Source organism: Pleurodeles waltl, chromosome 6 (genome assembly GCF_031143425.1).
Source record: "Pleurodeles waltl isolate 20211129_DDA chromosome 6, aPleWal1.hap1.20221129, whole genome shotgun sequence".
Lineage (NCBI taxonomy): Eukaryota > Metazoa > Chordata > Amphibia > Caudata > Salamandridae > Pleurodeles > Pleurodeles waltl.
Window position 1 is genome coordinate 1,567,403,241 of NC_090445.1, and position 1,138,272 is coordinate 1,568,541,512.

The 1,138,272-nt window shown below is 44.9% G+C and overlaps 1 protein-coding gene across 7 annotated transcripts; it reads left to right on the top strand.

Annotated features, from left to right (window-relative positions):
• Positions 1–94,567: 94,567 nt before the first annotated feature.
• Positions 94,568–899,829, top strand: RGS3 (regulator of G protein signaling 3). 7 transcript variants are annotated; one of them, XM_069241286.1, is made up of 25 exons: positions 94,656–94,768; positions 212,479–212,685; positions 216,715–216,857; positions 326,030–326,080; positions 339,124–339,182; positions 349,409–349,503; positions 362,821–362,889; positions 366,851–366,911; positions 382,385–382,475; positions 402,595–402,662; positions 460,554–460,635; positions 482,162–482,267; positions 497,147–497,483; positions 516,181–516,220; positions 585,327–585,517; positions 617,997–618,080; positions 634,009–634,120; positions 635,241–635,284; positions 666,350–666,472; positions 770,734–771,429; positions 852,940–853,016; positions 891,856–891,957; positions 892,841–892,902; positions 896,278–896,444; positions 898,445–899,829. In XM_069241286.1, exons 3-25 carry the CDS (start codon positions 216,716–216,718, stop codon positions 898,628–898,630), a joined length of 3,045 nt encoding a protein of 1,014 aa, XP_069097387.1. In that variant the 5' UTR covers positions 94,656–94,768; positions 212,479–212,685; position 216,715; the 3' UTR covers positions 898,631–899,829. The 7 variants fall into 7 exon arrangements, with proteins under 7 accessions (XP_069097386.1, XP_069097387.1, XP_069097385.1 ...); XM_069241285.1 differs by lacking the exon at positions 212,479–212,685 and having other exon boundaries at positions 94,568–94,768; XM_069241284.1 differs by lacking the exons at positions 94,656–94,768; positions 212,479–212,685; positions 216,715–216,857 and adding an exon at positions 304,971–305,450.
• The last annotated feature ends 238,443 nt before the right edge of the window (positions 899,830–1,138,272 follow it).

Below are 1,138,272 nucleotides of genomic sequence, written 5' to 3' on the forward strand. Positions count from 1 at the left end.
TTTCCAAGCAAACAGTCTACAGGGATATTTGAGGAGACCACCACCTGTTTCAGGCCATTGACCCCTACCCACTCTAAAGTTACCATAGCCATGGGATGTACTTTAGTCTGATTGTCAGCGTTGGTGACTGGATAAGTTTGTCCAGCCAGGTATTGACCAGGGGAAACCAGTCTCTCTGTCACCATGGTGACACTGGCACCTGTATCCCTCAGGCCTTCTACACTTGTCCCATTAATTAAGAGTTGATGCCTGTATTTTTGCATATTAGGGGGCCAGGCAGCCAGTGTGGCTAAGTCCACCCCACCCTCAGAGACTAATGTAGCTTCAGTGTGAACCCTGATTTGCTCTGGGCACACTGTTGATCCCACCTGGAGACTGGCTATTCCAGTGTTAGCTGGAGTAGAGTTTGAATTGGAACCTTTCTTGGGACAGGCCTTGTCTCCAGTTTGGTGTCCCTGCTGATTACAGCTACGACACCAGGCCTTTTTGGGATCAACGTTTTAACCCTTGTACCCAAAATTGGATTGTGAAGAGGCTTTGGACCCTCCCTCCTAAGCAGGTTTTTGGGGCCCTGTAGAAGACTCTTTACTTTTTCCCTTGGATGTCTCAACACTCTTCCCCTGGGGAGTCTTTGTGACCTCTTTCTTTTGGTCACCCCCTGTGTAAGTCTTGGTCATCCTAGTCTTGACCCAATGGTCCGCCTTCTTTCCCAATTCTTGGGGAGAAATTGGTCCTAGGTCTACCAGATGCTGATGCAGTTTATCACTGAAACAATTAATTAACAGGTGTTCTTTCACAAATAAATTGTACAGCCCATCATAATCATTTACACCACTGCCATGAATCCAACCATCCAGTGTTTTAACTGAGTAGTCAACAAAATCAACCCAGGTCTGGCTCGAGGATTTTTGAGCCCCCCTGAACCTAATCCTGTACTCCTCAGTTGAGAATCCAAAGCCCTCAATCAGGGTAGCCTTCATGAGGTCATAGGATTCTGCATCTTTTCCAGAGAGTGTGAGGAGTCTATCCCTACACTTTCCAGTGAACATTTCCCAAAGGAGAGCACCCCAGTGAGATCTGTTTACTTTTCTGGTTGTACAAGCCCTCTCAAAAGCTGTGAACCATTTGGTGATATCATCACCATCTTCATATTTAGTTACAATCCCTTTAGGGATTTTCAACATGTCAGGAGAATCTCTGACCCTATTTATGTTGCTGCCACCATTGATGGGACATAGGCCCATCTCTTGTCTTTCTCTTTCTCTTTTTTCTGTCTTTCCAAAGCCAATCTTTTGGCCAACCTGGCTAGCAAGAGGTCATCTTCATTGAGGCTTTCCTCAATGCTTCCAGAGTTGCTGGACTCTCCTGTGAGAGAAGCAGCATCTCTGACTATCACATTTGGAGTCAGGGTTGGAGGAACCCTGGTCTCCCTATCTAGGGTTGGAGGTGGGAGTTCCTCCAACTCACTAGTGTCCCCCTCTGTGAGGCCATCATCAGAGGGGTTGTTTTTAGCAAACTCTGCCAAAAGCTCCTGGAGCCGGCGGTAAAAAATTTAGAATTACGACCGTGGCGATAACCGCCAACAAAGACAGCCACTTTAACACTCCGACTGCCACGGCGGTACAAACAAACAGCTCGGCGGAAACCGCCAACAGACAGGCAGAGGACAATGTACCACCCACACTATTATGACAGGCCAATCCGCCACCTTTTCCGGGGCGGATTCACCGCTGATAAAAACACGTCGGAAACAGGCATTTCGAATGAAAAACGCTCACCTCTACACACTCCACGAGGAAGGAGGAAACCATGGAGCCGGAACTCCATATTCTTCCTGCGATAGTCTTCCTGCTCCTGTACCAGGAGCACGAACGCCGGCGGCGAGGACCACGGTGAGTACTGCACCTACGACACAGGGGAGGGGGGAGGCAAAAAACAGGGACACACACACACGCAACACCCCCACCCCCCCCACCCACACCAACTACAACACACACACCAATGCATATCTATACATTACAGTTACACCCCCCAACCCCCCCGGAAGAATGCAAAGACAAAAGGAAATGAGTGTAACCATTGTAATATATCAAAAGTCAGTAAGCAAAAATATACATATATACACTAGTAACAAACAAAATATACACCACGTTTAATAGTCCAGGTATTGCACCATTTATAGTCTGTGGACCACTGTGCCCAAAATGCATGGGCGAGGCCCACACACGATACCAGATCAAAACAGAGAGAACACTGCTGGGGCATCAGATAGAAATACAACAGGCACCTCAGGGGGAAGGGAAGGGGGGGCACCTCAGCCGGATGAGTGGACGACGCCAGATCCACGTGGGGCCTCCATGCCCATTGATGTATCCTGGGCAGTGCAAAGCCACAGTCTCTCAAGTCTCTCCAGTGGGTGGTTTGCCCACTGTACCATCCAGGGGAGTGCAAAGCCACAGTCTCACAAGTCTCTACAGTGGGTGGTTTGCCCACTGTACCATCCTGGGGAGTGCAAAGCCACAGTCTCACAAGTCTCTACAGTGGGTGGTTTGCCCACTGTACCATCCTGGGGAGTGCAAAGCCACAGTCTCTCAAGTCTCTCCAGTGGGTGGTTTGCCCACTGCTGCATCCTGGGGAGTGCAAAACCACAGTCTCACAAGTCTCTACAGTGGGTGGTTTGCCCACTGTACCATCCTGGGGAGTGCAAAGCCAGAGTCTCACAAGTCTCCACAGGCAGTGGTTTGCCCACTGTACCATCCTGGGGAGTGCAAAGCCACAGTCTCTCAAGTCTCTCCAGTGGGTGGTTTGCCCACTGCTACATCCTGGGGAGTGCAAAGCCACAGTCTCACAAGTCTCTACAGTGGGTGGTTTGCCCACTGTACCATCCTGGGGAGTGCAAAGCCACAGTCTCTCAAGTGGATAACAGTCTCCACTGGTTCTGGAGGGGACTTGGTGCCCAGAGTGCTTCATCCTGTGCAGGACAGAGATAGTGGATGCATGTCTCCACTGGTTCTGGAGGGGGACTGGTACCAAGAGTGCATCACTCACCCCGTGACGGTCCCTGTTGTGTCAGTGCCCGTGCCGCTCATGGGCTAGCGGTGCTTGACTTAGCGGTGGCTGCCCTGTTCAGCGGTGCTTGACTTTGCGGTCCTTGCCCTGTTCAGCGGTGCTTGCCCTGTTCAGCGGTGCTTGACTTGGCGGTCCTTTCCCTGTTCAGCGGTGCTTGCCCTGTTCAGCGGTGCTCGACTTGGCGCTCCTTGCCCTGTTCAGCTGTGCTTGACTTGGCGGTCCTTGCCCTGTTCAGCGGTGCTTGCCATGTTCAGCGGTGCTTGACTTGGCGGTCCTTGCCCTGTTCAGCGGTGCTTGCCCTGTTCAGCGGTGCTTGACTTGGCGGTCCTTGCCCTGTTCAGCTGTGCTTGACTTGGCGGTCCTTGCCCTGTTCAGCGGTGCTTGACTTGGAAGTCCTTGCCCTGTTTAGCGGTTCTTGCCCTGTTCAGCGGTGCTTGACTTGGCGGTGCTTGCCCTGTTCATCGGTGCTTGCCCTGTTCAGCGGTGCTTGACTTGGCGGTCCTTGCCCTGTTCAGCGGTGCTTGCCCTGTTCAGCGGTGCTTGACTTGGCGGTCCTTGCCCTGTTCAGCGATGCTTGACTTGGCGGAACTTGCCCTGTTCAGCGGTGCTTGCCCTGTTCAGCAGTGCTTGCCCTGTTCAGCGGTGCTTGACTTGGCGGTCCTTGCCCTGTTCAGCGGTGCTTGACTTGGCGGTCCTTGCCCTGTTCAGCGGTGCTTGACTTGGCGGTCCTTGCCCTGTTCAGCGGTGCTTGCCCTGTTCAGCGGTGCTTGACTTGGCGGTCCTTCATTGCCCAGCTGGGCTGGCGGTCCTTCATTGGTCAGCTGGGCTGTGGCTGGGGGGCCCTCCTGGGCAGCTGGGCTGTGGCTGGCGGGCCCTCCTGGGCAGCTGGGCTGTGGCTGGCGGGGTCCTCCTGGGCAGCTGGGCTGTGGCTGGCGGGGTCCACCTGGCCAGCTAGGCTGTGGCTGGCGGGGTCCTCCTGGGCAGCTGGGCTGGGGCTGGCGGTGGCCTCCTGGCCAGCGACGATGGGGCTGGCGATGGCGTCCTGGGCAGCGACGATGGGGCTGGCGGTGGCCTCCTGGCCAGCGGGGATGATGGCGGTCTTCTCCGCCGTGCTGCTCCTCCCAGACTTGCCGGGTTTCTTCTGCCCCTTCCCCACCTCGGGAGGAGTCACAGCTGAGTCCACACTCCCCCCGGGACCCCTGTGAGCGGCTTGGGTGGCTGGAGTCTTCCCCCTCTCCCGCCGGGCACTGGCCAACTTCTGGTGCTTCACAGGGGGGGGACTGGCTGTGCTGTGGCTCCGTGACACACTGGCTGGCCTTGTGGCCGGTGCACTCCACATACCTGTGACAACAGGCACCACTGGTCCCGGAGATTTTGTGGCTGAGGTGCTTGTTGCTTGTACGGGACCTATGAGTTGGACGGAGGGGGGGGTGGTGGGAAATAGGTTAAGGGTGGACAGGAAAAGTTGTTTGGAGACACTGGGACGGGTAGCTGGAGGGGGTTTGGGAGTGGAGGAAGAGGTGGTGGTTGTAGGAGGTGTACGTTTTGTGGCTTTGGGTGCAGGTGCATGAGCTGGAGGCTGTTATGAGGTGGATGTATGTTGGGTGGGTGTGTGCCTGCATTTGTGTATCTTGGGAGGGGGCGTCACAGACACACTGGGAGAGGACACAGGGGACGTGTGAATGGTAGTGGGGGTGGTAAGTGCACGTGAGCGGGGTGTGGTGGTGGGTGTGCTGGTGCGGGACGTAGTGGCTGTAGTGTTAGTGCATGCAGGTGTGAGTGTACACGAGACTGGGAGGGAGGAGGGAGATGAGGAGGAGGGGTACACAGTGGAGGCAGTGGATGTTGGTGTGTCTGTATGTGTGTGATGCTTGCGTGAGTGCCTGTGGGATGTGTGGTGCTTATGTTGGCCAGAGCTTCCCTTGTGTGGTGAGGTGTGTGCAGGCTGGTCTGATGGTGTGCTTGGGATAGGCAGAGGTACAGGGGATTGGGTCTGGGTGGAGGAAGTTGGAGGGGGGAGGCTAGACATAGGGACAATGGCTGCCATCAGTGCTGAGGCCAGAGTTTGAAAGGTTCGATGAAGGGCCGCCTGACCAGAATGAATGCCCTCCAGGAATGCATTGGTTTGTTGCAACTCCCTTTCTACACCCTGGATGGCATTCAAAATGGTGCACTGCCCAACAGTGAGGGACCTGAGGAGGTCAATGGCCTCCTCACTGAGGGCAGCAGAGGTGACAGGGACAGGGGCTGAGGTGCCTGGGGCGAAGGTGATGCCCGCCCTCCTGGGTGAGCGGGCACGGGGCGAAGGCTGAGGGGCTGCTGGGAAGGCGGTGCTGGTAGGGGGGGCACAGATGTTGCCACCACCACAAGGGAGCTCCCATCGGAGGACGAGTCCATGTCGCTGGTTTCAGCTCCTGTCCCCGCCGTGGTGCTCCTCTCGCCCTCGGTCCCACTGGTGTATTCAGAGTCCATAGTGTGGCCCTCCATGGCCATGTGGGATGCAGCTCCCTCGTGCTCCGGTGCCACTGCTCCTCCGCCTGATGATGCTAATGCACACAAGAACAGGGAGACCGCAAAAAAAGGGTGGGGGAAACAGAAGAAAGACATGTTGAGTGCATGGCTTACCGCTACCGTTGGCGGACAAGACAGACACAGCAGCCCCCTGCACTACGTCGCGCTGTTGGACTCTACAGTGCAATTCCTGGGAAATGGCCTACAAGGCTATGGACGACATCTGCACACATAGATGACACAGGGGCATGAATAGCTGTACTTGGCACTCTACAGAGGTGGGGTGGGGAGCCACAGGGCCATGCCTTACAAAGGGGCTTAGCCTACGGAACTCGCCCTGGCCTAGGGAAACCCACAGCCCTCCTCCCCCACCCAGACCCCTCCACTGCGCGCAAAGTAAGCTGAATGAGAGTGTACTCACCCCCTTGTGTCTGCTGTGATGCCCTCAAGCGCCCATCCAACTCCGGGTAGGCCACTGCCAGGATCCGGAACATCAGGGGGGTCATGGTTCGACAGGCACCCCTCCCACGTTGGGAGGCCATCCCCAGCTGAGCCTCCGCCGTCTTCTTGCTCCAGTGGCGAATGTCCTCCCATCTTTTCCGGCAGTGGGTGCTCCGTCTGTGGTGGACCCCCAGAGTCTGGACGTCCTTGGCGATGGCACGCCAAATATCCTTCTTCTGGTGGGCACTGACCTACATGAAATGTACAGGGATAGAAGAGAAGTCATTACCAACTGCGCCGTCAAAGTGAGTGGCCCCCATCCCTACCCTTGCCATGTGGCACATGCATCCACCATCTTTCATGCACTCAGAACCCTGCCCCCTTCCTTCTTACAACCAGCCCTCTCCACACAGGCATAGCCCATACAACATGCTCCCTGTGTACTTACCTGTTGGTCTGGAGGACCGTAGAGTAGCGTGTACTGGGGGAGGACCCCATCGACGAGCTTCTCCAACTCCTACGATGTGAAGGCAGGGGCCCTTTCCCCAGACGCACAAGCCATTGTATCTTCCAGACCGAGGTCACAGCAGCACTTGCAGTGTAGGTCCTCTCCTGTCGAAGATCAGGTATTGAGTGATTCAACAGATAGAAAATGGCGGTCACGTCCGCGGCGGTCACGTCTGCGGCAGTGCGTACCATCACCTCCGGCGCACATCGTCATTGGCTCCTGGGACCCCTAGGGTCCAATGTTAACCAATGCAGCACTGCACTGCGGTCTTCGACCGCCTACCGCTATGGTGTACAACGCCAGCGCAGTTACCTCACATCCCATTGTCCCTCTTTAGAGGTCAGGCAGCCACCATTTCAGGGGCCCACATGGCCTAATTACCAACTGCGTCACACATACCTAGGCCTACTCTCAACACACATTCAGGCCAGATTTTGTGTATGAATGGTGTTCTGTGTAGATTGTGGGTACATACCTCTGAGTTGTTTGACTCTGTGCTCGCTGTTGTCCTTCATAGGCACCGTCCGCTGGGACATGTGAGGAGATGGCGGAATCCTCCGGTGTACCGACCGCTGGTGGACCTGTCGAAAATGGAGGAAAGAAATTTGATTATCACCTACAGGTTTGACCGTGCCACAATCCAGGAACTGTGTACCCAGTTGGAGCCTGACCTGATGTCAGCAATCCGCCATCCCACAGGAATCCCCTCTCAAGTGCAGGTGCTATCAGTGCTCCATTTCCTTGCAAGTGGGTCTTTTCAAACAACTGTGGCCATGGCATCAGGGATGTCCCAGCCTATGTTTTCCAATGTATTGTCCAGAGTGTTGTCTGCCCTGCTGAAACACATGCGGAGCTACATCGTTTTCCCTCAGGTGGAGGATTTGCCTACAGTGAAAGGTGACTTCTATGCCCTTGGACATATCCCCAACATCATAGGTGCCATTGATGGGAGCCATGTGGCTTTGGTCCCCCCCCACAGGAGTGAAAAGGTGTACAGGAACCGGAAGAGTTATCATTCCATGAATGTACAGATGGTATGTTTGGCCGACCAGTACATCTCTCATGTGAATGCCATGTTCCCTGGCTCCGTGCATGACACCTACATCATGCGGAATAGCAGCATCCCTTATGTGATGGGTCAACTCCAGAGGCACCGTGTGTGGCTATTAGGTGACTCTGGTTACCCCAACCTGTCATGGCTCTGACCCCAGTGAGGAATCCCAGGACAAGGGCCGAGGAACGCTACAATGAGGCACATGGGCAGACTAGGAGGGTGATTGAACGCACCTTCGGCCTCCTGAAGGCCAGGTTCCGGTGCCTCTATATGACAGGTGGATCCCTATTCTACTCACCAAAGAAGGTGTGCCAGATCATCGTGGCCTGCTGTATGCTTCATAACTTGGCTTTGCGACAACAGGTGCCTTTTCTGCAGGAGGATGGTCCAGATGGTGGTGTTGTGGTAGATGTGGAGCCTGTGGACAGTGATGAGGAGGAAGCAGAGGAATAAGACATGGACAACAGGGACTCAGTCATCCAGCAATATTTCCAGTGAAACACAGGTGAGAATACATTCCTGCCTACTACATGTACTTTTACACTTCTACCTGTATCCTGTCTGTCAATTTCACCCAGTGTATGGTCACTGAGTTGTCACTTTCCCTTATGGTTTCACAGGTGTGGGTCCCAACGTGTGTCATCTGCTTAGATTCCTCATGGACTAGAGCTGTGTGACATAGGTATGTTGACATTACTATTTCCCGAAAATGTTGTCACTGTAATTGCAAATACACTATTTCGAAATCACAGACAGACTCCAGATCTTTTGGTGCTTTAGGTGTGTTTATTTACATACAAAATACTGGAGGGGGAAGTTAAATGGTGAGGGGTGATGGCGGAGGAGTGTCCATGGCAGAGTCTAGTCTATTAGTCTCACATGTGCATTTCCCATATGGGCATAGGAAGTGGAGCTGGGGCAGTTTCAATATGGACAGGGTGACAAAGTGGGACAGTGGGATGACAATCAGGGTGGTCTCATTTCTTGGCGGGGTCTTGGCATCGTGCTCTGTCCTATTCCTGGATCTCAGGGACCGTTTGCGGGGTGGTTCTCCGTCTGCAGGGGGTGGGGTGCTGGTGTGGTGGTCCTGTGGCAATGCCTCCTGTCCACTAGCGCCGGCGGAGGTGGTGGGCAGTTCATCGTCCATGCTAGTGTCAGGGGCCCCTTGTAGTGCCACAGTGTCCCTCCTGGTGTTGAGTATTTCCTTCAGCACCCCTACGATGGTGACCAGGGCGGAGCTGATGGTTCTGAGTTCCTCCCTGAACCCCAAATACTGTTCCTCCTGCATGCGCTGGGTCTCCTGAAACTTGGCCAGTAGCGTTGCCATCGTCTCCTGGGAGTGGTGGTATGCTCCCATGATGGAGGAGAGGGCCTCGTGGTGAGTGGGTTCCCTTGGCCTGTCCGCCCCCTGTTGCACAGCAGCCCTCCCAGTTCCCCTGTGTTCCTGTGCCTCCGTCCCCTGGACCGTGTGCCCACTGCCACTGCCCCTAGGTCTCTGTTGTTGTTGTGGTGGTGGGTTATCCTGGGTTCCCTGTAGTGGTGGACACACAGCTGATTGACGTGTCCTGGGGATGGAGGTATGGGCCCGCTGGGTGAGTGCTGTGCTGGTGTTACCAGAGGGGGGAAGGTCTGTGGTGGCCTGTGCCTGTGTGAGGGGAACCGACTGTCCCGAGGCCCCAGATGGTCCGGGCTGGTCATCTAGATCCAGTTGGACAGAGCTGCTGTCATCACTGTGGGCCTCTTCTGTGGGTGGAGTGGAGATGTCTGGACCCTCCTGTCTGGTGACGTTGGGTAGTGGTCCTGCAGGGGTGGAAAGGCATGATTATTTCATCTGTGTGTGTCATGGTGTGCAATGGGTGGATGAGCGTGTACCCCAGTGCTTGCATTCCTGTGTGGGAGCTTGTGTGATGATGGCTTAGGGGGGTGTCTGGGTATGTGCAGTGGGCATGCTTTAGTGATGGGTGTCCATGCGTTGGTGTTGCATGCAGGGCTTGGTTTTGGGATGGGTGGTTTGTGATATTGGTACATTTGTGAGGAGTTAGAGTGATAGGGGTGGGTGCGAGGGTGGGGGTATGTGATAGCATGCAGGTAGGGTGGGGGATATGGTAGTTAAAGGTCTGACTTACCGGAGTCCATTCCTCCACCGACTCCTGCGAGGCCCTCAGGATGCAGAATCGCCAAGACCTGCTCCTCCCATGTTGTTAGTTGTGGGTGAGGAGGTGGGGGTCCGCCGCCAGTCCGCTGAACCACCTGGTGGTGTCTTGAGACCACGGAACGCACCTTCCCCCGTAGGTCGTTCCACCTCTTCCTGATGTCCTCCCGATTTCTTGGGTGTTGTTCCACTGCGTTGACCCTGTCGACTATTGTTCACCATAGCCCCATCTTCCATGCAATTGAGGTGTGCTGCACCTGGGATCCAAATAGCTGTGGCTCTACCCGGACGATTTCCTCCACCATGACCCTGAGCTCCTCCTCTGAAAACCTGGGGTGTCTTTGCCGTGCCATGGGGTGGTGTAGGTGATGTGTGGGGTGGTGTGTGTGGTGATAAGTGTGATGATATGTAGTGGTGTGTGGTGTTTTGTGCGTGGAAGTTGTGTGGATGATGGTGTTGTGTGCCTGTGGATACTAGTTTGTGGATGGTGGTGTCTCTCTCTGGCCTTCTCTCTGTAATATTGGTCGTAGGGGTTTGTGGGTGATGTGGGTGTGTGTTTTATATTGTAATGGGTGTGTGGGAGTGGTGTGTGTATCAGGTGTGTGTATTTGGAATTGTCCAATGTGGCGGTGTTTTGTAGAAGTGTGTGTATTTTGAGCGCAGCGGTGTGTACCGCCAATGGAATACCGTGGTTGAAAGACCACCGCGTGGATTCATGGGTCGTGATAGTGTGGGCGTATTTCTGTTGGCGTGACGGTGGAGGTTTTTATTTCACCAGTTTATCACTGACCTTTGGTGTGGCGGACTTGTGTGGGTGTCTGAATTTTGTCGGATTCCGAGATGTGGGTCATAATAGCTGTGGCGGAATTCCGCGGCCGCGGCGGTGTGTTGGCGGTCTTCTGCACGGCGGTAAGCGGCTTTTACCGCCAATGTTGTAATGACCGCCTATGTTTCTAAAAGTTGGAAAACTTTTTAAGAATCTAAAACTATCTCTAGAACTTAATTCAAACTTTTACAAAACTTTTAAACTCTAAAAGAAATGCTAACAGGGACTAACACAAGGCCCTAGCAGAACTTTTAAAAATTTAGAAAAATAGCTCAAATTTCAAAAATCTGTTTCTAATGACAATTTGGGGAATTTAGTTGTGTGATCAGGTATTGGCTGAGTAGTCCAGAAAATGCAAAGTCTTGTACCCCACCAATGTAGGAAGTTGGCTTTGTATGTACTATTTCAATGTAAGAAATAGCATGCACAGAGTCAAGGGTTCCCCTTAGAGGTAAGATAGTGGCAAAAAGAGAAAATTCTAATGCTCTATTTTGTGGTAGTGTGGTCGAGCAGTAGGCTTATCATAGGGTAGTGTTAAGCATTTGTTGTACACACACAGGCAATAAATGAGGAACACACACTCAAAGACAATTCCTGGCCAATAGGTTTTTGTATAGAAAAATATATTTTCTTAGTTTATTTTAAGAACCACAGGTTCAAGATTTACAAGTATTACTTTAAATGAAAGGTACTTCACTCGGGTATCATAGGAACTTTGAATCAGCAAAATAGCATGTACAGTTGTGACAAAAATGGCAATAAGCTATTTTAAAACTAGACAGTGCAATTTTCAACAGTTCCTGGGGAGGTAAGTGTTTGTTAGTTTTGCAGGTAACTAAACCATCTACAGGGTTCAAAGTTGGGTCCAAGGTAGCCCATCGTTGGGGGTTCAGGGCAACCCCAAAGTTACCACACCAGCAGCTCAGGGCCGGTCAGGTTCAGAGGTCAAAGTGGTGCCCAAAACGCATAGGCTTCAATGGAGAAGGGGGTGCTCCGGTTCCAGTCTGCCAGCAGGTAGGTACCCGCGTCTTCGGAGGGCAGACCAGGGGTGTTTTGTAGGGCACCGGGGGGGACACAAGTCAGCACAGAAAATACACCCTCAGCGGCACGGGGCGGCCGGGTGCAGAGTGCAAACAGGCGTCGCGTTTGCAATGGAGTTCAATGGGAGACCCAGGGGTCTCTTCAGCGAAGCAGGCAGGCAAGGGGGGGGCTCCTCGGGGTAGCCACCACATGGGAAAGGGAGAGGGCCACCTGGGGGTTGCTTCTGCATTGGAGGTCGGATCCCTCAGGTCCTGGGGGCTGCGGGTGCAGTGTCTTTACCAGGCGTCGGGTTCTTAGAAGCAGACAGTCGCAGTCAGGGGGAGTCTCTGGATTCCCACTGCAGGCGTCGCTGGGGGGGCTCAGGGGGATCAACTCTGGCTACTCACAGGGTGGCAGTCGCCAGCGAGTCCTCCCTGTAGTGTTGTTTCTCCGCATGTCGAGCCGGGGGCGTCGGGTGCAGAGTGCAAATTCTCACGCTTCCGGCGGGAAACGTGTTGTCTTTCAAAGTTGCTTCTTTGTTGCAAAGATGTTTCTTCTTTGGAGCAGAGCCGCTGTCCTCAGGAGTTCTTGGTCCTTTTAGATGCAGGGTAGTCCTCTGAGGCTTCAGAGGTCGCTGGACCCTGTGGAACACGTCGCTGTTGCAGTTTTTCTCGAAGTGGGGAGACAGGCCGGGAGGGCTGGGGCCAAAGCAGTTGGTGTCTCCGTCTTCTCTGCAGGGCTTCAGGTCAGCAGTCCTTCTTCGTCTTCAGGTTGCAGGAATCTATCTTGCTAGGTTCTGGGAGCCCCTAAATACTCAATTTAGGGGTGTGTTTAGGTCTGGGGGGTTAGTAGCCAATGGCTACTAGCCCTGAGGGTGGCTACACCCTCTTAGTGCCTCCTCCCTGAGGGGAGGGGGGCACATCCCTAATCCTATTGGGGGAATCCTCCATCTGCAAGATGGAGGATTTCTAAAAGTTAGAGTCACCTCAGCTCAGGACACCTTAGGGGTTGTCCTGACTGGCCAGTGACTCCTCCTTGTTTTTCTCATTATCTCCTCCGGCCTTGTCGCCAAAAGTGGGGCCGTGACCAGAGGGGGCGGGCATCTCCACTAGCTGGAGTGCCCTGGGGCGCTGTAACAAAAGGGGTGAGCCTTTGAGGCTCACCGCCAGGTGTTACAGTTCCTGCAGGGGGAGGTTAGAAGCACCTCCACCCAGTACAGGCTTTGTTACTAGCCACAGAGTGACAAAGACACTCTCCCCATGTGGCCAGCAACATGTCTGGTGTGTGGCAGGCTGGTAAAACTAGTCAGCCCACACTGGAAGCCGGGTATGTTTTCAGGGGGCATCTCTGAGATGCCCTCTGGGGTGTATTTCACAATAAAATGTACACTGGCATCAGTGTGCATTTATTGCGCTGAGAAGTTTGATACCAAACTTCCCAGTTTTCAGTGTAGCCATTATGGTGCTGTGGAGTTCGTGTATGACAGACTCCCTGACCATATACTCTTATGGCTACCCTGCACTTACAATGTCTAAGGTTTTGCTTAGACACTGTAGGGGCATAGTGCTCATGCACCTATGCCCTCACCTATGGTATAGTGCACCCTGCCTTAGGGCTGTAAGGCCTGCTAGAGGGGTGACTTATCTATGCCATAGGCAGTGTGAGGTTGGCATGGCACCCTGAGGGGAGTGCCATGTCGACTTAGTCATTTTCTCCCCACCAGCACACACAAGCTGGCAAGCAGTGTGTCTGTGCTGAGTGAGGGGTCCCCAGGGTGGCATAAGACATGCTGCAGCCCTTAGAGACCTTCCCTGGCATCAGGGCTCTTTGTACCGGGGGTACCAGTTACAAGGGACTTACCTGGATGCCAGGGTGTGCCAATTGTGGAAACAAAGGTACAGGTTAGGGAAAGAACACTGGTGCTGGGGCCTGGTTAGCAGGCCTCAGCACACTTTCAAATCATAACTTGGCATCAGCAAAGGCAAAACGTCAGGGGGTAACCATGCCAAGGAGGCATTTCCTTACAATACTTGTATAAGGGACAGTGGGCAATATTTACGCCTTATGCTTGCCTCATGAGATATCCCATTTTGGAGGGAGAAAATGATTACTCAGCATTGGCTGACCTAGCCAATCTCCAATTAGAGAGCTTCTGAAAAAGAGGATCACAGAATAGAGCCCAAGATGACCTGCCACACAAATCAGCAGTCATTGTAAGACAGAAAGTCAAGTATTATCAGATAGCTTGAACATGCTGGAGAGTGAATTATGGATGTATAAAACTCACCATTATGTTCTAATTGCATTTCAGCCAGTTAAGATGGAGAAAAGTAATATGTTTCCAGCTATGTCTCTAACAGTTGACTAATAACAGGAAAGGAACCAAAGCTTCAGACCTTGATGTGTTCAGATTGCAACAGATTCTTCGAGGCATCAAGCCAGCTTAGTTGAAGTGACCAAATCTGAAATTGGTAGATCACAGAGACAATTATGTTCTTGTTTTGTGTTTTCAGGATAGGTTGTTGTGCCATGCATTGTATTGTTTGTATTTGTTACATTCTTATTCAGTCTTAAATTGCATTACAGTTGCGTTATTATGTTCTGTGTTGAACCTGGCCCCTTCTACAGGATCCTCCTCCAGACATTTTGCCTTCCTCCTCCTAGTTCATTCTGTTGGCCTTAGGACTATGAGCACTTTGTCACTGCTAACCAGTGTTAAAGTGCAAGTGGTCACTCCTTAAAACATGGTAATATTGGCTTATCCACAATTGATACATTTAAGACCCTAGTAAAGTGCACTTCATGTGCACAGGGCCTGTAAATTAAATGCTGCTAGTGGACCTGCAGCATTGATTGTGTCTCCCACTTATGTAGCCATTTAAACATGTGTGAGGACTACCACTGCAGGGTCTGTGTGTGTTTACCAGGCCCAAATCTTTCTCTTTAATGCATATAAGTCACCCCAAGTTTAGCCCATGACAGCTTGGAGGGCAGGGTGCAATGAACTCAAATAGTCCGATATGTACTTTTTAGTTTTACATGTCCTGGAAGTGAAAAACTCTAAAATTCATTTTTCACTACTGCAAGGCCTATCTCTCCCATAGGATAACATTGGTGTTGCCTTATTACATCTCATAAGTGTAACTTCCAAATGGGAAGAGATGACCCCTTCATGTTTGGTGTCTCTGCAATCACAATTTAAAATCCTAACTTATGATGGCAGATTTTCAATTGCAATTCTGAAAATGCCACTTTCCAACAGTTGGCGTTTTCTTGCCTTAGTCATTTGGTGCGTGCAGCCTGTCTCTGGTCACATGAAGGAGTGTGGTTGGCAGTTGGGTTTTATGTTTCCTCCTAGACAACCACACACAATGGGATATTAGGGGTGACTTAATGGAACAAAGTCTCACTTACACATGAATAGGCTGTGTGCTATCCACATACACAGGGCTTAACAACTCTGTGTTGTCACTCCAGCCAACTTGGAGAGTGGGCAGGGGAGAAAGAGGATTCTATGCCCTCCAAAGCCACTGTCTAGAAGCTTCTCCCACCTTCCAGAGCACCTAAGTGAAAATTCAGGACCTCAGACATCACCACTTCAGTACACTTCTGGACCTGTAGATATTCTGCAAGGAGGATGAACTGCTGTGCTGCTGAAGGTCTGCCACTCTGCTGGACTGCTGTATTGCTGGACTCCTACTGTGCTGTGCTGACATGTGCCTGCTGCCATCTTGCCTAGGAGTGAGAAAGATTGGACCTGCAACTCTCCACCCCCAAACCCAGAGTGACTAGAAGGGCTAGTTGCCTGGCCTCCTGATCTGAAGACTTAGGGACATAAAAGACTTCCAATCACTTTGTGTTTACATCTGAGCTTACCAAGTGGTGCCTTCCCAGTCCTGGTCACTTGGAAGTGGACCTGAGGTGTGTGCTCCAGTGGAACTGACACATCCTCTGCTGTGGGAGCTGAACCGACACATCACTGCTGTTGTGTGAATCACAACCGGTGCATCCTCTACTCCTTGGGTTGGAACCGCAGCAACAGACTCACATCGCCTTCAGAACCACCATTGCACAAAGCGTTCCCTGGCAGAAGGTCCCAGCATCTCTTGTCAACCGCTGCCTCGACGATGAGTCGCCCCTCTGCATCGCCGCTACTGTGTGAATCAGAACAAACACATTGCCTTGACTGCGTCACGCAATCTCGATGCCAATTGGTCTTTGCATCGCAAGCCTCGTCGCCAGGAGCCTCAATTTGGATAAATCAGGACCTCGCACCACAGCTTCAATGCATCTCGGAACCGACACATCACCTTGGCTGTGCAACGCATCTTTGTTTTGGATCCATGCAACCCTCTGCAACTAGGATTTAGGGTACTTTGGTTCAGTGGACCTAAATGGGTCGCTATAGCTGGGCTGCCCTCCATCCTGGTCGGCCTGAACGTTTGATTTGGTCCCGGTCCAGTGTGACCAAATATCCCTGGTTGGCTCTTCTTGCTTCTAAGAGCTGTTTTACTGATTATTCTTTAAAAATTAATGACTCAAGTTCTATCTATTTGTCGTTTTGGTCTTGTTTTATTTATGAACTTAAGTTCTATGTTTCTATCCTGGTGTGGGATCCTTTTTGTGAGGCATTTTCACAGCTTTTTTTTTTTTTGATAAACAACTTTTATTGTTTAAACAGAGCAAATGCAGGACATTTGACACAAAATATACAACGAATTCCGCTTCCATAATTTCTTGATCATCATCAGGGAAATATCATGATAACTGGACATCCTTGCAGACCTTTATCTTGTAGCAAGGGACATCGCCCCACCTACCCCCAACATTCCCAACAACCGCCCCCATGCCTTTCCATGTTTCCGGGGACAGCCTCTCGCTTCATACTCCAGCTTTTCTTGCCCCGCACCCAAGTTCCCCATAAGCAGCTTGGCTTCGAGAGGGCTGAATTCCGGCAGAGAGCCCATAGTCAGCAAGTGCTTTGTCAAGGCATGCTGCAACTGTAGGTACTTAAAGAACTGGGCTTGGTCAACTGGAAGTCCGTCTGCAGCTCCTGGAATAATTTCAGTGCATTACCCCTCCACACGTCCCCCACCGATGATATACCCAACAGATCCCACCCCGCAAACCTCTCCAAAGCTGCTGTCTCTCTCAGCCACATCCCATTCCATAACGGGGTTTGAAGGATGATTACCACATTCCATCGGGTGAGCCACAGAGCAGCGCGCCAAGCTAGGAAGACCGTCCGGGTTACCGCTGCCATGTCTCGGGGGAGGGGAGAACCATATAACCCATCCTGAATACTCGGGAATCCCAGTATTTCCAGTTCCACCCGATATGCCAGGTCTGCCCATCCCCCGTTAAACCAGTCATGGATCACCAGCAGCTGGGTCGCCAGATAATATAGGTAAGGATCTGAGGCTCCCAAGCCACCATCATATACTCCTCTCCGACAGTGTTGTGCTGCTACTCGATGCCTGGCGCCCTTCCATAAAACAATGTGGTGGCGCTCTCTAATGCTCTAAACCAAGAGTGCGGGATCGGAAAGGGGAAGTTCTGAAAAACATTGAGGAGCATAGGCAAAACCAACATCTTGTCCAGGGCCACACGGCCCATCACGTTTCGGGGCAATGCCTGCCACCTCTGAAGGTCCGTCTTTACAGGAACCAAGAGCGGGTCTATATTTTTAGCCCAAGTCAACTCTTGCAGAAGGGTCACCTAAACACCCAGGTATTTAAAGCTGAGCCTACGTAAAGGTATCATATCTTGCCAATCAAAGCAGTCACGCGTGATAGCTAGAAGGACCAACATCGACTTGGTGGGGTTCATCGTGAGGCCCAACATCTGCCGATAGCAGCGTAACAGGTGGAGACTTCTTGGGCCCAATATGCTAGGCTCCACCAAGTAGAGCAGCACATTGTCAGCATACAAAGCTATCCTGTCTTCCCAGGAGGGCCCCCAGTGCCATCCGCGATAAATCGGGTCCACCCGGATCATCTGGGCCAACGGCTCAATCGCTAAGGCAAATAAGAGGGTGGCAGGGAGCAACCTTGCCGCGTGCCCCGTCGAACCTCAAACTCTGAGGATAATACCCCATGTACCAGTACTCGCACAGAACGGTTAGCGTACAGCACTCGCCTTCGAAGCACTGAAAACAGAAACCCCCAATCCACCGAATCAAATGCTTTTTCAAAATCTACAAACAGAAGAGCGAGGTCTCGGGGTAGTTGATGGCGCTCGGCCAAAGCCACATGCAGTCGGCAGATACAATGATGGGTGCTAAGAGTTGCCATAAAGCCACACTGGTCGGAGTGCACCAGCTGCGGCAAGACAGTCTTGAGGCGAGCCTCAATAATCGTAGCAAAAATCTTAACTTCACTATTAATCAGTGATATCGGCCTGTAATCTGCACAATGGAGCGAGGGAGGATGGGTTTTCGGGAGCACCACAATAGTGGCCACATCCAGTTCCTCCGGGAAGGACCCCCGCTGCTCCACCTCCGTGAAAAGTGCTATAAGGTGCGGCATGAAGTCTTCTTTAAACGCTTTATAGTACTCTGCGGGGAAGCCATCGGACCCGGTGTTTTCCCTGTCCCCACTGCAGAAATAGCCACTCCAAGTTCCTCAACACCAATTGGCTCGTCCAGTGTCTGCGCCTCTCCTCTCGGCAACCGTGGAAGAGGAACATCATCTAGCAATCAGTCAACTTAATCCGTCTCCAGCAGCGCCGACACTTGATACAATGCCTGATAGTAGCGAGCGAAGGCTTCTGCGATGTCCACATGATTTGCTACCCGGCTCCCCCGTCCATCATCTATTTTGGGGATGACCCTGGAGGACAGATGTTGAGAAACCAGCCAACACAGCAGCTTCCCAGTTTTAAATCCTTGCAAAAGTCGCCCTCCAGAGGTGCTTTGTGGCCACCCAAGACTGAGTTCTAATCTCCTCACGCACTAATAGAACCTGACGAACCGCTCCCTCAGTGGGGCTCGTATTATACTCTTTTCACTGTTTTACTGCTTGACTTGTTGCACAAATACTTTACACACTGCATTCAAGTTAAGCCAGACTGCCCTGTGCCTAGCTACCCGAGGGTTGGACATAGTTTAATCTGGGGTTTGCTTCTGCCTTACCCAGACTAGGATTATGGTTGCTGTTTGACCAGGGCTCACTCCCAGTCAAACCAGTAAGCCAATTTCTAACATCCTGCTATTATAACGTGGAAATGTGTTGTATTGTTAGTATATCTCTGCATCAACTACTGGGCTATTTACAATCAAACAGCAGTGCTCAAAATTGCTTTGTAAGCTGGCTCATAGTTGCTACTTTCTGGCTTACTTTGTTAGTAGCAGACAGAATGCATTTTAAGGTAGCCTATAAGGTTATGGCACTTATTGGTTAGTTGCTTATATAGCAAGTGTCAAACTAAAATACAGGGAACAGAACTGAGCTATGGCAAGTATTTACTACAGAAGTATCTGTGTAATCTTATGGACAGAGTTTTGAATCATCATAAAACAACTTGAAGGTGTAATGTCCATGCTGGCCAGAACTGCCCTATAGCCAGCAGGTCACAGGCTTTAGCATGAGAACCTTTTCTCAGTGGTTGAATGCATTGCTGCTGTTTCTTGAGTAACATGTAAATCATGATTTTCCAATTTTAATAAAATAGGTCAGTGGGTATTCACTAGCTGCAAACATCAATGCAATGATTTGTCTTTATTTTAGACCCAACATTGGGAATAAACATAGATCAATTTGTAGCAGAGTATTTACCAAGAGTATCATTTTCAAAAAGGATTTTCTTACGAACAGGTAAATCCAGAAAACAGCGTTTGACAGATCAAACTCTCTTTCCAAGCTTCACAATTAATCCATTACTCGGACCAAAGTGACTTAGGCCCTCAATATGACCCCGCCCGCCAAGATCTGACTGCCGTGCGGCCGCCAATGCGGCCACACCCCCGCCACAGTCATTAGGAGATACCCGCTGGGCCGGCGGGTGGAAACCTGGTTTCCGCCCGCCGGCCCAGCGGGGATCTCGGCCGCAACATAGGAGCCAGCTCCAAATGGAGCCGACGGTGTTGCGGCCGTGCGAGGGGTGCAGTTGCACCCGTCGCGCTTTTCACTGTCTGCATAGCAGACAGTGAAAAGCGGCATGGGGCCCTGTCAGGGGGCCCCTGCACTGCCCATGCCACTTGCATAGGCAGTGCAGGGGCCCCCAGGGGCCCCGTGACTCCCCATACCGCCAGCCTTTTCCTGGCGGTTTAAACCGCCAGGAAAAGGCTGGCGGTAGGGGGACTCGTAATCCCCTGGGCAGCGCTGCTAGCAACGCTGCCCTGGCGGATTACTACCGCCGGGGCCACTGAGGCGGGAAACCGCCGGCCCCGGCGGTGCGACCGCGGCACTTCCGCCGCGGTCGTAATGTCCAGGGAAGCACCGCCAGCCTGTTGGCGGTGCTTCCGTCATTTCAGCCCTGGCGGTCCTGTACCGCCAGTGTTGAAATGACTCCCTTAGTCATAATGTGCGTTTGGGCACTGTATACCTATTTCAGTCGAAGAGCAAATTACCTATTAATTTGTTTAAATGTGTACTGAATTGTAATTGGTTTGGAAAACAATTGGCTAAGTTAAATCAGGATCTGCTAATTCTTCGCCGTCCCATTCCAACAGCCCAGTTTGTTTTAGCAGGCAATTTAATATGAAAATGTCTCTTCTTACTTTTAATGACTGTTTACTTTGTTTTGTTTTGCTATGAAATCCCATTGATCTCGTGACTGGCAGTTAAACCTTCTTGTAAAGGAAGGCAGATGGCATCAACTTATTTAATTTAATGAATCCAAATTGTTGTTTTTGAGTGAAAACCCAGCGGCTGCCACCTTTACATATGGTAGGGATAAAAACCCAATAGATTATGGGCCTGATTCTGACCCTGGCGGTAAAAACCGCCAGGGCCGTGGTCCGCGGGAGCACCGCCAACAGGCTGGCGGTGCTCCTTTGGGCATTCTGACCGCGGCGGTACAGCCGCGGCCAGAAACGGAAAGTCGGCGGTGTACCGCCGACTTTCCGCTGCCCAGGGGAATCCTCCATGGCGGCGCAGCTTGCTGCTCCGCCATGGGGATTCCGACACCCATACCGCCATCCTGTTCCTGGCGGTTTCGGCCGCCAGGAACAGGATGGCGGTATGGGGTGTCGTGGGGCCCCTGGGGGCCCCTGCAGTGCCCATGCCAATGGCATGGGCACTGCAGGGGCCCCCGTAAGAGGGCCCCACTTAGAATTTCAGTGTCTGCTTAGCAGACACTGAAATTCGCGACAGGTGCTACTGCACCCGTCGCACCCCTTCCACTCCGCCGGCTCCATTCGGAGCCGGCTTCCTCGTGGAAGGGTGTTTCCCGCTGGGCTGGCGGGCGGCCTTTTGGCGGTCGCCCGCCAGCCCAGTGGGAAACCCAGAATGACCGCCGCGGTCTTTTGACCGTGTTACGGTCTTCTGGCGGTTCCCGCTTACCTTGCCAGGGATTAAGGCTCTCATTATGAACACGGCGGTAAACACCATCGACTGCTGTGGCGAAGAGTGCGGTGAACAGAAACCCACCATAAAAAGAAAAAATCAGAATCCGACAAAAATCTCTCTGCCACCAGTCACCGCCAGGACCTTGTCAGTGGAAATGCTGGACCTCCCACCCGCCACCGTCGAGCACACAAACACCCGCCCTCCAAATAATGAAGCTCAAATCACCGCGGCAGTCAGTGGAAGCCGATCGACCATTGGCTGTACAGACCACCACGGGCGGCAACTGGAACCAAAAGTAAGAAATGCATACATTGGCAAGTTTGAAACCCACACACCTGACACACATCCACAACACTATTAAACACTCACAGACATACTCCACAATCCTTTGCAACTAAATTAGGCCAACTAATAGGCAGAACCCCAGAAGCAGAGACCGAACGCCACAATACACGATACATACACCCAACCACACAAGAGCACCCTCACCTAGATCCACACAAGACACCATTTACAACACTCACCATGGCACCCCCCAAACACCCACGCTTCACAGAACAGGACCTAAGGACCATGGTGGACGAGATCCTGAAGGTGGAGCCACAATTATTCAGGGCACAGGTCCAGCACACACACATCGCCAAGAAGATGGAGTTATGGCGGACAATAGTCTACAAAGTCAATGCAGTGGGACACCATCCATGCACCAGGGTCGACATTCGCAAGAGATGAAACAACCAGCGTGGGAAGGTCAGGTCCATGGCATCCAGGCACCACATTGCAGTCCAGAAGACTGGGGGGAAAACCACCCGACTACACTGACTGGGAGGAAAAGGTACTGGCCATTCTGCACCCTGAGGGGCTCACTGGACTCACTGGAGGGATGTACTCGGGTAAGTCATCTACAATTGCCCCATATCCATCACACCTGGAATGCATGCACCACCTCACCCCTCCAACTACCACCAGGACCACAACCCCACCAAGGCCACTATCACTACACCCAGTCACCCTGCATGCCCACAAACCCACTAACAGGCCCACATCCCTCCCCCTGTGCACCGCTACCCACCCCTGCAAGGAATCACAATGGCCTACAGCACCCACAATGCACCTCCACATCCTAAGCAAAAAGCAATGCAAACCTCACAAAGGCACCCTGCATGGCTCCAAAGTTTAAAACCTGCACAAAACACCCCAGCCCAGTGCCCCCTATCCGATCATGCAACTATAACAGGCATGTCCATTCCCCCAACAGGCACCACCACCCATGCCTCCATGACGGACAGGACAAGGAGTGGCAGTGCCCTACATGTAGACGGAGGCACCACCCAGGACACTGGAGAGGGAACTCTGGACAGTGATGAACACCCTGGCCCCTCACGCAGTCCTGGACTGTCACCATCCAGCAGCCCCACCCAGAACACCACTGACACCCCTACCACCCAGCCAACAACATCAGCCCAGGGCAACCGTCCCACACCTGTATATCCAGGCCACAGACTGGTGGAACACATGGACAGAGGCCACAGTCACCCCATACCAACAGGTAGGAAGACGATGGCCCCAGTACAAGTGTTACCGCCAGACCTGTGCAGGGGACACAGGCACAGAGGGCTAGGCCCAGTGGGAGGGCATCAGTGGCTCAGGGAGGAGGCCACATGATGGATGCTGCAGCCCAGGATGTTATCTCTGAGTTCCTGGGAGCATATCACCATACCCAGGACAGATTGGCCCAGATAGTATCTACCCTGGAGCAGAGTCAAAGGATGCAGCTAGCACACCACCAACAGGCCATGGAGCAGTGGAAACTGCACAATGCCACAATGGCCAGCATAGCAGGTGCGCTGCTGCACCTTGTCCCAACACAGCCTGAGGCCCACACAGACCAGGAAGCCCCTACTATAGGCCAGGATACAGACTGGACAACAACAGCATCAGCAGCAACTGCACATGTACCACCCTCTCAGGACATACAGGGGACATCCATCTCAACCCGTACCGGCCAACATCAGGCACCCAAACGGACCCTCAGGCCCGGATATGGCACAGGAACACCTGCAAAGACCAAGGCCCCCTCAAAGAAGTGACTCTGGCAAGAACTGTGCTCCAAGTGTCCCACTGAATCAATGACCAAACCGTGTGAAAACTACAACAAACTCTTGTAAACATTGATGGACCTACCACTACTGCCAACAAATGCTGTGACCTTGTTGCCATATTGTACAACCACCAGTAGCCCAGTCCCATCACTGTAATCCACACAATTTAATCCCTGCACCAAATAAAACACCATTTCACCTGTGACAATGTCCCCTGTCATTAAGTTTAAACAAAGTGAAGTATGGATGCAACTGTATGATAACTCATTTATTATTATCTGAGTAGCATGAAATGCAGCACATGCATTACATGTTGTTGTGCCTACAGATGTGTTGAACTACTATACTTTATTGCAACCTGTCCTATGCAGACCTGGCCACAGTGGCAATGAGTATTGACCCAACACCCCCCTAGATGACAAGGCACACTGACATTATGCTGCACAGACAGCAATATCATCCAATTGTCCCACAAAGTTACTGGAAGTAGAGTTTTATCCGTTGGGTCCTGGTATTTACATCTTCCCCCTCCTCATCATCACCATCACTCTCATCCCCTCTCTGAGGAAGCTGGTCTGGATATACAGCACCCTCCTCCTCCAAGAGGGGGATTGAATTTCTCACAGCCACGTTGTGCAGCATGCAGCAGGCCACCACTATTCTACACACCTTTTCAGGCCCATAGGCCAGTGAACCGCCAGAGATATGTAGGCAACAAAATCTAGCCTTCAGGATCCCTATTGTGCGCTCTATCAACCTCCTAGTACGTCCATGGGCCTCATTGTAATTCCTCTCTGCATCTTTTCCTGGATTCCTCACTGGTGTCAGGAGCCAACGCAGTTTGGGATAGCCCGAATCACCTAGAAAATGGTGCAAAACAGGACTGTCATTGACAACCCTCTGTGGCAATAAGTGACAGAAACACCTACCTATGATCGACCTTCTGTCCTCTTGTAGTTGTTCCATCTTTTGTGGCACACTACTGTTCCAAATGATTCATGGACTGATCCAGGGAACATGGCATTCACATGTGAGATGTACTGGTCTGCAGTACACACCAATTGAATGTTCATGGAATGACAGTTCTTCCTGTTTCTGTACACCTGTTGGGGGGATGATAGCTATGTGGGTGCCATCGATGGCACCTATCACACGGGGTATGTTGGCAAAGGCATAGAAGTCTGACTTGATGGCAGGGAGGTCAGCACTTTGGGGAAACCGCACACAGGGCTGCAGGTGTCGTACAAATGCATTCAGGAATCTGGACAGTATAATGCTAAACATTGGCTGTGAAAAACCTGCACCCATGCCCACTGTCAATTGAAATGAGCCAGTGGCCAGGAAATGGAGTGCAGAGAGTACCTGCACTTCAGTAGGGATGGCATGCTGATTACGATTAGCCGGTCTCAGTGCTGGATCCAGTAATACACAAAGTTCATGAATAGTTGCACGAGTGAGTCTATAATTAATAATGATGTGACGCTCCACCATGGTCTGCAAATCAACAAGTGGTCTGTACACTGATGGGGCCCTCCCTTGCCACCAGGGTCTGTACCTAGGAGGAGTTGAAAACACGTGTGAGGAACACACATACATCTGCACACATTGTTTCTCATTCAGCACTGCTGGCATTATTGTCGACGACACAAATGCTTAGTGTGTGTGACATAACAGCAACACGATCACAATGATATATCAGGACTGGTCAGGTGAGGTAATGGATATTGTTACATGCCTATGGGTGTTTAGGGGACAATAAGGCCTGCATTGTGCTGAAGAGGGTTTTACAACTGCGTAATTAAGGCCAAAATGTCTGCCCCCTGTAATCCAGAAGTGTTGCGGTGGAAGTGACCTCAAACCGCTAGCGATTGACATAATAGCGTAAGGGGATGTTTACCGCCATGCGCAAAATCAATGGTTAACATGGTTGTTAATGGGCATTCTTGGCGTATCATAATCGCCGCCAGCAGTGACGGTGCACACCGCTGCGGTGCGTACGCAAACTCGTCACCCCAACTTCACTTGACTCCCTGATCTCGTGCATGCAGGTACTCCACTGAGTGTACAGCTGTGTCCTGCCTCTGGTCATGGAAATGGAACGTGTTGCAGGGGAAAGGGCCCCTGCCTACACCTACTAGGAATTGGAGATGCTCGTGGATGGGGTCCTGCCCCTGTACGGCAAGCTCTACGGTCGGCCAGAGGTACGGGTGAGTAGGAGGATCGGGGTGCATGGATGTGTGTAGTGGTGATTGTTGACTGCATACATGTGTGCACTTGGGACACTGTATGGTCCAGGGTTCCTGACATGCTGAGTGTGTGTGTGCTGTTAGGCTGTTTGAAATGTCCGTCCCATAGTGGACGTATAGCCAGCTGTATATGATTGGCCAGTGTCTGACCTCAGTGTTACTTTTCTGTGTGTCCCTTATAGGTAAGCGCTCACCAGAAGAGGAGACTTTGGCATGCCATTGGCAAGAAGGTGCGGACATTGGGGGTCTACAACCGGTGGAGCACCCACTGCAGGAAGAGTCGGGAGGACCTGCGGTGCTGGGCGAGGAAGATCTGTGAGGCCAGCTGGGGAAGTCCTCCCAACGAAGACGGGGTTCCCATCGGGCACTGACTCCCCTTATGCAACGCATCTTGGCGGTGGCATACCCGGACCTGGATGGGCGCTTGAAGGCTGCGCAGCAGTCACAAGGGGGTGAGTACATATACCATATTTTGGCCCCTTGATGGATGTGTGTGTGTGTGTTCGTATTCATGCTGTCTGGTGGCAGGGACTGTGACTAATGTCCATCTACATAATGGCCCCTGTGGGGAGTAGGGGTGTTTGGGTCAAGTCTGCAGTACGTCAGGTCCTTAAGTTAGTTGGGGAATGGCTGTAGTGAAGGGTTCTGGCCACTAGTTAGGGGCATAGCCATGTGTATAGCAGTGGGTGCTGCCTGTTGGAATATTTTCTGGGTGGGTGTATGTGTGAACCACTTATGTACCTCCATTCAGCTATTTACAAGTGTCTCTCCTGTTTTGTCTCCCCATCCTTGTTCTCTTGTGTTGTCTGTGTACATCAGCATCATCTGGCGAAAGGGAGATGAGGCACCGGCGAGTGGGGAGGCAGCGGCCCACGGATCCTCGGAGGCAGAGTTGTCCGATGCCAAGGGTACCAGTTGGTTGGAGGGCGAGGGGAGTACCACGTGGGAGGCAACTACACTGGAGGTAGTGACTCCGATACCTCCTCCGATGGGAGATCCCTGCCGGTGGCGAACCCTAGTGGGCCCACCCCTACTGTGTCATCTTCCGCCACCCCCCATACCATCACCACCCTCCCAGCTGCTCCACACCGAGTTGCCCGTGCCCGCTCACCCAGAAGGGTGGGCGTCTCCTTCGCCCCAGGCACCTCCTCCCCACCCCGGTCAGCCCTGCTGCCCTCATGGAGGAGGCTATTGACCTCCTGAGAACCATCTCTGTAGGGCAGACAACCATCGTCAATGCCATCCAGGGGCTAGTATCAGAGGTGCAGAAGACCAATGCCTATCTGGATGGCATTCACGGTGCTGTGTCTGGCCTACAGAGATCTTTTCAGGCTCTGGCCTCCTCTTGGATGGCAGCCAGTGTCCCTGGTCATTTCGTCCCCCCTCAAACCACCTCCACCCCTTCCAGCACCCCACTCCCTTCACCCGTCCAAAGCACACATTCTGACACGCAGGCACACAGCTCAACACACAAGAAGCACACTTCAAAACACAAGCACCACACCTCCCACCACAAGCATACACACCGCCAACATACACATGCACACACACCAACATCCACTTTCCCCAGTGTGTCCACCTCTTCCGCCTCCCTGTCTGTCCCTTGTTCATGCACACCCACAGGCCCTGCACCCTCATTCAATGTTGCTGACCCTATTCCTGCAGTCACCACAATAGCACACATCCATTCATGCACCCCAGACACCACACCTGAACTCACCACAATGACTTTAGTTGACACATGCAGCACACTCACCAGACTTGCAGACGCCCAGACAACGTACATTTACACTGCCAGCCTGTCTTGTCCCACTGTGTCCACCCCCTCCTCCCAAGACACTCAAACGCACCAAAACACCCACCCATCACACATCCACAACACCTCAGCATACTGTCCAGTCACCTGCACCCACATCACGCACACCTACACCTGTCACGACCACACCCTCTACCTCCACTCTCAGGCCTTCCTCTAGGTCCACCCCAATTGCACCTAAGAAACTTTTCCCATCCCGTGTTGACCTATTTGAACCCACTGGCCCACCCCGTCTCGTCCCTAAATATGCTCACCTCCATGCCCTGTCCACTCCTCCCATGTCACAGCCCGCCCCTGTCCGCCCTTCCCATTCACGTGCTACCTCCCCTGTGAGGAATAGATCCTGTGCTGTCCCAGGAACATCTGCCGCACCCCAGGCCAAGTCTGCTCCACCAGCTGCTGAGACTAAACCTAAGCCCCTCCACCTTCCAAACGGAAATCTAAGCCCCCCTCCTCCCAGTCGTAAATCTCTATCCCCATCACCCCTACCCCTGTTCCCTGAGGTGCCTGGATGCCCCAGTGTTGCCCCTCTGAGGTGGAGTACCATTGCACTTGTGGGAGTCAAGTTGTGGCCATTGTGGCCCATCGGAGTTCTTTTATTATGGACTGGCCATTGGCCTTCTATGCACTTCTGTTGCTCTTTGAGCTGAATAAAAGTTAATGTGTGGCATGTGTTGTTTGAGGCACACTCTGGATCCGTGGTCTCCTGTTTCATTGTTTGGGGGTGTTGAGCACATGTGTGCACTTTGGGCAGGTTGGATTTGACTCTCTCTCCATGTCTGCTTCGGCGTGTTATGTGAGCCTCCGGTGAGTGTTTCATTATATTTGGTTAGTTTCCGTCTGGCTTTGCGCAGCAGAGGTTCCCGCCCCGAAACTGATGGCGGTCTAGTGTTTCATTATTTGATAGGTGGGTAGGGTCTTTCTGTCGGCCTGTAGGCGGGCTCTGCCGTCGTTGTCGGCACTCCTCTGCTGGAGGTGAGTGGTTTTCAGGATGCCTGTGTTTCAGTTGGTTTATTACTTGGCAGTTCGGACTGCACATCTGTTGGCGGTTGTTACCGCCACCGCCTGCCTTGTGGTGTTTACCACCGTGTTCATAATGAGGGCCTACGTCTTCAATCAACATTTTAACCTAAACCGAGAAACAAAATACGATAAGGGGCTCAAGTACAGAGGAGAAATCACAAGAACTAGGTTTGTATATTAGAGAGAGGAAGCATTGGGATTAAGTGTTACATACAGATGATTAATGATGTGCAAGTACTCCTAGAAAATGACCACTCCACAAAAAGATCTACAGGGAGGCAGCAAAGTGGGTAGGTGATGCGGAATGTCAGGCTCGCCGAAGGAAAATAAATAGGCTGAGGAACAAAGTGCATAAAATAAGAAATTTTAACTGAGAGGCTCAGGTACCTGAATCAGTTTGGGTCATGTTTTTTTCCAACTTTTATACAAGTCAAGACACCGAAGGTTAAATGGATCATGTCTATCAAGCAGACCAAACTGCCTCACCTGGTGGGATAAGTATGCCCAGACATGGGTCCCGTGCACACAGTGATACTAGAATCAAGTTATACCTTGCTGATGAGCTCTAACTAGGGTAAAACTGTTCCTTGGTGGCTTGTGTTCTGGTTCATGGAGAACCTGGCTTGGCAGTTTGGGCTGGACAGTTGCTATTGGAGGAGGATCAAGACTGATTTGCATATGCCTGGGACCAAACTGATAGATAGATAATCTTCATTTGCATCACTATTTAAAATCTTAGCAAAAAGCATAAACAGCACGCAAAACAAAAACACCTATAAGATTTAGACAGACATAAAATCAAAGTACACCCTAAAATGCATGTTATAAACCCTGGAAGAGATGCCTTTAAACTGACGTATATATACATTTGATCATTAAAATGATTTTGGGCATTTGTACATTATGGCCGTCATTACAACACTGGCGGTAATTGTTAAAGCGGCGCTAATAACGCCAACAGGCCGGCGGAAAAAAAAATTAATCACGACCATAGCGGAAACCACTAACACAGACAGCCACTTTAACACTCTGACCGCCACAGCGGTAGAAACAAACACAGCGGCGGTAACCGCCAACAGATAAGCGGAAGACAATGTACCGCCCACTGTATTACAAGGCACCAATCCGCCACCTTTTCCGAGGCGGTACCAACGCCATCAAAAGCACGACGGAAACAGTCTTTGAAACGGAAACCACTCACCTCTCGACACCCTGCGAGGAACCAGGACGCCATGGAGCCCAAGTTACAGGTTCTACCAATGTTGGTTTACCTCCTCTTCTACCAGAGGCAGCAAAGACGGCGGCGACGACCACAGTGAGTACTGCACCTAGCACACAGGGGAGGGGGCAGGAAAAAGAGAGTGACACACACATGCAACACGCAACACCTCCACCCCCAGCCCCACCCTCACCCACAACACCATACACACAAATACATGCAGCAAGATTACATATACACCCCATAACCCTCTGGAAGAACGCAAGGACAAAAGGAGATGATTGTAACTAGAGTAATCATCGAAAAATCAGATATGGAAACAGGTCTGTAACAGATCATTATATACAAATATGTACAGCAACTACACAAGTCGGGATAGTGTTCCATTCATTGTCCGTGGACCAGTGGTCCCAAAATGCATGGGCGAACCCCACATATGATACCTGCCTCTATACAGAGAGAACACTGTTGGGGCATCAGGTCGAAAATAAACAGGCACCTCAGGGGGAAGGAGAGGGGGCACCTCAGCCAGATGAAGGGACGACGCCACTGCTCCACGAGGGGGCTCCATGCCCACAGATTGGTCCTGGGGAGTGCAAAGCCACAGTCTCTCAAGTCTCTCAAGTCTCTCAAGTGGGTGGGTTGCCCACTGATTGCTCCTGGGGAGTGCAAAGCCACAGTCTCTCAAGTGGGTGGGTTGCCCACTGATTGATCCTGGGGAGTGCAAAGCCACAGTCTCTCAAGTGGGTGGGTTGCCCACTGATTGGTCCTGGGGAGTGCAAAGCCACAGTCTCTCAAGTCTCTCAAGTGGGTGGGTTGTCCACTGATTGGTCCTGGGGAGTGCAAAGCCACAGTCTCTCAAGTCTCTCAAGTGGGTGGGTTGCCCACTGATTGCTCCTGGGGAGTGCAAAGCCACAGTCTCTCTAGTGGATGCTTCTCTCCACTGATTCTGGAGGGGGCTTAGTGCCCAGAGTGCTTCATCCTGCCAAGGACTTGGGTAGTGGATGTATCTCTCCACTGGTTCTGGAGGGTGCTTTGTGCCCAGAGTGCTTCATCCTGCCAAGGACTGGGGTAGTGAATGTATCTCTCCACTGGTTCTGGAAGGGGCTTAGTGCCCAGAGTGCTTCATCCTGCCAAGGGGTAGTGGATGTATCTCTCCACTGGTTCTGGTGCGGGCTTTGTGCCCAGAGTGTTTCATCCTACCAAGGACTCGGGTAGTGGATGTATCTCTCCACTGGTTCTGGAGGGGGCTTAGTGCCCAGAGTGCTTCATCCTGCCAAGGACTGGGGTAGTGGATGTATTTCTCCACTGGTTCTGGGGGGGGCATGGTGCCCAGAGTGCTGCACATGCTGTGTGGCAGTTCCCATTCCCTCACCTGGGTGTGTGTGCCACGAGATTTCCTGGAAACAGGTAGCATGATACTCCATGGAGCCAGAGACACGCTCAACCCTGCTGCGACTTTGCCTGCAAAATGCTGGTACTAACAGTGCTGGTTGTGGTGCCTCATGTAGTCTGTGGAGAGGCCTCGGACGGCTGCCTACTGGGGATGATGCAGGGGACTGTTGCTGAGGCAGCAGACGTGCAGTTGGCGGTGCAGGTGACGGTGGTTGCGGTGGTGTCCACCGCCGTACAGGTTGCTGTTCTGTTTGGCAGAAGGAATGACACCAGTCCCCCACCCTGAGGCTCCGTGCCCTGAGTTGACTTCCCTTTAGCCTTGTATCCCTTCCCCACCTTGGAAGTCGCTGCTGGGACCTTGGAACTGTCCTCTTTTGTCTTGGAGGAGGCCTTGAAGGGTGTTTGGTGTGGCTTTTCCCTACGGCATGTGGGCCCCTTCTTCACCTTGGCAGGTGGCGGAATAGGGTGATCCTTGGCCTCGCTAGGTGGCACACTGGCAGCCCTGATGGGTGCCGCCCGCGATGTTACTGGACTTGCAGGGACCACAGTGCTGGAGAATTTGGTGGCTGAGGTGCTGGGCTGAGATTGTGACATCCTAGCCCTAGGGGAAGGACGGGGGAGGTGTAGGGAAGAGGTCAATGTCAGCCAGGAAAAGTTTTTTAGACACACTGGGATGGGAAGATGGAGGGGGTTTGGGAGTGGAGGAAGAGGTAGTGGTTGTAGGAGGTGCACGTCTGCTGAGTTTGGGTGAGGGTGTATGGGCTGGAGGCTGTTATGAGGTAGATGGCTGTTGAGTGGGTGTGTGCCTGCGTTTGCGTAGTTTGGGAGGAGGGCTCACAGACACACGGGGAGAGGACACAGGGGACGTGTGAAGGGTAGTGGGGGTGGTGATTGCACGTGAGCGGTGTGTGGTTATGGGCGTGCTGGTGATGGAGGTAGTGGCTGAGGATGTAGTGCATGCAGGTGTGAGTGGAGACGAGACTGGGAGGGAGGAGGAGGATGTGGAGGAGGGGGACACAGTGGAGGCAGTGGATGTTGGCGTGTCTGCATGGTGATGGTGCTTGCGTGAGTGCCTGTGGGATGTGTGGTGCTTCTGTTTGTCATGTCCACTCTTGTGTGTTGATGAGTGTGCATGCTGGTCTGATGGTATGCTTGGGATAGGCTGAGGTACAGGGGATTGGGTCTAGGTAGTGGACGTTGGAGGGGGAGGCTGGATACAGAGACAATGGCTGCCATCAGTGCTGAGGCCAGAGCCTGAAATGCTCTCTGTTGGGCTGCCACGCCAGAATGAATGCCCTCCAGGTATGCATTTGTTTGCTGCAAATGCCTCTCGACACCCTGGATGGCATTCAAAATGGTTGATTGCCCAACAGTGAGGGATCTCAGGAGGTCAATAGCCTCCTCACTGAGGGCAGCAGGGGCTGACTGGGGCAGGGCCTGAGGTGCCTGGGGCGAAGGAGATGCCCACTCTCCTGTGTGAGCGGGCACGGGAAACATGCTGAGGGGCTGCCGGGCGGGCGGTGCTGGTAGGGGGGGTGGCGGCTGTACCTGTTGATGTGGTGGGCACAGAGGTGCACGCCACCGCAAGGGAGCTCCCATCAGAGGAGGAGTCACTGTCGCTGGTGTCTCCTCCTGTCCCCGTCGTGGAGTTTCAGACTCCGTAAATTCACCCTCCAGGGCCATGTGGGTTGCAGCTCCCTCCTGCTCCGGTGCCAATGCCCCTCCGCCAGATGATGCTAATGCACACAAGGACAGGGTGACAAAACAAAAAGGGGGAAAAGACAGAAGAGACACATGGTCAATGCCTGCAACACCACTACCGTTGGCAGACACAACACACAGGGCTCAGCCCTATGCACTAGCCCATGCACTAACAGTTCAGGGGAAAAGCACATGCCCATGGGGGACTCTGCCTAGACCCATTTGATGCACACCTGGAACCTGGAACCCACAGGAGCCTGACTAGGTGTAGAGGGCCACTACCACTTTTGGGTTTGGAGTGCCACTGAGCCTGCCAAACAATGGATCTACCCTGGTGCGTTTGCCGTGGCCTAGGGGAACCCACAGCCCACTTCCCCCACCCAGAAACCTCAGAAAGCGCGCAGAGTCAGCTGAATGAGACTGTACTCACCCCCTTGTAGCTGCTGTGATGCCCTCAAGCGCCCTCCAACTCAGGATATACCACTGTCAGGATCCGGTACATCAGGGGGATCATGGTGTGACGGGCACCTCTTCCACGTTGGGAGGCCATTCCCAGCTGAACCTCCGCTGTCTTCTTGGTCCTGCGCCGCAGGTCCTCCCATCTTTTGCGGCAGTGGGTGCTCCGTCTATGGTAGACCCCCAGGGTCTGCACTTCCTTGGCAATGGCATGCCAAATACCCTTCTTCTGGTGGGCGCTGACCTAGAGGAAAAGTGAAGTAAGAATGGATGTTACTCCCCCGTCCGGTTCTTCTTATTCATTGGCCACAAACCTCCCACCCTGGCCCAGAAAAACATACACTCAGCATCCTCACATGCTGGCCTCTGCCCACCCTGTATCTTCCATCCACGCCAACCCATACATTCATGTGCCATGCATCATGCTCACAGTGTACTCACCTGTTTGTCTAGAGGACCGTAGAGTAGCGTGTACTGGGGGAGGACCCCAGCCATCAGCTTGTCCAACTCCTCCGCGTAAAGGCAGGAGCCCTTTCCCCAGACACTGTAGCCATTGTTGCTTCCAGACTCAGGGCCCAGCAGCACTTGCAGTGTAGGTCCTCTCCTGTTGAAGGTCAGGTATCAAGTGAGTGAACAGATAGAAAATGGCGGTCACGTCTGCAGGGGTGCATACCGTCACCGCCGGCGTACATCGTCATTGGCTCCTGGAACCCATAAGGGCCAATGATAACCTATGCTGATTTGCGCCGCGGTCTTCGACCGCCTACCGCGATGCTGCACAACGCCAGCGCAGTTACCTCATTTCCCCTTGTCCCTCCTTACTGGTCAGGCAGCTGCCATTTCAGGGGGGCACATGGCAGGGCAACTAACTGCATCACAGCACTTTTGGCCAGGAATACGGACAGACAGCGCCACACATCGATTACATCACGATTGTTCTAAACACCCTTGTGAAACCTATGTGGTGTATGACCCTCTGCTCACCCTTCTCCTCAATAGGGCACTTCCGCTGGGGCAGGTGATGAGATGGTGTCATCCTCCGGTATACAGACCACTGGTGGACCTGTTGACAATGGAAGACAGACAAATCATTATCACCTACAGACTTGATCGTGCCATAATCCATGAACTGTGTGCCCAGTTGGAGCCAGACCTGATGTCAGCTATCCACCATCCCACAGGAATCCCCCCTCTAGTGCAGGTCCTGTCAGTACTCCATTTCCTGGCCAGTGGGTCCTTTCAAACAACAGTGGCCATGGCATCAGGGATGTCACAGCCAATGTTCTCAACCATGTTGTCCAGAGTGTTGTCTGCCCTGCTGAAACACATGCGCAGCTACATCGTTTTCCCTCAGGTGGAGGATTTGCCCACAGTGAAAAGTGACTTCTATGCCCTGGGACATATCCCCAACATCATTGGTTCCATTGATAGTACACATGTGGCATTTGCCCCCCCACGCAGGAATGAACAGGTGTACAGAAACCGCAAAAGCTACCATTCTATGAATGTGCAGATGGTGTGTTTGGCAGACCAGTACATCTCCCATGTGAATGCCAAGTATCCTGGCTCAGTGCATGACGCTTACATTTTGAGGAATAGCAGCATCCCTTATGTGATAGGGCAACTCCAGAGGCACCGGGTGTGCCTAATAGGTGAGCCCAAGGTCCCAACACAGTTTACATAGGTGTCTAGGTATGGGGGAGTCCCTAAGGGTTGGTGTAGGTCTAACAGTTGTCCCTCGATATTTGCGGGTGACTCTGGTTACCCCAACCTGTCATGGCTACTGACCCCAGTGAGGAATGCCAGGACAAGGGCAGAGGAATGCTACAGTGAGGCACATGGGCGAACTAGGAGGATAATAGAGCGCACCTTCGGCCTCCTGAAGGCCAGATTCCGGTGCCTCCATCTGACAGGTAGCTCCCTATACTACTCACCGAAGAAGGTGTGCCAGATCATCTTGGAATGCTGTATGTTCCACAACCTGGCTTTGCGACGCCAGGTGCCTTTTCTGCAGGAGGATGGGCCTGATGGTGGTCTTGTGGCAGCTGTGGAGCCTGTCGACAGTGAAGAAGAGGAGGCAGAAGAAGAAGACATAGACAACCGAAACAACATCATCATGCAATACTTCCAGTGAGACACAGGTTAGAGACTGGCACTGCTCATATCATAATACTGTTGGACATTGCCTGAATCTGCCTTTTTACCTCTGTGTATGGACCCTGACATGTCACTTTGGCTTTCTATTTCACAGATCTGGGTCCCACTTTCTGCCTTCTGATATATTTACTGATGCCCAACAACTGTCGAACATTGGTATATGAACATGAATATTGACACTGCTATATTTCTGAGAGGTTGCAATTACACATTTGTGAAAGTACAGACTGACTCCAGATGGATTTGTGATTCAAGGGTGTTTATTTCTGTGCTAATAAGTGGAGGGGGCTGTGCAATGGGCTGGGGTGATGGTGGAGGAATGTCCATGGTAGAGTCCAGTCTCTTGGTATCACAGGTGCATTGTCCAAGGGGGCATAGGAAGTGGAGTAATGGCAGTTCAAAGTTGTCAGGGTGACATAGTGGGGCAAAAGGGTGACAAACAGGAGAGTCTTATTTCCTGGCGGGGGTCTTGGCAATGTTCTCTATCTTGTTCCTGGATCTCAGGGGCCATTTGTGGGCTGGTTCTCCTTCTGCAGGGGGTGGGCTGCTGGTGGCCTGTTGGTCCTGTGGCAGGACCTCCTGTCCACTAGCGCCGGCAGAGGTGGAGGGCTGTTGATCGTTCAGGCTAGTGTCAGGGCCCGTTTGTGTGCCACTGTGTCCCTCATGGTGTTGGCCATGTCTGCCAGCACCCCTGCAATGGTGACCAGGGTGGTGTTGATGGACTTCAAGTCCTCCCTAATCCCCAGGTAGTGTTCCTCCTGCAACCGCTGGGTCTCCTGAAACATGGCCAGTACCGTGCCCATGGTCTCCTGGGAATGATGGTATGCTCCCATGATGTTGGAGAGTGCCTTGTGGAGAGTGGGTTCCCTGGGCCTGTCCTCCCCCTGTCGCACAGCAGTCCTCCCAGTTTCCCTGTTATCCTGTGCCTCTGTCCCCTGAACTGTGTGCCCACTGACCCCAGGTCCCTGATTGTCTTGGGTTGGTGGGTTTGCCTGGGGTCCTTGTAGTGGTGGACACACTGCTGATTGACGCGTCCTGGGGACAGAGGGATGGCCCGCTGGGTGGGTGCTGTGGTGGTGTTTCCTGAGGGGGGAGGTTCAGTGGTGGTTTGTGACTGTGGCAGGGGAACTGACTGTCCAGAGGGCCCTGATGGGCCGGGCTGGTCATCTTGATCCAGGCGTGCAGAGCTGCTGTCATCACTGTGGGCCTCTTCTGTGGGGGACTGGATATGTCTGGCACCTCCTGTCCAGTGACGTTGGGTATGGGTCCTGTTGGGGTGTAAATGCATAGTTATTGTATCTGTTTGTGCCATCTTGTGCAATGGGTGAGTTACCCTCTACTCCTGTGCTTGCATTATTGTGTGTTTGCCCTTGTGTGATTAGTGATTTTGGAGTCTGGGTGGGTATCTGTACTGGACATGCTTTGGTGAAGGGGGTCCAAGCATGGGTGTTGCATGCAGGGCTTGGTATTGGGATAGGTGGGTTGTGATGGTGGGGCATATGTGAGGTGTTGGAGTGATGAGGGTGAGGGTGACGGTGGGGGTATGTGATGGCATGCAGGTGGGGTGGGGGATGTAGTAGTAAAGATTTGCCTTAGCAGAGTCCAGTCCTCCTGCTACTCCTGCGAGGCCCTCAGGATGCATGATTGCTAAGACTTGCTCCTCCCATGTTGTTAGTTGTTAGTTGTGGGGGAGGAGGTGGGGGTCCACCGCCAGTCCTCTGTACTGCTACCTGGTGTCTGTATACCACAAACACACCTTCCCCTGTAGGTCGTTCCACCTCTTCCTGATGTCATCACGTGTTCTGGGGTGCTGTCCCACTGCGTTGACCCTGTCGACAATTCTCCGCCATAGCTCCATCTTCCTAGCAATGGCAGTCTGCTGCACCTGTGATCTGAAAAGCTGTGGCTTTACCCTGATGATTTCCTCTACCATGACCCTGAGCTCCTCCTCAGAAAACCTGGGGTGTCTTTGAGGTGCCATAATGTGGTGTGGGTGATGTGTGAGATGCTGTTTGTTGTGCTGTGTGATGTGTTGTGTTGGTGTGTGTTCTTTGAGGTGTGTGGATGTTGTATGAGTGATGGTGTTGTGTGCCTGTGGATGCTGGTGTTGTGTTTGCTATTCTCCCTTTCTGTGCATCTTCAAAAGAATGTCGTTGTAGGGGGTTGTGGGTAATGTGGGTGTGTGTTTTATAGTGGTGTGGGTGGTGTGTGTATGTGTATCAGGTGTGTGTATTTTGAATTGTCCAATGTGGTTGTGTTTTGTAAATGTGTGTGCATTTTGAGCGTGGCGGTGTGTACCGTCAATGGATTACCGCGGTTGAAAGACCACTGCGTTGATTAGTGGGTCGTGATAGTGTGAGCGTATTCCTGTTGGCATGACGGTGTAGGTTTTTGTATCCCCAGTTTATCACTGACCTTTGGTGTGGCGGACTTGTGTGGGTGTCTGTATTGTGGCGGATTACGAGATGTGGGTCGTAATACCTGTAGCGGGTTTCCCCCGCGCCCACGGTATGTTGGCAGCCGTCAGCACGGCGATAAGTGGGATTTACCACCACGGTTGTAATGAGGGCCTATATCTGTCTGATGCTCTGGTGGTTATTCACAGTAATAAAATACTTTTGTACTGATGTGTGAATTAAAATCTTAATGCTAAATATAAAATCATTATTAAAAAAATAAATTTCTATCCGCCCTTTTCTATGATGTGCATTATTAATTATCAAAGTGACAGTTAATACTAAAAGGTTAGAGCAGCGATACACAATTCTAATACTCCAGGTAGCCGTACATAGAATACATCACAGTAATAGTGTCCTTGATTCTGAGTGGAACCAATTTTTCACCACAAAGTTAGTTCCTGTTGGCCGATTTAAGTCGGGTTACTCTCATGCAGCAGCAGTGTTTTTGCTGCTATGTTTAGGAACTTTACATAACTGCAATTATCCAATGGCTTATAGCATGCAATTACTGCTTGCCAGCATATACACACTCTCTGATGATTAAAGAACGTTTTTAACAGCCTCTTTTAACAACCTCTTTCTTTCTTTCAGTATTACTGGGCAGATACAAGTCAAATGGATAATATTTTCTTCCCCCTCTGTACACATTCTACAGAGAGTAGTCTTTATGTCCTGGATCCATGGCATTGTGTGGGAGAGACCTGGAGGGATCCGAAACCACAACCTCATAAAATCAGTTTTAAGATGTTTGTCCCATCCCGTCTCTAAAGAGTGTATTGTTTTGAGAGTTTTACATTCATTTATTATCGCCCAAGCATGAGATATGTGTACAACGATCGCTTTATCTGTTAGTAATGAGATTTTTTTCATGTGATCGTTGATTGCTTTTTAAAAAGATTCCAGGGGCAAGGGCATTTCCCATAGTGGGCGGACCTTCAAATCATCAACTGCCGCTTCTAGATACTGCCGTGCGTTTGCATTTATTTGTAAGTCTTGCCAGAGACCTTGACATAATTGATTTGATTCATATGACTTTATTCTTTTCCATACTTTAATATATGCCCCTTTCCTCGCAATCATTTGATTAACTAGGCCAAACTCTAGCCTTATATGAGCTGGCGAGGCATTGCGGGGAAGACGGAAGAGCGACTTGTATGTTTTGGAAGGAATTAGGCTCAAACTTTAAGCATCCCGCAGCAAGTGATACTTGTTAATAATTTTGCAGCTATCTCTTTTAGTAATGATAGATCACTTGGTCTGTTTACCTACCTCTGTAATGTATGGAACGTGAGGAGCAATGTTTTTCCCTTTCTCAGCAAGTCATTTTTATGTTGTTGGAAGGAGCCGCTTTCATCAAATAGCACTCCCAGGTCTTTGTATGATTTGACCTCTTCCAATTGTTGGCCTTGTTGGTACCATTTGTGCTTTTTCTGTAACCTATCATTTACTACCATGATCATAGTTTTCTTTTCATTGATTGTCATGTCGTTGACTGTCAAGTAGTATAATATTTTATCAATGAGGCGTTGTAGGCCAACTTTAGTTTAACTTGAAGGAATCACATCATCTGCATAGAGGAGGTTTGACATATGCTTATTACCAGGCTTTGGGGGATGCGCATTTACTTCATCCAATGCTTGCATCAGATCGGCCAGAAATAGATTAAATAGATACGGTGCTAGGATGCATCCTTGCTCCAAACCCTGTGAGAATTTGATTTTCCTGGAAAGGAAAGAGCCGTCCCCTATTTTCACCCTCCCAGAAGTATCTGAATACATCATCTGTATTGCTTTTAAAAGGCAGGGGAGATTCCAAGGCATTCCAATTTTTGCCATAGTATATTTTGTTATACGCAATCGAACACCGGCTGAAAGGCCACAAAACACAAGTAAATTGGTTGTTTACTTGATTTATGTTTAGCGATTAGTACTGACAGTGCAAGTATGTTAGTCATCATTCCTGGTCCTCGGACGAATCTCGTTTGACTTAGAGGAATGATGCGTTTTCCTTCCTCCCAACCTGAGAGTTCGCCTGGGAGTAGACCTGAAAAGAGTTTTGCCTCAGTGTCTTGTAACGTGATTAGGCAATAGTTCTCTAGTAGATGCCAATCCAGCATTTTTCTGTTAGAGCTGAGGTTGTAATTTGTATTCGGGTCTTGTTCAGGTTTCAAAAATTCATTTTTTTTTTTTTGCTCAGAAATAATACTTTTACCCGGAATTATTATTTTTGGTTATTTTCTCTTCCCAGATCAACCTCTTGCAATTTTTATTTATAAGTTTCAGTTTGGCTGTGAACTCTGGATTTCCTGGCCGCCTCCGTATTAATCTCAGGATTCTATTCCGGTTCCTCTTTAGGATGCAACATGATGCCAATATTTTAACCTTGTTTAAACTTGTAGCTGGAGTTGTGATTGATGGTTTTTTTATGTTAATTTCCAATGGGCAAGTGGCCAACAGCTTTTCTGTCAAAATTGTCCACTGCACTATTGGGTCATTGTAACCGAATGAGAAACATAAGGCTGTAGGCGATGATCTCAATAGAGTCTACTGTATTTTTGCATTTTCAGTCCAGCACAGCTTCCTGAAATTTGTTGTTACTATCCTCCCCACCCTCCCCAGACGGAAATTCACTTTTTGATGAGGGTCGCATCTGGCTTTTATCTCGAGAATTTGTTGCCCATGGTCACTTTCGCTTGTTCCTTTAATCTTGAATGGTGTGATTTGATGAAATATAGATAGGCTTACTAATGTAAAATCAATTCTTGAGTGTGAGCCTGCTGCTTGATATGTCCATGCCGGTGGAGAAACTTGTTGCTACCTACTGTTAACGACTCTTAGACCGAAGGCTTCTAAATCTTTCACTAACGCTGATGCCCTTATATCTTTGGGGCTGTTGCCGTTGGGGCCAATGTACTGATTAGGAATTGCCCGCAGGCGGTCCTCTTGTAGTAGATTTTCTCCTTTTGAGAATGGTCAAAGCAAACTCATATTAAAATCACCGGATAGTATAAAGTTTACAGGGGTTGTGTTCTGTGATACCTCTAACAGTGTGTTGATCAGAGTGGTGATCATTAATTTTCTTGCTCCCGGATCTGGATGGATGTAGATGTTTACTATCAAAAGGGAGCTAAAGGCCCTCTTGCACCAAATGCTCTATTTTACAGTTAGTCTGAAATAGCCCACGAAGCAGTCCAATACAAACGGCTGTAGTACCCATGTTTCCTGTAACAGAATGATATTGAAGTCCTTTGTAAAGATTTCCAAATAATTGTTTAGCCTTTTGGTGTGCACACTGTTTATATTCCACAAACACAATTTTAATTTATCCTTTGGTTGGTTAGCAGCAGTTGTTAGTGAAAGCTGTATATTAAATTGTCAGGGATGTCCAGCCCCATGTAAAGCCAGCCTAGATTAACTTGTGTTACACTGTGGGTTCGGACCTGAAAATGTGCTGCAGGAAATGGGGGTGCCGTTTTGCCTATTGGATTTTTAAGTATTGAATATAATTGTTTTTTTCGCTCGAGCTACGTTCTTGTAGCATGAACGGAACTGGGTATAATGTTGAGCGGGGTGTGTTAATTTTAATTTGCCATTTACAAAAACACTCTTTTTCCTGGAGAACCTTATTGGCTAAACCAGTGGAAGCCCAGGTCACTAAGGTGGACTCTTGACATTATTGTCTGTTGGGGGCAAAAATTCAATATAGTTTAGGTCCTCCGAAGTGACCTTTCCCAGGTATGGGATTGCTTCAAAAGCTGCAACATATTGCAGCGATTCTGGATATCTTGTATTCCCCTTGAGTGATATTCTGGAGTAAATGTTGTTTGGCTACTCTCGTTTGGAGAATCGAATACGATGGGCATATTGCCTCACATTGGTTTCTCACGGTCTTTACTGACTGATTCAGGTGCCATAAATGTCTTCAATGGTCTTATCACTTTGTCAGAATCAGCCGGCATAAGTGTCCCTTAGAGTTCTACCCTATGGATCATAGGTTCATGAAAAACCCCTGTCTTCTCCGTGGTGCTCGCTTGGGATAGTTTGTCCCACAGGAGAGCTGGGGCCACAGGAAGTAATGGCCATAATTCAGTTGGATCTTCATACTCTTCCGATGAGGAACCAATTTCTGAATTTTTCCATGCTTTATTATCAAAAAAGGGATACAACTTATTCCTTATTGCAGATTCCTCACAAACTTGTTTTGGATCCTGCATGGGCTTTTCATTACTCCCAGTTATATTATCAATACTATTGAATCTACAAGGAAAGTCTATAGCTGTCTTTTTTGGTTTGTTCCTAGACTTCAGCTGTTTTTTCTTCTGTCTTTTGGTCATTGGTATCACTGGGGTTTGGGTCTCAGACACCTGCAAGTTGTTGGGTAAACTCCCCCCAGATTTAGTACCCTGTTCAACACTCTCGTCTTTCTTCATCTTCTGATATCTAAATTTGCTTTTAGGTCTCCTATTAAGGTGATCATAACCTCTGGAAAGGTTGCTAGTTTATTGATCACTGGAGTACAAATGCATTTGGTATTCAATGTCACCCCTTATTTTTGCACGCAAATTATTAGATTGTTTAGATCAGCTAGTTTATGTTCAATACCAGCCACATAATTTGCCATCATCTTTAACAGGTCGACCTGGGTATCTATTCTGTTTGATTGACAGAACAAAGCTTCTTATGTCAATTGTGATGTTCTAAACAGAATGTCCCAAATTGCACCAGCCTCTTTTCAGGCTGCACTTAGTGAACCTTGCTCCAGTGAGGAGCCCACTTTTTTTTCAATGGCATTATTACTTCCTAATCCGGGTTCCACTTGATTCTCAATATCCACTTTGGTGTGTTCATTTGGGGTACTATTCTGATTATTAGTTAAAGACGGGGTATTCTAAAGTTGTATATTCCTTTCCTCAGGTAAACACTTGTCAGTTAGCCACTCTATACTTGCGGTAGTAGGGCTATGAGAACCTGTATCATTGGTTCTTATACCTGCTTGAGTTTTAGCAATAGATTGCGAAGATCTTAGGCTATCTCTACTATTTGGCTGTTGATGTTCCTTTTGTCCTTCAAATGAATTTTGTTCAAGAATGTTTTTGTTTTTTGATAATTTTTACATTAACCTCAATTGGTTGTTAGGCAATGGGTCTCAGTATTAACATTGATGAATTTTGAGGTGATAGTGAACTGGAGGAAATTTGTGGTGATAGTGATTTCAACGAAAATAGTTCCAAGTCATTTATTGACCCCCAATGTGCAATTTCTGTCAGCTCTTTTACTGCTTTGGCTCCTGCAATATCAATCTCTTTGCAGGGCTCAGTATTAACACGTTGGTCATCTAACAAGTAATTGATATTTACTATAGGAGAAATTGGCTCTGGTAGGGCCCCTGTGTTCTCGGATATAGCAAGCATAGGCCCTACTGGATACTTTAAAAAGTCCAATTTTTGCGGAATTGTTGACGACTTCTCAAACATTTGATATACTGGAGATATTAGCATCCGGGTCCTCCTGCTGGCTTAACTTTACAGTTTTTTAATGCTGTCGTGGCTTACAGTTTTTATTTTTCCTTGTAGGAGGGAATGGCACCCTTTCACGACCAGATCTCATACTCTCCCGCTTCCCCTACCACTTGCCAGATAGATCTCTAATACTCTGGTTGTATTACTCCAATCACGCCAGTGTTAACTCTGGCCGTTATAGTTTGCCCTTGTTCTTGCTGGAAGGTCGAAGTAGGCTTAAAGAGGGGTATGGAGAAAGAGAACCAGAATGTGCACAAGCCGCACTGGCCTACTGCCGACCGCTTCTGTGCATCACTGGCGCTTACAGCTTAGTGCTTCCTGGAGTCCGTGTGGCTGTATGTGGTGTTCCGTATGGGGTGATGGTTAGGCTGCAGTGCCACCTTCTCCTGGAGAACTCCTCAGGAGGGCACAAGTGCACTAGCTATCTGCCCACGTCCTCCTTCAGATCCTTGATGACTTAACCATCTTTTTCCTTTTTAACAATATTTTTAACAATCTTTCAAAACTTTCTAAAAATCCTTATTCTTAGTGGGCATAGTGTGCCTCTTGTTCCCCTAGAGCGCCGCCTCACCCCTTGCACCTACCTAGGGGGGGCACAAGCATGCTCTATCTCGGGATCTTGGGGTGGAGATATCATGTTGGTGCCCTCTGATAATAATACCCCTCTCGAAAATTTAAGGCAGGGTAGTGTGTGGGCGTGGCTGGCTTGCAGCAAGAGCAAGCCGCACCGGCCTAGTGCTGGCCGCTTCAGCTCCTTCAATAGACACCGTGGATGCTAAGCCTGTAATGCACCCCACCTCAAACCATACAAACCTCCTCACCTCTCGTCTCACCGCAGGCCTCTCGTTTGCCTGTAACCACCTGTAAACGGCTCATAAGCCCCACTGATCCTCATAGGGTCCAAAGCCTCTGGAGTGGGACAGGTGCTGCAGCGGCTGCAACCTGCTATCCCGCTGATCGGCTAAAACCTGCCAACTGGAGGAAGTGACAGCGGTATGTTGGTAACGGCAGCAGTGACCAGAGGTGACAGCGAGCTCCGGGAGCGTCCCTCTCCGCTCCTCTGTTCCTGCTTCTCTGCTCTGTTCTACCTCTAGTGGAGGATACGCATGTACGACACTGCAGATTCAGCCCAAACTGAGGTGGCAAGGTGTGCAAAATACCGATGGACCAGGATGCAGGCTGAGTGATTTTTTTATTATCCTTTAGTCTGTCTGCCTAAGTGGGTCAGGTATGCCCAGCCATGGGTCCCGTACACTCTGTCTCACTGGAATCAAGCTATACCTGCCTGATAAGCCCTAATTAAGTTGATACCGGTCCTGGGTTGCTTGATTTTTGGTTCCAGGATACCCTTGTTGCTGCCTGACAGATGTCCAGGACTGGGACTCCACGTACTAACGCAGTGGTCGCAGCTTTGGCTCTGGTAGAAGGAGCCCAAAAGCCCTCAGATGGTTGTTTCTTGGCCAATGCGTAGTAGATTTTGATGCAGAGAATGACCCATTGGAAGATAGTTGGTTTCTGTACCAGCCAACATTTCTTCATACCAGAATAGCCCACAAAGAGTTGGTCGTCCACCCGGAACTCTTTGCGGTCAAGTTAAAACAATACTCTTTTTGGGTCTATACGGTGGAGTCGTTCCACTTCTGTGGAGGGATGTGGAGGAGTGCAGAATCTGGGCAAGGTGACAGATTGCTCCACATGAAAAGGTGTCACCACTTTCAGGAGGAAAGAGGTCCTAGTGCGAAGCACCAGTTTGTCTGGAAACAGAGTCAAGTAGGGAGGCTTGGATGACAAAGCCTGCAGCTCACTCACTCTCTGGGCAGATGGTATTGCCACGAGAAATGCTGTTTTGAGCATGAGCAGCCGGAGTGGAAATTTGTGTAGAGGATCGAAAGGAGCACACATTAAAAATGTAAGAACCAAATTAAGGTCCAACTGAGGTGTAATGAAAGGCAAAGTGGGGAACATATGTACAAGACCTTTGAGGAATCTATTTACGTGAGGGGACTTAAATAAGGAGGGTTGGTCAGGCAGCCGGAAGAAGGGAGACAGAGTGGAACGGTAGCCCTTCAGAGTACCCAAAGTAGGACAAGGGTAAGGATAAAAAGGACATCGGAGAGAGAAGCAGAAAGCGGGTTGCAAGATTTAGCTGTACAATATAATACAAATTTGTTCCATCAGCAGGCATACACTGTCTTGGTAGAGGAATGCCTGACTGCCAGAATTACATTACAGACTCCAGGAAGAAGGGTGAAAGCTGTCAACTGTCGCTACTCAATCTGCATGCAAGAAGGTGGAGGGTTGATAGGCTCGGGTGAAGGACTCTCCACTGGTGTTAATGCAGAAGATCCTCCTGAAGGGGCAGCCTGATCAGAGGATTGATGCTCATGTACAGAAGCTCAGGATACCAGAGTCTCTGTGCCTAGTCTGGATCCACAAGGATGACCCAGGCGCAGTCATTTCTGATATTCTTGAGAACTCTAGGCAGGAGTGATATGGGCAGAAAGGTATACAGGAGGCCTGAGCTCCACTCAAGATGAAAAGCGTCTACAAGCGATAGCTGCCTTGGAAATTGCAGTATGCAAAACTGCTGAATTGCACATTCTGTTTAGAGGGAAACAGATCTAACCAAGGTTCTCCCTACTGCTGAAAGAGACCTTGCACCACCTCCAGATGGAGATGCCACTTGTGATCCCCACAGGCATAGGCAGATGAGTTTGTCCACTCTGTTGTTGAGAAGCGCCTGCCAGATGTTGAACCACCAGGGATATGCCCTGGTGTTCCAGCCATGTCCAGAGATGCAGGGCCTCTTGACAAAGGGTCCACAACCCCACCCTGCCCTGTTTGTTGCAGTACCACATGGCAGTGGTGTTGTCTGTGAACATCTACACTAGCCTTCCCTTGATGGAAGATAAGAAGGCTTACAATGCCAGTCGGATCACTTGAAATTCCAGCAAGTTGATGTGAAGTCAGGATTCTGCAGGAAGCCAGAGTCCTCTGATCTCCACCTGTCCCGGATGGCCGCTCCATCCTAGGAGTGACGCATCTGTCACTACAGTGAGATCTGGTGGGGAAGGGAGAGGGTTCTAACTCAATTGCAGTTCATTAGCCACTACAGAAGGTCTTTTGTAGTTCCCTCTGAGATCTGGACCATGTCGGAGAGATTGCCCTGATGCTGCACCTACTGGAACCTCAGATCACACTGCAGAGCCCAAATATGCCATCTGGCATGTGTCACAGCAGGATGCAGAAGGTCATGAGGGAGTAGTTGTTGTCACCAAAATCCGGTACAGAGGCTGAAACATTGGTATCATAGCCTGAATATCCTGGACTTGCTGCTCGGGAGGGTAAGCTCAAAATTGCGCTGTGTCCAGAACATCTCTAATGAAAGGGAGCAGCTGAGATGGCAAGTTTTTTAGTGAACCCCAGTGAATGCAAAAGGTTCGCCATAGTCTGGAGGTGGGAGGCGACAGCCTGGGGTGAGCCTGCCTTCAACAGCCAGTCGTCGAGATAGGGAAAGACTGAATCCTCTGATCTCCGCAGATAAGCTGCAACCTCTGACATCACTTTGATAAACATCCAAGGGGCGCAGGTAATGCCAAAGGACAACAAAGTGAACTGAAAGTGCTCATGGCCTACCATAAACCGCAGGTAACGTCTGTGGGCAGGCAAGATGGAAATTTAGGAGTAAATATCCTGCTAGTCCAACGCTACCATCCAGTCTCCTACGTCATGGGCAGACAAGGCCCGAGCCAATGTGAGCATCTTGAACTTCTCCTTCTTGAGGAAGAGGTTGAGGGTTCACAGATTTAAGTTATGCCGGAGACCTTTGTTCTTTTTGGATATCAGAAAGTAGCGAGAATAACAACCACTGCCTACTTCTGACATCGGAATCCTCTCTTTGGTCACCTTGGCCAAAAAAGCCATGACTTCCTTGCGGAGCAAAGACAAATGTTTCTCCGTCAGCTGATCATGAGATTGAGGAATAGGGGGAAGGGAGGATTCGAAGGAGGAAATGATCTCTAAGACCTACCTGTCCAATGTTATGGACTGCCAATGGTGGAGATGATGGCTGATTCTGCCACCAACTGGACGTCCATGATCTTGTACGGCAAAAGTAGGAGGCCTTAGGGGCTGTGGCTGCTGGATGTAGCAGACCTCTGGCTACATGACCATCTGGGTCGGTATGAACTGCGCTGTAGCCCGCAAGACCTTAAGCGGTTCCAGCGCAGAGTCTGCCTTGTCTCCAAAGAGACGTTTGCCATCAAACGGCATGTCCATAAGGGAAACCTGGACATCCCCTGAAAAACCAGCTGTTCTCAGTTAGTTGTGGCATCGAAGTGCCACAGTTGAGGAAACTATTCTGCCCAGCGGGTCAGTCATGTCTAAACCACACCTGTTGGTGAACTTCGTTGCATCTCTCTTGTGCTTAACCGCTTGAGAGAGAATGGCCCTGCCCTCCTCTGGGACCTGTGGAAGCACTTGCGCAACCGTGTCTCTAGACTGTGGGATTAGCAGCCCAATAAGCAGTGGTGTTCACTGACCGAAATGCAAGGCTAATGGAAGAAAACATCTTCTTTTCCAAGCTATACAGCCTATTGGATTCCCTGTCCCATGGGGCGGCAGGGAACGCGCCATGGGAGGTAGAGGCTTGGACTACAAAGCTCTAAAGGGAGGCATGTTAGATGAGGAATTTTGGGTCCCTAGGTATGAGGTGGTGGCAGTGGGTGATTGTCCTATTCACAGGAGCCCCTGTGCTGAGCTTGGACCAGGTTCCCAGTAGGACATTTGTCAGTGCTTCATTAAAAGTGAGAAGGGGTTTTGGAAGCTCTAAGCTGTAGCACTCCCGTCAAGATGTTTGTCTTGACTGCCACCTACCGCAACTCAATGTCCCGGACCTCAACCACCCTCATCACCACCATAGCATACGTTGCTCCCTCCTTCGTAGACTTGGTAGGGGCAGAAGGCATGCCTGCATCTGGAGACATATCCAGTCTGCTGGCATCACCCAGTTCCTCACACCAGTCCATGCTTTAGCCTTCTAATTGGTAGTCAAATGGGTCCATTGACCCCTCCTACTCTTCCCTAAGTCCTAACCCTTCAGAATAGGGCTCAGGCACCAACCTAGGAAACATGGGTCCTGTTTGCGCCGGCATTAGCATCAGCCGACTCCATTTAGGAACTGTGTCAGATTCGGGGATCCAAATGAGGCTGGTGCCGCCAGTGGGTGCTGGAGGTGCAAGAAGATTTGGCATCACGACTGGTGTCTGGGAAGGTCGTGTTGGCACAGCCGGCACCGGTTCAGATCCGTGATCGGATACACTGGGTCCCATCGGAGCAGGGGCTGAAGCCACCACCGCAGAACCTGATGGGGCCCCCTATTCTATTCTATTGGTTCCTATATAGCGCATGGCTACCTGAGGGCCTCCCAGCTCTGGGACTGGAACCAAACAAAGGAATAAAGCCAGGTTTTAACAGCCTTGCGAAGAGACACTTTGTTGGACAACAGACACATTTCTAACAGAAGAGAATTCCAGAGTCTAGGGGCTTGATAGGAAGAACAACCGCCCAACCCAAAGGGCTCGTTTCACCTTTGGCACTTGCATCAGGAGGGCCGTTGAGGATCTGAGTGCTCTACCTGGGATATACGGGACGGGCAACGATTTCAATAGAGTGGGACCAGAGTTTTGATAGGACCTGTGCAAGTTGCAAAGTGCTTTAAGTTGAATCCACTGTTCAATTGGCAGCCAGTGGAGATCTTTCAAAGCCCGCCTAGCAGATTGCCTCTTTGGGAAATTCATTAGAAGTTGAGCAGCCACATTCTGAATTGTTTAAAGCCTTTTCAACACAAATTGGGGCGAGTTGAGATGGAGGCCATTACCATAATCCAGATGAGAGATAACCAAATCCTGGACAATAAACCTTTTGCTAAAAAAGGCAGTAAATTCAAAACCTTTCTTAGGAGTCTTAAAACGGCAAAATGGGTGACAGACAATTTGTTGACATGGTGCACCATAGTCAGGTTGGAATCCAGCCAGACCCCCAAACTCTTTATTGCTTCTTTGGGAGGAGAGAAACTTATCAAACAATCTAAGGGAAGGACAGAGGTCATCCTGCTGACATTATTGATAAGCACCCTGACCTCGGTCTTATCTTCATTGAGCTTAAGCTTACAATTGTCCAACCAGCTGGCCACTTCCTGTAGGCAGGGGGACATACTGAGAATGTCAGAGCTAGAATCATGAGTGATCGAAATCACCAGCTGGGTGTCATCTGCATATGAGACCAGAGATAACCCAAAAGAGTAAACAATTTCAGCCAGAGGGAGCATATATGGATTGAAAAGAGTGGGGCTCAAAGAGCAGCCCTGTGGCACCCCACAGCTCGAAGGAAGGTTGTCAGAATACCAGGACTAGTAAAGCACCTGAAAGGTCCTGTTCTCCAGGAATGAAAAAAGCAATTTCAAGGCTTGGCCTTCGATATCCCCTTCAGAAATCCTTTGAATCAGTGTGGAATGATCGACCGTATCGAAGGCCGCACTTAGATCTAATAACACAATTGCTGTCATGCCTTCTTGGTCCAAGATGGTTTTTAGTTTCTCAATGACTGCCAGCAAGGTTGTTTCCGTGCTGTGTTTAGGTCTGAACCGCATTTGGGAAGGGTGCAAATTTCATTGGACTCCAGGAAGGCAGAGATATGATTGTTGACATGTTTCCCAAGACGTTTGACCAGGCCAGGAAGGGGTGATATAGGCCTGTAGTTACTGAGACAAAGTGAATCAAGTCCTGATTTTTTTAACAAAGGTTTCATGATTGCATGTTTCCATAGAGGTGTGACTTCTCCACTGGAAAGGGAGAGATTCAGCAGCTCAAGCAAAGTTGATGCAATACAGTCCCATTACTGATGAATTACATAGAGAGGAGCAGGGTTGAGAGGGGAGCCTGATTTTATTTCGGCTAGTTGATCCTTCAGCATATTCCTCGTAAGCTTGGGGAATGTTGTAGGCTGCTCCCAATGGTGGGAACCGCAAGGGTTTTTTGCCTTGAAAGTGCATTTGATACCCAAAGCAAGGTAGAAATAAGAAAAGATATCGATAACTTTTCTTCAAAAGAATACAGCCAGCCTGTTACTAAACTCAGGGGAGTCTTCTGAAACCTTGTCATCAACATTTGGCTTGGTGATGACCATCAGTATACAGAATATCGCCCTGTGTGAGTTCACTGAATATTCAATTTTCATAGAGAAATATGTTGATTGAGCAGATTTTATAGCAGCATGATAGTGTCTGATGGCCCCCCTATACTTCAGTTTACTTGCCTCATCATACCTTTTCCTCCATCTCACCAGCCGTTTACACTCCTTTTTTTAAGGCAGAGTGGCAGGAATCAAACCAGGGGGACTTCTTTTCCTTTTGTGTAGCCTTCACCCTAGTTACGGGCAGGACCAGATCCAACAGATCCAAAGAGGTTGGCACCCAGTCATTGAAACGGTGAATGGAAGGGCCAATAGGGCCAATTAGATCAGGTTTGGTGGACTATAGGGCAGCTGACCAAGCTACCAGATTGAGCTTGGACAAATGGCTTTCCCATCTCACACCAGATGACAGCATAGGTGGGGCTGATGGAAGTGCCAAAGAGAACGGGAATAGAACATGACCAAACCAGGATAGAGGGATTGGCAACTGTATTTCCAGCTTGCTAAACACCAGGTCTAGCGTGTGGCCTTTTTCATGGATGGCTCCTGTTACTAGTTTCTTTATTTGTAAGGAGGCTAAATACGATACCAGACATTTGGCGGCCCCTTTATCAGACACATCTAGATGTAGATTAAAATCTCCCAGTAAAGTGAAATTTTCCCTGTTTACTGCTAAGTCAGCAACCAAGTTAGAGAAGTTTTGTAAGAATTGTGAATAATGGCCAGGTGGCCTATACAACATAACACCTGACAAGGTGACGGTGGGTGTCAATGTCAAAGTAAAAGTGAGACTTTCACAGTTTGCTCCCTCAAGGTGGGAAAAAGAGCCTCTTAAAGTGTCTCTAGAGAGCCCCTCTAACTTTGTGGTCCCTGCAAGCACACTGGAGGAGTTGGCCTGCTCAAATATGGAGCTTATGGCCTCCTAAAATTGTTTTACCTGAGCAGGGGTTGCTCCGGCTCCCAGGAAGCAGGAGGCGCGATGTCGAAATTGGCGATGACCCTGCAGAACCATGCCTCGATTGCCGATGTTCCGTCATCACGTTGGTCGACAGACAAGGAGAAGTCGAAGCAAACTTCAACTTCTTGCACTTCTTATGCCTCTTTCCCCAATCTCCCAATGACTTGGAGTGGGAAGAAGAGGACTTGGGGCTCCTGGAGTGGTACCAAGATCTAGGAGTCACATGATGTGGAGTCGCCTGCAGGACCACTAGCAGCTTTAGAGACTGCTCCCTCAAAGCCTTCAGTGTCATGACCTGGCAGTCTGACCATGACTTGGAGTCATAGTTGTGCTAGAGACACCACAGACACAAGGTGTTGGTCTGTAACCAACATGGTACAAAAACAGCGCCACGCGGTTTAAACCCTGTCTTCTGTGAAGACATCCTCAACACACCAGGAGGAAAAATTTCCTAAAAAACAAAGTCGATAAAATGTCAAAGAAAAGCCTGTCCAAAAATTACCTGGAGTAGCTCTTCTCCAAATCAGCGCTAACTGGCACAGAAAGAAAAGAACTGATGTCAGAGTGCCAACGTGGCGCCTATGTAGGTGACATGGATGTCACTTCCAGCGCAGACGATGCAGACGTCGATTTGTGTAGCCGATCAATGCCACCTACTGGCATGCACGCTGTAATGCTCACAAAGAAACCTTCTGGATCCAGTCTGAATCCTGGGACACTCAAAGGTAAATAATCTGTGGCTGGAAGTCTCTAATGAGATTAATTCAAGCATTCTCTCCATCATTATTTTTGAAGCGGCCAAAATGATTACCATTAGCTGAAATTATTTGAAGCATTCCATTTAGCATTTTTTTGTATATTTTAGTGATCAACATATCAGTCTTCTAAAGGGCATTCATACTAAGTAAAACAATTGTGTACCTTTTCGATGTGCCCGTGATGTTTTTGCATAGCCACACTGCACTGCATATCTGTACTTGCTATTTGCAAATAACACAATGTTTCTTATCCAAAATTTAAGATGAAGTGCAGTTTCTACATGTGGGGGCTGAGAAAGCTAATCTTTACTTAGTTACAATTGTACCTAGAGGAAGAAACGTATTGAAAACTGATTGTTTTTCTTTGACTTCCACATCGGGAACACAGATTAAGGGAGATGCGGAGACTGCCTCGAATAACATAAGAAGAGTTTGGAACCTTTGCTTCAAAACAAATAAATTATTAGAGAGGCATGCGCCACAGGTATAAGGTGGGGCATGACAACAGAGCAGAGGTAGGACCATGCCCGGACCAAAGGCTACTGGGCCATAGGAGGATGGAGAGGTATGTGGAAATGAAAGAGACGGAGAGAGGTCAACCTGTGGAACTGAGGGACAAAATAATATTAGGAAGGAGAGAAGCAGAGAAGATTGCAGAATGAGACGCGATGCATAGAGGGAGCAGAGACGTAGTACAGTGATAGCCTGAGAAGGGAATCCAGAGGAGATTGTGTAGGAAACAGAGCAGACCCCAGTGAGGGAGATGTGCCATATACCATTTCACCAAACGAATTTGTGGTGAGAGATCAAGAGTCCCCATCGAACGTGGTCTCTGAAGAGGGTTGTAGTTTAAGTCAAGTACCAACTTGATGTGGAGAAAAAGGACAGCATAAAAAGCATGGAAATTAAACACAGATTGCTGGGATAAGAGTAGCATTCTAAGCACTGGGAAATGTAGTGGAAAAGACAACTCCTGAGTATCACAGGTTAATTTTTTCTGTTTTGCACTTGTGGCTCTGGCACAGGAGGGTGAAGGGCAAACTTTAAAGGCAGTGAAGGCAACAACTTGGTGTTTGACCTACACATGACAAATGATCAAGTTTCATGGTATTGGTTTTTCATTGTTTTCTTTCAGGGGTGAAGATAAAGTTATCGGTGATTTTGATGTACTTACTTAGAGAGGGAATTGCAGGAACTTTACCTTGATTTCTTTATGGGATGTCTTGAAAAACAGACTGGGTTGACCTTTAAAATGTGCTGTACTGAGACTTCTATGGAGGCGGCTGCCTGAAACATAGGAGAGGAAGGCATGCCTGATGGAGGAAATCTCATCTTCCTCTTAAATATATAACCAATTGTGTCTAAAGCACTATCTTGAATCGCTGGGACTGTAAAGCGGTTCCAAGGCCTACGTGGGATTGCCTTCTGCTGACCCACAAGGAAATAGGGGTTCAGGTCAATTCTAGAGGATCTTACTTGAATCTATACCTTCTCTTCTATCGCTGGAGGATATATAACACCATGTAGAAAAAAATGCACTGCATCAATCTGGAAGAAAGCAAGAAGCTCAGTGAAAAATAGGCATGTATCCCCAGTTCAGGTAATAGTCCTGGAGAGTGAAAAAGGTCCTAAGGACTTGGGAGATTGAGCTGATGATAGGAAAACCCAGAAGCAAGTTCCATCTGGACTTTTGGCTGTGGAACTGAACTGGAGCTGCTGGGACCCTTCCTACACCTTGAACCTTTAGCCTATTGATCCAAAAACACTCTCCCAAACGTTCAGAGGTGTTTGCTGCACCACGGTAAATGGAAAAGAACATTTTCTTAAAGTCAGGACTTACAAATATTCCATCCCTTGAGGAAAGGAGCAGGCTGCCAAGCCTGTTAGAAACTTATATCACATCAAGAGAGTGAGAGAAAAGGGCCTCTAGTTACGTTCTCCCACGTAAAACTGATACACACAAAATGGTAAGTAGGTAACTAAGATATACTGGGTATACTATAAGGTATTTTTAACAGACTTTATTCTGGATCCCTGCTTCTATGCAGTAAGATATTTTATGTAAGAAATCCCAACTATCGTTTAGTCTGCCCTGGTGGTATCATCCTACCAGCACATAGGCAGTAAGTGAGGCACACACTCATTAAAGAAATGTCACATCAATTTATAAAAATAATGCACACTTTTTTATATATTTGATACCAAGCTCATCAGAATCAGGTGAGTACTTTTCACGTCATGATTTTTTACAGTTTTCAAAAGTTGACAGTGCAATTTTTGGAGCGATAATGTTAACCCGTGGGGGGAAAACATATACTCCATACTGGTACTTAGCAGCGACTTACAGGACCAATCTTCTGGAGTTAAGGTAAGTATAGGGAAACATCCAAAGCAGCACCAACAGGTCACTTCAGGATGCAGTGGGGCGTCCGGGAGCATAGGTGCTTTTCAACATCGGGTGCCTATTCTTATCCTATGGGAGACAAACATGTACTGCATTCAGGCACTTAGCGACAACCTGCAGGACTGTTCTTCTAGGGTTAAGGTAAGTATGGGGCAAGATCCAAAGCAGCTGCAACAGTTCATTTTGGGAGGCATGGAGGCGTCTGGTTGCAGAGGTGCTTTTCAGCCTCTGTGCCCTAATGCTATCCTATGGGAACAAAACAGATACTGCATGCAGGCACTCAGCAACAACGTACAGGACTGTACTTCTGGACTTGAGGTGAGTATGGGGCAAGGTCCAAGCCACACCAACAGTTCACCTTGGGGGGCTCTGGGGCATCCGGGTGCAGGGGTGTGTTACGGCATTGGGTGTCTTATTCACTTCAATGAGAAATGGTCCAGTCACAAAGCTGCTGCAAGCTGGGACTGCAAAGTCAGTCCGGGGGAACCCACACGTGGGCTTGACCTTTGAGGTCCTCAGGCACATGGAAACACCGTTGGTCCACTCCTCCTCGGGCTGTGGGGCTCGGTGCAGTGGTGTCTTTGGCATTGCATCTGGTGCTGGAGATCGGAGGGGGTCTGCGGAAACAGGCTGCAGAAGCCGTCTGGAGGTCCACAGTGGGTGAACTCAAGGTAGGCTTCATCTCGGTCTTCAGCATCAGGTTTTTGGCAGTCCCAGTCCTCATAGTTCTTTCTTTGGTGCCTGCAGATGCAGGGAAGCAGCACCTCTGTTCCAAGGGAGTTTTTCTTGGTGATTTGTGAAGCTCTAGCAGCTTGCCTAGGTTCTTTGCAGCTGCAGTGGCAAGAGAGATCAGTTGCTCCTCGAGGGTCAGGTGCAGTAGGCAGGCTGGAAGGGTTGGCGCCAAGTCAGTCTCGCTCCTCGGTTCTCAGGTTCAGCTGGCTTCTTGTCCACTCCTTCCTTTTTGTCCAGCAAAGATATTAGTATTCGGTATCAGAGGGTCCCCTAAATAGTCAATTTAGGGGGCATTAGAGAGAGTGAAGGATAGTAGCTAGTGGGCTACTTACCCTTGGGGTCCCTACACCCCTGGATGACCCCCTCCTGTAGGAAGTGGGCATAACCCTGTCCCAGAGTTTCTAAATCTACCTACACCAAGATGGAAGATTTCTAAATGTTGTGTCCACATCAGGTAGCTCACCTTCGGGGTGGGATTGACCTGAGGGTTGGACACATCTCTCTACATTCTAAGTTTCCCACCTGTCTGGGTTCCAAATGGGCCATCGGGCAGTGGGGGTCGTCGCTCTCCTTTGAGTGATGCTAGATCTGCATGCCAGGGGCGGTGGCTTCTTTGAAGCTGCTGGCCTTGGAATGGAGGTTCACCAGTCATCCTGTTGGGTGGGATGTGTAGACACCTCCCCCAGTGCAGGCCTTGTTTATGACTGTCCGAGAGCAAAGCCTCTCACCCTTTATGGGATCAGACTCATATCTGGTGGTGGCAAGTTGGCTAAAACTGGTCAGTCCACACACGGGTAGGTTTTCAGGGGACACCTCAAAGGTGATCTCTGGGTGCATGCATTAATAAATCTGTCACTGGAATCAACAAGGGTTTATTAATACTACATGTTTGATACAACACATCCCATTTTTCAGTGCAGCCATCATGTAGCTTGGGAACTCATAATGACCAGTGTCCAGCACATGTATTTAAAATGGCTTCACTGTTCACTTACTATGTCTAAGACTCAACAAAGACACAGTAGGGGCATATCTACTCTTGCAAATATGCCCACACATGTAATATAATACACCTTGCCTTAGTTCTGTAAGGCCTGATGTAGGGGTGACATACAAATATTACACGCAGGGTTTAGGGGACATGGCACAAAGTCTGTGTGCCATGTTGTGTTGTCATTTTTAGGAAGCACCTTGTCAGACAGCCGGCAATGACAGTTTGCACTAGGTTGGTGCTAGGCCCCTTAGAGTGGCACAAGCTGTGAGGTAACTCTTAGGTCCCCTCTTCAGTACCCATGCCCTAGGTACCAGGGGTACCAGTTACTATGGACTTACAGAGATGATAAAGGGCCTGCTAAAAGGCCAGGCCACATGGGGATAAAGTGACCAGGTAGCTTGGTATGGGGAAGTAACACAGCCACTGTAGACCTGGTTAGCAACAACCTAGTGCACTTCAGTCAAATGTGCATCAAAATCCAGGCAACAAGTGTGTGTGGCGGGGAGGGGTATTGCAACCAGAACCCAGCTTCCTGCACACCTCCATGAATATTTTAAGCATTGAGGTAAAACTCTGAGCCAGGATGAATCAGCAACTCTTTCCTAGCTGGTTGCTGTAAAACTTGTTTAGGGGGTCTTCCAAAACATGTTATTGGGGTGAACCACCAAACTTCTATCAGACTGCACTCCATATTTGGTCAGTTGCAGTGATTGTCTAGGTCATGGTCAAACACTCCTCCCATTGATTGTTTTGAGTTCCCATTTTTTTGATTCGTCCATCTGATTTTCTTTATTTTTAAATTATTGTAATTGTTACATGTCTACATATAAATCCAATCTGCTATGGAAATTTTAACTCTTTTATGTCTTAACTGTAATGTTGTTTTACTGTATAAATAATAAGAATCAGATAGTTTTTGGCTTAGTTGGAGGTCAGCCACAGGTCGTAAAAAGCCTGAGGGCCTGATTTAGAACTCAGTGGAGACTCCGTCCACCAAAACTGTTGTGACAGAATAACCAGTCCGCCGAGTTCTAAATCAGGCCCTGAATTATTTGTCCTACATAGCTTAACAATCCAGTTTTCTACAAATGTTAGTCCATCAAACTTGGGACACTGATCATGATGAGCCCTGCATGTCCCTAGCTAGTATGCTGGACTTCAGCAGTGACTATAAATTGTTGCACGCTAGGGTCACTCATACGGTTTATGACAGTGCAGGATTTCAGATATGAAATTACATACTAAATGGTGCAGAATCATGCAAACCATAAATTACTATTTTCACACACTAGCTTCTTTAGCTAAACCAGGGTCCTCCTACACGTCTTCACTCTATAAAGAGTACTATCTGGATTGCTTAATTCGTGAGGCAATAAACCAGAGACAATTTACCAACTCTGAGTTGCACACAGTCTTTGGTTTGTGATATATAAGGTCTTAAACAGTGCCCGGAAGTAGCACAAGTTACAGTTAGCTCAGTAAACTACAACTGGTGAATTTTAGTGCTATTTTGCGTTTAGCACATGACGTTATGACTGACATTTTCACCTAACTATAACGTCACCTTAACATTTTTTTTATTTTTTTTCAGTGACAATTTATATAAACTCAGTGGCTGCCAACACTGGGTAGTTATAGCTAGGTCTGCGTTTCCATAGGCACTGCCTTTTTTGTTTAGCTAATAATTTCAGTGCTGTTTGAATAACCTTAATGAAACATTCCAAAAAAGTACTATTTTTTGCTTAATTTCTTCAAGGTAAGTTGCGGAGTGATCTGTCAAGTGCATGCTGAGAAAAAGGGGGGGCTCGGAAAAGCAAAATCCCCATGCATTTTTCATAGGCTTTTTTTTTTAACAGCGCTACCAGAAAAACTGCTGAAAATAATTACACCAGATGTGGCAGGGAGCTATAGCTTGGTCCAGAAAGCCTGGTTTTGTACTTTGGTTCAAATCCAATCAGTAGTGAGAAATTAACCTACCAAAATATTTGTATATCTGGCCAGTAGCGTTTGAGGGACTCTAGCTCAAGTTAAAAAAATAAAGAGGTCTGGTTGGTTTAGGAGCCTTTTTTCCCTTAGGCCACCTCACTCATTTCCGGAGTGAGCACTTTGATTGGCTGACCGCAACATGAAAGGAAATGTTCTGGTAGCCATTACAGGACACTGGGGACTTAGTACCCTGTCCTGAAAATAGTGGAGAAAAAAAGATGAGGAGGCAGGGTTGGTATACCCTGTCCTCCTATCCCTTGTGTAATGGGCACATAGGGACCCCCTTGGGGCCAAACTTATTCCATTTTGTCCGTGATCCTGCAAAATAAAAAACAAAAGCAAAATGGCGTTCACCATTTTTAATATAAATAGTGGACGCCATTTTGTTTTTGTTTGAAAATAATTTTGTTTTTTAATATAAATAATATGACCCTGGGATGGGCCAGGGCCCAGAGGGGTAAAAAACATATAGTTACTTTGGGAGGGGCATGCTTTGGCCACCCTCTCCGAGCCAATTATGACCACAGTAGCCTGCCATTTTATACAAGAGGGAGGCGCATTCCCCCACTCATTTATCCTCTAGAGGCCCTGGAGACCCATTCCTCCAGGCCTTTATGGTTTTCAAACGGGAAGGGGGCAAGTCCCCTCCCCCCCATAGCCTCTAGATTTCCCTGGGGATCCCATCTACCAAGATTGTATTATAATAAAAGGCGCATAGCCCCCTCTCTGAGCTTGGTCATGCCCTGGGGACCCTATTCCCCGAGGGCCAATTTTCTTTATCAAGGGGAAGGGGGCCGCACCAACCTTCTCTCAAGTTTGGGTATTAGTCCTAGGGACCCTACTCCCTGGGTTTCAATACTTCACAATATGCCGGGTAACAAACCCTCAGAAAACTGTGGCTCCCTGCCCAGAAAAGTGCAGGTATACCCTGCCCACAGTCTCCCACGCAGGGAACTTAATTTCCCAGGGGCTGATACACAGCCCCTCTCCCCTTTTAAAACAAAATCGTCCCAGGGACCAGGGAAAATGTTGCCCCGACGAGGAGGGAAGCAAAGTAAAAATGCCAGCTCTGGCTATCACAGTTTATCGTGCTGGCTGGGGCCACGGGGCCTTGGGGCTTTCCCACAGCCCCCAAAGAATAAATGGTGGACTCCATTTTGTTGTTCATTAAACATAATTTTGTTTTTTAATATAAATATTATGACCCCTGGGGTGTGCTAGGGCCCAGAGGGGTAAACAAATATCAGTATTCGGGGGGGCATACATTGGGTCCCCCTCACCGAGCCCATTAGGCCCCAGTGGTCGGCCATTTTATACAAGGTTGGGGCAGCCCCCCTCCCTGAGCCTCTAAAGGCTTTGGAGACCCCATCCACCAGGGCTTTATGGTTTCTGAAAAGGAGTAGGGCATGCATACCCCTCCCTGAACTTCTAGATGACCCTGGGGACCCTATCTCCCAAGATTGTATCATAATAAAAGGTGCACGGCCCCCTCCCCAAGCCTGGTTAGGCTCTGAAGATCCTATTCCCCGGGGCCAAGTTTGTCTATAAAGGGAAAGGGGGCCGTGCCTCCCCTCCCTTGTTTGGGTATTGGTCCTAGGGACGGTATACCCTGGGCTTCAATACTTCACAGTATCCTGGGGCACCGGAGAGACTAAGAGCCATGTTTGTTTAATTTTTTTGTTAAATGTCTGAGGTGGTCATTCCGAGTGTGGCGGTAACCTGACAGCCACGCTGGCGGTGCTGTAATGACCGCCGCCAGAGCGGCAGTGCAGACTGCTATTTAACAATTAAGGCTGTGAACCCAACGCAACACAGACAACTCACCGCCAGCACCGCCAGCACCGACGAGCAGCATCTGGTGGCGAAAGCCAACTCCATACAGGCGGAAGCCAATGTCCCACCCACCATATTCCGAGTCAACACGCCGCCAGGATATCCGTGCGGGCTGGCCGCTCCGTAAAACCTGGCGGAAACAGAAAGTACAAAAGGAGACACCCACCTCCAGGCATAGAGGCGCCTCCGCGGCCGCCATGGCAAACAAACTGCTAGTCTTCCCAGCGTTGTATCTCGCCATACACCTTCAGTGCCACTAACAACGACAAAGACAACAACCGTAAGTACGCCTAGCACAGAGGGGAGGAAATGGCAGTGATACACTCCCACACATAACACACATACCTCGCACAGACAGCGAAGGCCACACCCAAGCACAAACAATATAGTCAATGCCAAGTACCCAATACACACACAAAGCCAAGCAGGTGTGTGCCAAACATTCAGCACAACGCACACCAACACCACCAACACACACCATAACCACACAACAACTAGACCACAAACATCTCAATGCAGGCATAGACAGGCACGTTGTGCGACACCTCACAAACACCATGAACTGTATGTAGCAATGACACACAATCAATAGCAGTGAACACACATCCAAACAATGACGCAGGTGACACAACACGTACAACCAACAATCAAGGAAATCCACACATGCAGCGCCATACACACGGACGCACACAACACCCCATAAAATCCCACAAGCAAGCAGTCACACACATTACAACATGCCCATGGCATAACCCATCCAGCCAGCGAATGCAACAACACAGACACAACCCATACACAGACCTCACACACCGTTGCACACAGATGTCACACCACCATGTAAAAGGAAACCAGGGCAAGCATCTCAACTTGACAACCACAGCAATGTGCGCAGTTGTATTCCACAACAAATTATAAAAATAAACTATATACAACATGTGCCAATGGCAAGTCCAATGTCCAGAAATGCAGGACACATTGTCCATAAATCATGGCCCCAACTTGACTCCTGACAGCAAATAGGCCTCCACTGTTAGGGGCATCAATGGGACAGGTAGGCACCTCAGGGGTGTGGGGGTGGTGGGGGAGGCTTGGATGTGGAAGAGGCACGTTTCGGTTTGGGTTTAGGAGGGGTGACTTTGGCACTGGGAGGGGTGGATATTTTGCTGGGTCGAGGAGTAGGGGAAACACCTGAGGGGGCATCCGAGGAATGGGAGGTGGAAGGACCTGAGAGGGGCAGGGGGACACAGCGTTTACGGGGAACACGGAGTGGGAGAGCAGTAGGGAAGAGGTCAAGGGTGGCAAGGAAAACTTTCTTAGGTACAGAGAGCGGTCACATGATTGAGGATTGGGAGTGGAGGTAGATGGAGTGCTCGTTTGACATGTTGGTGTGCTGTACCTGGATGCAGGTGTGTGCAATGTGTGCATGTGTGTGGTGGCTGAATGTTGAGTGGGTGAGTGGGTGCATGTGAATTCATTGGGAGGAGGGGGGCAGAGATGCAGAGAGAGGGAATGGGAGGTGTGTGAGTGAATGTTGCGGTGGTGTGTGCAAGTGAGGTGGATGTGCTGCAGGTGGCAGAGACGGTAGTTGTGGTGAGTGTGGAAGTGGTGTGTGGCGTGTGTGTCTTTGAGTCTGCTGTTGTGGTGATTGAGGGTTTGACAGGAATGGTAGCAGGACCAGTGTGTGATGATGCAGTGCTGGCAGGTGTGAGTGGAGATGTGACTGTAAGGGAGGAGGTGGTGGGGGAAGTGTCTGTTGCTGTGTCTGGAAATGTGTGTTGTTTGTATGCATGCCTGTGTGTATGTTTGTGATGCCTATGACTGTCTTTGCGCACCTTGTCTGTTGTAGTGTGTGTATGCTGATATGTAGTTGTGCCTTGGACGGGTGTAGGGAGAGGGGTTGTGGATTGGGATCAGGTAGCTGGAGGGGGGACGGAAAATGAAGGGACACTGGCTGCCATTAACGAGGAGGCCAGAGCCTGAAACAATCTCTGTAGGCCAGACAAGGCACCGTGAATGCCTTCCAGGAACCCATTGGACTGCTTCATCTGGGATGCCAGTCCCCGGATGGCATTCACGACTGTTGTCTGCCCCACAGAGATGGACCTCAGGAGGTCAATAGCCTCCTCACTGAGGGCAGCAGGGCTAACTGGGGCAAGGGCAGAGGTGCCTGCAGCGAAAGAGTCGCCCACCCTCCTGGGTGAGCGGGAACGGGCAACTGGGTGGGGTGCTACAGGGAGAGCGGTGCTGGTAAGGGGGTGGCAGACAAGGATGGTGCTGGGGTGGTCCCAGATGGATCCGCCACCGTCAGGGAGCCGCCATCCGAGGAAGAATCTGTATCAGATGTGTTGGTAGCTCCAGTCTCCTCCATGGTGCTCCCCTCGCCCTCTGTCCCACTGGTCCCCTCAGCTTCACTGGTGTCAGCCTCCTGGGTCCTGTGGGCTGCTGCATCCCCACTCGCTGGTGCCCTTCCTCCTTCGCAACTTGAGGCTAATGCACACATAGACAGAGGTGGAGAGAGAGAAGGCGGGTGGGAGAAACAGAAAAGGAGGAAATGATGATAACCCCCACATCCACTTTACATACAAACAATACAGATTACAGCCCCTGCCAGGGAAACAAGAGACCATTTAGCAATTATTTACTATTGAGTCATGCATGCAATACCCAAATTCACCTCAACCCTGCAGCCTAAACACCTGAATGAAGACCACTACATGGCTATCAACTAATTTGGAAGACCAATACTCCTGTTTGTACTCTTCACTTTCGAATATAGTCCCCTTAGCCTGTGGTATTCCATTATCGTCGGGATAACAGACTTGATTAAGGACGGTATTCAGATCTCCCCATGGCCACCCATTCTTACATATCCGAGCATCTCCTTCAGGGCATGCGGAATTGGAGGTATTGTACGCTGTTATTAAGGCAAACCAAGCCTCACAGGTACCATTATATGAAAATGGAAAAGGTACCAGTCGCATCCCTCCGTCATTCTGATGAGGGGGAATCTGTCCGCATATCCAGCAATCGGTAGTATTGGCAACCTGATGAGTATAGTGCAACATCCGTACAAAGGAGTTATTTTGCATAGCTAATCTGTGGGCCCGTTCATGAGGTGTAAGATTATAATAGGTATGTTCTTGTGTACTGTTGGGTAGGAACATAGGGAGTTGACTAGATGGAACAATTAAGTGTAAAACCCAACCTAAACACATTGCTGCTGCCAGAGACAACATTAACACCATTATACAAAAATTTATTTCCGCACACATTTTCTTTCTGTATTTGTCTCTCAACATTTTCTGTTTCACTCGTCATTTTTTGTCAGGTACACTTCTCAGAGCCCCTGCCGTTTCACCAACAAGTAGAGCTTGTTTGGACTTAATTGACCTGGGCTCGAGTAGAGGACCTGAGTTTAGATCTGTAAGTCTGCTGGAGACTTTCTTCTGCGGGTAATGTCAATTGTTCTGCGTTCTGTTGTGTCTGAAGTGGCGATGTCTGTCCACTTTTTTCCTTGGGAAAATGTTTCTTACAATGACTGGCATGGAGCCATCCCTTACGACCTTCGACTTTTACAGCTGTCCTGGTAACCAGTAGAACGAGCGTCGGTTCCTTCCATCGAGGCTCAAGAGGTGTTGTTCGATCAAAATTGCAAATATAAACCCAATCGCCTGGTTTGATCTGGTGCTCTTTGGGCTCAGTATTATCAGGAAATGCGGCTGCAACCTGTGAACGACAAGATTGAAGTGCAGACATCAAGGAAGCCAGGTAATCAGTCAATACAGGTATTTCAATATCTGTTATAGACTTAGCTCGAGGTATCCCCCATATGTTAGGTGGTCTTCCAAAAACTATCTCGTAGGGTGCTAATCCTATCCTGGAATGGGGAACCATTCTCATATAGAACAGTGCGACAGGTAAAGCAGTTATCCAATCAATTTTCTTATCCGCACATATTTTTGACAATTTATTTTTTAAAGTCTGGTTATGTCGCTCAACCAGGCCTGCTGCCTGTGGATGACGCACACAGTGAAATTTCCACTGGTATCCCAACAGGAGCGATATCTTTTTCATTAATTCAGACAAGAATGGTTGACCATTATCAGAATATATAACTCAGGGCAGACCGAACCTAGGGAAATACTCCTTAATCAATTGTTTGGCTGTAGTGCTGGCAGTATAGTCAGGTACAGGATAAGCTTCGGTCCATCGTGTTAATGTACATACTACTACGAGTACATAGTTCTGTCCTCTGCACCTTTCCATTTGTATATAGTCCATCTGTATAACTTCAAAAGGGTGCTCAGGAGGATGAAATCCTCCTGCTCCTACTGCTGTGCCTTTTCCAATATTATACTGACAACATATCATACATGTTTGGACTCTTTGTTTGGCTGCTGCCCTAAGATGTTTATGGTCCCATATATGTTGTATTGCGTCTAGCATAGCTTTTTCCCCAAGGTGGGCTGGTCCATGTATTGTCTCTATAATAATCTGCACCATGGCATCGGGAAGATACCATACTGCTTTATGTGATGTCATCCATCCTTGATCAGTTAGTATCCCTCCTTCCTCTTTCCATTTTTCTTTTTCCTCATTTGTGGCGTGACTCTGTATGTCTTGGATGTCCATAGTTATATCTCGTGCGACCTGCATATGCATAAATTCGGGACCGTGATGCAGCGTACTCTCTACGTCTTTCTGTGTCATGTCTTGAGCTGTTTGATCTGCTAATGCATTTCCTAAAATAACATGATCTGTTCCCTTTGTGTGTGCTTTGCATGTTATTATAGCTATTTGTTCTGGTAGATGTATATCATCTAACAATTGTGTTATCAAGTCTGCATGTTGTATTTTTGATCCATGCGATGTCATGAATCCTCTTTCTCTCCATAATGTTCCAAAATTGTGTACTAATCCGAAAGCGTACTGTGAATCAGTATAAATATTTATTTATTTTCCTTTACCCAATCGACAGGCCCTGCTCAATGCTATCAACTTGGCCGCTTGTGCTGAGAGAATAGGTATCTGTTTGCTTTCTAAAATTTGAGTATTTGTAGTAACAGCATAGGCGGCCCTTATCTCCCCCTTTTCTGTACTTTTACAAGAACCATCCACGTAAATATTTTCTTCTGCATCTGGTAATGGAGTGTCTTTTAAATCTGTTTGTGGTTTTGTCACTTGTTCAATCACTTCCATACAATCATGTACCTCTTCTATGTTCTCGTGAATGGGTAAGAGTGTAGCGGGGTTCAGGGTATTGCATCTTAAAATCTGTATGTGAGGTTGAAAAAGTGTCAGTTCATACCCTGACAGTCTTGCTATTGTTAGATGTTGCATCTGTGTTCTGTTAAGTAATAGTTCTACTGCATGGGGAACTCGTACTATCAAAGGGTGTCCCAATACTATAGCATCGCTTTGTCTAATAGCTTGAGCTGTTGCTGCTACAGCCTTCAGACATGCGGGAAGAGCTTGTGCTACAGGATCTAAGGTGGATGAAAAATATCCACATGGTCTTTGTTTTCCAGCTTGCTCTTGTGTCAGGACCGATAGAGCGGTCCCATTCTTTTCAGTGACGAATAGTGTAAAATCTTTATGATAATCAGGGGTGGCCAACACCGGGGCCTGACACATCGCCTCTTTCAATGTTTTGAAAGCGAGCATGTGTTCCTCTGTCCAGGGAAGCTGGGGTGACGTGCTGGCTTCTAATGTCGTCAATTTTACAAGTGGTTTTGATATTAATGCAAATTGGGGTATCCATTGTCTGCAGTAGGACGTTAGTCCTATGAATTCGCGTACCTGTCTCTGTGTTTTTGGCTGTGGTATATTTTGTATCAATTGTATTCTCTCCTTTGTTAGCTGTCTTCCCTCCTTTGACAGCAAGTGCCCTAAGTAGGTCACTTGCTGTTGGCAAAATTGCAATTTCTTTGGCGACACTTTGTGGCCATTTTCAGCCAAGAATGTTAATACCAATAATGAAGCTTCGACACATGACTGTTCAGATCTGGCCGTAATGAGTATATCATCGACATACTGCAGAAGAGCTGTCTGATCAGGCATTTGTATGGTGTCTAGCTGTCTTTTTAGTGCTTGGCTATAGATGCTCGGGCTGTCAGTAAATCCTTGAGGAGCTCGGGTAAACCGGAAACTCCTTCCGGATAATGAGAACCCAAACAAATATTGACTGTCTTCATGTATTGGTACACTGAAGAACGCGTTTTTGAGATCGATAATGGTAAAATGTGTGGCTTCACAATCAATTGTTGTTAAAAGGGTAGATATGTCTGGTACGACAGGATGTTGTGCCACAACACATTTATTTAATTCCCGTAAGTCTACCACAAGTCTATAGTTGGTATTTTCTCCTTGTTGTACTTTCTTTGCCACAGGTAATACGGGTGAATTCACGGTATTTGATGGTACTCCGATCACCACTCCACTAGTGATGAGGTCCTCTATAATGGAAATAAGGTCTTTCTCAGCTTGTGGAGGCATTTTATATTGACGGAGTCGTGGTAGTATGGCTCCCTCCTTTAAAATGATCTTGTGGGGCGTAATGACCATCCGCCCGACCGATGTGGGACTGGTGGCCCACAACTCGGCTGGGAGGTGGGCCAATCAAGGATCTAAATCTCTGACTGTATAATGGCCCTTGAAGTCTCGAAGGAACAGACACACATCCTGGGGGAAGCACACTATTATGGCTCCTAATTCTTTCAATTGTTATATTCCTAATAGATTCTCGGGGCAAGCATCAGTCAAGAGAAGATCTGTCGTAGTGGTAAGGGGGCTAATTTGTAAGGGTAGTGGCTCTGATGTATTACTTGTAATGGGTTGACCAGAGAAACCCAGCGAAATATTTTTATTCCCAGAGAGTGAAGCTTGCGGGAGCTCGTTATGATCTATCGTTGTCTTACTTGCCCCTGTATCCAATAGGAATTTCTTGTCTTGTCCCAGGAGGTGAACGTCTACATATGGACCAGTTTGGTCCACAGGTATAGGAATAAGGGGCAATTTATCCTCAACCCCCCCTGGGCAGCCTCATAAAAAACTGGGGAAATCGGCATATCCAGTATTTTCATCAGATATGTACATTTGCGTTGTGTTTGGTATTCCCTGATTCTGTTCTTGGGGCCTTCCTTCTTGAGGTCTGTACTGATCTCGAGGAACATGTATTCTGGATGTAGTTTTCCCAGTGGCCACATTATGTTTTAGAACTGGGCACGTAACGTTCCCTTGTAAATCTTTAACATAATGTCCTGTTTTTTTACAATAGTTACAAACACCTTTAGAATTATTAACAATTCTTTGTACCTCAGGTTGTGGCCCTGATTTGGGCATCACTGTTTGTGCCACCAGTGCTCTCAACTTAGTCTCCTTTACCCTAACCTTTTCGCTTTCTTCTTCCCCCCTTATCCTGTTTTGGTGGTATTGTAATATTCGTAGGACTTGGGAGGGACTTTGTGCTTGCCAGGAGCTCTCTACCTTCTGAACTCTTTCCCTTAACTTCGGGAGGCTGTTTTCCACCAATTTGGACACAAAAAGATGTGCATATGAATCACTTTCTAATTTAAGACCACTATTGGCAGTGAAACATTTCTCTAATCTTGTATAATAATCCCCTATATCTTCACCTGGCTTTTGTTTACAGGCGGAGATAGCATCCCAATCCTCTTTCCTTGTGGTAGGAAGTTGGGGCAACACTTTAAGAATGAGGGTCGGTGCTAATTTCACATCATCTGGTATGTCGGCTCCAGCTGCCCTGGCGTTGTCATTTGTCTCTAAGGCGGCCCAACTTAAATTAGCGTTATCCACTAACCAGTCTTGTCCCCTTAATTTCTCATAAATACCTGGGGGCAGCAAATTTTTTTGTATAATTGTTAGATCTGTTAAGGTATATATTCCCATAGTAAGGACGTCTGTGAGTTCCTTAAAAAACCCAACAGGATCCTTAGAGTGAGGTGGTACCATTTCTTTCATTTTCATTATTTCTAATTTAGTAAGAGGTGTATACACAAAAACTTTCTGCAATTCATTTGCGGCGTTTACTCTAGGATGGACCTCTCTGAGAGGGTATTGTCAATACATTTCTTTCTCCCCGTAATCAGTATGGCGGGCCCGTAGGAGTGTCCTAGCCACTTCATCATGATATTCCTGTCGTGCATCTAAAAATATGTTAAGGAAGTGTGCAGGATCTTGCAAGAAGGCCAAGGAGGTACATTTGGATAACAAGTCTTCAAGGACAGATTGATGGGGTCTGAAAACTCTATTCAGTGTCATCAGGTGCTGTATCATGTACAGACTTGCTAACCTACGCTGGGTGAGGGGTAAACTAGAGTATAACTGGGCTATAATGTCCGAATTATAAATCTTCGGTTGTGAAGTCCATAGGGTAGCAGTACGGACCAGTTCTTGTTCCTCGGCTGTCAATGGCGGTTCTTGTTCAAAGAACCAGTCTAGAGCTTCCTCAGTTTCCTCATATAATTCTTCCCTACTGGGAGGTTCTGGGAACGCGAGTAGGGGAGCAAACCTATCCCCTAGGGGTGGTACACATCGTACAGGGTGCTGTTTACTGATTTTCCTCTCGGGAGTTACTGTTCCTTCTTTAAATTTATGTCTATGTTCCCTCATGAGATCTAATAATTTGTTAAATTTGGAATCCACTCCTTCTCCCTTATCCCCCCTTTCCTCTTCCTCCGCCACCTCTTCCATTAAATCTTCTAATTTCGCCGGATTTCTTAATCTCTTAAATTGGAAGTATCGAGCAAATAGATATAACATGAAGGTATATATATACATTTGTTGTTTTCTGTTTCTTCCTTTCAGAACATCTTGGTAGGGAGTAGAGTCGCCCCCTCTTAACATGAATTCTAGCATACCATTGATATTATTTTGTACAGCGGGGATCTTTTCTATTTTTTTCCAAATGGCAACTAGTCTTTTTCCCTCATCCCCTAAGGCGGGGTATATCGTGGATAAGGGACCGTGTGGACACTGTCCTTCTGGTTCTCCCCCTCCCGCTTCGTCCTTCTTATCCTTTTCTGCTATAGAGAGGAATCTCGCGGCTTCGGAGAGATCCTCAACAGTTTCAGGAAAAACCTATGGTGGTAGATTATGTACAGGTAAGAGTGGTCGTGTATTGGTAGAATATGGGGGTGGCACATCTAATAAGTCTATAAGCGCCGAATCATCAGGGGGCATAGGTGCACTGGGAAGGAGAGGATTCTTTTTTGATTTATCGGGGGAAGGAATTTTCACAACTTGGCAGTACGGGGTATAAACCTGTAACATTTCCTTGACTTTCTCTTATCATCCGCTCGAGAACTACCTCCTTTCCTTTCTCTAGTAGTTCCTCCTGTCCATTTTTTCCTGACATTCTCTGGGCTTTCTCAACTTTTCCTTGAGCTTTCTCTTGCCTCCGTTGGGCTTCTTTCCTCCACCATTCTATGGCCTCTAACTGGCCCTGTCTTGCTTTTCTCCTGAACAACTGTTCCTCTACTTTGAGGACATTTTCTATATCAAAAGTCCCCATACTTGGCCATTTGAATCGTTCCGCTAATTGACTGGTATATTCTACCCATAGGTCCAAGAATACAATGGCGGGCATACCATGTTTGTTATACATGAACCTGGCTGGAGTGTCCTTGGGAGGGAGTGCAATCGCCCTCTCTAACAATTTTTTCTCTTTTGCCCGATACTTGAATTTAGTAAATAATGACATTCTTAATGTATATCTGTACCGTTTCTGTTTAAACAGAAAACGTCTTGATACTTTTCAGCAGTACTCACCGAAAAGCAAACTCGTTATTCTTCGATCGAATCCAGACGCTGCGCGTTTTGAGGGGTCTCAGACATCTCGGACTCCTCTTCTCCTCGTTGTCGCACTCGGGTATGGACTTTCCGCGTCTCTCACCGCCTCATGTGTATGCCGGGCGCTGGTCCGCCCCTGGGTCTCCGAGGGAGTTCAGCGGGAAATCCCCACCAGGTGCACCTAAAGTCCGTCGCGAGAGAGAGTAGGGGAAAAACCCGCAACCGGCAAAACCGGCGCGTGTAGAGAAGGGAAAGTCCCTATTCGGGCACCAAAATGTGGTAAATAATTTAAAATACCTCTGAATTTGCCTTGTAAGTTAAATAATAAAAAAAAAAAGGAAAGAGACGGGGTCCGAGATGTAGAGAATAATCGGGATTTATTCAATAACTCGAGTTAAGGGAGAGCTCCTTCACCAAGCGGGTTAGGGAGTAGTCTGTCTTACTTCGCGCAGCATAGAGCTTTTATACATTTTTCTACTACATGCAAACAAATGGCAGAGGTTCAATCATTTTCCACTAGTTAGGTATAAAAACATTTGTATGCCTCAGGGGAGAGGAGTGGGTGATTGCTTACAAACAAAAAATGTGCAAACAGTTGAAGCGTATAATAGTGTATAGTAAATGGCAGGTATGACCTTCTTCCAATTGCAGGTTATTCCGTGGAAATTAGTTTTTCTCAAAATTGGCTTAACCACAGGTATGTGGCCAGTCTGGTATTCGGCCTTAGGCATATTACACGATGCAGCTGCTTTCAAGCTACATCTTTTTCTGCCTATTTCCTCTGCGACGGGGTGTTTAAAACACTCACAAAATGGATGCCATATTCAATATGGTTGTCCTGATGTCAAATAAACAGTGGTTGCACAAAGGGTGAGAAACTATTTTTCCACAGGTCCATTGATGTAGCAAGTGAAGCAATTGCAATGTTCATGTAACAAGCCTGTCATTACCCATATACAGTTAAAAAATGACCACCTTGTACTACAACAGTACACGCAGAGATAGGGGATGCAGCCAGTGACATGATAGCATACTTGAGCGACCCATACCTACAGGTGCGCATGTGTCACAGTACCACCACTTCTTTTCCTGCATGGCTCAACATAGCTAATGTGTCACACTCCTACATAATTGGTGTGACAACCAGGACTGTACATTCCCTAAATCTCATTTGACCACGTAAATCCCAAGTCCAGTAAGGGTCACAGTACACAGCCATGCAAAAGTCACCTAACAGTCAGTACTTACTCCCTTGTGGCTGCTGTGCTGCCTTCAAGCGCCCATCCAACTCTGGGTAGGCCACCTCCAGTATGCGGGCAATTAGGGGGGTCAGGGTCCGACGGGCACCCCTCCCATGCTGGGAGGCTGTCCCCAGCTGGGCCTTTGCGGTCTTCTGGGCCCAGCGTCTCAGGTCCTCCCACCGCTTCCTGCAGTGGGTGCTCCACTGGCTATGGACCCCCGGGTCCGCACTTCCTTGGCGATGGCTTTCCACAACACTTTTTTCTGGTGGGTGCTGACCTGCATGGGAAACATTCCAAAAATGGGGGACATGATGTTAATTATAACAATACAGCAGTAACCTTTGGCGACACACAACAAACATGGACCATGCATACTGACAATATCCCACACATATCATGTGCATGCTAAACACCTGATCAGTCATGACATGTCAATGTGCACCCACATACATCGTCAAACACCACCCGACATGTGGGACAAAGGACTTGTACTGACCTGTTGCCCTCGAGCACAGTACAACCACCCATACAGGGGTATGCCCCCTTCCAGCAGTTCCTCCGTAGTGAAGGCTGGGGCCCTATCTCCTACAGTGCGTGCCATTGTTGCTCCAAGATACAGGACACAGCAGCAGGCGAAGTGGCGGTCTGTCTTGCCCGAAAGCCATGAGTCAAGTGAGCTGAGCTGACCCATACAAAATGGCAGTTATGAGCACAGCGGTCATGACCGTCACCGCCGGTGGTGATCGTCATTGGTCCCAGTGTCCCATAGATGTCAATGTTAACCAATGGGGAGTTTCATGGCAGTTCAGACCGCCTTCCGCCATGACGACTTCCACCAGCAAAACGAGGTCACTTCCAGCTGTCCAATGCATGCCAGACAGGCGGATGCCATATTAGTTTGTTACATGACTGTCCTGGGTCCACACTGCGTAATGACCTGCATGTCGTAACAAACAGATACATCATGTCACACATTGTGGATAATGACACATGTAGTGAGTGTCTGGTGACATCTCCACACTTGTCACTACTATTGTCAGCATTTATGATCAGTATAGTGGAACACATGTAAGGTGTACGTATACATGTCCTGTATATGTCCATTGCCACAGGGATCATGTGGCATCGTCTGGTTAGGAATGGTGTGTGGAGTAATGTGTCTTCCCACAACATGACAGTCAACTTGCATGAATAAAACTTTGTGACTGTTGTATGTCATACTTGGTGCCCTACATTGTGAGAGGTTGCCAGATTGTGTCCCCGCCCAGATATCGCCACAATGAGGTGATGAGGAATGCACTAGTCTACCAGCCACTCGTAGATCTTGATACCATGGAAGAGCACCACATCTTCCTGACCTATCGACTGAACAGTTTGTGCATCAGGGAACTGGTTGCCCAGTTTAAGCCAGACCTCCTGCTGGGTATGAGAAAAACCCTTACGCCATTCTTCCAACAGTCCAGGTGCTGTCAGTCCTGCATTTTACATATCAAATGTTCCACATGTAATTGGGGCCATTGATGAGACTCACATTGTCCTGGCTCCTCCGAGGACTAATGAACAGGTCTACAGAAACAAGAAGCGTACATATTTGCTCAATGTACAGGTGGTGTGTCTTGCAGACGAGTACTTAACACATGTGAACACTAAATTCCCAGGATCAGATCATGAGTCCGGCATGCTGAGGAACAGCACTGTCCCTGCAATTATGTCACAGCTATAGGGAGAAAGGGCCTGACTCATAGGTATGTGTACTGCCCTCCATGTCAGACGTCCGTACCCCTCATGACACAGTCAGCACTCTGCCTAGCATTGTTACCTATAGTCATGTTCCCTTTTCCACAAGGGTGACTCCGGATACCCCAAACTGCCTTGGCTTCTGACACCTGTGAGACATCCAACTACAGGAGGGGAGAACAAGTACAATGAGGCACATGGCCAGACGAGTGATTGAGCGGACTTTCGGTCTCTTGAAAGCTAGATTTTGTTGCCTTCATGTGTCTGGTGGTGCCCTACAGTACCTACCAGGGAAAGTTTGCAAGATCATTGTTGCATGCTGCATGCTCCATAATCTGGCCCTCAGACAGCACATCACACTGTTGGAGGAGGGGGACATTGATGCTGGAGCAGTGTTTGGGGCCAGTGACGCTGATGCTGAAGGGGAGGCAGATGAGGATGAGGCACATGACAACAGGACTGACATGATTCATCACTACTTTCAATGATGTACAGGTATGTGTGAATTGTATGTCATCTGCACATGGAAGATGTATTGTTGAAGCCAGTCTGTAGCCAGTGTTTGCATGTATCAAGGTGTGTGTGGGGACTAGAGCCTTCAATCTTGGTTTCCAAACTTGAAGGGTAGTTGTCTTACCATGAGGGGTAACAGAAATGCACTGCTGCTAAGTACATGTGTGGAATGCTAGTGCCATTGCGGTACAGCCTTATAGTTGTAACAAAGGTTTAGGGTCCTCAGTCTGCTTGTTTGGGGATATGTTAGGAGGACTTGTCAGTCTTGTCCTGCTGCGTAGGCATGTCATGCTGCACTGTCAGCTGCTGTGTGGCAAGTACCTGTTCCTGACTACTCAGGGATGTGAACAGCAGAGGATGTTACCTATGTTACAACTTTCCTGTCCCACACGTGTGTGAGTACCTATGCAGGCCCTTACATTGTGGTATCATAGCTGCTGGGCTAGTCATCCTGTGTATGTGTTCAAATGCTGTGGATGTATTCCTTGGTTCACATGCCTTACAACATTGTGCCTGATTACATTTCATTTTCCTTCTTCAGGTCACATCTCTGTCTGCAAGCTGATTTCTGTATTGTCTGTTACTGTCGTTGATACTGGATATCATTACATTTTGGATGTACTTACACACCCGCTGGAGTGTCCCACTACATCTGTTACTTCAACATTGTTGTGGTGCCAACATGTGTATATATTTGCTGCTTGGAAATAGGATTGCCACTACAATGAAGAGACATGCACCATGACTTGTGTGAATTTGTGTTTATAAAGTGTATGACATCACAGTCCAGAGGAGTGGGGTAAAGGTGTGGGTGCTGAGCAGAGTGGGTGGAACACCTGTTTGTCTCACAGGTCCTGTATCCATTTGCCCGGTATGCTGTGTACTTGGTATTGGACTGCCAACAGGGTGTAGCAGTGGCACACAAGGGTGACAGTTCAGAAGAAGGATCACTTCCTGGTGGGGGGATAGGTCTTAGCCTCAGGTCCTGCAGGATGTCTGGATGGGCAGCCTTTTTTGTGTGGGGGGGTCCCTCAGCTGCAAGGGTAGGGGTGCTGGTGGCCTGTGGGTCCTTCTGCTGGGCCTCAATTCCAGTAGCAGGTGCTGATGTTGTTGGCCGTGGTATTGCCTGACTACAGGATGGGGCCTGTTGGTGGGTTGAGGATGTCCATAGGATATTGTTCAATTCCTTGGACCCCCCTAATCTGGAGATTGCCTGCCACTGCTGCATGGCCTCCTGGTGATATTCCCCCTGCAGGCTTTGTATGTCCTGCAAGGTGGTGAGTATCTGGCCCATCTTGTTGTGGGGTTGCTGGTAGACTCCCAAGACTCTGGAGACGGCCTCCTGGCCGGTCGTGTCCTGTACCAGCCTCGTCCCTTGGTCCATGATTGCCCTCCCACTGGCCCTTTTCCCCTGTGCCTGTGCCCCTGGTGCAGTGAGCCCCCTTCCACTGACACCAGGACCGTCATTGTCTTCGGTTTGCATCACTGACTCCTGCCCCTGTCCTGTGGGGCACACTGTTGTTTGATGTGACCTTGGGACACAGGTGTAGCAAGTTGGGCTCTGCTGTGTATTGGCTGCCACAGTGGAGGTAGTTTCAGTTGTGGGCAGGGTGAGGCTGGTGGACTGACCACTCATGCCTGATGGGCCAGGTTCATCGTCCATATCCTGACTTCCAGGGGAGTCCTCTCCTATTGGACCTGCTTTCAGGCCTGGGCATTCTGTCACTGGGCTCCTCTGCTGTGTGGCAGTACTCGAGAGACCTGTGGAATGAGAGGTACTGTGTCAGATTATGGTATTGTAGCAGTGACACACATGATCGTATGCCATCTTTAACTGAATTTGCAGAGCAGTAATGGCATTGACAGTTACCAGTCTACTGCTTGTGTTACCCTCAGTGGAATGTTGTAATGGGCCTATTTTGGAGGATAGTTAATGTTTGTCATGCTACTGTCATTGCCATGTACTGATGTGCATTCCTTAAACGTATTGGTGATGGGGAGTTACGTGGTTTAACGTACCATTTGGTGAGATGGGATGTGGATGTAGCAGTCATGCAAGGGTAGGGAGTGTTGCATTGTGGTAGATGTGGTACTAGCTGCAGTGTGAGTTATCCATGCATTAGGCAGCCTGTGAGGGAATGATGTCAGTAGGGTGCTGTGGCATGCAAGAGTGGGTATTGGGTCCATGGTGGGTTTGTGCACGTTAGGGTGGTGTGAGGGTAGTGGGGGTACATGCTGTGCACGGGGAGTACAGTAGACTTACCAGTGTGCAGTTCACTAGGTATTCCTGTCAGCCCTTCTGGATGTAGAATGGCCAAGACCTTCTCCTCCCACAGTGACATTTCTGGAGGAGCCGGTGGGGGCCCACCACCTATCCTCATAACGCCGATTTGGTGCCTGGAAGCCATGGCCCATACCTTCCCCCTAAGGTCATTCGATCTATTCCTAATGTCCTCCCTTGTGCGTGGCTGGTTCCCCACTGCATTCACCCTGTAGACTATCCACTATCATAAGTCTTTCTCCCTGGTTATGGATGTCTGCTGGACCTGTGCTCCGAACAGTTGCGGCTCCACTCTGACGATTTCATCAACCATTACCCTCAGCTTCTCTTCTGTGAATCGTGGGCTTTGTGGTGGTGCCCTGGTGGTTGTGTTGTGGGTGGGGTGTATGTAGTGCAGGGATTCTGGGTGTGCAGTTTGTTGATGTGAGTTTGTGTAGTGGTGTGTTGCTCTGTGGTGTTTGTGTGCAGTGCTGTGCTGTGCTGTGTGATGCGTGTTCAGTGTGATGGTGCCTGTGGTATCTAGTGCCTCCTTTCAATGTGCTCTTGCCTCAATCTGTCAAAGTTTCTGGTTGCAAATGGTTCTGAGTATGTGTGGGGGTGTGTTTTGTAGTGCTGTGGACAAGTGTGTGTATGTGTCTCAGGTGTTGGGTAATGGTATTGTCCAATGTGGTGCAGTGTTCTGGTGGTGGTGCCTTTTTTTCACGCGGCAGTTCAGACCGCCAATGGATTGCTGCTGTGTTTGGACTGCAGTGCTGATTTGTGAATTGTTATTTGGCAGGTGGGATATTCTCGGCGCGGCAGTGCTGGTGGTGCAGCCGTCTCCTTCACGCCATCGTTTCGGCCGACGATGTAGTTTTTTGGGTGTATTTTAGGAGGTATTGTGTAGGTGACTCGTAATGCGTTGGTCTTCACTCCGCCATCACTGGTGGTCTTTCGATGGCCGCTTGCACAGCGGTCTTCGGTGATGACTGGCAAACTCTGAATGACCACCTGAGTCTTTCTTTGAACACTTTTAGTCCACAGAATGCAATCATAAAAACTATGTTAAAAGAAGAGACTCACCGGCATGTTGATTTTATTTTTTTAATTATAAAAGTTAATAAACATTTTTATAATAGTCACTGTTATTAACCATTCAATTGGATGAATTACTAAAAATACACATTTGAGTCAAAGCATTGGTGATGTTTGGGCAAAGGTGACAAATGTCTGAGTGCAGCTAGGACCTGCACCCATCCCTCGTCGCTCACTTCCAAAGGCCATGCACAGGGTGGGGTCGCTTGCCTTCGGCCAACTCCACACCAAGCAAGGCCTTTGGCCATGCGCAGCAAGGGGCTGGCTTTACGTATGGTAGTAAAATATTATTAATTTATATTAAATTAAACATTAGAAATTCACTGAAAGAAACAAAGATGAAAGAGACGTTATAGTTAGATGAAAATTTCAATGACAACGTACTGTTTTAAAATTTAAAAATAGCAAAATTCACCAGCTAATTTATCTTTAGTAACTATAACTTGTACCACAAAATAACTGTAACTTATGCTCTTGTGAAGCACAGCTAAATAAACCATATATTGCATCACTCAGGACATGTTCTATCGCATTATAGATAACATCTCTGGAACATTTGAAATGAAATCACGAATGACAATTCTGTGCATGACGGGACATGCGTTATGGCTACTTTAGGGCATTATTTATAGTTACTAGAGATAAGTATAATTTATCTTTTAGTTTAAAATGTCATGTTGTCACTGAACTTTATACCTAACTATAACATCACATAGATTTTTTTAGTAAAATAAATAAACATATATATATATATATATATATATATATACAGGCACACACACACCGTGGTGGTTGCCACTGTGTAGTTATAGTTAGGTCAGAGTTTCCATTGTTTGTTAATAGATTGGTGCCATTTGATAAATCTTTCCAAAACTTTCCATAATAAGTTTGTCCACTTCAGCTCCTGTCTGGAAAGTTTCAGGACTCAAGAAAAAAGAGGGGGGGTGTTTTCCCCATGCAGTTTCCCATAGAGAATTTTTAGAAACAAATCCAGAAAATACGGCTAAACAGGGTTGCACCAGATTTAGCAGAAAGCTAGGTCTTACTCGGAAACTATGCTTTTTGTGATTGGGTTTAGATCTGTTCAGCTATTTTTGAGAAATTAAACGTAACAAATTGAGGTGACTGGACAGTTGGTCCCGAAGGAGACCAGCATGACTCACAGGATGGAGTTGAACACAGGTCTTCCACTGAGGAACAACTTGAGGTTATGGAGGAGGAAGCTAACGGTGAAACATTAGAAGGGATTGCGAAACCGAGAAATCAAAATAAAGAGGAATACATTCCAGCACCAATAGCAGGAAGAAGATGCAAAGGTAAAAATAGGCCAGGAAGCAGCAGACTCCAAATATGTGGCCTATAAGATAGCAGCAAGCTGAGCACTTCTGGCTGCAAGAACCAGAGGTGTGCAGCTGAAGAGGTGATCAGGATGTTTGTAACACAGTTAATACAAGCTCTGGTACTTAACTGAGCTTTGCTGGCATTGGCCACACAGTCCCTCCAACCATAAAATGAGTCCCCAGGTGCAAGATGGTTGGGGATTGCAAAGTGTCTACCAAAATCACAGGACCATCCAAGCACACCCCATGGTTCAGCAGTTATAAGTTGGCTTCAACAATGAAATCTATAGCTGGCAGCAGGTGGGGGGAGAGACCCTTACAGTGGTGATAGTGAGAACCTTTTAGGCCCCTAGCAGCACAGCACACTCCTTACAGAAAGCAGACAAGCTCATGGGTCAAGTAACAGAATTGAGCCACAGCAGATCATTGGGATATGGGTACTACACCTACACAGAACACACTTGTAGGAAATGGAGTTACTGGTTGAGGGAGTTGAAACCCTCCTCAAGCAGCAACGACAATTCTTGTCAGGGTGAAACACAATCAAGCCCCAAATTAATCTGTATTCAACCTTCTTTTAGCCTGGCACAAAAGCAGTCAGGCTTAGCTTAAAGGCAATGTGAAAAGTATTTAAGCAGCACTGTAATCAGTAAGAAAGTGAAAACACAATAGAAGAAAAAAACCACACCTATTAAGAAAAACAGTAAACGTTACTAAATTATTTGACACCAAAACGACAAAAATCTGATTAGTAGAACCAGAGATAGTTAATTTTAAGAAATTAGGTATAAATAGTGCTGAGTAGCACAAAGCACCATCTGGAGTAATCTGGTTGTGCCAGACTGAGATAAAGTCACAATTTCAGGCTGACCACAACGGAGTGCGGCCCGGGTACAGAGATCTAGTTAGGCCCGCTGATCAAAGTACCTTAAATCCTGGTTGCAGAGTGTTGCAAGATCCCATGTTGAGGATGCATCGTGCAGCGGCGGGAAAAAGAGCTCCGAGGCTCTGATGAGAGGCCCTGCATCGAGGATGAATCACGCAGCAGCGGCTATGATAAGCTGTGGGGCTCTGATGCGAGATCCTGAGTCGAGGGTGCGTTGCACCTGTCCTGAGGAGATGCAGGCCTGCGATGCAAGGTCCTGGGTACAGGATGGACTGTGCAGTTGTGGTTCAGAGGAGCTGCAAGGTCCTGCATCTAGGATGTGTTGCTTAGCAGCAGTTCCGTTGCAGAGCTGTGAGGCGATGCATCACGTCGGTTTTGTTAGGATCAAACTTGGCAGGCAGAGCACCTTTCAAGCCCACTTCCAAGGATCTAGGACTGGGGTGGCACCACTTGGGGGAATGTCTCACAGCAGGAAGAGTCCAGGTGAAGTGTTCAAGGTGGTTGGAGCCTTTTCTGTCTCTGAGGCTCTAATCAGGAGCAAGCCAACTAGCCCTTGGTGTCACTCTGGTGGTCCTTGATTCAAGATGCAGATCATGTCCTTCTCACTCAGGCAGCATGGCAGCAGAATAGCAGGGGTGTACAGAAGCAGCAGAGCAGCACAACAGTCCGTTTTTTGAGTTTCCATTGGTTCAGAAGTGTACTAAAGTGTTGGGTTTGAGGGTCCACTACTTATACTTGGTGCCCACATTGAAGTGGAAGAAGTTTCTACAGCCCTCCCCTACAGAGGTGCCTGGAATTTCCTGCCTTCCTGCCCTGGTCCCATCTTTTCTGGGGGCTCAAAAGATTAGTGTGAAATACTTTGTGAGTGTGCAGAGGAAGGGTCTTTGTGATGTGCAAGAGTGGTACGTGACAGCTCCTCCCCTTCTCTCTCACAGAGATGGCCGATCCTGCCAACACCTACTCTCCTGTGTCTGGGAGTAATACACAAAGACCAACTGCCAACTACACCTAGTCATGTCACCGAGGATACAGGCTACAGGAATCAAATGGTTTGGACAAGAAAATGCCACATTTCTACCACTAGAGTTTTAAACTACAATTCTTTTGAAATCAAACTTGGCATTCCTAGCTGCTCTCAAATAAAGGTATCACTTATCAAATGTAAAAGGGTAACCCAATGTTAACCTATGGGAGAGGCAGGCTTTGCAGTAGTGAAAAACAAATGTAAGAATTTTTTTTTACTACCAGGACATGTTAATCTGAAAAGTACATGTCCAACTTTTTAAACACACTGCACCCTGCCCTATGGGCTGCTTGGGGGTCTACCCTAAGAGAGACTTATATGTATTAAAATGGAAGGTTTATGCCTGGCAAAAAGGTTTATTTTGCGTGGATGAAATGGTAGATTAAATTGCATAGAAAGGCTGAAGTGGCAGGCCTGTGACATGTTTTAAAAGGCTACTTAAGTGACACAACCAGTGCTGAAGGCCAACTCGTAGCAGGCCGTGGGTACCTGTATTGCCACTTTACAAGGGACTTACAAGTAAATTAAATGTGCCAATTGGATGTAAGCCCATTTCACCATGTTTAAATGAGAGAGCACAAGTATTTTAGCACTGGTTAGCAGTGATAATGTGTGCAGAGTCCTAAATGGCAACAAAAACAGTTCAGAAAACTGGGGAGTTTAAAGCAAAAAGTTTAGAGATTACTCTGCGAGATGGCCAATTCCAACAATGCTCCTACAGTCTGTCCGAGAGGCATTTATGGACCCCACAGTACTGTGTCAACCTTCTATGTTAATGAAGTTCATTGTGTTGGCCAGTTTAATTCCACTCTCTGTAAAGGAGGGGATACAGTGGAATGAAAATGAATTTATTGACATATTTTCATTTATGGAAATTCAGGTGGATGGTTTTGATTTACAAATGATAAGAATGAAGAGGAAGAGAGGAAGAAAGAAAAAAAGAGGGTCAGGAAGGAGAGAAGTATTGCCAACTAGTTAGAAGCATTTAGTGTGGTGGTGTGGATCACAGTGGAAGAAACCTTGCACAGTACAGCCAACCTGTGGTTGTAGGAGTCAAAAGGTTTATATGTTGCAAAGACCTTTCAGAGGGGATGCATGGTTACAATATGACCAAGCCTTCAGATAAAAAATGCAGATGTGGTCCAGTATGGAATTCCAGTATGGAATAGGTCCTGGAGAATGTTTCAGGTTATGTCATAAGATGGTGAAAGCAAGGTATGGAGGGAACAAACCAGGGCAACCCACTTACCAAAACAGTATTAAAAAATGGATTGGTTATTTTTAAAAAATTAAGCAGAATTAGCACAAAACCATTTTTTTTAGGCTTAGGGCTGGCACTGTTTTGCTGCCTGTTGCAGTTTCTGTGCCCACCAAGATATTTATTTTTTAAAAAAAAATACAAACATCATAATAGTGAAGCAACAGAATAGCAGGTGGGTGGAGTTGTTAACAGATGGAAGACCAACAGGAAGACGGAGAGGGACAGTGGAGTAGCATGAGACGATAAGGGAGGAGACTTTTTAAAAAAAAGCTAATAAAAGCTGGGCATAGTGGTGGAATCAACTGATGAGCTGAGTAGGGGAAGAACAGAGCAACAGGGAGCATGCAGGAGTTGAAAAGTGCAAGGGCCAGGAAACATGCACTCCCATTAAGGCCTGAAATAAAAAGAAAAACTAGTTCCTTCAAAATTAGCAGTGAAAGGACACCAGTCATCCATTCAGAACACAAAGAAGAAAGTAGCAGTGGCACACTTTGCTAGAGTTGAGTTTGGTTGTGACCCATGAAAAACTCCTTACCTTACAGAAGCACTCAAGGGAGAGAGACTAGAGGGGTCAAAGTAAGATGAAAGTCTCTTAAAACTTTTGACTGACTGGTGGTGCTGCTAGGAGCAACTGAGATGCAGGAGATGAGTGCTTCCAGCTGAAGGATGTCCAATGAGGAATGAATGTTGGTGAAATTGACGTTCTAGAAGTCTATGACAGGCCAGTGAGGCAAAAGATTGGTTGGTCCATTCCTTCTCCACCGCTCTCCCTGTTCAGAAAAAGGGTCAGGTGGAAAAGATGTTTCATAAAAAGATGCCTTTAATGGCTAACAAGCGAAAAAGAGTGTGGTGGTTATCAAGAAATAGAAACAGCACTGACAGCTGAAAGGCTGCCTGGTAGCTGGCTAACAACTAAGCGCTGTTGACCCAACAATCAGGGTGGGGTACTCACAGAGACTGACATACCTTAAGCAACATAATACTCTGTGAAAGTGAAGAACTATTGCTAAACCCTTGTACCTGTTGTCATCTTAAGGGTTTTTGGGGTGCCGGGCAAGAGATACTTTGGGGCCCCGGTATGGAATACATTTGAATTTTATTACCAATTTCCTGATAACTCAAGCATGCATGACACCAAACAATACTAAATTATGGCCCTCATTACAACCCTGGCGGTCGGTGGTAAAGCAGCGGTAAAACCGGCAACATGCTGGCGGTTAAAAAAATGGAATTATGACCATGGCGGAAAACACCAACATAGACAGCCACTTTAACACTCCGACCACCACGGCGGTACAAACAAACAGCATGGTGGTCACTGCCAACAGACAGGCGGAAGACAATGTACCGCCCACACTATTATGACAGGCCAATCCACCACCTTTTCTGGGGCGGATTCAACGCGAACAAAAACACGGCGGAAACAGGACTTGGAAGGGAAAACACTCACCTCTACACACCCCACGAGGAACCAGGGCGCCATGGAGCCTGAACTCCAAATACTCCCTGCGATTGTCTTCCTGCTCCTCTACCAGGAGCATGACCGACGGCGGCGACGACCACGGTGAGTACAGCACCTACGACTCAGGGGAGGGGGGAGGGAAAAGTGAGTGACACACACACGCAACACCCCCACCCCCAACAACACACACGCCAATACATGCTGAAACTACATTTACACCCCCTGAACCCCCCTGGAAGAACGCAAGGATAAAAGGAAATGATTGTAACCATTGTAATCAATAAACATCCATTAGTCAAAAATTGATATACACTATAAACAAATATGTACACCAAGAATTTAAGTCCAGGTACTGCACCTATATAGTCCGTGGACCACTGGGCCTAAAATGCATGGGCGAGGCCCACACAAGATACCCGATCGAAACGGAGAGAACACTGCAGGGGCATCAGATCGAAATAAAACAGGCACCTCAGGGAGAAGGGAAGGGGGGGCACCTCAGCTGGATGAGTGCACGACGCCAGCCCCACGAGAGGGCTCCATGCCCATTGATGTATCCTGGGGAGTGCAAAGCCACAGTCTCTCAAGTCTCTCCAGTGGGTGGGTTGCCCACTGCTTTATCCTGGGGAGTGCAAAGCCTCAGTCTCTCAAGTCGCTCCAGTGGGTGGTTTGCCCACTGCTTTATCCTGGGGAGTGCAAAGCCACAGTCTCTCAAGTGGATGCCTTTCTCCACTGGTTCTGGAGGGGGCTTTGTGCCCCGAGTGCTTCATCCTGCCAAGGACTGAGGTAGTGGATGCCTTTCTCCACTGGTTCTGAAGGGGGCTTTGTGCCCAGAGTGCTTCATCCTGCGAAGGACAGAGGTAGTGGATGCATCTCTCCACTGGTTCTGGAGGAGGCTTTCTGCCCAGAGTGCTTCATCCTGCCAAGGACTGAGGTAGTGGATGTGATACTCCACTGACAGTGGGGCAACATGGAAGCTGCCCAGGCCCCTGTAACTGCCCACCATCCACGTACGGATGACCACTGGGGATGGCAGCCATGTCTGGTGGTGTCACTGGCTCAGGTTGTCGGGGGCCGCTGGCGGGGCTGGCGGCGGTGTCATTAGCGGCGGTGCTTGCGGCAGTCATTGTTGCGGCGGTGCTCGCGGCGGTCATTGTGGCGGCAGTGCTGGTGGCGGCCTCACTGACTGCGGTGCTGGTGGCTGGCTCACTGACTGCCATGCTGGTGGTTGGCTCACTGACTGCCATGCTGGTGGCGGGCTCTCTGACCGCGGTGCTGGCGGCGGTGTCAGTAGCGGCGGTGCTGGTGGCGGTCTCACTGACTGCGGTGCTGGCGGCAGTGTCAGTAGCGGCGGTGCTGGTGGCGGGCTCACTGATTGCGGTGCTGGCGGCAGTGTCAGTAGCGGTTGTGATCGTGGTGGGCTCACTGACTGCGGTGCTGCTGAAGGGCTCTGTATCTGGGCTGCTGGCGGCGGTGTCCTTGGCGGCAGTGCATGTGGCGGTGCCGGTGGCGGTCTTGTCCGCCGTGCTGTTTGGTGGCGACATTGACTTGCCTTTCTGCTTCAGGCCCTTCCCCACCTTGGATGCTGGCGCAGCTGTCTTGCCACTCCCCACACTTGTCTTGGCTGAGCCCTTGGTGGCAGGTGTTTTGGCCTTCTCCCTCCAGGATGTGGGCAACTTTTTCTGTTTTGGAGATGGGGGAATGTCCTTGGCCTCATTCCTTGGGACACTGGCAGCCCTGTTGCTTGGCGCACTCCAAAAACCGGGTATTACTGGCACCACTGTGTCCGGTGATGTGGTAGCTGAGGTGCTGGGTTGGGACCTGGAAAGGCGGGGCCCTAGGGGACGGACGGACGGGGGTGTAGGGAAGAGGTCAACATTTAAGAGGAAACGTTTTTTTGACACACTGGGACGGGTAGATGGAGGGGGTTTGGGAGTGGAGGAAGAGGTAGTGGTTGTAGGAGGTGTTCGTTTGCTGACTTTGGGTGAAGGTGCATGGGCTGGAGGCTGTAGTGAGGTGGATGGCTGTTTGGTGGGTGTGTGACTGCATTTGTACACTGGGGATGTGTGAATGGTAGTGGGGTTGGTGAGTGCACGTGAGCGGTGTGTGGTGATGGGTGTGCTGGTGATGGAGGTAGTGGCTGAAGATGTAGTGCATGCAGGTGTGAGTGGACACGTGACAGGGAGGGAGGAGGGAGACGTGAGGGAGACGTGGAGGAGTGGGACACAGTAGAGGCAGTGGATGTTGGTATGTGTGCATGGGTATGATGCTTATGTGAGTGCTTGTGGGATGTGTGGTGCTTATGTTTGCCAGAGCCACCCTTGTGTGTTGAGGTGTGTGCATGCTGGTCTGATAGGCTGAGGTACTGGGGATTGGGTCTGGGTGGAGGAAGTTGGAGTGGGGAGGCTGGACACAGGGACAACATCTGCCATCAGTGCAGAGGCCAGAGCCTGAAATGCTCGCTGTTGGGCTGCCTGGCCAGAATGAATGCCCTCCAGGTATGCATTTGTCTGTTGCAACTGCCTCTCTACACCCTGGATGGCATTCAGAATGGTAGACTGCCCAACAGTGAGGGATCTCAGGAGGTCAATAGCCTCCTCACTGAGGGCAGCAGGGTTGACTGGGGCAGGGCCTGAGGTGCCTGGGGCGAAGGAGATGCCCACCCTCCTGGGTGAGCAGACACGGGACACACGCTGAGGGGCTGCTGGGAGGGCAGTGCTGGTAGGGGGGGGGGTGGTGGCTGTACCTGTAAATGCACAGAGGGGCCTGCCACCGCAAGGGAGCTCCCATCAGAGGAAGAGTCGTTGTCGCTGGTCTCAGCTCCTGTCCCCGCCGTGGAGCTACCACCGCCCTCTGTCCCACTGGTGACTTCAGACTCCTTTGTCTGGCGCTCCAGGGCCATGTGGGATGCAGCTCCCTCCTGCTCCGGTGGCACAGCTCCTCCACCTGATGATGCTAATGCACACAAGAACAGGGAGACCACAAAAAGGGGGGGGGGGGGGGAGAAAGAAGAAAGACATGTTCAGTGCATACAATACCACTACCGTCGCGGACACTACAGACACAGCAGCCCCCTGCACTACGCCATGCATTTGGAGTTCCCTAATTAATCACAGGGACATGGGGTACAAGGCCTATGCCCGATTGCTGCACACATGGAAGTCACAGGAGCCTGACTAGGTGTAGATGGCTCTTATCACTGGTGGGGATGGGGTGCCACTTAGCCTGCCTCACAAAGGTTCCTTGCCTACAAAGCTCGCCCTAGCCTAAGGGAACCCACTGCCCACCTCCCCTACCCAGACACCTTCAATGCGCGCAGAGTCAGCTGAATGAGAGTGTACTCACCCCCTTGAGGCTGCTGTGATGCCCTCAAGCGCCCATACAACTCCGGATAAGCCACCGCCAGGATCCGGAACATCAGGGGGGTCATGGTGCGACGGACACCCCTCCCACGTTGGGAGGCCATCCCCAGCTAGGCCTCCGCCGTCTTCTTGCTCCAGCGGCGAAGGGCCTCCCATCTTATACGCCAGTGGGTGCTCCTTCTGTGGTGGACCCCCAAGGTCCGGACGTCCTTGGCGATGGCACGCCAAATATCCTTCTTCTGGTGGGCGCTGACCTAGAGGAATAGTACAGGGGAAAATGTAACACTTTTACCATCGGGACCGCCACAGTCATTGCCCCACATTCCCACCCTTGCCCTGACGCACATACACTCACCGTCCGATCATGCAGGCCTCATCTCCACCCCCCATATCTTCCATCCACACCACTCCAAACAGGCATTGCCCATACAGCATGCTCACAGTGTACTCACCTGTTTGTCTGGAGGACCATAGAGTAGCGTGTACTGGGGGAGGACCCCATCCACCACTAGTTTATCCAACTCCTCCGATGTGAAGGCAGGGGCCCTTTCCCCAGACACATGAGCCATTGTCGCTTCCAGACTGAGGTCACAGCAGCACTTGCAGTGTAGGTCCTCTCCTGTCGAAGATCAGGTATCAAGTGAGTGAACAGAAACCACCGGCGTACATAGTCATTGGCTCCTGGAACCCATAGGGTCCAATGTTAACCAATGCAGGATTGCGCCGCGGTCTTCGACCGCCTACCGCGACGGTGTATGTCCCACATTACAGGTCAGGCAACCGCCATTTCAGGTGGCCACATGCCATTATTTTTTAATGCGTCACACATATATATAGGCCTTGCATATACACAGAGACAGGCACATAGCGTATTGACAAATGTGTGCAATACAATTGTTTTTTTCCTATCTCAGTGTTGGCTGACTCTGTGCTCGCTGTTCTCATCCACTAGGCACGTCCGCTGAGGCAGGTGAGGAGATGGCGGCATCCTCCAGTGTACAGACCACTGGTGGACCTGTCGACAATGGAAGTGCGATATGTAATAGTCACGTACAGACTAGATCGTGCCACAATCCAGGAACTGTGTGCCCAGTTGGAGCCAGACCTGATGTCAGCTATCCGCCATCCCACAGGAATCCCCCCTTTAGTGCAGGTCCTGTCAGTACTTCATTTCCTGGCAAGTGAGTCTTTTCAAACAACAGTGGCCATTGCATCAGGGATGTCCTAGCCTATGTTCTTCAACTTGTTGTCCAGAGTGTTGTCTGCCCTGCTGAAACACATGTGCAGCTACATTGTGTTCCCTCAGGTGGAGGATTTGCCTACAGTGAAAGGTGACTTCAATGCCCTAGGACATATCCCCAACATCAAAGGTGCCATTGATCGTACACATGTGGCCTTGGTACCCCCGCCGCAGGAGTGAACAGGTGTACAGAAACTGGAAGAGCTACCATTCTGTGTTTGGCAGACCAGTACATCTCCCCTGTGAACGCCAAGTTTCCTGGCTCAGTGCATGACGCTTACATTCTGCGGAATAGCAGCATCCCTTATGTGATGGGGCAACTCCAAAGGTACCGTGTGTGGCTATTAGGTGAGGACAAGGACCCTATACCGTCTGAATAGTTGTCTGGGGTTGTCCCTAAGGGTTAGTGTGTGTCTAACAGTTGTCTCTCGACATTTGCAGGTGACTCTGGGTACCCCAACCTGTCATGGCTACTGACCCCAGTGAGACATCCCAGAACAAGGGCAGAGGAATGCTACAATGAGGCACATGGGCGAACTAGGAGGATTATTGAAAGAACCTTTGGCCTCCTGAAGGCCTGGTTCAGGTGCCTCCATATGACAGGTGGTTCCCTATACTACTCACCAAAGAAGGTGTGCCAGATCATCGTGGCCTGCTGTATGCTGCACAACTTGGCTTTGCGACAACAGGTGCCTTTTATGCAGGAGGGTGGTCCAGAAGGAGGTCTTGTGGCAGCTGTGAAGCTTGTGGACAGTGAAGAAGAGGAGGCAGAAGAAGAGGACATAGACAACAGAAACACTGTGATCCAGCAATACTTCCAGTGAGACACAGGTAAGAAGACATCACTGCCTCCTACATCTGATAAAATTGTTGATGGACTTGAGTTCCTCCCTGAACCCCAAATACTGTTCCTCCTGCAGCCGCTGGGTCTCCTGAAACTTGGCCAGTACCGTTGCCTTCATCTCCTGGGAATGATGGTACGCTCCCATGATGTTGGAGAGGGCCTCGTGGAGAGTGGGTTCCCTGGGCCTGTCCTCCCCTTTGCACAGCAGACCTCCCAGTTCCCCGGTTTTCCTGGGCCTCTGTCCCCTGAACCATGTGCCCACTGCCACTGCCCCCAGGTCCCTGCTGTTCTTGGGGTGGTGGGTTTGCCTGGTGTCCCTGTAGTGGTGGACACACTGCTGCTTGATGTTTCCTGGGGACAGAGGTATCGGCCCGCTGGGTGGGTGCTGTGGTGGTGTTTCCTGAGGGGGGAGGCTCTGTGGTGGCCTGTGATTGTGTCAGGGGAACCGACTGCCCCTAGGTCCCAGATGGGCCGAGCTGGTCATCTAGATCCAGTTGGACAGAGCTGCTGTCATCACTGTGGGCCTCTTCTGTGGAGGAGTGGACATGTCTGGAACCTCCTGTCTAGTGACGTTGAGTAGGGGTCCTGCAGGGGTGTAAAGGCATGATTATTGCATCTGTGTGTGCAATGGGTGGGTGACTCTGTACCCCAGTGATTACATTCTTGTGTAGGACCTTGTGTGATAATTGTTTTGGGGTCAGTGTGGGTATCTGTAGTGGACATGCATTGGTGATGGGTGTCCATGCTCTGTTGTTGCATGCAGGGCTTGGTGTTGGGATGTGTGGTTTGTGATAGTGGGACATATGTGAGGAGTTGGAGTGATGGGGGTGAGGGTGGGGGTATGTGATAGCATGCAGGTATGGTGGGGTATATGGTAGTTAAATATTTGACTTACCAGAGTCCATTCCTCCAGCTACTCCTGCGAGGCCCTCAGGATGCAGTATAGCCAAGACCTGCTCCTCCCATGTTGTTAGTTGCGGGGGAGAAGGTTGGGGTCCGCCGCCAGTCCTCTGAACCGCAATGTGGTGTCTTGAGACCACGGAAAGCACCTTCCCCCGTAGGTCGTTCCACCTCTTCCTGATGTCATCCTGTGTTCTTGGGTGCTGTCTCACTGTGTTGACCCTGTCCACGATTCTGCACCATAGCTCCATCTTCCTAGCTATGGAGGTGTGCTGCACATGTGATCCGAATAGCTGTGGCTCTACCCGGATGATTTCCTCCACCATGACCCTGAGCTCCTCCTCAGAAAACCTGGGGTGTCTTTGCGGTGCCATGGGGTGGTGTGGGTGATGTATGAGGTGGTGTGTGTTGTGATGTGTGGGGTGATGTTTAGGGGGGTGTGTTGTTTTATGCGTGGATGGGTATGAGTGATGATGTTGTGTGTCTCTGTATGCTGGTGTGGTCTTTGCTTTTCTGTCTCTCTGCTTCTTCCAAATTTTTCATTGTAAGGGTTTGTGGGTAATGTGGGTGTGTGTTTTATATTGTATTGGGTGTGTGGGAGTGGTGTGTGTATGTGTATCAGGTGTGTGTATTTCGATTTGTTCAATGTGGTTGTGTTTTGTAAATGTGTGTGTATTTTGAGCGCGGCGGTGTGTACCGCCAATGGAATACCGCGGTTGAAAGACCGCCGTGTGGATTCGTGAGACGTGATAGTGTGGGCGTATTCCTGTTGGCGTGGCGGTGTCGGTTTTGTTATCACCAGTTTATCACTGACCTTTGGTGTGGCGGACTTGTGTGGGTGTCTAGATTTTGGCGGATTCCGAGCTGTGGGTCGTAATAGCTGTGGCGGAATTCCGCGGCCACGGCGGTGTGTTGGCGGTCTTCTGCACGGCTGTAAGCGGGATTTACTGCCAATGTTGTAATGGGGGCCTATATGTTGAATTTTAACAGGGTCTCAAGACATATTTGAAAGATTTCTTGCCCAGGACAATGGGTACAGATTTAGAAGTAAGTATATAGAGAGAGGGTGTAGTGTTGGGGGCCCTAGGCCCTCAAGCTACTGAAATAACAGATGCAGACACATTAGCATGGTACTTAGAACTGGTCCTGGGCACGTGCACCCAGCCCCTTTTATTGGCAGGGTAACCTGACTGGTGACGCCTGTGTTGGGTGGGAGTGGGATGTGCATGTAAGACCAGCCCTCAGCAGAGTGGCTGGCAGAAACACTAGAATGTGTCCAGCAGGACACCACATCCCTCCCAAACTTTATTGAGGAACAAAATACCAAAGTCCAACTTGTGGGAGAGGAACAAAGACACAAAATATATACACAGAGTCTCTTCAGGCGGTCTGCCTGAGCTGGGCGTGGAACAGGTGCAGCTGGGCACTCTGCATCACAGCACGCCTCCGTTGTTCAACCAGACTGTGCTGGACACGAACAGCAGTGCTGATGACATCCAGATACTTCAGTCGCTTGTCCAAGACCTCATAGTTTGCTGGATATTATCGGTCCGGTTCCGCCTGAGCTCACGTTGTCTAAGTCTATTTACAGTTTCTGATGCAGGTGCATCTGGAGCAGTGGGGAGCCCACTGTACACAGTTCGGGATGGCATTCTGGCCCTGGAGATTGTCTACCTCCTAAGACTGCAGATGACATGACGGCCTGGTGCACCTTGGAGTCCAGCGGCAGTCTTCCCTCTCATGCCAAACCTCCGTCAAACAGGAGTCTCCTCAAGGCCCTTTGGCGGGCTGCCACGGGACTGTGTGGACTGTGCCGGCCTATTGCAGGCCCAGCAGAGACTTCGCAGAGGAACAGCCCACAGGACCACATCCAAGCCTCCTATGGAGCAACAAGGGTGGTTGATGCAGGGTCAGCTTGCTCAAGCCATTGGGATTCAGGTGGTCTAGCCATAGTGCAAAGTCTTCAAGTGACCAGTCTCAATATAAGACCTCCGTGCTTCCTGATGCCTGACGTGGAGCTGTCTCAGATGCATTCTCTCTCAGCAGGATTCCTCTCTCACAGGAATTCATTGGAGGCCCTTGCCCCTGGATTGCCCCAGGACTGCGTGGGCTGTGCCGGCCAACGTAGGTCACGCCAAAGGAGTCGCTCTGAACTCCTAACAGGGCCACGTCCAAGTCTTGTGCAACCCCAAGGGTGGATGGTCCAAATGATCTAGTCTGCTCTCACTGGCAGGTGTCTGGTTCACGGGGCTCATGGCAGGTGTTCAGATGGTAAGTTTCTACGTTGCCAGACATGCCTTGTCAGCTTCGGTTTTTGTTACTGACTGGCTCCACTCAGTGGTGCTGTGCTCCTTCGGTGGTTGGGCGATACACCTCATCATGATGATGATGACGTTTTTCATCCTTCTGCAGATCAAACAGGTGGCGGTGTCTTCGTCGGTGGAAGGATCACTTGATGGACATCGTGACCACTGGCGGGTCTTGTGTGGCCTGTGCAGTTGGCAACAGGGATGCCATCGCAGCCAAGCAGCCGGTGACAGGACAATCACACTGAGAAGCGTGGGGTCCACCTGCGTAGCTGTCTTCAGTGACGTCTGCTCACCCCGGTGACTGTCTTGTGCTGATGGATACCTTCTCATCTGCTCGCACGAGTCCTCAGTTGTGTCATTCTACTTCCTTCCGCTTGCACACCTGTGATGGAGTTGATCTGTGGTGTAACCGGTCTTTCGCACTCCTCTCTTCTTCTCCTCATTTCTTGTTGTGGCATTGTGCCACGCTCTCTTCTCTTTTTCCTCCTTGGTGTGGCGTTGTGCCACAGGTCGCATGTTGCATCACATGGACCTTGCGCTGCACCTCTGCCGGTGCATCTTCCTCTTTGTCCTCGATGTGGCCTCGTGCCACAGGCCGCATGCTGCGTCACATGGACCTATCACTGCACCTCCGCTGGTGCATGTTGCTCTTCGTCGCAGCCTCTTGCAGGCTGAGTCCTGCGGGCAGGACTTGATCCGCTCATCTGGCAGACCTCTCCCGATCTGGTCCGTTCCCGGATCCTCTTGGTGGACCTCTCCCTGGCAGGAGGGTCACCGCTCTCTTCACTCGAGGGCGCCACTCTTGCGCCTCGAGGCTGCGCTGTTGCGGCGTTCACTCCTGCCTCCATCTGTTTTGGCAGGGTCGGTCACTTCTGATGACCTGCTCACTGATGGGCCAACGGTGGCCATCTTCTGTCGTTGTGTGGCCGGCTGACACGGCCTCCTATCCTATGCGTTAGGTCACGCTCTCAGGTGCTCTCTCCATCTTCGCAGGCTTTGCCCGTGTCGTCACGTTCTCTGGCGCAGCTCTCTGTGCACCTGTGACATAGTTTTTTTTTTTCTTCTGGGCGTCCTTTGTTAATGCCTGCCATGTCCCTTTCTTGTCCTGTGGTGATGTCCATCACTGCTGGGGCATGTGGCGTTCTTTCAGCGGTGGCAGCGGACAGCTGCCAGGGGCTGCGCAGGCCATGCGTGCTCTCTTCGTGCCTCACGTGGCACTTACGTCCATTCCTCACCGTTGCAGCTTGGCTGGGACAGCTGCAGTCTTCTCCTTCTTTGTGCAGCGTTGTACGCGTAGCTTCCATCTTCTGCGCCGTTTCTGTCTTCTGCGCCGTTTCCATCTGCAGGCGTGCTGTTGGTCTGGTACGGTCACTCTCTGGGGTGTTGCTGTAGAGTTTTCTTCAATACAGCTTGTTTCCCTGGTAAAGCAGAAACAAGGGTGCAGTACCTACTTTGGCCACTAGTGCACTTTTTTTTTTTAGCTGGAGAGACAGTCTTTCCTCCTACTGGGCATCCTTTGTCCAAAACAGATGCTGGTGAGGAGCCATGCTTTCAGAAGGAGTTCCTCAGGCTGGAGGGGGCTGCAGGAGCTGCAGGTAAGTTTTAATTACATTTTTTCCACTTTTCTTTGTGTATTTTCTGTTTTCTTTGTTCTGTTATAATATTTAGTTTTTTTTATTTTCCTGTACATCCTCGTTGTGAAAGGCAAGCAAACGGAACGGAGTTCAGTGAGGGTGGGGGCGGTTCCGGGCACTTAATTCTTCTTTTAGGTGCGTGTCAGCACCTACGATTTTCATCCACACATTTTTTTCGACATTAGACAGTCTGGTGGGAAGGGGTTTAAAAACTTTGCAATGCTCAGTGAAGGGGGCGGGGACGGCCCATAGGCACTTCTTCTTGCGGCCACAGCAGGCCATCTCGCAGCCTTTTCAGCATTATTGCGGGGGGCGGCAGCCCTGGGCATTTCTTTTGTTCTTGTGGTGCATGGCAGCACTATTTTCTTAATGCCCGGCCACAGCAGCATGTCACACGCTGCGGGCCGCATTACCTTCTTGGGGGCGGGGGCGACCGGCCCCGGCCATTGTTTTTTTTTCTTTTGTATTGTATGGTGTGCGACAGCACCATTTCCTCCTGCTGCCACAGCAGCCTTCATTCACGCTGCGGGTCATTTCTGCTGCTAACTGGGGCAGGGGAGGAGGCCTTGGGCATTCCTGCTTTGCTTTGGTGGGCAGGAGCACCATCACGACTCCTTGTCCCAGCCGCAGCAGCCTTCCCTGACACTGTGGGCCATGTCACGGCCTTCCAAAGCCATACCAGTAATCTTGCTTGGGTGCAGGGGGGGCAATCTTGGGCACTTTGCGGATCATCTCGGTCTACGCTGCGACCGCAGCTATTCTGGCAGTGCTGCGGGCTGCTAAACCACATGGTGTGTGCCTGCTTGGGGAGGGGGCATATGGGCGCTTTTAAGCGCGGACCCACCTGCCTTCCTGCACTCTCCTTTCCCCGTCACCTATGCTGCTCGTACTCCAAATGGCAGCAGGTGTCTCCATTTTCACCTCCTTGCTGTTTCGGCGGCTTGGCGCCCTGTCTGTGCAGACAGCTGCAGCCGGTTCACACGTGGGGCAGACCCACTCGTCGCCACAATGTAGTGTTGGGGGCCCTAGGCCCTCATGCTACTGAAATCACAGACACATTAGCATGGTAGTTGGAACTGGCCCTGGGCACGTTCGCCCGGCCCCTTTTATTGGCAGGGTCACCTGACTGGTGACGCCTGTGTTGGGTGGGTTTGGGGTGTGCATGTAAGACCAGCCCTCAGCAGAGTGGCTGGCAGAAACACTAGAACGTGTCCAGAAGGACACTACAGAGAGAGTTTTAGATGTAGAAATGGAATAGAGAGGTGAACTAGAGAGAAATGTTAGTTTCGCAAGGGGGCCTAGGAAGGTGGGGTCCTGTTCAATTTGCAATCCATAAATGTCGAATTAAAATACACAAACGAAATAAACATAAGAATTGTATTTTGCCCAGCCAGCGAGGTGACCTGGTTTTAATTTAAAAAAAATAGTAACATAGGGCCAGTTTACTCCAAGTGTCAATAAATACAACAGAAAAATGGGATGTAGGTCGAGTGGCTCGAATGCCTTGATTATGGCCACCTACCTAAATTGACAGACCCCGCAGACATTCCCCACCCCCAATCCCTTAAACCACACTTCGCCCTAAAGCGTAAATTCTCATCCACGGCCGGGTTCCCTACACAGGGCGGGATCTATGGAGAGAGGGGCTGGGCTTGAAGCCCGCGGCTCTGTCCTGTCAGTGATCCCTCCTCTCCAGTGGGAGTCCAGCCCAGGCTTCCTTCTGATTGCCCCGGCTTGGAGGCTCCTGTACTACCCTCTGGACTCGGTGAGCAGCGGCTCCGCACAGTTCAGGATTTCACCCCTGCGCCACAGGTGAGCTGCTCGCCTCTGTCATTCTCTCGCGCCTGTCGGTGCGGCGAGCTTGCGACACCCTCAGGTCCCCGCGTGCTACCCGCGAGGTGCGGCTCACGTGCGGGGGCTCCTCCTCAGAAGTGCGCCCTCCCTCTGTGTGTGTGGTCCCGGCGACGCTCCATCCAGAATGGTCTATTGGTTCTTTGGATTTTTAAATACTGGTAGTTTCTGAATTTTCCGTTAAAGCCGATCAGTCTGGATGAGTGTTTTTCAGAGTTCTCACAGAAAACACGTCTTTTTCGTTATTATTTAATTACACGCATGAGATATGAGTGTCGGATCTTTAAGACGAGGGTGTAAAAGGAGCCTCCAGTCTCCACACTCATTACCTGTCAGCATTTTAAATTCTCGAAGCGGTTGATTTGATGATTAAAAAATGGATTTTCATTCGCCAGCCCTCTGCCTTCCGTTGGCGTCCGGGCAGTGGATGAGAGAGGTATGGAAAACGTTACGATCGTGCAGAGCGCGTTTAGTTTCAGCCTCGTAGAGGATTCCACTCGGTGAGCTACCCTGTGTGCCTCACAGTGCACATTGCCAACCCTCGGGTGTTGCGCTCCATCTTGGCGTTCTTCGGACCTTTGCCTGCAACTCCCGTTTCAGCCATTTACCCCCGACCCAAGGCAGAGCCTGTAAGAGTGTCCGCTGTTGCATCATTTGAAGCTTCCTTAATTAAAATATCATTTTAAACCAGAACTAGATTGATAATTTTTTGCCAATGAGACCGATTTCGCTCAACGATGTTCATCAATCACGGACGCGATTTCGCCATTTTCGTCCAGAGCAGTGTGGATACCATTCAAGTTAATCACACTAGAATTTACAGGGGTTCTGGGGCCACTTGGGTTTATCCTCTTCCCAAGGAATAACAATGACACAATCTTAAGTCCTACACAGATTGATATGCTCAAAATTTCTTCTCGAAATACCTATGCAACCAATACATTGTGTAAAAAGTAGATGGCAAGGAGTGTCCATTCTCTTAACTCCGTGTCAGTTAATACTTTTTATGGCATTCTCGTTTCTTGCTTAACACAAACACAAAACAAATAATAAAGTCAGGCTCATAATTCACCTATCTGATATTTTTGATGCTGTCGAAACGCTGCCATGGCAACAAGGGACACACACAGCCAACCTTTCCCTTCAGTGCCCCCCCCAATCGCCTTCCCAAAATGTAGGTTAGTGTACCCACCCCACCTCTACCCATTGGCATGTCTCGACCACAAACACTCCTACCAACCGTTTAACTCCACTGACTGAGTCTTTCTTGCAGGAAACTTCAAAACTGCGTGACGCATTTTGGTCCAATCAGATCACACTGCATCTGAATGTTGTTACTCAGAGCATACAGGGGCTTTCTTCTTATGTTTTGCAGGTCCAAAGGCTGATCTAGGCACTGCAGTACCACAGCTGTTTTCGGTAAAGCTCCCTCTTTACTGTCACCCACGCACATCTTACAGCAGCGAGCAAAATGCAGAACATGTATACCAGAGCAAACATATTCTGTTCTCTTCACTTGTGGACGTTTTGAGACTACTGAAGCCTGATGATTTAGTGCGTTAGGAAATCAGAGAAACACACCCTTTAAAGAGCTGTAGAAAAGATACTGTCAATAGTTCGTCCACACTGCCCTAAATATTGTGTATTGATTTGCTTTAAAATGAACCCCCCCCCCATCAAAGAATATTCAGAAGATGTGCTTAGTCAGCGGCATACATGCTATTGTTTAGTGCCTTGTATATAATCCTATTTTCTTATTTATGATTTTTGTGTCCTTACATTCTTACCCAGCAGTTTGCACGGTTAATTGGCCCATTTGTTTTGTTTTTAATCATCAAATTCCTAGACAAGCCTTGGGCTATTTGCTGTGTGTGTTTTGGCTGAACTCCTTCACCTACTTCTTAAAAGGTCACATTTCTTGAACCAGAGGGTAGGAAAATGCAGAAGTTAATTGCAGTCAAAATTCTACACACTTGGGTGGAAATGTTATGCTGCACTCGCCTCAGGTTAATGTTTTTTTTCCAAGACTTGGATATTTCTTCTTGTTACTCAGCTTTCTTGTGGACCGCAACATTAATTTCCATGAACTGCACTTCCATAGCATGTGTCTGTAGGAATACAGAACCTCATACATTTTGCGATTGCAGTGTGTGATGGAATATAGACAACGAAAGTGCTCCTTCCCAGGAGAAGCTTGTGGTGCTTTCAGTGTAGCTCTTAAGGAAGAATGAACAACCCTCCTACCACAGAAAAACCCTGATTTTCTTGTGACTTTCACTTAAGTGTGGTCCAGGTGTCAGCAAATTCAGGAGAGCACACTGACTGTCACCACTTCATAATTTCCCACTCATTTGAAGGATAGGTGCCATTAACAAACTAATCTCCACCCTGTGTTTAAAAGAGTAGCAGATTGCCATTACCACACTATCCCCTCTTGGATGATGGCTACAGGGGGGAAGGGGTGCCACTTCCTACACCATATACCCCTCAGCTAGATATAAGAGGGGGTGAATCAACTCTCACGTCTCCTTCTTTCACCCAGTAGGAGGCAAGTATAACAAGCTTTACTTCCACACTTACCCCATTCTGCAGTGTTTGCCTTTCCCAAACCATTGTTCACTCGGCAACAGGGCCAGAGCTACGTAGAACAATTTGAAGGTTCCGGGTGCTGATGATACTTCTCTAGATTTTGACTTTTCTCTTTTCTGAACGAATTTTGCAAGTTTTTAAGTTTTGTGCATCCATGATGAACAGGGTAGCCAGGAGGATCCTGGCTTGGGATTGTTGTCAGGTCTATCATGCCATGTTTTTAGTGCCAATGACTGGCACTGGCTAGGCATTACCCTTGCATTGGTAGGCCACCTCCTGGGTGACTGGGGCATCATGGTATTCAGTGGACGAGCAGAGGGATACATTGTTTCTGGTTAAAATGCAGGTCTTGAAAGTGGTGTTACTAGGGTATTGGGCCTAGCAATGGATTCACCTCACTCTGGCAGTGTTTTCCCTTGCTGGATATAAGAGCATATATTTCATCCATGAGCTGATGTCAGTAAAATCTGATGTTATCCCAATCATTCCTCCCAAGGCAAGGTCTGTATCTGTGTTTAAACCACAGTGGATGGCTAGTAAGTAATGTTTTCTACTACTAGTTAATTAATGTATGGATCGTTCCCCAAGGGAGAAAAAAGGGGAAGAGAAAGAGCGAATGTAGCAGACACTGTTTTGTCTCTGGCCTGGCAAAGCCCGCTAGTAGGTAGGTCAGGAGAATCACAGGCTGTGAAGCTTACATCTAACACATGGGAGAGTTTCCTAGATCAAATGCCTAATACAAAGGCACAAGGAAATCAAATGCATGGCAAATGTAATATACATTTAATGGGCTTCTGGATAAAGACTTGGATATCAATATCGACAATACAGTTCGCTAAAGCTTGTGAAATAAGTCTCAAAGAAGTTAGAGCTCAACTACCTACAAACAGTAAATGAGAACAGAATGAATGAAAATGCCTTCCAAAATACATTTATATGTTCTAAACCTCTTTAGGTGGTTCTGAATGGCATAGGTTTTTTTTTTGTTTTCGGGGGGGAAGGTCGTTCCCCTTGCATCTAAAAAATTGTAGCAGAACAATACCCTTATACTTCATGGACCAGTTGTGTTGAAAATGTGCTCTTCAGTTTCAGGGGAGGCATTCTTAGTTTTGTTATTGCAGGCATCCGAAGCATGCATTTAGCATTTTTATCCTTACGGTTTTTCTCAAGTTGTTTGGGAAAATTAACAAACTTCTTGATCAAATGGTAATTTGGTGTGGGCTGAAAGAAGTCCTTTAGTTTTAGATATTATGCTCTTGCAGTCTCAGTATCAAATTAAACCTGAGCAACATCCGTCTCCATTGCAGTCTCAGTATCATATTAAACATGAACAGCATCCGCCTCCATACCTCATCCCACTGCCTCTCCACCGAAGCACCTCTTGGTTGGTTCATATTATTCATGTTTCCATGTAAAGCTCTCCAAAACGTATGTGGTGATACAGCGCTAAATAAAACTTTTAAATAAATTCTAGGAATAGCTGCGTTAAGTCCAGAGCTGCTGACTTTGGAACTGGGGAGCAAGATTAGTCTAGATGTTAGCTCAACAACTGTGATTCTGGGCAGATAACCTAACCTCCACGTTGATTAAGTGGCGCTCATGTAAAGCGCTCTAATAGCTACGGGTCGAGTTTGTGCTATGTAAAACAAAAAAGGAATCCCTCGGAATCGCACCAGTTTGGGAAGGAGTGGGGCATAAGCTTTTATTCCCAGCAAGAAAAGCTGTTGTCATCCTCCGATGTAAGCCTTATACAAGTTGGCTCATTTCGTAAGTCTGGAACACCAGTATGGGGCAAGGACTTTCATATGTTACTGCATTTGTTTTTATTCAGTGTGACTTACGCCCCCTACTGTACCACCGGGAATGGTTTGTACAACAAAACATATGAAAATGCAGTAATAATTACATGAAGGCTCCTGGTTCTCTCCTGTCTGTGGTGCATCCTTTAAGCCGCCGCCTCTCCCAGGATCCCAAGCAGTCTGTACTTCTATTGTATGCACGTGTTTCTTCAAGTGAATTATTCCGTGGTTAACCTACCTCTTATGCTCTAGACGATAAGTTAATTAATGCCCTGCTTTCTACTGAAACAACGGCGTCAAATTGACTTCACTCAGATAAAAAGTTATCTTTTAACTTGTCTTCACTGGAAAAGTGACCGCATGCATATCTTTGCTCTGAGACTGTAGTTGCTCCATTCTTTAACTATATCCCAGGCTAACTACTCTTTATTTTATTGCCTTTTGTAGGGAGGAACTAGCACTGAAGTGTGTATGTGCGCTGTACAGTTTTACAAAAAATGTCAGAAAAGAATATTGAATTAAGGCTTTTTATCAGATATGAGATTCACAGAGCTAATGCGTTTGATATAGTACGTTATTTTGTGTAGTGCTCATGCAGAACCAAGATTGACTGAAAGTGTTGGTCCTTAGTTATAACTATGAATACTAGGGGACATAATCAAACTTACTGTTGGATATGTTATGTTGACGACACATGGCACAGTTGGCATCACCATACAGGGGAATAGGTGCTTATAGGCACGAGATTGTACTGGAGAGGCATGTATTCATTTATTTTATTCATTGCATTTTTATAGTGGTTTTAAAAGCTAGTGTAATTGCCTTATGTAGCGCTTTGAGAACTGACACTAGCTCCTATGAGCATGCTGAATGCAACTGTATAAAACTCTCAGGTGCTCTGTGACTGAACCCAGAAAGCACAAATGTGACAGTCTTAAAAAGTCTAAAATTTGTGGGCAGTAAATATGTAGGAATTATTCTTTTATTTTTGCTGTAAATGATATTGATTTGTACAGTAGAAAATGTTTGTTTGTATTTAATTGCATAGACAAGTGGTTCCCAACCTTTTGACTTTTGTGGACACCTACATTATCAATACTGGAACCCGGGGACCCCCCACTGAATCCTTATTGGAATCCAGGGACCCATCACTGAGTCATTACTGAAAGCTGGGCACCTAATCTATTAATATTATTTAATTTTCTAAGCAGTCGCGGACCCCCTTTGGAGGCTTTTACGGACCCTCAGGGGTCCCCGGACAACAGGTTGGGAACCACTGGTGTAGCCCTTAAAGTTTGGGCCACATGGATGGTGGGGGATTTTCCTGGGTGGTAGCTACAATGTGGGCCACTTATGGTTCCCTGATATTAGGTGCGGTGGCAAACCTCAAAATAGCTTTTTTTGGTCCCATTTTGTTTCTAATTATGCCTGTCAGATGAAGGTTCCGGCAAAAGGCCTCATCAATTGAGGGGGAAAAAATCCACACCACTCAGAACTTCTTCTGGGAACATCCTGAGCATATGGAATGCTCCCCCATTCACATAAAAAGGCGGCCTCCTTCAAAAATCTTCATATCCCTCCTCAAAGACCTGCTACTTGAGAAGCACTTGTCCCTGCCAGTTTGAAGCCCGCCCTCCAACTGAACCATATGTTCTTTTACTCACCTACTAAGTTGTTTACATTTATTGAATTATTCACTTAAACACCTAACTCTTGATGAAGCATGACAACCTTGAACAACCTCACCACCTTTCCACACGTCTAGTCACTAAAACTTCACACTACTAGTCCCTTACCATGACCTTTCTTGACAGTCGTGCATTATGCAAAGCGTTGTAGCTGTACTCCGATTATTTACAACCCAGTCCTTCATTACTTATAAGTTCTATTTGTATGACTGGGTGACGGTGCAAGTAATCAGAGTACAGGCACAAAAACACCACAATACATAGAAAAAGAAAGTAAAATAACACTTTGCATAGGGCTCGACAGGAGTTAGGTATGAAGGTGAATAATTGAATAACTGGACGCAACTTAGTAAGGGTCTAAAAGAACATGTAGTTCAGCTGGAGTATGGGTTCACATAACTCACTGTTTATTAGTGTCCTTTTGCTAGTTAATGCACAAGTACCTAATTCTTATAGATGTGTACGGTAGAACCTCCCAAATGCACCGCTCCCCAACCTCCACATTATTGTGCTGATACCTTCTGTGCTTCTCTGACAAGCGCTATGTTAAAGATAATGCTTTGCTTTGTTTTGTCTTCATTCATCGCATGATTGACTTCTGTCTTTTGTTTTCAAATCCAGCGAAAAGCCATCTAGCTGAAGTCTGCCCTGTACGAACTAACACAATTGAAAAATAAAAAGATCTGGCTCGCTTCTTTGCTTGCTCAATTACAGCATTTTCCATGGCTGCGTTTGGTTCCCATTCCGGCTGTGCTCGATAATCGAGCTGTTTGTTTATTTTGGCTTGGTGCGTTGTTGGCTGGAATTGTCGGTTGTGGTAGGGAGGCCGGTAATAGCTCCTGAGCAGGTATGCCTTGCAGCTCGTAAACAGAGACATTATTTTTCTCCCACGTATTTGTTTTGTTGCCCACACGTTCTGTGGAAGAGCAGTTGAAACTGTCCGGGCCTAGCTGATTTGAATTTGCCGCCATAGGCTCAGTAGCATTTTGGCGCTGGTTTTAACTGCTCGAGAGCAGGACCTACGTTTGACATCTGTGTGGGGGGGAAAAGGAAGGTTGTGGGTTGAGGAGGGGCTGAGGGGTTTGGGCAGCATCCCTTGGTGGTTGAGGCCCTGTCTTGGGCTTTGAGTCCTGTGAGTATTTTTTTTGTACCTCGTGACTGGAATGTTTTAATATAGTTATTGAGGTGACTTCCAGTTGTGTAATTTCCCCTGAGTATCAGGATAGAATGGCCGTATTTAGGGCAGCCACTTACAGCTCTGGAGGTTTGCTTTCTAAACATTTGTGCTTATCTTGGTGAAGCAAGGTTTGGCAGCAAGATGTGGAAATGAAGGAACATATAATGAGGCAAGAAAACGCACGTTCTGTGGCCTCATCTGTCACGTGCTGTGGCAGTTTTATTCCACTGTTTCTTCATTTTAATACATTTTTATAGACTGAGCAAAAGTAGGGATCTACTAGGAGTTTATCATCTGAATACAGCAGTCATCTATTGCAACATGATCAGGTAAGTTTTGCAAATGGTCTGCCACAGCACAGCACGGCGTGTAGCATTTGAGTTAGAAAAACATTTTTGTTGTAAATCAGGAAATTATGCCAGAGATGATCAATTATGTGGTAAGATGTTAAATCCATAATTGTGCCAAAAATACCGTGGCAACAAAATTACATGGCTCCAGTTATCCCGAGCTTAGCTTTATATGAGCAAAAAAAGATTTACGGTACTAAACTGCGTATTGCTTTTAAAAACATTGGAATAAGTGGTCCTTTATATGCTGCGCTTAGGATAGTGGAAAATATGCCAAGGTAGTTGCCTTTCATTGTTTTATATTTAGGGTATAAGAGTCGAAAAGGAATCTAATCAAGATGGCTCTGCAAATTGCAAGGAAAAATCCAAAATGGAATGTTTGAGTGTTAAAAAATTTTGCCTGGCCATTGTCAACGTGGAAGCTCATTGGAAAAGAAAGACTGGCAACTGTGTTTTTAGGGTAAGGATTGGTAAGGTATATAACCAAATTTCTTAGCGGCGTGGGGAAAGTATTTTCCTTGTGGAGAAAAGTTAAATAGACTTCTTCACTTCGCAAACCTGTATAGTTCTCCATCTAGTGGAAAATCCCACTAAGTATATATTTAACAGTGGTAGTGATCCTGTAAATGTGTACCTGTTGTAGTTCTCCCATATGATGGCCAAGGGTTGTAAGTGCCTGCTGGTTACCTACTGCTGCATAAGATGAAACCAACAGGAATCAATGTGTGACTTCATAAGGCAAGGCGTTATAAATTGTGCCTTGGCTGTTGTGTTTATATTTTCCACGAGATTACCATCTTGAGCAGACAACGATGCATAATATGGCTATTAGAAATGTTATCACTTTGGCACAACAAGGCATCATTACATTTGTAGCAATAGGTAGTTGTAAAGAGAGACTTTGGAACATAGATCCTTATGTTTGAATCCTTTTTTCCCTTTTTGACCATGCACTGGGGTAATGACTGTCTTCATTTCCCTCAGTTCCATCATTAGCCAGAAATCTGGCGCACCGATATGTGATTAAGTTGACTTTGTGCACTACTACAATAAATAATCTTTTGTGAGAGGATGGTTTGGCTGCATTTTGTTCTGTGTTTTTATTTAAGCACAAAACACAATGAAGTCTGTTTTTCCAAAGACAAATGAAACCAAACAATTGAGAGAAGGATTTTGATAGTAATGGTGTCATTTAAGGTAAAAATAGCGAATTTTTGTTTTTGCCCATGTCGTAATACAAAAGATTGACTCATCTTTTTTTTGAGGTATCGTCAACAGCCAGCTTTCAACTATCTGTTGTTGAAAGACCATATCCGAACAGTGGTCTTTGTTTACCATTGGTTGTTGGTGGAAACGGACTTTCTGCAGGCTCACCCCAAACATTTTGCCTTCCTCCTTCTCTTTTTCTGACCTCACTTTTTCTGGCTTTAGGATTCTGCACACTTTACCACTGCTAATAAGTGCTAAAGTGCATATGCTCTCTCCTTAGTACATGGTGACATTGGCTCATAAACAAAAAGAGGGCCTAAGTGGTGGGAGATTTTTAAGAAAGAGAAAAGATGGTCCTGTGCATGATACTCCATATAGATCATAAAAACCACTAAATGCACAGTTCCACAAAAAAGATAATGAAATCTAAACCCAATATGGGAAAGGAAAAGCAGGTCCCTGTGAATATCCTAAATATGGAACAAGATCCCTCACTCATCAATTGGTGACATGCTTAATCATCGGGCTTTGCTCCTCGTCAGGCCAGCGCTGCAATGCCCGACGGGCACCTCAAGGGGGCTCTTTGCCAGAGATCTTTCATTAAGGATATTTGCCGGTGTGTGAGTGCAATTATGTGGGGAATGCTAAAAGGAGATGCTGTTAAAAATGACTAGAGGGAAAAATCACAATAGAACAATTTATTGAAAAAAAAAAAAAGAAAAAGTCTCTGTCATGATTAAAAACGAGGAGTAAGGGGAAAATAGGATAATGTCTATTGTACCCTATTCACATACGGTAACCACAAACTCTACCTTCTGGGGACGTGGTGAAGGCAGGATCAGGAGTCCCTATACTGCCATAAAGTAGGTCAACATGTTTCTTGCTCAAGTAGTCAATAAAGATCTGGTGCAAAACATTGTGTTTTGGCTTTCTCCTTCCTAGTGCACTTGGCATAAGTTTTGTACTGTGCCTTATGGTTTTCTGTTTTCCTTGCAGGTTCCTGTATATACAGTTATTTTAGTCCATTAGTGGAGTGAGGATTAGGTAGGTTGTTTAAGGTCCTGATGAATCGCACCAGATCTTTATTGACTATTACAGATAGATCAGTAATATTCTGGTCTGATAACATGGCAGTGGTGGAGGCCATTAACAGACAAAGGGAAACCTGCAGGATGGTGCTCCGTCTACTGAAACACCTGGTTTCAATGTGTTTGAAACTGGATATTACCTCTCGTGCACAATATGTCCCTGGGGTTCATAACAAAGCAGCTGATGCTTTATCTCGCTCCCCTCCCCTCTGCACAGAATGGCTCCAAAACCTACACTGCCAGCCGGATCGGTGAACAATCCCAGAGTTGGACTAGGAACTGGACGAAGAGGCCAAATGACTGCCCCATTAAAATCCTTTAAAAAGGAAGCCCAGATTTTTAAATCCTCTCTAACTTCCAGTGACAGTCTGGTGTGATAATGCTTCTCAGTCAAACCCGCCATTGCCCTAGCGATAGACCTGGAAAAGGGGCGAGCCATGGGGATAATCCGCAAGGCAAAATTCAGTTGACCTACCAGAACTTGCAGCTGAATTGGAGTGATCTTCTTTTGTGTCAGTACAGAGCTAATGGAATTCTCAAAAGCCAGCAATTTATACGAGGGTAGGCGACACTCACCTGCCACTGAATCTGTCTCAATCACCAGAAATGTAAGGTAAGTTGTGGGGCCCTCAGTTTTGTTTGGTGCTAGTGGAACACCAAATTCTTCAAACATGGAAGTCAAAGCCTGTAGGGCCCACTGGCACCTAGCAGACCACGGATGACCCAGTACCAAGAAATCATCCAAGTAGTGTATCACTTCTTTGTGTCCTGTGCTGTTGGTGAAGATCCAGTGCAACAAGTAGCTAAACTGTTCAAAGTAACTGCAGGACACACTACAACCCATTGGCATGCATTTATCATAGAAATAAGACCCTCCAAATTGAAATCCTAATAAATGGTAATCATCCGGGTGTACTGGAAGGAGCTGAAAAGCCGGTTCAGTGTCAGTCTTTGCCAGAAATGCCCCATGACCTAAGTTGCGCAACTTCACCAGAGCCTGGTCCACAGTTGCATATCGGACTGAGCATAGTTGTGGGTCAGTTGCTTTGTTCACAGAAGACCCCCGCAGAGCTGAGAGGTTATCTATCAACCTGAACTGGCCAGGCTCTTTTTTTGGAACCATCCCAAAAGGAGAACAGGCACAAGTTTTGGCTGGAGGAGAGGAAAAGGGGCCCGCTAACCTGCCTAACAACATTTCCTTCTCTACCTTCTTTGCAACCACCCCAGGATTTCTCAGGGCTGATAGTACATTTTTGCAATACGGAATAGAAGGGACTTGTAAGGCAGGGATCCTGAAACCAAAGGAGAAGCCATTATGTAGGTGGTCTGCAGAGTCTTTGTTGGGATAGGGCTGTAACCATGGGAGAAAAGCGTTAATCTGTATGGGTGATGGCAAAGTTGAGTTAGCTAGAGGGCTTACTACCTTCCTTAACCTTTTCCTTGGATTTCTTAATGCACTTGAACTCTTGGTGGGAAGGGTGCCGGCAGAAGGAGCAGGTATGTCTGAATTTGCAAAACCCTGGTGGGCAAGAACATACTTTTCTAGTGAATGCCCTCCACAAACCTTTTTTATCACTGGAATATTGTGTGCTAAAGGGCTGCTTCCCAGGCAATTTGCTATTCGCGCATTCTAGCATACATTCACATCGGTTTGGTCCCAACCTATTTCTGGGTCTTCCACCTTGGCCCACCTGAAGTCCCTATCATATTCCATCCAAGAATTACCCCCATACATATGGTGCGCTCTCAAAATCTTATTAGCATAGAAAATCATTGATATTGCTAAGTCAGGCTTCTTCTCCAGCATGACCGACATATAAACATTGAAGCCAAACAACCATTTTGTTATGTTCTCTTCCACTCTGGGTTTCTTATCACTAGAGGATGATGCCTTCCCATCCTTATCTTTCACTTCTATCTCCCTTCTTTTAGCTCTAATGAGGGAAAAAATGTAAACAAAATCTCCTTCCCAAATCTTTTCTTTTACCTCTGGCCCAACATGAGCTGCGAGCTTACCTGGTTGGCATAATAGCGTGTCTTGCCAGGCTCCCGTTGCCGCAGTACCACCCCCATATGCATTATTGCTGCTCTCGGTGATCTTTACTTTGTCTATGCTGTTGGGGGTAAGAGACTGCACACCCGGTGCCGGAATGACACTCGGACCTGCAGTCCCAGAAGGCCCTGTTTAGCACTGCGCGCTGCCGCAGTTGCCTCAACCTGGCGTTTGAGATCTGCCACTGAATTCTTTAAAGTGTCATTTGTGGCCCATGGAGCAGTAGGTGAAACAGGGGTAGATTGAGTATCAAGGCTAGACAACAGCTGTGCCACCGTCAGCAGTGCTAGCGTGGTCGCATCCTGTGCAGGTACCTGGGCAGTGGAACTGCCCTGCCCTTGCAATGCCGGGCGAGGGACAATTGGTGCTGCGGTCTGGACTGGTGCTGCGGTCTGGACTACTGTATTGCAGGTGGGACAGTTAAGGTTGACAATGTCTGCCGAATGTCTGTTAGGATTACCAAAACCCCTAACTCGGGTGTGGGTACTGCTCTTTGCTCCACTTGGGGGACCTCTGGAGTGGTGCATAAAGATACAGCTAATGTATCTGTCATAGGGGACTGCGCAGGAAGGTGGGGTTGATGTCTGGGCAGCAGCTGGCTGCTGTGTTTGGAGCCTGTCTCTTCTGCGCTTCACAGGGGGGGAATGCTACACAAGGGGGCACATGTGAGCACCTAGGGCGGTCACTCTCTGCACAATTGTTATCCCCGTCGGATGCAGAGTTATTGCTGTCCGAATCCCCATTGCCCAATTTGGCCAACACTAATTTCAACAGCTGTGACAATTCAGGGTCCCTGCCCTTCCTCTTACCAACCTTATTGCGGTTTCAAGCCATAAACCTTAAATTGCAATAAAAATTGCCACAATTCAGGATAACGTATGACTTCTAAATGCGCAAAGATAATATACAACACAGTATTACTAGAGTCGCAATATACATTTATTTTCTATCCTTATACACAAAATAATAATAAACAATTACAAGGCGTTCATACCACTATTACAACCTCTACCCTCAATGAGCCCACTTACCTTGATATGATGAGCGTTTCTGGCCCAGACCAGGCTGACGTTCCGTGGATAGAAAACCCCGGCGTCACCCAGATAGGTCAGGAAGGCCTAGCAGTACCTAAGATCTGCGGGGTAGCACTCAAATGAATTAAGGGTACGAGGGAGCAAGGGCCTGGGTACCTGGGTGAAGAGTACTTGGTCAAACACTAGCAAAGAAAGCTAGATAGGCTGGCAATCAGTGCAAGTCAAATTCCCCCTTAGGCTCGATAAACTGCAGAGTTAACAAAAGAAAAGGGGCCCAGAAAAAAAAAAAAAACTTTAAGGAAAATTATCCCTAGTACATTCGGTAAAGTTTTCAATAAACAATAACCGCGCCTCGGTTAAAACTCATCGGGTACGATACTAGCGTGGGTAAATTAAATTAACCTAGCCGTAGGCACGAATTCTTGAAGTGCAGGGAGAACGACCTGATATGGAGCGCGCTCTCCGACAAGTGCACTGTGCAAACCTCTGGCCTGCAGGAGTGGGAAAAGAGATCTGGTTTCAGAGGGGAAGGGGCCGCTGACCTGGTACAGCACGTATCAAGTGAGCCCGGTATGTAGCGCACCCCCAACAGCTGGGGGGTGCCGAGCGGGACAAAAAGAAGCAGCGTGTCAGGGAGGGTGCCGGGTATGCTGGAGGACGCTCCGGCCTGCAGCACCAAGCATCAGGAGGAGGAAAAAGGGGAAGATCCGGCAATCCTTAGTCCTTCGACGATGTCCCAGATGCCTGATGGCCCTCCGCTGATGACGCTGGTCCCAGGTGCTCGCGACCGCCGCAACAAAAGGTCGAGCATTTTCTTTAGGGGGGGGGGCATTAAATAGACCCCCCTCCAGTGTGCGGGGGCCGGGCCCGGGAGTGACGTGCTCCCGTGTGCCCCAAGGATATTACTACCGCCCCCACACCTCGCGAGGTGCGAAGGCGGAAGTGCCTACTGCCAGCCTGATGCACAGCTAGTGCACGAGGTTTGGGCCACGGCGGCCCCAAGTACTGGGGGACGCTCTACCATTAGCGTTGTAAACTCCTAATCCGACTTTTCTTGCCACATAAATTGAAAATTAAAAGTAAAACAGTTTTACATAAACGAGCTAATTCACAGCGCTTCGGCCGCCATGAGCATCAGCGTGAAGAGACACATGAAAGGAAAAATAAGTTCTCTGCAGTAAAACTTATAGGCAAAAGCGCAATTAGCCATGTAACAAGGGTGATGGTCAAGGCGGTAACAAAACCTCCCCAAGAAGGGTCAAAGGTAAACTATTTACCAATGTCACCAAAGATTTTTGAAGGGCAAGCTGATGAACGAATGGTGGGCTTGGTTAAAGGCCCAGATACATACCAACACTTCGGAAAAGCAGTGCTTGTGCGCTGCTATGATTAACCTAAAAAACACAGTGGCACCCAGCGTTATGCTGTATAACACATGCACAAACCGTCATGGCACTGGGCTGCCATCGCATGACGCATACACACTTAGATTCGCCATAGGGCTTTAAAAAAAAATTTTTTCAATACTGTAAAACATTTTGTTGCTACACAACAGCAGCAAAAAACATTGCTAAAGGTTAGAGGTTGAAATGCGAGACCTACTACTTTGTCACTGGTTATTTGTTCTCTTGACAGTTGAGCTATCTTTGTTGTAACTTTGAGGAGGTATCAACCAGAAAGAGCGTTTTTTTTTTTGTGTCCTCGCCTTTATCAACGTAAAGTAAGTAGGCCTCCCAGAGTTGGATTGTCCTTGGATGTTTCCAGACAGGCCCTATCTTCTGAAGAACCTGTTGCACTGTATTGTATTTATTTTATTTAAAAAGCACACACTTATCTCCTGGACTCCTCATGTGTAACTGACATTTGCCTTGTCCCGCAGGACTTCCAGAGGCATTGCTAGCTTCTATACCTGTCTCCAATTTACCCACCGCTGACCCCTCCCACCCCTCCTAGCCTCCCACACCCACAAATCGTCTGCGCGGGATGGCCCATTTCTGAATGCAGGGGGACCCCTGAATGCTAAGTAACAATGCTCAGCATCTGGTATTCATTGCTTGAAGGAGGTGCCTGCCCGTCTCTTTCCCCAGCCAGCCCCTTCCATTGAGAATATCGTGTTTCCCCTGCAGGGAGCTGTCTGTTCAGATCAATGGTTAACAAGCCCCCCTGGGAGGAAAGAGGCTTTCATGCGTTTAATCAAGGCTCGGCCTTTCTGGGGCGAAACAGTGCTCTGGAGAAGTTGAGCAGACACCTCTTCACACAAGCTTTCAATCACAGCGATAAAAGGTTGCCGGCCCATGGGTTTGTGCAAGGAAAAGATGTCCCATCGACTTTCAGATAGTTACGTTTTCAACTGTGAAGTTTGCAATCAAAATGCACATGATAAATGTGTTAACTTTGTTTAGTAAGACGATATATATCTTCGTGGTTAATTAAATAGATGTTATTGATACTAGCTCGATGATGCATTGGAACATTTATATTGGGTTTACTACACGAATGTGGGTGTTGGAATGCTCGCCTACATTGCCATTACATTTGTTTAGATCGTATGTGGTTAGTGTTTTCATGTCGTGTGTTGATGTATAGTGCCCATTTAGCTCGTAGGCAACAAAGTACTTTACGTTATGTGGAGTGTTGGGAAACATTAACGTGCGGATTACACAATATTTGTTACCTTTCACACACTTAGGTACCACATTTTTTGTATACGCAGGGAGATTAAGCAATTACCTCCCAGAATTGCATGGTGTAAGCCAGGAACCCAGGGCCACATGTACATATATTTTTAATTGCGATTCGCTAATTGCGAATCACAATTCCAAATGTAAGAAACTCCATTGAGTTTCTTTTGCGATTCCCGGTGGATCGCAAATAGACCTACCTCATTAATATGAGGTAGGTCGCAATTTGCGAGCTATCGGGAATCGCAAAAATCACAGGGATGGTGGCCTGCTGGTGTCAGCAGATCACCATGTCTGTGATTACTTTTAAAGAAAGCAATCTTTTAAATTTTTTTTTTTAAAAATGCAGCCCGTTTTCTTTAAAGGAAAACAGGCTGCGTTTAAAAAGGAAAAAAATGAAACCCTTCAGTTTAATTTTTTTAAGAGTAGGCAGTGTTCTGTGTGACCGCTGCCTGCTCTTAAAAAACATTTTGCATGCAATCACAAAGGAGATGGGGTCCCTTAGGGACGCTTCTTCTTTGCGAATGGGCTAGCACCTATTTGAAATTGATGCTAACTGCGATTGTTTTGCGACTGCATTAACGGTCACAAAACAATCATACTTACCATTTAGATTCGGTATTAGGAAGGGACGCCCTGGACACGCCCCTTCCTAATACCGAATTGCAAAACCCAAATTGCCATTTGGTAACATGTTACCGAATCTCAGTTTGGGCTTTGTACATCCCAAAAAGCATTTTTCTATTTGCCAAAGGCGCTGATTCTGCGAATCGGCTCGTTTACGACTAGAAAAATGCTTTGTGCATGTGGACCCTAGTTCCCAAAGTTAGCAGCTGTAGCCAGTAGGTCACACCCTCTCTCATTGATGCTTTACTTTGTGTTGTCACGGCAAAGTCTGTTGACCGCTGTAATTAGTATGCTTTATCCATTTTTAGGCTCCGCCTGCATGAGCATATGTTAGCCTGTGAGACTCTTGTATTCACTAATGGGCTTGGGACCTACCCATGGCTTACCATTTGTTGGTATCATTATAGCTCTTCTTTGCTACCTCCTAATTGAGCAGCGCTTGCCTTGCGTCGCTTCCTTTTCTTTCTGTGTCACACAAACAATTTATGTTTTTATTAGTGCCCCTCTGCTGGTCATCCGCTGCTTGCATTGTTATTCAGGTACTATATCTTCTAGAAAAAAAAAGTGTTTTGACATGGTGAATGCTATCTGCATCCTAGCATTTTTTTACCTTCTCCCACCATCTCATTGTTTCTTCAGGCCTTTAAAATTTGTTCTTATCAAGTCACATTTGCCTTGCATTTAGAAGTCAGATGCTAGGCCCTGTCTTCCGTGGGTGCTAGGTGTTTACTTTTCTTTGTGACTTCAAAGTGAGAGGATTTATCTGACAATTTTGCTGGATACTGGGGGTAGGAAAGGATTTTTTTTTTTTTTAATACAATTTTTTTCTAGCACAGATCAACATTTAAATATATATAAAACTGGAAATAATTCAGAATATAACAGAATTAGGAAGACGCAGAGGAAGCACATTTTTTTTGTAATTCTTAAGTTTGATGGAAGAAAATATTTTAATAAGTTTAAAATAAATCAATACACTGGGTGATGCCATTTCCACATATTGTTTGTGCACTGCATAGTTCTCTCAGTAAAACTGTAATTGTGCAGAGGTAATGGTTATTTCATTTGAAAATGTGTTTGTAATGGCAGTGTGCTACCACACCATGCATACTCCATTCTGCGCCACTCCACTCAGTAACACTCCACTGTACTTTATACCACTTCACTCTAGCCCAGTCTACGCCACTCTACAAAACTGACACTCCACTCAACGCCACTTCAGTCTACATCACTCCACTCAATGCCAGTCCACTCTAGAACACTCCACTCTATGCAATTGTACACCATTGGATGCCACTCTACTTGAAGCCACTCTACTCTGGGCCCATGTACTTCCCTCCACTCTCACCACTCAATGTCGCTCTATACCACTGTACTATACAACACTTTACTCCACTCTGCTCTACGTCCCTCAACTATATGCCCCTCCACTCCACTCGGTGCTTTTCTACGCCGCGCCCTACCACTGTGTGCCCCACCACTGTACACCCCCAATCTATGCTCTGCCACTCTCCCACTGTACACCATGCCACTCTTTCACTGTACTCCATGCCACTCTACCTCTCTATGCTCTCCCTCTCTACCACTCTACATCCTGCCTTTCTACCACTCTATGCCCTGCCGCTGTATCTCTCTATGTCGAGCGCTATACACCCCGCTGCTCTATGCCCTGCCACTCTACCGATCTACACACATGCCGTTCTACGCCCCGGCATTCTATCGCTCTACACCCTGCCATTTTACTCTACAGCACCCCACTCTACACTATTCCCTTTGCATCAGTTTACTCCTGTATATGCTCCTCCACACTGTCCTTCTATTCAATGCCCCTCCAATTGAATGCCTTTCCAGTCTGACACTCCACAATGCTCTACACTATTCCACTCTGTATTCTTCCACTTGATGCCCCTCCAATCTGCAACACTCTACATCACTCTATGCCGGTCCACTTTACAATGCTCGATGCCCCTCCACCCCAATCCACCTGTCCCTCCACTTGATGTCCCTCCAATCTATGACATTCCATGACACGCCAAACCATTTCGTTCCACTTCACTCTACTTCACTGTACCGCGGGGCACTCTTTGCTCACTCCCAGATACCCTACAACACTAACGTTTAGCCATGCTGAACAGCAACTTGGCTAAAACACAATGGCAAACCCAATAGCTCTTGCTTAGGGGAGACTTACTGGCTTTGTTTCTTTGGGGATTATATGATATTATGAAAAAGAATAATTTTTTTGCAGGCTGTGTGTTGATGTATCTTTAATTTGCGACGTCAGACGCCTGTATCCCAAAAGATAAGTGGCTGATGCCTCATGCAGTCAAATTGTCCTTTTAGAACTGTACCTTGAACGTTGATTCTGGAGCAAATAGGTACGGAACAAAGCTGGTTGACCCTTTAGCCAAGTATGCAGTCCCTTTTCCATCCACAGCCAAAACAATGAACAAATGTCTAACAGAGACACTGTGAATGGTTGGGCCTTAAAGACTGGGATTATCTTGGTTTGCTGAAAACATAATAAGTTTCCCACCACTCCTAGGCCATCAAACCTGTATCAGTATCTATTTAAGATTTAGTTAACAGCTGGTGTAACTGCGGGGTACCCCTAAAATATTACATCCCAATAGATACCTCAATATCTCTTTCACAGGTGGGTAGGTTAGAATGGTGTTAAACCTAATTTTCATGAGGCAATGTGTCCTAAAATAAGGTGCAAATAAGCTTATCAAAAATACAGTCAATTAAAACAGGACTGCTCCAATTAGGCAATCCACCTCTGGCTAGTGTATTTACTTCTGTGCACCATAGTGCAAATGCTAGCAACCCAAATTAAATGCACAAAACATGAAAGGAAACGTATTAATTCATAGAAAAATTATCTGTGTGAATGCGGCGCCTCACAAATCACACTACCCTGCAGACAAGTTAAACAACATTCGCCCAATCTTGGATTATGCCAAATCTGATTACTTCATTAATGAACCAACCTCTTTTTTTGTTTTCAACACATACATCATAATCACCACAATCAAACTATCACTTGAACCAACAATCAGCCCATAACCAAAAATCTCAATGCAGCGTAACAGTTCATCACTCAACACAGACCACAGTCTTAACTATACATGCCTCAATGCATCAGTAGCACTAAGCACTCTTTGAATCTGGGTAAACATTCCACCTGCTAAAACTCAGTCCTTTGCTCAGCAACACACAGAGCAGTGCAATTCCAGGAAATAATCCAACAGAGAGTGGACTTGGTGAATGAAGACAGAAGCAATCCTAGGGACAGGGCAAAAGTAAACCTCTCAAGGCACCCCTTAACTCAAAACTATCCTCTGCTCCCAAACTTTTATGGCCACCCTGGTCAAACAGCAACCACAATCCTTGTTGGGGTGAGTTACAAACCAACCCTGAATTAACCTGTACTTAACCCTCTGGCATTTTGGCACAAAGCAGTCACGCTTAATTTAGAGGCAATGTGTAAAATATTTGTGCAACACTTCAACCAGTAATAAAGTAATCATACCGCACAAAAAGTAACGCACACCAGATTAGAGAAATAGAGTAATTTTAATAAAACAAGACCAAAACAACAAAAATCCAACCAGTAAAACTGGCGATATGGAACTTTAAAGATTTCAGTCAAAACAGCACCAAAACGCCTAAAATGCCAGCTGTAGATATCTCGTTATGCCGGACTGGGACAAAGTCACAAGTTCACTCTGAGCATGATGGAGCATGGGCCAGCTAGTGGGACCCAGTTAGGCCTGTTGAACAAAGTACCTTAAATCCTGGTTTGCAGAGTGTTGCAAGGGTCCACATTGAAGATGTTGCTCAGCCTAAGTGTTGCATCAGTTCCGAGGAGCTGTGAGGCTGTGATGCACGGGCCTGCATCATCGTCGAGGATCCCGTCAAGGAGGCATGCAAGGCCTTGTGTCGAAGATGCATTGAGCAGCTGCAGTTTCAAGTAGGCTTGCGATGCAATGCTGGTCTTTGCCATTGGAAAGACCCACTCAGTGGTATGATGTTGGTTCTGCGGGGTCTGCAGAGGCTGGCAGAACACCTTAGGCCTACTTCCAAGAGTCCAGTACCAGGGTGACACCACTTGGCAGGGTAGGCTCACAGACAGCAAATTTCAGGTGTTAAGGTTGTTGGAACCTTTTTGTTCCTGAGGCAAAAGTCGAGGGACTAGCCAAATAGCCCTTGGAGTAAATATAGGGACCTGGATTCAACAGATGCAGGTCCAGTCCGTCACACCCAGGCAAGAGGGCAGCTGGTCAGCACAACAGGGTACAGCAGAGTAGCATTCCTTCCTGCCAGAGTATCCACAGGTCCAGGAATGTACTGAGGAGTTGTCTAAGGTCCAATATTTATACCCAGTTCTGTCTTTGATGAGGGAGAAGCTTCTAGAGGCATGTCTTTAAAGTGCACAGATGCTCTGCCTTCTTTGCCCTGGATCCAGACTAACTGCAGGGGGTATGCAGTCCTTTGTGTGAAGGCAAGACACAAGCCTATTCAAGTGTCCAGCTCCTCCCCCAAATCCTACCAGTGATGGCCCATCCAGGAACACCTATGCTCTCTGTTGTGTGGCTGTCTAGGAGAAATACACAAAGCTCAACTGTCAACGCCACCAGTTATGTGACCTAGAGACAGGCTTCAGGCACCAAAGGCTTAAGGCTGAAAAATGCCAACTTTCTTAAAGTGTCATTTTCAAAATTGTAATTTAAAATTAGACTTCACCATAAGTTAGGATTTTTCATTACAATTCCAGAGACCCCAAACATGAATTAGTTACCTGTTCCTATATTAATTTAGCTGCTTATTCAATTTAATAAGGTAACTCCAATGTTATTCTGTGCGAGAGGTAGGCCTTGAAGTAGTGAAAAACGAATTTAGGAGTTTGTCCCTACCAGGACATGTAAAACTGAAAAGAACATGTCCTACTTGTTAAATACATTTTACCCTGCCTTCTAGACTGTCCAGGACATAACCAACGGGTGACGTGTGTGTGTGTATGTGTGTGTATATATATATATATATATATATATATATATTTTAAAAAAAGGAGCGTTTGTGCTTGGCAAAAAGGGTTTTTCCCAGGTTGAAATGGCAGATCAAAACTATATACATAGGCTGCAATGGCGGGCCTGAGGCATTTTTAAAATGCTACTTAAGTTGGTGGCACAATTGGTGCTACAGGCCTTACTAGTGGCATTTCATTTGCAGGTCCTGGGGACAGGTAGTGCCACTTTACTTGGAACTTCAGAGTAAATTAAATAGGCCAGTTGGGGATAAGCCACTTCTACCGTGTTTTAAGGAGAGAGCATAAGCACTTTAGCACTGTTTAGCAGTGGTAAAGTGAGCAGAATAAATAATGTTCTAGCTTTCGTAACGGAAAGTTTCAATTTTATTAAGGACACGGAGGGGAGGGTTATGCTTCCTATTTTCGCCTTTTATTAAACAGCAGCCATATGAGAAACAAAAACTACAAATTCCATGAACATTAGGGATAAAAACAAAAGTCAACAGCCAATCAGAATGTTCCTTTGCATGTTATAGGACTCTGTCACCACATCCTCTTCCTCTTTCTTCGAGCGACGAGCAGATGGAGGATATCCACTAGTCCTGCTTGCCCCTGATGTTATCCATAACAAAAAAAAAAAATTGAATCTGTAAGTACATGCCACATTACAAACTGACAATGAAAGAACAATAGCAATAATAAACACTAACACAGTACACATGCAACAGGTGTAATGTTTCAAATGAATGAAGTAATTAACACTATTACAGAGGTCGCCTACTGGGTGGGCAAAGCCGATGCCCGACTCCGGGCGGGATAATCCTTGCCTCTGTGTCCTTGATAGAATTGAAACTTTCCATTACGAAAGCTAGGAAATTGTGTTTTCTGTGTCTGGACCAGAGGCGAGGATTATGCTAGTTCAAAGCTTTTCCACCACCAAAGATGCCATAGAATGAAGCTGTTTAAAGTAAAAGGTCTTAAAGACAGAATCTGAAGACCAATCCGCTGCATTCATTATATCTTCTAATCTAGCTCCCAAAGAACAAGCCTTGGAAGCCATTGCTCCCCCTAGCGGAATGGGGCCCAAACTTGCGCATGTCTATCTCAGCCTCTTGCATGACCACTTCACCCATCCTGCGATCGTCGGTGAAGAGACTGCTTTATGAGGCTTGGTAACAATAAGTTGCCACTCCCCAGGGGGTCGCATCTCTTCTGCCATGGATTCATGAGACTTCAAGCATTTCACCACACACAATTTTGGGGAATATGATCTGGGAATGCCTGATAGGAAATTATCCTAGAATCAGTTTTCGTTCTTCTAGAAAGGAAAAAGGTCACTCCCTCAGGGGTAAAGAACCGATCATTGTCATCCAAGGCTCTAACATCGTAAACGTGTTTACAAGAGATGAGGGTCAACAAGGATGCTAGTTTGGATGGCAGCTGCTTATGAGAGAGATATTGTTTATTGACCAAGAGAGAAAAAGGTCGAGCAAAAAGTTCACATCCCAAAAAGATGAATACTACTGAGCAGGGGGGATAGAAAATCGAATCCTGCAAAGGAGTCTACGGGCTATTGGGTGTTCCCCCACCGGGTGACAATCTACTGGGCCATGACCTGCAGATTGAAAACAAATAATCGTCCTGTAGGCCATACCTTCTTCCACTAAGGAAGCTAGAAAGTTCAGGATATTCACAATAGAAAGTCCCTGCGGGATCCAAGTCTCGTTGACAACACCAACCCAACTATCTGTGCCAGGCTGATTGATATCACCTAAAACTGTTGTCTGCCCACAATTTGGTGAGGAGATCCGGAGCCTGTTGCGAAAGGCACGAGACATGCCAACGTCCTTGGTAATCCTCCACGCCGTAAGGCTGAGGGACCCGTTCAGGATCAGGTGATGGGAATTCCCAGCTGGGTCCCGAAGCAGAAGAGTAAAACAGGTAGACAGATTGGAGAATCCCAAGAAAGTTCCATCTGAACCGAAAACCACATGTGAGATCTCCAGAAGGGTGTGACAAATACCACCTCTGCCTTGTTGACGATGCACCTGGGTTAACATTCTCATGATCGAGAACAGGGGAGGGGTAGCCCTTCTCTGGGCCCCCAATTCTGTTGGAAAGCATCTGTTGCCAGGGCCAGCGGATCTGGTCTCCAGCTGAAAAACCTGCTCAGTTGATGGTCCAGCCTAGATGCAAAGAGGTTGATCGAGAAAGGACCCCATCTAGAGCTCAGTGCTTGGAAGACCTTGAGATCCAATTTCCAGAGTCTGAAAGCCTTCAGGTATCGGGACTGCCAGTCTTGTCACCCTGTCGTCGGACCCCGGGAGGTTCATTGCCATCACCAAAAGTTTGCGCTCCAGGCAATACTCCACAAAACTGTTGGCTAGGTCTGCCAGCAACTTGGAATGCGTCCACCTCCCAGGTGGCTGATGTAGTGCACCGCTGCTACATTGTCCATCTTGAGAAGGACTGTACACTGGAACTGATCCTTCGTCCAGCATTTGACTGCAAATGAGCCAGTCAGAAGTTCCAAACAGTTGATATGGAGAGTGTTCTCTAGTTCTGACCATTTCCTGCCAGTGGACAAATCCCCACTGTGTGCACCCCAACGTACTCTGCTGGTATCTGACTCTGCGATCAGGTCCGGTTGGCAACCAAAGATAGCTTGACCGTTCCATGCTTTCATATTTGCCAGCCACCAGCTCTGCTCTAGCTTTCTCTGACAACAGCACCCGTTGCGAGTCCGCGAGGCCCTTCCAAAGGTGAGACGTCTTGAGCCACTGAAGCGTCTGATAATGGAGGGGGCCTGGAAAGACGGCTTGGATGGAGGAGGCCAGAAGACCGACCACTGGCGCAATCTGCCTGAGGGAAGTCTCCCATTTGTCCAGGACTTGAGTCAGCTAATAGCATATCTTGGCTACATTCCTGGAAGGAAGACTTAGTATGGCCTGAACGGAGTTGATCACAAATCCCAAGAAAACAAGGGAGTGTGTCGGAGCTAGAACTGACTTGATTCTGTTCATAAGAAACGCCAAAGACTGAAGCAGGGATGTTGCCCATTGCAGATGTACCCAAAGGGTTCGCTGATCCTGGTTCATCAAGAGGAAATGGTCCAGGTAGACTATGAGCCGGATTCCCTGGGTTCTGAGAGATTCTACCACTCTACAGAGCAGGTTGGTGAAACACCACGGGCGGATGCTAGCCCAAAGTAAAGATTTGCGAACTCGTAGGTAACCTGCCGCCACTGGAACTGGAGAAAGCAGCAGTGAGGAGGGAAAATAGGAACTGTTAAGTAGGCATCCTTAGGGTCGAGCCGCATCAGCCAATCGTTCGGGAGAAGGAGGTTGTGGAGTAGATGGATACCGTCCATTTTGAAATGGCAGAAAACCACCCATTCGTTGAATGGCTAGAGATTGATAACCAGATGCTTGCCGCCATACTGCTTGTCTACTAGGACCAGGTTGTTGAGGAAACCCGGAGGGTGGGGAGAAGAAGGTACCACAGACCATTTGTCCAGCATCTCCCGCACCGAAGTTCGGGAGGAGCCTGGTATTGAACCGGGCAGTCGTAAATCCCTACCCTTGAACTGTCAGCAATACCCAGGCGTCTGATTTGAGTCTGCCAATTGGGAAGGAACTGTCCCAACCTGCACCCCAGTTGCACTGTTGCAAAGGGGATTACACTCACCCTGGAAGCACCTCTGAAGCCTCGCTGCCTGGGGTATCCCCGGTGAGATAGAAACCTCCAAATTTGGATTGGTCCTGGTACTGGGGGAGGGAAGGGGCTAGGCCCCTGGAAAAGGCTTGTTGTCCATGGCTAGCCGAGCGCCTCCTGCCACGACCTGCTCCGGCAAAAACTTGGGGAGTGAATATCTTTTTAATTGATGATTGGGCCTTATCGAGTGAGGTAAAAGTGGCTACAAATTTACTAAGTTCTTTGATAAAGTGTTTGCCAAAGAGACCCTCTTGAGCCAACAGGCCTGCTTCTGAAGTCACCAGGCCCCCAAATTAAGGATCTATTTTGATAAAGAGGGTCTGCCTCTGCGCTGTGGAAATAGGAGCTGAGTGCAGGGCCTGAAGAGGAATCAGCGGAACCAGCTGGCTCGATGGCCGCTTGGTCTAGGAGGACGCACTTGAGGAGAGTAAAAGTGTCCAAATCGAAGCTGGCGCGCTTCCTTGAGGGCATCAAGGTCTTGGGTCTGCCCAATGGAAGCGTACATGATATAGCAAAAGTGTCTGTCAATAGGGAGGTAGTTAATGGCAGCCTCCTCCTCTGTATAAGAATCATGATTTCTTGTATGCTGGGAGATATTTTATGGGGCAAAGCCACAATATTGACTTGGGGGTCCAACGGCACCTGATAGGCAGGGTGGTGGACACTGCTGCCCTTCTATTAGCAAGGTATGATAATTACAAGTATTGCGCAGTGGCTGTCCTCTGTCGGGGTCTTGCCAACTGCCTCAACTCAAGCCTGGGTAGTGTCCTCTCGTAATAGGGCGCTATTGCGCACAGAACTGAGGTAAAACCTCAAGTGTCAAACCACGTGAGGCATCAGCTTCTCTTATAGAGCCCGGGGTGGGGGTGGCGCATCACCACTGCGCACACAAGACATTCAGCTGAGGCACCGGCAGAGAGCCCCACGTAGAAGCAAACACGCTTCTGTGGGAGGATCCTGAGAGGGAACACAAGGTTAAAACCACTTATTAAAGCACAATGCAGAAAGAAACCAAGGCACTTATCTGAAGGCTGCGAGGATCAGTGAAGGAAGAGGATTTGGTGAGACAGTCCTATAACATGCGAAGGGACATTCTGATTGGCTGTTGACTTTTGTTTTTATCCCTGATGGTCATGGGATTAGTAGTTGTTGTTTCTGATATAGCTGCTGTTGAATGAAAGGCGAAGAAAGGAAGCATAATCCTGGTCTCTTGTCCTGACATAGAATTCTAAAGCCAGCAAAAATTAAGTCCTCAAACAGGAGGGTTGAAGGCAGAATCCAACCATAATCTGTGTCCATTTAATGAAGCAAAGTGTTTCTTTCCCCACATCTTCTAAGTCAGGATTTCTAGATTTCTCATTTATCACCCATTTAACTATTAATTTCTAGAATGCAAGAACATATTCTGCAGATCTGGCCCTAATAATGTACCTAGGGAATCCTTGATAATATGAAGATCATTAGCCCATTGGCCTATGTCCTTTTCCAGTGAATAAGATTTAATTAATTGCCTCGAGGAGCCATCAGCGGACTCTGAGAAGAAAGCCCAATAATTAAGAATCTTCTGCTTATACTTAAATGATATATTGGTGAGGCCCAATTCCTTCCTCCGAGCACTGTTCACTGAGCCTCTAGGCGAGCCAAACCATTTTTCCAAATATTCATTTTTGTGATCTTCATCCGAGCTATATTCCTCACAATCAAGATCTCCCACACAACCATACAAAAGTAAATTTACTATTTTGCAGTAGTGGGTGGATTGGGGACAGTGTTAAACCTTAATTTCCTGAGGCAGTGTGTCCCAAGTTAAAGTGCAAATCCTATTAAAAATAGTCAATTGAAAAAGGACAGGTAAATAAGTAAGTTCTAGGATGGAACTAGAAAATTCAAAAGGTATGCAAGAAAAATCCAAGAGGTACAATACAGGATACATTAGAAAGCAGATGCTTATAATCATAGCCATAAATGGCATCAGCACATAAAAATGACAATCAGAGGAAATACTAAGCCCCCAAAGTGCAGCAAAATCAGAAAGAAATGGGACAGCATCCTTATTAGCATTCAAAGATCATCATAGGAGATCTGGTTCACCCCCAACGTTGATAATTTATATAAAAAAATCTCTTCATAGAAACAAATAGTGCAAAAGAAATACAATTTCAGCAAATGAGAAATCTGAATTAATAAACGCCCCTTACCACCTAAGCACTATCGTGCTATATAATATTGGTTTAGCCCACATCAGACCTAATGTCAGACAGACAAGTTACAAAACAATAGTAAACTAGAATGAATGAATGTAGTACCAAGTGGGAGGGCGCTGAAGCAAAGTAATAATGCTGACCCCTCGCTACATAGTTGTCTTTGAGAGCAGTGTCAGTCAGAAAGAAACAAACTTGGCTTGCTTAACTGCGTTCAGAAGAAATAATAAACAGTAAATGTGACATCCGTTTTGAACAAGATGACGTAGAGGCCTAGTGAGGCCTTGTTTGCATAAACCAAATAAATTCATTTTAACTGGTCATCTCAAAATTGTTTCAAATGCAGTAACATCATGGCAGTATATACATGTGAATTTGAGAACAGATGATTATTCTGCACATAAATAACATACAATGCTAATCACATAAAACTACCACATCTTCCTCCTCTGATTTATTCATAATCATCAAAGCCCTCAACTTTTTATAATACAGTCAACATTTCTTTCTGCTGCTTGTGTTTCAATCCTTCCAACATCTTGTGTTGATTATATAATCTATCTCTGGCATCTTCCTTTGGACGAAGCTCTTTTCTCCTTACACTTGTATTTTAAAAGATTCAAAGAAGAGGAACAGAACAGTTGCACAAATCAACACAATATTCACAGGTGTTAGTGTAGCCCTTAACATACACCTTTGCAAACTACTGATAAATTCAGCAACCTTACTAAAACTCTTTCCAGTCTCGCCACCCAGGAACCTAGTGCTTCCCAAATGCCATACTCTTCAAATGCTTTGACTTCATGAGAAATATTAGTTAAATTAGCAACAGATTCCCCTACAGACGTACTGCAGTCAGGATGAGTGTCACTCTCGCACCTACAAAACCTTGTAAACACTGCCTTCCTTAGAGTGAAGGATATTTAGTGCTAAGCGGTTTTGCATAATCGTAGCACGCATAGCAAATAATTTACTATTTATTTACGTTTTGGGTGCAGGTGCATGGGCTGGATGCTGGATGCTGTTGTGAGGTGGATGGCTGTTGGGTGTCTGAGTGCTTGCGTTTGTGTACTTTGGGAGGAGGGGGCACAGACACAGTGGGAGAGGACACAGGATGTGTGCATGGATGTAGGGGTGGTGACTGCCAGTGAGGGGCATGTAGTGATAGACGTGATGGTGGTAGTGGATTAGGATGTTGTGCATGCAGGTGTGAGTGTAGGTGCAACTGGGAGGGAGGTGGACAAGGAGGAGGAGGGGGACGCAGTGAAGGCAGTGGATGTTGGTATGTCTGATTCTGGATGGTGTTTGTGTGAGTGCCTGTGGGATGATATGTGGTGCTTGTGTTTGCCTGAACCACTCCTGTGTGTTGTCCTGTGTACATGCTGGTCTGCCTGTGTGCTTGGGATAGGTTGGGTTTGAGGGGGAATGGTATTGGGTAGAGGAAGTTGGAGGGGGAGGCAAGAAACTGGGAAAATGGTTGCCATCAGAGAGGAGGCCAGAGCCTGGATTGATCTCTGTTGGGCTGCCATGCCAGAGTGCATGCCCTCCAGGAATGCATTTGTTTGATACAAATGGGCTGCCAGCCCCTTGATGACTTTCACAATGGTTGACTGCCCTACAGAGATGGATCGCAGGAGGTCAATAGCCTCCTCACTCAGGGCAGCAGGGCTAACTGGGGCAGAGCCTGAGGTGCCTGGGGTGTAGAAGATGCCCACCCTCTTCGGTGAGCGGGCATGGGAAACAGGCTGAGGGGCTACTGGGAGGGCGGTGCTGGTACGGGGGTGGCGGCTGTACCAGTAGTTGGGGTGGGCACAGAGCTGTCTGCCACCACCAGGGAGCTTCCATTGGAGGAGGTATCGCTGTCCAAACAGTCCCCTCCTGTCTCCGTCGTGGTGCTCCCCTTGCCCTCTGTCCCACTGGTGCCCTCACTGTCAGTGGATTCGGCCTCCTGGGCCATGTGGTATGCACCTCCCTCCGCCATAGGTGCCTCAGCTTCTCTGCCAGATGATGCTAATGCACAGAAGGACAGAGTGACAATACAAAACAAGCATTTGCAATGCAACGGGTGCCGCGTTTGCTCGTGTTAGAGCTGATAGCGTTGTAAACTCCTAACCCGACTTTTCACCTATCGGCAAAAGTGCATTTATGTACGTAACCCGAAAAAGTGCAATTAACTGTGTAAAGCGCTTGACTTCTGCCAAGCGAAATCGCGCTAGGAAAATAGAGAAAAAGCAGTCCACGAGCTGGACAGAAAACAGCAAGCCTCGCATGTTTTCTGTACTTGGTCGCTGCGCTCGAGGAGGGCTAGCCACCGGAAAAGGCATGACGTATGCATGCCTTCGACTAATGAAAGCAAGCAGATTTTAATAGGCAAGCCCACGAACCAATGAAAAACACTGACGTGACGTCGACAGGGCTCCGAGCCCTTTTCTAATACCCAAAGCGTCTTGCGAGCGCATGCAACGCAGGCTCGACCCTAAAAAGGGGGAAGAGACAAAGGATATACACTTGGTCAATGCCTGCTCCAACACCACCGTTGTGACAAATTCCCCCCCCCCCCCCAAGCTAGCCTAGGCTACCAGTCACAATGCTAGTCACCAGGCCATGGACAGTAATACCTAACGCCAATAGCAGCATACCTGAGACCCACAGACCCCTGCCCAGTAGTGGATGCCTACTAGGTTGGTTGGAGGTGGTTCACATCATACCCTACCCAACATGGGACCTACCCTGCAATGTTTGGCTTGGCCTAGGGACACCCACAGGCCCACATCCCCCACCCGGAGACCACCACACGCGCAGGTAGTATATTGGGAAACTGTACTTACCCCCTCTTGGCTGCTGTGATGCCCTCAAGCGCTCATCCAGCTCCGGATAGGCCACTGCCAGTATGCAGGCCATCGGTGGGGGTCAGGGTCGTCGTTGGGAGGCCATCCCCAGCTGGGCCTCCGCCGTCTTCCTTGCCCCGCGTCTCAGGTCCTCCCACCATTTGCGACTGTGGGTGCTCCACCTGCCATAGACCCCTAGGGTCCGCACGTCCTTGGCGATTGCACGCCATATACCCTTTTTCTGATGGGTGCTGACCTGCAGAAATATACACATAGCAAAAGGTATCAGTCGGACCGTCCAGCCTGTTACACTCATGTCCCCTCATAGCCCTCCCATCCCCTTACGTACAGACAATGCCCACCATACATGCAGCACGCAGCCCAGGGCCCTTCCACCAATCCCCTCCCCTACACGAGGACCTCACACACAACACTGTGCATTCATGCCCCATGCATCGTGCTTACAGTGTACTCACCTGTTGATCTGTAGACCCATACAGCATTTGGTACTGGGGTAGGACCCCATCCACCAGTCTCTCCAACTCCAGACACAGGTCACAGCAGCACTTGCAGTGTAGGTCCTCTCCTGTTGAAGGTCAGGTAGCAACTCGGTGAACAGATAGAAAATGGCAGTCACGTCTGTGGCTGTGCGTACTGTCACCACTGGCGTACATCACCATTGGCCACTGTAACCCATAGGGCCCAATGAGATCCAATGAGGAGTTGCACAGCAGTTTTCTACCGCCTCCCGCAACGGCACATAATGTCAGCAGAATTACCTCATTTCCACCTATCCCTCCATAAAGGACATGCGGACGCGATTTCAAAGTGGGGGGGTGGGAAGCCATGGCACCTAACTGCGTCACAGTACACATAGGCACCATTTGGGCATATACAACAATATTGTGTTACAGTCACAACATGCTATGCAGTGTAGTGTTTGGAAATATCAAATACTGACCAGATACTCACCGTTTGCCCCCTAGATTGCAACCGCTGCGGATGAATAGGAGATGGAGACCTCCCACCCATGTACAGGCCCCTGGTGGACTAGGCAACAATGGAGGACAGGCATATTATCCTCACATATAGACTGGACAGGGCCACAGACACAGACCTGTGTGCCCAATTGGAACCTGACCTGATATCTGCTATCCTTCAGCCCACTGGGATCCCCCCCCTATTGTGCAAGTCCTATCTGTGCTCCATTTCCTGGCAAGTGGCTCCTCCCAAGTGACAGTGGGCTTGGCAGCAGGAATGTCTCAGCCAATGTTCTCAATAGTGCTGACCAGAGTATTGTCTGCCCTGATTAAACACATGCGCAGCTACATCGTTTTCCCCCAGGTGGAGGATTTGGCCACAGTGAAAGCTGAGTTCTATGCTATGGGACATATCCCCAACATTATTGGGGTGATTGATGGTACACGTATTGCATTTGTCCGCCCCCCCCTGATATGGACAGGTGTTCAGAAATGGAAAGAGCTTTCACTCCATGAATGTGCAGATAGTGTGCCTGGTGGACCAGTACATATCCCATGTCAATGCAAACTATCCTGGGTCTGTCCATGATGCCTTTATCCTGAGGAATAGCAGCATCCCATATGTAATGGCTCAACTCCAGAGGCACCGTTGTGGCTAATAGGTGAGCCTGGTTCCCACCCAGCAGGTGTTAGTGTATGGGTATGGTGTGGGCCCTAAGGGTTAGTGTGGGTCTAACAGTTGTCCCTCGATATTTGCAGGTGACTCTGCTTACCCCAACCTCTTATGGCTACTGACCCCTGTGAGGAATCCCAGGACAAGGACGGAGGAACGTTACAATGAGGCACATGGGCGAAAAAGAAGAATAATAGAAAGGACATTCGGTCTCCTGAAGGCCAGGTTTCGTTGACTCCATCTAATAGTTGGATCCGTGTACTACTCACCCAAGAAGGTGTGCCAGATCATCGTGGCATGCTGTATGTTCCACAACCTTGCCTTACGTCGCCAGGTGCCTTTTCTGCAGGAGGATGAGGCTGGAGATGGGGTGTGGCAGCAGTGGACCCTGTGGACAGTGAAGATGAGGAGGCAGAGGATGAGGACAGAAGTGCTATTATAAGACAGTACTTCCAACGACACACAGGTAAGACACTGTAATTACACTTTACATTGACAGTTTTGAATTTGACATTGTCACTGGCAGGCTGATTTACTAACTTCTATGGCCACTTACTGTACCCTTCGGCATCTCTATTTTCAGATATTTGTGTCCCACTATCACTCCTGGTGTGTTGACTGCAGCCAACTACAGGTCATTCCTATGTATACAATACTGTACAGTTATATTGCAGTGTTTAAAGCTTGTTAATTGAATACATGGTTAAATGATTTGACAGACTCCATACTTATATTTATTCAAATGGTTTTTATTTAAGTGCTACTGGTTAGAGAGGGATGTGCAATGGGCTGGGGTGATGATGGAGGAAAGTCCAGGATAGAGTCCAGTCTATTTTTATCACAGGTGCATTGTCCAAGGGGGCATAGAAAGGGGAGCAATGGCAGTTCAAGGTGGACAGGGTGACTGAGTGGGACACAAAGGTGACATTCAGGAGAGTCTTATTTCCTGGCGGGGGTCTTGGCAATGTTCTCTGGCTTTTGCCTGGATCGCAGGGACTGTTTGCGGGGTGGTTCTCCTTCTGCATGGGGTGGGGTTGGTGGCCTGTTGTTCCTGTGGCGGGGCCTCCTGTCCACAAGCGGCAGCGGAGGTGGAAAGCTGTTCATCTGTTTGGCTAGTGTCAGGGGCCCGGTGGTGTACCACTGCCTCCCTCATGGTGTTGGCCATGTCTGCCAGCACCCCTGCAATGGTGACCAGGGTGGTGTTAATGTTCTTCAACTCCTCACCTGATCCCCAGGTACTGTCCCTCCTGCAGCCGCTGGGTCTTCTGCAACTTGTCCAGTATCTGGTCTATCATCTCCTGGGAATGGTAGTATGCTCCCAGGATGTTGGTGAGTTCCTCCTGGAGAGTCGGTTCCCTGGGCCTCTCCCCCTGTCGTCCAGCAGTCCTCCCAGCTTCCCTGTTGTCCTATGCCTCTGTCCCCTGAACTGTGTGCCCACTGCCACTGACCTCAGGTCCCTGATCGTCCTGTGTTTGTGGGGTGGCCTGGGGTCCCTGTAGTGGTGGTCACACTGCCGAGGGACGTGTCCTGGGGACAGAGGTATGGGCCCGCTGGTTGGGTACTGTGCTGGTGTTTCCTAAGGGGGGAGGCTCTATGGTGGTATGGGACTGTGCTTGGGGTTACCGACTGTCTGGAGATCTCTGATTGGCCAGGTTGGTTATCCAGATCCAGGCTTCCAGAGCTGCTGTCATCACTGTGGGCCTCTTCTGGGGGTGGAGTGGAAGTTGCTGGCACCTCCTCTCTGGTGACGTTGGGTGGGTGACCTGTGGGGATGTAAATGCAGTGTTATTGTTTCTGTGTGTGTCATCTTGTGCATGAGTGTGTTGCCCTGTATGGTTGTTATTGCCCGTCAGCTTTACCTTGTGTGAGTAGTGATTTTGTGGGCTAGATGATTCTCTCTAATGTGCATGCTTTAGAGGTGGGTGTCAATGCATGTCTGTGAGGGGTGTCCATGCATTGGTGTTGCATGCAGGGCTTGGTATTGGGATGAGTGGGTTATGATGGTGGGAGGGTGTGACGTGGTGGAGTGATGGGAGTGAGGGTAAGGGTGGGGGTTGGTGATGGCATGCAAGTAGGGGGGTAATAGTAATAGAGATTTGACTTACCAGCGTCCAGTCCTCCTCCTACTCCTGCCAGGCCCTCAGGATGCATGATTGCCAGGACTTGCTCCTCCCATGTTAGTTGTGGTGGAGGAGGTGGGGGTCCACCGCCGGTCCTGTGTACAGCTATTTGGTGTCTTGCTGCTGTGGAACACATCTTCCCCCGTAGGTCGTTCCACCTCTTCCTGATGTCATCCCTGGTTCGGGGGTGCTGTCCAATGGCGTTGACCCTGTCCATGATTCTCCGCCATAGCTCCATCTTCCTTGCAATGCACGTCTACTGCACCTTTGATCTGAATAGCTGTGGCTTTACCCAGATGATTTCCTCCCCCATGACCCTTAGCTCCTCCTCGGAGAACTTGGGGTGTTGTTGTGGTGCCATGGGTGTGGTGTGAGTGAGGGTGTGTGGGGTGCTGTGTTGGGGTCTGTGATGTGGGGTGCGTGGATGGTGTATAAGGTGATGGTGGTGTGTCTCTGTGGTCTGGTCTGTGGTTTTGCTATCTCACTTGTCGCACTTGTTTGTAATGGTAAAGGGTTGTGGGTAGTGTGTGTGTTTTATGGTGTGTGGGTGTGGTGTGTGAATGTGTGTAGTTTTAATTGTCCGTTGTGGTGGTGTTTTTTAGGTGGTGTATATTTTGAGCGCGGCGGTATGTACTGCGGTGATTCATGGGTTATAATGCTGTGGGCGTAGTTCTGTTGGCGTAACGGTGTGGGTTTTGGTACCGCCAGTTTATCACTGACCTTTGGGCTGGCGGACTTGTGTGTGTGGATGTATAATGACGGATTGCTATGTGTGGGACATAATATGGGTGGCGGTAATCCACTGTGGTGGCGGTATGTTGGCGGTAAGTGGAATTTACTGCTAATGTCGTAATGAGGGCCATAGTCTCTCACCACAGATGTTAGGCTAACAAGGTTTCTAAGATAGTGCCGGATCATCTGCATACAATATTAGTGTGCAGCGTTTGTGGTAGAGAAGTGTGTGCTCAGTAATCTTTGCCGCTAATGGTTCAAGAGCCAGAGTAAATAGGATGAGTGATTGGGAACAACCCTGACTGGTTTCTCTGGAAATTGCCAGGGCCTGAGTGGCGATATTGATAAATCGAACACGAGCAGACTGGCCAGTGTAGAGTAATTGAATGCAGTCGACGAAGGGGTAGGGCATTACATGAAAGGTTGGTAAAAATATAATTCGATTCCAGACTCAAATGCTTTGGTGGTGTCTAGAAAAACTGCAACGGCATCTGAGTCAGGATCTAGTTAATTGAGTAGTGTAAATAATGTGCGCAGACTGGGGGACATGGAGGACCAGGGATGAAACGTGATTGATCTGATCTGACCAAGTCTGGTAATCACAGCGTGAGGTGATTTTCGATTAGCTTGGCTAAAATTTTGGCATCACAGTTAACCAATTATAGCGGCTTGTAGGACTTGCATTTGTGAGGTGGTTTATCTGGTTTAAGTAGTGTTATAATTAATGCCTCATTCATAGATAGAGGTAATATTTTCTGTGAGCAGACGTCTTTGTATATTTCTAACAAATGTGGGGCCAGTATGTCTATGTATCATGTGTAGAATTCAGCTGGGAAACCATGAGGCCCTGGGGCCTTAATATGGTACCTTGTATTTTATCAAGCTCAAACAGTTGCATTTAGAATGTTCCACATTCTTCGCCCAGCCAAGCTATGGCAGTGTTTTCGAGGTAATCATTCACCTGTGCTGAGGAGCATGTGAATTCTGAGATGTAGAGAATAGTGTGGTAAATGGTGAATTTGTCTAGTATCTGATTGTTACGCCAGAAGGGACATCCAGCGGTCTCCTCAATTTCTATAACATCACTGGGAGCCCATGGATGACTAAGCATTACTGCCAGTGATTTTTCAGGACGCTCGCCTTTTCCAAAGGAGTGAGCCCTAGCATAGTTGCCTTGAAACTTCTGCTCCCTGTCCACTGTCATTAGATTCTGAAGGTGTATTGGTTATCTGCTTAACTATCTACAAACTCTCACTCCCTATCTGCTCGCTCTCTAACCTTTTAGTGTCACATTCCAGGTGGCCCAAGTTATATCCAAGTGCCTTTGCACTCCATATTACTTGGTAGTATAGAGTCGTCTATGGGGAGGCCTATGTTTCCAGGCATCTAACAGTTTGTGTATTATACAATACAACCTGTTGGCTGTGTCATACCTGACTCTAGAGGTGGTTGGGAATCTGTCCAGATGTCCTTACAAGATGCAGTTAAAATCTCCACCCCAAATTAATGATTGTGTGTTAGTGGAGACCCCTATAATATGGTGTAAAAATTGGAACTGTCTGTGCTTGGGTAGTAGCAGTTCACCACAGTGACAATTGTGGTCCCCAGGTGGCTGCAGAGGAGTTCATATCCACCTTGGGGATCTGTCATGGACTCCAGCAGGTGAAATTAGATGCCCATTTTAATCAATATGATGACACCTCAGACATATGAACAGACAACGCAATTTTCGGCCCATCTTCTGGCATAGTGGATGGGAGACTTGTGAGCCAGGTATGTCTCATGCAGTAAGGCTACATTAACGTGATGCCTGTCCAGAAATGCTAACACCTGGCGAGTTTTACGAGGGTGGTTAAGATTCCTTACTTCCACGTCAAGGCAACTGGGCGTTGCTATGTTAGGACTTACTTGTTTATTAAGGTGCGAATGGTGTATACCTCGGGATAGTAATGGAATGCCCCCACCCTGTAACCAATAATGGTGAACAGTCTTAACAAGAACACATAAAAACATTAATACAGAGATCAGATGGGGTGTAAACAGTGGGGGCAGACCAGTGGCTGGCCGTTAACCCTTTGTTGAGGTCGAGAGAGGGATATAGTGGGAAACCTCCTTTCCAAGAATTTGGGAGTGGGGAACCTTTTTACCACGGTAATAAAGGAAGTTGTTATCTTTGTGCAACAGATGTGATGAAAGATGGCCACCAAACCTTTTTGAGCAGTGAATACTCAAGAGTGGTAGTTTCTGTGGGATCAAGTGTTAGCAGAGCTCTCAATCTGAGTCACTCTGGATAGACCATCAGTGAGTTGTATAGTTTGGGCCTTTCGTGCTGGGGCTCTCCTGCATTTGTTTCTGCCTGGTGGGATTTTAGAAGACGTGGTGTTTACCTCAATATGTGATAACGAGTTGGGCGATATACAGTATGGTGTATGGGATGCTCTCCTTTATCGATTGTTCTTTTGATGGCCGAGCATTTCCTGTGTGCCTTCTGCAGAAATCTGGGAAAGCAAGATTGCGTAGATATTAAAGGATAGCTCGCACCACTCTCGGGCCTGTCTGAGAGACTTGTCTCAATCCCTGAAATTAATAAGGTTCACTATAAGTGGTCTGGCCTAGGCCCCAGAGTGTGGGGAAAGGGAGTCTTGTCGCAAGAGACCTGTGTGCTCTTTATACCACTAGCAGGCATGAGAAGGCATCTTGATCAAACATTCTCAACATTTGCTCCACATTCTTCCTGAGTTTGCAGATTCTGGCACACCTAGTATAAAAAAAATTATTTTGACTGGATCTTGGCCCTAAATCTTCATTTTTCACCACAATGGCATGTAGGACTTCCTCCATGCTGTGCAGAGTGTTGCATTTGCTATCAAGGATGTTCTTTGTCTGGGAGATTCTCTGCTCTGCCTCTTTCAGCCACCTGTAATGTTGATCCATCTTATGCAAAATAGAGTCCATTCCAGCACCAAGGATTTCAAATTTCTGTTCAATGGAGCACAGATTTTCCTGCATTGTTCACTGCAGTGCCTGCACCTCCTCCTCTACTTTCTCTCCAGCATTGAAGTGTGTTCTGAAGGGCCCTTGCCATCTCCAAGCACTTTGGGTCCCTTTTTTGTGTCGAATGACAATTTAGATTGCAGAAAGTCTGCTTTCCCCATTTTAAATATGTAGAGGCTACCTACACCCTTTTCTCTCGTAAGTGTTCACAATTCTCTGCAGTACAGTCTCTGTCTGATAGCAGTTGGTGCAGCAGAGGATTAAGCAGGTTTCACAGAGCTGTGAGCACTGTGATAGCGCTGTTTAAGTATGAATGTTGTTTTGACCGTCAAATACTCTTTAAGATGCAGTGGGCGCAGGTCTTGTATTTTTTAAGATGTTCACACCCATTTCCTCAGTTGTGACTCACTGTTTGCCAGTAAGTACCAGGAACCTGCTTTTAAGGCCCCTCTCAGGTCATAGCGTATCCCTGAGCAACTCAACGGTCGTCCTCGATCAGGAGGTATGCTGTGACTTGCTGCCTTAAATGGAGGCTGTAAGTGAGGCCAAAGTCATCGTTCAGACCCCACTATTCCCCCAAGCCTCACCTCTTGGGCCTTCCTATGGCACAGGAGGTACAAGTAGGTAGAGCAATTTTCTACACAGCCTAGTAGGGAAGTCAGATCTCTCCAAAAGTTCAGGCTGGTATGTAGTGTAGAGCAGCAAGCGCTCTAGGTCTTGCTGCTTTCTAACTCGACAATCCTCTTTGCATAGGATGCCACCCCAGCAGAAGCCCCTATGGTGTTGTGGTTTCTCTAGGGAGTGGGTCCTGTTTGAAGGACAGGCATGGATTTGTCATAGGCCGGTCAGCGCAGATGCGCTTGACAAGTTGGCAGTGCTTTCCCTGGAACAGAGGACCAACTCCACGTGGGGCGGGAGGTTCAGTCGAGCAGACTTACAGGCAGCCCTCTTGTAGGTTCCTCAATTTACTCAATGTGGTCTGTATTGGAGTCAACATAAACTATTGAATTTGTATTTCAGCAGTTCTCATGCACTGTTCTGATTATTGCACTGTGATTTGTTCAATTAATTTCACAATTACATTTTCAAGGGCACAATATTTTGCACTTTGGTCAGCATACTTCTTACTCATTGTAACTATGTTGTCTCCAGTCTTAATGCGCTGTACATCTGACCACTGCAGTTTCTCTAGGTTGTTGTATTACTTCCAAGAGATCAATAAAAAGGAACCATTCCTGATTGAGTGGAATGATATTTGTGTTTTGACCACTGACTCCACGTTGCACTTAGCCTAGCAGCACACCGTCACATTAGTGACCACCAGCTTCATTTTGCCTATTGACTTTATTTTAACATTAGCCACCGCCACGTTAAAAGCTGCAAGTAGTTTTCCACGTTGTCATGTTCTGCTTTTTTTCGTGTTCTTTCTCACTAAGGGCTGAGGCTGATAAGAATGTACTAGGATGGTAGGGAACAGTTTTGTTTTGAAGGGGCACCCTGGGATTTTGGTCAAGTCCTGAGGTGTTCTTTTCAAAGCTGGCCTAAAGTAATCAGCATTTTTTCAATAATAAACGTATGTTGTTTGTTCAAAGTATAAGAGGCTGAGACCAGATGGACTGTGGTGTGAGTGATTCAGATCTCAGACATGCTCAGGACACTGAGGTGTCATCCTTCCCGTGAGGATAATTGCTCTCGCTCTCTCCACGATCGATTCTGAGATCTGGCGATCTGATGCTGATAGAAGGGAGATGAAGCAGATGTGCCCTTTCCGCATGGTGATGCATATTTTTTAATTCATTATTTGCTTTGCATTATAATATAGATACGTATATTTGCTGTGTATATTGCAGTGGAGAATCATTTGTACATATTTTCATTTCATTGCTCTGACCATTTTTAAAAGTGTGCTTTCAGCATGCTGACCTTCCCTTACAAACCTTGCGAAGTGAATTAATAAATGTCTTCTTTAGACTAAGAAGCGCATTCCAGAGATTTTTGTCAGTGCATGAGTGTTTGAGCTCGGTCATTAGTGAAGCAAATCATTGGGGTACCGGAAGATGTCCTAAAACCCCTTTGTGACCATAGCTGCTGAAAATCATGTACCACTCCAAATCTGTACTGTCTGTCTGCATTAATTGTCATGCTCCATTAATCTGCTTGTCAGAGCAACTAACTGCCACTTGCGCCACAGTTAACTCAGGTATGTATGATGCTTCAATGATTTCAGAAATGGAACATACTACATAAGCAGCTTCGAATGATCATTTGTTGTCTCGCAAACAAGAACCATCTACAAACCAGGTCAGATCAGCCATTTCCAGAAGAACATCTTTGATATATGGTCTTGGCTTGATGAACAATTCTGTCACTTTAATGCAATCATGAACGTAATCCTCATCCTTATCATCTTTGCCTGAAATAGGTAGCAGTATTGGCAGGGTTCAAGAAATTGCACTTTCTAATCTAAGGGTTTTCAGTTGCTAATATTGCTTGTTTGTATCTAGGGAGGTGGCTGTTTATCATTTGCTGAGTTCTGGTGTGAGTTGTCGACATTTCAACTGAATGATGGACAAACACAAAGTGTATCACTCATGATGATCCCTTCACTTTGCTCAATTGCAAGGCAAGCAGCTGCATCTGTCTTCAGACAATCAAGAAGAACTACAACTACTGCTGTAACACATAGTGAAATAAGCAACAGACCTCAACACTCCTCCATGTTCTTGGGTAGGCATTGACCATGAGCACCCACTCTCTCATGACAAATAACGAAAAATTCCTCATCCTAATCCGGGATTCCGAAGGCAGGTGCAGTGGATACAGTTTCTCTTAATTCTTGGAAGGCATTTATGCGTTCATCAAAAGGTACCTGAATTTCTTGATATCACAGAGTTAGCATTAGCAAAGGCTTTGCAGTCAGAGAATTGTTCTGAGTCCATTGACAATAGTAGCCAACTATTCCCAGGAACATCCTCACCTCCCAATGGGTGGTTGGAGGATTCATCCTCAGGATTGCAGAAGCCTGTTCTTTTTAGACTTTCCTTATCTTTATTATAATTGTATGACCAAGGTAAATCACTTTGTTTTTACAATACTCTATATTTGTGGTAGAGATGTCAGTGAGATGATTCAGGTGTGCAATTGTAATTAGTTTGCACTCTTCTTTTGTTCTTGGTGCCACTAACAAGTCATCAGTCTACTGGACAAAGACTGAGTTAAAGTGCAGCTGCAGTCTTTCCAAATCTTTCTTTATTATCTGACTAAAAAATGAAGGAGTTCAAGTATACTCATGTGGGATTCAAGACAAGACAAGGCAAGATTCTTACTCTGGAACCGAAAGGCAAAAAAAAAAAACAACAATGACTATATTGATGGAAAGGAATGGAAAAGAACGCTTGGTATAAGTCATTGAGTGTATACCATTCTGTATTTCCATGAATCTGACACAAAATTACTGCAGAATTTGGTACCGCCAGGCAATGCGGGATTACAGTTATCTAAGATCCTGCACCAACCTCCACTTACCACTCATTTTTAAATGCCCATCACAAAAGAACCAAGAATCCAGTGCATAACCAAAAATCTCACATGATGTGCAACAGCTCATCCCTCAGCACAGAGTGCACTCTCAACTACACAAGCATCTGTGGCACTCTGAGCACTATCAATATCGGGAATGTCTACCTACCTACCTATACTCAGAATCCTTTGCTCAGGAACAGCACTGCAGTTGTGCAATCCTCGGTTTTAGCAAATAATCCAAATGAGAAGACTCTGGAATGTAGACAGAATGCCAGTCTAGAAACAGGGCAAACATATGCCTCTAAAGGCACCCCTTATCTCTAAACTCAACCTCTGTCAAAATTTTGAGATGGAGGGTACCCTAAAATCTACACTCCATAGACATCCCAGTAGCCTGTCCACATGTGGGTGGATCGGGGATGGTGTTCAACCTTAATTTCATGACACAGTGTGTCCCTAGATATGATGCAAATCAGAATATCAAAAATAGCCAATTAAGGAAGGACAGATTCAATAAGGGAGTTCCAGGGCGGAAGTAGAAAATGTAATAGATGTATTACAAAAATTCAGAAAGTTCAATACAGTATAATTAGAAGGCAGATGCTTAAAATAATTGCCATAAAGGCTATCCGTTCAAAAGAAAGACAAAATTAGAGGAGAATGCTAAGCCCATAAAGTGCAGCAGAAACTGCAAGCTATCGAACGGCATCCCTAGTAGTATCAAAAGATTGATTGGAGTTCTGGCTCACCCTAAATTCAAAGGTTTATATAGTAACTATCTGCATAGCAATACATAGAAACTGCAGATTCATCATGTTATGAGCAAAACAAAAATATTTTCTGCAAATCAAAACATTGAATTAATAAATGTCACACAGCCTTACCACCTAAGCACTATGACCAGTGCTGAATATATAATCATCCCCCTCTGACCTAATGTCATCTGGGGATGACAGACTAAACAAGTTACTAAAACAACAGTACACCATTATGAATGAATACAATACTGCATGCAAGGCAAAGGACTTTGAGGAAACGTAACAATACTGAGCCCATACTAGTGAGCTTTTTTCGAGAACAGTGTCAACTGGAAATACAAATGACTTGTTTGACTGCGCGCAGCAGAAATAAACAGTTAATGTGACATCCATTTTGAACAAGATAGCTTGAGGCGTAGCTCAGGCTTAGATAGCATAAGGTAAATATATGCACTTTAACAGGTTGCATCAAAATTGTTTCAAATGCAATAGCATCAGTTCAGTATATGCATGTGAATCTGAGAGCAGATCACAAATCTGCACGTTGTTAATAATGTACAGTTTTAAGTATTACATAAAAACTTTTACCCAAGTGCTTTGCCATACATATCACATGATGCCGGGCTATGTGCTTTTCATAATTTTAAAAGTAAAAACAGCCCAATGTAATATGTATTGGACCTTGCTTTCTGGAGACAAGCAGGAAGTATTTGAAACTAGTCTTTATCCAGGTTGGTAGCAAACAGTAAAAGAAACTTTAGAGTGTAGCTGTGCTTGCCCCACTAGTCATATTTGTTCATTTGATAAGTTAAATGTGTGGGTGTTGCTTGATAATTCTCTGATTACTTATTGATCATAATTGCAAAGAGTTATTCTCTTCCACCTCACAGTTCTTGTGTGTGCAGGTGATTCAGGTTGAGAAAGAAGGCAAGGGCATAAGTTGTTTGAATTTAGACCTAACACATTAGCTCCTATCGTTGTAATCTGAAAGTTCTCTTTGTGATATGCAAGCACTCGCTCAAAGCCTTCGTAAGACAGTTAGAGAGATGCGGGTGCTTCTCAGTCACTTCTGCGGCAGTATGAAGTCAATATGGAGCTGTACCCCGCCACTTAGCAGCATACTGGAGCACTGCTCAAGAAAGGTTTTGAAATTGAATCTGCTGCTTGGGGAGTATTTTAAGGTGGTTAGAAGTATCCATCAGAAATATGAATTAGTCAGAGACCTGCTTCCTGGATCCTGAAATCCCAGTGTGTCCGTAATCGAGGCAGTCAACCAGGACATATTGTTTGTGGTTAAGGATAAGTTGTCATATTTATTTTGTCCAAGGGGCAAGCAAGCCCAACCCCCTACAGCACAGGCCCTTTGACAGTTTACAGTACTACAGGGAAGGGCATTGTCTACATTTAAGGCAATGTTTGTGCCCATATATTAATGCTGTTCGAACTTTTATTTATGGTTCATTAATGCAAAGCCTTTAGTATGAGGGTGAGCGCTGTAAGAAATGTTATAAGCTTAGACCGCACTACTGACACTGGTTCCAGTGTAAAAATGTGTACACTTTTGCAACCATTAACAATATAAGGCTACGTATAATGTTCCCAGAATGCTCTCTGATTACATGCAAATATTTGCAGACGCTAGTAAGCCAGAGCAACGATTCTTTGCTTTCAAAATAAAGTGGCCACAAAAAAAATGCAGCTAGGAAAAGAATCGTTTTGCTGAACTACTGTAAAATTTTAGGTACCATTTCTTTGATGCATCATTTATCAAAGTGTGTTGATGCATACTAGTATTTCGAAAAAATATTTATATTGGAAAATTGATGTAACCAGTTTCAACAAGATTATAGGAACACGAAAATAAACGAGCATGGCCAAAGTTAATAGGTATCACTTCAGTTGTCAGCCTTTTGGTTTTGTCAGTGTGTGTCTTGTTTTGACACAGTTTTTGTAAAACTTTTTTGCTGGGGGTGCTACTGAGCTAACAAACTCTGGCAAAAAGAAAAATTCCTTTTTGGTGTCAAAAAGCTCACATTGTCACAATAGTTCCTGGCATTCAACAAAACTACTTTGTATGCTCCTTGTAAAAGTGCAGAAATCGATCACTCACAGTGAAGTCCGCTGGTAGAATTTTAATAAAAATTAATTAAAAAAGGTATTGGTTAATGCCAGACTTAGTAAGGGGCCCAATTCTTTAAAAAAGTCACAAGAGTGCACCTATGGTATATGTCCTTTCATTTATGCAGATTTACGGCTTTCATGAACTCACAAGAATTTACAGAAGTAGGTCAGGATATCATATTCCTAGAAAATATTTGTAAACTGCATTTTAGCATGATCAAATATGCCTGTGTAGATTTGCTCATGTGAAAACCTGCTTAGTATATGCAAGTTCACTTTCGCTCCAACCACTTTTTTTTCCCAACCCTGGAAGAAGTTTTACTTCTTGTCAGGAGTACATTTCTAGCCTTTTTCAGTATGGGAAAAGATTAGAGAAGACGTGGTCAAAATCCCTGAAACATGCCGGTTAGTAGGTTTGCAGACTCAGAAGGGCATTTCAGTCCTGGAACTATTGTTTACTGCTACCTCCAGCATGTAGATATGTGGAAAGGTGGCAAAAATAAGGGAATTGCTCGTATTGAAACCCTACTACAATATGAGTCCCATCAGAATCAGAGAGACTGTCATCAGAGCTATGATGAGATGGCTGCCATATTTTGTTGCCGCACTAAAGGGACAAGTGGATTTTTTTAATGGAACAAGTACATTTTTGAAGCAACCTGTCCCAGGGGCAAGTAGACATTTTTATTAAATTACACACCCCTGACCACACAGGTTTTGGAGTAAACCGCTGTAGATCTAAAGTGGTGATTGACTGATAACAATTTGTCCTGCGGCAAGCCACTCTCCTAATCCCCCCCAGAGCTGCTGATGGAAGCAGCCTACAGGAGCTGGTGACCATTCATCTGCTCTGAAGGCCATCATGCTGGTCATCAAAGGGCTGCAGGTACAAGTTCTCACAGACAACACTAATGCTGTGTGGTATTGCTACAAGTAGGACAGAGTGAGGTCTGTGGCTTTGTATTACTGGGGGAGTCTGGAGTGGCAGGGAATCTTTCTGGTCGTCGGCCACATGGCAGGGACTTTGAATGCCAGTGTAGATGAATTGAGCAGAAGTTGTGTGGCAGATCATGAGTATCGTCTACATCCCAAGGTGGTGCAGTGGGATGGGAAACGACTTGACTAGATCTTTTTGCCACCACGAAGAACATGCAGTGTCAACAATTTTGTGCCTTGGAATTTCCACAGGAACAATAATTAAAGTGATGAATTCCGGCTGGAATGGATCGAAGGACTTTTGTACGCCTTCCGGCCGCAAACCTTCCTGCCCTGAGTTAAGAAGAAAATCAAAAACAACCAAGCCCAAGTTACTCAAGTGGCCCCATATTGGGCCTTTAGAGTTTGCTATCCAGAACTCTTGAGCATGACTGCCTGTCCTCCAGTCAGGCTACCATTAGAGGAGGACCTTCTCTCTGCAACAGGGCAGAATCTTACATCCGAATATTTGCAGTTTACCTCTCTATAAGTGAAGGTTGAGTGGTGGCACTTAACTGTTTTTGATTTGTCACCTGAAGTTGTGGATGTTATCCTTGCCACCAGATATCCCACCACTAAATCCATTTGACATGCTGGTATACATTTCTAACCTGGTGTGGTACTTGCAACACTGACTGCATACAAAGCTGTCAGATATCCCTTTGTATAATTTGTCTTTTGTCCAATAAGACCTTGCCGTGGGCACTGTAAAAGATTCTTTGTCTGCCCCTTCGCCCTCTCTGTGTTTGCCGGACCAACAGTCCTTGTGGAAATTGATTTGTTGTGATGTTACTAAAGGTTTGGCTCACATTAAAAGCTTGTGATGAACAGTGGCACTTTAACTTAGTGTTAATATTCCTCAGATGACCACCATCTAAGCTTATGCATAAATGCTGGCTGCCTTTCTTGACCTTGAAGACTATCTTCTTCATTACGTTTATTTCAGCTTGTAGCATGAGTGAACTGCAGGCACAGTCAGTGCAACTTCTCTGCACCATGTTTTCGGATACAAGTTGGTGGTGAAGCCTCAGGCGGCCTTCGTACCTTAAGATTTGACTCCCACATTGGGCAGTGCATCACTTTACCAGCGTTCTTTGTTTCCCTTTACCCCTCGAAGGAGGAAGAGAGGTCCAAGAGGTTGGATCCCAGAAAGGCTTTCAGCTTTTATGTAGATGCTATCAAGGATCATCAAGTGTAGAAGTAACTTTTTCGTGGGGTTTTCTGGAGAAAAGAAAGTGAAGGCTATTCAGAAGAGGACGATGTTGAGGCACGTAGTTCTCTGCATTACGATTTGTTAAACATTAGCCCATTTGCCAAGAAGCAGCCTCCAGAAGGTCTGATACCCTGATCCAATAAACCACGGCTAAGGCTGCTACCATTGTATTGACACGAGGAGTGCCTATTGTTAATATCTGCCAGGCTGTGACTTGGGCATTGCTGCATATGTCCACAAAGCCTTGACAGCCAGGTCCGACGAGGAAGACACTTAGCCAGCTCAGTTCTGCAAGACGTTTTGGTCTGAGCTCACTCTTCAGACTCTTCGCATGGGATAAGAGCTGCCAGTGTCTTGAAGTCTGTTGAGTTTTAGATGTAGGCGAGCAGCTTTCACACAATTGATTGCACCTGTGTACTTACAGTGTATGAATTTAGGTGTGGCTTTGCTGGTGGTAGGAATAGGGACATAATGTGTTTATGATTTAAGGAATTCATTAATTTTACTACTGACTGTATCTTTCCCCTTCAGGATATCATTGATGATCCCAATGACAAGATTGTTTGGCTTTGAAACTGTAGCTACTACCAGCATAGAGGTACAGCCTAAATAAAGTAGTCTTTGTAGGATTACCAGTTAGGTACTGATGAAATACCACGGATGATTGAGTTCATCTGAAGGCCGGAAACATGCTCACCGTTCTGGAGTAAGAAGAAGATATTCTAATGGCAGCATCCTCGTACGCTGTCTTTGCAATGTTGTACAGGATAGTTTTTTATTACTATATTAAACATACATACTTCGAATTCAAAATATGACACAATTTTACTACCATCTATTCCAGACCCTAGTTATCCCAATCAATACATAACACGAAGGCTCTCCCGAGCTGACATGGAGCCTGCTAGGTACCACAATCGATGCTGGCGATGGAGCAACCCTGATGACGAAACATGCCACTATTATTGGATGAGGGATTGCTTCAATTTTTATACTAATGATTTCCATCAGCCTACAAAGCAACTTCAACAGACCGGCCGGTTTGGACCTGCACCTCCTCTGAGGCCCGGGGTTGCCCCCAGAATAATCTCAGGCTTACATCCCTGCATGGATCCGTGGGCTCAGTTTTTAACCTCGGCTGCATGCATTGACGGCCTGAGGTACAGCCCGCGTGTGGGCGTCATTTATTATTGCCAGCACCCCACCCACCCCGGGACACCATTTCTTCCTGCGCTTTCCCCCTCCGCTCCCCCTTTGATTGAGGAGTGTCAGGCAGTAAGGGGTGAAAGCACTGGGAGGGAACACCTGACGAGCCCCCAGCCTGGAGCCCTTGGATCCTTACATCAGACCACAGCGTCATGACTTCCTCAGGTGAGAGAGGCAAAAAGGCAGCACAGCCTGGTATTGGGGACTGCGGAGCACTAACGGCACGCTCTTAATCGTGGACAGGGGGTGCCCAGCATCTGTCAGGGGCTACTCCCCCCCCCCCCCCTCCCCCACCTGCACCAGTAGTAGTTCAAATACCCCCCTACTGGAAGATGGCCCACCTTTACAGGGGGACCCAGAGGCCCGAACAGAGGCATAAAGGGCCCTGGATGAGGACAGCGATGTAGCCTTTATTGAGGGAATGTGACCCATCGGCCTCAACCCATTCGACACCAAAAGGTCAGGAGAGGAGACACACCTGATTGGGGTCATCGGGCACCCTGGACTGCCCTCTTTCCATCTGCTTGGTGACCCCCATTCCCTGCAGGGGAGTGTTTGCCTATGCTGCAATTTTCAGGATAACACATGACCCTACCTTCCTCCACACCCCAAACCTTGTCACAAGACGGATGATGATAGCCGCAATAAGGTCACAGATCACGGAGAAGTGACTGAGACCTCCGGGGGTGATGTGTATAGTCTGCCATATACGGCCCCCCTCCTCCCCCCAGGACACTGGTCCCATGCCCAGAGTGTAGAGGTGGATCCTGAGGATTGGGATACGATCCCTCGATCTGCAACTCTAAGTGGTTCCGCGAGGATGCACAAAATCTCACCGCTTCACTGCACGTTGTCGAGGAGGAGTCCCCGAGGCAGCCTGATTCTCCCTCTCCTTGGCGATGCCCAATGGCAAGGCGGCGGGGAAACACACCCGCCAATTACTGTTCTCAGAAGCCATCTCCCAACCTCACCCCATGGTCTCACCTAAAACTCCTGCGGCTTCCGGCTCCATGGCCTCTGCAACTGATGCACGCTCAGACACTGTCACGAAGCGCATTCTCCATGAAATTGCAGCAATGGGCCCCGCCTGGATGCCATGGACTCAAAGATCACGGACTTCTCTACGGCCTCTCGTTCAGTCCGGTCTGACATCGCCAGCTTTCACAATAAGGTCACAAACCTAGACTATTGCCTTACAGAAGTTGAAGGCCAACTTGCAGTGCTGCCGGAGTGTGATTCAGGTTTACAATTCCTTCATGCTAAACTTACGGACCTGGAGGACTGGAGCCGAAGGGACAATGTTCTTTTTTTCGGCATACCGGAACGCAAGGAGGGCACAGATGTCGGAGCCTATCTCCGGGATCTCCTACCAGAGCTCCCAGGCCTTGCCTTCTCCCTGGCACTGGATTTCCAATGGGCCCACAGAATTGTCCCCATTCATAAAGCAGACTCAGGGAAGCCTCACCCCATCATCGCATGTTTCCTCTGCCACGATCAGGCATGTCAGGTTATCACGGCGGCCAGATCACATGGTCCGTATAAACTGGAGGGGAATGATATCCAAATGGCCGCAAACTTTTCCCACTAAACCAGTGAGAAGCGAAGAGCGTTTCTGGCTCTTCGGCCATAACTAAGAGACATGAATATCAAATTTGGCCTCTTCGAACCAGCTCGCATGTGGATCATGCAGGATGGCAGATATAGAGACTTCTTCGAGCCAGCAGACCTCAGTTCCTTTTTGGATGCTGTTGCCACGCAACCCATGGACCATACATCCATACATTCGCAATCAAACCCTCCTTTCTCGGAAGGCCCTTCTACGCACTCTGACCCCAACAGGCATGATGCCAATTCAGCGAAGCAGAAAAGGGGCAGGACTTATAATCGCCCACAGAGATCACAGGAAGGCAGAGAACATGCCCTTCAAGTTGTGACTGCTCTTACCCAAGACCTGAACAGAGACCAATCCCGTTCTCCCTTGAAACCGTCACCTCCTGCTGATTGACTGATACATGTATTGGGAGTTAATTGCAACAGCTGAGGTTCCCTGCATGGACGCTTAGAATGCACACTTGTCTGACGGCTAAGTATCCTGCACCTTTCTATCGGCTGCTGTCACTTTAGCCGATGACATAGATGTTGTTGTTCTTATTCTTGTACACATGGTAGACACAATGAGAGAGACTCACAATCTAATTGGCTGCTAATCTAATTGTATTACAGTCTTGAATCTGTTCTCGCGTGGAGTAGCCCCTCACAGCCCTCTTACCAGTTAGTGCTACTGTAACCCTTCCGAGTGTTGCTCCTAATGGCGCACACCCTCCTTCAGCGGGTGCCTGGGCAGAGGAGGAGTGGGAAGGGCCAATGCCGAATCTGACGCTGATGTTGAAATATTGAACTCCATGTCGACGCCAAGGGCGCAACCAGCGGTACTGGCACTCACGGTCCTTGGCAGGTGGGACTCACTCCACTCTAATTGTATCTCTGTCTCCAAAGCTATCTCCCCAGACGGCCCCCATATCCCCAAGTCGGACCAGAAGCAAGGAGATCCATAAGGATGCATTCCCCATTTCACTTTTTCATTTCACACCCTAGCCTACTAACAGAGGAATATAACCCCCCCCCCCTCTTTTTCTCTTTGTTCGCCGTGGTGGTCGCCCCTCCCCTCCTCCCACTCCCTTGCACATTCCCCTCCTCTCCTTGATCATCTCAGCTGTAGAGGCTTGCATTGTTAAACCCCTGTCTATGTTTGCGGGCCCCCTTTCGCCTCCCCGTGCACGTGCCTGGCTTGCGGACTACGCAGGTTTTGACCCACAGTTACACAGCACTTATATTATGTGAGGTGCTTACCTCCGTTCCCAAACTATCCCAGATCCATTCCATTGTACAATAGTTGTATTCCTCCCCTTCTTCTTTGTCCTCCTCCTCTCTTTCGGCCCTTATTTCTTCCTCTCTACCCTATTCAGTTTTATCTTTCACATCTTTTTCGCATCTTACTCTTTCTGCTTTTCCCCTCTTTCCCCACTCTTGGTTTGGTCCGGCCTCTTCCTTAAACCGACCAGGGGTTCTCACACCCCCACCAGCACTCTCCTGTACTTTGACTTTTTCTTTGACTCTCCTTTAACACACATCGCTCTCGGCTGCATCAGCGTAGTGAGGGACAACGGCGTCCACCGAATTAACACGCCTGACCCTGGCATGGGATGTTCCCTTCCGCTAACGGTTCTCTCCTGGAACGTTCATGGTCTTACACACTTCATCAAGAGAAAGAAAGTTCTGTCCTATTTGCAATCCAAAAGTGCAGATATTGCCCTATAGCAAGAAACGCCTCTTTCCCCACAGGAATCGGAGAAACTCTGCAGGGACTGGGTGGGTCGAATGCTCTATAGCGGAATCATGTCGGCTCGGAGAACCCGACACCAGGAGAAAATGCGGGGTGGCGATCCTTATCTGCTGGTACTTGCAATTCAAGGTACTTAAGACATGGACCAACCTGGAAGTAAGTGTGTGTGTGTCCCTGTGTGTGTGTCCCTGTGTGTGTGTCCCTGTGTGTGTGTCCCTGTGTGTGTGTGTGTGTGTCCCTGTGTGTGTGTGTGTGTCCCTGTGTGTGTGTGTGTCCATGCCCTTACGGGCTCCAAACGTCTCTGCTTCCTCTCTGTCGCTTCTTAACGGAGATTGGGGCCTCGCAATATCTTCTTGGCGGTGACTGGAACCTGGCATGCGATGCTGTGCTCGATGGCACGGGCAGTCTGAACGTGGGTAACAATGTGGACAGGGACATAGGCTCGGATCAGGGATTGGTGGATCATTGGCGTCTCTCCCATCTGCTTGATCGCGAGTACACCTATGTCTCACGGTTCATGGTACACAATCTAGACTAGATTACTTCCTCGTTACTCATACCCTGGTCCCACGGATCAAGGAATCCCAAATATTGGCGGCAGCACTATCGGACCACTCTCTGGTGCTACTGGACCTGGGTTTAGCTACCCTGGATGCAAACCGTGGCATCTGAACGCATCACGATGTCGCACACCACAAGGGAAAAAACAACTCCGCTCCCATGTTGCCAATTATTTGTGCAACAATAAAGGTTCAGTCTCTTCTCCGCAGACCTTATGGGCAGCGGTGAAACAACGGTCAGAGGGCAGCTCATGAGAGACGCTGCCATCTCCAGCGCTCAGAGACGTTCCTGTCAGCAAGCCTTATAATAACAAATAGCAACATATACCAGCGAATACACTGCAACTCCATCCGCCGTAGTCTCAAAGGTCAAGATGGAATTGAATGCTCTCTATACCTCCCAGGCGGAATATGCATTGCAGCAGATGAAAGGGCGACACTACGAACACTGGGAAAAGGCAGGACGATTACTGGCTGCCCATCTTTGCCAACGAGGAGCAGCGCTGGCCATACCAGCCATCTGTGATCCTGATGATACGGTTCTTACTCACCCCCAGGACATCGTTAACGCATTCGGTAGATTCTATCAGACCTTATATGCTCCTGAAGCGGAAGAAGTTCTTGATAAATTGTCTGCATTCTTCGAAAAAAGCATGTGTTCCCAGCCTTACGAGGGAAGGCAGGGAACTCCTAGAAGGAGCAATAAGTAACACAGAGATTGAGCAGGCTGTAGCTAAACTCCCCTATCATGAGGCCCCAGGCGACAACGGATTCTCAGCAGAATTCTATAAATGGACTGGAGCAGAGTCAGTGGACTTCTTGTATGACGCTTATCATGGAGCGGACCACATGGGTTCGCCGAGTACTATTTCCAATAGGGCGTCAAAAGCAGTCTTACCTAAACCAGGGAAAGACCCTCTCTTAAGTGCCAGCTACCGCCCATCTCCCTCCTCAATGGAGATATAAAGATACTGGTAGGTATACTGGCGACCAGCTTCAAGAAGGTAATACCATCCTTTATTCACCATACACAAGTGGGTTTCGTACCATGACCGCTTCTCCGGGGACTACCTTTGCACTCTGTCGCATGCTCTATAGGCTGCCCGAAATTCACGGGAGGAGGCCCCCGCCCTATCCCTTGATGCAGAAAAGGCATTTCATAGAATAGAATGGTGGTAACTTTTTGAAACCCTGAAGCAATTCGGGTTAGGGACTGGATTCATCAACAAGGTCTGCTTTTTATGACTCACCAATGGCACAAGTTAATTGCAGGGGATTCCTTTCTGATGCTTTCCTGATTAGGAGAGGTACTCGGCAAGGCTGCCCCCTGTCCCCACTGCTCTTTCTATTAGCTGTGGAACCCTTGGCTGCTCTCATCCTTAAATCAAATCACATCTCTAGTGTATCAATCCCTGGTGGTTGCTCCACCATCTACTTATATGCTTATGACATAGTGTTAATGCTCACAGACCTCACCTACTAGCTTCCAGCACTGTGGTCGATCCTTGTCGAATTTGAAGCGCTTCAGGGTACAAAATAAATTGGGATAAAAGAGAAGTGCACCCTATGTCCCCCGTGACAGTCTGCGCTGCCGTACAGGACTTCCTGGTTCAATGGAAACAGTCCTGTTTTAAATACCTAGGTAAGTTCCTCAATAAGGGACAGGAACGCATGGTGACAGACTACCTAGACTCACTACTTATCAATATGAAGAGGGATTTTGACAAGTGGTCCCACTTTGGCCTCTCTTTGTGGGGGAGAGTGCAGGCGGACCGCATGGTGACACTACCATGGTTTCTGTATGTTCTGGGAATGTTACCCTTGCACATCCCCCTGCCTATACTTACAGAGGTGGATAGGCAAATATGTGCATTTGTATGGGGGTCAATGCACCACAGGTTATCCAAGGCCACACTCTTAGTGCATTGTGAGTGCGGCCTGATGGGCTTGCCCTCGGTAGGACATTACACCTTAGCGTTACATCTCTCACAGCTTGTCTTTCTGCTCCTGGAAGTTCCGGACCCACCGTTGTGGGTTAAAACAGAATGCACGATTTCACACTCCCTATCTGGCCTCAATATGCTTTACAGTGTAGGAGCTACCCTGCCCAGACCCACTAACCCCATGATCCAAGCCATGCTAAATTCCTTGAGAAGAGCACACTGCTTGGTTGGAGTGGATCCACTGATCCATGAGCATGCCCCCATATGGGATAATGTGGTCCTGTTAATAGGGGGGGGAAACGATCAATTGGGAGGGTTGGTGGAGCAAGGACCTTTTACGTATTGGGTGACTTTTGGCCACCGGGAACCTGAAACCATTTGTGGCCCATCGGGAAGAATTTGCCTTGCCCGGCCATTACTTGTGGCGATTTCTCCAGCTTCAGCACTGTCTCCACGGCCGCATGGGAGTTTGCCCGTGGGTGCTTCACCGCTCCCCAGTACTCTACTACCTTGAAACCTGGGGTCCTTTTGGGGAGTAGTATCGGGCATGCATATCATAATAAACAGTCATCTATTCTCCTTATCCCTTCTAGAAGCGCTCAAAATTAAGTGGCAGGCATATCTACAACAGGATTATGAGCTAGACGACTAGGCTGACCTTTTGGGGGCAAGAGATCAGGGTCCTCGTGAGGCTTGCCTGAAGTTCTGCTTCTTCAAAACATTGCTTGAATGGTACTGGACGCCCCAGAAACTTAGAACTGCAGGGCTTCTACACCATGCACCCTGTTGGCGTTGTCCCCACCCTGATGCGACTTGTTACATATACTCAATGACTGCCTGACTGTCCAACCTTACTGGAAGGCAGTGGGGAACACATTAAGGGACGTTTTGCCATTACCGCCCTCCCTTACCTGCCTCCTTCTCCTCCTACATGATACAGGTGATATCCAAGGTCTTTCCTGCCCGAAATTGCGACTCCTGCATACTGCGTTTGCAACGGCCAAACTCTGCATCCTTTGACAGACATTCTTCATGGGAAGGGATTGTTGTAGCGCACTGGTGTCTGCCATGTACAAATCCCCCACCCATGAGTGACTTATATACAGCCTACAAGACAGAGGTATTCCTCCAGACCTGGGCTCCTTTTTTGAATACCCTGGACTTTCGAGTATCCGCATGATTCCCCAACAAGGGGTATAGTCACAACCCCCAAATCAGAATGTGCTTACCCCCCCTCCCTTCCTTTCATCTAGGCCTGAAAGTGCTCCCTGCCTCCTCTTTCCCCTCCTACATCCACAATGTCCTTGCACCCGGACCATTCAGTTAACTCCTGTCCCCTTCCCCCCACACCCCACACCCCTCCCGGTCCGTGCTGGTGTTGATGTAATTCGTGTTGTTCGTATTATTGTTATTGTTAGTATTGTTATTCTGGTTCTTATTATTTTCTTTCCCATTTTTATGGACTCTTATCTTGATATTTTTCTAGTTGTCATTGTTATTTTTAGCCTCTTTACTACAGTCTTTTTCACTTATCACTGATCTGGTTAGTCCCCACCCCCCTTTCTTTATTCTTTTTCTATTCTTAGGTGTCCTCTTTATCTCCCCTCACTCTCCTTCTGTCTTTCCCTTATCATTTTCTCACATGCCACCTTATCTCTCTCTCCACTATTGTCTTCAAGTCCTTTTAGCCTGCTTTGTTGCATCCCACCTACTCTTGCTTATTTCCCTTCCTGTTCCCACACTTTCAATGTCCATCTACCTATATCCGTGCTCTGCACATGGCCTTTCTCACCCACTAGCCTGAGGACTGGAGTCCTATCACTGACCGTAACCTCTATCTAGACTCTCCCGCTGCTATCTTCTTGCCCCCCCCCCCTTTTTTATAAAAAAACAACCTTTCCTGTTGTACTGCTGCATGTCTTGGCCTGTGGATACCACGGTGGATGAAGTTCATCTAGCGCCTCCTCGATAGGCTCCCTCCTCACCTGGATCCTCCTTACAATTGTCCTTTAGGGCCGTGGCTGGGACAACAGATGAATACACTAAGATAGTCCTTGCCGCTATACATGATACCAAGATCGTAACTATGATCATGTCCAGGACTGTATACTCATGTTTTTGTATAAATGTTTGATTTCTTGGATGTTTTTTCCTATTTGTATATTGGTGGGAATGCTTATTCTGTTGTAAGGCTTTGTAACGTCTTTCATGACTCCTAAATAAAGAATTTCAAAACAAACAAAAAAGGCACCATGATGGGTAAGTAGTTATACTGTACTAGTTGGAGTATAATACCCACAAGAACCTGACCGTTACATAGCATGTATTTATTGTAATTTGGGAGTACAACTTTTTGCATTCTTTAAATGTTCATCTCATTCACCTTTTGTAGTATATGTTGCTTCCTCAAGGCTGGAATACTTGGGCCTGCCTAGATATATATTGAGCAGGCTCCATCTGATTAAAGACACTGTGGCCCGCCTGCTTCTTGTCATGTTTCAGTGGATTAAAAGCGAACTTTCAAAGCACTGTTCTTAGAGCACTGGGATGGTCATAGTTAGGTTCCACCTCTCTCTTCAAAGTAAATTCATCCCCTACATCTCTTCAGTCTCTTCTTCAAGTCTCTTGACACAAATCTCATGATATAAACGAGCCCCCCTTGTCTGCCACCACATTTTCTTTCCTATTTTGAGGCTTTTCTGTGAAACGACCTGCCCCTCAAGCTTAGTCTGTTTCAATCATTTACCCTTTTACAAGTCCTTAAAGACCTGGTTTCCTCACTTTTTGAGCTTTACAAGAGGATTTTAATTGAAGATCTGGATAGATGATACCTGACTGGGATTATACTGCTCAAAAACTAGGTTCCTGTACTTTGGTTCTAAACACAATTTTCTGCATGTATATCTCCGATGTCAGTATTTGTCTCTTGAGAGAAATAAACCACCCACCCCTAGAAAAGCTAAGCCCCTTGGTTTTTAGGTCGAGCATCTATTTGGGCTTTTAACCACGCCCGTCACTATTGCTGGTTTATGGGCTTGCCCTTCAAAAATCCTCTGTCATTGGTAAATGCTTTACGTTTGTCCCTCAGTCAGGCGATTTGGTTAGCACCTTGGCCATCGACCCCGTTACATGGATAATTGCACTTTGGCCGTCACGTTTGACTGCAAGCCATTTTTGTTTTTTCTTTTGTGTGTGTCCTTCACGCTCATGGCGTGGCATTTTGAATTGACTTGCTTATGGGAAACTGTTTTACTTTTTATTTTCAATTTGTGGCAAGAAAAGTCCGGTTAAGAGTTTACAACGCTAATCGAGCAAATGCGAAACCAATTGCATTGGAAATTCTTGTTGGTCTAGTTCTCTATATGGAGTCTCGAGTTAGAGATGCGCTCTTAGTCACTCCCCTTTGCCTTGAACTACTTCACAGTAGGAACTCATTTCTTAACAAGCATTACCTAGCTGTCGTCCTCTGACAGACCGTGGGGCCAATAACAGATTATTTCAACCCTCTACATCAGACACTCTATCATCTCTTGAGTGCGTTACTTGGTTAAGTCTGCCATGAAGATTTTGTTAAGAGACCGCATTAGCCATCTCCACCGAAACCCAGTTTCTTACAGGATCAAATGTGATCTTCCAACACTGGCGATCTGTGCCAGCGCTAACTCGTGTCCAAACAGCAAAACCTCTATATACTATTCTTATAGATCCTTCCACCCATGTGGCCCACTTTATTATATGTATGCATATGTGCTTGCATACCAGTTACCCGGGATGGGTTTCTGCTTCTGTTTTTGTCTGTATGCACGAGTGCATGCAAGTTTGTTGATGTGTGCCTAAATATCTTTGGCTGTTGGTCTGCCTACATTGGGCCTGTATATTTCTTTCGCTTTTTCATTTTGGCGCCCTTTTATCTCTTAACTCGGCCAGTGATTCTCCATTGTTTCAGTGGACTTAAACACTCCACTCCCCACCTCAAATGGAATTTGTCTGAGTGGCCAAAGCTTAGACTGCCTTTTTCCCAGGCTATATACCTATCCAATCCACCATGGGCGTAGGAAGTGTGGGGGACGCGGGGGACGTATCCCCCCCAGATTTTGGAGGGTGGGGGACACGGGGGACGAAGGTGGGGGGGACAAAATAATTTCCCCTATTACATCTATTATTCAGAGGGCCTTTAGCGCACAAAAGCGCTACTTATACTAACCTTGTAGGGACCATCCTCCAATCTAATGGTAACAGAATGAAGGTGAGTCAGGAGGCCCCCTGTGCCCTCTGCCGTTTTGTTTGTCCTGTTCACAGCTGTGGGCATTAAGGGTGCTCATAAGAACAAAGGGCACGAGGAGGAGAAGAGTTTTGGATGATTACTGTCTGCATCACCTGCGCCTTGAAGAGGGGCACTGCAGAAGGCCTTTAAGAGGAGCTGCAGAATAATGAGGAAGATCTAAAGAGGAAACAGAGTCCCACTCAGCCTGGTGCCTGCAGGCTAGAAAGGAGACTGTGAAACACAGTATTTGTATTTGCCTAAGATCACACCAGTTGGTGAAACAGTAAAGTCGAAATTGGGCCCAGATTTTACCCTTTCCCACAACAATTTAGGTTTTAGAAGGGTATATTTTTCTAAGATTTATGCTTAATGCTTTTTTATGTAGGTAATGAAGGGCTTGATCATAGCGTGGCTAACAGGGAGAAGCCATATTTCATTTTGGCCCGTGTGCTACTCTACGTCACTGCAATCTATGCTGTACCACTCCACTCTACACTACGCCACTGCAATCTATGCTATTCTACTCTAACCATTGTACACTACACCCCTGCACTCTGCCAGTGCACTCTTCACCACTTTACTCAAAACCAATGCACTCTATGCCACTGCACTCTATGCCAATCTACTCTGCACCACAGCACTCTATTCCACTGCTTTCAATGCCACTGTACTCTGCGCCACAGCACTCTAGGCGACTGCACTCTATGCCACTCTACAATACACCACTGTACTCTGCGACCCTCTAATCTGCAACATTACACTCTGCCACTGAACTCCACACCACTCTACTCTGCACCACTGCATTCAATGCCACTGTACTCTGTCCCAATGCACTCTTTTCTGCACCACTGCACTCTAATCTACTCTACTCTACACCACTCCACTGTAGGCATTTCACTCTACTTTGAAATCATCTCCTCTATGCCACTGCAATCTACGCAATTCCACTCTTTGCTATGCCAGTCTAATCTACCCTGCACCACTCCAATGTACCCTGCGCCACTCCAATCTGCTCTGCACTGCTCTATGCTACTGCACTCTACATCACTATGCTCCACTCTGCAACAATCTACTCTTCACCACTATACTGTACTCTGCAGCAATCTACTCTATGCCACAGCACTCTATGCAACTCTATTCTACTCTGCACCACTGTACTCTAAGCCACTCTTCTCTGCATCACTCTACATCACTGCACTCTACACCAATGCATTCTATGTCACTCTACACCACTGCCCTTTATGACACTCTGCTATGCAACACTGCACTCTGCCACTGAACTATACTCCTCTCTACTCTGCACCACGGCACTCTACTCTGCACCGCTCAACTATATGCCACTCTACTGCACTCTACACCAATGTACTATATGCCACTACACTCTATGCCACTCTACTCTGCATCACTGCACTCTGCACCAGTCTACTCTACCTTGCACCACTCCACTCTACCATGCACTGCATCACTCTATGACACATCACTCTGAACCACTGCAATCTATGCTGTGCCACTCCACGCTGCTCCCCTCTACTCTTCACCACTCTACACTACTGCACTGTATGCTAAACCAGTGCAGTCTTCGTCAATGCACTCTACACCACTTTACTCAAAACCAACGCACTCTATACCACCACACTCTACACCAATCTACTTTGCACCACTGTACTCTATGCCACTTCACTCTAGACCACCCAACTCCACTCTATGACACTTCACTCTGATATTACACTCCATGATACTAGACTCTGACACTCTTTCATTAAACTCTAACACTTTCTCCACTCTGTAACTCCCTACACAACTCCCAATACGCCACTCCATTCCACTTTACTCCACTCTATGCCACTCCACACCACTCTATGCCACTTCAATCTACGATACTCTACTCAACGCCACTGCACAACCCTCTATGCCACTCCACTATACAACAATGTACTGTGCTCAACAGCACTCTACCCAACTTTCTCTATGCAAGTTCACGTTACTTTACTTCACTCTACTCCAGTTCACTCATATTTATGCCTTTCCACTCTACGACACTCTGCCACTCCACTCTATGACGCTCTATTACACTGTGACACTACTCCACTCTACTACTACTTTATGGCATTGGCGCTTGATTAGAGATTCAGATCTCCATTGATTGTCTTGTCACTGATATGAGACGTGAGTCAGATTTATCTTGGCCGTTTTGGTTACAAGCACTCTGTAACCCTTTTAACTCAAGCTTAACGAAGGCTTAGGATGATCCTGATACTTGTCTAGGGGATCGAAATATCGTCGGCCAAAGTACCTTGACTTGAATTTGTGATATTGTACATAAGTTGGCATAAGCATAGGTACTATGAGCTAATGACTTCTTGATTCACTATTTGAGTCATTCATGTAAAAGTCGGTGTATAAAAGCTTGTAAACCATTATTGTGGATGCTAACCTTGTAGGAAAGTAGCCTCTTTCTAGCTTGGTTACCCCCACATTAGGCCTGTTTGCCAGTGTGTTTGAGTGTGTCTACTGGGATCCTGCTAATCAGGACCCCAACAGTTATGCTCTCTCCCTTAAATTATGGTTGTTGCATACTGGTAACTCAGTATTTCACCCAAGATTGGCATACTGGTGCCCCCTTATAAGTCCCTATTATATGGTACTTGGGTACCCAGAGCATTGGGGTTCCAGGAGATCCATATGAGCTGCAGCATTTCTTTTGCCATAGGGTGCCCATGCAAAGGCTTCTGCAGGACTGCCATTGCAGCCTGCGTGAAAAGGTGCATGCACCCTTTCACTGCCAGTTACACTGCACCAGGTCACTTATAAGTCACCCCTATAGCAAGCCCTCCAGCCCTGAGGGCAGGGTGCAGAGTACCTGTGTGTGAGGGCACCCCTGCACTAGCAGAGGTGCCCCCACGACCTCCAGGACCATTTTCCCAGACTTAAGGAGTGTGGGGATGCCATTTTACACGTGTACTGGAAATAGGTCACTCCCTATTCCCAGCTACATAATGGTAACTCCGAACATAGGTATGTTTGGTAGCAAACATGTTGGAATCATACCCCAAGGCTTTTGCAAGCATTGGTTGTATGATTTCATGCACTCTGGGGGCTCCTTAGAGGACCCCCAGTATTACCATTCCAGCCTTCTGAGTTTTTCCAGGCAGCCCCAGCTGCTGCCACCTCTCAGACAGGTTTCTGCCCTCCTGTTGCTTGAGAAGCTCAAGCCCAGGAAGGTAGAACAAAGGATTTCCTTTGGGGGAGGGGTGTTACACCCTCTCCCTTTGGAAATAGGTTTGGAAAGGGGTAGCTTCCTTCCCCAGGCCACTGGAAATGCTTTGAAGGGCACATTTGGTGCCCTCCTTACATAATCCAGTCTACACCAGTTCAGGTACCCACAGTCACTGCTCTGGCACGAAACTGGACAAAGGAAAGGGGAGTGACCACCCACCTGCCCATCACCACCCCAGGTGTGGTGCTCAGAGCTCCTCCAGAGGGTCCCTGGGTTTTGCCACCTTGGATTCCAAGTTGTCAGCAAACTCTGGGAGCATCTGAGTGGCCATTGCCAGCAGGTGGTGTCAGAGCCGTCCCCTGATAGGTGCTTACCTGTTTAGCTGACCAATCCCCCTTTCAGGGCTATTTAGGGTCTCTCCTTTGGGAGGATCTTCAAATTCAGATTGCAAGACTCCAGCAGGAATCCTCTGCATCCTTTACTTCACCTTCTCACCGAAGAAACTGCATCTGGACCCTCCAGGAACTAAACTGCAACAACGAAGCAAAGACAACTTCTGCAACATTGTAACTTCAGCTCCTGCCAGCAACTGCAGCTGTTTCACGGTCGTGCATCCTCAGAGGACAGCCTGTCTTCAGTCTGCACCAGAAGAATGAACAAATTTCCCTTGGAGTGAAGGAGTCACTCCCCTGCTTCAGCAGGCACCTCTCTGCTATGATGACCCTCTGCATGGGTCCCCTCTCCTGACGAGTTGCATGGATCCTGCATCACGGGTGGTAGACTGAAGTGGTCCCGATGGTCCTGACATCCTACTGTCCAACTTTGGTGGAGGTAAGAGCTTGCCTTTTCACGCAAGACAGTACCCCGTGCACCACGTGTTTTTCAGTTGCCAAGGCATGTGGCATCCTTCAAGGAAATTCTTTGTGCACAATGTAGCTCTGGCCCCCAGCACTCCTTCCTGAGATGCACAGCTTCCTGAGTGGTTCTCTGGTGGCGTGGGATCCTTTGTTTTTGTGCTGCGTGGGCCTCCTTTTGCAACTCCTTTGTCCCCGTGCTGGGGGACTCCTGTGTGTGCTGGCTGGTATTCTGTGGGCTCTCTGAGTTGCTGAGAGCCCCCTCTGACTCCTCCTCCTGGGTAGAGTCCACCAGGTCCCTCCTGGTCCCGGGCAGTGCCATTTTCCACTAACCATGAGCTTTGCCTGTGCCAAGGCTTGTTGGTGGAATCCAGCGATGAAAACCAGACTGCAATCATCCATCCGGTGTGGGATATCATCTGCACCAACCCGCATCCATCTTCTTGGGTGCAGTACTGACTGTTGTTCTTCACCAGTGGTTCTTCTTTTGCACCTTGATTCGGGTTAGCGGGGGCTCCTGTCCTCCCTGGACTCTTCTGTGCTTCTTGGACTTAGTCCCATTCTTCCACAGGTCTTTAGGTCAAGGAATCCACCCTTTGTGTCTTGAAGTATCTTCTGGTTCTTGCATTATCTTCTTTCTCGTGTTCTTGTGTGTTCTGGGAAAGTTACTGTGATTTACTCCTGCTTTCCTGGGCTCTGAGGTGGGTTCTATTACTTACCTTTGGTATTTTCTAATACTCCCGGCGCCCCTCTACACACCACACTTGCCTAGGTGGGAAACCGACATTCGCATTCCACTTTCTTAGTACATAGTTTGTGTTTCCCCTAGGCCCATTTCTAACCATTGTGATTTTCACTAATTGCACTGTTTTCTGTTTTTATTGCTATTGCTGCATACTAGTGTATATAATTGGTGTATTACTTACCTCCTAAGGGAGTATAGTCTCTATGGTATTTTTGGCATTTGTGTCACTAAAATAAAGTACCTTTATTTTTGTAACACTGAGTATTTTCTTTCATGTGTGTGAGTACTGTGTGACTACAGTGGTATTGCATGAGCTTTGCATGTCTCCTAGATGAGCCTTGGCTACAGCCACCCCTAGAGAGCCTGGCGTCTAGGCACTGCCTACATTTCACTAATAAGGGCTAACTGGATGTGGTATAAGGTGTAAGTACCATAGGTACCACTACAAACCAGGACAGCCTCCTCCAAACCACTGTACTATATAGGTTACTTTTTAAATTTTTCGTGTAATTGGCGACATTGGGTCATCCAGATAACTTGTGTAATGCCCGAATACCAGTCCTTCTCAATTTCCCCTGTTGATGTTTTCCCACTACATTTGATCTTTTATATTTTGATTGAATAAATGCATAAAACATTCCATTTGCATACTACTTTAATATCATTGTTTATGGGAGTGGTGTTGCATTTTTTTCCATGGACCCCTGTTCCTTCAAAGTTAAGTTTACTGCTCCATTCTAGGACACTCTACTTACTCCATGATACTATGCCACACCAGTCGATGACACATCATTCTCCTTTATGCCATTTACTTTGAGCCATGCTGAATAGTAGTCTCACTAGTGTACAGCATGGCTAAAACACATTGGCAAAGGCAATAGAACTTACATGGGCGAGACCTATTGGCTTTGCCACTGCTTGTTTATAAGGTATGCACTTTAAGGTGACTTGCAATATCCTTATGTACACAGGGGGTATTTTACCCCATATAATACATGGTCACACCACCAACTTTCCCACAAACCACTTAAAACCTTAGTGCATAGGTTCTGTCATTCCAAGCTATTAAAGTAGAGCAGAAGAAAGAAAAGCAACATTCAATTTTTTGCTTTAAACAGCTTTATTAAATATGCTCCTTGACCCGATCTGCCTTTTACCTTGGCTGCTAGCTCTGGCAGAAGGCATTGTAATGTCAGAACTCGACTGTAATAACCCTATCATAGTCATTTTCTGATGTCTTATCTTTATAATCAGTGAATGTCTTTTCTTTACACGCTGTGACTTGGTGCATCACAAACAGTTGTTTCTAAATAAATTAGTGACTGCAGTTTATACATAGATTAGAGAATCCATGTTTATATAGACTGTAACTCCAAGAGTTTCTTCAATTGAAATGCTTCTAGTTATGACTGATGTGGAGCTGAGCTTCCCAAGATCACACACAGGAGTAGAAGTGTTATTAGAACTATGGTTTCCGAGCACAGTTTACAACTATTGTACCTAATCACTTTTGATCTCTCCAGTGCGGTTCCAATTGGCATGAGGCGAAGGGCATGATGGGTGTGGGGCGCAAAGGGTATGTTCTTCCTTTTTACCCTCCTACCTTGATTTGCTTGGTGCATGAAGATGCAAGGTTAATCAACATGTTATTTTCACATTTGAGCTAATTACTTTGTGAATATAAATAACAATAAAAGATACTTTCAGACTGTGTAAACATGCCTTCCTTTCTCCCTATTTCACTTCCAATATATATGACTGTGTATATTTATCGGAGCCTGCAGTTCGTAAACAACGAGCGATTTGTATAGGGTTGATTGAAAGTCCCCAAGGCTGTCCCTGTCCCCCCCAGAAATTTATTGTCTCCTACGCCCCTGCAATCCACAACCATCTGTCTACCTACAAGTCCATTTCTCCTTCCCCACATAGGTTTGGCTGTTGTCTATACCTGTGTGTTCTTTCTATCTGTGTAGATAGACGCATGTTGGTCGGTACGGAGATACATGTACTGTGTGCACCTATAGGTGCTATGTCTTTTGAAGTGCCTGGGTACTTATCTACCCCATCTTTGTGCACTGAACTGGATGTTTTGCATGTGATCCTTGAAGATGAACCCTAACATGCCTTAACCAAGGCTTTCTCGTGGTATGCATACGTATAGACACATTTCTCCCCTCTGCCTCTCATTCCCTGTTGTAGAATCTCCGAGGCGAATCTCCTATTGAGATTTGAAGTGGAAGGCTCGGATGTATCTTATGCTTGGCACCCGTAGGCTGATGGTCCTGCATAGAGTTTGAAACACCAACCTGGCGAACAATGCCCAGGTGTCCTTGTTGACTCTTTACTTCAAGCTGTTACTTTCCGAGCGGGAGGTGCGCCTTGTTTTCCCGCTCACCCCAGAATGCGAGGAATGTTGCCGGCTCCAGCCCCCTCTGCAGGTGTGAGCTCTCTTTGTGCTGGGGGCTCTGGGCTGAGTTATGCACGTGCGCTCTCTCTCCACGCCGCGAAGAGTTCCTCAGTCTGGACCTGTTAGATGGTTTGGGGAGATAAAAGATGGAATTTTCACAGCACTAAATACTTGCATTTTTAGTCTGATTAACAATCGAATTCTGCACTTCATAATGCGGAATGAAGCACCATCAGGCTTGGTGCACTATCCATCATTAAATTCTTTACAACGAATGCTTAACAATGAAACAATCTTTACCACGACTGTTCAAGAACACATTTTTTTACCATGAGTGTGCCTTTACCACGGATGTAATTACAAATAATTTCGTTGTAAAGGCTTGAATGGTAAATGCATACTCGTGATAAAAATGTGTTTGTAAATATTTTGTACGCAAGTTTAAGTGTTTACGTGTGTGTGTGTGTGTGTGTGTGTGTGTGTATATATATATGTAGTAGGGTTTAAGGGCGGGTACAAATTTTAGGGTTTAGGGTGGTTATTGTTTTTTGGGTAGCAAAAGTATTTTCAGGATTTAGGGTGGGCATAGGTTTTGGGATGGCAAGGGTATTTTCAGGGTTTAGGTTGGGTATGGTTTTTTGGGTGGCAAGGGGAATTTTAGGGGTAGGGGAGGGTATGGGTTTCTGGGTGGCATGGGGAGTTTTAGGGTATATGGTATGTATGGGTTTTGGGGTGGCAAGGCATTTTTAAGGTTTAGGGTGGGTATGGGTTTTTGGGTGCCAAGGGTATTTTTAGGAGTCAAGGCGAGTAAAGGTTTTTGAGTGGCAAGGGAATTTTTTGAGTTTTGGGTTGGTATGGGTTTTTGAGTTAACTGTAATTTTAAGGTTTAGGGTTGGGTGGATTTTTGGGTGATAAGGGTATTTTTAGGGTATAGGTTTTGGGATGTCAAGGGTATTTTTACAGGTTGTGGGTTAATAGGGTGATTATATATAGGTTTAAACTAACCTGTGAATTTTTTTAATTTTTTTTTAATTTTTTTATTTTTTACCTCGATTATGCCTTCACCATGCATGCTTTTACAACGGAAATGTAAGTATTTTGAGTATGTATAAACCCATTATACACACACACACACACACACACACATGTATTTATATATGTATGTGTATATTAAAAAAGGGTTTATACTTGCCTGTAAAATACTTACATTTTCGTGATTAAGGCATTCTCGTAAAAAAAAATACATCGTCAAGACATTTGATATAAAGTCTGTTGTGGTTCCAATGTCTTTGCAGAGGCATTTGTTGTAAATGCCATGGGGATTCTGTCATACATCTGTCTCCTTCTTGCTGTTTGAACTGAGACCTGAACTTATCGTCCTGTTTCGCTTTCTGAAGCATTTTGGTATTGCCTCTCTTTAGTGCGTGAGAAGCATTGTTGGTTAGACTGCACCTGTAATCCTTTAAGAGTTTGGCGCCAGAACTAAGCACTTTTTTGGTCTTGATCACAGACGGCTTTTAGATGTAAGTTGTCTACACTTGCAATATTTGAAGTGTTTTTGTCAGCCCATTGTTTATCATTGGGTGGCTTTCTTCTCACTCGCATTGTACCATAGGATTACAGATGCTGGGGTACTCCATCAGTGGGAGGAGAGTACCGAAGGATGTAGCACCTCATGAAAGATAGGAAACAGGATTACAGCCTGTGCCCCCTAATAACTCTCTGTGGTATGATGTTATGCATCTGTTGAAAAAAGCCCTTTCTGCAGGGTTATCCCCAAACATTTTGCTTCTGACCGCCTGTTTTGACTCTGTGCTGAATTTAGATTTTGCTGGCTTTAGGACTCAGGGCACTTTACCACTGCTGACCAATGCTAAAGTGGAAGTGTTCTCTGTCTAAATGTTATTTGTGATTGGTTTATCCATGATTGGCATATTTGATTTGCTAGTATGCCCCTAGTATAGTGCACCATGTGTGCCCAGGGCCTGTAAATGAAATATACTAGCAGGCCTGAAGCACTGATTGTGCCATCCACACGAGGAGCCCTGTAAATATGTCTCAGACTTGCCACTGCAAAGTCTGTGTGGATGGTTTTAAACTGCCTTTTCGACCTGGAAAGTGCACCCACTTGCCAGGCCTAAACCTTCCCTTTTACTACATGAAAGCCACCCCTAAGGTAGGCCCAGGGCAGCCCCATGTGCAGGGTGCTGTGTATTTAAAAGGTAGGACATGTACAAGTGTGTTTTACATGTCCTGATACTGAAATACTGCCATATTCGTTTTTCACTGTTGCAAGGGCTATCTCTCCCGTAGGTTCACATGGGGGATTGCCTTCAGATATCTTTTAAGTGTAATTTCCCATTGGGAGCAGGTGGAGCTGTAGAGTTTGGGGTCTCTGAACTCACAATTTAAAAATAATTTTTTTTCGTGAAGTGGGTTTTTAAAAGTGGCCATTTTTTTGCTTAACCATTCTGTGCCTCTGCTTGTCTGTGGGCTAGACGTCTGGGTCAGGATGACAGTTGGGTTGTTTGTGAGTTCACTCTCCACAGTCACACAAAGGACGCTGAGGTGTCCCCTGCATATCCTGATGGGTGTTCCTTAGCTACAGTTGTGGGAGGAGCCGATACTTGCACCTGAAAACAGTCTCCAAACCCCTGGAGTGTGTTTGGGGCCAGGGCAGTAAATGCAGGATCTTGTGCACTACAAAGACTTTTCTTTGACATTTGCCTACTTGAGAGGTAGAAATGGGTCTAAGTACCAGACCTCTGACCCCACAAAGTTAGAATCCTCCTGGACTGAGAACATTCTGCCAGGAAGAAGAGCTGGATGCTGTAGGAGGGACTGCCACTCTGCCACTTTGCTGTGCTGGCCTTCTTCTTGCTGTTTCTGTCCTTGCGTGAAAGGACTGGACTTCGCTTTCTACATCTGCTTCCAAAGGTTCTCCAAGAGCTCGGACTGAGCTTACCTACTGTTAAGAAGTCTCAGGGGCATCAAAGACCTTATGTGCCAGCCCTTGGGCTCTCTTGCAGAGAGTCCTGGCTTGCCAAGTGGTGCCAAATCCAGTTCCTGGGCCCTTGGGGGTGAGTTCTGGTGCAACAGAGAAGAAACCAAGCACATCAACTCCAGAGGAACTGGCACCGCTGCTGGACTTTATGCCGCTGCCTGCAATGGAGCCGTGGTCCCCACCGAGCGCAACGACCACGAGTGACACCACCACCGCGGCGTAGAAGTCCAGCCACAGCGTCAATCCAGAGTGCTGTGTCACCGATGTCCGTGGCACCCGGCTCTGACTCTGCGCAGCAGCTGTGGCCCCATGGTGTGATAGTGACACCGAAGTCTACGCCTCATTTCTTGATCTGCTGGATTCATTGACGTTGCATTGTAAGGAACAGACGCCTCGACACTGATGCCGCATCACCTCCCCTGCAACTCTAAGGAACAGAAGCCTCACCTTCCCTTCTTAACAATAAGAGACCAATACCTCACCTCTCTGGTAGCAGTAAGAAACCGACACCGCACCAGCTCCAGTGACGCCTCAGCTCCCTGACATTGTGCAAAATCTTTGTTTCCTCATTGTTTTCCAAGATACTGTACCTGGGGTCCCTGCGACTCGATGACCGGCCCGCACTACCTCGGGAGTGGTGTCAGACTGTTGGGAACTATTCCCTCAAGATGCCCCGATAGCCCGAGTTGGAGCTATTGTGTTTCTAAGCACTATATTTAAAAATTCATATCTTTACTTGTGAAAGTTAAATGTTTGTCGTTTTGGTCCTGTTTTACTCAGATAAATATTGGCTATTTTCCAAAACTTTTATGGAGTACTTTTGTGGTGTTTTCACTGTGTTACTGTGTATGTGTACAAATACTTAACACGTTGCCTCTTAGATAAGCCTGACTGCTCGTGCCAAGCTACCAAGAGGGTGAGCAGGGGTTATCTTAGCTGTGTGGCTCCCTTACCCTGGCTAGAGCGAGGGTCCCTATTTGCACAGGGTGAAGACCACTGCCAACTAGAGACCCAATTTCTAACAGCAGCGGTTAAGTACTTTTTTTATTCCAAAAAGATGAGCACTAGGTGGATGATACGTTATTGTGTCTGTTGGTTGCTTATTGAATTTGGAGCTCTTGTCATCCATATTACCTCCACAATAACTTTTTGACTGCCCGCCTGCACTACCATGAGAGTCCAGCACAGAAAGGATGTACTTTGCCCAATTGTCAGAGCCTGGAAACCAGGACACCAGTGGCAAATAACTCCAATCAGCAGAGTCTAAGCTCAGCAGCCTCTGCATGCCCAGTGACCCCTGAATGGGATGAGAACTTGTAACCTTCAACAACTCACCTCTGGGAGCTACTTTTTTCTTTTTCTTTGAGCACTACATGGGAGTGCATGTATTTTCTTCGTCTCGTCCCGTCTGCTGCTGTCTTCCTCGCGTACCTGCCCCTAGTTATCTCGGTGTTGTGCACCACCCATCTCAGCTTTTCTGTAAAAACAGAGCAACAGGTATATTTTTACTGACGTTTGAGTAAAGGACACACTGAGTTAAGTTTCTTTTCCTTCATTCCATGAAAAAAGACATTGACAAGACGTTTTCTGTGCTAAAATCACCATCTTTTCAGCTTTCTAACAGGAGGTTGTGAGAATGTAATATATTAATTGGCATACTTCTGTGAGTGGTGGTCAATATTTCTTTATTTTTTGGCTGCCTGTGTTTTCAGTTGTGGCTTATTTCCGAGTTCACTTAAGTTATTTTTCCAGGTTTGTCAAGAGTCCATCAATCAAGAACCCCATTGTATTAAAGAAAATAGCGGATTATAAATGGGGAAAACAGAGCAACCCGCAGCAATATTTACATTTGTATGTTTTTTTTTTTTTTTTTTTTTTATATTGAGGGACAACCACCAAAAGTAATGTACCTCTCCATATCCTAGAATCATATGGTTTTAGAGAGCTGTATCTTACATACATTTCTTGTGCCAGAACAAACAGAAATTGATCATGAGGGAAAACTGTGCATTTTTTAATTGGAATTTGAGGAGAGACCTTTTGAGGACATCCTGGGAAATTTGTAATATTTAAGTTAGTTGACTGTGATAATGTTTTTGTTGACACAATAGTAACTCTAAGATTTTCCAAAAATCAAATGATAACTGCAGATGTCTACAGCCCTCCATTGCTACAGAGCACTGTTAGTATGCATGTATTGATTGACAAAGTACATATGAAAAGTATGGATCAAAGTAGTACTGATTTTTAGTCCTCAGAGTAGTAGTTTTCAGAACATTTGTGCCACAGGTTAACTGCCATTTGCGGTCCAAAGTGTCTGGCACCCTGAGAACTCGGTGACTCCCACATATGTCTTACAGACAGCTATTTGTGTCATTAATCATAGCTCTATTGTCTACAATGCATGGTGGGGTTTGAGTTGGCTTCTTGCTTGTGATTGGATGACTTTCTTGTCTATCTCAGTTCTGGCCTCCTCATTTAATGGTTTTCGTACCTGTTCCTGTGTTTATCCTGCAGCTGGTGCATGTTTTGTGTATACTGATTCTGATTGGATGACTTGTATTCTCCCACTGCCTATTTAAGAAGACTATTTTTGTATGTGTCTTTCAGGAGTACTTTACTTGTTCACTTCCCTGTACCCCATGGCTTTATTTATTTACTTTTTTAGGTCGAGTGTGCAAGTGCTTTGACCTTTTGGAAGTATTGTGGGCTTTTAATCATACCCGTAATTTCATTCATTTGTGAACTTGCCTTTCAAAAATCCCTCGATGTAATTGCTTTATGTTTGTCCCTCCTTGGGCGGTTTTGTTACTGCTTTGCAGACTGACCCTGTTACATGGATAATAGCACGATTGCCGATATACTTCAGCATGGGTGAACTATTTTTTTTCTTCTTTTGTCTCTCCCCCTTCGTGCTCCATGGAAGTCACTGCCCACGCAGCGCGAACAGCTCCAGCATCGCAAACTCCATCGGCGGTTTTGAAGCGCTGGTCACATTGTTCACACTGTTACCTAATCAGAGTTGGTTCTTTTGGCTCTCTCGTTCACGCTCCATAGCGTTCCCGAGAACGCTTATAATTGATAAATGTTTTACTTAAAAACATAGAAATCTGCAACACGACTCTCCCGGCACAGCAGGAGAGACAATACTGCGATATTCACTACACTCGGGAAACGTTGCCCCATAATGCTTTGCAAGCATTCTTTTTTAAAACATTGTTGCCCATAACTCACCCTGTGGTGGTCCTAGGCCAAAAAGTTCAGCACAACACACTTTCTGTTTAGGTCATCTTTCGGTCTCCACACTAGTTAACGCGACCCAAAAATAACCACCCCTCCCACCATTCAGTCCCTTTTGAAGCTCTCTTATGGCTGGAACTTTAGTTTTACAGCTTGGAATAGTTTTTGTTCTAAGGTCTTTAGTATTGCAGTAGGCCTGAAAATGTGCACTGTGTCCTCTAGGGGCTGAATATATGGGTGCACTACATTACTTTGTGCCATTCTATTTTCATGTGGTTATGCCCTCTAGGGGCTAATTTTATGGTTCCATGACCATGTTTCTTACAAATGATATTTTTATTGTGGTGTCCTTTAAGGGCTGTTATGAGCATTACAGTCAACATACTACTATTTTTGCTGCACTCAGTCAACCCATAATGCTTTGCAGGGCATTCTTTTACAAAACATTTTTGCTCATAACTCATCCTAGGACAATGGGGCCACCTTCAAAACGTTCACTGCAACCTGTTCTTTCTGTCTAGATCATCTCTGGGACCCCTCACTAGGTCAATCAATCAGTTTTTGTTAAGCGCGGCTACTCACCCGTGAGGGTCTCAAGGCGCTTGGGGAAGGGGGGGAAGGAGAGGGCGGGCCTAACAGAAGAGCCACATCTTGAGGTTCTGCCTGAAGATGGTGAGCGACTGGCTTTGTCTGAGGTGCAGGGCGAGATTGTTCCAGCTCTTTGTTGCAATGTAGGTGAAGGATCGTCCTCCTGCGGTGGTTTTGCGGATGCAAGGGATGGTGGCCAGTACTATCTGGGCGGAGCGCAGGGATCTGGCGTTAGTGGGGACCCCTAAAATAATAATCCCTCCCTCTATTCAGTGTCTTTTTAACCTCTCTCGTGACTGAAACTTTTGTTTTACAACAGAATAATTTGTGTTTTAAGGGTCTTGTTTGTAATATCATTGCAGTAGGCCTGTTTGCCTTGAAAAATGTGTAATGCACTATGCCTTCTAAGGGCTAAATATATGGTTAGACTGCAATGCTTTCAGTCATTTTCTTTTCATGTGGTTATGGCCTTCAAGGGCTAACTATACGGTAACATGACCATGTTTCTTTACACATGCTATTTCAATTGTGGTGTCCTCTAGGGGCTGTTCTCAGCATTATAGTCTTATGCCAAATGTTTTTCTGATAAAGATTTTTATTGGGTTTATATGATAGTTGTATATGGTTATTAATCTCTCCTTTTTGCAGTAATGACCATGATGCAGGCTAAATTAACATCCTTATTACATTATGACTGTTCTAACACTCTTGACATGTTTGGGTGACCCTTCTAGTTTATTTATCTTGCTACTTCTTCATGGATGTCTTGTTTTGGGAATTGTGTTAGCCAGCCAGCAACTCCGATGGTGGGGTGGTGAAAGTTGTATTTTATCGGAATTAGCATGGCAGATTCATATTAGGATAGTAAATTGCAACATTTTCTTTTTTTGCTGCAGATAGAGGAAGAAGGTAAATTGAAGTGTTTTAGTTATATGCAGGGCCACAGGAATTATGTGTCAGAAAAAGTCCAAATTATGAGTTGACCAATTTATGTGGCAAGAAAAGTCCAGTTATGAATTTACAACGCCAATGGCTCTAACTCAAGCAAATGCGATACACATTGCAGTGCAAATGCTTTTTATTTTCTAAGGCCAGGCAGCAGTAGGCTGCTACTGGGCTGCTCTTCTCTAGCCATTTGTTTCTGCCCTATCACCATTCTCCACCACATGTATTTATTTTTGCATCATTTTTCCCTATGGCCTTGTAGCTGCACAATGTTACTAGGACCCTAACTTCAGCATTGCATCCCTGTGCATACTTTTTTTCCTTAATTTCGATCCAGATCTTTTCTAGGCTCTTCTAAATCTTGCAAGTCACCTTCAAAGAGTACTATTCAGAGCTTTTTCCAGTCTGCCTTCAGGGGCTGTAATTCTGTAGGCAGACGATAGAAATTTACCAATGGAAGTTTCTGAACTTTCGTGACCTAGGTAGTAAAATGCATTTTTGTGCATAAACGAGATCCAGCCGTTTTATGTTGTAAATGGTTGAGGAATTTGCCGCCGAGCTTCTTAAAAAGAGTTTTCTGGCAAGGAATAAATCAATTGGCACTTGTAGACTTATTTTTGTGTCTCTCTGGAAGTGTTAATCTGGTTTTCTCTTGTAGCGTGTTGTTGAGAACATTTTACAGTTCCACTTCTTTGCATCAATTGTCACACTTTTTTTTCCCTCTGTTGCCTACTAAGGCCTTCCATAGTCCATCTTTTTGCACGGGAGTGTTCAGGTGCACGTGCCTACCTGGTCCCGAGCAAGAATAAATATGTATGTGAACATCCTCCCAAGAAGTGAATAACAGCCCCTTGACCCTAAACCATTTCTCAGTAGATTTATTGGAAAGCCAGAGGTTCTAAAACTCTAATGAAGAATGGGGTATAATGGGCATTTAGTATCTGTAGGCACAGCTATGTAAGTGCGCTGAGAGGCACTAATTACATTGATCGGGTGTTGTCTGGACATGGGGGCGAACCCTTCATCAGCATGGCTGTCCATAGCTGAAGAGAAAGTGAAGTAGAATGTATGATTTCAGAAGTCTGTTTACAAAAACTTTTTTCCAATTTGTTAATTATCTATTAAGGGTGCAAAGATGTAGGACTAAACTTAAATTGGGCATATGTAATTGCAAGATTTTGCTTTTGTTTATGACTGCGTGGTTAACAGTGAGGTGGGTAATACATATGTTTGATGGCTTAGAGCAGAGCGACACTCGCTTTGCAGTCTCCTTTGCTGCTGCCTCCCACCAGTGAGCTGGGCCACAGGCGCCAAGATTAGTGATTGAATCTGGAGTCTGCACTTGAAATGGCACCCACACGCTCTGCATGTATCAAGGCTTCATCTAGGAGGTGGCAAAGGTTGTGAAGCTCCGATCATGCTTGAAACCAGTAATGGGGCAGTCTCAACCCCATAGGTTCTAGATCTTCTAATTTTTTTTAAAATTATTTTTATCTCCCCTATTATCCTATATGTAAATAAAATCCACGCTTTTTTTCTAAAACATTACTCAGCAGGGGTGTGGAATTTTATAAAATATTTACTAGTACATGGGACAGTTTGCTTCATAAATCTACTTGTCCTGTAAAAAAAAATCCACTTGTCCCTTTGGTGCCATGTAATGTGGCGACAAATGATGCCCCCAATCTCATTATATAAAAGCTCTGATAATAGATTTTCTGATTATGCCAGCGCTCATACTATAGTAGGGCTTGAATACTAGCAATTTCCTTATTGTGGCACCTTTCGGCAGATCTGCATCCTGAAGCTGGAGATAGCAATAGTTCTAGTGTTGAAATGCCCTGTTGAGTCTGTGCAAAACTACTAACGTGCATGTTTTAGGGGTCTTCACTAGCTCTTCTCTAATATTTTCCCACACAGAGAAAGTTTGCAAATTTACTCCTGACAAGGGCAGAAGTAAAATTTCCTCCAGAGTTGGGAAAAAGTGGTCGGAAGGAAAGTGAACTTGTAAACTCTGAACAGATTTTCACATGAGCAAATCCACACATGCATATTTGTTTGTGCTAAAATGCAGCTCACAAATATTTTCTAGGAGTACGATTTCCTGGCCTACTTCTGTCAAATACAGGTGAATTCATGAAAGCTGGAAATCTGCACTAAAGCAAGGACGTATACTTTGTTTTCATTTCAGTGATTTTTTTTATTTAAGATTTGGGCCCCTAATTGGTTATCCAAGACCTTTTGTTTGTTCATGAAATTCTAGCTCTCTATTTGTTTGCTTCAGTGTGAGCTACAGCATTCTACACTTTCACAGGGAGCATTTTTACTCATTAAGTAGTTTTGTTCAGTACCCTGAACTACAGTGCTAAGGTGTGCTTTTTCTTTTGTGTGCTCACCCTAATAATGACTTTGCAATAATGAACCATAGATACAAGTTCGAACAGCATTAACATATGGGCACAAATGTAACCTTAACAGCAGACAATCCTCTTCCCTAATCCATAATGTGGTACTGTAAACTGCCAGCCAAAGGATTTGTGCTGCAGGGGATTGGGAGGCTACTTGTTCCAGGGACAAAAAACATGAAAACTTGTTGCCCTTGACCTCAAACAATATGTCCTGGGCATCCGGCTAGGAATTCCACACCCCTGCCTATATTTAGAGCTGTATCTTAATACACCTTTAATTGACATATGGGCAAGTGGCGTAGACAGAATAAACACCAAAACAGAAAGTCATAGTACCTACAGTACTGAGATACAACCCCAAACAGAAGCACACTCAAGGATTCAATGCATTGCAAAACGTTTATGTTTGGGCAGGTGTGACTTGGAGAAGGGGGGTGCACTAGTTTGGTTTTACAAAGACTGAACATGCTGTGAAATGGTGTATTCCTAGGTTTTGCCTTAAACTGTGCCCTCAGGGCAGCACTCTCCCCAACGCAAAATTACTACTTTTCTACCCTTTCTTAAAATTGGTGATTTTTTTTTAATTTCCCCCCAAATCATCAAGGACTGTATTAAAATAGTAAATAGGACTCTGGGGATTTTTTGGAAATGTTGCACTTTTCCAGGATATTACACAACTGGCGTTACTCAGTATCTGACAGTCCACAATTAGCAGTGAAAAGCACCATGAGATTATTCAGAAACCCTTAAACCTGATTCAGGCCGAACCAGGAGTTCTCCGTTCCAGTTCCGGGGTTATGAGGTGTAAGGGTTTTGAAAGACATCTGGTATTATTTCCTCTTCCACCTTTCAGGAAAAAGCTGGCAAAATACAGGAAAAAAATGCTTAGCAAAAAAGCAGGACATGCTGAAAACCCCAATAGCAACGGTTCCACATGTTAAGCAGCATTCATGGGGGGGGGGGGGGGGGGGGAGAAAACACGTGTGTGGTGCTTTAATACTGCTTCCTTTTTTGCTGGGGAATTGGAAATGAGTCCCAAAGAGCCCGAAAGAAGGTATTTAAAAGCGGAATGAGGCCCTATTAAAAAGTGGGTAGCCTATAATTTTGGTGAATACACTAACAAGTTGACATAGGAGCACGCTTGCAAAGTAAGATAAAATAGTCGTGACTCGAACCATGGGGCAGAGAAACAAGAACATAACCGTTTCTTATGAACAATACCATCATACCCCATCCATCTACTGCACGCCAAGAATCTACATCCTGAGATACCTTATGTTGGCACGAATCCATGGCAGTGCAACCCGCAGCGCTACACAATAAATGTGTAAGGTAAACAACATTTTCTTTGTACACTGTTGTGCTGTGGCCAGTGACTGCACCACAGGAGCTTTATTCCTTTCCATTGGTCAGTTGAGCAATAACTCCTTCTCAAATTTCGCAATTCTGTATCTAGACTTTGAGACCAGTTGGGGAGTTGGACAGACTCACGACCACAAACACACACGGACACACACTGTGCCCACCTCACTTCATGTTTCCGGTCCTGGAGGTTTGTGGTACATCTTAATGCGTTCTGGGTGTTGCAGTTCCGGTTTGCTTCAGCCGAACTAAAATGACTCCTAGCAATGATTTCAACATGAAAAAAACAGGATTGGAAATACGTTGTCTTGACTTCAGTTGGAATCTTCAGGAACGCAGCACATCTCATGCTTGCCTCTCAGCGTTTCTTGGAAGCCTCCCGTGGACCACGGGAAAACAAGCCTCCGAGATTAACTAGCAAGAGGATCCATGTCGCCACCTCAGCTTCCTTTTACCCCTGCCTTGACAATGTTACCTCGCCCATGTCTTTATGTTGTCTGGGTTCCTTGATGCTAACCTTGAATATGTCCCTATCCCTTTTCCTACAACGTTTCTTTACCTTTAACTTATACATTACCATACCAGGAAACCGTTTCCCTCACAGTAATACTAACCCTAAACCCGATTTTATCGTGTTATGTCAGCTCGCCCTCTTTTTTTCCCAACTGTACAAAATGTGTTATATTAAATAGACTGCCAGGCTGACGCCCCGTGGCTATATTAGGGATGATGCTCCCCGAGGATGACGAGAAGCTCAATTTGGTTTCTGTTTAGCAAGCTGCTGCGACTGTGGCTGTTGAAATGGTGACATAGCTCTGTGAAGCATCTGCCAGCAGCAACCTTGTCTTTTTCCTCTTTGCTCTTCTGATCAGGGAGAGCCAGCTTTGGTGAGGATGCAGAAGGGAGTCGACTGTTTCCCATTTCTCAACTGGTGATGCTTAAGGAGTCATGTACAAGTATGTGGCTGCTTTGGCCATGAGACAGGTTGGAGAATGGTCCTGTTTGTGGAACTAAGGGTGCAACTCAGGTCTCACTCAGGTGGTTTCCCATGTTTTGCTGGAGTTGTTACAGGGATCTAGCAGAGAGCAGAAAAGGCCCTGCCACAAGTGAAGTTGGGAGAAACCAGCCATACCCCTCCATTCCTCCCTTAGAACCGAAAGTTGTACTTGGGGTTGGAGATAAAATGCCTGCTTCGATAAGAGTCAACCATTGGTCCCTCAGTTTCTCCTCTAGCAATGCATTCTATTACTCTCAGTCCCGTCCCTCCGCCTAGGGTTAGGGGGGTTCAAAAGTATCAGCACCCTCATTAGAAAGATCCAAGTTGAGTCACCAGGCTGGGCACTGTTGAGAGTGAAGAGTAAATGAGGGCAGAGGGGACCTTAAGAGATAAAGTAAGGTGGGCATCAGCACTGAAAGGGTGGGGGGCTTTGTCTCAGGTAGGTGAGCAGGTTGGGGATGTAGAGAGGTAGGTTATCGGTCGGTATTCATTCCCGGTCGTTGAAGGATTAGGGGCACTAGGTTGAAAGGGATGCGTGACATCATGAAGATTAGAGAGGGGTGCACATAAGCTTTAAGATGCCGAGTTAACTGCTCCTAAATGTTATGCATATTTGCGATGTTGTCTGCCTGCACACAACCGTGCAAACTGGTAAAATGCGTTTTAATGGGGGCATGCAGCAAAATAGCTATGTGTAACATGCTATCATTGTGCAGAAAATGGCAAAGGCTTTCATAAAAGGCAAATACGGAGATTGTAAATGCTCGTGTGCGTTTTGTGGTAGCTATAAAAAGACCTTGCACCATTTTAACAGCAATTTTTTACCCAGTATATGAAGTTTCGCATAAAAGTGCGAGAAATACGGAATCATTTTGGGTTGGTTGTCTGTTGATTAACAGGTCCTTTGAACTGACCTCACCTTTTAAAATAGATATACTATATTTGTTTAAACTGATTTGCTAAACCCTCACACTATCTGCCATCCTCTTAAGAGTGATAAGGCAGGAAACAGATCAGATTAGGCATGTTTGTTCAAACGTGGTTGCAGCCTGTCTGAGGCTCACGAGAACATAATGTTGGGATTATGGCAGACAGGTTTACTGATAACAAGGTGGCTGTCCATGGGCTCTGAGGCATGCTGTTGTTAAGAAGTATCTGAAAGAGAAGAAAGAAAAATCTACGCACAGTATTGGGCCAAAAGATCAAGAACAAATTGGGCCTTAATAAAGAAATCACAAAAATTCTTTAGGGGAGAAAGGGTACCTGAAATTTGCCCTGGATATGTGGTTGTACTCAAAGGTTGGGATTGTTATAATAGTTGTTAGATTTAAGATAATAATTGATTGTCAGGAAGGATAATGATATTAAAGGCACTAGTGTGATGTACAGTTCTGTTGAGGAAAGTGCTTGCAAAATAAGTTGTTGGGAGATATTCGGCCTAAACTCCAGCATATTAAACAAAATTATTAAATTATTCAAAATATAATGGGCAACAAAATATTCTCTGTAAATAATGTAACAAATGAAAATTGTTTTAAAACATTTCCACCAGTGGAGTGTGCGACTCGGCATCCTTGGCGTGAACTCGCCTGATTATTTTTATTTTTATTTTTTGTGATTTTTTTTTTTTACCTGCTGACCTCATTTTTGCTGTCTTTAGGACTCTGGGTACTTTTACCACTGCTAACTAGTGCTAAAGTGGATGTGCTCTGTACTTAAAATATGGTAACATTGGCTTATCCAAAATTGGCATATTTAATTTACTTAAAAGTCCCTAATAAAGGGCACTACACGTGGCAAGGGCATGTAAATTAAGTGCTACTAGTGGGCCTGCAGCACTTGATTGCGCCACCCACTTCAGTAGTCCCTTTAAACATGTCTCGGACCTGCCATTGCAGAGCCGGTTTGCAGTTTTGAACTGCCATGTCGACCTGGGAAGTTAACCCTTTTGACAGGCCCAATCCTTCCTTTTTAATACATAATAGTCACCCCCAAGGTAGGCCAGGGACAGCCCAGTGGGCAGGGTGCAGTGTATTTAAAACACTGCACATGTACATTTTAGTTTTGCATGTTCAGGTAGTGAAAAACTCTTCCACTACTGCAAGGCCTATCTCTCCTGTTGGTGAACATTGGGATTACCTTATTACATTTTATAAGTGTAATTTTCAATCGGGAAGAGTGGGCCCCCCAAGTTTGGTGTCACTGGATTCTCAATTTACAATCACAACTTATGGTGATGTCAGATTTTAAATTGTAATTCTGAAAATGCCATTTTTAGAAAGTCTGCGTTTTCTTATCTTAAAAATCTAGTGCCTTATGCCTTATGCCTGTCTCTGATTTACACATCTAGGTGGGTGACAGCTAGGCTCTTGTGCATTCCCTCCAGACTGCAACACACAAAGGGAGCTTGGGTGTTACTGATGGGCTATTAACATCCTGATGGCCCTCCTAGGCAAGATGGGGGAGGGGCTGACACATCTGAATGGGGTGTGTCCTGATCCCACATAAAGGACTGCCTAACCCTCTGTAGCGAGTCTGCAGGAAGGGTTGAGACTATGTGCACTTCAAAGGCCTCTGTTTGAAGTCTCCTCCACTACAAAGGCACCACTGGGTATAATAACTTGACCTGTGACCTTACCAACTGAGTACACTTCTGGACCTGAGGATATTCTGCCAGGACTGCTGTACTGCTAAAGGCACTGTCACTCTGCTGGACTCCTGCTCTGCTGTGCCTGCCCTGCTGCCTTCACTGCCTGGGAGTGAGAAGGATTGGACCTGCACCTTAATATCTCCAGAACCAAAGTGACTAAGTGCTTGCTGGCTAGCCTCCTGTTCAGAAGTCTCAGGGACATCAAAGACTTCTCTTCATCCTGCAAGAGCGCCTGGACTTTGCTTGCTGCGAATCTTGAAATGCCAAGTGGTGCCAGTCCAGTCATGGGCCCTTTGAAGTGGGTATAAAGTGCTGCAACTGTCAGAATCTGCTCATTGACCCCATTGTGTTGATTGGAAGCAAGGCATTGCCTGCTCAGAGGACGTTGCATCCGACTGTGCGGCTTAACGACGATGCATCACCTAACTGTAGGAAGCGACTGCATCTCGATTTGCATGGCTCGGAACTGATGCATCGCCTAAATCAAGCAAGATTGACGCATCACCTCCTCTGCTTCATGAATCGGGCCCTCTTGACATTGTAACAAGGTACTTTTTCAGTGGGATAAGGTTGATCCCTGTAACCAACCTGCACTCCATCACGGTCAGCCTGACTTTTCTGATTTGATCTGGTCAAGCACGAGCAGATAGTCCCAGTTGGCGATTTATGCTTTTAAGCACTACAACTAAGTTCATTCTTTAATAGTCATATCTCAACTTCTAAGTATTTAGTAGTTGTTTCTTTTGTCATTTTGGTATTGTTTTGTTCAGTAAATAAAGCTCTTTTTTTCTAACCTGGTGTGGATTGTTTGTCTGGTGTTTTCACTGTTTCACTGTTTTACTGTTTTAAATGTTACAAAAATACTTTACACATAGCCTCCTAAATTAAGCCTTCCTGCTCCGTGCCAAGCTGCCAGAAGTTGAGCACACGTTAGTTTATGGTGTGTAACTGACTTGCCCTGACTAGGATTGTCATCCCTATCTGGACAGCATCCAAACTTTGCCACCCAGAGACCTAATTTCTAACATGGGGGTACTTACCTTTCACTGAAATTATTTATGCCACATTGAGTGTTTCCATAATTCAATTGTATTCGCCTGGACTCTATTGCATTTGTTTGTAGGGAGAGGCGGGGAGTGGGGTAGAATAAGGAAGGCAAAATACGAGCAGTTTAAGAGATATGAAAAAAATGTAGGAACATCATACAGTTAGTGTAAAAGTACCTGTATATAAGTAATATGTGAATGTTTTGGCAATTTGCTAAACACTAATTAATGGAAACTGATAACCAGCCAAGGCCTGATTTGACCTCAAATGACATTGATTGCTTTCATTAGGGATTGCTTTAAGATCAGAGCAGGAGATGAAGTTTTATTGGAAGATTGGAATGTTGGGAGCTCCATTGGAGACAGTGCTCTGGGCTTTTACTGGCTGGTAAAAGCCTGGAGCGTCAAAACTCCACTGTTCTTTGTTCACAGCAACAGCCGTGAACAAAGCCCTCACGAAGACTGAGGGGATTTTAATCCTTTGGGGCCCTTGAGGACTTTGTTTTATTTATTAGAACATTCTGCCCTCTAGTGGCAGAATGTTCTAATAGCCTTATAGCCCTTCATAACTGGGCTATACCGGCAATTAAAGTCCCTGGCCTTTGGCTCTGGCCTTTAATGCAGGAGCAGGCCTTTAATGGCAGGTAGGGCCCGCTACAGTGGGCTCTAAGGCTAGAGGACACATTCTGTATGATGTACTAGACACGGGCAAGAAGTAAATACACTTGATGACATCATTCCAAAAATTGATCTGCGTGTCACATGGACATTGCTCTTGCAATCACATAAACCTTCCCCAGATTGGGTTTGCAATGCAACTTTGTCTAACAAAGATTACACAGTGTCTATGTCCGTTCCTCCTGTATAGGAAGCATAAGTGCATCTAAGCAGTGAAGTGTTTAATTTGTATGTCTGTAGTTGCATTTTTATAAACATGTACATTTAAATCATTAAAGAGATTTGTGTAACAAGTAGTTTTGCCAAATCAAATATTTTAATAACCTTTATATTAAAAAGAAAGAGGGCATAGATAAAGTTTTGTAACTCACACTGAAAAGGATTGTGTGTGGAGCTGTAAGGAACTTAAGTTAATCTGGTTTCTGTCCGAGATGAGGAGGGATAGAACCCCAAACTCTTGGTATTGTAGAAGTCTACTTCAAAAACAAGTGTACCTGCTCAGCCATAGAGACAGAAGGTTTTAGAAGCCTTGTCTGCTGGTAACATTGGAAGGCTGTGGTAAGCTGTCTGTGCTTGGCCATGGATTGCATTGTGGGTTAGATATGAAATAAACCTTGAACTCTGTACATTCTTTCACTGTGACTCGTACAAAGATGTCCATGCAGGGCCTACTTGCTTTGAATAGTTGGGATTCAAGGGGAGATATCTGGTATTGTTAGCCTTTTTAAATCTACATTTCAGAGCCGTTAGGCCTGTGACAATATCAGTACAGTAGTCAAACCTGCATACAAGAGGTACTGGTAAAATTGCTGTTTCTATGGTAGTTGTTGAAGTGGTAAACCCCACTCGAGGCCTTTGGTTGATGAAAACAAACTTGGAAACTAGTTTTACTTGGAACTGAATCAGACAGACCTGATTCTTCCGAATAAGAGGTGAGCTGAAGAGGTGAGTCCATGGCAATGGGAAGTAAGACGGAGGATAAAGATGATCTTGGTGTTGTATTAATATATGCTTTTTTTGTATAACGTTGCTACACGTTTCTCTAGCACCCCTCGTTTGCGAGGGAGGCTGCACACAGGTTGTCTGAAGCTGAGGACAACTCCCGGAAGTATACTTTACCAGCTCAAGTGTTTTGTTTTATATGCTCATTCAATAAAATGATGTTTTACATTGTAGTCCTTGAGTTGTTGGACTGCAGTACTTGTTGTATTTGAGTTTTGAACTTGAGGTGCAAACTAGGAGGTTGTTTGTGGGATTTAGTTCTTGAGACCAGCAGGGAGGTTGCTGATGGGGAGATTGCTTTTTATGGCAAGAGGGCAAGGCATTTGGGAGTTCAGCATGTGTATTGTCTACAAGGGAGCCTGAGCATGAGAGAGAAAGGGGCTTGCTAACGAGGAAGGTTTTTTTTTTTTCCTTACTGAGAGCCTGCTTTAGAGATCAGCCCCTCTATTCTGAAATGACTTCTACCGATGGGGTCTTTAATGAGTGGCTAGCCAAGAAGAAGCTCTCCAATATTTGCTGGACAGTAGTGTTTTAATAACTTCTTAGTGGAAAGAGGTATGTTCGAAAAGACACCAGTGGATCAGTAACTGTTTTAAAACAGATGTGAATATGTACTTGGAGCCAATTTATTCTCCTGAAAAGTCAATTTTTATTTTTGGCAGTTTTATTAGCACCAACTGGATCCGACGGTATTGGAGCACTTTACATGAGCACAAGTTAAATTACACATGGACACATTCACTTTTTTCTTTTAAAGCACAAGGAGATAAGGGGTTTGCCCAGAATCACAGGATGTTGAGCCAACGACGAGACCAGAACCCGGTTCCCCAGTTCCAAACTCAACAGCTTTGGCTGTAGTGTCAGCATATGTACAGTAGAGGTCCTTTGAGCCATGGAAAAAATAACAGCAGAATAAAATAAATGCAGCATTCAAATTACACGTTAAAAAGAGGGGTCTTTTTTTTTTTCTTAAATATAAGGAGAGTACAGTGTAGCCGAGGATCTGGAATAAAACTATTAAATGTTTTAGCAGTTGCAGCTGAGAATGTTCAATCACCAAATGTGGTGATTTTCAGGTCCCAGCCTGTCTGGTTTGCTTAAGACTTCTTGGTGACTTTCAGAAAATTGACCTAGGAATGCATTCGGACAGTCTTTCCATTGTGGTTTGTAACACGTTTTCTTGCTTCCCATTTGCTGGGTTTGTTTTAAGCTCTCAATGTTCGATTCGTCCAGCACAGTGAGAAATCGGTGTATTTCTTTTCTGTCAACAAGCCTTAAATCTTGTTATCTGTAACGTTTGCTGGGCATTCAAAGACTGAGGTCAAATGTCAAGCTGTGTTTCTGTAGGAGCCTGGTTATTTTGTTTTGCTTTCTGCTGACTTCAATATGATCAGCCTTTAAAGGAAAGAGGAATGCAGCCTTTTGCCACAAGCCTGCTTGTGCCTATTTTTGTTTTTTTAAGACATAGTCATCTCATAAAGTATCTTTTTCCTCATCTGCACATAACATTTGCACTTTTTTTGCACAATTCTTCTTTGAGTCCATTTAATTTGTGAAACTGCCTTTTTAGAAACAATGTACAACGCAGCTTTTCAGTCTCAGCGACAAGCTTAACAAATGGTGATCTTCGGCAATTTACGCTGTTTATGGTCCACTTACTGTTAAGCACAGCCACATTGTAACACAATTTAACGGTGCTTGGCTTTTACTTTGATGTGTAAAGTGTATGCTTTGATATCTGTGGCAACACGTTTTGGTGGGCCGGATACCTTTAAAGACACTTTTATGAAAGAATTTGTGTTTCTTTACCTACAAAATAATTATGTATTCCATCTGCAACTTTGCCTTTTTCAGAACACATTTATTACTGGATGTAAGCGATTTCCACATGTTTCCTTGCAGGTACTAAGACCATGATTTGTATGGTGCAGCAGGTGCAGTGACTAGCACTGAGCATCAATTATTGCTATAGGTTATCTCTAAGCAAGCAGTCACAAGCACTATTATCTTGCAGGAACTAGGGCCATGATTTGGATGGTGTAGCAGGTGCAGTGGCACAGGGGCCGATTGCTCTGGGAAACCCACCAAGCATAGATTATTGCTATTGCTATATGCTGCCACTGAAAAAGCAGTCACAAGTGCAGTTACCTTGCAGGAACTGGGTACTTCGATTTGAATGGTGCAGCAAGTGCAGTGGCACAGAGATCAAAATCTCTAGGAAACCCACTGAGCACAGATTATTGCTATGTTACCATTAAACAAGCAGCCGCAACCTCAGTTACCTTGCAGGTACTAGGGAGCCACGAGGTGAGTGATGCATACTAAATGAGCAGACAGGAGTGCCTTTTTTTGTTTGTTTTTGGTAACCATTGCACCCAAAGTAACACATAGCCTAAAGCATCACTTTAGTAAAATCTGTAACCCATTGGACTTTTCTGCAGACCTACAACTTATGTGACATTCAGCGTATTTATATGTCACATTTTGACAGCTTTGTATGGCCCTAAAATGCTTCTGGATCTGGACATAGTAGTACCTTTGGAAGGGCATTCACCATTCCATAACTTTAGCGCTTCAGCGCTATATAAATACTTTTAACTTACCTTATGACATTTCATTCCAAGCATTAGCAAAGCCCATTGGTCTGGCCTATGCAAGATCTTTTGACTTTGTCAATGTTTTTTTTAGCCATATTATACAGCAGTGTTGGCTTCTGTGCAGCATAAGTAAAAATAAAAAAGTGGTATAATGCGGAGAACGCTGGCTGTGTCATGCAGCTTTTTTTTTTACATAACTTTCAACTATTCCAACATATCTAAAAAAAAATATATATATATATATATGTGTGTGTGTGTGTGTGTATATATATATATATTAGCAAACCAATGAATCTCACATAGGCAAGAACCATTGGCTTTGCCAATGCTTGTTGTTTTTGGAATGTTAAACACAAGTGTATCACTAGGGTACTTGAAAACATTGTACCAGGGGCCAAAAAGTATGGTCTGTGATGTTGCTGATGGCCACATTATTGTAGCAGACGTGTGTGTGGTGCAGAGGGGGGAAAGGGCGGGGGGTTCATTAGAAGTTGGTTGTAGTGTTCGCCAAGCATGTGTGTGGTGTGCACAGTAAATAGTGCTGTTGATTTGAGGGTTTCACTCAATACTGCCCTTTGAAATTAAGCCTCTACTCTCTAGGAAGATCATATGAATCCCTGTTTCCCCACTTGACCAAACTCTATGATCCTAGGCAATTGTTTTATTTCACTTTGCCTTCTTTTTGCTCAGTATCATGTATGAGAAGTGAGAAGTGCACCTCAAAATACATGAGTTCAAGATGTGCCCTGTACAAAACCTTTTGTGTTTGATTTAATGAACGTTCATGTTATTCCACCTATAATAAAAGCCCAGGCCGTATAGCGAGCACACTTGCCTCTTGGTTAACTAATAGCATTCTTGTCAGAGTGGGGAAGGCATACATGTTTCTAACATCATACTTGAGAACTATCACTTTAAATACATACCTGCCAATACAGTTACATAATTGGATGCACTAAAATGAAACCTCTACATGATATTGAAAAACAGTTTTCGGAATTTGGAAGACTATCCTATTTGTACGATTGTTACATAGTCTTTTTAAAATGAAGATGTTTCTGTATGTGGTGAAGGACATCTTCTTTGCTTTTCCTTTTAATTTAGTAAACAGCTAAATTAATACTTGTCCGTTTTACTGCATTCTGAAGGTCAGTGCTAAGACAAGTCAACAGCAGCCCTGGGGCCGCATGTAGAGGTCAGGAGGGCCGCACTTTGAGTATCCCTGGTGTATCAGATCAGTGTAATGTATGGTTTGAGGTATGTAGCTCACTTTATCCGCGGGTCAATTGAACATATAAAAGGATGTATTATTAGGAGATCTTTTTCCTGACTAAAAGGCAGTTTTTGCCTTCATTATAGGATTACTAAAATTGTGGCATGCCGATAACCAGTTACAAGCCTGACTGCTGCATTCTGGACAAGTTGGGGCAATTTATTGGGTAGATTAAATTATAAATAGTTTTCATACTCAAGGGGAGTTTGTGTAAGGGCGAGTGTGTCATTAGTATGGTGTTCTGGATTGATCAAAGGGAGGCATTTCCTTATATGTTTCAAGTGAAAAAAGCAGAACTTTGCCGCTCTGCAGTTATAGGTCTCTAAATACTGCTCTGAATCAGTGTAGATGACAAACTACCGTGGGTGCAGCATAGTCAATAAGGTTGGAAGGGCGTGGGGCTGAGATTGTCCATCAAGCAATGAGGTGTATGCATCTAAGAAGGATAGGGCTTGCTGGTGCTATTGCATGGGGATAATGCTGGTAGGTTTGGGTATGTGGATATTTGTTAGAGATAAGATCCTCATAAGGAGTGGTGCCTGAATGACCATCAGGAAAATCTTCACAACTCCAACTGCCTTTCCCAACGGTAATACACAGAACACCATTTCCAAACATTCCATATTCTACATTCTACCCCAATGTTCTACCAATTCTCCCTCCCCCCCCACAATTCAATATACAATAAAAGAGAGAAATAAAAGAATACAATCTCATTATTTGCTACAAGGTATAACTGATATAATCATTTCAGCCTTCTATGACCCAGGATAAACAGTTATCTGACTTGGTAATCGTCAAAATGTACAGGTACTTTCCCCACTCTTGTACTGCGCTACACATTCATTCAACCATCATTGTTCTCACATTCGCACCAGATCACCACCACTTCCAATTCACAATACATCCACATCCTGTGCTACATCGTTCCCCATCAAATAACCACTACCATCAGTCAAGTACCATTAGGCATACAATTAGGCTCGGTATCGCCTTCCTTCACCCAACATAAACTCACACGATGTCAATTCCACACCTTCCCATCTTCAAGTTCAATAGCACTTGCTAAAACTTTAATCCCCTTCAAATGTTCAGACCAACACAGTGCCCCTTCTCCAACAAAACCCAGTTTTCTTGCACGCACATATTGACCTACCTCCACAACAGGCAATTTTTTAATGAGAATTCCTTCCAATCCTGGATTGTTCCTGTAACCCTTCCACTCTCTTCCTCATACCTTTGTCTTCTTCCACACCAAATAATTGATCATGCTTTCTCCTCAACCACCACAGCACCAACTTTTTAGAAGGTTGCCTTCCTCGTAATAACTCAAAAGGCATTTTGCCCACCACAGAATTAGGTGTGGCTCTGTAGGATAACAATCTTTCCTGAATAGATTTTTTTGCAGGGCAAACCTGATCTTAAAGCTAAATGGATGGTTTTCTTTACTACTTTATTAAAATGTTCCACTTAGGCATTTCCTTCAGGTTGGTACAATGATGCTTTCATATGTTTAACACTGAAGTTCCTAAAAAACAATTGCATTTTCTGAGACCTGAGTTGCATGCTGTTTTCCTAAACCACAGTTTCAGGGATGTCTTCCCATGAAAAGGCGTCCTCATGGAATTCTGTGACCACATCTGTGGTCACATTACTCCCCATACTTACCTCTGGCCGCTTAGAATAGTAATCAATAAGTACTATGGCTTAAGTTTCCTTAGAAGATAAGGTAGAAAAAGGTGCCATGAAATCTATGGACCGTTTGCTCAAAGAACCATCCGTCAATTCCACCATTGTTAAAGGTATACTCAGAGGTTTAGCCACCTTATCGCTTGCACTACATGCTCCACAATTCATTACCCAATGGCCAGCCATAGCATCCAACCATGGCCACCAAAGGTTTTCCTTAAATTTTCCTCCTTGTGCTAGACATTCCTCCATGCTCCTCATGTCCAAGTTTAATAATACTCTCCTGCACTCCATATAGTGGTACGATCCTGTCCCCTCTCAACACTATTCCCTTGCACACAGAAAGTTCCTCCTTGATCTTCCAAAATGCATTGCTTTCTCCTCGCATTTGCCCTTTTTTAACGGTTTTCAGTGTCACGTCCTTTTCCTTTTTGGTCATCTTCCTTTGGAAAACTGCAGATGCACTTGCAAGCCCAAATGGCATTCTTTTTTATTGGAACATACCTTCTGGAGTTATAAAAGTTGTACAGTGCTTGGATTTCTCATCTAACTGAATCTGATTTTATGCACTTGTGAGATCTATCGTAGAAAATATAGTTGCATTGACATTGTTAACACTTGTAAATTAGGCAGAGGAAATGTGTCCACTTAGGTTGCCTCAATCAAGCACCTCAAGTTTACAGTCTTAAATCTCAATTGGACTTAAGAGAAATTACAATAGGTGATAGCCAATCAGAACATTCAACAGATTCAATAATACGTTTTTCCCACAAGTCCTTCAACATTCCCTTTAATTTCTCACTGTAGTTGTAATGGCACATTTCTCAATCTTTGTCTGATTGACACAACTTTCAAATAGGCATATTCTGTGTATATTTTGTTCATTGCAACATCCTGGATGGAGTACACTGGCGGACTGACACAAGGATCAATTTTCAAACCAAGTTCCATTATGTGTGGCCAACCTGAAACCAAGGCCCCATAAACTTTGCATTGGTATTTCCATGAACCAAATTCAAGATCTGACCGCACAAATTCCTGCCTGGGTATCTTATGTCCCGAATAGCTACCTTATTTGTCATCAGGCTCAAATAATCCCTTGCCAGGCCATAAACTGTCAAACATGTCCTTGCCCATAATGATATACCAAGCACATGAATCCACCCTCGTTTCAATTAGTACTCCATCAATGCTGATCAGACAACTAGTCAATTTTGTGGCTTTCTTACTCACACACTTTTTCATCTTGTACACTTAACATTACTACCGGCAAATTTGCATCCTCATCCTTAACATCTTCCATAATTTGATTTACACGTATTCACATTTTTACACACCCTGCTAAAATGGCCCTTCTTTTGGCATGTACTACATTCCTTGTTTGACGCTGCGCATCCTTTAGAATTAGCCAAATGGCTAACTGAACCACACCTAAAGCACAATAACCCCTTACTAGATGCACGTCCTGTTTCATTAGTTTTGGTATTCACAGTTCTCCCTTTAATTTTGATATCCTTTCCTCCACCAACCACACACACCCTAATTTCTTATTGTTTGTATACATTTTTCCGATATATTTGTACATCTAGCCACATCAACTGACACCTTAATTGGCATTTCCCCACACAACTATAGATTTTCTTTAATGTTTTAAGATTTAGTTTTCATGAAAATGTGATCTGTCAGTACCTGGTTGCAAGCAGAGCCCATCATCGATCAACCCCATGTGAACCAATTGCTTGGATATGTTACAGCCTGTGCAGGAATTCGAAATGAATGTGCTGCTGTCTGTAGTTGGGTGAGAGGACTGCAGTGTGCTCACATCAACACGACCATGGTGCGTCTGTGATGGGAGGGTTAATGTTTAAGTCCAAGGCTGTGTGAGCCACCAGAGTGTGCACGGGCGTCTTGCCATGCATCTCATTTTACAATCGGGTGACTAACCTGGGAGTGGAGGTGTTAGTCAGCATGTGTTCAAGTGCATGGAGCCTGGGTGGTGGCGTGAGGAACATGTCCTGTAACACGCATCCGGTAGCACAGAGCTGGTGGTAGAGAGGGACGTCTAGTGCTGTGGGGTGGGAATGCTTGTCTGCCACATATTGGGGTAGAAGTTGACCTTCAGACTCTGTCTGCAAATGTACGAATGCCATGCCTGTAGGCTCTTGCTCTAGGGTCATCATCCTGCAGCGGCGACAGCATGGGGTTGGGGGGTTGGGTAGTTGGAGCATAAATGCAAAGTAGCTGGGAGCGATGCTGCATGCTGTTCCACGCCCATCGAATGCACTCCGCTGGGTCAATTTCATTATGGCTTTTAGGTCTGATAGGGAGTTGGAGCCAGAGGACAAGGCGCCACCTCTTCGGTCTCCACTGGCATATGGGGCTGAAAGTGTGTTGAAGTATTGGGCTTGGGCACAAAGTGTGTATAGCGTCATGTTGGTAGGTTGAGACCCCCCCGTGTAAACAGCAGAGTGAGTAGCTCCCTTGTTGTTGATGGCTGTTTTCCGGCCAAGACCAGGGCCATCAGGTTGGAGTGCAATCGCTGAAGAAAATGTGTGGTGAGTAGGATTGGGAGGTTAAGAAAGAGATGCAAGAAATTGGGTAAGAACCATTTGTGCAGTAGCGATCAGCCTCATTACAGACCGAGGCAGTCGAGTCCAGGTCGGGCTCCGCTACTTCAACCACATAATGGCCCTGCCATAGTTGGCCCTCCATGGTTCATCCATGTCGCGGCTGAGCCAAATATACAGGTAGCTCACTTGTTCAGTGGCCCATTGCAGCAGATTTTCTGATTTGAACCCCTGCATGAAGGGAAATAGTATAGATTTCGCCTAATTCATGTGGATGGACAAATGTGTACCAAATCTGACTTGTTCACGAATGACTGGGGCTAGGCTTGTTTGAGGTTATCAGGCGTACAGCTTGACATTGTCCGTGTACATGGACACCAACATCATTTGGGCTGTAAAATTGAGTCCCCTGAGAGCATGGTGCTAACATTGCTGGACAGACAGCAGCTCCATTGCCACAACAAATAGGACCAGGGATAAGGGGCATCCCTGTTGGGTTCCGTGTGTGATAGGAAATGGGTTGAGATCATCCCATTGAGCTGACGTTGGACTGTGAGGGTGGCGCATAGGAACTGAACTAGGCACACGAAACGGGCTGAAACCAAGGTGCAAGAGTAAGCAGAATGAGTAGAGCAAATCCATCCAAAGAGTCAAATGCATTTGTGGCATTGAGTAGAGCAGCGGTGGCGGCGAGCAGAGGATCTATAGCTTGCATGAGGGTGAACATTATGCGAAGATTGTGTGCCATGGACCAGCCCTTCACAAAACCCGACTGGTCTGTATGGACAATGTCGGTCAGCAGAGTGAGGTGACGGTTTGCAAGGACCTTGATGAATATTTTATAATCAACATTTGCTATTGGAAGCAGCAGGTACAAATCACAACAAATAGCAGGCTTGTCCGGTTTGAGCATCATGACTATCACTGCTTCACGGAGAGATGGTGACGTCTCAGCAGAGAGTCCTCATACATTGCCAGGAGATGCCGGGCCAAATGAGATGAGTTTTTTTGTGAAAGGAGGTAGTAAGCCCATCTAGTCCAGGCACTTTATCACTGGGAATGCGCTGTATAACCTAGACCACTTCCTCAACCATAAACGTGGAATCCAGATTCGTTCCAGGTTACGTCTGGTAGTGGTCATCGCATTGCAAATGATGAGCAGCATGCTGTGGTACAGGAGAGCCAAGCAATGTCCCATCAGTTGCATGAGGCAGTAACTCTGTGGAGCCTTGCCAGGTGTGATATGTGGCGGTAGAAAACCAAGGATCACAAACAAAGTAAACAAAGCCACTTCCCAACCACTTCAACCCCAGATCTTGGTTGAGAGCTCCCATCCCAGAAAGGGAATCATCCAGTGAGGTATCAAAGAGCCAGGCGATCTCCCCAGTCTGGAAAGAGGTGGGTGGCAGATGGGGTGTGGGTGCTTCCGAGCTGAAGTCGGTGTGGACACAAACAAAATATAGAAAGAATCAGAAAAGAAACCGAGCAGATTGGAGGTGTCCGTCACATGGGCAGGGCCTTGGATTGTATGGCAGCGGCAGTTTAAGTGTTGTTGTAGAGACAGCACTCACCACCAGGGGCACAGCGATGCTGGCGGCACCATAAGACGTTATTCATTTTCACTGAGGTGGCCTTTGTTGTGATGAGTAGGTGATGCTTGAGGAGTTACTTTCTGGATCGAAAACTTTCTGGAAAATGTCAGTGTGCCTTTGGCATTGGTCAGTAGTGAAACTTCCCATTGTGATGTATCCGCAGCTTGGCAGGGTAGAGTAAGGGGTAGGCAATCTCCCCCTTCTAAGATAGTTGTTTGGTCAGGATGTACTTGTGTTGGTCCAGGTGCACTGCCAGTGTAAAATCGGGATAGAAGGAGACATTATTGCCCTGATATTTGAAGGAGGCACACTCATGAACTAGGCGGGGGACCACATCATGATCTCGGTAATTGAGAAGTCTAGCAGCTAAAGGTCTACCCGGAGCACTGGGAGGGGAACGCAGACTGAATGAACTGCGGGCTCGTTCCACGATAAAGACAGCTGAAAGAGCATCCTCAAACAGCGATTGATACATTTCCTCTAGGAAGTATTCAGTTTTGTCGATTGCTGTGGATTCTGGAATCTCAATGATGCTGAGATTATTGTGCTTCTAAGTCTTCATTTTTGAGTTTGATAACACTGAGGACTTTGTCCATGCGGAGCAGGTGTTTACAGGCTGCTGTCTGAGTGTCTTCCGCATCAGATGCCTGGGCTTCAGGGTGATCTAGCTGGTCCTCGTGCTGATCCACTTGCTCTTTCAAGCGGTCAGCTTGGCTAGTGAGAAGGCCAATTTTAGCATCAGTAGCAAGCAGACTATTCTTGACGTCCACCAATATCTCTTTCAGGTCTGGGTCTTGCATAGAAGTGCCCTGGGATCTCTCAAGGTGGGTCTCCTGTGGCTATCTCCAACTTGGAGTGTCGCGTCTGCCACTTCCCTCCAGTTTTGACTGGTGTGCTTTCAGTTTCTCCATGGCTCGCAGTCCAGCATGGCAGGCAGTTGCAGGATAGAGTCTCTCTCCATTGGTTTTGCCCTCTGGGAATTAGGGGAACATGTAGATCTGCTTGCCAGGGCCCCCACCAAAGAGCTCACTGCGCCAAACAGAGATGCGCCCAAGGACCCCGCTCTTAGGCTGTCAACAAGTTGGAGTGCAGAGGGATATAGGAGCTTCACTGATGACCAGCAGCACCGTTAGGCCCCGCCACACCCCAGTGTTGGCAGACTCTCAGCTTGGGGGCACAAGCAGGCCAATGTTGTGGGGAGGATCGAGTAGGGAAGGCCCAAGTATAGACACTTCAAAATTGAGCGGAGCCCTGATAATCGGGGCCCAAGGTGGGTGAGCGAGTTCTTCGCCCCAAGGTCAGTAAGCGCCAAGCGCCCCGCTCAGTCACGCCGTGGGGCTAATGGTTGCAGGGGCTGCACCCACCGTGCTCAGCTGATAGGACGCTTCCTTGATGGACAGTAGTTAGGATGGGCCTTGTATCCAGGTTTTGGGGGCAGGGTGAGGACTTGCCCCTCCAGGGCCACAGGGCCCACATGCAGCACCAGTGAGCTCAGCCACAGTCTTTTTAGCCTCCACTCTCTCTCAAGCTGCCTTCACAGCCCACGTCCTAGGCCAAAAAAGGGCCTGTCCCATGCAGGTCATGTCTGATCAGAGCGCTTCCAACGCAGCTCCAGCCTGATAATATCATCTGGGGCCAAGAACCCCCACTGAAGTGCGTTGGTGCAGGCCCACTCTTTCGCTGGGCTATGGTGTTGAGTATAGCTCTGACGGCTCCAGCTGCCCACTCTCAGCACTGTCAGTCACTACCTGAAGGCCTGATGCGCCCCCAATAGTAGCATATGCAGCTTCACTTTGTTTGGGGCAGGCACACAGTGCGAAGGGAGCCAGTATCGAGCCCAGACACCGCAGATAAGTGCCAGATTAAGACATCGGCCGGCAGAGACCTGCTAAGCAGTGGTTATCTTGCTACCGGGCTCTGTAGGTCCTCAAACGCTCCCCCCCCCCATCATCATTCCATTCCCCTGCCCCCCCCCCCCACCACCACCACCAAGGCATAATTTTTCAGTGAATGAAGTCATCTCATAACTCGCCATAGTCCCTAAAAGTGGTATGGCACCACCAATAATTAAGTCATATTGTAACTAAAATACTTTGGGACTCCTTTTTTCAATGCACCATTTCATGGATCTCAAAATAAGAAATTGACAAAAAAAATCCAGCAGCTATTCTTCTTGTAAGCTTCCACCTAAATATTATCACATAAAACACACATAATAAATAGTTTTACGAATTTCACACCAAATTTTTGGGAACTGATATACAATAGCAATATTTTCCAAGAGAAGGGCACTTCGAGGTAGTTGTTGATGAGGACAGAGCAGGGTTTGCCGCAGGCACCACCCAATTTAATACCAAACTGAGTGTGTCCTTTTCCTTGGATAAAATAGTGTAAGAGTTAACTAGTAAACCAATATCCAGTAGATGTGTCATGTTATGATTAAAGTTTGAGAAAAATCTGTTGATGTCCTGGTCTGTTTCCATGTTGTAATCTAATGTTATTTCAGGGGGAAAGGAAGCAGGAGAATTAAGATTGGCTTCTGCAAGTTTAAATGAGCTCCGACATCATATTGTGGTAGCGTTTTTCTTCTTTTTCATCTTATTATCTTTTTATCATTTTTAGATTGAATAGAAACAAAAAATTGTCAGACCATGCTAGAGGAGTTGGCTGACTCATAGTATAATTCAGGAAAGATGAAATGAAAAGATGATGTCCTGCTTATTGTGTAAGGTCCTTATTTATTGTGAGGTTTACGATTTCTGAGAAAATGAGCCCAGTGCAATTTTACCCACCATTGAGATCTCCACGAATAATAGTATGATTATTTTTCAAGGTATAATTGCCTGTGTCTTCCACTAGCATGGACATAATCAGTTTCAGGTTGGGCAGGTCTAGAAATGTGAAGTTCAGCGTGATGCATCCGGACAACTAAACCAACTACTGTTGAGGCTGGAAGGCCTCAACCAAGATGACTGGATGACGTGAAGAGGAAAAATACTGGGCTGCTAAGGAGATAAGATGTTGACCGACTGCCAAGCAAATCGTTTACAAAGTGTTTGTACTTATGGTTGGAAAACAAAGATAAATATTACGAGCTAAAAATATTTTCCTCTTTTCTGAGTGCTGAGTTCTAGAACCGTCATATATTTTTAGAAGGCTAAGATGTCGCACTGGAATAGGTCAATTCTTTTCCCAGTCACAGCACTAGCAATGGTAGCCGTAGTAGACTAGGTCCTTCTCATTATGTGCAGATAATAGTTATACTTTTTCTCCAACATATTAACATGGTGTTCCATTGATATTGTTGGTTTTAATGTTATTTACAATATTTTTTATTTTGAGGGGCCTACGGATTGCACAACTCTCCGTTCGGAAGGCCTTGGGTTGTGGAGAAAGTGATCAAGTACTAATGTAAGCCTACAACCAATAACTCCATCTTATTTCCATTTATGGCTGGCAGGTTTTCATATATGCCTTTAAACCATGCTAATGTCCAACTGCTAGTGTTTTTGCTTCATTTTTATTGCTGCACAAAAAGCCAATAAACAGCTGACTATCTTTGGCACAATTGTTGAATTTAACCCCAGTCTGATCATAGCACACATAATAGATTTTAATAAACATTGAATATATGACGTAACATGGGGAAGCCCACTTCTTTGCCTTGCTTTTGATTTGATTACTTTTATCCCTACATTCAGGAAACTGTTTTGCTTTCAGCATTATGGGACTACGTGTTTTCTTGTTCTCTCCTCTTGATTGTGTGCCGCTTTCTCCTTCAGATCCCTGTGCTCCATGTTGCACTTCCAGATCAGCTCTTGCCTTCCCTGCCCTTCCGAGCACAGTGTTTTTTTTTTTTTTGTTCCTTTTCCTATTTCTTAATCCTACCCCGGTTTCCAGTGCTGTTCCATTATTAAGTTGCCGCTCCCTGCTCACTATTGGGTTGACGTCTTCCTCCCATCCCCATTGCTGCCTCACCCGTCGACATCCCTTTTTTAAAGTGTGTTTGTAGGAGGGCTCAACAGCAGGAAATTTCAACTGGGGCGCTCAGCTTTCCAAATGCTCAATTGAGCCTCTTTGTATTTTTTTTCTAATTTACCTCTTCATAATGGACATCTGCCATTTTGTGTTTTGGAATGGTAAATGAATAAAAGAAGCAACCACGTCATGAAGTGTGTGCGCACATGTCATCACACTAGTGCATTAACATGCCTCCATGCGCCTGCTTGGTGACGCGTGCATAAATCATTGTGCTGTGTGGGTGTCTTTTTTTTTTTTTTTTTTTTTTTTTTTTTTAATTCTGGTCAGCATCAGCGATAACGATTTGGCATAGCCAAAAAGTAAGAGCTGGTGGCTTTGCTAGTGCTTGTCATTGTGGTTGATGGTTGGAAGCAAATAACGTTGCTTTGTTTGGTTGAGCAGAAGGATCTAACAAATACTGTTTGTGTACCCATGCCATGTCAGATGTTTTAAGGCATAGCCTGAGTGGAAAATTGCCCAGGGCCCCACCTCCCAAGGGACCCCTGGGAAAGTGAACCCTCTGCCTTTTAAACCTTTGTGTAGTGTAAACGTCCCTTCCCTCTTTGCCCATCTATCTCTGCCAGTCTGCCCAGTCATCCCAGGTATTTTTGAGGTACCTGCAATGCATGTTTCAACTGATTTTTGTGACCCTGTTAACGTTTAACATATTTAATATTTGGAATCTAGCAGACTTGGATTAGCATGAATTGGGTAATAAAATTGAAACGTGTTCAGTACAGGGTCCCCCAAATGTCCTGCCGTGGGCCCCCAAAATCTTTAAGGTGAGACGGTACCATGTACATGAGAAGAAAACACGTTCCATGTGAGCAGCTTACTACACAGCACCCTTCCAGAACTTGCACATTTCTAGGTGTGAAGAGATATTAAATAGTCGACTTTTTGTATCCCCAGGAGTTTTCTATCAGCTGGGCATACTCCTGAGAAGTGATGGGTTTCTTTTTTTGTCGAATTCACGGCAGAGTGGGTCTCGCGTTGAGACTGGTTTTCCACCAACGCCCCGTCCCTTCCAGTAAACGGTTGCCAGGGAAGGCCTTTTTCTTTTGAAACATCGGCATCTGGATCTCGCCTGTAACCCTTATAAACGGTTGCCTCAGCGTCTGCTTTTGTACAGAGCCCTTGGAATGTCTCTGCAAACAAGTGGCGGGACGGTATATTTTTGTAACCTTAGTGGAATGCATGCGGTGTATTCCCTGATGTGTAGAATTACTCGGGGAGTGGGAACAGGCGAACATTGGGATAAACTGTGTTTTTCAACACCAACTCTAAGCTGCCCCTGCCGCCCAACCTCCCTCACATAAATATTACCGCTGGAGCAATAAACTGAGACAGCTCCTTTGTACGTGGATTGGTGCATGGCTTGAATTTCTGACTTTAGTCGAGACAAGACTGAAATTGCATTCCAAGGTTTGCCACTAATGTGAATGTTATTACGAAGCTCAGTAATTTGGTTTGGTAAGAGGGTTGTGGTTCCACTAGTTAACAAGCATTTGCAATGCAATGAGTCTCACGTTTGCTAGAGCTAAAGCTACTAGCGTTGTAAACTCCTCAACTGGACTTTTCTTGACACATAACCTGAAAATTCAAAGTAAAACAGTTTCATATAAGCAAGCCGACGGCCATCATGAGCACAAAGCAGACACACAAAAGGGAACAGAAGTTCGCTCGGAGTGAAACGTATCAGCAAAAGTGCAATTATCCATGTAACAGACACAAGTGCAATTATCCACATAACAGGGTCGATGTCATGCAAAGCGCTCGACTACTGGCCAGCGAGATTGCGCTGCCTATGAAATAAAGAGAAAAAGTAGTCCAGAAAGCATACAGAAAACATGGAGCCTTGTATGTTTTGAGTAGTTGGCTGGTGTGCTCAAGGTGGGATAAACCCTGGAAAAGGTTTGACGTATGCATGTCTTTCACTAATTAAATCAAGCAAATTTTAAAAGGCAAGCCCACAAATCAACTAAACTGATGGGCGTGACATGGGCATGGTTAGAAGCCCACAGAGCGATTACACCAGGGACATAGCGCTTTGCGCGCTCGACCCTAAAAAAAACGACTTAATCAAAAAAAACTTGTCTTATAGTTTCACAACCTAAGTCTATTTTGAATGAGCAGTCTTGGAATTGCGCTCAACGCAGTGTAATTGCTGAGATTGTGTTAAGAAAACATTTTGAAGCGGTCAAGTCCCCTTTTTGGTCCAACAGTCGTCGTGTGCTAGAGAATGTGAACTTCCGGTAACAACCAAGTAAAGTCTGTGTGATTTTTTTAAAACAGTTATACCTTGTGGTCTCGGGTTAGGGTGCGAGGGGAAAGGCGGGACATGCATAACATTGTGGGGCTTCATGCAGTTTTAATATATTAACTGATTTGTTGGATTAAAAAAAGTTGTCTGGGCTCAAGACTTGGCTTTCTAGTGCCAACCACCACTCCTCTCCTGCCAGTAAGGCAATTTGGGAGAGTGTGTCCTCGGATTAGGATGTTGGAATGCACAGTGGGAGAGGGTCACAAGATGCCCAGTATTATAATTCTTACATATAAGAATGGGTGAGGGTGTGGAATTAGTGGGTGATGGGGCAGGACAGAAGGATGCCTGGTGTATTTTGGGTATGTTTGGGAATAGTGAGTTTCGAAATTACGGAGGAGGAGCAAGGTGGCAAGGCTATTTAGTGGATTTGGGGTATGGGAGGGTACTTGTCAAGACCAGTTATCTATGCGGGAGTAGAAAAGTACCACTTCCTGCCCAGACCCTAGGGCTGCAGCCATGACCTGCAAAATACAGCGAATTACACTATGGCGTTGGGGAGATGTATATGGTCTGGGGCACCGGGGAGTAGATCCTGTGAAGACAGAATGACGCTGTCACAACCAGTCCTTCATTGAATGAAGGTTACACATCTGTGACTTATGTTACAAGGGTCTTTCCTCCTACCTGAAAGATTCGCTGCATTGACCTGCAGCTGAGCACGTGCCTTCATGGGAGGCCGACACCTTTTACGATAATAATTGGCTTTCATTGATGCTTTCTCTTTTCACAGTAAAAGCATGAGTAGAACCAAAATGCACATTTCTTTCATTCATTACAACAAACTAAGTTTCTCTGCCTTCAGACAAGATTGTGCACACGTTGAATTACCTCTTCTCCTGCTGTGCGTAGACAAAACATCAAGACTGTTCTCTAAAGTTCTCTAGTGATAGTTTTTATCCAGCAAAGCCGGCATTCACGTTCACCAAGTGTGCAATGAAAGATTGTTCCTGGGCAAACATATCAAGGGAGAGTTTTCAAGAATAAAGTGGAGTAACATATCAAAAGAGTTTTCAAGAATAAAGTGGGTTGGTTACCCATCCAAAGTATTTGTATATTAGGCTGGGATTCCGCAATGTTGCTCCTAGACTCCAGACATTATGGCGCTTCTGGATGCTGCTGCTCGCTCATTGCTAAGTGCTTTGACCCATGATTACTGCCTGGGCTTGTCATCTATTTATAATATAGATAGACCATGCCTAGAGCAACACAAAATCGCTTGAGAATTGGAGTGAAGGACTGACATTCACCAGACAATGCACGTCTGGCCCAAAATGAAGGCTGCATGCTGGGCCTTTCGGACGTCTTCTGTGACTGTTCTTTAGCACCATGGGCTGCTTCTGCATTACTGCAATTCAGGCCCCCTGTGATGTCAGATTGGGGTGTCTGTCTCTCCTAATGATGGTGGTGGGGGATGAGTGAGTGGACATTGACTCCATTCTTTCCATTAAAATTAGGGGGCTAGTGATGAAGGTGGTTAGACTATGTTGCATGTAGCTCTTCCATGCCTCATCTGCCCATGTGCAGCAGATATATGGTATTAGCTCAGGGGGGAGAGAGTTTAGGCGGGCATACCTAACGTAAACGTGTGGAGGGGCAGTTGTCAATAACACCTTTTTTTCTACCTATGGGTTCCAAGAAATATTTAGCTACTTTGTCTTGGTCTGTTTGATGTAATTTGGAATACTTTGGTGGAAAACAGCTTCTTTTTTGACAGCTGCCCAATAATTATGTACACTGTTAACAGTAGAACATTGGCAGCTCCACTGAGAAAATTGGAATGAAACAGGACCTATAATGGGTTGTACGTGCCTTCTAATCCAACATTCCAATGTTTGTCTTTGTGTTTCATGTCACTTAGAATTTGTGCCATCAGTGGGTGGAATGTTCTAGCTGGTTTTCAATTCTTTTGCATCAGGCTGTACCAGTCTTTATATAGCCTGGTTCTCCGCGGACAGGCCTTCATCTTTGTTTATCAACCATAAGTTGAGGACTGAGCATTTAAGAACCCGTATATCTCTCTGCATGTAGCTTCAATGCTATGCTGGCTATTCAAGGCCCTGTACCAGAGTTACAGTACTGATCCTTAGGTGATGGCCTGTGTTGAGGGAGGGGGTTTTCAACAGCTGCTACAACCCGAATTAACAAGCCTCAAATGCTATAAAATTTTCCTCCCACTAAGGTTGGATGTTTTGAGAAACAGGCAAACCTAGGAATGCTGAAGCAGAAGGTCTGTAGCGGTCGTTATTGACCGGAGCCACTCCATTGTTACCAGAGATGCTCCCTGCGTTCAAGTGATATAATATTAAATATTTTATTGGTTATTTTACTAACTGTCCAAGTGTAGCATGCTTCACACAGTGAAACAGCTGCTTTAAAGGTTTTTCAGTTATTTTACATGCATCAGCTATTGCCTGTGTTGAGAAGAAGGTACCCATTAAGAAGGTATCAAAACTTAATTCAGGTGGCAGTGCAAGTGCAGGAAGTGTGCCGTTCCTACAGAGTTACCCCAGATTTTTCTCCTACTGGATCCTATATGTTGGTTGTAGAATGTTGTTCATTTTACCCCTGCTAACCAGTGATGGTGCCTGTTCTCTCCTTTCAACATATTGAAATTGGCATACCACATAATTGGCATATTTAACTTACTTAAGTCCAAAGTATATGGTACAAAGTGTATCCAGGGCCCGTAAGTTGAATGTTACTAGTGGACTGCAGCACCCATTGTGCCACCCACTATAGTGACAATGCAGACTTAACTGCAGGTTTACCATTTGTAGCCTAGCAGTTGCAGTTTTAAATTGCAAATTCGTCCTATCAAATTAAACGATTTTGACAGGTCAAAACCTTCCTTTTAAATATTTATAAGTTACTCCTATGCTCCTCCAAGGGCTCAAATGCTGGTTTGCAGCTAACCGTGGAGGTCCATTACCGCTAAGGCTTGTCTGACCAAGTCTGGCAAAGGTCGTTGTCCGTATTGGTGTCTATGTGGTGAACAAGGCCCAGAAAATTCTGCAATGTATAGGCAGGAACACTCACCAGCCAAGATGGAAGCCATCCAACATCAGGTAAACTTTAGGCCTAGCTGCCTCTGTGGTAGAGAGAATCTGAGAGGGGCCTGGGCAAAACCACCACGCTTGCTTGGGACTGTCATTCAGAAAGCCATCCTAAGACTTTGAATTTAGAGATTAAATGTACGTTCTTTTCCTGAAAATCATAAGAACTCTGAGAAGTCTGCAACTGAGCCTGTCCTGTCCTAGAACCTAACTTTTGGGGTGTTAGCAGCAAGGGTTCCCGACTTCCAAGCAAAGGAAGTACGCAGCAAAGAGTTTAGTACCTCAAGCTTAGTGCGGTTTAATACAGCCCTGTATAGTGGAACAGTTGAATTGTGTAGTAATTAATTTTTTCTGGGAGATTAAATGTACGTTCTTTTCCTAAAAGTTAAGCACTGGGTTGGACATTATATCACTGTCTGTTGTTTGACTTTTGAGATCTTGCCACCACACGACTTCTTTGAGAAGCCTGTGACTGCTTTGCCTTGGTATCCTGAGATTTAAATGTGTACTGGTGTGTACTTAGGACATTTTTCAGAGCAATAGTTGGGAATTATAGTAGGAGGGACTTGGTAACAACCTGAGTCTGACCGGTTGGGGCCCAGTAGCAATTTCCTGCTGCATGGCTCCTCTAACATCCCACCTTAAAATCTTCTTATGAACCAAATCTAATACTCTGCATGCTATAAAAAAGGACACAAATGTTACCTCTCACATGGTGGAGGTACTTCCATAATAGCTTTCACTAAAATCTCTTTGGGTTTCACTGTCCATGTGATTCCTCATACATTGTTAATCTCTCCCAGTCATTCCACTGCCTGCAAAAATTCTTAACTTTGCCTCATGTATCTTCCAATACTTGCCATACACCAAGATGATGTGGAAGAAAGTTATGTTGGTTACTCCCTTAAAGGGTTGCTGCATCGCTCTTTGGAACACAGCTGAAGCAGACGCTAACCCAAATGCATACCTTGTAACCTAAATGCCCTTTTCTGAGTTATACATGATGTGAAAGGTCTGGAGTCCTCATGGAGTGAGATCTGATAGTGTGTTGAAGACAAGTCCGCGTAGAAACCTATGTGTTAACATTTCATAGATTTCTTTTTAGTTTTTTTGGCAGTGGATTCCTATCCATGCAGATAATCTCAATAAGATCACACAGCTCCACTCACATCCATAACTTACCTGGCGCCACAGGAGCTAAACACTCCAAGACCTCTGTTCCTTCAAATATTCTATAATTGCGCAACCAAGCTCAGACTCAACTCCTCCCTCCGTACACGGGGCACTTGCCTCACTTTTTGCACTTTCAGTACAGCTTCATTTTAAAGGATTATTCGGTTCAGACACCTTTAGTATTTCAATTTCTACACCAAACACCTTGTAAAATTACCTTGTCACCTCAGATAGGACACTTTAATATTGTGTCTCATTTTTCAAACAATTTACTGATTTCACATAGAGCACTTGATTGGGATGGTTGGGATCCAGAGTGTTGTCTGTTTTTACCAACCCAGAAGACACACTCTTTCCTTTCCTTCATACACACTTGTTTACATATTATTGTCATTTGTGATAAGCTCCTACCTAGTTCCAGAATTGGCCATCATTGTTACAGTGATGCCGCCAGCCTTTAATCACCAAACAGAACATCATACTCTCCATCCATATCATTTAATTGAAGCACAAACGCGTCATCCTCACCTTCTTTGTTAAGAACGCAGTTAATTGCCTTGCTGGATTTTTCCTGTAAATTAAGGCGTTCCGTTGGCCTCCTTGTAGGGAAAATATATAGCCCCACCATGACTATTTCAAACTGGTCTAACATTGAACTCCTTGTACAGGAAGACAAGCATGTTCCCTGATTGAGAGAAGAATTCAAACTTCGATTAATGTAGAACTTTGGTTGCCATGGTGGGAAGAAGTCTACAGCAACCAAAGATGTATTAATGCTGTCCCTTCAAGCCACTTACTTGTACATTGTCTAGGCTTGGAGGATTCCTGACACGTTGGTGTTGGGTGGATGGATTGCCAGGGACCAAATGGTTCCTGGCAGACGCTCTTGCTCAGGGGGAAGAGCAAATCTACACTCTTGGGACATATTATTGCTGTGACTTATGGTAGATGAGGAGCTACCCCTGGCCCCTGCAAGACTCTGACACAGCAAAGTCAATTGAAGAGCTCTTTAACGCAGTGGTTAAAATGCCCCCACCCCATCTGAAGGGGGTAACAGCCTTTCAGCTCTCTCCCGCACACTAAAACATCTTATCCCACGGCAAGCAAGAGGACATTTGATTATTTTGGGTTTTGGTTTTACATTTGGGCCATGACAGCTTGGCTAACTCTCAAAATCGCCCCACTTGGAATGGTGAGGGCTGCACTTTATGGACTTTGGGACGATGCCATGTAGAAAAATCCACAGGACCTCGACACATCTGAAAACTAAACATCTGGGTGATTCCAGGGTGGTGTGTCACATGCACCTGCAACATTTTCTTACCCACAATGCCCTGCAAACCTCCAACTTTGCTGGAAATCACACGTTTTTCCACATTTTTGTGATGGAACCTTCCGGAATCTGCAGGAACCCACAAAATTCCTACCACCCAGCATTGTCTCGTCTATACCGATAAAAATTCTGCTGCACTTTTGGACCCGCTTTGGTTCCCCCTCAATTTCAACATGTTTTTGGCTCTTCCCTATTACAAGCACTTGGCCCACCTACACAAGTGAGGTATCATTTTTACCAGGAGACTGAGGGGAAAGTTGATTGGTATGAAATTTGCCCCGGTGTGGTGTTTCCACACAGAAATGTGGGGAAAATATGATTATTATTATTTTGTTTTTAGCTAAATTTGAGTTTTCCTGAGGATTCGGAGTAAGAAAACATTGGGGGATCCACGCAAGTCACACCTCCCTGGACTCCCTCAGATGTCTAGTTTTCAGAAATGTCTCAGTTTGGTAGGTTTCCCTAGATGGCTGCTGAGCCCAAGACCAAAAACAGGTAGTTTTGTATTTGATAATTTTGATGTGTCCAGATAGTGTTTTGGGGCATTTCCTTTCACAGGCAGTATGCCTACCCACAAAAGTGAGGCACCATTTTTATCGGGAGCACTGGGTGGAGGGAAATTTGTGGCTCCTCTCAGATTCCAGAACTTTTTGTCACCGAAATGTGAGGAAAAAGTGTTTGTTTTTTTTAGCCAACTTTTGAGTTGGGTAACAGCCCCACAAGTCACCCCATCTTGGATTCCTCTAGTCTTGTTTTAAAAAATGTGCAGGTTTGGTAGGTTTCCTTAGGTGCCGGCTGAGCTAGAGGACAAAATCTACAGCTGGACACTTTGCAAAAAACATGTGAGATTTCAATGTAAAAAATGTGATGTGTCCATGTTGTGTTTCCTGCCACGCGCATTAAGCCTACCTACGCAAGTGAGGTATCATTTTTATCAGAAGACTTAGGGGAACACAGAATAGCAAAACAAGTGTTAGTGCCTCTTGTCTTTCCCTGCATTTTTTCCTTCGAAATGTAAGACAGTGTGTAAAAAAGACTTTTATTTGAGAAATGCCCTGTAATTCACATGCTAGTATGGGCACCCCAGAATTCAGAGATGTGCAAATAACCACTGCTCCTGCTTCCACTGCTTCTCAACACCTTATCTTGTGTTCATTTTGGAAATACAAACGTTTTCTTGATACCTATTTCTCACTTTTTATATTTCACCAAATTAATTGCTGTATGCCCAGTATACAATGAAAACCTGTTGCAAGGTTCATCTCCTTTATTAGCTCTGGGTACCTAGAGTTCTTGAACCTACAAGCTCTATATATCGGCACAACCAGAAGAGTCTAGCAGACGTAATGGTATATTGCTTTTGAAAATATGACCTCCCCTGAAAAAGTTACAGAGTAAAACGTGGAGAAAAATGTCTGTTTCTTTTTTTTACCTCAATTTCTATATCTTTTTATTTCAGCTGTTATTTTCTGTAGGAAACACTTGTAGGATCTACACAAATTACCCCTTGCTGAATTCAGAATGTTGTGTACTTTTCAGAAATGTTTAGATTTTTGGGATCCAGCATTGGTTTCACACCCATTTCTGTCACTAACTGGAAGGAGGCTGAAAGCACAAAAATTAGTAAAAATTGGATATGTCCCAATAAAATGCCAAAATTGTGTTGAGAAATGTGGTTTTCTGATTCAAGTCTGCGAGTTCCTGAAAGCTGGGAAGATGATGATTTTAGCACTGCAAACCCTTTGTTGATGCAATTTTCAGGGAAAAAAACACAAGCCTTCTTCTCCAGCCCTTTTTTCCCATTTCTTTTTTAAAAAAATGAAATTTTCGCTGTACTTTGGCTAATTTCTTGGTCTCCTCCAGGGGAACCCACAAACTCTGGGTACCTCTAGAATCCCTAGGATGTTGGAAAAAAGGACGCAAATTTGGAGTGGATAGCTTATGTGGACAAAAAGTTATGAGTTCCTAAGCGCGAACTTCCCCAAATAGCCTAAAAAAATGCTTGGCACCGGAGGGGGAAAGGACTGGCAGCGAAGGGGTTAACTGAGTTTGCTTCTGAAAATAAAATGTTTACTTTTCCCAGCCAACTTTCTTGCTACTGTTCAATTGCTCCCACCATGATAGGGTGTATATTATTGAATAGCATCACAAAATGATGTACTTGATTCCTTCTCTTGCCCTTCTGAAGACTGCACATCTTACTGCTAACTGCCTCATCATTGATTGCTGCACATAGGATCACATCACCCCATCTTTTAAAAAAAAATGTATATTTTCATTTTAAATGTAACCACTATTAAACAACTTACATCGCTCACTTGTTGTCATAATTATTTCTCAGTTTATCATTTAAATATGTGAAGCTTCCAACCTAAGAACGAGTAACTATCCGAGATTGCAGTCCTCATCTCTCCCATCTTTATAGATCCACTAGCTCTGTTCCTACTAGGCAACATTAAATTCAAAACGAATTACATCATTTTCAAACTCTTCATAACCTGAAGTCCAGGTTCCCTTGTCAAATTATGCGCACAATTTCTTGAATGATGTACCTGTCACTAAACACTGGGCTATCTATGGATGTCAGTTGCTCGTATTCAGGATTAGTTTCAGCTACGCCTGACGTGCAGTTAGAAGTTCCGTAAAAAGTTCACAAAAACAACGCTTCTCGAGTGAAATGGAGTTTGCCGTTACCTCTCACGATATTTTCATGCAAACTCATACCTCTTCTGAGTCTTGCACTATACTGGCAGAAGAATGGTTTGTGTGCAAGATGATTCTCAGTGAAATATGTTCTGTGCAAATCTTTGGGCAAAAATAAGGCAAAATTGGTTAATATGAAATTTTGAGGATTTGCCAGTGTTATTCAGTTTTAACTTGGAACTTTAAATCTACCTCTGAAGGGAGGGAGGTCAGAGTAGTTTCCATTCTCTGCCTTCTCCTCGCCCTTCGTCAGCAATTAGGACACTGTTCAGGGGTTACGATTGGGAGAAGGGTCTTTCCTGTGATATTGTCATCATCATCGGTGTGCCATTGGGTGTCAAAGGGGTGCATTATATCACTTCCGCTTCCTTTGGCATTTTGGGAAATGAGTGTCCATTGCCCTGTTCCACCCTTCAATACTGAATGGATATGCAGACTACTTTTTTCGACAATTGCAGAGTACTCCTGGTTGCATCCTCTCCTAGTAACTCTCACCTTTCCCCTGTAATCTGTCCCCTCTTCCCTTTCAGGGTCTGACACAATTTGAACTTCGCGCTTTACCTTACCCTCGATCATTTGTGTTTTATCTGGCACAGCATGCCTGTTGGTTAACCTCTCTCTTTAGTTCTTAATGTAAACTCCTGCCATTCATCCTCTCTGGCTGTGTAGCATTCCCACATAAAATGCTGTTCTGCCATTGGGGCCCAAGATTACACTTCAAGAATAGCAGATTGGAGAATGGAAAGGATAACGCAATGTATTTTTTAAAAATAAATTAATCATTTTTTTTGGGCACAACAATATGCCACAGTTTGTGGTACCTTCAGCTCAATCTTTTGCTACAGCGGGAGCACCTCATTTGCCCCAGAAGTTACGTGGCCTTCCACCAACCCTATCTATGCACACAAAACCAGGTAATGCCCACAGAGGAAGAACGACCCCAAACCTAGTAGAGTTTAACCCCCATATCACATAACAAAATAAAAGACTAAAGAGACCTGTGGTAGTGTCGTAGTTTGGACACTTGCTCTAGGCAAGACTGCTGGTTAAAGGATGACAGTACTTTTGCTTGTAGGCGACTATGCCTATCCTACAACAAGTCGCAACTGTTGTCCCAATCTTACTCCCTCACTAGCAGCACCTCAGCCGAAACACAGTAGTAAAAGGTGATTTGTGGCAGCCTTTACGCATGGACTCGAAAATAAGACATCTCAGGGAATGTTGTGGTTAAACAGAGATTACCCCTTTCTCACAGATATATCATGTCTCATACAAACACAGGCAATGACAAAGATGCAGTAAAGTTTCAAATAGTTTTTATTTAACACAACTGCAGTTTGCGATATGTTGCATGTGCTGCAATGATTAGGATAATGAATAATGCAAGAAACAGAATTGTAAAGACGAGAGTCATTATTACAAAGACCCCCACCATCTTGCAATGCATGTAGAAGACACACGAGATGTAATATTCCCTAATAGCCTAATGCGATAGGCCTAACCTCCTACCTAAAGGAGAGCTGGGTTTGCTAAACCTAATCTGCCAATGCCATGTCCATGAGAGGAGCCCCCAACCCTCGTTACCTTGGAATGAGGTCTCTATCTCAGACTCCGCAGGGACACGAAGACTGGGTCAGCGTCAAGACGACGTGTAGCATCGGTATCAGCGATGGTGGCGATGCCCTCTGGTCGGAATCCCTCTGATTATCTGTCTAAAGTGTGATGTATTTATACAGATCTACCAGGACCCCTGACGTAGGTGTGTTCCCAAACAATAAATAGCAGACATGCTTGGGACAGCAATTATTATAAACGATCCCTCGAAAGTATAGAAAGGGAAAATCCCTAAGTGTGAACACCTACTGTTTGTTTGTCTTTATTGCTTGATCTTGACGCCTTAGCGCGGTGGCACTGATAATGCAAAGCTTAACAAGTGGCCTAACTATAAACAAGGCATCCATCTTAGATGAATTAAATAATTAAATGGGCTAAGACAGAGCAAGCTAAGTAGGTTAAAAGTCAGTAGGTGACGGGGGCACGAGTCTGCAAGCCAAAGGCTAAGCTGACTCCTGTTATCCCATTAAAACAAACTAGGATTCACTACAGTAGTAGAGACACTGCGCATAGTTAATCATTACAAATTATATATATATATATATATATATATATATATATACATATATATATATATATATATATATATATGTACAACATAAGCTGTCAATTTGACACACTGGGAAGAAATTGTTGCATTGCGCAGATGGGCCTGAAGAGGGCCCCAAATGACGTTAGGTCTTGCGGATGCAAACAGAGGAGAGGCACAGTTCTCTGCTTCTCCGTTATAGGTAGTGAGGTCTGTCAACCAATAATTCAGCTTAGGGATAGGTGCTTTAATCCATGACATCGCCAATAACAACATAAAGGCAGTGAGTTTCCTAATACACCTGGGTATTTTTAGTGCATTTCAAAACAGTGTCAGGGTTGGTCTTTGAAGACATTGGTGTTGACTGCAATAACTTCTGCATATTGGTTTGGACCATTTATGGCCATCTTAGTTCAGCCACTTTTCTTCCTGCACAAGTTGGTCCTGTATCTGCCCAGCCTTCTTCCCTAAAGTGTTTCTACCCTTGATATGGCCCAATCTATCCCTCTTTCAACTTTCTTTACTCCCCTTTCATACAAGCAAGGAGTAGGACCAACTCCATAGACTCCTTTCCAGGCCTGTGGTTTCATGTTATGTCAACTACACTCGACAGGACAGGGTGGATGATTGGCTCTTTGTTGACTTTGGTGGTGCCAAGAAAGTCAAGTCTGTGATCTAACTCATTATTTCAAATTGGGACATTCTGTGGATCAATATCTGCTATGCCTTGGTCAAGTATGACACTCTCCAAGGGCATACGTCCCCTTTGCACAAGAGCCATGACATTCCAGTGGCTGATAATTGCTGTGTGACCACATGAACGTTTCTGCTTAGAGCCCAAGCATCTGATGATGAATACTTTTCCAGGACAGTGCTGCATGATTGATGGCACTACTTATTCCAACCTCCTTGAGGCCATTGCTTTGGAAACCATTCCTTGGAACTATGAGAAACTTTGGAAATGTGAGAAATCCTCAGGAAGCTGTAACTGTCAGAATTAAAACTTACTTTCCTTTGTTACCGATGTTCATGGTGGATACTTAATCTTCTTGTAGATTCCTTACCACTGTTAGACCTGTCAGCCTTCCCTGAAACATTTTGACTGCTTGTCTCTATCTTGTTTGGATTTTGGCTATGTTGGCCTTAGCACTCTGTGCACTTTACCACTGCTAATCAGTGCTAAAGTGCATGTGCCCACTCCCCTAAACATGGCTCGATTGACATATACCTGTTTGGCATATTTAATTTACATGCAAGTTCCTTGTAGAGTGGTATACCATATACCCAGGGCCTGTAAATTAAATGCTACCAGTGGGCCTGCAGCGCTTATTGTGCCACCCACTTACGTAGCACCTTAAAACTTGTCCCTGGCCTGCCATTGCAGCCTGAAGGCGGTGTCCCACTGCCATGTTGACTTGGCATTTAAAACCCCTTGTCAAACCGTAAACTTCATTATATATATTACCCCTAAGGTAGCCCCTAGGTAGCCCATAGGGCAGGGTGCTGTGTAATTAAAAGGTAAGACGTGTACCTTTTTTAGTTTTACATGTCCCAGTGGTGAAAAACTCCTAAATTTGTTTTCCAGCTACTGAGAGGCCTACTTCTCCCATAGGGTAATATTGGGGAGTCTTTATTAAAATGTAATTTGTTGTAATTCCTAAACCATAGGTGGTAGATATACCATGTGTGATGTCTATGAACTTGTAATAATAAACCCTCTTTAATGGTAAATTCTGATTTATTATTGTAAGTTTGAAAATGCTACTTTTTAAAAGTTGCCATTTTCATGCTCCCCTTAGCCCCTCCGTGCCTGTAACCTGCCTTTGATCACATCACTGGGCGTAACTGACAGTTGGGACTTGGTGAATTCACCCCATACAGTCACGCAATAGGGAGATAAGCAGAGCCTGAATAGGCTATTAACTGACTTGATGGGGGAGTGGTTCAGAGCTAAGCTCAGCCCCACTTACAAATGAATAGGCTGGAGTCTGCCACCACGCAATAGGCTTAACGGCCCTGTATGGTCAGGGCAGTCAGCTAGGAACCAGGGGAGGCAGGAAATTCTTGGAACTTCAGAGAACCCTTCTGAAAACGTCTCCCAAACGTCTAGGAGCAGGGCACCAAGCTATAAAAATAGGGCTCTTATACCTGCTCCTCAGTTCACTACTGAACCTGCGGAAGGACTCAGAGGCCTGCCTGCTGCTGTGCACTCTGCCAAACTGCTGCTGTACCTGGATGGACTGCTTTGCTGCCTGAAGCCTGCTTGAAACTGAGTCCAGCCATGCTGTAGAGCCCTGCATCATCACCTGCACCAAGGACTTCAGAAAGGCTTGTTTAGCCGGTCTCCTGTTGAGAGCCACAGGGAATTAACAGGCTCCCACCATCTTAAATCTGCACCTAGACCCATCCTGAGTGAGTCTTGCACCCCCAAGTGATCTACATCCACTGTTGGACCCTTGATTGTGGTGCTAAAGGTTCCCAGGTGGCCATTTTCTAAAACTGTGGACTTGCTATTTTGAACCTTAACCTTTTAAAATTCAGAACCCTGGTTCTACTAATTGGATTTTCGTAGTATTGGTGTTGGATAATTTACTAAACTTTTCTCTATTTTTCTAAATTGGTTTAGGATTTAATTCTGTTGTATTTTCACTGTGTTGCTGTTTGTGTACTGCATAAATACTGAACAAATTGCCTCCAAGTTTAACCAGACTGCTTTTTGTGCCAGGCTAACCAAGGTTAAGCACCGTTAAATCAGTGACTTTTTGTGGTTCACCCTGCAAGGGATTGTGGCTGTTGATTGACCATGGCTCACACCCCAGTTAACCACCAAGTCAATTTCTCATACTACTTTAACTCTTCCCTTGATGTGCCAGTGGCAAACATAAGATGCCAGGGTATGCAAACTTGTTACTTGTTATTATCTGTGTTATTCATAATCTCTTCGTTCTCCACATTGCTCTCTGAGCATGGAAAAAAATGATCAGGAAGTGATGTCAGCTTACATTTTAGTGCCCTTTATACATTCATTAAACACATACTGTAACATGCCGGTCGGTGGAGTTGCAGTTGGAGCATTGCCACCAGGTGGTGCTGTGGAAAACTAATTGTGGGAGGTCTGAATTCTGGGCCTTTTTCCAGTGCAAATTCTCCCCAGTTTTACTTTGGTAAATGGGCCTTTGGAAAACCGGAAGCTAATTTTGTATGCACATTTATGATGTGTAAAAGTACTGAGTTATTCGGTATGTTGAACACTCCCGTTCACACCCTAATGGTTATTTTAGGTAACTCTGCCCTAAATAGAAGTGGTAATCATCCACCAACTCTGTGTTAGATTATTATTAGCATATGATGCTTGAGCGCGGCTGTATGACTAAATAACATACTTATAGTTGACGCTGTGGCCTAGTTATAGGAGTATACATACCCCTGAAAGTCACTTACTACCTTCGTACTGACACATTGTTGTAGCATCAGCCCTGCAGCTACAAGACTGTAGCACCCATCTGGACCTCGCCCTTGATGCCAAACGCTTCACGCACGCTACATGCATTGTCTGGGTTGGCCTTGTGTACAAAACCATTGCAGAGCTTCCTGTTCACATCAGTGGCTTTAACGTGCCAGCACGGAGAGCTTTTGTCTGCCAGTCCTGTTTACCAAACTGGAGCTAAGCACTGCCCCGTTTCAACCTCTGATTAAAGTAACCTGAGTAACGGTGGGCTCTAAACGCACACTGAAACACTTTCATCTTCAATTGGATCAGCGTCATCGACTAACAATTTAAAGAATGAAAACAAGATGTCCTAAATTAGACTCCTACAATTGTGTTTTGGCTCTTCCAAGAAAGAAAGCGACCAATTACAGATGATGCCGAGTACAGTAGCTCGTTTGTTTGGTGCTCAAAAACAGAAACACACCCTTCCTTTCAGAGAAATCTGCATTGTCTACCCGTTCCAAAATGCACTTTCAACTACTTTTCTGGTTTCTTAAAAGCCTTTATGGCAAGACCCCAAAATGCATTGCGAAGAGAATCATAAATACATACCTGGTGGACCGCTTCTGTCTACCTCAGCCCTTAAAAAAGGTTTTGCAAATGTATAATTGTACAGATTCGATGGAAAAATTGTGTAGGTGAACTGTGACTGTTCACATGAGCTAACCTTGGAACTGAAATCTGGAACTGAAATCAAACCGAATCTACTTGAATTTAGATATACAAATATTGTTTTATTTTACTCTTAGTTCACTATTTATTTTTATGGTGTGCATGCAGCCTACTATTTATCGTCCACGAACTGTATTGGATACTTGTCTATTATTTATTATATAGGAATCGAACACGTTCAAGTGGACCTCGTTGGAAGGCAATTGGGACGTGTTTTCAGTCAATAACAGCTATCTATTTTTCTTCGACCCTCCACATTATTCTTTTTTCCAAAGAACTGTCTAAGTTGGACCAGCACTTTATTCTTCTCAAACCTTGCTTATCAACCAAACTTTCACTTCAAGCCTCGGCGCAGTGTGAATTAAAAAAAAGACGATGTAACCGTCATCCATTAAGGAGGGAAAAGCGAAGAATTGGGGCATGACTGTTCCATCTTTGTTTCGTGCAGTGACGTTTTAGGCTGCAGAAGTGAACAATAGAACGAACCCCGGGGCAAAAAGTTAAAGGAAGTTGCACAGGGCCTTCTAGGCAAAAAGAGCATCCATTTTTTTGTGTACTGCCCATATGCACCTTGATATATAAGCAGGATGCAGTGACAATTTTTTCATGCTAACTGATGGTTCTGTATTGGAATTGGAGGCCCTCTTTACCACTGAGAGCCAAAGCATTTCTGGCATTTAAGCATGCGCTGCTTTTCCGACGTGTTGGTATCTATGTGGGCTTTTAACCACGGCCACGTACGGCCATCGCTATCACTTGTTCATGGGGTTGCCTTTCAAAAATCCTTTATCATTGGTAAATGCTTCACATTTGTCCCTCCTTGGGGCAGTTTTGTTACTGCCTTGTGGGCCGACCCTGTTACTTGGATAATTGCACGTTTGCAGATACGTTTGATTGTGAGCGAACTTTAGTCCTTTTGTCTCTCTCCTTTGTGCTCATGGCGGCTGTGGTGCTTTGAATCGGCTCGCTTATGTCAACTGTTGTCCTTTTCATTTTCAGTTTGTGTGGCAAGAAAAGTCCAGTTAGGAATTTACAATGCTAATAGCTCTAATTCGAGCAAACGCCAGACCCATTGCATTGCAAATGATTGTTTTCTATGTTGAATTAGCTCCCTGGCCGAACTGCTTGATAGGTCCTCAAGGGCAGGCTGCAACCTACTGGCAACAGGCAGGACCTCGTCTCTCTCTGGAGCAGAAGGGAGCTTGCCTGGTTATTTCATTGAGGCTGTAGTGTATCATCATCTGTGCTGTCTTTGGTCTCTGTCCTGTATTCCCATGCTACTCCATAGCCTTTTCCTCCTCTCCCTAAAAGCCTTGCTTCGCCATACTGATGTAATCTCGGTTTTAGTGTTGTCCCTCAGCAGTCATCAATATGTGACACTTTATCCCTTATGTTAATCAAAGTACTAATGGTTTGAATGTAGAAATTGCACTGACAGTCTTTATTAAAATGCATTTGTTTATAATATAGAGTTAGACATAGGTGGTATTTGAATTGAATCAAATTTTAGCAAGATTAAATCGATATTAACATGTGATTTAGACTATAAACTAACAGAATGTATTGAAACAATATTACATTTCTAATAATGAACTAAAAATGAGTGCAAAAATGGAAGAAGTGTAGTTCCCCATTATATTTATTGAAATGCACTATTTTTCCTGTTTCAAATGAATGTAACACACACATTAATGAAGTATTGTTGAATTCATAAGTTTGCATATTAAATGTATTTATTAATACATTTTCATTGAATGTATTGCTATAATTCTATTGCGTTAGTCTAAGTGAGGCCTGTTAAGCTTGCATTTCATGACTGTGCAGGAAATGCTGATTCATTCCTTAACGTGAGCTTTCTTTCAGACTTCGTTCCCATGAGAAGGCAAACTTTTGTAATAGACCCCTATTGTTTTAGATGTAGAGAGCAGGGTGATAATGTCTTTGAATGTAGTACATCATGGAACATGGACTGCCATTGTATACAATTGCTTCACACTTGTGTGGAGCCACACAGGTGTAAGATGTTCCCATGACAGAACTGGGAAGATTTATTGATGTTGCAGTTTGGAGTCTTGGGATTTATTTCTGTTGGATGATGCCCTTTCAACGTAAAATGGGCTGTCACCTTTGGCAAGTTAGAATGCCGTATTAACTTTGATAGATCGATGACTGGTTGGACTTTGTTCAGATGCTTTCCAGATCAACAGATTCTCAGACCCCTGCTGATAAGAACCCTGTATGCTGTGGCTCTTGGAGAGGTATCTTCCCCTCTGCCTTTGCCCCATTGGTATACCACGCTGAGGCTTAGAGATTTTCTCCTTAGCACTTGTAGAAGACCAGAATCGAGCTTCTGTCATTCTGACGCTTTCTCTTTTTACCTATTTGTTTTGCCCACCTTAGCTATTAGCTTGCAGTCCGAGATTCTTTGTCCAAATTCTTTTTTGTTGTTTTTGAACTTTTTGTTTTCTGCCCCCATGTTTTTTGCTCCACACATGTTTATGCCCAATTTGGCCAACTGTAGGGTTACCCCTGTCCCCAGCTAAATTTTGACTCTGCTAAATTGAATTGACTAATAATGATTAATCCAGAGCAACACTTGATTTCTGTATGTCAAATATTTTTGTAGATGATATGTATTCTTCTTCTTGAATGATTAGTTTTGTGAATGTTAGTCTGCCTGTATTTATTTCCCCTCCTTGAACAATCCTTGGTGATGATGTATGTTTATAACCTTGTCTTGTGAATTGTCTACATGACTTTTAGCTCAAGTTTGTAATAAATGCCTTTACTCTCTTGCTGACTGGAGGTTTCCTTTCATGGCCACATTGGTCATGGTGTGTAACTTAATTGGGCTTGTATTGAAATTGTATTAGTGGTTCTACCACACCCTGTCATAGGGTCCAAAGATCCATCAGCCTTGAAGGACATTGATTCCTGGAAGGATGAAGATGCTCCAGCACTACCCAACCTTGTGTTGCAGTGTGCATAACCCATGTCCTCCTCCTTTCTCTCCCAGTTGAGCAGGCAGCACCATTCACCACCTTACCCATCATCCACAACCCAGCACCCGAAAGGCCAGCCTTCTGTCTCACTTCTGTGGGTTTTTAATGGTCTCTGCCTTGTGTGATCAGCTGAAGGGCCCAGCGGTTCTGGATTAAGCTTGAGCCCTTGTGTGGCATTAGAAATCACCTGGGCTTGCCACTTGATATCAGTGTTCTGCCAGAGCTACAGCTTATCCATTCTGGGATTCCAAATCTGATCTGCAGATAGAATTGGAATGTTTCTGACTAAACGTGCTATAGCCATATCATCTGCAGCATGATTTCTGAATTCCATCAGCTGCTGCATGATCGCAGTCCCTTTAGAAGTCTTTCATTGGTTCAGTTATCCCAACGGAACACAATTGTGAACTATCTTCTGTGCAACTTCTTCTGTCTGATTCATGTGAGCCGGTGCTATCTGCTGCATGGCTGTCTGATCATAGCAAAGTACGAAGTAAAGCCTGCAAGGCCAGCCACTAGGGCACTTGCCTTGTGATCGCATATCTGCCATTCTGCAGCTCTTCCCACACTAAGTAGACACTACATGCCAATCCTGTCTCTCTTCCCTCCTCTGTGTACCAAGACTAATTCTAAGTGTCAGTGCTCACTCACCGCCAAGGCCCACTCACCATAATCATAAACCAGATTCCACCAACTGTAGGTAGTTATCCAGGGTCACTTAGCTAATTTCCCAACTTATTTAGCAACAAAAAGCGATATAAAGCCTGCCTCCATGCCATCAATATGGAGGCTTTGACTATATTTGATCACCTACGGTTCCATCTACCACTGATTTCCTGTTCTCAGAAACATAAGTGTGAACCCAAACCTTAATACTTGCTTGCCAAATCAATCACCTAGGTGTAGTTACAAGAGGCCTCTAAATGTCTGGTACCTGGATAGAAACTGCGATAGCCCTCCTTACTGTAAACATCTACTCCAGTGACATGACAATGATTTATGCCAATCAAAACTTTTCTAGCTTACACAACAAGAATTTTCAATTCTATTAAGGACACAGAGGCGAGGATTATGCTATCTCTTTCTTTATTGTCAACACACAGCAGCCAATAAAAACTCAAACTAAATTTCCCATGAGACCACAACCTCGATATGACCCCCAATCAGGGCCTATCATCCCATAAATGTTACGTAATCCTCAACGTCCGTCCTCTTTCTTTGCTGCTGTAACACAGAGCTATGTACTTTTCATTTCCCCTAACCACTTGTGTTTAATAATGCAAATCTTTGTTGTGGTTCAGCGTGGCCTTGTTGCTTGAGGCGCTTTTTAGTTTCTGCGTTACGGCATTACTGTTGTTAATTTGACAGCTTGAAACATGCTGTTTGCCAAGATTTAGTGATTTGTCTTTTTTCTTTCATAGATTCCCTCGCGCGCGTGCATGCTGTGTTAAGTGTATGCCCCACCGGTGAGGAGAGATTTGGAAGGCGGCGCGGCTTCCCTGAACAGTCCGCTTTCACTTGTTGCACAGAAGCGTAGGACTCTGAGTGAGCGCGATTCAACGGGTGAAGACGGTTTTTCCCCCTGGGCTCAGCACGCCTTCTGATCTATGCCCAGAGGGGCTATAAAAGTACGTCAGAGCTTGCTCTAGTGAAACTTTCCGGTGCCTTCCTCCTCTTACTTTGATTTTACCGGCAAGCGCATTTGTTATTAGTGGCAGCTGGGTTTTTCCCCCCCAGTATTGATATTTGTGCATCTGGGACCTCTAGTTATTATACTGACTGTGCACAGAGTATCATGGTCCAACAATATATAGATGATGACCAGTATAGGGTATATGATGCTGGTCCCTATGACCAGCACATGGAAGAGCCCCTTGTGGAGGCCTTAGACCTCCACGTTCAGGACTCAGCTAATAAAGCTTTAGTGAAAGCACTGCATCCTTTTGCACAACCTATATTCAAGTTTGGTGTTAGGCGCTTTGAGGCAGGCTCGGGGAACCCCACCCCGGTAGAGGTCAATGTAAATAAGCCTGGCCGGTCATCTCGTGACCCTTTAAATCAGACTGTTAACACGGTCCTGAGTGATCACGAATATGGGGCTTTCAAAAGTCGTAAAACTCCCTCCGTCCAAACTAGTCAGCACTCTTCTGTGTGGGCCTATTCTTTCTCTAATAACCTACTATTGGTAGAAAATGTATTACAATTCTGAAATGGCCTGAAAGCACCGTTTTTAGGTAGCACATCTAACATTGTAAAGTGTCTGTCTCCCTAGCACACAGACACAAAATCTTCCCTCTTAGCATTGGTTATTGCAGGCCTAAAACATATCTTTGCCACCCACAAGTATGCCAGTATCTGCCACAATAACCATGGCTTGTGGTGAAGGCATTACCATTTTGACACCCTTGGTTAGGAGACCACATGGAAGAATTTGTCAGATCCCCAATCTGAATATGCCTAGCCCCAGTTTGCCACAAGCAAACCTGCTTCCCCGGACTGTCCCACAACTATTAACTGTTACCTGGAGGTAAATAAAGCTACCACTCCAACACCTTCGATATCGCTAAGTGTTTTCTCGTGTATGCCCCCCACAACATAGTACACTAGGACAGTTAACATGTATTAAAGCCTTCCCACCACTGCATAATGGATTGGCCTGATGACGCAACCTACTCCTCTCCAGCAGAGTGCTATGTATATACATGCCACAACCAATGACAGGCTCGGTGCCGCACTTAGTGCGATTGACAATATGTGGTGCATTCAGGCCTGTGTTGTCACTTGCACTGTATGTGTGACGCATGGCCTTCCATGCTTCAAAACCAGAGGTGAATTTCATGTAGAAGAAACTGCAACTGAACTGGTCATTGGAAGCTAAGTAATGTAAAAAGTATTGAATGTTGCTGCTGTGTATGAGTGCGTGTGTTTTGGTGTCTGTGACTATCTGAGTGTGATTGGGAGTGTATGAATGTGCCCGCTGCCCACCCATGGTACAATGCTGGCCCTGACATTCTGGTGACATTTCATGGCACATTGTAGACATCCATGGCATGATGGTGCCTCCCTGCTAAAATGATGGCAGTATCACAAATGGTAACGATGGTAACTCGTGACATATTTTGGGCATCTATAGTGTGATAGTTGACACCCTTGGCATGGTGATTCTAACCAGTGGGAGAATGCTGGCTCTGGTATAACGGTAGTAATTCCTGGCACATTTTGGATACCTATTGCAAGTTAATGACCGCCTTAGGTATAAATATTGTGCCCAAAAGTTATGGAGGTAATACTTGGCAGATTGTGGTTTTATGGCCTCAAATTGTGACACATAGGCATGCTAAACAGAATCTGTCCACATGTGGCACTTTAACATGTAAGTGTAAATTGGTGTTTGTGCACCAGTCCTTTACCTGCTAGAAATGTAAGGTTGGTAGCCAAATCTCATATTTCAGGAAAGAAAGGTATGTTTTCCTTTGTGATAAATTAATGTATTTGCCAAATTTTGGAATTGAGTTTGATGGTAAAATGTTGTTGTTTTTCTCATACCAGGCAAGATGATACATGATGACAAAATGATAGCATACTCTATTTAAATCTGATATTTGACTCGCTTGATAACCACTACCCCTCTCTGATGCCCTCGTCAGAAAGATTGGTGTGACCCATCTGCTGTTCAAAACTTGTGCATCTACACTGCTGTATGAGCTTGTGAAATCTGTTTAGAGTGACTTAGTACTGTCTGAGATGTTGATATGTGTGTAATTTATACTCATCTCTGCTCCTGTGATAACACAATTGGGAATCTAAATCGAAGGACAGCATAGAAAAGACTTTAGATGGAATATAGAAGTGTAGATTGGACTATAGCTGGATGATATGGTACATGTTGGACACCTGAAATTGTATTATACGAACTGCCCGTACAAGTTAAGGTTTGTAAGATCTTTTAGAAATTCTGGTGAAAATGCTCCATTTTGACACTGTTACCAAATCTTTATTGAGGTGAAAGGGCCAGTCTTTCTTAGCACACCGTGAAAGTACTGGAATATATCATGAGTTTCCTTTCAGATCCCGTAACACTATTAGCACATCGTGTGAGCACTGTTTGACACTTTTAGATTTTTAATCGTTTGGTGTAGAACTGCCCCTTCCCCAACCCTTATTTCTTGAGGGCTTTTGGACGCCGTCTTGATGGTTCGCCTTACTCAATCTATGTGATGCAGTGTCTATGAATAATTTTTATTAAAAGTTCTGCGATGAAACGCCTCTCCAGAATTCTGTACTGACCAGTAGCGGTTAAGGAGATCAGTAGGGTGCCTCATTTATGTTTTTTAGCTCTTGCACTTGAGTCCACTCTAAGGACTTCCTAACCCATCAAAGGAATTGATGGTTAAGTGACTGCTGCCTTTACCTGATGACCCACAGCTCCTTCGTCGGTCTCAAGTGCAGTTTACTGTTATATTTGTTAATTATAATTTCACTTAATATGAACACATACAACAATAGAATGAGTATGAATAAGAATATGAACAAATATTTAAAAGTACAGTAAATAAAGGAGAGATGAAATAAACATATTTTCTTTTTTTATCTATTGTACATGTTTTATTATATTCATTATCTTCCATGATCCCACTTTTATAGGAAAAAATGATTTTGTTGTATCAATATGTTGGCTCGTGCCAAATTCATCCTCGATTCCACTACATTTATTATTCACTAGGTTAAAGGGCTCATATGATGCATCAGTGAATTATTTTCAAATGCACTGCTGATGGTTATTACGTGGTTGTAGTTCCTTGCCAAAGAACACTTCCCCATTTCAGCCATTTTGAAAGACCTTGTCTAAATAAGCATTTATTATTTCAGTCCTATTCATCCCCCAGGCAGGGTCCCTGTGCAGTCTAGAAATGTCTGGGCGCAATTGCCTGTTCTGTTTGCCGAATTACCTTCATTATCAAATGGTGCGAGTCATTTTTATACCTGACTAGTAGACAATTTTTGTTGATTTTTGTATCTGTTTTAAAATTATTTCTGCTGTGTTTTAATAACATTATTGCTGTTCCTCATTACAGTGGTGTACTGACTTATTGCTGTATTTGTGGAGTGGAGAAGTTGGCCAGGAGTAGGCAGAGTACTGTACAAACAAACTCTACTAGAAAGGGGCAATACGAAAAGAATAGCCAGGCATAAAGGGGGAACTTGGAGATCCTTTAATAGGAGATGGTCTGCAATAGGATTTGGGAAAAGTTGATAGCAGTAGTTGTGGGGGACCACCTCGTGCCTTCTTTCTAGGGATCTAATGAACAAATGCTGTCATCCCAGATTTCAAATCCGTATGAAACTCGGTGTTAAAGTTTGAATTTGGTGAGACTGATGTAGCCTTTGCATCTTCAATGGTCAATAAGAACGTCAGTTTCAATTAAGTACTAGTAAATAAACTCAAAACTCAAAACGGTGCAGGTGAACGTATTTTGGAAATAAATCTTAAGAAATGTGTTATTTGAATGGATTACATTTTGTAAAATTTTGTAAAATGTTACCTGCTGTACCTCGGACTAAGATCTAACAAATTCTTCTCCCTAGCAGCATGCAGTTGAAAAAGCTGCTGTTGCCTTTTATTTAAGTTAATTATCTCTTCTGTATTTTTCTTGTAGGATGGATCAGGAGCGATATCGCTCTCATCGGGCGCATTCTTCAAAAGTCAAGGTTGCAGTTGTGCACACGTCTCTGAGGAAGCAACAAGGATCCCACTTGCGCAAAAGGAAAAAGGTTGATCATGCCAGGGTCAAAGGGAAAGGTAGGGCCTGTATTTAATGTAAACCCTGAAATCTATAGCATTGTAGTGTTCACACTGCGAACGAGTGTGATCGCAAAGGGAACTGCCAATTTCTTGGGCCAAAGGTATTCCATATTTCCAGTAATGTGTTCCTTCAAGAAATTTCTGCATGCGATTTTATTTTCCAGGTATGTTTGTTTTCTTGTGTTTGTGTCTTCAAGAAACAGGGCAGGCTTTACGTTACTGACCTCATTCACAGACCCTGTCATTCAAAAATCTCCTCAAATTACATTTATTTATTTTGGAAAATGATGGATGCAAATGTACGCTAGTTTTGATCAGACTCTGAGTACGTACAAGTAAAGACTACATGAATAATCACATTTTCTTCAAGAATAATCAGTTCACTGTACAAGCCTTGTCCATCGGTCTTGATCAGAGATTTAAAATATTTTAACATTGGCCTTCACAGGCCTCCAAGGGCAAATTTCCCAAAGGAAGTGAGATTTGTGCATGGTTGTGTATACTTGGGCTGACCTATTTTGAAAATGGCGGTTTGTATACTGTACACATCACTTCCTTGCAAGTAATTGCTCTCAGCATCTCAGAAAAAAAGCAATGCGAAAATTAGCACGTTATTCCTTTCTAGATGTTTTTATTAAATTGTATTTCATATTTAAAAAGTTATGTTTATCCTGTATCTTAACTGGAAGGCGATTTATGTTAAATTAGAAACTCCAAAAATAGGAGCTAGTCTGAAAATGTTTGTTTTTAACAACCTACATTTTTAACCACACCCCAAAAACATTTTTTTTATCTGACTAAAACGATTTCACCTTAGTAATTATAAGGAGCTTGAGGCAAAGTATAAAAGTCCAACATGGTATCTTTTTGGCACAAGTAGCTCGTCATTTTGAGACATAGCAGGAGCTGTCATCAGTGCGGTGGGAGAGGACAGTGAAAATATACAAGGATTTGATGCCAGGTTCCAGTTTGAGAACCATCATTGGGGTAATATCGATGTCACAGGCTTTAACTTTGGATGACTGCTGAAAACTGGACAGTAGTCAGTCATAGCCCAGAAGTTAACCAGCAGAAATGACGTCGGACAGCTGACTTTGTTGAAAAGACTCTTAAAGGTGATATTTCCATGCTAATCCTTTGTATTTTCTGCTTCCCGTTTCTCCTTTGCTTCCAACCATAGCTTTTCCTCGAATCCTAAAGCACAAGTAAGAATGTTCCACCTCCTGGCAGTTGGCGACAGGAGTGCCCTTGTTGGTGCCAGTTGGTGATTTTAAATTTGGTGTGCACGCGTCTTCAGTAGCATGCCTACTGAACACTGATCCGCTGCGGAGGTGACAGCTTTCAGCACCATCATCCCCCCACTAACCATTTATGTAAGGGCTGGCCACTCTGTGTATGGTAGTCATCTGTGTTCCCCGCACCCTTACTGTCTGGAGCACAGTATCTGCTTTACTTAAGACTCACGCTTCCCATCTGCTTTGAAGATCGGCAAGGGGAAAAGATGGAGCTTCTGCTTTTGAGGGAAGCTTCCTTTTGCAGCCATCTTTATAACTGGCATTGTTGTGCATATGTATTCCTCTGTACTTGGTGGAGGTTTGGTCTTTGTGTTGCCTTTCATGCAGGCGTAGCCCTGTAAAGGGAACATCGATTGCCCTGTTGAATATTATTTAAAAAAAATCCTTCTAACGTAAACTCCTTCCAGCCAATGCACAGCGTTAGAATTGCTGAATGTTTTGAAAATGAACAGTAAAGATATTGTGCATATTAAATGTGTCTGCCTACCTTGTACATACTTAAAGGGAAAGGCGTTTTAGCACCATCCTACCAAAGGAAAATCTATCACAGGAAATACAGCATTTTATGCAAACTTTTTTTACTAACCTCTGAACCGACACTACCAGCATTTAAGTAACAGGCACGTCTGGATTTTTATAGCATGTAGTGAGTCCTATAATACAATGAAGTGTAAATATAGCTAAATTTTTTAAGCTATATTTAGTTTTATTGTTAAATTATTGTGCACTAAACATGCTTGCTTTCAATCAAGGGTTGCTGTTACCAACAAAACGAAGATGATTAAACACAGCCATTTAATTATTGTGTCCACACATCGATCCTACTGTAGGAGCAGTGGATAAACCAAATATTATGTAGAGCCCGGCCACCTCCCCCCCCGCACTACCTTTAAACCTACCATCAATGAGCTGCTTTACAAAGTGTGTGTCTGCAATGGCGAGTCGCGGATTAAGCGCCTGCTGCACAGTTCAGCAAGCAACATGAGCTAAACTGGAAGCAAGGAAAGATGTTTTACGAATAGTATGTGCACTACAGTGGCTCAATGGGTTGAACGACTGCTGTGCATGTCAGTGTGCAAAAGCTAAAACACAGAATGAGGGTCCCTCAGGTCTGCCTCCTTCGTTCATCTTTCCAGTAGTTAAAATAAAAAAGAAATAACACAGCAAAATATCTCTTCAAAAAGCTAATAAAAATAAAATCACGCATAGCAGAACATTTAGAGAAGCACACGCAATACCATTTGGTACATTTCAAAACAATTAGAAAGTGTCTGCTAGAGCAGATTGTTGGGTCGGAGTGCCTGCTGCACAGTTCTCTGTGCAGTGTCAACCGAATTAGAAGTAAATACCAGATGCTTTACAAAGAGTGCGTGTGCTATGGCTGGACACCCTTGATGCTAGTCTGGCCCCAAGGATCCCTCACTGGATCCAGTGCCATTGGCAAGACAGAGACCTTACTCTGCACCGGCTCCAGTGCCAACACCCCTGATTCCCTTAGGCGGCTCCATCCTCAATGTCATACCAACTCTGACATTTAGACAGATGGGTGTCGTCTGGCACTGAACAAGGACATTCTCCCCGAAGTGGAGCCAGTGCCTTATTTAATGGATAGGGCTGGAGAGGAAGATGTTTAGCGGAGGTGGTCTTTGGACCCTTATGAAGAGAACTCCGTTGAGGCGGACAGCTGGGGTGAGGAACTGGGTGAGGTCAGTTGGTTAGACACTTCACCCGACACTTACAATAGTGACATCGATAATCGTGGCTGTGTGTGAATGGTGCGCACTTCCCAAATTTTTTGCTATTTATAATACAAAGTTCATGATGAGAAAAGTCTGTTCCTGAAGAGGGGGAGTGCTCAAGCGGTTATACACCCAGCCACAGGGTGTAGAAGCTGTCACCTAGGAAAGGTCACAGTCCATGTGTGAAAATAGAAAAACCACGGCACATCGCAGGATCCTAGTGAAATCCATTTATTTCTTTGTGGTGTTTCAGGAGACAAATATCCTGATCCAATAAGTCACACTAGGTAAATTGTTTGAAGATCCATACAGATTTCGTGGTTATAAGGAAACAGCCGACACGTGTTTCGTCATCGTTGACTTTTTCAAGGCTGTGGAAAATGGAATGTATCAATCACAAGGCTTGTTGGTAAATTATAGACAGATTAAGTTCTAGTGTGAACTGTGCATAAACTTAAAATTTAGTGAGTTGAAAAGAGAGACCCCGTGTCGTTGATTATTGAAATTTGGATATAGCCCATAAAAGAACAGGGGGCAGGTACCTCATATTGGTATCCATACCAGGTGGGGCGTCCCCATAGTGAAATAATAATTACGTCTGAGAAGAGAAGAAAAGATTACAGTGCAGTTATAACCAGAGGCGCCACCGAAAGGAGAGAGCGTAAAAAAATGCATGCATCCCAAAAGAAAAAGGGATGTTGTGTTGATTGCCCAAAAGCTAATGCTTCTTACCCCCGTTGCGTGTGGAGATATGCTTATGTGTGTCCAGCCATCATGCAGAACTGGATAAAATATGGACATACCTCCTGAGATATGGAAGTAATGGATCTATTAGAAGGCTCCGATGTTCTAGGATGTTAGAAGACGCATACGTTTTGGCATAAATAATGGGAAAGTCCAAAGACCGTGATAAGTCTAGACTATAAAGGAAGAAAAATTAGCCAAATGTGAAAAACGATCAGGGGAGAGAGAGCCATATCGAGAAAAAGTTGTATCATGATTGATGGACATCACTCTAAAAACGATGTTTAAACGTCATGGGCCATGCGGTGAGAGTAATTTTGTGTGTCGCAGATGAGAGATAATAATGTAAGTTATAACCCCCCCCCCAAAAAAAAAACATGAATTTGTTGTTCTACCATTAGTAAGAGACTCGGAAGTGAGCTATGGCAAATATGGGGAAACCGGGATGATTGGCAGCCTCAGTGAGGCGTAGTACATGTAACAAAATGCTGTGTGTCCAGAAACTACGAGCACGTTAAATAATAACAAAAGTGTGTAGGAGACTTATGTTTATCTTGTATATAAGTATAATACTACGATACGATACCGTTTAGGACGGGTCGAACCAAGCGGGGAATGAAACTAGCGCCCTGGCTCCTGGCCGACTGCATATTAAAGGAGTCAAACGGCAAAAATGTACGGCGGCCACTAGATCTACTAGTGCGACGTCCATAAGTGGCAGCGTCCGTGAGTAGTACAGAAAAGGGCCCCCTTACCTACAGCAGGACTGGCGATCATTACTCCTGGGTGCGGCGTTGCAACTGAGGCTTATACCGGCACGCAGCTATTTAAAATAAAATAAGAATGGGAATGGAAAGCGGACTCTGAATCGAAATATGGAGTCCGTCATCTTGAAAGGGTGCGAGGACACACGGAGCAAGTAAAAGTGAACGAGAAAGGAAAGAGGTGTATTGTAACCAAGGTGAATCGAGAAACCCATCATGCAAGTATGCACTGGAGCACACTGCGGAGAAAAGAGACGATATGTGCTCACAAATTCATGCACTTGTACAAGCGGATATGCACATTTTGTAGGTTTTGTTGTTAAAATTGTAAGGAAGAAAAAAAGAAAAATACGTTCAAGCATTTCGACATTATACACAAGGAAATGCATATTATACAGACTCATTTAACAATTAAATAGGAAACAAATACCTTGATCCTAAAAGTCACATTAGGTAAGTTGTTTGTAGATTTAATACAGTTTTCATGGGTATAAGGAAACTGCCAGGAAACACCAAAATCATGCCACCAGGTATGGCGCGTGGCACACTGTTAGCAAAAAAAATCACAGAATATGCAAATGACAAAATTCATTATAATGGTGACATGTGTAAGCCCAATACAATATTGCTAAGTAGGTGGATTACGGAAAGACATGCAAGTCTTTGTCAGAATTTAGCCCTTCCTCCACTGTACGTAGTTTGATTATCCACCTGCTTTCAAGTTGTCTCAAAAGGAGAGTCTTGTTGCCACCCCTTATACATCTGCCCAGAGTGGCAATACCATGTGTTTGTATGTCTAGTCTCTCTTGTGATGGATGTTCTGAGTTGTAGTGGACTGCAAACGGGTAATCTCTGTTGTTTTTAGTCGCCCGGATATGCTCTTGCAATCTTTCTTTGAATGGTCTGATTGTGCTACCGACATATACTTTTTTACATAGGCATATGATACAGTATACAATGAACTTGGTGTTACAGTTCCTAAATTGCTTGATAGTATGTATCATTTTTGTGTTGTCGCAGAAATTTTTCGTTTTATCTAAGGTATATTCACACACATTGCAGTGACCGCATTTATAAAACCCCGATGGCGGGAGGGTAACCAGCTATCATTCATTTCCTTTGGTAAAAAGCTGTGACATAATTTGTCTCTCAAAGTGCGGCCTCTGCGATGGATCATGTCCGGTCTGTCTTTGAGATTTTTCTTGAGGGTCTCGTCACCCGACACTGCCTGGTTTCCCCTCCTACCGTGGCTATGGAGGAGGGAGCCTGTTTTGCTATGGTGGTGCGCAGGGCACCTGAGATCCTGGACCTTAACTTACCCTCTGTGGCAGTCAAAACTGTCAGCTGGGAGTTTCCCCCTCAGAACCATTAATCCCATTTAATGAAGCCCCAGCAGATGTCCTTCTTGGGGCATGGTCCAAGCCCTATCAATAGGACGACTGCCCACCACCATAGCTCCGATCCCGGAGATTCCAGTTTACTTACCTAGCACCTCACCCTAGAGAGCTTGGTGGTGCAAGCCTTCTCATCCTGCATTCATCCTGGCACTACTTCTTCACTGGATAGGGAATCTAAGAAGTTGGACACCTTTGGTAAGAGAATGTTCTCTTCCACCAGCCTGGCATTGAGGCTGGTGAACACTGTGTGCCTATTGGGCTGTTATTCACATACAGGTTGTAGGAAAGTACCCTCTTTCTTGGCATGGTTAACCCCGTTTTCTGCCTGTTGTCAGTGTGTTTGACTGTGTTTACTGAGAGCCTGCTAACCTGGACCAAAGTAGTTTTGCTCTCTCCTTTAAATTGTACCTTTTTCTTCCCACAATTGGCATACTAGTCTCCCCCCCCCCACCCCAATATATGTCCCTAGTATATGGTACCTAGGTACCCAGGGCATTGGGGATCCAGGGGATCCCTATGGGCTGCAGCAGTTTTTCTGCCATCCATAGGGAGCCCATGCAAAGGCTTCTGCAGGCCTGCCATTGCAGTTTGCGTGCACCCGTTATCTCTACAGGTCACTGCACCAGGTCCTCTCAGCCCAGAGGACAGGGTGCAGGTACCTGTGTGTGAGAGCACCCCTGCACTAGCAGAGGTGACCCCCCCCCCCCACTCCAGATACATTTTCCTGGACTTTGTGAGGTCGGGGACGTCATTTTACGTGTGCACTGGACACCTGTGTCCATCTACATAATGGTAATTCCAAACGTGGGCATGTTTGGTATCAAACATGTCAGAATCATACCTCAATACTGTTGCAAGTTTTGGCAGTACAATTCCATGCACTACGGGGCTCCTCAGAGGACCCCCAGCATTGCTAACCTCAGTCTTACAGGGTTTTCTGAGCAGCTCAGCTGCTGCCACCCCGCAGACAGGTTTCTGTTTCCTGCTGCTTGATCTGATCCAGCCCAGGAAGTAGAACAAAGGATTTCCTTTGAGAGAGGGAGGTAATACCCTCTCCCTTTGGAAATAGGTGTGGCTGGCTTGGGAGGGGTAGCCTCCCCAAGCCACTGGTATGCTTTGAAGGGCACATTTGGTGCCCTCCGTGCATAAACCAGTCTACACCGGTTCAGGGACCCCCCAGCCCCTGCTCTGGCTTGCAACTGACAATGGAAAGGGAAGTGACCACTCCCCTGTCCATCACCACCACTGGGGTGGTGCCCAGAGCTCCTCAGAGGGTCCCTGGGTTCTGCCATCTTGTTTCCAAGGTTGGAACTCAACTCAGTCTTCAGGGGTGCAGTGCTGACCTTCCTGTGTTCACCGGTAACCAACTCCTGCATCTTCAGTGTGGTGGGTAGGGACTCGCCCCTACTGGACTCTGTTGTTCTTTCTAGACTTGGTCCCTTCTCTCCACAGGTCTTCCTTCACCGGAATCCAGTGCTGGGGTCTTGAAGTCTCTTCTGGGTCTTGTATTTCTTCTCTTTTCTTCCTCTTGGGTGGTTTGGGGAAAGTCCAGTGATCTACTCCTGCTTTCCTGGTTGCCTGGGGGGGGGGTGCAACGGGGGTACTGTGTTACTGATCTTGGTGGTTTTATAGTATTCCCAGCTCCCCTCTACACATTTTACTTACCTAGGTGGGGGTACCTTATTCACATTCAATTTTTTTAAGTATATGGTTTGTGTTCCTCCTAGGGTCACTATTGGTTGTTGCTGTTTGCACTGTTTTCTAGCCACACCCACACCCTCCAAGACACAACAGCAAGCAGGCTTCCCAGCCTTTGTGTCGCCAAGGGTACGGGTCCCACAGACCATGTAGGACAGGCAGTCAGCCGTTAGGTCAGTTCAGAGGCGCTTTTCGTCTCGAGTGGAGCTCCACCTCCTGTACGTCTTTCCGCTAATACCACTCCTGCCCAGAGTTCTCTGGAAGATGAGGAACGATTGGGCCCAAGTCATCCTTGCGGCTCCAGATTAGGCATGGAGAGTCTGGTATTCCGAGCTGTGGAGCATGACACAAGTCCTCCAGTCAGGCTGCCTCTTCAGGAGGATCTCCTGTCGCAGCAACAGGGCAGGTTTCTGCACTCACACCTGGGCATCCCCACCACTGAGTGGATATTGAGCAGTGACATTTGACAGCTTTCAACCTTCCTCCCAAAGTCTGTGATGTTATTCTGGAAGCCAGACGTCTTTCCACCAAGACTGTATGCACCTGCCGTTGGGAAAAGCTTGTATATTGACTCCTTATATGCATCTCTCTCACAAGTTCTTTTGTTATCACTCACTCTCTTGAGCCTAGCAGGACTCTGCTTTGGGAACAGTTAAAGGTTACATGTCTGTCATCTCTGCATTTTTGTTGTTGCTTGACGAACCTTCTCTTTTTAAGTCATTGGTTGTGGCTAGGGTTTTTTTCATCCCTTCACTGCCAGGCCTTTTCCCCCTCAGGTGGCAAGCCTTTTTTTGGCTGTTTGGGGCAGTTCGCGCATAGGCCCTCATAACGTTTTTGTCCACATAAGCTAACCACGCCAAATTTGCGTCCTTTTTTCCAACATCCTAGGGAATCTAGTGGTACCCAGACTTTGTGGGTTCCCCTGAAGGAGATTAGAAATTCGCCAAAATACAGCGAAAATTTATTTTTTTTTAAAAAATGGGAAAAAGGGCTGCAGAAGAAGGCATGTTTTTCCCTGAAAATGGCACCAACAAAGGGTTTGCGGTGCTAAAATCACCATCTTCCCAGCTTTCAGGCACAGGAAGACTTGAATCAGGAAACCCCATTTTTCAACACAATTTTGGCATTTTACTGGGACATACCCCATTTTTACTATTTTTTGCGCTTTCAGCCTCCTTCCAGTTAGTGACAGAAATGGGTGTGAAAGCAATGCTGGATCTCAGAAAGCTAAACATTTCTGAAAAGTAGACAAAATTCTGAATTCAGAAAAGGGTAAATTGTGTAGATCCTACAAGGGTTTCCTACAGAAAATAACAGTAGTAAAAAAACTAAAATTTTTCTCCACGTTTTACTCTGTAACTTGTTCCTGAGATGTCAGATTTTTTAAAGCAATATACTGTTACATCTGCTGGACTCTTCTGCTTGCGGGATGTATAGGGCTTGTAGGTTTATCAAGAACCCTAGGTACCCAGAGGCAATAAATAAGCTGCACCTTGCAATGAGTTTCATTTTATACCGGGTGTGCAGCAAGTCATTTGCTGAAATATAAAGAGTGAAAAATAGGAATCAAGAAAACCTTTGTATTTTCAAAATGGGCTCAAGATAAGGTGTTGAGAAGCAGTGGTTATTTGCACATCTCTGAATTTCGGGGTGCCCATACTAGCATATGAATTACAGGAAAGGAACAGATGTCAGAGCACTCATGATATCATAATTAGAAGTTACTAATGTATCCAGTCTTCTTTGTAAATCGATCACAAATTCGTGTTTATCTCAGAGTCCAGTTTTATTCATAATGTTCAAATATCCTCCATAAGTACAGCTAAATGAATTACAGGGAATTTCTCAAATAGACGTCTTTTTTACACACTGTCTTACATTTGGAAGGAAAAAATGTAGAGAAAGACCAGGGGCAATAACACTTGTTTTGCTATTCTGTGTTCCCCCAAGTCTCCCGATAAAAATGGTACCTCACTTGCGTGGGTGGGCCTAATGCTCGCGACAGGAAACGCAACATGGACACATCACATTTTTACATTGAAATTTGATGTGTTTTTTGCAAAGTGCCTAGCTGTAGATTTGACCTCAAGCTCAGCCAGCACCTAGGGAAACCTACCAAACCTGCACATTTTTTTAAACTAAACACCTAGGGGAATCCAAGATGGGGTGACTTGTGGAGCTCTCACAAGGTTCTGTTACCCAGAATCCTTTGCAAACCTCAGAATTTGGCCCAAAAACACTTTTTCCTCACATTTTGGTGACGGATAGTTCTGGAATCTGAGAAGAGCCACACATTTCCTTCCACCCAGCATTCCCCCAAGTCTCCCGATAAAAATGGTACCGCACTTGTGTGGGTAGGCCTAGTGCCCGCGAAAGGAAATGCCCCAAAACACTATCTGGACACATCAAAATTATCAAATACAAAACTACCTGTTTTTGCAGGGGTGGGGGCACCCGCGTTTTTGGTCCTGGGCTCAACAGCCATCTAGGGAAACCTACCAAACCCAGACATTTATGAAAACTAGACACCCGAGGGATTCCAGGGAGGTGTGACTTGCATGGATCCCCCAATGTTTTCTTACCCAAAATCCTCAGCGAACCTCAAATTTAGCTAAAACAAATGGAATTTTTCCCCATTTCTGTGTGGGATCACTGCACCGGGACAAATTTCCTACCACCCAACGTTCCCCTCAGTCTCCCAGTAAAAATGATACCTCACTTGGGTAGGTGTGCCAAGTGCCTGTGACAGGGAAGAGCCAAAATCACATTGAAATTGAGGGGGAACCCAAGCGGGTCCAAAAGGGCAGTTTAAAAAAAAATAACATTTTTAGGCTGACAGGTGCAGCAGAATTTTTATTGGTATAGATGAGACAATGCTGGGTAGTAGGAATTTTGTGGATTCCTACAGATTCCGGAAGGTTCCATCACAAAAATGTGGGGAAAATGTGTGATTTCCAGCAAAGCTAGAGGTTTGCAGGGCATTGTGGGTAAGAAAATGGTGCGGGGTGCATGTGAAGCACATCACCCTGGAATCACCCAGATGTTTAGTTTTGAGATGTGTCAAGGTTTTGTGGATTTTTCTAAATGGCAGCATCCCATAGTCCTAAAAGTGCAGCCCTCAGCGTTCCAGGTAGGACGATTTTGAGAGTTAGCCAAGCTCTCATAGCCCAAATGTAAAACCAGAACCCAAAATAATCAAATGTCCTCTTGCTTGCCGTGGGATAAGATGTTTTAGTGTGCGGGGGAGAGCTGAAAGACTGTTACCCCATTCAGTGGATCTGGGGGCATTACCAGGCTCCTTGGGGGTAGATCGGCCTTCCGAAAAGGAGGACGCCGGAGGGGCGGAGGTGTAAGGGGAAGCGATTCCCCTTCCATCCCTGCAGTGGGGGTGCTGAGGCGAGGCTCATGGGGGGAGCGCTAGCACCCTCTCCACCCCCTCCCACTCCCACCCCCATGAGCCAGTCCAAGGATGTTATGGTTACGTCCTTGGTGCCTCTGCGCCGCAGCCAAGGACGTAACCATCTCGCAGGGAATTGTCCTGTGTATTATGATCTGCTATGCACTGACCAAAAAACATCCCCATGAGGGCTTGCAGGCTCATTCTACCAGAGCCAAGACTACGACCACTGCATTGGCATGCTGCGTTCCTCTCCTGGATATGTCCGGAAGCGATGTGGACATCCCATCACACGTTCACAAAACATTACTATCTGGACAGTCAGGGTCCGTCATGATGAGCACTTAGCACGTTTGGTTCTACAGGACTTTTTTGTTTAATCGGATTTGCAGACCCATCTCTGGAGAGTAATAGCTTGGGTATTTATTCCGAAGTATGCAATCTCCAGCTAGAGGTTTGTCCCGTGAACAAGTTACGTACCTTCGTAACGCTTTATCTGGTTGAGACTATCTAGCCGCAGATTCCTACTGACCCTCCCCGCTCTACGTACCGGTTCAGGTATAAGGGACACCCCTTTCAGTGCCTTATGTAGGTGGATAAGAGTTTATTGTTTAGTTACTTAAAAACATAACAATATAGAAAATTTTATACAATACGTTTGCAACCTACAATAGCAACCATATTCATTTACACAAACTCCTATTACAATTTATCTTCTCCCACTTAATACATTTAAAAACACAATATGATAACTCGTTCGAGCAGTTCATTACCCCATAACTTTTCATTCACTTCATAAAGACACAACGCATCCTATTTTTACATAAAAACATTTCTTAATGTCATTCGATATCTGTAACAAAAAGCCTTAGACATAAGATTTTAAATACTTAAAACTGATCCCCTTCGAGGTTTTCGTCTTCATCCTCCAATAATTACCAAATGTAGCAAATAGCTAAGGAATTGACCCATTTTAGCATACAGTAGTTGAACTCTGTAGATTCCTAGTCCCTAGCGTGCAAACATGGATGTCAAACGATAGCCACCCAATCACAGTCGACCGTAACCCTTATTGATAAGGTGCAAATTCCTACAAAGTGCAGTGAGCATTCAAGTTAAAAATGGCTTTGTACATAAGGTTTTAAAAAAACAACAGTTGAGCTCTAGAGTTTTATTGTCCCTAGCGTGCAAACACAGGTAACCTCCCAAACAGTCAACCAATAAGGTGCAAATATCAACAAGGTCCCTCGAGCATGAAAGTGAACTACTTTGTCAGGGTATAGTGAACCTATTCAGAGCTTTGACGGCTGCCTTAAAACATTTAAACATCTTACGGATAACTGCGGACAGACCCCACTTAAGCATGCAACAACTGCGCTCAGACACTTTATAAACCCTAGCATTCAAAACACAGGAACCAACGAGAAGACTCTCCATTCTGTCAAATCCTTACACATGCACATTATGTGCGTTAGCGATTCCAGTTTATACTCGCATAATATACAGTGCGAATTGAGATTTTCCTAGCCTTGGTGTCTGAAAGGCTAGATTTTATTAAAGACACGGAGGCGAGTATTATGCAGTCTTTTCTTGCTTTAATTACGAACAGCAGCCAAGCAAGAACTACAGTATCCAGAAACAAAAGAACTACAAAATGACCTCATAGTGTAGTAACCAATGGGATATCACAATGCACTACTAATATCTTAACTGCGAACAACAAGTCCTCTTTTCTTGATGCGAACTAAAGAGGAGAAGTAACCAAAACAATCACATAGAACATAAAAACCAAAGTCATAAAGTCCATGCAACTATCTCGAAGATGACGGAGACCGAAGGACGACTGGAAGGTATAGTCGATGTCGCACAAATCCAAGCTTGGTAAGAGACGTTGGTGTGTATCACCCTGAGCCAACACCGGAAGAGGGAGTTGGTACTGAAAGAGAGAAACAGGGCGGGTTAAATCGTGGTGGGATAATACTCGCCTCCGTGTCTTTAATAAAATCTAGCCTTTCAGACACCAAGGCTAGGAAAATCTCAATTTTATTACAAGACCGGAGGCTCCTATTATGCATGTTCAAAGCATTGCAATCACAGAATCTGAGACATGAGAAATCGGTTTACAATAAAAAGTTCTAAACGTATTTTCATTCGACCAGTCTGCAGATCTGAGAATATCCTGTAAAGAGGAACCTGCCCAAAAAGCACGAGAGGCCATAGCCCCCCTGGCCGAATGGGCACCAAAGGCACTAATATCAATGCCAGCAAGGGACATAACCCATTTAACCCAACGAGCCAGGGTAGGGGAAGACACAGGAAGGTGAGGTTTCTGAAAGGAAATAAGTAGTTGGGATGAAGAGGATGATCTCAAATCTGCAGTACGGGTTACATAAGTTTTTAAGCAATTTGCAACACATATATTGGGTTGAGAGGGAAAATATGGATAATTAATACTAGACAAGTTAGTTTTCGTACGTTTTTTGATCTGAAACGAAACACCTAGGGGAGAAAAGAAAAAGGAAGTAACATCCAGTGCTCTAACATCTGAGATCCGCTTGATAGAAACTAAACATAAAAGGATGGTTAACTTAGCCGAAAGCTGTTTGAGAGATAATAATTCATTATCAGGCCACGAGGTAAGAAAACGCAACACCAGAGTAACATCCCACATAACATTATATTTAGGAGACGGTGTATTAACATATCTTACTCCCTTTAACAATTGACAGACCAGGGGATGCTCTCCAACTGGCCTACCATCAACTCTTTGATGTTCCGCAGAAATGGCAGATCTATACAAATTAATAGTGCGATAAGCCTTACCTTGAGAAGCCAAAGAAGCCAAAAAATTTATAATTAATACTACATTCGCTGAAAAGGGATCTGAATTCCTGTCCAGGCACCAGCTGCACCAAAGGGACCAAGCTGACTTATAGGCCCTGGAAGTTCCCGGGGCTCTGGCCTGCTGGATAAATTTAACAGCGTCCTCCGAAATTCCTGGGACTCCCCAGGACGACCCGAAACTTTCCAAGCTATGAGGAACAGGGATCCGTCGAGAATCAACTGATGTTGATGGCCCTGAGGATTCAAGAGGAGATCGGGAAATTGGGGCAGCCAAAGAGGCGGAGCGATCGCCAGCTCTAATAGAGTCGGATACCACGGTTGGGTCTGCCAGAAAGGAGTTACAATCACCAGAATAGACCGTTGCCTGCGCACCTGAGCGAGGACTCTGGGGATGAGAAGGAAAGGGGGAAAAGCATATAGAAGGGAAGTCGGCCAAATCTGAAGAAAGGCATCTGTGGCCAGGGCTTGTGGATCTGGCCTCCAACTGAAATATGAAGGAAGGTGAGAATTGAGGCGAGAAGCAAACAGATCTATAGACATTTCTCCAAAGACAAAAGAAAGGTGACTGAACACTGAAGGGTGCAGTTGCCAATCGCTGGAATCGTGAAGGTGTCTGGAATACCAATCCGCTACTGTATTGAATCTGCCTGGCAGGAAAACCGCCTTGACTGAAATCCGACGAGGCAGACAATATTCCCAAAGATGTTTTGCCAGAGAGGAGAGTATCTTTGACCTGGTACCTCCTAGGTGATTGATGTATCTGACCTGAATGATGAATTGGGACTGTGAGATAGGCGTCTTGCAGATCCAGTCTGATTAGCCAATCTCGGTGAAGCAGAATGTCCCTGAGATGGAGAATAGTCTCCATCTTGAAGTGACGATAGATTATAAAATTGTTGAAAGCCTTGAGATTCAACACCAGACGAAATTTGTGATTCTTCTTCTGAACTAGAAAGATGGTGCTGAGGAAGCCCGAAGAGTCGAATTGAACAGGCTCTATTGCGCACTTGGCCAGGAGAGATTGGATTTCGACGCGCAAAAGCTCGTTTTGCTCTTGGGAAAAAACTAGGGGTATAGGGACGCGACTCTGAACTGGCATCTGATAGAATTCTAACTGGTACCCTTGAACAGATTGAATCACCCAGGGATCTGAGGTGAGAGAACGCCATGAATCGAGACACAGAGCTAATCTGCCCCCTACAGGAGGAAGGCCAGAAGCGGAAATACTTACCGGAGGTTTGGTCTCCCCTGCTGGAGTAACCTCTGGACCGGTAGCCTCTTGAACGACGGGGATAGAACTTTGGTTTGTATCCTGAATAGGATTCAGGTTGAGATTGCTGGTTGAAGGAGTCTCTGTTGGAATATTGATTCCTGATGGAGCGGCCGGCAAAGCGACTCCTGCCTTTGCCGGCCCTGGCAAAAACCCGAGACGAAAAAATGTTCTTCATCGAAAGCTGGGCCTTATCCAGAGAGGCAAAGGTGGACACATATTTGCCCAAATCTTTAATAAAAGAATCTCCAAATAACAGGCCTTTGGCCAAAGGACCCTCATCTTTTGAGGCCAGAGAAGTTAATTTGGGATCGATCTTTAAAAGCAGACTCTTCCTCCTTTCAATCGAAAGTTGAGTGTTGGCGTTCCCCAGCATACAAATAGCACGTTGCGCCCAGTTTGAAAGGACCTCCGGATCAATAGGGTTACTATCCATTTTTGCTTCTTCCGCCAAATCAAAAATTCTGGTGAGAGGGCCCACCAAATCAAGAAGCTTGTCCTGGCAACCCGACCAGGCTCTATCCACGCCCTTTTTGGGATCCTTGCCGAATTTTGAGAAGAACATCAGCATGTTAGGATCAATTACCGGAGTTGCTGTTATATTATCCGGAAGAGAGGGACGAGGACACTCTGACTTGAGTTTATTACGAGCGGCTTTATCCAGAGGGTGACGTAAAAAGAAAGAAACATAATCCGCCACATGCTCTGATGGGTACCACTCCTTTGAATTTGGATGGACCATGAAGGAGGGATCAAATAAGGGTTCACCAGCATGGTCGACTAAATCGTGAGACACTAGGTGTACGTCACCACCGTCAGGAGGAGAAATTCTACGCCTTTTCTCCAGAGGCCCATAAGAAACTGGATCTTCTGATCCGTCCACATCGCCCTCATGGCTGGAAACATTATCATCGTCATCCGTGTCTCTTAACTGCGAAATATATAAAGGAGAAGGAGGGGGACCCGATTTATAGACCTCTCGGGTGGAAGGACCAGAGGAAACGCCTTTGGACGTCATTGGGAGAGTGGTCGCACGTTTCCTGCTCTTATTAAAAGGCAATTTGGAAGAAGACATCATCTTTGAAACCGAGGCTTCAAAATTTTTGGTAACCTCAGACATGGAAACTGAGACTGCCTGCTGTACAGAGTCCCTTATGAAGGACTTCAAACTCTCCTGAAACACCTGGGAATCCTCTTCCCCAGCCATAATGTAAAAACCCACTGGTCACCAAAGGGTTAATTTTTTGAGGAAAAAGAAAAAGAAAAAGGAGTGTCTGAAGGGGCGGGACCGAGCCAAGGGAGGCGGTTCAATGCAGTCGAAGTCGACTGACAGACGAGGGCAGGAGTTGAGAATGCCAAACGAGGCAAAGTGAGCCAATTATGCTCAAATAGCAAGCAAACCCGGTCGGAAATAAAGACGCGACGCGAGTATCAGCTGACAAGGTATGCCGGCCCAAAGAATGTGAGGAATGCTACGCGTGCGCTGAAAGGAATGCGCCGCGCTCGAGCGCGCGTCCTCAACGGCCGAAGACGGCCGTTGAGAGACGCTGTGTCGGAAGGACAGAAAAAAGGACGCGCGTTCCCTTATAATAACCGCGCGCTAAACACACAAGTTTCACAATGCAATAGTAATAACAGTAAGCACAATAAACAACCGAGCAAGTAATGTAGGTACTTATCTTGACTGCGAGCAGCAAGAAAAGAGGACTTGTTGTTCGCAGTTAAGATATTAGTAGTGCATTGTGATATCCCATTGGTTACTACACTATGAGGTCATTTTGTAGTTCTTTTGTTTCTGGATACTGTAGTTCTTGCTTGGCTGCTGTTCGTAATTAAAGCAAGAAAAGACTGCATAATAGGAGCCTCCGGTCTTGTAATAAAATCTGCTGTATGCTTCAGGTAGCCGTATTTGTAGGCTTCTAAGCGTATGATTCCACATCTCAATCTGATTAATTCTTTTTTCCACCCCAAGTTCCCAGGGCTAGATGGATAAGGTGTCCTCCCAGGAGACTGATAAAAGGTGCTACCTAAATGGGCATGCACCTTTGTAGCCAGCTCGATTCGATCTTCTTCTGTGGATCTCATCCTTGTGGCTTTTGTTAGCAACTTTGCTTGTTGCCCTAAGGGAAGATTTAAACTAATATTTTCATTGACTCCCACAGCAGAAGTAGATTTGCTGGCATATTCCATCCAGACCGACTTGCTACTCTACATACTTAACCAGATCCAATTTCTCAACGATCCAGGAGGAGCTGCCTTTAGCTTTAAGTAATTTAAAATCTGGTTTCCTTCTTGATTGCTTGCTTATTTAAATTGACTTCTAATCATAATTGAGAGGACAGTGATGCATCCAGGAGCTGCAATAATTGTTTATAGCACTGACACTGTGCTTTGTTTAGCCAGATGGTGAGCCTGCCTTTAAAGATCAGCAAGCCATATGCTAATGTTGGGATAAGCTTTGCTTCTATAACTCTGCAGATTGCAGTCAGATCTGTGCCTGACATTTGTGTCAAGAGTTTCTGAAAACTACAGGGAGTGCAGAATTATTAGGCAAGTTGTATTTTTGAGGATTAATTTTATTATTGAACAACAACCATGTTCTCAATGAACCCAAAAAACTCATTAATATCAAAGCTGAATATTTTTGGAAGTAGTTTTTAGTTTGTTTTTAGTTTTAGCTATGTTAGGGGGATATCTGTGTGTGCAGGTGACTATCACTGTGCATAATTATTAGGCAACTTAACAAAAAAAAATATATACCCATTTCAATTATTTATTATTACCAGTGAAACCAATATAACATCTCAACATTCACAAATATACATTTCTGACATTCAAAAACAAAACAAAAACAAATCAGTGACCAATATAGCCACCTTTCTTTGCAAGGACACTCAAAAGCCTGCCATCCATGGATTCTGTCAGTGTTTTGATCTGTTCACCATCAACATTGCGTGCAGCAGCAACCACAGCCTCCCAGACACTGTTCAGAGAGGTGTACTGTTTTCCCTCCTTGTAAATTTCACATTTGATGATGGACCACAGGTTCTCAATGGGGTTCAGATCAGGTGAACAAGGAGGCCATGTCATTAGATTTCCTTCTTTTATACCCTTTCTTGCCAGCCACGCTGTGGAGTACTTGGACGCGTGTGATGGAGCATTGTCCTGCATGAAAATCATGTTTTTCTTGAAGGATGCAGACTTCTTCCTGTACCACTGCTTGAAGAAGGTGTCTTCCAGGAACTGGCAGTAGGACTGGGAGTTGAGCTTGACTCCATCCTCAATCCGAAAAGGCCCCACAAGCTCATCTTTGATGATACCAGCCCAAACCAGTACTCCACCTCCACCTTGCTGGCGTCTGAGTCGGACTGGAGCTCTCTGCCCTTTACCAATCCAGCCACGGGCCCATCCATCTGGCCCATCAAGACTCACTCTCATTTCATCAGTCCATAAAACCTTAGAAAAATCAGTCTTGAGATATTTCTTGGCCCAGTCTTGACGTTTCAGCTTGTGTGTCTTGTTCAGTGGTGGTCGTCTTTCAGCCTTTCTTACCTTGGCCATGTCTCTGAGTATTGCACACCTTGTGCTTTTGGGCACTCCAGTGATGTTGCAGCTCTGAAATATGGCCAAACTGGTGGCAAGTGGCATCGTGGCAGCTGCACGCTTGACTTTTCTCAGTTCATGGGCAGTTATTTTGCGCCTTGGTTTTTCCACACGCTTCTTGCGACCCTGTTGACTATTTTGAATGAAACGCTTGATTGTTCGATGATCACGCTTCAGAAGCTTTGCAATTTTAAGAGTGCTGCATCCCTCTGCAAGATATCTCACTATTTTTGACTTTTCTGAGCCTGTCAAGTCCTTCTTTTGACCCATTTTGCCAAAGGAAAGGAAGTTGCCTAATAATTATGCACACCTGATACAGGGTGTTGATGTCATTAGACCACACCCCTTCTCATTACAGAGATGCACATCACCTAATATGCTTAATTGGTAGTAGGCTTTCGAGCCTATACAGCTTGGAGTAAGACAACATGCATAAAGAGGATGATGTGGTCAAAATACTCATTTGCCTAATAATTCTGCACTCCCTGTAATGGACATAGCTACCGCCATTCCTTTAATGAAATCACGTTGAACATAGTGTGTACCTCACACGTTGAATAGACACATAAGTATTTAAAGCTGGAAACCAGCTCAGTTTTGGCCTGTTCCAATACAAAGTTACATTTCCTGACTTTCTTTCTCCCAAAACACACCATTTTAGTCTTGGAAGCATTAATGGAAATCATATTATACCTGCAGTTATGTGACTAGGCATGCAACAGTTGTTCCATGCCAACTGCAGTATGATCAAAAAGAATAGTATTGTCAGCATACTGTAAGCATTGCAGATGTATCCCTGCTAACTTAGGTGGGATAGCATTGACCTGCTAGAGCACTGTTAAGGTCTGCCAAATATAGATTAAATAACAAGGAAGCCAAACTACAGCCCTTTTTTCAATCCCTGAATGGTCCAGATCTTTTGTTTCACTCTATTATCCGAAACCTTAACTCTAACCCAGGTTTTAACATGCAAACTCATTATTGCTTGCAGCAGTGCGGAAGGAATACCCCAGTTGTAGAGCTTTTACCCTTGCCTTGCCCTGTCCACTTTATCGAAAGCTGTCATATAATCCATAAAAGCGGAGTACAGAGCTGGAGCCTGCTTTTGATTCGCTGCCTCGGTCAGTGTGGAGAGGATCACCAAGTTATCCTCTGAACTGCTCCCCTGTCTATACGCTGTCTCAGTGTTCGGGATGAGTGCGTTGGAAGTAGCCCATTTTTCCAATTCAACATTAAGTAATTTTGCATAACATTTCCCGTCTACATCAAGAAGGACTATTAATCGAAAGTTTGCTGGCTGATCAGGCGAGCCCTTTTTGTGAATTGGACATAATATTGAACTTTACCAACTATCGGGAACATCACTTGTAATAAAACATTAATTATATAATGGGCAAAAAAGATGTTTTCATGCCTCCTGGCCGACTTTTTATAGCCTGGCTTGCAGCCCTGCGGGGGTGCCTGCAGCGTGTAAGGAGGATATCGCTAGTCGCACTGTGTTGTTGTTAATCAATTTACTGTCCCCCTTTCTCCTCAGTGTGTGACTCCGATCCTGGCTTCTATGTCTCTTCCAGCTGACTAGCCGTCAGAAAGGTTTGCAACTTATTGCATCCAGTTGCCGGCTGAGACAGAATGCTGAACTCCCAGGCTGGCTCCACTGGACCTCTACTGCACAAGTCTCCAAAGTTTACTCATGTTCTTTTGCTTTAATGCATCATGTAGCTCCACCCAATGTTTTCCTTTTTCTGCTGTGTCAAGACCAGTACTTTAGCTTCATAGGTCTTTCTTATTTGACGTACCTCCTCTATAAGAGCGCTTGAATTACTAACCCTCCGAGCTTTTCTCAAGCGGTTAGTCTTCTGTTGTTTGAGCATTCTAAGTTCAGTACATGATTGCTTAAGCAAAGGGGCCTAGCGTGGGCCCAATGAAATTGTGGGTGAAGCAAATGTCAAAAAGGTCCATTGCTAGGGGGATTCAGGGCCTGAATTTCTTCCACACCACTGGTCAGTTCCCATCTTGGGTGCACTCCTGGCATGAAATGTCATGAAAGTAACAAACATCAGGGGACCACACATGCCACTTCCAGCGTAGCCGATGCTGAACGAAATGCCACCTAGTGGTGCGCAGGAGTGCTGTTCAGATGTTCTGGATCCAGTCTGATGCCTGGGGATATTCAAAGGTAAGGCCTGCAGCTAGATAGAATCTCTACCTGGTAAGGCATTACTGACGGTAAGTAAGTTGCCCTAAATGTCTTGTAATGAAAGGTGCGCTTTAAAAAAAAAAAAAAAAAAAAAAATGATATCCCCATTGTTTTTTTTTTTTTTTTTTTTTTATAGCTCTGTTTTTATTGAGTTTAGAAAACATAATACAAAATAAATACAGTGCAGTGCTGATCAATGCGAGATATGGCAGTATCATTAAGCCACAGTATCGGAGGACATCATTGACATGAATCCAAGTCAAGGGACAATAGCAACCACTGCAGCAGAATTTCCTTCCAACACCCCCCACCCTCCGCTTAGGATCCTCATGGAACAAGTCATTACACACATGGTATAGAACAGAAACATAACCTCACCATAGTCGGTCGTCACCTGTCAGATCAATTCAAGGCATACTCCCACACCACTCATCATCCGTGCTTCCTGCAGAACTTAATTCCTCCACTCCAGTGAACCGTTCCAATAGTGCACCCCAGGCAGCCACATCCATCAGTGCCCCCTCATCCCTGCGTGTCAGCCGCATAGGTTGTTCCTCAGCTGCACCCCATTCCATTACATCTCAAATCCAGCAGGGGATCGAGGGACTCCAGGCACTCATCCAGCCGATAGTCACCTTGCGCCTGGGCAGCACCAGCTTTGTGAGCTTATGTGGGATCTTCGCACTACACCCAAAAAGCAGGTCAATGGCGTTGTTTCCAGCCCCAATCCCGTGACCACCTCAATTCCCCCCACGACCTCCTGCCAGACGTTGTGTACCATTCTGCAGGACCAAGCCAAATGCAGGAAGGAGACACCAAAAGCACCACAGTTGGAACATCCCGCCCTTCGTCCCAGGTCAATCTTATTGAGTTGGCTAGGTATGAGGTATGTACGAAATTGAAGTGTAATAGTTTAAACCTAATTTTTGCATGACACCGTGCGCACTAACGACAATGCCATTTCCAAGTCAGCTTCCTCTGTGTGGTCCCCCAGTTCATGCTCCCACACCCTACGCGCCACCCTCGTCGCGCCCGGCTGATCATCCCAGAGGGCCCTGTAGAAACGGGTGATCAAGTGAGTCTCCTCGCCCCAATTGAGCAGTCCATTCAGCACAACCGAGGTCTGAGGGGCCACCGGAGAACAACACCAGATCTCATGAACCACACTCTCCATTTTTGCATATTGTAAAAACTGCCCAGGGCCTAGGCCAACCGAATCCTGAGCCTTGAAGAAGGAAATGAACTCACCATTGGGGTATAAGTCTCCTACCAGTTCACAACCTCCTAGCCTCCAACCCTCCATGGATATCAGTCTGTCCATGTCCCCAAAGGGTGCTAAATCCCATATCCTCAACTCTTGTCAAATGGGGCCTGTTGCAGCGCAGTCTTGACAGCCTGCTCCCAGATCCAAGCAGTGGTCTTGACCAAATATGGGAATGCTGATTCCGACCGACCACCCAACATCAATAGATGCACCAACATCCGCCCGCCCAGTATTCCTGCAAACAGTCTCTTCTCCCAATTGTCCTATTCCATCATCCGCTTTGCAGCATGTTGCAGATGGGCTGCGTAATAGTAATGTTGAATATTTGGAATCGCCAACCCTCTCTCCTTGAGATCCTTTTGTAACACAGGCAACGCCACCCTACTATGGTGGCAGCCCACACCAAGGAAATCAGCAAACTATCCAGGAAACAGGGAGTTCTGAACCAAGTAAAGGCACCGTGGCAGGAACATCATCTTTGCTACAGCTGCCCTCCTCATTGCAGAGAAAGGTAATCTGTTCCAGAACGAGACCGAATGCTCCAGGCCGGTAACCACCCGTTCTACGTTATGTTTCTCGTGTGCCGTCACAGTGTGAGTGACCCAAATGCCAAGATAACGGAAGCTCTCAATCTCCCACCTAAGTCCTACCCTCGGCAAATCATCCTGAGGAACACCGTAAAGTGACCCCAAGGGAAACAGGAGTGACTTTTTCTTGTTCCGCTTAAGACCAGACACAGCTCCGAAGGCACCCAACAGTTGCAGCAACAAAGGCACCTAGACAATTGGCTCCCGAAGATACACCAGCGCATCCTCTGCATAAAAGGAAACATGTGAGTAGTCTGCCCCACTCGAATACCCCACAGTCCCAGCTCCTCCCGGAGCCAGATTGCAAATGGCTCAACAGCCAGGGCAAAGAGGAGCTGCAAGAGTGGGTATCCCTGCCTGGTTCCCCTGCCAATCTCCCAGGAGTCTGTTAGTTCTCCTCCCACCCGAACGCGTGCGTAGGGAGCAGCATACAACAGCTTCACCCATGTGCAAAAATATGGGCCAAACCCTATGCCCTGCAGCACCTCCAGAAGATAGCCCCATTCCACCGTGTCAAATGCCTTTTCCACGTCTAAGGACTCAAGCGCCAAGTCATCCTCCTTACCCTCAGTTTCATGCAAGACATGTGCCAAGCGACGCAAGTTATAGGTCGTTCTGTGACCAGGGATAAAGCCGCACTGATCTTCGTGCACCAAGCTCCAAATCACCCCACTAAGCCGAGTAGCCAGAATCTTACAGAGTATCTTTACATCCCTGTTCAGCATAGTAAGTGGGTGATAGGAAGAGGGGTCACTAGGATCCCTCCAGGCTTAAGCATCACGCACACAATGCCCTGACACTTGGTTTCTGGCAATATGCCTCAGGTTCGGGCCTCCTCAATCACCTCCAGGAGCTTCTCCCGCAGGAGGAGAGAGATTGGTTTGTACATCCCAACCGGGAAGCCATCACCATCCGGAGACCTAGACTTGGTCATTGCACCCACTGTCTCGCTCACCTCCCCCACAGTAATCGCAGCCTCAAACATCCCTACTCTCCGGTTCCAAATGCGGGAGCTGCATCCGCTGCAGAAACTCCCCCAGGCCATCCTCTGGGATTGACGCACCAACTCTTGATACCCTCTGCAAATGTTCCACCAATACCTGAAGGATTTCACCCCTAGTGTTCCTGACATGCACAGTGCGAGGCGCCTCCACCTCTCGTTTTAGGATCCACGACAATAGTTTGCCAGATGTATTCCCCTCCAAGTGCAGGCTCTGCCTGTATGCTCTGAGTGTTACCCTACTCAGGGTATCCCAACAATTGTTAACCACTTTGTACAACCTGATTTCCTCCCTGTCAGCCACTTTCGTGGTCGGAAGCTGGTGCTGCAGAACCGCTAACTTTTCCTCCGCACTCGTGAGTTTCTGTTCCATCTGTCTACGTATCCCACAAGCGGTACCTATACAGACCTCCCGCACCACAGCTTTTAAAGCCTCCCATTCCATGCCCCTTGACGTCATTGTGTTCCAGTTCAATTCTATGTAACCATTAATGGCTTCCCCCACCTTATCCTGACACCCCTCATCTGTCAGAAAGTCCGGAGGCATACGCCAACTGCGTACTGATCCAGTATTATCAGCTCCCCACTGCAATTGCATCAACAGCGGTGCATGATCAGATAAGAAACTTCCCATGTTGTGTGACATTCAGCACCTGTGAGCTGTTCAATCCGCCCAGGAGAAACCGATCTAGCCGGCTAACTGTATTGTGTGTTTTTGAATCACAGGTGAACTCCTTGCCCTCCTGGTGCAGTTCCCTCCATCCATCCCATAACCCTAGATTACTCATAACTTCCAAGAGATTTTAGCATCAATGATTTAGTCCCTAACTTGGGCGGGAACTATCCTTTCCCCCTTTCAACATACAGTTAAAATCACCGGCCCACCCAATACGCTCGTCCACACTGTCTCCCAAGATCTCAGGTATTTTGGCTTAAAAGGAGTGATATCTGTGTTGGGTGCATAAGTATTAAGGATAGTGATGGGTGCCCCATCCGAGGTTCCCTCCACAAGTACGTATATACCCTCGACATCTACTTCACTGTACGCGTGGGTAAATGGGACCCCCGGAGCCACCCATATGGTCACGCCCCTTGCATAAGAGAAGCAGGAGGTGGAGAACCTCTGACCCCATAATTTCTTGAATAGTTTTTGTGCTTCCTCCTCATTCATGTGCGTTTCCTGAACGCAGGCGATATGAACCTTTGTGTCTCCTCAGAAATAAGTGTACTCTATATTGTGTGGTGTACCTCTTCAACCCCCTGACATTCCACATAAGTACATTAATTTGTTGACCCATGTCAAAGTCTAGCCTCCAACCCTCCCTCTATAACTCCATTCCTCACCTCCCCTCCACCCGGGAAAGGACAAGGGAGCACAAATTGCCCCTCTCACATACCTGCCTGCACTGCTAGAATGAACTCCAAATGTAGATAAACTGCACCAACCATACAACCCAACCCCCCTACCCCCCACCCCAGATAACCAGTAAAACAAGCACAACAAACCGTACTGTAGATCCATGCTATAGATGCTGCCAGGACAACAGCCTAATCCCCAACTACCCAGTTGTGAAGACCTACCACAGCCGTGGAGTAACCACCCCCCACCCTGGCTTCTACAAACTATTGCCTGAAAACCAATCCAACATGACTCAATGTTTTTATAGCCCCCCTTCCCCACTGTCCAATACAACCCAAGTTTAGATAGCGCCCCTTCAAAACCCTGAGCATTGCTCCCACTCCGACACAGGCCCCCCGATAGAGGGCATGACAGCCAGTTCCAGGTGTCAGTAACCTAGTCAGACCTTTGCGGATACCTTCTTCCGCTCCCCGTTCCAGCTCCCCACTCGATCAATCCCCCGATCCAGCAGTCACCTCCGCCATTGTCCCATCCTGTTGTATCTCAATTCTATGGACAGAGTCTGCAGCCACAGTACCCTCCAGCTGGCTTCCCCCACGGGTTCTCCAGTCCTTCTGTCCGCTCCAGAAGCCTGATGAGCCGCTCCACCTGTCCTCTCCGATCTGCCCGGAGTGACCTTGTCCCACATCTCCAGCCAGCTCCATACCTCCTCCGGATGCTTGAAGAAGTGGGACCTGCAGCCGGAGTGTACCTTTAGGCGTGCAAGATACAGGAGCATATATCTGATGTTCATGGCCCGGAGCTTCGCTTTCACCTCCAGGAACCCCTTTCGGGAGCTCTGCACCTTGTTCGTGTAATCAGGATAGATGGACATTTTTCCGTTCTCAAATACTGCCCTGTGAGACTCACGGGCCACCCGCAGAACACAGTCTCTGTCTTTATAATTCAAAAGATGGGCAATGATAGCTCTCGGAGGTGCACTGGGCCGGGGCGGCGCAATGAGGGCCGTATGAGCACCCTCCACCATGAACACTCTGGACAGGCCAGCCGGCTGTAGAATGTCCTTAATCCAATTCTCCACAAAAGTTTCAGCCGCGAACCCCTCCGCACCCTCCAGGAATCCCAACAGTCTGATATTATTATGTTGGGACCTGCCCCCTGCATCCTCTAATCTTGCCTCCAGCCTTCCAACCGTGGAGGTAGCTTGTACCATCTGTTTACGCAAGGACCCCACCTCTGTTTGCAGCTCCACAATAGAGACCTCCGCCACCTTGAACTTGTCCGAGACCTTCCTGAGATCCGCCCGAAGGAGGTTTACCTCAACTTCCACCGTTTCTATCTTGGCTTCAAGGGCCACCCTCGAACCCTGTATTGCCGCAAGAATCTCAGCTTGCGATGGCTCCTCAGTGTTCATTGCCACACTCAGGCCATCTCCAGCCACCCCCAATCTGGTCTGGCGCTGCAGTAGGGGCACCGGAGTGGTATATTGCTCCATGGTGTTCCCTTGCGAGGCTTCCGTCAGCCGATGTCGCCCCATTCCAGAGCAGTCCTGGAACCAAACTATATCTCCTTCTTGATTAGCCCAGTAGAGTGGCAAAAGTGCCCGAAGTTCGCAGGATCAAAGGCTCGGAATTCACTTCCCCAGCCTCGGGACACCGCCATGCACCACTTCCCAGTAGGCAGCCCCGGACTAGGGAGGTCCAAGCACCCCTGTGGGCTCCCTTCAGCAAGCCCGACACCCTCGGTCTCAGGGGGCCCACAACCAGGCCCCAGGCTACCACCTGGAGACCTTTTCCTCCACGTTTGGTTCCGAGGCTGTTCCTCACCAAGCTGTGTCTCAAGTTGTTCGGCCGCCCTCAGCTGCTGCCTCCAGTTGCCCATCTCAAGGGCTACTTGATCCCTCGCGCCCCTGGCAGACCACCAGCCCGACCAGGCCCGCCCGACAGCGCGGGCCCAAGTTGTTCAGTATCTTCGCTCAGGCACCTGACAGGCAGCCTCAAGCCCACCACAGGTTGCCGGACGATTCAAGGCCTCATGGCGGGAGAACACAACCCCCAACAGGGAGCGCAAAGCAGGGGACAGGCCGTTGCACGCGGCCCAGGGAGGTGCCTTTTGAGCTCAAAGGTTAGAACCTCAAAAATAGGGCTGTCATGCCGACACACTTGGGGTGCCGTCCCACAATGCTAGAGGGTGCCAATCGCAACAGGCACCACAGGATCAAGGACGGATTTAGCCGGGATAGCGGGAGCTCACTCGGAGTGTGTCCCACCGGCCATCTTGCTTGGCCACGTCCCACCCCCCATTGTGTTTTTAAAACACTTGTCAGTTTTTGGCTTACTCTCGTGTCCATTGCATGGGCCGCTGGAAAATATTTTGTGTGCTAAAAAATGCCTGATAAAACTGTTATATATTTTACACAAGTATAATTCTAGAGTCTCTCTAGGAACCGCTGTAAGATATTGCAAAGTCATATTTTAAAAAGTGCATAAAATGGTATACTTATGCAGTCTGATTCTTGATATAACTGCTGCTTTGAGAAGTGTCTGTGGTCTAAAATGTGTTTGCATGAATAGTAAGACGTTTAAATATAAAGAAGGAATTTGTATTTCCATGTTGCTTTAATTACATTTAAAAATTGAAGGGTGTTTTTCAAAGCCCAAGACAAAACGCTTTCCTTAGTCCATTAATTGGCCATTTATTCTGTCCGGTAAAGACTTTCACATAATTACCATTTTGATAATACTCTCCTACAGCTGTCAGCCCGTGCAATGTGTAAATTCTATGTCAGGACCTGAGGCGAGGATTATGCATAACTTTCTTCACTTTATTAAACAGCAGATTTAAAGTAATAATACAAAAAAAAACTCTATGAAAAACTACATGTCCCATGAGGCTCTGGGTATCAGAGTCCAATCAGAATCCAGACCAGCATATATATAAGCATATGATGTCGCTCCGTTCTGTCTTTCTTCACTGCTCGTCTGCTCGTCAGTTAAGTGACGTGTTTTTCCTTATTCTTGAAATGCTTTTATATTTATGCTAATTTAAGCGCTAATATTGTTTTTCTTATAATAGTGCAGTAGGCTTCTGCCCGAGCGCTTGTTTATTATTTTCTTCACAGGTCCAACGAGGGTGCTTGCGCGCCACTCGACGACAGCATTTGAGGCAGCTTCTTTAGAGTGCTCCAGCTGACTGCTGTGCACATTTTGGGGGAAGACTGACAGGAAATTCTTTGAATTCATGGCAGTTGCTTCGTTAACCTTGAACCAACCCTCGCTCAATACACCGTATATATTTGAAGCAATAGCACCACCTAGTGGTGTTTTTTTCATAAAATGTGAACTTTAAAGTTACTGACTATATTTTATTAGGAGCACCAGCGAGGGGGGCTACTCATATTAAACTTGGGTGAATAAATAGTTTTAAAAGAAATTCTTTCCACATTCTAATAATAATCTAAGAAAAAAAAAAATGTTTTTGTATTTTAATCAAAATATTTTTTATTTTCTTTGTGCTCCTAACCTCATACTTTCCGGATGTCGAACAGGAGTGGCCTCCTCAACGTCTTCGCCTAGAGGTGAATCAAGCGCTTTCTGTTGCTATTGTGAATGTGTTAGCACCTCTTTGGGGACAGGTTGACAAGCTTGCTAAGAGCATTCCCGTGGTTTTTAGTGACCCTACACAATTTAAAATAATCTAAAACATGCCCTACTGGCCTTAAATCAGGGGGAAAAAAGGCCACTAAGCGTGACGCAGGGCACCTGGAAGGTTTTGATAAGCTTATAGAGACCTTCCAAAAGAGTGTGCGCACGCTTAATCATCTGCCCTACCGGAAGGAAGACCAACCCAGGGAAACGAGCGACTTAATCGCAAAAAATGCAGACCCTTTCTTTGGGGTCCCCCTTGGAGTGGAGGGTACATCGGATGCCGAAAATTCCTCAGAAGAGGAATATGAGATAAATAGACCCAGGCGTCCTAGTTCTGTTTCCCCAGATTCTATAGAAGAAGAATCTGACCTGTTTAATCCATCAGAAATGTATTACCCCAGATCCTCAGAATGGGTTCCTGAACCTAAGGTGGCTGATTAGGTCGCTAATATTTGCCAGCCTCTGGGGAAAAAAAAGTAAGGGCTTAACTTTGTGCGGAATGTCCCAGACCTTCCCTTCCTGGCAAGGTTGCCGCCACTCCTGACATTGACCCAAAAAGATGTACCTTTTTCAGTAAGTACATTAAAGATCCAAAAAAGGGAATTGATAAATCTTGGAGGGGTTGTCAGGCTAAACTCCTAGATGTGGTTGGTCCTCTCACTCAAATTATACAATTAGTGGAACAGGCAAAACACACCGGAACTCCATTATCGGTGGATATCGTAGCTGGTATTTGCACAAAGAGCCATTTGCCTCCTTGGGAATGCAAACTGTGCTCTGGCAGCAGGACACAGAAGATCACTAGATCCCAAGCTTGGGGAGTTAGCTACTTCAGAGGCGGGGCAATTGCTCAAGGCATCCGTTTTGGGAGACCTTTTGTTCAGTAGCCGGGGAAGTTTGTTGCAACTTTCTCGGCCTTGGATAAGGCTCAAACTTCCATGAAAAAGATTTTCCCTAATAAGGTTTTGGCTGGGGCCGGACGAGGAAGGGGGCGCTTTTCCAGCTGTTGTTATCACCAAGGCCCCTTGAGACCTTACCCAAAAAGGAACAGCGTCTGGAATGATGGTAGTCAAGGAACCTTCTATCCTTCCAGAGGTTCCGTCGGAGCCAGAAACAACTGTGTCAGAGGAGGGGCGAATGCACCAGGAGGAAATTCCGGTAAGCGTCATCCCTTTTTCCCCCTCAAGAACTTGGGGAAGGCTTCAGAAATTTTCTCACAACTAGGAAATTATATCGACCCAGAACTTTAGTTTTCTCAGCACAGGAAACTAATCTCATAGATTTGGAAGTGCAGAATCTACTGCAAAAAAGAACCATTTGCAGGTTGGTACTTCACTCAAATGGATTTCTGAGCAATATTTTCCTTGTAGAAAAGGACAAGGAATTTTGCCCCGTCATAAACTTAAGACTTCAGTGTATCATCTGGCTAGTGTATCATCATTTCAAAATGATAGGTATTCAACTTTTGCAGGACATCCTTCTTCCGAAGGATTGGATGGTCATGTTGTACATCAAAGATGTATTTCTTTCAGTTCCCATTTTTCATCCTCACTGGAGATTTCTTCTATTTGCAAGGAAGGGAGCAAATATAAGAGTTCAGAGCTCTCCCTTTCGGTCTCTCCTCAGCCCCTTGGTGTTTCACCAAACTCCTACGTAGAGTAGTAGAATTCCTCCGTTCCAGAGGAATACGGATGATTATTTACCTAGACTACATACTTCTGATGGATCAGTCCTTAGTTCAGCTCAAATTCAATCTGAGCACAACTATTATGCTCCTTCAAAATCTCAGCTTTGTAATCAACTCATCAAAATCACAACTGATTCCAACCCAACAGATTGTTTTCTTGGTGACCCTCATAAACTCAGTCACAGCTTCTCTCTGCTTTACACTAACAAAACTTACCAAGATTCGGAAAGAACTCAGGAAAGTTCCCAGAAGAGAAAGAATATCTCTCTGCCAATTAGCCAGGATAATAGGACTTCTATCCTCGTCAATTCATGCCATATTTCCAGATCCCCTTCATTACCGTGCATTACAGAGATTAAACGTGTCTCATCTCTGGAGAGGACTGACTTATTCAGAGATAATCTCCTTATCTCTGGAAGCTAAGACAGAACTCCAGTGGTGGATAAACCACATAGAAGCTTGGAATGGGACAGCAGAATTTGGCACATCACCAGACATGGTAATAGAATCAGATGCCAGTCATCTGGGATTGGGAGCCAGTTGCGGGGACATATCAATAGGAGGCAGATGGTCAAAGGAAGAACCCTCGCTCCATATCAATTGCCTGGAACTCCTAGTGGGATCATTTGCAATCAAATCTCTCACCAGGTACAAAGTGTGTTGCTCCATTCTCCTGAGAATGAACAACATATCAGCAGTCCAGTACATCAATCGTTTGGGAGGCACTCGATCGAAAGCCCTCTCAGAAATAGCAAAGGACGCCTGGCATTATTGCCTGCAGAAACAGATCTTTGTAACTGCAGAATATATCCCAGGGATCAAAAACATTGTGGCGGACTGGAACACCAGGAACTTTGCGGACAATACAGATTGGAAACTGGATCTGAACATTCTTCTAGTCCTAATGAAAATATGGGGTCCTTGCAATCTAGATCTTTTTGCCTCTCGACTAACTGACCAACTGACGAGATCTGTCAGTTGGAGACCAGATCCGGGGGCAATAGCGATGGACGCTTTTCTCCAGGACTGGTCGAAGAATCTTCCATATGCATTTGCTCCATTTATAATGATTCCAGAGTAGCAGCTCAGGTAAGACATCAAATTGCATCTTTAGTGCTAGTGACTCCAATATGAAAATCTCAGGGTTGGTTCCCAAATCTGATGGAGCTATCTTAGGGTCACCCATTAAAATTACAACCATTCCCTTCAATACTTCCAGATCATCAAGGCTCTCCTCACCCATCAGGCCTCCTCATGACCTGGAGGATTTCCGGGGACATTGGAAAAACAAACACATATCAAAGGAAGCTATTAACTTCATTCAACAAGCCTGGTCTGCAAGTACAGCCAGGGCATATCGATCGGCTTGGAACTGATAGAATCGTTGGTGTATGGAGAAACATCTCGATCCCTTGGGGGCAGAACTTCTTAGCCGAACTTAACCAATTGGGTTTAGCTTATTGCGCAGTTAACTCTTTTAGGTCAACAATTTCTGCTGGACATACTTGCCATTGACAGGAAACCAGTCTTTGAACATCCGTGGGTATGTAAATTAATGAAGGAAATTCGCCTTTCTAAACCTCCAGACCCCAGCTATTCGGGTCTCTCGGATGTCAACATAATCTTACATTTTCGTTCTCAATGGCAAGATAACAATTTCTTAACCCGGAAACAATTATCAGCAAAATTGGCTATTCTTTTATGCCTCATATCTTGCAAAAGAGTTTCGGATGTTAGGGCCCATGATTTATCAGCCACGGTCTTCACTCCGGAAGGTGTTGCCTTCACCATTTCCAGATAGACCAAAGCTAATATCAGGTTAGTATCTTATCCTGCTTTCCCAGAGCATCCTAAATTGTGTAGTCAGATGTATCCAGGCATACGAGGACATGACACTTGATGTCAGACCCGCAGGTGAGAATCAACTTCTTATTGCCCTACAGAAACCTTTTAAAGCACTTTCATCTCATTCTATTGCTAGATGGGTTCGATGGATCATGACAGTCAGGTATTGACATTCATAGGTTTGGGGCACATTCCACCAGAGGAGCAATGGCATCTAAGGCCATCCAAGTAGGTGGTAAAGTGGAGGACATTATGAATTCAGTGGATTGGTCATCGGAATCCACTTTCAATTTTTTTTATTTTAATCCAATATTGGAGGCTGCAACTCTTGTCAGTAAGCTTTAAACATGCATAATCCTTGCCTTCGGTCCTGACATAGAATGAAAAATGTCTTACCTAACGAGAAGGAAAGCTTCAGTTCTATTAAGGACAAGGAGGCAAGGATTATCCCACCCAGGCAACTTTTCCTCTTAAAGTGCCTCTCTCTCCCATAGGCTAAAATATCTATGTTTATTCAGTAAGTAATATTGATATACCTTTATTATTGTATTCCTAAAGATAACCTTTCTTCTTAAAACGATATTTTAAAATATATTTTTTTATTCAAAACTGATAAATCCCCATCTTTCTTTGAAATTGTTTTATTATAATACATCATATTATTTTAAGAACCTGATAACATGGTTCATATGTTTCCCAATCTACGCAGGGAACAATCAAGGATTGGATTAGGATCATCATCACCTTTAAAATCCTAGAGTGAAGAAAACAGAACAGGGAGCGACCTCATATGCTTGTATATGCTGGCCTGGGCTCTATTTGGACTGTGGCTATGATACCCAGAGCCTCATGGGACATGTAGTTTTTCATATTATTTTTTTATTTATTTAAAACTGCTGTTTAATAAAGTGAAGAAAATTATGCATAACCCTCGCCTCCTTGTCCTTAATAAAACTGAAACTTTGCTTCTCGTTAGCAAGGACATTTTTCATTGTTAATTTTACAAAACGTTCGTCACTCTGTAGCACTACACGGGCAGTTGTTTTTTTCACTTGTGACCTGCTGTACTTTGTCGCTAGAAACATTTGTTCAAACGCTCCGAATTATGCGGTAAATTGTGGAATACGCCTGAAGTGTAGCGCGTCCATTATTCTGCAGAACACACCGCGGTCACACAGAACCGTGTAATTCCTCTAACCTTTCTGCCTGTAACTGAACTTGACAAGCAGGAGTGAAGGTGCACAGGTGCTCTCATCAGGATACAGATTGGCTGCTGAGCAAGGTGTTCAGTGGAGGGGTGTTGAGACGTGTCACGGAGACAGCCAGGATCACTCACCAGGACTTGCCGAAGCCAGATGTTCGCGTGCCTGACGGAGATCCTACATGATTTTATTTACTTTGTTTTCGTAAAATTCAGAAATGATTAAAGTAAATGGATTTGTGCAGTTTGAAGTACTGTCGGCATGGTTCTGAGAAAGTGGATTGTTTCCGCATATCTCACCTGGGTTTCCCGCAGGAGTGTGATAATATCACTGATGTTCCACGCTTCCCCGCTGATTTTTACTGTCCCTTGTTATTGGAAACGAGATTTGTAGACGGGCTTCACCTTTTGAACTAATTTGTTTAATGGCAGTATTTTCAATTTGGCAACAGTGTAGGCACAACTTCGAGGAGTCCACCACTTTTCACGTAACCCTTCTTATATAGTTGCCTGGCAAAGACGTTTCACACCGTGTTATAGCAGGGTGTGCGTTTTACCCGTTGGTGATCCTTGACTACCCTCTGGTGGCAAAAATAAGGCACCACGCTACAAGAATCGATGTATAATGAAGCCAGGATAAGCTCCTCACCAACAGGGAAATGACTTGAGTTCCCGAGTGGGCAGAGCCTATGCAGGGTCATTAGGGTTTCGTGGCCTGGGGGTCAATTAGCCAACCCTTTTGTCCATCCTTGGCAAGGGCCTCAGCCAATAGGCTCGTAAGAGAGACCGCCACTACATGGATTACTGGAGTACTGAGGTTACAATTTCAAATCTTCTACGTAACATCATTGCTACAGCCTACCTCTTACGTCAGAAGTATTAAGAACATTTGCTTGTAAAAATGCTGTGACGAACGAGCGAATTCTGTTGTCACGCGGCAGCTCTATCACAGAAGTATCATATCGCTTCTCTTGTTGATTTATCGGGGGTACTGATGTATGCATGCTGGTTTATGTGCTTCCACGGGGCAGAAGACGCTGCTGCAGGGAACATGAGGGAAAGGGACAACTAAACTAAACCATGGCCACCGGAATCATACAGCTTTTTTCGCATAATTATGGACTTGTCGCCTTTTGTCACATCGTGTGCTGCATATTCAAAGATCAAAAACTAATAAAAATGTCGCAATATGTGTTCCTGCGCCCTAGAAGACACTCAGGGCATCTTTCAGTTGCGTATTCCTGTATTTGGTTGTTAAACTGAAACTAATAAGGTAACATCTTTGCCGAGGCAATGCTGCCATGTGTAAAAAATGTCAAAATAATGAAGTAATGATATACAAAAAACGTGGTGCATAATTTGCCCTTTCTTGCCACATAATTTAGTCAACCATGCCATATAATTTGTTTCTCCCCTGCTGCATAATTCCGGTGGCCTTGACAAAAGCACAACTGGTGATCGGTGAGAAAAGGAGAACGTTCATGAACGTTAACAGGGATAGTCAAGAGGACGAGGCATAACAATAATGCAAAGTAATGACAATACCACTTCAACTGCAGAAAAGTGCATTAAGAGTAAAACTGCAGAAAAGTGTGTTAAGAGGAGAGGTAATGAAAGCAGAAAGTGCAGGAGAGAAAGGCGGATGACCTGCAATGGGGGATAAAGCAAAAGATTCAAAAGCTAAAGGAATCTGCAGAAAACACGCTTGTGAAAGCCATTACGTCTGCAATTTTATTAGTGAAAAGGATGTTCAAGTGACAGTCAATTTCGATGCTGGTGTTAGGTGACGTGTAGGGGGAATGCGTCCATGAATGTAAGTAATTGTATCAGTGCAGGACCACTGGAATTAATGATTAGTGGAAGTGCCAACTCATGTTGTAGGAATGACAGAATTATGCAGGAAGAAAACCACAAATTATGGGTCATAAGGTGGCATACTGTATAGCAGTATTATGTTGTTACTTAAACAGCTGTTAATATTGTCTGGGCTAACTCATTGGTACCAGTTCAGTACCTGAATACAGCAATTAGCAACTGAAAGTTGACCTGTTTATGGTCGCAAAGGGCCAGCAAATAGGTGGAGCCACCAGTTTCTGTATCAGCCAACACAAATAAATGGTGGGATCTGCAAATTATGTAGCAGATGGCAGATCATGTGGCAAGTGCAGCAAATCCATAATTTTATTACAAGACCGGAGGCTCATATTATGCAGTCTTTTCTTGCTTTATTAACAACAGCAGCCAAGCAAGAACTACAGTTCCCAGAAACAAAGTACCACAAAATGACATCATAGTGCAGTAACCAATGGGATATCACAATGCACTACTAATATCTTAACTGCGAGCAACAAGTCCTCTTTTCTTGACGCGAACTACAGAGGAGAAGTAACCAAAACAATTACGTAGAACATAAAAACCAAAGTCATAAAGTCCATGCAGCAATCTTGAAGATGACGGAGACCGAAGGCCGACTGGAAGGAATAGTCGATGCCGAACAAGTCCAAAATCTAGCCTTTCAGACACCAAGGCTAGGAAAATCTCAATTGTGCTGAAAATGCAGTTGCTGCAGAATTCCACAATTCAGTGGACCTGGGAAAATATGAATAGGGTGGATGTGAGTGGGTTGGTGAGTGAAGGTAGGTGGTAAAAGTCACACGTATAAAGACAGAACGTGTACATCCAGGCATCACACATACATTAACACGCACAACACAAAACTGTCACTCAAGCGTCTGTCTCTCGAAACCAGACTATTGTATAGGCATTTGCTGCACTTGTCTACCGGACATCCATACAGGAAATGCCACAAACAAATAAAGTGCAATTACAAAATAATTTCAGGCATCCGCATATTGGCACTTACCAGCCCTATGTATCTATAAAAAATAAATAAGGTTGAAGTTAGTGATTATCATTGCATTGAGCTTTTAACAAATCTTGAAAATAAAAGAATAGTGTCATTTTAAAAATACTACGCATCCCGTTCAGCAGTTCAGGCTTTAGTCGAATTCAGAATATCTGTGGGAATTAACATGGGAAACACAACTATTTGCTCACCCTCCAAGAGGACACAACATGTCCAAACAACACTTGGATCTGTTACAACTAGAAGTCCAAGCATTGTTACAAAAAGAAGCAATAGTACTAGTACCCAATCATCAAAAAGGAACAGGTGTTTACTCCCTGTATTTCCTGATTCCAAAAAAGGACAAACACTGAGAACCATATTAGACCTCAGAACCCTGAATCTTTACATCAAATCACATCACTTTCACATGGTGACACTTCAAGACGTGATTCCCTTGCTCAAACATCAGGACTACATGTGAACATTAGATCTCAAGGATGCTTATTTCCACATACCCATAGATTCTTCCCACAGGAAATACTTAAGGTTTGTAATCCAAGGCGTGCATTACCAATTCAAAGTGTTACCATTCGGCATAACAACAGCCCCAAGAGTATTCACAAAATGCCTTGCAGTAGTAGCCGCTCACATCAGGAGACAGCACATGCACGTATTCCCTTACCTAGACGATTGGTTAATAAAATCTAGCACTCAGCAACAGTGTCTCCTACACACAAAATACGTCATAGAAACCCTACACAAACTAGGGTTCTCTCTAAACTACCAAAAATCAAATCTACAACCGTGTCAAATACAACAATACTTAGGAGCAACAATCAACACACAAAAGGGGATTGCCACTCCAAGTCCACAAAGGGTATACGCCTTCCAAAATGTAATATTAAATATGTACCCAAACCAACACTATCAAGTGAGGTTTGTAATAAAACTCCTAGGCATGATGTCTTCATGCATAGCCATTGTCCCAAACGCAAGACTACACATGCAGCCCTTACAACAGTGCCTAGCAACACAGTGGATACAAGCACAGGGTCAACTTCAAGATCTAGTGTTGATAGACCGCCAAACACACTTCTCGCTTCAATGGTGGAATCCTATAAATTTAAACCAAGGGCTGCCATTCCAAGGCCCAGTGCCTCAATACGTGATCACAACAGATGCTTCCATGATAGGGTGGGGAGCACACCTCAATCAGCACAGTATACAGGGATAATGGGACGTTCAACAAATGCAACTGCATATAAATCATTTAGAACTGCTAGCAGTGTTTCTAGCATTGAAAGCATTTCAACCGCTAATAGCCCACAAACACATTTTTGTCAAAACAGACAACATGACAACAATGTATTACCTAAACAAGCAGGGGGGAACATACTCATCACAACTGTGTCTCCTAGCACAAAAGATATTGCATTGGGCGATCCACAATCACATTCGCCTAATAGCACAATACATCCGAGGGATTCAAAACCAGTTGGCCGACAATCTCAGTTGAGATCACCAACAAATACACAATGGGAAATTCATCCCCAGATACTACAAACTTATTTCCTACGCTGGGGAACACCAGAAATAGACCTATTCGCAACAAAAGAAAACGCAAAATGCAAAAACTTTGCGTCCAGGTATCCGCACCCTCAGGCCAAGGGCAATGCGTTATGGATGAGTTGGTCAAGAATATTTGCTTACGCTTTTCCCCCTCTCCCACTCCTTCCTTATCTGGTAAACAAACTGAGTCAAAACAAACTCAAACTAATACTGATAGCACCAACCTGGGCCCGTCAACCATGGTATACAACACTACTAGACCTGTCAGTAGTACCTCATATCAAACTACCGAACAGACCAGATCTGTTAACTCAACACAAACAACAGATCAGACACCCGAATCCAGCATCGCTCAATCTAGCAATCTGGCTCCTGAAGTCTTAGAATTTGGACATTTAGACCTTACACAAGAATGTATGGAGGTCATTAAACAAGCTAGAAAGCCTACTTCAAGACATTGTTACGCAAACAAATGGAAAAGATTTGTTTATTACTGCCATAATAATCAAATTCAACCACTACATGCTTCAGCAAAAAACATTGTAAGCTGCTTATTACACTTACAAAAATCTAAACTAGCTTTTTCTTCCATTAAAATACATCTCACAGCAATATCTGCCTATCTGCAGATTACACATTCAACATCACTCTTTAGAATCCCAGTCATCAAAGCATTTATGGAGAGTTTAAAAAGAATCATACCCCCGAGAACACCACCAGTTCCCTTGTGGAACCTCAATATTGTATTAACCCGGCTCATGGGTCTACCATTTGTATCCATGCACTCTTGTGAGATGCAATACTTAACATGGAAAGTAGCCTTCCTAATAGCTCTCACATCTCTTAGAAGAGTAAGTGAAATACAAGCATTTACTATACAAGAACCCTTTATACAAATACATAACCATTAAGTTGTTCTCTGTACAAATCCCAAATTCTTACCAAAAGTTATATCACCGTTCCACCTAAACCAAACGGTCGAACTCCCTGTCTTTTTTCCACAACCAGACACAGTAGCTGAAAGAGCCTTACATACGTTAGACATTAAAAGAGCACTAATGTATTACATTGATAGAAAAAAACAGTTTCGTAAAACAAAACAATTGTTTGTAGCCTTTCAAAAACCTCATGCAGGGAATCCTATATCCAAACAAGGCATTGCCAGATGGATAGTGAAATGTATTCAGACCTGCTATATTAAGGCAAAAAGAGATCTACCTATTACGCCAAAGGCGCACTCCACTAGGAAAAAAGGTGCCACAATGGCCTTTCTAGGAAATATACCTATGACAGAAATCTGTAAGGCAGCCACATGGTCTACGCCTCATACATTCACAAAACATTACTGTGTAGATGTGTTAACAACACAACAAGCCACAGTAGGACAGGCTGTATTACGAACATTATTTCAGACAACTTCAACTCCTACAGGCTAAGCCACCGCTTTTGGGGAGATAACTGCTTACTAGTCTATGCACAGCATGTGTATCTGCAGCTACACATGCCATCGAACGGAAAATGTCACTTACCCAGTGTACATCTGTTCGTGGCATGAGACGCTGCAGATTCACATGCGCCCACCCGCCTCCCCCGGAGCCTGTAGCCGTTAAAGTTGATGAAACTTGTATATTTGTAAATTTGTAAATATATACTATTTTTTTTATACACATTATGTACATACATACTTACTCCATTGCATGGGCACCTTTACTATATACACAACTCCTACCTCACCCTCTGCGGGGAAAACAATCTAAGATGGAGTCGACGCCCATGCGCAATGGAGCCGAAAGGGAGGAGTCCCTCGGTCTCGTGACTCGAAAAGACTTCTTCGAAGAAAAACAACTTGTAACACTCCGAGCCCAACACTAGATGGCAGGATAATGCACAGCATGTGAATCTGCAGCGTCTCATGCCACGAACATATGTACACTGGGTAAGTGACATTTTATATATTTATATATATATATATATATATATATATATATATATATATATATATATATATATATATATATTCCAAACTTTCTCCAACAATTATATGTCGAAGAATACTCGAACACAAAAAGAAGTCCAAAAGGATTATATATTTAAATACAAAATGTCTCCTCACATGCAACGCGTTTCAGCCGTAGCATTGTTCACGCACTTTTGGACTTCTTTTTGTGTTTGAGCATTCTTCTAAATATAATTGTTGGAGAAAGTTTGGAATAATTGTGGTGAGCCAGATCCACGCTCGGACCGCCACCGTTACTGCAGCCTTGGGTGTCTGGCATTCGTGATATATATATATATCTATGGCATGTGTAGCTGCAGATACACATGCAGTGCATATATCGCTATCTACACACAAAAAAACCAAAGCTTACAGGGATGTTATAGTTAGGCTCATGTTTTAAACGTACAAAACCATAGAAATTCACCTGTTATAGTTAGTTCAGTCAGGTAACTATAACTCATGCCCTAAGGTAACTGACTCGCTCCATCATGTGCATGGCGGTGGTAGGCCAGAAGGCCTAGCCTGTGGCCATGAACTGTGGCCTACCTCCTGTAAGCACTCAACCTTGCACTGTGCACGGCCTTCGCTCATGCATGGCAGGGGTTGCCCTTTGGCCGTGTGCAGCACGAGTTGGTCGCAGCATGTCTCTCTGGGTGTGAGAATAGATGTGAGAGGGAGTATTCAGGGATGAGAGTGGCCGTGAGAATCTCTGTCTGGGTTTGAGAGTGCGTGTCTTAGTGGGTTGGTCAGTGTCTGCGCAGGTCTGTGAGTGGCTGCATGAGTGTGTCAGTGGGTGTGTGAGGGCCTGAGTGTGTGTCTGAATAGGTCTCTGAGTGGGTGTGTAAGGGCCTGAGTGGGTCTATGAGTGGGTGCACAAGGGTCTGAGCCTGTGTGAGTGGGAGAAAGAATAAAAGAAAGAGGGAGAGAGATTTCAGAGTTTTTAGGCTTTGATGGATGATATACTTAGAATGAGATTTCTGGACAAATAGAAAAGAAAAATGTATTTGTCAATTGAAAAGAGTGAGATCACCTTTCAGTATGAACCTTAAACTATTGAAGTTTAAAAGAGGTTCTGGGAGGGAAATGATCATGGACACACTTGGAGTAGAACCCTCCCCTGTCAGTGTGAGGGTCTGTGACCTTCACCATTAAGCCACAAGTGACTCCTTGAAGGACCGTTTCCAGACATACCCATGACATTCAACCCACATGTGAGAGGAAAGAAATGTTAATATTCCATTACTAGGAAGGTTTAACATTCAAAACACTAGTAAATAAATAAACTGCCAAGTGATACTCGGATTTGAACCTTCAGCCTACTGAGTGACAGTTCAAGAACTTGACCATTAGGTCGGCAGTGACTGTGTTCTGTTCTGCATCCAAATGTAACTATAACATTTGTACGAACATCTTGCTAGTCTTACCATTTGAAGTCATTGCATGGAGAGACCATTGCAATGACAATCTCTCTCTCCCTCTTCTTCTCCCTCTCCCTCCCTCCCTCTTCTATCCCATTATGGGAAGGAAGAGTGAGTGAGTGAGGGACAGGCCCTTGGGGGGAGCCTGAAGGTGCCCTCGGTCCTAGCCAGCTCCCCGCATCCTGCAGGAGCTGCTTTAAATAGCAGCTCCCTGTTTGTGGGGGCATATTTGCATGTAGGGAGGACAGATGAAAACTCCACTTTCTGACAGAAAGCTGACTTTGTTTGCTTTTGATTGGTGGGAGCTGTGATCTCCCACCAAGCAAAAGCAAACAGCTATGTCTGGGGGGGGTGGGGCACACTGGGACATAGCAGGAGCTGGCCTTTGGGGGGTGGGGGTGGTCCCCAGGGCCATCATTGGCTCTGCGAGGGGGCTGCTCAGCGCGGGGAGTTGATCGTCTCCAGGGCTTAAGGGCTTGAAACGGACCCCATTAATTCTTTTTATTATAGCCCCGCGGAGGTGGTCGTCCCTGGGGTGTGGGGAGAGGGGTGTGGAGGGGTTAAGTTGTCCCCACCAATCATAGCTCAGTAAAGCCCCAGAGAGGGGGTAGCGCCCATTGGTGGTGGTGGTGGGCACAGGTCCCCCTACATCATCTTTCAGTAAAGTCACAGGGAGGTATTGGTCCCCATGGGGCAGCACAGCCCCCTACATAATATTTCTGTAAAGCCCCGGGGAGGTGGCAGTCCCTAGGGGCTGAGTGTTATTTGTTTTTTATAACTTTTTTTCTGGGACTCAGCTGAAGCAGAGTCCCAAGATGGCTTCCAGCACTTCCTGGTTTGAAGTGTTGGTAGCAAATCAGTGCTGTGCCTTTGCCGTGCACGAGCTCTTAATCTTCCAGAAGTTGTTGCTACCAGAGATATCAAATGCTAGCTTTCTGCAAAATTTGGTTTGATCCGTCCAGTGGTTTGGGCTGTAGCCTTTTTCAAAGGTCCTATGGGAAATAACATGGGGAATGCACATTTTTTTTTGGACCTCCCCCCCCTCTCCCTTTTTCTCGTCCCCTGCTTGATGGATCACCCCAAAAATGTCCTTCCTAAGAATCACTGGGGCACCTTTTTGGTAAAAGTTTGTGAAGATTCATCAAACGATGCCAAAGATCTAGGGATTTTATTTATATATATATATATATATATATATATATATATATATATATATATATATATATATATATAAATAATCTGATAGAGACTTCTATTTTCAGATTCCTTACATTAGAATTTCTCCCAGGCATCCTACTGGTTTCGGGGTTCCGAAGATTTTTCCGTGAGCAGTACCCTTGTGCGACGTCAGGTGGCGTTGTTTGACTCCACGTGCATCACTGTCCTATATAGGCACCTCCCTGGCACGCTGACGTCCTTTCTTTTTTTCCGTGCCACACGCAGATCCGGATCAGAGCTAAACTTGGGCAATTGTGGGTAGCTTTGACCTTTCTGACATCATTTTTTACTTTTTTTGGTGCGTCGAGGATGCCATGGAAGACTGGGTTCAAACCGTGTGACCCCTGTCACTGAATGATGTCAGTGACGGATCCGCACCTTTTATGTTTGTGGAGTCTAGATCGTGACCATGACCTGAATGCCAGGCCATGAACCCAAAGGCTTTGAGGGAGCGATCCATGAAACTCATGGTGGCCCGGCGCTAGACTCTGCATTGCTCCTGGTCTTGTTTGAGAGGAAGGTCACGAGACAGCTTGGGGAGTCATCACCACTCTTCGTCGCACCATTCTAAATCTTTGGGACACTTTGGTCATAAGAAGTCGTCAAAGAAGTCCAAACTTTCTTTGACTTCACCCCGTCTCTCGGCTGATGTGACGTGGAAAGAGCATCGAAGCTCTAGACCTCCATCCACGGAACCTATCTTTGGGTCTGCTCTGTGCCTCCCAGACATCCCTGAAGCCAGCCCTGCCCAGCTGAAGGAGTTTTATAAGGCCATGCGACTCATCATTGGGCAGACTGACTCCCCCACTGTGGTGCCTTCAGGGCCTGGGGGGATCGGATAGGGGATCCTCGGGTTCAGTGCCGGTGGCTTCAGCCACTGAGGGCCCCTCCGGATCCGTTGTTGGATCTGTGCCAACCCCGGTCGTGCCAGCGAGAACTTCCCTGGTACTAGCAAAGACATCAACGCTCCTGGTGCTGGTTGGGCCCACTATCAATGTTGACCAAATCCTCATCCCTGATGACCTGGAGCAGAGTGGCGTCACTCGATGCCGGATCTGACTTCAATGGGGGTCTTCTCACCCCTGGGTGGATTCTGACCCGTTTTACCATGGGTATGAATACAGGGAAGGTTTTGAGGAGTTGCTGGACCTTCTGGAACACCAGCTTGACAACCCTGACATGGACTGGGCACAGGAATTGGGCGAGGCTAGGGGTCTGGATACTTCTCCAGATGCTAGCATGCTTTCTCCCCTACCGTGGCTACGGTGGACGGAGCGTCATATTCTATGGTGATCAGTAGGGCAGCTGAGGTCCTCGATGATGAGCTTCCTTCTGTGGCGGTCAGGACTAATCTCCTGACTGAGGTGCTTCAGCCTGGGGCTTCCACTTAGGAACCCCTTTTACCCTTCAATGAAACCCTCATGGATGTTGTTCTGGGTACCTGATCCAGACCAAGCACGGGGCTCCTGTGAATAGGACAATCGCTCTCTGCCATCGGCCTGCGCCAAACATCCCTTTATTCCTGTCTTGCATCCAGGCTTCTTCTGCCTCTGGTCCATTCTCATCGGCTCTTCCCGGATAGGGAATCAAAAAGACTGGATCAACTTGGGAAGAAAATGTTTTCTTCCTCCAGTCTGGCATTGCGGACCATGACCACTGCATGCCTTTTGGCCCACTACCCCACATTCATTGTGGGATATGGTCAGGCAGGTATTGCCACAGGTCCTGGAGGAGGCCCAGGCGATCATCTCCCAAGCCGGTGCTAGTGGGAGGGATGTGGCTAAGTTCACGAGTCGTTCTGGGCTGGACACGACTCACTCACTGGACAGATTGGTTGCATCGACGATGGCCTTGAGGCAGCACAGCTGGTTGAGGACGTCTGGTTTATTGGTGGGATGTCGAACAGTCTCTCATGGACATGCCCTTTGATGGCACCCGTCTCTTTGGAGACAAATCTGACTCAACGCTTGAGAGGTTCAAGGAGTCCCAGGCTATGGCTCGGTCCCTTGACCTCGTGGCTGCCCCTTGCCCAACATAGTCTGCTTTCCGCCCCTTTGGTGGTCACAGCAGGGGCTCCCTGTCGCGTCTTTTCCCTGCCAGCCACTGAGCCGCGTATGCTACTCAGGCACTGTGCGGCCGGGGACTTGGAATCGTGCAAGCTCGTGGGACAGGGCACTAGAGGTCTGCCCAGTCCAACCCTGCCACAGCCTTAAAACCCTCCTAGTCTGTTCCACCATCTCAGACCGGTTAGTGGCAGAATTCGCCATCTGCCCCATTGGGAATCCATCATGACAGGCAGGTGGGTTTTGCTAGTAGTCTGAAGGGGCTACACCCTCCCCTTTGAGACTGCCCCTCTGGCCATGCCTCCATCCTATGGCCTCTTACCGGAGGATCATCTGACACTTCTTCTCGAGGAAGTTGCAGCTCTCTTGGCCAAGGGGGCCATAGAGAGGGCCCCTGTGCCAGAAGTGGGTTGTGGTTGTTATTCCCGCCACTTTTTGGTACCCAGAAAGGACAAGGGCCTATGTCCTATCCTAGACCTTCGGGCCCTCAATCTCTTCACCAGGAAGGAGAAATTCAAAATGCTCATTCTGGCTCAGGTCCTGTCTGCCTTAGACCCAGGAAACTGGATGGTTGTGTTGGACTTGCAGGATGCTTACTTCCATATACCCATCTTGCCTGCCCATTTGCGCTTTGTGGAAGGTAACAAGCACTTTCAATTTACCATGCTCCCCTTTGCCCTTAAAAGCGCCTCTGGGGTGTTCACGAAAGTGATGATGGTGCTTGCAGCTCATCTGCATAGGTTAGGGGTTTCAGTTTTTGCCTTCCTCGACAACTGGCTGTTGAAGTTGAACACTCCCCAGACAGTCGTCTTCCACCTTCAGACAACGGCAAACCTTCTGCAGTCGCTGGGGTTCACTATAAATGTGTCTAAGTCACACCTGACTCCTTCTCAGATGCTCCCTTTTATCGGAGCTGTTCAGGACACAGTGCAGTTTCGGGACTATCCTCGTGAAAAGTGAGTCCAGGATATCCAGGCTATGATTCTGATGTTTCAGCCTCTATCCTGGATTTTGGTGAGAATGACTCTGAGGCTGTTGGGCCTCATGGCCTCTTGTATCCTGCTGGTGACATGACAGATGGCATATGCGGGCTCTGCAGTGGGAACCTGATGTTCCAGTGGGCGCAGCGTCAGGGAACTCTCTTCGACATGGTCCAGATCTCAGAGGGAATTGCGAAAGACTTGCTGTGGTGGCTTTCGAATCGCGATTGGATCAACGGCAGATCTCGCTCCCTTCTCCAACCAGATATTACAGTAGTGACAGATGTGTCACTCCTGGGGTGCAGTGGCCACAGGGGAGAGGCGGAGTTCAGAGGTCTCTGGTCTCTTGCAGATTTCTGATTTTAAATCAATCTTTTGGAGCTCCGGGTGATCAGGCTTGCATGGAAAGCTTTCCTTCCATCTCCAAAAGGGAAAGTGGTGCAAGTGTTCACGGACAAAACTACCGCCATGTGGTACTGCAACAAGCAGGGCGGAGTGGGGTTGTGGACTCTTTGTCAAGAGGCTCTGTGCCTCTGGATGTGGCTGGAACATCAGGGCATAATCCTGGTGGTTCAACATCTGGCAGGTTCTCTGAACGCCAGAGCAGACGAATTAAGCCGTCGATGCAGTCGAGCACGAATGGCGTCTCCATCAGGAGGTGGCAGAAGGCCTCTTTCAGCAGTGGGGAGAGCCCTGGTTAGATTTGTTCGCCTTCGCAGAGAACATGCAATGTCAACTGTTTTGCGCATTGGAGTTTCCAAGGTGACACTCGCTCGGCGATGCTTTTCGCTTTGAGGGGAACTCGGGCCTCCTTAACACCTTCCAGCCTATACCACTTCTGTCCAGAGTTCTGAAGAAGATCAAGAGCCACCGGGCCCAAGTAATCCTTGTGGCTCTGGACTGGGCATGAAGAGTATGGTATCCAGAGCTACTGAGCATGGCTATGGATCCTTCGATCATACTGCTCCTTCGGGAGGATCTTCTGTCGCAGCAGCAGGGGACAGTTCTCTACACAAAACTGTCCATTCTTCACCTTCTTGCTTGGAAATTGAGCGGCAGCAGTTGACCGCTTTCGACCTTGCACCTGAAGTCTGTGATGTTATTCTGGTAGCCAGTCATTCTCCACCAAAAGGGAATACTCCCGTCATTGGCATAACTTTTATGGCATGGTGTACCAACAAGTATGTTGGTCACCTTGGTGTACCTCTCTCCGAGGTTCTCTTGTTCTTTCTTTGGTCCAGCAGGGCTCTGCTTTGGACACACTTAAAGGTTACTTATCGGCCATTTCAGCCTTTTTTAGATTGCCAGATCACCCTTCCTTACTCCAGTCTCCCAATTTTTGTAAGGTTCCTTAAGGGTCTCACCCATTTGTTTCCTCCGACCTAGTTCATTATGCCCCAGTGGGACTTGAACATGGCCCTACCATACCTTACGTGTGCTCCTTTTGAGCCGCTGCACAGTTGTCCGCTGCTGCTCCTAACAATCAAGACTGCTTTTCTTATTGCCATCACCTCTGCTCACAGAGTAAGTGAGCTTGAAGCTCTTTCTTCCAAGCTACAGTTTTTGTCCGTCCACCCTGACAAAGTGGTGCTCCGTACAAGGGCCTCCTTCCTTCCTAAGGTTGTTACGCCTTTTCACATAAGCCAATCCATCACGTTGCATACTTTTTATGCACCCCCACAACCCTCTTATGAATAGGAGAGACTCCACCGTCTGGATCCAAAAAGAGCGTTGGCGTTCTACCTCAATCGTACTAGTGATTTCCAGGTGGAGGATCAACTCTTTGTTGGATATGTGGATGCAAAGAAAGGGAAGGTGGTGCAGAAGATTACCATCTCCCGATGGGTACTGTTCTACATTAAAATGTGCTATGATTTGGCAAAGTAGCAACCCCTTGAGGGCCTGCGTACTCACTCCACCAGAGCAACTGCTACCACCACAGCATTAGCACTCGGAGTTCCTGTCCTGGATATCTGTGAGGCAGCAACGTGGGCATCCCTGCACACATTCACTAAACATTGCTGCCTGGACAGTCCGGTCCGCAGAGACCGCTACTTTGGCCGTTTGGTCCTGCAGGACTCTCTAGTATGGTGCTCAGCCCACCGCCGAGGATGGTAGTTCTTGGGTATCTATTCTGAGGTAAGGAATCTAGACGTCTTTATCAGATGAACAAGTTACTTACCTTTGGTAATGACATATTCTAGATTCCTTACTGACCCACCCATCCTCCCCTCCCCTCACTGCAAACTGATTTCTAGGGACAGGGATTCCCTTTTCAGAGCCCTAGTTCTGGCGCACCATTCTCATTCTTCATGGCTCTGCGCCACTGGCATGGAAAGTGGTGAAAAGAAACTGACGTCTGTGTACCAGCGAGGCGCCTATATACGACAGCAACATGATCACGGCGATAACGACGCACGCGCAGTCAACTGACGCGACCTGGCGGCGTGCAAGGGTGCCGCTCGAAGAAAAATCTTGGGATCCAGTTTGACACCTGGGGGAAAGGTAAGGAATCGGCAACGAGAATGTCTCTTACCAGATAAATCGTTACCGATAAGTAACTTGTTCACTAGGTGGTTAAAGTTAGGACCTTTGAACACGGCTACAGCCCAAATCACTGGACAGAATTACACTAAGTATGGGAAAAAGTTAGCCGTCGGTACACAGTAGGCGCTTTCTCTTATTTTTGTAAATCCGTTTAGTAGATTTTGAGAAATTTTAAGAAATCAGAATTTGTATATCTCTGGCAGTGATGACTTTGTGAATAATGATGAGCTTGTGCAGGGAAATGCACCGCTCTGTTTGACTGCCAACATTTCAACAAGGAAGTGTTGGCAGCCATTTTTTGACTCCTCTTTCCTAAAAAAAAATGTTTACAAAAAAATGGAAGGGGCCAGGGTACAGACACCCTGACACCTTAGTTCTGGGCAAAAATGCATTAAAAATATGTATTTAAGCCACGGGAACCACGACCTCTTCGGGGCAAACATGTAACTGTATGCAGGGAGGGGGCATGTGCCAACCCACCCCTCTGCCCCTTGACCACCACCCCCTAGCCCTGGGGACCATCCCCTCCGCTGGGTCTTTTTACATTTGGAGGGGGGTTAGCGGCCCGGTTTCCTCTGTTTCCCTGCACACGGAGTTGCAGGTATGGACTCTGAGGAAACAATTGATCTCAGAGAGAAGGAGCTGCTTTAGCAGCTCCCTCTCTGAGAGCACAATGCTGGATCCCGCAGGTGGCGGGGAGCCAGCTAGGATGGTGAGGGCCTTCAGGCTCCCCTCACGGACCCAAACGTTGTGACTGGGTGCCCTGGTTGCGCCCAGTGGATGGGGCGCTGCATGGCCCCCCTCCCGCAAAAAAAAAAAAGAATTAGGCTGAGCTCTGGGTGGGGTCCCCGGGGCTGATATCGGCCTGGGGAGAGGGGCCTCTTGACGCACCATCCCCTCAAATAAAATTCTATGTTTAGGCTGTGCTCAGGGGGATATCGTCCCTGGGGCCGAGATCGGCTTGGGGAGAGGGCCGTGCACCCCCACTCCACCCAAAAGTGAATGTTTAGGCCTAGCCTTGGGATATGTGGCTCCCGGGGCACAGATCGGCCTCAGGAGGGCGTGCGGGATTGGGTTGGAGACAGCAGGCCCAGGCTTCCACTCTGCATTCCAGCCAATCATAACGCTGTACTGGGAAGCATCATGATTGGCCACAGGACAGGCTGGGAGCCTCTGCCTTAAGAGCGGAAGTGAGCTTCAGGTAAGTTTTTATTTTTATTTTTATTTTTTATTTTTATTTTTTTGTTGTTTGTTTCATTCCCCCTGCCCGCCACTTTGCCCAATTGCCATCCGCAACTGCTGCAGGCGTCTTTGTGTTGGCCGGGAGGGGTCAACTCAGGGTGGACACAAGTTCAGAATAGTCTGGGGACTTGCTCTGGACCGGTGGGCCACCTGGACACAGGACATGGGTGTCGGGTGTGGGGTGGGCAGGACTCATAGATCTAGGGCGGTTTTGTAGTCTTTGATGGAGTTTCTTGTGGACAGGGCCACTGTCCTTGGGAGTTCTTGGTCCTCTGCTTTGCAGGCAGTCCTCTGGGGGTTTGGAGAGGTTGCTGGTCTTACAGGGTGCATCACATTCTTGGAGCAGTTGTCTTTGATGCTTCAGAGAGGCCAGTAGGGCAGGGGCCAAGTCAGTTGTCGTCTGGAGTCTTCACTGCTGGGGTTAGCTTAGCAGTCCTTTCTTGTTGAGGGCGGAATAGGGTGAGCTAGGTTCAGGGGTGCCCTCAAATCCTAGATATAGGGGCGTTACAGGAGTCAGAGGGCAGTCACCAATGGCTACTGGCCTTGAGGGTGGCTACACCCTTCCTGTGCCCACACACTTTGGGGAAGGAGTCCCTTCAGCTCCGGACACCTTAGTGGTGGTCCTGGCTGGAGTGGTCACTCTTCCTGTTTTTCCTAATTTTCCCACCAGACTTGTAGCCAGCAGTGGGGCTTCGTCCGGGGGCCGGCATCTCCACGAGCTGAAGTGCCCTGGGTCACTGTAACAGGAGGCCTGAGCCTTTGAGGCTCACCACCAAGTATTGCAAGTCCTGCAGAAGGGGGGAATGAAGCTCCTCCACCCAGAGCAGGCTTTGTGTCTGACTCCAGAGAGCAGAAATGCTCTCACTCCATGGGGTTAGAAACTTGTCTTTTAGTGACCGGCTGGCACAGACTGATCAACCTTACACGAAAGTGCTAAAGGGCTGGTTAAAATACAGGGGTCATCTCTAAGATGCCCTCTGGGTGCATACATCCAGCACTGGCATTAGTGTGGGTTTATTGTGTTGTAAAGTGTGATAACAAACTTCCCAGCCTTCAGTGACGAAATCATGGCGCTGTGGAGTTTGTAATGACAGACTCCCAGCCCAGGTACTTAATACGGCCACAATGCACTTACAGGACTTAAACACTATAGGGGCACTTGCTCATGCAGCTATGCCCTCCCCTGTGGTATAGTGCACCCTTCCTTATAGGCCTGCTAGAGGAGTGACTTACCTATGACACAGGCAGTGATTGGTGGGCATGGCACCCTGAGAGGGATGCCATGTTGACCTTACCTTTTTCTCCCCACCAGCACACACAATCTGCAATGGCAGTGTGCATGTGCTTAGTGAGGGGTCCCTTAGGTAGGCACAATGCATGCTGCAGCCCTTAGGGACCCTCCCTGGCCATAGAGCCCTTGGTACCACTGGTACCTTTTACAAGGGACTTAATTGTGTGCCAGGGGTGTGCCAATTGTGAAAACTATGGTACAATTTAGGGAAGAACACTGGTGCTGGGGCCTGGTTAACAGGATCCCAGCACTCTCTGTCAAGTCAGCATCAATATCAGCCAAAAGTGGGGGGTAACCATGCCAAAAGGGGCACTGTCCTACAGGGTGTATGAGTTATTATGGGGGTGTAAGTGGGTGGGTCTGTGAGCTGGTCTGTGGATGATGTCATCAGTGATGTCATTCGACATGACTGACCATGTCATGAGTGATTTAATGTGAGGTCATAAGCAGTACATTACGGGGGCGTAAGTTATCTTAGATAACTAACTGCTGAATTTCTGTGGTTTTGTATGAATAAATTCAGGACCCAACTCCCTGTAACCTTGTTTTTTTTCAACAAATTTCTATGTTTTTTAGCACACGCACCAGCGCCGTGCACAAACCACAGGTCCTGGCCTATGGCCAGGCCCAGTGCCTGACCCTCCTGCATGCACCCAAACTACGTGCAGCCTTTGGTCGTGTGCAGCATAAGGTTGGATGCAGTGGGTGCTTTCTTTCAATTTTTCTATGGTACCACCTCGTGGATCCGCGAATCCATGTATCGGACAAAAGAAAAGGCAATTTTTTGCCCATGATGTGTCCTTTGTGGTCAGGTTACCTGTATCCTGACCCCTTATGCGTTTTGGCACTCTTCTTGTCCCATCCCCAGCTGGTGACACATGAAATGGCGGTTGCAACTTTTCTGTCAGGTTTCGGCCAGCTAATCAGGGCCTAGTTTTTCCCCCCGGATCAGCGGGTCCAGATCTGTGGAGGGTCCACATCCCCATATATCTCTATTTTTTTAAACTCTAATATCTCAAAAACTGCAGAACAGATTTGTACCACATAACACAAAGTACCATCTGCTTACCAGGATCTAGCTTCCTGCCAAATTTGGTGTAATTCCGTCCAGCGGTTTGGTCTGTAGGCGTGTCTACAGACCCTCTGGGAAATGAATGTGGAAAACATGTATTGAGACTCCTTCTCCCACTTTTATTTCAGCCCCCACTTGACAGATCACCCCGAAGCTTCGAAGACAGCAGCTGAACTGACTGAAGTGAAAATTTTGTGAAAATTCTTCAAGCGGTGCCAAAGTTATTGGCAAAACATAGGACCCGCTTTCATTTATTTACACTTTGACCCAGGGGTGGTGATCCCCAAGGTGTGGGGTTTTGCAGGCTCCCCTCATGTATTTAAGTAGAAGCCTTGGGGGTGGTAGTTCCCGGGGGGGGCTGTGGGCCCACCCTGCATATACTTTCACCTGTGCCCCAGGCGGTGGTGGTCCCCGGGTGTTGGTGGAGGGGCCATAGGCCACCCCAAATATTATAAATAAGGCAGCCAAAGGATGATTATGGCGGTGGTTGTATTCACGTATGGAATTACTATACGCGGAAAAAAAAAGGAAATTCACTGAAAAAGACAAATGTTACAGGGACGTTGTAGTTAGGTTCTTAATTTGCTTGTAGAAAACCATAGAAATTCAGCAGTTGTAGTTAGAGTTCTTTCAAGTAACTAAAACTTGCGCCCTAAGGTAACTATAATTTGTGTTTTTACCATGCACAGCTAATTACTCTACATAGTTATTCATTGATGACATATTCTATTCCATCTTTCATACTCTTAATGCAGTGATAAGACAACTGTGCAGGGTGAGGGTGCTAGTTATAGTTATCTTCGAGCATGAGTTTGTCACTTGAAAGAACTCTAATTCACAACTTAACTATAATGCCCGTGTAACCTTTGGTTTTCTCTGTGAACACACACACATATTTTCAGTGAACGTCTATGTTTTTTTTAACGTTAAGTAATTTTATTTACTTTACGTTAATCCAACCACCAATGTTCACTGCCTTTGGCTGTGCGTTGCAGGTGTTGGCCGTAGGACCTGCAGCCAACCACCTATAAACACCAAAACCCACAGAACGTACGACCTTCAGCCATGCGCGGTTGGAGTTGGCCACAGGGCCTGTCGTGCGGCCAGGCCTAGCAGCCTACCCCCTATAAGCACCCAACCCGCTCCAGGCACTGTTTTTGTCCATGTGTGGCAGGAATTGGCTGCAGGGCCTTGTCGCAGGCCAGGGCCTACCGCCAGCCACCTATTAGCACCCAACCCCATGCTATACATGGCCAAGATAGCAGGAGCTGATCTTGAGTTTTGACAATCCCTTTGGCCATAAATGTTGAGGATGCTAGTTATAGTTACCTTAGAGCACAAGTAATATTACCTTGAAATAACTCCAACTATAACAGCTGATTTTCTGTGGTTTTGTATGTTTAAAATATGAGCCTAACTATAACGTCCCTGTAGCCTTCGGTTTTTTTAACTGAATTTCTATGTTTTTTTTTTTTTTTTAAAGTAAAGTAATTTTAATTAAAATACATTTATCCAACCACTGCCGCGCATGCCCTTTGGCTATGTGCGGTGGGGGTTGGCTGCAGGGCTTGGCCAAACCCTTATAACCTCCCATCCACGTGTTCTGCACAGCCTTTAGCTGTTGGCGGCAGGATTGGGGTCTCAGCAGTTGACAAGAAAGAACCCACTTGTCACAGTCACTACATGAGATATTGCTCTCGAAAAAAGCAGGGACGCAATCAAGGATCACAGATAACTTTCCAAGGTGGAAATGCAGAGAAAAAACACTTGTTTTGCCCTGACTTTGTGCAAGAAATTAGGTTGGATTAGTACCATAGAGAAGTGGACCTTGAACTTGGGCACCTGCTTTGTTTATATCTGTAAGTGCTTCCCGTTGAGGTTCAGTTCCTGGCAAATGAACACCATGCCATAATGAATCCTGCCCAGCTTATTTATTCAAGAGGAGCAAGCTACTTTATGCAGAATGTCTACCTAAGTGGAGTAATTATTACTGGGTAATTTGTAAGTGCTACCTCGTTGAGTGTATGCATAGTGCATCTCCCACTCTACAGCTCATTAAAAGGATGCCGTGGAAATGTGTTGTTCTGCTTCAGACTGAGAGGGAACGCAGTGAAAGAAATGCAAAGAATGCAGCACTCTTAATCTGAGTAATTAATTTATTAAGACGCTTCCTAATTTTAATACACGGAAAGAATTATGTGAGCATTTATTTCAAAGGCAGTAACACGTGCAATTCTAAAAATAATCACAGCAGTATAATAATCACAGAAGTGCAATGCTTCAACAATGTCAATCAAATATGTTCGATGGCATGTGTAGCTGCAGATACACATGCTGTGCATTATCCTGCCATCTAGTGTTGGGCTCGGAGTGTTACAAGTTGTTTTTCTTCGAAGAAGTCTTTTCGAGTCACGAGACCGAGGACTCCTCCCTTTCGGCTTCATTGCGCATGGGCGTCGACTCCATCTTAGATTGTTTTTTTTCCGCCATCGGGTTCGGACGTGTTCCTCTTCGCTCCGTGTTTCGGTTCGGAAAAGTTAGTTAGCAATCAGAAAATTCGACGGTATTGTTTGCGCTCTGTATCGGGTTAGTGATAGCACATCGATACCGAAGAAAAGAAAAGCTCCGGCAGCCCTTCGGGGCTTCCACTCCTCGGCGGGGCCAGGTCGGCCCGACCGCGTGCATCTTCAAGGCTCATGGAACGAACCCCATTCCACTTCTGCCCCAAATGCCACGCTAAGTATCCTTATACAGACCAACATTTGGTCTGTAATCTGTGTTTGTCCCCTGAACACAAAGAGGTTACGTGCGAGGCCTGTCGGGCATTTCGGTCGAAGAAGACTCTGCGGGACCGGAGAGCTTGAAGTCTTCAAATGGCGTCGACACCGGCCAGACAACCCGACATCGAAGAAGAGGAGATATTCTCCATTCCAGATTCGGACTCGGACGAGCCCGAGAGTGAGCAGCTGGCGAGGCAACAAACCGTGAGTAAACCAGCCCCGGCAAAAACTCACTCGAAAATCATGAAAGGCAAGGGGACGCCACCGCCGACAGGCCATGGCTTTACCCGAAAGCACGGTGACCAAGCATCGGCACTGAAAAAGGTTTCACAGCAGCCAAAGGCATCCGACTCTGGTCGAGATACCGGCTCCAAATATACTCGGCACTGAGATACCGGCTCCGACCAGATCCGGCACTGAGAAATCGGTACCCCGAAAGCCAAAAATGTTTCTTCGGAGCCGAAAAAGACTACAGAAAAAGTTTTGGTGCCGAAACACCCAGCCTCGGAGCTGAAACAAAGCTCATATATGGACGAACAGGGGCTTTCCTCACAATGACAAGGCCACAGGTTTGAACAAGAACTGGGGATAGGAGAGCCAGACCGTACACAGAGGAGGCTCCATATACAGAAGGACACAGGGAAAATAAGTACACTTCCCCCCATTAAGATGAAGCGCAAGCTCGCATTCCATGAGGCGGAAATGCAGCCAAAAGCAAAAGTGGCTAAAGAAAAAACACCACCACAGTTTTCTCCACAGCCATTGCCACCGGCTTCACCACATCTGTCCCCAATAGCAACACCGCCAATGGTGCAGTCACCAACGCACACAGGGATGAGCCAAGATGACCCAGATGCATGGGATCTGTACAATGCACCAGTCTCTGATAATAGCCCGGATTGCTACCCGGCAAGGCCATCACCACCAGAAGACAGTACTGCTTACATGCAGGTGGTTTCCAGGGCGGCTACTTTTCATAACGTAGCATTGCATTCAGAACCTATAGAAGATGACTTCTTGTTCAGTACCCTGTCATCAACACATAACCAATACCAAAGTTTGCCAATGTTACCAGGCATGTTAAAACATGCCAAACAGGTGTTTCAAGACCCAGTCAAGAGCAGAGCCATAACACCTAGGGTGGAAAAGAAATATAACCCTCCCCCTACGGACCCTGTATACATTACGCAACAGCTGACTCCTGATTCAGTGGGAGCAGCCCGGAAAAGGGCAAACTCACAAAGTTCTGGGGACGCACAACCACCCGACAAAGAAAGTCGGAAATTCAATGCTGCAGGCAAAAGGGTGGCAGCACAGGCAGCCATTCAATGGCAAATTGCCAATTCGCAGGCCCTATTGGCAAGATACGACAGGGCACATTGGGACGAAATGCAACATTTCATTGAACACCTTCCCAAAGAGTTCCAGAAGCGTGCCCAACAGGTTATAGAGGAGGGCCAAACCATCCCCAACAATCAAATAAGGTCGGCTATGGACGCAGCAGACACGGCGGCCAGAACAGTAAACACGGCGGTCACCATTCGGAGACACGCGTAGCTACGTACCTCCGGATGTAAGCCAGAGATCCAGCAGGCTGTGCTGAATATGCCATTCAACGGACAACAATTGTTTGGGCTGGAGGTGGATACAGCAATAGACAAACTAAAGAAAGATACTGACACGGCCAAAGCCATGGGTGCGCTCTACTCCCCACAGAGCAGAGCCACTTTTAGGAAGCCACACTTTAGAGGGGGGGTTTCGGGCCCAAAGCACAGAACCCTCTACCTCACAGGCCAGACCCACATAACAGGGCCAATACCAAAGAGGAGGCTTCAGGGGACAATATAGGGGTGGACAGTTCCCTAAAACAAGAGGGAAATTCCAAAGCCCAAAAACCCCACAAACTAAACAGTGACTCCAACGTCACAAACCCCCAACACACAACACCAGTGGGGGGGAGACTCACAGATTATTACCAAAATTGGAAACCCATAACTACAGACTCGTGGGTCCTAGCCATTATCAAACATGGTTATTGCATAGAATTCCTACAAATACCACCAAATGTGCCTCCAAGAGCACACATGTCCAAACAACACTTGGATCTGTTACAACTAGAAGTCCAAGCGTTGTTACAAAAAGAAGCAATAGAACTAGTACCCAATCATCAAAAAGGAACAGGTGTTTACTCCCTGTATTTCCTAATTCCAAAAAAGGACAAAACACTGAGACCCATATTAGACCTCAGAACACTAAATCTTTAGATCAAATCAGATTACTTTCACATGGTGACACTTCAAGACGTGATTCCCTTGCTCAAATAACAGGACTACATGTCAACATTAGAACTCAAGGATGCTTACTTCCACATACCCATACATCCTTCCCACAGGAAATACTTAAGGTTTGTAAACCAAGGCGTGCATTACCAATTCAAAGTGTTACCGTTCGGGATAACAACAGCACCAAGAGTATTCACAAAATGCCTTGCGGTTGTAGCTCCTCATATCAGGAGGCAGCACATGCAGGTATTCCCTTACTTAGACGATTGGTTAATAAAAACCAGCACTCAGCAACAGTGTCTTCAACACACAAAATACGTCATAGAGAGCCTTCACAAGCTAGGGTTCTCTATAAACTACCAAAAATCACATCTACAACTGTGTCAAACACAACAATACTTAGGAGCAACAATCAACACACACAAAGGGATTGCCACTCCCAGGGTACAAGCATTCCAAAATGTAATACTAAACATGCACCCAAACCAACACTATCAAGTGAAGTTTGTGATGAAACTTCTAGGCATGATGTCTTCATGCATAGCCATTGTCCCAAACGCAAGACTACACATGCGGCCCTTACAACAGTGCCTAGCAACACAATGGACACAAGCACAGGGTCAACTTAAAGATCTAGTGTTGATAGACCGCCAAACACACTCCTCGCTTCAATGGTGGAATCCTATAAATTTAAACCAAGGGCGGCCATTCCAAGACCCTGTGCCTCAATACGTGATCACAACAGATGCTTCCATGGTAGGGTGGGGAGCACACCTCAACCAGCACAGCATTCAGGGACAATGGGACGCTCAATAAAGCCAACTTCATATAAATCATCTGGAGCTACTAGCAGTATTTCTAGCACTGAAAGCATCTCAACCGATAATAGCCCACAAACACATTCTTGTCAAAACTGACAACATGACAACAATGTATTGCCTAAACAAACAGGGAGGGACACACTCATCACAGCTGTGTCTCTTAGCACAAACGATTTGGCATTGGGCGATTCACAATCACATTCGCCTAATAGCAAAATACATCCCAGGAATTCAAAACCAGTTAGCCGACAATCTCAGTTGAGATCACCAACAAACCTACGAATGGGAAATTCATCCCCAGGTACTACAAACTTACTTTTAAAGCTGGGGAACACCACGAATAAACCTATTTGCAACAAAAGAAAACGCAAAATGCCAAAACTTCGCGTTCAGGTATCCGCACCCTCACTCCAAGGGCAATGCGTTATGGATGAGTTGGTCAGGGATATTTGCTTACGCTTTCCCCCCTCCCACTCCTTCCGTATCTAGTAAACAAATTGAGTCAAAACAAACTCAAACTAATACTAATAGCACCAACTTGGGCTCGCCAGCCATGGTACACAACACTACTAGATCTGTCAGTAGTACCTCATATCAAACTACCAAACAGGCCAGATCTTTTAACTCAACACAAACAACAGATCAGACACCCGAATCCAGCATCGCTCAATCTAGCAATCTGGCTCCTGAAATCTTAGAATTTGGACATCTAGACCTTACACACGGATGTATGGAGGTCATTAACAAGCAAGAAAACCTACTACAAGACATTGTTACGCAAATAACTGGAAAAGATTTGTTTATTACTGTCATAATAATCAAATTCAACCACTACATGCGTCCGCAAAAAACATTGTAAGCTACCTATTACACTTACAAAAGTCAAATCTAGCTTTTTCGTCCATTAAAATACATCTCACAGCAATATCTGCTTATCTGCAGATTACACATTCAACATCACTCTTTAGAATCCCAGTCATCAAAGCATTTATGGAGAATCTAAAGAGAATCATACCCCCAAGAACACCACCAGTTCCCTCGTGGAACCTTAATATTGTATTAACACGACTCATGGGTCCACCATTTGAACCCATGCACTCTTGTGAAATGCAGTACTTAACCTTGAAAGTTGCCTTCCTAATAGCTATCACATCTCTTAGAAGAGTAAGTGAAATACAAGCATTTACTATACATGAACCCTTTATACAAATACACAAACATAAAGTGGTTCTACGCACAAATCCAAAGTTTTTACCAAAAGTTATATCACCGTTCCACCTAAACCAAACAGTGGAACTCCCAGTCTTTTTTCCAAAGCCAGACTCAGTAGCCGAAAGATCCATACATACATTAGACATTAAAAGAGCACTAATGTATTACATTGATAGAACAAAACAATTTTGCAAGACAAAACAATTGTTTGTAGCCTTCCAAAAACCTCATGCAGGAACTCCAATATCCAAACAAGGCATTGCCAGATGGATAGTGAAATGTATTCAAGCCTGCTATATTAAAGCAAAGAGAGAACTGCCTCTTTCCCCAAAGGCACACTCCACTAGAAAGAAAGGCGCCACAATGGCCTTTCTAGGAAATATACCGATGACTGAAATATGTAAGGCAGCCACATGGTCTACACCTCATACATTCACAAAACACTACTGTGTAGATGTGTTATCAACACAACAAGCCACAGTAGGACAGGCAGTATTATGAACATTATTTCATACAACTTCAACTCCTACAGGCTAAGCCACCGCTTTTGGGGAATAACTGCTTACTAATCTATGCACAGCATGTGTATCTGCAGCTACACATGCCATCGAACGGAAAATGTCACTTACCCAGTGTACATCTGTTTGTGGCATGAGACGCTGCAGATTCACATGCGCCCTCCCGCCTCCCCGGGAGCCTGTAGCCATTTTAAGTTGATGAAAACTATATATTATATGTTGATAAAACTTGTACATTTGTAAATATATATATCACTTTTAATCACATTATGTACATACATACTTACTCCATTGCATGGGCACCTTTACTATATACACAACTCCTACCTCACCCTCTGCGGGAAAAACAATCTAACATGGAGTCGACGCCCATGCGCAATGGAGCCGAAAGGGAGGAGTCCCTCGGTCTCGTGACTCGAAAAGACTTCTTCGAAGAAAAACAACTTGTAACACTCTGAGCCCAACACTAGATTGCATGATAATGCACAGCATGTGAATCTGCAGCGTCTCATGCCACGAACAGATGTACAATGGGTATGTGACATTTTCCATATATATATATATTGTGTATTCATGCATGCACGGCGCAAAGCTAAAAACAAGAATTAAAAATTCAGCACCAAGGGGCTTGACACCGACATCATCCTTTTGTCTACCAACTTCAGGTCGTGAAACCCTGGAGAACCGAAAAGATGGAGACTACATGCAATGGGATTATTTTCTGAGCAAGGCATCCCTTTTCAGATGAGTTCCTTCTTCCCAGCCGTCAAGTTTGCACTACCTTATTTACTTTAAACAAACTTAAGAGATAGGTTCTAACCCCCCCCCCACCCACCCATTGAGTAAGTTGTTGTTCAAACGCTGGCCATACCAGGTCAGTGTTAAAAGAACACACTAGAGACTGGCCAGATCCCAAGGTGCACTTCTAAGACCGAGCTGTACACTGCTTAACCATAAACATTCTCAGCCTGGTACTTCCTGATCTCCCTCCACGTTATGTTCCCGTCCTTGGTGAGAGAGCTAAAACGAACTGTGCACAGAAAAATACCTGCGCCAGTAATGTGACTGTGTTTGAAGCTAAGCACAAAATAGTCAGTGTCAAGGTGGAGCCGGTGGTTAAATACAGATAGCATTACATGTTTCCAGTGACCTTGTGTGTGTAACTTTGCCAATGTTATTGTTCCTCAAGCATCTTCATCAGATAACTTTTCAAGGTGGAACTGTAGATCTGCAGTTCCTCCCTGAAAATGTATTCATTTATTTTTCTATCCCGGGACCGTGGGGAGACACTCAAGTTCCCAGCGGGCCCCGATCTTCTTCAAGAGCTGGCATTACTCCCACAAGCAGGGAGCTCCTTGCTTGCAGGAGCAATGTTTTCATGTCTTTCCCTACACTCATGTTAGCGTGCAGGGAAAGAGATGAAAACACCGCTTTCAGCCAGCGGGAGCTGTTTGACAGATCCCACTTGCTGAAAGCGCAGTTATGTTTGCTTTTGCTAGGCAGGAGCTGTCAGTGACGGATCCTCTCCGTATTACATATTGTAGCCTTGGGGTGTGGCAGTCCCCAGGGCCTGGAAGAGTCTGCGCTTCACCCTTTCCCCCCTAAACAATATAATAGTTGGTGTTAATTGGAGGTGGTGATCCCCGGGCCTGGGGAGTCCGCCCCCCCTTATTGATTGTCTATCATTTTCCCTGGGGAGGTGGTGAATGCGGGGGCCTCGGGTGGCTGTGGACCGCAGGTCCCCCCCTCATTCATTATTTGCCCCAAGGAGGTGGGGGTACGTAAGACTTTAATAAGCCCTAGGAGTGGACCCCTGCGCCCCCCTCCTATATTTTGTAAACGCCCCAGGGGCATAATGAAAAGCAAGCGTGGGAGACCAGTCGTGCTTTTTTAAATTATCCTTTTTTTAAATCCCCTGCAACACTTGTGTTAATTTATTAGAAAAAAAACAAACAAAAAAAACAATTTAAATGGTTTTAGCGCGGGAGGGGAGCTAAAAGAAAAATGGGCAGGGTACCGTTACCTCTAGCTCTGGTCATGTTTAATACCATTTTACCGGAGCACATTATCATAATTACTAAATATGCCTGAAGAAGCCCCAGGCTTGCAAGCCATAGGGGTGAAAAACCTTGTGTGTTTTTTCTGTGGATCACTGTGATTTTCATATTGGAAGTTTACAGCATGGAACTAAACCATCTATGTAACTGCATTATTCTAGAACTTTGAACTTCTTAAAATATATTGGGATTAGTCCTGAATCCATTAGAGATCTTCTCAGCTCTGTCTTATACCCTCTAAATGTACCAATGTGTGTGTTTTCCCATTCCCAAGAACATCTGACTATTTGAAATTCACCCATTCTCAAATGGATAGGCAGCTCCTGGGACATATCCCCTTTGTTTCTTGCAGCAGTTTCTTCGGATTGCTTGCTGCTTTCCTCCTTTTCTATTTCTTCTGCTTAGTGAACCTTTGCTACCATGCTCTGGATTTGTTTGTAAACTAGTATTTTGATATAGACGTATACCTTCAGAGTCTTCACCTTTTGAATATTCCTCAGGTGGCAGACTGGATCCGGAAACTTTTCAGCAGTACCTCTGTGTGCTGGAAAGTGGTGCTGTGCAACTCCGCACGGATGCTGTTCCTCTCCTGAAGCGATATGCTAGGCCTATATAGACACTGCGCCTGTGCACTGATGTCAGTTCCTTTCTTTTAGTGCCACCAGACATGGATTCAGAGCTTTTCTCCTCTATCTGTTACGTCATTGTTTTTCCAAATTATTATTTTTTTCACTTGAGTGTGCATGGGATGTCACCCCTACCCAAAGATGACAGATTTTGAAGCTTGTAGAGACTGTTGCAAGCAGATATTGGTGGTCGATCCCCACCATGTATGCCTGTGGTGTCAGTTCAGACCGCGAGTCCAAAACCCATGGATGTTTCACGTTGATTAATTCCAAGGCCATCAGGGAGAGTGAGGCGAAACCCTACATTGTCAAGCACAAAAAGACATCCTATCAGGGCTGTTCTGAAGCCTGGTCCCTTTCCCAGAGTCGCCAGCGCCACTCACAAGGCTGTTCTTCGCCAGACTCGAAGTTTTATGGCAAGCCCAAGGAACATAAGAAGGCCAAGTGGCGTTCCGGTCCTTGCTGCCATTCTCGCCTCTGTGTTATGTGTGGGGTCAGCTCCAGTCGTCATGTTCATGCTGCAGAAGCAGGCTGAATTTGGAGCCAGTTCCACAGTTGATTCCGACACATCCTGAATTGCTGGGGTCTTGAGCCATGCAGCACCAGATCGAAGAGTTCCATGCTCCAGCTCCTTAGTGCTTTCCAGACTCTCTGACTTGCCTTTAGGCCCCACTGAGCTGAGAGGACCTTCAACTGGATTATGGCTGGCAGGCTCGCCCTCTGTGCCAGCTGGACCTGCTGGGCCAGTTCTAATGCCACACTTGACATCTATGCCTAACTCGTACTTGGACATTTCGATACCAAGACCAACCTCGCCCCACGCAAATGTGGTCCCGATTTTCCTCTCTTACATCTATTTGATACTGGACTGAATCCAACGGGCGTCACACCTGATTCCAACCAAGGCGCTGTTGCCTGTCATTGATCTGCCGTACTGGCAGCTGATCCAGTTACAGTAAAGTACTCAGCCTTTTTGCGGGAGAGGACAGGGTGCCCTTCGTTGCCAAGGTCACTGTGCCACACAGTTCTCTGCCCTCCCTTGCCCCCTACAGGCCCACCAGCAAAACCTCATTACTGTGTCCTTGCAGGACCACAGCTACCCAGTCTGAGGCAGAATCTACCAATTCTTTCTGGGTTGGCAGGGGATTACATCAGACTGGTGGGTCTTGCAGATTTTCAGAACAAGTTATGCACTGCCTTTGGTTTTTCCCTGTGGCATCTTCTATGGTCCACCCAACATCTGACGGAGGACTATCTTTTTGCTTTGTGGCAGGAAGTGAAAGCCCTTTTGCCCAAAGGGTGCCAGGTCAAGAAGTGGGACATGATTTAGTCCTACTTCTTTCTGGTCTCCGAGAAGGACAGACAGCTCCTGCCGATTCTAGTCCTCCACACTCTCGAGGCCTTCCTCCAAAAGGACAAATTCAAGATGCTCATTCTTGCCCAGCTCTGGTCTGCCCTCGACCCTGGAGACTCGATGGTGGCGTATATGCAGGATGCCTATTTCTATACACCCATCCTGTTGGCCCATTGGTACTACCCATTGTTCATGGTGGGTAGGGAGCATTTCTCCCTTTGGTCTCACGAGTGCCCTTTGGGTGTTCACAAAAGCAGTGATGGTACTGACAGATCACATTTGAAGGTCAGGGGTGCCAGTATTGCCCTACCTTGATGACTGGCTGTTCGAGGCTGGCTCGCCCTAGCCAGTTGTCAACCACCCCCACACTACAGTGAACCTTATATAATCTTTGGGGTTCACTTTAAACATGCCAAAGCTATACTTGTCTCCTACCCAGATGTGCCCCTTCATTGGGCCATTCTGGTTTTGTTGCTTTCCCCCGGGTAAAGAGTATACAGGACATTTAGGCTATTATCCTGATCTTTCATCTGCTATTATCCTGACCTTTCCATCTCTGCCCTGCATTTCAGTGAGGTTGATTCTGAGTTTGCTGGGATTGATGGTCTCTTGCATGGCGCTGGTCGAGCACACCAGGTGGCATATGCGGGCTCTGCAGTGGGATATGAAGTAATAATGGGCCCAACATCAGGCTGACCTCACCAACCACATCCATATTTCAGAGAATACTGCAGGAGATCTGCAGTTGTGGCTATTAGACCATGATTAGGTCAGCAGCAGACATCTGTCCCTTCCCCACCTAAAGCGGACAGTGGTCACTGCTGAAAAGCAGAAAGCCTTCTTACCATCCATCAAAGAAATGTTACTACAGGTGCTCATGGACAGCACCACTTCTATGTGGAACTGCAACAGCAGGGCGGGGTGGGTTCACAGACCCCGTGCCACAAAACCTTGTCCCCCTGGACTTGACTGGACTGCCAATGAGTCTTTCTGGTGGTGAACTACCTGAATGCCAGGCTGGACAAATTCCTCCGCCAACTCTTCGCAGATTTGCGGGGGGCAGTTACTCCAGGAGGTGGCACAAGGTCTCTTTCGTAAATTGGGAGAACCCTTGGTTTGATGTTTGCCACTGCCAAGAATGTGCAGTGTTAGCACTTGTGTGTTGATGTTTCTAAGGCATCTCTTGCTAGGAGATGTGACCCACCTAAAGTGAAACTCAAGCTCCTCTACGCCTTTCTGCCAATGCCACCCTTGCCCTGATTTGCAAAATGATCAGGACTGACTGGGCCCATCCTTATGGCTCCGGACTTGGCGCAGACAATTTGGTACCAAGAGCTTTTGGGCTTGTGCCTCTCCCTGCCAGTCAGACTGCCCATGCGGGGGAGCATTTACTGTTGCAGTAGAAGGGTCTGGTTCTCCACCCAAATCTGCGCACTCTTCACTTCATGCATGGAGATTGAGTGACGACAGCTGAATGCCTTTGACCTTCCCAGAGGTTATTCTGGCACCCAGGCGTCCATTGCCTGTCATTGGGACAAATTTGTGGTTTGGTGCAGTTCCTGCCAAAATGACCCCCTTCAGGCCAAATTGTCCCATGTCCTGCTCTTTGTTCTTTCTCTTGTCCATCAAGGTTTTGCTGTGGCCACTGTCCAATGTTTTCTTTTAAACCTCTTGGCTTTTCTTCAGACCTGATCTCTATTTAAATCACCAGTTGTGATGCGTTTTTTGAAAGGGCAACTTCTGTTCCCCCCTTCAACCTTTGTGTTGCCCCAGTTGGATTTGAATTTGTTGTTGATGTTATTGATGTGTGCTCTGTTCAAACTTCTGCAAAGCTTGAAACTTCTGACTGGAAAACTGTTTCTTGTTGCATCACTTCGGCTCGGAGGCTGAGTGAACTTCAGGCATTATTTCTCGATCCTCCGTACACCACCTTCTTCCCAGATAAGCTGGTTGTGTTTACCAGAGCTTCCTTCCGAAAGTTGTGATGTTGATCCACGTTGGCCAAACTATTACCCTACCAGCGTTCTGTGCTCCGTCTCATCTCTCTTAAGAGGGGAGACTCCATGCTTGGAGCACTGAGTTTTACATAGCTCGTACCAAAGAACACCTAGTGTACTATGTGCTCTTTGTAGGATTTGCTGGAGCGAAGAAGGGCAAGGCTGTGCAAAAATGTACCATCTTATGTTGAATTGTGCTCTTTAAAATCTGCTGCTCTTTGGCAGAGACAAAATCGATAAGGTGATGGATGGAATGCTTGAACTGATCTCCGACACTGGCAATCTCTCGGGCCTCATCCCAGTCTATTGTTTTTGACCCATCATGCCACCTCAGTTTAGTCCCAGCCATATGCAAATCAGTCTTGATTCTGCTCCTCATGGGAAACAGTCCAGCCTGAATGCCAGGCCCCAGGTCCTCTTTGGGTTATTTGGAAACTAAGCAATAGTCATTGTAAACTACTTTTCCATAATAGTTGAGGTGAAGTTTGTGAGTGAAATTGAGTCAATGACTATGATGATCTGGATATTTTCATCGCATAGCGATCCTAAAAGAGACTTTCATATTTTTGACAACAGCACCAACTTGTGACTGTTATAAACCTCCAATAAATTCACAAATGAGAGGAAATTCCTGTCAATATATCCTTCCATTCCAAACTGTTTTTAACATCTACAACAAACAAGCTTATTTTCTTGATTTACTATTTTTATGACGGGGCACCATTCTAGGGCATAAACTTTTCAAAGCATGTAATCAGAACTCTTACTTTACAAGCTTCTCCAGGGTGAGTTCAAAAACCTGAGGAAAATAACTTTGACATGGTCAAGGCTGGCTGTGTCACAACGTGTTTAAAACAAAACAAGTTTTTTAAAAATCAAACTTTACCCCACCACCTCATCCTGATTCTTCTTCCTCTCCCATCAGTGTTTCATCCTACCTCTAGAAAAAAAAAAAAAAGGAGAAACACCAAAAAAACTCAATGAAGCGGCCAGTGCTGGCTCTTGCGAGCACTTTTTTAGGTTGAGCATGCAAGTGCTCTGGCCTGTTGTAATCTATCTGTGGGCTTTTAACCATGCCCACCGCACACCCATCACGGTCACTCGTTCATGGGCTTGCCTTTCAAAAATCCTTTGTTATAATTGTTAAATGCTTTATGTTTGTCCCTCCTTGGGGCACTTTTGTTACCACCTTGGCCAACAACCCTGTTACATGGATAATTGCATGTTTGCTGACATGTTTGACTGCGAGTGAGCTTCTTTTTCCTTCTGTGTCTCTCTTTGCGCTCATGGCGGTCATGGCGCTTTGAATCGGCTTGCTTATATCAACTATTTTTCTTTTCATTTTCAATTTATGTGGCAAGAAAAGTCCACTTAGGAATTTACAACGTTAATAACTGTAACTTAAGCAAATGTGAGACTCATTGCATTACCAATACTTGTTTAGCAGTACTGTTATCCCCCCTCCAACTTGCCCCCACCCGATTGCTAAAGCCAATAGCTCGCCTATAGGCAAGACCTATTGGCTTTGCTAATGTTTGTACGCTACTGTATGGGTGAATACTGTTTCCAAAGTTATGTCCTGGCTGGATGCACAGGAGTAGTAACAAAAAGGGTGCGACAAATGTAATAAAATGGATGAAGCTAAACAGGAATAGTATTGTTTGAGACATGAGGTAATAACTGGGTGTGTTCTTTGAAGAATCCATGTAAATGAGGGCCTGTGGTAGAGATACAAAGAAAATAACAGGAATGACAAATCAAAGTGGTTTAGCCCAAAATAAATTGTCAGTTTATGGAAACACAGTTTTGTTTGGGTGAGGGATTATTGTGTTGTAATCCATTGCTGGTGAAAAGTGCAAAGAAGGTTGGCGGTAGAATTGGGAATGATAAAGTGAAGTGTATTTAAAATCCATGAAAAGAATACATACCTATCACGAAAGATGAAAGGTTTATTTTTTATGACAGATTTAAAGTAACATCCATTTTGGTGTGCTATAGCTACCTCAGGTGGGGGATCTTAACCAAATGCTGTTAAGCAGTTAAGCAGCAATCCCACTATTATTTTTAGCCGTTATTTTTCTGAATGGGGCTGTGTTGCAATTTAGTTCACTACTTCTGTGATGTTAACCTGAATGAGCAGGTGGCATACTACAGTACAGGGCAACAAGAGGGCACTAAACGTGCTGCCCGACTGGGATTGTACTTCCTTACAACTTGTATTAAACTTGTGGTGTTCTCCCTGCGTGCGACAATGTTGTTTTAACCTCAGTCAAAGAAAGGGAGGTGTTATGTTTCTTCCTTATGATGTTATTCTTCTGACAGAAAAGTGACAGTTCCGGTAGATCACTTTCTGAAATCTCAAGTCTGTTCCTGACAAGGTCTGCAGGTGGAGGACCGTACCGAGACCTTCACCAAATAGCCAAATAGTTCACACTGGTTCCAAGTCTGTGATCCTCTTCCCTGAAGGAGTGTACTTATTTTTGTAACCCTACCCCCCAACCTTACAGTAGACAAAGCAGACTGAAACCTTCCTGCAATAGAGAATATAACAATTCTCAGGCTGTATTTATTCACAACCACATAAACACGACATAAAAAACATTTGTGTGTATTTTCTTTCATCCTTAATTTCCAATATTTATTTACAACATGCATTTCAAGTCATAATTTTGGTTCTTTAAAAGGAGTCATGGTTGACCACCCACCAGGTACCTGTGGCATCGACTGTAGACTGGGCGGAGCTGTGTTCCCCCACAAACAAGTTACACTTCGCAAGGTGAGACTCACCTGCCCCTTCAAGATAGAGGGGGCATGGGTGGGCCAGCATGAAAACTCTTCCCCCCCCCCCCCAACCAACAATGCCAGAGCCAACTCTAAGCAAGGGATCACCCTGGCACCCGATGGGGGATAGTCCTGGGCAACTGGGCCATATCCTGGTCCTCTGGCGCAGTCTCTATTGCCACAAATTCCCAGGGCCATGTAATGGAGTACCTTGGGTGGAGCTTTGGACATTCGCGGTAGCCCAAGCCCATTTTCTACACCCACAGCACTGCCGCCCTGTTTTGAGCCTATTGGCTTTTGATACCGTCTTGAGTACGTCTGCACTAGTATTCTTGATGCCAAGATTGGCCACCTGCTTTGTGCCCAAACACGACTTCTTCCCTCCCAGAAATTCCTCCAGTCCTCTGGAGGTGTGTGCATCGACGATCGTCAGGGGCAGCCAGGGTAAAGTGAGCAAGGTGACCCTTTCGGGACTCACAGTCCCTTTTAACACCTGTCTGGCTGCCTCTGCTGATCACCCCAGGAGCCCCCACCACTCCCCCATCGACCAGTCGGCTCACCCCATGGGAGTGAGCATGATTTTCAAAATTTGTGTGGTGCCCACCGTTGGGCTGCCGCCTAAAACCGGTCCGATCTGGCCCGCACCTGCACTGGCGGACCACGCTATGCCTTGGTGCGCGCCCCCTGCCCAGAAACCACGGACCATGCTTGTCTTTGTTGAATTATAATAGCATTTGTTCCGAATACTGCAAGACAAATGCTCGATTTAGTGCACGGTTTGTGGTGCTGAGCAGAGATTCTTTTAAAATCCTTTAAAATAATCATGATCTTCTGTTTAGAGCTGGCTAGGCACCTTGTGATTTCTTCACAGCATGAATTTTGGTAGATGATTGTTTTTTGTTTTTTTCCTAAACAAATTTTGTTTTGTGCTTGTTATTAGGACACTGGCAGTAAAATAATCATTAAATCTTTACCACAATCATGGTGATTATACTTGATGATTCCCATCATACGTTACAATCTCACTTTATATCCTCTTAATACAAATGGCCACACACCACCTCTACTTAATCTTATCTAAGTACAAGAATGGCAGTTCAATGTAAAACTAGGGTTGGCGCTTGTTTACTATTGAGTCAGCGTCTGTTGTGACTTCTGGTGGGCTTCACTGTGGTTGTGTAGGAACTTCAATACACACCCAGCTATGTACTTAGGGTCCAAGTCAGCTAAGACTGTAGCACTTGGTCTAGACTCCTTAGTTGCTATAAATCTGTTGTAGAGTTCAAAGTGGGCGGGATCTGAGGGGCACAACGTGCCTTTACTTCTTTAATTTGAGAAAGAAAGTTCCGCTTCTTTTTTACTCAAAAGACAACAATCCTGGAAAGGTTAATACTTGACGTTGAGTCGCATTGGCTGTAGTGGATGGGAGGGAGCTTCCAGTCCTGTGAAGTTGAGTGAGGGACAGACAGCTAAACAGGGGAACATACCTTTGTGACAGAGGCCTGCTGCCTGAAGGAAATGTAAATGTGCGCAATTGGTTACTCTAAAAGTCTGTTTGGTATTTGGTATTTTCTTTAATTGAGGGAATTCTCGTGAGGGCAAAGATGTATTCGTTTTTAGGGGCATTGCAACAGTGTTATCAAATGACCTGTGGTGGGCATGCTTTTAATATACAGTTATAAAAAATATTTACACCGTCTATTACTAAAATCTATGTTGTGGAAGCACTTTCTTTTAATCTTATACCTAATTTTTTTTTTTTTTTTTTTTTTTTACATTTTATGGCAACTTATCTTGTACTGTGTGTTATGCAATTTTAAAAATTGACTAAAATATTCACGATGCTTTCTGTCACAGCCTGGTACCTCATAGCACTACAAATACCCAAATTCACTGTTTCTCACTGTACCTACCAGAATTCAATTCTGTAACTATCTGGTTACATATACAACACAGAGTTTTCATAAGGTAAAATGGGTCATCTCACTCCTTTTATTTTTCATTTAAGATGTGCGCTTTTATATGCAGTTACCTGAAGGGGAAAGACAAACAATAGTTAATGAACATTTTGTTCTTTTTAGCCACGGCCATGATCCTGCCCTGCACGCTCAATGACTGTGTCCCCATTGCACTCAGGATCACAGTTCCCATACTTTTTGAATGCACTTTTACTGCTGATCCATAGTACGTTCTGGAAGTAGTTGGAGTCTCTAACCACAGTGTGTCCCCTTCCAGAGCCTTTAGTATTGAATTTCACACACTGGCTAAATCTGACGTGTTCAGTCCCCTCATGGTTCTATCTTGTTGAGGAAAAAAAGCCTAATCAAAAATAGGGTGTAAGTATTCAGCAGTAGCATATTAAACCTGCTTTTAACTATGCTGTATCACCCATTCTTGGCCAGCATAGATTTGGTAACTTGGAAAGACACTTACAGGCAGACCCATATCAGTACCTCGATGACATAAGTTGAGAAGTCTGTGAAGTACAGTTCACCTCTCCATTCTTTCTGTAGTGCCATCCCTTCCATCTTTGTGAGGTGAGTCCCCTGCATATACGAAATTTGAGCCCTTCTCCTTTCAATATAGGATCGACTAACATATCTTTTTGCTGCATTGTTCATCCCCCTGACATTTCAGGTGAGAAATTAAAATCTGTTCAGTGAGCTGTATGTGTTATTGTAGGCCTGTGCCTGCTTTTCAGTGACCAGATGACTGGACACTCAACCACTGTAATCACGTACCCCGTTAGCCTGCGTTTGTGTATTGTAGTCCTCATGTTGAATCTACCCAACTGTGACCCATCAAACATTGTAACACATATTACTTCTGGCAGTCCCTCCACTGGACTGGAGGCAGTGGCTTCCAATGCACCGTAAATAAAATAACTGTGGTTTGCACTTAAATGTCAGTTGCTGTTAACCCGAGCTGGTGTAAGTGTTTGAGGAGGGGAAGGTGTCCAGGAAGTCTAAGCGCCCACAAGCCTTGCCGGCCCACCCAAGTTTAAGTGAGTGTTAAAAGCAGATGGCTGGTTCAGAATTGTAATGACCCAGCGGTCAGGGGCAGTCCCTCAGGTTTTATTTCCTGACCATTATCAGATCAAATGAACCCCAGATCGTAATGTTCCAGCTAGCATTAAAAATTTGCAGTCCCAGGTTTGATGTGAATTCGGATCAGAGTTTCTCATCATGTGTTGTCCTTGGAGTTCTCTAATGAATTCATGTCTCAGAGCCATGCCACTGCCTACATGCCTGCTCCTTTTCTCATTACGTTTGTCGACATGTTAGTCTATTGACAGACACCCCACCCTCCTGTTCCTTGACCTCTGCTAGTGTTGCACTCATCTTTGACTGAGAGGATGTGATTTACATTGACCCATTGCATATATTTTTTACTCAGTTCCACACTTCATATGGGTCTGTGAAGAAGCAAGTCTTATTGTCCCTGATAATCTTCAGTTTGGTGGTGAAAAGGAGCGCATATTTCAATTCTATAGCTCTAAGTCTTTGTTTCACCTCGGAGAAAGACTGTACGTGGCACACATCTTTTTATGACTATCTGAAAAGTTTCATATTTTAATAAAGAATAGAATAGTAAACGTATACTTCAATTCACCTTCTTGCCTTGAAAAGAATGTAAGCATTGTATTTTTTCAGGTTTGACTACAGAAAGCTTTAGCAGTTAGCCTTTCAATACTGCATGTCCTCATTTTTTTCTAAAGTAAAAAAGTACAATAAAAATGCTGTGTGCATATGTTTGGGTCAGGCCCATAAAGCCACTAGTTTGAAAGTGTTTTTAGGTCTTGTCAAAGACAGCATGTGCTGCTGCTTGCAAGATCTTTTGTTTTTTATACAAAGGGCTTAGAGCTTGCCCATTACTTATCATTGGTTGACTTAATTTTACACTCATATGCTTTCTTTTTATTGCTCAGCTGCAGTAAGCTTCCTTCCTCTTGTTTGTTCCTTCCCTGGAGCATGGACACATTACTGGTGTCCTTCCACCACTCCCTTTTCTAGGTGTTATTTTTTTTGTGTTTGACCTCTACCAGAGAGCATTGTTTTCAGCTGGCTTCTTCATGTACTTCCACACTCCATGTTCTTCCAGTGTCCATGTTGCCTTTGCTGCTCCCTCCCTCCTGTGTCCATGTTGCCTTTGCCCCTCCATCTCTCCCACTATCCTTGTTGTCTTAGCTCCCCCTCCTGCTGTCTGTTTTGCCTTGCACCCTCTACTGCCGTGTGTTGCATTGCCCTCTTGCTTCCCTCCCGCTGCCTGTTGCCTTGCCCTCCTCCCTTTCGCTATCTGTGTTGCCCTGCCCCTTCCCTTTCTCCATCTATCTGTGTTGCCTTGCCACTCGCTATCCGCGTTGCCCTCCCGCCCACCATAAAAAGTGCTATGACGCAGACACCTCTGGCTGCATCGTAATGTTCAATCCATGTTGCCTCCTGCCCTCACTCTGTATTGGCCACCTGCCATTCCTCCTGCTAGCAATAAAAAGTGCTATGACACAGTCAGTGTTCGGCACGTAATAGCACTTATGGGTTTTTTTCGAGCGTAAGGGTACGACCTGTTATATACTTTTAAGGATACTTCTTCTGTGGGCTTCCAGCTATTTCATTTTAGTTTAAGTGTCATTTAAAAAAACTTTGCTTGCTAGTGGTCAGTCATGACTCTTTGCCCATCCTTCTGTGTGGGAGCAGTAACCAACTACTGCATAATTACACTTTGTCCTGTTTATCTGGTCTGTAGGGGACTTTTTTTACTTTGTTTTTTGCTCCTGTCCAGAGAAGCTTCCCTTTTCATTTCCAGAGCATTATTTACTTGAGCTTTGCTGTAAAGAAGGCTATAAATCAGGCTGTTATCTTGGTCACAATTAGTCTTTGTGGGCTCTCTGCACCCTCTCTCAGCTGCCTGACTCCCTCCCTTCCTGGGCTTAGATTTTCTTTACCGAGTATGCCTGCCTGCATGCTGATAGCAAGGGCAGGGTATTGTGAGTAACTGCTTATAGCCTAGGCACCCAGCATTACCAGGGCTCCGCAATCTTTAGAGACATTGCCCACTTCTGCGCCATACTGAGATCCCACTTGCAGCTCCATCAGTGCACCTCAGTTCACACACTCCAAGCCATCGGCTGTGCCAGTGCCAGGAACCCCAGACACGCTGTCTGCAAGAGCACCTCAGTTCCTGCAGTCAGTACACTGCTGCTCCAGCACTGGCACCTCGGGTGCAGCTCCATCAGTGCCCCGTAGTTCACACACACCAAGCCCTCAGCCGTGCCAGTGCCAGGAACCTCACACACGCTGTCTGTCAGAGCACCTCAGTTCTTGCAGTCAGTACACTCCGCTGCTCCAATACTGTGACCTCGGGCGCAGCTGCATTAGTACACCGCAGTTCTACCCTGGCGAGGTCACTTCCTTTTGACCCCGCTCACATAACGTTCCATTACAGCAGCTCAATTCTAATATTCAGTCCCACTGCCAAGCCAATTCTGGACCCAAAAGAGCAAAACAGAGCTAAGCCAGTGCACCTCAAGTCTAACATCCACCACCACTGTTGATGGGACCCACCACATCTCTCTGACAAAATCCATCAATTCTAACATTCAGTGCACATTTCTTCTCCCTACTAAGGCTCACACGCAAGCCCTTCAGGACTCCTCACTTCTGTTGTTGAGAAGCAATGCCACTCCCATACTGGGCCCCACTCACAGCTTCACCAGTGCACCTCTAGGCTAACACTCTGTAACACTGACATGCCAATACCAGGTTCCACACATAGCTTCATTAACATACCTCACTTCTGACCTTGTGTGGCCGTTACTATTCCAGGACTGCAGCCCACAAACAACTGTCAGTGCACCTCAACCCTAACCTGCAGCGCCCTATTATTCTAATACCAGGAATTACACAGCGCTCAGTTTCTCATTTCTCACCCGCTGCCTTTCTGTTAACCGAGCACTGGGCTGGGACACAGCTCTGTCTAAACCCCCAATGCTGATCTGAAGCGCCCCAATATTGCTGCATTGGGGTTCACATACCACTCTGCTAATGCACCTCATGCAGTTCTGCAGTGCCCCATGCTGTTCCACACTCTCATAACTTATGTTTGAGGACGTGGGGGAGACAGTTAAATCTATTCTTAGCTGCCATCTTTATTTGGGAGGGTCTGTTTCACCTTTCTGTTCAGCACCTGTACTATTGTACAACATGACCAAAAATACGGGGGGGGGGGCAACGCGGCAGAAGCAGCACTTGTTTCATGGAACTAGTATCTGTGAAGACAAAGTGAACTGCCAGGATAATGCACTGTAGACGACAACTCTGTAAGAGCAGTAATACTGAAATGTAAAACAACTTGTAGAACTATGAAACCTGAGTGTATGCTGGGGTACTGCTGGGTCAACACAAATATTCTGTTAAATGTTGTATTTTATCAACATTCTGGTAAACGGCAACATGTGTTGATCAGAACCTGCAGTCTGCTCCCAGGGATAAATACAGCCACTTTCTCTGGCATCCCCTCCAACGTCTCCACTCCATCTGTAACTAAGTTAGAATGTTCATTTTAACTCTGTGCAACTTGGCTGTTTCTCTCTTCCCCCTCTCCCTCATGCAGCATGACTGCCTTATTCTTCTACCTTAATTCTGCCATCCAAAATGCTTCTCTTGTTTTGTTCGACTGGCCCTAATTTCCACTCGGATCAGAATCGTGTTGACCTCTTTTTGACTCTGATCAGGTGTGCATTTGTGTGTACCAACATAAATAAAAATAAAAAACATTGATGCAACCAATAGCTGTTTACTAAGCGAAACCTGTTGCCTTTGCCAGTGCTTCAGTAGGCTGTCAATCAAAGCCAGTGACATTTTGTGCATAGCTACATCGCCCCAGTGTGTTCCTTTTAGATTTTGGTGATGGTGCTTAAGAAGTCCTTGTGTTGCACTAGATCCAGTGAGTGGCCTTTGGTGTGTTTACTTTGCTGACACAATTTTAATGCTCGTTTACGACCATTTGTTTATTGGAAAGAGCATACTGTTTAATTTCCTTAGCCTGTTATGTAGACACAGTTTATTCACCAATTGCTCCAGAGCATTAATTTATTTTACTTTAATGTTCTGATAACCATGTTGTTGTATGTTGTTTTCGAAAAGTAAATCTTTTATCAGGAACTTTTCAACTTCAAGTCACATAAAGGAAAGCACAGTCTGTTTAGAAGCCAGGTGCAGTTGAAAATATCACAATTGATGTAAGGAAATGCCTCCTTGGCATGGTTACCCCCTGAATTTTTTGCCTTTGCTGATGCCAAGTTATGATTTGAAAGTGTGCTGAGGCCTGCTAACCAGGCCCCAGCACCAGTGTTCCTTCCCTAACCTGTACTTTTGTTTCCACAATTGGCACACCCTGGCATGCAGGTAAGTCCCTTGTAACTGGTACCCCTGGTACCAAGGGCCCTGATGCCAGGGAAGGTCTCTAAGGGCTGCAGCATGTCTTATGCCACCCTAGGGACCCCTCACTCAGCACAGACACACTGCTTGCCAGCTTGTGTGTGCTAGTGGGGATAAAAAGACTAAGTCGACATGGCACTCCCCTCAGGGTGCCATGCCAACCTCACACTGCCTATAGGTATAGATAAGTCACCCCTCTACCAGGCCTTACAGCCCTAAGGCAGGGTGCACTACACCATAGGTGAGGGCATAAATGCATGAGCACTATGCCCCTACAGTGTCTAAGCAAAACCTAAGACATTGTAAGTGCAGGGTAGCCATAAGAGTATATGGTCTGGGAGTCTGTCATGCACGAACTCCACAGCACCATAATTGCTACACTGAAAACTGTGAAGTTTGGTATCAAACTTCTCAGCACAATAAATGCACACTGATGCCAGTGTACATTTTATTGTAACATACACCCCAGAGGGCATCTTAGAGGTGCCCCCTGAAACCTTAACCGACTACCTGTGTAGGCTGACTAGTTTTAGCAGCCTGCCACACACCAGACATGTTGCTGGCCACATGGGGAGAGTGCCTTTGTCACTCTGTGGCTAGTAACAAAGCCTGTACTGGGTGGAGGTGCTTCTCACCTCCCCCTACAGGAACTGTATCACCTGGCGGTGAGCCTCAAAGGCTCACCCCCTTTGTTACAGCACCCCAGGGCACTCCAGCTAGTGGAGTTGCCCGCCCCCTCTGGCCACGGCCCCACTTTTGGCAGCAAGGCCTGAGGAGATAATGAGAAAAACAAGGAGTTGTCACTGGCCAGTCAGGACAGCCCCTAAGGTGTCCTGAGCTGAGGTGACTCTGACTTTTTGAAATCCTCCATCTTGCAGATGGAGGATTCCCCCAATAGGATTAGGGATGTGCCCCCCTCCCCTCAGGGAGGATGCACAAAGAGGGTGTAGCCACCCTCAGGGCTAGTAGCCATTGGCTACTAACCCCCCAGAACTAAACACACCCCTAAATTGAGTATTTAGGGGCTCCCAGAACACAGCAAGATAGATTCCTGCAACCTAAGAAGAAGAGGACTGCTGAACTGAAAAACCTGCAGAGAAGACTGAGACACCAACTGCTTTGGCCCCAGCTTTACCGGCCTGTCTCCCCACTTCTAAAGACACTGCTCCAGCGACGCGTTCCCAGGGTCCAGCAACCTCTGAAGCCTCAGAGGACTACCCTGCATCTAGAAGGACCAAGAACTCCCGAGGACAGCGGCTCTGTTCCACAAAGACTGGAACTTTGCAACAAAGAAGCAACTTTGAAACAACACACGTTTCCCACCGGAAGCGTGAGACTTTGCACTCTGCACCCGACGCCCCCGGCTCGACTTGTGGAGAACAAACACCACAGGGAGGACTCCCCGGCGACTGAGACCGTGAGCAGCCAGAGGTCCCCCCCGAGCCCTCACAGCGACGCCTGCAGAGGGAATCCCGAGGCTCCCCCTGACCGCGACTGCCTGCTTCAAAGACCCGACGCCTAGTAAAGACTCTGCATCCGCAGCCCCCAGGACCTGAAGGATCCGACCTCCAGTGCAGGAGCGACCCCCATGTTGGCCCTCTCCATTGCCCAGGTGGTGGCTACCCCGAGGAGCCCCCCCCTTGCCTGCCTGCATTGCTGAAGAGACCCTTTGGTCTCCCATGGAATCCTATTGCGAACCCGACGCTTGTTTGCACACTGCACCCAGCCGCCCCCGTGCCGCTGAGGGTGTACTTTCTGGGCTGACTTGTGTCGTCCCCCCCCCCGGTGCCCTACAAAACCCCCCTGGTCTGCCCTCCGAAGACGCGGGTACTTACCTGCTGGCAGACTGGAACCGGGGCACCCCCTTCTCCATTGAAGCCTATGCGTTTTGGGCACGACTTTGACCTCTGCACCTGACCGGCCTTGAGCTGCTGGTATGGTAACTTTGGGGTTGCTCTGAACCCCCAACGGTGGGCTACCTTGGACCCAAACTTGAACCCCGTAGGTGGTTTACTTACCTGCAAAAACTAACAAACACTTACCTCCCCCAGGAACTGTTGAAAATTGCACTGTCTAGTTTTAAAATAGCTATAGGTCATTTATGTGAAAACTGTATATGCTATTTTGCTAATTCAAAGTTCCTAAAGTCCCTAAGTGAAATACCTTTCATTTGAAGTATTACTTGTAAATCTTGTACCTGCGGTTCTTAAAATAAACTAAGAAAATATATTTTTCTATACAAAAACCTATTGGCCTGGAATTGTCTCTGAGTGTGTGTTCCTCATTTTTTTTTTTTTTAATTTATTTTTTTTTATAAGCAAAATGTTATATTTTTATCACGCTATCTAGATACAATCATTTAAATGCATTTTCTGCCATTTTAGCAGTTACATTGGCACAAAGCTCTTGTTCATTTACTCTTCTTTTTAATACTGTCCCGGGATATATGCTGTTGTTTCTTGTAAAATTTCAGAAAATATTGTCAAATATACAAAATAACAGAACATAAACAACATAATAAATGTTACGTAGCTTTACAGTTTACCATTAAAGTTTGTGTGGGGGCACAAGGACGTTAGCACAAAAGTGCTGAAACAACAGAGAGCCAGCATCACTCGCAAGCCCAATGGTAACGAATGTGCTGATGTCTTTATCAGAGCATAATAACACTGCTTTCTTCACGGGGCTTTCTGTGTTTTAGATTTGGATCAATACTTTGACTGCAAAACCATCCGGGTGTTAACCTCCAGGGACAGCGGAGTAGTCAGCAACATAGAGAGATTAAGCGATGCTTGCACAGCTTCTGAAAGCTATTGTGTCTCACTGGAAGGTTGAGGTTTATAATCCGACATGTTTGGGTGCTAGTGTGACACATTTGTAGGGCAGGTGTAAGTATTCCATTTACAATGCAGTTTTATATTTTATAAGAATGGTATTTTACAGCGTTGCGTTTCCTCTGATGAACTTTCTTTGAAATGGCTCATCTCACTATACATCTCGTTGTCTCACATTGGTGAGTTAGAGTATTAAATCCCATAAACTTTGTATGTCTATATATATGCATACGCTCAAATATGGTCCCGTATCTGTGAAATTGTCTTCAAAAGCCAATTCAGCTAGATAATAACTCAATTAAGTCAGGTAACACGTTTCTAATGAATGTAAATGAACCTGAAAAAAGAAATGGTCACAAATGTGTAGAAGGTGTCATCACCAGTGAGCATTTCAGCCAACAACTAATGCACTTTATTCCCAGAAATTTGGCTCTGCGTGTCAGCCTCAGCAAATCATGGTATCTACCCATTGACGCCATGAGTCTTATTGTAAATAAATTACATTTGTAATGTAACTAAGCTATCAGATCAGAGAACTACAACAAAATTGTTCTGAGTCTTTTCACTAAAGGATCAATTAAACATGCTTTTTGGATTAGATTACATGTATTATATTCTTACTTCAAAGGGCTTTCAGGCACTCCTCTTCATTCGTTGGTTGGTTGTTGGGTCATTCACATTTTGTTTCTCCCAACTACAGAATACAACACTGTGTTACAAAGGTTTTGAACAGAAACAATCTTCTACAGCTAATTTAAAAAAGAAAAGGAAATGCTTTTGGCATAGGGTTGGCAGTGTAGTAAGAAAAAGGTATACGACAGGCACAGTGTAGGAAAGAGTTATCTAAGATCTGATCTATACTCTTGATGGAAGAGATGTTTCCCCAGTTTCTACTGTCTATATTCCAACACAAGGCACAAGGACTGTAAGAAAGAGTTTACTTGAATGGCCTTCAAGAGTGGGCTGAGTTCTCACCACACTATTTGTAGTGATGCAGATGGTTGGTAAGCTCTCAGAAGCTGACCACATGCTTCTATTGGGTGGTTTGTGTGATCGTTCATTTGTTTTTGCAGATTGCCACCAAGAACTCTCAGCATTGCTGTTGTTCATGACACAGAAAAGGAACATGAGGCCATATTTATGACCTGGTTTGCGTCACTCTTGCACCACACAACGTGGTGCAAGAGCGACGCAAACTCTAAGTCAGATTTTCGAAGCCCCGCCAAACCACTTTGCTTGGGATTGAATGGCTTCAAAAGTCTGGATTAATGCAATGTAGTGCAAATTGCTGCGTTGCATTACTCTGCGCTAGGGAGGCATTTCATGGGTGTTTTGCCTTCTGCAGCACACATAGAGGGAAAAGCTTCTCAGGATTGTATTTTGTGCAGGAGGGTGCCCCCTCCTGCACAAAAACAATCTTGCCTACAACACAAGCACTGTTGCACCATGATGCAAGGGTGCATCCATTGGCATTATGCTGCCTAAATGGCTCCCAGTGGCTGCTCCCATGTTTTGGCAGTGGTGCGTCGCCCCCTTGCCTGCAGTGGCTGCTGCAAATCCTTTCAAAGTAAATGATGATAAACTATGTTTAGTATAATTTTCTTTGAAAGGTTCGGGACCATGGGGGTGGCCCATCTCGGGTCGGCCAAAAACACATGTACTGTAGGCTCTCTCCAGCCCAGCAATGCAGTTGCTGGGCTGGAGAGAGCCTGCACAGCCTCCCAGTCTGCCTGGGAGCGCCCTGGCTGGACGCTCCCAGCCAAATCCGATGCTGCTCTGAGCAGCGTCAGGATTAGCACAGGGCAGGCTGGGAGCCTGTGCCTGCAGCGAGTAGCGTCAAGGGACAGAGGAGTAGCGGAGGAGGTAAGTGATTTTTTTTAATTAGAGAAAAGGTTTATTCCCTCCCTCCCGCACCTCCCCGCCCGACCCTTCCGTGGCCCGCGAGCCGCTACTGATGGCACCAACGCAAGGGGAAAGGACATGAATGTGCTGTATTGGATAAATATGACACATTCCTGCCTATTCCCTGTGTCACAGGGCAGTGCAGCAAGTTAACTTGTGTTGCCCTGCCATCAAAAGTCATGAATATGCCCCTTAAAATTAAGCATGCAGTGCTTTTTTAAGGTAGTTCCACTGCCTCCTGCCCAACTGGGAAGATAGGAGAAAGTGTAGTTTTGTGGCATTCTTACTGCAAGCCACTCAGCTTTGTGCCTCAAATGTACTGTGAGTCTGGAAACAAAGGCACTAAGGGCTTCCGCTTGCCTCTCAGCGTTGCATTTCGAAGGTAAAGCAGCAACAGATATACTCTGTTGGCAACATTTCCTCATGTCTGAAATCCCTCTTTTATAAGTCTCAGAAAAGCAGTTAAGCACAGTCTTGACTTTTTGTAAAGCTTGCCAACTATTCATGGTGCCTGGTAAAACTTGGGAATGTTTATTTCTTTTATGAAGTTGTGTTTCTGGGCCCTACATGAGCAAGTAGCAGTAATGGAAATCAAATGTATAACTTTACAATGCATTCAATTACCACACATGCCTTTTCCGTGCAACCTTTACCACGCAGAAATCTTTACCATGCATACCTCTGCCACGCATGGTAAGTATATATATTTTTCATTTTTTAAATAACTTCACATTTATTTTGGGGGGAAACCCCCAACCAAATCCCTCTCCTATATCTTCCCTCTCTCCCTCTCGTTCTCTCACTCTTTCCACTCTCTGAGGGAACCCCAGTGTTTTTACTTTACTTTACTCCTAATTCCATTTCACACTACCTACCCCTAAATCCTAAAAAAATACCCTTATCTCCCTTTACCACTACCCACCCCTAAACGTCAAAGTTACCCTTGTCTCCCTATATCACTTCCCAGCCATAAACCATAAATTACCCTTACCTATCTTCACCACTACCCACCCTTAAATCCTATTATTACCCTTACCTTTAACACTGTCCACTCCTAACTCCTATATTTCCCAGAATTCCATTTACCACTTTCCAACTGTAAACTCTAAATTTACCTGCAACTTCCTTTGCCACTACCACCAATCTCTAAACACTAAAATTGACACCTAACCTCCCTCTATCACTACGCATCCCTAAAACCTAAAATTACCATTACCTTTGCTTTACCACTAACCACACCAAAACTCTTCTTTTTAAATAACATTATAAATATGTTAGCTGCACGGATGAAGACATAAATACTTGCCTGCATGGTACTTACTTGCATGTTCAAGGCTGTATGGTAAAGCATTCCATTGTAAAAACTATGGTGGAAAGGCTGTTCGTCCTTTAAACCAAGCCAGCGTAATGTCATCACACAATGACTACTGAATCATTTGGTGATACTGTTAGTAAAGTGAATAGAGCACTAGACAGTAACTAAGTAATTTTTTTTTTTTTCAATTTCTTTCGTTTTATACCCTAACTAGATGAGCAAAACAGTTTTGGAAAATGTGATCGGGTCTCAAAAAGTGGAACGATGGTTGAGAGAGATTTTGGGAAAGTTCATATGTGGATTTTTGTGTAATACCTTTTTTTTTTTTTTTTTTTTCTCGTCCTCATAATTATCACCCATGCTTTGGTAGAGGAAAAATGGTACCGGACGGGGGAAACGTAACCCTTGGGTCGTCCCGTTTGGTCTACGTTTTATTATTCTCCCAATCGTATGCCATCAACCAGGATATACTATTTTCTATGAAACCTAGTCATAACCAAAGCATCGCCCAGTATTGGGTAAGGGGAGTACTAATCATTGGACTTAAGTTGCACGAGGAGGAGACCAGACAGCAAAACAGTAATATACTATTGGTAGACATTTTCCCAGTTCATCCAGAAGTTATCCCTTCTAGAAAGGGGACCTCGTTGTTCCATTATGCACATTCGATTTACAGATATTTGCCAATCCTTAGAACGGGGGGGAAAGGGGTCAACCCATTTACGACAAATTTCTCGTCTAGCCAAAAGTATTAATACAAACAACAGGTGCTCCTGATGTGCTGACAATTTTTGATAATTCATACCCTGTTCACTGACCCCAAACACCACCATAGAAAGATCCAATTTTACGTTCACATTAAATATTATCTTTAAAGTGTTTCCTATCTCCTCCCAATATTCCCACAACTTTGAACATTGCCAAAACATGTGTATATCGTTTGCCTTATCGTCACCACACCTCGGACAGTTTTTCTGAGTTTTCCCGATAGCTGTTAATCTGGCCGGCGTCCAGTAAACCCTATGAAGTGTGAACAAATGGTTTTTCTTCAACTCTGCCGGGCTGGTCGTGAACCACAATTCTGAGCAGGACCTATTCCATAAAGATTTCACATCTAGAGTTGGAAAGATCCCCCCCCACTTCGACAAGGGAAGGGATGTCCCATCCCTTGTTGCTTCCAACAGAGCATGGTACCACAGAGCAACTTCCTTATTAATGATTTTCTGGTTTAATTTCCCTTCCCATATATTCCTTCCTATTTCTCCTATTTGTTGCGATTTAACCCAACTAGCTATCTGAAGATACTTGAATTTGGAGACTGTGCCTCCAGTCCCTTCATAAAGTGTCGACCAGCTTAACAGTTCTGGTCCTTCCATTATCTGGCCCCATCTTACAATCCCACTCACTCTCAAAGGAATTGATAATTTATCAGTGAGGCATTCAGGAGTGCCAGGTGAATCCCAAATGGGGGAAGAGCTGCAAAAATAGGGTATCTCTAGCACCTTCCGAAAGTGCATCCAAATGTTGCATGCATGTCGGAGTGTCTTCAAGCGTACCTTCTTGAAGTACTTAGGATGGCCGAATTTATATAGAAAATGATCTGCTTTTTCCTCGAGATGTGCCGTTAAGGCTTTCCACGCCGGATCATATTCTGACTTCTTATTCAATAGGTTTCTAATGTTTTTTAATTGAAATGCCAGATAATACTTGAAGAAATCTGGAGACGCAATGCCCCCCCACTCTTTTTTTTTACTCATCTTTTTCCACGAGATCCTTACTCCTTTAGAGGCCCATACAAACGAGGATAAATCCCCCTGTAGTTTTTTAAACCAGCAGTTCTTAAACTCTAGTGGAATAGTGTTGAATAAAAAGGTGAATTTTGGGAGAATACACATCTTCAAAATGTTGGATCTTCCAATTATGGAAAGAGGGAGAGCGGCCCACGTCTTTAGCAATTTTTTGGTTTCTCTGTATGTTATGTTAAAATTTAGTTTAGGTACCTCATTTAGATCATTTGTTAATCGTATACCCAAATATCTGATCTCTTGTTTGACTAAAGGAGAAGCATAAGTCAAATTCCAACACATTATTTCTGTCTTTTCTGTGTTTACGCTGTAACCAGAAAGTTTACCAAATTGCTCCATCAAAGTATTGAACGCTAGTAGGGTAGAACTAACATCCTTGGTGTATAGCATAAGATCATCCGCATATAATGCTACTTTTTTTTCCCAGTCCCCACTTTGAAATGGAGTAATTTCCTTACTTAACCTAAGAGAAATTGCCAGAGGCTCAATATATAAGTTAAAAAGCAAGGGAGACAATGGACATCCCTGTCGCGTACCCCGCCAAATCCTAAATTCTTGTGATAACTGGCCGTTGACCAGAATTCTCGCTGAGGGGCATCTATACAATTCCCTGACTGTCCTAACAAAAGGAAATCCCAAGCCTCCTTTTTCCAGCACTAACCTCAAAAAAGACCAATTGACCCGATCGAAGGCCTTTGCTGCGTCAAAAGTCAGGATCGCCAGAGGGGTCTTTTCTTGTTCCGCCAGATCTATTGCAGCAAATAACTCATGTGTTACATCCTGGAGATACCTCCCTTTCATAAAACCCTTTTGATCCGTATGAATCAGATTGCCTATGGCACTCCCTAATCTCCTGGCTAAAATCCCTGTATAAAGTTTGTAGTCGGCATTCAACAGGGAGATGGGTCTGTAAGATGCACAAGACATTGGGTCCTTACCTGGCTTTAAAACTAGACAAATTATAGCCTCTCTCCAGGATTTAGGCGTCTGAGCCCCCTCAACCAGCATAGAATTAAATAATTCTAATAAAAAAGGACTAATAACTTCCCCCAAGACCTTGTACAATTCATTAGGTAGATTGTCTGGACCAGCGGCCTTTCCTTTTTTTAACGCTTTTATGCCTTCAATAAGCTCAGCCTCATTTATTTTACAATTTAATAGGGTCTTTTCAGAATCTTCTAGAGCTGGAAGGTGTAGTTTTTCTAGAAAATCACTAATCGACTCGTCTGAATTAACCAGGCTTTCTGCGTATACGTCTTGGAAAAAAGATACAAATGCCCCCTCAATCTCTTCTTGCTCCACACAAATCGTATTGTCCGATTTGACTGCTGAAATATATCTTTTAGAGAGGTCTGACTTAACCTTCCATGCTAGTAGCTTACTGCAACCTTCTCCATATTCATGGTGAGCATATCGGCTAGCTTCCCATTTTAACTTACTGCGATTTTCCAAAAAAGCCTCTAGCTTAGTCCGAACATTAACCTCTTGACATATCAAGTCCTCTAATAAATTGACCTTCTCTTCTGCTCGTGCTTTATGGATTGCAGCTTGCAAGGTTTTTAGAGATAATTCCATATCTCCCAATTTCTCTTTTTCTTCACGATGTTTGTATATTGCCAGGCTCATAAGCCTCCCTCTAATATAAGCCTTAAAGGCGTCCCAAACACACCATAAACTTGCCGTACCTTGGTTCAAAAGAAAGAAATCTCTTGTGTCTTTTTTTAATGCTTCTACTATAGAGTCGTCTAATAGTATAGCGCGATTAATTATACATCTAATACCTTTATTTACGACCCTGATATCCAAGTGTAATTTTACAGCTGAATGATCTGAGAGGTGAGCTGGATTGTGGGCTACCTTTCTGACCTCTGGGCATAAACTTTTATGTATTAAAAAAAAATCTATTCTAGATCTATGCCCATATTTTTTATTGTAAAATGTATATCTGTCTCCTTCGCCTCCTCTGCAGTGCCATATGTCTACCAATCCTAAATCTTGCATGGCTTGTTTCACCTGTGCCCTCATTTTAGGAGAGTTATCCGTACCTCGAGGGGTTGACTTATCGTGTACAGGGTCTAACAAAATGTTGAAGTCTCCGCCTAGTACCACTGGATATCTAGCTAGAAGTAAAATATTGAATAACTCTTGAAATGGTGTGGGATCATCTAGGTTAGGTCCATAATAGCCTGCCACCGTGACCCAATAACCACATACGCACAGTTCTACCACTACCCATCTCCCTCTAGGGTCAACTTGCACCGATCCTATCCTAAGCTTTATGGATTTTTTGATGAGAACTGCCACGCCTTTTATCACACTAGTTTGGGAGGAGGTGTGTTCCTCATTTATTGCCTGTGTGTGTACAACACATGCTTAACACTACCCTCCGATAAGCCTACTGCTCGACCACACTACCACAAAATAGAGCATTAGAATTCTCTTTTTGCCACTATCTTACCTCTAAGGGGAACCCTTGGACTCTGCATGCTATTTCTTACTTTGAAATAGTACATACAGAGCCAATTTCCTACACTCGACAACTGATTCCTTGGCCACTGTGCCTCCACGTGCACTTTTGTATTGTTTCACTTTGATTGCCTTTTAGATTAATAATTTGCAAAGCCAACTTCATCTTCCGACTAGTTGTCATAACGCTCTTCTTTGGGGATGCAGGTTAATTTTGCTACTGTAGTGTGTTAAGCAAAAGCACCCTACTGCCAGTTTCTGCATTACTTCATCGTGGCATTTTCTTTGTAGGCGCATCACACACCCTCGCCCAGCTAGTCAACACTCTGTCGGAGATCCAGTGAGGCTTTGCATAGAGGTCGATCTCATGTAGTGCCTCTTCTTTGTTAGCTGGTAGCCAGTGGTCTCTGTCTGAAGGTTATCGGGCAAGTGCAGGTCATCGTGGAATGTTTCACCTGTTCACGGCGCAGTCCGATCCGATCCTTCGGAGGTTCAAGAGCATTGAGGCCAAAACAAGATAGAGAGAGTGTGTGGCTTCTACAACCGTACACCATGGCTGTGTACCGCGGCTGGGCACCCCTGTTGAACACTGCCTCACACCTTGCCCACGCCAACCACGTGGATAACCTGGCGATGGGTGCCGGCTAGTACCAGTTAATTGGCCTGGCAGTTGGGTATCTAGGGACGGTTCTCACAACACGCATTAACATTCTATTGAGTTAGGCTGGTGAATTTCCGGTCAGTTGTAGGTTATGGTGTCGGGCGAAAGCTTTTTTTGTTTGTTAAGCTGTGAAGTTAAGTGGTGATGCTTACCTCAACTAGCACACGCCACAGGAGTGTCAAAAAACAACGGAAGCACTTGTTTCAAGTGTGAAAAAGATGTGAAGCACGATGTGACTTCCTTCCATTTGCCCCACTTTTGTGATACCGCTGCAATATCCCCCCACCCACCCCCCGTGGTGCTATGCCAAATCTCGTTTAAAAAATGAGCGCAACAATCCTAAACTGCCAGGAAAATAAATAGGTACGTGTTAATTTGCCAAAATGTGCTCATTCCAAAAACAAAACACAGGCTTTATAAATACGACAACTTTTCCCCAACTTCTAAGCACACGTTGAATACTGAAAGATGAAAGTGATATATTTATTTTGTATCATATCAAGTTAAACCTATCAAGCATTTTGTGGATATTATCGGTTACTTTGCGGTTTTACACCTGTATGAAGCACTCGGGCCTTTATTCGTGTTCTTTATATCTCACATAATTCATTGGTGATTTGTAATATAATCTACTGCTGGTAATGCGCTATTCTAGTTGTATTGCATAGTGCTCTGTTATTATGTCGGATCAGTCTTAGTCGTATACTTCTTTCAGCCCACGACAAGTGCAAGCACCCAGCCTAGTGGTACTGGTTTAGTCTACCTCGTGAGTATGACAGGCAGAGTGTGCCCTACGGGAATTCTAGTTGGTGACGTACACACGTAGCCCTGAGCTTTCTTGGTGAGCCTGATTACTTGTTAATGGAAAGCAATCACACTGAAAGTGCTTTAGTGTAGGGGTGGAACGGTCGGTTAGAGCTGGTGATTCTTGCAGGGCCGGGGAGGAGGCATGCATTGTGTCCGGTGCTCGAGCTGAGCCGCACCTTTTAATATGCAAATGTGTGCAGCTGTCAGGGAAGCAGCGGGATCCCTCCCACACTTTCCTGCTATTCCCCCCTCGGCGGCGAATGCCCCATGATAAACATTAACTGGGTTAGTATTTTGTGCATAGCGTTTAAACACAACTACAGACTTTCAAGGTTGCATTTTATCGTGTTTTTTTTTTAATCTTTAAAGTTAAATATTATTTGCTGCCTTGAAATGTATTGTTTGGGCCAAGGTACAAAGATCTCATTCAAACGTACTCCGTCCAATGGGAGCGTCGGCTGTCTCTTCTTATTCAAATAAATGGCGGCTATCGGGCTCCTGTCAGAGCAGCTGGGCCCTCCCCGCTGACAGGGCCCTGCAGACTCAACGGCTGCTTAGGTTACTGAAGGGTAACACTGGACTCGGGTTACAACCACCGAGCATTGTAACTTCCAGCACTGGATGGGGGAGAGCAGCCAACTGCCAGAACACAGCGTCCTTTGGACCTGCAGCTGGGTCCTGAATAGCGCCTCCTCGGATGTGCGAAGGCCATCCTCTTCATAGCGCTTTCCCAAAGGGGAAGATCTACCATCTTCATGCCGTCTTCTCGGTAGGAGCACAGCAATGGAAACCAGCCCAATGGAACACAGGCACTTTAATGCATACAGCCTGCAGCGCGGCAGCACGCGCACTGAGGACAGCGAAAACTTCGAGTACAGCCTCCTCGGGAAGAGCACAGAGCCCAGCCTGCTCGGGAAGAGCACAGCCATGACGGAGCATAGCCGCCTTGAGAGGAGCACAACTATGGAGCACAGCCTTCTGGGGAAGAGCATAACGGTGGAGCACAGCCGCCTCGAGAGCAGCACAGTCGTGGAGCACAGCCTCCTCGAGAGGAGCGCAACTTTGGAACGCAGCAACGTGCACCGTGTGTCGCTGTGTGCCAAGTCCTCCGGCGTCATGGACCACTCGTTTTACCTCACGACCTTCGGTGAGTGCCAGAGCAGGGATCTCCATGCTCAAGTGTCTGTCCTACAGATTGAAAGTCACGTGATGAAGGGCAAGTAAACACGTTGCCACTTAAATAACAGATGTTTTTACACTCGTTAATGTAAACGTTTTCAGAAGGGTAACATTTTGATGAATGTCCCTATGTTGTCACACACGGTGATGGTGTGTGGTCACACACAAATAATCCTTAAGTATGAGGTTTACACCCACGCGTTGAATTAAAATCATACATAGTTTTAGACCTTCCTTAGAAGGATTGGATCTTAGGTTGGGTCTACCGTGCTAGAATTTATAGAACCTGCAATACACCCGCTTGTACATTCGGTGCATTACCCTCTTGGGCTATCTCTAACATGATACAAAGTCCACACTGAGGTTTGCCATTCTGGAAGGTGCACGCTTCTCAGCTGGATATTAAAATGAATTGTATTTGTGTTTCATCTATTTGATGTGGAGCTGTCACAGACTAGTGATGTCAGTGAGCTGTGCAGCCTGAAAGGGAACTGCTTCAACAGCTGTCCGTTTCTTGTGTACACTTTGTTGTGAAATCAGGCACTTGGCCTCAGTGCCACTGATAGTTGGTGGATCGAGACGAGTGGACGCCGAAGTCCTGGATAACTCCACAAGCTCTTAGGACAAAGATAGAGATAGGGCAGCTGATTGGTTTGCTTATGACTTCTTTTGGGGATTCTGGAGGCTTCCATGGGAATGCATTTCGTCCATTACTGACTATTTACTTTCTGTGGCCTGGAACTCGCATTTTCTGGCTTTCTATTTGCTGGCCTTGTTTGTTTTAGGCTGTCCAGCTTCAGTTCGTTCCTCCGTTCCCCAAACCTTGTTCACTGTATTCTTCCACAAACTCACTTTCTGTAAACAGACCTTTAAATCTTGTTCTTATTTTGTCACATTTGCTCTGCATTTTAAAGACAGGTCTAATGTCAGCAGGCTCCATCTTCGGAGGGAGCTTGATGTTTACTTTTCTTTTTCTGACTTCAAAGTGAGAGAATTCATGTGGCAATAGAGGAGAGGGTGTAGGCAGTTTTTTATTATTATTTTTTTTTTTAACTAGCACACCAAAAAAACAACTTTGCTGATGTTTCATAATATATCAGAATTAGTACAAATAAAGCATTTTATTTTTGTAATTCTCAAGTGTGGAAACAAATATTTGAGTAAGGTCGAAACACATCAATATGTTAGGCGATGACATTTGCACACATTATCGATTGTGCGCAGTGAAACCGTATTTTGGTGCAAATGTAATGGATGTTTTAATTGAAAATGTGTTGTCTGTAATGGCAGTACCCCACCACACCCCAGTCTACCCCACTCTACCCGACCCTAATGTACCCCAATCCACTCTGATCCAGTCTGCCCACTCCACTACAGTCTACCCCGCTTCATCCCAGTCTACCCCACTCCACTACAATCTACTCCACTAAACTTAGTATAACCCAATCAACCTCACCAACTCCAATGTACCTCAATCCACCCTGATTTACCCCACTCCACTCAAATATACTCCACTCTGCTCCAATCCACTTCACTCCGCTCTAAACTACCCCAGTCTATCCCACTGCACTTCCATCTCCACCAATTTACTCCAATCCAATGTACCCCAATCCAACCACCCCACTCTGATGTACCCCACTCCACCCTACCCCTGTCTATTCCACTCCAAAATACCTGACCCCACTCCAGTTTACCCCACTACAAACTCCACTGCTATCTTTTCAGCACCTCTCCACTCTAATCTACCCCCCTCCACCCTAATCTACCACACTCCACGACCCTCCAATTTACCACACACCATTCAACTCTACCCTAATCCAGTTAAATCTCCCCTCCACTCCAATCCACCTCACTCCAATGTACCATACCCCATTTCACCCCAAACGACCCTACTCCAATCTACCACATCCTAATCTAACCCACTCGGGTTTACCCCTGTCTACTCCACTTAACATCATTCTACCCTGCTCCACTCAAATCTACCGCAGTATCAGCCAAACCCCACTCCATTCTACCCCTCTCCACCCTACTCCAGTCTTACCCTTCTCCAGTTTACCCAGTCTACCCCACCACAATTCAATCCACCCCACTCTACTTCACTCTACCCCATTTCACTCAAAACCACTCCACTTCAAACAATCCAACTCTAATCTACTCCACTCCATTCCAGTCTACCCTACTCTAATCCACCCACTGTACCCCACTCCAACCTACCCCACTTCACTACATTCCCATTCTACCCACTCCACTCTTCCCCCCAATCTCTCACTCCAATCCGAACTGCACTCCAATCTACCCCACTTCACTCCTTTCTACCCAGTCTACCCCACTCCACTTAATTGCAGTGTACCACACACAATTCAAATCTTCCCCACTCTAGTACAATGTAACCCAGTACACTCCAATCTACCCCACCCAAATCCACCCTTCTGCAATCATCTCCATTCAAATCCACCCACTCCACTCTACCCACCCCACTCCAATCTACCCCACCTTATCCTACCCCCATACCGTCCAAATCATCCTCTCCAATCTAACCCACTTCACCCCAATCTGCCCCAGTCTACCCAACTCCATTCTATCCCACTCCTATCTATCCCACTCCAGCCTATCCCACTCTACCCTAATCTATTCCACTCAATCCTATTCTACCCCACTCCACTGCAGACTACTCCAGTCTAGCGTCCTCCACTACAATCTACCCTAATATATCCCATTCTACTCTTGCCTGATCCACCCCACTCCATTTTACCCCGTTTCAATCTACTCCACTCCAGTTTACCCACCTTCACTCTAGTCTACCCCAATTCAATCTCCCTCACTTCATTCGCCCCAATCTACTGCACTTCAATACACCCCACTCGACCACTCTCTAATCTACACCACCCAAGTCAACCTCACACCACTCCAATCTACCTCACTCCCCTAACCTCATTGTAATCTGCCCCACTCCAAACTACCACAATCAATTTCAGTTTATCCTACTATAATCCGTCCAATCTGTACCACTCAATCAATTTACCACAATCCACCCCGCTCCACTCTACCCCAGTATATCCCACTTCTCTATCCCAATCTACCCTGATCTATCCCACCCCAGTCTCCCCCACTCAAATCTACCATGCCAGTCTACCCAATCCCCCCACTCTAATCTATCCTATCCCCCACTTCAGTCGACCCCACTCCAATCTATCCCAATCCACCCCACTCTATAATACCCCACTCTGTCTCACTCCACTCTACCCCCACTCCATACCACTAACGTTTAGCCATGGTGAACAGCAGCCACACTGGTGTACAACATGTCTAAAACACACTGCCAAAGCCAGCATGGATTGGCAAGATTTATTGGCTATGCCAAGGATTGTTAGTGCCTGGTTTCACGAAAGAAGGCTCTGCCTGGACTCTTGTAAGGTGACAGTAGTGGCAGTTGTTGTTCTCCTCCCACATGCGTACCTCCAAGACTTTGTTTGTCCTGCGTTTCTCCTTCAGACAGCCTTTACATTTTAGCTAGCAACCATTTGAAATGATGGGACTTGTTTCTAAGAAGTTTGCAAACTCAAGTTCCAGAATGCAAAGCTGTGTTGGTTTAAAAGCCAGGTGTACCTGAAAGTACAATATTTTACATTTACTTCCTTGGCCACTGTGCCCCACCAATCACAGGGCAGTGATAAGCGGTTCCCTCTGTCTCCTCTGCTGACACAGAAAAGCAGCTAGCCTACCCTACCCACTCTTCAAGAAAGCAGTGTAAGTCATTGGATCACTCCTAGCCAGGAAAACATAGAATCAATTCTCATCATGACCCCAAGAAGGGGCAGTACTCCTAAACTCAAGCCTCCAAGCACCACTCCCATATGTCTCGTTTGGATCACTGCACTTTTCATGCTGCATCCTGTAGTATTGCTTGTCCCAATTATAATTATTGCCTAGGGTCCAACGTAACTGTTGGTGGCTCAAATGCCTGGACCAAAGGTGTTGCACATGACATTGGTCCCGTATTCCGGGCAGAAATAAACTTTCTGATCCGTGTTTAAAAATAATCTTAGATCCCTGAAGAAACACTGCAAGACCTTAGAGAGGCAATGGAGGAAACATTATAGAGCCAAAGACAGAGCCATCTACAAAGCTGCCCTAAAAACATTATGCAGAAGTCAAGACTTCTTAAAAAAACAAAAAAAAGGCATATTTTGAAGAAAGGATTGAGGAGGCAGGTAGCAAATTCAGAGAAATTTTCAGTGGTTCAAAACTGTCTTCTGAGGCCTTTACCAGACGGCGCCCCCCACCTTAGGCAGGATGGTGTACCCAGCTAGCTTCCTTTTTCAGCGATAAGGTTACAGCTATCCAAGCCAGCCCTGGTGTTATTGAGGCTGCTGGTGGTGTCAGATGGAGACAGAAAGCCCCAAAGGGGCTTTTTCTATCAAGGTCACACTGTTTAGGATGGGCACAGATTTCATTAATCCACTGGTTAATAGAGTACCTCACTGAAGTCAGCAATAGTCCAGACACTAAAGAAGCAGGCTAAGATCCTACCTCTTTTATAAAAGGCGCAATTCAGTTATAGGCTAATCTCCGTACTACCAGCATTGTCCAAGGTATTAGAAACATTTGTCAATCAACAGCTGTCTCAGTACCTCCAAATGAATAAACTGCTGCACCCCAGCCAGTCAGATTTTAGGCCACATTGTTGCACTGAGACAGCTCTTGTCACTAAACACATAAGAATCACACTAGACGCGGATGGGGGGGGGGAGGCCATTCTGATTCTGTTCATTCGGTCAGCGGGCTTCAATACAATCCTGTACTCCAGACTCCTTACAGGCCTCGAAGCCATCGGACTTGGGGGACTGGCTCTGGAGTGGGTAGCCTTCTTTTTAAGGGACAGAAAACAGGACGTGTGGGTACCCACATATCCTACAGAGTCGGCAGTAGGTGTGCCGCACAGTTCAGCCCTACCATCTGTAACGCATATCTCACCCCTTTATCACAGCTAAGGTAGTTACATACGCATATGGCACTCCGCTGTTCACATGTGAGAAGGGAGAGGAGATTGCGAAGAGTCCATTAAAACCTCCCTCTCTTCCATCTTTCACTGGATGACAGTTCATGAGTTAAAATATAATGCAGATAAGACAGAAACTCTATTTTTCTACCCTAATCTGCCGGAGTTGCAGACCCTGTGGTCAGAATGCGACTTGGGCATCAAAATTGATAAGGATCTCTCTTTGTAGCCACAGGTCTTGTCAATGATCAGCTCTTCCTATGGGCTTCTGTGAACACTTAAAAAATGTTTTACACTTTCTCTGCTTGTCGCAAGAAAGGCGGTAGTTCAGGCGCTTATTACATCAATTTTTCCAAGATACTGCAGCACTCAAAAGTAGTTCGGAACCAACATGTCATCCAGATGAGTTTGGTTGTAGTAGGTTATTTTTATTTGTACATATGGACATCATAATAGGACGAGTGTTGTTCCACAATCACAGCCAACACGTATTTCATCACTACAGGTGACTTTTTCAAGACTTATTGGGTGAGGTCTAACCAGGAAAAATCACAACAGCGAGTGTCTCTATATATCATAATGTAACAGAAGTTGGATATGAAGTCAGTCCAGGGCTTGGACTAGGACTCCTGCACTGTTGCTATTGAACCCCAGGCTCTAGACTTACCATGATCTGTTGCATCAGGGACTACCAGATACCCTTTTGCACGAATAAGTGACTGACTTCATATCCAACTTCCATTACATTCTGGTATATTGATTGTGAACTACTTTTGAGTGCTGCGGTATCTTGGGAAAATATTTGCATGGTGTTTCTGTGGAATGCTATATTATGCTTCTAGGTAATGGAGCATACCTCACCGCTTAGCGTCGTGTTATACCCTACTTTGGACAACCACCAAGATGAACTATCATTGATTATACTCTCATAATGTTTCGGAGTTGCACCACTCTATACCACTGCCACCCATACCTTTCTTTGTATATCACTTATTACATCAAGGCTGGACTATGGAAATGCCATATATCTAGGACTACCAAACTATTTGCTTAACAAGCTTCAAGTAGTTCAGAATGCTGCAGCCCACACCCTCCTTAACCTGCCCCAGAACCCACATCTCTGCACTTGCAGGCCTTACACTGGCTCCTGATAAAGAAGAATCCTCTTCAAAACGCTGGTCCTAGTCCACAGAGCTCTGCACCATTCGGGCACCTGTTATCTAATGGACAGAATCCGTCTCTATCCCCCTTGCAGAAACGTGCGATCTGCCCGATGCTTTCTGGCAAAGATTCCCAAGATACGGCTCAGCAGCATGGGAGGAAGGACCTTCTCCTACCTGGGACCGGTGGCCTGGAACAAACCTCCCCTAGAGTTGCACACTATGGCTACCACTTCTGTGTTCAGGAAAACGTGGAAGACTTGGCCCTTTAATCAGATGCAGAAAAGCACTCCTAAAACTGGCCTATCATCGAAAATGCAGTGCCGGGACACTCCATGGAGTGACAGTTTTCAAACATGAATTTAGAAAGGTTCATTCCCCCCATCACCCTGACAACAAAGGCAATGGTGAACTAAGAGGCAAGCCAGTAATGTGCACCCTCTGGTTGGCCTGGGTTTATATTATATATGGAAAATATTCGTTTTTTAAATGAAACACGAGAGATTTTATAGAGGGCACATCCTGAAGTCCTATATTTCGAGGTCCTGCTGTATGAGACAATGAAGAGAATAAAAAGAAAGTGAAATAGAACAATTGCCTAGAATCACACAATTTTGTCAAGTGGGAAAGCCGGCATTGATCCTGGGAGCAATTCTACCACTAGAAGTGCAAGTGTCATTTACCTATGTCCACCTTACACCTGCTCTACCCCTGAGCGCCAGACTGCTGGTATCAGTGCGGCCCTCTGTCACACTACAGACTTACGTTTTTGGCCCTTCGGAAAATGTTTGAGAGTACCCATGTTCTAAATGCAGCGCGCCAGGAACCTCGTGCGCGCAGACGCAAGAGGAAGGCAAGGAAAAGAGGGATGGGAATGAACACCACAAGGATATAACGCGACATAAACAAATGCACTCGCCGTAATACAATTACAATGCCAACCTTGCGGTAGTAGAGATTAACATTACAAAAAAGTAGCCCCGGTCGCAGTGATATTCTCAGAGGTCGCTGAACGACCCACCCACATGGAACCGAAAATATTACCATTGTTCGTGGTAACAGATCTGTAGACGGGCGTTTCTTCGAGCACAGGTGTTCAGCTCACGTGGCAGGTAAATGGCCAGGTTCCTCCTTCCTGGTTTCTGCTTCGGTTGAGTGTGCGCTGGAATCTGTAATAGTACAACACAGGTGGATTGTTATCGCCCCTATTCTTGAAACCGGTTCCAGTGAAGCGTGGCGTTTAAACGTTTCGGCGCTAGAACCATTTTAATGACGTGGTGAATAAACTAAATAGAAGGAAAACTAGCACTGACAAAGCCAATACGCCGGGGTTTATTGTGCACGTGTTAGCACGGAGCAAGACTCGGGGAGGCAGCTGGAGCGGACGAGGAAGGGCTCTAGCTGCAAAGTAGGCTCTCTGGGAGTGGAGACTGTTTCTTGCAGAAGTCAGCGATGTGACAACCTTGCAATAGGTAGGTTTACTTCCCTTTCGACACCAAACCAAAGCGCTATGCTGCTTCGCAGCGATCGGCTTTAAAGTAAGTAATCTGACATTTCAGACAGTAATAATGGCGAGATCAAGAAGAGGGCAGCCTCGTCACTGTTCTGCAACATTCTGAGATTGAAAGCAGTGTAGTTATACCATCACGGTCGGTCCTTCCTCCGTAGTCAGTGTGGTACAATCTGTATCCTCCTGACCAATGCCTGTGCATTTGCATCAGCATAGCAACTAGCGTCTCTTCAGAAAAATGGAGGTACAAACGAAAAGATACTTTTAAAACAATCCTAATGTTAGGTATTTATTAAAAGTACAGTTTTTTAAAAAAAAATGAAAGTTTGCATGGCTTAATGGCATAAAGTATCTAAAGGGAAAAACGAACTTTGCTGTTAAAGTTGTGTTATCCATGCAGTTTTTGCTTTTTTACCTGCGCACAACCTCCTGTCCCTTCGTCCCTGAACCCGTTTTTGACTCCATTAAGAGACCTCCAAGGTTTTTTTCTTCTCCCCATCAGGAGAGCGTTAGGCTATGGTACACAGGGATTATCTCCACGGTTTGCATCCAACCCCTAGTGGAGGGTGACTGCTGTTCCATCACCAGACTATTGGGAACCTGTTAGTTGGTGGGGGCTGAATCAATAGTCTTGGGCACAGGCCTTTTGACCTCTATCACTGGGATATGATCGGTTTGCTTCCTTATGGAAAAAATCCTTAGAGCCCTTCAGTGTATATTGTGGGTTATGGTGTGTTTGTATGCTCCTTCGCGGAGTCCATGAGTTGTGAATTGTCATGTGTAAGAACACAGTAAAAGCTGCTCAGAATGCAAGTTCCCTAAAAGCTGCCCAGGGTGAAATTCGTCCTTGAAATTCTTTTCATCCTGGTGGATGTGACAATCTATCTGTAGCGTTCTCAGGGGAGTGTCCTAGGTAGTGGGGTCCCAGGCGCTTATCTTGGGATTTTGGAAATCTATATTCACACCATGTGAAGCTAGTAGAGTTGACCAAAACCGGCTTGGCTGCCTTATCAGACCTGTCCCTAGATTTACATAGTCACATCCTGTTCTCTCTTAGTATGTTCAGCACTATGCCTACCTGAACTGCACATTCCGGTTGCTATATGTGGCTTTCTGGGAGCTTTCAGACAATAGGAGAAAACTCAGCAGGATCTCTCCAATATATACCCGGCTGGTCATTTGGGGCTGCTCCTTCCCTACATAGTGGAGATGTACGGACATGTCCCAGGCATTGGATGTTTGAAAATGAGTTTTAAATTATTACACCTTTCATTTTCCCAGGATTACAGCCAGGCACCGCATTTCAAAGGATATTCTGGCCTTCTTAAACCAACAGGGTGCACCTTGCTGGGCTTCGGAAGGTCTGCAGTGCCAGCTGGCAGAGAGATCTCAAGATTAGTAGCAAATCTAGGACTTTGGAGAATCTCTTCGGCTGTGCTTTGTCTGGATGAAAGAACTGCTAATCTGCTTACAGGGCTTCCTCTGAAGAGTGGAGTTGCTCAGCTGTGGAGGGCAGACAAAAGATCCAGCTGGCTCCCGTTTTCTTGGAGAACGACTCAAGGAAAAGAGCTGGCCTATGATCCATGAGGAGTTTCGGCAAAATTGGCACTGCCAGAACTAAACGACTGCGGTTTATGAGGGATGAGGGGAGGACATGTTGACATTAAGTTGGTGAACCTGCACTCCTCCTTGACTTGCCTAAAAAAATGGGTGCCCGTACACCCCTTCCTTTCTTCCTAGATTCTTCAAGTGAATTATTTTGGCTGTAGTTGGTAACCTTGATCCCAGAACTGAGTGCTAGTCCTCCAGTTCTGGGCTGGCCGTGTGGGAGAGCTGGTACCATGGGCACCCTCATAAAATTCCATTTGCAATCCTCAAGTAGACATACAGACCCACTATCTTTGGGTGCTACATGTAAGGCCCCTTCAGCTGCCCTGCCATCTCCAAGCACCAGTAAATCCGTGGAATATTGACTACTTATCAGTTAGGGACTAAGACTGGTCACCTTGTACTGGATCCCGTCCCCCCTCCCTTTGTAGCACTAGCTGAATCCTGCGTGACCTGCCAATCGGACTCCCAAACAGTAAGAGGCATTGTCTTGTTTTATTATGCAGTAGCATCACTGAAGAAAAAAAAAAAAAAAAAAAAAAAAAAAACAGATTGTGATCCAGTTCACTTGTTTGGTGGGATGCTTGTTTTGGGCACCTTGGTCATAGCACTGGCTCAGGCCTCTGACCTGCCCAGCTTGAACACAGAGGGGCAGGAAATTGCAGTAACCTATAACCAGAGCATTCACATATACTACTCGGAGTGTCCACAGTAATACAAAGGCTGAATGCTCAACTGTAGAAGAACCTTGCTGATTGTGGCCCATGCCAAAAGCAATATTACTTCAGTATTTTGTAGCTCTCATGGTTAACACCTCCAGTTGTTGTAAACCCATTTCTTATTTTGAGCTTGTGGTTGCAGGTGTGGCCCACAAGAGATCATTTCTGGGGACTGGGAGTTTTTGACTCAGAGCAAAAGAGGAAAAGCACACACGGGGTAAATTAGAAGCTAGAGAAAGATGGAAAACAATGACAAAGCTCAAAGGCAGGACCTTTCTGGAATTAAATAAAAGGGCATGGAATTAAGACTATGCAGTTTTGGTATTTGGCACGTTGACATTCAGTAGCGCTGGCCAGGGACATCTGAGCAAAACATTGGGCCTGGTACCTATTCTTTAACAAGTAAATAACAGTGTAAACACTTCTGTGGTCATAGCTGCTGTAGGAAGTTGGCTCTGTATGTGCTATTTCAAAGTAAGGAATAGCATGCACAGAGTCCAAGGGTTCCCCTTAGAGGTAAGATAGTGGCAAAAAGAGATAATACTAATGCTCTATTTTGTGGTAGTGTGGTCGAGCAGTAGGCTTATCAAAGGAGTAGTGTTAAGCATTTGTTGTACATACACACAGGCAATAAATGAGGAACACACACTCAGAGACAAATCCAGCCAATAGGTTTTGTTATGGAAAAATATCTTTTCTTAGTTTATTTTAAGAACCACAGGTTCAAATTCTACATGTAATATCTCATTTGAAAGGTATTGCAGGTAAGTACTTTAGGGACTTGGAATAATTACAGTAGCATATATTCTTTTCACATAAAACACAAATAGCTGTTTTAAAAGTGGACACAGTGCAATTTTCACAGTTCCTGGGGGAGGTAAAGTATTGTTATTTTTAGCAGGTAAGTAAATCACTTACAGGTCTCAGTTTTGGGTCCAAGGTAGCCCACCATTGGGGGTTCAGAGCAACCCCAAAGTTACCACATCAGCAGCTCAGGGCCGGTCAGGTGCAGAGGTCAAAGAGGTGCCCAAAACACATAGGCTTCAATGGAGAGAAGGGGGTGCCCCGGTTCCAGTCTGCCAGCAGGTAAGTACCCGCGTCTTCGGAGGGCAGACCAGGGGGGTTTTGTAGGGCACCGGGGGGGACACAAGTCCACACAAAAAGTATACCCTCAGCAGCGCGGGGGCGGCTGGGTGCAGTGTGCAAACAAGCGTCGGGTTCTCTGTAGGTTTCAATGGGAGACCAAGGGGTCTCTTAAGCGGTGCAGGCAGGCAAGGGAGGGGCTCCTCGGGGTAGCCACCACCTGGGCAAGGGAGAGGGCCTCCTGGGGGTCACTCCTGCACAGAAGTTCCGATACTTCAGGTGCTGGGGGCTGCGGGTGCAGGGTCTTTTCCAGCCGTCGGGAAATTAGAGTTCAGGCAGTCGCGGTCAGGGGGAGCCTCGGGATTCCCTCTACAGGCGTCGCTGTGGGGCTCAGGGGGGACAACTTTGGTTACTCACGGTCTTGGAGTCGCCGGAGGGTCCTCCCTGAGGTGTTGGTTCTCCACCAGTCGAGTCGGGGTCGCCGGGTGCAGTGTTGCAAGTCTCACGCTTCTTGCGGGGAGTTGCAGGGGTCTTTAAATCTGCTCCTTTGAAACAAAGTTGCAGTCTTTTTGGAGCAGGGCTGCTGTCCTCGGGAGTTTCTTGTCTTTCTTGAAGCAGGGCAGTCCTCTGAGGATTCAGAGGTCGCTGGTCCTTGGGAAAGCGTCGCTGGAGCAGGTTTCTTTGGAAGGCAGGAGACAGGCCGGTAGGACTGGGCCAAAGCAGTTGGTGTCTTTTTTCTTCTTCTGCAGGGGTTTTCAGCTCAGCAGTCCTCTTCTTCTTGTAAGTTGCAGGAATCTACATTCTTAGGTTCAGGGGAGCCCTTAAATACTAAATTTAAGGGCGTGTTTAGGTCTGGGGGGTTAGTAGCCAATGGCTACTAGCCCTGAGGGTGGGTACACCCTCTTTGTGCCTCCTCCCAAGGGGAGGGGGTCACAATCCTATCCCTATTGGGGGAATCCTCCATCTGCAAGATGGAGGATTTCTAAAAGTTAGAGTCACTTCAGCTCAGGACACCTTAGGGGCTGTCCTGACTGGCCAGTGACTCCTCCTTGTTTTTCTCATTATTTTCTCCGGCCTTGCCGCCAAAAGTGGGGGCCGTGGCCGGAGGGGGCGGGCAACTCCACTAGCTGGAGTGTCCTGCGGTGCTGGAACAAAGGGGTGAGCCTTTGAGGCTCACCGCCAGGTGTTACAGCTCCTGCCTGGGGGATGTGTTAGCATCTCCACCCAGTGCAGGCTTTGTTACTGGCCTCAGAGTGACAAAGGCACTCTCCCCATGGGGCCAGCAACATGTCTCTAGTGTGGCAGGCTGCTGGAACCAGTCAGCCTACACAGATAGTCGGTTAAGGTTTTAGGGGGCACCTCTAAGGTGCCCTCTGGGGTGTATTTCACAATAACATGTACACTGGCATCAGTGTGCATTTATTGTGCTGAGAAGTTTGATACCAAACTTCCCAGTTTTCAGTGTAGCCATTATGGTGCTGTGGAGTTCGTGTTTGACAAACTCCCAGACCATATACTCTTATGGCTACCCTGCACTTACAATGTCTAAGGTTTGGCTTAGACACTGTAGGGGCACAGTGCTCATGCACTGGTGCCCTCACCTATGGTATAATGCACCCTGCCTTAGGGCTGTAAGGCCTGCTAGAGGGGTGACTTATCTATACTTGCATAGGCAGTGAGAGGCTGGCATGGCACCCTGAGGGGAGTGCCATGTCGACTTACTCATTTTGTTCTCACCAGCACACACAAGCTGGCAAGCAGTGGGTCTGTGCTGAGTGAGGGGTCTCCAGGGTGGCATAAGACATGCTGCAGCCCTTAGAGACCTTCCCTGGCATCAGGGCCCTTGGTACCAGAGGTACCAGTTACAAGGGACTTACCTGGATGCCAGGGTGTGCCAATTGTGGATACAAAAGTACAGGTTAGGGAAAGAACACTGGTGCTGGGGCCTGGTTAGCAGGCCTCAGCACACTTTCAATTCAAAACATAGCATCAGCAAAGGCAAAAAGTCAGGGGGCAACCATGCCAGGAGGCATTTCCTTACAGCTGTACTCCAAAATGTTTGGGCTTTCTGCTAGTCTTTGGTGGGCTGTATATTAACCGGCGTACTTTACTTACTTGTTTAATAAAAAATGTTGTTTTTAAAAGTAATAGCTGTGGCTAGACATTGAGTTAATGCCATGCAATTTGTGTGATACTTGTATCGTCATGAGATGGTTGTGACTATTTTCCTAAATTACTCTTGGAAACACAAGCCTTGCGACACCAGTGATAACAGATTATGTACACTACGGATAATGTTCAGTGAGCCCTCACTCTCCATGATCCAGAGATGAGGCATGTCAGTAAGAAGAGTGGGGAAGCCTCAGAAAAGTGTGGTAAAAACGACAAATTCACATATTCAATAGAAACAAGCGTTCAAGCTTCTAGGGAACACGTCTTGGTGTACGTTTTAGTGAGATGCTCTTCTAGGTTAGCTAAAACGATGCGAGTTAATAACCAGTATCCCATAAACAAAGACCCACGAGGTGACTAGATAGACCATTTTAATAGAACACGCTATAGCGGGGCGTCTTTGGGTGCTGAATGAGACTATCCTACTGTGTAGCGGAAGGGAGAGCCAGGTGGATTAAAACAGTTTCAAGGCTGAAGTCCACATGTGTACTTATGATATGGGTATTACAGAAGAAAGGGAAGTTTTTTTTTTTTACTCTGGCTTTAGGGTCTACGGTCTCACAAAAAGGTACATAGGCACCCCACTAATGTCATAATTTTACAATCTTGACTTGATACCATAAAAACAACTTCAGTTTTCTAGCAGTTGATCTGTAATCAGGTATGTTCCATGTAGGCAATGATGTGTCTAAAGCAGGTGAACAAATGTTATTGGTCCAAAGAGCAACCTTCAACCCTTTCCAGCCAATGTAAATTTCAAACCAGCAAATAATTATTTGTAATGTTTAGGGTTTGGTTTCTTCTTCACTCCCTCTCCTTGGTTGGGATTGCCTAGAACAGTGGTTCCCAACCTTTTGACTTCTGTGGACACCCCCACTTTATCATTACTGGAACCCGGGGACCCCCACTGAATCATAATTACTGAAAGCTGGGGATCGGTTAATATTATATAACTTTCTAAGCAGTCATGGACCCCCTGATGAGGACATTTTCCGGACCCCCCAGGGGTCCCCGGACCACAGGTTGGGAACCACTCACCTATAAGTACTGATGCTCTTTTGTGACTTCACGCTTGCCCTTCCCACCCCCACCCCCTCCACCGCACATGTTAAGGAAGCTGTGGGAAGCAAGGGACGTCTTTCGTTCATCTGACTGGGGCTTATAATGGAGTCCGCTAATTGAACCCTTATGCCTCCTTTGAAAACAACATTTTTTTTCTGCTTAAAAAACAGTGTTACCACTCAGCAGAATAAGAGTTTTCATGCATTTTTTATGTATGATTTTGGTGCAGGTGGTGTACCCAAGAATCGCCGATTCCTGTGGTGGAGCTCTCGTCACCTGCAATCACCACATCACAGAGACTGTCTGCCTCTCGATCTGTGCAGGCACCCGGCCCATCATTGGTCCCCCCACATGGGTCATTTAAGAGTTTGCCATGGGTCACAGATGGCAAAACTGTGGAATGGCTTTTCAATTCCTAGCCTCAGAAGTGACAAAAACAATTTAATGAGCAGAAGGTAAACTATGCCCTGAAGAGCACTTTACTTTCTGCAGCTTCTACTGGAACATTACGCTTGATTTAAAAAATAAAAATGCATTTAACAGTACAACACTCTTCAGAATATACTATAAAATTAACCAAATTATTATAATTTTTTTTTTTTAAATCTTGTTGCCATACTTATTCCGAATACTTGAATCACAAGCATTGGCAAAACCAATTTATATAGTGAGATTCTGTTTATTATTGAAAGGATACGCCACAAAAATTATAAGAAAAACATGACGATTAAACCTGGCATCATATCTTTGGTTTGGCATCATTGTAATTTGACTTAAAAAATAAAAATCATATCATTACAGTATTGGTCCATTATAGCCAGCAAGTGTACTTAGAACAGGTATAAAATCAACTTTTACCTTTATCACATGTCACAGGAAAACAGGCCTTTTACTGGTGCGTAGTAAAAGTGCTATTTTGTCTGAATTGTGGGAACCTGCATACCTACTTTAAACTAACAAGAATGATTAAAAATAAAAAATAAAAATAAAGAAAGGAAAACATATTGTAAATATAATGTAGTTTCTTACCATCTCTCGCAGTGAAGTGCTATTTTTAGGCAGACGTGCATGGGATTTCAGGTAAAAGGATGCCTCTCATAGCACATGGCAACCAATGTATTAGGTGGCCTTTTTGTGTAGCCATTTTAGTTAAAGTTTCATATGCATTAGTTTAGGGAACTAGGCCTGCTGCTGTGCACTTTAACCTAGATATATTTTATTCAGCTTCGTTTATTATTTTAGCAATAGCCACATTTGCGGTCTTGTTTTATTTCTCTCTCTCTAGCTGTTCTTTGCCTAGGTCAGCACTGCGTTCTTAAACAAGACATTTCTTTCACTCTGTGCTTTTCTCAAGGCTGCGTTAAGGTAGGTTGCCGGTAAACGTGGTAACGCTTTGAGTCTATTGTTCATAGAAACATACCCATCCTTACATAGGGACATTTTCTCAGAACATCAGCTGTTTTATTATAAAAACATTACTTTGACCCATGTACGTTAGAGGGAGATTCCAGCCAGATGACCACAACTGTATGCTGATTGTAGATTGCTTTGGTACAGCTGCTTATGTAGACTACAGGCCTCTTGCTCAGGTATGAGGGATGGTGTCTTCCCAAGGGAACCTGAAGGGCAGAAATAGAGCTTAACATGCTGTGCTGTAACATAGCCTAGGTAGGAATTATTTTAACAATTTTAGTGACAATATGGTAGCGTTTTTTTTTATGCTTCACTCTCCTTGTCACAGTTTTAATCCTGTCATGCTTTATCGTCCTAGTTATTGCAGTACATGCTTTATTATCTAAGATGCATTTGCTTCATTAAAACCTTATTGAAATATATATTGCCTCTGCCCTTGTATATGTGAGACTAATGTAAATGAGAGAAACGGATGCAATCCAAGTGACCACGATTTCCCTGAGAAGTCAATTGTGTCATGCGCTCAGCTGCCCAATCATCCCTGCTCTTGAATGGAGATGAGTCACTGCTGGTTAGCCGGAGCAAAACCCGGATTAGGCCGACGGGTGTCACCTGTAGTGGGTTCAGACTCAGTCTACCACAGTGCAAGTGATTCTGCAGCCCAAATCCAGTAGTCTCATTAGAATAATGAGAGCCTATGGGACAGACTGATCCATTGCTTCATTCTAAATGCTGAGGTACAATAGGTTACTGGATGTTGAACAGATCAAAGGATGAAGAGAGCTAACCCAAAGCCCCTCTTTTTATGTGTTTATTTGTTTTTATATTTTTTTCATTACTTGAGGGTGCCTAAGCAGCTAAAGATGTCTCTAGGCTACTCCTAATGATGGGTCTGAACAAAACAGTCACCCTTGCGATAGCTCCTTACAAGTGATCTTGCATCAAAAGTTGGTAAGAATGATGAGTTAATCTAAGCAGTAACTTAATTCATCTTCAATATATTCTCCTTATGGGTTACTACGGGCGGGCATGATCACTATTGTTTTTAAACTCTTTTTTTGTGAATCTCCTTGTGATTTATCAAAACATTTTCTCTGAGTTATTCAGTAGCTTTCATGGACATCAGTTATTGTATCAGGGTCAGGGTCATGTGGCATCGCTTGCTAGGACTGATGGTCAAGTCATATGATGTCACTTCCTATGATGTCATTGAGGTCAAAGGATATGTGATGACATTTTTGCTACCCCTCCATTTTAGTGGTTAAACATCCATGACTGATCTTGGAAGTTTAAATCTTGTTGATCGCTAATGAAGGGTGAACCCAGTGGATCTTTCTCTCTCTTCCTCTCTAATTATATATCTCTCTCTCTATCACACAAACAAACTCTCTTTCAGTGTTTGGGTAAGTGAGGAACTAATTTGCATAGGAGTTGAGCAGTTGTGGCATACACAGATCATTGTGTCCTAAATCCCGTGTATTTGTATTTGACGGTGTTAGAGGAAGTCTAATCATTGTGTTGTAAGCATGTTAGGCTCTCCTATACCTGGTACGAGGGCTAATCTCTATACAAGACAAATTAGTACTTCTCCCTAAACACACAGTTAAACTTCCACCTACATACTTACGCAAAAGGGACAGGGTGCCTAAACACATAAATGGTGCATGTATTTTTGTGGCTGAATGGTTAGGGCGAATCGTGTATAGGTATCAGATTTACTGATTTGTTCACACAGGCCCACAACCCCACATCACCAAACACCAGCCATTGAACAAGCACATTAATGAGGTGTAGTTTGTGTGTGTGTGTGTGGAATATTGCAGTGTATAACACAATAACTGACCTGAAAAGTTTATAGATTTGATTTGTTGTATAAAATAATATTTTGATACAAGTGCAAAATGGCTTTCGTATACATTAATGATTACAGATATTATACCTATATGTATGCGACTGAAAGGTTCTCAGAACTCTGTATTATTATGTTTCTTGCTGCTTTATTGACTGCTTGGCAGCATTTGAACAGGTACATCTCCATAGTTTATAGAGACAATTATGCTCAATTGGTATCAGTCGAATTTATCATGTACTTTACTTAAGGCTTGTATATCAATATATAGGTAAGACTGCTTTTGGGTGGGGACTGTATAGAGCCCTTTAAAATTCCAGCAGGGAATGGTTTTAATCGGAACTGTGTATCTGTTCCAGTTCATTGTAATGTGAAATTCCTGAGCTTTCGGAACTGAAAATTTCAATTCTGTTAAGGACACAGCGGTGAGTATTATGCTCATCTTTCTCCACATTACTCTTTTCCAGCAGCCTTCAACATTTAACAAAAACTACCTTTCCTGTGAACCACCAGGAAAAGAAACAGAAAAAAGCCTTAACCAATCAGAATGCATAATGTTCCTCTTTCGTCCTGCAACGTTGGCCAGAATATCTGCCATCATTACTCTTGCTTGGAACTCTCTCCCTATAGTAAAAGCAGAGCTTAATTTGTCAATAAAAAGGTGCCGGTGCCCAAAGCTCTCCTGTGAAACACACAGCTGATGCATTTAAATGTGAGAGCACAGAATACGGAGGCATACCCTGATACCAACTGTTTATCAAAACCATGAAGAACAAGGATACGTATGCCATACTAGGTCCTGAATGCTTGCACTGTGTATGCATCATTCATAGCCTTCCGTTATTCCAGGGTGTGACTATCGGGTGAAAATAAAATTGAAACTTTCCATTAACTAAAGCTATTTACACTCTGTGTTGGTACTGGATGTGAATAATATGCTCGTTCAAAGCTTATCCACCAAAAGTGATGCCTTAGCTAGGACTGGTTTAACATAAAACCTCTTAAACATTGAAAGTAAGAACCAGTCCGCTGCATTAATTGTCCTCAAGTCTCACCCCCACGGAGAAGGCTTTGGACGCCATAATCTTGCAGACATAGTCTACACCGAACATTTAAATATCTACGCTGGCCTCCTGCATTGTCCAGGGCACCCAGCTTTCTACGGTTGGAAAGGATACCCCCTTGAAGGACTTTCTTATAGAAATGAATAGCTATCATTCACCTGTGGGCGCAACTCCTCTTTCATGATTGCATAGGTCTTAACACACACAATTGGGCATTTTGTAAAAGGTGGCGTATGAAACCACCCAGGAGTTGCAATTTGCCATCCTGGAAATTTGAAATGCCAACCCATCTGGGGTATAAATACTGAGATGTCTAATGCTCAGACATTGGATAGTGTTTTGACATGAAACCAAACATGATACCATTGCCATCTTACCTGATAATTCCTTTCTGGAGAGATGCTCATTTTTCTGCAGCGAAAGGAGGAGCTCTAGAACCCTGTTAACATCACACAAGGGCGAACACCTCTGCCCCAGAGGCAAAGACAACTTAATACTCCTCATCCTCTTACTTACTAAAGGGTGTCTGAAGACGGAAGCTATTGCCTGGATGGACCCTCCTCGCCATCCAAATCCACTGTGAATCGTTATCCCAGTCTGGGGTGTATGACAGAGAGGCTATGCCCATGGGATGAGTGCCTGTTGACCCTGCAAATTCCCTCTCAGTTTCCAGGGTGGGATAGGAGAGGGATATGAAGGCTTTCTGAAGCCTGCCAAAGACGTCAATATACCACAACTGTCTTGTTTTAACGCTTAGCAGGCAGTTGCACTGGTGGCCCAGCTGTAGGTGGCCCCGGAGGTAGGGTTGCTCTAAGCTCAAATTTAGGGCTTCTGGAAAGATATGTTAATTGCATGACCTTTCTCTCCAGAGACTCGGTGGCAGAAGCCACCACATGGTGGATAGAGCTATTGACTACCTCACAGAACTCATCTACGGGGAGGATAGAAACCGATTCCTTCTCCATGTAGGTGTCTTCTGCCTCTTGTACCATGATGGGCTACACCAGAACTGTCTCAACTCTCTCAAAGCCTGCAACTTCTATCAGGCTTATCGTATGTTGTGCTGGAGAAAAGCCAGCTAAATTTTACGAGTCCTGTGGACACCTAGGTGAAAAAGAGGGGGCTTTGAGGAACACACCTGTGTATCTGGTACATTATGCACACTGATTGGTTGTAACATTTTCTGTTTCCTCCTGGTGGTTCATGGGAACGGTACTTTTTTATTAAATATTGGAGGCTGTTGGAGGAAAATAAAGGGGAGAAATATAGCATAATCCTTGCTGCCGGTCCTGACCTAGAGTTCCTTTAAGTTACATTTTATCCAAGGGTTAAAATATGTAAATTGTCTTAACACCTCGGCAGATGAGTTACTCCTTATGCATGCACACAACTTAAGAACCGTAATTGGATTACAATGTTTTATGTAGATTTAAAAATTCAGTACTGGGAAAAAAATGGATTTCCATATATAGAAATTCACAACTGGATTTTGGACTTTAAATGGTTTAAAAGGCTGTGAACAATGACTTTGTACCTTCTGGGAACATACGGTTGTTTATCGGATTTGAGCTATTTATTTTATTGGGGCAATTTTCTCATGTTTATGAACGGGTCATTTTAAACCAGATTGGTTCTGCCTTTTAATTTATTTAAAATGCTTTATGTATAAAAGAATGCACATTCCCTTGGACACTTTTACTTTCTGGTTCTGCCACTGCTCTCAGAATGACTCCGACAGTGTTTCACAGTTATTTTGCTTTGTAGTAGTTGTAATATATGCACGTTGAGTACACACACATTGACTTTTATAGCGGCTGTTTGTTTTTATTCAGCAAACATTATTTCTATAGCGCATACCACTGTGAGCAAATATGTTGACATTAATGTTGATCTCTTTTCTTGTTTTAGGTCAGCTTAAGCTATCTGTACATGCCCGAGCTCATGTTATTACACTACACAGTAAGTAGAGTATTTTATAACCATAAGTTGGATTTTCTTCGTATTGAAGTAGCATTTTTTTTTTTAACAATTAACCATTTGGAAAAGTGTATATGTATCATTGTTAGCTGTAAAATCTGTCGCCAAATTTTTACATAGCCCGCTGAAATGACGCATCGATCACCCAGATTCCTCAAATGTATTGCTTACTTAACTGCAGTCCAGGTGATTTTTAGTCCTGGCAAGTATATGCATATATAATTATGCATATGGGGCTTTCAGCCAGTCCTCTTCTCTCATTGGTCATTTGTTGCATCTTTCGTATTTTCATTCCATCCTCCTGCAGCATGGGAAATGGGTCAGTTGGCTACCTTCATTGTCAGAGACTGCATTCTGCTCTTTCACTAGGAGCACTTTAACTCACAAAGTAGTTGCCTTTAGTGCCTTTGCACTACTATGACAGTGTTTGCTTTTTTAAATAAAAAAAAATGCTTTAGTTCACTTTAAAAAAAAAATATATTAAGCACCTAGCAGTTCCTACAACAGTAAAGTTTTACAAACAAGCATTTTTGGAGCCAAAAATGTTAACAACCAGTGCCAAATCTATTGTCTTTGACAATTCTTGTTTTGTTTTGCTTTCATTCTATGCACTCTTCACCAGTTATAGGTTAACACCCCGAATGTAAAACTGCAGTAGAAGTAAGGAGATGAATGTAATCTCAGGAAATTAGAAAAGTACTATAACCCTCATCAAGTCCCTAAAAACATTTAGGGCCAGATTGACAAAGCTATTAAGTAGTTGCAAATCTTGCGATACACAAAATCACAGGCTATGCACCCTAAAAATGGCTGTTTTTCTGTTCAGTGAAACTGGTTTTGAAATCACAAACCCATTTCCTAATTGCAGAAGTTGTTTATCGGCTCATTTTTAAAAAGCAGTTAAGGGACATGAAGTCAACACCCCCTCCTAATTGCGAATCACCATTAGGTGTATCAGTAATTTGTGACCACAGTTTTGATCACCAGCCATTAGCAAGTTAGACTTCTCAAAAGAGGTGGTATCCCATTCTCAAGATGGAAGCTGTTGGATGGCTCCAACGTTGGCAATTGTGTTGGGTGGCCTCAGAGGGTGCAGGCAGAAACAGGATTTCTGTTTTTTAAAGCAGCACCTTTCTTTTAAGCAAGTGGGCTGTTTTTAAATAAAAAAAAGTTCCCATTTCAGTATCTAAATGCAAGGATTATGGTCTGCTTTTTTCTTTTAGGCTATCCTTTCTGTGTTTTTAGTCAATCACAGGGGTAAGCAAATAGTGACCTGCCTAATTAATATTCATTAGAGTGGGCTTTCTGTCACCCTTTGCGAATGGAGATTTTGTGAAGCAAACTCCTGGGACATGGGTCACATGACAATCTCAAAAACTGGTCTCCAATAGTGTGTTAGCAGTTTGCAACTACTATTTGCAATCTGCATAGTGTGGTATACTGCATGTACATAACTTTAGAGGCTCAGACTTGTTTGCACAATATAAAACTTTTAATAAAGGGCCTTAATTGTGAACAAGAGCAGCCTTGAGGAAATTCATACTCATCCCCGTGAGATCCTAATTGATAGTCATAAATGATGGAATAATTCCCTGGTTGGTGGCAGACCTTATTCTACTAGAATATTTTGTGAATTTTCCCTCAAAATTACTTTTTACAACTACGGATTTTATGTGAACCTAGTGGTAAAAAATGTTGTAAAATGCAAAAAAAAGCTTGATGTTTCGTGGAAGGGTGGCTAAATCTCCATAGAGATTTTAGTGTTCTTTAATTCGGAACAATAGTAGGGGATGAAATGGTTACATGCTCATAAACGTTAGAATAATTTGAACCCCGAACACGTTTTCCACAAACTACTTTGAAATACAGAGAAAGCTTGTTTATTTTCAAACGTTTCTAGGAGAGTGGCTAAAACTCTTTAGACATTGTTGTTCTTTCACTTGGTGCAGTAGTAAGAGATTAAATGATTACTTGTTAGTGTTGGTTCTGCGTCATAGTGATCTTTATTGAAATGGTGAAAGTTTGAATGATTCCCTGCTCAGGGTGTAGACCACAGCGAACACGTTTCCCACCCATTTTCTCAAGGAGAATGACCAAATCTAACTTGCCAGTATTAAAAAAGCCAGACTATAAAAAGCCTGACTTTTCTGGGGGTTTTTTTCGTGGATTTTTTTTATCCTGAATTTATATTCCTCTACTGAGAAAAAAACACTAGAAAACTGTGTTGCAGAATCTTATTCTTAGACCGCTGCTAAAACAGGTGTTGAACTAAACGAAAAGGAAGCTCTGATAGGCAATCCATTAACCTGATGCAAGCAAATGTTGCCTGTGTCTTTAAAACGTCTAGCTGTTTCCATTCACAGCATGCACTGTACTGGATGTTAACTTAAAACCAACCTTTTTTTTTAGGTCGCGTGTGCAAGCGCTCTGGCCTGTTGTAATCTATCTGTGGGCTTTTAACCACGTCCACCACACTCCCATTGCTATCATTTGTTCATGGGCTTGCCTTTAAAAAATCCTTTATCATCATTAGTAATTGCTTTATGTTTGTCCCTCTGTAGGGCAGTTTTGTTTCCCGGCTTGGCCAGCGACCCTATTACTGGGATAATTGCACAATTTCTGATATGTTTGACTGCGAGCGAACTTCTTTTTCCTTTTGATTCTCCTTTCTGCTCATGGTGGCCATGGCGCTTTGAATCAGTTCGCTTATGTCAACTGTTTTACTTTTCATTTTCACTTTATGTGGCAATACAAGTCTAGTTAGGAATTTACAGCGCTAATAGCTCTAACTCGAGCAAACACAAGACTCGTATTGCAAATGCTTTTTCTGCCTTGTGAGAGTGTATACTGAGAACACTGTAAATGTTTTTTAACATCCAATTTCCACATTTTGTTCTCTGAGAAGCATTTAAATAATTTCTTTGGCTTCTCTACCAACATTTATTAATCAGGATGCCTGTGTATTTTTTGTGCAGAAAGAAGTAACTTCAGATCCGCATCAGGTCTGAGTGATCTGCCTTTCAGGTTCACTTTCTACTGATGATTGTGAATTTGTGTGAAGATGTCAAAGGACATTTAAAAGATTATGAGGGAATCTGATTGTGCGGCAAATTTGAGGACATAAAGGCCAAGCAGATAGCAAGAAGGGTCTCCACGTTTGTTCTTGTTCTACTGCAACTAAACACTCAGCCCCAAAAGTCTCCTAAATGGTGATATTCAGGAAGAAAACGTCCAGAAAGGAAGGAGAACTGAGGTATCATCATTCTCGCCACTCCCATTGCTGTCAATCCCACTACTAGTGAAGGAGATCTGTGTCAGTCAGAGGTATGGTTCCACCATCCTTTCCGCTGGACATTGGATCTTTATCAAAGTTGACGCTGAAGCACCACCCTTTGGTGACAGTGAGGTATTTGACTTAAAAAAAATTCCACTGGCCTATGTCATATCACTCAGTCATAACATGCTTTGCTGCTGAGATGACAATCGAAGTTAAGACACTAGACATTAAAGCATTACATTATTTCACTCAGGGCGTGGTCAAGAGTGTCTTTGCTGCATCTTCCGTAGCAGAAGTATCATCAATAAGGAAAAGACACATTTTATCCCAGAATGTGACACCAACCCCTCTTGGGCTCTTCTATTTTACTATACCAGCAGAATGTCCGATTCAAATGCTGTTGAGACCATTGAGCCTACCTCCACTGAAAAGCCCAAAGGTGATATTTTCATGTCTCTGATCAGAATGAGGCCTACGTCTCCCATGAAGTCACCTCGGCCTCCATGTTCACTTTCTGCACAATATTTACCACGAGGATTGCCACTGTCCATGGAAACATAGATTGGGGAGATCTCCTTCACGATTTCTTTGGAGGTCATTTGGATGGGTTCCAGGTACCTCAGCATTATAAGCAGCAACATCTTTTGCTTGATTGCCAGATAGTTTCTCTTGTGAACAGTATCACCATGTTCCAAGATGTCATAGGCTGAGGTGCTGTAAAGATCCTCATACAGCCGTCTTGTTATGATGGAGTCTTTACCACCTTGCTCAGCACCTAGACCATTACTTCCCCTAGTGTCCAGTATTTTGAAGCTACCAGAAAATATTTTTTTGACTCTGGCAACTACTAAGCTGGAAGCAACTCACCTCCTAAAGAAGGACAGATCTCAGGAAGAAGACCGATTTTCCACACCTTGATCCTGGGCAAGATTCAAGGAAACATCTGCACCTCACAACAGGGGAAGCAATGGAATGGAATGAATACTGCAGGAAAAACATCTGTGGTACTGGTGGCTCTGCAATTAAGGCTGGCTGTGCTACTGCCCTGCTTAAAAGATGTGACTTGGCACTCTTGGAGACCATGCAAATGTGTGTTGAGGATCTACAGAGAGAAAGACATGATTTCAACTAAATCTTTACAGAGGGTCTTCTGATTTCAAATCCAACCATGTGTGCTGCCATAGATTTGACGGGATTGGTATTATCAATGTACTGCCATGGAATTACTCTGAAGAGGGTATGCTGGTTGCAACTGACATTTTTAAAACCAGATACCCAGCTGAATATTCTCAAACTTTGATTCTTTGGATTCCCCCTATCTGGCCAACATACAGAGGAGGATAAGAGTTGCATGAAGATTGAAAGAGAAATCTTGATAGCAGTGGGGCTTGATAAAAGAAATAATTTACAAGTCTTAATGCTGCAACAAAGTCTGCAGATACTGTCAGGCTGTGGGTTTAATCCCCTCTATAGCTGTATCAGCCATATCTGTAACACCACCAACTACAGCAGAGATACTCCTGTGAACATAAATGAGTGGACTATACAAGGTCTTTGTCAGCCGCCCTCCAACGTCTTTGGAAGGCATTTATCCAACACCAGGCAATAATGTGTTTGCTCTCCCCTACTTGTTCTCCACTCCAGTGCAAATTGTAGCTCACAACACCTAAAAGAGCGGCAAAGCATAAAAATTTACAAATGGGTCATCACAATTGTGCAGGAAAGATACTTGGTTCCATGTTCTAAATAATTGCCGCTGCCTATACTCCGGCATCAATACCATCTCACCAGTTTGCCCACCTACACAAGGAAACAACTACATTATTAGAGGAGAAAGCAATAGAACCAGTCCCCAAAGGGGGAAAGGAATTTATTCAAGATATTTCTTAATCAAGAAGAGAAGCCCAAAGAAGGATTTCATACCCATTCTAGCCCTATTCCTAGCCAACAAGTGGATCAAAAATTCCTATGCTAGCATTACATACGTTTTTCTGTGTCTGAGAAGAAGGGACTTGAATGTGTGCGATCGGCCTCCTGGATGCATATTTCCACATTCAAATAGTAAAGAAGCGAAGGTGTCTTTGTGTTTTGGTAAGTTATACATCTTTCTATGCTGTTCTCCTCTTTGGTACGAGTGCTCTTCATACATTTTCTGGGGCAATAAAACCAAAGGGCAGAGTTTTTTTTAGTAGATTTATAGAAGAAAATCATGAATGGGCTGTAGATGATGAGATGTTGCTAGACATCATCTTGTCCTGTGGTTTCCTACGTTGATGTTTTAGCCACAGCGCTAAATGAAAAATGCTGAAGCTTTGCCTTTAGGAGATTTAAAACCAGGGTCTCTTGACAAAGTCCTTTTGATGAATTGTTCAGTAGCATTTCAATACACTTACCCTCCCATTCCTCTAGTACCAGCAGTAATTCTCAAATGGAGGAGCTTCAAAGCATCTCTCATTCTAACCACGACATGTGGCTCAGGCAGTTGTTTCAGAATCTTCTTCAAATGTCTCTAGCCTCACATAGGAGTCTGTTGTGCAACTCTAACCTGCTGTCCAATAAGAAATAATTTTGCCAGATCTTCTACATATGGCTAAAACTAAAATGCAAATCGCCCTAATAACCCAAGACAGGAAAAGTTCAACACAAGTCTCCTTTTTCAAACCTCTGTAGTAAAAGGCTTTCCTGTGGGCTTAAGGAAAGTCTGCCCTCCCAAAAGAGCACATTCACTTCTGTGGGAGTTAAATGTTGTACTCAGTAAATTAATGGGCCCTCGATGCATACCCATTCACAATTCTTCATTGCAGAATCTATTTTGGAAGTCTGCCTTCTTAGTGGCCATTACTTCAGCTCATAGGGCTTGCTTAGCTGTAGAGCTCTTTACAATTTTTCATCCCTACAGGGTGGTAATGAGAACACATAAAAGAACACACCTTTCTTTTATAGCAAAAGTTGTCTGAGAACTTCTCAAACTATTGTGCTTCCTGTTTTCTCTAGTAACCTAGCTACTCCAGCTGAACATTTTATACACTCATTAGATTTCAGGAGGATTTTAGTTAAGGCTGAGCCAATAAGAAAATCTAACAAGTTATTCCTCCACTGCTGTCCACTGAAAGTTGGTTTGCCTACGTCACAACATGCCGTTTACCCGTTGGATTGTTTCTTGTTTGTCACTTTGTTACGTATTGGTGAATAAACTTCTTCTTGTAAGCCCTAAGCTACTTCCAAGCAGCCATCACCGTCTGGTTAAAAAACATTCGTGAAGCAGAGATAGATAAGGCATCCACGCGGAAAACAGTGCATATGCTTATAAAACATTACTTCCTTGGTTCTGATATGAGAGCTGATTCGAAGTTGGATTAAACTACTATCAAACTCTCTTTGCTTTAGCCCAGCAAGAATCGTTCTTCTTTGGAGTGTTTAGTATTCATCCTTTGGGGCCAAGAGCAGCTGATTGAGGGATCAGCTTGCTACTCTCGCCTAATATTGGATTGTCAATGAAGAGCCTGCAAAGAAGTAGTATTGGTTACTCACTTGTATTTCTGATTCTGCATCGTAGTGATCTTCATTGAAGTCATAAACGACCTTCCTAGCATTTTCTGAGCCATGTGTATGGATTCTGTCAATGTCGTAATCTTGAGTTTAACTCATCACATATTCGTCAAAAGGAGCTGGCTCTAAGAGGCAACTAGATCAAAATGTAATGAGCGATACCCCTCAAACCAAGGGGACACAGTTCTACAAACCAAAAATGAAAAACTTTCCCCCAGGAAAAAAAAAATACTCAATTAACAAACGATCACTTATTCAACACTCATAAAGCATATCTAATCCAACACAACACAATTTTGAAAAAAAAATATATCGTTTTTATGTTGATGTATTTTTGTTTTTGTGCATATGAAATTTTAACTGTATAAGTTTTGAAAGAGATTTATTAAATCTGTATATATTGTTTCTAAATTCCATGGTATTTGGTAGTGTTGGATTAGATGTGCTATTGTAAGTTTTGAATGGGTGATAGTTTAATTTAGTTTTTTTCTTTTTTGGGGTGAGGGGGGGTATTTTTGGTTTTTAAGAGGCAGCTGCCAGTACAGTGCACAATGGGACAGTAAAAGGAATGGATACTGCAGGAAGAAAAGATCAGTGGTACTGATGCCACTGTAGTTAAGGCTGGCTGCGCTACCGCTTTATAAACACACAGACAACCTTTCTTTGCACTTGGTAGATTTTATGTAATAAACAGATGAAGCCTTTGGAATCTAGTATATCTGCTGCCATTTAACCAATATGGCATGTGGCCTTAACAATGGCTTGATACAATAACTAACAGAGACCTATTAAAGTGTGCAAATGCTGGCAACCATTATTCTTAGTTATAAAATTACAAGGATGCTCAAAATTACAGTTGATTACATAAATCCTCTAAAAAATTACCTGACAAAAATTATCACAATGAAAAACTTCTTCCCCTAGATGTGTCAGAGAGGGTGGCCAACACCAAAACCCTTGCCTACTATGTAACAAAATACCCGTTTAATAATCCACCGTTAAGTACCTATTGGATTTAACAAATGTTTTTCACACTGACTTGTAACTATAACAAACTCAGACCTACCGAGTGTAAGCTTTCCCACAAGCCATCCATCAGGCATACATTCATAAAATTACAAATGTATACAGAATTACAGTTGAAATCGCAAAACAGTAACTCTCCAAAAAGGGTCTGAGTATATATATCACAGTGCATGTCGTCTCTACCCATGGGAATAAGGGACCTCAAAACTCTTGCCTGCTACGGTAGTCTGTGAAATTACATGCAGCAATATCCAGGAATAGCCTATTTGCAGACTTTATTTCAGAGTGATCAGAATCTACCCACACATGCCTATTGTCTTTAACTTGAGCTTTTCACATTAAACATGTCCTTCCTTCTACCTTTATCATAACTTTTCATAATAAACAGCATTGGAAGTTTAGTTATAGGACACACTGAATAGGTGGAGTAGGGGCCGTAGCAATACAAACTTCCGTACACCTCCGGGCATGTACAGATATCAGTGTAAGCTTTCCTCCCACTTTGCAAAGGTAAACAAAATTGATAGATTCGGCTGTGTTAAGTGTACGCACCCACAGTAGTGTTAACTTCCTTCACAAGCACACACTTATTTAACAAACTGATGAAGTGGCAGTGAAAACATCCCTAAACCACAATTTCACTGGATTTCATATTCCTGTGCCATAATCCACCTTCTTTGTTTCTCAATCTTTGAAATAAATATTGCAAAGTTGAAGCTTCTATGGTGTCTTTGAGCCTATATTAAGTTGCATGTGATTATGCTCATTTTCTTCCATGTGCAGTATTACAAGTGTTTACTCAGGTTACTTTACCCTGACGATTGCCTTAAAATAAACCTATTAATAAGGAGATTGTGTGGATTACATTATCCTGTATTAGTTACAGATTACTTTCATTACAGCTATCTTTGTTTGCAGAGGATTGCTCCAAATTATGTATCTTTTATTTTAGCACAGAAAGAAAATTGCACAGATTTCACCATTTATTAAAAAATTTAAGATTATTCTATGTATTTAACCTTTCTGGATTATAAAAGGAGATTGATTTTGACTGCGTTACTTTAGTTGAATATTTGCTCTGATTGTGCTCAGCCTCCGTGTTAGACCAAAGATTCTTCTGATTTCTTTAATCCAGGTCCCGGATTCCAATAATGATTCACTGGGGGTCCCCGGAGTCCATTAATGATTCACTGGGGGTTCATAGAAGTCAAAAGGTTGGGAACCCCTACAGTAGAGTACTCAGAATACTGTGCTCTTCATTAAATTACGGAAGATTAATCTGATAATTTCCATTTTCCTGTTTTGTAGAATAATGTTAAATAATGTTACAGATTGTAGGGGATAGAACTGTGATTACATCACCCATCATTAGATCACAGAAGCTGATTTCACTAATTAGTTCCCTCCGCATTAGCGACGTAAACATTACTCTCATTATAGTACTATCTTTTATTGATCACTCTCACCTGGTCTAATAGCTTTGTTACAACCTTGGGTACCAGATGAGAGGAGAAATGCATTTATAAACAGGGTTATATGATGTGTTTAGGTGAATACTTCTTACAAGGCCTCCCACATCAGTGCACCAGGGTCAAGCTCCACATTAGAAGGTTTCACCATCCCTGACCTTTCCTAGATTGAGCATTGACTCTGCCTCTTACCGGACACGATTCGGGAGCAGGACGGATTGGAGGCCAGAGTCTTGCCCAGTAGATTGGAAGATTTTCTTTCCTTACTTCTTGACACTTTTACCAACTTGACCCACACTCAAGCCAATACCTTTCTCTTAATGTGGGCTTCCTTCACTATCGCAGAAGTCAGATGGGAGATTCTCAGTGACCTGGGGCCTTGAAGACCTGTATTAGTTTTGCATAAACTCTTGAGAGGCAGTGTGTGGGGAATAATGTGTTCCTGTACTTGTTTGTGAACCTATGGCAGGAGCGAACATTCTTGTGGGAAGCAGGGGAATGTCTCTGATTGCAGCGCCTGGAGCTCTTTTGTCAGGACCTTTGGTTCTTTTTAGTAGGTTTGCAAGTCCTTTGTCTCTTTATTGCTGGCGTTGTCTGTGTTTGGTTCTTTGTGATGTTTGGCCAACCCTGGCTTATTGCACAGAGGTGATGGCGCAGATGCATCAGATGAGTAATCCGTGAGCCCTTAAACTTCCAGAGCAAGTGTGCTGGGATAGTCATTTTGTTTTGGTAGGTAGCTCTTCAGTGTATGTGATTGTTTAAGGTATCTGTGGTATTACTCTTTGGGAAACCTGGATTCCCCTATAGCATTTAAAAAGATCCAGAAAGATGTGTGAGAGTATGCCCTTAATTTTGAATAGTCCAACAACATCCTACTTGTTTCCTTCCTTTAGTTGGCAATTTGCCCATGCACAAGTTCTCATCCAAAGTAGTTTCTATGTCGTTAGTTTATCCTTTGACTTAGTCATGATGGCCTTTTTCTAAGCAAACAGGCTAGCATGGTGCTGTCTCCATTCCCACCATATAGGCAATAAACACATCTTCCACCCCGCTGATTTCCCTTCTACTTGAAGAGATGGCGGTTGGCTAACAAGACAATTTGTTGTGTAACACAGTAGTAGTTTTTGATATTTAAAAAAAACCCAAAACAATGCCTTCTCATAAATAGGCCTACTTAATGTGTGGATCAATATTCTTGGACTCTAGACTCACCAAAGTAATTTGCTTAGTTTGCTTTTCAGTCAATAAAAGTACAGTGAGTGATAATGGTTTGAACTCTGGGTGTAGGGTTAGGTTTCGGTGTCCTCCCTCCCCTCCCCCCCCCCTCTTTTTTTTTTTTTTCCCCTTTAACCTCTGGGTCTTCACTGCGGAGCAATATAGTATCAGGATGTAATGAGATAATGTGCTACAACTATTGAACACACACTGTCCTCTTCCAAGCTCCTTATCTATGTTCCTCTCTGGTTGCCAGTATTATGTCCACATTTTTTAGTCAACATATTGGGGAGGATTGTTAAATGGTATTAAGCAAATTGTTTCGTTTTCGAGCCTTTCGAAATACTGTGATAATTGCTTCTCTTAAATCTAGTGGTAATCTAATTATTTATCTTATCTCTGTAAACATAAGTAACATATGTTTCCATGGGTCTTCTGATAACCTTGTGAATTCTATCAGAAATTACCCCGTGAAATGTTCTAGTTTGCATTTTTGTCAGTGCATTTTCATTGTTTTCTTCTGGGAAGTCCTCTTCCAGTATGACACTGAGGGCCGAAGCATGTCCCTGATTGAGTGGTCTATTAATTCCTTGTCGTTGCCTGTTTGTTGTCTATCTAGTGTTGCCTAGTAATCTGCACAAATGCGAGTTCTATCCCCAATATGTGACCCTTCCATTCCCTTCTCTGACAATATAAACCTCAATTGTTATTTCTGTTTGCTTAGTCATAGTCTTCCCCCAGCCAGATCCCTGAATTTACTTGGCCTTCTCTAGTTTGCCTGGTATTTACATCGGCTCTGTCACTGACCATGATCTGGTAATCCTTCCAGGCTCTGTCTCGGTTTCCTACATGTGTGTCTCAAGTTCCATTTATCTGTTCCTTCGTTTGTCATTAAGCTCCTGAAATCTCTGCTTCACTTTCAGGAAACATGAAAGGAAGCTTATGACCCTTGAATACTTGTTTAAAGGCTTCCAAAAGCATTGCAGTGGAATCCACCGAATCCCAGTCCAAATCAAGATGTTTCCTTTTCCTTAAGAGCTAAATGTTTAATTACTGCCAGAACTATAAAATAGATGCGTTGATGAGCCAAAAGCCCTCATTGTTGCCTTGATTCTCCTTAACAATCTTGATATAATAGTCTGAAATCACTGGAATTAGACCTGATCCCTAAGGTAACCCTTTTTAGTTAAACTTAAATAATCATGCTATGAGAATGAGATTTGGGCCACTAAAAACAAATACTCTTTGTGAACTGATAGTTCCTCCTTCAATCATTCTCTCAAGCCCTTGTCTTCGATAAAACCTTCTGGACATGTCCTCACTCCTCTCTCTCTCTCTCTCGTCTGTGCCTTGTCTTCAGTCATGCCCACACTCTACTAAAATCTGCACTGACGTCTAGGTCACCTCACTTGCCTCGTTAATTATTTTCCTGCCTTTTGCAAAAGCATCAGAGTTTGAGGTTGTAGCACATATTCATTCAGAAGCATGATATTTTCATCTGTAAGCCGTTGCAACAGCCCCAAGAGCATATCAGTTTCTCACCTCGCCCGGAATTTCTGCATGCAAGGGATTGCAGCCCTTCCTGAACCCATGATAAGATCTATATGCCACACCGACTTATAGCTGTTTGTACCCAGGAGAAGGCATTCATTTTCAGTCAAGCCTTTCCCTTGCAGTAGAAATAGGCAGATCTGTATTTCCTACGTCCCCCAGCACTACCCTTTTCCACATGTCATCCTTCAAGGCATTCTCATTGCCTGACATATATTTTGTATTCAAATTGCTATTGGTATTTTTTCATTTTTTTTATCCTACTTAACAAGTGTATCTTCTACCTCGGTATCTCGCTGGTTCTGATGGTATTGGAGCATCATCAAAAGCAAACAACCCGTGAAGCAAACCCTGGCTATTTAAATGAGTTCAATTTAAATTAATTGTATGTAAGTGTATTTTATGCCACAAAGCAAACATCCTGGCTTGGACCTGGCCATATAATGGATCCTTGTTGGCTATACCTCAGTAGAAAGCAGTTAGGGTTATGCAGTGACATTAGGTGGAACCCCTCAGTTTTCCTTCAGAAACGCATTTCACATTTTTGCCTTGATTTAAGGCAGAGCGGCTGAATGTACTCTTTTCAGCCTTTTGTTTGTAGAGCAAATTCGTTATTCAGATGTGTGCTTTGTCACTCTCGGAATACTCAGCACTTCCTCTGCTGTGAAGTATGAAAGAAATTGGTGTGATAAAACAACAATAATAGTGTACAAAAGCATCCTCATTAATATGGACTCCTGAGGAAGTCTGTGATACTTAATGCTCCTTTATACTCAAATTAAAATATAATACTCTAATTAAAATGTAATGACTATTCTACTCCTCAGTAAGCCTACATGTAACACTAATGTAATTTTGTGTTATTTGTAGATTTTTCTTCTTAGGTGGCTATCTTTTTATCTCATCCCAGCTATTTTAACAGTAATTTTTATCTTTAGTTATGGAAGCTAAAGGATTAATGGGGAAGGAATACCGAACCTGTGACTCCTACGTTAAGGTAAGACTATTTTATTTTGCATTTGTTTTAACTTCAATAATCATGCTAAATGTAATCAATTATCCCTCTACAATGTGACTATTGTGTGGGAGATTGTAAGGGTGTATGGTAATCCTTGTAAATAGAATGATGCCAAGTGGCCTTCCCCCTAGCAAAGATTTCTTCTAGAACGTAGACTTAAGGTGAATCAGGATTTTTGCTAAATACGTTATAAATTCCAATGTCTTTGTCTTTACTGTCCTATTTTGTTATGGACAAATGGTATTGTTCTGAACCATTGAACAAAGGAATTTTGTTCATGGCTTAATTAATGTCTTGGAAACGTGATCAAGAATTGACTAGTGAAACAATTCGGAGCATTTAAACTATGACTCCATTCTGTTTTTCGAGAACACCTTTTTATCTGTTATAGTATACAGTACATCTCTCACATATTATTGCAAAACTTTTTTCAGGCTGTAGCGAGTGGTGGCGAAACCTAATGGTGTAAGGAGGACCTGGTGTTTTCTTTCATCTCTCTCACTAGAGGTGATGCACCAGGCAGGAGCAGTTTTTGGCCCGAACGGTTCAGCAGCAGGATAAAGAAGCCAGATTGTGCTTCCAGGGTGCTTCCTCTCGATATATCACATTCTAGAATGAGACAAACATACATAGATACCTAGTCACACTGGTGATACATTAGTGGCTAGGAAAGAGCTGCGGGCTGATACTTGGTTATCTCATCCTGTAGCAAGTTATTTTCCTTCTGAGTTTTGGGGCAGAAATAATGCCCCTTTGGAGAGAGATTTGTTGCGAGCATGACAAGATAACCTGATCTTGATTTTGTGTGCCACGCTTACTTTATAGCTGTGGCCTCGGTTTATCTTTTGAATTTCGTGCCTGTGCATTTGATAGTAAACCACTGGGTTCTGTCCTTGTTCAGAAATGACCTCTTGGTTGGCAATTCAACAAGGTCATAGAGGTAAAATAATTTAATTTAATGAATCTGTCCAGGGCAGAGGATGTGTTATGGTGATGGGTGAGCAGAATCATCTTTTAAAAGATAAATTCTTTGTGATGAGGCATTTTGGCACCTTTATTCAGTGAGTTGATGGAAGTCATTTTGCACAGTGAGATGTTCTATATTCTCACAGCTGGATTGAACATGTTGACTCAGTTTTGCCGCATACTGGGTTTGAACCAAAAATTTCCACTTTGAGGGTTCAGTGGGCAGGAGGAATGCGCCTTCTGAAGCAGCTAGTATTAACACATGTTTAAATATGTGAAAATCATGCTCCGTTCCATCAAATCTTGGATCTGGTCACTTAATACAGAATTATGAATAGTAAAGGGTGAAAAAAGGAGCTCACATGAATATTCTAAGGGATCAGATGATCTCCAAATGAGTTACTGCAAGGCCAATTAAATGGCTTTTCTATTGATTTTTAACAAGCAGACTTGGGGTTTCACGAGCTGGAGTTGGTTTAATGTTAGCCGTAGTAGGTATCTTATTTGGGCGACCAACACAACCAAGTGGGACAATTGGCATTGACTCGAAATAAACATTTAGATTGTGTTCTCTAAAATGGCCCAAAAACTATCTTTCTCTGTCTCAAACTAAACAGTTTTGATCTTGAATATCATGTACGGTTTGCTACTTTGTTTACCAGTGTTTAGAGCCAAGAATTAATGTGTATAATTTTTATACCCCTCTTATTTTCATAACCGAAGTTTATTTTGATGTTTGTTTTTATTGGTTAATGAATTATTAAACTTGACTCTGTGGTGTAATGGCCCAATGCTTAAGAGACTATTGGTCTGATTTATTTGTCATTGATCAGTAAGCCTTAGCAAGCGTCCAATAGTGCTTGTGCCAAAGGAAGGAGATGAACAACAATGTGAAAGAGCGCTGCTGTTGGCCGATGCCCAGTGGTGCATCTTACTTACACAACCTTACCCTTATGTTACCAATCCTGGGTGGCTTACACTGGCTGGGTCATAACTTTAATGCTCAGGCACCTTTAACTGTACATTTGTGTACACCACTGCCACCAACACCCATGCCTGGTTTAGTGGATTTAAAATATTGGAAATAGACATGTGTTGTTTGAAGTTGTGAATTTCTCCAGGTTCATTATCATAATCACTGATCAAAACTCTGATGGCTATACAAATCCAGGACGAGTTTAATTTTGTACCAAAGTTGTATAAATATAAGGACCCAACAGCATATTGAAATATCAGCTTTGTACATAGGTTTTTCACAGAGTTTGAGTTCAAGAATTGATTAACAAAAAAATGTTATGGTCTTCCATTTTCGGATTATATATTTAAGTTTCATTGTGCCTGGAAATCCCCATTTGTGACATCAAATGAATTTACATCAACGTTTATTCATTGATTAGAAACAAATACAAAGCTACAACCATTTATTAAAAATAAATGATAAACAGTATTTTAGTCTAGAATGAAAATTGCTGCCTCTTCCACTTATTTGAACTGTCACTCAGTTATCCACTAACTAGGGTAAATACATGGGAATGTATTCCCATCAAAATCCTAAAAATAATCTTGTGGCTATAGCCAACCCCTCTGCTATCTTGGATGAAGCTCGTGAAAACTGTATCAAAGTCTTCTTGTGTGCTCGTTAAAAAGAGGACATCTAAACATATGTTTCAGCCACAAGTTAACATTAATATTTGCGGTTGATTACTGTATCACTGCTGCACTAGAGATCGTTTTTTTTCTGTAACCGGCTCTGTGGTGCGCCAGGTGAACCCAGTTAGCGTGTACCAGGACCTTGAGCCAAGTTTCCAGCCTGGCTCCAGAGGCAGAACACTCAAGTGCCCATTGAGCCAGTTGGCTCCTTGCGTCCGATTTACACACTTCAGCCACTGACCGATTTGAGAATGAGTACCGGATGTTTGCGCAGCCCTTTCTACATTGCACGGGTGCCCACATTGCGCCCACTCAGTATAAAGGACGCGTTTCCTAATTTGCACGATATCATTTTCCTTTGCTAATTAGGAAATGCCTCCGCGTGTACTCCTGCTCAGTGTTGCAGACGCTCGAGTGCAGAGAGCTATATGGAGAATCAGAGTGCATAAGTATACCATATTATTCACGAAACTTACAACGCTCCGTAGAAAGACGCTATAATTAAATTTGCTTAATAATATATCAAACTGTTTTATCAGGCGTTTTTAACACACACAGAAGATTTCTGGGGCCCAAGCAGTGGACACGAGAGTAAGCCCACAACTGAAGATTGTTTTAAAAATACAATGGGGATAAGATTTTTTTAAATGTTTTTTTTTTTTTATTACAAGACATTTAGAACAAGTTACTTAACATCACTAATTTATCTAGTAGAGATTCTATCTAGTCTTCAGTGAACAACAGAGGGGCGGTTTCCACCGCTTTACCATCTTGAAATGCTTTTCAGAAGAATGTACAAACTCAGTCTGGGCACGTGCTGAAGAGCGCATTTTCTTTTAACGTAATCGGGCACGCGGTCCCAGTCTGTGCAAGGAGTTGCAATGGTGCAAATCAGGACCATGGTCATTACGTAATCTGCTCCATTGTTTTATCACCAGATGGGTCTTTATTTTTTTCTTGCTGATTCACAAAGGTAAACTTAAACATTTGTGTAAGTTTATGCCTTTTCAGTATTCACAAAACTGTGTTTTACTAGTAAGTTTACGACTGCAAAGACTCAGCAGTTGGGGCGGAGAACTATTTTCGCACTCATGAACTTAATTTTAAAATGCAGTTTTGTAAATACTGAAAAACTATAACTTAGATAAATGTTTGTTTTCCTTTGACAATCAGATTTTTGAGAGCAAGACTAACCAAATTTGCCAACTATAACCTGTGAAACTCTGCTGCCCCCTGCAGTGTCCTGGTAGACATTCAGTGCAGAAAGGCTGGTCATTGCAGAACACGTTATCCCAAGGAATTGGGAAAAATGCCTTGCTGGCATTTCGTGTAATGATTTGTAATGTTGGGGCATTTTGTGTAATTTCCACAAAGTAAATTATGCAAATTTTGTCCAGGGTTTATGAAGGACCTCAATATATATATATATATATATATATATATATATATATATATATATATATATATATATATATATATATATATATATATACTTAAATTTAACATCACTGGCATTATGCCACACGGCCCCATATCTATGAGCACACATTTGTGATAACTAGGAAGAGCATCTTCTAATAACTCAACAAACCGCTCTGTGAGCCATTCTGAATACGGATGCGGAAAAAAATATAAGTAGTTTTGACATGCAGACTACTCCTAGGATCCCCGGTGGTGTGATAAGCCCCGCCTAGAATAAGGATACATGGCATAAAGTGTGTCTTAACTGTGCCCCGGCCACAGAGTTGGGAGGACGGGGATCTGCACTCTTGAAATGAGTCTGGAAATTGTTGCAGCATGTGGTTGATCAGTAAGAGGTAGTGGGACTGTCTTGCGGTCCCTGGGGAGCAGCTAACAGATCATTCCAGTCCGCCGCTATGAGTCACCTCTGCAGCCCACCCGCCTCTTCCCACCAGAACGCTGTAACTTCAGATCTGCCCCACTTAAAAGTCGATACCACCAGTTCTTAATTTATAAATAAAACCATGCTGGTGCCCGAAGTCCCCCGCATAAACACGCGGCTGCTGAAATTAAATGTGTGAACACAGAACACTGAGGCAGCCTAATCATGAAACCATCTCGGGCCTCTTCAATCTATTTACAGCCACTCACTGCCCCTTCAGCTCACTCTTGCAGCTTTTTTGCTTTCTCTCAGTGTGACGCTTTTTCATTTTTTCTTTTGCTCCATCTTTCCCTTAAGTATCTTTTGCTCGCAGTAAATGCTTGAAGCAGAAAAATAAGGGCCAGTGCCCTGCACCAGAAACAACAAGCACAAATTAAGCACTGGCTGCCTGTCTTCTAGTGGATAGCTATTAACCTATGCAACATCAACAATGTAGGTCAATAAAGCATCCCCCTCCCTGCCTTTCGGCACTTATAAAGCCCTAATACGCTGCTAGCCACCCAGTTGTGGTCAGTGCGGCCTGTGATTCTGGCAGGGCAGTTCGTGACTCCTGTCCAGAGGCTGCAAGCCATCAGGCAGTTGCAGAACATGTGCGGTATATCTGCCCCCAGCTGTGTGGCAGCGCGGGCAGTCCGACGAAGTCTCGGGATGTCAAGGACATCATGTATATGTATACTGCCGTTCTATATGCGCCATTTTTTTCATGAATCCTTTCCCTACCTGTAGGTTAAAAGGCACCACAACCAATGAGAGCCTCCGATATATCCCGACCTATTAACCACTGACAACCCAGCCATTGGATGCTTGTCTCCTTCGATCAGTGATGAATTCTTACTGGGTAGTTCAGTTATTGTAGGGCGGAAAGGGACCAGACAGAAAAGGTCTAAAGGAAAGATAACTTATGGACATTTATATATAAAAGATGTTTTTCACAAGGCTCCAAGGTTACAGAAGAGCTGGCTTAAGACTGAATAATACCAGAACTATCAAGTCTCTGCCATGCTGCTGTCCTAGCTGAAATAAGGGAGGCAAGGTAAAACTCCTTTTGCCACATTCTCTTTTTGACCCTTACATTTTAGTTACTACTAATAATAAACGTAGAAGTTACCTGGGAAGATATTCTGGAAGGTCAGGAGGATTACTCCCTAGGTAAACTAGAAAGAGCTAAGATCTTAAAGATCTAACAAACACGCGGAAGGTCAATCCCAGCATATTGTCTCTCACCCTGATTTGTGCGTAGTGGCAGTATGGCTAGGGTCTCAGCCATGACCCTATTTCGGCTTGCGTGCCTTTAAAGGTCCAAGAAGGGCCTCCTTGGGCGTAGCAGTTAGCCAGCCTTGATTGCTCTTCCACATCCTTCTTCATTCTTTTTTTTTTTTTAACAACTCATATAGGTGCATTCTAGGCAGTGTGTTTTTTTCTTACATATTGTTCAACCTGCCTCGCATAATGAGACGTTAGATGTTTGAAAATGAACAATATTAAACGGTTATTACCTTCCCCAGCTACTCTCAAATTCCCTCCCTCCAATCTTTCCACAAAAAAAGGAAACTGTTGTGGAGGATGGGGCTTTTGGATGGAGCATTTATAAAATATGAACACAATTTCCCATTATTGCATGTTTAAACATTTTGTGACATTTCAAGGTGAGGCAGCGTTGGGGGGTTGGAGAACACTTGAGCTAGTTCTGCATAATAGAGCATGTTTGCGTGTGACTATATTACCAATTGATCTCCACCAGTGGAGACTTTGTGTGTGTGTGTGTATATATATTTATATACATATATATATATATACACACACACATATATATACACGTTAAATGAGTTTATAAAGCGCACAATACCCAAAGGGTGTTAAGGTACTGAACTAGAGCAAACTTAGCCACGTTAAAAAGTTGAAAAGCCCTGTCTTTACGGCTTTCCAGAATCTCAGAAGATTGGGTAATTCCTTGATTTCCATAGGTAACAAGTTCCATTCCTTGGGGGCCAGTACTCAAAAACTACTTCCGCCTCAAGAAGCTTTCCTAATCCTAGGGACATATACATGGGTTTTGCTGACCGAAGTGGTGTTGAGGGCATGTAATGCTCCACATATTCCTTCAGGAACGCTGGAGTGGAACCTTGTAGAGTTTTAAAGGTAATGCATAAGACTTTAAAGATAATTCTTTTCTTGATTGGGAGCCAGTGTAACTTCCTTAGGCCCATGTAGGCTGATTGAAATTTAGGGATTTTTTAGAAGAAGCTGTGCCTCCGCATTCTGTATAACCTGTAGTTTGTTTAGTAGTTGTTGCTTCAGACCAACACACAGGCTATTACAGTAATCTAGTTTGGAAAGAATGAGGAAAGTAACTACCAACTTCTGTAGTTCCAAAGGGATGTAAGGTAGAATTTTCTTGATACTTTTCACCCATAGAATGCCAGTGACATAACAGACTTTATCTGGTCAGTAAATGTCAGCCTATCATCTAAAACACTACCAAGATTGCGAGCTTTCTTCACTGGGGCTGGAAGTGCCCCCAACTCTTGAGGCCACCAACTTAGGGACCAGAAATCAGTATAGGAACAAAATAGCAAAACTCTGTTTTTATTGAAGTATAGTTTTAAACAATTACTGTCCATCCAACCAATGGTTGCTAACATGCAGTCATGGAATTTAGGCCCTATGGAGGAGTCATTCTTAGTCAAAGAGATGACAATTTGCGTGTCTGTATAGGAGGTCAGGGAGAAGCCAGACGAGTGTATGATGTCAGCCAGAGGAATAACATAAACATTAAACAAGGTGGAACTCGGGAATGACCCTTGAGGCACCCCACACACCAGCTGAAAGGGGTGAGAGACAAAATCACCCAGGACTGCTACCGACTGTGTACATCCGTGAAGGAACGATCTTAGAAGATTAAATGCTGGGCCACCTATCCCTACCTGGACAAGGTGATAAAGAAGAAGATTGTGGTTCACAATATCAAAGGTTGCTGTTAAATCAAGTAGAATGAGCGCTGCGTTGCCTATGTTATCCAATGGTACTCCTATTTTCTCCGTGGCTTTGATAAGGGCAGTTTCTGTACTATGCCTCGATCTAAAGCCAAACTGAGTAACATATAATATGGTTTGGAACACTGTTCAATGGTTTTTCAATGTGTATAGAGCAATTCATACGGTGTATTATTTGGTGTGAAAATGGGTATCAAGAAAACCTATGCATTTCTGAAATGTATTTGTACATGTCTTAACTTGTGGGTACCTGTACTAGCGTATGAATTAAAGTTTTTTTTTTTTTTTTTTTTCAAAATGTCTTTTTCTCCACACTAGCTTACATTTGAAAGGCATAAATGCAGCAAAGTCCAGTTAGTGATTGCAAATGCTACTATTCTGTGCTTCCGATAAAAATGGCACTTCACATGTGCGGATAGGCTTGTGCCCGCGACCGGAAACAAGCCAAAACACAACATGGGTGCATCACATTTTTCCACTGAAAGCTGATCTGTTTTCCAATGTGAGTAGCTGTGGATTTATGGCTCTAGTTCAGCCAGCACCTAGGGAGACCTTGCAAACTTGCACATTGTTGAAACCTAGACACCTGGGGTAATCCAGCATGGGGTAACTTGCATGGCTCTCAACCTTTTTATTCAATTATTTTTTTATCCATAATACCTTGCAAACCGCAAGATTTTACTAAAAAAAAAAAACAATTTTTTTCCTTCTATTTCTGTGTTGGGAAGTTCTGGAATCTGTGGAGAGCCGCAGACTTCCTTCCACCAAGCATTCCCTCTAGTTTCCGGATAAAAATAGTTCCTCACATGTGTGGGAAGGGCCAAGAACTTGTGACAGGAAACTGCCCAAAACGCAACATGGGTACCACATTTTTCCATTTAAAACTGATTTTTTTTTTTTTTATTGCAAAGTGGGAGCTGTGAATTTTGGGCCCTAACTCAGCCACACCTGGGGAAACCTAGAGCAAACCTGTGCATTTTTTAAAACTAGGCTACTAGGGAATTCCAGTGATGTGTGCATTGTTTGGCTCTTACTATGTCATTTTAACCAGATGCCCTACAAATATCAAACTTTGGCAAGAAACACATTTTTTCCTCACATTCCTGTGATTAAAAGCTCTGGAATATATGGAGAGCCCCATACTTCCTACCACCAGGAGTTCCCAAATGTCCCCAGATTAGATTTGTACCCCACTTGTGTGGGTGGGCCAAGAGACCACAACACAAAATGACATAAAGTGCTACGTTGCTAAATAAGCATTAGGGGTAGCTTTGGGATTTGGGGCCGTGTAGTGGCATCACCCACGCCAACCCACAAACCACAGACATGTTTGAAAACTAGACAACCAGGGAATTCCAAGGTGGTGTGCCTTGTGGATCCCATTAGGTTTTCTTTCCCACAGTGCCCTGCAAACCTCAAACTTTGCCAAAACTCATGCATTTTCCTTATATTTTTGTGATGGAAACATCCAGAATCTGCAGAAATCCACAGAATTCCTAGCACCCAGGGTGACCGCACTTGTACAGATTACAAATGCTGCACCGCTTGTGTGGTTGGGCTTAGTGCTTGCCAATGGAACAGATCTCTCTGAGGTTCACCCAATGTCTCTAGTCTCAGATTGCAGCGTACGTTTTTTTGAACGCTATCCTTCTCATGTTGGATCCCCAGATTAATTTCCAATCATGTCTAGCTCTCTAAAGATTTTCTTCTGAATTATGAAAGGGGTGGGGGGATACAAAAGTAAGAGAAGTTGCTGCTGCATAATGGTCCTAGCCACTGTGACTTGGCAAACTGTTCTTTGGGTAAGTGTGGACCAGAACTGGATCGGAGTTCGTAATGAACCCGCGGAACCAAGATTACTTACTTCCTTGTTCATAGGATGTTTGCTGAGCTCCTGGCAGTATCCTTGCTTCTTATGAAAAATAAAAAAAAATGCTTGGTTACTGAGCACAGGACCAATTTCAGTTCTTGCCCTTTTGTCATCCTTTTTGTCAGTTAACACCATCTTTGCTTGGAGCCTGTTGGCCTTTGGATTAGAGCACCTACACGGATCATCCCTCTCTGTAGGTGTGTACACGCTGAGCTTCCTGCTGCCCATCTGGCTAGGCTGGTGCTGAGTTGCTGCCTCTATATTTTAGTCCTTATTACAGTTATGAATACCTCGCCCATACTACCACTGGTCATACTTGAATGTGCTTCATCCCGCACCTCGGTGGTCATCTCATACAGTATGAAAGCAATTCCCACATATGCTCTAACCAAAAGACAACTAGCTCCTTTCTTCCCCACCCCTACGCTGTGGAGCGTGCCATGTGCGTGGGTAAGTGCATTAGTTGTTCTTTCCTTTGAGGGTGAAAGCAAACATTGCTTGTGGTGAAAATCTTACTTTTCTGGTTTATTAATTTATATTCACATGGCTTTAAATATGTCTTTGTATTTGTACATTCATGTGCCAATGATGGGTCGTTGTGCCATTGATGGGTCGTATTTTAATAAAAGTTTAAAGGGCTCGCATAAATGTCATAATAGGAGTGTTCTTAATAAAGGAATTATACTGTGCCTAGGGATCAAGTCGAGCGGCTGGCCTGATCTCGGGGGATGATCGGTTTTGTTATAAGTAGAGTCCGCGTGCCGTGTACTCGACAGAATGTAAGAAGCAGCAGCTATTAACGACGGCTTGCTTTCTCTCCAAGATGTCCCTGGTTCCCGAGACGGATCGGAGGTGCAGGCAGAAGACCAAGACGGTTCACGACAGCAAAAACCCGGTTTTCCACGAGTGCTTCCTCTTGTGAGTACCGAGCCCTGTGCGCGCGCCCTGCTTTTGTTTATTGGGGCAAATTGCCCATTTGTTGTCAGTGGGTGAGACCCCGGCACTGACCTGGCCTGAACGCTGTCGCATCCCGTTAGCACTGCTTACTTGTTGTGGCCTCATTGTCCATTTATGTAAACAACGAGCGACGTTCATTTCCTCCACTGAGTTTCATAGAGGGGTGCTGATCATTTAATTTAATTATTTTGACTTGTGCGGCAATTTAAGGAAGTATGTGGGAGAGCTCCAAGAGGCTGCATTCCTTCTAGAGAGGAGGTTAGAGATGATAAATAATCCATGGATTGATGGGCGGTATTAGATGCTACATTAAAGAGTCTAACCCTTTAAAACAATCAATTGACTGTTATTAATTCAGGCTCTTCACGGAGTCTGGTTCATATCTTGCAGTTCCTCCCTCTTCCGATGCCTGTAGGCTAAATCTTGTTCTGAAAGTTCTGCATTTAAGGTAACGGAAAATGTGTTTCAAACTTTGAGTCCAACACCATAAGCATCTTTCGCAAACCCTTGATAGCGTGACTCGGACCTTGGATAATAAATCACTTGGATGTTGACAACTTTTAAATTGCCTGATAGGTTTGGTAGTCCTAAGGCACCTGAATGAACAGTAGTTGAAACTTAACGTTGTATCCTTTTGCACCTTTTTTTTTTTAGTGATCTCTTTTTAAATGCTAAATCTTTCTTCAAGGCAGTTACTCGTGTTTTTAGGAGCCCAAAATACAGAGAATTAGTTTAATAATTTCATAAGTTATTAGTTTAATAATGGTTCCAGGTGTACTTAGTGTACAAAGAGGCAAAGTCTTGCTAACAATGGGTTTTAGAAATGAGCTCTTTCCCGTAATGCTCCTTAAATTAATATGAGAATCTGGCTAGCAACCTAGAGCTTTGATGGACAATTGGAATGTATAATATTCTATAGCGAACTTTAACATGTTTTTGTAGTGTAGCTGTATTTGTGGCTATCACAAACAGGTTTTTAATGTCAACATACTTTTTAGAAGGCGTGCAAAGCTGTTGCGCTTTTGCAATCTTTTTTAGTGTAGCTACACAACTAAATAACGACCAGTTTGAATTGTAATTGAAATTTGATCTTTTAAGCTTCTTCTTTTAAAGAGTAGAAATTAACTTTAGAAGCATAAGAGGAAAATGAGCGGGGAACATGATATTTTCTACTGTGATAGGGACTGGTGCTTCCAGAGCACGGCAGAGGTTTTCTGTTGCTGGTCTTTACGCACATGCACCTGATTGCGCGTAAGTCCATGCTTTGGAGGGCCTCTGCGTGGTCGTAGAAGCCACGTTCTTTGTGAACTGAGGGAGACCAGAAAGTAGCAGGTACGAGGGACTGATGGTACATTGGTCATCTTCACTGTACCGTGCATGTTTTATTAAATTCACAGCACATTTAAGCATCTCACCAACCACCCCCTATTTATTTTTATTATATTTTATTGGTCCTGCCTTTCGATTGTCTTTTTAGGATAAAATACTGTTATCACCTTCATTGAATAGTCAAAAACATGAGCAACATTTGCAAATATTTAATTTACTCTTAGGCACAGAACAGCTAACCCGCACCTACTGCTAGTCGTTATCGTCTAATTTCATGAATCAACTCTCAGATTATACCCATCATCAAATTGTTTTTATAGTCCGATCCTTAACACCGTTTGTTGCTGTCTAATACAGAGATGTACAAAGCTAATTTAGAACAGACATTTTGTCAAACATAAGCTTTCAGTGTAAGTTTAGAAAGGAACTAGTGCAATATACCGAAAAGACCCTATGGAACTCGTACTGAGGCAAATAGTTAAAGGCCTTTTGCATATCTGCTGAGGGTGGAAGTTAAAGATGCTCACATAGCAACCTGCTTGGGTGGGATGCTAGTGAATGTTGCTAGGACTTCATGTTTGACCTAATATTTCCATCAATATGTGAATATTAAAGGATTCTTAAATGAAAGGTTTATGGAAGCCTGGTGCAGAGGTTGAGACCAGATCTCGGTCGAGATTTATTTTCCTAGACCAAGGTATGGACTTGGTTTTTCAAAGTAGCTCCTTGTGACTGTTTTCACCAAATCTACTGTGAAATAAAGTGTGCCAGCGAACTTTGATGAAGCATTAGTAAATCACGTACATGACGGGTGTGGTGTCTCTTAAGAAACAGCCTAAACACATACACAGTGGTTCTCTACTGACTCATTTATTACAAATCACAGTTCACTGGTCATCGGTTTGCACCAGTTTTAAAGTTAAAGGAACGAACAACAATTTTAAATACCAGCCACTCCTAGCTTATCCATTGAGTGTTTATATTCAATTCAATGGCCCTTCATACACAATAGTTCTATCCCCCAATGAGATTCATTATACAGAGCAAAAGTGAAGCAAACAGGGTGAAACGTGTATATACAAATAACATCGTAGATGTAGGCCTCCTCGTTTTTAAGCTAACTGTTCTTGGGCTGAAAATAAATCCCAATCATAAGGAGAGCGAAAAAGTAGAAGGATCTAAGGGTCTGACTGCATTCAAGTCAAAACGTTTTAAACTTGTTTGGGATTTTAAAGGCCCTCGTCAGGACTAAGCAGGTGAGAGAACATCAGAATTTGTTTATGAAAAACAAGGGACCTGTGCGAATCCAAGTCGAGAGGGTCTGTGGAGAAATAATTCGAAGCGGAGGAAAAGCTGGCTAGGGGCGGATGGGTCCCAGGAGGAAATGCTGAACAAGCATTGGCAATACTAGTATGTCTGACGGTAGGTCTGGGAGGAAGTCCTGAACAAGCTTTAGCAATGCCAGTAGCTATGGTTTGTCAATTTAAGTGCCTTTTATGACATTGCTGGTTTTAGGCACCCATATATATATTTGTATATATGTTTGTGTGTGTGCATAAATGTATGTGTGTGTGTGTGCATATGTCTGTGTGTGTATAAATATATATATATATAATGTGTGTGTGTATATATATATATATGTATTATTTAAGGACTTTATTTTCTATTAAAAGAATCTTGGTCTGAGAACTAAACCTGACAGGCCTTTCTAGCAAGATTTAGTATAATGGAAATCTTCGAGTGTGAAGGTTTGTCAGATGGGGTGACCAACACCAAAATCCTTCCATATAAAGGTATTCTGTGAGATTTAATGTAACAAAATACATGTCTTTATGCTTTAAAACAGAGTAATAACAATCAACCCATAAATGCCTATGCTTTTCACAGTCATTAAGTCAGAATGCCTGTATCGTACGTAACCTTTCCTCAGAAACAATCAGACCTATACCCTTCAGCATTGGTCTCTCATCATAACAAACTCAGCCATACTCTGCTGGTCATAAGCTTCACCACAAGGCATCTATAATGTATACCATAGTAAAAATTAAAATATGTACAGAATTACAGTTGTCAAAACAATATGAAATCCTTATTAATAAAGATGACCATAGTGCACATATTGTAACCCCTTGGTTTGTTTGAGTGAGTCACCAAAACTGTTGCCTATCACCGTAATCTGAAAGATTGCTTGTCATGAAATTCTAGACCGGAGCAAAATTTAAATTGCACTAGGCTACTATCGGTAATTTCATGTTAGGTTTGGTACAACATGTGTCCGAAATAAGGTCATTACGCCGCATAATTACGCTGCTGTTCGTTAGAAAGTTATAGCATGGGAATAACGCCAACAACCAGAACATAAGTGGCAGTTTTTCTAAACACTTATGTGAATGCACTATTTTATTTTAGCGCAAAATGTGTCCTTGCATCCAGGACACATTATGCCCTAAAGAATAGTGCTAAATGATGCATTTACATTTCGCATAATTTTGTCATTTTCCTGAATTTTTGCATAATAAGGCAAAAACAATCTACACAAAATTCACACACTCCTACAAAATACCTGCCTACACACAGGCTTTAACATCCACACTTAAAAGACAATTGCTTTTAGCATATGCTTTTCACAATAAGTAAGTCAAGCCTACTTTCCTAGTAGTAACTTTTCATTGTAAGCAGATCCTACCCTAGGAAATCTAACATAACGTTTCCCAGTGTACAACAATCCCTTCAGCCTTTACAATGACTTGACACTATAACGTACACAGGCCTACTGAAGTACGCATAAGATGGCAACCATTGTGCATACACTTATAAAATTAAAAATATGTACAGATTTACAGTTGACAAAGCAATATACTACTCGTCTCAATAGGACCTAACAGGAATCATCACAGTGAGAATATTCTACTCCCAGAGGTTTGTCCAACTGGGTGACCAACAGTGAACACTTGCCTGCTGTGGCAATCTGTGAGATTACATGTAACCAAATACACATCTACAGCCTGCAACATATTGATAAGAATCCCCTAATGGAGGCCTATTGACTTTAACTTATGCTTTTTGCAGGTAATGTGTCAGGCCCCCTGTCTTTGTCATAACCTTTCATAATAAACAGACCAGGTATTTGATCTGGAATAACGTTTCCTTGTGCAGGAATCAGGCCTATAGGTTTTCTCATTGGCTTGTTACCATAGCCAAGTCTGCCAGCTAAACTGACTGTAAGCTTTCCCACAAGATCACCATCAGACAGTCATAAAATTGCAAATGTATACAAAATTGCAGTTGGCAAAGCAAAATAATATCTTGAGAGAGCCTAATAAGGAATATCGTAGTGCATATCTACTATCCAGGCCTCAAAAAATCATACAAATGTTACAAGACCTGCAGGTCTAGTGGCTTAAATAATCTACTCAATCTAATTACAATGCACTTGACCCATAAAATGGTTTCAAATGATGTGATCCTGGGTAACTGTTTTAATTCACTGAGCTGCCATTCTCTTCTTAATCACATATGAGGGCACCTTTGATTTAATAGACTAAAACATTTTCTCTTATGTAAAATACAATTCCAGCCACATAAAGGATACGCATGACTGCTGACTTACCTTTTGGTTAACCGTATTGTCATTTGGGGGGCAGGAATGTTTCTCAAATCATGTTTAAAATCTGTCACCTTTAATAAATGCATACTTGAAGCGGTACCACACGTATTTGCATTCAGCAAATTTTCTTTGAAATGGCCACATTTCCCACTGACATGTTTTTTAATTAAACTATATAGTGTGCAATGTTTGGCAACCGAGTTTCGGCAAATATTTGTCATTTGCACATGACCAATAAACTCTTTTGCTCTTATTTAATTCTTTGTTTGCATTACACTTCTGAATTACACAAATCCTTGTTTCGTAATTCCTGATATATTTTGAAATCCATGTACTATTTACAAGCTGTTTAAATGCTGTGTGGTATTAAAAATAACTTGACATCTTACAGCCTTCGTTTAACAATGATTGTCAGACAGCTCACCTGACATAAACCTCTAACTTTAATAATGGAAAGAAAATAAAACACCATTTTCCAGGATAAGATCATAAATAATTAGTAAAAAGACAAAACTGACTTTGGACCTCTGTCCTTGAACAGACAGCAAATGTCAAGATAAAAACAACATTTAAAGGCTTCTTTATTGGTCATTCACTTTCTGAATGAACAGAACACCTATTCTTTCCAGCTCAAGCTCACTCCTTAAAAGCTTCTTTCCTTTAACGCATTGTTTTCACAATAAGTTGGTCAGACCTACAGGCATTGTCATAACGTTGCATAGTAAATAGATGAAACCTATGGATTCTGGCATGTGTTTTCCTGATGAACCTATAAAGCAGAAAGCCTTTACCATTGGCTTTACACCGTAACCAACAGAATCCTATTCAAGTGCACATAAACTAGCAACCATCATGCATACAGTTATAAAACTACAACTATGTAGTAAAATACAGTTTACAAAACAATATACAACCCCCTCAAAGGGGCCTAAAAAGAATTATCATGGTGAAAACCCCCAGCGTTTGATAGAGTGGGTAGCCCGTGCCAAAACCTATCCCTACTATGGTAATCTGGGAGAATAATTGTAATAAAATACCTTTTGCCTGTAACACAGTAAATTGATATCCATTAACAAAAGCTTTTCACAGTAATTAAGCTATGCCTACTGATTTTGTCATGACTTTTCAAAATAAACAGACCAGACCTATGGCATTGGACATAACATTTCCTAGTGCACCAATCAGGCCTATACAGTGTCACCATAATCAGCCTGAGGCTGCAGTTTTGAGCGCAGGCTTTTCTAAAAGGCAATCATCAGACACACAGTCCTATATTTAGAAAGATATTCAAAATTACAGTTGACTAAGCAAAATACTTACTCTCATAAGAGGGCCTAACAAGGATTCTTACAGAGCAAATCTTCTCTTTCAATGGCTTGTCACAGGAAGTAAAGTACCAGACTCTAGCCTACTATGGTTCTCTGAGAGATTCCATCTGTTAAAATATCCATCTATGGGGTTTAATATAGAACAATAACAATCTAACCTTAAATGCCTGTTGACGTAAACATATGTTTTTATTGATAAATTCATAAGGCCTACTTCCTGTTTTTTCATAAAATATATAATAAACATGTTAGATCCATAGCCATGATCATTGGCTTGCCACCATAGCAAACTCATTCCTGCTAGTATCAATAATAACTAGCATCAAAGGAGCCCGGTTACAGAGTGGGAACTGCTAGAAATCAAAAACATGCTGGAAAACCAGACTACACTAAACAGCATGTCCCATCTGTAACCGGTTGCCTTTGATGCTGGTTATTATTGATATCAGCAGTCAATCAATCAATCAAAGAAACTTATAGAGCGCGCTACTCACCTGTGAGGGTCTCAAGGCGCTGTGGGGGGGGGGGGGGGAGAAATGGGACGGGAGATCACTGTTTGAAAAGCCAGGTTTTAAGGCCCTTCCTGAAGAGTAGGAGGTCCTGGGTCTTGCAGAGGTGGGTGGGGAGGGAGTTCCAGGCTATGGGGGCCAGATAGGAGAAAGATCTCCCTCCAGTGGTGGTGTGTTTGATGCGGGGAACTGTGGCGAGAGAGAGGTCGGCGGAGCGGAGGTGGCGTGTGGGAGTGTGGAAGGTCACTCTTTCGTTGAGGTAAGTTGGGCCGGTGTTGTGGAGGGATTTGTGTGCGTGGATGAGGATCTTAAGGGTGATCCTTTTGTCTATGGGGAGCCAGTGGAGGGATTTGAGGTGTGGTGAGATGTTCATGGCGGGGGAGGTCGAGGCTGAGGCGTGCTGCTGAGTTCTAGATTCGCTGTAGTTTGCGCTTGATTTGGAGTGTGGTGCCGGCGTAGAGCTTGCTGCTGATGAGTGCGTGGGTGACGGTCTTTCTGGTCTCTGTGGGGATCCATTTGAATGTTTTTTTCAGTGTGCGGAGTGTGTTAAAACATGAGGAGGTGACTGCGTTGATTTGTTGGGCCATTGAAAGGGAGGGATCCAGGATGATGCCGATGTTGCATGCGTGGTTTGTGGGGGTGGTTGCGGGGCCTAAAGTGGTGGGCCACCAGGAGGAGTCCCAAATGTTTTTGTGTGGGCCAAAAATGATTAGCTCGTTTTTGTTGGAGTTGAGTTTGAGGTGGTTGGCTGTCATCCAGGCAGCGGTGTCAAGGAGTGCAGCGTGTAGGTTGGTTTTGGCGGTGGTGGGGTTGCGGGTGTGGGAGAAGATGAGTTGTGTGTCATCAGCGTATGTGAGGATGGTGATACCGTGAGGTGTGAGGATGTTGGCTAGTGGGGTCATGTAAATGTTGAAGAGTGTGGGGCTGAGGGAGGAGCCTTGTGGGACTCCGCAGGTGATTTTGGTAGCAGAGGATTGGAAGGGTGGGAGACGGACTTTTTGGGTTCTGTCGGTGGGAAGGAGGTGAGCCAGTCTAGGGCTTTGTGGCGGATCCCAGCGTTATGAAGGCGTGTGCGGAGTGTGTGGTGGCGGACAGTTTCAAAGGCTGTGGAGAGGTCAAGGAGTATGAGTGCAACGGTCTCGCCCATGTCGACTCTGGATCTGATTTCGTCGGTACATGCGATGAGAGCGGTTTCCGTGCTGTGGTTCTTGCGGAACCCAGATTGGGAGGGGTTGAGTGTGTGGTTTGCCTCGAGGAATTGGGATAGGCGGGAGTTGACTAGTTTCTCCGCAACCTTTGCTGGGAAAGGGAGGAGGGAGATGGGGCGGTAGTTGGAGAGGTCTTCTGGGTCGGCTTTGGGCTTTTTTAGGAGAGCGGTGACTTCGGCGTGTTTCCAGGGGTCTGGGAAAGTGGCGGTTTCGAATGAGCTGTTGATTATGGCTCGGAGTTTGGGGGCGATGGTGGGGCTGGCCTTGTTATATATTCGATGGGGGCAGGGATCGGAGGGGGAGCCAGAGTGAATGGAGTTCATTGTCTTTTCAGTTTCTTCGTCAGTGGTGGGGGCCCAGGTGGTGAGTAGGTTGATGGGTGTGTGTGGTGGGTTTGTGTTGGGCGGGTGGAGGTTGTGTGTGGTATGAAGCTGTTGTGTATGTCCTGGATTTTGCGGTGAAAATTATTTGAGAGGGAGTTGCAGAGGGTTTGTGTTTGCGTGGGGTCTAGGTTGCTGGCTTTGGGTTTGGAGAGCTCTTTGATGATGGTAAAGAGTTCTTTGCTGTTTTGGGAGTTGTTGTCAATACGTTCCTTGTAGTGTGCTCTTTTGGTGGTGCGTATGAGTTGGTGGTGGTTGCGTGTGGTGGTTTTGAGGGTGGAGAAGTTTGTGGTGGAGGGTTATTGTCTCCAAGTTTTCTCTGCTTTGCGGCATTTGCGTTTGGACTCTTGGAGTTCAGCGGTAAACCATGGGGCGTTCTTGATATTGCGGGTGGTGATGTTTTTTCTGAGGGGCGTGTTCTGCTTTCCTACATATCTCATATCAGAGCTTACAGAACCTTTCTGGAATGCACTTCTGAGTTCAAAGAAGACCTTTATTGTTGTTAATTCTTCCCCACCCACAAGTTCTTGAGAGATGAATTAGTAGATTTCAAGCACACGTTTAAAAGAGTAAAAGTAGTTGCAGCAATGAAAGCAAAATATATCACAGAACTTCTCAGTTGCAATGTACACAGCAAATATATAATATATTCAAAGCATAAAAGTCAAATTCATCACTGTATGGGCAAGGCGGCAGGGCCTAAATATTCAGCTTCATCTTTCTGGGATCTGCAAGTTGATTAGTCCGGTCAACTGCGAGAAAGAGATTATCTACCCACACGGGAGACTGGCAACGATGACGTCTAGCTCCAGCCTGAAGTCAAGCAGATTTGAATCTAACTCACTGTAGCCCAGAGTCATCCTTACAAAAGCGTGCCCCCTCCTCTCAGACTCGGGAAAACTACACAAGCCTTTGGAGACTGGCCAGATCTCCTAGACTTCTCCTATTCCCAAGGCTGAGCAGAAAGGAAAACACCAAATGTACTCTCTTTTATCAGGTCTAGTCTGGTGTGAAGAAAACAGCTTGGTTCATCTTGTGTAAAAACACAGCTTGGAAGAATACAGACATCTGCTATGTTTCAACTGCAATGTCTAACTCCACGTTAAAGCCAATAGGCAGCTAACCTAAATATCAAATGTAATGTCTAATATGTCAAAGCCAATAGGCAGCTGAGCTGAATACAAAATGTAATGTCTAATATCATGTCAAATCCAATAGGCAGCTGAGCTGAATACAAAATGTAATGTCTAATATCATGTCAAAGCCAATGGGCAGCTAAACTGAATACAGCATGTCAAAGCCAATAGGCAGAATACAGAATGTAATGGCTAATGCCATGTCAAAGCCAATAGGCGGCTAAACTGAATACAGAAAGTAATGGCTAATGCTGTGTCAAAGCCAATAGGCTGCCGAACTGAACAAAACATAATGTGCTACTGGTGAACATTAAGCAACTAATATGCACAGTGGTGAAACACAAAGTCATTGGTCAAACACAATTAATAGCATCACAGGGTGCGAGAGAGTCTGCACAGGTGGTGATCCATTTGTTGAGGTTGTGTGCGGCGGTGTTGGGGTCGGTGGTGTTGGGGGGGGGGTTGTGTCAGTTGGGAGTTCAGGCGCTCTGTAGGGATCTTGTCCCACATGCGGTGGGGGGTGGTGGGTTGGTGGTGGTGTGCGGGTGGTTTGTTGTAGGAAAAGTGGACGCAATGGTGGTCCGTCCATTGGAGTTTGGTGGTGTCGGTGTAGGTGACGTGTTGGCTTGAGGTGAAAATTGCGTTGAGTGTGTGTCCAGCCGAGTGGGTGGGGGCTGTGACCAGTTGTTTGAGTCCAAGGTTGGTGAGGTTGTTTAGGAGGGAGGAGGAGTTGTGGTCGTGAGGGTTTTCCAGGTGAAAGTTGAAGTCGCCAAGGAGTATGTAGTCTGTGGAGATGAGAGCATGCGTGCTGATGGTGTCACAGAAGGGGGGGCGTGGTCCTGGGGGTCTGTATACGACCCCCAGGTGCTTTTGAGCACTTATGTTGAGTAGCAATTAGTTCTCCGATGGCATATATATATATATAAGGGCCATTTATTCTCCTGTTCGTTGCTCTCACCACCTATGGAGGATGTGCTCCATGTTATTTGACATGTTTTGGTTGAATTACGTATCTTCATCACAGACAAGCAGTGGGTTGTCCTGATGATCCTTTTATGTACATAGGACCGACACGTCATCCACAGTATGCACTCTGACACCGGGTTTTGATTATAATTTGACAAAGGGGGCAGCAGTGTTTGTTAAGCTGTGACTTGAAATTGTTTATTGTATCATGCAATTTTCTGCCTGTGCTTATTTTGATACAAGTTTTGTTTTCCCTACAGGGGGTTTCCCCTGAACATTTATTCTGAATTTGACATTGTATAATTTGTGATTTTAACTGTGTTAATTCAAGATCACTTGGCCATTATGTGTTTTGTTCCCAGTGTATTTCCATTTCGTTGTCAGTTAGGGACCACTGTTCCCTTAAAAATACTTAATTTCCCTTGGTCCCTACTTATACTGGGGTTCCCTTGTGTTTTGTAATGATGATAATATTGCATTAAAGGTATGCTTGGCATGTGAGTGACTACACTCCATGCCTACCAGCCTTTCAAAGTCTCCATGAATGGAAAATGTTCTTTCTTCCCCTGTAATTCTGAATTCTTCTGCTCCTTTCCCCTCCTCACACTAATAATGCCTACATAACGTACCTAGAACTGTCCGTTTCACATTCTTGATGCAAATATTTATTCTCACACACTATTGGCCTCCAAGGCATCTGCAGCAGACTGACTCTTCACGGACTAAGGGCTTGATGCATGTGATTGCAAAGCCTGTGATTGCCAAAATCACATGGTTTGCATCAGTTGAATACCTATTTTGATTATCAAAAGTGAATTTGCGATTTGTAAAGCCTCTACGACTTGCACAAGGGCTCCTGGGAGTAAATTCTAAATTGCATTTAATAGAAGGCACGAGAAGGACTTCCTCTACTAATTGTTATTTAGAATGAAATGTGTCAAAGGTTTGAGACTGCAGTTGTGGTTTCAAACCAATAATTGGATTGCAACACCCGAGTTGGGGGGTGTTAGGTTCGCAAAACGAGATGCTGTCTCCATGGGACAGCTTCCTTTTGGGAATCATATCGGCCAGGCTCGGGGGGAGCAGAGCGAGTCTACACGACCACAGTCTGCTCACCCTAGGTCTGCTCAACACGGGGAACGTTTTTTAAGAGGGAACCTCTGCCTTGTACGGGCACGTGACTGAAGAAAAAAAAAAACGTTTCCCATTTGAGAATGCAATTGCTGCTGATTTACCAAGGCCCTGCTTATCCTTGTGTTTGTAGCCAGCCGCAGGGATCTCAGGCAGGACTTTCTTCAAGCCTGTGACGCGATCTAATAGTACATAGGTAGCTTTGCAAAATAACAGGCAAGTCTCAAAAAGATGGTTGGCAATTTGCACCCATTATTTCTGACTTTAACATAACATATGTGAAGCCTCTGAGTTACAGAATCAGCCGATTTGCTTAGGCTGCTTTTCGCAATTTCTTTGAGAAATTGGCAGTATGGATTCTGTTTAAGAACTAATCGTGTTGTTTTTTGCTATTTGAAACTTTCCTCTTTCAGAAAATGGATTGGTTATTTTGTATTAACATTAGCTTAACAGTTTATGCACGCGCTGAAAAGAAAGTTGGCAAATAAAATAAACGATGTTGAAGTGAGAAAGCAAGAAGCACAAAACTCTTCCTATTTTATTGTGTTTTTTAATGTATTTTCAAAAGAGCACAATCAAAGTGTAAAATTCAAAAATGTAGTTGAAGCCAGCCATACACAGTGGCATAGTAATGAATACATGTGGTATAGTCAGTTTACACGGATCATTAAATTAATCTTAATATTCCAGCAGTACATCTATCTTAACCTTCGGTAGTACTCGCCCTGCATACGTATATATCACCAGTAGGTATTTCACCTCCCCAGGGTTAGGTCTTCCCACGTTGTCACCAATTGTATAACTTAACAATACAAGCATTTATCATGCAATGCCTTTACCACGGAAGGTATGTATAAGGTAAGTAAGATCTCTCTCTCTCTCTCTCTCTCTCTCTCTCTCTATATATATATATATATATATATATATATATATATATATATATACACACACACATACATATCCTTACTATCCATTCATTCCCCCTACCCACTCATAAACCCTAAACGCACCGTATACCACCACCCACCTCTAAAGCCTAAAAGCATCCATACCAGCCTATACCGTTACCCACTCCTAAAACCTAGAAAACACCCTTGCCGCTCTATACAAACTCTACACCTAAAGCCCCAAAACACACTTACCACCCAATACCCCCCCACCGTCCCCTGAACCCTAAAAACAGACTTATCGCCCAATAATACCAGCGTTGCAAAGTCCGTTTCCTCATGCACCTAGCCAGTACAGAGTAAGAATGTGTTCCAGCCTAGCATTAGGAGCACCATAAGCTAACTCTGTAAGTAAAGGTGGTGTCGTTATCAGACAGGTTGCAGTCTTGCTTTGTTGCCTCAGTTTTCGTCCATTTGTAGAAGACGTGCCCTCGGTGGATCACGAATATCCCTGGGTTTCTGTCTGCGGTTGCGGTAGTGTATACGAGTCTGCGGCATCATTGCCTGTAAACATGTCTTTTATCCAACCACCGTCAGCAGAGGCACAGTCCCATCGTGGTAATTGGTTGCCCTATTAAAATTCACCTTTCCAGGTGACCGTGTTTTTGAGCAAAAAAAAAAAATCTTGTATGCAAAGTTTGTGATGTTCAGAGATTATCCTAATGAACTGAAACCATGCTTCAGCAGTTCTGTACGTAGAAACAGGGTTCGAATGTAACTCCGTGTTGATTTTGCAGCCCTTATGAAGATGGAGATGAACAAAAACGACTTCTGATTACAACCTGGAACCGAGAGCGAAACACAAGGTAATGTTAGTTAAATGTTTTTGCTTCCTCTTTTATTGAACGTGTTTTTAAATGTGAAAGATTTATTTGGTACTTTGTGAGATCATTTCCTTGAACTTGATAGAATGGAAGAGCAGTGGCAGCTTGTGAACGTTCAAGCAGCTGCGATGGAAGTGCTGTGCTGGGTACACATTGCAATCTCCACTCTCCCGAGATTGCACACACCCACCATCTACACCTGGCCCTGTTTAGGGGCAGAGCGATGGTCAAGTGAAGTGTGGTCACAAAACGTGGCCACAAGGGTCCATGCTGTTCCCTGGATGAATAGAGCAGGTGCAAACATGATGCTTTTCTCCTTTTGAGCCTAGAAGTGCCCTCTGCAGCACTAGTTTGTAAGCCTGGGCTGGGCTGGAGCTGGAATATGGTGTAAGCCGCAGGAAAAGATGTTATCCAAGGATGGATTGAGACTAACAATATCATAAGGCAATGAAAAAATGTGTGAACTTGGACTGGGGCTAAGAGGAGCCCATCAGTGGCCTGAGTCTTGCTTTAGTTCCCCTGGAAACTTCTGTCCCTGCTCTTTCCCAGGACTCCTATGTCAATGTGGGTAGCAGCTTACTCATTCTCCACTCAAGCGAAGTCTACATACAAGGCTGTGTATCAAAGCTGAAGGCTGATTTTGGGATCAGGTGATCAGTTACATTACTGGCAGAGTGGCAGCTGACGAGTGGTAGGGCTTCATCCAGCATGCCTTAGTGAGCCTGCTTCCGCTGGGTAATGTGTCTTATGGGAGCTGACAAACCGCATTAGATGAAATGCGGAGCTTACAGCATGCAGCCTAAATGGTATTAGTAGGGCAGTACGTCTGCTGAATTTAAATTGTTAGTGAGATATCCTTCCATGTTAGTACTTCATTATCAGACTGTCAGCCTGAATGAGAGACTCCGTGTCATTTGTCATTACTGTGGTAGAATCTCTGTAGTCCAATTGACCTTTCTGTTCAAAATTAATTTTGGAAAATGTATTCACATAGTTTGTTAAAATCGTCACAGGTCACATAGTAATGCTCAAGTGCTTGAGTAACACTAAACCCACCATGAGGTGTTTTCAGCTCAGCCTTCAGGCCCTCTCTGACCCTTCCAGGAGGCTCTAGTGGAATAACGGAAGGGGGACATTTCACATACAGACAACGTTCCATGCACAACAACACTCAGGCAGGGCACAAGCAGGAGACTATGCAGTGTGTGCTATGTGTAATCACCTACCCCCAGACCTGGCTTACATCCACTGATTGCTAGTGTCCACGAGATTTAGGGTCATGTTCCTGATGATTGCTCCTCCTGGTGCTATCAGATTTGAGAGGGTGGTCTGCAGCTTGAAACCTGAGCAGATGCTATAGGGTGTGTGCTTTTTCTTTACCATTCTAGTCCATTCCTGTGCTAGATCTCTACCATTCTAGTTGATTCCTATTGTGGGACTGGCTCAAGGTGCTCACTCAGGTTTAGGTCCGCTTTATGGTGCTGCATTGACTGTGTTTCTTGGATGTACACGGAAGCCTCTCGGATTTATGTTCTGAGGAGAGAGTGCTACAGGTAAACCCTCTGTTTTTGCTGGAGTAGACACAAGATTCTTACATCCACTGATTGCTAGTGTCCACGAGATTTAGGGTCATGTTCCTGATGATTGCTCCTCCTGGTGCTATCAGATTTGAGAGGGTGGTCTGCAGCTTGAAACCTGAGCAGATGCTATAGGGTGTGTGCTTTTTCTTTACCATTCTAGTCCATTCCTGTGCTAGATCTCTACCATTCTAGTTGATTCCTATTGTGGGACTGGCTCAAGGTGCTCACTCAGGTTTAGGTCCGCTTTATGGTGCTGCATTGACTGTGTTTCTTGGATGTACACGGAAGCCTCTAGGATTTATGTTCTGAGGAGAGAGTGCTACAGGTAAACCCTCTGTTTTTGCTGGAGTAGACACTAGATTCTTCATCACCATCTAGCGCTAGCAGCAGCTCGCCATGGGCTGCGTGTAAGACAGGCTTCTCCAACGAGTAGGTCGTGAGCTGCTGGTAGCTCTCCAGCTACCTATATGTATGCAGCCCAGCTTATTTCAGAAGCGTTGCTTGAGTGAATTTATATATGTACCACAAATGAAAAGCATGTATTTGAGATTCAAATGGCTGATGTTTAGAGAAATAGCTGAATTTCCAAAATATGTTTAAAACGGATGTTTCACAGCTCAGACATCTGGCACTGTGAAGGCTAATATTACCTTGGTACCAAGGGCACTGAGGCTGTGGTTGTTATGCATTACCATGGAGAGGCATTCCACATTGACAGCCTTTTTAAGTTCTTGCTGGCAACCCTGCTTAACTGAGGTGATCATAGCTCATGATCTTGCATACGGAAAGCCCAAATATAATCTTGCCCTAGTGTCATCACTATCCCAGCACTAATAATACTGTAGCTCGAGATGATTTTCATTGCGCATAAGTAGCTCTTATTACAGGAAAGGTTGGAGACCCCTGATGGTAAGGTATTTGTTTAGCCATGCGTCCATTATAAAAATGTCAGAGACACTTGGATGAGCACTCGTATTGGATGCAAAGTAATCACCGGTAGTAGCCTATGAAGCTTCCTTTCAACCAATCTGGCTTCTGCATCCATTAATGTCTGTACCATTAGTGACGTCCCATTGCCCTGGTGACTCACCCACTTATTTTACCGGCTCTAATTGAACTGCTACCTTGATATAACCTAATTTACTGTCATTTTCCTAGTTCTTAAACCTCATAAGCTCTTTTCCTCATCTCTTTAGTTATCCATAATGCACTGGTGTACTGCCACACACGCCTGCTTAGGCCTTCACTGTCTGCATCCTAGGCTCCTCACTCTATACCATCTCCCTTCAGTTGTTCTGACATGGCCAACTTGTATCTGTGATGGAAATGACGCAGCATCTGACAGCTTGCGTGTGCTGTGTGGCATTGAACACATACCAATAGGGGTGGGTGGCTAACTGATTGAAAGGAAGCTTCATGAGTGTCCACCAGGCATCTGGCAGCTCGAATTTCCTGTTAAATCATCAAACTGCTGCAAAGCTGGTTGGTCATAGGATTACTCGCTACCATGCAAATCTTTAACTGATGTTTGACACCTTCGGTGTCAAGTCATTCATGTTTTAGGAGGAGATTATAGTTTATTGGTGCTGTCTTTGATACTGGTTCAGACACCCCCACCCCCACCTTTTCCATACAGAGAATTTTGTTTTAGAGATTAAAAGGTGGCCAAGATCTGCTGTCCTTTCCCTTGGGGACTGCGCTGGTAATGGCAGGGCATGGAACTCTTGGCTTATCGTGTCCTGCCACTTCACAGGATCTTGTGATGGACCTTTTTCCAAATTCTATGCAAGTGAACCTAAAGGTCAAATACCTAAGGCAAATAGCACATTGATAACAGAGTGACCATCTACAGTCAAACTCTGCATTGGTTGGTTCTTGCTTTCCAGCGCTTCTGATAACTTGATGGGGAAGGCTCTGACAGAGTGATGGAGACAGTAGTTTCTGAATCTCATACCTGAGGCAGCAGGGATGTGGCCATTTGTTTAGACTGATTAAATATTGGGTGCCTCGTTGACTCTTATTCAGGCTTGTGCGGGCCGCGTGAACCAATGCCTCCTTCATTTCCTTAACCAGCTGCACAAGCTGGAAAGATGAGAAAGTGAATGATAACTGTATGGCTGTATTAGAACACACCCCATTGCCAATGTGGGCACCATTATGAGTGCTATGGAGTTCTGGGTAATAGCTGCACACGAATAGAATAGCAATATTGTTTAACTCATTCAACCCGTTGCACTCTATGCCATGACGTTGAGATGTTCCTGGCACTTTACTTGCTAAGAAAGTTTCTTGTTGCTCTGTTTTGTAAACTCTTGTTAAACGTTCTATAGTTAAATTAAACCTTCTCCCTATGTCTTCTGTAGACACAGTGAACTTATTGGCTGTATGAGTTTTGGTGTCGCGTCCCTGCTAGCACCCGACAAGGTATGGAAAATAATATTGCAATCCGTTTGTTTATCTCGTTTTGTAACTCAGTGCTGAATATGGCAATAATGTGTTCACACTTTTCCGCAAAAATGTTGTTTTGTTAATGTATTTATTTCATGCCTGTATCTAATTGTCTCTTGGCGCAACATATACTTACATGGATACCAGATGGTCCTTACATACAAGAACAGGTTAAACATACTTAACAAAATTAAATTAATAATATGTCAGGTTATTGTACACGAGAACAGCTTTGGCGCTATAAGTGCCTGGAATACGGGAATGAGCTGGTAGCGCCTATTCATCCTAAAGCCGCACATAAATATTAGCAAGTGTTAATTTAGCGCACTCGTATTGAGGAAAAGGTTGGTGAAATAGCACAGAAGATGTTCCATCCCCTAGTCTCTAGCTTTCTTGATCCATCACAACAGCGGCAGCAGGAGGGCAGCCGGCTAGGCTGGACTGAAACCGTTTGCTCCGTGTAACACATACCAAGCGCCGTTAATGTAAATGAGTGGCAGCGCCAGATCTGGGCCCTACTATGTAACAGAACAGAGAATTACATGCAAGTCCTCTTCTGTAGTGCACGAGTAAATCATTTAGCTATCTTCTCACGCGGAGAAGGCAAACTGATAAAGCCTTTGCAGGGCTGGTGAGGAGAGACTTTGCCGATGTGCATGAAAGTAATGGAAACATGTAATTTCTCTTTTAAAATACTTTGTACTTGAACAGACATTTAGAGAAAGTGGAATCAAAAGACAGGCAACTCGAGTTATAATATGTGGTGGAATAAGACGCAAAATATATGGGTGGTTTGAACTATGATGAAAAATGTCTGTCTTAGAATATTACATAGGAAGTGTTGCCATGAAATTCGAACAGTGTGCAACACATTAAATGACCGCACATAGAAATAGAAATAGAGCAATTCTTCGCTACCAAAAACATGTTTCCAAAGTACATGTGGGGCGTTGTTTCCATTGACTACTGATGGATTCTGATTAATGTGTTGTTTCTATATAGGTTCTAGGGTCTGTGGTGAAGGATGTATACTTACTACCCATCCCATGTTGCAAAAGAGTCCATATTATTGTTACTTTGGAAAGTGCTACCTTTTGCCTACAATGAACTCCGATTGGTGAATAATTGGTGAACGTTCAGTACCAGAGCATACTGACAACGTTGATTTTCTCCTTGTCTGTGGTTTTTGCATTGTTGGGTTGTTCCTCGGTCCCTGGGGATGCGTATCAGAGTATTTGTGTGGAAATACAGCAATTAGGTTGATCAGTAATTATCGTTTTTATGAAGGTATTAACCAATGTTTTGTTAATGGTGATTTGAAAACTTCACTTCTTGTCTACATACTAGATATTCCCAGGATCATATACTGCTGAACTAATGTTTTTTTTTTCTTTTTTTAAATTTACCAATCCGAGTGTGCTCAGTAATCATAGAGTAAATAAAGCAGTTCGGGTGGGGGAAGCAACTTGTGGGTTAATTGAATCATGGAGGTGTAGGGAAGCAACACAGGGACACAAGCAAGCGCAGACAGGAATGTGGACAATGAAAGAAAATAGACAAGAGCAAACATGCAGCGGGTGCAAGGAACACACAAGAATGAGTGCATCACGGGCATGGAGAAGCATACAAGTATTCAAAGAGCAGCATGAGTACGACAGAGGGGAAAGTCCAAAAGGGAGACAGCTGGAAAACACATGCACTCTTATACAAAATTAAAAAATAGTGCCTGAAAAGTGGGCATTGGAACAACACAAGTAATGCGTCTATGCTTTAGGGGAGGGCCAAATGCATGAAGAGAAAGTAAAATCCACAAAGGTAACTAATAAGAAACAAGCCAATGAGCAACAATTAAAACCAACCAATGATAAGCGATGGGCGGCCTCCAATCCAGCTTGTAAACGGACATTACGTTGCTCAGCCAACAGCGCATATGCTGTCAAGCAGGAGAGCTCTACAAAGGCTAATCAGTCAGCACAAAAAGCAGGACACAGATTTTACAAGACGTGTGTTTCTAAATGCAATCAGCATTTTCATTATGAACAATGGCTTATTTGCAAAATAAGTGCACAGTCAGGAAACCTTTCCTATCCTATGGGGAGCATGCAGTCACTGCGGACCAGAGGGTGAAAGAGGTCGGCACCAGTACTTATGAAGATCCAATTAGATGGCATGCGTGGCATTCTGCCTGAGGTAGGATATGATGTGTTCCTCCCACCAGGCATATTATTCCAGCATGTGGAGGAAGCACTCGATGTGGACCAGAGAGACAAATCTTTACACTTTGTTTTATTGTGTCACCGCCAGAAACAGACTAATGTTACGTTTGCTCTTTCTAGACCAAAGAAGTTGACATTGAGGCTCTGTCTGGTTGGCATACCAGACATGCTGTAGAAATGCCCTCTAGGGACTTGAACCTATGACCTTGCTTTTGGCGTGCCATATTCCAAGCTTTCCTGCTTGCCATACCAGCATAGCTCGGGCTACATGTGATACAAATAGGTGCATGTCCAAGCTCCTTCATACAGAATATCTGCTTTAGAAAAACATTAGCTGCAAGCAACAAGTCATAGATGTCTCATCCCAAATTGTCATGTTTATTCTCATGGCTACATATTTTATGGACTCGGAAGGTGTAGTTGAACTCAAGATCCGTCGAGAATTCTGAGATCAGTGTAATGGGTGCTAAGCTCTTTATACTTAAGGTAAGGCTGGAGACTCCAGAGGTTTTATTTTTCAGAGAAAAGGGTTTAGCGTAGGAACCTCAGAGTCTTTATCTTCCATTATCTTAAACATGGCTGGATACTGACATTTAGCTCTGTCGATTTTGACTTGAGATTTTTTTAAATTAAATTCTCTGTTTTTGAGAACCTTACACAACAGTGGTTTTTTATGTGTCTGTAATAATGAAAACAGTAACATGATTTGATTTGAAGAATTTAATAGCTTACATGAACATTGAACAGATAATCCTCTTAGTGCTGCAATTGTTTTCTTCAATGGATTTTGAGATGCTCATCCTTTGCTGCGTTTCTTTTTTATAGGTCAAACTTTATTTTAAATATACGCTCCTTATAGGAATCTGTAATTTCTCGTTAGCGAGAGACACACTCTTGTCTCCACAAACTATAATATTATTATGCAGATACATTGCAGAAAAAATGTTTCTTTGTTGTCCTTCCACCTGTTTTTGAATTGTTATCTTGTGTTCTAATATTTATAAATCAGCCGTTTGGGAGCGAGTGCATAGCAGTAGTTTGGGAGAAAGTGCATGACAGATTTCCTTCATTTATCAAATGCTCATGTGTCCACCCCTCAATATTCATCTTATGTATTTATTTAGTTATTTATGTAAGGCTCTTAGATTGTGAGTGCTAGAACCCCCCTGGTGAGAGACGGGGGAATTTTTCAAGATGTTTTTGTAAAATGGAAGAAGTCGTAGATCGAATAAGATAAATATAAAAAACTCACATTCTCCTCAGAGGTAGTCAAAAAGGGTGATTGGGGTATAAAAGAGGGCCACAGGAATGAGTCGAGCAGCTTCTGCTCACATGGAGTTGACTGGTATGTGCTGCTGGAACATATGTTTAAGGAGGGTTCTGTAGATGGCGTCTTCTTAGGGTTATAAGTATCATAGAAATGCCAAACACTAACTAGGAACCTGGCAGAGGTGTCTTGAAGGGTTCTTGTACCCTTGTGTTTGAAGGGTTTTTGTTCAGTTTTTGCTTGAAAGGAAAACGTACAAGTTCATTCATGTTGTTTCGTAGCTCATTGCAGACTTTGAGGGTGTTACCAAAGAAAGCTTGAGGTTCTCCCCTATGTACTCCTAGTTTGGAGATGAGCCGCTTCCTCTTTTGTGCCTGTAGCTCATCAGATTTCATAACCTCTGCAGACCTCCATTATGAATTTGTTGGACATATGCTCTGGCTTCTTTTCAGCCCATTACCTTCTAGACTTAAGGGGTGCATTGCCCTTTCAGACTCCAGAATGTGTGATTTTTATCATCCACTTTAACTCGCAGGACCTATAATGGTGGAAACCTGCCTTGATCCCTTGCACAATAAACACTGTAATGTCTTTAACCCCTTCGCTGCCAGGCCTTTTTCCCCTCAGGTGCCAAGTCTTTTTTTGGCTGTCTGGGGCAGTTCTCGCTTAGGCCCTCAAAACTTTTTGTCACGCTACCCATGCCAAATTTGTGTCCTTTTTTTCCCAGCATCCTAGGGATTCTCTAGGTACTCCGACTTTGTGGGTTCCCCTGAAGGAGACCAAGAAATTAGTCAAAGTACAGCGAAAAATGTGTTTAAAAAAACAAAAAAGGAAAAACAGGGCTGCAGAAGAAGGGGTTGCAGTGCTAAAATCACCAGCCTTCAGGAACAGGCAGACTTGAATCAGAAAACCCAATTTTTCAACACTATTTTGGCATTTTACTGGGACATACCCCATTTTTACTCTTTTTTGGTGCTTTTGGCATCCTTCCAGTTAGTGACAGAAATGGGTGTGAAACCAATTCTGGATCCCAGAAAGCTAAACAATTCTGAAAAGTAGACAAAATTCTGAATTCATCCAGGGGTAATATGTGTAGCTCCTACAAGGGTTTCATACAGAAAATACCAGCTGAAATAAGAAAATATTGAAATTGAGGTGAAAATAACAGCCATTGTTCTCCACGTTTTACTATGTAAGTTTTTCCTGCGATGTCAGATTTTTGAAAGCAATATACCGTTACGTCTTCTGGTTGCAGGGATATATAGGGCTTGTAGGTTCATCATTAAATCCTAGGTACCCAGAGCTAATAAATGAGCTGCACCGTGCAATAGGTTTTCATTCTATTCCGGGTTATACAGCAATTCATTTGCTGAAATATAAAGAGTGAAAAATAGGTATCAAGAAAACCTTTGTATTTCCAAAATGGGCACAAGGTAAGGTGTTGAGAAGCAGTGGTTATTTGCACATCTCTGAATTTCCGGGGTGCCCATACTAGCATGAGAATTACACAGCATTTCTCAAATAGATGTATTTTTTACACTGTCTTACATTTCGAAGGAAAAATGTAGAGAAAGACAACGGACAATAACCCTTGTTTTGCTATGCTGTATTCCCCCAAGTCTCCCGATAAAAATGGTACCTCAGTTGCGTGGGTAGGCCTAATGCTCATGACAGGAAACTCAACATGGACACATCACATTTTTACATTGAAATCTGACATGTTTTTTGTAAAGTGCCTAGCTGTATATTTTTGCCTCTAGCTCAGCCGGCACCTACAGAAACCTACCAAACCTGCACATTTTTTAAAACTAAACACCTAGGGGAATCCAAGATAGGGTGGCTTGTGGGGCTCTTCCCAGGTTCAGTTAGCCAGAATCCTTTGCAAAGCTCAAAACTTGGCCAAAAAAAACCTTTCCTCGCATTTCGGTGACAGAAAGTTCTGGAATCTGAGAGGAGCCACACATTTTCTTCCACCCAGCATTCCCACCCCAAGTCTCCCAACTAAAAATGGTACCTCACATATGTGGGTAGGCCTAGTGCCCGCAAAATTAAAGGCCCCAAAACACTATCTGGACACATCAAAATGATCAAATCAAAACTCCCTTTTTTTTGAAGGGGTAGTTTGGGGGGGGTGGGGGGTTCAGCGGCCATCTAGGGAAACCTACCAAACTCAGACATTTCTGAAAACTAGACACTCGAGGGAGTCCAGGGAGAGGTGTGACTTGCGTAGATCCCCCAATGTTTTCTTACAAGAATCCTCAGCAAACCTGAAATGTAACTAAAAAAATCACATTTCCCCACATTTCTGTGTGGCATCACCACACTGGGACAAGTTTCCTGCCACCCATTGTTCCCCTCAGTTTCCCGGTAAAAATGATACCTCACTTGTGTAGGTGTGCCAAGTGCCTGTGACAGGGATTCCTGCAGATTCCGGAAGGTTCCATCACAAAAATGTGTGTTTTCCAGCAAAGTTGGAGGTTTGCAGAGCATTATGGGTAAGAAAATGGTGCGGTTTGCATGTGAAGCACACCACCCTGGAATCACCTATATGTTTAGTTTTCAGATTTGTCTAGGTCTTGTGGATTTTACTACATGGCAGCGTCCCAAAGTCCAAAAAGTGCAGTCCACACCATTCCAAGTGGGGTGATTTTGAGAGCTAGCCAAGCTCTCATGGCCCAAATGTAAAACCAAAACCGAAAATAATCAAATGTCCTCTTGCTTGCTATGGGATAAGATGTTGTAGTGTGCGGGGGAGAGCTGAAAGACTATTACCCCCTTTAGTTAGGTTGGGGGCATAACCCATACTAGTTGGTAGCAACCACCCCACTTTTTTTTAATTTAAATTCCCTGGCATCTAGTAGACTTTCCTCTCCTTTAATGCCTTTCTCGCCCCTCCAGTGAACGAAGGAGAAATGCAAAAGCATTTCCCCTCCGATCAGTGCTGGAAGCTCAGGCAGGCCTCTGATGAGGTCAGCACACGATTGTGCGCTGACTTCATCAGACGCCATGGGGGGCGCGATTCCCTTTCTATCCCTGCAGTGGGGGTGGCGAGGCTCATGAGGGGAGTGGTAGCCCCCACCCCCCCATGAACTGGTCCCAGGATGTAACGGTTATGCCCTTGGCGTCTCAGCACCACAGCCAAGGACATAACCGTTACGTCATTGGCTGCAAAGAGGTTAATGGCTTCTTATTTTTCCAGTTTTTGGAGACTAGTCAGGTCAGAAGAGAATCTGGCGTCTCTTGTATTTTAGCTTCTCTTTTGTGGCCTCTAGCATCAAGTACCTATGTTTGACTTCATGTGTGCTGAAGACCCAGTTTCCCACATTTCTTTTGGCAACTTCTCCTCCCCACCCCCGTCCCCCATTACTTTGATAGTTTCTGCATTGCGGGTTGTTTTTCACCACTAGTTACTGTCCCTTGGTTGCATTTAATCTTGTAATCTGATTGAAGCGTCTCTGCTAGCCATCATGATATGTTTGCAGCAAGTCCTTATACTCTGTTCCAGAATGGAAGCTAAGGACTCTTGATTTACTTAGGTGAACCATATTCGGAAATCTCTACCTTGTCAACAAGACTTTAATTGGTATTCATGAAAACTCTTCGAAAACATTCAGCACGTGCTCTAGGTCGGACACTGTCCCCCTCAGTTCGTCTGGTATACTATTTTTATGCACCAAGGATTGTCCATTATTATTTACCTTCTCTCTGGCTCATTGTAGTGCCTTCAATACATGCACCTTTGCCAGAACTGTTCCCTTGTTTTAATGAGAGCTCCTCGTTTCTGAAAATGGTATGTGGTTGTTTTGTGTCAGAGCGGTAAAGCCTCCTTCATCCTTCTGTTCTTTACTCTGCCTGGTTCCTAGATTTTCTTCAGCAACTTCCTTCCCCCGTTGTTGTGACGCTCAGCATCAAGAGTTGTGTTTCACCACTGCTGGGCCCCATGGCTCTGTCTTCTACAGTGGTTCTCGATTTCCAGGTGTTGATATTGGGAAGTGCAGGTGTTGGAGTTGTGTGGATCTTCCAGCAGAAGCGGTGACGTCTGTCCCAGGGAGAAACGTCCTTCTCTTGTGGAAGCTGCTGTTTAGCACCATTTCTCTTTTCCAGAAAGTTCGCTCATGTGGCAGCAGTTCTACTTGTCCACCTGTGCGTACATTGGGGTTCTAGTGTGTCTCCTAATTTGCCACTCCCCGTCTCACTTAGCTTTTGCTGAATTTGCTGAACACCAGCACATTTTTCATCAGTTGTGCTGTGCAGGATTCTTTTCTCCCACTTTGGCAACAAACTTTTTCTTGGCGGCCCTCCTTATGCACGAAAGTCAGCCCAGAAAAACACGATGGCTTCTTTTCACCATACTATAATAACCCTCCAGAATCTGTCACTCAGCGTTTCCCCATCTTACCAGCAGCGCCCTGGCTGCTCCTCCCCTCATTATGGTTAAGGCCACGCCGTCTTCTGCCTCCTCCACCTTTTTAGGTCCGGCTTGACAATACAGCTGATTGCCAGATCTTATGTGATCAACAGAAAAATAGCTTTTCAAACAGTAATGGAAATGGGGTTCGCTCCTTCTACAAGTTACTATACTTAGCATGTGAATGGGGAGAAATTGTTAAAAAGAGTCCCTGTTTATGCTTTCTTGGAAAACAGGCCTGAAATGGTTATGGTGACAAGCCATGGATGTCGTTTGTCAAATGCCATGGGTTTGAACTTTTATTATGAAAAATTGTGACAAAGGCAGTATGTCTGACTTACTTGAAGTATATGGTAAAATAAGTGGGCCTTTAAGGGTCGATTGTTATTATACTGTGTTAAAGCCTGTAGATAGGTATTTTGTCTCGAAGATTACCATAGTAGGCAAAGGTTTGGATGTTGGTTATCGCCTCTAACAAACCCTGTGGGGTAGAATATTTACATTGTGAGGAGGATTTGGGTGTATAATATGGTATGGTTGTTTGATCTTACCATGTAATGCACTTGCAAAACTGTCTTGGATCCAGTCAAGGTTGTTTAACCTTGATTAGCTGTGGCATTGAGCAGCAAGGCTTATCAAAAGGAACTAGTGTAAAGCGTTTAGAAGTGACAAAATAGTCATGCAGTAAAGAAATCCAACACCAATTTATAGAAATAGATTATATTTGTATTCATTTATAGAGACCAAGTTGAACAAAATCCACTGGCGAAGTCAGGAGCTATAGATTTTTTAAATAAATGTAAGTCTCTATTCTTTTAGTCCCAACTGCAAGCAAGCATTGGTAACCGTAAAGTTTGGAAGCTTTTGAAAAGTTTGAGAGAGTTGCCTTTGGCTACTCCAGCCCAACTAGGGTGACCAAACCCAGCAGGGAGAAGGTCAGGGGCACACTAAGAAGTATTTGGACAGTTACCTGGTCACCAAAGAGTTCTCCAGGGCAGTTCTGAACTTTACACCACAATCCACATTGAGTTTGAGTCGTCCTAATGCTGCTGATGCGGGAGAATGAAGATGTTCAAGGATGCTGTGGGTGCTGCGTGGTCGATTTGAGGATGTCCCATTGGTAAGGGGGATGACTTTAGCCACAGAGGTCGGGATCCCTCAAAGTACTTTTTGAACCAGTAGAAGGCCTACTGCTGCAGGGCTACTGATCTTGGTTGACAGCGGGTCCAGCAATATCCTTTGGTGGAGGCTAGTGTCCCTCTTGCGCAACCAGTCTGAGCTCAAACTGCATCCCTGAGTCCGGCAGACTCAGGTGCAACTTTTGACCGTTGAGGATTGGTCTCTGGAGGCGCCCAGTGGGAAGTGTACAGAAGTGGCTACTGGCTCGCTGAGTCAGACTACTTCAGATTTGAGGACCTGGTGCTGGTTCCAGAGGGTAATCTCTGGCCCTGTTAAGACCTCCAGCTATGTGTGGCATCTAGCAATCCCAGAGTGAATTACTCTGTCCACTTCCAAGGTGTCTGAACCCTTCCTTGGTTGTTAGGAGCTTGGTAGCCCACCCTAGATGTATTGCTACCTGTGGGCTACTGCCATTGGGAAAACCAACTTGGGCACTGGTCTCCCCTCTCTGTGTTCCCTCCACCAGCTTGTCTACCTGATCAAAGGGGGCAACTCTTAAGGAGTGTGATTGCCATTTACCCACCAAAGGCTGCTTTGCCTTTGAAGCTTGCCTTTTAGGCCAACACCCTGAGTGGTTTCCTGCAAGAGGGAGGTAACACAACCCTCTATAGCAGGCTATTATTGTTCCTAAGCCTGGGAGTCATTCTCACAAGTCCCCAGGAGGACAGAAAGCTATCTGGTGGCCAGCAAGAGTGTGAGGCCACTTGACAAAATGGGCTGCAGAGTGGCAACTTTCTAAACGTTGCCTTTCCTTAAAAGTGACAATAAATTTGACTTGGGCATCAAGTCGGGTTTAATGCCACAATTATTTTGATACCTTGAAATATCCATTTTAGTAGTCGCATTCACAAATTTGCCGAATTTAGGGGGCAGTCTGTAACTGTCTTAGCCAATGTGGCTACTAACTTTTCCACAGCAAAAACAACAATTGGGAAGTGTTGCTGTCAGGACAGATTAAATGTGTATGTCCGGTTTAACAATATATATCTAACGGTCTGAGGGCTCCATAGGCCTTCCTTAGAGGAGACATGTATTGTTAAGCGAAATGGGTGCTTTGCCATTGGTTTAAATAGCATAGTTGAACTAACAGTTTAAAACTGCTCTTCCAGGCTGCAGTGGAGGCTAAGAGACATTTTAGTACTTGGTCCCACACAGGGTGGCACAACCAGTGCTGCAGCCCTCAGCTGGGGAGGAAGCACTCTTTCTTACATGCCCTGGGTTTCCTTGGTACCATATACTAGGGACTTATAAGTAAGTCAGCTTGTGCCAATAGGGGGTGGCCAATTCAACATACACTTAATAAGAGGATTGTCTGGCACCGTCTGGCTAGCAGGCCTCAGTGCACTTTGATCCAAATAATCAGCAGCATAAGTCCAAAACTTTGTGAGTGATCGTGCAAAAAGAGACATTGCCTTACACTTGTATATTGTTTTATCATCTGAAATTTTGTAAATATTGGTAACATTATGACTGACTATTGCATTGTGTGAAAGCTTATGCTACCCAATACAGCAGGTCCAAGTTGATTATTTTGACAAGCCAATGACAAAAGCCTGATTGGTTCATTGTGAAAAGTTGTCTGATGTCATAGGTCACGGGTATTTTGTCATATGGGATTTTAGAGATATAGTAAGCAAAATATCTTGTGTTGCTTGCCCCATGGAGGTAGAGGAGTTTTACTCTGCGAATCCTAGTTAGGCCTTTTTATGAGGGGCAGTCTATTTTTCCTACTGTCATTTTGTATATATATATATAATTATTTTCATGACACCATGCATGGTGGTTACTTTGTGGGAAAGCTTTTAGGCTCAGTATAGTAAGACTGCGTTTTTTCATGATGGCAGACCAATTATGAAAGCCATAGACTTGATAATTCTTGGGAAATGTGAAGTCAGATGCCGTAGACCATGTCTGTTTATTATGAAGAGCCAGCTGACGGCAGCAGGCTTGAGGTATTCATTGTGAGAAGTATATTTTAAAGCCAATAGACCTTTAAGGATGAAATAGAGTTACACCGTGTTAAAGCCTATAGACAAGTATTTTGTTGCATGTATTCTCATGTATAACTGTAATATGCAAGGGTTTTGGTGTTGGGTAGGGTACAAACCCGGAAAGTAGAAAATGTGCACAGTGTTATTCCTTCTTAGGAAGAGTTAGCTATATTTTGCCCGATGTAGTATTTGCACATGTTAATTGTACGATTTTACTCCTGGTATCTGTGCTGACAATCGCTCTACTGTCCCTTTGTGGTAATGTAGTACAAGGAATTCTCATGCTTCAAGCACTTTCTGAAACAAATCTTGATTGATAGTTTTTTTTTTCTTGGGGAGAACCAAATCAATATTCCCCAAAATAAACAAGCAGTTCTAGAACTGTTATTCAAATATGAATGAGGTAAATAGTTACATATTCTTTCAGTCACATTTCATAGGTTAACGCGCCAAATTTTTTCAGTGTTTTATATATATCTCAAGTCTTCCATTTGGAATTAAATATACATGGAAACGTTCACTATTCGTCTCTCTTTTCAAGTAAACCCGAGGTCCAAAGAGAAATGCTGACAGTCTTGATCAATATTAAACCATTACAGCCAAAATTCAGTATATGTACATCTCCCAATTAAATTTTGTAGCCAACATTCAACGTTTTTACTGTCTTTTACATCCATAAAAGCACTCCTCGTCCGTCCGTCTATTTTCAAGTAAACTCCGATTTAGAGAGGGATGATGATCGTCTTGATCAGTTTCAAAGGATTGCAGCCAACACGAATATCCGATCTAAAACCGCTTCTTCGAGCCTTAATAACAAGGTAGTTCCCTAACAATGCTCCCCGCAGCACCTGCGATGTGGCGGGCCCGCAGAGCTCCAGGGCCCCCTCAGCAGCCACCCAGTCACGCAGAGCGTGCGTTGGCCGGACCCTGTCAGGAGAGCTCCTGACTGGGTCGTGGGGCCCCTCCATGTACTTTACAGCTCCCACCACCTTAAGTTTTATGACACCGCTGTAACGAAGGCAAATAGGAAAATGTGCAAGATGCCATTCAAGTATCCCTTTTAACATGCTGTTATATGTTGTTTCTTCAGATTTGTATTCTTTCTCTAATCTCTTAACCACATGGTGCCTATTTTAATGCATCTAAATTATGAAAGTAATCTATGTTGAATGCATAGTTTATTTACTTCTATATGTAATCGTCATTGGGACGCTAACATGATACTAAACAGCCACTGTCTATCGATGCATTGTGTAGGAAATCGCAAGTAGAAGGGCACTCCTCTTTAAAGTTGCTTCCTCATTGTGATCTTATATGGGTGGATCGAAGCCATTTTGCGAGTTGTAAATGCTATTACGACTCACAAAACGGGTTTAATACATTCCAAAATGCCATTTTACATACACAAACCATGTGATTTTTGCAAAAGGCTGGGATTGTATTAGCAAAATGGCTTTCTCTTTTCTAGTCTCCCACTCTCATCTAGTATGCAGACAGTTCATTAACCAAAGTCCAAGATGTAAACGTATGTAATGATGAAGGTAGGTACACTCAAGCTATAGAAATCGCTGTACTAAATGAAAACATCCCACCCCAGATGGTTAATCATAGACAATTTATATTCAGAAGACTAAGTAGTTCATACAAGTTTGTTACCTGGGACTGTTTGTTGAGTAGGTACGAAATGCTGGCTAAGGGATCTACCTCGGATTTTGCGCAGATTCTTGAAACCATGCATTCTGGTTTTCTGTTCCCCACTCACTCTGTGCATACCTCCACTGAGTATCCATACTTACATTGAGGTGCTCCACTGCTATCTAGGTAGAGGATAGAACAACTTCCTACCTTTTCACCGCTGACGTTTACAGTGCTGATCTAAGATAATGTCCAGTACACTCACATACTAAACATAGGTCTATACAGAAACACCTGAAAAAAATAATTCAGAAACTACAGATAATCCAAAACTAGGTCCTAGGGCTGTAACTGAAAGAAACAATTCGACTCTAAACAGCTGCACTGGCTGTCATATAAGCAAAGAATCAATGTAAAAAATACTTTGTATTTTCAGCAGTGCCTTCCGTGTTACCTGGCCTGTTTGTTATCCGTTGCTCCTTTCTCTGTGTGCTGCGATCTAGCAATTCAGCGCTAGTTCTGAAAGTGGAATTCTATCTTAGAGAAGAAACTTCAGGAAGATCATTAGAGTGGAGGTTCTCAACTCTGGACCTCGAGCTGCACCCTTAAGAAGTACAAGGCTTTTGCAGGAACCCTTTGAATATGTTCATCTAACCTTGCAAGTCACCCCACAACTCTGCTATGCACCTACACCCCTTCAAAAAGGGACTTAGCCTTGTCTGCTGCAACTCCATATAAATCAATAACATCAGCAGTAGAGCTCTATTAAAGATGATCAATTCGAGTTTTGCAAACGAATTCTAATGATTAATCTCCTAAGCACTGCAGGAGACTTTAAGGTGACAAGTGGATCCATCCTTTAATCAAGTATGAAATATAAGAGTAGGACATTTACTAGTTTTAGATTCTTAGATCAGTGGCGGATCTCCTGATACCATGCACTGACTTATACACCCAAGTGATTTACTGAAGAATTGTGAGATGGAATTTACCCTCGCCTTGCCCAAACCACTTGACTTCTGCTAGAATGCTCTATAGTTGGCCCAAAAAGTTTAAACGCTCTCTGCTAAAATTCCTGATTGCTTAAGACAATGTATGCAAAGTAATTAGATATGGTACCCATTTACATAACTTCCTGGAAAGTTACCCTTCGGGACACTAAAAAATTAAATTTTACGGAAGTAGATACAGAATCTTCAGTGATTGCTTCTTCGACCTAAGATCTCCTCTCACGATGATCTTTGATATTTCACTGTTGTTGATATTGCCTTATATGCTGCTAGCTCTCCCTATTTCGCCCGTCACATATCTTCTAGGATTACGTCAATAGTGTTAATACCATCTTCTCAGTTTACCAGAAGAGTTAAAACAGGAAATCAGATCACCACGACCCTTAGCTACAACTTAACCTTCCACTCCCACGATCAGATCGTTGAGTACAGCCAACACCCATGTGAATCTTTACAGATAGCTTTCGCACACTTACCCCCACTCCTCAAATGTTTACTATTCAGGAAATCAACCAAGGTGGATAATTGATGTTTGATTCCTTGCAAGAGCAACTCAGCCTTGCATCCTTCAGATCTCAGTAGTTTGTGTACTATTAAATTGGGGATAGTAACACCTGTATGTGATAGACTTTTAGTTGCAGATTCCTTACCTTAGAATTTTACCCCAGGTGTCAGACTGGATCCGGAGATTTTTTCTTCAAGCAATACCCTTGCATGTCGGTAGGTGGTGTCGGTCGACTCCGTTTGCGTCGTAGTCGCCGTGATGCCCTCAGGAGTAATACATAACCGCTGCCTCAGCACAGTGATGTCAGTTTCTCTTCACGACTATCCACGCCAAAGTGCAGAGCCGTGAAGAACACTGAAATTGGTGTGCCAGAGCTAAGGACCTGAATGGGGAAGCCCCACCCCTAGAAATCAGTTTGCAAGTGGGGAGGATGGGTGGGTCGGTAAGGAATCTGCAACTAGAATATGTCTCTACAGATATATCGTTACTGAAGGTAAGTAACTTGTACTTTTTTACCGAACTCGAAAACGGCAGAAGTATGTTATGAAGCTTGCTATAAAAAAAAATATGTGATTTATTTCCTGCAGCACCCACCCTCATTTTGTTTTTTGTGTTGTAGTCTCTTGTGCCTTTAAAGCGTAACGTGGGAAACTTAAAATATCCTGAATATGCCATAGCACATTACATTTGTTTAGCAGTACTGTTTACCTGTTGCCCGTATGCTGACCGCTTGTAGGTGTTGCAAGTTTTATTGAAAGCCACCCAGACAAGGGAGATAGTAAGTGTTCGTTCCCATGGGTTTCCCAGTTCGTAGACATATTCGTTTTACTTTGAACCACCTCCATTCTTTGCTCAGCTGCAGCGGTGTTTTGTCTGTTGCTGGTTGTCAGATTTTATGCAAGAGTGTGAGGTTTGCAAAGTTCAAGGGGTCAGAGCCAGGGTCACTACTGTAAGTTCATGCAGAAGAGGTCCCAAGGACTTTAAACTGTTCAACTGTTTCGGGTGCTGCCCACCAGGTGGCAGTCTTTCCTCTAACTGGTAACCTGAAGAAAAATCTGACCCACGACTACTGAAATTCCCACGGTAAGTATTTTTTTTTCTTTAATGTGGTTCCTCATTTTTTTCAGTTTGAACACTGTCATTTTTAAATAAACAATGCAGTTTTCAGATTTCTGTAAATCAACAAATCGTGCCTATAAATCAACAAATCGTGCCTATAAAATGTTTCGCATTTCTAGGAATTCAGCGGATGGTACTATCTTCTTGGTGAAGACTTGGGCCGAACGAAGCATCTGAAAGTTGCAACACGTCGCCTAAGGCATGCCCAAGGTAACAGTGGGGGGCCTAGCTCCCAGTCTTGCAGGTTCTAAGTTTTTTTTAGTGTATTTTATGTATTTTATCCAGTCAGAAAGGGAACCTGGGAGATATGAATACTTTTCGCCTGCACATTTCTGATTAACCATCACAGGTTTGGTGGGATTTATAAACCATTCCTTCCTTGCACAACTTCTCGAAGTCCGCCACAGCAAAGGCACACCTCTGCTCTGGATAACATCTCGAATCCTACTAAAACAGGTTCCCTCGAGCGTTGCGACTTAACCCCCTTGTGAAGCCCACTGCAGTGAAAACGTACAGCCTACTAACCACACTAGCCAGGCTCCCCTGTCAGGAAATGAACTGAACTTACTGTTGAACTGAAAGGTGATCATCTCATTGAAAATTGATTAGTGTTTCACAGCTATTATAAAGATGGAAAAAGTAATGAAAAATTGAAGGACTGCATGTACTGCAATGGTGCGGTGCCTTATTGAAGGACACACCTCAGCTAAGTTATTTGCTGTTTTATGCGTGTGCCTCCACGGTCTATATTGATATCACTAACCATAATTAGATTGCTAAAATAAAAAGTAAAAATTAACCTGCAAAGGTTTAGGGAATTAGTGTACACTGCGTTAATCATAAACTCTAAATATCGCAGGACACACATTCACACTCTCTAGATCAATTTCTTATTGTAATCCAAGAGTCCTTCATCTCTGCCATAGCCATGGCTGTTAGGTCCTAAATTCTAAATATTTGCAAGATCCCCCCTCCTTTATCCTGTTCCACCAAAGTGCTGATCAACTCGGCACCGACGTACTAGTGGTGCTTCCGAGCCCCTCTTTCTTCCCACCGGAAAATGTTTCAGTCTCCCAAGGCATGCTCCTACTTCTCACTGTAGTGACCAGGTTGGCTGCTTTTGAGCAAGGAATATGGCTTTGACACTGGTCTTAGTTATCCAATATATAAAACACTATATGGGGACCTGCAATGTAAAATCAGCACCTCCTGACATTACCCTTTTGGCCCTGTGTAGCGGTTAGTATTACTTCCACTTATTGTGTCCTAATCACGAGAAATCCTTTGCTTTCACCATCCGGGCTAGGCAGAGCCCAAAAGCACACGGAGAACCGTGTCTCCTGCCTCTGGAAATAAATAATTTCTATTCTCCCAGCCTCTAGTTATGCGGTATAATATTATGGACACCATCCCTACACCTTTTATGTAACCTTTATCCTTGAAATCATGTCATTTGTTTACAGTTATTGATACATGCTGTTTTGTTCCTTACCAGTTCTTATGTGTAAGCTTATGCAGTGCTCTCAAGACTGCCCTCTTATTCGTTTCTGATCAAAATGTGCTGCATCGACAAAAATAAAAATATCCATTGTATGGCCTACAGCCCTCTTCCCCTTCTTCCCGTCCCATATCCACGCTTCACAATACCCTCCGGTGATGCATATTTCCTACTTTCATTTATTTTGTGTGTTAGGTCACTATTGATGTTGCCTCACGGAGCTCTAAAAGTTGCCAGACGTGAACAGTTTTGTTGGTGAAGTGTTATCTTGGGCACCTCGTTTTTCTTGGAGAAATGAGGAACGGCTGAAGTGAACCTGTGACTATACAGGCCTCTTGAACCACTTAGGATTCCTGGCCCGTTAAAATGTATATGAACAGTTGCTTGCCTTAGCAGTGCGGTCTATAGAACGATCGTAAACATAGTAATGCCATATCACGATGGTGCTGTAGGTTCTTGTTCGCTGCAGAGACAAAGGCATGGTACTTTTATGGTCTTGGCTTTCAGAACATTTCATAAGAAATACAAATAATACTCATCTTTCTTGTTGGCCTTCACACGTTTCCTGTGCCACAATTACTTTTGTTATGTTTGTATGGTAATTTTATTAGACTTATTTTATGTTTAAAACTAATACTAGGGCAGATGGATTTCAAATTCAGTAGTCTCTAAGGCATTTTACGTTCTGGTGAAATGGATTAATTGCTGGTAAAAAAGGGTAGGATTTTTAACTGTCATATAACTTCATCTTTGTACATCACCTCATACTTCCCTCCTTCTTCAGATAAAAAGGGCACTTGGCAAACTTTGGGCTCTGTAAACATGTCTTAATTTTAGAAGCTGGCAAGTCCTTGTCAATCCCCGGTGAAGATGATCAGGAAAAACTTAAGCTGATCAATAATTTGTAGAGCGCAACACTAACACCCGTAGGGGTATCTGGCTGCTGATAATGCTGCATCTGCATCGAAGAGTCTTGTCTTGAGTCACTTTCTGAAGTCTGCCAGGGTGGAGGGGAGGTCATTCCAGGCTTTGGCAGTGATGTAGGAGAATGCATGGGCCCCGCTGTGGGTGCAGTGGATGTGGGGGATTTGTGCAAGGACGAGCGAGGAGGAGCGCAGGTGTCCCAAAGGAAGATGGAAGCTCAGCTGATGGTTGATGTAGGACGGTCTCACTTTGTAGGCATGTGTGATTGTCTTGAACCAACATCTTTTCTAGATAGGGAGCCAGTAGAGTTTCCTGAGAGGAGTGACGTAAGTACTCTTGGTGAGGTCCAAGATGAGTCTGGCTGCTGCCTTCTATATTGTCTGGAATCTTCTGATGAGCTGGGAGAGGATACCGGTGTAGAGTGCATTGCTGTAGTCGATGCAGCTGGTAACAAGGGCTTGTGCAACGTTCTTTCTGGTGTTAACTGGGATCCATCTAAAGATCTTGCGGAGCACGGGCAAACAGGAGAAGGCAACTGCGTTGACTTGTTTCATGATCAGTTGGCTGTCCAATATTATGCGGAATTTGTGAGCGTGGTCAGTCGGTGTGGGAGTGGGTCTGAGTTCTGCCGGCCACCAGCTGTGGTCCCAGGTGGAAGTATCAATTAAACGAATAAGGTGGGATGTTAACCTTGAGCTTTCAATTGTAAAGTTCTTATAAACCTATCTGCAGGCTGATTCAGTGAGGCCATCTATCTCAACAGAAACTTGGGAAGTCTTTACAAATGAATTAAATTCCTTAGTGATCCTTCAGTCTCCCACAAGTTCCTTCAGGAGTTCATTCCTGGTACTGATTAATGGACACAAACTGACCCTGCTTAAGACGGCTTACTAGAAGTATGAGGACCCAATGAATATCGCATGGAGAGGTGAGATTAAACTAGTGTGCAAGGATTACAGGTGATATCTACATGACAAAAGAAGGTGTGACACATCTACATGGACATCCAATGGCAAGCTGTCTTCCTGGCTATAAAATCAAGAGACTCTTAAAAAAAAAAGAATTCTGGGGAATGGTTCATAAGGTGTCATGAAAACAAAAACAAGAAGAGCTGTTTAACATTTGTATTGCAGTTTGGACGGCATTTATATTCTCTTTGTAAGTCAATCATACTTCAACCTTGAAGGCCCATCGGTCCCTATACTCCAACAAGCCAAACCTTATAGGCGGTCCTCTGAATCAAATTTCTGAGGAGTTGGGCCTGAATGCCTGGGCGATGATCTGATCTGCATGTGCTCCAGGCCCCAACAACCTTCTGGCATGCATCTTTAAAGTAGCAATGGACAAATGGGTTACTTACTTGACCCCACTGGTCAACACATGTTTATTAAACAGTCTGGTGCTGGAGAGCTGGCGAGCGTCGTTAATAGTTCCAATTCACAAGAAGGTCACCTGGGATAAGCCAGAAAAATTCTAACTCATCGCCATTTCTGGATGTGCAGGGGAAATGCTACACTAAAATTCTACATATGGAATTAAACTTGGGCACAAGATTTAAAAAAAATCATTCCAGCCTCACAGACTGAATTCCAGAATGGCTAGGGCACCGTGATTACCTATTATGTATGTCGGTTGTGATCAGTAAAGCGAGAAAACAGTGCTGGTCAACTTTATAGCGCATTTATCGACTTTGCCACAGCCTTCGACAAAGTAGACAGAGGTTTGCTTTGGTCTAAACTGACAGCTTGGGGTCTTGTCTATTGTCAGCAGTTATGAGTATTTATACAAATACATGGGTCAAAGTACGAATGTCTCGCAAATGGGCTTCATCATTAAGGATTTACACCAACTCGGGCTTTGAAGAATGCAGTTTTTTGGCCCGTCTCTTTTTAATGTGTATTTGGTGGACTTTAATGACAAGCTCAAAAGTGTCAAGTACTTTCTGCCTAAACTCCTAGGGAAGAAGGGTGCATGTGTTGCAATATACCGACAATGCTATATTCTTGGACCAAACTATAGTTGGCTTTAAAGAGCTCTGACCAGCCTGGCCGAGTATTGCAATGCAGCATCAACGTAATGAAAACTAAGATATTAATTTCTGGCAAAAAGAGCATTAAAAGAGAAGCATCCTTGTAGATGGCCAGAAGGTTGAAAGAGTGTCCAGTATCAAGTACTTAGGTTTATGGCTAAATGAGTGTGGCCTTCCAACTCCTCATGTTGAGGCCTTGCCTACTTCAGATAATGCTCTTACCCTTGCCTTCCAGTGCTTTTTCAAGAATCTCTCAGGCTCGGATTTGATGGCAATTCGTAAAAGTCATTGAATGTAAACTGATGCCCACACTTGTACACGGAGCATTTATCTATGTAAATTGTGAATTAAGCTGGCTTGTTCGGGCCAAGTCAATGTTATAGGTGTCTCTTTAAGTTTCCCGCCTAAATTACAGGCTCAGATTTGACTGGCATTTAACCTGGCCAGTCAAAAGTATGTTCTAAATGCCAGATTCCTTTCATTGTGCTCCAAACTCGCTGGGGATCGCTAAAAAGACTCTTGTGGGACATAGAGAAAAATCCAGACTCAGATCCCTACACTTCTGTTACAAATGCGGGCTCTAGTTGGCAGAAGTATGCACCTTGTCCAAGTAGGGATCACAAATCTAGTCAGAGTAATGCAAATAGACACCCTAAGTCAACCTGTACTCATCCCTGGTAGCTTGGCACATAGCAGTCAGGCTTACCTTAAGTGGCAATGAGTAAAGTATTTATTCAATACTTATTACATTAAAATCAGTGAAAACACAACACTAACATAATACACACCAAGTTAGGAAAATCGATCTTAATTTAATGAACAAAACAAGACCAAATTGACAAAAATCCAATAAACTGAAGTAGAAATATGTTTTTTAAAGAATATCTGCAAATGTAGAGTGTAAAAACTCAAAGCGCCAGTTGGGGCTATGCGGTCACGTTAGACCATTGTAAATCCAAAAGTTCGGTCCAACCCCGATGGAGCGCGGACTGGCTACAGGGACCAACCTTGGCTTGCTGAAAGAGTACCTTGTATGGAGGGTTGCATCGTCATTGAAGGTTAGATTACGAGGAGCAGGAGAGCCGATGCAAATATGATGCTTCTTTTCCAAATTCACATAGTAGGAGATGCCTCTTCAAGCCATGCTGTCATTGAAGGTGTGACCTAGAGAGGTGGGGTGTCTAACGCTTTGTGATAAAGGCGAGGCATCACCATCAGCCGTGCAGTCGGTGATGAAAGGGATGTGCACCATAGCTGATGGCGATGCGTTGATCTTGAGCCGCACAGTCGGCGATGTGAAGTCCTTGTCCTCAGTGGCAAAGGTGATGTGTTGGTGTCAAAGAGAGATTCTGTGGGTCTGGTCAGCGCAGCGACTATGATGCGTGGATTTTCTCAGAACACAGCTGCAGATCCCACGTAAAAGGGCCCTGGACTGGATTGGCACCACTTGGCAGGCAGGACTCACAGATGGCAGTGCCCAGGTGCTGTTGGAGAGTTGCAGGCAGTCTTTGATGTCCATGAGACTGCAGAGGAACAGGAGTCAAGCCACCAAGCCCTTGGAGTCATTTGGTTCCAGGGATATAGAGATTCAGGTCCAGTTCTTCTCACTACCAGGCAAGAAAGGCAGCAGGGCAGGAACAGCAAAGCAGGGGTCCAGCAGAGTGACAGTCCTTTCAGCAGCAGAGTAGTCCTTCCTGGCAGTATATCCTCAGGTCCAGAAGTGTACTGATTTGATGGGCTTTAGGGTCCAGTATTTATATCCAGTTGTGCCTTTGAAGTGAGGCAGACTTCAGAGAGAGACCTTTGAAGTGCACAAAGCCTTTGCGCTTCCTTCCCTTGCTCCAGACATATTGCTGGTGGCTATGTAGCTCTTTGTGTGGGGACAGGCACAGGCCTGTTCTAGGTGCAAGTGTCAACTCCTCCCTCCCATCTATCTGAGGAAGACCCATCAGCCTGGTGTGAATGACACACCGCAGCTCCCTTTGTGTGTGACTGCATGGAGGAAATGCACAAACCCAGCTGTCACCTATCCCAGACGTGAACTTCGATTCGGGCAGAGGCACAGAATAATTAAAATAAGAAAATGCCAACGTTCTACTAGTTCGTTTTTAGGATTACTACTCAAAATCCGAATTAACTGTAAGTTGTGATTTTAAATTGAGAGTCCAGAGACACCAACTCGGAAGTATCATTCTTGTCCCAATTGGATAATACACTTATAAAATGTAATCACAATGTTGACCTGTGTGCCAGATAGGCCTTGCAGTAGTGAGAAAAGGAATTTAGGAGATTTTCTCTATATGGTCTTGTTAAACTTAAAAGTGGATCTCCAACTTTTTAAATACATTGCAGCCTATCCTTGGGGCTGTCCAGGGCATACCTTAGGGGTGACTTGTATGTTTCGAAATGGAAGATTTGGACCTAGCAAGTGGGTTAACTTGCAAGGTTGACATGGCAGTGTAAAACTGCATACACAGGCCCTGCCGCAGCAGGCCTACGTCATGTTTAAAGCGCTACCGAAATGTGTAGCACAAACAGCGCTGTAGACCCACAAGTAGCATATACTTAACAGACCCTGGGCACATGTAGTGCACACTACTAGGGACTTACATGTAAATTAAATATGCTAGTTGTGGATAGTCCAGTCTTACCATGTTTCAGGGCAAGAGGACATGAACTTTAGTGCTGGTCAGTAGTGGTAATGTGCCCAGAAACCTAAGGACAGCAAAAACGAAGTCCGCAAAACAGGTAGTCAGAAGGCAAAAAGTCTATGGGAAGCCACACCAAGAATGCTAGGTCTAACTACTCTTTACCAGGCAGCCATGGATCTACTTGCTGCTATAGAGAGGTCATGCAGTCCGCATTAAACTGAAAAACCTTTCAAAGCTATTGATGAAGCGTGCAAGGTTATCTGCCCAAAACAATATAAGTATGATCCACGCAAATAATATTGCTGATTTATTAGCTCCTCTGTATCAAGCAATGACACTTCTGGCATACATATCCCTTCCAAGTAATCTGAATGTCAAGCTTCAATTGTTGTGCTTGTGCTTTGGCCTAATTCCACTGAAGGTGTACAGATTTGGTCGTCTGACCAGCATCCAAGACGTGGCATGTAGGGATTGTGGTTTCAGACAAGTATCACTTTCACACGTCTCATGCCTGTGCCCCTATTTGTCCCACTTAGAAGTTATTAGCTTCTATCACTTCAGGCAGTTGAACATTAGGGCCTGTAATGCTGCTACCACGGAATGCTTGAGAGGAGATCCATGCTAGCTAACCAGAAGATTTTAAAGTTCCTGGCGACTGCTTCAGCAATGCTTAAAAAGGTAACACCTTGAACTTACTGCTCATGGTCCACAGTCTATACATCTGAGCACCAATATGTGGGCACTGTTTAACAACTCCTTCCCCTGATGATAGATTTCGCCATGCCATTCAGGGACATCTGAACTTTTTTTTTTTTTTTTTACATTCTGCTTTTGAACAATGAAATTGGAGGATCCACTCCCATCCTTATTGAATGGAAGGCAGTGAAAAACACTAGCCCTTTTTCTCACTCCTTGTTTGTAGCTGTGATATTAAAGATGTATACAGCATTTTGATTCAGGTTAGTATGAATGGGTGCTTATACGCCAACTTTAACCTGTTGGTTATGCTCCACTTTTTCTCAAAGACAGCTGTTGTAGCGATTGGGATGTTTTTTATGGCCATAGTTCTTTTTTTGTGGTTTGGCCTTTTATTATTTGTAATGTTGTTTTATTCAGTGCCACTTAAGTTGCATATGGCCTTGGACGGTTGCTAGAAGGAATGGTTTTGTTGTTGCTACTTTTAACTTGCAGGGGCCCTATTGGCCTTAAGGGCGCACTTAATTTGTTTGTGCCATGGCACAACTTAAAACAGGTCGGCCAGTCGCAAACGGAGAAAGCACACCCTATTATACTGAATGTGCTGCCCCCCAGGATAGCTGCGAACTTGCGATGCCCTGGGTGGCAGCACATTCAAGTGAAAAACGGGCGGCTTTGAAACAGGTGCTCCGTGTTTTACGGTGCAGGCAGCAACCCACTTGCAATTTTAGGAGGGATTAGACATCCCTTTGCAGGTGGGTTCAGTGAGTGACTGCACCCCCCTGCAAGGAGATGTCTGTTGGTGGGGGTCTATAGGACCCCCTTGCCCCCTCCAGAGACTGCCATCAGGGCGTGCACTGACAATGCTCCACATTTTAGGTGGTGTACTGTCCTTGTGCCTCCTGACAGTTTCTTTGCCTCTAATCCTGTGTCTATAATACAGCACAGAGGCAAAGGGATTCCCAGAGACCATGCCCCCTTGCAAATGAGGAAACACCCTCTAGTGATAGCACTGGAGCTATGTGTGTATTACAGAAAGGGCCGCACAAGCTTCTGTGGCCCTTTCTGTAATACCAAAGTCCCTCAGGGGCTCACAAGGCGGGCGCACATGCACTTTGTATAACAAGGCCTCACATGCTTTTCTATTTTTTTTTTTTTAATAGAAGCTGGCTTATAAGTTTAGGATCTATTCATTGTATGGTGTTCTTGTAGTATTTTGTGCATTTACCTTTTGTAACTTTTACTATGATTTTAAGTAATCATTCAACAGAATAAACTTCAAACTTTGCCCTATATCTAGCCCCCTCAACGGGTAGGTCATCTAGTCCATGCTGTCATCATTAGACCCTGGCCTGAACATAGTCTTCTGAGCTCATCTTCGTAGAGATGGACTCAGCATTGGATCTCGCCTGGCATAGCCCCTGAAACCTGTGCTTTCTGCCCCTTTCTGGGAGTTCCAAACCTCTGTAGCTTAATCTGCACATGTTGCACCTTTCACACCCAGTACTGAGCCTCTTCCGATTCACCCCAGCCCCTTTTGGTATGCCTACGGGCTCCAAAAGACTGTCTGGACTTTCATCTGGACTTTGCTCCATGGCTGGTTGACCAGGCTGCTGGTGCCACACCCTTAGGTGCAGTGGCAACAAGCAACCCTTGACATCTGTGATACAACAGGGACATACTTCCTGCTTACCCACCCCCTCCCCTACCCTCAAGTGGTAGGACAAATATCCCAATAGGGGAACAACCTTTGTATAAAAAAAGGCAAGTGAGTTGGCTCTCCTTGCATGCAAATGTTAGTATTGCATGCCTCACATTTGTGTGACTAGGTGTGAATGTACAATGTCATCGGGGCAACAGATCTCATTACGTCCTGATGAAAGCCCTGGACCAGGGAAGCCATAAGATAAGGGATGAAACATGTTGATTGGAGAGCTTAGGGTCATAGGACCATCATATCCAAAGGACCCCCATTTTGTTGATTTTAATTCATACCCACAAAGATCTCCAGTAAAGGGATACCTTGACCTGTGTGAGGTATTTTCATCCTTATAGTCTTCCTGGTAGCAGCGCTATCTAAAGAGCTCTCTGGAAGAGTGGTGAACCCATCCTAGCTTTTAGGGGGCAGGATGGACCTGCTGATGGAGCATGCCACCACTAGAGTGGGTGACGGTCCTATAATAAAAAGAAAGAGATTTCTTTATGCCCGTTTAAAGTAGTGGGATAGGTGTCACTTTAGACTGGTATGGGACGCTCCAAGTTGTGTTTGTATGTTACAGTATTAGGGAGAGTGTATCCCTTGAGCCTCATCATTGAAAAATGTTCCCCTCCCTCCCAATAGGTGGGCTTTAGCAGGCCCCTACCTATTGTTTTGTAGAAAGAGACCCGATGATCATCATCCAAATTTCTCCAGACATCACTGGATGCCTGCTCTGGTAAACAGTGCTGGATCACCTTGCCTGCAGAAAGCAGGTTTGCCAGTTTCCAATGGTGGCTGCAGTACTTACGAATGCCTCTTTCCTCGGCTGGTGCGGACATCTCAATGCACTAGAGATCATAAGCCTGTGGTCTGTTTCAGAGCACAAGCTTCGGGCGATCATTCTGGTTCCTATCCTTCAGCCACTGTCAATACGACAGTGTTTCAGTTCACCAGCAAACAGAGCAACATGGGCTTGTGTCCTTGTGCCTCGAAGCTCTCAAGCTAGGATCTGGGATTCAAGCGAAGTGTCTGACTGGTCATGAACTGCCTGGTGGGCTGGTTTAATGTACAGTTCTACAGGCGTACATTGGAAAGACACCTCAGGAACTCAGGCACTGAATTAGCCAACACAGGCCTAGGGTTAGATGCCAGACACATTAATCATTTTTTAGAAGAAAAAAAAGCACTCAATCTGATTTGAATAGGACTGTATTGCATCAGGTGAAAAGTGGAACTGATTTGGGAAGTGCTCTTCTGCAGCAAAAAGCACACGATAATGCAACTGCACGCAGTGGACACAGGCCTAAATAAAATTTCAGAGATTTGTAACATCTTCTGAAAAATTACAGTATCTATGAATTGTTGATGGACCATAAAAAGCATATTCTTCGCTGTTTTGCGGGGTTCTCATTTGCTTACTATTGCTTACAAAATTTCTTCGTGGAGTAAAGAAAATGTGACAAGGGAACCCCTCTCACAAGGTTTATGTTGTGCTATGAACTCGCGGAAATCAAGTTTTATGACTTAAGTCACCACATCTCCCACAATGCAACTAAGCTCATTTGAAGATCCTCTGTTTTCCTTTTGGATTCTCCGCCATTATCTAATACCAAAAGTACTTTCTTCAACAAGGTTTTCTAATTATAATTTTATATACCTCCGTATCAGTTTGAGATTGGAAAAAATACTGCTCCACTCGTATGCAGGAACATAGCTAGGCAGAACCGCATTTCCCCTGTAATGAATGATGTCATAATCTGGCGCTGGCAGACACGCCAAGCCCAAAGCGGCCTGTGAGAGAAGACTGGTTGCTGTTAAACGCGCAGGTTGGAATATAGGTACACACGAGAGACCTGAGGCATTTGCTTATACTTTAAACACGCCACCTCCCAAAATACGACAATCTGAATTGAAACGCAGCTAGTTGATTCAGCACCACAAGGTATTTACAAACCGGTGTGGTACCAAAATAGTTCGTGCGTCATTTGTCTCTCGATTTTCTTAAAATATTATTAAGGTTTTGTTTCTTTGAGTTTGTATCTTAGCACAGCCCTTCTGAAAAGAATATTAATAAAGGTCAACTTGTACAGATCTTTTTTTCACACATTGGTGTTGGGGAAATGAGAATGAGGCATGCCCACCACCCTAAGGTTTTAACACACAAATGTTTTTTTTTTTCTCTTTCCACGGGTACAAATTCAGATACAAAAGAGTTCTTTAATAATAATGAACTTCACATCAATCACTTTGCGTGTATGTTCCAAGATATTAAGTATCGACGTTTGTGTATCGTGTTCCTGGTTCAGCTACTCATAGCTTTTTTATATATATATATATATATATATATATATATATATATATATTTGTTTTGATTGTTCAGCTTTTTATGTATATATGTGTTTAGATTATCCAGGGTCCAGTTCCAAGTGTGTTAATGCCCTGTAGATGACCTCATGTTGATAATTCCCATTGTGAATGAGGTTGAAACGTGTCAGCAGCAAACGAGAGTCTGGAGGAACTTTTGATTGTTGAATCCGTGAAGAGCCAGCTGTCTCTGTGTTCTTTACAGACCGTTGTGAACTTGCAATACTTTTGTGGTGGTGGCATTCTCCAGTTAAGGGACTTTCCCGGCTGTGGGACGTCACTTGATGTTAATATGAAAGAAAAATGTTTACCTTGTATGTTGTATCATTTGTTGACAGCCAGAATGCTGAAAATTGGACATTGTATGAACGTCCACATAACATGTTGGAGTTTTTTTTTTTTCCCCCACTGTATGTGTTCTTGTCTGTAATCAATTGTTGTGCACATATTGAAAAGTTTCCTTCTCTAGTGTCAAATGTAACTAGAGTGCTTATAATTTTTGAAATGCATAAGACAAATGTGAAAGTGACACGGTTCCCGTGTGCCTGGGATGAGACCAGCTCGTCCTGCACCCGGCCCACACACCCCAGTCAGGGATGGAAGGGGAATCGCTTCTGCTGCCCCGATCGCATCGCAGAAATGCCCACTAGCCACCAGGGATTTTTATTTTTGTAAATTTAAATAAGGGGAGCGGCCCCTTGGGCAAGGGCCACTCTCCAGGGGGGGGGAATTATTTTTAGGCTGATCTGCCCCCTGGGGGGCAAGGGGGTCAGAAAACCACTAGACACCAGCGATATATGTTTTTGTTTATTTTTATTTTTTTATGTGTGGGGAGCGACCCCCTAGGCAAGGGTCGCTTGCGGGCAGCCAAATTATTTTTAGGCTATTTCTGCCCCCCCGGGGGGGGGTGGGGGGGCAGAAACCACTAGACACCAGGGATCATACTTGTGCATAAGGGAAGTGGCCCCTTGGGCAAGGGACGCTCCCCAGGGGGCCAATTTTTTTTAGGCCATTTCAGCCCCCGATCCACACCCTGGGGGGACAGAAAGTCTACTAGATGCCAGGGAATACAAAAAATAAAATAGTGGGGTGGTGGGTACCAACCAGTATGGGCCTGGTTATGCCCCCACCCGAACTGAAGGGGCTAACAGTCTTTCAGCTCTCCCCCGCACACTAAAACATCTTATCTCATGGCAAGCAAGAGGACATTTGATTATTTTTGTTTTTTGTTTTACATTTGGGCCGTGAGAGCTTGGTAACTCTCAAAATTGTCCCACTTGGAATGGTGAGGGCTGCACTATTTCTTACTTTGGGACGCTGCCATGTAGAGAAATCCACAAGACCTAGACACATCTGACAACTAAACATCTGGTTGATTCCAGGGTGGTGTGCTTCACATGCACCTACACCATTTCCTTAACCACAATGCCCTGCAAACCTGCCAACCTACAACTTTGCTGGAAATCACATATTTTTCCCACATTTTTGTGATGGAACCTTCCGGAATCTACACAATTCTGACCACCCAGCATTGTCATCTATACAGATAAAAATTCTGCTGCACTTGTCAGCCTAAAAATGTTTTTTGTCAAACTGCCCTTTTGGACCCCCTTTGTTCCCCCTCAATATCGACATGTTTTTGGCTCTTCCCTCTCACAAGCACTTGGCCCACCTACACAAGTGAGGTATCATTTTTACCGGGAGACTAAGGGGAACGTTGGGTGGTATGAAATGTGTCCCAGTGCGGTGATCCCACACAGAAATGTGGGGAAAATGTGATATTTTTTTTTTTTTTAGGTAAATTTGAGGCTTGCTGAGGATCCTGGGTAAAAAAACATTGGGGGATCCATGCAAGTAACGACTCCCTGGGGTGTCTAGTTTTCCGAAATGTCTGGATTTGGTAGGTTTCCCTTGATGGTTGCTGAGCCCAGAACCAAAAATGCAGGTGTCCCCTTCCCACCCCCGACCAAAAACAGGTTGCTTTGTATTTGATAATTTTGATGTGTCCAGATAGTGTTCTGGGTCATTTCCTGTCGCAGGCACTAGGCCTACCCAAACAAGTGAGGTATCATTTTTATCGGGAGACTTGGGGGAACGCTGGGTGGAATGAAATTTGTGGCTCCTCTAAGATTCCAGAACTTTCTGTCACCTAAATGTAGGGAAAAAGTGTTTTTTAGCCAAATTGTGAGGTTTGCAAAGGATTCTGGGTAACAGAACCTGGTCAGAGCCCCACAAGTCACCCCATCTTGGATTCCCCTAGTTGTCTAGTCTTAAAAAATGCAGAGGTTTGGTAGGTTTCCCTAGGTGCCGTCTGAGCCAGAGGCCAAAATCCACAGGTAGGCACTTCGCAAAAACACCCCTGTTTTCTTTGGGAAAATGTGATGTGTCCACGTTGTGTTTTGGGGCATTTCCTGTTGCGGGCACTAGGCCTACCCACACAAGTGAGGTATCATTTTTATCAGCTCATTTATTGGCTCTGAGTACCTAGGGTTCTTGATGAACCTACAAACCATATATATCCCCGCAACCAGAAGAGTCCAGCAGACTCAACAGTATATTGCTTTCAAAAATCTGACATGGCAGGAAAAAGTTACAAACAGAAACGTGGAGATATAATATCATCTTTATTGTTTCGTTAATAAAAACCATAACAATCATCTCATAATACAACATGTTTAAAGATAAAACATCTCTAAAATTTTATAAAATTCTGTAAATTCCTTGGCCGTGAAACCATGCGAGGATCTAAAATCCGTTTCTTAATTCTAAGATGCAAAAAAGTGCGTGATTATGTATGCATCCCGGATGGCAGGTTTACGTCTTTGGTGTGTGCAGTCAAGAATTTGATAAATTTGCATATTGATTGTGCATCATTTGGATCAAACATTGACATCACCGCTGACCGTCAGGAACGAGTCCCATTTCTCCTAAAAAGCGGTTTTAATAGTTGTCTGCGGGCTTCTTTTAAGGCTGGACAAATACAAATCAGGTGAACCATATCTTCTTTCGGTCCTTTGCATAGCCTGCAGGAAGTCTCTCCTCTATTCTTCCACAATGGTTGATCCGCTCTAGCAGGAAATGCTCCCAAACGCAGAGTCAAGAAGCGATGCTTGATGTGAAGTGCAAAGGTTTCGGCCAAGTATTGTGACGAGGCCATGGTGGTATAAGTGTGCATTACCAGCCAGGCGTGTGAGCGTTGCGCAAGTTTAGCTTTATCATCTAGAAAAGATTGGATACTTATTTCCTTTTTTATCGCTCGACACAAAAGGGAATACGACATGTTGGAATCCCATAGGTACTTTGTTTTCGTCTCTTGCAAGGAGTTGTTCAGGTATCTATTGTATACTGAATTAGGATTGCCGTTTACTGTCCTCCATAGTGCCGCTACTAGCGGGCTGACAGTGTTTTTACTTATTTTGTACCAGATCTTTATTGTGTGGGCCTTTCTGTCGAGGTGCTGTTGTGTTAGCCCAAATTCCAGCCTTATCTGTGCAGGGGAAGCAGAGCAAGGGAGATTGAAGACTTGCTTATAGATTTTTATTTGCTGCCTTTCCAGGAGGCTAGCATCTTTCCCGTATTGGGCTGCGCTTCCGTATGTAATTGCTGGAAGGAATTTGGCCGACCTAACCGACATTAGTGGTTTATATGATGGGCCCTTTAATCTTTTAGCAAGAGTGCAGAAAGCGAACGTCAGGGCTTTGGACTTCTGTAGAATATACTGGTTTTGCGGCACAAAATTGATCTTATTGTCTACTGTAAATCCAAGATATTTGTAGGTGCAGATCGTATCGAGAGTGAAACCGTTTAATTTAATTTTATTTGCAGGATTCAAAGGGCAGCCTATTGACATTGTTTTTGTCTTTGAAGTGTTAACCTCTAGTTTGTTTTTCTTTGCAAATTCGCCCAAGGCAGTAACCCTATTTTTGTGTGGCTTAACAGAACAATGTCATCAGCATATGACAGATGTGTTATAGCCAGACTTCCCATCCTTGGAGAATGTGAGTTGGTTGCGTCTAGTTTTGCAGAGAGATCTGCCATGAAGAGGTTAAAGAGGTGCGGGGCCAACACGCAGCCTCGCTTTAATCCTATATTTGTTGGTATTCTCCTGGAAACTTTTGAGCCGTCTGCTACCTTGATTCGTACCCAGGTTCTGTCATACAGCAATTCTATACACCTCAAAATACGTTCTTGCAAACCCCAACTCCGTAGTTTGTTCCAGAGAATTGCTCTGTCCACACAATCAAAAGCACTTTTGAAGTCCACAAAACATATGTGTAAATTTTTCTTTAAGCACTTTGCTCGGTTGGCTATATCTCCTAGCGCAAGAATGTTAGTCACTGTGCTGTAGCCCTTCCGGAAACCAGTTTGATTCATAGGGACCAAGTTATTTAGGTCTGCTAGGATTAAAGAGGCAAAGTATTTGGCCTCACTGTCAATTAGAGCTATCAGCCTATAGCTAGCTGGGTTTGCCCTGCTGCCTCCTTTGTATATAGGATTAATGATGGATCCTTTCCAACTATCAGGAATGGTACTGTTACGTTCGACTTCGGCATATAATATTGACAGAGTGGCTGACCAATAATCGAGATCCGCCTTAAATATAGCTTGGGGGAGACCATTAGGGCCGGGAGCCCCGTCCCTACGGCTCCTTTCGATCACCTGGGCTACTTTATTGGCACTGAATTTCATATCACTCTGAGGAACGTCTGTAGGTTTTAGTGAAGCCTTCCGTTGCTGATTTTCTACAGGAGGGGTTGGCTTAAAAAAGATGTCTAACAGGTACTCCACCCATTTATCTTCTGAAATTGAAGTACAGTTTATTACTCTTGCTTTTCTGTCTATTTCATTCCCTGACATCCAGAATTCTCTAGTATTAGCCTTTCTTAAGTTGAAAAGTAATTTGATCCAGAAATCCTCCTCCTTTTGGGTTCGTATTTGCCATAGCTGTTTCTCATAATTTTTCCGAAAGGTTTTTATTTGGGCACATAAAGATTCTGTAGGAGGTCTATCTTTTGTGGATCTGAGTTTGCGTCTCAGATCCTTTCTTAATTCTAAGATATTTGGTGGCATAGTTAGTGGCCTCCAGTTATGATTTGGAGCTTGACGCCTGGCCGAGCCAAGTGATGGTACTAACTGTAGAAAGCTGGCCCACACTTCCCCAGCTGAGAGATCTTGGCATGCTGTTGATTGAAGCAGGGTTTTTATATTTTTGCACAGCTGTGGTAAAGAGGACTCCGTCCAAAACAAGCGGTTTAGATTGACAGAGGTTACTGTTCCTAATTCATTTATGGCTGGAAGAAAACACGGAGCGTTCCAAGCCAATTCTATGTGCTGCAGCGAATGGTCACTGTGAAGAGTAGGTATGATTTTGAATTTTTTAACATGTGCCAGCAGGGGAAGAGAGACGGCAGTATAGTCAATTGTATTTGCAGATTTTGCACTATGATGAGTAAAGCTGGGCGGGACATCACCTTTCACCCTGCTGTTTAGCACCCTCATACTCAGATGTTCTAAGGCCTCGACCAATTGCTTGCCCCTTATATCCAGTTTCATCTGTATTGATGGTAACTGTGGTAGCACTGACCAAATTGCGTTTTCTGCTGCCAATTGCTCGTCCAGTTCTGGAGTATTTATCAGATTACTGTTAAAGTCGCCTGTTACTAAGATGTCCCATGCTGGATTAGCGCACCATATCTCTTCTACCTTTTGTAGTAACTTCTCGAAGAGAAGTACTTTGCGATGTTTCCGTGGATGGGCGTAGACATTAAAGATAATTATTGGAGCGTGACGATTGAAACTAAAATTTATTTTTATTGCCTGTAAGTCCGTTGATGAGAAGGCCAGCTGTTCTGTTGTGACCTGAAGTGCTGTAGAGATGTATGTGGCTAGACCACTGCTTGCCCTTCCTGATTTGTTTGATTTTTCAGCTCCAATGTGGTGTAGAGAATAGCCTCCTAGTTCTATCGGGTCTACCAGCCATGTTTCTTGCAGCACTATTATTGAGTAGTTGCCACTGGACATTACTGTAAATCCTTCTGTAATAATTGCTTTTGCTCCCGCAATGTTCCAGGACAGAAACGTGGAGTTAAATGGCTGTTTTTTTCACCTCAATTTCAACATATTTTATTTCAGCTGTTATTTTCTGTAGGAAACCCTTGTAGGATCTACACAAATGACCCATTGCTGGATTCAGAATTTTGTCTACTTTTCAAAAATGTTTCGTTTTCTGGGATCCAGCATTGGTTGCACACCCCTTTCTGTCACTAACTGAAAGGACACTGATAGCACAAAAAATCGTAAAAATGGGGTATGTCCCAGTAAATGCAAAAATTGTGTTGAAAAATTGGGTTTTCAGATTCAAGTCTGCCTGTTCCTGAAAGCTGGGGAGCTGGTGATTTTAGCACCGCAAACCCTTTGTTGATGCCATTTTCAGGGGGAAAACCACAGGCCGCCTTCTGCAGCGCTTTCTTCTCTTCTTTAAAAAAAAAAAAAAAAAAAATTTAAAAAAAATTGCCGTATTTTAGCTAATTTATTGGTCTCCTTCAGGGAAACCCACAAACTCTGGGTACCTCTAGAATCCCTAGGATGTTGGAAAAAAGGACACAAATTTGGTGTGGGTAGCTTATGTGGGCAAAACGTTTTGAGGGTCTAAGCGCGAACTGCTCCAAACAGCCAAAGAAAGGCTTGGCACCTGAGGGGGAAAAGGCCTGGCAGCGAAGGGGTTAAAGCATTTTAATTGATAACATTTCCAGTTCTGATTTATGGCATATGGGGGTTTCTTTTGTTTATATTGGAAGTTAAGAGTGGCAGTCTGTGTTGCTTTGATCTGCTTGCTGAAGTGCCATCAACAATGCATCGATCTTCTGATTACTTTTCTGGTAGGGCTATGTTCCCCAGTGAACATCACTGTCCCTTCGATTGTTCAACTTTTGTACGCAACCTTTAACTGCTAGATCAACGTTACACCCAACTCGAAAATTACCATGAGAACACCCAAATTTAGGACAGCATGGAAGAAAACTCTGAGCCATCTCAACATCTCCAGCTGTCTAAACTGTACCCCACACTGGATTCCAGAACTTTTCCTGGAAAGTAGCTAACATTGAAACCATAGAAGTATCAAAGTCTGCCTCTGCATTTGCCTGACCTCCTCGTCCTGGCCCCACCACTACCTCCGCTCGGAAATTTCTGAATCTTTCGATTATCTTTGACACTGAACTCCTATTAATATCTCAAGTCAGTTCCTTGATTAACGGAGTTTATTTGCAACTCTCCACGTTTCAGAAAATTATTTTATTCTTGCAAACTGCTCACCTCATTGAATTGACAGTATTCTTTGTTATGTGGCGTTTAGGCTACTAAATAAATATCTTAGGTGACAAAGACTTCAAATTGATCTGCGAGAGTATGCCTGTACTTGCAGAGACTTTTCCTTGTCAAACCGGTACTGAAAGCGCCCCACTAGCTTTTATACCTACCTAAGAATGATACCCATAGCAAAACCATCCGATCGGCATCTACACAACTAATGTAGCAGTGCTCTGCAAGCAGCTAAAACACAGCAGCTGTTTTTTCAGGGTACAAGGTCCTGCACTCGGGAACGTCCTCGATCTCACCCACAGAGTGACATAAAAATACCTTATATTCAGGAAGTACCTTAAAATTGAAATATTCATTAGTTCTTATTACTTGCCTTTCCTCTTGGCCTGTGATTGCCATACTCTACTCGTACTGTTGAACTCATCACAAAATGATTCCTAGCTCCTTGTAAAACACATAAATAAATAAGTAAATCATTACACATATGTAGCCAGGACAGACTTCTTTTGAGATGTGTTGTAAGAGCATATTACTGTGAAAATATCTTACACTGTTCCATTTTAACTGCTTTTCCTATACTTTGCAGGTCCAAAACTTAATTTGTTTTAAAATGCTTCTAAGGTAGCTATTAGTGTCCTTTTACTATTTTGTAGTTTTGCCTATCATAATTCAGATCACACCATTAGTTTTACCTATAAGTTGCTAAATATTTTATAATTTCATATCCATCAAGTATTGTATTACTATATTCCCTCTCAATAGTATTATCTGTAGACTTGGAAATTTGCAGAAATGAAATAATGTACAATAATATAGTCATTGTGCATTTGAGCTCAGCCGTATCCATAGCCTCCATCCTGCACAACATGAGTTATAAGCATTTCCAGAATTAATACATTGAAAAGGGGAGAGCTATTGGCTTTTCAAATGCTTGTTTTCCATGTCTTCTTGTTGGATCACCTGTGCTAATCACCAGCTTGCGGAAATGTGCAGCAGTATGGCTGATGTACATTTTCACTCTTAAACCAGGATACCTCGTCTGAATGTTTTAACATTTGACTGTTTGCATTTTCTTGCTGCAGTGCAGTTGACATTCCACTGAGCAGTATCCAAGTATTTAAACCTTCCTATTTTTCTTTTGCTTGTAGAATCCGCAGTGTTCAAGCCACTGTCCCTATGTGGCACACGAAGCACCGAGACCATGAAGCGCCTGTTGGTATGTTTCCAGCCTCTGTGGTTTTATGACTGTACACATGGTTTTATGGAGGTTGCAAAAACATATTTGTGTACTATTTGTACTTTTTGATTCACTACAGATATTTTATGTTTGTTAAAACGAGGTCTATGAAAAAGGATAGAATAATGTTCAACAAAACAGGAAGGTTATACGTCTGGTGGAATCATCTAACGGGTGCAGTTGTGATAGACTTTTTCTTGACACTGTCTTTTTTATCTTCGCATGCTTCTGTTAATATCAAGTATTGTCTAGTTGGTACCTGTAAGGAAATGCCTCCTTGGCATTGTTACCCCCTGACTTTTTGCCTTTGCTGATGCTATGTTTTGATTTGAAAGTGTGCTGAGGCCTGCTAACCAGGCCCCAGCACCAGTGTTCTTTCCCTAACCTGTACTTTTGTTTACACAATTGGCACACCCTGGCACCCAGGTAAGTCCCTTGTAACTGGTACCCCTGGTACCAAGGGCCCTGATGCCAGGGAAGGTCTCTAAGGGCTGCAGCATATCTTATGCCACCCTGGGGACCTCTCACTCAGCACAGACACACTGCTTGCCAGCTTGTGTGTGCTGGTGAGAACAAAACGAGTAAGTCGACATGGCACTCCCCTCAGGGTGCCATGCCAACCTCACACTGCCTATGCAGTATAGATAAGTCACCCCTCTAGCAGGCCTTACAGCCCTAAGGCAGGGTGCACTATACCATAGGTGAGGGCACCAGTGCATGAGCACTGTGCCCCTACAGTGTCTAAGCAAAACCTTAGACATTGTAAGTGCAGGGTAGCCATAACAGTATATGGTCTGGGAGTCTGTCAAACACGAACTCCACAGCACCATAATGGCTACACTGAAAACTGGGAAGTTTGGTATCAAACTTCTCAGCACAATAAATGCACACTGATGCCAGTGTACATTTTATTGGAAAATACACCCCAGAGGGCACCTTAGAGGTGCCCCCTGAAACCTTAACCAACTACCCGTGTATGTTGACTGGTTTTAGCAGCCTGCCACACTCGAGACATGTTGCTGGCCACATGGGGAGAGTGCCTTTGTCACTCTGTGGCTAGTAACAAAGCCTGCACTGGGTGGAGATGCTTATCACCTCCCCCTTGCAGGAGCTGTAACACCTGGCGGTGAGCCTCAAAGGCTCACCCCCTTTGTTACAGCACCACAGGGCATTCCAGCTAGTGGAGTTGCCCGCCCACTCCGGCCACGGCCCCACTTTTGGCGGCAAGGCCGGAGGAGATAATGAGAAAAACAAGGAGGAGTCACTGGCCAGTCAGGACAGCCCCTAAGGCAACCTGAGCTGAAGTGACTCTGACTTTTAGGAATCCTCCATCTTGCAGATGGAGGATCCCCCCAATAGGGATAGGAATGGGACCCCCTCTCCTTGGGAGGAGGCACAAAGAGGGTGTAGCCACCCTCAGGGCTAGTAGCCATTGGCTACTGCCCTCCCTGACCTAAACACACCCCTAAATTCTGTATTTAGGGGCTCCCCTGAACCTAGGAACTCAGATTCCTGCAACCTAAGAAGAAGAGGACTGCTGAGCTGAAAAACCCTGCAGAGAAGACGGAGACACCAACTGCCTTGGCCCCAGCTCTACCGGCCTGTCTCCCCCCTTCGGAAGAAAACTGCTCCAGCGACGCTTTCCCCAGGACCAGCGACCTCTGAATCCTCAGAGGACTGCCCTGCTCTAAAAGGACCAAGAAACTCCCGAGAACAGCGGCCCTGTTCACCCAAGACTGCAACTTTGTTTCCAAAGAAGCAACTTAAAAACAACAGTGTTTCCCGCCAGAAGCATGAAACTTGCAACCCTGCACCCGGCGACACCGACTCGACTGGTGGAGAAACAACACTTCCGGGAGGACTCCCCGGCGACTCCGAGACTGTGAGTAACCAAAGTTGTCCCCCCTGAGCCCCCACAGCGACGCCTGCAGAGGGAATCCCGAGGCTCCCCCTGACCGTGACTGCCTGACTCCCAGATCCCGACGCCTGGAAAAGACCCTGCACCCGCAGCCCCCAGGACCTGAAGGATCGGAACTCCAGTGCAGGAGTGACCCCCAGGAGGCCCTCTTCCTTGCCCAGGTGGTGGCTACCCCGAAGAGCCCCCCCCTTGCCTGCCTGCATCGCTGAAGAGACCCCTTGGTCTCCCATTGATTCCTATTACAAACCCGACGTGTGTTTGCACACTGCACCCGGCCGCCCCCGTGCTGCTTAGGGTGTACTTCCTGTGCTAACTTGTGTCCCCCTGGTGCCCTACAAAACCCCCCTGGTCTGCCCTCCGAAGACGCGGGTACTTACCTGCTGGCAGACTGGAACCGGGGCACCCCCTTCTCCATTGAAGCCTATGCGTTTTGGCCACCACTTTGAACTCTGCACCTGACCGGCCCTGAGCTGCTGGTGTGGTAACTTTGGGGTTGCTCTGAACCCCCAATGGTGGGCTACCTTGGACCCAAACTTGAACCCCGTAGGTGGTTTACTTACCTGCAAGAACTAACAATTACGTACCTCCCCTAGGAACTGTGAAAATTGCACTGTCTAGTTTTAAAATAGCTATATGTGTTTTATTTGAAAAGTATATATGCTATTGTGATTATTCAAAGTTCCTAGAGTACTTACCTGCAATACCTTTCATGCAAAGTATTACATGTAGAATTTGAACCTGTGGTTCTTAAAATAAACTAAGAAAATATATTTTTCTATACAAAAACCTATTGGCCTGGAATTGTCTCTGAGTGTGTGTTCCTCATTTATTGCCTGTGTGTATGTACAACAAATGCTTAACACTACTCCTTTGATAAGCCTACTGCTCGACCACACTACCACAAAATAGAGCATTAGTATTATCTCTTTTTGCCACTATCTTACCTCTAAGGGGAACCCTCTGGCTCTGTGCATACTATTCCTTACTTTGAAATAGTGCATACAGAGCCAACTTCCTACAGTACCTTTCGAGAATAAGATACTAGTTCGTAACTTCCCTTCACAAAGCTAGGAAACTGTACACTTTGGGACCAGAGGCGAGAATTGTGCCATTTCAAAGCTTACTCGCCACCAAATAAGTTAAATCTATGGCTGTTTTAAAATAAACATTTTAAGTAGATTAGGTGTCTAGCCCATGATTTTCATGATAACTTTAAACATGTTTTCACCTAAAAAGCCTTGGAAGCGATAGCCTTTCTAGTTGAGTGAGGCCCGAAAACAGAAAGCATTGAAAGCAGCGACCTGCATGTTCTGTGGAATCCTTTGTAGAGGGGTAGAGAAAGACATCAGGCCAAATTACTTCCAAAGGGAAATGAATAGTTGCTTCCCTTTTTGCGTTCAAAGTTTCACCATATGTGCTCATACTACTTGTATGAATAGAATGCGGGCTGCCTGGAGATGCAGAAAAATTGATCAAGTAAGTATTGGACTTAATTCTTCTAGAAACCGTAAATGTTACTTCCTGTAAAGTAAACATCCTTCTTGCTAGGTCAAGTGCTGTCATATTTGAAACTCTCCTGCGGGATATAATATGCACTAAAATGGGAAGCCAACCTAACAGCTTCATTCTGGATGACCATCATTGTCCAGCCAGTTCTAAAATGACGAGACGTTATTCACATTACTTGGAGCGCTTGCTTTCAAAGGCGTTAACCAGTCTCATCCTTCCAGCCACTGATCCTCCCTTAAAGGGTGGATCTCCTCTAACTTGAAACGCCTGTAAATTAGCCAAGTGTTAAACTTTTGCAGGTTTCTGATGAGGCAAAGCCCCCTTCTCTTGCTCCAAATAACTTAAGGTAGAGAAATGTCCCTGGACGGTCTCCTTGGTCCTCTAGCTTGGTACTGTTCTCTTCTATTAACTTTTGCTGCTACAAGGAAAAATATGTATCTTGGGCATACCAGTTGTGCACGAACTCTGAAGAAATTTATCCTGAAACCCTTGATCGTCTATAGGAACCAAGCATTCAAGTGATCACTCACCACCGAACAAGTAGGCACAACCACCATCCAGGTTGAGTTCTATGCTTTATTCTGTGATGTAAGTGTTGGGACGAAGTTCTCACGCTCCTTAAGAAATGGCTTCTCAAAAGATCCCAGAGGAGGAATATCTCGGTCGGGTCTACCTTAACCAGAATGGAATACCGTATTTTATTCAAATGGCACACTTCGCATTTGCCGTAAGGCTCAGTGCTTTTTGTACCCACCCTGTGAACCCGTCCAGGTCCATTGGTGTCACTTCTGTCATTTCTGTTATTTCAGACAAAGGCCATTTTAAGTCTCGCAAATTATCGAACTCCTTCAAGATCTGTCTATCCTCTTTTTGGGATCTGTATAAAACTTCCTGATGATTATGACTGATATAGTTTCCAGCTCTGAAGTAAAAGAAACCTTGCCCTCCATTGAGGGCCTTGTGCTTACTAGGCAGTTCCTGACCACTTACTTTGTCAAGGGGGGGTTGCTTTGCTACACTTGGCCATAACCGACAACCTTTGTTGGAGGTGCTGATTCCAAAGCTCTACGGTGACTCATGCCATCATGGCTAAACATACTCTCTTGTCCCTCATCAGCCCATTGTCTCTACCATCTTTTCTGTCTGAGTCATGGTTGTGCTTTTGTCTCTTATCTTTGCTGGAAAAATCATTCTTTGAATTATCCTCCTCAGGTGAGGATGAATTCCTTTTAGCCGTGGGTGTATTTCGGGGGAAAGCAAGGGCCATATGTACGAACACATTTTCCCATTGACACAGAATGGGAAAAACCCTTTGCTACATCTGGTCCCAGGTGTTTTGGAGTGTCCTGCTTGTCTTCACTGGTTAGAGAAAACCCATTTGAACTTTCAACCATATCAAAGATTTGCAGGTTGGCCCGGGTTTAACTGCGCTTTAGGTCTACCCTACTGATCATTAGCTCTTACCCTTTGTCTTGGGGTGGAAGGCCGAGCCAAAGGGTTCTCACAACAGTCACTGCCTTGCTGAATGGAGAAATCAGTCACCTTGGTTAAACTGAAATCAAGTGTGGTTTCTTCTTATTTGACATAATCTCTATTTATGATAGTGGTAAAAATTATACAACTGACACCAAACTATAAATACCCACATTCCACAAGACTCCACTGCATTTCACCAGTGTGTATATACCTGCATCACTATAGCGGCCACTGCAGCACCTCAGATGTGTACCTGGACTTCATAGAGCTGCACTGTGGACGGATTAATTTTCAGTAAGCATGTAGGCGGTTAACTTGTGTGCTCTTCAGCAGGCACGGTTGGGTGCCAGAACTGTTGCCAAGAGGTGAATGAAACATTCAGATCCTACCCACAGAGGTCAACTCCTCTCAGGCTTAGAGAGTGGACGGCATGATGCAGTTCAGTGAATCTTTCCTTCACCCAACTGTAAGAACTCTTACCTGCCCCCCAAAAAAAGAAATGCAAAATCCACCGGGAATGTCTGTCAGAGTTGGATTGGGCTGCATCACCTGTCACACTAGATTCAACCATCCTAACTTGCCTTAGTATCTGTAACCGTCCCCAAAACCACAACAATTAAAAATGCTGGTAAAAGAATTGTTAACAAACCTGATGTTAAGGATTGCAGAGTCTACTGCAGTTTAAACGCTTTGCAAAATAAACAGCTCCTGGCCTACCAGTAAAGAATAGTCAAGGTAGGGAAAGGGCACTTGACTGGTTGACAGCAGCAATAACAGAAGCGATCAGACAAACTACACAAGAATATCTCGAACTAGGTGGTGGCTGCTAGGCTTTCCAGGTATGTTTTTGATGTTCATTTCCCTGTCTGTAATTTACAATGTTTTAACTTCTCAGTGCTACCAAGACAACTCTGCCTCCACTATTTAATTTTTTTGACGAAGATACAAATGGGACACCATCTCCACCATGAGACAAAGCCATGCCTTGTCAGGATGCACAGGATGAAACCAGACCGAGATACCCATGGTTATTTGTTCGCGGTGCAGCTCCTTAAAACAACGTAGTGCACATAACACATCGAATTAATTACTGGCAAGCAATACGCGGCTTTATTGCTATCCAAATAAATAGTTCCACGTTTATTGCCAAATTGAAAGGCTAAACTGGCCAGGCACAAGTTTGAATTGTAACATTGTTTATATTCACACACATAAATGCAACAGGCGCTAAACTATATGAGCTATCGTGCTGGGTAGGTTTATTTCTGTTGGCAACTAGATATGCAAATTTGTGAATGGCAGGCTTTCCACACCTGTCCGGTCTTATTCTTTGCACGCGATTAGTAATTATTTGGGAAGGTTTGATTAACGGAGAGTATTTTAAAATCGTGTTGTTTACAGCTGCTTTGTACGTTAACCCGACTTTCTTAGTTATCATCGTGGCGAATGAGTAGGTTGTAGTCGAAATTAACATTTGGAAACATTTTTCTGTTGCACAGTCCCATTTGCATTTGAATTCAAGCTATTTCGACTGTATCAGCACCCAGTATCCATCCAGTGTTAAGTCTTGTCAGGACAGCTGGATGTAAACACCGTGCATTTTCAGAACGCACTTCTTAGCCTCTGAGAGCCGCGGCGTGAGGAGGCCCCGGTCACAAAAGTGCTTTGTGGGCCTGAAGGATTCAAAGGGAACAAACAGTGGCAGCGGCCGCTCCAGGGCTGGGGAGGCGGGACTGAGGGAATACTAACTAGTGAGAGGAATTTTGATATAAAGCGCCGCTCTTCCCCGCCGCGGAGCTCGCAGGAAGCCGCGGCCTTATCGTGGACAGGCACACGGCGCGGAGCAGGCCCGGAGGTGAGAGGCGGCTTCCTGCCATTCTTCCCTGGAGCCGGTTCCCAGGGCGCCCATGCCAGCGTTCACTCGGCCTCGCTCTGCTGTCCGGCGACCAGGGCTCACCGCCGCCGTGCTGGAGGGTACCTTTTTATGGGCGAGCAGCGGATCTACCGACTCTGAGCGATGAACCGCGCCCCGGGGATGTGCAAGGTGTGCTCGGAGCGGCGCTATCGACAGGTAAGTTCCGCGCCGGCCTTCGCCTCAGAGGTCCAGCGCTGCCATGTCGGAAGTGGGAGCTGTGTTGACAAGCCGGGGTCTCTCGGAGGCCTGCATAGACATGCCAGAGGGAGACAGGGATGCGCTGGAAGGCGGTGCCTGCAGGGCAGGGGTGAGTCGGGGACACCTCAGATGTGTAGGGCAGTGACCGACAGTTGCCCGTCAGGCTACACCTCTAAACGTTAGAGGTGGGATAGTGACATTCTCGTTATAGGTTATACAGTATACTTCTGAAAGGAGTTGGGACAGAGTCGGCCCCATGTCAAGTCATAATTCCAGGGTTCTAGTCGGTTGTTTGGATAGTTAGTCTCATGCGAGGCTACACCTATGAAAGGTGTGCTGTTGGGACGAAGTACGCCTGCCCTCCCGAGATCTATGGCTGAGACGGAGCCAGTCTCATGCCAGATGACACCTACTAAAGGCCTAGGACTGGGCCCTTGTCAGCCTGAAGTCAGGGTACACCACACTTCTGAAGAGTGCATGGCTAGGACATAGGCGCTTCTCTGATGACACCACTAAAAGGTACACGGGCGGGTCTGTCTCGTGTCAGACTCCTCCTCCTGTGAGCCTTGTAGGGCTTGGGTACAGCCGTTCGAAAGCCACACTGTAACTCTGAAAGAGCCAGGTGCTTGGCACCGATCTGGCTCCACACCTACATGACTTTTAGGGCGCTGAAATGCCTGACACCCCCCGAGATTTTCCTATAGGCTGGTTGCCCACGGGGCCTATCAAGGTGATCTTCGAGTTATGTTTTCATGCTGCAATGTATTTTTTATGAGGAAGTGCTTGTTTTGCTAATGTGTTTTCTCTTGCATGGATAAACGATGCGGTTCGCATAACTGAGCTCATGAAATCAATGGAGAATGTATATATAGTGTGCCAGGAAGTGAAACTTGTGTTCACAGGCCAACTATCAGGGCGCATTGAATACACGGTTGATAATTCCCGATTTCGGTTAGAAGCAGTTCTGACGTTTAGGGCAGCATGAGTCAGATTGTATAAATGCTCCCAGTGCACAAAAAAATAAAACAAAAAACACAGAAGGTGAACATCAAAGTGTGGCGAAAGCATGCAAGAGGCAAACTTGCTCAGAACTCTGAGAACAGAAATGCCCTGTGAATCTGCAGGTCAGTTTGATTGGAACATACCTGTTTATTCCTATTAAACAAAAAAAATGTCGACGAAGCTAGATCATTTTAGAAGACCTGGAAATCCGAAGCACTTTTATGGGGAGGACTCCCAAGCCTCCATGTTTTCATCACAATAATGCGATTTCTGTTAAACCTATGTAAAATGCAGTTGCAGTCCAGTCTTTATAAAGCTTCATATAAACGTGATATTTCCTTTACTTAAGCATAAAAGGTTGGGTAGTTAACATGACTCGGTGTGTAATCTCAAGGAGCGCTGGTGATTAATAGTCTTAGAGTGAGTACGGCTATTATATTTAAAGATATGGAATGTGTGATATGGTTTAGAGGGACTATGCATGCCTGACCCACTCTCCTTCCTTAGTCGGAATCACTCTTGTGCATTTAGCTGGCCTAAAACTGCTTCTGCTATTCAGTCGATTGTGCGGTAATGCAGGATGTATCCAGCACATGTGGTATGAGGGATTATCTGCGGCTTGGCCACGTGCTGTGTTACTTGTGCTCCTCATAACACTCTTTGATGGGAGGGAGGGGTTGTAGTGATGGAGAGTTAGGTAAGGACACTCAGCATACGAAATGCAGTTCAGTTTATAAACTGAACCCCGGTTGTCGGCTCCTTTCTTAAACCTGAGATTGGTAAAAGCTATATGTTGAAAAACCGTTTTCGATTTTATGAGCCAAGATTTATGATTTATAACTCGTAATGTGTATTTTCTTTGCAAAACTACCTTAGTGATGAGACGAGAGCACACCTAAACGTGCACTGTAAAATAAATATATAAATTCCCCGTTCTAATATCCACACAGCATACAGGCTCTACGGTTCTTGTACAGCAGTACACATGGTGTTGAAAATCTGGTTCATTCTGCTGTTCTGGAGAGTTCTCACTGCAGACTTTGAAGACCAGCCCTCGTAGGACACACTCTTTGGGAGGCTTTTTGGTGGGCTTGAGTGACCAGCATCGGCAAAAACTGTATGTTGATTTTTTTCCCTGGTTCCGGTCTCCCCACTGTAACAATACCAATGTGAAACGTAGACGTGGGAATGCTTTCATGTGTATACTAGAAAAAGAGTGCTGCACTACTTTGCTGGACTCCCGCAGTCTTGATTTTTCACACGCCAGGGCTTCATCTGTGACTAATTGGAATGAAAAGGGGGGGGGGGGGGGGGGGGGGAGGGACTGGGGTGGGGACTGCATCGGAATACTCGCGATGGAAGATGCAGGGATTTCGTGTGTAAACATGCAGAAGAGGGAGAAATGTTGTGTGGGAGAGACCTTTAAATTCCACAGAGGCGTTGCTTCATTACAGTAGGAGAAACCATAACAGTCCAAGTACCTTTTTGATATAAACGGAGCAGTGACATATGCCAATGACGTTTAAATACATCATGGATATACATGTAGTTAAGAGGATGAACATACTTTGTCAGAGTTGTCGCTCTAGGACACAATGTTCTGGCATAACACATATTGGGGAGGACCAGGAGTGACTAAGACTGTTAATTTCATTGTAAAGTATGGCATTATAGAAACCCAATTTCCAGTGGTAGTAGTAGAGGCAGAATGCATAACAAACATCCTTAAACAGATTAATGAAGACAGTCATATTGTTTCTGAGCTAGTGAAAAGAATATGCAAAGCTTCATTCAGACTCGAACAGCACAAGCAACATGGCTTTTTGAATGCAAATAATCACCACTTCACACGTGGCAGGAGCAATACAAGCTTCCCTGTATGCATACAGAACACATGCTGCATATGAAGTAAAGCAAAGGGGAGGCTGTGTTATTCCTGTACAGTGTATCTCCAGATCACCAGCAGGGGTTCATCTTGAGCACTGTGTACAGTTCAAAAGCGCTCTTCTAAAATGTCTTCTACGTACCAGTGTTTTACTTTGAGTATTTTGACTGGCTTGCAGGCCACCCTTTGGATATGCTGTCCCAGTTTTGAACCCTCATCTTGTGGGACTGTACTAGAGAATTGCTCATACTCATAGAGCAAACTCTGCAATATTTTGAGCCAATTTGGTGGCCACACTATTAGGTATGACTAAACAGACAACTGCAGCTATGTTCCAAGTCTTTTCTCTAGACTTAAAAAAAAATAAAATAAGAACAGTGGAGCTCTGGGTCTCACCACTTGAAGTAGTTCACTCTTGCATCCTATTTTTGGCGGTTAGATGCGTTATTCTGTCTTTCTGAAAGAGACTTCGAACAGTTGATTCCTTACCTTAGAATATTCCCCCAGGCATCAGACTCGATCCGTAAAATCTTAAGCAGTATCTCTGTATGCCAAGAGGTGGCACAGATGGGCCTCCACTGTCATCCGCACCAGATGTGACGTGTGGTGGCTATTTAGCACCTAGCCACAGATTCCATACCTTAGAATATTCCCTAGAGCTGTTTTTGGGACCATTCATCTTCTAAGTTGAAGTCGTCAGGTAAGTCCAAAAAGAAAAGAAAGAGTAATCGAAGTGTCACTCAACTTCGCAGCGGCCTTTCAAGTCCCAGAAGGAGCGCAAGGTTGTCCCCATGCTGTAGACCCTACTCCTGTGGAGCCAGTGCCAACTCCTGCTCCACACCCAGCCAAAAGTGCTGGAGCCCAGCTTTAGGAAGTCTTGAGTCCATGGCCTGTATCTTTGGGTAACTGACCTCCTCTGTAGCACCATTGGGCCTCAAAGAGTCAAGAGGTGTCACTCCCAGATTACTATTGTGGGCCCTCCTCTGAGACCGGCAGGACCCAATGGGTTCCCCTGCATGTTGATACAAACTTCAGTCTTGAGCCCTGTTTCAGCTCTGGTGTGCTCACAAAGTCTTGGTCCCGCAACGCCGGTGCTGTTGGCCCTGACGGTGCATGACGATCGTCCTTTCCCAATCTGAAACTGGGCCGCATTTACCTCATCTAAAGTCAAATCTGGCGCTACTCGTGGCAAGGCTAACTTACAGCTCAGACATACAGAGCCTCTGTTGTTGAGAGAGTTTGTGGAGGACGCTGAATATTGGCTGTTAGAAATGGGGTATTTGGCTGGCAGTCAGGTTACCCCCTGTCCAAGCAAAGACAATCACTCTAGTCAGGGTAAAGGAGAAATACACCTGGTTAACCCACCACTCACCCCTTTGGTAGCTTAGCACGAGCAGGCAGGCTTAACTCCGAAGCAATATGTAAAGTATTTGTACCAACACACAGTAATACAGTGAAACACTACAAAATGGACACCACACCAGTTAAGAAAAATAGGCAATATTTATCTAAAGCAAACAAGACCAAAACAACAAAAATCCAACATACCCAAGTCAAGATATGAATTTTCAAAAGAATAAGAGTCTTACTTCATAGAAAACAATGGAAACGTTGATTCTGTACAAAGAACCTGGTTAGCGTAAAAAACAAAGCCGCATGGGCGAGTGTGCATCGAAAAGTCAGCGATGCGTTGATTCCTTCCTCGCTAGGGAAGCCGTGTGTTGTTTCTACTCTGGTCGGGACGGAGATGCGTTTTTTCTCCCTCGCAAGAGAGTGATGCGTTGATTTCCAGACGAGGCACCTCGGATCCACGCAGAGTCGGGTGACTTTGATGCCTAGGGATGATGCATGGAAAATCCAGTCGCACAGTGTTAGAAAACTGTTCTGCGTGGGGTTTGCATCGGTATGAGCAGCTTCAAGCAGATGTTGTGTGTCATTTCTCCAGCCGCGATGCAGGTGGAGCGTCGATTTTAGCCACAAAGCCGGTGGCATGTCGTTTATCAGCTGCGTTGCAGATGGTGCATTGAAAATGTCCCTGTACTGCGTTTTGTGCGTGGATTTTCAGCTCTTGTTCTGCCAGCTTCACCTTTCAAGGGCCCAGGAACTAGACGGGGCACCACTTGGCAGGGCAGGAGTCTCGGCAGAGAGTCCAGGTGCTGGCAGAGAAAGTCTTTGATGGCCCTGAGACTTCAAAACAGGAGGCAAGCTCAGTTCAAGCCCTTGGAGATTCTTCACAAGCAAAATATACCACAAAGTCCAGTCTTTGTCCCCTTTCATAGGCAGAAGCAGCAACTGCTGGATAGCCCAACAAAGCACAGTTATAGGCAGGGGCAGCACTTCTCCTCAGCTCTTCAGCTCTGCTCCTTGGCAGAGGTTCCTCTTGGTTCCAGAAGTGATCTAATTTTCAAGGTTTTTGAGTCCAATACTAATAACACTTTCTTACTTTGAAGTAGGCATACTTCAAAAAGAAAGTCTCTGTTGGTCACAAGATCCTGTCATGCCTAGGCCAGGCCCCAGACACACAGCAGGGGTTGGAGACTACATTGTGAGAGGGCAGGCACAGCCCATTCAGGTGCAAGTGACCACTCCTCCCTCCACTCTAGCACAGATGACTCATCTGGATATGCAGTCTACACCCAAGCTCCCTTTGTCTCACTGCCTAGAGGGGATTCAGAAACAGCTCAGCTTTCAAACTGACCCAGACAGGCAATCCACAAATAAGCAGAGTCACAGAATCGTTTAAGCAAGAAAATGGCTACTTTGTAAAAGCAGCATTTTCAAACTAACAATCTAAAAACCAACTTCACTAAAAGATGTATTTTTAAATTCTGAGTTCAGAGACCCCCAAACTCCATATTTCTATCTGATCTCAAAGGGAATCTGCACTTTAATAATATTTAAAGGCAGCCCCCATGTTAACCTATGAGACAGATAGGCCTTGGAACAGTGAGACTGAATGTAGCAGTATTTCACTGTTAGGACATGTAAAACACACCAGTACATGTCCCACCTTCAGCATACACTGCACCCTGCTCATGGGGCTACCAAGGGCCTACCTTAGGAGTGCCATGCGTGTATGAAAAGTATAAGGTTTAGGCCTGACAGGTGGGTACACTTGCCAAGTCCAATTGGCAGTTTAAAACGGCACACAGACACTGCAGTGGCAGGTCCGAGCCATGTTTACAGGGCTATTAATGTGGGTGGCACAACCAGCATTTGATTTACAGGCCGTGTGCACCTCTAGTACATTTTACTAGGGACTTACTAGTAAATCAAACATGCCAATCATGGATAAGGCAATTGCACATACATTTTACATAGGAGCACTTTCACTTTAGCACCAGTGAGCAGTGGTAAAGTGCTCAGAGAATCAGAAACAGCAAAAACAGAGTCCAGCACACATCAACAACCTGGGAAGCAGAGGCAAAAAGTTAGGAGAGACCATGCCAAGGATGCAAAGTCTAACATGGGCCTTTGGCTCTACTGACAATCTCGCCCAATCCTTACTGGAGGAGAACTGGTACGAGGAGCTGAGGGATGCCAGTGGGCCAGACACCTTGCCAGACCCTGATTTAGTCTCCCCTTCTGGCCCAGCTACTGAAGAGTGCATCATTGTAATGGTTATGAGTAGGGCTGCTGATGTCTTTGATCTCTATCAGCGAAGGTTAAGACGCTCTCCAGTGCAGAACCCAGGCTTCCTTTTAACGATGACCATACGGACGTCCTCTGGCGGTCCTGGTTCAAGTTCTGTTCATAGGTCCCTGTCAACTGTCAGGTTGCATGTTGCCACTGTACCACACTAGGGGATCCCACATTCCACATGCAGCACCTCGCCTTGAGAGTTTGGTAGTGTAAACTTCGATGGCCAGAGTCAACCCACAGTTATTCCCTGCTACTATTTCTGATAGGTAACCCAAATGGGTGGAGACCTTTGGGAAGATCATCTTCTCCACTTGCTTGACTTTTGCAGTCAGTTGATACTGTTTGCCTTCTGGACTGATATTCCCATGCCCAGTGAGACTTGGTGGCACAGGTGCTGCCCATGGTCCTGGCAGAGACTCTGGCTGTTGTTGCACAATCCATGCTTGGCAGTCAGGATGCTGCAAAATTAACCATCTGGTGTGGATTGGGTACCACAGACTCCCTTGGCATATGCAATGGGTTCTATGGTGATCCTTAGGCACCACACTTAGTTGCAGTCCACAGGCTTTTCGGGGGGATGTCCAGGTGAGCCTCATGGATATGTCCTTTGGTGGTTCTCGCCTGTTTGGTGATAAGGCTGATGCAGGACTGGAGCGCTCTAAGGATAAGCAGGGTCATGGCTCACTCCCTAGGATTTCCAATGCTCTGCGTCTGCCTCACTCCTCCTTTCTCTCCGTCCATGGCTACAGCAGGGGAATGCAGACCCACCAATAACTACTATACCCATCCATCCAGCCTTTTTGTGACCATGACCCACTGAGCTTGTGGCCCACAGGGACACCGTAATGCCCAGTCCACCCTAGCCCCCTACTGCCACCAACCCCAAACCTCTTTAGTGTGTGCCCTCCTTGGCACACCAACATACGGTTGGAGGTAAGATCTTACAGGCTCACAGACAATACCTGTGGTTCACGGTGGGCTCAGAGCCTTCCCAATTATCTGTGCTTCCTTTTTGGCCTTACCAGTGTGGCTTGGTGTTTTACAAAAGTGATGGTGGTTGCTGTTCATCTACGGAGGTCTTGGTCTTCTACCTAACCATTGGCTACAGAAGGCAGGCTTGCCCCAGGCAGTCATCACCCACCTCCTGATTATGCAGAAACTTCTGCAGTCATTGGGGGTTTTTAAGATCAACATGCGGAAGTCACTCTTGACTCCTTCTCAAACTCTCCCTTTCTTCAGGACCATTCTGAACACAGTTTGCTGCCTACCCTCAGGCACGGACAGTCCAGGACCTTTGGGCTTTGGGCTATGGTCCAGATGTTTGAACTGCAGTCCTGGATCTCAGTGAAACTCAGGCTGCAGGGTCTGATGCGCTCCCTCTGTACTGCTGGTGAAGCACACCAGGTGGCTCACCCAGGCTCTGAAGCGGGATCTGAAGCCTCAATGGCTCAGCATCAGGGGAGTCTCTCCGATTCTGTCTAGATTTCAAGAGAGACTGCAAAAGATCTATAATGGTGGTTACTGGACCATGATATGGTCAGTGGCAGACCACTCTCCTTTCCCCTCCTGCAACAGACAGTGGTAACCAATGTCTCGCTTTTGGGATAGGGTGGCCACCTGAGAGAGGTGGAAATCAGAAGAGTCAGGTCTCTGACAGAGGTCCGGATCCATTGGATCGGTATATGTTTGAGCAGTACTCCTGCATGTCGGTAGCTCTTGCCGTTTGGCTCTTTGTTGATGTCGTCTGTGCCGGAAATTACCTTCATAGTGCCTATATCTGTTCTTTTCCTTTTGTGCCAGTCCATACTGATCTGGAGAGAGCCACCACCAGTCACTTGTAACTGACTTTTTTTCTCTGCTTTTGTCGAGGCCTAGTTAAAATTTTTGTCTCCTTGTGTGTTAGGAAATTCTCCTAAGAAGCCAACAGGCTTTAAACCATGTGGTGCCTGTCACAGGCAGATGTGTTGCATATGGTGCTTGGAGCAGGACCACAACTCCAAGGCCTGTGAGGACTGCTGCACCATGAATCCCAAAGCACTGAATGTCCCTGAAGCTCCTTCACTGCCTGATGTCGGACAACTCCTCAACGCTCTTGTTCCCGGATGCATGGAAGGACTCTCACAGAGTCTCGATCCAAGTCACGGGGCTAAGTCCCACAAGAGAAAGAATAGCAGGAATATGAAAACGTATTCGACTTCTCTGCGCTGTCCAAGTCATTGGACCTGGAACAGGAGCATTGGCACTCTAGGCCTTGCTCCGCAGAGGAGCTTTTGCCAGGGTCTGCTCTGTTCCCCCTCAACGTTTCTGAATCAGGAGCGACCCCCACCCAACTCAAGGAGTTCGACGAGGCCATGCACCTCATATTTGGGCAGCCTAACCACTCTAGAGTGCTTTGGGACTCAGGGGTTCGAGTTAGGTCCATAATGGTTCTCTACCAGTGGGTTTTCTCTTGGCACCAGTAAGACCCATTGGATCCTGTGCTGGATCCAAAGTGGCACTGCCCATGAGCCCGCAACCTTCCTCGAAGTCTGCTCCTGTACCATTGTTCCTGGCGCCATTCAAGGGCAGCGCAGGCTGCATCGTCATACATGATTCCAATACAGTGCCAGATGAGCATCATCCGACACCAGTGTTGACACAGAACCATGCCCTTTGTATCAGAGCAAGTGCCTTTTTCCTTTGACAGGCTTGGAGAAGGTGGCGACAGAGGGGTTTGAAGACCCTTAGGCTTATCATATTCCCCTTGATGAACCAGAGGATAACTGATAATGGGAACTAGCATATGCCAGTGGTGTGGACACCTCACCAGACACTGGCCTGGTCTCTCCCTCGACCGTGGCTATGGAGGAAGGTGCCTCATTTGCAGTGGTGGTGTGGAGGACAGCTGAGGTTTTGGACATTCAGTTGCCCACAGTGGTAGTCAAGATGGATGTCTTGACAGCAGTGCTTCAGCCCAAAGTTTCCCCCACCAAACCATTACTCCCATTTAATAAAGCCCTTATGGACGTCCTTATTGGGGCCTGGTCCAAGTCTGCACAGTGGCTTCTCTGCACAGAACAATTGCCCACTGCCATTGCCCTGCTCCTGGGACCCCAGTTTCCTCACCCAGCACCCCACCCCGGAGAGCTTGGTGGTCCAGCCCTTCATTTTGAGAATCAGTCCTGGTGCGTTCCCCTTCAGTCCACCGGATAGGAAATTCAAAAGGTTGGATATCTTTGGTAAGAGGATTTTCTCATCCATCAGCCTAACACTGTAGTCGATTAACACTGCATGCTTTTTGGGCCTATACACCCACATTGTATGGGATTCGGTGGCAGAAGTGCTGCCCATTGTCTTGAAGGAGGCTCGAGCCATACTTTCCCAAGCTGTTGCTGGCTGATGGGTGTGATGCAGCAAAGTTCACCATCAGATGTGGACTTGACACAACGGACTCGCTGGGCAGAATGATTTCATAGTCAGTGTCCCTGAGGCAGCACACCTTTCTGGGAACCACTGGCTGTTCAGGGGATGTCCAAGCTTCATTTATGGACATTCCCTTTGATGGCTCTCGCCTCATTGGTGAGCAGGTGGACTCTGCAATGGAGCGCTTTAAGGACAGCTGAGCTACATCCAGGTCCTTGGGCCTATCCTTTGCCCAACGCCAACCTTAGCCTGCCCTTCCCTGTATCTGTGGCCTGCCACCAAGGCCAACAGGCTTCCCATCCTGTTTGTGGCCACTGACGCAATTCCAACAGACCATGTAGGACCACCAGACAGCGATCGGATCTACCCTGGGACTGGATGGTAGCGTTGGACCTACAGGATGCATACTTGAACATCCCCATCCTGCCCACCCACAGGCGCTATCTGCAGTTCATTGAGGGCCAAGAGTACTCTGTTTACAGTGCTCCTCTTTAGCCTCGCTAGTGCCATGGGTGTTCACCAAAGTGATAGCAGTGGTTGCAACACAGCTATAGTGATCTTGTCCCAGGCAGTAATCTACCACCGCCAGACTAAGTCAGACCTGCATTCTGTGGGATTCAAAATCAGTGTACCAGAGTCACACTTAACTACCTCTCAGATGCTCCCTTTCATCAGGGCTGTTATGGACGTAGTGCAGTTTGGGCCTGTCCTCCCGAATGGCGAGTACAGGGTATTCAGGGTATGAAACAGATGTTTCAGTCTCTATACTGGATTTTGGTGAGACTGACTCTGAGGCTGTTGTGACTCATGGCCTCCTGCATCTTTATTGTGACACATAGCTGCTGGCATTGGAGCGTTCTACAGTATTTGGGTCAGATAGAGAACCTCTCTCATGTCCCCAACCAGAGCCGACAGTAGTGACAACTTTGTGGGAGAGGCAGAGATCAGAGGGCTCTGGTCTCCGGTGGAGTCTGGGCTTCACATCAACCTGTTGAGGCTCTGGGCGATCCAGTTGGCATTCAAAGCCTTTTTTTTTCGACCAGGGGAAGGCTAATGCAGGTGTTCAAGGATAACACCACCATGGGGTATTGCAACAAGCAGGGACAGGTAGGGTAATGGGCCTTTAGTCAAGAGTCCCTGCACCTCTCGACATGCCTGAAATTTCAGAGTGTTTCCATGATGGTTCAAACCTGACAAGCCCCCTGAACACCAGGGCAGACAAACTCGGCCATCGATGCTCAGGGGACCACGATTGGCGTCTCCATCTGGCGGTGGTGCATGGTCTCTTTCAAGAGTACAAAAGAGCCTTGGTTAGATCAGTTTGCCTCCGCAGGGAACGCACAATATCAGCAGTATTGTGCATTGAAGTTTCTAAGGTGGCAATCGCTCAGCTACACTTTTCTTCTTGAGTGGAACTTGGGCATCCTGTGTGCCTTTCCGTCCATGCCACTTCTGCCCAGAGTTCTGAAGAAGATCAAGAACGACTGGGCCCAAGTATTCCTTGTAGCTCCAGAATGGGCACGAAGGATCTGGCATCCCAAGCTACTGGGCATGGCCATTGATCCTCTGGTCAGACTGCCCCTTTGGGAGAATGTTCCGTTGCAGCAGCAGGGAAAGGTTGTCCACCTTAACCTGTCCACACTTTGCCTTCTTGCGTGGAGATTGAGCAGCGACAGTTGACAGCTTTCGACCTTCTGCCTGAACTCTGTAATATAATCTTGGCACCGCAGAGAACGCGCATTGTCAATAATTCTGTGCACTGGAGTTTCCAAGGCGGTACTCACTCTGAGACATTTTTCGTCTTGAGTTGCAGTCTGGCCTCTTGTACACCTTTCTGCTGATAATACTCCTGCACGAGTTCTCAAGAAGATCAGGCACGACCAAGCCCAAGCCATTCTTTTGACTCTGAGTTGGACACTGAGAGTCTAGTATCCCGGGCACCTGATGACCATTGGTCCTCTGTTCAGTCTGCCCCTTCAGTACGATCTTCTGTCTCAGCAACAGGGCAGGGTTCTACACCCGAACCTGCGCATGTTCCGTGCTCATGCTTGCCAATTGAGTGGCGGCAGTTCCAGCTTTCAATCTTCCTCCCGTAGTCTGTGATTTAGGAGGCAAGCGTTCCTCCACCAAGACTGTATACACCTGCTTTTGAGACTTGTGGCATGGTGCGCTTCCAAGGATATCGGTCCTCTTTCTGCTCCCTTATCCCAAGGTCTTTAGCTTATCCTTTTCCTGGCCCAGCAGGACTCTGCTCTGTGCACTGTTAAAGGTTATTTGTCTGCCATTTCGGCATGCTTTTGGTTGCTAGACCAACATTCCTTGTTCAAATCACCTTTTGTGACTAGATTCCTCAAAGACCTTCAACACATGGCTTCTTCCCGGCCCTTCATCATACCCCAGTGGGATCTTAATTTTGTCCTCACTTTTCTTATATGCGCCCCGTTCGATCAGTTGCACAACTGTCCACTTTGCATGCTTACCATCAAGGTGGCTTTTCAAATGGCCGTAACATGGGCCAGGAAGGTCTGTGAACTGCAGGCACACTATGTGCACCCTCCACCCACCCCCTTTTACCCAGACAAGCTGATACTGCCAACATGTGCTTCACTTCTCCTGACTGTAGTGACACCTTTTCATGTACGTCAAAACATCACCTTGCCTACCCTCTTTGCTCTGGCTCACCATTCTAAAGAAGAGGAGAGACTCCATCTTCTAGACCCGAAAATAACATTGCTGTACCTTATCTAGCTTGCACAGGAAAGTTCCACGTGGATAATCAAAGTTTTGTGAGTTATGTTGATGCTAAGAAAGGGAAGGCCGTGATGAGGAGGACCTTCTCACGATGGCTAGTACTCTGCATAAAGATCTGCACTGTCCAAAAAGCAACCCACTAATGGCCTGTGTGCTCATTCTACCAGAGACAATGCTGCAACCACTGCATTAGCTCATGGATTCCCTGTCCTAGGCATTTGTAAAGCAGCAACTTGGGCATCTTTGCACATATTCTCCAAACATTACTGTCTGGATGGTCAGGTCCAATGTGATGGGCACTTTGCCTGACCAGTCCTACTGAACTTTTTTATTTAATCTGTGTCTCAGACCCACATTTAGTGAGGTATTGCTTGGGTAGATATATTCTAAGGTAAGGAATCTGCAGCTGGACGTCTAATCAGATGAACAAGTTACTTATCTTCGGTACTGTCTTATCTGGTAGAGACTCTATCTAGCCACAGATTCCTTACCAACCCTCCCATCCTCCCTGCTCTTCAAACTGATTTCAGAGGGTCACCATTCTAATGGCCTTAGCAATACACACCATTGTGTTGGCATTCTTTGTGTCTTTACGCTTCTGGGTTGGCGCCTATGTAGGCACCAATCATGTAACTTCTGGAGCAGATGGCGGTGATACGGAGTTAAAGAATGGCATCTACTGGCTTGTAGGTGTACTGCTCGAAAATGTCCAGATCTAGTCTGACACCTGGGGAATAGTCTAATGTAAGGAATCTGCATCTAGATAGTCTCTGTCAGATAAAACGGTACTGAAGGTAAGTAACTTGTTCTTTTTGAACAGGAACATAAATGTCTTTTTAACTGAACCAAATCCCCCAGTAAGTCAGTACTTTAAAAAAGACTACATGGGTCTGATTCTTTCTACTTTACTAGTATGAGCGGAAAGCTAAACCTAAGTCACAGTCCATCCAAAGGACCCTTTTTCCTCTGTTTCCGGTTGACTGCTACATGCCATCTGCCACATCATCCTCATCACATATCGGTTGAGTACAAAATATCACTTTTAGAAATAAATCAAGCAATACAAATTTTGAAAACCAAAACAAGAAAAACTAGCATTTGCAATGCAGTTTAGAGCTATTATCGTTGTAAAGGCCTAACCAGACTTTTATTGCTGTATCAAATGAAAATGAAAAGTAATTCAGTTTTACATAAGTGAGCTGATTTAAAGTGCCACACCATGAGCGTGAAGGAGCACACAAAATGAAACAGAAGTTCACTTGCAGTCAAACGTATTGGCAAATGTGCTGCAAGATCGCGCAGCATAGGAAATAAAAAGTAGTCCAAAAATCATGCTGAAAACATGGAGCCTCCTATATTTTCAGTAGTTGGCCGGTGTGCTCGAGGCAGGCTAAACACTGGAAAAAGCATGATGTATGCATGCCTTTCACAAAGGAAATCAAGCGATTTTTAAAAGGCAAGCCCATGAACCAACGAAACTGATGGGCGTGCGTGGTTAAAAGCCCACAGAGAGATTACAGCAGGCTAGTGCTGCGCACTCGACCCTGAAAAATAATCTTTATCGATTTAGCCATTTTGCAGCCTCATCGAAACCTGAATTGAGTGGCCTCCACCCCCTTCAGGTATGTTACATTGACGTTGGTGTATTTTTGTGGCCATTTTTGCACCTGTTAATTGATGCAAGTGGTTTTGCATCGGTTACTGTATGCAGACCACCATACAAAATGGCACCGATGTAAATGGTGTAATCCGTGCTGTAGAGAGATATATTGTGCTGCCTTGGTATTGTATAGCATTTTTTCCCAGGCAGTGTTCCTGACCCCCTCGGTTAGAACATTAAAAATGTTGATTGCACACCAAAGGCACATTTTATCAAATGTCTACTATTACCAGCGATTATCAACCAAACTAGAATAGGTTGTCGTGCACGGAAGGCTGAGATCGTTCAGTTCATTGTGCTAAAGGCTGTCTATGATCCCCGTTTGAACTTTCCTTGACCGCACTGGGGACTCAGCCCATCATGTGGTAACTCTGCGTGTGTCTTGTGTGTTCAGCATTCGCGGGGAAATGCTTTGACCATCTGTTTTTAATGCATGTATAATTATACTGGGTCCGATTCATAAGTAAGGTCATACAGCTTAATTCCCAGTTTACAAATGATTTTTCCTAGCATAAGCTATACGTTGAAGAGGGAAAAGTGCAATTTACGCTTGATTTAAGTTATAGTTTACTTTTGAAGGAGTAAGAATGGACACACGTCTCTGACGTAATCATGTGTTCTATTCCTACGTGTGCTTATATTCTTACTCGTAAATTTTAGCTTAGGGTACAATTGTGGGCGTTCCTAGAGAAGCGCTAAAGGAGCTGCCATTGTAATCCTACTGAGATGTGAGCACACACGAAGGCGTAATTCGGCAGACATTAACACAACTTTTTTTTATGCAGTGCGGTGCCTCACTTTTTTGAATCACTAACTGAAAGCTCAGGTGTAAATACTGTAGAAAATGTCGAAAAGTGCATCAGTGATTCAATATTTAAGGGGGGCGAGGATGAGGAGGGTGGCTGAAGGAAGAGAATGCCAGGGAAACATTTTTCAACTTTTGTTTTCCTTCAAGTACATATTTAAAGACGGTTGGTGAATCAAGCATGTGAATTTGTCCTTCAGTGCGTTACATTTATGCCAGTCCTTCAGAAAGTCCAATGTTACACCCTCTTCGGTGGTGGTAACACGTGGTGAGAGGTAGTCCCAAATTATTTCTTGATAAGATTTCTTGATATTTTTGCACATCTGGCCCTTAGAGAGTATAATACATCTTCTGGTATCTTAGTTTGATGATATTCTGAGAATTCACGAAAGCGAAACAAGCTTAAATCAGAAGACTTTGATTGTTATAGCTTTCTTGGAATAAATCTGTTCCCCATTTTTGTACCAGATTTTCCACTGTCGAAAAAGCACGAAGTGTAAGAGGGTTCGTTTTAATTGTGATTCATTTTCCTACTCCGTTTTTTCAACGGAGTACCATGATTCCAGTGCTTTAAAGAAGCCGGTACTGTTCGGTACGGAGTACCGGTACTTTTTATTTTATTTTTTAGAGTGAGAGTACCTGCACTTCTCAAGAAAAACGTAATACCTTTAATTGGAGAGTACCGGCGATTCTCAGAAATAAGTGCATACTCTGGTACATAGTACCTGCATTTCTATTTTTCCATTTCAAGCACTGGTGAAATCCCTTCCTCTTTGCCCCATACACTTTGGGGTGATCTTTCCATCCGATAAGTTCATGTAGCCCAAAAGTTGTTGCTGTAAATGTACATGTTTGTAGGGTTGGAAGCTACCTAGTGCCCCGAAGCTCACAAAATTGAGAATTCCAAAAACTTGGCTTGACTATTCCTCCCTGTATCACTCTTTTTTAAGGTCAAGCACAGCAGCGAAGTGTTGATGTGTATCTGGGCTTTTAACCATGCCCACTGCTATCACTCGTTTGTGGGCTTGCCTTTCAAAAATCCTTCCTTTTCGTTGGTAAATGCATTTGTTTGTCCCTCCTAAGGGCGGTTTTGTTACCGTCCTGGGACCGACTCTGTTACATGGATAATTGCACGTTTGCCGATAACTATGACTGCAAGCGAACTTCTTTTTCATTTTGTGTCTCCTTCACACTCACGGCGGCACTTTGAATTGGCTCGTTTTCCTTTTGCTGCCCCCGAATACTGAACTTGCTATGACTACAGTAAATGAAGTTTGTATTTTTAAAATTAAACTAAAAGCACCCCCAAAAGCCAACTTGAATTTTGGAAATCAAGTACTAAAATCAGGACCCACTTTATTACGACTACAAGCAATACTGGTTTATGTTTGCAACTTGGGAACTTTTTGCACCCTGTTTCATGCACAGGATGATGCTACACTCTGTAGTCACACATTTGCAACACATTGTCTCAGCCTCATGCGCAATGCCAAAACATACACCTCAATGGTTATACCTCAGCTAACACGATATCTGACCTTGCACAACAAATTTAATAACCGTTTGGCCAACCAACAAGAAGCAGAAAGCAGTTTGAGGCTTACCAAGGGACAGGTACGACCTAAGGTATATGACCGCACAGGACCTGGATTGGCAAAAATGTTTGTGAATTATTCTCAATAATGTGTGTTTATGTAGTGCATTCTACACAAAGAATTGTTTCCAGGCAATTAAATGGTTATTCTTATTAGGCTTGTCTTAACACTACATATTAACCTTCTTCCTCCCTTCTCTTGGAACATAACGTATAGCACATTGCGGCCCACAGCACTTTTTCACGACACAAACATTTTTCTTCCTGATTCGAATCCTGTAGGTTTTTTTGGGGCACTGAAGTGTTGATTTCATAAGTACACCAATGGTAGGCATACAGTTCTCGACATTACTTGATTGCCGTGAATTTGGTACATAGATTTGTAATTTGAGTGAATCTCATTAAACACGGTCACCATGATCTGCTTTTATTGAAACACAGTATTTTCTGGCAAGCCTGCTTAAGGCAAGTGCGCCTGTGCACTTATTGACATTTTCACTGTAAGCTGTTGCCTTTTTATTACTTGACACTTGTATCATATTAACACGCTGAGCTCGTTCAGAGTGAATTATTGCATTTTGAATTTTATCCCGATTATACTCATTATCTAGTCATTCTGATATAGACTCCTACCTGCAGATTCTTCTATTCAAAATTCCCTAGTAGTTAGACTGGATCAGGAAACTTTTCAGCAGTACTTCAGCGCACCAGTAGGTGGTGCTGTGTGGCTCTGCACTGAAGCAGTTATGCTCTGGAAATGTCACGAATAGCCTATATAGGTGACACTTTCTTGTGCTGATGTCAGTTCCTTTCTTTCTTTCCACGCCACCTGACCTGGATCGGAGCACTCTCTCTCTCAATTCTGTGATTCTCACCTCAATAATGTTTGTCCAAATTTCATTTTGCAAGGGAATGTAACCCCCACAAATGACAGATTTTAACCTCTTAGGGAATGTCGGAATTAAATGTCTGGGACACAGCCCCATCAGGTGTTGCTGGGGTAGAGTCATGACTCTAAGGCCTGCAGTGACTACGTGACGATGAACTTGAAATCTGACTCAGACAACAAGCTTTACATTGTGAAGCAAAGAAAACTCTGCAACAAGACAGGTCATAGCCAGACTCGAAGACAAAGGTGGGTTCAGCCGCCTTCTCTTTCCAGAAATTGCCGAAAACACCCCAGAGGTTGGTCTCTGTCGAGATGTAGCTCTTTGGGCAATTAAGAAACATAAAAAATTGCAGCAGGCCTTTACTCCCTTTTGCAATCACCTAAGAGGCGTAGGGCAGCACCATGGGTCTGTGAGTCACTTGACTTCGAGGTATGTCCCGCAAGAGGTTCAAGCACATCAAGTTTTATGGGGTTGTCTGCCACTCCAGAACAGATCAACGAGTTCGGCAAGGCCATGATCTGACTCTTCGCATCCTTGCGGACTCCCCCTGGTGCTCCTGGAGGCCCAAGGAATTGAGGGGCCTTGCATCTGAGATGCTGCCAGTAGGTTCCCCCGCAATACTAGTTTGACCCCTTGAGCCCATCGTGACTCAGCTGCGATCCTGACCCTTCCTCCGGTGCCCCAGTCCACCCCAGTCTCTGGAACTTTTACGATGGAGCTGAATCCATTGACACTAGATGTGGTGCTCTCCTTCTCAGGTGGCGCTTGTCTGACCTTGACCGAATCCACGCCTGTCAGTAGTTTGTGCCTGCTTCCCCAACTTGATCTCTTGCCTCCACAAGGAAGAATACACACCTTACACTCCCTTTTTGGCACAAACTCTGACAATGATTGACGCTGTTGATTAGTTTGCTCAGCCCTGTTGAGAAGACAATTTTATGATGACATGCAGGAGGTTAGTGCTTTCGAGACCTCTCCTGGAATTGGTCTCTCACCCGGCCCAGCCACTGAGGAATCATTTCTTACGCCATGGTCATGCCTAAGGCGGCCCAAGTCCATGACCTCCAGCTCCCCTACCTTGGTTGTCAAGAATGTGTTGATCGATATCCACCTGATGAGGCAGACCTCCTCTGAGCCCTTTTACTTTATACTGAGGCACTAATCGATTCCTTGTTTGGGACTTGGGCTAAACCGTGCTTTGTGCCCCACCGGTCAACAGACAAATAGTGAGACTCCATCGCCATGCCCCAGATTCCAGCAGTCCAGTCTCTGCACCCATCCCGAACTTTTAGTGATGCGGGCATCCACAAGCAGATCTTACCCCAATATTTTTCCAACTACTCTGCCGGATACGAGTCCAAGCGGGTGGAGACATTTGTGAAGCGATTTTCTTCCTTCGACCGGTAAATTACAGTTTTTCTCCTCAGATGTTATTCTCACGTCCTTTGAGACAAGGTGGCTTATGTCTTCCCTAAATATCTCCAGCCTGTCCCTGTCCAGGCCATTCAAGATCTGCAAGGTTGTGGTGTAGCCAACTTGAAATTCGTTGTGGGTAGCATTGTGTTGCCCTTCACCATCATGCATTGCTGAGATCAGCCTTCTTCTTAGGTGATGTCTAGTCCTCCCTTAAGGATGTGCCCTTTAACAGGACTCCCCTGTTTTGAGACAAGTCTGATTCTGCTTTAGAGTGATTCAAGGAGATAGAGGGCTACTGTACGCTCTCTGGGCTAACCCACTTTGCCTTGCCAGCTGCCCTAGGCTTACTGTTCCTTTCGTGGTTTTAGTAGAGCTGTCACATACTGCCAGCCTGTCCAGCCTCAGCAAGGAACCCAGCATTTTTGCAGTCAAGGCCATAGTGACCACTGTCCCCAAGACTAAGGCCCCCTGGCTTCACAGTCCACTGCGCCACCTGCAGCCCCGCCTGCAAAACCCCTTTTACGTGCCCTTAGGGAAACACAGCCACCTGGGGAGAGACAGCATTCAAAGATTTTTCCTGGGTTGGCAAGCCAGATGGGTAGGTCGTGCAAACTCTTTGCAGGGGGACATGCCTTACCCTTTCTCTCTTCACCCCGCACCTTCCATTGTCCCCCAACAACAAACGGAGTACTATCTCTCCATTTTGCGACTAAGTGCAAGCCTTTTTGTCCAAATGGACTGTTGAGTGAGTGCCGGCTCCAGAAGTAGGACATGGTGCCCAAGGAGACATTGGACATTGATTTTCTGGTGCCAAAGGGGGATTGGAGGCCTTTGTTCTGTTTTAGACCTGCACTCTCTCAATGCCTTCCTCTGGAAGGAGAAATTCAAAATGCTACCCTTGCCCAAGTCTTGTCTGCAACCCTAGAGACTAGATGGTGGCTTTGAAACTGCAGGACGTCTCTTGCCGGTCCCTCAATGCTACTTGCAGTTCATGGTCAGACAATGGGTTTTTCAGTTCACTGTGCTCCCCTTTGGTCTCACTAGCGCTCCTCAGATGTTCCTGAAAGTGATGGCGGTGGTGGCAGAACACTTTTGGAGGACAGACGTGCCAGGTTTCCCTTTCTTCCACAACTGACTTTTGAAGGGGGGCTCCACGCAGGCAGTGTTTACCCACCTCCCGACTACAGCGAACCTCCTGTCATCTTGATGGTTCACTATCAACGTTCCAAAGTCACACCTGACTCCTCCTCAGACTTTCCACTTCATTGGAGCCATTATAGACACGGTTCGGTTTTGTGCCTTTCACCCGGGAAAGTGTGTCCAGGACACTGTCTATGATACCATTTTTTTCAGCCTCGGTTTTGGATTTCAGTGAGATCGACTGAGGCTGCTGGGACTGATGGCATCCTGCATCCAGATAGTCAAAAACACAAGGTGGCATATGCGGGCTCTGCAGAGGAATCTGAAGTCTCAGTGGGTTTCACATGAAGGAGGGGGGGAGCACCCAGACCACATTTAGATTTCATAGGAGATTCCAAAAGATCTGCAGTGGTTTTTAACTGGACCTCGATTGGGTCTACTGCAGATCTTTCTCCCTTCCCCACCCAAGGCCGATAATGGTTATTGATGCATCACTTCTAGGTTGCAGTGGCCATTTGGGAGAGATGGCAACCAGAGGTCTGTGGTCTCCACGGGAGTTCCAACTCCATGTCAACCTTCTGGAGCTGCGAGCCGTCCGCTAGGCATTGAAACCCTCCCTTTGATCCTTCAAGGGGAGGAGGGTTGGTTCAGGTGTTGCCAGGCATAACCGCCATGTGGTCCTGCAACAAACAAGTTGAGCTGGGGTTACATGATTTGCGCCAGGAGGCCTTGTTCCTCTGGAAATGTCTCTACCACCAAGGGATCTTCCTGGTGGTGAACCATGCACATTCATTTCCAGGGTGAACAAGCTCAGCCGTCGAAGTCTGGTGGATCCCCCAGAGGCAGCGCAAGGTAAGGCCTCTTCTGTGAATGGAGAGAACCTTTGCTCGATCTGCTCACCACTACTGAGAACATACAGTGTCAGAACTTCTGTGTGGTGGAGTTTCAAGGAGTCTCACTCAGCAATGCATTCTGCTCCGAGTGGAACTCTGGGCTCCTGTATGCCTTTTCACTGATACCACTTCTGTTCAGAGTTCTCAAGAAGATCAGACTGACTGGACCCACGTCATCTTAGTGGCTTCGCATTTGGCAGTAGAATATGGTATCCAGAACTCCTGGGCATGAGTATCTATCAGGTGACCCCACTAGGAGGATTTGCTGTCGCAGAGGCAGGGCCAGATTCTGGACCATGGCTTTTGCAACCTCCATCTTCATACTTTGAAGACTGAGCAGCAACAGTCAAGTGCTTTCAATCTTCCTTCCGAGATCTGTGATGTTGTTCTGCCAGCCAGGCATCCCTTAACAAAAATACATGACCCCCTGCCACTGGGACAAGTTTGGGGCTCAGTGTTCCTCATGACAGGTTGATCCGTTTTCTTTCTCTCTGTCCGAGGTGCTATTTGTGTTGTCTTTAGCTCAGGAAGGCCTTCCTCTGGGCACTGTTAAAGGTTATCTTTCTGCTGTTACCCTTTTGCAGTTGCTAGTCAACCCTGTTTGTGAAAGGCACTGGTTGTGATGTGTTTTCCTAAGGGCTTACAGCATCAGTTCCCACCTACCCATTTTTTTATGCCCCGGTGCGATCTTAATTCAGTTGTGACATATTTTATATGTTCTCCATTCAAACCCATGTACTGTTGCCCGTTGAGACTTCTGATGCATAAAACAGTCTTCTTAGTGGTGATTACATTGGACAGGAGTGAGAGTGAATTTCAAGCTCCTTCTTTTAACCCTCCATGTACAGCAGCTTCTACCCAGACAAACTGATTATTCAGACTTGTTCCTTCTTTCTGCCGAAGGTGGGGACCCCTTTCGATGTCTGCCAAAACCTAACACGGCCTACATTTTTTGCACCCCTCATCCTTCCAAGGAATAGGAGACCCTCAAATTTTGGGACCTAAAAAAGCACTCTTCATTTAAATCGATTGCACCAAAGAAAACCAGGTGGAAAATCGGCTCTTTATTGGCTTAGCTGAAGTGAAAAAATTCAAGGCAATGCAGAAACAGACATCTCTCGTGAACTGTACTCTGCATCAAAATCTGCTATGCACTAGCTTAGAAGTAGCCATCAGAAGGTTTGCAGGCTCATTCCACCAGAACCAAGGCCACTACTACTGCTTAGCATGCCAAGTACCTGTCCTGGTTATCTGTTATGTTGGTACGTGGGCATCACTTGACACGTTCATGAAATACTACTGCTTTGACCGTCAGGTCCATTGATACGGGCACTATGCCTGTTTGGTCCTCCAAGACTAATTGGTTAAAGCCAGTCCGTAGACTAACTTCTGGGGAAGTATTGCTTTGGTATCTATTTCAAGGTAAATAATCTGTGATCAAAAGTCTTTATCAAAATAACAAGTTACTTACTGTTGGTAATGCATTTTCTGGTACAGGTGCCTCACTTACCCTCCCATCATCCCCATTCTGTGAACTGGGCTCTTCACCTAGAAGATCACGTTAGACTCTGCACAGTGGTCAAAAGTCATTCTGATGTGGCCCTAAGTTTCTGTTGCGGAAATAGCCATGAAAGAAACTTCTCAGCTTGCCGGGGTGATTCTTATATAGGTACCACGCAGGTCACTTTTAACATGGTTGACGTTGCTGCAGAGCCACAGCCACCTATTGGTGTGCAAGGGTATTGCTCAATATTTTCCGGATTTGGTCTGATGCCTGGGGAATACTGTATTCTAAGGTGACAAATCTGCAGTTAGTGTCTCAACCAGAAAACGAGTTGCTGAAAGTAAGTAACTTGTTCATCCGGCCATGTAAATATAAATATATGTGTGTACATGTGGGTATATATGTACACTTTGACTCATCCAAAACGTTCAGAGTACAGTTGACTGCCATATATGCTTTTCAGACTTCTCTCTACCTGCCTACTCATCCAGCTAACATGCATGCATGTTCACCACTCTAAAAAAAAAAAAAACCTCACATCTTTCCTTTCCTAATCCATTTCAATTCATTTATTCTATGGTTCTCCAATCTTTTCGATAATAATGAGCTACTTCTTTTTTGTAGTTTAATAATGCTTTATTGAATTATTTTAATTAACAAAACAAAATAAAACATTTCTTTTTTAAGTAAGTTGTCAAAACTGAATGCAATGAGAGATGCAATATTGCATTGTTAATCTTCAGACCAACGACAGAAGGCATAGTAAAAAGTACTATATATAATTGCATTTCATATTTTATATTTTGTAATAGGGAAAGATGGAGGCGAGAAGGAAAGAGGAGGAAAAAAGAGAAATAAAAAGAAAGTACAGAACATAGATGATAGGCCGTACAAATACCCTTAGTATTTATAATGATAATAAACATTGTTACAATTATATTGAAGTACCATGCAACAATCAATTGGAATAATATCTATGGTGGTTTAAATGCAAAATCCCAATTCTTATTACAAACAGAGCTGTTAAAGATATCTGTTGTAAGAGGTGTTAAAAAACTATCTTTCTGACTAAGTTGTTGGATAGAGGTAACAGATGCTCTGTCAAGTCTATGATGGTTACAGAGAAGGTTCCACCATCCTGCAAACGTAAACTTGGTAGCATCTTTCCAGTTAGATGTAATGATTTGAAATGCAATGGCAATAAGCAACTCCACATATTTGCCCAGCTTGCGCTTACCAGTCCACATAGCAGAAACATTTCCCATAAAAATAGATTTAAACACAAAAGGAAAAGTAACAGAACACATTAATGAAATGATTGTACCTATTTTTATCCCAAAGGATTTAATAGATGGGCAATGAAATTTTTTTTGCATATGTGAATTGTATTTACTGAGAGCCATGTGTTAAAAACGTGATAAAAATAGTAAAGTGTTTGTCTCGTGCTGGCAATACATGAAGTATGATGAATCTTTGACCAGATTAAATTCCATAGTTGTAGGGAAAGGAAGTATTGTAATTCTGATTCCCATATAAGTTCTATCTTAGATTTGGAGTGAGTTGGAGATGTATAGTTAAGATATTTATACATCTAGGAGGCTTTGATATGTGAGGTGATGTCTAGAAACTGTAGGAGCCAGTGGGGACTCATTTGAGAGAGTATATATGTTTTGTAAGAATATTTTGTAACATCATATTTTAGAGTGGAAGCGTAAGGAAGGCCATGTTCACACTGCATTTCAGACGAGGAAAGACAATGAGCTCCACACAGAATTGGAAATATCAATTATATGGAATCTTTTGATTGGGGATGCAAAAGGATGTGGAAAATGGGCCAAAGACTGGAAAGAGAGAGGTGAAATCAAGGAGTCTTCCAATTTGCACCAAACAGCCAGAAGTGGTTCCAAATGAGTATGAAAGTGAGGTAGAATTAGTTTTATCACCAAAGAGGAATGGTACTGCTGGAAACTGGGAAAATTGACCCCTCCCTTATCCTTACGTTTACACAAAGAGGATGAAGCTAACCTTCCGTCCATTTCATAGAAATTTTCTTAATGTACTGTTTAGAGACTTAAAAAATGTTACATGGAGCTTTAGTGGCAACATGGAAGTGGCATCATCATTTTATTAGTATCTAACCTGCCCCACCAAGGTAGATACAAGGGGAAATGTTTTTCCAACATTTGAAGAATTCAGTGATAAGCGTAGTCCAGATTTATCTGGATAGTTTTTGTAATGGAAGAGGAATAGTTAATCCTGAGACACTTAATAAAGTTATAATTCCATTAGAATCCAGTATCTGCATACATTTCTTTCGCACAGTATTTAGGGGAAGGGCTTCACATTTATTAAAATTTAATTTGTAACCAGACCGACTGAAATAAGTGGTTACAAGCTCTCTAAAGTTCCGTATAGATATTTGTAGATCGGAAGCGCATAGAACAATGTATTCAGCATAAGCAGTATATTTGATTTCTGTGTCTTTATATTTGAAGCCATGAAAGGAGGACGAGTGTCAGAGTGCATGAAGAAAACTTCTAATGACAAAATAAACAGTAATGGGGATAAGAGGGCAACCCTGTCTGGTGCTTTTTGAAAGTGGAAAGTAAGATTGAATACCAATGACAATGATTTAGATTGTTGGAGAGGAGTAGAGTATGCTAATGTATTTTAATATACCAGGGCCAAAACCATACCATTTGAGTGCACGCATCCTTTAGCACCAGTGTATGGGATTAAATGTTTTTTCTGCATCTAAGGTGATCGTGGGAATTGGTGTTGGGCTTTTTGATGCAAGATGTGAAATATCCAAAATAGTTCTAGAGTTGTCAACATGTATCTTCCCTTAACAAACCCTGTTTGTTCAAAACCTATTTAATGCGGGATAAAATGATTGAATCGAAGGGCTCACACCTTTGCGAAAATTTACAATCCAAAATTATGAGGGAGATTGGCCTATAATTAGTTCAGTAGGTGAGATCTTTGTCTTTTTTTGGGATTAAGCAGAGCATTGTTTCCGAAAACTTACCTTGGGCATCATCATTAGAGACAAAGTATTGATATAAAGAAAGCAATTGAGGAAGTAATATTTGTGAAAAGTATAAGTAAAATTCAGCAGTTAATCTATCGGTATAGGGGGCTTTGTCTTTTGGGTAGTTTGGTAGAGCTATCTTTAACTGAGAAATATAGATCTTTGTCTAGCTGTCTTCGAGAATCGAAAAAGGAATCAAGTGATTTGTCTGATGGGGAGCGATCTGGTGTGTACAGATACTGATAGAATTTAGTAAAACATTTCAAAATGTCTTTGTCTCTAAAATGTTTGATACCATTTTCATCGGTTTATAGTGAATTTTTGAGATATTATTTTAAGATAATTTGCAAGTAGTTTTCCTTATAGTACTCCAGATGTCCCCGCGGTGGATCGTTTCTTAAAGTCCGGCTAGGCCTGAATAAAATGCTTCAATCTGTCATCATTACTTAATGTGAAATATTCATGCTCAATTTGTTTAATGGATGAAATTAAAGAGAGGTTTCTTTAATAGCTTCTTTCCCTTTTTTTGTTTTGTTTTGAAACATATTCAATAAGAAAACCTCTGGCCGAAGCCTTGAAGGTGCCCTAAATTGTATGAAATGAAATATCAGAAGAATTATTTGTATCAAAATATTCCTTCAAAATATACCAATTTTTTCTACAAAGATTTTGTCTTTCAATAAGATGTTATTGAATTGCCATTTGGATGATTTTGAGTGCTCAAGAAATATTTCTAGGTGTACCAGAACTGGGACATGATCCAATGTTAATATAGACCCCATTCCACCGTGTGCTAATGAGGAGATTAAGTGAGGTGTAAGGAAAATATAGTCTATTCTGTATTTGGATTGGTGTATGGGGTAATAGAAGGTATATTCCAAATTATTAGGTTTGTAAATTGTCCAGGATTCTATTAGTCCACAGGATTGAATAGGGTTTTTTAATGTGTTTTGCATATCAGGAATATATCTAGGTGATGACCTATCCATAAATGGAGCCATAATCTGATTACAATTCCATCCTACCAGGAAGTTTGAATTGAAGCAAGGATGTATATCTGACATATGTTCACAAAATTAGACATCCACACCAACCAGCCCATACAATATTACATTCTCAATATATATGGAATATTGAATGGAATATTGTTTATTTTGAAATGTAAGAGGAGCCACCCACCCTCTTCATATTTCTGTTCCACCTCAACCAACACAGAAATAATTTATAGAATAATATACTACCCCGTTTTTATTTTTTGCGGAATAGCAGAAGACTTGCCCCACCCATTGCCTCTTTAATGAATTAATGTTCGTGCCTGTCAGGCGAGTCTCCTGTAGTAAATCAATCTTGCATCTTAGACTACCTAAGTGTGTAAGTACCCTCTGCTTTTTAATTGGGTTATGTAATCCTTTGAAGTTCCAGGACACAACTCGAAGGTTATTTTTCATATGAATAGTTGCGAAAATAAATATAACAAAAGCAAGTTTTTAACTTAGTAAAATATTTAAAACAGAGCAGGAAAAACATCCAATAGCAACCGATTGGGATAGGACTTTGTACCGGGAGGTGGCGTGAAAATAGTAAAGTAGGATATGAAAGGGAGAAAATGTAGAGGAGAAAAGAAATACAAATCCTGATTAAAAAATAGAGTTTATGGTAGAAAGCCAAGAGGCTTTAAGCATGTTAAATACTGGAACAGAATACAATGTGTTAGTAAGGCTTGTAAATGCGAAGAAAAAGATTGACAGTAAGTCTGTCGTACACTGATGACATCCCCCAGAGACAATGGAAAGCTTTATGCAAGACAAAAAACACAACTGTTGCAATAACAATAAATACAGAAAGAATGCAAAAATCAGGAATACAAAATATGTAACTTGGATGCATTTACCAACATATGGGAACCATTGGAAACACTGTCAATTGAAGGATACATAAATGGAGGAAACATCTGGGGCGAGAATCCCAACAGTACACATCTATATAGGAAACAAGAAGTAAAACATTATTATAAAGAATAACCTCCTTTTAGACCTAAAACTAAGCCGAACAAGCTTAACATGTTGGCAAACATTTCAGAAATTGAGACAATTTGAAGTCTCCAAGTTCCATTTCCTCCCCTTTACATTGAGAGATACATTTTCTTAGGCCCACTTAAGAATCAAATGAGAAAGTTATTTCTTTATAAGTCACTTTGAAAAAACATAGCTGTACTCGTCAGTACCATGGATCGAAGGGCAGGGCAAAATAATAAGAATTATTTGTGATGTACTACTGCTGTCCGAGCTACATCCTGAAGGATAAGCATTTTTTGGCCTAACCAGAGTATTTGCTTCTTTTGTTTAGCTGATGATAAAACCAACTCTAGGTCAGTGTATTCTAAAAGCAATATTACAATACACCTTGGTTGATTGGATGAAGAGACTCCTGAAGACTTGGGGCCAACATGATGGGCCCGCTGCAGATTGAGAGTTAAGACCCTCCTTGCGCCCAACTAGTTTTGGAATGTGTGATAAGAATAGCAAGCATATCTGGGCCCTCTGCTCCTTCTAGAATACCGTAAATCGTATGATTTTTTTTTAATGTCTATTATGATCTTTCCAAATCCAACAGTTTGTTGTTTTAAAAGTGAAACTTCATTTGACATGCCCTCAATTTTGTCTACTGCATCCTGTAATTTACTCAGGTGATGTTCCACCTCATTTGCTCGAGATGCAAGGCTTGACCATTTTTCTTCAATCCTCTGAAGTGTAGTGTTAGGTTCCATTACAAAGAGTTTCTGGAGTTTTATTTCTTCCATTAAGTTCTCAAGTGTCAGAGGTAATGGGGATTTTGTTGGTGATCCCTGATCCTTCTTTTGCCTTTTAGAAGCAGAGTTGGAATCTTTATGCGCAGAAGACATTACTCCATATGTGGTCGCAATTTTTTGACGAGTGGATGGAATTCAGTCCATATTGGTATCTGTAAAAAGTGTAGATATGGCACAATGAAAGGAGAGAGTCACCTGCCAGCAGTCCAGAGTTGGAGAAATTAGTGGGTGTAGGAAACAAGGGCCAGATGTATGAAAGGTTTTTACCCATTCTGTGTCTGTGGGAAAATGTGTTCGTACATATGGCCCCAACCCTCAGCTGTTTGTCCAGATGTTGTGAGAAGAATGAGAGACAAACTTCTTAGGAAAAGTAATATAAATAAGTAACAGTCTGTATGCCTAAGTCTCAATTCATATTGTGTCTCCTCGGCAAGTATTCAACCACATATATTGAAGTAAGTAGATATTTATATTAACTTAAAACCAGATATGTTTCCAGTAGATATCTTCAGAAGATGTGCAGCATTGTACAGGGATTTAGATATCTGTAAGAGGCAGTTCAGACATTTTCAGCACACTATTGCTGCTTTTGTCTCCAAAATGGCGACCACAACCGCAGAACATGAGAGTAGCGCAACAAAGAGAAAACAAAGAAAATGGACCGTTTTCGTCCCAAAATGGCTGAAAACATGTTCTCCACACTCTTGCACACCGTCTCTGCATGAGTTCAAATGTTCTGGTAGTGACACGGCCCCACAAAGGGTCTTCGAGGAAGTGGGAAGACTCGCAGATCAGAGACCATCTTGCGGGAGGCTAGGCCGCGCCCCGAATGAGAGCTACTTCTGATCGATTAAGATCGTGCCAAGCTACTAATGATTTTGATCATTGTTACAATTGTGACCACCTCAGATACAACCTCAAACACCCAGATGTATATGATAACCTTGAAGGACAAAATACAGTCCGACAAATTTTATTTTCCAGAATACTGATTACTTAATATTATAAAGGTATTTATACATAGGCATGTATATATTTACTATTCTTAGATCCATTTCTATGTACCTTGAAGAGATATATATATATATAATAATAATAATATATGATTAAGGCTGTGTTATCAGCCGAAAAGCGCCAGGATAAGAACCTTCGTTTGTTGGAGATTTGCTATTGTATTAAAAGTGCCTCAAAGCGCTGTTTTACTGGTCTGGTGCATTTTCTCTTGGAGAAGGTTTGACAGTATATAATAATAATAGATATAGATATAACTTTAAGATAATAAGATGCAGAGTTAAGAACAGAAATATAACTATACTCACCTATATATACAAACAAACATCATGATGTGGTTGTTAATATTATGGATACATTATATTGGCAGAATGATTTTTAAAATTTAATATTGTGCACATACTACCCCGAAGCATAAGATTGGGATATCAACAGCAACAACAGGAAAATCTTTGTCAGTATAAAATGACTGCACATGATTAATAAAATAAGTGACTGGAACAAGTTACCAGTGTCAGTTAAAAGTCTCCCAAACACACCATAAATGATCATTCAGAGAAAATCTTTAAGCATGCTTTTCATGTACTATCATTGTGTTTTCAAATAGCAGCATAGCACTTTTTCAAAATGCCAATTTTTCTTTTAAATATGCCCTTTTCAGTTTGGGTAAAAAAAAAATCACTCCAAGAAAATCTGTTCCTTTTAAGACACATTGTATGACTAATAGAGTGAACCTTTCAAAGTTCCAAATCTCCACATGACTTTGCAAAATTGAGAGTGGGAACAGGTGGTCTTGGTTAAGTCACACAGTCTGCCACAGTGTGTGTATGTGCATAAATGTATTGCCCTGCCATTGATTAGAGTGGCTGCCATTCCCTTATTCCAGAGAAGTGTAGTGCGGCCTTATTCAATGTGGCTAAACCCTCTGAATTACATACCATGCTGAACTGCACTTCTGGAAGTTACTCCTAGGGTACTGGTGAGCTAACAATAGAGTTAATACATGAGATGTCGAGAACACAAACTTAGCACAGCTAATCCTACAAGGAAAAGGAAGCCCATATTACTAATCTTCTTTCTATTTACCCTTAATGTTGGACTCTGTAGTAGCATTATACTCACTTCAAAGCACTTTAACGCTTCATCAGGGGGTAGTAAGCTCTAACGTAATGGTTTACAATTAAAATTTTGCAAGAGTTTACTTTGTCCATTGTGGTGACCTAAATTAGATGACTAAGAAATGAACTCCATGCAGCGATGTAAATGTTTATGGAATAGTTTCCTGTCTCTTCTCCTGTGGCCTCCTCCCAAGGAAGTACATTTTATTTATTCCACTTAGTTAAGTTTTCATCTGAACATTTTCCTACATTTTCAATTGCACTTTCGGGCTGCAGCCTTCAGCCATTCTGGTGTTACAATGTGGATGAAGTTGTGGGTGTGGGAGTAGCAGGTGGCTGGATTTCATACCAGGAGTCCAGAGGTTTCTTTTATAAGCACATTAAATTTACATTCACTTTATCTGCAATTCATTTAAATAGTTGGTTGTTATCCTCTCTTACACTCTTGTGTAAGCCATATCACAGTTCCTCCTTTTGTTCCCTCATTGATATTCCTTTTTATAGAATAGTCAATGTGAGACTTCAAGGCCACTTATGAGAACTTAATTCTAATGGCAAACAAACATGAGTGACAATTGGAAAGCAATGTTAGTGGAAGCCATCTGTTGGCAGGATCAATCTAGTAGCTCCTGGTAAGAGATGTGATTGTAATGCTGGCCTACTTTAGTCCAAAAAAGCAATGTTTGTAAGACTTTTGAGTGCAGTGCTTTCTGTTGGAAGTGGGTAGTGCACTTCTACCTGTCTGATGCTAGCATTTAAAGCAGTTTTCAAGTCTTCCTTGGAGAGACTGTGGTTGCGTTGGATTACATTTTGGATTGCTCAATTACATAATGCATATGCACTTTTTTTTTTTTTTAATAATCATGACAACAGTTTAAATCCTTGATGCATCTGTTGGCTCAGAGAGTGAACTATGGGAAAATGTCCTTAGTATGGAAATTTGTTTTTATCGAAAATGATGTAACAGGATCGTTTTTGAGATGAAAGAATCATATTTGTGGGTAATGTGAAAATTTGTTTCAGCCCTGAAGAAACGGTAGGGAAAAGTAATGGTTATGATAGATTTTTTTGCCTCAACTCTCAAAGTGTGGTTTTGTCAACAGCTCTTCCATTTTTTTGAAAAAGTTACAATTCTTACTTCTCTCTTTTTTAACATTCATGCAGTTCCCTGGTGCACGAACTCTGTTTTACCATTCTCCAATTGACTTGACACTATCACCTTGTGTAGGTGACTGGTTTAGCTGGGAACTACTTTAAGATTAAATAACTCATTTACCCCACGCAAGACTTTTCATGGCTCCCCACACCTATGTATTTCTACATAGGTGAAAACTACCGTCATTACTTGTTCCATGTTCGATACATGTCAGTTGAGTCTTTTTATGTTGTGGCTGGTAGGCAATGTGAGTAGGCCCTTCGTTATACTTGGAGGGCCTGTGTTCCAATCTGGAGGCTTGTGGGAAATGCTTGCTTTCCAGGCGATGGATTATTTGGAAAGAGTTTACTCAAGAGAATGCTTCATCATTTATCAGCGTGTAATCAATGGTTGATCGAATCCTGCCACTAAGAAAAGCAATTGCTGCTGGCGTTTCTTCCTTTGAAGTACCGTTAAGTGATTAAGCCCCGAGCTTCCAGCCTTTGACATAAGATTGCAGCAAATATCTTGATTACTTACATTTTTCAACTTCTGGGTGTGATATGTTTATTGGGTGCAAATATTGAATCAGCCTAGTATTGAAATCCCCTGAGACTGTTAGATGTGAGTTCTGATGCAATATTTGCAGTGATTTTATTAGTTCTACCAGGGCTGCGAACCTTTGGCCTTCTTGTTTTGCATGGATGAATACAGGCATTCAGGAGGGGTAATGTCTTTAGAGGTTTTACTTGTCCCTTTTTTCGATTTTAGTCACCTATATCCACTCAATTCCTAAATCTATGGAGAGTCCCCCACCCCATCCCCCCTCCCGCATCCCCCCACCCCCTGATTTGGATGCCCATACCTTGTTGCCCTTTCAGTGGAGGTTTGATGTTCCATGTAACCCATTACAGGCTTTGGGTGTAGAATCCCATGTTTCATGTAGTAGGATAATATCAACGTTTTGAAGAAAGATAATTGTCGTAACGCATTTTTCCTAAAGTTGTGAACGTTCCAAGAGCCTATGTTGATATATTCTTGCTCTTGCTGGGCTTTATGTTCATCAGGACCGATTAGGGTCTAAGGCTTGTGGGAGCCAAGACATTCTTGTATTTTCCCTACAGTTTGAATAAGTTGGGCATTTCACAGGAGTCCTTTGACTGATTTCAGTATTGTTAATTTTGGCAAATTTGTCAGCAAAGGTTCTGGCCCCCCCCAGGCTCCCCTTAAAACCATGTGCTGGTTTTCTGAGCTTTTTGACGGGGGCCTTCTTGGGCTTGAATGGATAGTATGCAAATTAGAGGGTAGTAATGTGCCCAAGTAAAGTAGTGGTTCTATCATTGTAACTCTATCTCCCAAATACTTGTTTTGCTATTTCTTTAGTGGCCCTTTTTGGTAAGGTTGATTCTCTGTGTTTTTTTTCTATTTTTTGCTTGGGTTGTGCTTGAAATCCTATTCAGGTGAGACTATTTGATTTGCACCAGCACACATACTTTCTTGATTAGTTACAGGACCGCTCCTCTATTTAAGACATCAAATGCCCCTTTAGATGCATAGTTGGGAATCATCATGAGCTTTGTCAGATGATTCTCCGAGGTGGTTCCCCCTGTGGCTTGGGTCGAGCCAAAGCTTGTTACTGATGGGGATCACCCGGAATGTTGTTTTGTGGTTGTGACCTTGCCGGCAACTGAGTCTGATCCACCTCTTTGTACATAACTTGTTACCCACTCGATGGCTGTGCTTCGGGCCAAGGTGGGAATTCTCTATTTCAGTAAGCTGGTTTCTTATCCCTGGTTTGTCGATGGATGTTGGGATTACACTTACTGACTGTATTTTTTTTGTTTGATTTGTCTTTTCCCAGAGTCATGTTTCGACCCTTCTCTGTACACTGGCCTGACTTTGTGTTGGGATACTTTGTGGTTTTATCAAAATATGAGGGGTATTGGCTATGCTTGTGAATAACCAGTGAATATGAGTAACCAAACCATTAGATATAATTTTTAATGTAAACTGGTACATATATTTCTCAGGGAAAGCAATGGAAATAATAATAAATTGGATTTGGGGCCGTTTTATATCACCTGAGTCTTAGGTTTGTTGAGGATAGACAGTGTGGCTTCAAAATGTTTCTGAAGAAAGTACATCCGTTTACCCTTATGTCATTGGCCCACTGTAAATCAATGAAGTGCTTGCAAGATCGGAGTTATAGGCTCTTGGTATGAAGTACAGATCTGAAGCCAAAAAGCTGGCTGACCTTTCTTGAGCAACGTTTATCACCGTTCTTTCTTATGAAAGATAATGATTGCTGCCCTCTTTTAGGCTATTACATGTGTTCATTTTGGTACAAATTGGAGAGGTAAAAGTTTGAGCTACAGCTGTTTTGATCCCTTTAAACGCTGAAGAAAACTCTCACTTTGCTCCATCTTTGTCAGTCTCTTAAGTATGTTAACAGTAGAGTTGAGTATTTGTATTGTGCAGGCACGGTGAATTGAATTGCATTGTGGGATGAAGAAGCAATGCATTTATTTACTGTATTAGTGCAGAAAGCCTAGTGAGAACAGTATTGCCATAGCAGCCTTATTTCGTAATTAATCAGTTAACTTGATTATTTATTAAATGCTCAACTGTGCTATACAGTATAAATATCAAGGCTAAAATAAAATAGCACACCAAAATCCATGTACAAAGTTAAAAATAGTAAACCAAACATTTTGGCACCAATACGATCCATAATTAAAAAAATTAAAAACAAAGACAATTTTGTATAGTTGGATAATATCACAGTTGAACTCCTGCTTTTGTGAATTTCCAAAACATCAGGGTTTTGCCCATAACGGGGTCAGAATTTTGGAACTTCAAGCAGAGCACACAAACCTAATATGCTGTTTATAACATACACTGTCCAGCACACATCCAGGTAAACTGGCGTTATGTGTTTCCACCTAAGAGCTTTCATTTTAATTTAATACTTACCGTTGAGTCGGCTATTTTACAGACCTTCTGAAGATAATTGCTTAAACATTTGAAGGCCACAAATAATTTAGATGAATGAATTCCGAGTAGATTGCAGTCTTCTTTGACAATCATTGGACCCATTAAAGAAAAGGTGCATAGAAGATTTAATTGAAGTAATCATGGATTGAGTTAATTGTTTTCTAGGCTAACCAAAGAGCAGCCTTGTGGCATGCACTTAAGCGTAAGGTTCCACCTTAACAATGACAGTGACTTGCTCAAATGGTAGATCACTTTCAGGCACCATTGCAAGATTTCCCCTGCTGAAGACTAGCATCATTAGCCAGGTGCAAGAGCTCTCACTTGTTTCCCTGAAGGTTGGGCAGTTTGCTCGCATCCTTTGTCTGCATTACTATTGCGCCCACTACTACACAGGCTGTCATTTGAATTCATATGGAGGACATCTAGAATTTGAGTATCAGATGTTTACTTTTTAAATCTAAGGATGTCGCCCTCCCAAGATATGAGTAATACAGCACATCGACTAAAGATTACTAAAAAGATTAAGGGCCATATGTACCAACGCATTTTCCCATAGACCCAGAATGGGTAAAACCCTTTGATACATCTGGCCCTATATGTTAGTAATTGTTCAACATCTTTAAGACACTTCCATCTCTGACTGACAGTCATTTGTAATGTGTTGCTGTCTATATAGCATGCCATGATTCTGAGCTCTTGCTCGTAGTGGGGGGCACAAACTAGAGTTCTCGTAATTTGACTCTTGCTCTAGGCGAAACTACTGGTTTAGGGATGACACTGCTTGTTGTAGGACTGGCCTAGTCTCCTACAAACAAAAGTGCTAACTGTCCGCCCAACCCTCCCGGCTCCCAAGCAGTACCTCACAGAGATTACCCTTTTCTCAAATGAGCAACACGTCTCATTCACTCAAAGGCAATGAGTTAGATGCAGTAAGGTTTTCTATAGGTTTTATTAACAAGACTGCACTCTACTGTAAATTGCATGCGCTGCAATGATTAGGATGATGAAATGCAAGAAACAGAATGGTAAAAACAAGAGTCATAAATACAAAGACTCCCACCATCTTGCAATAACATGTAATATGAAATAGATGTGAAATAGGCCCTAGTACACTTTTACGATGAACCTAATCTCTAACCTAAAGAGAGCTAGGTGTGTTAAACCTAATCTGCCAGTACCATGTCCACGAGAAGAGGCCCTCCAACCCTCATTACCTTCGAATGAGGTCTCTAGGTCAGACCCTGTGGTGACACGAAGGCTGGGTCTGCAACAAAGGTGACATGTAGCATAGATGGCGTGTCTGGCATCTGGGAGGAATCCCTCTGATAATCATGTCTGTGTGAGATGTATTTATACAAATCTTGAAGGACCCCTGACGCAGGTATGTTCCCAAACAGTAGATAAGTCATGCTTGGGGCGGCAATTATATAAACAATTTCCTGACAAGTTACATTAAGTTACTGTCACACGATAGTGGGAAAGTACATGATGTGAATACCTACGTATCTCATTTATTTTTGGTGCTTATAGTGACGCCTTTACAGAGTGGCACTGATAATGTGAAACTAAAAGATCTTCCTAACTATAAACATGGCAGTCATCTTGGAAGAAATCATTAAATAAATGTGCTAAAACATAGCAAGCTAAGTAGGTTAAAAGTCATTAGGTGACGGGGGCACAGGCCAGCAAGTCAAAGGCTAAGCTAAACTCCTGATTCCCATTGAACTAAATAGGATCCACTACACCCTCCCCATTGTCAGAACAAGATGTCACCAGAGAAAGTGAATGAACCCGAGCTAAATTGCTCTGGACTAAAACAAGATAAAATCATATTAAAATATAACTAAAATCTTATTAAAAATTGTTAAAAAAAATAGCTAAAACATACAAAGAGAGACAATGCTGACTATGACAAGCACAGCAGGCCAAAGTTAAAGGTAATGTTGGCAAACTTTGAAACTTTAGAATAGGCCAAATTCATTCAGCAGTAGTCATGATCTTTAAGAATGTCTTTGAAGCCATCAAAAGGAAAGGCATTCAGGAAAGAAGCCACATCATCAGATGTTAGATCAATGACAGGATTGGTAGACGGATCCATGGAGCAGTAGTGCGCATCAGTCTCAGGTGCAGGATCTCCTGTGAGGGCTGCACCATCCAAAGTGCCCAAAGGAGCTAGACAGTCCACCACGGGTGGCTCGTTAGTGGCCTTGCGAATCAGCCTCAGTCTCATGGGGCACTACTGTGAATAAACCCTCATCAGGAACATCGGCAGTTCCTTGTCCACAGGAGGCACTGGCCGAAGAACAAGGCACACCAAAGGTAGATGTTCAAACAGGCACCAGGTGCACTGATAGACTGGTTGCACCAATCATTCTCCAATTCTTCCAGCAACGCAGCACCAAAGAACTGTACCATACGATCACTGCACAACTGGGCTGGTGGTAGTAGCGCTGTCACTCCACTAAGCTAGTAAGGCACAACCACTGCGTATCAGGAACAGCAGAAGCAGTATCTTGCTGATCAATGCCAAAGTCAAAGGGAAGCTGCCAAACACACTGGAAAAGAGTGAATGGATGGCTGAAGGGATGACTCTAAAGACAGTCTGGAAGATGGACACATCATTGGAGTGAATGAGTGCTTGACATAGTATGTTGAGTGCTGAATAGGTTTTTGTTCCCCCCGGGGATCTCTTCTTATCATTGGAATAGAATACTGCCACATCTTGGACAGGTATTGTCATTGAAGTGGTAACAGGAATCAGCAAAAGGTCATTTTCCACCCTCCGCATGTTTGAGGAGGCATTTGTAGTATTGTTGGACATGCTGCTGTTGTCAGAAGTATTGTTGAGATATGTGCTATTGAGTAGTGAGAGGGGGCCGGGGAACTACCCAAGGGACCTCTGGGTCTACTTTGCAGGATCGGCCACATGATGTAGTTTGAGGTTGTCAATGGAGACAAAGCTGTTTGCTTTGGAACCAGGCATCGGTGGTAGGATGACAGTTCTGGTACCTTGTATTCCCAGGACATGGACCGCTGCTCTGTAGGATGGGCCAAATTCCTTCTTCACAGCAGTCTTCTCTCAAACCAGATCTCCAGCTTTACGAATCCAGCTAGTAGAAGTTGTTGGCAAATCCCTCATTCCTAAGGTGGCAGCACTGGCAGATGATTTATCATCACAAAATTGTCGAAGCTGCTGTAAGACGGTGAGACAATCATTTATGTCAAAATGTGTATCTGCTGCCACCAAACCAGGGACATCTTGATCTGGGACGTACATAAATATCTCAAAGAGAACCTCATAAGGTGTGCGTTCCCCCAAGGACCTTGGCAAATTATTCAGTGCTCTCTGAACCCCATATAGATGATGAAGTCAGCTGTGGCCAGAACCTAGTACTCTATTTGTTAAGGACTGCTTTAGCTCTTATTTCCTCCTCTCCATGACGAATTTCCTTTGGGATGGTAGGGTGAGGAGTAATGGAGTTCAACGCCCATCGTCCCCTTGGTGCCCCTGAATGCCTTAGAAAGTCAGGGCCCTGGTCTGAATGGAATCCTGCAGCCGCATATGTACCTATAAAGATCATCAAGTCATTTATAACAGTTCGAGCATCAGCTTACCGCTAGGGCCATACCCACAGGAATCTAGAACAAGAATCTAGAGTGACTAAGATGTATTTGTATGAACCATCAGGTTGTAGGGGACCACAATGGTCCAGGTACACACATTGTAGTGGTCTGTTGGACATTAGGATGTCTGTGAAGGGTGTTTGATGTTTGAGCCTTTTATGTGCTGGCAAATGTCACAGCAAAGAACATATTGCTTGGTCTGCTTGTATAGACCTGGCTGTAGGAAAGTACCATCTTGCCTGGCATGTTACCCCCATTTTTCACTGTATATATGTTGTTTTAGTTGTATGTGTCACTGGGACCCTGGTAACCCAGGGCCCCAGTGCTCATAAGTGTGCCTGAATGTGTTACCTGTGTAGTGACTAACTGTCTCACTGAGGCTCTGCTAATCAGAACCTCAGTGGTTATGCTCTCTCATTTCTTTCCAAATTGTCACTAACAGGCTAGTGACCATTTTTACCAATTTACATTGGCTTACTGGAACACCCTTATAATTCTCTAGTATATGGTACTGAGGTACCCAGGGTATTGGGGTTCCAGGAGATCCCTATGGGCTGCAGCATTTCTTTTGCCACCCATAGGGAGCTCTGACAAATCTTACACAGGCCTGCCACTGCAGCCTGAGTGAAATAACGTCCACGTTATTTCACAGCCATTTTACACTGCACTTAAGTAACTTATAAGTCACCTATATGTCTAACCTTTACCTGGTAAAGGTTAGGTGCAAAGTTACTTAGTGTGAGGGCACCCTGGCACTAGCCAAGGTGCCCCCACATTGTTCAGAGCCAATTCCCTGAACTTTGTGAGTGCGGGGACACCATTACACGTGTGCACTACATATAGGTCACTACCTATATGTAGCTTCACAATGGTAACTCCGAATATGGCCATGTAACATGTCTATGATCATGGAATTGCCCCCTCTATGCCATCCTGGCATAGTTGGCACAATCCCATGATCCCAGTGGTCTGTAGCACAGACCCTGGTACTGCCAAACTGCCCTTCCTGGGGTTTCACTGCAGCTGCTGCTGCTGCCAACCCCTCAGACAGGCAGCTGCCCTCCTGGGGTCCAGCCAGGCCTGGCCCAGGATGGCAGAACAAAGAACTTCCTCTGAGAGAGGGTGTGACACCCTCTCCCTTTGGAAAATGGTGTGAAGGCAGGGGAGGAGTAGCCTCCCCCAGCCTCTGGAAATGCTTTGTTGGGCACATATGTGCCCAATTCTGCATAAGCCAGTCTACACCGGTTCAGGGACCCCTTAGCCCCTGCTCTGGCGCGAAACTGGACAAAGGAAAGGGGAGTGACCACTCCCCTGACCTGCACCTCCCCTGGGAGGTGTCCAGAGCTCCTCCAGTGTGCTCCAGACCTCTGCCATCTTGGAAACAGAGGTGCTGCTGGCACACTGGACTGCTCTGAGTGGCCAGTGCCACCAGGTGACGTCAGAGACTCCTGCTGATAGGCTCCTTCAGGTGTTAGTAGCCTATCCTCTCTCCTAGGTAGCCAAACCCTCTTTTCTGGCTATTTAGGGTCTCTGTCTCTGGGCAAACTTTAGATAACGAATGCAAGAGCTCATCCGAGTTCCTCTGCATCTCTCTCTTCACCTTCTGATAAGGAATCGACTGCTGACCGCGCTGGAAGCCTGCAAACCTGCAACATAGTAGCAAAGATGACTACTGCAACTCTGTAACGCTGATCCTGCCGCCTTCTCGACTGTTTTCCTGCTTGTGCATGCTGTGGGGGTAGTCTGCCTCCTCTCTGCACCAGAAGCTCCGAAGAAATCTCCAGTGGGTCGACGGAATCTTCCCCCTGCAACCGCAGGCACCAAAAAGCTGCATTACCGGTCCCTTGGGTCTCCTCTCAGCACGACGAGCGAGGTCCCTCGAATCCAGCGACTCTGTCCAAGTGACCCCCACAGTCCAGTGACTCTTCAGACCAAGTTTGGTGGAGGTAAGTCTTTGCCTCACCTCGCTGGGCTGCATTGCTGGGAACCGCGACTTTGCAGCTACTCCGGCCCCTGTGCACTTCCGGCGGAAATCCTTTGTGCCCAGCCAAGCCTGGGTCCACGGCACTCTAACCTGCATTGCACGACTTTCTAAGTTGGTCTCCAGCGACGTGGGACTCCTTTGTGCAACTTCGGCGAGCACCGTTTCACGCATCCTCGTAGTGCCTGTTTCTGGCACTTCTCCGGGTGCTACCTGCTTCAGTGAGGGCTCTTTGTCTTGCTCGACGTCCCCTCTCTCTTCAGGTCCAATTTGCGACCTCCTAGTCCCTCCTGGGCCCCAGCAGCGTCCAAAAACGCCAAACGCACGATTTGCGACTAGCAAGGCTTGTTGGCGTCCTTCCGGCGGGAAAACACTTCTGCACGACTCTCCAAGGCGAGAGGGATCCGTCCACCAAAGGGGAAGTCTCTAGCCCTTTTCGTTCCTGCAGAAACCTCAGCTTCTTCTGTCCAGTCGAAGCTTCTTTTCACCCGCAGCTGGCATTTCCTGGGCATCTGCCCATCTCTGACTTGCTTGTGACTTTTGGACTTGGTCCCCTTGTTCCACAGGTACCCTAGATTGGAAATCCACAGTTGTTGCATTGCTGGTTTGTGTCGTTCCTGCATTATTCCTCTAACACGACTACTTTGTCCTTAGGGGAACTTTAGTGCACTTTGCACTCACTTTTCAGGGTCTTGGGGAGGGTTATTTTGCTAACTCTCACTATTTTCTAATAGTCCCAGCGACCCTCTACAAGGTCACATAGGTTTGGGGTCCATTCGTGGTTCGCATTCCACTTTTGGAGTATATGGTTTGTGTTGCCCCTATCCCTATGTTTCCCCATTGCATCCTATTGTAACTATACATTGTTTGCACTGTTTTCTAAGACTATACTGCATATTTTTGCTATTGTGTATATATATCTTGTGTATATTTCCTATCCTCTCACTGAGGGTACACTCTAAGATACTTTGGCATATTGTCATAAAAATAAAGTACCTTTATTTTTAGTATAACTGTGTATTGTGTTTTCTTATGATATTGTGCATATGACACTAAGTGGTACTGTAGTAGCTTCACACGTCTCCTAGTTCAGCCTAAGCTGCTCTGCTAAGCTACCATTATCTATCAGCCTAAGCTGCTAGACACCCTATACACTAATAAGGGATAACTGGGCCTGGTGCAAGGTGCAAGTACCCCTTGGTACTCACTACAAGCCAGTCCAGCCTCCTACACTGGCCACCAGAAGCGTTTCTGTAAGAGTGTTATTGTGGCCTCAGCACCAGCATGTACAGAGGTGACCCGCTCGTGCTCTGCTTTTATTAGATCTAATCTTTGGTTTTATTTGGGCCTGGCCACAAACCATCAATTGTGTCTTCCTGACATTGACCTCCAGGTCGACGTCTTTGCAAAAAAAACAAAATTGGTTGACTAAGTTTTGTAATAAGTGTCATTTGCATACAGCAACCCCGGGATTTTCTGCCCAGCCAACCGTGGTGAGTCATTCATGCAATTGTTTAAGTACTTGACACAATTACTTATGTACAAAAGAAAGAGGGTGGGGGCAAGGACACAGCCTTGCCGTACTCCTCTCTGTGTGGTGACTGGGTCTGTACTTTTGCCATCCTTGCCACTTCTGATTTGGGAGAAAGTGCTTTCATGCAGCCATACAATTAAATTCAAAAGGCCACCAGGAACGCCCATAATTCTCAGTGGCTGCCACAGCTTATGTCTTGGAACCAGGTTTAAGGCCGCTTGGAGATCAATGAAGGCAACATATAAGTTTCCTCCACAAATGTCCACTGTCCTCCACCTGTTTGCCATGAATCTCATGACTTGGTCAGTTGTACTGACTTCAGGCCTAAATCCTGCCTGTAAACCAGAGATGGCCCCACTCTATTCTATCCACTCCTCTAAATGAATCAAAATCTGCTTGGAACTTTTTTTTTCAAAGTTGTCTAACAAGCTTATCGGCCGATAATTTGATGGATCACAGGGGTTTCCCTTCTTATAGAGGGGAACTGTTTCTGTTCCCATCCTTGTACGGGGAACAGGTACACCTGCAGCCACTGCGTTACAGACCCTATTTAAGTAGGGTTCCCAGATGTCTGGATTTGATATAAAAAGATCACCTGGTATTTTATCAAGACCCGGTGCTTTACCCCACTTGAGGGATACTGTTGCTGCCTTAGTCTTGGCTTAAGAGAACTTGATTGGGGCTACACTCACTTCCCAGTTGTTCATGGTGTTTGGCATATTTCTCCCTGAGTTATGTGAGCTAAAGTGTTTGATCCAGATGGGGAGAATTGATGCACTAGGCGGAGGCTGGGACTCACCACTTTCATTAGAGAGTACTTTCCAAAACGTATGGGAATCCTTGTTTCTTGTAGCCTTTAAAGAGGGCTGACCAACACTTCTCATCCCAGTTTCTTTGAGCCTTGGATAGCGCCAATCTATACTTAGATCTTGATTGCTTGTTTGGATCTCTAAGCCCCCTTCTCAAATCCCTCAGAAGTCTGTTCTTAGCTTCTCGACACAATCTATTATACCATCTATCGCTGCGCTTAGTTCTTGGTTTGCCTGTAGCTTCTTAATAAGCCTTTCAAGGAGTTGAATAATTCCACATTTTCAGCCAATAGTCTCTTGTCATCCTCCCCAAATAGGATCATAAGTTCCATTTGGTCTGCCAGCAGACTGTATATAGCTTTGATAGTGGGTAAGGAGGAATTGACGGTTTCCCACTTGACATTCCATTTGTTTTAATGAGGTGTTGTTCAAAATCCCTAGAGACCGGGGCCCCTATTACAGGTAACAAACGCCTGATGGAAAGGATCAACTGATTGTGATCACTTTCCTCATGTTCCTCTACCACCATATCTGCCATATGTCCCCACAGGCGAGTATCAAGTAAAAAGTAGTCAATATGGCTCCTATATGCTCCTCGTCTAAATGTGGGGAGGGATTAGCATCTGAACAAGATTGCGTGTTACAGGCACGGAGACCGCAGGCAAGCATGATATCAACAATTTGAAGTGCCGTCCTACTCAATCTATATCCTTTGCTATTGGTTTGTTGCGGGATACCCCATACAGTATCCTCTTCTTGGTAGAGCTCCTGGGCCAATTAATAGGGCTCAAAAGTGGCATTTAAATCCCCGTCAGTCAGAATGTAATGGGTGCTATGTCTGCTGGCAAGGATGTTGTCCAAAGCTTTTAAAACAACTCATTCACAACATTTGCCCACATTCCTATTTTAGATATTCACCAGTAATAATGGTTGTTCTCTTTGGGTAGACAAAAGTAGACACTGAAGGTCGGCACAGCCCATGTCCAGTTCTCTTACTTGGCACTTGAGGGAGCAACTAATCCAGATAACTAAGCCCACCGGAAGGTCTTCCGGAGGACACCCTCCTTGCTGGTTCCCAATAGCTCTTGAACCCAGGCCTGTCCCCGGTTCCAAATCCCACGTTTCTCTGAATAGGCAGATCTTATCCTTGTCTATAAAATATCCCCATTCAAGGATACGCATTGTGGCATCTAGGCCGGCTATGTTCCAGCTGATGATGTTAATTGCCTTCTCTGTCAGAACATGGGGTAAGATCTGCGTGAGATCCTCAGGAATAATCCTTTCCGTTAGTTCAGCCACTGGGCTGCCGTCTCTGGACCTCCGAACATCACTTTTACTGGATGCTTCAGGCACATCGGCTACTACCAACGGCTCCCCATTCCAAGTGGACCCCTGCTTAATATCGGCTTCTCTGGCCAAATTCCTCCCTCCTAGTGAAAGAATGACCTGTTCGGGGAATAAAAAACTGCGAGTCTACACAGAGAAGCCCCCTTAACCCAGAGACTGTCTGTGCAGCAATTTGAAAAAATCGAGTGAACTAATGCGAGTGAACTCAAATTAATAACAGTACAGTCGCCGACACAAGACTTCCTCAGCGAACCCACCCAACCAACCCTCCTCACCATTAATATTGTGGATACCTTTCAGAACGGGAGATTAGCATTGACATGTAACCACTGGGTGACCTAATTATTCAGTTCTGTGTAAGTCTCCATGCTGTTTGGTTGGGTATATTAGCAGTCACTGCCACATACGGGCTGGCATCAGGGGGCAGATGAAGGACCTCATACCGAGCCCTCTGGGAAATATTGCTTGCTTGTTTCAGAGTACTTGCTGCTTATAATAAGCCCCATTTGAGTTACACATTGGGTTGGTGCCAGTCTCTCCCGTACTAGTATTAGCTACATCACCAGTGCGAAGATCTACCGAAGATTAAACAGGGCCCTCACCCAGGCCCTCTCTATTGATACAAACATAGCTGCAGCATATTCTGCTGACCCTGGCTTGGGAAGATTCCTTGGGGTTTGGGTTGTAGGGAGGCAGCCTTGCTCAATGTGTCATTAGACGTACACAATTGAGCAATCCCCCCCAATTTCTCTTCAATGTCTGTTAGCCGGTTTTCCAAAGGGCACAGATTTTTAGTTAGCTCCTCCAATATGTGCTCTGTCATTACGGAGACTTAGTCAGCAGAGACCTCCTGAAATCCCTCGCTCCTGCCACTTTTAGTCCTAATGTCGCTTGGGTCCACAGTGCACACATGATTATTTTTCGCAGGGCCTTCACTATGCTTTCTTTGCCCTTTTACTGCGGAGATCACGGCATCAGCTGAGACACCCTGGAGTTTGTGACCCAACCATGCCAGTAAGGCAGGTGTCAGAGAACCCCTGACAATCAGCTGCTTAACTCTCTTGATGATTTGCATTAAGAGCTTTGGGAGGTATCTGAGTTATTGGCTGGGGCGACAGTGATAGTTTGGGGGCTAGAAGTGGCAGTGACGTATCGGCCGAGGGTGCTGTTATAGATGGGCATCGTTCCATGGACTCAATCTCCCTTTCTGTGGCTGAAACTGCCCTTTGTAGGAAGCCATCAAGAGTTTTTTGTTGATTTTGGAGCGGTCCTGGGAAGTTACTGCTTTTCGTTTGCCCATCTTATATCTATATCCACGCCAAAGATGACACTCAGATGTCAAATACCTCACGATGCCTTACCACCTTATATCTTCAATCTTCACAGTTGCATCCGAAAATGATTAATGGAAGTCTAATAGACTGGGCCAAACTGATCCAACCTCCACCAAGCTGTTATGCACTCTTATGCACACCCCCAACCTCCCCGAATCAGTGATACTCCATACAGTCACTGATGCACGCTGTTCCTTATCCACGATCCCTAGGAAGTGTGTGGCGGGTAGTGGGCAGCGGCCATCAACGTCCCCCTCTCACAGTGTCGGACTGCATGTATGATCATGTCGGCTACTCACAGCCACTCCAGCAGGACAGGGCAAGACTGTGGATAGAGGCCAAGAGGAGGCTGTGGGCTCAGGTCAAATCGTGTATCCCCAATGGAAAACTCTGATTTCACAGGTATTCAGACCTCAGATCAGCCTCAGCAACGCTAAGCCCAATCCTGCACCTCCAATTCTTCACTCACTATGTGTCACAGTGACGCTGTCACTATGACCATCTAGTACAGCTAATCTGATAGGATGTGTCCGGGGAAGTCTCTCGTTCTCCACTCAATACACTCCAAGCGTACACCCCTCGCACTCAGATTTCTGCCCCAGGGATCAATCACATTTTCACTCATCCGGGGGTCCAGTGTGCTCACAGTGCCAATTCCACGCCTCTGAAGCCTCCAAAGCCTTTTGAGGCCTTGAGCCCAGGAGCCTTTGATGCTTTCCTTCTTGTCTTGTCTTCTTGTCTTTTTTTTCTCCACACCTGAGATTAAAAGTTCAGATTCAGGCTCAGGTTCGGGTTCAGGTTTTGGAGACCGGTTCAGTACGCCTCGCCAGCGAGCAAATGAGCAAACAAGAAAATCGAGTGAGCTGCTGCCTGCAGTGACTGATTACCAGGTGTCAGGTATTGGATGTGTATGAGCCTCTGCCCCGTGTTACCAGTGCCAGTACCAAGGCTGGGGCTCCGGTTTGTGGTTCAAGTGGTTCATGCACTCGTTTTGGGTTAGATCTCAGGATTCTGGTTTCAAATTCCGATTTTGGAGTTTTGGATCCACAGTTTTTCTTACACAGCTCCCCACCCCAGCTCCCCAGGGGCCAAGAACAGCAAGACGCTGAGGACGCGCTCAGCGACCCGTAGCACCTGAAATCTTCAGTATGGTATCTGTCAAGTGGCAAGATGTCTAGAGGTGCGGGTTACTCCTGTTTTTTTTGTCCACTCTTTCCCTGCGTCTATCCAGTGCATCCTGAAAGGAACGAGAGGGACGAGATTCCATATATCTGTCAGGGGCTTTTATATTTTCTCTATTTCTAAGATTAAAATTCCTATCTGAGTTCTCCAGGTATGGAGAATCTGCTCTCTGACTTTGTCTGTCTTTAATTTGCTTTTGTTTGTCCCAGCGCTTTTTAGAACCCTCTTGTGCTTGTTCAGTAACTTCCTTAAGGGTGGTACTATGTATTTCAGGTTTTTTCGGTTTGGCTCTCAAAATATCTCATCCTATGCTGGTATAGGTATCAGAAATTATTTTTGGTAGCTGTTTCTCCTGTTCCACGTTTTGAATCTCTCGGAGACGCTGGCGTATAGCTAAAGCTACTGCTTCCCCATTAATGTTGCAGAGTATGATTGAGGAGACTGTGTCGAAGTTACGCATCAATTTCATCCCCATATCTTGGGCTGGTGCAGCCCTGTGCTCATTTGCATTTGTTTTAACACTTCTGGTAAATTGGCAAGTCTCGGGGTACCATGTGTGGTAGTATAAATCGCAGCAAAGACTGTACCCCATGTGGCACAGTCATCCACTGAGGGAACCATCCCGAAGGGCAAGCACATTGTGGGAATCCTCTGTTTTTCCTGTGGTCCTGAATGGGGAAACACAGCTTCCAGCTGATTTTTTTTCTGGTCTACCCAGAACGGGATCTTCTCTTGTTCTCATGATAGAATGTACTGTTTGTGGATTAATCCCAGTAGTGGCAAATTAATACCCAGCAGGTGCTGGTGGTGCTTGATGCGCAGGTGGTGTTCTATATAATGTTATTAGCTCAATGTATAAAATGCGCAGATCAGCTGCCTGCATGTTTGTACATGCAGGCAGCTGATCTGCGCAGGGTGAGGTGTACATGTGGCAAACATAGGCCACGCTGGTCCTTCGTTACATTTATGAAATGGGTAAAGAGATGGAACACCAAGTGGGGAGAAAGTCCTCTTAAAATTCGAGCTCAAACACCCTAGTTAGGTGTTCCCTGTTTAGCTGAAGATCTTCCCCAAGACCATGGACGTCCCCCTATAATGGTACTTAGGGTACCTGTTGTGTGTGAAAGAGAGAAGCTCAGGGCATCAGTAAATTACAGCCTAAGGAATATCATTGGTGGCACCATGTTGTAGTTGGACTCTTGGACTCTTGATTTATGCAAGACTACTGGTTTAGGTGATGACAGCACTTTTGTTTGTAAGCGACTTGGCCAGTCCTACAACAAGTTGCAGCTGTCTGCCCATCCCCCCCCCCCCGGCTCACAAGCAGTACCTCACCAAAAACCCAAACAGTAAAATGTGATTTGTGGCAGCCTTTACACATGGACTTGAGTGCAAACTCTCATGGGAATCGTGGTTAAATGTTGATTACCCTTTTCTCATATGAGCAACAAGTCTTGTTCACACATAGGCAACAAAATGCTGTGTGTGAATGCTGCCAGATATTTCATTTCCATGGTGAGTTTCTCATGTAGTTATGATCAATGGCCCTGTAGGTCAGTCACCTGTTTTGAGGGTGGATTGCCTTTTAATATAGAGCCAGTGAACTTGGGGATGCTCTTAACAAAGGTGATGACTCGATTGTTAACAAGAGAGTTGAAGTGATTCTGTGTGTTTGTGCCAGTTCATAGGAGACCCCTGGGGCATTGCTATTCACTGCGCCGATCACCATAAGAATTCATAGTTTAAAAATAATTGCCACAAATATGAGTAAGGCTCAGGCGTAAGTTGGCACTTTCGTACTGAGTTAGTTCTCATAGGTTCCCACCCCCAAGGGTTGATTTATAATTGTGGTAATTACTATTTAGCATCGAGGTTACATTTAATTTTGTTTTATAGCCTGATCTCAACTCATCATAAACGGGGTAATTACAGCCAACCCATTGAAAAGCAGTGGAGCACTTCACATCACAGATGCTCTTATCAACACTAGCCAAACATGAGAATGCCAGAGATTAATTGAAAGGAAGGAGTTTCTGGCTGAAAATCTTTATGTAGGTGATCTCAAGATCATGGAACAAGGGTTGGTAAGACATGGTTTAGTAGTTTGGATTTTTTTTTTTACTATCCAGTAATAAAGGTGAATTTCCCCCTGTGTTGTGGGAGTCTATAATGATAGTTGAGTGCATCTTTCAGTTTGGACAGAAGACCTCAGTGAATCTTTTTATGTTTGGCAGCAGACTTTGAAGGTGTTTACATGCTTTATATTTCCTTGACACCCCCTACTTAAATGTGTTGTGACGGGGATAGCATCTACTTTCTGTGTGGGGTGATTCTATTGGAAAAGCTACCTTTATGATAATCTGCTTATCTTTTATATTTGAACATTTATTAAGTTTTCATTAAATAAAGATTATTAAGTTGAAAATGTGGCTTATTGACAGCAAATTCTCCACCCTTCCTTTCCTAGGTCATAGCTTCTTGAGACGATAAATTGGTAACAGTGTAGAGATTTATGGCTGTAACATCAAACTTTTTACAGTGGCAAATTCTGGAAATTTTACATATGGAACTATCGATGCAAGGCTTTAAATTGGGAAGAGGCTTCAAGCTAGGTCTGGAATGCTGGTGAAGAATGTTTGGAGTGAATATACAGAAACACTGTTTTGGTAGGATTAATTTTGAGTGAGAAGTAACTAGTCCATGTTTTGTTTTATTGGATTAGACATTCTCACCTAGAGATAAAGTTACCTGGGCGCCATTATTGTATTAATCAGTGGCCAAAGTGCACGCTACAGGGTGGAAGAAGAGCCGGTGGTCTGCAAAATTCGAGTTTCCTTAATGGTGACACACATGCATGAAGGGAAGAACACCATTTCAGAAGTCTCCCTTTGAAGCCTTTCTGTGCGCTCAACATTGCAAGCAGTGCATCATTACCAATCTGTTTGATTTGCTGATTTGGCGAGCATAGCCACAAGGCAAAGTTTACATTATTCAGAATGTAAAGTATGTCCTCCAAGACACCTATGACCGCAGTCAGTGATATTTACTCTTGAAACATTATGTTCTGTTATTATTTTAGATTGTCTGGTCTTTCACAGAAAAGGACTCAAATCTCGGTCCTGCACCTCGGACTGTTACCAGATAAAAGGCATGAAGTAAAATGTATTTGGGATGAAGGGGAGTTTTGAAACAAGGTCTGGATTTTGGTCAGTTTTTATGGCTGAACTAAACTGCCCTTCTTTACATTAAGTTCTGGTTCCAGTGGTTGGAGACAGATATACCCTTGAGAATTGATCCAGAGAGGTGCCTCCCTGTCCCTCTTTTGGACTTCTGCTTACCAATATATCAGACTGGACAGGAACGTGGTCCTCCAGTTGTAAGTCAACAGCAGTGATCCTGAGAGATTGGAAATAGCACAATGTGTATAATCGGTGAAATGTCCTTCAGGTACATTGTGAATCTATGTAATCCAGAATGCACTGCTGTTGATTATCTGTAGGAGCAATGTCGGTAATCAGTCCTTTTAATTAAGGATCACACAAGTACAAGGGAGTGGATTCTGTGTGAGCAATCCTCCAAGCGAACCTCCCTGGCTCAGGAGTGCTATCCGTCAAAATAGGAGGGGGGGGGGGGGGGGGGAGGACGGTATAAAGTAGGAAGGAAAAGACTTACAGAAACTCTTTTTAGAGGCAGGAACTGGCACCTGTGTGTTTGTGAGACAGGGCAGAGTCCTATTAAGGTGATGAATGTTCCACTACACATCTTGAAGGGGTATTTAGCCGCATTCCTGAGTTTGTTTAGAATAACATCCTCTGCTGCAAGCAATAAAGCATGTGACCCTTATAATCTTGCTGTATCCAGCATACGCTATTTAGCCAAGTCGCTCTTATGACTTGGGAATGTTCTGTTTGTGCTCTTGTGTGACCATTACTTTGGTTTACAAAGAACTGCCAATACACCAGAGATGTTAATAATTTGAAGGAACTAATACTCTTTCAGTGACTTCATTGAATGCTACCAAGCCAGCGATAATGTTTGAAGGTGGGTAGCTTTTTCATTTTTTATGTTGTGGGTGGTGTACCAGAGTCAGTACCTTGCTCAGATTTGGTAAAGATGTTAAAAAAGCCACATCATTTCCAAATACTCATCTTAGAGTGGAAGCATTCATGTCCTCTTTCCATTTGAGCTTACCACCATCTTCAATTGTTTTAGACCAGTGGGGCTCAAATGTTTCAAAATGTGTACATTTCTCGAGATAATTATTTGTGGAAAGCAGTCATAAAATGGATTCAATGCATAGCAGAATATACGTGCCTACGAACTGGGATTCAAACAGTAATTGTTTTTTTATTTTTCTTTAGATTGCAGTTCCTCGAGGACGGGATGGTTATGGTTTCACAATATGTTGTGATTCCCCAGTTCGTGTCCAAGCTGTTGATCCAGGTGACGCCGTTAAATCTTTAGTACCTTTTTTTCCCTTCCTTGTTGGCAGCCCTTTGAGATGGTATTTATTAGCTGGAAAATCAGCGTGGCTGGAGTTGAACTTTACAAAGACTCCCACTTTGAGATTTATTTTTAACCTGATTTCATTATTCATAGAATGTATTTTTAATAGAAAAGAAACTGTCATCAATTGTTTCTTAGAAGTGTTTTATCTATATTATGTATGTTCTTGGTTGTCATCTAACTTCTAATTGATGTTGTATGTTCCATTATGGACCCCCAGAATCTACAGGCTTTTTCAAAATTATGAAAATATTCTTGATGAAGACACCTATCCCTCTGTTATTCTTTTCTAGCATATTTGTGATAGTGGGAAGGGAAAGCGACAGACTACTGCTTGGCATAATGATGGCCCAAGTCAGCCAAGGATGTAGAATAGCTGCTAAATCTCTTTTCCCGAGAAGCTCTTAGTAGCTTGGTCTTGTCCTGGATTGAGGGAGTGAGACCTTGAGTTCCTCTTGTCTACTCCACAGTGTGGCGTCCACCAGGCTAACCATCCGGTGCTTGTTGAATGTGTTGTGGAACGTACAGGGCTTTGACGGATCGTGTAGTTGCCTAACAAGAAGCTTTGAGACACGGGTGCATTGATTGTGATTGCTGGGAAACTACTTTGGCGATCTGTATAAAAAACGAAATATTAAATAATGATAAATTAAAGAGATATCAAAGTAATATTTATTTACCCATTTGAGTAGTATTAGATGGGCACACGACTCATACGTTTTTTTTACTACTTTGAGTTCTGCCCGAGAATAATTAGAGTATAGTTAAGAAATAACAGTGTGTTATCATCTGATAATTCCATAGATTATTTGTGGATGAATTATCTGTACAGGGATTATCTGTGCATGGATTATTTGGTCATGTTGTGGGCTTTACAAATGAGACAGGTAGAGTCAGGGTAGACATGCATGGAGTATAGTACCATGCTAGTGAAACGTTGGTATGATTTCTGAAGGGAGAGGATGCAGTGTAGCTACGTGGGTTTAGATGGCTTTCACCCTTGTCTGTGTAGTTGCTGTGGGTGCAAACGTTATGCTGAGCTAACTCAAAGTGAGAAAACAACAATGTGATACATGGGCGAAAAATGTTTTGTGCGGTCACTCCGATTTCTTGTCATGGATTCTGTCAATTTACGGAGTTCCCCAATTAGTAAAGAAAAACATTGGTTCCCTTAACCCCTTCGCTGCCAGGCCTTTTCCCCTCCTGTGCTGCGCCTTTTTTTGGCTATTTGGGGCAGTTCGCGCTTAGGCCCTCATAACTTTTTGTCCACATAAACTACTCACGCCAAATTTGCGTCCTTTTTTTCCCAACATCCTAGGTATTCTAGAGGTACCCAGACTTTGTGGGTTCCCCTGAAGGAGACCAAGAAAATACAGCAAAAACGTAGTTTCTGTAACAAAAAAAAAGGGAAAAGGGGGCTGCAGAAGAAGGCTTGTGGGTTTTTCCCTGAAAATGGCAGCAACAAAGGGTTTGCAGTGCTAAAATCACTATCTTCCCAGCTTTCAGGAACAGGCAGACTTGATTAAGAAATACTCATTTTTCAACACAATTTTGGCATTTTACTGGGACATACCCCATTTTTACTATTTTTTATGCTTTCAGCCTCCTTCCAGTTAGTGACAGAAATGGGTGTGAAACCAATGCTGGATCCCAGAAAGCTAAACATTTCAGAAAAGTAGACAACATTCTAAATTCAGCAAGGGGTAATTTGTGTAGATCCTACAAGTGTTTCCTACAGAAAATAGCTGAAATAAAAAAAAATGAAATTGAGGTGAAAACAACTGCAATTTTTTTCCACCTTTTACTCTGTAACTTTTTCCTACGATGTCAGATTTCCGAAAGCAATATACCGTTACGTCAGCTGGACTCTTCTGGTTGTGGGCATATATAGGGCTTGTAGGTTCATCAAGAACTGTAGGTACCCAGAGCCAATAAATAAGCTGCACCTTGCACAGGTTTTTATTCTATACCGGGTATACAGCAATTCATTTGCTGAAATATAAAAAGTGAAAAATAGGTATCAAGAAAACCTTTGTATTTCCAAAATGGCCACAAGATAAGGTGTTGAGAAGCAGTGTTTATTTGCACATCTCTGAATTCCGGGGTGCCCATACTAGCATGTGAATTACAGGGCATTTCTCAAATAGATGTCTTTTTTACACACTGCCTTACATTTGGAAGGAAAAAATGTAGAGAAAGACAAGGGGTAATAACACTTGTTTTGCTATTCTGTGTTCCCCCACATCTCCCGATAAAAATGGTACCTCACTTGCGTGGGTATGCCTAGCGCCCACGAAAGGAAATGGCCCAAAACACAACATGGACACATCACATTTTTTCACAGAAAACAGAGGTGTTTTTTACAAAGTGTCTACATGTGGAATTTGGCTTCTAGCTCAGCCGGCACCTGGGAAAAACCTAGCAAACCAGCGCATTTTTGAAAACTACACACCTAGGGGAGTCCAAGATGGGGTGACTTGTGGGGCTCTGACCAGGTTCTGTTACCTAGAATCCTTTGCAAACCTCAAAATTTGGCCAAAAAACACTTTCCTCACATTTCGGTGACAGAAAGTTCTGGAATCTGACAGGAGCCACAAATTTCCTTCCACCCAGCGTTCCCCCAAGTCTCCCGATAAAAATGGTACCTCACTTGTGTGAGTAGGCCTAGCGCCCACGAAAGGAAATGGTCCAATACACAACGTGGACACATCACATTTTTTCACAGAAAACAGAGGCGTTTTTTTACAAAGTGCCTACCTGTGGATTTTGGCCTCCAGCTCAGCCGGCACCTAGGGAAACCTAGCAAACCAGCGCATTTTTTAAAACAAGACACCTAGGGGAATCCAAGATGGGGTGACTTGTGGGGCTCTGACCAGGTTCTGTTACCCAGAATCCTTTGCAAACCTCACAATTTGGCCAGAAAAACACTTTTTCCTCACATTTCGGCTACAGAAAGTTCTGGAATCTGACAGGAGCCACACATTTACTTCCACGCAGCGTTCCCCTAAGTCTCCCGATAAGAATGGTACCTCACTTGTGCGGGTGGGCCAGGTGCCTGCAACAGAAAATGGCCAAAAACTTGTAGAGATTGAAGGGATAGCACAGCGAGTTGATAAGCACATATTTTTCTTTTATACATCTTTTAGGCTGACTCTGTTTTGGGGTCCCATGCAAGTGAGCTATCATTTTACTTGGGGGACTGAGGGAAACGCTGGGTGGTAGGAAATTTGTGCGGCAGCAGTGATCCTACAACGAAAAGTGAGGAAAATATGTTTTTTTAATGCAAAATGTTGGGGGATCCAGGCAAGCCACAACTCCTTGGACTCCTTGTGGTGTCTATTTTTAAAACATGTCTGGGTTTGGTAGGTTTCCCTAGATGAAGGCCGCACCCGGGACCAAAACCATAGGTGACCCTCCCCCAAACACAGGTAGTTTTACAATAGATCATTTTGGTGTGTCCACATACTTATGTGATGTTCCAAACACTAAAATTATGAAAAGAAACACACTTAGGTTATGTTAAAAAGACCCCTCACCCACCAACCAAGTTGGTGGCATGCTTCATTATCGGGGTCCCACCCGAGGCACCTAGCGTGTCACAGGTGTGCTGCGACGCCTGATTACAGCAGAGCAGGTTTTGTCATTTTTACCACACATACTGGTTGGATTTGGCACGAGGGTGATTGATGGTTCAGTGGATCAAATTTCATTAATAAGAGATTTCACAAAAATGAAGTGCACTGTTAATAACTAAAAGGCCAAAAAACTTAACCAATGACTCACAGCTCGTGAGCTGTAAAGCCACGGCAAGGCACCAACTGCTTTACAGTCCATTCACACACCTTTCATACATGACATGCACAAGGCCATTCACGCCACCAGCCACAGGCCCAGCACCTTACAACACTCGAATCGACAGACAGTGCCACTCAAGGGCCCATCACTTACATACGCCCACATGCCTGATACAGCAATCACACCAGCTGATGGGAGTGTGTGGACTGGTGTTTGGCTGGCAGTGTGTTGCAGTAGCCAACAGCAAGTCAATATGTACACTATGTACACCCTCAGCCAAGCCCCACTCCACACACAATGGCATCACTTTTATTTTTTATTTTATTTTTAAACAAAGAAACCACTAAGTAATTAGAAATAATTTCAAAACTACAAACACAAAAGCTCTAACTAAGTACATGACAGAAATGCTAAACATGAAACTGAACACATGAAAATACAAAACAGACATGGGTTTACACTCACGGTTGTTCCCAGTAATTCTTCTGGGTGTGGTAATTCTTAAAACAACCACCCACTCACAGCCCAGGCTTTGAAGGACAATCTGGGCAGTACATTCAAGTCTCCCTCCGGATACCTCTTCGAAAACACACTCGACATTTCTTAGCTGGAAAGTCTTTTTTGGGTGTGGGAGGAATGTGCTCAGCAAAGTGGCGATCTTTCAATCTAGCCACATCCTCCACCACTGCTTCTCTAGGAACTCTAGCCTGTTCCACCACAATAAGGCTCTCTATCACTGACTCCTGAAATTTCACAAATGCCATCTTTGACTCTGGAGACCTATCCTTAAACACAATAAAAGCATTAAATGTTGCTAAGTGGAAGAGGTGAATTGCTAACTTCTTATACCAAACGTAAGACTTACGAATAGCAGTATAAGGTTCCAACCTTTGATCAACTCTATCTACACCTCCCATGTGCTTATTATGATGTAAAATGCACACAGGTTTGCGCACTTCAGCAACCTGGCCCAAACAGTCACGGGGGAAGTACTCTCATCATGGATGGTACTTAGCATGTATCAAATCAAATCAAATCATTAACATTTATAAAGCGCGCTACTCACCCGTGCGGGTCTCAAGGCGCTAGGGGGGAAAGGGGGGGTTATCGCTGCTCGAACAGCCAAGTCTTTAGGAGTCTCCGGAAAGCGGAGTGGTCCTGGGTGGTCCTGAGGCTGGTGGGGAGGGAGTTCCAGGTCTTGGCCGCCAGGAAGGAGAAAGATCTCCCACCCGCCGTGGAGCGGCGGGTGCGAGGGACGGCAGCAAGTGCGAGGCCAGCGGAGCGGAGGGGGCGGGTGGGGACGTAGAAGCTGAGGCGTCTGTTGAGGTATTCCGGTCCCTTGTTGTGGAGGGCTTTGTGTGCGTGGGTGAGAAGACGGAAGGTGATCCTTTTGCTGACTGGGAGCCAATGCAGGTGTCTCAGGTGTGCGGAGATGTGGCTGTTGCGGGGTACGTCGAGGATGAGGCGGGCCGAGGCGTTTTGGATGCGTTGCAGGCGGTCTTGGAGTTTGGCGGTGGTCCCGGCGTAGAGGGTGTTGCCGTAGTCCAGGCGACTCGTGACAAGGGCGTGGGTCACGGTTTTTTCTGGTGTCGGCGGGGATCCAGCGGAAGATCTTGCGGAGCATGCGGAGAGTGAGGAAGCAGTCGGAGGACACGGCGTTGACTTGCTTGGTCATGGTGAGAAGAGGGTCCAAGATGAAGCCGAGGTTGCGGGCGTGGTCTGCGGGGGTGTAGACATCCCTCCTGTCTGAAAACTTCAAACCAACAAAAAAAAAACACACACACACGATCCCTGGTGCCTACGTGGCTTCTGCCCCCCACATAAATAAAAATACTTAAAAAATCCCTGGCGTTCTAGTCGTTTCTGCCCCCCTTGGGGGCAGATAGGCTGATCTGTCCCCAAGGGGGGCAGAAATGGCCTTGGTACACGTTCCCCCAAAGGAGGGGGTGACCCTTGCCCAAGGGGCCGTCCCCCCTCCACTAACACACACACACACACACACACACTATCCCTGGTGTTCTAGTGGTTTCTGCCCCCCCCCAGATAAGCCTAAAAAAAGACTGATCTGCCCAGGGGGGCAGAAATGGCCATAACAAACATGCCCCCAAATGGGAGCGACCCTTGCCCAATGGGCCGCTCCCCAACGCAAAACATTGGAAAAATAAAAAATTCCTGGCGTCTAGTGGATTCTGCCCCCCTTGGGGGCAGATCAGCCTAAAAATAATAGGCCGATGGCCACAAGAAACATGCCCCCAAATGGGAGCGACCCTTGCCCAAGGGGCCGCTCCCAAACGCAAAACATTGCAAACATTAAAAAAAAAGAAAACCCTGGCGTCTAGTGAATTCTGCCCCCTTTGGGGGGAGATTGGCCTAAAAATATTAGGAGCACTGTGCTGCAGGACGTAACCACTTCGTCCGCGGCACAGAAGGGGTTAAAAGGGTGAATGGCAGGGATTTCAGTAGGAAATCAACAAGGGCATTGTTACATTGTGCTGTCTTGCCTGACTACACACATTAGTGAAGTTTGCTTTCTTGGAAGGAAGGATGGTGATGTGGACTCTTTATAACTGACAGGATACAGATAGGAGATAGTGACCTGAACACACACCCTGGTAAATACAGAACTGGCTGGATGTTACATTTTGATGAGACTGACATTAGTGATTACATGTATGATACTGCCCCTTACCACAAAATATGCTTAGTAGTAGAGTTACGTCATATAGACTTAAAGTGCCCAAAACCGAGGGAACCCAGAGCAATTAATTTTTTCTGAGAAAGGAAGTAGAGGATTACCTTCAGACATCAAATTGCATCCAGAAAGTTTGATAGAGCCAGAACCTCTTTAGGCTTCAAGAGAGCTATCTCAGAGCCCGAAGCAACGCCATGGTGACATCACTGAAGCCATTTAGTGCCCACACCTGTGCACCAAAGTCAGTTCCCTTTTTTCTGCACCCTTCATCCTGGATCCAGCTCTCGCTCTCTCTCTTTCTTTCTTTCAGCATTGCTGTAATTTTATCAAACTTTGCAGTGCTAGTGATGTCCTGACTTCAGAAGCCAAGATTAAAACCTCACAGGCACTCTAATTGATAGATATCCATTTCGGGCTCTGAGGTGCATTTTTGCAGTTGTGGCACAATTCTAAGTTGTGTTACAACTGCAGCCTCATGCACCTCAAGGCCATTAAGGAGCACAAGATCAAGCTGTTCATGACCCGTGTTTGCAACAATCGCTATTCCTATCACCGATCATGTTGCAGGCTCAGGTCACCTTCTAGGTCTTGTCCTTCTTCGTACAAGTCATGGGACAAAGGTTATTAACACAGGCAGAAGACATGAGGATTGTTCGCCTAAGCGGTAATCCGAAGCTAAAGGTAAGTCTATTCGATGATCTGCGCCTCTCTGTGTAGTCATCTTTGGAGTTGAAGCTGGTAGAGATACCTGCCCATGAGGAGCCTCCAAAAGCAGAGCTGCTGACCTTCAACCTTTGGCACCCTTCATGATGCCGCCTCAGGCCTATCCTGGCTTCTTGGCTCAAGTTGTTACGCAACTTTCTTTATGCATGCAATGATGGAGCTCCATAGGCATTAGGCGTTCCACTCTGGAGCACCTGTGGATGCCTTTAAGATCTTCCAGAGCTCTGTTTGGATACACACTAAAGGGTCCACCCTCTGCACTGTTCATACCTTTTATTTCATTTGAAAATGACCGGTATCATTCGGATGCTTCCAGGAGCAGAGATGTCTTCTAATGTCCCTCCCCCATCGCTGCCACTAGAGCCACTTTTCTAACTTATGGCTAAGAGACAGACAAACCTGCAGAGGTCTAGCTTGAAGGTTCAGCAAAAAGTTGAGAAAGAAGTTTAGAGAGCAGGAATGTGATAACTCTCACCAGCGTCACTGGACGTGGATGCATGGGATATTTGGATCTGTCATCCAGATTGATCCATCTATTGATGCCTGACTAACTCCAGACATAGCAAATCTGTTTCTGCCCGGTTCGTCTGGCATGGCTGATTTGGCCTTACAATTGTCCAGCAGACTGGACACTTCTCCAGAAGTTCAAATATATTGTCCATCACTCAGGTTGTGGAAATTGTACTTTGGAAACAAAGCATTCAGAATTATAACCCCAGCTTAGTTACCTCAGACACTAGAAGTGGAAGACTGGATGGTGTCCCTCGTTTTGCAGGACATATATTTCCATATATTGATTTGACAGTCACCCAGGAGGAACTGGCGTTTCATGGTAGGGTACACTCACTACTAGTTACTGGTCTTCCTTTTCGGGCGAACATTGGTGCCTTGAATCTTCACAAAGGCTGCAATTGTGGTTGTGGAGCATGTGAAGAAGCCTGGTATTACTATATTCCCAAGCTTGGACGACTTGCTGCTCAAAGCCAGTTCATCACAGATAGTGTTGCAACATTTGCAGGTAACAGCATCCCAGCTGTTCATCTTGGGATCTTCAATTATTGTGCCCAAGCTCAACCTGAATACCTTCTATTGCCTCCTGTTCCTGTCCCTAGAGGATCTGAGCTATTCCCCAAATTATTCCAATGTTTCAGAAGGGAGCTCTGGTTCTAATCGAGATAGTTCTCTGCTGTAGGAAAGTACCATCTTGCCTGGCATGTTACCCCCATATTTCACTGTATATATGTTGTTTTAGTCTATGTGTCACTGGGACCCTGCCAGGCAGGGCCCCAGTGCTCATAAGTATGTGCTCTGTATGTGTTCCCTCTGTGATGCCTAACTGTCTCACTGAGGCTCTGCTAATCAGAACCTCAGTGGTTATGCTCTCTCTGCTTTCCAAATTTGTCACTAACAGGCTAGTGACTAAATTTACCAATTCACATTGGCATACTGGTACACCCATATAATTCCCTAGTATATGGTACTGTGATACCCAGGGTATTGGGGTTCCAGGAGATCACTATGAGCTGCAGCATTTCTTTTGCCACCCATAGGGAGCTCTGACAATTCTTACACAGGCCTGCCAGTGCAGCCTCAGTGGAATAACGTCCACGTTATTTCACAGCCATTTACCACTGCACTTAAGTAACTTATAAGTCACCTATATGTCTAACCTTCACCTAGTGAAGGTTGGGTGCAAAGTTACTTAGTTTGTGGGCACCCTGGCACTAGCCAAGGTGTGCCCCCACATCGTTCAAATTCCCCAGACTTTGTGAGTGCGGGGACACCATTACACGCGTGCACTGTACATCGGTCACTACCTATGTACAGCGTCACAATGGTAACTCCGAACATGGCCATGTAACATGTCTAAGATCATGGAATTGTCACCCCAATGCCATTCTGGCATTGGAGGGGACAATTCCATGATCCCCCGAGTCTCAAGCACAGAACCCGGGTACTGCCAAACTGCCTTTCCGGGGTCTCCACGGCAGCTGCTGCTGCTGCCAACCCCTCAGACAGGTTTCTTCCCTCCTGGGGTCCAGGCAGCCCTGGCCCAGGAAGGCAGAACAAAGGACTTCCTCTGAGGAAGGGTGTAACACCCTCTCCCTTTGGAAATAGGTGTGAAGGCTGGGGAGGAGTAGCCTCCCCCAGCCTCTGGAAATGCTTTGATGGGCACAGATGGTGCCCATTTCTGCATAAGCCAGTCTACACCGGTTCAGGGATCCCCCAGCCCTGCTCTGGTGCAAAACTGGACAAAGGAAAGGGGAGTGACCACTCCCCTGACCTGCACCTCCCAGGGGAGGTGCCCAGAGCTCCTCCAGTGTTTCCCAGACCTCTGCCATCTTGGAAACAGAGGTGTTTGTGGCACACTGGACTGCTGTGAGTGGCCAGTGCCAGCAGATGACGTCAGAGGCTCCTTCTGATAGGCTCTTACCTCTATTGGTAGCCAATCCTCCTTCCTTTGGTAGCCAAACCTCCTTTTCTGGCTATTTAGGGTCTCTGCTTTGGGGAATTCTTCAGATAACGAATGCAAGAGCTCACCAGAGTTCCTCTGCATCTCCCTCTTAACCTTCTGCCAAAGGATCGACCGCTGACTGCTCAGGACGCCTGCAAAACCGCAACAAAGTATCAAGACGACTACTAGCAACCTTGAATCGCTTCATCCTGACGGCTTTCTCGACTGTTTCCAGGTGGTGTATGCTCTAGGGGTAGCCTGCCTCCTCTCTGCAGCAGGAGCTCTGAAGAAATCTCCCGTGGGTCGACAGAATCTTCCCCCTACAACCGCAGGCACCAAAAGACTGCGTCACTGGTCCTCTGGGTCCCCTCTCAGCACGACGAGCGTGGTCCCTGGAAATCAGCAACTCTGTCCAAGTGACTCCCACAGTCCAGTGACTCTTCAGTCCAAGTTTGGTGGAGGTAAGTCCTTGCCTCCCCACGCTAGTCTGCATTGCTGGGTACCGCGTGATTTGCAGCTGCTCCGGCTCCTGTGCACTCTTCCAGGATTTCCTTTGTGCACAGCCAAGCCTGGGTCCCTGACACTCTAACCTGCAGTGCACAACCTTCTGAGTTGTCCTCCGGCATCGTGGGACTCCCTTTTGTGACTTCGGGTGGACTCCGGTTCACTTTTCTTCTAAGTGCCTGTTCAGGTACTTCTGCTGGTGCTGCCTGCTTCTGTGAGGGCTCCCTACGTTGCTGGGTGCCCACTCTGTCTCCTCCTCCAAGTGGCGACATCCTGGTCCCTCCTGGGCCACAGCAGCACCCAAAAACCTCTACCGCGACCCTTGCAGCTAGCAAGGCTTGTTTGAGGTTTTTCTGCATGGGAGCACCTCTGCAAGCTTCATTGCGATGTGGGACATCCATCCTCCAAAGGAGAAGTTCCTAGCTCTCTTCTTTCTTGCAGAACTCCAAGCTTCTTCCAACAGTTGGCAGCTTCCTTGCACCCTCAGCTGGCATTTCCTGGGCTCCTGCCCACTCTCAACACTGTCGCGACTATTGGACTTGGTCCCCTTGTCTTACAGGTACTCAGGTCCGGAAATCCACTGTTGTTGCATTGCTGGTGTTTGTTCTTCCTGCAGAAACCCCCTATCACGACTTCTGTGCTCTCTGGGGGTAGTAGGTGCACTTTACACCTACCTTTCAGGGTCTTGGGGGGGCTATTTTTCTAACCCTCACTGTTTTCTTACAGTTCCAGCGTCCCTCTACAAGCTCACATAGGTGTGCGGTCCATTCGTGGTTGGCATTACACTTTTGGAGTATATGGTTTGTGTTGCCCCTATACCTATGTGCTCTTATTGCAATCTACTGTAATTTTACACTGTTTGCATTAATTTTCTTGCTATTACCTGCATAATTTTGGTTTGTGTACATATATATTGTGTATATACATATCTTTTCCTCATACTGAGGCTACTCACTGAGATACTTATGGCATATTGTCATAAAAATAAAGTACCTTTATTTTTAGTACTTCTGTGTATTGTGTTTTCTTATGATATTGTGCATATGACACCAGTGGTATAGTAGGAGCTTTACATGTCTCCTAGTTCAGCCTAAGCTGCTTTGCCATAGCTACCTTCTATCAGCCTAAGCTGCTAGAAACACCTCTTCTACACTAATAAGGGATAACTGGACCTGGCACAAGGTGTAAGTACCTCTAGTACCCACTACAAGCCAGGCCAGCCTCCTACATATGCCTGCTGTGTTTTTTGGCTTCCAGCCTCCTATGTACACTTGCATATGAGGGTTCTCCAGTGATGTCTCCAGAAGCACTGGTTTCAGCATGGCAGAGACCTAGCAGATAGTATTGTGATCTCATGGCACGCAGTGGCAGATCTGTTTTAGTAGTTGGTGGAGGAGCCCTTTCTCAGAGATGTCCTAATACACCCCATTATTCGTGGCCATATTAGAGATGGATGAATCTTACTGTGGGTGAGATACTGGTCTGGAGTAACTGGAGATCAGAGTCTCCTGGTCTCCAGAGGTGGAGATGAGTCTCCTGGTCTCCAGAGGTGGAGATGAGTCTCCTGGTCTCCAGTAGTGATGAGGCTCCTGGTCTCCAGAGGAGGAGATGAGTCTCCTGGTCTCCAGAGGTGGAAATGAGTCTCCTGGTCTCCAGAGTTGAAGATCATTGTCTCCTGGTCTCCAGAGGTGGAGATCAGAATCTCCTGGTCTCAAGAGGAGCAGGTTCACATAAGCCTGCTAGAACTGAGGGCGATTTGGCTGGCACTCAACGCATTCCTGTTTCCTGAGAGGTCAGTCCAATGTGATCTTGATGAACCATATGCCTAGAATGTGGTATGTCAACAAGCAGGGAGGAGTTGGGTCTCTCCTCAAAACCCTCTGACTCTGGGCTTGAGCGCACCATCCTATAATTGAGGCTAGTTGTCAGCCATCTGGCCTCCTCTCTGAATACCAGGGCTAACAACTTCAATCTACATCTTCTTGCAGATCACAAGTAGCATCTCCATCCAGAGGTGGTACAGCTTATCTTTACCCTGTGGGCCACTCTTCAGGTTGATCTTTTTGCTACTCACAGCAATGTCCATTGCCATCAATTCTGTGCCCTCTAGTATCCTTTGCAAGGATCCGTAGAGGGGCGTATTACGATTGAAGTCGAACTTTCCAGTTTATTACATGGTTCCTCCCAGGCCCTTGATTCCTCTTGCACTGAGAAGATTGGCCAGGACCGGGCCCAATTAATTATTTGTGAAGGGTGTGGCAAGCATACTGTCTGCACCTCACCCTGAATCCCCGACCTTGTCTTCCTCTCAGAGCGGACCTCCCCTTCCAGCTGGAGAGACAGGTTTTGCACCCCAACATCCAGAGCCTTCTTTTTCATGCCTAGAGTTTTATCACTGACTCCTGGACTTTTTCAGTCGCCACAAGAGGTGGTTGACATGATTATGTCTACCTATTGTCCCTGCACCAAATCTGTCTGTTCTGGGAAGTTGAATAGGTGTGTCACTTGTTGTGCAGAGAATGAGGGTGGATACCTTGAGGGTTCACTTGTCTGAGGTCATTTAGTTTGTGCTCGCACTGGCCCACTGTGTTTTGCAGTGGGACCCTTCATGTGTTATATTTTGCATCTATCTGCTTTTGTCTGTCTCCCACACCAGCCTTTTCACATTCCCGATTTCAGAAGGGACTGACAAATTTGTTTCCACCAACTCCTTTTGCTAAGCCCCAGTGGAACCTATATCTTGTTTTGACTTTTTTAATGGATTCTCTGTTTGAGCCGCTTCAGTTTCCAGTTAAAATTGTTGAGATTTAAAACCATGTTCCTGGCGTCCATTAGCTTGGCAAGGAACATCAGTGAGCTGAAAACAGTGAGCATGCACCCTACACATGCTCCTTTCCTACAAGTTGGTCGTTTTAACATAAGTGTATTTTTTCTTCTGAATAAGATGGTAAGGGGACAAAGGCTAATGGGGCAAAAGGGTAACCGGTTAATGGTAAGTAATGCAGAAGTGTAATGGATTAATGAGGAGTGGTAAAGGATAAGAGATTGAGTGTGAGGGGCTAACTGCAAGGAGGTAAGGAAAAGGGGTAAAGGATAAGGAATAAGGGGTAAAGCATAAGATGGTTATGGGTTAAGAATAACAGATTTAAGGTTAGGGGTAAGAGGGTAAGGAGTTATGGGTGAGAGGCAGTAGGTCAGGAAAAGGTTAATGGATTATGAGGTTAACGGTAAACTATTAAGACTAAATCCCAAGGATCGAGGTTAAGATGGTTTGGGAATAATGAGCATCATCAAAAATCAGTTATTTTAAAAAAAAAAAAGCTATCAGGAAAGTCATAGGTTAAATGTATAAATGAGATGGTAACAATGAAAGAGAGAAAAGGCACTTGCCCTCAGAACAGGGGAAAAGCTGTATGGAAATGTTAGACAAACAGCAAGGAGGAAATGGTAGCAGCCAAATCTATAGATGTTTTTGTTCAGTTAGCCGCAATCACATGGGGATTTGGTTGGGGGAGGGGAGGAGTGGGGAGAGATATCCCCCTATGAAAATGGTCTTTTGTTATTAGTTTCTGCCTAGGGTAGATACAGCCCTTCCGAATGAAAGGGTTTTTCTATTTTCTGCTGCTATCTTGTTTGGTGACAGCTAGTTTTAAAATTGTACTGCACTTTACTGATTTTAGATGAAAGGGAATTGGGGCAATACCTTGGGGTCGCATGATTGTGGCTGCGTTCAGTGGCACTTGTGTTTTCTCTGTTGCTGCACTCTAGCTGCCTTTTTTGTTAGAGGTCTAGCTGCCGAAAACTCTGCAACTCTGCCCCTATAAAAGCCACTCCGGGGTGTGGACGTAATAGCAGCGCGCCAAAGGCAAGCCCATCTGTGCCCGACCGGGGGCAGGTGCCTGAACCCCTGCCATTTTTATACACCATGCAGCTCACATACTGTTTGTGAACTAAAATCACTCAATACAGTTCCAACAAATAATTGCCTACACTCCATAACTCCATTGACACTCCCCACAGTATGTAAATTCTGTAAAGCCATTTTAGGACCCCACAACATGGAGGATGGGAGTAAGGGATCAATGTTCCCTCCTGTTTCTAACCAGATTAAAATGTTACTGTTGAATTTCCAAACCCCAATATTGAGATCTTCACTTTTCTTGAGAAACGGATGCCCTGTTTCGAACTGAAAGCAGGCTAAACGATCGCTTGGCCCCTAATATTAGGTCCCTTCCCTAGGGGTACTCCATTATTAGGTTTGATACGAAAGATGAGCGGTGAAAGAATAAAAATTATCTTTAAAGATAGATATCGCGGTATAAGCATGTCCATTGATAATGAGGATAGTGAATGTCTTTTATTCCCTCTTTTATTCCCCCATAAACTTTCACCCACCTTCACATTCTCTGGGATCCTTATCTATTGACCACCGGGACCAGCAACATAATTTGCATAAGTTTTGCTTGACATTGTTGCAGAAAGCAGTTTAAGCGAAGCAAACTTAACCATACTAGGCGATCTCAATCTACATTTTGAAGATAACAGAAATCTTACCAACCAGACTAACACATGACCTTGCAGCATTACCAGATCGGTGACATATAGGGCCATTTCTTGGATCTCATCTTCTCTAACCTTATTTAGTTAGATATGGAAGAGGTACTTCCCGGCCTATGGTCAGACCATTTTATCATCCCCTTCCAGTTCAGCCTTCCTATATTAAGGCGGAGAGAAATTTATTCTGCCAAGATTAAAGGACCATGGAAAAAACGTGATAGGAATAAATAAATCTAATTCTTCTGAGGAGGGTGACCCAGGAAATATGTACACCTACTTTAAAAACTAACAGAGTCGCTTGACTCTCTTATTTCGTTTAAATCCCTGTCCCCAACATGGAGAGAGGGACGGGCTCCGTGGTACACTCCGGAACTAGCAGAGCTCAAGAAGGATACTAAGAAAATGGAAAGAATCTGGAGGAAGGGGTATGACCCAGTCAAACAACAATCTACAGACAGTTGGTAAAAAAAAATACTATCAAGCTATAAGGATGGCCAGGCATGCATATTTTAGCACTAAAGTTGAAAGGGCCAGTAATCAAGACTTCTACAGATCAGTTAATGCCCTTATGACAGCACCTACCCACATAGCAACCCTTCTGCCTTCCACTGAGTGATGTGATATGTTCGCTACTGCTTTTATAAGCAAAGTAAGGAATAACTTAGATTCCCTTCCAAAGGGACTATCGCACAACTCCTTTTGAAGGGCCAAGAATGACAGCTCAACTTTCCTCCTTTCCCACCTTTAATGTTAGATGATATTTGTACCATCTTAGTGTATAACATCTGGTTCGTCATTAGATCCAGCTCCACCAGGTGCTCTATTGGTAGCTCGTGATATTATTTGATCTATCTTATTGAATATTTTAAACAAATCCTTGGTATCCAGTAGTGTTTCCCTGGTGTGGAAGCATGCTACAGTTAAACCTTTGCTTAAGAAACCCCAGGCAGACCCCCTGATGGTTGAGAATTATAGACCAATCTCACTGCTTCCAGTTGCCAGTAAAATTTTATAGAAACATGTTAATAAATCTCGAACTTTCTTAGAAAATCACTCTTCTGAATTCCACTCACATCGGTTTTAGACCTGAAAACAGCACTGAGACCATATTGCTGGTGGCCACTAATAAGCTCCGGGTCATTCTTGACTGGGGTGGTTCAGCGGCCATTATCATGCTAGCTCTCAGTGCCGCTTTTGACACTCTTCTCCCACTGCACCTTAATCTAAAGACTAGAGAATGCTGGTATTACAGGTCCTGCACTTAAATGGATCAATACTTTTTAAACACTAAATGTTTTCAGGTTCGTGATGAGCCCTTTCTTTCAGCCTCATATCCTACTGACTGTGGAGTTCCACAGGGCTCTTTGCGAAGCCTATCTGGCAAAAATTGTATAGGCGCACAGCTTAGATCTTGTTTCTTATATTGATGATACCTAGCAGATTTTAGCCCTTACACCTGTAGCTAAACACGCATCTACAAGCCTACAAAACTGCCTTAGGGAAGTTGCTGAGTGAATGTCAGCTAGAGATTTTTAAATCAATGGTGAGAAGACAGAAGTGCTTATTGTTGGCAATAATATATCTTGCTGGAAAGAACTGGTTTGGCCCCAATGTGTCGGAAAGCGACCAGTTCCTTCTATGGCTGTAAAAAGCCTTGGTATCTGGCTGGACAGTACAATTACTATGGAAACCAAAAAGCTGTCCACAACGTGCTTCAGATTCCTACGTATACCAACGAAAATTATACAGCGGCTACCTCCCTCATCAAACAGGATTGTTATCCAAGGACTGATTAATTCCTGAAGTGACTATGGTAATTCCTTGTTTCTAGGAGGTCCACAATAGGTTTTAAAATGCCTACAGATCATTCAAAATGCCCCAGCATTGTCATTATTTAGGATCCTCAAATTTCAATCTGCAGACCCAGCGTTAGCAGCATTACATTGGCTGCCTGTGCAAGAAAAGGATCCATTTTAAAGCGCTATGCACGCCCCGTTGAGCCATGCAGGGAAATGGTCTTCTTCTGATCCGTAAAGTGTTGTGTCCATACATACCAATGAGATCATTGCGTTCTGAGAGTTATTCTTTGTTGACTGTTCCTAAAATAAGGAAAGCTAGGTGCGGTGGTCGTTCATCTGCCTTTCTCACCGACCAACTGTGGAATGGTCTTCCTGTCAAACTAAGACAAGTACAGCAAGAAACTTCCTTCAGGAAACAACTAAAGATCTATCTGTTCTAAGTAGAGGATAGGCTCGCTCTGATTACACAGCGCCAGGAGGCCTTTCAGGGTAGCTGCGAGCTACATAAGACACCACGAATAGAACCTAAACAATGATAATTATCGTTCTAGGAAGTGAAGAGGAGGAATATTGGCTCCTGAGAGCATGTGTGTGCATGGGCTGATCGTTTCCCAGATATCCACTACAGTAAAAATCAGAAAAAGTAGAGCAATGCAGATCTCCTTACTTTGGCCAAATTGGGAGATTAACCCTCAGGAATAAAAATTTGGAAGTTTTGTTAGCTGGTGTGAGCCAAAGCCTTGGTCCTACCTACTTTGTGTATCATGAATCCAGAGTAAGCCTCTCTCTAAGATGGCTACCGTATTGGATCTTTCAAGATCCGGGCAGCCTGATATCGACATGGCCACTACAAAGTCACAAAAGATCATGCAAGAGGAGTATAGATTTTTGCAGACACTATTGACTTGCAAAGACACCACTGACTTGTGAAGTTTAAGTGATACAAAAAGCCTTGCCCATTACAGTTTTGTACCTCTATTATAGCTCACAGTCCCTGGCATTCTGGCTTTGTATGCCTACCTTCAGCACAACAGTGATTGATTGGTTAAGAAGAATATGTATTTTTCTAAGATGGCTGCTGCATTTACTCACTTTATTTTATTTTTGCTTAATTTTCCTAAATAGAACACTAGCACTCTTGGACATTCGGGCATTTTACATTGAACCAGAACTTTGTGAGCCGTTTTGCAGTTTAGCCACTTGCAGTTAAATCACCTTAGTTGTCTGGTGACTTGTGGATTTCTTTTGCTAGAGATAGTAGCCTCTGCACTAGATATGTCGGTTATAGTTCTCTTATTGTTTGTATACTAAAACCCATATGGTTATTTGTACTTAAGGTGATCACACATGAGTAAAGTTGATGATTTAGCCTGACATCAAATAGAGGTAAAGTGATTCTAGCCATGTCAAGTGACCATCATTGATGAGTGAAAATCAACAATTTTCTCTGTCTTTTCATTCCGTTTATTTTTACGTGTTCATGCAAGAAACACACCATGACTATTTTGCTAACTTCGTGACATTGCAAATTTAATTACAACACTTGTAAAATGAAAATATTATTTCATTTTGCAATTGCGACCTTGGGAAAGCATCACCTCTGCTTGATATGTGCCCTCTTGAACTACATCCAAACAGGTCTTTGTCAAAATAATGGGATCCAATGTAATATTTGTATAATTTTGCCCGGTTTTCTTCAGACTTAGTCTGTATTATATTAAATACAGCTCTGCAGCATGGTGAAAAAAGAAGCAAACTACTTTGCTGTGTTTACATAATAACAATTGGATCACTTGATAACCTCCTACTCTTTAGCATGAATTCATAATGCACACTTGTGCAATGAAATGTGGAGGGTATGCAGGGCACTTAGGAGCAGATTTAAGTGCTATGCCATCTGTACCAGAGATGAGTCAGGGTGACTATGCCATTGCGGAACACCCCAAGCTTCTCACTCTGTGACTACATTTTCCTGGTAATGATTAAGGTCCTTCTGTGGTGCAGGAAATAGGTTGGCATGGAGGTGCATTTAGATTTTTTCCCACCTGTGGTAAGCATTGTTAGCTGGAATAGTAACAGTATATTCCCCCGAACAAATATCCCTATTTCAGTAAAGGAAGATGGTTGAATGTGAAATGCTTAAGCTCTCCTATCAATTATCACAGGGCAAAGAAATGCGAATGAATACTTTTATGAGTAGATTCCTTGGCTTATAAGTATTCCCCCAGGCATCGGAGTGGATCCGGAAACTTAAAACAGGACTTCTTTGTGAAGGTAGGTGGTGTCATGCAGCTATGCACTGATGTTGTTCAGCTGCAGAAGTGACGAGCTGAGCCACATATAAGCACCACCTAGGCACGCTGATGGCAGTTCCTTTCTTTCCGTGCCTTCAGATGCAGATCCAAAGCTCAACTCCTCTAGACTTTGTGTCTTTTATACCACCTTTTTAAAATGTTTCAAGGGAAATATATCCCTCTCAGAACATTATGGTTTAAAACTTGTAGGGATTGTTGCAAACAAATGCCTGTGACAGACGCCCACATGATATGCCTCAGGTAAAGCACAACTCCGAGGCTTGTGACAACTGGGCCCAGATGAACCTGAAGGCCATAAGTGACTGCAAGGTGAAACTCTTATCACCAAACATTTGTTGATTCCATACTATTATGAAGTTGAAAGTAAAGTCCTGTTCTTGCTCCCGAAATTGTTCCCGCTGCCAGTCCCTGTCGCAGTCAAAGTCTTTGGGTAAGTCGAAAAGGCACATGAAGTAAAAATGGGAATCTGCCCCTTCCTGCCACTCTTGAATTCTATAGAAGGCATTGACGTAGCTCTCTTCCTCACTCCTGAAGAACAGATTTGGACCTGATGCAACCTAAATTTCATGGACTGTTGGCAATGTTACAGGAAATAAAGATCTTAACTGTCTATGCTGCACATAATTGGCACGCCTTCAGGTCTCTCTGGAACGCTTTTGGGCTGCAAGGATCCTCGGAGGCCTTCAGTCAGGTTCCTGTTGGCAGGTTTGCCCTTGGCGCTACCTATGCTCCTTGAACTGGCTTCAAGTTTCGCACCAGCTCTGGTGCCGACTTCGGCTCCAGTGCTACACCCCCTGCCGTTTCCTTTTACTTGAACAGTGCCTGTTACTGGAAGAAGAGCTTCTGCCTAAATGAGTTTTGGACTCTGAGCCAGCTTCATCTCGATAAAGCCACTAACTGATCCCAACCACAGTGTGTACTGTGGGGCGGTTTGCCTCATCCAGGCAGTTTCCCTAATGGGTTTGCTCCTTTCCTACTTTCACCAGGAGTTTCCAGCATCACCAGTGCCAGACCCTGCCACTGGCACAACAGCAAACTTACCCATTTCGTGGCCGAGGCTGCACCTCAAAGAGAAAACCTGCAGGACATTAGGGACAACATCAATGTATCCTTTTCGAACCACACACACTGTACGAGGGAGGATCAAACATTTCCTCCAAGGATGGCACACCATCACTTCGGACACATTGGTGCTCCAACTTGTCAAAGGGGCTATTCCATTTCTTTCTCGACCTTCGGGCCTTCCACCACCATCAGCGCGGCTGACTGAGAAACACTGGAGTTTTGCAGCAGGAAGGGCTGGCTTTTTTGAGAGGTTCTGACCTCAGAATTAGGAGCTGAGTGTTACTCCTGCTATCTCCTTGTAACAAAAAAGGACAGAGGCCTTTTTCCTGTTTAGGAACCTTGCCCTCTCAACTCCTTCCTGGAGAAGGACAAATTCAAGATTCTCTCCATGCCTTGTTTTATCTGTCCTAGATCCTTGAGACTGGATTGAGGGATTGGACCTGCAGGACATACATTTCCATAGTCCCATCCTGCGGACCCACACACACTATGGTGCATTTTTAGTTTGTAGTGCTCCCATTTGACCTTAAAAGTGCTCCTCCGGTGGTGGTCACAGCACACTGTTTGAGGTAGTGTGTACCAGTCTTTCTGTAACTTGATGACTGGTTGTTGAAAGCAGACTTGCCCCAAGTAGTTGTAGAACATCTCTGGATGACGGTGAACCTCGTAACATCTTTGCAGTTCACTATCAATGTGCCTAAGTCCCACCTTGCTCTTTGTCAGACACTCCCATTCATCTTAGCCATCGTGGGTACGGTGCAGTTATGTGCCTTCCTCCCTGGAGCAGAGAGACCAAGGTATTTGAACTATGATACTGATGTTTCAGGTTCAATCCTGGAAGACAGAGAGGTTGGCTTTGAGGCTGCTAAGAATATTGACCTCCTGCAGTCTGGTGTTCAACTATGCCATATGGGACATGCAGGCTTTGCAGTGGGACCTGAAGTTTCATTTGGCACATTAGTGAAACCTTTTGGATCCCATTCAGGTTTCAATGGAGACTGCAAAATATCTGTAGTGGTGGTTGTTAGACCATAATTGGGCCAGTGGCAGGCACCTCCTCAACCAAAGATGGTTATGAATGCATCACTGCTAGACTGGGGAGGCAGTCTGGGAGAGGTGGAGATTAGAGGATTCTGGCCTACAGTGTAAACCCTCTTCCACTTCAACCTGTTGGATTTACAGGCAATCCGCTTGGCGCTGAAGGCCTTTCTAGCCTATATTAGGGGAGGCAAGTACAAGTTCTCTCTGGCAGCACTAACCCTATGTGGTACTGCAACAAGCAGGGTGGAGTGGGGTGATGGGTAATGTGCCAGGGGCTCTGCCTCCGGAAGTGACTGGCTCACCAGGGCATTTCTCTAGTCATGTTCCTTCAGGTCGGTATTGGCACCAAGCAACAGATCTTTCATTGACCTGCACTATATAAATTTACAACTCTTACTATATAAATCTATCAGGAGGAGGAGCTAAACCTGTCTTTTAATTTTAAAGGAGCAGCTATTTGTTGTGGTGGCAGGTAGGAGAGCACATTTAAATGTACTCTAACTCTTTTCTCTTTCAGGAGGCCCAGCAGACCGTGCAGGTTTACATCAACTCGATACTATATTGCAGCTGAACGGACAGACTGTTGAACAGTGGAAGTGTGTTGAACTAGCGAATGAAATTCGGTAAATATTTCAGCATTATTGGTAGTTTGTAAAAGTTACTAGAGTGTGAAAAATGGGAAACTTAACTTGCACACTCATGTGTCGGGCCCCTTTACCATTTATACTTGATGGACACACTTGTAGGACACTTGTGCTGCTTTGTGGGAGAAAATATTTAGGTAAATAATGAGCAGCAACTCCAGCTCAGTTTAACGTGTACAATTTCCTTTTGGTCAAGCTATGCTTTTATGCTTCTATGATCTTTTTTTTAATCTGTCCTGTGGCAAGCTTCTTTCTCGCTAAGCCAAAATCTGCTTTCCTGGTCAATTGATGTGTTGTTTGTCACTATAGACCTGCCCATGGCATCCAAAAGTTTCTGATCCGGCACCTGAGAACTTGGTGGTACAGGCATCCATTATCAAAGTAAATTTAAATGTCCTTCCAACCACTCCCCCGATAGGAAGTCAAAAAGAGTGAATACTTTCAGCAAGTGCATGTTCTCTTCTGCTAATCTTGCTCACAGATCAGTAACTGCCATCTGTCTACGTGGGTGTTCTATCTTGCGTTCCAGGACATGGAGGGAGATATTCTACCTGTGGTCCAAGAAGACCTACGACCTTCATTGGCAGAAACTGTTCAGGATGGTCAGAATGCAGCCAAGTTTGTCATCTGCTCGGACCTAGGTACCACTAATGGGGCAAGGCTAAGGGGACTAGTGTGGTCCTTCAGCGCCACACATGGATGACATCTACCGTCTTCTAAAACGCAGTCCAGGTGTGCATAATGGGCATGCCTTTTGATAGCTTAAGCCTGTTTGGCGATAAAGCGGACTCTGCCTTGGAGCGATTAAAAGAAATCACAACCAAGGGTCTTTCACTTCTTGTCTGGCATTTCCCACACCAATTTCGCCCTTATAGGGTCAATGTGGCGGGCTAGATGTACAGATAGCACAAGCCCTGCTCCCTGCACAAAAGGCTTCCCAGCCCTTTTGAGGTCGAAGGCATAGTTCTGACAGACAAAGGCCAGGCCATCTGGGACAGCGTTCTGGCCAATCCTCTGCCTCATCAGCAATGACCGCCAAACCTTTTTAGTGTGCCCATAGCGGCACACAACACCCCGGTGATTGGGAGGATCCACCACTTCCTGCAGGAGTGACAAATCATTACAAACAACAAAGGCAGACTGTCCAGTGGGGTCCTACCATACCATTCCTTCTCGAACCACCACACCGCTAGCTATAGCTAGACCGTCTGTCTATCTCATGCCAGGAAGTGCAGGCTCTTTTGTCCAAAGGAGGCATTAAAAAAGGTGTGACTGGTTGTTATTCTCAATACTTTCTTGTGCCAAAGAAAGATGGATGCCTCCTTCCTATTCTATACCTTTGACCTGTCAATGCCCTCCAACGCTAAGAAAAATTCAAGATGCTCACTCTGATCCAGGTTCTTTCTGTCTTGGAGACTGCATGATTGTATTGGCACTGCAGGATGCTTATTTTCATATATCCCGTCCTGAAGGCCCACTGGCTGTACCTGCGGCTCAAGGTGGGCCAAGAGCATTTTCAGTTTGTCCTGTCCCCTTTTGGCCTCACCAGTGTCCTTCTGGTGGTAACAAAATTGATGGCGCTGGTTGCTGCCAATCTGAGGAGGTCTGGTATACCAATCTTCCCTTAACTTGACGACTGGGTGCTGAAGGTGGGCTTTCTACAGTCAGTCGTGGACCACCTCCAGACAAGAGCAAACCTCTTATCTTTGGAGTTCGCAAACAATCTGCTGAAGTCACACCTGACGCCTTCGCACCGGCTTCCTTTTTTGAAATCCATCTTGGATATGATTCCGTTTCAACGCCTTTCCTGCAGACCAAAGAGTCCAGGACATTCGGGCTATGATCATGATGTTGCAACCTTTGTCTGTTTGTCTCAGTGAGGATGGCTCTGGGACTTTTGGGTGTACAAGCCTCTTGATTATGTTTGCTTACCATGCCAGGAGGCATATGAAAGTGTTTACATTGGGCCTGAAGTCTTGAGCCCATCACCAGAGGACCCTATCAGATTCCATCCAGTTGTTGAAGGAGGCTGCAAAAGTTCTGCTGTTGTTGCTGCTTGGCAGTGATTGGACTTAGGTGGTACACCACCTGGCCGAATTTTTAAATGCAAGTGCAGATGAGCTCAGCTGGGGGGCACTTTGTGGATAACAAATGGCAGCTGCATCCAGAGGTGGCATAGGGCATCTTCCAGCAGTGTAGAGAACCCTGTATGAGCTTTTCATCATTGTCGACAGCACCCAATTTCAACATTTTTGTGAACTGGAGTTTCCAAGAAGGCTGTCTTAGAGATGCATTCCGCATAGAGTATATATGCCTTCAAGGTGCTGCCTTTCTTGTCCAGATTTCGGAAAGAGCATCAGGAACGACTGAGCCCAAGTCATCCTAATGACACCGGACTTGGCCAGTATCCAGAACTTCTGGGCTTGAGCATCTGTCATCCAATCAGGCTTATGCGGCAGCAAGACCTCCTGCAGCAGCAGCAAAGCCGAGTCTTGGACCCTAGCATGTGCAGGCTACACCTCCTTGCGTGGAAATTGAGTGGCAGCAGTTGAATTCCTTCCTAGGGTCGTTGATGTTATCCTGGCGGCCAGACGCCCTTCCACCAAATTTGTATATACAGGATTCTGGGATGAGTTTGCTGTGTGGGTGGCACCAAACAGTTAGACCTTTTGCTGGCAGAATTGGCCGATGTGGTAGTGTTCGCTTTGTTTTTGGCCCAGTAGGGCCTTGCTTTGGACAGAATTAAATGTTACCTCTCAGTTCTTTTTTTTTATGCCAGACCATATGTCCTTGTTCAAATCACCAGTGCTTTTTAAAAGGTTTGCAGCATGTTTCCACTAACACTTTTGTGACATCACATTGGGACTTGAATTCAGATCTCACCATCATAACATGTACCCTTTTCGAAGCATTACACAGTTGTTCTTTGTGTCTACCAGGTGAGTGAATTACAAGCCCTCTTGGGCCAGACCTCTTGTTCAATCTTTTTCTCAGGAAAGCTGTTGCTCTGCACTTAGGTAGCATTCCTGCTGACTTTGGTGATGCCTTTTCATGTCGGCCAAGCAAAATGCTTCTGACCTTCCTTGCCACTCCTCATTCCTCTAAAGAGGAAGAAAGCCTCTGTTGTTTGGCTCACAAGGGAGCACTCAGCTTTACTTTGAACACATCAAAGAACATAGAGTGGAGGATCAGCTCTTTATGGGGCTCTCTGGAGCAAAGAAGGGCAAGGCGGTGCAGAAACAGACCATTTTAGATAGTCCTATGCATTAAGATCTGGTATGCACTTTCTAAGAAACTGCCCCAGGAAAATGTATGGGTTCACTCATCTGGAGGCACAGCTGCTACAACTGCGTTGCCACTCAGCGTGCCTGTCCTGGATATCGGTCAGGCAGCCACAAGGGCATCAGTGCACATATTCACAAAACATTAGTGTCCGGTCTGTAGGGATGGGCATTTTGCCTGTGTTTTCCTACAAAACATTTTAGTTTGAATCATTTCACAGGTCCACCACCTTGGGAAGTTTTGCTCTGATATCTATTCAAAAAATGAGAAGTATGCAGTTAGAAGTATCCGTCAGAATTACAAGTTACTTTCAGTAGCAGGTTTTCTTGGTGGAGGCTGTATCTAACCTCAGATTACTCAGACAACAGCCTCACCGTTCTGGCGTGGTCTCTTCCATCTTAAAAGTTCTGAATGTAGGAACCTGCACAATGCTTCAGTCAATACTCTGAAAGGCTCGGAGTGAGGATGTGGAAAAGTTCATAAAAAACGGATGTCGGAGTGCATGGGTGGCACTTACATGTTTGTATGTGACTTCACTTGTCACTTCTGAGTGGAATGGTGTCAACGCGGAGTCGGACAGTGCCACCTGCTGGCGTGAAAGAGCATTGTTTTAAATTTTCTGGATCGAGTTTTGCACTGGGGGATATTCACAAGGTGAGGAATCTTGAGTTTAAATAGCGCAGCCACCAGGAAGGGCGTTACATAAGACGAGTAACTTGTTTTTCTGAACATGCAAGATTATAAGAGACTTAATAAAAATACAGTGCCCTCTGGAGTTTAATTCTAGGTGTGTGAATAGATTTTAATGTTTAACAGTGTTCCTAGCACTGCGATGCTTTGATGTTTAAGAATATTCTGTGGGCAACAACTCTTTATGGCTGTTCAGCTTTGCTTTTCTGAAGTCGCAGTCAAGAGTAACCCAAATATTTATTCAGGTTTCCACGGTTGTGGTTGGGTACTTTCTTGATTTTTCTATTGTTTGGGCTAGAATAGCAGTAAATCTCTATAGAAATACAATGGACTTTGAGGTCTCTACGAAGAAAGGGCAAAAAGCTTTGGGTGAATTTTTTCTGCTGTCAGACACCTTTAAGAGCAAATCCAAAACAAACAGAAGGATTTTAATTTCCTGAGGTTGGATTTCATATAGATATAAAATATGTCGAGCCACAGAACTCAAGACAGTAGGAGAGGCATAATCTTTGCATCGTGCAATGGCCACAGTTATAGATAGGAAGGACAAGTTGTCTGCTTATATGTTGATATTGCCCTGCTGCTGTCCTGCCCTCCAGCTGTTGATCGCTAACTACCTGCATTCGTGGTCTGATCATGCCCTAATTAACATCATCTTTGAAACAAGGTAAGAAAAACTAGTTGGTCCCAGAACTTAGGGGGTCATTCCGACCCCGGCGGGCGGCAGGCGCCGCCCGCCAGGCGGAAACCGCCCAAACACCGCCCGCGGTCAAATGACCGCGGGGAGCATTTTGACTTTCCCGCTGGGCCGGCGGGCGATCTTCAAAAGATCGCCCGCCGGCCCAGCGGGAAAGCCCCAGCAAAGATGAAGCCGGCTCCGAATGGAGCCGGCAGATTTGCTGGGGTGCGACGGGTGCAGTTGCACCCGTCGCGATTTTCAGTGTCTGCTATGCAGACACTGAAAATCTTGTTGGGGCCCTGTTAGGGGGCCCCTGCAGTGCCCATGCCAGTGGCATGGGCACTGCAGGGGCCCCCAGGGGCCCCACGACACCCGTTCCCGCCAGCCTGGTTCTGGCGGTGAAAACCGCCAGAATCAGGCTGGCGGGAAGGGGGTCGGAATCCCCATGGCGGCGCTGCATGCAGCGCCGCCATGGAGGATTCCCTGGGGCAGGGGAAAACCGGCGGGAAACCGCTGGTTCCCCTTTTCTGACCGCGGCTTTACCGCCGCGGTCAGAATGCCCCGGAAGCACCGCCAGCCTGTTGGCAGTGCTTCCTCTGCCCTCTGCCCTGGCGGTGAGACACCGCCAGGGTCAGAATGAGGGCCTTAGTGTTCTTTATGGGAACTCCTTTCTTAAGATTTCTCTCAATTACTTCTTGATTTACTAATCCTCCACTTTAAGTCACCAGGCTAATGCCTAGTATGCCTATTTCCTACCTTAATGAAATAGAACCTTACCTCTTGTTTGCGTTTTAATTTAGTTCACTTGTATTTACCTTCTCCAAAACGTTTTTGTGCTCCAAGTTACTGCATTGTCCTTGTGATCATTCTACTCAATCCTCGGTTCATTTTATTTTCTTGTGGGTCCTAGGAATCGCTTCCTTGTCCCTATTTTATGTCAGTTATATATAACGTCATATAATATGGTATATAATTTTTACAGCATCTAAATGTTATACATTTATGTTTCCGTTGCTCATTTTATTATGCAGTGTAGGAAAATCAGGAATTATGTCTTCATGCATGATCCATTTTTCAGTCTTTAACACATTTAGTGTTTTTAAATGTTCATGTTATTGTTTAATGAAGTGATTGTCTGTTTTTGTCCAATTATATAATGTATTTTATATGTGTGTATTTTATCTTTTGTGGGATTCGCTTTGCTGAATAAAGATTTTTATGGATTGACCACCGCCTAGCTCACTTTGATGAGATAGTAACCCCTGTGTGGGATACCATTGTCTCCATCATTCTAACCACAAGAAGAATCAAATGAAAATAACCAGCGGTTCAAGGATAATGATCACCTCTTAGAACATTGCGACCGAGCACTTTAAGGATGATTAAAAAAATATATATATATATCATGACATAGAACTTCATGCAAATGGCGCTCTAGAGGCCATAATTCGCCATGTACAGGCGCCGAAAGGGAACATTTACATCTCTGCATTGTTGAGGCTCACTATTACACCAGGGGCGTATTTTGAATCTACATGTAAATTGTCAAGCCTTCTGATGCCCTCAAGTGATCTCTGCAACACCGTCCTATTTTTCTTTATCAACAAAATCGAAACCTTAAGAGATGGTGCATCTGCCTCATTGCCTGAGGTGTCATTCATCCAGCACATTCCTACCATATGTTATGCTCTGTGTAGCAGCCACCGAGAATAAAATAGAATTCTTCTGATTACCTTTACCAATTCCTTACCAAGCTAGGACCTATGTGATGCCTAAGTTATCAGTTTGTCTCCTAGCAATGCTGCCACGTCTCACCAGACTGATCAATATTCCCCTTGCTGGTGGATCCATCCTTCAATCTCCATGACATGCTGTCATCACTCCCATCTTTTTAAAAAAATGCTCAGTAACACTGATAATCTTACAGTTCATGGATATATCGCTGATGTATCCGATTTGGTAAGGTAGTAAAAATATTTTCACCCACCAACTCTGTCATCTAGAATCAGACTGCATCCTCCGCACCTTTCATTTAAGCTTAGCAGCCCGTAGAGGCACAAAGTCAACACTACAAAATATTATGGCATGATTAAGTAGCAACTTATCCGGCTAGATGTTTTGGTGCCATTTAGCATCACCTAGTACTCCTTGACAGCCTACAACATTCAGAAGGCATCAGTGGAACTGTGCTAACCTGGTTTTCCTCTTTATTACAAAATTGTACCCATCATTTTAAATTGGCTGCATTCCTTTCTAGGTCTCCTAACGTTATGTCCTGAGTTCCTCATAGATCTTCGTTATCACTGACATTATTAAACCTCTACCTGACTCCTCTCAATTATGTTGTTGTAAGCTAGGATATCATATACACACGTGCTAAAAAGCAACATCTTTAGCTTGATGATAACACTGGCATACTATTGAAACAGTGACACTGCCAATCCCACGCCCAGCGCTTCATTCAAGAAAACTGGTTAAACTAGCATAAAGAGAAAAACAAAATTCCTATCCCAGGGATGGTGATTCCTGCCAACCTGCTTTTTGACTGGCCCCTCTGAAAAAATTGTTTAAAGCGGTGATAAGCTTTCATTCCCATCCTAAATAAATGGCATTTGTCAATCTGCATTCCACCACTTATATTTTCTAAAACATATTTTGCACTCGCTCTTTTCTCAGAAAATGTTATCCCTGCAGTGTTTGTATCCTGTCTGGATTGTTGCAATAGACTTTACATATTTGTGTGCTTAATAAATCAATCTCCAGAATCTTTCTGCCCCTGTTCTTTTTTGGTTTGAATTGTTATTACCAGATTGCATGACTGAAGTTGCTTTACTGGTTTTCCGCAAAGGAAAGAACAAACTTGAAATCCCTTTTTTGCATCCAAAAATAGTATTGAATGCTCACCAGTTTTGATAGCAAAGTTTTCCAGCCCCTACCATTTGTGAGTGAGCAATTTTATTGCACGATTAATTAAAATCTTTACAAAAATTATCTAAAAACATAAGAGTTTGTTAAAAAATAATTGTTATAAAAAATACATTCCACAGCATTCATGGGTGAACTTTAACGAAGTTGTGGTGATTATTTAAAACAAATAAAGTAACAAATTCTTACTCTGGTAAGCTCAGGGGGTTCTGCTAAATGTCCAGGAAAATAGGTGATCATTTAAAACAAATTGAGAAGTCTAACGACGAGCCAGGTGTTGATATCGACCATTTTTTAAATAAATGTTGGCTGATTCCCGATATCCATGCCTCTAGGACCCTTAGGTCGTCCAAACAAGTCTCGAGATGTCTTGCATGGGCAGCCTCGTCGCCACCATTCTTTAGCTCACTCCATAGTACTCTGTCAAATGAGTTGGGACTTCCCGCTATTAGGTTAAGAAGGCCAAGCTCCAGACGCACCTGGGATGTGAGGCAAAGTATGGTAGTCTGAAAATACATTTGTAGATTCTTATCATCAAAGTGTATACCAGCTTTGCATTAGTTCCTAGCCAATTCTCACTTTTGTAACATAGTCTGGAGTAGTTTTGTTTGATAACCTGCAGGATTGGGGCCGTGCTAGTTCACCACAGCTTTGTAGCTAGGCTCAAAAAGGCTAGTTGAAGGACATTAGTCTTGTTTTTAGTCGCAACCTTTTGTTTCTGGAAGGTCCCTCTAGAATTTTACCGGTTCCCCAGGTATTTGTAGTCTGCTTCTCTCTATAAGAGTGTCATCCATCTGCCATGAACCCTGTTTATTCACTCTTTTTGCAAATATTTTTTTAGTTCATCTCCAACCTATTCAGCAGTGTATATTCGGAAAGAGTGGTTAACAATCTCTGAAGACTCACTGTTGTTCGACTCAGCATAACCAGGTCATCTGCATAAAGAAGGCTGGATATTGGCTTATTTGCCAATATCAGTGAATGGTAATTGACAATGTTGAGCAATCTGGTTAAATCTGAAATAAACAAGTTGAAGAGCAGGGGGTGGGGGGGCGCACACAGCCTTGCTTTAAACCTTCAACGGTTTTGATTTTTTTTGCGAGGATACTACCATTACCCACTTTTATACATAGCCTTATGACTGTATAAAGCAGTTCTATCGCAGTCAGGAGCCTTGATGGAATATTCCGGGATTGAAGTTTTTGACAAAGAAGCTTCCTTAAAACTTGATCGAATGCTGTTTTAAAGTCTACAAGCGTGCATATAATAATGAATGAATTTGTGTAGTAAGATCTAACAACATGGAAATAGCCATTAACTCTGAGAGGCAGCCTTACTTTTGGCGGAAACTGGTCTAATTCATTAGAATGAGTTGTCTTGTGGTATTCCACACCTCCATGTCTTTTAGCAGTAGTTATGCAAAATATTTGGCCTTGATGTCAATTATGGCAATCAGTGGATAATTATTGGGCTTTAGAAGATCCCCCTCCCTTATGTATTGGATGGGTTGTAAAACCCCACCAGGCATCTGGGAGAACTTCTCTGCAGGATGGAGCTATACAAGAGCAGGAGCCTCTCTGCGCCCTGGTTTTAGGGGCATGCGGAACCAAGCCTATGGTAGCTCGTTTGGACCTGGTATACAATTGAACCCTGAGCTGTTGATTGTCCTCCGGATATTGGCGATTGTGTAATCAACCAAACCAGATGTTAGTTAAGAATTTTCAAACAGGTCCTTCCTTATAGTACTATGGCCAGGCTGTGTCGATTCTGAGGGGTCTGCTGCAAGTGCTACACTGAGCAGGGGTTATAAGACTAAATTGTATACCTGCTGGCTGCTCCGAGATACAACTGTGCGATAAGGGCTCTTTAATAAGCAGACTGCAGTGTAGGCAGGAATTCCTGAGATGGAGAAGTGGGCAGTTAAATAGCTCACTGTTGTTTGCATTACTGGTTACACACACCCCACACTACTTTGGATTAACCATCTGCCAGAAGTTCATTGCATCCTTGCTTTTGTTGGCGCAAATGAGTCTAGTCTAAAAATCATTGTGAACTGCTTTTCAGTGTGCCCTGAGCTCCTGTTTGAGTTTACGCCTCTGACGGATCATTTTTGTTTTGAGGATTTTGCATGAGGGGTTTACTCAGAACTGTTGCATAAGCCTGTTTACATATTTCTTGGAACATCTCACCTCATATGGCAGCCACTGTCTTGTCCATGCCCTTTAAGCATGGCCTTGGCTGAGGAGTCTTCTAGGATATTATGTTGTGGTGTACATTTAGATTCTGTCAGCTGTTTACAGTGTCCTTATGTCCTGTATTTTCAGAGAGAAGCTTTGCACAGCTGTCAACAATGTCTTCAGCAATTTTTTTCCCATCTTAGTCCTTTTAGATTCATAGTATATCCATCAGGCAGAGGAGTTGTTTTTATACTTGTGTATGTGCTACCAAGGAAATTACCTGTGGGAGGTGATCACTCCGTGCGCTGTTGAATCTGACTTAATAATGAAACATTTGCTGTGGTTTCATCTAAATATGAGTCATGGCCCTTCATTATTTGTGTCCATGCTAATAGGTTATCACTGGATAATGGATGGACCATTGAGAACACTCAGGCACGCTTTCGGGTCTATAATAACCTTGCATAACTTTTCAACTTCCATTCCTTTTTTCTTTTAAGCTTGGATTTAAGTAAACATTTACAATAATCAAGGTGGAGTTCTTCCCCCCGTACTGCAGGGAAATCCTCCTCCAAATGGACAGGCATAACTTTAGGCTAGAGCTGATGTAAATCGAAAGGCCCCCTCTGGAGTGACCAGACTGAATTATTTTTGTAGCAGGACAGATATATTTGAATCGCCCTATAAGCGGTATTGAGGTTTGTAACCAGGTTTTCTGGAAGGCCATGATGTGCAATTGTTGCCAGTATGTAGTAAATTCTTCATTGATTTTACTACTCAAACACCCCAGGTTCCGTTAACAAATCTTCATGTCCTTTAATTCTGGTGGCTTTGGGACAGATGACCTGATTCAGCAACTACAGGAATTAGTAGATAATGCAGCTGCCGTCCATTTCCAGTCAGAGAGTTGTTGACTCGATTTGACAGTCCTTTTCCCGGGCACAGTTTCCTTGCAGACGTATAATGCCTCCGTGATTGGAGGGGAGGAAGATTGATGCAGACAACCAGACAGCATTTCTTAGAATGGAAGGAGGGTTTGGATTTTCCTGCCACAATGGCCTGTATTTTTCAAATGATGGCAGATATGCATTCCCAATACACCATCTGATCTTTATACCCCAATTCCTGAGAAAAGCTTTGTGTTGATAGACCAGCTTTGAATGATTGTGTGAGGAAAGTTACAGTGGGCTTGGTTTATGGCAGACCACGAGGTGAAATTAACTCTATTGCTGCTGTGTCTCAACACTTAATATTTGCTAACTCAGGAATATCAGCCTTAGGATGTTAGTCCGATTTAATACATCCAGATAACCCCTCATTTTGTTTTCTGTGTACCATTTTTTGATTTGCCTAGGGGTATTTGTCTGGTTGTGATGTGCCCTGTAGGAAACAGTTGGGTCTCCATCTTTGAGGCAGAGAACCTTCAGGGAATTGGGGGACAGCATTGGACGCCCATCTTATTGGATTGGCGGAATCGCCTGTAATTGCTGTATCAAGCCCCCACTTCAAAACCAAGATTGGGCACCAGCCATCAGATGGGTTGGATCAAAACTCTCTGTGAGGGATACATTTGTGGATATCTGGTAAACCTCAGAAATTGCTCACTCAGTTTGGGATAGAATGGTTGCAGGTCAGGTGACAATCTGTAACGGTTGCTCATTTGAATCCATACATTTTGTTGATTTGACCAATGTGTCAATTGATAATTCTGATGATGGCTCATTAAGTCCCTGCATTTGTTTGAATTGGACTCTAATTTCTGTGGTACATGAGGCTGACAATTATTCCTTGTAAGTTCCTCATTGGAATCTCTCATGTGTACCACCTTCTCATTTCCGGGGTGGAGGGGGGGGTCATATCCTTTGTATTCTCTCTAATAACCATTGAATATAGCTTTCCTGTTTTCAGTACCGGTGCTGATGTCACAGGTCTGTTTCTGCCCTTCCACAACAGCCTCTTTCTCTCTTGCTTGCTTCACCGGTGACAGTCTTTGGGTATGGGCTTGTTGGTATCAACTAGTGGACCTTGGGGAAAGTTCCTCATCCTAGTTAACTTTGATTGCAGTAAAGTGAGACCTCTCGGTCTCTTCCTTGTTTGTAGAAAGCACTAGACTTATCGGAGAAATACTAGCAATTTGGGATTCTTCCGACTTGTGAACCTCACTGGTGAGCCATATTTGATTTCTGCTTCCCCCACCCATACTTGCTTCTTTCTGGGTTGATACAGGAGCTTGCGGCATATCATGAGGCTTAATTGATGATAATTTGGGTTTGCTCAGTTTTTATTCCTCAATGAGGGTGCTTATTATATTGAGTAATGTAGTTAGCTTGTCTAATATGGGAGAACAGGGAATTGCTTGAGCTATAATGATCGAGCTATATTGCTAGTCTCCTGGTAACCTACTATAAGCAAGTTAAGTTGTTTCAGCTTATCAATTCCCACGACAAAGACAGTCAGGGTGTTAAGCAAATTAAGTTGAATGTCCGTTTTATCTGATTGCTGGTTCGTACATACTATCGTTGCCTGCATCGTATTTGGGAGAGCTTACCACATGGAGCAGTTGGTGATCTAAGCTGTTTTGGGGTCTTTCCCCCAAAATGACGGGTCTCATGTATCCATGCAAGCTTGAGCGGGGCCCTGATTCTGAAAAATATCCAGTCCTTTCAACTTTTTTTTATCTGGGCTTTCCTCAAGAGATGTTCTCAGAGGGTCCACCATTGTAAAGTGGAGTTACTTATGTTTAACCACAACGGTGTCTCTGAGAGGTGTCCTTCATCTACGTTTAGCAGGTGGGAACAAGGGGGAACCGTTTCTCTTTGAGGGGAGGGGATAGGCAATATCTCCAGTGAGACTCATGGTGGCTGTCAAGAAATCAGTTAGTGGGGTTTCCCATCACTTGTGCCAGCATTAGATACCACTGGTCCAGCCTTGGCCTGCTTTACATCAACCTTAAAATTCTCCACTGCTTCAGTCCTGGAGTCCCACACAGAGTGCTCTCACTTATTTGACTGCTCACTCTAGAAACTAGATTTCTTGGGGCTACAGTATCTGGTGTTGTCGATTGTTCACTTTGCTTACTTCCTTTCCTTCCTTTAATGCTTAAAGTGACAGCAGTTGAAAGAATGTGAGTATTTTGGTTGAGCTTGGGGTTAACGTGCTTTCCTTTGAGATAGTTTCCTTTTTATATAGTTTCCTTTTAACATATGCCTTGCGGATTATGCTTGCTTGTTGTGCTTGGCAGCATTCGAAGTCATCTTTGCTTAACTGCAGTCAACGGGTTAACCTGGACTCCTCCAAATCGCATAGCCGCTTCTTGGCTTCTCGGGCAGCGCTCCTATAGGCCTGGCTTAAGACATGCAGGTGCCACAGCTAGTAATTGTAGTTTTGCTTTACCTCCTCCTACAGCCTCTGGTGGGAACTCCACCGTCTGCTTGCTTGCTAGCTGATGCACTGTGCCCGGTGTGCTGTAATGTGGTCGTGCATAGCCCAAACTAGTCGCTGGCTGGAATCTAGGATATGTACGGGGAAGGAGCACACACTGGGGGCAAGCCGCACCTCCAATCTAGCCTGGCCGCTTCAGTTCCTCTCCGACCCTCTGGTCGCGGCACAAGCGCTGCAGCCACACACTGCTCACCACACAGCGTCTTCTCCCTTCGCCTCTTCCTGGGGATCCCTCTGATGTCCGGTGTCTCCGCGGAGAGGGCCCCTGGTACAGAAGGCCAATTAAGGCTGATTAATCGCACCGAGTAGGCGGACCATGCATTAAAATGTCTACATGTGTGTATTTTATGATGATTGCTTGTTTCTGTATGTTTTGAGTATTGTTTTGCAGATCAAAATGAAAATGCTTAGGCTGGGGTCCCCAGATTTTAGTAATGTCTCAGTGGGGTCCCCGGATTCCAGTAATGATTCAGGGGCAGGGGATCCCTGTGTTATAGTAATAATTCCTGGGGGAGTGGGGGGGTTCTCTAGTTTTAGTAGTGATTAGGTGGGCTCCACAGATGTCAAAAGGTTAAGGACCACTGGCTACCGTATACCCTAATAGACCACAATACATTTGACTCACGGGCTCAGACTGCTACAATTAGTTCGGGGCACTTATCAAAACCCTCCCAAAAAAAAAATCACCCATAAACGACATTTGACTTAAAATAAATAAGAATTCCATTTTGAAGCCTTTCTGTAGCTGCTGTTATCTACGATCATCACACCAAATCTCACTACCGCGTGCTTGGCATGACTAAGGGGGGTCATTCTGACCCGGGCGGGCGGTGGAAGCCACCCGCCTGGCGGGAACCGCCAAATGGCTGCTCCGCGGTGGGCATTCTGACTTTCCCGCTGGGCCGGCGGGCGCCCGCCAAGGGAGCGCCCGCCGGCCCAGCGGGAAAGGCCCTGCAACACAGAGGCCGGCTCCGAATGGAGCTGGCGGTGTTGCAGGGGTGCGACGGGTGCAGTTGCACCCGTCGCGATTTTCACTGTCTGCTATGCAGACAGTGAAAATCATGCTGGGGCCCTGTTAGGGGGCCCCTGCACTGCCCATGCCAGTGCCATGGGCAGTGCAGGGGCCCCCAGGGGCCCCACGACACCCGTTCCCGCCATCCTGTTCCTGGCGGTCAAAACCACCAGAAACAGGGTGGCGGGAAGGGGGTCGGAATCTCCATGGCAGCGCTGCTTGCAGCGCCGCCATGGAGGTTCAGCCCAGCCAGGGGAAAGCCGGCGGGAAACCGCCGGATCCCCTTTTCTGACCGCGGCTTTACCGCCGCGGTCAGAATGGGCACTGAAGCACCGCCAGCCTGTTGGCGGTGCTTCCGTTGCCCGTAGCCCTGGCGGTTTAGGACCGCCAGGGTCAGAATGAGGCCCTAAGTCTTGTGTGTAGATGAATTATTGTGACTTGCAGGGAAGCTTCTCTACAGTGTACGTCAAGGGACATCATCCAACTTCAAAACATGTCTTCCAGTGGTGTCTCCGTTTTCAAAGTGTTTTGTAGACCCTTCTGTGCACTTGCTTTGTTCTATAGCTGTTTCATTGTACTGCACAGCTAACTGTGAGCCATTGGCCTTGTTGCAGAGTATTTATTATGTTTCTCACTGCGCGTTGTTTTGCAGGAAGTGCCACGGGGAAGTCACTCTGTTAGTGTGGAGAATTGTCCCACGGGCTAAGCCCGGCATCGAGAACATGGTCCGAAGGTCGTCATGCAAATCCACGTTCGACCTGCAGCCCCCTCATAAACGTGAGAAAAACGGCGCCGTCCCGGCGCACGCGGCCCAGCGTCAGAGCTGCCACATACTCTTCGACGGGACAGAAGGAGGGCTGCTGAACAGCTGGGAGAGACGCAGAGAGTCCGACAAGAAGGGCCTGCACGCTGCCCCCACTCTGTCGCACACGTCATCAGCAGGGGACAAAAACTACATTATTTTAGCGCCCCTCAATCCTGGAAGTCAGGTAGGGCACCCTGTTTCTTATCTCACCCATTTGTGTTTCACTAGCAGATAAGGTAACTCTGTGGGCCAGTGGAAATGCTGCCAATTTTAGTCTCTAGTGTGAAGTTCGCAGGTTTGAATTTCAGTAGGCGGACTTAACACGTTCAGTGGTCAGTAATCCAAACACCTAGAAGTAAGTTAATACGTACACGTTATTTTGCACAAGGTGACTGCAGGAAGCAAGCTCCAAGTAGTTCATGTTTGTCCAGTTCTCGTTTTCATTTACCGAAATTATCAGTGTGTGTGTATTCTAAATATATATAGCAATGTGGTAATGATGCAGGTACTTTTCATATATATTTAATTCCGAATGGATTTAGTACTTCTGACTAGGCACCAGCAGAGCTTAATTTGAGCCGGGGGTTTCCGGTGCTCGGCACTTTTTCAACACCGGCTCATATTGTTGGTTTTATGTTTTGAGGTGCGCAACAGCAGTTTAAAAAAAAAATATATATATACAATAAAAGCTCGAATGCTTGCCACCCAAAACTATAAGAGTAGCTTGGCTGACACGTCTTAGTCATGTTAATGTTTATTGAAAGGCTGTATGAGTGTGATGGCTAGTAATAGTACTGTCACTGGCCGCGCTAATGGGAGCACTGGGTGGTGCAAGCTCCAGTGGCCACCTGACAATTCAATGACGGGTCCTTTGAGGATGTGTATTCAGCACTACCATATAATGGCTTTGAAAGCAAAAACGTCAGGATCACTGCAGTTCCCATTTGCTTATTTCCAATCAACGTATGGAAATCTAACAGTCTCAATAAAATAACTATGTAACACCCAATAACAGGAATGAAACAATACACGCTGTTCACCTCTCATCACCCCGCACCTCCCATGTCGATAACAGGTCGCATGTTGTCCTCAACCCAGTCCGTACATCATCCTGGTATCTCTCATAGCTCTCCCTTCAGGTCCTCCCTAATCCACCATCCCCAGACATATCCCACTAGGCCGAACCAATATACTGCCGGCGTGGGGGGTGGTGACCCCCCAAGTGGTGGCACATAAATTTGCCACACAGTTGCCATGCACTCTTCATCTTCTCTGTGAATCCATCTTTGACGGGAGTGACCAGCAGTGTAATCGGTTGGTCCCTACCCTTAGTTTTGTTGTTTTGAACCTTTTTGAACCCTATATGAACTTTTTTTTTTTTTTTAAGGCCTTCGCCTTTACCCAATTTATTTTTTAACGCATTCCCTTAATTATCAGCGGAACAAGACTTGGTGTTTCGAATCAGTGGGCCTGCTTCCTTTATTGTTTAATTTCTATTATTACAACGTGGTGCCTAGGGACGGAGTTTTGTGGCTCCTCTTTTAGTTTAAGTGACTAAATATAAAGGCATAACGCAAAACGGAAGGAAATAGCAGCCCAACTCCTCAATGACCTCAGAAGCTGCCCGGGTGCGCTCCAGTCTCCGCAGTCTTTACTTTGTAGGGAAGGAGGCTCAGGAAAGTGTACTGCTTGGATGTATGAAGCATGGACGCATTTCACACCACAAAAATAGGGCGAATACCCCTTCACAAAAGAAGGGGCTGGGTAACGAGTTAATAAAAACTGTCAGTTGCCTAAATATAGTAAACAATTTGTGAGAGAGAAACAAACATTATAAAACAACTTATAAAAGGTCGGAGAAACGATGTTTGTCATTTATTTATGCATAGTTATTTTCCTACATTTCAAAAGACTAAACCCATTTTCAAAACCTCACTCGTCATCCTTTATAAACAAGAAAAACAATATGTAAACAGTAACACAAAGAATGGCAACATGTTAAAACAAACAAGGAAAGAGAGACCGTGGAGTGTATGAAGCGAGTAAACCCAAGTTCTGCTGTTTTTAATTCTTTCCGATGGTTGATCTTCGGGCTACAGCAGTTGCTGAATTCATTCCCTACGATGCGCAGTAGCTCATATTGTAAATGCTCGGGGGGCCAGTTGAGTGTGATTTTGCTATCAGATCTCTTGCAGTCGGTGATGCATGCTGTAGCACAGGTGGCATTGCACAATATTAAGGTACACATTCCCATTAATACCACTGATGTGGCACCAGATCACTGTCCGGCACCTGTTGCACTGTAGTGGACCTTTCTAGCATGCAGAGTCCAGAGCGTTTAAGTTTGTAAAGTGAAGCGTTTGCTAACGTGTATTAGGGTCTGATCGAGTCATGTTGGCTCAGACAAGGCCTTGTGCTTGGTTCTGTCAGTGAGTCACTTGTTAATGTCTTATCTAGTATAACCATTTGGGAAGAGTTTGTTTTAAAGTGTAGTTTGTGCAAAGCATTGTCTTGTGCATGAAAGCCGCTTGTGATGCTTAGTCGTCGCTCCAGAGTTGGCACTGCACATGATTGATGTGGAAGTGTGTAAGGTTAATGGAGGCTGTGCTTCTTGAAACGTGGCATATCTAGTTTAGGTTCTTTATTAGTATACGGATGGTTGGTTTGTTGGAAGATCATGGGGTGAAAGTTCATTTAGGTTTGAAGTTGTGTAAGTCAGGCAGCAGGGAACACAAAGATCTTTAAAGCTGTTCTGGTTTTCAGGTGGATAGGGAGATTTCAGATATTCTGGAAGAGTGCTCCAGCTCTTGGCTGTCCGTACCTCAAAGGGAGGTTCCGCTGATGCAGGACTTTCTGAATCAGCGGTTAGGGACAGTGGCACAATAACAGCCCCTGCAGCCCCAGTGGGGGAGGTGGGATGGGGAGTGTGCTCTGATACTTTGCATGGGTGGCAGGAACCTGGCCTGAATGCTCCTGCCTGGGTCCAAAGCGTGGGGTGCCCCTCCATCTATTTTGCAGTTGGGGCCACTCAAATGTTGTTACGCCACTGGCTAGGGGGTCTTCTATCATAATAGCAGAGTTCCTCTAAGGTGATAACATTGTAAGTATTTCGGAATTGGAGTAATAAAGGCAAATCCATAATCGATTCAGGGCTCCTCAACCAGTGTTAATTCTACAGAGCAACCCTTATGAGGGGGAAGTACCCTTTTTATAGGTATCACCACCTAATGGCACATTTCTAAGTAAAGCTATTTTGTTTTTGCAGCAGTTTCATGTTTTGATAGCTGAAGCCCTGTGACCAATAATTCAGCTGAGACCTTTAGCTGCTCCTCTTACCAATATCTTATTAAGGTGCGGATTGTAACCTTTCCCTTAGACACTCACTCGCGGTCGATTTGACACTGGTGAGGGAGGAGGGATAAACATACAGTGTAATGTACCTTCTTTAAATCCCATTATAGTCAGATTACATTAGGCGAGTGACTATAAGATGATTTCGATTTCTAGGAAATCAGCAAATTAAATTTAACAAGCAGCTAGGAGGGCAGTCCTTTCTGAAGCTGGATGGATGGGACTTGACATGAAGCAGGGGTGAATGGATCACAATCGTACAAGACTCAATTGAAAGATTTGTACTCCAGCATGTGAGGAATCATGTCTGTGATGGTTACCCTCTGTAGAAAGTCTGGGGAGATCCTTTGGATTCCAGTGTGAATATAACATTGATGTAGAAGATGAAAATTTGAGCACATTCTGAATCCTCACATTTATAGTAAAACTACATAGGATATATAAATGTACCTTCCTTTTGTTGGCTTGATTTATCTCTGTACTTATGTATATGCCTTATTCTTTCTGGTGGAGATCTGATCCTGTAGTAAATTGATTCACTGTGAATGAGAGGACTGGTGTTCTAGACACAGCTTCCTCACATTGTGTAATCCTGAGCACATGCCTTTATAGCCCTTCCCTTATCTACCAGGGTCAGAAGCAGTGGTCATTTTCATTACCCTCTCTGTTGCGTTCTGGGCCTCCATCGTGAAAGACATTGCGCTACAGGCACTCTAAGGTTCTGTGCACTCATTCCCGCTGAGTCCTCATAGAATATGGTTTGTTCATCAGCTGAACCAGAAACATAAACACTCGTCAGGCTTTTAGAAAGGAAGGCAGCTGCGCCGGACACATTAGGTGCACTTGGCATTATCCTTTCTTTGCTCATCCCCACATTCATGGTTCATGTAGCACAGGCTGGTCACAGTGGATTTGGAGTGGTCCGAAAAGTCGTATGACCTCTGGGCTGTGAGCCCAAGCTTTCTGAATTGTCCTACTGTAACTCTTGCATCTAATCATCGACACAAACGCCAAGAAGGCTTATATGAGTCTATGAACTATGAAAAGGTATAGAATATTTCTATTAGATTCCTGGATTTTCAATGCACATTGATACTGCACATTCCTGCGCCTCTGCATCAACGTCGAGTAGCAATCCGATCACAGATCTTACTGGATGAGGAACGACTTTCTGTTCCCAAAACACAACCCCTGGGCACAAGGCAGAGGAAAGGTTTCCAAAAGTAGTGGCCCACAGCCATGGGAACACTCCCATGTAGGAGTGATACTTCACTTACGTTTTCTTTGACCTAGAAGAGCAAAGTTGTAAGAAGTTGCTGACAGGGATGGAGTTGAGATACCACTTTTATATGCAGGAGCCTGTTGCCTCTTTTAACACGTGTCAGTCTCCTGGGTCTCCAGAATGCTTTCTGGTTATTGAGTCTAACTTAATGTTTTTGCTCAGTCATTTTCAAGATTTCCTGATCGTCTCTTGACACTGATATTTAAAGATTGTACCTCTTTCCAGAAGGCCTTATCTCATACCCTTAGTTATTCAAATGGTACATCACCTTAACAAACATGGCGCTCAGTCTAGCCCGATTTTTGTGTTACCGCGTCACAGTGGGAAGTGTGGCGGCACACATGTACATGAACCTCTTAAACCATATTACAAGATTTGGTCATCTCTTTAACCCCAACGTTTCTGGTTAGTTGATGTCCACCTTTTACAGTTCTTTTCAGTTGTTTTCAGTATTTGTTCAGCAGTATGTTGGTACTCTGGTAGATCAAGGTAAAGAAAGCAAACTTTTAACTATACTTCTGCACAATTCTACTACTCCTTCACACTGAGCATTGGGCGAGGCTTACAGGAGCCCTAATGCATGCGTACCTACACAGCGTCCCAAACATGAGTCACCATACAGCCAGTGCTGTAACCTCATGTAAAGCATGATGAAAATCACTGCAATCACACGGCCTGAAACTATTGAATCAGGGGCTGGATCTTTTCTTTGGGACATATTGGAAACATGGTGTTCAGTAAACATTTGATTGAGGGTTACGTCCAGAAGAAATTCGTGGACTTTGCTCTATCACATACTGTTCTGACAAGAAACAATCTTGCTTTATTATTCACCCCGGCGTGACCCTCTGCATCATTTCCTGGGATAAAGGATTTTAATAATTTACAGCTATAGGTGATCGCTGGCGACTTTGGGTCAATGAGGTTGAATTTTATTGGTGCCATGACAGTCCGGTACAAGGTTGTGTTCTCCTTGCGTCCTGTTAGCCAAATTGGCATCATGCATGACTCGGAGTGTGCCTGAGGTGGCAGCAGCTGCGCAGAGCAAGAGAGGTAACAAACCACCCTTTGCTGGGTTAGCCAGTCCTCCACAAAGGGTTCGAGATCAGTGGCACAAACTCCTGATGAGTGAGCTTCTTAAGACCTAGCTGAAATGGAGATCCCAAAACAGATCTGCGAGAGGTTGACATTCTGTTGGACTGTAAGGTTTTGCTAGGACAGCTGTAGATTGTTTTGCATTGTGAATCTTTTCTGGAGTCCCATGCTGTGCAGTATTTCACCATCATATAGTTGGGTCCTGAATGGTCTTCTTGGCATTTTATTTTATTTTGCTTTGGGCATTGCCATTGCCCATTTGGGGCTGTGTGTCTCATCACATCATGTCAGATGCATTTTATGGTCTGTGTTGCGTATCCAAGAGAGCGGGAGCCTGAAAAGAACATCAGGGGGACCTTTTTGGTATAGGATCACCAACAAAGACCAGAAAATCAGAAGAGGACCACCATTTGTGCAACTAATACATTTGGAACTGAGTTAGCACCAGACAAAAAACAATCTCTGGAGATTTTTGGTTGCAAAGACATTGACCATGTGGGTTGGAGAATGAACGCTGGGTATGGAGCAAGACCCCCTTTTGGTTCTGCCCAAAGTGTCACCCCAGCTTCACACAGAAGACCAATCATGAGAGTTGCTTCCTTTTTTGAAAGACAACAGCTCCGAAGGGTCGATGTTTGTCAGGTTCCTTCCCAAGACCCTGAAGGCAAGGGAAATGCACAGGTTGCCTCACTATGCCATGATAGTATCAGGAAAAAATGTTTGAGAGACCTTGGGCTCTCGAGCGATGATGAGAACCTCAAACAAATGGAGGAGCACAAGGGGAGGGGTCTGAAACAGAAGTCATGAAAACTGAGACAGAGAAAGCATCAAACACAATATTGAAGGAGGGGAAGGTGGAGATGCTCCAAGTAACATCGCAGGGGGCATAATGGACAGGGCTGAAACCTATGGATTCAGTGCCCTCACAAAATACCACAATAGCAAATCCATAGTTGTAAGCAGTTTTATCTTTTTTCACAGTTTACCTTGACTTTCCCATCCTTCACTGTCCCGCCCCACATTTCCTTACCCATCCTTCTGTTACCCCTCGTTTAGTGATAATCAGAGTGAGGTTCTCATGGAACATGGAAAAATCTGCCCAGACAGATAGAAGACATTTTTAGGAGCAAGACCTAACTGTAGGAATACAAAAACATTCCCAGTTACGAAAAGGGTTCTGGCAGTGAAAGAGCAAGCTTGCCTTTACCAGAAGAGACCGCTTCTGACAGTGAAGGCGGCAAACTAATGGACGTGATGGTATCTTGCATACCTCTAAAACCCATGCCAGGCTGCGCATGAGACTACTTCATGAGTGATTACAACGTCAATGGTCACGGGCAGCCAGGTACTAAAAGGTACCAGTGGTTGTCCTTTTGTAACCATCACAACAGACAGAGGGTGAAGGCACACATTGGAAAACTGAACATCAGGGCCCTATAGAATTCAGAGAAGGCTGTGAAACAAACATATTGAAGGTGAGGACGGTCTTCTTAGGCCAAAATAACTTCTAGATACGTCAAGGGCAAAACTGATCAAATCTGAACAAATAACATTACCACTATGTTTTATCTCAACAAGCAGGGAGGAACAAGATCACATGCTTTGCCCCAGCTAGCTCAGGATATGTGAGACGGGCTACCTGGAGAGAAAAAAATTCTAATGACCATACACCTTCTAGGGATACAGGATACCGAAGCATAGTGGCTAAGCAGGCAAGCAAGAGCCTTGCATGAGTTTGAGCTGAAGCAACAGTTAATGGAGATAATTTTTCTAAAAGTGGGGAACATCATAAATAGATCTCTTTAACACTCAAGAGAATGGGAAATTAAATCAAACAACTAATATTAACCACACCACCAGTCAATATTGACTGGTTTATTGATAGATTGTTCAGGAAATTTTACTTAAGCTTTTCCTTCAATCCCTCTAGTACCACTGGTACGAGACATGTACAAATAAATGCCATGTAATAAATTATGATCACACAGCAATGGGCAGGACAGACCTGATTCACTGACTTGTTTGTAATGTCACAGGACAAAGAGAGGAGACTGCCAGCGCATCAGGACCTGTTGACAATACAGGGGAGCTAGGTATCGTCATTGCTCCTGAAGACCTATAGTTTAGTCACCTAGGAGTACTCCAGAGATCCACGGAAGTCCTACGGCATGAAAGTGCTTAACTGTAGAATGGAACAGGTTCATGTACTGATGCAACAGGAAAGACTGTTTAGTATCTTTATTTGTTCAATCAAATAAAATTATTGCAAGCAATACAGATTAATAATTCAGTAAGCAGCACTTCCCCCTTATTAACATGTTAAACTAACAGTTGGTCAGTAGCGAATAGGAAAAGCACCATAAACTTCAAAAATTAAAAACAAATCCTAAATCAACATAACCCCTCTAATTGAAGACTCGAATTTGATCAATTGGTTCAAGTTAAGACAGGAGAAAAATAAGGCACACCAGCAATAATAAATAAGTGCATGAGCCAAAATATTCACACTTCATGACTTCATATCCAAATGTCTGATTGCCTGGAAAATATCTTTGTATCTGACTCCGTTCCAACTGAAAATAAATTACAATGCAGTAAATATTGACTATCTGATCTAAAAGGTGTGAATAACCGATGAATATCGTCATAAAGTTCACAATTTGTGTAACTGAACATTGCCCTAAAACTGGTGCCCTGCCTACCTGTAGAGAAAATAATTGTTTGATCACTGACTTTGTGTTTCACCACTGTGCATATTAGTTGTTCAATGTTCACCAGTAGCACATTACATTTTGTATTCAGTTTAGCTGCCTATTGGCTTTATCGTGGCGTTAGACATTGCAGTTGAGACATTGCCGATGAGCTGTGTTTTTCCACATGGTAAACTAAGCTTGTGTGTTTCGTATTTTCTCTTACCGAACACAATAGCATGATAAGGAAGCGCATATTTTGTGTTTTTCTCTAGTGGAGGGAAGGACTCGGCCTTGGGAGAGACAGCCTTGAAAACTTGGCCAACTTTCAACGGTGTTTCTTCCAACTCTGACCTACAGTAGCCAGCATGTTTTGAATATTCAATTATTTAATCTATAAAAGGTGTCCCAGGGCAGCAGTGATGGGGAATTTTCCGAGACTTCAGTCAGGAGTGGACGTCAACTGCCTGACCTGTCCCGTGAGGGTGGAAAATCTTTCTCGCAGTTGAACAGGGGTCATCAACTTGCTGGCATGAGAAAGATGACGAGCAGCGATAGGCCCTACGGTGATTAATTTTGACTTTATTCTTTGCTTGACAGTTATGCTATAATATAATCAAATATATTTGCTGTGTACATTGCAGTTGAGAATCACTTTGATATATTTTCCTTTCTTTGCTGTGACTATTTTTAAATATGTGCCTCCAACCTACTAATCTCCTCTCTCAGGAACCTTGTGGTGAAGTAATAATAAATGTCTTCTTTAAACTAAGAAGTGCGTTCCAGAGATTTATGTCAGCTTGGTCGATTCGCCTCATTTGTTATTGTCCAACCTAATAGCCCCCAAATCTATATTTATATACAGCTTCCTCTTATTTTGGCCATCTGATCCCGGCCCATGATCATAAAATTCCTGGGTTATGGATATATGGGCAAAACATTGTAAAAATAGCCACCCATAGTCACTGGATTGAATCTTACAATCATACACACACACACCACAGAAATTCTCTCTCCAGGCAGTTTGCAGAGTACATACAGATGACTTTTGTTTTTCGCCAACTGCCAGATCTAAACATTTGGTTAGCCCACCGATAAGTTAACAGTCTGTGGCTCGCAGGCATTAAAAAACTGCACCTTTGATAGCGTGGACGCCTAATCTCAGAAAGCAGGGGCGTAATGGGACTCAATGTAGCTGCAGAAGATATAGCCATGTGCATATTATGTGCTTTAATGACTCATTCATTATACCGGGGTATAATCGCCCTCTACAACAATTATAATTCCAGTTCTTTATCTTGGATCTACTTCAGGGAGGCAAATGAAACCAATAAAAACCTCAGTCTCGTATACTTGGCTCTTATTGCATGTTTTAACCTCATCCCCATATAACCGAGGACAGTTACTATGTCACCCTTTGAGAGCTTAATGAACTCTGTTATATTTTTAGAGTAAGTTACCTTTATGGCTATTTGTTTGGCTGAAAGTTTGAATGCTCTGTAACTTATTTTCTCTTACCTCACTTCCATCAAGTTATATATGGTTAATATTTGTTGTAGGTTTCAAAAACCCTTGTGATAATGTTTTTGAACTTAGTGATATTCTTCCAGATTTGGTTCCTGTCTCTGAGACCTTCAGTGTAGAGCAATACTTAAAGAACTGCAGATGTGCCATTGAGCTCAGATTCCTAAAACCAAGTTCTAAGAAACGTTAAGGGCTAGAGTATTACTCGGGAGGCCAGAAATTGCTTGGCTAGCAGCAGAAATAATCAGTTCGAGGCCGGAGCTTGGTTTTACCCAATAAATGTATAATCTGTAAATTATTGCTAGCAAGTTTATCTCTGAAGATTGAAGAGCCGAGTGGGCTTTGAAGGTTGAAAAGCAATTTGTGAAAATATCTTTCAAAACGTCTCAACCAATCTCTCATTGCAGCTAGATGGGATTTGCTTTCTCAGCTTTACGTCTTGCCAAACTCCAAGGTAATTGGTAGGTGTCATACTAGTGTTCCTTTCTCCTACTATCCTCAAAACAAATGTGCCCTTTTTTATACTGAACTATTTTGGTTTTACTAAGATTTAATATAAGTTCATTTTTGACATTATAACCTTTAAGACAAGTCAAACCTTTTTGAAAGCCAATGGAGAACGATCTAGTAACATAGCATCATCCGCGTATTGTTACATTTATGGGTAAAATATTGTCCAGTTTCCCTGAACCTTTCCTGAAACGTGTGCTGTATGGGGAGTATTTGTTATGTTGTGACCCAATCTATAAGTTCCCTAAGGAAGAATTCTGAAAATAATTTAGCAGTACTATCAAGTAATGCAAGTATCCTGTATTTCTTAGTGTCACCTCCTCTTCCCTTTTTATATATGGGGTGTAAAGTTGAACCCTTCCAGGATTCAGGTATGATTGATGTGCTTATTTAACTTGTTAAAAGATGACCCAAAGATTTATCCTAAATATCAATGTCAGATTTGAAAACTGATATCGGGACACCGTTTGGACCATGGGCATTGTTGGATCTTAATGATGTCAAAGTCTACTGGAACTCTCTCCTCAGTAATCCATATGGGCTCAGCACTATCTCCTGTGGGATCCCCATCATCTTCATACGAATTGCTTGTTGACAGCAATGATGGCATTAAATCGAAAACGTGCATTCATTTTGATTAATTTAGCTATGTCTTCATCCTTGTGGTTAAGAGTTAAAGCTCCCATTTAATGTAGACTTGTTTACGGTTGCCTCCACACCTGAAATCCTGTGTGTAATAGTAGTTATTATCGTGGGTTGGAGGGAATCTCAGCTGTCATATCAGGCAGCTGCTCTCCTACTTCCCTTGCATTAAAGTGTAGATCGGACAAATATGTTCTCCAGATTGATGCCTTTATTGTGTTAGGTACTTATGGGGCTTAGTCCAAAGAGCTAATCAGCCACCAACATCTCTTGGCGTCATGTGTTAATATCCAACCGCTAATGTCATACCATCAAGGTGGTTTATTTCAAGCTCTCCAGTCTATAAAATGCTGTCTATTTTGTCATTTTTAAGTATGGTGACTGAGCGTATGTCCTGTAATACTAACTTGTCAGGGTATTAAACCGCTTATTTAATTGTCCTCAGTAATGGGGATACCATGCAGCACTTTGAGCTATAGGTAGGGAATATAGCTCTCAGGATTCAGGGCTTGATACTTGAGAGCAGATTGTGACCAGCGATTTTTAAAATGTGGCAGAGCTGAGATTCCTACTGTTTCCAGCCATCCCTTATAACGCGGGATACTGTGTTGCACCCATCTCATTTTCCTATAATTGGTGTTCTTTTGTTCAGCAATCGCAGCTAACTAGCCACTTACTTTTGGGGACCAATTCAATTACTTGCTGAAAATAATCACTCTCTTGCTGCCGGACGATTTTGAATGACCATATATAATCTAGTAAAGATGGAAAAACCAAAATGTAGTCTGGAAAGTTTTCCTTACCGCTTGCAATAGGAATGGTGGATGTTGGAATGCCAGGAACAGTTCTGCATTGAGATTGACTACAGAGAGATTAACCAACCAACTCAGGATTTCTACATTGGGTTTCCTAGTTGGGTTGTTTGGTATTACCATGTTCGGAATAGTCTAAAAGTCATTAAGTTCATTCAGTGGATGTTGGATAATGCTAATAAGGTCCAGGCATTAAGATTGCCAATTAAAGTTAAAGCTTTGTTCCCCCATTCCTTCTGTAGCTTTGTAATGTGGTCATTGGATGACCTTTGTGTGTTAAACGTGTTTATCCAATCTGGGGGTACGTATATTTTGTATAAAAAGATTACTCCTTGATAGTTGAGGCCAGCTGCATTAATGTCATGAAGACTAGTATGTTGCTGCTCTCTATTGGTATCTCAGATTGAGAGATTTCCAGTGTTGTTGAAATGAGACATTAACCCCATAGATGAACGACTCCTCTCTAAAAGCTTTGTAGCAGAATCTTTTCAGGCATATGATTTGGAATATTGTAAGTACCGCTTGCCCAGGCTTCTTGTAGGCAGAAACTTTTATAACAATATAAGAGGTTTCACAACTCTTGAGATATACTTAATTAATTTATTTTTGTAATGTTCCAGGATATTACAAGTACATTTTTGTTAATGTGCTGGCCATTTGGTGCCTCGGATGTTATTCTTAAGCTTCTGTTTTTGCGTTGACAATACCAATGACCCTGAAATCTATCTCCAGTCACCATTTATGCGGCTCGTAAGTTTGGGCCTTTGTGACTGTGACTGTTTCACTTGGCATGAGCGACCATCCTGACAATGGCTGTAAATTATATCATTTAATCTAGTTAAGCATCATGTAAGGCCTTTAGAGCTCTGTAGAACTGCTTTAGGGTCTGCCCATTATGCATCTGCACCCTTTTCACCCTTTTATTATTAGAACCCGGAGTGTATACTTATAATCTGTGTTAGTCAACAATTCTATGCTTCACTCCAAAATGCATTTCCTTTGTGACAAAATTAGCAAGATCACTGATGAAGAGTAACAGATCATTCTGATTAGATGCGTTCTACATTGAGCAGATACCAAACATAGAAAGATGAATTCTATTGATTCACTGTCCTTGGATTTAATATTTGATAGTGCCATGACTGAAGAAAAGTGTATAAGTAGAGCCCCCTATTAGTAATGTCATGAGACCTTTTCACTATGATAGAAAGGAAGAAAAGTGATGGACTTGTTTTCTCTATTGATGGAATGTAATCTGGAATGTAAGCTCTTTTCACCCTCAATATCAACGATTAAGCTAGTGCTGTGAATGCTGTTGGATAAGAACCCGCTTTCTTTAGTTAGGGATGAATTTGTGTCCGTGCTTTTTGCTTCCCCCCTAATAAATAGGGGGGAAGACATCTGACATCTGGCACACAAAGAGATGTGATTTATCTGTTTGTCTGTGATTTTCTCTGCCTTTTTGTTCTCGGCTGCTGCCATACAAGGCAGGCCAGTACACATGAGGGCGAACTCTCTCTATGTGGATCATGGAGTATTAGGGGGCACTGTATCATTCTGTAATAGGTTGCATTGTATTGACAAATTCATGCGTTGGTGTTCATAAACTATTACTTTCACCTCCTCCTTTTTATACACAGTGGTTGCCATACAGGGCAGTCTCGTGCCAACAGAGACAGACTCCTTCATTGTTGAACTTGGGATGTTCTGGACCTCTTTACTATATCAAACTGTAATAAATTACAATGCAATGACAAATCCTTTTGTGGCACGTGATGTAAAAGCTTAAGTACTGGTTGTAAATGATGGTCCTGCTATGGGAGTTTGAATACATTTACCTTGTTGGTTTTCGGGGACCATTCCATTCATTCAGAGATACTGTTTCAAGCATACAATTCAGGGTATTGTTGCTACGACAGTTTGTGGCCCTTTCTTTTTTAGTTAAGATGTTGACGTCACAGCTTAAAATAGTTCCTGGACGTAGGTTTTTCTTCTTTTAAAAATAGACATTAATTCACTGTTTTTTTCCAGGTCCCTTTTTGTATATATTTTTTTGTTTAAACTTTTTCTTATTTTTCTTTGAAAGAACCTTTTGAATTCTTGTGACCTTTTGGACTTTCAAAGCGTCTTGCTGCTCCATAAGCTCCTAATTGTTGGCTGCATTTCAATCTTCGTTGTACACGGTTGACATTCTGAATGGTTTTGGTCAAGATGGAGCTAAATGCTTCCCACTAATTGACTTAGCTTGATTTTGTTAACTCCAAGTCACCTGTGGTATTTCAAATTCTCAGGACCACATTCCTACATTCCAATTGGTTTGCCTGTAGCCTGTCCTCACCCATTCAAACAGCTGTTTGAGTGATATCCTGTTCAATCTGCTTCCAAGAGTTGATCATGGTTGAGAGTACATTAGAAAGAGTGCCTCATTTTTTGGTTATCTTGCCACAAAAGCCGTGGTTGTGTTCTCAATGCTACTTCATCCGCAACAATTGATTTGGTTGTTTTTTTTAAATCCAAATTCTGCAATTACTACACTATACTAAGGAGAATAACAGTCTGGATATCTACCTTGAATGATTGTAAATTCAATGAATTTATGGTGGCTGACAACAAAGAAGCTATTGTATTGATTGAACAAGGGATCAGGACGGCACCGGACTGCATCACGACTGATCTCAGAAAGGGATTTATTTAATTTCCTGTTGGAATGGGTGCTGTATCCTGGCATACAAAGGAAGATAGCGGGTGTGTTGTCTGGTTAAGTGCTCTCTATACTATCAGTACAGCTTCTTATTCTACCAATCGATCTTCTTTCAGATCAACTGTGACTAATGGTTCTATTGTAGTGATTTTGGACAGCTCCTCATTAATGTTGAGATTACGGGGTGCTCCTCTGCCAGTAGATGGTTGTCTATCAGCCCAATGATTGAGTAAGCTATTCTCATTCACTAAGTCTGAAATAAATATGCAGCAATTTGACCTTGAAAATCTACCACCAAGATTTTTTGGCACCAGCCTATCTGGAGGAAGAGTTCAAGCTGAACCGATATTTGAAAGTGAATATGGTTCTTCCCCTGACCTGAGTATTGATTGTGGATCATATCCTCTTCTAGTGCTTGACTACTCATATACTTAGATGTAGATTTGACCATTTCTGAACATTGGTCTAGAATAGACTTAGTTGTTTCCTGCACTGTTACCTGGGCAATTCTCGAAGGACTGAAAGTTGAACATAACTGAACTGTCATGAATTATCATCCTGTCCCAACCTGAGTCATCCGAGATTCTCATGAATCTCTGGTGAGACCTCCTCAGTCAAATAGTTTTAAATACCATCAGCCCTGAGCCAAGGGTTCTAATTGCTTTTCCATTTCCCATCACATCTTGAGCTCCTGCCGAAAGCTGGGAATCAATTTTTCTGAAGCCGGTTTCTTACTTGTGTTTGGTGCATTTTCCTCCTATACACAATGTTCCTGTAATGCTTTTCAGTTCTATATAGATCTAAAGATACTGTTATTCGAGTTACTCCTGGGGCAAAATCACTTGGGCGTTGGTATAATGGAGTCAAGACACCAGTAGCAGCGGAAGTAGTGGTTTAGGGGAGCGCCTTTGCGATACCTTATAACATCTTTTACTTCTCACTTGTAATGAAGTTTGATTTGAGTATTGAATTTGATTTGAGAGGCAGACTATCAAGAGTTGCCTCTCCTTGCCCTGCATGCCTAAAACACCATGATATCACAGTCCCTGGGAAGGAGCACAAGCACACCCCCGCTTCAAAATTGATTGATTACAGCCAAATTAGAGCAAGCTGTAAAGATATCTGCCTGATAAGAGCCCAAGTGTACACTCTGTCTCTTTTTGAAAATTGGTGGTTTCATGTCAGCACTGCAAATGCAGCAAGAGTGTGAAATTTTTGCAAAGGCAGAATGGGGGACATTATGAAGGAGGTGGAATAGAAAGGAACCAGCAGAAGTGGCTCAGCTGCTGGGGCTCCCACTTGTGGCAGAAGCACAACAGGCCAACTGTGGCCTCACTCCCCCCTTTGACTGTTTAACTCTGACTCTGCCTTGCTGTTTTGCGGGCCTGACTGGCACTTTGGTGTATGCCGACAAAACTCCATGGCAATGGCAGCTTAACCCAGCAGCAGCCTTGCTGGCCTCTGAACGTCGATGTCTGTCTTGCGTCCAAACATCTTGCCTAAATGGCTGTCTTAAAGTGTTTAAACTCAAAAGCAATGAGTTCTCATCAACCAGTGACTAGAAAGACGCGTCGGGGAACAGCTTTGAACAAAATGCAAATTTTGTAGAGCTAATTTTGTCGGGTACGTCACTCACTTGCATGGGTGAGAGGCTTTCCTACACCTCACTATGAGTTGACCTCTCAGCCGTAGAGGTGTACACAAGGGCATCATAAGGAGAAAGTTTTTCAAGGCACCAGTAACCAAGCAATTCCTAAAGGATCAAAAAGGGTAGATCCACCAAGGCCAGCATATATGCTGTTGGGAAACCTAATGCTAATTTAGTTGATGAAGCTGCCTTTTGAGCCCATGCATAAGGCAGCACACACTTAACACTCAAGACTGCCTATTGTCCTCACAGCCTTACAAAGAGTTAATGAACTGCAAGCACTCATAACATAAGATACTTACTTGCAAATTCTTACGGGAGGAGTGGTAATGAGGGCAAATCCACAATTTCTCCCAAACATAATTTCACACTTCCATGTCAATCATCTCATGCGGCTGCCAGCATTATGCCAATAACCAAGTTCACAAACAAAAGCGGCCCTTCCAATGTGTGATATCATGAGAACTGTCAAGTATTATCTGCAGGAAATTTTTACAAATCAATAAGGGGGTTAATGTTTCATTTACTTTACACCAACGAACAAAGACTTGCCTAGCCCAAGGTCGATAGCTCGGACAATCCAGATAAGCAGTAGGTATAGCTCTGGGGAAATCACATGGGCACTCTCAACAACGAAAAACATTGGCTTTAATTGCCAATGTTTACCTTTTAAAAAAAAAAAACATCTTTATCGATTTATTTTATTTACATACCTAATTTTACAACACGTTGTTACATCAGCAAATAATATCATCCAGGGGATGGGTGAGTTGCCAGTGGTAATGTAACGTAATCTAGGTGACATACATCTGCTTCATCAGGTTGGGATAATTTCCTCTTGTTATTGTTGCCATCATGGGTATAAGATTGGAAGAAGCGTAACAACTAACAGAGAAAAGCAGTAGCTAGTATAATGTGAACAGACTGTGCAGATTAATACATTAAATTGAGCATATGAGGACTAAAGCATTACCACATTAATAGACACAACGGGGAAGTGAGTGCATTCTAACCATATATGCTTACTACTTTATCATTGCATCAACTAGATAACAAGGAGAGTGTCACCCAGGTGCTGTGTGACAATGGAGGAAAGGCATGTTACTGTTTCACTTAATGACATCTGCAGGTCAGCCAGATGATCTTCCGCGCACTCGTTCACAAGACATATGGATATCCAAACTAACAGCAGCACAGGTGGGGCAAGTATTTAAACACCTGCTAGCAAATACAGTTATTTCAGCCTAGCTTACCAAGGGAAGTGAATACCACTACAAAATATACACACAGCTTGTGATTCCTAGAATATATTCATTTGTCAAAACAAAATGTTACTTATCTTTAGGAGTAGTTTTGCAGCTTAAAGATTCTTTTGGATTGGACCTTCCCGCTGCCCCAGAAATTAGGTGAATTGCAACGGAGAAATAAAGGAACTATGTACGGATATAAAAAACAAAACAAAAAAAAACACTACCTACTGCAAGGCCACCCAAAAAGGAAACAAATAATCTGAAATTGGGGATCATGCAGAGAGAGGCCTTTAGGGGAATGCATCTGTTGGTTGTCATCTGAGGAGGAACATGGCACTATGGTCAACAGTAGCCATGTCGTTATAAGCCAGACCTATTTCCAACGTTATTGATAAATAGAAGCTGGGACCCTTTACTCTATTTAACCCCTGCCCCCCCCCATCTGTACATAAACACCAATGCAATCCGGATCTGGAAAATGCTTATTATGGCTGTCTTCAATGCTTAAGCTACTTCTTGCACGTGTTGTCGTGGAAGAGCTTATTGTCTTTTTGTTTTTTTGTGGTACAGTTGTTCTCTATGCAGTAATAGGGGCGTGAAAAAATATACAAAATAATTGGTCAAAAATATGACATTGTATTTGTATTTCACTGTATACATCCATAATCTTGTTGTATTATTCCAAGAACATCAGTAAAGACAGTGAGAAAAAAACAAGCAAAGTTACATAGCCAAATTCATGCTGTGTGCCTGGAAATGAACTGGTTATATGCTACTCAGTTATTTCTCCCCTCATTGCTGACGACTGTTATCCAAAACCTAATGCTACCTAGAATGACGTTCTATGAAGGAGGATCGTGGTCGTGTGACCATCTCAGATTATGCTAATTTGCATGTCACTCGCATTCACTTTATGAAGCTTGATGGTGCCATATGAAGTACTGAATTAAATAGAAACTGTGCCCATGTGCAACTACTCATTTGCTGATATGGGACTCTTCAAAGCGATTCAGTTCCATTGTAGTGGGGATCCTAGAAGCCAGTGGTGCATTCCTAGGGACAGTTAAAAGTCTGAATGTGAACTAAATGAGTAAACACTCTAAATAGGAGACTGATGAGTTCATGTTCATATATAAATATCGGATTTTCGCACTAGTGCAACTGTATAGTTGCCTTTGATAGGCAGATTAACAAGTTTCTGAGCAACCGAATGTCTCACACAGTCGACTTTTAAGTGTACTATAACTTAGGTATGGCTTGCATGTTCTTCCTAGAGTGTAGTACCGGTAACAGTCGTGCTGCTTGTTATATTGTGTGCAAGATATTGTGCTTGGTGGAGAGATTCAATATGTAATATTTTTGTTTCTGTCTTTCAGCTATTGAGACCAGTTTACGAAGAGAGCAAGTCAACTGTTGGTAAGAGACTGACTTCGATGTTTTCAACACAATTTTACATTTTGTATTTATAGTTTTGCCAGTTCCTGTAAGCCAAATTGGCCTAATTTGCCTGTGCTAGCCATTGTCTCTAAAGTGTTTTGCGTACCATACGTTTGGAACATCCAGTAGCGTGCATGGTGGTAAAATATGCCGAAATAAATTGAGTCAGCTTCATGGTGTCCTGGCTTTTCTAAAGCATAGAAAGTGATAAATTGCCCACAGTGCTATTAGGGTGCCGTAGAGAAAACCCACAAGGTAGACTTGCAGCATATATACAAGAATGCGTCCCCGTCTTTGTGCATTGAGCTGTGGCATCTGTGCTAAGGAGGCTGATGGTCTTACTTCAGAAGTTCTCTTTCTTTATGTAGAAAAGGCATGAATGCAAATGGAAGAGTCTTTGACAGTCCCGGACTTGGGTAATGTTGACTACTAGCAGTCACTGATAATTGTAAAGCCTGTTGGTCACCTGATCTATGAGTGTCAGGGACCTGCTGGGGCGCTCCTCTTTCTTCATTCTTTGTGTCACTGCGGCCTTTAAAATTACCATTAAATTACATTTATGAAGGGTCCGTCGTGGAATGACCAACAGTTTATTATATATTTAAGTTCAAACAGTGCCTTAAACATATTTAGGCCATAATAAAAAATTATCTGAAAATGGTGGGCTTTATTTACATCTTTACTCGTATTAATATACTGTTTGTGCATGTTTCTTCATATTTTTGTTGGATTCACATATTAAATGAACAGTTGTTTAAAAAAGGGAATAGAAGCGCCCCTTCCTTGTTAGAGTTAATCTCACTGATGAGTGTGTTAGCAGGCAAATTTGCTCGTATTCTACTTACCCACCAGAAGGGTTGGGCAACAGATAAATCACTTATCACTTGAGAACAGGTGTTCTGTGACTGGGGAATGAGCACAGTGCACCACGTAATTACCCTTTGATAGCATGCATGATAGTACATATTCAGACCTGAGGTTTCAGCTATGTTTGTTTTTTGGACCTATACATGGCCTTCTGTACTGTTGATCTCTCCTTCTGTGGACTAAGTTGAAATCATGGGGGATTCCAGCCTATTTGCTATATTTAATCCAAAGGTTTCGCCTGGGCAGCTGTACCTAAACAAAGCTCGGCATTACTTGATGAAAATCGTGATATTGATTGGTCTGAAACAGAGGTGTGGGTTTTGTCACTCCTTTTTTTCCTTCTTTCCGTCAGTCCTCCCAAATGCACTATGAACGAGTCACACCTGTCTCCGTTCCCAAAAGTCTTCTATATTCTCGTAAATATACTCATCTCTGCAGATACCCTAGTCATACTTGACAGGTTGCCCATTGGTCTTCGGAGCCAACTTGATAATGTAGCAGATTATTGTATCCAAAGCATCCTGATGACGGTTAGAAGTTGGATACGGGTAGTGGTGTTCTAAAATGAAACAATCTTAACTCTATTGTGTTAGGGGATGAATACTTGCAAACAGTAAACGAACAGCCATTATTAATAATGTGCAATAAGTAATTTTTCAAACTAAGTTGAAGACTATTAATGGTGTATTGGCTGGATTTAATTGCCTGCGTGGCAGTATAGCAATTGTACTTTTAATTAGTGATTATTAAGGCATGATAATGCAGTTCATTAATTAATCTTGTGTGTGTTTCGAGAATTGTGTTAAACAATACTGAGCGATCACATCTGATGCAGAAGTGAATGAAGCTTGTGTTATCCCACCCAATGCTTTGAAAAATTAAAGCTGTCAGAATATATTTTGTCCTGTTGATTTTTAAGTATTTGGGCGACCTTTTCAGGTTCAACATGTTAGATTTTTGTCAGTGAGCCATGTATTATTACAATTATAGCTTTTTTTCCTGGAACTTAAAAAGGACCATTTCGCCTCCTTGAATTGCTTTAGTTAAGCTACTTAAACTACAAAATAGATTTATTACATCCAATTAATAAAGCTGAAACAAAAAGATCAGGTTATTGTCAACGAGCAGCGCTTTTCTCTATTGTTAGAAATGGGGTCTGTAGTTGACAGAGATATACACACTCGTCCAAGGAGGGACCATAATCCTAGTCAGGGTAAATCACACAATCCATATTATCCTATGCCCAACCTCTGGTAGCTTGGCACAGTGCAGTCAGGCTCAACTTAGAAGGCAATGTGTAAAGTATTTGTGCAATAAATCATGCAATAACAGAGAACACACCATAAAAATACACCACACAGGTTTAGAGAAATATATGATGTTTATCTAGTTAAATGAAGGTCAAAACGACAAAGATTCAATAAGCACCCGTTGAAATATCACTTTTGCAATGTTAAGAGTCTTAAATCTTAGAAATCAACAGTTGTCTCTTGTGTGCACAAAGTACCTGGTTTGCGTCAAAAATGACACGCACAGAGACCGTAGAAAAGGAGATGTGTGGAAAAATAAGGTGTGCGTCTGAATTTCCGGCGCAGCACAGACAATGGGTTGTTTCTTTCCACGCTGCAAGGGCCTTGTGTCGATTTCCAGTGTGCAGTCTTGGTTCCTCTCTGTGATGAGGGTTTCTCTTTGACACCCAGGGATAATGCGTGGAAATCCTGGGTGTGCGGGACGAAACCACAGGCGTTGCGTCGATCCGGTATAGTGACGTGTCGAAGTTTCTAACGCACTACAGGCGCCGCGTCGTTTCTTCTCTCAGGAAGTCGGGCTGCATTGTTCTGGCTCGGCATCGATCCGGTAGGGCTGTGTGCCGCATTTCGAGTTGCAACACAGAAGCTAAGTCGATCTTCGCTCGGTAAGTCGGGCTGCGTCCTTCTGGTTCGGCTGTGTGGGGATTTTGGGCACACAAGGAGTTTCCTTGAAGAGATGAATTTGTTTGGGCCGTGAGACTTCAGAAACAGGAGGCAAGCTCAATCCAAGCCCTTGGAGAGCACTTCTCAGCAAAGTCATAAGGCAGCAGGACAGCAGTCCTTCACAGCAAAGCAGCCCAGATGAGTGCTTTAGACAGCCAGGCAGTTCCTCTTGACAGATTGCAGGTTCAGGTCCAGAAGTGTCTGCTTTGGTGGGGTCAGGGACCCAGTTATATACCCCAAAATGCCTTTTAAGTGGGGGAGACTGCAAAGAGTGTTTTTTTTAAGTGCACAGGGTCCCCTTACTGTGCAGGTCTGACTGACAGGGTCCCAGTAGGGGGTTTGGCAGTCCATTGTGGGAGGGCAGGCCACTAGCCTTTGAAATGTAAGTGTCAGGCCCTCCATCCTTCCAGCCCAGAAAGACCCATTCAGTATGCAGATGAGTGCAGGTGTGACTGAGTATCCTGTGTTTGTGGGTGTCTGGGTGAAATGCACAGGGAAACTGTCGTCCAGCCCAGATGTTGATTGGAGACAGGCTGTAAGGCACAGATGGATTTTAGGTGCAGGGAAATGCTCACTTTATAAGAGTGGCATTTCTAAAATAGTAATATAAAATCCAACTTCACCAATAAGCAGAATTGTTTAATTACTATTCTGGCCATACTAAACATGACCTGTTTACCCCTTTTTTTAATCGGAATCTACCACTCAAGCCGAATAGGAGGGCTGCCCTAATGCTGTCCTATGAAAGGAGTAGGCCTCACTGTAATAGAAACCCAATTTAGGAGTTTTCCACTACCAGGACATATAAAACACACATGTACTTGTCCTGCCTTTCAACTACGTAGCACCCTGCCCTATGAGTTAGCTAGGGCCTACCTTTGGGGTGACGTATATGTAGAATAAGGGAGTTTAAGGCTTGGCAAGTACTTTTAAATGCTAAGTCGAAGTGGCAGTGAAACTGCACACACATGTCTTGCAATGGCAGGCCTGAGACACAGTTAAGGCGCTACTAGTGTGGGTGGCACAACCAGTGCTGCAGCCCACTAGTAGCATTTAATTTGCAGGCCCTGGGCACATGTAGTTCACTTTACTAGGGACTTACAAGTAAATCTAATGTGCCAGTTGGGCATGAGCCAATGTTACCATGTTTTTAGGGAGAGAGCACATGCACTTTAGCACTGACTAGCAGGGGTAAAGTGTCCAGAGTCCTGAAGCCAGCAAAAATGATGTCAGAAAAAGAAGAGGAGGAAGGCAGAAAGTTTGGGGGTGACCCTGGAGAGGCCATTTCCAACATCTACCTTGCTCCACCCTGAGGGTTAGAATTACATTTCTTTGCTTCTATATCGGAGCAAAGCTTGGGTTTAGTGAATATGTATTGTTCATACCTAATCCAGATTAACATCTTCCTTACACCCAGAAAAAAAGCTTATTGTAACATACTTTATGTGCTAGGGATCTTAACTGTGAAGTGAGCATTTGAATTAATATTGCTGAAAAACCCTACTGTTGAATTTGCTGTGTCAAATATGTATCAAAAACACAGAAAAGATGAGGTGGTTTAAAAAAAATGTGTATTGGGAAGTATTTTATGATGTGTGCATTGTTTATATGAACTCATGGTATAATAAATTAATTTTATTAAGAATTATGTAGAGCATACTTCCACGCTGGATGGGAAGTGATGCAAAACCTACCAGGTAATAGTACACACAAGATTTAGGTCACATTTCTGATTTTATAATATGGTGTGAGAGTTTTCATACGTGGGCGATCATGGTTGTACCAAAATACAAGTAGGCAAATGTAAACATGGCTACCTTATGAATTTTCTCTAAATGTGATGGTAAAAAGGTTAGTAGTGTGTGTTTGGTTGCATGGTTTCTTTATGCATAACTGTTTAAATCGGGGCCAAAACGAAGTTATTTGACTCTTTTTTTTTTTTTTTTTATCCCCACATAGACTTAAATGTCTCATGTCATTATGGGCGGACCCCCCAGTAGCGCCAATTTTGTGTTTAGTTGGCCATCTTGGAAAGACAGCTTCTGTTCATATCTTCTCAAAGCCCATCCTTCTCTTTGCGTTTTTGATAGTGTCTCTCTGCCCCTGCTTGACATGTGATCAACTTTCTGAAGAAAAAACGGTAGCATGTGCGATGGCAGCTATTTATTTAGCTGGAGATGAGAGCCTGAGTAGAAAAGCAGTAATGGATTTTTTTTTGTTTTTTTGTGAGCTTCTGCCTTCTTGAAATGTATGAAACATATTACAGAAGATCATATAGGTGCCTGCTTGTGACATGGATGCCCTTCTTCTTTTATAGTAATGGCAACAAGCTCTTGCCATGAGTGCAGCACTCACACCTCAAGGAGTACCTTTGTTAAAAAGGCATGCTCAGCCATCTTTGAAGAGGTGGAACAAATTTCGGTCACCACTACAAACAACCCTTTATGACGGTTGTGGTCTTCGCTGCTGTCATACCACTCATGAGCTGAACACAGTTTCCTTTTGGGGTGGAGTTTGATTGATTGTTCCTTGCTGTGGCCATTCAAATTTTATTCGAGTGTACAGATTGTTTGGCAGTATTCTGGATCCTGTGTCTCTGTAGTGTGTCCATACGAGTATTGTTTGCCTGTTTTTTCCCTTATGTAAGACCTTCACTCTATGGTGGTACTGATGTTTTCTCTTAGATATAGTTCTGTGAAGACTGAGTTCTGTAAGCAAGAATGTTTGTTGTGTCTTTTGTCCGTGGTTTTTCTACAAGGAGGGAATTGTGTTGTGTTTTAATGTTCATTGTTAGTAGAGTGTCTTTCTGCTCATGCTTGGAACGTGGTGATGCATGGAATGTAAAGTGAAATGTAGGATGTAAGTGGCAGGCAAATAATCATTTTCATATGGAACACTTAGAAGCTAGCTTGTGCACTATAATCTGCACATTTAGCTACTAAAGAATGCTTTTGTACCTGCCAGTAAATATTTAGAGCTGTTTAGTGGTAGAACACTAGGTTTGAAAATTGAAATGGGTATGATAGCATACTTCCAACATATTTCCCTTAAGCTAATATTGTGTGTTTTATATTTTGGATTGGTTACACACTGTTTATGTATTTTGATTTGAAGATGGCCCTATTTGCCATAAACCTTTTTTTTTTTTTTTTTTTATACATTTTTAATGGTCTTGAAGGGTTGCTAATGCATTTTTTTTGTTGTTGGTGGTTTTATGGGTATATTACCTAAAATAATATATCCTTGACTGAGTGATCTGCATGTGGAATAGCTGCTGCTTTAGAAAGCCCATCTTCCTTTTAAAACCTGCTACATTTAAGTTCTGTTTAAACAGCTAGCTATCATGCAGTGTATATTTGTTGTATGGCAAGTGTTTTAAATCCTAAAATCAGCTGTCTAAGATTTAGGAATAGCTTAAGGATACTACACCTATTATCACCCGCAAACACATAATTAAACTCTAAATGAGGGTGTCTCTTGTAGACCTAATATGTCCTGTCTATATAAGTTCTCTAGAATAATTCTACTACTAGCTATTTGGAGTCTTGCATGCATCTGAGTCAATGTATTTTTGCATTATTTCAATATTAGTTGTAATTAATTAATTTGAAATAGAAGGTTGGGAACAGCTGACTATGTGGTGATACAGGCCACAGAAAATCATAAAAATGTTACTAGATCTGCAGGTTGAGTAACTCGTATAATTTACTTGACCTATCTGTAATGTACTTGACCCATAAACGGGTCTCAAATTGTGTCACCCTAGGCAAAAGGCGTTTTCTTCATTCTCACAAGTGCACCTTCAAACATGCAAGTTCAACATTTTTGCTGTACAAAAAAAACTCTTTGTTTGATTTAATGGACTAGCGATTCCAGTTCCTTATATGCCTTCCAGGTAGGGAATGAGGATTTAGTGGGTCCTAGCCCTTGTGTGGCACCTAGTTCGCTAGATACTACAGAGTATCCCATGATTACTATTGATCAAGTGCCTAGCGCCATTAATCAAATAGCCTCTAGGGAAGCACCTGGATTAGATAGAATTCCAGAAGACCCCCTATCTTGCAGTCTTCTTTAACGCCATGTGGAGGGCACGTCCCTTTCTGCATCTTGGGCTGGGACTGAAATAATTGCAATTTACAAGAAAGGTCCCCCTCACTTCCAGCAAAATACAGACAGATTAGTCTGATTGGCATGATATTGGTAGACTGCAGGGCTGGATGGAAGACAATGGTGTTCTTTGTCCTCTCCAGGCTGGTTTTAGGCAGTCTACCTCTGCTATAGACCAAGTATTCCACATCCAGCTTTTGTGTGGGAAAACAGTTGGAGGGTGCTTACCTTTCTTTAATATTTGTTGACTTACGGGCTGGTTTTGGTCTGGTTCCCAGAGACACTCTGTTGCAGGTTTTGGCTGATTATGTGGGTTCCCCGCTATCTCTCTAATTTCATCCAGAGATTGCATGAGGGAAACTTTGCTCAAGTATGATATGGCAAACTATGGAAGCTTTCGGATCTTCTTCCTGTAAGAAAGGGTGTGAGACAGGGCTGCGTTCTTGCCCCCTACATTATTTCTACTGTATTTTAATGGTCCTATTGATTCACTACATAACATTAGTAACAATGCCCCGAGACTAGCTTCAGCCAATGTACCTGCACTGATGTTTGTGGATGACAGCCCTCTTTTGTCTAAGACAGTGATGGGCCTCCACATGACCCTAGATTGTTTTAATGTCTTTTGTAGGGTTAGGAGATTGGAAATTAATGTGAGCAAAAACAAATATATGTTTTTTAATCCAGCGCCAACTACTCGCCCAGGCCAAAAATTAAATGGGGTTTTGTTTGAGAGGGTGAAGGCATTTGAATATTTAGGGGCATTGTTAAGGGAGTGTATGGACTGGTCTTTAAACATAGACAGGCAAAAGCTTAGGCTGGCCCAGTTCACCAGTGATCTGACAAGGGCCTCAAAAGGTTCCTTTTTCAAGCCAATCACCCCCATGATTGAAATGTACAGGTCACAAGCCTTGGGGGCTGTTGTTTATTGGGGTGAGCTCTGAGGGCACAAAGCAGGGTTGGGATCCAAAACTTTGAGTATGCCTTTTTTAGACAGCTATTAACTCTCTCATCAAGCACACCTCTAATCCCTTTGAGGTTTGATATTGGAATAAGTCCTATCAGTGATGAATTGGGCCTTATATCTCTCCTTTATTGGAAGAGATTATGGACCACTCAGGAGTTAGCATCATATAGGAGGAGCTTGAAAGAAATTATTGGTCTTCCTGCGGCTGGAAAACTGCCTTTGTTGCGTTACATCACTGATACAATGAACAAGTTGGGTAAGCCCAATTTATGGAAGGATCCGGAGGTGGCCTGACAGTCAGTGTCAAAGAAAAATCTTGCAGAATTATATAAGCATTCCATAGTGTTGATGATTCTAAGGAGTGGGTCTGTAGGTTTAATGACACAAAAGATTTTTATTGTTTAAGAACCTTTACGGATTTTAATCTTTCTTAGATGAGATACAGTCATTGTTGGCATGCAAATTATTTGTACAATTCAGCCACGATTTGTTGCCTGCTTGTGCGCTGACAAGTAAGTGGTGGGGTGGCAAAAACTCCCTGAACATGATTGGTCATGCCTGTGGGTCAGGGGAGGAGCCTGAGCCTCATGATTTTTTCTTTTGTAAAAGCTATGTCCATCCGAGGAGAAAGTGATTTCTTACGATATGCAGTTACTTGGGCACTAGGCACCATCTGGAGGCCCTCAGAGTTCTAAAAAACAATTCTTGCCAATCAGTTGTCTATTCAGTATCTAGATTTTTATTTATGGCATGGTCTATTCATAAAAGGCATGCGTAGTTGGTTAATTCTGACTAGTGCCCTGAAACTCGTTTGTGGGTTTTTTCTTTTTTTTTTCTTAAGTGTATATGTCTAGTTGCTATAGATGTGGATTAGTTTTATATAATGCATGTTTTATATGTATATGTAATGTATTTATTGTTTTGTGATGTGCTTTTATGGCTTTGGGCTGCAATAAAGTAATTTTGATTATTATTATTTGCTCCATGTATAATTATAATAATAATAATAATCTAGCCCACATATAGGAACACATGATCCATGACTTTTCTCTTAGTTTACTAATGGCATTGCCATCAGGGCAGGAGTGTTTCTCAGTTTGTTTAAACATGTACTTTTAATAAATATTTTGCTATAGTATGATGTGGCAGCTCACTTTCAAGAAATGTCCAAAAACCTTACCAATCGCAGTTTTACTAATGAAACTATATAATGTATTAATAATCTGTGAAAATTGGGTTTCAGAAAACATATTTATCATTTGCACATCACCGAGTAAAGTGTTCTGATTTATTTTCATCCTATTCATTTTTTTTATCACACAGTACAAAAAATGTGCTTTCGAGACTACTGACATGTTTTGAAATGTTTGTACAGTTGACTTAGTTAACCGCTTTGGTGCGGGCATCACACCCTCCCTGGTGCGGGTCACGACCAGTGGCCGACACCAGGAAGGGCATTAATAAATCCTCGGGTGCGTCGCACCCGAGGATTTATTTATTTATTTTTTTCTTCCCTGGGGAGACACGGAAGCTACCGTGTCTCCCCCCACCCGCCCCCTTGTGACGTCAGCGCGCCGTGAGGCGCGCTGACGTTGCAAAGGTGTTTTCCCCATCAAAGCAGGAAGCAGCCTTGCGGCCGCTTCCTGCTTTGATGGGGAAAACGGCCTTTTACACGTTCGGGAAGGCCTCGTAAGAAAGGGGAGAGTCTCCCCTTTCTTACGAGGCCTTCCTGAAAGTGTTTCCTGGCCCCCGATCGCAGCACAGCGTAAAAGGTAGGGGCCCCCTGGGGGGGGAGGGGCGCGATCGCGCCCCCCCCAGGGGATTTTTTTTTTTTCTTTAAAAAAAAAAAAATGAAATGACAGGGGGTCGCCCGTGGGCAGGGTGGGCAATTTTTTTTTTAGATGTTGTAGGGTTTCCCTGGGGGCCATTTTGGCCCCCAAGGAAACCATACAACAACAACAACAAAAAAAATATCTATATATATCTATGTAGATTGATATATCTAGGTACATGGATATATCTATAGATATATCTATGTAGATATATATATATATATAGAGGTAGATCTGTATCAAAGAGATTTATAAAGCGCGCTACTCACCTGTGAGGGTCTCAAGGTGCTGGGGGGGGGGGGGGGGGGGGGAGAGAAAGGGGCTGGGAGGTTCACTGTTCAAAAAGCCAGGTTTTGAGGCCCTTCCTGAAAAGAAGTAGGTTTTGGGTCTTGCGAAGGTGGGTTGTGAGTGCGTTCCAGGTTTTGGGTGCAAGGTAGGAGAAGGATCTGCCCCCGGTGGTGGTGTGTTTGATGCGGGGGACAGAGGCGAGAGAGAGGTCAGCTGTGCGGACGTTTCGTGTGGGGGTGTGGAAGGTGACTCTCGTTGAGGTAGGCAGGGCCTGTGTTGTGGAGTGATTTGTGTGCGAGGATGAGCATCTTGAAGGTGATCCTTTTGTCAATGGGGAGCCAGTGGAGGGATTTGAGGTGTGGAGAGATGTGTTCGTGTCGGCGGAGGTCGAGGATGAGTCGTGCTGTTGAGTTCTGGATGCTTGTAGTTTGCGCTTGAGTTTTAGAGTGGTGCCGGCGTAGAGGGCGTTTCCGTAATCAAGCCTGCTGCTGATGAGTGCGTGAGTGACAGTTTTTCTGGTCTCTGTGGGGATCCATTTGAATGTTTTTCAGTATACGGAGTTTGTTGAAGCATGAGGAGGTAAGAGCGTTGATTTGTTGGGTCATCGAGAGGGAGGAGTCTAGGATGATGCTGAGGTTGCGTGCGTGGTTGGCGGGGGTGGGTGCAGGGCCTAGCGTGGTGGGACACCATGGGGGGTCCCAGGTGTTTTTGTGTGGGCCAAAGAGGATTATTTCGGTTTTGCTTGAGTTGAGTTTCAGGTGGTTGGCTGTCATATATATATCACTTTTGTCAATATGTGTGTGGTTTCCCTGGGGGGAAAAGGGTTCGACTTGTCTAGTGGCAGTTTTAGTGCCATAAAGAAGCGCAGAAGGTTTATATGCCTACTGCAAAGAGCACATCTGTATTTTATGTAAATAGCTGAGTACATTAGTAAAGTCTATGGAGAGATGAAGGGCACTTTTGCTGGGTGGTAATGAGGGAATCCGAGGAGGAGGGAGTGGGAGCACCAATAATGATTGTTGGACTGGGCGCAGGAGGTGCTAAAGACTGTGACGAATGGTATGTGACAAGGTGTTTTTTGAGTGTCTTGAAAGTACGTGCTGATTGAGGGAAGAAGCGCAGGTAAGGTGGCCTCTACTGTTGCACGTATCTCACACACCATCGATTTTTGTGACTGTCTACGTAGGCTAGTGTTTTAGAGCAACAGTTTAGCCAATAGCAGAGATGGCATCTTGATGGATGACTGCTGCCTGCACTCGGGTTATAGAGGACCGCTCTGACATATGAAAAAATGTGATGTGTCCACGTTCTGTTTTGGGGCATTTCCTGTCGTGGGCGCTAGGCCTACCCACACAAGTGAGGTATCATTTTTATCGGGAGACTTGGGGGAACGCTGGGTGGAAGGAAATTTGAGGATCCTCTCAGATTCCAGAACTTTCTGTCACCGAAATGTGAGGAAAACTTGTTTTTTTAGCCACTTTTTGAGGTTTGCAAAGGATTCTGGGTAACAGAACCTGGTCCGAGCCCCGCAAGTCACCCCTCCTTGGATTCCCCTAGGTCTCTAGTTTTCAGAAATGCACAGGTTTGGTAGGTTTCCCTAGGTGCCGGCTGAGCTAGAGGCCAAAATCTACAGGTAGGCACTTCACAAAAAACACCTCTGTTTTCTTCAAAAAATTTGGATGTGTCAACGTTGCGCTTTGGGACGTTTCCTGTCGCGGGCGCTAGGCCTACCCACACAAGTGAGGTATCATTTTTATCGGGAGACTTGGGGGAACGCTGGGTGGAAGGAAATTTGAGGATCCTCTCAGATTCCAGAACTTTCTGTCACCGAAATGTTAGGAAAACTTTTTTTTTTAGCCACTTTTTGAGGTTTGCAAAGGATTCTGGGTAACAGAACCTGCTCTGAGCCCCGCAAGTCACCCCTCCTTGGATTCCCCTAGGTCTCTAGTTTTCAGAAATGCACAGGTTTGGTAGGTTTCCCTATGTGCCGGCTGAGCTAGAGGCCAAAATCTACAGGTAGGCACTTTGGAAAAAACAGCTGTGTTTTCTATAAAAAAAATAGGATGTGTCCATGTTGTGTTTTGGGGCATTTCCTGTCGCGGGCACTAGGCCTACCCACACAAGTGAGGTATCATTTTTATCGGGAGACTTGGGGGAACATAGAATAGCAAAACAAGTGTTATTGCCCCTTATCTTTCTCTACATTTTTTCCTTCCAAATATAAGAGAGTGTGTAAAAAAGACGTCTATTTGAGAAATGCCCTGCAATTCACATGCTAGTATGGGCACCTCGGAATTCAGCGATGTGCAAATAACCACTGCTCCTCAAAACCTTATCTTGATCCCATTTTGGAAATGCAAAGGTTTTCTTGATACCTCTTTTTCACTCTTCATATTTCAGCAAATGAATTGCTGTATACCCAGTATAGAATGAAAACCAACTGCAGGGTGCAGCTCATTTATTGGCTCTGGGTACCTAGGGTTCTTGATGAACCTACAAGCCCTTTATATCCCCGCAACCAGAAGAGTCCAGCAGACAAAACGGTATATTGCTTTCAGAAATCTGACATCGCAGGAAAAAGTTACAGAGTAAAACATAAAGAAAAATGGCTGTTGTTTTCAGCTCAATTTCAATATTTTTTTATTTCAGCTGTTATTTTCTGTAGGAAAACCTTGTAGGATCTACACAAATGACCCCTTGCTGAATTCAGAATTTTGTCTAGTTTTCAGAAATGTTTAGCATTCCGGGATCCAGCATTGGTTTCACACCCATTCCTGTCACTAACTAGAAGGAGGCTGAAAGCACCAAATATAGTAGAAATGGGGTATGTCCCAGTAAAATGCCAAATTTGTGTTGAAAAATTTGGTTTTCTGATTCAAGTCTGCCCGTTCCTGAAAGGTGGGAAGATAGTGATTTCAGCACCAGAAACCCTTTGTTGATGGCATTTTCAGGGAAAAAACCACAAGCCTTCTTCGGCAGCCCTTTTTTCCCATATTTTTTGGAAAAAACAAAATTTTCAATGCATTTTGGCTATTTTCTTGGTCTCCTCCAGGGGAAACCACCAACTCTGGGTACCATTAGAATCCCTAGGATGTTGGAAAAAAAGGACGCAAATTTGGCGTGGTTAGCTTATGTGGACAAAAAGTTATGAAGCCCTAAGCGCGAACTACCCCAAATAGCCAAAAAAGGGCTCAGCACTGGGGGGGAAAAGGCCCAGCAGCTAAGGGGTTAAATGTTGCTTATTATGAAAAACTTGACACCCTATAGTCTTTCATTTCACACTGTTTACAGCATGTCAGTCTGTTCACCTCACAAAATTTACAGCATGTCAGACAGTTCGCCTCACAAAATCCTGAAATTCTGCAGTCAGGAAGAAAAAAGACAAACTGACTTTTGACCTCTGTCTCTGAACTGGTAGAAAATGTGACAAGAACAAGATTTAATGGTGTCTATTGCTTCCTTACTTTGACAGAACAGAACATCTATAATGACATTTATAAGTGTCCTAACCATGTAGAGCTACCCATTGGGGATTTTGATTATTGTCTTACGGAATGCTATGAAATCGGAATGTGTTGATGTAATTGAAGGGACATTGCCAAAATCCCCATTAAAAGTTGTCTAAACCTTGGTCTCCTTAGTGAGATAATTAATTTTCCAACTACTGTGTGGGATTTTATGCTGGTAAAATGTGGATATACCTTCTAGGCAGCGATCAGTTCACTTACTCACAAGAGAAGTTTACAGTTTTGGACTGCTGGCAATCTTTTTTGTCTGAGGAAGGCTGTGTTCACATACTTGGAACAGAAGTCTTGATGTCTCGCAGTTTTAAGAGTGAATATATCAGCAGTGGACAGTTATGGGTAATGCATGTATGTGATATTTACAATATGGATACAATATCAACTCCATTCTTAATCTAAACCTTATTTCTGTTTTCTGCGATTTTTGTTGTTTTTTAATGAAAGGGTTTCTATTTAAATATCTTGAAGGAAAAATAGAATGAAATGACGGGACTCTGTAAACTATATTCTAGATTTTTAGAAGCAATAAAAATGTAGATGTGCAGTGTGTTTTTATTTATTTCATTGTGGGAGTTATTGTTTCAGATTAATAAGCAAACCCTTCTCCCTACCCTAAACGAGCTAACAGTTGGGACTGATGCATTGTTGCTGGGTTCAGGAGGCCCTCTGGAGGATGTGGGGATCAGAGGACTCTGGTAACTGGCAGAAATCCACATCCCAACCTGTTGGAGTTGTAAGCGATTTGCCTGGTACTAAAAGCTTTACTCATGACCATTAAAGGGGAATGATTCTCATGAACAACACCACTACCAGGTGGCGCTGCAACAAGCAATGTGGAGAGTTGTCATGGGTCCTGTGCCAAGAGGCTCTACACTTTTGGAATGGGTTACATTGTTAGGGCATCACCCTTGTTGTACATCACCTGGCAGTATTTTCAAATAGGACAGAAAAACTCAGCCAGCGTTACCTATCAGATCATTAATGGTGTCTACACACAGGTGGCACTTAGTGTCTTCCAACAATGGGGAGAACACTGGTTTGATCTTTTCATCACCGCTGAAAATGTGCAGTGTCCGAATGTTTGCACTTGGAGTTCACAAGATAGTTCTCGCTTGGCGATGCCTTTCGGTTAGATTGGAACACAGGACTTCTGTGTGCCATCTAGCTCTCCTGCATAAAGTTCTGAAGATCAGGATCGACTGGGCCCAAGTCACCTTGTGGCTCCTTAATAGTTCAAGAGTGTGGTAACCAGAACTTTTAGCCATGAGTATTTTTGTTCTGATTTGGTGAACCCTCCCTGGATGGATTGTCCTTTATATAAAGATTTGCATGTGGATTGGCCAAGAGACACTCTCCAGACAGTTTACAGGGTTGTTTCATCAGAACCAAAGTTGCTGCCACTGCCTTGGAGTGCCTGTTTTGGACATCTACCAGGCTGGGACATGGAAGCCCCGTCACGTGTTAACGAAGCACTACTGCCTGGATAGCCAGGTTCAGCAGGAAGGATGGGTTTTCCATACACTTCTAGGAATTTTTTGGTATGAGCCAATGTAAGGAATCTGCAGTTCCAAGTATCCATCAAAAGAACAAGCTGCTTACTTTTGATAACTCTTTACAGTGGACACCATCTAACTGCAGGTTCCTCACCAACCCGCCTCCCAATTTACGTTCTGTGGAAAGGACTCCCCAAATCTATATTGAAAAGATTTCGATTAGAGATCTGCACACTGGCATGTTCTGATTAATGAATGCTCCTCATCAGACGACAAGGGCAGATGTCAGGAAGAAACAGACGTCGACGCATGGGGCTTATACTTTGGCCCCGATGTCACTTCTAGGATGGGTCGAACATGTTGCGTAAGACCACAGCATGCAAAGGAATTGGTCTGAAAAAAAATCTCTGGATCTAGCCCCACCTCTGGAGTTATTGACATGGTGAGGATTCTGCGGTTAGACTATCCACCTAAGAGAGCAGTACCAAAACAAAATAACTTGTTTGTTTGAAATTCTAGAGTTCATCAACGTAACGCAGATTTGAACTAAGACTCTTTTAAAACGTTTTTTTTTGTTTTATTTTACAACCTTGGCTTGTTAATAGCGTAAGCTTTGGCAATTCTGTTGCCATTCCTTCACCATGAGGGGGCTTATTAATTCTGCCCTAGCCAATTTGGGCAGGAGGGTTTCCGTTTTTATAAATTGAAATAAATTACAAAATTTGAGCTACACGTTCTTTCTCCCCTAACTTATTATTATTATTATTTTTAACGCGTTCGTCCTGAGTGCTTTTTTAGATAAATGTTTTCATCTATATTATAGTATGGGAGGAAGTGATCGGAGACCCACAATGGCTTGCCGTAGACGCATATAATGCTCCATTTTTTGGTGACGACGTTAGTAGTTCTTGCACTTAAATGTTGCGGTTCTGCATGTGTGGCGACAAGTTTCTTAACGCACTTTGGAAAAATGAATAATCATTTTATTCATGTTAAATTCAGATTGTGGATTCGCATAACGGTTTTTTGCATTTTGTTTATATACTTTTAGGGGAGCACAATGATATCCGAGCGTGAACAAAGTTTTTAAAAAAAATAGTGCATGCCGGCAGCGCACAGACCAAATGCGTACTTTTGACTTTGAGACCTTTTCTAACTTGCTTTGAATTATATGGGAGCTTGAAGTGGAGCGCGCAGTCTGCGCGCGCTGGATAAGATTCTTATGCCTATGACGGGCACAGGACAATAATAGCAAGCAGCAGGGTAGGCTGCTTCCTACCGCGCGCTCTCAGATCTGCACGGTAGCAAAGAATGGCGCATCCTTAGAGGACTTCCTTCTTTCTCACGTTCGCTTTTGTTCATTTTTGGGAATACAGTATTGGAATTTGAAGCTCACTCTGAAGAATGGCAGCCGTAAAATTCGTTGCCAGTTCTTTTCCAATTCTTGGGACGTAATTAGCTCACGCTTTTCAGTACTTTGTATAAAAAGAAATTTGCTGACCGTAGTTTGTCTTGTGACGTTTCTTGGTCCGTTCTTTAAGTTTCTATAGTGATAAAGGGCCAACTGTTTTTAGAACGAATTTTACAGACATAACACGCTGAGAGAAAAATGGAACCACATCAGCTGGTTCATTCAGTAATGTTCTATTTATTGCATGTGTTTAGTGAGTGCACTTTCTCCCATTTGAGCTGTTGGAGTGATGGCCGCTGTTACCCGGTCAGACGCCTGGGGCCGGCTTTACTTCTTGTTCTAGGCCCTCTTGACGCTTGCTGTTTCCAAGCCCTTCTCATCATGGTGGGGGCATAGTTGACGAGTCACCTCCACGCACAGCCCTTTCCAGCTGGATAAACGCCTTTGTCCACCGTCCGGTTTTTTTAAATATACCTCGTTGCAGTTCACCACGTCCTTATGTACGCACCAGGACCGCCTAGCAATTAGTGCGCGGCTGTACCTGTTAAGGAGGGGCAACGCTATATTCATAAGGTTTCCCTCTCCTCGGTGACAGAGTGATCAAAAGCGAGGGCTGGGAATGCCAGCCTGTCTAAATTTACGTGGATGAGATGTATTCACAAACTCCATCGTCATTTATTATGGTAACACAAATACTAGAATACTGAATAAGCAATCCCCAAACTGGAGGTAAGTAAACACACTATTATATACACATTAGAAATCAGTAAATAGCATAGAAAGCAATAAGCATTGGCAAAAGTATAGGTAAACAGTGAGGGCCCTAGGGGAGGGCCAAACCACATACTAAAAAAGTGGAATGCGAAAGACAGTCCCCCACCCAAGGAAGTGGAATCAGTAGAAGGGAGCTGGAGGAACTAGGAACCCTAAGATGCAAGTACCAGAGTGACCCTACCGACCAGGAGAGCAGAGGTAAGTGCCTGGTTTTCCACAAAACCAACAGGAGGACTTTAAAAAAGGATTATGCAAGACCCAACCAAGAATGGAAGAACCCAAAGGTGGATCCTGACCGAATACAACCTGTAAAGGAAAGGAACCAAGTCCAGTTTGTGTTGGAGTAAAAGATTGTGTCAGGAGCCCCTACCCAACATTTTGTGGATGCAGGACCAATTCAACGGTGGAAGAAGGTCTGCGGTGCAGCACCAGAGCTGAAGAGAAGTCCCAGGAGTGAAACACGTGGTGTCCCATGTCGACGGTTGAGAGGCAGTTGGTCAGTGGTGCTGGAAAACCGCCAAGCCTTGGCAAATGCATGAGATGGAGAAGAAGTTTTGCAAGGTCCAGGGTCTGGAGCGACCCTCAGCAGCTGGGAGAGTCACTAGAAGAGGAGGTAGCCCCCACAGGCAACCCACTGGCAGCAGGCACAGGAGTCGCGGTGAGGCCCACTCCGCACTGCGACTCTCTCTCTCTCACACTATGCCACCTTACTCTGGCACTTTATTCCTCTCAACCCTGCACCACTTGACTTCACTGCACTCTGACACTGCACTCTGCTGTACTCCACAACACTTTACTCCATTCCGCTTCACTTACTGTCAGCCATTACACTCTGGCACTCCACTCTACAACACTCTACTCCACTCTGTGCCACTCCACCCTGACACTTTATTCTATGGCACTCCACTCCTCTCTACTTTGTGTCACTCCACTTTACATTGCTTTAATCCACTCTACTCCATGCCCCTCAATACCACTCTACGTCACTTCTTGCTGTACCACTCCACGGCAATCTGTGCCCCTCCACCATACAACACTCTACTCTACTCCACTTTGACACTCTTGTCCACTATTCAACACACTATGCAACTCCCTCTATGCCACTCCACACCATTTTATTCTACAACACTACTCCACTTTACTCGAATCCACTCCATTCTGTACCTCTGTCACTCCACTGTATGAAACTCTGCCACTCCACAACACTCTACTCCATCCTGTGCCACTTCAGTCTGCAACACTATTTCACTCTATGCCACTCCACAACTCTCCGCGCCGAGCCACTCTACTCTACTCCACTCTGCCACTCCAGGACATTGACATTTCGCAATTCACTCTGTGCCACTCCACTCAACAACACTCCATTCCACTCACCTCTGCACCACTAACTTTTAGGCTTGCTGAACATTAGCCATATTGGTGCACAACATGGAAAAAAGCATAGTTCTTGCATAGAAGAGACCTATTTGCTTTGCCAGTACTTCCAAGATCGAGCCTACCAGACAGTGCAGACTATATTGTTGCAAAAGATCTACTGTCAGCTTAAAACTCGCCCCTTGCTTACCATTAGTTGGCTTTCTTGTAACTCTAGTTTGCTTGGTTCTCATTTGATGGCTTGCCTTGTCCGTCTTCTGTGTGTCCCTCCTCAGAAGCATTTCTTGTTCAAATGTGTCCTTCCAACTCTCACTTTTAGGGCACTACATTTTTTTCGTGCTTAACCAGTCCATGAGAGTGCGTGTGTTTTTCAGCAGTCTCCCTCATGTGCTTCTCTCCCCTGCATTCTGTGTTTCGCTCTCGCCCTTGTGCTGCTCCCTTATTCCTGTGTTCTCTACCTCGTGTGCATTTCCCCCTGCCCTTCTCCCACCCGCCATGTTCTTCTTTTTCCTTATTACACCCAATGTGATTCCCCCAACCTGTTCTCTGTTGCACCACTGTTCCTGGCCCATGCAGACCATTTTATTTTTTATTTTTCTTATGGGAGAGCCAGTGGTTGTTTTAATCTCCTTTATGAGGAACAAAGCTTCATGTGGAGAGGGAAACTCAATGGTCATCAAATCTGACAGGAAGTAGTTATGATTCTGTTGCGATAGGAATTGAGACAAGAGGTCCTTAGAGACGAAAGTGGCAAATTATAGGGTGCTACTTTTTTGTGAGATGGCACCCTGGTGCTACAAGATGGCATCCGTGCATTATTCTGGTTCTCAGAAACTTGCAACGTGAGAGCCAACTGGATCTGGGAGGAGAATTGCAGTGTGTGTGTTTGGGAGTCCTCAAGATTGGATGTGAGGTACCTGCTTTCAGGTCCGAGACGGTGACCTGAGGCCAAAAGCCCAGTACAAAGGAAAGGGAAGGTTCAAGGTTAATGCTTGCCCATGGGAAGTGTGGTGTAAGTTCTAGAGGCTGAAGGAAGACAGGAACATGTTCCAGTGGGCATACCAATTGAAGAGTTAACGCATCTGGTGATAATAGTGGAAGCCTGATAAAGTGCAAGGTGACAGAGTGAGAGCCCAACCCGTCTTTATATGTTGTTAACATAAGGCCTTGAAATATTCTAAATGGCAAAACCCTTTGCTGTGATAGATGCCATAAGTGATGGTACACTTCTAGGTACTCCTATTAAGGACACAGCCCATGAGGGGCACTCATATTGAGACAACGTAGAACACAGTCACCGTTTTTGGCTGTATATTTTAATTATTTAATTGCACACAAAAAAAAATATATCAACATTGGCATCTCAGAGCATCAGACGTTACAAACGGTGCTCAGGACTTTACCATAACCCATTCTTTTTTTAAAGGAAAAATATTTTTGAACATGAAGTAAATACGAATAAAACCAATAGTTACACATTCTTGATTAATGCTTAGTAGTATATTTCATAAAATAAAAATGATCAAATCTTATCACTTTCTCAGCCGCACCTTCATACTTTGGCCCTCATTATGAGACCGCCAGCCTCGCTGGTGCGGATCTTCTGCCACGGAGCTGGCGGTAAGGACCGCCACATTAATAGTTATGGGGCTTGGCTGACGCCAAGCCTCCACAACCCTGCCTGGCCCGCTGATACAGTCGCACCACCACAGCCAGCAGTGAGCACTTCCAACCCGGTGGCAGGCTGAGGATTACAAGGCTGCAAACCGCCAGGCTTTCTGTGACGTTCACCCCGGTCAAAGCTGAAACCATTCTTCCTCTGAACACAATCTCAGATAGCTCCATAAATCATTTATTCCATAATGCAGATGCGTGTTATTCTACCATTGATTTGTGTAGAGTATAGTTATTAATATAACCAGCATTAGCTGTCTTTTGATCCAGGATTGATTAAACATAGGTCTAGATAATCTACCTGATGCAGAGAAGTCTCACCATTAGGCGATTAGGAAACCAGCAGTGGCAGTGCCAGTAGTTCTGGCTTATAACTGGAAGTGCACATGCAGATATTTTGGAGTTTGCACTCAATACGGTATCATCCGTGTACTCTTGTCACTCTCACTCTTTAGTCTTTATTGCCAGTTTGGAGATAAAACGTCCATCGACAAATAAGTTGAATCACAAAACTGCATACCATTAAGATGAAAAGATTATAACATTTAAAATTTAAAATCTCGATAAAATACATAAACAATGTGTGCAGATTAATTCATGAAGTGCATTCAGAGGACTTAATTTTAAACACTGTAGTATCTTTTACTACCCCAATAAATATAGATCCTATTAAAATATACATGAGAATACAGACAGCCCCCTACCCCAAGAAAAAAAAAAGTGATTATCTTGTGCAGAGAGATTGCAGGTTCTTCTCCCTTACATAATAAATTGTTTGGAGATACCTAGAAATCACAAGCACAACCCGCACATGTGTATGATTTACATATTCTGGAAGCAGAGCGGTACTGCCTGACCCTATTTGTAAACAAAGTGTCTTGACCCATTTCTGCCTAGGTTTCTTATAGGCACAACAGAAGAAGAGGACATATTCCTCTGTTTTATCTGCAGCATTACATGGTCACACAGTTCTTACTTTCAGATTCAGAATTTGACCACAAACCTTTAAACACGGTGAAAGGTAAGACTCCCATCCTAAACTTGATATATAGGTTTATTACCGAGGGTATGTGTTGTGAAGGCTGAATGCCATTGCCCCCCTCAACCGACCACACATGTGCAGGGGACAGAGATGAAATGCTTCAGCAAGCAGGGAGCTGCTGTCAAAGCAGCTCCGTGCTTGCTGAAGCAATGGCACTGCGACGTAAGCCTTAAGCCTTACCCCGCAGTGCCAGGCAGCCAGTAAGAGCTTTTTACTAAAAATAAAATAATTTATTTAAAAAAAAGAAAACAAAATAAATTTATAGGGACCACAGGTGAGCCTGTACAGTTCCTGCTGCCAAGCAGGCTAGAGCACACTACTCCTGTGACAATATTCTGGAAGACATATGCACCGTACGTGAAGCATATTGGAGTGTCATCCGTTTTGAAGGCGGTCACTCTATTTAACCGGGCAATAGCATTGTTGGAACTATAACAGACCACCCTGTCTGTGATATATCGTCTTGAGGTGACTTTTCTCCCACCTCCACAATTTTGGGACCGATCTCTGAGGCTTAGCAGTCTGAGCACGGGATACAAAGAAATTAGTAGTCCACTAAAAATTGGGTTTCTAGTTATATGAAGTTGTGCTATGTGATTGAATACTGGATTTAATTTATTAAGACAACCCATGGAGATGAGTGCATTTAATACTCTGAATGAAGTCATCATGATACATGTCATTGACAACAAATAGAACATCTACTTTTGTAATTTGGTCTTTGTTATGGCCCATAAGTCTTTGTTAACTGGGTTTCTGCAAGTTGTATGAATGTGGAAGGAAAAGAGTTTGAATATAATTCAAATGTATATATTAAATGTTATTTTTTATGAATAAGATTTATGTGTGTATAATCAACTCAAGATGGATAACAATCAATAATACTTACTGCTTATATAGTGTTTTGGCGCATTTGTTTTTGCCTTCGCTTAGTATTTGAGATGTTAATGTAAGCAATTGTAGAGTGTCCACTGCTTTTTTGACGTTTGATCCTGCTAGTTGCAACTCGCCATAATTACAAGGGGGCTCTTTTTTTTGCCTTCCTGCCAATACCACTTGTGCCCAGAGTTCTCAAGAAGATGGAGAACGACCGGGCCCAAGTCATCCTTGTGGCTCTGGACTGGGCATGAAGAGTTTAGTATCCAGAGCTTCTGAGCATGGCCATTGATCCTCCACTCAGACTACCTCTTTGGGAGGATCAACTGTCACAGCAGCAGGAGACAGTTCTCCACCCAAACCTGTCCAGTCTCCGTCTTCTTGTGTGGAGATTAAGCGGCGGCAGTTGACATCTTTTGAACTTCCGCCCAAAGTCTGTGATGTTATCTTGGCAGCCAGGCATCCCTCCACCAAAACGGTATTTGCCTGTCGTTGAAACAAATTTGTGGCATGGTGTACCAACAAGTCTGTTGATTTACCCAGCCCCCCCTCCCCCCACCCTCTGCACCTCTGAGTTTCTTTTGTTTGTCCTCTCTTTTGCCCAGCAGGGCTCTGCTTTGGGCACCCTTCAAGGCTATCTGTCTGCCATCTCTGCTTTCCTCAGACTACCAGATCAACCCTACTTGTTTAAATCTCCCATTGTTGGGAGGTTTCTCAAGGGGCTTACCCACATGTTTCCACCTGCCCCGTTCATAAGGCTCCAGTGGGATTTGAACTTGGTACTCACTTACCTTGTGTGCTCCCTTTGAGCCCCTTCATAATTGTCCTGTGCGACTTCTCACCTTAAAGACAGCCGTTCTTATTGCCATCACTTCTGAAAGCAGAGTGGGTGAGCTGCAAGCTCTTTCTTCTAAGCCACCCTTTCTCTCTGCCCATCCTGACAAAGTGATGCTTCGCACCAGGGCCTGTTTCTTCCCTAAGGTGGCCACGTCCTTTCATGTAGGCCAGTCAGTGACCTTGCCTACTTTTTACGCACCCCCAGATACTTCTCATGAAGAGGAGAGAATCTACCGTCTGGATCCAATAAGAGCATTGGCGTTCTACCTCAATTGTACCAAAGAATTCCATGTGGACGATCAACTCTTTGGTATGTGGGTGCGAAGACAGGCTGAGCAGTCCAGAAGAGAATCATAATAAGTTGGTTCGTTCTCCGCATTAAAATGTGCTACGCATTGGCTAAGAAGCAACCCCCGGAGGTCTTGGTACTCATTTTACCAGAGCAACTGCTGCAACCACTGCATTAGCACGCGGAGTTCCAGTCCTAGACGTATGCTAGGCAGCAACGTGGGTGTCCCTGCACACGTTCACAAAACTCTACTGCCTGGACAGCTACTTTTTTCTGTTTGGTTCTACAGGACTTTCTAATATGATCTTGGTTTGCAGACCCGCCGCTGGGGATGGGATTGCTTGGGTATCTATTCTAAGGTAAGGAATCTACAACAAGAAGTCTGTATCAGATGAACAAGTTACTTACCTTCGGTAACAAATTATCTGGTAGGGACATAATCTAGTTGCAGATTCCTTACCGACCGACCCACCCACCCATCCTCCCCGCTCTACGAATTGATTTCTAGGACAGGGACTACCTTCCAGGCCCCTAGTTCTGGCTCACCAGTCTGCTTCTGGCGTGAAAAGTTTTGTAAAGAAACTGCTGCCCGCACGCCGGGGTGGGCACTATATACAACCACGACATCATCATGGCGACCACAATGCGGACAGACGTTGAGTCGACCAACACCACCTGACGACACTCAAGGGTACTGCTCGAAGAAAAATCTCCAGATCCAGTCTGATGCCTGGGGGAAATTGTATGGTAGTCAATCTGCTATCAGAGTGTCTCTACCAGATAATTAGTTACCGAAGATGAGTAACTTGTTCATCTATATATGTTAATCAAGATCTGTGGAGGGCCTAGAAACGAAATAGGGGGCAAGGCCAAGCTCCTGGTGTTATGAGATAAAGGAAGGATATCTGTATAAAAAATACACAGTATAAGAAACAGGGCCACTTCAATCAACCCGGGGCACATGAGCATAGTGCTGAACATTATAACTCAGCAAGGGAAGTGTGAGATGTATATGTAATGCTTAACTCTAACTTCCTGGGTTGAGTGGTGTGCAGTGATTATTTAGAATTTTCTGGGAAGTGACCAATAAGGAATATGAGGTAAACCATTATTGTAGCAATAGCCAACATCAAAGCGTCAGTTTGAAACTGTGAAAAGCAGTTCAGAACCTTACCCGTGATGGCAGATAGCTGCAGAGATTATTCATATGCCTGGGCAACATTCACGATGGAAGAGATAAAGACACCCTGGCGGGGATGCTGTATGGAAAGGATGTGCTCTTGATCAAGCGGGTGAATCTGGAGAAGGGGAGGAAACTATATATATATATATATATATATATATATATATATATATATATCTAAATCTCAAAAACGAAGTTGTCCTCATGTGAAAGCGCACTCCCAACAGGTTAATATAAACGGGAAGAAAAAGCAAAGCCAGCAACTCACAGTGAATTCTTTAAGCAGTTTCATTATTCCAGGCCTTAAGTTATAAAATCATCTCTGGACACGTGTTTCAAGGTCAATCCTTTCTTCAGCAGAGAAAAATATAAAAGTGTTTCACCCTCGTAGGTGCAGCCAGTGCTGGAGGTGTTCCAGGCATCTCTTTCTTACTGAAAAGACCGGCATGGCTTCAGCTTGTCTAATTACAGGCACCTGATTTGTCTCTTTAATTTATATATTTCTCAAGGCTGCTCTTCTCACTAACGCACCATAAGTGAACTACAGGTGCTGGTAAGAAATTAGCGTGCCCAAGGAATCATCGGTGTGTTGGTATAATAATGCTCCGGAGGCCAGGAGAAAAGTCACCACACTAAAAGCGTGTATTAGGATGCTACCATAAGTACTATAAATCGGCGTAATGTCTAAGATGTGCCTAGTAAGGAATAATCAGTCAGATATTTAAATCATAATGGTTATTTCATGGCACCGTGGTTAGAGAGTGTGTCTAGAGAGAAGACTGTTACAGGGGTGGCGGCAAATTACGATTATCAAGACAACACCAACTGTTAATGTGGCAAGGTGGATAGCATTGCAATAGTTGTTAATAAGTGTGCTGGTTGACATATTCCCCGTTGATAAGAACTGTTGGAAATGGCCTTTTCTGCAGTCATCCCCAGACTTTTTGCCTTCCATCCTCCTATTTTTCTAACCTATTTTTGCTGGCCTTTAGGGATCTGTGTACTTTACCACTGCTGACTAGTGCTAAATTCGATTATATGACGGAACACCGAATTAAAAACAACTACTAACCTTAACAACGAGGTCGGAACACCGACCTCGTCCTTACTACTAATGATTTTACCACGAATGCCTTAACAACGATATTTCGTTGTAAAGGCATTCCTGATAAAATCATTAGCAATAGGCACCATTCACCCTACATTCCTCACCCCACCCCCCAACCCCACCCCAAAACCTAAAACCCCCTGACCCCCCACCCACTCCCCAAAACCAAAAACGCCCCAACCCCACCCCAAAACCTAAAACCCCCTGACCCCCACCCACTCCCCAAAACCGCCCCACCCCACCTCAAAACCTAAAACCCCCCACCCCCTCAACCCCACCCCAAAACCTAAAACCCCCTGACCCCCCACCCACTCCACAAAACCAAAAACGCCCCACCCCCCCAACACCACCCCAAAACCTAAAATCCCCTGACCCCCACCCACTCCCCAAAACCAAAAACGCCCCACCCCCCCAACCCCACCCCAAAACCTAAAACCCCCTGACCCCCCAACCCCACCCCAAAACCTAAACCCACCACTTACCTTCGCCAACTCCCTTCTTTGTACCTTAACCACGCATGTTCGTTGTTCAGAACATACGTAGTTAAGGCACAAAAATACGAAGTCGTGGTTAAAAAAAGCGTTGTTACGCTTTCGTTAACCACGACTTTCGTAATAAAAAAGTCGTAAAAAAGGATGTTTACCGCTAAATTCTGGGGGCTTTGTCCTCTAACAAGGTAACATTGGCTTCTCCACAACTGGCATATTTAATTTACTTGCAAATCCCTACCTCATGTGCTCAGTGCCTATAAACTAAATGCTACTAGTGGGCCTGCAACTTTGATTGTGCCACCCACTACAGTAGCCTCTCAAACCTTTTTTTAACTGCTATTTCGACCTGCCAAGTGTACCCACTTGCCAGGCCCAAGCCTTCACTTTAAATGCATGCAAGTCACCCCTCAGGTAGACCCTAATTACCCCCCAAGGGCAGGGTGCAGTGTATATAAAATGTTGCACATGTACTTTTTAAGTTTAACATGTCCAGGTAGTGAAAAACAGCTAAATTCGTTTTTCACTATTACAAGGACTAAAACTCCAATAGAATAGCATTGGGGTTGCTTAAAACATCTTTTAAGTATAACTTCCCAATGAGAAGAGATTAAAATATGGAGTTTGGTGTCTCTGGACTCACAATTTAAAACCACAACTCATGGTGAAGCTGGATTTTAAAGTGTAAGTCCGAAAATGCCACCTTTAGAAAGTTGGCATTTTCTTACTTTAAACATTCTATGCCTCTGCCTGTCTCTGAATACACGCCTGGATAGATGATAGCTGAACTTTGTGCATTACCACTAGAGAGTTACACACAAAGGGAGCTTTGGAGTGGCATTAGCATATTAATGGCCCATCACCAGGCTGATGGGTCTTCATGGGCTAGGTGGGAAGAAGGAATGGACTCTTACTCCTGAATAGGACTGTGCCTCTCTACACACAAAGGGCTGCATAACCCCCCTGCAGACTATCTTGAGTCGAGGAAGGCAGGAAAGGACCCCGGGGTCTTCAGTGGAATGTCTGGAAGTTTTGCCAACCTTCCAGAACCTGAGCACCATGGTATAAATACTGGATCCCAGACCCCACCAGTTCAGTTTACTTTGGGGTCCTGAGGAGAGACTGCAACTGAGAAGCTGCGCTGCCAGGAGGGACTGCCACTTTTTCACTTGCTTTGCTGTGTTGGCCTGCAGATTGCTGTGCTGCCAGGAGTGATTGCCACTTTGCTCTGTTGTGTTGGCCTGCTGCCTCTGCATTGAGAAAGAAAGGAGCCTGTCCTCGACATCCAATTTCCTAAGGAACTCCAAGGGCTTGCTGGCTTGCCCCTTGTTCACCTAGAGGTCTCCGGGACATCAAAGGCCTCCTACCCCTGCTTTTGTCTTTCTGTGACCAGCCCCAGTGCTCCTCGCCACTCGAGCTTACCTGCTTTAACGCTGGTATGGCTGAAGGGCAGAGTGCAATGCTTTGTTCTGCCCCCTCCCCCCACGTCATGTCTCCAGTGAGCCTGCCGTTATCTGTTTGCCCGAGCGCTTTTTCTTCAGAGTGCCAAAGAAGGTACACCCCGTGTGGTCCAAGCACCAAGGATCAGTGCCGGACTGGCATGACTCGCCCTAACCCCAGGAGAGGGAACCGTGACTCAGTCAGCTGCATGTTACAGCCCAGATCACGGTACTGGGCAAAAAACCCACTTTGCCTCGACTGCCGAGTACTGCAAACAATCGTTGAGTCCTGTCAAGACCATAGAATCTCGTATTAGAAGCGCGCCTTTGCTTCCCATGCTGTGTGGATCTTCTTGTTCGGGACTTTGTTCAGTCTCAGCGAGATAGAGACATTCCCTAGAAAAGTGTTGAAGGCGCTTCTAACATCACAACCACTTGTTTAGAACCCGGCAAGCCCTGCAGCGGTGTTCACTAAACTGCTGAGTGTGTGTTTCCCTGTTACCCAGACCCGACCGGTCATGAAGATTGGGCTGCACGCAACTATACCTGGAATGCCTAGATGATTTAGAACTGACTTGTGTCTACTTATTTCAGACTTGAGCGGTCCCAATGTTTCTGCACTGCGCTTCTCGCAATAATCTCCAGTGATACCCTAATTACCTCAATAGAAGCGAACTGGTTCTAGAAACACTGTAGTTTACGCATATACATATATATATTTTAAAGCACTCTTTTAATCTAACAATTGAATATCTCATGACGTATTGATTGGATTTTTGTTGTTTGGCCATGTTTTAATCAAATAAATATTCTGTTTTTTTTAAACAGATGTGGAGTCTTTTTGTGGTGTCTTCAACTGTTTTACTCTAATTGAGTGGTATACAAATACTTTACACATTGCCTTCTAAGTTAAGCCTGCTTGCTCTATCCAAAACTACCAGAGGAAGACCACAGGCTAATTTAGGTTGTGTATCTAACTTGTCCTGACTAGAGTGGTAGGTTCTGCCTGGCTGAGGTGCGTACCCTAGCCAGCCAGAAACCCTATTTCTAATGAGAACTAAGACAAGCCACAATTACACCGAATTAGAGACAAACTGCTACCGTTAGTGCAAGTATGCGCCGTCAGTGCCGATCGCAAGTAAAGTGCATCAAATAGTAGCGAGACGACAACAACTGTTAATACAGTAAAAGGGATATCCTTCAATCACTGCTAATAAATGCCCCGGCTGACGTGTGCACTGTTAGTAAGATCTGAATCAAGCTAAGGAAATATTGAGGAGGTGTTATCACATTACAATTGATAAGTGCAAGTGCGTCGATGTAAAGCACTGTGAAAATAAATCAGAAGGTGGCAGCAATTCGACTGAGGTGATATCTAAGTAATATGGTGACAATAGCGAGTAGGCCAAGCCTTCACTATAATGAGAAAAGCGCTCACCCATTCAAAATGGCAGCCAAAAGGTACTGTATTTAGGAAAACTCCCGATCAGAGATTCCCCTTGTGGGTGTGGAGGTGCACAAAGTGCCATTGTCAGTAATGCCAGATAAGACTAGCTCATCACTTAAGTAGTGTCCTCGTGTAGGGGGGCGTGGTTGTGGGGGAGGGGTGGGCATGTCGAAGGCATGGCACATCTAGACTGTGGCAATGGCAAGATTATGAGGGAAGGGGGATGTAATGACGCTTCAGAGAAACAATGTTGAGTTGAATATGTGAGTGGCCAGATAGCCCGAAGAAAGGGACAAAATAAACAATTTGTAAGGAAGAGGGGACATTGGTGCTTCCACCGGTCTCAAGGGAAAGCAAAAGGTTGACACTGTGAAACTGAATGCACTCTCCATGACGGTAGAGGTGAGTCAGTTCCACAAGGCTGGGGCACACTAAGGTAGTGCAGGAGTTGCAAAACATGTCCACAAAATGACAGATAATCAAATGGTACCACATAACGATGAGAGGTAGGATTTGGAACAAAAAGTAACAATGTACAAATACAAAACACTGCATTAAAAGGGGGGAGGGGAGGGTAATAAATTAAAATGAATACATGTTAAGAGGATAAGCATGAAGCCAATACTAACCAGATTGTCAAGGCTTACTACAAAATGGATTAAATTATAGGCAACCAAATCAGTCCATAAGGGCAATACATTTACGCCACTCTTAACTGTATTCAGTCTTTTTCTTATTGAGTTGCATTTATCAATTCGTTTACACTCAAGTCTTTGGAGGGTGTTTGATATTTCTCCACCTCTTGGCGATGGAAATGACTTTTCTATGACTTGCCTTCTCAGGTCTTCCACTGTGTGCTCTTTCTCTATGTAATGTTGGATTGGGGGCCGTTTCAATCTTGCAGCGGATGCAGCTCCTATGTTGACTTATCCTGGCTCTGACTTGTGATGTTTGTCCAGTGTATTTCCTGTCACATGGGCATCATATACAATAAATGACATTAATGGACGCACAATTTGTATGATATTTCAGTGTTGCCTGGATGTTACCGTGCACAAAGTTTTCCTGTATTGACATGACACACAATTTCCAAACTTGTAGCGGTTCTTGGTGGGGATGTCGATTTTTAAATACTGGCATTAGCATGCACTAGGTGGTCCCTGATGCTTTGGCTCTCTTGTGTAAAAAAAAGGGGAAGTTCTTCGATAATCTCCATTATGTTAAGGGTGGACCAGTGTTTCTTTATGATCTTTACTATCTTTTTAGTGTCTGGACAGTATGGGGTAACACAGGCTATCTTGTTGATAAGGAGGTTACGCCTGGTCTTTAATATCTCTTTTCTAGGGCTGTACCATGCCCTTTTCATTGAGGTCTTTACCATTCGTTTGGGTCCACTTTTTCTTGAAGTTTGTAACCCAGAATAGTAGTTTCTCTTAAGAGTCTTCCTTTAATGTGCAATTCCTGCTCTGCCTGAGGAATTGCCCAAATGGCAAGCCATCTTTCTGTGCTTGTGGATGTAAGCTCTTGTACTGTAAAAGTGTATTATGTTCTGCTGGTATTCTGTGCAAAGATCCAATGAGATGGCTGTCGTAATGTTTAATTTTTATGTCTGAAAAAGGAATTCTGTGACGATCCATAATGTGGTTGAATTTGAGATACGGTTAGCAGTCATTCATGTAATATGCAACAAAGTCATTGTTTATTCTGGGCCTTTCAGATCATGAAAATATCTTTTAGCATTGAACATTACCAAGGTATGGGTTGTCATGAGTGTGGGCATGATCATTTTCAAACGGGCCAGCATGCAGGTTAGCTAGGTTTGGTGCAAAAATAGCTCCCATAGATGCCCCGGATCACTGTTGGTAGTAATCACCATCAAAAAAGAAACAGTAGTCAGGGCAGTATCCAGGAGTTCCACAATGAAAAATGTGGGAACACAAGAGCCAGGACGTTCTTCCACGATCATTCTGATGACCTCTATGCTTTCTTGTTGGGGAATATTCGTATACAGTGACTCTATATCCAGGGTTCCTTATATCTCATCTGATTATTGAAAGCCAGACCTTCAATCAAGTTAACCATAAAGATGCTGTCATGTACATGTGTCAAGTGGCAGTACAAAGTCTTTAATGAAAGTATTGATGTATTTGCCAGTTAGTTCCAGTGTGGCATCACAGCCTGACAAAATGGGCTTACATGGGCATGTGTTCATATCCGTATGGCTTTTAGGAAGTCCTAATCGTACTTGGTAGATGCGTACAGCCAAAAAACAATTGTGGCTTGAATATGCTTGCAATAAAAAAACAAACTTTGCAGTTTGTGGCTGTCTTGGAAAGCTGATGTGTAGAGTGTGATTGTTTTAAACTTCCAACATTACTGTCGTGCTTAAAAGCAACACATTGGCCGTTTGAGAAAAGTTAAAAAAAAAAAAAAAAAGGTGTGCACCGTGGATAATATGCCAGCGTGCCCGCCTTGTTTAGAATCGGAGGTCACACTGATTGTAGTGCACTGTAGATGACATTAGTGGTGAAGCAGCTCTGTCTGGGGAACTGCGGGATGCTTAAAAAATGCAAACAAAATACAAAAAAGGGAACCCACAAAACAAGAGAATTGAATACTAAAATACTGATCCCTAACACAACAGGTTGCATAAATATCTTATAGACAGTTGCCCAGAAGCGGTCAGGAGACTAATGGCCCAGTTTGGGAAATGACAGAATTACTGGCCCACCGGAACACAAGGGAAATTTCTCCTTATGGAAGAGGGAGCCTCACACACACATTTGTGTCATGCTTCATCATCGGTGATCTCGCCCCGCCCTTGTAAGACAGTGCCATCAGGCCGGACGCGACCTCCTGATAGAGCTAAACTGGAGAGAGTTTTTAGATAAAAGCTACTGGACAAGAAGGGGATTCAGGTACATTTAAAATGCCTTGAGGACTACCGGTGTATTTACCTTTATTTGTGGTGTCCATTGGTATGACTAAAAACAGTGTCAAACGGTATTGATGAGAATAATGGCTCAGCCCATCTCAGATAGCCAACATGTTCCTGCTTGCACAAAGAGCCTATCCTGGTCTGGGCCATTCCTCTAGGCTGAGGATCCCTATCAAAAATGGTGTGCTAATGCCAAAGACTAACTTACTAAGTGTGGAAACACTCATGTCTACCTGAGGGTGGTGCTGGTACAATGACCTATTCAAAAATAAAAATAGTTGTTTAGATCAATTCATTAATTTCCATGTTTTGTGTTCCTATAACACATGCAAACGTGAACCAGCAAGTGGAAAAATCACTGCAAACCAAGTTAGCAGCTTGTGCAAATGCTGGAGACATGCATTCCTGTCTACACTTATATTACTACTGGTACTAAACTATCTACCTAGAGGTGTACATTTACAAACCTCAGCCTTGCATTCTGCATCTGTGTTAAGTGTAATGCAGGAACCAATCAAGCAACACAATAAAAAACGTTTATAGAAATATATATATATATATATATCTCTTACCCTAAGTTGTAGGGGTTAGTTGCTCTGGAAGTAGCTCTGCATCTGATTCTGATAATGACTCCCGCTCAGGTGGACTCTCGAGCAGAGGGAAAATGTGGAGCCAAAGAGGGCATCCAAACCACTCACCCATGTTCTTTTATTTTTCCTCTCAAAGCAACCCTCTCTTTGGACCACAAACGTTCTTTCCCCCACAAACCACACCATGGTACCATCCCAACAACGTTTTTAGAGAGGGGCTGTGGGTTGGGAAGAGAAAAAAAAAGGGGTCACCTGGCAGATCAGAGATGCATAACAAGAAACATGTTTAGAAAAGGAGGCGACCCCAAGTGCCAGCAAAGCTTGAATAACTCAGGAAACATTATAATCCACCTCACCACGCGAGAACTGTACGAGGCAGAAACATCTGTGCTAATCGAGGGTTTAGGTTTTGTCCCCACCCTCAGAGTGATATCTTTCAACTTATGACTGAAGTAGCAAAGTTCCTACACAAAATCCAGACTGAAAGTCTTTTTCATTGAACATCCCATTACTGGTGAAGATAAGCAAAAAAATACAGTACTGCGCCTGAAATCAAAATTTGTTTCACTAACTTGTGAAATGCCACCGGAAGTCCTGACCTTCGAAAAAGCAGTCAACTGTGAGATTGATAAGTTAGGGGAGACCCACCACAACACCTTTCATAACACAAGCAGTTCAGAGATGCAGGCCTTGAATAGGTTGCCGAATAAAACAATTGTGATTAAGCCTGCCGACAAAGGTGGTTCCATTGTGTTATTACCCATGCAAATGTACAGAGATGCTTGCCTGAGGCTTCTTAATGATGCCCTACATTACAAACGACTAACAAGTGCTCCAACCCCAGAGATCTTGGAGGAAGTCAATTTTATTGCATCAAAGGGCCTGGAGAACGTGTGGGTCACAAAACATGAAGCCGACTTTCTAACACAGAAGCAACCGGAAATGCCCTACTTCTACATTCTTCCAAAACTTTTGGAGAAGAAATGCCTCCCTCTTGGCTGACCAATTATTTCTGGCATTGGGTCAGCCCTTGAACCATTATCACTATTTTTGCAATGGGTTCCTCAGGCCTCTGGTTAGGAAGATCCCCATTTTCCTTCAAGACACCAAGAATGTTCTGAATCTATCGGAAGAAATGGCCTTTGACAGTGAAAAAGAACTTTTGATCAGCCTAGACGTTGAGTCATTGTTCACCCGAGGCCACCCTGGAGGTTATCAAAACCCATCCTGAAGAAGACCGAGTGGGAGTCTGCTACGCCCTGGGAATTTGTATTGGATCTAGCACATTTGGCATTGACATGCAATTGCTTTGAGTTCAAAAGTGAGTACTTTCTCCAGGTTCATGGTACATTGATGGGGAGCACCTTTGCACCCAGCCTGGCTTGTCTTTATATCCATTCCTTTGAAACAGTTCATGTCCTACACCCTTCAAATCCATTTGCGGGGAAGATAAGATTATGGAAATTGTATATTGATGATGTGCTGCTTATCTGGACAGTCATCTGGAATGAAGCAATTGACTTTGCAAATTCGCTGAATGCTCTGAATCCCTTTCTGTGCTTTTCCACCACCATTGGAGGAAATGAACTACCATTCCTTGACCTGCTTATCAAGGAGAAGAATGGGTATCTGCAGATCTAGATGTTCTACAAATCCACAGACCTTAATAACATGTCAAGTTTTGAGAGCTTTCATCCCTGAGCTCACCAGGAAAACTTACTGGTAGGGCGGTTCTTACATCTCTGTCGCAACTATTCTAATGTAGGAGACGACAAAATGCATGCAAAGAAACTCACCATGAATCTTGCAGCAAACAATTCCCCACCTGATATTCCCCACCTGATATGAAGAGCCAACAAAATGGCCCCTTAACAACAACAGAAAACTACTAACAACCTTTAAAAAGGCAGAAACAGACACGCTGATTTGTGTTATCACCTTCAGCCTCTATCAAATGACCTTCAGAAAATCATTTATACAAATTGGAGAATCCTTGAGTCAGGTGGCTTACCCACCAGACCTCGCATCTAGCATGACCCATGCACTCTTTTAACAAAGCAAGGAGCATCAAGGATATGGTTGTGCATGGTTGTGTGTCCCAGACAAACCATTGAAAATACAAATCAGATGACACTGGGGGATCTCCTACTACCAGTGGGACATTCTCCATGTGGGAAGGGCAGTGTTTATCCGCTCACTAAAAAATCAAAGACGTGGATCTTGCACTAAAACCCCCATGGCGAGTGAAAAGCCTAATCAGTACCAACAGTAAGAACGTGATATATATGATTAAATGCATATGTAATCTTAAATACTATGAGATGACAATGAGAAGGATAGGAACGTGCATTTGCGAACACAGAAGCACCATCAGATATAGACGGGACTCAACCAGACTCAGTCATTACATTGAGAAAGGCCATAGTGCAGAGGACATGGAGTGGTATGTGATTTAGCAACTTTTCCAAACACGGCGAGATATAACAGAACCGCTCCTGTTTTTCGAGCAAAGATGGATATGGAGGCTTCACACACAATCATGGTCTTAACGATGAGATTCCTTGGTGTGCCATAAATAAATGCTTGTGATGTAATTTAACACTCTTATGTGGGTCTCTTGATACTCCTGTTGTCCTTACTTCAGATTCGCTTTGGTTATTGGGGGGGCACAATAATTAATGACTTATAACGTTTTGTGCCTGCTTACCCGCATTTTTTGCGCCTGTACCTTTGTGCTCCTTTTACTCATTGTAACAAAATTTTTTGAGAACTTGCCCACTTGACAAGTGTAGTTTCCTTCTGAACTATGTCTCGTTTAGTCACCTCCACAAAATAATCCATAAGTTGTCTCCAGTTGTTTGACGGGTTCAAGTTGCTGTGACTATCCTTTGGTATTCTGCTGTCATGTGACTAGTCACACTCTAAAGAAGTTTGGAACCTGTGTACCGATTTGCCACAGGGGGTTGATGTTGCAAAACTCTGTAAGGACACACAATCTTTATTTTGGAAACTCTAGGAATCACTGCTCTGCTCCCTAACAAAGAACTGCAACACCATCTTCATAATTTACAGTAATTCACACCCTTTAAGTTAGATATGTTAGGAACCACCCTTTGTTGTCCCAAATATCTGTGTAAAACCAAACTCTAGTCACATTTATGCACGCTCCCGTTCTGAAGATACACACTTCTAGCACTCCCTCACACGCCAATACATGACACGCACAAGGCACCCATTGTGTGACTCCGGTTGCATTGGTTCCTCAATACTGCGGGGGCCTTCAAATACACTGTGCTCACTCCTTTGGCTGTAGTAGTGGCTGGAACAGTCTTTGCTTGGTGCAGTGTCATGGTGGACCTTTTCATGACGTGAGTAGTCCCCGTACGGGGCTTGCTTCCATTACCTTAGCGTTGAGTGGTGGGGTGCGTGAGATTCCACAATTAAGGCAATATTATAATTGGCTAATAAAGAACAGGTCTCAATATTTGTTATAGCAGCACCAACCCGTTGACATTTGATAATGATGACAGTACTATTACCTTTAAACGCAAAATGTGGTAATTGCCCTATATGTTAGATGTGGAGTTTCGCAATTTTGGGCCTTACTGTGCATCCGCTGTTGACCTAGCCCCATCATATTACGCAGTATCATATCCAGTGGCACACAGAGAGGTGACATTAATTGCTGCCTTTATTGCCATTCTGAGCCAATTTCCCTCCTATACCTTTATTAACTAGTATGTATATATGCTGATTGTTATACTTTGAGATACCAAGGGAGTTGATGGTTCACATTTTTCCTAAAATGAGCAGTGCCTGTAGGATAAAAAATATTGTAACAATATCCCTAGCAGGGAACATAACAATGACTTGGCTACATGATTGGTGGATCTGAACTTTTTTTTCTATATTTAAACGAGCCTCTTAAGTATCTCTTCTAATAACCGATAGTGGTGGCGGTTTTCTTCATCGTATGGCTTGATTATACACTTGGCCTGTACCTTGCTCCTCTAGCATCAACTGTGTGGGCAATGGCGTGTGACCACCCCGTTGACATTAGGGGGGGTGTTTATCGATTGGACTTCCATTCCTCAACATAAGCACCAGGCTTTATTTATGTCACCTCCTCCCGTTTACCACAAATGGGGCTAATACCCACTTGCCCCCCCCTCCCCCTTCCCCCCCAAAAAAACCATTCAAACCCCCTTTTGTGACAACATGGGTACATCATTACTTAACTGGAGTATTCTCCTAATAAGTGCCATATGTAACTGATATTTAAATGGAATATTGAAGAGGGGCCCATGGCTGTCAATTTACTGAGTCTAAGTATTGTATCTGGCCTATAACATATATTTGTGTTTTTTAACATCTCCTTGTTATAAGTCTGTGACTACAAAGGACACCGCCCTGTTCCCAGACCAGGAGCAAGTAACCCATACAACTTAGGGTAAAGGATAGTATTTTTAAGTGTTTTTTTGTGTTGCTTGATAGGTTCCTGCATTACACTTAACATAGATGCAGAAAGCAAGACTGTGGTTTCTAAATGTACACCTCCACACAGATAGTTTATTACAAGTAGTAATATGAGTCTGTTTAGACAGGAATACATGTCTCCAGCATTTACCCAAGTTGCTTACTTGGTTTGTAGTGATTTTTCCACTTGCATGTTCACGTTTGCATGTGTTGTAGGAGCACAATTAATGGGAAGTGATGCATTGATCTAAACAACTGTTTTATTTTTAAATAGGTCATTGTACCAGCACCACCCTCAGGTAGGATTTGAGTGTTTCCAAACTTAGTAAGTTAGTCATTGGCATTGGTATGCCGTATTTTGATAGAGGTCCTTAGCCCTGAGGAATGCCCCAGACCTAAATAGGCTGTTTGTGAGGGCAAAACATGTTGGCTATCTGAGACGGGCTGAGGCATTGTTCTCAGCAATACAGTCAGACTCTGTTTTTAGTCATACCTGTGGACACCACGATTAAAGGTAAATACACCCGTAGTCCTCAAGGTATTTTTATTGCATCTGGATCCCCTTCTTGTCCAGTAGCTTTTATCTAAGAACTCCCTCTGGTCTAGATCTATCAGAAGGTTGAGTTCGCCCTGGTGGCACTGTCCTACCGGGGTAGGGAGATGTCACTGATGATGAAGCAGGACAGATGTGTGTGAGGCTCCCTCTCCCATAAGGAGAATCTTTCCTTGCGTTCCAGTGGGCCAGTAATTCTGTAATTTCCCAAATTGGTTCATTAGTCGGCTGACCCCTTCTGGGCAATAGTCTAAAAGATTTCTAGTCCACCATACTTGTTGTGCCATGGATTTTTTAACTTTGGGGGGGCGGGGGTGCTTAGTGGTCTAGCAATTTCCCCCTCTATCCTAAGGGTTGAAGATACTAAAATACTGACCCACCGGCACTGAACCACACATTTTTTATTTATTTATTTTAATACCTGTTGAGTTTATTGTATAATGTACATTGCCCCAATAGTTTTGGACGAATCAAAACAACAGTTCTGTGCAGACATCTTATAGATCAGATAATCACATGGTTACATATACATTGCAGTAATTTCACTCAAACCCAAGTGTGCGATATTTCAATTTGGGGCACTCTGGGCTGTAAAGTAACCACACTCCTTTTCAAGCAGCTGTGCATATTTGATCAAGTGAAATGCCGTTGCTGAAAGGACAGTAGAGCTAGTGGCTGAAGTGGGCTGACATAATAAATAAGTCAAACGTGTTGTAGCTGACATAACTTTTCCCAGTGCACCAGTTAGGCCTATAGCCGTTATCACTGGCTTGTCACAGTAACCAGCTTTGATCTACTGTACTGCACCTACGCTTTCCCACAAGGAACCTGTCAGGCATACGTCAAAACATTACAAAAATGTGCAAAATACAGTTTGGAAAACAAGATACATCCCCTCTGGGAAGTGGTTAACCAAGAGTATCACAGTGAAAAAATCCACCCTATGGTTTGTCAGAATGAGTGACTCTCATTAGAACCCCTACTATGGTAATCTCTAGATTCCATGTAACAAAATACCTTTCTGCAGACTTAGACGCACTAATAACACTCTTCCTTTCAATACCTTTTCTTTAACAAATGCTCTCCACAATATATTTGAGGTCTGCTGTCTGTTGTATCTTTACATAATAAACTGATCAGGCATGTAGTGTTGACTACCTTAACTAAATTGGTTTTGTTATATTAAATATAATCTTTCCCACAAGGCAAAAAAATTGTAGTAAAATAACTTTTTTTTCAGTGGAAACACATGGCTGTCTGCCAATCAAATGCTGTACTCAAGAGACTGGCCATGTAGGTGTAGTAAAGGCCCATCTCTTAGTAGTGCTTCCAAAAGCTCTATTTCTGTTGATCAGATGAGATGTAGGGTCAGCTGTGCTGTCAATCAATCAATCATTTGTAAATCGCGCTACTTACCTGCTAGGGTCTCAAGGCGCTGATGGGGGGGAGGGAGGCTGGGGAGACTGCTACTGCTAGAATTACCAGGCGGCCTTGAGGCGTTTACTGAAGGTCAGGAGGTCCTGGGTCTGTCGTAGGTGGGTGGGGAGGGTGTTCCAGGTCTTGGCGGCTAGGTGGAAGAAGGATCTGCTGCCGGCTGTAGTTTGATGGATGCAAGGGACGGTGGCGAGGGCGAGGTTGGCGGAGCAGTGTTGGCGTGTGGAAGGTAAGTCGCTCGTTGAAGTAGGCAGGGCCCGCGTTGTGGAGAGCTTTGTGGGCGTGGATGAGGAGTTTGAAGGTGATCCTCTTGATGACGGGAAGCCAGTGTAGGTCTCGGAGGTGGGCTTGAGATGTGGTTGCAGCGTGGGATGTTGAGGATGAGGCGTGCGGAGGCGTCCTGTATATGTTGTAGTTTCTTCTGGAGCTTGGCCGTGGTTCCCACGTAGAGCACGTTGCTGTAGTCCAACGTGCTGCTGACAAGGGCGTGGGTGACCGTCCTTCTGGTTTCGATGGGGATCCATCTGAAGATCTTGCGAAGCATGCGGAGGGTGTTGAAGCAGGAAGATGAGATGCCGTTGACTTGCTGGGTCATGGTGAGCTATGAGTCTAGGATGAAACCTAGATTGCGCATGTGGGTGGGTGTTGGTGCGGTTCCTAGAGTGGCTGGCCACCAGCAGTCGTCCCATGCGGAGTGGTTGGAGCCGAGGATTGGGATCTCTGTCTTGTCTGAGTTAAGTTTGAGGCGGCTCTTCTCCATCCAGTTGGCGATGGCATGCAGTCCGTCATGGAGGTTGGTTTTGGCGGTGGCGGGGTCCTTGGTGAGTGAGAGGATCAGCTGGGTGTCGTCAGCGTAGTAGACGATGTTGAGGTTGTAGAATCGGACGATGTTGGTGAGCGTTGCCAGACCTTAAACAAGCATCAGCAAAGCCAATAGGTTTCACTAGAGCAGCATGGCTAGAGAGGAACCCAAAAAATAAATCGCTATGAAGTTATGCCCATGTCATTTTATAGGTGCGTGTCTTCAAAATGCGCTGTTGCTTTTTTTCCTTTTTATTTACCGATCCAAGTTGGATTCGTTAAATAAAAATAAAGTAGAGCAAAAGCTTTTTTCTTTTCTTCCAAAACCGGGTTGGGATAGCAACATGGATGGCTGATGATGTGCTGGAGCGTGGTCTGTGTCTGACTGGGACGCGCGGTTTCTGTCTTCCTCTGCTGGAGACACAGAGTGGAGGGTTTCTCCCTTTGTGGAGCACCTGTGGGCTCCGCCCGCTGGGCCACGCCCCGTCCACCCTCGAGGTAGGTGGGGGAGTTCCCGCCTTTTTACCAGGATGATGGATGGACGACTAAGTATTTTTTACCCATGATTCTAATTATGTATTGTATGTGCAGATGTGTGTGTATAGTCATGTGTGTGTGTGTATAAATATATATATATATATATATGTATGTATGTGTATATGTTGTTTCTGTGCCTGGCATGTTTCTATGAATCTCTGCTCTTTTTTTATCACACTTATCTACTCATCGCTCTTATATCATGTCTCTATCAAACTATCCTCCATTCTCACTCGGACTTATCCCAAATCCCTTCGACCACTTTCATCTCCTAAATATCTCTGCCTAAGCTCATCCCTCCACCCCCACATCTAACTCACCAAACCTCACTCTACCTCTGTGACCTCCCACACAACCCTACTAAATTCTCCTGCATTCATCTCACCCTGCTACTATGCTCTCCCTAACCCTTCCACATCCTCTTTCCCCTCCGCCCCCCTTTTATTCATCTCAAGCCTTTGGATTGAGTAAATGAAGGATAAACTCCCAATTAACACTTCTGGATTTCTTTCCTCCTCCACCCCTCCAGTCAATCTAACTAACAAACTCTCATATCCGCAACTCAAATTAACTCATAATAATACTAAAACTGTACTCCTTATTAAATTATACTAATCCATCACTAATTCTTGTTGGGTACCGGAGTAGCGTGCTACTCATCGAAAAGCGCTTCGACGCCTCATCAGGGGTAGTAAGCGCTATATAAATACGATTACAATTACAATTACAACTGGGAGGAAGCAACACAAAGGGCAAAGGTGGGAGAATCAGCACAGAGATGTTGAGGACAGAAACCACATGTATGATGGAAGAAGAAGTACTAGCAAGAGAGCACAACAAGGAGCATGACGGTAGAAGTACATGGTAGATACAGTTGGAAAACACATTCACTCTCATGGAAAAAGGAAAAAGTGTCTGAATACTAAGCAGTGCGAGAACACAAGTACTCTTTAGGGGTGGGAATAACAGAAGAAGAGGAGTGAAAGCCTTTACAAGTTATCAAGTAAAAAGCAAGCAAATCAGAGTGACAATAAAACCAACCTGTGGTAAGAAATGGTTGAGCTCTGCGCCCACTTTAATATGACAAGTCTTTTTTTTTTTTTTTTTAGCAGCGAGGCTGCTTACGCTATATGGTAGGTAAGACCTAAAAATGCCAGGTAGCGGGAGATCAGTCATTTTAGCTGGAGAACATTCCAAGTGAAACAGTCTACTCCAAAAGAAAATGTATCACAATTTAAACCTTAATTCGTCCCAGCTCCATCCAAAGGCCACCACCCAATCACTCCCCTGTTTGCTGGGCTCCTATCTTTATTTTGCATAACTAAATCTACATTAATCTTTTAAGTGGTTTGCTTTCACTTATCCTAGCTACCTTACTCATAGCAGGGCTGAACAAATAAAAACTTATTTGACGAGCTCTAATGTTAATCATTTTCATACAGTGCTAGTTTTGTTGTTTTATCCTGCTGTAGTAAATAACAAGTGTTACTGTTAACTAGTTTCATGTACTCAATTTATCGACCAAAGAAGACTCAAGGATTGATTCCCCTTCATAGGGGTTTGAACTTATGACCAGCAAGTCATGCTCTGATGTCGACAACATCAAGTTAACTTACTGAGCATTCTTCCTGTAGTTGTTTATTACTGGAGTACATTGTTGATGTCTAGATGTGTGAATAACTTTCATGGCACGGCATTTGCTTATGTTGCATAATGAGTTGTTGTAAGTTATTATTGCAGAGACCTAGTGCTAAGAGCTTTTGTCAGACTACAGACATTTGAGTGGGGAAAATAAATTGCCATGGGTGGATTTACGTTTCCTGTGAAATACTCTCCACCAGCTGAGAGAGAGGTCCTTTTTTCTTTTTTTGTAAGTATCTGCATTCAGAATCATGCTACTCTAACTTACTTTCTGCCATCATTTAATGAGAGTGAACACTCTGGGCCCTCCATAGCACAAGCTATAAATAGTTCATTTGCTTTTACCATGGAGCACAAAAATTTGGATGCAACCATATAGTAATTCAACTTGTTTTTGGCCAAAGGTATTTGCATACAGAAATAGCAAATCCTTGAGCCACAAACATCCACGTGTGTTGCTGATACGCTCGGATCCATCCAACTCTGGCAACAAACATTGATATAGGTTTACACCAATGAGATGCCAAATCCTAAAAAGATGGTAGTTTGAGGAGGCGTTTACATTTAGGAAAGGAACTCGTTGAAGGAATACCTTTGGGAACACCAATACAGAGAAAAATAATCATAAGTGTTGGGTAACAATGTACATATATAATCTGATAGACTTCTAGTTGCAGATTCCTTACCTTAGAATTTCCCCAGGCGTCGGACTGGATCCGTAGGTTTTTTCTATGAGCAGTACCCCTGCGTGCTGTTAGGGGGCGTCTATCGACTCTGTGGGCGCCATTGGCGTTGTGTTCGCTGTGATGACGTAGCGGTCGTATATAGGTGCCACCCAGGAGCGTTGACGCCGGTTGTTTTCTTTACACTCCAGCCTATGCGCAGATCCGGAGAAGAGCTACCCCACTCATTTTTTGACTATCTACGACATTTTTTCAAATTTGTTTTTGACAAGTTTTAGTTTGTGTCGAGGGATGACCCGTAAAACTGGATTCATTCCCTACGACACCTGTCACTGCATTATGTCTGGTACAGATCTGCACCTTGTGCGCCTCTGGTGCTTCGAGCGCGACCACGACCCAAAGTCGTGCTCTGAGTGTCAGGCCATGAGTCCGACAGCTTTGAGGTAGCATTCCCTGAAGCTCATGGCGGCCTGACACTCGACCCCACGTCGTTCCCGGTCCTGTTCGAGAGGAATGCCGGGAGACCGGTTGCGGAGTCACCACCATTCATTTTCGTTCAAGTCATTTTGACATTTGGACAAGAAGAAGAAGTAGAAGAAGTTGAAACTTTCTTTGACTTCGCCCCGTCGCTAGCACGTGACGCGGGAAGAGTGTCGACGCTCTAGGCCTCTGTGTACTGAGCCTCAGTCTGGGTCCGCTCTGAGCCTTCCTGACTTTAGGTTTCAACATCCTCTGGCGCATTCCCTATCGCTCCCCCAGATAGGGAATCAAAAAGACTGGACAGTTTGGGGAGGAAGAAGATGTTTTCTTCTGCCAGTCTAGCACTGCTGTCTGGGAACACCGCATGCCTTTTGGGTTGCTATTCCCATACTCTCTAGGATACGGTCACGCAAGTGTGGCCTCAAGTTCTGGAAGAGGCTGGAATGTTCTCTCACAAGCCATGACAGATCGGAGAGACGCAGCCAAGTTCATGATACGTTGTGGACTGGATACGACTGATTCACTGGGCAGATCATTTGAGGATGTCTGGCTTTTCTGGAGATGTCCAGCAATCTTTGATGGACATGCCCTTTGATGGCACTCGTCTCTTCGGAGACAAGGCACAGGGTGGACTCAGCGCTCAAGCACTTTCAGGATTCCCGGACTACGGCTCGGTCCCTTGGCCTTGCAGCCGCTCCTCAAAACCCCCCCCTCTCTCCCACCCAGTACCACCTTTCGCTCCCCTCGTGGCTACAGGAGGGGTACCTAACTGTGTTAATTTCCACTGGGCCACCGCTCCATGCATGCGGGACAGCCCCTGCGCAGACGAGCTCGTGGACCAGGGAGTCAGTGGGCCACCCAGTCCACCTCCACCTCCTCTTCTGCCTCTAAGCCTTCCTAGTCCGTTGGGACATCTGGGACCAGTTAGCGGCAGGATTCGCCATCACCTGCCCTCTGGGAATCCATTAGCATGGACAGGTGGGTTTTACAGATCGTCCAAAGGGGCTACTCCCTCCTCTTCGAGACTTCTCCTCCAGCCATGCCACCATCATTCGATCATCCATCGGAGGATCATTTGGCACTTCTCCGCATGGAGGTCAAGGTTCTCCTGGCCAAGGGAGCCATACACAGGGTCCCTGTGCCAGAAGTAGGTCGTGGTTGCTATTCCTGCTACTTTCTGGTGTCCAAAAAGGACAAGAGCCTTCAACCTATCCTAGACCTCCGGTCCTTCAATCTCTTCCTCAAGAAGAAGTTCAAGATGTTAACCCTAGCTCACATGAGAGAGGCTGAGATCAGAGGCCTCTGGTTGCTGGCGGAGTCTGGGCTCGACATCAAAGTTTTGGAGCTCCGGGCTGTCCAACTTGCATTGAAAGCATTCCTTCTCTCTCTCTTTCTCTCAAAGGGAAAGTGGTGCAGGTGTTCACCAACAACACCACTGCCATTTGGTATTGCAACAAGCACGAAGAGTCTGGTATCCCGAGCTATTGAGCATGCACATCGAACCTGCGATCAGATTGCCCCTTCGGGAGGATCTTCTGTCGCAGCAGCAGGGGACAGATCTTCACCTGAACCTTTCCAGTCTCCGCCTCCTTGCGTGGAGATTGAGTGGCGACAGTTGACAGCTTTTGACCTTCCACCTGAAGTCTGTAATTTCATCTTGGCAGCCAGGCGTCCCTCCACCAAGGCGGTATACGCCTGTTGTTGGAAGAAATTTGTGCCATGGTGTATCAACAAATCTGTTGATCCCCTCTCTGCACTTCTCTCAGAGGTTCTCCTCTTTATTCTCTCTCTTGGCCAGCAGGGCTCTTTTCTGGGCACCCAAAAGGGATATTTGTCTGTCATCTCTGCCTTCTTAAAGCTACCAGACCAACCTTCTCTTTTCAATCTCCCATTGTTGGGAGGTTTCTTAAAGGCCTCACTCATATGTTTTCTCCTGGCTTGTTCATCAAGGCCCCAGTGGGATTTGAACTTGGTCCTCACATACCTCGTGTACCCCTTTTGAGCCGCTCCATAACTGTCCTCTATGGCTCTTAACCCTTAAAACAGCTTTTTTGATTCCCATCACCTCTGCTCGCAGAGTGAGTGAGCTTCAGGCTCTTTCTTCGAAGCCACCATTTCTAACAGTGCATCCCGACAAAGTGGTGTTTTGTACCTGGGCTTCCTTTCTTCCCAAAGTGGTAACGCCTTTTCACGTATTCCAGTCTATCACCCTGCCTACTTTTTACGGACTCCCACATCCCTCTCATGAGGAGGAGGGACTTCACCGTCTGGATACAAAAAGAGCGTTGGCGTTCTACCTAGATTGTACCAAAGATTTCCAGGTGGACGATAAACTCTTTGTGGGTTATGTGGGTGCGAAGAAAGGGAAGACGGTGCAGAAGAGGACCACCTTGTGATGTGTAGTCCTCTGCATCAAGATGTGCTGCTCTTTGGCTAAAAAAGCAACCCCCTGAGGGTTTGCACGGTCATTCAACCAGAGCAACTGCTGCTACCACAGCGTTAGCACGCGGAGTTCCAGTCTAGGCCGCAAGGTGGGCATTTCTACATACGTTCACCAAGCATTAGTGCCTGGACAGTCAGGCCTGCAGAGACGGCTATTTTGGCTGTTCGGTCCTGTAGGACTTTGTGGTGTGATCTTAGTTTGCAGCCAACCACCGGGGTTGGTTTTGCTCGGGTATCTATTCTAAGGTAAGGAATCTACAACTAGAAGTCTCTATCAGATGTACAAGTTACTTACCTTCGGTAACAATATATCTGGTAGAGACATATTCTAGTTGCAGATTCCTTACCGATCTGCCAATCCTCCCCACTCTGCGAACTGATTTCTAGGGACAGGTACTTTCCTTTTAAGGACACTAGTTTTGGCACACCATTTTCAGTGTTTTTCAAGGCTCCGCGCAATTGGCGTGGAAAGTCGTGAAAAGAAACTGACGTCAATGCGCCGGAGTGGTGCCTATATACGACCGCAACATCACCACGACGCCTGAAGAGTCTACCAATGCCACCTAACGGCACGCAGGGGTCCTGCTCAAAGTAAAAAATCTCCGAAGCCAGTCTGACGCCTGGGGAAATCCTAAGGGAAGGAATCTGCAACTAGAATATGTCTCTACCAGATATATTGTTGCCGAAGGTAAGTAACTTGTACCTTCGAATCATTCCAAAACGTGGGATATTATAAAAGTTGCCTTACCTCTACCGTACAGTTTCAGGCATGCTGTATTATCTTCATGGGATGAGCATGGAACTATAAAACAGAGTGACTTTAAATCAGTAATGCAGCATCTTGACTCGAAAAGAAATGCCCAAATAGTGCTTCGTGAATCAAACGTGGAATCTTTCTTTCTGTGCCTAATTCTTAAATTATGAACATCAAAAAGACAGAGTTTTCACAATTGAAAGACCATCACTAAAGTGCTATAATGATTTTGTGACTGTTTACAAAACTCTTTTACATAGATTTCCGACAAAATATTTTCTTGCAAATTGTTCAGCGAACTTAATTCTTGTTAGCTGTCTTTATAGTGGGAACGTTTCACACATGGCCCATATTATAAATAGGCTCTATAATTTTTTTTAAATCCAATGCAGATAGAATGCAGCAGTAAGTTGGCACTGTTTGTTGTCCGGATGTCCCTCTTCCCCAAATGTTTTGCTTTTTAGGTTTGGTGGAATCTTCCTATAGTTTTTCGAAGCTGTGAAGAGACTGTTCCAAAGCTAGAGCTTTCCATTTGCACTGTGCTATGTTCAGATGTCCGTGGTTCCCCTTGACAAGCCTGTGCTAGAAGAAACGATTTGACTGCATGTAATCATCCAGATATACCAACCTTGAAGCGCTAGATACATGAGATCTTGGGATTTGTAATTTTCTTGGATCTTGTACGTATTTGTGAAAACTGAGCGTTCTGGGCCCTCTACTGAATAATTGAGTTCCAGAAAGATCTCACCATCTTATTCACTTTAGTACAGTATTGTCTCTGATACACAGTTGTGTGGTCATGGTGTAGTGTCAAAAATCATGCAGCAGTCCAACATCATCTTTTGCCAATTTGGTCAGTTGATGAGGATTTGGCTTAGTTTGCCAGATCCTCTTTACAGGTCATGTCGTATGTCTTTTTTTGTAGCTGCTCTTCTGACCTCCCCGACCTGTTTACAAGTAAACCTGGCCAGAAACTCCTGTCTCTGGTTAGTAAATATGAAGTACCGGGCATATCAATATGCCAGACTCTAAAGGTTTTCACATGCCATGTTGTTACTCCTTTTGGCCTGTACATCTTTTTTCTTTAAATGCTCATATTTCCCCTAATCTGTATACATTTAATCATGTGACACCCTCGTTCATACCAGGGGGAACCTCTTTAAGTGTGAACTCTCAGTTGACCATGGGATGTAAATAATGAGCCATCAGTACTTAGTTTTTGATGTCTTAAACACATTTGGAAAGTCTTTACTTTACTATGGGAGAGAGTTATTCTCAGCCTATACCATATTATCCTTGGTGAAGGAGTACAGGGAAAAAGATTGCTGTACCTCAGTCCAGAGATGACCATATCTTTGCACCTCGATTCAGTGTATATCCTCTGTTGAGCAGGAAAACACCTTTTTTAACAACTGATACCACATGGTTCTTGAACCGGCTGTAATTGGTGAAAAACTGTAGATATGCAGTAGATGTGTGAATGTGTTTTTGTAGTGAAACACTAATATTTGAGGAAAGTCATTGCACGTGGCTATTTAGCCTCTTCTTTCATTTGGTGAGTTGTATATTACAATTTGTATTGAGTGCTTTCTATCCTGTTGGGATGGATCTAAATGTTCTGCTACGGGTAAAGCATTTCTTTAGTTCATCATGAAGGGAATCACTCTGCTGATATGGAAGTTTTAAGGTGACCTTCAAGGGATTGAAAGGGTAATATGTTCAGATACCAATATCCTGAGCGAGGATCATACAGAACGTCCAAATAAAATGGAGAAAAAGAAAGGGCAGATTTGTCAAAGATTGGCGGCTGGTATCCGATCACTCAGGTAGTTTGGCACAACCATACACTTGATGTTCATAAACAATGATATATTTCTGTCCCTGAAGAATGCCTTCTGACTTGAAGTATCCTAGAGGCCTTTGCACAGAAACAATCCAACAAAGTAAAGCTCCCGAGATTAGTGCTTTATCCAGGTTCTAAGACCTCCCCCAATTTACCTTTGCAGTCCGCTGGAAAACGAGGAGAATCTTCATGTTTCCTGTAAACAAACACTAGCTCCCATGCTGCTCTTAATGTCTGGGATGAGCCTTTAGTATCCATTGAGAAGGCAAAAGTAGCCCTGGCAGAGCGAATTGTGATGGGTTTTCCTTGAAGACACAAATGATTCACTTGATGTATTTACAGTATGTAATTAAGTAATCTCTGTTAGACAGAAATATGAAGAACTTCTATCCATCTTTAGTTGGAAAGTAGGTGTCTTCATTGACAGGTTATACAAATTAACTCAATTCAAATTCAGTAGCAGAGTTTCATATCTGCTAGTGTGCCATTTCTCATCAGAAGTCTTGATCATAGACAATTATAGGAATTGTGATTCCTTTAAATAATCACACACTAGATTTTTAAAAGACGCAGTAGCTTATTATGGTGCTAGTCTTGCCACAAGGATCGCTGATATTTTCTTGAGAAATGGTTCCAAGCTGCTACAAGTTGTCAGTGGACGAGAATCAGCAAACTAACACATTCATTATTGAAGACTTGCTATCTTTTGCCAACTTTGCACATGAGAGCAGTAGAGTTCTTAAACACGTAGCAGGTTCCTCACTGTGCTTACATATGTGTAAATGAAGACTACAACTCCTAAAATGTACTGAATAAATAATCCATAGTGCCAGAAACTTGGTGTCTTACACATGTCTGGACCCCACATATTCCAGCAGCTCCCACCGGTTCGTGTTCTCTCTCTCTCACTCTATATATATATATATATATATATATATATATATATATATTCACTGAAAAAACCTAAGTTTAAAGTATAAAGGATCTCAAACGTACCTTTTAAACAAAACAAAAAAATGAAATTCACAAGTTATAGTTAACTGAAGAAACTCACCCAGTGTTGTCATCAGTGATAAAATTTCAGATGTAATTTTTGATGTTATCAATGATGTCCTAGAACATTCAATGAGTGATGCAAAATGGTAGGTCATAAGCCCACCAAGTGTGCCTGTGGTGTCTAGGGACGAGCCATGATTCCAAGACCTGCGGAGACTCCATATCGATAAACCTGAAGGTCATCAGGGAATGTGAGGCCAAACTTTACTTCTCCAAGCACAAAAAGATGCAGCTTCGGGACTGCTTCAAGTCCTGCTTTAAGGCTCGATCCTGTACCTTCTGCCTTCCTCCGAAACTACGGAGGTTCTCTAGCGGGAAGTCGGTCATGCTCCTAATCCTCAGGTAAGCACAAGAAACTTAAGAAGTTGAAGCGGAGTTCTGCTCTTACTTGCCATTCCCACTCACCTGACAGAGTGGGTAGTGCCAACAGTCCCATTACTACTCCTGAAGTCAGCCGACTTTGGAGCCAATCCCTCAGCTGGTTCCAACACAGCCCAAGGTTCTGAGGTCTTCAGCCATGCCACGCTAGATCGAAGAGTTACAACTATGCTCCAGCTTTTCAGATATCTGCCGACGCCCTCTGGCATGCCTTTGAGCCCCAGAGATCCACGAGGCCCTCCTCCTGGATTACCACCTGCGGTTTTGACGTTGGAGGCAGCAGGACCCTCTGAGCCGCTTCTGCCCTCTGCTCCAGTACCGACCCAGCCCCCTGGTGCCCATTACCATGATAGATCCAGGTATGTCGACGCCGATGCCAACTTTGCTGCCTGAACAGGTGGCCCCAATTGTCCTTTCCGACACAGATCTGACTTCAATCGATTCCAGCCAAGGTTTTGTTGCTTCCACAGGGCAGACCACATTCTCTGCACTCCCTTTTTGAAACAAACTGTGATGATGATTCTCAGCAGGGTGATGAGTTCGCTTTGCTATATACAAATGACAAGTGGTATGAGTACTTGTCAGACACTAGTGGCTGGATACCTCCCCTGAAACACTTTTCTGTCTTCCAGGATCAGCTACGGAAGAATCAGCCTCCTATACCTTGGTTAGGCATAGGGTGGCGGACATCCTTGGCCTCTACCTCTCCACCATGGAGGTAAAAACATATGTACTGACGGAAGTCCTGCAGCCGGGCCAGACTGCTACTGAGCCTCTCCTCTCTTCCAATGATACCCTCATAGGGGCTTGGGCTAAGCCTTGCACTGGCCCTTCAGTTAACCAACAGATTGCCATGCGCTATCGTTCTGCTCTGGGTGAACTGGCCTTTTTGTGTCTGCACTCCTCTCCAGACCAACCCCAACAATTTCCCAAGCACACCCTGTGATAGGGAATCTAAGAGGGTAGAGATATTCAGGACACAGTTTTTCTCCTCACCCAATTTGGGCCTCCAGTCTATAAATGCCCCTTGTTTGACAGACTGCTGCACCCATGCCCTTTGGGCCTTGGTGGCACAAATCCTCCCAGTGTTCAGAAAGACCTTCCCCCTGCCTTTCACAGGTGATTCAGGGTGGTCATGATGCAACAAGTTCAAAATTGGTTGTGGCGTATACCCCATCAATTCCTTTTGATCAGCCATAGGCACATGTGTCGCCATTCACCCCTACGTGTGGCAACGATCCAATGGGTTCTTGGGCAGTGGCCAGTCCTCATTAATAGACTGTTGTTTGATGGGACTCACTTGTTTATGCACAGGGCTCACTCAAGGAGAGTAATGCTCTCTTGTCCTTTCTACCCAGCCTCGCCAGCTGCAGCAATTCCACTGTTCCTTTCATGGCTTCGGACAAGGCATTCCCTACCTCTAGCCTATCCCACCACAGCAGGGAGCCCAGCAGTTTTGTACTACTGACAGAATATTAGTAACAAAAATATTGTGTGGACAGAATACCATATGAAAAATATTGAGGACCGAAATATCGGAAAGAGAAGTGCAAATTGGTAAGTATAGATTTACTATTCTTAACTCCACATCAACTTACCTCAAAAATATTTATGGAGTTATATATAGTAAACCTCTGCTTACTTATAGAAACTTACCTTCACAATATTTTTGTCCTCTATTCTTGACACTATTTTGTCTCACAATATTTCTGTTTCTGATATGTCTAAACACCGTAGTTTCATGGGGGGCCACGGTGACCACCGCCCATCCCACCCAGTCTATAGCCCCACCCAACTGCAGCCCCACCTGCCAGATTTCTTTATTGTACACTTATAGGGTCACAACCACATGGTGGGAGGCAGAATCCACCCATTCTATTGCCATGTGGTATTGTTACAAACAGGACAGGGTGGGGTTCACAGAACCGGTGCCAGGAGGCTTTATGCCTCTGGAAATGGCTGGACCACCAATGAATGTCCCTGGCAGTTAACCACCTGGCAGAATCATTGAATGGCATGGTTTAGTAGCACAGCCGCTGGTGCCTGGAGGATCATCAATGCCAGCTACATCCGAGGTGGTGCAAGATCTCTTCTGTGAACAAACGAACCTTGGCTCAATATGTTCGCCGCCACCAAAAGCAATTTTGTTCATTACAGTTCCTAAAGCGTCTCTTGCTCAGAGACTTGTTCTGCCTCAAGTGGAACTTGGACTCCTGTATACCTTCCTGCCATTACCACTCCTGCTTCAAATTTTCGGAAAGAGCAGGACAGACAAGGTCTAAGTCATCCTCACGGAGTACAGAGCATGGTATCCAGAACAGCTGGGTGTGTGCATCTTTCCTCCGATTAGGCTACCTGTCCGGAAGGATCTGCTGTTGCAGCAGAATGGTTGTATGCACTATCCTGGCCTTCACAACCTCCATCTTCATGCGAGGAGATTGAGTGACAGCAGCTGAATACCTGCGGCCTTCCTCTGGAGGTGGTTGATGTCATCTTGGTAGCCAGGTGCTCCTTGAGAAAAACTATGTACACCTGTCGCTGTTGCAAATTTGTAGTTTTGGGCAGCACTCACCAGACTGAACCCCTATGGGCCAAGCTGCTGAATGTCTTATTATTTATTTCTTTTGCTTAACAGTGCCATGCTCTGGTCACACTTAAAGGTTATCTTTCGGCCTTCTCAGAATTACCTGATCAGCCCTCTTTCATTAATTCACCTGTGATGTGTTTTTTGAGAGGGCTGCAATATGTTTCCTCTTCTCCTTTTATGATGCCCCAATTGGCCCTAAACCTTGTCCTCACTTATCTGATATCTAACCATTCGAGACACTTTATAGTTCTTCTGTATGGCTTCTCATCATCAAAACTGTGCTCCTAGTTACCATCATCTTAGCACAGTGTGAGTGAGCTTCAGACTGTGTATTCATGCACCACCTTCTTCCCTTACAGGCTGGTTCAGTGTACTAGGGCATCCTTTCTCACAAAGTCTTGATGCTATTCTACGTCGGCAAAACCATCACCATGCTGGCATTCTATGCTCCACCTCTCCCCTCTGAGGAGGAGAAGCTCCATTGCCTGGACCATAAGAGTGCTTGGCTTTTACCTCAATTGCACCAAAGGCCTTTGGGTGTGCGATCAGCTCTTTGTGTGATTCGCTGGAGAAAAAAAAGCCAAGGTTCTGCAGAAGTTACCACCTCATGCTGGATTGTGCTCTGCATTAAGATCTACAGATTGGTGAAGATGAAACAGCCTCCAGAAAGATTGTGTTCCTATTCCACCAATGCAAAAGCTTTTACCACTGTGTTAGCTTTTGGAAACCCAGTCATAGGATGCACGCCGGGTAGCTACATTGGTTTCCTTCACACGTTCGCAAAGCACTGTTGTCTGGACTGCCAAGCCCGCCATTAAGAGCTCATTGCCAGCTTGATCTTGCAGGACTTTCTGGTTTTAGTCCTTCCACAGCCCTCCTCTTTATTAGTTACTGCTATGGTATATATTCAAAAGGTGAAAAATCTGCGGTTAGAAATCTGTATTAGAATTGCAAGTTACTTACCATCAGTAACTCTCTTTCTGGTAGATACTCTATCTAGCTGTAAATTCCTTACTGACCCGCCAATCCTTCCTGTCCCTCTATTTGGACTCCACCTTTAATAAGGTCCCAAGTCTAGGAATCTGCACACTGTCTCAGTTTGCTTTTGGGGCTCCGCACCAGGGGATGCAGACAGTCTTGGAGGCAACTGATGTCAGTGCCTGACTGAGAGTGGTGTCTATATCGGCCCCTCAAGTCATTTCTGGATCAGAAAGTTGTTAGTGCGGAGCTGTTAAGCGCCACCTTCCAGTGTGCACAGGTACTGTGGAAAAGGTTCTGGATCCTATCTGACGTAGAATCTTCAAAATGTGAGGAATCCATGGCTAGATAGTCTCAACCGAAGATAAGTAATTTGTTCTTCTCAGCCCCCACTTGCCTTATCACTCTGAAACTTTGCTTCAAGGAACTGAGGTGGATGAACCCTTTTTGGAAAAGTTTTGTGAAGATTAGTGATTAGGCAGCAAAGTCATTAGCAAACCAAAAAATCTATTTTCTATGGAAACCCAGTCCTAATCATAACTACACAGTAGTTACCACCACTGTGATGTGGAGGGGTGTTTGGGGGTTGAGAGGGAGGTGTGTGTGTGTGTGTGTACGGTTTGACGAATCTGTACAAAATGCTGGGTCAGTTTTCGTTCTAATTGTCAGCCTTAGGGTGGTTGTCCCCTAAAACATTTTGACCTACTCCTCCATATTTTTCTGATTTCTGTTTTGTTCGCCTTGGGACTCTATGCAATTCAACACTGCTAACCAGTGCTAAAAGGCATGTGCTCACTCCTTAAAGACATTTTAACACTGGCTTATCCCAAGCTGGCATATTTAATTTACCTATAAGTCCCTGGTAAAGTGGTACTGCATGTACTCGGCCTCTAAGTTAAATGCCACTAACGGGCCCACAGCACGTATTGTGCCACCCACTTAAATAGCGCTTGTAGCATGTCTCAGGCCTGCCATTGCAACCTGTGTGAGCAGTTTTAAACAACCAATTTGCTGTGGCAAAATAAACCTTTTGCCAGGACTAAACTTTCCTTTTTAGTACTTAGAAATCACCCCTAGGATAGGTCCTTAACAGGCCACAGGACAGGGTGCAGTGCATTTACAAAGTAGGATGTATACCTTTCGGTTGTACATATCCTGATATTGAAAACTCCTAAATGTATTTTCATTATTGAAAGGCCTACCTTTCTCACAGGATAACATTGGAGTTTCATTATTACATTTAATAAGGATATCAGCCTAATGGGGACAGGGTCCAGCGAAGTGTCAAACTAAGTTAAAACATGCATACAATATGATACAGTACTTTTTTATTTATTTTTGACTTACCAAGTTTGAATTTGCAGTCCTCGCCACGCCACATCCACATCTCATGGGACTGCAGGATTTATTATATTTCTCTGATTCTGCTTTTCAGATTGCAGGCCTTAGACCCACATTCTTGCCAAGGTAATTACTCTGCTCCTCAGCAGCGGGAACAGAGACCTTCCCACACAAAAGGAACAATTATCAGTAACTGATTCAGCTCTAGGGAAAATAAATAATGGGGAGGAAACCTACATCTCGGGTAATGGTGTGTATTAAAAATATACATAACATTTGACTATTAACTTCCACACTGCAACTGTGCTGTGACAGCCTAGGCCCACTAGAACAAAGGAGAAGTGTCAGATATCTGGAACCAACACAGGAGGGGGTCCCCTTTGAAGTTTTGGTGGAAAAGTATCAGGCACTGATGTCAGCTAGTGGTGGAGCTGAGTCCCATAGGGGAGCTCCCAGTAGAAAAAGCTCAGTTGCAAATGTGGATTTTTCCAGAATGAAGTGTGAGAGGGGTTGGAACAGGGGTGGAGCGATGATGTGGCATTATTGGATTGGCCAGAGGTGCTTGTGCCCCCTCCCAGAGCTGCTGCATTGACAATCCTGCTGATGAACATTGTGATTCTTATAATGAATGCATTTGACTATAGGTATTGTCCACATCTATTTTAACAGCTGTACACTGAGAAAGTATAACCTGTGGCTGTTTTATTGATGCAGTGAAACTCTATCAAATCAGTGGGCCTGCCATATATGTTTATTAACGTGGTGACCTGACTAAGCCATTAGGCCCCCCCTTATATATACTGATCCCCCCTTATATTGTGATGCTGCATCTGGTATAGGTGGGTTCCATTGTGATAATGGGGTTCAGGAACCACTGGGGTGTATTATTATTTGAGGGTGTTAACAAAGGTACTTCCTTCTACCTAATATAAATAATAAATCAATGCATAGTATTTAGCATGTATGATAAGTCATTTCCTTTCAAATAAAATAAAATGACTGGACAATTATTTGAGCTTTGCGTGCAAGCAAATTGGGATTGCAAGCCCACACCACCTCCCCTGAGTAGGCCTTTGACTGCTCTGCTTCCTTACCCTAAGAGTCAAATGTTATAATGGGGGCTTGGTTCCCATTAAGGAGTCAATTGTGGGCCTGTTACTTGCAAAGGGCTCACATCATTTGCAACTTATATTCCAATTTCTTAAACAGAAGCATTATTGTCATTGTATTTATATAGCACTTAGTCCCCTGGTGAGGCGTTGAAGTGCTTTACATAGGGTAGCATGCTGCTCCGGGAACCCAGTGTTAGTGGTTAGTCCAGTGTTTATTGGTTATAATTGGTTAGTGCACTTAACCTCGTGCTCTCCATGAAATCACTCCATGCATTTAACCAAGTTTCTCTGTGGTAGGTGAAATAAATAGGACTTGGGCATGATCATTAGCAGGGGGGTATGTGAGTTCATGGAGATGGTTGGTCGGAACAATAAATGAGCTAGAGGGGATGCAGGGGTATTGCTTACAATGGAGTTTTTTTCTGATCATGGAAAAGAGGTGTGAGCAATTTGTTAAAATGCAATAATGGAGACTGAGGTAAACCCGCATGTGAGAGAGTAGGCTGTATTCCGAGAAAGAAAGAGTGCAAGGATTGGAAGTAGAGGGATGTCACTGAAGGATAAAAGAAGGAAAATAGGAGTGACGATCAGATGTTTTAAGTCAAGGTGACGATCAGATGTTTTAAGTCAAGGTCGGGGTTTATGCGTAGTTTTAGGAATATAGAGGAGTATTTTGATATCTGTGGACGCAACAATGTAGAAATAAACATTATTTACATGTGATACAGTACTTTTTTTTAGTTATTTTTGACAGGCACTAGATTCAAATGAACAGAATATCTTCTGCTCAAATACCACTAGACCACTACTTCAGCAGAAAGAGCTGATCACCGCAGGGGTTGGAAGGTTAACGTAATAAATAGACGCACATATTAAGAAATATTGCAGTATTTACACACTGCTTGAAAGAAGCAGTAACCTTGTGATTGTAATAACTTGAGAAAATGCAAACTTTGAAAGGAGATTCTGCACGTTCTAAAGCAGGTGTTGTTTTATGTTTTATGTTTATGCTTCAAGTCTGACTCACAGTATTGAAGGGAATCCATTTGGATGTCCCTGGTTTAACATGGCACACAACGAGTGGGGAGAAGAGACTTCATAGACAATGGAAATGCATTGCCTGCATTTCTGTGGGTGGAATGGGATGATCCAGGCACTGAAGAGGGAGGGTGGAGACAGGGATATATTTAGCAATTTCTTCGGCAGTTTGATAGCAAAGGGTTGAAGATTAGTTCTTCTTGAGCACTGACCTTGAGTAGGTGGTCGGGTTAAGGGAGAGGCAGTAGTTTCTGTTCAAGGTGAGAAAGCTTCTTGTCCAGGCCTGTTCTTTTGTCGGTCACCAACTGCTGTGTCCGGAAAGTTGAGGTGAAGAGATTGCACAATTCCTTTTTTCGCCTCTGTAGTGTGCTCCCTGCGGTGAGAAGCATGCTTTGCACAAACCCTTGTCTGCAGGGGGGGTGCGTAAGGAGGACACTTAAAGGAGAACAACCCTGAATTGGTTCTGCAGCTTGAGAGTTTGGATTGAGCAAGAGCACAAAAATAAAAGGCAGAGAAATGAGGTGTGTTCAGAAATATAATCGGTTTCAGCCGTGAATCTGTTGTTAATTGTGCAACAGGAACCCTTCACTTCTACCTATGAATATTTTACCTTTCAGTTAAATAGCTTATTTGTTTAGCAGCATACACTGAACTTTGAATAATAAAAAATAGACTATGCCATTTAGTAACTTCCATTGATCAATCAGCAGTGTACTGCAGTAAATAAAAAGTAGATTCCGGGGAACAAACACATTTAGCCAAACACTGTATAGAGCAGCTGATAATCAGATGCGTATTCCTGTAGACAAAATACTTTTTAAAACGGAAAAACATACCTTCACCAAAACCTTATTTACTTACGTAAATGAATAGAAAACCGAGGCATTTTGCCACAGTTAACAAATCGGTGTAAACCAGTATTTATCTTACTGCGTTAAAACCAATGTCCCTGTTAGGAATAGAAACGTATCTTTATCATGTTCACTACGGCGTGTACTAAAAATAATAGATAACTATCATGATCCGGTTACATTTTTTAATTTTTTTAAAAAAGTCTGATGGTGCATGATGCGACCTCAGAAAACATCTGGTGATAACGACTATACTGAACCATCTGCGCCCAAAGACCATTTGGTGCACAGTGTGCGGTTTGTACAGGGCACTCTGTTCTCTCTTGTTTTGAGCCTTGATATTTTGTACGTGTTATATAAAGTGATTTTGTGCGCCTTAGGAATAAACACATCACTCGAGTTAGGCACCATACTTGCCTCTTAGCTGGTTGACGGAGAAGGGCGGACAGCGCAGGCCGGAGGGCTCTGTTAATGGCCCCGCAGGTCTGGTGGAGGATGTTCCTTATTTTCCGAGTCCCAGTTGAGGTGCCGGAACCTGGGCGGTCATTGCCATGTGTGACGCATCGTAAACAAAATCCCTCACAGAGCAGACATTTCGCCTCAAAACTTGCATTAGAGATTAAAACTTCATAAAGTTATTTTCTCTGAACCCTTACCCGAATATCATGAATGTGAATGAAGCCATCTCTGTGTAAAAACATGGAGGTACTGCTTGTCTTTTTCCAGGAGGTTGTTGTGCACGATGTTTGAGGTGAAAACAGCTGCTTCTCTCTCGTTCAGCACGGCTGGAAATGCTAGTGACACCTGAACTAAATCCCTTCACACATCCACCCTTACAATCAGAAGGGACAGATATGCTACCCGGAACCAGCAAGCTTCAGGCCAGCAGCATGGCTCATGAGAACCTAGAAGTTGATACTTTGGACTCGTAAGAGAAGCATGGAGATTTTGAGGGAGGCCAGGATTCCTGCAATGAGCAACTGTTACACTCTTAAGTGGAACAGATATGCTCACTTGTGAAATTGAGAAGAGTTGCTTAACACTAGAAGAAAAAAAAACTGGTGGTCATAAGATACCTAATATACCTCTTCGAGAACAAACTGACCTATGCATCAATTAAGGTACACTTGACAGTCGTTGTTGCATGCACAGGGGAACAAATATGGTGGGGCTAGTCTCCATACTCTCTCTACATGTGTGTATCTGCACCGGTGTGCTCGGCCATCTGATGAAGAAACCTTTTGAACCCTTGTAAAGTGCAGAGCTAAAGTATTTGACACTGAAGTGATATTTTACTGACCATCTGTACGCAGTCAGAAGATCAGGCCCTGACTACAGAGGAACCCTACTTGCAGCTACACAGTGACTTGGTGGTCATGAAAAGCAACTAATATTTCCTCCCAAAGCCCATCCTACATTTCAACGGTAACTAGTCCATTCAGTTACCACTATCTAGTGACTGGGTTCAAAATTCTCTCTTTTGTCTTTTCTTCTTTTTTTTTTGGGTGGCAAGTCCATTCTCTCTCTGATGTCAGACATGCGCCCTGTATGTTCCTGTGTGTGGTCACCATCTTCAGACTCGTTTTTCCCCTTTCTGGTGACTTTTAGTCTTGGAACCTCGTTCTCCATCTGTGCCTTTTGATATTTCCTGGGGAGATGGGACAACAACATTGGAATCCAGAAAGTTCTTCAGGCTGCAAAACTACTCTCACTGTCTAGTAATAATTTCATTATGGAGCATGAAATCTTTTCCGGATTCACATGCTGTGCTGGAATGGTGTCTGCCTCCTTGGGGAGGTTGAGTTTAAATATGCTTCAGTTCGCAAACAGGTCTTGTAGTACTCTGTCCCACCAGTGCTTCCTTGTTTATCTGAATTTCCACTTAGTAGTGTTTTGTGAAGGTGTTTATGGATGACCGTGTTGCCTCCAGACAGATGTCACTGATCTTCACGTTTCCCAAGAAGGCCAGTAGCTGAATGGTTTGGTTGACATGAAACTGTGACACTACCTTTGATAGGAATTTTGTATTTGTTCTCAACACCAACTTGTCCTTATGAATTTAAAGGTAGGGCACTAAGGTGGAGAGTGCTTGTAGTTTGCCGACTCTACATAGCGACTTGATGGCTAACAAGAAAGGCTGTCTTTAGCATCTATAACTTTCAAGTCCACCTTTTACATAAACTTGAACAATTTTGTTGTGCGAGTGCGATGTTCAAATTACACAGTGATATTTGTGCAGTTCCTGGTGGAGCTTAACATATTGTGCTTGACCTTTTTGGCTCACAAGATTTCCATTGTTGTGGAAGGTAGCTGGAGATGCCGAATTCTAAGTTCTCAGGGGCCAGGCTATTAGGTTGAGTGTGGCTGATTCTGGGTGACATATAGGACCCCCCTGCATTGTTAGCAGATCTTGTGTGGCTTTCAGGGTTATGTTCTCTCCCATTGTGATCTGCACTAGTTCTGAGTACCATGTATGTCTGTCCCACTGCCGGGCAATGAGGATGAGTAACATGTTAGAATGACTGAATTTGTCTAATACCCTTGGGGTCAGGAGAATCTATGGAAAGGTATAAGCAAATGTCCCTGACTCTTTTATTGAATGGACATTCCCGCTGAATAGCGGTGCAGATACTTGGACGCAAAGTTTTGTAATTTTTCATTTTTTGGACTTAGTAAGAAGTCTATGTAGTTATGCCCCAGTTCCTGAAAATACTACCCAACACTTCCTGTTCTAGCTCCCACTCATTGGATGGTTTGCTTGCCTCCTTATGCTTCGCCGTTTTGTACACATGGCAAGTGTAGAGCTAACAATGTTGAGCTCACTACCACACCTGTCAAACACACTCAAACTATTTATAACCAAGCAACCACAGGTAAAACAAACACTTTTACCTTTTCATCTGAAAAACACTTAATATGACGTTATGGTTAGCTTTGGTCCTAAGACCTTCAGGTATGTTCTCAAACTTTGCAAGTTGCATTTTATATGCAAGATGTGTTTTTCATGATTGAAGTTTGAGTTACGAATTGCTGGGCTATTACTGTACCTGATCGATTTCAGGAGTTTGTCAGTTTTAAGTTATAACCATAAATGTGCTTAAGCATACGTTAAGGTGTTATAACCAGAGACAACCAAAACTTAATAAAACAGTTTTTTCTGTGAATATACCCACAATGCTTTTCCTAGGTACTGCGACACACAGCTAGGAGTGCTGGTGCCAAGCCTCTTAGGTGATCAACTCCTGTAACTTCATAGCAGCAATAGAAGGCAGCACCCCAGGACGTATTCAGTTCCAATTCATTTTAATCTCTGCAACAACAAACAAATGATGCTTTTTGACTGACCTCAGTCGAAACACACCATTTGTTTGTTGCTGAGAATAAAATGAATTGGAACTGATTATGTCCTGGGGTGCTGCCTTCTATTGCTGTGATATATGTATCAAAGCAATACTCTTTCAGGCTAAGTCCTGCATAAATAATGCAAAAAAGAAAGCAGGGAACCCTCAGTTCCCAAGTTTTAGGCGGAGATCAGCCTCTTCCTATGGAGCACCTGCAACACCACCAACTCTCTAAAACTGCTCACCTCAAATGTCTATTTATAGCAGAGTTTTTAAGCATAGAAATTGCATAGTGCTAGGCTCACCAAGCAAGGCAAGTGAGAAGCTTTTTGTGCAGCTATGTCTTTAAGCATAGGATTAGCTAGTGCCGGGCTGAAAAGTGACAAAAGCCTTTTACCATTCCAGGCACAGTATTACAGATTTTGATTGGTAAAACATCATCCAAGCCAACCTGGAATGAATAAAAGCAACCTCTGACACGTTTCGCTTTTATTAGAGCACGTTAGTGCAGTAGAAGGCGGCACTCCAGGATGTAATTGTTTCGCCTGAGCAAGACTTCTGTCAAAACGTCATTTGTTTGTTGTTGGCTAGAATAAACAATACAAATTACATCTGAGTGCTGCCTTCTATTGCTGTGAGACATATATATGTGTATGTGTGTGTGTGTGTGTATATATATATATATATATATATATATATATATATATATAACATGTGTGTGTGTAAAACAGGCTAAACAAATGGTGTTAGGTGAAAATGTAAGATAAAATTTAATATTTTATACTACAAAAAACAACATTGAAACTTACCAGTTTTATTTTACTGAAGTAACTATAAGTCGCACCCTCACCATGTAGTGTTGTCAACAGTGATGTAATTTCAGATGTCATCGGTAATGTTATCAATTATGTCATTGAACATGTCATGAGTAATTTAATATGTGGGCTCATAGGCAGTGCATGGCAGGGCGCAAGGTAGTTCCTTCACTTATTATAACTGGTGAATTTCAGTTTTTTTCCTTTTTAATTTAAATACTGAGTTTAAACGGACATTTTTACTTAACTATAATGTCACTTCAACCTTTGTTTTTATTTAGTGAATTTCTAAGGTTTTTTAATGTAAAGTAAGATTTTATTTCTATGCCCAACTATAATGCCCACAAATCCCCACAAAGGTGAAAGTGGCATTATAGTTAGGCATAGTAATAACATTTTACTTTACATAGATTTTATTACTATGCCTAACTATGCCACTTTCACCTTTGTGGGGATTTATGGGCATTATAGTTGGGCATAGTAATAAAATCTTACTTTACATTAAAAAACCTTAGAAATTCACTAAATAAGAAAATCAGTGAATTTCTAGGGATTTCTTTTAACATAAAGTTATTTTATTACCATATGTAATTCTACCAATCCTCCCTCGCACTCAGCTTTTGGTCAAGCGTGATGCAGGATTGACTACAGGGCCTTCCTTGCCTGTGGCCAAGCCCTGCTGCTCGCACCCCCCCCACTTCAATAGCCTCCCCCACACATAGACCCCATGCCCTGTAGTGGCAGCCGCAAAACTTCTCCATGTTGCGACCAATCAATTGGACTGCAAGCTCCTACTGGAGCCAGGTGCCCTACAGGGAAAAAACACAAACCGTTGGCCAATCATATTACTCCATCATTACAAGTTGCGTGCCCAGGGGACCCCACCCCACCCCCCCAGGTTCTACTTACCCGAACCATTCAGATACCTATTTGTTTCGAACCTTCATTTCTTTAAAAAAAAAAAATGCTGGCCAGATTTAAAGCAAATAGCATAAAGCACTCTTTACTTGTAACGATTTGGTTTTCTGCCAGATTTGCTGAAGTGGTGTCTAAAATTTTCTATGGAAGTTGTGGGGTGAAGTTGCATTTTAGTCCCCCATTTTTCTCATCAACTCAAAACTTTGCAGGAATTTGCTGAGGTGGATGAGGTTTTTTTTTTTGTTTTGTTTTTTTAAACGTTTTCTGAAGATTCTGCAGATTCCTCACCTGTTGACAATTCCCAGGTGCCATTCAACAGGTGAGATTATATATATATATATAGATATATAGATATATCTATATATATATATAGAGAGAGAGAGAGAGACTGACTGACTCTCACCCTCAAGACTAATTCAGTGACGTGCCTGTGTCCTATACTGCAAGTTCCTAAAAGAAGTTTTACTGCAAGCAATGTGTATTTTTCATCACTGTTTCCGGCTCGACTCGTGGTGGCCTTCTAAGTTCTGTCATGCCTGCTCTCTGTTCAGCAGTCCATTAGTTCTGACATGTGACCACGCCTTGGGATGTTATCGGATGTCCCTTTGGCAGCCGGCTAGGAAGCTGTCTGTTTGTATGCACGTTGAAATTAACTGCTTTTCCCAGGCTCAGGATTTCTTCATTGTCCTGAGTTCTGCTGCTGCCAGTGAAATCGCCCATAAGAGCGGGGCGGGCCTCTTTGTGGGAGCAGATCGGAAAGAGGCATTTGTTTATGGAGCTTTTCTCGCAGGGATCCGCCTATCTTTAACATTTGAGATGCTGCTATGGGTCGATGACCTCTCAGATCCATCATGAAAAGGCTTTTTGTTTGCTATTATTAATATTTTTCCTAGCAGGCATAGATAATCAGGAGAAGTGTTTGAGTCCAAGGGACTTTTTTACCTTTTTTTTTTCTTTTCGAAAACTGTAACATTTAGTTTGCTGTAGTTGAAGGCAGTCAAAGCACTAAAATATACCATATACCTCCCAATATATTCGCTTAGTGGGAAGACATTTCTACTTTTAAAAAAAAGACACACCTTAAACCATGAACAATTTTATTAGGCAAACTGACAGAAGGAGGAGCCATTGAAGAGAACAATCTGAAAATTAGGTGGTTGTGGGGGGTGGGGAGTGTTTGTACTTGCTCAGTCTTTACAGTGTCTTGAAAATGAGGTGTCTGTCAGCTGCATGTGGTCGGCCTGTATCAAACGTTTCAGGTAGCGCCGCTACATGCAGCATAAAAATAGCCAATACCCTGCTTGTCACGTTTTTATTTGGCCTCTGTATGTGAGGTCCCCAGGTCCCCTCTCCACTGAAGTGGGGCTTATACTGGCCAAGGCACCAGGATATTCTTGAACATACCCAATCGAATTGTGACTTTCTCTGCTTGAGAGGGCTCTTTGTCCTCCTGCATCCTGTTTCTGAGGAGTTGTCTTTGTTTCTTGCTGGAAATTTGAACATTTAGGAATGGAACAAATTGAGTCAGGAAGTATCATAGACGAGGTTATCTGTTCTGAACATAAAACTTGCCCATTAACATGGATGGTTGCACATTGGCATTTGGTTGAAGATGGTTTCTGCTGCAGAAGATAGTTATGCCAAATGAGCACAAAGTAGCATCAGCTAGGTGGCCCCAAGTACCAGCTTCGAACGTGATAACTGGAATACATACTTCAGTGTTCTGCCTCAGACAGGAGCCACTAAAATGGACCCAGACATACATATCCAAAGAGTCTTATAGTGTCCACTTACTTATAGGATACAGCAGCTCACTCATGTTAACTGTCCCATAAAATATATTTCAGGCCCAACCTTTTCAGGCTGGGCTAGTTTCTTCTGCTGCTCTAGGTTAGGTCTCAATGTGGATTAAGAAGGTAGACTGACTGTGAGTGGATCTGCAAGATTACATTCACGTGCCCAGTGGGTCATATAGACAGGGTGATAAAAAGTTCAAAATTGGTGGCCATTTTAGGGAAATGAAACTTAAGAAAAAAGAAGAGGGATGCAGTATATGCACAAGACTAGAAAAGGTACAGATATTTAGGACAAATAGTCTTTCTTGAGGATGGTGTTAACTCTGAGGCACCCAGAGTAATAGACATCCCACGAATGTAAACCTAAAGAAAGCATTCCAGGTATTGCACAAAGTGTGAATACCTTTGGTGAAGAATGAAAAGCATACATTGTCAGATAGACTAATGTATTCTTATTAAAAAAAACAAAATATGCACATCGCAACACTAGCGCCTCCTAGGATTTGCGTGCAAATTAGGCTTACATTTGACTTGGCAAGTATCACTGAGATTTCTCTGATGATACTTAGTGGTGTTAACTATTGTGCTAGAGGTAATAGTAATATGTCTAAAACAGAGAGAAATACTGCTGGTGCTCGAAGATACATCATGGGTATCAAAACTCTACAACTAATTAAATACGTTATTTATAGACAAACTCTGATAAGCAAAGCCATAGTTTAGTGATTGTTAAACGACCTTGGCTCAATTTGTAATCCTCTTGTTTGTATCGGTCCCCTTACAAATCACTCCTTTTTGCCCTTGCATGTGTCCCAAGAGGAAACCTATACTCCTTTAGATACAATGTTCTGTCGTCTAAAAGATTCTGGTCAAGATTTAGCAATTTCCATTGATACTACAATGGACCCCCAGTTTAGGAATGTAATGAGGAATTATTTTTTGGAAAGAAGTTCAGCCGATCTTAAGACATCTCAGCTCAGCTGATTATTGTAATGTCTTTTATGCAGGTCTCCCGCCTTTTTGAAATGAACAACTGGAGCCATCACAGGCCTTAGGAAATGTGATCATGTTTTGGATGCTCTCAGGCACTGCAGGGGCCTCATCAGATTTAAGATGGCTTGTTTAGCAGTCAAGTGCCTCAATAATCCGGCCCTCTGTATTCCATCAAGCAAACTCAGAAGTAAAAACAATACTTGCGTTTTGCAAATTTTGCCTGTCATCACTGGATGGCCAACCCTTCGTACAGGCCCATTGTATAAAATGCTCTTTTAAATGGACTTAAGACTGGTAGCCTCATTATCTAACTTGCGAAAAATTCTGGTGTCTAGGCTTTTCGGCTAGCCATACTGATTAAGATAGACTGGACATGTTTTACTATAAAAATGTCCCAGTTGATCAGCAAGTCTAAGCTCATTTTAGGGAGTAAGTGAGCAGTGTTATAATGCATTTAATTGTATAGTAAATGGTTGGGTAGGTCTGTGTCCTTTTTAGTGTCCCTGTATCTACATAAATATTCCAGTTATTTATTTTTTAGCTTGTGCATAGCTGCCTACCTTGTATTGGACTCATTAGTTGTAAGTCAGAAAAGGTTGAAGCAGAAATGAACAGAACCCCAGGGTAACACAGGAATTCTGTTTTCTGTATTTGTGGAAAACGGTTGAAACAGAAATGATTTGCTTCAACACCCTCCTAGTGATTCACAAATAGTGTGGAAAATGTTTGTCTGGCTGCATCACAACTGTATCCTTACCCTTCCCTGCTTTTGTTTTGATGCAGCATTGAAGACCAGGTTAATCAACTCTCTTTACACATCTCCTGCAACCCTAGCCATCATTACGCAAGGATGCCCATGAGCGTATGACTAAGAAACAATAGTCATTGCAGGAATAATATGATCATTCCATCCCTATAGTGACTGCTAAAGCCAAAGGATTGTGGTGACAGAACAATGAATGTCTGTAATAGATGGAAAGTTTAAGGAGTCGGTCTCCCCTCAAACAGAATACACTATTCTGTGTCTCTTCTCCGCCTAACCAGCATTTCATTGTTCTGTCTGTGACCTCTGTCACACAGGAGTCAAAAGATTGATTTGACCTGTGTTTCTTTAACAATATCAGACTTAATGGCTCAAACCTTGTAGTTATAAGCCTTGCCTTTATATTGCCAGCTAAAGGCTAAACACATTTTATGGTTTTGGGAGTAAATATTCAGCCAATGACTGATTAAAAATGGCACGTCCTTCCTCTGGACCATTGAACATTACCCTACTTTTGGTGTAAATGTGTACAGTGGCACCTAACATTTGCAAGATTTTGGATATACAACGGAGTTCATCTAATGAAAAATGAAGGGCCGACTATGGGGTGTTTTACAGAACATTTACTATTATGTGGGAGTATTTTGGGGTATTCACAATTTTCTCTTTCTCACATCTGTGAACTTCTGACCTTATTCATCTTGCTTTGTGACCCTTAATCCATTTGTTTGCTAGAAATGTAATGGTTTCGTTTTTCACCCTCAGCCAGTATTTTCTCATTTGCTTCGGGTCGTTATTTAAGGTTTGACTTAACAGACCACACGAAATCGATGGTTCCTCTGCCTCATTTCGAGATGGGGAATGTGTGGTTGTTTAATAGTGGATCATCAGGTTTCTCTGCAGTCCAAAGCCCGTAAGCTCGGAGCCCATGTGACACCAAGCTGACAGGTCAGTGCATGAGCATCAGATAGCCATCAGCCCTGTTTAGGACGGTGTTCCCATGTTTATTTTTCCAACCTAGGCCCTGGAAGCAAAAATAATAAATGGCACCAGAAAAAAAAACCTTCTTTGGCACAGGAAAAAATGCAAACTGCCCACCATTAGAATTTTGATGAATCTACTCTATCTAGGTTGGGACTTTAATCAAAATGATCCTCACCGAGGTGGTAGGATCTTTGGATTGGATGGGCAGGCCCCTCTGCTTGGCGAGCGGAGGAAAGGGCTTCAGTCACACTGGTGGGCTGTCGTAAACCCCCCAAACTCGAGCCCAATCTCAAAATGACAAGTTTAGCCTTGATATTTTTCTTCAACTATGGAATGTAATCCCAACAGTCACTTTTCCACTTTACCTCGCAAGATGACCTCAAAAATTGTGTTTTAGGAGGTGGGTGATTTGTTTTAACAGAAAAGTTTCCTCCAATACTTTGTCATCAGTTATATGGAATGAAATGTAATTTTAAGACAGTCTGTGAATTTTTGTTAAAACTGTGCATACATTTTAATTGAAATATTTTTTGGCAAGTATGTTCTTGGGTACATTCCTTTTACCGGTATGGCTAGAAGAAACTTTACTTGTGTTCAGTCTTCCACTTAGACATAGTCCCTACTACTTAGTAAATGATGGCAAAAAAACGTAATCTTCTAGATCCAGGTTGGGGCTCACCTCCTGCTTGACGCGAATGGAGAAAGTTTCTGACAAAACTACCTTTATAGGTTCCAAAACATCAAGGGCACTGCTGCCATGAAAATAATAGTCTAATTATTCTTTATTTTTCGAAACATATTTGTTAAAGGAGCATTATAAAAAGGGGGCAAGCTTGTTCAACCAAGTACTGGTTCGCTCATGTCACTCTTTTCACTGAACTTTTTGTTTAGGACTCCTGTAGGATGAAGTGACTGTAAATACTCATCTTTGCCAGGGCTTAACTCCACATGAATGCTTATTCCTGCATAATTTGTTTACATTGATTATTTCCCTTTAAATTTTGGGATTTTCCGTCCCGGTTTGTTTTAGCACTGTGAGTTGACCCCTTGGTCTCAACCTGATGAGTCTTGAAATAGTCATGTCAGACGTATGGGTAGACCCAACTATTGGACTTGATTACATTAATTGGGGAAAGTGAGGGTGGTTAGCAGGCTGGTTGACCCAATTGTAGTTTATTAGCAGAATATGGCTTGTTGAAGTTCCTAGAAAGGTGACACCCTCCAAATTAGGTCGAGTTTATTGGTATGGTGCAAGAATCTAAGTGGTAGGTTAAAACAGACATACGAAAATCTCACTTGAAGCCTACTTAATATATGCCTGAAATGTGATACGCACTTCGAGAACTGCACTTCTCTCACTTGCCACTCCTCTGGTTCACCATCTCCCTGTGGGATAAGAGGAGAGGTGCACTGATTGGGAGTCTTGTGATATGATATCAGAGAAAAGGAATGAAGTGGAGAAAACCACGCCCACTAATGGCTAGAAGACGGTATGCCGAGGGCCACGTGGGGAAAAGAGGCCAGGTAGTGCATATGGCCAGTACATTTTGAACATTGCTTTAGTCATGATTGTTATAGTCCGATTACGACCTCATTGTGGGGTTTTGCATGCAGTTACATAGGTTGGTATTTAGAGATTCTGCTTTGAAAATCGACATACCCTGATTTTCAGTGCGTGCCTTGGCTCAGTTTAAACCCCGCAGTTAAAGTTTTAGGGCACAGTGAAGATTACCGTGGTGTGCACTATGTATTTTTCCCACACCAGGCATTACTTTGATATGGTTGTTTATAATGTTTATTTTTTCTCCTTGGGAACCACTTACTCTTTCAGTTACTTTGATAAGCTGGATACCGCAATGCATTAATTAGACATTTTCCTTGATAAAATGTAATCTCTGATAACAGATCAGTCTAAAAGCCACATTGTAAAACATTCAATTTCACTTTTGACTTTCTCTAATCTTAATAGGAAATGGAAGCAAAAGTAGAACGCACACAGGTGTTGGAAAGAAGGCTACTTTGATTAAAACTGTGCAGAGCATGAAGAGCCATGGAAATTACCAAAACTGTACAATTGTGAGGCCACACATCCCACACTCCAGTTATGGCACCTACGTCACGCTCGCCCCAAAAGTGCTCGTCTTCCCCGTTTGTGTGCCGGTAAGTGATTTCTTTTTAGGTACCAGATTTGGCTCTGGGGTTAAAATCGAATGTCGTTTTCTTACCATGTTAGTCTTACGGAGTTATCCCTATTCATTTATTTAAACACTTATACAGAGTGCTGAAACCCCTAAATATCAAGTCTTTTGTGGACAAAGTGGTGGCAGTGTTTATGATCTACGCTTGTAAAAGGATGGTTTCGATTCCCTCTTTAAAAGGAAGAAACTTATTGTTAAGCCTCAGCTAATCAGACTGGTCGTTGCACAGCTGACGAGCTTGAGCAGCAGACGACCCCCTGTAGCATTCAGATAGGCTTTTCGCTTTTAGATCAGCCTTAGCCTATTTGTCTCGGAGTGACCAGGTTTTGCCACAAGCTCTGTGTTGTCTTTCTGGGCAGTAGACTTGAATTATTTCTGATATCTCAATGCCATACCATGCATACATTGTATGCCTTCAGGTAAGAGTTGAGCTTAACCCTGGCCTCTATATGCAGCCAGTCTATTTTTCCCCAAAGTCGGAATGATGTCTCTCCTTTTTAGGGTATCCATTGGTTCTTGGGCTGTTACGTTTTGAACTGTCTGGTTTCTTAGGATTTTTCAGTGGTGGCAATTAAAAGGGCATTGTGCAAACATATGGATAAAATTCAACAATATTGTAATTGTATTATAATAGTATTTATGTAGCACTTACTACACCTGACGAGGCGTCAAAGCACTTTTCAGTGAGTAGCATGCTACTCCGGAACACAAGAGGAATTAGTGGTGGATTAGTATAGGGAAATATGAGTTCAGTTTTAGTATTTTTATGAATTAATTTGAGCAGAGGATATTTGAGTTAATTAGTTGGATTGACTAGAGTAATGGAGGGAGAGGAGGGAAGAATCCAGAAGTGTTAATTGTGAGTTTATAGTAATAGGATGGGGCTTGGGATGAGTAAAGGGGAGGAGGGAAGAGTTTGTGGAAAGTGTTAGGTGGATCATAGTAGCAGGAGGGGTTTTGGATGAGTCAAAAGTGAGACACATGAGGGAGAATGTAGTAGAGTTGTTTGGGAGATCATGGTAGTAAAGTGAGGTTTGGGTGAGCTAGAGTGGGGATGGGAGGATAGATTGATAGAGACATGTCATATGGTGATGGGTAGACAAAGTAAAGCTTACAAAAGTAAATTTATATTATTTTCATTTATTTATAATGTTATTTATTTATATATATACACTTTTTAAAAATATTTAATTTTTCATTATTCATTATTAGTATTTTTTTACTTTCATTTTCTTAGAATTTGAATTTTATTTATGGATTGTATTTATTGTTATTTATACACACACATATATATTCACATACGTATATATATTTAATCGTGAGTAAATATACATTTGTTAAAGAGGTTTAAAGAGCATTTGTGTAATTTATTATTATGACATAGTAGCGATACATATTTCCTAAAGAACTATACATATCTTGAATATACAAATATTCAGATTAAAAATATTTATCAACACAGGCATGTGCAGTCCGTTGCTTTTTGGATATGGTGGTTATGAAGGAGAGAGCCAACTCTTGAGTAGTTTTCTGAAGACAAGATAGTTATCCAGAATCTTATTTTTGGGGGTAATGAATTCCATAGTTTGGTTGTTTGAACAGAGAAGGATGTACCACCTATAGTCTTTCTTGTATGGTGGTGTTCTAAGGCGGGGTGCCAATCTTGAGCGGAGGTTTCTTTGTCAAATGTATTTAGTTATTTTGTTACTGATAAAAAGTGATCATGTTCCATGTATAGCTTTGTGGGTGATACAAAGCAGCTTGATGGTGGATCTCCTGGCAATGGGTAACCAGTGTAGTGCTCTCAAGGCAGGTGAGATGTGGGTTTGTGGCTTTACATGTAATAGTAGCCTGGCAGCGGAGTTCTGAATATGTTGTAGTTTTTTCATATTAGATAGAGATGATCCAGGGTAGAGGCCATTGGCATAATCCAGCTTGGATAATACATGAGAGATAGTACCCTGCACCTTGTGTGGAAATCCGAGGTGGGGGGAAGATGCGTCGCAGAGTCTTCAAGGGGATGAAGCTTGTTCGTGCTAAATTGTCCACTTGGGCAGTCATTGTTAACTTGGAGTCCATGGTAATTCCAAGGTTTTATAAATCCTATATACATCTTACATCCTGCGTGGTCCTTGCAATTTAGTTGTAACTGATTTCCTTCTGGAATATACATGAACTAAAAGTTAAGCATGATTGCGTCGTCCTATCAGCTGTTGCTGCTTTCACACATATCTATATCATATTTTTGAAATGCCTGAAGTCAATAGACTAAATTACCCTTTTTGTTGTTCCATAGAACAGAATCTATCCCACAAAGCAGTGAAACGCTATAAACAAATGGTGTCATAACGAGACCACTAACAGAATGACAACTGGGATATTATGTGTGGCGCTATTACTGATAGTGTGGAATATTCCATTGGCTTGAGCGCAAAGTGAGATTACATATAGAAACTGCATAGTACTACAATAACAGGTATGAGAACTGCTCAGCCCCTGGATACCCTCACAGGTGCCAAGTCTCGCTCTACAAATACTGTTTAATTGAATGATTATAAAGAATGGGAACAGCAGGACCCGTAAGGTTACTTTATCAGTAACAGTGGGCCCCACAGATCAGTGTGCTACCCACCTGAATATGCTTCAGAATCTTGTCAGGGGTCTATAATTACTCTCACCTTAACAGAAGAGCCTCTGTCCTAGGAGTAATGGTTAACCTCATCTTCTCACAAGAAAGGTATGCAATATGACCCTGCCTTGTAATTCCAGAAAGCAACAAAGGGGTTATGTAGGGTATGGTGGTGGTGGCAGCAGTCGTCCCGCCATATTAAGAAACCTTCACCTGCTTGGTTGAGATCTCTATGCCCTCAGAGGAGCTGCTGATACAGCTTGTCCTCTGAAGGCATGGTAACTTTGTTGAACAGGTGCCTTATTTTATGATGCTGCTCAACAAAGTTAAAACAAAAAAAAAAAAACTACTAAAACTCAGAAGTTTTTGAAAAAATATAATGAATGGACCTCACCTGGGAGTTTTGTTCTAGGCTTTGGGGTCATTTCAATAGTTTTTTTCTGTTTGAGGCAGTCTGGTGTCCCTGCTGGTCGCAAACAGGAAAGAAAACACATCAGAAAGTTTGCCTTAAATAAGGGAGAAGGTCTGAGGAATGTTGACGGATGGCCTGGTGTCTGTAAAATTGTTTGCCAGAGGTTTTCCACAGCTGAAACAGCAGGCAACGATGGCAGAAACATGACAGTTTATCTGACTGTAGAGAGGGGCGACCCAACACTTTGGCAGACAGGGTACTTCCCCGTGTTTGTGGCAAAGGACCTTGTCTGCCAGGCACTAAATAAACACCCAAGCTCTTCTGAGGAGTTAGAAATGGCAGTTGGCATAAAAGGGGTTACATTAACGTGGCTGTTGCTAGTTATTCTAAAGTCAAAATAAATGTCCAAGATTTTGACTTTGTCAGTAGGTGTAGTCTGAATTCCGCCAATCAGTAAGCGGGAATCACACTTAACTTTGCTCTCTGCCCTGAGGTTAATGTCCATTCAATCCCACTTTGAGTTCTACAGTTTTTGTGGACCTTCATTATCGTAAAAGTCGACACAATACAGATTATGCGCTCATCCCATCTCACATAGTTCGGTTTTAACCACAAAGGGTTCTGAAATCTGTTGTCTGTTCAATGTGGGTTTCATCGTCACATTGTTTTAGAGCTCTTTTTGCATTCTGTGGTACTCCTAATGGGCACCTTACCTTTGTATGATCCCACCGATTAGGAGCTGTTTTTATTGTGATGAAATTATGTGCTGCGTCTAAAGGTATTGCACTTCTAGAGCTGTACCTGTGTGGCACTGGTACCTTGGAAAAGAACAGCACAGAGTTTACTCATTTCTGGACACCCACGAAAAGTACGTAGATTGTCACTGCTCAGGCTCCTTTGAAGATATGTGTCAAATCTGAGGTCATTTATTTAAGCAAACCAGAAGCAGTCAGTGTTCTGCTCTTGTGAGTCCTTTGCCATTATAAAAGGATTGAATCCGTTCTTTCTGGTTAGAAGAAACGTTTCAGATGCATTTGAGCACAGTCGAAAGACTTGATTACATTAAAAACTGATGATGCATTCTATTCTATTGGCACTTGTAGAGTGCATAGCTACCCGTAAGCGTCCCAGCGCTGTTCAGTGAGACGCAAGCAGGGCCGTAACCACTAAGGTAATCAACCGTCGAAGAGCCAGGTTTTTAGCAGTTTACGAAAAGGAAGCTCCTCCTTAGTTGACTGTAGGGGGAGGGAGGGTAAGGCATTCCAGAGTTTGGAAGCATTGAACTTGAAGAAGCAACCACCACTTCCGGCCTTTTTAATGGTAGGTACCCTAGCCAGGCAGGCGTTAGTCGATCTGAGATTTCTTCCAGAGGTATAGGGAACAATCAGTTGTCTGGAGATCACAGAACCTTTGTCATGGAGAGCCATTTGGGCTATACAGAGGGCTTTAAATGTAATCCTCTGAAACACAGGTAGCCAGTGCAGAGAAGTTAGAGCTTGCTGGACAGACTCCTGACTGGGGATGTTATAGAGAATTCTAGCAGCAGAGTTCTTCACTACCTCTAATTTCCTTATTACTGCCTTTGGAGCTCCAAGGGACAAAGAGTTACCATAGTCCAGGCAACAGAGAATAAGTGCCTGGACCTCAATTTTGTTTTAGATGAGGGAGGCAGAAAGTGCAGATATCCTGATGATGCCATGATAGGCAGCTGCTGGCTTAATGACCTGGGTGGTCAAGGTCAGAGTTGTCCAACCAGACCAGCAGACCCTTGACAGAAAAGGCGAGCCTAAAAACTCTATATGGAAATCCTGAATGGTTTATAGCACCCAGGCATTGGAGGTGAGAGCTGCCCAGTTGGGAAGAAAGTGCCAGAGCATTCCCCCCAGTGTGTAGAGGAAAAGATTGGACCCTTACCTTGGGAGGAGCTGTAGGAGCCCCCGCCTCCGTGGCCACCTCCTGCACCCCTGTACTTGGGGATGTTCTGGTGGGGTAGAAGGTGCCAAACCTTGAAGCGTCCTGGTATTACCCACGCTTCTGGCCGTGACCCTTGCTGGAGGATGAGAGCAGCTGGTTTAAGGCCCCCTGCCTCTGTAGCGCCAGTGAAAACCCAGAGCGTAAAAATCCGTTTGATCGATGCCTGTGCCATGTCCACGTCTGGATGAACTTGCTGAGTTCTTAAACAAAGGGATCGCCGAACAATCCACCTTGAGTGATGGGAGCCGCCTCTGATGTGGCAAGGTTCCCCAGTTTATGGTATATCTTGATGAGGAGCAAACAGTGTCTTTCTGTCGAAATGGCACAATTAGCGCTCCCCAAAAACATAATAGCCCTCTAGGCCTGATGCCCTTCCATCCTCAGCCATGTCTAGGATGCATGTTAGGGGACCTGAGACATCCAACAGTTTGTCCCAGAAGGTGCACCAGGAACTGTCTATCCCTTTTTTGGGATCACGCATAAACTTTCCTAAGAAAGTTGCCATGCTCTCATCTGTTTATTGGGGTCAGTTCCACTTTATCACTTAAAGACGGACTAGAGCATTCAGTGCGCAGTCGATTACGGACTTCCTTGTCGAGCAGCTTGCGGAGCTTCCCGCGACATATGTGGCAAACTTGTCAGCAAAAGTCCATTCGCCCAAACGTGAATGGATCAGTAGCTCTCGTTTGAGCAGATTAGCCATCCCCTGAGGAACGTTGCTCTGAGGGGGCATCAGGAATTTGTGAGGAGTGGTGCCATGGGTGTGACCTTTCATCCTGGTCTCTGTCTGAGCCAGACTTAGGAGTCGGTGTCTGGAGGGGGGTAACAGGGAGTGGTTGAGGGGTTCGTCACTTGTGATTGGTCCCGAGCCATAAAAACCTGTTGTAGCCTAACAAACGCATCCAGATCAACCCCCGGGTTGGGATCTCTCTTCCGTTTAGGAGATCGTGCAGGTTGGGATGCATGGCATGGAGGTAGCGGAGGAGTGAGCCCCTGGGAGTCTTACCTCCGCTGGATGGGTTTGACACAGAATTCTGCATACTGTAGTGGTTTCTGCTTCAGGGGGGGCTGTAGGAAAGTACCCTCTTTTGACATGGTTACCCCCACTTTTTGCCTGCTATCAGTGTGCTTAGACTGTCTTCACTGGGATCCTGCTAACCAGTACCCCAGTGATTGTGCTTTCTCCCTCCTTACCATGGACCTTTGTGCACTCTACAATTGACATACTGGTGTCCCCTTATAAGTCCCTAGTGTATGGTACTTACGTACCCAGGGCATTGGGACACCAGGGGTCCCCCATGAGCTGCAGCATACATTATGCCACTCATAGGAGCTCATGCAAAATGTGTCTGCAGCCCTGCCATTGCAGCCTGCGTTAAAAGGTGCATGCACCCTTTGACCACAGGTCACTACACCACGTCACTGTAAGTCACCCCTGTGGTAGGCCCAAAAGGCAGTGTCGCATAGGTTCTCATTAGGGTAATGAGGCTACTGGATTTGGGTGGTAGGATCACCTGGGTTGTGGGTACTGAGTACAATTCCACACCAGGTGATAACTGTCGGCCTATTTGGGGTTTCCGGCTAAGTAGCAGTGCCCCATCTCTGACCGAGATGATTGTGGCAACCAAGCTCATGGTAAGATAGACTCCCCAGGGAATCGTGGTACATCAGATTGCATCCTGTTCTCTCAGTTACCAAGATCTCACTCAGGCAAAGACAACGGAGGCAGAATATATTTAAATAAGCATCTATTTAAATATCTACATCTTGGATAAAAGCAGGTTTATAGCAATAATGAGGATAATAAAAGACAATAGGAGCAGGCATATGACTAAAAATGTAAAACACAGAAACAGTCCTACCATGCTGTCGAGACAAGGGAGTGGCTCTTTAACCCCTTGTAAGGAAATGCCTCCTTGGCATGGCTACCCCCTGACTTTTTGCCTTTTGTTGCTGCCAGTTATGATTGAAAGTGTGCTAGGACCCTGCTAACCAGGCCCCAGCACCAGTGTTCTTTCCCTAAACTGTACCTTTGTTCCCACAATTGGCACAGCCCTAGCACTCAGATAAGTCCCTTGTAAATGGTACCCCTGGTACCAAGGGCCCTGATGCCAGGGAAGGTCTCTAAGGGCTGCAGCATGTCTTATGCCACCCTGGGGAGCCCTCACTCAGCAAATGCACAATGCCTCACAGCTTGTGTGTGCTGGTGGGGAGAAAATGACTAAGTCCTCTCAGAGTGCCATGCCCACCTCACACTGCCTGTGGCATAGGTAAGTCATCCCTCTAGTAGGCCTTACAGCCCTCAGGCAGGGCGCACTATACCACAGGTGAGGGCATATGTGCATGAGCACTATGCCCCTACAGTGTCTAAGCAAAACCTTAGACATTGTAAGTGCAGGGTAGCCATAAAGAGTATATGGTCTGGGAGTTTGTCAAACACGAACTCCACAGTTCCATAATGGCTACACTGAAATCTGGGAAGTTTGGTATCAAACTTCTCAGCACAATAAATGCACACTGATGCCAGTGTGGAACGTTTTGTAAAATGCACCCAGAGGGCATCTTAGAGATGCCCCCTGAATACCAGTCCGACTCCTAGTGCTAAGCTGACCAGTTTCTGCCAGCCTGCCACAACCAGAGGAGTTTCTGGCCACATGAGCCTTTGTCCCTCTGTGGCCAGGAAGAAAGCCTGTACTGGGTGGAGGTGCTTCTCACCTCCTCCTGCAGGAACTGTAACATCTGGCGGTGAGCTTCAAAGGCTCATGCCTTTTGTTACAGCACCCCAGATAGTAGAGATGCCCTCCGGCCACTGCCCCCACTTTTGGTGGCAAGGCTGGAGGAGATAATTATAAAAACAAGGAGGAGTCACCCACCAGTCAGGACTGCCAGTAAGGTGCCTGAGCTGAGGTGACCCCTGCCTTTAGAAATCCTCCATCTTGAGATTGGAGGATTCCCCCAGTAGGATTAGGGATGTGCCCCCCTCCCCTCAGGGAGGAGGCACAAAGAGGGTGCAGCCACCCTCCAGGACAGTAGCCATTGGCTACTGCCCTCCTGACCTAAACACACCCCTAGATCTAGTATTTAGGGGCGACCCAGAACCCAGGAAATCAGATTCCTGCAACCTACAACAAGAAGGACGACTGCTGACCCGAAAGCCCTGCAGAGACGACTGCTTTTGCCCCAGCCCTACCGGCCTGTCTACAGACTCAAAGAACCTGCACAGCGACTCATCCGACAGGGACCAGCGACCTCTGAAGCCTCAGAGGATTGCCCTGAAACCGAAGGAGCAAGAAACTCCTGAGAACAGCACCACTGTTCACCAACAGCAACATTTTTGCAACAAAGCAACTTTTAAAGAACTCACTGTTTCCGCCGGAACCGTGAGACTTCACTCCCTGCACCCGATGCCCCTGGCTCGAGCTCCAGAGAACCAACACTACAGAGAGGACTCCTGGGCGACTGCGACCTTGTGAGTAACCTGAGACGACCCCCCTGCACCTCCACAGCGACACCTGCAGATAGGATCCAGAGGCTCCCCCTGACCGCGACTGCCTGGAACAAAGAACCTGACTCCTGGACCAAGCACTGCACCCGCAGCCCCCAGGACCAGAAGGAACCAAACTCCAGTGCAGGAGGGACCATCAGGCAACCCTCTGCCTAACCTAGTCAGTGGCTGGCCAGAGGACCCCCCCTGTGCCCTGCCTTCCCGGGTCCCTCCATTGATTCGTATTGAAAACACGACGCCTGCTAAGCACACTGCACCCGGCGGCCCCTGTGCCGCTGAGGGTGTGTTTTGTGTGCCTGCTTGTGTCCCCCCTCAGTGCTGTACAAAACCCCCCTGGTCTGCACTCCGAAGACGCAGGTACTTACCTGTTGGCAGACTGGAACCGGAGCACCTCTGTTCCCCATAGGCCCCTATGTGTTTTGGACCCTCCTTTGACCTCTGCACCTGACCGGCCCTGTGTTGCTGGTGCATTGACTTTGGGGTTGCCTTGAACCCCCAATGGTGGGCTGCCTATGCCCAGGAAATTGAACTTGTAAGTGCTTTACTTACCTGAGAAACTAACCAATACTTACCTCCCCCAGGAACTGTTGATTTTTGCACTGTGTCCACTTTTAAAATAGCTTATTGCCATTTTAACTAAAACTGTGTATGTTACTGCTCTGATTCAAAGTTCCTTACTTACTTGTGTGGAGTACCTTGCATTTTTATGTATTCACTTCAAATCTTGAATCTTGTGGTTCTAAAATAAATTAAGAAAATATATTTTTCTATATAAAAACTATTCACCTGGAGTTAAGACTGAGTGTGTGTTCCTCATTCATTGCCTGTGTGTGTACAACAAATGTTTAACACTACCCTCTGATAAGCCTACTGCTCGATCACTCTACCACAGAATAGAGCATTAGAATTATCTAATTTTGCTGCTATCTTACCTCTAAGGGGAACCCTTGAACTCTGTGCACACTATCTCTCACTTGGAGATAGTACACACAGAGCCAACTTCCTACACCCCTCACCTGCGCTAGGTATGACACCGTCCCCATCTGGATCAGGGCTCGGTCGTCTAAGCAAATTCTGGCAAGCTTTGCTACAGCTATCAGCATACAGTCATGGTCATCTGGCTGGAATCTCCCTCTAATGTGTCTTGGACAAAGGGGTGTTTTTATAATAAAACAGCTGACATTCTCAGAAATTGTCCCCACGTATGAGTGTGTTTTTCTGTAAATGCCGGAGACACAGCATACCACGTTTGTCGGCAACCCTATCTTACTGTAGCCTTGGAGAAAGCACAAAGTGAACTATATGTCCCACTAAGAATGCAATGTTTTCCTAGGCGAAAGGACAATAAGAGAGAAATAAAACAGCACTGCAAATTAAGCTATTGCTAGAAAAATAAAGCAATGCCCTGCATGAGCAGAGGTGCCCCTTTCGAACTTCAGTTCCAATGCAATGGACTTGTAAGTGCAGGGAAGCCTTTTTACCAGGGTACTGGCCTACCTGTGGTCCAATGATGTCGGAATCATACCACAATACTGTTGCCAGTAATGGTTGATTGATTCCATGCACATGGGGAGTTCCTTAGAAGACCCTCAGTATTGCTCCTACCAGTCGTCCAGGGTTTGTGGGCAGCCCACGAAATCAGTGACCCCTCTGATAGGCGGTTACTGTGCAAAGCGACCAAATCCGCTATCTGGTAGAGACTTATAGTTGCAGATTGCTTACTTTAGAATTTTCCCCCAGGTGTCAGACTGGATCCGTAGATTTTTTTCTTTGAGTAATATCCTTGCGAGTCGGTAAATGGAGTCGTTCGACTCCGCGGGCGTTGGTGGCATCGTAGTCGCTATGATGACATCGGAAGTAGTACATAGGCACCGCCTCAGCGCAGTGACGTCAGTTATTTTCTTTCCGCGCCACGCGCTGATCTGGAGAAAGCTACCTTTGGTAAATTTTTGACGACTTTGACTCTTTTGTCAACTTTTTGTGAGTTTTTGGTGTGTCAAGGGATGTCCCCGAAGACCGGCTTCAAACCGTGCAAGGACTGACACTGCATGATATTGGTGACGGATCCACATCGGGGCAGTTTGTGGTGCCTGGAGCGCGACCACGACGTAGTCGTGCTCCGAGTGCCGGGCCATGCATCCAAAGTCCTTGAGGGAGCAGTGCCTCAAGCTTATGGTGCCCCGGCACTCGACTCTGTGTAGGTCCCGGTCTTGCCCGAGGGGAAGGTCTCGAGACTGGTCGTGGAGCCATCCCCACTCTTTGAAGTCTTCGGGTCAAGGTAAGAAGAAGTCGAAGAGATCTCGTCACCCTTCGACTTCATCCCGTCGCTCGGCTGATGTGATGTGGGAGGAGCGGCGACGCTTGAGGTCTCCGTCTTCGGAGCCTGCTTCTGGGTCCGCTCTGTGCCTTCCTGAGTTTCCAGGAGCCGGGACGACCCCTGCCCAATTAAAGGAGTTTTATAAGGCCTTGTGTCTCATTTTCGGGCAGCCTGACCCCGCTACGGCGCCATCCAGCCAAAGGGGTTTGGTCGGGGGGCCTTCAGGTTCCACTCCGATAGCTCCGGCCACCGAAGTCCCCGCTGGATCCGCACAGACGCCGGTCGTACCATTGAAACCTTCCCCGGCGCTGGTTCGATTTTCGGCGCCCCTGACGTCGGTGATGCCCACCATTGATGTCACCCCGGCGTCTGCCGATGACGCCTCCTTCGGTGGGGCCTATTCGTCCCCCGGTTGGATTCTGAACCTTATTCATATGGGTTCAAACTCGGGGAAGGATTGGAAGGGTCCCTGGACCCTTATGAATACCAGGATAACCCTAACTTGGACTGGGCACAGGAGGTGGCCGAGGCCAGTGGTCTGGATACCTCTCCAGATGCTGGCATGCTGTCTCCTCCTACTGTGGCTACGGCGGAGGGAGCAACTTTTTCCATAGTGGTCAGTAGCGCGTCTGAGGTCCTCGGCCTTGACCTACTGTTCAGGTCAGGTCTAATCTCCTGACAGAGGTGCTTCAACCAGGGGCTTCCACATCTAAGCCTCTTCCATTCAATGAAGCCCTCAACAATATCCTTTTCCAACACAGGGCTCCTGTGAATAGGACTACTGTATGCCACCATCGGCCCACCCAGAACAACCCTAAATTCCTGTCCCAACACCTCATGCCTGAGAGCCTTGTCATCCAGGCATCCTCATCCTCAGGCACATTCCCTTCCGCACCTCCGGATAAGGAATCAAAAAGGCTGAAACAATTTGGGAAGAAGATGTGTTCTTCCTCCAGTTTTGCATTGCGGACAGTGAACACTGCATGCCCTTTGGACCGCTAGGTCTCTGTGGGATACTGTCGCACAAGTTCTGCCCCAGATACCGGAGAAGGCCTGTGCTATGTCTCTCAACCTGTCACCGATGGGAGAGACCAGGCAAAGTTCACTATCAGATGTGGGCTGGACATGACCGACTCTCTAGGTAGATTGGTTGCGACAACAGTGGCCTTGAGGTGGTGCAAGGTCTTTTTCAACAGTGGGGAGTGCCTTCGTTAGATCTGTTTGCTTCCGCAGAGAACGCGCAGTGTCAGCTGTTTTGCTCGCTGGAGTTTCCAAGGCGGCACTCACTCGGAGACGCTTTTAGTCTCGAGTGGAACTCCGTCCGTCTTTACACCTAAACCACTTCTGCCCAGAGTTCTCAAGAAGATCAGGAATTACCGGGCCCAAGTCATCTTGGTGGCTCTGGTCTGGGCATGGAGAGTATGGTATCCAGAGCTATTGAGCATGGCCACCGATCCTCCACTTCAACTGCCCCTTCGGGAGGATCTTCTGACGCAGCAGGAGGGGACGGTTCTCCACCCGAACCCGTCCAATCTCCTCCTTCCACCTGAAGTCTGTTATCATGACAGCCAGGCGTCCCTCCACCAAAATTGTATACGTCTGTTATTGGCATAAATTAGTGGCATGGTGTACCAACAAATCTGTTAACCCCCTCTCTGCTCCTCTTTCTGAGGTTCTTTTTTTCCATTGTCTCTAACCCAGCAGGGCTCTACTTCAGGGACCCTTAAAAGTTATTTATAGTCTATTTCAGCCTTTCTTAGGTTGCCTGATCAGCCTTCACTCTTTAAGTCTCCTATTGTTAGTCGATTTCTTAAGGGTCTCACCCATTTGTTTCCTCCCACTCCGTGTATCATGGCTCAGTGGCTCCTCAGTCTTGTACTTACTTACATAATGTGTACTCCCTTTGAGCTGATGCACAATTGAGCTTTATGGCTCCTTACTTTCAAAACTGTATTTCTTGTTGCCACCACTTCTGCTTGCAGAGTGAGTGAGCTTCAGGCTTTCTTCTAAGCCCCCATTTTTGTCTGTGCACCGTGACAAAGTGGTGTTACGCACTAAGGCTTCCTTCCTTCCCAAAGTTGTTACACCTTTTCATGTAGCCCATTCCATCACCTTGCCTATTTTTACACACCTCCACATCCCTCTAATGAGGAGAAGACTCCACCGCCTGGATCTAAAAAGAGCGTTGGCGTTCTATCTCAATAGATTTGCGGGTGGAGGATCAACTCTTTTTTGGATATGTGGGTGTGAAGAAAGGGAAGGCGGTGCAAAAACATACCATCTTTTGATGGTACTTCTTTGCATCAAGATGTGCTATGCTTTGGCAAAGAAGCAACGCCCAAAGGGCTTGCTCGCTCTTTTCACCATAGCAACTGCTGCTTCCACTGCGTTAGCACGCAGAGTTGCTGTTGTGGATATCTGCCAGGCAGCTACGTGGGCATCCTTGCATACATTTACTAAACATTACTGCCTGGACAGTCCGGTCAACCGGGACAGCTACTTCTGTTGTTCGGGCCTGCAGGACTTTCTAGTATGATCATGGTTCGCAGCCCACCTCCGAGGATGGCATTGCTTGGGTATCTATTCTAAGGTAAGGAAACTGCAACTAGAAGTCTCTATCAGATGTACAAGTAACTTACCTTTTGTAACAATATATCTGGTAGAGACATATTCTAGTTGCAAATTCTTTACTGACCCACCCATCCTCCCCGCTTGCAAACTGATTTCTAGGGACAGGGCTTCCCCATTCAGGGCCCTATCTCTGGTGCACCACTTTCAGTGTTCTTCACGGCTCCGCGCTTTGGCGTGGATAGGTGTGAAAAGAAACTGATGTCACTGCGCTGAGGCGGCTTCCATGTGCTACTCAGCGGCTACAATGCCAACGACGCTCGCAGAGTCGACAGACGCCACCTACCGACATGCAAGGGTATTGCTCGAAGAAAAAAATCTCCGGATCCAGTCTTGACGCCTGAGGGAGAATTCTAAGGTAAGGAATCTGCAACTAGAATATGTCTCTACCAGATATATCATTGCTGAAGGTAAGTAACTTGTATGTTAGGGCTATTTAGGGACTCCCTTGCAGGTGGGTGCCCAGATTCAGTGTGTAAGACTTCACCATGAGTCCTCTGCGTAGTCTGCTTCTGCTCCTGGCCACCGGAACCGCAACGGAACGCTTCCAGAACTGACAAGACTGTAACTTCCATTTGCATCATTGTTTCCCCAGCTCCTTCCAACAACTGCAATATTTCCAGGGTTGTGCATCCTCTAGGGCCGGCAAAATTTCAGCTGCACCAAGAAGCAAGAAGGAATCTCCCTTGGAGTGAAGGAGTCACTACCCTGCATCTGTAGGCACCTACAGCAACGACGTCCGGCTGCATGAATCTGCTCTCCTGAAACAGCGTGGATCCCGCAACACAGGTGGTGATCTGGAGTGACCCCCTTGGTCCTAACTCTCTCTGTCCATTTTGGGAGACAGTGAGCCCTTGCCTCTCCTTACAGGACAGTACCCCTGTGTACCGTGGCTCTTGCAGTAACTAAGGCCTGTTGTCTCCTGCTCAAGGGATCTCCAGACTCTGAGTAGCCCGGCCCCCAGCACTTCATCATTGCACGGACAGTCTCTTGTCTGCTGCTCCAGCGACGTTTGACTCCTCTCCTGGGCTGCTGATTGGGCCTCACTGCAACTCACTGTGCCTGTTGCCAGTGGGTTGCCTGTAGGGGCTGCAATTGCTTCTGTTGGCTCTCCAGACTGCTGAGGGTCAGGTACCGACCTCTTACCCCCTCCCCCACATGCCGAGGGTTGAGTCCTCTGGACCTTGCTGGTCCTTTTCAGCGTTGCAACTCTTCTTTTGCCTCCTCTTGCATTTGCCAAGGCTTGGTGGTTATCGTAACCACTGACCATCTGCGACCCGGCGACAGACGTTGGACATCATCTGCACTACTCCAAGGACTCCTGTGCAGTTCCTGGGCTTGACAGCTGACCTTCTCCTTCCCCTGTGGACCCGGATATTCATCCATAGAAGGGTGGGTAGTGGCTGTCATGGACTGGACTCTGTCCCCTTCTTTTGCTGGTTGTCTTCTTCCAGAATCTACCTTTGGGTTCCTCTGGTCTGGTCCTGTTCTTATACAATCCATTTTCTAAGTCTTCTAGTTAGTCCTTGGGAAGAACAGGTACTTACCTCTGCTCTCCGTGTCACTGGGGGTCACTGAGGTACTAACCTATTGGGGTCCTGAGTTGTCCCACCTCCCTTCCAACTACTACTTAGTTTTGGGTGGGGGGGACTTCACTTTGCATCCCATTATTTTAGTATATGGTTTGGTCCTCTCCTAGGGCCCTATCTATCTATTTTCTACAATTATTGCCAGTGCTTGTTGTTTCCTATGCTAATTACTAATTATTACTGTGTATTCATATAGTGTGTCCTTACATCCGTTTGGGGGGGACCTGCCTACAAGTAATCTAGTTCAGTGTTGCTATAATAAAGTACCTTTATTTTTGCAACACTGTGTGGTTCCTTTCAAGTGTGATAAGCTACTGTGTGACTGTTGTGGTATTGCAAGTGCTTTGCACGCCTCCTAAATAAATCTTGGCTGCTCAGCTACCGCTAGAGAGCCCTTGCGTCCTAGACACTGTCTTAATTCACTAATCGGGTTGCCTAAACCTGGTGTAAGGTACCAACATCATTGGTGTCCACCACACACCAGGCCTGCTTCCTGCTGTGGCCACTGCCTGCTGAACCACATTCCAGATGGAGGCGTCCATGATTTCACAGAAGTGCTCATCAATGGGCAGGTAAGTAATATTTTCTTCCTCTGCGCAAGGCTCTTCAGCATCACTCATGTTTGCTTTATTCATGTTTGCCTGGGTATACAGTAGCAGCGGATAAGACCTGGGGTACTAGAGAGGTGCAGAAGGTGGTATAATGGATTGGTGTTGCCAGGGCAGAGTACGGAGTACAGAGGGCAGTGGCAGAAATGGGGGTTTCCCAATCCAGTTTAAGTGACCCAAAGGCAAATATCAGGAGAAGAAGGCCTGCAAATCGGGGTGCAGGGGCCAATGAAGAGTGAAGAAGCCTCACGGACACCAAAGCACTCGTTTCATTTTATATGGGCACTACCTCGTGGGCCGGTATCCTACAGTAAGGGAGATCGTGCACACTATAATTACAGATCCCGCTGAGTGGCTCCAGGCAGGCAGGGAAAAAGGCACAGTTGTGCTGCTCCTCTGATGGTGTCAGTTTCTGAATGTGCACCGGTTGAGGGCCAAAAGAAAAATTGGTTATTCCGCACAGTCTTTGCGGGGCCCTCTGGTGGTCGGAGGACCACACCACATGAGCCTCCAGGCACAACAGCGGCCTGTAATTACTCTAGTGGCTGCAGAGGAGCGACAAACATTCCCACGGCCACTCCCTGCAATAAAAGGTCAAGCAGAAGAAAACACGTATACCATGTAAATAAACAGGCAGTGTCATGAATCAGCAAAGAAATAAACAGTATAAAGTATGAAAAGATCGGCCTAGGGCCAGAGGCACTTATCGCGATTGCCAGAGCAGCAAAGAAAGAGAAAGTGGCAACAGTGGTGAAGGACTGTACATGGCACTCCGACTGTTGTCAGTTTACTAATTGCTGGATTTCCCCACTGCTCGTGGGAAATGTAGTTTTCTTACTGGCTGTTGTTAATAAAGTGGTGAAGAAAGAAAAGCATGAGCATCGCCTTTGGTCCTGACATAATTTTGTGTTGCCAGCCCAAAATAAAGGCAATAAGAGTTGGTGAAGTCCCAAATACTGGTCACACTGTCTGCATTGGTATTCCAATATTCCTGCTTTCATTTAAAAGAAATGGCAAGTTTTCAGGATCACATGAACAGCATGGTAGAGGCTGCCAATTCTTACTCTTCTCACTGTGACCAGAGCATGACTCTGGGAAGTTTGTGTTAGTTTCTGGCAGAGATGGAGCAGGGATTCCAGGAAAGTTCATAAAGTCATTACAAATGAAAATCCAGGAAGTTGTTAAAGATTATGGGCTTTTTCTGTACGAAAAAATATCACGCAAAGCCATGCGAATGTATTTTCAGAATAACAGGAAGAGGATTAGTCTGCAGAATTCGTTTAGCGTTTTAATTTCTGGTGGTGTTTCTCCAGCTTGGAATGAGCCTTGCCTCTGGTTAGTCGGAGTACCTCTTGCAGCTCTTTGCATCCAAAACAAAGAAGACCATGTGTATGATCATTGTAAAAGGATAATATAGCAAGCACAGAAAGAGAATTTGTTTAGTGATTGTACTCAAACAACTCCTTATTGTCGATCTTTGGTTGCAGATGAAGAAAATTAAATAACCTTTTGGTGGTCTGTGTGTCTTGTGAGACAGTGCTTCCATGATCAGGCAAATAATCTTCTGTTGTTTAATCCTCTGTATCAGTCTGTTTTATCAGCAGATGGAGGAAGAACCACCTGATGGTGTCAGAGGAATTTCCAGAGTAGTGCCCTGGACCTCTATAGACACTTTTGTAGGTTATTACTAGTTTGTCATGGATAGAGCGATGGTTGCGGCATGTTTCAGCAATTCTTGGTTTAATGTTTACTCTTTTGACCTATCGCTGGTTTTGGACTATTGTTGTAGATCCTTTCCAGATTACGAAGAAGGCTCCGTTAATTAAACGTCTCACTTAACTTTGGTAACATTCTTTCTGGTGATGTTCTGCATATTGCTTATTTCCTTCCACCTTTCTTCATTTGATTGTTTTGATTATGGATTGATATATATTTGGTAATGTTGTTTCTGATTGTCCAGTATCCCCCTTGATCATGTGACATGGGTAATTAAATAAGAACTAACATCAATGTCATTATTTGTTCCCGTGTATGCTGCCAGAGTCACTTGCACTGATGATGCACGTGCACCTGGAGGGTTGCATGACGTTACCAACAGAACACATTGACCTTTACTATGCATGGCACTACATCGTGAACCTTTACCACCACTCTGCTCTTTTTTTGTTTTGTTTTTTGTTAACTCAACCTCCCTTTACATTTTCCTCCTCCTACAGCCTAAAATCACTCTTTCTTCCCCTTATCTCTACCCACCCATACCCTAAAAATAATCTTGCGTCCTTTGACTCGCACCTTTACCTCTTTCTTTTTTAAATAACATAAGTTATTTAAAAAAGTACTTTGCTGCATGGTAAGTACTGCGTAGTAAAGGTGCAAATGCTTACCTGCATGGTAAAGGATCCATACCAAATGCTGTTTCCCCTCTTTGAGTCACCCAGATTGTGCCTAGCGCCCAGTCAGCAAAGATCTTTAAAATGTATGGATCCAGACTGATGCCTGGGTATTTTTTTTACATAACTAATCAATAAAAAGGTTGATTATGGAGGAGGAAAACTATCAAAATTAGGTGTCTTCCTTTCCCAACAGCCCCACAATTTACGAATGTCCTCAATAAAGGCTGACCTTTACGCATACAGCAAAGCTTTTCCCTAACACGTATACAAAAACTAACAGAAAAATAACAAAATGGCCCGTTGGAATCTTTTCTTGCCATTGTCTGATTTTGCAGTAAAATTCAGACATTGACCTACAATGTGTGGCTGTCCATAGTCTCAGATGGTGGTAGTGTGACAGATTAATGTGGCTGCACACCTCACGACAGCCTCATCATGTGTATAAGAATGGCTTTGTATTCCTAAAGACACAGAAATGTCTCTAAAGTGGGTAGCTTCCCTCTGACATTTGCTCCTTGATTAAGTATTGGTCTTAAGAACAAATTATGAAGTTGCTTGACCAAAATTAGTGCCCATGACATTGGATGAATTAACATGCACATTGCATTTGAAAAACACACAACGTTTCATTTTTTTGTTATTGCAAAAATTTAGTATCAACTCTACTAAACGCATGAAAAACAAGAAAGGCATATCAGTGAAGTATGTCAATGGGTGATTTTCGAAAGTGTGGGAAAAATGGGTGAATTGAAGGCACGACCTCCAAAATGATGATAAAACATTTTTTGCAGCATGAATCTCTTCTGGAACAACATGCTGCACATTATTCCACAATCTACTGTTAGGGGTCTGAAAACTGTCCTAATTTAGTTTTTTTTCTTTTGGTTGTTGACTGGAAGAGAGGCCATGCCATCTCGCCTATGATGTTGAACGTAGGCCCACAATGCTCTAATACGTGGTCGCCATCTTCATATTTTTTTCCTCTTCTGTTGTGTTCAGAAGCTGTGTTAAGAGTTCTGTGTCTACTGTAGTTAAGAGAAGTAGTGAAATGACGCTGAGAAGTGGAAGAGAGGCAGGCATGGCATACCTAAAATGAGCTGAGAAGAAATATGCTGAAAAAAAAAAGGAGCCTGTTTTTTTTCTGTTGGGCTTTGACCACAGGCAGTCAAAGAATACATAGTTTATTTGGAGTCTGAATCCAGTACGTCTAGGGGAGTTTGTCTAAATTGCCCAAAATTTGCACAGAAGGATGCCCATTGGGTCTGCAATCTGTGTCTTTCAAAAGACCGCAAGTCCAAGGGAAGCAAGGTATGCTAGGGCTTCCTCATAAAAAAATGTTGCAAGTCAGAGAAAAACATTCAGTACACCTCACAATGACCGTCGCAAAACTGTCTTTTGAAAGACCTGAGATTATTAATTAGAAGAGTCTGAAGTGAACCAAGGAGAGCAAAGATTTGACACGAAGCACTCTCCATTGGCTGATGCGAAAGCAATGGACATGCACAAAGAGGGCCCTGTAAGAACAAGCTGACACAGAAAAAGCATAGCAAACACTCAAAATGCCACATGGTTCTAAGGTGTAAGAGCTGATAAACTCGGACCTAAAGATACCCAAACAGCCTTTGACTCCAGGCATTCAGCAGTCGATTTGGCACCAAAGGCCAGGAAGCCACGTAGGTCGAAAAAAGGCAACAGTGGGGAAAGCCTTGGCATACTGTCTTGACTCTCTAAGGTGACGAGACTCGATGGACGGAAAAATGACTACAAAAGGGGAAGGGTACATTTACTCTGTGGAAAAGAAAGAGTGACATTATCAATGATGTCTTGACTGTAATATGTGGGATAATTACCAGTGTATGGTGAGGGCACGAGTTATAGTTATCTTAAGGCATAAGTTATAGGTTCTTAACATAACTATAACTTCGGGGTTTCCATAGTTTTGTGTGTGTAAAATCTTAATCTAACTATAGAGTCCCTGTAACCTTTTTTTTTTTAATATCTAGGGTTTTTTCTAATGTGAAGTAATATTTAATTAGCATACATTAATCCAATAGCCGTATGCAGTGAGAAGTTGGCCGCAACGCCTTGTCTGCGCCCAGGCCCTACAGCCAGCCTCCCCACACCGCATGCAGCCAACCTAAAGCTGTGGGTCTTTGAGTGGGTGTGTGAGTGTATGAGTAGGTGTGTGAGTGGTTGTATGAGTTTCAGTATGGGTGTGTGTGTATAAGTGGGTGTGAGTTGCTTTGTGGTGTGAGTAGGTGTTCAAGTGGTTTTGTAAATCTGTTAGTGGGTGTGTGAGTGGTTGTGTGGCTGTGAGTGGCTGTGGGTCTGACTGGGTGTGGTGGTGATTCTGTGAGTGGATGAAGGATTGGCTATGTGGGTCTGAGTGGGTGTGGTAGTGGTTTGGTGGATCTGTGAGTGGGTGTATGAGTGGCTGTGTGGGTCTCAGTGGGTGTCTAAATGTTTTTTTTGGTTGTGTAAGGGTGTGAAGGGGTGTGTGTGAGTGGGGGTTATGTTTTTTAATTGGAGTGTGGATCCATGGAACCTGTCGCAGATTCACATGAGGGCTGCGCGGAGCATTCAGAGCATGCTGAGGATCTGCAGATCCTTGCATACCCCCCTACCCCCCCAAAAAAGTTTTTGGGCAGTTTCTTGCCCATGAAGAGTCCCTCACCAACGCCCCCATCAGTTCCATGCTGTCAGAGTACCTCTACCTTGACCCTGGCCCTTTCTATCACTCTTAAGTTGTATTCACCCTCCACCCAGCCCCACCCAGCCACCCCCCCACTTTGGCGCATGGGTCTGTCTCTTGATATACATAAATCTTTTTTCTTTAATGACTCCAAAACTACTGAACAGATTTACACCAATTACAAAAAGTGTTTTTTTCTTGGCCAAGATCTAGCTTTCTATCAAATTTGGTGTAATTCTATTCAACGGTTCAGGCTGTAGTTGTGTCTAAAATCCTTATTGTAAATTGTATGGAAAAACGTGTTTTAGGACCCCCTCCCCCTTTTCCTTAACCCCGCTTGACAAATCACCCTAAAACTTTCCAGACAGCAGCTGAAGTAAGTGGCAAACTAGTTTTGAACATTTTGTGAAGATACGTCAAACGGCACCAAAGTTGTTAACATAACAAAAAAGCTTTTCCTATGGAAAGTAGGTCCTAACTATAGCTACCTACTGCCAGACCCATAGATAGAATCTGCTACCACTGGCAGCAATTGTCTTCCCTGAGGTAGATCCTAATTTCAGAGAAGACAGTATTGAGGCAGATGCTTTGTTGCCTCCTTGTTAAATTTATTCCTGCTTGCCTTTCCCCTTTTAGAGATTAGTCCTATGACATTAAGGAAAATTTGCAGGTCTGAGGTTGGAGCCATTGTCTCCTTTTGGACTTTGATAATTTGAGTACCCCGTGGTACTGATGGTGTCCCTAGTATGTGCTATGTATGGAACTTAAGCTCCCTGAAGTGTTTTAGCTTGCCTACACTTTGACTCTTGACAGCACGGAGAAAGGGGGAATTACTTATCCCTGTTCCATGGGCCATTCCTGCAGGAGAGCATCCTTCGCCAGTGCCTCCGGATCCGGTATCCAGCTGAAAGACTTGGAAAGTTGATCATCCAGCCTGGAGGCAAAGAGGCCCCCCGAGATCGAACCCCAGTGCTTTGTGAGATGGAGGAAAACTTCTGAGTGAAGCATCCATGCACTTAAATCCTGGAAGCTGCTGGAGTATTAATCTGCCGTTGTGTTGGATTTCCTTGACAGATTCTCTGCGTGACTGGCACCTGCAGAATCCTTTGGGGTGAAACTTCTCTTCATAGAGGCCTGGGCCTTGTGAAAAGAAATAAATGTGACCACAAACTTTCCAAGCTCCTTAATAAAGAGGTTTTTGGAGACATTGCCTTGGGCCACCATAACCTTCTCGGAGGTTGAGAGGTCCCCTAGATTAGGGTCGATTTTGATAAGGAAGGAGCAGCATCGTTCTGTACAAAGAGCACAGTTTAGATTGGCCAAAAAGATAATCACTTGTGGGCCCAACCTAATAGGATGTCCTGTGGAATCAGGGAGCCCGATATCTTGTGATCTTCGGCCATGTCAAGCATCTCTGTCAATGGGATGACGATATCAAGATATTTGTCTTGACATGATCCCCAGAAGAGATCAGTGCCCTATTAGGGTCTCTAATGTATTTGGTAAGGAAGGTGGCCAAAATAGAATTTATCTCTGATGTAAGCGCCATTTTGCCGTCCAGTGACAGATGGGGGAAACTCCAGTTGCACACCAGCTTAGCCAATGGGTTACATAACTTGCCCGTGACGTATGTGGCCACTTTATCCCCTGGGGTCAAGTCTGAGGAGCGAGGAAGCAGGATATCATCACAATCCAACATATTAAGAGTTTAAGAGGAGGTAGCTACAGATTTGCCTGCCCTTTAGAGGGGGTGGGGAGCTCTGGGAGGGGCACTAAGGCCTGTTGTGAGAGTATAGGGTGTTCCTCAAACTTACGGGGCTGCAGAAGCCTTGATATATATATATATATGTTCGATGGCATGTGTAGCTGCAGATACACATGCTGTGCACATCCCGCCATCTGGTGTTGGGCTCGGAGTGTTACAAGTTGTTTTTCTTCGAAGAAGTCTTTTCGAGTCACGAGACCGAGGGACTCCTCCCATTTCGACTCCATTGCGCATGGGCGTCGACTCCATCTTAGATTGTTTTTTTTCCGCCATCGGGTTCGGACGTGTTCCTTTTCGCTCCGTGTTTCGGGTCGGAAAGTTAGTTAGAATCTCGGAAAAATCGTCGGTATTGTTTGCGTTCGGTATCGGGTTAGTTACAACAGATCGACACCGAATTAAGAAGAGCTCCGGTGGCCCTTCGGGGTTTTTTTCGATCCCCGTCGGGGCCTGGTCGGCCCGGCCACGTGTCTCTTCAAGGCTGATGGAACGGACCCCATTCCGCTTCTGTCCAAAATGCCATAACTAGTATCCATATACAGATCAACACCTGGTCTGTAACTTGTGTTTGTCACCAGAACAAAAGGAGGATACTTGTGAGGCCTGTCGAGCGTTTCGGTCCAGGAAAACACTCAGGGACCGAAGAGCAAGAAGACTGCAAATGGCGTCGGCGCCGACAGGACAAGGGCGTTTCGAGGAGGAGGAAGAAACATTCTCCACCCAGGATTCGGACTCGGAGGAGATCGATCCCGAAGAAACGCCGAAAACCGTGAGTAAGAGGTCAAAACAAAGAACTCACGAGAAGACAGCTAAAGTCCAGGGGACGCCACCGCCAACAGGCCATGGCTTAACCCGAAAAATAGGTGACCGTCCATCGGCACCGAAAAAGGGCGAGCTGGTGTCGAAGTCATCCGACTCCGGTCAAGATACTGGCACACAGCAATCTCGGGCCCGAGAGAGTGGCTCCGAGAAGATTCGGCATCGAGACAGCAGCACCGAAATGGGTCGGCACTGAGAGGGCACGACGCCTAAAGTAAGGAAGGTTTCGTCTGAGCCGAAAAAGCAGCCGAAAAGGTTTCGGTACCGAAACATCCGGCCTCAGAACCGAAAAGAAGTTCCTATTCAGAGGAACAAGGACTGTCCTCACAAATGAAGACACACAGATTTGAACAAGAATTAGAGACAATAGAGCCAGATCACACACAAAGGCGGCTCTTTATTCAAAAAGATACAGGGAAGATCAGCACTCTTCCTCCAATCAAAATGAAACGTAAACTTGCCTTCCAAGACGAGGACAAACAGCCACACGCAAAGGTGGCTAAACAAGTAACACCACCACCATCCCCACATCACTCTCCGCAACCATCACCGGTAGCCACTCCACCAATGATGCAATCCCCAACTCATACGGGAATGAGTCAAGATGACCCTGACACATGGGACCTTTATGACGCACCAGTGTCAGATAATAGTCCTCAATGCTATCCAGCGAGACCATCGCCACCCGAGGATAGTACAGGCTACGCTCAAGTGGTATCGAGAGCAGCGGCATTTCACAATGTCAGCCTTCATTCAGAACCCATTGAAGACAACTTTCTTTTTAATACACTGTCGTCTACACACAGTCAATATCAGAGTCTTCCGATGTTACCCGGAATGCTAAAACACTCCAAACAAGTGTTTGAGGAGCCTGTCAAAGGGAGAGCCATTACTCCAAGAGTAGATAAAAAATATAAACCGCCACCAACAGACCCAGTGTACATCACACAACAGCTAACACCAGACTCTGTTGTAGTTGGAGCAGCGCGCAAAGGAGCCAACTCTCATACTTCAGGAGATGCACCACCTCCAGATAAAGAAAGTAGAAAATTCGATGCTGCAGGCAAAAGGGTGGCGGCACAGGCAGCAAACCAGTGGCGTATTGCAAATTCGCAAGCTTTGTTAGCCAGATATGATAGGGCCCATTGGGATGAGATGCAACACCTTATTGAACATTTACCAAAAGAGTTCCAAAAAAGAGCGCAGCAAGTGGTAGAAGAGGGACAGAGTATCTCCAATAATCAGATACGGTCAGCAATGTATGCTGCAGACACAGCTGCTAGAACTGTCAACACAGCAGTAACAATAAGGAGACATGCATGGCTGCGTACATCAGGATTTAAACCAGAGATACAGCAAGCTGTGCTGAATATGCCATTCAACAGACAGCAGTTGTTTGGGCCGGAGGTGGACACTGCAATAGAAAAACTTAAGAAAGACACTGACACGGCCAAAGCCATGGGCGCACTCTACTCCCCGCAGAGCAGAGGCACATTTCGAAAGACACAATTTCGAGGGGGGTTTCGAGGGCAGACCACAGAAGCCACAACCTCACAAACAAAGCCCACTTACCAGAGCCAGTATCAGCGGGGAGGTTTTCGGGGACAATATAGAGGAGGACAATTTCAAAGAAATAGAGTAAAGTTCCAAAGTCCCAAAACTCCTCCAAACAGTGACTTTAAGGTCACAAATCCCCAACACATAACACCTGTGGGGGGGAGACTAACCAAGTTTTACAAACATTGGGAGGAAATAACAACAGACACTTGGGTCTTAGCAATTATCCAGCATGGTTATTGCATAGAATTTCTCAAATTCCCTCCAAACGTCCCACCGAAAACACACAGTATGTCAAAAAAACATATAGATCTTCTAGGACTAGAAGTTCAGGCATTGCTACAGAAAGAAGCAATAGAATTAGTACCAATACAACAATTAAACACAGGAGTTTACTCACTGTACTTTCTGATACCCAAGAAAGAAAAGAGTCTGAGACCTATACTAGATCTCAGAACATTAAATACCTACATCAAATCAAACCACTTTCACATGGTTACTTTACAAGACGTAATCCCACTGCTCAAACAACAAGACTACATGACAACACTAGACCTAAAGGATGCATATTTCCATATACCAATACATCCTTCACACAGAAAGTACCTAAGGTTTGTATTCCAAGGGATACATTACCAATTCAAAGTGTTGCCATTCGGAATAACAACTGCGCCAAGAGTTTTTACAAAATGCCTGGCAGTAGTAGCTGCACATATCAGAAGGCAGCAAATACATGTGTTCCCGTACCTGGACGATTGGTTAATCAAAACCAACACGCTAAGACGGTGTTCACAACACACAAAATATGTCATAGAAATCCTACACAAACTAGGTTTCTCAATCAACTACGCAAAGTCACACCTTCTGCCGTGTCAAACACAGCAATACTTAGGAGCAACAATAAACACAGCAAAAGGGATTGCCACTCCAAGTCCACTAAGAGTTCAAACATTTCACAATGCAATACAGGCCATGTATCCAAAACAAAGGATACAAGTCAAAATGATAATGAAACTACTAGGCATGATGTCTTCATGCATAGCCATTGTCCCAAATGCAAGGTTGCACATGCGGCCCTTACAACAGTGCCTAGCATCACAATGGTCACAAGCACAGGGTCAGCTTCTAGATCTGGTGTTGATAGACCGCCAAACATACATCTCGCTTCAATGGTGGAACAGTATAAATTTAAACCAAGGGCGGCCTTTCCAAGACCCAGTGCCACAATACGTGATAACGATAGATGCTTCCATGACAGGGTGAGGAGCACACCTCAATCAACACAGCATCCAAGGACAATGGGACATACAGCAAAGACAGTTTCACATAAATCACTTAGAACTGTTAGCGGTATTTCTAGCGCTGAAAGCATTTCAACCCATAATAACCCACAAATACATTCTTGTCAAAACAGACAACATCACAACAATGTATTACCTAAACAAACAGGGAGGGACACACTCGACACAGTTGTGTCTCCTAACACAGAAAATATGGCAATGGGCGATTCACAACCACATTCGCCTAATAGCACAATTTATTCCAGGGATTCAGAATCAGTTAGCAGACAATCTCTCTCGGAATCACCAACAAATCCACGAATGGGAGATTCACCCCCAAATACTGAACACTTACTTCAAAATTTGGGGAACACCACAAATAGATCTATTTGCAACAAAGGAAAACTCAAAATGCCAAAACTTTGCATCCAGGTACCCACAACATCAGTCTCAGGGCAATGCGCTATGGATGAACTGGTCGGGGATATTTGCGTACGCTTTTCCCCCTCTCCCACTCCTTCCATATCTAGTAAACAAGTTGAGTCAAAACAAACTCACTCATACTAATAGCACCAACATGGGCAAGACAACCTTGGTACACAACACTACTAGACCTTTCAGTAGTACCTCATGTCAAACTACCGAACAGACCAGATCTGTTAACACAACACAAACAACAGGTCAGACATCCAAATCCAGCATCGCTGAATCTAGCAATTTAACTCCTGAAATCCTAGAATTCGGACACTTAGACCTCACACAAGAATGTATGGAGGTCATAAAACAAGCTAGGAAGCCTACCACTAGACACTGCTATGCAAATAAGTGGAAAAGATTTGTTTATTACTGCCATAATAATCAAATTCAACCCTTACACGCATCTGCAAAAGATATAGTAGGATACTTACTACATTTGTAAAAGTCAAAACTAGCCTTCTCTTGCATAAAGATACATCTTACTGCAATTTCAGCTTACCTGCAAATGACGCACTCAACTTCATTATTTATGTTACCAGTCATAAAAGCGTTCTTGGAAGGCCTAAAGAGAATTATACCACCAAGAACACTACCAGTTCCTTCATGGAACCTCAACATTGTCTTAACACGACTCATGGGTCCGCCTTTTGAGCCCATGCACTCTTGTGAAATGCAATACTTAACGTGGAAAGTTGCATTTTTGATTGCCATCACATCTCTAAGAAGGGTGAGTGAAATTCAAGCATTTACCATACAAGAACCATTTATTCAAATACACAAGAATAAAGTAGTTCTACGGACAAATCCAAAATTTTTACCAAAAGTTATCTCACCGTTCCACTTGAATCAAACGGTAGAATTACCAGTGTTCTTCCCACAGCCAGATTCTGTAGCTGAAAGAGCACTACATACATTAGACATTAAAAGAGCGCTAATGTACTACATTGACAGAACAAAACTAATTTGAAAAACAAAACAATTATTTATTGCTTTCCAAAAACCTCATACAGGAAATCCAATCTCTAAACAAGGCATTGCTAGATGGATAGTTAAGTGTATTCAAACCTGCTATCTTAAAGCAAAGAGAGAACTGCCTATTACACCAAAGGCACACTCAACCAGAAAGAAAGGTGCTACCATGGCCTTTCTAGGAAATATTCCAATGACCGAAATATGTAAGGCAGCAACATGGTCTACGCCTCATACATTTACCAAACACTACTGTGTAGATGTGTTAACTGCACAACAGGCCACAGTAGGTCAAGCTGTACTACGAACATTGTTTCAAACAACTTCAACTCCTACAAGCTGAACCACCGCTTTTGGGGAGATAACTGCTTACTAGTCTATGCACAGCATGTGTATCTGCAGCTACACATGCCATCGAACGGAAAATGTCACTTACCCAGTGTACATCTGTTCGTGGCATTAGTCGCTGCAGATTCACATGCGCCCACCCGCCTCCCCGGCAGCCTGTAGCCATTTAAAAGTTGATCTTGAACATTTGTAAATTTGTAAATATATTACTTTAAACTTCATTATGTACATACGTATTCACTCCATTGCATGGGCACTATTACTAGTATACACAACTCCTACCTCACCCTCTGCGGGGAAAACAATATAAGATGGAGTCGACGCCCATGCGCAATGGAGTCGAAATGGGAGGAGTCCCTCGGTCTCGTGACTCGAAAAGACTTCTTCGAAGAAAAACAACTTGTAACACTCCGAGCCCAACACCAGATGGCGGGATGTGCACAGCATGTGAATCTGCAGCGACTAATGCCACGAACAGATGTACACTGGGTAAGTGACATGTGGGGGCAATGAAGACGGGCCAACGCGGGGACGTAAGACTCTGGGGCAAGTGGGACACGTAAATGCAAATAACCTTGATTGGCATGTAGCTCCTCAGCAGCGCAGGGGAACGACTGAGGTGACAATGCACTAATGTAGAAGACAAGTGCACAATACCTGCGAGCTCAGAATGAGCATGGGCCCTCTATCGGTTGGCTGACTGTTCTGCACACTGCTCTCTCAAAGGTATTGAGGTGTCCATGTGAGAAGCAGCGAAGTTCTACCGCGGTCACAAACAGGAGTAATGTTTAGGCATACAACCGCAATGTTGAGTAATGAAGAAGTGTCATTCAGTTAATTAAAAATAGAGAAGAAACCAGTCCCCATGAAGATGTGATCTGGGCACTTACCTGCATCTGCCTGGAGCAGCTAAGAAAGAGGGGTTGTGATCAGTGAGTCAGGGCTTTATGGACTGTACTTCATCATGATTGATGGATATAATGTTGACTTGTTTTCCCTATGGCTTTTGAGAAATGTAGTTATTTAAATTTAATCTTAATGGCTACTAGAGAGAATTAAAAGAGAAAGTTTAAGCATAATCCTCACATCCTGTCCTGACATAGAATCCAATAATTGACCCTTTACAGATGTCCCTTCAATCTTCATCACTTTTCAGTGTGTTTTTCCTCATGTGACTGGCGCAGCGGAGTCCTTATAGTGTGCACCTTTTAACTTGTGGTTATTTCCATATGGATTAGTACTACTATCGGATCAGATTTATGCCAGAAATCTCTTCTGCTTCTCATAGTGAACAAATATTATTCTACACTTTTTTCCCAGAACAATGACCAATGGGAATAAGTGTTTCAAACTACTTGACAGGGGCAGTTGAGAATTCTCTTGAAAGCTCAATAGCTCACAGAATGTATCATAGCTTGTAAATATTTGGGACAGTAGGCAGGGAGAAGACTTCCACTTCAGCCTGTAACAGGTGAGTCTGAATGATGACCCAAAGCATTGCCGGGCCATGCACCCGAAGGCTCTGAGGGAGAGGTCCCTCAAGCTCATGGCGGCCCGGCGCTCGACTCCGCGCAGGTCCGGGTCTCGCTCGAAAGGAAGGTCTCAAGACCGTTCACAGAGCCACCACTATTCTTCCTCCAAGTCTTTGGGCACAGGTAAGAAGTAGTAGTCGAAGCGGTCCCGTCGCCCTTTGACTTTGCCCTGTCGCTCGGATGATGTGACGCAGGAGGAGCGTCAACACTTGAGGCCTACGTCTTCAGAGCCTGCTTTGGGTCCGCTTCACCGAATTTCCGGGGACCCGGAGCGACCAGGCAAAGGGAAAATAAAATATACACATCCATTTTGTTGGTCCTCTCACCCCCTTTGGCTTTATTTGCATTCTACTCATTGTTGTAGAGATGTACCATATTTGCAGAGTCCAAGAAACGTATTCCTTCTCATTGCATGTGACACGGAGTCTCACTTGTTGAAATAAGTCTGCCTTTTTGCCTTCGACTCGGAATATGCTTAATCTGGCAGAGATGTCTACTCTTAGTAGTCTTCTGCGTTCTAGCAAGAAAAGATTAGACTCTTGTACTCAAGATCCCCTTTACCATTGGCTTCCCTAGGGATCCTCTCCATGTCCTTTAAATCATTAACCCCCTCCAGGTGTGAATGTTTGTTTGGCTTGATCTTGTCACTTTTATCTAGTGAAATATATCCTTTCTGTCCACTTCTAACGTATACATGATCCAGTGGGCATTGGAGTTAGATTTTCATCTTCTACTCCCACTAGGAGACCTAAATGCTGATTCTGTTGTGCGTTTGAGATCTTTAAGATTTTCATTTAATATGCCCGAGCTATGGTCTCAATCTTTTACACCAGCATTCTATTGTCAACTGTTGACTTTCAAGCCCTCCCTTGCATGTTTCTTAAGAACCTCGTTAATTTTTCCCTGACAGTTAACTTGACACTTTTCTTTAGGTTTTTCATGCTTGATTTCAAATCTACAGATACTAGCATAGGGTTTTGTGTTGGTGATGTTGAGTCAGTAGGTGATTGATAGTGTGTACTTTGTTTGGGCTTACTCCTTCAAGCGAGAGAAGGCCTCTTCTTCCACATTCACTTTTCTTTTGCTCTTAGAGGTTGATGTTTTTCTCAAGACTATTGTGGCCCTTTACTACTCACTTCTGTATGTGGGATCAGGGCAGCAGATGTAGAAAAAGCTCACCAGCATTTGCTGTTCGGCATAAGTCACTGGCTTTTGCTGTCTATCTTTGCCGAACTCTAACATAGGAGTCCTACTTTTGTTTCAGGCAGGGACACATTCAGTCAGCCTATGGCCCCATGAGAATCACCTCCTGGATCATCTGTCCTCCCTCTGTCTCCTTCAGTCTTGATATGTAACCCTGGGAAACCAATTATTTTCCTGCCCTGGTAAAGCCTTTTCTCATAGCTCTGATTCCTTTTTTTTTTTTCCTCTTCCAAATGGTATTGTAGGTAATGTCAGCATTCTCAGGGCACACATCCCTGGCACCACTTACTATGCAGCAAGAGACCACCAGTGCTACGCTCTGTGCATTACACCAGCTCAAGGGGGTCCTTGCTAATCCCAGGGTTCTAGGCTCTGTCTGGTAACCTCTTATTGCTGATTGACTAGTCGCCCTTTCTTGCTTTGCTGGCTGCACATATTCACTCAGGGGGACATAGTTAACCCTTGTTCCTCTGGCTATAACTTGTTCCACCTTCCTGGGTGGAAGTTTCGTGCATGGTGCACAAGTTCACCTCTAGGGGTTCGCTCAGATTTTCCCTGGATTGTCACTCCTCTGCCTAACTTGGCGACTTTGTGATGATGAGATGACAGAACTAGGCAGTGAGGAACTGGATCTTATTTATTTTTTATTTTTTAAGTATTATTTCCCGATAGTCCATCCCTTATTTGACATTCGGTTTTCAGTTCACTGTAAGTTCCTGTGATAAGATGGGTTCATCTATATTGGGTTGTCTACTGCATTGGAACTTTTAGAGCCTCTCCTCCCATCCCTGAGGCACGTCTGCCGTCTTCTGCCTCCCTTGCCTTAGAAGGGCCAGTCTGCAGTTCTGTTTTTTTTTTTTTTTTTTTATAAATCATTCGAGTAATTACCCGGGCTTTTCCATCCCATTGTCAAAGCTGCTGCCTCATCAAGCATGTCTGCAAGTCTTTCTTCCATATTCCGAGTCTGTGGTCCTCTGCTGTTTCTGTAGGGCAGGTGTGCTGGCCTCTGTAGAGTTTACGTGGCCAGCGTGACTCTGTTGTCTGTACGGCCATTATGTGGTCCTCTGCTGCGTCTGTATGCGAATGCCCGACCTCTTGGCATTCCATATAGCCAGTCTGCAGGCCTCTGGTCAGTCCAGGGCATCCACACCTCTACCCCCACTTTAAGATTTTAGTTGATCTTGTCTCTGCCACACATGGGCATTCTGTGGCTCGTGCAGAGTAATCCATAGAGTCAACAATTAAATATGTCTAAATAGATAGTTGGTTGCTTGTCTGTTTTGTTTGGGATAGCTTAAGCTAGGATATATACAAAAACTAGTTCTCTTACCTCACTGCTTTTAAAACAGTGAACGATTTGTTCACATTGTAAAACACTTGAATTAAGAAGTCGCTGCTTATGAAAAGCTAAATGCGAGCTGAAGCTGTGGTCAAGCATCCTGTTTGCGTAGCTGTCAAAACGGAACTCTCGTTTTCAACACGATTTCGCATTTTAATCAGAAGTATAGTTGTTTGCGCACCAGAGATATTCTTTTTATAGCTGTGCACGATGACGTAGGTGTTAAGTTTGTAGTTTTTTTTCTTCTTTCATACTTTTTTTTCCATTACTTTGAACTCTGCTTCAGAACTTTGCCTTTGCTGTATTGTTCAGTTAGCAGTCCTTGTGCTTGGTTGTAAGCTGTGGCCATTACTTTTTTCATTGATTACCTATTAACTAATTTGCTACCACAATCATTGTGTTTTGCAGCCTTTGGACCTGTGTAACCCTGCTCGGAGCCTGATTTTGTCTGAGGAATTGATTCTTCACGAGGGCAGACATAAAACTACAAAGGTACGCTTTTAAATTGTTGGCGTTATTCAGCGCAGAAAGGTTATGGAGTGTTGTGAAAGGTCAAAAATAAAACATATTTTCTGTTGAACTTATTGTTCCGTTAGCTGCGATAAAATGCACAGCCTCTGTTACATTGTCAATGTAAACAAGGTAATGTCTTTGAAGGTAAAAGAAACATAGAATAAATGTTCACACAGGTACAGACTTTGCACACTAAATGTATGTATTTCTGTGTCTTTTTTGTAGAGTCGGCGATATGAAGTCTGTCGTTCTAATTGTGATGCTTACTACGTATTAAAATCATTTCTTGATTCCAAATATCATAGACCCCGTTGAACAAACCAGAACACAATTTGGGATGTAGCCCGCCCACCTCTAATTCGTAGTTCCTAGAGTTTGTGCAGATTAGTAAAACGAGGCAACAGGTGAGGGCATATGCTTCCAGGAGTGCAAACCTTGACATCCCCACTCGGACGTTCGTAGGAATGTTTGGTCTCCTCATATTAAAAAACGTGTGGGCAGATTTATACCAAACATAACATGAAATAGAGTTTGAACCAGATTTTTTTTCTTGACTGTTTTGATATACATTTGTTTGTTCGTTTTTGAAAAATCCACAATGGAAGAAATGAAGCTATCTTGGCAGTTTGGTTCACAAACTTGATTGTGTTTGTAAAATTAAATTTGATTGGCTCAAAAGCTTTTGTTTACCTTTGCCCTTCTCGCTGTTCATAAATAGGCGATGCTGCTTTCTGAATTAGGCAGATAATCGTTGGATGTGAAAGTAGGGAAGGTTTGCTCTGGCAGCGATTTGGAGGTTTAAGAATATAGTTCATAAACCGTTACTAGCAGACACTGGGGGCATGGAAGATTTAGGCGCAGGATTTGATCAAAGGCCAAGCCCTGTACCAAAAGACTGTGGCGCTTGGGCAAAGGATATGCCCATTGGCAAGGGGTTCAATTAAAGTGCAGACACCTGACAAGTATACCATAAAAAACCGCCTTCACGCAATGAAAGAATGTTCAATAAGTAAATTTACATGGCTTATAATCCAAGGCAGGATCTAGAGTGAATTTCAAAACGTGTTTACATAATAGTGGACCAATTTCAGCATTAGTTGCTAGTAGAGGCTGTGTACCGCGGGTCTACGTCCATCATTGGGGATAGCACAATATCTAATGGTAGTAACATCTTAATTACATTAAAATAAAAAAATGAAATTCACAGAAAAATCAAAGATTAAAGTTACATTGTAGTTCCCTACAGAAGAAAGAGATTCCTTTGTCATTGTAAAAATTGTAAAAAAAATAAATAAAAAAAAAGCAGCTGGGGTCCTAGACCTACAAATACCTTCTGTTAAAGTTAAGAAAAATGTCCTTACCAAGTTGTTGCATCTTAAGCCGGCCAGCCTCATCTGAGCCCTTACGTCGATTCAATGAAGCCCTGACACCCTTATGGGCACCTGATCTAAGCCTTGCTCTTTCACAACGGTGAACAGACAGGTTTCCAGAGGCCACAGGCCATCATCTGCTGACCTGATTTTTCTCACAATGTGCCCTACACCTGAGAGTTTAGTGGTCTAGTCTTCTTCCAGCAAAGGGAATCCTAAAACACTCCTCATCGCCCCTCCAAACATGGAGTTGAAATGCATTGAGCTAATAGAGAAATAAATGTTCTCTTCCGCCAGCCTAATGTTGAGGTTGATCATTTCAGTCTGCCTATTAGGATACTGTCCTCGCACCCTCTGGGACATGACCAGCAAGATCTTGTTGTCAGTCCCAGAGTTGTTAAAATCCTGCTTGGCTTAAACGATTCAAGATGGCCAAGATTCACTGCAATAAGTGGTTTGGGGTGCTCTGGATACTACTGTTTGCTTGAGGTGAGCGGTTGGCACTAGTGTGGTGCTCCATCGGCATCCATGGATGAGATAGTTATGCTTTTTTGGAGATATGCAGGGGTACATTATGGATGTCCCTTTGATGGGTCCCACCCTTTTGGCACAAAGACTAATCCTTCCCTCTGATGTTTCAATGAAGTAAGGGCCACATCAAGATCCTTGGGCCTTTCTACCCTGACAATTTCCTCATTAGTTTTGACCATTACCAGGCTACTCCAGAGGGTTGGTGTTTAGCCAACACCAGTCCCCCTTTCCCTGTAACAGCCACTGAGTTGTTTTGTGGCCAGGAAAAGGGATCAAGCAGACATCTTGCAGCTCACCAGAGACACACTCTCAATCCCCTTGCCTGTGGCATTAGTCCTTAAGCCACTTTACTTTGCCATTAGCAGTGCACAACTACCCTCCCCAAGGATGACAATCAATCACATCCGACCTTCGAGTCCTTCAGATCGTCTAACAGTGCTGTACCCTTCTGTTCCTTTTCAACACTCTTCCGTTTCCATCCACATTAGTGTGGCTTTCATAGGAGCACCTATCAATCTTATTTCAAGAGTTACAAGCTCTACTGTCCATAGGGGCCATCAAAAATTTTCCAGACTCGGAAATAGGGATGGGTTGTTACTCCTACTGTTTTCTTGTGCTGAAGAAGGATAGGTGCCTTAGTCCTGTTCTCGATCTTTCCCTTCTAAATTCTTTCCTGAGGAAAAACAAATTCAAAATGCTCACAATGGCCCAGATTCCGTCAGCCCTGCATCCGGCTAACTGGATGGGTAGCCGTGAATCTGCAGGACACATTCTTTCATGTGCCCATTTTGCAGTACTACAGACTTGGTTCAAGGTTGGCCAGGGGCACTTTCAGCTTGCCGTTCTCTGCTTTGGCCTTACCAGTGCCCCTCGAGTGTTCACGAAAGTGATAGCAGAGGTCTATGCAGATGTTACAAGGTTGGATATACCATTTTTCCCCTAACTTGATGATTGGCTGTTGGAAGCCCACTTGCCACAGTCATTTGTAGACACCCCTGTATGACTGCATACTTCCTGACATCGCTAGGGTTCTTGACAAACAAAAGTCATACATGTCTCCTTTTAAGGACTTCTTTTTATAGGATCTGTCTTGAACATGGTGCAGTTCAGGGGCTTTCCTCCTCTGCAAAGATTCCAGGATATTCAACCTGGTCAGCAGTAGACCCCGCTCACTTCCCTACCCAAAGCTGGTCCTTCTTTACTATTGGCTTGGGAAGCTCATCTGTAGTAGGTGGAGATCAAAGGACTCTAGCCCAGATCAGCCAAGCTGCTCTTGGTTGGGCCAGAAGGCCTCTAATCAGGCTGCGGCTTCACGAGGGCCTCCTGTCATAGCAGGACAGTCCTGCACCAGAGTGTGCTCCACTTGTACGTGGTCATTCAGTGGCAATAACCTTTGATCTTCCTCCCAAGGTCATTGATGTTATTTTGCCAGCTATGCATCCTTCAGTGAAATCTGTGTATGCAGGGACTAGTTTGTGGTTTGGTGTGTTACCTGCCAGTAACCATTGCAGGCAAAACTGTCAAATGTTGTTTGATTTGTTTTTGACTCATTAAGGACTTGCTCTGAGAATAGTTAAAGGTTAACTTTAAGCCCCTCCAGTCTTTTTTCACTTAACAGATCAGCTGTCCTTCAAATCTTTGGTTGTGATTAATTTTTTTAAACTTTTTACACGCTTCCGCCTAAGCCCTTTGTGATACCGCAGTGGGGCTAAAATCAGTTTCTCTGGGCCTAATGTGTACCCATTTTGAACCAGTGCACATTTGTCCATGGCACTTACTTTAAAAATGGTCTCACAGGTTGCATTAACATCTGCATGCTTGATAAGTGAACTTAAGGCTGTTCGGGTCCAGCATACCAGTACCATCTTTTTTCCAGACATACTTGTGTTAAGGACTCAAGCTGCAGTCCTACCAAAGGTTGTGAACCCTTTACACGTTGGTCAAACCATTGTGCTTCCAACCTTCTTTGCTCCGACTTATCCCTCGAAAGAGGAAGAGAGACTCCCATCATTTTGATCCTAAGAGAGGACTCAGTGTTTACAGTGATAGCACCAAATAATACCAAGTGTACCATCACTCTGTGTGGCTCTCTTGGTCGACAAAGGGAAAGGTGATGCAGAAACAAGCGATACCTGGATGGATAGTCCTCTGCATTAGGATCTGCTCTACATTAACTAAAGAAGCAGCCTCCTCAAGGCCTAAGGGTTCACTCCACCAGGACTAAGGCGACTGCCACTGCGTTAATACTTTCTGAGTGCTTCTCCTGGATATTTGTCAGACTACTACGTGGGCATCAGTACACACGTTCACAGAGCACTACTTCCTCGACAGCCAGGTCAATAGAGCTGTGCATTTTGACTGCTTTGTCCTGCTGGACGTTTTGGTCCATTACATAATACTCTGCACTGGACACCGTGGTGATAAAAATTAGCAGAAAAAGGGGGCAGGGTGAATCTACACTGACCCCGCAGATCCATGGAGAGGGATGGGGCAAAGTAACCCACTTTGGTGAAGTAAGAGAAAAAAAAAAAGTTTTGCACAATTTTTCGATTCCTGTCAAAGATTTGCAAATTATGGTTTGCAGATCCAGCATAGGGCTTGCAAACCTTTTATTTTTATTTTTTAAAGAGGGTAAACACTGTTTGGTGCCTTAATGAAGCACTTTAACAGCTACACATTGGGTTTGATCTCAGGCAGCAGTTTGAGTTATGGTCTGCATGGCATGGCTATTGTGCTTATTTATAGCTGACCTAGTTATAACTTGTGATTTCAGTGTTTTTTTTTTTGTGCAACCCTGGTTATATTTTAGCTGTTTTATTTTTAACCTGTTTTGAGTTGTGTAACCAATGGTGACAAAAAACTTCACTTAGCCTTTGTTTTTTCATGTAAAATATGTCAGCCAGTGATAGCAATTGCATAGTTATGGTTCAGATAAACTTTCCATTTAAAAAGCTTTTTGTTAATAACCTTGTTTGAAGAACTTGCACAAATGTAGGTATAAGGTTGATTCATCCAGCAGAGCTTTGCATGTTGTGGTTTTTGCTGATCTATCAGAGGAACGTAGAAGTAGGGCGTCACAAAGCATTTTCATGTGTGGTGTTGGATGTATACTGTCATTAAAAAAACAGTAAATTACTGAACAAAAACTTAATTCTGAAAATGTTATGGTTTTATTTTCTCATAACACGTTAAATTATGTTTAAAAATAACTCAGTTTCTATGAAAAAAAACTATTTTAAAGTAAAGTTATACATATGATTGGGACTTTGCATGGCCTTAGGCAGAGCGCGGTGGTGGTTAACTGCAAGACTTGTTCTGCTGCAGTGATCTGTGCTGAGACTCTGTATGGGTATAAGCATAAGCCTCTGTGCCATACACCGCAGTGAATGAATGCAGGTCCTACTCTTTGGCTAGGCTTTGCCTCCAACCCCTGCATAGTCCCTTATTCCTCGCCAGTAACCAAAATGGCGCTTTTTAACTGTCAATTTCTCCCTAATGTGTTTAAAAGTACATTCTTAGTCCATTTCATACAGCAAAAAAAATGTTTTTAGAAACATCTCACCTGCAGCCTAGTGAAATTTAAATGACCATACATAGGCATGCTTTGTTTTGTAGGTATGACAGTCTAGGTCATCAGTGATTTCAAAGGTGAAGTGATGTAGCCAGTGGATTGGTCTGTGATGCTAAAAGTGAAGTCAATGATCTTTGATAATATATGTCTATCATAAGCCTTGGATTGCAAGTTCCGGTTTCGTAGTGAAACGTAACCGGTGTAGTGAGGGCACGTCCCTAAAATAAATCTTTAAACAAATCTGAATTTGATATGGTTGTAACTTTGTGGTTACTATTCAAATCATCAAAACAAGCGAGGTTTCCAGTAAGCCTTTAGTGTTAACCATGGTCGCTGAAATTTGCATATTCACATGCATTTTTATGTTCTAAGCAATGACAAGTTAACCTGCTAAAAGTCCAAAGGCAGCTCCTCTTTTGCAGGTATTATTATTATAGATATGCTTATCATAAACGCTGATAGGAAAGTTTCCTTTTATTTCACGACTGACGTCACTTAAATGGTTATAAAACAAGCTTGGTGTGACAGTTTAGATTAACTTTGATTTGTACGGTCTCATCATGTTTTCAGGTCAGAGTTCATTTCAAACTCTAATCGACTGGTAGCAAGGTGAATGTGCAGGAATGTAATATCTTCTTCGTTAAACGTGAGTAGCTGTGCCACTATAGAATCCCGCCTGTGCTTTACAAAACCTTAGGAATTACTCGGATTTCGGGCCACAATTGGTTAGAATTTCGGGCAGCTGCCAGACCTAACCCACAATCAGACTTGCTTGTTTGCGCAATCCAAACATACTAATTCTTAAATGTAGCACTGCATAAAAAATCTAGTATAATATAAATCACGGCTTGGAGACCTTTAAAGCATTATGCACTCTACGCCAAACTTAAAATGTGACTAATTTATACTCCTATAGCACCATGGACTTCTGCGCACAGTCCTTCACGTTCTCATGGTAATTTTCTCAGCTTAATTTACTTGCACAAATCGTGAAATAAGTTTAATTCTTATGGAAAAGTAGCACACAGGTTTCCTCAGCCATGTAGAGAGTTCTCGACTTACGTGGCACAAACATCTTAAACTGACTTGGTGGGGGGAAAAATGGTTTCCGTCTGTGGCGTCAGTACCTATAGTTTGCCTAGTACATTTCTGCGGCCAAGACAGGCCTCTGTCCAAGTCCTGGGCCATGTCACAGCTGTGGACTTGTAGTCCTTTGGTCGGCTTTTCATGTGTATTACTTTCAACTCTTTACTATCTCAAGCTGTTCAACACACTGTAAACCACCTAACGTTCAGTCTTGTGCCAATCAAGTGGCATACATATTGTAGGAAAGTAGCCTCTTTCTAGCTTGGTTACCCCCACTCCTGGCCTGTTTGTCAGTGTGTTTGACTGTGTTCATCGGGATCCTGCTAACCAGGACCCCAGTGACTGTGTTCTCTCCTATAAATGTTGGTTGCTGGTAATTTTGTATCCCCACAATTGGCATACTGGTGCCCCTATGTAAGTCCCTAGTATATGGTTCCTAAGTACCCAGGGCTTCAGGGTTCCAGGTGACCCCTCTGGGCTATTCAGCCACCCATAAGAAGCCCATGCAAAGGGTTCTGCAAGCCTGCCATTGCAGTCTGCGTGAACCGGGTGCACGCACCCGGTTTCACTAAGGCTCACTGTACCAGGTCACTGTAAGTCACATGTGCGGTAGGCCCTCCCAGCCCAGAGGGCAGGGTGCAGGTACCTGTGTGTGAGGGCACCCCTGCATTAGCAGAGGTGCCCCCACTAACTCCTGGTCTATTTTACTGGACTACATGAGTGCAGGGATGCCATTTTATATATGTACTAAACATAGGTCACTACGTATGTCCAGCTACATAATGGTAACTCCGAATCTGGGAATGTTTGGAATCAAACATGTCGGAATCATAACCCAGTGCTGTTGCAAGTATTGGAAGTATGATTCCATGCATTCTGGGGGCTCCTTAGAGGACTCCCAGCATTGCTACCACCACTCTTACAGGGTTTCCCGGGCAGCCCAGCTGCTGCCACCCCTCAGACGAGTTTCTGCCCTCCTCCTGCTTGATCTGATCAAGCCCAGGAAGGCAGAACAAAGGATTTCCTTTGGGAGAGAAGGAAACATCCTCTCCCTTTGGAAATAGGTGTGACTGGCTTGGGAGGGGTAGCCTGTCCAAGCCACTGGTTTTGCTTCGAAGGGCACATTTGGTGCCCTCCATGCATAAACCAGTCCACACCAGTTCAGGGACCCCCATTCTCTGCTGTGGCGCAAAAAAAGACAATGGAAAGGGAAGTGGCCACTCCCCTGTCCATCACCACACAGGGGTGTTGCCCAGAGCTCCTCCAGAGGGTCCCTGGGTTCTGCCATCTTGATTCAAAGGTTGGCAGGGAACTCTGGGAGCATCTGAGTGGCCAGGCCAGAAGGTGACATCAGAGGCACCCTCTGATAGGTAGTTACCTGGTTAGGTGACCAAGCCCCCTCTCTGGGCTATATTGGGTCTTCCTCTGGGGGGGGGAGGGCTCAGATTTGGCTTGCAACACTCATGCAGGACTCCTCTGGAACCTCTGCTTTGACTTCTGGCATCAGAAACTACGACTGGACCCCCAGGAACCCTACAAGCTGCAGATCCACGAGGAAGACTCTTCTGCAACATTATATCCGAAATTCCTGCCAGATTTGCAACATTTCCTCAGGTGTGCATTCCAAGAAGACTGCAACTCTTCAGCCTGCACAAGAAGAAGAAGAAGAAGAAGGAATCTCCCTTGGGGTGAAGACATCATTCACCTGTAACTACAGGTACCTGGCTGCATAGACGACCGGCTGCGTGGATTTCCCCTCATCCTGAGTGGCGCGGATCCTGCTTCACAGGTGGTGGTCCAGAGAGTCTCCCTTGGTCCTCTCTACCAGCTGTCGCACTTTGGTGGTGGTATGTCCTTTCCACTCCTCGCAAGACAGTACCCCCGTGCACTGCGTCCTTTGCAGCTGCCAAGGCTTGTTTGCTCCACCTCCAAAGGGAGCTTCAGGCGACGTCTAGCTCCAGCCCCCAGCACTCCCTCCTGCAACTCCTGGGCCTCTGCGGTGGCCCTCCAGCGACGTGGGAGCAACTTCTGTGGTGCTGTGTGGGCTGCTTCTGAGACTTCTGTGACCCTGCCCTGTGGGACACCTGTGGGTGCTGCCTCAGCTCCTGTGGGCCTTCTGCGACAGAGGTTCCCCGGTGACTCCCTCTCCTGGGTAGAGTCCTCCTGGGCTTTGCTGGTCCCCGACAGCACCCCTTTTCCTCCAACCGCACGTTTGCCTTTGCCAATGCTTGTTGGTGGAAATCCTTCTCTGACGCCCATCTGCAATTCAGCTTCCACACGTGGGACACCTTTTGCACACATCAGGAACTCTTCTCCCGCTTCTGTGCTGCAGTACTGACCTGTCTTCCTTCTTCGTCGACCAACTCCAAAAGGTACCTCTGGGTGGGTAGTATCTCCTACTACCCCTGGACTCCACAGACAGTTCTGGACTTCGTCCCCTCCCTCCACAGGTCTCCATCTTCGGTTTTCCGTTGCTAGTGCCTTGCAGGCTGTTCTGGGTGTCTTATTTTTCTTCTTTTCATCCTTTGCGGTGGTTTTGGGGGAAATCCAGTGTTTTACTCCTGCATTTCTGGTCGCTGGGGGGTACTGCATCACTTACCTGTGTAGTTTGTTAGTACTCCCAGCTCCCCTCTACACGATTTACTTTCCTTGGTGGGGGCCCTAGGTTCGCATTCCACTTTTAGTATATGGTTTGGGCTCCCCCTAGGGCTACTATTGCATATTGCTATTTTACACTGTTTTCTAACCTTTTTTAATGCCTTTTACTGTTTTTTTTAGTGTATGTATATAGTGTATTTACCTACCTCCTATTGGAGGTTTGCCTCTCCAGTGTTTTCTGATATTGTTAAAAAAAATAAAGTACCTTTATTTTTGTACAACCAGGTGTTTTCTTTCTTTCTTGTGTGTAAGTACTGTGTGAATGTAGTGGTATTGCATGAGCTTTGCGTGTCTCCTAGATACGCCTTGGCTGCTCATCCACAGCTACCCCTAGAGAGCCTGGCTTCTAGACACTGCCTATATTTCACTGAGAGGGGATACCTGTTATAAGGTGTACGGTTCATAGGTACCCACCATACACCAAGCCAGTTTCCTACACACATCTTCTCCAATATTTTTTTTATAAAAAAGAGAAGGAAAATCGGAGCTTTTAAGAAAAGCAAAAAAGGCTTTCAAATGCAAACCAGTTGCTACAGCAGACCATATCTGTGAAATAATTGGAGATTTCTAGTGCACATTCTTTTGAGGAAGATACTCAACTAAGTATTGAGAATTGACTGGATCGATAAAAGAATAGGCCACTCCCATCCTTTCTGCACACACCTTCCTCTGTCCCTAAATGGACGAGTATCGATGTTCCAAATGCTGCTGCTCTTTGGATTTCTTTATGGGTTCTAGAGGGTAATGAGGCTACTACCCAAAACATTATTAAAAAAATAGATCAAATACTGACAGCTGGGGCTCACAGTTAGAATAAATTCGGCACCCTTAAGTACCCACTTGAACAGGGTGGGTTGGCCCTTCCAGATTTTGAATGTTACCTAGCATCTCAGTTGAATCACTTTCCTCAGAGGCTGAATAATGCCCTTGGCTCAGAGTGGATGTTGGTTTCTGATAGCTGCTCCAATATTATGTTGCAATGTGCATGTTAGATGCCCAGAAAGATTAATCGGGATATTCCTTATCTAGTGGTACTAACATAACAGATTTTGGAATGTATATTAAAAAAAAAATATGAAGTGGGTCCCTTTGATCCGACAGGTGTAGGCGTGGACATACAGACACTTTTTAAGCTTCAGTGGTAAGCCGTTGCTATTTGGTGGACCAGGGTGGACTGAGGGTGGGTGCACACTATTGGATGACCTGTAAGATGAACATAACTTCATAACATTTGATGAGGTCAGACACAGATTCATCTTTGGGTGGGACATTTTTAGTATTCTTTGTGAGAAGTACAAAAGCTGCTAGCCTCCCAGGGGAAGGTTCTCCAGGGCTCCCACTTAATCCTTCACAATGTCGACCATTGCTAATATGTTAAAGGATAAGAGACCCGTTGCCAGCTTTTAGAAAGCACTTTACTCAGAACTTCTCACAGCCCTCACTCCGAATTCAATGGTAGTGGGAACTAGATATTGAGGCCCGGCCATGGATGCCTGATGGTACAGAATACTGGTGTATCATTAAGCACTGTCACATAACACAAGATTCCACTTTAATCAGTCCTGTATATTGGAATGAGCATATCTCACTCCGAGCATTCTATGTGGAATCTATCCGACTTGCTCAAAGGCATGCCCAAGGTGTCAACAAGATAGTGCAGACTTGATACACGCAATATGGACATATCCTATGGTGGATGTGTATATGGCTGCTGTGGCTGTTGTCAATGGGGCAGCGGAGAGTAATGTTATACAATCAATAGCCACAACATATTGGGCCTGAACCAAAACAAGTTAAACCCCGCTATGGATTTGTCTCCCTCACAATGCTGTTCACCAAAAGAAGAATCATTATACATTGGCTACAGCCACTTTGCTCTCCTCTGGATCATTGGAGAAATGGTGCAGCAAAATTGTTGGTGGCAGAGGACGTATGCATGTTTGCAGTGAGAAGGGCTGAAAAGTCCCAAAGAATATTGAGATTAGCTGCAAGTGGCCAACAAATTGAATGGGGAGGCAAGGGACTATGATGGCAGCTCCCTACATAGCCTTCCTCAGGGGGTGGAAGGAGATAGTACTAGAGTAGCAAAGCCTGAACTCTTGATGGATTGTGCAGTGGTGAAACAGGGAAGACAGGAGGTACTGCACCCAGAATGCAATTATTGAATAATATCAATGTTCACGTAGTCTGAGCTGCTGTTTCTTCCTTGCCTTTTTATATACGAGTGTGCATTCTAAACTGAAAATACAAATGGTATTTAAAAAAGAAAAAAAAAGAAATGTAAAATACACATTTCTCTGTACGCCACATGGACATACATGAATTAGCTTCTCATTTGCGTAAAGGTCCAAATGGTATTTCTTCAAAATTTGGAAGGGAGTTCTGGTAGTCCAGTCGCTAGGTATATTCTGCTACCGGCAACAGTAGTCTCAGCTTTGCAGTCAGTGTCCGAAAACCACACTTTCTGCCACAGGGGCATGTTCGTTTTGACACCCCCTTGGTGTTCATTAATCACCAGATGGATCCCTTGAGGATCTAATACCTGAGGAATGACAGTTCGGTTTCCCTGCAACAGCAAACACTTTTCCACTATTGACAACTCAGTGCAAATGTAAAAGGCAATGAGCTGGGTTTTGTGTTCTGTCGTCCGATTGGTGAGGTGAGCGTGCTTAGTAACGTCTTTCATCCCCTGTGTGGTACACAGGCTTTTTTTGCCACGTCATGGCATTTGTCCCTCAGAGTGGCCTCTTGAATTTGGTCAGTGAGCAAAGGTGGAAGCTGGTGATTACCCATCCTACCTAACGTCTTGTTGTTTTCCACAGATGTTGTGAGAGATAGTTTGCTAGGTTCCTGTTAAAATTGTTAAAATCACGACGTGCAGGCATGTGAAATCGTAAAATTACTTTGTTTAGCGATTCTCCATATGGCTAGAGATAGCCAACCTCAATTCCAAAGTTCTCAACTGACAAACAGTGAACGTTCTTAACTGTCAAAGAAGGAACGCTGTACAACATGGAACCGCGGAGGGGGGACAAGGAACGGGTAAACCATTATAATACCAACATGAGAATATATGATGTGAAAAGGTATTTTAATAAAAATATGTATATAATGAATTATAACAGTTCCTTTGGCCTGGCCTGTAATATACTTCAAGCAAGTATTCCCAGAACTGGAGGATCCATTTTTCCACGAATAGGGACAGTTTGTATGTGGAGCCTCGGAAGAGTGACACCAGTGGCTTGTGGTTGGTGCACACGTGAAAGTGACTGCCATAGAGGTATACATGAAAATGTTTACAACCCCTAGAATTTCTGTGGCCTCCTTCTCAATCTTTCTCATTGTTTTGTTGCTCGGACAGAATGGTGTTGAAAACAGTAGAGTTGGCATTGACAAACAACTAAGTTGGTTTCTGTGCAAACTTAGTTTATAATGAGACTCTTTTGTTCATTGGAAAGCGGACTCTTGTTGTTTTTGACTACTTCCATGTTACATCACCATTCAGGAGGTCATGCAGTGGCTTGATGAGAGCTGGATGAAGTGCCACATTAAATCTGCATTGTCAGAAAGATGTGAATCTGTATCCAGAGCATTCTGCTTTAGACTTTAAAAATCCACATTTATTTATATTTCCATGATTCTGTTTAGGAGAGCTCAGATGTGGTGTTCGCTCCTCCATAGTGGTAGCAGATAATAGGATGCGTTCTTCCTGCTCAACACCCTGAAAGACATGAAAGTACAGTGTGATGCTGAAATGCCTCAGCTGCACTCTAGATGCCAAGACTGAGGTACTTGTACCTCCTGAGGCTAACGTAAATAGACAATGTTATGTACCTTGAGTTCATGCACAACTGCATCCAGAGATACCTGTTTTCGGATCAGTTTGCTGAACAACTGGGCACCATTGGCTTCCCTGTCTATATCGTCTACTGTCTGAGTGAGATGCCATTCCTTCTTTTAATGCTTCATTTGAAATATACATGTCTACGCAGATTTTTACTTCAAAAGGTAGTTCATGCTCGCGCAAGCATGCAAGTGTGGATACCAATGGGGGTGGGTCTGACCACCTTTTCGACAATGCTGCCTTCATCGACTGCATTCACTTCATCTTCCACCTGTTCTCACACGTTGAAGGACATACATTTATGACAAAGTACCACTGGTTGAATAGATTTGTTTGTGTAAATTGACACGTTCCCTCTTGGGTAGCTAATCCCTTCAAAAACTTCAGAGTATTCTTTTAGCATATTGTCTAAATTGCTGACATGCACCCTGAATGCAAAGGCTGCTATGTCCAATGACTCTGCTGCTTTGCAGCTGATCAGTGTGTTGCCAGCGGTGCCTGTGACCAATAAACTGGGTACTTTAGGTTTTTCTTTGTGATGCCTTGCCACAGAATGTGCCAGCAGTCTTAAGTGTCCTACAGCTTTGGACAGATATTTAAGTTTTCAGAGTCCTGCAGCGTATCAAGCATAGTGTAGCACAAGTCTTAGGTAATTGGGACATCAAAGACCCTTGAATGTTGAGGTGACAGTTTGATTGTGAGTCTTGTTTTGTCAACTTTTCTCTTCTAGAGAAGAAATCAGGTACATATGTTCTTCCTCAGGACTTGTCATCCTCTGATTTCTTTTTTTTGTACCTCTCTGGGCTGGCTTAGAGGCGCTTGACTGCCTTCTTGTGACTTCGTTGTAGTATCTTACTCCCACTTCATGCTCTCCAAAATCTAGAAAAATTTGCTTTCCCACATGCCAAACAGGTAAACAGGTCTTGCCTTTGAGCTTGTGATATCTTCGCGTGGCGGATTCCTGCAGAGCACAGGTTTTGGCACAGCTTTTGTGTGTTGATGTACTGTCTGAAAGTGGCCAAAGGTATGCCCAGACACAGGTCCCTTGCTCACTGTGCAACTGGAACCAAGCTACACCCAATTGAAGAGTCACAATCAGGGCGAAACCTGTCTTGGGTTGCTTGTGTTCTGGTTCGGAGAGTACCTTGCTTAGGAGTTAAAGTTGGACAGTTCTTACTGGGGCAGGGTCATGCCTGATTTGTATTTGGCTGGGTCTAATCTGAGATCAGATTGTGGGTAAAGAGCGATGGGATGAAATGGTAACCTGAGCTATTGCCACTGGTTAGACTTTTTGTAAGCATCCTCCCTTCACCTTTTGTGTGTTTGAAAGTAGCAAGGGTGCCATGCCCTTGTAGCGAAGAAACATGACAGAAATCGAGGAGTTTCAGTTTGCAAAACGCACCTAGCTCATCAACTTCACTTGAGGGAGACGTTTACCCAAAGAGCTTTCTTGTGCAAGAATTCCCTCACAGTGTGTGGGTATCTTTAGAGTCTTTTTCCCTTAAACATGTTAGTGAAACTTTACTTACATTATTTCTATTTTTTAACCTCACAAAGTTTGAGCTTTACAAAGATTGCAACTTAAAAAAACCTAATAAAGTTGCACACTCAATTTTAACATTCGGTTGATGAGCACAGTTACCACCAGGATCGAAACATTTACGTCGTTTGCATCCCTTAAGCCGTTTGCCCAGTTCTCACGGTCAAATCACACTTTCCCCCAGGGCCCTCAAAATTTATTTTGATTGTCAAAGTTGATTGACCTAACAGCAAAGCTGGCACCTAGCTGTAAAGCAAGGTGGCATGTTCCTTCTTTTCCAGCGCGTAAGAATTTGTCAGGGTCTCTGCTCACCTTAACTTCATTGCCGACGTTCATCTTTGGTGCAACATTGTCTTTGTAAAATAATCTCTGATTGAAACACTATTAGAATTGCTGATCTTTCACTCTTCTTTCCCAGCCACTGGCTTTACCTTGGTGTCTTTAGTTGTCATCCTCCCTCCCTAAAGACATTTTCTGCTGAGGTCCCCTGGCCAGGTCATAGACTTTCTTACCCATAGTCACTCTTGACAATCCTCCTTAGAGTCCTTTGCTATTCAAGTATTGTGTATCCAATCCTATCTTCATCTTATATGTGGCTTCCTCTCCAAGGGTGATGATATTAAGGCTGCATCTCTCATGTATCAGGTATGCATATAGCCAGCATCCTCCAGTCTGGCTGCATTAAAGTTGGTGTATCTTACCAAATGGATGGTTGTTGGTTTGTTATCCGTGTGCACGAGTACCTGGAAATCAATATACCTATATGCATAGTTGCATATAATTCTTTTGGCCTGTGTGCATGAATGCCTCTGCATTATGGCCACTGTGGCATGGCTGCTTAAATGTATATTTGGTGTTTGTGTGTGTGCGCAGTGGCAGTCGATTGGGGGGGCACTCAGTGTCTTGGTTTATATGCATGTATGCTTATACTGTATTTTCTTTTTCACGTAGAGCTCCACACAACTTGAGTGCTGTTTCAAACACTTGGTGGAGGGTGTCTGTCTAGTCATTATTGGTAGTAGGCGCTTTGTCGAGTAAGAGGATGACAATAAGTAAGATCATCCACTGGGATGAAAATCGGAAGCCTGTTGTAGAGTTAGGTGCCTCGCTGCATGTATGTTGCTGTCCCTGTATAGATTCATTATTACATAGACATCAAACCTAATTATGGGATCACTGCTTATTCAATGTTGTTATTCTATTTGCATCCAGGCATCGATTAACTAAGTTGAAAATCATTGCTGATATAGAATTATTTTTCTTTGTGGTTTCTTGGCTTATCAGCTTTGTTTTTATTTATACCACAGGTTACACTTTTTGTGTACTCTGATTTATTGCTGTTCACAAAGGAAGATGACTATGGACGTTGCAATGTGTTGAGGAATCCACTTTACCTGCATAGTACAAAACTCAGAGAGGGTAAGTAGGCCATGTCGATCAGCAGATGAACTTTGTAGTGTTTAACTTTTTCAACTTTGGTGGTGTATACTGGATAGAGATATTGATGTATGTGGAATTGCGACTAGACAGTACCAGTGACAAGGAGGTCCATGATTCATTCTGATGGTGGAAGTTCCTATGAAAAGGGAGCTTAAACTAGTTCACTTGTAAGCATATCAGTCAAAATGCTTGAAATTCCTGTTGTCCTTTGGTTATATCAATATATGCCTGTCACATTCCCTAAGTAGCAGGCACTGAAACATTAATTGCTCGCAAGTTGGGCATAGCAATGGGAATTAAGTGAATTAAGAGAGACTTTTGGGCCCGGGAGGAGGGGTTTGGAGAACACAAGCTCATTCGGTTTTTAATGGACTTTCTGCCCTCATCCAGTCTTCTCCCCTTGGGGGGTTGGGGCGTAGAAATACTTATGGCACTGGGGGAGGGGAGGAGCACTAGCTCATCGCAAGGGGACAGCAGCCCCCCTCAAAAAAGTGTCATTGGTGTCTAGTGGAGTTGATCCCTGCTTCCCAGAAAGAAAACCACCCACTGCATCCAACCCCATGCTGCTAATGGACAAAGCTCGTGCGAAGCGTGGGTTCAGATGTATGCAGGAGAGGGTTGGCTACACGCCCTTCAGAAAACCCCTGCAGTGTGTGGCTGTGGTTATATTAACATGTGTATTACAAAAAAGTGGAAATTCACTGAAAAACTCAGTTTACAGGGATGTTATAGTTAGGTTGATGTTTTGCCCATACAAAACCCTAGAAACTCAGCAGTTAGTTATATTTATAGTTATACTATAAGAAACTATAACTTGTGCCAGAAAGTAACTTTAAGGAACAAGTTATAGTTTCTTAACATAATTATAGGTATAAGTATAACTGCTGAAGTTCTAATGTTTTGTATGGGTAAAACATCAACCTAACTATAACGTCACTGTAACCTTTGTTGTTTCCAGTGTGTGTATGTATATAATATTCTTTTTTGAGATACCTAAGAGCTCCTTCTTTTCTTAAAGCACATGTTTGACATACCATATTAAATGTGGCCAATGGTAAATCATTGTTAAAGTTAATGTCTGTCTTTTTGGTTTTGGCAGATCCTTCAGAAGATCTGAGGTTTTCCATTATCTGTTATGCGGAGGTGAGCACTTTGCAAATTTTTCTAGTGACACATCATTCATCTGAATGTCTTTATAATAATCCCAATGATAGCCTCAAGCAATTCTTAAAACTTCATATACTTTTGTTGTAACACAAGTATTCAGTTTAACAAATGGTCAATATTCACACTACAGTTGATCTGCCTACTTTCCTGCCTCGTCTCATACTGTGTGTGGCTATTTGGAGGAGTGTGAAAGTCCTAGCATACAAGGAATCATAGTACAACTTTGAGGATGTATATTCAAAACTGCTAGAGCACTATCACCTATCCATGCATTCCAGTCAAGTTCCTGATTATTTCCTGTACTGGCAGGATGTAGTAAGCTTCCATTTTGTTCATACCATACTCTCCTTTTGCTGTTTCCTCTTCAAGAAAGAAGCATTTATTCTTTCAGAAAGTCCTATGTTCGATGGCATCTGTCGCTGTAGATACGCATGTTCTGCAATAGCTCGCCATCTGGTGTTGGGCCGGAGTGTTACAAGTTGTTTTTCTTCGAAGAAGTCTTTCGAGTCACGGGACCGAGTGACTCCTCCTTTTGTCTCCATTGCGCATGGGCGTCGACTCCATCTTCGATTGTTTTTTTTCCGCCATCGGGTTCGGACGTGTTCCTGTCGCTCCGAGTTTCGGAACGGAAAATTAGCTAATTTCGGAAGATTTTCGTCGGTATTGTTGCGTTCGGGATCGGCGTACTTAGATTCCACACCGCATCAAAGATCGAAGAGCTCCGGTGCCCTTCAGGGTAGTTTTTTCGATCCCCCGTCGGGGCCTGGTCGGCCCGACCGCGTGCTGAAGAACGCCGATGGAACGGACCCCGTTCCGTTTCTGCCCCAAATGCCACAATAAATACCCCTACACAGACCAACACTTGGTCTGCAACCTGTGCCTGTCACCTGAGCACAGCGAAGACACCTGCGAGGCCTGTCGTGCGTTCCGGTCCCGAAAAACACTCCGAGACCGTCGAGCCAGAAGACTTCAGATGGCGTCCGCACCGACAGCCCAACAGGAGTTCGAGGAACAGGAAGAGGAAGGTACCTTCTCGATCCAAGACTCAGACTCCGAAGGATTCGACGATACACAAACCGTGAGTAAGACGTCGAAAACCACACAGAGACACATTTACAAGGCCCAGGGGACGCCACTGCCATCCGGCCATGGCTCCACCCATAAATTCGGTGACCGACCGTCGGCACCGAAAAAGGCCCAAACAGTGCCGAGATCGTCCGACTCCGGTCGAGACACCGGCACGCAGCCTTCTCGGGACCGAGAAAGTGCTGGAGACAAGCCTCGACACCGAGATGCCGGTGTGGACACGGCTCGAAGCCGAGACAGCGGCACCGAAGCAGATCGACGCCGAGAGGTTTCGGCCCCGAAAAAGAAAAAAGTCACCTCGGAGCTGAAAAAACACGCAGACAGGGTTTCGATGCCGAAACAAACTGCAAGCGACCCAGCTTCAGGCTCTTATACAGAAGAGCACTCGCTAACCTCCCAAATGCAAAAGCATAGGTTTGAGGAAGAGCTACAAGCAACTGATGTGGACCATACGCAAAAGCGTATCTTCATACAGCAGGGGACAGGAAAGATAAGCACCCTTCCCCCTATTAGGAGAAAGAGAAGGTTGGAGTTCCAGACTGAACAGACACAACAACCAAAAGTGGTGAAAAGAGTTACCCCACCACCCTCTCCTCCGCCCGTGATTAACGTCTCACCAGCACAAACTCCATCACTCTCCCCAGCTCACACCACCATGAGCCAGGGTGACCAAGATCAGGACGCATGGGACCTATACGACGCCCCAGTGTCAGATAATAGTCCGGAGGCATACCCTACGAAGCCATCTCCACCAGAGGACAGCACCGCGTATTCTCAAGTGGTGGCTAGAGCAGCACAATTTCACAACGTAAGCCTCCACTCAGAACAGGTCGAGGATGATTTTTTATTCAACACACTCTCCTCCACCCACAGCTCGTACCAAAGCCTGCCTATGCTCCCTGGTAGGCTCCGGCACGCAAAAGACATCTTTAAGGAGCCGGTCAAAAGCAGGTCAATCACACCAAGGGTGGAAAAAAAGTATAAGGCGCCTCCTACAGACCCGGTTTTCATCACTACACAGCTGCCACCAGACTCTGTCGTTGTAGGAGCAGCTAGGAAAAGGGCCAACTCTCACACATCTGGAGATGCACCACCCCCAGATAAAGAAAGCCGCAAGTTCGATGCAGCTGGTAAAAGAGTCGCAGCACAAGCTGCAAACCAGTGGCGCATCGCGAACTCCCAGGCACTACTTGCGCGCTATGACAGAGCCCACTGGGACGAGATGCAACATCTCATTGAACATCTGCCCAAGGACTTACAAAATAGGGCAAAACAAGTGGTTGAGGAGGGACAGGCCATTTCCAACAACCAGATCCGCTCCTCCATGGACGCTGCAGATACAGCTGCACGGACAATTAATACATCTGTAACTATCAGAAGGCATGCATGGCTCCGAACGTCTGGATTTAAACCAGAGATTCAACAAGCAGTTCTCAATATGCCTTTTAATGAAAAAGAGCTGTTCGGTCCAGAAGTGGACACAGCGATTGAGAAACTCAAAAAAGATACGGACACTGCCAAAGCCATGGGCGCACTCTACTCCCCGCAGAGCAGAGGGAATTACAGCACATTCCGTAAAACGCCCTTTCGAGGGGGGTTTCGGGGTCAGAGCACACAAGCCAGCACCTCACAAGCAACACCGTCCAGTTACCAGGGACAGTATAGAGGAGGTTTTCGGGGACAATATAGAGGAGGGCAATTCCCTAGAAATAGAGGAAGATTTCAAAGCCCCAAAACCCCTACTACTAAACAGTGACTCACATGTCACTCACCCCCTCCACACAACACCAGTGGGGGGAAGAATAGGTCATTATTACAAAGCGTGGGAGGAAATCACTACAGACACTTGGGTTCTAGCAATTATCCAGCATGGTTATTGCATAGAATTTCTACAATTCCCTCCAAACATACCACCAAAAGCACAAAATTTAACAACACACCACTCCAATCTCCTGGAGATAGAAGTGCAGGCACTATTGCAAAAGAATGCAATCGAATTAGTGCCAAACACACAAATAAACACAGGAGTTTACTCACTGTACTTTCTGATACCAAAGAAGGACAAAACGCTAAGACCAATCCTAGACCTCAGAGTAGTGAACACTTTCATCAAATCGGACCACTTCCACATGGTCACACTACAAGAAGTATTGCCATTGCTAAAACTACACGACTACATGGCAACTTTAGACCTCAAGGACGCTTATTTCCATATACCAATACACCCATCGCACAGGAAATACCTAAGGTTTGTATTCAAAGGAATACATTACCAATTCAAGGTACTGCCTTTCGGATTAACAACCGCACCAAGAGTCTTTACCAAATGCCTAGCGGTAGTCGCTGCACACATAAGAAGGCAGCAAATACATGTGTTCCCATATTTGGACGACTGGCTAATCAAGGCCCATTCGTTCATAGAGTGCTCAAATCACACAAATCAGATCATACAAACCCTCTTCAAACTCGGGTTCACCGTCAACTTTACAAAATCCAACATTCTGCCGCGCAAGGTACAACAATACCTAGGAGCCATAATAGACACATCAAAAGGAGTAGCCACTCCAAGTCCACAAAGAATTCTAAATTTCAACACCATCATACAACGCATGTATCCAACACAAAAGATACAAGCAAAGATGGTATTACAACTCCTAGGATGCTGTCTTCATGCATAGCCATTGTCCCAAACGCAAGACTGCACATGAGGCCCTTACAACAATGCCTAGCATCACAGTGGTCTCAAGCACAGGGTCACCTTCTAGATCTGGTGTTAATAGACCGCCAAACTTACCTCTCGCTTCTGTGGTGGAACAACATAAATTTAAACAAGGGGCGGCCTTTCCAAGACCCAGTGCCACAATACGTAATAACAACAGATGCTTCCATGACAGGGTGGGGAGCACACCTCGATCAACACAGCATACAAGGACAATGGAACGTACATCAAACAAAACTGCATATCAATCACCTAGAACTTCTAGCAGTTTTTCAAGCACTAAAAGCTTTCCAACCAATAATAGTTCACAAATACATTCTCGTCAAAACAGACAACATGACAACAATGTATTATCTAAACAAGCAGGGGGGACGCACTCCACGCAGTTAAGTCTGCTAGCACAAAAGATTTGGCGTTGGGCAATTCACAACCAAATTCGCCTAATAGCACAATTTATACCAGGGATCCAAAATCAACTCGCAGACAATCTCTCTCGAGATCACCAACAGGTCCACGAATGGGAGATTCACCCCCAAATTCTGAACACTTATTTCAAACTCTGGGGAACACCTCAGATAGACTTGTTTGCGACAAGGGAGAACGCAAAATGCCAAAACTTCGCATCCAGATACCCACACGAACAATCCCAAGGCAATGCCCTATGGATGAACTGGTCAGGGATATTTGCTTACGCTTTTCCTCCTCTCCCTCTCCTTCCTTACCTGGTAAACAAACTCAGTCAAAGCAAACTCAAACTCATATTGATAGCACCAACTTGGGCAAGGCAACCCTGGTACACAACGCTGCTAGACCTATCAGTGGTACCCTGCATCAAATTGCCCAACAGGCCAGATCTGTTGACACAGCACAACCAAAAGATCAGACACCCAGATCCAGCATCGCTGAATCTAGCAATCTGGCTCCTGAAATCCTAGAATTCGGGCACTTACAACTTACCCAAGAATGTATGGAAGTCATAAAACAAGCTAGAAGGCCATCCACCAGGCACTGCTATGCAAGTAAATGGAAGAGGTTTGTTTGCTACTGCCATATTAATCAAATACAACCATTACACACAACTCCAGAAAATGTAGTGGGTTACTTGCTTCACTTACAAAAATCTAACCTGGCTTTCTCTTCCATTAAAATACACCTTGCAGCAATATCTGCATACCTGCAGACTACCTATTCAACTTCCCTATATAAGATACCAGTCATTAAATCATTCATGGAGGGCCTTAGGAGAATTATACCACCAAGAACACCACCTGTTCCTTCATGGAACCTAAATGTTGTCCTAACTAGACTTATGGGTCCACCTTTTGAACCCATGCACTCCTGCGACATACAGTTCCTAACCTGGAAGGTGGCATTTCTCATCGCCATTACTTCCCTAAGAAGAGTAAGCGAGATTCAGGCGTTTACAATACAGGAACCTTTTATACAACTACACAAAAATAAAGTCGTCCTAAGGACCAATCCTAAATTTTTGCCAAAGGTTATTTCACCGTTCCATCTAAATCAAACAGTGGAACTTCCAGTGTTTTTTCCACAGCCAGATACCGTAGCTGAAAGGGCACTACATACATTAGATGTCAAAAGAGCATTGATGTATTACATTGACAGAACAAAAAACATCAGAAAGACTAAACAACTATTTATTGCATTTCAAAAACCTCATGCAGGAAACCCAATATCAAAACAAGGTATAGCCAGATGGATAGTTAAATGCATCCAAATCTGCTACCTTAAAGCTAAACGACAGCTGCCCATTACACCAAGGGCACACTCAACCAGAAAGAAAGGTGCTACCATGGCCTTTCTAGGAAACATCCCAATGCAAGAAATATGTAAGGCAGCCACATGGTCTACGCCTCACACATTCACCAAGCACTACTGTGTAGACGTGTTATCCGCACAACAAGCCACAGTAGGTCAAGCCGTATTAAGAACATTATTTCACACTACTTCCACTCCTACAGGCTGATCCACCGCTTTTGGGGAAATAACTGCTTACTAGTCTATGCAGAACATGCGTATCTACAGCGACAGATGCCATCGAACTGAAAATGTCACTTACCCAGTGTACACCTGTTCGTGGCATCAGTCGCAGTAGATTCGCATGTGCCCACCCGCCTCCCCGGGAGCCTGTAGCAGTTTGGAAGTTACCTTCAATTATTTATATATGTATCATCTCAACCTTAAATAGGTGCATACTTAGTCACTCCATTGCATGGGCACTATTACTACAATTCAACTCCTACCTCACCCTCTGCGGGGAAAAACAATCGAAGATGGAGTCGACGCCCATGCGCAATGGAGACAAAAGGAGGAGTCACTCGGTCCCGTGACTCGAAAGACTTCTTCGAAGAAAAACAACTTGTAACACTCCGGCCCAACACCAGATGGCGAGCTATTGCAGAACATGCGAATCTACTGCGACTGATGCCACGAACAGATGTACACTGGGTAAGTGACATTTTCATTATCTATACAGAGCCAGCGTTTCTTGGAAACCTCCATGTGGTGGACCTGTGTGTTATTCATTTTCTACTATCATTCTGCTGGTATTTGTTTAAAAAACTGCCCATGATGACGAAGAGACCCCTATGGAAGGCAACCCTTGACTTTGTGATGACACAGAAGTTTTTAACAACTAGGTGAGGGTGAGGTCGCACTGGGTGCAGAATCCAGGTTGGCTAAGCGTTAGTGCAAGTTTACATCCTTTGTTCTATTGCCCTTCACAACTCTGCTGCAATACCTTAATTATCTTTGTCAGATCCATCAAAACCTTCCTTTTGCTTTGTAGCAAGCCCTCAGTTGTTAATCACAATGATGTTAACACTGGGCATCTTTGGTCTTCAGTGCATCTTCCAATTTCAACAGACTTGTAAATGTAACCAATATGCCATTTCTTTCACACTATGACCAAGAACACTATTTGTGAGTTCATACATTCTATCGTGCTGAGTCTTTTCTTGATAAGATGGTTTAAGAAATAAAGTAAGAATCAGCCTTTAAGAAAACTAACTCAGTTTCTGAGAAACATCAAGAGGAAAGCATTTTAATCCCCAAAAACCCTTTTAAGGTCTCATCTTTCATAAATGCTCAATATATATCAAAGATTTAGCTGTTATGCAGCATCATGCACCCAAAAGACTAAGTGGAAGCTTACATAGGTGCACCTGATTTGGAAAATAAATCACCGCATACAGCTAGGCATGTCTTTGTGGTTATTACTTAATTTAAGCACATGTTGAATTTGGTTCCAACTCAAACGCTGGTCATTTCAGGTTATCACTTTCTTAAACATCAAACCTTTAATTCGAAATTGATATTTGTCACAGAACAATCTCTCTCTGGCAGTATTAGGCTTGTTTGTAGGCTTTCATTTTTAAGGTATCCAGGACAGAACACTCAGGAGTAAACTTTTGTGTTTTTTTAAGTTATGCATATTTATTAAAGACAGTGGATGCCAGGTTTCACTGCACTACAGCAAAAGCAATGTTGACATCCGGTGTAAGGCTGAGAGTATTAAAATAAAGACCCTCGTCGGAAACAGAAATAATCAAACGAACCGTGCATTTTATTTTTGCTGGCTACGGTCACTTCAGGCACAGTGTGAAGTCACTGAAGAGCCATACGGTGCCACCTACTATTACTCTGGGAGCTTTGTTAAAAAAAAAAAAAGTCCAGATCCTGATAGGGGCATTTTAAAGTTAAGGGATCTTCAGTTAGAGTATCCACCAGAAAGAATGTTACAGAATTGAAGTACATTTTTCATCTAAAACTTATCCTGTTTACTGAAAAGGAAGGCTTTGAGTGACTTCCTGAATTTCAGTAAACTAGGTTCTGCTCACCATTTCAATGCTAACCCATTCCCTCATTTTCCTATGCCTACTGAGAAAGTGTTCTCCCCATAGGTGACTGTTCTTCTGCTGACTAGCTGGAGTAAAGGTTGGTGTACGGAAAGAAATCTGCGGCCAGACTGATAATACCTAAACTTGGGTTCGCAGACCTCAGATGTGTTTGCACAGACTGCCTTGTAGAGGATGGTCAGCAGTCTAAAATACATGTCTTGTGTGATGGGCTGCCCATGCAAAGATCCTAGGTTCTGTATAACAAGTTTGCTTTAGTGCAAACCCAGATAAGCGTGATAGCGGGGTTTTGAACTAGGTGAGAACAGTGTAATAATTTGGCTGGGCCAAATATTTATATGATTTCCCCATAGCCAAGACAGTTTTGAAATACAACATTGACAACTAGGGTATGTCATGCATTGATAAAGGGATGTTTCTAATTCGAAATTTTCTGTTGGTAAAAACAGGAGTTTGCAATTTTGGGTCCCCAATGATTGCGCTGCGTCCAGGTAAAGTGTCGCTTTTGTATGTAATTAATCGGTATGGGCTGAATGGGAATATGGACTGAGGCCAGACAACCTTCTCCCAGGTGTTCATGGCATTGGTGATAAGTAGTAGCTTTGTTTTCGTGTGACTGAGCGTTAAACGATTTTAGATCTTCACAGAAGTGTTGGAGTCAGGAAACGTTGATTTGTCTTGTGCTCCTAATGCTCTTACTGGTGGGGCACAAAACCAAGAACCTTATAGTACATATAGACTTTTTCCCCAACTGAATGGAGGAGCTTGTCTGTGGTTCTCTTGAATACTTTGAAAATAAATGGTGAAAGTAGTGACCCTAATGTGACACTGCAGCTCATTTTCTACAGCTTACAGGTGGAATGTAACATGTCAGTTTAAAGTCTATTTTCAAGAAATGACTGCTCCAGTTAAAACAGCTGGTGTATGTGGTATTTGTAGACCTATGCTGCATCTCCTACAATGATCCCCAGCTAGCTATTGTGGTTCACTCTATTTGATCTTGGCATCCTACCTGGAATCCTATCAATATTGATCAGATTGCATGATGGAAAGTTTTCAAAGAATTGCTGAAGTCCAGCTGGGACACCCCCAGACTGTTTCCGGTGTCATGTCAGGGAGGAGAGGGATGTGGGCAACAGAGCTGCTCTCTTGCACCCATTTTATTTTCTCAACAGTGTTGTAGAGTATTCTTAATTCTTATAAGTGACAATTTAGTCCTTGGAGGGACTATAATGGCAACAGCCCTATTTGATGATGACTCTCTTCTGATCTCAAAGGACCCTTTTTGCTTCCAGAATCATCTAATCATATTTGAAGAATTCTGTTTTTAATAATAAACATGGCAGAAACCAAACTGAAGATGTTTAGCCACACTACAGAATGAAGGACAACTTCATATCAAATTCCTACTCTCTTGAACCGGTTTCTTACTTTCCCTATTTTAGCATCAACTTTTTGCTTTAAGTAAGTTGTAGGCAACACCTGAACCACTTTAGAAATTTGATGGCCCAGCGCACTGGGTGCCAGTAATGGGTGGGGCTGGGTGCGGGGGGGCATATAATCCATCCAGACTTGGCAGGGTACAAGGCTTAATGTCAAAGTGCTGCTCTGTATGGCACGGAGCTGTGGGGATTCTCTAATGTCTCAGACTTATCGCTGTGTGAACTGGGATTCCATTAAGCAGTTACTAACATTGCCACCAAGAGAACCAAGAACACAAACCTTGGTATTTTGGACTTTAGGCCTGTTGCAGGGGTAAGACCCCTGTTATACTGGGCCAGGCCATGGTGTACCCAAGAGCTGAAGACATTCAGGGAGGCTTTGCAGGATGCGTGGTCCCTGGCTGCTTGGTGGATCTCTGGGCTGGTTAAGTCTCATCCAGACCGAGCAGTCTATGCTGGGGCTGTCTGAACTTAGGGGTTATCCTAATTCCATTGCTGCTGACGCCATCTATGTGATAAAACACAGTTATGAGAAACACCTCTGGATACTTAGTTATGCAACCAACAATTGTTTCTTTAATCAGGAACTTTATTTTATGGAAATCTGTCCTGGACCTTGAGCCAATACCTAGACGTAATTGTATCAACAACATCCAGATCACTTTATCTAAACTCTGATATGAAACTTTCCAACTGAATTGCTTGATATACCAATGGGGCCTAATCACTGCCAAACAGCGCCCCCTTTGTACCACAAATTTTGAGATCAAAATGCACTTTCTTTTCTTTTATCCATAATATGTGATCCCTTTGCTAAATTGATTCATACTAAAGATTGTGGATGTTTGCACAGTGTGATCAGCCTTATTAAAATTTGATATTTCAGAGCTAGTAGTGTTTGCATTAACATAGTTTTTTGCATGTCGCCTGAAAACACAGGTCCCACTTCCGAAGGCAAAGACATGAGATTATGAGCAGTTTTCCACTTAACGCTTATATGGTTTCTTATTTTTACAATTTGGAATTCAACAGATCTTATAGTTTTGGCTTGCTAATTTCCCCAAATTCTATTGATAAATACTTGATGTTATTGCATTTGTCATACTGACTATGTACCATACTGTTTTATTTGCATAGTTTTATGGGCTTTGTATCAAGCTAAACTACTCTTGATTGAACAGTACTGTTCCAGCAAAGTCAGTCTTTAGGAAGGTATGTTCAATAATGTCCAATGTCACTGACATTTCTAAATAAAGTCAAGGACTCACTATCGCTGTTATCAACAACTTTGCATGAATCGCCTGGTACCCATATCACAACTAACTGTGGGGTAGCCTGCTTGAAATCCTGACTGAAATGGATCTAGCAGACCTTAGACATTGGGCTAGAATTATAAATGAACTAAGAACATCCGTTCCAATAAATTATCTGAGTCAAGGAATGAGGATGTTGGGTTGTGGCCCTGGTAACATCTATCACAATAGTTACTATTGAATGAAGAAAGAGTGAATGGCTAAAAGCACAACAGTTGCTGTATGTTGACTGCTTTAACCATTAATAGTCAAGTAACTTTAATTAGAAGCACGGATATTCTTCCCTGAATGCAGATGAGGTTCCTACAGAAAATGCTTACAGGTGTGGTTGTGCTCAGACAAGGCAGCTGGTGTTTGCGTTGCTTCACAGTGAGTCTCAAGTGTTATCTGGTAGTTGCAGTATTTTACATCTGTAAGAAATTGGGTTCTTGGTTGACTGGGATGTGAGCACTGGTAAAGCAACAGCCACAATCCTTTGCAGGGTGAACCACAAAATGTCACTATGTGAACCTGTGGTTATCCCTGGGTAGCTTGGCACACAAAGCTGTGAGCATAAACTTGGAGGCAATGTGTGAAGTATTTATGCAGCACACAAACAGTCATAAAGTGAAAGAAACACAAGAAAAACTCCAAACCAGTACAGAAAGAGTCAATTTGGATACATTACTTGACACCACAAAAACAAAAATCCAAACAGTGGAGGTGCAGTTATGAATTTTTAAAGATTTTAGTAAAAACTAGTGCCTAAAACATCAAGTCGCCAACCACAGACATTCTGAGAAAGTATATGTTCAGCAAGTCAAGGCTGCAGTAGGTGTCCGAGAATGGAACACCATCATCGTAAAGCCTTGGGTCAAAGCCACAGTGAAGATTTGTACTTAGGACTTACTTGTCAAAATGGAAGTTGAAAATCTCCAGCGGGACGAAGCAGGGGGCTCTAGCCAAAGACCGTTCTACCAAGCCAGATTCCCCTTTGGCGAAGGACCACTGAAAAGGATTTGCTGCTGCAGAGAAGAATTAGAGGGACAAGACCTGAAGTCAATCCGACCAGCGATGCACCTCAGGCAGATAGGCAAGCAGGTTATCCCATTCTCCTCCAGGTTCTCCGGCCACTTTTTAGCCAAACCTTTTCTAAATCCCCACTTTTGGATTTTGGTTATCTGGTCACCTTTAGTACCTCTTCCAAGGGTTCAGGACTGGAGGGGCACAACTTGGAGTATCTGATAGAGACTTCTAGTTGCAGATTCCTGCGTTGGACTGGATCCGGAGATTTTATCTTCGAGCAATACCCTTGCGCATCAGTAGGTGGTGTCGGTCGACTCCACTGGCTTCGTTGGCGTCGTAGTCACTGTGATGATGCCGGGAGTAGTACATAGATACAGGGCAGTGACTTCAGTTCTGTTCTTTCCGCGCAATGTGCTGATCCGGAGAGTGCTACCCTGGTCTCTTTTTGACCGACTTCTGCCCTTTTGTTGAGTTTTTTGGTGCATTTTTTGGTGGTCGTGGATGTCCCTGAAGACCGGTTTCAAACTGTGCGAGAACAGTCACCGCATGATGTTGGTGACGGATCCGCATCGGGTCTGTTTGTGGTGCCTGGAGCGTGACCACGACCCAAAGCCATCCCCCCGAAGGCCTTGAGGGAGCGGTCCCGCAAGCTTATGGCGGCCCGACGCTCGACTCTGCATAGGTCCCGGTCTCGCTCGAGGGGAAGGTCTTGAGACCGCTCGCAGAGCCACCACCATTCTTCTTCCTCGAAGTCTTCGGGACAGGGTAAGAAGAAGTAGAAGAGCTCCCGTCACCCTTCGACTTCACCCCGTCACTCGGCTGATACAACATGGGAGAAGTGTCCACGCTTGAGGCCTCCATCTTCGCAGCTAGCTTCTGGGTGTGCTCCACACCTCCCTGAGATTCCGGGAGCTGGAGTGACCCCAATTAAGGGAATTCTATGAGGCCATGCGCCTCATTTATGGGCAGGCCGACCACGATACAACAGCTTCGGGCCCAATGGGTTCGGTCGGGGGGGCTTCGGGTTCCGCTGCGGCTCCATATGTGCTGTCTGATCCGCACCGGCGCTGGTCATACCATTATACCATTGAGACCTTCCCCGGCGCCCGTTCGGTTGTCGACGCTCCCGACGAAGGTGGTGCCCACCGTTGACGTCGACCCGATCCTCATCCCCGACGACTGAGTCGGACCGGCGTCAGCCGACGCCGCCTCAGTCTTCGATGGGGACTATTTACCCCAGGTAGGATTCTGACCCTTTTTCATGTTGGTACCAATGTGAGGAAGGATTAGAGGGGTCCCTGGACCCTTATGAATACCAGGATGACCTTAATTTGGACTGGGCACAGGAGTTGGGTGAAGCCAGTGGCCTGGACACTTCTCCTGATGCTGGCATGCTGTCTCCTACCGTGGCTACTGTGGAGGGAGCGACTTATTCTATGGTGTCAGTAGGGCGGCTGAGGTCCTCTGCCTTGAGCTGCCTACTGTTCAGGTCAGGTCAAATCTCCTGACGAAGGTGCTTCAGCCAGGGGCTTCCCATCTGAGCCTCTTCTGCCATGCATTGAAGCCCTCACTGATGTCCTATTGGGTATTTGGTCCAGACCCAGCACAGGGGCTCCTGTGAACAGGACTATTGCACGCCGCCATCGACCTACCCCGACTGACCCTAAATTCCTGTCCCAACACCCTATGCCTGAGAACCTTGGCATCCAGGCATCCTCATCCTCTTCCTCGGGTGCATTCCCTTCCGCATCCCCGTATAGGGAAACAAAAAGGCTGGAACAGTTTGGGAAAAAGATGTTTTCTTCTTCCAGTCTCGCGCTGCGGTCCGTGAACACTGCATGCCTTTTGGGCTGTTATACCCACTCTCTGTGGGACACAGTCACGCAGGTTCTGCCGCAGATACCGAAGGAAGCCTGTGCTGTTGTCTCCCAAGCTTTCACCAATGGGAGACATGTGGCAAAGTTCTTGATCAGATGAGGCTGGACACGACTATTTCTCTCTAGGTAGATTGGTTGCGACGATAGTGGCCTTGAGGTGCCATGCCTGGTTGAGTACATCTGTTTTTTTGGGGGGATGTCCAACAGACTCTTATAGACATGCCCTTTGTTGGCTCCCGTCTCTTTGGAGACAAAGGGGACTCAGCTTTGGAGAGGGACGTGGAATCCCGCGTGGGACAGGGAACCAGAGGTCTGCACTGTCTACCCCTACCCCCACTGCAGCCTCCAAACGCTCCTAGTTCATCCCCTCACTCTGGTCCAATTGGCGGCAGGATTCGCCATCACCTGCCATACTGGAGGAATCCATCACTACGGACAGGTGGGTTTTGCAGATCATTCGAAGGGGCTACTCCCTCCCCTTCGAATCTGCCCCACCGCTATGCCTCCATCAGTCAGCCATATTCTGGAAGATCATTTGGCACTTCTTTGCCAGGAAGTTGCGGCTCTCTTGGCCAAGAGAAGGTACCTGCCCGAGAAGTAGGTCGTAGTTATTCCCGCTACTTTCTGGTGCCCAAAAAAGACAAGGGCTTACGTCCTATCCTAGACCTTCGGGACCTCAATCTCTTCTTCAAAAAGAAGAAATTCAGAATGCTCACCCTGGCTCAGGTCCCGTCTGTCTTGGATCCAGGAGAGTGGATGGTAGTGTTGGACTTGCAGGATGCTTATTTCCACATTGCCACCCTGCCTGCCCACAGACGTGACCTACGATTTGTGGTAGGTCACGAGCACTTTCAATTTACCGTGCTCCCCTTTGGCCTTACCAGCGCCCCTCGGGTGTTCCTGAAAGTGATGGCGGCGGTTACAGCTCATGTGTGCAGGTTGGGGGTTTCAGTCTTTCCCTACCTCGATGACTGGCTGTTGAAGGCGGACTCACCCCAGAAAGTTAACTTCCACATTCAGACAACAGTGATCCTCCTGCACACGCTGGGGTTCACTATAAACATGTCGAAGTCACACCTGACCCCCTCTCAGATGCTCCCTTTCATCTGAGCTGTTCTGGACACAGTGTAGTTTCTGACCTATCCTCCCGAAAAGCGAGTCAAAGATATTCAGGCTATGATTCCGATCTTTCAGTCTCTGTCTTGGGTTTCAGTGAGACTGACTCTGAGGCTGCTAGGCTTCATGGCATGAAGCACCTGCAGGATGCAGGAGGCCAGGTGGCATATGCGGGCTCTGCACTGGGACTTGACGTTCCAGTGAGCGCAGCATCAGGGAAATCTCTCCGACATGGTCCAGATCTTGGAGGGGACTGCGAAAGACCTGCAGTGGTGGCTTTCAAATCCACATTGTGTCCACAGCGGATCCCTCTCCAGCTGGATCTATCCATAGTGACGGATGCGTCACTTCTGGGATGGGGCGGCCACATTGGAAAGGGTGGAAGATCAGAGGCCTTTGGTCTCCGGCGAAGTCTGGGCTCCATATCAGTCTTCAGGAGATCCGGGCAATCAGGCTTGCGTTGAAAACATCTCTTCCCCCTCTCAAAGGGAAAGTAGTGCAAGTGTTCACGGACAACATTGCTGCCATGTGGTACTGCAACAAACAGGGCAGAGTAGGGTGCTGGACGCTTTGTCAGGAGGCACTACGCGTCTGGACATGGCTGGAACATCAGAACATTACCCTGGTGGTTCAACACCTGGCGGGCTCTCTGAATGCCAGAGCAGACGAACTCAGTTGTCGCTGCATAGCCGTTCACGAATGGTGTCTCCATCTGGAAGTGGCGCAAGGTCTCTTTGAGCAGTGTGGAGAGCCTTGGTTAGATGTGTTCGCTTCTGCAGGGAATGCGCATTGTCAGCTCTTTTGCACGTTGGAGTTTCCAAAGCGGCACTCGCCTATACCACTTCTGCCCAGAGTTCTCAGAAAGATCAGGAACGACCCAGCCCAAGTCTTCTTGGTGGCTCCGGCCTGAGTGTGAAGTGTATAGTATCCAGAGCTATTGAGCATGGCCATCGATCCTCCACTCAGAGTGCGTCTTCGGGAGGATCTTCTGTCGCAGCAGCAGGGGACGGTTCTCCACCCCAACCTGTTCAATCTCCGCCTTCATGCGTGGGGATTGAGCGGCAGCAGTTGAAGGCTCTTGACATTCCACCCGAAGTCTGTGATGTTATCTTGGCAACCAGGTGTCCCTCCACTAAACGGTGTACGGCTGTCGTTGGCATACATTTTTTGGCTTGGTGTACCAACAAATCTGTTGACCCCCCTGTCTGCTCCTCTTTCTGAGATTCTTTTGTTCCTTCTTTCTTTAGCTCAGCAGTGCTCTGCTTTGGGCACCCTTAAAGGGTATTTATCTGCCATTTCGGCCTTTCTTAGATTACCTGATCAGCCCTCACTCTTTAAATCTTCTATCGTGAGTAGATTCCTAAAAGGTCTCACCCATTTATTTCTTCCCACTCCATTTATCATGCCTCAGTGGGAGCTCAATCTTGTCCTTGCTTATTTAATGTGTACTCCCTTTGAGCCGATGCACTATTGTCCCTTATGGCTCCTAACCTTCAAAAATGTCTTACTTGTTGCCATCTCTTCTGCTTGCAGGGTGAGTGAGCTTCAGGCCCTTTCGTCCAAACCTCCATTCTTGTCTGTGCACCCTGACAAAGTGGTGTTGTGCACTAAGGCTTCCTTCCTTCCCAAGGTGGTTATGCCTTTTTATGTAGGCCAGTCCATTACCCTGCCTACTTTTTTTACACACCCTCACATCCTTCCCATGAGGAGAAGAGACTCCACCGTCTGGACCCAAAAAAGAGCGTTGGCATTCTATCTTAATCGTATTAGGTTACCTGATCAGACTTCACTCTTTAAGTCTCCTATCGTCAATCAATTCCTTAAAGTTCTCACCCATTTGTTTCCTCCCACTCCATTTATCATGCCTCAGTGGGACCTCAAGCTTGTCCTTACTTTCTTAATGTGTACTCCATTCAAGCTGATGCACAATTGTCCATTATGGCTCCTTACTTTCAAGACCGTTTTTAGGGTCGAGACTGCGGTTTCGCTAAGCGAGACCCTTTCGTTACTAAAAAGGGCTCGGAGCCCCGTCCACGTCACGTCATTGGTTCATGGGCTTGCCTGTTAGAATCTGCTTGATTTCATTAGTGGAAGGTATGCACACGTCATGCCTTTTTCGGTGGCATCGACCAAGTACAGAAAACATGCGAGTCTCGCTGTTTTCCGTCCGGCCCGTGGACTCCTTTTTCTCTCTTTTACCAGCGCCATCTCGTTTATCAGAAGTTGAGCGCTTTCCATAATATCAACCCTGTTACCAACACAGTTAATTGCACTTTTCCGGTTAGTGCATAAATGCACTTTTGCCAATAGGTTTAATTACCAGTGAAAAGTCGGGTTAGGAGTTTACAACGCTGTCAGCTCTAACACGAGCAAACGCGAGACCCGTTGCATTGCAAATGCTTGTTCTTCTTGCCATTACTTCTGCTTGCAGAGTGAGTCAGCTTCAGGCTCTTTCTTCAAAGCCCCCATACTTGTCTCTGCACCCTGACAAAGTGGTGTTGCGCACTAAAGCTTCCTTCTTTCCCAAGATCTTTAGGCCTTTTCATGAAGGCCAGTCCATCACCTTGCCTACTTTTTACACACACCCACATCCTTCTCATGAGGAGGAGGAGAGACTCCACAGTCTGGACCCAAAAAGAGCGTTGGCGTTCTATCTAATTCATACTAAAGATTTCCGGGTGGACAATCAACTCTTTGTCGGGTATGTGGGTGCGAGGAAAGGGAAGGCGGTGCAAAAACTTACCATCTTTTGATGGGTACTTCTTTTCAACAAGAGGTGCTACGCTTTGGCCAAGGCAAGAAGCCTGAGGGCTTTGGGCGCTCATTCCCCCAGAGTAACTGCTGCTTCCTCTGCGTTAGCATGCAGAGTTCCTGACCTGGATATCTGCCAGGCGGCTACATGGGCATCCTTGCACACGTTTGCTAAAGATTACTGCCTGGACAGTCGGGACGGCTACTTTGGTCATTCAGTCCTGCAGGACTTTCTAGTATGATCTTTGTTCGCAACCCACCTCCGAGGATGGCATTGCTTGGGTTTCTCTTCTAAGGTAAGGAATCTGCAAATAGAAGTATCTATCAGATGTACAAGTTACTTACCTTCGGTAACAATATAACTGGTATAGACATTTTCTAGTTGCAGATTCCTTACCAGCCCTCCCATCCTCCTGACTAAGGTAAGGAATCCGCGACTAGAATATGTCCCTACCAGATATATGGTTACCGAAGGTAAGTAACTTGTACCTCAGGACTCACTCATGGTGGGTCCTGATGTGGGTTCAAGATGTAGGAGTCCTTTTGTGTCTCTTTGGCTCTGAACAGGAGGTCAGCAACCTAGTGTTTGTGAGTAACTCTAAAGGTCCTGGGACAGAGGAAAATCCAGTACCTGTACCCGGGCAGAAGACAGCAGGGCAGCAATCCAGCAGGGCATCCGTTCTTCAGAGCTGCAGTCCAGCGGAGTAGCAGTCCTAGCAGCATGGCAGTCCTTCCTAGTAGAAGTGTACTGATGAGGTGGTGTCTGAGGTCGTACTTTTCTACTGTGGTGCCCTAGTTCTGGGAGGTGGAAAAAGCTTATAAACAGTGGCTGTGAAGTGCATGGAATTTCCTGCCTTCCCCTACCCAGTTTCCAAGCTGGCTGCAGTAACAATGTTTATGTGAAGGCAGAGCAGTGTAATCAAAACTTGACTTTACTTCAAATAGGGTTTATTCTTACAATTCCAACGACCCCAAACATGACACAGCAGCTGGCTCCCAATTGGAAATTACAGCTTAATAAATGTAATAAGGAAATCCCCTGTGTTGTCCTACGGGAAGGGTGGCCTCAGGGTATTGAAAAATGAATGTGGGAGATTTTCGCAACCAGGACAGGTAAAGCTTAAAGTACATGTCTAACCTTTTAATTACATAGCACCAAGCCCTATCTGCTATCTAGGTCCTACCCATGGGGTGGTGTTGACATTGGAGTTTAGAACTGCATTCAGGTTGCATTGGCAGACCTGGTACATGTTTTAAGGTGCTACTTCAGTGGGTGGCACAATAAGTGCTTCGGGCCCACTGGCAGGCCCTGGGTATATTGTATACCGCTCTACAAGGGACTTACAAGTAAATTAAATATGTCAATTGGGTATAAGCCAATTAATTAGGTTTTAGGGGAGGAACACAAGTACTTTAGCACTGTTAATGTGCACAGACTTATAAGGCCAACAAAATAAGTGCAGCAAAATGGAAGAGTAGAGGCAAAACGTTTGGGGGAAGACCGCCCTAATGCTGACAGGTGTAACTCCTCCTCATCTGTCTCAGTACTGCAGTGTTAGTTCAAGTCCAACTGTGTTGCGTTCTCACATTGGACTAGCACTTGAATACAGTCAATAGTGAAGGTGCTTGAACACACATCCTTTTGAATTTGGCCTTCTTCTGAAAGCTAGCACCCTTTCTTTAGAAGGCAATGAACTTTTCTGTGTGAAACATTCAAGGCAGAGCGAATGCTAAAAGCCTGAGCTCCCCTAAAAGTCAGTGAAGCCTGACATGAAGATAGATTACAAGTAAAGGGGCACTCATCCTAAAACTGAGAGAACTACTGATGCAAAAGTGGAACTGCCAGGGACCAGCAGGGTCCTGGAGGACTCAACCCACGGTGGAGTCCTGGGGGGACCCTCGGCAATCCAGAGAGTCCAAAGAAGAAGAGGCAGCCCCTACAGGAGACCCACTTGCAGAGGGACCAGGTGTCGCAGAGGAGCCCACGCAGCACTGCTGGAGAAAGGTCCTTCTCCTGAGGAGGAGAGACTCCACCGTCTGGACCCAAAAAGAGTGTTGACTTTCTATCTAAATTGTACTAAAGATTTCAGGTTGGACGATCAACTCTTTTTCGGGTATGTGGGTGTGAAGAAAGGGAAGGCGGTGCAAAAACTTACCATCTAGCACGAGAAGCACACAGGTGGCTGTGGGTCGCAGGAAGGAGTACTGGGGCTGGGCCTGCACAGAGCCTGAAGATCCCTTGGAGGAGATCCAAACAAGCCTTGTCAGCTGCAAGAGACTCCATGAATGGGGGTACTGTCCTGCGTGGGAAGGTGTAGGAAGTTGGCTCTGTCTATATTATCTAAAAGTGAGAGATAGTGTGCACAGAGTCCAAGGGTTCCCCTTAGAGGTAAGATAGTGGCAAAATTAGATAATTCTAATTCCCTGTTTTGTGGTAGTGTGGTCGAGCAATAGGCTTATCAGAGGGTAGTGTTAAGCATTTGTTGTACACACAGGCAATAAATGAGGAAAACACACTCAAAGACTTAACTCCAAGCCAATAGTTTTTATATAGAAAAATATATTTTCTTAATTTATTTTTAGAACCACAAGTTTAAGATTTGAAGTAAATACATAAAATGCAAGGTACTCCGCACAGGTAAGTTAGGAACTTTGAATTAGAGCAATAACATATACACTTTTTGTTAAAATGGTAATAAGCTATTTTAAAAGTAGACATCGTGCAAAAATCAACAGTTCCTGGGGGAGGTACGTATTGGTTAAAAGTGTGAGGTAAGTAAGACACTTACAAGTCTCAGTTCCTGGGCATTGGCAGCCCACCGTTGGGGGTTCAAAGCAACCCCACAATTACCACACCAGCAGCTCAGGGCTGGTCAGGTGCAGAGGTCAAGGAGGTGCCCAAAACACATAGGCGCCTGTGGAGAACAGGGGTGCTCCGGTTCCAGTCTGCCAGCAGGTAAGTACCCATGTCCTTGGGGGCAGACCAGGGGGGTTTTGTTGAGCACTGGGGGTGGGGGGTGGGACACAAGTAGGCACACAAAACACATCCTCAGCGGCACAGGAGCGGCCGGGTGCAGTGTGCAAAACAGGCGTCGGGTTTTGTATAGGAAACAATGGAGGGACCCGGGGGTCACTCTAGCAGTGCAGGCAGGCACGGGGGCTTCTCGGGCCAGCCACCACTGGGTTAGGCAGAGGGTCGCCTGGGGATCACTCCTGCTCTGAGGTTCGGTTCCTTCTGGTCCTGGGGGCTGTGAGTGCAGTGCTTGGTCCAGGCGTCACGTCCCTTGTTACAGGCAGTCGTGGTCAGGGGGAGCCTCTGGATTCTCTCTGCAGGCGTCACTGTTGAGGTCCGGGGGGGTAATCTTGGGCTACTCACGGGGTCGCAGTCGCCTGGGAGTCCTCCCTGTGGTGTTGGTTCTCTGTATCTCGAGCCGGGGGCGTTGGGTGCAGAGTTTGAAGTCTCACGCTTCTGGCGGGAAGAGTGAGGTCTTTGAAGATTGTAGAAAAGTTGCAAAAATGTTGCTGGTTGTTGAGCAGAGCCCCTGCTCACAGGAGTTTCTTGGTCCTGGGGTTCAGGGCAGCTCTCTGAGGCTTCAGAGGTCACTGGTCCCTGTTGGATGCGCCGCTGGTCACAGATTTTCAAGTCAGGAGACAGGCCGGTAGGGCTGGGGCCAAAGCAGTTGTCGTCTTCCGTCATCTCTGCAGGCTTGTAGGTCAGCAGTCCTTCTTCTTAGTTCAGGTTGCAGGAATCTGATTTCCTGGGTTCTGGGGGTGCCCCTAAATACAAAAATTTAGGGGGGTGTTTAGGTCTGGGAGGGCAGTAGCCAATGGCTACTGTCCTGGAGGGTGGCTACACCTTATTTGTGCCTTCTCCCTGAGGGAGGGGGGGGGGGGGGGTCACATCCCTAATCCTATTGGGGGAATCCTCCAAAACTAAGATGGAGGACTTTTAAAGGCAGGGGTCACCTCCGCTCAGGGCACCTTAGGGGCTGTCCTGACTGGTGGGTGACTCCTCCTTGTTTTTCTAATTATCTCCTCCAGCCTTGCCGTCAATAGTGGGGCCAGTGGCCGGAGGGTCGGGCATCTCCACTAGCTGGGATGCCCTGCGGCGCTGTAACAAAAGGGGTGAGCCTTTAAGGCTCACCGCCAGGTGTTACATTTCCTGCAGGGGAAGGTGAGAAGCATCTCCACCCAGTACAGGCTTTGTTCCTGGCCACAGAGTGACAAAGGCACTCTCCCCATGTGGCCAGCAACTTGTCTGGTTGTGGCAGGCTGGCAGAAACTGGTCAGCCCCACACTAGAAGTTGGATTGGTATTTAGGGTGCATCTCTAAGATGCCCTCTTGGTGCATTTTACAATAAATCCCACTCTGGCATCAGTGTGCATTTATTGTGCTGAGAAGTTTGATACCAAACTTCCCAGATTTCAGTGTAGCCATTATGGAACTGTGGAGTTCGTGTTTGACAAACTCCCAGACCATATACTCTTTATGGCTACCCTACACTTACAATGTCTAAGGATTTGCTTAGACACTGTAGGGGCATAGTGCTCATGCACATATGCTCTCACCTGTTGTATAGTGTTCCCTGCCTTAGGGCTGGAAGGCCTGAGGGACTTATCTGAGTGCCAGGGCTGTGCCAATTGTGGAAGTAAAGATACAGTTTAGGGAAAACACTGGTGCTGGGGCCTGGTTAGCAGGGTCCCAGCACACTTTCAATCATAACTTGGCATCTGCAAAATGTCAGGGGGTAACTATGCCAAGAGGTATTTTTCTTACAGAAAGCAAGGGCTTACCTCCACCAAGGTTGAACAGCTGGCGGAGAGGACCCAAGAGGACTACTCTGGGCCATCACCCGTGATGTAGGATCCATCCGGATGAGAGGGGATCCACGCAGCTGGCCCTGGTTCCAGTTGGTGCCTGCGGATGCAGGGGAGTGACTCTTCCCCCCCCATCCCCTCCCCACCCCCTTGGGAGATTCCTTCTTCCTTCTCGTGCAGACTGAAGACTTTCCACCCTAAGAGGATGCACAGCTGGGTAAATGTGGCAGAAGCTGGATGGAGCCGTGGAAACAATTTTGCAAGCAGTGTCTTCATCATGGATGCAGATTGTCAGTTCCTGGAGGCTCCAGTCGCAGTTCCAGTGGCTAAAAGTCAAAGTAGAGGTTGCAGAGGTATCCTGCTGGAATCTTGCAAGCCGAATCTGAGGACCCACCCAAGAGAGAGACCCTAAAAAGCCCTGAAACTGGGATTGGTTACCTAGCCTGGTGACCACCTATCGGGGGAGCTCTGAAGTCACCCGCCTGACCTGGCCACTCAGATGCTCCCAGAGGTCCCTACTAACCCTGTATTCAAGATGGCAGAACCCAGTGACCCTCTTGAGGAGCTCTGGGCACCACCCGTGGGGTGGTGATGGACCGGAAAGTGGTCACACTCCTTTCCATTGTCCAGTTTTGCACCAGAGCAGGGACTGGAGGTCCCTGAAGCAGTGAAGACTGGGTTATGCACGGATGGCACCAAATATGCCCTTCAAAACATACCAGTGGCTTGGGGAGACTACCCCTCCCAAGCCATGTAACACCAATTTCCAAAGGGAGAGGGTTTTACCCTTCCCCCTCCCCCAAAAGGAATTCCATTGTTCTGCCTTCCTGGGCTTGAGCTCTTTAAGCAGCAGGAGGGCAGAAACTTGTCTGAGGGGTGGCAGAAGCTTGGGCTGCCGGAAAACCTTAGAAGGCTGGTAGGAGCAATGCTGGGGAGCCCCCAGAGTGCGTGGAATCATACTTCCAATACTGGCAACAGTTTTGGGGTATGATTCCGACATGTTTGATACCAAACATGCCGAGGTTCGGAGTTGCCATTATGTAGCGGGTATAGGTAGTGACCTGTGTCCAGTACACACACAAAATGACATCCCCGCACTCACAAAGTCCATGAAAATGGCACTGGAAGTCGCAGGGGTGCCCCTCACACACCGTTACCCTGCCCTCTGGGCTAAGATGGCCTGCCATTGGGGTAACTTACAGTGACCTGGCGCAGTGACCTATAGTGAAAAAGGCCCCATGCACCCTTTCACGCAGGCTGCGATGGCAGGCCCACAGAACACTTTGCATGGTTTCCCCATGGGTGACATAATACATGCTGCAGCCCATGTGTATCCCCTTCTCCTACCTCGCTGCCAAGACCTGGAACACTCTCCCCACCATCCTACGACAGACCCAGGACCTGCTGGCTTTCAGAAGACTCCTCAAGACCTAGCTCTTCGACCAAATAGAACCCCCCCCCCCCAAGCGCCTTGAGACCCTCGCGGGTATGTAGCGCGCTTTACAAATGCAGTGAATGAGTGATTGATTGAATGCCCTGGGTACCATATTCTAGGGACTTACATGGGGGCACCAGTATGCCAAATGTGGGGTGAAAATAACTAAGTTACCAAGTTTTAGAAGGGAGAGAGCATGATCCCTGGGGTCCTGGTTAGCAGGATCCCAGTGAACACAGTCAAACACACTGACAACGGGCAGAAAATGAGGGTAACTATGCCAAGAAAGACGGTACTTTTCTACACACTCCCAATATTTTCCTTCATAGTAGTGGGGCTCCACTTCTTAATGGTTTTAAAATAATCCTCGTCTGAAAGGGGGGCGTGCTCAAAAGTCCATTTGGGGGGCTGCCAGATTCATTAATTTGTCTGTGAAATAATGTTCAGGGTCGCCTACATCTTTTCTTTTGTCATCTCTTGACACTGAATGTTTTGAGCTTCTACGTACTGTCGGCTTTAAAAACATAGCTTGGTTGTCTACGTATTTGGAGTGACGTGCGGCTGAGAGACTTCCGTCATATTGTGCAAATGTACACTCTTCCGGGTTACAGCCGTGCACCTGCCTCTATGCCATTGCATCCTGCAAAAGTGCAAAAAGGAACTGTCCATTGTTTCTCAGCTGTCTTGTCTGAGGCGCGTGCACGAACTCCGCGAAATTCCAGTTTGAGTATGCTCTTTGCAGAGTGCAATAATTCCAGTTTGAGTATGCTCTTTGCAGAGTGCAATAATTCCAGTTTGAGTATGCTCTTTGCAGAGTGCAATTCCTTCTTCGCGGCACTCTGCTGGGTCCATCACCTTCAGTGTTCTCGTGGTGAATGTCTGCATTCGGCACCGTTCACTTTGTGCTCTCGCCATACATGGCAAGGCCACAGCTTCAGTAAACGTTTTGCCCCGAAGATCAGTGGGCCTGCTTTCCTCTTAAGCGGCTCTCACCTGAGCATCGTCCCTGTAGTTTCCACTCTACAGTCATTTTTCTAGTGATAATCTTGTTTTTCCTTTTACCTTGCCCGCTGGCATTTAAAGGTTACTGTTTCCTTATGACACGCTGTTTTCCACAGCTTGGCATTTTTATTGGTTGCATGGCCGTGAAACATGCAGCATAGCAACTTGCAGTAAACTTGACATTTATAAATTCTCATTGATCTGCTGGCCAGCAAAAAGTAGCTGGAGGTGTAATGTAGATGATTCTGTTGCAAAAGAAAAGAGAAGACAAATGTCCTAACTATACGATGAAAGGGTGTAACCATATCGCATACAACGTCCTTGCAATGTTCGTGTGTGCTTACAACTCCCGGCAGGGCGTCATGGATAGTGTTCCCGAATTCCTCAAGTAACCGCTTATTCAGTATACAGACTGCCTGCTTCACAAAGCACTGCCTAGGGCATCATTTCTTTCACGATCCAGCAAGCAATACATGGCACTTCTTCATCCAAAACCATGCAAAGTATAAAGTATGCTTGATTTTAAGTTTAAATGGCATAATTTTTTATCGCCTGTGGATCACCTCATCACCTCTTCAGCAAAGGAAGATCTTTCAACATCCGTGTGATGTTAAGAACTTTTGGTGCCTCGGGCCAGACGTATTTTATGGGGGGGGGAAGGGGGAGGGGGGGGCTGTTTTGAACAACTTTGAATTTCTGCCTATTTACTGCTAATTCTCAGATATGTTCTTAGCAGAACTTTGAAATCAAATGGTTAAACTGCGATTTGTTAATCCTAACTTGATTTTGAAGCAGAAGTGTGGCAAATCTTTTCTAGTGAGGGGCACTTGAAAACGGAAGAACTTCCTTATACATTGGCATTTTACACTGTAAGTCTTTTCTGTTGCATTTAACATCTGTACTGTAATACCATAGCACAGAAATGGGGCTTTATATCGGAGATGGTTTTTGCTGTCATGATGGGAACCACTTCCAGGTAAAAGCATGTACATAATAGAGGCATATGCAGGGCTTTCCAGGGCGACCACCTTCATTTACACTGCAGTTACATGAATTTGGTGGCACCAAAAACAGTAACTGTCTTGCCAGCCTAAATTAGATGTCAGATCAGAGCTCATTTTTGTAGTGCTGCTATAGCATCACTAGTAGAGACACTACTGTTAATCATCCTTACTATGCATGCTGGGCCTCACATATCAACTGAATGCTAGATACAAGCAGAGGGCAGCTTGATACGGATATGTTAATGTCACAATTTATAATGACAGTAATTCTTGCCAGATTGTGGGGATCCATAGCATGATTGTGCTCACCTCTGGTATTATGTTGCCTTAATGGTGCATTTTTTTTTTTTTGTGGCATATTGTGAACTTTCTTCAAATGACTTGCGACCCCTGCTATAATGGTGCAAGCGCCATAGGGTGATACGTATTAACATATTCCTGCCACTTCCCATCTCTTGATCTCATAAAGTGCTCTACAGTTTGTCTTCACATTCACTGCAGTGGAAGTAGTGCAAGTTGTCTGACAATTTAAAATAACATGATGCCAATGAAACCATTTTACTTCCATCGACCGTCTCGCTCACCCCCCAGTTCTCCTCTGTTGAGCTGGCGGGAAAGAGGAACGGCTGCAGCCTGCTCATTGTGACAAACATTTTCGGCTGCAGTGCGTTGTGTCTTTGGCCTGGAATTAAGAGGCCAAGGTTGGTCAACCCTCAAAGTAGACGTCTAGCCACCACATTTCTGATGGATACATCTAACCACATACCCCAAGGCGGCAGACTTGATCCACAGGATTTCTCATCAGTTCCCTTGTGTGCCAATAGGAGGTTTTCTGAGGCTCTGCATCAGTTCCGTCCCGCCCCAGAAGGGACGTCGGGCCACAATATAAACTCTAAGAGTTGACATTAGATCTCCTCAAAGTTCCTTCTGCCAGACTCAATGCTAGTGTCATTGCACTGGCATGTGGGGGCCGGTCTTGACATTTGTTAGGCTGCTACATGGCTTTCAGTACACACATTTCCAAAGCACTACTACATAAACAATGAGGTCCGCTGGGAAGGGCACCTTGCCCACTCGGTCCTTGAAGACTTTTTAGTCTGATTCGGTTCACTGACCCACCATCTAGGAGGTACTGCTTGGATATTTGTTCAAAAGGTGAAGAATCCTACAGTTAGAAGTCGCCATCAGAAGAACAAGTTACTCATCCTCCGTAATTCTCTTTCTGGCAGAGACTCTGTCAGTTTCTCATCCACCCTATCATCTTCCTCTTCCGTGAACTTTTCTCTTCACATAAAAAGATCTCAATTTAGAAATTTGCAAAATGATCACGACCAATCGAATTGGTTCCGCGTCTGCAGGCTTGGAACTATCAAGAAAACCTCTGATGGGGAAACATCCATTATTACGACTTTTTTTTTTATGAAAGTCGTTTTTTAACCACGACTCCGTTATTTTGTGCCTTAACTACGTATGTTCTGAACAACGAACATGCATGGTTAAGGTACAAAGAAGGGTGTTGGCGAAGGAGGACGACGCAGGTGACAAGGAGTCGACTAAGGTAAGTGGTGGGTTTAGGTTTTGGGGAGGGGGTGGGGGGTTAGGGGGTTTGAGGTTTTGGGGCGGGGTTGGGGGGGTGGGGCGTTTTTGGTTTTGGGGAGGGGGTGGGGGTTAGGGGTTTTTTGGTTTTGGGGAGGGGGTGCAGGGTTGGGGGGGTTTTGGGGGGGAGGGGGTGGGGCGTTTTTGGTTTTGGGGAGGGGGTGGGGGGGCAGTGGGTTTTAGGTTTTGGGGTGGGGTTGGGGGGTGGGGTGAGGGATGTAGGGTGAGTGGTGCCTATTAGTAATGATTTTATCAGGAATGCCTTTACAACAAAATATCTTTGTTAAGGCATTCGTGGTAAAATCATTAGTAGTAAGAACGAGGTCGGTGTTCCGACCTAGTTGTTAAGGCACTAGTTGTTTTCAAAGTCGGTGTTCCATCGTACAGCCCCTCTGATGTCCGCATGCATGGTGTCACCTATGTAGGTCCACGAACATCACACCTGGGGTAGAACAACTTCAAGACAGAACCAAAAGGGCCCAGCTGTGGAGGTTAAGGCCTTTTACACCTGATGTCCTGGAGCCCGACTTACTATGGGTCCTAAGCAACTGGGCCAAGTACCCCTTCAATTCTTTACTTCAGTAGTAGCGTGGGTCGAGCAGTTGAAGGCTTCTGCTAGGGTGGAGAATGTAGCTGCAGGGCGTGAACACAGGCTTACAACTGAAAATACGTTCAGCAGCAATAAATTATTGTCCAGTCAAATACTTACTGTTATGAAAAACGTATTTGTATACGAACAATCTGAAATATGGCATACAGAAACAATACTGACATTTCACTGAGGTCTAGGCTTTAGTGTTTGATATGCAGATCCCTAAGTCGCCCTTCTTTCTTGCTAGCGGTAGCGGTTTTTCCCCATTCAGTATAGGCGACATTCAGGTTAAGCCCCACTAGTAGTTTGAGTCTCTGGAGTCCCACTCTTACTCTTCCAAAAGTCAAGTGTTCCTGCGCCCAAAGCACTGTGTGGCAGAAGAACTACCCCTGGGCCTTCTAGCCCTATGATCAATCTTACCTGCTCCTGCAGGGGTGCGTTACCAGAGTCTCTAGGAGAGTTTCACTCTCTGATGTCATGGAGGGCTGCAGTGCCTGCTGGTGCGGAGTAGCACTTGAGGCTATGCAGGAGCAACTGCTGGGCGTCCACAGTGCTTTCTCCGGTGAGTTGATAAGCTCCTTTGTTCCTTCCCACAGGTGTAGGTGATGATTGCTTGGGCTCAGTCAGAGCTTGGGCATTTACAGGCCACAACTGCATCTTCATGGTGGTAGCATACAGGGTTAGGTTGCTAACTTCACTCGTCACATAGGTGACGACCTGGTTGAAGCAACCATTGTTAACTTCACGGCTGCCCCCTCTGGCATCTGGGGTTGCCAACTTGAATGTGCATACACAGGCGATGACCCGATGGATGCAGTAGCATCTTCTCGCACCTTCCTACTGGGATCCACTTGCTAGGATCACCCACTGGACCTCACACCCTCTAACGTTCTCCTTTTCGTCATAGGGCAAGCAGTTAGGAATTGGTTAGACAGGCTCCAGAGGCCGGTGCTCTTGGATTTCCATGGGTGATGTCCCATCACCAATCTTGGAGACCTTAGCCCCTAGTCCTTCTCACAGGCAGACGTCATGCAGAGCTTTTCTTGGATATAGAATCCGAATAGCTGCTTGATAGTAAACAATTTTGGGGGCCTTGTACTCCCTTCTTCTAGTCTTTTTACAGACACCAGATGTGATTTGGGGAAGTCTTTGAATTTTTTTGTTGGGAGTCTGCTTTCTTTTGAAGTGCCCATTCATGTGCTCTGCCCTTCTTCCAGAAACCAGTCTGTCACAGCAGAAGTAACTCCATATATGATAACCCCACAATCCTGGCCCAGTGGAGTGACTGGAGGTTAACACCTGGATGTCAGCCACATAGATATGTGCATCAAAAGGTTACCTTGGGCCCCAGCCCTACTCTGATTCTCTTAACAGCCCATCTCCTGAGATGTGCCCATGCTGCTTTCCAGTGACTGCTTCCTGAATCCGAGAACCTTTCGAAGAGTACCGAAGAGCCTTGCTCTCCTTTCTTCAGTTTGTCCCACCCAGCTCTCAGGAATGAAATAATCCACAAATCTGTCTGGGGAGGGGGATTCCTCTACCTCCACATGATCCTCCAGTCAGCCCTGGGTCTCCTAAAACGGAACCCAGAGTCTTCCATGTATTTATTGCACTATTCACAGCTACGCATACACACAGCATACTAATTTGCAACCACACCACACCACACTGCTCATCACTACATACTAACTTGATTTTAGGCCAAGGGTGAGTTAAGCACATATCAGATGAACTTTACCTGAGTGAGCCTGTAGGCCTCACTGACACAGATTAAATGGCCTGTTCACTCCTACTGATCACTACACAATATGCTGTCACCACTGTGCTCGTGCTGCTTAACTCCTGGCAAAGGCAGTAGCTTTTCACCACTATGAGGGTAGTGCTTTGGGTGCCCCTCTTGACCAAAAAAACAGCAGTCTGAGACAGGCCTGTCTTCATGGTGCGCACAACCATGCTCTGTGTTCATGCATGACCAAAAAATCGGCACCAGATATCCAGATTCCATTGCAGCTGGGACACTCGGGCCAGGGCACTATGCATGCGCTTTTCCATCCTAACAGTGCTCCTTCCACCCTACCTCCCACTCCTTCAAATTCAGTCAGATAAGCCAATGGCGTATGAATTAGTTTGCAAGTAATTTGCACATTTTTATTACACAATATCAGTGCCAATCTATACTCTTTTAGATTGCAAATTTCTCTATCATTTGCACATTTTTTTCAAAGTAATTTGGTAAATTGGCAGGGTTTTACAACTATAGTGAGTTTTTTTGTTGGGTGGGCGCGTTCAGTTCCCCCTTTCTGTCACCTACCTGGTTTATCCTCAAGTGCGACGAAATCTGAACCGTGGGAGGTGGGTTATTAGTGTTCCAGACCCATGTGGTTTTACCCCTTTATCAGTAAATTTATACTAATGCTCAACATGAGCACAGTTTATAATATCAAATGTACGGTTTCACGTATATAGAAAGAACCCCCTTCATTGCCGTTTATGTTCATTTCAGCCTCAACAATGGACAAATGAAGTCATGTAGGTGCAAGCAGAGCACAGTTCTTTGAGGCTGAACCAATCAATGCCCAAAAGATAGTTGCAAACAGGGGCGGCCCCTCTGCAGTGGCAGAGGGGCATCGTCCCCCTGGCTGAGTCAGCAAATGAAAAATAAAACGATAGCTTGCTATTGCAATATTTTTCATCATCATTTTTCATCTACTGGCTCGGTCAACAGGTGAAGGGAGGGGCGGGGCTGAACAATGGGGAGGTGGGTAGAGGGGAGCATGAAATAAGTGCACATGTGTGTTTGGCCGGCTGAAGCCGTCCAAACATACAAGCACTCTTAGGTTTCTCCAACCCTGCTGTATACACCCGGGTTGGAAAAACAGCACAGACCCCAGGCTTGAGTCTGAGCAGCAGTGACTGCTGCTTAGACCATTCCTGACGCTGCTTACATCCTATGTTTAGCATTTAGGCAGCTCTAGGATTGCTGGAGAGCCTGTGCTGGTGTCCCAACGAAACCTGGGACACCATAAGAGCAGCAAGGCGGCAGAAGACGGTGGCGGGAGACAGGATGCGGAGGTGTTTTATTTTTTTTTTTGTGAACAATGTTTCGCACATCGTCCCTCGCCGGCTCCCCCGTCGGCCGCCCCTTGACTTATGAAGCAGCCACCGCTGGTTGTACATCCAGCTCTTAAATATACATTGAATGTACGTAATCCACAGTCTGTTGCCAAAGTGCCACCCCCGCACCTAAGCAAGCCCGCTCTGTAAATTAGGGAACGTATTGGATTTCACCTCATAATTCTGTTTTATAAGCACATTAATGACATTAATTGATGAATGGTTGAAAAGCCTGGATTTTTGTTTGATAGCATTAGAGACACTAACCACAATATACCTCGTCTTATCACCAGAAATCAGAGTGTTTTTTAAATTTGGAAACGTTCTCGCAAGAACAGAAGGAGAGGATTTGTTGGTGTCTGAAAGAAAACATCACCAAGCAGAAGTTGAAGGAAACTGTTTCCACTAAAAAGATGGTAAGCTCCTGAATCTGAACGTCACAGACATAATTTTATCAGTCTTGCAGAAAACTTGTACTTTTGAACAAACAGTCCTTATTTGGGATGGTTAGGTTTCATGTTTTAGCATGCACCGGTTTTAATGTACGAAGATGTGGCTTTCTACGGCACAGTGTTTTATCAGTGAAACAAATGCAATTGTCTGATTTGCCTAAAATGAATACTTTATTTCCAGTTAATGTGAAAGTGCCTTTTAGTTATCAGAGGGCCCTCAAGTAAGTGATACGGCTGTAGAGCATATTTAAATGAGGCAAATGTCTAAGTCTGGACAGGATCATGCTGCTAAGATATATCGATTTGGAGCGCAGATGTGCTTCTCACTTTTGCTCTATAATCCATTGGTCATGTTTCATGATATAAAAGGAATATTGACAGCATGTTTGGAATTGACTTGCAATCCGCGAAAAAGGGCCACTAAATCTTAGACAGAGGGATTTAAAATATGTTGGATGCTATTAGCTTTTGTAGAAAGGCTTTGCTAAAAACACAAGAACGATAAATAATCATAACGTCTCATCGTGTATTAAAAAAAAACCTCAAAGAAATAGGTTCAAACCTCACAGTAAGTTAGCTGATATTATATAAGGTGATGAATTAAAAAAAACAAAAAAAAACATGAATCACCTTTTAATTCCGGGCACCGAAACAAAACGTTTAAAACAAGTTCGTGTCATCTTAAATTTGCCCCCATTTGTTCACATAGTTCACCTGAAAGATAGGAATTAAACACCAGGGCTTTTTTATTGTGTTTTTTTTTTTTTTTTTTTTTAAACAAAAGCAGAGGTTAGCACACTAAGGATCGCTGGGATGTATATATTTTTTATTTAAAGTGGCTTGTTTTTCACATCCCCTTTATGAGCTACCTAGTTGAAGTTATAACAGTGAGCATGCAATTTAAAAGAACATAATGGCTTCACTCTGCTCTGTTTACGTTTTTAATTGTAGTCTGTAAAATCTTTGGTGTGAATTTGTCGAATGTAGATCAGTGGTACAATGACGTAAGTCAAAAGTAAATCAGGGAAATATAGAGGCTGGCAGGAATAACACAAGGTTGGATTTCGATTTACATTAAAACATATGTTTATGTTTATTTTACTCAATCTAAATAATCTATTCAGCATGACAAACTATGGATTCCGAAATGAGATGTATGAAAAGCTTCAATAGATGAAAGGCGCTGTGTTTTCTACATCAAAGACCTTTTTATGTTTTGTCACAAGGTTGTAGCTATGTAGAATCTCCAGACATCTATGGAAAAGAACACACATTATAAATTCCATGGCACGTTGGATGTCTTAAAAAGGTGAAATAAAGAGTGATGATATTTAGTGTTTAACAGACGTGTCCTTCCTTTGCAGCTACACCTTCAGGATAACTGTGCCAATATCAGACATGAACATCCAAATACATATTTAAAGGGATCTGTGACCCCAAAGTCTGTCTTCTCCCATTACTGAGCAGGGCACTGTTTCTAAACAGTTTTTCAACTATGGAGTAAAATATGTTGTTAATTCTATTTCTTATGTTTGTCTCTATGACCTTAGTATTATGTTCCATGCATAAAGTCTTGAGAAGGGTGACCCTCGAAATAAGCAACGAGACCAAGTACTAGAGAGAAGAACTTAAGGTGGGGTGTTTATTGAATGAAGGGATACATTTTTCGATAATACTTACTCAGTTGCTGCAGAGATGCTGTTACGCTTCCAAAACTGTATTTATGCTTAATCCAAAAGTACAGAACGTCACTCAAATAAAATTAATTAAAAACAGGGACACTACAGGTGACATTGTATCTCCACAATTATCTTCTCTCAATGTAGCCACATGTGAGTGCTTGGCAGTATTTGTTTCCAGTACAATTTTCCCATTGTTGTCATGTACACGGGTACTTGGTACATACTAAATTAATATGTGATGCCATCTCCTTCATGTTGCTCAGTGTTTATTACATATAAAATGTATGAAAATGTAAAAACAAGCAACTAAAATGTAATTAATCTTTCCAGATGTGTCTTAAGAAAAACTTTTAAAATCTCACTAGAATTATTACGTCACATTGGTCGAATTGAAGTCACGTTCTTGAGAATCCGTGGTTACTTTTGTTGTCTATCACTACTTGACAATTTGCAGTATCAATGGTATACTCCAAGGTAATGCCAAGAATATGCCTATCATCCTTGATACCTCGAGATCCTGATCACCAAGCAGGTGGAGCATTGCTAAAACCGTATGTCTGATCCCCCTTATCCTTAACCAAGGAACGGTTCTTTTATCTCAGACATCCTTGTATTGAGGCAGATTCGAAGAAAGTTGCACATTTTCTGGGTGAGTCAGATCATAGTTAAAGGCTTCAACCTCTGCCATTTTTCATCTTACCAAGTTTTGGCCAATGTCAATTATTTAATTTCATCATTGCAGATTGACATCCCTGCTAAGCATTTCCAAGTGTATGTGCACATAAGGCTGTTAGTTATAATTTAAAATTAATCTGTTTTTTCAGCTTTAATAAGTAGGTTAACTCAGTTGTAGTTCAGCTTTGACTTTGTGGTAGAGGACTGTGGTGCCTTAAATAGTCTTTAGAATATTCTCTGATGGGCAAGGCTTGGAATGCATAAAAGTTTTAATTTTCAGACTAAATCTTGTTTCAATGCAGCATGTGATGTGTAAGGTGTTTAAAACTTTGCATGTTCGGCCTAGGCTGCATCAGGCGCTGTCATCTGTTTGACTGCATATAGAGCATGGCTGTTTGACCACTGTCTAAAGTTGACTTAAACACCACATCTCCTTGGTCAGAGGAAAGTCCTCTGCATTGTACAAGAAATGATTTTATCCTAAACTCCTTTCTATCCTTAGGGAATTATTTTGCATGAAATTATTTGCATTAAAGCAATAGTTTTACGACCTTTTTCTAGAGAGTAGCTTGATTTTGTTTTTCTTAGTAAAAGGCCATGATGGTGGGTTCATATTTTTGTCCCTTTAATGCCTTCATATTTTGTGTCTCGGGTAACAAATTGAAATATGAACCAGCACAGGGGCTTGCTTTGCTCTCTACAGTTTTCATATTTCTGGATAATATATCTAGGGCACTGTCCATGCACCACCAAGCAAGCCTAGAGAGTTTTGGGAACCACGAGAGATATAAGGTCCCACTTATTTTTGGCAATAAATGAAGCATACGACCCATCTGTAAATCGATTAGGTTTCTCTTGTGTGCTGGGCATGCGCTCAGCAACTGGCTTTTGTGTGTTCTTGGCGTTTAGTGCAGCAATTTCCAGAGAGCTCGGAATCATTACAGCCGGCTAACAGAATGAGCCAGCAGAGACTGTTATGAATATAATGAATGCAAAATAAGTAAGACCTATCCGGTGAACTTTACTAGTGGTTCAAGTGTTGATTCTGTGTCTAAATTTACTAAGGAAAATGATCTCAAAGATCTTTAGTGTAGCTCATTTCATTAGTCATGAAATGCCAGTTTTCATCAGCGTCCTTATATATTACTTGTTATGACGGGTACTGATGGTTTCTTGTGTGATGGTTTATCTTTTACGTATTGGTTGCCCATTAACCTTGGAACATGAGAGCACCAAGTCCAGGCTGGTGGCCTATGTCTACCTCACACACAGCTGCCTCTTCACAGTAGGGCTATGCACAGTGTCTGGCCAACCTACACATGACTGGCTTACTCTGAGCAAGTGAATGTGCAGAGGCGTCCATTCTAGTAAATGTTGGGGGACAAGCTGTATCACGCAGAACCATTCCAGCCCCATGCACAATCTGAGAGATCTAGGGCAGTTGGCTACGTCCTTCTCTGGCCTCCTGGTCTCACCTGGGAAAACAGTCAATCCTCTCATAGCATACTGGCTGTAGTTACATTTTGTCACAACTTGCCTTCCACCCTCATTGCATAGTGCAGGGCCAAGGCCTGCCACATTTGACCCATTGAGACATTTATTATTATTATTGTATTATTTTGTTTTGTAATATTGTTAGCATGTGCATAGCGGTTAGTACTTCTTTGGGGTGCTGAAATAATTTGACAGTGGTGTCTGTAGAAATGATTTTCATTTTCATGGGGATCACACAAAGGGGCACAGATGAAAGGGGTGGTGCCAGCTACAATCAGCAATCGTGAGGACTATGCATATATATATATATATATATATATATATATATATATATATATATATATATATATATATATATATATATATATATATATATATAGGCGCTTGCGCACACACAGGCAAAACAGGCATGTCAACATTTTAAACAGACTGTGAACTAAACATTGCAATCTGTGGAATGAGTAGGCGTCTTGAGAGTGCCTGAGTCACTCCAGTTCTCTGCACACCATGGCCTACATTTACGGATATTTGGTGCTGCCTTCCATCTAAGGGAGGGGGAAAATGCACCAAATCTACTGAGATATACGATATATATTTTTTCTCCCCCACTGCTGGTGGATTTTTGACTGCCATGTGCCAGCACGCATCTCATTGCACCGTAGCGCAAGGGTATGTATGTGTGTGGGTTCTCTAAAGCATAGGTTTTGCACTGGGAGTAGACCCTTCCGTTTCAAAAACTATTTTAAAACGTTTACCACTTTACAAGTGCGCTGTACAAAGCAGCACACATGCAAGGTTGGTAAAAGAATTGGAAATGAAAACATTTTTCCTCATTATGCCTGCCTCGAGGAGGCATGAGTTGGTGGCACAAATCCTTGTCTGTCTACATATTTTACTAGATAGGAATTTGCATCAAAATCCAGTGATGGTTGCCTAGTAACATCTATGTACCCCCTGTTGTATGCCACTTTGAAGCAAAATAGTGCAGCTTTGCATTACTTTGGGGTACTTTCCAATGATTTGCATTGGCTAGTAAATCCCACCCCCAATTTTTGGCCTGGGTTTGCTTTGCTTTTGTGATGCAGTCCCGGTGCAAGACTCTAGTAAATCTTGGCCCACTTTTTTCTGCAGTCTTTCAGTTAGACTCTAATGCCCTTCATCTCATGATATCTTTCCGAAACCCTCCGTCTACATATCTCTTACTCCATCTCTTTCCTCTTCAGCACCCTCTTTTCACTTACTCCTGCAAATACTTATTACATCTCCTTTTCAGTGCTTAATTTGAGCCAGCGGTTTCCGGTGCTCGGCACTGGCACTTATTTGACAACACCTGGGCTTGTGACAGTCTGCCACAAGGTATCAATTTAGGCATGACCACAGTAACAGTTAATTATTAATTCACAGTGCATTAAAGGTGCCTATTAAAGGTGACAATGATCTGCCTCCAAAGCCATTCTTATAGCTTTGGGGCCCTGGAATAGGCCAAATTGTCTCACTTATGTAAGTGTGATGGTTAGTAGTTGTGTTTTTACTATCATTGGAAGCATGGCTGAGGCAATGTGGTGCAAGCTGCAGTGGCCGGACGAGCCCTGGCACTTATTTTTTAATTTTTTTACATCTTAAGCACTGCTATTTTCCCTCGCCTTCTCTCACCCACCACCACCACCCTTCTCCTGTAAGCACTGCCTTTTATTTATCTGTTGCCCTGGCAATATTTAGACAGTTGTGTACCTCCTTCACACACTTTTGCATAGAATCACATATATAAATGGCACACCTCATTGCACTATGCACTCTGTAGAAAGTCCGAGTAATGGATGTTCACGTATTCTGAACCCCTTGATTACCCACTGATGGGCACTGTGGGAAGTTATCTCTGCCTTCGGGCTGAACTCCACAGCTCTCAATCATGGCCCATAATAAACAACCACCCACAGCCTGAACTCACTCAGATATATCGCATCAGCTTTTTTCACAGTATGCGCTATACATGAGTAATAATTTGCATTTAAAAAAAAAAAAAAAACAGAAACCTGACATTCTGAAAAAAATCAAATACTCTTAAAGTCAAGAATAAGTAAAACGTGAAATGTAAAGGGTGGTAATATGGCTGGTCCCAGTGTCTCTTTGCTGGCCGCAGCGGTCATCGGTGGAGGGGCACAAGTGGAGCCAGGACAATTTCAGATGGGGCACCAGTCCCTAAATGCAATGCCACCATTGCTTGCATCGGGGTAACACGCCACACCTTTTAGGGTGTGTGGGTGGAAGGGTGTTGTCCATGTTGTGTGTGATGACCATCAGACGCAGTTATCGTGTTATGGGACACAGCGTCTAGCAGTGTGATGGATAAAGAAATGAGAGCTGGGCACGAGTCCCTGGTTAGTTCAAGGCAGCAAGAGTAGGTCTCAGGTCTAGGTATGCGACACGAGAGCTCAGTCCACCCTACTGGGATTCGAACCAGTGACCTGCATGTTCCACACGGGTCTCTTCATCAAAGCACACCACTCTCGATGGCCGCATCTTCGAAAGTACATTGAATGCTCTCCCCAAAAATACATCTTCAGCGGCCGTGTGACGCGAAGCCAGTTCTTTTTCCATCAGAAAAATATGTAAATTGGATATTATTTTGTAATGTAAAAACGAATGTTTAAGGAGGGATCATCAAACGTACATCATCAACGTGCGCTTCCGAGTTAGCATGTAAAGGCAAATAGCAAAATAAAAAATGATTTTTTTTCTCACCTCGGCTTCTCGCGTTACTTTTAGACTTTTATTCAGTGATTCATGGTCTTGTTTTCGTGAACATAGACCGCGAAACGCCAGCAGAAGCCAAACAGCAGCAATTACTTTGTCGAATTGACAGCAAGTCTGACTTCTGCGGATATACCAGAGTTACAAGCGACACCTAATGCCGTGGACAGGAACCCGAAATAGTATTTTTTTTAATAAGAGCCTTGAACCGTGACAGTATCGTAGTCAGTCTGAGGTGCACTTGTTGAAACCTGATGCCCCAACGCTGTTATGTTTTGTTGTAAGCGAGATTGCGCACCTGGCTGGTCTAGATGTAATCGACCTGGGAAGATGAAATGCTGAGCAAGTCCTCCCGCATTCGAACTCTTGTCTTGCAGATAGCACACAAAAAGCAATCGATACATTGCCAGCTATATGAGGGGGGATCTGTTCATTGTCAAAGCGTGCCATTGTTCTGTGAAGTCACTAAGGTGGTTAAATGGCGGTGTAAATTGTTCTGAAACCCCAGTTTTCAGAAATGCTTTACTTTGGCAGCGTTTTGTGACCGTCACTAGCTGGCCTGAAGAAGCTTGCAGTAGTGTTTCCGGTGACCTTTTCTTCACTACTTCACTTACAGTTTCCATTGCTCCTGCTCGCGTTATTCATAGGTTACTTTGTACAGGAAACGACTTGGAGCAACAAATTCAGTTGTGTCAAATCGGGTTTCCTTTCATTCATTGATCTGCGAGCCAGGGAGCCACAGCAGTGTGCTTGGTGGTCCGAAATAAAAGTAGAATCTCACCTTATCAATAAGACTTTAGCAGTTACAAGGATCCAAGTCAGTTCGTTTTAAGCCCGCCTGCTGACCATTGGATGGCACCTCGCTTCTCTTCGTGCGTTCCCACGCGCCCCCGGTTCCTGAGCTTCACATTATGGTAACATCCTCAAATGAAAATAAACATCTGCAAGCCAATAGGTCCCGTCTATAACATCTGTTGGCTTTGGCAGGAAATGTTAGCCTTGCTTTGCAGATAGGTTGACCAGATTTTGAGGAGCAAAAACCGGGACATGTCAGACATAAAAGGACTAAAGGCTTTACTCACACTTGGGTAAAGCCCTCCCCCCAAAGTGGGGGGGGCGCTGCCCTTTAGGGGACGGGGCCTCCGAGGACCAACGCTCCCCTTACACACCAGAGGTGCGCAGGGCTGGCTGGAACTTCCGCCCCTACGCCTCGTGAGGCGTGGGGGCTGAAGTACAACAGGGGGCAAACGTGGCGACTACGTTGGCTGCCAGCCGGATCCAGCCGCCGCAAACCAGTGTGGGGCTATTTAAGAGCCCCCCCAAGAAGGCTCGACCTTTTTTGGCGGCCGGGTGCGTGTGGGGCCCACGGTTAAAGGGCGTTGGATCCTCTGGGCTCTTCGTTTTGTTCTTCGGCATTTGGACCCTCTGGACTTTCCTCCTTGTTGAAGCGGACTGAGCTGGTGAGGCGGTCATGGTGTCTGCACTCGCCCTGGGACGGAGCTGTAGAAGGCATCAAATCCACGTCTTGTCTTCGGGCGCCTGGACCCCTCTGAGCTGTAAGTATTACGCACAGCACGCCGTAGTTAAATAGAGAGTTCTAGTGCGTGCCGCATATTTTTTAAGGCACGCTTAAGGTTGCATCGGAGGTTATGTAATCGCGCTGTAAGTTTTGCTCTCAGCACGCCGTAGTTAAATAGAGCGTTCTAGGGCGTGCTGCGTGTTTTTTACGGTACGCTTATGGCTGCATCGGACTTTATGTAATCGCGTGCTGATCCTTCTGCCTTTGCCGCTCTGTGTTTTACGCTTTGTTTTTGTTCAATATTTCTGAGCGCGTGGAGGGCAGTGCGTGCTTGCCTGGAGGGCATTTCTCTGTTCGTAGGTACTTACAAGGTTTTGGTTACAAACGGCCACTGCCCCATTGCATTGTGATTTTCCGGAAGGGCACGCCGCTTAATTGTTTTCGTGCCTTGTATTGGGTCAAACAGCCCTTGGCCTTCTGGAGGTCTGCAGGGTCAGGCAACTTCCGACAAAAGGATCTAGAGCGCGCTACGGGGAGTGCACAACACTTTATGGCAAGGATTTGGAGTGTGATTCGGTATTTTACTGTGGCTTATTACGGGTGCGTTTATTCACCGCGTCTGTGTGGGAAAATTCTGACACTTGTATTCCGCGTTGGTTGTTTGTCCTTTATTTATTTTCATTAAATTCCTAGTGTGCACATGCTTCTAGCACAGGGTTGATGAAGTTTATACTCCTCCATCCCCGAAACTTGTGTTTCTTCGCTGTTGCTACTAGGGGCGTTTTCTCTAAATAAGGGCTTCCAGGAGATTGTGCTTTAATTTGGGACACCCTGGCATTTCTCTGATTGTGGGTTTGACAATTTGAAACATTGGGCTCATGGTGTTGTCATAAGTTTCCAGCACTGGCGTGTAGCCTGTGTGGTTGCGTTAATTGGCAGTTTGACCTGGCATTGCTAAATTGATTAAGACTAGTAGCTCTAATGACCTGTTTTGAATAACTGTGTTATATCATCTTGTTTGCAGGGTCATCACTAACACGTTAAAAAAACAAAACAAAAAAAAATTCCGTTGGTGTGGAATTGGAGGAGTGGGAATCACTCAACTCCAGCAATTGGTCAATGTAGCAAGGGGTTTTGGGGGGCTCCAGTCCCCAGATCTTATCATCATTCACTTAGGAGGCAACGACTTGGTGCGGTTGGGTCGCAAGGCACTAAGAGAAACAATATTCTTGGAGATCACAAAGTTGGCAAAACAATTCCCAAATGCATCAATTGCCTTGTCCCACATGGTGCCTCAACGCAAATGGGGCGCAGGGATCAAATCAAGGACAATCAACGATTCAGTACGCCGACTTAACGGCGAGATGGCCAAACTTTGCCCGGCCCAGGGCGGTTATGGAACATCCCCCACAAACTCTTAAAGGGCCCCCACATGTTTCACAAGGACCAGGGGCATCTATCGGATGCGGGTACTGATCAATTTATCCATGACCTGTGTTTTTTTTGCTCGTAGTCTTTTTATAGGTGGGGAGGGCGAAGGACCTTTGGGGCCCTGGTCGCCCTCGTGGCGGAAATTGAGATGTAAAAGTGACTAGAAACAACAGGGGGGCCGTGGGAGGACACCAGGGATAGGATCCTGAAGTTCTGGGTCAACCTGCGGATGTACACACCAGATCAAGGGGTGAGGGAGCTCAGATCGCAGGGGGGTCCATGGGGCTCCAGCTCTTGGCTGCCCCATTACACCCGAGTCTGATTGGTGTTTTGGAGGGGGGGGCTGGACCCGGAGCGTGAGGACAAGGAACGGTGTAGTCAGGGTAACCGCCCCTCCTAAGGATACAGGTGAGATATGGGTCACTTGTGTGGTCCAATGGTGGTTCAGGACAGGAAGCGATCCTGTCAGAAATGATTTATGGTCACTAATTCTCATGACTTGTAAATATGGTAAATATTTGTGGAATGTTCTTTATACTTGATTTATGACTATTTGCTATGAAGATGAAAAGATGATGTTAAATAAAATCCACTTCCAACAAAGTAAGTTTGTCGGTCTGTGTATGGCTGGTGGGGGGGTTAGTGGGGGCTGTCTGGAGGCCTCTGGATCCTAGGGTAAAGCGCCCCCTCCCCTTCCCCCCCAAAGTTGGGGGGGCACGGACTGTTAGGGGACGGGGCCTCCGAGGCCCAACGCTCCCATTACGCACCAGAGGTGTGCAGGGCTGGCCGGAACTTCTGCCCCCATGCCTCGCTAGGCATGGGGCGGAAGTACAACAGGGGGCAAAAGTGGCAACTGTGTTGGCTGCCGGCCGGATCCGTCCGCCGCAAACCGGTGGGGGGCTATTTAAGAGCACCCCCCCCCCCCCAAGAAGGCTCGACCTTCTTTACCTTTTTGCGGTGGCCGGGTGCGTGCGGGGCCCGCGGTTGACCCACCCACCCTCTCCTTGGTCTGAGTTGTGAAGTAAGGTTTTAGCGGAAATTGAGATATAAAAGTGATTAGAAACAACAGGGGTGGCCCCAAGGTGGGGCCCCGGGAGGACACCAGGGATAGGATCCTGAAGTTCTGAGCCAACCTGCGGATGTACACACCAGATCAAGGAGTAAGAGAGCTCAGATCGCTGGGGGGGCCATGAGGCTCCAGCTCTTGGCCGCCCGTTACACCCAGAGTCTGATTGGTGTTTGGAGGGGGACGGAACCCGGAGCTTGAGGACAAGGAACGGTGTAGTCAGGGTAACCGCCCCTCCTAAGGATACAGGTGAGATATGGGTCATTTGTGTGGTCCAATAGTGGTTCAGGACATGAAGTTATCCTGTCAGAAATGATTTATGGTCACTAATTCTCATGACTTGTAAATATGGTAAATATTTGTGGAATGTTCTTTATACTTGATTTATGACTATTTGCTATGAAGATGAAAAGATGATGTTAAATAAAATACACTTCCAACAAAGTAAGTTTGTCGGTCTGTGTATGGCTGGTGGGGGGAGTGTGGGTTGTCTGGAGGCCTCCGGATCCTATTATATCTGGCCTGTCCCGTTTCTTTTGCATAGCTTTGTGAATGTGTGCCTATACATGTGTGTGTGTGTGTGTGTGTGTGTGTGTGTGTGTGTGTGTCTATATATATATATAAAAAGAATTCTCAAAACAAAAAAGGAAACCCCTGACGCGTTTTCGGTCACACCAAAACCAGCACCACCGGAGAAAATAAGTGCGCTGCAACACGCTACTCAGGACAATTTTTCTTTTGGTATATATATATATATATATATATATATATATATACATACATATATATATACATATATACACACATACACATTTACAAGACTACATATATAAAATTAGCTATGTCTTGACCGCCCACCCTGCACCCCCACCCACCTCTCTGCTCCCCATTCTGTCTCTCTGCTGGGAGCAGACAGGGGACTGTGTTGCCTGACAGTAACAGGTAAATTACTTTAATTATGTCATACTTTGTAGGCTACTGTTAAAAGAGAGCATACCTTTAACTTATGCTTCCCTAGATGATCTGACCTTGGTCCTAAAAACCAGGACTTTTATTCAAAGTGAAGAGAAGCGTAGGGACACTGGGACAGTCCTCTAAAAACCGTGACTGTCCGGAGAAATCCGGGAGGTCTGGTCACCCCATGTGCAGAGAGAAGCAGCTGTGCAGCATTGCTGCAAATTATGTAAAAAAAAAAAAAGTACAATGATGCAACTGTTGCGTTGTTTTGTAGGCACACGCCTAACACGGATGCAAAATATGGTGAGAATTTTTTTTCTTTTAAGTTACCAGTCTGAGATGGATTAGTAAATACAAAAATGCGTGCGAAATGTACTTTTTGATATAGCGCTAATGCCCTTTTTATTGAAAAAAACAAGCTGCAAATGGGGGAGTGGATTGTGTGTGTGGGGGTGGTGGGGAGTGGTCGGACGTTGCAACACGATAGGAGGGAGGGAGAGAAGGATACCGATGGGAAGAGAAGGCCAAGCAGGAGGCAACATTATAAAAGCACACTGACAAAGGAGGGTGGGGTATGGGGAAGCACACGGACAACGCAGGGCGGGCAGATGGAGATGTGGAAGCACAAGGAACAATGGAGAATGGGTGGAGGATATGGAGAAGCACATGAGCTATGGAGAGTATGTGGGCGTGGATGGAGAACTACGGGGACAATGGAGGGTTAGCCGGTTGGGGAAGCACAGTGACAACAGAGTGGGATGGGGAGGTAAGGATGACAACTAAAGGTGAATGCGCAGAGAAGAAGCAAGAATGGCACCAGAGGGAGAGGGAGGGCTAGAAAGAGGAACCCTAAGTACACATTGGTGACAGCTGGAAACACATGCCTTCTTGTAGAGGGGTTAACCAAAAAGAAAAGTAGCACCTGAAAAGGAAGTTGGGGAAGGGCTAAGGATAATGGCTCCATGCGGGACAAATACCAGAAGAGACATAAATGCCCATGGAAGCTGATTTATGAGCAGCAACCAAATGAGTAACAATAAAGCCAACCAATGGTGAGCAGTGGGTGGGCTTTAAGTCCACTGCAAGGCAGCAGTTTGTCTAGCAGCAGACCACTCATGAGCTGTTATAAGCAAGACCTAAAAAAAACGCCCTTGTGGTCCCTCTTTTTCTGTTGTCACTTCCAAAGCCTGGATTTTTAAATTTCGAACATGCTAAATGCTCACCTGTTCCATTATAGAGTCTGTTTCTGTGAGACATGGTTCGTCAGCGTCAGGACACCCTCTTTTCTACGTATTAGGGTGCATTACAAAAAGTTAATCAAAATTAGTCACCAAATGCTGCTAGTAAGTTTTTCCTGACTGTGTGCATCATGTAGACCATGATAATCCTAGAGAGGAAAAGTTCACAAAAGTTTGCATCACGCTGGAACAACATTTTCAGCCTATGAGGAGCACTAATTTCTATTCTTCACTGCCTACTGCTCCCCCCAAACATCCCCAGCCCACCGCACCCTACCCCCGTACCCCCCAAAGACAGACTCCTCTTTTGGAAGTCTCCTCTGAAATAAGTACTAGAGACAGATCTGGGATTGCACAACAGATCTTCTGTGACTGTATTTTTCCCCAGAAGCTGTTCCTGTCACCAAGAGCTAGTCAAACAAGCATTTGCAATGCAACGGGTCTCACATTTGCTCGAGCTAGAGCTATTAGTGTTACAAACTCCTAACTGGACTTTTCTTGTCACAGAAATTGAAAGAAAAGAAATGAGCACGATTGTGCTATGTAAAACCCAGCGCAGTCGTGCTGAAATTGAAAACCAAAAAAAAGACTAGTTGGATCACGCTATGTAAAACCCAGCGCAATCGGGCTGCGTGGAAAATAAAAAGATAAATTAGTGCAGAAACCAGGCTGAAAACATGGAGTCTCGTATGTTTTCAGTAGTTGGCCGGTGAGCTCGAGGAGGGCTAAACACTGGAAAAGGTATGACGTATGCATGCCTTTCACTAATGAAATAAAACTGATTTTAAAAGACAAGCCCACGAAAGTGACAGGCCTGACATGGACGTGGTTAAAAGCCCAAAGAGAGAACACAACAGGGAAGAAGCACTTGTGCGGTCGACCTTAAAAGGCTGCTAAATCTAGATTTGGCTAACCAGCTTGGATGGTGTAGAATAGTGCTTTTTTCCTCTCCAGTTGTTCGAAGGGTGCCCTGTTCATTGCTAACTGACCTCCCTTACGTTAAAGCATCATTAAAGTAATATGTTACAACAACGGGACGCAGTAAGATGTAAGCTATTAGATGAAAACAGGACTACAAATTTGAGGGTTTTCAAGCTGTCATCAGTGTGATGTTTGGAGTGATTTTGTTCACTTTCTCTTGGCTTACTGGCTCACAGTGTTAATTTTTTTATTTTTTAATAGAATGGTCATTTTACATCTTCGATAAGGTTAGGCTAAGGAATCAATTGAATAGAAATTGTCGTGACAGTTATCTCCATTGTTACCAACATTTTGGCTCGCAGTTTGTTAAAACTGTTGTCCTTAAAAATCCTGATGAGCAAAACTTTTGAGGTTGTTTTGACACACATCACCCAGTTTTTTTTTTCTACGAACGTGCTGTGCAGAGGGAATTCTCCTCAGGATCCTTATTAACCACTTTTTTTCACTTTAGCACCAACCGCTGCATGTGAGTGAAATAGCCAGTGGGTCTGAAAGCATCTGGGATCCTGCAGCCCAATTACCGAGGAGAATATTTACGCAGCTATTTATATCTGCATGTCTACCAAAACAAATGGACAGGTAAAGAACTTATCTAAGGAAGTACCATTCTTAAGAGGTAACACCCAACCGAAAATACACTTGCTCCTCCACGGGTATTCCTTTGTGGAAGAGATGGAGCCGGTGGAAGGATCACCTTTCATGATCCTACTGACACTTCTTGTGTCAATCCAGGCATCACAGGACCGCCTGAAGAAGAGGTGGGCCTTCTTTGTGTCTGTTCACAGACAGACAATTGCCCACAGCTGCTGTTGTCTGCAGCCAAACTGAGGACTCATCAAAAGGTGTTCTGACCACAAGATCGTGGCAACCTTCTTAAACACGGGTTGATACTTGAGGCCATGGACAGCCTTTAGAGCTGGTGAATCTTTTCTCACCCGATGCCCATCTGGTGTCAAACCTCAGGACTCTAGTACATATATTAAAAACCACTTTTGGCCAGCACAATCCTAATCTCAAGATAAGAAACCCGCCTTGATCAGGAGCAGAAACCTTGCCTGGGAAGGAGTTGTGCAGGCAGAGTGAGGAAGTGAAAACCGGCTTAGTGTCTGACATCTTGGCTCGGTAAACAAAATTTCCTCAGCTCAGATCGCTGTCTCCCCTAGATTCATGAAAGCAAAGCTGGGTTTGTGTCATACTTTTGCCAGCTACCTGGGATACTCGAAGAAGCTCTTTTAGATTAGTATCCATGTTGCTCTAGGGGAGATCCTGCGACTGGCGTGCTCCTTTCTATGTACATCTGCAGCTAATGTGTTTAAAGATGATCAGCAGCTGATGCTGAATGTATTGAGGAGTTCCTGCTGGACTGCATTCCAGTTAGAACTGGGGGAGGGGGTGGTTAGTGTGTATTCACATTCATTCTCTGCTTATTTGGAACACATCTTGCTGTTTCTTTTGGGGTCGATTTGTTAGTGTACTTGACCAGGGTAAAGCATAATCCATGCCGGGATTCATTGTGGGACTGCGCATTTAGATAATCGTGTGTAGAGTCTGTGCTAGAATCTGATCACGAGTCCTGGAAAGTCAGCAGAGTCTGGCATTCAGAGGGCATCTTGAGAGATCTGCAATTACGGATTCAGCACCTGTCCTGGAGCGCGCGCGTTAAGCGTGTCGTCATGCCTCCTGTGAAGGGCAGAGCGGATACTTCACAGAAGGAAGTCTCTGCAAAGTGTGCTTTATTCTCCTGCGTTTCTGTATGGAGAGATCGGTATTTATGAATAGAACTGAATATCTATAAAGATACACATTAGATGCGTATGGAAAGGCTGTATCACAAGTGTTTGTGTGAAGAGAAATGGGTGTTTATGGGTAGAACAGAATATCTATGCAAGTAGGCACATAAAGTAGAAACATTAGATATGTATTTAAAGACTACATAACAAGTGTCTGTATGTGGAGAGATGAATGTTTGAGTAGAACTGAATATCTATGCCCATAGACACTTTAGATGCGTATATAAAGTCATTTGATAGAGACTTCAGGCCGCACATTCTTTACCTTTGAATTTACCAGGCGTCAGATTGGATCCAGAAGATTTTCCTGAGCCGTAGCCTTGCACGCCGATAGGTGGCATTGATAAGTGACGTCGCAGTTCTTCTATAGTCACCACCCAGGTGCGCTGATTACAGTTTTTATTTCCACGCCAGCCAGCGCTGATCCAGAGAAGAGCTACTCTTCAGTCATTTTTTGACAGGCTTTTTTTCAATGTTTTGACAAGAAGTTTTGAGGATTTCTTCCAGGTGTGATAAATCATGTCATCTAGGAAGACATGATTCAAACCCTGCGAAGCCTGTCATTGGCCGATGTCGGTGACGGACCTGCAGTTTGTCTGCCTATGTTGTCTGGAGCGCAACCACGACTCAGTCGTGCTCCAGTTGTGGCCCGGCATTTGACTGCGCTAATCGAGGTCCGGGTCGAGACGAAGGTCCTTGGACTGGTCATGGAGCCCAAAGCGATCATTGCCCCACTCCAAATCCTCGGGATGGTCAGGTAAGTCGAGGCACAAAAAAAAGAGCAAGAAGTTGAAGAGGACTTAGCCTCGTCTGACAGCCAATGAGATGAGGCATTCAAGGCTAGGTTTGTCGGAGCCTGGGCCAACTTTGCACCTCCCTCATTTTCCGAGAGTTGGAGCAACCCTGCCATGGTGAAGGAGTTTTATGAGGCCATGTGTCTACTTTTTGGGCTGCCCAACCCCTCTGAAGCTCCTGCGGGGCTGGAGGGGTACCCCATCTGGTTCTGCACCGGTGGCTTATGCCTCAGTTGCAGTGTGCCAACAGGGATCCTTTCTCTGATCTGGACTGGCGCCAGTCGTACCAACTTGGCCTTCCCCCGGCGTCTGCTCCGATGTCAACGCCATCTCCATTGTGATTCCAGACTCTGGTACGGAGCTGGAGGTGCGTCACACAACGCCACATCTGACATCAGCAGGAACCTTGCTTCCTAGATCGTAGCCTGAGCCCTATTCCCTTGGGCTAGGCCTCAAGGAGGAATGAGAGGGGTCTCCGAACCCTGCAGAATACCAGCCCTATGGAGAACATCCATCTATGGACTAGTGTGAGTACCTGGGTGAAGCCAGTGGACTGGATACTTGTCCAGATATTGGTCTGCTTTCTCCCCCTATCGTGGCTTTGGAAAAGGGAACGTTATATGCAATGGTGGTGTGGAAGGCGGCTGAGGTTCTTGACCTTCAATTGCCCTTGGTGGCAGTCAAGACTAACATCTTGACAGAGGTGTTGCACCCAGGAGTTTCCCCGTTGAAACCTCTACTCCTGTTCAATGACGCACTTACTGGCGTCCTGTTTGGGTCTTGCTCCAAACGCAACACAGGGTCTCCCGTGAATAGGGAAATCGCCCTCTGCTACCGCCATGCCCCAGGAGACCCAGGCTTCCTCACCCAATACCCCACTTCAGAGAACTTGGTGGTCCAAGCCTCCTCCATCCCAAGACGCATTCCCTACCGCTCCCCGGATAGGGAATACAAAAAGATTGACTCTTTGGGGAGGAAGGTTTTTTTATTTTTTTCTTGCATTCTTGCATTATGGTCTGTGAACACTGCATGCCTTTTGGGCCGTTACTCCCACACTCTCTCGAACACGGTCGTGCACGTGCTGTTACAGGTCTGGAAGGAGTCCCGGGCCATACTCTGTCAGCCTGTTGCTGATGGGAGAGATGCAGCAATGTTCACAGTATAATGTGGGCTCGACATAACCGACTCACTGGGCAGAACAGTTTAATTGATGTTGTCCCTAAGGCGCCACGCCTCCTTGAGGACATCTGGCTTATCAGGGGATGTCCAAGCTTCCCTTATGGCTATGTCCTTCGATGACACTCGTGTGTTCGGAGCCAAGACAGATTTGGTGCTGGAGTGCTTTAAGGACTCTGAGCTATGGCCAAGTGCGTGGGCCTTTCAGAGGCCCCCAGTCATACCCTATGTGCCTTTTGCTCCTTTCGGGGCTATGAAAGGGGCGTCCAGTCATGCCATTTCCCTCTTAGCCATTGAGCTGTGTATGCTTATCAGCCTCTGTGTGGCTGAGGGCGGAGTACCCCCAAACATCATGGGACAGGTAGCCAGCGGTCTGGTCAGCCCACTCACACCACCCCCCAGCTGCAGCCTCCAAGCCATCCTAATCTGCTGCTTTACCATAATGAGCTCCCAGTTGGAGGCAGGATTCACCATCACCTGCCTCACTGGCAGTCCATAACATCGGACAGGTGGGTGTTGCGTATTGTCTGAAGGGGCTTCTCTGCGCTCTGCCCTCCCTCCACGCTACCCTCTCACGACTGGATGATGGAGGATCATCTTTCCTTCCTCTGCGAGGAAGTCTCAGTTCTCTTGGCCAATGGAGCTAAAGACACGGTTCCTGTGCCAGAAGTAGCCCGTTACTTTCGGATTCCCAAAAAGGGCAAGAACATTTGCCCTTTTTTACATCTCCAAACTCTCAAACTCTTCCTCACGAAGGAGAAATTCAATATGCTCACTCTTGCTCAGGTCTTGTCTGCCCTGGACCCAGGAGACTGAATGGTAGCGTTGGGTTTGCAGGATGCTTTTTTATACATTCCCTTCCTGCCTGCCCACAGACGTTACCTGCGGTTTACGGTAGGCCACAAGGACTTTCAGTTCTCCATGCTTCCCTTTGGCCCTACCAGCAGCCCTCGCGGATTCACTAAGGTGTGATGGCCATTTTTGCAGCTCATCTGCTGATGTGAGGGGTGCCAGTCTTCCTCTATCTACAACTAGCTGTTGAAATTGAACTCACCCTAGGCTGTCTTCTCTCACCTTCAGACTACAGCAGATCTTCTGCATTCTCTGGGGTTCACTATCAATGTGCCAAAGTCACACCTGACTCCCTCTCAGAAGCTTTCTTTCACTGGAGCTGTCGGGACACAGTGCTTTTTCAGGCCTATTCTCCTGAAAGGGCGGGGCTAGGATATTCAGGCTATGATACCGATGTTTCAACCTGTATCCTGGATTTCATTGAGACTGACTCTGAGGCTGCTGGACCTCATTGCCTCCTGGATCCTACTAGTGACACATGACCGCTGGCATATGTAGGCTCTGGAGTGTGACATGAGGTTCCAGTGGGCACAGCTTCTCTCCGACATGGTCCAGATCTCTGAGGGAACTGCAAAAGACCTGCAGTGGTGGCTAACGGACCACAATTGGGTCACAGGGAGACCCCCCTCTCCTTTCCTCTGACAGATCTCCCAGTAGTGACAAATATTTCACTCCTGGGATGGGGCTGCCTTCAGGGAGAGGTGGAGGTAAGAGGACCGTGGACTCTGGCTGAAGTAGGACTCCACATCACCATGGTGGAGCTCCAAGCGATCCTACTGGCTTTGTACCCTCCATCAAGGGAAGGCTGGTGCAGGTGTTCACGGACAACACCACCAATATGTGGTACTGTAACAAACAAAGCAGGGTGGTGGTGTGGACCCTATGTCAAGAGGCCCTACATCTCTGGACTTGGCTGGAGCAACAGGGCATTTCCCTTGTGGTATAACACCTGGTGGGTTCTCTGAATGCCTGGGCAGACAAACTCAGCCCTTAATGCCTAGCAAATCTCAAATTGGGTCAACAGCTAGAGGTGGCACAATGTCTCTTTCAGGAGTGGGGAGAGCCTTGGTTAGATCTGTTCGTCACCACAGAGAACGTGCAATGTCGGCAGTTTTGGACGCTTTTTGTCTCGAGTGGAGCTCAGGCTTATTGTAAGCCTTACTCATACCGCTCCTGCCCAGAGTTCTCAAGAAGATCAGGAACAACCGAGCCCAAGTCATTCTTGTGGCTCTGGACCCGGCACGGAGAGTCTGGTATCTTGAGCTACTGAGCATGGCCATCGATCCTCTGATCGGGCTGCCCCTTCAGGAGGTCTTCTGTCGCTGCAGCAGGGGAAGGTTCTTCACCCAAACCTGTCCCCTCACGGCCTTCTTGCATGGCAATTGAGCGGCGGCAGGTGACAGCTTTTGACCTTCCTCCCGAAGTCTGTTTAGTTATTCTGGCAGCATGATGTCCCTCCACTAAGATGGTATATTCCTGCTATTGGAAGACATTTGTGGCGTGGTATGCAGAGAAACAAGTTGATCCCCTTTCTCCCCCCCCCCTTTCTGAAGTCTTATGACATATTCTTTCCATTTCCCAGCAGGGTTCTGGGCACTCTTAAGGGCCATCTATCTCCTCTTTCTACCTTCTGCGACTGCTTGACCGACCCTCCTTCAAAACCCTGTTGTACAAAGGTTCCTAAAAGGTCTTGTTCATCTTTTCCCTCCTTCACCATTTATAATGCCTCCTTAGGATCTCAATCTGGTCTTAACTCGTTAATGTGTTTTCCTTTCGAGCCTCTCCACAATTGTCCTATAACTTTGAAAACGGCTTTCCTTGTGGCAAATACATCTGCCCGCAGAGTGAGCAACAGGCCTTATCATCTAAACCGCTGTTCCTCTCTGTCTTCCTGGAAAACTCAGTGCTTCGCACAAGGGCCTCCTTTCTTCCAAAGCTTGTCATCCGAATTCATGTTGGCCAGTCAATCACACTGCCTACCTTTTTGGCTCCTTCACATTTCTGTAAAAAAAGAGGAGTGACTCCAACACCTGGGCCCAAAAAGAGCGTTGTCGTTCTACCTTGATTGAGCCAAAGAGTTCCGGTTAGATGACCAACTCTTTGTGGGATATGTTGGTGCGAAGAAAGGTCAAACGTTGCAGAAGCGGACCATCGCTAGGTGGGTTGTGCTCTGCATTAAATTCTGCTACGCATTGGCCAAGAAGCCACCTTCTGAGGGTTTGAGAGCTCATTCCACCAGAGCTAAAGCTGCATCCACTGTGTTAGCACAAGGGGGTCCTGGACATCTGCCAGTCAGCAACGTGGGCACCTCTGCATACATTTGCAAAACACTACTGCCTGGACAGTCAGGGCCATAGGGATGGGCAGTTTGCCCTTTTGGTCCTACAGGACTTTATGGTCTGAAATCTGTCTTGCACACCCACCTTCGGGGAGGTATTGCTTGGGTATCTATTCAAAGGTAAGGAATCTGCAGCTAGAAGTCTGTATCAGATGAGCAAGTTACTTACCTTCAGTATCGCCTTATCTGGTAGAGACTATATCTAGTCTACAGATACACATTGAATCTGTATTTATATATAAAGACTATGTAAGTGGAGAGATGTGTGTTTATAGGTAAAACTGAATATCCATGCAAGTCGATACATTATATGTGTGTATAAAGACTACATAACAAATGTCTGTGTGTGGAGAGCTTGGTGTTTGAGTCAAACTGAATATCTATACAGCTTGACACATTAGATGTGTGTATAATAATATTACGTAAGTGTCTGTGTGTAATGAGATGGGTGTTTATGGGTAGTACAGAATATCAATGCACATAGACACAGATGCGTATATAAAAACTACATAACAAGTGTTTGTAGAGAGGTGGGTGTTTATGGGTAGAATGGAATAGCAATACAAGTAGACACATTCAATATGTATAAAAAGACTACATAGCAAGTGTCTGTGGAGAGATGGGTGTTTGAGTAGAACTGAATATGCACATAGACATATTAGGTATGTATATAACGGCTACATAACAAGTGGTTTTGTATGTAGAGATTGGTGTTTGAGTAAAACTGAATATCTATGCACATACACATCAGTTGCATATATAAAGGTTACACAACAAGTGTTTGTGTGGATAGGTGGGTGTTTATGGAGAGACCTGAATATCTATACAGATAGACAAATTAGAGGCGTTTTTAAAGATTACATACCATGACTGCAATTAGCTGCCATGTAAATACCTCATTTAATCACTCTTTCCAGTGTTTCCTTTGTTTATTCTGCACCTATCACTAATTGATGCTAGACTCGCAAAAGGAGCAGGTTGTTTCATATGTTTTTTTCTTATGACTGGAAGGGCAGAGAGGATCCTACAGGTGTGTTCTATTCAGATGGTTGGTTCACCTGTTCGGTATAAGTCAATAAGGACGCTCAATGAAGGACCACACGCCAATTATGAATAAATTTAGCTTTACTATAATTTCAGATAAATGTAGGCATTTAGCACATTAACAATAGTGAAATAAGAATGGCAATGAAAAGCACCTATTCATATATATGTACACTACAGATAGTATCTATGTATACGAATGAGCAAAGAGTTCATTGACAGAGTAAGAATAGTAAATAAAATAAAAAATCTATATAAATGTTTATATATAAGTACACTACAAAGAGCATCTATGCATACATCTGAGTAAAGAGTTCATTGACAGATATAAACTTGGAATAATTGTATACCAACATGTGATACACTACGATGTTCAGGGAGCAGAATATTAACGAGTTGAATACTTCAGATAAGCTTTGATTTACTACACACTAAAATCCACATTTCAATTACTGTGGCAGATTTACACTACGATGTTCAGTAAAGCAGGAAAAAAAACTATAAATGAGCTGAATTTCGCAGATTATAAACACAGTGCAAATATAATAATCAGTCATAATAATAGAGCAGAGAAACGAAAAGCCTTTCATCCCTGGGTGGAACTTAACTTAGTCACTTAGTCCACGAGTGCTGGGAAGCCCTCTACCGCCCGCTTGGACCTCTCTCCCCCTCGAGCGTCACAGTCTTGGAACAGCAAAACAGGGAGGCAGCGCTGGGTCTGAAGATGACATTTTCATAACTCCATCTGCGAGCTTCAAAATTCCCTCACCCACCTTTCAGTGTTTAAATAACCTGAAGCTTGAATTCTACCCCCTTCCAGTATTTTCTAGCTATGTTATCAGTACATGTCTCTTGGCTACCTTGCCATTCCCTGGCCATTGTTTTCATTCCATCTTTTACTGTAGTCTCGTTCTCAAGGTTGAGACTGACTCTCCTTTACAGACTGTTTCTCACACATGCAGCTGCGAATAAGCTTATCTACAGAATGTCAAAAGAAAACAAGCTTGAAAGCGAACATCGTGAATTTCTTTCACGTTGTTCTGGCTTCGGCAGGGATCACGCTCATCTACACTGTTCAAGCTAATTAACCCTTCACGTTACAATGTCTTCCGCATCTTTCCCTACTGCTACACTGATCACTCCACCCCTTAGATGAGCGCGATGCTTGCGAGGCCAGAAGTATTTATTGTAACACTTTGCTAGCTAGATTGCTACGAATACTTGTTAGCATTATTCTGAGCGCCTGCATTTTAGTATAAAGCTGGTTTGTGCGCACATATAGTCTACATAGTATAATCATTAGCGTGACACAGACAATCAGTAGCCAGATTAGCGGATGTAGCACTATATTTAGCGTTTTCGTAGCTCCTGGTGCCCAACCTAAGAAGATGTCATACCAATGGTGCTCAGTTTCTTGCTGGATACGTGCAGCAGTGTGCATAAGCTGTTTGGCGTCTATGGTCATCTGTATGGCTGCATCCTTGGTATATTTAGCTGCCATGTCGAATTTAGCAAATGTGACTTGCGCGTAGTGCCGGATTGCCTCTAATCTAGGTAGCTTCACAACAAGCGGAATGTTCCATTCTAACTGTGCTTGCATTTGTGTCTGTAATGTGGTTGTGGTGAACTTAGTCGGTTGGTATAGGATGTGAGTACTTATGTCAATAATGCTGGTAATATTGCACATACACATTACCTGCTCTCCGGTGGTTTGTACAAATCCGTTACTAAGTAAGGGGTGATTAGTAACGTAACATATACTCTCTGTTCCTATCTGATATAAGTCTGTGCCATTAATAGGATAAGGTAACCATTCACATTCTCCTGGTATTGGGTGAAGGCATGGGTCTAGCGCCCGTCCAGTGTGGGTACATACCCACCCCTTAGACCAATCTGCACATCTAGTTGGATCTACAGTGTGATTTGTTTGATCAATCCATTTTTTGTCAGTGTGAGGTATCCACCATTCTTCACCTATTACTACAGGGAGCAATATAAAGGGGCACCATATTTCAGGAGGAAGATTACTTCTAGCTATATCAAAATGAGCATAACACATCTCTCCCTCACAATGGAATTGTATAGGCTTTACCCATATTTCTTCAGGCAAATGCAATTGTTGTCTCCAATATTCACCTTGAAGCTGTCCCCATTCTGCCTTGAAGTCTACATACTGTTGATTAATAATACTTTGCCATAGTATGCACTGAATTCCTTTGGACATTGTTTGGGTGCTTTGAAAGCTTTTTCCAAATTCTTCATAAGTGAAATTATGCCATTGCCAATCACGATACAACCCACGCAGAACCTTCCATACTTCTTGTGAGTGTGTGGGCCCCCATTGTGAAATTACTTTTATGGCTTCCCCTGTATTATATCCTGTTGAAGACAGCTTATTCCTGATGGCTTCAATATCAAAAGCGTTCAGGGCCCCTACCCCAATTCCGGTGGCCCCGGCTATCATGGATCCTAGATCTCTTCTGATGCGTAACTTCGGCAAGGGCCATAACTGTAGTGTCCATGGTGTGCATAATGGTTCGTACTTGGAGACATTCCCCTTGGCAATAGTCATCTGTAACACAATATGGTTAATTATGCTTGCATGTAAAGCTTGCTTACATCCTATTCTATATCGAACTATAGAAACGTTGCCTAAATTGCTGACCATGCGTCTTTCGGCTTCATAAAACATAAAGGCAGGTGGTTTGGAGTATCGAACTCCTGTAGTTCTATTAGACATTGTAACAACTACCATATGTCCTGGTAAAATTTCTTGTTTCTCTAAACAATCATAAGATCTACACGGATATGTCTGTACTGGTGTAAAAGGTACAATGGTGTCACAATATTTACATATCATGTTTAGCGTATAATTCAAAGCCTGTACCGTTGCGGGCATTCCCTGCAACTCGTTCAGTCCATAGGCATGTCGGATTTGCTGTCCAGTTACTTTCCAGGTCACAGCTTTGGCAGCCATCCATTTGCCTCCAGGTACCTTCACGTTGCAGAGTGAAACATTTCCCTGGTCATCAGTTACCTTAGCGGCTTGAGGTGCACAAGTGACATGAAGGTCCGTGATGACATTCTCCACCACATTTGGTCGGACTAATATACCTTTTCCGGTTATAAACATGACCGCAAAAAGGAACCACGTCATTGATGCAGAAGTCATCATTTACGACCGTGGGGTAAGTCTCACTGCAGGTACAAATACAGGTACATTAGAATTCTTTAAAAGTACAACATATGTACTCCCCACCCCTTGACTCAATATCTCTCCTGCCTCTGGCTTTTTCCCTGGATGATGCACCCATACTCTTCTTCCTGTGCTTCCAAATCCTCCTTCACCTCTCTGAGTGTTATCGGGAGGGGTAGATCTTTCTTCAATGTGGTGGGTATATACTTGTTCACAAATCAATTGGGCAAGTCTTTCATGTGCTTGATACGGTACAGTAGCATCTCCTTGGTTCAATAATACTACTTTAACCTCTCCTCTAAAATCTGGGTCTATGACTCCCCCTAGCACCGACACTCCCTTGATGGCTAGACTGGATCGAGGGGCAATTCTACCATATGTTCCGGATGGTACTCTCACTCCTATTCCCAGGGGAATAGTCTTCACCTGTCCTACGGGTATTTCTCCATCCTCTGGCGCAAACAGGTCCAGTCCTATACTGCCAGAAGTAGCCTGTAAAGGTAATCGAGCTCGAGGGTCTGTTTTCCAGACAATCATTGTGTGGGTGATTTCTTTATCATGCCCTGTCATCCGAATGAAAGGAGTCTGCTGCCCGACTGGTCTATTGTTCAATTCAAACAAGGCTTTGTCTAAATTACTACTCCATCCTTTTAGAGTTTGATGTGCTGATAACTTTTTTAGCTGTTCTTTCAACAATCCGTTATATCTCTCAATCATGCCTGCAGCTTGTGGATAATAACTAAGGTGTAAAATCCACCGAATTCCCTGTTCCTGCACCCAATCCTGCACTGTTTTCCCTGAAAAGTGTGTGCCCCTATCTGTTTGGATTTCATCAGGTACCCCATAATGTTTTATCAGGTAGTTTAGCCCTCGCAAAGTGGACTTTTGATCTGCAGACTTACAGGGCATACCCAACATAAGGCCAGAATAGGTGTCCACCATGGTCAATACTTAGCTTTTTCCTCCTTCCTTTGGTAGCAGCCCAATATAGTCCAATTGCCACACTGTAGCGGCTGCGGATCCTTTTCTGATGTGGCCGCTAGGCTTCTTTTGCAGGGGCATTTGTTTTATCTGGTTACATGTGGGGCACTCTTTTACTGCTTGTTGGACCTGTTCTTTAGTGACTGGAATCTCTCGTTGCTGTGCCCATGCATAAGTGCCATTCTCTCCTAGATGCCCCAATGTTGCATGAGCCCAGTTTGCTAGAGCAGCTTCAGCCTCCTCATTGATGATTACTGTTCTTGTTTTGGCCATCTGATCTGCGGTGTTGTTGAATAGAGATGCAAGAGAGGTGTCTGATGGGCAATGGGCGTCCACATGTCCCACATAGATTTGACATTTGTGCCCTTTCACACACATCTCTTCCCATAGCTGCTCACCTCCCCAATTGGGTGTGCCTTTGATTTTCCATCCGTCCTTGCGCCAAGTCGGGGCCCAGCTTACTAGTCCTTGATAGGTGGCCCAGCTGTCATTGTACACAAACGTTTTCTCTCCGATGGGGGCCTGCTCGATTACTGCTGCTACCCCCTGCAGTTCCGCAAGCTGACTTGATCCATTATTTCCTCCTCGCAGCAACAGCGTTTCTGTAGCAGGCTGGAATGCGACTGTTTGCCATTGTCTCTTTCCTTGATGGTACCGGGCGGTACCATCTGTAAACCATGCATTTTGCTGTTCTTCTTCTGTGAGCTGTTCAAAAGGTGGGGCTGTTTTAAATGGTGAGGACTCCATCTCAGATGGCTCTGGTGAGGGGACCATTGCCTGCAAGTCCACTGCCCCCAGCATATCTTCTTGTAACTTTGACACTCCTGCTGGCCCCGGTTTTGCCCTCTGCAGCAGATAACATTTCCACTTTACGATGGTAGACTCCTGCGCCCTGCCTACTTTAGTACCAACCCCTCCTTCTCTTATCCAGCCTAGTAAGGGGACCCGTGTTCTTAGGGTAACCGGCCGGTCACCAGTTATACGCTCTGTTTCTACTAACGGCCAATATGCTCCTGCTAGTTCTTTTTCTAACCGGGTGTAATTGCTCATGGAGGGAGTTAATCTCTTCGACCAAAATCCCTGTGGCACTCTCTTCTTTCCTTGCCTCTGCCATAAACTCCACATCACTACATCATCCTGTACTATCATTTCCAGCTCAAATGGGTCTCTTTCTGTGATGGGACCTAACGCAAAATAGTTCTGTAATGCATCTTTTGCTCCCTCAAAGGCCTCTTGCTGTTCAGGTCCCCATTGGAAAGGGTGCTTTTTTCGTGTAACTTGATATAGTGGTCTCAATATTAATCCTAATTGAGGGATATGTTGTCTCCAGAATCCCATCAAACCAATAAATCGTTGTGCTTCTGCCTTAGTTGAAGGAGTCTTTAGCTGCTGTACCGTATCAATCACCTTCTGTGGTATTCTTTTTACTGGTCCTGACCAAATAGAGCCCAGGAATTTCACCTCTTGTGCCGGGCCTTGGACCTTTTTTGGGTTAATAGCCCATCCCCTTTGCTGTAAGTATTCAATTAATCTTTCCAGCATGTCTGTGACTTGCTCTTTAGTGTCCCCAGTGATCATGATGTCATCAATGTAATGTGCAAGTCGGGTGTCTCCAGCTGAGAAATTGGCTAAATCTCTGGCTATCAGCCCATGACACAATGTGGGACTATGCACGTACCCCATGGGGCAACTTTCTGAATGTGAATTGTCTGTCCTGCCAGCTTATTGCAAATTGGTCTTGACTGGCCTCATCGATATCAATTGAAAAGAAGGCGTTTGCTAGATCAATCACGGCATGCCATTCCCCCACATCTTTACTCAACTGTTCCACCAGTGTGATGATGTCTGGGACGGTGGCTGCCAAAGGTGGAGCCACTTTATTCAGTTGTCGATAGTCGACAGTCATTCGATATGTATCATCTGGTTTCTTCACGGGCCATATAGGAGAGTTAAATGGGCTTACAGCCGGCCTTAACACACCTGCATCTAGCAACCCCTGTATGGTTTCTGAAATCTCTTTATGACCACCGGGTATGCGGTACTGTTTAATGCACACCGGCTCCTTTGGAGGGGGTACATGTAATGGACTCCACTTTGCATGCCCAACCAGAACTGTCCTAGATTTCTTTGTGTACGCTCCTCACACCAAAAGTAAATGTTCCCCATTGCGTATCAATAGTTTTGCCTAGTAACAGATCCATGCCAATAATGTATTCTGGTACTTCAGCTATTAAAACTTCTGCCGTGAACGGGGGTCCTTTACCGATTGACAATTTAAGCTTAACAGGTTTGCCCTCTGTCTCTGCACCCCCGTAACCATTAATGATCACACCCTTCCCTGGCAGCTTCTTAGGGTTTCCATTTATCAAAGTTACTTCTGCACCTGTGTCGAGCAGTGCCATAACATGTTGTGTTCCTTTGTGCCAATAAATGATGAGAGGTACATATGGCCGCCTGTCCCCGGGGCTTACCTCTTGCACTGCTCTGACCCCCGGGGTTTGGCCTGACCTTGATAATAAGGGGTCTGGGACTTCCCAGCCATCGCTGGACAAGTCAGGATATAGAATTGAGACAGGCATCTTCCTATTTTTCCCTGATTCTGTTTTTTCCTTTTCAGACTCTTCCATGGGTGGTGCTGAGGGCTGTTTCTCATCAACTGCCTCTTTCTCTTTCTGTCTACGCTGCAATGCTTTCCATTTATTAAGCAGATAGGGGGTAGGCTTTCCATCTATCTCCTCTTTCTTCACCCCAGCATTTAACAAATCTATCCACATTTGTCGTCTGGTCACTTTTATTGTGGATTCTCTTCCCTTATACTTATTGTCCTGTCCCACTGCTCTTGCTGATTTTTGTCTATCAAGCCCTTCTAATTGTGCCATTAATAATACCACATCCCCCACTGGTCTTCCCTGAGCAGGTCCTAGAAGGGCCAACAAGGCACCTTTCATATGCGGAGGGGCATTTCTGATTAACCGTGCCCGGATCCCTGCTGTTACTGGTTCAACATCAGGTCCTAAAAATTGCTGGGAGTATACTGCGTCCTGCATCCCCATTTCTCGTAGTTGGTCATTTGCCTCTGAAATCGTATGCCAAGGACCCCAACTCTCCTCCACATCTATAGCAGTTGGGTACAATTGCTTCACTCCTTCCATCAACCAACCCATTAGACAGAAAGCTTGTTGCCCCTGTGCACAGCGTAACCGTTGCCCTAACATAGCGTGTGTAGTTACTGATCCCATTTTCAAAAGTTCAGTTGGTGATAAACATGTACCGTCTGCTCCAGTGTCCCACAATCTCACCAACCATTTAAACAAGGGCTCTGTAGGCATTTATCTAAACATACGAGTTATTTCTAACAATTCACTCTGTGTATAATCTCTTACCAAACGTGAATTCTGTATTTGCCCACCATTCACCCCCTTTGATTTATTTTGCACGAGTGGGCGAACCTCCATTACACTTCCCCTTTCATCTTCAATTTCACCTGCACGTCCTTCTCCACTTTCAACTCCACCTAGTTCTGCTATACGTACTTCCACCTCATCCTCCCAGTTCCAGTCATCATCATTATCTGAAACTGTTCCATCCCAAGTACAAGGATCCCAGTTTTCTTTGCGTACCAATGCCCTCACTTGCACAGCTGAGGGTATTTTAGGCTTCTGCCTACTCTTCTGTTTTGCTACTCGAACTGCTAATGCGGTGCACCTTACCTCCATTTGATCACCCCTATTCACTGAACTTTCGATAGTTTCTTTCATAAGTAACTGCCTTTCCTGCAAGGCTGCAACCTCATCCCGCAGTTTTCTTATTTCTGCATCTTGTGTTAATGTTTTCCTGTATACCGTACGGAGCGCAGACAGGAAAAGCCATCCCACTTGCCCTGCTGCTTTCAGCTCCAGCTTTGCCCCTTTTAGCTTCACACTCTCAACCGCATCTTCCACTAAAAGGGGAGTCACTTTCTCATCTAATGTCTCCCATAACACCGGCGCTGCCCACCGGTTCAGGAGCCCTGCCACACCAGAGAACGGGTCAGTTGCTAACCACTCGGGAATGGATCTGGCTTCTGCCCCATGCTGCCTTCCGCTCTCTGCCTCACTTTTCTTACGTCCCCAAAGAGGCATTATTGACTTATACCCCACTTCTGGTACCAAATGTTCTATCCAGGTGGTTGGTTCACCTGTTCGGTATAAGTCAATAAGGACGCTCAATGAAGGACCACACGCCAATTATGAATAAATTTAGCTTTACTATAATTTCAGATAAATGTAGGCATTTAGCACATTAACAATAGTGAAATAAGAATGGCAATGAAAAGCACCTATTCATATATATGTACACTACAGATAGTATCTATGTATACGAATGAGCAAAGAGTTCATTGACAGAGTAAGAATAGTAAATAAATAAAAATATCTATATAAATGTTTATATATAAGTACACTACAAAGAGCATCTATGCATACATCTGAGTAAAGAGTTCATTGACAGATATAAACTTGGAATAATTGTATACCAACATGTGATACACTACGATGTTCAGGGAGCAGAATATTAACGAGTTGAATACTTCAGATAAGCTTTGATTTACTACACACTAAAATCCACATTTCAATTACTGTGGCAGATTTACACTACGATGTTCAGTAAAGCAGGAAAAAAAAAACTATAAATGAGCTGAATTTCTCAGATTATAAACACAGTGCAAATATAATAATCAATCATAATAATAGAGCAGAGAAACGAAAAGCCTTTTATCCCTGGGTGGAACTTAACTTAGTCACTTAGTCCACGAGTGCTGGGAAGCCCTCTACCGCCCACTTGGACCTCGCTCCCCCTCGAGCGTCACGGTCTTGGAACAGCAAAACAAGGAGGCAGCGCTGGGTCTGAAGATGACAGTTTCATAACTCCATCTGCGAGCTTCAAAATTCCCTCACCCACCTTTCAGTGTTTAAATAAACTGAAGCTTGAATTCTACCCCCTTCCAGTATTTTCTAGCTATGTTATCAGTACATGTCTCTTGGCTGCCTTGCCATTCCCTGGCCATTGTTTTCATTCCATCTTTTACTGTAGTCTCGTTCTCAAGGTTGAGACTGACTCTCCTTTACAGCCTGTTTCTCACACATGCAGCTGCGAATAAGTTTATCTACGGAATGTCAAAAGAAAACAAGCTTGAAAGCGAACATCGTGAATTTCTTTCACGTTGTTCTGGCTTCGGCAGGCATCACGCTCATCTACACTGTTCAAGCTAATTAACCCTTCGCGTTACAATGTCTTCCGCATCTTTCCCTACTGCTACACTTATCAAGGTGGGTTTCCACATCCTCACTCTTCCTGGATATTGCCACCTTTCCATGCACGTCAGCAGGCAGCAGTGGTGTAGCAATGACTCTAATGCAAACATGGAAAAGGGGCACTGCTCCTCGTTGAGTAATAAGACAGTCGTAATCGTGGAGAAGACCTTTCTCACTCCTAGCCCCTTTGCAACTGTACCTGCTGCACTAAGGGCATGTAGAGGTGAGGCTGTTATAACGTGACTCGGCTTGTGCACCTTTTTAAGTAATAAGATGGAGTTGTACTTTTATTCCATTTCTGGTGGGACGCGGAGTGTCCGTTTATTTGCACTAGAGTTTCATTAGTTTCAGGACATTAGGAAGAAGGATGTGGTGTTTGATGCCTGTTTGTTTTGGTTTGTGGGCAGTGCTTTAAATGGGCCGGTACTGTCCGGTACTGAGTACCGGCACTTTTTTATTTTGAGAGGGCGAGTACCGGCACATCGCAAGAAAAATTTAGTACTTTTAATAGGAGAGTACCGGCACTTCCCAGAAATAAGCAGGTACTCTGGCACAGAGTACCTGCACTTTATTTTTTCCTTTTCAAGCGTTGTTTGTGGGGGATCATTGCTAGGCTGCCCTCTTTTTACCCCTCCATTGTTATTTGTCCAATGTCTTCGGTTCGCGTTTTCCAGTTGAGTCTCAGCACCATGGATAAGTCTGGAGCCAGCCAGAGTCTTGAAGCTTCATTGAAGCAGATGAACAGTCAATTCTATGTCTCGAGTCTGTGCTCGGGCAGCTTTCCTGAACTCTGCTTGGCATATCTGCAGGAACCTGTGGTGGAGCTCTAACTGGTGCAATGTTGCTTACTAAGCGTGAAAGAATGTTATTTTCTTGCTTAGTTTCTGCAAGGCATGCCCCCATTGGCTTTCCTTGTTGCTCGTCCTCTTCCAAAGACAAAGGAGAACATTTTCAGAATTATCATGACTTTTCACTTTGATTTCTGAAGCATCACTGTTGCATATCCTGTTATGTCTGCAAGAAACGCAACCTTAACAACTCATGTTTTTTTCTTATTGGATGCATTTGATACCTGCTATTCCTCTCCAGGAGATTAATGGGGTTCCTTACTCCTGGCATTAATTTTAGTTGTAATTACTTTATAAAGCACTTTCATCTAACAGATGCGCATTGACAGGTAATGCAAACACTTGAACATTACAAGGGTGTAGAGGTGGGAGAAAGGAAACAAGATCTTCTTTTGGCATGGGAGAGAGACATAAGATAGAATTTCCACGATTTGGGTAATAGCAGACAGAACATATAAAATCAGATAAGAATACTAAACTGGACGGCTGATTGTACAATGTGGTCAGTGATGAAGATTGTCACATAGAAGATGAAGCCAAACCGCGGATGCCTTGGAATGAGATCTAGAGAAACTGAAAGAAAAGGCCAGAGTCAAAGGGCAACTAGAGTCTGAGAGATGAGCGGAAAAGATGAACTTGAAAAGAGGTTGAAGTGCGGCTAGAGAGAAAGGCAGTCCAACAAAAAGAGAAAAGCCAGGATCCAGCCAAATGAGAGCAGAGGAGAGATGGGAAACTTAGCTGCTTGAATAGCCAGGACTGGACGACAAACGGATGTTTAAAAGATGTCATCTGCAGGAGAGAACAACCCTCATATATTGACACTAGTGCGCACTTCCGTGTTTGACCTACCTAATGTGAACAGTGTGAAGTATCGGCACGTGCATCTTTTTTGGTGTAATACTTCTATTTTTACTTGAGTAAGACTTGTTTGGCAGAAAACAACTTAAACCCGTTTTTGCAATTTTAAAACATTTGGTAAACATATGCAATATGCAAAAATATATATATATATGAAAAAAATGAAAGTAAACGAGTGGCCCAGCAGCCTAACGCAGACCAGCCTTTGCACCAAACTGCGCAGCTGTTCAGGCGACTGTGCACATTTTTTTCTACGCCCTGCTGTGTTTGTGATGTTTACCACTTAGTTTTAACACACCTCCACTATTTGCAAGCCTATCCATCAAAAGCAGAGACTCGATCTACCGTGACAAAATTGCACAAGTAAGGTAGCACAGTTGGAAAGCTACAATTTTCCTATTATAGTTTTACTTTAACGTTGTTCTAAAAAAATACGGTTGCAGCCTTCATGTCTGTGAAAAGTAGGGCAGATATATTGTCTTGGAATAAACTGGGGCACTGGCAGTGATGCTGCGCTTGCCTGGAGTGTCCATACAGCAGCTGGTTTACGTGGAGGGATAATGTAGTGCCTGCTCGAGAGGCTGTCTGCCTAGATGCACGACCAGGACAAACTTCACCTGCACACTAGCTGATTCTGCTCTACGCTCAGGGAATCTGGGACCAGAGATGGAGGACAAGCTCCAAAAAACACACGCATGCCTTTGTCCCAGAGGGAAATAAATCATTTCATTTGTTTTGTTTTAAACACAGTCTATTAATAATAACTTTTTTTTTACCAGACTAGATCCGAAATAGCTGAAATAATTCCCCAGCGAGGGTGCTATGGCACTGACCTGATCATGTCCCCTCCATAATTCCTCCAAAATATCGGTTTTAAGAGATGTCACACCTGGCACAATAAGATGTCAAATTCAGATCCCCATGACGTCTCTCTCTTGTGCCCGGGGTCATAGCCACGACTTCAAGGTCTGTAAGAAATGTAGCTGCTTGCATGTCAAGGCCATCAAGGAAAAGGAAGAGAAGCAAACTCTTTATGACTCGAGCCCAAGAACAATGCGAAGATCATCATCAATCCAATTTTCATTTCATGTCCCAATTCAGTTTCTGCTCGCAGGTAAATCTTTCAAGTGGGCTGGAGCAAGAAAGAGGTAAAAAAGTGAAAAAAAGAAAGTGTAAAAAAAAAAGAATTATAAAAGAAATTCTTCTTCTCACGTTGTTCCTCATGTACTTGGCAGCACCATTCCCCGAACCTGGCCTCGAGGTAGTCTTCAGATTCTATTTCCAGTTTTGAAAACACACGCCTGGTGCAGAGAGGTGCAGAAACCCAGCCAAATATCCTTATGGGGTTTCTGTTCCCTGGTGCTGATCTCCATCAAGAGGCTTTGCAGGGCATGTTTATCCCTGCTTCGGTGCCCCTTTGGGCCCATGGTGCCTTTGGGACCTTCAACCATGTTTTTTTCTTGCAGATCCCCTTCTGGCACCTACAAAGCCCAGTCCACCGGTAAAGGGTTCACTAAATGTTCCGGTACTTGTACAAGAGCTGCCTTCAGAACTGCTAGTACTGCCTTCGGACTCTGCCTCGAAACCCTCAACAATTACAAAAGACAAGGCCATTTTGGTCACGGTCATACACAATGTATAGACATGCTTAAGTGGTTAACCTCTCTACAAGCCTCTACCTTGGATACAGTGCTTTGGATGTGATTCTAACTTTATTCAGTTGAGTAATAGTTTCTACAACAACGAAGACAGCAGTAGTGAAACGAACAACATATCCTTTCTCTTGGATAGTAATGGGGTGTTTTTGGCCTTTCTTAATTCCAGTGGACTGGACACTTCTCCTGAAGCTTCCTTCAGTTGTCTATCTGGTTCCTTTAGGGCAGGTCTGTGCAAGATGAGTACAATCTGAGAATTGCCCTTACCTGTTGAGAATAAGGATACCACCCTTACAGAGATCCACCAGTCTTTCTTCTCTGAAAATTTCTGCCCTTCAGTGAGGATCTTGTTTTGGCATCATAGCTAAGCCACCCTCCCCTTTTGCGGAGAGCTACCATTTTGCTTGCTGTCACCTTCTAGATGGCTGATCCTAAGTTCGTATCCGCTTTTCCTTCACCGGAGATCCTGGAGGTTAAGGTTTCATCCTGTACAAAGGGTTGGTACTAAATAGTTGCTGTCTACTCCTTTGGACAGAGAGTTGAATTGAACATGTTCTGTGGCAAAGAAAGTTCTTTTCTCAGTATGTCTAGGTTTTTGTTCATCCAGGTCCACATGGTTTTTGAACTTCTACACCAAGAACACATTTTACAGGACCAGCAGGGGATTTGACTGCATGTACCAGCGATCCTTGCGCCAGTAAGTGCTTTCAGCTGTTTCTCCCTGCCTGTTAGAAATGGGGTCTTTGGTTGACAGTCAGGTTACCCCCTGTTCAAGCAAGGAATCACCCTCAGCTTGGTAGCTTGGCAGAGCAGTAGGCTTAAATTCAGAGTGCTAGGCGTAAAGTATTTCTACCAACACACACAGTAACTTAATGAAAACACTACAAAATGACACAGGTTTAGAAAAATAGGAAATATTTATCTAAACAAAACAAGACCAAAAAGACAAAAACTCACAATACACAAGTCCGGTTATCAATTAAAAACCAAAAAAGAGTCTTTCTGTAGTATAAAACACACACTAACACGGTTAGCGTGAAAATGTACCCTGGGTGCGTCAAAAATAATCCCGCACGGGCGAGGGTGTGTCAAAAAGGGCTTGCGATGCGTTGATTTCACTCACGAGCAAGACCTTGCGTCATTTCTCCTTTCGTCAGGTCGGGCGCGTCGTTTCTTCTCTCTGCAGGAGTGATGCGTCGATCCGGTCACCGCACTCAGGTCAGGGCAGGCCTTGCATTGTTTTTACACGCCCAGCGGTACTTGTGTCAGAAATCCAGCCTCACGATGATTAGAAAACCACGCAGTGTTCGTTGCGATCTCCCAGCCTTCGTCAGCAATGCTGCGTGTTGTTTCTCCTGCCCCGTGTGTTGATTATTCAGTTGCGTTTGCGGTGAGCGTCGATTTTCAGCTGCAGAGCCGGCGGTGCGCCGTTTCTTCAGCCACAGATCGGAGTTGCGTCGATCTTTTCCCTGCACAGCGCTCTGTGCGTGGATTTCCTCCCCTTAGGCTGCCAACTTCTCCTTTTAGGGTCCCAGGAACTGGATGGGCACAGGACAGAGTAGGAATCTCTCCAGAGACTCCAGGTGCTGGCAGAGAAAAGTCTTTGCTGTCCCTGAGACTTCAAACAACAGGAGGCAAGCTCTAAACCAAGCCCTTGGAGATTTCTTCTCAAGATGGAAGGCACACAAAGTCCAGTCTTTGCCCTCTTACTCTGGCAGAAGCAGCAACTGCAGGATATCTCAGCAAAGCACAGTCACAGTCTTCAGCTCTTCTCCAGACAGGTGTTCCTCTTGTTTCCAGAAGTGTTCTAAAGTCTGTGGTTTTGGGTGCCCTTCTTATACCCAATTTCTCCTTCGAAGTAGGCCTACTTCAAAGTAAAGTCTCCTTTGAATGAGAAATCCTGCCTTGCCCAGGCCAGGCCCCAGACTCCATTGGGGGTTGGAGACTGCATTGTGTGAGGGCAGGTACAGCCCTTTTAGGTGTGAGTGACCACTCCTCCCCTCCCTCCTAGCACAGATGGCTCATCAGGATATGCAGGCTACACCCCAGCTCCCTTTGTGTCACTGTCTAGTGTGAGGGGCAACCAGCCCAACTGTCAAACTGACCCAGACAGGGAATCCACAAACAGGCAGAGTCACAAAAATTGTATAAGCAAGAAAATGCCCGCTTTCTAGAAGTGGCATTTTCAAACACACAGTCTTAAAATCAACTTTAGTATAAGATGTGTTTTTAAATTGTGAGGTCAGAGACCACAAACTCCACATGTCCATGTGCTCCCAAAGGGAATCTACACTTTAATCCGATTGAAAGGTGGCCCCCATGTTAACCTATGAGAGGGACAGGCCTTGCAATAGTGAAAAATGAATTTAGCAATATTTTACTGTCAGGACATATAAAACACATAACTATGGGGGTCATTCCTACCCTGGCGGTCTATGACCGCCAGGGTAGGTGACGGAGGAAGCACCGTCAACAGGCTGGCGGTGCTTCCGGGGGCATTCTGACCGCGGCGGTAAAGCCGCGGTCAGAAACGGGAAACCGGCGGTGTCCCGCCGGTTTCCCGCTGCCCCAGGGAATCCTCCACGGTGGCACTGCTTGCAGCGCCGCCATGGGGATTCCGACCCCCTTATCGCCATCCTGTGCCAGGAACAGGATGGCGGGAACGGGTCTCGTGGGGCCCCCTAACAGGGCCCCATTAAGATTTTCAGTGTCTGCTATGCAGACACTGAAAATCGCGACGGGTGCCACAGCACCCGTCGCACCCCTTCCACTCCGCCGGCTACATTCGGAGCCGGCATCCTCGTGAAAGGGGGTTTCCCGCTGGGCGGGCGGCCTTCTGGCGGTCGCCCACCAGCCCAGCGGGAAACTCAGAATGACTGCCACGGTCTTTTGACCGCGGTCTTTTGACCGCGGTACGGTCTTCTGGCGGTTCCCGCTTGGCGGGAGGCGACCGCCGCCCGCCAATCTAGGAATGACCCCCTATATGTCCTACCTCAACCATACAGTGCACCCTGCCCTTGGGGCTACCTAGGGCCTACATTAGGGGTGTCTGACATGTAAGAAAAGGGAAGGTTTAGGCCTGACAAGTGGGTACACTTGCCAAGTCGAATTTACAGTTTAAACTGTGCACACAGACACTGCAATGGCAGGTCTGAGACATGATTACAGAGCTACTTGCGTGGATGGAACAACCAGTGCTGCAGACCCACTAGTAGCATTTGTTTTACAGGCCCTGGCACCTCTAGTGCACTTTACTAGGGACTTACTAGTACATCAGATATGGCAATCGTGGAAAAGCCAATTACATACACATTTTGTAAAGGTGCACTTGCACTGGTTAGCAGTGGTAAAGTGCCCAGAGTAACAAAAACAACAAAATCAGAGTCCAACACACATCAACAACCTGGGGAACAGAGTCAAAAAGTTAAGGGAGACCACGCCAAGGATGAAAAGTCTAAGACCCCCCATCTTGCGCTTATTAGCGTGCTCACCTCACATAGCCTGGACCACAGTTTACAGGACCATCAGGGCTGGCTGTGGCTTTGACTGCATGTACTAGCAATACATGCGTCAGGATTCACGTTGAGCTGTTTTTGCATGCCCATCCTGCTCTTATTAGCACACCCAGCTCCCGCAGCACATGATGGCGACACTGTTAGTTAAAAATGTCCTGGACCATTTACGTGACCTTTTTGCCAAGATGGATCAGTGTCAAGCAAGATGCTGCCAAACAGGTTCTCCTCTCTGCCCTTGACATGCTGGCTACAGCTATCGATATGTAGATATCTACACATTAGCATGCCTGCATGCATTCCACTGGGTTTTATGTGAACGCCCAGGCCATCCTCATGGATATGCCCTTGAGTATCTCTTGCTTATTAAGCGGAGAAGCCAATTTGCACAGTGAGAGAATCCAGCATGTGCGTCTTCTTTCATGGCAGATGCCTTCATTTCTGACTCATTGGCCACCCATCCCTTCAGCCCATTGCGTCTTTCATATCATCAAGAATAAGTATGCTCTCCCTTTTCAGGAGTTGCCTCACTTCGCCCTTTCTGCTTCTTCTGCCTCGTTGGTGGCCCATGCCTGCATTGTTCAGAAGGAGGTTCTCTGAAAAAGTGTGGCAAAATAGCTATTTCTGATGGCTAGATCTAACTGTGGATTCCTCACCTTTTGAATATCCCAATGTGCTAGTATTTCACAGAAACTTTTCTTCATATCGCTCCACATTGACGAGGGCGCCACAATGCCACAGCTCTGCACATGACTCTGTGACGTCATCGAGCCATAAGAAGTCCTAGTCAGCTTGCTGATGTCAGTTCCCTCTTTTCCGCACCTTCAAGGCATAACAGTTTCCTTGTAGCTCTGTTGCAGTTTGGATTTCCTTCAATATATTTTCATCAGTGTTGAAACGTTGCCAACAGAAAAATGTCCCCTCCAAGGAATTCTGGGTTTAAGGCCTGTAGAGAATGTGAGGGTCAGATGTCTGTTACTGATACATTGGTTTTTGATTTCAGACCATTATGTTGAGACCTGTTCGCCGTTTCAAAAAATGGACCGCAATTTGTTAATAGAGCGGGAGGCTAAGCTTTTTATGGTCAAGAGAAAGCAGGAAAAGAGAGGCTGTCAGAAATCTCAACTTAGTTCGATTTCACTTGCCCCCGATTCCTCGAAATTGTTGAAAAGAAAACATTAAAAAAACAGGTTTACAGTTCCCAACTCCGTTCTTCGAGGTAAGACCCCAATGTTTGTGTTTCTGAAGCGAAAGAGAGAAGATAGAGATGAAGTGTCTCAGACGCCATCACCAATGACCACTCCTACCTCGCATTGGAGTCCAGCTCCACCTCGTACTTCACCTGGATGTCCTGAACCGGAGCCTGAATTGGAGCATGTGCCTACTTTAGTACATACTCCTCCAAGACTGTAGCAGGGCTATTCAGCATTCCCGGCTCCAGGGACAGATCTCTCAAAGTTCCTCAATGCTATGAATGTTATTTTTTTAAGGACAATGACTCCATCCCATGGGTCCACTATCCTATTTGCTAGGTGGATTCCCGGCTTAAAATCAGTAAGGATCGTTCTTGGCGTTTATAGCCATCCCTTAGCTGTGCTGGTCTCATCAAGCACCAAGGAAGATGACTTCGCCTGTCGGGCAAGAGACACCGGCACCAGTTATGCCTTCTCCGGCATCAGCTGGGTTGACTGCAATGATGCATCGTTCAACTTCAGCTCCATCAGTTCCCTCAGGACAGGTTTCAAAGTCTTCGGTACCATTGCCAGAGTTCCCGGTGCTGTTCCCAACATCATCAACTCATGATGATGAAGTCGAGGCAGAGGTCTCGAAGAGAGGCTCAGAGGCTTCTGGAAGAGGAGCAGTGTATCTTGGAAAGAGGTGATGTTGAAGAAAATATACAACTGGATCCTGATTTTGAAAGGTTAGATGTAGCAGTTGGACTGGACACTTCCCCGGAATGGGAGCTGTTGTCTCCAAAAGGTATCCCTCCACCTGAGGTAATGTCCTATCTTCCTTTAATAAGTAGGGCAGCTGAAATGTTGGAACTGCCTCTGCCCTCAACTGAACTAAAGTCAAATCTTTTGACTGAGGTGTTACATTCTTCTTCTTCAGAGTCACGCAACCCTAATGAGACATTGATTGAACCAATCTTGGAGATCTAGCAGAAACCCATGTCTTCCACTGAGGTATTGTCTAGACCAATTGCAAGGAGGTACAAGCCAGATACAGATGACCCTTTGTTATTATCAACCTGTCCTATGCCTGAATGTTTAGGGGTACAAGCTTCCTGTTCCTCTAAATTAACTCGTGTTGTTTCCTACTCCCCCAGCAGATTGAGAGTTGAAGAGGATGGAGCAGTCTGCAACAAAGATATTCTCTTGTAGCATGGCCTTAAAAATGACTAATGCAACATGTTTTTCTGGTCGGTACACACATGCTTTAATGGTCTCAGCTAAAACTGTGGTTCAAAAATTCCCTTAGGATGTCCAAGTCCACCTTGATGAGCTACTGAACGATGTCCAGGCTGCTGCACACCAAGTCATCCAGTCAGGTCTGGACACAGCCAAATCTGGCAAGAGCGATGGGAACTTCAGTTGCTTCTAGGAGACATGCTTGGCTAAAAGGGTCAGGGTTTGCACCTGATGTGCAAATGATCTACCCTTTGATGGTTCGAGACTTTTTGGTGCTAGAGCTGATTCTGCCTTGGAGAGGTTCAAAGAGGGTAAACCAACAGCAAGATCTTTGAGCCTTCAGATACAACCCAAGATCTATGGGCAGTTTCAGAGGTTCTGAGGATTTGGGAGGAGCTTTTCCTTTAGAGGAAAGCAGCAATATCAACAGTAGCAGCAACTGTCCAATCCCTCTATAGGAGTTAGAGAGCAGGGCAGTGGAAAACAGAATGGAGCCCCTCATCAGCCTTCCTCCTCCTCTTTCCCGGCAAACGCCAAGGAAAAGCAGCCCTAGTTTCACCATCTTGGAGCATGCTTTGCCACTGGGAGGACGGGTGTTTGCTTTTATACCACAGTGGACACCTATAGCATCAGATCAGTGGGTTTTGAATGTAGTAGAAGATGGGTATGTCCCACTGTGGGGGAAAACATCCTTTTTGACATGGTTACCCCCCACTTTTTGCCTGGTTTCTTATGTGGATTTGACTGTTAGTGCACTGGGTCCCTGCTAACCAGGTCACCAGTGCCAGATCTTTCCTCAAAACTGCACAGTTGTTTTGCACAATTGGCAAACTCTTTAGCTACCACTGTAACTCCCTAGTAAAAGGTACCTCTTGTACCTAGGTCCTGGGACACTAAGGAAGGTCTCTGAGGACTGTAGCACCAGTTGTGCAACCCTCAGGGACCCCTCTCCAAAGCCCATGCAGTGCTTCCACTGCTGACTGCGTGTGTTAGTGCAGGCTAAATTGAAAACTCTACCTGCCACACCCCCCATGTGCCAGGTCCCTTGCCATTGCTTGTGCCAAGTGTAAGTCACCCCTAAGGCAGGGTGCATCCAGACACATGTGAGGGCATGTATGCATGAGCAGATATGCCCCTGCTATGTCTGTCGATTCTAAGACATAGTAAGGGCACAGGGATGCCATTTTAAATGCATGTGCTGGACACTGGTCATTACGAGTTTGTGAGCTACATGATGGCTTCTCTGAATCCTGAGATGTTTGGTATCAAACATCTCAGAATAATAAAGCTTCACTGGCCCCAGTGATGGATTTATTAATAAATGCACACAAGAGGGTACATTAGAGGTGTCCCCTGAAAACCTACCAACTACTAGTGTGCTGGCTGACCAGTTCGGCTACCACAGACACATTTCTGGCCCCTCAAGGTGAAAGCTAGCGCTCTTGATGGCCTGAGACAAAGGCGTGCTCTACGCAGAGGTGTGATCTCCTCTCCCAGGCAGAAGGAACATTCCAGGACGGAAAACTTCAAAGGCATTGCGATCTTTGTAACGCAACCCTGGTCTCTCCAAATAGCGGAGATGACCAAAAGCGCTCCTTCCCCCTCCTCTTTTCTGACCCCAGTTTTAGCAGCAGCACAGGTGGGACAATTAGTCCCACCCCTACTGTAGAAGAGCTGAAGTGGACACTACTTTTCAAATTCCTTCATCTTGCTTGGAAGGAATTAGGCTACTAGGATTAGGGCTATGCCCACTTCCCAGCCGAAGTGGTCATAAAGGGTGTAGTCTCCTTCAAGGTGGTCAGCACATTGACTACTGCCTGGCACTCCCTTTAACACCCCTAAATTGAGTATTTAGATGGCACCCCTGAACCCTAGAACTTGGATTTCGACAACCTAAGAAGACCCGGACAAAGAAGAATTGCACCCGCAGACAAGGAAAAGAAGCAGCTAACCTTGCCAGACTGTCTGCTGACCTCAAAGGAGCCTGCACAAGAAGCCAACTCGTCCAGCCTTCAATAGAGACTCAAGTCTCCTGTATGCAACAGACTTGCCCTGCAACAAGGAACTCCAAAGAAAGGACTCTGCAGCTGCTAGAACTCCTGAAACCCAACACCAGAAGTGACCACTCCACCAGACGTCCAGGACCAGAGGTGAAGCCAACCAACAGTGCCAACGTGGGGCCCCAGCTACCCAAAGACAGTGTCCAGTGTGATCTCATCCATGTCTGACTCCCCAGAGACACCTGCAGCCTCTGCACGCAGACCCCCCTCTCCCACAGTCTTGTGAAGAGAGAAAATCCAACATCTCCAGCAGCCATTGCACCAGTGACCCCTGATCCCAGCTGACGTGGGTCACCCTTAGAGCTTGAGTCCATCCTGGGTCCACCCCTGCTTGACTTCCTTATGATGCCTGCAACCTCAACACGCTGAACCCCCTGACCACTAGTACTCCCGGACAAGAAAACCTGACGTCTAAAGACACCCCTCAATCCATTGCCCCTGGGAACAGGAGAAGAGGAACAAATGTGCACCTATGTCCCTGAGCACCCCACATCTATTACTTACCTGCTTGTTGTCCTTGACTGGCTTCCTAGCCACAGCCTGCAGCCTGTTTGTCACAAGGTCCAACTCCCATAGAGAATCATTGGGCACCCACCGCCTTACTGCACCTCTGCACCTGTGTGCCGCAGTGCGACCCGGTGTAACCTGTTGGTGTGGGTCTGATCAGTGCCTAGTACTTACCTTTGATCCCTGAGATTAGCTTTGTGAGTCGTTGTTACCCTGTGTTTGCTGAACATGGTTTTCCTCCATAGGATACCATTGAGAAGAACTTTGAAAAATTGCACTTACTGTTGACTTCTGAAACTGCAAAATATTCATTCTTAAAAGTTACTTAAAAGTAAAAGTTTACTTAACTGATTACTAAGTTCTTGAGTTTGGAACATTTTTAAAAGGATTATTTTCTAAATTGGTTTTGGATTTATTCTTCAAGTGTGTCTCATTTATTGCCTCTGTGAGTACAACAAATGCTTAGCACTTCCCTCTGATAAGCCTAACTGCTCGCCCACACTACCACAAAATAGAGCATTAGTCCTAACTTCTTTGCCTCTGCAATACCAATTGGGTATCCACTGGACTCTATGCATGGTGTACTTCATTTTAGTGCACCATATAGAGAGCCAGCTTACTACACCTACCCTTCCTGGAATTTTGCCAACTGTTTCCTCCCCCACAAGGTTTTTGTTCCGAAGACCATTGTTGGAAGGCTGGTCTCTAGTTGGCAGTGGTTGGCACCTTGTCCAGGAAGGGACCCTCACTCTAGTCATGGTAATGGAGTCACACAGCTAAGATAACCCCTGCTCACCCCCTTGGTAGCTTGGCACAAGCAGTCAAGCTGATCTCAGAAGCTATGTATAAGGTATTTGTACATACACATTAATAGTGAAAACATCATAAAAGCACTTCACACCCGGTTAAATAAAATAGCTAGTATTTATCTGAGTAAAACAAGACCCAAACAACAAAAATCCAACATACACAAGTAAATATACACATTTTTAAAGATTAAATTCTAGTAAAGCGCTTAGAATCACAGTAGCGCCAACTGGGGCTATTACAGCGTCTTGACGGAGTCGTTTCCAACCGTCCAACGCCACTTGTCCCCAGTCACCATACCTTTGAAAACGATGAGGAAACAAAGACGTTGCATGGAGTTGGGGAGGTGAGGCACCACTGGAGCCGGTGAGGCGTCAGTTTCTTAATACTACTGGGGAGGTAAGACATCAGTTCCTTACTGCTGGGCAGGGGAGGTGAGGAGTTAGTTCCTTATGGTTGCAGGGGAGGTGGTGTGACGTTGGTGGTGAGGCATCTGTTTCTTACAACAAGACAAGGGTCGATGAATCCAGCAGGTCAAGACATGAGGTGTCAACTTCGCAGTGACTCAATCACACCACAAGGCCACAGGTGATGCGTCGGAGTCGGATGTCACATACTTCGGTGACACGGCTCTCAGGACTCACGCTGTTGTGGGACTTCAGAGGCACTGTGGCGGCATCTGGCCTGCCGTGTCGGTCGTGGTTGTTGTACTCAGTGGGGACCAAGGTTCCGGTACAGGCAGTGGCACAGAGTCGGACTGCGGAGCCGATTCCAAAGTTGCTCTGTAGTGATGTGCTGGTTTCTTCTTGTTTACACCAGAACTCAATCCTAAGGGCCCAGGAACCGGACTTTGCACTACTTGGCAAGTCAGGACTCTCAGCAAGAGAGCTCAGGTGCGGGTAGATGAAGTGTTTGATTTTCCTGAGGCTCCTTAACAGGACGCAAGCTCAGTCCAAGTCCTTGAAGAACCTTTGGATGTTGTATGTAGAAAGCAAAGTCCAGTCCTTTAACTCCCAGGATAGAAGCAGCAGGCCAGCACAACAAAGCAACAGGCAGAGTGGCAGTCCCTTCTACAGCATCCACCTCTTCTTCCTGGCAGAATGTCCTCAGTACAGAAGGATTCTAACTTTGTGGGTCCAGAAGTCCAGTACTTATACCCATTTCTGCCTTTAAAGTAGGCAAACTTCAAAGAGAAGTCTTTGTAGTGCACAAGACCCTGCCTTTTCTGCCCTGGCCCCAGACACACTTCATGGGGTTAGAGACTACTTTGTGTAAGGATAGGCATATCCCTATTCAGGTGCAAGTGTCGGCTCCTCCCACCAGTCTAGCCCAGGAAGACCCATCAGAATATGTAAGATACACCTCCGTTCCCTTTGTGTGACTGTCTAGAGTGAATTCACAAACACTCCAAATGTCATCCTGACCCAGATGTGTATTCCATAGACAGCCAGAGGCACAGAAAGGTTAAGAGAGTAAATGCCCAGTTTCTAAAAGTGGCATTTTGAATCATATAATTTAAAAACTAGCTTTACCAAAAGATTTATTTCAAAATTGTGAGCTCAGAGACCCCAAACTCTAGATCTCTATCTGCTACCAATGAGAAATTGCACTTATTTGCAGACTTTTTTATTGGTCTTACTTCCTCACCGTGAGTTGTCACAAAGGTGATGCTGGCAGTCGCAGCACATCTCAGAAGGTGCGGAGCACCGGTATTCCCTTACCTGGATAATGGGCTGCTCAAAGCCAAGTCCCCAGAAATTGAGTTGCGTCACTTGCAGTTGACAACTTAGTTGTTGTATAACCTGTGCTTTTCCATCATTGTGCCACTTCTCCACAGAGAGCCCTCTTGGCGCACCCTGTTCATAAGGGGCAGTGCTGGATACTACAGTGAATCGTGCCTACCTCCTCCTCAGAGGATTTGGGACATTTAGGCTATGATTCTGATGTTTGAGTGGAGTAGCGGTTCCAGTCCTGAAGGTCTTGTGCCTGCTTTATCTGATAGCCGCCTGCATTCTGTTAGTCACCCATGCCCACTGGCAAAGGAGGGGTCCTCCAGTGGTGCCTCCGCAGGCAGTAGTTTCAACACAACAGAGATAACGGAGAGTCTGTCAAAATCTCCGGAGAGACTGCAGCGGATCTTTGATAGTGCAGTGTTGGCGGCAATCTATTTCAAGGGAAGCCGTTTTGTCCTCCACCTATAATGACCACAGTGATCATGGATGCTTTCACTGTAGGGTGGGGCGCTCATTTGTGGATCTAGAGATCAAAGTACTTTGGTCTCTTGGGGAGAGATTGCTTCACATCAATTTGTTGGAATTACGAGTAATAGGTCTGACTCTCAAGGCCTTCCTATCTTCCATTTGCAGTCAGCTAGTGCAGGTCTTGACAGACAATACTGCCGCAGTGTGGCACATTAACAGAGGTGTAGGGTCGGATCTTCTTTGCCGCGAAGCTCTACTTCTACGTCTCTGGTCCTGGTATCAGGACCTTCGAATTTGCATCATAGCATCAAAAAGGTTCTGAACTTGTGTGGACAGTCTCAGTACATTACGAGTGGCGTCTCCATCCGTAGGTGGTGCTTCACATCTTCTGGCTATGTGGGACACCTCAGAGAGAACTGTTTGCCACTCACAAGAACAAGCACTTCCCGTTGTTTTGCAGCCTCCAGTATCTAATGCAGGGGGCATTGGGGGATGTGTTTTAATTAGACTGAGGCTGCCTGCTGTGTTTCCCCCCATACCATTGATTCCTTGAGTTCGGAGGAAGATTTGCCAGTACTGCACCTAAACAGCCTTGAATTGACCAAAACGGGTGTAGTACACAGATCTTCTTCACCTTTCACTGTGGCCTCTGCTCCATCTCTCACAGGTCAGACCTCCTCTTCCAGGGGCAGGTCTGACACCCCCACCTCCAGAGTCTTCATTCCTGTAGATTGAACTGGGTAACCAGGGTTCTTTTTCTCTTCCCCCTGATGTGGTGGATATTATTTTATTGGCCAGGCGACACTCTACCAAGATAGTTTATGTTGGCAGATTATCTAGGTTGGTAAAGTGGTGTGAGGCAAATTTGATTGACCCTTTAAAAGCCCATTCGTCTGAGATTTTACGTTTTCTGCTTTCCCTAGCTCAACAAGGTTGTGCACTTGCAACAGTTAAGAGATGCTTGCCTGCCCTTTTGGCATTCCTTTGGTTTAATCAATCAACCTTCTATGTTTATGTTCCCTATAGTGCTAAGGTTTATTTTGATGCTTACTAATAGGTATCCTCCCACTCCCTTCATCATGCCTTAGTGGGATTGTAATTTGGTACTAATGTACCTTATGGGTACTCCGTGTAAACCCTTAAATAGTTGTCATTTGAGATTGCTAAATTTCAAAACTGTTTTTCTGGTTGCCATTATGTCAGCTAGGCGTGTTAGTGAATTGCAGGCATTAAGTGTGAAACCCTCCTTTCACGACTTTCTATACAGATATGTTGGTGTTGAGAACCCAGGTGGCTTTCCTGCCAAAGATAGTTACCCCTTTTCACTTAGGCCAGTCTGTCACCCTTCCTACTTTCTATCCTCCTCCACATCCATCTAAAGAGGAGGAAAGGCTTCTTCGTTTGGATCCTAAAAGGGCAGTGAGTTTTTATGTGGACAGAACTCGTGATCTCAGGCTGGATGATTAGCTGTTTGTTGGCTTTGTGTGCAAGATGAAGGGAAAAGCAGTGCATAAGAGGACATTGTCCAGATGGAGCATCCTGTGCATAAAGATCTGCTACACCATGCCTAACAAAAAAAAAACACCTGAAGGTAGTAGAGGTCATTTTACTAGAGCTTCATCTTCTACGTCTGTTTTAGGTAGAGGTGTCCCTATAGTTGACATTTGTAAAGCGCCAACTTGGGCCTTCTTCCACACATTTGCGAAGCACCATTGCTTAGACTCTGAGGAAAGGAGGGTCATTTTGCACGTTATGTTTTACAAGATTTTTGGTATAAGCAAACAGGCATCCACCTCCAAGTGCGGTAGATGTATACATCAGAAGAACAAGTTACTTACCTTGGTTAACGCTTTTTCTGGTGGATACAGTATTTACCAGTGGATTCCTCACTGACCCATCACCTCCCTAATGCCTATCTGCATATACTTAAAAGTAAACTGTTCATATATTGTTTATATAGTTAAAATTTCATATAAACATTTGTGTGTATATGTGGGTTGCGGCATGCTGCATTTGTGATGTTGGTTTCACCTGTTCACCTCGAAGGCACACAAAACAGTGGGTGGAAACTGATGTAGAGGGCTTCGTATGGCTCCGATGGCATCATACGGCGTTGCGTGCAGAGTTATGGCATTGTGATGTCATTGACGTGGAGAGCTATGAAGAAACATTTCAGTTGAATGCTGACGAATTGGGATATTCACAAGACGAGGAATCCACAGGTAGATACTGTATCCACCAGAAAGTTAAGTAACTTTTTCTCGTGGAGGATGAGAGTGGACCGTAGTGCTTCTCCAGTTACTTCATAGTCCTCAAAAAGGATGGCGCCTTCAACCTGTTCTGATCCTTTGTGTCATGAACTCTTTTCTTCACAAGGAGAAACTCAAGATGTTGTCTCTTGCACATGTTCTCTTGATCTTGGAGGTCATACATTGGATAGGAGTTCCTGGCTGCAGTGTGTATATTTTCATGTGACAGTCCTTTGGTCACACAGACTGTGTCCTGCGATTTGTAGTCATAGTGCTTATTACTAGTTTGTGGCCCTGCCATTTTGCCTAACGCAAGAACCCGTCTGTCGTCTTCTTACATTAGAGAATATTGTATTCCCATACCTTGATGACTGGCACCTGAAGGCTTGCTGCAGCTTATGTTGGACAATCTTCAGACCTTAATCTCCCTCCTATTTAGCTGGGGCTTCATCAAGTATATCAAGTTGCTCCTCAAGTCTATGGGTTACCTCTTATCATTGGAGTTGAGTTTGATAAGTTTGCTTTCAAAACCTTCCCACATCCTCAGAGATGGAATATTTTTTAAATGATCCTGGTTTTTCTGAGGTTGCTCATCTTCCAGATCTTCGGAGCCTGCCAATAGTGCAACTTTCAAGGCTGCTCGCATCCTGTATCTTACATGTATCTTACATGTATCTTACATGTACCCTTAGCTCAGTGGTACATGCAAGCACTTCAGTTGTGCCTGGTATTCAGTGGGCTTAACTCTGGCAAGTGTTTGCAGAACTGATTCCCAACTCCCCATAGGCAGCTGAGGAGCCGCGGTGGTAGCTGGTGCCAGAACACTTTATATTTTGAAGGCCTTTTTGCCCTTCACTAGTGATGACCACCTTGTTAATGGATGCCTTCTCCCTCGTTTGGGGCAGTCATCTAGATACTTTTGCGATCAAGTATTGTAGTTGATTACAAAACAGACACATCTCATAAGCCTGCTTGAACTTCTGGTGGTATATCTAGCCCTTGGTTCATTCTTGCACTCCACTCAGTAAATTCAAGTCCTTATGGACAACATGACTGTAATGTGTGGTTGGCCAACAAGCAGGGCAGAGAGGGTTTATGTCCCCTAGTATTTAAAGGAGTTAAGGCTAAAGTGGTGGGAATGCAACAGGCATGTGATGTTCGGCTGACGATTTATCTGGCCTGGTCCCCCTCAATACATGGGTGGAGGACTTGAATTGGCATCACCATACCAGTCATGAGTTTTGTCTTCATCCAGGGGTCGTTCTGTCCATCATCACCCTCTGGAGCACTCATCTGGCAAATCTCTTCCCTACTCACAAAGCACTTGTTGTTGCTATTCTGTAAACTCGAGTTTCCACTTCAAGGGGTTCTGGGAGAAGTGTTACCCTTGATGTGTAAATAGCAGGATTAATATGCTTTACTGACCTTTACACTGATTCCTTGTTTTGGAAGGAAGCTGCATCAAGGTTGCACGCACATGATTGTTATTGCACCATTCTGATGGATACTTCTATCTGCAGACTCCTCACCAGTAGAACTTTTCTGAGGTATCAGAATGGATCTGGAAAACTTCAAGGCCCTCACTTCACCAATAGAGGGTGGTTGTTACATAGTGGTACAAATAAGAAAAAGAATGCACAGTTCCAGAGAAAAAGGCGGACCCTCACTACTGATTAGGGGAGGAGTCAGCTGGTACCTGCAAGCACTATGTACGGATGGGCCCCTCAAGGGGGTTCTTTGCCAGAGATCTTTTCGAAATATTCGCTGGAATGTGTGCATGAGTGTTTGATTGGAATCAAGAAGGCTGTTAAAATAGGCTTGGTAGACCCAAAGGATGAACCTTCATTATAAAGATGGAGCCCCTGTCAAGATTAAAAACAGAAATGGTAGGGGAGGTTGGTTATAATGACCCAATTCCCCTCCAAGGTGGTCTGATTATATGTCCTGTACCCCTATTCTAGGTACTAACATAAGAGGTCATGTGTTGGTAATTCCTACACTACCTACTGAAAATATCCGGTCAACATGTTTCTCGCTCTGGTAGTCTTAAGGATCTGTTAGCAATTCGTCAGGACCTACAAAAAAATCCTAATCCTCACTGTCTGGTAGACACATACCATAAACCTGATTGTAGTTTTGGCAATCTAAGCAGGAACTCTCCTAGAGTCAGAAGAAGGGGCCCCTCTGGGATAGCATCGGGCACTAGTTGTTCAACAAGTTTACTAATTTGCTGCTGGATAGCCGCCCTCCAGTACACCTATCCCTGCTATGTGCTTCCAGATGTTACATAGTGGTACCTGAAGTGGTGCCAGATGACGTCACCAAAGCCTTGTAGACTCACTTCAATGTGACAGCATCAGTTCCGTTTTTTTTTTTCTCTCCTTTGACATAAATCAGAAGCTATGTTGTCTGAGTGTCCTCACAAAAACAAATTACTTGTGCAGAACCATGTCTTCCCCTAAAATGTGGGACTTATCTGATGTCCATTCTGGACCCCCATTCTATTTCCATCTGGTGTCTCTGTTCTAACCACGACTCAAAGAAATGCAAATCTTGTCACAATATGCACCCGAAGGCCATTAAGGAGCAGGAAGAAAAGCTCTATATAGGCAGAGACGAATGACTGAGTCAGCGATGTTCAAGACATTGTTCAAGGTCCCCTTCCTTGCCCACTTCTGTGGGGGCTGGTGGGAGGGGAAAAAACACAAAAAACACACCAATGGTAAGTCACCTCGTCGCGCCTTCACTCCCACTGAACCTTTGTCCTTGAATCTGGTGGTCATTGAGCCAACTGTTACTTCTCCAAATGGCCAGCTCCAGTTACACCACTAGACAGAACTTGAATGGCATCAGCACCTCAACCCCTTCTGCTGGATTCTTCGGTGCTGAGACCTTCACTCCCCAAATTTCCAACTCTCAGCGTGATTGAACACTATGCATTCCATATTCATAAAAGCCTCCATACCAACCAGAGTTGCTTCAGGCCCCTCAGCTCTGTACGGCTTCCTGAGGTTCTTTCCTGTGGCCTACAGGAAACTTTCCTAGGCACAGCTCCACCTGATACCACGTCGGCTCCACATCATCTCAGTGCTGCTGTTGGCTGTACGATACTGCAACCTATGACATTTTGGACTATTCCCCTTCCACTGGTGCTGCCTCCATCTCCACCTACGGTGCCAGAATTGACGCTGGTCGCTTAAGTCTCATCACAAGACAGATCACAGAGGGAGGCGCAATGACTTGTAGAAGAGGAGGACTACAGAAGTCGGCTCTGTGACCTTTTTGGAATCAACTTTGATCACCTTGCTATTTACCCCTGTGCCGCATTGATGGTGTTAGAGATCAGGGGCAGGACTTGAAAGGCCTGTCCTGTGTGACTGACTTGGACACGTCCCCAGAGTTTGCTATGAATTTCCCCACTGGTCCACTAATGCCTGAAAATGTCATTCAATAAAGTAATCCAAAATGTTGCCAAAGTGTTAGATCTAAAGCGGCCAAGGATGGACATTAAAACTAATGACCTTACAGAAGTTCTCTTGCCATCTGTGCCAAGTGCAGAAACTTTACTTCCCTTCAATTATATTATCTATAGCCAGTGGTAATAACTGGTAGCATGCCTCTGTTTCCGCACTCTGGTGATCCACCCTTCCTCCAAACCTATCCTTTGCCCGAGAATTTGATTGTACAAGCCTCCTGCTCATCTGGTTAATCGAGGGGGACCTTCCCTACAGCCCCATCTGACAGAGACTCAAAATGACTGGAGGCTTTGGGGGAGAAGGCCTTTTCAGCGGGGAGTACGGCTCTGAAATCTATTAATGCCAACTGTCTCCTTGTACGCTACACCCTGGCTTGGAGGGGGTTAGGCTGGAACAATCTTTACAAAATGGGCATTCCCACGCAATGCCTTTACCAAGCATCATTTACTATATGTTGGCTGTTCAACGCAGTGTCTTTACCACGCAAGCCTTTATAATGCAAGGTAAGAACATTTGTATTTGTGTGTGTGTGTGTGTACATATATATATATATATATGTTCGATGGCATGTGTAGCTGCAGATACACATGCTGTGCATATCCCGCCATCTAGTGTTGGGCTCTGAGTGTTACAAGTTGTTTTTCTTCTAAAAAGTCTTTTCGAGTCACGAGATCGAGGGACTCCTCCCATTTCGGCTCCATTGCGCATGGGCGTCGACTCCATCTTAGATTGTTTTCTTTCCGCCATCGGGTTCGGACGTGTTCCTCTTCGCTCCGTGTTTCGGTTGGGAAAGTTAGTTAAATCTCGGAAAAATCGACGGTATTGTTTGTGTTCGGTATCGGGTTAGTTAACGCATATCGACACCGAATTAAAGAGCTCCGGTAGCCCTTCGGGGCTTCTATCCCCTGGCGGGGCCTGGTCGGCCTGACCGCGTGCGTCTTCAAGGCTCATGGAACGGACCCCATTCCGCTTCTGCCCCAAATGCCATAACAAGTATCCATACACAGATCAACATCTGGTCTGTAATTTGTGTTTGTCCCCCGAACACGAAGAAGATACTTGCGAGGCCTGTCAGGCATTTCGGTCGAAGAAAACGCTACGGGACCGGAGAGCACGAAGGCTTCAAATGGCGTCGGCGCCGTCAGGACACCACGACATCGAGGAAGAAGAGACTTTCTCCATTGCTGACTCGGACGAGCCCGAAACAGAGCAGACGCCGAAAACCGTGAGTAAAACCGCCCCGGCCAAAACTCATGCCAAAATCATGAAGGCCAACGGGACGCCACCGCCGGCAGGCCATGGTTTAACCCGTAAAATCGGTGACCGTCCATCGGCACCGAAAAAGGGCACACACATGTCGAAGTCATCCGACTCCGGTCGAGATCCCGGCACAGAACATACTCGACACCGAGACCCTGGTTCCGACCAAACTCGACATCGAGATACCGGCACCGAGATCAGTCAGCACCGAGAGATCGGCACACCGAAACCAAAAAAAGTGACTTCGGAGCCGAAAAAGACTGTGGAAAACGTTTTGGTACCGAAACATCCAGCTTCGGAGCCAAAAACAAGCTCCTACTCCGAAGAACAAGGCCTTTCAGCACAACTACAAGGCCATAAATTTGGACAAGAGCTAGAAGCAGGGGAGCCAGATTATACACAAAGAAGGCTCCATATTCAAAAGGATACAGGGAAAATAAGAACTCTCCCTCCTATAAGGATGAAAAGGAAACTTGCTTTCCAAGACAAAGAAAAACAACCACAACCAAAAGTGGCAAAAGCAGTAACTCCGCCTCACTCTTCGCCACAACCGTCACCACACCACTCACCGTAACTGTCACCAATTGCAACACCCCCTATGATGCAATCTCCAACGCTCACAGTGATGAGCCAGGATGACCCAGATGCATGGGATCTCTATAATGCGCCTGTATCAGACAATAGTCCAGACTGCTACCCAGCAAGACCGTCACCACCTGAAGACACGCAGGTGGTGTCCAGAGCGGCGGCTTTTCACAATGTGGCACTGCATGCTGAACCTATTGAGGATGACTTTTTATTTAATACTTTGTCGTCGACACACAGTCAGTACCAAAGTCTCCCAATGTTACCAGGGATGTTGAAACACGCAAAACAAGTATTTCAAGAACCCGTCAAAGGCAGAGCCATCACACCTAGGGTGGAGAAAAAGTACAAGCCTTCCCCTACAGACCCCGTGTACATCACACAACAACGGACACCTGACTCAGTAGTAGTGGGCGCAGCACTTAAAAGAGCTAATTCACACACCTCTGGAGATGCACCACCACCGACAAGGAAAGTCTAAAGTTTGATGCAGCGGGAAAAAGAGTTGCAGCACAAGCGGCCAATCAATGGCGCATTGCCAATTCCCAAGCTTTATTGTCAAGATATGACAGAGCTCACTGGGATGAAATGCAGCACTTTATAGAACATCTGCCCAAGGAGTTCCAAAAGCGCGCACAACAAGTGGTGGAAGAGGGCCAAAGTATCTTGAACAACCAGATACGATCAGCAATGGGTGCAGCTGACACAACTGCAAGAACTGTGAATACAGCAGTCACTATTCGGAGACACGCATGGCTACGCACCTCCGGGTTTAAGCCAGAGATCCAACAGGCTGTGCTTAATATGCCTTTTAATGGACAGCAGTTGTTTGGGCCGGAGGTGGACACAGCTATAGAGAAGCTGAAGAAAGACACTGATACGGCCAAGGCCATGGGCACGCTCTACTCCCCACAGAGCAGAGGCACATTTAGGAAGACACAATTTAGAGGGGGGTTTCGGGCCCAAAGCACAGAACCCTCAACCTCACAAACCAGACCCACATACCAGGGCCAGTATCAAAGAGGAGGCTTTCGGGGACAGTACAGAGGTGGACAGTTCCCTAAAACTAGGGGAAAGTTCCGAATCCCAAAGACCCCTCAAACTAAACAGTGACTTCAGTGTCACAAATCCCCAACACATAACACCAGTGTGGGGGGAGACTCGCACATTATTACCAAAATTGGGAGGAAAAAACAACAGACTCGTGGATTCTAGCCATTATCCAACATGGTTATTGCATACAATTCCTACAGTTACCACCAAATGGTGCCTCCAAGAACACACAACATGTCCAAACAGCACTTAGATCTATTACAACTAGAAGTCCAAGCGTTGTTACAAAAAGACGCAATAGAACTAGTACCCAAACATCAGAAAGGAACAGGTGTTTATTCCCTGTATTTTCTAATACCCAAAAAGGTCAAAACTCTGAGACCCATCTTAGATCTCAGAACACTAAATCTTTACATCAAATCAGATCACTTTCACATGGTGACGCTTCAAGACGTAATCCCCTTGCTCAAACGACAAGACTACATGTCAACTTTAGATCTCAAGGATGCGTACTTCCATATACCCATACATCCTTCGCACAGGAAATACTTAAGGTTTGTAATCCAAGGAATACATTACCAGTTCAAGGTGTTACCATTCGGGATAACAACAGCACCAAGGGTATTTACAAAATGCCTTGCAGTAGTAGCTGCTCATATCAGAAGACAGCACATACACGTATTCCCGTATCTAGACGATTGGTTAATCAAAACCAACACTCAAGAACAGTGTCTTCAACACAAAATACGTCATAGAACCCTTCACAAACTGGGTTTCTCACTAAACTACCAAAAATCACACTTAGAGCTGTGTCAAATACAACAATACTTAGGAGCAACAATCAACACAAAAAAGGGATTGTCAATCCAAGTCCACAAAGGGTACAAGCATTCCAAAACGTAATACAAAACATGCACCCAAACCAAAAGTATCAGGTAAAATTAGTGATGAAACTACTAGGCATGATGTCCTCATGCATAGCCATTGTCCCAAACGCAAGATTACACATGCAGCCCTTACAACAGTGCCTAGCAACACAATGGACACAAGCACAGGGTCAACTTCAAGATCTAGTGTTGATAGACCGCCAAACACACACCTCGCTTCAATGGTGGAATCATGTAAATTTAAATCAAGGGCGGCCTTTCCAAGACCCAGTGCCTCAATACATGATCACAACAGATGCTTCCATGGTAGGGTGGGGAGCACACCTCAACCAACATGCATCCAAGGACAATGGGACACTCAGCAGAAACAACTTCATATAAATCAGCTAGAACTACTAGCAGTGTTTCTAGCGTTGAAAGCATTTCAACTGCTAATAGCCCACAAACACATTCTTGTCAAAACAGGCAACATGACAACAATGTATTACTTAAACAAACAGGGAGGCACACACTCATCACAACTGTGTCTCTTAGCACAGAAGATTTGGCATTGGGCGAATCACAATCACATTCGCCTAATAGCGCAATACATCCCAGGAATTCAGAATCAGTTGGCCGACAATCTCAGTCGACATCACCAACAAATCCACGAATGGGAGATTCATCCCCAGATACTACAAACCTACTTCCAAAACTGGGGAACACCGCAAATAGACCTATTCGCAACAAAGAAAACGCAAAATGCCAAAACTTTGCATCCAGGTACCCACAGCCTCACTCCAAGGGCAATGCGTTATGGATAAGTTGGTCAGGGATATTTGCTTACGCTTTTCCCCCTCTCCCACTCCTTCCATGTCTAGTAAACAAATTGAGTCAAAACAAACTCAAACTAATACTAATAGCACCAGCTTGGGCACAACAACCTTGGTACACAACACTACTAGACCTGTCAGTAGTGCCTCATATCAAACTACCAAACAGACCAGATCTGTTAACTCAACACAAACAGCAGATCAGACTCCCAAATCCAGCATTGCTCAATCTAGCAATCTGGCTCCTGAAGTCTTAGAATTCAGACATCTAGACCTTACACAAGAATGTATGGAGGTCATCAAACAGGCTAGAAAACCTACTACAAGACATTGCTACGCAAATAAATGGAAACGATTTGTTTATTACTGTCATAATAATCAAATTCAACCATTATACGTGTCCGCTAAAGACATTGTAAGCTTCTTACTACACTTACAAAAGTCTAAGTTAGCTTTTTCATCCATTAAAATACATCTCACAGCAATTTCTGCCTATCTGCAAATTACACATTCAACTTCACTATTTAGAATCTCAGTCATAAAAGCATTTATGGAGGGTCTAAAAAGGATCATTTCACCAAGAACACCACCAGTTCCTTCGTGGAACCTCAATATTGTATTAACGCGACTCATGGGTCCACCATTCAAACCCATGCACTCTTGTGAAATGCAATACTTAACTTGGAAAGTAGCCTTCCTAATAGCTATCACATCTCTCAGACAAGTAAGTGAAATACAAGCCTTTACCATACAAGAACCCTTTATACAAATACACAAGCATAAAGTGGTTCTACGCACAAATCCAAATTTTTTGCCAAAGGTTATATCACCGTTCCACTTAAACCAAACTGTGGAACTCCCAGTGTTTTTTCCACAACCAGACTCTGTAGCTGAAAGCGCATTACATACATTAGACATAAAAAGAGCTCTAATGTACTGCATTGATAGAACCAAACAGTTTCGCAAAACAAAACAATTGTTTGTAGCTTTCCAAAAACCTCATGCAGGAAATCCAATATCCAAACAAGGCATTGCCAGATGGATAGTTAAATGTATTCAAACCTGTTATGTTAAAGCTAAGAGAGAACTGCCTGTTACACCAAAGGCACACTCCACTAGAAAAAAAGGCGCCACAATGGCTTTTCTAGGAAATATACCAATACAGAAATCTGTAAGGCAGCCACATGGTCTACGCCTCATACATTCACTAAACATTACTGCGTGGATGTGTTAACAACACAACAAGCCACAGTAGGACAAGCAGTACTCAGAACATTATTTCAAACAACTTCAACTCCTACAGGCTAAGCCACAGCTTTTGGGGAGGTAACTGCTTACTAGTCTAGGCACAGCATGTGTATCTGCAGCTACACATGCCATCGAACGGAAAATGTCACTTACCCAGTGTACATCTGTTCGTGGCATGAGACGCTGCAGATTCACATGCGCCCTCCCACCTCCCCGGTAGCCTGTAGCCGTTATAAGTTGATTAAAATTAAACTTGTAAATTTGTAAATATCACACTTTTAGTCACATCATGTACATAAATACTTACTCCATTGCATGGGCACTATTACTATATACACAACTCCTACCTCACCCTCTGCGGCGAAAACAATCTAAGATGGAGTCGACGCCCATGCGCAATGGAGCCGAAATGGGAGGAGTCCCTCGATCTCGTGACTCGAAAAGACTTCTTCGAAGAAAAACAACTTGTAACACTCCGAGCCCAACACTAGATGGCGGGATATGCACAGCATGTGAATCTGCAGCGTCTCATGCCACGAACAGATGTACACTGGGTAAGTGACTTTTTCCATATATATAAATATAATCATTGGGGGATAAAAAGGTTAAAGTACCATAATATGTAGGTGTTTAAAAAAAAAAAAAAATCCTGGCAATTCTCTGAAAAACCAAAGACTGAGGTAATATTATAGTTAGGTGAATGTGTCAGGCATAACGTTAACGTTTTGAACAAAACAAAAAAAAAAAAGAAAGAAATTCTCCTGTTACAATTAGCACTGCTAATGGCCTCACATGACATCACTCATGTCATGTTCAATGACATCATTGATAACGTCACTGATATCATAGAAGCATCTTTTGTACATACTGCTCTCTATTCGGGTATATCTGATAGAGACTTCTAGTTGCAGATTCCTTACCTTAGAATTTCCCCCAGGCGTCCGACTGAATCCGGAGATTTTTCTTTGAGCAATACCCTTGCTCGTCAGTAGGTGGCTTCATTTGACTCAGCTGGTGTCATTGGTGTCGTAGTCGCCGTGATGATGTTGGGAGTAGTACATAGACGCTGCTTCAGCGCAGTGACGTCAGTTTTTTTCTTTCCGCGCCACACACTAATCCGGAGAGAGCTACCCTGGCCTCTTTTTGACTGATTTTGACCGTTTTGCTGAGTTTTGTGTGTTTTTTGGTGTGTCAAGGATGTCCCCGAAGACCGAGTTCAAGCTGTGCGAGGACTTTCACCACATGACGTCAGTGATGGATCTGCATCAGGTTTGTTTGTGGTGCCTGAGCGCGACCACGACCCGGAGTCGTGCTCCAAGTGCCGGGTCATGCACCCCTGGGCCTTGAGGGAGCGTTCTGTCAAGTTCATGGCGACCCGGCGCTCGACTCCGCTTAGGTCCCGGTCTCGCTCGAGGGGAAGGTCTTGAGGCCGTTCACGGAGCCACCACCACTCGTCTTCCTCCAAATCTTCAGGTACAGGTAAGAAAACGAAGTTGTCGAAGTGGTCTCATCACACTTCGACTTCGCCTCGTCGTTTGGCGGATGCGACGCAGGAGGAGTGTCGACACTCAAGGCTCCCATCCTCGGAGCCTGCTTCTGGGTCTGCTCCGTGCTTCCCCGAGTTTCAGGGAGCTGGAGCGACCCCCGTCCAAGTTAGAGTTCTATGAGGCCATGTGCCTCATTTTTGGGAGGACCAACCTCGATACGGCGCCTTCGGGCCCAAGGGGTTCGGTTGAGGGGCCTCCTGGTTCGGCGCCAGCGGCTTCGGCTCCAGCCACTGATGCCAGTCGCACCACTGAGACCTTCCCTGGCGCTGGGTCGATTGTCAACGCTCCCGACATTGGTAGTGTCCACTATCAACGTCGACCTGATCCTTTTCCCTGACAACTCTGAGTCGGAGCGACGTCATGCGCCGCCGCTTCTGTCTTCGATGGGGCCTACTCACACCAGGTCAGATTTGGACCCTTTTTCCTAGGGGTATGCATTCAGGGAAGGTTTGGAGGGGTCCCTGGACCCTTCTGAATACCAGGATGACCCATCTTTGGACTAGGCTCAGGAATTGGGCAAGGCCAGTGGACTGAACACACCTCCAGACGCTGGCATGCTGTCTTCTCTACCCTGGCTACGGCGAAAGGAGCGACTTATTCTTTGGTGGTCAGTAGAGCAGCCAAGGTCCTTGGCCTTGAGCTTACCTAGTGTAGAGGTTAGGTCCAACCTCCTGACAGAGGTGCTTCAACCAGGGGCTTCCACATCTGAGCCCCTTTTACCATTCAATGAAATCCTCACTGATGTCCTTTTGGGTACTTGGTCCAAACACAACATAGGCGCTCCTGCGAATAGGACTATCGCACGTCACCCTCGGCCCGCCCCGAACTGCCCTAAATTCCTGTCCCCATACCCCACAGCTGAGAGTCTCGTCATCCAGACTTCCTCTTCCTCAGGCGCAAACATGAAGGGGGAATCCCTGTCCCTATAAATCAGTTCACAAGAGTGGAGGATGGGTAAATCGGTAAGGAATCTGCAACTAGAATATGTCTCTACCAGATATTTCATTACCGAAGGTAAGTAATTTGTACATCATTAGAGCTATGAAAGTAAGTACAAAATAACGCAGACTAAAATGAAAAGCCTTTATTGCTATCATACATACAACCCCCATAGGTAAGAAAGGCTTTTGTTATTTGCAGCATTGACCCTATACCATACACTTAATGGGTAGCCAAGTTCATGTTGACTGTGAACTACAGACGAAAGGTAACCTATCCTGCACATGGTGTTCAATCTGTAGACAGCTGTTCAGAGAAAACCAATCTCCAGATACCCAAACCCTGTTTCGTAATTAATGCCCTAATTAGGACACTCTTTACCTTTCTCAAAGTCACTGAACTTAAATTGAGAAGTGAAGAGGAAATTAGCAGAAAAGTGTGTACTGTTATTAGTGTTTACTCTATGGAGAAAGCTTCTATGTACCACACTGTTTGTAGACCGTGAAACACTCATGAGAAATACACCACACAGTAATTAAAAGTACCTACTAAGAACACTGTATACTCTATGCAACACCGATTGACACTACTTGCTTAAAATAAGCAATGTCTGAAGGTGTTAAAGATTTTACTACTTGAAGCCTTCATAAAGTGGTGAAAATGTTTCTAATAGCCCATTTCTACAGCAAAGCAAGCACATGTACATAGCTTAATACATTATGTACATGTTAGAAGTGGCTCAGTCTGGTTGGCTAAAGGGTATGCTCAGCCAGGCGGAATGTGCCACTCCTGTTAGGGGTGGTCAAGTACACTTGCTAGATAACATGTGCTTACCCTAGGGTAGCTTGGCATTTGACTGGAAGGCAATGTATAAAGCCACAGCACGTTCCTATAACACCTCTGCTCAATGACCCCTAAAGGAGACTTCACACCGGTTGTATGTACAGAAAAATTGTCTTTAAGACACACACGTTATTAATGCAGTTTGCTTTACAATGTGAACTCAGCGTAAATGTCAATGAGCACACAAAGATTCAATGTACGTTTGGGCGTGATTCTCAGTGAACCATGCAGCACACAATAATAGGCCCTGCCACGATAAACATTGATGACTGTATATGCATTTGAGGAAACCAGTCATTTCCTCCCTGCACTCCCATAAGGTTCCCACCTGCTTTCAGCACTAGGACCTCCCTCACGTTACCTGCTATCAGTGTAAAACGTGCAATCCAGGGTGCGCCCGGGAGCTGACAATAGCAACACAATGTATATGTGTATTTTAGGAAAAGGCCACTGTTGGCATGATTACCACCTATCTTTCTGTCTTTTGATGCTATTTATGATTGAAAGTTTGCTGGTACCCTGCTAACCAGGCCCCAGCACCAGTGCTCTTTCCCTAAAACTGTACCTTCGTCTCCACAATTGGCACACAGATAAGTCCCTTGTAAATGGTACCCCTGGTACCAAGGGCCCTGTGGCCAGGGAAGGTCTCTAGGGGCTGCAGCATATATTATGCCACCCTGGGGACCCCTCACTCAGCACATGCACACTGCCTCACAGCTTGTGTGTGCTGTTGAGAAGAAAAAGACTAAGTCGACATGGCACTCCCTTCAGGGTACCATGACCACAACCCACTGCCTGTGGCATAGGTAAGTCACCCCTGTAGCAGGCCTTACAGCCCTAAGGCAGAGTGCACTATACCACAGGTGAGGGCGTAGCTGCATGAGCACTATGCCCCTACAGTATTTAAGCCAATTCTTAGACATTGTAAGTGCAGGGTAGCCATAAAGAGTATATGGTCTGGGAGTTTGTCAAACACTAACTGCACAGGTCCATAATGGCTACACTGAATACTGGAAAGGTTGGTATCAAACTTCTCAGCACAATAAATACACACTGATGCCAGTGTGCAATTTATTGGGAAATGCACACAGAGGGCATTTTAGAAATGCCTCCTGCATACCAGTCCAACTAGTAGTGCTAGGCTGACCAGTTTCTGCCAGGCTGCCACATCCAGACGGGTTTCTGGCCACATGCGACCAGGGACAAAGCCTGTCCTGGGTGGAGGTGCTTCACACCTGCCCCTGCAGGAACTGTAACACCTGGTGGTGAGCCTCAAAGGCTCAAGCCTGGTGTTACAGCGCCCCAGGGCACTCCAGCTAGTGGAGATGCACCCTCCACCCCTCCCCTTCCCCCCAATCCCCTCATCCCCCTGAACACAGCCCCCACTTTTGGCAGCAAGTCCGGAGGAGGACTGCCCTGCAACCCAAAGGACCAAGACACTCCAGCGGATAGCGGCTCTGTCCAATCTACAAAGAAGAAACCATCTTCAAAGGGACTCCAGCCTCACTCCGGAAAGCGTGAGTCCCCAACACTCTGCACCCGATGCTCGTGTCTAGAGAAACTAACACTGCAGTGGGGCCCCCAGGTGACTCTCACGATGTGGACACTTTAAGACGACCTCCCTGCACCCCCACGGCGACGCCTGCACAAAGAATTCAGAGGCTCCCCCTGACCGCGAATGCCCGGTAACATGACACCTGGGAGAAGCACTGCATCCACAGCCCCCAGGCCAGAGAGAAACCAACTACAGGTGCAGGAGGCCCTCATCGTTGCCCCTCGGTGGCTGGTCCGAGAAGCCCCCCTGTGCCCTGCCTGCATCTTCAGAGTGACTCCTGGGTCCCTCCATTGCTTTCAACGCAAAACCCGACACCTACTTTGCACACTGCACCCGGCCGCCCCTGTGCTGCTGATGGTGCATTTGTGTGCCTGTTTGTGACCCCACCCCCCCAACCCCTAGTGCTCTACAAAAAACCCTTTGTCTGCTCCCTGAGGACACAGGTGCTTACCTGCTAGCAGACTAGAACTGGAGCACCCCTAGTCTCCATAGGCACCTATGTTTTTGGGCCCCTCTTTGACCTCTGCACCTGACCGGCCCTGTGTTGCTGGTGCTAGGTGTTTGGGGTTGACTTGAACCCCCAACAGTAGGCTGCCTGTGCCCCGGAGACTGAACTTGTAAGTGCTTTACTTACCTACTAAACTAACTTGTACTTACCTCCCCCAGGACCTGTTGAATTTTGCACTGTGTCCACTTTTAAAATACCTCATTGCCATTTTTGGCAAAACTGTGTACATTACTCTTTTACTTCAAAGTTCTACATTTACCTATGCCAAGTACCTCACAATTTATGTACTTACTTGAATTCTGAATCTTGTGGTTCTAAAATAAAGAGAAGAATATTTTTCTATATAAAAATCTATTGGCCTGGAATTAAGTCTTTGAGTTTGTGTTCCCATTTATTGCCTGTGTGTGTACAACAAATTCTTAACACTACCCTCTGATAAGCCTTCTGCTCGACCACACTACCACAAATAGAGCATTAGTATTATCTATTATTGCCACTATCAACCACTAAGGGGAACCCTTGGACTCTTTGCACACTATCTCTCACTTTGAGATAGTATATACAGAGCCAACTTCCTACATGTATTCTCACTCCCACCTAGACCTAAGTCCTCAGCCGTGCTAGGAAAATGTCTACCTTATGAATTCCCTTGCGGAGCCCTATTACCCAGAAACACCACAGTGCTGTCCCAGCGTTCACTCGTTCTCGGTCAGACTCCCTCATTTCCACCCTGCACCTAGACACAGGGTGCCCGGTATCAGTTGTCACTGGTACGCGCACACACTTGTACGTACTTGGTTCCGGCACCTTAATGCAGTGTCCTGATAACTGGCACGTGGATGCCCATATACTTGCACATCCTCTGAGTCCCAACCCGCTCTCTACCTGCCAACCAGCCTACAGTTAAACGTGCCTCACCTCAACCCCCAAGGTTATAGTAACTTTCCCCTGGGCACCCAGCCGCTCACTGCTAAGTCACAACTCCCAGTTAACAGGTCAGTGTCTCTGGATTGGTGACACCCTGTCTGGTGCCCGTGAACTTCCAGTAACCCCAGACAGGTTTGATCCCATGGAAAAAAAAAAAAAAAAAAAAAAAACGTGCTCAGTGCCGTACACCCGATGACGAGGGTGTTCCCGGGAAACACCATGTTTCTTCAACTAACTCCTAGCATCGTACCCCCTTCAACAGGAGGCACTAGTCAGGTGCGTGATGTCTTGAATCGTAAAGCACTCCTCGGGTTGTACCCACACCTCCACAGGTTTCAACTTATGAACAGGCACAGCACACAATGAGCATGCAGCCGAGGGTCACATGAGAGAAATGCTACCCACTCAACCTCAACGAGCCCCCAGCAGGGTCCCGCAACAGTGATCTTTTCACTTCACAAGCCTTCTCAGGTGCAGTGGTCCCATCGATGAAGGGCCACACACCAAAAGTGCAAGAAGTACATTGCTACCCCATATCTAGTGCACCCTGTTTCCAGACTTAATTCTTGGTCCACACGCTCCTGCCAGGGGGAGTCTGGCATGCTGTACGCGCAAACAGAGGGCACCACTCTCCAGATATTACTGATCACGATGTAGGTCCCTCTCAGGAGGTCTTTGATGTCCCAAGACCTCTGCAGAGACGAGGGGACAGCCAACCGGCCCTTGGGGAGAAACTTCAGGATGCCCATAGCAGCAGGCAATCAGCCTCAGGCCAGTCTCTAATCAGGAAGGGTAAGCGAATCCCCTTCCTTGGACAGTTCTCCTCCTGGGCACCCAGATTCCTCTAACGGTGTGCTGATGCAGGTCAGCTGCACTGGTCCCATGTATCTGTTGCTGTTACTCTAAGTTGCAAATTTTTAGTACCCGTACTTATACTAAGTGAAACCTTTGAAGTGGGGGGTGGTTTGAACAGTATATCTTTGAACCACAGATGTCTGCCCTAAATTTCCTGCTTGTCTACACAGGGGTCCTGAAATGCAGATGTTTATTTTTATGGGTGCCAGGCTGTAGCTCCTAGAGACCAAGGGGGTCATTCCTACCCTGGCGGTCCGAGACCGCCAGGGTAGGGGACGGAGGAAGCACCGCCAACAGGCTGGCGGTGCTTCTGGGGCTATTCTGACCGCGGCGGTAAAGCCGCGGTCAGAAAAGGGAAGCCGGCGGTTTCCCGCCGGCTTCCCGCCGGCTTCCCGCTGCCCCTGTGAATCCTCCACGGCGGCGCTGCAAGCAGCACCGCCATGGGGATTCCGACCCCCTTCCCGCTAGCCTGGTTCTGGCGGTGGCTGGCGGGAACGGGTGTTGTGGGGCCCCTGGGGGCCCCTGCAGTGCCCATGCCACTGGCATGGGCACTGCAGGGGCCCCCTAACAGGGCCCCACATTGATTTTCAGTGTCTGCTTGGCAGACACTGAAAATCGCGACGGGTGCAACTGCACCCGTTGCACACCAGCAACTCCGCCGGCTCCATTCGGAGCCGGCTTCCTCGTTGCTGGTGCTTTCCCGCCAGGCGGGCGGCCTTTTGGCGGTCGCCCGCCAGCCCAGCGGGAAAGTCAGAATGACCGCCGCGGTCTTTTGACCGCGGTACGGTCTTCTGGCGGTGACCGCCGCCCGCCAAAGTAGGAATGACCGCCCAAGTGTCACATCTTCTCCCCTTACCTATCTTACCAGGCCCCAAATGGCAGTGATCTGTTCTGGATGCCTGAGTTTTATAGCGGTTATCTGGGGAATGTGCAGTTGTGCTTTTCCCCCGGGACCCATGAAATGAAGCCTAATTTATGGGGCACCAGTCCCAGTGCCTAGAAATGCCTGCCTCCCAAAGGTGACCCTTTCTGGCTAGGGGTGGAAAGCTACCATTACCAACGGCTCAGGTTTGTTATCCTGAGTCCAACAACACCAAACAGTACGTGGCTGCTCTCCTGCAATTCCTAATTGCAACCTGACTTAATAAGCCTCTTCCTTTAGTGTCATTGTATGGGTAGAGCAGCTCTCATGTGCAGTGCGAATGCGCCTGGGTGTTCAGCACTTCCCAGGCACGTATGCCCTACTGCACGCACGAACTTGCTAAGGCAGATGACACTTCAACCACAGCCACTACTACGGTGGTCGTGCACCTCCATCGGCCTGAGCCCTCAGGCTCTGTTCCTATCATGAACACTTGTGCATAAATACACGCACTGTGGTCACTTCCCCCATCTGGGCATTCACATAGGAACCACTCAACCCGGTTGTAGACATGAACGCCCTGTTTGGGGAGGCCAGCACCCATCCATAACTGGCCCGGCCCGGATACTCAAATCTGCACACAGGTAACTGTGCCAGTTTCTAACTAATTTGGGCACTTTCCCTCTGCATTAGCAAAGGGAAAGTGCTCCGAGCTCCTAAGCTCTTGAGTCATGTGGTGCCCAGCTGAAGTTAGGCACCTTCTGAGTTACTGCTCCACACTACACGAAGGATCTCCAGCACATCAGTATGCTGGTACGGGCTGGCTGTGCCAGACCTGTACTTTACCCGTCTCTCCAGGCCTGAGACGTGCTCCTGGTCCAGACATGGTTGATCCAACACACGCTGGGTAGCGCGGTCTCACCATTCAGGCAGCACCCATGCCTGCAGCTCTACCCTGCCCACACAGGGGGCCGATGCTTGTGGCCCATAGCCTCGTATAAGGGAACCAGCTGCCCACCTTGGGATCCAGCTGTCTCCCTTTCGGTAGGGGTTCCCTCTCAGGGGAGTCCACCTCTACCTGGGCACGCCCTTTGGGAACTGCCCACCTTGCTCCAGGGCGACCATCAACCCCACTACTTGGTCCCTTCGGGGACGGTGTAGCACCCACTCAGGTCTAGTCCCCTTTACAGGATCCCTATCCTGAGCGCAGGTGCCGGCAGGCCTGCTCAATCAGGCCTCAGATGTGACCAGCAGGGTTGCTGTTGGGGGCAGCAAATGCGCCAGAATTCTCCATGGCAACCAGGGCCTCCACACCCTCACCCTGGTATATAGTTCACTGACTATCGCACAGGCCAGCCCGGGGGCGGCGCTCCAGCCACGTTCTCCCCAACCTGCACCCCAGCCTGTCTTCAGTAGGGCAGGGTGCTTGATTCCCCACTGACAGACAATGAGGAAGTGTCCAGAGTCCTAAGGTCTGACAGCAAAAAAAAATCAGGATTTTAAGAGAGCTATGTTCAACACGTGCTAAATCATTTCGAGACAAATTATTCTCTGCATCAAGACCTACCTACACTTTGGCCAAGAAAGATCATCCATAAGTGATCAGACCCCATTCCACCACTTATACCCTCTCCAGAGGCATTACAATTGCAGATATCTTCAAAGTGGTGATGTGGGCATCCCTACACACCTTTGCTACATATTACTACCTGGATTCCAAGGTGCGGAGGGAGAGCCACTTTGCTAGATGTGCTATGCAGAATTCCTTGTTTAATCATCCATCAGCCCTCCTTCAGGGGCAGGGTATTGCTCTGAAATCTGTTCTACAGGTGAGGAATCTGCAAGTAGACTCATCCATCAGAAGTGAAAGTTACTTATCTCTGGTGACTTTCTTTCTGGTGGATACTCTACCTTCATATTCCTTAGCAAACTGCTGGCCTCCTGGTTTGATGGGTGTGTTGTAGGGAAAGCTAATAAGATCCAAATTTCGATTTTGACACTAATTTACACTGCTCTGTTGATGTTAGTCCATCCGCTTGTCTCGAAGGTTTGGCAAAAATAGATAGAAACTAAAGTAGTTGCTCTTTGATGGGCTCTGCCTAGCTTCAGTGATGTCACTTAACGCTACTTCTGGTGTAGTTATCATGACAGCACCCCCTATCGGCAATGTGAGAGCTTTGGAGTTTCCAGATCCAGCTTGGCACCTGGCGTTTGACAGGTGAGTAATCTGTAGGTAGATCGATTATCGACCAGAATGATTGTTACTTCAGATAAGTAACTTTTTCATTTGGTTGATGGGTCCAGCTCTCAAGTGTGGTTACCGTCCACACATGAAGCCTCAAACACTTCCGCTGCATCAGTGACCTAATGCACAAGGCCTCTTGCTAAAAGTATTTTTGTTGTTTCTGCCTCCATTAAATCGTGCCATTTTTTTTCAAAGCCTGGATTTCTGGAAAGTAGCTAGTCATTTACAATGCTTCAGATGCTGATCAATAATGCGATGAGCTCTCCTGTGAGAAATACTTTCGAAGGTCTATTCTTCGACCGCTTAATCTTTTTCTCTCCGGATGTTCGGTGCCTTTACTGCATTAGATGGGCAGAGGAAACAGAGTGGCTTCCGTTTGCCTTATTTGCTAATGTACTACATGTTATTAATTACTTCCCCACTCTAACTGGTAACATGGCTCAGTGGATTATTGCATTCTTTGAGCATGCTACATATCTTGTAAGTTGAATGTAGGAATATGTGCCGGTCCGATTCAGCCTTTTATCTGCAAGATGAATACTACGGATTTCAGTTGCCTGGGTAAGTAAGGTGCATGGCTCAGACGGGGCTTTGTAGCCTCCTGGAAAAGCCATACCTGAGCCGCTGATGTTTCAAATTACCTTCCCCTTGGACCCTTTCCCAAGTGCTGTCTGTTCATATCAGTCTAAATTCCCTTTTATCCCTACTTAAAACAATCGGGAAGTGCTGGCAGATTGGCTTAGGTGGTATCGGTGTGAGAGCTCTCAGGTCCACAGGCCAAACTGAGTACGTTTACATTAATCCACAGCTTAGGGCCAAGTATTTCTCTTAATGCGCTTCCATTTTCCTGTAGCTCTTCAAGCGGGCATAGACACTGTGATCTTGGAGTCTATTGGTTACGTTCTGGGAGTGTCTGAGTAAGCAGTGCTAGTTGAGAACTTGACTCAAGACAATTGTGCAGATGGCATCATTGCTTAATATATTTTTTTCTTTCAAAAACAGGAATTTGCACCTGTATGTTGATGTACTGACTCGGTGACTTAAACCAGCTCATTTTACTATTAAGTGTGGATAAAAATGAATATGAGTTTATGGGTGTTTACAGTTAGAAAAGCCTGCAAAATAAGATGAACATCCACATTCTCACAAGTTTGTAGATTTTCTCAAACTTTTTGCAGACTATTTACTACAATGACTTCAGATTTACACTTGCCAAGGTCAATAGTTCATCTGTTTTCAAAGGTGCTAAAAGTAAGAATATAATCATGAAATTACTAGAGATGATGAGGTTGGGCGTTTATTCACTGGGACCATTATTTTCCTTGTAGGGGAGCATCAAGTTAGCAAATCCCCAGATCTGTTGTATTAAAACAAATACAGACATGTTCACTTGTTACATTTCTAACGGTGTAATATGTATGCCTGTGACCATTTCTGGGAGTTGCGAGTTGCAGCTTTCTGAGCAAACTCCAAGTTTAAAAAACCAAAAAATCCATAAATCAGAAGTTTGCTCCAAACATAGGAGGAACTCTTCTGACTTTTTGTGTGAATTGGGCCCATTACCTTTTTGACTACCATTTTTGAATAGTTCTTGAGTGCCTAAATTGTTTCAGAATCCTAAATCCCAGATGCACACGCCCACAACAGTTTATCAAGCTTCTAGAATACTACTGATGTTTTTGGTGTAGATTTACAGAAGGGGCAGAGCTTCACTCTTTGCAAGGGAGACTTGTCTTGTAGTCGGGAGATAAGTAAAGAGATGTGTTGTTCACTGTCTGGTGCTCGGCTATATAAAGAGCAGAAAACGACGAGGAACAGAGAAGCTTTGTGTTTAGATTTATGCAGGTTGCTAAACATAATGCTTTCACTGATTTTTATCTTCTAATTATCCATTTGGCTGAAGTTTCCTTCCCGTTTATAGTGCAAGCAGATTGTTTTGGAGTCTTGTTTCCTCTACAGGGAGTGCAGAATTATTAGGCAAATTAGTATTTTGACCACATCATCCTCTTTATGCATGTTGTCTTACTCCAAGCTGTATAGGCTCGAAAGCCTACTACCAATTAAGCATATTAGGTGATGTGCATCTCTGTAATGAGAAGGGGTGTGGTCTAATGACATCAACACCCTATATCAGGTGTGCATAATTATTAGGCAACTTCCTTTCCTTTGGCAAAATGGGTCAAAAGAAGGACTTGACAGGCTCAGAAAAGTCAAAAATAGTGAGATATCTTGCAGAGGGATGCAGCACTCTTAAAATTGCAAAGCTTCTGAAGCGTGATCATCGAACAATCAAGCGTTTCATTCAAAATAGTCAACAGGGTTGCAAGAAGCGTGTGGAAAAACCAAGGCGCAAAATAACTGCCCATGAACTGAGAAAAGTCAAGCGTGCAGCTGCCACGATGCCACTTGCCACCAGTTTGGCCATATTTCAGAGCTGCAACATCACTGGAGTGCCCAAAAGCACAAGGTGTGCAATACTCAGAGACATGGCCAAGGTAAGAAAGGCTGAAAGACGACCACCACTGAACAAGACACACAAGCTGAAACGTCAAGACTGGGCCAAGAAATATCTCAAGACTGATTTTTCTAAGGTGTTATGGACTGATGAAATGAGAGTGAGTCTTGATGGGCCAGATGGATGGGCCCGTGGCTGGATTGGTAAAGGGCAGAGAGCTCCAGTCCGACTCAGACGCCAGCAAGGTGGAGGTGGAGTACTGGTTTGGGCTGGTATCATCAAAGATGAGCTTGTGGGGCCTTTTCGGGTTGAGGATGGAGTCAAGCTCAACTCCCAGTCCTACTGCCAGTTCCTGGAAGACACCTTCTTCAAGCAGTGGTACAGGAAGAAGTCTGCATCCTTCAAGAAAAACATGATTTTCATGCAGGACAATGCTCCATCAGACGCGTCCAAGTACTCCACAGCGTGGCTGGCAAGAAAGGGTATAAAAGAAGGAAATCTAATGACATGGCCTCCTTGTTCACCTGATCTGAACCACATTGAGAACCTGTGGTCCATCATCAAATGTGAGATTTACAAGGAGGGAAAACAGTACACCTCTCTGAACAGTGTCTGGGAGGCTGTGGTTGCTGCTGCACGCAATGTTGATGGTGAACAGATCAAAACACTGACAGAATCCATGGATGGCAGGCTTTTGAGTGTCCTTGCAAAGAAAGGTGGCTATATTGGTCACTGATTTGTTTTTGTTTTGTTTTTGAATGTCAGAAATGTATATTTGTGAATGTTGAGATGTTATATTGGTTTCACTGGTAATAATAAATAATTGAAATGGGTATATATTTGTTTTTTGTTAAGTTGCCTAATAATTATGCACAGTAATAGTCACCTGCACACACAGATATCCCCCTAACATAGCTAAAACTAAAAACAAACTAAAAACTACTTCCAAAAATATTCAGCTTTGATATTGATGAGTTTTTTGGGTTCATTGAGAACATGGTTGTTGTTCAATAATAAAATTAATCCTCAAAAATACAACTTGCCTAATAATTCTGCACTCCCTGTAGTGTTTCTTACTGGTAACCATTTTAAATTTAACTTTGTTCTGCCTTTTTAGTTTTGTGCTGTCAAAAAAAAAAATTAAAACACAAAAAATAACTTAATCTCCCAGTGCATTTCTTTTCCAGGGTTTCAATACCCTGGATTCGTAGGGACAAAGTGTCCTAGCAGAACGGTGGGCATATTCCCTTTTCTGTTCTTCTGTTGTATTTCTTGACCTTCACCTAACCACAGTTGTAAATCTGGAAGGTCAGTTGTGGTTGCTGTGGCTTTTTTTTCTGTGTGAACAAATCTGATCACTAGAGCGTCAAAGGAATTTCATGGGCGTCCTCAGAAACTGACTGGATTTCTGCTAATGCTCAAAGCATGGCTCTTACCTTCCGGCCACAGCTCTTGGCCTTGAGGGACTAGCTAAGAAGAAACTAAAATGTCACATGTTTTACTCCGGTTGTATTGTCATGGCAAGGGAGGTAGCTACAAGCCATCCAGATGAAAAGCGAGTACGCATGGAAGCAATGCAGTTCCTTTGGATTAATAAATTGCTTGTATTTAGAATAAAAAAGTAAGCACTCTAAAGAGAAATAAGCTAATTAGGTGTCTGCACAGCAGTGGCGACTGTCTCATTAGGATAGGTCCCTACCGCCACTCGTACACATTGGCTAGGAAGGCATGAACGCAGGGCCACAGTTTAGCTCCCTGCCTCTAAAATATGCACTGGATAAAACTCGTTTGCTGCTCAGTAATAGCTTTTCTTGCACTCCCATAGTACATGTTAAAAGATCAGACTGCTTTCCTAAGCTACGTCCAGCTAAGGTTTGCTTCTTTCTCTTCTTAATGTCTGAGACTTCGTGTTGACAGTTTCCGCCTGTGCCTGCTGTTGGAATTTTCTTGCATATCCAGGTCTCAGGCTAGATGTGGAGAAGGGCCGCTCGTAGCATCGCCCTTTCCCGAAGGTAAGCTTGGAGTGCATATGTTTGTGTGTATGTGTCTGTCAGTGTATATGTGTTTCAGTGAATGGATGGATGTGTGAGGCTTTGTGTTTTTTGGTGGGTCTTTACCCCGCACTAATCAGGACAATAATTGGCACAGGATAGTAGACTTGTGACCCTGGCATAAGGATGCCCACTCCTAATGAATGGTGGCCATTTAGCACATAATTCTGGCTCTACTTGTCATAGTTGTGTTGAGACTCTCTGCGTTTGATTGGACTTCTCTGATACTTGATGAGCATCAACTAGAATTAACCGGTTTACTTGTGTTACCTGGGAGCACTTGATGAAAATGACAGTCCCCATACTTGGTCAATTTGAACTTCACTATGTGAGTTTTTTTAAATCGAGATTTCTCTCTCTTTCTGTGTGTGTGTGTGTGTGTGTGTATAGATAGGTGATGCCACAGCTTGCCAGGTGTCCTCCGTTAACTGGTGCCAGTGAGCCACTGGACAAGCTTCATCACAATTTTGTATAGGCGAAACTGAGGATTCTCATCTAAAAAAATAATACACACCAGCACTTAGGAAGCCAAGCAAATTCTGAAAGATGATATATAGTGTAGGTCCCACTGGAATTATGTGGCAGATGAGGTCAAATTATGCTGTAGGACTGACTGATTTGTGAGCCAAGAAAAGGCAACATATGCAGCATAATGCTGCACATTTTGTAGTAGTACTTCCTCATTATTTTGTCATTTTTACACATTCATACTAACTTCACAAAGGATTCACCTCAGTACCAGTTTGAAACACAAAATCAGCAATAAGCAACCGAAAGGTGGACAGTCAACCTTTGTGGCGGCATTCAACTGTGCAACAACACGTGTTGCTGTATTTAGATCTGTTTTAACTAGAAACAAGGTTTCTTTTTGTTCAAATTTGCAGAATATGCAACAAATTTGTTGAATCCATAATTATGCTGAGAACGCCACAGCTGCAAAATCACATAGGGTAAAGCGCCCTCACCAAAGTGGGGGAGCGTGGCCCGTGAGGGGTCGGGCCTCCGAGGCCCAGGGCTCACTCCCCCTTTCTTTTCTGCACCGGAAGGTGCACAGTGCTGGCCGGACTTCCGCCCCCGCGAGGCGTTGGGGCGGAAGTACAGTAGGGGGCTAGACATTGGCTCGTCGTTGGCTGCTGGCTGGATCCGGCTGCCGCAGTCCATCTGGGGAGCTATTTAAGAGCCCCCCCCCCAAGAAGGCTAGTCCTTCTTTACCTGTTGCGGCGGCCGGATACTCTAGGGGGCCTGCGATTCACATTACCAGTTCCAAATACTTCCATTTGGGATATAAGTAGTACCAAGGGTATGTATACAATGTCTTGCAGTGGTGACAGCTCACTTGAGAAGGCAGTAGGAATCATGTGTATCTATGTGAATCCAGAAAACTCATTGCGCTGCAAAACTAATGTCATCGGTAAGTAACATTTTCCTTACCTTGTGTTAACGAAATAGACAACTTTTTAATACAGTTTGAACTTTGCATTGAATGTATATTCTTGCCACTTCCCATCTCCTTTGAATTGCAAATATCCTAAATATGTTCCCAGTACGTCACGGAGGTAGTCCAGTGTACCAAGCTTCACTGTCCCTAAAATTAAACACTTTCAAGGATTATCAGATTTTTTGTGTTTATGGCGCCCCATTAAGATGCTTACTCATACTACATATTTCAGGGAATTGGTACACCTGAGATTACAAAAGAACATGAAGACTTGGCTAACTGCACAGTAATTTCCTAGCTTCTCTGAGAAGGATATCTGTACTTCCAGAACCACCTATAGGGTGTATGGTACACTGGACAAGTAATTTAAATAACATATTTGCAGATTGTAGAAGTATAGAGCGATGCAAATACATTTTTCACAATGATAGGTTATGTAAAATTGCATAACCTATTTTTTTGACAGTCTGCAGTATCTATAGTACTTTAGCTATTTTCTAAAGCAATAGTCCTAAAAGCAGTTGTTTAGTCTCTACTTTTTCAAAGTCTTCTTGTGGATGGAGAGGTACAATGGAGGTGGCTGGAGGCTAATGCTTTCATGGTGCACAGCAAAAATTATTGTATTCTTCCAGTAGTTTCTGAAACTCTGTACTTTTAGACAATAAATGTGAAAAATCGTGATGCACCATGTGCTCCTCTTTGGTTCAAATGCTTCATATTTTCCCAGATGCAGTCAAGTTTTCTTGTGTGTACAGCGTGAGGTGGATTGGTAGTCACACCATTTTAAATGTTTACCAATTCGATGTGGATTGAATTTTGATTAAAAGAGTGAATCTGCAGGATTAATCTAATGTAGAAAATGTACCTTCACCCAAACGCCTCTTTATCACATATTGAGTTTAGACAGAGGGAAGGAGAAGCTCCTTGCAATGGATAACCATGCTTGTGTAGCAAAGGCCCCTGTGATATAGGGGGGGGGGGGGGTCACCCACCCTACCAAAGGGCTTCCAAACCCTCAAGTGGTGCACTTTTCAGCCCTGGGGTCAATGATTATCTGTGAGATATGGGAGACTCAGGGGCCCCGCATCACAACCTGCAGGGAGCATCATGATTTCAGGTTATGCAACTGTGACCATATTTTCTGACTCTGACACAGGCTGCCTTCAAATGCATTCTCAGTCTTGACAGGGCCTCTTTCACATGCAGGGACAAATGCCATCTTGGGTTCAGGTCTGTAGGTCAAGGTGACAAATGTTTATGTATCGTCACCAGATGGCTCCATGTGATCTGGACACCACGTTTCCACTCATGGTCTATCTTTTTACACATCATTATTTTCTTGTGTTCTGCTGAAACAAATCAAGACTTAGTCGTAAAATGCATTTCATATTCTACATCAAACCCAGTGCTAGTGTCTTGGATGATGTGAATCTATGAATGAATGGGGGGTATTGTAGTGTGCAACAGCTGCCCAGACTATGGTGTCGAGCCACTGGATGCACTGTAGAGCTACATATTTCAAAAGCCTTATTGAACAGCCACGTTTTTTTGAAGGAGCTGTGCACAAGTTGATAGAAAAGTGATTCCAATATTTGTCATACAGTACTTGAAAGCAAAGGAATGTCCACCAGTTCTTGTGTGGTGAACTCTGGGCATACACAAGAACCTGGACCCTACAGACCTTAGGATTCTACTTGGAAAATACATTTGCAATAGCTTCTGCAGGTAGACTGGGCCTTCTTTCAGGGTCTGTAAGTAAGGATCATTGCGTTAGAAAGGTCGCTATTATAAATAGGGAGCCATTGTGACCACAAAGTTGTGAAGAGATTGAATGATTCCTAGGTAAATTCAAGAGGCATGGCCACGATCTGGACTACCAGAAGCCAATGAATGGACTATTTCGGTACACCTAGATAGAGAGGATTGCCCCAATCGAATGTCGAAGTGATCATAGCATGAATTACAGTTTAACACCTAGAGCAAAGTAGAAAATCCAAGATCTTTCTAGACAATTTAAGCAAAGAAAAGCAGGAAGCTGAAACAGTTAAGATCTGGAATTTAAAATACAGATTGTGGTCAAATTGGCGTACAAAATTACAGTGTAGCGATCCGCCCCATCACTGAGCAGATCACACGGTGGATCTCTCTTCGAGTGTCCCTTGCAGGGCTCATTGCTTTGAGAGAAAATGGTCCTCCTTTAAAAATTCCTATACCTCTTTATGAGCATCCCTATCCCACTGTCCTAGTCCTTCTTTGGAACATTGAAATCTCAGATAATACGGCCAAGTTTGGTGGGAAAGCAGCCCTGCATTAAATGGAGGGGGGCTTTGAGGTGCTGGACATGGAGCTCTATTACTTATGCGCCCAAGCCCATCAGGCTATAGATTGGTATTGTCCCACTCCTTTTCTTTCCCACCTGTCTGTTGAACAAGGCTATATGGTGCTTGTTCCTCCTGCTTCCTTTAATGGTATTGCTCCAGCCGGGCCATCTAGAGCCACTTCTACAGTTTTATGCACCACCTCAGCATGGCAGAGAGACTGCTGTAAAGTGGAAAAACGCTTTAAATGCTCCTCCCTACTGCCATTTGAATATCACCTCTTGCTGACTGTTACGCACGAGTCCCTGGAGGCGTCATCTCAAAAACAGAGGGCTAGTTCATTGAGGTGATTTATGCCAGGATGGCCTATTTCTCACACAAAGGTTATACAAGCAGTGTCCCAGCTCTCCTTTGGAAATGTTTACACACAGCAGGTTGAAATGAAACTCAAAAGCATTTATTTTCCTGCTGAACCTACCTTTGTCACACTACACAACATACTCCAGGCAATCGGTACTGAACAACTGGTATCCTCTCCTACCCGCTCCACACGGGTTGAATCCTCTGTCCCCCTAGAGCAGGCCCATCGGAGATAAACCTAGGACATGCCCTCTCAGATGAACAATAGTGTTACTGCTGTCCACACACAGGCCAGATATCTTCAATTAGCACACTTAGAATTATCCATTATAAGTTCCCTCAGAGGGTTTACATCCCTGCCAGGCTCAACAGGATTGTCCTCTGCTCTGACGATCATTGTGCCAGGTGTGGGAGACATGGCGCAGATTTTATACACTTTAACATGAGGTTATGGACCGATGAACACCTATTTGGTCAGAGTACAAGCTGCACTTTCCTTCATGGTAGGACAGACTCTGCTGCTGACACCACTAATTGCTCTTCCTGATTATGTTAAAGATGCACCCACCTCATACAGGTGATACGTGGCATTGGCACTCCTGCTTGCTAAAAGGAGGGTCCCCGGTCATTGGGGCTGTGGATGGGCACCTAAGTTTAAGACTTTGATCACAGATTTATTATACTGTAATGAACAATTAATGTTACATGCAAAGCTTCTGCCTGTCGCTTCCAAACCTCGGGATATCTGGAGCCCACTCCATTCATACCTCCAGATGCATCCTGCTCGGGATGAACAGCCTGCTACTGATCAGCCTCCTGACATGCTACGATGACAACCCCGATATAATGGCATCTTCGACCATCTTCGACCATCCCAACTGTTGACTCCTCCACTGCTTGCCACTTGGAACATTGCCTCATCACATGGACATCATACTGTCTGCTATTAGTAAGTGTATGGTGCTATTTGGGGACTGGAGCAGGAACACACTTTCCGGAGTTTGGTGCCCAGTGCAACTCACTATGTTCATGTAGGTGATGTAATTTTGTCAGTTATAAAGTTCTTAAAAATTGAGTCTTAGACTTTGTGGAATGAGTAGGGGTCTGGCCCAGTTCAGGCTGCCATCAAGCTAAGGGCTAAATGGTATTAGGAAGGCAGAAGACCAAGAGCTTAGAGTTTTTTTTCCGAATTAAGATGGAGACAGCCATTATCCATCCTTTTTGTTATTGCTTCCTACCAATCTTTGAAACGTTCTCAGGTGTAGGAAATCTGCTCAGAAATCAACCCCACTTACTGTGTGTTTTCAGCGTCTTGGAACTATGAGATGATCCCTTTGGCACTCCTTGATGAATCCTAGAAATAGCCAATTTGAGACCAATTTGATAACGACCATTTACAATGCATTGGGTCTCGCATTTGCTTGAATTCAGAGCTGTCAACGTTGTAAATTCCTAACTGGACTTTTCTTGCCACATAAATTGAAAATGAAAAGTAAGAGTTGACATAAGCGAGTCGATTCAAAGCGCCACGGTTGTCATGAGCACGAAGGAGCAACACAAAAGGGAAAAAAAGTTTGCTTGCAGTCAAACGTTTTGGCAACGTGCAATTATCCATGTAACAGGCGCTAACCAAACTGCCCGAAGGAGGGACAAACGTAAAGCATTTCCAATGATGATAAAGGATTTTTGAAAGACAAGCCCATGAACGAGTGATAGTGATGGGCTTGCGGTGGATGCGGTTAAAAGCCCACAGATGGATTACAACAGGTCAAAGCTATTGTGCGCTCTACCTAACAAGCATTCGCAATGCAATGGGTCTCACGTTTGCTCGAGTTAGAGCTATTAGCATTTTAAACTCCTAACCAGACTTTTCTTGCCACATAAATTGAAAATTTTTAAGTAAAACAGTTTCACATAACTAACTGAACTTTTCTTGCCATATAAACAGAAAAGTGAAAGTTTCACATAAGCGAGCCAACGGCTGCCATCAGCAAACACACAAAGGGAAATAAAAGTTTGTTTGCAGTGAAACGTATCGGCAAAAGTGCAATTTTCCATGTAACCGGCAAAATTGCAATTACCTATGTAACAGGATCGATGTCGTGCAAAGTGCTAGACTACTGCCCAGCGAGATCACGCTGCGGAATAAAGAGAAAAAGTAGTCCAGAAATCAGACAGAAAACATTGAGCCTCTTATATTTTCAGTAGCTGGCCAGTGCGCTCGAGGAGGGCTAAACACCGGAAAAGGCATGAGGTATGCATGCCTTTCACTAATGAAAGCAAGCTGATTTTAAAAGGTAAGCCCACAAACCAATTAAAGTGACTGATGTGACATGGGTGTGGTTAGAAGCCCAAAGAGAGATTACAGCAGGGGACGGAGCACTTTGCGCTCGTCCCTAAAAAGGAGTTCAGCCATTTAAGTGCAGTTCCACATAATTCCACAGAGGATAAACACTCTAGCATGATGGCATGGGAAATGGTGTTGAACGCCTCAAAGAGGTCCAATTGAACAAATGTGTCTCGGCCACCATTATCTAACATAGAGCACATATGTTCAGAGACAGTTTGCAGCACCGTTTCTGAGCTATGTTGTCATCTAAAACCAAATTGAGAGCCGTCAAGGAGATGGTGCTCTTTAAGAAGCTAAACTTATGGTGATGTACTTTTTTCAGTAGCTCGCTGGGGAACGGGAGGAGAGATACGAGCCTGGAAGTGATCACTACAATGGTATCTGCAGATTTTTTATCGGTCAAGGCATTACGTGCACCTGATAAAGGACCATAGCTGATTCAAAATAGTTCGAACTGTGGACCAGTGCAATTGAGTTCAAGCTTTAAGATCTTCAGAGGGCAAGGGTCACGAGGGCCCCCAGAAGAACGGGATAAAACAATAGCATTCAAATCCTCCAAAATAATAGGAGTGAAAGCAATCAAAAAATAAGATAAATCCTGATCAGACTCAAAAGTACAGGCAAGCTGGCCCACAGCAGGCGGAGGTGCAAAGTTTTTAAAGAGGAGGCAATTGTTTCATAGAAGAAAGCTGGGTAGTTGCCACACAGACCTTGAGAGTGTACAGTAATCTGCTGGCAGAAAGAAGGGTGAAGGAAAGAGTCCTGCAATAGAGGAAAACTTTTTATCGGGATTATGAGATTTTTCCAGTTTCTCAGCATAAAATGTGGCACACATTTTTTTTTTTTTTTTTTTTTTTTTTAGTTTACAATCGATGTTAGGAGCCGGTCTGTACGTTTCTTTACATTCGGAACTTTAAGTGGACCTCCAGTTGATTTCTAAGGCTAGTTTACGTTAACAAAAAAAAACAGTAAATGTAGAGTCAGGAAGCCAGGGAGACCTCCTTTGTGAATTGATGCTTATGATGGAGATTCCATATTTCACAAAAGAGGAAGATGAGTAGTGAGAGAAGTTAAAAAATTGCAAGTCTTCACCCTGAACCAACTTCCGGAGAGTCCAGAGTGGGTAACTAGAGGCACCAGGTCCGGGCTTGAGAAGTTTGAAGTGACATGTTGACCTTGCTTAATGTAAGACTGAGGTAATGGTCGTTATGCGTCATCTTATGGTCAGCAGCAGCTGTGGGATTCATTAACGGAAACAGGCATTTTTCTTTATGCAGGTCTGTCGGTGGTTAATTGACAATAACTGGTTAAATAAGACTTCCTAAAATTCTATATGCTTCTCACATAGCACATTGACATGCCGATTTCGTCTCAAGCATTTAATGCATCAGAAGTGTGCAAATGCAAGCAAGAAATCTACGTTGAGGTAAGCTACGGGTGGCGTTTACACTGCTCCAAGATAGCTCAGTGGCTTGAGCGCGTGCTGCAGAAATCTGCTTCAATCTGCAGGTCACAGACTCCGTTTCCTGCCGGGCTGCCTGGGCCTCTCCTCCTCCGTTTGATCAAATCACCGCTACCGCGTTGGACTATTATTCACCAAAGGAGAGTTCAGCTGTCACGTCCGCTGGGGAGTTTTATATTCTTGAGGCGGCGCGTTGAGGCCCATTCCCGCTCTTTCCCGGGCGCCCTGCAGTATGCGAGAAAGAAGTGATAAATCTTTAATCGCTGGGAGCCTGGAATTGGCTGCTCCAGTTCTGCGGAGTATGAATGGGGCGTCGGTGGAAGAAAGGAGGCACGGCTGCGAGTGATCTATGGTTCGGAGTGTCTCGAGGCAGGGCGGCGAGAAGCTTTTGTAAGTGCGAGCGCCGGTACCTCGGGGAACTTCAGGGGCCTATAAATAGCTCGGCGGGCACAAAGGCGAGGTGTCTGAAGAGCATCCCTCGCATGTGCATCTCCGGCGCACGTCTGTAGTGAGCTTTAATAGCAGGAGCGGCTTCTGCCGGCACTCGGCGAGGCGGGACCCCGGGGCTCTCACTCCTCACCGGAGCAGCCGCGCAGCAGTTAGAAGTGGCCCGCTCAATGCCCTGGAGCTCTCGTGGCCACCCCCGTGGCAGAAGTACATGGTAAGTTTGGCTTATGGGGTTTCCTATACAGCACTGGCTTTTGTGGGATGGGTCACTTAGTTGCTAATTGGGGTTAAATCGAGGCAAACCCAAATTGTGATGTTTGCAATTAAACAGCATAGTCGATTACACGTGTGAAGGAAATAATTAAGGATACAAATTGGAAATATATAGCCATTTTCTAAATAAAAGCTTTCCTCCCCACTTTACTTTGGCTTATGTACTCATACTACGCAGCAATCATTCATCTGTACACCACACGGTGCTTTGACACATTTACACATTGTGCATCCTCCTCTAGCCGGCCCCTTGTCTCATCTGTACACCACACATCTTCCTCTACCTACTGCACAGCCTCGTGTAGCTATCGGCATCTCTTGCACGGTCACCTTCGGCCTGGAGACTCCTCTACACACCAAACATTTGACCCTTCTGCACTCCACGCAGCATCTGTATCATATGCTCCCCACCCAACAATTTTCAGCTTTTAGACTCCTCTACACACCACACATCCCATCTTCCCTTCTGTAGTCCACGCAGTACCTGTTTCATATGCACTTCACCCAGCCACTGTTGAAGTCCTCTACACACCACACATTCCTTTGATAAAAACTGCACTCCTCGCAGCCTTGTCCACCATTTGCATTCTCTGCACACTACACAACCTCCTTAAACCTTTTTCTTCTACACAAAGCTTTGTTCCATTTGCACACCTTGCATCCTTGTCCACCATTTGCATTAGCTGCACACCACACAACCTTCTTAAACCTTTGGGTTCTTATACAAAAATCTTTGTTCCATCTGCACACCTCGCTTCTTCCTACATCTATTTGGATCATCGTATATCACGCAACCATCTTAAGGTTTTGGACTCCAACACACTGCGCAGTCCATTGACCCATATGCATACCTTGCAAAGTACTGAACCAGCTCTTCTGTTCTGTACATCCCACCATACCTTATTTAAGGAAAACTGTTCTGGAGAAACATTCACCACGAACCTGTTTCCTTTAAATTTTCCAAAAGAATCCCATGCACCCTATATTCAATAGATCCTTATGAATGCCCTTCATGTTGACCTTTAGTTTTATTTTTCTGCGATCATTTAGATCCTTTGTTATACTTAAATGGGAGAGTACCTCGTGGTCCCTTATTCCTCTTCTGTTTCTACTCTGTCTTCGTGGCTGTCACTCAACATACCCGTCTTTTCTATTGTTATCCCTCGTCTTCCTGTAGCCTGGCCAGTCATAGCCTGGCTAGCCTCAAGGTTCTTTTCTGCGTATCATGCTGTTTCTTTCCTCCATTGACCCTACTTTGCAGACACCTACTGCTGCCTCGTACCTTATATTGTGTTTTGCGGCACAGTAGCTACAGGAAGAAGTCACACTTTCCTGTGGCAGGTAAAGTAGGAGCAACAGTCAAGACTTAAGTACAGCTTTTGACACACATTCTCTCTACATAGGTATTTAGTGATAACCTTTCCATGATGGCACCACCACCTTGGGACTCGATGAGGCCACCAGTGCTTCACTCCTAGAATTATGCCAGCAGATGTTCCAACCCTGGAGAGAGTTTCTCCTTTTGATGCCAGATACTTAATCACTTGATACGGCTTTCGTGCACATGAAGACAGGTAGTCCAGGGCCCACTTATTTATGGTGGTGACCTCATATCAGTGTGGCTCCATCAGTCTGCCAGTGGTGATGGTTCTCAACATGCATGGGGTGTTCCTTCCCAAGGTAGTGCATGCTTAATCAACCGAGATTAGTGTTCCACTAGTGAAACTTCAGAGAGATGCTCCTTTTAAGATTTGTATAACAGCTTCATGGGCTACGTCCTACCCATTCTGTATGCGGTCACAGTCGTAATGCAAGTTCCAGAGTGGCTACTCGTTGTGTTACGAAACTGCAGTTAAAGGCAGTCCTTGGCCTACAAGGACTCACCACCAATGTCATTTATACTTGGTCATCTTTTCAGAAACATAATAAAACCATGGATGAAGATGGCAGAGGAGGGAGTTGCCTAAGTATAGTCATTTCACATTAGCATTGCCTAGGACCAGAACAAGATGAGGCGAGAGAGGCACGGGGATCTATAGCTTTATAATTTGATAGCAATGACCACTGCATGAGGGTGCGACTAGTGCAGCCCGGGCTTAGCTCCTCCTGCGCAGTAGACACTGCATGAGGGGGCGACTAGTGCAGCCCGGGCTTAGCTCCACCTGCGCAATAGACACTGCATGAGGGGGCGACTAGTGCAGCCTGGGCTTAGCTCCTCCTGCGCAATGGCCACTCCATGAGGGGGTCAACTAGTGCAGCCCAGGCTTAGCTCCTCATGCGCAATGGCCACAGCACGAGGGGGCAACTAATGCAGCCCGGGCTTAGCTCCTCCTGCGCAATGGCCACAGCACAAGGGGGCAACTAATGCAGCCCGGGCTTAGCTCCTCCTGCGCAATAGCCACTGCATGAGGGGGCGACTAGTGCAGCCCGGGCTTAGCTCCTCCTGCGCAATAGATACTGCATGAGGGGGCGACTAGTGCAGCCCGGGCTTAGCTCCTCCAGCGCAATGGCCACTGCATGAAGGCACGTCTAGTGCAGCCTGGGCTTAGCTCCTCCTGCGCAGTGGCCACTGCATGAGGGGGCGACTAGTGCAGCCCGGGCTTAGCTCCTCCTGCGCAATGGCCACAGCACGAGGGAGCAACTAATGCAGCCCGGGCTTAGCTCCTCCTGCGCAATGGCCACAGCACGAGGGGGCAACTAATGCAGCCCGGGCTTAGCTCCTCCTGCGCAATGGCCACAGCACGAGGGGGCAACTAATGTAGCCCGGGCTTAGCTCCTCCTGCGCAATAGCCACGGCATGAGGGGGCGACTAGTGCAGCCTGGGATTAGCTCCTCCTGCACAGTGGCCACTGCATGAGGGGGCGACTGGTGCAGCCCTGGCTTAGCTCCTCCTGCGCAACGGCCACAGTACGAGGGGGTGACTAGTGCAGCCCGGGCTTAGCTCCTCCTGCGCAATAGATACTGCATGAGGGTGCGACTAGTGCAGCCCGGGCTTAGCTCCTCCAGCGCAATGGCCACTGCATGAGGGCACGTCTAGTGCAGCCCAGGCTTGGCTCCTCCAGCGCAATGGCCACTGCATGAGGGCACGTCTAGTGCAGCCCAGGCTTGGCTCCTCCAGCGCAATGGCCACTGCATGAGGGGGCGACTAGTGCAGCCCGGGCTTAGCTCCTCCTGCGCAATAGATACTGCATGAGGGTGCGACTAGTGCAGCCCGGGCTTAGCTCCTCCAGCGCAATGGCCACTGCATGAGGGCACGTCTAGTGCAGCCCAGGCTTGGCTCCTCCAGCGCAATGGCCACTGCATGAGGGGGCGACTAGTGCAGCCTGGGATTAGCTCCTCCTGCGCAATAGCCACGGCATGAGGGGGCGACTAGTGCAGCCCGGGCTTAGCTCCTCCTGCGCAATAGATACTGCATGAGGGTGCGACTAGTGCAGCCCGGGCTTAGCTCCTCCAGCGCAATGGCCACTGCATGAGGGCACGTCTAGTGCAGCCCAGGCTTGGCTCCTCCAGCGCAATGGCCACTGCATGAGGGCACGTCTAGTGCAGCCCAGGCTTAGCTCCTCCTGCGCAGTGGCCACTGCATGAGGGGGCGACTAGTGCAGCCCGGGCTTAGCTCCTCCTGCGCAATAGCCACGGCATGAGGGGGCGACTAGTGCAGCCCGGGCTTAGCTCCTCCTGCGCAATAGATACTGCATGAGGGTGCGACTAGTGCAGCCCGGGCTTAGCTCCTCCAGCGCAATGGCCACTGCATGAGGGCACGTCTAGTGCAGCCCAGGCTTGGCTCCTCCAGCGCAATGGCCACTGCATGAGGGCACGTCTAGTGCAGCCCAGGCTTAGCTCCTCCTGCGCAATGGCCACTGCATGAGGGCACGTCTAGTGCAGCCCAGGCTTAGCTCCTCCAGCGCAATGGCCACTGCATGAGGGCACGTCTAGTGCAGCCCAGGCTTGGCTCCTCCAGCGCAATGGCCACTGCATGAGGGCACGTCTAGTGCAGCCCAGGCTTAGCTCCTCCTGCGCAGTGGCCACTGCATGAGGGGGCGACTAGTGCAGCCCGGGCTTAGCTCCTCCTGCACGTCTGCCCAGGTGGGGATGAAAGATATTCAGGGCATTGCATTGGGATCACTGGCGTGACTAAGTAACCTTCCCCTTCATTACTGACTGTAAATGTGAGTCTATGTATATAGGGGAGCTATTTACTTTTTAAGTGGGCTGCAAGATACTTGTTCCAACTCAGTTTTCAAAATATGCTTAAGGCAAGATGTGAAACTGCTCTAAAACTAGCTGCCTTCTGACAACTTGTCAGGTTTTTTTTGTAGACAAAAATATACGTGCAACTTTTAATGTGTAATATTGAAAAATCGCAAGAATGCAGCGCGAGAGTTGTGCTTCCTCCGAAGGTTGTCTTAAGAACGTGCTCGGCCCACGTTACGGAAATTGTGCACACGTACCAAAACCCTAATTAATCGTTGTTTCGGGTCAGCTAGTGATACATGTGAACATGTGCCTCCACCCGCAGCTAGGCGAGCAGCAACAGTTAAACGGATCTGCCCTGTGTGCTCATTCCGACGTTTCTTTAAATTGCCCCATATGGTTACCGCCGGCACTTGCGGCCCCGCCCACCCCTGCCTTCTGCAGCAGCTCTTTTATCTCGCCCCCTCCTGGACCGGACTTGTTATAAATGATGATTGCGCTCAGAGATGATCTAGCGCACAGTGATTAGACGGCCATTAAGCCCGTTACATCCTCGGTGGTTTCTAATGGGAGACATGCGGTCTCAGAGGACGTGTGTCATCGGGACTAATGAACCACAAGATGAACGTGCTTCTGATGCTCTAACACATGCCTGCTACAGGGGAGCAGGCAGCACGGACGCCTTGTTAACCGCTGGACCTCTTACGAACAGTGCTTTCAGCTGAAAGCAGATGCCAGTAAAGCGCGCGGCCCTTCGATAATGCACGACTCACGCTTGGCTAATTGTTCATGTGCGTACATAAACCGCTGACTTGTTTGTTTTAGGGCATTTAATGCCCTCACATTTATCGTATCTAGCAAGCTGCAGAGAGGTAGTTTTTTACAGGTCTGGTTGTGCAAAGGGGTTGTCTCCCACACTACCTCCTGTACTGATGCAGTGCCTGGAGTTACCACTACGCGACATTTACAAGTTGGGGTGCTTCGAAACAGGCCTAGTTGTATGAAGAAACCTTTGACGAAACGGTCATCCTCCCTCTTCTCCCTGCCTTTGTCGCCCACCCCCTCGAAAAATCTGATACATTCGTTGACGCACCTCTCCCTGGTCTAGCCTCCCCTGCTCATCCTCGTGTCTCCCGCTCACTTCAGTCATACTCCTTATACCTCTCTGCACATTTACTACATTTTCTCTATCTCTTCCATTAAAATTCTCAAAGCCAATCCAGCCTGCTGCTTACTCCTCCCTCATCCAAGCCTCTTCCCACCAGAGAAGCCAAGACACGACTATCTTTTTCCTCCACTTGGCTCTAAACCCTCATTTCCACCATGTCTTTCATAGCTCTCTACCTCTCCCTGCCTACTTGCTGTTCTCCACCGCTCTCATCCACTCTAACTTTATTAGATCCCTGTACACTTTCTGGAGCCTGACGACGGTCTTAACATTTCTGTCTACTCTTCTACATCGCTGTCCAACTATCCAAGATACCACTCACCCTCCTTTACTAAACACCATTTATCCTTCATCTTCTACTCAAGGTTTAAGAACAAAAGCCAGCTGAATTTCCACAATCTCATGTCTGACAATGCCTTGGACATTCTCATCGTCACTCAAACAGCGAAGTCACACCTCCTCGCTGCCTCTCCCACTCTCTGCCCTCCCCCTCCCCCCCCCCCCCCCCCCCCCCACTTCCCTAGGCCGTGGCACCTTTCAACTGAATCCTGCTAAGAAATCAACCCACTTACAAGATTAGTCGAATAATTGTGGTCAACTTCATGAACTTCTTACCAGCAACCAATGTCCAGGATTTTGGCTGCTGCAAAAGGCTAATCATTAGCCATCCAGTACTCACTTTCTTCAGTCTGTCTGCGTTAATTTCTACTAATCTACAGACCGCCTCCAAACAATCCAGCATTGTCAGAAAGATTCATCAAAAATATCGCTGACATCAGCGTAAAGCACAAAACATCAGAATTTTGTGCAGTCTGAATATTTAGCTTGATAAATGATATGCCACAAACCAGATACCTTTATGCTCACAATTCGTTTGTAAAACCAGCTTTTTCTACAAAGTCCTAACACCCCCAATGATAAAGGGTGTGATTGGGGATGCAAAAGCAACAAGGAGGCTGGGGATAGAAGCTACATGGAAGGTGTGTGGGACAGAGCAGGGTGGAAGCGAGAATGAGACATGGGTGAGAAAAAAGCAAACAGAGCAATGTGGAGTTGGCAGGCAGTAGCACACGGCTGGGAAAGAACACAGCGTGCGGTGGAGGTGGGGGGGGAGAACAGGAGGAAGAGAGCTGGAAGGCTCGTGCATTTTCGTGGCGTGCTTACAACAAAAAAAGTAGTGCTTGGAAAGCGAGTATTGGAAGGACACAAGCTATGCGTTCATGCTCAAAGGGGGAACAAACAAGATGAGGAAGGAAAGCCAGCACAAGCTGATGAACAAGAAGCAAGGAAATATGTGACAATAAAGCCAACCAATGCAAAGCAGTGAGGAGGTTGTAACCCCACTGTAAGCTAAATACATCTGTAACAGACAGCACATGGTCTTTGTAGCAAACAAGACCTAAAGAGAAAGATTTTTGTTTCATGACTTGAACTTCACACTAGTTTCCTTGTGTCACAGTGAAACATGGCAGTATGCCTCAGACATGAAACTTCGGCTATGATTAATTTTGCTTCCACAGCTGGTGAGGGTAGGAGAATGCTAGAGTAAAATCCCAATAACAATTCTAGACTGTCAGTAAACCTTCGGTCATTTTCCTTGTCTGTTTCCAGAGGATCTGACTTTCACTGATAGCATGGAAGCACATTTTATGGCGTGACCTTATCAGAATTGAAGATGCTTAGTAGTTGTGATGCATCATAGTGAAAGAGTTGCCAAATCTCTACCCTGGTGTGGTTCACCTTTTCATCTTCAGAGGCGTGGGTGGTTATTTATATTTGAGGGCAGAGGTGCCTTCCACCGTAGGAATCTTCATAACCCTAACTTGACATTTGTCTTGCAGAGGAGTTAAGGTCTCCTGTGGTCTGCAGTCTGTCTTCAGAACCTCACTGGTTCATTCATCTGGTCAGTGTAACCTGCAATACTGTTATCTTCTGGCTCTTTACCATTTTCAACTTGTGTATTCTTCCGCCTGTTGGTGGGATCAGAAACTGCCTCGGTGTCAGTTTATTCAGAGCTTTGCATGCCACTGTTTCTCCCTCATGTGTGGCTTGTATGTGGAGCTAAAGAACATCTAAAGATGCAGAGCATATCAGAAATATTTACATTCCAATCATTAAACTACACCACGTAACCCATGTGTTATATTTGTTTTGCTGATCACTTTTCACAAACCAGTCTTTCTACAATGCCTCAGTCGCGTACTTTGGTTTGTGTTATTCCTCGTAACGCCATGCCGTGTCATGTACCGAGAATTAATTAGGTTTCAAATCATACCCCGACATTCATCTTGCGAAGGTGGGAGTTCCATTTTGAAGAATCTTATATTAACTGCATCTATAATCTGCTAAGACTGTAAAATATTTAAAGTCCATGCTGACCAGAAAAAGATATGTAAATGACAAAATAAATTTCAAGCTATAGACCGTAAACTATTTGAATTATTGGTCTGTAATAGCGGAGCTTTCAAGGTACAGTACGATTTCTTAGGCTAATGCCAACTTAAAAAGGATAAACCAAACCATAGGGCAGTGTAACGTTTTAACGGAAACACTAACAAACATGTTGATTACATCGCCCTGTGTTAATGTACATCATTACTTGTGCTTGTACACCATGTTACCAGCGGTGCGGTAAGTGACAGCTCAGTTATATCACAATTGAGGGATAGAATTCAGTGCTTAACCACCAGGACCAGGTCGGTCAAGTGGACATAGCAAAGTTAGTGGTGTCACTAGGAAATTGCCCCGGGGTGGAGCAGATGTCCCATGGTAGTCTACCGGATCAGTATTCTGTATTTCCTTGGTGGTCCAGCCGCAGTGCAAGGGGGCCCGGATTTCCTTCGTCCTGCTGGAACTCGCCTGCAAAGATGGGCCCAAATAGCCTTTGGCCTGCTGGAACTCAACTGCAAAGGTTAATCTACTACCCAGATCCTACTTTTCTCATAATGCATGTGGTCTGTTGAAGCAACTTGTTATCCGTTCTACAGAGTTGAAAAGAAACGCCTACAGCCGGATTGTGGTATTAAATGTATGTATTGACAGAAAATGTGCAGTCCTGAGAGAATGACCCCTGTCTGTGACCCTGTACATCAGTGCCTCACACTGCGGGTCAGATCCTGTGAATTCCTGGGTACAGTCTTAAGTCTGTGGTAAAATACAGAAACAGGCCAACTCATCTTAAGTGCATCACTTGTGATGTGATGATGTCTTTCGGAGCAATTTCGCGTTTCACATATAAATGGCTGTTATGTTCGTGACTTCGGATGTTCCAAAAGGGAAATAAATTACCTCTGAACATTAGCAGATGCCCTTCTATTCATATCCTGTGCATGCCTTAAAAGCGCCAGATCTCCTGATTGAGTTTGAAGGAAGATTAAATGTAATCTTATCACACAGCTCATTTTCAGAGGAGCTTGTTCATTTCCTTCCATCTCGTATCTGGTGTAGTCGAGTTTTTCACATACATTGGCCAGTCGTACAATTGTGATTCCTGATGTAAAATATAAGCGTGATCTTGGAGAGTACAACACAGTTCTGCATTACAACACAAGGATAGTGCATTCATGTTGCCTATCATCCACCTGAACATGTGTTCATGGCATTGATTCAAACTCTCTCTCTGGAGAATGTGATCTTGTAGTTCTTGGCTGTGGGACTAAGGGGCAGAGTTTCAGACCTTTTTTCTTCAGTGGACCCGCTCAGGTGACTTTTGGTCAATCTTCTGGTGCATTATTTCCTTGCTGCCAACATATGTAGTGCTTTGGAATGTACTACACCCACTAGTATCAAGTGTTGCACAAAAGGTGTTTGTTTCCACGTTGTGGCCTGAAATGTTGTTGATCGGTTCTTTCCTGGAAAAGAAGCTACAGTAGAATGAGGACTCAAGATACAAAGCAATTCGTGTGATAACATTTCAAGATATCCTACACTACACCTATGGAACGACATAAAGAAACTTAATTTATTCCAGTACCTAAAAGTCACATTCTTTAAAATCTGCAGTCTTCCATGCAGTCTCCCACAGATTCTGACAGCCTGCTATGCAACTTGCAATTAGTGTCACTCCCTTGACTAGCCCTGCCCCCCACCCTTGTAAACAATCTCTGTATTGATCCCCTTTGCTCCCCATACTGCCATATACATAACACTGCTGTCTTCATGCCATCCTGTTTCCTAAGCTGTTTTTTCACATTTTAAATACTCGTCATAAAATATGCTTCCAGGACTTAATTAAAGGCTTTCTACACACCGAATTTGCCACACCATGCTGATTTAGCTTGGCTAGTAGACTCAACTGAGCACCGAGGGGATGGGTAAAAAAACTCAGTGAGACGTGGACGCCTGAAGATAGCCAATCAAACACTAGTTTCCAAAGTTGAATACTGGCCCGGGGCATAGCTACCATTGGTGCAGCTGGTGCAGTGCACCGAGTCCCAGAGCCCTGAGGGAGATCCATTGATACTTTATAATTCCTGCAGTTTATTAACCCAGCAACAGTCAAAGGGGTCATTTTCCTTCCTTGCACCAGGGCCCATAGCATCCTTGCTACAGTACTGATACTGGCTTCAAGAAAATGAAAAAGTAGATACTTAGCTAAATCTCAGTTTAAGAAAAAAAATACTTTAAATAGTTAATGACAAACGGTGAGAAGTGCAAGAATCTGGCAGACTTCTAGGTGCAGATTTCCTACCTTTGAATTTGCCCTAGGTGTCAGACTGAATCCGGAGAATTTTGTAAGCAGTACCATGCACACAATCAGGTGGCGTTGATTGGCAGTGCTTCCAGTGCAGCGTATGACATCATGGCTCCTACATAATTTCCACCCCAGCGCGCTGACATCTGTTTTCTTTCTGCACCCTCTGATCTGAAGAGAGCTTACCCCTCAGTCATTTTTTGACTGTCTTTTTGCGGCTTTTTGTCAAAGATTTTTATTTTTTTCGTTTTCTACTCGAGGATGTCATCCAGAAAGACCAGCTTCAAGCCCTGCGGATCTTATCATCGGTTGATGTCTGTGACAGATCTACGCCTCGTGTGTCTTTGGTGCCTGGAGCGCGACCACGACCCAAAGTCATGCTCAGAGTGTCAAGCCATGCATCTGAAGACTTTGAGGGAGCAGTCTCTAAAGTTGATGGCGGCCCAATGCCAGACTCCACACAAGTCGACCGGAAGGTCCCGGGATCGGTCGCAGAGTCCTCCATTGTCGTCATCCTACTCTTAAATCCTCAGGGCGATCGATAAAGTGGAGGCATAAGAAGAAATCTAAGAAGTCAAAGCATTCTTTGACTTCTCCTCCTCTGCTGACGAGACAAGGGAGTGTTGCCGTTCTAGGCCTCGCTTTGCGGAGCCTGGGCCGACTCTGTGCCTCCTCGAGTTTCTGGAAGCCAGAGTGCCCAACATTGTTTTATGAGGTCATGCGCCACATATATTGGCAGTCCAACACCGCTGGAGTGCCTTTGTGCCTCACAGAGTCAGGAGGGCCCACTTCAAATTCCACATCTGCGTCTTCAGCCTTGCAACAGAAGGATCCAGTTGTGGATCCGGACTGGCGTCGGTCATACCACTCCAACCTTCCCAGACAACAGTCTTGATGCTCTCTGCACTGTCTGAGCCCACAGGTGGCACCATCCCCATTGTTATCCCCAATTCCGACATGGAGCTCGATGGGCAATGTACAACCTCTATTCTGACACTGGCAGGAGCCTTGCCTCCTATGTCAGAACCTGAGGCCCTTTCTTCTGGGCTAGGTTACAGGGATGAATGAGGAGGGGGTCACTGGACCCTTTAGAATACCAGCTCTGGACTGTTGTACAGACTTGGGTGAAGCCAGAAGACAGGATACTTCTTCAGATACTGCCATGCTTTCTCCCCTCATCGTGGCTATGGAGGAGGGAGCCTCCTACTCTCTGGTAGTGAGGAAGGCAGCTGAGGTCTTGGACCTTGAGTTGCCCTTGGTGGCCATCAGGAGTAATCTCCTGACAGAGGTTCTACAAGCGGGAGCAGTGCAAGATCTGCAGTGGTGGTTAACAAAAAGCGATTGGGTCAGAGGCAGATCCCTCTCCCTTCCACAACCAGATCTGACAGTAGTGATAGATGCGTCAGTTGGGAGAGGGAGAGATCCGAGGCATCTGGTCTCCGGTGGAATCTAGACTCCACATCAACCTGTTGGAGCGCCATGCGATCTGGCTGGCTTTGAAAGCATTTCTTCCCTCTGTCAAGGAAAAGACAGTGCAGGTGTTCAAGGACAATGCCACCACCATGTGGTACTGCAACATGCCGAGCGGGATGGGGTTGTGAACTCTGTCAAGAGGCTCTGCACCTCTGGACGTGGCTGGAACTGCAGGGCATATCCCTGGTGGTTTAACATCTGACATGCTCTCTGAATGGCAGAGCAGACAAACTTAGTCTAGCTGATTACGAATGGCATCTCCATCCAGAGTGGCTCAAGGTCTGTTTCAGCAGTGGGATGAGCCTTGATTAGATCAGTTTGCCACTGCAGAGAATGTGCAGTGTCAGCAGTATTGTGCGTTGCAGTTTCCAAGGCAGCAATCGATCCAGAGACACTTTTAATCTCAAGTGGAACTCAGGCCTCCTATACACCTTTCCGTCCATTCAACTTCTTCCCATAGTTCTGAAGATCAAGAACGACCGGGCCCAAGTAATCCTTGTAGCTCCGGACTGGACATGGAGAGTCTGGTATCCAGAGCTGTTTTTGAGCATGTCCATCTATCCTTCGATGAGACTGCCCCTTCAAGAGGATCTTCTGCCGCAGCAGCAGGGAAGGGTTCCTCACCTGAACCTGTCAAGTCTCCACCTCCTTCTGTGGAGATTGAGCGGTGACAGTTGACAGCTTTTGACCTTCTGCCCGAAATCTGTAACGTTATCTTGGCAGCCAGTCGTTCCTCCACCAAAACCATATACACTTATCACCGGAAGAAATTTGTGGCATGGTGCACAGACCAGTCTGTTGTATTCTGGCCCCCCCCTCCCCATTCCCCCACTACCCTCCCCCTTCCCCCACTCCTGAGGTTCAGTTGTCTATACTTTCTTTGGCCAGGCAGGGGTCTGCTGTGGGCATTCTCAAAGGTTATTTGTCTGCAATTTCTGCTTTTTTGAGGGTGCCTGATCAACCGTCTTTATTTAAGTCCCCTATTGCAAATGGGTACCTTAAAGGTCTTACACGTTTCCTCCATCTCCTTCCATTATGCCCCAATGGGATCTGAATGTGTTTTTGACTTTTCTGATGTGCACTCCTTTCGAGCCTCTCCACAATTGTCCTCTTAAGCTTCTCACTTGAAAAACAGCCTCCCTTGTGGCCGTTACATCTGCCCACTGGGTGAGTGAGCTACAGGCATTGTCACCTAAGCCAATATACCTTTTCATCTATCCTGACAAAGTAGTGCTTAGGACTAAGGCCTCCTTTCTACCAAATGTGGGTACACCCTTTCATGTAGGTCAATCAATTACCTTGCCTACTTTTTACGCACCCTCACATCCTTCTAAGGGAAAGGAGAGTCTCCACCGTCTGAACCCAGAAAGAGTGTTGACGTTCTACCTTGATCATACAAAAGCGTTCCGGGTGAATGATAAATTCTTTGTCGATTATGTGGGTTGAAAGGGAGGTCAGGCAGTGCAGAAGCGGACCACCCCTTTAACAAGATACGGTGTCAGCTAACAAAGACTTTTAAAAAAAGGCTTTGTGCCAGCTGTACCAAAAGCAGGCCAAATCACTGGCTTACATTGGCATGCAACAACTTTCTCTCAATGTACAGTTGAGTCAGCAACATCCAATGACCAGGCATAGTCATTGAGAAATGTGGGCACAGCAGTTAACATTACTTTGCACCAAGAATTAGCTTCCTGGCAAAACCAGTTCTCTTTTCTTAAGAGTCTGCACTGGAATTCCAACCTTAAAAATATTCATTCACATACATGGCATAATGGGCAACAGTGTCACTTGTCTCCTCGCTATTTTTGGCTTATCACCAGTCTTTGCACCTTTTGTCATGGGCTATATACTGGAAAGCACAATTTCTTCAGTGGAAAAGTTCTGACATGGTTCTCATTTTTCCTCCAAAGCCCTGCTCAATTGGTCAGAATCGGTATAGCCAATTGTAACACAACTCCATCACTTTTGTAGTCCCTCGGGGTTTAATGTGTTTGTTCATTTTGTATATGGAGCTATTAAAAAAACTCGTGTAAAGTGGTTATATATAGCTTGCAGAGTGCTGATGATTCCCACAGCTACCTGTAAGCAAACTGTCCAAAACATGTCCCCTATCTGTCAGAATCAAGTACTAGATGTGGTGGCATTGAAATGCCTCAACGTTAGATCGGGAAAACTGGATTCATTCTACTTAGACACAAGGAGCACAAATTCAGCAAGGAATGGCTTAATGACCAGCAGTCCACAGCTTCATCCCATTTCTGTCAAATGATGTAAAGTCACATTGCTGCTGGGTCGTTCATTACTTCAGTGTCATTACAGACCGACTACATGCTAAACGAGACCGAGCTGCATTAATCTCTTTAAAATTGTGTTCTCTTTCCTTCACAAACTTTGCTTCAGTGTAACCAGAGGCACCAGTCTCCGCAGTTTTTTCAATGTAAATTTGAAGTTACATCTCCGTTGTTGACTGGCGCCAAGGAACGACCTAATACTTTTGAACAAGTTTGGGAGCGGCCATACGATTTTTATTGCAAACCTAAATTAGGAATGTAATACGCAGTGTTTGTCTTTTTATCACACTCTTCAACCGTTCCACTTTAATTGAGCGGTAGCTTCTGCCTCCAGAACTATAATTGCTTTGACAATATAAATTGACCCCGACTGATCCACGGCGATTAAGTAGAATATATTCTGTGTTTCTTCGTGTGTATTTTGTCTCTCAGAAGAGACAGCATGCGCCACGCACCTGCTGCTTCGGTCTTAAAAACGAACGCCATCCTCAAAAGTCAATATTGTCTGTCGTATTTCAAAGCGATTCCGAGTGACCTCGGGCCTGCAGAACTCGAGTTTCTGGTTTTTGTAATGTTTGTTTCCAACTTTAGGCAGGGAGAGGCTAGTTCTGTGATAGCGCGGATAGCTCTTGCGGTATGCTATAGTACCTAGAAGCTGCGGAAGGGAAGAGCGAGAGGCTGGTCTCTTTGGAGTATCGGGCGGTGCCAGTTGCACAGGAGGGTAAGCGAATACCTACTTCTACCCGAAGCTTTTTAAGTCTGCACCCTGCTCCTTGTGCAATGGATCCTAAAACTATTTGTAACTTTATGCTGTAAACATGCTAATGCTTTCTGTAACTTTAGTGCTATAAAAATCCCTTGCCGAAACATAGTAAGCATTAGTCAGTAATCCAGCATGTGCCCATAAGCAGTTATCTGGGTATGAAGAAGTTTACATTTTCGGAAAAGTTTGGAGAGTGTACTGCACATTGTCTCGTCTATTCTAGAACAGCCTAACATATGTTACACCTTTCACAGACCGTGAGAGAACGTAGCGTTTAAAGCACTTCTGGCAGGTGTAGAGCAGACCCTGCCACTAGTCTTAAAGTGCAAGACCCCTAACCTTAGAATAGAGCGCCTCTACGAAAGAAATTCCCCAAGTGGGTCGGTTAAATGGTTCTTTGAAAAGGGGATATCTGATCACTGTTGGCACAACGGTCAGCTCAACAGTTAAAACATGGGTTAAGTGACTTCCACCTCCACACTGTAGTAGAGAAGTCATTAAGTTCAGTTGAATATGTACATACCTTGGTGAAAAATATGCGAGGAAGGTATAATACAGGGGAGGACCCTCTTCTGGCACATAAGAGCGTTGCCCTGTCACCCCTATTATAAGCAGCTACAAACATCTTTTTAAATAAATGTTTTTGTTTCCCCGTTTTTAGGGTCGAGCGCAAAGCGCTCTGTCCCTGGTGTAATCTCTCTGTGGGCTTTAAACCACGTCCATCAGTTTGTTTGGATCGTAGGCTTGCCTTTTAAAATTCTCTTGATTTAATTAGTGAAAGGCATGCATACGTCATGCCTTTTCCGGTGTTTATCGCTCCTCGAGCGCACTGGCCAACTACTGAAAACATGCGAGGTTCTATGTTTTCCGTATGTTTTCTGGATTAATTTTTCTCTTTATTTCGTAGGCAGCGCGAACTCGCTGGGCAGTAATCACGCGCTTTACATGACATCGACCCTGTTTCGTGGATAATTGCACTTTTGCCAGTTAAATGGATTATTGCACTTTTGCCGACATGTTTCACTGCAAGCAAACTTCTGTTTCCTTTTGTGGGTCTGCTTTGTGCTCATGGCGGCTGTCAGGTCGCTTATGTGAAACTGCTTTACTTTTCATTTTCAGTTTTTGTGGTAAGAAAAGTCCAGTTAGAAGTTTACAACACTAAAAGCTTTAAATCAAGCAAACGCGAGACTCATTTAATTGCAAATGCTTGTTTATTAGTGTTCCCAATCAGGTCTGGTGACTTTCTGCTTAGTGTGACGGCAGGGGTGAGGCTTCAGTGGCAGCAGGAACTCCAGGGAGGTCTCAAAGAGTGTGCATGTCGAGCTGGACTTCTGTCTTGCTGTGTCAGTCAAGACCTGCTCATGAAGACACTTCTAGCTTTCTTGTATAGAAGCTAATAAATAGTTTTCATACAATGGCAGTCTCTAAACTGAGAAACCTTCAGGAGTGCTTTCTCAGTATAGGTCATTTTGGTGAGATGTGTGTCCATGTTTCAAATTGTTTATACAATGTTTACTTGTTACAAGATTTAGCAAGCAGATTTTAAGCAGCAGTCAACTGGGAGCAGAGGACAAGTCCTTGCACATGAAAGTCCCGAAAATAAAATCTCACAGCTACATACTTTGCAGTCTTAGTTAACAACAAACTATTAATTTAAAAGTATAAAAACTAGTGTACAAATGATGCTGTGCTGCTCAGTGTCTCTTTGGGGTTTGAATATCCAGGAATAACCATGCTTGAGTTGGTCTCTGCCTGTGGTTGCACAGGTGATCAGGCTCTCACAGGTAAAGAGTGGGTATTGAATTCATTGTACTGTATGATGTGGTTTTGATTTATTTATTTATGTTTTAGGCAGAACCACACACTTACTCTCATTCAGGCATTGCCTATACGTTGTCATGTCCCCCTTAGTCCTTCTGAGACATGGGGCAGTAGGCTGCGAGTTGAGGACACAATTTATGACTGTTTTACTTCACCAATCATCATAGCTTACAATTATGAGACCATTCCAGTTTTATAGAATCGTACACCTGCTTGACTACAAGAGATGTCTAACCTGTAGATGCTTAGATGCTATACACTGGATGAGAAGGTATTGAGTGGTGGTAGATAAAACCCAGTTGAAATTCTACACTTGGAATAAGGATTGGCATGTTGAGCCACTGTTCTGACCCTTTTATTTGGTGTGGTTTTGTGCCCTCAGAAGAGTCATCCGCTTTTCTTTCCAGCCATTTATTATCTGATAGAGACTTCTAGTTGCAGATTCCTTACCTTAGAATTTCCCCAGGCATCAGACTGGATCCGGAGATTTTTCTTTGAGCAATAACCTTGCGCGTCGGTAGGTGGCATTGGTCGACTCCGCTGGCGTTGTTGGCGCCGTAGTTGCTGTGATGACATCGGGAGTAGTATATAGACGCTGCCCTTGCGCAGTGACGTCAGTTCTTTTCTTCCCGCGCCACGCGTTGATCTGGAGAAGAGCTACCCTGGTCTATTTTTGACCAAATCTATCAGTTTTGTCGAGTTTTTGTGTGAAATTTGGTGTGTCGAGGATGTCCTCCAAGACCGGTTTCAAGCCGTGCGAGGGCTGTCATCGTACGATGTCGGGGACAGATCCTCATCGGGTTTGTCTGTGGTGTCTCGAGCGCGACCACGACCCGAAGTCGTGCTCAGAGTGCCAGGCCATGCACCCGAAGGCTTTGAGGGAGCAGTACCTAAAGCTCCTGGCAGCCCGGCACTCGACTCCGCGTAGGTCCCGGTCTCGCTCGAGAGAAAGGTCTCGAGACCGGTCGCGGAGTCATCACCAAATCCTCGGGTAAAGGTAAGAAGTAGAAAAGTCGAAGAGATCCCATCGCTTTCCGACTTCGCCCTGTCGCTCGGCCGATGCGACGCAGGAGGAGCATCCACGCACAAGGCCTCCTTCCTCAAAGCCTGCGTCGGGGTCAGCTCCGCGCTTCCCAGAGTTTCCCAGAGCGACCCCCGCCCAGGTTAAAGAGTTTTATGGGCCATGTGCCTCGTCTGACCGCAATACTGCACCTTCGTGCTCTTCGGGTTCTGTGCCGGCGGCTTCGGCTCTGGCCACCGAGGTCACCTGCGGATCTGCATTGGCGCTGGTCGCACCCTTGAGACCATACCCGGCGCCGGGTAGATTGTCGATGCTCCCGACAACGGTACTGCCCACTATCGGCATCTACCCAATTCTTATCCCCGATGAGATGGAGCGGCGGCGGCTGACGCCGCCTTCCACTTCGAGGGTGCCTATTTGCCCCAGGTCAGATTCAGACCCTTTTTCTTATGGGTTACGAATATAGGGAGGCGTTTGAGGGGTCCCTGGACCCTTATAAATACCAGGATGACCCTTCTATGGACTGGGCTCAGGAATTGGGCGAAGCCAGTGGTCTGGATCCTTCTCCTGACGCTGGCATGCTGTCTCCTCCTACTGTGGCTCCGGCAGAGGGAGCAACTTATGTTATGGTGGTCAGTAGGGAAGCTGAGGTCCTTGGTCTTATTCTTCCCACTGTTGAGGTCAGGTCTAATCTCCTGACGGAGCTGCTTCAGCCCAGGGCTTCTACTTCAGAACCCCTTTTGCTATTTAATGAAGCCCTCACCGATGTCCTTTTGGGTACCTGGTCCAAACCCAACACAGGGGCTCCTGTGAATAAGACTATCGCACGCCGCCATCGGCCCGCTCCGAATGACCCTAAATTCCTGCCCCAACATTCCACGCCTGAGAGTCTTGTTCTCCAGGCTTCCTCGTCTTAAGGCACATTCCCTTCCGCACCCACAGACAGAGAATCCCAAAGGCTGGAACAGATTGGCAAGAAGTTATTTTCTTCCTTCAGTCTCGCGCTGCAGTCTGTGAACACTGCATGCCTTTTCGGCTGCTATACCCACTCTTTGTGGGATAGTGTTGCGCAAGTCCTGCCACAGATACCGGAGGAGGCCCGTGCTGTGGTCTCCCAAGCTGTGAACGATGGGAGAGATGCAGCAAAGTTCACAATCTGTTGTGGGCTTGACACAACAGACTCTGTGGGCAGATCGGTTGCTATGACGTTGGCCTTAGGACGCCACGCCTGGTTGCGTACTTCTGTTTTTTCTGGGGATGTCCAACAGTCACTCATGGATGGCTCACGTCTCTTCGGAGACAAAGCGACTCAGCCTTGGAGAGATTCAAGGATTCCCGAGCTATGGCTCGGTCTTTCCTCTGCCCCTCACCCACCACAGTCTGCTTTTCGCCCCTTTCGTGGCCACGGAAGGGGCTCCCTGTCACGTCCTCCACCCAGCCACCGTGCCACCCATGCTGTTCAGCCTCTGCGTGGCCGGGGACGCGGAATCCCATGTGGCCGTAGGACAGGGAACCAGAGGTCTGCCCAGCCCACCTCTGCCCCACTGCAGCCTCCAAACCCCCTAGTCCGTCCCCTCACTCCATTCCAGTTGGGGGCAGGATTCGCCATCACCTGCCCCACTGGGAATACATCACCACAGACAAGTGGTTTTTGCAGATAGTTCGAAAGGGCTACTCCCTCCCTTTCGAATCTGCACCACCAAACATGCCACCATCCTTCAGTCACCTTCCAGAGGATCATTTGGCGCTTCTCTTTCAGGAAGTCATAGCTGTCTTGGCCAAGGGAGCTACAGAAAAGGTCCCTGTGCCAGAAGTTGGTTATAGTTGTTATTCCTACTACTTTCTGATACCAAAAAAGGACAAGGGCTTACGTCCTTTCATAGACCTTCGGGACCTAAACTACATCCTCAAGAAGGAAAAATTCAAAATGCTCACCCTGGCTCAGGTTCTGTCTGCCTTGGACCAAGGAGACTTGATGGTAACGTTGGACTTGCAGGACGCTTATTTCCACATCCCCATCTTGCCTACCCACAGACGTTACTTACGATTTGTGGTAGGTCACGAGCACTTTCAGTTTACCGTGCTCCCCTTTGACCTTACCAGCGCCCCTCGGGTGTTCACGAAAGTGATGGCAGTGGTTGCAGCTCATCTGCGCGGGTTAGGGGTCTCAGTCTTCCCCTACCTCGATGACTGGCTGTTGAAGGCGGACTCGCCCCAGAAAGTCGTCTCCCTCCTTCAGACTACAGCAAACCTCCTGCACATGTAGGGGTGCACTACAAATGTGCCGAAGTCACACCTGACTCCCTCTCAGACACTCCCTTTTATCGGAGCGGTTCTGGACACAGTGCAGTTTCGGGCCTATCCTCCCGAAAAGCGAGTCCAAGACATTCAGGCTATGATTCCGATCTTTCAGCCTCAGTCTTGAGGTTCGGTGAGACTGACTCTGAGGCTGCTGGGCCTCATGGCCCTCTCATCCTGCAAGTAACATATGCCATATGGCATATGCGGGCACTGCAGTGGGACCTGAAGTTCCTGTGGGCGCAGCATCGGGGAAATCTCTCTGACATGGTCCAGCTCTCATAGGGGACTGCGAAAGACCTGCAGTGGTGGCTTTCGTATCCGCATTGGGTCCACGACAGATCACTCTCCCTTCCCCAACCAGATCTCTCTATAGGGACAGATGCGTCACTTCTGGGTTGGGGTGGGCACATGGGAGAGGCGGAGATCAGAGGACTCTGGTCTCCGGCGGAGTCTGGGCTCCATATCAATCTTCTGGAGCTCAGGGCAATCAGGCTTGCTTTGAAAGCATTCCTTCCTTCTCTCAAAGGGAAAGTGGTGCAGGTGTTCATGGACAATACTACTGCAATGTGGTACTGCAACAAACAGCCCTGGACCCTTTGTAAGGAGGCACTACGCCTCTAGACATGGCTGGAACACCAGGGCATTGCCCTGATGGTTCAACATCTGGTGGGTTCCCTCAACGCAAGAGCGGATGAACTCAGCCGTCGATGCACAGCCGATCACAAATGGCGTCTCCATCCGGAGGTGACACAAGGTCTCTTTCCGCAGTGAGGAGAGCCTTGGTTAGATCTGTTTGCCTCCGCAGAGAACGCGCAATTTCAGCTGTTTTGCGTGTTGTAGTTTCCCAGATGGCACTCGTTCGGAGACGCTTTTGGTCTCGAGTGGAACTCCGGCCTCCTTTACATCTTTCCGCCTATACCTCTTCTGCCCAGAGTTCTCAAGAAAATCAGGAATGACCGGGCCCAAGTCATCTTGGTGGCTCCAGACTGAGCACGGAGGGTATGGTATCCAGAGATATTGATCATGTCCATCGATCCTCCACTCAGACTGCCTCTTCGGGCGGATCTTCTGTCGCAGCAACAGGGGATGGTTCTTCACCTGAACCTGTCCAACCTCTGCCTTCATGTGTGGAGATTGAGTGGCAACAGTTGACAGCTTTTGCACTTCCACCCGAAGTCTACGATGTTATCTTGGCAGCCAGGCGTCCATCAACCAAAACTGTATACGCCTGTCGTTGGAATAAATTTGTGGCATGGTGTACCAACAAATCTGTTGATCCCCTTTCTGCCCCTCTATTCAAGGTTCTTCTGTTTATTCTTTCTTTGGCCCAGCAGGGCTCTGCTTTGGGCACCCTTATAGGGTATTTATCTGCCATTTCTGCATTTCTGAGGCTACGTGATCAGCCCTCACTCTTTAAATCTCCTATTGTGAATAGATTCCTAAAAGGACTCACCCATTTATTTCCTCTCACTCCATTTATCATGCCTCCGATGGGACCTCAATCTTGTCCTTACTTATTTGATGTGTACTCCCTTTGAGCCAATGCATAATTGTCCCTTGCGGATCCTCACCTTCAAATCTGTCTTTCTTGTTGCTATCACCTCTGCTCGCTGGGTGAGTGAGCTTCGAGCCCTTTCTTCAAAACTTCCATACTTGTCTGTGCACCCTGACAAAGTAGTGTTGAGCACTAAGGCTTCCTTCCTTCCTAAAGTGGTTACACCCTTTCATGTAGGCCAGTCCATCACTCTACCTACTTTCTACTCACCCTCACATCCTTCCCATGAGGAGGAGAGACTCCACCGTCTGGACCCAAAAAGAGCGTTGGCGTTCTACCTCAATCGTACTACAGATTTCCGGGTGGACGATCAACTCTTCTTTGGGTATGTGGGTGCGAAAAAAGGGAAGGCGGTGCAAAAGCATACCATCTCTCGATGGGTGCTTCTTTGCATCAAAATGTGCTACGCTTTGGCCAAGAAGCAACCTCCTGAGTGCTTGGGTGCTCATTCCACCAGAGCAACTCCTGCTTCCAGTGCGTTAGCACGGAGAGTTTCTGTCCTGGATATCTGCCAGGCAGCTACGTGGGCGTCCCTGCACACGTTTGCTAAGCACTACTGTCTGGACAGTCAGGTCCGTCGGGACAGCTACTTTGGTTGTTCGGTCCTGCAGGACTTCCTAGTATGATCTTGGTTCGCAGCCCACCACCGAGGATGGCATTGCTTGGGTATCTATTGTAAGGGTAAGGAATATGCAACTAGAAGTCTTTATCAGATGTACAAATTACTTAACTTCGTTAACAAAATATCTGGTAGGGATATATTCTAGATGCAGATTCCGTACCGCCCACCTATCCTCCCTGCTTGCAAACTGATTTCCAGGGACAGGGATTCCCCCTTTCAGGTCCTTAGCTCTGGCGCTCCAATCTCAGTGTTCTTAGCAGCTCTGCGCTTTGGCGTGGAAAGTCGTTAAAAGAAACTGACGTCACTGTGCAAGAGCAGCGTCTATATACTACCCCTGATGTCATCACGGCGACTACGACGCCCGCGGAGTCCACCGGCGCCACGTACCGACGCGCAAGGGTATTGCTCGAAGAAAAATCTCCGGATCCAGTCTGACCCCTGGGGAAATTCTAAGGTAAGGAATCTGCAACTAGAATATGTCTCTACCAGATATGTCGTTACCGAAGGTAAGTAACTTATACTTCAAGCAAATATTGAAGCGATCTGTTGTAAATGAGTTGGTCTCTGGTACTGTTTAAATGTTTTGGCTGCTTTTTAAAAAACTTTACAGATCTGTTTCATGACCACAACGAGTAAATCTGCTATAGAAACCTACTCCTGAATCGTCGGTTGTAGAAGCTATTTTGTGGTGTCTTCAGGTTAAGCTACTTGTTAAGATATTTGTCAGCATACCCTAACGGAACAACCTTTAGTTGTTTTAGAATTGAGGCCAGTAATGCCCTTTGGGTCAGGAGTCTGTGTGCGTGCCCTTTTGACAGATACATCGCCTGTAGACTGTGCAAACAGGAGTGTTAAACTATGGAATATTTAATTGCCTCATTTTTTTCATGATTGTACTTGTGCAGCTAATTCAACTTGCTTGCACAAATTTGATAGATCCGGCAATTCAGACTGCATCAGCCATTTAATAAATTCTAGCAAGGTGATGATGAACTTCAGTTAACATAACTATGAAAAGATTAATTACTTGGTAATATATAACTCATGTTCTGTGGTAATGTTTATGTAGTTTACGAATAAACCGATACCTCAAGATAATTATTTCTTCTGTCTTCATTGCACAATGATTTAGAATTTCATTTGATTAGTGAATGTGTTGTTTGGGAATCTTCTAGAAGTAAACGTTGTTTCTTTTTACCCCCCTAGATGTTTGAGGCAGAGGTTGAAGGTCAGAGTGAAATACCCTCGAAGGAAAGAAGACAGGATGCGTTAAACGAAATGGCTGATTCTAATGGAGTAATAACTGATGGCTTGCCAGAAGTGGACCTACAGGCTGTCCGAAATAGTCTCCCAGAAGTGAAGGTGGTACCTGAAAAGGCTTGTGAGGAACCGAGGATCTGCTCTCTGGAGAGAGGTCGGGCAGCGTTTGTCATTCCTGAGCTGCGCTTGGATACAAGCTTCACCCAGAGTACAGAAGTGCTATGGCATGAGAAAGGTGGTATCACTGGTGAGGACAACGATGATGAAGATGAACGGGAGGATGAAGATGAGGAAGACGAGGAAGAAGAGGGTGAGGAAGAGGATGACGATGATGAGGACAGTGATAATTACTTGGAAAGAAATGATCCAAAGCGTTCCAGCATGTTTGAAACATCTGGGTGTTTGAAGTCCAACACACTGACTGTCCAAAGCTCTCTCCGACGCAGAACACACAGTGAAGGCAGCCTCATGCAGGAGGCAAAAACCCATTGCTTTACCTCCGATACTACTCTGAACTGCATTGAAAGCGAGAACACAAAGAACGGCTGGGCCCTTCCTTCCCCAAGGACACTCAAGAAAGAACTCACCAAAAACGGTGGTTCAGTTCATCAGTTCTGCTTGATCTTCGCCGGCAACAAAAAGGTATGTCTCACTTGTTGTTCAAAGATGAAGGTTCTGGTATTTCTGGTTTAAGAGTAAGCTTTCCCTTGCTGGGCTTGAATTCTAATTTATACGCAGACTATTTTAAATTGCATGTTATAAAAAATATTGTTGCTGTTTGACTCCTGATCCTCAATTTTGCTTATTGTGCTGTGTGGTTTGTCTGCAGGCGACCCCTCACTTGGACTGCTCTCTTAGACCTTCTATGAACTTTAGAAAACTAAAAAAAATGTTACTTATCTTTGCAAACTAACGTTGGAGGTATTCATTCAAGATTGAGATTTGGGTTGACAAAGCTTTAAAGGTAGATAACGCAAATTTTGCCATTACCATCACCACTACACGTTCAATTCACCTCTCTCAAACCTTCAAAATGTGTCCCAAGCTATGGCATGCTACCTGTCAAAATCCCAATTCTGGTTGTCCTTTTTTCCCAACACTGTTTTGGACATGGAATTGATTCATGGAGAAAATTAACGCCTCCGTGTGTAAAAGTGAATACACTTCATAAACTTATAAACTCAGTGATAATGTACATCGACCACTCTGGCTAGAAGACACAGTAACAGGGAACATATTTTGACTAAGTCCTGTAAAATCCTCTAACATTTCTTCTGTTGTACAGGAGACGAGTGCCATTTTGAATGGAAAGTAGTGTAGCAGATGCACCAACCACTGATGGAGTCCAACTGGAGTTCACTGATACAACTGAAAGCAGCAGTTTTTGATAGGCACACTTGTACAGAACCCGTTTAGGTTTATAGCTGTCTAATATAGCTGAATTCGTGAAATTGGCTTTAATACTCAGTATACTTTAATAGTTGATTTTGGTAAATCATTGTTTCTTCATGTGAGTGACATGGAAACTTGAGAGGTTAGTGGTTAAATAAGGACATTTCACCTGTCACATTGTGCATGAAAATTTCCCACTCCTTGAGTCTCACCTTTAAAAAAAAATATATTTGATTTTATTAGAAGCTGCAGCAATCGTTCAAAAGGAGGCCAGGGTAAAGATACGTTTTTATAAGCAACATATAAGCCCCTGATTTCATTGACTGTAACATTAGGAAATTAATGATAGAAAAGGATTTGAGCAAAATAGTGTGATCTTTAATTCAGTTCCTCACGATTCCTTCCATACTTTGTAAATAGACAGCATGTTTTTATAGTTTTATGTTGAGGCCATGAAAGGGAAGAGGCTGTAATTGTTATTGACACTATGCTTATGAATTGTCTGACAAATTGATATTACTTATTTTAAGTGTTTTTAGAGGTTAGGATAGCAGGCTAAGTGTGGCTTGAAATTAGATCACTATTGGTTTTCTGCACCCAGAATGTTTGCTATTCTGGAAGTCCATAAAGACTTGTCTTGTCCCTTTTGTAACATTTTCACACACTCCTCCAAATTGGAACCAAGATACTCTTAGGAAGATATGCATTGGCAAGTCACTTTACCACAATGCAAAGATATGGCTCCTAATACCTTTTAACCACTGCCTCAGCTGCTTTAGATTTTATGGTGCCCTGAATTAGTTGTTTCTCCCTTCTGTTCTCCAGTTATGTTCATTGCGCCTGATTAGAAGAAGCCCCTGTCAGATGCAATAATTATAGCGCCTGATAAAAATCAGACAAGGTGTTCAGAATTTGTCAGATGCTATAATTATTGCTTATTTTGAATTTTTAGGGGAAGACCTACCTGTTGATTTTAGTGTTTCCCTCTTCAAAATCTACATGTGCCAGTAAATAGAGGGTTTTCCCCTGTGGTCTGACCTGCCAAAATGTAACAAAGTTTGCCAACCTTATCACATCTGTTCATTTTGGAAAGTGTCATTCTTCATAGGAGATGAATGTGAGTTTTAATATTCTGTGCCAGTCTTTGGGCGGCAAGAGCTATTCTTGATACAAAGAGTTGGCAACTTAAAATGAGGGCTGAACCTTGCTCTTGGGTTCTGATAGAGCCTTCACTGAACTTCGTTTGTTCCTGCTCTCCTTGTTAACACACAGGTAATTGTGGTTTCTGAAAAATACTCAATGAAGATTGATTTCAAATCATATTGGCCCCTTTCATTTGAAGGCCTCTGGCACACAGCAACAGCTCCATGTATGGGTCTTCAAATGTAGTACTGTAAACCTATAAACTCTGCACCAATCTAGAAGACTGAATGTGCAAAGATCCAAAAATATTCACTGTCATCAAGCCCACCTTTGCTGAGGTGTAATATATGGGATGTGCAAGAACTCTGAGTCTGAATTATTTTCCAGACTGTTAATTGGCATTATGAAGGTAAACAAGACCTCCATGGAGACCTCCTGTTTTTGTGGGGGTTTGTTCATCAGCACCTTGAAGCTCTGTCCTCTTCAAACCCAGAAAGAGGCATAACATTTGTTGCAGAGCAGACAGCTTAAGAATGAAGGTCACAAGTTTGATTGCTGGTAAGACAGTCAGCCTGTGACTTGGATACCCTTAAATTGGTTAATAGCATAATTTGTTATTTACAGTGCTTAGAAATGTCAGAAGTGCTGTATAAAGTTATTTCATTAATATTTTCTAATGTCACATGAGTTGTGATGGCAATCTTTGTAGCTGTGGGGTTTCCATTCATTGTGTGGATTGTGTCCTTACTGCAAGCAGTAGATCTTGGTTAATTGATTTTATAGTTTAAACCCTTTCACAAGTGCTGCAAGAAAATGTTGTCAGATCTACATGACAAACACATTTGGTGTCCAGCCTAGGACCATGAGTCCGAACTCTGCAACTCCTGTTTCTGAACACACTGGATGGCTACCAGGGAGCGGAAGGCCAAGCTGTTTTTGACCAAAGGCTTGCAAGGATATGTTGACTACAAAACACACCATAGGAAGAGGAAATATTCTTCTCTGAAGAAAGAGTCCTGCTCCTTGGACTCTAAACACCATTTCCTTAAGCCAGATAATTCCTAGTCACTTGAGAAAATCCCAGAGTTAGACGATTATGCTAGAGATCCAGGCTTTTTGATCCTGCCCTCCATACTTGTTCAGGATGGCTCTGGTACTCTCTGGCTACTCCCCAAATAGCCCAATCCTGAGAGTTTGATTCCTCCAGCAGTTCCCAGAAAATCTTAGAGCATCCTTGGTCAGACGGTACATGATGGGCAGGATGCAGGTCTGCATACCATGGCTCCCTGGGCAGAGCATTCGTTAACAGTGTTTTCCTTCCCAGACGCGCATGGCTGAGTTCTCCTGCATTCTTTGCAGATGTTCAGGCCATCCTGATTGGAATGCCCATTGTTGTGGTCGCGCCTTTTTGGAGAGGAGACTTCGCCTTGGAATAGTATAAGGACAGCAGAGCTACAGCTTATTACATGGGGCTTTTGACCCATGCCAAACAGTTTTAGTATAATTTCTGGAAATTTAGAAGCTGTTCCAGAGAACTGGTCGGTATACAGACAGCCTTCCCAGCCACTGTTGCAGCAGATTCCCCTGTCCTTTCAAGGTTGTGGACGTGAATCTGACAAGCTGCTTGCGGAGACACAGGGGCATCAGCTTTCTAACTTGTTTTCCCATGCTGCAACAGCTCCTAGTGAGGTGGGAGGCAGGATTCAATATTCTCTTCCATGTTGGAGAGCCATCACATCCAACAGATGGGTTTGACAAATTGATTTGAAAAAAATGAATTGAATTGAAATGAATTGAAAAAAATGGCTATGCCCTGTCTCTTCCCCCCTCACCCCACCCCCACCCCTACTACTATTCCTCCCAGGTCAGAACTGTTACTGGAGGTGTACCTTTAGCTCTCCACAAATGCAGTGAAAAGAACTCTGAAACAAGGAAACAAGTAGTGGTTGTTACTCCTGCTATTTCCTCGGCATGAAAAATGTTAGTCTCTCGCCTATCCTGGTCGTTATGCCCCTGAATTCCTACCTGTGGAAAGACAAATTCAAAATGCTCACAGTGGCCCAGATCCTGCGTGCTCTGGACCTGAGTGAGTGATTGGATGGTGTCCTTGGACTTGCATAACATGTATTGCCATGTACGTGTTTTATGTGTTTCAAGGTGGGACAGGAGTATTTTCAGTCTGCTGTGTACCCCTTTTATTTTTCTAGCTAGTGGCCCTGTGGTGTTCACAGAAATGAAGACAATGGTTACTGCCCATCCTTGGAGGTTAGTAGAACCTGTATTCCCATACTTTGATTACTTGCTACTCAAAGTGGGTTTGCTGCAGTTAGCGGCCCTACTCTGGAAAATGGCAGAACTTTTGACAGGTGTATGTGAATTAATAAAAAGAAAAGAAAAGCTCAGAAACTGTATCTTTGGAAAAAACAATTTTTAAGAAATACAGTTTTCAGGAAATACAAAAATAATGAAAATGAAAGGAGTTGTTTTTAAAGGAAAGATAATTTTAAGGTTAACCCAAAGCTACATTAAAATTGGATGACGTTGATTTTTTTTAGGGGTCAGGAATGGGTGGAATTCTGGTGTAGGAACGGCTTTTTAGGGATTCAGGAATTAGTGGGGTGGTGAGGCATTTCTAGGGTTCACAGATGAGTGGAGTTTAGGGATAGGCATGGTACTTTAGGGTTCGGGCATGGGTGGAGTGTTTTGCTATTGAGGGGATTTTAAGGTTCAGTGACAGGTAGAGTTTAGGGGTAGTGAAAGGTTTTTAGTGTTCAGGGATGGGTGGTGGTTATGGGTGGGGAGGGATTTCAGAGTTTATAGCTAGAAAGAAGTTTAGTGTTTAGGAATGCATGGAGTTATAGTGGTGATGGGTTTTAAGGGTTCAGGGAAGGTGGAGTTTAGGGATAGGGGACGGGAGGAGTTGAGGGAGTTTTAGGGGGCAGGGGTAGATGATGTTTAGGGATGTGAGGAGCTTGTGAATTAAAAGCATCCAAAGTAATGGTCAATGTAAAAGAAGTAAATCCGAACTAATGTCCCCCGAAGGGAAGGGTGAAGTTTGGAGGTAGAGAGGGCTTTTAGGGATCAGAGATGGGTGGAGTTTAGGCTCAGTGTGTGGCTTTTTTAGGGTTCAGAGATGAATGGAATTTTGGGTTATAAAGGGGTTTTAGGGGTCAGGGATGGGTAGAGTTTAGGCGCAATGAGTGGGTTTAGGAGGCAGGTTTGAATGGTGTACAGTGGTTCCCGAGGAGTCAGTGAATTAAATGCTTCTAAAGTAATTTTTTGATGGTGTAAATGATGTAAATCAGGAACCTAAAGTATAGCACTGGAATAAACAGAGCTGACAAAGTTTCTGAAAGAACTACAAATTAATGTACACCCTATAAACTAGGTATGCAAAAGCCAATTTAAATAAAAAAGAATACATTCTCTGAATTTGTTTCTATAAAATGTCACATGCCCTTCATCCTGCAAATTTCCATCAAACAGTTTCTCAGTAATGATAATTCTTGAAACAATTTTCCATGAAATCTCATACAACCCTATCATTGGGGGTCACTTTAAAAGAGCCAAAGTCCTATCAGATTCCTTTGCAGAGGCTTCCGTTCATTGGGTTGATCCTGGACACAGTGTAGTTAAAGAGCATGTCCTCTGCAGCAACGAGTACAGAACATTCAGGCTTTAACCCTGATATTTTAGGCTTGCTCATGGAGCAATATGAGAGTGGCTCTGAAACTTCTTGTCATCAGACATCCTCCTTGTCCATTAAGTCAGATGCAATGTATATGCTCTGCAATGGAATTTGAAGTTCCAGTGGGCTCAGCAGCATGGCATTCTTGCTGACATCATTGAGGTCTTGGAGGAGATGGTTCAAGATTTACAGCGGTGGCTGATTACAGTTGCTCTAGCGGCAACCCCCTCTTCCTTCTCTGCTAGAGCTGGCAGTGGTCACTGTCACTGCTGTGGAGGACATCTGGGGATAGTGGATATCAAAGGGCTGTGTGTCCAGGAGATGGCCGGCTCCACATCAGTCTGCAGAAGCCTCTCAGCTATACATCAAGGGATGTGGGTGCAGGTTCTTATGGACAGCTCCATCCCATACGGTACTGAAACAAGCAGGGCTGAGTGGGGTCCTCTGCCAAGAGGCTTTGAGACCCTGGAGATGGCTGTAGCATCAGGGGGTCTTCCTGATCTAGAATCACCTAGAAGAGTCCTTGAATATAAGAGTGGACAAACTGAGCAGGCATTGTCTGGCAGATTGCTAGTGGAGTCTGCATTCCGAGGTGACACAGGTCATCTTCCAACACTGGGAAGAACCTTGGCTAAATCTTGTCACCATTGAGAATGTGCAGTCAATTTTGTGCATTCAAGTTTTGGTTAGAACACTCGTTAGACATTTTCTGGCTGGAATGCAACATGGAGCTCCTGTACGCCTTCCTACTGTGTCTCTCCCTTCCGAGTAATGAAGACAAACTGGGCCAAAGTCATTGTAGTTACTCCAGATTGGGTCGGAAGAGTGTGGTAGCCGGAACTACTGGCCATGAGCATCTGCCCACCAATTACACTGCCACTTCATGAGGACCTCCTATCTCAGCAACAGGGCAAAGTCCTCCACCCAAATCTACGTAGACTACATCTACATGCATGGAGATTGAGCCATATCAATTGGAATTGTTTGATTTGCTGCGTGAGGTGGTGATTGTCATAGTTGCTCCCAGGCACCCCTCCACAAAATCCATGTTTGCCAGCCTCTGGGACAGGTTTGTAACCTTGTTGGGTGTTCACAGTACTAACCCCTTATAGATGAAGCTATCAATTGTAATTTTGTTTGTATATAGCTCAGCAAGGCCTTGCAGTGGGCACTGTGAAAGGTTATTTGTTGGACCTTCTACCTTCCTTAATTTGCCTCTTCAAATCATCTGTTGTGATGAGGTTTATAAATGTTTGACATGCTTTTTCCCAAGCCATTGATCATGGCACAGTGGGACCTTAACTTGGTCTTGACATTTCTCATGTGCACACCCTTCAAACCGATGAGTAGCTGCTGGCTACATCTCCTGACCTTGAAGACCATCTTCCTCAGTGAATGAACTTCAGGTACTTTGAGTGCAACAACGGTATACCACCCATTTCCCAGACAAGTTAGTGCTAAGGGCTTCTTACCAAAAGTCATGGCTCCCTTCCATGTTGTTCAATTCATCACTCTACCAGTGTTCTTTGCTCCCTGTCTCCCCTAAAATGAGAGGAGGCACCATCAGTCAGACTCCGAAAGAGCTTTAAACATTTGAATTAATCGTATGAAAGACCATTGAGTGGTCTGGGGTTTCTGGAGCAAAGAATGAGGAGGTGGTGCAGAAGAGGACCTTTTTGAGGTGGAGAGCCTGCTGCATCAAGACCTGCTATGTATTTGCCAAAAAAACAGCCCCTGGAATGTCTGAGAGTTCATTCCACTAAGGCTAAGACTGCAACTGCCACATTGGCACATCTGCCAGGCTGTGAAGTGGGCATCAGTACCAATGTTCACACAATACAACTGCCTTGACAGCCAGGTCCAGTGGAAAGGATATTTCACCCAATTGGTTCTGCTGGATTTTTTGGCATAAGCCCACTTCACAGACCCTCCACCTGAGGGGGTACTGTTTTGGCATCTATTCAAAGGTGAGGAATCTGTGGTTAGAAGTATCCATCAGAAGAACATGTTAATTGCCTTTGGTAACAATCTTTCTGGTGGATACTCGTACCACAGATTTCTCACTACCCGCTGTCTTTCCTGTGCTGTGGAGTGGCCTATTGTTTACTTCTAAAGAAGCCTCAAACTAGTATTTGGCACACTGTTACCAACAGTTGCTCACACTCCGCGCCTGAGGGTGCGGAAAAGTTAAAGATAAGAAACTGACGTCAGTGCATTGAAGTGAGGTTTACACACAGCTCTGCAGAACGTAATCTTGTAGGTTGCTGGAGCACCACTATGAAAAATGCTCCAGACCCAGTTTGGTGCCCAGGGGATATTGTAAGGTAAGGAATATGCATTTAGGTAGAATATCCACCAATAAGAGCATCACTGAATAAAAAAGGCAAATTATTTTACTCCCTTTACTTCCATGTCCCCAAGAATGATGGCACTATGAGACCCATTCTCAATCTTCACCTCTTGAACCTGGTCATTTAAAAGGACAAGTCCAAGATTGTGTCCCTGAGCCACGCTCTGATGGTCCTCAATACAAGGGATGGGCAGATGTAATTGGACGTCCAGTTTTCATGTACACTTCCTTTCTGACCACAAATGTTATCTGAAAATTAACGTGGAGACCATATATCATCGGTTTACAGTACTACTGTTTGGATTGATAACTACCCCATGCACCTTCACCACTCCATGGATCTGGACTGACACCAGCTAAAAGAGCTGGAGGTTGTGGTAGCTTCACTGAAGTAGTAGCATGTCCATTTATGTGCTGCTTGGATGACTGGCTGATGAAAACTGAGTCCTCAAATGGTCGAAGGGTGTTTTCAACATACAGTGACTCATTCAAGGCATAGATTTTATTTACAGCGCCAAGAATTCCATCTCTTTCCATGCAAAGGCTAATTTTTATGGGTGCAATCTACATAAGGGCTTTTCTTTTTCTTTAGCGAATCATGTATGTTTGGGAAATAATTTTGTTGTTTGATCTCTGTTCTGCATGTCTTATGCCTATTGAGGTTTATTGCCGCTTGCATCCAATTGGTGCCGCATATTGAGTAGATGGATGAGAGCCTTTCAATGGAATCTTTGTGAAGAAAGTGGTTTCCACATCAAGCGAGTCTCTCGCTTGGGTGCAGGTCTTTGGGTCAGTCGATCCAGACCTACCTTTTGGATACACCCCTCAAACCCTTTGGTGGATCCTCCATTCAGTTCTCCATAGGCAGAGGCTACCATGATTATGAACGCCTCCATACTGGGATGGTATGCCCATCTGAGCATCATGACAGCCTGTGGCGTTTGGTCCACTTGAGAACATTTGCACATAAATGTGCTGGAGCTGTGGACATTACATCTTGCTATGAAGGAATCCCTCCCATCCATCTCAGGGTGCACTATTAAGATTCTGTCAGACAGTACTACCGCCTTTCATTATATCAAGAGAGAGCAATGTGGAGCTTTGGACCCTGTTGAGAGATGATTCACCTGTGGCAGTAGATGAAGTGTTGAGGAATTTTCCTGATACAAGCTCACCTTTCTGGTTCCCTCAGTGTGAGTATGTATGCTGCAAGTCATCTCTCAATGAAGAATCGCATGTAGGAACTTACACCCTGAAGTGACAAATGTGGCCTTCTCCAGATTGAGGTGTGCGTTCAAGGATCTGTTTACCGAGACACAGGAAAGAAAGGATCTTCAGTTACTACCATATTCTTCTGTCTGAATAGCTCTGTGGGGAATGCATTCTGGTTCAGCTGATACGTTAAGGGTTCTGAAGAAGGTGCATGGGGATCAGGCACAGCTGATTGTGATAACCCCTTATTGGGCAAGATATAGCCAGAATGGTGATCTGTTAATACTTCGCTTTCTGGCATCTCTTTCTATTTGAGATATGGTGGGCCCGTTTTGATGCAGGATGGTCAGGTCCTCACCTCACAGTAAATGTGCTACAATACTTTCTGGATATCAGATCTTTTAGCATGAAATTAACTGTATGAAGAATAATTTGACTTAAGGTTTCAGTGCATTTGGCAAAGTTTACCTCTGGTCAGTTTAGTGATATCTCAATATGGTTAATTTCACTAAGTTTATTCTTGACATACATGTCGTATTCACTGTGTGAGTCAATGCTATGTGAAACGCTCATCTGTTCTTAACCCTCGGGTTCTAAGTGTACTCTTGGCAAACACTACACCACCCAGTGCACGTTGCTTCAGATCGTTCTAATTTGACTTCAGGGAGAAATCATTGGAACTCTGCAATCGATTTTACTATAGATTTATTTGATGAATTTTTTGAATTATTTTTGTTGAGACTTGAACCTGCATTGTACTGCAGTTGAATTTAGAGCTCTTACACAGTAATTAATCCCTCATTCGTGAAAGGCCTACAATTGTGAAATGTGGGATCGATCAAGAGTTGGAGGAGGTTGCACCTTGCTTTTGCTAAAGTGATATCACAAGAGGAGCTAAGGTTGTTAAGCTATGAATTCACTTCGTAAAAATGTTTTAAAAGTACTACTTTAGGAGCATTGATGTTTTTTGCCAGGTTGTACGTTTCCAAAGGCACCTAATCTAGTCACAGAAGTGACGCAGTTCTGTGTCTTCATACAGTTAAGTAGCAATTAGACTTTAAGAAATAGTGGTTATGGGTGTATTCTTGTCTGTAAACTTGCCCTGAAAGTATACATTCTTCACACACACACATACTCTCTTGCTCCCTCTCAAACACACACACACACACACACACACTCGCTCCCTCTCACACACTCGCGCCCTCTCACACACTCGCACCCTCTCACACACTCGCGCCCTCTCACACACTCGCGCCCTCTCACACACTCGCGCCCCCTCACACACTCGCGCCCCCTCACACACTCGCGCCCTCTCACACACTCGCGCCCTCTCACACACTCGCGCCCTCTCACACACTCGCGCCCTCTCACACACTCGCGCCCTCGCCCTCTCTCACACACACTCGCGCCCTCTCTCACACACACTCGCGCCCTCTCTCACACACACTCGCGCCCTCTCTCACACACACTCGCGCCCCCTCTCACACACACTCGCGCCCCCTCTCACACACACTCGCGCCCCCTCTCACACACACTCGCGCCCCCTCTCACACACTCGCTCCCTCTCTCACACACTCGCTCCCTCTCTCACACACTCGCTCCCTCTCTCACACACTCGCTCCCTCTCTCACACACTCGCTCCCTCTCTCTCTCACACTCGCTCCCTTTCTCTCTCACTCGCTCCCTCCCTCACACACTCGCTCCCTCCCTCTCACACACTCGCTCCCTCCCTCTCACACACTCGCTCCCTCCCTCTCACACACTCGCTCCCTCTCTCTCACACACACTCGCTCCCTCTCTCACACACACACTCGCTCCCTCTCTCACACACACACTCGCTCCCTCTTACACACACACTCGCTCCCTCTTACACACACACTCGTACACTGCAGACCACTTTAAACTACAAAATGCCAGTAATCTGGGCACATCAACGGACGTCGACATGGAGTGTCCTTTGAGGCCAGCATCCCGGATGTGGCCTCATTCAGTGCAGGTTTGAGGAAGGCATGTTAAGGGCTGAAGGCCAAGTTTAATATTCTGACGAATGTTGCAGGCTGCTTCGCAGCGTTTGAATCACTACTTCATTTTAATGACTCCCACATAAAATGTCTATGAAAACTATATGAGATAAGTCTGTGTCTGCCCTGGTGTGGCTGATTGCACTACATTGTAGGCCAGCACACAACAGAACTCGGTCGTTTTGCACAAGATCATCTGGTAGGGAATCAGGAAAGTCAGAAGCTGTGGGTAAGACGGTACTAGTAAAAGGGTATTTTCAGCCGGGCCCTCCTTGCTTGATATATGCACCCACTTTGGGAGAGGGTGGCCCCAGTGTTGTCTGCCCAAATACCTGAAAGACAACTTTATGGAGATGGAGGATGATGCTTCCCATCAGAGCCTTCTGTCATGCCTGAACACTATAGATTTCATGACCACGGTCATGAGGTCCTCCATTGCACTAGAAAGGCATTCTTGGCTGTATTGAATGACTTCATGTGATGCCCCAGCCAAATGGATGTGCCTTTTGACGTTTCATATCTTTTCTGAGATAAGGCAGATTCAGTTCTAGAATGCTTTAAGACTGGCATAGCCAACTAGCTGATCTTATGGCCTAGCATATTTTGACCATGACTTCTATTGGTAGTACTGAACTTTTCAAGGCTACTTCAAAGGAATTCCTTTTTGTCAACATCGGCCCTCCCAGCAGCCTAACCCATTTTATAGAAAACACAGAGATCCTGGAAGGAGCAAAAGTAGGCAGGATCAGCAACCCTCCTCTTCCTCCGCACCCCAGGGAAAACTGCTTTAGTTTCCCTTTAAGGGAACACACACAGGTGGTTGGAAAGAGAGTATTAGTCCCTACCCATATCTCTCCCCCTCTGTTCTTTCTGTCAGAGGATCACCTTTGGATTCTAGAACACGGGGTGGGATCTCTGTTGCCGAATGGAGCCCAGGAGGTAGCTCTAAAGCAGGAAATTGGGCAGGGATGCAATTTCTGGTAATGTCTGTTATGCACAAAGGACAGCAGTCTGAGTCAGATCTTAGACCTCAGCCTCTTGAACGTTTTGCATAATAAAGAAAAGGTCCTTGGCTGAGGTAGTCTTGGCGATGGAAGTGGAAGATTGGATGTGTCCTAAGATTTGCTGGATGCCTATTTTCACTGACTTATCCTGCAGTTGCATAAGAGTTACATGTGGTTCTTGGAACGTTCCAGTGACTACTAGTTCACTGTTTGAACGGACATAGGCACCCCAGGTCTTCAACATGGTGAGGGCAGTAGTTGTGGCACATCTGCATAGGTTGTGGATCTCAATGTTCCCATACCTCCATGATTAACAGCTTAAGTTGAGTTCGCCGCAGCTGGTGTCAGCCACAGAACCCTTGCTGTTTAGCTTGAGCTTTTTCATCAACCTGCCCAAGTCTTAGCTAGAGCCACCTCAGCACTTTCTGTTCATAAGGACAGTATTGAAGAAAACGCCTTACAGTCTTTCTCTCCTCTCCAGAGGATATGGGGCATTAAGGATATGATTCTGGTGTTTCAAGAGAGAGCTCAAGTTCCAGTCCTGTTGATTCTTTGCATCTGAGGTCTGTTGAATTCCTGCATTCTGCTGGTCACTCTTGCACACTGGGACATAACCACCCTTTATAGGTGCCTCTGTATGCAATAGTTCTAATGTGTCTGATCTGTCAGACGTGATGTCATCCCCAGACGCTGCAACAGGCTTGCTATTGTGACCGGTAGAGGGGAACCTAGCGCAAGAAAAGCTCTTTTGGCCCAACTAGCATCAGTTACAGTGACAGACATTTTCACCTTTTGGGTGGGGTGCCCATCTGGTGGAAATGGAGATCAGACAATTCAGGTCCTTGGAGGAGTAGGGTATTACATCAACCTTCCTGAACTGTGGGCGATTCACCTGGCCTGAAAAATGTCCTGCCATTGCTTTGAAGATGGTCAGTCCAGATTTCGACAGACCACACAACCTCATTGTGGTTTGTCAGCCAAGAGCCTTTTTGGCTGTGAGCCATGGGTGCAAAAGCTTATGATCTCATTAGTTGTCAGACATCAGTAGGGTGCCTGAACAACAGAGTCAGCAGCCCGAGTAGGTGTCATAATCCCAACCACGAGTGGGGTCTTTATTAAATCATTCTATTTATAACGTGGGTTGTATGCAAACCTCCTACAATTCTCCCTGTGTTCTCCATTTCAAATGGCCTTCAGAGTGGACCCCCTCTCACAGTTAGACGTCTTGTTCTGCACCCCAGCCTTCAGAGCTTCTACCTTTGTGCCTGGAAATGGAGCAGGCCACCTGATCTCCTTTTGTCTGCCCCCAGAGGCTGGTTAGCATTGTACTTTCAGCACCCTTCCACTTCACAAAATTGATTTACAATGGTTGGTGGAGCCACTTAGATGTATGTTGTGCAAAAGAGAACGTTAATCCCTTGAAGGTACACCTTTATGGTGTCCTAAGTTTTTTTTATTTTCTCTCTCTCTATTTCACCCAGCAAGGTTCTATGGTGGCCCTAGTTAAAGGTTATGTTGCTGCCTTTCAGAGTTTATTTGCCTTCCTGATTTGACATCTTTGTTTAAGTTGCCGTCTCTGTTAAGATTGGTAAAGAGGCTTACAAACAGGTTTCCCACTGCACTTTTTATGTCCCAATGGGACCCAAGTTAGTTTTGACTTTTTGTGATAGGGGCTCATCGAAAGCCCTTGCACAGTTTCCAGCTGCGACTGTTGAGACTTATGACTGAGATTTTGATACCTATCACTTTAGTGAGGCCTGTCAGTGAGCTGAAAGTGGTGTACGTTCACCCACCCTTCATGTGTTTGTATCCAAATGAACTGGTTCTGAGAACTAAATGGGCTTTCTTGCTGAAAGTAGTGACCCAGTTTTATATGGGCCAGTCCATTACCCTACTCACTTTTTTTCCATTTCCCACGCCCCAAGCAGAAGGAGAGATTACATCTGCTCCTTCTTCATAAGGTGGTCAGTTACTACATCGACAGGAAAAGGTTAGGTCTGACAACCAGCAAGAATGTCCATAAAAGGACCTTGTTGTGATGGATTGTCCTCTGTTTTAAAAACGATTATGCTGTTGCTAAAAAGAAAGCACCAGAAGAAGTCTGTGCTCAGTCCTCCAGAGTGAAGGCTGTAATATTGTCACTCTCTGGGGAGCTGAGTGGGGTGGAGGGGTTGTTGTTCCCCTCACACTTTTGCAAACTGCTATTGCTTGGACTCGGAAGTGAGAATGGATAGCTATGTTGCCCGTTCCCTGCTGAAGCCATCCTAGTCTAACCACCCCTTGAGTCCCACCACCTAGTAACAGTACCACAATGGTATCTATCTAAAAGGTGAAGTATCTTTCTAGTGGAAATTCTACCTTCAAATTCTTTACCAGTCCCATCAATGTCCGTGTGCTGAAGGATGGTCATAGACCTCTGTATTAAAAAGGCTCTTATTTAGTTGTTGGCCTGTATGTTTCACGTTGGAGCTTATGCTATTCTCGTCTCTCGTCTCCCGTCTCTAAGGGCACTGCAAAATACTCACAAAACTGAACAAAAGGGTACTGGAGTGTCACTGTGTAACTTCAGTGACATCACACCTGTGCTGCACATAGATGAGGCCAGCACCACCTACCAGTGCACAATAGCTATTGCAAATGTTCCAGATCCTGTCGGGCCCATGGAAATATTAATAAGGTGAGAAATCTGCGGGTAGAGAGAGTTTCGGCCATTACGATAATTTTAAAGGTATGCAGTTTTTTCTTCCTGCAGCCTTGGGATGGCTTAAAACCTGTTGTCTTGGGTGGGGAGACATTTTCTCTGGCACACTGTTGATTGTTGAAATTTGGCGTTGGTCAACCAATGAAGATGAGAGCGGAGTTAAGGAACATCATCAAAGGGTGCAGGAAGAAAAGAACTGACCTTCTCAGTCTGCATCATTTTCAGGAGAGCATAATGCCTGCTGGCATGTGGGATCAAATACAGCTGAAGACCTGAATGTAGTCTTGTCCCTTGGATTATACTAAATGTGAGGAATCGGCACTCCTTCAGAATGGTTAGGTCTGCAGCCAGAGAATACACAGGTTTTGTGTGGAGCAGGGAGATGTCGATTTTGTCATCATTGCATTGATGTGAGGCGTGATTATCCCGGGGGTCAGAAAATATAGAGTGTGTAGAATTGAAGGTTTGTGTGGGTGGAAAACTTGAGATCTACAAACAGGGCATGTTCACAGTAGCTTGTGAAACACATTGCTGAACTAAAAATAAGCAAGTATGTGTAGGTATTTATTTGGAGAGGTGTTTTGTTATAGCTCCTTCAGAAGTTGGAGGATTAAGTATGCTAGTGTTATCATTTGAGCAGTGATATAGATTTTTGGTCAATGGGGAAATCAGTTTAAAACTACAATCAAAATTCTGTCAGTTACTACTTACTGTATACCATTGTAAGTGTCTTCTGGGGACACTTACACTTAAGCAAGTGGGCCTCCAGATTGGTTGAGGGCTTCACCCCATCATACTCCGCCCCCTCCCACTCCTCATCCCCTTTCCTCCTCCCCCACCCACCACAGGAGAGAAACCCACCTGCCGTTTTGAGAGATCACCACCTGCTCGGTGTAGACATCTTTGCCAAACATGCATCTCCTGGTGCGAAAGATGCACTTTCGATAAAGGTGATAACAGAGTGGGACACCATGTTTTTGCCTGTTTCAGAAAAAGAAAAAAACTATGGTGCGGACTTGGAGGCCATTGTTTATTTTCCCTGCAAAATATACTTCTAATAGAGACATCTATCTACAAATTCCTTACCTTAGAATAATCCCTAAGTGTCAGACTGATCCTGAAATTCTTAAGCAGTACCACAGCGCACCGGAAGGTGGTGTCGTTCGGCTACGCTCCTGACATGATGGTGACTTAATAGGTACAACCCCAGTGTGATGACATCAGTTCTTTTCTTACTACACCAGTCAGTGCAGATCCGGAGAGATATACCCCCAGTGATTTTTTTTTTTTACTGACCTTTTTCTCAACATTTTGTCGAAATGTTTGTGAAATACTATATATGGTGTGTTAGGGATGTCACCTCAAAGCAAACAGGCTTCAGTCCATGTTGTTCCAGTCACATGTAGCTATCTGTGACAGACCTTCATTTGGTTTGCCCATGGCGCTTGGATCGGTTCCACGAAACCAGGACCTGCGCAAACCTCTGCACCATGAATCCCAAGACCATGAGTGAATGGTCTCTGAAGCTCCTTGTCACCGGACGTTGGACTATTCTACAACACTCTTGATCCTGGTCGTGCAGAAGGTCCTGAGACCACTCATGAAGCCATTTCCAATGATCGTCACGTTGGATCGTCATCAAGTGAAAATAGTCGAACCAGTCTTCCTTATACCAGTCAGTCATTGGACGAAGCACGGAAGCATTGGCAATCTAGGCCTCACTACGTTGTGGAACCTGTGTCAGGGTCTACTCCCCACCTTCCAGAGTTTACCGAGGCGACCCCTGCTTAAGTTAATTAATTTTATGAGGCTGTACACTTCAAATTTAGGTGGCAGAGTCTTCTGGAGCGCCTTTGAGACCCACAGGTTTAGGAGGGGCCCCTTGTGGAACTCTGCCAGCAAGTTTGCCCTCAGCACTAGTCAGGTCCCTTGGATGCCCATGCTGGATCCACACGGCATTGACTCTGCCCTTCTCTGCACTCTCTGCACTCTCTGCAGTGCCATCACTCAGGCGCCACTGACGGCCCGCAACTGCGCAAGTCCCATCATCATACCTGACACCGAGCTGGATGTGCAACAGGAGGACAGCTGGTACGAGGAACCCTCGGATGCCAGTAGTTTAGACACCTAACCAGACACTGGCCTTGTCTCTCCCCATACTGTAGAAATGGAGGAGGGGTGCCTTATTTGCATTTGTGGTGCGGAGGGCAGCTGAGGTCTTGGACCTTCAGTTGTCTACAGTCGTGGTCAAAACAAAAGTCTTGACAAAGGTACTTGAGCCGGGAGTTGCCTCCTCTGAACCTTTACTCCCATTCATCAAAAACTTTACAGATGTCGTCCCTAGGGCCAGGCCCAAGCACTGCACAGGGGCTCTTGTGCACAGGACAATTGCCGCCTCCATCACCCCGCTCCTGGGGACCCCAGTTTCCTCATCTAGCACCCTACCTCAAAGAACTTGGTGGTCCAAGCCTCCACTTCCAGGATCATTTCCGGCACATTCTCTACCATTCCATTGTACAGGTAATCGAAAAGGCTGGACACCTTTGGCAAGTGGATGTTCTCTTCTGCCAGCCTAGCACTGTGGATGGTGAAAACTGTGTGCTTTTGGGGCCAGTATACCCCTACTGTGCGGGATTAGGTTGAGCAAGTGCTGTCTATGGTCTCCTAGGAGGCATGAGCCATGAAATCCTAAGCCATTGCTGAAAGGCGATATTCCATCGTCCTTAGCACTTAGATGTCACGCCTGGCTGATAACCCCTGGCTTTTCAGGGGATGTCCAAGCTTCACTCAGGGACATGCCCATTGATGGCTCTTGCCACTTTGGTGGAAGTCGTACTCGGTGCTGGAGCGCTTAAGGACAGCTGAGCTATGGCCAAGTCCTTGGGCCCCTCCGTGGCCCTAGGCCAACCCTATTATGCCTTTCTTTCATTCCGTGGCTATAGTAGGGGGCTACCCACCACACTCCCTCCTGCAGTCACCAAGGAAATAGGCTTCCCAGCCTTTTTGTGGCTACAGGCACAGGTCCCATAAACCCTGTGAAACCAACAGTCAGAGGTCAGGTCAGGCCCCCAACTGGCAGCCACAGCCTTAAACCCCTTAAGTTTGCCCTTATACCTGCACAGGCACCCAGTGAGAGGCAGGATTCACCATCACCTGCCCACTGGCAGTTCATATCGTTGGACAAATGGGTTTTAAAAATACTCCAGGCGGGCAACCTCATCCACTTTCTGGATACTACACCACCCTCTTACGTCTGGCTGACTGAGGACCATCGCTTTTCGCTCCGCCGGGAAGTGTTGGCCTTTTTAGCCAAAGGGGCTTTTGAGCAGGTGCTGCTATAAGTAGGTTGTGGTTGCTATTCCCTCTATTTTCAGGTCCTCAAAAAGGATGGAGGCCGCCACCCTATTTTAGACGTGCACCTTCTCAACTTCTTCCTGAATAAGGTGTTCAAGAGGCCCATCTTAGCTCGGATCCTGTCTACCCTGGAGACTGGATGGTCACGTTGAACTTGATGGGCGCATATTTCCACATCTCCATCCTATGCCCACAAGCATAACCTGCAGCTCACAGCTGGCCTAAAGCACGTTCATTTTTCAATGCCCCCTCGGGTGTTTACCAAGGTGATGGTCGTGGTTGCAGCACATCTGCAGAGGTGAGGACTTACAGACTACCCCTACCTTAGTGATTGGTTGTTGAAGGTGGGCTTGCCTCAGGCAGTCATCTCTCTTCTTCAGACTACGGTGGAGCTCCTGCATTCTTTGGATTTCACTATCAGCATGCCAAAGTGTCACCTTACCCCCTCTCAGATGCTGGAGCTGTTCTGGAAACAGTGCTGTTTTTTGCCTATCCTCCCAAGCTTTGAGTCCTGGATATTCAGGCTGTGATACTGATGGTTCAGCATCTACCATGGATTTTTGTGAGACTGACTTTGAGGCTGTTAGGCCTCATTGCCTCCTGCATCCTTCTAGTGACATATTCCCATTGGCTGTGAGGGCTCTGCTGTGGTACCTGAAGTTCCAGTGGGTATGGCATCAGGGGAATCTCTCTGACCTGGTCCCAAATTCAGAAGGAAATAAAAACAAACCTACAGTGGTGGATGACGAGCTGCAACTGTGTCAGCGGCAGACCCCTTTCACTTCCCCAATCAGAGCTGACTCTGGTGACAGATGCGCTACTCCTGTACTGGGGCGGCCTTCTGGGAGAGATGGAGATCAGAGGTCTTTCTCGGAGTCCGGGCTTCACATCAGTATGTTGGAGCCCAGGAAAACTTAGTTGGAACTGAAAGTCTTTCTTCTTTCAATCAAGAGAAGACTGGTACAGGTGTTCAAAGACAACACCAACGCCATGTGGTACTGTAACAAACAGGGTGGGACAGGGTCAGGGACCGTTTGTCAAGAGGCCTTGCGCCTCTAGACATGGTTGGAACGTCAGGACATTTCACTGGTAGTTCAATTTGTGGCTGGTTCTCAAAAGGCCAGAGCGGACAAACTCATCCATCAATGCTTAGCTGATTATGAATGGCATCTCTATCCAGAGGTATTTCAAGGTCTTTTTCAAGAGTTGGAGAGCTTTGGTTAGATCTGTTTGCCACCACTGAGAACGACCAATGTCTGCATCTCTGCACACTGGAGTTTCCAAGGTTGGTCCACTCCTCCTCAGGCTGTGGGGCTTGGGTGCAGGGGTGTCTTTTGGCTTCAGGTCTGGTGTTGGAGATCCTCACGGTTGCAGGGGACCCGCAGAAAGTCTGCAGGCGTGGACTTGGGGTCCAGTCTGACCAAGCCAACAAGTGGACTCCGGTCTCACGAGGCTGGGAAACATGGGGGAACACCCTTGGTCCTCATCTCCTCGGACCGGGTCGGACAGGTGCAGAGGTGTCCTGAGGCATCGGGTTGTTGTCTCCTTGTCATTCATGGTTGCAGACTGGTGTGTAGAAACAGGCTGCAAACGCAGTTGTGAAGTCTACAGTGGGCGCACTCAAGGTGGGCTTTGTTCCTGGAGGGCCTGGGGACCACGCTGACACAGTTAGCCCACTTCAACACTGCCTAGGCTCGGATACAGTGGTGATGTCTGGCATCAGGTTTTTGGCGGTCCCGTTTCTCTCAGTTCTTTCTTGTGTGCCTGCGATTGCAGGGGAGCAGCTCTTCTACTCCAAGGGATTTTTTTGGCGATTTGCGATGCACTGGCAGCTCTCCTAGTTTCTTGGAGGCTGCAGCGGTAGGGCAGGTCAGTTGCTCCTAGAGGGTCGGTGCAACAGGCAGGCTTACCGTGTTGGCGCCAAGTCAGTTGTGCTCCTCAGTTCTCTGGTTCAGTAGGCTTCTTGTCTACGCCTTCTTTTGTGTCCAGCAGAAATCTGAAGATATGATATCAAGGGGTCCCCTAAATACTCAACTTGGGGGGCATTAAGGAGAATGAAGGGTAGTTACCAATGGGCTACTTACCCTTAGGATCACTACACCCCGAGATGGCCACTTCTGTGGGGAGTGTGCATCACCCTGTCCAGATGTGTAGCCATTTTGGCTGTAATTTTATACATGTTATTTTATCATACTAGGCCTGTCGCTGTGCACTTTAACCTAAATATATTTTATTCGGCCTCGTTTTATTTTTTTAACATTTGCCACATTTGCAGTCTTGTTTCATTTTTTTCTATCTAGTTTTTCTTTGCCTAGGTCAGCACTGCGTTCTTAAACAAGACATTTCTTTCACTCTGTGCATTTCTCAGGGCTGCAGTAAGATAGGTTGCCGGCAAAAGTGGTACGCTTTGTCTCCAGTGTTCACAGAAACATACACACTCTTACGTGGGGATCCTTTCTTGGAACATCAGATGTTTTATTATAAAAAGACTACTTTGACCCATGTACGTTGGATGACCACAACTGTATGTTGATTACCGATTGCTTTGCTACAGCTGCTTATGTAGACTACAGGCCTCTTGCTCAGGTATGAGGGATGATGTCTTCCCAGGGGGAACCTGAAAGGCAGAATTAGAGCTTAACATGCTGGGCTCTGACATAGCTTAGGTAGGAACTCTCTACAAACCTTAGTGACAGTATAGTAGCATTATTCTTGTGTTCTACTCTCCTTGTCACAACTTTAATCTTATTGTGCTTCATCATCCTAGTTATTGCAATACATGCTTTATTATCTAAGATGCAGTTACTTCAATAAAACCTTATTGAACTTTACTCTGCCTCTGATTGTCCTTGCATTTGTGAGACTAATGTAACTGAGAGAAAATGATGAGATCTGAGTGACCACGGTTCCCCTGAGGAGTCATGTATGTCATGCGGGGTTGACCCAATCATCCCTGCTCTTGGGTGGAGAAAAGGCACTGCTAGTTAGCCGTAACAAGCCTGGATTAGGCCAACAGGTGTCACATGGTGCGGGATCAGACCCTGTCCTCCGCAGTAAAGGTGATTCTGCCACCCAAATCCAGTAGTCTCATTAGGATAATGAGACCTACGCGACACAGTTCCTGCATTTCCACCCACACAACATGGCAGAATTGCCTAAGTCGTGTCCACTGAAGGCTGGTCACCATAGGGGTGTGTCCAGCCTGGAAAGGTGACACTCCTCCTGCATAGCTAATTTCCCACCTGTCCACATGCCAAATGGACCCAGGGCGGTGCGAGTCTGCATCCTCCTCTGAGGAAAGCCAGTTCAGCATACCAAGGATGGTGGTCTTCTTTGAAGCTCCCTGCCTTGGAATGCATATTTGCAGGTCATCCTGTTAGGAGGAGTGTGTTAACACGCAGCCCGGAGAGATTTCTGTTTCTGACGTCTAGATAGCGGAGGCTTTCACCCCGTGAGGTCAGATTATCTGTTGGTGGCAGACTGGCCGGTCAGCTCACCAGCAGTTGCTAGGTTTTTCAGGGGCCACCTCTAAGGTGTCCTCTGGGTGAAAGTATTAATAAATTAAACACTGGAATCAGTGAGGGTTTATTAATACAAGATGTTTAATACCAAACATCCCTATTTTCAGTGAAGCCATCATGTAGCTGGGGAACTCGTATTGACCAGTGTCCTGCACATGTACTTAAAATGATTTCCCTGTTCACTTACTACGTCTAAGAATGGACAGATATAGCAGGGGCATATTCGCTCATGCCTATATGCCTTCACTTGTAATATAATGATCCCTGCCTTAGTTCTAAAAGGCCTGCTGTAGGGGTGACTTACAAAGATTACAAGCAGAGTTTTAAGCAACATGGCACACAAGCGTGTGCCATGTCATGTTTTCACTTTTGGGAGCACCTTGTCAAGCAGCTTGCAATGGCAGTCTGCATAAGTTTGGTGCTGGGTCCCTTACAATGGCACAAGTTGTGCTGCAGCTCTTAGGGGCCCTCTTCAGTACCCAGGCCCTAAGTATCAGTGGTACTATTTACTAGGGACTTACAGAGGCGGTAAAGGGCTTGGGGCCAGATGTAGCAAGGGTTTTGCGACTCGCAAAAGCCACTTTGCTATGTTGAAATGCATTTTGCGAGTCGGATCCGACTCGCAAAATGCATTTCCGAATCGCAAATAGGAAGGGGTGTTCCCTTCCTATTTGCGATTCGCAATGGTATGCAATTCCATTTGTGACCGCGTATGCGGTCGCAGATGGAGTCGCAGTTACCATCCGCTTGAAGTGGATGGTAACCCATTCGCAAACGGGAAGGGGTCCCCATGGGACCCCTTCCCCTTTGTGAATGGACCCCAAAACATTTTTTCAGGGCAGGGAGTGGTCCAAGGGACCACTCCCTGCCCTGAAAAAACCGAAACAAAAGGTTTCGGATTTTTTGAAATGCAGCTCGTTTTCCCTTAGGGAAAACGGGCTACATTAAAAAAAAAAAAAAAAACTGCTTTATTTAAAAGCAGGTTGCTAACATGGAGGCCTGCTGACTATAGCAGGCCTCCATGTTAGCGAGTGCCCATAGTCGGTATGGGGCCGCAATTTGCGACCCACCTCATTAATATTAATGAGGTGGGTCTTTGCGACCCCATACCGACTCGCAGAAGGTGTCTGAGACACCTTTCTGCATGACATTTTGCGACTTGCAAATTGCGAGTCGCTAGTACTCGCAATTTGCAATTCGCAAAATGTCATTTTGCTACATCTGGCCCTTGGTCACTTGGGGACCAAGTGCCTTGTTTTGGGGAAGGAACACTGGCACTGGGGGGCCTGGTTAGCAGAAACCCAGTGCACTATAGTCAGTTGCATCAAAAACCCAGGCAGAAAGGGGGGAGGGGTTACTGCAACCAGAACCTAGCCTCCTACACTCCCATTGGGACACATTTGTGGCATGGTGTGCATTCAAGGATATTGATCCTCTTTCTCTCCCCTTATCCCAAGTTCTATTGTTTGTTCTTTTTTTGGCCCAGCAGGGTTCTACGCTAGGCACTGTTAAAGGTTATTTGTCCTCTATTTCAGCTTTGATGCGGCTGCCGGACCAAACTTCTTTGTTCAAGTCATCTGTTGTGACTAGATTCCTCAAAGGTCTACAAAATATTTCTTCCCAGTCCATTCATCATGCACCAATGGGATCTTAATCTGGTCCTGACCTTTCTTAGGTGTGCGCCTTTCGAGCTGCCACGCAGCTGCCCCCACTCTACTTACTTATGATTAAGATGGCCTTCCTAGAGGCCATAACATTAGACAGGAAGGTCTGCGAACTGCTGGCACTCTATGCACCCTCCTTACATCAGCCTTTACCCAGACAAGCTGGTTCTGTGGACCCATGCTTCCTTACACCCGAAGGTTGGCACACCTTTTCTTGTGGATCAAAACATCTCCTTGCCTACCTTCTTTGCTCTGCCTCACCTGTCTAAAGAAGAGGAGTGACTCCATTGCCTTTATCCAAAACATTGTTGTTCTACATAAATTGCACCAGAGTGTTAAGGGAGGACAATCAACCCATTATAGGGTGTGTTGGGGCAAAGAAATGGAAGGCCGTTCATAAGCAGATCATCTCGCCATGGGTAGTACTGTGCGTTAGGATCTGCTATGCATTGGCCAATAAGCATCCTCCTGAGGGTTTGCATGCTCATTCTACCAGAGCCAAGGCTGTGACCACTGCAATAGCTTGTGGAGTCCCTGTCATGGACACCTGTCAGGCAGCTACATTACCGTCTTTGCGCACATTTAGCAAACATTATTGTCTGGATGGTAAGGTCTGTTATGACAGGCAATTTGCCCGTTCGGTCCTGCAGGACTTTGTGGTTTAATCTGATTTGCAGACCCACCTCAGGGGCGGTATTGCTTAGGTGTGTATACTAAGATAAGGAATCTGTGGCTAGAAGTCTCTATCAGACAAACAAGTTATTTACATTTGGTAATGCCTGATCTGGTATAGACTCTGTTGAGCTGCAGATTCCTTACCGACCCACCCATCAACCCTGCTATGTGAATTGATTTCAGAATAGGGTCACCCTTCTCAGGCCTCAGAAATACACACCACTGTGTCATCATTCTTTGTGGCTCTGCACTTTTGGTGTGGGAAGTCGCAAAAAGAAACTGATTTCAGTACGCAGAGGTTGCGCTTACATGGGCACTGTGCACGTCACTTCAGTTGAACAACACTACCTACCAGTGTGCAGGGGCGCTGCTAAAAATTTCCAGATCTAGTCTGACACTTGGGTAATATTTTAAGGTAAAGTATCTGTATCTAGATAGTCTACCAGAGAAGGCATTATCGAAGATGGAAAACTTCTTCATCGGACAGTCTGTCCTAAATAAGGTGGACCTCCGAAGAATGAAAAACAACAGTCTTGTAGTGGGTGGGCTGTTGCCTTTCATTCACTGCTTGCAGTCTCCAACACTTAAGGTAGAGGGAGCAGCAAATAGATTGGGGTCGAAGAACTTCTGTGGTTTATGGCAGTTTACCCATCCCACAAAACTCTAAACTATTTTACTGCTCAGTTGTTCAGTTTAATATGCAAAGAGTTTTTGGTCATGGTTTACAGATGCTGCTGCATGTCCTACGTTTATTACAAGCAATGAAGATTTGGCAAGCTGTATTTATAAAAGGGTATATATTTCTGTGGCTTGGTGCTTTCCTCTGGCCTGCTCTTCTGGACAGCCTAAGCATCTGTGTTACTAATTGCAGGCCTCAGCTATGGTTACAGAACTTCCATAGCTTGGATACCTCCCAAAGAAATCATTTCTATATGGCACTTTGCTGTTTTTGTTAATTGTGATCATTATTTGCCATGTAATGTTTTGGTGGTCAATTTCAAACTCATGCATTTGTCTTTGGATGGGCTCAAGCCCACCTTAGCTGATTATCCTTCAGATCCACCTTTGTACTGCGATACACAGGAACCCTGTTCAACAGTTGGCTGCAGAAGGCTGTGTAGATGGAGTGTTCCTCAGAAACAGAGTTGGGTTTCTTGATTAAAAGTAGCCAAAGTAACGACCCACTGTAACGAGTTTGTGATTAGTGCTCTGCTTTGTAGCAAGCTGTTCCACATTAGCCTGCTCCTTAGTTTCAATCGCTTTTCCTTCCATCATACTTTGAAATGGTTCCTTGTGCATCTTGTTTACCCTTTCTAGATTCACCTCTCCGTTTGATGATCACACAGGAAACACACCCTTAGTCCTTCGCAAGGCCAGCTGGTGATGTTTGGAGTGATGATACATAATACTTGTCCCAAAAACCAGCCAGCGAGTATGATTTGTTCTAAGAGGACCTTTGGGGCTACCTTGGTACCAGTATCCTGATGAAAACCTCCAATATGCCACTGCTGGCATTTTGCACTGTGTCCCTTAAGCCATCAGTTACATCCAGCATGCTGGTGCCAGCATTTTGCAACGCGTTCTATATGCCAAAAATACCTTTAATATGCAGCACAAACATTTTGTCATGGGTACTTCATATGACAAGAATGGCTTCCAGTGTGTCAGTCACCCTTATTTAGAGAAGTACCTACAATAAACCAGATCCAGCATTTAGCCATGGATAACCCATATGCCAAGAATTACATACAGTATGCCTTAGTCAGCTGCAGACTCTCAAGTGTAACACTCACACACACGCTCTCACTCCTGCTTACTTAAATTGCATCACTCACATCCATTCTCACTCTTGTATACATTCACTCTCACACAGACTTTCACTCTTACTGCCACTCAGCCCCACTTATTCTCAGTAACTCTCTCATTTTCATGCTATTGCACTCATACCGATGGGTATGTCTAACCGCAGATTCCTCATCTTTAGATTATCTCCAGGTGCCAGACTGGATCCGGAAGATTTAACAGTAGTGCTTCCACATGCCAGTAGTGACAAACAGTGCCAGATATACGCACCACCTGTGTACCCCTATGACGAGATGTAAGAGAAGAGAGATGTGACCGTCTGATTGATTGATAGCCATGAGCACTATAGTTCTTAAGATCAACGTGCTTGGGGCTTTCTGGACGGGTGAATCCGCAGCATGTCGCTAATATCCTGGATATGCCAGACCCCTGAGTTCAGGGTTGGGGCTTCACCAGCAGTGGGCAATCTGATAACTGGCACAGGCACCTAGAATCAACCATGCCAGCCATCACACAGGTTCATTGCCTGAGGCACCTGCTGCTCCTTGCACCCATTGAAGGACATAATGTTGTTTAATTGTACTGTTAGTAATAGGGTATCATTCACTTATTGGTGTAATAAAAATGTGAAGGAAACAAGGAGAGCAGAGCGCCATCACTATGCTATGCGTGGGGTCCTGTATGCATCTTGAGCGTTGGATGTTATTTCCTCAGATGGAGCCTTGCATGGCTCTGGAGTGTTGTAGCCTTATTTACATCCTGACTGTTAAATAGCCTCATTTTACGTCTTATTGACATCATGGTGGTTGGTTACCCTCAGGTCACGCTGTGTGTCCATCATAACAGCAGGTTAGCCTCAGATCATGCCACTTCTTGATGTCTGATACCCTCATATCATGCCTCATTTACACCATGATGATTGGTTGTTGTAGCAGGACTGGAGAATCATATAAATAACAAGCGCTGGATGTTGTTTTTCGAATGGAACCTCTGGGTGCTGTTTAGAAGATACTACGCAAGCAAAATGGTAGGAAGAATCTGCAATAATCGGTACTGTGTGAGGGAATAAGTGACATACTTGTAGAACTTTTTTTATTTTCTTGAAAATGAAAACAGAATTTTCAAAAATGTCAAATTATAGATTGAATTACGGGAATGGTTATCACTGCGGAGTTCTGAGTGACATCAGTTAGACAATAAGAATGAAGCTCAGGTTGTCTGTCACTCAGAACCCAGAGGTGAAGAGCATCCACATAATTCACTTTTTACCCATCTATACTTGTGTTATAAATGGCCACCAAAATAGTCTATATCTGCTTTTAACTTCTGGGCTGGGGCAGAAGAGGAATTAGGGAGCCAAACATAATATGCCCTTTCTTAGTTGCCAAACAAAAAATACCTTGTCTTCTATCTTTAACCAACCCCCATCACCTTTCCTGCTTTCCTTCCCCCTTCTGCAGCTGCGCTTTCTGCTTTTAGTCAAATAAGACAAGCAGCGCGGGGCTGACAGTCTCAACCGGCACAGTCAGCGAGGCTTGGAAGGTCTTCATGACATAGAAACAGTGGGTAATGAGTTTTATCAGGAAGTTTTGTTACATGATAACATTGAGTTACCAGTTTTAAAACTTAAATAAACAATAGAGGCTCTCTGAAAGGCATGCATAACATCTCAATAGCTTGCTCATCTGCCACCAAGTTGGTGCATTTTCTCGATGTCAGAGGTTTGAATGCCCGCAAAATGGTCGCAGACTTTTATTGTTCTGTGGTTCTGATAGAGACTACTAGCTGCGGATTCCTTACCTTTGAATTTCCCAGGCATCAGACTGGATCTGGAAACTTTTGAGTGGGCAGTACCCCTGTGCATTGTCTAGAGGCTTTGTTCAGTTCTGTGCCATAGCACCGGATGTGACTTCGCAGTCACCTATATAGACGCCATCCGGACATGGAGACATCAGTTCTTTTCTTTCAGAACCTGTCAGCACTGATCCTGAGACATGGTGCTCCTCTGTGTTTTTGACAGACTTTTTCTTTTTTACATTTTGTCGAATATTTTTTCTTGTGTGTCAAGGATGTCTTCTAGGAAGGTAGGGCTGAAGCCCTGTGGCACCTGTCACCACTCCATGTCGGTTAACGACCCTCACCTTGTGTGCTTATGGTGTTTTGATCACAGCTCAGTTGTGCTCAGACTGCTGGGCCATGGCGCCGAAAGCGTTGAGGGAGTGGTTCCTAAAGCTGCTTGCAGCCCTACAGTAAAAGCCATCTAGCACAACTCCTAAGAGGTCTCGGTCACAAGCAATAAGAAAGTCGCAGGTCCGCTCTAGGAGCCCCAAGTCCTCTTCGTCACACTTAAGGTCCTCCGGACACTCCGGGAAGAGGCGCAAGAAGTTTAAGTGGACTTCGACTTCACCTCGTCCATTAGCAGAAGTGACGAGTTCCAGGCGCTGTCTGCGGAGCTATTGCCAGGTCTGACTCCACGCCTCCCCTAGTTTCCAGGTGCCCAAGTACCCCCCTCTCAAAAAAGGAGTTGTACGAGGCCATGTGCCTAGTATTTGAGCAGGCGTACTCCTCCAGAGTGCCTTTGGGTCCCTCGGGGTCGATGAAGTCCCCATCAGGTTCCACGCTGACGGGTCTGGTCTCGTATTTGATGGGCTCTCAGGGATCTGATCTCTGGTATTGATCTTGGTGCCCACCAGCAGCACCAGCCCCATTCTCGTCCCCAACAATTCAGTGTCTGAATGGAGTCGATTGACACCAATTCTGGTGCCTGTAGGGCCCCTTGGTCCTAGGTCTTTGCCTGAGCATTTTGTGGAGCAGCCAGGCATGGGGGAAAGTGGGAGGGATCACTGGACCCTTTAGAATACTAGTTAGAGACCCCAACATGATTGGACTGCTATAAGGAGCTAGGAGACGCCAGTGGACTGGACACCTCTCCAGATACTGGCTTGCTCTCTTCAGCCACCGTGGCTACGAAAGAGGGAGCATCTTCTGCTATGGTGGTGAAGAGGGCAGTGGAGGTCCTTGACCTCAAACTTGCCTCGGTGGCTGTAAGACTAACCTCTTGACCGAAGTGCTTCAGCTTGGGGCTTCCTCATCTGAACCCCTATTGCCTTTTAATGAAGCACTGACCGATGTCCTTCTGGGAATCTAGTCCAAGCCCAGCACAGGGGCTCCGGTGAACAGTTCTGTGGTTTATCCACTGACTCAAGGTAGCTACACCTTTTATTATACACAAAGAGACCCTTAAGTTTGTGGTGTTCTGTAAATGGTCACTGTTTTAGGCATGTGCCATTGGCTTTGCTAAAAGTTTCATTAAACTGTGACTGCTTACATAATAAGAGACTTGCTGAGAAACTCCTGTGTTATATAGAATTATAGATGGGTAACAGTGAATAACAGGGGTGTTTTTCACCAAGATCTGAGTGACATCAAATAGGCAATGAGAGGGAAACTTGAATAGTTTTACACTGAGAACCAGAGGTAAAAAGCATCCCTTGTAATTTATAAAAGTCATTGGCCTCTAATTTCAACAGCTACTCAGGGTCAGGGGAGTTTTTGGGGAGTCCTACATAGTATGAACTCTCCTCCCTGTCTCAAATTTTAAAAAATGGCCTCCTGCCACCCACCCCCACCACCCTTTGTGCCTTCTTTCCTCCAGAAGATGTGCTCTATGCTTCTCAGCGCTGCCCTGACAGGCTCCCAGAGAGCCCATCCCGAGCACCCAGGAATTCCTTTGTGACATAACAGTGGTTAACAGATTCTGTTACATACAGTTACTACCTCATAAAAGAGAATTACTGGATTTAGAATCCAGTAATTCATGCTAACGACTCACTACAAGAGCTATACATAACAGAGGCTTCTTCGAAATTCCTTGTGTACCGGCAAACTGGTCCCAAGCCAAGTGCAGTCATTCACAAAAACATTGATGGGATGGATGCCCTGTTTTAAAATATTGCTGCTTTAAAGGTATTTAAATATTTGATGGAATCACCTGATTAAGTGAAAGCTTTAGCGCTGTGGTCAGGATATCTGCTGAAGCCAGTTTGTCAGTGGCAGGCAGAGTAGGTATCTGATTACAGGATGCTTCATTGGTAAATTATTAATTCCCAGAGATCCTGGTGTGTAGAGAAAGCTGCAAGTGAGTGCAGTCCTGGTGGATTCGTTTTAGAAATTGTACAATCTTCCCACTTTAGTTTATTGCTGCTTCCACGACGCTCATAAGTGCGTTGTTCTCTTCGAAAGGAGAAGGGAGTTGAAACTCCTAATTATGGTATTAATGAGTTTGAGGACAGCTTTGGCTGTGTTCCATAATAGAGGGGAATGTTTTTCTGTTATATCCTCTTTGATGTGACTACTGCTTCTCGGTCACAGCGTCACCTATATATATCCGTCGTCACTGGATAGTTATAGTTGGGATTGTTTTTACATAGAGATGGCATTTTTTGGTTTGCTAATAACTTTAGCGCTGTTTGACGAAACTTTCAAAAAACGCGAATTTCCTTTAGCTCCTTCCTGGAAAGCTTCGGGTGATTCATCAAGCGGGGGGCAAGAAAAAAGGGGGTTCTCAAAAGCAAATTTCCCCATAGACTACTTTAGGCAGTACCACCACAAAAACAGCTGAGAGGAATTACACCAAATTGTGAAGGAAGCTAGATCTTAGTTCACAGATTGTACTTTTTGTGATGTGGTGTAAATCCATTCTGTAGTTTTTGAGAAAATTGAGGTACAGAAATATTTGCATATCTGGAGGGTTGGGTCCAAGGCTCTCCTGCAAGAGTCTAGCGGGAGCACCAGTTCAATTCACTGTCTGCTAACAGTGTGGTACAGATTGAGCTCTCCATAGAGTAAGCAGTGTTTACAGTGCCCACTTTTCTACTTGAATTTACTACATTTCTCAGTGTAGGTGCAGTGACTGTGAGGGGTTTTATGCAGGTGAGGACTGTCCATAGTAGGGCAGTAGTTATGTATCAGTGTGTGTGTGTGTGTGTGTGTGTGTGTGTGTGTGTGTGTAGAGGAACTTTGTTTTCCCTGAACAGTTGTATACAAATTGAACATCATGTGCTGTGAAGGTTACCCATCTATGATTGATAGTCACCATGAACTCGGCTACTCATGAAGTGTATGGTATAGGGTCAATGTTGTACATAATTCAAGCTTGCGTTTCCTATGGGTGTTGTATGTATGATAGCAGTAATGATGCTTCATAGCAGTCTGAGCTACTTTACACTTACTTTCATAGCTCTAATGTATACTCCTTTACAGAGCAATGTGTGCAAAAAAAAATCTTGGATGATATCAGTGATGGCATCAATGATGTCATTTGTGATGTAATCAGTGAAATAAATGGTGTCATAGAGTGTGTGTGAATATATATGTATATATGTATATGTATATTTTTTTTTTACTTGACTGCTGAGATCCGTGGACTACATTGATAGGGGGCAGGCTGCGGACTCTAGTTTATTTGTTCATTAGTGGAAATTGATGAGACAAAATCCTTCTATCCTCCCATATACCTTTATATGTCTAATAATGTACAGGTTGCGACCCTGTACACAACCAAGATAGATGGCAGTATGAATAATGTAATTTGGCACCTTATAGACAAGTGGTGGTTATTGAGGGTGGACCCCAGACTTCAGCCATCCACCCCAATGTCGAATTTGTATAGTAACCATCTGGCTTACCTTAATAGGGAATTACGATTTTGTATGCACTTATTAGCAATTTAATTATACTTCCTGGACCCTTAAATCAACTTTGCAGCCTACAGTATTCAGAGCTACAGAGCCAGAGTGGAGTGCCACCCTTTGACTTATAATATTAATGCATGTGGAGTGTGCTTTCCATTTCAAGGATTTGCATCCACTGTCACAGTGAGACATGAGTGGCAGAAGGTTTTGAAAACAAGAATGAACGGGATATCAACAACTTTAGTCCTGGGCTGGGATGGCTGTCGAAGTGCAAATATGTGATTGACCAAGTGGATGGATGGGCGAGTCGAACAAAACCTGGGTCAGAGTGGGCTAGTTGATTGGGAGAGTTGGTTATTTTAGTTTGAAAGAGGAGGCCTTCAAGGTGGTCAGCGCTCTACACCCCTCGAGTAGGATGTGCCTGGGAAAAGCCCCCTTGGGGTGATGACTGGACACAGGAGTAACAAGAGAGTACGACAGTTAGGCATTCCGTCTATCATAAACCACTATTGACAACCCAGTGCCCAGAACTCCATATAGCGGTCAGTGAGTTGTCAAGCATGCTTGGTTACCACTGTAGGACTTCCAATTTTATAGATGGATCTCTGCACTGGGCAGTACTCTTTCCCCTTGTATTTTATGCATTTTGGCTGCAAGCTCTGGCAACAAGGCAGATCTTCGGTTTAGACAAGATCAAATGGTGAAAGTTCGACTGTCATGCAGCCAATAGAGGTTTGCATACAGACGGGTTTACTCTTTGTACGCATTACAGGCGGTGGGTAGCTAGGCCGGATGTCATTGCAGCATTGGAAATTAAGGTACTAGTAGTAGGAGAGTAGGTTTTCCATGGGAGGGCCAGTAGGCTAAATTGTTAACAGGAACCGGTAGAAAAGCCTGTGCCCTTGGACAGTAATTCACAACTATCAACCATCCATCCACTCATCTCTCAGTAGCCTGGAGTGCTGGGCAGTAGCCGCTCTTACAGACTTAGGGGGTTATTATAACTTTGGAGGAGGTGTTAATCTGTCCCAAAAGTGACGGTAAAGTGACGGATATACCACCAGCCGTATTACGAGTCCATTATATCCTATGGAACTCGTAATACGGCTGGTGGTATATCCGTCACATTTGGGACGGATTAACACCTCATCCAAAGTTGTAATAACCCTCTTAGTGTTCAGTTCCTAAGCCAGCTGTGACTTGTGCTTTGCTGTCAAATGCCAGCAACAATCATGGAACATCTGCTGTGGATTGTTGAGTCAAGTGGTGAAAAAACGCAGACTAGGCCAAACGAAAAGGCCAAGGGTGTCACACCTTCCTCAGCTAGGTGAGGCTTTCCGTTAGTACTTCAGAAAAACAAAATAACTGGTGGTGGCAATTGTTGCCGTGGTGTTGGCTATGTGTTGCAGCAGCATCTTTTCGTTACGTTTGCAGATTCATCTGGGCATAGAAGCCTATGTCTTTGTGACACCGCAGGATGTGCCATCTTGAATCCATCCTATAACGAACTACACCCTTTCATGCGACCTTTATTCAAACCCGCTGCCTGGCCAAAGGGCAAAGGAGGACCACAATATAAGGAGTATAAAACAGAGTAATGTGTGCTATTTTCTCGAGTTTTCAATCCAAGTTTGACCTGGTCACCATAAATTGTTGGCCATAAAAAGCTGGACATCAAGCACTTGAGGGTACATTGAAGATGAGGCAGTCTGTCCTGCTGAGGAGATTGTATGTGCAGGTATATTCTGAGATCTGTTGTGTGCTATTTGAAGATATCTTATGTCCTGTTTTGTAGGTCCCAACAAATGCAAGAGTCCTTTTATTACCTGACGTTGAATGTGGCTGGGCCTAGATGCAGTCTCTGAGCTGTTCCTTGTTGCTTACTGTATTCAGACCGTCAAAAAATAACGCATTGGGTGGGAATAATGATTATGTAACAACATTTTAACAAGTGGGTATTTTCAAAAGGCGTTTCGTATGTCATTAGAGACAGCCTCACACTCCACATGACGTCTGACCTCTCTCAGACCGTCTTTCAGCCCACCAGTTTGCTGAGGCCAACTTTTCTTCCCCGATTAGTGTCCTCCACAACATCCTCTGGTTCCATCCCAGTCAGTAGGTCAATATGTCTGAAGTTTGGTTCTATTCGAATTGCTTCCGCTTGGCTTCCCAGTGTTTCAAAAGTCCGATATAAAGGTCTCACCTGCAGGGTGTGCCCTATCCGCCTGTGGTCACTTGTGAGAGACGCTTATCATTACCAGCCTGCAAGCTCCTCTGCTCCTCTCTTTGTGTTGTAGCGCCACCCAGAGTGTGAGGATGAAAGAGCAGAAAGTGTCATAAAGGCCAATCAAGCAATCCCATTCACAGAAAGACTAGGGCACTGGTTCTCAACCTGTGGTCCGGAGACACCTGGGTGTCCGCAAAGCCTCCTCAGGGAGCCTGCGACTGCTTAGAAAAATAAATAATATCTACAAATAAAGTGTATATAAATCAAGCTGCTAAACGTACAATGGAAAATTTTTAAACGTGCTGTAAATGTCAAGGAATTCAAAATGTGAGGCTAAAAATGTAATTAGTAGCCACAGATTGATTTGTGGGAGCAGTGCAGGTGCATAAAACAGAATGTAGTATGGACAATGTGTGGTTTCAATTTGTTAGAAAATCTCCAAGCTTACTATTATAATAATTATTTTTTCTTTATTTCCGTTTGCACATTAATTAAAATGTGCTATCATTTGTGCATGTGTTTGATTTCTGCTTGTTTATGTATTTGTTTGTGTATTGTTTTGTGTTTCAAATCATCGACAATGTTTAGGCCGGGGGGTCTCAGGCTTCCAGTAATGACTCAGTGGGCGTGCTCCCCAGATTTTAATAATGATTCAGTGGGGGTCCCCGGGATCCAGTAATGATACAGTGGGGGTCCACAGAAGTGGGAACCACGGACTAGGGCACATACACGCTGTTCTTATAAAGGCCTAATTACACACAGGTAAATAATCTGGTGTAGAGCCATTATGGAATGGAGTAGTGGTATGCATCTTTTTTATTGGAATACGTAATAAGATTCCAAAATAGTAATAGCTCCTCAGACTATTAATGCACTTTCAGCTGCACTGCTGTACAATAAATTATCTAATGTTCTCCTGAAAGAATCAAAGTTGTACCTTAATGTTGCCACTGCAAATATAATCTTTAATGTAATGTAGGCTGATGGTGTTTCTTTGAATAGAATTCCAAGACACTTGGTAACATTTGTGCCTTTGCATAAATAGCCATCTTAACTAACACGTTCTACTGGGTTCTAAATGTTGCTTATCTTTCCATAGCTGGCCTGTTCCCTGGAAAATGTATATTTGCATTGGCAAGTAAGGGACAGGCACAATTTCTTTAGGTTTGATCTGATGATAACAGCATTGTTTCCAAGAAGCCCCGTGTATTGTGCAACACTTGTTGCAGTATTTTCTTCTTAGTCACAGATTGTTGGATTCTGGGACAGGTGCTAGTTGTAGCGCAACCGTTGACATGGGACCAATTGGCAGCCATTTGCTCAGTGCTATTATAGGGTTTGCAAGGACTGAGTTTTAGCTTCTTGTGTGCACCTAAACGCTTTTGACCAGCATGGGTCACAGAGGGTACAAACATTTTCCTCTCTTTTTCCTGGCTCTTCTTCAGCCTGCTGGAAATGACGCACAGCCTGCCCTGCAATAAGAAAATCGCTGCACAGCCGAACCGGAACAATGCAGCCCGACTTCCCGAGCGAAGATCTTCGCTTTTGTCTTTGAGATAGAAGGAGAGGTGTGGAAAGATAGGACAGCTGTTGGTGGCTGCACCACAGTTTACCACTACCCTCATCAAACTTGCTGCCTGCCCCCCACTGTCTTTCCAAGAGAGAATAGAGCAGCCTGAGGCTGGGGTTACCCCCAAACCCAATCTTCCACACTCTACTTGCAGAAGTAGAAGAACCCTGAGGCATGGTAGATGGCCCCACCCCAAATCCAGTTTTAGCGGTGGTTGAGCCTTGCCAGCACTCTGTCCTCCCATATTACCCACAGTTAAGTTGAGGAGCAGATATCTTTCTGACTTAGCCTTGTCTCCATTGCACCGTACACCTACAATTAGGTTTAGAGGCAAGTGGCTCCTTGCAAAACCTTTAACCAAACCAGAAGGCAATATGGGAACGCACGGTGAAACTCCACGGAAGACTCCCTTTTGAGATCGGTCCAAGGCCAAAGGTCGGTCTCAGTCTCATTCCAGTCCAGAAGTCACAGGAGTCAATCCCAAGGTTAATCCTCATTGCACACTAAATCTGTGGGTAAGTTGAAGAAAAAAATTGAAAAGCGCAATCAGGCCCTTCCTGCCACTCTAGTACTCCTGGGGAGGTGCAGAGGCATCACCATACCTCTGGATCTTGCTCCTGAAGTCGGCAAACTTCAAAGACAATCCACAACTTATTCCAGCACATCCAGAGTTTCGCGGGCAGTCTGTGAAACAAAGGCAGATCCAAGAGGTATGCAAGATCTCTGACTCTTTGGATCCCTTCCTACTGCCTCTGGTGCACTCCAAGTAGCCGAGAGGTATTCCATCTGGGATTTAGCTGGTGGGGCCACCCTCAGATCCAGTTAGACTCTCTAAAAACACAACTGCATCTCCCCGGGCTGCTGTACTGACTATGCCTTCAGCTCCACGATTCTCAGGAAGAGGGGATTTTCTTCCACAAGTTTGCCACTAAGGTCTGTCAGTGCTTGTTGCTTGCTGGCCACTCTTCCCACGCTCTTTGCGATTCGATGGCTCAAGTTCTCCCCAGTGTCCCGCAAGACCTCTGACCTGTCCTAACCGAAGCTATACAGGAAGCTTGTGGTATACCCAAATTCATGATTCATTGTGGCCTAGATTCCACAGATACCATTGGGTGAGCCATTGGCACCAAGGTCTCCATTCATTGCCACGTCTGGCTGCAGTCGACAGGTTTTTCAGGTGTCGTCCCTTATGGACATTCCCATGGATGGACTCGCCACTTTGGGGACAAGGCAGATTCCGCTCTGGAGCAGTTCAAAGAGAGCAGGGCCACCGCATGCTCCCCAAGCCTATTTGCCCTGCCACCTGCATCAGCTCTACCATTCCTTTCACAGTTTCGGCAGAGATACCCGTTACCGGCAGCCACTTCAACCTCAGCAACTTGCCCAGCAGTATCATGGCCAAGGCCTCGGGAATTGCCAACCCAAAGGTGAGGGTTAGTGTGCCAGTCAGCCTACTTGTCCTGCAGCCATACCTGCCAAATGCCTTTAGCGTGCCCTGAGTGGAGCATAGCCCCTTGGTTGGATGCAGAATCCAAGGATTCTTGCCAGGTTGGCAGGTCATAACATCACACTGCTAGATACTGCATATTTTCCATAAGGGTACACCTTACCTTTATTTGCCACAGTGACATCTTCCATGATCCCTGGACCAACTGATGCAGGACCAACTGTCCACCTTATGGCAAGAGGTGCAAGCCCTTTTGACCAATGAGACTATCAGGAGGGTGCCTGCGCCAGAAGTTATTCCCTCTAATTTCTGGCGCCAAAGAATGATGAAGGTCTTCATCCAATATTATGTCTGTGCCTTCTCAATGCTTTCCTCCAGGTGGACAAACCTGAAATGCTTACCCTGGCCTAGTTCATCTGCCCTTGATCCTGGAGACTGGACGGTGGCGTGGATCTGTAAGGCATCTATTTCAATGTCCTAGCCCTACAGGCCCATCTAAGGTACCTGGGGTTCATGGTGGTACAGGATCATTTTCAGTTTACAATGCTCCCCTTGGGTCTCACCAGTGCCCCTCAGGTGTTTACAGAAGGAAGGCGGTGGTAGCAGCACACCTTCGGAAGTCAAGGATTCCAGTATTTTAACTTGTTGACTCCCTGTTGAAGACTGACTCGCCTCATGCAGTCATCAACTACCTCCAGACTAGGCAAAACCCCTATCATCTTTCAGGTTCACTATCAATGTGAGTCACACCGTAACTCCTCCTGTTCATTGGAGCCATTCTAGACCTAGTACAGTTCTTCACTTTTTTCCCCTGAAGCAAGAGTCCAGGGCATTCAGCCTCTGTCCTGGTTTTCAGTGACGTTGACTCTGAGGCTGCTGGGATTGATGGGTTCCTGCATTCTGCTGGTCAAACACACCTGGTGGCATATGCAAGCTCTGCAATGGAATTTAAATTCCCAGTGGGCCCAAATATCAAGAAAACCTCTCCACCCAAATCCATATTTCCGAGGAGACTGAAAAAAGATCTCAGGTGGTGAGTACTTGACCGTGATTGGGTCAGCAGCAGACCCTTAACGGTACCCCACCCAGAGCTGACAGTGGTGACTGATGCATCACTTCTGGGTGGGGGTGCCACCTGGGAGATGTGGAGGTCAGTGGCTAACAACATCAGACAGGGTCCCAGCTCCAGATCAACCTTCTGGAGCAGAAGGCCATTTGCTTAGTGTTGAATGCCTTCCTTCAGTCCATCAAGGGGAGTCTTGTACATGTGCTTACATACACCATTGCCACATGATACTGCAACAAACAGGGTGTTTGTGCCAGGGCCCTGCACCTCTGGATATGGATGGACCATCAATGAATTTTCCCAGTGGCGAGCCACCTGGCAGTATCCTTGAGCGGACAAACTCGGCCCTCGACACCCAGTGGGCCTCGAATAGCAGTTGCAATTCCAGGTGGTGCAAAGTCTCTCCCATGAATAGGGAGAAACTTGGCTTAGTCTGTTCGTCACTGCTGACAGTTCGCAAAGTAAGCAGTGCTGGGTGTTGGAGTGGTCAAAGAATCTTTGGCTAGGAGTCAAGTTCCTCCTAGGATGGAACTTGGGACATTCTGTAATAGCTCTTCTGCCCAGAGTTCTGAAGATTACCTGGCCCAAGTCAACCTAGTGGCTGGTTCCAGATTGGGCAGGGAGAGTATGGTATACAGAGATTCTGGGCATGAGCATCTTCTGACAATCAGGCTTCCCCCTCCAGGAGGATCTGCTGTCACAGCAACATGGCAGGGTTCTCTCACAATCTCCACCTTCATGCTTGGAAATTGAGCGGCGATAGATGAAGACCTTCAGCCTTCCTCTGATGGTGGTTGAGGTCATCTTGGCAGTCAGGCATCTCTCGACAAAAACGGTCTTGGGACAGATTTCTGACTTGGTGTGATGGTGTTTTTATCCCTAGCCCAGCAAAGCTTTGCTCTGGGGACATTTAAAGATTGCCTTTCAGCTCTTTCGGCCTTTTTACAGTTGCCGGACCATCTTATTTTTCTAACCACATGTTGTGATGCATTTTTTTGAAAGGCAGTCAACATCTGTTTCCTTCATCTCCCTTTCTTATTCTATAGTGGGACCTTAACTTGGTCCTCGCATATTTGATTTGATGTGTACACCCTTTGAGTAGCTTCATAGCTGTCCCTTGCAGCTTCTTTCCCTCAAGAGAGTGTTTGTTGTTGTCAGAACATTGGCATGACAGATAAGTGAACTTCAAGCTCTCTGTGTCAACCTGCCATACACCACCACCTTGTTAGACAAATTGGTTCTGCAAACGCTAGCGTCCTTTATTTCAAAAGCTGTTTCTTTATTCCATATCGGTCAAACCATCACCCAACCTTCATTTTATGCTCCACCTCAACCCCCTAAGGAGGAGAAGACACCATCACTTGTACCACCCAAAAGTGCACTGAGCTTTTACATCGATCATACCAAAGAACAGTGGGTAAGCAGTCAGCTCTTTATGGGGGTTTGCTGGAACACAAAAAAAGGCAAGGCTGTGCAGGAAAAAGGCCATCGCCCTCTGGATTGTTTTCAGCATTAAGATCTGCTACACACTGACCAAGAAACACAATCAAGGAGGACTGTGGACTCATTCCACCTGGGTCAAAGCTGCTACCACTGCATTGGCACACTGTGTTCCTGTCCTTGACATCTTTCTGGCAGCTACATGGTGTCACTCCATATGTTCACGAAGCACAACTGACTGGATAGGCAGGTTCGCTGAGAAGGACATTTTTACCCACAAGTTCCTACAGGACTTTCTTGTTTGACTCCATTCATAGACCCATCTCTAAATAGGTACTGAGTTGGTATCTATTCATAAGGTCAGGAATCTGTGGATAGAAATCCCTATCAGAAGAACAAGATGCTTACCTTTGGCAACAGCAGATTCCTCACTGACCCATCTGGGGATGCGGACAGCAGTTAGTCTGTACCAGAAACATTGTTACTGAAGGTGAGTAACTTCTTTTGGGGTGTTTTAATGTAATAGTTATGACAAAGTGAAATCAATATTTCCTCATTGAGGATTTGAAAAATTTATATTCTAATGGCAACTCCTAACCGCAGATTCCTCGCCTTGTGAATATCCCCAGGTTCCAGACTTCTTCCGGAAGCTTTTTCAGCAAAGCCCCCCTACACATCCGTAAATAGTCGTGCAGCTCTGTGTTGACTGCCCTGGAAGTGACAATTGCAGCCATACATAGGTGCCACCCATGCTTGCTGATGTCATCTCTTTTCTTTCCCTGCCTTTGTGCGCAGATCTGGGGCTAGCACATACATAGGTGCCACCTATGCTTGCTGATGTCATCTCTTTTCTTTCCCTGCCTTTGTGCGCAGATCTGGAGCGAGCACCTTTTTTTTCATAATCAGTTGAAGAGATTTTTTCTTTAAAGTTTTCCAGTGTGTGATGGGGAATGTCACCTCCTAAAGCCACAGGCTAAAGACCTTCTATGGCCTGTATGAAACAAATGTCTGTGTCAGACCCTCATGTGATATGACTCTTGTGTCTAGGTTCAGGCCACCAGTCATGGAGATTGTACCCTGATAAAGCACAAAGGCAATCTGGGAACGCCAATTTACTTAGCGAACATTGCTGAATCGTGTACAGGCTGAACCCACTCGAAGTCTAGGTTTCAGCTCTGTTCTCTGGGTTGGGCCCGCAACAGAACTTTGTCACGTTTGAAGTCTTGGGTTAAGGCGAAGAAGCAGCACAGGATGTCCAAGCGGCCTCATCCTAACCTCAACACTCTCCCTAAGAGAAGTCGCAAAGACATCAGCATTCTTTGTCGTCTTCTTCCCGATCCTCTACAGAGGATCTCATTCTGATGCAACCTGAGATTCCTGGTCCATTGGTGATGCCACAACAGGTCATAGTTTTTAAAGATGCTATGCTTTGTGTCTGCGGTACCCTACCGGTTGTCACTGGCACGCTTCATGCTCCAAGCATCAGTAAAGCTCGCGAGCGCACCCCAAAGAACAGCAGGTCCAACCTCAGCACCAGCTATGCCTTCTGAACGCATCTTGGGTTCAGCTTTGAACCCGCAGCCGATTCTACACACAGCGCCACCATCCACACCGGTTAGTACCACGTTGGCTCCGCCTACACTGTGGGGGGGGGAGAGGGGTCGGAGGGGGCTTTGAGGCTATAGTGCTGTTGGACTCTGAACAGATTCCATCTCAACTTCATTCAAACCTGTGCGCAAGTTCATTGCATACGTGTCCTTCACCAATTCAAAAAGATGATTCCTCTGCATAAAATTCCTGCACTTCCGCAAACATTTAGGTCGAACTCTGACCAGAGCCAACCTGCATTTGGTGATGACAGTGAGGAACATTCTACTGCCACTACCCCATAGTATGAGGAACTTTTACATGGCTGTGCAAAAGCCCAGTGGGCTAGACACGTCCCCTGAAACAGAGTTGATTCTTCTTTCCCCACCCAACCCAGAGTTTATGTCCCCACCCCCTCTACTGAAGATTCTGCATCCTTAGTCATGGTCATTAGGCAGGTGGCTGAAGTGTTAGATCTGAAACATGCTGCAGTTGAAGTAAAGATGGAACATGCTCAGGGAGGTTCTGAACATGCTCAGTGGTTCTGCAACCAGGACAATCCTCCCCAGTGTCTCTGTTTTTTTTGATGATGCACTTACTGGTAACCACATGGGCACTTGGTCTTGCCCTCCAGTCAGTAGACAAGTGGTACGTCATCACAGGCCAGCTCCAGGTGACCCAGTCTTTGTGACCCAGAATCCCACTTCAGAAGGCCTAATAGGTACACGCCTTCACTAGCAGGGTAAACCCGATCTCCTGCCTTACAGCCCTGCCAGATAGTCAAAGAGAATGTGGGAATTTAGGAAGAGAGTTTTCTCTTCTGCCTGGCTTGCTCTCAAATCAGTCAATGCCAGCTGTTTGCTTGGGCGCTAATTTGACACCTAATGGGATGCTGAGGCTGAAATGTTGCTGGCAGTCCCAGAAGAAGAATGAGCTATAGAGAACGTTCTAGCCTGGTGGTAAATGAATTGGTAAATTCATGTGTGAGTTAATTTATGTATGGGTAAATGAGACTGGTTAATTGTCTTTTACTAAGGTGGTGGTGTCATCAGTACATATGATATGATACGAGCGGCCTGTCCTTCATCCCAGCCACCAACCCAGCTGGGACACTAGGAAGAAGCCTAGGTGTTGTTTGAGTAGGAAGTAATCCACCCCTTATGAAAGCATCAGGGAAGAGGTAATGAAGGCCTGCATGAGAATCCTTGACGAAAATTGGCCTATAAGGTTTTGGCACAGGATGTATAAAAAATCTAGAGGTTAAAATATTAAAAGCTGTATACGTAAAAGCAGAGGGCAGCTGAGTTTGAGAAAGCTGACAGCTTGTAAAGTGAAGCTGAAGACTAGCTAAGGTTTCCTGGTGTTGCAGAAGACAAACCGTAAAATGGCATCTACCAGCAGTCAATTTCTGCCTTCTTTTTTACCTGACATTAAAAGTCTTTAGGGCAACAGTGCTACTTTTCAAGGTGCAGTTCTCATTGACAAAGCATAGGCAATGCCAATAAGTTTGGCTTATAATTGGAAGTGTCTCTTCAGTCACTGATATGTTTAGGCACACAGTGTCATTACACATGTCCTCTATTACTCATTCTTGCACTAATACATCCAGTCATCCACCCACTGACCCATATTTGCATTCCCTCAATTATCCATCCACAATAAAGTAGACGCACAAACTCAACAAGCATATGGAGATAAATTAAGAGAATAAGAGTAGAAAAAAGAATACATGCACCCACCTAAAGCATACGTTTGCAATACAATAATAAAAATAAACATAGCAACGGGCAGTATTTTTCCAGTTGTATTGTACATAGTTGATCGTTATTTTAATGTTCCAACATGGCTGCCATATTTAGAAACAATGTATTGGTTATCTTGGATGGTAAACCAGACACAATAGTATATCAAGATGGCTGCTAGTAAACATCACACTAGGCTGCCATCTTCAAATGCTAGTTAGATCCGTTCACCAGTGGGAGGGGGAAGAGAGCAGGCAGCAGCTAACTGGGCCACAACCGTGATAGTTAAGGTAATTTCCTGGTAGTTAAGGTGGTTTCCCACTAGTGTGCATTCTACTTTGGCTTTGCAAACTGGGCCAAGTACAACATTTTACACATTTGACTGTCAAGGTAACACACAAGCAGAGGCTTCTCAGAGAGTGAGGACAAAAGCTCAGAATTTAACAGATACAAGAATGTATTGTTCATTGCTTTTATTTGATAAAATTAAGTACTTTAATATCACAGCAAAGTGTAATACTACACAATAAAATAGGCAATTACAGGGTTGTAAGCTCAGTTCAACAGTTCTCATGGAATACATTAATTTAGACAAAATGTTGTAATTCTTTGCACCAGGTTCCACTGCAAACCTTTAGTCCTGTGTTTCATTTGCTGGCTATGTTCTGCTTTACCTGCTTAATTGTTGTTGTAGATGTAGTGATGCAATTAGTGCAGTTTGTGTCCCTGCTCTTTGTAGCTGCAGCTTCCATCTGCAGGATCTTTAAAGGTGACCTGCCATCAGAGCAGGAATTTCTGAATGGAATCAGTACAGCATTTCCTGCACAGTGATACATTTTCAGCAGTTGTGGCTCTCCAAGCTGAGAACAGGGTCCCTCCATTGTTTCCTACCTGAAACCCGACGCCTGCTTTGCACACTGCACCCGGCCGCCCCTGTGCCGCTGAGGGTGTGTTTTGTGGGCCTACTTGTTGAACCTAAGCTAAGAAAATATATTTTTCAATATAAAAACCTATTGGCCTGGAGTAAGCCTTTGAGTGTGTGTTCCTCATTTATTGCCTGTGTGTGTACAACTATTGCTTAACACTACTCTCTGATAAGCCTACTGCTTGACCACACTACCCCAAAATAGAGCATTAGAATGATCTACTTTTGCCACTATCTTACCTCTAAGGGGAACCCTTGGCCTCTGTGCATACTATTTCTTACTTTGAAATAGTATATACAGAGCCAACTTCCTACAGTGTCCAACTATCATGCATGTTCTAAAAGCTTGCAGCACGTAAACATACTGGAAATCCTACTGAATGCTCGCACAGGGTTTTGGGTTTTCCCATACCAGCGGAAAGATCTTGTTATACTATGATTCACAAAACATAATGTGCTGCCACCACTGCTTTATATGATGCTCCCAAGTCACCAGCAGTAGACCAATACCCACTATGATGAAAAGCTTAGTGTGGTTCGCACCTGAAGTGACGTGTGTGGTGCCTATATAAGCACCACCCCTGTACTCTGACATCAGTTATTTGTTTTCTGTGGCAGTCAATGCAGATCTGGATAAAAGCTGCCCCCAGTCACTTTTTGACTGGCCTTTTTTTGACCCTTTGTCGAAGATTTTTGAGAAATTGTCTTCTTGTCTCCTGGTGTGGCAGGGATGTCCATGAGGAAGGCTGGATTTAAGCTCTGTAGCACCTGTCACTGGCAAATGTCGGAGACCAACCCACACCTTGTCTGCCTCTGATGTCCCAGAAGCAACCATGATGCCAAGACCTGTGTCGATTGTCGCAGTATGCACCCCAAGGCCTTAAAGGATCAGTCTCTCATGCTCCTTGTTGCCGAACGTGCAACACTGCCACAGTCTCGATCCTGGTAGAGAGGAAGGTCCCGGGATCAGTTACGGAGCCATTGCAAGTGCTCATTGTCGCACTCAGTCGTCTGGCCGTTCAGGTAAGTCCCAGAAGCGCAAAAAGAACACGTCAAAGAGGTCTTCACCCTGTCCATCGAAGTCACCCACCGAGACGTGGAAACATCTGCATACAGTGCCTGCTTCCACAGTTGAGCATGCGCCATCTCCACACCTCCCTGAGATTCCAGGAGCCAGAGTGACTCCCGCCCAACTCCATAAACGTTATGAAGCCATGCACCTCATATTTGGGTGGTCTTTCCCCACTGTAGTGCCTATAGGCCTGTGAGCTTGGGAGGGATGCCTTCTGATCTTCCCCCAGCGGGTTTGCGCTAGTGCCAGTCGGACCCCTTGGATCCATGGACAGAGGGGGCACTGGACTGTGATGAATACCAGCCCCAAGATGTCACACAGTACACCTGGTGTGAGGATTTGGTAGATGCCAGTGGAATGGACACTTCCCTAGGTACTGGCTTGGTCTCTCCTGCTACCATTGCTACTGAGTAGGGAGCCTTGTTTGTTATGGTGGTGAGAAGGGTGGCCGATACCCTGAACCTTCAGCCGCCATTTGTGAGTGTATTCAGTCAATGGTGGCATTGTTTATCACTATGTCTCATAAGTTGTATGCGGGGCTGTAAGATTCGACATATATGTGAGGGCTTGATACTCGCCCCTGCTTTCATAATGGATTTATCACCTGTGGTTTGTTGCCCTAGACTTTACCTGGGCTCAATTGACTATGATCTATGCCTACGCCCATCTTTGGATCTTATTAGCCTTGAAAAAGTCATATAGACGAAACACATCTCAGTTTCCCATTTCTCTTTGAATAAAAAAAAAAATCCTTTACACTGAACTTAATTTACTTACTGGATTAATTGGATGGTCCTTTTACATTTTGAGATTACTGTATTACTGCTCTAGATGCACTTTTTGCACTTGCTCTCAAAGTGTAAGGTTATTCTGGTAGCCAGGTGTGCCTCCACCAAGACGGTATACGCCTGCCTTTGGAAGAGGTTTGTATCATGTTGTGCCTCTCAAGGTCGAACCCCCGTCCCCCCACCTCACCCTCCACCTGTCTGCACCTCTCTACCACAAGTTCTCTTCTTTGCACTCTCTTTGGCCCAAAAGGACTCTGCATGCTTTGGGCACAGTTAGAGGTTACTTATCTACCATCTCAGTGTTTTTACGGTTGCCGGACCACCCTTCTCTCTTCAAGTCACCAGTTGTGGCTAGGTTCCTTAAAGGTCTGCAACATATTTCCACTTTAATTTGTCATGCCTCAGTGGGACCTCAACTTGGACCTTTACTTTTCTTATGTGCCCTCCTTTTGATCCTCTAGATAATTGTCCTCTTATGCAATTGACCATCAAAAACTGCCTTTTTAGTGGCCCTAAGATCAAACAGGAGCATCCGCAAACTCCAAGTGCTCTCGGTGCACCCTCCTCATAACACCTTTTACCCAGACAAACTGGTCCTCTGGACACGTGCCTCTTTACTACCAAAGGTTTTCACTCCATTCCAAGTAGGCTAGAACATCACCCTCCCTGCCTTCTTTGCTCCTCCTCATCCCTCCAATGAACAGGAGAAACTCAATTGCCTGAACCCAAAAAGAGCATTTTTACCTTGACCCCACGAAAGAGTTCTGGGTGGAAGATGAACTCTTCTTGAGTTATGTGGAACAAAAAGGGGGAAAGCTCTCTCTCAATGGATTACACCTAACAGAACGGGCAAAGTGTCCATCACAGCAGACCTGACTGTCCAGGCAGTATTTTTTCGTGAACGTGTGCAGATACACCCATGTTGCAGCCTGACAGATATCCAAGAGATGAACGCTGCGTTCTAATGCAGTGGTCACAATCTTGGCTTTAGTAGACTGAACCGGCAAGCCCTTCGGGGGCTGTTTCTTGGCCAATGCAAAGCAGATCTTAATATGCAGGACAATCTGATTTTCAGTCCCACCTCGGGGGAGGCATAGCTTGGATATCTATTAGAAGGTAAGGAATCTGGGCTAGAATTCCCTATCAAATTAGCAAGTTACTTACTTTCTGTAATGCCTTATCTGGTAAAGACTCTATCTAGATGCAGATTCCTTACTGACTTGTCTCATCCCCCTCACTCTGTAAACTGCTTCAGGTATGAGGGATACCATGTTTAAGGGCCTTAGTCTTTTTTTACACCAGTGGTCAATTATCATCATGTCTCCTCACTCCTGACGTGGAAAGTCACGAAAGTAAATGACATTAGTGCGCCGAGATGGCACCTATATAGTTACTGCGCACTTCATTTCTGGTGTGCCACCCATTGCAGGGCCTTCAACGCTGGAGTGATCTGTTCTGTGTGATGTATGCATAGGAAGATGAATGGCTGGTGCGTATGACACAGATGGTTCATTTTTTATTACTTTTTTATTGTTTTGTATGTGTTACTTAATTTGTCTCTTCCCAGCATAAAAACCTGTTCAGCAAAATCGCGATGCCTAAAATTTTATTGTTGCCAAAAAAAAGGTCCCCTTATTAATTTAACATTAATAGGAAACCCATGCCATATTTTCACTGCTGAATTTCTCTGCATCATTTCTAACCGAGACCAGCTGTTAAGCTGTTGTTTTGTAGGTTTTTTTCTGAGCGCTATAAAAAGGTATAGATAGCTAACCGTGAATAATGGGATGTTTTTCACTGACTGGTTCGGAGTGGCATCAGATAGACCGCAAGTGCTTTACCGAGGGGCTGTGAAATAGACAACTAGAGCCAAGCTCAAGTTGTCTGACATCGCTCAAATATTTACAATTTTATGTTTTGTATGGCACCGAATGTCAAGTCACTTTGAATTATCCAGGACATCAAACTCCTCCTCAAATAACACACTGGCAAAAAAGACACAAAGACATCCTGGCATCAGTTCTTTCTTCTAAAGAAAGAGAAACATTTTTCCCACAAAGTCACTTCAGAACTGTTGTTCAAGCCCTTGTACTCTTGCATCTGGATGGTGGTAACACCTCTACTCCAAGGCCTTCTGTACTCACATTGTCCATCCTTAAGGGCATCCTACGTGAATAAGAGGGACATGGGGCTTACCCAGATTTCCACATGGTTTATTCAGAATGAGGGTAGAGAGAAGAGGTGGGCTGAAAGGATGCTGTAGTGGTCAACAACTCCAATACCTTTGTGAGCTGCTGAAACAACCTCATGAGGTAAAACAATGCCCAGAAAAGCCCATCATCTGGAACGTTCCACAGTGGACTAAAATACAGTGACCACTCAAAACGCCTATCTAGCTTTCCCGTCGAAGTTAGCAAATCTTAATCTGTGTAAAACTGTACACGGTGCAATTGTGTTTTTTTTTTTTTTTTTTTTTTTTTTTTTTTTTAATGAAAATAAATTGGTGGAAAACTGGTTAATGTGGGTTAACAGCTGACAGGGTAATGGACAAACCTCCAAGACTCTATATTCTCCACCCCTTTTGGTGCCTAAAAATAATGGGACACACTGAGTAAGAGATACTGAATAGAGGAGAGGGGTTTAACCATTTCTAAGCGAGGAAAGATGAAGAAACAAATACTCCAATGCAGGAGAGTAGGACGCAGAAAAGAATGCGGTAGAACCACCAAAGGAATAATGAACACGTACCAAAATGCAACCACAATGTAGAAGCAACTAGGACATGCCAATGACGTGGAACGGGAAGTGTAGATGTGTCTAATCAAATGGGCACAAAAAGTAGCAATATTTTTCTCTGGTTCAAACTGCCACACATTGACAGCTTCAAGCGGAGAAGGAGCACCAAGTTCATTCTTGCCAAAACGGATTTTAAGTATCGTATGAAAGAGCAAGAAGAGTTCATGAACAGTCTGTAAAGCAACAGTAACATGTAGGTGTGCATTATTATAAATGCAACCATATCGCATTTACAAATTAATGAGATTTGGCGGAATCGCACTGCCCTTCTCAATGTTGCTTACTGTGACATTGACTCCTTAAGCTTAGCTTTGCATTTTTTCCACATTTCAACAGTCTTCGTACGACTATACAGAAAAAGACCAGTCGATTCGGGTTTTCGTTTCCATAAATCCTGCCTTCCTTACACCAAAATAAGGAGAACAATAGTGCAGAAGAAAAAAAAAATCCCAAACAAAATTTGCCGTGCAACAACACTTAACGGTCTAGACAGACCATATACCAATGGCTGTAAATGTGAAAAACAAATCTACAGGAAAATCTGGTCTGTGAGAACAAGAAGCCTGTTCTTCCTGTTAGTCCCGGATGTAGCACAGGAATGCGTTGACACCACTTATGAAAATATATTGCTTAAGTCTGTGATTTATCGTAATGCCTGCTGTCCATTCTCTTTCCAATGAGCTTCCTTAAGAGACCTTGCAGTGCCAATGGCGCAGGGCATCTTGGGTAGACGTCTTTTGTAACACTGGCCCTGTGGGACCGGCGGAGTGGAGATTAGGATGTTGTCCACCTTTTGTTCCAAAGCGGAAGACTAGTAGTTTGTACAATGGGAGGGGGATTTGTCACCGTTTAGCTTGTCTCGTTTCCACGTGCTGTTTGAACATTATTTGAGGACATTTCTGCCTTCATATGAACTGTACTCATTTGTGCCAACAAACTCCGGAAACCCGCGCACTCAATGGAAGGATGTCAAAAACAAACCAGGCCAAACAAGAGGTCTGTTTACATGGGCCATGCTTACTGGGGGCAGACCAATATGCTACTGTGATATGTGAGAACTATGCAAAATTTGTGCTCCACGTAACCTGATAGTTTGCAACGAAACAGCGCTTGTTTTATTTTACATAATGTTACCGAAATTGGGCATATACCTGTCCGATCCCGTGGTCCACTACTGCTGCGGCACGTATATGTAAATAAACCTAATTCAGACGGAAGACTCCCAATTTTTGAAGCCAAAAATGGCTTTATTTTGACTGTCTCCTGCCTGAAATGGCCTTTTCTTCAATAAGTCAATGGGTGAAATACATTTTCCCGAATATTTCTCTTTTAAATCTCCCACTTTGCTCTTCTAAAATGTCGCAGAATCCTGAGTACTTACATGTTCTAATGTGACAACTGCTTATTCCTGCAGGGTATTAGTAACTTGGGTAACATTCTGACAACTGCTGAGGTAGCAGGGTATTAATGACGTGTAATGTTGGTCTAATTATGTTTTGTGCAATACATTTTAATACAGTTTATTTTTACATAGCTCAGTGTTGTGTTTACTTTGTGGTGTATATTTTGCGTCACGTGTGTTGTGTGTTGTGCAAATGCTTTACACACATTGCCTCTGGGTTAGGCCTGACTGCTCATGCCAAGCTACCAAGGGGGTGAGGAGGGGTTATGTTGGACGTGCACTCCCTTGCCCTGACTAGAGTAGGTGAGTTCTGCCTGGCTTTGGTGCATACCCTAGCCAACCAGAAACCCCATTTCTAACAGAGACATCTTCTAGTCACAGATTCCTTACTGGCCCACCCATCCTCCCCGCTCTGTGAACTAATTTCTAGGGGCAGGGACTCCACTTTCAGGGCTTTAGTTTTGATGCAAAAGTAGTCAATTTCTTTATGGCGCCATGCTTCTGGCATGGAAAGTCGTGAAAAGAAACTGACATTGGCGGGCCGGTATGGCGCCTATGTAGGACTTGCAGCGTCCTATCTGGCTGGGATGATGCCGACGGAGGGAGCCAATCAACGCCACCTAATGGCACTTCATGGGTACCGCTCACAAAACCCTTCTGGTTCCAGTGTGATGCCTGGGGAAAATTCAAAGTTAAGGAATATGCAACCAGAATATGCCACATCAGAGAAGGCATTACCGAAGGTAAGCAACTTGTTCTTCTGCACAACAGTGCAGACCTGAAGGACAACCTCTGTCATTTTTTTTTAACCACTTTTTTGACTTGTTGACTCTTTGAGATTTGCTCCTAGTGTTCTAGGGACATGTCTCCCAACAAATCTAGGGGGTATAAAATGAATGAGGACTATCAGTGACATGTCTGCCTCTGACCCATACTTGGTTAGCCTACCCTGCATTCAAGTCCATGCACTTAAAGGCGATTCGCAAATATGATATGAAGATCCTGGTGTTGTGACAAAAGATGGCTCTTTGTGATTCCAAGAAAGATACCTGGCTTGTTATGGACAGTCGTCATCCTCGCTCCAAGTCGTTGTCATTGAAGTTGAGTAAGTCCAAGAAGCGCAAGCAGAAACAGTCAAAGCGTTCTTTGACTTATCCTAGCAAGCACTGTGCTTCTAGCCCCCCACCTCGCCCTCTACCTCTGATGACTGGGTCCGCTCCATGCCTCAGAGTTCCCACGGAGCTGGAGAGACCCCTGCCCTACAATGCCATGCACTCCATCTTTGGGTCAACAGCTCTTCTGTGATGCATCTTTGGGCCCACAGAGCCAAAGCTTGCCCCTGCTGGATTACAATTGTCGAGTTTGCTTTCATCGCCAACTGGGTGCTCTGAATCCACCCCTTGTATCCGGACCAACACCGACACTGGTGCCACCACCCTTCCTGGTCCCATTCAAACTTAAATGAATCACTGGTATTCTTAAACACTTTTAAAGCAACATCATTTATTCAGTTCATCAAATGGCACAACAATCATTACTCTCTGTGTTAGTACCTGGAGTATGAGTAAACATTTACACTATGTATACATAAAAAAAGAAAGAGCAACAATTGCTGATTTTATGAATAAATCAAAACAAATGTGCCAACTCGAATAGTGTTTCTCTCTTCCTTTAATTAAGGCATTGTGGCTGCACTTCTTATTTCTAGTACAGTCCACATGGGAGGTAGTCCATAAAATGGTTGCACGTGGAGGACAATCCTGTCCTCTCTTTTTGATGTGTGTCCAAAGTGTTACTGGATGTATTCACAATTTAAATGACTCCTCCATACGAAAGTTTTGATGCGTTTCAGCCCTCATTTACTATCGGCCTACTCAGGACAGTGGAAGAATGATGTTCCTATTGAGTGGATAACGCAAACATTGTAAAAAAGTTTGAAGGGAGGTTCTTTTCATACACTAGCACCACATGATTAAAAGAACAGGTACCAGAAGGCCTATAACATGCAGGACCGATCAACAAACACTCAAATAAAACAGTTTGTATCCATCAACTTATTTCACGCTGTTTGTACTATGGGGGCTCAGCTGTCATGCACACCCGGTATTAAAGTCCTCCTTATTGGAGGAGGAGTGTCGCTGTAAGTTCATATAAAGCCTTGTGTTCTTGAGGCATGCACATTGTTTGATTTATGAGACCCGGGGCAAGTGCATCTATTCCACTGTATCTTCCATGTGGGACCAGTAGTCTAAGTGGGCCCATCATCAGTGGAATCTTTCTGACCTGATCCAGAGAGAACTGCAAAAGATCTGAAGTGGTGGCTGACAAAGCGTAACTGGGTCAGTGGCATCCCATCTCCCTTCCACACCCAGAGCTCGCAGTGGTGACAAATGCTTCACTCCTGGGGTAGGGCAGCCATCTACGAGAGGTGGAAATCAGAGGACTCTGGTCTCTGATGGAATCTTGGCACCACATCACTGCATTGGAGTTGAGAGCCATATGCTTGGCATTTTCTACCCATCAAAGGGAGGCTGGTTCAGGTGTTCATGGACACCACCACATGGTAGTGCAGCAAACAGGTCTGTGGGGTCGTGGACCCTGTGCCAGGAGACTCTGCGCCTCTCGACATGGATGGAATATCAGGACATTTTCCTGATCATAGAGCACCTGGCGGGATCACTGAACTACAGGCAGATTAACTCAACCATTGATGCCTTGCAGATCACGAATGGCGTCTACACCCAGAGGTGGTGCAAGGTCTCTTGGAATACGGAGAACCTTGGCTTGATCTGTTACTGCTGTCAAGAATGTGCAATGTTAGCACTTCTGAGCGCTGGAGTTTCTGAAGGGGCTTTTCCTCTGAGACACTTTCCGCATAGGGTGGAACTCACTCAGAACTCCTGTTAACCTTTCTGCTGATACCTCTCCTGCCCTGAGTTCCGAAGAAGTTCTGGACCAACTGGTCCAAAATCATCCTAGTGGCTCCAGAATAAACACAGAGTATTGTATCCAGAATGAGCATGAACATCTGTCTTTCAGACTGGATGCCCCATCGGGAGGATCTCCTGTCACAGCAGCAGTGCAAGGTTCTACATCTAAACCTGCGCATGCTTCATCTTCATGCCTGGGGATTGAGCGGTGACAGTTGAGGGCTTTCGAGCTCCCGAAGTTTTTGATGTAATTTTGTCAATCAGGCGTTGTTCCACTAAAACTGTTTATGCCTGCCTTTGGGATAATTTTATGGCTTGGTGCTCCTCACGCCTTGTGGACATCTTTCTGCACCTCTTGTTGAGGTTCTGCTGTTTGTAGCCCAGGAAGGTCTTGCTCTGGGCACCGTTAAAGTTTGTCAGCCATTTTGCCTTTTGTGGCTGCCCAATCAACTCTCTTTGTTTAAGTCACCTGTTTTCACTCGGTTTTTGAAAGATTTACATTTGTCCCCATCTACGTGTGGTTCCCCAGTATGATCTCAATATGATGCTTACTCTTCTCATTTATTCTCCCTTTGAGCACCTGCATAGCTGCCCTCTGCGACTCTTGTTCTGAAAACAGTGTTCTTGGTGGGCATTACATTGTCCACGAGTGTCAGTGAGCTTCTAGCATTATCGGTCCACCCTCCGTACACCATCTTCTTTCCTCACAAACTGGTCCTTTGGTTTCATGATCTTTTATCTTGAATTTAGTCACCCCCCTTTCAACTTGTCCAGATCATCACAGCTGGCGTTCTACTCTCCACCTAAACTGTTCAAGGAAGACGAAAGGCTCCATTGTTTGGACCCTGAGAAAGTCCTGTTATTCTATCTTGATCGCACCAAAGATCATTAGGAGGACAATCAACTCTTAATTTGGTTCAGCGGAATGAAGAAGGGCAAGGCTGTGCGGAAACAAACCATCTCCAGATGCATAGTAGCCTGCATAAAAATCTGCTATTAACTGGTGAAGAAGCAACCCGTCACTCCCCCACTGAAATTTTCTCAAACTGGGACCCCTGCGCTGGGATATAGAAATGTCTTTCTATTTTTTTCTCATGTGGGTCAACCAACTAGGCAACTTTTAGTGGGGAGAACATATGGGTTTGCATATGTGTTTGCATATGTTCATTACTGTCTGTGGAGCTAGATTGGAGACCTCCGACAAAGTATCACTGTCCTTGGTGGTGTCATGACAGCAGATGGCAAGGGCCGTTTGCTCCCACCTTGATGTCAACTTCCATCTGAGCCTGTCTTGAGACCTGCACTCTCAGGACCTCTTCACTATATGACTAGTGTCTTGGTCTCAGATCTACTAGAATAAACTCACTCTCTTTTAGTCGAACTGGTATATAGTTGTCTGTAGCTCATACATTTTTAAGTGGCTCATTCTCATCAAAACCATTAAAAAAAAATGCCCTCTCCATATCTTGCTGTTCATCCATTCCCTTTCCCCATAGCTTTGACTAGTGCGTAGGAATGCACTTTTTCTGCTGTGGGTCTTACAAGGTTTGTGGTGTGCAGAATTTTACTCTTTAGGGTCCTTTATCATTCCTTCTCCTTTCCTGCTTATCAACGGGACCTTAGATTCTTCTCATCTCTTTTAGTGACCCGTTCTGTTTCACACAAAACATCATGTTTAGCAAAACATTCTTGAAGTTACAGTAATGTAATGTGCTCTTGTTCCAAATTTTTTGCATACAGTTTTTTGTTTAACATGCTTGCTCCTTAGTCGTGAAACATACATGAAAATATATTTATCTTTTTTGTTATTGTGTTGCAAAATGTATGATGCACTTTGTATTTTCACAACCTTCTTTTTATTCAATTTGTATTATCACCTCTATTTTCACCATAGGCTGGTAGACTACATATGCAGCCACTCTAGAGGTGTGGTCCTTCCCTCTGTAAACTGCATCACACAATCCCCAGGTGGCCTTTTTACTCCTCTTTGCCTTCACGTTGGAATAGTTAGCGATGTATCTCCAAATTACAGGAAAGTATAACTATCTGCAGCTCACAATGCAAGATTTCAAGCTGATTTTCACAGGTTCTAGGTAGGGCCTTGACCCATAGAATGAGAGCCGTAGATGAGAGTTGGGCATCCCGTTTTCATAGAAATACCCTATTTTAGAGGTGTCTGCCGCTCTCGCAGTACATCAGTTTGAGAACGGTGGCTGGCATGCGTACTCAACTGTTCTGTGTTTGTACAAGGTTGATGTCACATTCTGCTCAGAAATTGAAATCTCAGCAATTGCTCATAAGCGTCATATTTTTCCAGAGGAATAGTACCGAAATCCAAGAAACTCAGAAAAAGGTTAAAAGAAATGTCTTTGATAGGAAGGCCTGGCCATGGTCCATCAGATGGATCCCTCACCCTGCACGTTTCTCTTCTTTTAATTATCCCCAAATATTACACTAGATCCAGAAATTTTACAGTACCTTTCCTGTGCTTCCAAGTGACATTCAACCCAGTCTTAGCACAAGGTACCACCCCGAACATGACATTACTGGAGATATAATGAGCCCTGACATCAGTTCTCTGTTTTCCCATGCCCAGAAAATCACATTCTCGTCCTCCAGCAGGAGGCTACAACACTTCTACTGAAGGAGGTGGTTAAGCTGATCCCAGAACAGGAAATGAGGCAAGTATGTTACTCCTAGTACATCCTTTTTACCAAGAACAACAGCAGTCTGTGTCCGATTCCGAATCGCAACGTCTTGAATTCCTTCCAAGAAGTAATTTCAAATGCCTTCACTAGGTTAGGTGATGCTGGCTCTACGATTGGAAGACTGGATGGTGTTCTTTGACTTAAAGAGCATATATTTCCACATACTCATCCTTCGGACGCTGAGGAAGTGCCTGCAGTCTGCATATGACTTCCTCCCTATCAGTTTGGATTGAAATCTGTACCCAGAGTCTTCACCAAGTATGGCACATTTCTGCAGGTCGGGTATTCCCATAACAAGGCTAGTATCTGCTTAAAGTAGGGTCTCTGATGTTGGTGTCAGACAACATGAACAACACAGAATCTCTGCTGTGACTTGCACTTCTCAGTCAGTCTCCCAAGGCACACCTGGCACTGTTACAGTGTTCATAGTGTTACACACTTGGCTGTAAGAGCCTTCCCTCCTCCTCAGAGGATTTTAGGTCATTTATATGATTCCAGTATTTGGTGAAGGAGCTTGGATTTTAGGTCTAAAAGTTGTCGTCTGCTCGTTTCCTGCATCTATTTGATCATGCATGTACACTGGCACTAGGGAGATTACCAGTCGCACAGCTATCTACAATGGTTCCAACAATGGGATAATATGGTGGACATCATTGGGATCCTCCTGGACACTGACTGATCTCCAGTGGTGGTTGGTTGGTAGAGTAGCTGGAGATCGGAGACCTCTGATCCCCTCTCAAGCAAGGATTTCACACAAACTTGCTCAAACCGAGGGCAATTTGCCTGGACCTGTATGCTTTCCCTCCCTTCACAGCCAGTCAGTCCAGATTTTGATAGACAACACAATTGTAATATGGTATTTGAACATGCTGGATGACGTTGATGTCCCCTTCTCTACAGAGAAACCCTGAGGCAGTGTTCCTGGGGTCAGGGTCACTAGATCGGGGTCCCAGCCATCTGGCAAATTCCTTGAATATGAGATCCAACAGCCTGAGTCAGTGTCATCTTGCCAACCTCAAGTTGTGTCTCTGCCCGGAGGTGGTACAGTCTTTCTCCTGTTGGACACCCCTCTGGCAGATCTTTTCGCTACACATGAAAATATGCATTTCCTGCTACTCTGTGCCCTCCAGTTTCCATTGCAGAGGACCATGGGATTTTCCATTACACTCTACTCTTCCCCCATACCCTTGTTTCTGCATGGTGCTGAGGAAGCTATGCAACGATCAGGCACAAGTAATTTTGGTTTCCTGAGACTGACTGAGAAATGTGTGATACACAGACCTTATGAAAGTCTCCCTGAGTTTCTCATTTCAGCTCCTGCTAAGAGTAGACCTTATTTCGCAATTGGAGCAGTAGGTTCTACACAGCAATATCCAGAGCCTTCGCTTTCATGCCTGGAGGTTGAGCAGGGCAATCTGAGTTTATTTCGGTTGCTGCCAGAGGTGAAAGAGGTCCTTCTCATAGCGTGTCTCCCCTCTGAAATATCAGTGTATATCAGAACCTTTTTGTTGCCTGGTATGCGAGAGAGTGTTGATTCTGTCAAGGCCAACCTTTCTTATGTGTTGCTCTTTCATAAGCCAAACAAGGTTGGCAGTGGACATAATCACGGCTATGTTGCAGATTTATCAGCAGTTATGTTTACCAGACCAACCATTTTTGTTCAAGTCCCCAATAGCTTTGAGGTTTTTTGAAGACTGCTCTACAGGTTTCCTCTTTCCCCGTTTATTATGCCTTAATGGGACAATAATTTGGTCCTAAAAATCTTGATCAGTGTGAGAAAATGGGTTGTTTGTTTAGTGGGTTGTGAGCCTTCTTCATGCAGCAGCCACAACAATCCTTGTCAGGGTGAACCACATAAAGCTCCATTAACTGGTGCTTAACCTTGTTGTGAGTTGGCACCAAAGCAGTCAGGCTGAACTTGGATGCAATATGTAAAGTTTTTAGGGAGTGCACAAACATAATAAAGTGATTTCACAAGACAAATCCTATACCAATTTAGAAAATTTGACACCAAAACAACAAAAATCCAATCCGTAGAACCGGAGATGTGCAGTTTCAAATATTTAAGGCAAGTATAGTGCCTAAAATGCAAAGCACCACTCGTAGCTATCTGGTGTTGCAAGACTGGGTAAAGTCAAAAGTTCAGGCCAACCACGATGTAGCGCTCACCGAATACTGAGACCAGGTTAGTCCAGCTGAAAAAGTTACCCTCTTAATACTAGCACAAGGAGAGCAGTTTGCAGTGCAGGAGGTCACCAGGAAGAAGGAGAACATTGCAGATGGTCGTTGCTGTAGCGCAAAGAACAAGACGAGTGTCACAGATGGTTGTCGCTGTAGTACAAAGAACCTGTCGGGGATGGTTGTTGCTGGAGTTTTGCATTGGCGGTCATCCTGGGCTGTAGATGTTGTAGGTCAAAATGCAAATCTCATGTTGACAGTCATTGCTGGTGGTCACTGTAGCGCAAAGAGACAGTTTCCCACAGAAAACCCAGGGTTTACCAAGCATATCTGATATTTATTTTAGGCGCTGGTGTTAAGGAAACATAACACACAAAGTTCAACATGTTAACGTATCAGTAGAGAGTAAAGTTCTTGTATGTAAGCTAGAGTATCATAGTGTCTTTGAAGGTCGTACACTAATTTTGTAGCACTGTTCTGCATCAGTTTATCTTGTTTAAACTTGTTCATTATAACTATATGCATCATGGGATCCCTGTTCCCCACTAATGCTAGTTCTTGGTTTAGAACTACTCTGTTAGCTGCTACTACCCAATCGGATGGCGGTTGTTAGAGTTGACAGATGAATAATAAGAGTCTTTTTGCATCCTCTCAATTAAAGGGGCTCGCCAATAGGGGTTGTGTGTGAAGTCTTCCATTGCTCTGGAATTGGAGGAGTTACTCTTTGGATATTCCAGAAGCATCACTCTAAGCTTGTCTTGCTGTTTCAATAGACACCACAAAGTGGATGGATAGGCTTAATTCAATCTGAAGCATTCATAACTACTCGTCTGCACTGCACTTGGTCGTGGTTTTTTTTTTGGTTTTTTTTTGTGCTCATTGCAGACAGGGACCAACCACATGCAAATCAGTCTTGGCAATACCTCGAAGTACAGTTCCGCTCAAACTGCTTGTAGAGGCCGGATTGTACATTTTAAGGAATTCCCATATCATCTCCAGGCTATTTTCATTAGTTTACTCAAGAAGTTCCAACTTAGTTGACACAGTGTTACATATCAGAAAAGGAATTGTGTGTATGTCAACGAGAGATTGGCATTCCACTGTTACTGTATTACCTCTGTTTTCCATTATATTGTGTGCTTCTGTACTCACCTCTTTTCTTAGCTTCAGAGTTCTACTCTTCAGTTTGTTTCCTTATTAAGTAAGACCTGTTGGTACCAGTTTAATTTCTTAAGCTCCACCTATGAACCTTTGGCTAGCTGTGCTGGCCTCAGTGGTTGAGCAGTCCTACCCATTGTATTTTACTGATAAGTATTGACATCAGAAATGGATTATTTCTGGTATTTCTGGTGTCTGGTTTTCACTGCTTAGTATATAGTGTGGAGATTTGTTTGATGTATGGTCGACCATGATCTCATGTCTACCAACATTTTAAATGTTTTTTTATTGATATTCTCAACACAAGCGTGTTTTAAAAAAAATTAAATAAATAAAAGAAAGTAGAAATACGTTTGTGGTATGAGTAAAATTAGTGGAGGCTAGATGGATAAGGAAAAGGGGGGAGGAGTGGCTAGAGAGAGGAAAGACTATAGAAAAGGGAGACTTACGCCCCAAGACAAGATTTGTGTAGAATTTAATTAGGGTACATACAATTCAAAACAATCATTCCATCTTCTTTCATAACACTGTTTATCATGAGTTACTTAAGAGCACATATCTAAAGTCCATTAATCTGCATTAGGGAATTTACTACATTTGCAGACCCTTAAAATCTCTATCTTAAATATCATTATTACTTTCCAGAAAAATTTAGTGATTTTGAATATATCTACTTGTTCATTGTAGGTCAAACCGCTAGTTATTTTTATTTGTGTTCCCAACTCCGAAGAAACTCTCTTTAACATATCTACAATTTCACTTATACAATTCTGTGCACTAAGTCACTGCTGGTGTTTTTACGGGGCCCACATTCATCCATGTATTTCATACCTAACTTGTGAGTCCATTATTTTGTGGAAGAAAACGTTGGATAAAAGTGAATCCTTGGTCAGCTGATTCCTGTTCATAAATAACCCTTTGGTCTGTGTTTCCATCCTTTGATCCTTTAGATCTGGGCCCCAGAGAAACTTTAGGATTGTGGCTAATACTTATTGACTAGTTCAGTCAGTTCAGTAACTTATAAATGATGGATGCAGACCATTTGATTTCATATTCAGTGAGTTTTTAAAGGTGGTCTAATTCTCCTAGGATTAGAGGATAAGGCAAGCTTAAAGAGTAAATTGTTTGCTTTGATAAACAGGCATTCCTTGCACATAAGGCACAATTAGTTATAAAACAAATTCCACTTGAAGCCTACCCTTTTCAACTCAAAACTGATTTTCCAATGTATAGCTGACTATGTTTATGTATAGGGATTTCATTTACCTCCTACTGGCCTAGATGTGATTGGAGGCAGTCAAAGGGATAGCTGGTTCTCCATTAGCCTGAAATCTGCATACAAGTCGTGCTGAGAACTCCATTTCTGCTTACTACATGCTGGTCCTCCTCAGTTGCTTAAAGCCGGATATACTAAGCATTTTAACAGCCACAAACACTCCATTTTGGTGTTTGTGTCTAATAAAATGCTTTTCCTTGTGTACTAATGCCTTTTTAGTAGTCAGAAAAGATTTTTCCAATTCCTGAAAAAGGATTGCGAATGTCTTCCGATTCTGACTATAGAAGGGACATGTTGTAGGAGTCCCTTCCATATACCGAATCAGTATGTAACGTATTAGTGTTTTGCAACCATAATCCAGTAGCAGAAATGTGATGTATGCCAACACCTTTACCAAAGTGGTAATGCATTTGCAAAAGGGAATGGCACCCCTTGGCCATGTGACAACTGTCAACTCTCGAACAAACTTGAAAAAAAAGAAAAGTAAACTTTTCTTATTAAACATAGTCTAGATATCCATTAAGGAAAACAAACTGCATTTAAAAGAAAACGTTTACTTTATGAAAAGGCAATCATCTATATGGTTGTCTGTTGACTCCAGCAGGCCACCATCCCTGTGATTACCTGCAATTGTAGTGAGTCACAATTTGCAACCTACCTCATGAGGAAAGTTTAATTGCGACCCACTATGATTCGGATTTTTGAGAAATGACTTACTAGTACATAGGTTAGTTTTAGAAAAATCTTTACTGGTCACAAAAATACTGGTCACACTTTGCCTACATATGGCCTTATTTTCCTTATCTCCTTTAGGTGGACAATAAGTAATGAAACATGCTTTCTGATACACTTTTATCTGCCTATTCCTCAACTGTTGAATCCCAGGGTGTCAGACTGGATCTCAAACATCAAAGCTCTTGGACAAAGTGGGACAGATATACCCAGAAGTGGGTCTCATGCACACTATGTCACCCAAGCTATATCTGGCAGGTGGGCCCTAAATATGGTGAAGCCAGTCCTGGGTTGTTGTGTTACAATTCAGGGAGGGCCTGGCAGTTTGGGATAGGCCCATTGGAACAGGGTCAAGAGTGATATGCAAATGGCCGGGTCCAAACTGAGGTGGCATGGTATGCACAAGAAAGATGGACTGGGATGCGGCCCAAGTAATTACCAGTAGTTGAGTAATTCAAGTGTTCCTTTCATTTTTAGGTTTCGCCCAAGACCGCACATGCACTTTCTCTACCAAGACTTTTTGTTACCTTTCAGTGGGATCAGTTTGTCACTCATTTGCTTACTGCTCTTTAGTAAACTTCCACATTCTTCCTTCCGCTTTGTGTGTTTGTCCCCTAGGGCATGGAGAATCCTTCTGCTTCTCATTTTTCAGGTGCTACTTTTTAGGTCAAGCGCACAAGCACTTTGACCTGTTGTAAGTATTGTAAGCTTTTAATCACGCCCATCACTTTCACTCGTTTGTGGGCTTGCCTTTCAAAAATCACTTTGTCATTGGTAAATGCTTTACATTAGTCCTACCTTGAGGCAGTTTTTGTCTTGCCTACAGGCTGCCCCTGTTACATGGATTATTGCACGATTGCCCATATACTTCAGCGTGAGCAAACTACTTTTTTTTTCTTTCTTTTGTGTCTCCCCTTCGTGCTGCATTGTGGCCATGGTGCTTCCAGCACGAACAGGCACAACTGCGTGAACTCATTCGGCGGAATTGGAATGCTGGTCACATTGCTCGCAGATACCTAATCTGAGTTATTTCTCATGGCTCTCCCCTTAAAACACTTAAAATTGGTGAATGTTTTACGTAAAACAGAAATCCTCAAAGTGAAAGCAACTCTTCCGGCACAGCGTGAGAGCCAGTACTACAATATTCACTGCACTCGGGAAAACTCGACCCATAATACTTTGCATGGCGTTACTTTTACAAAACAGTTTTGCTCATAACTCAGCCTGTGGTGGTCCTAGGACAATGGGACCACCTACAAAACATTCAGCATGACGTGCTCTTTCTGTGTACATCACCTTTGGGTCTCCACACTAGGTTAGAGGGGACCCCAAAATAATAATCCCTCCCACCATTCAGTGTCTGTTTAAGTTCTGTCATGCCTGGAACTTTTGTTTTAGAGCTCGGAGTTGATGGGCCTTGTTTGTAATATCTTTGTTATAGGCCTGTTAGTCCTGAGTATATGTAATGCACTATGCCCTCTAGGGGCTAAATATATGGTTACATGACCATGTTTCTTACAAATGCTATTTTCATTGTGGTGTCCTCTAGGGGCTGTTCTAAGCATTACAGTCATATCAACATATTAAACCATTAGTGGAATGGAAACTTGTCCCATAAAGCTTTGCAGGACATTACTTTTACAAAACATTTTTGCTCATAACCCATCCTGTGGTGGTCCTGGGACAATGGGGCCACCTTCAAAACATTGACCACAATGTGCTCTTTCTGTCTACATCATCTCTGGGTCCACATACTATGTTAGTGGGGACACCAAAATAATAATCTGTACTACCATTCATTATCTTTTTAAGCTTTCTCATGGCTGGAAGTTTTGTTTTACAGCTGAGAGAAGTTATGTTTTATGGGCCTTGTTTGTTATACCATTGCAGTAGTCCTACTAGCCCTAAAAATGTGCAATGAACTATGTTCTCTAAGTATATGGTTATACTGCATTACTTTTTCCCATTCTTTTTTCATGTGGTTATGCTCTATAAGGGCTCAGTATTTGGTTACATGACCATGTTGCTTCCAAATGCTATTTGTATTGTGATGTCCTCTATGAGATGTTCACAGCATTGCAGTCAACATACTATAGTTTTTGCGGCCTGGAAACTCGCCCCATAATGCTTTGCCTGGAATTACTTTTACAACATTTTTTGTTCATAACAGCCTGTGGTGGTCCTAGGACAATGGGACCACCTTCAAAACACTCTTTCTGTCTCTACATCATCTCTGGGTCTCCACACTAGGTTAGTGGTGACCCCAAAATAATAACTCCTACCATTCGGTGTCTTAAAATTTCTCATGGATACAACTTTTGTTTTACAGCTGTGGGAAGTTTTGTTTGAAAGGCCTTGTTTGTAGTATCATTGCTGTAGGCCTGCTAGCCCTAAAAATGCCCTTTAGGGGCTAAGTATATGGTTTCACCGCATTACTTTCTCCTGTTTTTTCATGGGTTATCCTCTCTAGGGGCTAACAGTATGGTTACATGATTATGTTTCTTACAAATTATGTTTTTGTTATGGTCTCCTCTAGGGGCTGTTTTGAGCATTACAGTCTAATGCCAAAAGTTTAGTTCTGATAAAGGTTTATATGATAATTGTATGTTTTACTAATATCTCCTTATTACAATTATGACCATAATTCAGGCCATCCTAACATCCTTATTACACTATGACTGTTTGAACACTCTTGATAAGTTTGGGTGACCCTTCTAGTTTATTTCTCCTCTGTGGCTGTCTTGTGTCTTTTTTGGGGAAATTGTGTTAGCCAGCCTGCAACTCTGATGGTTGGGGTGGTGAAAGTGGTATTCTTTTGGAATTAGCACGGCATATTTAAATTAGGATGCTAAATGGAAACATTTTCATATTTTGCCGCAGATAGAGGAAGAAGGTAAATGGAAGTGCTTTAGTTATACGTAGGGCCACTGGAATTATTTGGCAGGAAAAGACGAATTTATGAGGCAGGGTTGACTGATTTGTGGCAAGAAAAGTCCAGTTATGAGTTTTCAATACCAATAGCTCTAATTCAAGCAAATGCAAGACCTATTGCATTGCAAATTGTGTTTTCTTTTTATTTAGCTACTCTAAGGGAGTGTCTGTTTTTCATATATCTCTTGTGTACCTCTCCATTTTTCTCTCACAGTCCAACCCGCCCACCCTCACTCTGTTGTCTGTGCTTCCCACAGATCCCCACCCAACCCTCTGTTGCCCATGTGCTTGCGACAGCCAATCCTGCCCACCCTTTGTTGTTTGAGCTTGCCCCAGTCCCTCCTACCTACCCTCTATAGACCTTGTGCTTCCTCCCACCCCTCCGGCCCACCTTCTCTTGTCCATGTGCTTAGCTCCTGCCTACCTTCCGTTGTCAGTCTGCTTGCCCCCATCCCCCCGCCAACCCTCTGTTAGCAATGTTGTCAGTCCTGCCCACCACCCAAAGTTCATGTGTTTACATCTCCTTCCCAATGTGCTTCTCCACTGCCCCTCCGGCCCATCCTCCATTGTCCATGTGTTTGTCCTTCAATCCCGCCCTCCCACCCTCCATTGCCTACTTAGCCCCTCCTGCCCACCCACATTGCCTACTTAGCCTCTCCCGCCCACCCTCCATTGCCTACTTAATCACTCACCCCTTCTAACCCACTCTCCATTATCCATATAATTATCCCTACACTTCGAAACCACTCTTGTGTGTGTGCTTGTCCCCGGCCCCTCCTGTCCACCATCCAGTTTGTCTGTTTGCCCACAGCCCCCTTCCCCTCTACCCACTGTCCTTGTGCTCCCTGTCCCCTCTCGCCTGTCATCTCAAAAACCCCTGGGCACGTTGGCCTGCCCTTTCTCCCTCTGCGCTCCCTTGGGGGAGCACATAACTATAAAGATAAAAGTGCTGTGATGCTGCTCGCGCTGGCCACGTCACAGCACATTTTTTAAATTAGTGCTGCCCATGTTGCACAACAAAACTTTGCTAATAGCTCTCGTAGGCGAGTCTGTTGGCTTTGCCAGTGGTGGTTTCTTTTTTTGGGGGGGGGCTTATTTTTCTTTCTTTTTTTTTTCAGTTGTTACGACTGTGATTGAGACTGCTGTTGTTACCTTGACGGCCGTTGATTATTGTAGTTTTTTTCTTGCTGTTGTGACCGCTGTTCTTGCTGATGTGGTTCCTGCTATTGTTAGCAGTTGTTGTTTCTGCAGTGAATCCATTTGTGGCCACTAGAGTCCCTGCCCTGCTGGTACCGATTGTTGGTGTTTCTTTCATGGTGATTCGGGGTGTCTGCAGTTATGGCAGCTGTGCTCGCTTCTATTGGCACTATTGTTACTGCCACTGTACCTGCTCTGGTAGCAGAGGTTGTTGCTGTTGTGGTCCATCCTGCTGTTAACTCTGCAGTGGCGGCTCCTGTGATCTCTAATCGTGGTGGCAGCTGCTGGTGTGGTACTTGCTGAGGTGATAGACGTGGTTGCTTCGGTGGTCCCTGCCCTGAATTGTGTGGATATGTCTCGGGGAACGCCAGGATTTGCATGTTGCAGTTTTGGAGTGACCTCCACACTCAAAAATGCAAAATCACAGGGCCAGTGGTGTAACGAGTTAAACCTTGCACGCTCCTCTCGCTGTTCAATATTTTGCTCTCAAGTAAGTTCCGAGTACCTGCTAAATGTTTTTCTAGCCAGGTCTAAGAAGGTTCCCATGGAGTGTTCCAGCCAATTATTCTTCTCTGAGGAATAGAGCAGAGGTCTTGCTGCTGCTTTGTGTTTCGAGGAAGTACACAGAGCTCTAAGCTGCTGTAGAGGTCAGGTACTATGCCCAACTCATCTTTTACAAAGAAGCTGCGGCTAAGATCTTGGGCGCGGTTGTAACAGATTCCTTAAACATATTTTCCTGTTTTTCTATAAAAGGGACTTCTCTTTGTGTCACTTATCTCGATCCATATCCTTCCTCTTCGGCAACTGTAGCATAAAATAATTCAGAACTGAATCTAAGGTTTATTCTCAGGTTCCCAGCTAACCGGAAGTAATGTAGAGACACATTTCCTATTCTGTTTGTTGCGACACATGAACCGTCACGCCCAGCCATAATTAAGTCCCTAATACAGTATATGGCTTAATGCCTTCTGAATCTCCATTTACTTCCCAGAAACACACAGCAAAATATTTTTCATATTTGAAAGTTGATTTCATTAAGGAGAAACTGTTCTGACAATTGTTTAATCTGCCTTGGTTGTGTAAAGACACCATGTATGTAGAAATGTTTTCAGACTTTCTCTAGACATACTAGATTTAGGGGACCTCGGGAGTCCGGTGTACGAAACTCCGTGACAAAGTAAAAGTTTGTAGTACTCCTAGCTAGAGCAAAAGGCTTCTAAAAAAGGCTTCTAGAGAAAGTGGCTAAAGCAACAATGGTAGTGAGTGCTAGGTGCAAGACTGTTGCCCGAAATTCTGAGGGACGCTCATAACGTTAAAACATTTTGAGTACAGTTAAAAAAAAAAAAAAAACTTGGGAAATCCGGAAAATGGAATTAAAAAAAGTAATGTCCGGTAGTTGACAAATGGGGAATGGTGGGAGTTAGACAGGGAAGAAACCAAGCCAGGAGAAAACTTCAGCAATCATCAAATGTAGTGTTTTTTTTTTTATTGTGACATGTTTGAGTTTTCAAGAGTTCTTTTGCAGTTTGTAAATTGTAAGCCGTCCTTTAAACTCCCACCTGTTACTGCTTATACCGCAGGTTTTGTTAAATTGACACCTGTGAAATGGGGTATTACCTCAAAAATCCCTATTACTGAGACCGATTTATACTGCAGTTCCCTATTATCTGCTGATTCCCCATTAAATGTTACCAGAATGCATTTTTTGCACACTCCTACAATGGAAGACCTAATGTTCTTTGAACTGTGCTCTCTGGTTCCTGCCAGGATCCAGACGTGTTGCAGTGGTGGTGCAAAAATGATGGAAAGTCGAATTCCTCAACATCCCAAGTGATAATCAACATAGAAAATTAAGCCTGCAAAATTCTGTTTGGTGCTGAAAGTAATTTCTGATGCAGATCATCTGTGACCGCTTCTCAGTCCTTGCAGACAATGGCAGCAAGAAGCTCCCAGCTGCATACAAATCTTGATTTGATGCTGGGAGAGTGAACTAGCCATTAAGCTCATCACTACAGGGAGTGCAGAATTATTAGGCAAGTTGTATTTTTGAGGATTAATTTTATTATTGAACAACAACCATGTTCTCAATGAACCCAAAAAACTCATTAATATCAAAGCTGAATATTTTTGGAAGTAGTTTTTAGTTTGTTTTTAGTTTTAGCTATGTTAGGGGGATATCTGTGTGTGTAGGTGACTATTACTGTGCATAATTATTAGGCAACTTAACAAAAAACAAATATATACCCATTTCAATTATTTATTATTACCAGTGAAACCAATATAACATCTCAACATTCACAAATATACATTTCTGACATTCAAAAACAAAACAAAAACAAATCAGTGACCAATATAGCCACCTTTCTTTGCAAGGACACTCAAAAGCCTGCCATCCATGGATTCTGTCAGTGTTTTGATCTGTTCACCATCAACATTGCGTGCAGCAGCAACCACAGCCTCCCAGACACTGTTCAGAGAGGTGTACTGTTTTCCCTCCTTGTAAATCTCACATTTGATGATGGACCACAGGTTCTCAATGGGGTTCAGATCAGGTGAACAAGGAGGCCATGTCATTAGATTTCCTTCTTTTATACCCTTTCTTGCCAGCCACGCTGTGGAGTACGTGGACGCGTGTGATGGAGCATTGTCCTGCATGAAAATCATGTTTTTCTTGAAGGATGCAGACTTCTTCCTGTACCACTGCTTGAAGAAGGTGTCTACCAGGAACTGGCAGTAGGACTGGGAGTTGAGCTTGACTCCATCCTCAACCCGAAAAGGCCCCACAAGCTCATCTTTGATGATACCAGCCCAAACCATTACTCCACCTCCACCTTGCTGGCGTCTGAGTCGGACTAGAGCTCTCTGCCCTTTACCAATCCAGCCACGGGCCCATCCATCTGGCCCATCAAGACTCACTCTCATTTCATCAGTCCATAAAACCTTAGAAAATCAGTCTTGAGATATTTCTTGGCCCAGTCTTGACGTTTCAGCTTGTGTGTCTTGTTCAGTGGTGGTCGTCTTTCAGCCTTTCTTACCTTGGCCATGTCTCTGAGTATTGCACACCTTGTGCTTTTGGGCACTCCAGTGATGTTGCAGCTCAGAAATATGGCCAAACTGGTGGCAAGTGTCATCGTGGCAGCTGCACGCTTGACTTTTCTCAGTTCATGGGCAGTTATTTTGCGCCTTGGTTTTTCCACACGCTTCTTGCGACCCTGTTGACTATTATGAATGAAACGCTTGATTGTTCGATGATCACGCTTCAGAAGCTTTGCAATTTTAAGAGTGCTGCATCCCTCTGCAAGATATCTCACTATTTTTGACTTTTCTGAGCCTGTCAAGTCCTTCTTTTGACCCATTTTGCCAAAGGAAAGGAAGTTGCCTAATAATTATGCACACCTGATATAGGGTGTTGATGTCATTAGACCACACCCCTTCTCATTACAGAGATGCACATCACCTAATATGCTTAATTGGTAGTAGGCTTTCGAGCCTATACAGCTTGGAGTAAGACAACATGCATAAAGAGGATGATGTGGTCAAAATACTAATTTGCCTAATAATTCTGCACTCCCTGTAGTTGGCTGAAGACCAAGATTTATCTTCCTTGAGTTTTAAAGAAGGAAGATTTCAAACGTCTTAGAAGAAGTGTTGCTGGGGGGACCACTGTGACCTCACAATATCGAAGGGGGGACGTTAACCCTCAATATTTGGACATACGATACTGTTGTTCATGGTGGTCAGCTCTTTGATGTTGATGTGACCTCCTGGAAACAGAGGACCATGGTATCTAGTGGCTGGTCTACCAGCAAAACGTTCTTAATTTCCATCACAGCTACTGATAGGTCTACATATCTGCTAATTCAAGAACCTCTTGGTAGAAGACAGTTTGGGTAGTGCCAACTTTTATAGCCTACATGTTTGCCAACTCATGAACCTTGTTGAATGATGCTGTCCGGTTTGAGTCATGCTCTGCCATATCTCAGTTCAAGTAGTAATTAATACCCCAGTGATGCGGGCAGTGACTACATTCCCAGCATATGTAATCTGAGGGATCTACCTCCTAATATAAGTTGAGCTGTACAATACTGCCTTCTGTAGCCCGAAAGATCCAGCAATCTTAAAACCTTGAGTGGCAAAAGGCCCACCTTACAGTGTCAATTTCCATAACCTAAAGAATTGATCAACTCTGGAACCTCATGGAATGAGGTAGATTGTAAAGTGCCAGCGTCTGCAGATATTGTAGTGAACGAGGACCCTCATACATGGGTCAGTCAGTATAATACCAGCTCCCATGGCATTCTACTGAATGAGAACCGCTTGCGGGGATCAGTCAGTCCACTACCGGCTTCCATGGCTTATTATATTGTACTGAATGAGGACCTGTGTGCAAAGGTAGGTCAGTCCACTACCAGCTTCCATGGCCCATTCTGTTGTACTGAACGAGTACCCACGTGCAGGGGTGGGTCAGTCTACTGCCAGCTTTGTGGCCAGTGGTACTGTACTGAATGAAGACCCACGCACAGGAGTCAGTCCTTAGACTGTCAGCTTCCATGGGCCATGATATTGTAGTGAATGAGGACCCGTGTGCAGGGGTCAGTCTGTACACTACCAGCTTCCATGGTATTGTGCTGCATTAGTACCCGTTTGCAGGTATCAGTCAGTACACAACCAGCTTCCATGGCATTGTACTGAATGAGGACCCGTGTGCAGGGGTGAGTCTGTCCACTACCGGCTTCCATGGTATTGTACTGAATGAGGACCTGTGTACAGGGGGTCAGTCTGTGCACTACCAGCTTCCATGGTATTGTGCTGAATGAGGATCCGTGTGCAGGGGTCAGTCTGTCCACTACCGGCTTCCATGGCCCGTGGTATTGCACTGGACGAGGACCCGCGTGGAGGGGTGAGACTGTTCTGTGCCAGTCACTAGAGTCGGAGGGATCCACTAACTGCCCTCATAGCATGAGTCGATTTGACGTGCCAGTTTGCTTAGCCCAGGGAATTTTCAACTCGAAGACCTCTTGTTATGAGCCAAGTTCCAAAATATAAATCCTAAATCACCCGCCCGTGAGGCGGCTGCAGGGCCAGGACTGTATTTCCCCGAACTAAGACGTTTCACTGGTTGTGACGCAGATCGAAGCATCGCTTGTAAAATAAAGAGCATTCTCTGCAACCACTAATGAAAATAAATGTTATTTTTCAGTTGGGAAGCAGCTGCGTCCATCTGCGAGTTTGTGGTTTCCCTTCGAACAGCTTGGAGGCCCGTCTGTAATGTAAACGCTTTCTGTAAAGTGCTAACTTTAAACTGCGACATAATGCAGCGATTGACCTTCCAGTAATACTTAAAGAGCCAGTCGTCGGTAATGACGGCTGGCACCGGGCCCTAGAGTGGGTTCCCAGGAGAGGCTGTCTGCTTGTGTACAGACCCGCACAGCTGCGACACAGCAGGGCTGCTTCTCCCCCCGTCACCACATAAACACGTGTGTTGGCACGTAGTATCTGTTTTGTTTGGTTTTCTCTTCAGACAGCAGCCGCTATTACCCTTGTGTCTGCAGTGAGTATGTTGGGTGCATCTTCCATGTAACTAGCCCCACACGAAAGCGAGTAGTACTCTCAGTACCTCCATTATGTAGGAATACTTTTTTTGTAACTCCCTTGCACTCGATGCAGGCTATATGCTCCCAGTTCTTTTATGCCAGATTTTGTCTCGGCATTGGTCTGGTCTGTGATTTTAGTCTTTTTAACAATGGTTTTCTTTTTGGTACTATGCTTGGTTGTCTAGCATCCGATTGTTATCACTGTGTCTTGTAATGTTGTTACCAATGTGGCAATGGCTAGGGGTGTGTGAAATTCATAAAATGTTCTTTTGTGTAATAACACGAAATTGGACCAGAATTATGCAAAATGCAAAACTGAGATTTAGTACTATATTTTAGCTTTAAATCCACTATCCGGTCTATTTTGGGACGCATTTTGATTAAGAATAAAATAAATGAACATAAAAAAGTGCCACAAACAGTGGCTCACGTTCTAGCCATTCACAATTTTGCGTAACACAAACTTTACAAGTTTACGCTGCTGTAACAGATATTTAGGCCTAGTCATGGCATTGCAATTCCCTGCTCTGAGTAATCCACTGGTTTGGTTGTAAAAGTTGTTTGTAAAAGTATAATATTTTTAACTTGACATGCCTGAATAAAACAAGACGAAAATGACAGAAATCCAGTATACGCAAGCAAAGATCTCACTTTTTAAAAGTTGCAGTCTTAATCCAGAGGAATCAATGGTTGTCTCTTTTTTAACACACAGTACCTGGGATGTGTCAAAAACAAAGATGATGTGGGCTGCAGGGGAGGTGAGGCATCAAAAAACAAAGCAATGCTTTGGTTCCTTACTGCAGAGGGGAGGTGATGCATTGATTCCTTATTGACAGGGAAGGTGATGCGTCAGTTCTCTCCTCATAGGAGAGGCTATGCATCAGTTCCTTGCTGATATGTCGGTTCTCTCCCTGCAGGAGAGATGATGAGTTGGTTTCCGGTCACAAAGCCTCAGTTCCTTTCTGTGATGCGGGGTGGGTGTGAAAATGACACCCAGGGTGATACGTTTGAAAATCCAGATGCATAGTGATGACAGAGCTGCGGTGTAACAGGCGCTGTGTTGGTCCTACAGGGGCTGCATTGATTTTTCCACTGCAAGGCAGGCTCTGCGATGATTTTCAGCCATGGCGATACTTTGCATGGATTTTCTTCCTCGGGAATCAGTTTCCAATTCCAGTGGCCTAGGGACTGGATTTGGCAACTCTGGTGCTGGCAGATGAAGTCTTTGATGCCCTGAGACTTCTAACAGGAGGCAAGCTCAGTTCAAGCCATTGGAAAACTTTGGAAAGCAGGATGTAGAAAAAAAATCCAGTCCTTTCACTCCCAGGACAGAAGCAACATGCAGCAGGCCAGCACCATAAAGTAGTAGGCAGAGTGGCATTTCCTCCTACAGCATCTAGCTCTTCTTCCTGGCAGAATGTCCTCAGTCCAGAAGTGTTCTGAAGTTGTGGTCTCAGAGGCCCAATACTTATTCTAATTTTTGCCTTTGGAGTTGGCAAACGTCAAAGGAAAATCTTTGTAGTGCACAACACCCTCCCTTTCCTGCCCTGGCCCCAGACACACTCCAGTGGGTTGGAGACTGCTTTATATAAGGACATGCACTGCCCCATTCAGGTGTAAGTGTCTGCTCCTCTCTCAGCTTTAGCCCAGGAAGATCCATCAGGATATGCAGGGCACACCTCAGCTTTCTTGGTGGGACTGTCTATAGTGAATTCATAAGCAGCCCAACTGTCATCCTGACCCAGACGTGTATTCCACAGCCAGGCAGAGAGAGGCACAGAATGGTTAAGCAAGAAAATGCCCGCTTACTAAAAACTTCACCAAAAGATGTATGTTTAGATTGTGAGTTCAGAAACCACAAACTCCACATCTCTATCTGCTCCCAGTGGGAAATTACACTTAAAAGATGTTTGAAGGCAATCCCTATGTTAACCTATGGGAGAGAGAGGCCTTGCAATAGTGAAAAACAAATTTGGCAGTATTTTACTATCAGGACATGTAAAACACACCTGTATATGGGCACTCCCCTTTTAAATACACTCCACTCTGACAATGGGACTTCCTTGGGCCTACCTTAGGGGTGACTTACATGTATTAAAAGGGAGGTTTTGGGCCTGACAAGTGGGTACACTCGCCAGGTTGAACTGGCAATTAAAACTGCCCACAGACACTGCAGTAGTAAGTCTGAGACATGTTTGCAGGGCTACTCCTGTGGGTGGCACAATCAGGGCTGCAGGCCTAATAGTAGCATTTGTTTTACAGGCCCTGGGCACACACTGTGCACTGTACTAGGCAGTTACTAGTAAATCAGATATGCCAATCGTGGATAAACCAATTACCAATACAATTTAGATATAGAGCATTTGCATGTAGATATAGAGCAGTGGTAAAAGCCAGCAAAAACGAAGTTCAGCACAGGATCAAAACAGGAGGTCAGAAGCCAAAAAGATAGGGGAAACCGCACCAAAAGCCGACAGGCCTAACTTCTCTTAAAACTAAAACAGTCAAAATGGGGAGCACCCTGTCTTCCATTCCAGCATTTGTGACCCCAAGGCATCATGGTAAATGCAGTCATTAGCACGAATGTGAACAGAGTTTTAAAAGTTTTTCACCATAAGTTGGTGCGGCGAGTGCCGTATCTTCGGACACGTGTTTCTGGCTATTTGGCCGTCGTCAGCGAAGAGCAACGTGTAGCTGGCGGGGTTGCTTGAAATGCCGCCTTGAAAGTATTCACAGGTTTAAGTACCACTCAAGAAGGCGCACAGGTGCTTCACCCGAGCTCGTCAGCTCAGAGGCTCACGGGAGCCTTAATTACAACAGTCAAAATGGGGAGCACCCTGTCTTCCATTCCAGCATTTGTGACCCCAAGGCATCATGGTAAATGCAGTCATTAGCACGAATGTGAACAGAGTTTTAAAAGTTTTTCACCATAAGTTGGTGCGGCGAGTGCCGTATCTTCGGACACGTGTTTCTGGCTATTTGGCCGTCGTCAGCGAAGAGCAACGTGTAGCTGGCGGGGTTGCTTGAAATGCCGCCTTGAAAGTATTCACAGGTTTAAGTACCACTCAAGAAGGCGCACAGGTGCTTCACCCGAGCTCGTCAGCTCAGAGGCTCACGGGAGCCTTAATTACAACAGTCAAAATGGGGAGCACCCTGTCTTCCATTCCAGCATTTGTGACCCCAAGGCATCATGGTAAATGCAGTCATTAGCACGAATGTGAACAGAGTTTTAAAAGTTTTTCACCATAAGTTGGTGCGGCGAGTGCCGTATCTTCGGACACCTGTTTCTGGCTATTTGGCCGTCGTCAGCGAAGAGCAACGTGTAGCTGGCGGGGTTGCTTGAAATGCCGCCTTGAAAGTATTCACAGGTTTAAGTACCACTCAAGAAGGCGCACAGGTGCTTCACCCGAGCTCGTCAGCTCAGAGGCTCACGGGAGCCTTAATTACAACAGTCAAAATGGGGAGCACCCTGTCTTCCATTCCAGCATTTGTGACCCCAAGGCATCATGGTAAATGCAGTCATTAGCACGAATGTGAACAGAGTTTTAAAAGTTTTTCACCATAAGTTGGTGCGGCGAGTGCCGTATCTTCGGACACGTGTTTCTGGCTATTTGGCCGTCGTCAGCGAAGAGCAACGTGTAGCTGGCGGGGTTGCTTGAAATGCCGCCTTGAAAGTATTCACAGGTTTAAGTACCACTCAAGAAGGCGCACAGGTGCTTCACCCGAGCTCGTCAGCTCAGAGGCTCACGGGAGCCTTAATTACAACAGTCAAAATGGGGAGCACCCTGTCTTCCATTCCAGCATTTGTGACCCCAAGGCATCATGGTAAATGCAGTCATTAGCACGAATGTGAACAGAGTTTTAAAAGTTTTTCACCATAAGTTGGTGCGGCGAGTGCCGTATCTTCGGACACGTGTTTCTGGCTATTTGGCCGTCGTCAGCGAAGAGCAACGTGTAGCTGGCGGGGTTGCTTGAAATGCCGCCTTGAAAGTATTCACAGGTTTAAGTACCACTCAAGAAGGCGCACAGGTGCTTCACCCGAGCTCGTCAGCTCAGAGGCTCACGGGAGCCTTAATTACAACAGTCAAAATGGGGAGCACCCTGTCTTCCATTCCAGCATTTGTGACCCCAAGGCATCATGGTAAATGCAGTCATTAGCACGAATGTGAACAGAGTTTTAAAAGTTTTTCACCATAAGTTGGTGCGGCGAGTGCCGTATCTTCGGACACGTGTTTCTGGCTATTTGGCCGTCGTCAGCGAAGAGCAACGTGTAGCTGGCGGGGTTGCTTGAAATGCCGCCTTGAAAGTATTCACAGGTTTAAGTACCACTCAAGAAGGCGCACAGGTGCTTCACCCGAGCTCGTCAGCTCAGAGGCTCACGGGAGCCTTAATTACAACAGTCAAAATGGGGAGCACCCTGTCTTCCATTCCAGCATTTGTGACCCCAAGGCATCATGGTAAATGCAGTCATTAGCACGAATGTGAACAGAGTTTTAAAAGTTTTTCACCATAAGTTGGTGCGGCGAGTGCCGTATCTTCGGACACGTGTTTCTGGCTATTTGGCCGTCGTCAGCGAAGAGCAACGTGTAGCTGGCGGGGTTGCTTGAAATGCCGCCTTGAAAGTATTCACAGGTTTAAGTACCACTCAAGAAGGCGCACAGGTGCTTCACCCGAGCTCGTCAGCTCAGAGGCTCACGGGAGCCTTAATTACAACAGTCAAAATGGGGAGCACCCTGTCTTCCATTCCAGCATTTGTGACCCCAAGGCATCATGGTAAATGCAATCATTAGCACGAATGTGAACAGAGTTTTAAAAGTTTTTCACCATAAGTTGGTGCGGCGAGTGCCGTATCTTCGGATACGTGTTTCTGGCTATTTGGCCGTCGTCAGCGAAGAGCAACGTGTAGCTGGCGGGGTTGCTTGAAATGCCGCCTTGAAAGTATTCACAGGTTTAAGTACCACTCAAGAAGGCGCACAGGTGCTTCACCCGAGCTCGTCAACTCAGAGGCTCACGGGAGCCTTAATTACAACAGTCAAAATGGGGAGCACCCTGTCTTCCATTCCAGCATTTGTGACCCCAAGGCATCATGGTAAATGCAGTCATTAGCACGAATGTGAACAGAGTTTTAAAAGTTTTTCACCATAAGTTGGTGCGGCGAGTGCCGTATCTTCGGACACGTGTTTCTGGCTATTTGGCCGTCGTCAGCGAAGAGCAACGTGTAGCTGGCGGGGTTGCTTGAAATGCCGCCTTGAAAGTATTCACAGGTTTAAGTACCACTCAAGAAGGCGCACAGGTGCTTCACCCGAGCTCGTCAGCTCAGAGGCTCACAGGAGCCTTAATTACAACAGTCAAAATGGGGAGCACCCTGTCTTCCATTCCAGCATTTGTGACCCCAAGGCATCATGGTAAATGCAGTCATTAGCACGAATGTGAACAGAGTTTTAAAAGTTTTTCACCATAAGTTGGTGCGGCGAGTGCCGTATCTTCGGACACGTGTTTCTGGCTATTTGGCCGTCGTCAGCGAAGAGCAACGTGTAGCTGGCGGGGTTGCTTGAAATGCCGCCTTGAAAGTATTCACAGGTTTAAGTACCACTCAAGAAGGCGCACAGGTGCTTCACCCGAGCTCGTCAGCTCAGAGGCTCACGGGAGCCTTAATTACAACAGTCAAAATGGGGAGCACCCTGTCTTCCATTCCAGCATTTGTGACCCCAAGGCATCATGGTAAATGCAGTCATTAGCACGAATGTGAACAGAGTTTTAAAAGTTTTTCACCATAAGTTGGTGCGGCGAGTGCCGTATCTTCGGACACGTGTTTCTGGCTATTTGGCCGTCGTCAGCGAAGAGCAACGTGTAGCTGGCGGGGTTGCTTGAAATGCCGCCTTGAAAGTATTCACAGGTTTAAGTACCACTCAAGAAGGCGCACAGGTGCTTCACCCGAGCTCGTCAGCTCAGAGGCTCACGGGAGCCTTAATTACAACAGTCAAAATGGGGAGCACCCTGTCTTCCATTCCAGCATTTGTGACCCCAAGGCATCATGGTAAATGCAGTCATTAGCACGAATGTGAACAGAGTTTTAAAAGTTTTTCACCATAAGTTGGTGCGGCGAGTGCCGTATCTTCGGACACGTGTTTCTGGCTATTTGGCCGTCGTCAGCGAAGAGCAACGTGTAGCTGGCGGGGTTGCTTGAAATGCCGCCTTGAAAGTATTCACAGGTTTAAGTACCACTCAAGAAGGCGCACAGGTGCTTCACCCGAGCTCGTCAGCTCAGAGGCTCACAGGAGCCTTAATTACAACAGTCAAAATGGGGAGCACCCTGTCTTCCATTCCAGCATTTGTGACCCCAAGGCATCATGGTAAATGCAGTCATTAGCACGAATGTGAACAGAGTTTTAAAAGTTTTTCACCATAAGTTGGTGCGGCGAGTGCCGTATCTTCGGACACGTGTTTCTGGCTATTTGGCCGTCGTCAGCGAAGAGCAACGTGTAGCTGGCGGGGTTGCTTGAAATGCCGCCTTGAAAGTATTCACAGGTTTAAGTACCACTCAAGAAGGCGCACAGGTGCTTCACCCGAGCTCGTCAGCTCAGAGGCTCACGGGAGCCTTAATTACAACAGTCAAAATGGGGAGCACCCTGTCTTCCATTCCAGCATTTGTGACCCCAAGGCATCATGGTAAATGCAGTCATTAGCACGAATTTGAACAGAGTTTTCAAAGTTTTTCACCATAAGTTGGTGCGGCGAGTGCCGTATCTTCGGACACGTGTTTCTGGCTATTTGGCCGTCGTCAGCGAAAAGCAACGTGTAGCTGGCGGGGTTGCTTGAAATGCCGCCTTGAAAGTATTCACAGGTTTAAGTACCACTCAAGAAGGCGCACAGGTGCTTCACCCGAGCTCGTCAGCTCAGAGGCTCACGGGAGCCTTAATTACAACAGTCAAAATGGGGAGCACCCTGTCTTCCATTCCAGCATTTGTGACCCCAAGGCATCATGGTAAATGCAGTCATTAGCACGAATTTGAACAGAGTTTTAAAAGTTTTTCACCATAAGTTGGTGCGGCGAGTGCCGTATCTTCGGACACGTGTTTCTGGCTATTTGGCCGTCGTCAGCGAAGAGCAACGTGTAGCTGGCGGGGTTGCTTGAAATGCCGCCTTGAAAGTATTCACAGGTTTAAGTACCACTCAAGAAGGCGCACAGGTGCTTCACCCGAGCTCGTCAGCTCAGAGGCTCACGGGAGCCTTAATTACAACAGTCAAAATGGGGAGCACCCTGTCTTCCATTCCAGCATTTGTGACCCCAAGGCATCATGGTAAATGCAGTCATTAGCACGAATTTGAACAGAGTTTTCAAAGTTTTTCACCATAAGTTGGTGCGGCGAGTTTCAAGCAACCCCGCCAGCTACACGTTGCTCTTCGCTGACGACGGCCAAATAGCCAGAAACACGTGTCCGAAGATACGGCACTCGCCGCACCAACTTATGGTGAAAAACTTTTAAAACTCTGTTCAAATTCGTGCTAATGACTGCATTTACCATGATGCCTTGGGGTCACAAATGCTGGAATGGAAGACAGGGTGCTCCCCATTTTGACTGTTCTTCTCTTAAAACTACTTCCCAACCCATCCAGAAGCTCTGTTTTTCTTAATAGTTGAAGTTCAAGCTGAAAGTGTTTTCTGCACCCCAGGAAAGAAGGGGTAAATGTGCACTCTTCTAATGTAGAGTAGAATCAGTCTGCAATTGGTCAGACGAGGTTACCTCACATCAGAGCTGACTGATCATCTTCTACCTAGATTGGTGTCAAAATATACAAAAACAAAGAGTGAGAAGGAGGTTGTGGGGCTGGGTCTGTCCTCCTTATAGACCAGTGGTTCCCAACCTTTTGACTTCTGTGGACCCCCATTTTATCAATACTGGAGCCCGGGAACCCCCACTGATTCATTATTGGAACACAGGGACCCCCACTGAGTCATTACTGATAGCTGGGACCTAATATTCTTAAATTTTTTAAGCAGTTGCGGACCCCCTGAGGAGACCTCGCGGACCCCCAGGTTGGGAACCACTGTTATAGACTATATAACATTACAAAAGAGGCCCAGCTAAAAGAACTACCAAAGAATGCATAGGAAAAGGATTTTCCTGTTAGAAATACCCTCACCCACCTGGGTTACTCCTTGGTAGCATGCTTCATCATTGGGCTTCTTCCCATTCTGCTACAGAGCGGGCGTGCTACGACCTACAGGATACATGGGAGCACTGGTATAGGCTCGTCAATGTGAATCACAGGAGGGATAGGAGTGGTGGGGTTTTGGGTAAATTAAAAATACCTGTTTCCTAGTCATTCCTATGATTTAATAGATCGCTTGGAGGAGGTATGATTAAAAAGGGGCAGCGGAAGTGGGGTATGTAATGTACCTGACTTCCAAGCCTACATGTTTCGGAGCCTTACCCCTAGGCTCCTCTTCAGGATCAAGGTGGACTCCCAGGTGCCACTCCTTGTTTGATTACCTCTAATGAAAGCATAAATAATGCATGCTCTGTGATATGGTGCAATTCACTTTACTAATGTGGTGTCGTAAGATGTTACCTATTGTTTATGGTGTCCGTCATTGATTCTCTGTAGTATTTGGATTCTCATATCATAGCTCCTCTGGGAGGGGTGTGCGCTTGTCTCAAAGCGACACTCCTGCTCTGTGCTTAAGGTGATTAGTGTCAAAAGCCTTAGGAGACCACATCATGTCTATTTCAGATGAACAGTCATTATTCCCAAAGCGGATGGGTTTGAGTTGACTTGATATGAATGGCTCAAGGTTTAAGGTTGCTGTCCTAGTCCTGTGGCATCTGCCTGTAGAACCTTCAGCTATCCCCATTCCTGATCACTCTTCCCTCCTATATCTCCTAGTGACTAAACCGGATTCACCAGGAATCAAGTTCTGTATCTAGACGGTGAATAGACGTGAACTACCTGCAATTTCTCAAAAACTATTGAATGAATTTACACCAAATCACAAAAAACAGGCTTTCTGGGGAAATATCTAGCTTTGTGCCAAATTTGGGGTAATTCTTTCAGCTGTTTTGGCAAATATCGCCCTGAAACTTTCCAGGAAGGAGCTAAAATGGATGACCTTTTTTTTTTCTTTTTTTTTTTTTTTTTTTTTTTTTATAAAGTTTCTTGAAGATTCGAAAAACAGCCCCAAAGTTGTTGCAAACCAAAAAAAATTCCTATTGAAACTAGGTCCTAACTATAACTACACAGTGAACGTCACTGTATTTCTGCGCACGTGTGCGTGTGAGAGTAAAAGAAAAAATGTTTTTTTAAATCTCAAAAACCATTGCTATAATAATCCCAAGCACTGAATGGAGTTACTTTGTGTGTGAAAGAGCAGAATGTCATCTCTCACAGTAAAGTTAGCGTGTGGCTGAAGTGGGCTGACTCATTGCCTCATGCTGCATGGTATACTGGGCAAAAGAAAAATGTAAGTAACTCCAAAATCGACGACTAGAAGAGGAATTACTAAAAGCTCCTCTCGTGGTTTAAAGTTTTTGAACCGTCCCTTGAACCAAGAAACTTTAGGCGCGTTCTTTTTGCCAGTGGTAAACAAAACCATGCCTTTTTACCACATTTTTTTTGCCACAGTTGTCTATAGGGGACGATCATCCTCTTCCCTTTGTGATTGTGAAATCGAGAAATTTTATGTTTCTGCGTATTGGTTTTAATCCGTTTTTTTTCAAGTGACATTTATAAATGTTGATACTGACTCTTGTACCTTCACAACGACAAGGCGTACAGGCACCCAGGACCCAATGCACAAGTTGCACACCTGCTACTAAGGGTTTTTTTATGTATTGATGCAGGTGTTCCAGTAGAAGGCAAACGTACACAAGCAATGCGTGTGAAAAAAACATATTTTCTATGGAATGGCGTGGACTTCGGGCTAAGTGTATCTAATAGCTAGGCCACCCTTTTACCTTTAAGATGCAGGGATTTGATGAATGTATCTATAGCCCTTGCCCCCATTTACCATGTTACACCTACTCAGTTGATGTCATTTAACCTTAAACTTGTTGTCACATTTTTGTCCCTTTTATTTTTGTCACTCCATGGACTTCCCTATCGCCGATTAACTCTTTCTCGCAGACCAATCAGACCACATTCGCCTATTTTCGCAAGCGGTAGCGAAGCTTGAATCGGGCTGGCACCCCGATGTGGACTCCTAGGGAAAGCCTCTCCTGGCATCTGGGCATTCGAAGGTACCCAATATGATGCTGTGGGCTTTATTGCATCATCTCTAACAGTTGCAACACGAGCACGTGAACTATAGAACACCGACAACAACTGGCTGCCTAAGGATGGATTTGTGAACGGATGTGCCTGTGTAGCCCATCCTAGGTTCACACTGTGTAGGGCGGGATAACCCACGAAATGTTGTGAAAAAACAACACTTTGGAATGAGGGTAAACACAGACTCCCCCGCCGGGCTCCACTCCCAAGACTGTTTCTCACGATCTGGATAGAATTACTGGTCTTGGTTTTTTTGCGCTGAACACCTGAGTCCTGTTCAGTGTTAGGATGGAAGCTTTATGTGTTGTCATTTCAAGAAATAGTTTCCAAATAGCTTATATTGTAAATGCTTTTTGACATTAACATATGTGGCGTGAGATGCATTTTATTTTTCTGAATTGCTCCCCTACGCCTGTGAGGGAATGTAGTGTACATTTGTCACACAAAAAAAGAAACAAAGTTTCAGTTTTGGACATTGTGCTTTTTGATTGTGTACGTTGCCCAACCATTCATTAATTTTTATGTTGGTCCTGAATGCCTTTGTTTTCAAGTGCGTCCTTTGCAGCTAGAGGACTGTGCTGAGAGGGCAAATAATTTCTGATTATTTGGTGACTGACTGTTCTTTAAGATTCGGCTTGGCTGGACAAATTCTCTGCCACTGTATCCTGTGTGTACATTAACCGCCCAACAAATCACAAATTAGTGCAGTGTGGTAGTCAGGCGAAGTATTCCAAGTTCATGAATGCGCTTCCCAGAGGCATGTCCCTGGCAACAAAGCATGACTTGATCACTGCCTTGGGTGGAGCTGGTGGTCCTGATATGCTTCTGCCTCAGGGTTAACTGTGTGGCTTAGAAAATGCTTCCTCTTTCCTACTTACCTATTGCTCTTTCCACAGCCACCTGGCTCTGCGGATCCTGACTTTGGCTCTGAAGAGTGGGACGACGCCGCAAAGAAGAAGAAGCGGAAGAACCTGTAAGTTGTCACCAGTGATTACCATGCATTTTGTTTCTTTAAACTGTCTGAACGGTAATCGGTTCAGTATCTCACTGTAAGCACCAAACCCCTGAAAGCTGCTAGCTTCGACCTTGCTTTTGCACAACTGTGCACCTTTACAACATGGTGAGGGAGAGCGGCCTGGTCCAGCTGAACTACATTTTTCTGGCCAGCATGTGCACATGGTAATGTACAAAAGGTGTTTCAGTACCATCCTTAAGGTACGTTTGGTCTTTTCAATAATTATTTTTCCACTTTCTATTCATTATTAGTCAATTAAATTTCTTTGACCAACCTTTCTGCTTTTAAAAGAAATGTATGGATGAGGAAATCAAATTTCAGGTCTTGAAAACTTAGCCTGTGTTATCTAAAAATGGTCTAATTCAGAGGACAGCTTAAGTCGGCAACATACTAATTTGGGCCTCTTTTTTCCCTGTTAACTCTGATTAAAAACTCCAAGACAGAAGGGAGCCCAACATATCGTTCCATTACTCTTACTCAGCCCCCAACCCAACTACCGGTCCTCTCTGGGTCTATTCAGGTATTTGTACAGACCCGTTTTAATTGCCATGGCGATTGAGGATCTTGGTTACGCGTTTTCAGCTTTTTCCCCAAAAATGTGCCTACTACTACATTTATGTAAATGAGTACATGGGATTTCAAAAACTTCTTTCTGGAACAAAGTTTTTCCTGCAGTGCTGTTTTGTAATTTCAAACTTTGTTTTTTTTAATAAAAATTCCTTGAAAGATTACGTTCAGATTATCTACTTTTATCATTGTTTTCTAGCTTTTAGAAGTGGAAACCTACATGAGACCATTTACGTCACTCTTTTCATGGTGCAAATGGACTATTGTTGTGACCTCTGCCAAAGTCAATTCAGCCGCCCACCTTGCTAGCATAGCCTGATTAGGATTATAAAGAGGCAGATTTTGGGGCTGCTGCCTGCATTCCAAGTTAAGCCTGTCCTTCTTTGGATAATCCTTAATCAAGCACCTCCTGAAAGTGGATGCTTCTCGCCTTCAGGTGCATAGCAGTAACTGAATTTATTCTGGCACATTTTGTTCTCCACTCCTCAGTCATCTCTCATTATCTGCAAACCTCCTCCCGTGGGCTATTGCCTGAAACACAGAAGTGCACTTCGCCAAGGGTTTAACCCTAAGCTTCATGTTAGGTTGGATGCATCAATGGCTACATAGCAGGGTTGTCTGGAGGTAAAAGGGCCTGCTAGATAGGAACTCCTGTACAGGTAGTCATTTGAGAAGTTTCCAGAGCAGTTTGTTTTACGTCCTTAAGATGGCATGACTGCCTAGTGCCTGAGAATCCTTTTCAGTGTGTCTGTCTGCTCTTACAAATCATGGTCCCTTTGCCTTTCTGCCCTCTTTGGACCTTGCAGTCCAAAGATCTTTTCTCTCAGCCCTGGCCCTCTTAGGACAAGGTATGTACTTCTCAAAACTGTGAGCTATGCTTGGATGCACACTTGTGAGAGTGTTCTGTACAAAAACATAGCTTGCGTTTTAGAAGCTGTGACAGAGAGAGGTCTTTAATTCGGATGAGTCATCCATTTTTATTCTTCTACGAGAGGCCTGCTTTACTCTTTTGGACTGCCGAAAAAAAAGACAAGATCTCTAGAGATTTTGCAACATGCTCCAATGCTAAAAGGAGCCGTAAATCGGTAGTTGTGATAGAGCAATGCAGCTGGATTTATAGTTAAGCATTTCTCCCGGTGAGGAGCGTGGGTTAGAGCTGAGAATGGTAAAGGTAGGAGCAGTCACTTCTAATGAATCATCGCATGGGGCCTTCCATGTTGATGATTTGAGAGATATGTCCTTCACAGCCACGATAGCAAGGGGATCTATCTCAGCAGCATGCAAGGAGAGCTCTCATAGCTGCAGAGTGCCACTGCTCGGGGTGGGGGTGAGGCCCACACTGAGAAGGTATTTTTGGCTTGGAATGAGTGTATTACTTTGAGATTTCAAGGAAAAATCATTTGAATTTCTAGTTTGCAAGCTAATGTAACCAATACTTGCCAGGCATAAAGTGGTAGGAGGAGTCTGGGGATGATTTCGCCCTACTGCCTGATCTGAGAAGAGCACTGCTTCACAGAGGTCAGAAGCAATCCACTTGTAGGAAGCACTTTTCCCAGAACCCAGCCTCCAGTTCATAAATCTTGAGGAGGCAAGGCAGCCACATGGACTTAAAAAGTGCTGCATCTCTCTCCTCCTCTCTGTAACATTTGAAACAGCAACCAGCAGTGTTACCGTAATCAGTCTTTCTTCGGTATTTACTTTATACAAAAAAGGCAAACTAAAAGAAGAAAAAGGTAGAAACTGACCACTTTAAACAAGCATTTAAGCGATAGGCTACTCCTATGTTTGTTTCGCTTTCAGCCATGATGCACAGAAACCACACTGCTGTACACTGGGTAAAAAAAAAAAAAAAACATTATAAAGGCAAATAGCTCTCGCACATGGGAGGGCTAGAGGGTATTGTCAATTTAATATATATATTTTTTTGTGGTGGGAGAGGTAAGGGTGGGCAGGGCAAGCAACCGGGGAATGTGGTGGCTGGGAGAGGGCAAGCAAAACGGGTGGGAAATGGGTAGTGGTGGGTGTGACAGGGCAAACAATTAATTAGTGGAACAGTCATATCCACTACAGTTAACAGTTATGAAGAAAATCAACACAGCATCAAAAACGCATCAAAATTATATGCAGGTATTTACAAAAGATAGCGTTGTCTGTAACACAAGAATAGCATTTCCATTCTGCCTCAGCCACACTCAGGTGAACCTCAATCCCAGCAGTCCATCCAACTGGGCACACCAAGTTTCATTGAGTAGCATCTGCTGCCTGGTGTGTCAGAAGCATGCCTTCACAACCAATCCATTTAAACTGCATAGACAACTTTTCTCTCGCAGTCAGCACACTACATTGCTGCGGTCTGGCCACTGCCCAATGGTCCAACCCATGAGTGATTAGTCACCGGACTATTCTAGAACTGAGGAAAAGAGAAGAACATTGTCAGACCCAGCTAGTCAACACATTTATTATGACAGTTCCAGATAAATATGGCGTTATTAGTAGTCGGAGGATCACCAACCTAACACCTTGACCTGTTTTGGACTAAAACGAGCCATGATCATTGACCCAATTTTAAAACAATGTGGTAAGTAATTCCAGGAATGAATAAGTCCTCCTGCTGTAGAGGACAACAGCACTTCCGAGAGGCGACGCAGCAGCAACCCTGACAAATTATTACAAAGTAAAAGCTCAGTAGACAACACCACAGGACGTTTCAACAGATATTGCTTAAGCTGGGCAGGTGCTTTCTGCAAGCATCTGATCAAGCACACACCAACTTTGTCTTGGAATAGGAAAGCATAATGATTACGAAAGAGATGCAAAGCTGCACACTGTCCATCTAAATCCATCCCACGTGATGAGGCTTTGACCTCCATACCAGCCTGCCAACCCAGAAAGCCATACACAATGCCACTATGTGCTGTGCTGCATATAGTTTCTCCTCATATTTAGTGAGGCAAATGTGCTGCTACAGCACAATTGTATTGTGAAGCTTCTTGAGGTCAAGTGGTCCCCTACAGTCCTGTTTTTTACTTGTCAACATGGACCTACTCAGCAAGGCCTTTTTTTTCTAAAAATTGAGAAGAAATGTTCCTGTAAATTTAGTTTAAAAAAAAAAAACTTACTTTGGTCAGCTGGGCTACGGCAAAACTCACTAATCTTGATCATGCAAGTGTTCTTCATACATCAGGACTGGTTGGTTTGCAAGAAAATATTCCTATCACCCTTTTACTATGCAATAATATGTATATGCCCAAAATGCTATCTTGTGAACACTGCATGACTTTGAAGCCAATGGTTCAATGATGAGGCCAGGTAATGCAGGGCACCAAGCTTCCAAAGTTATGAAGGATCTCATGTGCAGGCCTGTTTGAGGATGATGTCTTCTCAACTCCTGCATCTTATAACGAGGCAAAGTATCAGCAATGTTAGATTCACGGGACATGCTGGGTCCTAACAACTATATTTTTTTCTGACAGATCAGTGACAGTTTTTAAAGTAATCTAAGCACCATTCTACATGACGCACACTCTTTGTTAATGGCATCCACCACAGACCTGTCAGACCAGAATACCACACTAGTGCTCCTAAACATGACTAAAATGAGAAGTTGCTCCAGGATTGCAGTTTCCTTCACAAAACCTGATTCTGCTCAATCGCGAGGCTTGTTATCTCTGTACCACTGCTTCCCTTGGAAAAGCCCCAAAACCGCTGAGTCTTTGAACAGGACCACCTCTTCTCTAGTCACTGCAAATAGGCCAGACCACGGAGCCATTGAAATCAATCACACATTCCACAACATGTGTAAGTCCTCCTTGAACACACTTCTTTTAATCTTGCATGGTGTTGCATCTTGCACAGTGATGCTTCTTACGTAAGCCCACCATACACGAGTCTGTAGAACATGAAAAGGGCCACGTCACTGAAGTGGTCCCAAGGACAAAATTCATCTGTTCTACCAAAACCTGCAATTGGTGCAACGTGACCTGTGACGCTAAGCATGTGACAACGGCTGACCCTTGTCTGCCGGAAATGTTCATTCCCCCAGCTGTGAGTCCATCTCAATGCAAGGAAAATAAAATGGGTACCCGGTATTGTCTGTTTTTTTAATTTTATTATTATTATTTTGCCATAGGAACCTCCCACACTGCTCATTAGACTTATAAAAGAGTGGATGGAATGTATGCAGGTACCTGATATCAGAACAGAAAAAGTAATCTAATGAATGACATCACTGGTAACCATGGATTGCCAAAAAACAATTCTAAGGGTGTGTTGAGCTTCTCAAAATGCGCCCATGAAATTGCACACTCCACTGGCATACATCTGTTGTAGTAGAAAAAGCTGGACTTCCATAAGTGATAACCCTTGGGGTGTGCTGGCTGCCACTAGGGCCTCAGTTTCACAGGAGCTTGATCATAAGCATACCACACTAAGCATGAGTGCGAGTCAGTGGTTTCATTTACTGAAGTGCCATCGCTGCAGGCAAGCTGTGGATTACATAGAACTGACCTGCCTCCTTCTTGGGGATAACTCCCAGTGGTGAACAAAGACCATCTAGTGGGGGAGTTCTGAAAGGGCCCGCATTGCGTCTCAAAGCTAACTCCTTTTTTAGATCCACTCTTGCCACATCAAGGTTAGCATATACAGATGGCTGATTAATGCGCATATTAACCTCAACACCTACAGCTGGTATCTTAAATCCAGCGTTAAAAAACAAAAAATCAAGACGTTGGCAACATCATAATGTGTGTATTGATTTTTCCGTGGAAGCAGACCATTAATCTTTACTGCTGACAGACTGACCAAAACCTCAGTGTGTTGGCTTGGCTGGCTGCTTTTAACGTTTGCTTTCTTGGCCCATTTGGACTCTGGTTGGGAGGCGAGACCACAAAAGGAGCACACATGTTTGAACTCGCAAGTGCGTGATGGCCTATTTATTACCTGTTCTCCAGTTTAAAGCCCAATATGCCCCTTTTTCTCACCCAGCCTCGTATGCACGAAAAGAACCACACTGTCACCTCAGTCTGATCCCATCTCATAACCAGATTGTCAAACCTAAGCCCATCAAAAATCACAGTCATAATCAGGGCCACTGGATTTACAAGTCAAGGGAGGATCAAATTATGCAGCATAGTTGACTAAATTATGCGACATTTACAAGTGAATAATACAGCGTTATGTGGTACAATTTGTGGCAGTAATATGTGATTGTCATATTTACAAATTATTTCAATCCGAGCAAAAGTTACCACCTAAACAGAGTGATCAGCAAAGAAAGAATGACAAGTTTTTGTTAAAAATCTGGAAATTATGCATCAGATGGTGGATTATATGGCTAGCGAGGCAAATCCATTACTTTGTGGGAAAATGCTGCAGCTGGCTCTCGTGATGATCTGGCCATGCCGACACGCCCTACTCAGAGTGTGCTTTCAATATCTTTTTGCTGTAATAAACCAATTCCACAGCCATTTCCGTTTTTTTTTTTCTATCAACACTGGAAAGCATTGAGCTAAATAACCAATATATAATTACCTCATCTTCTGGCCTTGTTTGTGAAGATAAACTTAGGTACTGTCCCTTTCATATCTCTTTCTTAACTTCTAGAGGCACATGCACACACCATGTCCCTGGTTTCAATAAAGATCTTTCAAATACCAGTCTAATATCTCCCTGTTGTAGCCTTCCCCGCTCTCCATTTTCCACCACTCTTTTCACTTCTGCTATTTGGAACATGCCACTTCTAATGAAGCACCCTTTTTCAAGCTGTCGGCCTCTTTTTGGTTCCCTTACTTCCCCTGTGTTATCACTGTTCAAGCCTTGTTAGAACTTGGACCTGTCAGTTTTGGGGCAGTCATAAGGAGCCATGGAGTCACAGGAGACAGCTCACTCTTGGAAAACTTGTGGTTGCTACTTGAGGGGCCTGGGATGCTGTGAGAGAACCCACACTAACTTGTAAATCCGTGGACTGAAGCATATGGGTCATTTTGGTGGAAGGGGTGAAAGGAGGAGGGGGGCGGCTGTAACAGGAAATTTGCTTGTTAATCTGATGCAGCCAAAAGATGTTACTTACCAGGCCACTGGTGAACTTGCTATGGCTGCCAACAAGATTAGTAAGGAATTAGTTGACATGGGATTAACTGCCCCGGCACTTCTAGAAGCGCAACTGTGGCCCCAGTAGCCTCTATCTGAACACCTGAGGAGACAGAAAGATTAATAGGGTTACCCTGCGCACCTTGAATGTGCTGTGTACCCCAACTTGTGGGCAAGCCGTAGCACCTATGTTAAGCCCACCTGTATCAGCTGTTGTCAGTGCCCATCCCCTGCACTAGCACTGTGCTTTGCTATGCTCTTGGGGGCGGGGGGTTTATCTACATCTGGCCCCAGGGGATTGGCTTTTCGATCAACAGGTGTGCCGGATTCACAGTTCACTCCCTTAAGAGGATTCTAAAAGATATAAATATACAAATATTGGACTTGAGTACAGTATCTAGTAGCGATTCTTGATGTTCATAAGGTTTTGACACAATAATAAATCTATTTCTTTTTTTGACTTATATGGGCTCATTATCTTTTGAAAGCAATCAAATTGGATTAATGTATTAGCTCGAACCAGTACCCATTATTGTGTACAAAAGATTTTAGTGGCATTTCTAGGTCCACCCCCCCCCCCCCTAATAAGGACTCTAATATACAAGAAACAAAACACATTTCAGTCTTCTGTCTATAGTGATTCTCATTTATAAGGTGGCACAGCTACCTTGATGCAGATTTGTATCATTTATGATGTAGCTCAAATGGGTACACGCTCACATTACTATAGTTTGTATCGTGGGAGCCCCATCTTAAATTGCTAATTTATACTCTGTATTGTTGCTGCTAAATGAACAGTCATGCGGTGCAGCCCAGAAGAGGAAACCAAGTTTACTTCCATGTGTGGAATCGCTATTGTCTTGCATCTGACTGTTTCTACCAAAAGTTGAGGGTGGTGTATGTAGCTCGGTACAATATTCTACTAATTTCTCCAAACTTAAGCGATGAAAATCAATTAGCACATTGTTTTATACTGTCTTGGATCTTATCACAAGGAAAAAAGTTATTCTCTAATAAAAAAAATTGTACTAAAATAAATACCTGCTAATCTTTAATGCAGGTGGAACCATTTCCTGGTCTTTGCAGTATACAGCAATTCTCCTGTGTGCTATCTGGCTAGACCTCATAGTTCTTTAGCAGCTTCACTGGAAGTGATTGTCACTAAGGGAGTGAAATATAGAATGAAAGTAAAATAAGAACTTAACACGAAGACACCTTTAGAATGAAAGGGAGTGGGATATTTTTATGCCGGCAAATTGGTTTCTATTGTGCGAAGGTATTTGTATTTACATTTGATTGATACCACAAAAATAATGACTAAGAATAATATGTCAATCTCAATCTAATGTTCAACTGATTTGTTCAGTCTTCACATTTAAAGATTGAAAGACAAAATAATTCCCCAAAATAAAATGCACTGGATTGGTACAATATTGATGTCTTATATAAGAAGTTTTTAAAAACAAAAAATAGGCATACACTAACCTTTTGTTGGGAACAAACCACTATCACTGTTCATTAGGATCTGTCAATTTTCCTGTGTACTGTCTAATTTGATACCAGTTTTCTTCCTCTCAACCCCATAAGGAGTTGTTAAGAGAAGCTCAGAAACTTTGAACACAAGTTATGTATGTACTGTGTTATAATTGTTGATTCATGTTATAAGTAAAAGAAGGTAGAACTAATACAGACATATCACCTTTTAAATGTGTTCATAACTTGTCAAATGTACGTTCGAGCTACATTTAAAAACGAATCTGTTAAAATTATATCAACAAGTATCACGCTTTAAGACTTAACCATATCGGTTAGCATACAAATTTAATCCTGGGCAATGAGCTTTCTTCCCCAGCACATCAAAATTGAGAATAACCCTCTATTTTATCATGTTCTTTCTATATTTTTATACTAATTATCTACATGATGTTTTGCCTCAAAAGGACACAGTCAAAAGGGAACATCCCATGAATGTCACGTGAACTTTAGTCTTGTAGTCTCAATCTACATATGAAAGTTGATTGAACCTCAGACAGATACTACACATCCAAGTTAATAATACAAAAGTCAAACTAATGCCCCTCATTACCAACAGATATTTTTATAATACCTGCATGCTTCCCTCAACGTAATATGCTCACTGTTATGATTTTCATAGCATAATACATCTTTCAGTATTTACAAAATTAATACAACATGTTCATCCACTTTTCTACTAGAGTTCCATAAGGATTAATGCCAGGCTTATTAAGAGTTTTGTCATTTCGTAATGTCTCTAACTTGTTGGTACAGAATGTGTCGATTAGCTTTTCATTTTAAGTCCCTTGCGCTCCAATCTTGTTTCATCTGTTGTATGCCCACAAATCTAATTCTTTCTCTTTCATTAACTGCACGCTTTTCTTTCATGTGTTGCAAGTGAATACTTGGTATTATTTCTCAATGTCTTTACATGTTTTCTCCATCTTTCTTTCAATTTACATTTTGCAGAGCATACATACTGTACTCCATTGGAACAATATATACAATAAATTCAATATTTCGCTTTGAAATTGATAAAATCTCAAATTGTATAATCCATGTTTTCCTAAAAACTCTTGGGTTTTGGTAAGAAATTTACAGCACATAAAATAACTACATCTCTGGCATCCTCTGGGAGTTACTGGTAGCCAATTGGGCCCAGATTTATTTTCACCATTTCATTCATCATATTTAATGTCGTCACTGGAATTTAGTAGATTCTTTGAAGTTTGTGTATTTTTATATTTCATCAAAGGGTTGGCAATAGCATACTCATTCAAATCTCATCAAGTTTTAAAATATTCAAAACCTCCAAACTTTTGACAAAACTTATATTTAACTTCATTATCAGTCCTATGACTGGGCATAAAACTGATTTTCTCATTTCCATTGCCTCTCTTTTTTGGTGTGCCCTTATTTCAATCGTTGACTATGTCCTTTCCCCCTATTTTAGCCATTGGCATGCTTTCTTTCTATAACCTCCATCAGAAAGAACCCTACCCCCCAAAAGCAAAAAAAACATTGCAGCACCCTCACAATTTACGCAGTACCATGCTGCACAATTTCCTAGACCCCAGGTAAGATTAGCGTTCTCACCTCATACCTGCCACCCATTGCCCTTTCACTGCTCTTTACATTAGCATGTGCTGTTTAAAACTACTAGCGTAAATATGCCACCAATTATAAGAGAGGTAAATGAGAATACATCACACAGGTGACTACAACAAGGGTGCACCGACCATACCTCCTGCTCTGCATCTAGTAAGTGACGTGGGACTTAGTGTGTACCCAGTCCATGGTCAACAGCAGATACTTTGCTCTTTCTGCAGAGCAACAGCAAATCACCAACTAGACTCAACAGCTAAGCTGGTCACGATAGTATGTTTTTGAAAACATATAAGTCACAGTCCAAAGACACAATTTAAAAAAATCCATCCACAGGATTTCGAATAAATATTGAAGAGACTTCTCAGCTGGTGGGCCTCGTGCTGTGGAGTTTTCCATTTAGCCTGCCAGTCATTGGTTTGGATCTCCCCCCCCCCTCTCCCAGCACCTTGAGACCCTCACGGGTGAGTAGCGCGCTATATAAGTCTCTTTGATTGATTGATTGACGCTATTGGGAAGGTTGGATAAAAAGGGGCCCCATTTACAGATAACTGACAAAGGGATGCCGTTGGGAAGGCCGGATGAAGGGACACCAATTTACAACGATTGGCTAAGGGATGCCATGCCACGTGACTAAGTGTGCCATATGCCATTTTGTAGGTTCTTTGAAATGGCCCCATGTACCATACCCGGCAGGCGCATGGCCTGTCTTTATGCTCTGCATTGTAAAAGAACCTTTCCCTCATGTGATGCTCACATATAGCCAGAGTTGTAGGGGGACCACGGAAACAGTTGAGTACCAGTCCACGCTGCCCTTTTCAGTTCTCGCCTACAGACCGCGTTAGCCATCAAATGTCTCTTGTCGGGAACGGATATAAGAGGTCTGTTGTCGGATGAGGGTATTGACAGGTGCCTTGTGTTTTTATGTCACATAGGCAGTAAAAGAAATTGCGGCCTGTGTCGGGAGAGGCGAGCCCAGCCACCCGTATTGGATCTGATTCTTTCAGGTTCGTTCTATTTTTGCATAAAGCAGGTTCCCTCCTGCCTAAGCAGATGCTTTTAGCACATGCACAGGTCTGTGGGGTCGGGCGAGACCTCAGCTGTTTCTGCATGAATGGTGCATTCATAACTAGGACCCCTCAGAAGAGCAATTTTGAGCAGGCCTCGCTGTTAGTGCCCTGGCCCCTCTCTCCCCCTTCATTCGAACTGCCTGAAAATGAATGAGTGGTGAGATGTGCACTTGGGTATGTTTAGAGCACGGGGAAAGAGGCGAACACTGTTCTTTGTTATTTCGTGTTATTTCAGAGCGCATCTTGAGGTTAAGGCGGCAGCCCCAACCCGAGATTTCTGTTCATTGGTGAAGACCTCCTTTGCATCCCTACTTTCGTATTTGGGCCTCATTATGTGAGAGGCTGTGAACTGGATTTCACTGTGGATTTTAAAGAAGAAACGTGTAATTAAAGTTTCCTATTATGTGATTTGACTATTTTTAACCTCTCCTAGTCCCTGTTATATGGGCATAAACGGAGAGGGATGGCCTCCAGGCTCTGCGTTTCCAACAGAAATCGCATTCCTAGCTGAATAACACGGTTAGGAAACCAGGTTAAAGTGTTTTTTATTTAAAGTGCAGCATTGTATATCCTGCCCCCCTCCAGGTGGTTTTATACAAAGAACTTAAATGGGAGAAGGGATTCTAGGAAAAACATAGTGTTCACGGGCAAAAAAAATAGTTATTTAAAATATAGTTTGATCTGTAGGCATTGCACTCTCCCCAAGCACCTGGCGTGTTATTATTCTGGATATGTCCCATGAAAGAGATCGTGTGCATGTAGTGCCATCCGAAATTATTAGGCCCCCTTGGGTGCCATATGAGCTGCCCAGTGACTTTAATGATTGTACTGGCTCCATGGAGATATAGAACACATATGCAATTGTAAGGGCGATCCCTAAAAGACTAAGGAAAAGCCTAGTTTATAAACTGATGCTACGACAATAAACAACAAAAAGTAGACGTGGTGAGGGTAATACTGCAGCGGTAAGCTAGGAACATAATATTACTCTCAAACTACTACACTCAGTGACCACCTGCATATATGATGATCCTCTCATGTGATTTTTTTTTTTTAGCCAGCTGTAGTCTTAATGATCCTGATACTACTCTGCTCATTATATTATTACACAAGCATTGGCAAAGCCATCAAGCCTGGTGTTAGTTACCAGGCTCCTGGCTTTGCCAGTGTTTGTTTTTTTGCCATAGGTTTTTGAAGTTTTAGTTTTGAAGCACTGCTGGACCCTCGCCAATATAAAAAAATAAACATTGGCTAAAAACAAAAATACTCTTTCGCCTCACAAAGCACACTTTGCCATTGCAGTCCCCCCGTACTGAAAGCAACTACTTTGTGTGGATGTGCTCTTTGAGAAAGAACAGAATACCATCACTCACAGTGAAGGGCAGTAGCTGAACTAGGTTGACCTATTGCCCCATGCTGTAATCATACAGAGAGCGGAAGAAAATGTAAATGACAGAAAAGATACCAAAGGATGTAGAGGACTGGCTGACAGGCCCTATAAGTGAGTATATTGTGTATCTGATAGAGGCTTCTAGTTGCAGATTCCTTACTTTAGAATTTCCCCCAGGCGTCAGGCTGGATCCAGAGATTTTTCTTTAAGCACTGCCCTCGCACGTCGGTAGGTGGCGTCTGTCAACTCAGCGGGCGTCGTTGGCGTAGTCGCCGTGATGATGTCGGGATTAGGACGTAGACACTGCCTCGGCGCAGTGACGTCAGTTCTTTTCTTTCCTCTCCACACGCTGATCCGGAGAGAGATACCCTGGGCTCTTTTTGACCGGATTCAACCGTTTTGTCAAGTTTTCTAGTGAGCATTTGGTGTGTCGAGGATGTCCCCGAAGACCGGGTTCAAGCCGTGCGAGGACTGTCACCGCATGATGTCAGTGACGGATCCGCATCAGGTTTGTTTGTGGTGTCTCGAGCGCGACCACGACCCAAAGTCGTGCTTTGAGTGCCAGGCAATGCACCCGAAGGCCTTGAGGGAGCGGTCCCTCAAGCTCATAGCAGCCCAGCGCTCCACTCCACGTAGGTCCCGGTCTCGCTCAAGAGGAAGGACTCAATACCGTTGGCGGAGCCATCACCACTCGTCGTCCTCAAAAGCTTCAGATGCAGGTAAGAAGAAGTCTCATCACTGTTTGACTTCACCCCGTTGCTCGGCTGACGGGACCTGGGAGGACTGTCGACGCTCAAGGCCTCCGTCCTCGGAGCCCGCGTCTGGGTCCAGGAGCCGGTTCGACCCCCGCCCAACTTAAGGATTTCTATGAGGCCATGCGCCTCATCTTTGAGCGGACTGATGCCGATACAGCGCCTTCGGGCCCAAGGGGTTCTGTTGAGGGTCCTTCGGGTTCTGCGCCGGCGGCTCCGGCTCCTGCCACCAAGGTCCTCTCCAGATCCACACCGGCACTGGTCGCACCAGTGAGACCTTCCCCGGCACAGGTCGATTGTCGACGCTCCCGACCCCGGTAGTGCCCACTATCGCCGTCGACCCGATCCTTATCCCTGACGACTCTGAGTCAGAGCAGCATTGCCCAACGCCGCCTTTGTCTTCGATGGGGCCTACTCACCCGATGTCAGATTTGGGCCCTTGTTCCAATGGGTACGAATTCGGGGAAGGACTGGAGGGGTCCCTGGACACTTATGAATACCAGGATGACCCATCTGTGGACTGGGCACTGGAATTGGACGACGGCAGCGGACTGGACACTTCTCCAGACGCTGGCATGCTGTCTCCTCCTACCGTGGCTAAGGTCCTTGGCCTTCAGCTTCCTACTGTAGAGGTCAAGTCCACCTCCTGACTGAGGTTCTTCAGCCAGTAGCTTCCACATCTGAGCCCCTTTTACCGTTCAATGAAGCCCTCACCAATGTCCTTTTGGGTACTTGGTCCAAACCCAACACAGGTCCTTCTGTGAATAGGACTATCGCACGCCGCCATCGGCCCACTCCCAACGACCCTAAATTCCTGTCCCAACACACCATGCCTGAGAGTCTTGTCATCCAGGCTTCCTCTTCTTCAGGTGCATTCCCTTCCGCACCCCGTCTAGAGAATCAAAAAGGCTGGAACAATTTGGGAAGAAGTTGTTTTCTTTCTCCAGTCTCGCGCTGCGGTCTGTGAACACCACATGCCTTTTAGGAAACTATACCCACTCTCTGTGGGATACGGTTGCGCAAGTCCTGCCACAGATACCGGAGGAGGCCCGTGCTATCGTCTCCCAAGCTGTCAATGATGGGAGAGATGCGGCGAAGTTCACAATCTGATGTGGCTGGACACGACCGACTCTGGGTAGATCGGTTGCTACGACAGTGGTATAGAGATGCTACGCCTGGTTGCGTACTTCAGGTTTTTCTGGGGTTGTCCAACAGTCTCTCATGGACATGCCCTTTGATGGCTCCCGTCTCTTCGGAGACAAAGCGGACTCGGCCTTGGAGAGATTCAAGGATTCCCAGGCTGCGGCTCGGTCCCTTGGTCTTTCCTCGCCCCCCGCAGTCTGCTTTTCGCCCCTTTTGTGGCCACGTAAGGGGCTCCCTGTTGCGTCCCCCGCCCAGCCACCATGCCACCCATGCTGTTCAGCCTCTGCGTGGCCGGGGACGCGGAATCACACGTGGATGTGGGACAGGAAACCAGAGGTCTGCCCAGTCCACCTCTGCCCCCGCTGCAGCCTCCAAACCCTCCTAGTTTGTCCCCTCATTCCCATCCAGTTGGCAGCAGGATTCGGCATCACATGCCCCACCAAAACCCACCTGTCCATCACTACGGACAGGTGGGTTTTGCAGATCGTTCGAAAGGGCTACTCCTGCTCTTTCGAATCTGCCCCACCGGCCATGCCTCCATCACTCAGCCAACTCCAGGATGATCATTTGGCACTTATCTGCCAGGAAGTCGCGGCTCTCTTGGCCAAGGGAGCTATAGAGGCAGTCCCTGTGCCAGAAGTAGGTTGTGGTTGTTATTCCCGCTACTTTCTGGTGCCGAAAAAGGACAAGGGCTTATGTCCTATCCTAGACCTTCTGGACCTCAACTACTTCCTCAAGAAGAAGAAATTCAAAATGCTTACCCTGGCTCTGGTTCTGTCAGCCTTAGACCCAGGAGACTGGATGGTAGCATTGGACTTGCAGGACGCTTATTTCCACATCCCCATCCTGCCTGCCTATAGACGTTACCTACGATTTGTGGTAGGTCACCAGCACTATCAGTTTACCGTGCTCCCCTTTGGCCTTACCAGTGCCCCTGGGGTGTTCAGGAAAGTGATAGCAGTGGTAGCAGCTCATCTGCACAGTTTAGGGGTCTCAGTCTTCCCCTACCTCGACAACTGGCTATTGAATGCAGACTCACCCCAGAAAGTCGTCTCCCACTTTCAGACTACAGCGGGCCTCCTGCACGTGCTAGGGTTCACTATAAACATGCCGAAGTCACACCTGACTCCCTCTCAGACGATCCCTTTCATCTGAGCTGTTCTGAACACAGTGCAGTTTCAGGCTTATCCTCCCGAAAAGTGAGTCCAAGATATTCAGGCTATGCTTCCGATCTTTCAGCCTCTGTCTTGGGTTTTGTTGAGACTGACTCTGAGGCTGCTGGGCCTCATGGCCTCCTGCATCCTGCTAGTGACACAGATGACATATGCGGGCTCTGCAGTGGGACTTGAAGCTCCAGTGGGCGCAGCATCAGGGGAATCTCTCCGACATGGTACAGATCTCAGAGGGGACTGTGAAAGACCTGCAGTGGTGGCTTTTGAATCCGCATTGGGTCCACGGCAGATCCCTCTCCCTTCCCCAGCCAGATCTATCTATAGTGACAGATGCGTCACTTCTGGGTTGGAACGGCCACTGGGAGAGGCAGAGATCAGAGGCCTCTGGTCTCTGCCATATCAATCTTCTGGAGCACTGGGCGATCAGACTTGCGTTGAAAGCATTTCTTCCCTCTCTCAAAGGGAGGTAGTGCAGGTGTTCACAGACTATACTACCGCCATGTGGTACTGCAACAAACAGGGCTGAGTAGGGTCCTGGACCCTTTGTCAGGGTGCACTACGTCTCTGGACATGGCTGGAACATCAGGCCATTAACCTGGTGGTTCAACATCTGGAGGGTTCTCCCAACGCCAGAGCGGACGAACTCAGCCGTCGATGCACAACCGATCATGAATGGCATCTCCATCCAGAGGTGGCACAAGGTCTCTTTCAGCAGCAGGAGAGCCTTTCTTAGATCTGTTTGTCTCCACAGAGAACGCGCAATGTCAGCTGTTTTGCGCGTTGGAGTTTCTAAGGTGTCACTCGCTCAGTGTCACTTTTCGTCTTGAGTGGAACTCCGGCCTCCTTTACGCCTATACCACTTCTGCCCAGGGTTCTCAGGAAGATCAGGAACGACCTGTCCCAAGTCATCTAGGTGGCTCCAGACTGGGCACGGAGAGTATGGTATCCAGAGCTGTTGAGAATGGCCTTCGATCCTCCACTCAGACTGCCTCTTTGGGCAGATCTTCTGTCGCAGCAGCAGGGGATGGTTCTCCATCCGAACCTGTCCAATCTCCGCATTCATGCATGGAGATTGAGTGGAGCCAGTTGATGACTTTTGATCTTCCACCTGAAGTCTTCGATGATATCTTGGCAGCCAGACGTCCCTCCACCAAAACGATATACAGCTTTCGTTGGCATAAATTTGTGGCATGGTGCACCAACAAATCTGTTGATCTGCTCTCTGCCCCTCTATCTGAGGTTCTTTTTTTATCCTTTCTTTGGCCCAGCAGGGCTCTGCTTTGGGCACCTTTAAAGGGTATTTATCTGCCATTTCAGCCTTTCTTAGGTTATCTGATTAGCCCTCACTCTTTAAATCTCCTATTGTGAGTAGATTCGTGAAAGGTCTCACCCATTTATTTCCTCCCACTCTATTCATCATGCCTCAGTGGGACCTCAGTCTTGTCCTTACTTATTTAATGTGTACTCCCTTAGAGCTGATGCACAATTGTCCCTTACGGCTCCTCACCTTCAAAATTTTATTTTTTATTGCCATCACTTCTGCTCGCAGGGTGAGTGAGTTTCAGGCCCTTTCGTCCAAACCTCCATACTTGTCTGTGCACCCTGACAAAGTGGTTTTGCGCACTAAGGCTTCCTTCCTTCCAAAGGTGGCTACGCCTTTTCATTTAGGCCAGTCCATCACCCTGCCTATTTTTTACGCACCCCCACATCCTGTGCATGAGGAGGAGAGACTCCACCATCTGGACCCAAAAAGAGCGTTGGCATTCTGTTGTAATCGTACTAAAGATTTCCAGGTGGGCGACCATCTCTTTGTCGGGTATGTGGGTGCAAAGAAAGGGAATCCGCTACAAAAACGTACCCTCTCTTGATGGGTGGTACTTTGCATCAAGATGTGCTACACTTTGCCCAAGAAGCAACCCCCAGAGGGCTTGCGTGCCCATTCCACCAGAGCAATTGTGCTTCCACTGCGTTAGCTCTCAGAGTTCCTGTCCTGGAAATCTGCCAGGCAGCTACATGGGCGTCCCTACACGTGTTTGCTATACTACTTCCTGGACAGTCAGGTCTGTCGGGAAGGCTACTTTGGTCATTCGGTCCTGCAGGACTTTCTGGTACGATCTTGGATCGCAGCCCACCTCCGAGGATGTCATTGCTTGGGTATCTATTCTAAGGTAAGAAATCTGCAACTAGAAGCCTCTATCAGATGTACAAGTTACTTACCTTCGGTAACAAAATATCTGGTAGAGACCTATTCTATTTGCAGATTCTTTACCGACCCACCCATCCTCCCCGCTTGCAAACTGATTTCTAGTGACAGGGATTCCCCCTTCAGGTCCTTAGCTCTGTCGCACCAATCTTAGTGTTCTTACCGGCTCTGCGCTTTGGCGTGGAATGTCGTTTAAAGAAACTGACGTCAGTGCGCTGAGGTGGCGTCTATGTACTACTCCTGACGTCATCACAGCGACTGACGTCAACAATGCCCGTGGAGTCGACTGACGCCACCTACCGTCACGCAAGGGTATTGCTGGAAGAAAAATCTCCAGATCCAGTCTGACACCTGGGGGGAAATTCTAAGGTAAGGAATCTGCAACTAGAATATGTCTCTACCAGACATTTTGTTACCAAAGGTAAGTAGGTTGTACATCAAGGAAACCTACATATTTCCGAAATGAGCACAAGATATGGAGTTTAGAAGTAGTGGTTATTTGCACATCTCTGAATTTGGGGTAACCCATACTAGCATGTGAATTACAGGGCATCTCTCAAAATGACTTCTTCCTTACACACTGTCTTACATTTGGAAGGGGCAAATGCAGAGAAAGACAATAGGTAATAACACTTGTTCTGCTATTCTGTGCTCCCCTAGGTGACCCGATATAAATGGTACCTCACTTGTGTGGGTGCAGGAAACACCCCAAAACGCAACATGGAGACATCATATTTTTCCACTGAAAACTGACTTTTTTGCAGACTGCCTAGATGTGGATTTTGAACTCTAGCCCAGCTGGCACCTAGGGAAAACTACCAAACCCTTACATCCAGGATGGGGTGATTTGTGGGGCTCTCACCAGGTTCTGTCACCCAGACTCCTTTGCAAACCTCAAAATTTGGCTAAAAAAACATTTGCCTCACATTTGGTGCAAAGTTATGGAATCTGAAGGGAGCCACTGACTTCCTTCAACCCAGTATTTCCCCAAGTCTCCTAATAAAAATGATACCTCACTTTTGTGGGTAGGCCTAGTTCCAGCAACAGGAAACGCACCAAAACGCTATGAAGACACATCACATTTCTCCATTGAAAATGAACGGGAAACCTAGCAAACCTGTACATTTTTAAAAACCAAACACCTCGGGGAAGCCACGGTGGGGTGACGCGTGGGGCTTCACCACGTTCTGTCACCCAGAATCCTTTGCAAACCTCAGAGTTTGTCTAAAAACACATTTTCCTCACATTTCAGTGATGCAAAGTTCTAGAATATGAGGGGAGCCACTAACCCAACATTTCCCTCATGTCTCCTGATAAAAATGATACATCACTTGTGTGGGTGCCTAAAGCAGAGTCAGCCTAAAAACTTATGAACACTCTTTGATGCCTCCTCAACTCTACAAGTTTTTGGCCCTTCCCTGTTGCAGGCTTTTGGCCCACCCACACAACTGAGGTATTCTTTTCATCGGGAGACCGAGAGGAATGCTAGGGGGTAGGAAATTTGTGCCGGTTTGGTGATCCCCCGCAGAAAGGTGAAGAAATTTTTTTTTGTTTTTTTTTTTTTTACCTATATTGGAGGTTTGCATGGGATTCTGGGTAAGAAAATGTTGGTGGATCCACGTGGTCTAGTGGGTGTCCAGTTCCACCCCCATATCAGGGGTGGGTTGGGAAGAGCAGCTGAATAAACGGCCAATCTACATCCGGGGGAGCTGAAACATGGATCAGTAATTGCCCATAAGGGAGCGACCCTTACCTAATGGGGTCGTTACCCTAAACAATTAAACATAACACAATCCCTGGTGGCCTAGTGGGTTTCGGCTCCCCAGTGGAAAAAACCCCAGCTGATCTGCCTCCCAAGGGGGCCGAAACATGGATATCACTATTGGCCCCCTAGTGGAGCGACCCTCGTTCAAGGGGTCGCTTCCCTACAAAGAAAACAATCCATGGTGGTCCAGTGGTGGATTCCTGCTCCACGATAGTGGCCCTCACCGCGATCATGGACCAGGAATCCACTCCAAACAGGCACAGGGGGAAATGAAAAACTCTTTCCTTTCCCCCTGTGCCTGTTTCACGCTGCCTTCCCCTCCCACCCACCTACCCCAAGAGAAAAACTCACAAAGGATGTTCTTTCCCAAAGATGCTCTGGAAGCAAATGGCTTCCAACGCAACCTGGCTGCATTTGATGACATTGGTGCGCTGTGCGTGCGCCGATGTCATCAGATTCCCAAGTGGGGGGTGGGTGGGTTGTGCCAGTGCTTCCTCCGTGGGCGGGTGCAAGGATGGAACTGTTCAGTCCTCAGCACACGCCCACCGTGGCTGAGGACGGAACCAGTTCCATCATCAGCATGCAAGGGATTTCTAAAGTGTATGTAAATAAAGTAGGTAAATGAGCAATTTTAAGGTGAGTGTTCTGTAAATGTAAGGAGCTGCGAAACTGGAAGCTGTAAATTATGTATCCTCAGATTGATTTGTGAGAGCAGTGCAAGTGCATCATACAGAATAGAGTATGGATGATGAGTGGCCTCAATAGAATTTAGAAACGCTCCAGCCCTCCTACTAAAATTGCAATCTTGTTTTTTGTTATATTTGATTGATACTTAAATGAATTATTTCATCATTTTTGTATCTGTTTTTCAATGCTTGTTTCTGTATTGTTTGTACATTGTTTAGTGGTTCATATCATTGACAAATTCTTAGGTCAGGTTCCACAGCTTCCACTAATAACTCAGTGGGGGTTTCTTGACCAATAGTAATTCAGTAGGGGTTCTCTGGTATACTGTAATGATTAAGTAGAAGTCAAAATCTTATGAAACACTGCCCGAAAACAGATAAAAAAACAAGCATTTGCAATCCAATGGGTCTCACATTTGCTCAAGTTAGCGCTATTAGCGTTGTAAATTCCTAACTGGACTTTTCTTGCCTCATAAATTGAAAATGAAAAGTAAAACAGTTGACATAAGCGAGCTGATTAAGAGCGCCACAGCTGCCGTGAACGTGAGGGAGCGACACAATAGGAAAAAAGTTTGCTTGCAGTCAAACGTATCGGCAATCATGCAGTTATCCATGTAACAGGGTTGGTGTCCAAGGTGGTAACCGGACCGCCCAAAGGAGGGACAAACATAAAGCATTTACCGATGATAACAAAGGATTTCTAAAAAGCAAGCCCATGAATGAGTGATTGTGATGGGCATGGTTAAAAGCCCACAGAGATTACAACAGGCCAGAGTGCCTGCGCGCTCGCCCTAAAAATCAGTAGGAGCGCACCCACTCCATGCTTGCACCATCTGTGCCTTCTACAAAAAATCGGAAGTAGACCCTCAATGACTGCTTTCCTTTAGTGGTATATATTTCCCCCTCGAGAACTAGTAGTCAATAGTGTCATCATAGGTTCTCACCTCCCACAGGAGGTAAAGTCTCTTTCTTAAGAGACATGGTGTGATCTGTGAAGTGATTGAAAGTTAAAATTGTCTCCTGCCCCTCATAAGAATCCTTTTATTACAACACACAGGTCCCAGGGCAAGATTAAAAACGTGTTAGATGTGTTGGGGACACCTTAATCAGTCCTTCACATCCTAATCAATGCTCATGAAAAAAGGTAGACATGTTTCAGCCTTCTTGCGCTCTATGGTCGCAGCTTTCATCAGTACCAGTACTATATCAGATCCCTACTATAGCTGAGGAGATACTTTCCCCTACAGTATGTTAAGTTCAATCACTTCTTCAACAAGGGGCATCACTTATAAGTGCTACCAGTGGCCCCACCTTAGGACCACGCTAGGAAGACGGGGGTCTTTGATTCGAATCCATACAGTGTTGATGTATTGTTAATTTATGCTATAGGTTGGTGCCTAGCAGAATGAGTTAATATCCTCATTTTTTGATGGACGCTTTCGCCTTCCTCGCCTCACTCCCCTCTCCACCAGATTCGCGGACTTACTGCGTTGTCTTGTGGGCTTAGACCTTAAAAAAAAAAAAAGTAGCAAGATCAGCTTGTGCCGTGGCGTTAAGTGCCACTTAACCCTTAATGTATTAATATAATTGCAAGTGTCTAAAGTTTATTTTGAAGGCCCGCCGACAGCGTTGCCAAATGCAGAAATTGCCTTGCACCAAAGCAGCCTTGTTTTGATTCCACCTCGTTCAGTCTTCTTCCACCATGATACACTTCCTGTCTCTCTCGCTGGTTCTGGCAGTATGAGGGCCTCTCCGGTACAAGTCTCTACTAATGACATGGTGAGTGCCTCTCCCCACCTACTCGGGAACATTGGGAGGAGGGTTAATGCCTCTTACGCGCACTCAGGAGAAGTGGGGGCAGGTGAGCACCTCCCCATGCTTCCACACACTCACTAGCAGCAGTGCAGAGGGAGTGCCTTTCCAGTACAGTCCCACACCTGCGAGTAAGAGGAGCAGGATGAGTGCCTTACCCACAAGGCTACACGCCCGCTAGCGGCAGGATTGTGGTGGGTGCCTTTCCCATACTGCCACACACTGACGAGTAACAGCAGCAGGGTGGGTGCCTCTCTCACACTCCCACACACTCACGAGCAGCAGGACCAGAGTGACTATCTTTCACATACTGCCACACACTCACGAGTAACAGCAGCAGGGTGGGTGCCTCTCTAACACTGCCACACACTCACGAGCAGCAGGACCAGAGTGACTATCTTTCACATACTGCCACACACTCACGAGTAACAGCAGCAGGGTGGGTGCCTCTCTCACACTCCCACACACTCACGAGCAGCAGGACCAGAGTGACTATCTTTCACATACTGCCACACACTCACGAGTAACAGGAGCAGGGTGGGTGCCTCTCACACACTCAGGAGCAGCAGGACCAGAGTGACTATCTTTCACATACTGCCACACACTCACGAGTAACAGAAGCAGGGTGGGTGCCTCTCTCATACTGCCACACACTCACGAGTAACAGGAGCTGGATGGGTGCGTCTCTCACACTGCCACACACTCACGAGCAACAGGACCAGAGTGACTGTCTTTTCCATACTTCCACACACGAGTAACAGGAGCAGGGTCGGTGCCTCTCTCACACTGCAAAACACTCAGGAGCAGTTGAGCTGTCAGACATTTACGGGCAGTGGCCCGAGGGTGAATTCTTCACCCAGGGTATCACCCGTTGGGGGAGTAGCTGTATTGTGGCGATGCCAGCGCTGAAGTGCTGAAAATGCAAGCCTTTTGCCTGTACTCCATGCTTACTCACGGAGTTGCAACTGCACTGGATGGATGACATCCAACCTCTTTCACTTTTATCCAAGCCTCCTCCAAACACACTCTTAAAATCTTATAAATACATCGTAAAATAATTTCTGCTACAAGGTATTCCCAGTTGGCAGCCAAGCGATATGATCATTTCTATATACAAATCGGTACTCAAAAATCTAAATCTGGAAACAGAGAACTCCATTCACAAACGTACTGCACATTTAAATGTCACTAGCGGTTGAATATTCCGCTAGAAACTCATAATCCCGATTAGTGGAGTTTTCCTGGCTGCCCAGTCCATAATATGACTGGAGAGTGTATTTTCCACAGTGAGATGTTCACGGGGTTGGGTGAGATGTTTAGGAGTGAGTTAATTGGTATTGTAATTCAACCTAACATTTAATTGGAGTTTTGGAGAAAGAGGTTTCTGCTCCTGGAAAATTTTTAAAAATGGTTACTTGTGTTGTCCAAGCCACTCAGTCTTGTTATCGGCCCTGCATAACATCTGTGTAAATAGATGCCAGACATAAATGTTGCCATTAGAATCTGTGGTTTTTGCACTGATCATACACTTTTTGGGACATATTTATATTCTGTTTCCACCATTTTTGTTTTTACACAAATTTGGCGCAGACCTAACTCTGTTTACATTTTGACGTTAGACACGTCTAGTATCATAATATCGGAGTTTGCACCATTTTTTGGATGTGTGCACCTACCTTGCGTTAATGAGATGCAAGGTAGGTGTTCCCTTCTAAAAAAATAAATAAATAAAATGTGCTATTCCCATAGCCCCATATTTATCCCCCTGTGCTAAAATGACGCACAGGTGGGAGGAGGGACTGAATAATGGTGCAAATCTTGCTTTGCGCCATTTTTTAACGCCTGGGTTAGACCAGGCATTAGGGGACCTGTGGACCCATTTCCATGGTTAAACACCATGGAATGGGTCTACTGGTGCCCTCCCCAAACCCCAGGAACGCCCCCACCCACACCAAAGGGACACCAGAGGATGGAGGACCCCATCCCAGGTAAGTAGAGTAAGTATTTTTAAATGTCTTTAAAAGTGCTGTCAGGGGCCCTAACTTGGGGCCCCTGCATGGCAAAGGGTGCAATGGCCATGCCCAGGAGACACTTGTCCACTGTGCTGGCCATCGGGTGGTGGGCATGACTCCTGGCTTTCTTAAGAAAGGAGTCATGTTTTTGGTGATTGTACACCAGGAAATGGCGCTAGTCTGGTTAGAGGCATTTTTTTTTTCTTCTAACCAGGCTAGCGTCATTTTCTGTTGCACAACCCCCTCTTTCCCTACCGCCACCCCCACCCAGCTAGCGTCTTCTAAGAACTAAGCCCAAGTTTAGCGCCAGCTTGCGCCATTCAATAAATATGGTGCCCAGCTGGCATTGTTAAATGACGCATGCAGGCGCTAAACTTTTTGCCGCAAAACTGCGTTAATTCAGTTTTGCAGCAAAAAGCATAAATATGGGCCTTTGTGTGCAAGTTTACGTTACATAGATTTCCAATTGTTTCAAAAATCTAAATTTGTTAAACAGTTACTGGATAGCATCCAGGCTTCTGGTTTTATCTTTATTCTGTCTGTCCGCTGCTGTAACAGTGGAGAGTAGCTTTAAAAGTCACCAGGATGTAGCAAAAAATATGCTAGACTGATTTTATAGTATCAGCCACTAGGTGGCATCGGAGTCACGTATCTTTTACGAGCTAACTATTTTATGCTGGAACTTTGAAAGTACGTCTTCTAGGCGTAATGCAAAATTTCTGGCATTACAGTGCCCGGCAGAGATTTGTAGAAATATATATGTGTTCCAGAGAATAACAGTGCAATGTAGTTCTGCTTGGTTAGCTTAGTCGATTGAAGATGCGTCCTTTTATGGCGAAAAGAAAGTGGCCTCGTTTGACCCATGTGCACAAAACTTTTTTTAAAGGCTGTGTTTTCTATTTCTAGCCAACTTTCATTTGTGAAGCTCATGGGTGTGTAAAAGTAATAGGCAGTACCAAAACTCGTATTTCCCATTTAGAAATCCTTTTTTTTTTTTTTTTTGCTCAAGTGCTTAAAACAACTGATTGAACAAACGTGCATTAAGCACTGTACGGTTGTTATAAAAGCTAGAAAGTTTCAGAATGGCAGTTCTGATTACGCCAATAATGCAAGGAAGAATTTGAGGCGGCGGGGCCTCAGTGCAGTGTAGGCGATGAGAACTGTCTGCCTTCATAAGAATTTCGTTTTACACGGTTTCCCAGTGAATGTGCCTTTTTAGGTGTGGATGTTTTTTTTTTTCATTCTCGAGTCTGCAGGTAATGAAAATGCCTGTTTCCGTGTTACGTAAACAGTGCAGGGTTGTCCAGTATCGAGCACTAGCAGAAAGAAGTGTGCAGTACTAGTGCGCAGGGGATACTACTTTCTTAGGGAAAGGGGGCGGACCTTGGGGAGAGATGAGCAAGCCATCAAAAGATGTGAATTAGTAACCAAATGGCATGATAAAATCTGGCAAGGGCTCTTTAAAATAGACATGTCTGTTTCTCAGTTCGGTACCTACGATCAATCACTGAAATAAATAAAGATATATATATATATATATATATATATATATATATATATATATATATATATATATATATATATATATATATATATATTCACTTACTGAAAAAAAACAAAGGTTAAAGTAACGTTACCGTTAGGTGAATTTTTTCAATGACAAAATGTTTTGAAATTAAAAAAAAATCCCTATGGAAAATTGCAGGGGGGGATGTGTTTTGGGACCACCCACACCCCTTTTTTTTTTTTTTTTTTTTTTTTGGGGGTGGGTTAAGCATAGCAGCGCACTGCTTTTCTGGCATGCTGTTATGTATCTGGGCTTTTAACCACACCCACTGCACACCCATCACTGTCACTCGTTCATGGGCTTGTCTTTCAAAACTCTTTTGTTTTCATTGGTAACTGCTTTACGTTTGTCCTGCCTTAGGGCGGTTTTGTTACCGCCTTGGCCAGCGACCCTGTTACATGGATAATTGGACTATTGCTGATAACTTTGACTGTGAGCGAACTTCTTTTTCCTTTTCTCTCTATCCTTCACGCTCACAGCAGTGCTTTGAATCGGCTCGCTTCTGTCAACTGTTTTACTTTTTATTTTCAGTTTGTGTGGCAAAGTTCCAGTTATAAATTTATAACCGTAGTATCTCAAACTCGAGCAAACGCAAGACCTATTTGTTTTTTCTTGGACTTTGCTTGATGGATCACCCCAAACCTTTACAGACAGCAGCCGAAGTGACTGGCACACACTGGTTTTAAAAATTTTGTTAAGATTTATCAAACAGCGCCAAATTTATTAGCAAAACAAAAAATTGTCTTCCTATGGAAACTAGGTCCTAACTATACCTACTGGCAACTGGTAATATATATATATATATATATATTCAAGAATACCTCCATGCCTTGACCACGAGCTGCCCAAACTGTACCATTTTTTTTTTTCATGTCCTTTATTTATATGGCCTATCTTGTGATTAATAAATATGAAGGAAGATTATTTTATATTAACAACACACGTGTTTTTTTGGTTTTTTTTTTTGTTTGTTTTTTTAGAGTGCAGGTTCTGAACTAATTTACTTTGATGCACTGGTTAGTTAGAAAAATGATAGTGAAGTAAAGGGAGTGCCATGGATCACAAAAGTCTGTTCAAGCGGGAAGCCGAGACTTGAGTCCGGCTATCTTGATTGTACATTGTGCAGTTCAAATACTGAGGGTTACATCTGACCCTTTTACGTTTAACACCAGAGGCCAATGCTTTTTGTTAAGTTAGTACGATTAAGTCTTAAAATGTGAAACTCTATAAATACGGGTATCACTTCTTAAATAACACTGATACTATACAAACACGTTGAGTTGTTACGAGATTTGAAGATGTGGATAACTGTTTGGGTTCTTGACACACACACACGCGATCAGACCCAGCGACAGAACATGTCTGTCTACAGCCATGCTGCACTTCACATGTATGTCCTTGGAAGAAGTGTAAAATAAGGTGCAAACTCTGTGGGGCTCCGAAACCTTTTGGCTTTTTTCCAATTATTTAATTGTGCCCTTAGACGAGCTTAGCCTCTTCTTACTCGGCGTCTCTGGCGAGCCAGCAGTACCAAAAACATAAACATGGCGGGCTTTAGGGCGGTGTGACCTGTGCAGCCGCGCCTGGCGCGGACTTCGGTGAGGGCAGTGTGTTTAAAAATAACTTTGGATTTAAAAGCACGTGCACATCCTTGCGCGACCAGCAGTTTCAGGCAACAATAAAAATGGAAAGATTACTTTGGTGATTAATGCCACTATTGGTGAGAGATCGGAATTTTGTCCTGTGGCAGTTTTGGTTCATCATAAGGTACCATGGAGGGTTAATGTACCTGCTGCAAAGAACATGTACCATGCAGATTACAGAACTGAGTGTGAGTGAACTAGACGTAGCGCTTTAAAAAAAATGAAATGTGTCCGAGAGAGGCTATGGAGATAAGAGGTTGGAGAGTAGTAGTCAGGAAAATCATGGAGAAGGTGGTCATGGGAGGCGCCAAAAAAGACTGTCCCTGTGCATCTCCTAACCCCCCAGCCCCCCCCCCCCACCCCGACACACACACTCCAAAGCGGGGGGAGGGAGGGGGAACTTGGAGGGGGGGAAATGCAAATCATCCCATGACCCGCACACAGTTACTGCGCTCATGGTGCAGTATTGTTCAGTAGTGCACTGTGCAGTGTCCTGAAGCCGTGTGCTTTATCGAGAAGCGCTGCGTAGAGTAATGGTGTATTCTGGCAAGCTGTGCACTGTTGCCCTCTGTCTTGCTGCTTTGTGATGCGAATTGTTGCGCAGACTGCCTGTGAGTGAAGTTATTCCCAGCCGGCCTGTTCTCACGGATTACTTTACAACTGGTGCTGTGCCGACCTGTACAGAGAGGAGGTGCTGTACAACCAGCATCGGATGTTTTGTTTTTTGCCTGCAGCTGGAGCTATGTTAAGAAGCGCAGTGCAGTGCTTCGTCATAGTGCCTTGCATTCTAGCAGATGTGGTGGCGCGTTGTGCAGTGCGGCCCTGGGCTGGAAAGGGTGCTTGTGCTCACAGCCATCCTCTTGCCTGTTATGTGCCGTGCAGCGCTGTGCACTATGCACTATGGAGCAAAGTGATGCGCAGTTCTGCCCCACGGTGCCTCCCATGGTTGGTGGGGCGCAGGTTCCATGCCGGCCTCTTCTCTATATTTACTTCCCCCTGCAGCTGGCGTACAGGAGCGTTGCGCAATGCTCCACTGTGTTGCCCAGTGCTGTGCAAAGCAGTCCCACCGTCCTTCCCTGATTGGTCGGGGATCTGGTTCCCACCCAGTCTCTTCGCCCTATTTACTAATCGCGCAGCTGGGCCTGTCACTTCCGCCCATGCCTGGCTCACACCGCGCACACTGCAGCCTCCTCATGCACCCGTCCATGGGTGAGATCTCGGAGCACTATCTGGAGAGGTAGGGGCTGTTTGCACACGACTTCTTCCAGGGGGCAAACCTGGGACAAGACGGGACTTGCGAAATCGTGGCGGGCCACAGCTGGGACCTGCGCGTGCATAATACTGGGGATTCACTGGATCTTTTTACAGCGCTAGAGGGCGCAGATGTTAAGTGTGTGAGATCTTTAGAGTAACTGAGGTTTGCTCAGACTCATGCTGTCTCCTGTGTGCCTAGAACTTCAGATGTGGCGCGATAATATAATGTTTGCACTGTAAGGTTAGTAGCATCTGTGCTCTTGGTTTTTAGTCCCAGTGAAAGTTTCATTAGACCACTTGAGACTGGTTTTTACTGCCCACGTCGCGGGATCCTCGCACGACCCGCACTCCCTGTCTGTGTGCCCCAATTCCTCACCCTGTTATATGCCTTATTAGTCACGCGTCTCTAAACGTGGGTCACGATTCTCACCCTGTGTATATGCTTGAAGCTCCTCCTCACCCGTCTGTAAACATGACTCATGTCCATTTCCATTTCTGACTATACCTCAAGCTTCTCAACATGCTTGTTAGCATGTCACGCGCGCCCCCTTTGTATACACCTCAAGGTCTTCACCCGCCTGCCAGTATGCCGCAGGCTTCTCCCCCTGTCTATATATTCCTCAACCCTCCTCACCCTCTCTGTACAAACCTGCTGTGTGTATGCCTCGAGCTCCTCATGTGTCTATGTATATATGTGTGTGTGTGTGTATATATATATATATATATATATATATATATATATATATATATATATATATATATATATATATAGAGAGAGAGAGAGAGAGAGAGAGAGAGAGAGAGAGAGAGAGAGAGAGAGAGAGATAATCAACGCTCCTTCTCATCCTGTGTTTGTCTCGAGCTCCTCATGTGTCTGTGTATTTATAATTAAAGATACTTTTCATCCTGTGTATATACTTAAAGCTCCTCTTGTGTCTGTGTATATACCTCAAGCTCCTCCTCGCCCTGTGTATATGCCTCTAGCTCTTCGTGTCTGTATATAAACCTCAGGCTCCTCCTCATCCTCTGTTTATGCCTCGAGCTTCTCATGTGTCTGTGTATATATAATTAAAGCTACTTTTCATCCTGTGTATGTGCTTCAAGCTCCTCGTGTGTCTGTGTATATACCTCAAGCTCCTCCTCGCCCTGTGTATATACCCCGAGCCCTGCCTCACCCTGTGTATATGCCCCAAGCTCCATCTCACCCTGTGTATATGCTTCGAGCTCCTCACTAGTCTGTGTATGTACCTTAAGCTCCATCTCACCCTGTGTATATGCTTCGAGCTCCTCACTAGTCTGTGTATGTACCTTAAGCTCCATCTCACACTGTGTATGTCTCAAGCTCCTCACTAGTCTCCATGTATATATATACCTCAAGCTCTGTCTCGCCCTGTGTATATTCCTCGAGTTCTCACTAGACTGTGTGTGTGTGTGTGTGTGTGTGTGTGTGTGTGTGTGTATATATATATATATATGCTCCATCTCACACTTTGTATGTCTCAAGCTCCTCACTAGTCTCTATGTATATATACCTCAAGCTCTGTCTCGCTGTCTCGCCCTGTGTATATTCCTCGAGTCCTCACTAGACTGTGTGTGTGTCTATATATATATATATATATATATATATACACATATATATACACATATACACACACACATATATATCTATCAGCTCCATCTCACCCTGTGTATGTCTCGAGCGTCTCACTTGTCTGTATATATACCTTTTGCCCCAGGATCTACATGCTCAGGCAGGCTGTCTTTCCGTGACCCCTTACTCCACTCCACTCCATACTATGCTGTACTGTACCCACCTGCCAAAGGTCCTCTTTATACCCACGTGCCCCAGACTGCTCAAGCCCACGTACCTGCAACGCCTCTCGCTCTGTCTGCCTCCGTTGTCTTCAGGCGAGTTTCACCGGGTTGTGGAAAGACTTTGTAGACCTTCTACACAGTGCACATCACAAACGGAAGGGTCACTTAACACTGATAGTCAGTGGTGCTTGTTATCGATCCCAGTGTATAAAAAAATGGAACCTGCATTAGAGAGGTAGGCCTCTGAATCAGTATGCTGTGCGCTGAAAACAATGCAAGTAAGCGGAAGTTACATTCTACCTTACGCAAACAGTTAGGTGCTTTAGAGGTTGTTGTTAAACAGCGCCATTCACTTTGCTTCACTGGTTGGATGCAACTACACTGATAATGTGCTGCACCCGCCTCTCACCATGGATTTTAACGAGCCAGCCAATGAAACTGGAAGATATTGTGCTACTCGTGCCCAGTCTTGCAACACCCACTATCAGAATCCCAGAACCTTCCTTTGTTTGGTGAAGTCTGGTTGGGTTGTAAAACTTATTGTGACATATCCCACCAGTTGTCCCATTTACCCTTGCCTCACCCTGTGTATGTCCCATCCTTCCTTAATCCTAACCTTAAACCTTACTATAAACTAAGGTTAAATCTAATTATAAGCCTGACCTTAAATATTAACTTTAGCATGACCTAATCCCCCACCCTAGCTCCCTTACTCTGTATCCCTACCTTAGTCTTTACCCTAACTCTAATATCAACCCTAAATCTAATCCTAGCCATACATCTTCATCTTGCCTTCACCCTACTCCGAAGCGTGACTCTTACCCTTAACCTTTGCCTAACCCTAGATCTCTCCATAACCCTCAGTTTAACATTAAGCCTAGCCTGCAATATAATTCTAGCCTTGAATAGTCTCATCCTTGTCCTAATTCTAACCCTAAAGCTTACCGCATTCACTGAAGATAACCCAAACTGTAAACCCTACCATTAGACATAATCCTAAACGTATCACTATTTACCTTAGCATCTTTTTACCCCTAATGCATACTCTACTCCATTCAGTCTCCATGCAGTGCAGGATGGGTATTGTTTGGAGATTATTAGTACTGTTTGGTTTTACTTAGGGGTATTCAGTATAGTGATATGCATTGATGAATTGACTTCTGTCCAAGTGTTCCTCAATGTACTAAATTCGATGTTGGGCAAAGTGAGGAGTTATCACTGTAGAGGTTGCTTCAACTCTGTACTCCATGGTATTCTACTGAACGATATGTACCATGTGGATCAAGTGCATGAGCTGGGGACAGTGTGGGGATAATCTTTTGAGAGCAGAAGTGAAATGGGTAGACCTTCTCTTTTGTCGGACTAGTTCTCTGTTGAGTGACATTAGTGTGACCTCTTGCAAGTATAGGATTATGTTTCGTAGTCCTAATTCTGATGGGTACTTTTAAGCACAGGTTCTTCACCTTTAGAATAGTCCCCATGTGCCAGACTGGATCCGCAATTTTGACAGTAGTGCATTCACATGCTGGTAGGTGATGCCGTGCGGCTCCGCATTGACCTCATTCCACCCTGGAAGTAATGAAGTGGTGCCACATATAAGCACAACGACTGCACAGTGACGTCAGTTCCTTTCTTTCCTTCCACGTCTTCGTCCATGGATCAAGAGCGGCACTGTCTTTTGTCAGTTGACAATTTTTTCCAACAATTTCGTTCCAGTGTGCATAGGAATGATGTCCCCACCAAAGACCATAGGATTCCATCAGTGTTGTGATTGTTGAAAACAGATGTCAGGAACGGACCCTCACACGGTCTCTGTCGGTGGTGCTTGGACTCGGGGTACAACTCCAAGACATGCAAAGAATGTGCCCTTATGCATTTAAAGGCAATTGGGGACCTAAAGAAAAGCTGTACGTCGCCAAACACAGAAAGAAGTCTCGGATCTCCTGTGAGGCCCATTCCCCCTCCAAGTCGAGGTTGCAAACTCATTCTGCTCGAGAGCCCGCTCCCACAACAGGTCCTTTCACAATTGAGGGAAGTGAAAATCTAAGAAGAATTTCAAATTGAAGCAGGACCTGATCCCATCCTCACCACTGTGTGTCCAAAGAAGTCAGAAGGGCATCAAGATGCCAACCGATCTCACTCCTGATCGTGGAGCGATTTCTCAACCAGTCCTGCGGCATCCCCAATTTCCCTGGCCACCAGCAACACTGCAGCATGTCTAGGCCTTAATGAAGACCATGCTATGTATTTTTGGCACTCTTTTGGCAACCTCTCGCATGCCTTTGGGGCCCAAGGATCCATTGAGGACTCCAGCCTGGTTACTGTTGGGTTACTGCCAGCAGATCCGTCCTCTGCACTGTCTGAGCCACTTGAATCCACTGTTTGTTTTGTCTCTAACCCAGGAGGGCATTGCAGTGGGCACAACCAGAGATTATTTCCCAGCCCGCTCTAGCTTTTTGCATTTAGTGGACCAACTGCCCTTGTTTAAATCCCGTTATGATGTGTTTTATTTAAGATTTGACTCACATGTTCCCTTTCAAATCGTTTGTGATGCCACAGTGCAACCTTAATTTAGTCCATGCACAGCTGATTGTTGTGCAGTCTGACTCTCAAAACTGCTTTTCATATGTCAGTCACTTCAGCTGATCGAATAAGTGAGTTTCAGGCTCTGTCTATGCACTGCCCTACACCACTTTTTCTCAGACAAGATGGTGTTGAGGACAGGGCGTTTTTTTTTTTGGGCTGAAAACTGACGCTGTTCATCTTTGTGCAGTCCATTGCTGTTTCAGTGTTCTTTGCCCTGCCTTACCCCCAGACAAAAGGAAGAGAGACTTCATCGATTGGACCCCAAAGTAGCCTTAATCTTCTGGGTGAGGCTCTTTGTGGACTCTATGGGGCAAGAAAATGTAAGACAGTGCAGACACAGACTCAGTTGTGGTGGATAGTCCTTTGCATTAAGATCTGATACACACTGGCCAAAACGCAGCCCCTGAAGTTCTGAGTACCAGGGTCCAGTCTAACACAACTGTGTAGGCACTCAGAGTGCCTGTTCTTGACATGTGTCAGACTGTGAAATGGGCGTCAGGGGACACGTTCACCAGGCACTACTGCCTTGAAAGCCAGGTCCTAAGGCAAAGGCATTTTGCCTCTTTGATTGTGTAGGACTTTCTAGTCTGAATCCACTCCACAGGCCCTCCACCTTGGGGGTAGGTACTGCTTTGGCATCTAATCTATTGGAATCTGTGGTTAGAAGTATCCATCAAAAGAACAAGTTATTTACCTTCAGTAGCACTCTTTCTGGAGACTCTGTGTAACCACAAATTCCACACTGCATTCCCAATTTCCCTGATTGTGGAGTGCCAGCTTTTTACATCTAAAAGGTTCTAATTTAGAGATCTGCACACTCGTACCTCAGATCTTGTTGCCCTCTATGTCCGAGGGCACAGAAAGAGTCTAGCAAGAAACAAACGTCGACGTGCAGTGGTGGGACTTTATGTGGCTCTGCTCTGTCCCTTCCTGGTTAAAACAAAGTAAACACTGAGCCTCACCGTGCTACCTAATGGCACGCAAGAGAACTGCTATGGAAATGCCCATATCCAGTGTGGAGAGCGAGTAAGATTCTCAAGGTGTGCAATCTGTGTTTAAATAGAGTATCCTCCGGAAAAGAGCGTTATCGAAGCTAAGTAAATTTTTCATCTCAGTTTTACTCTGGCGAAAGAGCAAATTAAAACAGATGCACTGTTTGATGCAGACAGAGCTGGGGATTAAGTAGCCAGGACAACTGAAGCAGGGGTGAATACCCTGCACAGTCCATTTTTACATGCCATTAGTATCCGTGTATGTATTTATCTGTCCCGCATTATATGAATGGCTTTCATCGAGAGAATGTGTCCATGCATGAACCATAGAATTCCTCCATGCTGGGGCCATTGTAGTATTTTCTTGCATGGGACCATGGAACTACTTCCAACAGAGGGCATTGATTTCTAGCTTGGATCACCCAATACCTTGCCACAGGGACAATGGAATACTTAAGTCTGTTTCTATGAACTGCAAACATTTTTTGGGTATAACATTGTTTTAGCCCCCCTTACAGAAAACAGTGGCTGCTTTCCTGCAAGGGTAGTTGGCAAGCTCCCCATTGGCTCCTTTTCTGTGAAGATCAGTGAATGCTCTCCTGCAGAAGCAGTGGAACACTTTGCCCAAGAGAAAATTCATGCACTAGTGGCCGTGGAATACTTACCAGCTGTAAAAAAGCTCAGTGCCCATGAGCAAAGAGGGATAAATGTTAACGTCTTCCTGGGGGGGAGATTCTGTTAAATGCCGCCTATAGTAGGGTGACCAGACGTCCCGGCTTTCCCCGGACAGTCCCGGTTTTTAGAGGACAGTCCCGGCGTCCCGACACTTCTCTTAATTTTAAACAAATGTCCCGGTTTTTGGGACAAAGGTCAAATTATTACATAAATGTCCCGGTTTTTGGGACAAAGGTCAGATTATCTAGGGAAGCATAAGTTCAAGGTATGCTCTCCTTTAACAGACGCCTACAGAGTATGCAGTAATTAAAGTATTTTATCTGCTACTGTGAGGCAACACAGTCCCCTGTCTGCTCCCAGCAGAGAGGGGGGGGGGGGGGCGGTTGTTGGGGATGCAGGTTGGGAGGTCAAGCCATAGCTAATTTTATATGTATAGTCTTGAGAATGTGTACACACACAGCACGCACACGCACACACTCACTTCACACCAAGCTACGCAAAAAAGGGACATGCCAGATATAAAAGTGAGTGTAAAGTCGTTTGACCTGTCCCGGTTTTTGCTCCTCAAAATCTGCTCACCCTAGCCAATAGCCATATTTCCTCGCCCTCCACCCCTCCTTGAATAATGCACTTTGAAGGCTATTGATGTATGTACGCATTCCTACTGCGGTGCATCTCTTTTGATGTTCACTTTGGAGCGCTAGCGCCACCCAGTAGGATGCTCGGCAACAATTTTTCTGACAACATGTGACACCAGCTCGGAAATGCTGCAGGCGGTGCTCAAAATAGTTAGCAATTTAGCAAGGATATACCGTGCCAGTGGGTCATCCGGTCTATTTATGTCTATCAGAAATTAGTGGGCGAACTGAAGCCGAGGACATAGCAGGACCCCCGAGCCAGCAGCCTCCGTCTGGAGTACTTGATGCGAGTACTCTCTGCATGCTCCCTTCCCAGGTGCTGCTTCTCTGCCTGTGGTGAGTGAGTCGTGTCCCTGCTGCGAAGAACTGTGCGTAATGTCCTCTCACATTGTTATACAGTTGTTCTAAAGTTATGTCAGTGGTGCCTGTGGACCGCACAACCACGTAATTAGCGCGTGCAGTTCATAAACAAAATGGAGTCCAGAAATCTAGGTACAAGCAGTCCACAGCTAAAAATGGCAATGCAGACGGCAGGGGACACCCCCTTCTAGAAACTACTCGCCAAGAACGAACCACCTAACGTGAGTGCTGTGGGGTTATAGGGAGCACTTTCCATCATTTCAGCAGCTTGCAGTGTAACATCGGCCTGACTTTCATATGTGGACTGCAGCACTCATAAGAGACTGCACTAGTGAGCTGATCAGCTGGTGCTCCTGAGCAGTGCTGGGCCCTGGGGGACCGTAGGTGTTAGGTACTGCCCTATGACGGACAGCGCCTGCACAGACTCGTTGCCATCCTCGCAGAGCCGCTGCCAGCAGCCCTGTCCGCCCCCCCTGCTGACGAGGGCCCACACTTCCGGTAGTGCTGAGGTTTGGCAGCGCCGTTCCATTGAAAGTTCTGCAGCGCAGCTGAGGGTGCAAGTACGGTCGGTTTAAGTATTGGATCGCTTCTCGTCCATGCTCCTGTTCCATTGCAGAGCTTCCGAGTACTGTCAGTACTGCTTAATTTAGTATAATGCACATGAGTGTTGTCGACGGTGACCAGTACTTTGTCTCTGGGGTACAAATCGATGACACCGTCCCTGTAAGTGTTTTACAGGTCTATGGAGAGTAGGTACTGATGCTGAGAACTGCTTGAACTTTACTCTGCGGAGTATTGCAGATCCCATGGAGATTGCCCATACTGTTACGCAGTGTATCGCAGTACGCGGAGAGAGATAGCTTGTTGAAAGTTCAACCACTACTAGTTTCTGCCCCGTTTCAGGTAGTGCTGTGCTGGTGTGGAGTGCCGGTGCTCACCTGTCCTGCCCTCAGTGCCCCGTTTCAGGTATTGCTGTGCTGGTGTGGAGTGCCGGTGCTCACCTGTCCTGCCCTCAGTGCCCCGTTTCAGGTAGTGCTCTGCTGGTGTGGAGTGCCGGTCCTCACCTGTCCTGCCCTCAGTGCCCCGTTTCAGGTATTGCTGTGCTGGTGTGGAGTGCCGGTCCTCACCTGTCCTACACTCAGTGCCCCGTTTCAGGTATTGCTGTGCTGGTGTGGAGTGCCGGTGCTCACCTGTCCTGCCCTCAGTGCCCCGTTTCAGGTAGTGCTCTGCTGGTGTGGAGTGCCGGTCCTCACCTGTCCTACACTCAGTGCCCCGTTTCAGGTATTGCTGTGCTGGTGTGGAGTGCCGGTGCTCACCTGTCCTGCCCTCAGTGCCCCGTTTCAGGTATTGCTGTGCTGGTGTGGAGTGCCGGTGCTCACCTGTCCTGCCCTCAGTGCCCCGTTTCAGGTATTGCTGTGCTGGTGTGGAGTGCCGGTGCTCACCTGTCCTGCCCTCAGTGCCCCGTTTCAGGTATTGCTGTGCTGGTGTGGAGTGCCGGTGCTCACCTGTCCTGCCCTCAGTGCCCCGCTTCAGGTATTGCTGTGCTGGTGTGGAGTGCCTGTCAGCACCTGTCCTCCACACGGTCCCGTTCCAGGTGTTGTCGTGCTCCTGTAAAGTGCCTGTCCGTGCCAGGCCACTAACTGCATTAAGAAGGTTTAAGTTCAGTTCACATGGAACTGTGGTCCTAAATGGTGCCTCGGCTTGGCTTTTGCTATTGATTGTACATTGATGGCTCGGCGGGTTTTCCCTGCAGTCTGCTTGCCTCGGTGGCATACCGCATTGTCCCTTCCTCTCAGTTGTCCGTTGCTTCAGATGTGAAGCTACATAGTGCAGAGCTGGTTTGCCTGTCAGTGGCATCTGTTAACAGCTCTCTGTGAATGACATCTCCTGATATCCCACTCATCGCCTAACCCACACACTGTCTACCTCAAGGACGGATAAACATTGTATATTCTCCTGAATGTCTGCGACCTCTGGTGGTCCGGTCGCTTCACTGGTGAGGTGGGTTAGAGTGCAGGTGCTCCTGTTCTTTTCCCAGTCTGCCCAATAGTTGTGGAGGAGCCTGACTGATTTGCGAGTAAACAGAGCACCTTCCTCGAGGTGAAGTTCGTTTCTATCGGAACTCTCTCAGTATTGCTGCATTTACAGCCCTGCAGACCCTGACAAAAGTTCTTTAACTTTTAATAAATGCAGGGTGCAATCGGTTTCTCCAGCTCGGCCTCTGATGGACAGTTCGCCGCCCGCTCCTTTCTGTTGGTAAGGATTCCACAGGCCATGTGCTGCTGGAGTTATGCCTTCCTCTCCTCAGAAAATGTATCGCATTCAAAAATAGCCTGGCGTCATTTTTGCAGTTTTTTTTCTCCCCCATCTCTCTCCTGAATGGCTTCTCTATTCCTGTGATTTGCTGCTTTTCCGGTCTGTGCGGGGCTGCCATGGCAACCGCTGGAGAAGTCATCATAAGTAGCCGTGCCAGCAGTCTTACTTCATAGCGGGCTGAGGTCGGTGGATGGACGGCTCTGCTCCAGGAACTCTAGGCGCAGCTCTCAACGCATTGTGTGACCGTGGGCAAATCACTTCATCTAACTGTGCCCAGAGGCCTTGTTTGCAGGAGTTGGAAGTGTTTGCAAACAGGTAGCGAGCACCGGTGTTAAGCACCTGATAAAACTTACAGCCTGACTCATATTGTGGCGGACACTCCCGGACCTCCAAAGCCTCTCGTATCCGGCCCCCGCACCACGGGTGTCCGGAGTGGCTCCGTGTGCCGCGGCCGTCTGTGGAGCCCCGGCTGGGCAGCGCCTAGTACATGCACAGCCCGCACTTCGGGACAGGAGAGCTCCCCAGGCGGACAGCCGATTCAGAGAAGCTGCTTGGCTACTGAGACTAGGGGCAGTGAGGCAGGAGCTCACAAGGGCGGCGGAGCTCACGAGCAGGAGACCACAAGGCGGCGATGCCCTTCTTCCGCGACAGCAACAAGACACCGAGCCTGGACTTCCACGCGGAGATGCTGCTGGCCGTGCACCGCAGCAAGAACGCGCAGGCCAGCGTGCAGCGCCGGCACACCATGAAAGAGTACGTCCATGAGCGCCCAGAGGCGGCGCGCAGCGCTGTGCGAAAACCCGAATGAGAGGGATGCACTCCCGTCATACACCTCCACTCTCCGTTCGCTTGCAGTTCTTGTTCTTTCATGCAGCCTGCAGTACATCCCCCTTACCCATACCTGTCTTCCCGTAGAACCCAAACTCTTACCCCGCAATGTGATATACCCTGCCGTATAACATCAAGGAATAACTTTAATCATTTAATGGTGGTCGTCCGTGGGGAGTAGGGGAGGGTATTCTGCACTCTGGTGGGTTTTTAGGGGAGGGTAGCTTGGTGTGATCTGACGTGAAGTGAACTAAGCAGGGCAGTAACCCCCACCGCGAACTCTGTAAACAAGTGACAAGTTAGGCTTCGAGGTACTAACCGCACTGTCTGTCCCCCACTCCCAGGGCCAAAGACATGAAGAACCGCCTGGGCCTGTTTCGGAGGCGGAACGAGTCCCCGGGAGCCAACCCCGGGAGCAAGCTGGACAAAGCCACGAAAACCATCCGGTGAGTGCCCCCTTCGTTCCTGTGCTCGTGCTAGAGATGTCTCCTCTGTCCAGGGTGAAAGAAGCATGGCTTTATCGATTGTCATTGTATCTCCACTTCTGCTGATGCGTGCATGTAGCTGTTAGAAGCGCAGTGCCCCTTGACGCCCTGTCTCTGGGTCCGCAGACCATTGTGTGCTGGCTCTGGGTATTCCCTCTAAGGGTGCTCAGCATTTACACCGCTGCTTCTAAGTATGTCCGATATATTGATTCTTGTAAACACACTTCACTGGAGCGCTAATATCGATTCTTTTAAGTATCATTGCTTTTGCTTAAAGTGTTATCGGTTCTTTTAAGACGTTTTTCGATTCTTGTACCCTCACAAATGTTGAAGCTGTTTTCTCCCCTCCTTTTCGAAATATATAAGCTACTGCTGCCTGTCCTATGTTACATCACAATACAAGATGCATTTCAAAGCCAAACTAACTCGCAGCCAATCATGATAATATTATGCTGTTTAGAAGAATAATTTTATTTTTAGTTTAGGAGCTCAGTGGAATTAGAGATTACTTTCTCTTTGTTGTGCACTGTATAAGACAAATGAGTGGGTTAACGCTTCCTGTAAGCCCCAGGTTCAAGTTAAAGTAGGGTAGTCTCCGCCTTTCATCTTCGGAAAGGTTATAAAAATGAGTATTCTTGCCTTGAATAGTCTTTTTAGACTGCTTGTATTCCCCACTCCTGACCTTGTATATCACATGACTGATACTTAGCCTTTCTGATAAGAAAGGTGTCTGTGTTTGCTCCAGAAGGCTGCAGGTTGCACCAGGCTGGCCAGTGTTGCACAGTGCTCCAGTGCTCGCAGAATCATTGTTCTTAGTCTTACTGACCTCTCGTTTCCCTTGCAGGCCTCTGCCCGAAGATGCTCTCAAGTGGGGCGAATCCTTCGACAAGCTACTACTGCACAAATGTAAGTTTTGCACCTTCTTTACTCATGCCATCCTACTTTACTCAGGCCATCCTACTTGAGTGAACAATTGATCAACATAGACTTAACTCCAAAGTGCTCTTTAATGAACGGAAGCTAATGGTGAATGTTTTAATGTATAAAAAATACAGTACTTCAATCGTGCAGGCCCTGACGCTCTCGAGTACCTGCTCCTACTTCTCCTCTTACAAATAGATACATATATATATAGATACATGTGTTCAGGGTGAATTGTTGGGATCACTGAACTGGCCCAGTCAGAACCCTGAGAACAAATGCCATGACTCAGTCTCTGGTATTTCCACCAGTGTCCAGCTCCATATACCACCGCTCACACTGGTGGTAGTGAGATTCAACCGGCACTCCATGGAGGGCCTGCTCCGGTCCCAAAGGGGCTTCCCTTATACCTCTCAGCAGGTTCAGTACTTGTGCTTTCAGAAGGCCTGATATACTCATGATGGGATCACAGTCGGGTTTGCAGTGTGGACCCCTTCCTTCAATCCCGGTTACTTTGAATGCAGTTAATTCAGCCTTAGCATTGCCTAGACTGGAGCCTTAACTAACCTTGACCTTTAACTCAACCTGTCCAGTAGGCCTGCCTGACCAGTAATTTGACTTGACTAACTTGCCCAATACGCATAACTGGCCATTAATTTGACTTGACCTTTAATTTGACTTGATCGTTACTGTGGCCAGGGCATTACTATGATTGATGATTACTTTGACTTGGCTCAGATTCATTATAACCATAGTTAGAATAGTAAGTCTACTCAGTCGAAGTGGCAGTCACTAAGTAAAGGTTAGGTCACAGTATTGTTTTTTCGAAGGATTTTCACCTAAAGTGATGATTGGATGAAGTCATGGTTGGCTCAAAGTTAAGCTGGAATTAACTGTCGGTGGACATAATGGTCAGGCTGAAGTAATAATCCTGTAAAATCATGGGGACAAGTGGAAGTAATGGTGGGGCAAAAATAAGACAGGTCAAAGTAGTAGTGAGTCAAGGAAGGCATTCACTACATTTACTACATCCCTTCAGAAGAAGGCCGATACTGCATTCCCACTCCATCCTTCTTTCCCTGTTCTCCATCACCTGTTGAGTTGCCATGCAGTTACGAACACATTCATTTTGGGGAAAGAATGCCTTGTTACAGGGAATTTTTAAAGCCACCTTCATTATGCCATTTTGGCTCCTTTCACTCTGCTAGAAACTCCCCTTGTTTGATGACTCCATTTTCAATCTCGTTCTCCCTTGTGGTGGATCCCTAGGGTCACTGCCTAGTGTTTCTTTATTAAAGAACAAGCCTTACTCATAATATTAGAAAAAACGAAGATATACTTTCCATCTAATATATGATGGAACAACACATGCGCCAACCATGCATGCCTGAACAACACGGTCGGAACAAGGACCGCGTTGTTTCTACAAATGCCTTTACCATGCATGCCTTTACAATGATTTTTCATTGTAAAAGTATGCCTAGTAAAGGCATGTGTGGAACGGCATGCGTGGTTTTCACATGCCACCCGCAAAATACAACTATCCCGACCCCCCCCCAACCCACCGTACAAATACAACTACCCCAGCCCCCCTCCACCCGCCCTAAAAATAAAACTACCCCAACCCGCCCTAAAAATAAAACTACCCCCAACCTGTCCTAAAAATAAAACTATCCCAACCACCCCACCGCCCCTAAAAACTGCTGATACCCCCAACCACCCTGAACCCTAAAACCTACCCTGACCCCCCACCCAACCTAAAAACTGACCCCACCCCAAAAATAAAACTACCCCGCCCCTACAAACAAAATTCCCTGACCCCCCCACCCCTACCCTGAAAATAAATCTACCTGACACCCCCACCTGACCCAAAAATGAAACTACCCTGACCTGCCCCTAAAATTGACTCGGATACCCCACACCCGCCCTGAGCCCTAAAACCTACCCCAACCCCCCACCCAGCCTAAAAACAACCGACCCCTACCCCAAAAATAAAACTACCCGCCCCTAAAAATAAAATTACCCCGACACCCCGCCCCTTAAAACCCGACCCCCTCCACCTGCCCCAAAAAACAAAATTATTCCTGCCTCTAAAAACCCGCACCCCCACCTGCCTTAAATACAAAATTACCCTGACCCCACCTGCCCTAAATACAAGGTTACCCCGGCCCCACCCACCCGTCCTAAATACAAAATTACCCCGACCACCCTAAATATAAAATTACCCGAACCCCCACCTCTAAAAACAAAATTACCCTGACCCCCCACCCCTGCCCTAAAAACAAAACTACCGGACACCCTCCTTAAAAAAAAAAAAAAACAACCACAACTCCACTTATGGCCGCTTCCTACCCCGACCCCCACCCCCAAAAATAAAACTACCCTGCCCCTAAAAACAAAATTACCCCAACCCCCCCACCACGCCCCTAAAAAAACAATCCCCCCCACTCCCTCTAAATAGAAAATTGCCCGACTCCCCCACCCGCCCCTAAAAACCCACCCCTTCACCCGCCCTAAATACAAAATTACCCTGACCCACCCCTGCCCCTAAAAACTGAATTACGACCCCCCCCACCCTCGCCCCTTAAGACCAGCCCCCCACCTGCCCTAAATACATAATCACCCCGACCCCCACTACTTAAAACCCTATCCCCTGCACCCGCCCTAAATTCAAAATTACCCCAACCCCCACCCTAAATACAAGATTACCTCGACCCCTGCCCCTAAAAACAAATTACCCCAACCCCCACCCCTAAAAACCCACCTTAAATACAAAATTACCCTTACCCCCCACACCCCTCAAAACAAAATTACCCCGACCCTCCCACCCCGCCCTAAAAACAAAACTCCCCCCCACCGTCCAACTTACCTGATCGCGTCCTCTACCGATGCCGACTCCCTTTTTCTCTGACTTAACCACGCATGTGCGTTGTTCAGCACATGCGTGGTTAAGGCAGGGAAAAAAGGGGATTGTTGTAATGCAACTGTGGTTCCGCTTGCGTTAACAACATTGTCGTGGTTCCGGCGTCATTGTTCCGGATGTTTCCCATAATCAATGGCGTGCTTTTGTGGCATTTGCAAGAATCAGTGTAGGCTGTACGTCCCAGTGCAGAGACAGCATGTTCTGTAGTTTAAAGTCTTCACTGTAAGACATCTTCTTCTCTGACTGACTGAATGTACTTCCTTCCGGCAGCAGTGAGTTGTCGTACGGTCTGTTGTTTTGTGATTTCTGCTGTTCTTGGCTAGACTCTTGGCTAGCTGCTGTAGTGTCCAGTTTATATGCTTTATCTACTGGTCTCTGGACATTGCACAGTGTACTTTAGACCCTAGCACTAAGTGCCCTGACGTTCTTCTTTGCAGATGGTCTGGCTTTATTCCGAGCTTTCCTGCGCACTGAGTTCAGCGAAGAGAACCTTGAGTTCTGGCTTGCTTGTGAAGACTACAAAAAAATTAAATCGCAGTCCAAGATGATTTCAAAGGCCAAAAAAATATTTGCAGAATATATTGCAATCCAGTCGTGCAAAGAGGTAAGAGTGGTGACTGTATATCAGCGTCATATTAAGTTATAATAGTGGTGATGGAGAACGCTGTATGGTTGTGGAGGGCTGCCTTGCAACACTGTCACTAACTCGGAGGTGGGGAGGGATGGAAGGACGGCTGAACCACAGAAGGTTCAGGCCTGCACACCATCATGTATCACCAATGCAGCTCCATGTATCATCCATATTGGTAATGGTCTTGCATATCTCTTGATGTCACATGTATCACTCGATGTCTTTTCTGTTAGAAGGGCTACCAGTTCCTAAATAGGCACAAATACAAGGTTTGGCCAAAGTTGAAACACTTAGCGCGTCCCTGGAATTCAATGTGACTATTATGCATGTGTACTATACCACAGGTCACTGATAAAGCAAGTTCCAAGTACTAAAGCTAGAACCTTGAACATTTTTGCCCAGTGGGCTTCTGACCAGTGCACTGCAGATTTCAAAGGGATCTCTACAGTATTTACTCAATCCGTTGAGCTATATCACATGTGTAGTTCCTCAAATGCAGACTTACAGAGAAAGGGTCATTTAACACGTAATTGCCTACTCTTGAGTCTTTTGAGGGTAGTTGGCAGGTGCATGTATTATGGTTCCTGGGTGTACTGTAGTGTAAAGCTGGATGAAGTTGTTTGATCTCAAATTACTTGAACTGTGGTAAAATGCGTGGTGGGAGCTTGAGATCTAAAGGTACCTGTACTGTTTTACTGTGGTGTAATGCTTTCTGGACTTGTGGGATAGTACTGTTGTGTTAATCTGGCTTAGGTCTTCAGATCTCAGGGTGTGTGTGTTTGTGTAAGGTTGTACTGTGGTGTAACAGTGGATAAGGTCTTGATCGCAAGTCTGTCGGGCAGTACTGGGTTATAAAGCTGGCTGTGGTCTTCAGATCTCAAGGGGTGTGTGAGGTTGTACTATGGTGTAATGATTGATAAGGTCATAAGATCCTGAGTCTGGGCGATACTGGAGTATAAAGCTATCTGGGGACTTCAGACTTCAGGGTGTGTCTAAGGTTGTACAGTGTTACAAAGATGGATGAGGTCTTGATCTCACGTCTGTCGGGCAGTACTGGGGTACAAAGCTGAGTGGGGCCTTCAGATGTCAGGGGGTGTGTAGGGTGGCATTGGGGTGTACAACTGGGTGCAGTTTTCAGATGATAGAATGTCTACAAGGTGGTATGACTGATGCTCACATGTATCCTGGCCTATTATGCTTGGGTCACACAGAGAGTTACTTATAATGCAAGCCTCTGTCTACCTGGGAACAGTGTACATTTTGGAAATCTGGTGAATTATGTTAACGCATCTTTGAAACCAAACATAAGAAAGCAGCAGTTTAGCATGATATATTAGTGTTCTATCCTGTAAGCCCAGGTTTCCGTTGCTCGTCAGGGGGAGTCTGACCGAAAGGCTGTGTTTGGGTCGGTGTCGTGCAGGAGACACTTTCCCCTACCTTGAACTCCAGCTCAGGTTTCCGGACAGCGGGGCACTCAATTGCAATTGGGCCGTTTCAGATTCAACCTCCTTCTAGCCCGGAAACGGGATTACAAATTCGAGCAAATTGCGCCAGCCACTGTATTTCCTCTCCAGATTTGTGGCAGATAATTTGGATGTTATCTGATCAAATTTCTTTAGTCCAAGTAAGACCAGGCTACAAGATTCTGAGTGTTTCCTAGTAGGCGGCGCTAAGTATTTGAAGGTAGGGCCCAAACAACACCGGTGCCAAAGTCAAGTCTGCATTGCGTGACCGCAGTGCCCACTGTAATTCACCCAGGCCATGACAGAAATGGCAAGATATTTCTCAGAAGTTTAAAGTGGTTAAGGCAGCTTTTAAATACCAAATCACTTAGCTGTTTGACAGAGTTCAGGGCCGGTCTTCCCAGATAGGTGGAGAACACTTGTGAGTGTGCGAGATGTTGATCAGTGTAACTGTCAGAAATACCCCATGCGTGCTGTAGTGACTAAACGGATCCATTGTTTGTCCCACAGGTGAACTTAGATTCCTGCACCAGGGAACACACCAAAGACAACCTTCTGAACATCAGCCGGACCTGCTTTGACCTGGCCCAGAAAAGGATATACGGACTGATGGAGAAAGACTCCTATCCCAGATTTCTTCGCTCGGACATGTACTTGGATTTAATCAATCAGAAGAAGCCTATCCTGCCCTTGTAGACCTGGGCATGACCGTCCTGAGATCATCAGGAGGTGTATGTTTACATGAAATCCAACGGCAGCCTCACGCCTTTCCGTCAGCGGATGCGTTTGTGTTTCTGCTGGTGCCAAGATATGGCAGCCATAAGTCTAGGCTGGCTGGGTCCTGTGGAAAGCCAGCTGCAGCTCAAGAGGCCAGTGGGGCAGGAGTAAATGCCCTCCTGGTGCTGACCCCAGAATATTCCCTTCTCTCTGGTACTATGGATTTCTGGGAGTCCATCTCTGCGTCTGCTGCATGAGCCTCAAGGGCGTCTGTGAAGCGCGGGGTAGCAGGCACGTAACAGTGGGCTTGCGTACATGCGTAGAGCCCACGCTGCATCTTTGGGAGCCACAGATTTTTATTCTGGATCCACAACGTTTCTCGTTTGGGGTTTGCAGCAGGAGGAAGGAAAAATCTGGAAAAAGGCACAATGATGCACTTGCCCAAAGATGGAAATAGACGACCCCCTTATCTATGGGGCAATCTGAGGCAAGAGGTTGCATCTCATTGGCAATGAATGGGATGGACAAAAACAGGATGTAATGACTCTTGAAAGCTCGAGCTTGTTTTTTTCCGAATTCCTTCCTGCCATTGAGGGCTGATGAAGCTGCAACAGGTGGAGTGGGCTGCAGCTGCTCTTTCTGACCTTTGACTCCAGAATTATTTATTTCGAAGCGAAGATGTAACTGGATGCTTAAATGCATTTATTGTTTTATAGGAAAGTCTTTCAAAATCTTTATTTTCTTATTTTACAAGTGCAATATTTTTTAATAAGTTCCTTTATAAGTTACAACCATTACTGAACCTTATTCTATTTTAGGAGTCTGTACACATTTTTTAAATATGATGCTTAATTTACAATATAAAGATAACTTGTAACGTTGTGGTCCCTGGCAGCAGGCCGCCGGGGTATTCGGTCCTTGTGTGTACATTTGTATTATGTTTGACAAAGGTCACCTGAGCTTGTAAATACATTTGTTTAGAAAGATGCCTCTTTGCTGCAAATAACAATGAAATATGACGGGGAAAATGCATTCCCTTTTAGACAGAAACTGCTTATTAGGAGTTTTACAGAATGACACATTATACTGCACATTGTTTACAACTCAGAGCATCTCAAAAACTGCAAAACAATGAATGATGTCATCGTGTCGGATAAATAAAATGAAAACAAAAATGATTAGCAAATCTTGCTTACTCGACTTTCCTACCGGGTTTTCATGTCCTCTTATTAGCACCAAAGGATACCACAACTGTGTTGACTGCGTATCTGTTTCGTGTATGGCCGGAACAGGCCACTGTGAGATTGTCTTCATAGATGTTATGCCCTCATCGACTCTTGAGTGTATCTTGAAAGTGGTATTCCTGTACTTGAATGCACATGCACGTATTTGATGTGTGCCAACCATACTTGAACTCAGCATTTAGGGTTCACATTGTGTGTGTGCTGACTCGCTGTGCAGTGTTCACAAAGCCTTTTGTGCATGTAAGTCAAGCTTACCGAATCAGGCTTTTTCAGTGGAAACCCAGTTTTGAAATGCACACTTTTTTTTTCTTTCTCACAGTTGTGTAAAGATTTTTCATGCGAGTAAATCTACTCCCAGAGTGCCAAAGGAGTACTTCGTGCACGAGTCAGCTCAGTTTGAGCGCACACACACAAACGTACACATTTGTGGGTATTCAAAAACGTCTCCTACACTAGAAATGTTTGGACATTTACTCCTGTAATAGGCCGGAATAACTCCCTTCCCTGGGTGGAAAGGGGATGGTAAAGTCTCCAGAACCTATGGGAATGTAATGTAAAGGATTTCTGCATGTAGAAAAGCAGTTTCTTTTTGGAGAAAAAATAAATGCATTCACAAAAATTGGAAGGCATTCCCTCTTGTGCACATACCTATGGAAATGTCTCTGCGCCAAAGCAAATGAGAATAAGCCAAAGGTTCCCAGAAGTAAGTCTAGAAACCAGCAAGTTTCCCAGTATATATCTGTAAACTTTTGTGAGTTCCCAAAAAGTGAACCTCACCCATGCGAGGTTGAAACCTCCGGGTGCAGATATCTAATTTTTCTCGAGAGTCGAGGCTACAGTGTCCCTTTTCACTGATAATGTATTTCCTCTGGTACACGTCACGTACAGTGTTCCATGAGGGCCTGTCGAGGTTGGACTAAAAAGGACTAGACACGTACCGGTCAGCGCTGTTGTATAACACCTGCTTTCGTGGATATGCCTGGCCTCCGGTAGCAGCCTCACAGGACCTCCTGCCCGACCGAATTGTGAAGACAACGTCTCCCTTCTACCTCTTACCTAACGTTTTGTTCACCATCGAAAATAATTCCTCACCCTCTGCACCGTGAAGCGCTTCCTTTATCCTTTATCCCAGTTCCCAATGCATTCATGTATCAACAGAATGTCATGCCAATGGGTCATAGAGGCTCAAGGCATTCATCATTTCTGGTGTAGCCCGAGGTAAGTGTCCTTTGATTAAAATAAAAAGAAACTGAAGTATAGTTTAGATAGTGTTTTAGTTGGGAAGAATAGAATTCCTGAAAGTAGCTTCAACAGGAATGCTGAGTATTCTAACATTTCTGGCACTGACCATAAAATCTGCAGTTAAAATTAACTCTGCACTTTGACTTTCACCCTGAAGGTCATGAGAATAGAAGGTCTTTAAGTAAAATTATCATTATCCAACTGAAATGGGGGAGAACCCGTTTGTACACCAAGTAGCATAGTAACCATCAATATTCCAATAAGCCTATTGCAGCTGATAAGTGCTCCATGTTTTGAAACATTTAAATACATCTGCTTCGCACTGAAGTCAATAATTCCCAATGCCTTGAAATGAGCCCAACGAGAAAGAAGTGGACAACAGAAAGAAAAAGCACCACAGACAATTTCTAACAAAAAGATTTTCCACCACTTTCACCCCAAAAACACTTGCCCCAGCGACACGACACTTGCCCGATTGCATGCACATCGAGGCATCAGACTCCTCTATTGAAATCTCCCCCCCACCCCCCACACACACACACACACTTCCACTCAGCAGATCTAGAAATCTAGAAGGGCTCTGGCTAACACCACTTGATACAAGACCTAGTTCTCTTCCTGCTCAGCCACTTTAGGTTTGACTGGTCACTGAACTGCAGTCACTAATTCGTCTTCCATAGTCATAAGCTGTTCCTCTCTACCAAGATATCTGGCGATAGGTTCTGGAAGAATAGATAGTAAAAAGCCGTAATACGGTGCCACTGCTCTGTGTATCACAGCGTGTATCATGCTCATGGGTCTGAGCTAAATTCAGGCTGCTGTCCCTCTGCCACCATTTTCTCCTTGCCAGCTCCCCGAGGCTAGTCTTTACGTTTTGCAGAGCACACCAACATTGTCTTCCTAGCAAGACACCAGCAGATCTTTCCTCACTTTCATCATCCGCCTTGCAGAATCGCTCAATGTTCATTCAGTGAGGTCCCTGCACCTTTTCGGGCTAATCTACTGCTTCATCCTTTGCATCCAGCTTTACAATACTGCATAAAGTGCTGTTCTTAAAGTCGGTTTAGCCAAGCAAGGTAGGTTTTATTTTCTCAATTTGCTGTTCCAATGGGTGCAGTTTCAATATGCTTCGTGCTGTTTACTCCACCTTAAGAACCTCACTAAATGTTCCCTCTAGATCCACCTCCACAACTTTAACCACAGTTTCATCTTGGTGGGTTTTTGTCAAGATTTGTGTGGCATAGTAGCATTTAAGTGCAGCAGCATCTGCTCACATCATGTCACGGGAATCTTCATCTCTCTCTTCCATCTCATTTCTCGGAAAGCTCACACATGGGTTTGAGAAAAACCTATTTGTTTCGCTTTCTGTCCCTCATCATGAATGACTACACACAGCACGTGCTAAGATGTCCTCACCTCTATAACATCCAATTGGGCGGATCACAAACAAGCTCTCTCCACCCTCCTCCCCCCCAAAAAGCTGTTGATGATGTGGATTGAGAGAGAGGGACCTGAGTCCAATTGTTAGGAACAAGGCCTCCTTGAAGTCAGTGGGAGACTTCTTTTCCAGCTCTGTATCTGTCTAATCTGATGGCACACTCCTGGTCTACACTGACCATGCCCAGAGTCACGCAGATGCATCTATAGTTCTGTTTACACTTTGGGCATCTTAGCAGTCAGCAACCTCCTCTGTTTCTCCCTGCTGTCGTGGATCCCATCAGTGCCACTCGAAGGTTCCATAATTTAGTGAGCACAGTGGCAACCAGCCTGCTTCGCCAGACTCCCAGGCATTCACTGTCTTATGTGCCTGAAGATAGAGCAGATAGCATAACACAGTTGTCAAAGAGCCACGTCCACCAACTTATAATAATAGAAGTTCCTATCCTCCAGACTCAGATTGCAGAGTAGAGCCCCTCTGAGCAACCCTTGCCCAAGCCCGGCAGAAAAGGTGAAGCAGGCAGTTGTCAGGTGCTCCAAGGTAAGATGTTATAATGGGCTCAGAGAAGCCCCGCCTCCCCCTGGGTCTACTGACTGAAATCTATCTTTGTAGAATCACCTAGTAACCATCCTAGCTACAGGTCTTCTACTTTTGTGTATTATCACAATGGACTTTCTTTTTCTGTTATTTCACTACAGCACAGAGGTTAGGTGTTATCTGATATCACAACTTGAGCCGAGCAGTCAACTTAGAGACACCCTTTGGTAGTTATGAGCAGGAGTCTATTTGTATTTCCTGTGGGGTTCTGCTGGCGTCTTTCCAGTCACCATTATTGTTTATGTTGGTATACAATACCTCAGTAGGTTCCTTCTACCTGACACTGATGCAGACATCAGTAACTGGATATGAAATGTCAATCTGATGAAGCCATACTCCTGCTAAATTCCAAATTCAAGGTTGGTTGTCGAATAATTAATATCTCAGCAAAACATTTACACACAAAGCAATCAATAGTAAATGGCTGAGCTGAAAAATTCCAAAATGTACTTCATTCTAGTGGCCTCGAAAAAGAATCTACTTTACAATTACCTTGCTAGACATGGAAATTCAAGTGCTAAGCTAAATCAAGACCTTGGTGGTCTACCTAGACTCAATGGTGTCTGTGGAAAATAATGAAAAAACGTTCTGCAGAACTAGGAGTGGGTCCATTTCTTTGTTCAAAGACATAGTAATTACTGCAGTGCGCTGTTCACTTGTTTTGCAGGTAAGGTGAATTGCTGCTCTCAGAATATTAAAAATGGGGCAACTAGATTATTATCCAGTTCTAGACCTTTCATAGAGTCCCATGCTTGAATCTGTCATCGAGCTGGGCGTTCCCATTACATTACATTAGATGACATTACATTAGCAGTCTAATGGTAAAAGTAGTCCAGGAGGCTGTAAGCATTTTCACTTGAATAAACAACTCAGCTCGCTCAAAAAGATCCAGTCAGGTGAGAGCAGACTGAAGACCATACCCCTTGGAGACCACCATACCTTAGGTTTCTAACGTTTGTCGTGAGTGAAGGATGCGCCTGTGATCTCTGCTCAAATATTAGATGAGTTCATTTTGGCTGTAAATTCCTTATTTGCAGCAAAATTCAGTGCCAGCAGCAGACGTCTTCCAAGAGATTTGCTGCAGGTCGAATTTCAGCCTTATGTGAATATGCAACAAAAAATCATTTTTAAACCTTGCGAGTCCTTAGGGGAAAAATATATTTTTCAAGATGATCCTCACAAGGAATGCATTTATTGCATATATCGCACACATAAAACCAAAGACTGGAAATTTGCAAGACATTATCGACTGTGACTCTTAAGGTCAGGGAAGAAAGGTTGCTACTGTGGCTAAAGGTGTCCAAGGCTAAAGACAGCACTGACTCAGATAATAGTCTGACACCACTTCCAAGATTCTCAAATGGCTGCAAGAGGAAGAACAGGCCATCTCTAAAGCTGTTTCTGATGAGGAAGAACCATCAATCTCAAATAAAAAAACACTGACAGATAAAGGAGAGGAGAGTGATCAGACAGTCCAACTCATCTCTTGATGCAACTTAAGGTGGAAAAGGTACATCATCATTCGACGCCATTATCTCCAAGACAGACAGCCCAACTGTCTTCACTAATTCTCCTTATTCTGAGAGACACTAATTGCTCATCTCTCATTTCTCTTGTCAACAGCAATAAAAATAACATTGTCAATGATACAAGCAGACAACGAGGAAAACTTCTCAAGACACTGCACCGCCGACTAAGATATCCTTAACGAGAAGTACAACTTTGACAACATCGAAGCAGTCAATGACTGCGTGAACGATGAAGTCCAGGACTGGCAAGTCACAGCTGATGAAGCCACTTACAGCAAAAAAGTCACCATCAATAACATTATTTACTAAATCATCAATGATTGCAAAATGACTGTCAACAAAGTTATCTTAGACAAAAGACTACCCTTGGCAATACCCAAAACTGTAATTTTGAATCAGGAATTCAATTGACTTCAATCTCATAGCATACATCACCAAGCAAGATATCAACACATCCTCCAGAAAGACTGTTCGATACTGAGCGCTTAGATGATGAGGAGCCAGAGCCTGAACAGTGGCAACAGAATAGGTTGCTATCCACATTTTCACATAGTCAGTATTGACTGATTAATGGTACAGATTCCAGCATCACAAGTCAGGGATTTGAGAGTGATGATGTCTGATTATTACATAAGATTCCCCAAGGGTGCACAGAAAGGCATCCCTGCCAGGGCCACAGACACAGTAGTAGATACCCCCACCTACGTCACCAACAGTGTTACCTTCATACCCGCCATCTCCGTCAGCCCTTATAATTATGGTAGCATTGAATCCACATCTGGTGCTTCTGTCACTAATTTAGACAGGTACGTTTCCAGTAAAGACCACAAGCATGGAAACATTTGAGGAGTTTTACATCATCCAAGAAGCTGTGAATGGGATGTATTTATAGTTCCAATAGCTGATTCTCCAACCTCACCTCCAGCTGACTCTCCCTCAGATGACCTAGAGGGGTTTTATGTGCTCAATGAAAATGCTTATAATTGCTTTGAATTTCTTATGTAGCTGCTTTTTGCTACACTTCAAAGGAAGACCCACCAAGAAAACCAATTAAGACCATACCTATCACTGACCACATTTGGAAAGAGGGTCTGAAAGTCATGCAAACACCAGCAACAGTAACCGTGGCAGTTCCACTCTTAGATAATGGCTACAAAGCAAAAGCGAACATACCTTCTTTTCAAGTGAGACATTGGCGAGCTGACTCTGTTGTGATGCAGGTGGCACAGAGAAGGTCAAGGAACTGGTCTACACCTTTTACACCACCACTTGGCAGAGGAGGCAGGGGCTTTAAATAACATGGACAAAAGGGTGATGGCTATAACTGCAAATTTAATTAGCACTACAAATTCCTTGGCAATATTAGGCTACCAACAATATAGATACCAGCCTTATAAATGATAACATTAGTCATACAGCCAACCTTATCAGACCCACCGATACAGGATACGTAATCAACTTATACAAGGCACCATCAAGAAGAAAGGGTGGCAACCAAACCAGAATGCAAATATGCTGCTTATGTCATGCAAGTATTTGCCACAATATCTACCATGCACAGTTCACAAGGTCTTGTGAGGGAGAGAATCCATTACAACAGACAGCTAAGCCATTGACTAAATACAATATGGCCATAGATGGGTGTATGCTGAGAAGCCTTCTCCAACACCTCTGTGCATAATACAATTTCTGATGGATACAACTACCTGTGGATTCCTCACCTTATGAATTCTCTGAATGCTCCAGCATTTGATGGAAATCTTCTTCCCAGCTCTCCACGTCTACGAGGACGTCACAATTGCCCGACTCCCGCGCGAATCCGTCTGACGTCATCGTGGCAATAAGAGGTCTTTGCCAGCGTGCTGATGTCAGTTCCCTTTTTTCCGTGCCTTCGAAGCATAACGTTCTTTCCTAGCTTTCGGGAGTTACTGTTGCCGAAGGTGTTTAATTGTAGGTTACAATGTCTCCTCCTCGGAAATCAGGATTCAAGCCTTATCGGGAGTGCGGGGGGCACATGTCGGTGACGGACCCGCACACTGACTGCCCATGGTGCTTGAATTCTGAGCACGATGTGGAGGAGCGTGGTTCTTGCCAGAGAATGAACCCGAAGGCGCTCAAGGAGCGGGAGGCCAAACTCATTTTGGCCAAGGCGAAGAAGAAGGAGAAGCATAGGAGTCATCCGAGGTCTATTTCTGGAAAATCCTCTAGGTCGTACAAGAAACGGCATCGGCATGATTCCCGGCGTCTATCGGATAGAGATCGGTCCCGGTCGAGGTCTCCATCAAGTCGGCGTCGGGCGACGTGGGAGGTTAGTCTGACGGCGACTCCATCACCTCAGAGTCCTCAAGCTTCTCCAGCGCCTTCAGACTTTGAGGTGGTTGGACCTCAGGAGAGTCCTAGCTTCTCGCCTGGAGTGCAATAGGACGTTCCGGATCCAGTGCCAGCACCACAAGAGGAACAGGGGTATCCTGCCTTCCTGGCTCCGGGTGAGGATCCAGCGGCATTTTTAAATGCCATGTTCAACATCTTTAATTCTATGGCCCCTGGTGGTGCACCGGCTGGTCCCACAGGTCCTTTGGCCTTTTCAGTAGGTGCTCCGTCTCCATATAGACCAGCACCGATTATGCCCTTTTGCTCTGCGGAGGGTGTTGGTCTGGCGCCGATACCGTTGGTGTTGCCCGGAAGACCTTCGACGCCGGTGACGTCACCTGCGAGACCAATGGTGCCGATGACGTCGCCCCATACTCATTCGACACCGGTGAAGCAGGCCTGTGTGTCCTTGGCGCCGATGGATTCAGTTCTGGCGTCGGATGGATCTGTCGAGCATGGTGTGTTTCCTGGTCCGAGTCGGCCGAGATCTCCGACGTCGGTGAATTCCATGTCAACGCCAAGAATAGAGGCCAGGTTAAGGTCAAGGAGAAAGACTCTCAGGCTTTTGGAGAGTATCGGAGGCAACTCCTGGAAGAAGAAGAAATTGCTGAGCCCATGGGGGACTATCAGGGTTTGGACACGGCAAGTGGACTAAACACTTCCCCTGGGTAGGATCTAGCCTCTCCTGGGGAATTTACAGAGGAGGCATCCTCTTTTCATACTGTGGTAAAGAAGGCAGAAGATTTTCTGGACCTCCCACTACCATCTGCAGAGGTCAAGACTAATATCTTAACTGAGATCCTTCATCCTGCTTCAGCTGCTGTGAAGCCACTACTGCCTTTTAACGATGCTCTTACAGAGCCTATTCTGGAAGTCTGGAAGAAGCCTGTGACTTCGTCTGCTGTTAGCAGATCGGTTGCAAGGAGGTATAGAGTGGCTCCGGGGGACCATGGTTTCCTGTCGAAACATCCGACTCTGGAAAGTTTGGTGGTCCAGGGTTCATGCTAGTCTCATTCGGCTCCTGGTTCCTTCCCTGGTACGCCTTCAGACAGAGAATCCAAGAGGATGGAGCAGTCTGCCAAAAATACCTTTTCTTCATGTAGCATGGCCCTCAAATCTGCCAATGCGACTTGTGTTTTGGGCAGATACATACATGCTCTGATGGATGCGGCCAAGGCTGTGCTACCGGATCTGCCTTTGGAGATGCAGGGACTCCTGTCGGATGTTCAGGCTGCTGCTACGCAAGTTATACAGTCGGGTCTGGACACTACAGACTCTGTGGCCAGAGCGATGGGCACTTCCATTGTCACAAGAAGACATGCGTGGTTGAGGTCTTCTGGGTTCTCGACGGATGTCCAGACGACCCTCTTGGACCTGTCCTTTGATGGGGACAAATTGTTTGGGGCTAAAGCTGACTCTGCATTAGAGCGCTTTAAGGAGATTAGGGCTACTGCCAAATCCTTGGGCCTGCAGGCCTCCACTGCCACCCCATTCAGATCCTTTAGCATGTTTAGGGGGTTCGGACGAGGAGCTTCCTTTCGTGGGAGACCCCCAGCCAGCAGGCCAACAACCCTCAAGTCTGCCCTTTAGATCCTATGGAGGGTGGGGTAGAGTTAGAACAAGAGGGGCCACCCAGCAGCACCCTGCCTCTTCCTCTTCCTCCGGGGGGGATGCAGCAAGGAAAGCAATCTTAGTTCTCCACCCATTAAGTCTCATGTTTCTCCTGTAGGGGGAAGGTTATTTCATTTTCTCCGCGGGTGGGAGTTAATCACATCGGACACCTGGGTCCTCAATATTGTGGAGAAAGGTTATGCCCTTCCTTTTCGGGAGTTTCCCCCTCCCATCCCTCCCCATCCATCCTTTTGCACAGAAGACCATCTCCTGTTGTTACAGCAGGAGGTTCTAGTCCTTTTATCAAAAGGTGCAGTGGAGTTGGTTCCAGAGCAGGAAAGGGGTCATGGTTGTTATTCAAGATATTTCCTGATCCCCAAGACGGATGGTCATTTGAAGCCTATCCTGGACCTGAGGGTTTTGAATTAATTTCTCAAAACAGGAGAAATTCAAAATGCTGACCCTAGCGCAGGTGCTTCAGGCATTGAACAAAGAGGATTGGATGATGTCGGTCAACTTGCAGGATGCTTACTTTCATATCCCTATTCTCCCGTCGCACAGGAAGTATCTCCGGTTTGTGGTGGGGTCGCAACACTACCAGTTTGCGGTCCTTCCGTTTGGTCTTACATCCTCAAGTCTTCACGAAGGTGATGGCGGTGGTTGCACAAGTCTCAGGAGGAAGGGAATAGCGGTATGTGGTGGGTAGCTCGTGCTGCATCACCTGCGGATGACAACCCAGTTGTTCAATCTGGGATTTTCGGTAAACGTGCCCAAATCTCACCTGGAGCCCTCTCAACGCTTCCTGTTCATAGGAGCAGTGCTGGATACAACATTGAATCAGGCCCTTCCTCCGCCTCAGCGGATTCAGGACATTCAGGCCTTGATTCCAATGTTTCAAAGTGGAGCGGTCATTCCAGTCCTCAGGGTCCTGCGTCTGCTCGGTCTGTTCGCTTCATGTTTTCTGTTGGTCACTCCTGCACGCTGGAACATGAGGGCTCTTCAGTGGTGCCTCCGCAGGCATTGGTTTCAGCACAAAGGAGTTCTCGGAGTTGATAACGATCTCCAGAGACACTGCAGCGGACCTACAATGGTGGGCTGTGGACAGCAACCTTTCCCAAGGAAGGCATGAAGGCCTTTTTCTCTACCGCCTCCAGTGGCCACTGTTATAACGGATGCCTCCACTCTAGGGTGGGGAGCTCATCTGGGGGACCTGGAGGTCAAAGGTCATTGGTCTCCAGTGGAACAGATGTTTCATATCAGTCTGTTGGAATTGCCGGCGATACGTCTGGCTCTCAAGGCCTTCCTCCTTTCCCTCCGCGGTCAGACAGTTCAAGTCCTGACGGACAACACTACCGCAATGTGGTATATAAACAAGCAGGGAGGAGTAGGGTCGTCAAAAAACAACAACAGGAGGGGCAGTAAGAGGGATATTTGGAGGATAGACTCCTGGTCCAGTGTGTGGAGCTCCCGATACTGTATAAACCAAAAAATTGCACACACAGTTCCAAAAGGCGGGAAATAGTATCTACCGGTTCTGCAAATCAGGGAAACCAAAAGGTTGTAAGCACGAGCCCTCACTCACCTTTCGGTGACATGCTTCATCATAGGGCTGTGCTCCTCGTCAAGCCGGCGCTGCAATGCCTGATGGGCCCCACACAGGGGCTCTTTGCCGGAGATCTTTTAGAGTGAAAATGCGTACCGGTCAAAAGTAGAAAACGAGGATTGGAATAGGAAAGGTTAAAAATGTCTAAAGGTAAAAACTGTTGAATTCTTTCATTAAATGTTAGTACCTCTGGCAAGATTAAAAACAAAAAACTGGGGATATAGTAAAATAATGTCTACACTCCCCATAAAACGTAAAAAAATGCTATTTATAGCTACCGCCTCTCATACTAGGGAGTGGTATGAATGAAATGAGGTAAACACAGGGTCCCCTGTGTTACTCTACATCACTGGTCAGCATGTTTCTCGCTATGCGATTCGTCAGGACCTCAAAAACGTACCTAATCCTTCAAATACTTGGGCTGCCCATACTAGGGAAAGCAGAACCCTTCAAAAACTAAATGCGGGGCCTCTTCGGGGGACAGACATCGTATTGAAAGAAACCTCTATGGTTAATGTAAAGTCGTGGTTCCAACTGCAGACCTACGATCGATGTGGTCCCCCGGAGTAGGGTCGTACCTTCTCTGCAGAGAGGTTCTGGTCCTGGGCTCAGAACCATTAGATTTGCTTATTAGCAAACTATCTGGCCGGAGTTCTGAATGTGCGTGCGGACAGTCTCAGTCGGCATTTCTCGGCCGATCACGAGTGGCGGCTCCATCCAGACCTGATCCATTACATCTTCCAGATGTGGGGGTTTCCTCAGGTAGACCTGTTTGCCACTCTAGGACCCGCACTGCCAGTCGTTCTGCAGCCTCCAGTATCCGGTGCAAGGAGCTTTGGGGGATGCATTTCAGATGTCCTGGTACGGCCAGTTGCTTTACGTGTTTCCCACCATGCCCTTGATTCCTCGGGTTCTGAGGAAGATTTGCCAAGACCGGGCCCAAGTCATCTTAATAGCTCCAGATTGGCCGAGAAGGGTGTGGTACACAGACCTTCTCCAGCTTTCACTGTGCCCTACGCTCCGTCTTCCTCACGGGGCAGACCTCCTCTTTCAGTCGCAAGAGCAGGTTCTACACAGGGCAGTTTCTACACCCCCACCTTCAGAGCCTGCACCTTCATGCCTGGAGATTGAACGGGGCAATCTGAGTTCCTTTTCTCTCCCGCCAGAAGTGGTGGACGTTATTTTATCGGCCAGGCGACACTCCACCAAGACTATCTATGCTGGCAGATGGGCAAAATTTGTTGGTTGGTGTGGAGAGAGACAAATTGATCCCTTATGAGCCCATTTGTCGGACGTTATATTGTTTGCATTGTCCTTGGCGCAGAAGGGTTGTGCAGTTGCGACTGTCAAGGACTATTTATCAGCACTGTCGGCCTTTCTGTGCCTTCCTGATCAACTTTCCTTGTTTAAGTCCCCTATAGTTGTAAGGTTCTAAAAAGGACTAACCAATAGGTTTCCTCCCACTCCTTTTGTTATGCCTCAGTGGGATTTGAATTTGGTTCTCACTTTTCTGATGGGTTCACCGTTTGAACCTTTGCATTCTTGCCTGTTAAGGCTTTTGGTTTTGAAGACAGTTTTCCTCACAGCCATCACATCTGCTAGGCGTGTGAGTGAGCTTCAGGCTCTTAGTCTTAAACCCCCTTTCACATCTTTTCATGCACACAAGGTGGTGCTGAGAACCAGGGTGGTTTTCCTACCAAAGGAAGTTAAAACCTTTCATATGGAGCAATCCATCACACTCTCGTCCTTTTTACTCTCCTCCCCATCCATCAAAATAGGAAGAAAGACTGCATCGGCTTGACCCAAGGAGGGCTTTAAGCTTTTATATTGAAAGGACCAGAGAGTTTTGAGTGGACGATCAACTCTTCATTGGCTATGTGGGGAAGAGGAAAGGCAAAGCCGTCCATAAGAGAAACGCTGTCCAGGTGGGTCATTCTTTGCTCTTACACACAGGTACTTGCTAGGAGGGCCAACCATAGGGGTGATTTACAGTGACCTGGTGCAGTGACCTCTAGTGAAAAGGGTGCTTGTACCCTTTCATGCAGACTGCAATGGCAGGCCTGCAGATACACTTTGCATGGGCTCCCTTTGGGTGGCATAATGCATGCTGCAGCCTATGGGGGACCCCTGGTGCCCTAATGCCTGGGTACCATATACTAGGGACTTGTATGGGTCACCAGTATGCCAAATGTGAGGTGTGTGTGGGCCAAGCAACCACATCTAAAAGGGGAGAGCAGAGTTCCTGGGGTCCTGGTTAGCAGGATCCCAGTGAACACAGTCAAAACATACTGACAACAGGCAAAACGTAGGGGTAACCATGCCAGAAAGAGTGTACTTTGTATTAAAATCTGTTATTCTTTGGAATTAGGGCCCATTCCACCAGGGCTAAGTCTGCCACTTCAGCCTTGGTTAGAGGTGTTCCAGTGGCTGACATTTGTAAGGCCGCAATTTGGGCTTCCCTTCACACTTTCGCTAAGCATTATTGCTTGGACTCTGAGGTTAGGAGGGATGGCCATTTTGCATGGTCGGTGCTGCAAGATTTCTTGGTGTGACCACTCAGACACCCACCTCCGAGTGGGGTACTGCTTTAGGACTCTATTCATAAGGTGAGGATTCCACAGGTAGTTGTATCCATCAGAAGAACAAGTTACTTACCTTCGGTAATGCTTTTTCTGGTGGATACACTAGCTACCTGTGGATTCCTCACGGTCCCACCTGCTTCCCCATTGCCTGTCTGGTCATACCAAGTTTTCTTTGGGTGAATAATATATATTTGTTTTTACTGTTTATATTTGAATAAATATTATGTATTATATTTGATTGATGTATTTATGTTGAGTATGTGATGTCGTAATCACCTGTTTTCCTCAAAGGCACGTAAAAAATGGTGAAAACTGATGTCAGCATGCCGGCGAGGACCTCTTATTGCCACGATGACATCAGACGGAGTCGCGTGGGAGTCAGGCAATTGTGACGTCCTCGTCAACATGGAGAGCTGGGAAGAAGAATTTCTGTTGAATGCTGGTGCATTGGGAAAATTCATAAGGTGAGGAATCCACAGGTTGCTAGTGTATCCACCAGAAAAAGCGCTACCGAAGGTAAGTAACTTGTTCATCAGCATTTACTTTTGCTGCAAGACCAAAGTTTCACCATGATGCAGAAATCAGCAATACAGTGGGTGCCTAAATTTCAGTGAAATTCAGGATGCTGTTCTTGTTCCTTTTTTTAATCAAGAAGTCAGGTGAAAGGAGGCAAATTTTGGATCTTCTCCAACTAAATGTATACCTCAAAAGAACAAATATTCTGCATGGTGTTTTTGCAGAGTATCCTCCAATATATGAGATGGAGAATTATTACAACCTTAGATCTGTATGATTCTTATTTGCACATTGCTGTTCACCTCAAGCATTGAAAATATCTAACTTTCTAACTTTTGCCACGATCTATTCAAGGTGCTGCCATTCGGTCTGGAACCCACTCGAAGAATCTTCACAAATTCCATGAGGGTATAGCAGCTTACCTAAGAAATGAAGAACACCAAGTATTCCCATACTTGGACATCAGACAGACACGGGCAGCTTCAGATCGATCGCTACATCTGCTAAAGTGCTAAAAAACAAGCGCTTACAGAGAAGTCTCTGGTTCCCCACCAGTGAATGCGAATTTAGGGAGCACTACTAGACAGTTGTACAAAAAGCAGTCCTTAAAGAGAAAGGCTGCACTGCTTACATAATCTGGCCAGTCACATGTGAAAAAAAAATAGTGACAGTCCATCATTTCAAATATCTTTTAGGAATGTTGTCCTCATGCATTCCCTTGATTTTGTTTTGTTGCATGCACAAGAGACCATGACATCATTTAGGGGTTGCATCTGGCTTGCCCTCTTCGACCCCTGTGTAGGAAGCAGGCCTGGTGTGTGGTGAGTATGATGGTTACACCTTTATACCAAAGCTCATGCAAAACCACTGTAGTCACACAGCACTTACATACATGAAAGAAAACACTGTGTTAAAAAAAATAAAGGTACTTTATTTTAATGAAACAATTACCGAAAGCACAAGATAGGCAACCCTCCAACAGGAGGTAAGTAAACACTATGTATACTAGTAATCAGAAATAGGCATGAATAGCAATATAAAACAGTGCAATAGCAAAAGACAATAGTGACCCTAGGGGGAGCCCAAACCGTATACTAGAAAAATGGAATGCGAATGAAGGACCCACACCCAGGCAAGTGGAATCTGTAGAGGGGAGCTGGAGGAACTAGGAACACCAAAAGGTAAGTACCACAGTGCCCGCAGCAACCAGGAAAAAAGGAGTAATTAACTGTTTTTTTCCCCAAACCACCAAAAGGACTGAAAAGAAGAATAACGCACCACCCAGGCAAGACTGCAAGAAACTGGTGGTGGATTCCTAAAGAGGGAGATTTGGGAGAAAAAAAAAAAGGGTGGCGGGGGAGAACCAAGTCTAGAATTCGTGAAGTGTCCAGTGGTGGCAGGAGCCACTACCCACCCAACTGTGGTTGCAGGAGTTGACCAACGGTAGGGCAAAGATGGTTAGCAAAGCAGCCCTGTTGTTTGGGAAGAGTTCCAGGAGGATGCAGTCGACATCCCATGCCGGATAAAAGATTGCAGTCTGTCTGTGGTGTAGAAAAACCACCCACAAGTCTTGGCAAAAGCAAGAGTAGCTAGAGATGAAAAGTGGAGCTGCCGGGCACCAGCAAGGTCCAGGAGGCTCAACCCACGGAGGGGAGTCCTAGGGGGCCCTCACCAATGCAGAGAGTCCACAGAAGAAGAGGCAACCCCCACAGGAGACTCACTGGAAGAGGACCCAGGAGTAGCAGAGGAGCCCACACAGCACAACTGAAGAAGGGTCCCACGCTGCAGGAAAAGTATGCAGAGGGCTGTGCATCACAGGGAACAGTGCTGGGGCTACACAGAGCCTGAAAATCCCTTGGAGGAGATGCCAACAAGCCTTGGTAGATGCAAGAGGCACGGGGGTAGTGTCCTGCGTGGGAAGGCGCAAGGGCCTGCCTCTACCAAAGTTGGACAGCTGTTAGAGAGGACCAAGGGGACCACACCAGACCACCACCTATGATGCAGGATCTACGCAGCTCAGGATGAGAGGAGATCCACACAGCTGGTTGTCGTTGCTGTTGGTGCCTGCAGATGCAGGGGAGTGACTCCTTCACACCAAGGGAGATTCCTTCTTTATTCTCAGCCAGACTGAAGGCTTGCCGCCCTCAGAGGATACACAGCCGAGTAAATGTTGCAGAAGCTGGAAGGTGCCAGAGAAACACTGTTGCAGGGTGAAGTCGTCCCTGGAGCTGCAGAATGTAGGTTCCTGTGAAGTCCAGTTGCGGCTACAGTGGCCAGACGTTGAAGTAAACGGTGCAGCAGAGTCCTGCTGGAGTCTTGCCTGTTGAATCTGAGGACCCACCCAAGAAGACCCTAAATAGCCCTGCAAAGGGGGATTAGTCACCTAGCCAGGTGACCACCTATCAGGACGACACCTGCCTGACCTGGCCACTCAGATGCTCCCTGAGGCCTCTGCCCACCTTGGATTCAAGATGGTAGAATCAAGGGACCCTCTGGAGGAGCTTTGGGCATCACCCCAAGTCACTCCCCTTTCCATTGTACAGTTTTGCACCAGAGCAGGGACTGGAGGTCCATGAACTGGTGCAAACTGGTTTATGCAAGTAGGGCACCAAAGGTGCCCTTTCAATGTATACCAGTGGCTTGGGAAGATTACCCCTCCAAAGCCATGTAACACCTGTTTCCAAAGGGAGAGGGTGTTACCCCCATCTCACAAATGAAATCCTTTGTTCTGCCTTCCTGGGCTTGGGCTGATCAAGCAGCAGGAGGGCAGAAACCTGTCTGAGGGGTGGCAGCAGCTTCGGCTGCCTGGAAAACTCCAGAAAGCTGGTATGAGCAATGCTGGGGATCCTCCAAGGAGCCCCCAGAGTGCATGGAATCATACTTCCAATACTGGCAACAGTATTGGGGTATGATTATGACATGTTTGATACCAAACATGCCTAGGTTCGGAGTTACCATTATGTAGCTGGACGTAGGTTGTGACTTATGTCCAGTACACTCGTAAAATGGAGTCCCCGTACTCACGAAGTCCATGAAAAGAGAGCTGGAGTTCATGAGGACACCTCTGCTCATGCAGAGGTGCTCTTACACACAGGTACTTGCTAGGAGGGCCAACCATAGGGGTGATTTACAGTGACCTGGTGCAGTGACCTCTAGTGAAAAGGGTGCTTGTACCCTTTCATGCAGACTGCAATGGCAGGCCTGCAGATACACTTTGCATGGGCTCCCTTTGGGTGGCATAATGCATGCTGCAGCCTATGGGGGACCCCTGGTGCCCTAATGCCTGGGTACCATATACTAGGGACTTGTATGGGTCACCAGTATGCCAAATGTGAGGTGTGTGTGGGCCAAGCAACCACATCTAAAAGGGGAGAGCAGAGTTCCTGGGGTCCTGGTTAGCAGGATCCCAGTGAACACAGTCAAAACATACTGACAACAGGCAAAACATAGGGGTAACCATGCCAGAAAGAGTGTACTTTCCTACACCCTGGTACTGCCTTTGGGACCTCTGGCTTGGAAGGTGGCAAATTCAGTGCCAGGAACACTGTGGCAGTTCATCTTTATGGATGTCAGTTGGGGCTCCACTCTTTCTTTTCTGTCAATTATATATTACACTATTAGTGTAATAAAAATGTGACTATGCCCTTCAATGGCACCTGAGGTAATTAAAAATGCTTTTAAATGTATGTTGTGTGCATGCTTGCGAGTGAGAGTGTGTGTACGTGTAATTCGGTGTCTGTGAATGAAAGTGGAGGTCAAAGGGCATGTGATGTCACTTCCGCTACCCCTGGCATTTTGGTGAATTGATGCCCATGCAAGAGACCAATGCAAGAAGAATTGGACAACTAATGTGCACAAGCAACTGAATCAGTTGCCAACAGAATCAGCATAGTTTCCAAAATCAATACGATCTTTCCCTGGTGGATACAACAGACAAAGCAAGCATAGGTTACTGATTCCTACTGCAGACTTTCCACTTCAAAATGACCAACGACGTGTCAATGGAAGGCTGGGGAGCACATGTTTGTGCCTACATAAGTGTTTCATAATTTTTAGCATTGGGATTGTGTGTATGATCATTTTACTCTAGGCATGTTCTGTTCTAGTCCACACTGCCACACAGAGATAAACAAGATTGAGAATTACCTCAAGGAGGCACGGAAACAGTGATATTAGGAGAAGCGGCACCAAATTATAGAAGCCCGCATCACTTGCCATGGGAAAACAGTGACAGAGTTGATGCGTGGAATGATGTCACAAATGGGAGTTAAACCAAAGCAAGCTATACACATTTTTTAAATAATGGGGTAAACCAAGCATAGACTTCATTAGAATCTTCCCCAGGTGCAAGCCTAAATCTGGAAATCTTTTCCATAGTACGTCTGTGTGTCTGTAGAAGGTGTTGCATGACTCCGTATCGATGCCATCCACCAGATGTGACGTCAGCAGAGCCCATTTAACTCCCTCATCGAAGCACAGGCTTCAGTTCCTTCTTTTCTGCACTTGCAACACAGAGACGGTTGTTCTGGCAATTTTTTGGCCTCCGTCGATGTTCTCATCATCTTGGAGCAGTGTGCTTCCTTTGTCTTCGGGGTTACAACCCTGTGGGTCCTTTGGACAGCAGATGTCAGCTATGGAACCCCATTCAGTGTGCATGTGGTACCTGGGTGAGCACCATGATGGCAAGGACTGCAGCTCCTGCCAGTGACTTCAACCAAAGGCACTGCAAGGGCGTTATGAAGCTTGTTGCAGTGCAGATGTTTGAATCTTGGTCTTTCCGTTCGTGGGGCCATTCGAGGAGTCGCTCGTGGACGACCATAGGTACATCTCAAAAGCAGTCGAAGCCTTGGTTGTTACCGACCTCAGCGCATTGGACCTCCCGTCCTTCCTCAGCCGAAGAGACTGGGTTGGGGTTGGCCCTCATCTTTCTCCCTTTCCGGGAGATGGTGCGATTCTAGACTGGATGCGTGCATACTAGTCTACCCTTTAAGCAGTCTCCAGTCAATCACCTCCCTCTGGTGCGCTTGTTGGTCCCAAGAAGGTGCAAAGTGCCTTAACTGTGTCCACACCGGTGGGTGTGCCCTCTGCTTTGGTTCAGCGTTCAGAGTCAGTTGATGCAACTGTTACTGTGCTGGTGCACAGCCCTACAGGGTTCCCACCTTTGGTGCCAGTGTCTTATCAGCTGACTCCAGTGACTTCGCTGGTTGCGCCGATCAAAGTCGACTCCCTCTTTGCGTATGATGTCGATGCTGAAGTATCACCTTCTTGAGGCCAGTCGACCTCTGGAACGGCGCCTGTCATACCTCCACAAGCCCTCCTCTCCTGTTGTTCCTATTGCAGGTGATGGTGGAGAGGCAGTACCAGGTTCTCCTAGAGAGGGCAGTTGGTTGTCTTATCCAGTTACAGCTAATGACTTGGATTCTTCTCCAGCCTTAGGCCTCCTTCCCTCTCAGGGACTTGCTACGGAAGTGAGTTCCTCCTTTGCAGATATGGAGTTGACTTCAGATCCCTTAATTGATATACTCCATCAAAGCCCCAGACCGGGGTTGAGCTGGTGCTTCCTTATAGTGAGGCACTACATGATGTCTTGTTGGGCGCTTGGGCTAAGCCTGCTAGAGGGGACCTGTTGACCGGGATATATCCCACAGGCACCGTCCTGCCCCTGGTGTTCCGCCTTGTTTGATCGGACATCCTGCTCCACGCAGTTCAGTGGCACGGGCCCCTTTAACTTTCCCTGATATAAAGCCCCTCCCCCATAGTACTCCTGATAGAGTCCAGGAGTTTGAATGTCTGTGGCAGGCATATTTGTTCCTCCACAAGTTCTGCTCTACATTCTGTGAACACATCTGGTGTTCTTGGACGTTTCTCTCATTCTTTATGGGACTCATTAGCGAACATTTTACCTTCACTTTCAAAAGAAATCAGGAACACTCTTACTCTTGTGATTCAGGACAGACAGTACACAGCTAAATTAATCATTTGCTGTGGCATGGATACCTCTGATTCTGAGTGTCAAGCCCTGGCTTCCTCAGTTTGGCTACGTTGCTGTGCCTAGTTACATACCTCAGGTTTTTCAGAGCCAGTCCAATCTACATTGATTGACATGCCATTTGATGGCATCCATTTATTTAGTGCACAGGCTGATTCAGATTTAAGGTGTTTTTGATTTAGTAGGGGTGGAGCAACGTGTTAATTTGTTTTCTCTCAACCCGTTGGCTAGTTCATAACTTCTGTACTGTTAGTCTGGTGTTGCTTTTTTTTAAATACTATTCCACAAAAGAGTCTTGCTTTAGGGGGACGTGAGGCGTTTTCAGTTATTTTATGTATATATATATATATATATATATGTTATGACCTACTTGAAACGCCCGGTGGGTGTTCAGGGTTGGCAGGTGCTAATTTTCCTTAACTTGTCATTAGAGTAATATAGTGTTCTGAAACCCTATGGAGCTTTTCATGCCTGATGTTCAAGGGTTCTTTCTTTATCATCATTACTTGATGTAAAGTAATGACTTTCTGCTTCGTTTGTCAATAATAACCTCCTAGAGGGTTAGCATGTTTTACTACACATGAATTAAGGTAATATTGTTTACTCTGAAGAAAAGCTTCTGCTTAAGAGTTGTTACCTTTATGATATATATCACTCTAAGTGGATTATTTGAGTATTTGCACATCCTATATAACTGCTCTTTAGTACACTAGCAATCGTTTACTTGTGAGCTATTACACCTTTAATGGAGGTTACAGAATTACTATTTCTCCAGAGAGTTAATTTTTCTAGCCTAACTCTGTTCAAAGAGATTTCTTACACGGATTTTAGAACAATAACGGTGTCTGTTTACTAAGTCCCTTTTCTACTGTCGAATAATTTAGCTGTTGATGTACACTAAGGGGTACATTTACTTATATCTGTGATATGGTAATATCATTTCTTCTAATTTTGGTAAATTGGAGACTGTATAAGCCAGAAAGTATCTTCTTGAGGACTTCTAGACTTTCCTTGTTTTGGTCTTAAAGGGTTCATTTCAGATACTCATTACAGTTTACATATTTTTTACACTTTAGTGTAGACTATTCTATGGTGTCGACATGTTCTTTGAACATTATTTCTTTTCCTGATTTATGTCAGTCGATAATGGGTCTTCATAGAGATTTGTAGATTCTGTTCAGTCTCGTGTAGACTGATTAATATATAGACTCTAGCAGTTTTAGTTGCACTTGCATTCAAGACTTCCTTCTTTTTGGAGAGGGTTTACCCTTTTCAGGGGTACTACTTCTTCTCTATGAAGATAGCTATATTTGTTCTGTTTGATGCAGTTAATAATTGATACCTTATATAGGTACAACTGTCTTCATCTTTACATGACTTTACTTGGCATAAGTTAAGTTCACGCTTGGAGCAGTGTTGTCATAGAATGGATCATCAAACTTCGACAGGTTCTTTTTATTAAGAATCTGGTCTTTTTTCTAGTTTTTGATCATCAATACCCTTTCTGGTCATCTGTAGATGATTCTTATTCACTGTAAGACTCATATTGACCTTGGTTTCCGCTACTCTACCAGAGCCCCTTTTACAGATTGTTTAAAAAAAAAAATATATATATATATATATATATATATCTGATGGAGATTTCTAGTTGCAGATTCCTTACCTTACAATTTCCCCCAGGCGTCAGACTAGAGCTGGACATTTTTCTTTGAGTAGTACTCTTTCCCACTGTCAGGTGGTGGTGGTCAACTCCATGTCCGTCATGGTCACCGTGATGATGTCGCGGTCATACTTAAGCGCCACACTGGCACACTAACCTCAGTTCTTTTCTTTCATCCGGAGAGAGCAACCCTGGTCATTTTTTGACTGAATTTGGCTGTTTTGTCACCTTTTTTATGAATTTGGTGCGTCAATAAGATATCACGCAAGACTGGATTCAAGCACTGCGACGCTTGTCACCAAATGATGTTGGTGATGGACCCACACTTGGTTTGTTTGTGGTGTCTGGAGCGCAACTATGACCCAAAGTCATGCTCCGAGTGCCAGGCCATAAACCTGAAGACTTTGAGGGAGCAGTCCGTAAAGTTTATGGCTTATGACTCTGTGTCACTCCCAGTGTTGCTCGAGAGGAAGGTCTCGAGACCGCTTGTGGAGTCATCACCCATCCTCTTCGTGCGATTCAAAATCATCGAGACGTTTGGGCCACAAAAAAAAGTCGATGAAGAAGGCAAATCGTTCTTCGACTTCACCCCGTCGCTCGGCTGATGCCATGCGGGAAGAGCTTGGCTCTGGCCCCCGAGGGTCCCTCCGGATCTATTGTTGGATCTATGCGGGTCATACCATTGCAACCTTCCCCGACACCGGCTAAGTCGTCAATGCTTCCGACATGGGTTGGGCCGGTAATAGACTTCGGCCCAATCCTCATCGGATATGTCTCTACCAGATAAATCATAACCAAAGTTAGGAACTTGTTCATATATAATATAAAATGAATAAAGGGATATATATATATATATATATATATATATATATGTGTGTGTGTTTGTGTGTATATATACATATAGCTATCGCTGGAACTGTATAGGCGTTTGTTTCATTCCTATGTCAGTGGAAATATATATTAAGTATATCTTAAGAATGTTTTTTATATCAGCTACTTTTCCTGGGAAAGTATTTTTATATGCCAAATGATTATTATTGTTGTCTTCAAATTCTTTTTAATGAGGTCAATTGTATGTTTTCTCTGCAAGGGATAAACATTTTATCTGTCTATTATAATGTTAGTCTGGTTGGAATATACCTTCATATGGTAATAGGTCCTGCTCAATGTACCTTATGCTGCTCTGTGTTCCGACAGTGCAGAACATGCAGTTTCAGTCTACATATAAGATAAAATAGATTTATCTTCATTAGCTCATTTGGTAATACTGTCCTACAGTCATGGGTAGTGTGTTTTTTTACCCATTTTTTTCTTTGTCTTTATGATGACATTGTTGTGGTCCTTCAACAGTACTGACAGGGTGTTCACCCATGAGTTTACATCCCGTTAAGGGAGCATGTAGCCTAATATTCAATTTTGTTAGTTCACCTCTAACACCGATTGGTCATATTAACATGGAATTTCTTTATTCCATGTTTTTGATTGTTTGACTCATTATTAGTGGTTCCTCACAGGAATCTTTTGTCATAAGATATGTTAGAGCGCACCTACACTCTTATGAATGGCAGTCTTTTTAGTCTTTTTGTGTCACTCTAGACTAGATTTATTCTAAGAGCATAATTTTAATGATATTGAGGATAGATATTTAACCATGTTCTTAATGTTTTTATAACTTTTTATGACTGGTCGTTACCCAGTTTTTCTTTTACGAATGAGGATGTTCTTCCTCATAGGTATTATTACGAGTGCATAGTCTATTCCTCCAGAACTAGACCATTTGTCTTCTGGATACCAGATTTCAATATTGTTTTGTTGCTCTTACACACAATTTGCATGCTAACATTGATGAGCTTATTTCCACGCGGTCAGGTTTTATGACCTGGGGTTACTTCTGCAACTTTTGATCTTGTTGAGTATATTTTTACTGTTTTTAATTATTATGATTTTCACATCATTTTTATTTTATTCTACACTGGTTTTCTAATACTTGGAGATTTTTTTTGAAGGTCTCAGTTCGTAATTCCTCCTCCGGGTCACTATGCTCTTATATCTGATTCTGAAGAAAGGAATCTGCGGCTAGATGTCTCTATCAGATGAACAAGTTACTTACCTATGGTAACGCATTATCTGGTAGGGACAGGATCTAGCCACAGATTCCTTAATGACCCTCCCCTCTTCCGAGCTCTACAAACTAAGTTCCTTTTTTGTCTCAGAAGATTTCATTACGGATATCAACACCTACAATTAAGAAGTCAGTGATTATTCAACACAAGGATGTCTTTTGTTCAAAGCACACTGTGTCAATAGGAAATGCCTATGTGTGGCTCCACATTTTGAGTGCAGAAAATAGTCATGGAAGAAATTGGCTTCGGCAAGGGAGTTATATGGACTTAGCTGTCGTCACATCCGGTGGATGGTGAAGTTGATACAGAGTCACGCAACGCCTTCTACTGATGCACAGATGTACTATGGAAAAGGTTTCTGGACCCAAGCTCGCACCTGGGGAAGATTCTAAAGTAAGGATTCTGCGGCTAGATCTTGTCTCTACCAGATCATGTGTTACCAAAGGTAAGTAACTTGATCATTATGCCATGTCAGCCATGTACTGCCAGACTCATAGGGTAGTGAGTTGTTGATTTTTGCGTACGCATTTTATCTGCTCCTCCTTATCCATAGAGAATTTAGCAAAATGAGGTAAGAGGCATGCAGTCTAATCTTAAGTGCCCCAATGTGGCCGAGGTAGTGCTGGAAGCTACTACAACTGTCGGGAACCCTGCATATCTGACTAATGTAGTTAGCTTACCTGCTGTCCTTCGCCTATAGCCAGGTTCTTCACCCAGACCCATGACCAATGAAATTGTGTGCTCGCCTCCGGAGTATAATGGATTTAGCCATCTAGAAATTCCTGATGAATGCAGGCTAATTGCACACATATGATAGAGACTTCTAGTTGCAGATTCCTTACCTTTGAATTTCACCCTGGTATCCGCTTGATCTGGAGAATTTTCTGAGCAGTACCCCTGACGTCCATCAGCTCCAGGTCCATTGGTTGGGTCGCCCTCGCTGACTATGATGTTGCAGGTTCTATAAAGGCACCACTACGGTGCACTGACAGCAGTTCTTTTATTTCCGCGCCAGCTGGCACTGATCCGAAGCGAGGTACATCCCAGTCACTTTTTGTCAATGTTTTTTGTGTTTTCTACTCCTGGTGTGTCGAGAATGTCATAGAGGACAGCCAGATTTATGCCCTGCAGGTCTTGTCTTCGGACGATGTTAGTGACTGAACAGCATTGCATGTGTCTTTGGTGCCTGGAGATCGACCACGACCTGAAGTCGTGCCATGCATCCGAAGGCTTTGAGGAAGCGGTCCCTGAAGCTGATGGTTGCCTGACACTCGTCTTAGCACAGGTCAAGGTTCCGGTCAAAAGGAAGGTTTGGGAGCGGTCGTGGAGTCCTCCATCATCGTCGTCCCACTCCCAGTCCTTGGGACGATCAGGTAAGTCGAAGCACAAAGGGAAGATGAGAAGTCAAAGCATTCTCCGACTTCTCCTCGTCTGTTGGCTGACGAGACAAGGGAGCATTGGCGCTCCACCCCTCGTTCTGCGGAAACTGTGCCTGGGCCTACTGCACCTCTCCAGTTTTCAGGAGCCAGAGTGACCCCTGCCCAATTTCGAGACTTTTATAAGGCTATGTGCCTCATTTTTGGGCAGCCCAATTCTGCGGAAGTGCCTTTTGGCCCTGTGGAGTCAGATGGGGCCCTTTCGGTTCGCGCAAGTGGCTTTGGCCTTAGCGCAGAGTGGCACCCATGGATCCAGTCCTGGATTTGGACCGCCTTCCCCGTTGCCGGGCCCGATGCTGCCCCTCCTGGTGCAGCCCACGCCCCTGGGCGGCATCTTCCCCATTCTCATTGCTGACTGCGACACGGAGATGGATGGGCATTGTACAACGCCGTCTCAGATGCCAGCAGCAACCTTGCCTTCTGTGTCGAATGCTGAGCCCCTTTCCTATGGGCTAGGTTATGGTGAAGAATGGGAAGGGTCGCTGGAGCCTTTAGAATACCAGCTCCAAGACCCTATGGACTGGCTTACAGACTTGAGTGAGGCCAGCCAACTTGATACTTCTTCAGATACTGTCAAGCTTTCTCCTACTATGGCTATTGAAGAGGGGGTTCCTAATCAATGGTAGTGAGAAGAACAACTGAGGTCTTGGACCTTGAGTTACCTTCAGTGGCTGTCAGGACTAACCTCCTTACAGAGGTGCTTCTGGATGGAGTTTCATCGTCTCATGAAGCACTTGCAGATGTGAAATACCCCTCCTGGGTACTTGTTCCAATCCCAGCACAGGGGCTCCCGTGAACCTACCCTATCACCCCGCTCCAGGGTACCCAAGCTTTCTGATGCAACACCCCACCCCTGAAATGTTGGTCATCCAAGCCTCCACTTCCCAGGGCGCGTACCCCAGGATGGGGAATCCAAACCATGAACATCTCATACCTTTTGGGCTGTTACTCCTACATGCTCTGGGATACAGTTGCGCAAGTGCTGCCACAGGACCTGGAGGAGGCCTGAGCTTTACTCTTTCAGGCAGTTGCCGATAGAGACGCAGCAATGTTCACTATCCGTTGTGGACTGGACATGACCCACTCACTGGGCAGAGCGGTTTTGGTGACAGTGGCCCTGAGGCGCAATGCCTGGTTGAGGACATCTGGCTTTGATGGCACCCATCTCTTCGGAAACAAGGCAGACTCGGCACCATGTGATACTGCAACAAGCAGGGCGGGGTGGGGGTCGAGGACCGTTTACAAAGAAGCTCTGCATCTCTGGACATGGCTGGAACAGCAGGGCATATCCCTAGTGATTCAACATCTGGTGGGCTCTATGAATGCCAGAGCAGGTAAACTCAGCCGAAAGTGTCTATTGGATCACAAATGATGTCTCCATCGAGAGGTGGTGTAAGGTCTCTTTCAGCAATGGGGAGAGCCTTGGTTAGATCTGTTCACCTCCGCAGAGAACACGCATTGTCAACAGTTTCGCACGTTGGCGTTTCTAACACCGCAATCGCTCAAAGACTCTTTTCGTCTTGAGTGGAACTCATGCCTCCTGTACGCCTTTCCTCCAATACAACTTCTTCCCAGAGTTCTCAAGAAGATAAAGAATGACCTGGCTCACTAATCCTTGTGGCTCCGGACTGGGTATGGAGAGTCTGGTTTTCCGAGCTGTTGAGATTGTCCATCGATCCTCCGATCAGACTGCCCCTTTGTGAGGATCTTCTGTCCCAGCAGCAGAGGAAGGCTCGGCACTCAAAGCTGTCCAGTCTCCGACTTCTTGTGTGGAGATTGAGCAGTGGCAGTTGACAGCTTTTGACCTTCTGTCCGAAGTCTGTAACATTATCTTGGCATCCAAGGGTCCCTCTACCAAAACAGTATATTTCTGTTGTCAGAAGCAGTCTATGGCATGGTGCACAAACAAGCCTGTTGACCCCCTTTATAGCCCTCTCTCTGAAGTTCTGCTGTTGATACTTTCTTTGGCCCAGCAGAGGTCTGCTTTGAGCACTCTCAAAAGTTATTTGTCTGCAGTTTCTGCTTTTTTGATGTTGCCAGATCAACCACCCTTGTTCGAGTCCATCGCCATTCATTACGCCCCAATGAGATCTGAATTTGGTTTTGAGATTTCTGACGTGCACTCTTTTTGAGTCTCTCCACCTTTGCCTTCTCTGGATTCTCACTTTGAAAACGGCCTTCCTTCTGGCCATAACATATGTCAGCAGGATAAGTGAGGTGCAGGATTGTAATCTAAGCAGCCCTACCGTTCCTTCTATCCTGACAAAGTGGTGCTTTGCACTAGTGCTTCTTTTCTACCAAAAGTGGTTACGCCCTTTCATGTAGGCCAATCCATCACCTTGCCTGCTTATTACACTCCCTCACAAGGAAGAGGAGAGACTCCGCTGCCTGGACTCAAAAAGAATGTTGGCATTCTACCTTGAGCTTACCAAAGAGTTCCTGGTGGATGATCAACTTTTTGTCAGTTATGTGGGTGCGAAGAAGGTTTGGGGAGTGCAGAAGCAGCCCATCTCCAGATTAGTCATTCTCTGCATTAAGATCTGCTATACACTGGCCAAAAAGCAACCACCTGAAGGTTTGCGTGCTCATTCTACCCCGCTACTTCTGCGACCATTGCATTAGCATGTGGGGTTCCAGTCCTTGATATCTGTCTCTGCACGCGTTTACCAAAGACTACCCGTAGGGATGGGTACTTTGCCTGTGCCGTCCTGCAGGACTTTCTAGTATGCTCTTGGTTCGCAGACCTAACTCTGGGGATGGTATAGCTTGAGTAACTATTCAAAGGTAAGGAATCTGCAACTAGAAGTCTATCAGATGAGCAAGTTACTTACCTTCGATAAAGCCTTATCTGATAGACACATTGTAGATGCAGATTCCTTACTGACCCACCCACCCATCCTCCCTGCTCTGCAAACTGATTTCTAGGGACAGGGACTTCCCTTTCAGGGCCTTAGTTTTGACGCACCAGTAGTCTGTGTTCGTCATGGCTCTGTGCTTCTGATGTGGAAAGTCATGAAAAGAAACTGACTTCAGTGCGCCCGGGTGGAGCCAGTATACGACCCGCAACATCACATCCGGCACGAGCGATGCCAACGACGGACGCAGAGTCCATCAACACCACCTAACTGCATACAGGGCGCGCCCTCGGGTAGGTGGATAGCGGACCCCCAGGAGAATACAATGAACTCTCCTTTGGTCTGAGGTTTACGCGTCCCTATGATGCCCTGTCTCCACAAGGGATGGGCGACCTACAACTCTACTGACTGTGACGACTGGTCCACGGACTGTAAGTGACCTTCCAGCACTTACTGTTTTGTTGTGTGTTTTTTAAGGAGAAGTTACAATTCACAGTCCTGATGAAGCGCCACTGGATCAATTTCTGACCGCATAGGCGCAAAACATGTCAACCTTCGAGTGTTAGGATATAACACATTTCCTCCTTTCCGTTTTTTAGGAGTACAGGGGACATCATTCCCCTTAAGTACTCCTGCATTTATTTTTAATCTTGGCCTGACCCTTACTTTGAGCAATTAAACTGATGCACTAGGTGTTTAGAGCCAATTTTAAATACATTTCACTCTCCTTTCCTTCCGTGTCAGCACGTACTGCAGACTCCATTGGATCTGTGTTACAACTTTCGGTCTAGTGCCACCACCATCTGTGTGGTGGCCCGTCAGATGTTGCAGTGCCGGTCTGACGAGGAGTTAGCCCGGTGATGATGCTTAGCATCCGATTGTGATGTTTGAGGGCACTCCTAGAATATTACCTTCACCTCCTTTTTTTCGTCCTCACTGACAGATTTCTCTGGAACAGTGTACTCATTTCAATTCGAGATTGGGTTTAGCCATGGCTCTATCGAGCATTTTAGTGTAACCTATTTGCTACATTTTCGTCATTCTTGATCCCGATTGGGATGTTTTTCTTGCACTCCTACCGGAGCAATTTATTTCAGGATTGCTGTCCATCAGCGCTGCATTACTATTCTTCTTCTATAGGAGGTGTTTCCACCCATGTTTTCTACAGGATTTAAAATGGACATTGTCTATGTTCTTTGTTCAGATTCCCTCTTCTGATAATCTTTAGTCACCTGCAGGACCATATTGGTGGCCTTTGACGGTTCTAATTTTACCTTCCTCCTGTCTCTGTGGCACATGCCGTATATGCCACAAAAAAAAGGAACACATTTAATCAATTTACTTAATTAACCTATGCTCATATATTCCTTTTCTGTACAACCTATGTCCGCTGACGTAATTCCTTACAAACATTGTTTGGGGTGCTAGTATTTACCGTTGCGTTATATTCATGGTCACAATCCTTCACACAGGATGATGAAGGTTCTGTTCCTGGTGTGTCTTTTCTTGCAGCCCACCCTTTATCTCCTACTGCTTTCTCTGTGGTCCTCCTATTTTTTCCATTGTCTACTATGATTGCCTTGTGATATATGCCACTATACATTCTATGTTATTAACCTTTTGTCACTTATTTGGGGGTTATATCCCTCAACATGTGTTTCTTCTCACCTGTTCACATCTCTACAGGTACTTGTTCCTACGTTTCCTCCCTGGGCATTACAATTTATTGTAGCTCGGGGTGGGAATGTTTTTCTCTGTCTACTATGGTCCTTTCCAGAGATTGCCTTGTTCTGCTAGTCGTCAGCATCCTGTTGTTTTGAGCCTGAGAATTTTCCACAGCCTCCTGGTCACTGTCACAGACCCTCACTCTAAAAGGTGGGATTATATTCTAGGTCTGTCTGTTGACATGCCTCACCCTTAATTGCTTTGTTCCTTTTGAGATTCCTCTTGGCTACAGGTGTGTTCTTGCATCCTGTGCTTCTGTGCTGCACAGTTCTGTCAGCCTTTTTGAGCGTATATTTATTCCACCTTCTGTTACCCTTGATGGCCGTCTTTTTCTTTTCATTGCCGTTTTCGTTGAATAGAGTTTATTCCTCCCCTGTCATATTATTTCATAGTATTATAAGAACAAGGTGCCATTAGGTTCTTTTCCCTAATGCCATACCTTTTCAACCAACGGGTTCTATTACACCCCTCCTATGGTGTTCTGTTTTGTCTCTGCTGTATATGTGATCTTGCACATTTTGGGCTGAACATTCTTTGTCCTTCCAAGTCTACTGTCCTGTTGGGTGATGGGAGCTAGTTTCTCCTAGTTCATTCAGGTCACCCATTGCTGTTGTTTTGTTTGTTTTTGTTTTGTTATGGTATTCTGTTCCTTTGCCTCAGTACATCATGTATTTCAGTTTTCTCTTGAGTGTTCCTTCACACGTATACTCTGTTTTGGGGTTGTATATTTCAGCAGTGATAGTTCCATCTCTAGCATGTTTCCTCTTGTCCCTCTGGTACCAATATTGTTACCTGTGACTTCTTTCGTATGTGATCTCTACATGTTGCCCCTGGATGAGTGTTACGTGCCTCTCTCTCTCACAGTCCATTGTACATTTTTGCCCTTTTTCATTCCGTTCTTTATTGCCAGCTCTTCCTGCCTCCATTGTCCTGGTCATTACCATGTTCCCTTAAGGGACATTACTTTCCAGTCATGACTTATCATATCCCCTGTTGGTATGTCAGTCATCTTTCTATTGTGGGTAACTTACATTTTCTTCTCACAGTGCCTATTTCGTGCCTGACTTACTTCCTCTCTGTTGCCAGGTTGTTCATTGCGAGACTGGTGAGACCCGTTCACAACCCTCCTCCTGGGTTGCTATTGCTTTGGTACCAAATTCTAAGATAAGAAATCTGCAGCCAGTTTTCTCTATCAGATGGACAAGTTACTTACCTTTGTTAACGCCTTATCTGGTAGAGACAGACTAGCTGCAGATTCATGATCGACCCACCCATCCTCTCCACTTGCGAACTGTGTTCTCTTCAGTTTCACTTGGGGTAGTCTCTGCTGTTTTATCATTATTGTGTGTATAAGATAATGATTTTTTCCATCCTAGTTGGCATATACACTATTTCACTGCCAGTTTCTATGTAGATCCTTGTTGTGGAGCGGATTCTAGTCACAGAAGAAACTGATATCAGCGCGTCGGGGGAGGGCCTATATGGACTCCGCTGATGTCTTGTCTGGGGACGACGTCGCTACAGAATCACTCAACACCCTCTACCAATGAGCAGAGGTACTACTGAAGAAAAGTGTCCAGATCCAGTCTGACACTGGGGAGAATTCTAACATAAGGAATTTGCGGCTAGTCTGTGTCTCTACCAGATAAGACTTTACCGAAGGTAAGTAACTTGTCCTTTATCCCCAAAGTTCCCTCTGACTTTCATTGTAATGACCAAGTGACACTAAAGGCATTCTTCCAAAATGTCCCCAGTTTAGCAGAGAAAGCAATGCTTACCCTTGATGTCAGAAGGTCTCTTAAGTTCCACATCAACTGAATCAAAGCTCTTGTAAATCTATTTAGTTGTTTGTGGCATTCAGAACTCCTCAATAAGGGCATCCCATTTCCAGGCAGGATGTAGCATGTTGGGTGGCACCGACAATAAACTTGTGCTATGAGAAAGAGGGAAGACTGCTTCAAGACCTGATGACTGATTTCCAGAAGAATCAACAGAGCTGTTCACTGGAGTATCGTTGGAAGACGTATGCAGGCCAGCAACATGGAAGAAAAGGCATACATTTATGCAGCATTGCTACATGGAAATGACAGTAGGGAAAGGTGCAGCAATGGGGCAGATGATACTTTGATATCTGTTTCATTGAAACAAGCCATATTTTTTTTAACCGAACATCCACATTCTAAAGGTAGATTGATTTATTGTACTGCTTCTTATTCTTATTAAAGCATATGAATCAGTAAAAGATTGAGTTCCCTTTACTAGTTGCTATGGTATCTATCAGAAATGGGGTTATTAATCTGGGAGGGAGATACCCTTTCCAACACAATATACCCACTCTGGGTAGGTCAAAAAACAATCAGAGAGAATTTCTTCTTAACTCTTTGTAGCTATGGTACAAGCAGCCGAGAAGTGTGTGCCAAGTTTAAGCAGTACCAACAATTGTAAAGTAAAAAAACAACACCATAAGCTCCCAAACCAATTCAGAAACAGAAAAAATAATGAGCATAAAAACACCCTCATCATCACAATAGGCCACAGGTGTCATACACTCACCTGATTATGACCATGGAGACAATTCAGGACCTCTGATCCCACCTGGGTCAATGATGAAACAAGAAACCACAGCCTTAATTCACGCACTGGCTCTGAGGGGAGGTCGATTGGGCTAAAACAAGCAAAAGACAGACTTGCGTCACTGGGTTCGCTCTGCTGCCTTGCAACACTGCACAGGAGGGTCTGTACTACCTGCACCTTTGTGTGTGGATGCGGGTGTGGTACGCTAGGAACAAGAAGAAGAGTAGTTTACTAACTATTCTCAGCATATGGTGTTTAAACAGTTATTTACAAATATCACATACAGGCTTCATCAGCAATAAGGCTTGAGAGCAGATACAAATTCAAAGGAATACCAGAGTTTTCTGGCACTCCACAGAAAGTCTAAAACAACAATGTTCAATTTGAAAAGTCAATATTGTGTGCTCAAAGTCTTTCTGTGGTCTTAATACAAAAACATGTCAAGAATACAAACATTTAGACCTTAATTTCAGAGTCAAATAAAGTTTGGAGTGCCCACGAGGTAAAGTGTCCAAAGTGCTAGGACTTTTAAAACATAGGAACACATAGGGGGTCATTCTAACTCTGGCGGGCGGCGGAGGTCGCCTGCCAGAGTTCCCCCGACAGAACACCGCTCTGCGGTCTGAAGACCGCCGCGGTGATTCTGTGTTTCCCGCTGGGCTGGCGGGCGACCGCCAGGAGGCCGCCCGCCAGCCCAGCGGGAAACCCCTTCCCACGAGGAAGCCGGCTCCGACTGGAGCTGGCGGAGTGGGAAGGTGCGACGGGTGCAGTTGCACCCGTCGCGAATTTCAGTGTCTGCTCAGCAGACACTGAAATTCTTTGTGGGGCCCTCTTACGGGGGCCCCTGCAGTGCCCATGCCACTGGCATGGGCACTGCAGGGGCCCCACGACACCCCATACCGCCATCCTGTTCCTGGCGGGCGAACCGCCAGGAACAGGATGGCGGTATGGGGTGTCGGAATCCCCATGGCGGCGCAGCAAGCTGCGCCGCCATGGAGGATTCCAGAGGGCAGCGGAAAACCGGCGGGAGACCGCCGATTTTCCTGTTCTGACCGCGGCCAAACCGCCGCGGTCAGAATGCCCTGCGGGGCACCGCCAGCCTGTTGGCGGTGCTCCCGCCGACCCCAGCCCCGGCGGTCCTTGACCGCCGGGGTCGGAATGACCCCCATAATGTCCATTTTCGAAGAACAGTTTTTTTTTCCTTGAAGGAACTCAGTCTTAGATAATTCTCAAAACGTAACTAAGGATTAGTGCGCACTAACCTGAGAATCAAGTACTTCGCCTAGTCTTTGATTCTTTAAGTGGAATCTAGAGGAAAGCTGAGGAGCAAGAAGCCACAAGAGAAGGTAGAATTTTAGCTCTGGATGTGAAGATAATAGAGACGTCAACGGCGTCAATCACGGGATTACAGGAAGGTATGGAAGACTAGAGCACTGGAGGTCCAGGCGACTCAAGAGAGTGAGCAGGGAGGATACTTGCGCAGGACTGGAACGAGCCCAAGCCCCAATTCAGGTTCAGAAAGAATATTTATACCCAATAGAAAGACTGTTTTAGAAAGGCACATGACTCATATAGAAAGGCCTGAAAGGTCCAATGGAAACCTGGGATTAAAGACTTGCTAACCTAATGGATGGGACCTTTGCTGATTACAGGTGCAAGGGACAGTTGGAATCAATTAATCAAACAGCTGGAACCAAGAGCATTAGCCACAGGTCACACCAGTTTGCACCAATAACCAAGACAGGTGAAAAAATACACCTAAATGGTTTATGGCGACTAGAGCTAATAAATTAGGAAACACGTCACATTCTTACAAGAGTGCAACAGGGGGAGCAACAGTACAGGAGGTTCAAGGGGGTGAAAAGCTCAGGAGTGGAACAGTGGTTTGCAGGAGGCCAGGAGGGGCCACAGGGGAAAAGCAAATTAGCCCTGTGCGCAAAACCCATAGTACAGAGGGCACAAGAGGGGTTCATGTCAAAGGGGAACCAGAGATAACCAGTTTTACAGGTTAAAGTCAACAAACTGCTAGAAAAAGTTAAGACAATTGGAATAACTACAGTTTGTGGTGGTCTGGAATCTAGGTGCAATTTTAGGCTTAACTTGATGGGAAGGAGGTTGGATATACCAGGTAGTTTGTTTCAGTAAAAGGTATGCGTTACCTTTAGGTTTAGACTCCTGCTTCTGGTAAGGCTTATTCAGATCAGTACTCCAGCCATTAGCTCTTCAGGGCAGGCTTTTGGGCTCCAGGACAGTTTCCAGCCATGTCATTGCCGTCTGAGTCAGAGGTGTGAACTCTCTCTCAGCCAAGGACTTGAATTTCAACTCTGAAGGTGTGGTGAGTTGCAGAACTATTTTAAAACCAGTTCTGGCTCAGACAGTTCAAAGTAGAGTTTTATAAAGTTACTTTTCTGCTTACGTTATCAAAAATCTAATCAGATTTTAAAAACTAAACAGCATGTTACTTTGAAGCATTTTTCTAGCCCTTTCCTAAAGTGAGGTTGAAAATAAAGAATTTAATTATAGCTAGACCTAGAACTCTAATATGGCCTCTATAGTAAAATATGTTTTGGGTATTTCACTGTGAGGGCACACTAACTTCCTTATGAAGTGTGCCCTACTTTTGTATATTAGCGCCCTGCCAGCCTAGTAGCATTATTTTAGGGGTTGACTTAAGAATATATAAACATTCGCTTTTCCTACATGGCAAATACATTTTCGTGCCATTTCTCACAGCAGTGCATTTACATAGCAGCCCAGCCAGGACACAGTGGTGCACCTTGAAAAAAGTCTTCTTTTTTTATTTTTACATACAGGTAACTGGTGTAAATACACTGCGGGCCCAATATGACATTTAACTTTGCATGGGCACTTGTAGGGGCACTTAAGGCACCATTTACACAGGACTTACAGGGAGGATAAATAGGCCAAATTAGGAGTTTCAGTGCTCAGCACATATTTCAGAGGGAAAACACAGTTGCTTTACTACTGTGTAACTGCAGAGTTCTAGGGCCAGCAAATACAGGCATGCAAAAATGAGGGGACCAGGGCAAAAATAGGATTATTTCTGACTGTATCCTTAAACATTTCACAATTGGCCCACTACTCTTCCACCCCACAAGAGGCTCACCTAACTTATTCATTCACAAAGGTGCTATTTTTAACACCAGATTTCTATAGTAAAGTTACAATGGGACTTCCATCTCGACAATGTGGATGATTCAAGTATGCAAATCTGTGAATGATACCGATACAGGACAACTACTGTTACAAGTAAGTAAATTGTTTTGTTTCTAGTGTGGCCAACAAAGGGAGGGACATCTTAATGATTTCTGGGGCCCTGAGCAAGACACATTTTGGGGCCTTCTGTTCGGACCAACTTTAAATGCATGGCTCATTTTCAGCTAACTAAAGTCCTCGTGATTCCAAACAACATTGATTTCTACCTTAACCTTTCTGAAATCCAGCAGAAAAAAGTGCTAAAGCATGTATTTATTATACATGTCGCCTAAAGAGCACTTTTCCCCCAGTGCTAATTGGCGACAGCGCCCTTACTTACAGTGTATACTGTGTCATGCATATCTCTGCATCACCTTGCACCAAGTACATTGAAAGCCTAGGTCTATCAGCAGTGAAGTGCCTGCGTTCAGTAGGGTGGAATAGTCTCCTTGAAGTGACAAAATGCAAGGTGATTGCAGACAGAGCTTGAGGGCTCTCAGTGAAAGAGGCCTTTTTAGGTCTCCCCTGAGGCCGCATATGTGCTGTCGCTAGTGATTGATTTTGTTTACCTAAAAGTGGCATAGAGCCCATCCATTACTTACCATTCTTTGGCTTCATTGTCACTGTTATTTGCTGGCTTCTGATTGATCAGGGCATGCCTGGTTCACTGTCTCTGTATGTTTCTCCCTTCTGTGGTGCATGCACCAAGTACAGATTGATTTTAATTGATTTGTGTCCTGCTGCTGCTTGCGCTGGGATTGAGGTATTTACTTTCTTTCTTCTTGCCCCGCCATCCTTGTTGTTGCTTGTTCCCCTCCCATGTCAGTATGTGTACCACCACCCACCCCACCATTACCACACACCACCCTACTACATCCAACCGACCACCACTATCACCCCCAGGTCCTCAGTCTACCACCATCGCCACCACCTACTCTACCAACACTACCATAAACGCCACTGCCCTAACCACCATCACCACCTTACCACTAACAACCTTGAACAACCTACCACCACCTTAACCACTCCTGTTCTACTGTAACCACCAGCACCCTAACCAGCTCCCACACCCTCACCACCACTCAAACCACCACCCCACCATCATTACTACCACCACCATCAAATGTCCACATCACTCCCTACCACCATTCTACCCACCACCCTAACCACCACCACCCTAAATGCCACCATTCTATCCTAACCACCACCCCAAAACCTTACCACCACCACAACCCTAGCACTCAAACCACCACAACCCTAAACACCACCCCATCACCCTACCCTAAATACCATCAGCCCACGACCATAACCAGCACTTTAACCTAACCACAACACTATCAACACCCTAACCACCATCACTCTAATGACCACTGCCCTCAACATCACCACCACCCTACCCACTACCACTATCCTAGCTATCTTAACAATCACATTGCCACCACCATCATAACCGCCCTCTAACCACACTCCCCTCACCATCACCCCACCCTTACCACCACCACTCTACCTACCATCCTACCCATACCACCACCCTACAACGATTCCAACCATACCAATACCCTAACCATCACCCTACTACCATCACCCTAACCACAACCCATTAACAACTACATGACCCTAACCACCATAATCTTAACAACCACCGACCTAACCACCACCCCTTCACCCTAACTAGCCTCACCCTAACCACCACCAACACCCAAGCTATCACCACTAACCTCACCACTGTCACTCCCCAACACCCTACCACCACCTTAACCACCTCAACCTCTCCCTAACCACCACCAATCTACCTTAAACACCACCACCCTACCATAACCACCAACACTCTAACCACCACCATCACTCTACCCTAACCACTATAACTCTAGTGACCACTACCACCCTACCATCATCACCATACTCCCATCACCCCATATAACCACCCAGCAACCACCAGCACCACCCTAAACACCACCACCCATCCCTAACCAGCACCTTTCCCTAAATGCCACCACCCTACCCACTACCACCATCATAACCAACCCCACTATAATGACCACTCTTCCACCACCTTAAACACATTCCCCTCACCACCACTCAACCCTTAATACCACCAACCTACCTACCACCCCACCCTCACCACCACTACCCAACCACCATTCCCCCATACTAGTAACCTAACCACCGCCTTACTTCCATCACCCTAACAACCACCACCACCCACTAACCACCACATGACCCTTACCACCATCTCCTTAACGACTGCCCTAAACACTACCCTTTCACCCTAACCAGCCTCCACCCTAACCACAATCACCCTTATCACCACTATGCTCATCTCTAGCATCCTCAAAACCCTGGACCACTTAACCCCCTTAACCCTACCCTGTGCTAACACCACCCTACCATAACCACCAACAACCTAACCACCACACTCTACCCTAACCACCTCTACTATCAACGTCCTTACCACCCTCACTTGAACCACCAGCCTCCCATCACCCCATACCACCACCGTTCCCACCACCCAACCAGCACCATCCTAACCACCACCCTTCCCTAACTACCAGTAGTCTAACCGACACCCTCAAAAACCCATCCAATGCCATCCTGCCACCACCACCCCTTACCACACTAACCACCACAAACCTAACACCACCACACTAACTACCACTGCCCTAACCACAGTCACCCTACCACCACCTTACCTCTACTACCACACCTGCTACCGCCATTCTACCCACCACCCTAACCACAACCACCATTACCCCCTACCTTAACCTCCACCACAACACAACCATATCCTCCGCCACCCTACCGTGACAGTCACCCTATCATAACCACCATCCTAACACACACACACACCTACGCCACCGCCCTACCACCACCCCCTCTCTCCATCACCACCCTCACCTTTACCACCATCCTATCACCAATATCATCATCTTCACCACCTTTTCCACCACCACCCTAACCCCCTACTCTAGCCAACCTTTCACTCAACATGGCTCTGAGTTCCTTTAGAAGCTCTTCATTTTTTAACAATCATTTTCAGCTAATTTACTTGATCTTTTTTTAATGGAATATTGTAGTCTACATTTGCATTTGTTTAAACTTGGGTAACTCATCCTCACCTTATACATCTAGGTATCTAGTAAAGCTATGTAATATCAAAGATTAAGAAACATTTTCCTGTCGTTTATAGCTGTCTATTGACTGGTCGGCCTTATTTAAGGAAATGAATATGCGAACATTGGGAAGGACCTCTATGGTAAGATGTTGTTGTGGACCCTATGGTGCGTGCTCACTGGGCAGATTCACATGTGCATAAACTTCATATTTGATTGCCTTGTACATTTTAATTGCTATGTAGTGGGAATAAGAAGACGTGTTCATTTCAATATGTGGCAACCTACAAACCCAGTCAATCCTCCTCCTAAACTGGTTATCTGGGCTTTTATTCCTCTTCTTGTGTTTGACCCTTCCCTGGAGCATGACCTCATTACTTGTGTCCTTCCACTGCTTATTTTTGCAAACACTCCTTTTTTCAGTTCTTTTTGGTTAACCGCTGCATGAGAGTTCATGTGTTTTCCAGCTGTCTCCCTTAAACACTTCTCTTTACCCTTTTACCGCTCTCCATGTTGCTCTTGCCTGTGTGCTTCTCCCCCCACACCCCTCAATGTTGTGCTTGCATTTCCCATGTGCGCGTCTCCCCTTGTACTGCTTTGTGTCCATGGCCGTCTTCCCAATTCCACGTTGCATTCTCTCTTGCACAACTTGCACTCAGCGTGGCTCTCTCTCGCCCATGTTGTGTACTCCTCTTGTGGCCCTATGTGTTGTGCTTCCAACCCTATCTTCTGTCATCCTTCACCTGCTACTGCACCCTCCGATCTGCTTCCACCTCCACTTTCCTAGTTGCTTCCACTCAACCAATCTTTTTTAAAAAACGCTTTGGCACTACCTTTTTTTTATTGACCAGTCCAACTTGCATCAATAAATAAAAATAATAAAAAGCTCCGACACATTTTGTAGGCGTGAAAATGTGTAGTGGACGCGTCTACAAAATGACACTAGGCACGCTGCTACCAAATGGCATGGCTGCTGCGTTATTACACGATTATTTTATTTTTAATTTGATTTCCTCTTTAGTCAGGCTGTACAGCATAAAAAAACATTGACAAAGCCAAAAGTTTCTAAAGGCAGGATCTATTGACTTCGCCAATATTTGTTAAGTCCAAAGGGAGCAGGTGAAGTCTACGGGTGGAGATCCTGGCGTAAAAAGACGTAAAATCTTGGGCATTAGATCATGAATCACCAATCACTCGGTAATTCTTCATGTCTATAGTGACCCTCTGGCCCTACATTTAATCCTGGTAATCTTTTAATCAGGCCCTCGGTCAGAGCAGTGACTTCAGATAAGGCCACATCGATTAAAAAGACCTTGCGGAATTTATGTGACTAATTTACTCGTGCTAATTCGTCCAGGAAGTGGACACATTAACGTTGGACTGATATCCAGTACCCTTGGAGCGCGAGCACTCTACTCTCCAGTTTGGGAGCAAGCTTCCAGTATTTTAACTCTAGGGGGCGTGGTACCTGGAAGCAAGGTTTAAATCGAATGCTACTGTTTGTTCAAGGAGGCCAGTGACATCAACAATAAATACCCTATATTTACTTTTATTTTTATTAGTCTGAGGGCGTCATTGGAATTATTTCGACACTGTAGGGATCTAGTTGCAATTCACTGCTAAAATTAACTCAGAGGATATTACTGTCACATTCTCTTCAGCTTTCAGTTGAGTGCCTTGTTTGCTTGTTCATGTGCTCACCTCTGTGCTGTCTGTATAAAATAATCTGCTGTGGGTGCCTGTGGTTTTCAACTGTGATAGGTGACGTTTAGACTAGGAAGACGGATTAATGGGTTTCCTCTGTGTGGGGCTTTTTGTGCCTTCATTCTGGTGCCAAGTCTTTTCTACAGCAATCAGGACCTTGCTAATCCCATGGAATCAACTACTAATTACAGCCGACTTGCTAATGGTATAATGGAGAACTGAATAAGGAAAACCTCGGTAATTACTGTTTTCAGAATTCGACTTCTGATTGCCACTGTGGACGTTTCCAAGGTGGGTTACATTCTGCATGCATGCAATGACGAACATGGACCCTCTCCTGAGCGGGGGCATGTTAGGATAGGCTTCCAGCCTCGAGCAGTCGAACACTGGATAGTTTCACTGTATCTTTTCGATGAAAGTTTACACCTGCTTTGAGACTAAGTTCCTGTCTCCGTTTTACTGGTCTGGCCTACCCAGATGCCTCATGTATCAAGAATGCTCCATGCTTATTCAGAAAAGTTATAAATTCGACTGGGCTTTGGTACACCCTAGTGGGGAGGTGGGAGTCACAACCATTGGATCTTTTGCATGACAAAAGAATGCATCCAATATATTGCTAAGCTCACTTTTTGGGCTAACACCTTGTGTGGCCATCCTGGGAGAGGAGGGGACACCTAACTCTTTGGCAACTGCCTTTGTCTTGGGCTGGGGAATTGTTCACGCATCTCCCCAGGTGGTCAGAAAGTGGTCTGTGTGCCAGGACCTTTGTGAGGCCCCTAGCCTAACTGAAGTACAGAGCGGCAACTTTCTAAAAGCTTGCAAAACATGAATTGTGGTATTAAATTTGACCTGGGCGCCTTGTCGGGTTTAATGCCCTTATTAGTTCAATACCTTACTTTACCCAGTTAGGTAGGCCCATTTAAGAGTTAGTTGGGCTGGGATGCCAAGTGGTAACCGTGCGTTAGCCAGCGGGGCTACTAACTTTATCCACAGAAAAATGACAATTTGGAAGTGATGCTGTTAAGACCTATTAAAAAAATATGTACAAAATACAGTTCCCTGCATTAGGGCTCTATAGTCCTTCCTTAACGGAGACGTATATATATTGTTAAGGGATAGGGTGGTTTTGCCGTTTGTGTGAATGGCAATGTTGAACTGGCAGTAAAAACACTGTCCATCCAGTCTGCAGTAGCAGGCTGGGAGCCATTTTGCATTTTGTCACACAGAGGGTGGTTCACACAGAGGGTGGTCCAAATAGTGCTGCAACCCTGAGTGAATACTCTGCCTTAAATGCCCTGGGTACCATATTCCAGGGACTTATAAGTGACTCAGTCCTTGCCAATTGGGTGTATCCAGTTCGACATGCAATTTGTATACGGTCAGAACACTAGTACTGAGATCTGGTTGGCAGGCCTTAGTGCACTCTCAGTCGAAAAAAAAACAGCAGTATCAGTCCAAAAATGTGGGGGTGAACATGCAAAAAGAGGTATTTCCTTACAAAAGGTAGAATGATTTAATGGAACACTGAAAAATAAAATATCCAAACTGAAGAAACAGGACTTAAATGCAGGACTGGGTAAAATTGACACCAGCGTAATTCAAGTAATTAAAAAAAAAAAAAAATTCACTTGTTATGTAAAATTCTTGATGTGGTGCCATTACGCCACTTGACGTGAATATGAGCTACTCGCGTACAAATTTACCACCAAATGAGCTAAACAAACAACACAACGTGAGTGTCTGTTATTCGTAGGGCTTATGTTAAACATACCCTTGCATCAAACAAGGGCGCTTTTTCTGCTATTACATATAGTTTTGCTGACATTTCACATAATTATGCAAAAGCAAATCACACACCCCTCCTTAAATAGTCTCATGCCTTACCCTTAGTCAATGAGAATAATTTCTAACCAATAGATTAAGCTGAGCGCTTAAGCAATTAGCACAGACAGATGACGGATTCTCCAGTCCACTTCTCCAGTATCTCCAGATTTACATGATTTGTACCTTTCTAATGTGAATTACAAACAACTGATTCACTACCTCAAGTGCTTTCTTTATCGGGTGCAAACTGATTTGCCTACCAGCATGACCACAGCTTGGATTCAGGTGATTGCATTCATGTTAAGGTCAGTTGGCAAATGTCAGCTCACCTATCCCAATGCAAAGGTTCATTCATAATTCTGCTCATTACCTGCTGTGCCGTCAACTGCTGAGGGCTGCTTTTCTGGGTCATCACGCTCCAAGCAGACCTCAGAGATGAGAAACAACAGGCCTACAGACAGAGAAGCTTCTTTCCCTGCAGATGCACCACAAAGACTCAAAGCAGCCCTTCCTACTGCCCACGTCAATGTGCTACAGCTCCGTTAGTGGGACGTCTCCATGCCACTGGGTCCCACTTTGGGTCTGGCCTACTCTTTCTGCAGCAAGTTTCTTTGTTTTGGTTTATCACATGGCAAAGTCAGGTGGGAGCAGCATGGAGTGCACGACCCTCTCGAGAACAAGCTATTGATCTACAAAGACAATACTTTGCTGCAGGTTCTGCATCAGCACGAATAAGACCTGAACTTGTCTTCTAGTAGGCTGTATTCACAGGTGCCAAAACCAGCTTCTGGGGTGACATTTTATGTCATCCATAAATACATCCTTGTGGGGAAGAATATTGTGTAAAAAATACATTGTAAAAAAGTCAAGCACCACTCACAACTACCACTCATGTTCTGACGTGCTTGTGTGCTTGCAATACATTTTTAGTGCAAATGACACAATTACATAAAGTGGCACAGAGCATTCTTTCAGGAATTTTGCTTAGCAACAGTAATGCAAAACAACTGAAATTGTGCATGATCACGTGAGCGTCACAACAAATGTAACCTGAGTTTATCCATGGTCCTAATCTCTTTTCAATGTGAAAAAGAATTGACTGGCCTGCATTCCCATGGGCATCTCATTTCTGAATGTGTTAACGGCACCATTCTTGTCTCTGTTGAGAATATGACTGTGCCTTTGCTCAGTCAAAAGTTTGCCTCTTGCCATTCAGCTGCTCATGGACTAGTTGTGATGAAGGAAACAGCATCGTTTTCAAGGGACGCAGCAAACACAATGTGAGTATACCTAACATACAGACCCCATTCCTTCCTGATCTCAACTCAAGTGGACATTACCAAAACAGTTTTTCCTCTGCTATGCTTTTCACCCGTGATAGTATTTGTAACTGGAATGGGACTTCCTATGTTTGTGACAACCAAGTCTATGTGTGCCTATGCTAAGGCAGGACTGCTACATGATATTCAGGGTGTATGATGCCCACCATTACATTTTCTATCACACTGCCTTCTGCCTAGCACAGGAGAAAGAGAAGAGGTGTGTCAGAGTTTGCACAATTCTTGGCCAAGTTATGGAATGCAGCTATCTATCATTTTTAAAAAGATTCATCAAGTTGCTGTGGTGCTGGAGGAAGGGCCCAATACAGCTATGCCCCTGCTGGTATCTCCTTGGTGAGAATTTAGACGTGATTGATACAGGAAGCCATCTGCAGTACAGGATAAATATGCATTTTGCCTCGCTTGTCTTGTCTTTATTTACTGGCATAGGAGGACCACTTTGTCAGTACATTCTTTGACTCGAACATCACATTTTTGCAACAAACTTTTTCTACACATTGTAATGGATATTTCAGAAACGTTTCATATTCAATTGCCATTTCTGTCATTAGGTATCAACTCCATCTTAGCTTATGGTCACAACAATAAAACAGAACTTTTCCAATAATAATATTTTAAACCAACTCATCTCTGTTTCTCTTTATTCTCATAAACCTTTCTTTAGGTTGTGACCAGCTCGATTTTACATCACATATTATTACTGCATCTCCCTTGCCCCAACCACCCCATCTCTAAAATGTAAACCCTCCAATATCCACCTGAAGCTCAAGGTAAAATACGGCAGTGGAAAAGACCATGACAGTATGAAGTTTAATTATGGTGTATATTAATCAACAGATTCACCTCTCATAAGGTTAGAAGGTCACCCCTTGGGAATTATATTAGTAAGGTATCCAGTGTTTTTTTTGTGCACTAAGCACGGAACAGACCCAACCCAAATGTGAGAATGTTTCCTTTGACAAAGGACATTCTCCCGGTTAACTGGTTATAACTATAACTTGGGGTCAGGGCCTTTAACAACTGGTTCGCCTTCGTCAGCAGGCTTTAAGGCTGGTGTGTCTGTGCTCCTATTTTCAACATGTTCAATAACTGCCAACATGCTGCAGTAGCTGTTTTGGTGATAACATCTTCTATTTTCATGGTAGAACAGAAAAGAAACCTGAGGTTTCGGGGGTTGGGGGAGAGCAGAGAAAGAATGTGATTGGGGTCAGTGACACAGATGGAAGATGCATGACTGAAATTGGAGTGCAATGATGGAAAATCAGTAAAAGAGATAGGTGTCATCAGCATAGTGGTGATAGAGGAAGCCACATGAGAAGATAATTTCTGTGTAATCGGTGTAAATTGAGAATAAGAGGGGTACAAGGAGCATGCCTTGGGAAACAGCAACTGGTTGAAGGGTAGGTGTTAATGCCATTTGAGAGAGAATGAGTGATTGGAGAGGTAAGTTGTGAACCGGTCATATGCCAGGCCAGGGATGCCCAATGAACTTAGAGAGCAGATTAGAGTAGGGTAGGTGATGTCTTATCGTGAGGGGGGTAGCGGAAGGGTATCTCACAACCTGATGGCCTAAGGAAGGTGTGAAAAGACTGCCTGCAAGCCAGAGTGTTGTAATCAAGGATGGATGCTCGTAGATTATAAAAGAAGTAGGTTTATTAACTTAGTTGAAGGTTACAGATAAAGCCCCACCAGGAGCAGCATCCTGCAGCTCACCCCTTCTCACTCCAACTGTCCACTCATCCAAGCACAAACACTGTCAACATTCCAACCATACTATGACCTCACTCACTGGCTGAGTAGCAGGGAACATTAAGGTAGTAGGGAGAATGCATAAGATAGAAATAGGCCACAACACATCTCCCCCCTTAACAAAACAATGAAATATTCAACAGAACGGAAAACGGCAAAACACCCTTCATCAACCTTCCTCCAAAACTGAGTACCACCCCATCAAAATAAACAGTACAGGTTAACAAACACTCACTCTGCATAACTTCAATACTCCAATGGGATGTAAGAAGGTAAAAACAGTTAATCAATACGTTCCACAAATTTACAATACAAGTGTACAAATAACACAAAACTTCCCTGCTCACCCAACAGAGAACACTAACTACCTGTTCCCCTCCACATCATGCACACTATAACAGGACCAGCCTGTTGCCTTCCACAACTCAACGCTCAACAGGACTAGAGTTTATTTCACCTCTACTGCATTGGGGTGTAACCACCTACCCCATCAACAATCACTTAAAGAGAACCAGGGTCTCACCTACCCTCCACTGCATTGGGGTGTAAACATGTCCCCTTATCACCATTCACTTAAACAGAACCAGGGTTTCACCTACCCTCTATTGCACTGGGGTGTAATCACATACTCCCATCACCCTATACTCGAACAGGACCAGGGTTTCACCTATCCTCTACTGCATTGGGATGTAACTACCTACCCCCTTAACATTGGGCCTAAAACACTGCCCTGCATCCTTAACCCCATAGGAAGGATTGACAAATATCACTGGGGTGTACCCCCCTTGACATTGGGCTCAACACACTGCCCCCACATCCTTAACCCCATAGGAAGGATTGACACATATCACTGGGGTGTATCCCCCTTAACAATGGGCTTAACACACTGCCCTCACATCCTTAACCCATTAGGAAGGATTGACACATATCACTGGGGTGTATCCCCCTTAACATTGGGCTTAACACACTGACCCCACATCCTTAACCCCTTAGGAAGGATGGTCAAAAACACAATCCCAAATATGGATTAAAATACTAATATCACAACATAAGAATGTCACTCTGCACGGGACTCTAGCATCCAACCTCAAATTATACATTTCTAAAATCAAGCATGGCTTTAAAACTTCAGGCCAATATGCACACGCAAAATATGGTAAGCAAAATTTCATGCTAAAATAGCATTAGGGTGCACCTCTCATGCGTAACATACATGCCACGACTCAGCAACTTTAAAACATGTCAGTAACGGCATAACATTTCTTAATTCAATACAGCAATAAAAAATAATTTCAGCAGCAGCAAACAATGTCAGCATAAACATAACATTACTCAATTCAACCCAATGCATCTTTAAAATAGAGGGTAGCAGTATTGAAAAATATACTCAAGCAATGTATGGTATTGAGTAAAATGCACATGACAGTAAACCTAAAGTTAAATTATTCCAGGAAAATATTCAAATACTCCACACCGGTGAGCGACTTCTCATGCGAATACATTGCCACTGTACAGTTTATCCCATTTAAATGAACGCACAGTTCTTTATCCTCATATGAAAAATTGGCACACATGTTCTTCACTGCACATGAGCTGTTCCCATGTGCCAGGTCAGCGCTGTAGTCTTCCTCTCAGAAAACTTCCTGGAAACAGATCAGGTACCCAATGATCTCTCTTGTAGAATAGGAGATGGGGAAACTCAGCAACCCAGTCAACAGGTAGACTGTAAATGTTACTCACAATGTGTGCCCTAAGGACAGTGCTTCAAGCGGCTGCTGCGCAGGTTCACTGATCACTCTTCAGATAGTGTTTAAATGCTGACACCAGTTGTTCCTCCATCTGACTTTCTGCTAGGTTACCAAATGTTTAGTGCCATACATTTTTAACTCTGTACACAGGCAGTTCAGCAGACCATTTCCTCAATATGCCCAGTCCATACAAGCAGGTACAACAGGTCTGGCTCCATGCACATCTGAGCAGCCCACCTTCTCAATCTTCAGGCCACTGCACTCCCTGTTTGCTGCATACCTAGTAGACTAAACAGCTTGCCTTGAAGTTAAACAGGTCACTCGCCCTCTAACTTCTGTTGAGTACAGGCTGTCTGGTAGAAAAGACACTGGTGGGGCTTCCAGGGCATTCTTCTTCACTTCAGTCTCTTTTGTTTTCCATTTTTCTCTTAGGTTTTCAATCTCTCTTCTCTTGGTTTTCCTCTGTAATCTAGTTCCTCCTTAGATTTTCTGTAGGTTCAGTTTCTTTATTTTTTTCACGCGTTGGTTCTTCCTTAAATCGTCGCCAGTGTTGTAATCAAGGATGGATGCTCGTAGATTATAAAAGAAGTAGGTTTATTAACTTAGTTGAAGGTTACAGATAAAGGCCCACCAGGAGCAGCATCCTGCAGCTCAGCCCTTCTCACTCCACCTGTCCACTCATCCAAGCACAAACACTGTCAACATTCCAACCAGACTATGACCTCACTCACTGGCTGAGTAGCAGGGAACATTAAGGTAGTAGGGAGAATGCATAAGATAGAAAGAGGCCACAACATAGATCCTATATGTACTGAATTCAGAATAAATATGGTGACAGGTCCTTCACAAATGATCAGAGGTAAGCCAAGAAGGGATATGGACGAAGACTACAGAGACCAGAAGATTCAGGTCAGCTTTGGGAATTAAAATAAGTAACTCGAAACATTTACATTGCCATTCACTGATTCTGCTAAGTGAATTGGGCAGCATAATCATCATGACAAACAATTTCAAGACAAATGTACTGGTAGATGGCACCAATGAGGCAGGGTTTCTTATGTGCATACATGCTGGGTACATATCTGAAGAGTGATGGGAATAATGGGGTTCTAGTGAAATATTCCTGGATGCTAGCAATAACAATATGGTGCCAGTGTAGCAATCTGCATGCTGTGCTATTCAAACAGGCTAAGGGTCAGGTACTACATTTCAGGGTTGATCCTCAGATATGCCAGGAAGTAAACATAGTTATGCTCAGTGCACCATCTTTCCTGCCCCAAGCAATGGTCAAATAGGCTACAATTAAGGCTGAACTAGGCTTGGTGGCTCAGTGTACAATAGCTAAAGATCATTGTATCAAGACAACTGCCCATTATGGCAGGGCTACAGTTGATTGTGTCAGTCCTGCTATTATGTGCCAGGATTTGCATCCTGGGTGCCAGCCCACCTTGCTTATATGTGAGGTTGAACTGATCATGTGCAGGTGCCAATGTTCATGTGTCAGGCTGCTATTCAGTATACCAGTGATGATGTTCAGTGTGTCTTGGCTACACTGCAGGCGTCTGTGGCTACATGAGACAGACTAAAGCCTGTATCAGAGCTCCTTGCTGTGGTTACAGACTATGGTATAGTTTACATTCGACGGCTTCACTGCCAGCGTCTGGGTTACTGATGAAATGCTTTGTGTTCTGCTCAAGTACAGTGGCTCCTGCTTTCACGTCAGCGGATGATGCCCCTATGTCAGGGGCAGCTTCTCACAAATTGGGGATTGAGAAAGATCATCTTCTTCTTGCCCCTTCCCAGCTTCTAACTTTGGGCTCTAGCCCCTGGTGCATGTCGGGGCTGGGCTCTGACAGCCACTATTGCCTTGCTGTGCCCAGTATTGAAGAGGCCGTGTCGCATATGATGCCCTATGCTGGCCTGCAGCTGAATGTCTTGTGCCAAGCTGACTTCAATTTGATCATTAGGTTTCAATTAATTTGAAGAAGTCGTTCAGGTGTCCTGCCGCAATAGAACTTTCTTGGTAGCACGGTATGTTAGCTGTGAATACGTAAGAGCTAATAGATCATATGCTATGATCTTTTACATATGTGTTTGAGGCTGATAGTCATATGCCATGCTCTTCTACCTGTGTCATAGGTTGGTACTTAAATTCCATTAACTTTTACATATGTGTCCAAGGCGGATGCCCATGTGCCATAAACTCCTTACATATGTTCAAGGTTAAAACTCAAGTGCCATGACCTTCTACAAATATATGTCCAACGCAGATGCTCTTGTGCCATGCCCCTCTATACACATGTTCAAGACTGAGATTTTTATGTGCCATGACCTTCTACATATGTTTCGAAGGCTTGCGTGTTATGACCTTCTACATATATGTCAGGGGCCGGAGTTCATGTGCAGTGACCTCGTGTTTATGTTCAGAAGCTGAAGCTCACAAATGAGGCACTGCGGAATGTTTGTGTATCAGCCACACCACTAATGTGCCAGGGGCTGCCGTTCATGCTTCATTGCTGCTGATCATGTGTCACCAGCCTTTGACTCTGTGTCAGTGGTGCTTGTGTTACGGGGATTTTGCTCCTGTTCCAGGGATTGCTGCGAAAGTATCTTGTGTAAGGTATGTATTGTTCAATAAAAGCACAATAAAAAATAACGAAATAAACATAAGGAAATCTGTAATGGCATTAGATTAAGCGGCATGTGAATAAAAGCACAGAGGAAGAATAAATAATCCAATTGAGGAAATATTCTCATTGTTACTTTTGTTTCTTCTTTTTTCCCCAGTCACTTCAAAGCCCAAAAATGCAAGTCTAGTTCTTAGCTCTTTCGTCGCCCACACATGAACTCTGGCACTTAATACTCTCTTTAATACTAGACATATGTGACTGAATAAGGTCATCTCTGTAAAGTTGCTAATTTGTGGTGATTTCATGGTGTTGTGAAATAGTTTCCTTCAAGCAGAAATACAGAAATACACCATGGACAGCAACGCAGTATATAATACACTTCAGTGTGTATATTGGCCCATGGGCTCCTTTGGCTATCCAATTCACAATCTAGGTTCCATTCTTAGTTCCATTTTCTCTACTAGAATTGTCCGGACTAATCTGTCGATATGCACTTAGCAGTGTGAGATTCTAGCATTTTTAGATCTTGTGTTAGCCAAACCGTTTTGATTTTACCAAAATAATGTGTAATATATTTACCTAAAGGGGCTTTAAACCACCTCTGTTTACTCATTGGTCTGTTCTTGTGTCATTTCCACGACAGCTTACATTATGGGGCAATGGATCACCCTACTTACGTCTCTGGTCAACCTCACTTTGAGTGACCGCAATTTGCTCTTGCACAAGATGAAATTCCTCACACAAGATAGTCCCTTTAGTGCTACTGTTACCTGATATGTTAGGGCGCATCCGAAGTGAGCACTGGGCACACTCCTTCCAATGCAGTTGTAAATTCATTTTGAAGTGAACTGCTGCTATTTCACAGCATATACGTGTTGTGTTCCTGGACTCACTTTCATCAATACTTCTTTAATTTACTTTTCCCAGGGAGAAAACCAAAGTTTTTGTTTCATTTGCAGCACACTTATAACAGTTTTATTTTTTAAACATATGTGGGGTGTAATCTGGGTTTTAGTATCCAATATTTTACACTGTGGACCCTCTTTTCTTCCTTCTTTCCATCTTCTTTCTTTCTTTCTTTCTTTTCCTTTTTCTTTCCTTTGTTCTGTCCGTCTTTCCCTTATTTCTTTTGTATTTGTTCCCTTCTGCCTACCTTCTTCATTTTTGCCTTCTTTTGTTTCTTCTTTCTTTTTGCATTTCCTCTTGCTTTCCTTCTTGTTTCTTCCTCATTTTTCTTTTTTGCCTTCTTTCCGTCCTTCATTTCTCTTTCTTTTTCTTTCCCATTTTGCCTATTGTCTATTTCCTTTTTTTTATTCTTCTTCCCCTTTACTTCTTTTTATTCTTTATTTTGTCTTTATTTCTATTTTGCCTTCTTTCTTTCCTTCTTTATTTTTGCCTACTTTCTATTTTTCCTTCTGTCCTTTTTTCTTTCCTCTTTTCTATCTTTTTTCCTTCATTCGTTCCTTCTTTCTTTTACTTCTTTTTTGCTTCTTTAAATTTTTCCTTGTCTTTGTTCTTTCCTCCTTTCTATCTTTTTCCTTTTCTTCTTCTTTCTTTTACTTCTTTTTTGCCTTCTTTTCTTTTGACCATTTTCTTTTCCTTTCGTTTTTGAGTTTTTTATTTCATTCTTTCCTTCTTTATTTTTATTCCTTTTTCTTTTTTACTTCCTTTCCTTTTTTCCTTAATTTTTTTACCTTCATTCCTTTCTTTCCTTCCTTCTTTCATTTTTGCCTTTGCTGTTGCTTTCTTTCATTCCTTCTTTCTTTTTTTGCCTGCATTCCAGTTGTCTTTCTTTCTTTTTCTCTCTTTCCTTCACTTTCTTTCTTTCATTCTTCCTTGTTTTCTTGCGTTCATTTCCTCTTTCTGTCCTTCTTTCCTTCTTTTTTTTACCTTTTTTCCTCCTTTATTCATTTCCAAATAACTTTTAAATAATAATAATAATATTTATTTTTGCCTTCCTTCTCTTTTTGCTTACTCCCCTCCTTCCTTTTTGCGTACTTTTATATTTTTCAACAAAGTGAAAAAGCTCCACCCTTCCTAAAATCATTCAATGTATCCTTATGACACGGCCATAACACCGGGTTACAAGATCTCCCTCCAAGACAAATCGAAAAAGCCAGGAGGACTAGCCATCATCCACAAGCACTCCATCGTCTGCACCTCCTCCACCAACGAGAACACACATTCATGGAACATATGCAATTCTGACTACAGACCTGCAGTCACACTACCATCAAAGCACCCTAGCTTATGGACCCCCTGGACCACGTACCACCTTCAGCGATCTCACCAACTTCATCGCCATCAGCTTAAATGACTTCATCTTTCTCTGAGACTTCAACTTCCACCTTGACGACCATATAGATTACAGATTCCTAATCCAGTGCCCTACTTGAGAGCCTAGAGGAACTCATACTCACCCAGCTCATCCAAGGCCTGACCCACAATGCAGGACACATCCTCAACCCCATCTTTACAGCCAGCTACAAGATCAAATTTAGCCACCTCACTGCACTCACTTGGACAGACCACTCTATCATCCACTTCTTTATGGATACACCCCCAACTCCACGCAGTCAAAACTACGAGCAACCCCAGACACTGCTGGAACAAGATACTGGAAACGGACTGGACCAACATTGTCAGTGCCCACTAACCATACTGCATCGGAAACCTGCACTCCGACATTAAAGCCTTCAAAAACTGGATCACAAATTACGCAGACACTGGCCACACTCAAAGTGGTCAGACAATCAAGGACCAACATACGAGCCAGCTGGTACCTTAGAAACTCCAAATGCTACTGCAAACAGTTGGAAAGAAGATGGAGAACCAGCTGGGACACCAGCGCAAGAAACACATGCAAATCCCCACTCAGAAAATTTCACACCCAAATCAACGAAGCCAGAAAAACAGCCCTTGCTCCTAGTCTGGAAAATAAGCACTACTAGAAACTAGGTGGCTGGTTGGTTGACTGGGGTGTAAGCTCTGGTCAAGCAGCAAACACAGTTCAGTCAGGGTAAGGTAAAGCCAACCGTAAATTAACCTATGACTATTACACCTATTGTGTGCTTCTACAGACAGCACTTCTGCAGCAAAATGTACAATCATGGACATCGCCCAAAGGCAATACCAAAAAAAACAGCCAACACAAGCCTGGAGCACAACATACTGTATAGCAAGTACTTTTCAGATAAACATATTCTATATTAAAAATTGTATTAGACACACATGATTTATTTAACATACATTTATTTTATTTATCTTTTGTTACCCAAATTATACAAGGTCAAGCTAAAAATACAATTGCGATCATGGTGTACCCAATACATTTTATAACAGGAAAAACAGATGTCAAAGGTGTGCTGTTCAGTTTGAACACAGCCAACATGTGGTTCGTCTTATCCAAGACTTCCTCAGAGCTTCTAGAATATATTTAAAGAACCTATATCGTTATATCTATTCCAAATATGGTAATCATGTGGCAGTGTACAGATTAATAATACACAAACACAAGGACTTAAGAAAATTTGCGTTAGTGCGGTGCCAAGAGGCAATCATCCAATATGTGCAAGATGAGTCACACAGGATGTGCAATATGCATAAGGAGCCCCCTGATAAGGATGAATATCCCCTGTGTTAGGATCCAAGAAATGTGCTAGCCAGAGTACATGCGATTCAGAAAAAATGTTTGCATTTTCCCCGTCCCCTGCGGCCTCTCCCGCCTCCCCCTCCTTCTCACCGCTTCGTTAGCCTTTTTCCCCGCCTCTGCATCCCCTGCGGCTCCTCCCGCCTCCCCCCTCCTTCTCACCTCTTCATTAGCCTTTTTCCCCGCCGCTGCATCCCCTGCGTCCCCTCCCCCCTTCTCACTGCTTCGTTAGCCGTTTTCCCCACCGCTGTGGCCCCTTCCGCCTCCCCCCTCCTTCTCACCTCTTCATTAGCCTTCTTCCCCGCCGCTGCGTCCCCTGCGGCCCCTCCCGCCTCCCCCCTCCTTCTCACCGCTTTGTTAGCCTTTTTCCCCACCGCTGCATCCCCTGCGGCTCCTCCTGCCTCCCCCCTCCTTTTCACCTCTTCATTAGCCTTTTTCCCCGCTGCTGCGTCCCCTGCGGCCCTTCCCCCTCCTTCTCACAGCTTCGTTAGCCTTTTTCCCGCCGCTGCGTCCCCGCCCCCCTGCCCTCTCATTGGACAGGTCCTCCCGCCTCCCAGCTGCCACTCCCACCCTCCCCTCCTCTTATGGCAGCCGCGGCACGCTAGCAGGGAGCAACCTATGACCCTGCTTGCAGGTAGGTCGCTCCGCCTTCCGCGCCACCTCCTCTCCCGTCACCTTTTTTCTTTTTTCCCCGCCGCTGCATCCCCTGCGGCCCCTCCTTCTCACCTCTTCATTAGCCTTTTTGCCTGCCGCTGCGTCCCCTGCGACCCCTCCCGCCTCCCCCCTCCTTCTCACCTCTTCATTAGCCTTTTTCCCCGCCGCTGCGTCCCCTGCTGCCCATCCCCCCTTCTCACTGCTTCGTTAGCCGTTTTCCCCACCGCTGCGTCCCCTGCGACCCCTCCCGCCTCCCCCCTCCTTCTCACCTCTTCATTAGCCTTCTTCCCCGCCGCTGCGTCCCCTGCGGCCCCTCCCGCCTCCTTCACAGCTTCGTTAGCCTTTTTCCCGCCGCTGCGTCCCGGCCCCCCAGCCCTCTCATTGGACAGGCCCTCCTGCCTCCCAGCTGCCACTCCCACCCTCCCCTCCTCTTATGGCAGCCGCGGCACGCTAGCAGGGAGCAACCTTTGACCCTGCTTGCAGGTAGGTCGCTCCCCGCTCCGCCTTCCGCGCCACCTCCTCTCCCGTCACCTTTTTGCTTTTTTCCCAGCCGCTGCATCCCCTGCGGCCCCTCCCACCTCCCCCCTCCTTCTCACCTCTTCATTAGCCTTTTTGCCCGCCGCTGCGTCCCCTGCGACGCCTCCCGCCTCCCCCCTCCTTCTCACCGCTTCGTTAGCCTTTTTCCCCGCCGCAGCGGCCCCTGCGGCCCCTCCCGCCTCCCCCCTCCTTCTCACTTCTTCATAAGCCTTTTTCCTGGCTGCTGCATCCCCTGCGGCTCCTCCCACCTCCCCCCTCCTTCTCAGTGCTTCGTTAGCCTTTTTCCCCGCTGCTGCATCCACTGCGGCCCCTCCCACCTCCCCCCTCCTTCTCACCTCTTCATTAGCCTTTTTCCCCGCCGCTGCGTCCCCTGCGGCCCCTCCCACCTCCCCCTCCTTCTCACCGCTTCGTTAGCCTTTTTCCCCGCCGCTGCATCCCCTGCGGCCCCTCCCGCCTCCCCCCTCCTTCTCACTTCTTCATTAGCCTTTTTCCCCGCCGCTGCATCCCCTGCAGCCCCTCCCGCCTCCCCCTCCTTCTCACCGCTTCGTTAACCTTTTTCCCGCCGCTGCGTCCCCTGTGGACCCACCCCCCAGCCCTCACATTGGAAATGCCCTGCCGCCTCCCAGCTGCCACTCCCACCCTCCCCTCCTCTTATGGCAGGCGCGGCGCGCTAGCAGGGAGCAACCTTTGACCCTGCTTGCAGGTAGGTCGCTCCCCGCTCCGCCTTCCGCGCCACCTCCTCTCCCATCACCGTTTTGCTTTTTTCCCCGCCGATGCGTCCCCTGCGGCCCCTCCCGCCTCCCCCCTCCTTCTCACCTCTTCATCAGCCTTTTTACCTGCCGCTGCGTCCCCTGCGGCCCCTCCCGCTTCCCCCTCCTTCTCACCGCTTCGTTAGCCTTTTTCCCCGCCGCTGCGTCCCCTGCGGCCCCTCCCGCCTCACCCCTCCTTCTCACCTCTTCATTAGCCTTTTTCCCCGCCGCTTTGTCCCCTGCGGCCCCTCCCGCCTCCCCCCTCCTTCTCACCGATTCGTTATCCTTTTTCCCGCCGCTGCGTCCCCGCCCCCCAGCCCTCTCATTGGACAGGCCCTCCCGCCTCCCAGCTGCCACTCCCACCCTCCCCTCCTCTTATGGCCGGCGCGCCAAAGGCAAGCCCGTCTGCGCCTGGACCGCGCCCAGCGCCAGAACCCCTGGCCCTCTCAGACACACCTACTCCCCCTCACCCTCCACTCCCTCAACCCAGGCCCCCGTCCCACATGCACCACATCTAGCCCCACAGACACTCATGGCCCCTTGACCTGCCACACCTGCCACTTCTCCTGCTCGTCATCCCTCACACCACACACCAACCATTGCGACCCCACCTTCAACAAACACAACACCCCCAACACAAGACTCACCCACCCTGCCCCCACCAACCAACCCCGCAGCACACCAGCCCACAACCAGAACACACCCCGCAACAACACCCTCACGCACCACACCATTGCCACCCACCACAACCACCTGAACTGCCTGCTCCTCTACATCCGCTCCCTTCACAAACATGCCATAGAACTCTGGGACCTCATCACATCACACTCACCTGACATCGCCTTCCTCACGGAAACCTGGACCAACCCCTCCTCAGAACCCAACATAGCCATAGCCACTCCCAAAGGATACAAACTCCAACACAAAGACCGCCTCAACAGGCCAGGCGGTGGCATTGCCATCCTACACAGAGACACCATCAAAGTCACCACCAGCTCCCAAGACACTATAGGTAAACACTGAACACATGCACTTCCTCATCCACATCAACAACAACTCTGCCCGTATGCCCTCACCTCCACAGACTACATCATCCTCGGTGATTTCAACTTTCACTTAGAAAACCCACAAGACCACAACACTACCTCCCTCATAGACAGCCTCAACAACCTTGGACTCAAACAACTGGTCACCGCACCCACCCACTCAACAGGACACACGCTGGACGCAATCTTCACCTCAAGCCAACACATAGCCTACACCCACACCACCGAACTCCTCTGGACTGACCACCGCTGCGTCCACTTCTCCTTCACCAAACCTCCCACACACTACCAGCAACAACACACCACACCCTACCGTATGTGGGACAAGATCCCCACAGAACGACTAAACTCCCAACTGGCCCATAACCCCCCCACACCGACGACCCCAACGCAGGAGCACACAACCTCTCCAAATGGATCACTACCTGCGCAGACACACTAGCCCCCCTCAGAAAACACATCACCACCCACAACATCAAGAACACCCCATGGTTCACCCCTGAACTCCAAGCGCAAATGCCGCCAAGCTGAGAAAATATGGAGACTAGAACCTTCCTCCACCAACTTCTCCACCCTCAAAACCACCATTCGCACCCATTGCCAACTCATACGCACCGCCAAACGAGATCACTACAAGACACGCCTTGACAACAACTCTCAAAACAGCAAAGAACTCTTCACCATCATCAATTAACTTGCCAAACCCAAAGCCAGCAGCATAGACCCCCCACACACACACAGCCCCTATGTGACGCCCTTTCCAACCACTTCCTCCACAAAATCCTGGACATCCACAACAGCTTCATATCACACACACCCACCACACATACCCCTCACTCACCCAACTCAACCCCTCACTCAAGACCCTCCACCACACTATCCACATGGACCCCTACCACACACGAAGAGACCGAAAAAAACATGAACTCCATCCACTCCGGTTCCCCCTCCGACCCATATATTCAGAATTGCAATTTAAAATCCTAATTCAGTGTGTTAGGATTTTAAATTATGATTCAAGAGACACCAAACATGGAGGAATTATCTCTTCACATTTGGAAATTATTATGCTTATAAAGTGTAATAAGGCAACTTCAATGTTATCCTATGGGAGGGATAAGTCTTGTAGTAGTGAAAAAATAATTAAGATTTTTTTCCTACGAAGACATGTACAATTTTAATGAACATGTCCCGCTTTTCAAAAACATTGCACCCTGCCCTCTGGGTTGTCCAGGGCCTACCCTAAGGGTGGCTAACATGCATTAAAAAGGAAGGCTTGGGCCTGGCAGGCTGGAGCCATGGTTAGACAGCTACGTAAGTGGGTGCCCAATCAGTGCTGCAGGTCCACTAGTAGCACTGCTTCAATAGGATGTCTTACCATCTACAGACAAGAGTTAAGAAGGAAAACTAAGCATCTCCTGCCAATTCTAAATGTGGGAGGACCCTCTCTTTTTAAGAGTGCTCGCTTCTTAACTTCATCATTTATTACATTGCCATTCCCTTCTTTGACACTCTTTAAAAAGGCTCTGAAGTCTTACATATTTAGGTGACGGTAGGAAAGACCAGTGGCAGAGATCGTTACTAGAAATGCCATTCAGAAGACATTTGAGTAAATGGGACTGGGAAAATGGGTAGTCTGACCTTGTGTGGCAGGGTTAAATACTTTGAGATTTTTCAATGTTGTTTGTCAAGTCAAGTCAAGTCAAGTCAATGAAGTCTTTATTCGATATTTCATCATAAAAGACATGCTACACGTCATAATACTTATAAAATTAACAGTGCTAACGATTAAAACAATAAATACAATATTTAATAAAAGCTACTAATGCTTCATTTGTTAAATATTTTAACATATTAAAAAAGGAAGTACATTACTTTAAAAACTCAGTTCTAATGTTCAAGATATTTTACTTATCTAAAACATGTAACTGTTTTAGTAGTTCAGAACGAATTATCCATGCCCACCCCAGGAATTTGGCCACCCCTATTGCTATAGTAGGTGAAAGATCAGTTTTAAGGATCCTACAAGCAGTCTCGGCCGATTGTGTGCCCAGACTTTTGCATAGGGGTACCAACCACTTCTTCCTCGGGGCAGCATATAATGGACAGACAAAGAACAAATGGCTCACATTTTCCCGCATTTCAGTACACAATGGGCATTTATCTGGGCCTCCAATACCCCAGGTTGAGGTTAAACACCTTAATGGTATTGAGCCCACTCTAACTTGGTGATATAATTTGCGGTCCATAGGTTTTGTAATAACATCCCAATACATTTCAATTGCAGAGACATCTTTCACGTGTACAAATGTTGTTGTAAGGGAACTACCTATAAGGGATGAGTGTCTTATGCCTACCACCCATTCCCAATATAGTTGTTTCAGCTCTTTTTTTGAAGGAAAAGTAGCTGAGTCTGGGTTGTGCCAAAGGGCACCTAGACCCATGGCACAAAGGGTGGTTCTAACACCCTTAAACCAACCAATCTTATCGGATCCTAGGGTGTCCCTTACCTCGAGACATGCTTTCGCATATAATAACAGCTCTGGGGTAGACCACAACCTCCGCCAGAAGGCCAAGGGCCGAAATCTGTCTTGATCTTCCACCGGTTGGAGCCCAAGGTCATAAAGGAGCGGGATGCGTGGGGATGACCTCGGAAGACCAACCGCCCCTCTTGTAAATCTGTTTTGGGCCAGCATCAGTCGGTCCAGATTGCTATAACCCCAAAGCTCTGCCCCATACAAAACTGAGGGAAGAATTTTTGACCCATAGATTTCCATAAGTGGGGACATCGGGCGGGTAAATGATCTTTTATATTCCTTAAGAAGGGCACCGCCCAATTGAACATGTTTAAGTGCTTGAATATCAATCTGGGGTTTCCAACTAAAATTATCACTAAAATGCACACCCAGATATGTAAATACATTAGTTTGCTCAAGAATAGCACCACCCATTTTAACCCTTGCCACAGTTTGTGTTCGACCTCTTAGTACCATGAATTTTGTTTTAGAAACATTTACTTCTAGCTCATGCTCGTCACAAAATAACTCAAATCTGAGTAGGGCCTGCTGAAGCCCTTGCCTTGTCTTAGATAATAACAAGGTATCATCCGCAATGGTACTTTCATTCCCGCTATCTGGGGAGCATCCGTGGGATGTGTTGCAAAATATTTGGTAACCCTGTTAATAAACAGGGAAAACAAAGTGGGAGCCAGGACACATCCTTGTCTAACACCTTTCAAAACATGGAACCTGTCCGTAACCTCGCCAGGCTTACCCCAGCGGACTTGGGCATAAGTGTATGCATGAAGATTCATTAAGAGTCGCACTAGAGCCCTGGGCATTCCCTGTTCCAGTATGCAATCCCATAATTTAGTCCTAGGAACCAAGTCGAATGCAGATCTTAGATCCACAAAAGCTGCATACAACTTGCCCTTACCCAAAAAAATCTGTTTTCCAATATAAAAGGGCAAAACAAAAGGCTTGATCAAGGGTGCTTACATGAGGTCTAAAACCCACCTGCAACGGAGTCAAAATATCTGAGTCTGTTATCCATTCCTGTATCCTCCCTAAAATGAGGCGCGCTATGATTTTTTGGATCGCATCAATAAGGCTGATAGGCCGGTAATTTGAGGGTACTGAGCGATCGCCTTTCTTGTATATAGGAAGGATTTCTGCCCCATACCATGAATCAGGAATTTTAGCGCCTGCTGCAACTGCATTCACCAGGTGGAGTATATAAGGTACCCACAGGTCCTGGTCTTCCAAAAAAATGTCAGCTGGAATACCATCTGGGCCAGGGGCCCTCCCTTTGGGAATGTTTTGCAGGCAATTAATGACTTCAGTAACTGAGAAAATTAACGACTCGACGGGCTCAAGACAGTAGGGTATAGTCGCTTCTACTGTATGACACTTAAACTGATCCTCAATTTTTTTTACCCACTGATGATTAGAGACAGATGCTGGACTATAGTGGGCGTCCTGCGAGATACCCCATTTTATGAGGTACCAAAACTGTTGCATATTGCGTTTACCACAGGCTTCTGACAGCATAAGCCAGCGTTCCTCGTCCCACTTTTGTTTTGCTTTGCGTTTTGCCTCATTATAGAGTTTTCTACAAGATCTAATCTGGCTATGATTTTTGTTTTTAATAGCCTCAAAGAGAACTCTTTTTGTCTTGCTACACTCCTTATCAAACCAGGTAGTGGATGAGTATTTCTTGGTCCTAGGTTGTTTAGGAATAAATTTGATTAACAACTTTTTAAGTTCCTGAAACAAGTCAGAATGGGTACGTATAAATTCGCTATTAATCTCGTCCTGTGAGCCACAATTGTTTAAAAGCTCCACAGAACTAGACACTAAGGTTCTTATCACCCTGCGGGCCCCAGCGTCCACAGCTATTTTGGGCCAGCGTACCCTGCGCGTATCATTGCTCACAATGACCTCTTTTTCTATTATATTAGGACCACTGCCCTCAGACCTCTGAAAGCTGGAATCCCTTAAGGTCAAAACCAGCGGGTCATGATCGCTCTCTGGGCGTTCCGTAACTAACATATCAACAACTGCAAACCACTGCCTCACATCGACCAAAATATAGTCGATACGACTACTGTGTCTGCCGTTGTTGAACGTACGCCTGCCCTTCCTATCTGACTTGACCCTTCCGTTAACAGCTCTTAGACCCATATCCAGGCATAGCCCCTTGATATAGGTGGCTGAGCTCGACCACTTAGCAATCGGAGGTATCTCGAGTTGGGGAATACCCCAGGATAGATCCTCATCCTCGGTGAGCGGGCCGTCCTCAATACCCAAAGGCTCAAAACAAGTATTAAAATCCCCCATCACAATCTTGTGTCATCCAACAGGAGGAGGGTCGGAGAAACCCTTCCTCCCTGGAGGCCCCTGACATAAATATTAACCAACAGGATGTTTGTACCTTGGTTCGATTTTATCTTTAAGGCAATTATGTCTGGACTATCAATTGTTACTTCTTCAACTCTTACACCCGCACTTTGGCGGACCCAAATTATAAGACCTCCAACAGGACGCCCTTTCTGGCCTCTAATTGCTGGCTTGCTAAAGTTCAGATACCCCACCCGAAATATCGGTGTGATAGCCCAAGTTTCCTGGAATGCAATTATATCGCCCTGATCTATGAAGTCCCTCCAATCAGGAATACACTGGCTGGACTCCAGACCGGCTATATTCCAGGATATATACCTTGATAACATATCAACAGGCTCAGCTAAAGCAGAGGGTGAGTCCGTACTAAAATTGGGTAATGTAGACAATGTACCAACAGGGGTAGTGTCAGGATTATTACTTTGATCTGTGGCAATAGCCTTCCAACTTATATCTTCTATGTGGGGAGATTTCAATAAAGTTAAATTAACTAATTCTTTTATCCTTATATATTATAGAATCTCTATAAAATATTTTAAATTTAGTGTTTGATGTATGTGAACGCTTTATGAATATCATCCAAAAATAAGCATATTGATGTGGCTTTCACTGAATGGATGTTGCTGGGCTTGCAGTTATGACTTCGGTAGGAAAAGCAAGTCAGTCAAGCATTTGCCCGGCTCTTCGTATGGGATCAGTTATGTATTGCATGACCTAGAAGGATATTCAGTATATAATTGACCTTGCTACAGACACCTTACTCAGTTTGGTTGTTAAATCCTCATATACAGTCATCCTGCAGGATACAATCTTGCAGATAACTGAAGAATGATTACGAGAAACTGATTAGTCTGACATTGCCCCTGTCTCTTTTGTAATGACATGTATGATAATTGGTATGAAGTCAAATTGCTTTAGGTTTGAAGACTCGTTATGTCTTCACGTCGAAGGCACATCTATAGGCAATACATATGCACAAAGTCTGGTGAATCTCTACATGCATAGAATTGAGCTATAACACTTATACAATTCAGCTAATTCATTGTCTCCCAATATCAAACTTTGAGAGAGAGATCCAGAATGTGCAGGAAAGGCTGTCTTTAGAGTGGTGCAATGCGTGCCACTGCACTGCGTGCCGATCTCTTGGGGGGGATCTCTTGTTTTGAAGTATCCTGTTTGTTTAAAATCACATGCGGTAGAGTTCCTTGTGTGCTCAGCAATTTTCAGGCAACAATACAAATGGCAAAATATCTCTGGTGATTAATGTACCTGCTGGTGGGTTTTGTCTAGGGGCAGATTTGACTTTAAAAAAATGTGTAGAGGGTTAACATGCCGGCTGTAAAGAACGTGGCCCATGCAGATCACAGAATTGTATTTCAAATAGCTAGCTCGGGCGTTACTATATTTTGACATAGAGATCCATTTGCTACTTCCAGTTCATAAGTCACAATCCCAATATAGCTCAGTGAGCTATGAACTGGCATCAAAAAGCTGCATGCAAACTGCAAGGTATAGTTTGTAAAGTTATGATTTTTTCCCCATTCTTTAATGCTGCTAAAAACGGTTTGTCTTGGTAGAAATGCATTCTTATTAGTAAAGCCAACCACTGTGGCATGTTTTAAATCTTGAGGTTGTGCTTCTCCAGACCATACACTCTTAAAATATACTGCCTACTAGTATGGATGACATATGACTCCTACACCTTGTAATCCTCATTGGTGTATGTAATATTTCCCATAGACTGATTTGCACAGGTATGATTCACTGTCTTTGCATGATGTATGTTAGGTAAAGTGCTATAAAACAAATGGAATACACATGAGAAAGTTGCTATTGAGAGGTGACGGGTACAGTTGGAGGGTGGTAGAGATAGAATCTGTGAAGAAGCAGGTCACTGGGGAGTCACCATCAAAAGTTGCCGCACCGGGGACCACTAGCGCTAAAGCCGACACTGCGTGCAGATTACTTAGACAGAAGAAGCGTAGGATGACAAAGTTCACATAAGGGATCCAACGCTCTCCGTCACTATTTACGATTCATCAGTACCTCAAGTAGGTCTGACTTGGTGTTTCTGTGTGTGCTAATCACACCCAACAAAGGTTACCTTGCCAAAGAAGTATACAAAAAACCTATGGGCGAAATTGCTAACTACTTAAATAGGTACCACCTCAGGGCTTTGAGAGGTAATACCCCATTAAGACAGTTCCCGGGACTCGGAATGATTACACCCGGCCGTAAACCCTGGCGCCTCCCTAACACTAGATACCAATCCCCGACTGGGAAGGAACAACTTAAGACCCATATGGCCACATACTTGAAGGACAATAAAGGCTCAGTGACCTCACCACAACTTCTCTGGGCTGCGGCGAAAGCAACTATCAGAGGGCAATTAATGAGAGATGCAGCTATCTCCAATGCCCATAGACGGGCCCGACAACACACGCTAGAAGACACAATAACACAGGCCATGAGGAAATACACACAACAACCCACCCCCTCCAATCGAAGCTCCCTAGAACAGGCTAAAATGGAGCTTAACACCCTCTACACCTCACAGGCAGAATATGCCCTACAACGGCTGAAGGGACGCCACTATGAGCACAGAGAGAAAGCGGGCCGCTTACTGGCTGCCCAACTACGCCAACGGGAAACAGCACTTGCTATACCGGCACTACGCACCCAGGATAACTTACTCATTACACACCCCCAGGCGATTGCAGAAGAATTCAGCCGGTACTACCAAACTTTATATTCCTCAGAAACATCGGAAGACACTGCCCGCTTAGACGCATTCCTGCAGAGGACGCACATCCCCTATCTTACAGATGAAGGCAGGGCTCTTCTAGAAGGGGATATTAGTAAGGAAGAGATACAACAAGCAATAGCTAATCTATCATATCACAAAGCACCGGGGGAGGATGGGTTTACATCTGAATTCTATAAATGGACGGGAACCGACACTGTAGATGTCTTATACGAGGCATTTCAAGGGGCCGAAAGGGAAGGCTCCATACATCCTATGTCTAATAAAGCCACTATCACAGTCTTGCCGAAACCCGGAAAAGACCCACTTCTTAGCGGAAGCTATCGCCCTATCTCCTTATTGAATGGAGATATTAAAATATTAGCGGGAATACTGGCCACTCGCCTTAAAAAAGTTATCCCCTCGTTAATCCATCACTCCCAAGTAGGCTTTGTACCGGGCCGCTCCTCCAGGAATCACCTCCGCACACTTTTCCATGCCATTTGGGCCGCCCGCGATACACAAGAAGAAGCTCTAGCCCTCTCGTTGGATGCCGAGAAAGCGTTCGACCGAATAGAATGGTGGTACCTCTTCGAAATCTTGAAACGATTCGGGTTAGGAGAAGGCTTCATTAACAAGGTGCGCCTCCCATATGGCTCCCCGACAGCACAGGTAAACTGTGGGGGGTTCCTGTCGGACACTTTTGAGATCCGAAGAGGGACACGTCAAGGATGCCCACTATCACCCCTCCTATTTCTACTTGCGGTGGACCCTCTGGCGGCAGCCATCCGTAGTTCCAACCTCATATCAGGAATCCCGCTACCAGGTGGAAAATCTGACATATATTTATACGCAGGCGATATCTTACTTACCCTCACTGATCTGCCCACTTCCATCACTGCCCTGAGGGAGATTCTAACGGAATTTGAATGCATATCAGGATATCGAATCAATTGGGACAAGTGCGAAGCTCTACCACTTTCCCCAGTCACAGTGAGTGCCTCCATACAAGGCTTACCGATTAAATGGAAACACTCCCGACTAAGATATCTAGGAATTGACGTAAATACAGGGTTGGTCAATGTGGTGTCAGACAATATAGACCCACTGATCAATACCATGAAACAGGACTTTGAGAAATGGGGCCAACTGAACCTCTCCATGTGGGGCAGAGTACAGGCGGTGCGGATGGTAACCTTGCTGAGGTTCCTATATGTCCTAGGCATGCTCCCCTTACAGATCCCCTTACCTGTATTAAGAGAGATAGACCGCTGTATCCGCTCCTTTGCTTGGGGATCCATGCGCCCACGACTACCCAAAACCACCTTGATAGCCCGTCGGGAATGCGGTGGACTAAGCCTTCCCTCGATCAAACACTATTCGTACGCGTTACATCTTTCACAAATGGCCCTCCTACTCCCGACTGTAATAACCCCGCCGCTATGGGTGGACGTAGAACGAGCCCTTACAGGGGCCCCCTACGGCCTCCAGCTATTATACGATACAAGCCAAAAATGCCCCCGACCCACCAATCCTATGATAGTAGCCATGAAGAAAACCTGGCAGCGGGTACATCGGCTCCTTAAGATAGACCCCCACTTACATGACAGGGCTCTGGTGTGGGGCAACAAAGGGTTCCAAATCGGAGGGAAAACTATTACCTGGAAGGATTGGGGTCAACGAGGCATCAGACGAGTGGACCAACTTATAGCAGGGGAAACCTGGAAAACTTTTAGGGACCTACAGGTGGAATTCAACCTCCCGGAATACCACTCATGGCGTTACCTCCAACTCAGACATTGCCTTAAACAGAGACTAGGTGCCCTTCCCCGACAGCTCCCGCGCTCTCCTATACTACACTATCTAGAGACATGGGGGAAGATGAAGGGTGCGATATCGGGACTCCAGGCATTGCTGAATCGCCACCTCTTCTCACTCCCACTCCTGACTTCCCTCAAAAACAAATGGCAGACGCACCTACAAACTGAATATGACCTGGAGGACTGGACTGACCTGATCGAAGCCAGGGACTGCGGAGCACGCGAGGCTCGTCTGAAATTCTGCCTCTTTAAGACACTACATGATTGGTATTGGACCCCACAAAAATTACATATGGCAAGACTTCTCCCCCATGCAAACTGCTGGAGGTGCCCACACACACACTGCGACTTACTCCATATCCTACACGATTGCGCAGCCGTACAACCTTTTTGGAGAACAGTGGGAAACACCCTCAGAGAATCCCTACCCCTCCCACCACTCCTCACCCCATCTCTTCTATTGCTACACGACATGGGAGAACTCCATAAGATCACACGAACTCAAAGTAGACTCCTACACACCGCGCTAGCAACGGACAAATTATGCATCCTTAGACACTGACGTGCACCGACCGTCCCCTCCCATGATGAATGGTTGACAGCAATGTACTAAGCAGCCACACACAAACGACTTATCTACAGTTTACAGGACAGAACGGAGGTGTTTCTCCAGACCTGGTCACCCTTCATCTCCGGACACTAGGACCAGATTACCCCTAGAGAACTCCACAAAATACCACGTAGTGGGAATATACCATTCCTGCTATCATACCCATGCAGGTACATCCACCCACACCTAACACACCATCCCTCCCCTCCTGGACTCAGATGACCCCCTCCACCCCCCCGGTAGAAAGGTAGAAAGCTACTGTATAACCTATGATAAAAACCGCTGCTCACCATCCACTATTCATTGACCTTTTTGGCATAACCTATTCCGTTATTCATATCCCAATCCTTATACATACTATTGATGTTCATATCACCGTGTCATTCCCCGATCCATTCCCCCCCCACCACACCCCCCTGCCCCAAAACATCTTATAAAACTTTATAGTCTGGCTCTATTTTTCTCTTCATATGGAAGCAGCCACTATAATGATTTGCCTTTTGAATTCACACGGCCCCCTCCCCTTGGTCACTATCGCTATCACTATCACTACTAATATCACTACTAATGTTAACATCATTATTATTACAGTGATTTTTATTGTTACTATCGTTGCCACTTCCTTATTCTTCTTCTGCCTATTAGACACCATGGACACTAATACAATCCATATATACGCCCTCTCTCCCCTTACCCCTTCCATACCCTCCCTCCCTACTCTACATTTTCTATACACTTAGATTCCTACCCAGACACCTCTCCCCCTCACCCGCCACCCCCCTTCTTCCCCCCGTTCTCATAACCCACACTAATCACTACTTTTCTTTATATCCCTCAATACACTCCTAATGGTCCCCCACTACCCTTGACCGTATCCCACCCTTATCACAAAACATTATGACTCACACTCTTTAAATGGACTAGCAGCATATTCCAGGGAGACTCAAGGAGATGGCAAATGGGACACCTGGTTAGTATTGACCACGACTGTTATTACAGTAGAATTGTATAACGAGGACATCATGGAGCAAATGGATCCTTGTTTTTTTTTTGTTCTCTCCCTCTTCTTTTATAAGTTGGTTTCATTGAATCGTTTACCATATCTCTGATTGTATATGCATTATTATAAGAAAAAAGCCACAACTATGGCAAATGGCATAGCAATAGACAAGAGAGATATAAAATAACAATTGTACATGTATGATGCCTAGAAAAAACAGACATGTGTATTGACAATGACTCATAGAATGTAAAACTGTACTTGTTATCTTCCCTATGAGAAAACCTGATTGGAAACAGAAATGGCTTAGGTTAACAGACTGTTCACTATACTATGTAATATGATGCAATTAACAATAAAAAAAATACAACACAAAAAAAAAAAAAAAAAAAAGACAGTTCCCGGGACTGTAGAAATTGCTGTTCTCTTACAGGCTGGGAGAACAAGCTGAAGAGTGAACTGTGAAACTTCATGAGAAAGCATACCCTTTGAAAGTGATAATCAGAGAAAAAAACATCAAACAACCTTCAAACAGACTGCTAAAGTCAACACACTAACATGATTTTTAGTTAGCACATTTCAAATACAATTCAGCAAAACTCAAAAAGTATAAGTAGAAGAGAAAATTCAGATTTTCTAGTGAAATAACAGGTACACCTTACATAAGGAAGGTAGGGCTGAATGCTCTGCTTTTTGTCAGTTTTACATAGTGCGAACTCGAATTCAAGGTATTGGAGCACTTTACACGAGCACCAGATACATGACACAAGGTAATATATATATATATATTTTTTTTTAGGCATGAGGAGATTAAGTAATTTGCCCAGAGTGGATGTTGAGTTGATGCCGAGACTCGAACCTAGTTACCCACATCCATAGTCGGCAGTTCTGGCCTTACTGCCATATCCTCTCCCTGTTTTCCAATGATTTATCTCGATGAGACACATGATCCCTGTTTCCATACATCTGTTTCATAGAAATTCAAAACGCTCTCTGTTTCAGATTGAATATCCATTGATGGCTGCTCGAATTGTTGCAAGAAAACGAGGTAAAGTGTCGAAACATATGTGGACTCTAGTGTAATAAAAGGTATGTCTAATGGCCTATTAAACATGCTGTAGTTATCAAATTACTACACATGATATTGCTATTATGTACATTTCTCTTAATCATATTGGGCGTATTTTTTACCATGAAATTGAACGATATTTGATGCTTTATATGACTTAGTGATTAATATAACAGAATGAATTTCGTTAATGTTGAGACCGGCCAGACGTTCATTCCAAAAGTTACATTGAATGCCCATTAGTCTGAAAGAGATAATTGTGAATGACAAATGAGCCATGTTGTCAATTTCAAAGGTCAAAACTTTCATATAGGAGAACCTTGGGTACTATAGATTTGTAATGATGCAGTTTAAATTCAACTGAAATAGATTGTAAATAAAATAATGAATTTGAGAATCATTAAACAATAGGAGATTATGAAAAGATTACTTGAGATACTTTTTCTATCTCTTAACTGCACCCTTGTTCGGGATAATTTGTAACCCTTACCTAGTCCTGAAGATGGTCCCAGTAACATATTGAAAAAGACCAAACGTCAATACATTGTACCATCATGGGGGCAGATAAAGTGTGATAAATACCTAGCTGGGCCATCTCCCACAAAGCAATTGGAGGATTCTGCCTTTTTTCCGTGCCTACTAGATATTGTTTCTCCCCCTTTTTTAACATATTGGAAGCTTTTATGTATTGTTTTGCCTGTATAAATTGTTTCCTGTATATATGGGGTTAGGGGTGAAGCTTCAGACAGGGATGTGTTTTTTCTTGAGTTGTGAATGAACAATAGATATAGTAATACATTTAAAAATTGTTGCTGAGTGGGTATATGATCTAACTATTTTCTCTTCTCTTGATACTTTTTGAGATTTGCTTAATTATTTGTGTGATGCATTGATTGATGCACATTGTCAGTTTAGAGTGCCCAAAAGGCATTCTATTCTGTTGTCCATTTACTGGTTACCCAGCCTCTTGTTGACAGTTCGTTTCAAATGCAGGTAATCAGGAGATAAAGCAACCTTTATTAGCCTTCAAAAGAAGTAGGAATTTAAGTTATACTAGGATATACTACATGCATGCCAAGAAACGCTGAGAAAAAGCAAAACAATTTCATGGTCTTACCACTCGTTAAGGGCCTCTCACTCTGGTAATTGTGTGGTCTGTAGGTTTATGGACATAGCTTGATTTGGAACTACACACTCCTGGAGACCTTGAGAAATTGACAAACTGCAATAGTGATCAATATGATATAATGTGCTGTAGACTCAAATATTTATGGATAACTACCCTTAAGATGAAAACAAGGATCACAGGGAATAGAAGTCTAATCCTTCATGAACAGTCATCAACCAAGACAGCTAGTTTTGCCACACGGGGTCAGTGAAGATGATATCAAATGGTTCAGGCCAATTTGGATTGGCCTGGATCTCTAGGTGATGCCTCTAGGGCACGTTTTGTCAAACAGTGTTGGGATTTCAACCTAGGCAACTCTATCGTATGATTGAACAATGATGTACAGTTAAAGTTTATCTCTGTCCTAACCATACATACCTACCTTTGAATTTTGCTCTCACACATATCATGGTCTTACTTTTACTTTCCCTTTCAGTTTGTGCAGCCAGTACTCTTCCGATGGGAAAGCGCTAAAACACACCCACACTTTTGTTTGTTTTGGGCCAACCCCTGTTAGTTAAGATACCCAACATTCGCACTTAGGTATTACTCACTAACTGCCACATTGTTATATGATTTTGCATCTGCGATGCTGATATTACTAATCTATACATAGGTGATGTAAGGATGGAACTCTTACATTTTCATGTTAAATCATTCCACCTTGTTGCACCTCTTTGGTCCTTTTCCACATGTTTTACTTACACACAACATACCTCATGATACAAATAGCATCCATACACACTGACAATTCAAGGCGGTTGATAGCAATTTATAGGACAGGATTGCAAAAAATAGGTAAGAATCTTTTTGGTCTTTCTTTTTTTATCAAAAACGTAATATTGACTCTCTTGCCTAGCACTTTGGGTTATTGACTTGAACTCTTGTTTCTTAAATACATATCAAAATACAGTCAGACACTTCCTCCCCAAGCCCCTGCTAAAATAGATGCCCACAAAGAGTGGGTAAGAATTTGAACTGATGACACAGATGTACTAATTAGAAATTTTTAATGAATGTTTAAGTAGTTTGAATAATTAACGTGAAAAAATAATGTGCACCTTTGAAAATGTGCCCTCAGAGAGCGGTCACCAAGATTCACAAATGTACTAATAAAATGAATAACATGTATGAAATATAGAAAATGTATTCAAACAATGTAGTAGTATGTCATATTGAGATATATAACGTATGTTTTGCATTATACTTTAGAGTTTACTTAGCCGAAGTTGTGGCCTAGTTTTTCCAGGCCTCATGCAGAAGCTGAATTATTAGCGCAATGTAGAGAAGCTAATGTGCTGAACTGACCCTGAACTGCTTATTGTTTAATAAAATCTGCTCAGCAAAAATCCTATGCGTGAACCGACGGACAGGAGATGATGGAATCATAATTGTATCAAGGACTGTGTAAAGCAGACGAGATGTATTTTCCCAGGACTTGAACAATAGAGACACTGACTGGAGAAGAAGATGCAACATTTTTGACACCTGACGAGCCGGATGATGAGGACATTGTACAGTGAACCAATCGACACTTTGAGAACTGTGTAATACTTTAGAATTCATCGATTTGAAAAACTAAGATCATTGGATAGAATCATAACTGATGATTAATTGACCAATTAGGAATGGGGAGATAGTCTGGTAGACTTTGATATAATGCCATGACAAGGGGAAAAAACTTCAGATGTTAGAGGTTAGGTGTGGATGTTCGAAGACATTCAAGATTCTGTCATTGGGCTCATGCTCTTGAGAGTGTGATGCGATGCTGATCGATTGGTGACCTGAAGACGAAGACTGACTTTGTTGCTGATCCATACCATGGATATGTAGCTATGACAATGTGACTGATTGACTTTTTGTGCCTTTTCTTTCTAGGTACCGACTGCACTGTTTTATAGTTCTTCTCCTAAGCTAGATGTTTTCCAAATTCATGTTCTAAATTGTTTTTCGCATGAAGTCCCACATGCTAATTCTAATCTGGGTTAGGTAGGGTTCCTATTCTGAGACGTTGACATAAACGGTGACAAATGATTGACGGACTGATTTGCTGAACTCTGCTACTCATGTTAACATATTCATCATTATTGGCTTATGTTGAGGCATTAGAATGCATGTTTGTTCAAGGGCTGATTAGATCATGATATTGGTGGTCACTAATGAATTAACCTCGAGTTGATTTGAATAAAGTTTGAATTAACCACATGACTTAGAAGTGTAACCAAGAGGGAAATACATTTGTTAAAATGTATATTCAGTTGTGGTTATTCATGAATGTTGACATTAATAGCTATTGATCAATGTTTTGCTTATTGGTTATTGGTTTGTGTATTGATTATTGATGCACATTGGTTACATCGTAGCTAGGATACTCCATGCGAATCAAAAGGTTCATCAACCTATACGCGTCTACTTATATGTTTACATATTAAGGACCAGGCACGCTAGCAGTTTTTGATAGCAGCTTGATGGTTAGTTTCCTTGGAGAACTAGTTATGTGGTGACCGATGGTTATGGTGGTAATCTAAATTAGGGTTAGTTGTTCATTATTATTGTGATTTGGATTTTCTTTTTTGTAATGGCAATTGTAGCAAGAATTATGTCTCCTTAAGCCCAGAAATGACTTTCCCAGATCCTGGATCCTGCAAGCAGAGTTGGGTATGTTATTGGCATTTTAGTGATAGTATGAAAGTAGTAGATTGCGCTTGCAAAAGCTTATGCAAAATCACAGGTGAATTGTGACGTATGTGAGGGAAGTAGGGAGTCTGCGTACTCCAGTTAAGGTTTAGTATGAGTGTGCGTACTCGCAATATGAGAGTAGGGAAGTCGTCGAACTTCACATGTGTGTGGCGCTTTGCGCAAAAAAATTGTCCACATGGTTGTTGGTGATGTACGGACCCTGCGTGGTCTAAGACTCCGGACTGTATTGACAGGTGTAGGAGACACTTGGTTTTATGTTGTAATCTGTCTGGTTTAGTAGGTTGATCGGGCGTGGTCAACAAGTCGGTGTGTGAGTTAAGTGAGTAAGAGACATTTTCGACTGAGATGTGGCGAGTCGTATGTGCACAGGACAGACCCATTGATCAGTTGAGAGTAAAATTTGTAGGTCAAATTTTGCTTGTGAATGTGGGAGACTGAGAAAGGGGAATAGCTGCATGAGCGAAAAGGGCCATCAGTGAAAATCCATAAGGTCTCTGAAGCGATTGTGTACCTTCCTGTAGTAAACCAGCTGAATTGTTTTGGTTATTGGTTAGTGCTCACAATAATTTGCATTAGTTTTGTGTGATTTGGAGTTTAGGAGGACAAACCGCAAGACTTTGTCAGCTGCAGTGTGTGAGTGTGACATCAAAGTGAGCCGCACTGGGATAGGTTGGTTAGTAAGAAGAGTTGCAAGCAGATTTGCAGCCGTCCATGAGAGACAGTTGGGCGAGAAAGCGGGTGAAGGGAATCCTTTGATTAAAAGTCATTCCCTTATTGAATTGAATAAAAACAACAGAGAAAGATTATGTTTTTCAAAGCGTTTAGGAGTGCCATGAAGGGTGATACATACATTAAGGCAACAGTGGGGGAGCCTACCCCACTGGAAAATTCTCTGGCTTATATTCTGATGGAGGAGCGAGGTGCCGCGCCATGTCTTTGGTTTAAGCAGTGTTGTAAACTGACAGAGAAATAGGGAGCCTTGGCGTTTCTAGAGCATGGAACGCTTGAGAATTTTGGATCAATTGCAGATGACACTGTATGTGACAAAGCCTCTTCCGAGACCAGCACAGTTTGAGGCATTAGCAGTTTGGGAGCTCATAGCGAGACAGCAGCAAGAAATCAAATTCCAGAGAAGAATAAGGAAGGTAAAGAAGTCTTTAGCAGAGGCAAGATGGGATTGGGAACAGAAGAGGTGGAGAACAGCGACATTGCGGGATGTTATGTTGTTTCCTGCTACAGAGGATGATGAGTCTGAAGGGGAAGAGGAAACTAGCAAGAGTGATAAGAGTTTGTCAGGGAGTAAGAAGAAGAAAAAGACTAACGTAGAAGAGGAAGATTCAGATGTTGAGGATCTTATTACTCATGTGTTGAGAGACCAACCTCCACCATAAGTGGTGCATGAAGGGGGTCCCAGTACTAGTTCTGCTCCAACTGCCCCAGCTCAGGTGTCGGGGACAGCGGGACCAGTGCAAACAAATAATGGACAGGTACAAGAGGTAGTGCAGAGTACTCCTAATAAAGTGACTACTTCGGTGGTCCAGGTGCAGGTGCACCCACCACCGATACAGAGAATTTATCCAGAGATACCTATACTCGAGACAACCTCAAACTTAGTGGTACCTACGAAGCAAGTGGTTCCGAGGCAGATGTTAGTTCAGACCGAGCCTACTCCAATGTTGATGCCCCAGGCACAGCCACAGGGTTTGCCGAAGTTCACACCAATGACAGGGACACAGTCAGATGTAACACCAGTAATGAATCAGAGCATGGGAGTAGCCCTTCCACAAAATGCGGTTGTCAGAGCGGTACCAAATGCAATATCGCTGCCAATTATTGTTGGTCCACCGGTACCATTATTTGTGCAGAAAACACCAATTGTAGGAGAACAGGGTGAAATGTCCCAAAGCCTTGTGAGGAGGGGGGCGAGAGAGCATGTGCAGGTGGTTTCATCTATGGGTCAGACCTTTGATGAATCTAGGCCAATAATGGACCTTAGTCTACTTGTGGCGCTTCCAGATGCCGTAAATGGCCCGAGTGTAAGCCAGAACTTGAAGCTTTTGACACTGCAAACTCCAGGTACAGAGGTACAACAGGTGCCATTGCCGAATGCAAGTAATGTTTCATTACAGGGATTGACAGCACAGCAGTTAAATGGGTGGTTAGACAGTCTGAATACCCCACAAAATACGTCTAAGGATAAAGAGCAAATTGATCGCGTAAGGCTCGCTACGGAAATGACTGAACTGGTTGAGGGATCAATGGGAGTGAATAGGTTAGAATCCTATACTGAAGAGGAACTGAGATACTTGTGTCTGAGAATCACGAAAGAGGTGGCCAAGATACATCAGAAATTGGCAGTTTGGCAGAGAAGCATGACATAGAAATTGAGAAAACAAAACACTTGAAATGAAGTTACAGATTCGATTTTGAGGCAAAAGATTTCGAACACATAAGGTCAGCTGGGATGAAAGCGCATCTTAAAGAACTATTGCAGAGTGCTCAGATCTGGGGAGCATTAGAAAAGTGGGAAGGCAGATGGGCAAAGAAGAAGGATAAACAGAAACGAGATTCACAAGAAGGGTCTGAAAGTGCTCAGAAAGAAAAGGATCCAGTAACATTTTTATCAATGAGGGAAATTCCAGGAAGGCAGTTTGTTCATGTTCCTTGGCACAGAAGTGATATTCTGTCATTCACAAATGATTATCCAAAGTTGAGGGAGAAACGGGTTGAATGGTACCAGCAGACAGATAGATTTGTGAAACTTTCAAAATGTCTGTGGAAAGACCTGAATACTCTGTTGGAGATAGTGGTTCCAGCTGATTTGTGGGTTGAGTGCAAGAGAGCAGTGGATTGGCCAGTGAGTGAACCGGAAAGAGATAGAGTTACAGGTGCACCATCACCCGAAGTGATGGAACATTATTATAAGGTGATTGAGTTCCTGAAGACAAGAATCTCGCCTAAAAATATTGACTGGCAGAGAATTGACAGGACAGTGCCGGAGGTAAAAGAGTCAATACATGCGTACTATGAGCGGTTGTTGAAGGCGTTCAAGGAGTACAGTGGCAAGGAAGCGATTGAGTGGAAAGACATGCTACACTTTGTGTTCAGGTTTGTGGAAGGATTGAGACCTGAAATAGGTCAAATGATTAAGAGTCATTTAATTTGTTGGCAAGCAAAACCAATTGATGAGGTGTTGCAGTATGCAAAATACTCTAGTGACGAGATTGAGTTGAAGCAGAAAAAGCTGAAGGAGAAAGCAGTGGTGATGCAAAGTAAGGCAGCTGAGACAGGAGTGCAGGGAGCTTTAGTGCAGCAGAAGCCGCAGCAGCAAGGAACTGTTATGTTCCAACCCCAAGTGAGAGGCAGAGGTCGTGGAGCTAATATGAATCGTGGTCCAGATTTGAATACAGTAGTGGTTCAAAATGATGTGCAAGGGATGGAAAAGATGTTACTGTGTCATCTTTGTGGAAACGTGGGACACTGAAAACAGGAGTGTCCGATGATGGTGCAGGATGGTGTTGTTCAGCAAAGTGGTGATGTCAATACGTTTCAAACTGTAAAAGTTCCCAGAATGAGAGGACTTAATCCAAATTTCCAGAATAATATGAATCTAATGCAGAATTTTCAACCCATGCAGCAGATGCAAATGCCACATGCACAAATGACGCAGTTGCAACCAATGCAGCAGCAGGTTCCTATGGTACCTAGACAGCAAATGCAAATACCTCAAGCCCCGATGGAACAGCAACAGATGATGCTTACTCAGCAGGCCACAGGTCAGAGACAAGACAGAAGTAGTAACACAGTGCACCAATTCCCATTTCTTAGTGAGAATGAAATAAACGACAAATGGATGTGTGATAGTTCGGATGAGGAGCCATGCATGCTTGCAGCATCCCTAGAGGTAGATCAGAGAGGGCCATTTGTGAGAGGGAAGGTGATGGGTCATAGGGTCTCATTTCTGGTGGACACAGGAGCTATGCACTCTACAGTAAGAAGTGCAGAAGTTCTGAACTTACCTCTTTCAGGCAGGACAGTTCAGGTTGTAGGGGTAGTGAATAGACAGTTGATAAATCTGATCACAGATCCAGGACAGGTTGAGATTGGCAACTTTCAGGGACTGCATACATTTGTAGTCTGTGATTCAAGTCCAGTATCCCTACTGGGACGGGGCTTGTTGTGCAAGACTAGGTGTTTGATTAATTGTTCAACTGCTGGAATAGAGGTTCGAACGAATAGTGATGACGAGGAAGAACAGACTCCTGAATGAAACCACTAATGAAGACTTCCCATTTATCAAGTTTTTCCTGATGTTTACTGTGAAAGAATTACATGCAGACTTGCAGGGAACAGTGCAGGAAAATGTGTGGGACCTGAGAGGTAAAGAAGTGGGTTTGATTAAGGGAGTGGAGCTAATTAAGATCACTTTGAAGCCGAATGTAGTGTTCCCGCAGCTTCCACAGTATAACATGGCACAAGATGTTCTGATGAAGGTGGCGCAGATAATCAGAGATTTTCTGAAACAAGGGGTTTTGAAGGAAGTGTTGAGCAGTCCATGTAATTCACCGATAATGGGCTTGAAGAAGCCTTGTGGGAAAGTACGAATTGTGCAAGATTTGCGAAAAGTGAATGACATGGTGGTCAAGTGTTGTCCCGTAGTGCCAAACCCAGCTGTAATATTGTTTGGGATTCCATGCAATGCAGAATGGTTCACAGTGGTTTATATGTTACAAGCTTTCTTTTCTGTGCCTCTCCATGAGGATAGTCGGTTTCTTTTTAGTGTCAAATTCCTAGACAGAGTCTACAGCTGGTGCAGGCTTCCTCAAGGGTACACGGAGTCACCGTCCTTGTTCAATCAGATTTTGAAAAATAATCTGGAGTCATTGGAACTACTGTACCAATCGACTCTGGTGCAATACACTGACGACTTACTGATTGCATCCAAAACAAGGGACAGGTGTAAGTACGACTTGATTGCCCCGTTAAATCATTTGGGAAAATTTGGACATTAAGTGTCATCATTGAAATTGCAGTATTGTCAGAAGTCAGTGAAATATCTGGGACACCAAATTGTGAAGGGGTCAAGGAGGATTTTCATAGAAAGGATTACAATGATATTGCAGAGAAGTCCCCCGACTTCACAGAGAGATGTCAGAATGTTTCTGGGAATGGTAGGTTATTGCCGTCAATGGATTCCAAACTTTGCTGAGAATGCTAAACCATTGCAGCAGCTGACACATAAGGATGTTACAGATCCCATTACCTTAGATCAGGATCAGATGAAGGCGTTCACTGAGTTGAGAGAGTTTGTGCAGGGCTCCAGCGTTGGGAATGCCTGATTACACAAAGCCATTCATATTGTTTTGTCATGAACGTGACGCTTGTTCTTTGTCTGCCTTGACACAGGTCCATGGAGGTGCTTATCGCCCAGTAGCCTATTTTTCAGCTACCTTGGACCCAGTTGCAGCGCCTTACCAGGTTGTTTGTGTGCAGTTGCTGCAGTTGGTCAAAGCCTTTCACAGTGTGAGGGAGTAGTGATGGGATACCCTCTGACGGTAATCGTACCTCACTCTGTTGAGATCTTACTGACAAGGACAAAAACGCAGTATTTGACTGGTGCCAGACTGACAAGGTATGAGACGAGCATTTTAGGTGCTCCAAATGTAACATTGAAAAGATGTACAGTGCTGAACCCGGCAACATTACTTTCAAGTGGTACTGTTAAAATTGAAATTGAAAAAGAGGAAGACATTGAGCATGATTGTCTTGAGGTAACTGAGTTCTGAACGAAACCTAGACCTGATATCAGAGATACACGATTGGAAGAAAATGACCAAATTGTCCTTGTTGATGGCTCATGTCTTGGAGATGCTACAGGAACATTGAGAGCAGGATATGCTGTGTACACAATTACAGGTCATTTAGAAGCTTCTTGGCTTTGAGGTGTATATTCTGCACAAGTAGCAGAATTGGTAGCTCTTACTAGAGCATGCCACAAATCTGCAAGACTGAGAGTTACCATCTACACAGATAGCCAATATGGATTTGGAATTGTCCATGATTTTGGTCAACTGTGGTCGCAAAGAGGTTTCCTAACCTCTACTGGAAAACCTGTAAGACATGGAGACAGAATAAAGGAGTTGCTGTATGCAATACAGTTACCTGAAGAGATTGCCGTGGTGAAATGCAGTGCACTTCTAAAGTCACAAGACTACATCTCACTAGGAAATGGATATGCAGATCAAGTTGCAAGATTTTGCACATTAAACTGTATATCGTTCAAAGACAAGTGGGAACTGATGTCAGAAGAAGATAATACATGTACAAGTTTTGCATTGAAAGTGATTGATACTTTGGAAGAGTTGAAAACACTGCAAAATGATGTTGACAAAGAGGAGAAACGACTTTCGGCTAAACTAAAATGTGTTCAAAGGCCTGATGCAATATGGGTTTCTGAGGAAGGTCAGATGATCCTGCCAAATAGTTTATTGTCGCAACTGGCCAGGTATTATCATGGACAGGCACACATTGGGAGGGATGCAATGGTTCGGTTGTTCAAGATTGACTGGTTCAATCCTAAATTTAGTCAGGCAGCAGAAGCAGTATGTCATCGCTGTATAATCTGTCAGAAGCTAAATGTGGGAAAAGGGAAGGGGTTAATTTGAGCCACATTGGAAGATCAGGAGGTCCATTCAGCAGAAGGCAATTGGATTTCATTGAAATGCCTGTGGGTGTTGGTTTGAAGTATGTGTTGGTGATTGTGTGCATTTTTAGTCACTGGATTGAAGCATACCCCACAAGAAGAAATGACAGTCTCACAGTAGCAAAGTTGTTGCTCAGGGAGTGATACCACGTTTCGGGTTTCCGATCGCTTTAGAATCCACTAGGTTAACTCACTTTAACAATGAGGTGATTAAACTCTTGTATGCAGCACTAATCATTGAGCAGAAGTTGCATTGTAGCTATTGCCCTGAAGCATGAGGACTAGTGGAACAGATGAATGGTACCTTGAAATCAAGAATTGCTAAGATGTGCGCAGCTACGAATCTGAAATGGTTAGATGCATTGCCTTTGGTGTTGATGTTGATGAGAAATACACCTGACAGGAAGACAGGGCTGTCACTCCACGAGATCCTCATGGGCAGAGCAATGAGATTACCAGCAGTTCCAGCAAATGAACTTGTAAACATTACAGATGATATGGTGTTAGACTACTGCAAGGGTCCGGCTGATGTGGTTCACTCTTTCTCTCAGCAGGTGCAGGCCATTACCCTGCCACCCATCCACGATCCAGGGCACAATCTGTGGGCCGGTGACTGGTTCGAAAACATGTGCTCAAGACATGTTTACAGCCACGCTGGAGAGGACCTTACCAGGTGGTCTTAACAACTACGACAGCTGTGAAGTGTGCAGGACTTCCGAACTGGATTCACGCGAGTCATACGAAGAAGGTGGCATGTCCACTGGATCATGAAGAAGTGTGGTTGAGAGCACCAACAACAGTGAAACAGGTTGTCGCACCTAAGCCAGAAAAAGAACCAAGAGAGCCTGAAATTGAACAAGACCTTGTGGAAGATGGTTATATTACCCCTGTAAGAGACGAAAGTGAAGAATTACAGGAAGGTGCAGAAGAATCAATCTCCACGGATACAGCGGGAGAGCCTAGCTCAGCAGGGGTTCTCCCAGAAGCAGACAGTGCTGAGAAGCAGACAGAGCAAGTGCCAGACCAAAAAGGGAAAGGAGTTGAGACGGATCAAAGTCAAGGTGATCCGACTCCTCCTGAGCCTGCTGCAGGTCCATCAAGAGAGAGCACCATAGAGAAAGAAAAGGAAAAAAGTCAGATCTTGAAAAGAATATTAACAGAAGGATTGAGAAAAGGAGATAATTGGCCTGAAGCGCAAGTAGAAAAAAGAAAGGAAGTGGTCATAAATTAAACAATAGAGGAAGAAGTAGACACTACGAGAAAAGAAGAATTGAGTGAAGGAGAAATAAGTGGTGATCGAAAGTTGAAAAGAAAGAGAATAACAAGTCGGCGTTACGCAGGTCCTGAATGGGCGTATGCAACTACTAATGAATGGCATCACAAGTTTATGTCCTTTTGTTTTGATAGAGAGGTTCTGAGTCAGTACTTTGATGTAACCTGAAGGTGAACAAGAAGCTGAATTGTTGAACCAATCTGAAATACTTAAAAGACTGTTGAAAATAAAGCGGAAGAGGCATTGATAACCTGATTTGACATTAATAACCCGGATGTGACAAGCTGCTAATCGACTTTGACAAAGGAAAAGGGTTCCTGGATGTGAGCCTGAACTGTGAGAGAAGAATTTTCCTTATTTTTGATTTTTACTGCACTTATATAAGAGTTTCTTCTGCTTTCTGATTCCTTACAGATCATGGCTGAGTTAAATAATCAAGTTAGGAATGCTAGGCGCTGTAAATATATGAGCATTGGATTGGTGATTATGTGTGGGATTTTGTTTATTGTATTGATTGTGGGTATGTTTGTTCTTGATGTAAAAGGAGCCAATCGTACTTCCGCTCCTGAAACTACTACACTAACGGATTTAGAGAGGTTTAAGTTAGATGAAAACTATTTTCATGACTATACTAATGCTCAAGGAGAGCTTTATTCTAATTTCTTCTATCGCTTGTTGAGTGAATATGTTGAGACGATGGATGCAAGGGATTGTCTTGTATGTACACAAATTCCTTTGTCAGTAGAGGAAGGAGTTATGTACCACAGCCTTCCATTAACCTACGGAATAAGCTGCAGTCTGCTACTAACAAGGTTCTATAATCAAGAGTATATACAATATTTTTATTCTAACTATGACTTGGTGTTTTCGTTTGTTCCTATTATTAGGTATTTGAGTAGAGTAGCTAAGGATCATGATATAGTATTAGTTAGAGGATTCTTTGTGCCTACACTAACATTTGGAACTGCTTATGCGCATAAAAATAACCTCACATGCTTGCTTACACCTTTAGCAAAGAGCTTTATAGAACATACTGATGACAGGAGAAAAGTACAAAATGAGAAATTAGAAAAAGGCTTAGAGAAAAGAACTTATAAGAATGATTATGCTTACACTGCAATTAAGACGCAAGGGAAATTAGCTTTAGATGAATTACATGTAGGGAAGCTTTGTTTATATAGGCCAAAATCACGCACTGACACTTTATTTGTAGAAACAAGTGAACGTAGGCATGTGTTTTTGTTTCAGAGTAAATGCACTTTTATGTTGAATGGTCAGGACCCTGCGATTCCTGGTATATATTATATTTGTGGACTTAATGCTTATTATCATCTTCCAAGAGGATGGTATGGGACATGTTATTTGGAGATAGTTTTCCCAAAGAATTATCAGATAGATGACTTAAAGAAGTTTCCGAAATTGACTGAATTACATCATAAATGACAGAGGAGGGAATCCTCTTCTGCTATCGTGGGAGATATATTTGGTGCGTGATTCCTTCACTGGGAGTCCTCCTGAACTCAATCAAGATACGAAAGTTGTCTACTATTGTGGATAACATGCTGACAAATTTTACAGGGGAAATACTCCTGATAGATACAGAATTTGCTGCGGATAGAGCTATGACGCTTCAAAATCGCCTTACTTCAGACATCCTTCTAGCGAAGGACGGCGGGTTCTGTAAAATGATTAACTCTAGGTATTGCTGCTCGCACATTCCTAACAATAGTAAAGAGATAAGAGATTTACTTACTAACCTGACTAACTCAAGGAAGGATTTGAAGGAATTGAAGGAACCAAGTGTTTGAGAAAAGGTTGGAAAGGGATTTGCTTCAGTGTGAAATTGGCTTAGTAACATTTGGAATGGGGTATTATTAAAAATCATACAGGGAATATTAATCATGATTGCTTGCATATTGGGATTATGGGGTACATGTAAATTGTGTTAAAAGATTAGATTGAAAGGCCTAAAAATAATCAGAGGAGGGAAGAACGAAACAGGGAAAGAATTTATAGGGAAGATTTGAGAAGGAGACAAAATACTGAAGAAATTGAGCTATGAAAATGTTAATGATAAGGGTAGTGTGATGACATATTTAGTCATCAGAGGAGGGACTGATGACGCAGATGTACTAATTAGAAATTTTTAATGAATGTTTAAGTAGTTTGAGTAATTAACAGGAAATAATAATGTGCACATTTGAAAATGTGCCCTCGGAGAGCGGTCGCCAAGATTCACAAATGTACTTATAAAATAAATAACATGTACGAAATTCTAGAAAATGTATTAAAACAATGTAGTAGTATGTCATATTGAGATATATAATGTATGTTTTGCATTATATTGTAGAGTTAACTTAGCCGAAGTTGTGGCCTAGTTTTGCCAGGCCTCATGCAGAAGCTGAATTATTAGCGCAATGTAGAGAAGCTAATGTGCTAAACTTCTTATTGTTTAATAAAATCTGCTCAGCAAAAATCCTATGCGTGAACCGACAGACAGGAGATGATGGAATCATAAATGTATCAAGGACTGTGTAAAGCAGACAAGATGTACTTTCCCAGGACTCAAACAATGGAGGCACTGACTGGAGAAGAAGATGCAACATTTTTGATGAGGACATCGTACAGTGAACCAATCAACACCTTGAGAACTGTGTAATACTAGAACTCATAGATTTGAAAAACTAAGATCATTGGATAGAGTCATAACTGATGACTAATTTACCAATTAGGAATTGGGGGATAGTCTGAGAGAATTTGATATAATGCCGTGACAAGGGGAGAAAACTTCAGATGTTAGAGGTTAGGCGTGGATGTTCGAAGAGATTCAAGATTCTGTCATTGGGCTCATGCTCTTGAGAGCCTGATGCGATGCTGATCGATTGATGACCTGAAGATGAAGACTGACTTTGTTGCTGGTCCATACCATGGATAGGTAGCTATGACAATGTGACTGATTGACTTTTTGTGCCTTTTCTTTCTAGGTATCAACTGCGCTGTTTTACAGTTCTTCTCCCAAGATAGATGTTTTCCAAATTCATGTTCTAAATTGTTTTTCGCATGACGTATCACATGCTAATGCAAATCTGGGTTAGGCAGGGTTCCTATTCTGAGACGTTGACATAAACGGTGACAAATGATTGACAGACTGATTTGCTGAACTCTGCTACTCATGTTAACATATTCATCGTTATTGGCTTATGTTGAGGCATTAGAATGCATGTTTGCTGAAGTTCTGATTAGATTATGTTATTGGTGGTCAATAATGAATTAATCTCAAATTAATTTGAATAAAGTTTGAATTAACCACATGATTTAGAATTGTAACCAATAGGGAAATAAATTTGTTAAAACGTACATTGAGTTGTGGTTATTCATGAATGTTGACATTAATAGCTACTGATCAATGTTTTGCTTATTGGTTATTGCTTTGTGTATTGATTATTGATTCACATTGGTTACACAGTAGCTAGGATACGCCATGCAAATCAAAAGGTTCATTGACCTATACGCATCCCCTTATAAGTTTACTTATTAGGGACCAGGTGCGCTAGCAGAACTGAGAGCAAACACAGGAATGTTGGAGATCTGGGCTTTTACCAGCCATTATAAGCCCTGAGCTATTCCCTTAGCTTCAGTAGAGCTCTTAGTATTCTAATGTTCTAATATAGCCTTATAGCCCACTGACAAAAGGTGTTGCCTGTTGTTAAAGGCCCTGAACCCGAGTTATAGACCCAAGCCTATGACTCTGGGCTATAAGGAGGGGGAGGGCCTTTAACAATTAGTATAGCCTTAGGCAGAAGGGCTATAAGGCTGTTAGAACATTCCACCCACTAAGGGTAGAATATTTTACATTACAAAATGAGAAACATGCAGACAAACATTGGAATGTTGGAGCGCCAGGCTTGTACTAGCCATTATAAGCCTGGAGCTGCTCCTTTGACTTCAGTGGCGTTCTCAACATTCCAATGTTCTAATATTCAATTCAGTCAGAAATCTAAACAGTGTGTTAGTGTTGACAAGTCTGGATTATTACAACAGTGTTTAAGTTTAGCTCCTGACACACTCCTTTATTGCCCTAGACAATGTTTTCAATTTTGCAACAAAAGCACTTTCTATTAGGAGTCCTGTTTATAGTACTTATTTTTCCATCTTTTCCATTTGCATTCATCCATATTTTGCACTTTGTGAATTTCATCTGTTTATTCATATTTATTTTGTGTTTTGTTAAAATATTAAGCCAAGACTGGCATTTTTCCATACTTATTTAACCAGTAAATGTATGCTCATATTTGAATGCCTGGCAGGTCTCAATGCTTCAAATATCCACTGATGACAAATCAGTAAAAGTTGCATGAAAACATGCACATCTCAACGTACACCTTGTACATATCTACAGCTGTTTAAATGAAATTAGGAAACTTTCTCTCTTTTTTAACTCCATTACTTGTCAATCCACACAGCCAGCGAATAGCCTTTCAGTCATGATTGCCAGCGTTTAGACATCACTCAAAATACAACCTAATTTTCAATTTTACATATATTTAAAAATAGACTGTGAAAAAAGATGGTTTTCTGCCGTTTTTAACTGTAAAAATCATTAAAAGAGGAAAAATGAGAGCCTTATTTATAATATACCCAAACATACTCCTAGAGCAGCTTAATGTCACCACGCCAATTTGCTCACTGCAACAAATTGGGCCTTATAGTCGTTCTTGACATATTTTCAAAGCAGTAAATGGTGAGGCTTCACCCAACCTCTCCAACATCCTATCACAATAGACACCTACACGATACTTACGATCGACCAGCCAAAAGCTACTTACTAAATATAAGTCATCATGTTCTGCCTCCAGGTTCCGATCTTTTCACTTTCTACGTCTTCTATTTTGGATTTCATAACATTTAGCCTATTGGGGAATTTCTTCTATACAAGAATTCAAAATGAACCCACAACTTGATATATCCTTCCCCCTACTGAAAAGTAAATTTGTCTGAAATATCATCTAGAAAATAATATGCCATATCTTTAGTCGTTTTGACATTGCTAAGCTCACTCATGAATAAAACATACAATATAAAATTCAGGATTGGTTGTCTTACCCCAAAAAAGTTTTCTGCCCTACGGTATCATGTTTCAGTTTTCTTTAAAGAAGTTAGTGATTCTTGTTTTATACAATGATTAATAGTGGCAGGTGCATTGGCCTGTTTCCAAACACTTCCATTTGTTTTCAGATGAATCAACCAAAATTCTAGAAAATAAAGTGGGTGACCCAAGATGGCACAATTTGGCCAAGTGGGGAGCTGAGGAGAAAACTCAAGTTTCCATGTTCTTCTGCAGAACCCTGAAAGAATCCCTGCTGTGGGCCTGAGATAGGTTTCCACTAATTTGCCTGCAATGTGTACAACATTTTCTCTCAGTAAAGGTTTAGGGCCAACATGTGGAGATTGTCTGGCTCGAGTCCCCTATGATCTGTAGTATTTCATATTGCTGGCAAAGAGGCGCAAAGCTCAGTGCAGTTGGGAATTTCTAGAAAGTTGTTCTCTTTTATTTATTGTTTTTGCAATGTTTCTTGGAAGCGGTGCAAGATGATGTTTAATGTTTCGTGAAAGAAATTTCTCAAGCTACATAATGTTTATTTTTTTAACTGAACGCAATGTTTGGGTTTATATTGTTTTATAAAGGATGGACTATACATTTTTATTTTTTAAAAAGCTCTGAGATTTCAAGCCTTCTAGTCTTCAAGGGATAAAGCAGTTGGCAGGTTTAAGCAAGGAACTTTTCTTGCACTGCCTGAAGTTCTCTCTTGGACCATTTCTAAAACTTATGATGGGCTTAGAGCCTGCCCATTGCTTACATAGGGTGTCTTTATTGTTACTGTCATTTGCTTGCTTGTTGTTCCATGACTTGCCTTTCTCTTCTTCTGTTTGTACCTCCAGCATAATCTCTTTTGATTGGATGACTTGTATTCTTCCACTAATCACATTCAGGTAACTACTTTTTCTTCTTTTTTGATCAGAAAAATGTCAATTTCATGCTGAACCTCGCCGTCAATCACAATATTATTCAGAATCAACAAAAATAGCTTACATTATTAGGATCAAATATAAAATGGCAGGAGATCATTTACAGGAACATAACACATTCCTTTTTATTCATGAATTAAAATATTAAAAACATAAAGGTGGCAAAGTGATGCGAGTACCTCATGATGGCGTTTGACTGTGGCAAAACCTAGGTGTTGAATGCAACAATTTACAAGCAACCACTTTAAGTTCCATAACAGAATGTAAAGATTTAGCCTACTTTTTAAGTCCTTTAACCAGGCCACCGGAAGAATGCCCTTTGTCAAAGAAAACTCAGTCTCATGTTTGAGTCTGTACACTGATTATTGCAAAAACAAGCTTTGGATGCCTTACTGATACAATTTCCAAGAGGTGACCTTCTAACCACATGAAACCTGTTCTCTTTTGATTAATATACACCATAATTAAATTTCATGTTGTCATGGTATTTTCCTAGGCCGTATTTAACCTTGAGCTTCATTCAGGTGGATACTGTAGAATTCTCACCAAGAGTATACAAGCAGGTGAATAGCTGAGTTCCTAAGAGCTGGTAGTTGACCTTTAACAGTAATAATAATGTGCACAAATTTGGCTGTGCAAACTGGTTTACATATTCTACGCCTCAAGTGCAACAGTGCTCCTCGCCTCACCTCGTCGATGGGTAATTTTAGTGAGCATAGTTAGCATGAGCACAAACAATCATGGCAGTTACAGGTTATTTAAATCAAGCATACGAATTCTAAATTGCATATGTTCTCCTCCTTTTGCCATTTTAGTGCAGAGCTCTGTTCATCACCAAACAACTCCTTGTTCATTAAATGAAGCATTTACTGTTCCACCCTTTTCCATCATCTACTTTCTGAAGTACCAGCGTCAAACTCATCATCTTTATAATCATAAACTGTTAGGGATAACTTGGAGAATCTTTCTTGCCTTTTGTCCAACTTTGTGAGACTATTTATGGATGCAATAAAAATTCAGGTAAGAAGTAAATCATTAGAAGATATAGGGTAGTGATCAAAACAATCCTCAATATTTTCACCCCCAATTCACCAAATACACTTTATAGTCTGGATCAAAGGTTCCACCACTTAACTCCAATGTCTTCAGTATGTAAGTCTTTAACCCTTTTAAGTCCCAGTCCAGTCAGAAATACTATTCTAGGTTGACACCAAAGCAGAAGAAAAACAGTTCTGGGAATGTCCAATTGAGTTGAGATCAGGAAGGAATGGGGTCTGTATGTTGGGTATGGTCACATTGTGTTTGCTCCGTCCCTTGAAAATGATGCTGTTTCCTTCATTACAAACCAGTCCATGGGCAGCTGAATGGCAGGGGGCCAAAATCATTTGACTGGGCAAGGGCATAGTCATATTTTTAACAGGGACAAGAGTGGTGCAGTTATCAAATTCAGGAATAAAGTGCCCATGGAATGTAAGTCAGTGCATTCTTTTTCACATTCAGAAGAGATTAGGATCATGGTTAAGCCCAGGTGAAACTTGTGTGACTGACATAATCTTGCATAATATCAGTTATTTTGCATTACAGTCATTAAGCACAATTCCAGAAATAATACTATTAGGCCACTTTATGTAATTGCGTGTCATGTGCAGTAAAAATTTAGAGCAAGCACACTGGAGCAACATGAATGTCAGAACAAGAGCGGTTGTTGAGAGGGGTGCTTGCCTTGTTTGCAATGTATTTCTAATACAATATTATCTCCCGCATGGATGTAATACACAATAAAATGTTGCTGTAAAGCTGGTTTTGGCACATGTGAATACCCCCAACTACAAGAAAAGTTCAGGTCCTAATTGTACTGATGCAAAACCTGCAGAAAAGTATTGTCTTTGTAGATCAATAGCTTGTTCTCGAGAGGGCCGTGCACTCCAAGCAGGTGACTTCATCAAACCAGCTGCTCCCACCTGGCATTGCCATGTGGTAAACCAAACCAAAGCAGCTTGCAGCAAAAAGAGCTGTCCAGACCCAAAGAGGAATCCAATAGCATTGAGACTTCCTACTAACTGAGTTGCAGGACATACCTGGGCAGGAGGAGAGGCTACATTTTCATTGAGTCTTTGTGGTGTACCTGCAGGGACACAAACTCCTCTGTCAGTAGATCTGTTGTCTCTCAGCTCTGTGGTTTACTTGGAGCGTGATGCACGCATTCAGAAAAGCAGCTCTCGGTACTTGAGAGCATAGCTGGTAATGAGCAGAATTTTGAATGAACCTCTCTCCTGGGGTAAGAGAGCTGACATTGGTCAACTGACCTTAACATGAATACAGTCACCTGACTGCAGGCTGATCAAGCTGGTAGGCAAAACAGTTTGTACCTGAAAAGGAAAGTGCTTAAGATAGTGAATCAGCTGTTAGTAATGCTAATTCACATCATTAGAGAGGTGCAAATCAAGTAAATCTGGAGACACTAGAGGAGTGGACGGGAGAATCCTTGGTCTGTCCATGATAATTTCTTAAGGAATGAGTGTTTTCTTTTGGTTAGAAATTACTCTAATTGACTAAGGGTAAGGCAGCAGGCCATTTAAGTAGGGGTGTGCGAAATACGAGTAATTTGCATTTGCATAATTACATTAAGTTTTACAAAATTACATGTAATATCGCAAAATGTGTCCTTGTGTATATTTTTGATGCAAGGGTGCATTTAAGAAAAGCACTACAAACAACAGCCGCTCTAGTTCTGTTGTTCACTTGGCTCATTTTGTGGTAATTCTTTACTGCAAGTAGCTTATATTCACGCAAAGTAATGTTATGGCATCATATCAGGAATTTAATGTAACAAGTGTAATGCAAAATTCCTAAGATTACACGAATTACGCAGGTGTAAATTTCACCCAATTTAAGACCTGTTTCTTCATATAGTTTATATATTTTATTTTTCAGTGTTCCATTAAATCATTCTACTTTTCCCTCCGACTCAGACTGATAGGCACAGTGGAAATGTTGTTGAATCCCTAAGACTTTGCACCGTTCCTGAAATACTGTTAACACAAAGTGAGTTCATTTATCACTTGCAATCTTATGCAGGATTGCAAATTTAGAGAAAAAGGGTCAGATCATTCTTCTAGCCAGAGTGCTAGCATCATCTTGGGTACAGGGAGCATGGTACATAGTTGTGCTTTTACCAACATCCTAAGCCTGGCAGACGGAAGATGAAGCAGTGGCGGTTCATCCATAGTGACATGGGGGCGTTGACCTCCTGGCCTCTTAACTGCATCACAGTAGTTCATTGGGGTGAACTGAGGCTGTGTCATCTGAACTGTGCACATCAGATTGACTGGTGTTTTCACCATGTCCAGCCTGACATGCGCAGTTGATGAAGCAGAAAATGAAGGGTTTTGATTTATTAACGCATAAACGTAGTGTGGAACAATCATGTGTGATATTAACCGAACTAATAAAGATTGTACGGGGACAAAATGTGCCCTCAGAGTAGTTTGCCAACATTTATATGCGTGCTTCATATAACGTGGTGTATTAGAATTGCACTAATCCGACATAATCATAAACGTGTGCTACGATTTGCTTATTTGAAATGCCTTAGCTTAGCATTACTTTAGCGGAGGCTTTGGCCTAGTTGCCTGGTCTCACGGTTTAAATGTTCGTATTTTTCCACTGTGCTATTAAACGTGTATTTCTGCTTGAAGCTGTATTTTTCCACAGAAACTGTTCACATGCTTATCTTAAAGTTGGTGCCAGCATGGCATATTTTTTCTTTAATTCAAGGTCGACTTGCAGGTGCGGACAATGGAGGCTCTGAGAGTAAGCTAATCGAGAGACAATGTTGCAAATTACGTACCCATCTCCAAGGATAATGTATGCTTAAATAAAAGCTTGAGAACTGTCGTTTTTGATTGGTCAATTTGAAGCTAACCTATGAACCCTCCAATGGAGACCCTACTGGACTTGAACTGTTGCCTATAAAACCCAGGTGCACGAGAGGAAAGCTCTCTCTCTATCTTCGGACATCCCGCCATTTTGACTTCGTAGCTACTATGGCCCATTTTGCTGCGACGCCATTTTGAGAAACTTTAATACTTTCTCTAGTCGAGAGAAAGAGACTTTAATGATTCTTGCCCTAGAGACTTTAACTTTGATTTGCCCCTTTGCATGAAGTAGTAATCTTATCTTGCCGCCGTGAGGCAATTGCCCCGTTCACCCCTGCCCCTTTGTCCCGTCCCATGCTGATCGAGAAACGGTACCTGTGAGACGAAGACTTCATTGATTGCTGATTGGAATTGGTAATTATGAAAGGAAATTGTAAAATTGCATTGTGTTTCTTTTAGGTAACCAACTGCTGATTTTGATAAGGACCCTAGCTAGGAGTTTTTCTAAATTGATGTTGCCAAATTATTTTGCATGAAGTCCCACATGCTGATGCTAATTTGAGGTTAGATGAGGATTCCATATGCCGCACGATGCAATTTGAGGTCTTGTTATACTGACTAAATGTACGCAATTAGCCCATTACAGATTATCGTATTAGTGCTTTGCATTGCCACTATCGAATGCCTCGTGATTCAAATGCTACATAGATTACACTTGTTTCGACGTTATGGACAGCTATTAATGTTCATTTATGTTTATCATTTGGTGTTGAGACACATTTATATCGTGCTAGCTTTGTTAATATAGGGAAATAAATTCACTAACTTTGCAATAAACTGGTGTGGTTATTCCTGGCTGAAAGGTCAGGGTTTCGCCGACATGTATTCTGGATTAATTGTTAAGTGTTATGTTGCTCAAGGTGTTGCTTATGTTCGTTATTGATTATCGATAAGAGGTGATTGATCGATTAAAAGTACAGAGAGTTCCCACTTAGTCAAAAGATTCATCGACCTACAGAGCGTCCGAACGCAGGTAAATTGTTACCACCTTCCGCTCTATCAGTAGATGGTAGCAGAGGACGGTTACGTCTTTTGGGACCCTGTATCAGTAGAGTACATGGTGTTGAATTAACAGTTACGCATTTTGAGGCCTCATTCGAAAAGTTTAATTAGATTTTTTGGGATGAAAATAATTGACAAGATGATGATGGGCTAGGTCCACCGCGACTTTCCCGGGATCTCGAAGCTTGCGAATGGAGGGAAAGGAGATGTGGAAACAGCGTTGGCGGTACTAGTGATGGTATGAGTGAAGTTAGGGTTTTGCGCTTGCACAGCTTATTGCCGCAGAGTGTGTGAAAAGGTTGCGAGGGTTTTCTTTTAAGGATAGCGGAGGTGCGACTCCGAGTGTAGAACTAGAGAAGTCGTCGAACTTCATAGAGTTAGCGGAGGTGCGGCTCCGAGTGTGAGAGTAGGGAAGTCGTCGAACTTCATGTGCGTCTGGCGCTTCGTGCATAAAAAGGTCCACGTGGTTGTTGTTGTTGAGACGGGCCCTGCGAGGTCAAGAGACTGGAGTATGTTGATCCATGTTGTGGTCTGGGCGGTTTAATAGGTTGATCGGGCGTGGTCAACGAGTCGGGTACGTGTGTTAGGGAGTGAAAGAAACTTCGACTTCGGGCTTTGACAAGATTCTAAGTGCACTAGAACAGATCATTGACAAGTTGAGAGTAGGTCTGCGGGTCAGATTTGCTTGCGAATGTGGGGACTGAAAAAGACCGAATAGCGGCCGAGGCTGGTGAAAAAGATCGAATAGTGGCCAAGGTTGGTGAAAAGTCCCTAAGGTCCTGAAGCGATTGTGTTACCCTTCCTGTAGTAAACCGACAGATCTGTTTTAGTTTTTGGTAGCTCGCGATACATGCAAAAAGTTGTTACGGGAGGAACTGAGTGAAGGAGGACTAGCCGCGAGGCTTTGTCAGCCGCAGTGTGTGTGAGTGTGACGTCACTAGGAGCCGTGCTGGGATAGGTTGGTGGGTGAGACGGGTCGCGCACGGATTGGACGCAGTCCGTGGCACTCGATTGGAAGGGGAAAGGCAGGTGAAGAGTATTCCGGGAATTAAAGTCACCTATTGATTACAAACTTGGTGAAACAGAAATTACCTATTGATTATAAACTTGGTTAAATAAAAGACGAGAAAGATGAAATTCCTTAAAGCATTCAGGAGCGCGATGAAGGGAGAGTCTTACATCAAAGCGAGCGTAGGGGAAGAGACGCCGCCCGAGGGCACACCAGCTTACATTGTAATGGAGGAAAAAGGGGTAGCTCCGTGTCTTTGGCTAAAGCAATGGCACAAGTGGACAGAGAAACATGGGAGCGTAGCATTCCCGATACATGGGACATTCAATATAAGGGTCCTAGAGAATTTGAGATTCACGATGTATGACATGAAAGTACCTCCAAGGCCAGCACAGTTTGAGGCTCTAGCAATATGGGAACTCATGGCTAGGCAGCAACAGAAGAACAAGTTTGAAACAAGGATGAGGAAGGTAGAAAAGACACTAGCGGATGCTAGGTGGGATAATGCGCAGAAGGTGTGGAGGTCAGATGTATTGCAGGGAATAAAATTGTTCCCCGCAATTACTAAAGATGAAGAGGAGACAGGTAAGAAAGCTACCTGTAAGACAGACAGGAAGTGTTCCAAGGACAGAGAGGACGAGGAAAAGTTGAGAAGAGAAGAGGAGTTAGAGGATGAGGAGTTGATAATGCAATTGCTGAACGACCGTCCACCGCCTTATGCAGAGAATGGACAAGGTCCAAGTACCAGTTCTGCCCCTCCGGCATCGGTACAGAACAGTGAAACGCAGAGTCCAGGAGCACCATCGGGATCTAAGGACCCGAGTTTACTGCTCACCCCACAGATACCGCAGGTCAGGAGAATGTATCCAGATGTGCCCGTGTTGAAACCAGCAGAAAATTATCAGCCGCAGATGCCAGGGTACTATAGCAGCGATAACAGTGGAGGGATGATTCTAGATCCAACCGTAAGGGGCGTACAGAATGGTTACAACCCAACAATGGCACAAGCTGAATCAACTCAGTTTATGATGCCTCAAAAACAGATGCAGGGAGGAAATGTTCATGCTCAAATGACGGGGAGTCAGATGGGCATGCCGGCAATGATGGCCCATAATATGGGGATGAATATGCCTCAGAATATGGGAAATGGACAGAATCCAGATGCAATATCACTGCCCATTACTGTAGGTCCAGTGGTACCTTTGTATAGTCAGCCTAACTTAGGTATGAGCAGTCAGGGACCAATGCTGCAGAATGGGACAGAAAGAAAGTGCATAGAAAACACTCCAGGGATAACTCCGATAGCGACTCAGCCAACTGGGTCTGGGTCCCTGATGGAGTTTAGTCCCATGTGTGCTCAGTCTACACTGGTGAGGTCGAGCCCCCCGCTGATAATACCATTAACATCGAACACTGAAAAGTTGCCGCAACCATCGATGGCAGTCGATGTGAATGCTACCCTGATGGGAGTAAATGCGCAACAGTTGACACAATGGTTCAACAGCCTAAATTCCACACAAAGTTCAGACAGTGGGAAGGGAGACGATTACTTGAGCAGGATGAGGCTGAACATGGAAGCACAAGAATTGGTGGAAGGGAATATGGGTGTGAACAGGTTAGAATCCTACACGGAAGAGGAGTTGAGGTATCTATGTCCAAAGATCACGAAAGAAGTAAACAAGGTGCATAAAAGTTTACAGGAAGTAGCAGACAGGAACGGGATTGACATAGGCAAGACGAAACACTTGAGCAGGAGCTATAGGTTGGATTTTGGGACCACAGATTTTGAACACATGAGATCAGCAGGCATGAAGGCACACCTTAGAGAATTGTTGCAGAGTGCCCAAGTGTGGAGGTGCTTAGACAAGTGGGAAAGCAGATGGGTAAAGAGGAAGGATAAGAGGAGGGACAGTGTTACAGAGCATAATGAGAAAAGACCGCAGAGCAGCGAAACAGTAACCATGTTACCAATGAGGGAGACAGCAGGGGGAAAATTAGTACATGTACCATGGCACAGGAGCGATATTCAGTCATTTACGAATGATTTTCCCAAACTGAGGGAGAAGCCGATCGAATGGTATCAACAGACTGATAGGTTTGTGAAGCTTGCCAAATGTCTCTGGGAAGACCTGAACACTCTATTCGAGATTGTGGTTCCGGAAGATTTGTGGGAGGATTGCAAAAGAGCTGTAGGTTGGCCGACAAGTGAACCAGAGAGAGACAGAGAGACAGGTGCACCATCACCTATGGTGATGTGTCTGTACTATAAGGTGATTGAGCATCTGAAGACGAAGGTTGCCGCGAAAAATGTGGATTGGCAGAAAATTGATCGAACTGCCCAAGAGGCTAAAGAATCGATTCATAGTTACTATGAGAGGTTGTTGAAGGCGTTCAAGAATTACAGTGGCACGGAAGCAATCGAGGCGAAAGATATGCTTCATTTTGTGTTCAGATTTGTGGAAGGGCTGAGACCAGAGATAAGTCAGATGATAAAGTCGCATTTGATCTGCTGGCAGTCGAAACCGATTGATGAAGTCTTGACTTATGCGAAATACTGTAGCGACGAAATTGAGGTGAAACAGAAAAGGCTGAAAGAGAAGGTGATGATGATGCAGCTTAAGGCGGCTCAGACAGGCTTGCAAGGGCTGCAAGGGTTGCCAGGGATGCAAGGGTTCCAACAGCAGGTGCCGCAACCGCAGCCGCAGTTGCAGGGAAACATGGCGTTTCAGCAACAGCAGCCGCAGTTGCAAGGAAACATGGCGTTTCAGCCACAGGCCAGAGGCAGAGGCAGAGGAGGTTTTGTGAATAATGGTCCGGATTTGAACACTGTTGTGACGGGCGTGCAGGCAATGAAAAAGGTGATGCCGTGTCACGCGTGCGGAAACGTAGGTCATTGGAAACGCGAGTGCCCGATGGTGGTGCAGGAAGGTGCAGGTGCAGGTGTAGGTGTTGGTCAGCAAAACAATGATGTCAATGCATTTCAGACAATGAGAGGACCAAAAATGAGGGGTCCAAACCCAAATTTTCAGACCATAAATCAATTGCAGGGATTACAACCTATGCAGCCGCAGCAGATGCAGATGCCCCGTGTGCAGATGACGCAAATGCAGCCGATGCAACGGCAGTTACCTTTGGTACCTAATCAGCAAATGCAAATACCTTTGGCACCAATGAGTCAGCAGCAAATGATGGTTCCTCCACAGGTAACGGGTCAGGTAATGAGCACAAATGGCACAGTACAACAGTTCCCATTACACAGTGAGAGTGCAATAAACAATGTATGGGAGAGTGAAAGCTCAGAAGAGGAAGGAGATTGTGTGCTTGCGGCATCTTTAGAAGTTGATCAAAGGGGTCCGTACGTAGAAGGAAGAGTAATGGGCCATCGTGTTTCATTCTTGGTTGACACGGGAGCCACACGTTCAACTGTTAAGAGCAGTGAAGTACCAAATTTGCCACTCTCAGGGAGGACAGTTCAAGTGGTGGGAGTAGCAAACAGGCATCTGACGAACCCAATAACAGATCCGATACCAGTCAACATTGGTAACTATCAAGGGGTACATCAGTTTGTAGTATGTGACTCAAGCCCGATTGCACTGTTAGGAAGAGACCTATTGTGCAAGTTGGGTTGTTCGATAATGTGCTCGAACGAGGGAATAACAATACAGACGAGCAGTGATGGGGAAGAAGAGGACAGTGTAGAGGGCGATGAAATAGAAACAGTTGACGAAGAGTAACCTCTGATTTGTCTTTTACCAATGATAACTGAAGAAGATATCCCAGCAGAACTACGGGAAACAGTCGGAAAGAAAGTGTGGGACATGACAGGGAAAGAGGTGGGATTGATGAAAGGAGTAGAACCAGTAAAAGTGATGGTAAAGCCCAATGCGATCTTTCCCCAGACCCCACAATACCACATGCCACAAGATACCCTCATGAAAGTTGCCCAACTTATTGACGAATTCGTGAAGCAGGGAGTACTGAAAGAAGTATTAAGCAGCCCATGTAATTCACCGATAATGGGACTAATAAAGCCAAGTGGGAAAGTCCGACTTGTACAGGATTTGAGGAAAATAAATGACATCATAATCAAGTGCTGCCCTGTCGTACCGAATCCGGCTGTGATAATGTTTCAGATCCCTTGCGAAGCTGAGTGGTTCTCAGTCATCGATTTGTCACAAGCATTCTTTTCTGTGCCTCTTCATGAGGATAGCCAATTCCTCTTTTGTTTCAAATTCCTAGACAGAGTATACAGTTGGTGTCGAATTCCTCAAGGGTTCTCTGAGTCACCCTCGATATTCAATCAGGTTCTAAAGAAAGACTTGGAAGAGTTACCATTCGAGTCAACATTAGTACAGTACATTGACGACTTACTGGTTGCATCAAAGACAGAAAGTGGCTGCACAGCCGATACCATTGCTCTGTTGAACCATTTGGGAGAGAATGGACATAAAGTGTCTCCTTCCAAACTGCAGTTCTGTCAGAAGAAAGTGAAATACTTGGGTCACCAGATAGAGAAAGGGTCACGGAAAATAATGAAGGAAAGAATTACAAGTGTACTTCAAATGAGTCCACCAAAGACAAGGAAGGAGGTGAGGAAGTTTTTGGGAATGGTGGGATACTGTCGCCAGTGGATTCCCAACTTCTCGTCTCTAGCAAAACCTTTGCTGAAATTGACCCAAAAGGATGCCTTAGATCAGATCGAACTGAAAGGGGATGAGATGGATGTTTTTATTGAATTAAAGGAATGCACGTGCAGGGCTCCAGCTTTAGGTATGCCTGATTACACGAAGCCTTTCACATTGTTTTGTCATGAACGTGATGCATGTTCTTTGTCTGTCTTGACTCAAGCCCATGGTGGCGTAAACAGACCAGTAGCGTATTTTTCAGCTACTCTGGATCCGGTTGCAGCAGCACTCCCAGGGTGTTTGCGCGCCGTAGCAGCAGTTGGTATCAGCCTCACTCAGAGTGAAGGAATAGTGATGGGACACCCAGTAACAGTCATGGTCCCTCACTCAGTTGAGATACTTTTGACCCGCTCCCGAACGCAGCACATGACTGGAGCAAGACTCACAAGGTATGAAACGACTATTCTGGGCTCACCGAATGTGCAGCTGAAAAGGTGCACTACGTTGAATCCAGCTACCTTGCTTCCTGGAGAAAATGCTGAAATTGAGAACGCTGAAGACGTCGAGCATGACTGCCTTCAGGTGACTGAATTTTGCACAAAACCCCGACCGGACATCAAGGATACAAAACTTGATGAAAATGACCAAATTCTTTTTGTTGATGGTTCATGTCTAAGAGATGGGGTGGGAATTTTGAAAGCAGGATAATCTGTATGTACTGTGACAGGGGTCTTGGAAGCGGGATGGCTCCAAGGAGTCTATTCTGCACAAGTAGCAGAACTTGTAGCCCTTACTAGAGCATGTCAATTGTCTGCATTGATGAAAGTCACCATTTACACTGATAGCCAATACGGGTTTGGGATTGTGCATGACTTTGGACAACTGTGGTCACAGAGAGGTTTCCTGACTTCTTCAGGATCCCCAGTGAAAAATGGGGAGAGAATAAGGGAGTTGTTACATGCCATTCAAGTGCCAGCTGAAGTTGCAGTGGTAAAGTGCAGTGCTCACACGAAAGGACAGGATTATGTGTCTCTGGGAAATGCCTATGCAGATCAAGTCGCAAGATTTTGTGCCTTGAACTGTATATTGTTAAGGGATGATTGGAATACAATAAGTGAACCAGAACTCGAACCAGCTGAAGCATTTGCCTTGAAGGTCGTAGATACAATAGAAGAGCTAAAAGCACTACAGAATAATGTCAGGGAGTATGAAAGAGATTCCTGGATTAAATCACAATGTATAAAGAGACAAGACGAGCTATGGGTTTCACATGAGGGAAAATTTGTTCTGCCAAATAGTCTCTTATCACAGCTTGCGCGGTTCTATCATGGGCAAGCTCACTTAGGGAGAGATGCCATGATAAGATTGTTCAAAACTGATTGGTTTAACCCCAGATTTCGTCAAGCTGCAGAAGCAGTTTGCCATCGATGTGTCACTTGCCAACAGATGAACCCAGGAAAGGGAACAGTTGTGAACGCGAGCCACATTGGTAGGGCCAGCGGTCCTTTTAGTCGTATGCAGATGGACTTCATTGAGATGCCTGTACATGGAGGTTTAAGATATGTGTTGGTGATTGTGTGCATTTTTAGTCATTGGATTGAGGCATACCCCACACGTAGAAACGACAGCCTTACAGTTGCCAAGCTATTATTGAGGGAGTTAATACCACGTTTCGGATTCCCGATCTCTTTAGAATCAGATAGGGGAAGTCACTTCAATAACGAGGTGATGAAGTTACTTTGCGAAGCACTGAACATTGAGCAAAAGCTGCACTGTAGCTATCGCCCTGAGGCATCAGGACTGGTGGAGCAGATGAATGGTACGCTGAAGTCGAGAATGGCAAAAATATGTGCATCAACAAATTTGAAATGGCCTGACGCATTGCCCTTAGTGCTAATGTCAATGAGAAACACTCCTGATAGAAAAACTGGACTGTCTCCGCACGAAATTCTCATGGGCAGGGCTATGAGACTTCCTGCAGTTCCCGCAAACATGCTTTTGAATATTACAGATGATATGGTGTTAGACTACTGCAAAGGTCTGGCTGACGTGGTTCGCTCTTTCTCTCACCAGGTGGAAGCGACCACCTTGCCACCGATCCAAGGTCCAGGACACGCACTGAAAGCAGGTGACTGGGTCGTGATAAAGAAGCACGTGAGGAAGTCGTGTCTGGAACCCCGTTGGAAAGGACCTTTCCAAGTGATCCTGACGACAACTACTGCTGTGAAGTGCGCGGGGGTTCCCAACTGGATTCACGCCAGTCATACAAAGAAGGTGTTGTGTCCCACAGATGAGGAAGTTGAAGCGCTGAAACTACCAGTGCCTGATAAAACGGTGCCGAGTGCTGAGACAGAACAAAAGCGAACTGAAAGCGAACAAGCAACAGCAGAAGAAAAGGAGATATTATTGGAGAACGAAGAGTCCGACTCACTTGGGGAAGACCAAGGAGAAAGTTCAGACAGCGACGACGAAGCTGCAGGTGACAAAGAGCCTGAAGCCGCTGAGGGTAGCAAAAAGCCTGAAGCAGCTGAAGGTGACAAGGAACCTGAAGCAGCTGAAAGTGATACAGAGCCTGAAGAAAGTAACGGTGACGAAGGGCTCGGAGAGAGTGAGAAGGCAGGAGAGCCTGAGCAGAAGGGGGCTTTCCCAGAAACAGACGATACAGAAAAAGAGAAGGAAAACGTGACTGATTCCCCTGAAGGTGGGGACAAAGAAGAGCAGAACGAAAAAGCTCAAACCTCTACAGAAAAGGTCGCAGGTCCATCAAATGGACACGGTGCAAAAAGAAGACTAAGTATCTCACCCATAAAAGAAAAGGGTAAAGAAGGTTTGAACGAAGGAGGAAGGCCGAAAGTGAAAGAGAAAAGAAAGGAAGTGACTGTCGTGGAACAATCGTCAAGTGAAGAAAAGGACTTGGCGAAGGAGGAGAGTGCCAGCGAAGCAGAATCGAAAAGGGAAGCAAAATTGAAAAGGAAAAGGATACCAAACAGGAGGTATTCCGGTCCTGAATGGGCATATGCAGTAAACGATGATTGGACTGATGAGTTTGTATCCCTAAGCATCGAGAACGAAGAAGAAGAAGAGATACCAATAGAAAAGAAAAGTTTCATAGACTCTGTTGATTGAAACGGAAGTAAATGGTATTGCTTGCTGCAATATAACGTGAGACAAACAACCAGTTGAGACATTGCTAAACCGAATTGAGACAAATGCTGCTAACCGATAAGTGACTGGTCTTTTGAAGAAGACGGTGTGAACATTGTGCTCGTTCAGCTTTGTAACTGAATTGCTAAGTAGTTTCATTTATAAGTGCTTCTAGCTCTCTGATTCTATACAGATCATGCCTAGGTATGATATGCAGAATAATAGAAAGAAATATTGTAAATACGTGTGTATAGGCTTGGTACTAACATGTGTACTAATAATAATGGCAATTGTGTTTGGAATGCATGGAAAGGGTGAGAAGGAGACTATTGCTGCTTCTACTATTGTTCCTGTTACTGTCACTTAACTAACCCCATTGAAAAGACTAGCAATGGATGAGAGGCTCTTGCATGATAAGAAAGAGCTTTCGTATAACGTTTTCTATCGCTTATTAACAGAGTATGTTGAGACTATGGATGCGAAAGATTGTTATGTGTGTACCCAGATACCGACATCAGTAAAGGAAGGGGTGACTTATCACCACATGCCTCTTACGTATGGGATTACATGTAGTATAGTAATGTCTAGGTTTTATGGTCAAGCTAACATACAGTATTTTTTCTCAAATTATGATGTTACCTTTGCTTATGTTCCTATAATAGCGCAGCTAAGCGAGACTGCAAAATATTGGGATTACAAAATTATGAGGGACTTTTTTGAGCCAATGCAACCTTTTGAAACGGCTCATGCTCATAGGGAGAACCTTACTTGCTCCGTCTCTGCTGTAGAAATAAGCTTTTTAGATCGCACAGATGATAGAAGGGCTCAAATGAAAGCGAAATTAGAAAAAGAGCTACATAAGAGGACTTCAGTAGATAATTATGATTTTGCTGCTATAAAGACACAAGGGAAAATTGCTTTAGATGCTTGGCATGTAGGGAAATTTTGTATATATCGAGGTGAATCTTACTATGACAATATTTTTGTAGGAGCGAGTGAATGCAAACATACGTTTATCTTTAAGGCCAAATGGACATTCATGATGGACGGACTTGACCCCGTCATTCCAGGGGTGTATTACATTTGTGGGCATAATGCCTATTATCGTCTTCCAAAGGGATGGTGGGGAAGATGTTATTTGGGTATAGTGTTTCCAAAGGTTTATCAACTGGATGACATATCGATGATTGAAAAGACACCTGGATCCCATCGTATCCAGAAAAGAGAGACCGCAGCTGCTGTGGTAGGTGATATATTTGGAGCCATGATTCCTTCATTGGGAGTTGTGCTGAATTCCTTCAAAATAAGAAAGTTGTCTACTATAGTGGATAACATGTTGACAAAATTTTCAGGTGCTATAATCCTGATGGATGCTGAACTTGCAGCGGAAAGAGCTATGACTCTTCAAAATAGGCTTGCTTTAGACATTCTTTTAGCAAAGGATGGAGGCGTTTGCAAAATGATTGGTGCACGTCACTGCTGCACCTATATACCTGATAATAGTGTGAAGATTAAAACTATGCTTGCTAATCTAACAAAAGAAAGTGCAGATTTGAAAGAACTGAAAGAACCAGGAGTGTGGGAAAAGGTTGGAAAGGGACTTGCTTCAGTGGGACATTGGATTGGGGGAATTTGGAATGGAATATTATTGAAAATAATAGAAGGAATATTAATAGTGATAATTTGTGTATTTGGAATTTGGGGAATAAAAAGGGGAATAATAATGATTATGGAGAAAATTAAAAGAAGAAAGGAGGAGAAAATAATGAAAAGAATGGCAGAAGAATACAAAGCGCAAACTAGGGGAACTAAAAGGAAAAGGGAGCTGACAGAATTTTAATGTGATAAAATTTGTGGGCTAAATTTGTGTGATGACAAGTAGTCATCAGAGGAGGGATTGATGAAGCAGAAAATGAAGGGTTTTGATTTATTAACGCATAAACGTAGTGTGGAACAATCATGTGTGATATTAACCGAACTAATAAAGATTGTACGGGGACAAAATGTGCCCTCAGAGTAGTTTGCCAACATTTATATGCGTGCTTCATATAACGTGGTGTATTAGAATTGCACTAATCCGACATAATCATAAACGTGTGCTACGATTTGCTTATTTGAAATGCCTTAGCTTAGCATTACTTTAGCGGAGGCTTTGGCCTAGTTGCCTGGTCTCACGGTTTAAATGTTCGTATTTTTCCACTGTGCTATTAAACGTGTATTTCTGCTTGAAGCTGTATTTTTCCACAGAAACTGTTCACATGCTTATCTTAAAGTTGGTGCCAGCAAGGCATATTTTTTCTTTAATTCAAGGTCGACTTGCAGGTGCGGACAATGGAGGCTCTGAGAGTAAGCTAATCGAGAGACAATGTTGCAAATTACGTACCCATCTCCAAGGATAATGTATGCTTAAATAAAAGCTTGAGAACTGTTGTTTTTGATTGGTCAATTTGAAGCTAACCTATGAACCCTCCAATGGAGACCCTACTGGACTTGAACTGTTGCCTATAAAACCCAGGTGCACGAGAGGAAAGCTCTCTCTCTATCTTCGGACATCCCGCCATTTTGACTTCGTAGCTACTATGGCCCATTTTGCTGCGACGCCATTTTGAGAAACTTTAATACTTTCTCTAGTCGAGAGAAAGAGACTTTAATGATTCTTGCCCTAGAGACTTTAACTTTGATTTGCCCCTTTGCATGAAGTAGTAATCTTATCTTGCCGCCGTGAGGCAATTGCCCCGTTCACCCCTGCCCCTTTGTCCCGTCCCATGCTGATCGAGAAACGGTACCTGTGAGACGAAGACTTCATTGATTGCTGATTGGAATTGGTAATTATGAAAGGAAATTGTAAAATTGCATTGTGTTTCTTTTAGGTAACCAACTGCTGATTTTGATAAGGACCCTAGCTAGGAGTTTTTCTAAATTGATGTTGCCAAATTATTTTGCATGAAGTCCCACATGCTGATGCTAATTTGAGGTTAGATGAGGATTCCATATGCCGCACGATGCAATTTGAGGTCTTGTTATACTGACTAAATGTACGCAATTAGCCCATTACAGATTATCGTATTAGTGCTTTGCATTGCCACTATCGAATGCCTCGTGATTCAAATGCTACATAGATTACACTTGTTTCGACGTTATGGACAGCTATTAATGTTCATTTATGTTTATCATTTGGTGTTGAGACACATTTATATCGTGCTAGCTTTGTTAATATAGGGAAATAAATTCACTAACTTTGCAATAAACTGGTGTGGTTATTCCTGGCTGAAAGGTCAGGGTTTCGCCGACATGTATTCTGGATTAATTGTTAAGTGTTATGTTGCTCAAGGTGTTGCTTATGTTCGTTATTGATTATCGATAAGAGGTGATTGATCGATTAAAAGTACAGAGAGTTCCCACTTAGTCAAAAGATTCATCGACCTACAGAGCGTCCGAACGCAGGTAAATTGTTACCACGTTCCGCTCTATCACAGTTCAGACTTTTGCAATTAACAGCTTAAAGACAGCTGAGAAGCAGAGGCACAGCTCCGTGGGTCTCTGATGGAGCACTGTGTTTGCCTGCTGCAGCCAATCCTAGCACTGCTCTTATGCTGTTTAGCTTTGTAAGCAGCAAAAGAGTAATACTTAGATTGGCACAAACGCTATTCCAAGCTGAGGCAGGAGGAACCTAGGGTGTATTTGCAGCTGAACCCGTACTGCAGAAGATCCTCAAATAAGGTAAGTATATTTTTCAAGGTTTTAATGTAATTGTTGATTTTCCCCACCACTTTTAAAATGTAGCAGCCGCCAATGACATAAAGGGAATATTACGTCCCGCTCACCCCTTCCGAAACAACGCCCCTAAGTGTCTTACAAGATCAGAATATCTGAATAATCATGCGAACGAATGTTCCACACATGGTTGCCACAGTCTCACTCTCGGTGCTTTGGTCACACTTTACACCCTCACCACACCTTGCTCTCCCACATCATACTCCATATATTCCTATCACACTCCTCACAAACGGATCACAGCACATGCTGGCTCACCACACCCGCATCCTTCCACCCAGTGCTTTAAATGAAACATAGAACTGTTGGTACTAACTATCCCGAGTAACTGTTTGCTTCTGAGACGGGAGGGTCCTCTCCTATTAAGTGCATTGCAGCAGCGCTTAGAAGTGCAAGTACCTTCAACATTCATGGCACCAAGGAGTTTGAACACAGTGTAGAGTCCAGCTGGACTCATTCTAGTGTTTCTGTCAGCCACTCTGCTAAGGGCTGGTCGTACTTGTATAACCCACACCCACCCAACACAGGCGTCACCAGTCAGGTGACCCTGCCAATAAAAGGGGCCGGGCGCACGTGCCTGAGGCCAGTTGAATACCACCCTACCACCGTGTCTGCGTCCCCTTACTTACCAGCATGAGGGCCTAGGGCCCCACATTACACACAGCAGCAGCCACACGCCAGGCTGCCCATACAACATAGAGCTTAAGTTGTAAAACAAGTAAGTGCAGACACAGATAGTGTTCCTTAGTGGTCCTTCAGCCGTGCTGCTGAATGCCACGATTTCCGAATAATAGTTGCCAATGGTTTGTTCCCCCAACCTACACATCTGTCTCTTTCTCTCAAGCTTGCAAGTTATTTTGCATCCCTTGTTTCTCTCTTTGTGAATGTATCCTTCTCTTTCTCTTCTTCTTTCCCACTTTCTCTCTTTTGCTCTCATCTGTCACCTTGACTTCTCAGGCCGGTTCCAAGTTGTTTGGAGGGGATGGGGTTAGAGTCAGCTGGGAGGGCAATGGAGGGAGCTTATAGCATACATGCCACTAGACCCGATTCAGGCGGGATACTCCCTATTGATGAAGACAAAAATGGTTGTACTTTGGATGAATTCCGCCTGAAAATACCTCTACTTCATTAGTAGTTAACGAGGGAAATACATTCTCCCGATTATTATTTTTAAAACTCCCTGTTCTAAAATGTTGCCATGTATGTGATAGGGTGCTAAAACAGCAACTGCTGCAATTTAAATTGGAAGCACTTAAAACAAAATCTCTGGCGTCAAGGAAAGGGGGTGCTGCTGTTTGCAGGACTTTATGCAGACAGTTTTCTCGTCCCTCGGAAGATTGGCGGCCTGGGCCAGCTCGCCTGTGCCAAAAGCTTTTCAGATGTGCACACTTCCACGGCACTGGAGCAACGCCGCAAGAAGAGGCCCGACACAGAGACGCCTGTGGTGATAACCCATAGTAATCTAGCAGCACTCAGGAATACGTAAACAGGGCCTCACCAAATCCATGTGTCACCACAGGGGTAAGGAGCTTTCAATGTCAGGCCACAATAATAAACTTAGGACACAGACCTAGACCTGATCGCCCGCGTGGGCATCCTGCAACTTGGACAAGACTTCACGAGGCCCAGCAAGGGACCATTAGAAACAGTGGCTTGAAGTGGTAACATAACACAACGGAGTGACCAGGGGCGACCCGTTACCTCCACCCGCACCTATACCCCACCTCCCATGGTAGCATAGAGAAGCTTTTTTTCTTCACGCAGGGCTGCGCGTAGCTGCTTCCGGTAGCTGTTAATGACACTGCAGACTCCGCTCGACGCGGGACTGCGCATGTCTGGTGATGTCATGGTTCAAGGGAGGGTGGTCTGGCTTATCTACTGTATAGTCAGCTCCCTGGTATATCAGATCGAGTTGGGGGCACACAATGTCCCTAATGAGAACGGAATCAAATCAGGAAGAGTTAGAGGGTAGGGTGCGGGGAGGGGCGAGAGAGGAATGCTTCCCAGAGTCTAACTGCGAGAGGGGATTCGAAAAAAGTGAGGGAGGGATAAAGAGCGAGTGAGATGGAAAGCGATAACGAAAGACGACGGCCTAATAGGGAAAGCGTAACCAGGACCAAAGAAATAGCACGAGAATGCGCCTGCTAATGTGTGGTTAATGTTGGCCAGATAGAGAGAAAGAAAGGCAAGAACAAGAGAGAGAAAGAGAGGTGGAGAGAGACACACATAGAAGAAGAGGTGGCTAGAGGGAGAAGCATGCAGAGAGACATACAGAGCTGGAGAAAGAGAGAGAAATAGAGAGGGAAAAACAGTGAACAAGAAGTGGAGCGAAACATGCTGAAGGCGAGAGAGAGAGGGGAAGGCAAATGGAAAGAAAGTTGGAAGAAAAAGAGAGTGGTAGAGCTACAGAACTGGATAGAAAGAGATAGAGGGGCACAAGGAGAGAGAGAAAAATGAACCCTGCAACCTTATGCAAAGAGAAGACTAAGGACCTGAGTTAGAGTTCAGAGGAGGGGTTACTCCGTCACCAACATGACGGCCTGTCCACCATCGTACAAGTGCCTTGGGATCCAATGCACTTGTAATAAATAGGGTCAGGATATCTGTCAGTTTGTGACGGAGTACCCTTCCGCCAAATTCTGAAACAGGCCCCAAGACCTGTCAGAGGGGTAGAAGAAGGAGAGCCAGGGACTGACAGAGGAGAATAAAAACTTGAGAGAGGCAGAGAAGGGAAGAAGAGAGGTGCGAATAAAAAAATATTATGTGCCAGGGCCCTTATCAGGAGGCCTCTGCAGCTTCCACCACCCAGTGCCATGCTAGCACTGCCAGTGACAGTACCAACACAGCTACTAACCATTGTACTGCTACAAGTGTGACAATTAGGACTACTACACGTCACCGAAAGCTAAAAGAATGGCTTGGGTGGCAGGTATTAGTCATTTTTATTTGAAGCAAGTTGTCACCCGCCCAAGCTGGGTGATCATCATATAACCCATTTGCTCTGCGCTGATGACCTTGTGCTCCTCAGTCAGACGAAGATCGTCCAGCAGCGGCAGCTCTCCAGCCTATGCGCCTTCACTGCTAGGACCGGGTTGGAAATCAACAAAGCAAAAACTGTATTACAGTCGGCTCAATAACGTCAGCAGGTGGCAGCTCAATGGCGCATGAATCCGCCACAGCAATGACTATAAATATCTGGGCATTCTCTTGGATAGAAAAGGATCATTTGCACCCCACCTGCGCGTTACGAACAACAAAGGCTCCAGTTTAAAGGTCGCTCTTTCAGCAGCTGCAGCAAAATTACAAGATCCAAGCCTAGACCCCCTTCTCCAGGTGATGAAAGCAAAGGAAGTTTCTGAGCTAACTTATGGAAGGGAAAGAACCCTGGGTAGGGAGGCAAGGACAGTAGATAATTTGATCATTGAATTTACAAACCAAAGAGACCATCACCAGTGCAAGTGAGACTTGAGTTTAGTACCACAAAACAGTCTTGGGCAAGAGGCAGCTGTTTCCTCAATTTTTGCCATAGGCTTTGTTCTGCACCAGAACAATCCATGCATGCCCTGATTTAGCGCAAACTAGAGGGCGCTGGTCTAACTTCGCTGTACAGGCGGCATCTAGATAACAAACTGACTGAATTTTCACTGACAGATGCTTGTGGCAAACAAATTCCCTACCAGGCTTTTAAGAAACTAACATCCTCAATAGCAAACGAACTGTCAAAACTGGAGGAGCTGGCAGTACTAAGCAAGCACTCTCATGCATGGTCAATTGTTAGCTGCTATGCCTCCAGTAAACAGCAGACTTACATCACCTGTACACACCATGTTTGGATTAAGGGGAGGCTTGTGGCTTTAAAGCTGGGCGAGTGGAATCTGCGTCCCACCTCCCGGTATGGCAGCGATTAGAATGCTACGACACGCGATGCCGTCTTTGTGGCCAAGGAAAAGAAACTCTAATCCATATCTTATGTATGTGCCCTGCAGTGCTGCAGCAAAGGAGAATTTTTCTCCGTCCCAAATTCATCTGTCTGGGAGTATGTACCTGCCAGCAGACAGTAATTGCCAGCCTGAATCCTATCAACACTCTTTTAAATGTTAAAACTGTCAAGTTTATTCAGATGGTTACAATGGAATTAGGCAAAGTCAACTCTTCCAGTGACGAGACAGTATGCTATTACTCTGTTGAATTGCAATTGTACTGTACCTGCTTGCACTTTATACTTCTATGCAGTGCTTAATTTGTGCCTGTTGTTTCCGGTGCTCAGCGCCCGTGCTTATTCTTCTGCCTCAATATTTACTGCAAGCAAAAGACACACATGGGAAAGACGAGGAAGACAAAAACGAAAAAGCGTCAAAATGAGAGAAAGCAGAAAGCTGCAAAAGTGAGCTGAAGGGGCAGAAAGTGGCTTTAAATAATTAAAGGGGCCCGAGATGGCTTCTGGATTATGCTGCCTCAGTATTCCGTGCTCGCTAAGAGGAGAGCTCTGGGCACCTGCACGTTTTTATTTACAAATTAAGCACTGCTTCTATGTCACGATTTATCGGCTTTGTACTGCATGGCCAGGTTGGCGCTGGGTCTATTTATGCCTTTGGCATATTTTGCACATTGCACTTTAGCGAATATACTTGTTGCCTTGTTTGGCCCCCTATGGTCATAACGGCGCGCTAGTCACCTGATTTAAAAAATCTGTTTGTTCAGCTGCTTCAAACAGGAGGTGCTTTTCTGTGCCTCCGGGTCAAACTATATTTCGCCCCTTAGTGATCTTTGAGGTTGCTCATTCTATGGTGTTTTATGGCTACAATCATATGTTGCATATTGTTTTTAAATGTCCAGGTCTTGTAAATCAGCGCAAACGGCGCATTTAGCACTTTAGTAGTAAAGACATTGCCTATTGTGGCCACAATTGCTTATTGCCCACTAGTTGTAATGCTCAATTTCTCTGCTCTGCGTCTGCTTCTGGGTGCTGCCTAGTGTTTCTGTAACACGCTTCTGTTTTAAATTGTCTTTTGCACTGCCACTTCTTAAGTGCAGGGATGGGGTCCTGCATTTATTTAGCTCAGTAATAAGACATCTATGTCATATTTTTCTCTAAGAGACAAGTGCGGATCTGCTGGCCACACAACGGGACATGGCTTGGTGTAATTAGCTATTTGTGTTATTTACTTGAGAGAAGGTCTGTTCCGGTTTTAGGTGGTCTTCGATCAAAATTTGTATTCCGTTTTTTTCAAATCTTTTATTACGGGCTTACTTGAACCCTTCGCTGCTTGAATTTAGATTTGATGTGGTTAACACCCAGTATTTTTGTGTTGTGTTCTTGAAGAGGACACCGACACTGGTCAATTTCCGCACCTGAAGTTTATTCTCAGAGAGCAACGGCTCCACGCAGAGTCCCCTCACCAGCCTGACAGAGTAACTGACTCAGTCAGAGAATGCTCCGTGGCACTGCACATAAAATTCTAACAATAACATTCTACAAGAAGACATTAAGCCTTCCTTTGAAGATACAGTACAATACAACACATGTCCCCCCTTTAATAACAGAAAAACAATAAAAATGAATACCCCACAACAAACGAAAAACAAAAAAAATAATTGCACTAAAATATACTACACATGTGAATATTTCCAAACTACGAATACTAACAAATAAAATTATTATTATTATTTTTTTTTTTACCTTACAAAGTCCTTCAAATACTCAGGAGTCTTATGACTTCTCTGAGTTCTCCTCAGTTCTCCATATTCATGCCTTACATTCATATTCACATCCTTTGAAAGCACACCACTCTTTTTCTTGAATAAATGACTCATCATCCATCATCATATAACTATTGCAACCATTCACTTCATTAGCATCCACTGTTTTAGGGTCTACCGTATCAGCACTCCCATACCACGCCACTTTTCGCAAATTCCACCTGTCACCATTTTCCAAAATTACAAAAAAAACTTTGCACTTCCCTTACTTTAAATGAACCTCAAAATTTTCTCCACATCCCTGATTTGACCTTAACTTTGACCCAGTCACCCTTCCGTATCTTGTTGCCTCTCCGCTCACTGGTCCTACACGTATTTCCATCCTCAAATTTTCCCTCACAAACACCATCACTTCCCGTACCTCTACCTGCATCGTAAACAGAATCATTCTCAAACAACGTCCTCATCCATGCCGGAAACAATTTCGTCCCCGCTTTCCTTCCTCTCATCAGCTCCAAGGGAACCTTTCCTGTTATACCATTTCTGGTTGTACGATATGCCCAAACCATATCTGCCACTGTAGACTTAATTTCCTTAACATTCGTGACATCCATCTGGATCGCCCCCTTAGCTACCTTGTTGGCTCTCTCCACTATACCATTGGCCCGTGGATTATACAAACTTGTGCGAGAGTGCTTGATACCTGCTTTCACCAAGAAATGTTTCATCTCTGCTGAGACTAACTGCGTACCATTGTCTGTGATTAGCTAACAAGGATAACCCTCTTCTTTGAACACCGTTTCCAAAACTCTTATGGTAGAAGCAGTGGTAATCTCTTTCACAAATTTCACCACTAACCATTTGGAATGAACATCCACTAACACAATGGCAAACCTCAAAGCAAGACTCAAATGTGCCAGTGGTCCAATAAAATCTAGGCACACACTATGCCATATGCTGCCCGGATCTTCAGTGACACCACTAAAGTTCTGGCTACCAACCCGTAACGTTTTTTCACTGTTCATACACATACTACACTTTTTCACCCACTCTTCTACATCACCATCCATGCCTGGCCACCAACAATTTTCACGCAACCTTTTTTTTGTCAGGGTTTGTCCTAAGTGCCCCTCATGAGACAACTTGAACAAATTCCAACGCAAACAAGAAGGGGAAATCAATTTATCACCTCTCATCAAAACTTCATCCTGTACCACTGACAATTCATCCAACACTTTTAAATAAGGGTGTGTAGAAGGACTCACAGAACTCTCCCTTTTAGCACCACACCACACCTCACCAAATCCATAACCTCCACCAAAGTAGCATCCTGCTTTAACTTTGAATTCCACTCTTTTTCTGAAATCGCACCTCGTAAACAGTCATAAACATCTTCTACACTTGCAACTACATCTTCCTTTACCCTCCTTTCCAGATTTGCCTCATCACCCTTCTGCAATCTAATTGGCATACGCAACAAACAATCAGGCTGAATATTACGCCAGCCTGGAATATGTTCTAAAGTATACATGTACTCAGTCAAACGTGAGGCCAATCTAGCCAACCTTGCTGAACCCGTTCCTGCACCCCCAGGTTCCAAAATATTAACTAAAGGCTTGTGGTCTGTACGCAACACAACTGTCATACCCCAAATGTAAGTGCGGAAATACTCCAATTCCCACACAGCTGCTAACGCCTCTCTCTCAATAACAGAGTAATTCTGTTCACTAGTAATGAGGGATCTTGACGCAAACGCAACCGTCCTCTCCCCTCCGTTATGATATTGAGAAAGTACAGCTCCTAAACTTACTGCGCTCGCATCCACTGTTATGACAGTTTTAAGTTTTACATCAAAAGGTACTAACACATCAGCATTACACAATTCTTTCTTGATACTTTGAAAACTCAACTCCTGTTCTTCCCCCCAAACAAAAGTGTTATTTTTTTAAAATCATTTTCTCAAATTATCAGTCTTGTCCGCATAGTTCTGGATACATTTCGAGTAATATTCTATAAGGCCCATGAATGATCTTAGTTGATCCTTGTTACACGGTGGGGGAGTATCTTTGATTGCCTTTAGCAAGTCGTTCATCGGTCTTACACCTTCCTCAGAGAGTGTATGCCCCAGATATTCAATTTCCTTCACTAAGCATTTACACTTTTCCTTTCTAAGGGTCAATCCTGCCACTTTAAGTTTGTCTAAGACTTGTTTCAGTGCAATGTTATGACTCTCTATAGTTTTGCCAAATACTAGAATATCGTCCTGAAAGAACATAACATTGTTCACACCTTTAAAGATATTAGACATCATCCTTTGAAATACACTCGCAGCTGACGATAACCCAAAAGGCATCCTATTGAACTGGAAGATACCCTCAGAAGTCACGAAAGCTGTGAGCTTCTTTGACTCAGGATGTAACTTGATCTGATAGTATGCACTTTTTAAATCCAACTTTCTGAAAAAACATCCTCCCTTAAGCAATAATATCATCTCATTTATGTTCGACAGTGGAAATGTGTCAGTTACAATGTTGTTATTCACACTGCGCAAATCCACACAAAATCTTAAAGTTCCATCCGGTTTCTTCATAATGACTACAGGTGAAACCCATTCGGAGCTTTCCACCAGCTCGATAATGCGCTTGGAAATCATATCATCGATTAGTTTCTTCACATCATCTCTTATTCCTATTGGTACCTTTCTCAAAGTATGTTGCACAGGTACTGCCTCTTTTTTAACACTATTTTGTGCACATAGCCTTTCAGTTCACCAATGTTATCGGAGAACACGTCTCTTGCATTTTCGATAATGTCTTGAATGGACAAGTCCTCCACAACCATGACCTGATTGGGAGCCCTCGGGTTAATGACAATGTGTAGATCATACTGGTGCTGCCATCCCAAAATGGGAGGTCCAGATTCTGCAACATATATCTTGCCTTCCACTGATCTATCTTGAAAAGTGATACGTGCTACCATGTATCCAATAATGTCAATCAGTTCTCCTTGGTAGCCTCCTGGATTAATATCCTTGGGTAATAATTTGACATTAGGCCATTCACGCTTCACCATCACCTTAGGTAAAATCGTATACAAGGTTGCTGAATCAACCATAAGTTGTACAGTTTTCTCATTAATAACAAAATCAGCCTTGGGTCTGGTGATTCTTCTCGAATCAGTGTGCGGATCTCTAACACATAGGATCCTGTCTTGTTCGCATTCCTCAAAAGTATCCAGAGCTGAAGGATCCTGTATTGATGCTACATTCGCTCGAGATGGTGATCTACATACTTTCGCAAAATGATCTTTAAGACCACATTTCCTGCAGTCTTTCCCCTAGGCAATACAACCTTTATAGTCTGCATTGTGCGCGTTACTACCGCACCTGAAACATGCCTTCACATTTGGTTTAAAATTGCGCATTTGCTTATTCTGAACATTAGTGGATGGACCCTCTTTTCTTACAAAAGAAATATCACTGTTGCATGCATCCTTTTTTGCCATTTTCTTCATTTAAACTTCCGATTGCTCCACTACTTTAGCAATTTCAATAGCATCTTTAAGTGAAGGATTCTTTGTAGCCCATAACCGTTCCTGTATCTTTTTGCTTCTACATTGCACAATAAGTTGATCCCTTATCATTTCATCAGTCATGCCACCAAACTGACATTTCGTAGAGAGTTGTTGCAATCTCCAAACAAAATCATCGATGGACTCATCCACCTTTTGAGGTTGCGTGTAAAATTTATACCTACATAACACTACACTTTTATCTTTTGACAATCTTTTCTTGAGTCGCAATTTTGCTTCTGTATATACATCCTCTAATAATGTGCCATCCTCATTAGTAATGACTGGTAAGTATTTAAACACATGTTGGCCTTCTTTTCCTAGTACACCCAACAAAATGGCTTTTTTCCTTGTGGGTCTAAAATTTTGACCATCTAGTGCTTCTAAATAATTTTCAAAAATGTCTATCCATTCCTCCCACTCAATGTCTGGTGGACCAACATCCTGTAAAAATAAAGGAGGTGTAACTATAGCTGAACTGTTCATGGTAAGTACTACAAGAAACAAACTAGTCCTCTTTCTATTACACTAGAGAATTGTATTCTGTAGTCCTTCGTCGATTTTTACCACAGAAATCAAATTCAGAAAAACGCTGTGGTCCTCTTTCTATTACACTGGGTGAAGTGTATTTTTGTAGTCCTTCGTCAGTTTCTACTGAAGAGAAACAAATTCAGGAAGACATTAAGCCTTCCTTTAAAGATACAGTACAATACAACATTTTGATTTTGTTTACTTTACATTTTGATTGTTTTTCTAGTGTAAAGGTTTTAAATAACTGTACAATAAACTGATGTACTCAATGTAGTCATTTTTATTGTATGTTGAATTACAAAACAACTTTTGTGCTCATTTCAAAATTAGACTGACAGCACAATGAAGTGGTCGACTGTGATAAGTGCCGGTGCTGACACTATAGTGCAGGTACAGAGGGCCCGAAAACACTTGCTCAAATTAAGTACTGGAAATAATCAATTCCTTCAAGTTGGGATAGAGAAAGCAGCAATGGTCTATCAAAGAAAATGAGAACTTGGAGTCTGCGACAAAGTAACCAGAATCTCTTAGAAAGTGGAGTCGGTCACTTCCAGGGAGAGTGGAACTATGACGATGGTTTGAGAGAACGATAGAGAGAAAAAGAGACTTCAAGAAGTAGGTAGAAAAGAAACAGCAATTATTAGTAAGACTAAAGAACCCGGCCGTGGCAGAGGATAGAATCAGTGACAAAAGAAATGGGGTCTCACAGTGATAGAGAAACCAGAGAGAGACAGAAACAGAGACTTTAGTACCTGAGAGGGAAATAAACGAATGCCTGGCTATGAGAGATAAGTCATGGTTTAAAAGAGAGATCTAACTACAAACAGGGAATGACAAAGAGAGAGCGATAGCCATCAGGGTCTGGATAACAGTGAGATAAGGACCTAGAGCCGAATAGTGTGAGAGAAGAACTAGGACCTGTCACTAACATAGAAGGGGCAGAGCATGTTTGATGGGCCGGTATAAGCCAGGTAATGAGAGTAAAAAGAATGAGGGCCTGGCATTGAGGGAGAAGAACTAGGGTCTGACAGTGAGAAGAACTAGACACTAGCAGCACCAGGATCTGACAGTAAGAGAAGAACCAGGAACTGACTTTAAGCAGAGAACTATGGACCTAACTGAGAACACGGATCCTGGTAGTGGGACAAAAGCAAGAAGAACCAAGGTGTCAAATATGGGATAAAAAATAGAGCTTGGCACTGAGAGAGGATCTAGGAACTTAGAGAGAGACATGTTGGTGGGTCCTATGTTAAATGGCTGTGACAGAGTATATACAGATTATCCAGGTGGGAGACTGAGACTGTGAAATCCAACACCTTGTTGACTTTCAAGTACCTTTTTACTTCAATAAATTGATGAGGCTAAATTGAGAACCATTCAAAGTCCACTTCTATTGTATTTGAGACAAGAACCCACCACAGAGCCTTAGGAATAACATGGGATGCCGAGGAGATAGTTAACCTCCTTTTCCTGTTCCCAGCTTCTTGTGCCACTGTCTTTTAGGATGCCTATTCATGCCTCACTATCTCTCCCTGCTTTATTTCTATTTCCTCCATCCTTTATGGTCTGTAATAGATTGGGTAATTAGTTGAGAGGGGTGAGAACCTAGCCCAAATAATAATAATCACAATCCTTGTGTGACCCACAAAAGTCACAAAATAAATTGGAGCTTAAACCTCTGGTAGCTATGGCACAGCTATGAGTATAACGTAGTTTACTCTCCATTAACATAGCAAACATAGGAATGGAAATCTTAAATTCAAATATACAACATACAATATATTTCAATTGAGATATTTATTATAGCTAATTAAACATTCAGTTCGCACATATTATAATCAACATAGAATCAACTAAAAAAATATAATACAACCCCCTAACCTAAATGAAACATACATACATGAAAACATAAATAACATGCCAGTAAATACGCAAAAATAAACAAATAACACAGAACTAACAAAATCACAAAATAGTATACATACAAATTTACAACCGCCTCATACATGAGAGGATATTTAAACAGCACAATAAAGTTACTGCTTTGATGCTACAATTATGCGTTGTAGTTTGGATTGTATAAAATTCAACATAATAACAGCCAATTCTAGGGTATAATTTCCTGATTCAAATTCTCGTGTTGCAGGCCTGATGGTAGCCAATCCTGGTCAGGGCTTCAAATTTGCCAATTTCAAACACTTCATGCCAATGTTCAAGACATGCCAATTTACAAGCCGACGCGCGTTTTGGTGAGTGAAGAAAAATATAAATACACCTTCATCAGGACTTTATGATTCAGTATAATTGGCATACGTACATCTTGTAATCTGCCTATCAAAGAAACATCAAAATTATTCATTACAATTCTTTGCATAGGGGGAAGGCTCGAATCATGTCAGATTTGCAACCAGACCAACTCAAGTGACTTAATTAAGAAAAAACACCGATAAAGTGCCCAAGATCAAAATCTATAAAACAAATGCTTAATAAAGGTAAATAAATCTAAAGATCCAAGGAAAGCACCATTAGTGTCCAGCAAAATACTAGATAAAGTGCAGAAATAGAATCACCTATAGCATAAAAGTGTTGGATTACCACCGAGAGAATCTAGTCAAGAATAGTAAAAGACTAGTTTGTTTATATTAAAATAAGATAAAATACCTTAGATATGAAAGAACTTAGCTATCCCTTACAGGCTGGATTAAACACTCTCCAACTTCAAATTTGTAGTCCAAAATGAAGGACTAACACATGGATATAGCTAAATGAAGCTATGCTTTCTCACTCTAAAAGCAAACATAATGAAATCATTAGCTTGCACAGGGCAGGGAAGTCCACAGGATAGAAAATAAAAAATCTGCTCATATGTACAATCGCTAACTACAGACTTACCTACAAGTTCACATGGTTTAAAAAACGTAATCCACAGGGGAAACCCACAAGGATACCAAACTTGTAGGGAACAAATTGCTAACTGCAAAGGAACAGGGGGGAGTCATGAGCCAGATAGAAATGACACAATCCAGACGGTATAAAATAATTCAATCCACAAAGGTTCAGCAAAGCTAGCCTACCAGTATCAGCAGGATCCAGGACTCATGACCAGCACGATAATCTCTCGAGAAGCAATAACCCGTACTTCCCCAGCTGCCTCCTATTTAAACCAAATCACCACAGGTGATGTGATGAACATAGAAACAGGCCCGTAGGGGCCATCTAAGGAAATGGTCAAACATGCGCCATCTTAGAACCGTCAAAACAGCATGAAATATGCCCAAATCTACAGAGAATAAGAGGTACAATCAAACTGTAGAGTCATAGCCATATAGTAGTGGCAAAAGGAAATAACCAAAAATAAAAAATAAAAAATAATGGCCAGTTCTAAATCAAACCAAAGAGTAGATATCACTTACCAGCACGCCCAAAACAGTGGGCACCATCTTGGAGCATCAAGGTACGAGGTACTCAATGTCCCAAGGGTAGGCACAAAATGGGTTAGTAAAATACAATACGTATCGTGTATATAATACAAATCGATAATGTAGGAAGTTGGCTCTGTATGTGCTATTTCAAAGTAAGGAATAGCATGCACAGAGTCCAAGGGTTCCCCTTAGAGGTAAAATAGTGGTAAAAATAGATAATACTAATGCTCTATTTTGTGGTAGTGTGGTCGAGCAGTAGGCTTATCCAAGGAGTAGTGTTAAGCATTTGTTGTACATACACATAGACAATAAATGAGGTACACACACTCAGAGACAAATCCAGCCAATAGGTTTTGTTATAGAAAAATATATTTTCTTAGTTTATTTTAAGAACCACAGGTTCAAATTTAACATGTAATATCTTGTTTGAAAGGTATTGCAGGTAAGTACATTAGGAACTTTGAATCATTTCAATTGCATGTATACTTTTCAAGTTATTCACAAATAGCTACTTTAAAAGTGGACACAGTGCAATTTTCACAGTTCCTGGGGGAGGTAAGTTTTTGTTAGTTTTACCAGGTAAGTAAGACACTTACAGGGTTCAGTTCTTGGTCCAAGGTAGCCCACCGTTGGGGGTTCAGAGCAACCCCAAAGTTACCACACCAGCAGCTCAGGGCCGGTCAGGTGCAGAGTTCAAAGTGGTGCCCAAAACGCATAGGCTTCAATGGAGAGAAGGGGGTGCCCCGGTTCCGGTCTGCCAGCAGGTAAGTACCCGCGTCTTCGGAGGGCAGACCAGGGGGGTTTTGTAGGGCACCGGGGGGGACACAAGCCCACACAGAAATTTCACCCTCAGCGGCGCGGGGGCGGCCGGGTGCAGTGTTAGAACAAGTGTCGGGTTCGCAATGGAAGTCAATGAGAGATCAAGGGATCTCTTCAGCGCTGCAGGCAGGCAAGGGGGGGCTTCCTCGGGGAAACCTCCACTTGGGCAAGGGAGAGGGACTCCTGGGGGTCACGTCTGCAGTGAAAGTCCGGTCCTTCAGGTCCTGGGGGCTGCGGGTGCAGGGTCTTTTCCAGGCGTCGGGACTTAGGTTTCAGAGAGTCGCGGTCAGGGGAAGCCTCGGGATTCCCTCTGCAGGCGGCGCTGTGGGGGCTCAGGGGGGACAGGTTTTGGTACTCACAGTCGTAGAGTAGTCCGGGGGTCCTCCCTGAGGTGTTGGTTCTCCACCAGCCGAGTCGGGGTCGCCGGGTGCAGTGTTGCAAGTCTCACGCTTCTTGCGGGGAGATTGCAGGGTTCTTTAAAGCTGCTCCTTTGGATAAAGTTGCAGTCTTTTTGGAGCAGGTCCGCTGTCCTCGGGAGTTTCTTGTCGTCGTCGAAGCAGGGCAGTCCTCAGAGGATTCAGAGGTCGCTGGTCCCTTTGGAAGGCGTCGCTGGAGCAGAGTTCTTTGGAAGGCAGGAGACAGGCCGGTGAGTTTCTGGAGCCAAGGCAGTTGTTGTCTTCTGGTCTTCCTCTGCAGGGGTTTTCAGCTAGGCAGTCCTTCTTCTTGTTGTTGCAGGAATCAAATTTTCTAGGGTTCAGGGGAGCCCTTAAATACTAAATTTAAGGGCGTGTTTAGGTCTGGGGGGTTAGTAGCCAATGGCTACTAGCCCTGAGGGTGGGTACACCCTCTTTGTGCCTCCTCCCAAGGGGAGGGGGTCACATCCCTAATCCTATTGGGGAATCCTCCATCTGCAAGATGGAGGATTTCTAAAAGTTAGAGTCACTTCAGCTCAGGACACCTTAGGGGCTGTCCTGACTGGCCAGTGACTCCTCCTTGTTATTCTCATTATTTTCTCCGGCCTTGCCGCCAAAAGTGGGGGCCGTGGCCGGAGGGGGCGGGCAACTCCACTAGCTGGAGTGTCCTGCGGTGCTGGAACAAACGGGTGAGCCTTTGAGGCTCACCGCCAGGTGTTACAGCTCCTGCCTGGGGGAGGTGTTAGCATCTCCACCCAGTGCAGGCTTTGTTACTTGCCTCAGAGTGACAAAGGCACTCTCCCCATGGGGCCAGCAACATGTCTCGGTTGTGGCAGGCTGCTGGAACCAGTCAGCCTACACTGAACAATTGGGTAAAATACAGGGGGCATCTCTAAGATGCTCTCTGTGTGCATTTTTTAATAAATCCAACACTGGCATCAGTGTGGGTTTAGTATTCTGAGAAGTTTGATACCAAACTTCCCAGTATTCAGTGTAGCCATTATGGAGCTGTGGAGTTCGTTTTTGACAGACTCCCAGCCCATATACTCTTATGGCTACCCTGCACTTACAATGTCTAAGGTTTTGCTTAGACACTGTAGGGGCATAGTGCTCATGCACATATGCCCTCACCTGTGGTATAGTGCACCCTGCCTTAGGGCTGTAAGGCCTACTAGAGGGGTGACTTACCTATGCCACAGGCAGTGGGAGGTTGGCATGGCACCCTGAGGGGAGTGCCATGTCGACTTAGTCATTTTCTCCCCACCAGCACACACAAGCTGGCAAGCAGTGTGTCTGTGCTGAGTGAGGGGTCCCTAGGGTGGCATAAGACATGCTGCAGCCCTTAGAGACCTTCCCTGGCATCAGGGCCCTTGGTACCAGGAGTACCAGTTACAAGGGACTTACCTAGGTGCCAGGGTTGTGCCAATTGTGGAAACAATGGTACATTTTAGGTGAAAGAACACTGGTGCTGGGGCCTGGTTAGCAGGGTCCCAGATCACTTCTCAGTCAAGTCAGCATCAGTATCAGGCAAAAAGTGGTGGGTAACTGCAACAGGGAGCCATTTCTTTACAGATAACATAAGGTTTTATAAGAAGGAACCGAAAACAGTTTTATCGTATAAAGTGAAGAATTCACTTCAAAGTAAGATAAAGGGCCACCACAGGAGAGCACAAAGCAGCCCTGTGGTAGGCACCTGGAAAAATATTGACCCCTCAGGCAATCCTGTACATACGTACTCAGATGGCATTGCTCCAAGGGAGATCTTCGTTCAGGCCATTCTCATATGTGTTTAAAGAAAAAATCCAAAACACTTCTTTCTTTTTCCTTTGTTTTTCAGGGTCCACATCGTTTCTTGTCAGTACTTTCTCAAGAATAATCCACCTGATATCTACCTCCTAGTGGTTTAAAGATAACCAATGAGCAACCAGGGGGGCGTGGATCTTTTGTGTCCTGATCGCAGATTTATGTTCCGATAGCCTAGTTCTAAATTCCCTGGAGGTCTCACCTATATATCCCAGGTTGCAGGGGCAAATAATCAAGTAAATTACATTTTTAGATCTACAATTAGTCATGTCCATAAATGGGATAGTCTTGTCATTGAATGTAAACTCTTTTGCAACAATGGCTGAGTCACAGGCGTGGCATTGGCCACATTTGTAATTGCCCGTAACTGGATTAGATCCTGTTAGTGACTTTTGGCCAAAAGTAGATACAAAATTGGTAGCTGATTTCATCAAATGGTTCCGTAGGTTTTTGTTCCTCCTGAAAGCGAACAATGGTTTTTCAAGTTTATCCGCTTCAGTATTGGAATTCAAAATGTGCCATTCTTTGTTAATAATATCCCTGATTTGATTATTCAGGGTAGAATGGTGAATCACACAGGCTAGCCGGTCACTGGTCTTGCATCGTTGTTTTGAAAACAGGGCCTCACGGTTGTAAAACTTGGCTCTTTTTAAGGAATCTTTGATGGTTCTAATCGGATAACCTCTCTGTTCAAATTTGCACGTAAGATCTGCGGCATGTTTCAAAATGTCTGCCATACTGGTGCAATTTCTCCTGAGTCTCAGGAATTGTGAAAAAGGAATAGACTGCTTCTGGTTACGGGGATGGAAACTATCAAAGTGAAGCAGCTTGTTCCTAGCCGTGGGTTTAGTGTATAGGGTCATAAGCAAGTGCCCTTGATAGTGTTTGATATACACATCCAGGAATGTTAACCAAATGATGGTCGTATTTAATCGTAAATCTGAGGTTGCTGTCACACATATTGAGCCAACTGTAAAATTCTAGTAGTTGGTCTTCACTGCCTTTCCAAATGAAGAAAACATCATCAATAAATCTACTCCAGGCCTGCACATTCTCATAGAAAGGGGCCATTTCGTTGTAAATGAACTTGTCCTCGAATGCTCCCACATATAGGTTCGCCACACTAGGTGCACAGGCAGCACCCATACTGACTCCTTTGATTTGATGATACATTTTGCCATTAAAATCAAAGTAGTTATTAAATAGTACAGTTTCCAAACATTTCAGAATGAAACTCAATGCTGGATCAGCTCCCCGTCTGTTTAGATATAGTGCTACAACATCAATGGCTTCTTGCTGGGGTATATTCGTATATAAAGACTCAAGGTCCATGGTCACCAGATATTCCCCATCAGGTCTATATTGCAGGCCCTCGATCTTAGAAATGAAGTGGCCTGTGTCTCTGATGTAGGATGGTAAAAGGGCTACCATCGGTTTCAGAAAGGTATCAACGTACTTTGACAATGGCTCAATGGCCGAGCCTATGGTGGATACAATCGGACGCATAGGTGGAATACTGGCGTCCTTGTGAATCTTAGGTAGACCATAGATAATCGGGATTCTAGTATGGACTGGAGTCAAAAAATCAAATTCTTTCTTACAAATAAGGCCCGCTTCTAAGGCTTCTAGATTCATAGTTTTGATTGATCTCTTCAATTTGATTTCAGGGTGGCCTGGTATAGATTTATAAAAGACCGGACACTGCAGCATGTTTTCCATATTGTCCATATACAAATTGGTGTCTAGAATAGCTATACCACCCCCTTTATCACATGGTTTAACAGTGATAGTCCTGGTATTTTTAAGACTTTTTAGGGCCATGCTTTAATCTTTGCTAAGATTGTACCTGGATCTTGGGGCATGTAGAAGCATTTTCTTAATTTTACTAGTCACTGTCCTCTCAAATATAGCTATTTCGGGACCCAAAGCTTCTAACGGGGGAGTAAACGTAGATGGCAATTTGAGTCCTGATCTGCTAACAGTGGTAGTAGGGGGAGACGATGAAAAAAAACTTTTTAGTCTCACTCGTCTGGAGAATGCCTGAAGGTTTCTCATCAATTCAAATTTATTTATGTCTGAATTCGGTACAAAGGACAAGCCTTTCGATAACAAGCTAATGCAATGGTCATCCAAGGTAATTTGACTCAGATTAAAGATCGGAATCTCCTTCAGTCCCTCCAATATTGGTTGCGTCTTGTTTGTAATGTGTGGTGAGATTGTTCTGAGTTCGGGGGACGATTTCCCCGATTTTGTCTGAATCTTGATCTGTGATTGAATCTGCGATGACCTAAAAAACGGGCATTCTGTTGGTACTGTTCCGAATGATTCAGTCTATTGCCATATTCATCGAATTGATATGAACTACCCTGCCCTTCAGATTCAGAAGTATCGGAAAACGTCACCACTTTCTTAGGAACCCACTCCTGTCTTTCCTGTGGTATGGAGGATTGTTTGTAGTACTGGTCAGCAAGATAAGGATATGTCCTCTCCCGGGTGAAATACCTGATATCTTTTTTCAATTTGTCTGATTTCCTCTTTATCAAATATATATTAAATGATTCCAAATCCGTATTTATCTCCTCTAGCTTTCTTTTGGCTTCCTCCACAGATACTGCCTGCCTGAGCTTGCTTTCAAGTTCCTGAATCTCAGAAAACAGAGAAGAAGCTACTTCTCTGGCTGTTTCTATAATCAACAGCATGTGATCACAAGAGCATCTATTAGAAATAAGCGACCACTTTTCGAGGAATTGTTTGATCTCAACAAAGAGGCCTGGAATGTTTCTTATTCTTAGGCCGTTTGGGATAGTACCAGCCTTAAGATATTCTAAAAGAAATTCAGCGTGTGCTTCAGTCCTGCGGGCTTTCTTTTTTAAATTGAGTAAATTAAGCCAGTCATTGTTCAGGCAGTTGGAAATTAAGGACTCTGAACTCGAATTGGTACTGGTGCCCACTATTCTTGAAAAATCCTCCTCTGTAAACCCAAAGGTTTTAATACTCTCCATCAAAGAAAACAGATTAAACTAACTCTAAAGAACTTATTAAAAGAGAGAAAAGAATATAAAATAAAACAAAAAATTGGCCCAAAAACAATGTAATCCCAAATGAAAAAAAGAAAGAAGGTCTGGTGCACAGAAAGACCCAAGATAAATAAAGTAATCAAACGAGCAAACCCTGACAGCAGAGCTGTAAGTAAGCAAATCCTTGTATCTAAACAGGGTCCCTGAGCTAGATACAGAGAGTAACACACAGGGAAGCAATACTATGAGTATAACGTAGTTTACTCTCCATTAACATAGCAAACATAGGAATGGAAATCTTAAATTCAAATATACAACATACAATATATTTCAATTTAGATATTTATTATAGCTAATTAAACATTCAGTTCGCACATAATATAATCAACATAGAATCAACTAAAAAAATATAATACAACCCCCTAACCTAAATGAAACATACATATATGAAAACATAAATAACATGCCAGTAAATACGCAAAAATAAACAAATAACACAGAACTTACAAAATCACAAAATAGTATACATACAAATTTACAACCGCCTCATACATGAGAGGATATTTAAACAGCACAATAAAGTTACTGCTTTGATGCTACAATTATGCGTTGTAGTTTGGATTGTATAAAATTCAACATAATAACAGCCAATTCTAGGTTATAATTTCCTGATTCAAATTCTCGTGTTGCAGGCCTGATGGTAGCCAATCCTGGTCAGGGCTTCAAATTTGCCAATTTCAAACACTTCATGCCAATGTTCAAGACATGCCAATTTACAAGCCGACGCGCGTTTCGGTGAGTGAAGAAAAATATAAATACACCTTCATCAGGACTTTATGATTCAGTATAATTGGCATACGTACATCTTGTAATCTGCCTATCAAAGAAACATCAAAATTATTCATTACAATTCTTTGCATAGGGGGAAGGCTCGAATCATGTCAGATTTGCAACCAGACCAACTCAAGTGACTTAATTAAGAAAAAACACCGATAAAGTGCCCAAGATCAAAATCTATAAAACCAATGCTTAATAAAGGTAAATAAATCTAAAGATCCAAGGAAAGCACCATTAGTGTCCAGCAAAATACTAGATAAAGTGCAGAAATAGAATCACCTATAGCATAAAAGTGTTGGATTACCACCGAGAGAATCTAGTCAAGAATAGTAAAAGACTAGTTTGTTTATATTAAAATAAGATAAAATACCTTAGATATGAAAGAACTTAGATATCCCTTACAGGCTGGATTAAACACTCTCCAACTTCAAATTTGTAGTCCAAAATGAAGGACTAACACATGGATATAGCTAAATGAAGCTATGCTTTCTCATTCTAAAAGCAAACATAATGAAATCATTAGCTTGCACAGGGCAGGGAAGTCCACAGGATAGAAAAGAAAAAATCTGCTCATATGTACAATCGCTAACTACAGACTTACCTACAAGTTCACATGGTTTAAAAAACGTAATCCACAGGGGAAACCCACAAGGATACCAAACTTGTAGGGAACAACTTGCTAACTGCAAAGGAACAGGGGGGAGTCATGAGCCAGATAGAAATGACACAATCCGGACGGTATAAAATATTTCAATCCACAAAGGTTCAGCAAAGCTAGCCTACCAGTATCAGCAGGATCCAGGACATATGACCAGCACGATGATCTCTCGAGAAGCAATAACCCGTACTTCCCCAGCTGCCTCCTATTTAAACCAAATCACCACAGGTGATGTGATGAACATAGAAACAGGCCCGTAGGGGCCATCTAAGGAAATGGTCAAACATGCGCCATCTTAGAACCGTCAAAACAGCATGAAATATGCCCAAATCTACAGAGAATAAGAGGTAGAGTCATAGCCATATAGTAGTGGCAAAAGGAAATAACCAAAAATAAAAAATAATGGCCAGTTCTAAATCAAACCAAAGAGTAGATATCACTTACCAGCACGCCCAAAACAGTGGGCGCCATCTTGGAACATCAAGGTACGAGGTACTCAATGTCCCAAGGGTAGGCACAAAATGGGTTAGTAAAATACAATACATATCGTGTATATAATACAAATCGATAACATAAGGTTTTATAAGAAGGAACCAAAAACAGTTTTATCGTATAAAGTGAAGAATTCACTTCAAAGTAAGATAAAGGGCCACCACAGGAGAGCACAAAGCAGCCCTGTGGTAGGCACCTGGAAAAATATTGACCCCTCAGACAATCCTGTACATACGTACTCAGATGGCATTGCTCCAAGGGAGATCTTCGTTCAGGCCATTCTCATATGTTTTTAAAGAAAAAATCCAAAACACTTCTTTCTTTTTCCTTTGTTTTTCAGGGTCCACATGGTTTCTTGTCAGTACTTTCTCAAGAATAATCCACCTGATAGCTACCTCTATGGCACAGGGCACACAGGCTGAACTTCAGAGGCAATGTGTAAAGTATTTGTGCAGTCCTCAAAAGTATTAAACTCAAAATACAACGCAAGAGAAAAATACCAAACCAATGTTATAAGATAGAGAATATTTTAATAAATAGAATGACAACAAAATGACAAAGATCCTACCAAGGGAACAGGAGATGTGAATTTTTAAAGTTTAAAATAAAAATAGCTGCAAAAAGCTTTAAGTGCCAACAGTGGTCATATGGTTGCGCCTGACCTAAGGTAAAAGTGAAGACCAACCTCGATGGGGTGCAGGTCAAATACAGGGACCAGGCCTGTTCCAGTCAAAAAGTTACCTTCATGCTTGGAAACTTTTCTGGAAGGGGAAAGTCTTCAGTGGTGCCAGGCAGCCGGCTGTAGCTCAGCAGCAGCTTATAGACAACAGATCGCTAGAGGACGAGGTCTTGGTGAGGCTGTCAATGAAGGCGGGAAAAGCTGGGGGCGGGAAAAGTTCAGGTTTCGCTCCCAAAAAATATTCGAGATCTATCAGATCATCTTCAACGGCACAGCCAGTGACATTTTCTACACCAGACTTAAAAACTTTTCTGGAAGTTGGATTTCCTCAATAGGTTAATGCTCCATAATGTAGCCAGAGGGTTCGATGTAGATGGATTCCGGTGTTGAGAGGGCTAGCTGAAAAAGATATTCTGCTAGCAAGAGTTGCAGCAAACTCAGACCCAGTGGTAATGTATCTACGTTGGATCAGATTGGCTGGTTGGTTCCAGCCTCTCAATGGTTCTCCAGGCAAATATTTGGCAAAAAGTTTCTTAGTCCCAGATTTTTGAATTAGGCAGAAGGCGTACACTTTGACCAGTAACTTGGGGACAGCACGTGGAGAACATGGCTGACTACAACAGTGGCCTGTAGCAGGGTCCACTGCAGGTCCTGTTGGGACTAGTCAACTGGGAATGAATGAAGGAAAAAGGCATCTTGTTGTGTCCCTGAAGCCCAAATAGGAGGTTAGCATTATGACCCTCGGAGTCACTTTTGGGGTCCTGGGCACAAGGGAAGCAGGTCAAGTCTGCGCAGTTCTTCAGGCAGCAGGGCAGTCCTTTTCTGAATCTTCCTTAGGTCCACTAGTGTTCTGAGGAGGGTAGTGGGGTGCCACTTTTATGCCCAATGCCGGCCTGTGGGTGGGGACAACTCTTGGCCACCCCCCTAAACAATGAGGTAAAAGTTCCTTGGGTGATCCGACCCATCTTTGCAGCACTTCCTGTGTATTTTACTGTATTTTACTGTAAGCTAGCCCACAGTGCCCATCTCGTCCTAAACCCAACATGGCAGAACCTTTCTTCCCCTGGTATGAGCTCCCTGTGCCCACCCACAGGTGCTGCTATGGAAATCAACAACCCCACCCCGTAGGCAACTTAAACCAGTTCTGAGGCATCTTCCCCCTCCTACGGGGGTTGGTGCTGGCCTGACCAGGAAGAGAGTAGAAAGGGCAGGCCCAGGTGTGAGCTATGTCAGTCCGTGACAAGGTAGGCCTCTTTTGAAATTAATCAAGTACCGGAGTACAGCCCTCAGGCTATCCTGTCAAGGGAAGGACAGCATTTCCTCACACTCAAGGCCCTTTGATCCTGTGCTGGGAGCAATTCCCACCACACTTCAACTGCCAGATGACAGTTGGAATACTTACACAAAGGTCTTAGCGGCTTTAGACGGGGAAATGTGATTTTTCTAAAATGCCTTTTCTTTAATAGTTCAATAAAATTCAACTTTACCATTAAATTGAATTTAATCTAGATATTAAAGAATCCTTGAAATATTTTTTTGGTTGGTACCAACCTACACTTAGCAGTGTAAGACGTAATAATGAAATCTATGTTTTCCCTATGGCAGCAGCCATGCTACAGTGAAGATAGCTTTTAGGCTGTTTTACTGTGACATGTGGAACATCAAACGTTTACATGTCCTACTTTTAAATACCAATGTACCCTGCCTTCATGGGCACTAAGGTCTACTTTAGGGATGAATTATCAATATTTAAAAGGATGGGTTAGGCCTGTCAAAAGAGTTTATTTTGAGAAATCGATTTGGCAGTTTAAAAACCGCTCTTCCAGGCTGCAAGGTAGGCTGGGTTGAGTTTGTTGTTGCGCTGCAGTGTGTGACACAATGTGTGCTGCATCCCACTGGTGACATTTAACATACAGGCCCTGTGTATGCTTTGAACCATATACAAGAGACTTACAGGAAAGTTAAATGTGCCCTTCGGGTGTCTACCAATTTCATTATGTTAAAGGGGAAGCACAAACACTTTACCTCTAGTTAGCAGGGGTAAAGTGTACACAGTTCTATGGCCACAGTCAAGGCAAAAATCTGAGGGAACACCATACAAAAGATAGTAATTTCCAAAAGTCTCTCCCTCTCATTCATTGAGTGAGCAAATGGACCAGCATTACTTCACCCATAGGTTTGTTGTCTTGCCCCCACACAGCATGCCATCACTACCAGGAGCCGGTCAAACTCTTTTTCACCTTTACATACACAGTTGCCAGAGTGCCTTGTCTGTCATATTACACCATCCTTAATGTATTGTAATATTCATATAGCTCTTACTATGCTTCTGTGTGATGCTGAAGTGCTTGCCTGTCCAGTTAGCACACTACATCGGGTAGGGTGTGTAGTTGAAAGGGTGTTGTGTGTGGCCCACCGAGGTGCAGATATCATATTATGGAATACAACGTGTAATGGTGTGAAGGATGGGGAGGCGTAAGAGGGATACATACTGTTTATGGTTGCAGTAAGCTTGCTGCTTGGATCAGCTCTGCAGGTCCCTTTATGGTATTCTTGTGTTCACAGCCCACTATGCTGGTTGCTGCACAAGATCTTATCGTGGCCACATCTGACTCTCTGTTCCTAACTGAAATAAACATACATATAATTGCACGCATTTTATACATTCAAGGGAGTGATTTTATTTCAAGACAGGAGGCTAGCATTATGCATAAATCTTTGAAGCAGCCATTCAAAACTTCTCAAATGGATCCTTAAAACATCACAATGACTTAGAACTCTCGATCCCACAAGAGCAGCTCTCCTCCATCTACTCTCTCTTTTGTTTGCTGCTTCTTGGCAGATAAGTATTATTTTGGTTATGTAGATTTATTAGGCATTGTGTGTGAAATTTGAGGTATTTGTGCAGCTAGACCCAATCTATGGGTTTTGGAATTAATCTGTTTATGTTCTTGACTGTGTTTTCGTTAAACTTTAGTAATATGCAGTATATGTGGTAGTTCTTTGTTAATGTCACTTTGTGTGTGTATATATATATATATATATTGCAAAAGGTGAATATATGAAGAGTTTCATCTGTCATCCCTATTGAGGTGTTATATTAAGGTTCCTTGGAGCGAGTTAAATATTTTTTAACTGGACCCTCTTGTGAGGTGGATTGTATGTGGCCTGCCTGATTGGTGCTTTTAAGTGCTGAAGTGGTGCCGTGTTTCAGATTGTGAATGGAGGCAGTGTTGCTTTTTTCCGATTGCAGAGTGTTTAATGCTTTGGGCCCTTTGTCTAACGGTGTCTTTTAACCATTGACAGAGAGGGCACTTGATGCGTCAGTGTGCAGCGCATAGTTGCTCTTGGAAAGTTGCTTGGCAACATGCGTGTCACACGGTTTCCTAAAGGAAATTGGGTCGGTTGTGCTCGGAGGCTTTGTTTCTGTGGGAGATTGCTCTTTCTATAGCGTTGCCTAGTAACGGTAGGGCGATTGAGAAATCTCCTCAGAGACACTTCGGGCAAGCCGTGTGAGGAGCATTTTTCCTCAAAATAATTGAGTTTGGGCAATAATATTTTAAAAACAGTATTTATTCAAATATATATGAGTATATATACAAACTGAATTTATTTTCTGGCCTATTGTTTTCCTTTTTCAAAAAAAATGCAGGAGCAGGGCACTGCTGGCAAGAAGGAAGAAACTTTAATAAGAAAAATAACTGAGGAATTAGGTAATGTTGTACAACTTTCTGGTAAAGAAGCATTATTAGGGAAAAGACAATTAAAGAATTTAGGCGATGAGGAATTTTTCTCAATTTCTGAGGATGAGAAAGGACTTAGAGGCCCTGATGGTAAACTGTTTGAAGAAAAGGAAGCATAATGAAGTGTCTTTCGAAAAGAAAGGAATCCTATGCGATGCAGAGACTAAAGGTGTCCGAAGCGGCAACCATGAGAGACAGTTTTACACTGCAAATGACAGGTCATCAGATGAAAATGATGCAAGCGATCAAACGTCTAATGTGGATGAATATGTTTTAGACTTAAGTTATGATGAAAATATTGATGAAGAATTTGGAAATTTGTTGGAGGAAAACTCCAAAGCATGCAAAACATTGAAAGACCTAATGGGGGAAAATCCTTTTGATCCCCGTGATGTTAGGCATCCCAGGGGCAAAGAATTGTGGCCCCTAGACCACGTTGTGGAATATATTTTGCTTTGGATCAGGAGATCTTTGGAAAAAGATGAGCAAATTATTATGGGATCAGAATGTTCTCAGCCAATAATCAATGATAAAGTTACTATGACTCTGAACCTAGACCCAAAGTTAATTACTTACTTATTGTCAGGACATCCTATTAGATGTGCTTGGACCTTTAGCGAGAATATTTGGCCTAATAGAAAATCCTTATATTAAAGGGCAGGATCTAAATATAGATCTACTAAGAAGTTGGTGCCAACAAGCTATTTGTTTTTTGGGAAATGCCAATGTGGGACTATTGGCAGAGAGAAGAAGTATTGATAAACCCAAAGTTGGGTGAAGTATTGATAAACCCAAAGTTGGGTGATTTAGCAAAAAAAGAGTGAAGTGAAGACTCCAAAGGCCTTTTATTCTGTGAAGGTACGGTGAAGTCTGTGGGAAAGTTTGTGCAGACTTTCACTAGTTTAGACAAGGCACATTTTAACATAAACAGAGTTTGTTTTACGGAAATCGTTTTTCTGGACGGGCTGGGGGGAGAGGGCAACGTTCTGGCTGAGCATGTTTTAACTCCCAATTTTCTGGATGCAACTCAGGTGGGAGTTATAGAAATAACAGTGGAAACCAGGGCAGTTTCTATCCCCAAAGAGGAAGATCTGGAAGATATTGTTCCAGCAAAGGATGAGGACAGTCTTCCAATTCAAACAAGGTGAGTATGAGGACAAATTCTGGTTTTACCCCTTAAAGGTGGGCGGAAGATTAAGACTACTCCAAAGTCATTGGAAAGAGATTATATGGGACGCCTGGGTATTAGAAACAATAAGAGGTTACCAAATAGAGTTTACAAGTCAACCTTATTTGGAGAAGGAACCAAAAGAATTGGTATTCAGTACAGAGTTGCTCGTCATAGTTATGAAAGAGATAGAACAAACGTTAGGCAAAGGAGCAATCTGAAAGGTTTCAAATATGAAAGGGATAGGTTTTATAAATACAATAATTCTGGTAAAACTGAAGGACAAAGGGTGGAGACCAGTAATAAATTGAAGAAATTTAAATTAGTTTGTGACTTACAGACATTTCAAAATGGAAGGAATACATTTATTGAGAGATTTACACCAGGAAAGACATTGTATGGTGAAGATGGACCCAAAAGATGCGCAGTTCACTATTCCCATGGGGGGGAGAAAGTCAGAAGTTTCTAAGATTCAGATGAAAAGGGGACTTGTATCAGTTTCAATGTCTTCCGTTTGGGCTCTCTGCAGCCCCTTGGTGTTTTACGAAGTCTTTAAAACCAGTAGTAGGATACCTAAGAGAAAAGGGTATTCAGATGATAATTTACTTGGATGACATTCTTATTAGGGCAAAGGATGTGAGGATTTGAAAAACCAATTGGTTGCGGTAAAGGACTTGTTGGAGTATCTAGGTGTTTTAGTGAATCTGGAGAAATCTGTTTTATTTCCAAGCCAACGTTTGGAATTTTTAGGGTTACTAGTGGACACAAACTTATGTTAATTACAGTTACCGGAGAAGAAGATAAAGAAGATAAGGCAAGAGGTAACTGTTCTCTTGAAGCAAGAGGAAATACAATTAAGAGTATTAGCCCGTATAATTGGTCTATTATCATCTTCAATACAAGTGATTTTTCCAGGTCTGTTTTATTACCAGGCACTTCAATGGTTAAATATAGTGGGGTTGTCCAGAGGCCTTTGGTGTGTGGACAAAATACATTTAAATCAGGAAGCAAATGTAGAATTACAGTGGTGGAAGGAAAATCTGGAAGCATAGAACAGAAAGACAATTTTTGGAACAGAAGCGGATTATGTTCTGGAGTCAGATGCTAGCAGTTTAGGTTGGGAAGCCTTTTGGACAGGAAACAGGAGGTGTATGGACTATAGAAGAGAGACAGAGTCACATAAATGTTCTAGAGTTGAGAGCAGGGTTGTTTGCCTTACAGAGTTTCAGGAAACAGTTGGAAGGTCAGGCTGTTCTTCCAAAAATGTACAATGTTTCTGCTGTAACTTATATCAACAAGTTAAGAGATAATAGGTTAAAGAAATTGCCAGTTTTAACACGAGAAGTAGGAATTCTGTTTGGAGCACAAAGTAATTTTGCAGCCAGAATATCCTACTGGTATTTTCAATGCAGTAGCAGATTGGAATTTGAGGAATTTAACAAACTACAGCAATTGGAAGTTGAGGGAGGATTTGTTTCATAGAATTCAAAGGATTTGGGGACCTTTTGGCGTAGATCATTTTGCCTCCAGGCTGATTTTTCAATTACAGAGGTACATGAGTTGGAGACCCAATCCGGGAGCGATAGCAATATATACTTTCATACAGGTTTGGAGGAATCTGCAGGGTTATGCTTTTCCTCCATTCTCGATGAATCAGAGAGTGTTAGTTCACGTGAGAAGATAGAAATATCAAAATGTTTTGTTGACTCTATTTTGGAACACTCAACCTTGGTTTCCAACAGTGATGAAAATGGCAGTCGACATTACGTTTTTAATACTGTCCTGTGAAGGTATTTTGATGGGAATAGACCTAGTAGAACATCCTTTGGTTCAGAAGGGTTTACTCAGCCTTCTAGTATGGAAGATAACAGGAGTCCAGGAAGATTCTCAGGCCTTTCGGGAACTTCTACAGACTTACGCACTGAGTCATGGGTTGGAGAGTGGAAAGGGATCTGGATCCCATACAAGCTGCTGAAATAGAATTGGCAAATTTCTTAGCAGAACTTTTTCAGGCAAGTCTGTCATACAAAACTGTTAACTGCTATAGATCAGCAATAGTGACTGGACACTGTTTAGTTCAAGGAATTTCTATTGGAAGAAGGCTTTTAGTGTGCAGGGTAACAAAAGGAATTAGAATTAGGAGACTTCTGAGGTCAAAATATCAGATTTTGTGGGATGTTGATGTAGTGCTTAAACCGTTTCAAAGTTGGCCAAGTAATAGATATTTAGGGATCTGGAAATTGTCTTGGAAAGTGGCAACTTTATTATGCCTGATCTCTTTCAGAAGGGTATCTGATGTAAGAGCTATGGAGGTTTCTAAAAGGTTTTATCAACCACATGGGGTACTCTTTGAGATTTGTAAAAGAATGAAAACTATGTCTAGAACAATATTTTATCCTTATTTTGATACCATTCCAGCTTTGTTTGTAGTACGATGTTTGAATGAGTATAAGTCTAGCATGTTGGACAAGAGATGTGCAGGAGAAGAACAATTGCTTATATCCTATGTTAAACCTTTTAAGGTGATTTCGAATGCTACTATTGCTCATTGGGTTAAGAATGAAAGAAGCGGGTGTGATTTAGCCAAATTTGCACCTCATTCAACTAGGGGTGCAATCCTGAGCAAGGTATTCATGTCAGGAGGACAATTGGAAGATTTGTTAAAAGCATGACGTAAAATTGTGATTCTTAAAGGTTAACTGTATAAAGAATCAAGATTTAATTAAAGGCAAGGAGGCTAGCACTATCCCACCCTTCCCAGTTAGGAGGTGGTTCGTTAGTGGATGGTGAGTATCATAAATATATTTGTGTTGAGAGGACTTGCTATGTAACTAATGTATTTTTTCTAGGTAGATAAAGACTGCTTATTAAGGATAATGATGTAATGGTCATATATTTTGCATTTGTTTCTAGATAGTTGATTTTTTTTTAAAGACGGCAACGTGATGTAAAATCAAGAATACTTGATGGAAGTTCGAACAAAAGAAGGAGAATATGAAGGAGAGGCTGCTCTTATGGGAATGAGAGTTCTGAGTCATTGTGATGTTTTAAGGTTCTATTTGAGAAGCTTTGAATGGCTGCTCAGAAGGAGAGAATAAAAGATTTATGCATAATGCTAGCCTCCTTGTCTTTAATAAAATTTCAAGTCTTTATATAGTTAACCTTTAAGAATCGCAATTCTGCAGTAAGAAAGGGTGTTATTTATTTATTTGATGTTTTATGCAGCACAGCCCACTTCAAGTCGAAGTCAGAGCATTAGAACTAACTTAACGAAAGACATATCATAGCATGACACATATGTACACAAACAAACTGGAATGTACACTTTAGAAGTTCGATCTTGGTGATTATGGTTTCAACATTTGTGCAGCATCTTCTACCATTAGTATGGCAATGACTGATACCCTCAAGAGTGGCAGCTGAGGTCACAAAAGGAGTCACTGGACTACATCTCTTGTCACATAGCAAATCAGGGTTCACGTTTCTATCTTTTGTCTCATCTTAATTTCAATAAATAAAAGGTGTGACTCATAACCCAAGTGAAAGGTTCACTACATTGTAGGCAATGGTCATTCTTCATTTCCTCTGGTTTTTCACCTGTGTTCCTACATCCAGCAAGTTTGTGTAGATTATGTGGAATGTGTGGTTGAGGAGCACCAGGGCAGAAGTGAAATGACCTAACTGCACCACAGAGATTGGAGACCGTCTGGGATGGGGCAGAGTCAGTCACATGTCAAACACTCTGTAATGATTGTGTGCCTCTAGCAGGAGTGCACAGCCAATGTGCCACACAATGGAAAAAATAAGGAATTTCAGCTTCTTTGGAGGTGTGTGGTAAGAGGACTACATTCAAGGAGTGGTAAATGACTGAGAGGCAATATTCTACTAGCCAGTAATTCTGATGCTGAGGGTTTGTGTTTATTTTTTGTTTTTTATATATAAATGCAGTGACAATACTGGTGGTGACTACCATACTGCACTATTTAATGGATATCTGAATCTATTGGTGCTGTAACAATGTTTTGAGTATGAGCATAGACCAATAGCCTCACATCACTAAAGGCATAGGGGATATGTGACAGTGTCTTTTTAAACACAACAAATGCTGCCAGAAGAACATTTAAAAGTCCTAAGTTGTCTTTATTTGTCATTTGAACTGTTTCTAGTTTTATGGGGATGCTGCAGCACCACCTGCACCTCTGGTTCTAGCACTAGTCTCAGAATTTAAGTTGTAGTGGGTTTTTAAGGAAGGGGAGGACATGGTCAGAGGGAGAGACACAGACTCATGATAAGAGTTTCAGGAGTTACAGCAGGAAGGGATCGAGCAGTGGCAGATGACAAAGGGCAAACCTTTATAAAGATAGATGGGTGATTTAGGTCAGAAGGATGAAAGGGGGCAAGGATGAAGGATATCAGGATATAATATATGGAGCTTCAAATCTGTGCATAAACGTCCTTCCCTTATTTCCTTATTACAGTCTCTAGTCAGCAATAATAAAGTAATGACAAACCAGTCGAAATGTAATAAGTTATTACAGTTGACATCTGACGTCACAGGGTCTGCTGCCAGAGCCGGTGAAAAGCCAGTCATGGAGCCTCATTACAGCTGCCTGTTAAACAAGGAAAAAGGAACTTCACTTTTCCTTTTTCTGATACATTTTTCTAAAAAGAAAAAGAGATTAGCAGAAAGCAGATATTTATGTAACATGCTTATTGTTTCCACTGCAGGTCGTTAGAGGAAAAATAGAATCTCTGCATGTTTCCACACATTCGGAGGTGCAGCATTTTTTAAAAATCTGACTTACATTTAACTGATTCCAATATATTTTTGCAAAAATTATAAACAACTTTTTGGTGTATTTGATTTCGTGAAATGAAATCTGTTCAATTCTTTTTGTTTGCAAGGCACACCAAAAAGCAGGCAATGAAGAATTTAAGGGGCTTAAGGGAAAGGGTGGTGGTGTGACCATGTAGTATAAGGAATAAGAAAAACCCTCTTCCACATGTTAAAAGGAGATTTCAAGCCGTGTCATAGTTCCATGACTTTATAAAAGAACTCCCTGGTGACTTGCAATATCCTTACAATGTACAGCAAGAGGCACTTTATCCCATAAATCACTCTTTCATGGGGAGGTTGGCTTTTTATCAGTGTTCCATAGAGGAGAAGGTTGGTGCAGTCTGAGTTCCTCTGCTAAGTTGTTCTAAATTTACGGGCCGTGGCCTGAGAATGAGCGTGATGTGTAGGATTTTTAATGGATGGGCTCTGAAGGTGTTATATTCAGTTTGTGCAAAGATTTTTTTTTGGGCCGCCAAAGAAGGCAAGACGTTAGGTCTGTTGATTATCAGTATTTTGTATGTAAAGCATGTTGAGGTATGCATATAAGGTATGCAGGCTTCAGTAATTGTTTTTATGTATGCTTGTTGAAATATGTATTTGAGTTAATGGTGGAAAAACGTGCAGAAGATAAATAATCCCTCGCCAACCTTTTTTGCTTCAGCGGTCTCAAGCTATATCACAGAAAATATAGTAATGTAAAGCAATTTCACTTTAGATATAACTTTGTTAAAGACAGAGACCGCTCAAAGATGATCAACAATCAGAGCTGTGGGTCGCTCTCTTTGGGGCTCTTTCGTATCATGCACTTGATACACTTTGATCAAATGTGTCCTCAAGATACGGACAAGAGGGATACGAAAACAATTTTAATACGTATTGTTAAGAACAAATTGGGAAACATACATTATCTCTTGTCAGCAAAGAATAACATCGTTTTAGAAAAGCGTGAATAGCATTGGGCCCTATTCACAAACGTTTTTCCTGTGAGTAGTTGTTTCTTTCTTATGCTTTAGGCGGGATTTACTACCTAATTTCTCGAATTAAGACATAGGGAGAGATGCTTTGTGAATAGGCCTAGGGTTTGCAAATAGAAAGCCCTGCTATGTTTTTGTACTGAATGAATTAAAGTATTGTGGGAAAAAGACATACATCAGCCTTGTTCTCCAAACAATGTATTGTTTACCTCATAAAATAATGTTTCCTTCACATTTTGTTTGCTTTTTTAAATCAAGCATTAACAAAACCATCACTCTGGCATTTATTTCCCACCTACAAAGCTATTGGCTTTGCCAATGCTTGTCTAAAATCGCTTTTCCCATTGTACAATATGAATAAAGTATGTCAAAAGAATTTAAAGATAGCCACCCATAGGTACCCACATAGGAGCGGCCATCTTTGAATGGTTTAGGAATGCTTATTGTTTACCATTATAGCCTATCTGACATGTAGATTCGGTTCAGCCATCTAGGAATGTAAAGAATGAAAAAGTATTAAGGAATAATAAATGATTGTTCATGCGTTCCTCGGAAGGGCGATTATCTTTAAATGACTTTGGAATATTTTACTCGCAATAAAAAATGTCAACCCCATTCTAAAAATGGCTACTTATTGCAGGAACCAAGCAGTATGCAGCACAGTGAAGCCAGAGAGAGAGTTCCAGTAGCAGTGTTGCTGGAGCTCCTGGCCCTTCCCCACAAAAAAAGTTTTGAAAATAATTATTTACATGAAACATTAAAGGACACTGCCCGACCACCCTGGTTCCAACGGGGGCTATTTTTTTCGTGAATGTAAAATGGGGTAAAATGGCTGAAGTGAGCTGACCCATTCCCATGCTATATGCTGTGGTACATAGTAGTAACATGTGAATGACAATTTAACGGACTAATAAATGCATGCATTAGCTTTTGACGGTCCTTTATCGGCCGGGCCGAGACAGGCGGTAAATTGAACATTTCACCTGAAATTTTAGGTGTCCCAATATAAGTGGGTAAGCCAATTTCCAAAGGCAAAAGCGAGGTTTCTAGCAATTGTTCATATTCTGCGCTAAAACACACCAAATATTTTATTGACCCACAGCCTTAGATCTTGCCCACATATTTTTTTCCAACATCCATCTATGGGGTTGTTAGCTAAACATTTTCATCCAATGAATATTTTGTCCGCCAAATGTGTTACTTCTTTGTATCATCCTGTGATTGTTAATGTTTTCCCGAGCTGAAGGCCACCCATGGCAAGCCATCCTGCCTGTGTGTCACTGGGGCACAATGCGCTCTCACAATCTGCGCACAGATGGAGCAGTGCAGCTGGCCGCCTTTAATTATCAGGAAGTCGGGAGTGAATGGATTCTTCCTGGTACTGGAGAACGCTTGGAATCTCCCATAAATAGAAATACATTTCTGCTCACTTGTAGTCACACTGTGGTCTTCTTCTCAATGAGGCGCTTTGTTGTTGCTTTTCTCTGATAAAGTTATTTTTTTTTGTGACTGCAGGGTCAGGAAATGATGGAATGATTACCCTGAGACCCAAGCAACTGGTTATCCGCATGTTTAAAGGACATCTTTCATGTAATAATGGGTGCCTCATTTGCTGTTGCTAAAGATAAATCGTTTATTCTGTGCTCCCTGTCTGGCTGTGCAGTAGTCCTCAGAGTTTATTTGAACCTCGGAATCCAGGTTTCCAAGAGTTAGAGACTCATTCTGAGCCCTTTGCTGATAAACATTCAGGCCTAAACTGTAGTTTGCACCGGCATCGGGATTACAAGTATTGTGGAAATACCCCACCTCCATGCACAGGTTAAAACATGGCAGCATTTATGCAGGACGTCACCTCTAATATTTTGAGTTTTGCAAGTCAGAACGAAGGAATCAATGGAGAATTACTGCAAAATCCTCCATTCCAAGGTGTGGAAGTCAGAATGGGGGTGGTAACACCAAACTTGGTACATATTACAACGAGGATGTCAGTACTTACAGAGTGGGGATTATCTCCCAGTGTAGCAAAGTACTCATGATGAAGCTCTACTGGACGGGATAACGGCACATGAGGCCCAGTTCATCAAAGCATTTTCACCCTTGTAAAGACTGATGAAGGGGTGAAAAAACACATTATAAAGTATTAAATTTACAGCAGCAAGCAGAGCTTTGCCTAACAAATCATGGGTGATTGCCTCTGAATGCCCAGGTACTACCAATGGTATGCCCTGTTGATGCAAATTAATTCAAAGCAGTACAATGTACTACTTTGTGTTACTTTAGGGCTACTTTATAGTGCAAAACAAGCACTGGGAAGTAAATCTCAGTTCTGAACTTTGCACTGATTTGCAGCACTTTTGTGATGCAAACCTGGTAAAAAGAGTTAATCAATCTGCCCTGTAAAGTCAACATAGTGATCCCTTACCAATCATAATCAGCATTACCATTTCTTTGCAATTTAGAAGTGTTCAAAATCACAGTGTCTAGTTGGCAGAGATATGCACCCTGACCAAATAAGGACCTCAGTTCTAGTCAGGGTAAGTCACAACACAAACTAAGGGCCAGATGTAAGAAGGGTTTTGCGACTCGCAAACGGCGAAAACCGCTGTTTGCGAGGCGCAAAAGCCTCTCCGCTTTGCAGAAATGCATTTTGCGAGTCGGATCCTTCCTATTTGCGACTCGCAATGCTCTGCAATTTTGCGGTCGCAAATGAAATCGCAGTTACCATCCACTTGAAGTGGATGGTAGCCCAGTCGCAAACGGGAAGGGGTCCCCATGGAACCCCGTCCCCTTTGTGAATGGAAACAAAAATATTTTTTTAGAGCAGGCAGTGGTCCAATGGACCACTGCCTGCTCTGAAAAAAACCGAAACTAAAGGTTTCGGTATTTTTTTCCAAGTGCAGCTCGTTTTCCTTTGAGGAAAACGGGCTGCACATGGAAAAAAAAAACTGCTTTATTAAAAAGCAGTCACAGACATGGTGGTCTGCTGTCTCCAGCAGGCCACCATCCCCGTGAGTGCCATACTCGCAATGGGGTTGCAAACTGCGACCCACCTCATTAATATTAATGAGGTGGGTCTTTGCGACCCCATTGCGAGTTGCAGAAGGTGTCTGAGACACCTTTCTGCATAGCAAATTGTGACTTGCAATTTGCTTTTTTCCTACATCTGGCCCTAAATTATCCTATGCCCACCCTCGGGGAGTTTGTCACAAAGCAGGCAGGCCTAACTTAGAAGACAATTTGTAAAGTATTTGTGCAGTAACTCATTCAGTAACACAATGAAACACTGTAATAACAACTCCACGTCTGGTTAGAAAAACAGAGGTTAGTTATCTGAGTGAATCAAGACCAAACGGCACAAACCCAATAAACGTGCATTAAGACATGCACTGCTATAAGTATTCACGCAGTGCTTAAGAAATCAGTTGAACTCCTTTTAGGAGTGATATGGTAGTGTCTGAATACAGGCCCAGAGGCTGTGTATTGGTGCCGGGGAGAGGGCCGGTGACAGATCACTCAGGCCCGGGTAGTTAAGTACCTGTGAGTAAAGTCTGGTCACATTTGGCAACTCGGCTCCGAGAAAAAATCTGTGAGCAAAAGCACTCCTCCTAGGATGTTCATTGCAGTCCACAAGGTGGGTTTCCAATTGCAGAGTGGTTCAGTGGGTGCGGGCAGCACAGTTCTTGCAAGATGGGACTATGGGTTAGACACTTCTGTAGAGGAGCGCGGGGCTGAGAAGAAGCAACACACTCACTAGTTGGAATCTGTGACAACAGGCACAACTTCAGAAGAGCAATGCAGGGACTGCACTGAGCTCACTAGAGATAATCAGTGACAGCAGGTACAATTTCAGAAAAGCGGCAGGGGGCTGCAAAGAAGCACCACGCTTGCTAGTGATACTCCATGACATATTTCCACCTGTTCAGAGCGACGCTGTGATGGAGCGCCATTCACAAGGTCTTTGATGTCCCTGAGCAGTCGGGGATAATAGGGGCCAAGCCAGTAAACCCTTTGGAGATAATTCTGGTGGAAAGACAGAGTCCTTCCAGCAGCGGTAGCAGGGCAACAAGCAGAAGAGCAGTCCTTCCAGGAAAGCAGTTCAGTTGAGTACTTTGGGCAGCACAGCAGTGCTTCTGACAGAGTTTTAGTTCCAGGTCTTTTAGTATCTGATTTGAGGGGGTCACAGCCCCAGTACTTATACCTACATGGGCCTTTGAAGGTGAGGAGACTTCAAAGAGTGGTTTTGAAGTGCACCAGTTTCATTTCAGCCCAGTCCTGTCTGCCAGGTTATCTGTTGGGGTCATCAGTCCCGTGTGTGGGGTCAAGCCACTACCCTTTGAAATGTGAGTGTGAGCCCCTCCACCCTTCTTGCCCAGGAAGACCATAATTATGCAGATGGGTGTCCTGTGTTTATGGCTGTCAGGATGAAATGCAGCCCTGACCAGATGTGGATTGGAGATAGGCTGTAAGGCACGTAGAGCAGAGAAATACCTACTTTCTAAAAGTGGCATTTCTAAAATAGCAATGGCAAGTCCAATTTTACCAATAAAGAAGATTTATCACCACCATTCCAAAGATATGAAACACAAGCTAGCCACTCCGTCCTGATCAGGAATTACAGCTTACAAGTATTTTAAGGAATCCCCAATGCTGGCCTATAAGAGGAGCAGGCTTCCCAATAGTGAAAAACAACTTTGGGAGTTTTTCACTACTAGAACATGTAAAACGTAACATTACATGTCCTGCCTTTCACATACACTGCACCCTGCCCTGTGGGTCACATAGGGCCTACCTTAGGGATGGCTTATATGTAATAAAAACGGGGGGGGTTGGCAAAGGGTTCTAAATTCCAAGTCGAGGTGGCAGAGAGACTACACAGATAGGCCTTGCAGTGGCAGACCTGAGACATGGTTTAGGGGCTTCTTATGTGGGTGGCACAATCAGTGGTGCAGGCCCACTAGTAGCATTTAATTTACAGGCCTTGGGCACATATAGTGCACTGTACTAGGGACTTATAGATAAATTAAAAATGCCAACTGGGTAGGAGCCAATGTTACACTGTTCAGGGGAGAGAGCACAAGCACTTTGGCACTGGTCAATGAGATCAAATAATTGGAGGGAGACAGGCAAAAAGGTTCGGGGAAGACCAGCCTAAGGCTCTCAGGTCTAATAGGAAGAAAGTGTACCAATGTTTTGTGATCTCGCTTGCAGTTTCAAAGCAGTGAAAAGTTACAGACTGCCTTCTCAGTTGGTAACTATTCACACAGTGGGACTTCTGTGAGCAACAGCACCTATTGTGCAAATTATAACTGTGGGCATAGGAAGGGAGTAGGTAGCTGAGTCACCAACCGCTGCCTGCAGGCCACCTCCTTCATGTCCATTTAAAAAGATGCAAGTTTTTGACATTTAAACCGTTGTACTATACAAGGTCACGGGGTTGCAGTAACTTCACTTTGCGAATACGAATGTTGGGTGGATTTCTGCTGTCTCTTGCAGACCTCCATCTCTGTATTGCCATCTTTTCATGTGGATTACCAGTAAAAGTCCTGTCTCATAATGAAGCGTTACTGCTGAGAATTCTTGAGACCAGACCACTTGTGTTAAGCTAGAATCTCACTCCTGAAACAAAGACTTGTCCAATTTGCATCATGGATATTGTGCAAATGCAACATCAGTATTGCAACCTAGCCAATAAAGCATCTGGCCCAACATGCTACTCGGACTAACCTATAAAACTTGCATCAGTTGAAACAAATGTACAAAATACACATGCGGTTATTCCCAAATGGTACTTACATGTGCAGACCTTACACTGCATGTACACTGTACAATGCAGGGCATGCACATTCATATAGTCATGGGTGAGCTCAGGAATTGGAGCACGTCCTTCATCCACAAAGTGACACATTCCCAAGTGCACTTGCTCGTGTTATTTCTTTTTCCAGCACATAGTTGGTCCAGATCTAGGCAATGCACAGAGCAAGCAGGAGTCTTTCTTAAGTCCTCCCTACTATGTTGAAGCGCTTTTTACAAATGTTTGCGCAATGCACAAATGTTGTGGTTATTTCATTTGTATATTCTGGCCACCAATAAAGCTGAAATATTTCAGAGCACAGAATGCTTAAGAGCAATTGACTACATTGTCCCATCTGGTGATTGGATGGAGTCAGCATGTTCCATCTCTCCACTCACATGGGTGCATGGAACTTATGGTTATGTGAGTATCTACTGTGAACCTATTACGTACGTAAACAACTGAAACAGGCATGTCTAGGCATGCCCAGTAATGAGCTTCTGAGCTGTCCCTCCTTATATGGGCACCACAAGTACACCTAAGGTCTGAAAATATGAAACATCAGCATTGTGTCATCTCAGCATGATGTGCAACTTACAAATAGCTTCTTTTAGGCAGGTTGCTTGACAATCAGCCCCACTCAGTTGGATTTTATTGCAACTGCAAGAATATGGATAGTGATATATTGCCAGCACGTTCTGTGACTAAGTAAAACAGTCTAAAATGCAACCTCTACCAATCTTATTCCAACTAATATTTTCTAGCAAAATCTTTGTATCCAGCAATCCCCTGGCAGCCCCTGAAACCGCGGCTCCATATTTGTGCGTGCTCCAGACTCTCATCCTGGCCTTCTACACCAAATCTGCAACGAGCTGCCCTATCACAGCACTCTACAATCTTTGGCAAGTCCAACAAAACGTTTAACAGGCTTTTCATGCACAGTGTACTCTATGTACGTTCTGGAACAGGGCTGACAGTCTTTGAATGAAAACGAAGACAAGTATACTCCTGAACCAATGGTAAGACACAACACCCAGAAAATCTTGACAACTATTGACTTGCCTTGAACAAGCTCTCTTTTATTCTTCACAACGTCAAGTCCACATGCTTTCAAAACAGTTTCTGATCACTACACCCTCATATCTGTCTCTCATGTACTTACTCCCTGCAACGTCTAGGCATTGCTCACTGCACACTCTTAGTCACAGTTTTTGCATCTTTTTCTCCAAGATCGCCATTACGGCATCATCCTAACTTACTTCCTTTCCTCAATCCTTTGATGCATATGGACACGTTCATTACTACTACGGCTATAGGAGCACTATACCAAGTAATAAACATTACAAAAATGCCAATGCCTCACTTTCCACTCCATTTCATTCTTTAGTAGATAGAAAATTACATTATTTCAACAGACTGCTCATGGCCTCCTCTGTATTTCATCTCCTGCATGAAAAGGAGTTCAACTAAACTAACAGAGCCTTACAAAACTTGTCCAGATAATCCTTCACTGCTGCTTTAACCACAAAGCTAGGAGCTTCTCAGCTTCGGTAGGTCCCTCTACCAACTGTTGACAATTGTTTTCGAAATTGGCATGGAAGTTTGAATTGATATGATTTAATTTGTTGATTATATAGTGCAAAGCTGGCAACTTGGTACTGAATAAAAAATTAAGAGAAATACAACATGATCCTAACACCAGCACTCAAAACAATAGCGTAATCAAACGGTTTTCTAGATTTTAGTATAAGAAAGATCATTTTGGGCAGCATAAACATTAAGAGGGACTTCATTTAAGGCCATTGGTCTTAGAAAAATAAGCGGCCATCCCCCACATGGAATGGGCTGATTTCGGGGACATACAACAAAATAAAGTGAAGCTGATTATGGAGTCATATTGAAGTGTCAGAGAAAGAACTCATAACACAGGCAGAAGCAACGTGTGCCATAAAAGACATGCCATGTCTAGGCCTTAAATTTGATCCTCTGTTCTACAGTTAGTCTGTGAAGCTGTCTATGAGCTGCATTTGCTTCACCATGCTCTAACACTTATGTCACAGTTCTATGGAGTCCATCAGGAGCCAAAAGGGTTCCATCATTAAGAACTCACACAACACTATATAACCCCCTCTGCTAAATATATATATATATTTTGCAAATATATACAAAATCATAGTTCTTTGATTAGCCTTCATGGTTCTCTGATTGCTTCTCCTGATTGTGTCCTCGAAAACTGGGAAGCAGCAGTAGAAGCGTCCATGATCTGCATTGGTGATGCAGGAGTTACAGCAGTCAGAGGTTTTTCAATTGTCCTTTCAGAAACAGTCAGTATTTGGCTAGTGGTGAGCTAGATGTCGAAATGCGAGGACTCTGCGCAATGTACTTGCCAGGACCTTGTGCAATCACCATGTGTCCTTTACTGTTTACAACATGGAATGGCTCAACATCAAATGGAGCATCAGACTTACATTTTCCCAGCTGATGAACGAGCACTCGATCATATCTAGTGAAAACAATGGGGGTCATTCTAAGTCTGGCGGGCGGCGGAGGCCGCCCGCCAGACTTCCCCCTCCAAAATACCGAAATACCGAAAGACCACTGAGGGTATTTTGGGATTTGCCCTGGGCTGGCGGGCGACCGCCAAAAGGCCGCCCGCCAGCCCAGGGCAAATCATCCTTCCCACGAGGACGCCGGCTCAGAATTGAGCCGGCGGAGTGGGAAGGTGCGACGGGTGCAGTGGCACCCGTCGCGTATTTCAGTGTCTGCTACGCAGACACTGAAATACAAAGTGGGGCCCTCTTACGGGGGCCCCTGCAGTGCCCATGCCATTGGCATGGGCACTGCAGGGGCCCCCAGGGGCCCCGAGGCACCCCATACCGCCATCCTGTTCCTGGCGGGAGACCCGCCAGGAACAGGATGGCGGTATGGGGTGTCAGAATCCCCATGGCGGTGGAGCGCGCTCCGCCGCCATGGAGGATTCACATGGGCAGCGGAAAACCGTCGGGAGACCGCCGGTTTTCCGCATCTGACCGCGGCCGAACCGCCGCGGTCAGAATGCCCTGCGGGGCACCGCCGGCCTGTCGGCGGTGCTCCCGCCGACCCTGGCCCCGGCGGTCTCTGACCGCCGGGGTCAGAATGACCCCCAATGTCTTTTGTATGTCCTCTCTTGTCTGCATAGGTCTTCATTTTCCATTTGCAATCCAAGTTTTTGGTACGGGTTTCTTCCTCAAGTCTTGATCTTCTGTTGGGCTATTGAGGTCACTTGGTCGTCATTGCTCACCCGACCATCAATTTTGCAGGGCTTTCATCTGTAGTCAAGTGAGGAGTCGAACGGTAAGCTTTTGAGGGTAGAATTGAAGTTTTAAGGTTGAGCTTTTCCGGTGGATTACCCTGAACAGCTTTCTTTAATGTATTTATGAAATATATGACAAGGGCTTTGGCCTGTGGCCAAAGAATTGTGCTCTTCTAATGCTTCACATTAAGATGACTGAAAAAGTCTTCGAATTAATAACTGTTGAAAGGTGGGCCGTTGTTAGATTTTAGGATCACAGGAATGCCCCATGGTGCAAAGATGACATTTAATTTCTCAATGACTCTCTTGAGTGATAGATGAGAGCTCTTCTATCAATGGAAAACAGAAGTATTCATCAACAGTCACTATCCGGTGATGTCCATTATCAAGAGGACCAAAAAAGTCAACAGCAATTCTTTCCCGTATATGCTTTGGCATCTCTGACATGCTTAAGGGGTGTTGAGTGGTTTTTGATGCTAGGCAGTTGCATAGATGATAGGCCTTTAACTCTTTCATTCAGATGAGGAAACTAGACTCAATCCCACAGAGATCTTTTTGTGGCAATGATTCCACAAAGTCCTTCATGGGCCACTTCAAATATTTGTTCTTTCAGACTCTCTGGAATAACAATCCTCAAACCCCTCAGGATAATGTCTTGAGTCACGGATAGTTCATCTTTGACATTTTTAAACTTCTATTATTCATTGTCACTGGCAAAAGGTTGAGCGTGCTGGTTCCAAGACTGATGTGTAATAATGTCTTTCAGCTTTAACGTCACTATCTCGACTCATGGTACTGAAAATGTGCTCCAACAAAATGGCAGCTGGTATGATTCATTTCACAGTGGAATTTATGTAAGCGTCAGCTGTCTTGGAAGGGGTAACTTTACTATATAGGCAACTCTGGAGAAGTAGAAGCAGGGTGTTGATCGACGATGCACAATTGTGCAGCCGTATTCTTGTAACCATATGTCACAACATTCAATGTGAGGAGGCATCTTTGGCTTTTGATTGCCAAAGATGGTCAAGATGGTCAACAATGCCTGATGATCTGTTACAAGTGTAAAATGCTTTCAGTATAGAAACACGTGGCAATGTTTACAAGCCCACACCATTGCTAAACGTTCTTTCTCAGGTTGTGAATAAGCATGTTCATTTTGGGCCAAACTTTTGCTTGCATATGCTACAATATGCCTTCAAGCATTTGGGTGTCTGCTGTGCTGTGCAAAGATTGCACTTACCCTGACTGCGGTAGTGACAACAACAACTTCTGTATGGAGCTTTGGATTAAAGTATGCTATTTCAGTAGCGCTCCTGATAGCTTGTTTGATTCTCTTAAAGGTTTGTTCGCATTCATGTGACCTGTGAAATGAAACATTCTTTTTCATCAAGTCTCTTAATGGAGCACTCACAGTGGCAAAGTCTTGTGTGTATCTGGAGAAGGAAATGGCCATGCCAAGGAATGAATTTCCATGAAAACATCTTGTCGGGTATTGGCAGTTGACAATGCTTACACTTTAGCTGGATCATTTGTCATATCTCCATCAGAAAAGATATAGCCAAAGAACTTTAACTTTGTCTTCTTGAATTTACATTTCGCAGCATTCAAAGTTAAACCTGTATCGACCAGTAAATGCCACAATTATTTGAGAGTTTTGTTGTGCTCCTTCTGTGTAGCTCCAAAAACTAATATATCTCTTGGAGACTTCTAGTTGCAGATTCCTTGACTTAGAATTCCCCCCAGGCGTCAGTCTGGATCCTGAGCTCTTTGGTCCAATCAAGATAGAACGCCAATCCTCTTTTTGGGTCCGGGCTGTGGAGTCTCTCCTTTTCCTTAGAAGGGTGTGGGGGCACGTAAAAAGTAGACAAAGTGGTGGATTAGCCTACATGAAAGGGTGTGACCATCTTAGGTAGAAAGTAAGGCCTGGTACGATGCACCACCTTATCAGGATGGATGAAGATGAAAGGTGGCTTCGACGAGAGAGCCTGCAACTCATTCATTCTGTTGGCAGAGGTGATGGCTACAAGGATGGCTGTCTTCAGAGTAAGAAGCCAAAGTGGGAAGTTGTGAAGTGGCTCAAAAGCAGCAAGCATCAGAAAATAAAGAACTAAGTTCAGATCCTATTGGGACATTATGAACAGAGAAGGAGGAAACAGATGGGTAAGATACTTAAGAAATCTTCAAACAATAGGAGATTTAAACAAGGAGAGATGGTCAGGCAATCTGAGGAAAGCCAAAATGGCAGACAAAAGGCAGATGCTGGATCCCACATCCCCAGCTATGCAGAGGCTGGGCAGCATGAACAGCACGGTGGCTGGTGGGGAACAGACGTTGCTGAGTGCCCCTTCTGTAGTTACAAAAGGGGGTAAAAGCAGCCTCTTGGATTCCCTATCCGGGAGAGTGGAAGAAAGCGCCCCATGGGATATTGAGGTTTAGATGACCAAGCTCTCGGGGGTAGGGTGTTGGGTCAGGAACAACTGATCGTTAGGCGCAAACCTGTAGTGGTGGGTCACTGTCCTGTTCACAGGAGCCCCTGTGCTGGGTTTTGACCAGGTCCCCAGTAGGACATCAGTGAAGGTTTATTAAAGAACAAAAAGGATTCTGGTGTGGAAGCCCCAGGCTGATCACCTCAGTCAGGAGGTTATTCCTGACAGCCACCAAAGGCAGTTTGAGGCCGAAGACTTCGACCTCTCTCCGCACCACCATGACTAAGATACTCCCTCTTCCATAGCCATGGTAGGGGAGGAAAGCATACCAGCATCAGGGGAGGTGTCCAGACTGCTGGCTTCATGCAGTTCCTGAGCCAACTCCATAGGGTCTTCAAGATGGTATTCTAAAGGGTCCAGCAACCCCTCCATACTCTCACTGAACTCGTACCTATAAGAATAAAGGTCAGGATCTGACCTAGGGAGCAAGGTCCCAGCCGTAGTCGGAATTGGCATTGAGTGACACCGCTCTGGCTCCGTGTCAAAGCTGGCAATGAGTATGGGATCGACAATGCCCAAGTGACATCAGGAGCGTCGACACCGGGGAAGGTCGCAGTGGTACAACCGATGCCGGTTTGGATCTGGAAGCAGATCCATGGGTGCCCCCGGAGCCGAGGCTGAATCCACTGGTGCGGAACCCGGAGGGGCCCCTGTGGGCCCTGTGTGGCCCAAAAGGGGTTCGGTCAGGGGCAGACTGCCATAAGATGAGGCGCATGGTCTCGTAAACTTCCTTCAAATGGGCAGGGGTGGCTCCTGGAAATTCAGGGAGATGTGGAACTGACATAGAAGTAGGCTCTGAGGATGAAGGCCTTCAGCGACAATGCTCCTTCTCCCGCCTCATGTCGTCTGACCTATGGGGTGAAGTCAAAGAACGCTTGTGGTTCTGCAACTTCTTCCTATGTTTACCCAAGTGTCTGTACAATGTTGAACGGGACAACAATGAGTGGTGACGTATCCCCAGATTTACAGGGCTAAAATAGCACCTCAGCACCACCCTAATCCCACAAAAAACCTTGAGCTAAAAGTGGAGGTGTCACTGCTGATTACAGATATAAACCTTATGCCCCCTTTTCAATTCTTGCATTTGATTATTTTCTGCAACATTGACATTTTTTAATTTAATCACTACTTTTACACTATATAAAGCATTTTTTAGCCACTTTCTGTGACCATAGGCGATAATTGGTGTTTGTTATCAGTTTCTGTGATGTCTCTAGAGGTCAAATAGTCTTTGATGTCACTTCTTGGGCTATCCTCAAAGGCAACTCTTATGGGACATCAGTTCCTGTGTGTTGGACCTGGCTCTTTCTGCAGGGTCACCCCCAAACCTTTTTTCCTTTTCTCCTCCACATTTTGCTGAATTAATTTTGATGGCCTTAGGACTCTGCACACTTTATCACTGCTAAAGTGCTTTTTCTCACTCCCATAAATATGGTAAAAATTGGTTTACACCAGTTAATTTAATCATAAGTCCCATGTATAGTGGTATATCATATACTCAGGGCCTGTAAATGAAATGCTAATAGTGGGCCTGCAACACATATTGTTTCACCCACTTACGTAGCCCCTTAAAACATGTCCCAGGTCTGCCATTGCAGCATGAATGCAGTTTTAAAATGCCAGTTCGACGTGGCCATAAAACTCCCATGCAAGCCTTAAACTCCCATTTTATTGCATACAAGTTGCCTCTAAATTAGGCCCTAGGTAGCCCATTGCGCTGTGTGCATTGTAACTAAAAGGTTGTACATATACTTTTAAGTTTTACATGTCCTGGTGGTGAAAATCTCCTAAATTAATTTTTCACGACAGTGATGCCTACCTGTCCCATAGGATAACTTTGGGTTGCCTTATTACCTTCACTAAGTGCTAACCTTTGATTGGGGAATTGACATTTTCCTGACTTTAGCCATTTGGTGCCTGCAGCTCCTCTTTGGTCACATGACTGGGTATAACTGACAGACTTTGTGAATTCCCTCCAGACAGTCACACAATAGAGGGACTAGGTGTGCTTGAATGAGCCATCTGCTGGCCGGATGAGGGGAGGAGCTTATCACAGCCTCACTTGCAACTGAGCTCTGCCTTCACACAAAGGGCTAATCACCTCCACATTGCCTCTGCAGCCTGCTTAGAGGCAGGGCAGGGGAGTCAAGAACTTCCAAGCACTTCAAAAAGGAGCCTTTAGAAACTTCTCCCAACTTCAAAGAAGGCACCAGGTATAAAAATAGGGCTCTCAGACCCACTCTTCAGTTCACTTCCTGGACCTGTCGAGGGACTCAGATGACTGCCTTCTGCTGTGGCCTGCTGTGTACTCCGCATGACCATTTTGCTGCACCTGGAAGGACTGCTTTGCTGCCTGGAGACTGCCTTAAACCCTCACAGGCCAACACTGCTGCTTGAGCCATACATTTTATCCTAAACCAAGAACTAAAAGAATAACTCCTAGCACTAATTTGCTGGCCTCCTGGACCCAGTTGGAGTGAGTTCCTGACCCTCAAGTGGTGCCCCTCAGGTCCAAGAGTCTTGGTGTGACCTCAGTTGAGCTTTCCTGATGTATTGAGGTCTTCGCGAATGGGCCCATTGGTGCCAAAAGGAGTTTGCAAGTGCCAGCCACCAATGTGAGGACCACCAATGAGAACCGTCAGCCCGAGTGTCCGCGACTTCTGACAGGAACTTCACACTACAGAATTGACTGCCTGTGACCCCGGTTTGCACTGTGCAATACTACAATGGCCATCTGAAATGCTGACCCTGCTCTTCGTGGCCCTTTCCACTGCAAACAGAACTCTTTGTGGTGGGCTGTGAATATAACTCTTTCAACTCAACTAACCTGGTTACTGTATCCGTACCACACTCCATCACAGTCGGCCAGAACTGGTGACTTTCACCTGATCTCACCAGACCAGAGAGCTGTGGGTGGTGCTTTGTACATTTTGGCTCTATTTTCATTTAAATATTTGAAAATTCATGACTCTGGTTCTATTGATTAGATTTTTGTCATTTTGCCGTCAAATTATTCATTAAAATTTAGTCTTTTTTTCTAAATTGTTGTGTGTTAACCTACTACTGTTTGTGTGCCGCATAAATACTTTACACAGTGCCTCTATGTTAAGCGTGATTGCTTATTATGCTAAGCTACCTAGGGTTAAGCATAGGTTAATTTATTGACTTTTTGTGGTTCACCCTGCCAGGAATTGTCGCTGTTGCTTGACCTGGGCATACAGGTAAACCAACAACTCAGTTTTTCACACTGGGTTATTATTGGACAGTCATTTAGCGAGTGTGATGTCATTTAATTTAGCTCTTATGTTTTGGATGTGAGCTCCCGGAAACCTAGGGGCAGATTTATGAGTCCCTTGCACCGCCGTTGAATCACTTTTGTTACACAACAGCAATGCAAACCTTGAACTCATATCTATGAGGCCACACAAAGCCACTTTGTGTGGCTTTGAATCGCCTCATAGATATCAAGTAAGGCAACGCAGCTCAAATTGTTGCATTGTCTTACTCTGCACAATGGAGGCATCCTGTGGGCGTTCCCATGCAAGACCCACGGATTTTGACACATCCCCAGATTTACAAGAGCTTGCAAACTGGGGATGCACCAAAACCTTATGTCTAGCCAGAGGAGGTGCAATGTGGAGAAATGTCTTTATTTCTCCTTGTTTTGTCCTCTTGTTATGTGTCCTGTATTTTGTAGCACACAGAGGAAGAAGCCTCCCTGCACAAAAACAATCCTGCCTACAACTCAGGCACCAGTGCTTAATTTGTAAATAAAAAGGTGCCGGTGCTCAAAGCCCTCCTCTTAAACACGCGGCTGCTGCAATTAAATGTGAGAATACCGAATACTGAGGCAGCGTAATCATGAAGCCATCACTGGCCTCTTCAATCCATTTAAAGCCACTCCATGCCCCTTCTCCTCACTCTTGAAGCTTTCTACTTTCTCCCTTTGTCACGCTTTTACGTTTTTCCCTTCATCCGTCTTTCCCATATGTGTCTTTTGCTCGCAGCAAATACTTCAGGCTGAGGATTAAGTCCCGGCCCTCAAAAATAAGTGCTGGTGCTCAGCACCGGAAAGAACAAGCACAAATTAAGCACTGTCAGGCACCCTTGCATCAATACTGCACATTCCTGCCCTTTACCTTTGAGGCAGGAGAGTGCAGCTAGGTGACTTGTTGCACTACCCTGTGCCAAAAGCCCATAGATGTGGCCCCTAGTTTCAATGATGAGTTAGAGGGTATGGGGGTAGAAAGCTTTTTTTGGCACTAGAGAGGTTGAAAATCTACAGGATGGGAAACTATTTGTCACAAAAACACATAAACCGAGCAAATCCTTTTGAATGTGAGCATCCTTTAGAGGCTCAGTCACATAGGCTGTCTTAGCAAGGCCTTAGTAGAAGAATTAAAGTTTGCGAGTTTCCCAAACGGCCAGACAGTTTGATCGGAGACATCAGTGTTTACGTCTCTGTGCGCGAGTAAACTAGAGACAGCTCCTCAGACAACTATCCATGATTTGACGCTGCCTGGTTTAAAAGTGAATTATTTGGAATTTACACTTAATCTGCTTCCAGTTTAAAAACAAATACACACTCAGCTGTACTTTTTTTGATTTAGCTTTTATACATTAACAGCAAGGGGGCTATACGGACAGAGCTCACCCGGAACTGAAATAAATCATGTATTTTGTTTTTATCAGATTTTAAGTTTATGCTTGAAACGGATGTGGCAGATCTAACATCATGTATTTGAATGTTTTTAACTTGGGATATTTAATTATTTCGACAGCAAGACTGAGTAATCAGAACATGCATTTCTCTATTGATCATAGATTAATTTATCTGTTTCTATGCTAACAGTAATTAAAGATAAAAAATACAAAGATCGTGCACAAGTGCTTAGTACCGGTTTTCTGACATAACACCCGACTACCAGAGCTTAACTTGGAACTGACCCTCATCCAGGGCTGTGCTAAGCTTTGGGACAGAAGGAAAATCATGAGTGGGCATAGTAACATAGGGCCAGATGTATCAAACATTTTTGCGATCCCAAAAATGCGTTTTGGTATGTAAAAAGTCTAATTTGTGATTCAGTAACTTGTTACCGAGTCGCATTTTGGATTTGCCACTACATACCGATTCGGTATTAGGAAGGAGCGTGTCAATGGCGTCCCTTCCTAATACCGAATCGCAGCGGTATATATGATTGTTTTGTGACCGTGAATGCGTTCACAAAACAATCGCAGTTACTACCTACTTCACGTAGGTGGTAACCCATTCGCAAAGAGGAAGGGGACCATGAGGAAAACATTTTTTAAGAGCAGGCAGTGGTCCCATTTAAGGAAAACAGGCTGCATTTAAAATCATTAAAAAAAGATTGCTTTATTGAGGCCAGCAGTCCACCATCCCTGTGATTGTAGCCATTCGCAATGGTTCGCAAATTGTGACTTACCTCCTGAATATTAATGAGGTAGGTCCATATGCGAGCCCTTGTGAATCGCAGTATGAAACTCCTGGAGTTTCATACATTCCAATAGTGATTACTTAATTGCGATTCGCTAAAAATCGCAATTAGGTAATCCCTATTGTTAAGAATGATACATCTGGCCCCATGTTCGCAAAATTATTGATGGCGCACGTGACATATGAATAGTTTAATCATGGCTCAATGATGTGTGAGGTCTGTTTACCGCTCAACTCTAGTCCTTTCCATCTTCTGTTCACACTCTTACCTCGTTTCATTAGCTGTACTTTAAGCGTAGTCCGATTTTGCCCCATTGCTCTTTCTTACCTCTGATTTTTATATCCATCTTCCTAATATCTCTCTCCTGCTCCATTCTCTCTTACTCGTTTCTTTCTCCTGCTCCTCCTCCTTTTCACAACCAGGCGCGGCCCATCCTTTAGGGCTTAGGGGCCCCTCATGAAGAGTGCCTGTCAGGCTGAGCAAAGGTCAGCCTTACAGACAATCTTCATGTTCAGCTCTGGCAACCAGGAGCGAGACATGCACAATTTGCGCAGACTCCTGGCTGCCTGAGCTGAACTTTGCTGGGCTGAAGAGGTCACAGCTCCTATGGGCATGACCTCTTCGGCTCCGCAAAGGTATCTCAAGGCCCTCCACCTCGGTGACGAGGGAAGCATCATCCATTGACTCCGACCTGGGCGCTTCTGGTTTAAGCCTGGAAGCGCCCAGGGCGAGTGTCAATCAGTGACACCTCGTCACAGAGTGGGGTGGGATCAGCAATATCACTGACCCCCATCCCACTCTGTGACAAAGTTGGAACTGCTGCTTTCCCTCATTGGCTGACCTAAGGTCAGCCAGTGAAGGAAGGCAGCAGTCCCAACCCTCCTGGGACCTCTGCGCTGAGGTTAAGTGTGTGTGTGTGTGTTTGTTTTCAAATGAATGTTTGGTGCGTGTGTGTATGTTTGAATGTAGATGAGTGTTGTGAATGGATGTGCTTGCATGTGTGAATGAATGGGTGTGAGTGTGCTTCTCGCCCGCCCGCCTCCCTCCTAAAATTGCTGGCCACCACTGTTCATAACAGGACCTGTACTTCCCTTTCTTGCTCATCTTTTTAAACTGCCTTTCCATTTCATTCTGCGTTCATCATCTGCTTTCTTCTTGTCCTCTTGTTTCATACCTCCTGCTTTCACACCTTGCCTCATTCTTCTGTATTTCTCCTCTCTTTACATTCCTTTATCCCACCTGCTTCTCCATCTACCCCATCACATTCATCTCCTTGGACTGCATAGTACACCTTGCTCTTTTTGCTTCTTTTGTCTTCCTTTCCTCACCCAGAAACTAATAATGGTAACCCATAGCCTTCAATATTTAATACACCATTCAGGAACCTGTAAGTCGAATATGCTATTTTTAATGTTTAAATGTAATTGCTGTCCTGTTACTAATCAAGTTCTATAAAACACATTGCAATATGAGAATAGCATAGTGTTAATATTTCCCCCAAAATTCCTTATAGCTTTTGTATTGTATTGAAACATTTATCAAGCGCTTACTACCCCCAATGTGGAACGCTGAAGTGCTTGCCTACATGAGCAGCACGCTACACAGTGTAGGGTGTGTAGCTGGAATGCTGCTGTCTTTGTTTTGATTCTATTTAGGAAGTCTTTCCAAGTCATGTGTGAGGACCACTAAGGTGCGGTTATCGTATTATGGAATGCAGCACTTAGCAATGGGATGGAAGTATGAGAGGTAGACGGGCAGTTTATAGTTTTCAGTAAGCTGCCAGCTTTGAACAGCCCAACCCAGTAAGTCCCTTTATGGTAATTGTTATGATCATAGTCCACTTAGCTGCTCGGCTGTGATGAACTAAATTAATATCATCTCATATCCGGTTGGCATTGTAAGATGTCCAGAAATGGGTATAGTATCTAGTTTGTTGGGACTTGCAGTGGTGGACTAAGCTAAAGTCCTCTTATTCCATTCCTGTTCAGTTGGAGATGGTTGGATTATTGTTGTGAACTAGTACAGTACCTGGAGATAGACTTGACCGGTAATAGTATTGTCTTCTATGAGTGTAAGACTGTCAAATAGTATAGGGAATGATTACACAGCCTGTATGAACTACAAGTAACTGCCCAACCCCTGAGTGTTATAGTATTAGTGTTGGCTAGAAGCAAAGCGTTATTCATTGTATTGGATTGTAATTGCATTTGTAAAGTGCTTGCTACCCTGATGGCATTGAAGCACTTTACGCTGGGTAGCACAATGCTCCTGAACACAAGGTTAGTATTTTCTTCAAGTGGTTATTATTGGTTATTGGATTAGTCTTGTGCTCATAAAGTAAACTTTCCTTATATTTATTCTGGTTTCTATGTGGTAGATTAAATCAATAGGAGGTTTATATGATGGTTGGCAGTCTTAATGGATGAGCTACAGGCCAATATGTATTCTCAGGCTGCCAGCAGTGGCGTCTCTAGAAGTGAATTTTTGGGGGGCCCACACAAGGGGCAACATATAAAAGTGGTCAGGCCACCTACTGCAGGCAATCATGAAGATTCTGCATATGTTATGCGTGTGTTTGTGTGTGTATATATATATATATATATATATAAATCCACTTTAAAAGGCATTTGCAAAGCAATGGGACTCGCATTTGCTTGAGTTAGAGCTATTGGCTTTGTAAATTCATGACTGGACTTTTCTTGCAATATAAACTGGTCAACCCTGCCTCATAATTTGTCCTTTTCGTGCCACAATTCCGGTGGCCCTGCATTTAACTAAAACATTTCCATTTACCTTCTTCCTCTAGCTGCAGCCAAAAAGGAAAAAGTTGCCATTTAGCATCCTAATTGAAATCTGCCATGCTAATTCCAATAGAATACCACTTTCACCACCCCGCCATCAGAGTCCTGACTAACACAATCCCCCCTCAAACACAGCCACAAGACAGCCACATAGGAGTAACGACATAAATAAACTAGAAGGGTCACCCAAGCATATCAAGAGTGTTCAAATAGTCATAGTGTAACAAAGATGTTAAGTTGTCCTGAATCATGGTCATAATTGCATTAAGGAGAGATAATTTAATAAACAATTATTATATAAAGCCCTTTATCAGAAATAAACCTTTGGCATTAGACTGTAATGCTCAGAACAGCCCCTAGAGGACACCACAATGAAAACAGCATTTGTAAGAAACATGGTCATGTAACCATACAGTTCTCCCTTAGAGGGCATAAGTGCATGGAAAGAAAATGACCGAAAATAATGCAGTATAACCATATATTTAGGCATAGTACATTGCAAATGTTCAGGGATAGCAGGCCTACTGCAATGATATCACAAACAGAACCCTTAAAATACAAACTACTCTCAGCTGTAAAACAAATGTTCCAGCCATGTGAGAAGTTAGAAAGACACTGAATGGTATGAGGGGTTATTATTTTGGGGTCGCCACTCAACCAGCGCGGGGACCCAGAGATGATCTAGACAGAAAGAGCAGGCTGTGGTGAATGTTTTGAAGGTGGTCCCATTGTCCTATGACCACCACAGGCTGAGTTATGAGCAAAAATGTTTTGTAAAAGAATGCCCTACAAAGCATTATGGGATGACCGAGTGCAGTGAATATTGTACTATGTTGACTGTAATGTTCAGAACAGCCCCTATAGGACACCACAATAAAAATAGCATTTGTAAGACACATGGTCATGGAACCATATAGTTAGCCCCTAGATGGCATAACCACATGAAAACAGAATAGCAGTAGTAGTGCAGTGCAACCATATATTTAGCCCCTAGAGGGCATTGCGCCTTAAACATTTTGAAGCTTACTGCAAGACTAAGGCCCTTAGAACACAAAATACTCCCAGCTATAAAACTAAAAGTTTCAGCAATAAGAGAGCTTAAAAACATTGAATGGTGCAAGGGGTTATTATTTTGGGGTCCCCACTAATCTGGCCCTAAATAGAAAGAGTACATCGCGCTGAATGTAATGGTGGTGGTCCCATTGTCCTGGGACCACCACAGGTTGAATTATGGGCAAACATGTTTTGAAAACAAATGCTTACAAAGCATTATGTGGCGAGTTTTCCCCGAGAGCAGTGAATATTGTAGTATTGGCTCTCCCATTGTGCCGGTAGAGCGTCTTGCAGATTTCTATGTTTTTTAGTAAAGCATTTATCATTTACAAGTGTTTTTGAGAAAACTATGGAGCGCGAAGTCGAGAGACAAAAGAAATAACTGATTAGGTTACCGTGTGAACAATGTGCCAGCACTCTAATACCACTGATGGAGTTTGCACTGTTGGCGCTGTTTGCTCATGGCTGCCATGGAGCATGAAGGGGAGAGACAAAAGAAAAAAATATTTTGCCCACACTGAAGTATATCAGCAATTGTGCGTTTATCCATGTAACAGGGTCACTGTGCAAGGTGGTAAAAAAAACGCCCAAGGCAGGACAAATGTAAAGCATTTACCAATGACATCAAGGGATTTTTGAAAGGCAAGCCCACAACAAGTGAAAGTGATGGGCGTGGTTAAAAGCCCACATATCGATAACGACAGGTCGGAAAGCGCTTGCATGTTTGACCTAAAAAACTAGCCCATGGCAACAAGCCAAGGAAAATAAATACAATTCAAACCATCAAATACCAGCTGCCAGAGCATGATTTCTTTACATCAATACAATTAATGAGCAATAATCGACTAGAGAATAGCCTCGACCTTGGGACTTTCTGTAGCCAGCCTACCTTTATTTGAAGACATGCTAAATTAGGCACTGACTCAATCACTAGCACCTAAAGGTTTGCCATATCACAGTGGTGCGCGAGTCCTTGGGCTGGCTGGTGATTTGAAGTAGCTGCATTCTTAGACCAACAGGCAAAAAAAACACAAAGCAATATGCTAAGCTAGTATTGAAAACCTCACACTTGAAATCCCCAAGTTCAAACACACACAAAATATTAGGCAAGTTTACTCAAGTTCAACTCCCAAAATATGGAATGATATGAGATCGGACTATCTTAATTCATCCAAAACTTCCCAAATAATGGACCTCAATAACTGCTATTCAGTACCTGCTTTGGGACAATACCGATTTATTCCACAAGTGAGTTAACAATACATAAACAATTAGACTCTAATAACTAAATCGTTGAGGGCGTTGGAGAATTACAGGCCCTAAAACCACACCGCTCCAAAACAAAATCCCCGCCAACCTAAACCTACCTATTCCTAGTAACAAGACAAGGCCAGTCACTAGAGGAAATATACATATGGTAAAAGATACATAGCGTTTATTAAACACAAGAAATGTATCTGATATTTCCACAAAGGAAAGAAAAATAATTCCTTCCAAAAGTGTAAAACATGTAATGCAAGTGATTTATTAATTTGTACGGCAATCTCTTCTGGTACTGCATCTTTTTGTAACTATACCAATCGACTACTAATTGTACATACATAACTCCATATTAGCACTCGCTATATGGGTATTTTTCTATAGATGTCAGTGCCGTCGCAAACGCACATCTGAAAGTTAGCCTCAAGAGTTCCAGCTTCATTTGGTTGGTGATAGAAGCATTTTCTGCTTTTGGAAAGGTTGACCTTGTTGTCAAGGCACGCTTAAAAGACAGAGCATTTGGTAGACAAAATGCACTTTTAATTTCCGCCATAACTTTAAAACTGTGAAAATGTTAAAAATGAAATTTGACAACGTTTAAATAAAATAACAAATTAGACAAAAAAGTGGAAGACATGGTTAGTGCCCATCAAGCACTGGGAGCAAAACAGAAGCAAAAACAAAATCTACGTTCCACAAGGTTTCAAATTGAATAAAGTTGTCGGAACAGCGCTCCTGAAAGCACAAATATCCGAGTTTAAGGGAAAAGTTACCCAAGTGCGATCCAGCACACAGGAAACTAACATTGGGCCATTTCCTATGTGAAACCTGTTATCTAGTTTCCCTGGGACACTAAACTGATATTGCCCACAAAAACAAACAAAGCGCCAAGGCCACCATGAGCATGAGCGCCGAGGACAGACACAAAAGAAAAAAGAAGTTTGCTCACAGTCAAACATATCTGCAATCGTGTAATTATCATGTAAGAGGGTCAGTCCCCAAGGTGGGACAAACATAAAGCATTTACCAATGATGTCAAGTGATTTTTGAAAGGCAAGCCTTGGAACAAATTAAAGAGATGGGCCTGACATGGGTATGCCTAAAAGCCCACAATACCTACAACAGGTCAACAGACCTAAAAATCAAAGGTTACAGGGATGTTATGGTTAGGCTCACATTTAAACATACCAAACCATAGAAATTCACCTGTTAGATTTATCTGAAGTAACTATAACCTGTGCCCTAAGGTAACAATAATCCGCGCCCCCGCCTTGCACAGTTTTTTCCTCAAAAATGTTACTGCTAATATAACATTGATATTATTAGTGATGTTATCAAAGATGTCGTTAGTGCTGTGATTTGTGGGGTAATTAGCAGTGCAGGGCAAGGGCGCGAGCTATAGTTACCTTAGGGAACGAGTTATAGTTACTTGAGATAACTATAACTATAACAGGTGAATTTCGATGGTTTTGCACGTTTAAAATGTGAGCCTAACTATAACGTGCCTGTAAACTTTGTTTTTTTAAGTAATTTTTTTTTTTTTAATTCTATTTCCTAACTATAAAGTTCCTGTAACTTTTGTTTTTTTCAGTGAATTTCTATGATTTTTCAAATGTAAAGTAATTTTCATCACTAAACGTTAATCCAACCATGGCCGATGGCAATATGCTGCAGGGCCTGGCCTGCGGCCAGACCCTGTGGCCAATCTCACTGACTACCCAACCCACACTGCGCACGGCCATTTGGCTGTGCGCGGCTGGAGTTGGCCACAGCCTGTCTCTCTGGGTGTGAGAATAGGTGTGAAAGGGTGTATCTGGGGATGAGAGTGGTTGCGAGGGTGTGTGTCTGGATGTGAGAGTGGGTGCCTCAGTGTCTTAGTGGGTGCATCAGTGTCTGTGTGGGCCTGTGAGTGGGTGCGTGAGAGTTTCAGTGGGTCTGTGAGTGAGTGTATGAAGGTGTGAGGGGGTCTATGAGTAAGTGCATGAGTGTCTGTCTGGGTGTGAGAGTGGATGTCTTAGTGGGTGCATCAGTGTCTGTGTGGGTGTGTGAGTGGGTGTGTGAGGGTTTCAGTGGGTCTGTGAGTGGGTGTTTGAAAGTGTGAGTGGGTCTGTGAGAAGGTGCATGAGTGTCTGAGTGGGTCTGTGAGTGGGTGTGTGAGGGTGTGTCTTGGGCTGTGAGTGGGTGCACGCAGTTCTGAGTGGCTCTGTGAGTGAGTGTCTGAGTAGGTCTATGAATGGGTGTGTGAGGGTCTCAGTGGGTGTGAGAGGGAGAAAGAGATTGAAAAAGAGAAATTGAGAGAGAGAAAGAGAGTGAGAGGGGGAGAGATAGAGAGTTTTTTATGCTTTGATGAATGATATACTTAGAATGAGACATTTCTGGACAAATTGAAAAGAAAAATGTATTTGTCAATTAAAAAGAGTGAGATCACCTTTTAGTATAAACCTTAAACTTTAAAAGAAATGAAGTTAGGGAAATGACCACAGACACACCTAGACTAGAACTCTCAACATTCAGTGTGAGGGTCCGTGAACTTAACCATTTTGCCACAGATAACTTTTTTAGGTTTTGGAAGTCATTGCATGGAGAGACCATTTCAATGGCTCTCTCTCTCTCTCTTTCTCTTCCATCTCATTATGGGATGGAAGAGAGAGAGAGTGACAGGACTGTCCTAGCTGGCTCGCCATGCCCTGAGGAGCCGGCATTGCTCCCACAAGCAGGGAGCTGCTTGTCATAGCAGCTCTCTGCTTGCGAGAGCAACGTTTTCATCTGCCTTCCCTGCACGCAGAAGAAAACTCCCCTTTCTGCAAGTGAAGGCTGTTTTGACAACTCCCTCTTGCAGAAATTGGACTTTGTTTGCTTTTGCTTGGTGGGATCTGTCAGCTCGCACCAAGCAATGGCAAATAGCTATGTCCTGGGTGTGGGCACCCTGGGACATGGCACGAGCCAGCCCTGGGGGATGGTGGTCCCCAGGGCCATCAGTGGTTCGTCGAGGGGGGCCACCTGGCCCCCACTCCACCAACCTTCACCGTGGGAAGGTGATGGTCCCCGGCGCTTGGGGTTCCAAAACGGGCCCCCTTCACTTTTTAATTGTAGCCCCAGGGGTGGCAGTCCCCAGGGCTGCGGTGGGGCTGCACGACCCCCTGCACAGTATAAATTGAAAGTCCAGGGGAGGTGGCGTTCCCTGGGACTGTGGGGGGGCCTCGCCGCCCCCACATTGAATTGGATGATAGCCCCAGGAAGGTAGTGGTTCCCAGGGGTGCAGGGGGGCCACGTTACCCGGGCATTCAATTGGATAATAGCCCTGGGGAGGTGGCGGTCCCCCGGGCTTCGGGGGCTGTGCCCCCGCATATTAAAGGCCCGGAGAGTTGGAGGTGCCCGGGGCTGGGGAGGTGGGCCGCCTAGTCCCCTGTTATAATTCTTTAACGCCCCTGGGAGGTGGTGGTCCCCGGGGCCGCAGAGGGGGCCAGCAGGCCCCCCCTGCATTAATAATGGGAATGCGTCCGGGATTTGGTCCACCCGAGGGCTTCAGAATTAGCAAGTACGGGAGCCCATGCTTGTTTTTTTATTTTTATTTTGACTGGATCCACTGTAAATCATGGCTAAAAGTTTTTTGTAAATGCTTTTTGGCTCTGGGGGTGGGGGTTCCTCTGACTCCCCAGCACCAGAGAAAGGGGGTCAGAGTGACTCTACCCTAGCCCCTTTTCCTTTTTTTTTTTACACTTTTTTCTGGGACTCAGATGAAGCTGGTCCCAACATGACTACCAACACTTAGGGGGTCATTACGAACCTCGGCGGTTCACACCGCCATGCCGGCGGCGGGGGCAAAGGCTGGCACAGCGGTCTGAACCGCCGTATAATGGATACATTGAGGGCTGCCATAGGCAGCCCTCCTCCACCACCAGGCTGCCACCGACAGGCAGCCTGACAGTGGAGGGAATCATTTTCTGATGCAGCGCTGCCCCTCGAATAATGATCCCTTTTTCCACCAGCCTTTCCCTGGCGGGTTCCCCCGCCAGGAAAAGGCTTGCGGAAGGGGTGCTCTGGGGCCCCCATGCAGTGCCCTATTGCGCAGGTCACTGACCGATTTACTGGCAGTGATCTGTGCGACTGGTGCTGCTGCACCCGCCACACACCAACATTGGCGGCGGCTCCATTTGGAGCTGCTGTCAATGTTACGGCACTTTTCCCCGCTGGGCCGGCAGGCGGAACCACTTTTTTCGCCCGCCGGCCCAGCTGTGAAAACATTACGGCCGGCGGGGGTAGTCGCGCTGGCGGTCTTCTATTGACCGCCAGCGCTGATCTCGGTGGTTTTTACCGCCAAGATAATAATGAGGGCCTTAGTTGTTTAAGTGTTGACAGCCAACCAGATCTTAGCACAATATTAGGTGGATTTGCAAAGCCTTCGGATCCTTTATATTCAAATTTGGATTTTCTTTAATTTCTCTAAAACTACTCAACCGATTTACACCGAATAACAAAAAGGCCTCTTTCTGAACCAAGAGCTACCTTTCTTCCAAATTTGGTTAATTCCTGCCAGTAGTTTGGGCGATGTCGCTGTTCAAAATCCCTATGGAAAAATTAATGGGGAAAATGCGTTTTATGACCCCTTCTTTTTCTCTGCCCCGCTTGACAGATCACCCTGAAACTTTCCAGACAGCAGCTGAAGTGAACACCTTTTTTGGGGGGAAATGTTGTGAAGATTTATCAAAGTTAATAGCAAAACTATAACTATTGAGTGGCAACCGCCACTAGGATATATATCTATATCTATATATATATATATATATATATATATATATATTTTTATATATATATATATATATATATATAGATATATATACATATATATCACAATCTTCATGTTTGCCTGCTGTAGGTGGCCAAGCAAGTCCCCTGTTCCTTCTATAAAATCCTGACGACCCAGGATGAGAGGGTCATGGGGAAAGGGCAGCTCCACCCTTTACATGCTATTTATGCTATATCTGTTGTGGATTAGTCCTGACAGAATATTGCTAGGTTAACTGACATCATTAAATTACATGTTTCCAGGACAAATAGCTCATCCAATCCTGATGAAAGCACATGACTCTATGGCCATTAGACTTTACGTCTGAAACATGTCAACTTTTATTTAGGGTGTAGGATCATTATCTGCATAGGAATCCCCTTCCTTTATTTCTTCAACATACCAGGAACACCATGAATAAAGGGATATCTATGTGTTCAGAGGTATTTTTATTCAAAAGACTCCAGTAGGAGAATATCCAAGGTGTTCCCTGGAATATGGTCGAGCCCATCCTGGTTTCTAGGGACAAGGATACAAACTGATGATGAAGCATGACATCAATAAGGTGTGTGAGGGTCTAACAAACAAATTAGAAATTATGTGGACTTGTTAGGGTCAAGTCTCATACCTTGTACAATAGGATACCTTCTGGTGAGATTCTTTTCTTAGTGCACACTATGCATGAGTAATATAATGCATAATAAAAACTACAGAAACACTTCCTGTAAAAAAAAATAACATTCTATGGTAACTCAAGAGTAGCTAAAATGTGAAATTCACAGGAACAACCTTGTTCTTACCAGACTGATAAGCCAGTGCCTGTTTTTTGCTGGCTGCAGTTTTCACTTGGTGGTTGAGCATAAGAGGGGAGGGGCCAGGACAATTACAGATGGAGCACTGGCTCCAGCAACACTCCCCCCCCCCCAGTGAATGCGCTAGTTGCAGGGACATTACTTTTAAATGAGAAATTGTGTTTTTTTAAATGAGGTGTGGGGATTTGCAGAAATATAATAGTAGGTGGTAAGGCAAACATGCTTGTGACAAAGTAGGATTTGCACAGAGAGAAAAATAATGAAGAAGATGCAAGTTAAGGAGAGAAAAGGAGCAACAACAATTGGAAGTTTTAGGTTAAGGTAAATTTTCATGGACAGATAGAGGAGACTTTTGAGACTGCATGCAATCTTGAATGTAAAACTGTGGAAAGAATAAAAAAATTGCATATTGCTTTCAATAATCACTAAAATCAGGCCAACAATCTATCCCCTAAAAGGCCCCAGTTAAGCTGATCAACTAAAGGGATGTTAACATAACATAATGGCTGGATGCATATATAGGGAAATATTATGAGGTTTAGACTGTCCTTGAAGGCAGCAGTAACCTCGTGGTCATAGAACACGAGACACTGTACAGAGTAAAAAATGCACAATTGAAAAGGAGATTCTGCAAATGTTGGAGTGGATATTTTCTGATGTTCACCCTTAAAGTTTGTCTCACAGTATAAGTAACAAAAGTCTAAATGGTATACCATTTGGATGCCCCTGGTTGTGGCATGGCATAGGACAGAGATGAGGGCAACCCCCAGAGACTGTCATTGTAGAGAACCGGGTAGTGAAGTTAGGAGAACATAGCCAGGGCTGCTTTAAGCAGCCCGGTGAACTTTGTTAGGAATAATTGCTACATAGTTCTTTCTGAACAATGCTATTTGGTAGATGGTAGGGGTGAAAGGTAGGAATGTAGTTTTTATTTTTCAAGATGGGGCAGTTTCTTAGCCAGGCGTGCCCTTTGCCTGTCCCTAATTGCTGCTTCAGAAAAGTTAATGACTGCTAGGTGCATAGATCTCACACTTCATTGTGCCCATATCATCGCTACTCCTGCTTTGGAGCCAGCTTGAGTGCTAACTACTGTGAGAAGCATCACTCTACACAAAAGGAGGAGCCTGAGAAGGACACTTGAAACAAACCACACCTAACAGGTTCTGCAAGATGAAGCAATGCATGCGCTCTCTTTGGTGCCATTTGCAGTACTACATCCAGGAGACAACAAGCCTCCAGCACCATGCCTGATCAACCCTTTCCAGGAACATCTCACAGCCTGTGCCAGCACCTTCAGACTCCGTCCTTAAGTGCTGCATAAGGCGAATAAAAGAACAGATTCCACACTCATGTTTGCGTTCAACTTCCCAAGGTCACTTTTCATATACTACATGCCTAAAACCAGTCCCAGCCTAATTTACCTGGAGAAAACCAATAACTGAAAAATGTTCTCGCAGTTGCAAATCCAGAAATATTCATCTTTAAAACGCTGCTCGATGCTTTGTGAATAAGAGTGAGCTCTTGTAGCTGGAGCTCAAACCGTGCTCCTGTTTCCAGAGAAGGACCAGTTGCACACCTTCCACTTTTCAACAGGATTTTCTTTATGAGCAGAGTGAAAAATGCCAAAAATATCCACCATCATTTACCCAGGCAAAGCTACAAGGGGCCAGAAGGAGTGTCTTTCAGTATGAATTTAAAAGGGGCAGAGGACAGGCAGGAAAACTCTCCATCCTTTGAAATGGGACTGATGTTCATGTTGACCATAGAAGCGGGGGGGGGCATTTCATGGTCTCAGTGAAATACTTAGTTGGAATGATCTAGAAGACTATTTTTAAAAGAAACTGTAATATTTTAGAAGAATACTGTTTGTAAAAGAAACTGTGGGGGTCATTACAACCCTGGTGGTCTTTGACCGCCAGGGTTGTTTTGGCGGATTTCACCACCAGCAGGCTGGCGGTGAAATCCTTGGTATTACGACCATGGCGGAAGCGCCGCAGTCGCACAGCAAGTGCCGCGGTCGCACCGCCAGGACCGGCGGTTTCCCGCCACTTTAGTCCCGGCGGGAGTAATCCTCCAGGGCAGCGCTGCCCAGGGGATTACGAGTCCCCGAAGGCGGAGTCGCGGGGCACCTGGGGACCCCTGCACTTCCCATGCCAATGGCATGGGCAGTGCAGGGGCCCCTGCCACGGCCCCATGCAGCTTTTCACTGTCTGCTATGCAGACAGTGAAAACCGCGACGGGTGCAACTGCACCCGTCGCACGGCAGCAACACCGCCGGCTCCATTTGGAGCCGGCTCCTGTGTTGCAGCTGAGATCCCCGCTGGGCCGGCGGGGATCTCCTAATGGCCGTGGTGGTAGTGTGGCTGAATTGGCGGCCGCCCGGCGGTCAGACCTTGGCGGGCGGCTTCAGCCCCCTGCCAAGGTCGTAATGACCCCCTAAATGTTTTGAATCATACTTATTCCATTTCTGAGCCCTGCAAAACATGCATTTAAAACAGTGGCTCTCTAAAGGTGATTTAGTATTTCAAACTATATCACTTAATGATATGCTACACTTTAGGGAAAGAGCAAAACGTTTCTGTGCTAACACATATGTAGTCTTGTCTTTTCAAATGATAATACTTCCCTGATGAAATGCTGAAGTGTTTTCACTGTATCTACTAGCAATTTGCTATGGTGTTTGTGTGATGTGCTACAGCTTTGATGTTGCTGTCAAGACCTTAGTGAATGAATCATTTCTAACCCTCAAGAATCAGAGCTGGGAAGCACTCACTCAACCAGTTTACTAGATTCTTAGCACAAATCTTGATACGACAATTAAATAATAATAATATGGATAACACCGAAAAGCCAAACAGAAGACCTTTGGTTGTGTTCAAAAACATTACCGTTGTTGATTCCTATCCAAAGAAAATAAATGGCTCCATTATAGGCTTGTCAAAGGTTTGCTAAGATTTCTTAAAAAAATTCTCAGCGTATTGGGTCAGGCCAGCCCTGTCCCCATTATAATATTTTTGACTATGTATTTCAGTTCGTTTTGCATGCCTGGGTCCCAAAATATGCATCAACCTTCAACAGAGGGAGTTAATAACATGAATGGTCAATAAACTAGAATATAAATCCAGGAACTATTTATGCAAAATTTGCCATTGCTTATTCCTCTCATGGTCTGGACTGTGCTGTCAAGACCTTTACGTATTTTTGTTATTATGGTCTACAGACAGCTTCAGCCATCTCCTTAGCCTCATGAACTGAAATAAAATTTAAAAAGTTCATACATATATACATACATTGAGGGTCTTTGAGGCAGTCCTCTTCATTTATTGGATTTTTCAACTTATATTTTGCTTTCACCTCCCACAACATAAAGCGTGGAGGCAATGGGTCAACCCGCTTCAGCCACTAGCTCTCTTGCACTGTGATTGTCTGAATTATGTCTTATAACATGAGCTTATCCTCCTAAAGACAAGAGCGCTACTATGCCATGGATGGTGGGCTAATACTTTACTTTACCTATGTTTATGTCCATTCTTTATCCCTTTTACTCATATTTGGTGTTTAATCTGTGTCTTCTGGATACAGTCATTCAAAGCCAATAGTGCGTCTTTTCAACTAATAAGAATCCCATTTTCCTGTGATGTGCATTGAAACTGAAAGGGGCTTTCTCTACCAAATCAAAGTGCATCAGCCTGATAGGTAGCACATATAGGGGGTTATTCTAACTTTGGAGGAGGTGTTAATCCGTCCAAAAAGTGACGGAAAAGTGACGGATTTACCACCAGCCGTATTACGAGTCCATTATATCCTATGGAACTCGTAATACGGCTGGTGGTATATCCGTCACTTTACCGTCACTTTTGGGACGGATTAACACTCCTCCAAAGTTAGAATAACCCCCATAATGTTCTATTAAAAGTATGTGCCAGGTTAAAGTTTTTTTTTTAGATTTAACGCTGTCATTTCAAGGTTGTTGCCACCAGATGTAGGCGGGGCTGGTTTATATATTTTTTTTTTAGCTATGTGGCAAAAGCTTACAATAAATAGTAATTAAAAAAATAACCATTGCCAAGCCAGGCCCTTTCACCATGCCAATACTTGTGAATGGGTGTCTGACCTTTTGTCTGTTTAAAGGAAGGCGAGATGTTTCCGCTTTTAGCTAAAGACCCATGCAAAGGAAGCAGGTTTATTAGCTTTTGCATTTTGCAGGTTTTCTTATCCTCCTGTTTATTTCACAAGGCATATTAAATCTGTTTATTTCACAAGGCATATTAAATTGTTCCTTAGGAGACATTATGTGTGAATGAGACTTCTAAAAGATTAAAGACTTTCTCAAGTGTCTGTGTGAAATGTAGCTAAGGCATTCATGTGAAAATGGGACATTGCGAAAAAAAATAAGGATTTTCTGCAACGGAAAGAAATGTTCACATGCTGAAGCCCTTGATGTCTGCCTTTTAAATTCAATTACTACTGCTTAATGAATAATGTCACTATTTAGGTCACTGTGAAATTGTATTCATTATTTTATTAGTGATGAAACATGCAGTGCTAGCACAGGTGTAGTTACATCAATATAAACAAAAATGCATTTTCAAGTGTTTTGTTATCACATTATTTTATATATTAATAATATATTAAGCACTTTCCACTAACATGTACTAATTTGTGGGGTGTTTTATGTTAACAGTAAATAGTCACCTGACAAGAGTGCTTAGTAAGGAAGAGATTAACTTTTAGATAAAATTGTAGTGTGTTTGTTTTCCGCGCATATGCTTTGGGGTATTTGTATACACCACATAAAGGGGCAAGGCCGAATTATTTAAATAAAAATAGATCATCCAGGAGAAAGATGCATGCTCGTTTTGAAATGTCGTAAACGTCAGGATTTCTGTTTTTTCCCCTCGAATATTAGGCGCCATACAGGCTCGAGACATCCTTAGCGTTTAGGCTTTGTCCTGCTGGTGCTACGTATCCGCCAAGCCTCTGTATTTACACGGAATAGAGCAGTGACGCAACGTTAATTGCGGCAGGTCCCTTGAAGAAAGCTATCGCTGTGACGATGCTTGCGTTTTTTTAAACACCTCTGTGACGATGCCTTGTCTTTTTTAGCCATCGTATTGACGATGCTTGTTTTTTTTTTTTTTACTTCACTGGAAAAACTAGCCATCGTGTTTTCCTCCACAGGAGCTAATCAGATCCCTCAGCAGGGAGAGTGTTTATCAAGTCTTTAACAGATCCCCTGTTCCTACGTAAACTTCAATTTCCCGCCTTTGCTGTGAGGTGATTGCCTTCTAGCTGAGAGATGTCGTTGTCACATAACATACATTTCACGGGAGCTTTTCTTTCCTACAGAGACACCTTTAGCTCTCCCTTCCTTTTGTCACTGCGCGAGGCACGCAGTACCTCATCGCTGTATAGAAGGGTACGTGCGTCAGCATCATTTTTGAGGTTGTTTTTTGCCAGTGGCGTTTGAGTGACAGAATAATTATGAAACTTGATTGGTAATGTCGCTCAGAGCCCCGTGGTGGAAAATATCCCAATTGAAACAGGTGTGTAATTTTAAGTTGTATTGGGTCCCCAGGTGTCCTTTCCAATTCCACATACGCTCCTATATCTCATTCGTACACCTCCATCACGAGCTGTCCTCACGAACAAGCAAAGTAAGGGGTTTACGCTCTGAATAGCATTGAAAGCCTCGGGATCATCTGCACCGACGCCCCGCTCCCCCCCCCCCCCCCCCCCCCCCCGCTTTGATAACGACACTGCAAAGAATATACCCTGATCGCCCCCCGCCCGCACCGCAAATTGTAAATATAAAGAATCGACCCGGCTTTGTGCCATAGTCACTGGCACCCCCTGCTCCTTTCAGACTCAAAGGGCAGTGATAAATCCCATCGTTTCGGCTTTTGTATGGTGAAAACGTTTTATGAAGCCTCAATAAGACACGCAGGACACGGTTCACGCAGACAGTAGCTCCTACCAGATTCACAGACAGAACACAAACTGGCGACCAAGCAGTCATGAATCCACACGTGGACACCCTCTTTCTCCTGCGACGCTATGTCCCCAGTGCCCAGTAATCCAGTGCTGAGGAGAATATACATTGAGATGCTCTTGCCTTGTGCCGCAATGACGTGCATAGCAAAAACATCCCTAAGTGAAATGTTGCAGCAGTTTTTTTTTTACCTTTTGCAGATTTTAAATAGCGCGGACTCCACCTGAAGGTATTGGGGCTGTGCTTCACATGAGCACCAATTATATCACACAAGGTCACATTCATTTTTCGTTTTTTTAGGGCCTGGGATATTAAGTGAATAGTCCAGAATCACAGAATGTTGAACCCATACCGAGACTCGAACCTGGTTTCCCAGTTCCAAAGATGACAGGTCTAGCCCTAACACCACATCCTCTGAAGCCCCCACTCTCTCAGGGGGCAGTTAGGGTTGGGTAAGGCTTGCAACAGAAATAGAGGATAAGTAGGTCACCAACAGCAGAAGTGCCAACTACACACACCCACTCACTATAATTTTCTCCACATAAAAACCCAGAAAAAATAATCAACCACATTTGATCCCAAGAAAAGATACCATAGATGTGTGTATGTGTGTGAGCCAATGCACATGCTGAATATGTATGACCTAGAGCTAGCAGACCCAGATGTTAATATGGTCGACTGTGGCTTTCTTCCTTGATAAAATGGGCACCAAGTCACACGATTGTAGTAGCATCAGATGTGTATATAGTTTTATTTCAAATATGTCACATATTTCAGAGAGATGTGGGGTTTCTCCACTGGGCAACAAAGCATGTTCTAGGCAAATTCCTTAGTGCTAAACTCTCAACTTTACAGTTTCCTCCTAATTGAGTACTTTGCTCAGGAAACTGTCTATAGAAGTGCCTACCTTCGGGGCACGTTCCTCCAGAGTTGATTCTATGAAAGCATCCTATTATAAGGCAGAGGTTAGTAGTCACAGTGGACCTGATGCACAAAGAAAGTAGTAAATCTCCATTTGCAGATTTAGACCTACATGGGCGTGTACAACTTTCTGGCATTCAGAAACATATCCATGAACTTCATGGTCAGGTACAAGCTTCTATTCACATTCCAGCAAAGGTCATGTGTTACCATCAGGATCCTTCCCCACTGTGAAGAGTTCTCCATAGCAGAGACCTTTCCACAGAAGGAACAGAATCCCCTGGGGGAATTGTTTTTTTTCTCCTTGGAGAAAATACTTTTCTCTTTGGAGATAGCCCTTTTCTTTCACCGTCAGTAAATCTGGGGGTGATCCATTCTCCGAGCAAGACTAAAAATACAACATTTTTGTTCCAAGATGGAAAGGGAATGACGTGTTTATGCATGACCACATAGATACTTGATTGTGTGAGTTCACAAACTTCCAAGGGAAACCATGCCTTGGAACTCCCATTTTCCTACGTCTTCAGTGGAATTTATGCATGTGGGTAACTGCAGGTGTGGCAAAGTATCCACCCACGTAAATTGCTTACACTCACCAAAAAACCCTTTTGTGATTTCTTGGCAGGGGTAAACCAGGTAACTCTGGACATAAACTTAGCTTTATGACAGAAGTTACCTTTGTGAATAGTGTCCAATTTATGTATGATAAATTAATGTCCTTGTTCCTATGTATCAAGCCATTTAGTTTGGGGATTTTTAAAAATTCTTTCATAATCTTAAGATCTAAAAGCTGAATACATTTAAAAAAAAAAAAATCATAAATTCAGACTCTGAATAGTCCTAATGAAATGTATCATTATTCACAAGTTCCAAAAGTAGATCTACCCAGAAGCTCTCTCAAATCTTTAGACTTCTTTCTTTCTCCATTAGAAAGGTGCCTAGTGCCAGCATCTTCAAGGGTGAACACAAAACACTGTTATTTAAGAGACCTCACAAAAGGTAGACCAGACTTCCTGTATTCATTTCAATCAGTTTCCCTTAAGGTCCCACCTTACTGCACGTATTATGTTTTCAAGCATTGTAAAATGGGTCCCCAGAGTTCCTTGATACCATTTATTATTTAAAGCTTTTTATCTGCAACATTGGCATGATTCTTGTGTTCCTCTAATTGTCAACCTATAATACAGAAGCTCTAAAAAGTAATCTGAATTCTACACCTACTGCCCTCTGTGACAATCCAAAGTATTTACAAGTTGGCACAAAATGTACTTTGCCCAATGTGTGTACTACTGATGCCTAAAAGGTTGTTAAAAGTGTGCTCTGTGTAGAGTATGTGTAAGGGCATTATACTTATGCGGCTGTTTCAATGTTCATGGTAATAATTGCACCCAGATGTCAATTATCTTGCTCACTTCAACATCATGGAAATCAGTGCCACTATATATAAAATCTACTCTTGCATTGTACCACTGCTGTACTGAGCTCCAATACCCAAGGGGCTTGATTGCACTTTATACAACTATGTAAATAAATAAATAAACATACATTTCTGCAATGACCACACTAAGGCCCTCATTACAACCCTGGCGGTTTGTGATAAAGTGCCAGTAATACCTCCAACAGGCTGGTGGTAACTACCGCCAAATTATGACCATGGCGGAATGAGCTCAGATAGACAGCCACTTTACCACACCGACTGCCAGGGCGGAAATAACAGCCACCATGGCGGTAGCCGCCTACAGCAAGGAGGAAGACAATCTTCCGCCCATCATATTTTGACAATCCAATCCGCCACCTTTTCCGGGGCAGTACCAAGACATCAAAAGCCTGGTGGAAACACTGCTCAGAAGGGAAAGGACTCGCCTTTGGAGACACAGGGAACAACCATGCCGCCATGGAGCCCGAGCTGCAGATTTTCCCTATGATCTTCTACGTCCTGCTCCACCACGAACACAAATGATGGCGAAGACAACCACGGTGAGTACAGCCGCATAGCACACAGGGGAGGGAGGACAAAGAGAGTGACACACACACACGCACAACACACCTCCCCACTCCCAGCATCATACACACAATCAGATGCAATAATAAAACATATATCCTCTGTACCCCTCAGGAATAATGCAAGGACAACACCAATAGATGAAAGTGAGTGTAATAAATAAATACATCAAAAATACATACATCCAATCTAAAAGTATATACATATGTACAAATCAAAGGACACTGCCCAGTCCTCAACGTGCGTGGGCCACATGGCCACATCACAAAGTCCAAGGCCCCACTTGTCTCCTGCAACAACACGGAGTGAACACTGCAGGGGCATCAGTTCGAAAATAGGCTGGCACCTCTGGGGGATGGGGAAGGGAGACACACCTTAGCCGGCAGATGGAACAACACCACTGGTCCTGGAGGGGCCAACATGCCCATTGCTCTTTGTCCTGGGGAGTGCAAGGCCACAGTCTCTCAAGTGGGTGACCTGCCCACATGCTCTGGAGGGGGCTACATACCCATTGCTCTGTCCTGGGGAGTGCAAGGCCACAGTCTCTCAAGTGGGTGGCTTGCCCACTGGTTCTGGAGGGGGCATTGTGCCCTGTGATCTTCATCCTGGGGAGGATGGGGTGAGTGGGTGCCATACCCACTGGTCCTGGAGGAGGCATCGAGCCCTGTGATCTTCATCCTGGGTAGGATAAGGTGAGTGGGTGCCTTGCCCACTTGTTTTGGAGGGGGCATCGTGCCCTGTGATCTTCATCCTAGGGAGGATGGGTTGAGTGGGTGTCATACCCACTAGTTCTGGAGGGGGCATTGTGCCCTGTGCTTCTGATCCTGGAGAGGATAGGGTGAGTGGGTGACTTACCCACTGGTTCTGGAGAGGACATTGTGCCCTTCGCTTCTGATCCCGGGGAGTGCAAGATCACAGTCTCCCAGCTTGGTGTCATACCCACAGGATTTGCAGGGGCAGGCCTCACAACAGCCCATGGAGGCATGTATTAAGAATGTCCGCTGGCAGTGATGGCTGCTCAGTGGTGGCAGTGATGAGCTGCTGCTGGTAGTGGTTGTGGGGGGGAGCTCCAGCCCATCCTCTGCATCCTTGGACGGCTGCTCTGTGGTGGCAGTGGTGCTACTGCTGCTGCGTCTGGTGGTGGTTGTGGGGGGAAGCACCAGCCCATCCCCTGCAGCCTCGGACGGCTGCCCATTGCTGGTGGTGGTGCTGCTGGTGGTGGTTGTAGGGGGTAGCTCCAGCCCATCCTCTGCAGCCTAGGACGGCTGCACAACCATGGTTGGTGGTGGGGGCTCTGACTAAGTCCCTGTTGGCCAGGATCTGGCCCAGCGTATCCTGGGAATGTTGGTATGCTCCCAGGATCTTGGTGAGTGCCTCCTGGATAGTCGATTCCCTGGGCCTGTCCTCCCGCCTGGCGCACAGCAGTCCTCCCAGCTTCCCTGTTGTCCTGTGCCTCTGTCCCCTGAATCGTATGCCCACTGCCACTGACCCCAGGTCCCTGATTGTCTTGGGGGCGAGGTGTGCCCTGGGGTCCCTGTATTGGTGGACACACTGCTGATTACATGCCCTGAGGACAGAGGTATGGGTATGCTGGGTGGGTGCTGTGGTGGTATTTCCAGAATGGGAAGGCTCTGTGGTGGTGTGTGACTGTGGCTGGGTAACCGACTGTCCGGAGATCCCTGATGGGCCAGGTTGGTCATCCAGATCCAGGCGAGCGGAGTCGATGTCATCACTGTGGGGCTCTTCTGTGGGGGGACTGGCTAGTGCTGGCACCTCTTCTACGGTGACATTGGCTGGGATACCTGTGGGGATGTAAATGCAGTGTTATTGTTTCTGTGTGTGACATTTTGTGCATGGATGGGTTGCCCTCTTAGGTTATATTTGCCCTGGCAGCTTTAACTTGTGTGAGTTGGTATGTGGTGGGCTAGCTGATTATCTCCAGTGTGTATGCTTTAGTGATAGGTTTCCATGCAGGTCTGTGAGTGGTGTTCATGCATTGTTGGTGGATGCAGGGCTTAGCATCAGGATGGGTGAGATGTGATTGTGGGTGTGTGGGCAGTGGTGGAGTGATGGGAGTGAGGGTGGGGGTATGTGATGGAATGCAGGTAAGGGGGTGATAGAAATAGAGAGTTGACTTACCAGAGTCGAGTCCTCCTGCTACTCCTGCCAGGTCCTCAGGATGCATGATTGCCAAGACTTGCTTCTCCCATGTTGTTAGTTGTGGGGGAGGTGCTGGGGGTCCATCGCCAGTCCTCTGTACAGCTAGTTGGTGTCTTTCTGCAATGGAACTCCCCTTCCCCCGTAGGTCGTTCCACCTCTTTCTGATGTCATCCCTTGTTCTGGGGTGCTGTCCCACTGCGTTGACCCTGTCTACGATCCTCCGCCATAGCTCCATCTTCCTAGCTATGCTGAACCTGTGCTCCAAATAGCTGTGGCTCTACCCGGATGATTTCCTCTACCATGACCCTTAGCTCCTCCTCATAGAATCTGGGGTGTCGTTGTGGTGCCATGGGTGCTGTGTGAGTAGTGTGAGTGAGGGTGTGTAGGGTGATGTGTTGGGGTGTGTGTTGTGAGGTGCGTGGGTGGTGTATTGGTGATGGTCGTGCGTGGCTCTGGTGTTGTCTGTGGTCTTGCTGTCTCTCTCTGGTGGCAATTGTTTGTAATGGTAAAGGGTTGTGGGTAATGTGGGTGTGTGTTTTAAAGTGATGTGGGTGTGTGGGTGTGGTGTGTGTATGGGTGTCTGGTGTGTGTTATTTAAATTGTCCAATGTAGTGGTGCTTTGTTTGAGTGTGTTCTTTGGGCGCAGCGGTATGTACCGCCAACGGTTTACTGCCATTGAATGTCCGCTGTGGTGATTCATGGGTCATAATGTGGTGGACGTAGCTCTGTCGGCGTAACGGTGTGGGTTTTGATACCACCAGTTTATCGCTGACCTTTGGTGTGGCGGATTTGTGTCTGTGGCTGAATAGTGAAAGATTGATGTGTGTGTGTGTGTCATAATATGGTGAAGAGATATCCGCCGCAGCAGCAGTATGCTGGCGGCAGTCAGCATGGCGGTAAGTGGAATTTACCACTAATGTTATAATGAGGGCCTAAATGCCATAAGTAATTTGTTGATGTTTAGTCCTTCTTCTGTGCAGGTAGCTCTAGTACCTCAAGACTTTTAATAAATACTGAGCTGGTTTTTTTGGTGGCAAGATTGGGGAGAACATGACAGCTACCTAGGTGCTGGTCGGGATCTGCCGGTAATGGAGGGAGCACACAACTTTTTTCTCAGTTGTGGCGCACATGAGGCAAAATTAACTTACTGTATTGGCTGTTGTGTGGCTTTAACAAAGTTGCAGGGGGCTCTGTGTTTGCTCTATGTTCGCTCACCACAGCAGGATAACAACGGCTCATCACAGTGAGCCGCGAGGGGGGGAAGCCAAGGTGGAGTGGTGGCTGTGCGCGGCTCAGGAAATCTACAAGAGCTGGCGCGCTGCAGCTAGGATTTCCCTCCAGAGAAGGAGTGTCACCGGTTGGAGCACAGGAGTCAGGACGCCGAGATTAGCAAGCCCCCCCATAGCTTTTGGGAGTGAGAACACGAGGGAAGAGAAGCACAAAGGTCAAGGTAGGCACTCTGCTGATCTTGTTGAGGAGGGTTGGCAGGCAGAGAGTGAGATACTCCATGAGAAGTACCTCAGGGCTGGGCCTCTCTCAAGTCGCGAGGGGGAAGCAAGGGAAAGAGGTGTAGAAGCGGAAGAGCCAGAGCAGCATAAATCCCCAGTCAGAGGATAAGCAACCGGGCAAGGGGATAAACTTTGGAGGGAGAATAAGGGCTGGTACACAGAAAACCCCTCTGTAAAAGTGACTTCCTCGTTGAGGGCTTTCTTGAAAGTGCAGTCTACAACCATTAGTGGAAAGGGGCAAACTGGGTTAGAACCCCTCCATCTCTGATATGGAGGAGCTCAGGAGCACCATTAGTAAAACTCTGTCTGAAATTAAGTCTACGACCCCCCCCCCCCAGACAGTAGGTGTGGGTGGTCTTCACTGCATTAAAACTTCCTGGCTGGAGGGTCTGGCACACAAAAATTGGTTTCATTCCCTATCTGACACATAGGCAAATCCCCTTGAGGTGACAGCAGAGGCAGGCGTCAGTAAGGGGCGAACCGAGGAGGTACATAGTTCAGAAGGAGACCCCCAGGCTTCCCCACAGCAGGAGAGCAGCACCCCCCAGAGGGAGACTCAGTGGAAAAATCACTACAAACTTTGGCTATGGAAGTAAGGAATGATTTTGCCACCTTACTCACAATTCAGAAGGAGACAGAGGGTGTGTATGAAAATGTGGCCATTAGCTGAAAGAATGCTGGCTTTGGAGAACACAGTTGCAGAGCTAAAAGCAGCCTTCATAAATGACAGGGGGGAGATTAAGGAATTAAAGCTCAGGGAGAGAGAGGTTCACAAAAAGATCAAATCCCTAGAAAATAGTGCCAGGAAGAACAACTTAAAAGTTCTGAATATGCCAGAGGGGCGAAAGGCATGGACTTATGGTTTGTTTTCATCTCTCTGATGACGACTGCTGGGTTATCACTGATCTCAGAGGTGGACTTATCAAGAGACATTCAGAAGATACACAGGGCTCCATTTAGGAGGCGTCTGGGAAAGTCCAAACCTATGAGAATATTGGTAAATTTCTTAACCTATACGATAAAAGAGCAGATCCTGGCAAATGCTCCAAAACAGAAATCTTGGAAAGGTGCTGATTTCACCTTTGAGATTAGATCAGATCTCTCACGTGTCACCCTAGATAAGCAGTGGGACCTACGGAAGCAAATGGAGGAGTTCACGGCCCTTGGGGTCACTGCTAAACTGAAATTCCCTGCCATTCTGAAAGTCATGTAAAGAAATAAGATGCACAAGCTAAGCAATCATGTTGAAGCTGATAGGCTAATCGAAGCAATGAGAGGGGGCAATGTGGGTCTATGAGCCGCATTTTGAGGAGTGCACCTGTTTTTTTAGTCCTGGCCCTCTCTAGGTCCTGGGATGAGTTTGTCGGTGTGAACTTCCATTATGGACATTCAAAGGCTAGAATAGCCATGAAGACACAGGGTAGGGTTCTCCAAGGAGGGTAGGGGTATGGGTCAGGGTTAGGGGAGCACTGGGTGGGGAGCTATGTGGGAGAAAAAAGGAAAAAAAGGATAAAAAGTCTTTATAAGCCTTTTCGAGTTACTTTTTAAGAGGGTATCCTGCAGGTAGTGAAATTAGGGTCAGCCAATACTTTGAATCACGAAGATGGGGATAATGGTTCAAACTCTCTCATGTTTTTGGGTTTAGGACGGCTAGGCGTTGTGCTAAGTTGTTACAATATCTGAAGGATACAGCCGCTCAAATTATTATACTGCAGGAAACCCATCTCATTAAGAAGGGATTCCTAGATCTTTTTTATAGGCAAAAATGGATTCGAGATTTTATCTGTACTGATCAGACCTGTAATGTGAGGGGGTAGTAATACTCATAAAACAGAATTTGGAGGCAACCACTATCCAGAGTGAGGTGGATTGAAATGGTAGATGAGCGATTGCCAATATCAAATCTTGTAGTAAAAGATTCACGTTGTTGGGTTTTACGGCTCTAATGTGGAGGACATTGATCCACTCACAGTGGTTTTTCAGAAACTGCTATCTTTCCCCGATCCAGTAATTATGGCTAGGGATTTCAATACAGTTATGGATTACAAGTTAGACAGATCTGATATTAGCAATGCCAGGGTTCATCCCAAAATGCAGGTGTACCTAAAAAATGATGAAAGAGATGGAACTCTGCAAAATAAGGAGGGGGAGATCAGGGAAACAGCGGGGTACACCATCTATACTAGAAAGTACTGCCATTTTTCGAGAGTAGACCTTCTTTCAGTGGATCAAGCCATCTGCAAGGATGTTAGCTTGGTGAAGCATGTCACGGCACACTTGTCGGATCATGCTTTTTGTTTTAGACTTGGTACTTTCTACAGAGCAGAAGCCTAAACGTTGGACATTTATCAGGACTCTATTGTTGGTTTCAGAAGTAGTGGACCACTTAAAAGAGGAGGCTGAGGAGTTCCTGAGTGTGAATGTTCGGTCCGTCCGACTTCTGTAGTCTGGGATGCCTTTAAGGTGTATATGAGGGGACGGATGATCAATATTACAGCCTGGAAAGTTAGGCAGCATAAAAGAGAAGTGGAGTCTGTGGAGGAAACCTTGGCCCAGTTAGAAAGGAGACTTTTGGACCAGAAGTTGTAAGCAGAGGAGAGAGGAGTTGTTAAGAATGGAATATTAACAAAAAGGGAACCCGTTTTTTTGGTGATGGATGCTCGCGTCAAGGCAAGATGGGAGGCAAGTAAGCTTGCCCATTTTGAGTAGGGTAAAAATACAGGGAAATTGGTGGCATGGAAAGTCAGGCCAGATCAGACTAGAAACTCAATTCAGGAGATAAAGGCAGAGACATCCGGGCATGTCTCCTCAAACTCCCACGACATTGAAGGAGCATTTGTTAAATTCTTTACAGAATTGTATTTAGATACTGTAGTGGTATCTGAAAAATAAGTGGTGGATTGACTAGCAGGGGTATCACTTGATAAATTGTCAGGTGATCATAGAGGCCAGTTAGAACAAGTAATAGGTATGGAAAAGGTGAAGAAGGCAGTTAAGTCAGGTAAGAGAGGAAAAGCTCTGGGTCAGATGGACTCCCTAACCTGGCCTTAGGTGAGGTAATAACCCCTTTTTTGACACTGTTATTTGGGGAAGTATTAGGTAATAGAGCATCTCTCCCGCATACCTGGGGTGAGGAGGTGGTCACCTTAATCTTGAAGCCTGATAAAAATCCTAAGCCGTGTGAGTCATATAGACCTATCTCACCTGCTCTTGATACACAGGGGCCAGGAAGGGGTTCATGAAGTGGAGATACCTTCATGCTCTTACGCATGAGTTATTTGGCACAATCGACCTCACCACTACCTACGGGTCCCCTCTAGCTGTCGTTACATTAAATGCAACAGAGGCTTTCAAAAGAGTAAACCGGTCCTTTTTAAAAGTTAATTCAAGACTCAACAACTTAAGGGAATGAAGTTCAGAAGTCTGGTTCAAAGAATTTACTTCTCTCCCATGGCTAAAATTCTAATTTTTGGGGATACCTCTGCAGAGGTTGAAATTCAGTGGGGGACAAGACAGGGTTGTCCCCTGTCCACCTTGCTTTTCAATCTGTACATTGAATCACTGGTGCAGAAATGCAGGAAAGAAGAGAAGATTGTCCCTTGCAAGTTTGAGAGGTGGGGGAAAAAGATTTCCCTTTATGTGGATGATTTGATGGTGTACAAAGCTAATACACAAGAAGCACTTCCAGCTATAGCAGGAGCGGGTCGGGATTTTGGGAAGGTATCAGGTTATGACGTTAATACCTCCAAAATGGAGATTATGACTTGGAACATGGGGGATCCTAACTCGGTTCTAAAAAAGGAAATGAGATATCTCTGCATTAAAATGATACAAGATGTGGATAGAATTCCGGAGATTAACTTCAAGAGTATGTTGAAAGAAGTACAGTCACTTTTGGTCAGCTGATCTCACCACCCTTAACAACTTTTGGCAGAGTAAATTTAATCAAGCTGATCATTATGCTGAAATGTATTTTTCTCTTCAAAGCAATTCCTTTAGGGTTTAAGAAAGAATGGCTTGGGAGCTTTCAGAGTAGTAGTAGCTCTTTCATCTGGGCATCCAAGAGCCTGCATATTTCTTGGAAGAAGTTACAGAGGAGATGGAAGAAGGAAGCGTTAGCAATGCCCGATTTCCAGGCATATGCTTGGGCCATCCAACTAAAAAATTGCAATTGCTTATTAAAAGAAACGATAGCAAGTGGGAGCCTGTATGAGGCAATGTTGAAAGAGGTCAGGGGTGGCAAATCTCACGTTTTATACAAGTTTGGAGACATGAAATTAAAAAAAAAAGTGAGTTTAAAAGTGCTCCAAGCAATGGCTTATGTATGGATGCAGACTCAACAAGCTACAAATTTGACATATTATAGTAAATATGCACTGATTCAGGACTCCCCAGGTACACCAAAATGTCTGAAGGATGTTTTAGCAAGGCCTATCAAGGAATCAAGTTTAGAGAGGTGGGACCGTTGGTACAAGATAGAAAAATAACAATAGAAGAAGGTTCTCCAAGGGATCCTGGGAGTGGCATCTCAGTACTTAAGGTCTGGCAGATCAAGGGGTGGCCCCACAACCAGAGGCAGAAAGTAGGGAGTTCATCCAAACTCAAAGAATGGATTTGGACAGGAAGTGAAAAAAGAAGAAGGTCTCTGGTTGGTACTGGTTGATTTTGGACATTGTGGACGGTGATTTTGTCCTATGAGAGGAGCTCTGGGGAAGATGCTTGCCACACCTTTAGACACAGAATTTATGGCAAGTATCTATGTACTTACTTTATTCCATAGTTAAGCCCGCCTATTTGAGTAGGAATCATCTCCTTTCTCTACATAGAGCCTTCTGGTCCCCAGGCAAGTTATCCAAGCTGGGGAAATCAAGACCGGTGTGCGGTAAGAAATGTGGTTTGGAAAGGGCGGATGATATACACCTCTTCATGGAATGCCTGGTGATTCAGCCCTTTTGTGAGAAGTTATGCAAGGTAAGCAGCCAGATACTTCATACAGAAATCAAGGTAAGCCTCGGACTTATCATATTTGGTTAAGCAGAGCCTTCACTGTAGCTCAGCAAAAGAAATGCGATGTTGATATTTTACCTGTAAAATAACTCTGGGGGGTGATAAGGAGATAAGGCGCTCTCCTACTGAAAATATTAGGTTAGCACAGTAATTAAATCCCTGTATCTACAGATGGTGCACATATAAGGTACTCTCCCTATTATACCTTAAAGAAACAATTAAATGACTGTTACAATATATATAAACAAATATGCACTGGTATAACAATTGATTAAGGAAATAAGGTCCCAATATATTGCTCAGACATTCTTCTTTATTCCTTGTTTTATGAGCATCATTTCAGCCAAAGCCAACGCGTGTTTCATCTGTGGTGTGTTGCCCCACAACTTCCTCAGGGCTTTTACAGGCTGTAAAAAATAAATAAGATATTTATTTTTCGTATGTAGTGTCCAATAAAACAAAATTAAAAAAAGTTAAATATTTTAAAGTTTGAAATTAAAGAGTTTTCTAGTTATAACCAACGTGTAATAAGGTGATATGGATCTAGTATTATTACAATTGGTGGTGACAGTCATTTACAATAGTTTTTAGAACAGTACAAATACTTGTTTGTACTGTTTAGATGAACTCAATTTGTTAAGATTTGATGTATCCATTAAATTAGATTAAATTAAATTAAATCACCTCAGTGTCATCTTTTATCAGGCCTAATCTGAACCAGCTCAGTTGGGATAGAAAACACAGTTATTTGTTGGGCGGAAGGTGTTGAGGCTAGATGTAAAGGAAAGAAAAGTGGATGAGTACAAAAAAAAACCTTTAAATGCTGCTTATCTATGCTTACACTCCATTGGGTTGAGAGGTAAGGCTCTGACAGCTCATGCAGCTCAAGTGAACAGGTTTTTAAATGACCAAAAACAGGCAACGTTCCAAAATGCTGTTAAACACTGGCCAAAACAGTCCTAATGTTGGATGTTATTAAACACATTAGACAAATACTGGAAATACTGGGGCTATGAGGATAACAGAAGCAGTGTGGAAAGTCAACTGGCTGAACGAACACTCAGTGCAGAAAGAAGGGGTTCCCCCTGCTCACTCATTAAGGTGTGTCCCTTGAATAGCGGACCGACAATAAAGATGGGACAGAATATCGAGGGCAGAATATCAAAAGTAAAATATTAACAGGTATGTATTGATTTTCTATGCCTAACTTCACATGTATATGTTCCTACACAGTGCATATATCGTTAAGGTGCACAGATGTGGAGCTAGGAATATTAAATCTATACTTCACTATATGCACTTACCTTTCAATATTTGTCTCTCGATATTCTGTCCTCAATATTTGTATGCAACAATATTGTTAGTGTTGATATTCAGTAGTACAACACCTCATTAAGGGCAAGATCTTACTTCACCTTTCACCCCCCTAGGAGAGACGTTTGATAATCCAAGAAGTATAAAGTACACAGTGCAATCTCTGCTTAGGCTTTTTATCAAAGTGCAAGCTACCAGTTGTGTGATTTAGATCACTTGAACCGTTACAAGACAAAGAGATTGTGAAGACTGCATGAACTCAAATTCTGCAACCAAAAGTTTTACATCTACTCAAAATCTTACAGGCACAAATTAAATAAAAAACTTAAAGTCTAAAAGCAACCTGCTCCTCTCAGTACAAAGTTTTAGGATAAAAACATCCAAACAGGATCAGGAGAGTGAGTTTCGCTCTTCATGCAAACACCAGTGAAAGTGCTAATAACATTGACTATACCACTGAACAATAAGGGCAGGTCACTAATTGATCCTTAAAAGGCCAATCTGTTCCTTGAGGAATTTTGCAGAGTATTATCTATGGAAAATAGGTTTTGAGACAGAAATGTCCCTGCCTGGCTCTGGAGAGCAACAATCTCCTGTGTTCACTAGGGTGTAATAAATTGAGACTGCAGAGCATGGTTGTAAGCTCAGGAGGGTCACAGAAAGCGACCCCTCCTTTTGAGAGTAACTATTGTCCTCTTGCCGGGCTGGCAAAGGTGGCATGTTTAGAAATCTTTGAAGGGACAGGCACTTTCTGGCTATTGCTTTCAAGGGGAAAATCCATTAAGGCCTCTAGACATGAAGGAACTGTAAGTCTTCGCTAACTGAGATCTTTGTTCCATCAGTGTGTGACATGGGAGGAGAATGCATATTCACTGTGCATGGCTAAGCAAAATGGAGGCTTAGATAACACTGCCCTTGTCGCTTTGTTGGAACATGCATACTGGCCTTGAAGTTTCCTAAATGCTCCCTAGAGGTGTTCCCTGTAGCTGTTCTCTGGTAGCTTATAAGTGGGGGAGACATATCCTTCATGTGCCTCATTTAGGAATAAGTATTATAAGATTCCAGCTTATTATCCCAGGACTATCACATACGTCTCATTACAACTGTTAGCGGGAGGGGTGGTGCCTTTTCCTTCCTCATGTAGACTAGTTTTCCTTACTCTGGCAGTGCATTTAAGCCTCCAACCCCTATTCCTGCAAAACAGCTGAGGTCTGCCCAGAAGAAGGAGGAGGAAGGGCTTGATGGAGCTAGGGATTGTTTGGCTGCATCCCCAAGAATAACACAGGCCTGTTAATGTCTAGGAGCCATGTGCGGAACTTGAGGCCTCAAACTGTGCTAGAAATGTTTTCTGACTACTGTGGAAAGGTGTACAAGGAGTAGTTGTGCAGTTGAAAATGTTGTCAAAGGAGAGCTGCTCACAGTTCAGCAGCCGTCTGTCCGAGGAAGCTGTGAATAGGGATTAAGGAATAATCTTTACTTCATCACTTCAAGGTCCAAGAGGAAGATGATCCCTACAAGGAATTGTGGTGAGCCCTGTCTGTCTCTGAAACTCACATAGTCCTCATCCTTGGTATAGGAGGACTTGGGGTTACCAATTAGGCTGCAAACTTCCAACTTCTGTAAACCACATCCAATCAGTTGTGGAGAATGTTAGTGTAAAGCCCTGCATCATGAGAGCTTTATGTGCATGCATGTAAGTAGAATTTCAGAAAAGAACAACTCTTCACGTGTGCGGTTTTCTACATACACTCTGTCATCAAAGTGGCAAGGTAAGGGTGATTAAATTTGAAGAACTGTTTAATAAAGCCAATTAGTAGTGGTTTATTGCTTGCGAAAAACCTTCTGTCAAAGGTTGTAGGCACATGCTTGTTTATTGTGAAAACCTGTGGTTAAAACCAATATTTAATGGCATATACATTTTGAAAATCCTTTTTCAAATCCAACAGTTAGGTGTATGTTTATTGTTCAATAAGTTTTGTCAACTCTTCTCGCCCATGTATATTTTCATTTTTTAGATGAATACAGAATAAAGAACATTTTATTTCTGAAGTAAAAGCATTGGGTGGATTAGTAGAGTTATTGGTTATTGTTATTTCTTTGCTACATTCTGACACTCAAGCTCACATCACCTTCCTGTGTATGCCTTATTGCCCTAGGGGCAGGGACGGCTCCTCCACTAAGGTGGAGAAATGTTGCCCCACTGTATTGTGGGAAAAAGGAAAAATAAAATGATATTAATGCAATGTTATTATCATTTATTTTTCCTAGGAGTAAGGGGCGAGGCATGGCGATCTAGAGAGATGGGGCAGAGGAGGGCTTTTGCAGCAGAAAATGTGCATGTCTGTTTGGCCAGCCAAAAAGACATGCACACTTTGCATGTTCTCTACCCAGCTGTATTGCACAGCTGAGTGGAGAACATGCACAGGGTCCCACTCCCAGTCTGAGCGGTGAAGCAGGCAGCTCAGACCAATCACAATGCTGCTGTCATGCTGGTGACAGCAGCATCGTGATTCACTGTGAGCCTGTGTGCAGTGCAGCCACGAAGAGAAAGAGGACAAGGATGAGGGAGAAACTAACGCGTCTCACCCGAAGGTAAGCGTTTAAAAAAAAAAATCACCACTTCTTCCCGTCCCAACGGGGCCCTCCACCCCTTTTGAGTGGCAGCTGCCACTGCCTAAGGGCCAAGTTCTGAAAAAGTAAGTTGTGCTGTGGTGTGAGTACAAGGGTAAGGTGTCCCAAAACATCAGAGGTGGGAAGATCCAACTGACACAAAGCATGGGAACTTTGACTGACCTTGGACACTCTAAACCAGTTTACACACTACTGTATACACCAGGGGCCTTTAAACTGTGGGAATTCATGGTGGATTTAATTCCAGGTGGCGCAAATTCCTCTGCAGATACTTGCAAATGAAGATGGTCTGAAGGCTGCCTTCATTTACATGCAGCATCTGAAGTGCATAACAATAGTGTGGGATCTTTAATCCTGGATGCCATGGGACAGGATCAGTGAGTGAAGTGTCGGGATCAAAGGTGTGACTAGAAAGAACAAAATATTCTGTTGAGTACTTTGTTGTTAAAATAACATGCTCGCCGCATAAATGAATAATAAATACAAGTTAATTAATTTGTAGGAAATCTTACTCTTTTTCTCTATTACTCTTTTACATTATGAAGCCTCTGCAATGCAATCACTGCAGATTTCTGTAAGGGTGTGAGATGAATCTAGTTGATGCATTGGAGAATAGAGAGTTGTGTATTTATATTGCTATGAGATCCCACCTTGTGACAGAAAGCACATTGAATATGTAACCCAATTTTAAAATAGTATTATACACACTATAAGCTAGGCTGCTGCGAAATAAAGTAATGTTTAAGATAAAACAAGTGCTTTCAAGATAAATATGTTAATAATAAGGAATGAGACTGTACCTGGTGCAAACATTTTTGTAAGTGTCCATTAAAAGGACACACTCCAGAACTTAGGGTATAACACCCTTACATTACTTCTCAAAAAGAATAAACCTTTGCCACCGTTGAGCTCAAGCGACTCCATCAATTAAAGCCTAGTGAGAAGTCTTGTTTCTTCTTTAACGCTCTGTCTTTCCTCTCCACATGCCCCATTTTGCTTTCAGGCACTGCCACTTCAACATCAGCATAAAGCATTCAAGGACAGTTGTTTTTGTTTTGTCGCTTTGCAGGGCTGTAGCTATCATTGATGCTGCAAGTGCTGTGGCACTAGAGCCCGGCAGCATGTACGGCAAAATAAACTCCAGTCATGGCTGGTTTACCATGCTCCTTCCTTGCAGTAGGACAGAGTGCACACTTGTTGTGCCAATGTTGATTTGGGCCTCACACCAATGACGCAAGGTTGGGGAAAATTGAAGCAGAGGATGCACCTTGGGTTGGGCCTCAAAGAGGATGTGGTCGCACAATGTTAGCCCAAGTTTTAAAAAGGGCATATAAGTTAGCACACTTTGCAAGGCAGTATCATTAGTGAAGCAGGTTCAGCGGCACTAGGGCCAAGGGGGCCCCTGCATCACAATTGTGATTGACTTATTTTTTAAAAGAGACATCAGGACCTATATTCCTTTCAAGCATTAGGACGGAGAGCGCTCTTGCTGAAAAATGAAGACTACCTGTGAGAGCTCATTTTTTTAAAAAAATGACAGAGAACCTGTTACAAGATTGGATTGATGGTCAGGCATGATGGAGTAGGGAATAAGGTACTAGAAGAGATATCCTGCTACTCAGGGCCACAAGTATCATTAGTGCAGGAGGTACAGTTGTGTTGAGGTCCAAAAATGCAAGTGGCTCACAACATGCCAATTAAGGGAAGAAACATGTTTGGATCAGTTACTGATTTTGTTTGATGCATTTGCTATTTAAATCTTTAGTGTGACTTATGAGTACAGAAAAAGTACACCTGAAATGATCTCACAAGCCCTTCCCCCTGTACTCAGCGTGTCCCTCCCACATCCCCAATTCTTGGGTAAAGTCTTGGACGGTGGGGGGTGGGCTTTCTTCAAAACATTTTGCTTAGGGGGACTCAGAGCATAAAAGTTTGAAGTTCTCTGGAATACACGAACAAAGACGTGGGCCACAATGTATCTAATGTTAAGTTGAGAATTTTAAATAATTCTCAAAATTCTTCGCTACAGTCAGCCATAATGGTTAAATGAATTTCTTTGATACACTGTCTAATAAGAAGTTGATCAATGGACACAGCCTTCCAGTTCGGTTCAGCAAATACATATTCAAATGTATGGCACCTTTTTCTCTACAAACAAGGCAAGCATTACATTTGGTGGGCCTCCCGTAAAATTGTACAAGCCAATGCAGTTGTATTTCTCCAAAAATAAAATAAAATAAAAATAAAAACAACTGTTAATTTTACCAGGTAATCTCACCTTTAAATTCTTGTAGTAAAATCTTGTGAAGACTTATAAATATTAATAGAAACCCAGAACAATGAGAAATATAAACATAAATATGCCATGCACCACAATTTGCTTAGAACTTGATATCTCGCTGGTTAAAACAGGTACTGTTTTTATAGCCTGAAAAAGCCTTTCATTTTCTTCAGATGATTTACTATGGACTGTTGTGAGGATGTTTGGATTAATTATCTTTTTATACTAAATCCACATTTTGCAACAATTAATATTATTTCACAACTCAAACTTTAATGAGGTATGTGACAGGGCTTTACCTTTTCACCAAAACTCTTATCTATATTCTGGAACCAAATGTGTATTTCTAGGTGTAGGATGTTGCATTATTGCACAACGCTCCGGAATTTCAGTTACAAAAATTGAGAGAAAGGCGAGATATACTCAGCACAGCTCAGGACTAAGTTAAAAACCCACGGAACCAAGACATTTGGTACTGTGAGTGAGTTTAGATGGCTAACAAATTCACTTTGAAAAGTTGGAGAATCATTACTCTTTTCTTGCCCCAGGCACTCCGACTCCGCCAACCTTTGCATGGTGTTGGAACCGCCATGCAAAGGTTGGCAGACACGGGGTCGTAATCCCTAGGGCAGCCCTGGTAGCAGCGCTGCCCTTGCGGATTAAGACCGCTGGCAACGCCAGGCCATCGGCCGGCCTAAAAGTGGCAGGGCCAGCGTTCCGACCGTATCATTTTCACCATATTCGTAATGTGGAGGTCGGACTGCCACTTTGGCTGCGGTCCAACTGCCACCACGAGTGTGGCGGTTTTAAGACCGCCACACTCGTAATGAGGTCCTGAATCTGTCCTATACATTTCTAGGACAGTTTTGTTACATTACTCTCTTATTACCATGTATTATCACCTCATTTATTTGGCAAACCAATCAACCCTGATGACAGGTGCTATTTGAGATTCCGACTGGAGAAATTAGATTGAGTAGTGCTGGATGTCAAATGGTGAAAACCTGAATGTGATTATCGTTGCAATTGAGGTGGGGTCATTTTGGGAACTGGATCCACTCATTTATTATCATGATACAAACTGAATACGAGGTTGAGAACAGCTTTTGATTTGGCCATCCAACCAATTGTAGAGAGTTTATGTATGTATCTGCAGACTTTAAATGATGTCTTTAGGGATTTCACTTTGGCTATATTACTGGCACTTCTTTTCTGGCATACTTTTCAAATGTACTGTACTATTGAGAGATTGGGGCTTGCATAGTGACCCCTTCCTATGCAGGTGGTCATGTTGCAGGTACCGCAGGCTGGCACAGTGTGTGTTTGTGTCTGAATGTGTGGCCTTGTGATTGGTTTGGCTTGGGACCACTCCAAGGATAAGGAAATGTGTAGGTCTGATATCTCCAAAAAGGTTAGACCCTCTGAATTATGTACTGTGCTGGGCTGCACTTAATAACCTATTTCCAGGGTACAGGTGAGCTACCAATAGCTTCCGAGCTACCCCTTGGAGACCCATGCTCTGTACTCGGTATAGACAAGCAACTCCTTCATGAGGCAACTGATTGCTGCTGACAATTTTCTCTGATCCTTTATTTTCTCTGGATAAGAAACATCCTCCAGTATTTAGGAAAGCTGTGTGATAATAGCCTGCTGTTGTGAAAATATGGAAAGTATGCAATTTTCCACCACCTATTATTTACGCATCTATAGATTTGTACCCATCTTAGTTTAATTTCTGTTATGAATAAGGTAACGACATTTAAGTTAAGAACTTTTTAACCTAAACATGGAGGCTGATGCTATGATTAAGTTTTAAACTTTTAACACATTGCTGCAGAATGGGGCTGTGCCTGATCCAATCTGCGCTAAATAGAGTAATATTTTACAAGGCCTTCTTTCCACTCATCGCATTTATTCTAGATAGATCACAGTGGCTCGAACCTTCTAAATATAAACTGTAGTTCCACTAGACTATGTGTACACTTTGTTACACTCGTGAACAATTGTATGAGTTTACACTTTGCAGTTAAGATAAATGTATCCAGTGTGTACCAGACACTGCTGACCTTGTTTCAATCTGTCACGCATTCAAGACCAATTTAGCATCATCACAAGAATATATTGCATTTTAACCAAAACTAATGTTGTTGCTAGGCTTCTTCATGACCGGTCAGCGCATGATTCGATTTTCCTTCCTATCGTCATAGCTTCTTCCTGCATTGAGTAATCAGGAAATGGATAGAGACCTTTTTTCCACCAATTAATGTTTGCTTTCAGAACTTACCACATATATTTTATTTGAGGAAGTTTTATAAATAATACAATGAATAACAAAATTCTAACATTAAATCTGTGCAACTCTGGACTTTCTTTCTTATAACCGTCTCTCCTCACTATACCTCTCTCTCTTTCTCTGCCTACCCTGCCTCTCACACATCCATAGCTCCTTCCTCCCTTTCACGCTTTTTTCTCTTTTCACTTTCTCTTTCTCTCCCCCTTCCCTAACTCTTATATATACTCTTTATTCTAACTGCAGCAGACCCCTTTCTCCTTCAACCACCCTCGGTATCTTGTCATTCCTCTTCTATCTTCCGCCTCATTCTTACTGTTGTTTTCCTGGCATCCTTATTTCTGGCCCCTTTCTCTTCATCTACTTTATTCCCTATGCTCATCCTTATCTCCTTCTGCCTTTTGATCACTTTTTTCTCTCCTTTATAACTTTCACCCTTTCCCTTTCTTTCATTTGTTTGCTTTCTCTTTTTCATTTCATCCTTATTTGCTATTCTTATTGTGCACCGTGATCATGAAGAAGGGGCCCGTCAGTCAATGTTCTTGTGAGTTACAGAGTGTCACCTTGTGCATCAAAGTGCAAAAAGTACTTGTGAAGTCTACCAGCACCTGTTGCAGGCCCTCGCATTGTTTTGCAATGTATGCACCAATGGTGTGGAAACTTGTGAGAGGGCATAGCTTGGCTTTGCCATTATGTTCTTCTAAAATGTAGATAGGGAAGTAATCAGCTTCATATATAATATATATAAATGACATACAAATAAAGATGTGCATTAAAAGGCATACTAGAAAGATGCACGTATGATTAAAAGCTTATGAATGTCTCCATGTAAACTGTTATATTAATAATTTTTCTTAAATACGTTTATGCTATAATGTTTAGAAATAATATTTTATAACCTCTTATATTTGTTGCATTTTAAGAGAAACACATATATTAATTTAAATCAAGCATGGAGTCGTGTGTATTAAGGTGGCCAAAGTAAAGGCCTGCATTTCTTTCAATGTTCTAATTTTCCAAGAGACACTTGTTTTGCTGTGCATTTCTTTAAACAGCAGGTGTGAAGATACCAGCTATTGCCCAATTAATAAGTCGTTAACATGCCATTATAAAAGGGACTGGGAAGGCGTGGTACCAAGGACAAAGGGAGCTGGTGGAGATGGTAGTCAAACTCCCTTCCAAATTCCATTGAAAGGGTGAAAATACCAATTAAAACTTTGAGTTATAACTTTGTTTTCCAATAAAAGGCTTGGCATTGAGGTAATCCTTTTAGAGATTTGGGGTTTTAAGTATCATTTACTTAGCTGAAGATTCAGATTTTCTTTGCCCCTTTACTAGAGTGGATCTATGAGAAATACAGACTTCTCACTCTTTGGTAAATTCTGTGGCTATATCCTGCTTACATCTCTCTTGCTAAAACCTTTATTGAGGATTTTGTAGTGCGGATGTTTTTTCTCTAAAATCCTTCATAATATAAAATAGTCAGAAATTTAGAATAGATGGTGCCGGTGCCTGAGAGGGACGGAGGACTGCATACTTGGTGCAGCCTTAGAGGTAGACCACAGCAGACCATTTGTAGGTACTGAAGTGGATAGACATTCATTCTTGGTTGACACTGGTGCTACCTATTCTATTCTGAGAACCCAACCTACCCCTCTTGGGAAAAACAGTCCAAGTTGTTGGTGTGGAAAACAAACAGATGGTAACACAATAAACTGCTCCAGTTACAGTAAAGATCCTTTGAAGATAAAGACAAATTTATAATGTGTGACACCAGTCCACTGAATATATTGGGAAGAGATTTGCTTTTCAAATTTTTATTTTTTATTTTTTGCATGCCGGCAGGGATTGAGATTCAAACCCATGATGCAGATGCTGTTTTTAAGGTAATGAGAGATGAGCCACACTGTATCCTGTTCACTTTACTGACTGTTGATGTTCTACCCTTAGGTTTGAGAGAAACAGTGAAGCATGAAATGTAGGATTACCTAGAAAAAGATACTGGACTGATGAAAGGTGTTGAGCTTGTCTAAATAACTATTAAACCAAACCAAGAGTGCCACAATATAATTTGACCCGTGAAACAATTGCTGAGAAAACTCCTGTGATCGAGTCTATGATACAACAGGAGATCCTGAAGGAAAACATGGCCAGTCCTTGAAATTCACCAATTATGGGTCTTCAGAAACCAAGTGGCAAGTATAGAATTGTGCAAGACCTTCGAAAAATAAACAACAATGTTGTTCCATGTTGCCCTGTGGTACCGAATTCAGTTGCAATATTGTTTCAGATTCCATGTGAGGCTGAGTGGTTCACTGTCACTGAATTATGTCAGGCCTTCTTTCCAATACCGTTGCGTGATGATAGCCAATTCCTCTTCCCTTGGATTCCAGCACAGAAATAGGGTCTTGGCATGGTGCTGATTTTCACAAGGGTACACTAAGAGTCTTCCAATTTTTAACCAGATTTTAACGTAAAATCTGGAATCTTTGGTTATGTCCTCTAATTCAGTCCTAATACAATACATCAATGACCTAATGGTGTTGTTGAATACACCATAAGCGTGTCAACAAGACTGTATTGTTGAACCACCTAGCTGACAATGGGCATAAGGTATCCCCCGGTCAGTTGCAACAGTGTCAGACAGAAGTCCTGTATCTTGGAAACCACATTGAGAAAGAAGCGAGAAATGTGTCACAAGAGAGAATTTCAGCCATTTTGAGAACGGATCCACCAACCACACAGAGAGAAGTCAGAATGTTTCTGGGGATGGTGGGCTACTATAAACTGTGGATACCCAATGTTTCCCTAGTGGCAAAGCTTTTACAAAAGCTGACACACAAAGATGTGTCCGATCTGGTACTGTGGGATAACAACTGTCTTACTGCATTTCTAGAGCTGAGAGAATATCTTTGTCATGCCCTGGTTCCAGGGATGCCTGATTATTACAAATTATTTGCTCTTTTTTTGCAGTGAGAGGGAGGGCTGTGCTCTCTCAGTGCTGACTCAAAGGCATGGAAATGCCAAGAGACCAGTGGCTTATTTTTCGGACATGCTGGAACCTGTAGCTCCTGCTTTGCCTGGCTGCCTTAAAGCAGTGGTAGTGGTCAGCACTGTCATCGAGAGATGTGAAAATATTGTTATGGTTCACCAATTGATTGTGTATGTACCCCACTCTGTGGAGTTATTGTTGATCAGAACCCAACATCTCACAAGCAGCCGGCTCACTAAGTATGAGCAGATTATTTTGGCTGCGGAAAATATGACTGTTAAACGTTGTGGTATTTTAAACCCCTCTACCCTGTTAACGATACTGAGACAAGGAAGTAATGATTATTATGAAGGGGACCATAATTGTCTTGTTGTTACTGAATTGTGTACGAGGCTGAGTCCAGATATACATGATGAACCATTGCCTGAATTAGATTTTGTGCTCTATGTAGATGATTCATGCTTACGAGACAGCTTAAGAGCAGCTTATGCTGCCTGTACCCTTTCTGGAGTTGTGAATGCCTCTTGGCTACAAAGAGAATTCTCTGCACAAGTGGTTGAGCTGATTGCTCTTACTAGAGCATGCTGTGTTTCTGATCAATTAAAAGTGACAATTTCTACCGATAGTCAGTATGGCTTTGGTGTTGTTCATGGCTCTAGGAGGCTGGCTCTCTTTGTAGTGTGCAAAATCAGGCACACTGTACAGAGAGTGTGGGCAACCACACATTGGTTCACAGAGGTAAAAACTAGACCACCTAATGCTCTAATTTTCATGGCAGCTTGGTCGAGCAGGTAAGCCAAACTTGGAGAATTTCAAAGCACCTGTTATACTCACAGTATCAATAAAGCACGACACACACTCAGAGGAAGACCAATTTACAAAAAAACTTCAGATTTGTATAACATTTTTAAGACCAAGATCATCAAAATAGGGTAAGTACTTTTTAAGTTTTGATTTTTCAAAGTTTAGACAATGGGGGTCATTATGACATTGGCGGGTGGCATCAGCAGCCCGCCAAGATCAGACTGCCGTGTGGCCGCCAATGCGGCCGCACTCCCGCTGCGGCCTTTTGGAGATCCCCGCTGGGTCGGCGGGCGGAAACCTGGTTTCCACCCGCCAGCCCATCGGGGATCTCGTCCGCAACACAGGAGCCGGCTCCAAATGGAGGTGGCGGTGTTGCGGCTGTGCGACAGGTGCAGTTGCACCCGTCACGCTTTTCTCTGTCTGCCATGCAGACAGTGAAAAGCTCCATGGGGCCCTGTCAGGGGGCCCCGCCACTGCCCATGCTGGTGGCATGGGCAGTGCAGGGGCCCCCTGGGGCCCCGCAACTCCCCTTTCCACCAGCCTTTTCCTGGCGGTGTAAACCGGCAGGAAAAGGCTGGCGCGAGGGGGACTCGTAATCCCCTGGGCAGCGCTGCTAGCAGCGCTGCCCAGGCAGATTATCACCGCCGGGGCAAATGTGGCGGAATGCCGCGGTCGTAATAGGCCAGGAAGCACCACCAGCCTGTTGGCGGTGCTTCCGTCATTTTAGCCCTGGCGGTCTCGTACCGCCAGGGTCAAAATGACCCCCATAGTCTTGTTTCTGTGTATCTTTACGCACCATAGGAATCAATGAGAGAAAACTTTACAAATACATGTAAAATCAGGCAGTGCGTTTGCCTATGCCTCCTTTTGTTCCTAGGTTGAGGTTGTCCAGAAGTCCTGTGGACCAGGAGTTCAGGTGTTCCCGGTTTTGGTGGGAGGAGTTGCTGACATGTCCTTGGAGCTGGTGCAGGACCACTGCGGGGGACCATTTGGAAAAGAAAGGCACAGGTGGACTTCATGGTGAGTCTGGTGGGTCCCCTTGGAGGTAAGATTTCAAAAGCAGTGGGGGAACCCTTAGAGCACAGCTGGTTCTCTATTGCAGGGCTCAGGGAGGCTGGGTGCAGAGCAGATAGATGAGCCAAGAGCTGTGAGCAAAGGTGCCCCTGAAAGCAGGAGGGAGGTCGCTTTGAGGGGCACTTGCCGTTCAGCAGAGCTATTCTGATGGATGGTTCTGGTGGTTACTCAAGTGCCTTGACTGGGGCTTCCTCCTTGTCCTTTTGGAGTCCAGTGTGGACATTTCTTCTTGGTGCCCAATGTTGAGTGACCGGTACCACGTGCTATTGCACAGTTCAACCAATGGAGGTCACAGTGCCACCAAACTTAGCACACTTTCAGGGTTTGTCCTCTCAGTCTGTCAGGTGAAACTTGGTCTGGCTGTGGCATTCCGTTCCTTGGTCAGCAGCCGTTCAGTGAACTAGACTTCACTGATCTTTGGTTCTTTGTTGCAAAAGGGTGATGCCTTCACACTTGAGAGAGATCTTTGGTGTTTTGCAGAAGAGGGGAGGTCCTCTGGGGATTCTTAAAGTCCGTCCATTGTCAAAGCAACCCCTCAGCGGTGACTGTCGAGTCCTGGGTGCAGCAGGCATGGTTTGGCACCTTTTTCTTTGGGCAGCAGGAATGTAGTTCTCAAGCCTTGGGTCTTCTTATTTGCTGGTCTTCTTGTGTCCTTGGAATCTGATCTGCAGGCCTGGGGTGCCCACTAAATACTGCATTAAGTGGGCGTTTAGGAGAGTACCTTTTAGTGACCAATGGGTCATCTACCTTAGGGTGGCTTCAATCACTATGTGACCACTTCCTGTGTGCAGAGTCACTTTCCTATACCTGATAGGCTATTTTCCTACAATGCAAAATGGAAGAAAATGAAATTGAGTGGTCACCTTGCATGCAACACCTTGGGGTTGTGCAAGCTGGAGGTGACAACACCTCCTGTCCTTTGTGCATTTTCCTGCCATTACTCCTGCCAAAAGTGGGGGGTTGCAATCAGGGCAGCCTTCTGCTCCTAGCAGCAGGGCTGGAGGTCACATTTCAAGGGCGGTAAGCCCTTGGAAGCTCATAGGCAGGGTGGTGCACATTCCATGAAGGGCTTTGTTCTCTGGACCCAGAGAGCTCAGGCTCTCACCCCAGAGTTCCAGATTCTTGCCCTGTGGTGACAGGCTGGTTGTGTCTGGGCAGCAACCATGCCAGAGTAGTTAGCCTTTGCAGGGAGCACCTCTAAGGTGGCCCATGGGTACATTTTGCAATAAATTTAAAACTGGTGCCAGTTTGGATTTATCGTTCCAAGTTGTTTGATACCAAATAACCCATGGTGCACAGTTGCCATCATGTCGCTGAGAGACCTGTACTGACCAGTGTCCAGCACTTGCATGTAAAATGGCTGCTTTGTTCACTTACCATGTCCCAGGTTTGTAGGGGCATATTTCTCATGCATCTATGCCCACACATGTAGTATAGTGCACCCTGCCTTAGGGCTGGAAGGCCTGCCAGGGGGGTGATGTACCTTTACTGCATGCAGTATGTAGTGGACAGGGCACACAGGCTGTGTGCCATGCCAGTTTTGCATTTTAAGTTTGCACCAGGACACTCAGCCTGCAATAACAGTGCTGGGTGCATTTGGATACATGGTCCCTGAGGGTGGCACAATCTGTGCTGCTGCCCTCAGGGGCATACCTTTAGTACCCCATGTCCTGGGTACCTAAGTACCATTTACTTGGGACTTATAGTGGCAGCTAAAGGTGTTGCCAATTGTGACAATATCTTTGCAATTTTAGGGAAGGAGCACTGTCACTGGGGACTGGTTAGCAGGATCCCAATGCACTCCAGTCCAAGTTGCATTCAGAAACCAGGCAAAAAGTGTGTATGTGGGGGAGGGAGTACTGCAACAAGAGTCCAGTTTCCTACAATAACTTTGGACAATTATAGTCCCAGAGGGGGTTTATGACTTCCTCCAGATCTCCAATATGGAACAGTGAACAAGAGAGAAACCTCTTTGATGCATTACAATTGTCTGGGCAAGTTGCAATGGTCAAGTGGCCCTCACATCTTTCTGGAGATGATCATGTGAGTTTGGGCAATGAATACGCCGATGAGGTTGCAAAATACTGTGCCCATAATATGTGTACATTTAAAGGTAAATTCACAAATGAGGATCTGGATGAGACTAACTTTAACCTCTTGTTGGTAACAGCTGATACCTGGGAAGAAAGAAAGAGGTTGCAGGAGGAAGTGTGTGAGGATGAACAGCAAAGTTGGGTCAGAGCAGGTTGTGTTAAAAGAGACAGTGACATTTGGGTTGTGACGGATGGAAGACCAGTGTTGCTAAATAGTCTGTTACCTCTGATCGCTAGACATTTCCATGGTTCAGCTTACCTTAGGAGGGACGCTATGGTGAGGTTGTTCAGGCAGACTTGGTTCAATCCTAAATGTAGGTTGATGGCTGAGGCATTATGTCGCAGATTTGTGGTGTGTCAACAGAACAATGTTGGGAAAAGAACTGCAGTTACACTGAGTCACATAGGAAGGTCAGGTGGTTCTTTTAATAGGATGCAGTTGGACTTTACTGAGATGCCTGTATACAGTGGGTTGAAATACATTTTGGTTGTGGTGTGCATCCTCTCCCACTATATCTGCCATGGTGAAATGATAGTCTTGCAGTGGCTAAATTGTTGTTACGGGAACTTATCCCCAGATTTGGTTTCCTTACCTCTTTGGAATCGAATCGATGAACTCATTGTAATAATGAGATCCTAAGGTTGTTGTGTGCAGCATTGCAGATGAAATAAAGGTTACATTGTAGCTATAGGCTCGAGGCTTCTGTTCATGTGGAACAAGGGAATGGCACGCTGAAATCCAGATTTGCGAGAGTGTATCCTTCGACATCTTTGAAATGGCCTGACTGTTTGCCTCTTGTGTTGATGAGTATTCAGAGTGTACCTGATTGAAAGACTGCACTGTCCCCCCACAAAATTATTATGGGTAGAGTGATGAGACTGCAAGTGATTCTTTCAAATGCACTTGTGAACATTATTGATGAAATGGTCCTGGACTACTGCAAAGGACTATCTGATGTAGTGTCTTCTGTGTCTCATCAGGTTGAAGCAGCTACAGTTCCATCACATCAAGAACAGTGCTATGATCTCAGTCCCGGCCACTAGGTCTTGGTGAAGAAGCACATCAGGAAGATGAGCCTGCAGCCTCGGTGGTGAGGGCCACACCTGGTGATCCTGGTCACCACAACTACTGCAAAGTGTGGAGGTCTTTCCAATTGGATTCAAGCTTCCCATACTTACAGAGTCAAATGTCCCCTTGATTCAACAGCACCTGTTCCAGAAGAACCTGTGGTGAGAGAGAGGCAGCCACAGCAGGTTAGTCAAGCTGTCGGGGACCAACAAGAGCCAGAAACAGCCGTTGGTCAGCCTGAAGAGTGTTGTGGACAAGCTACAATCGAAGCTGAAACAGAAGTGATCAAGCCTTGTCCAGTGGTTATTGAGTTGGACTCAGAATCCAATCCTGATGAAGGACTTAGTGGCGGAAGAGGACAAGTGAAAGCTGTAGACCGATGGCCTGGAAGACAAGAAAGAGCTAGAGTGACCTTGCCTAAAGTATGTGTGCCTCAAACAATCTTTGAAGAAACTGAGAATTCAGATCTGAGTGGAAGCGAAGATTAAGGTGCTGCTCTGATTAGGTCAAAGAGAGAGTGCCTAGTCATCGGTATTCTTCACTGGAATGGCCCTACTTTGCAAATGAAACAGATAGTGAGTTCTGGGAACATTGGAGTCAACATACAAGTTTGGCTGTACCTTTTTGAACGGAACATTGTGGTTAAACTGTAAATTTACTGACACTTTAAACTTGGCCTGTGCGATCATTAGAGACTTTTATATTGATTGGGGCCGAGGATTGAGAACATTACCTAGGCCCGAGTAGAAGAAGATAAAGGGTTGTCATTTAGAAAAGCACAGAGTAGGACTAGGGATGTCTCTCAAAGATATGTATATATGTCAATGAACTTTTGAACATTTGAAATGTGTGTTATTTGTATTATTGAATCAATGAAGACAATATTTTGCTGCTGCTACCTTTAATAGATAATTGTTCTGATTTTGAAGACGTATTGGAGCCAAATCATAATAATAGGCTTAGGTACATAACAGGTACTTTAGTGCTTATTTTCTTTGTGACACTAGTAGTGCTGTTAATAGGTGTATTTTTCCCTGCACCTCCCGTAAGTTATCCCCTAGTGTTTACCCACCGACTTTAAATCCTAGGTATGCAAACATTTATGAAGTAGATAAATGATTACACTTAGATGAGTAAAGAGGAGATTATTCAGCAAATATATATTTTATGCTGTTGTATTAGTATATTAATACAATGTGTGCTAGGGATTGCTACGTTTGTACAAAGTTACCCACTTCTGTGTCAGAGGATTTCACATATCATCACATTCCATTGACTGATGACATTTCTTGCAGTCTCCTCTTAAGCATATTTTACAATGAGGGAAGTTTCCAATATTATTGTTCAAATTATGATTTAGTGTTGCCAGAATTTTCATTGTTCAAACATGGAAATATAAATTCTTATTTTAAAGGTATGGAAATCGTAGGAAAATATTTTGTATCCTCGAAGCCTTTCGATGCCACATATGCACACCGACATAATTTTACTTGTTCCATGACAGACATCGAAAATAAATTCTTAACGCTAGTAGAGGATAGAAGGAGAGAATTGGAAACTAGATCTAAAACAGTTAAGGATCTCAAGAAACCACGTAGATGGTATAAGGAAGATATTGAACACCAAGTGCAAGGGAATTTACCAGCATTGAATTTAGATTGGCAACACAGAGGCAAATTGTGCATTCATATTGATTAAAGTTATATAGACCCATTGTTTATAGGAAAAAGTGACTGTGACCATATTTTTGGTGTTAGAGGCAAGAGTGAATTCTTAGATGGCAAAGATGCTGTGATTCCGTGAGTATATTTTAAATGTGGACAGTACGCATATTTTAAGTTACCAAAGGAATGGCATGATACATGGCAATAGTATTTCCAAAGATCTATCATGTGGAACGTCTTGATAAAGGTGAAACCTAGAGCAAAAATGGGAGCTAATGCATCTGAAACAGTAGGAGCCATCTTTGGTGCACTGATTCCATTGGTAGGAGGGATTTTGAATGATCTGAAAATTAGGAATCTGTCCACAATAATGGATAAGTTAGCTACCAGTACAGCAAATTCCTTGTTGCTTGTAAACACAGGGATAGTGGTGATAAAGCCAATAGTTTTACAAAATAGACTTGAGTTAGATTTGCTGTTTGCAAAAGAGGGCGAAGTCTGCTGTATGTCAAAAGTGCAACAGTGCTGCACTTATATTCGGGATAACAGTAAGGACTTGGAGAAGTATATCCAGAATATTTCAGGGTTGAGAAAGGATTTGAAGGAGTTGGAAGTGACAGGCTCATGGGAAGCTATTAGAGATGCATTTTCTACTATAGGCAGGTGGTTTGGGAACCTGGGAAGTGGAGTTGTAGATTTCATTTTGAAGCCTTTATTGGGTGTTACAATAGTGGCAGTGATTGTGTTGGTTACATACAAGATCTTCCAGAGAATGAAGGTTTAGAGAGGAAGGAAGAAAAAGAGGTCAGGGGTTGAGTTGGAAGACAGTGAGTGTAAATATTATGATTACATGAAGCGTTTAGAGGACTCCAGGTTGAAGTTGATGAAGACAACAAGGATTTAGGGAGTCTCATCTGAGAGGAAATACGTTTTTGATTACTTAAAACATCATCAGAGGGTTACTTGGCTGGTCATTATGTTCTTCTGAAATGTAGATCGGGAAGTAATCACCTTTATATATAATGTGAATAAATGATTTACAAATAATGGGGTCCACTGAAACGAATACTAGAATGGTGCACATATGATTGAAACCTTATAAATGTGTCCATGTAAACTGTATTATTAATCATTTTTCTTAAATATGTTTATGCTATAGTGTTTAGAAGTAATATTTTATAATCACTCACTTATATTCATTGCATTTTAAGAGAAACATGTGTATTAATTTAAATCAAACCTGCAGTTGTGTATGTATTATGGTGTCCAAAGTGAAGGCCGAAGTGAAGGCCTGAATTTCTTTCGATAATCTAATTTCCCATGAGAAGCTTGTTGTGCTGTGCATTTCTTTACACTACAGGTGTGAAGATACAGCTTTTGCCTAAAGAATAAGTCATTGCCATGCCATGACAAGAGTGCCTGGAAAGGTGTGTTACCAAGGACGAAGGGAGGTGGTAAAATTTAGTTTGCTGAAGATTCAGATTCCCTTTGTCCCTTGACTACGGTGGATCTATGAGAAGTACAAACTTCTCACTCTTTGCTAAATTCTGTGGCTATATGCTGCTCATATCTCTCTTGCTGACAGGTTTTCTCTAAAATCCTTTTTAATGTAGACTAGTCAGAAACTTAGAATAGATGATTAGGCAGGACAGCTTAAGTCTGAATTCAAGGCACCATACTCTTTTCCTAATTTTCTGTATTTTTGCTAATAGCCTTTGGTAATTCTTTACATTTATGGAATGTTTTTGAGACTCATGCATGTAAGCCTGGCTTTGAGTCTGTAAGAACCCCTTTTAAACTTTAAATTTGTTTCTGAGACTTAGGGGCTTATTATGACTTCGGCGGATGGAAAAGAGCATCTGCCGAAGTCCAGATGGGTAAATTGCTCCCAGTGTGGCAGCCTCCCCACTGGGCCCATTACGAGTTTCCCACTGGGTCAGCGGGCGGAAACACAGTTTCCACCTGCTGGCCCAGCTGGAAATAGCCTGCAGCATTGTCTCCGGCTAATAGAGCTGGTGGCAATGCTGTAGTGAGTAGGGTGCACTAGTTGCTATGCAGACAGTCAACATTGTGACGGGGCTGGCCAGGGGGCCCCCTGCACCCTGTCTCCGCCAGCCTTTTCATGGCAGGGTTACCATCATGAAACCGCTGGCAGAGAAGGGGGTCGTAACCCCCAGGGCGGCGCTGCTTGCAGAGCTGCCCTGGCGGATTAGGACCACCAGCACCCCCAGACCGTTGTGTAGATGAAAACTGGTGGTGCTGGCGGTCTGACTGCGGTGCTACCGCAGTGGTCGTAATATGGCGTTCGGACAGCCGCATTGGCAGTGGCCTGACCGCCACCACGATCCTGGTGGTCATTAGACGGCCAGGGTCATAATGAGGCCCTTAGTATGTTACCAAATGAGTTACACTGTAACTTTAAATTTTATGTTGATTTCTTCACCCCTTGGAACAGAGAGAAAAAGATTTGTCGACCTGAGAATTGGAAGTGGTGTAAATAAACCGCTGCATCACTTGCACTCACCACAAGAAGGTACGCTAATGCACTAGAACAGTGTTCTGCAAAGTCAGTCCTGGAGAGCCGGGTCCATGGCAGGTTTTAAGCATATCTACATTGAGAAAAAAGATGTTTCAGAAATCTACATTTTTCTAAATGTGGATATGCTAAAACTCTGGCCTGGACCTGGCTCTCCAGGACCAACTTTGCAGAACCCTGCGCTAGAAGTAGCACAAGCCACCCCAACCCCAAACAATAAACAGCACAATGTCAGTGATGTGCAGTCCAAGGAAAGAGCAGCACAGAACTAGAGGCAGATAAAATGGCAGTGAGGGAACATGTGACGCTGGCCCAAGGCGAGCTTAGCAGTGGTACACCATACAGTGCTGACTATAAACTGGCTAAACAATCTCCATGCAACAAATTAACCAGCATAACAAATGAGATTCAAAGGACATGTGGTATACCCACCATGTGTAGAGAGGAAGACAACAATAACCAGGACATCCTCCAGTGGAAATCGGAAAGGCCTACAGGCCTCAGAAGAAACCACCTGTACAGGGGAGGTAAAAACTAGATAAAAGAACCATAGCAACTTTTACTAAATGATTGAGTCCTAGGGTCTTGGCACGGGGAGTGATATTCCCATCCTTTCAACAGAAGTTGTTTTCTCCTTCTCTTCCACTTTTCTGCCTTTCATGTTCTTGCTCTGGGTCAAAGTGTAATAATGGAAAAATCAGTACTGGCCCCCAAAAAAAGAGTCTTGGTGGTGCCCCATGCAACCACTGGTTCATATTAAGCACTACCTTGTTCCAGTAGCCCAACATGAACGATCATTCACTTTTGGCTACTAACTCCTTCAATCCCCAGAAGATAACATGGAACATTAGAAACTGTGCAGTACACACCTTCCACATCTTCCAGCAGAATGCGCACATGGGCCCATAGTTATACTTTTTGACGCAAAACTGCGCTGACGCAGTTTTGCGTCAAACATTTTAACGCCGGCTAATGCCATTTCACTGTGCCACCCAGGTGTAAAATTTATACTTTTTATACTTTGTCACACGACGGTGCAAACCACTGGTGAGAGTATTTTTTTTACTCAAACCAATGCGGCACGTCATAAAGAAAAACAACGTTAACGCAGCACAAATGACTTTTATCCGGTTTACGACGTCGCAAACTGGATACATGCCATTTTTTTTTTGCAATAGCGTCAAAAAGCGGCGCAAACACAGCAAAATGGGCAAAGGAGCCCCAAAATGCCAAAATGGATTCTAGAAGCTATGCGAGACCCCAGGAAGATGGCAACTGACGAGGAACGAGCCGGGGCACACACACAAGACCCATGAGAGGGAAAAGAAGAAAAGAAAGTGTTGGTTCAGTGCAGAGGAGCATGAAATACTGGTGAAAGAGGTGATGGAACACCAGCACCAACTTTTTGTCACCTCTAAATTGCCAATTGGGAGGACAGAGGCAATTTGGCAACAAATTGTCCATAAGATCAACAGTGTGGCAGAAGTACGCAGAATAGTCACAGAGTGCAGGAAACGCTGGCATGACTGCAAGTGCAGGACCAAGGAAAAGCTGGCCAGGAACAGGAAGGCAGCACTGCAGACTGGAGGTCGGAGTCCAGCACCGCAGGAGGCCCTGGACCACATGGAGGAGATGGTGGCAGCCGTCATCCCTTAGGAGATCGTCACAGGGATTCAAGGACAGAACAGCGCAGACTACCAGGAAACAACACAGATGCAGGGTAAGTGGCATGGGGAACTAAAATGCCTAATTATAAACTGCATGCAGGGGGGTACATACCTACTACACAATGCATGTAAGCCATGATAATCAAGTAGTGGAAAAGGCAAAGGGGCACGGCCCGGGGGCAAGGGCTGTGCAGGGCAAACCTGGGGCACAGCACAACACTACACCAACAACCTTTGCATGGGGGTATGCTGCCATGCCAAGGATGTTGGAAAAGCAAAGCCAGTCCAGGAGGGTAGGTGTTGGACCTGGCTTTTTGACAGGGACATCCCCAAACTTTTTGCCTCCTTCCTCCTATTTTTTCTGACCTGTTGTTGTTGGCTTTTGACCTCTGGGCACTTTACAACTGCTAACCAGTGCTAAAGTGCATATGCTCTCTGTGTAAATTGTACTCTTGATTGGTTTATCCATGATTGACTATTTAATTTACTTGTAAGTCCCTAGTAGAGTGTACTACATGTGCCTAGGGCATGTAGATTAAATGCTACTAGTGGGCCGCAGCACTGGTTGTGCCACCCACCTCAGTAGCCCCTTAACCTTGTCCCAGGCCTGCCATTGCAAGGCCTGTGTGTGCAGTTTCACTGCCACTTCGACTTGGCATTTAAAAGTACTTGCCAAGCCTAGAACTCCCCTTTTTCTACATATAAGACATCCCTAATGTGTGCCCTAGGTAACCCCTAGAGCAGGGTGCTGTGTGGATAAAATGCAGGACATATACCTGTGTAGGTATATGTCCTGGTAGTGTAAAACTCCTAAATTCGTTTTTACACTACTGTGAGGCCTGCTCCCTTCATAGGCTAACATTGGGGCTGCCCTCATACACTGTTGAAGTGGCAGCTGCTGATCTGAAAGGAGCAGGAAGGTCATATTTAGTATGGCCAGAATGGTAATATAAAATCCTGCTGACTGGTGAAGTCGGATTTAATATTACTATTCTAGAAATGCCACTTTTAGAAAGTGAGCATTTCTTTGCACTAAAATCTTGTGCCCTTCAATCCACGTCTGGCTAGGTTTAGTTGACAGCTCCTTGTGCATTCACTCAGACACACCCCAAACACAGGGTACTCAGCCTCACTTGCATACATCTGCATTTTGAATGGGTCTTCCTGGGCTGGGAGGGTGGAGGGCCTGCCCTCACACAAAGGACTGCCACACCCCTTACTGGGACTCTGGCAGACAGGATTGAACTGAAAGGGGGCTTGGTGCATTTCTTAGACCCTCTTTGAAGTCACCCCCACTTCAAAGGCACAACTTAGTATAAAACAGGGCCTCTGCCCTACCTCATCAGACACTTGCTGGAGAAGAAACCTGAACCAGAAACTACATCCTGCCAAGAAGAACTGCCTGGCTGCTCAAAGGACTCACCTGTATGCTTTTCTACAAAGGACTGCTGCCTTGCTGTTGGCCTGCTGCCTTGCTGAACTCTTGTCTGGCTGTAAAAGTGCTCTCCAAGGGCTTGGATAGAGCTTGCCTCCTGTTCCCTGAAGTCTCAGGACCAAAAAGACTTCTCTCTTCCTCTTGGACGCTCCGTGCGCCGAACTTTTCGATGCACAGCTTGTTCCGCGGCAAGAAAAACGCTGCACACCGACGCTGATCGACGCAATGTCTTCGGGACGACCGAATCTTTGACGCACGGCCTCGCAAGGACAACGCCGCCCGACTTCCCAGGAGAAATCGACGCGACGCCTGCCGTGAGATCAAAACTTTGACGCACGGCCTCGCAAGGACAACGCCGCCCGACTCCGCACGAGAAATTGACGCGACGCCTGCCGTGAGATCGAAACTTCGACGCGCAGCCCCGCAGAACGACGCGCAGCCGGAAAACAAGCAGGAAAATCCACGCACAGACCTGGGACATCTGGTACTCCCCGCAAACCACAGTAAGAGACTGTCCGCGCGCCGGAAAACGACGCACGACTCCCCGCGTGGAAAATAACGACGCAAGTCCGTGTGTGCTGAGGAGAAATCGACGCACACACCAGTTTTCCACGTACCTCTTCTCCTGTGGCCCTCTGAGGAGATTTTCCACCAGAAACCAGGTACTTTGTGTTTGAAAGAGACTTTGGGGCTGATTCTAACCCCGGCGGTCTTTGACCGCCGGGGCGAGGGTCGGCGGGAGCACCGCCGACAGGCCGGCGGTGCCCCGCAGGGCATTCTGACCGCGGCGCTTTGGCCGCGGTCAGAAAGGGTAAACCGGCAGTCTCCCGCCGGTTTACCGCTGCCCTCAGAATCCCCCATGGCGGCGCAGCTTGCTGCGCCGCCATGGGGGATTCTGACCCCCCCTACCGCCATCCTGTTCATGGCGGGAAAGCCGCCATGAACAGGATGGCGGTAGGGGGGGTCGCGGGGCCCCTGGGGGCCCCTGCCGTGCCCATGCCAATGGCATGGGCATGGCAGGGGCCCCCGTAAGAGGGCCCCGCAAGGTATTTCAGTGTCTGCCTTGCAGACACTGAAATACGCGACGGGTGCTACTGCACCCGTCGCACCTTCCCACTCCGCCGGCTCGATTACGAGCCGGCATCCTCGTGGGAAGGGAGTTTTTCCCTGGGCTGGCGGGCGGTCTTTTGGAGACCCCCCGCCAGCCCAGGGAAAAACTCATAATACCCTCCGCGGTCTTCTGACCGCGGAGCGGTATTATGGGGGCGGAATTCTGGCGGGCGGCCTCCGCCGCCCGCCAGAATTAGAATCACCCCCTTTGTTTACTTTCTAAAGACTTAAGACACTTTATATCACTTTTAAGTGATATCTTTACAAATTCATATTGCAACTTTGATCATTTTGACCTGAAGATACCCAGATAAATATTATATATTTTTCTAAACACTGTGTGGTGTATTTTTGTGGTGCTATATGGTGGTATTGTATGATTTATTGCACAAATGCTTTACACATTGCCTTCTAAGTTAAGCCTGACTGCTCGTGCCAAGCTACCGGAGGGTGAGCACAGGCTGATTTTGGGTTGTGTGTGACTTACCCTGACTAGAGTGAGGGTTCTTGCTTGGACAGAGGGCAACCTGACTGCCAACCAAAAACCCCATTTCTAACATTGGTGATCAGCGGTGAGGATAGAACTTGTGTTTGTGCAGTGACATACAGTAGCTAAGTATTTCACTACCTACCCACAGTTGAAGGTCAACTTGATTTTTCATCTTTTTTGGCTTTTGGTTCTCTGATGTCCTCCTGGATATACTATTGATATTTTTGGACTTGGGATTTTGGTTCTTGCTGGTAAAATCTTATCAGAATGGGATTGTGTACCTACTCATTCTTTGTTCGTACTGACCACCTCACTAAGGCTGACCTAAGGAAGCTTTGCAGAAAATGGGGCCTTCCTGTAGCAAGGAGATCTACTAAGGTGGAGATGCTACATCACTACATAGTCTGGGGGGAGGAAAGATGGGCAGAGAGAGAGGCAGCAAGAAACCAAATGACTAAGTACCCCTCAGATGAGGAGGAGGACTACGCACCTGAGGAGGAAGACTACTCAGATTTGGACAGTGACCCAGAAATAGATGAATGGCTCCGAGGTCAAAGGCGACAGGAGCAACAATTAGAAGAGTATCTTGCAGAGGTTGAGGCAAAAAGACTCTTAGCCCTGGAAGAAGAAAAGATTGCAGCTCAGGAGCTGAGCTGTAAAGAGCTGAAACTGGAGGCCGGAAGGGCTGAGTCCAGTTCAGATGGTGGCAGCAAAAATCTTGCATCTAGTACTGCTGAAGAAGGGCACAAGCCCAGAGATGTGGTGCCCAACTTGAAGAAGGGAGTTGACACACCCCAGGCGGTTCAAGGGTATGAGGTAGTTCCCATTATGCACAGGGTCCCTGAGAAGGATTGGGGAACTGGCACAGGGAGTCATATTCCTACTGGGGGGAGGGACACTTTACTGACTCTAGCAGAGAGTGACAGAGAAAAGGGTTCCCCCCTGGTGGACGTCCTGGATATAGAGTGTAGAGACATCCCAGAAGAGTATGGGTTGAGTGTCAGGGACAGGCAGATACTGTCTCACCAGTCTCAGGAGGGTGATGTAGAGTGCTTTTCCAAGGCTGAGTTACTGGGTGGTTGGGTGAAGGGTACTGTGGTTAATACATGTGAAGGACAGAGTGATGTAATTGCTGGAGAGCATATGTCTGGTCCTTATTTTCCAGAGCTACGCCAACACCAGGTGGAGTGTGAGTTCTCTGACCCCAGGGAACTTACAATGGAGGCAGACTTCTGGGTGAGTACCAGAGAGTCTGAAGAGGCATTTGGGGGTGCTCCTGAAGGGAGTGGTCTAGGTGGTTCCCGACCAAGTGAGGTGGGAGAGGATTGTAGTGTCCCAGGTAGGTCTCAGAGCCTAGCCTGTACTGTAGGGCCACCTTTTGAGGGAAGCCCAGCAGTGTCAGAAGAACTTGGGGGGGTGACTGTAGACAGCATCCCAACAGTTCTGGTGTCGGGCAGTACCACTCCTAGTGAGGGGGTGCAGAAGTCCAGACATAGGGTTGAGAGGGGGTGGCAGACCCCAGTGGAGGACTTTGAGAGTCAGGGGGCAGCTCCGAGAGCGGAGCCCCCAAGGATTGACCCAGGTGAGACCGTTTCTGGTTTGGGGGAAACCCAGACTCTGCCGGATGGGCAGAGGTCGGGAGACCTGCGCCAACCAGACTCTTGTGTGGCCCTTGGGGACGGTGTGTCCCTTGTGGGGGGTGAGAGTGCCCCCCAGGAAGTCCTGGCATGCCAGGCAAAGATTCAACCTCAGGGTGTTGACTCTGGGTTGGATGGCCAGGTTCAGAGGTTAAACTCTGACCTGGTGGGGGGTAGGTGTGCCTCCCCGAAAGTCCTGGTGTGCCAGGCAATTGCCCAACCTCAGGGTGGTGGCCCTGGGTTGGAGAACCAGGCTCAGAGGTTACACTCTGACCTGGTGGGAGGTAGGTGTACCTCCCAAGAAGTCCTGCTATGCCAGGCAGTTGTCCAACCTCAGGGTGTTGACTCTGGGTTGGATAACCGGGTTCAGAGGTTAAACTCTGACCTGGTGGGGGGTAGGTGTGCCCCCCAGAAAGTCCTGGTGTACCAGGCAGTTGTCCAACCTCAGGGTGGTGACCCTAGGTTGGAGAACCAGGTCCAGAGGTTAAACTCTAACCTGGTGGAGGGTCAGTGTGCCCTCCAGAAAGTCCTGGAATGCCAGGCAATGGTTCAACCTCAGGGTGGTGACTCTGGGTTGGCTAACCAGGTTCAGGGGTTAACCTCTGACCTGGTGGGGGGTAGGTGTGCCCCCAAGAAAGTCCTGGTATGCCAGGCAATGGTCCAACCTCAGGGTGGTGACTCTGGGTTGGATACCCAGGTTCAGAGGTTAAACTCTGACCTGGTGGGAGGTAGATGTGCCTCCCAAGAAGTCCTGCTGTGCCAGGCAATTGTCCAACCTCAGGGTGGTGACCCTGGGTTGGAGAACCAGGTTCAGAGGGTAAACCCTGACCTGGTGGAGGGTCAGTGTGCCCTCCAGGAAGTCCTGGCATGCCAGGCAATTGTTCAACTTCAGGGTGGTGACTCTGGGTTGAATGGTCAGGTGCAGAGGTTACACTCTGACCTGGTGGGAGGTAGGTGTGCCTCCCAGAAAGTCCTGGTGCACCAGGCAAATTGCCCAACCTCGGGGTGGTGACCCTGGGTTGGAGAACCAGGTTCAGGGGTTAAACTCTGACCTGGTGGAGGGTCAGTGTGCCCTCCAGGAAGTCATGGCGTGCCAGGTGATTGTTCAACTTCAGGGTAGTGACTCTGAGTTGGATGGCCAAGTTCAGAAGTTAAACTCTGACCTGGTGGAGGGTCAGTGTGCCCTCCAGGAAGTCCTGGCGTGCCAGGCAATTGTTCAACTTCAGGGTGGTGACTCTGAGTTGAATGGTCAGGTGCAGAGGTTAAACTCTGACCTGGTGGGGGGTAGGTGTACCTCCCAGAAAGTCCTGGTTTGCCAGGCAGTGATCCAGTCTGAGGGTACAGACCCTGGGCTGGAAGACCAGGTTCAGGGTGTCCCCCCGGACCTGGAGGGAGGGGCTACTGATAACAGTGCCCCTACCATGTTGTCTTCTGAGGAGGCCACTCCTAGTTGGAGGGTGCTGGACCCCAGAAGGGAGGGCAGGGGAGGGAAGCCTCACCCCGGGCCCTAGTCCAACCTGAAGGTACAGACCCCAGGTTGGAGGGCCAGTTGCAGGTTAACAGCCCTGCACTGGTGGAGGAATGGTACAGGGCGACTTCTATAAACACCCTGACCATGTTGGACTCTGGGGGTACCGCTCCAGGAGGGAGGGTACAGAGCCCCAGAGGGGAGGACCAGGTTCAGGCTGTCATCCCTGACCTGGTGGAAGGGAGAGTGGTTAAAGGGGGCCCAGCACCTGGGGCTACCGCCCCCCACTCTCCACAGCCACAGTGGTGGGAGAGCTTTGAGAGGCCTGGGGCCTGGCTCTCATCCCTGGCAACTGTCAGTAACCACTGTGGCTTGCTGTCCGGGTGGACAGAGTTATCCCTGGGGAGGGGACAAGTGTCACACCCCGGGGGTAGAGTGGGCAACACCACTGTGTTGGTCATGGTGGTACTATCCTGCTCCTGGGATACATCTGTGAGCAAAGTAAGGTTAGGTGCTGCACAGATGGGATCCGCAGGTAAGGAGAAAGGTTCCCCATGGGTTGGCTTAGTGGGCCCTGAGAGTATGGACAGAGGGATCCAATTGGAGTCAGGAAGGCGAAGAACTGGAGCATGCCCCTGCTGTTGTGGGCCTGGGTCCTTGTTCTGTCGCCTCAAACAGGGAAGTACATCAGGATAGTGATTGTTCTCCCCTGGCTTTAGGCTGGTAGGGGGTCATGTTGGACCTGGCTTTTTAACAGGGACATCCCCAAACCTTTTGCCTCCTTCCTCCTATTTTTTCTGACCTGTTGTTGTTGGCTTTTGACCTCTGGGCACTTTACAACTGCTAACCAGTGCTAAAGTGCATATGCTCTCTGTGTAAATTGTACTCTTGATTGGTTTATCCATGATTGACTATTTAATTTACTTGTAAGTCCCTAGTAGAGTGCACTACATGTGCCTAGGGCATGTAGATTAAATGCTACTAGTGGGCTGCAGCACTGGTTGTGCCACCCACCTCAGTAGCCCCTTAACCTTGTCCCAGGCCTGCCATTGCAAGGCCTGTGTGTGCAGTTTCACTGCCACTTCGACTTGGCATTTAAAAGTACTTGCCAAGCCTAGAACTCCCCTTTTTCTACATATAAGTCATCCCTAATGTGTGCCCTAGGTAACCCCTAGAGCAGGGTGCTGTGTAGGTAAAAGGCAGGACATATACCTGTGTAGTTATATGTCCTGGTAGTGTAAAACTCCTAAATTTGTTTTAACACTACTGTGAGGCCTGCTCCCTTCATAGGCTAACATTGGGGCTGCCCTCATACACTGTTGAAGTGGCAGCTGCTGATCTGAAAGGAGAAGGAAGGTCATATTTAGTATGGCCAGAATGGTAATATAAAATCCTGCTGACTGGTGAAGTCGGATTTAATATTACTATTCTAGAAATGCCACTTTTAGAAAGTGAGCATTTCTTTGCACTAAAATCTTGTTGTGCCCTTCAATCCACGTCTGGCTAGGTTTAGTTGACAGCTCCTTGTGCATTCACTCAGACACACCCCAAACACAGGGTACTCAGCCTCACTTGCATACATCTGCATTTTGAATGGGTCTTCCTGGGCTGGGAGGGTGGAGGGCCTGCCCTCACACAAAGGACTGCCACACCCCCTACTGGGACTCTGGCAGACAGGATTGAACTGAAAGGGGGCTTGGTGCATTTTTTAGACCCTCTTTGAAGTCACCCCCACTTCAAAGGCACAACTTAGTATAAAACAGGCCCTCTGCCCTACTTCATCAGACACTTGCTGGAGAAGAAACCTGAACCAGAAACTACATCCTGCCAAGAAGAACTGCCTGGCTGCTCAAAGGACTCACCTGTCTGCTTTTCTACAAGGACTGCTGCCTTGCTGTTGGCCTGCTGCCTTGCTGAACTCTTGTCTGGCTGTAAAAGTGCTCTCCAAGGGCTTGGATAGAGCTTGCCTCCTGTTCCCTGAAGTCTCAGGACCAAAAAGACTTCTCTCTTTGACTTGGACGCTCCGTGCGCCGAACTTTTCGACGCACAGCTTGTTCCGCGGCAAGAAAAACGCCGCACACCGACGCTGATCGACGCGACGTCTTCGGGACGACCGAAACTTTGACGCACGGCCTCGCAAGGACAACGCCGCCCGACTTCCCAGGAGAAATCGACGCGACGCCTGCCGTGAGATCAAAACTTTGACGCACGGCCTCGCAAGGACAACGCCGGCCGACTCCGCACGAGAAATCGACGCAACGCCTGCCGTGAGATCGAAACTTCGACGCGCAGCCCCGCAGAACGACGCGCAGCCGGAAAACAAGCAGGAAAATCCACGCACAGATCCGGGACATCTGGTACTCCCCGCAAACCACAGTAAGAGACTGTCCACGCGCCGGAAAACGACGCACGACTCCCCGCGTGGAAAATAACGACGCAAGTCCGTGTGTGCTGAGGAGAAATCGACGCACACACCAGTTTTCCACGTACCTCTTCTCCTGTGGCCCTCTGAGGAGATTTTCCACCAGAAACCAGGTACTTTGTGTTTGAAAGAGACTTTGTTTACTTTCTAAAGACTTAAGACACTTTATATCACTTTTCAGTGATATCTTTACAAATTCATATTGCAACTTTGATCGTTTTGACCTCAAGATACCCAGATAAATATTATATATTTTTCTAAACACTGTGTGGTGTATTTTTGTGGTGCTATATGGTGGCATTGTATGATTTATTGCACAAATGCTTTACACATTGCCTTCTAAGTTAAGCCTGACTGCTCGTGCCAAGCTACCGGAGGGTGAGCACAGGCTGATTTTGGGTTGTGTGTGACTTACCCTGACTAGAGTGAGGGTTCTTGCTTGGACAGAGGGCAACCTGACTGCCAACCAAAAACCCCATTTCTAACAGTAGGGTACAACGTAAAACTGGCATGCTGTCACACGACAGCTGGTATTGTCGTTACCTGAACTAGGGCTCAATTAACAGCCTCAGGCCATATCCGCAAGTGGAATTTAAGATTGACAACAGTTGCCACTACCACCTCCGCTGTGTGTGCAGGTCACGTAGCTGACGGCAGATAAGTGCCCATGGATCAAACACACCCAAATTAGAGGGTTCAGGATGACAACGTTATCAATCCCCTGTAATCGATAAAAATTTGCGCATCCTGTCAATTGTTAATGTCCATAGTCGCTACAAACATCAGGCATTGTCATAAACATTATGAGGTACACAGCAGTAATGTCATACCCATGCTGCACATGTCAGGGTCTACCCTGTGCCTGGGTCACAATAGCTGCAATGCCACCATGCAACATCTCAAGTGTCATAGTGCTAAGACAACAGCATTGAGGGGGAGGACATATGTTTCTGGCTAGTGAAACACACCCGCACAGTCAGAAGAGGAAATGGAACTCTGCTAGGACCATCAGTGCAATGCAATGTAGTACACATTCCCCAACATCAACATTACACACTACCAATACTGACACCTGTATTGTGCCATGCCAATGCTATACATAGTATATGCTAAGTCTCAGCAACATAAAGCTGTATGTGAAATATCTGAGACTGGGTCAGTTCCAGATTGTTAAGTGTGGTGCAAGTGCCATCGGAACACCCACAGCCATTGCAAGGCCACACCATGATAATGGAAGTAGACAGAGGGTTGGATAGGGCAAGAAGGTGGCAACATACAATTTGGGAAGAACCTACACCTAGAGGATGTGACGCAGACATTTCACCAAACTGCCCACACTACATGTGACATGCAGGTGGGGCATAGGCCTGGGAGAATGCTAATATTAATGACAGTGACAATGAACAGGAACCAAGATCACAATGTGCAACTAATAGAAAGTCAGGAAACTCACATTAAAAATGACACAACACACTAATTGTACAATATCTCATTGCAGAGGACAAAGGCTCTCCTGGGGATATGCTTGTCCTGGACTTCCATGATGACATGGATGACGAGCTGACAAACATCAGCCAGCAGACCCTCCAAGATGTCCTTGGAACCCTCCAGACCCCACCTTCAGTCGCAAGGAGGAGCACAGAAGTAGCAGCCATCACAGAGGACCCACCCACCACCCCACTTGTACAACCCCAACCCAGCTGAGGACTCTGTCGACACTGGCACTAGCGGGAGCTGGCCAAGGAGGTGCAGGTGGGGATGCAAAATATGTCAGCCAGCCTAGAGGGGGTGCGTTCGTGCATGATGTCATCTGCAGAACAGGCAGCAGCCATGCAAGGGCGAACAAGAATTTCAACAAAGTGTGAAGGAAATCAGCACATCAGTAAGAGAGTTGCCACAACACTTCGCACACCAAACCTTTTACTGCATGCACAAATGCAATATTGACCCCCTCAGGGCCGACCTGGCTGCCTACATCATGGATGTAGCTGCTATACTTAAGAACCAGCAGCTCCTCCTTGCTGCAGTACTGCCCTTAATAGCCCCACAGTTGGCAGCTACCGGGATTTCTGACTCCACGTCTTCAAACACTAAAGTGTGTGTTGCCACCAAGGGCAGAGGAGACAACACACACATCAGAAGATGATGACGTGGAACAGATCACCTTCACCCGTAAGAGTACCCGGTAGCACAAGTCCATGACAAATGGGCACTTATAGCCAAGGTCCTGTGCTTCGTAACATGCCATTCTTGCCACAGCTGCTCACATGCACTGTTCTCCAGCCCACTGTTTACCTTAACGCTATGCTTTGTGATTGCCTCTCACTACGTCATTGGCAATTCATGTTCCTCTGCACTGTATGACACTTCACCCCAGCATGTCCAATGACATGTCCTTTTGCAGTTGTGTAGTATCACAATAGAAGGCGTCATACTAATGGACTCACAATCCTGGACTATGTAAATATAGCACTATAGCACTTTAAAATAAATAGCACCTACACAACTACTTTGTCTCTATGTAATGTGACACATCAACCATGTAGGAGATTAGTGATGTTTGCCTCATGCCAATGGCCATAGAATGTCAATACAACTGCCTTGAAATATTGTGGGCTGATAACTATGCAGTGGGGTCTGGATTGTACCATCATCTGCCCTTCCTGAGGGTTATTTCTGAAGTAAATAGAAAAATTACAGTATAATGCTGTGTTGGACAGAATAAGCCTGCTTCAATGGATGTCTAAGCAGAAAATCAATGTCTTCAATTTTTTCTTCTAGACAATCTTTAGGTATGTGACATCTGACTCTAAAATTTCATCATACAAACACCATACAGAAGGCATGGATGTGTACGAGTGTACGGACAAATATGTAACCTGGCAGTACAATGTAAGAAATGATAGGTGTGAGTTATGTATACAGAAGTAAATAAGATTATACCATCACTCACCTTATCAGGGTTCACATGAACATCAGGGTGCAGGCAGACGTACCACAGTGCCCAAGATTCAAAATCTCGTCTCAAAGTATGACAGATTGAAAACATACATTCAAACTTAACAACACATTGGGAACCATAGTAACCTTGAGTGGTGGGTGCAATGGATGGCAGATGTATAGAGAAGTAGCTTTGGTGTAGCTGTCAATGTGACAGCTCAATTGGGATTTGGATGCAGGATGGAACACAAATGCAAATACTAAATTGACTCTGTTCACCCATGCCAAGGCCCTGATCTTCAAGCATATGAAACATACTGTAAAGGAGTATCTAAATATTTATTTAACTGTAAGATAGGATAATACAACTAGGGGAAACACCTTAACCAACCTAACCTATCCTAACTACACAATACCCACAACTGGCCCTAACTACCCTTACCTAAACTTACTTATCAAATGTAACTAAACAATCTTAATATCAACCCCCCAACCCCCTTAAATGACGGGACACATGGAGGACAACATATACTAACCTAAATACATACTATCTTATCCTAAACAATTATATATATCTATATATTTGTTTAATTTTTTTTTGTCTTTTTTTATTTTTTAATACACAAAAACCCCAACATCATCAAGAGGAGGGAGGAGAGGGAATAATGGCTGAGGGTCCAACTGTTATAAGTTTGCCCTCCGCAGGATCTTTTTTATCCCACGCACTCTCCTGTTAATCTGGGACACCTCCTGCTGCAGCCTGTCCATTCTGCGCAACATCCATTGCATGTTCCTAAACTCAACATTGTCAATGACTGCAGAAGGGGTGGTCTGTGTGCCAGCTGTGGAGGGTTGTGCTGTTGCCAGTGCCATGCTTGGAGTGGGAGGTGCAGGGGCTGCTGTCAGTGGTCCAGGAGCGGATGATGTTGAGGGACCTGCAGGTGGTGGCTGTCATCCTTGGTGCCACCTCGGTCGGAGTGGTGGTGCTGTTGGTGGCGGCTGTTGTGGACAGGGATGGGCCCCCTTGGGCAAATGCCCTCCAGACCCTGTGGCTCTCTCATGGCGATAACGCCGTGCCATGTGGCGGAACCCAGACGCGACATCCAGAATGTGGTGGTAACGCATCTCCCTCCTCTGGAATTCACGGATCTGATTGGCATCCATATTGGCTGCTGTTAAAAAAGATGAAACCAAACATTAGTTACATCATTGTGTGATACAGCTACTGATGATATTAAAACAAGTCATAAAAATTAGCTTAAACAGGCCAAATCATAGTACAGATCACAGACTGTCCCTAAGGAAGTACATGCCAACGCAGCCTACACATGTCCTATTTAACAGCACAGCAATGCTCTAAAAGATGTGTACCTACTTAAATGATCGAAGCATCATTGTTCTCCCATTAGTCACATAACAAATGCTGCAAGTCCTCCGCATGTGACGGGCCAACTAATGACTACCTTCTGGATGACAATCAAGGGCCACAAGATCTGTGATTTGTAAATGGAATTGCCAGGATGGTTTGCAATTTCTAATCATGAGTGGGTATCCTAGGTTGGAACAAATGAATTTCTGAATTACATGTCTGTGTACTACACTTGGATCCTCACACCTAGGTACACATATTTCATAACCCTAAGCCTGTGCCTCGGGGGGGTGGACATGCAACACATACTTTCAAACATCAAGGACAGCCAGGAAGCTTTGGACAGCTGTCCATGGGGTTTGTCTGTCCACCACAGGTAAGGAGGTTGTCCAACTAGGATAGACCCAAACATTGTACAATCACATCCAAATTTATGTTCCTAATTGCGGACAATTGTCAACATCATTTGATATCACCAATACCTGTCCTACAACAAGCACATAGATGCAAGCTCCCATCTGGGCTTGAGCTGCATGCACACCTATGACATTGTACTCAAGTGCCACACAAACGTAGCACAACATGTGGAGCTAGATGCTGCTAGGAAGTCAAACATACAGTCCTACATGTTCATTAGTTAACAGGGAGGCTCAAGTCTGTGGGTAATACTTTGGCATCCCTGCTCTGTGTGATTCAGGGTATGACTTGCTGACTAAATCATGAAAAAGACTACCTCCAAATTTTGCATTACAAGAAATGTAACAACAAATGTCACCCTATTCACATGGCCATGCTTACAGCGCTGCACTACAATCCCAAACTATGACCCTATGCCACTGATTGTCCATCTCAAATACGGGAAAAAAAGTCAACCTCCAGTCAAGTCACATATCAGATGATGTGCCAGCACATCATACCTTTGTATGTGTCCAACACACAGGAGTCAATCACACAACACCTGCAAACACAACACAGAACTGAAATATCAACACTTACTGGATATGTCTGGGTCCGCAAATCGAGCCACTTCTCCAATTGTGTAGGGGGCAGGTCCACCTTTAAAGCATGGAAGGGTGAAATGTGCTCAATGTCTGTGCACTGTACAATACTTTGAAGAAAAAATTACTGTGTGTGACATTATATCTGATAGTCCAGCCCCTCAGGCATGATGACACTCCAACAGACATACACTGCAAACATGTATTGACCCTGTCACTCCAGTGAGTGATACACACACATATGCACACATGCAGTGGCCCTAACAATCATGTGGTGACAAACATGATTCCTCAATTGGTTGCAGATTCACTTATAGAGTGTACTCCATTTATTCATTTGTGGTTCTGAGAGACATGCAAAGCCACGTTCCTGGTGCACTGCAATACCAGTCACTCAGGTATTGTGGCTTGTGCATCAAGGGACAATCAGTTACTGTGTGATGCTCATGTGGGTTGACTTTAGCTCATGAATTATTATGCTTTCTATGGTCCATTACATGTGGGCCTGTGTTGTCTGTAGGTTACATATGCTACATTGACAGTGTACCCAGTGCCAGATATGCCCCCATGACACATTAATGGCAGGGATCCTGTGTGTTACTTGATGACAATCTGACGCTAAACATGGATTGACCATTTACCTAAATTAATACAACAAAGAAATATATACTGACAGTGTCTATTTTGGTCATCCGTGACAGAATGCATGGGCACAGGTGTAGTCTTTGCACCTGAAATGTGTCATTCATTGCCCTGTGTACCCCTATTGGTTCTTGGAATTCACAGTTAGCCACATTCATCATCTTACATTAGCCAAGTTGGGTGATCTGCGGGTATACAACAAACAGACACTGTCCCATTATTGAAACATGGTTTAGCAAATGTCCTACTGTGGCAATCTTGATGATGTAGGTTTCAATTTGTATGCATCTTGGGAATGGCAGCAGTCACAGGAATGCTGGTCTTCTGACCTTAGCATACACCCATGTCTGTGATAGCCTTCATACTGGGAAGTTAGCTATTGTACATATGCTGCACTAGATTAGCAGGGGTGTACCAAACGTAAAGTAGCAAAGTATTTGGGCACTTTATATGTATGATGGAATCGGTCAGGGGTCCCTTGCACAACATCATGCAAGTAATAAACTGTGACCATGCAATTACCAACTTCAGGTATCCCATGATGACCCAATAACGTATGAGAATTGCATGGCTATAAAGTGACACAGATGGCAAATGCATGAGTTCTGTTACAGCTATTGTGCCCAAGGCAAATTAAAACACACAGGAACAATGAACAGAAGGCCAGATATATTTTTTATTCCTCAATTTGTAGCATTTGCTTCATGTTTTACGCTACAGCCATGGAAAGTAGCACCAAACATTTAGATATGAACCTGTGTGCATTACTTTGGCATCCATTTCTAATTTAATTGCTGCACAAACCAAGTCAAAGTATCAGCCTAAGATATTACCTGAAGTTAGGAAGAACTTTGTACTTATGGCCAGGAATACAGTTCAGACATGTATTCCAAATAACTGGGGACCACATTAATTCCTTGCTTTAGCTTGTGAAATACATCTCTTTCCTGGTACACTCACAGACCATGAATGAAACATATGTTTGAGCCGCATTACCATCATCTATTGACATCAAAGCAGCTCTAATTTACAAGATCAAGTTGTGTTTTGTAAGTTTTTGCAGCTGTTGCGTCAACAAATGACAGTAATGTGTCAACAAATCTGCTACTGTCACTACAGAGCATTGAAATGGGCACATTAGTCTTAATTGTACTCAACAACAGGGCAACCAATCACCACACCCAGGTGGTCCAGCAGGTCTGGCTCTCTGGCAACAAGGTCAACCCTGCGATGCTTGAGTTGGTGGTCGTTGTGTGGTGTGTTGAAAATTCTCCTCAGATGGTACAGCACCTTGGACCACCTGAGCCTCCTCACCTCCGTGTGATACCCCTGTATCACCCTGCCACCAGCCTCAATGATTAGGGGGAGGAAGTGGCACACCAGCCAAATGAATGCCCTCAGCTCCTCCTCACCCATTCTCCCTAGACGTGGCATACCCAACATGATCAAAATAATAGTTATAGGAAAGGGTACAGAGGAAAATACATGGAAAGTACAAAGACAAAATTAGACACCAAATATGACAAAAACACACTTACACTGAACAACGGAGACAATTACTAAAACAACAGATGACAAATAGGATGGCACACAGGAGACAAAAGCACAATTTGGACAGACAAAACTCCCAGCACAGCCACACATTCTAGAAAAATCACAGACTGCAAAGTGAAAGTGAAAGTACACCTACTGTACCATTTCTGTAATGCAGTGCATTTGTATTATGATGCGTGAAAATTTTATGACGCTTACAGGCTGTGCGTAATTTTTTTTTTACGCAAATGCTTCAAATTTCCCCCTCGTTCATAGTTCCATATATTTTTCATTGGTAATCAATTTCATGGGGTACAGTGTAGGAATTACCGCTTTGGCCCAATGGATGTATAATGGCTGTGAGTGTCATTTTTCAACGCACATGCAGTGAATTCTGATGCATATGCGTCTTTTTTTACGCTTTTGCATCAAAATATCTGTCTTTAACTGTGTTTGTGTCATTTCTCTCATTTTTAACGTACATGAAAGCTGTAACTGTACAGAGATAGGCTGTCTGCGCCTGCATTGTGTGTTCCAGTGTTTGGGCACATGTGGCAAACCACACTACTGCGGACCATAATACTCATGTTGTGGTACCGGATGAGCACTCTTAACTGACGCAACAGCTACCCAAACATTTTGAATAAACATTGGTATTACCTAGTTAGAGCAGGTGGTGCGTCAAAGGCTAACGCAACTTAATACATTCACTCATGGCCTGTGTGTTTATGTCAGTGAATTGGCTATTTCAATTGTTGTTGGACTGCTGTGTGAACGTCTCAAGGCGTGCTTTCATTAATGTGCTTGTTTGCATGTGTTGTAAATGTGGATAACCATCAGATGCTATTCAGTGTGGAAATGAGTCAGCATATGTGTTTGTCATACACGTAGCATCTAATGCTGTGTGAACTTCCCTGACTTTTGGGACAAAACATCTTCCATGACAAGCTATGTACAGGATAGGACGGTTGATAATGGCAATGTTACAAGAGCAAGCCATCACATGTACTGGAATGTTAGATACCACTTCCTGGTCACTTGTTTGTATATTACCCATGAGTCAGGCATTTGAAAATGCTATGTAGGTACAGTGTTTGTGACACAGAGTCCCAAAACCAATCCAAAAATGTAATGTCACTCCACAGTTTGAGCCATATAAATGACCTATATTTCTCTTGTGGCAGTGGAGGACCATCAGACCAAGCTGCATGTGTTCACATATTTCCAGTGGTTAATTGCACAAAGGTGTCCATTTCAAGTGTGTGGCCATGTGTACCCTGTGTCATTATTGGCTTCCATGCTGTCACAGTTACGTGCAGGTCTAGTCATGAGTCTGTGGAGCCATTCCCTGCATTAACAGAGTATCCTTCAAAGCAGAATTGACCGGAAGCCAAAGTGGAACTGACAACACACATGGGGATAGTCCAGCTATGGCACTGCAGAAGATTTATGAGGCTGACAACAGGGCAACCTTGGTGTGCTCACAAACTTAATGGATCAGTAAATAGAAACTGGCAGGTTTCATCACAACATTTGTACACAGGGTGGCCTCTAACATTCCCACTGCAACAGGGAACATCAGTGCCTCTGTGCTGATTAATCTCACAGCCAGTCACCACACAAGCACCATCATTGGGCTGCAGCCAATGTGAATCTGTATGTGGACCGTCAGGGCACAAACATGTTTTGTCCTTTCATGCACATTAGCAAACGTTGTTTGTTGTGCTGGAGGCACCATCCCCAATCAATGCACACAGCCATAGTACACTGTCACTGTTTGTCACTCATGCATACATGAAACCCAGACAAGGGATAGGGCCAGGATTAGGCTATTTGAATACATGTCCCAGACCATGATACGATAAGTAAACTGATTACACTACACAATATATTTGAGGATTCATCGTAGACCTATCAGACACAATACCCCAGGAGGAAAGTGAAGGCATGGAAAGCAACTATGAGACAAATGTAGCCACAGGGAACCTCTGTGGTAACACAAAGTCAGGAACCAATCAGGCTAACAGGATGCAGGCTCTGTCAGGAACTAACAGGAACAAGGCAAATGCACAGTGAGCAGACTCTGACTGGGAAAAGCTGGAGCAACACTGTGGAAAATAAAAACTGTATTTGTGCTGTGGGCTGCAACGTTACACAATAACCCAAGGCCTGTGTTACACAAGTGATTTATACGGCAATGCACAACAAGGATATACATAAAATGGCAGCTTCTACGCTGTTCCAGGCTGCAGCAATGGCAGTGCAGGTTCAAATGGCTGGTCTGAATGGAAGTGCTCACAGGTCTGTGCAGCTTCAGTCTCTCACAAGTCCTGTAGGTGAGAATCAAGTTCAAAGGGCCAACAGTACCTTTCACATGGGAAGCAATGGACAGGTGATTACAGGTCCTACAGACTACCAGGCAGTGCATTATCAGACCTGAGGTCCATGCAGACAGATGAACTACGACTATGGCATACTAAAGAGGGAAGCACACTGGAGTCAGAATGTGAGTCTGGGTTTGTGTAGATGAAGGATTATCAGGGTACAAATAGTCCAGTTACAGGGTCCCCTAGTGAAGGATGGGGAGGGACTGAAAACATGCCTGGGGCAAGATTTATAACCTGTGATGGCATGTGCAGGGCATGTCTTGTGAGCAATGCTTGTCATACCTGGGGCACTCGTGCTATCCATTTGCAGCTTACATGGACTTCTTGTCACACATGCTCCTTGCAGAGATAGCTGATGTCACACTTATTGCTGTCAAGGGTCTGGTCATACATTCCTGTTACCAATGGAATAGCACATCCACTGCCTCATGTATGAAGCAGTTTTCTTGCTTATGATTGATGGTGTCTTAGTTGTGTGCCATATGCGGCAATGAACCATGTTGCCAACATGGATGTGTGCCATAGCTGTGCTAATCTGATATTGCCCTTCAAATGTGAAATGGACAGGATATATGTCATTTACACTGTGTGTGAAGTTGGGTGTACACTCATACCCATCAAATGTGATGTGGCTTTTTAGTATCCTAATCTATCTGCAATGCTCCATGAGGCTAAACTCTGGTTATGATTCCTAGGGATCATATGATGCATAAATAATTACCCAGACCAGGATTTAGTGATGAAGTGAGGTATTTAATGACATATGGTAGGATAGTGTTGATGGTGACTAGAGTTAAAAGACGTTTTGTACAATGTGTTGTCTCCGACGCAATCCTGCTGCAGTGTTTGGATGGTCCCCCTCATGTTGATGGATAACATCCTCCTCTTCAGGCATTGTGGCTCTGGTTCATAGAGGGGAAGTTCCTCCTTACACATATGTCGTGCAGGATGGCACAGGTCAAAATGATCTTGCAGACCATTTCAGGTGAATATAAGAGGCAGCCACCAGTGATGTCGAGGCACCTGAATTGTGACTTCAGGATGCCAAAAGTCCTCTCTACTATGGTGCGTGTCCTCCGATGTGCCTCATTATAGGCACGCTCTGATGCTGTGCTTGGGTTGGCAATGGGGTCATGATCCACGGCTGGATCCCATACCCCTGATCACCTGAAAGAGAAAATGAGTGAAAAAATGTTGATGTAGCTTGCACAATGATTATCACTTTGCATGGCAGTTGTTATCTTGTGTTGTCTGTGACTCATCTGTGTTTGTGTTATTGTGTGGAATCCTAGGCTTCTAGGATGTACCATCAGCATTGGGTTGTTTAATAATCTAAACTGGTGTTTGGCTGATTGACCGGATATCAGCGGTATTTTTGTACACTTGCAGTACATTGTGTACTCCCATGCATTATGTCATGTGAAAGAAGTGTTCATGTGTCTTCACTGGGGGTGACATGATACATCCACACACAGAATCGATTCCACAGTGCTGGTAACACGGTTGCACTACGTGGCCTGAAGATCCCATCCAATTCAACATATGTCATAGTATGTGAAAAACAACTGTGAGGACCTTTGATTTGGCTAGGTGACAATGTACAACACATCTCCATAAGTTGGCAGCACTGAAGTGTTGACGATTGACAATGCAAAAATAACCCATGTGTGACAAGGTCTATGCAAACCTATTTTTGTACCCTCACTGAGTTGGCTCATGTGCAAACGTGTACCTACACTACTGAACCTGCTTCAGGTAAGCTGGGTAACTTGGTTGTGGGAGCGAAGGTTTAATTGTCAGAAGGTCCATGTGCCTGTACATTTGTTGTGTATATGTGTAATTGTCTCAATCCGTATGTGTAGCAATGTGCACTTTGCAATAATGTCACATCAATATGTGTTCTTAGCACAGTCCACTTGCTTATTGGTAGCGGGCAATGTCACCCCAGGAGTGATGTGAGATGTTGGTATTGCCTCAATGATTCCATGTCACCTTCATTAGAGTCATCATCATCATGCTATGTGTCTCATGGTGTTTGACCTGCAGCGAAACACTTTACACACCCCTTACGCAGTACTTATTGCTTGGAAGGGTGTGTGATTGAGTGTTCTTGATGTGATATTGAAAGATTCATCTTCCAAGTTGTACTGCCAGTTAAGGCCATGTAATTGTCACTGTGTGGTTTTGAATTGGTCCCTTGTGGCTCTGAAGTGGCATCTGTTGTTATTTGCATCTGTCATTTGTCCATAGGTGTGTATCCCATTGGGTCAGGATATCAAACATGACTAGCAGTGTCACAACGTCAGTGTCTTCCTGGCCACGTGTCAATGTAGTGATGTATGTGTTGTGTGTCCTACAGGGTTGCTGTGCAGTGTGTATATAACTGGGTTTCTGTACTTACCAACAAGTAGGCCATTTCCATATCGTCCACCCTGGAAGTGTTGATTGATAGTGCAATGGCGGAAGATGAATAAATCATGTACACTCCCAGGATACTTTGCCACGATGTTGATGATCAATCCCCAGTGATTCACAATGGCCTGCACATTGATTAAGTGTGTGTGCTTCCTGTTGCTGTATAGATGCTCGGTTGCAGCAGGTGGCACAATCCGTACATGTGTGCAGTCAATGGCACCAAACACGTGTGGGAAGCCGTTGATTTGGTAGAATCCCTATTTGGTATCCTGCTGCTTCTGCTGTGTGTTCGGGAAGCTGATGTGGCGGGGTGTGAGGGAGATGATGGCATCCAGTACCTTGGGTAGGAAGGCAGAGAATGAGGGCTGTGAGATCCCAGCAACCAGGGCGGCAGTTGTTTAAAAAGAGCCACTTGCCAACATGTGGAGGACAGCTAGCAGCTTGGTCTCTGGTGGAATGGTGTGGGGTGTCTGCAAGCTGGGTGCCAACTGTGGCTCAATGTTGCGCAGCAGCTGCTATATGGCTTGCCAGTTTAGTCTGTACCTCTGGATGATGTCATGTTCCCTGAGGCCCAGAAGGGTTGTCCAGGTCCGGAATATCCTCTCCTGCCTTCAGCTTTGCCTTTGGGGTCCCTGGGCGTGTGGTGGAAGCTGCTGCTGTTGGTGCTGTGCTCTGCGTCTTCCTGCATGCTGGATGAATAGCACCTCCATGTCTTCCTTTTTGAGCTCTGATGTTGCTTCTGTGTGTTTTCCTTAAGTACTGGTGTGTTTGTCCCATTTTAACGCCTGCCCTGACCCAGGCGTTCATTTTTTACGCAAATCGGGCTGTGCCCCATTTTCCGACTCCCAGCCGTGCAGGATTTTTGCACGGTTGGATAAATATGGCGCACAGGTGTTTAAGTTATTTTTTGGACGGGAACACCTACCTTGCATGTCATTAACGCAAGGCGGTTTCACACATCCAGAAAATGACGCACACAGCAGAAATTTGACGTTCGCGGGGTCGGGCATCAAAGTATAAATAATGTGTTAGGTTTGCACCAAATTTGCGTAAAAAAAAAGACGAAATCCGGCGCAAGCAGAGTATAAATATGCCCCTTGGTTCTAATAACCTGCCGGCCTCGCTCTCTAAATAATGAATGAGATCCTCCATCTGGGTTGTAATTTACATACAGTATTGGTTTACTTATTTTCTGTGGTTCTGTAATAAAGAAGGGCTGTGTTTTTGCACAGCAAGAGATTTGCTTGAATTAAGTAAAGTCCCAAGGTAGTGAATGTAAAGATTCCTCAAAAACGAAAATGTTGCAGTACAGTGTTAGTATTCTTTCCTTTTTGTAAACAAAATGTAAACCCTGGAAGCAGTTTTGCCGGTACCCCCTTTGCCACAATTCACCCCTTTGCAATAATAAGTTTGATTATATTCACGCTGTTCGAAGTTTATTGGCATTAAATAACTTGCCTAGGAGAAAAATGCCTCTGTTCTTAGAGATTCATATTGCAGATGACATGGTGGGGAAACACCTTTTAATGAATCAAAGCCATTATTTTAAAAGCATAACAGAGGTGTATAATTCATAATACACATACAACGTATTTTATTCACTCCTTATTACTCTGCCTTCTTCTTAACGAGTGGTCCAAGCAATGACACTTTGGGCTTACTATTAACGAGGACTCTACCAACAATGTCTACCTATTCTTCGCTCTTGCAAACTTGGCATGTCTTCTACACAAAAGAAAACGCCAACTCACAACTGACGTTAATGATTCCAGTGGCCTGTGCGTTTCTTGCCCGAATCCACCACGATCCACATCGGATTCGATTTTAAAACCGGCTGCAAATGTTCAGTCGCTCGTTTCTGACCTTCCATTTCTGCATTTTCTGACTGCTTGCAATCCCACAAAACGCTTCCAGACTGTCATAGCTTTCTAGATAAAGGGCCAGATGTAGGTAGGTTTCCTTTTGCGAGGTGCAAATTGCGAGACCCAGCAACTCGCAATTTGCACCTCGCAAAAGGAAATGCAGTAAGGTGTCTCAGACACCTTCTGCGACTCACTATAGGGTCGCAAAGACCCACCTCATAAATACTTATGAGGTGGGTCGCTGTTTGCGACCCCATAGCGAGTCTAGGCACTCACTGGGATGGTGGCCTGCTGGAGACAGCAGACCACCATGTCCGTGACTGCTTTTCAATAAAACAGTTTTTTTTTTCTCTTTGCAGCCTGTTTTCCTTAAAGGAAAACGAGCTGCAAATAGAAAAAAATACCGAAACCTTTTAGTTTCGTTTTTTTTCAGAGTAGGCATGGGCCATAGGACCACTGCCTGCTCTGAAAAAATATTATTGTGAGCATTCACAAAGGGGAAGGGGTCCCATGGGGACCCCTTCCCGTTTGCGAATGAGTTACCATCCAGTTCAAGTCAAGGTAACTGCGAGATGATTTACGACCGCTTACGCGGTCACAAATCAACTCTACATTGCGGTGCGACTCGCAAATAGGAGGGGAACACCCCTTCCTATTTGCGAGTCTGAAACACATTTAGCGAGTCGGTACTGACTCGCAATATGTGTTTCTGCATCACGTGAGGGCATTAGCGCCTCGCAAACAGCGTTTTTCGCTGTTTGCGAGGCGCTAATGCCTTTTACATCTGGCCCAAAATCCTTAACAAGGTTATGAACTTCTTTTTCTTATGATAAATTATACACCTCCCCCAATCTTGGGGTCCGCCATTTTTTGAGGGGCGAAAATGGCTTGTGACAAACATGGCACTTTTGAGTGCTCAGAAAAGCCCACCTCCATCCATATAACAATATTTACCAATAATGATACTGATGTGTGGGTAAATCATCAATTTATGAATGCAAAACTGACTTGTGTGACTTCGAGGAGTCCTAATGCAGCAATAATAAAGGCTGCTTGCACTTTTAGCCATACTTACACATGCGAATAGCTTTGAGAATGAGGCCAAAAATGTATGCTTATATCTATTATCAAGCTCTCTAATACATCATGGTACTTGCTTCACCTACAGTGCACTGCTAATTTCCCCACAAATTACGACACTCGTGACATCTTTGATAACATTATTGACAATATGAATGTAATATTTGCAGTGACATTTTTGACAAAAAACTGTGCATGGCGGGGGCGCAAGTTATAGTTACCTTAGGGCATGAGTTATAGTTACTTGAGATAACTATAACAGGGTAATTTCTATGTTTTTGTATGGTTAAAATGTGAGCCTAGCTATAATGTCCCTGATATATAATAATTTCGTTACAGTTCTTCCTTTGTACGTAAGAGATGCCAAGAATTTCTTGGACATACTTGAGGGGCTGTTTTGGGAAAATAACTTTGTTCTCATAACAGCTGATGTCAGCTCATTGTATAATATCATTGCGCTTCAGAAGGGCATCAAGGTATGCCAGCATTTGTTATGTGCCAGGTTCCTTGCCTGCACAGAGATGATTTTGGAAATGATGATCCACTGCCTGTCCAACAACATTTTCCTCTTCAATGGCACCCTGTACAAACAGATACTTGGTAACACTATGGGAACTTGTTATACTTCTAGTTTTGTGAACCTGTTCCTAGGGTGGTGGAAGAACAGTTTAGTGACACAGATGGATTTACTGAGCTGGAGTAGGATGTGCTCTGGCTCGGGTACATCAATGATATTTTTATCATTTGGAGAGGCACCGGTGATTCAGGTGCCCTCTTTGTTAATAAACTCAATGAGAACCCCCACAATATCTTTCTGACCCATACCATCAGCTGCGCCATGGTGGAATACCTTGATGTCAGAGTTGAGATCATAAATGGTAAAGTGCACATCAGCCTCTTTTGAAAGCACACTGCTGGCAACAGCCTCCTCCAGGCCCTCAGCAGCTCTCTGGACACCTTCAAGTGAAGTACTCTATACGGTGAGCTGCTGAGGGCTAGAAGGAACTGTAACACTAACAGTGTATACCTGAAGCAACATATGGTGTTTGACAAAAATGTGACTACTGATCAAGACACATCTGCAGATGTCAAAGTGGTGATGACATTCAATAATACTTCCAACAACATTTGCCACATCATTGCTAAAAACTGGAATATACTCAAAAGCGACCCCATCATAGGGCACTCTTTGTATGACGGACCCAGGATCACCTATAGAAAATGACGCAGGTTGAGTGATATACTTGTCCATAGCAATACTACTCTCAGTAACATGAATAAGGAACATAATCTACAGGGCTTCTTTCCTTGTGGTCAATGCAAGGCGTGCAGGAATAGTATCAGTAGGAAGGACTATCCCTGTATCAGTGGAAGAAAAGACAGCCAGATTACCCAGCTCCTTACTTGAGCTCCTAATATGTGATTTATATCTTGGAATGCTCATGCACACATTAAAGCCATCAATAAATGTGACCCACATTTCCTGTAGCCAGACATTTTCAGGGCATGCACTACAGCAATGGAAGCAAATTAAATTCATATGCCATTGAACACATCCCTCTCAATCCCATGGGTTGAGATAGGACATTGAGCCTTAGGAAGAAAGAATCTAGATATATCTTAGAATTAGGCACCAGGAGTTTGGGTGGTTTGAACCTTAACGAGGAGTTTAATGTACATTTGTGTGACGAGTAATGCTCCTACCTTGCATTATGCTTCCTTCTTTGCATCTGACATTGATCTTGCCTTACTGATGTTGTCATTTGTGCTTTTTAACTTTATTAAAAATGTGTTTTGTTACAGGAGAAAAGGAAGGGGTTCTTGAGCATGAAATATGAAGTCAGCTGAATGGGTGCCCCTAACCTTTTCTTCATTGCCACTGGTCTGGGCGGTAGTACACGTCACAGATAAGATTGTTTCCCTTCTTCACGTTATTGTGTTTTTTGACCATGCATTGTTTCTGTGTGTAGGAGGCTGGCTTGGCTTGTAGTGGGTACTAGAGGTACTTACACCTTGTGCCAGGTCCAGTTATCCCTTATTAGTGTAGAAGAGGTGTTTCTAGCAGCTTAGACTGATAGAAGGTAGCTATGGCAAAGCAGCTTAGGCTGAACTAGGAGACATGTAAAGCTCCTACTATACCACTGGTGTCATATGCACAATATCATAAGAAAACACAATACACAGAGTTACTAAAAATAAAGGTACTTTATTTTTATGACAATATGCCATAAGTATCTCAGTGAGTAGCCTCAGTATGAGGATAAGATATATACACAAGATATATGTACACAAACCAAAATGAGGTAAGTAATAGCAGGAAAAGTAATGCAAGCAGTGTAGAATTACAATATATTGCAATAGGAGCACATAGGTATAGGGGCAACACAAACCATATACTCCAAAAGTGGAATGCGAACCACAAATGGACCCCAGACCTATGTGAGCTTGTAGAGGGTCGCTGGGACTGTACGAAAACAGTGAGGGTTAGAAAAATAGCCCACCCCAAGACCCTGAAAGGTAGGTGTAAAGTGCACCTACTAGCCCCAGAGAGCACAGAAGTCGTGATGGGGGATTCTGCAGGAAGAACAAACACCAGAAATGCAACAACAGTGGATTTCCGGACCTGGGTACCTGTAAGACAAGGGGACCAAGTCCAATAGTCGCAACAGTGTCGAGAGTGGGCAGGAGCCCAGGAAATGCCAGCTGAAGGTGCAAGGAAGCTGCCACCGGGTGGAAGAAGCTTGGAGTTCTGCAAGAAAGAAGAGAACTAGGGACTTCTCCTTTGGAAGACGGATGTCTCACGGCGCGATGAAGCTTGCAGAGGAGTTCCCACGCAGAAAGACCGCAAACAAGCCTTGCTAGCTGCCAGGATCACAGTAGAGGTTTTTGGGTGCTGCTGTGGCCCAGGAGGGATCAGGATGTCACCACTTGGAGGAGGAGACAGAAGGGGCGCCAAGCAACTCAGGGAGCCCTCACAGAATCTGGCAGCACCTGCAGAAGTACCCTAACAGGCACTTGGAAGAAGATTGAACAGGAGTCCATGCAAAGTCACAAAAGGGAGTCCCACGACGCTGGAGGCCAACTCAGAAGGTTGTGCACTGCAGGAAGGAGTGTCGGGGACCCAGGCTTGGCTGTGCACGAAGGAAATCATGAAGAGTGCACAGGAGCCGGAGCAGCTGCAAATCACACGGTACCCAGCAATGCAGTCTAGCGTGGGGAGGGAGGACTTACCTCCACCAAACTTGGACTGAAGAGTCACTGGACTGTGGGAGTCACTTGGACAGAGTTGCTGAGTTCCAGAGACCATGCTCGTCAGGATGAGAGGGGACCCAGAGGACCAGTGTTGCAGTCTTTGGTGCCTGCGTTAGCAGGGGGAGGATTCCGTCGACCCACAGGAGATTTCTTTGGAGCTGCTGGTGCAGGGTGAAGGCAGGCTACCCCCAGAGTATGCACCACCTGGAAACAGTCAAGAAAGCCGGCAGGATTAGGCGCTACAATGTTGCTGGTAGTCGTCTTGCTACTTTGTTGCAGTTTTGCAGGCGTCCTGAGCAGTCTGCGGTCGATCCTTTAGTAGAAGGTGAAGAGGGAGATGCAGAGGAACTCTGATGAGCTCTTGCATTCGTTATCTACAGAATTCCCCAAAGCAGAGACCCTAAATAGCCAGAAAAGGAGGTTTGGCTACTTAGGAAGGAGGATTGGCTACCAAGAGAGGTAAGAACCTATCAGAAGGAGCCTCTGACGTCACCTGCTGGCACTGGCCACTCAGAGCAGTCCAGTGTGACCCCAACACCTCTGTTTCCAAGACGGCAGAGGTCTGGGACACACTGGAGGAGCTCTGGGCACCTCCCCTGGGAGGTGAAGGTAGGGGAGTGGTCACTCCCTTTTCCTTTGTCCAGTTTCACACCAGAGCAGGGCTGGGGATTCCCTGAACCGGTGTAGACTGGCTTATGCAGAGATAGGCACCATCCTTGCCCATCAAAGCATTTCCAGAGGCTGGGGGAGGTTACTCCTCCCCAGCCCTCACACCTATTTCCAAAGGGAGAGGGTGTTGCACCCTCTCTCAGAGGAAGTCCTTTGTTCTGCCTTCCTGGGCCAGGGCTGCCTGAACCCCAGGAGGGCAGAAACCTGTCTGATGGTTGGCAGCAGCAGCAGCTGCAGTGGAGACCCCGGAAAGGCAGTTTGGCAGTACCCGGGTACTGTGCTAGAGACCCGGGGGATCATGGAAATGTCCCCCCAATATGGTATTGGGGTGACAATTCCATGATCTTAGACATGTTATATGGCCTTGTTCGGAGTTACCATTGTGACGCTATACATAGGTAGTGACCTATGTATAGTGCACGCGTGTAATGGTGTCTCCGCACTCACAAAGTCTGGGGAATTTGCCCTGAACGATGTGGGGGCACCTTGGCTAGTGCCAGGGTGCCCACACACTAAGTAACTTTGCACTTAACCTTCACCAGGTGAAGGATAGACATTTAGGTGACTTATAAGTTACTTAAGTGCAGTGGTAAATGGCTGTGAAATAACGTGGATGTTATTTCACACAGGCTGCACTGGCAGGCCTGTGTAAGAATTGTCAGAGCTCCCTATGGGTGGCAAAAGAAATGCTGCAGCCCATAGGGATCTCCTGGAACCCCAATACCCTGGTGTAGTGTGGTCATTTTTATGTATCCTTTGCGCGTTTGCTTCAGGCGTTAGGCCTTTGTGCACTTTGCCCTGGATGTATTTTATTCCTTTGCTTGCAGCATAGAGCCTCTGTGCACTTTGCTCTAAATGCATTTTATTCAGCTTCGTGCTGTTATTTTTCAAATAGCTAGTTCTACGGTCTTGTTTTATTTTTTATATCACACTGTTTAGCTACTTCAGCACTGGAGTTCTCAATAACACATTCTTACTCACTCTGGGTTTCAGTCAAGGATACAGTCTGGTATATTGCCGATAGATGTGGTAGGAGTTTAGTCTTTGGATACATTCTTGCGTAGGGACGTTTTGTGATCACACTGACATGTTAGTTATAAAAACACTTCCTTGTCCTAATACAAGGGAGAGGGAGATTCCGACCAGGGAACCACAACTAGACGCTGACTGCCCTGTTGCAGATGCTGAACCAGATCACAGGCCTTTGCTCAGGTATGAGGGTTGATGTCTTCCCAGGGAATCTGAATGGCAAGCTTAGAGCTTAACATGCTGTGCTCGAAATAGAACTGTCTCAGAGAGAAAGTAACCTATTAAAACGATGATAGCGTTATTCTTATGTTTCACTCTCCTCGTGAATATTTCAATCCTACTGTGTTGTATGGTTCTAGTTATTGCGGCTCAAGCCTTAATATCTAAAATGCAGTTGTTTTATTAAAACAACCTATAAAACTCAAACTGCCTTTGACATTTGTATATGAGATCATACTGTAAATGAGAGAGCTAGTTGGGATCTGAGTGACCACGACTTCCTTGAGAAGTACTAAAGATGTCATGCACTCAGCTGCCCAATCATCCCTTCCCCTTGGGAGAGATGAGGCACTACTAGTTAGCTGGAGCAAAACCGGATTTAAGGTGGCAGAAGTCCTTCCAAGTGGGTAAGACTTAGTCCCCCACACCAGGAACGACCCTGCTACCTAGAAATCCAGTAGTCTAATTTAGAATAATGAGAGCCCACGCGACACTGGGTACCTCAGTACCATATACTAGGGAATTATATGGGTGTACCAGTATGCCAATGTGAATTGGTAAATTTAGTCACTAGCCTGTTAGTGACAAATTTGGAAAGCAGAGAGAGCATAACCACTGAGGTTCTGGTTAGCAGAGCCTCAGTGAGACAGTTAGGCATCACACAGGGAACACATACAGGGCACATACTTATGAGCACTGGGGCCCTGCCTGGCAGGGTCCCAGTGACACATAGACTAAAACAAGATATATACAGTGAAATATGGGGGTAACATGCCAGGCAAGATGGTACTTTCCTACACAACCCCCCCCCCCCCAAACGAAGGACAATAAGACTAGCCATGACCTGATGAATCTTCATTGTCTAAGTGGAAATATCTGGAGAGTACATCTGCACTGGAGTGGGTACTCCCAGGTCTATGTTGCACTGTATAGTCCATTCCCTGTAGAGATATGGACCACCTCAACAATTTAGGGTTTTCACCTTTCATTTGTTTTAGCCAAAGTAGAGGTTTGTGGTCTGTCTGAACAATAAAGTGAGTGCCAAATAGGTATGGCCTCCACCTTTTCAGTGCCCAGACCACAGCAAAGGCCTCCCTCTCTATGGCAGACCAACGCTTTTCTCTAGGGGTCAACCTTCTGCTGATAAAAGCAACTGGTTGATCCTGGCCTTCAGAATTCAGTTGTGATAAGACTGCCCCTACCCCTAATTCAGATGCATCAGTTTGAACAATGAATTTCTTGGAGTAACATGGGCTTTTTAGGACAGGTTCAGAGCACATGGCCTGTTTGAGCTCCTCAAAAGCTTTCTGACAGCTAGCTGTCCACAATACCTTTTTAGGCATCTTCTTACTAGTGAGATCATTAAGAGGGGCTTCTATGGAGCCATAGTTTTTAATGAATCTCCTGTAATACCCAGTGAGGCCTAAGAAGGCTCTCACCTGGTCTGAGTTGTAGGGGGAACCCAATCCATGATTGTCTGGATTTTCCCCTGGAGTGGTGCAATCTGTTCTCCACCTACCAGGTGTCCCAGATAAACCACCTTTCCCTGCCCTATCTGGCATTTTGAGGCCTTGATAGTGAGGCCTGCCTTTTGCAGGGCCTCCAAAACTTTCCAAAGGTGGACCAGGTGCTCATCCCAGGTGGAGCTAAAGACAGCAATATCATCTAGATATGCTGAACTAAAAGCCTCCAACCCTTGCAGGACTGTGTTCACCAACCTCTGAAAAGTGGCAGGTGCATTTTTCAACCCAAGGGGCATCACTGTAAATTGATAGTGCCCTCCTATAGTTGAAAATGCAGTTTTGGGTTTAGTATCCTCAGCCAATTTGATCTGCCAATACCCTGCAGTCAAATCAAAGGTGCTAAGATACTTGGCAGATGCCAGTGTATCAATGAGCAGTTTGAGGCCTTGATAGTGAGGCCTTCCTTTTGAAGGGCCTCCAAAACTTTCCAAAGGTGGACCAGGTGCTTATCCCAGGTGGAGCTAAAGACAGCCATATCATCTAGATATGCTGCACTAATAGCCTCCAACCCTTCCAGGACTGTGTTCACCAACCTCTGAAAAGTGGCAGGTGTATTTTTCAACCCAAAGGGCATCACTGTAAATTGATAGTGCCCTCCTATAGTTGAAAATGCAGTTTTGGGTTTAGCATCCTCAGCCAATTTGATCTGCCAATGCCCTGCAGTCAAATCAAAGGTGCTAAGATACTTGGCAGATGCCAGTGTATCAATGAGCTTATTTGCCTTGGGTATAGGGTGAGCATCAGTTTGTGTTACCTGATTGAGATCTCTGTAGTCTACACAAAACCTCATCTCCCTTTTTCCATCTTTTGAGTGAGGCTTTGGTACAGGCACCACAGGACTCGCCCATGGGCTTTCAGAAGGTTCAACCACTCCTAGATCAAGAATTTTCTGCACCTCTTGTTTTATGCAGTCACTGACATGGTCAGGCTGCCTATAGATTTTACTTTTGACAGGCAAGCTGTCTCCAGTATCAATTGTGTGTTCACACCAGGATGTGGTGCCTGGCACAATTGAAAAGAGTTCACAAAATTGTCCAAGGAGATTTATGCAGTTGTCTTTCTGTTCTGCAGGTCAGACAATCTGCCAAAACTACTCCCTCCACTAAAGCATCATTTTCAGTGGTGGTGAAGAGATCAGGGAGAGGATCACTCTCTTCTTCCTGTCCCTCATCTGTTGCCATGAGCAGGGTGAGATCAGCCCTGTCATAGTAGGGTTTTAGGCGGTTGACATGAATCACCCTAAGGGGACTCCTGGCAGTGCCCAGGTCTACCAGATAGGTAACCTCACCCTTCTTTTCAACAATGAGATGGTGTCCACTCCATTTGTCCTGGAGTGCTCTTGGGGCCACAGGCTCCAAAACCCACACCTTCTGTCCTGGTTGGTACTGAATCAGAACAGCCTTCTGGTCATGCCATTGCTTCTGGAGCTCCTGGCTGGCCTGAAGGTTTTTACTGGCCTTTTTCATGTACTCGGCCATTCTGGATCTTAGGCCAAGTACAAAGTCCTCTATGTCCTGTTTGGGAGCTTTTAAAGGTTGTTCCAAACCCTCCTTCACAAGAGTGAGTGGACCTCTTACAGGGTGCCCAAAGAGGAGTTCAGAGGGGCTGAAGCCCACTCCTTTCTGGTGTACCTCCATGTAAGCAAAAAGTAGGCAAGGTAACAGGACATCCCATCTCCTCCTGAGTTTTTCAGGGAGTCCCATTATCATACCTTTGAGAGTTTTATTAAACCTCCCTACCAGTCCATTAGTCTGTGGATGATAAGGAGTGGTGAACTTGTAGGTAATACCACACTCCTTCCACATTGCTTTCAAGTATGCAGACATGAAGTTGCTACCCCTGTCTGATACAACCTCGTTAGGGAAACCCACCCTGGAAAAGATTCCCAGGAGGGCCTTTGCCACTGCAGGAGCTGTAGTGGTCATTAGAGAAATTGCTTCAGGATATCTTGTGGCATGGTCCACAACCACCAAGATTAACCTATTGCCTGAAGCAGTAGGAGGGTCAAGGGGGCAACTATGTCAACCCCTACCCTTTCAAAGGGCACCCCAACCACAGGTAGTGGAATAAGGGGAGCCTTTGGAGTGCCACCAGTCTTCCCACTGGCTTGGCGGGTCACACAAGACTTGCAAAAATCTTTAGTGTCCTCTGACATCCTAGGCCAGTGAAACAGGCGGACAAGCCTTTCCCATGTTTTGATCTGGCCCAAATGCCCAGCCAAAGGAATGTCATGTGCAAGAGTTAGGAGGAACTCTCTGTACTGTAGGGGAATGACCAATCTCCTGGCTGCTCCGGGTTTTGGGTCCCTTGCCTTGGTGTACAAGAGGTTGTCCTCCCAGTAAACTATATGCTAGTCACTGACATCCCCATTTTGCTGTTTGACAGCTTGCTGTCTGAGACGCTCTAATGTGGGACAGGTTTGCTGTGCCACACTCAGCTCTTCCCTGGCAAGCCCCCCTCCAGCCAAAAGCTCAGCAGTGTCTGCTGCCAGCTCATCTGGTGAAGGTTCTGCACAGGGAGGAAATTCTTCTTCCTCAGAGGGAGAATCATCTGTAGAGGGAGAGATAGTGGGTAGGGATTTACCCTTGCTACCCCTAGCTTTAGGGAGCACTTGGTCCATTGTTCCAGGATACAAGTTACCCTGCCCTTTTTGCTTTTTGGCCTGAGCCCTTGTCAAAGCAAAAATATGCCCAGGAATGCCCAGCATTGCTGCATGAGCCTCCAACTCCACTTCTGCCCAAGCTGATGTCTCTAAATCATTTCCTAGTAGACAGTCTACAGGTAAATCTGAAGCAACCACAACTTTCTTTGGACCAGTAACACCCCAGTTGAGATTCACAACAGCCATGGGGTGGCTAAGAGTGTTGTAATGAGCGTCTGTCACTTGGTACTGCTGACCAAGTAGGTGTTGTTCAGGGTGTACCAGTTTCTCTATTACCATGGTAACACTGGCACCTGTGTCCCTGTAGGCCTGAACCTCAACACCATTTATTAGGGGAAGTTGCTTGTACTTATCCATATTAAGGGGACAAGCAACCAAGGTGGCCAAATCAATGGCACCTTCAGAGACTAACACAGCCTCTGTGGTGTCCCTAACAAGACCAACCCCAACTACATTGCCAATAGTGAGCCCAGCTATACCCTTGGGTTGGCTATTTGTAGGTTTGCCCCCACCACCACTGCTATTACTAGGGGCACTATAATTTGCAGCAGAGGTTGTGGTAGTGGGAGGTTTGGTGTTTTTCTTTGAATGGCCTTTGACTTTACACAAATAACACCAAGGCTTTTTAGGTTGATTATTGGAAGAGGATTTGGACCCACCACCCCCACCAGAGGATTTTTGTTGGCCTGATGAAGACTCAGGTTTACTTTTGTCCCCACCCTTGTCAGAAGACTTACCATCCTTCTTCTTGCCATCATTGTCACCCCCTGTATGAACTTTTGTGTTCACTCTTGTTCTGACTCATTTGTCTGCCTTCTTTCCCAATTCTTGGTGAGAGGTCAGATCTGAGTCCACTAGATATTGGTGTAACAAGTCAGACGTACAGTTATTCAGAATACGATTATACAGGCTTTCATAGTCTGAAACTTTACTGCCATGTAACCACCCCTCCAAGGCCTTCACTGAACAGTCTACAAAGTCTGTCCAGTCTTGTGAGGACTCTTTTCTGGTGTCTCTGAACTTAATCCTGTATTTTTCAGTGGTTAAGCCAAATCCATCCAAGAGTGCATCCTTCAAAACTGTAAAATTGTTAGCTTCACTTTTTCTAACAATAAGGAGCCTATCCCTACCCTTTCCATTGAAAGATAGCCACAAAATAGTAGCCCACTGCTTTTGAGGGACCCCCTGTACCATACAGGCCCTCTCAAGTGCAGCAAACCACTTGTTGATGTCATCCCCCTCCTTGTAAGGGGGGACTATCTTGTGCAGATTCCTGGAATCATGCTCTCTAACAGGATTACTATCAGGAATACTGCTGCTGCCACCATGGGGTCCTAACCCCAACCTCTGTCTCTCCTTCTCAATGTCTAAGGATTCCCTATCTAAGGCCAGCTGTTGCTGTTTAAGCTTCAGTCTGGTCTCTTCAACCCTCAACTTTTTGAGTTCCCTTTCTAACAAGTTATCCAGGGTGGGTGGGTTGGGAATGCTTGGACACAGAAGACAAGTTTGAAACAACAGAGG

Excerpts from the sequence above, each read along its gene's own strand:
- RGS3 (XM_069241284.1), top strand. The coding sequence starts at position 305,087 with ATGGAAACCAGCCCAATGGAACACAGGCACTTTAATGCATACAGCCTG. Across the intron at positions 339,183-349,408 it reads CCTGTGACTCCTACGTTAAG|ATGTCCCTGGTTCCCGAGAC; the intron begins GTAAGACTATTT and ends TTTCTCTCCAAG. Across the intron at positions 402,663-460,553 it reads AGACCATGAAGCGCCTGTTG|ATTGCAGTTCCTCGAGGACG; the intron begins GTATGTTTCCAG and ends ATTTTTCTTTAG.